The 1,153,433-nt window shown below is 42.8% G+C and overlaps 2 protein-coding genes and 1 pseudogene across 6 annotated transcripts; 2 read left to right on the top strand and 1 right to left on the bottom strand.

The window, feature by feature from the left end:
- Window positions 1-346,704: 346,704 nt before the first annotated feature.
- Window positions 346,705-971,626, top strand: LOC126202870 (tau-tubulin kinase homolog Asator). Of its 3 annotated transcripts, XM_049936901.1 has the most exons (21): window positions 724,122-724,218; window positions 724,298-724,422; window positions 851,315-851,438; window positions 862,320-862,467; window positions 878,039-878,253; window positions 879,453-879,623; window positions 882,234-882,332; window positions 885,594-885,713; window positions 889,347-889,601; window positions 897,672-897,855; window positions 900,122-900,553; window positions 903,322-903,528; window positions 913,395-913,516; window positions 914,745-914,981; window positions 926,976-927,223; window positions 936,180-936,333; window positions 942,873-943,454; window positions 944,660-944,835; window positions 954,287-954,532; window positions 963,425-963,631; window positions 969,020-971,626. In XM_049936901.1, exons 3-21 carry the CDS (start codon window positions 851,382-851,384, stop codon window positions 969,069-969,071), a joined length of 3,912 nt encoding a protein of 1,303 aa, XP_049792858.1. In that variant the 5' UTR covers window positions 724,122-724,218; window positions 724,298-724,422; window positions 851,315-851,381; the 3' UTR covers window positions 969,072-971,626. The 3 variants fall into 3 exon arrangements, with proteins under 3 accessions (XP_049792857.1, XP_049792859.1, XP_049792858.1); XM_049936900.1 differs by lacking the exons at window positions 724,122-724,218; window positions 724,298-724,422 and adding an exon at window positions 346,705-346,864; XM_049936902.1 differs by lacking the exons at window positions 724,122-724,218; window positions 724,298-724,422; window positions 926,976-927,223; window positions 936,180-936,333 and adding an exon at window positions 346,706-346,864.
- Window positions 819,444-819,561, top strand: LOC126204617 (5S ribosomal RNA; annotated as a pseudogene).
- A 71,494-nt stretch (window positions 971,627-1,043,120) lies between the features above and the next one.
- LOC126203261 (alanine--tRNA ligase, mitochondrial) lies at window positions 1,043,121-1,145,039 on the bottom strand. 3 transcript variants are annotated; one of them, XM_049937515.1, is made up of 13 exons: window positions 1,144,556-1,145,037; window positions 1,137,220-1,137,393; window positions 1,136,990-1,137,135; window positions 1,130,086-1,130,280; window positions 1,124,123-1,124,267; window positions 1,123,872-1,124,008; window positions 1,117,158-1,117,305; window positions 1,116,331-1,117,063; window positions 1,096,715-1,097,105; window positions 1,079,407-1,079,593; window positions 1,068,008-1,068,156; window positions 1,053,973-1,054,186; window positions 1,043,121-1,043,465 (listed from the first exon to the last, which is right to left on the bottom strand). In XM_049937515.1, exons 1-13 carry the CDS (start codon window positions 1,144,721-1,144,723, stop codon window positions 1,043,235-1,043,237), a joined length of 3,018 nt encoding a protein of 1,005 aa, XP_049793472.1. In that variant the 5' UTR covers window positions 1,144,724-1,145,037; the 3' UTR covers window positions 1,043,121-1,043,234. The 3 variants fall into 3 exon arrangements, with proteins under 3 accessions (XP_049793472.1, XP_049793473.1, XP_049793474.1); XM_049937516.1 differs by lacking the exons at window positions 1,123,872-1,124,008; window positions 1,124,123-1,124,267; XM_049937517.1 differs by lacking the exons at window positions 1,043,121-1,043,465; window positions 1,068,008-1,068,156 and having other exon boundaries at window positions 1,053,998-1,054,186; window positions 1,144,556-1,145,039.
- Window positions 1,145,040-1,153,433: the final 8,394 nt, after the last annotated feature.

Raw genomic sequence — 1,153,433 nt, 5'->3', positions numbered from 1 at the left:
TCAGTCCACCTAATTTTCAACATTCGTCTATAGCACCACATCTCAAGTGCTTCGATTCTCTTCTGTTCCGGTGTTCCCACAGTCCATGTTTCACTACCATGCAATGCTGTACTCCAGACGTACATCCTCAGAAATTTCTTCCACAAATTAAGGCCGGTATTTGATATTAGTAGACTTCTCTTGGCCAGAAATGCCTTTTTTGCCATAGCGAGTCTGCATTTGATGTCCTCATTGCTCCGTCCGTCATTGGTTATTTTACTGCCTAGGTAGCAGAATTCCTTAACTTCATTGACTTCGTGACCATCAATCCTGATGTGAAGTTTCTCGCTGTTCTCATTTCTACTACTTCTCATTACCTTCGTCTTTCTCCGATTTACTCTCAAACCATACTGTGTACTCATTAGACTGTTCATTCCGTTCAGCAGATCATTTAATTCTTCTTCACTTTCGCTCAGGATAGCAATGTCATCAGCGAATCGTATCATTGATATCCTTTCACCTTGTATTTTAATTCCACTCCTGAACCTTTCTTTTATTTCCATCATTGCTTCCTCGATGTACAGATTGAAGAGTAGGGGCGAAAGACTACAGCCTTGTCTTACACCCTTCTTAATACGAGCACTTCGTTCTTGATCGTCCACTCTTATTATTCCCTCTTGGTTGTTGTACATATTGTATATGACCCGTCTCTCCCTATAGCTTACCCCTACTTTTTTCAGAATCTCGAACAGCTTGCACCATTTTATATTGTCGAACGCTTTTTCCAGGTCGACAAATCCTATGAAAGTGTCTTGATTTTTCTTTAGCCTTGCTTCCATTATTAGCCGTAACGTCAGAATTGCCTCTCTCGTCCCTTTACTTTTCCTAAAGCCAAACTGATCGTCACCTAGCGCATTCTCAATTTTCTTTTCCATTCTTCCGTATATTATTCTTGTAAGCAGCTTCGATGCATGAGCTGTTAAGCTGATTGTGCGACAATTCTCGCACTTGTCAGCTCTTGCCGTCTTCGGAATTGTGTGCATGATGCTTTTCCGAAAGTCAGATGGTACATCGCCAGACTCATATATTCTACACACCAACGTGAATAGTCGTTTTGTTGCCACTTCCCCCAATGATTTTAGAAATTCTGATGGAATGTTATCTATCCCTTCTGCCTTATTTGACCGTAAGTCCTCCAAAGCTCTTTTAAATTCCGATTCTAATACTGGATCCCCTATCTCTTCTAAATCGACTCCTGTTTCTTCTTCTATCACATCAGACAAATCTTCACCCTCATAGAGCCTTTCAATGTATTCTTTCCACCTATCTGCTCTCTCCTCTGCATTTAACAGTGGAATTCCCGTAGGACTCTTAATGTTACCACCGTTGATTTTAATGTCACCTAAGGTTCTTTTGACTTTCCAGTATCCTGAGTCTGTCCTTCCGACAATCATATCTTTTTCGATATCTTCACATTTTTCCTGCAGCCATTTCGTCTTAGCTTCCCTGCACTTCCTATTTATTTCATTCCTCATCGACTTGTATTTCTGTATTCCTGATTTTCTGGGAACATGTTTGTACATCCTCCTTTCATCAATCAACTGAAGTATTTCTTCTGTTACCCATGGTTTCTTCGCAGCTACCTTCTTTGTACCTATGTTTTCCTTCCCTTTTTAGAGATGTCCACTCCTCTTCAACTGTACTGCCTACTGCGCTATTCCTTATTGCTGTATCTATAGCGTTAGAGAACTTCAAAAGTATCTCGTCATTCCTTAGTACTTCCGTATCCCACTTCTTTGCGGATTGATTCTTCCTGACTAATGTCTTGAACTTCAGCCTACTCTTCATCACTACTATATTGTGATCTGAGTCTATATCTGCTCCTGGGTACGCCTTACAATCCAGTATCTGATTTCGGAATCTCTGTCTGACCATGATGTAATCTAATTGAAATCTTCCCGTATCTCCCGGCCTTTTCCAAGTATACCTCCTCTTGTGATTCTTGAACAGGGTATTCGCTATTACTAGCTGAAACTTGTTACAGAAATCAATTAGTCTTTCTCCTCTTTCATTTCTTGTCCCAAGCCCATATTCTCCTGTAACCTTTTCTTCTACTCCTTCCCCTACAACTGCATTTCAGTCGCCCATGACTATTAGATTTTCGTCCTCTTTTACATACTGCATTACCCTTTCAATATCCTCATACACTTTCTCTGTCTGTTCATCTTCAGCTTGCGACGTTGGCATGTATACCTGAACTGTCGTTGTCGGTGTTGGTCTGCTGTCGATTCTGATTAGAACAACCCGGTCACTGAACTGTTCACAGTAACACACCCTCTGCCCTACCTGCCTATTCATAACGAATCCTACACCTGTTATACCATTTTCTGCTGCTGTTGATATTACCTGATACTCATCTGACCAGAAATCCTTGTCTTCCTTCCACTTCACTTCACTGACCCCTACTATATCTAGATTGAGCCTTTGCATTTCCCTTTTCAGATTTTCTAGTTTCCCTACCACGTTCAAGCTTCTGACATTCCACGCCCCGACTCGTAGGACGTTATCCTTTCGTTGATTAGTCAATCTTTTTCTCATGGTAACCTCCCCCTTGAGAGTCCCATCCCGGAGATCCGAATGGGGGACTATTCCGGAATCTTTTGCCAATGGGGAGACCATCATGTTACTTCTTCAATTACAGGCCACATGTCCTGTGGATACACGCTATGTGTCTTTAATGCAGTGGTTTCCATTGCCTTCTGCATCCTCATGTCGTTGATCATTGCTGATTCTTCCGCCTTTAGGGGCAATTTCCCACCCCTAGGACAAGAGAGTGCCCTGAACCTCTATCCGCTCCTCCGCCCTCTTTGACAAGGCCGTTGGCAGAATGAGGCTGACTTCTTATGCCGGAAGTCTTCGGCCGCCAATGCTGATTATTTATCAAAACTTAGGCAGTGGCGGGGATCGAACGCGGGACCGAAGACGTTTTGATTATGAATCAAAGACGCTACCCCTAGACCACGGGTAGGTAGGGAACACTAATCCCTAAGTACCGCGGTCGCAGCTTGATTTTTTCCAGGTGATAGCTAAAATCTTACTACTCCTCCCGTACAGGGGCTCCTTCTAGTAAGGATATCGTTGAACCACCTGCTACTATACTGCTGGAGAGTGGAGCGACACCATGTCCTTAACTGTGTGGCTATTTTAATGTCCATGCAGTGCTATGGTTTGAAAGAGTCTTATCGCAACTGTCAACTCTTACGTCGGTAAGCAGCATGCATATCTTTTCACTTCTCGTCCTTGTTGCTTTTTGTATTACTACTCTCTAAACACGACTATTCTTTTGTGTAAGCGATTTCAACTTCAGAGTAAGCTACGTAATTAACCCAGTGAAACGAAATTTAAATATCGTACTGGCTGGTGTGAAATCTGATTTAATACATGTCAGCTAATATGACTGTTTTACACATGAGCCAGTATGGATGTCGGATGTGGTAGACCTCAAAACAGTCTTGCAAATGGAGGCAGCGGCGCACTTGTTCCACTGAGACGCACTTTCACTTCTTTTTCCTCTTGAGCAGCACATAACCCACCTTTATATGAGGTTCGTGTAGCACGGGTAAGAGAGACAGTAGTTCTGCCTCAAGCCGCCTAGTGGAGGTACTTGTCGATGGTCGCCAGTGAACGGATTACTCTGGTAGCTGTGCAGTCCCTAGCAGTTGCTGCAAACCGTGCTCATCATCACCTCGAAATACTCTGTCCGTCAATTTGTTTGTTTACTAAGATTAGTTACCGCGCGATAAACATGGCCTGTGCTCCGTTTTGGAATACATTCGAGAGCCATCGGTTGGACAGCAAATGATCTCCATGCACTCGTATACTGAAGAACGTATTTGCAAGCAGAGATACTCATATGATCTAAAGCCTTAGCAACTTCATGATTTTTACGCGACTGAATTAAATAACATCTGTGTTCCATTTCCCAGAAAGTCTGTTGCACTGAGGTGACAAAAGTCACGTGATGGTGACATACAGACAGCGTTAGTGTCGCGTACACAGCGTTTAAAAGGGCACCACCCTGCTTGAGCCGTCATTTGCACTCAGGTGATCCACGTGTGAAAAGGCTTCCTGCACGATTATGGCCGCACGACGGCAATTAACACATCTTGCACACGGAATGGTAGTTGGAGCTAGAAGCATGAAACAATTTCAGTTCGGAAATCGTTAGGGAATTCAATATTCCGAGATCCACAGTGTCAAGAGTGAGCCGAGAACACTAAATTTCAGGCATTACTTCTCACCACGGACAGTGAATTGGCGATGGTCTCCATCTATCGAAACGATCAAGAGCAGCGGCCTCTGCGTAGACTTGTCAGTGCTAACAGGCAATCGACATCGCGTGAAATAACCACAGAAATCAATGTGGGACATACAAAGGACAGTGTGACTGAGGAAGTCGGTACGACGGGGTACACTTAGCATGGAAGGTCAAGGCCCCTATAATTTCACTCCTTAAACACAACAACTACCTAATCAATAAATTAACAATTTATTCAAAGACAATATTTATAAAACACCTAAGAGACAATTAACACGTGGCCATCTGAAGACAATACCAAAATATCACAGATAGCCTGCTTCTCAAGCAAGGCAGCAAATTACAATTACGAACTCTCACTTAAAGAGATTTTGATTCTTAAAGGAACAATAAATTACAATCAGAAAGTGATTTAAACAAATGTGTCGCAGATAATTTATTTAAAGGAGCAATAATTTACAGTATGAAAGTGATTTATGAAACGCACACCAGTTCGTTAAGAACCCAAATAAAACAATCGATACAAGAAATTACAATTTTATACAATTCATTCTCAAGCAAATAAAAAAGCTATATAGTTTTTAATGTACATGAATTATAAATGTTTACCAAACGGGCAAAAAGGTGGGAATTTAAGGAGATGGGACCTGGATAAACTGAAAGAACCAGAGATTGTAGAGAGTTTCAGGGAGAGCATAAGGGAACAATTGACAGGAATGGGGGAAAGAAATACAGTAGAAGAAGAATGGGTAGCTTTGAGGGATGAAGTAGTGAAGGCAGCAGAGGATCAAGTAGGTAAAAAGACGAGGGCTAGTTGAAATCCTTGGGTAACAGAAGAAATATTGAATTTAATTGATGAAAGGAGAAAATATAAAAATGCAGTAAATGAAGCAGGCAAAAAGGAATACAAACGTCTCAAAAATGAGATCGACAGGAAGTGCAAAATGGCTAAGCAGGGATGGCTAGAGGACAAATGTAAGGATGTAGAGGCTTATCTCACTAGGGGTAAGATAGATACTGCCTACAGGAAAATTAAAGAGACCTTTGGAGATAAGAGAACCACTTGTATGAACATCAAGAGCTCAGATGGAAACCCAGTTCTAAGCAAAGAAGGGAAAGCAGAAACGTGGAAGGAGTATATAGAGGGTCTATACAAGGGCGATGTAGTTGAGGACAATATTATGGAAATGGAAGAGGATGTACATGAAGATGAAATGGGAGATACGAGACTGCGTGAAGAGTTTGACAGAGCACTGAAAGACCTGAGTCGAAACAAGGCCCCCGGAGTAGACAACATTCCATTGGAACTACTGACGGCCTTGGGAGAACCAGTCCTGACAAAACTCTACCATCTGGTGAGCAAGATGTATGAAACAGGCGAAATACCCTCAGACTTAAAGAAGAATATAATAATTCCAATCCCAAAGAAAGCAGGTGTTGACAGATGTGAGAATTACCGAACAATCAGTTTAATAAGCCACAGCTGCAAAATACTAACACGAATTCTTTACAGACGAATGGAAAAACTAGTAGAAGCCGACCTCGGGAAGATCAGTTTGGATTCCGTAGAAATACTGGAACACGTGAGGCAATACTGACCTTACGACTTACCTTAGAAGAAAGATTAAGGAAAGGCAAACCTACGTTTCTAGCATTTGAAGACTTAGAGAAAGCTTTTGACAGTGTTGACTGGAATACTCTCTTTCAAATTCTAAAGGTGGCAGGGGTAAAATACAGGGAGCGAAAGGCTATTTACAATTTGTACAGAAACCAGATGGCAGTTATAAGAGTCGAGGGACATGAAAGGGAAGCAGTGGTTGGGAAGGGAGTAAGACAGGGTTGTAGCCTATCCCTGATCTTATTCAGTCTGTATATTGAACCAGGAGTACAGGAAACCAAAGAAAAATTCGGAGTAGGTATTAAAATCCATGGAGAAGAAATAAAAACTTTGAGGTTTGCCGATGACATTGTAATTCTGTCAGAGACAGCAAAGGACTTGGAAGAGCAGTTGAACGGAATGGATGGTGTCTTGAAGGGAGGATATAAGATGAACATCAACAAAAGCAAAACGAGGATAATGGAATGTAGTCGAATTAAGTCGGGTGATGTTGAGGGTATTAGATTAGGAAATGAGACACTTAAAGTAGTAAAGGAGTTTTGCTATTTGGGGAGCAAAATAACTGATGATGGTCGAAGTAGAGAGGATATAAAATGTAGACTGGCAATGGCAAGGAAAGCGTTTCTGAAGAAGAGAAATTTGTTAACATCGAGTATAGATTTAAGTGTCAGGAAGTCTTTTCTGAAAGTATTTGTATGGAGTGTAGCCATGTATGGAAGTGAAACATGGACGATAAATAGTTTGGAAAAGAAGAAAATAGAAGCTTTCGAAATGTGGTGCTACAGAAGAATGCTGAAGATTAGATGGGTAGATCACATAACTAATGTGGAGGTACTGAATAGGATTGGGAGAAGAGGAGTTTGTGGCACAACTTGACCAGAAGAAGGGATCGGTTGGTAGGACATGTTCTGAGGCATCAAGGGATCACCAATTTAGTATTGGAGGGCAGCGTGGAGGGTAAAAATCGTAGGGGGAGACCAAGAGATGCACACACTAAGCAGATTCAGAAGGATGTAGGTTGCAGTAGGTACTGGGAGATGAAGAAGCTTGCACAGGATAGAGTAGCATGGAGAGCTGCATCAAACCAGTCTCAGCACTGAAGACCACAACAACAACAACCAAACGGGCAGTGACCCCAGGCTGCCTTGGTCAAAGGTGACTTAACTTAAAATGCCGGAAGCAGTAGACCAGCCGTCCAAAGCAACACCTGAACGCCGAGGCCCAACCGGGAGTCACTTCCCATTAGACGTCACGTCACACACAGCTTCTGTGCACCGAAGTGGGACGTGGCGCCGCACCCACGCATCCCAACTCGCAGAATCTGGAACACAAACAGATAGCATAAGACACGGAAAACACCAACCAAACATCAGTCAATATAAGTTAATAAATCGATAAAATACATAAACCAATTACTGCTGAGTGAGTGCATTCAATAAGTGCACGTATATAAGGGAGTACATATAAATGACTATCTTTACAAATACAAGTTTTACTAATAACAGAATAATCGGTTGCAAAAGTTTTTTCTTCTTTTAGAGCACTATACCAAGGACGTCGCTTGATGGCAATAACCAAAAATCACACGCACGTCTTCGTGCTAATCTGCCTTTTAATAGTCATCCAGCCAGCGGATTTTAAAGCAAATAGTAACTACTGGTCTGCATACAGTCACACAGACTCTGCTGGCTTCTCTTACTTCGACAACACGTACATTAGATCCAACCGACCAACAAGTACACTCGCTGCAGCGCAAATCGTTTGAGGAAACGAAGGCACGAAAACCACTTACACGTACGACGGAGAGCGTTGTTCGAGATGGTCTCGATGGATGGGCCTCTCCGAGAAAACAGGCCCCAAAGCGATGCGACGAGCAGTGCCCGAAGATGACGTCAGGCAGGTCCACCTCAAACTCGCGGCCGTCCTGCAAGCCCCGTGTTCGCCCCGTCGTCCCCTCAGGCACGTCCCGGCGCCTCGCAGCGAGTCCGACCACCAACTCCCCTACCGCCAATACCCGCCGCCAGATCACAACAGGGGCGAAGATCGGAGTACAGCCGGGTAATCGATAGCCGTGCCAAAGAGCTGGTGTGCCAGAAAAGGCGCACCGCGGCTCACACTATTTGACATCTTTACCACGGTTATCTTTGAAGTCAACACTTTCCATGCCAATTAGAAACTGAGATAAACTACCTGCTACAGTGATATCCTTCAACTAAGCCTACCATTAGTCAACTTATAGTCCTGTAAGAAAAAGCACTACTGCAAAAGAAATCCAAGAACGTTATGATCACATTAATGAACCTAACATCTAATGCCGAGAAAAAAATTAGCAAACACAGATAACATTGCTAGATTTAGCTATACATTTTGTGGGATCCTGTCCACTCGTGTCTTATAGGGTGGCTAGGAATCTGTTTTCTCGGATAGCTAGACAACATACAAAGAAATCATATTACTGGAGTTTATTACAGTAGTCGAAATGACAATACTTAACTTTGATTTACAATGGCGTGTAGTAAACTATTGGCGAAATAATCAATGTCCTTCGCTATACACAATGTCCATGCAAGTTAATCACACAAGTTCATAAGTCACGGCTCTTCTAGTGCCTGTCTTCTAGTCCCCGGTTTCTAGTGCGGCCGCAGCTAGGTGGCGCGCCCCTTTTATTCTCTTCGTGCTGATGCCACTGCTGTCGTGGTGACACCCTGGTCAGCGTACTACTGGCTCACGTCGTCTCATAGCCCCCTCTGCTGTATCGTTCTTGATCTTCGTGCCGGCGCTTGTCGTTATGGCTGAACACATCTTGCCAAGTCAGAAATTACTGAAGTAAACTATAAAGTAGATGAAAATACTTGTATAATATGTAATTTCAAAATTCAATGTCATAATAAAGCAATTACAATACCTGTAACAATAAAAGTAATGAAAAATCTGTAACTGAAAATATTAATGGCAGTAATCAAGAAATAACTATGGTGCTCAGATTGAAAACAGTATTAAGGAAAGGTTAGAGGCTTGGTATTTTATAGTAAAGGAATCGAATCGGAATAGGTAATTGTAACGCAACTTGACAACAGTTTTATGTCGGTGTGCAAGTTCGATGAGGGGTTCAGTTCATTCTGTTGCAGTCGTGAATTACCCAAAGCATGAGATGACAGAAAGCTGATTGGTTTTATTATCACTATATTGGAAAGAGCAGCACTGTTATTGGAAATGAGAATGGGTTCTTCCTGTACAGCGTATGATGCATTCCTTAATGTTTTTCTCAGCTACTTTTAGTCAAACATTGCACAAAACGGCGTGCTTAGTGACATTTTTATGGGAAGAAATTTTGTTGGCAGCAGGCGTCCTAGTCATAAGGGATTCTTTCAAAACTATTGGGGAAGGAACTTATATTTGATGATCCTTAAAAGAAAAGGATTTAATTCCAATTGTGTTAATTCAATTGCCCGTAAGTGTGCAAGAAAAATTATTGTGAATTCCGAAAGACAATGTTGACAGCATTTTGCACGATCTTGAGCAGCTGGATTCGTTATCTGGCTTACATCGGCTTAGAGAAGTTTGGAGAGATAATGGGTGGAGACAGGTAACAGAACGAAGAGATAGTTGAACGGATAATTGTAGGGGCCAATCTACTAGAGGCAGGTAGAATCACGGAGGTTTTCATAACAAGCCTGGTCTTAATCAAAGAGCGGTGAGAGATGAGAAGGGAAAGAATAGAACCTGATGAAATGAATAATATGAGAGAAATGGACAGACCGTGGCAGGAAAACTAATCATGAGTTGTGATCATGTCCAGTTAAGAAATGTATTTGAACAAGAGCCAGTCCGTGTCAACTATTTTGAATATGATGAGAGATATGTTATAGAGGAAACTCGATGTTTGATGAGGAAAAAAGGAGTTAATGAAAGCTATCGCCTCACAACGAAGGTAAGTTATGGTACAGGAGTATTAGCTGTTCTTTATTCGGGAAGTGACACTTGTATTGTCATTGAGGAGCTTTGTTTAAAGGCAAAAGAGGTAAATAACTTTCACGAATTGCCAGTACAAGAGGTAGAATTATTAAAGTAATTGGTGCTAAGAACAAACTAATAAGGAACCAAACGATTTTACAAATTGAAGTTCAAGGTAGGAGATTTAATGGGAATATAACTATCATTCCAGGATGGGGTGTGGAGTTAATTTTGGGAATGAAAACGTTAGTAGGTACTTACGCTGTTGTGTATTTTACAAGAGGTGTTAAAATAAACATATGTGAAGAGGAATACAAGTTAATGGTTGTGGGATGTGCGATCCCAAAGAGTGAACGGAGTGAGGTTCATGTTAAAATATTAAAGGATAAAATTAATAATTACTGTGATGAAAGTGCAATGGAATAAAGGGAATTATGTGTGGAAAAAAAAGCAGACTATAGAGATAAGATGACTTGTGTTACGTATGATGAGGAAAACATGCTACAAAAGAGTGTAAATGAGAACAGTGGCTTTGCAAGATGTATATTCATGTTAGAATTAATGGTATCTTGAGAAAATGTTGACGATGTAATTAATGACAAAGAAGGGCAGTGAAAGTTACAGTATATGACGAAAAAATCATTAAATAGTTTGTTGAGAAAACATGTAAAAGTATTTCTGTATAGACATCGCCTAAGGAAGGGCTATATATACCAGTTTGAGCTGAAAGAGCTTAATCATTTCAGCTGCAGTCGTACATTATTCCTATAGCAAAACACAAAGCCATAGATAAAAAAATTAAATGAATGTTAGAATGGAGCGTCATTGAGAGGTCATAAAGTCAGTATTGCAGTCCACATGTAACGGTGATGGATCAGTGAAAATAACCCTGGATGCAAGAGTGATAGACAAAATAGTTAATGACAGATGGGTCTGTGAGAAATATTATAGAAAGTGATTCAAATATTCCATGACATTGAGTTTGAGAAGAGCATTGACTTGACCGCCAATTTTTGGCTGATTGTTTTAGCAAAAAATTGTAGATAGTGCATAGAATTTAATAAATGGGTCAAAGATATCTTTTTGATGTAGTGTCATTCAGACAAAAGACTTCTGTATCAGTATTTATCCAAATGTTGCACAAAGCGAGGAACTGCTACAAAAGTGACATGTTGTGTAGATTATGTATTTATTCCAACCAATAGTGAAAAGCACTTAACGAAATCTTGCACAAGATAATGACCACTTTCTCTAAAAATGGTGGCAAAGTTAATATCAAGAAATCGGAATTTGGACGAAAATAAATTTTTTGGGACGCATTATTTTGGCAGATGGATTTAGGTGAATCTAGAAAAGGTATGGGGGAACAAAGGAAGCACTGTACACCAGAAACTGAAAAAAATATTAAGGCATTCCTTGGTATATGCAAGTTTCATAATTAAGCCATGAATGTACAGACACTGTCATAATTAACTAGAAAGAAGAACCCATTAGTTTGGCCTGAACAATGTAACAGGAATTTCAGGAAATGAAGGTGGCTTTGTGTGAACAATGAAGCTACCTCACCTAGGTTTCTGTAAGGATAAGTGCATTGACACAGATAGTTCAGAGTATGATATTTCAGCAGAAATGTTCCAAACAATAGAAACCTCAAATGGAAGTGAAAGAAGGACAATTAGTTTTGTGAGTTGAATACTGAAGAAAATGAAATGTCACTAATCTGTAACAGAAAAAGAGGCTGTAGGCAGTTCAGTGGCTTTTCACAGGTTTAGAAAATATTTGCTTGGTAGAAAGATAATAGTTTACGCAAACTATAAGGCTTTATAATTCTTACTGGACTGTAGGTCGACACACTAGATTGGCTTTTTTGATACAGGAGTATAATTTCGAGATTAGGTACCGGGCTGGAGAGAAAAAGACTTGGTAGGTGGTTTATCTGGACTTCCAATTGTTATGGACAGTGTTGACTTCAAAGATAACCACGATAAAGATGTCAAACAGTGGTCAAGAAAAAATGTCCCATTTTATGCTTAAGAGAAGAGAATTTTAAAAGATATGAGAAGAGAAAAGGAAGATAATCACATTCTAAATACGATTACGGCTAACTGGGGAAAGAAAAACGAACTACATAAATATTGTGCAGTTAAGGATAGTGTTTTGCTCGGTAGAGTCAATTCAGAAACAAATAATTGGAAGGTATGTCTGCCAGAACATGTAACTGAGAACTTCATACAGTTCGTCGATCTTGCTTATGGTCAATATAGTCCTAAGAACTGTACAAACATAAAGAAAGATACATCTTCAATGTGACGGAAAAGAGGTCGCGTAAAAGTGTCAGAAAACGTGTATGTGTTACTGTGTTTCGACAGCAGGGAAGAGTGCCTCATAATTTAAAGGAATTTTGAAATAATGAAAGCAAAATAGAAGGAAAATATCGTATAACGGTGCAGATAAAACTTAATAAGGCTGCACATTACCTTTTCCAGTTTTTCAGATATTAACGAAGCCATAAAATGTTTAAAAACCCTGCTTACACTTTATTTTTTCGTTTTAACGTACAATTTAGGAATACCTCTGCCGCTGTAAGGTAGCGAGAAGCATGCATGCCACATGACGCAAACTGGCAGCTTGCCGAGTAACTCAGAATTTCCGTGGAGCAGTAAGCTCGATCGGACGTGGGACGTGTATCTCATCGGGAAGTACACGAGAAGTGGTGGCCGTTGGTGGCTGCTGCACGCTCTGAAATATCCTGCTGCATCTCACACAACGTAAAGTGGCTCCTCATCGTGATTTGTGACTGCAGCGCTCTCCAGCGTCAGCTCTTGGCTGTATCTAGCTCACATATTACACAGTTTCTTTATGTAGAAGGACGTGTAAAATAAGCTGCGACAATTCTGTTAGCAATTATTGCAGAACTGTGAAGAAGGTCTGGACTCGTCGATGGGTCAAACAGCGAATCGCCGGTAGGGGAGAAAGCTTAGCTACAGTAAAACGAATCAACAAACACGGAGTCTCGTAAGATCTGCTTGTCACTTAAAACCTAGATTGGGTCGCAATGACCACATTCGTCTCCACCAGACGAAAACCTGAACGCTCCTCTATGGAGTGGAACGCGGCATTCCACACTACGACGTCACCAACTTCTTGTCAGGGTCAACGAGATACAAGGGCCCTGTGGTGTACATCACAGCATTATCTGCCAGCGCTTTTTTTAATGTGGTGTCGTATTACAGCTAACACAATTACATATGCCTTATTTCGCTGACATCTCCAAGGTCATTCCAGGAATCGTGGCATTGTGCGGCACACGTCAAGTCCAAGGAGGAGAGAGCCTCTCCACCCCCATCCCCTGTCTTTGATCTTCTGCAAATTCTGCATGAAGCAACTCCTCCCAGAACACCCCTTAGTCTGCAGCCAATGGTCATGTCCCCACCCCTTGAGTATTTTTTCTTTATAATGCACGTGCATCATCATTTTCTATCGAGAATGAAGTGCTGCCAGCATAAGTAATCAAATGGGTTGAATAAGAATATCGGTATGTATCATGTCAATTCGCCTCTAATTATTAGTATTATATAATCAAGAGTATATGCTTTATTATACATAGTTTTTGTTACAATTGTTACAGACATACAGCAGCAGCTGTTAGACTGTGCTGCAGCTTGAGCAGAACAGCTGAAATGGGCGCCTGATCCAATGGTGAACGGGGACACTTAGTGGCAGCACACAGCAGGTCTTCCTAGCTTTTCAGACCTGCTATCATTTGGCGATACTGGAACACAACCACAGCAGGAAATTCTCACAAGTGTACTGCTGTTTGCTAACACATGCAGTACAACTGCCTAAACATGTACATGTAGGTGTGGCACCTGAAAATGACTGAAGTACTTATAGAGGTAGAGAATACACAACGTGCCAATGCTGAAGTGTAGTATTCACAATATGCGTGGGATTATCCATGTAGTGCGCTGGAAATTAGACAGGAATATGACACACGAGTACGATGCATCTCACACCCCTACTGACATTCGAATATTTGGTTGTAAAGTGTCTATAGTAGATAGGAATGGTAAGGCAATGCTAGAATTGAACACAGGAGACGCTAAAGCATATCTGAAACATCCAAGTGTTGTTAAACTGAACCACCTCTATTGCGCATTATCAACTGTCATCGATAATCATTGGCGTTGATATGTGAGAGGAGTACACTACAAATTTGTTGACTATTTGCACAGGAACAGTGTAAATATAAATCGAGTGGAGTAGTGCATCAATTCCCATATCTCTCCTGCGTCAAAGTGCGTAAGTGGTGAGCCTGTAAGTATAAAATCAGTAGAAGATGAATTTACTAAAGGAATGCCCACGTACATAATTGCACATATAGGCTCCATAACAATTCAGGCAGAATGCTAGGAGTCAAAAAAAAAAGAAAAAAAAAACACTTATTTCAATCTGTCTTTAATGTTGAATGATTGTTTGTAAAATAGAAAATGTTTTGTAAACTTGCTCTTATTTATTTCTACGGTACAATAACTTGCTATTTCAGGCAAAATATATGCTTGGTCGCCACGCGTTTAAAATCTGGAAGTTTGTGGTAAGTTCCTATGGGACCAAACTGCTAAGGAGGACGACGGTTCAATCCCGCGTCCGGCCATCCTGACTTAGGTTTTCCGTGATTTCCCTAAATCAATCCAGGCAAATGCCGGGATGGTTCCTCGGAAAGGGCACGGCTGACTTCCTTCCCCATCCTTCCCTAATCCGATGAGACCGATGACCGCGCTGTCTGGTCTCCTTCCCCCAAACAACCCAACCCAAACTGCTGAGGTCATCGGTCCCTGGGCTTACACACTACGTAATCTAACTGAAACTAACTTACGCTAACGGCACCACACACACCCATGCCCGAGGGAAGACTCGAACCTTCGACGGGGATAGCCGGGCGAGCTGTGGCAAGGCGCCTCGGACGGCACGGCTTCCTTGCGCGGCCATGGGTTTAAATAGACTTAGTACTCTCGATAACATATGTCTAAGTTCAGGACTTTATTGCGTACCATTTCGCTGACATGTTGAATTGCCGCACTACCTCCGACGTAGCCGGCCGTTCGCGTGGAGTTATGGCGGACAAGGCGACTAGAGTGACGTCACAGGTTCGTTGCAGGCCCCGTATTTCTCGGCGGTCCGCTGCTCGTTCACGTACGTTTCCACTTCCCGTGAGAGGACGGTTCGAGAGGCGGCGGCATTTGAACGGGCGCAGGTACTCGCACCTGCAGGCCGCCGCGCGTCCCCGTTGGCGCCAGTTGGAGCTCCGCGTGCGCCCCACGCGCGGCCGACCCGCTTTTCCGGCTGCCAAGAGGTAATTAGCGCGGCTGCGGCGGCGGCGGCGGCGGCGGCGGCGGCGCCTTTTGTGCGAGGACAGCCGCCGCTGCTGGCTGCACAACCGCGGCGCCCGCCCACTGTCCGGGACAGGCGGGTGGGCGAGGGACGAGCAGTCATCAGCGCGCACGGGGGAGACCAAGCGTCGTGGTAATTTTTGTCGTTCTTTGGAAATAATTTGATCTGTTCCTTATCACCGTAGATACTACACTCAAGAGCCAAGGGAACTGCTACAGCTGCCTAATACCGTGTAGGGCCCCCGCGAGAACGCAACACGACGTGGCATGGACTTGACTAATGTCTGAAGTAGTGCTGGAGGGAACTGACACCGTGAATCCTTCAGAGCTGTCCATAAAACCGTAAGAGTACGAGGGGGTGGAGATCTCCTCTGAACAGCACGTTGCAAGGCATCTCAGATATGCTCAGTACTGTTCATGTCTGGGGAGTTTGGTGGTCAGAAGAGTGTTCCTGGAGCCACTCTGTAGCAATTCTGGACGTGTGGGGTGTCGCATTGTCCTGCTGGAATTGCCCAAGTCCGTCGGAATGCAGAATGGATATGAATGGGTGCGGGTGATGAGACAGGATGCTTACGTAGATGTCACCTGTCAGAGTCGTAACTACATGTGTCAGGGGTCCAACTGCACACACCCCACACCATTACAGAGCCTCCACCAGCTTGACCAGTCCACTCCTGACATCCAGGGTCCATGCATTCATGACGTTGTCACAATACCCGTACACGTCCATCCGCTCGATACAATTTGAAACGAGACTCTTCCGACCAGCCAACATGTTTCCAGTCATCAACAGTCCAATGTCGGCGTTGACGGGCCCAGGCGAGGCGGAAAGCTTTGTGTCGCGTAGTCTTCAAGGGCACAGGCGTGGGCTATCGGCACCGAAAGTCCACAAAATGGCTCTGAGCACTATGCGACTTAACTTCTGAGGTCATCAGTCGCCTAGAACTTAGAACTAATTAAACCTAACTAACCTAAGGACATCACACACATCCATGCCCGAGGCAGGATTCGAACCTGCGACCGTAGCGGTCACGCGGTTCCAGACTGTAGCGCCTAGAACCGCTCGGCCAAAAAGGAAGAATACACGCTGCGGTCGGCAACTCCTATATGAGGCAACAAGTGCCTGGTGGAGTTGTTAGATCGGTTACTGCTGCTACAATGGCAGGTTATCAAGATTTAAGTGAGTTTTAAAGTCGTGTTATAGTCGGCCACGAGCGATGGGGCACAGCATCTCCCAGGTAGCTATGAAGTGGGCATTTTCCCGTATGACTATTCCACTAGTCTACCGTGAATATCAGGAGTCTGGTAAAACAGCAAATCTCCAACATCGGTGTGGCCCAAAAAGATCCTGCAAGAACGGGACCAACGACGACTGAAGAGAATCGTTCAACGTGACACAAGTGCAACTCTTCCGCAAATAGCTGCAGATTTCAATGCTGGGCCACCAACAAGTGTCAGCGTGCGAAGCACTCAACGAAACATCATCGATGTGGACTTTCGGGGCAGCGAGTTACACCAGCGCACGGTACGTAGCGACGCTGCAGCCTGTCTTGGCCCGATGCCAGTGATTTTGTTTAATAGATGCATACTAGTAAAAGCCACTTCCTGCACTACAGATATTAGCACAGTTGTATTGGTCATAAACACTTTCTCCGAACAACATTACGACGTGAGAAAGTAATGATTTCAAAAAACAATTAAACAGTTTTTAAGATGATGAAGTTGTACCAACAGTTGCGATACTTCACTACTGTAAAAGCGAGATGTAGTCTGCCCGCCATAGCCACCAGTTGCCGGTAGGACGCCTTTCGATCTAGCTCTGTCGTAACACTGTGCTGTCAGGAAACAGATAGTTTTGTGTTAAAAGTGACGGATTATTTCATTGCCGTCAGATAGTGTTTTAATCTACATCTACATCTACATAGATATTCCGCAAATCACATTTAAGTGCCTGGCAGAGGGTTCATCGAACCACCTTCATAATTCTCTATTATTCCAATCTCGCATAGCGTGCGGAAACAATGAACACCTATATCTTTTCGTGGGAGCTCTGATTTCCCTTATTTAATCGTGGTGATCCTTCCGCCCTATGCAGGTCGGTGTCAACAAAATATTTTCGCATTCTGAGGAGAAAGTTGGTGACTGGAATTTCGTGAGAAGATTCCGTCGCAACGAAAAATGCCTTTCTTTTAATGATTTCCAGCCAAAATCCTGTGTGATTTCTGTGACACTCTCTCCAATATTTCGCGATAATACAAAACGTGCTGCCTTTCTTTGAACTTTTTCGGTGCACCCCATCTGGTAAGGATCCCACACCGCGCAGCAGTATTCTAAAAGAGGACGGACAAGCGTAGTGTAGGCAGTCTACTTAGTAGGTCTGTTGTATTTTCTAAGTGTCGTGCCAATAAAACGCAGCCTTTGGTTAGCCTTCCCCACAACATTTTCTATGTGTTCTTTCCAATTTAAATTGTTCGTAATTGTAATACCTAGGTATTTAGTTGAATTTACGGCTTTTAGATTAGACTGATTAATCGTGTAACCGAAATTTAACGAGTTCCTTTTAGCACTCATGTGGATGACCTCACAATTTTCGTTATTTAGGGTCAAATGCCACTTTTCGCACCATTCAGATATTTATTCTAAATCGTTTAGCAGTTTGTTTTGATCTTCTGATGATTTTATTAGTCGATAAACGACAGGGTCATCTGCAAACAACTGAAGTCGGCTGCTCATATTATCACCCAAATCGTTTATATAGATAAGGAACAGCAAAGGGCCTATAACACTACCTTGGGGAACGCCTGAAATCACTTCTGTTTTACTCGATGACTTTCCGTCAATTACTACGAATTATTACGACAGGAAAGCGCAGTGTCAAAAGCCTTCTGCAAATCCAGGAATACGTAATAGATCGCAAATGAACACATCATAAGTGCATTCAAGAGCATTATTCCTGCTTTCATCACACAGAAATTACATATACAGAGGTGCACTTCCTAGAGAACCGTGTGGCGCTGTCGCCTTCTGCTTCTGCTTCTGCGAGGGACGCCAGCCATTACTCGATAACAATGGGACATTCCCAGGCGTCAGTAAACGACCCTGATGAAACTTGGCGGCTCTTTAGAGGGGGTAAAATAGTGCAATACGTATTTTTCTGTTTATACTCAGTTTTACCTTTAAGGGTTGAAACACACTTCGAAAGACAATTTGGCATTTTATGTACAGAGGAAATACCTTCGAAACGATTATATACAAAATAGTTTTTCATATAAAAGTTAATATGTAATTAATGCTCTCGAAAACTGTATCATCAACTTTTGTAATAATCTGAAATGTTGTAAAATACACCACCACTACCAAAATGAAAATTTTGTTACAACATAAATTAAAGCAGCTTTCAAGCCACATACATTCCTGTGTAATGGTGCTGTTTTCTGAAATACCGTTTTTTGAAAATAAATTTTGCACAGAGTGCTGTCGGAGTATTTTCAACACATTTAATTAAAACATCGAAACATTCACTACTCTTCTAATTGCAGTATTTATTGTATTTGTATTAGTTACATACTTTAAACTGAAATTTTTCGCTTTTAATTCATGGTTCTTTTTTCCCGATCGAGATCTATTGAATGATTATAATGTCAGTCTCCAGATGAGAAAAAATACAATAAAGCTACAGTCACTAATACATAGTTCTTTTCGACAAGGCTTACCAGTGTACTGAAATATGCGTCATACGAATTAGGACATTTAGAGGATCACCTGTGAACATTTGAAATCATGCTGAATTTTGTTTTATGTTGTCTTCTCTATCGTTGTCTTCAACAGGTGAAGAAATTTCGTTCATTTTATGTGCCTGGTGTAAAAAGCAATGTGTTTTAAGCATTTTCCTACAGATAATCATTACTGTAATTATTTTCTATCACAATAATGAGTTACTTATTATTTTCGATCACAAAAATAAATTTTTGAAGCAGTTAATTAAAAACTAAACAAAAACCAAGAATGTAAAAAATACAAATTTGAAACATAAAACAAATATAATCGAAATAAATAATTACATTAGCAATGAATGTTTAGACGTTTTAATCAGGCATATTGAAAGTGCTCTGACAGCATGCTATGTACAGCTTATTTTCCAAAAATAGTATTTCAGAAACACAGGGATGTATGCGGCTTGAAAGCCTCTTCAATTTATAATGTAACAAAAGTTTTCATTTTTCAAAATTAATTAATGCTGGTCTGGTACTTTGCAACATTTAAAGTTGGTTATACAGTTTTCAGGAACATTAATTACATATTAACTTTTATGTGAATAACCTTTTTTATTTATCATCGTTTCGAAGATATTCCCTCTTAACCTAAAATGCCAAATAACCTTTTTGTGTGCGCTTTGCGTTTTACCCATTAAAAGTGAAACTGGGTGCTGTGGCCTTCCCCACCAGACATCGCGGCGCCTAGAGTATCAGCAACCAAACTGACAGCCTGCAGCTGCGGGTTGCCCGCTTCGCAGGCACACCAAACCACTACACATTCAACAGGCAATATTGATGAACAGCCACAACAACAACACCAGAGCAAAGACACTAGCGGCCACCAGGGGCCACTACCGGCTCACATAAACATAAGGAAGAGGTCGCTGCAGATCCCAGAATTATTTTCACACGTCAAACGTGATGGAAAATAGTTCTGAGGTACTCATCCACTGAAGCACTATAAAGGCCGGCGCTCGGCAGCACATCGGCAGTTCATCGACCGCCAGCAGACGTGGATAGCTGCCGCCCAGGCAGCCTGGCTTGGATCTTCTCGCTGATTTCTGGATTAGGCTTGGTATATCGGAGAAGTCTCTGGCGGAGACTAGTAGGAAATTATTTCAGTTGTTTTCTATATTATTCTTGTATGTAGTTGTGATTCGAAGACGGATCACTGTTTTGTGTTGATGTTATACTTGGAGAATTTGTTTTGCTTAATTGAACAGTCCAATAAATTGTTTTCAGACTTTAATCGTTAGTTTCTTCTGCTTATGCAGACATATCACTGGGCACTAACAAAAAATACGTATTTCACTGTTTTGACCTCTCTACACACACGCTAAGTTTCATCAAGATCGTTTCTTGACACTTGGGCATGTTCCCGTGTAGGAGAGTCCAAGAACGAGCTGTGTTAATCTTTGTAAGTCCCAATGGAGAAGCACGGCCAGTCATTCTCTATGCCTGCCGTCCTTTACGGACTCATTGGCTGCAATGGGACACTTCTGCAGCTTTAGTAAAAACGAAGTGCATCAGTTACACTGCGTCGAGACAAACACACACTTTCTAAATGTAATACTGGCCTTATTGTGTGAAACTTTTAATGAGTAGGCTGTGACAGCACTTTAAGTTTTAAATTCGGTCAATAACTACCCTGCAGGCTTTCCACTGGAGGCTGGACCTCCTCCTCCTCCCCCTCCTCACATCCGCCCTCACAATCCAGGGTAAATCATGGAATAGCGCTGTAAGACAAGGAAAAGAAACTGAATTACCGAAGATAATTTTAACACATAAATTTTTTCCATAACTAAATATTTGCAATAACAAGTTATTTACTTAGGTGGCACTTCATATTCTTCTTCTTCCACAATTCCATGTCGTTTGCTGCTAACGCTGACGGTGCTTGATGTCGCCGAACGCTTCATTTTCAACAAACGGACAAACACACAGCTGAAAGAACGACCACCCTGGCGAAGTGACGCTGGCAGAATGTGACGAGGAGTGGAGGGCGTAGGGTTTACGTAGACACACACTGTTTTGACGGGAACCAATCAGGAAGGGCGGATGATGGAAAGTCCTGAACAGTATTCTCAGGAGCCAATTGGAGTGCAGAATTCCAAGCCGCCTACCGAGGTATGTTGGTCTCAGCAAGCAGGACAAGTTGACGCTGGTCTGTCGCCCTCGGATTTGGCCCGCTTTTGCATCTGGGGCTCTGGACGTACCGAGTCGTTCCGCTGATCCGTTCTTTGTGCTGGAGTGTCCCCGCTTCTGGCAGCCGCTTCACTTTGTGGAAAGCTGAGGCTGCTGACGGACGCGTCGCTGCTTCGCGGGTCCCGAGTTACGCCCGTGTAGCAAATTACTGTCACACTGTGTTCAATAATATATTTTTACGTGTTGTAGGATCGTCTTCAGAGGCTCGACGCGGTGTATTTAAACTCATTTATTTTAGTTTCACTTCACCCGCCAGGTTAGCCGAGAGCGCTAATGCGCTGCTCCCTGGACTCGGGTAGGCGCGCCGGCCCCGGATCGAATCCGCCCGCCGGATTAATGACGAGGGTCGGCGTGCTGGTGAGCCTGGATATGGTTTTTAGGCGGTTTTCCACATCCCTCAAGGTGAATACAGGGCTGGTCCCCACGTCCCGCGTCAGTTAAACGACTCACAGACATTTGCAACACATCCGCACTTTTCCATGATTTACACTAGACGCAGACGGATGGGGTACTCTGATTCCGTCCCGGGGGGTACGGCGTGGTGGTAGGAAGAGCATCCGGCCACCCCTTCAAATTAACATGCCAAATAAGATTTAACCACGCCAACCCCGCGCAAAATGCTGGACAGAGGCGCAAGCGATAGGTAGAATTTTAGTTTCAGTTCATAAACAATACTCCTGCAAGATGTATTTCCGAGTGTGTATGTCTTCTTTTTTTTGTGTAATGTATTTCCGCTCCACATGCATTTGGGAAGACAGTGCAGTGCTTTTGTAAGAATGTATTTGAAACAAACTGTTTAAAACAGCATTTGCAAATATACTGATGCTTTAAACAAATTACCTAATTTGTTTACGCATGAAAATATTCCACAGCAGTGTCGATGTGTAGTTTTAATTAATATTGCCTACTGTGCACGTGTATACTCTGTTCATCAAATCCATCCTGGCAGATTGTTTAACGAATTATTTATGACACATGCTGAAGCAAACTACTGCGCAGCAATATCTTTCAAAGTGTAATTAGATGCATATTCAATTGCATTTAGTAACTCCTGAAGAAGCATGTGTTCAAAGAACACGAAGTGTGTCAGGGATGGTTTCACAAGTGTGGCGAGATCTTTTTAGAGTCTGAATTCAAATGTGGTGGTCGTATTCTTTGCAATAAAAGGGTAATTACATCGCAATTTGTGTAAATATTCTTGCGTCATCTGCAAATCTCTCTCTCTCTCTCTCTCTTGTCCGCAGCTCGTGGTCGTGCGGTAGCGTTCTCGCTTCCTGCGCCCGGGTTCCCGGATTCGATTCTCGGCGGGGTCAGGAGATTTTCTCTGCCTCGTGATGACTAGGTGTTGTGTGATGTCCTTAGGTTAGTTAGGTTTAAGTAGTTCTAAGTTCTAGGGGACTGATGACCATAGATGTTAAGTCCCATAGTGCTCAGAGCCATTTGAATCAATCTCTCTCTCTTTGTGCAGTGGTACATTCAGTTCCTGTGACATCTTCAAGATATATGTTGTTGTTATGGTCTTCAGTCCAAAGACTGGTTTGAAGAAGCTATCCATGCTACCCTATATTGTGCAAGCCTGTTCATCTCCGAATAACTACTGCAACCTACATCCTTCTAAATCTGCTTAGTGTATTCATCTCTTGGTCTCCCTCTACGATTTTTACCCTCCATGCTGCCCTCCAGTACTAAACTGGTGATCCCTTGATGCCTCAGAACACGTCCTACCAACCAATCCCTTCTTCTAGTCACGTTGTACCACAAATTCCCCTTCTCCCCTGTTCTATTCAGCACCTCCTCTTATAGTTACGTGATCTACCCATCTTATCTTCAACATTCATCTGTAGCACCACATTTGAGACGCTTCTATTCTCTTCTTGTCTACACTGCATATCGTCCATGTTTCACATCCATACATGACTACACTCCCTAAAAATACTTTCAGAAAAGACTTCCTGACTCTTAAATTTATATTCGATTTAACAGATTTCTCTCCTTCAGAAACGCTTTCCTTGCCATTGCCAGTCTACGTTTTATATCCTCTCTACTTCTACCATCCTCAGTTATTTTGCTGCCCAAATAGCAAAACTCAACAATTACTTTAAGTGTCTCATTTTGTAATCTAATTCCCTCATCATCACCTGACTTAATTCGACTACATTCCATTATCGTCGTTTTTCTTTTGTTGATGTTCATCTTGTATCGTCCTTTCAAGACACTGTCCATTCCGTTCAACTGTTCTTCTAGGTCCTTTGCTGTCTCTGCCAGAATTACAATGCCTTCGGCAAACTTCAACGTTTCTATTTCTCCGCCATGGATTTTAATTCCTACTCGAAATTTTTCTTTGGTTTCCTGTACTCCTGGTTCAATATACAGACTGAATAAGATCGGGGATAGGCTACAACACTGTCTCACTCTCTTCTCAACCACTGTTTTCCTTTCGTGCCCCTCGATTCTAATAACTGCCATCTGGTTTCTGTACAAATTGTAAATAGCCTTCCGCTCCTTGTATTTTACCCCTGCCACCTTCAGAATTTGAAAGAGGGTATACCAGTCAACATTTTCAAAAGCTTTCTGTAAGTCTACAAACGCTATAAACGTAAGTTTGCCGTTTCTTAATCTAGCTTCAAAGATAAGTCGTAGAGTGAATACTACCTCGCGTGTTCCTACATTTCTACGGAATGCGAACTGATCTTCCTCGAGGTCGGCTTATGTCAGGTTTTCCATTCTTCTTGTCAGATAGTCTTATATTCTGACAGAATGTAACTTTTGCAGTGTTACTTGAAAATGGCCCTAAGGCCGAAATTTCAATCGTAATAATAAATATTTCATACAGTTAACGGCGACTATTATGTCTTTTAAGAAATATTCTATGACTGTGAATCCTAACCATGAGAAGTTAATCTTCTGTAAAGAATTCGTGTTCGTATTTTGCAACCGTAACTTATTAAACTGATAGTTCGGTAATATTTACACCTATCAACGCCTGCTTTCTTTGGAATTGTAATTATTATATTCTTCTTGAGGTCTGAGGGTATTTCGCCTGTCTCAAACATCTTGCTCACCAGATGGAAGAGTTTGGTCATGGCTGGCTCTCTGAAGGCCATCAGTAGTTCTAACGGAATGTCGTCTACCCCCGGGGCCTTGTTTCTACTTCGGTCTTTCATTGCTCTGTCAAACTCCTCACGCAGTATCACATCTCCCCCCTTATCTTTATCTACGTCTTCTTCCATTTCCATAACATTGCCCTCAAGTACATTGCCCTTATATAGACCCTCTATATACTCCTTCCACCTTGCGGCTTTCACTTCTTTGCTTAGGACTGGTTTACCATCTGAGTTCTTGATATACATACAGGTCGTTCTCTTTTCTCCCTAGGTCTTTTTTATTTCTCTGTAGGCGGCATCTATCTTACCCCTAGTAATAGATGCTTCTATATCCTTACATCTGTCCTCCAACCTTTCCCGCTTAGCCGATTTTCACTTCCTGTCGATCTCATTTTTGAGACGTTTGCATTCCTTGTCGCCAGCTTCATTTACTGAATTTTTATATTTTCTCTTTTCATCAATGAAATACAATGTCTGTTGTGGTAATCAAGGGTTTCTACTAGCACTCTTCTTTTAACCAACTTGAAATATACAGGGTGGTCCATTGATCGTGATCTGGCCAAATATCTTACGAAATAAGCGTCAAACGAGAAAACTACAAAGAATGAAACTTGTCTAGTTTGAAGGTGGAAATCAAATGGCGCTATGGTTGGCCCGCTAGATGGCGCTGCCATAGGTCAAACGGATATCACCTGCATTTTTTAAAACAGGAAGTCCCATTTTTATTACATATTCGTGTAGTACGAAAAGAAATATGAATGTTTTATTTAGACCACTTTTTTCGCTTTGTGATAGATGGCGCTGTAATAGTCACAATCATATGGCTCACAATTTTAGACGAACATTTGGTAACAGGTAGGTTTTTTAAATTAAAATACAGAACGTAGGTACGTTTGAACATTTTATTTTGGTTGTTCCAATGTGATACATGTATCTTTGTGAACTTATCATTTCTGAGAACGTACGCTGTTACAGCGTGATTACCTGTAAATACATTATTGCAATAAATGCTCAGAATGATGTCTGTCAACCTCAATGCATTTGGCAATACGTGTAACTTCATTCCTCTCAACAGCGAGTAGTTCGCCTTCCGTAATGTTCGCACATGCACTGACAATGCGCTGACGCATGTTGTCAGGCGTTGTCGGTGGATCGCGATAGCAAATATCCTTCAACTTTCCACACAGAAGGAAATCCGGAGACGTCATATCCGGTGAACGTGCGGGCAATGGTATGGTGCTTCGACGACCAATCCACCTGTCATGAAATATGCTATTCAATACCGCTTCAACCGCACGCTAGCTATGTGCCGGGCATCCTTCATGTTGGAAGTACATCGCCATTCTGTCATGCAGTGAAACATCTTCTAGTAACATCGGTAGAACATTACGTAGGAAATCAGCATACTTTGCACCATTTGGATTGCCATCGATAAAATGGGGGCCAATTATCCTTCCTCCCATACATTAACCCGCCAAGGTCGCTGATGTTCCACTTGTCGCAGCCATCGTGGATTTTCCGTTGCCCAATTGTGCATATTGTGCCGGTTTACGTTACCGCTGTTGGTGAATGACGCTTCGTCGCTAAACAGAACGCGTGCAAAAGATCTGTCATCCTCCCGTAATTTCTCTTGTGCGCAGTGGCAGAACTGTACCCGACGTTCAAAGTCGTCGCCATGCAATTCCTGGTGCATAGAAATATGGTACGGATGCAATCGATGTTCAAATGGTTCAAATGGCTCTGAGAACCATGGGACTCAACTTCTGAGGTCATCAGTCCCCTAGAACTACTTAAACCTAACTAATCTAAGGACATCATACACATCCACGCCCGAGGCAGGATTCGAACCTGCGAGCGTAGCGGTCGCGCGGTTCTAGACTGTAGCGCCTAGAACCGTTCCTGTCACTCCGGCCAGCGCAATCGATGTTGATGTAGCATTCTCAACAGCGACGTTTTTGAGATTCCCGATTCTCGGGCAATTTGTCCGCTACTGTGTGCGGATTAGCCGCGACAGCAGCTAAAACATCTACTTCGTCATCATAATTTGTTGCAGGACGTGGTTGACGTTTCACATGTGGGTGAACACTGCCTGTATCCTTAAATAACGTAACTATCCGGCGAAGGTCCGGACATTTGGATGATGTCCAGGATACCGAGCAGTATACATAGTACACGCTGGGCATTTTGATCACAATAGCCATACATCAACACGATATCGACCTTTTCCGCAATTGGTAAACGGTCCATATTAACACGGGCAATGTATCACGAAGCAAATACCGTCCGCACTGGCGGAATGTTAGGTGATACCACGTACTTACACGTTTGTGACTATTACAGCGCCATCTATCACAAAGCGACAAAAGTGGTCCAACTAAAACATTCATATTTCTTTACATACTACACGAACATGTAATAAAAAATGGGGGTTCCTATTTGAAAAAAAAAACACAGTTGATATCCGTCTGACCGATGGCAGCACCATCTAGTGGGTCAACCATAGCGCCATCTGGTTTCCCCCTTCAAGCTAGACGAGTTTCGTTCTTTGTAGTTTTTTCGTTTGATTTCGTGAGATATTTGGCCCGGTCACTATCAATGGACCACCCTGTATATATAATGTACTACGTGTTCAAAAGTATCCGGACACCTGGGTGAAAATGGCTTACAATTTCGTGGAGCCCTCCATCGGTAATGCTGGAATTAGCCATGATGACAGCTTCCACTCTCGCTGGCCTACTTTCGGTCAGGCGCTGGAAGGTTTCATGAGGAATGACAGCCCATTTTTCATGGAGTGCTGCACTGAGGAGAGGTATCGATGTCGGTCGGTGAGACCTGGCACGAAGTCGGGGTTCCAAAACATCCCAAAGGTGTTCTATAGGATTCAGGTCAGGACTCTGTGAAGGCCCGTCCATTACAGGGATGTTATTGTCGCGTAACCACTCCGCCACAGGCCGTGCATTATGAACAGGTGCTCGATCGTGTTGAAAGATGCAATAGCCATTCCCGAATTGCTCTTTAACAGTGTGAAGCAAGAAGGTGCTTAAAATATCAATGTAGAGCTGTGCTGTGATAGTGCTACGCAAAACAACAAGGGGTACAAGCCCCGTCCATGGAAAAACACGACTACACCATAACACCACCGCCTCTGAATTTTTCTGTTGGCACTACACACGCTGGCAGATGACGTTCGCCGGTCATTTGCGATACTTACACCCTACCATCGGATCGCCATATTGTATACCGTAATTCATCGCACCACACAACGTTTTTCCACTGTTCAATCGTCCAATGTTTACGCTCCATACACCAAACGAGGCGTCGTTTGACATGTCGCGGCGTGATGTATGGCTTATGAGCAACCGCTCGACCATAAAATCCAAGTTTTCACCTCCTGCCTTACTGTCATAGTACTTGCAGGGGATCCTGATGCAGTTTGGAATTCCTGTGTGATTTTCTGGATAGACGTCTGCCCATTACACATTACGACCCTCTTCAACTGTCGACGGTCTCTGTCAGTCAACAGACGAGGTCGGCCTGTACGCTTTTGTGCGGTACGTGTCCCTTCACGTTTCCACTTCACTATCACATCGGAAACAGCGGACACAGAGATGTTCAGGAGTGTGGGAATCTCGCGTACAGACGTATTACACAAGTGACGGCGAAACACCTGACCACGTTCGATGTCCGTGAGTTCCTTGGAGCGCCCCCTTCTGTTCTCTCACCATGTCTAATGACTACTGAGGTCGCTGATATGGATTACCTGGCAGTAGGTGGCAGCACAATGCACCTAGTATGAAAATCGTATGTTTTCGGGGGTGTCCGGATACTTTTGATCACATAGTCTATATATTTCTGATTCGCATGCTGGACTACACATATATTTATAGAACACTTTGAACATTAGTACAAAATTCTCTTTGTTATTATTTAATGTGTCATCTTCATTCTTAACTGATAAATTCTGATTCGTGTTCTGCGTAACCGTATTGTTTTCAGTTGTGTGTCTTACCAATGTTTCATTGCAGTCCCTCGAAGACATTTCGGAATAGTTTTTTTTTTTTTGTTTCAGCATTTTCTGTCATGTTTCTATTATAGTTTACTTGAAACTCACGTCTTTCTTTCAATAAGTGTGTGGTTTCATTTGAGATTTTCATTTCTTTTGCCTTGGTCCTCCTTGCAAACATATTCTGTTTTTGACACAGGGATATCTGTGTTCGAAAATTCTCCATTTCTTCTTTGTCCCTATAAAGTTCATTAGCTAAAATGCTGAAATTTTTGCTCATTTTAGTCTGGTATAGTTCCGTGCCACAAATAAACTATCGTATTTTACGTTTCCTGCTTTCTGCCTGGTAGTTTTTTACCTTACATTTATTTGTACAGTATAGATAACTAGTCTACGACCACTAGATATTCTAAACTATTTTAGGACAATCGCATCATGTAAAATTTGTTTATTATGCAATAAATTTTATTTAGTTTCATTTTTAGCTGCATTCGTTCCTTTCTACCAGTGGTGCGATAGACTTTCTGAATCTGTTTATACCGTGATATAGGTTGAGATCCCATTACCACACACAGCAGCTATTAACGTCGGTTGGCCCTCGTATGGGAGTAATAGCAGAAAAAAATTCGGAGCTTTGTGTGACACCCAATGGCATTAAAAAAAAGCCGGTTTACATAGTCTGGTTGCGTGGTGTAATTTATAGGATAACACCTTCGCTAAACGTAATTTTTTATTTCTGTTCTTCTGTCAGATCTTTTTAATTGCGAAGTTTTTTAGTTGTTTCAATTTTTTATATAATTCTTTTTCCAATTGAAATTTTTCTGAATATGGATCTAATTATGTTTACCTATTATAATATTCAATTATTCGAAAATTCCGATATATCAGTAAAAAAAAAAGAAAAGACGAAATAATCTATTTATATTTGCGCAGTGATGTGAAAAATGTATTTTTGTTAGCAGATGGACATTTGTTTTTTTTTTTTGCACTGTAGGTGTCACACAGACATTTAAAATATAACATGAATACCTATAGCACTACGGAAAAAATAACGCAGATGAAAATACTCAAAGACGGGTTAATAAGTAAAACGAAATTTAGGCAAAATGAGAAATAGATATAACACGCTATAATGTGGAAACAAAAGAAATTAATCCAATTTAATACATAAAACTAATTAAAAACACATGAACAAAGATTTCAAACGTTGAAAGTATGACAGGAAGAAAAATGAGAGCAAATGAAGAAATTGATATTATAATTAAAATTATGTGACAAAGCAGTGGAATTAAAAAATTACATTTAAATCAATTAACTGAATAAAAATGATCAGTCATTTCGATAAAGATTAAAAAATAAATAAAATTCAATACACCTGGCGAGGTTCGAACCCATTACCTCCCGCATATCCTACTGCAATCCTAACCACTACGCCACGAAACCACGATATTCCAGATAGCTTTTTTATTGCTTTTGAAGTCACACAAAGTTCCGAATTTTTTTAACCTACATAACCGTACAGATAGTTTGAAAAAGTCGTTCGCACCGCTGGGGACCTCTCCCTGTCAACTTTCTGTTGGTTTTCTTCAAAAATGATGTGTTAAGGACTAGCCAATTGTTATTCACGATGAATTTCTTAAAAGCATGTCCACTAATATTTCTGATGTCTTTCCGAATTTTTCCACTGGCTAATCGTTATTTAATCTCCACTCAATTTTCTCGATAAAAGCCCCCCTTACCTTACTTGGAGCGGAATTTGCTATGATCTATCAGCTTTTGTAAATTTTGTCACGAAGCATCTTTCCTTTATTGTTGAAACTAGTTTCGATATTGTACGCCTATCCAGCAAGCATCTCATTAATATTAAATATCCTATCTGTTTTGTTCCACTATAGTTAAAACGTGAACATGATCTCATACAAATTTTATTTTGTCTTCGTTTCTTCGTCGCACTTGTGATAGCCGTACTTCATCGGATTTATTTTCATTTCTCTCCTCTTATTACTCCAATAATCTGTTTTTGTAGTTTGATGCTCCTAAATAAGATGGTTTTCTAAGGTACAGATGAAGTTCGCGTATTACATAACAGTATTTAAGAACTTGTGAATAATGGGGCGTGGCAGTTACCTTTCGGCGATGACGTGTTAAAAAGAATCTTTATCACCTGAGGATGTGTCTTCTAGTGAAGCGAAACTGGTCGTGACTTTTAATGAAAAGTATTCTGCAGTCAGTGTGAATTATTTCCTTCAAAACATTTATCTTTATAGTTGTAGCTCCAAATTCAACTCATTCTTAGCTCAGAAACACATATTATCGTAAACGTCAACTATTTGCCAATATGTATTTGGATTTTTGCTAGTAAAATTTGACAAAACTTACCTCCGAAGAAACGTTAAAAAAAAGTTGCAGTTAGATCCTAATATGGAATAGTCGGGAAACGTGTATTACGCAGATGCAGATAGTCATGGAAATCTAGGAGAAAATAAAAAAAAAACTGATACTGCTCTTAACTTAAATTTTTATAAGAATTACTTATCGGTAACAGAAAAATTAATTTGAATCGATAAGAAATCTGTCTTGCTTATTATTTAACTTCAAACAATGTTCTGAAAGCATTATTTGTTTCTTTAGTAGGGGTCATTCATTTTCGTTCGTTTGCTTGCAGGAGTCACAAATGTAATCTTCATTCTCAGTTGCTGCACCGTTATGGTAGGTTTTGTGCAATACCGAATATTTCATTTTGCAATTTAAAACAGAACCAATTGTATCCATATCCAAAAATCGAGAAATGCGTAACAATCTACTATTCTTTTAGTTGATAATTTGCGTAGCCTTTATCATTTGTGTACATTTCTAGTAATTATTGCATATTGTTGAAAACTTAGCTCCAAAAACTTTGTCAAAATATGAAAACATTTTTTCTGCCCCGTAACTCACACAGTGCCTGGAGAGGAACTAGAACTGCTACGCAGCTTCACGAGGATATTTTAAAGTAGGTCATCCGCTTCCTGCTTTGGAACACCACTCGATGGATGAGAAATTACAATGTTCTATAGTGCCAGACTATTCCTTAATACCCGAAATTCATTTTTGTTATTGTCTTGTAGAAATCTGGTACGTAGAAATAGGTACGAGTGCCGTATGGGATGAAGTCCTGGACCGAAGTTCCACATTTCAATATTGTTTCACTCTGGCAGAAATACAGACGGCAATGGAACTGCTCCTGCAACCCCTCGCGTGGCACGCCACACTGTCCTGTCAGGTGGCGAAGAGCGCTTTGCTCACAGCATGAGCCCGGAAGTCAGTGCTTCCAGCTCTCGGAACCTGGATCAATTCGGCCACTCCGAACGCTAAACCCGAGCCTGCGAGCCCTCAAAACTCCGGTCAGTAACGTCATTCAGGAATCTCCGTCTTTCTGTTGTAATACAGTTGGTCGATAATGTTGCAAGCTTTGTCTCACCTGACTGTTTGTAGCTTCTCAGCTACAAACGAAGTTACTGAGAGTTACTGAGAAGGGTATCCATATTTCTCTCCACAAAGCGATCCATCTAGATGACAACCGCAGGGCGTGAGCGCCTATATTGGGTCAGACAGCTAGCACAAGCCAGCACAAACAAAGGGTAGCCTGTAATAGTAGAACCATCCTTCTAGAACGTAAACAGGCGCATGAACAGAAATATAAAGGGAAGCAGTGAGATGTGAGGCTATCTTACCAACATGGCGCCAGTTTTAGAAACCGCCATCTTCGATGCAGTTCGTAATTTTCAGATGCAATGGTTGTCACGCGATTATCAAGCAGACGGAAAATTACTCGAAAAAAGGAATGGAGACTTTCGTCTGAGCACGACAACATCTTTTGGAAAGATCGACATTTCGGTCTTGACGAAGCCATTGATCGTTGAAATTTCTGTGTCGTCCGGACAAGATACAGCAAGGCCGATTGCCGGCCGAGTACAGTCCGCCAATGATCGGACGACAAAGAGCAGCTCACACCCACATGGTTATACACTACTGGCCATTAAAATTGCTCCACCAAGAAGAAATGATAAACGGGTATTCATTGGACAAACATATTATACTAGAACTGACATATGATTACATTTCCACGCAATTTGGGTGCATAGATCCTGAGAAATCAGTACCCAGAACAACCACCTCTGGCCGTAATAACGGCCTTGATACGCCTGGGCATAGATTCAAACAGAGCTTGGATGCCGTGTACAGGTACAGCTGCCCATGCAGCTTCAACACGATACCACAATTCATCAAGAGTAGTGACTGGCGTATTGTGACGAGCCAGTTGCTAGGCCACCATTGAACAGACGTTTTCAATTGGTGAGAGATCTGGAGAACATGCTTGCCAGGGCAACAGTCGAACATTTTCTGTATCAAGAAAGGCCCGTACAGGACCTGCAACATGCGGTCGTGCATTATCCTGCTGAAATGTAGGGTTTCGCAGGGATCGAATGAAGGGTAGATCCACGGGTCGTAACAAATCTGAAATGTAACGTCCACTGTTCAAAGTGCCGTCAATGCGAACAAGAGGTGACAGAGACGTGTAACCAATGGCACGCTTAATTTCCATGTTAGAGCTCATTTTAGTTTCGTCAGTATGTACTGTATGGAGAGTGCTACTGGGGAACCAGTTGTTTCCATACCATGTACAGCGTGTGCAGGCACTATCAGCAGCTGATTGGCCTCCACGGGTACACTTCTGCGAATGGTTCATCCAACAATGTGTCAATCCTCATTTCAGTGCAAATGTTCTCTTTACGGATGAGGTTTCATTCCAACGTGATCAAATGTAAATTTTCACAATCAATATGTGTGGGCTGACGAGAATCCGCACGAAATTGTGCAATCACGTCATCAACACAGATTTTCTGTGTGAACGTTTGGGCAGGCATTGTTGGTGATGGCCCAATTGAAGGAAGGTAATGTTGAATACGGTGCTTGTGTTGACATGCGACTCATTGCTCTACAGTACTAGCATCAAGCACATCAGTACGTAGCATCAACAGGTTAGTGTTCATCACGAACGTGGTTTTCCAGTCAGTGCAATGTTTACAAATGCGGAGTTGGCAGATGCCCATATGATGTATGGATTAGCACGCGGCAATAGCCGTGGCGATGTACACTCCTGGAAATTGAAATAAGAACACCGTGAATTCATTGTCCCAGGAAGGGGAAACTTTATTGACACATTCCTGGGGTCAGATACATCACATGATCACACTGACAGAACCACAGGCACATAGACACAGGCAACAGAGCATGCACAATGTCGGCACTAGTACAGTGTATATCCACCTTTCGCGGCAATGCAGGCTGCTATTCTCCCATGGAGACGATCGTAGAGATGCTGGATGTAGTCCTGTGGAACGGCTTGCCATGCCATTTCCACCTGGCGCTTCAGTTGGACCAGCGTTCGTACTGGACGTGCAGACCGCGTGAGACGACGCTTCATCCAGTCCCAAACATGCTCAATGGGGGACAGATCCGGAGATCTTGCTGGCCAGGGTAGTTGACTTACACCTTCTAGAGCACGTTGGGTGGCACGGGATACATGCGGACGTGCATTGTCCTGTTGGAACAGCAAGTTCCCTTGCCGGTCTAGGAATGGTAGAACGATGGGTTGGATGACGGTTTGGATGTACCGTGCACTATTCAGTGTCCCCTCGACGATCACCAGTGGTGTACGGCCAGTGTAGGAGATCGCTCCCCACACCATGATGCCGGGTGTTGGCCCTGTGTGCCTCGGTCGTATGCAGTCCTGATTGTGGCGCTCACCTGCACGGCGCCAAACACGCATACGACCATCATTGGCACCAAGGCAGAAGCGACTCTCATCGCTGAAGACGTCACGTCTCCATTCGTCCCTCCATTCACGCCTGTCGCGACACCACTGGAGGCGGGCTGCACGATGTTGGGGCGTGAGCGGAAGACGGCCTAACGGTGTGCGGGACCGTAGCCCAGCTTCATGGAGACGGTTGCGAATGGTCCTCGCCGATACCCCAGGAGCAACAGTGTCCCTAATTTGCTGGGAAGTGGCGGTGCGGTCCCCTACGGCACTGCGTAGGATCCTACGGTCTTGGCGTGCATCCGTGCGTCGCTGCGGTCCGGTCCCAGGTCGACGGGCACGTGCACCTTCCGCCGATCACTGGCGACAACATCGATGTACTGTGGAGACCTCACGCCCCACGTGTTGAGCAATTCGGCGGTACGTCCACCCGGCCTCCCGCATGCCCACTATACGCCCTCGCTCAAAGTCCGTCAACTGCACATACGGTTCACGTCCACGCTGTCGCGGCATGCTACCAGTGTTAAAGACTGCGATGGAGCTCCGTATGCCACGGCAAACTGGCTGACACTGACGGCGGCGGTGCACAAATGCTGCGCAGCTAGCGCCATTCGACGGCCAACACCGCGGTTAATGGTGTGTCCGCTGTGCCGCGCGTGTGATCATTGCTTGTACAGCCCTCTCGCAGTGTCCGGAGCAAGTATGGTGGGTCTGACACACCGGTGTCAATGTGTTCTTTTTTCCATTTCCAGGAGTGTACGTTTGTATCGAGACAGATTTCCAGAACGAAGGTGTTCCGACAGGAAGACGTTCGAAGCAATCCATCGGCGTCTTAGGGAGCACGGAACATTCCAGCCTATGACTCGCGACTGGGGAAGACGTAGAACGACGAGGACACCTGCAACGGACGAGGCAATTCTTCGTGCAGTTGACGATAACCCTAATGCCAGCGTCAGAGAAGTTGCTGCTGTACAAGGTAACGTTGACCACGTCACTGTATGGAGAGTGCTACGGGAGAACCAGTTGTTCCCATACCATGTACAGCGTGTGCAGGCACTATCAGCAGCTGATTGGCCCCCACGGGTACACTTCTGCCAATGGTTCATCCAACAATATGTCAATTCTCATTTCAGTGCAAATGTTCTCTTTACGGATGAGGTTTCATTCCAACGTGATCAAATGTAAATTTTCACAATCAATATGTGTGGGCTGACGAGAATCCGCACGAAATTGTGCAATCACGTCATCAACACAGATTATCTGTGAACGTTTGGGCAGGCATTGTTGGTGATGTCTTGATTGGGCCCCATGTTCTTCCACCTACGCTCAATGGAGCACGTTATCATGATTTCATACGGGATACTCTGCCTGTGCTGCTAGAACATGTGCCTCTACGACACAACATGTGGTTCATGCACGATGGAGCTCCTGCACATTTCAGTCGAAGTGTTCGTACGCTTCTCAACAACAGATTCGGTGATCGATGGATTGGTAGAGGCGGACCAATTCCATGGCCCCCACGCTCTCCTGACCTCAACCCTCTTGACATCCAAATGTAGAGACTCTTCGTGCTCGTATTGTGGACGGCTGTGATACAATACGCCATTCTCCAGGGCTGCATCAGCGCATCAGGGATGGATGCATGTATCCTCGCTAACGGAGGACATTTTGAAAGTTTACTGTAACAAAGTGTTTGAAGTCACGCTGGTACGTTCTGTTGCTGTGTGTTTCCTATTCCACGATTAATTTTATTTGAAGAGAAGTAATAAAATGAGCTCTAACATGAAAAGTAAGCGTTTCCGGACACATGTCAACATAACATATTTTCTTTCTGTGTGTGTAAGGAATGTTTCCTGAAAGTTTGGCCGTACCTTTTTGTAACACCCTGTATATATCAGTTCATAATATCCAGTATTACAAATTTACTCTCTGTGTTGGACACACGTCCAGATCATCCGCTCTCAAAATTCCGCCATCTCTCTCCCCACATCCACCACTGCTGGCGGCTCACCTGCAACTGCGCAACGTTACAGCCAACTGCCCAACACTACAACAGCATATACTCCAACAATGCAAACCAACCACAGCCTTCAAACAGCACAGTCAGTGATTTTTCATGTAGAGCGGTACGTGGCGTTACCAACATAAAAACCTAAACAGCCTACTTACAGTTATAACGACCGGCCACCGGTGCTGACTTAGGAAACGAGGCAGCACGTGTAAGTAAAGATGATACGTATGCTCTTAAGCGAGCGCTGTACCAAAATTCCAGAAAGTACCGCGAAACCGCCGGTGTAAACAAGTGCGCGGTCTGGCTGCAGTAGCTGGCTCGCTTCCAGTCAGAGCCTGCCACGGCACGCTCACAGCCGCTGCCGACGTCTGCGGAACTGACCCCCCCCCCCCCCCCCCCCCCGCGACGGACGCTGCGTAAGGGCTCAGAAGCCGTGCTGCCTCTTCTTAAACGTCACGTATCTGCAGTTCCAGACACTTGGAGTGGTCCCGCGAGGTGAAGTCGCACGCAGTGTCCTGGAGCCTACTCGCACAGGTTTAAGAAAGGAAAGACCACACCAACCGTATGCAGTGACACTGTGACCACTGACAGTGGCGAAATTCAGTGCAATGTGCGATTTGCGGTATAATGTGAGAATGCAGGCTTTCTCGGCGAATCTCGATGGTAAAATCTTCTCGGGTTGACAGCCGAGTCAATGTGTTGTTCTCCAGCAACGTTTCAGCAAGACTTCGCCTGAAGATTGCAAGTAAGAAATTTGCTGAAACGTTGCTGGAGAACAACACATTGACTCGGCTGTCACCCGAGAAGATTTTATCATTGCGGTATAATTTTTACACACTATTAAATTACGCCCGGGTTCCCGGGTTCGATTCCCGGCGGGGTCAGGGATTTTCTCTGCCTCGTGATGGCTGGGTGTTGTGTGCTGTCCTTAGGTTAGTTAGGTTTAAGTAGTTCTAAGTTCTAGGGGACTTATGACCACAGCAGTTGAGTCCCATAGTGCTCAGAGCCATTTTGAACACTATTCAATTTTTTTCTCTGTTTTTCGTTTTAATGGTTAATTATTGAAGAAAATGTCTGACCAGATGGCACAGTGTGTGGAATGCTGACACCTACGTGAGAAGTTTCATGGCTGCAAGCAGCAGATGCTCCGTGCGCTTCAACTCCATGACAGGCCAAAGGTCAAAACATTTGCATCTGAGGTTCTGAATCGCATCGACGATGATCAAGACTACCTGCAAAAATGCAATGTCCGCGTACCAAGCTTGCTATCGTGTGTCCCAGTTGTCACCAGAGCGGAAGTTGCACACGTTAATGACGACATGCTAGCCTGGTCGTGGGAGGAACTGAAAAATCGACTGGATATTCTGGTTGCTACAGATAGCGGACATACGGATCTCTCTTAAAGGGCAACTAAAACTTTAAATGTCACTGAACATTATGTCAAGTACCGCACCATTATGATTGTTCCCATTACTGAAAACACAGACTGCAATGGCTGCAAGTGCTGGTATTCCTGTTGGTGGCTCATGTCGGTGTGCCATACAGCAATACATCAGCATTTACTTCTTTTTCAGACTAATAATTACAGCTATTAGGAGTAGTATGTTTCTAGGTTGTGTAGAATGTCGAAGTACATGTGGCAGGAATAGAGTTCTGAAACTAGCGAAGGCTGCCATAGACTATCATAATAAATAAGCGTAGACTACGGCACTTTACCTGGTAGCTTTAATCGGTTACAGTCATACTCGCATTACCTATACGTTAGATGTGTTGTATACCTGTCGAGCATTGCCTCATAACGATCGGTTTGCTTTACCTATGCGAGCAGTGTCTTACTAGATTCTCCTGAAAGCCGGAAGCGGTGAACCGCCTAGAAATTGGGTGAAAATATATAAAGGACAAAGGTAACCTAAACAAAAATTTTGATCTACGAAATTCTGTTACTTAAAAGTAAACAGTATTAATAGCAAAACTGAAATTTTCAAAGATTAATTCAGCTTTTATTAAAAAATCGTTGAATTCTAACGTGAAACAGAGGGACACTGTAGTAAAAATAAAGAAAGCCATACATATTTATCATATATTGCTAGAAAACGCATTTTTCTCGAGAAAAAAGTAAAACAAAAAGACCTCAAAACAAAAATGTGTCAAACATCGCTTCAATACTTCGTAGAACTTAGATAAAAATGTTTCTGTTATTCATAAACAATTTTTTGACATTCGTCAATAATAACAGGAAACTCTTGCCTTTGATCATGATGGAAAACGTTCTACTGACTACAAAACAACAGCAACAATTATATATACGTCTTTTTATTCTTGTGCATGTAAACTGCACTTGCATCAAAAGTAGTTGCTTTGCTTACATAAAAGCTTAGAAGTTGCCTGATCAATTACTTATTACCACATATAAAATGCAATTGATATTCTGTAACGATATGAAATACACTATGGACTAGCACTCAATGATGTGCTATTCAAATTTGGTGCAAAACAAACAAACAAAAAAAATTGAGAAGTCGCCGTCTCCCGGCTTCTGTCTTACGCATTCATTTATGTTTCTTTCCCTACGAATACTACCGCCAATCCTACCATTTATTATGTCATTTGTGTAGTGTACCAAAACTACTGAATCGTGGTTTCTGTAGAGTGTATCTCTATGTACGAAGAAAATTACTGAAACCTTTCGTGAAGTTGAAGTGCAAACGGAAGATCATTTATGTGAAATGTCTGACTTAGCGCATCAATAAAGGGCAGTTTTAGTGATCTGAAGACACTTCAGCCTTCGTTGTCGTTCCTGTAAAAGCTGTTCGCTGTTTATTTTCTGGAAGGGTGTTCCCTTTCACAGTTGGTTGTAAAGAATTCAGCACTTGAAATCCGGGAACTGCGAGTGGATGAATAAAAAGACTGAAACGAAGAAGCTGTTCATCTATTTAATTTTGGAACAAGGTTCCAGAAGAAAAATATCTACAATCAGACTATCAAAAGATATTGCCAACAGACCGATTTCAATTTCTGGGATCACTCCCGCTTATGGATCACTATACTCAACACTCAAGCTCATTAAATTTAAATATCGACCTGAAGTAACTGATGAACATTCAGTAAGTAACCCCGTGAGTGCGAAGTCGTAAGTTCAATCTTAGGTAAGGCTCATTTCGAAGTATTGTATTAAAAACTATAACCATGTGCATCAGGAACGCTATTGAATATGAGCGTCCCTGGGTGCAGATATAGATCTTCTACGGGATGCACGTATAACACTTCACAAAATGAATATCGTCGGCATTCAAGAAATGTTAAACAAACCATTAACTTGCACTATGAACACGGAATGGGAAAATGCGCGCCACAGTAATCACAAAGGGTCGAACCATTAAGGTCGAAGGCGAACTCCTCGGGAGTTACAAACTGTGCAAGACGTTCAGATAGGTATCCTCTCGTAAAGAATACATATTGAATCCTATTGGTGTAACGGGGTGATAAGAACTGGTGGAATGTGGTGGCGTGCAACTGCGAAACTGTCTGTCGGGGAGCTTATCTTAACACTGGCTACCCTTCAACGCGCAGCTGCAGATAGTGCGACAATATGTCGCACTATCTGCCCATAAAGGGCAGGGAAAAAACAAACATCGAGAGGCTGAGTTTGTCCAGTGATTCCAGGTGGTATGAACTGCAAGTGTCACACACTTCTCAGGAGAGATAGTTTGCTCTTAAAGGAGTATGATTTTTATACGAAGACCAAGAATGAAGCAGAGGCAAGTTATTTTGACCAGCTGCTGGCCAAAAGCAGTGCTCATGCCATAGTTGTGGCACTCTTGCACCCATTTTCTCATTCTTTCTTGCTGTGACGTAAATATTCCCCACTGCCCTTGCAAGATCACACATACGAGAAAGAATGATAGGGACCAGTGCACTTGCAACATCTCGCAACACAATAAATAACGTTCAGGCCCAATTGATATCGAGACTAATAGTGGTCAGAATTGTGTACGAAAGCGTGAAGGCGTTGATACTAGCTGATATTGATACAACTCTCTTAGTACCTCTAATTTTCAAGGTTCCTTTCATATGCATTTCCTTTTCAAATCCCGATTGGTCGGAACTGAAAACAAATTCCGTAATGAACGACACAATAAGTTTGTTTATCTCGTCTACAAATTTTCGGGTCGATTCCGCAGTTTGCTCTGCTTCGTCAACCTGACGCTTTGTTTGACGGTTCGTTATCTTACGCCTTCAAGTTCTGTAGCACTGAAGTTATGCATCCATCCACTGCTTCCCTGTAATCTATGTCGCGCCCAGTCTGATGCACATAACGTAGTAGATCACTATCATCTACATCTACATCTACATGGATACTCTGCAAATCACATTTAAGTGCGTGGTAGAGCGAACCACTTTCACAATTCTCTATTATTCCAATCTCGTATAGCACGCGGAAAGAATGAACACCTATATCTTTCCGTACGAGCTCTGATTTCCCTTATTTTATCGTGGTGATCGTTCCTCCCTATGTAGGTCGGTGTCAACAAAATATTTTCGTATTCGGAAGAGAAAGTTGGTGATTGGAGTTTCGTGAGAAGATCCCATCGCAACGAAAAACGCCTTTCTTTGAATGATTTCCAGCCCAAATCCTGTATCATTTCTGAGACACTCTCTCCCATATTTCGGGATAATACAAAACGTGCTGCCTTTCTTTGAACTTTTACGATGTACTCCGTCAGTCCTACTAGGTAAGGATCCCACACCCGCAGCAGTATTCTAAAAGAGGACGCATATGCGTAGTGTAGGCAGTCTCCTTAGTAGATCTGTTACATTTTCTAAGTGTCCTTTGGTTAGCCTTCCCCACAACATTTTCTATGTGTTCTTTCCAATTTAAGTTGCTCGTGATTGTAATACCAAGGTATTTAGTTGAATGCACGTCCTGTGACTTGTATCGCGCAAACACCACTTTTTGGAACAAGTGCGCCCTCTCCTCCATTGAATACCGCAGTTTTTCTTATGCACTACAGACTACAGGATCATATTATTCGAAATCTGTTCATAATTATTTTTTCTACGCTGCGGGTTATCTTCGGTGTACGTAGTTATGTTCAGCACCCGCTCCTTGGGCAAAGAATGTCCTTTAGCACATTTCACTGGAGACGAGACTTGCAGCTCCCTGTCCGATAAGGGTGATGAACTACATGGCTCGACATCTGCTTCAATATGACCTTCACTTGTTAAACACATATTATCATCATTGTACTCCTCATGCACATTGTCCGCACAGTCGAGCGTATAAGACACCACACATGTCACTGGCTCAGCTTGCAGGAACGGTAATATTTCATCTGCTACTTCTTTCTCACCCTACGAAATTCTTTGGGTTCCTTTCTGACGAAATGTAAACTTCAGCAACTGTTGCTGTAGATATAATGCAACGCTCGCTTTGTTTACCGTTGCCGTTGTTTTGCTTTGTGTCTACACCACTGGCACAGTAGTACTGTTGTGAGTTACTCGCCGAATAAGCGGTTCAACTACTCTCCGTAGCCTCACGCTGTGCTCGCCATTGGATACATCCAGTCCCGCCCCGTGTTGCCATCGGCAGCCAGTATTGTCGTTGTACGGTAAACAATACGCGGGGCGTCGAATGTAAACATCAGTGGCCTTTTGCGGCCTCGTACTCGAGGGGTAGGGGTTTCCTCTAAGTGTTCGTGCGCGAATTGCTTCCACCAGTTACCAGCCAGAATTCGGACAGCTCACATAAAAAATGACAAATCGGAAAAGGACGTCACGAAAGTAATTATTTATTTTTTTGTATAATGGGAAGTTGTTCAATAATGTTAGTTTAAGACCAAAATAAAGTTTTCTTCATTAAGAAAATAAGAATGTTTTCTCGTCAGCGTTAACCATTGCTTTCTAAACAACGCGGCTCACTTCGTTTAAGTTCTGCAACTGCGTTGGCTGTCAAGGTTGGCGGCCAGACCCGGCTGCGCGCTTCCTGGAAGCGGAAAGGTTCGCCGAGCCCGGGTCGGACCCGCCCGGTGGGTTGAGGACGGAGGCCGGTGTGCCGGCTCGCTGGACACGGCTTTTAGGTGGTTCCCACATACGACCAGGTTACTAACGGGACGGCATCTACGTCCCGCGTCAATTACACGATTCGCAAACATTTTGAAAACGTTCTCACATTTTGTCACGGGGTAACACTGCACACAGACGGATAGGGTATACAAATTCCGATTCTGGGGACTGGAGATATATCCGACCACTGTTGTTGTTGTTGTTGTTGTGGTCTTCAGTCCTGAGACTAGTTTGATGCAGCTCTCCGTGCTACTCTATCCTGTGCAAGCTTCTTCATCTCCCAGTACTTACTGCAAAATGGTTCAAATGGCTCTGAGCACTATGGGACTCAACTGCTGAGGTCATAAGTCCCCTAGAACTTACAACTACTTAAACCTAACTAACCTAAGGACAACACACACATCCATCCCCGAGGCAGGATTCGAACCTGCGACCGTAGCGGTCGCGCGGTTCCAGACTGTAGCGCCAGAACCGCTCGGCCACCAGCGGCCGGCTACTTACTGCAATCTACATCCTTCTGAATCTGCTTAGTGTATTCATATCTTGGCTTCCCTCTACGATTTTTACCCTCCACGCTGCCCTCCAATGCTAAATTTGTGATCCCCTGATGCCTCAGAACATGCCCTACCAAACGGTCCCTTCTTCTTGTCAAGTTGTGCCATAAACGTCTCCCCAATTCTATTCAATACCTCCTCATTAGTTATGTGATCTACCCATCTAATCTTCAGCATTCTTCTGTAGCACCACATTTCGAAAGCTTCTATTCTCTTCTTGTCCAAACTATTTACCACTAGCACTGCTGAATCCACGTCACGTTAATGTACCGACCACGTGAAGATACGTACGGCAGAAACAAGAAATAAGTTTAGCACTTGACGCAGACCCATGAAGATACTGCCAGCAAAAAGAAGAAGTACGGTTAGCGGCCACTGCTGCCGTATAAGAACGCACTCAGGTGACCGAAGTCATAGGATAGCGATGTGCACATATACGGATGCGGCTAGTATCGCCTACACAAGGTGTACAAGGGTGGTGTGCTGGTGGAGATCGGCTGGCCGGAGTGGCCGTGCGATTATAGGCGCTACAGTCTGGAACCGCGTGGCCGCTACGGTCGCAGGTTCGAATCCTGCCTCGGGCATGCATGTGTGTGATGTCCTTAGGTTAGTTAGGTTTAAGTAGTTCTGTTCTAGGGGACTGATCACCTCAGATGTTAAGTCCCATAGTGCTCAGAGCCATTTTGAACCATTTTTTGGCGGAGCTCTCATTTGCACTCAGGTCTTTCATATGGACAGGTTTCCGAAGTGATTATGGCCGCACGACGAGAAATCACAGACTCTGAACGCGGAATGGTAGTTGGTGCAAGATGCATGGGACGTGCCATTTCGGAAATCGCTAGGAAATTCAATATTCTGAGGTCCACAGAGTGCCGTGAATACCAAATTTCAGGCATTACGTTCACCACGGACAACGACCTTCACTCAAAGACGGAGAGCAGCGATGACTGCGTATAGGTGCCAGTGCTAACAGACAAGCAACACTACGTGAAGTAACCGCGGAAATCAATATGGGACATAGGACAAACGTGTCCGTTAGGACTGTGCGGCGAAATGTGGCGTTAGTGGTCTATGCCAGCAGACTATGACGCGAGCGCCTTTCCCAACAGCGCGACGTCGCCTGCAACGCGTGTCCTGGTTTCGTGACCATGGCTGGAAAAAACGTGGCCTGGTCAGATGACTCCCGATTTCAGTTGGAAAGAGCTGATTGTAGAGTTGGAGTGTGGCGCAGGCGCAACGAAGCCATGGACCCAGGTTGTCAATAAGGCACCGTGAAAGCTGATGGTGGCTGCATAACGGAGTGGGCTGCGTTTGTATGGAATGGACTTGGGTCGTCTGAATCAGCTGAACCGATCGTTGAATGGAAATGGTTAAGTTCGGCTACTCGGGTACCATTTTCAGCCATTCATGGACAACGAAGGAATTTTTATGGATGTGAATACGCCATGTCAACAGGACGACATTTGTTCGCGACAGATTTGAAGAACATTATGGACAGTTCGAGCGAATGGTTTGGCCACCTCGATCGCCCGGTATGAGTCCCATTGTACGTTTATGGGACACGATCGAGATGGCAATCCGTTGTAAGGGTGTGGTTTTGCTTTTGCATATTCTAGAATTGAGAACAACCGTGTGAGGTGAAATGATAAGTTTAATGTCGCAATATTTCTCACGCAGTTTTCAACTCCCCAACATAACAATAAGGCAATGTTTAACACATCTTGCCAACATCAAAAAGTGAAATAAGTTTATACACAACAATGTTAAATATTAACTCTCTCAAAGAACATTAATCCTAAGCACAATATTATGAAAGTTTAATTGGGAGTTTCTTTACATTAACCCTACATATACGTTATTATGTTGGTCAGTACTACGAAAATCGTCCGATTCCGTTTCAAACTTCGGTACTATTTAGGATGACAATCAACTCTACGGTGGATGGTTAGTCAAGTGACAAATCTGAGCGCAAGATTACCCAAGGCCGCTCGAGTTCACAGTGGACGTAAGCTGCTGAACCAACAAAGTTTACGCCTCTGCACACGGTACTCACCTTGAGCTGCGACGTGCTGCTGTCTGCAAGGCCGCTCACTCCCACTGAAATTCCTACAAAACTAATCTGGCCTTTGCTGAACTTTCCAGCAGAAACTTTCCCTGTGTTTCTCGTTACGCGAGAAAACATGTATTCAGACCTAATCTTATTATGTGGCGATATCCACGCGCATGGTTGGAGCAGCGTGCTTATTATAGTGCTCTCTCAGTTCTCGCAAGAAAAATTAACTAATTTGGCTGGTTCGTTTCTCCACAGTTGGAGTGCAGCCGCCGTGAACGCAATGTCCACACCAGATTGTTCTCTGCGTGATATGGAGTGTTAAGTGCTCCGCTCTGCACTTGACGCCCGTTCGGAGAAGAGTCCCCCGAAAAACGTCTCTCTTGTCCTACTCATAGCAGAACTGCCTCCCTCCATTGGGTTAGTTTTTCACGTCACGGCTTTTTTCGACCAATAGGAGCGTTCTTCTCATTTTGTGGGAACAACGATCTATTTATTTATTTAATTTTAAATATCGTTAGCAGACTGTACACGCCATCAGCAAGGCGAAATGAGTACCAGGCGACTCTCTTATATAGCACTGTTTAGCAACATCTCGAACTTCCTGTCGATCTTGTACCATAATCGTACTTTTATGAGGTGTTGTTTCGGTCTTCAGTCCGAAGACTGGTTTGCTGCAGCTCTCCACGCTGGCCTGTCCTGCGTAAACCACTTCACCTCTGCATAACTACCGCAACCTACAGCCACTTGAAGCAGCGTAATGTATTCACACCTCGGTCTCCCTCTAGAATTTTTAGCCCCCCTCCGCCACACACACACACACACACACACACACACACACACACACACACACACACATACACACACACGCACGCACATATGCTGCCATAATCAAATAGACTATTCGTTGGTGGCCCAATATGTGTCCTAGCGGTTCACGCTTTCGTTTACTCAGATTATGTCATAAATGTTTTTTTTCCCCACTTCGGTTCACAGCCTTGTCGTTAGTTGTCCTATTTACCCATCCAATATTCAGCATTCTTCTGTAGCACTAAATTATATTACAGACCAACATCATCAGAAATACTTTCTAATATATACATTTATTTTTGATGTTAACAAATTTCACTTTTTCAGCAATTCTTTAGTTATGCAGCCTATCGGCATACTTCTGATATCCAGTTATTGGTATGTTCGTCGTGGACCATTCTGTCAAACCCATTCGATGACTGAAGTGAATTCCAAGAATTCTACTCATTCCAAGAATCATTAAGGATCGAGTCCACTGTGCGTAAGGCGACGAGCATTTACGAATGACCGAGCTCAACCTATGACGATTATCATGCAATATTGGATGTCTATTAGTAATACAGCAGGGTTTACTTGCTTAACACTATTTTGTTTTTATTTTCTGACACTCGCATTCTCCCAGTGCAGCTCACCTGAACGTAGGTGAATGAAGATGGTTGGATCTGATGGGGGAGCTGACTCAGGATAAATAAAACCTGTACCGATGTTCACCATACACTGTCAGTGAGAACTGAGTGGCTCAGTTATCTTGCATATATATTTACATCGGCATTGTCAGCCGTACAGGAATTCAATACTCAGCGGTGAGCGTGCACAGTGTGATCATTGAGTGATGACAGCAGGGGCCGCATAACCTATGAATGTTGCCTCATTTGCGAGATGTCGCATTCGAGATAGGAAATTTCATTTTCGCTACATTTTCGTGCGTACTTATTTGGGCAGGTGTGTCAACGAACACAAAATTTAACTAGCTGTATTCATATCTCTGTCGACATATCTCTGACGAGTTTCGTGTACCTAGAAGTGCTTCCTCCGATCTGTAGCGTCGTACTGCTCAGCTGGAAGCTCGCACAGCGCCCACCCTGGTCTGTGTGAAACGTTTTCAGTCGAACTGCCCAGGGAATTCCCCTCCCACAGCTCACTTGAAACTTCGCGGACTCCTGCGTTTCTACTGGCTTTAAGGCGCAGTTTTGGCGAATTGTGAGAATTCCTCCCATCAATTGCTGTGCTTGTGTTTTCGCGACCTTCCAGACGGGATGTTTACATCTGACGGGAGCCTGCACTGGCGCCGAAGATTACTTGCGCGCTGGCGCAAGGTCAGGCGCGGCTTAACCAGCGCGCTGCAGCTGTTTGCCACCCTCAAGTTCTGTTTACTGCTTCCAGACTTTCCAAAATATCTGTCTTCCTGATCACAAGCAACAAGCTTGCTGCGTATGTGAGTTGTAGTCTTAAGTTTGAAATAACCTAAGAGACGGATACAGGAAACGTCGTACATACATTTTTTTAAGAGTCTTATAAATAATGCGTCCTTTGTAAGATCTGGAAGCTGGAGAGATCTGGAGAGACTGAATAAGAATCTGTAACCGTTCTTTCCACCAACGTGTCGTCTTTTAAAGTTGTGCCCCAGCGCCGAAGGCAGCTCGTCGGTCGTGGTATCTTCTTCGGCGCAGGCTGCTGTGCTGTCATCTGGAACCTGTGATTGTGCTTTTTATGGGATGCCACTTGCCCAGATTAGTTTCTGTATTACAGAAGCCAAGATATGTAGTACTGACAATGGTGGTAGGCGAATGTTTCCTGCTTTGTTATTCTTTACTAATATTCACACATTTTACACTGTCTTTTAAACATTCGACATAGCTTTCTTAACTGTACGGTAACTTTTCTATCCGCTTCCCATATAGAGTACGACATGTCCACCCAAAACAGAGATATAGAGATACACTACTGGCCATTAAAATTGCTACACCAAGAAGAAATTCAGATTATAAACGGGTATTCATTGCACAAATATATCATACTAGAACTGACATGTGATTACATTTTCACACAATTTGGGTGCATAGATCCTGAGAAATCAGTACCCAGAACAACCACATCTGGCCGTAATAACGGCCTTGATACGCCTGGGCATTGAGTCAAAGCTTGGATGCTGTGTACAGGTACAGCTGCCCATGCAGCTTCAACACGATACCACAGTTCATCAAGAGTAGTGACTGGCGAATTGTGGCGAGCCAGTTGCTCGGCCACCATTGAGTAGACGTTTTCAGTTGGTGAGAGATCTGGAGAAAGTGCTGGTCAGGGCAGCAGTCGAACATTTTCTGTATCCAGAAAGGACCCTAGGGTTTCGCAGGGATCGAATGAAGGGTGGAGCCACGGGTCGTAACACATCTGAAATGTAACGTCCATTGTTCAAAGTGCCATCAATGAGAACAAGAAGTGACCGAGACGTGTAACCGATGGCACCCTATACCATCACGCCGGGTGATACGCCAGTATGGCGAGGACGAATAGACGCTTCCAATGTGCGTTCACCGCGATGTAGCTAAACACGGATGCGACCATCATGATGCTGTAAACAGAACCTGGATTCATCCGAAAAAATGACGTTTTGTCATTCGTGCATCCAGGTTCGTCGTCGAGTACACCATCGCAGGCGCTCCTGTTTGTGATGCAGCGTCAATGGTAACCGCTGCCAGGGTCTCCGAGCTGATAGTCCATGCTGCTGCAAACGTCGTCGAACCGTTTGTGCAGATGGTTGTTGTATTGAAAACGTCCCCATCTGTTGACTCAGGGATCGAGACGTGGCTGCACGATCCGTTACAGCAATGCGGATAAGATGCCTGGCATCTTGACTGCTAGCGATACGAGGCCGTTGGGATCCAGCACGGCGTCCCGTATTAGCCTCCTGATCCCACCGACTCCATATTCTGCTAACAGTCATTGGATCTCGACCAACACGAGGAGCAATGTTGGGATACGATAAACCACAATGGCGATAGGCTACAATCCGACCTTTATCGAAGTCGGAAACGTGATGGTACGCATTTCTCCTCCTTACACGAGGCAACGCCGATCAACTGCAGTTTGTGTATGAGAAATCGGTTGGAAACTTTCCTCATATCAGCATGTTGTATGTGTCGCCACCGGCACCAACCTTGTGTGAATGCTCTGAAAAGCTAATCACTTGCATATCACAGCATCTTCTTCCTGTCGGTTAAATTTCACGTCTGTAGCACGTCATCTTCGTGGTGTAGGAATTTTAAAGGGCAGTAGCATACTTGTCCGGCCCTCCAGAACGCCCGATTCAGAGTGACTAGCGCAGCCGAGGTACTTCTTCTGCCAGGCGCGCCAGATCGTCCCGAAGGTGTCAGAAGCACTTCAGTTGCAATATTGTTACTGTTGTGACCATGCAAGACAGCCAGGTCACAATGAGAGGAAGCCGAAAGGCACGCGTTAAGCTCACGCAGATTGGCGTGAGGTCTGGAACAGGACAATGTCTTGAGAATTGCAGTAAAGTACGAAAATCTTGTAATACTTAACTTCAATCCATAATCGGTGTACATCGCTCTTGTACAGATATAATCTCCATTTTTATATACTGGTAATGGCGCCTTGCTAGGTCGTAGCCAATGTAGCTGAAGGCTATGCTATCGTCTCGGCAAATGAGAGCGTGATTGTCAGTGATCCATGGCTGTCAACGTCGGCTGTACAACTGGGGCGAGTGCTAGGACGTCTCTCTAGACCTGCCGTGTGGTGGCGCTCGGTCTGCAATCACTGACAGTGGCGACACGCGGGTCCGACGTATACTACCGGACCGCGGCCGATTTAAAGGCTACCACCTAGCAAGTGTGGTGTCTGACGATGACACCACAGTTACTCTTATGTTTCTCAAAACTAGTGAAATTTTCTAAATAAAAAGGAAGAGTCGAAGGGTAACCATGACAGATTGCCATGCTGGTAACTGGGTCAAATACAATGAAAAGTATAAAAGAAATTAATAAGAGAATTTAGGCATTTTGTCGCCTAGCACCCGAATGTGCCGACCAATCAGAAGCAAGTTCAGTAAACTGGCGGACTCTCCCACGGGAATTATACATATTGTACCATTTGTCGTGGTCTAGGGGTAGCGTCTTTGATTCATAATCAAAGCGTCTTCGGTCCCGGGTTCGATCCCCGCCACTGCCTAAGTTTTGATAAATAATCAGCATTGGCGGCCGAAGACTTCCGGCATAAGAAGTCAGCCTCATTCTGCCAAAGGCCTTGTCAAAGAGGGCGAAGGAGCGGATAGAGTTTCAGGGCACTCTCTTGTCCTAGGGGTGGGAAATTGCCCCTAAAGGCGGAAGAATCAGCAATGATCAACGACATGAGGATGCAGAAGGCAATGGAAACCACTGCATTAAAGACACATAGCGTGTATCCACAGGACATGTTGCCTCTAATTGAAGAAGTAACATGATGGTCTCTCCATTGGCAAAAGATTCCGGAATAGTCCCCCATTCGGATCTCCGGGATGGGACTGCCAGGAGAAAAAGATTGAATAATCAACGAAAGGATAACGTTCTACGAGTGGGGGCGTGGAATGACAGAAGCTTGAACGTGGTAGGGAAACTAGAAAATCTGAACAGGGAAATGCAAAGGCTCAATCTAGATATAGTAGGGGTCAGTGAAGTGAAGTGGAAGGAAGACAAGGATTTCTGGTCAGATGAGTATCGGGTAATATCAACAGCAGCAGAAAATGGTATAACAGGTGAAGGATTCGTTATGAATAGGAAGGTAGGGCAGAGGGTGTGTTACTGTGAACAGTTCAGTGACCGGGTTGTTCTAATGAGAATCGACAGCAGACCAACACCGACAACGATAGTTCAGGTATACATGCCGACGTCGCAAGCTGGAGATGAACAGATAGAGAAAGTGTACGAGGATATTGAAAGGGTAATGTATGTAAAGGGGGACGAAAATCTGATAGTCATGGGCGACTGGAATGCAGTTGTAGGGGAAGGAGTAGAAGAAAAGGTTACAGGAGAATATGGGCTTGGGACAAGGAATGAAAGAGGAGAAAGACTAATTGAGTTCTGTAACAAGTTTCAGCTAGTAATAGCGAATACCCTGTTCAAGAATCACAAGAGGAGGAGGTATACTTGGAAAAGGCCGCGAGATACGGGAAGATTTCAATTAGATTACATCATGGTCAGACAGAGATTCCCAAATCAGATACTGGACTGTAAGGCGTACCCAGGAGCAGATATAGACTCAGATCACAATATAGTAGTGATGGAGAGTAGGCTGAAGTTAAAGACATTAGTCAGGAAGAATCAATACGCAAAGAAGTGGGATACGGAAGTACTAAGGAATGACGAGATACGTTTGAATTGAGGACGTAGGTTGCAAATGCTACTCTGAGATGAAGAGGTTAGCACAGGAAAGGAATTCGTGGCGGGCCGCATCAAACCAGTCAGTAGACTGATGACCAAAAAAAACCATTTGTCGCTTGATTAGTACCGCACCCAACTTTTGTACCATATGCTACTTCACGTGTATCAAGCTGCATGAAGGCGAGGTTCTAACAAATTAAAACAATGGCGGCCACAGCCAGGAATATCACAGTCCGTGCATAAAAATGAACGAAATTTTCACTTATTTTCGCACCTTATGGAAAAACTAATTTGCCTGATGCTATACTCTATCAAAATGACAAACAAAGAGGCGTAGAAGTTAAACTAGTGCTCCCCGCAGTGCAGCGTGTTGCTCGTGCTGTTCCCACCTACCTCGGTTCGGAGGGTGTCTGGCTGTTACCCCCGCCAGTGGCTTCTGCAGACCACTCACGTATTAAAAGCGTACCACGGTGGGTTTCCGGGAAACTGGCACACTGTCACTCAGCAGCCGCTACAGCTGATGCTCTGTGGCATGAAGAAGTGCCCGTTCAGCATAAATGTTTCACTCATGTTATTCAGCAAGTGAAAATGGCCAATTCCCAGTGAATTAGTGTTGGTTATCAAGGAACGCAGGTGAAAATAAAATTACGCTCACACGAAATACTCGTCTCTAGGTAAGTTTCTTCGGAAAACTCACAGTGTATGTCTGTGTTTACGTGAGCAGTATTACAATATGATTATAATAAAAGCGCAGCTACTTACGGAGATTCAGTTTGGACCGTAATTATCCTATGGCAGCGAAACATGGTAAATATACTACTGCGGTAGCTGGTCCCGGCGGAGGTTCGAGTCCTCCCTCGGGCATGGGTGTGTGTGTTTGTCCCTAGGATAATTTTGGTTAAGTAGTGTGTAAGCTTAGGGACTGATGACCTTAGCAGTTAAGTCCAATACGATTTCACACACATTTGAACATTTCTTCCAATGTTTTCCAATTTCATTATCATCTCCTTTAAGCCTTTTAACGACATCGGGTCTCTCCGGAGACTTTTCAGTAGGCGATACTCTCTCAGCGCAGCACTGTGACTGCGCCGTCCACGTCAGACAGTTTCACTAACAGCCCACCGTCTCCCTTATGATAGCCATACTCGTCACTCGCTTTAAGGTTTGTCAAATAACAGTGTGGACGTCATACCGTAATACAAACAGTGTGCAGAGCCAGATTTGCACCTGGTGGCCACTGTTGGAACTAATTTGTTTTCCAGGGTAAATAGGTTCTGCATTAACGCATTAACATATCCACCAGCTTTCGCTGCCATACGACAAAGGCCACACTGAATCTCCGTTAGTAGCTGCATTTTGATTATAACCACCCAGTATATGTCGAGGGTCCTATCTCTAGAACATAGTCCCTTAATTCCTCCCTTTTACCCATGAAAGTTTTCCTAATATTTCATTATCATTAGTAGGATTTACTTTTCTAAATTGTAAATGGTTCAAATGGCTCTGAGCACTATGGGACTTAACATCGGAGGTCATCAGTCCCCTAGAACTTAGAAGTACTTAAACCTAACTAACCTAAGGACATCACACACATCCATGCCCGAGGTAGGATTCGAACCTGCGACCGTAGCAGTCGCGCGGTTCCGGACTGAAGCGCCTAGAACCGCTAGTCTAAATTGTAAAATATAAGCAGATGTAGGCTGTAAATACCTGAGAACTGGGGCAACGGGCACTGGACTGAATGTGTACGACTCTTCTGCTCGATCAGAAGTCGTCACTTTATTGCAAGGCCTCTATATTCATACTAGAACATTATTTAAATGCGCTGAACTTATTCGTTGGAAAAGACTTAACTTAAACATGAACTGAACGGTTCTAGTGAAATGAAATGATCGTGTGGCATTATTGGCTGGAAGGCCCCATCCCGGGAAGTTCGGCCGCCGGGTTGCAAGTCTTATTTCAGGTGACGTCACATTAGGCGACATGCCCGTCGGTGATGACGAGGATGATAAGGATAACGCAAGACCCAGTCCACAGGCGAAGAAAATCCCCGACACGCCCGCGAATCGAACCCGGGACTGCTGCAAGCTAGGCAACTACATTCCCACTCAGCTGAGCAAGCGGACTTAACGACTGTGAATCACTGCTTGAGAATGGGAGAACCTGTATGGTTGTCTTATACGTATGTGTGTCTGTCCTACATCACGAGGACTCGTGCAGTGGCCAACTTACTTTTATATACCACTGCGTGCATATACGTAATTAAGTAAAGAAAAATTGTGACCTGGGGAACGACAGGGCGGGAGATGTGAAAAATTGTACGCAGAAAAATTACCAATAACTTTGAATAAATCATTGTATTGAGGTTGAAACGATGGGGTTTTTAGCTACAGACGAATTTTAATAGACGTGACCAACAGCTGAAGGTACAAAATATTTGGCCACGTGTTACTAGGTGTCAACAACACAAAGCTGTACATTAATTATAGTCGCAAAAAGCACAGAGGAATCTCATGCAAAGAGGACATAAGGCAGCCGAAAGAAAGACTACCGGAAACAAAAAAGTGCTTCTAGTCCGTACAGAATGATTCGTTATTAATTACGCACGAGTTCTTGCAGGGGAACTTAGCTGCCCCTACAAATCAGTTTTATGCAACCCGTACTACGTATGTATGGGAAGCGGTATCCAGACAGGCGATAGCCACGCAATCGATGTCGTTTTATGCAAACCCGCATGACAGAAGAGAGCTTTGGGCGGAATAATACAGTAAAGAATACAAGAGAGAGCGGGCTACGAGTTATCCGGTATGTTTGGACTAAAATATACCTTACTGCTGTCGTACATATACTGCCGTCTCCAGTCTTTCTTCGTATTACTGGCGGTGTGGTCATATAGGTTTTTTACGTCTCTGTAAGTTTATTCCGTTTATAGTAGTTAATCTTTCAGAACGGTTCAGAAACGTTGCCTTATAAACTGTTTCACCACTGGAAACAACGAAACCAACAGGCGATATCAAAATGGGAATTGTGAAAATAACAACCTTCTGGTACCCATTTTAATGAAAAGATTAATATATGACTGGCTGCGTTAATGTGCTAAAGTAGTTTCATTAACAAAATTTGTGCAGTAGTTCTAAGATGTCTTCGTATACTTGACCAGCTATTCAGCGACATTTAGACAACGTGCTTCACAACTCCAGACCGACTGGCGAACAACATTGTTCAGTTATACGGGGTTGCATAAAACGACATCGATAGGGTAGCTCAATCAGCCAATATACTTGAGTAAAGACATCAGCATAACGCAACACTCCATAAATCGCAAACATCACACGTAGACCCCCATAGCATATGAAAAACACGCCTGAGAATGGAAATCATCTCCAGAAATGCGCCGTGCAGGAAATAAATAAAAGAAATTTCATAATTGGATCAAAAATTTCGAAATTTATAATAGCTTTGTAAGTTTCTATATGTGAAACATCTTTGTACCTCCACTGTCTAAGTTCTTTGACCATAACCTATATGTTTGAATGTAAACACAGTGTATATGAGGAGTTCACGACACAGTAGTGAAATATGCAGTCAAATTTAAAATAACTAAAAATGGACGTGAAAATTGTAACAAATGTGCAACTGACTGGAAAAGCAGCATCCACAGCATAATTATAGTAAGGATACTTTATCTTTATGTCAGTACAGATATATTTTCGACAAATGCTGCCTTATCACTTACAATTGTTCCACTTGTAACTCTTTACTCACCAACAAATAATTTTCTTTGTATGTAAACAGTGATCTCCAGCAATATAAACATCTACATGAATGTAAAACACCTGAGGATGGGCACAAGCCCGAAACCAGGCGTGTCACGAGTAAATAATCTTTTATTCTACAAAAATGGCTCTGAGCACTTCGGGACTGAACTGCTGTCATCAGTCCCCTAGAACTTAGAACTACTTACACCTAACTAACCTTAGGACGTCACACACATCCATGCCCGAGGCAGGATTCGAACCTGCGACCGTAGCGGTCGCGGGGTTCCAGACTGTAGCGCCTAGAACCGCTCGGTCACACCGGCCGGCCTTTATTCTACACCCTATAAAGGAACAGTCACGGAGTCCAACAGCGTCCACTGTGGATAAAACTCAAATAACAGAAAGTCGTGACTGGCAACAGGAAAAGCTGTTGTGTAACAAAACACCTAAGTAGTAATGGTCGCACAATACTTACTTTGAGACGAGCTTGAAGCTACATTTACGTTTGGAGACCAGCTCTGTTTGCTAGAAACTCTTCAGACCAATCAGGAAACAATTCCGATGTTCCATACGCTTGTATTTTGTTCGTTAGGCTGCAATGTGGAGCTGTACCGAACGCAAGTCAAGGAGCGAGGTTTATAAATAATAATAACAATATAGCTTCTGCGAGTGAGGATGAGAATACAGATCAGATAATCAATAATATTTCAATGTATTAAGATTAAACAATATTTTTTTGCTTACGCATTGTCTGGCGTGCGAACAATGGCATTCGCGGCTGATTATCTCACCGCTCTAAGGAGCGCGAGGAGAGAAAAAGCTGAAGTACAATATTAAAACATTTGCTGTTTTTTCACCGCAGCTACATAGTGTTTGTCAACAAAAAATGGTTCAAATGGCTCTGAGCACTATGGGACTTAACTGCTGAGGTCATCAGTCCCCCTAGAACTTAGAACTACTTAAACCTAACTGACCTAAGGACATCACACACATCCATGCCCGAGGGAGGATTCGAGCCTGCGACCGTAGCGGTCGTGCGGTTTCAGACTGTAGCGCCTAGAACCGCACGGCCACTCCGGCCGGCCGAACTGATTAATCCATAGCGACTTCGTTCTCATAAACACGAAGATAGTACTTCCGCACCTCTAAGTCAATTTTGACACACTTCTTCCTTTAGAACTGAGCACCAAAAAAGACACCTTTCTGTCAAGTCTTCCACTATTAAAAAGAGGCATTCAATGCCTGAGCTTCTTGCCATCACGTTAACGGATTTTTGTTGTTTCGACTTACTACCCGTAGCACCAATGGCTCCACAAATTTGAATTGAGTAAGCAGGTTTCGAAATTTACTTATTTCATCAAATAACACTCCAGAAATTTTATCATTGTGCCAGGGTCAAGCAACGTAACATTTGAAATAGTTTCTATAGTATCACATACTTGCACTACTTCGCTCGAACCTTCAGCACGCCTGTGAAAATTATCCATTAATTCGTCTCTCAAATCTGCCTTTTCGTTGTACTATGAAAGATGACTGTATAAATCAGTTTCACATCCACTGTATCCTACGGCCATCATCGAGAGGTTACATGTGGCCGACACTAGTTTGTTGAACTAGCCACCACAGGACGAGTCTCATTCGTGACGTCGACAATATTCACTGCAAGATTCTGGTTACGCCAAGTCACAACAAGATTCTATTGTGAGGGAGTGTTACTGTTTCCATTGAAGGGTATGTAATCCTCCCGATTGGAATACCAGTGCTTGTTTGAATTGCTTTGTATTGTATTGAAATGTGGTGTCTTTTGAGCAGTTGAATACCACTGATTACGGTTATTGTGACATGCCAGAGGTGTACTCCATTATTTTGGCAACCCAGGCGGTGCGTATCATCGGTGCCGCTGCTTCTCTTACAGTCTGGAGGGACGATACGCTACGGTCCCAGACTGTAGCGCCTAGAACCGCAACGCCTGTAAACTGCTGTTTGTGTACGAGAAACCGGTTGGAAACTTTCCTCATGTCAGACCGTTGTAGGTGTCGCCACCGGCGTCAACTTTGTGTGAATGCTCTGAAAAGCTAATCATTTGCATATCACAGCATCTTCTTTCTGTCGGTTAAATTTCGCGTCTGTAGCACGTCATCTTCGTGGTGTAGCAATTTTAATGGCCAGTAGTGTAGCATGCTTTTAATGATATTAATAAGAAAAACGCCAGCTATGTAAAAGTTTAGGTGAAATATGCAATTTAAAGCTTAAGAGCACAGAGAAATCTGACTCAAGGTTACTCTCTACAGACTACTGTTGTCAAACGAAGCCACGTAATACTCATCTTGTGTCAGGTGTCGGTGCTGCGTGGATGCAAGAGGTCCCTTGAGATGGTAATTTTTAAACAAGCAGTCGGATGGTGTATCCGACAGATCTGTCCAGTGCAAAGCAGACGAACCAGGCAGCGAGCAACGTGAAGCGGCAGTCCATACAACCCGATCAACTGCGACGTCGCTATCCAACGATCGGTCGGTCACGAAATTGCCCCTCTCTACAGCCTACACTCCACACACACCACTCGTCCAACAGCCAATTTCCTGTGTCGGACGGATGCGGCATTCGCAGATAAACTTGGCTGAAACAGCCCACCTCAGCTCTCACATAGTAACCCGACGTCACAAACAACTCGGCTCCCACCGTGCAACTCCCCTGTCTTTCACCCAGAGACACTCCACTCAGTCAGCACTTCCTCCTATGGCGACTTCGGCCAAAGATGCTTACTGAACAAATAGTAATTCGATAGCAAACACGAGCCACTGGTGCCAGACGAGACTCAAGCGCAATAAAATATGGCGCTACGGATCACCCAGAAGTAAGTCATGTGCAAATATTTCTCAGAATACTTTTTCACGCTTCCGTGTCTAGGACTGTATAACTCTGATTTGAGCAATTCTTTTCTCGATTTTTCTTGAGCGCATTTTGACTAATACTTTGACAAAAAGACATTTTCGAATTGTTCATACGAGTGACAACGTTCATCAGTCGCGGTCGCGGCAGCCCGTGGGGCAGATCCGCTCTGGTTTTAGGCACTACATTTCTAAAAACTTTAATGAAAATAGCAGAATGTACAGTTTTCTTTTCTTGTATGAACACCTCAAATGTTTGTGTCTGATGACACTTACCTCCAACAAGACAGAAGTAGGGGTGAGGCCTTCCACTAAACTTTTACTATTATAGTATTCTGCCAAGTGTCTACCTGAGCATACGTCTTCAATGCGTGCATTGTTTTGTGATAACGGGCTACGATAGTGGTCACTGGCTCCAGCTACTTGCTCTATATGTGATGTGTTATCACCAGTTTCACCTTTTAGAGTGTCTCATTCCTTTTCCGCACAATCAGTTTGACCAGTAAATTTATCTTAAACCGTTTGAGCAGATCCTTAATCGACGTTTTCCTCACGAAAGTAAATTCGCTCTTGACAACTTGTGCTGTGGAGCCCTGTTCAGCACGAACCTCAGTGGCCGTCTCATCTATCGCTTTTCTTAGTTATACTTCGAAATTTTTAGTAATTTGATTACAGTTTTTTCTTTTATTTTTACAAAATCCTCTATTTTGCTTTCGGGCTCGGCAGATAGATTTTCTACGTACGTCAACGCTTGTTTCACTGCAAGTTTCAGATTATCTTGCTCTAGTTGCGAAGTGTCAAAACGTTCGAGCAAATCTTTTTCAGTTTCAGGAAGGCCCTGAATGGTTTCCAGGAAACCTGATGTATTGTACTTATCCAAATGGGGTCTCAGTACGTCTGTTACGCGGTTAGACATAACTGCGTCTCGACCAAATACTGGATGGATTCATAGCATTAACGTAATAAATAGAACGAGTTGTCATAATATTGGAGGCTGTATATGCGTCAGTTTCAACTGCAGCTGAGTTTGCAGTTGTGTTTATATCGGCGGAATCGCAATTAACGTTTGAATATTCTCATTTAATGTGTTTGCCAGTGCCATTTTCAGCAACTTCTGCCGAATTAACATCATGACAAAGGATAGTAACTTTCTGAAAGGTTATCATTTTTGAAATTGAAAGAAAACAGCCCTCAGTCACTATTTTTAACGAAATAATTCGTTAAAAATAGTGACCGAGGGCTGTTTTCTTTCAATTGTAACTATTCGCGGTCTCTGAACGTGCAGCCATGTACAAAATTTTTGTATCACTTTTACATAATACACCTAAAATATTACCGAGGTAACGGTTGCCGCTCGTTAATCCACGTGGCAAAACGTACCATTGGTAACAGATGCCGACCACACTCATCAGTGGCATGCGCTTAACTGTGTGGATACGCCATCTTGTGAAATTGCTACAGAATGTAATTTTAATTACAAAAAATTCTAAAAATTTAATTGCCTGCAAAAAAAATTCTCAGTACCCAGGAAATATATTTCTCCTAAAGCAGACCTACTGAATTTGAAATCAGTCAGTTATTCTTTTCTCTTTACTTGGTGTTGTATAGGCCAACGATCGTTATGGTAAAAAATTCCCAACTCTTTCATTCCAAATTCTTTTCCTTCCAGATTTTCTTGCTTTTTTACAGAGTTCAGTGCACTTGATCCTCTCTTTCTCGTCAGGTCTCAATTTCTCAGTGTATTTAATTGCCAATTGATTTCAGTTGTTATGCATTGCACGTAACAGAATAAAACATAACTATTACAATGTACACAGCATAAAAGTCGAGTCCTGTCGGGGTCGCCAGTACAACTCTCTGTCCCCAACTGAGAAGATGAATGACACTAGTAAAGGAAATTATCTGAGAATTATATTATTTAGAATCATACTCCGCTTCTGAGATAACAGGTTAGCAACATCTAATTCGCGACCACATGAATATTAATTATTACAGGTACATCAGTTTTACTCACGCTTGTATGTCCGACTTCATAGTGAAATAATAGCTGCAGTAGCGATCTGCAGGAGATGTAGAAAATGGTTGATAATTGCTTTTTGATAAGCTGTTATTCTGGAAAGCGTTACAAGTACTTGCAGAAATCGGGACCTCTACTTTGCCAACTGTAAAAGTGGTAATTAATACTCTTAAAATAAACATACTTACAACATTTCCAACTAATGCAATTATTTTATGTTTACATAAGCAATGGCCAAGGCAGGAGAGAGTGTGCTAGCTGAAGAAGAGACAAAGTTTGTATAAAAACAAGTATTGAACAAGTTACAAAAATTCAGAGATAACATTTTGTTGATTTTTCTCGCAGTTATGGATATATATTAAGTTTGCCTTCTCTGGCCATGTGTATAAACGGTCATTCAATTAGAGATTCCTAATAGCATTTCTACGTTTCATGCTGTAAAGTATATATATTCCCGCATCAAGTTTGTTGTAAATAATATAATGCACTTCAAAAGAGACAATTATGTACATAAAAATAATACCACAAGATAAAATGATATTCATTTCTTCACATTAACGTTGCATAAAATGCTACAAACAAAATTTGTGATCACTTACTCAGTAATATGAAACATTTGACCCATGGCAGAGATAAATTAGAAAACAAACTGAAAAATTTTCTATGTATCAGGTCTTTCTTTTCTGTAGAAGAATTTCCATTTTTTATGTGCAAAAGTGGGTGGGTGTAAATCAGTAATTAACATCTGTGCATCTTTTTAAAAAAGAAAACACATGTAGGTGTGCAGATATAGACATATTTACAAATGAATGTTTAATATGAATTTAAAGTGACTCGTTTTACATAATTACTATTAATCATACAAATGATGCATGGAACATGAAACTAACTAACTTATGAAAAGACAGAATATGTGATCTGCAACATCAAAAATTTATGAAGTCGAAATATGATAAAATTCAACGAGTTCCTCACTTTAAATACAGTATATCGGTGAAACCATTCAGGAAAATGGAATCAAAACGGAACAAACGAAATTAGATGCTAAAAGACGGAGACGGCATACTAACTTACCCAAAATAACTACAACAACCATATTCCATCCATACAAAAATGCGACAGTACAACACGAAACTTAAATCTGAGTCTGTATGGGTCAGAGAGCCCAATATTGAGCAGTAATACAGACAATGAAAACATTAAGAAGGAGAAGAAGAGGAAATGTAAAACAATAAGAAAAAGTCCAGACCAGCCATCAGACAATAAAGCGTATACGAGCGATCTGTTTGTGTGTGTTTACGACAGAATAACGTCAACACTTAATATCCTCAGCAAATCTTGTATATGCGCGTGTTTTTACCATTGGCTTTACATTTAGGCTTTTGTGTGTTAACGTTTGAAAAAAGTATAGTTAGAAGATACCATAGCTGGTTTGAGACTCTGTATCACAGATGGACGGTAATAAGAGCATATATACACTTGTACATTTACACATAGACTATGAGAAAAAAATGAAAAAATGAAAAATGGGAAAAACGGTAAAAAATGTCTAAAATACGGTAAAATCCGGACACGACATGATCATACAGGAAATCTGTATTTATACTTAGAAAATGGTCGACAGTTTATGTCATAAGCACAAGATGAAGATATCTTGTATACATTCCCAAAAAACTAAAAGTTTGTGCCAAGGGAGAGAGAAATATTAGAATCACAGCACCATCTGCTCCCACAAAATGATTGAGAGATATGCACTAAAGATTGGAAAATTATGTGGATTTTGTTACTAATGCAGAGGGAGGGATGGAGAGACATGGCGTTACACGTACACTTACAAAAAATTGTACTCTTCGAGTAATCAGTAGAGAGAGACAAAGAGAGAGAGGAGAGGAGACCTGTAACTACCAGATGTGAAACTGAGAATGACGTCATACGTGCTTTAATAGTGGAAAGCCGGTGCATTGTAAAGAGACAGGGTGACAAGACGAAATTCTTTTACTCCCAGTACTTTCATGTGTATTTTTTTAATTCTGAATTTTGTGGTAATCTTTCCATACATACGGGATGAACATTAATAAAACCGAGAAACTGCAGGGACGGATTCCTAAGTAAAAAATTGAGGAAAGGAGGTCCGATGAACATGGGTCCGGAAATACATCGTTGCCACGGCAGATGTCGCTGACGGATGAGTTTCCCTGAACATACGCCGTGGTTTCCTTGCGTGTCGCGGGCTGTGTGACTGACAGTTTACTTGTAAGGCCAGTTTCTTCTTCTGATGTAACCGCAGTTCACTTGTACGTAAGTTCCCCAATCATAGTGTAATCGTCGGTTGAGACTTTAATCATCCAACAATAAATTAAGAAAATTATAGTTTTGTTAGTAGTGCGTACGATAAGACATCCTGTGAAACGTTACTAAATGCCTTCTCTGAAAACTAGCTAAAACATAGTTAGGAACCCCACTCTTAGTGTAAACATATTCGATCTAACTTCAACGAATAGGCCTGGCCTCGTTGAAGATGTGCACATCGAAATTGGTATCAGTGACCATGTTCGGCTGTGGTAACAATGACTACCCTAGTACAAAGGACAAGTAAAACAAGCAGAAAGGCATATATGTATATGTTCAACAGACTAGGTAAAAAATCAGTAGTGTCAGATCTCAATAAGGAACTTGAAACTTTCAGCACAGGGCAGGTGCTTGTAGAGGAACTATAGCTCAAGTTTAAAAGAATAGTTGATGACGTACTGGATAGATATTTACCCAGTAGAATGGTCCATAATGGAAAGGAACGTCCGTGGTATACAGCCACTGTAAAGAAACTTTTAAAGAAACAGGGATTACTAGATAATAGATGTAAAACAAGGCATAGGGCTACAGATAGAGAAATTTTAATGAAATGTGTTTGGCTGTCAAGAGAGCAATGCGTGATGCCTTCAATGACTACCGTAGCAGAATACTGTCAAATGACCTTTTACGGAACCCAGAGAAATTTTGGTCGCACGTAAAAACCGTTGGCGGCACCTAAGTTAATGTACAGTCCTTAGCGAATGGGACAGGGCCTGAAATTGAGGGTCGCAAAGTAAAAGCTGAAATGCTTAACTCCATTGTAAAATGTGCCTTTACAAAGGAAAACCCAGTAGACTTGCCCCAATTTAATCCTCGTACCATTGAAAAGATGAATGAAATACGTATTCGTGAGAGTGGTGTTGAGAAACAGCTGAAATCGTTAAAATTGAACAAAGCTACAGGGTCCACTGGAACCCCTGTCAGATTCTGTATTGAGCTGGCGGCTGAGTTACCCGCTCTTCTAACTATAATCTAGCGAAGGTCCCTCGAAGGAAAACCTGTGCACAGTTCTTCGAGAAAAGCACAGATCACACCTGCCTGCAAGAAGGGTAGTTAGTAGAAATGTCCTCAAAACTACCGTCCAATATTCTTGACATCGATTTGTTGTGGAACCTTAGAACATATTCTGAGCTCAAATACAATGAGCTATCTTGAACAGAATGCCCACCAGCATGGATTCCGAAAACATCGATCACAACTCCCACTTTTCTCACATTATATGCAGAAAACTTTGGATCAAGGCAGTCAGTGCGCCGATTTTCGGCACGATTGTGTTCCGGCCTCGAGTGTTAAGGTCGATATTGGCCTCGCCAGAGATGCTGGGGCATCGAGTTGGCAGCAAGTGGCCCTCTAGTGACGGAGAGAGGAGGGTAAGAGGGTACCGAGCTAGAAGGACAGAACTGCAGAGGGTTGGAGTCCGGATAGCCCGAATTGTGCAACAATAATTTTGTCACTCTGTGGTGATGAACTGATGATGAACCGAGACGCTTGGGAACTCAACGCTGCTGTGGAAAGATAAGCCGTTGGCTCAGCAGTTGTATGGACGCAATGTACGGCGAGCTGTGGCCGATGTCGTCTGTGGGTGTTTTGCCACGGCAGATGAACAAGACAGCGTGGTTCCAAACTGAACACGCTGTGCTGTAGCATGTTCGCCCACGATAAGGACGTCATGATACTGGAGAAGAAAGCGGTGGAATATGGTACGTGTATTACCCTTCAGTGACTTATGCGGTGTTAGTTTACTGAACTGTGTGGAGAGTGAGCAGTAACTGTCACTTTTGAACGGAATTTACGATTGTGTAAAAGTGTGGCCAATGCCGGATGGGCGTTGTCATAAAGTTCTTATATTTCTTATTTGTGAACTAATTTTCTGTTATCGAAATTGTCAGTTCTGCGCTGTAGTTCAGCGGGTTATAAAGAGTGGAATTTGACAAATATGCTGTCAGTTCTGGATATGTTTTTATATCTGCGTGTTAAATTCAAGTGAATTTTGAAGTTTGTAAGGTACCTTTCTGCCATTACGATTCTGTAAGTTTTTATTTGGAAGTGATGTTTGCTACTGTTATTGGTTGAGAATTTATTACCTGATTAATCAAAGGAACAGTTATTTAACCAGCCTTTCTATGAAGGGCCGTCCCGCTATGACGGCAAAGGTTCAACTGTGGGGAGGAATCAGCACTTCGCTGTACTCACCTTATTCGTTGGAGTGATTGAATGTGAGGCTGTGTATTTATTTATCTGTTAAATAGTTGATGCCTGTGTGCATGTGTGAAGAATAGTTGGATGAAATGCTTATCATTGTGCGTGTATGTGTGTTCAAAAATGTTCAAATGTGTGTGAAATCTTATGGGACTTAACTGCTAAGTCATCAGTCCCTAAGCTTACACACTACGTAACCTAAATTATCCTAAGGACAAACACACACAACCATGCCCGAGGGAGGACTCGAACCTCCGCCGGGACCAGCCGTGTGTGTGTGTGTGTGTGTCTGTGTGTGTGTGTCAGTATGTGTACCTGATTCCACACTATTTATGGGTATATATTGTTACAGTCCTCTGAGGTCAGGTGTTGTACAGTGCGTGAGCCGGCGGCAATGCCGATGCTGTAATCTGCAGCGTCGGTGCCCGGTCACCCAGCCTTGTGGACGTAGCGCTCTATTCACGCCACGGTTGAGTGGACGCCGCGTGTGCTGCTGTGTCCAGTAGCCCAGAACACAGCTGACTGCTCCCTCAAGCGCGACTTGTGGACCCCGTGAAGAGCGTCGAAGGGAGACACCCGACCACCGTGGTTGTAGTGAGCCCTGGCAGCTCTGATGATCCGCCCAGTGATCGCAGACAGCTCTGCACTTGGGAGGCCGCGAGTTCGCCCCCCCCCCCCCCCCCCCGGAAGGCAGCTTGCCTTCCGCCGGACGGTGTCACGTCACCCAGAGAGCGGAGGCCGGCAGCCGTCTCCATCCTCGTGCCGGTGTAGCTCCAAGGTGCGGCGCGTCCGTGCAGCCGAGGTTGGAGGTAGCTTCAGCGGTTGGCCGCCGACATCCATCACCAGAAAGTTGTCGCTATTGGTCTACAACTTAAACAATCGTCATTCACTCCTGTTCTAAAAGTGGACTGGCGAAACACCTGCCTGATTTGGGCCTCTGGGCTGGCTAATTTATACATGTTTTCTCTACACCTATCACAGTTCCACTGGAGGGGCCAAGTAGAGTGCTCTTTAATAATTACGTCGGCTTTCCTCAGCCCGCTGTTGTAACTGCAGCGTAAAGGGTTTCCTCACAGCACTGAGTGCCGAGCCTTCTCGCCTGCGAGTGGTGTCGTAAACCTGCCTCGCAGAATCGTTTGCAAAATATTGCACTCGTCCGCCACCCGATATGCCAGTTGGTAGCGTAACTACTACCTTCCAGCCACAGCTGCACAAAATTTGCAAGGATTCCCCAAGTACACGCCCGTACTTATTTGTGGCGCAGCAATATAATGCGTGCACACTACGTATCCATGTAAATACTATATAATATAATACACACACACTCATATATATATAAGATTCATAAAAGAAGGTTGTTTACATGTAAGAATCCTGGAGATACTAAAAGGTGTCAGATAGATTATATAATGGTAAGACAGAGGTTTAGGAACCAGGTTTTAAATTGTAAGACATTTTCAGGGGCAGTTGTGCACTCTGACCACAATCTATTGGTTATGAACTCTAGATTAAAACTGAAGGAACTGCAAAAAGGTGGGAATTTAAGGAGATGGGACCTGGATAAACTTACTAAACCAGAGGTTGTACAGAGTTTCAGGGAGAGCATAAGGGAACAATTGACAGGAATGGGGGAAAGAAATACAGTAGAAGAAGAATGGGTAGCTCTGAGGGATGAAGTAGTCAAGGCAGCCGAGGATCAAGTTGTAACGCTCCCGCCCTACTCGGACGTACGTTAGCTGTATAAAGCCTGTACTGTTATAAGTTCACGGGCTTCACCTTATAAACAAGGATTTTAGTACATAAGTTGACCGCGTGTACCTAATATAAGCAAGATCGGACTTGTATTCAGTCAATAACCACAATGATGCATCAAGCAAATGTAAAGTATAATTGCTCGTTCGCATGGACAAGAAGTATACACAGTAGATGCTACCTATAATTAATAGTTCGGTCGCCAGCCTACTTAGGCAATGAGTGAGTTTTTCCTTGTACAAGTGGGTGCATGTACAAGCATAGTAACACGTAATAATGATGCGTTATATGACAAAGTTTGGAACCAGAAAAATCCACTGAACTAAAGCTTTCTCTTTTTGTACTAACTTGGGCGAGCTAACTTTACACAACACCACACAGCAATGATTACTACAAGCGGCATTTTGTATATTGATCAGACTGAAATCGGGCATAGATTGTCCTAGCATGAGCAGTTTTGTAAGCACACATACAATGTCACTATTAAAATTGGAAAACAACACTAATACACTTAGGATTAATATAGAACTTAACTTTACTGGTCAAATCTGATCAGCACATTTCAAGGTTTGAAAGAATGGACAAGAGAAGGGGGGGGGGGGGCCCTGAAACTGTTATGGTCGTTATACTGAAACTGTTAAGTACTAAAAGGCAAATTAACACTCAAAATTATCAATCTATGGATAACTACTCTTTTGTCTTACTTCTGAAGAATTTAACTGTCATTATTTCTGTCTCAGATTAATTAAATAACATCGCTAACTCAATTCAAAAAAACTCTCTTCCAATTTAGTCATATTTTTGTTCTTTACCAACATTTGCAATAACTCACAGAACTTTTAAACTTCTTTATAGCATAGATTGATCTACTGATAATTCTTATTAACACTAATTTTTAAACTTTCTGTTCAGGATACTCGGGTTGCACAATACGAGGTAAGGATCCTGTCTAGGTCAGTGAACAGGATAAGTCATGGCTAAAGCAATTCTGGTAAAAGTCACGTTATTATTGAACAGTTAGAAACGTTTTTGACACTGGTCCACACAGATACACTTCTAAAGATGAAATAAATGTTTGACCTGTGCAAGTCGGTGCGGCGGTTGGCGGGCAGCGAGATAGCGGGCAGCACGGCACACATACAAGCACGGCTAAGGCTCTCATTACATAGGCACTTTCCTTCTTCTTAGCGTCGTAATCTTTCCAACTTTCTGCCTCAGAATATAGCCATGCCAAGTAGTCGTCGGAATCGGTGCATCCGAGGCTCAATGGAATCCACTTTTCCTGGGTAGCCGCCTCGGTACAGTACGTGTTCCTCTGACCGATTCACAACTCCGACTGTTGCTCGCCTCCGACTGTGTTACTGAGCCCGTTGTGCCGAACCGCGCCAGTGTGCGTCTTCCCGCACTCGCCTGCCCCCACCTTTTCCCGCTCCCCTACAGGTAGGGGATTCACCACAGGTTTTCTACTACACATATCCTAATGCATTACCTACGTATGGACCAAGTGTATAAATTACAATTTTCACATCGTACAATAGTTTTAACATTAAATACACTTCCCTTTGATTACCACATTATTTGAAATCCAACATAAATAATAATATTCATTTCAAAAGTTACTCACAGTTTCTTTAACATCACGATACGAACCGAAAAAGAAGTTCAAAACATTGCTTACATTAATTTATCTAAATTCATAAAGAAAAAAATTTTTTATATGTACAGTTGTCGTTACAAAGTAGGTAAAAAGACAAGGGCTAGTAGAACAGAAGAAATATTGATTTTAATTGATGAAAGCAGAAAATATAAAAATGAGGTAAATGAAGCAGCAAAAAGGCATACAAACGTCTCAGAAATGAGATCGACAGGAAGTGCAAAATGGCTAAGCAGGGATTGCTAGAGGACAAATGTAAGGATGTAGAGCCCGCATCTCGTGGTCGTGCGGTAGCGTTCTCGCTTCCCACGCCCGGGTTCCCGGGTTCGATTCCCGGCGGGGTCAGGGATTTTCTCTGCCTCGTGATGGCTGGGTGTTGTGTGATGTCCTTAGGTTAGTTAGGTTTAAGTAGTTCTAAGTTCTAGGGGACTGATGACCATAGCTGTTAAGTCGCATAGTGCTCAGAGCCATTTGAACCATTTTTTAAGGATGTAGAGGCTTATCTCAATAGGGAAAATTAAAGAGACCTTTGGAGAAAACAGAGCCGCTTGTATGATTATCAAGAGCTCAGATGGAAGCCCAGTTCTAAGAAAAGAAGGGAAAGCAGAAAGATGGAAGGAGTATATAGAGGGTCTATACAAGGGCGATGTACTTGAGGACAATATTATTGAAATGGAGGAGGATGTAGATGAAGATGAAATGAGAGATACGATACTGCGTAAAGAGTTTGACAGAGTACTGTAAGACCTGAGTCGAAACAAGGCCCCGGGAGTAGACAACATTCCATTAGAACTACTGACGGCCTTGGGAGAGCCACTCCTGACAAAACTCTACAATCTGGTGAGCAAGATGTATGAGACAGGCGAAATACCGTCAGACTTCGAGAAGAATATAATAATTCCAACACCAAAGAAAGCAGGTGTTGACAGATGTGAAAATTACCGAACTATCAGTTTAATAAGTCACAGCTGCAAAATACTAACGCGAATTCTTTACAGACGATTGGTGAAACTGGTAGAAGCCGACCTCGGGGAAGCATTTGTAGACTTAGAGAAAGCTTTTGACAATGTTGACTGGAATAGTCCCAAATTCTAAATGTGGAAGGTGTAAAATACACGGAGCGAAAGTATATTTATAATTTGTACAGAAACCAAATAGCAGGTTCGCTGATGACGTTGTAATTCTGTCAGAGACAGCAAAGGACTTGGAAGAACAGTTGAACGAAATGGACAGTGTCTTGAAAGGAGGATATAAGATGAACATCAACAAAAGCAAAACGAGGATAATGAAATGTAATCGAATTAAGTCGGATGATGCTGAGGGAATTAGATTAGGAAATGAGACACTTAAAGTAGTAAAGGAGTTTTGCTATTTGGGAAGCAAAATAACTGATGATGGTCGAAGTAGAGAGGGTATAAAATGTAGACTGGCAATGGCAAGGAAAGCGATTCTGAAAAAAAAAATTTTGTTAACATCGAGTATAGATTTAAGTGTTAGGAAGTCGTTTCTGAAAGTATTTGTGTGGAGTGTAGCCATGTATAGAACGGAAACATGGACGATAAATAGTTTGGACAGGAAGAGAATAGAAGCTTTGAAAATGTGGTGCTACAGAAGAATGCTGTAGATTAGATGGGTAGACGCCATAACTAATGAGGAGGTATTAAATAGAATTGGGGAGAAGGGGTGTTTGTGGTACAACTTGACAAGAAGAAGGGTCCGGTTGGAAGGACATGTTCTGAGGCGTCAAGGGATCACAAATTTAGCACTGGAGGGCAGCGTGGCAGGTAAAAATCGTAGAGGGAGACCAATAGATGAATACACCAAGCAGATTCAGAAGGATGTAGGTTGCAGTAAGTACTGGAAGATGAAGAAGCTTGCACAGGATAGAGTAGCATGGAGAGCTGTATTAAACCAGTCTCAAGACGTGTGTGTGTGTGTGTGTCCGATGTTACTGTGTTTCTATTTTAGTAACTATGTAACTACGAACAAATAGAAGTACTGCATATAAAATGATGAGATCGATGAGAAGGAATATTATTAAAAATGTTTATACCCTGTGTAGACAGATAGTAAAAATAGTAGTATTTCAGTTTTTACTCTTCGGGAAAAAATACTTCGTGAATAAACCCAATTAAGCGCCAAACAAACTGGTATAGGCGTGCGTATCAAGTACAGAGATATGTAAAACAGGTAGAATACGGCGCTGCGGTCGGCAACGCCTACATAAGACAACAAGTGTCTGGCGCAGTTGTTACATCGGTTACTGCTGCTGCAAAGGCAGGTTATCAAGTTTTGGTATTATAGTCGGCGCACGAGTGATGGGACACAGCATCTCCGAGACAACGATGAAGCGGGGATTTTCCAGTACAACCGTTTCACGAGTGCGCCCTGAATATGAGGAATCCGGTAAAACATTAAATCTCCGACATCGCTGCGGCCGGAAACTAACTCGTGTACCCTTGACGACTGCGCGATACAAACCTTTATGCTTGCCTGGGCCCGTCAACACCAACAATGGACTGTTGATGATTGCAAACATGTTGCCTGGTCGGGCGAGTCTCGTTTCAAATTGTATCGAGCGGATGGACGTGTACGGGTATGAAGATAATCTCATGATTCGATGGACCCTGCATTTCAGCAGGGGACTGTTCAAGCTCGTGGAGGCTCTGTAATGGACTGGGGCATGTGCAGCTGGAGTGATATGGGGCCCCTGGTACGTCTAAATACTACTTTGACAGATGTCATGTCCGTAAGCATCCTGTCTGATCACCTGCATCTATTCATGTCCATTGTGCATTCCGACGGACTTGGGCAATTCCAGCAGGACACATGTCCAGAATTGTTACAGAGTGGGTCCAGGAACACTCTTCTGAGTTTAAACACTTATGTTGGCCACCAAACTCCCGACATGAACATTATTGAGCATATCTTTGATGACTTGCAACATGCTTTTTAGAAGAGATCTCCACCCCACCGATTTATGGACAGCACTGTCAATTCCCTACAATACTACTTCAGACATTAGTCGAGTCCATGCGACTTCGTGTTTCTGCGGGGGCCCTACACGATGTTAGGCACGTGTTTCTTTGGCCCTTCAGTCTAATAATTACCTCAGTGAGCCGGCCTCAGTGGTGACTCAACACATCACCGCCAAGGCGGCTAAGGCGAATGTAATATCGTAATTAATATGAAAGAGCACAAAACAATAGAATCCTTTATATCAACTTGTTGTTGTTGTGGTCTTCAGTCCTGAGACTGGTTTGATGCAGCTCTCCATGCTACTCTATCCTGTGAAAGATTCTTCAACTCCCAGTACTTACTGCAACCTACATCCTTCTGAATCTGTTGAGTGTATTCATCTCTTGGTCTCCCTCTACTATTTTTACCTTCCACGCTGCCCTCCAATACTAAATTGGTGATCCCTTGATGCCTCAGAACAAGTCCTACCAACCGATCCCTTCTTCTAGTCAAGTTGTGCCACAAACTTCTCTTCTCCCCAATCCTATTCAATACCTCCACATTAGTTACGTGATCTACCAATCTTATCTTCAGCATTCTTCTGTAGCACTACATTACGAAAGCTTCTATTCTCTTCTTGTCGAAACTATTTATCGTCCATGCTTCACTTCCATATATGGCTACACTCCATACAAATACTTTCAGAAACGACGTCCTGACACTTAAATCTATACTCGATGTTAACAAATTTCTCTTCTTCAGAAACGCTTTCCTTGCCATTGCCAGTCTACATTTTATATTCTCTCTACTTCGACCATCATCAGTTATTTTGCTCCCCAAACAGCAAAACTCCTTTTCTACTTTAAGTGTCTCATTTCCTAATCTAATTCCCTCAGCGTGACCCGACTTAATTTGACTACATTCCATTATCCTCGTTTTGCTCTTATTGATGTTCATCCTACACCCACCCCTCAAGACACTGTCCATTCCGCTCAACTGTTCTTCCAAGTCCTTTGCCGTCTCTGACAGAATTACAATGTCATCGGCGCACCTCAAAGTTTTTGTTTCTTCGCCATGGATTTTAATACCTACTCCGAACTTTTCTTTTGTCTCCTATACTGCTTGCTCAATATACAGATCGAATAGCATCGGGGAGAGGCTACAACCCTGTCTCACTCCCTTCCCAGCCACTGCTTCCCTTTCATGCCCCACGACTCTTATAACTGCCATCTGGTTTCTGTACAAATTGTAAATAGCCTTTTGCTCCCTGTATTTTACACCTGCCACCTTTAGAATTTGAAAGAGAGTATTCCAGTCAACATTGTCAAAAGCTTTCTCTAAGTCTACAAGTGCTAGAAACGTAGGTTTGCCTTTCCTTAGTCTTTCTTCTACGATACGTCGTAAGAACAGTATTGCCTCACGTGTTCCAACATTTCTACGGAATCCAAATTGATCTTCCCCGAGGTCGGCTTCTACCAGTTTCACCAATCGTCTGTAAAGAATTCGCGTTAGTATTTAGCAGCCGTGACTTATTAAACTGACAGTTCGGTAATTTTCACATCTGTCAACACCTGCTTTCTTTGGTGTTGGAATTATTATATTCTTCTTGAAGTCTGAGGTTATTTCGCCTGTCTCATACATCGTGCTCACCAGAACATGATGGGGAACAACTTTCTGCACACGATGGCCAAGAACGTGGCTCCTCTTTATCAGTTCCTGATACTTTCAGAGAACGACAAGCAGACTAACAAGCGATTTCTGAACATTAAAAGATAGGTCTATAACGGAATTTAATTTATTGACAGTTGTGATGTTGTTGTTGTTGTTGTGGTCTTCAGTCCTGAGACTGGTTTGATGCAGCTCTCCATGCTACTCTATCCTGTGCAAGCTTCTTCATCTCCCAGTACCTACTGCAACCTACATCCTTCTGAATTTGCTTAGTGTATGCATCTCTTGGTCTCCCCCTACGATTTTTACCCTCCACGCTGCCCTCCAATACTAAATTGGTGATCCCTTGATGCCTCAGAACATGTCCTACCAACCGATCCCTTCTTCTGGTCAAGTTGTGCCACAAACTCCTCTTCTTCCCAATCCTGTCCAGTACCTCCTCATTAGTTATGTGATCTACCCATCTAATCTTCAGCATTCTTCTGTAGCACCACATTTCGAAAGCTTCTATTCTCTTCTTGTCCAAACTATTTATCGTCCATGTTTCACTTCCAGACATGGCTACACTCCATACAAATACTTTCAGAAAAGACTTCCTGACACTTAAATCTATACTCGATGTTAACAAATTTCTCTTCTTCAGAAACGCTTTCCTTGCCATTGCCAGTCTACATTTTATATCCTCTCTACTTCGACCATCATCAGTTATTTTGCTCCCCAAATAGCAAAACTCCTTTACTACTTTAAGTGTCTCATTTCCTAATCTAATACCCTCAACATCACCCGACTTAATTCGACTACATTCCATTATCCTCGTTTTGCTTTTGTTGATGTTCATCTTATATCCTCCCTTCAAGACATCATCCATTCCATTCAACTGCTCTTCCAAGTCCTTTGCTGTCTCTGACAGAATTACAATGTCATCGGCGAACCTCAAAGTTTTTATTTCTTCTCCATGGATTTTAATACCTACTCCGAATTTTTCTTTTGTTTCCTTTACTGCTTGCTCAATATACAGATTGAATAACATCGGGGAGAGGCTACAACCCTGTCTTACTCCCTTCCCAACCACTGCTTCCCTTTCCTGTCCCTCAACTCTTATAACTGCCATCTGGTTTCTGTACAAATTGTAAATAGCCTTTCGCTCCCTGTATTTTACCCCTGCCACCTTTAGAATTTGAAAGAGAGTATTCCAGTCAACATCGTCAAAAGCTTTCTCTAAGTCTACAAATGCTAGAAACGTAGGTTTGCCTTTCCTTAATCTTTCTTCTAAGATAAGTCGTAAGGTCAGTATTGCCTCACGTGTCCCAGTATTTCTACGGAATCCAAACTGATCTTCCCCGAGGTCGGCTTCCACTAGTTTTTCCATTCGTCTGTAAAGAATTCGTGTTAGTATTTTGCAGCTGTGGCTTATTAAACTGATTGTTCGGTAATTCTCGCATCTGTCAACACCTGCTTTCTTTGGGATTGGAATTATTATATTCTTCTTGAAGTCTGAGGGTATTTCGCCTGTTTCATACATCTTGCTCACCAGATGGTAGAGTTTTGTCAGGACTGGCTCTCCCAAGGCCGTCAGTAGTTCCAATGGAATGTTGTCTACTCCGGGGGCCTTGTTTCGACTCAGGTGTGATGTTCACATATAATTCGCCTTGCCTCTGACGTGCTCAATACTGAATGATCCAGAGTGAGATTTTATTCGTCCTACGGCACTACAAAGTTTAACATGGAAGAAATGTGTATATGAGATTTCATGGCATTGAATGTCAGGATGCAGTCCGATATGCGGAACATTGCGGACTGAAGGATAATCTGAAACTTCCTGGCAGATTAAAACTGTATGCCTGACCGAGACTCGAACTCGGGACCTTTGCCTATCGCGGGCAAATGCTCTGGTAGAGCACACAGTTTCAATCTGCCAGCAAGTTTCATATCAGGGCACACTCCGCTGAGAGTGAAAATCTCATTCTTACAGGATAATCTAATTTCGCAGTTACATGTAGACACTCATGCACTCTTTCAATCGAGAGCATGCCTTAGGTGTTAGCGTGAGAGAAAATGTTATAAAGACTGGGGGAGTAATCGCAACATGGTATTAGGTATTTGGCACCGCAAGCACAGAAAAGTGCATGCAAGGAGAAACATTACGAAATGTATAACCTAACTAGGGAGCTACAGCAGATCGGTAACAGGTGAACAAGAACACGTTTTATTCGCCCCGACGACGTGATCGTTACAGGCTGCCCAATGGGAATCATGATGGCGGATCCTGTCGCTGCACTGCAGACAACGCATGAAGCCCGAAGATGAGTAATTATAGTGTAACACGATAGCCACACCTCTCTTTGTTCTGCAGATGTTGTATGAGAGAGGTCATGCAAAATACCTGATGTTGTTGTGGACAGCAGTTTAATTTATTCTACACACGTTATGGTGATCTCCCTACTTTTATACCACTTCATTAAATACTTTACTCACTATTAGTGAGTGGTAGAGAGACCCATTCTTATCATCTAAACACGTGATGGCCGATCGAAGTGATCGCCAGTTAAAGAATATTGACACGCGGCAGGCGCATCCCAGTATAGAGATGTACCACCTTCTTACAGACGACACACGTGCTGGTAGTAGAGCACTGCTCATATACATTCCATTTTAGATTATATTTATGAAAATAAGCTATAAATTAACACACGCTTCCCTAACGCGTTAATTAGTACTGAAACTTACGAAACACATAGCCATGAATTAGCTCTTAGGTAAGATCACAACCCACGTATCTTGATAGTCAGTCGAGAACGAAGTACGTGCATAAGGCCCTCCGAAATTTACTTAAAATAAATCAACAAATGACATTCAACACTATTACGCGGATAAAATCACCGATCCCATTATTCGCGATATAGACTAGGTACTCAAGGTCCCTCTGTGAAGTGAATTTTCACGAGTGCAGCATACGACACTGACCTTGAGCACTGTGTCCGCCCTTACTCCCCCGCCACGCTTCCCGATGGGGAGGGGGCGGAAATCCGTACCGGTTACCAACACTGATCAGCACCATCCTTCTGCTGTAGTGAAGCTAGTAAGTTGATAGCTCAACCCAACACCTTTCTGTCTGTGAGACTTTGACAATCACACAGGATCTACCACGAGATTAGGAAAGGGGGGCGGATCTGCATTATAATTAAATAAATAATACCACATTTACGTTCTCCCTTACCCGAGCCTCTGAGTATTGATTGAAAAAATGGATGGAAACCCAATTGTCAAAGCTACGATCCCCCTTGAAAATGTCCTTCGCAGATGGGGACGAAACGTCGGGTTTTGAAGTGAAATCCCTTAGAAGAAGGAATAATAGCCAGGAAACCCAATTACGAAAGGCACACGACGCCGATGAATGCTGTACATTTCTTTGTTTAAACAAGATGTGAGGCGTGGGTAGCGTTATTGCCTCCGGGTCACGAGGTCCCAGGTACGATTCCCGCCCGGATTGGGGATTTTCTCCACCCGGGGACTGTGTGTTTGTGTTTTCCTCATCATTTCATCACCATTCGTGAAACTGGCGAGATTGGACTGAGTAAAGAATGTGAATTTGTTCGGGTGCTGATAACCGTGCAATTCAGCGCCCAACAAACCAAACATCATCAAGATGTGAGGCGTTAAAACGTACTCAGAGGCACCCACATGCCTTGCTCATACTGTGGCATCAAGCAGTCAGGCCTGCAAGATGAGTGGTCTGCCAAGCGAGTGGATTTATTCTTATTTCTCGAGCAACATCAATGACTGATTATGAGCTCTAGTACCCACAATTGAGGTACAAATTATTCTCCTGTTTGAATATTACGCAACGGAAACGGATAATGCACATCTGACTATTAGGAATTTACACAACTCTGATTGTTCACTGCGCTCTGGCAATACCACATTTTCTTTCTTATTTAACGGCTTTGATCAACACGTGGCCATCGCACTGAATATGAATGGCGCACACATTATAAATTCTGGATATCATGACTACACACTATTCGAAGAACAAGGCCACCAATCTTTTTCTTTTCATTATCTTTTTTATTCCGATAAATTCTATTATGATTCAAAGATAACCTAAACACACCATTACATTTTATGCAACAATTACACATGAGAAACTCCGCCCAGTGGGCATGGCTTTACATTGGTGATTCTCTATCTTATGGTCTCGTAATTATCTAACGCTACAGTGCACTTTCTGGATAGGATGGTGGATCTTTTGCTATACATCACACTTCGACTCTCACACCCATCATCACGAAAATTTACTCCAGACCGTGCGGTACAAAAAGGAACATGCATAACCCACTGCCTCTGAAGCTATTTTGCTACTCTCCCATGCAAACCACACATACTTAAATTACACGAAATACATCACACTGGCTACATAAAATACCCTACAAAGAATAGTCACTACGTTAGAATCACTTCACTTTCAGCTTTCCCACTTCAATTAGTATTCATCCCAGTTTCAGACGACACTTTTCTTTCCTACTACGGGAAGTCTGGAGGATATATGCACGTGTTCCCGTGCAATGCAAGCCAAGTGGCGTTGCTGGATAGACGGCTGACTCACCTTGCTTTTCTCTCAGAGTATAAGAGTCTGAATCTAGCGTCACACGGAAACATGCCACGCAAAGTAATATTAAGATCATATTCGCACACACGCGAGTCCTCAACTGATACCATGGACGAGTACTTCTCTTTATCCTTTGTCTCATACACAGATTGAGACTCACACAATACTCGCCATGTGGAAGTACTCGTCTCTAATTTCGAGTCCTGCACACGCCATTTCTTAAATTTTTCCAACTTATAGTACACACGCCAGTAATTCAGCATAACTTTAGCACTCGGAAGTATTTCAACTTAATACTAGCACTCGCAAGTTAGGTTAGGTTAGGTTAGTGTTGTTTAACGTCCCGTCGACAACGAGGTCATTAGAGACGGAGCGCAAGCTCGGGTTAGGGAAGGATGGGGAAGGAAATCGGCCGTGCCCTTTCAAAGGAACCATCCCGGCATTCGCCTGAAACGATTTAGGGAAATCACGGAAAACCTAAATCAGGATGGCTGGAGACGGGATTGAACCGTCGTCCTCCCGAATGCGAGTTCAGTGTGCTACACTCGCAAGTATTTCAACTTATTGCTACATGTGGTTTCATTGTGACTTCCGAAGATTGCTACGGTCCCCTTAATATTACCTGCCTGTTATTTAATTCTCCCCCCAAAAGTTCCTGAAATAGAGAAATAATTATTACAAACTACTCTTAAGTATTTCACATGCATACCACTCTCTCCACTCTTTTGTCTTAACGGAGCACACCTAAGACAGGTCTTACCAACACAAGATGCAGCGCCAGAGTGCTGAAACATGGCCGTTCTTCAGGTCATCTCGCACCTCCCCCGAGGTGGGGGAGCACCATGCTACCGTATTGGTCAGCCACATTTCAGGCGCTCAAAGCTCAGGTAAATTCCATCTCTTTGGTTGCACCAAAGGTGACCAAAGGACTGTCTCAAAGACGATCATATGTTGTACATCCAGTATCTGCGGTTAGCAGACGACCATACACTCATTTCGCAGATCTCTCCAAATTGGATGTAGGGATTTATTTTGTGGGAGTGCACATATGATCAATCAAATAAATAAATTGTCCTTCTTTCCTACACTGGTATCTGGCTTCGGTGTATTAAGTGAAATTGAGTTTTTTTTTTATGTTGTTCTGACAAGAATAACGAAGAATGTTGTACCCTTTCACTACAATTGAGTGAAAATATATCCACACCGATACAGCCGAGAAGGAAAGCATAAGAAAAAGATAATAAGAGAAGAGTAAAAGCAAGTGCCACAGAAATGTCAAAAAATTCTCCTTTCTTACCTTATAACTTATGGAGATCCGAATTAAATCAGCGATACTACGATTCGAGTCCAAATAGTATGCGAGTCCTTTTCTCGTGATAACAGCGTTATTTCCCATTCAATAAAACCTCTCTGCCTTTTCAAATTAAGTTTTGGAGGCTTAGAGAGAAGAGAAACACCTCATTGAAATTTTGCAGCAGCTCGTGTTTAGATCAGAGATCCTTGCAGTGTTGCTGGCACTCGGTTAACGGTACGAGGCGAAGCTGCTGCGCAGTACTCTGACAGTACTGGGCGATTATCAGATTAGGCGGCCGCGTCAGGCTCGACGCGTCTGGCAGCCACTTGTGTTTACTCACAAAACTCGAGTTTCTCAGCTACATACGGAGCGTTTCTATTTCGAGGCCGGCCTAACTCAGCGACACCCGCCCGGAAGCTGGCGGCGGCCCTGCTGTCGCGTCCATCAGACACGTTATCGCCTGCAAACAGCTGGACCTATCCGCGTGGGCGCTCACTTTCCGCGCAGACTGATTGGTGTACGCTGGCGCTGCAGGCGCGGCGTGTCTGGCTGGGTAAATGCGCTGCGGTCCGCGCGCGCCGCAGCGGAGCTTCGCTTCCCACCTGCGCCTGCCTGCCGACTCGTCTCCTTCTCCCGTCTCTTTTAGTGTCTCGTCAAGTTAATCGGTAGCACCACTGTTACCGTCTGTTCGACAGCGTGTCGGTCAATTTGCACCACAACAAAACAGCGACCAAACGTGACATAGAAACGACGAACCCTCGGTAAGTTTCCGGAGGTGTGAGGCGCTGGGCGTCACGCAATTCCCGTAAATTACAGGCCTGTGTGAGATTTTCACTCTGCAGCGGAAACTTCCTGGCAGATTAAAACTGTGTGCGGGACCGAGACTTGAACTCGGGACCTTTGCCTTTCAGGGGTGCTAGTTCTGCAAGGTTCGCAGGACAGCTTCTGCTAAGTTTGGAAGGTAGGAGACGAGGTACTGGCAGAAGTGAAGGTGTGAGGGCGGGGCGTGAGTCGTGCTGGGATAGCTCCGTTGGTAGAGCACATGCCCGCGAAAGGCAAAGGTCCCGAGTTCGAGTCCCAGTCCGGCACACAGTTTTAATTTGGCAGGAAGTTTTACAGGCCTGTAGTTTGTGGATGCGGCGTTGGCGCCGAATAGCGTCACACGTGCGTCCGATCGAGGACACTGTCACACCTCTCCAACCACTGGAGCTCGATTATGGCCTTGTAACACAAACAGTTAACCTGCTGAAAGATACCGTTGCTGTCGGGGAGACATCAACCGTGAAGAGATGCAAGTGGTCGGCAGTAATGTTCGCGTAGTTTTCAGCTGTCACGGTGTCTGATTAAAAAAAAAAAAAATCCTTATTGCGCATACAATACAATACTCATACATCATAGCCCTCTACCTAAGCTAATTAGTGGGTCTTATAATTACTACATTAACAATTGCAGCTACATACTTTCTTAAGAGGCTTTTTCTATGGACAAGGTTAGTAATTAACTATTCTACTATTCTACTAATGTACTCTAAAAGTGCACAAAAAGCTGTAATCTCCGCAGAGTTACAGGTGTGCCAGAACCTACGGTTACTGGACTGCCCACCGAGCTAATCCCACTGGGAGTGCCCCTGGCACTGGGTAGGCCCGAATTACTTTAACTCGCAGCAGTCCCTACCATGTTAATGTTTGCTAATTGATATCTACATTCTGTTCTAAAAGTAACAGATCCTAATAACTATTAAGTAAGTGCCTGTTGTCACTTCAGGGATGGTGACTCACCTGCCTCCCTTGTCCAGGAGCGCGGCGAATCTCGACCCTTATGGCGATCGGCAATTGCGCTCCCGGCCGTACTGGGCAGGTATACCTCAGTCTCGGTCAGTTCTTATCATTCAGCGACCATTGTGGTCCCTTAAAAACGCCCTCGGCTTGTTTTGTGATACCTCGTTTTCAACTGTCTTAATTATCTGAAAATCATCATCGCGTCTTAGTAGAGAAAAGGTCTCATGATTGGGTAGATGTCGCCTTAGTTCGGTTGCCACATCACCCTATGTTGGGCACTCGTAGATCACGTGATCAGGCGTGCCTTCTTCAGCGCCACAGTCACACGCGGGTGCAGCCCGCTTCCCTAAACGACATAAACATGTCGGATTGGTCGATGTACAAATGGTTCAAATGGCTCTGAGCACTATCGGACTTAACATATGATGTCACCAGTACCCTAGAGCCTGGAACTACTTAAACCTAACTAACCTAGGGACATCACACACATCCATGCGCCAGGCAGGATTCGAATCTGCGACCGTAGCTGTCGCGCGCTTCTAGAGTGAAGCTCTTACAACCGCTCGGCCACTCCGGCCGGCGATTGGTCGATGTCCTGTAAGGAAGCGCAGCAGACCCCTACTCAGCTTGAACTACCCCATCTGTAATCCTTCTCTAAATTCAGCCAACAGTTGCAAAACCCTGCGCCCCTTTCCCTCATTTTCCCGTGTCTCTTGAAAAAGCTCCTCCCCTTTTCTTCTCATTGCAAATTTGTTTCCCACCCGCACCCCCATAAGCTCCCTGTCTCTTCAATTTTTGCCTTGGTTACCCAATACCATGCTGCCTGTCTAAAGGACGCAGCCCCATCAGTACCAGCGAAGCCCCCCCCCCCCCCCCCCCCCCCGAGTTTTCCTCACAGCCATAGCACGCATGACCCTCGTGAGCCTGTGCGCCCAGACCCCCGCCTCGTATCCTACTATAGAGGTTACTATGCTATTGTGGTAAACTCTGATTAAGTCAGGTGGCAAATGGAATCTCTTGTGTCCGATGTTAATTAGATTATTTACAGCTTCTAAAGATCGTTGGGCTACGGCATCTATATGGGCGGTACAGTCTGTGATTAGCACTTCAAGTGCAAGGAAGCCTGGGTCAACCTCCCCTTCCCCCCCCCCCCTTCCTCCCGCCCCGCACCCGTAGCGTAGTAGTGCGCCCACCGACCTGCACCCGTGGCGCGGTGTTTTGAGTAGCCATTCGCCTAGATGATAGGTATCAGGACGCTACGATCGATATGGTGTAGTATCCCATCGAGCGACGGACTCCCACAGTTCCATCTCACACCCTAGATGATCCCGTGTGCCCTGCAATCCTAACTGATCAAGTAGTTGCTTGGAAGTTGAAAAACGTAGGGGTCGTCTGCTTGTAGTTTTCGATGTCAACAGTGCGTGGTGGACGGTGTCCTCGGAAACAGTGCTGGTGCCTGCACCAGGCATTGCACAGAATCATCACAGGGCGGGCAGCCCTCCGACGTTGAGGATCTGCGATGAGTAGTGGACGTCCATCATCTTGGTGCGTGCTCGTACTGTCACCGTCCCTCACCCAGTTTCCGTAGATGCTCACGACAGTAAACGGGGAACGGCCGAGCAGCCTCGCCGTAGATCGCAGCGCCGGAATCCGAACAATCTTCGCTTCTGCCAGTGTTGCTTACTTCAGTGTATTGACCAACCGTACCATCGCTAGAATTATCCCCCGTCAGGTGTGAGCCTCTTACACGACTTAATTGCCGCGTCACGTGCCCTCCACACTACGAGGCGACACTGAGTCTCGTTGTGGGCGTTAGTACTTTTCTCCGAAGTTAATGAACACGCACAGCAGCAACTAGTGACACACACGAACTGAGCCGCGCTGGTCCCGGCTTATGCGTTGGTTTAAACCTTGACTGTTACTCTGCGTTTTGTTTCCCGCGGTTATTGCGGTTATGCCGTGCTTCTTCCTCTTTCTACGTGTGGCAGCAGCGGTGTGCTTCGATATTAGCACCTTGTACTATCTTTGGTCTGGAGCTTATCGTTTTTCTTAATATTTATTCAATCCAATAATATCATACATAATAACCCACCACCTTATACATTAGTGGGTCTTTAAAACTAGAATTAGAAAATGCTGGTAACATGCTACAGGAAATGATGAGTTAGTTACTTAATGGGTAAGATCTAGTCTCTACTCTAATCTAACTATTCTAAGGGCTACTTCCTGCAGCGTTACAGGCGTGACAGTTGTATAAACCTACTATGTTTCCGTGCCCACCGAGCTATTCCCAGTGGGCATGCCCCTGACACCAGGCTGACCCTTAGAAAATCGCTGCAGGTTCTGTTTGGGGTGTCCTTTCTACTTCCTACTGAGAATTATCTGTCTACTAGGTCGCTATCGGTGTGCAATTGTCAGGTTCAGGTGTTTGCGCACCTCCCCCTGTTCCAGGACGTGGCGGATTCCTACCGTCACGGCGATTGGCCAATCCACGCCCTGGCGGAATGGGATAGATCGCATTGAGTCATGTTGTGATCAACAGTTCATGTGTTTTCCCTACGATATTCTCGCAGGACTTTTGCCAATACCTCGCTGGCAAGGCGGTTTATGATGTCAAATGTGGTCGGGTTTCTGATTAAGTGATATATGTCATTCTTTGGTAGCTGGTTTCTTAGGTCACACGAGGGGGTAGCCCTTTTCCCGAACCGGCAAAGATATGCCGGGTACGGTCCATGACCTGTGAGGAAGTGCAGCAGTCCCTTACTTGGTTGGAAATGCGAGAGTTGGAGACGTTCTTTGATGTTTGGGAGCAGTTGGTAAGTCCATCTGCCTGTTTCCTCTCTGTCCCAGAGTTCTTGCCATAGCTCTTCTCCTCTTCTTTTAATTGCAAGCTTATCCCCCACATGCACCCCCAAAATGTTATCGGTTTTTTCTATATCTTCCCTTTTTACCCAATTCCAGGCCGCCTGGTCCCGAATTTTGATGTCCAGGGGACATACCCCCATGAGTATTAGTAGTGCACCTCCCGGAGATGTTCTGTATGCTCCGATAGAACGTAGATGCATGTTGCGCTTGACCCTCCTCACGGCCATAGCAGGCACGACCCTCGTGAACCTGTGTGCCCAGACTCCAGATGTGTAACCCACGATGGAAGCAAGAATGGTGTTATGGTATAGCTTTATGAGTTCTGGTGGAAGGTGAAATCTGCTGTGTCCTATCATGATGAGGCTGTTCAGAGCTTCTAGTGATCTTTGCCGTTTCAATGTGCTTGGCAAAACTCCATCTTTCATAAATTATCACTCCCAGATACCGGGCCTGGTGAGCCCTCGATCCTCACTGTTGGATTTCTGGCCAATTGGCCTTTCAGTAGTAGGTATGTCGACTTGTTAGGCGCTATGGTCATCTCCGTTTTGTGGCACCATTGTATGAGAATAGTTAATGCCCTGTTGATCTTGGGTTCGAGATCTTCGCGACTCCGGCTGCCAACCAGCAGAAGGAGGTCGTCCGCGTAGGCTATCGCCTCTAGCACATCCGCACTGTTCTCCAAGCTCTCCAGGAGAGGCTGCATGTTTATATCCCAGAAGAGCGGTCCCAGGACAGAGCCCTGTGGACACCCCTTAGTAGTTTTCTTGTCAATTCACCCGCTAGGGGACGATAGCCAGACCTCTCTTTCCACACAATAGCTCCTAAGACAGCCATATAGCGGCCCTGGACACTCCTTCTCCCGCGAGCAGGAGAAGAGCGAGGGCCACCACAGGTTGTCGAAGGCACCACTGATATCCACCATGATGCCAACTATCTACTTGTGCGGAGACGACCCACAGACCTCGACCGCCAGGGCAATTGGGTCAGACGCAGATCGCCCCTGCCGAAAACCGAATTGACTGTCGCTCATCCCGCACAGCACTCGATGTGCCATCAGTCTGTCAGCTAGTAAACTCTCCAACAATTTGCCTAACAGGTCCAACAGACAGTCTATAGGACTTCACTTCATTCGGATCTTTGTCCTGCCCCTTTTGATGACTACTACATTGGCCTGTTTCCAGATAGTGATAGACGTTCCGAGGCGCAGGGCCTCATTGTAAATTCTTGCTAAAGGTGATACTAGTTGAGGAGCGAGGTACTGCACCACGTCCGAGGCGATGCCGTCTGGTCCTGGGGCCTTTCCTTTCTTTAATGATTTCATGTGCGTCGCCACTTCCTCTTTTCACAATGGGTGGACCATGGTATTATTCCTGTTTCCTTCCTGCATAGCCTGTCTAATTAGGCGTTGCTCTTCAGTGTTTTCTTCAGCTCTGTCATCAGGGAGGAGGGAGCGGAAAAGGACCTCAGCAGTTTCTTGCCAAGACACAGTCATCCGGTTTACATCCCTGACTGTAGAGAGCACCATTGGCGACCTGATTTTCTCCCTTACTATTTTGTAAGGAGTGCCCCAGGGATCCATAGCCAATTGGCTGTGCACGTATTTTTCCCAGCTTTGCAGCCTGACTGCTCGTAGTTCCTTCTGGAACTGCTCTTTGGCTTCTCTGTATGTTTCTAGCCATCTTTGTTTTTCCTCCCAGACGACACTTCGCTAGTAATACCTCCTTGCCCTCCTGACAAACTGACGCATCTGCCAAGTTCTGCAGACCATGGTGATGGAGAGGCCGCTACGGCTCTCCTCCTGCCTTCACCGCCCTGGTGACTGCGCCCACTACCTCTTCGGCGTGTTTGTTGACATCTTCGTCACCATGTGGCCATGTCGGGGTGCCAAACTCTCTTGCAAGGTGCTGCCAGTTAGTCTTGTTGTAATTTAATTGTACTTCCCACCCTATATCCCAGTGGCAAAAAAATGGCTCTGAGCACTATGGGACTCAACTGCTGAGGTCATTAGTCCCATAGAACTTAGAACTAGTTAAACCGAACTAACCTAAGGACATCACAAACATCCATGCCCGAGGCAGGATTCGAACCTGCGACCGTAGCGGTCTTGCGGTTCCAGACTGCAGCGCCTTTAACCGCACGGCCACTTCGGCCATCCCAGTGGCACTCCCGATCTGAAATTGTGAATGTGATTAGGTTATGATCGCTGGTTGTGTCTCTGTCTGTAACTATCCAGTTTTGTACATTGACAGCGATGTTGGCTATCATCATCGTAATATCAATGCTGGTTCCCTCGTCTCCCCCGCCCGTATAGGTGGGGGGGGGTTCCTTGTCTATTGGCAATGAGAAGCTGTAGAGACATAATAGTCTCTTCCAGCTTGCCTCCTCTCTCATCTCGAGTGCCACTGTGCCACAGGGGGGATTTGGCATTCACATCCGCCACCACAACCTTTCTTCCTCTCAGCACCGTTGCCAGCTGCGTAAGTTGGTCTAGGTACACTTCAATATCTGTGCCGTACTGAAAGTACATACTGTATTTTCTAGGTATATGATGCCGATTGGTGACTGAAGTTCTATGTCGTTACAGTGATCATCCGACAGGTGTGAGAGCGCTGATGACCGCAGTGACTTATTGGTTATTATGATGGTGGCTTTGGAGTCGTCTCCGAAACTTACTACTTGCCAACTCATGGCAGCAAAAGCTACGTTCCCCGCAAGGGAGTATGGCTCCTGCAGACAGAGCACATCGAGGCTTCTCTCCTCAACCACCCTCCAAAGCTCCTGCATGACCAGCCTGCTATTGTGTGCATTCAGCTGCGCTATCTGAATTTCTGTAGTCATGGGAAGTATGTATGTACATAAGATTCCGGAAAGGTTTTCGTCCAGGTCATAAGCTATTCTCCCATTGGATAGGACAGACTGATAGTATATTTCGTTTAGGTTGAAAGTTTCGTTTCTTCTTTCGAATAGCTTCTTTACTAGGTCACGCAGGGCGCCGAAGTCGGTGGGAAGATTCATAGTCTTTAGTTGTACCCTGTCAACAGCCTCCATGGCCGAGAAGGTGACCTTACGCCCATATTTATGTCCCACCCGCACTAAGTGTCGCAGTGCGGTGGTCAGGACAGCCGGCTCCTCCAGGCGGGATAGTTGCAGGGAATGTTCTAGATTTGGATATATTCTGATCGGATCAACCGCTGTTCTTCCAGCCGTTGGTTGTCTCGAGTCAGTACTGTCATCGGTGTTAATTGTTGTTTCTGTGTTTGAACTCGTAATTGTGTTGACGTGCACCGGCGGTTCCAGTACAGGGCTCCCTTGAACGAATGCTGGTCGGCCCACTGCTACAGGACGCCTGTCTCGAGTTGCCTGATTTCCTGGCGCTCGCGGTCCCCAGCAATAGGTAGAGGGGGTGACCACTTGTTCCTGTGGGTCCGTTTGGACGCACACATCCTTCATTTCCCTTCTTCCATTTCTTCCTTCTGCAAGTGTTGCGAGGAACTGTTTGAACTGAGCTGCTCTCGCCGCATCCCTTCTTCTCTTGCATGGGGATTTCCTTTTGGTCATCCTGGGTGCCGGAGTGGACTCAGCCATCGTCAGTTCTTGATATTAATCTCTGTTGTAGCATCCTGTACGTTGGGCAATTCCGACCAGTGGCATTGCATGTCTTTTTGCCCCTCCTTGTACAGGGGATACATATTCAGGATCTTGTGCAATTTTTTTTAACATGATTGTCTTCTCCACACCTGAAGCAAGCCGACTGCCTTTCTCAGTATTTGTGTATGTGATCTAGGTCTCCGCAATTATGGTAGCGAGGTACCACCAAAAACTCCCGCACATTGATAGCGTGGAAGCCAATGTAGATCTTACCCATTGAAGTTAATTTTTTCCACATTTGACCAGAGACTTCCGCCACATGACACACTACGTCTTTGTCTCTTGGTCCTGTTTTAAATCTGAGTTTGAATTCGTTTTTGAAATCTTCCATACATATGTCGTCAAAATTCTGGTTTCGGACTGTCTCAAAAAGCTCATTATTGTCAAAGGTAACTGGAATGTCGTACATGATTACTAGCGGATTCCTCTTTTTCGGGGGTTCGCATTTTACAGCCTTACACAGTTGTTGATTATTTAGTACCTTTTTGGCTCTGAGCACTATGCAACTTCAGAGGTCATCAGTCCCCTAGAACTTAGAACTACTTAAACCTAACTAACCTAAGGACATCACACACATCCATGCCCGAGGCAGGATTCGGACCTGCGACCGTAGCGGTCGCTCGGTTCCAGACTGTAGCGCCTAGAACCGCACAGCCACTCCGGCCGGCTATCTTATTTTTATCTTCCTCTGTTGCTACATCTACTATTACTACGTTCTTTGTAGCTTTTACTTTGTTCACTTTTATTTTGTCTTTTACAGGATTGCTCATTGTAGTAAATATCTATTGTACCTTCTTGGTATCTTGACTGGGCATAGGTCTCAGAAAGACGGCCGTGTCCGGTCTTTGCGATACTTTGACTACAGTGTTTCTTGTTGTTTGGCTCTTAGGTGTAGTTTGAGCTACTACGCCAGCCCACGATTTTGTTGGCTGCTTGCGCTGCCTTTCATTTTCCTTTTGGAGTTCTTCAACCCGCCCCTCGATGGCCCAGGAGGCGAGTTCGTTTTCCAAAGTCAGGGTCGCAGCCTGGCTTGTGTTGCCGGTTTTGACGTTGGCTTCCAGGTATTGTGTGATCCTGGCATGCCTCTCACTAATGCTTTCTTCAGTCTGCCCTGACCCTGAGCGCCCTTGTGGGGAGGGAACAGAAATCAAAGAATCCCTCGAAGGCGGACATGAATCGCTTGTCTCTGTGTCAGCCATATTGTCGACAAGCGAAAAAGAATTGGGAGCCCATCTCTTGCCCCGGACCGGCTCCTCTGGCATGGGGACGGCGGGGGGGGGGGGGGGGGCAAAACGCAGCTCGCCCACCGGCCTCGCCCCGAGACCATGGGCACTCTCGAACTGCAGGGTTCAGCGCGACGTCGCCAGCGCACTGGTCCCCATCGATGGCTCCGTCATCGACGATTTCACCCGACGCTCCTCGGCGAGCGCACCCTGCACTCTTGGAGAGGCGGATGCACCCCTTGCCCTTCGCCGCTTACTAGCCCAAGCTTCCACCTCTCGGCCAAGGACCCACTCCTACTCAGGTGGTGGGCCGGTCACCCAGTAGTTCGGCGGTCTGGGCCCTGCTAACCTGGCCCAGGCGATGTCACCACCTCCCGGGTTTGGCAGAACACGGCCCGGTTACCCAGGGGAGCGACGAAGCACCCTTGCCGACTCGCGCCGTGGCCGGCCGAGGTGGCCGAGCGGTTCTAGGCGCTATTGTCTGGAACCGCTCGACCGTTACAGTCGCAGGTCCGAATCCTGCCTCGGGCATGGATGTGTGTGATGTCCTTAGGTTAGTTAGGTTTAAGTAATTCTAAGTTCTAGGGGAATGATGACATCAGAAAAGTCCTATAGTGCTCAGAGCCATTTCAACCATTTGACTCGCGCCGTGATCCCAAGCCTGCAAACGAGGTCGTCGGCATGCAGAGCATCTGCTGGTCTGTGCCCTGCGAAAAGAGGGACAGATCGTCGGTCCCTCGTACACAGCTCCCCCTGTGCCACGCACCCTTTGCTTTCGCATTGGGTTGGGTCGCAGCTCTTCCTTTTGTCGCAAGGCAGCGTTCGGGCGAACCCGAGAAATGCCGACCATGCAGAGCACCTGCTGGTCCGTGCCCTCCGAAAAAAGGGAACGTCTGGCACCACGGGAAGGCAGAAAGAGCCACTTGGGAAGGAGAGGCTATGAGAGACGCATCACTTCCCCTTGTGAGGACTGCCGCGGCACGCCCGACTAGAAGCGATACGCCCCAGTAGGAGCCTCCGTGCCTTACGGCGCGCCGGCAACGGGCAGGGCCGCGCCGAACGCGCCGTCAAGCGACCGACCTCACGCCAGACGAGCTTATAGTTTCCGGCTAGCCGGTGTGCGGCAGTCCTTCTCACCGGCCCAGAACATCAAAGTTGAGTAGTGATTTAATTACCGAAGCCAGTCTGTTCACATTGTGCCGTTGGTTTTCATGGTTGGCTGTTGGGGGTATTGCCGGCCGCGGTGGCCGTGCGGTTCTGGCACTGCAGTCCGGAACCGCGGGACTGCTACGGTCGCAGGTTCGAATCCTGCCTCGGGCATGGATGTGTGTGATGTCCTTAGGTTAGTTAGGTTTAAGTAGTTCTAAGTTCTAGGGGACTTATGACCTAAGATGTTGAGTCCCATAGTGCTCAGAGCCATTTGAACCATTTTTTTTGTTGGGGGTATTCCCGTGAGCAACAGCGAGTGTTCGAGCTGGCGAAAGTTTGGCCACCATCCGGTGGAGATTAACTGTATTTTGGTTATTTGAAGTCCAAGTACACCAGCGGAATTTTCTGCCTTGTGGCCGTTAGCGTTCCGGTTACCTGCCCCGGCCGCTGACGTAAAATTCAGGCAGTGTCCTTTCCTCACCGTGTTGTCACTGTCCAACACAAGTGTGTAGTTTTGACAGCTTATGCATACTTGGTTGTGGGCGGCTACGCCTTTTACGTTGCTTTGGAATTCCTTGTGTACTGGTCGGGTGGAAAGCAAGTCGTCTTGTCGGTGGGTCCGTTGACTGTCTCTTGATTGGATTGCCGGCGGATCGGATGTAGTTGGGCCGACTACCTGTCCCCCCTAAGCGGAGGTTAATATTTCAAGTGCAGACCGATCCCCGGAAACTTCTCAGCGCCGCTGGCTGTACGGCCTTTTTCTTATTGGTGTTTTATTGCGTATTTTACTGGCTCATAGCCGATGTTTGAATTTGTATGCTTTTAGTTGGGTTTTAAATAATGGGCCTTTAGATGTTTTAAAATTGAAAATTCCTTACTTGTCAAGTCTTGCATTGAATGAGCCTTCAGCCTCATTTAAAAATTCCTTTTTTTAAATAAAGCTTGGGCCTTCTGCCTTTTGAAAATTGATTGTAGTTGTGTTTTTCAATCTTGGGCCTTCAGCCGTCTTAAAATTGAAATTCCTTACTTGCTAAGTCTTAGATTGTTTGGGCCTTCAGCCTCATTTAAAATATTGTTTTCTGGGTAGAGCATTGGGACTTATGCCTTTTTGAAACTTTATTGTAGTTGTGTTTTTCAATCATGGGCCTTCAGTCATCTTAAAATTTAAATTCCTTCCTTGTTAAATCTTACATTCTTTGGGCCTTCAGTCTTATTAAAAAAAAGGATAAAGCCGTGTGCTTTCTGCCTTGTAAAAATTCATTGTAGTTGTGTTTTGAATCATGGGCCTTCAGCCGTTTTAAAATTAAAGAGGTTGTGCTCGTAAGGCATAAGATTGTGTGACATATTCAGTCGATAGTTAAGCTCGGAAATTTGCGCTGTAATGTTTAGTCAACTAAATAAAGTTATGTGTGTACGAGTGTAACTGACAGCCGCTCATTTTTGGCCCCTTTCCACAATTCCAACTACCTGTTCTGTCCTGCGGATGTAACCAGGCGTTTCACTCTTCAACAAAAGTTGTTTCAATTATGATCTTAGCTCATCAAAGAATGGCACCTGGCTGAAAACAAACATTAATTAGTACAGCCTAGCCAGAGTGGTGTTCAGAAGGACCTACGATCTGACACAATTCTCGAAAAAGGAACCACATCTGTTTTGTTATGTGCTTACTGGTTCGTTATATATAGTGACAGACGTACTCCGTGTCTTACGGGGTATTATGTTACATGACCAATAGCTCGAGTTTGAATTACTTCTATGGAAAGACCAATAATCTTGCTAGTGCACGGATCAGCGTAATCCTAATACAATTAGTTAAGAGCGCAACGGATAACGCAAGAATGGCAAGGTACCACGCAAGTCTACGTTCAGAAGTTGGACCAAGTACCACCTCCTTTTATAATCATGAGTTAATTCTTTTACTTCCCTACAGTATTTGATTTCATTGTTAAAAAGCAATTAATGTGGGGTTGAATTAATCTCTCATTATTAATATTTTATGTGAAGGTGGCAGTGACGGACCAAGTTATTTATATAATTGATATTTATTTTGTCTTAAACAGTTAGAACAGATTAACATTTAACTGACACGTTGAATGTTCAAATCCACAGCATCATAGGTAATTACTTGCGTGAAATTAAATATGGTTTCCTACCGAAAAAGAGTCACGATCACACGAGGTTTATCAACGGGATCTGGTCACTACAGTCATCAACAAGACAAGCATGCCATCTCAGAGTCACTAGCACGCGATCCCTTCGACACTGAACGGGTGCCCAGAACTACGTAATGTCGCGAGCAAACTGAGCAAGATTATGTCCTCCAAGCACCTGTAGCAGATTGACAAAAAAAAAAAACTTCGACTAACAGCTTTGGTGGCCACAGCCTCTGACGACCCGCATGGAAAGAGTGGACGTGGAAATGAGAACATTCAGTTTATCGCTGACCTTAAATCATATTCTTCCGATGAACTAGCCACACACGCACAATATGGAGGAACACAGCTGATTCTTGCCCAGAGGGTAGCGTGAATGATGCTAACGTGCCTGGAAGGGTTGACCTGAACAATGACAAACTACGTAAAATTATCATGCGGAGTGGTATTAATTTGGTCCTACGTCACTTACCAAGAAAACACCATAAGATGAAAAAAATTCTTATGTGAAACGGGGCAGCTTCACTAACAATCACTGAACTGAGCTCTCAGCACAGGGAAACTCAGTTAAATAATTAATTTGTACCACGTAAATCTTCCATCGGAAAATGGGGGGTATTTGTTGCTGGACACCACTTACAAATAAATCACATTGAAAATCAATAAAATTCCACATAAAATTGTTATAGTCATACTCATAGTCATTTAAGGAAACTTCCAATGTAAGTAATATCACACGCAAACATAATGTAAATGCACTTAATCTAATACACGACTAATGGCAGGCACATGTTGGTGAAGACTACCTGCAAAGAAACTACCGACAAAAAGTTGTTACAATCTAATTGATATTCAATTGACAGACTTTAACCGTCAAAAAACTTTGCGAGAGTACAATTTAGAACTAGTCAACACAGTACACAGTGAATGGTTGGGATACGTGGTTGAACACTAGAAAACATTATACACTACTGGCCATTAAAATTGCTACACCAAGAAGAAATGCAGATGATAACCGGGTATTCATAGGACAAATAAATGATTCTAGAACTGACATGTGATTACATTTTCACGCAATTTCGGTGCATAGATCCTGAGAAATCAGTACCCAGAACAACCACCTCTGGCCGTAATAACGGCCTTGATACGCCTGGCCATTGAGTCAAACAGAGCTTGGATGGCGTGTACAGGTACAGCTGCCCATGCAGCTTCAACACGATACCACAGTTCATCAATAGTAGTGGCTGGCGTATTGTGACGAGCCAGTTGCTCGGCCACCGTTGACCAGACGTTTTCAGTGTGTGAGAGATCTGGAAAATGTGCTGGCCAGGGCAGCAGTCGAACATTTTCTGTATCCAGAAAGGTCTGTACACGACCTATACATGCGGTTGTGCAGTATCCTCCTGAAATGTAGGGTTTCGCAGGGGTCGAATGAAAGGTAGAGCCACGGGTCGTAACACATCTGAAATGTAACGGCCACTGTTCAAAGTGCCGTCAATGCGAACAAGAGGTGACTGAGACGTGTTACCAATGGCAGCCCATATCACCACGCCGGGTGATACGCCAGTATCGCGATGAAGAATACACGCTTCCAATGTGCGTTCACCACGATGTCGCCAAACACGGATGTTACAATCATGATGATGCCGGACGGTGTGGTGGAGCGGTTCTAGGCGCTTCAGTCTGGAACCGCGCGACCACTACGGTCGCAGGTTCGAATCCTGCCTCGGGCATGGATGTGCGTGATGTCCTTAGGTTAGTTAAGTTTAAGTACTTCTAAGTTATAGGGGACTGATGACCTCGGATGTTAAGTCCCATTGTGCTCAGAGCCACTTGAACCATTGACAACCGTGATGCTGTAAACAGAACCTGGATTCATCCGAAAAAATGACGTTTTGCCATTCGTGCACCCAGGTTCGTCGTTGAGTACACCATCGCAGGCGCTCCTGTCTGTGATGCAGCGTCAAGTGTAACCGCAGCCATGGTCTCCGAGCTGATAGTCCATGCTGCTGCAAAACGTCGTCGAACTGTTCGTGCAGATGGTTGTTGTCTTGCAAACATCCCCATCTGTTGACTCAGGGATCGAGTCGTGGCTGCACGATCCGTTACAGCCATGCGGATAAGATGCCTGTCGTCTAGACTGCTAGTGATATGAGGCCGTTGGGATCCAGGACGGCGTTCCGTATTACCCTCCTGAATCCAGCGATTCCATATTCTGCTAGCAGTCATTGGGTCTCGACCAACGCCAGCAGCAATGACGCGATACGATAAACCACAATCGCGATAAGCTACAATCCGACCTTTATCAAAGTCGGAAACGTGATGGTACGGATTTCTCCTCCTTACACGAGGCGTCACAAAAACGTTTCACCAGGCAACGCCGGTCAACTGCTGTTTGTGTATGAGAAATCGTTTGGAAATTTTCCTCATGACAGCACGTCGTAGGTGTCGCCACCGGCGCCAACCTTGTGTGAATGCTCTGAAAAGCTAATCATTTGCATATCACATCATCTTCTTCCTGTCAGTTAAATTTCGCGTCTGTAGCACGTCATCTTCGTGGTGTAGCAATTTTAATGGCTAGTAGTGTAAATGCAGTAAAATCGTCACACAAAGTTGGTGTACCTCACTCATATCCATTTGATTACACGTCTAATACAAGAAAAACCACCCGAAAATGTAATTTGGGCTCAGACTCGACTAATGGCGGGAACACGTGGGAAGTCCCATACACAAATAAATATATTTAATTTTCAATAAAAATAATCAAAAATCCGAAAAACATCTGGAGATTTTGCATTTGATATGAAAATTCGCAGCCACACTGCAAATGTAGTAAGAGCGCAAACTCATGGTTCACACTCGACCTGGATGGTCGCAACTAAATCTCCTTTCTACCGTCTAATCCATCAAAATAATAATAATTAACACATTTCCCAAGGTCTCCGTGGCCACAGCGATCCTGAAAGGTGCTTTCTGTGAATAAACAGCACACTCCAGTAGCTTCCTTTTTACGTTTACGAGAGGAGCCCCGACTGGACGTCCGCACCCGGCGCAGACAGCTGGACAACCCCTGCAGTATGGCGGAGTCGGAGGGACAACTGCTTTTCGTTCAGACTCAGCAGAGGGGAAACGTTTCTCATTCGCTGTAACTTGCTTAGTTTACCTTTACTGCTAACTACACTTTGCTGAATTTGCGACACAGGATAAATCGGTAAAACCTTCATTCCACTCCCACTTTTTATGGTTACCCTAAACTTCCAATTTTTCACCTCATCTTCACTCTCTCATGCGCACAGACACTCAGATACGGAAAGGAAGGGAAGGAAGAGGAGTGTGTCGTATAAAATGAACACTAATGGGTCCATTTTTCTATCCAGAAGGCGTAGCATATGAGTAACTTATAAGGAGAAAATGGTCATTCATATACGAGGGTCACTCCAAAAGAAATGCACACTATTTTTAAAAAAATACAGTTTTCATTCTGCATGTGTGAAAGTTTTACAGTGTGTAGATACATCCTTCCCGCTTGTTTTCAAACTTTGTTCAATCTGTTCCCGTGAGTGGCGCCGTTACATGTCTTCATGATGGCTGCTACACTTGATGTTCGCCAGAAGCAACGTGCTATCATAGAATTCCTGTGCTGTGAAAACGAGACAGTGGGAAACATCCACAAGAGGTTGAAAAAGGTGTACGGAGATGCTGCTGTCGATCGCAGTACAGTTAGTCGGTGGGCAAGCAGGTTACGTGATGAAAGCGGGCACGGCTGTATTGAGGATTGTCGTTGCAGCGGCAGGCCTCGTACTGCGCTCACTCCAGACTCTTGCTTGTGGACATCATGACAAGTGGAATCACCATAAATGCTGATGCATATGTGACGACACTGAAGAAACTTCAAGCTCGACTGAGTCGTGTTCGACCACATCGCCAAAAGCAAGATGTTTTGCTGTTGCACGACAATGCACATGTCAGTCAAAAAATCATGGAAGCGATCACAAAACTCGGATGGACAATACTGAAACACCCGCCTTATAGTCTTGACCTGGATCCATGTGACTCTTTGGGAAACTGAAAGACTCTCTTCGTGGAACAAGGTCTGAAGATGATGACTCCCTTGTGCACGCTGCCAAACAGTGGCTTCAACAGGTTGCTCCAGAATTTTACCGTGCGGATATACAGGCGCTGATTCCAAGATGGCGTAAGGCAGTTGAGAGGGATGGAAATTATGTGGGGAAATTAAAATATTGTTCCTAAAGGATGTATCTATACACTGTAAAACTTTCAAACAAGTGAAATAAAAGATGGACTTTTTAAAAAATAGTGTGCATTTCTTTTGGAGTGACCCTCGTACCATTCAACTATACAAAGCTAGTATCATGTAAAGATAGCGACTGGAGCGGAACTAACAGTGCTGCTTCACTTTCAAAATGTAACAGGACTAATATTAAGCTTCTAAGCTAGAGGCGAAAGCCTCAGAACCGTTCCAACGTACAGAACTCTCCACTACTGTCTGAAAAAAGGCCCACAGGTATCCAGCAGATCTTTATAGTTACCCCAAATAGTGCAAATATATCGTAAGAAATGTGAAAATGCGCATTTCACTAAACGTGAAAAAAGTAGCAGCCTATTATTACATACTAACACAACTAGCCAACTCAAACAAATACTTGGTCAAAAGAGTTTGTAGCTATATTAGATCGAACCATCACGAAAGCTCAGTCGTACGCAAAGTAGGTTGGGGGGTTTGGTTCACTCGAAGAATACGGGGAAGCTGCAGCCAGCCTGCAGGCGAGGACGCTGCTTACAGCAGCCACAGAGGCACTGCAACAGCGACTCTTCTCCAGGCCCTTGCCCAAAAGAAAGTGGACCAATTCGTGGCACAATGAAAAGCACCCTCTGCCATGCACCTCACAGAGCTTGTACGTATATTACATGCTTCTCTAAAGTCAACTAATATGTATCCTAATTTCGTAATGTTACGAATCTGAAAGATTCTTCCTCTAAAAGGGGCGCATATGATTTGATTTACTAACGTACTCGACAGAGACAGTTGTAGCGTGTTGCATTCACTCTGTGGAACACGTGTACCAAAAATATGTCGTCCGGTGTCAATGAGTCACTGTGCATCGGACACATGCGACGTTCTCGTGTTGCGGAAACCTAAATTAGACTTCTCCGTCACGAAGAATGGTCGACTCTCGCGGAGTCTTCTACAAGAACACGAGGAGGGATTACAGCAAATCATCAGCTAACAACCAAAACAAAGGCTGACACAGAGCACAAACAGTGTTCAAGAACGGAGAAAGTCGCCACATTCCGCTGCCACAGGTTGCGTAAGGGGCGCAGACGCCAGCTGGCATCGCCGCCGCCCGCAGATCTGCCTGTCCGCGGCTGCTGCACGGGTCGGCTCGTGTGATCCGCGAAATTATAGTAACAGCCGGGACCCGAGGACAGTTAAGAATAGACAGGCGAATCTTAAATGGTTGCAGGGCAAAGCGGTAATAACTCTCGAGGTTACTGTTTCGATTGGGCGAATAATCGCTGCGTCACTGTTAGCGTATCAGTTGATGAGTTTAACTGCATAGGGTGACCGAAAACTCCCTGTATGATTCGGGAAATAAATACACTGAAGCGCCAAAGAAACTAGTATAGCCATGCGTATCCAAATACGGAAATATGTAAACAGGCAGAATACGGCACTACGGTCGGCAAAGCCTGTCTAAGACAACAAGTGTCTGGCGCAGTTAGATCGGTTACTGATGCTACAACGGCAGGTTATCAAGATTTAAATGAATTTGAACGCCGTGTCATAGTCGGCGCACGAGCCATGGGACACAGCATCTATGAGGTAGCGATGAAGTGGGCATTTTTCCGTACGACCGTTTCACGAGTGTACCGTGAGTATCAGGAGTCCAGTAAAACATCAGATCTCCGACATCGCCGCGGCTGGAAAAAGATCCAGCAAGAACGGAACCAACGACGACGGAAGAGAATCGTTCAGCGTGACAGAAGTTCAACCTTTCCGCAAATTGCTTCCTATTTCAATGCTGGTCAATCAACAAGTGTCAGCGAGCGAACCATTCAACGAAACATCATCGATATGGGCGGAAGGCGCACTTGTGTGCTCTTTATGACTGCACGACACAAGGATTTACGTCTCGCCTGGGCCCGTCACAACCGACATTGGACTGTTGATGACTGAAAACATTTTGCCTGGTCGGACGAGTCTCGTTTCAAATTATATCGAGCGGATGTACGTGTACGGGTATGGAGACAACGTCATGAGTCCATGGACCCTGCATGTCAGCAGGGGACTATTCAAGCTGGTGGAGGCTCCGTAATGTTGTGGGGCGTGTGCAGTTGGAGTGATATGGGTCCCCCTATAACACTCTGACAGTTGACACGTACGTAATCATCCTGTCTGATCACCTGCATCTATTCACGTCCATTGTGCATTCTGACGGACTTGGGCAATTCCAGCAGGACAATGCGACACCCTACACGTCCAGAATTTCTGCAGAGTGGCTCTAGGAACACTCTTCTGAGCTTAAACAGTTCCGCTGACCACCAAACTCCCCAGAACTGAACATTATTGAGCATATCTGGGATGCCTTGGAACGTGCTGTTCAGAAGAGATCTCTTACGGATTTATGGACAGCCTTGCAGGATTCATGGTGTCAATTCGCTCCAGCACTGCAGATATTAGCGTATGCCACGTCGTGTTGCGGCACTTCTGCGTGCTCGCGGGGGGCCCTACACGATGCAGGTGTACCAGTTTCTTTGCCTCTTCGGTGTACTTGATTTATTGGTATCGCTTACTTTGCAGCTGACGCGCACAACCATCCTAGACCGCATTCAAAAAGACTTCAAATCGGAAATATGTTTGACCGACGTTTGCGAATGTATTGTCAAGTTACGATAAGGAGCAGCGAATTGCAGTCTGCCGTACCTAGCTGTCGCAATTTCAAAATACCGTGCCTCGGTCATGAGTATTGTTTTCTGACGAATGTACCTGTGTCGAAACAAACAATCCCCCATTTTTTACAGCTGTTAGAATATACAGGATGAGTCACGTAAGACGTAACACGCCTTTTATTTCGTAAACGGTTCCACATATCGAAACGTGGTTTTCGGTAAATGTTAGAGCGTCGAGGGGCGCATATTTTTTCTTTTGCATAATACTTTTAGCGCTAGTATCAACTGTGATGTTAAAGCAAGTACGTTTTTTAAAAGTAACGATATACTTTTTATAACTGCATGGCTTTTGAGAAGACAATTACAGTGTTAAAGCGTTCGTTAATGTTGACGTTGAAACCAGTCGTAAAAAAATTCGAGAAATGTCCTAGAATTTGAGAGCATGGTGGCTGGAATCGGCAGACACGGCCAAGCAAGACTCTCCTGTCACGCTGTGTCAGAATGTCAACACATCTGCCTGTTAACTCTACTTCCTCATTCTTTTCGTATAGACATGTACGCCAATGAGGAGAAGGATTTGGTCCAAACAGAAGCTGCACAGGGCAACTTTAGAGTCTCACTCAGTTTATAGAGGATGGCTTTGAAACCCGTCAAGTAACGTGCGTGGTCTTCGTGGATCTCACAGCAGCGTATGATACTGTCCATCGTCGGTTACTCCATGCAAAACTATACAATATGACCAAGAACGCCCACGTCGTTAGACTACCCAGCACCCTCCTCCAAAACCGCAGGTTTTTTTATTGAATTTCAAAGACAACGCAGTCGCTGGAGAGCGAAAAAAAATGATCTACCTCAGGGAAGCGTCTTGGCTCTACTTCTCTTCATTTATATCAACGACCAGCCATCAACCCCAGGCACAAGGAGACTCTTATATGAAAATGACCTAGACCTTGCTACACATAGCTCATGCTTTGAAAGAGTGGAAAGAAACCTGACAACAGCACTTAGAACACTGTCAAGCTACTAAAATCGGAACCAACTCAGACCCAACCCTTCGAAGACACAAGTGTGTGCCTTTCATTTAAGGAACAGGGAAGCTAATCGTGAGCTACATATTGCATGGTCAGGCATCCAACTCCAGTATCATCACTCACCTAAATACTTGGGAGTCACTCTCGATAGAACTCTGACATTCAAAACTCACTGCAAGAACACCAAAATGAAAATCTCCGCTCGAAACAACCTAATTAGCAAACTAGCGGGGATACAGTGGTGATCACGTCCACAAACTATTCGCTGTTCTGCAATGGCACTGTGCTTTTCTACCGCTGGATATGCTTCTCCAGTCTGGTACAGGTCATCTCATGCCAAATAAGTACACATTGCTCTGAACGATTGCAGGTTGCTTAAGACCTACCCCAACTGATAAGCTCTACTGCCTGGCTGGAATAGCGCCACCATGGATACGCAGGACAGTGGCTGCCAACAAGGAGAGGCTGAAAGTGGAACAGGACAGTGCCCAGCCACTGCACGGACATAATCCACCACAGCAACGGCTGAGATCGCGGAAGAGCTTCCTGAGAACATCCGAGAAGCTCACCATTTCACCAGAGAAGGAAAGGCTGGAGCTAGGGAAGAAGTCGACGCTTCACCTGCAAACGCCAGAAGCTGAAGAACTACCACCTGCACACAACGAGAGCTGGCTGGTGTGGAAATCTCTAAACAGATTACGATCAGGAGTTGGGCGATCCAGAGACAACCTGAAGAGATGGGGCTTCATAACAGAAGATACGTCCTGTGATTGTGGACAAGAACAAACCACAAGCCACATGCTCCAGTGCCTTTTGTGCCCTACATCCTGCACGAAGACTGATCTCCAGCAAGCCACTCCAAGCGCCTTGGAGGTTGCAAAGTACTGGGCACATGTAATATAAATACAATTTGTATATATATATATATATATATATATATATATATATACAAATTGTGTACATATTTATTGATGTGTATGGCTACTGTAAATTTATATGTTTCTGACTCGAGAATAATAAAAGAAAAGGAGAAGTTGGATGTACTACTTTTATGTGGTGAATGTAAAAGAAATGCCGTAAAATCTGTCTGGATCGCCAATGTTCGACGCCCCAGGAAATTGCACAGATTATTAAGACAATAGTGTGGAGAGGCGGCTGCAACGTCGAAAGAGGACAAGAACGAAGACTGCGACTAACAGAGAACACGAAGAAGCTGTTCTGGCTGCGACGCTAATGAATCCGCACAGTGGTACGAGACAGAAGGTGGAATCAGCCAGACGAGCATCATTCGCATCCTGCATCGACAGATTTCCATCTCTATCGTCTGTCACTACATCACGCACTCGACGACCGTCACTTCTGATATCTTACAGAATTCTGTCGGCTTGACCTTCAGAAACCGGGAGTCGACCCTACGTTTTTCCATTGTGCTTTTTACCGGTGTAGCAACCTTTACTAACCACGTTAATGTAAAGTGACATAACATGACCTACTGGGAAGCCGAAAATCCACACTGGCTTCAACATTAACGGCCGTGGAGCGTAAACGTATTGTGCGACATCGTAGGAAATTACGTTGTAGGAGCCTACTACACCTCAGGCCTTCTGAATGGACATTCGTACGCACGCTTTCTGACGAACACTCAGCCTGTTCTTCTGGAAGAGGTGCCACTGGATAATCGACAGTGTACCTGGCTGCAAGACGGCGGTTGTCCTGCTCTCCCGTCCTGTGTTGAAACGCAAATACTGAATGACAACTTTCCTGCACACTGGATAGGACGAAATTCTGTTGTCAAATGGCCTGCGATGTCCCCCGATTTGGCTCCTCTTAATTTCTTTCTTTGGGGAGCACTGGAAGATGCAGTCTATGAGAAGCCCCAAATACGCCAGACGATATGTGTCGTCGAATCGCCAGTGCCTGTTGTACCATATCATTCACTGTAATTACATCTGTTCATCGTTCTTTCGAACGGTGATTGTATATGTGCCTTTCAGTTCATGGTAAACAGTTTGAAGACATCCTAAAATAAAGGATAAAGTTATTTTTTTACAAGACAATATTTATGTTATATGATGTGGATGGTTACAAAATCGTTCTTAGCAAATTGTTAATTTAGTGTACCTGAGGACGAAATTGCATTGAAATATTAAATGAGTCAACAACGTGTATTGCAAGTGGCTGATAACATTGTTCAAAAATGGTTCAAATGGCTCTGAGCACAATGGGACTTAACATCTGAGGTCGTCAGTCCCCTAGAACTTAGAACTACTTAAACCTAACTAACCTAAAGACATCACACACATCCATACCGAGCGAGGTGGCGCAGTGGTTAGACACTGGACTCGCATTCGGGAGGACGACGGTTCAATCCCGCGTCCGGCCATCCTGATTTAGGTTTTCCGTGATTTCCCTAAAATCGCTCCAGGCAAATGCCGGGATGCTTCCTTTGACAGGGCACGGCCGACTTCCTTCCCCGTCCTTCCCTAATCCGATGAGACCGATGACCTCGCTGTCTGGTCTCCTTCCCCGAAACAACCAACCAACCAACCACACATCCATGCCCGAGGCAGGATTCGAACCTGTGACCCTAGCAGTCGTGCGGTTCCAGACTGAAGCGCCTAGAACCACTCGGCCACACCGGCCGGCGATAACATTGTCATTATGGGCTTCCATTCAGTAAGAAACGACATTTCATTAAGAAGAATATTTATTTTGCGGTGTACAGGTGGTCACCAAAGTATCTTTAATAAAATGTTTAGTTCAATGAATGTATCCCACATGATATAACTCAGAGCAGTATAGGTAGAAACAGTTGTCTGACAGCATGCATTTTACCTCTTGAGAAGCACACAGGCAAGTAAAGTAAAAGAAAGGTCAAATCTTCCAACATTTAGATATTTAGTGCAGAGTTGCTTTCTGCGGCGTATAAGACCTCTTTATTTTTGAAGAATGAATAGCTCAGTTCTCTGTTTCAGTTCATGTAAATCTGGGAGAATACAGAAATGTGGTTTTCCTAAGCCTTTTGTGATACGGTAGATTCTAGCCTGTGTCGTATTTCCATATACATCATTCGTACGTGAACCTACATTTTACATGCGTGAAATAGCGATACAGATCAGCATCTATCCAGTTACTTAGTGCGAGAGTTGCCCAGAAAGTAATGCACCGCATTTCTTTCTCAGCCGACAACAATGCTACGAATGCAAAACGTTACGTATGTATTATTTGAAGTCTGCTGAGTGAGCGTGCCAAGTTCCAGTCACTTCCGACAGATAGCGTAGCTGCAGGACAGTTTGAAAATGGCGTCTGTAGGTGATGCACCTGGAGGATGACCATAGATCATAGAATAAGGTGTGTTGATCAAACACCATTCTTTCGTGTGTGTAATTCTCTTTATGTTCAATAAAAATTTAACATTTTGAAGAACGTAGTTCTTATATATGAAAACAGTGATCTGTAATTATTATAAATAAACTGGAAGCAGTCTAGATCGCATAACTTTTTTAATGGTGGCCGGTTTCGAGCTTTTCTAAGATCATCTTCAGACCATGAATGTCCGAAGTTCACCACAGCCACAAGCAAGAGGGTTGCCCTGCGCCACCGCCTCCGGCAGACATTCATGGTCTGAAGATGATCTTATAAAATGGTCGAAACCGGTCACCATTAAAACAGGTATGCGATCAAGGCCGCTTCCAGTTTATTTGTTGAAGAAAAAAATGTGGTGCATTACTTTCTGGGCAAGACTCGAATGTTCGCGGGCATTCCTCATCATTATTTTGTAACATCCAGAGTAAGTAAAAAGCTATGAACTATCTGCATCCAAACAGTAACCAGTCGTACCACTCCTTGTAATAGAACCTCCAATAAGATTTTACCACCTCCTCTCTTCCGATATATCGATAAACAAATAGCATCTGCGTGTTGACATTTAGCACATTTCAAATAACTTCCGGGAATCCAGTCAGGTAATACTTTCAGCGACTGCCGATATTTCGGCGGGAGAACACCCCGCCATTTTCAAGGCAAATTGCAACGGACAGGCGACGTACATGCAAATTTAAAACCTCGGTTCTCAGACTGATGCACGAAAGATAACACGCACACTGAACACTAGTGCCACCAAAGATGACCAAAGTCAGAGCTATCGATAGTGAGCCGGCCGCGGTGGTCTAGCGATTCTAGGCGCTCAGTACGGAACCGCGCGACTGCAAAGGTCGCAGGTTCGAATCCTGCCTCGGGTATGGATGTGTGTGATGTCCTTAGGTTAGTTAGGTTTAAGTAGTTCTAAGGTCTAGGGGACTGATGACCACAGATGTTAAGTCCCATAGTGCTCAGAGCCATTATCGATAGTGCGAACTCGCAGCTGGGGTAGCATTGACTCTGACCCTCTGTTTTTTGATGAGGGAGAGAGCCGCATTCCAAACAGAGTACAAACAAAAACCTCCATCAGTGTTAACGAGGTTGATCGCTAATTTAATCTCAACTGCCTCCTTAATAACACTGTCCTAATAGCTGGACGTGCATGCCAATATCTCGGTGTTATTATATAACCTGGGGTGCCCAGTAGCCAAGCAATGTTCGGCAATAGCAGATGTACTTGGCTGCTGTAATCGTGTGTGCCGTTTATGCTCAGTACATCGGTCCTCCACGGTCCTGATAGTTTGACCAATATATGCCATGCCGCAGCTACAAGGAAGAGGATGGTTGCCTTCCCTTTCTTGACCTGTTGGTTAGGAGGAAGGATGATGGATCATTGGGACATGCAGTATACAGGAAACGTACTCACACCGACTTGTACTTACAGGCTAATAGTTGTCACCATCCGGCTCAGCGTGAAGGGGATACACAGGGCACATGTCGTTTCTACGCTGAGACTTTGCCAGCTGAGCTGTCCCATCTTGAAGTTACGTTTCGTCAAAATGGTTATAGTGATAGACAGATTGAAAGTGCGTTGCGCTATCGACCAACTGTACTTCGGGTGATTGACGATAATTCTGAGTCGACACCTTAGTCTACTGCCTTTTTGCCTTACGTAGGTAACACTTCCAACAAGATCGGTCGTATTTTACGGAAATACGATGTGAAATGTGTTTTCCGGCCTCCATCTAAAATTAGAACGCTTTTGAGTTCTGTTAAGGATCACTGTGGCCTGCGTAAGGCGGGTGTATATCGTATTCCTTGTAGCTGCGGCATGGCATACATTGGTCAAACTATCAGGACCGGAGAGGACCGATGTACTGAGCATAAACGGCACACACGATTACATCAGCCAAGTAGATCTGCTATTGCCGAACATTGCTTGAATACTGGTCACCCCATGTTATATAATAACACCGAGATATCGGCCTGCACGTCCAGCTATTGGGACAGTGTTATTAAGGAGGCAGTTGAGATTAAATTAGCGAGCAACCGAACAGGGATGGAGGTTTTTGTTTAAACTCTGTTTGGAATCCGGCTCTTCAAAAAACAGAGGGACAGAGTCAATGCTACCCCACCTGCGAGTTCTTAGTCTCACTATCGACAGTTCTGACTCTTGTCATCTTTGGTGGCACTAGTGTTCAGTGTGTGTGTTATCCTTCCTGTATCAGTCCGAGAACCGAGGTTTTAAATTTGCATGTACGTCGCCTGTTCGTTGCAGCTGGCCTTGAAAATGGAGGGGTGTTCTCCCGCCGAAACATTGGCGGTAGCTGAAAGTGTTAACTGGCTGATTTCCCGGAAGTTACTTGAAAGTTGTATTCTCCAGGAGAAACTCATGTATCTAGCATCCACTGGAGCAGATGGCCAGTGGTCGAAGTCGCTTGCACAGACCTGTGTAAAGTTCTGTCAACTGTACTGGAGAAAGACCATATCCAATAGCCTATCAATCACAAGGAAGGGTTCCTATGTTGTTCTTTCATAAGGAGTTTAACACAGTGCTTTTCATCTAAAACACATGTAAGCCGTGTAAGACTACAGCTATGCACACAGCAATATACATAGTTTTTCGACCATGACTTCGACGTCTTTGTCAGGTGCTAAACCGACATTAACACTTCTCGAGCCATAGGCTCTCACAGAAATCTGATAATCACATGGTGTAAACTATGCTACTCCCATAACACACACACAATGGTAGAAATAAAACACAGAGACAAAGTTTCTTACGGACAGAAATGTGAAAGACATCGCTACATATGGAAAATGGAAGAGTTTGCGGCACTGTGCAGCGTTTTCGAACCGCTGTTCGACCCATACAGTTAACCTCATCTTGCACAGTGAAACTGATGCTGTGAGACACAAGTGTCTGGCACTGCGTGATATGGACGCTGAACATAACATACACTGTATTCCCAGTCAAGTGATGTAAGTACCATTCCACAGAAATTACCTCCCAACCAGAGCAGCATAACTGGCATTCAGATTAGACGAATTCGATGGCTAAATGGTTTTCATCAAATGATATTCAATTACATGGTTAATGGTCGACGTGTTTGCGTGGATGGATGAATATCTAAAATATATTGAAAAGTGCTAAAGCCATGTTAATGAGCACACACATTTACTATACCAGTGTAACTCTATTCATTACAGCAACATGACGCTGCTCTCCTACTGAAATGATGAAGTCATACTCCTTGACAGAGCGTAGGGGACGATGCGGGAGAACCGCACCGCTGTACCAGGCAAGGTCCTAGCGGAGGTGGTTTGCCATTGCCTTCCTCCGACCGTAATGGGGATGAATGATGATGATGAAGACAACAACACCCAGTCATCTCGAGGCAGATAGAAATCCCTTACCCCGCCGGGAATCGAACCCGGGACCCCGTGCTCGGGAAGCGAGAACACTACCGCGAGACCACAAGCTGCGGCCACTGAAATAGGAGAACTTATCCTAGGGACGGCGTCATCTCCTGAGCTGGAGGGGCTCCCAACGTGTTCAGACTGAATGACTGTTGAGTCTTCCAAAACGGGATCTGATGGTTGTTATCCGGTTTCGGATACTTTTGAGAGCGTAAATATGCGGTTAAATTCTTTCTCTGATTGCAAGGTCGATCTGTTGGCGAAGTGCATTTGCTGTTACCATAAAAAACTCTACAACATCCCAGGTAAGGACTATTACAAAGAGGGAGTATTGTCATAGGAAGCATGCAGGAGATGCAGGGAGTAGCGAATGCGTTTCCCCGTTGTTAAAGATCAGCGCGGAGGTTCACTTCGTACCGTCCAAACGGCTCTGTGGGCGAGCAGCAAAACGAGCACTGTCTGTTCTGGTCAGCTGTGGAGGATCCCAAGCAGACCTCTGTATCAGACAAATAATGTTTTCCGCGATCGAAAGCATTGCACTCGTTGTCGATGGACAAGTGCAGTTGCGAGCTCGTTGTTTCTTACTCGGCAGCACCACACGTACAAGCGATGCTTCTCCAGTGATCTGCAGTTGGCGGGAGTCTGTGGCTGCGTCTCTGGGGGCGCGCTCTTAAGAATGGACTGCAGAGAAACAATGTCTTTCTTGAGCGAGGCATTTGACTTATTGTCAGCGGACTAGTGCAGACTGTTTCTTATTTGCCTACCCCACATGCAGAAGCGACGCTTCTCCGGTGGTCTGAAGTTGGTGGGATCCTGTGGACATGTCTGTGTGGGCGCCCTGAAGAATGGACAGCCGCCACCCCGTCCCCTCATCCCATCCCACGCCCCCGCTCCCTTCCCACACACACACAAGATGCGTCTGCGGTAGGTAAACCCTCCACTTACATACATATTTTTGTAAGGGTCTCAGTCCCCTACACTTATATATGTATTTTCAGCACTAAAGTTCAAGTGGCTCTAAGCACTATGGGACTTAGCATCTGAGGTCATCAGTCCCCTAGACTTAGAACTTACATCACACACATCCATGATCGAGCCAGGATTCGAACCTCAGACTACAGCAGCAGCGCGGTTAGGGCAGTACTAAAGGAAATTCGCCAGTGCAACACTGCATTTAGATTCCTACACGTAGAGGTATGCAAGTAATCAGACCATGTCACTGGTGAATTATTCAATTTGCCGGCCGGTGTGGCCAAGCGGTTCTTGGCGCTTCAGTCTGGAACCGCGCGACCGCTACGGTCGCAGGTTCGAATCCTGCCTCGGGCATGGATATGTGTGATGTCCATTTGAACCATTTGAGCCAATTGTGCAATTTCCGCTGTCGATCAACACTGTTCCCAATGCTTGTGTAAATTACAGGCATTCTGATGGAGCGAATTTGATGGTTATGGAGCGCTCGTCAGTTACACAGAGTTAAGCAGGAGTGATCACACCAGCCCCTAACCGTAGATTTTCGTTCCACATGTTAGCAGCTCGATCGCGCGTTTCTCTTTTCATCGAATTCAGTGTATGCATTATCCATTAGTATTATCACTTCAGGTTTGGTGAATAAGGTCTGTTGTACGGTTACAGGACACCATTCCGACGTATTCCGGCAGACCAGTCACCCCCACACGCACCCAGTTGGGTGATACTAGGGCAGCTCGACTCCCGCCAACAGGCCATCCGTTCCTCTGTCTCTCGTCAACAGTCACCACGGGTCGGTCAGTATCTGCGCTATCACTGAACTTAACATGAGCCCTAGGATTTTTTATCATTTCCGCGTGTTTATTCATCCACATACATATACAGTCCGAAAGATTGTGACTGTGATTCTTTCATTTTGTTCCAGCCCAATTCGAAGAAGATGTGAGACCCATCCACACGTTTGTGTGGATGGTGTAGCCGATGATGATGTCGATACATTCACCATAGCAAATACTGTGGAATTCAATGGACGTTAGTAACGTAGTTGCGGCATCTTCAGTCAGCTGATATATAATTGCAAATAAATAATGTGAAGTGGTGTAACTTTTCGCTCTTTTGTTGTTGTTATTCGTAGGGGACCTCCTGCAACAGGAAGGAGATGAACAAGTGGAAAAGCAGGGAGACATGCTTGATGGCGAGTGCATTTTTTTTTTTTTTTTTTTTTTTTAATCTTCGGTCTTCTGCCTGGTTTGATGTGGCCACGAACTGTTCTCCTGTGTCATCCCCTTCATCTCAGGGTATCATTTGCAACCTATGTCCTCGGTTATTTGCTGCATGCATTCCAGTCTCCGTCTACAGTTTTTGCCCTCTATAGCTCCCTGTAGTACCATGGTAGTAGATGTCCTATCATCCTGTCCATTCTCATTGTCGGTGTTATCCACGTATTCCTTTCCTATCCGATTCTGCGTAGAACCTGAACATTCCTTACATTATCAGTCCACCTAATTTTCACCATTCGTCTGTAGCACCACATTTCAGATGCTTCGATTCTCTTCTCTTCAGATTTTCCCGCAACCATGTTTCACTAACGTACGATACTGTACTCCATACGGACATTCTCAGAAGTTTATTCCTCAAATTAGGACCTATGATACTAGTAGACTTCTCTTGGCCAGGAATGCCCTTTTTGTCATTGCTGGTCTGCTTTTGATGTCCTTGCTCCATCCATCAGTGGTTATTTTGCTGCCTAAGTAGTAGAATTCCGTAACTTCGTTTGTGACCATCGATCCTGATGTTAAGTTTCTCGCTGTTCTCATTTCTGCTTCTTCATATTACTTTCGTCTTTCTTCAGATTACTTCCAGTGCATATTCTGTACTTCTTTGAATGTTCATTTCATTCATTAGGTCATGTAATTCTTCTTCACTCTCAGTCAGGATATGAACGTCATTAGCGAGTCGTATCACTGATCTCTTGTCACCTTGAATTTTAACTCCTCCCGTGCACCTTTCTTTTATTTCTATCATTGCATCTTCGATGTATAGATTGAACAGTAGGACCGAAAGGCTACATCCCTGCCTTACACCCTTCTTAATCAGAGCACTTCGTCCTTGCTCGTCCACTTTTATTATTCCCTCTTCGCTCTTGTATATATTGTACATTACCTGTCTCACCCTATAGCTTACCCCTATTTTTCTCAAATTTCGAGCCTCTTGAACCATTTTACATTGTCGAATGCATTTTCCAGGTTGACAAATCGTATGAGCGTGTCTTCATTTTTCTTTAGTCCTGTTTGCGTTATTAACTGCAACGTCAGAGTTGCCTCTCTGGTGCCTTTACCTTTCCTAAAGCCAAACTGATCATCTAACTCATCCTCAGTTTTTCTCCGTTCTTCTGTATATTAGTCTAGGCAGCAAATTGGATCAGCTGCCCAGCTTATTGTACGATAATTTTCGCACTTGTCAGCTCCTGCAGTCTTCGGAATTTTAGGGAAAGTATTTTTCCGGAAGTTAGACGGTATGTTGAGAGACTCAGATATTCTACACACCATCTTGAATAATCTCATGCGTTTGAAACATGGACATTAATTAAGAAGTACGTAAGGTAGATAATTGTTAAGATTTGGTGCCTGTTCCCCCAATGATTTTAGAAATTCTGGTGTAATGTTATCTATGTTTTCCATCCAGTTGGATCTTCTCCAAAACTCTCTTAAATTCTGGTTCTAACACTGGATCCCCTGTCACTTTTAAATCGATCCTGTTACTTCTTCTGTCACATCAGACAAATCTTCGCCCTCATAGTGGTCTTCAATGTACTCTTTCCAGCTATACGCTCTCTCCTCTGCATTTCACAATGGAATCCCCATTGCACTCTTAATGTTACCACTACAGTTGAGCCGTGGCTGGTTCACGTTATGCGTTGGATAAAACTTTGGTTGCTATTGTGTGTTTAGTCTCTCGCGGTTATCGCGATTATGCTGTTATCCTCTCTCTCCACGAGTGACAGCAGCGGTGAGTATCGATATTCGCACCCTTGCACTATCTTTGGCCTGGTGCTTACAGTGCTTTGTGCGAGCAGTGGGTCGGTTGGCGTGGCGCAGCGAGGAAATCTCCGCGGCGCGTAGTTTGGCCGAGGCCGCTGGCGGCGTCCACGCGCGGTCGGCGTGTGTGGCGCTTATCCCATTGCTACGGGGTCACCGACCCTGGACACGAAAGTTGAGTTTTGACTTAATCTACCAGCAAGTCACGACTGTTCACATTGTGTCGTTTGGATTTCGTTGTCAGCTGTTGGGACATTTCCACGAGCAACAACATGTGTTTTCAAGTTGGCAAATTTCAGCCAGCCTCCAGTGGAGTTTAACTGTGCTTGGTTATTTTGAATTGAAGTGGACCACCGAAATCATCTGCCTTGTGGCCGTTAATGTTCCGGTTACCTGCCCTGCCCATTGACATAAATTCAGGCAGTGTATTTTCCGCATGGTGTTGTAGTTTCACAGCTCAATGTATAATTTGTTGTGGGCGCCAATACCTTCTATATTGTTCCATTGAACTCCGTGTTGTGTGCTGGTCGGGTGGAGTGGAAGTTATCTTGTCGGTGGGTCCGTTGACTGTCTGTCGGTTGGGTTGTCGTCAGATCGAGAATGTTTGGGCCGACTGCCTGTCTCACCTAGGCGAGCGTTAGTGTTTGAATTACAGGCCGACCCTCGGAAACTTCTGAGTGTCATTGTGTGTACTGCCTTTTCTTATTTGTTCTTGTTTTTTGTATTTGTATGGCTTCTAGCCGAGTTTTAAATTAAGATTGCTTTGCCCTTAAGGCGTAAGATAGTTTGGGCCTTCAGCCTAATTTAAAGAACTGTTTCAAGGAAAGGCCTTGGCGTTTTAAAAATTTATTTTGGTTTGAGTCTTTAAGTGATGGGCCTTTAGCCGATTTTTAAATTAAAGTTGTTTTGCTCTTAAGGTGTAAGACTGTTTGGGCCTTCAGCCTAATAAAAGAACTGTTTTAAGGTAATGCCTTTTGCTTTTTAAAAATTTAATTTTGGTTTGAGTCGTACGAGATGGGTCTTCGTCTGAATTTTTTTTTTTTTTTTAATTAAAGATGTTTTGATCTTAAGGTGTGAGATTGTTTGGGCCTTCAGTTGGATTGAAAGAACTGATTTAAGATAAGGCCTTCTGCCTTTTAAATTTCTGATTTTGGTTTGAGTCTTAAGTTATTGGCTTTCAGCCAATTTTAAATGAAAGTGGTCTTGCCCTTAAGGCATGAGATTGTATGATGCATTCAGCTGGTAAATTAATAATGTGTTAATTAAAAAATTTTCTTGGCTCTTGTAATGTTTGGTCAAATAAATAAAGTCGTATGTTCCAGTGTAACTGACAGCCGCTTATTTTGGTCCCTTTCCACACTTTAAACCACCTGTCCTGACATGCGGGTTTAGCAGGGCATCTCAACAGTGTTTTACAGAAAAGACTTTTTGATCCAGCATGCTTTCCAAGTAGTTGAAAATGCTGCTTGCCATTTCGAATCATGCAAGTGTTTCAATAACTTTAACTAAGTGTACGTCTTTTTCGATGTTATCCACAGATGAGGTGCTCTGGGCTGAGATAATTGAAGAGCTTGAGATGGAAGAGGAGGAGGAGATGGTGATAGAATCGGCCTATGATAATTGCATTGCTGTGTTTTTATAAGCGGCGGGGTTTGAGCTGGGGACGGATCTTGAATGAATAATCAGATCGGTACAGGAAATGCGTGTGTGATCTAAGTTAGTAAACAGCGCTTTAGCACGTGTCAGTGCATTTTAGATCCCAATGAACGCGCGCACCCATGTAACTGACAGCCCGCAGTGTTAGTATGAAGTTCATCCTCCCTTTCCTCCACCAGCGCGATTGACCACAACTGACGATGCGCCGCCTACTTCCAACTACGGCCATCAGCGCTCTGCTCTATTTGTGAAGTGATCCCAGTCGCTATGCTCTTGACCACCTCGCCAGCTGCTCAGGGCATGTTCTATAATAGTGGAGTGACTGTAGTCCATTACAAGCGCTAGCTCTCGAGTACCCTGACGCACATGAATGTAGGTTAATGCGTCAAACGATCGTCATTAAATACTGACGAGCCAGTAATGCTGAAAACGAGAAAACCATTTTCTTATCATTCCCTGTCCATTAGTATTGTCAGAATACGCAGCACAAAATGTTACCCAGCTGCTGTCAGCTCTCTATCGATTCGATTTCTATCAGACGTATCGTCCATGGTTTAAATTCAATCAAATGATTCAGTGGACCTGATTTCGACAAATTAATTTTCCCTTATGACAGTGCAGTGCGAATGCCGTTTTATCACGTAAAGTAACTTCGGCTTCGATATTATATGCATTAAAGAATCTGCACTGTAAATTCATCCAACGACAGTTATAACCCTCAAAATATTTGGAATTAAGTGAGGCCATCATTAAATTTATCTTTCATTACAACAACAGAATTATTATTATTAACATGCACATTATTCCTGTTACTTCGTTTACACAAAAACTGTGCATCTTTAGGTATTCGTATTTCAGTCCAACCCGTTAATCATCTTCTTCCATGCACACCATAAAACAATATAGTTTTCGTATAACAGGGAAATTCGTGGTTATTCAAAGTAAAGGAACTGAAAATTGGGAACTTACTTCAAATTTTGTGGTAAACGGAGGTAAATGAACACAAAGTTACTCCTGCAGAAAAGTAAGTGAAAAATGGCTCTAATAAACAATACGTTTGCTGCTCGGGACGTGTTCGTTACTGTGATATTTTCATTTCCATCGACCTAACAGATCATACGCTGTAACAGCCTGGTATTCATGTGCTACTGCACATGACTCAAGCAAACATGAATATCCCTAGGTTTCGATTTCGCAGACTGTTGTTACTTTCGTGTGTCATTTCAGTCAGAGTGCCTGATCGGTGTCGGTACCAATATTAGCGGAGAGCGAGGCAGGGGGATTTCCGATTTTCACCTATTAGTGATTTTAAATTAAAATAAAGAAGGTTCTATTAGAGTTACGGATGTGAATGCATTTATTTCCTTTTACAACTCTTAACAGCTACATATAGATATTTTGTTTTTCTTTGTAGGTGTCTATGGCAACGCGTGGTTAGGGTTCTATAAGTTCAATGGCCTCCTTCTATAATTAGTACTAAATATCTGTACTTAAATTTTCCGGTTCATGTATTTGTATTATGATAGACGTCTAATGGTTTACGAAGCCCCGATTCGATCTTTTAAATGTGCTTGGACGGTTGAACTGATCCTATCATACTTTTCCCTACAGCTTACTGACAGTAAATTTTAATCAAGTTATACATTATCCTCGTTTTCCATTTATGTCGGCAATAGTTGAATTCTAAAGGAACCTAACGGTTACCTTAGTTCACTAGCAGCTGGGGGCAATAATTTACAGTTGAGAACAACACCATCAACGAGGAAAAAAATTACATCGCTGCTGGACCTATTTTATAAATCTTGTATGTATATCGATAACCTTACCTGCAGTATTATGCTTACTAGTGACATACGCAAGTTTCTTTCATTTAGGTTGAACATGCGATGTCATGTATCAAGTTTTCGGGTTAATACTGCACTTCATACCTTTCAGATATGTGTAAATCCCTCTCTCTACTCGTTAAGATCTGTCTGGTGCTTCACGCAATCGATGTCCCTAGATTCTGCGTGCCCCTTGCTTTATACCGCTTATATACAGTATTGGTTAGAGCCAGTGCTATCAACAGTTAAAGTGAGCTCCCCACGAGTTTCAAGTGCAAATCCACCAGAAAACCACTAACAAGAATGCCCCTACTCTCATAATCGCTAAAATTTCCACTAAACTTTTTAAAATTATTATGAAAGAAAAAAACTATTAAGTCTACAACTTTTCTTCCGCCGTTTTGCAATAGACGGCAGTAGCGGCAAGTGGGGTTCGGGTAGTTGGTCATAGTTGCAATACAATAAGCTTAGGCATCTGTAAACATAATGCCATAAAAATGTTAGTCGATTTGTGATTGCATCATAAGGTTATTCTCGATTAAGTACGTCAACTTACGCAACCATTTCTCGCCATTTGCGGGGTTCTAATTTTCTGCTTTAACATGAAGAAATCTGCGTCTGTGGCTCTTAAAATGCTGGGTAAGACCAACGGTGAGGGAGCTATTAGCGGAAGAACGTGCAGAGAATGTTTTCAACACCCTAATAATGGTGATTTTGATGTCGAAGACCGGCATGACGGGGGTAGACAGAACGTTTTCGTAGCTATTGAAACAGACGGTCACAGGACATTATTAGCGAAAGCATCTGATGCGTTCGACCCCAGCACTGAAATACAAACAGCCACAATACAGCCACAATACAGTCTTCCCCCATGAACCATGGACCTTTCCGTTGGTGGGGAGGCTTGCGTGCCTCAGCGATACAGATGGCCGTACCGTAGGTGCAACCACAACGGAGGGGTATCTGTTGAGAGGCCAGACAAACATGTGGTTCCTGAAGAGGGGCAGCAGCCTTTTCAGTAGTTGCAGGGGCAACAGTCTGGATGATTGACTGATCTGGCCTTGTAACATTAACCAAAACGGCCTTGCTGTGCTGGTACTGCGAACGGCTGAAAGCAAGGGGAAACTACAGCCGTAATTTTTCCCGAGGACATGCAGCTTTACTGTATGATTAAATGATGATGGCGTCCTCTTGGGTAAAATATTCCGGAGGTAAAATAGTCCCCCATTCGGATCTCCGGGCGGGGACTATTCAAGAGGACGTCATTATCAGGAGAAAGAAAACTGGCATTCTACGGATCGGAGCGTGGAATGTCAGATCCCTTAATCGGGCAGGTAGGTTAGAAAATTTAAAAAGGGAAATGGATAGGTTAAAGTTAGATATAGTGGGAATTAGTGAAGTTCGGTGGCAGGAGGAACAAGACTTTTGGTCAGGTGATTACAGGGTTATAAATACAAAATCAAATAGGGGTAATGCAGGAGTAGGTTTAATAATGAATAAAAAATAGGAGTGCGGGTTAGCTACTACAAACAGCATAGTGAACGCATTATTGTGGCCAAGATAGACACAAAGCCCATGCCTACTACAGTTGTACAAGTTTATATGCCAACTAGCTCTGCAGATGATGAAGAAATTGATGAAATGTATGACGAGATAAAAGAAATTATTCAGGTAGTGAAGGGAGACGAAAATTTAATAGTCATGGGTGAATGGAATTCGTCAGTAGGAAAAGGGAGAGAAGGAAACATAGTAGGTGAATATGGATTGGGGGGAAGAAATGAAAGAGGAAGCCGCCTTGTAGAATTTTGCACAGAGCATAACTTAATCATAGCTAACACTTGGTTCAAGAATCATAAAAGAAGGTAGTATACCTGGAAGAATCCTGAAGATACTAATAGGTATCAGATAGATTATATAATGGTAAGACAGAGATTTAGGAACCAGGTTTTAAATTGTAAGACATTTCCAGGGGCAGATGTGGATTCTGACCACAATCTATTGGTTATGAACTGCTGATTGAAACTGAAGAAACTGCAAAAAGGTGGGAATTTAAGGAGATGGGACCTGGATAAACTGAAAGAACCAGAGGTTGTAGAGAGTTTCAGGGAGAGCATAAGGGAACAATTGACAGGAATGGGTGAAAGAAATACAGTAGAAGAAGAATGGGTAGCTCTGAGGGATGAAGTAGTGAAGGCAGCAGAGGATCAAGTAGGTAAAAAGACGAGGGCTAATAGAAATCCTTGGGTAACAGAAGAAATATTGAATTTAATTGATGAAAGGAGAAAATATAAAAATGCAGTAAATGAAGCAGGCAAAAGGGAATACAAACGTCTCAAAAATAAGATCGACAGAAAGTGCAAAATGGCTAAGCAGGGATGGCTAGAGGACAAATGTAAGGATGTAGATGCTTGTCTCACTAGGGGTAAGATAGATACTGCCTACAGGAAAATTAAAGAGACCTTTGGAGAGAAGAGAACCACTTGTATGAATATCAAGAGCTCAGATGGCAACCCAGTTTGAAGCAAAGAAGGGAAGGCAGAAAGGTGGAAGGAGTATGTAGAGGGTTTATACAAGGGCGATGTACTTGAGGACAGTATTATGGAAATGGAAGAGGATGTAGATGAAGATGAAATGGGAGATAAGATACTGCGTGAAGAGTTTGACAGAGCACTGAAAGACCTGAGTCGAAACAAGGCCCCGGGAGTAGACAACATTCCATTAGAACTACTGATGGCCTTGGGAGAGCCAGTCATGACAAAATTCTACCATCTGGTGAGCAAGATGTATGAGACAGGCGAAATACCCACAGACTTCAAGAAGAATGTAATAATTCCAATACCAAAGAAAGCAGGTGTTGACAGATGTGAAAATTACCGAACCATCAGTTTAATAAGTCACAGCTGCAAAATACTAACGCGAATTCTTTACAGACGAATGGAAAAACTAGCAGAAGCGGACCTCGGGGAAGATCAGTTTGGATTCCGTAGAAATGTTGGAACACGTGAGGCAATACTAACCTTACGACTTATCTTAGAAGAAAGATTACGAAAAGGCAAACCTACGTTTCTAGCATTTGTAGACTTAGAGAAAGTTCTTGACAACGTTAACTGGAATACTCTCTTTCAAATTCTGAAGGTGGCAGGGGTAAAATACAGGGAGCGAAAGGCTATTTACAATTTGTACAGAAACCAGATGGCAGTTATAAGAGTCGAGGGGCATGAAAGGGAAGCAGTGGTTGGGAAAGGAGTGAGACAGGGTTGTAGCCTCCCCCCGATGTTATTCAATCTGTATATTGAGCAAGCAGTAAAGGAAACAAAAGAAAAATTCGGAGTAGGTATTAAAATCCATGGAGAAGAAGTAAAAACTTTGAGGTTCGCCGATGACATTGTAATTCTGTCAGAGACAGCAAAGGACTTGGAAGAGCAGTTGAACGGAATGGACAGTGTCTTGAAAGGAGGATATAAGATGAACATCAACAAAAGCAAAACGAGGATAATGGAATGTAGTCAAATTAAATCGGGTGATGCTGAGGGGATTAGATTAGGAAATGAGACACTTAATGTAGTAAAGAAGTTTTGCTATTTAGGGAGTAAAATAACTGATGATGGTCGAAGTAGAGAGGATATAAAATGTAGACTGGCAATGGCAAGGAAATCGTTTCTGAAGAAGAGAAATTTGTTAACATCGAGTATAGATTTAAGTGTCAGGAAGTCGTTTCTGAAAGTATTTGTATAGAGTGTAGCCATGTATGGAAGTGAAACATGGACGATAACCAGTTTGGACAAGAGGAGAATAGAAGCTTTCGAAATGTGGTGCTACAGAAGAATGCTGAAGATAAGATGGGTAGATCACGTAACTAATGAGGAGGTATTGAATAGGATTGGAGAGAAGAGAAGTTTGTGGCACAACTTGAAGAAGGGATCGGTTGGTTGGACATGTTTCGAGGCATCAAGGGATCACAAATTTAGCATTGGAGGGCAGCGTGGAGGGTAAAAATCGTAGAGGGAGACCAAGAGATCAATACACTAAGCAGATTCAGAAGGATGTAGGTTGCAGTAGGTACTGGGAGATGAAGAAGCTTGCACAGGATAGAGTAGCATGGAGAGCTGCATCAAACCAGTCTCAGGACTGAAGACCACAACAACAACAACAACAATACAGTAAAGGTAATTTTGCAGCAGGTAAGTGCTCGTTCCCATGTTTCAAAACCCGTCAAAATACACATGGAAACGTTGAAATGAGAAGTCCTATCCCTTCCGCCGTATTCTCCATACGTTGCTCTCTCTGACTACCACCTTTTTCATCAGTGACATACAGTCTGGCTGACCAGCACTTCCGATCGTATGAAGAAGTGCAAAATTGAATAGATTCATGGATCCCCACAAAAGACGTCCAGTTCTCCCGCCAGGGGATTCGTATGCTATCCGAAAGATGGAAGAATGTAGTGGCCAGCGATGGGCAACAATATGACTCATTTTTTTTTATAAGTGTTTCAGAATAAATCCCCGAACGTTGAGAAAAAACGGCGGAAGCAAAGTTGTAGAACCAGTAAGTATGTTAGTAATTACTTTCCTTTATTATTAAGTAATAAAATATTCACAATCATTAAATGGACAAACAATAAATAAATCAGCAAGTCAAGGTCAGGAATATACAAAAAGTTCAGCAACAACAGATAATTATTTAAATGAATTCGTCTTCTTCAGATGAATAATTTTTGTCTACATCATCATCACCTTCAATTTCACATTCGTTGCAGTACTTTCCTTCCAACCTCAAACCACAGCGTATTTTTAATATAGCCGTTAAAAGATTTAACTTCATTGTATTCCTTTGCTTGTTGTTTATTACATTCATACTGCTAAATAGTCTCTCAACATCAGCATTGGAATGAGGCAGTACAAGGAAAGCAATCGCAAAATACGCTAATTCTTCAAATCTGAATTCGCCTTGTGCATATTTGAAATTCAATACTTCATTCCACAATTTTTTTCTATCTTTGATCTCGTTCCAATTCAACAAATGAATTTGCCACCACTGATCATCCAGTCTTGCTATAAATTCTACACTCTTATTGAACTGAACCATTAATTCAATTAGATTTTATCTGTTGTGATTAAGTGATTGTTCAACACTTATTCTGGAAATTTTTTTCATCAACATCAAATTTTCTGGTAACCTGTTTTTTTTTTAATTTTTCAATCAGACTTACTATGAATGTTATCGACCGATTACGCAACATTTCTTCGTCTTCCCGTGGCAATCATTTTTCTCTCACTTCAGGCAAATGCTTTTCAAAGCAGAATCCCAGACAACATCTTAGATCGAAGAAATCACGAATGTTTTGTGTAAAAATATTGTCTTTATTTGCAGGTAACGTGACTTTGCTGACAAGCATGTCTATCAGGTTGGTTAACTCATCAAAGCGTTTGGTGTGATCTATATCTTTCTACGCGAACATTTCATTGACTCTGTTTATTTCAATTAATATTGGATATAAAAATTAAATATAAGCGTAATTAATCTCGTTCTCATACATAACGTGCAATAACTCTGCCATGTGGCACCTTTCGTGCACTTTATCTACGTAAAAATGTGTTTTAACTCTGACCATTCAGTGTATATTCTTGATACAGAGGATTCCATTGATAACCAGCTTGTCTGGCAATCTTGAATTATTTTTAACGGTTTCTGTCCATCGTTAATGGTTTTGTATAGCTCCTTATAAAGAGATTTTCTGGAGGAGGAGCGACTAAACCAATCATATGCCGCTTATATTAAAAGCTCCAAATTTCTCGGTAAAAATTCTTTTTCAGCAGCTGAAACAGCCAGTTGCAAGGAAGGTCACAAGGAACGTACTGAAATCAGCTGTGGTACCTCTTCTTTCAATTTCATAAGTACTCTGTTATTTACTCCAAACACGAAAGAGGCATTATCAGTACCAATGCCCATTAAATTTTCAAACTTCAAATCGAACCGTTGAAGTGTTTTCTTTATAGCAGAGACAATAGCTTCCTCATTACACTCGTGCAGTTCATCAACATCAAGGAATGTAAATACTATTTTTGGTGTAATTTACTGTAATAAACTATAATCAAACCAAAGTATTTGTGTACAGAAATATCAGTAGATTCATCAATTAATAACCACGTTTTTTTTATAACTGCGGTGCACTTGCTTCCGTGCAGCTGAACTTCTTCGGAATCTTTGCCTTGACTACGGTTAATTGTCTCTCCAAAATGGTCGACTACACGTATACTAGTATGCAAGGCTGTGTACAATGCAAGTCTTGCTTGTTCCTTTTTTTATTCCCAATGGGCTCTGACTGAAAAGCAATTTTAGGCTGCGTAGTTGCAACCTGCAACAATTTACTTAGTCAAAAAGTGGTCAAAGATGTAAAACCGATCAATGAATGACCAATCAATTAAAAAAAAAAGGTGACTTACCTTTTTGTTTTGTAGATGCTTCTTCGACATCCCATGAGACTTCAAATCCCCATAGTGACTCCTTAATACTGTACACAAAATTTGCGCTTCGCTACCTGACCAGTAGTACTTTCGATACCTTGAAGCCAATCTTTTAAATGTGTGTCTTGAAGCCAAGAATCGCAAACTTTTGCGTGTATTGTGATTTCGGCATAGTTATACACGTATGAAGTCGTGAAATAATACCATTCACTGAGAATCAGAATTGGTAGTGCAGACCTCAAACTTTACTTTTTCTGCTCATCTGACGTGACGCACCCTGCATGAGCCAACAAGCACTCAGTGATTATTCGGAACTACAATGCAATACGTAAGTGAGCACCCATTGTTTGAAACCGGCTGCCGCACTCCCTGCACCTGCGGGAGCCACCTGTGCTCGTGTAATGAACTACTGTATAACTAGGTGCTACTAAGTACTGTTCATTCTACAGGGAATCGCAGCATGTAGTCTATCGAGTGTGATGGTTCGTTTGATGTCACATTGTAATGTCTTCGCAGTAAATGTTAAATACTCCTGAAATCGAATAAAGTAGAAATAACATATTTCGAAACATATAAATAGTTTAGTGGTTAAGAAATGACATTTTCAGTAACTGGAACAGAATTCTGCTGAACCACTATAAAATCCACCAGCAATAGAAATCACAAGTTTTAGTGGAAAATCCACTAAGTCGGCAACACAATCAGTGCTCTTTACAAGTACCGACCACTATCTGAGAGATTCGTTATAAAAGTGATGTTGTCTGACTCGTTTGACCAGGTATCAGCGGCAACGTTTGCTAATACACAGAAAATTCTTGATGATTTCAGCACATAGCTGATCCTTTGTGTGCGTGTGTGTGTATATGCGTATGTTTGTGATCCCTAGATCTCATTCCATTTATATTATTTCAAAGAAGTGTTACTGGATAGCCCAGCATTGCCGTCACTATCACCGCCACAGGAGGAGGTCGAGGAGAAGCATAATACTGTATAATTATTCTATGAAGTAATAAAAGTAGATTAAATGAACTGTACTTTTTACAGAAAAATATCTGTTTTTTGCTGTAACCTCTGCCTGACACAACTAGCAATTGAAAATTCCCTCACAACAAAGTACACCACTATGGCGCGTGTGTTTGATGCTTTAGAGATATTTCACGTAATGCCTCTCACGCTGTTAGTTTTACCATAGCAAGCACAGTGAGTAAATGCTGCAGTAACGCTCCTGCTGCCGAAGAAGGGAATGTTGAAGCAGAATGTGTCATACTTAGCCATCCACTGCCTTCGATATTTATGTCAGTTTGCCTCACAGCTACTCTCAATCTATTTGGATGATTCCCAACCTCGTACCTCGCTATACGTTCTCAATTTGCACTGTAACTTTGATGTCACTATCAGCCGCTATACCAAAACTAACAAACATATTTTCTATTTGGGATATAATAGAGTTTTTTACGGTGGGTGCAAGTGCACTTCACCAGCTGATCGGCGTTGTAATCAGAGAGAGAATTTAACCACATATTTACCCTCTAAAAAGGTATAGCAAGCGTTGCTTCTCGTTTCGGAAGACTCAACCGTCATTCAGTTTGGAGACGTTTGGTGCCTCTTCAGTTTGCTCCTCCTATTTCACTAGGAATGCAGCGCCATGTTGCTGTAATGAACAGAATCAGACTGGTATAGTAAATTTGTGTGCTCGTTCCAGTCGAAGTTAGTAGACAGTACTTTGGCACTATTCGATACATCTTAGATATCCACCGACCCACACGAACACATCAATCATTTATCATGTAATTGACTATCATTTGATGAACACTCCTTTAGCTATCAAATTGATCTGATCTGAATGCCAGTTATGCTGCTCTGGTTGGGAGCTAATTTCTGTGGAATGGTACTTACAGCACGTCTAGGAAAACAGCGCATGCCCATATCATGTAGTGCTGGACACTTGTGTTTTACCAGTTTCAGGGAGTCTTGGTGTAACATGAGACATCCACTACCCTATCGCTGTGGAAGATGAGGTTAATTGTATAGGTCAACAACTGCAGACGCTCCACAATGCCGGAAACTGTTACGGTTTCAATATGTTGTGATGTCTTCCACATTTTTGTCAATAGGAACCATTGTCTGTTTTATTTCTACACCGTGTGATGTTCAGCTTTTTGTGAGAGCCAATGGGTCAAAACATGTTAATGTTAGTTTAGCACCTGACACGGGCCTCAAAGTCATAGTAGAAAAACAAAATTTATTGTTGAGTTCAAAGCTGTAGTCATACACTGCTTAGGTGTGTTATAACTGAAAACTGATATGTTGAATTGCTTATGAAAGAACATAGGAACACTCTCTTATGACTGACAGTCTGTTGGATATGGTCTTTCTCCAGTACAGTCGACAGAACTTTACACAGGCCTGTGCAAGCGATTTCGACCACTGGGCACATGCTCCAATGGGGCGATATATGTATATGTAATATGCTCGATAACATGCAGATAGTATTTGTTTTTCGATGTATCGGAAAAGAGAGACCTGGTAAAATTTTATAGGAGGTTCTATTATGAGGGGTGGTATTACTGGTTAAAGTTTGGATGCATATAGTTCATAGGTTTTTCTTACTCTGGATGCTTCAAAACATACTAAATGACTAGACAGATGCTAATCTGTATCGGTATTTCATGCATCTGAAATGAATATAACGCCCTCGTGCATAAAAATTTGTAATTTGAACATGCGGAATGCTCTCAAAATATACCGATTTTGCTCATAAAACTAATAGAAATTGGCTGTATCTATTTTTCTGGAATCATGTTTGTATTATTATCGTCACGATAGCGTGTATAAAAATAGGTGTTACCGCAAGTGTTGTGTTATTTCATACTTCATAATCTCTAATTATGAAATAGTTACCACTTAAATTATAGTTCATTGTGGAACCTAGAAATGATAGTGTTCTTCCAGACATGTGAGCAGATTGCATGAAACATGCTGTTTTGTGATGAACTAATTGCTTACAAAACTAGAACACAAGAATCTTCTACTACTGTGATGAGTTGTCTGCTGAATGACAATGGTCGCTGGAGGCAAGTTATGGAGCAAGAAAAAATGTCAGATATCATCACTTATACGGTATTTATTTTTGATGTATTGGAGGAACCTTATACGGTTCTCTATTAAGTGATATTAGGATGTTCTGTTACAAGACTTGCTCTCACGATTTGTTTCGTAAATGCCAGTGTGATATAGCACCACACTGGTAAAACGGGACCTGCACAGTGTACAAAGCAGCAATGTCATCTTTAATTATAGCTTCTTGTTGTCAAATATAAAACAATTGTGTTTTTTCCCGACACGTGAACAACTAGGATGAAAGACTGTATTTTGTAATGTAATTTCACATGTCTGAAATGTTTTAATACACGCTTGCGTGACAATTTATTTATAGACACTGGTATGAATGCGAGGGACACTGGAATGTAATTTGTCCCTCCAGCTGAAAGAAATTGCGCACATAGATATTTTTTTTCTTTGCGGTCTAATTTCTCACTTTTTCTTTACTCCAATGATGGTTTTAAAATTAAGAGGGCATTCTGCAGTGATCAATAGTTTTCGCAGCAAAATAGTGGATGGCTTTTTTTGCGATTTGTTCAAATGTGTGTGAATTATGGGACTTAACTGCTAAGGTCATCAGTCCCTAAGCTTGCACACTACTTAACCTAAATTATCCTAAGGACAAACACACACACACACCCATGCCCGAGGGAGGACTCGAACCTCCGCCGGGACCAGCCGCACAGTTTTGCGATTTAATGCAGTGTGGATATGTATGGGAAATATGTAGCCTGGTATCTGCAGTTTGGTCATCTGTAACTGGCAGCGATGCTGGAGTTTTTTTCCCCTTTGTTGGACGTCTCTAATAGTGGGGAGATAGATAGATAGATAGATAGATAGATAGATAGAGAGAGAGAGAGAGAGATGCAAATTGTATCCTGCAGTCAAACGTAAAAACTGTACAGATTTTGCTCATTAAACTAAAGTAAAAAGGACTGCACCTATTTTCGTGGAAACGGAACACTTACTACCATTTTGGTTGCCCTCCCAGCTAGGCCGTGGTCTAACGCGCTGCTTCCCAAGCGGGAGGGCGTGCCGGTCACTGGCACGGGTCCGCCCGGTGGATCAATGCCGAGATCCGGTGTGCCAGCCAGCCTGTGGATGGTTTTTAAGGCAGTTTTCCATCTAGCTCAGTGAATGTGGGCTGGTTCCCCTTACTCCACCACCACAGTTACACAATCTCACCGATTGCTGCAGAAACAATGTCTCCACGTCACGAACACATACACCATAATTACTCTACCATGCAAACATTTTCAGTTACACTCGTCTGCTATGAGATGTTCCCAGGGGGTGAGGGTGTCCACTGGGGGCCGAACCGCCCAATAACCCTGGGTTTGGTGTGGGGCGGTGGTGGGGTGGGTGGACTGCTGTGGCCTGTTGTGGGGTTGTGAACCTCTGAGGGCTACGGCAGGACGAAGCCTCTCCGTTGTTACTAGGTCCCCAGTTTAATAGACGATACACACCCACCATTGTTATTGTGTTCTTTTTTTAATAAATACTCTCCTACAAGACGTGGATTGACATTAAATATAATTTTTACACTGAAGTGTTTTCACACTCAATATGCTGGGTGCTTGTGGGGAGGGGAAGGCAGTGTGGGGGTAGGGGGTGGGTCCACAGTGTGTGTGTTCAGGTAATGTCATGCAAGGCAAGGTAACCGTTCTGTCAGGGTGTGGTTACGTTTTAGCCTCATTTATCTCGCTTTGTTCTGCAGGCCGCCAGCGTTACGGCCGTTTGCGTTGGTGATGACTCGTTGCTTGGAGCACCCGGCCATGTGCTCCGCAGGATGCACCAACTGCAGCTGGCCAAAGGCTCTGTTCACAGAGCAGTGGCTGTGGCTGGCAGAGATGGTGGCAGCTGGCAGTAGGTGGAATGAGGGAGCGTGAGGGAGGGATGAGGGGAGGTAAGGGTGGCTTTGATTTCGCTATTTTCTGACTGGACATCGAGGATTATGCACTTTCAGCTGCCGCCCATCTTACTTGGTGCAATCTTTTCAGATGACGATTTTCCCTAGTACTTGTCTTGCATTATGACCTATTGATTACGAGCGCTGTTTTTTTAACGACAATTTCAAGAGTAATTAGAACAGTGAAGCATTTTCCATTATTTGTGGTAGTGTGTAGTGGTTTTGATTACCTGGGCCTCAGGTGGAGGTGTCCGTAGTGAACTCTGACTTCAAACAGCGGTAGACGCAGTCCTCAGCTGTATGCTCTCTGTCCAACACCAGCATCTCGTCAGTTGAACGCAATTCCCGCCAAAAAAAGATAGTACATTCCACTTCAACCTTTTTCCCGCCATCTTGTAGGTGAAGGGCAGAGTTTGAGCACGTCTGGCACTAGTTTCCAATGGTATTATGAAATTTTTCCCTGCGTGATAACACAAGTTGTGTGGCATTGTCAATTTTTGATGTGTATTGAGATTTCAGGCACTTTTTGTGTAGTGCTATGCCTATAGCTGTGTAATTAGCACCGATCATTATATTAATTACGTAATTGGGACCGATCTCTACTTCAGTTCCCCAACCAAAATAAATAAAGTACACTAACCTAACCTTCCTCACCTGCATCTGGACAGTTTTCATGTGTTGTGGGGTGCAGTTAGGCTTTCTGTCCAGAAAAATCAGTGTCAGATCCCAGAAATGGCACTGCCATTTTTAATTTCCTGCCGATTCTAGGGTGGGGGTTGGGTGACACGTCAGCACAGCCCTGAGACAAAGAAATTCCCGCCAGATTCTAAATTCCCGCCAATATTCGAAATTCTCACCAACAGAGTAGTTGGGGGAGGGATGGGGAGGGCAGAGAATAGAGGCTCATGTGCTGCTGAGGAAAACACATAATGTGATGTGGGAGTAGGGTTAGGGTGGGGAGCAGGTCCTGGCAGAGGTTCGAGTCCTCCCTCGGGTGTGTGTGTTTGTCCTTAGGATAATTTAGGTTAAGTAGTGTGTAAGCTTACGGACTGATGACCTTAGCAGTTAAGTCCCATAACATTTTACACACATGTTTAGGGTGGGGGTGGTAATTAATTGATCAATTTAACTATCTTGTATATCAATTTGATATCAAAAGTGCGCCAATGCCGCTCTTACTCTTCTACTGGTGGGTACGGTGTGAATCGTCTTATTGCAGTCACACTGGAAAAGTCGTCAGAAGGGTCCAGGCAGGAGAAGGGAGCATTATGGTCTGGGGAATGTTTTCGTGGTATTCCCTTGATGATATCGTACTTTTTGACAGTGCAGGGGATCAACATAAGTATGCATTTATCCTTGGGTGCCTCATCCATTCCTACATGTAGTTTGTTTTTGCTCGGCATGATGTCTACCAGCAGGACAATGCAACGTGTCGCACAGCTTGTAGGTACCAGCCTGTGTTTACTGTACCCCACTGAGCACCAAACTCCTGAGGTTTATACCCAGTCGAGAATCTGTGAGACCACCTAGACGGGGCTGTTTGCACCACGGATCCTTAACTGGAGGTCCTAGCGCAGTTGGCTATGGCAATGGAATGGACATGACTCCAAAAGGTGACAGCTGGTCACGTTAATGTGACTGGACAGTGTATAAGAGAAGTTATGTCAATTGTACGTCAAGTGAGGCAAGTTGTAATTTGTCTGTATTAAGTGATCTGTTAATGTTCAGAGATAGTTGCGAATGCTCACGATTTCTGTGAAAATGGATTGCACGAAGTAAAGTAATTCTTATCTATGTTGTAATAAAGTGGACAAATATTTTATGTATTGTAGCACCATTCGGTTTCCTCCCAGAGCAAACTAAAAAACCCAACGTTTTACCATACTGTATTTTCGTCTGGCACAGTCAGTACATTTTCAGGTGCATCAAGAAACAAAATATATGCTGACTAGTAATCACATCTGTTAGCACATTCTGCCGCTTTTCTTAGATAATTTAACGTAACATCAACGAGGCCAATAACCCACTTCAAAATAAGAATTGCTAGAGAAAGGATATACAAAGCATTTTGAGAACGAAAGTAATCGTGTCCAAGATTTAAAGTAAGTATTTATCCATCTGAAGCCGCATTGTGCAGTTATTGTAGGACAGACTTACAAAATTGTATTGCAAAACTGTGTGAAGGCACAACAATTAGACGTTGGCTGGAATAATTCTTCAACAACAAAGCAGTCGCTTGCAAAGTTTGTATTGTTATTTTTAGTCCAACCTTCCTATTGTGCCGACGCTACTGGTTTCATTTGTACTGAACTTGCAGCCCTTGTGCAGGTCGCAGTTGGATATTCAAGCATCAGAAGAGATCGCGGAAATCCGTACATTGTACTCACCTAGCGTCTGCACTCCGAGTACCCTCTCCCAGCCCAGCGAAGGGCGAGGAGTCTGATTTTGATCCGGTACTGTTGGCTGGAACGAACTACTGTACGCGACTCGGTCAATCAGGCTTCGGTAGACTATAAAGGTGCGTAGTGGAAATTTACAAGGGGAAGCCACTGAGTTTATTGACGACATTAACATTGATTAAATTAACAATACCACAGCTTCCACGAACTCGTGTGCTGACGCCGATAGGCAATTTTAAAATTGAAAATTGTTAAGGCTTTCGTGGCCACTTGTCGACAAACTGCCTATTGGCTTCTGTCTCGGGTTCTTCGGCCGACGTTCATCTAATGATTTTTCTGACGTTTCGCCAGCGCGAGTGGCTGGCATTGTCAAAGCTTCACCCTCCATTGCCGGTGGTGAACTGGAGCCGAGCTCGCGGCCGCAGACTATATGTACCTGGCGCGCCAACGTCCGAGGGCTTCTCCGCGGTCATTTCCGGTGCGGTTCTCCCCTTGCTACCTGCGACGGTCGTTCGCTGCAGTACGGGAAGCCAGGATCCGTTTACCTTAAGGCTTTCCTCTTTCTTGTTCAAACTGTTCGCGTGTTTTTGTATTTCTACAGCTTCTCTGAACAAGCGCGTGTGATAGTGCTTCTCTACAGCCAGAACTTCCGTGTCGGCGAATTTTATTACGTGGTCGGTCTCATTCAGTGCGTGCTCTGCCACGGCCAGTTTCTCCACCTGCCCCAACCTGCAATGTCGCTTATGCTCTTTGATCCTGGTGTTGATGGATCGTCCAGTCATTCCGACATAAACTTTTCCGCATGTGCATGGTATATGGTATATTCCCGACATTGCAAGTGGGTCTCTTTTCTCCTTCGCCGATCTAAGACACTCTTTGATCTTCCTTGTCGGTTTGAAAATCGTCTTTACGCCATGTTTGCGCAATATACGGTGATTCTGTCCGTCACTCTGGGAATGTATGGCAGAAAGGAGGGAGGAGATTTGCAGATTGTACCGACGCCTTGACCAACGACGGAAGACGAAAGCGCGACTGATGTCCTCTTTCGCCTTTCTGTCACGGTGCCGACATGAATGTGCTACACCGAAGTTCTTGAGATGTAAGCGCCTATTCACCACCGCCCAAGCACATCGTATCTACGACAGAATGGAACGAGCTTTCCTTCGTGAGTGAATACATACAACACGGAGAGACTTGGCAAGAACGGATCAGGAACTTCTGGACATTTTCTATCAACTAAGTAGCAGAATGCATCGAGACGACTGGGACAAGATCGACAGCATCACTCACAGGAGCATGCAGAACGAACTCGAGCGCTGCACCGAGCGACAGAAGAAAAAGTTTGAAAGATGCCGGAAGCGGACCGACAAGGCGATTCCCGACATGTCACACACAGTGGTCAACCTCACTGAACGACAATTGACCGAAGAGGAAGTGTCAGTTCTTCAAAAAGGAGGGAATTTCGCTATCGCCCCGAGAACTATACCTATGGAGGATATCATTGCCAACACCGAAGCAGCCATTCGGACCCTTCCTTGTGAAAGGGCAGAGGAAACACGCACGGAAACAGCCAGGATACTGCGCCGAGCAAAACCACCAGCTTGCAACCTGAAGAAAGAAGAGGTACAAGCCATTAAGAATCTCAACGCCGACAAGAGTATATTGGTACTGCCTGCCGATAAGGGGAATGCGACCGTCGTAATGAAGACCGAAGATTATGAGCAAAAGATCCGAGACCTATTAGATCCGACGACGTAACGAAAACTAAGCGCAGATCCGACGCAGCGTATCACACGGAATACGAATCGATTAATCAAGGCGTCTTCTCTGCCGGCGGACATGCAGAGAAACCTGCGCAACACAGAAGCCCTACCACCTCGGCTGTATGGATTACCCAAGATCCGTAAGAACAACGTTCCACTGAGACCGATCGTTAGCGCTCCTGGCTCACCAATGTATAAACTGGCAAAACACTTGGACTCTCTGCTCCAGCCACACGTGGGGAAGACCGACACATACATTAAGGACTCAGGAAATTTCATTGAGAAGCTGAAGAAACCGAAACTTGCACCAAACGACATCTTGGTCAGCTTTGATGTTGTTTCGTTATTTACGAACGTGCCACTCAGTGACGCACTGGAGCACATCGGTTCCATTTTCCCGCAGGACATCAGAAAGCTCTTCCATGCATGTCTCACCACGAGCTATTTCACGTGGAATGGCGATTTCTACGAACAGTTGGAAGGCGTCGCCATGGGTAGTCCTCTCAGTCCAGTGGTGGCCAACTTCTTCATGGAACAATTCGAAGCACAGGCACTGGACTCGGCCACTTGCAAACCTAAAGTGTGGTACAGGTACGTCGATGATACTTTCGTGGTGTGGAGCCATGGTGAAGAACAGCTCGGTGACTTCCTAAGACACTTGAACAGCCTCCATGCCAACATAACATTTACCATGGAAGTAGAAAAGGACAAGAAACTGCCATTTCCAAATGTGCTGGTCACAAGGGACGGCGAAAACCTGGCACACAGCGTGTATTGAAAATCGACACACACGGACCGATACCTGCACAAACTGTCAAACCACTACCCGAGCCAGAAAAGAGGCATGATTAGTACGCTCGTAACGAGAGAAGGACGAATATGTGAGCCGCAACACCTCAAACGAGAAATGCAACACCTGGAAACTGTCCTGAGGAGCAATGGTTACTCCACAAATTATATTAGATGTGTAACAGAGCCAAACACTCAGCGAAGTAAGGAACCAGAAAAAGAAATGTTGGGTACGGCCTTTCTGCCATACGTTCCCAGAGTGACGGACCGAATCGGCCGTATATTGCGCAAACATGGCGTAAAGACGATTTTCAAACCGACAAGGAAGATCAAAGAGTGTCTCAGATCGGCAAAGGAGAAAAGAGACCCACTTGTAATGTCGGGAATATACCATATACCATGCACATGCGGAAAAGTTTATGTCGGAATGACTGGACGATCCATCAACACCAGGACCAAAGAGCATAAGCGACAGTGCAGGTTGGGGCAGGTGGAGAAATCAGCCGTGGCAGAGCACGCACTGAATGAGACCGACCACGTAATAAAATTCGCCGACACGGAAGTTCTGGCTGTAGAGAAGCACTATCACACGCGCTTGTTCAGAGAAGCTGTAGAAATACAAAAACACGCGAACAGTTTGAACAAGAAAGAGGAAAGCCTTAAGGTAAACGGATCCTGGCTTCCCGTACTGCAGCGAACGACCGTCGCAGGTAGCAAGGGGAGAACCGCACCGGAAATGACCGCGGAGAAGCCCTCGGACGTTGGCGCGCCAGGTACATATAGTCTGCGGCCGCGAGCTCGGCTCCAGTTCATCACCGGCAATGGAGGGTGAAGCTTTGACAATGCTAGCCACTCGTGCTGGCGAAACGTCAGAAAAATCATTAGATGAACGTCAGTCAAAGAACCCGAGACAGAAGCCAATAGGCAGTTTGTCAATTTTAAAATTCACACGCGCAATACACTCAAGCGGTAAAGAAACTGGTATAGGCCTGCGTATTGAAATACAGAGATATGTGAGCAGTCAGAAAATGGCGCTGCGCTCGGCAACGCCTATATGAGACAACAAATGCCTGGCGCAGTTGTTAGATCGGTTACTGATGCTACAATGGCAGGTTATCAAGATTTAAGTGACTCTGAACTTGGTGTTACAGTCTGCGCGCGAGCGGTGGCACACAGCAACTCCAAGATAGCGATGAAGTGAGGATTTTCCCATACGACCATATCACGAGTGTACCGCGAATATCAAACATCAAATCTCCCACATCCCTGCGGCCGGAAAAAGATCCTGCAAGAACGGGACCGACGACGTCTGAAGAGAATCGTTCGACGTGACAGAGGTGCAACCCTTCCGCAGATTTCAATGCTGGCACGTCAACAAGTGTCAGCGTGCGAACCACTCAACGAAACATCATCTATATGGGCTTTCGGAGCCAAAGTCCCACTCGTGTACCTTGATGACAGCACGACACAAAACTTTACGCCTCTCCTGGGCTCGTCAACACCGATATTGGACTGTTGATGACTGGAAACATGTTGGCTGGTCGGACGAGTCTCGTTTGAAATTGTATCGAGCGGATGGACGCGTACGGGTACGGAGACAACTTGATGAATCGATGGGTCCTGCATGTCAGCAGGGCACTGTTCAAGCTGGTGGAGGCTCTATAACTATGTTGGGCGTGTGCAGTTGGAGTGATATGAGAGCCACGATACGTCTAGATACGGTTATAATGCCTGAAACTAACGTAAGCATCTTGTCTGATCACCTGCTTCCATTCATGTGCACTGTGCATTCCGACAGTTCCAACAGGATAATGCGTCACCCCACACGTCCAGAATAGCTACAGAGTGGCTCCAGGAACACTCTTCTGAGTTTAAATACTTTTGCTGGCCACGAATTCCCCTAGATATGAGCATTATGGAGCATATCTGGGATGCCTTGCAACGTGTTGTTCAGAAGGGGTCTCCATCCTCTCGTACTCTTACGGATTTATGGACAGCCCTGCAGGATTCATGGTGTCAGTTCCCTCCAGCACTACTTCAGACATTAGTCAGATCCACGCCACGTCACGTTGCGACACTTCTGCGCGCTCGCGGGCGCCCTACACGATGTTAATGAGGTGTACCAGGTTTTTTGGCTCTTCAGTGTAATAGACACGTGTGAATAATATACTTTTCATACACAAATTAACAACACATACTTTCATAATAAGTAGGTGATTGTTTCGCATTTATCGCAAGCTCGGTGCGTGAAATTACTGGCCCCCATCAAGACATTAACAGGCTATCCCAGTGGTTCTCAAATTATGGGGCCCGACCCCAAGGGTGGTGGTGGTGCAGGGGGGGGGGGGGGAGGGGCAGACGGAGAGGCGCAATGGGGTGCGAGAATGGTAGCAAAAATTGCGTTTATCTTTCCTTCGAGCAAAGAAGATACCGTTGATCTGGATTGAATGTCGGGCAACCTCAGTGTTGCGCCAGATGCGGTCGACGACGATGAAAGTGCGATCATATTTGTAGCACTGCTGGAAATGGTCGGGCGAGGTGGGCGACGTCGGCCTTCGGTGGAATCGCCCGTTGTCGGCTGCACTGTGGCTGTGGCTGTGACTGTGTACTTCAACCACCACGCGCAGTGCAGGCTTTGGCTCGCGTATCTCGACGCCTCCTGAGTCTTTCAGGAAGACTTGACGGAGAGCATAAAGCGCTCCCTGTTACACGCAGACGTGAAGACACCAGTGATCCGTCGACTGGCGGAGGGGAGGGAGATACTCCAAAGGCGAAACACGTCAAGCTATGATGAGAAATATTTATTGCTAGGCTCCACGAAAACTGCAGTCAGTGGAGAATAACGTCCTCAGTGTGTAAATTGTTTAAATATGTTACCTGCTGACAGCATGAAACCTAACGGATTGAAGCGGCACCTTGAAACCAAACAGCCTAAGTTAAAGGGAACAGAATTTTGTGTCAGAAAAGTAAATGCTTAACTGTATATCCAGAAAAGTTTGCTGAAACGACGAATATGACTTCAAACGCCCTTTCCACTGTTCGCGTACGATTGATAAATGCAAGAAACCACACACGATTGCAGAGAAACTGATTTTACCAGCACCAATAGCATCAACAAGTCTGGTGACTCATTTACTTGGCAGTGGAAAAGAATTATTATCTCTATTACTGACGATTTACTCGAGCATTTAATCAATAATTTACGTTAAAAACCACTTTGCACTTCAAGTGGAAAAAAGGCTCTGAACACTATGGGACTTAACATCTGAGGTCATCAGTCCCCTAGAACATAGTATTTAAGCCTAATTAACCTAAGGAAATCACACACATCCACGCCCGATGCAGGATTCGAAGCTGCGGTCGCGCGGTGTCAGACTGAAGCGCCTAGAACCGCTCGGCCACTCCGGTCGGCGCACTTCAAGTGGAGGAAGCGACTGAGATTCACAGAGCGCTCATTTAATTGCTTATATTCATTTCGTTGATAAGTTTAACATTCGAGAGGAATTCCTTTCCTGTGAGCCGACAGTGATAACAGGTACGGCGCTAAGCCTTTCTGACATGACGAATACCTTTTTTTAATCGAAACGGGATATCATAGAATAGGTGCACTGGAGTTTCCACACACGGAACTTGCTCATTGTCTGGAACGCATTGTGGACAGCAAGCGAAAGTTAAAGCCGTAACTCCTGATGTAGCACGTACACTGTATGACACATTGCGAGGGTCTGGCCGCTAAGGAGCCCCTTCTGCAAACGGTTATAGAAACTATATTATAGGCTAAAATCTATAAATTCAAGGCTTTTTAAAGTGCTATGAGAGCTGAACACGCTCAGTTACTCCTTTTTTCCCTTAGTAATCCCTGATGACTTCAAAAAATGGCTCTGAGCACTATGGGACTCAACTGCTGTGGTTATCAGTCCCCTAGAACTTAGAACTACTTAAACCTAACTAACCTAAGGACATCACACACAGCCATGCCCAAGGCAGGATTCGAACCTGCGACCGTAGCAGTCGCACGGTTCCGGACTGCGCGCCTAGAACCGCGAGACCACCGCGGCCGGACCCCTGATGACTTTCAGGGGGTGAAGCACTAAAGAAAAAATGTCTGACTGGAAGAATGAGCTCCTCTGTTTCTTAAAGGAGAAAAGTTACTCTGGCAGGCTGTTTCAGCAACGGAGATTTTTTTTTAAGTAGCTTACCTCAATAGTATTTTTGAGCAATTAAATATTCAGTTCAAGGCAATCAGGCAACTGTACTATCTTGGAATGAAAAAGTGAAGGTGTTCATAAGGAAATCACACCTGTGGCAAAACCCAATGGAATGTGGAATACCGAACATGATCCTCACTTTAATGTCACTATAAGAGGACACAGACATTCCGATACTCCCAGCAGAGATAAAAGCCTGCCTTCTTCATCATCTTGCAACGCTAAAAATACACGTCGAAAAGTATGATTTTGATAAATTTTATGGGATTACAAACAAATGCTCCTGGTCCATAGTGTCCAGATATAAAGAACGAAAACAAAGTATCGATCTCACTTTTGATATTTCAGTGTAGGCTAAATTTAATAGTTTTTGTTGGAAGTTTGGATGGATATTAACATGGAATTCCCAAGGCTGAGAGAAAATGCAGTTAAGATCCTGATTCATTTTGTAACGACATATTTGTGCTAGATTGGTTTTCCAGCTTTGGCAGCTATAAAGTCGAACTACCGTTCAAAAGTAAATGCAAGCAAAGAACTTCGATCGGCCGCTTTTGGTATTACATCACATCTTGAGAAACTTTGTTCTCAAAAGCAAGCTCATCCATCACACTGAACACTGTAAACTAAATTTTTAAAGTTATTGTAATCCTTGTTTGCTGTGTTGTAAAAATTCTTCGTTTAATGGTTTCTTAATAAAGGAAAACGTTACAAACAACTTGCTCCGTATTTTTTCTCTTGAAGGGAGCCACAGAGGAAAAAAGCTTGGGACCCACTGCTCTAGTTAGTGCGAATCATTTTCGTGGGGCATCGTTTGTCACAGTACAACACACAAGGTCATCAGTAGTGTTCGTAACTTTTTCCATGTTACAAATCTTACTGTCATACTTATTTTCATTAGTACAGTAGCAATACTTCCATTGATGAGGGACCCTTGACACTAATGCAAAACCATCTAAGTCGTCTTATTTGACAACTAACAAGTGATGGAGTTATACACTGAAGAGCCAAAGAAACTGGTCCCCCACCAAATATCCTGTAAGGCCACCACGAGCAGGCAGAAATGCCGCAACACGACGTGGCACGGGCTCGACTAATGTCTGAAGTAGTGCTGGAGGGAACTGACACCATGGATCCTGCAGGGCTGTCCATAAATCCATACGAGTACGAGGGTGTGGAGATTTCTTCTGAACAGCACGTCGCAAGCCATCCCAGGTATGGTCAATAATGTTCATGTTTAGGGAGTTTGATGGCCAGCGGAAGTGTTTAAACTCAGAAGAGTGTTACTGGAGCCACTGTGTACCAATTCTGATGGATGTCGCATTGTCCTGCATGCACATTGGACATGAATGGATGCAGGTGATCAGACAGGATGCTTACGTACGTGTCAACTGTCAGATTCGTATCTAGACGTTTCAGGGTCCCCGTAACACACCAACTGCACACGCCCCACACCATTACAGAGCCCCCACCAGCTGCTGATATGCAGGGTCCATGGATTCATGAGATCGTACACGTCCATCCGCTCGATACAGTCTGAAAGGAGACTCGTTCGACGATGCAACACGTTTCCAGTCATTAACAGTCCAGTGGCGGTGCTGACGGGCCCAGGTGAGGCGTTGAGCTTCGTGTCATTGAGTTATCTAGGGTACAGGAATGGGCCTTCGCCTCCAAAACCCGTTGAATGGTTCGCTGGCTGACGCTTGTAGATGGCCCAGCATTAAAATCTGCAGCAATTTGCGGAATGGTTGCACTTCTGTCACGTTGAAAGATTCTCTTCAGTCGCCGTCGGTACCGTACCTGCAGGATCTTTTTGCGGCAGCAGCGGTGTCGGAGATATGTTTTAGCGGATTCCTGATATTCACGGTACGCTCGTGAAATGGTCGTACGGGAAAATCCATACTTTAACGCTACCTCGGAGATTCTGTCTGCGTCTGCACGTGCTTAAATCCTGATAACGTGCCATTGTAGCATAAGTGACAGATCTAACAACTGCACTAGACACTTGTTTTGTACAGGCGTTGCCGATCACAGGGCGGTATTCTGCGTGTTTACGTATGTCAGTATTTGAATACGCATGCCTGCATCAGTGTAGCAGCCAGGGAGCCGGTCGCGGTCGCAGCATGGGATCCGACAACACCACATCAGCTGAATGTAATACCATCAGTAGTTTCTGTCGCGCGAGCTGCCTCCTGAAGTACCTACGTAAGATTTGTTAATTGATAATAAAGTAACCATGGCTTTAACAGAATGTTACAAACTTCACCGGTAATGATTCGCCGCGAAATGTGAGAATCCATGTCTCATCTAAATAAATGGTTGCTAGATTGGAGGTATAAACATTTTCTTTTTACATCTGACATTGGAGCCATGTTCTGCCATTTACATTTGCTTCCTGGTACATTTTGAAGCCATTAATGACAGATGGTAAGAGACTGAATAGTTTACGCGTTATTTTTATTTTAACACTGAAATCCTGTTACGAGATGAGAACTATGAAATGCTCACGGGACTATTATTTTCTTACACTGTTAACACTTTTGAAGAAACAGATGTCTCACAGCACCTTAATGTTGTCAGTAAGGAGAATATATACATATATTCTTCCACCTTGCAGATGGCAATAGATCACCTCCGCATTACGTATATCCTTCCGTGTTTTAAACTCATTCGTCATACAGTATTTTAACTGGTGGCTCAAATGGCTCTGAGCACTATGGGACTCAACTGCTGAGGTCATTAGTCCCCTAGAACTTAGAACTAGTTAAACCTAACTAACCTAAAGACATCACAACCATCCATGCCCGAGGCAGGATTCGAACCTGCGACCGTAGCGGTCTTGCGGTTCCAGACTGCAGCGCCTTTAACCGCACGGCCACTTCGGCCGGCCTAACTGGTGGAAAACGTGACTGAACAGCAGTAAAACTGGCACAATCTGTATTGAAATGATCTCCAGTAAATTGTGACGGGATCGTTTAGTTGGCACGGGAACGTTACAGAGTTCCTCATCAAATTCCAGGGGCAAAAGAGACGTATTGCGCATCACGCAATGATGAATACGGTTTTGAAATTCCGAGAGCGCAAGCTCGACGAAGATTATCTTCTGTAGTATAAGTGTCGCAAAAAGGGCACTATGAGGAAGTCCGAGAAATTGGAGTCCATACAGAGACTTATCGACAGTCGTTCTTCGCAGCACTATTCGCAAATGAAACAGGAGAAAGTGTGTGGAGAAGGACGGAGGATGGGGGTGAGGAGTGGTAGTGGCAAATAAAAGCATCCATCGCTACATATTGAAAGGCAGTTTGTAGAGTACCGGAGTACACCTGGAGACGCAAACGAAAGCAGCTCTACGAGCAGTGGTCATCGAACTTTTTTTATCACCACCTCGTAAAAATAACGTAACGAAGTTAATTTTCTGGCTTTTTTGCTTGTTACATGTGTGCTGTCGTGGTAGACGTTGAAATCTCTGCGCGAGACAGTAACGTAGCACGCCGCTAGGGGAGCGGAAGCGAGACGGCGCAGCCGAGCCAGAGACCAGGCGCGTAGCGGGACGGAGCCGACCGAGGGCAGCGCAGCGTGTCGGGCGGCGGCTGGCTGCCACTGCACTCGCACCGTGGACCGCGTCCCGGGCGAGCCTCGTTCAGTTCCTCATCTGCCTGGCCTGCTCTGCCCTGTGCCTCGGTCTGCACTGTAGCATTCGTATACGTGAGTCACAAAAGCCTGCGCTGTGCTGCCCTGCCCTACCCTCCGTCACCTGCGATTGGCCAGAAAGTCTAGTGTCGCGAGGTATCTAGTTTACAGCATTTGAAGGGAAACGACGCTGGTACAGTCGCCTAGCTGGTGGACGTGAAAGGGGAAAATGCATTGCCAACTAAGGCAGTGAGTGGTTGGCCAGCTTGCATAGTTCCAGTGTCGCCAAAAAATCCTGAGTGACGGCAAACCAAATTGCAGACCATCTCTGTGAACAGCAATCCGCAAGAGAAGTGTGGTTATTGATGTTCCAAGACCTGAATACAGCAATTAAAGGCGATAGTGTAAATAGACGAACTCAGTCGTCGATTAGTTTCCGACGTCGATCTCTCATGTAGCGGTGTGGTCGTATGACTGGCGACATCACAGTGAGTGCGCAAAACCTGGACTAGGCCGAACCACCGGACTTTCGGCGTGGAGGCAGCGTTCTTGAATATCAGATGCGTTTGTCCGACGGCACCCCCGTTAGCCAATCTCCTTATCGCCTCTCACTCCCGAAGGTTAAGATATCTCAGATGCTGGAAGAGAGAGTTATCAAACTCTCTACTTCCGCTTATCCCTCTCCAATCTTTCTGGTGCCTAAGGATCACGGGCTCGATTTCAGACCGGTTGTGGATTGCCGGCGTTTGAACGCCAAGATTGTACTCGAGTCAGTACCCTTGCCAGATTTGCGTTATTCTTTTACTTGGTTTGCCGGGGCTAATTCGTTTACTGTTCTCGATTTGAATCAGGCCTATTATCAAATTCCTTTGGCTGAAAAATGTAAACATGTCACCGCCATTTGCACGGATTGGAACTTGTTCGAGTTTAACAGAGTTCCCTTTTGGTTAGCCACCGGAACGGCAGTACTTACTCGTTTATTGGACAACATTCTTGGGGACTTGAAGTTAGTTTGTCTCTACAATTATTTGGACCACTCGGTTATCTACAGTCTTACGTTCGAGAATCATTTGTACATTTGTAGAATATTCGGCAAGTTCTTTTGAGATTACAGCAAGCTGGTCTGACGGTCAAACCTAGTAAGATCAGGCTGGCTAAGCGGGGGGCATATAGTCTCCGGTCAGAGTATTCGTATTGAGCAAGAGCGAACAAAAGCCCTGCGGGAGTTGCCTCCTCCTGTTGACAAGCGGGAATCGCAAAATTTATAGGCATGGCAAATTACTTTAGGCGTTTTGTCCACAATTTTGCTCAGCTGGCGGTACCCTTAAATCAGTTACGCCGTAAGAGCGCGCGTTTTGAGTTGGGACCTGCACAGGAGGCTGCCTTCGAGCATATTAAAATGCTAATCCGCCGGTTCTTGGGTTACCGGATTTTAGCAAAAGGTTTATTGTGCAGACTGATGCCTCTAATGCCGGCATTTCAGCTGTTCTTTCACAGGAATTCGAGGAACAGAGACAACAATTAGCTTACGCGTCTCGGCAGTTAACAGATGGCGAGCTTAAGTACTGGGTCTACGAGTGCGAGGCCTTAGCCGTTTTATTTGCGTTAGAAAAGTATCGATTCTACCTCGAACATCGGGTTTTTCAATTGGAAACCGGCAATCAAGCTTTGAGCTGGGTATTGGCGAGGCCGCGTAAGACTGGGCGTATTGCCAGGTGGGCAGTGCGTATTTCAGCATTTCAATTCGAAGTTAAGCATGTTGAAGGTTCCGAAAATGTCTTGGTGGATGTTCTCAGCAGGATGTTTACTGAAGAGGTGCCTGGTGATGGAGGTAAGCAGCTGGGTTGTGACAATCTTAGTTGCAGCGTATTAGGTCAATTTCCCCTTCTGTTTGAGGACATTGCACACCATCTGGATCAGGATCCTGTGTGGGCTGGCATTAAGCAGCGTGTGTTGGCAGGAGGGCTCGCTCAAGAATATGGGATTAAGAGGGGTATTCTGTGCAGGAAGGTCGGCGATGCTCGGCAGTCCAAAATCTTTTTGCCTGCGACCTTGGTCCGTCCGGTTTTCAGTTATTTTCATGATTCCTTGGTGGGTGGTCATTTGGGCACCTATAAGACGCTCCAAAAGATCAAGGAGCATTTAACTTGGCCCTCCATGGACCAAGATGTTAGACAGATGGTAGTTCAGTGTCGCTTATGTAACGTAGCCAAACCTAACAACGCCCTTCAACAAGGCTGGTTGAGTCCCGAACGAGAGTCCTCTTCTGTGCAAGAGCTCTACATAGATTATTTGGGGCCTTTACCTCGCACTAAAAGGGGTCATCGATATGTATTCGTGGTAATTGATGCATTTTATAGGTTTACTTGGCTTATTCCTAGCCGAAACGTTACCGCTACCACCACGATTAATCACTTAACTAGTGTTTTTAGTGTTTTCGGGCCACCTAAGCAGCTGGTTAGTGATAAAGCTCCTGCCTTTCTTTCGGGCCCTTTTAAGACCTTCTGCTTCCAGAACGGTGTTAAACATATTACCACCACCCCGTATTATCCCCAAGGGTCCTTTGCGGAACGGGTTAATCGCAATCTCAAATCCACTTTGATTATTTATCATCACCCAGAAAATGGGATTCCAGTCTTCCCTGGCTCAGTTTTGCTTTTATTACAGCCATGCATGAAGCCTCGCGAGTTAGTTTGCATCCTTGATTTTTTCCTACCCAGTTAATTCCCCTCTTTCCAACTTGTGGGGAATTCAGGATCTTATTCCATCCCAGATTAATCCGCGGGTCATCAAGGAAAATTGGAACCGGGCCAGGCGTAATATACTGAGAGCTCATCATAGGCCGGGACCAGCCGCACAGTCCATGACTGCAGCGCCCTAGACCGCTCGGCTAATCCCGCGCGGCCATATGTATACGATTTACCTTATTTGTAAATTTAACTGTGTGATATGTCTTTTCAAAATTGAACTTATTCTAAAACATCTGTTTGGAGGCCTTCAGCCGCGAAGCAAATTTAATTCTTTCAAAAGTGTGTTTGTGAACTTAAATGATAATAAATTAAAATTGTGACATGAATCCGACAGCAACTCCCTTGGCCCTTTCCACAATCCTCATTACCTGTTGGCCCTGCGTGATTTAGCGGGCGTTACAAGTACCTTGAAACAGAAGATATCAGGCGAATGCAGTGGCCTGCCTGTTCGCCAGACTTAAACCCCATCGAGCACGTCTAGGGTGCTCTCGGTCGATGTATCGCTGCACGTCTTCAAACCCCTACAACACTTCAGGAGCTCCGACAGCCACTGGTGTAAGAATGGAAGGCTATACTCCAGCAGCTGCTCGACCACCTGATCCAGAGTATGCCAACCCGTTCTGCGTTCTGTGTACGTAAGTATGGTGATCATATCCCATATTGATGTCGGGGTACATGCGCAGGAAACAGTTCCGTTTTGTAGCGTGTTTCCGATGGTTTTCTCAACTTATCACCAATACTGTTGACTTACAGATCTGTGTCATTTGTGTTCCCTATGTGCCTATGCTATTAGCGCCAGTTTTGTGTAGTGCCACGTTGTGTGGCACCACATTCTGCAATTATCCTTCATTTATGAGCATTAGTGTAGTTATCTAAATCAAATGAGAGGTGATCCTAACTTATGTGTCGCCTCATTGCCACTGTAGGCTTGTACCATGGGAAACAAGGATGTTGTTTGGTGGCCAGTATCCTGTTCTATAACACAACTGCATGCATTTATTAACAGGGTTCTTTATTTATTAGAACGGAAGAATACTTATCTTTAAGCAAGTTGTTGTGGTACAAGCTCTTCCATAACAGTCCACGTTTAGCCTCTCTGCTGGTGAAGTACAACTCCCGTTATTCACGCTACTCTGGTCGCTAGGTAATGACTCAGCTACAGGCAGAGCTGAATGCGACTCCCACTGGTCTGTGACTGATGACTCGTTGCCTGACTGCATGACTGACTAACTGTAACTCACTGGGCTTGTGACAGACTTGACCCTTCAGTCCGCGGCTGCAATCTAAATACTGGCAGCCGACAGGTAGTTGGCGGCGTGTTTCTTGCGAGTCCGTCTTTGGCCTCTACCGATCTTCTCGCAACCTCTTTGCTGCCTGGTGTGCTGGCGACAGCTTACGCCAGCACACTAAATTTCAATATATGTTACTTATCTTACACAGTTTCTGAAAGGAGAAACGAGAGCAAAAACGTGAATAGCACGATAAGAGCTGACAGAGTAAATACAGATCTTCTGATGAAAAGTGTCCATACATGTGCTGGTGAACGTACCTTCATGTGAGTGTACAGAATACTTCAGTTCTGCTGGGTATACTTTCAATGAAGCGTCTGAATGAATATGGAGGAATTTCAGCCCACTCTTCCTCAAGAACCGAAACCAGAGAATGTAGTGATGTTGGATGTTGGGGGTCAGGGACTAAGTCGATGTTCTACCACTTCCGAAAGGCGTTCCATTATGTTTAGGTCGGGATATGGGCAGGCCAGTTCAAAATGGTTCAAATGGCTCTGAGCACTATAGGACTCAACTTTTGAGGTCATCAGTCCCCTAGAACAGAACTACTTAAACCTAACTAACCTAAGGACATCACAAACATCCATCCCCGAGGCAGGATTCGAACCTGCGACCGTAGCGGTCACGCGGTTCCCGACAGTAGCGCCTAGAACCGCTCGACCACCACGTCCCGCAGGGTAGATCATTTCAGGAATGTCACCTGTCAGATGTTGCTTTAAGGCAGGGTGACATGATCAATCATCGTCTCCGAATTGTTCTACGATACGTTTTATGCGGCCCGTGTTCATATCCTTCCGTATTCAGCGTTTCGTTAAGCGAAATAAGGGGACCACACCCTAACTACACGAGAAACACACCCATACTGTAATACCATCTGCTTGGTGCTTTACTTTTGGCACTATATGTGATGTCAGGTAACGTTCTCTAGGTATTCAACAAAGCCAAACCCCTCCCATCAGACATACAGGGTATAGCATGATTCATAACTCCAAATCACTTGTTCCCAGTCATTCACTGTCCAGTGCCGTCGTGCTTTACTCCAGCTCAAGCGTGGCTCAGCATTAACTACTGAGATCTGTGGCTCACCAGGAGTCGCTCGGACACTATACCCCATTGTTATCACACATCATCTCACATCATCAGTAGCAGATTCTGGCAGATTTAGAAGGACTGAAGTGTCCTAATGGAATTGTTACTCAGGTGACATCCAGTGACTATGTTCGACGTAACCGACTACTGCACGTCCCATTCAGCTGCTACTGTTTCTCTCTTGACTGCAAAATACTCTGCAACTTCTTTCATACTGGCAGGTCTGCCTCTCGTGCCATCTAGTTGGCAATTGCGCATTACATAGCGGTGTCTGGATACTTTGGATCAGGAAGTGTAAATAAAATGACTGCTTCGAAAAGAGGCGGATGGTTCCAACTAATTTTATTTGTAGCCGAAAATGTCCGTCATCGATCTTTCATTACTTGAACATTAAGGTGAAAATAGCGTTTCATCTGAAGCAGTCGATTAGATATAAGCCGAGTGAAGACAGTCCAGCTGCGAAGAATTCAACAGAGTTACATCAAAAGTTCGTTGAAGGAAAGAACCTACTGGATTCAAAGAAGAAGCCAATTCAGAGGGGTCCGAAGTTAACTAGAATCTAGATCATAAGAAGGAAGCATCTGCAACATTCGTTTACGAAAAAGATTAAATATCAGCTACCTGCATACAATGATGGCCCAAACGCTTACTAGTGTATATACGACAGTGCTAGGGCAGTGTCTATCAGGATCACTTTGTACTTAATTGAGGTACCGATGTATGTGATACAAGCGTGATAAACATCCAAGATTGCGTCCACTTTTCCTTGAGTATTGTATGTGCTAGTGTGGCTTGCCTATGAGAAGGGGCAAGGGCAATGACGTCATCAAACCACGCCCACTCCCCTCCTCCAACCATCCCCACCCTTTCTCTACCCCTCTGATGCACCTTCCTCTACCCCCTTCCCTCTCCAGCCAATCACTGCCTAGTACTAAAATAAAACAACCAATCAAAATGGTGGAAGTAACCCAATTGCAATAGCGTTAAAATTAAAAAAGCGAGGAACACCCTCTCCCCTCACCTCCCTTTTCTGACCAGTAACCATACGGTATTAAAATGATGGATATAAATGACAATTTGATGCAAAATGCCAAAGATATCTGCCTCTTACTTGTGTAAGCAACACCCACTCATCTACCAACCCACACAAACCACCCACCCTCTGGCCCACCGACCCACACACGCAGCCATCCTCCCCCCCACCCCCCACCCCCACATACACACTGCATAAGCTTCCCTCTCCTGCTCTACAATAAGTGACTGGTGTTTTAGCTACCATCAAGATAAAAGAGCCAATTACAATGTCCGTGTCACATTACCTGAATCATGCTACAGTTGGTTTTACAAGCACGATCATGAATCAATGCTCATGTGTTGGCCATCATGTTCATCTAGTGGGAACATTATGGAACACATTTGGGACACTACTGGATGCCAGCTTAGTCCCAGAAATCATCAGTTTGTAGTTTCCAGTGGTTTTATGATCTGTGTAAAGACCTGTGGTACCAAATACCTCCATAGACCTACCAATTATATGTCAAAAACAGTAAGGGAATGTACTAGCAGCATCACTTTGCACTTACATGAGGTACTGATGTATGAAATACCAGAGATGTAACAATACAATATGGCGTCCACTTGACCTCAAAGAGTGCAAGTGTTTGTGCCTACCCAAGGGATAGGGATAGTGAAATCATCCAACTATGGCCATCCCCTCCTCCACTTTCCACTCCTCTTCCCTCCCCTCCCCTCCCCAATCCTTCTCCACTTCAACACTGTCTCTATCCAAAGAAGGATATCATTAAAATGAAATAACCAATAATATCCAAGGTGATGGATAACTGAACTGCGATAGCAAAAAAATTAAAGAAACTAAGCAAGCCCCTATTCTCACCACTCCCTTCCAGACAACTCCAGTTTAGCATAACAAAGATGTGTAAAAATGACAGCTTCATGTGAAATGACAAAGATGTTTGCCTCTAACTTGGATAATAATATATACTCGAGACACACAACACACACACACACACACATGCACACACACACACACACACACACACACACACATATATATATATATATATATATATATATATATATATATATATATATATATATATATATCCTCTGACAAGTGCCCTGTATTTCAGCAACCATTAAAATGAAAGAGCCAATTAAAATGTAGCCACATCATGACTGAACGCAAAAAGTATCTGACTTGCCTGACTTGCGTAAAGTGCTGAAAATTTTGTCAACTAAGTTTTCGTTACTGACTTCAAAAATTATTTCTGGACTGGCTCACCAATCAGATCGGTACATTTCAATGGAAGCTATTTATTAGTCGCTCTGTAATATTAGAGCTTGTGGATAACGCACTCTCCATCAATAGTTAAAAAGCGTGTATTTCACGAATTAGTGGTATGTAGTTGTTAAACTTGAGTTATTCTGTTAAATACCATGCCTTAAAACTTCAGAATATGAAATAAAATCAGATGCTGCTTTTACAGTCTTGTTGCTTGTTTTCGTCAACAGACAGCCACACGAATAAACTTTGCAAAGTTTTATAGGTGTACCACAGTACAAAACCTAACATATCCTCAAAGTCATTATTTACCACATCTAAGATGCTTGTCAGATACCACAATATCCTTTCCATGTGTTAAAAAAGGCATCAACAACACAAAAGTACAATTTTTACATCTAAATGGTATCAAAGACATGATTATAAATTATAAAGTGAGTACCCAACTGCTATTTTAATGGCTAAACAAGTGACCTGCTCTCCACAAATATTAGAAAATCAAGATTTGCTTGTGCGATGTAACAATGTAATATGTAGTTGAGAAACATGAGATTTCCTGTAAATACTGTTTCGAAAAACTTGAAAAACGCGAAGTAAAATCAATTACAGGCTTAGGCTTCTGATGCTTGTAGTCATCAAGGTGCGATATTCATAGTTCTGTCTGGGCACAATGCTTGGTCTAACACACAACAGAGCTTCAACTGTATTATTTTCCATGGCTAAGACGCTTATCATGCGTCACAATGGCTAAGACGCTTATCATGCGTCACAGTGCTCTTTCCAGGTCTGCAGTAATAATTCAGCAACGTAAACAGACTACAGTGTTTACATGAATAGTTGCAATGCTATTTTGCATATACCCACATGTTCGTCAAATTAGTTCCTAATGCATGACCGTCAACTCTAAAGTAATGCTGATGCCATGCCTAAATACTGACAGATAACATGATAAACTAGTAGTACGCATTAGAATTTAGGCCAAAGAGTTCATTATGGGAAGTACAGTCTACAGACGTTTAGAGAGCCTTAGTACTACAGTTCCAGTTGGTAAATATTGCATCATTTCCTGAAAATTGTTATTGTACGTAACTTCTAGTAGGACTGAGCCAACTGTAATAAAAACAATAACTGCCAGTCAGTATCATCAGTCATATTTTTCTAGTGTGTAATATGATGCATTATCTTTATCCCTCCTAAAATGGAGCTTGAGAACAGTTTAGATGGAGAAATATTTAATTTTAATGTGTATTGTGGCTTACAACAAGAATAGTATAATCGATTATATTCTTCCTGTAAATCAGACTGCCTACTTGTTTGTGCACTTGACTGCTTAGTGCAGCATTTTAGCCAGTATGTATTTTCTGCTGTTACAAGCCAGGTCACATTAATTCTGAAATATCCATCTCTTAGACTTAACTTCAAATCAACTGATAGTTTATCATGTTTTTTGTGACCATTTAGGCATGGCGCTAGCACTGCGGTACTTACTTTATTAGACTTGAAATTCACATAATAACATTTGAGGCTTATAATAAACATTGCAGTTTGTTTGCACTTTTTTATAGATATTTGAGACATGGTAAGTGCATTGTGACTACTGACAATCATCATAGACGTGAAAAATAAATAATTTGGTGCTCTGTTGTGTGTTAAACGAAGCATGTTACTCAGATAAAACTATGAATTTCGCCACTTCTTTTTGATAACAAGCATCAGGAGATTAAACATACATTTGATTTTATCTCACGTTTTTAAAATTTTTCAGAATAATATTAAAAGTAAATGTCTTGTTGACAACTACATATTATTTATTTGCTGATTATATTGCTGAAGCAAATGTTGAGTTATAACTTTTGTTCTCATTTTGTATTGCCTAAGGAAATGATGATTCAGCTACTTATGAAGAGCATGTTTAAGACTCGTTCCCATATTCCATAAGACGTTTACCTACCTGTTTAGCGTCTAGGCATTAAAACGGCGTTTGGGGTACATACTTCAGACACTGCAATCATGTTTTTGATACCAACTTAAACCAAACATTGCACTTTTTGTGTTGTTGATGCATTTTGGGCTACTTTGAAAGAATACTGTTACATTTGACAAGTATCATAGGTGTGATATATAATGAACTGAGTCTCTCTTGTGTCTTATTCTATGGTACATATATTGAACTTCATATACTTTACCATTGCAACCATCTACTGACAAAGACAAGCAATAGTAGAATGAAAGCAGCAGCTGATTTTGCTTCACATTCTGAAGTTCCAGAGAACAGTATTTCATGTAAAACTCATGTTTGACAGCTATTTATTACAAATTCGTGAATTACATTGCATAAGTAAATGGTGGTTCTTCGCTGTTTATGGAGCATACTTTATATACAAGTTATAATATTCTGTAGTGAATGATGTAGAGCTTCCAATTGAATTTAGAGATGCAACTGGTGAGCTAGTCGGTAAATAATCTTTGGAGTCAGTAATGAAACATTGCTGACAAAATTTCTATCATTTTACGGAGTTCAGATACTTTTTAAGCGCAACCCAGATGGGTATACGTTGTAACTGGTACTTTCATTTTAATGAGGGGTTAAATACCAGGAACTTACTGGAGAGGTAGGTAGGTTGAGTAGTGTGTATGTGTATGTGTGTGCGCGTGTGTGTGTGTGTCTGTGTGTGTGTGAGTGTGTGTGAGTGAGTGTGTATGTGTTTGCTTATGTAAGTCACAGCCAAATATATTTGTCATTTTACATGTCCTCGTCAATTTTATACTATTCTGTGATTGTCAGGAATGGAAAGGTGAAGGTCAGGGGTATGCCCTTGTTTCTTTAACTTTCAAACTATGACAATTGAATTACTTCCATTTTCATACTAAGCTGGCATTGCCTGGGGCCCTGTTCTGTATCTTTCGGCCGCTCTGCCGATAGGATCGATAGGCGGGTACAACGATCGGCGTTGTTTTCGAAGGAGAGCACCCGCCTCATTTTGTAAGCATTTCGGAAGCGATACCGAACGGTTCTAGCGAACCGAGACGGTGTTCTCTGGTCTCATCGCGCCAACCACTCAAAAGCACTGATTCGCACATGTGCACTGCTGCGTGCAAAGCGGCACGAACCAGAAGCGGCTAGCAGCCGCCACAGGCACGCTATTCTTCACAGTACCGAAAGGTGTGTTTAGAGTACATAATACCGTTCAAATTTCGCGAACCTCTACTTCCATCGATGCGTAATAACGATAGGATATTTGTCTGCGTTCTGGAAACTGTCATAAATGTCATATTATGTCATTTTATTCTCATTCACACCGAAGTCTTGTTTTGGATTTTAGTTTTCAGACTATGAGTTAGGAATGGGGTGTAGTACTAGATCGTACAAATACATCTATAAAAACACGCGAAAAATTCGTCATTTTTTTCTATTTTCCGTCATTCCTTAGTTACTTCAAAATTCATGTGAAGATGATTCACAAATAAAAGAAGAGAATCGCATAAGGCAATAACCAAACTGCCCTCAATTAGTTATGTAGACGGAACATACCTCCATGAACCCGAAAAATTGTTTAAGAGAGTGTCAAAGAATAAGAAGTTGCATAGAATGTGGTTGCGACTCGCTTCTAGAGATCAAATGTGTGTGAAATCTTATGGGACTTAACTGCTAAGGTCATCAGTCCCTAAGCTTACACACTTCTTAACCTAAATTATCCTAAGGAAAAACACACACACCCATGCCCAAGGGAGGACTCGAACCGCCTCCGGGACCAGCCGCACAGTCCACGACTGCAGCGCCTTAGACCGCTCGGCCCTAGAGAACCAGACGAAGAAGTAGCCCACTTCCCTAGGTAATACATCAACGACTGGGTTCCTAAAAACAAAATTTCAAAAACGCTTTTTCAAAAGCGTGTGGAGGTTGCAGCTATTGAATTTTGTATGTTTTGTAAATGGTGGTATAGTCTAAAAATATTATGGCGGGGATCTTTCATCTCTATCTGCTATTGTTAAGCAGTCGATCACAGATAAATACTTGTGAAAAGCAAGAGTATAAAGATGATTGCTGCTTGTTTCATTCGCAGTAATTTAAGTTGTGCTCTTAGACTCCTGTTTGACCACACTCTCGGAAGTCGCTATGTATTTAGAAAAAATGTTGAATTATTTGTGACGAAAAAAATATTAATGTCACTGTCAGTTGTTTCACGCACAGCAATTTCATCTTTCATTTCTTAAACATACGGAAGTCACGAAACTGAAGATACTCTTTACTGAGAAAGTGCGCTCTTACGTGCAATTAACAATGAATATTTCAGAAAAATACTTAATTCATGGATAACGAAGTCTCAAAATGTGTTACAGACACAAAGAGGGAAAAAAAAGAACTTACGACTTTTAGGACTACAGCAAGTTATTTTAACTGCTTGACTACTACAACTCACATCTACGTAGTGCTTTATTTTAGGTAATTCCACTCGAGAGAGACGTAGGCTGAATTCGTTGCCGAATGATGCGGTCGTAAGCCATATATGCATCAAAGTTTGGAAGGTTTCCTCTATTTTTTTGGTCATCAGTCTACTGACTGGTTTGATGCGGCCCGCCACGAATTCCTTTCCTGTGCTAACCTCTTCATCTCAGAGTAGCAATTGCAACCTACGTCCTCAATTATTTGCTTGACGTATTCCACTCTCTGTCTTCCTCTACAGTTTTTGCCCTCTACAGCTCCCTCTAGTACCATGGAAGTCATTCCCTCATGTCTTAGCAGATGTCCTATCATCCTGTCCCTTCTCCTTATCAGTGTTTTCCACATATTCCTTTCCTCTCCGATTCTGCATAGAACCTCCTCATTCCTTACCTTATCAGTCCACCTAATTTTCAACATTCGTCTATAGCACCACATCTCAAATGCTTCGATTCTCTTCTGTTCCGGTTTTCCCACAGTCCATGTTTCACTACCATACAATGCTGTACTCCAGACGTACATCCTCAAAAATTTCTTCCTCAAATTAAGGCCGGTATTTGATATTAGTAGACTTCTCTTGGCCAGAAATGCCTTCTTTGCCATAGCGAGTCTGCTTTTGATGTCCTCCTTGCTCCGTCCGTCATTGGTTATTTTACTGCCTAGGTAGCAGAATTCCTTAACTTCACTGACTTCGTGACCATCAATCCTGATGTTAAGTTTCTCGCTGTTCTCATTTTTACTACTTCTCATTACCTTCGTCTTTCTCCGATTTACTCTCAAACCATACTGCGTACTCATTAGACTGTTCATTCCGTTCAGCAGATCATTTAATTCTTCTTCACTTTCACTCAGGATAGCAATGTCATCAGCGAATCGTATCATTGATATCCTTTCACATTGTATTTTAATTCCACTCCAGAACCTTTCTTTTATTTCCATCATTGCTTCCTCGATGTACAGATTGAAGAGTAGGGGCGAAAGGCTACAGCCTTGTCTTACACCCTTCTTAATACGAGCACTTCGTTCTTGATCGTCCAATCTTATTATTCCCTCTTGGTTGTTGTACATATTGTATATGACCCGTCTCTCCCTATAGCTTACCCCTACTTTTTTCAGAATCTCGAACAGCTTGCACCATTTTATATTGTCGAACGCTTTTTCCAGGTCGACAAATCCTATGAAAGTGTCTTAGTTTTTCTTTAGCCTTGCTTCCATTATGAGCCGTAACGTCAGAATTGCCTCTCTCGTCCCTTTACTTTTCCTAAAGCCAAACTGATCTTCACCTAGCGCATTCTCAATTTTCTTTTCCATTCTTCTGTATATTATTCTTGTAAGCAGCTTCGATGCATGAGCTGTTAAGCTGATTGTGCGATAATTCTCGCACTTGTCAGCTCTTGCCGTCTTCGGAATTGTGTGGATGATGCTTTTCCGAAAGTCAGATGGTACATCGCCAGACTCATATATTCTACACACCAACGTGAATAGTCGTTTTGTTGCCACTTCCCCCAATGATTTTAGAAATTCTAATGGAATGTTATCCATCCCTTCTGCCTTATTTGACCGTAAGTCCTCCAAACCTCTTTTAAATTCCGATTCTAATACTGGATCCCCTATCTCTTCTAAATCGACTCCTGTTTCTTCTTCTATCACATCAGACAAATCTTCACCCTCATAGAGGCTTTCAATGTATTCTTTCCACCTATCTGCCCTCTCCTCTGCATTTAACAGTGGAATTCCCGTTGCACTCTTAATGTTACCACCGTTGCTTTTAATGTCACCAAAGGTTGTTTTGACTTTCCTTTATCCTGAGTCTGTCCTTCCGGCAATCATATCTTCTTGGATGTCTTCACATTTTTCCTGCAGCCATTTCGTCCTAGCTTCCCTGCACTTCCTATTTATTTCATTCCTCAGCGACTTGTATTTCTGTAGTCCTGATTTTCCCGGAACATGTTTGTACTTCCTCCTTTTATCAATCAACTGAAGTGTTTCTTCTGTTACCCATGGTTTCTTCGCAGCTACCTTATTCGTACCTATGTTTTCCTTCCCAACTTCTGTGATGGCCCTTTTCAGAGATGTCCATTCCTCTTCAACTGTACTGCCTACTGCGCTATTTCTTATTGCTGTATCTATAGCGTTAGAGAACTTCAAACGTATCTCGTCATTCATTAGTATTTCCGTATCCCACTTCTTTGCGTACTGATTCTTCCTGACTAATGTCTTGAACTTCAGCCTACTCTTCATCACTACTATATTGTGATCTGAGTCTATATCTGCTCCTGGGTACTCCTTACAGTCCAGTATCTGATTTCGGAATCTCTGTCTGACCATGATGTAATCTAATTGAAATCTTCCCGTATCTCCCGGCCTTTTCCAAGTGTACCTCCTCCTCTTGTGATTCTTGAACAGGTTATTAGCGCCGGCCGAAGTGACCGTGCGGTTAAAGGCGCTGCAGTCTGGAACCGCAAGACCGCTACGGTCGCAGGTTCGAATCCTGCCTCGGGCATGGTTGTTTATGATGTCCTTACGTTAGTTAGGTTTAACTAGTTCTAAGTTCTAGGGGACTGATGACCTCAGAAGTTGAGTCCCATAGTGCTCAGAGCCAGGGTATTCGCTATTACTAGCTGAAACTTGTTACAGAACTCAATTAGTCATTCTCCTCTTTCATTCCTTGTCCCAAGTCCATATTCTCCTGTAACCTTTTCTTCTACTCCTTCCCCTACAACTGCATTCCAGTCGCCCATGACTATTAGATTTTCGTCCCCCTTTACATACAACCCGGTCACTGAACTGTTCACAGTAACACACCCTCTGCCCTACCTTCCTATTCATAACGAATCCTACACCTGTTATACCATTTTCTGCTGCTGTTGATATTACCCGATACTCATCTGACCAGAAATCCTTGTCTTCCTTCCACTTCACTTCACTGACCCCTACTATATCTAGATTGAGCCTTTGCATTTCCCTTTTCAGATTTTCTAGTTTCCCTACCACGTTCAAGCTTCTGACATTCCACGCCCCGACTCGTAGAACGTTATCCTTTCGTTGATTATTCAATCTTTTTCTCATGGTAACCTCCCCCTCCTGCCCCCATGAACCATGGACCTTGCCGTTGGTGGGGAGGCTTGCGTGCCTCAGCGATACAGATGGCCGTACCGTAGGTGCAACCACAACGGAGGGGTATCTGTTGAGAGGCCAGACAAACATGTGGTTCCTGAAGAGGGGCAGCAGCCTTTTCAGTAGTTGCAGGGGCAACAGTCTGGATGATTGACTGATCTGGCCTTGTAACATTAACCAAAACGGCCTTGCCGTGCTGGTACTGCGAACGGCTGAAAGCAAGGGGAAACTACAGCCGTAATTTTTCCCGAGGACATGCAGCTTTACTGTATGATTAAATGATGATGGCGTCCTCTTGGGTAAAATATTCCGGAGGTAAAATAGTCCCCCATTCGGATCTCCGGGAAGGGACTACTCAAGAGGACGTCGTTATCAGGAGAAAGAAAACTGGCATTCTACGGATCGGAGCGTGGAATGTCAGATCCCTTAATCGGGCAGGTAGGTTAGAAAATTTAAAAAAGGAAATGGATAGGTTAAAGTTAGATATAGTGGGAATTAGTGAAGTTCGGTGGCAGGAGGAACAAGACTTTTGGTCAGGTGATTACAGGGTTATAAATACAAAATCAAATAGGGGTAATGCAGGAGTAGGTTTAATAATGAATAAAAAAATAGGAGTGCGGGTTAGCTACTACAAACAGCATAGTGAACGCATTATTGTGGCCAAGATAGACACAAAGCCCATGCCTACTACAGTAGTACAAGTTTATATGCCAACTAGCTCTGCAGATGATGAAGAAATTGATGAAATGTATGACGAGATAAAAGAAATTATTCAGGTAGTGAAGGGAGACGAAAATTTAATAGTCATGGGTGACTGGAATTCGTCAGTAGGAAAAGGGAGAGAAGGAAACATAGTAGGTGAATATGGATTGGGGGGAAGAAATGAAAGAGGAAGCCGCCTTGTAGAATTTTGCACAGAGCATAACTTAATCATAGCTAACACTTGGTTCAAGAATCATAAAAGAAGGTTGTATACCTGGAAGAATCCTGGAGATACTAATAGGTATCAGATAGATTATATAATGGTAAGACAGAGATTTAGGAACCAGGTTTTAAATTGTAAAGACATTTCCAGGGGCAGATGTGGACTCTGACCACAATCTATTGGTTATGACTTGTAGATTAAAACTGAAGAAACTGCAAAAAGGTGGGAATTTAAGGAGATGGGACCTGGATAAACTGAAAGAACCAGAGGTTGTAGAGAGTTTCAGGGAGAGCATAAGGGAACAATTGACAGGAATGGGGGAAAGAAATACAGTAGAAGAAGAATGGGTAGCTCTGAGGGATGAAGTAGTGAAGGCAGCAGAGGATCAAGTAGGTAAAAAGACGAGGGCTAATAGAAATCCTTGGGTAACAGAAGAAATATTGAATTTAATTGATGAAAGGAGAAAATATAAAAATGCAGTAAATGAAGCAGGCAAAAGGGAATACAAACGTCTCAAAAATGAGATCGACAGAAAGTGCAAAATGGCTAAGCAGGGATGGCTAGAGGACAAATGTAAGGATGTAGAGGCTTGTCTCACTAGGGGTAAGATAGATACTGCCTACAGGAAAATTAAACAGACCTTTGGAGAGAAGAGAACCACTTCTATGAATATCAAGAGCTCAGATGGCAACCCAGTTCTAAGCAAAGAAGGGAAGGCAGAAAGGTGGAAGGAGTATATAGAGGGTTTATACAAGGGCGATGTACTTGAGGACAATATTATGGAAATAGAAGAGGGTGTAGATGAAGATGAAATGGGAGATAAGATACTGCGTGAAGAGTTTGACAGAGCACTGAAAGACCTGAGTCGAAACAAGGCCCCGGGAGTAGACAACATTCCATTAGAACTACTGATGGCCTTGGGAGAACCAGTCATGACAAAACTCTACCATCTGGTGAGCAAGATGTATGAGACAGGCGGAATACCCACAGACTTCAAGAAGAATATAATGATTCCAATACCAAAGAAAGCAGGTGTTGACAGATGTGAAAATTACCGAACTATCAGTTTAATAAGTCACAGCTGCAAAATACTAACGCGAATTCTTTACAGACGAATGGAAAAACTGGTAGAGGTGGACCTCGGGGAGGATCAGTTTGGATTCCATAGAAATGTTGGAACACGTGAGGCAATACTAACCTTACGACTTATCTTAGAAGAAAGATTAAGAAAAGGCAAACCTACGTTTCTAGCATTTGTAGACTTAGAGAAAGCTTTTGACAACGTTAACTGGAATACTCTCTTTCAAATTCTGAAGGTGGCAGGGGTAAAATACAGGGAGCGAAAGGCTATTTACAATTTGTACAGAAACCAGATGGCAGTTATAAGAGTCGATGGGCATGAAAGGGAAGCAGTGGTTGGGAAAGGAGTGAGACAGGGTTGTAGCCTCTCCCCGATGTTATTCAATCTGTATATTGAGCAAGCAGTAAAGGAAACAAAAGAAAAATTCGGAGTAGGTATTAAAATTCATGGAGAAGAAGTAAAAACTTTGAGGTTCGCCGATGACATTGTAATTCTGTCAGAGACAGCAAAGGACTTGGAAGAGCAGTTGAATGGAATGGACATTGTCTTGAAAGGAGGATATAAGATGAACATCAACAAAAGCAAAACGAGGATAATGGAATGTAGTCAAATTAAATCGGGTGATGCTGAGGGGATTAGATTAGGAAATGAGACACTTAAAGTAGTAAAGGAGTTTTGCTATTTAGGGAGTAAAATAACTGATGACGGTAGAAGTAGAGAGGATATAAAATGGAGACTGGCAATGGCAAGGAAATCGTTTCTGAAGAAGAGAAATTTGTTAACATCGAGTATAGATTTAAGTGTCAGGAAGTCGTTTCTGAAAGTATTTGTATGGAGTGTAGCCATGTATGGAAGTGAAACATGGACGATAACCAGTTTGGACAAGAAGAGAATAGAAGCTTTCGAAATGTGGTGCTACAGAAGAATGCTGAAGATAAGGTGGGTAGATCACGTAACTAACGAGGAGGTATTGAATAGGATTGGGGAGAAGAGAAGTTTGTGGCACAACTTGACTAGAAGAAGGGATCGGTTGGTAGGACATGTTTTGAGGCATCAAGGGATCACAAATTTAGCATTGGAGGGCAGCGTGGAGGGTAAAAATCGTAGAGGGAGACCAAGAGATCAATACACTAAGCAGATTCAGAAGGATGTAGGTTGCAGTAGGTACTGGGAGATGAAGAAGCTTGCACAGGATAGAGTAGCATGGAGAGCTGCATCAAACCAGTCTCAGGACTGAAGACCACAACAACAACAACAACCTCCCCCTTGGCAGTCCCCTCCCGGAGATCCGAATGGGGGACTATTCCGGAATCTTTTGCCAATGGAGAGATCATCATGACACTTCTTCAATTAGAGGCCGCATGTCCTGTGGATACACGTTACGTGTCTTTAATGCAGTGGTTTCCATTGCCTTTTGCATCCTCATTGCTGATTCTTCCGCCTTTAGGGGCAGTTTCCCACCCCTAGGACAAGAGAGTGCCCTGAACCTCTATCCGCTCCTCCGCCCTCTTTGACAATGCCGTTGGCAGAATGAGGCTGACTTCTTATGCCGGAAGTCTTCGGCCGCCAATACTGATTATTTATGAAAATTTTGGCAGTGGCGGGGATCGAACCCGGGACCGAAGACGTTTTGATTATGAATCAAAGACGCTACCCCTAGACCACGGGTCTAACAGTTCACAAATTCCTTTCCATTGTTACTTAAATGTTTTAAACGCCTTTAGATAATTATTAATAAGTAAACCATTTTCGGGAAAAAGTACGCGAAGTCACTAGTAATTTCAGCTAACACTCATGTGATATACGTAAGCAGAGCCGACCTTTTGAAATTTAGTGATTTTTAAACTCTTAGTTAAGTAAAAAGTCAGGTATTTTGTGAGAATGTAGATCGAAACTGTGTTTTTGATGCTATAATCATTCACATTATCGACAGTACAAACCATATTTCTAACAAAGGGAAACAGTCTGTTATGAACTCGTTTTCCAATCTGATGCGTTCTGGTGATTCTTCAGTAAAACATAATCACTAAATTCAAAACTAAAACCCCTCAATAATTCTAAAATCACAAATTCCATCTGCAAACAAATCGCACCGAATCGGCGAATGACCATAGCGAAACCTGAGCACGTCGGAAAATCGGCGGCAGGACCGACCGGTAACACGACTGAGGAGCTTACAGAATAGCAACATCGAATAAAGAATCGAAAATGACGTCACTACAGAGGCAAAGCTACTGCCCCAATCGGTATGAACGATACAGAATAGGGCCCCTGGAGAGGTGTGGGGGTCGAGTGGAGCGAAGAGCGAGGAAGAGTGACGTAAATTGATGATGTCACTGCCCCTGTGCTGCAGGTAGGAAACCAGCACTAAAACTTTCCCTTTTTAAGATCAAGTGGGCGCCATCTTGGATTGTGTGCATCAGTGCCTCATTTATGTGCGAGATAATACTGGCAGTGCATAGCCCTCCCGTTTACGATAAGTCTTTAGTGGGTTTACGGAGGTATGTCATACCAAATTACGATGCACAGTCCACAGGATTACTGGAAACTCCGACTCGGTGATTTCTGGGGCTGAGCAGTTGCATCCCAAATGCGTTCTACAACGTTCAGACCAAATTAATTTCGTGATCAAGACATCAACGCGAATTCACGAACATACATCTTAAACCAATTACAGCACGATTCTTGTCACGTGGTATGTAGAATTATCCTGCTGAAAGATGGCACCGCCATTGGAGAATGCGTCAAACATTAAGTGATGCAAGTGGTCCGCAATAATATTGATATAGAGCACACCTGTCACTATGTTTTCGATCACTGTGAGAGGGCCGCGGGGAATTTTCCGAGCGGTCTGAGGCGCTACAGTCATGGACTGCGCGGCTGGTCCCGCGGAGGTTCGAGTCCTCCCTCGCGGATGGGTGTGTGTGTTTGTCCTTAGGATAATTTAGGTTAAGTAGGGTGTAAGCTCAGGGACTGATGACCTTAGCAGTTAAGTCACATAAGATTTCCCACACATTTTTGAACTGTGAGAGGTCTCCTGGAAGTAATTTCAAGAACAATACAGCAACTCAATACAGTATACAGTCTGGGAGGGATGGATTCCACAGTTCATTGGTTGTTTTCCAGGGGTGTCTATTACACAGTTCCTGTAAATTATAGAACAGTATTTTTTGCATGGGTATGTGGCGCCGTGTGGCTTCCCAGATGTACTCCATCATGTTCAGATCGGACGAAATTTGTGGCCAAGTTATTAACTGAGGCACAGTTCAAACAACTATCCAGTTACCCTACTGGAGTAAGCTGTTCCTATCAGGGAAGACAACATTGTGAAGTGATGCACGTGGTCCGGAATGATGTTCGCGCAGTCCACAGCTGTCGAAGTGCGTTGGTATTACTGCAACTCCCATCGCAGCACGCTTGGGTGCCACCCATGTGATAATATTGTCCCCATTGGCCTGCATCCATATGCAGTGTTTGCCGCAAGCCTGGATGACGGCGAAGCTAGCCGCGACAGCCGACGTTGTTTAACAACAAATCTGATTCACGCTAGCAGGCGACACGTTTACAACGATTCACGGCTCAGTCTCGTTGATTACGATCCCACTAGAGTCGTAAGTGACGATGTCGTTTCGTCGACATGCGAATACACAGGTGTCGTCTGCTGCAGAGCTCCGCGTTCAGCAATGTACCGTATCCCGAAGAGTGTCCTCTGATACACTTGCGCCAGCACAGCGTTGTTTCCCGTAATCGTACCTGACAGGCATAGCTGCCTATTCTGGATTACAGAGTTGACAAGCAATCGACCGCATTGTCTAAAAAAAAAAAAAATGGTTCAAAAGGCTCTGAGCACTATGGGACTTAACTTTTAAGATCATCAATCCCCTAGAACTTAGAACTACTTAAACCTAACTAACCTAAGGACATCACACACATCCATGCCCGAGGCAGGATTCGAACCTGCGACCGTAGCGGTCGCGCGGTTTCAGACTAGCGCCTAGAACCGCTCAGCCACCCCGGCCGGCCCGCATGGTGAGGCGTCTATGTCCAATGCGTTGTCGGCTACTCGCGGCTGCAGGGCCTTTCCACGGATGCCGATCACCACAACTGGTGAGCTGTCAAACAGTTTCGTTAGTTCCCTGATGCTCGTTTCCAGACGCCGAGCTCTGTCAGTCTGAGCTTGTCAGTGGATTTTCACATTTGCGGCCCGCATCGTCTGTTTCGACTGTATAGATTCCTCACCGCGTCATGTGACCGCAACGCCACCACTACGCATTCGATCTTGCGAAACCGCGCGGTCTCGGGCGCCTTGACACGGTTCGCGCAGCTCCCCCCGTCGGAGATTCGAGTCCTCACTCGGGCACTGATGTGTATGTTGTTCTTAGCGTCAGGTAGTTAGAGGATGCAGTGTGTAAGCCTCGGGACCAAAGACCTCAGCAGTTTGGTCCCATAGGAACTTACTACCATCTCGCGAAACACGCTGATCGTAATTTTTCGATTTATTACTGTATCTGACCGTTATGGTCACTTCCAGCCTCAAACAGAGGTGTTATAATTTAAATACGGAGGGAGGAGAAAGAAAAGGTAAGTGAAGGACCTGCTTATATCAGCTGCATCGAGAGTTAATGCTGACCGGGCAGATGCGTTAGCCTCTGCTCCATCCGGACACAGTGTTAATCGCAGCCTTGAGGACTTTCTCGGCACACTTGCTGGCCCTTCCCACCTAGCGCCGCCTACCCACAGTCCCCGTGCTCGCTGCTCTGAAATTCCTGCATGAGGTCCAACGTAATTGTGCACCCGCACTGATAGCGCTGGTTTCATTGCCCATTAAGGCGAATCAGTTACCTGAATGCGTGGTGCGTGTTCTTTCGGACACGTCCGTCAAAGCTTTCGGACATGTCCGGAAGGACAGACATCACGCTTTTATATCATCGAACTGGTAGCAGAGGGGACGTAAACGTAACGGCAGACAGCCGCTGTGCACTGGTTGTGCTTCAGGCAAAGGCAGCGACTGCTGCCGGATGTAACTGTAGTCCGAGAACTGCTCCCGCGGTAACAGAGCGAAACTGCTGCACATGATGACATCATCATCACTGCTTCCCTTAATGAGAACGGAAGTCGTAATTCTTTCCGCCGTTCCACTGCTTCTGCACAGGGGTAATGACGCTCACAATTACTTGTTACTCGGAATATTTTGTAATACCTGCTACTGACGAAGGTCAGATGACGTTCTTGAAAAGTAAAGTACGCTGACTTCAAATGTACGTTGTTATTGTTACGCCTTGCCCCTAAATTAAATCTGACGAGTTAGCACCCTTTGGATGGTTATTGTGCGTGACGAATTACGTAAAGGCAACATCACTGACCAGACTACAAGCTAGGTAACTATTCAAATTTAAGGCGGTAAGGTGAAGGCACAAAGACGTAGCGTAAAATCAAAATTAGTATTACTTTTTGCCTGCCGTCTATCTGAGACACTAATGCAGATTTGAGAATTTGAGATAAGCTACCTACACAAGGCCTTGGAACCTAAATTAAGAAACCAGATTAGAGGCTTGGCAACCTGGATGAAGAGACCCACCTATGGCTGGTATTGCACCGCTATCGGGCGTGACCCTATGGCGATGGAGTTGATAGTTCACGTTCCTCAACCGATATTGACAATGTCACGATGGATCAACGCAATACTGAGATATTACTTGTCAGCTTAAAAACAAAAACCGCTTGCAAAGTAACGCGGACAACGGGTTGCCGTAATGTAGCTTGTTGCCGTAGTACATTCCCTGAAAGTTGTCCGTCATTTTCAAGTATTCATAGCACTCATTGGAAAATCGAACGTAATTTTCTTAATGCTTGAACACATGCTCTTTCCAACTGTGATTAGTTTGAAATCAGTTATGGAAAACAGATTTTCCAACAGCAAATTTAATGTGATCTATTTTTGTAATTTTTATGACAATCAAGTTTGAACTGATTTCGTAGGAATTCAGAAACCAGTACGTGAATGATATTATATACTAGAAAACCTTGTCTTACTAAGCTGTTAAGTGCCTTTAATGAATTTGATACAAGGAGCGAAAGTTAAATCTTTATTTGCACCGCGATTTTTCCGATTATTTTGCCTCAAATTATGTAGCATTGTTAGCCCATGTTGAAAATTTTACCCTCAGTTCTGGGTCTTAAAACACGTTGTTTCGAATGATACTCGTTTTGAAGCTGTAACGGAAAAAGCTATTTGTAAAGGAAGTGACAAATGTGCACTATTTTGACCTTTTCATAAAAGGCGTCTTTTTTTCGGAGAGTTTTCAGATTACTGGAAAATGGTAGGTGAATGAAATTTTGTATTCCTCACGCTTATGCTAAGAGCTATTGCGTATTATTTTTCATGTTCAGTATGCATTTACGCTAAGAATATTTAAGGATCCAAGTTTACATTTTATTTCAATGCCATGATTTTCGCGCCTAACTTCGATTCAAATTATCTACAATTATTAGCCGCGTCGGATAGTGAAATACACTTTTTTGCGGTTAAAACCGTGGTCTTCCTAATGTGATGAGATTTAAAAGTTCTATACAACATAGTTTTTTTTGGCATAACCATGTCAAAAATGCCGAATTTTGGCATTTTTACGAGATCTCCAACTTTGCACTAAATTGATTCAGTACTGGCAAACTATTACGTAAATGAAACTTTACATTTTAGAACGACGTGTTGTTAGGTTACTGCATGTCAAGTTTCACGTTCGTCACAACTTTATTCCCTGTGATATAATAACCCAAACTTTGAGATTTTTTTCACGCGCAAATTTTTTCGGGCGATTTTGTCTAAAATTTTCTTTTTGAATGTGAACAGTAAAGTTCAATTGATTATTATTCTTAAGAAAATGCATACCGATGCATAACATCGTCAAATTTCATTTCCTTCAACACAGATACAACAGCTCAAATTCGCCACAAATTCACGCTCACTCTACGCAAAATTATGCTTCGAGTTAAACAAGTAACTGTACCTCGGGTAGTATCGCTTCAACGAACGTTAAACTTTACCTGTGCGCGTCGGGGACATGTGCCAATGTTCACATAAAATTTCGTCGAAATCCTGTGTGGAACGTGAATACTGCCGCACGCTCTGCTGCAGTGTCACGTGAGGATCCAGTGGTCCGGGGGGGGGGGGGGGGGGGGCTGGTTAAGAGTACATTTTTATTCTATTATTAATGTTGTAAGCAATTTCAAAGGAGGGGGTGATGGTAAGTCCTCTTTGGGGGAGGGTAGAGAGGAGCACTAACAAAGTGACCGTCTGAATGTTCATTAGAGTATCGTGTAAATATTTATCGGTCGAGAACTTTTCAAGGTTTTTGTAACAACGTTTCCTCGTTAACACGAACCCGAAAGGACCGAGAAATCAAGACTTCGTGTCAAGTGGAAAACACAGGTTTCAATATGTGTACATGTGCAGTAGTACAGTAATACGTAATATGCTGCAGGACCAATCACTTAACATTGATGTAGACTTATAACACCATAAAGCGACTGTAAAAGTACAAGTACTCAGAAATTACACTATTTTCTTGGAAAATATTGAAGTATGGTTCGCTGACGTTCGCGGGAACGAGGGTCCGTAAACCCAGCAATGTCACCGGATGTTGAAACAAATCGTTCTAAACAGTCAAAGGTTATAAACATCTGCTTAAGGGTAGATGGAATGGTATCTATATGCTCCAGTTCTCCAGCTTCTCACTTTCTTCTGATGACTCTTCTTGCACCTCCGTCACAGCTTTCTGCATATCGGATTCCAGAGAAGCACATACGGCTGAACCGTCGTCTCACATTAATGAGTTCCTCAAAATTAATCCGGGGTTCGCAACGTCCTGCAGAACTGTCCGTTCATCAAGTGTAGTGGCATCGTCCAACTCGTGGACATCTTCGGTGTTGCTGTGTCTCCAGGCATCGTCAGAGCAATTCTGTATACGATGTGGCGACACAGAGTTCCAGGCTGCTGCGATGGCTTTTATTGCGTCAAGCAGTTTCCAGTTTGGGTAGAAGTATTGTTTTCAGCAGCACGAATTGCAGCTCTTACAAATCACTTGCGATGACCTCTCTTCATGCCAAAAAAGTCATCTACATCAACATCTAAATGGACAATTTGCAAATCACACTTAAGTGGCTGGCAGAGGGTTCATCAAACCACCTTCATAATAATTATCTATTATTCCAATCTCGAACATCGTGCGGAAAAAATTGATACCTATATATTTCCGTGCGGACTCTGATTTCCCTTACTGTACCATGATGATCGTTTCTACTAAATGGACAATTTCTTGAGAAAATTCCCCCGCAACGAAAAACGTCATTGTTAGAATGACGTCAACCCCAAATCCTATGTTATGTCAGGGAAACTATCTCCCCTATTTCTCGACAATACAAAGCGTGATTCTGCCCTTTGAACTTCCTGGATGTACTTCGTTAATCGTATCTACTAAGGATCCCACACCGCGCACCAGTACTCCAACAGAGGACGACAAGCATAGTGTAGGTAGTCTCTTCAGTGGATGTGTTGCATCTTCTAAGTATTCTACCAATAAATAGGAGCCTTTGATTCGCCTTCCCCACAACATTTTCTATGTGTTCTTTCCAATTTAGAAAGAAACACCGTCTGAATAGCTGTGCAGACCGGCCGCCGTGTCATCCTCCGCCCTTAGGCGTCACCGAATGGGGATATATATGGAGGGGCACGTGGTCAGCACACCGCTCTCCAGGCCGTTGTCAGTTTTCCTGGCTGATGACGCTACTTGTCAGTCAAGGAGCTCCTCAATTGGCCTCCCAAGGGCTGAGGGCACCCCGCTTGCCATAGGCACTCTGCAGACCCGGACCATGACCGAGCCAACTGCAAACCAAGCTCGACGGTCTTAACTTCTGTGATCTCACGGGAACCGAGGTAACCCCTGCGGCTTGGTCGTTGGCGTTCTTTCCAATTTAAGTTGATCGTAATTGTAATTCCTAGGTATTTAGCTGAATTTACGGCCTTTAGATTTTATTAGTTTATCGTGTAACCTAAGTTTAACGGATTCTTTTTAGTGCTCATGTGAATAACTTCACGCCTTTTATTCTTTATTGTCAACTGTCAATTTTCACACCATCTAGATATCTTTTCTAATTGGTTTTTCAATTCGTTTAGACCTTTTGATGACTTTACTAGACGATAAACGACAGTGTCATCTGGAAACAACCTAAGACGGCTCCTCGGATTGTCTCCCATATCGTTTACATAGATAAGGAACAGCAAAGGGCCTTTAACACTACCTTGCGAACGCCAGAAAGCACTTCTGTTTTACTCGAAGATTTCTGTGAGTTACTACGAACTGTGACTTTTGTGACAGCAAATCACGAGTCTAATTGCATAACTGAGACGATATTACATAAGAACGCAATTTCACTACAAGCCGCTGTATGGCACAGATTCAAAAGCCTCCTGGAAATGTACAAACACGGAATCAATTTGAAATCCCTTGTCGATAGCACTAAACACTTCGCTTGAGGAAAGAGCTAGTTATATTTGACAAGAACGATGTCTTCTAAATCAGTGTTGACAGTGCGTCAATAAACCGTTCTCTTCGAAGTAATTCGTAGTCTTCGAACACAATATATGTTCCAATATCCTGCTGCATGTTTACGTTAATGATATGGGTCTATAATTTTGTGTTACTACTATTACCTTTCTTGAATGTTGGTGTGAACTGTGCGGCTTTCCAATGTTTGGGCACCCATCTTTCGTCGTGGGAGTTGTTGCACATGATTGTTAAGTATGGAGCTATTGCATCAGCATACTCCGAAAGGAACCTAACTGATGTACAAACTGGACCGAAATACTTTCTTTTATGAAGTCATTTAAGTTTGTTCCCTACTTCGAGGATATCTTCTTCTAAGTTACTCATGTTGGCAGCTGTTCTTGATTCAAATTCTGGAAACTTTGCTTCGTCGTCTCTGGCGAAGGAATTTTGGGAGGTTGTTTTAGAACCTCTACTTTAGCATCACTGTCATCGATAGTATTTCCGTCGATTATCACGCAGAGAAGGCATCTCTCTGGATTTTCTGCCAGATTTCGAGACAAAGTTGCGTTATGGTAACAATGATAATCATCTCGCATTGAAGTACGCGCTAGAGTTAGAGCTTCTGTAAAAGATCTCCAATCTTGATGATTTTGCGTTCGTTTGAATTTGGCATGCTTTTTTCGTTGTTTCTAAAAAAATGTTCTGACATGTTCTGTGTATCGTGGGGGATCAGCACCGTCTTTTTTTAAATTTATTTGGTACAAATCTCTCAGTTTCTGTTGATAATGTTTTCTTTTTTAATTTAAGCCACATCTGATCTACACTTACATTGTTAATTTGGAAACAATGGAGATTGTCTCTCAGGGAGGCGTCAAGTTAATTTTTACTGCTTTTTTGAGTAGACAAATTTCTGTTATTTTTGGAGGATTTGGGAGTTGCCGTATTCAGTCTCACTACGACAATCTTGTGTTCACTAATCCCTGTATCCGTTTTGGTGGTCGTTATTAGCTCAGGATTATTTTTTGCTAAGAGTTCCAGTGTGTTTTCACACTATTTTTACTATTCGAGTGGGCCATGAACTATTTGCTCTAAATAATTTTCAGGCAATGCGTTTAGCAAGGAGTGAAGGCGGCTTGTCGAGTTTGATTGAAAAAACTAAACCTCTGTGTTGGTTAACTTCGGATCCTATACGTTACGGACAGTACATCCGTCCAGTGTAAGAAGTACATGTCTGTTCTGAGTAACCATCCGACTGTTAAAACAACGCGTCATTAAACCAACGCGTTTTCTCGGACTTATCCTTAACCCAGGGACAAAACTTCTCACTGTCGTCCGCATTACATACAAGGACTGCGTGCTCTACCGTGACATTTACCACCATTTATCCCCATGGTGAGATTTGGAAAATGTTTGTAGAAAAGTACAGTTTCGTTCATATTGAACACATTCACGAAGCATACTTTTACCTCAATCGGTTGAATTTATGTAACCAGCTGTTTGCACTTTGTTCATGAACTTTATTTGCTTCACTACAAATTTGTACAGAATGTCTATTTTGGAACCGATACAGCCAATCAACAGAACAACGGAAGCCTTCGATGTCCACATTTTTGGCAATCTCATTTGCTTTTGACTGAACCATAGGGCCACTTAAATGTATGTTGGATGCGGCATACGACTGAACGATTCTAGCAGCAACGTCTCGATGTCTTCGTACTTAACGTCAAGATGTTGTTTGAGGTACCTGATGCAGCAGTATTAATGATTTTTTCGTCGATTCTTATCGTAGATAAACTGCCTTTGGAAACTGCATACTGCTCTGCAATTGCTGTTTTCTTTATATTACGGTCCACTTCATCAGGAATCTTAAGCTTTACCTGCACATTTAGAGCTGTCTGTTTCCTGTTAGTCATGTTTCGTGTGCTACCGTTTGTAGATTTTTATTCAGTATTCTAACTCGATGACTAAAAGAGTGCATGGCATCGAATACTTTTCTAAATGTTAATGCACACATTACTGAATTTATTTAAATGTACCGTACACGCTGGTTGTTTAGGCGACAATCGCGGCTGAGGACTACAATACGTTAGAAACTAGTCAAAAGTGGGTAGTTAGCTTTGTAGTTACTTTTCTTGCATTCATTTTGGAAAAAAATTAACACTTAACAATTCTGTAACATCGAAACTTTGTGTTAGAATAAAATTTAATTACGCGAGGGACTGAAAAGGAGTTCGTAACTCAGCTTAACAGAAATTCGTGTTAAATGATAAAACGTTTGGAAAACGAATCGGAGCTGGCGCCCAGGCAAATTGGGAGAATCGCTTAATTGCTTACGCAAAGGATTTTAAATGGGCTGAAATCAACGCCAAGCTAGTGGCAATATTTCTATGTGCACCGTTTGGATTTTACGTGCAAAACTGGTCAGCCTCGTTCGGATTTTACACGTAAAAACAATCACTCTTAAATACCTGTGGGCAAGAGCGAAACTAAGTTTGATCCATTGGTGTAAGATAAGTTTTAACCGTTTGATAAAATCTTGCTTCGTTTGGATGTTTTTCTGGTCGGTTTCTGGATAACCCCCCTTCTACACTTTTAACTTCTACAATTCAGTTCAAACTTTGCAGGAGGGTCGATAAATGGATAAAATCAAAACTATTTTTTTTTCATCGAATAGTTTTTATCTGTTGTCGAGATACTATGTGCTGTGTTGGCAGAAGAGCCAACACCGTGCTGCTAGAGGAGGCCGAAATGCACGCGTTTAATTACACGCTGACTGGCGTGAGGTCTGGAACAGTTAAGGGAATTTTTAGTAGGAAATGAAGTACGTAGTTGATGTAATACTTAACTTTAATCCATAATTGTAGAACATCGGTCTGACGGTACAGGCATCACAAGTTAAATATCTATTGATAATGGCGCCTTGCTAGGTCATAGCAAATGACGTAGCTGAAGGCTATGCTAACTATCGTCTCGGCAAATGAGAGCGTCATTTGTCAGTGAACCATGGCTAGCAACGTCGGCTGTACAACTGGGGCGAGTGCTAGGGAGTCTCTCTAGACCTGCCGTGTGGCAGCGCTCGGTCTGCAATCACTGACAGTGGCGTCACGCGGGTCCGACGTATACTAGCGGACCGCGGCCGATTTAAAGTCTACCACCTAGCAAGTGTGGTGTCTGGCAGTGACACCACACAATGGTTTCAAGTCGGTCTAAATGTAGCACGTAAAACTCGTTCTTACGTGACTGAAAGCGCGGAAACGGCTGAAAGTGAATCAAATAAATATCGGAGTGCATTCTTAAAATAAAATTGAATTCTCACTTTTACAAATCTAGTTTCCTTCTGATTTTAGTGGAGAAACACGTTTTTTATGAGCTTATTTACACGCACTACTTCTCCAAATTTATACGTATCGATTCAAATTTTAGGCAGACAAATACACGTAATTAATGGGCATCCTGATGTTTTGCGAACACTTAACTCGTTTTCATAATATGACGGACTAAACCGTTTGCAAAAATCTTTCGTCGTTCGGGTTTTACGTACTAAAAATCACGCTTTTGCACATGAAACTGAGTTTCGTAGATATGCATTGCATTTTAAGCACTTCATTTGGCGATAATTAAAAAAAACTGGTAATTAGCGTTGATTATCATTTAGATGTTTATTCGTTAAAGTGGCTTAAAAATCATCGAAAAAATTTGTTACGCGCAAAACAATGCACGTACCAAATCAGAATTATTCCCAGCCCTGTAAAAATGATATAATGTTTGATCGAGCATTTATAGCGTTATCGATGACGACACATAAAATTAAACATCTCTCAAAATTGAGAGAAAATTGAGAGAAGAAAGGGCACCTTATTTCTAACGAGTAGAAAATGTTTTTGCGTTTTCTTCAAAAACTGCTATGCATTCTTGCGGAAAATTTATTTTCGGGCAAAACAAGCTTAAGATAGTCAATTTTCGTGCAGGACAGAAAAGTTGATAGTATTTCATCGTGCACACGTTATTTCGCAGTCCTTCTGCTTATTTCATCCAATCATATTCATAATTATCCGGTCTGGCTGTTGCAACATTTTGCGATACAATTATTCACGTGAGTGTTCGTAGTGTGGGTTTCTTAATTTTTAGTGTTTATTGTTGCGTAGTTTAACTAAACAATGAGAAGAATTTTAAGACAGGAGATAATAAGATGTATGCTTTTCAATGGTTTGTTTTATGCTGCGTGAATCTTTCAGCTTGTGATATAGTAAGTTTTTAAGCAAGTGTATCTGTTGAATATGATCGTATAATAAGTTAATCTACATTATTTAAACGATATACATACATTATTATCATACACTTCGCGCAGTAATTTTTATTTAATTCGGTACTGTGTTTATGTTTACTGTTATTTTGTGCATTGCATTAAGTATTTATGGTTATTTCTCACACGTTTGTGTATAGACCGTATGCGTTGATGAATAAAATGTCTGTAACTGTTAAACAACAAATGAAACAAAATTTAAGAAAAATTAAAAACATAAAACAAAATAAAATTAAAAATATGGAAACAAATTAAACAATCTGCAGACATGTGTCCTGACGCGGTGGTGAGCCTTGTGTGCTCTGAGGACACAGCAGACCATACGGAAAGCGTTCAACCAAACTAGGCAGTTCACCGTAGAGGAGCGAGACCAACGATGTCCAATTCAAGCAACGTGATTCAAAAGACAATAACAAAAAGAGTATACTGGATCAGTAGTCAGTGTCAGAATTGCGGTAGACTAAAAGTTGGAAATCAGAATGAAATATTTCTATTGCAACACAAAAACGGCGAATATGTCCTGGACAGGGTTAGGGACGTAAAAGAAAGGAACTAACTTTTCGATTTATTTGGCACCTTCAAGGACATTTGAATCAAAACCTCTTCACATATTAACACTTTTTTACGAGTTAATCCTAGTTCCTCAGGGCAGTGAGCTCTCTTAGCTGCAAGATATTGGCACACCTGCAGCTTGTAATTTATAGGCTAAAGTCCCTGATCTTGTGCCCAAACTCCCGAAAATTCGCCAGGTGTACTAGACAGTGTATAATATCGTTCGGCTGAAGAGCATACTTGTAACAGCTGAAATAGTTGGTCAGGAGGGATAAGATTTCTGGCGGTGGACTTGTTCCTGGGGGCCAATTTTTTTATTTCTGGGTGGAGGGGAAGTTAATTTCTTTCCCCGTCGGCAACCTTTCTCTGCCAAACCCCAAACACTCTGTTACATGTATGGTGACGGGTGTAAGAATAAACAGACGCAAATATATGTGCTTCTAGAGATGCATCTATAGCAGGAAGTATTCGAGAGTGAGGGGGCACCTATAATAGGAAGTATCCCGTAGTGGATATGCATACGACAGAAAACTGAATGACACGTTGTGTCATATTACACGACACCGCGTCGGATGAGATGATAGCATGGGTCACGTTAAGCGAAATGACGTCACGTGCCATGTTACCGTACTTGCCTTATATTGAGTGACATGGGTTATAACACCAAAAGTAAAAAAGTGCGTATATGTCAAGATGTTTTGATTTAAATGTCTTTGAAGCAACCAGGTAAGTCGAAAATCTAGTTCCCTTCTTTTACATCCCCAACTCTGCCCAGCACATATTGGCCTTTTTTGTGCTGTGACAAGAGCATTTTTCATTTTGGTTACGCCTATTTCGTCCTTCGCCTAAGAAGTTGCAGTTAAGAGAGAGATCCTGCCGATAGCTGTTTTGTCAGGCCGATGTCAGGATTGCGTGCAACTGCTCAATTTTGAACTGCACCAATTACTTATCGCCGCCACCACAAGCCAGGCGTCTGCTCCTTGTTACAAAACAATACTATTTTATTATTTTTAACTCGAGACTTGCGTCTTCCTTTAGTAGGAATCTTTATCTGCCCGTCTTTTCTTTTGTTATTTATTAAACCAGATCACTCGCTGGGTTAGGTACTTGTACTCTTAGAACTCACAATTTCGCACCGTAATCCGATCCCACTGTTACATTGTCCATTTGAAAAATTTCCCTCCTTTCGAAGACAGCAAGGCAGTTTCGAAAGGAACAGCTCCGAAATGTCCCGACACGGTGTCTGACGGAAGGAGTTGACGCCAGGCCGGGCGCAGCTTTGCCCTGTCCCCACCAGAGGCGCTTTTGTCTCTCTCTCTCTCTCTCTCTCTATGTCTCTGCCTAGCAACGAGTCTGGCCTAGGCAAATTTGCATGCTGAGCTTTTACTAGCAGGAAACGTAATTATAAGTAATGAATAAAGAAAGAATTTGAGCCATAGATACAGTCCACTGCTGTATTAATATTATATGCAGCCGCTGGAAACATTTGAAGAGTTTTGATCGTCAGATGACTCGAAGAGGTACCTTTTGTTTTCTAGGTCTTGTCCAGATCGGACGCTTTTTGGCACACTGCCATTAATGCTACATTATTTTATTAATATATTCACGAGTTGCAACCAAACGGCACTCGTAACTGTATAATGTAAGTGTCGTGCTTTAAATTGTGATTTTATTTCAGAACATACTGTTATTACTAACATATGTATGTTTTATTTTATATCTTTAGTCACTGAAAGATTGTTGGGTGACTTCACGTGGCAAAAGGTTCCGTACTTCAAAGCAAAAAGTCGTCCAGCTCGATCCACCGTCGTCTTCGGGTGCTGTCTGATAACGAAGTCCGGTTTAACACAGAGAGAAGAAACACGGTTAATAATATAAGAACGAACCTTTAACATAAAAACCCCTGTTCAAACGCCGAGAGTTTGTATGAAATTTTTGTATTCATTGCTATAATTCATTATATTGTCTTGATCCAGGAACGAATGAGCCAAAAAGAAAAAAAAATGAAATCAAAGCCTCACCCCGTTGTTGTTATCATACTACATGCTGGGTGGACTTTGACTCCACGCCTTTGAATGCGACACTGTCATACAGCGCCCTGTGCACACTCCCTGTCTGCTTATAGCTTATCTTCATTCTGACTGCACGACGGGCCACGTTTCTGCATCTCTTCCCGGTGGTTTCTCTGGCCTTGCTCGAATACTTTGATTTTACTCTCACTTTATTGATAATTTTAATATAAAACTTGTCTTTTTCCTGTGGACACGACAACAGGGCCTACACTGAAGAGCCAAAGAAACTGGTACACCTGCCTAATATAGTGTAGGGCTCCCGCGAGCGCGCAGAAATGCCACAACGCGACGTGGCACGGACTCGACTAATGTCTGAAGTAGTGCTGGAGGGAATTGACGCAATGAATCCTGCAGGACTGTCCATAAGAGTACGAGGGGATGGAGATCTCTTCTGAAAATCACGTTGCAGGGAATCCCAGATACGCTCAATAATGTTCACGTCTGGAGAGTTTGGTGGCCGGCGGAAGTGCTTAAATTCAAAAGAGTGTCCCTGTAGCAATTATGGACATGTAGGGTGTCACATCATTCTGCTGGAATTTTCCATTGGAATGCACAAAGGACATGAATGGATGCAGGTGATCGTACAAGATGCTTACGTACGTGTCACCTGATCACAGGTCCCATATCACTCCAACTGCCCATGCCCACACCATTACAGAGCCTCCACCAGCTTGAACAGCCCCCTGCTTACATGACGTTGTCTCCATACTCGTACACATTCATCCGCTCGTTACAATTTGAAACTCGTCCGACAAGGCAACATGTTTCCAGTCAACAACAGTCCAATGTCGATGCCGGCGGGCACAGTGGAGGCATAAAGCTTTGTGTCGTGCAGTCAACAAAGGTACACGAGTGGGATTTCGACTCCAATAGCTCATATCGATGATGTTTCGTTGAACGGTGCGCACGCTGATACTTGTTGATGGCCCAGCATTGAAATCTGCAGCAATTTGCAGGACGGTTGCACTTCTGTCACGTCGAACGATCCTCTTCAGTCGTCGTTAGTCCCCCTCTTGCAGGATTTTATTCTGGCCGCAGTGATATCGGAGATCTGATGCTTTACCGGATTCCTGATACTCACGGTACACTCGTGAAATGGTCGTAGGAGGAAACCCCCATTTCATCGCTACCTCGGTGATGCTTTGTCCCATCGCTCGTGTGCTGAGTATAACACCACGTTCAACCTCATTTAAATCTTGACAACCTGTCACTGTAGCAGCAATAACCGACCTAACAACTGCAACACACACTTGTTGTCCTGTATAAGCGTTGCCAACCGCAGTGCCGTATTCTACCTGTTTACATGCCTCTGTGTTTGAATGCGCACGCCTATACCAGTTTCTTTGGCAGTCCAGTGTATATGAAAGTGTAAAGCCGATTATCAAGCGCGATACAGAATAGATTCAGGTTAGCCGGGTACATCATAGGATTGACGACAACACGTTCACCAAAAAGGTATCTCTCTAGGTTAGTCATATGATCCAGGGTTGCAGGTATGGAAATTTCTTCCGGAGTCTCACATACGTCAATTATTGAGCTTCCAAAACAATGAATTAGAAGTTAAATGGCTATTAAGTAAGGCAGGACTCAAAATTAATTCGATTTATTCTGTTGAAGAAAATATTTGTCAAGCAGTGATAATGTTATTCAAGTAAAACTTTGGTCCAGCTAGTAAAGAAGCTCTGGGTAAGAGACTATTAACTGCATAAATGAAACAGCTGCAATCGTGAAGTTGTATCATGAGTGTCACTACGTTAGTAGAAAATATAGATGGTATTACAAAATGGAAGCGTTGAACTTCTCAGTCAGAGTTGAAAGAATGATTGTCAGTGAATCTGAATGCAAATTTTTAAAGTTAAGCTTGTTGTTATAAAATTCTGTAAAACTGCTTTATGTCCCTATGCATCATCCTGAAATCACCGTATCAAATTGTGGATGGGGGCTGAAGTGGCAGTGCAGCGACAGCCCTCGGCAACGGCTAAGTGCAGATCAGCCCGAAGTCTCTCCTTGGTGAATTTGGACTGGGTGGGCAGTGGATCTTCCAAGTGCCGAAGGTTAAAAATGTTCCTTAGAAAATGTTGTTCCCTCTCTCTGGGTTGTTCTTTAGGTGGTTAACCACTAATGGGTGTCCTACTATGAAAAGCAGACATCACTCTCGTTCCAGTTCTCTCTGTGGCCAGTGACGTGGGCCCACTTCGGCAGAGTCGAGTTTCTGTAACTGACTTCTAGTTTATTCATATCAACCAAGCCAGGCGATTGTGTAAACATTTGACTTATTTGAAGGCAGCGTTCAGTTGCATATCACGCCTGTGAAGCATCCCAGACCAGTAGGTCCCCACTCCAGTCTGGAGACAGTGTAAGATGGCAAGAACTATGACCCTTACATGAAGTCATTAAAGATCACCTAACTCACGTTGATCGAAAAGTAGGGCTGATCAAAAATGACTGACAAGGCACAATGCATCTTGCAGAGGGTATAGTATGCACGTATTGGAATAATTAATGTTGGGTTATGGTTTTAAAGTAATTCACACAACATGAAAACTTTGTGGAAATGTGTCGATTTACTTGAGGCTAGTTTATCCCAGGGAAGTATTCGAGTTGGCCGTGGCCGGCAGGAGCGGCGAAGGAAAACGACAATAGGCAGCTTAGGGCAGCTCAAGCTCTGAGAAAGCGGTAACGGGGTGTGGCCTCCAGCTGCCTTAAGATGAGTGACAGTGAGTGGGTGGTTGACCCCATGCTGGTGTACCGGGAAGTAGACGGAGAACTTGTATGCCTGTTGATAAATGTCCGGCGTCCCGTTTTCAGTGAAAAATGCGAGAAAGCTGTGCAAAGCTATGGTGGAGCGGACAACAGAGGCCAAAATATGCGTGTTCGTGACTATAGCAACTTCACGCTAAATTCACGGTCCGCAGAGTCTGAAGTAAATCAGGTGAAGAGCGACAGAATGAAATACGCCGGCCTCCGACGGGAACGTAGGACCAATAAATTTGAAGTACTCTCCTGGGAGTCAGAATTACGAAAAAATTGGTGTTTTGTGCAGACGCTAACCTTGATGGGTTGCCTTGGAGGAGCTAAATAGCAGAAGTTGAGAGGAAGGGAAATTTTGTGGGAATATTCACTTCCCAGAGCAGGCATTGGTCGGCGCTGGGAAGCGATGCATAATTAAGGCGACTTGCGCTGAAATTGGCGTAATTGATTTTGCTGGAGGGGAAACTGAGGCGAAGAGCGGACTGGGAGAAGCCTCCGTAGTGGTTTTCCGTTCCCAGGCCTAGAGTGCAGACATGCCATTCTTTACTCAGCTTGCCTGAGAAAGACTGAGCATCTCTGCAGTTTGGGACTTAGCAAATGGAACGATTGAGCTTGGAGATAGGAAGTTTTGGTTCAGCTATATACTGAGCAAGATAGCTAGGAGTGAATAGACGAGCGTAGCCTTGCAGCACCACGAGGTCAGCCGACGTCCGCACAATGACGCTGCTCCGCCACACTGTATTCGGTGATATTGCGCCCGCTCCGGCCACTGATTAATTTGTTGGATCACGTCGGCAAAGTTTCCACGAGGGTTTCATGGGCCATGCATTGTAGAATTCTTCTCGCACTTTGCATTACGCCTGGGTCAGTCGATAGGAATTACTTTTGAGTTATCGCACTTTACTCCACGCAAACGTAATTTATTACCACTGCCTGGTAGGAGAGTCATGTAATGTGTTGAGTGAAGGTCGTGAGTTAAAATAAATTTGTACTAATCGACTGCATCTGTTTTCAATCAAGTAGTTGAAATCCCAAGTCATTTTCTTAATTTTATGTTCAACTTTTGCATCTGGTGTTCAATAGCTGAATATAACATCAATGTGCACCCCTTTTTAATTAAAAGTGATCAATTCTGAATCAATTAATGTCAACACTGCCACCGCAGTTCAATCAGGAGTCACAGGGCCTTATTACTTTCTTTGCGTTATCCGATATTATGGCAGTTTTGCACTTTATACTGATCTGTTAGTCAATTAGCTGGGCTGAACACACGCCAAAACCAGATAAGTGACGGGTGGGGTGTTGCATCTATAGCATCCTGCGCTTTCCGGAGAAAAAACAGTTTTCCACGTTTTGTGCAGAATAGTGCCTTGTTGGACTTCGCTGAAAGCAGTGTTCTTCTTCTAGTTTGTAAAAATGGCCGCAGCTGGGGCAGTGCTTGGGCTACCCACCTGCACCACTACAAAGTACTGTCCGGTGCCCTGCGAGAAACTAATCTGCGCGCCTACCGTCGCTCCCTATCGAAAATCACTCAAAGGCTGGTGGCCTAAGTGACTCCACGATCTTGTCGCATCGTCCCAAACTACTTTCAGCATCGTCTTACTTATATAAGGATGCAAATGCGAACAAAAGAGTGCCGGCCGAAGTGGCCGTGCGGTTAAAGGCGCTGCAGTCTGGAACCGCAGGACCGCTACGGTCGCAGGTTCGAATCCTGCCTCGGGCATGGATGTTTGTGATGTCCTTAGGATTAGTTAGGTTTAACTAGTTCTAAGTTCTAGGGGACTAATGACCTCAGCAGTTGAGTCCCATAGTGCTCAGAACCATTTGAACAAAAGAGTAAACGAATAGTACATTATATTAGTCAGATACTGAGAAATACTAGTACCGTTATTTATCACATTTCTCAATGTCGATTAATTATTCTGATCGAATGCGTTTTTGGATTATGATTTCAAACACATTATGGGCCTGTTTCCGAAAACACAGTCACTTAACTTTACCCCCTCCTTCTGGTTTTTAAATTTATGCTGATTTAATTGAGCTCAAAATTTGTTAAAGTACAAATAAATCAAAGAAATTTTGGAGCCTATGTGATAGCGGAATTACGTGCTCAATTGAGAACTTGTCCAGGATATGGATATTGCCAAGGTAACGTATTTTGTATTTTATTCTTTAATTCCTTCTGAACCTACCAAGCCATCACACATTTATACTCATTGTATAGCATAGGCTTACACTGACCCACGCTTCTTCAAAATTGAGTATCCAAATAACTCTTAGTTAATACATCTTCACTCTAAAAGACCTTATAAACAATGTGAAATTATAATGTTTGTTCAACCACACATCAATAGCTTGAACACATTTACCCATTCTGCCTTTCAAATATTGATCGCTTCTCATTTATTCAAAACAATTTTTGAAATTTGTTCCATTCACGCATTCATAAAACACATAAAATCTAATTGCATAACAAAACCCTAAAATTTTACATGACATTATGAAACAGACCGTACAGGGAACACAATGGTCAAATCATACAAGGAACACAATGGTCAAAGCATACAAGGAACACAATGGTCAAAGCACATATCAGCACAAAAACAATTTAAAATTCGAGAAGCTGCAGTGACATAAGACTTGTAGAAGGTGACATAAGTAGCATGACAAGCTCATAAAAACAATATTCATTCATACACTAAATCAAATTCATGTACCTATATTAAAAACACACTGTGTTACTGTGTGTGATTTAATATTCAAGTCTGTAAAAGAGATTACCGTTAGTAAGTACAGTTTCCAGCTATAGTCTGGTGGTGTTTAACATTTCTGCAAGGTCTCCAAAGAAAGTCATAATTACACAAAACAAACTATAACTGTTAACAATTCGTTTCCTTTAATTTACGCCTATGGTCACAAACCCTTTGTTAACAGATTACCGGTTTCTGTCTATGATGACCATCATCTGATCTGTTTTCTAAAAACTAATTCTGACGATGGTCATTATAGACCGAAACCGGTAATCTGTTAACAAAATGTTTGTGACCATAGATGTAAATTCAAGGAAACTTATTGTATATACGGGTCACTGTTTTATTCTCGACAATGTCGCAGCTTGTGAAGTTAACAATTCATTAAAAATGTTCATTTGTAAGACATACAGGTTCGCCTGTGTTCAACAAAATTCATACAACACTGCACAAAGTAAAATGCATGATCTCTGAAAATTCATGACAAAAATTAGCTGATATCTGTTCAGGGCACAACGAGTACGTCAAATGAATATTATAGTGTCCAACTCTAGGTATGAGATGCACATGATTAACGCCAGAGATCAATGTTCATGGGAGTATGTACATTTTATGATAGCCGATAAGTCCTAGTTTGATGTAAGGCAATCTGATTGCTGTGGGAGATCGTCCACATCGTAGTGGTTTTCCTTACACAAACACACGAGTGTACAATATTCGAAATCCAATTGCTCACAGCATTGGTGACCTTAGTCTAGCTACGTAAATCCAAGTCTATAATCACATCATGACTGGGCACACTAAAATTCAGGTGTTGGAATAAATTAAAGGAAATTTGTGGTAAAGTCTTATGGGACCAAACTGCTGAGGTCATCGGTCCCTAAGCTTACACAGTATTTAATTTAACTTAAAGTAACTTACGCTAAAAACGACACACACACCCATACCCCAAGGACGACTCGAACCTCCGACAGGGGGAGCCAAATAAATTAAAACAGTACCTCTTATATAGAGTGGTTCTTGTCTTCAACTTCGTGGGTTGTGGCTAGTGTTAATGTCAAGAAGTGGTCAGACATCTCTTCTCACAAAACAACAGTTTATAAGTTCCCACAGAGTCATGTTGTTTCTCCACCATGGAATACAGTCTCATACTACTGGGTAACATGCTGCAATTATTCGACAGATTACCTGAAGTTTTCTCATGGCGTTGGAATAGTGCGCATGCAAATGATTCTGCTGTCGCTCGCCTGTATGAGTTCGGCCAGGCTACAAGGCAGCCTGTAGTGACTGCTGTGGTACCCCGGCAGCTCAGGCTGGGTTCGCAGCCGGCGTTCCTAGCCTCACCTGTCCTCGTCGAGGGCTTTGCTCCCAGCATACGTCGCTCAACGGGTAACAGTCCCAGGCTGTTCAGTCTGCTGATCCAGTTCTGTTGTGGTTCGTATGTGCAGCTGACGTCCACCCGTTGCTCCACACCCATCCTTCTTCGTATTCCATCTCCCGTCTGCATTTCTCTCATACCTCGTTTTTTTTTTTTTTTGTGGGTCACGCGACCTCCAAATAAGTTAATTAAATATTCACTAGAAACAAAATATACAGAAACAAAATATACATAAACAGAAATACAACCTGACTTTACAACCATTTCTCACTAACGTTTACAACTAATAACAGTATTGCTCTCAATAAATTTATGCCAATTACTACTTTAATCTTACTGCGTCAAGACTACTTTTAATGAAGTTAACTGATCATTCAATCAAAATTTACTTATTTCTTTCTATTACTTGATTCTTCCACATAATAAAATTACATCCTCTTCATTGTAACTTCTAGCCGTTTTCAACGTTACAATTGTTCCATATAAATCATTTTCTCTTATACAGTTTTCAAAATAGTGTGCAAGATTATTTTGCTGGGGAACTCAGGTGTGGGTATGTTAGTGACTACTTCTTCATGTGATTATCTCTCGATTACATACACTACAGGCTATGCCAGGGAAGGTTACCACTACTGAACCGCTCTGTCTCAACTAACTTTGCATTGTCATATAGTATCCTTCACCCCAAAACTACTGTGGCCACACTACAGTTTACTCCAAGTTTATTTCAATCCTTCACTTCATTATGCCACCCATCATCTTACTCCCTCCGCTATTCATTGTAGACTCCCTTAAATTGGAGATCGCAAATTTATAACATAAAGATCACAGACTTTAGTTTGACTCTCAGCACATACGAAATCACATCAGTTCACATTATTTTCTACATCCTTAAATTATGATATCCCTTTGCTCAATTCCTTTCCGGATTTACATGGTAGCTTCATCCACAATTTACCATTATTCATGGTCTGCCTCTCTATTTTTAGCAACAGATCCAGAAAATGTAAACATTGCTTCTTTCGACATGGACTGCAAACTCTTTTATCCTTTTATTTTAAATTATACAGTGATATGGTTCATCAGTCTGCTATCTGTCCTGTCAGTAGCTCATAGAAATACATAAAATCATCAAATCACTAAATACTCATCTAAATCAGCATATCAAAATTTACATAATTCATTCACATAAATTCTCTCACATATGGCGGGGTTACCTACGTCTGCTAATAAATCTTTAAGCACCATGGCTCTCTGCTGTGTGTATATCGCATCTGGCATACCTATACAAGTTAAACTTCAAATTAATACACTTGTCTTCATCAGGACAACCATGACCAGTGATCTAGTTAATATCCTCTTCTCCATATCTCCTGCACAATCTTTCTGACTCCTTCTGAAACTATTGCGTTTGCTCCACGCGAAAACTTCTCGTTTTGTACATCCCTCTTCTATTTCCAATTCTAAAGATTTTCTGCTGAGTTTCCCGCAGTGTCTCTTGAGAGTGTAGAGGTAACTGTCTTCCAGAGCAGTAACGGTGCTGAAATGATTACACTTCCCAGTTGGTGGCTGATGGATGGCAACTCTTCCACGTGACTGAGTAACACTGAATTTGAAAAAAAAATTCCCTCATATTTTCTTACTAGTTTGTCACGTAACATTACCCTCCACTTTTATCAAATTCGTCCCCAATATTACCCTTTTCTATTTCTTGGTTAACTATCTTACGTGTCTACATTTACTTTAAACCTTTTGCTCCTTTGATAACTAATAATCTTATACTAGCTCAGTATTATTTTTACAGCTTGCTTCTTTTTACTTTTTACTCTAGAATCCCTTACAAGTACAAATCCATTCCAAAGCAGTTTCATAGACGGTTGTTCCCTTTGCACTATTTACTCTCTTCCCGAGGCAAAAGTAGAGTGCACAAATAAAAGCTAGTAACCCTACAACACGGGTGGTTGAGGCAGTGATTGTCACAATATGTAGTTTGCGCTTCTCTTGGTATCTCCGAACGTGCTGTAACATTTGACTTACCGAAATTTGTTCTTTTCCTGCAGTGATTAATTCGTTTATTGTCTATAATAAATTGAAATCTAAAGTATTGTTTAGGAAGATTAAGTTCTGCGTGAGTAACGCTCTAAAAGGTCTATCCTGCCAATAAAACATGTTTCGAATTCTTTCACTTATCGTGGTACCTGTAATCGTAGCCTGCAGGTGGAACTTTATTCCAGCTGTGTCACGCTTGTTTCCATTTATTAGTAATCCACTTTATTTTAACTCTAATTTTGTCATCGCCATAAATGTCTTATTGTAGCAATTTACTATGACTGCCCTGGTGAAAGCATAGAATATGCAAGTGATCACCACTCCTCTGAAAATGTGGCTGCGGCATTGATACTACGTTTTTACACTCTAATACTTCCATATTCACTAGAAATTAATTAATTCCACGTTTGTAAGTTCGTACTACCTGACCTTTACAAATGGTGCCAAACTCTTTGACACATAGGCTCAGTTCTCCTATTGACTTACCAACACATGTATGTCTTTGTTCTGACACAAGCAGTAGTTAATTAGTTTTCACTTGTACCCAATTTTCAATATGGCCGGATACGGATGGATCGTGAAAGACTGGTAGCGAGAATTTCAACTTGTAGCTGGTAACTCTATGTTAATATACACCTCAGATCGACATGAATAAAACTTAACTGTGGAAACGTGAAAAAAGAATGTTACATTATTTTAAATTACCAACTTCCCATCTGTATGACTCTTAAGTGTTTATTCAAAATTACCATTCTTCCTTGCCTATGCTGTTGCAACTCGGTTGTTGTTCTCTGTAGTTTTCGTTGCGTTTAACACGCCCCGATCCATATTTATAATTTGTGTAGTGTGCCATCTAACTGTTGTTTCTGTATTCCTTGTCTTTTGTGTGTCATACCGCTTAAATTTTCGATGCCATCTTTATCTGCTGTCCCCAATATTGCTTTTAGTAATATCCCACCAGCATCAAACCAGCCTCTGTTCTTTCGTACTAACGTCTCTGCAGTTGTCGTATGCTGTAACTGAGCAAGAAGTCTCTCACAGGACAAATGCAATTCCTGATATTCCTTGTGTACATCTGTAAGCATTTCCTGTTTCTCCGCTTCCATACATACATTTATGAATATATTCTGTAAACGTTGAATTTAATTTCATACCTCTCAGATATCAAAAGTGGGTTTTTACGACCACTTGTGGTTCGTGAGAAGCACGTCTAGCTGAGAACAAGATTCCATTTTCCCAAGGCTAGATTTCCATGAGCTCTGCTTCACAAACCTGCAAGAACACTACACTCAGGTGACAAAGGGCATGCGATACCTCCTAATATCGCGTCGGACTTCCTTTTGGCCAGCGTAATGCGCAGTTCGATGTGGCAAGTCTATGGAAGTCTGCTGCAGAAATACTGAGCCATGCTGCCTCTATAGCCGTCCATAATTGCGAAAGTGTTGCCGGTGTTTACGTCCTATAAATGTTCGATTGGATTTATGTCAGGTGACCTGGGTAGCCAAACCATTTGCTCAAATTGTCCAGAACGTTTGCGGCGGGGCAGGGTCGGTCGTCTTCTTTCCCTCTTTCACTCACCGAAAGTCCACCTACCTCGGTATTCCTCTCTTTCACTAGTAGAAAGTCCACCTACCTCGATATTCCTTCCTTCCGACATCCCTTCACTCTGTAGTAGCAGATAAGTGCGAGGCGGTGTAAAGCAGCGTCGATGAAACCACTACCTAATACCCACCACACAGGGGTCGCTTAATTCGAGTTGAAAGTCAGTTCCTGAAAGTTCACATTTAAAAAAAATTCGGGCGTTCGGAGGATGCAGTCTACTTGCAGAAAGCATTAAAAATTTAGATTGAATCTGCTTTTTATTCATACGCAAACACATGAAATGGCTATCAAGTCCGTACTTAATACGGTAAACTTTATCCTTCAAAATTCACTGTCTGTACAATACATTTTCATTCGAAATGCAGCCAGAATTTTTGCAAGTCCGACCCGACTAATTTTCACGATCTAACAGTCACAGATCCACCACTCTTCGCGAGTTAAACATTCGGACGTTTCAGTGGTCTTCTTAGTAAGAAGTGCTCGCCAAAGTATTCCGTACAGAGCACGAAATATGCCACACGGAATTTTTACTACGACCAGAAAGTTCACACGCTCATAAATCTCCAACTGTTTAATTTAGAAACATCAAACTTTCATTAAAATGTTCGTAACTCCAGTCCCTTCAGTCACGACTCGTTCTAACCGAAATGAACTGACTAGTTCTTCGTCTTACAGACTATTTTTACGGAGCTATCTAACATGCTGTTACCCGTAGGCCGGTTAGCATGCGATTACCTCGCACTCCTCTACCCTCTGCCCACCTCCCAGCTTAATTGTGATTGGCTGTTGATGTAAACGACCAATCAGAATGTTACTTCGAGATCATTCTCGCTGCAAAACTTGCCTTATCCAATCACTAATCTGATAGTAATTAATGTCATCGAAACTTCAATTTCTAGTATATTGTTTTATAAATGGGCGTCTTCTGTGTTGGCAGCGCTGTGTAGCGACTTGCATTGAATCTCTGACTACGCTTTCTTTGTAAGAGACTCTTTGGCTGGTTGGACTCGTTGGAAGTTAATCGCTAGTAGTGTTGGGCAGTTGGAAGTTAGTGGCCAAAAGTGATGGAAGTACTGTTGGGCAGTTGGAGGTGAACAGCCAGCAGTGATGGATGTTAAATGTGAAAAGTTAGCATTGATGGAGGACAGAGGTCTTAAATGTTAGCGTAGCCTAACAACCTGGAAGTATCCGACTTGGAGATTGAAAATTATTTATGATTATATATCTTTCTACTGGATGTCAATGACGATTTAGATTCGTGTCTGAACTGGATGTCACAATATTAAGGTTTTAGAACAAAATCTTTCCGTTGCTAACCACATGCCTATTAGTAGTTAGTGGCTTTAGCAGTTAGAATCTTTTATTTAGCTGGCAGTATTGACGCTCGCTGTTTTGCAGTACTTCGCGTAATGAAGATTTTTGTAAGGTAAGTGCTTAATGAAATGTATATGCTATTGTTAAGATTTCTTTTTAGTCAGGGCCATTATTTTGAATCAATTATTTGAAGGAGGGTTATCTTTTTTTGAGCAGTCAGATTGCGTTGCGCTAGAATATTGTGGGTCAGTGTTGAAATGATAAAAAATAGTGAAGAGAAAGTAGGTTCACTTGCATTCAATTTCACTCATCAGTTTAAATAAAATATTTTAATAAAGAAGTTTCAGATTAATCAAAATTAACGAAGTGCAAAATATTCTCCAAAGTGCTAAATAAACTTATTCCGCCTCTTTCATTCTGGGTGCCTTTATACGAAAGCAAGCTCACACCGACATACGTCATCTGACTCGTGGTTGCAGCTTAATTTTCCCACGGTTCGTTTATACAATGTCTTACATAAAATGACATATTAAGTTTTAACGTATGTCCCACATACAATCTCTCAATCAATCTCTTGCAATCACACAGAAAAATTATAAGCAAATAATAATTTTGAGCGATTTTTGTATTAAGTAATGTGAAGAAAAGAAAATTCTAATTAATTGAGTTTATGTACTGATAACTTTGTAATGGCTTCAGATGATAATGAAAGTCAATTTGTTATTGTCCCTAACTAGGTTTTAAAACATAAGCGTCGGTTTTAGAACTTTCAGGTAATTTGCATTATCTCAGGAACTATTAATAAACAAAAATCTGAAATTTTGACTGCATCATTCCATTAATAACAAAAGGCTGTGTACCAGATTTGAAAAAAAATCGAATAATAACTAATATGGATTATTTAGATTCGTAGAGGGTATGAATTTTCGTACCGACTGAATGTTGCTCTATGAATTTCTCATGACAGGCTGCGTCAGCTGCGCTGTGAGCAAAGCGGAAAAAAAAAAGAAAACGTAGCTACCATACCAACCGCTGCGTGCCTTACTGCAACGAATGTCATCTCGTAATAACTTGCTACGTTACACGTTCATCAAACCAATCGTGAACAATGGTGACCCGGCGACATGACACATTGTCATCCATAAGAATTCCAACGTTGTTTGGGAACATGGAGTCCGTGTATGGCTGCAAATGACCTCCAAGTAGCCGAACATAACCATTTCCCGTCAGTGATCAGTTCAGTTGGACGAGAGGGTCCAGTTCACTCCGTGCAAACACAGCCAAATTCTGAAACTTCCTGGCAGATTAAAACTGTGTGCCGGACCGAGACTCGAACTCGGGACCTTTGCCTTTCGCGGGCAACTGCTCTACCAAGTGAGCTACCCAAGCACGACTCACACCCCGTCCTCACAGCTTTACTTCCGCCAGTATCTCGTCTCCTACCTTCCAAACTTCACAGAAGCTCTCCTGCGAACCTGCTAAATTCTATTTCCCATCATGTGGGCGGAAACCTTTTCACACGAATGACCTGAGTACAAATGGTACTTCCATCAATGCACCGCCATTTTATATCTCGTGTACGCGATACTACCGCCATCTGTATATGTGCATATCACTGCCTCATGACTCTTGCCACCGCAGTGTATACCCACGACAACATGCTGCCACGTCGTTTTCGATACCACCAAGGACAGGGTCGGGCACGGCGTAGAAAACTGCACGCGTGCGCCACGTGCGGGCCGGGCCGCGAGAGAGCCAAAGCTCGCCGGCACGGTAACTCAGCGTGTTCGGTCAGAGGGTTAGCTGCCCTCTGTAATAAAAAAAACTGAGTTAATGGATCAACGACGAACTTAAACGGATGTCTTATGTCTTACTACGTCCGCCCCGAGCAGATGCAACGAACAAAAGCGAACAAAATGAGATTAAAAAAAAAAAGTCGGTCTGCTCTGGGTTTGCTCAGACCTTCGCAAAAGTACTCCTTTCGGCGGCACGACATTTCATGTAGAGAAGCGGCGCGCTACTGTCTCGTCTGGTTTTATGGTGCGGTATTTTTCGAAGTGCCATCGTTGTGTATTCTTCGGTGTTTGCTTGTGGTTTAAGGGAAGTGTAAAATAACAGTTGTCTTTGCAGTGGCGCATACACTTAAAAAGAGGCAGTCTAGCGACATACCATCACGGCCATTTAAATATCAGTGATAGTCATAGTACGTTTTCGAAGACAATAATGAAAATTCTCGGTGTTTATTACGCAGTCGCATAATCGTCAGGCATCGCAGTTATGCTATAGAATGGTATTAGATAACAACGCAAAAGGAATTTAAAGACTTAGTTGGCGAGAAAAGAGAAAGCAAGTTGGCAGACCTAAAAACGTGCAGTGCTCCACAGCGAGCCGATCTCAGCGTGAAAATCATTGTTTTTGTGATTCGTGTATTCGTACGTACTTGCTTGTAGAAATCCAGTGTGTTTACAGTCTGTTCTATTGTTTCGTATTTTTAGACGGCAATTATTAAAAGCGATCTACAAAATAGTGCTCAGAGTGACCAGATCTAATAAATCTTTCAGCGATGAGGACTTCATTAAGGACCGCATTGTTCAGGCAGCGCAAATCGTGACCCCATTGGACATACAAAAGTTTTCCGAAATTATTTTTTCGCGACAAACAAGAACACCACAAAGCTGTCTTGGCAGCGGGTGTCTACAGGCAATCAATTGAGAATGTCAGCAAGTTCATTGCATTCTCCATTGCTTCAGAGGTGTCACTCGATTTCGAAAACGGCACAACAAGAGATTTATGCTCGTTGAGTCGACAGCAATTTCCACGTGACAGAAGAACCGTTAGATCTGGTGCCAATGGAACACACAAACACACGACAAGGTGGTCTACTGGCGGAAAACTGTTGAAGAAGTAACTGAAGCAGTTGACCTGAATTGAAACATTTTGGTCTGAGTTATCATCGTTGGAGCGCCAGTGATGCGATGGGCACAAAATGGGCTCGTAGCATCGTTGCGCAAATAACTACAACGATCAGCAGGCGATTTGTACACATTTCATTACTTCGTACATCAGGAAGCATCTTGTGCTAAATTTTCAGTGATAGGGCACATCATGAAAGTGATGGTCCTAATAGTAAAAAGTAAATTATGCAAAGTCACATGGGTTATTGGTTCAAATGGCTCTGAGCACTATGGGACTTAACATCTGTGGTCATCAGTCCCCTAGAACTTAGAACTACTTAAACCTAACTAACCTAAGGACATCACACACATCCATGCCCGAGGCAGGATTCGAACCTGCGAGCGTAGCGGTCACGCGGTTCCAAACTGAAGCGCCTAGAGCCGCACGGCCACAGCGGCCGGGTCACATGGGTTATTGATGGTTCAAATGGCTCTGAGCACTATGGGACTTAACTACTGTGGTCATCAGTCCCCTAGAACTTAGAACTACTTAAACCTAACTAACCTAAGGACATCACACACATCCATGCCCGAGGCAGGATTCGAACCCGCGACCGTAGCAGTCGCGCGGTTCCGGACTGCGCGCCTAGAACCGCTAGACCACCGCGGCCGGCATGGGTTATTACATCGCCTGTTCAAATAGTTTGTGATAGAAATGCAAGAATAGCAGAGGACACTCTCAATGAGTCGATGCAATATGAGAAGCAATTAATATCTGATTTAACAACCATCTGTTTTTGAGGCATTTCGAAGACCATTTGCCGTAGCAGTTGAAAGCACCCCTTTTCATTTTCAAATTGAACTGATAGATCTGCAGTATAATTTCCTGTTAAAAGATAAATTCTATTACGTTAAAATGTCCCAGATGTTCTACGAAGATTTTACCCAGGAAGACTTTCCACGTCTCCATAACGACATTGCAAAAGAGATATCCATTTTTGGATCAGCTTATGTGTATGAGGGATTCTTTTCTATAACGAAACTAAGTAACTTACAGTTACGTGACAGCCTGAGCGACGACAGTCTGATAAAGTGCTTGCGCCTCACAGTTTGCCGACAATTTCTACCAGACACGAAAGCCGGCCGAAGTGGCCGTGCGGTTAAAGGCGCTGCAGTCTGGAACCGCAAGTCCGCTACGGTCGCAGGTTCGAATCCTGCCTCGGGCATGGATGTTTGTGATGTCCTTAGGTTAGTTAGGTTTAACTAGTTCTAAGTTCTAGGGGACTAATGACCTCAGCAGTTGAGTCCCATAGTGCTCAGAGCCATTTGAACCATTTTGAACCAGACACGAATTTTATCGTCCTTCAGCGAATCAAAAGTGATTAAATAATGATGAAAGTTTTTTTTCTGAGATATATATATATATATATATATATATATATATATATATATATATATATATATATATATATATATTCGGAATTGTAGTCATCGCTCTGAGGTAGGTAATACTTTTCCTTTCCTTTCACACTTACGTATGACAACTTGTACCGTCCCTAACAGCCCGCTATAGGGACTACTTGTTTTTACATTTGTTGTTATACCTCAACAGAATGTAAGAATTTTACATGGAACTATGTGGCTCATTCAATATTACTGACGTAATGCAGTTGCAAACTCAACTTCATTTTAATTTTCTATATTTGTAGGCAGGTACACTTGTACCAACAATAACTCACAGTACAATACTGCTCTTCCTGATGCATTGATTAAGTTTTTCGAATTTCCTAATATGGCATAATACAGCCCACATGCAAGCAGTCCGCGTTCCATGCACGACTGTCTTGCAGCCTAAGCGGCGCGTTTGCAGTTCCCCTACCGTTCCCACTCGGACAGCAGAGCCGGATGGTAGGGGAAACGTGCACTGAGGCGAGAGACAGAGTGGCCCACGCGCCAAGCTTCTGGCCTCTCCGGACGCAGGAGAAAGCAATTAAAATCCTTTCCCTCCTCAGGAAAGAAAAGCTTTTCTCGTAGAAAACTGCTGTCTCAGAATAAGGAAAAGTGCTAATCTCGGTAAACCAACAAAAACTCAAACACAATACACTGCTATTTTATCACTCATCCCTAAATCTAAGCGCATAAGGTACACCCTGTGTTACCCTCAATCCATGTGATAATTTCTTTTTCTGTGGAAACCATGTATGTATTTGCAGTAATACATCAAGTGTACTTTTAAAAGGTTTAACTCGACCAACATGTACAACTGATGGTTTTGTCAACAATTGCAGTTTGACATTTACTAGTGAAGTGCACTACCTGGTACGGTTCTTGAAACTTCATAAAGAACTTCTTAGACTTCCTAGTAGATTCCATTCTCCTACTCTGTACTGCGATAATTTACTCATCCCCTGCCCAATCCCCTATTAACTCCCCAGTGCCTTTGTGTTTGCCTGTCTCCCTTGTTGCCAACTTCTTTTACCGTTTTCGCGAATTGGTTCACGTGTGCACCTTTGACTCCACTAAATCGAAAGGTAATGGCAGCTTTCGCCCACACACCACTTCATACTATGAGAGACTTGTCCCAGTGGATTTCTGAGTTGTGCACACTCAGCCGGCTGGAGTGGACGAACGGTTCTAGCCGCTACAGTCTGGAACCGCGCGACCGCTATGGTCGCAGGTTCGAATCCTGCCTCGGGCATGGATGTTTGTGATGTCCTTAGGTTAGTTAGGTTTAAGTAGTTCTAATTTCTAGGGGACTGATGACCTCAGAAGTTAAGTCCCACAGTGCTGAGAGCCATTTGAACCTTTTTTTTTTTTTTTTTTTTTTTTTTTTTTTTTTTTTTTTTTTTTTGCACACTCACCACTCACCACAAGGTCCAAACAGACAGACATCTCAGTCTTAATGTTAACCTAATATCTTCGCTATGGTCTCATTCTGTGTGAGCATTAGCTTGTGGTTATAATGGACTAATCCGCAATTTCTTTACTCTCAAGAAGACCGAGCGAGGTGGCGCAGTGGTTAGCACACTGGACTCGCATTCGGGAGGACGACGGCCATCCTGATTTAGGTTTTCCGTGATTTCCCTAAATCGTTTCAGGCAAATGCCGGGATGGTTCCTTTGAAAGGGCACGGCCGATTTCCTTCCCAATCCTTCCCTAACCCGAGCTTGCGCTCCGTCTCTAATGACCTCGTTGTCGAAGGGACGTTAAACACTAACCACCACCACCACCACCACCACCACCACCACCACCACATTTACTCTCAAGAGATGACACCAGATCAGACACAGGATTATTCACTGATCTGTGACTAGAATTTCTGGTTCACTGAACTTAAGTAAACAGTTATTACCCATGGCTTGGGCTAAAAAGCTCTCTTTCTGATCGATTATTGTTGTCAACACAAGGTGTCTTGAAAATGGATAGTCACGATGAATATATACATACCACTGGCTAAAATCCTATCAAACGGTCCTAACATGTCAGTTACTGTCATCTGTAAAGGTTGTCTGATCTTGGTAATATCTAAAGTTCTATCTTTTGGTGACTCAAATCTTTCATTGAGCACATGAAATGCAATTTTTTAGGTATTGCTCCACATCACCACGTCGTGTTATCCACTAAAGCCTTCCTGATATCTATCTGTCAGTAGCTCTCCTACAAGCATGTTCTCATAGTACACAGCCACCAGCTCGTCATAACACTTCTGCTTGAAGTGCTCTAGGAATAACAACGTATGGTGCCATTTAGATGACCTACAGAGTACACTTTCTTCCTTAAGAAATTATGGTTTTTCACTGCACATTTCACTTTCTGTGCCCACTGCTTATGTCTTTTTCAAATATTCTAGTTTCAGTCCTGGTACTTGCAAGACTGCAATTTTCCTACTGAGCGTATCTGTATTCCTGTGCTTGACGTTTAGCTTATGAACTACTCCATATCGAGACTCACTCAATTACTGTGAACGTCTTCTTAATCGACTTGAAGGGTCTTTTAGCACTAATATCCATGTTGAGGATGCATGATCTACTTTAAATTCGTGGCTACATAGGTATCAATGAAAATATGAAATATTATATAGAGAAGATAACATCTTTTCTGTAGTGGAACAACTGTGCTCAGTCCTATACAGCTGGTGAGATGCATAATCTACTAGATGCTCTTGTCTATCCACAGTTTGACTCAAAATGACGCCCAAAACTGCACTGCCTGCATCCTTCTTTAGTAAAATCAGGAAAAATTAATACAGACCTGTAGTCAGCATCTATCTCAAATTTTAAAATGCTGCTGGATATTTTGATGTTCAAGGAAATGTAACCCCTTTTTTCAATGATGTCGTCAGTGGTTTGCACAATTTCTGCAAAGAATTTTCAGTAATAATTGGCCAACACAAGAAATGATTGCAGCTGCCAATTAACGATGTTTATCAGTGCTTAATGTAAGATAATCTGTTTTCAGTCTTTCACATACTTCACTTAGGCGCTCTGCATGTTCATGTAGATCTTTTGAAAAGAAGGGTTAATGGCATCAGAACAGATCACACATTGTTTTCGGTTTTCACCCATGAAGGACTCCACCTAACAAGTGCTGAAATGTTGCAGGTACGTTTTTCACCCAAGAGGCATTTGGCAATACTGGTAGTTACCAGATGATGTTATAAAAAGCTGTTTTCGGCCTATCAGCTGGACACATACCAATCTGGTGGTACACACTCGTTAAATCTCCTACACTACCTCAGGTTGTCCAAAGTTCCAGTTACATTTGAATCAGATATGCATCAGATACTGTACTATGTTTGAAAACCAGTAGTCACAACAGAATCTGTATTTTCATACTCTCTCAAATGATTTTTTGGGCACAATTCCTGTATTTGCTGACCAAGTACTCACTGTGCACTATTATACACTCTTTAAGGTGATGACCTCGAACTGTTGTGTCAGTCGCTGGAGATATTTTGCTGGTTCTGGTTTCAGCTGCTTATGATGCACTGATGCATAACTATCCATTGCAATACAACGATGTGTTATGTGTGCTTGGTAAATAACCTTGTAAACTAAACAAATGGTTGTACTGAATTAACAATAATTCCATGACTGATACATCACTATCCTTTAAGTGATAAAGATTGTTACAGACATGCCAATGGTTTGCTTAACATTACTGAACTATCAGTGTCTTCAACATCAAATACTTGTAGTAGAGCTACTACCCGTCCCTTCAGAAGATTTACTTCTTTCATTCCAAAACTATACAGGCTTACTGGTACTATATGGTTCAAATGGCTCTGAGCACTATGGGACTTAACTTCTGAGGTCATCAGTCCCCTAGAACTTAGAACTACTTAAACCTAACTAACCTAAGGACATCACACACGTCCATGCCCGAGGCAGGATTCGAACCTGCGACCGTAGCGGTCGCACGGTTCCGGACTGAGCGCCTAGAACCGCGAGACCACCGCGGCCGGCACTGGTACTATAACCTGCCCATTTATTTCCCTGGCATCTTCATATAAAACAGTGCTGTTCATCCAGCACGTCACTATTTGACAGACATTCTGTTTAACAGAAAGCTTGTTGTGTAACATCGATATCTATCGTAATCCAAATTAGGTTTCCTGTACCTGATGTTGCTACTCTGTCATGCGAAACAAGTTTAATGTGCTTGTACACAGTTTAGTTGTTACCATATTATAATAGGTATACCTTAATAGAAGGAAACTGTAGGATCAGGCTCAATTTTTTAGAAGTAAACTCGAGCTTTAGCTTCAATTTGCTTTCAAAAAAATTTAGCCTGAACCTACAGTTTCATTCTACTCTCTCAAATTTTTAGCTCACTTTTTTCATACAACAATTTAAAAAAATATAAATCTTATAATAAAAACTATAAAAAAGTAAGTTTCATCATAAGATTTGTATAAAATCAAGAGAATAGCAATGAGAAGGATTTTTTATTTCATTCCATGTTTCAGAAGAAAAATAAAGAAAATAAGAGACATACATTCCATTTATTAGTATATTTTTATATGTTCATTGACTTTTAGCAGACATAAGATTGTTATGAACTATTGTTTTTACTTGGTAAAAATATACAGATATTATTACATCCATCTTCTTGATACTTGTCTTTATGAAGTTCTTGAATTTTTTTCTTTTTATTCAGACATTCACCCAGTTAGCAATAGTGGTGTACATGTTCCGCTTTTAACCCGCCCATGCTTGCCCGGTGGCCAGGCGGGTAGGCCGCCGCTCGTTGTCAACAGAACGGGCAGGCTGCTTCACTCCCAGCCAAGCCAAGCAGAACCCGACCCGGGCAGGCTGCGGGAAACTTGCTTGCCTGCCCATATTACCGCTGAGCTGCGCTACTCAGCCGTTTAGTCTGCGCGCGTCATTGTCGTATTATGAACGTTAATCAAAAGTTTTTATTTTACCTGAGCACCAAAAGACAAACCCCAACATTAATTAATTTCAGGTCAAAAAATATTGGGTTTTATTTGTACATTCTTCCTTTACGCGTATATTTCGGGCTTATTATTTATATAAATAAAAATGGATTGCCAAATGTGTCGATAAGCGTAAAACTCGAGAACGGCTGGACCAATTCGGCAAATTTTTTTTTGCTGTGTTCGTAATTCTCAGGACAAGGTTTTTATGAAATAAAATTTTTCGAAAATCGACCGAAAAATTGGAAAATTTGACAAAAACTAAAAGTGCGTTTTGATTGTGTCCGTGTGTTTCTATTGCGTACAATTTTGATGAAATTTTGCATACTATACCTTGAAACCAAGAAGAAGGTCACAGTCTACATAAAATTTCGTATGGTGCATGGCAGAGGTTCCTTTACATAACGGAATTCGACAAATTGTACGTATTTATTCCGATCTTGATGAAATTTGTCACACTTGATATTCAAAGCAGGATGAAGGGCGCTGTCTGCTTAAAATTCTGAATGGTGCATGGCGGAGGGTACTTTACTTACACGCTTCTACACCAACCTACAATTTTATTCCTATCTTGAAGAAATTTTGCACACTTGACCATCAAGAGGAACATCACTGTCTACATAATATTTCGGACAGTACATTGACTAGAGTACCTTACAAAAGATTTTGACATCGTTTGTGGGTTACCATGAAAATTCACTATGTACGCATGTTTCCATGGAGAAGGTTTGTGTGTGTGTGTGTGTGTATATGTATATATGTGTATATATATGTATATGTATATGTATGTGTATGTATGTGTATGTGTGTATGTATATATTTGTATGTGTGTATATATATATATATATAATTATTATTATTGGTGTTTTGCCCTTAAAGAGCGCATTTGGACTAAACTACATGGCCAGTTCCTTTTGCCGCCTTCCTTGCTGCCCAAACTTCCCTCATTCGCTCGCTGTGTTTCTGTTTCCGGTCCTCTGTCCATGCTTTTTGTCGGCTTTCTGTCTTCGGCTTCATCTTGATTGCCTTTTTGGTTGCCCATATTTCTTTCATCTTCTGGCTGTGATCTTGCTTGCGTTCTTCGGTCCATTTTATGCCTGTTCGTTTGTCACATTGTATCTCATGTAGTTTACTTTTCTTAATGATGTTTCTGAATTTTATTCTGTCGTTTATTGTGTCTGCTGTTATGTTGAGTTGGTTCAGGTCGTTTTCTACCTCTGCCACCCATTTGTTGTTTCTAGTGGTTACCCAGTCAAAGATCTGTTTGGTCAGCCTGTGTGATGGCATTCTGTATAGGTGTCCATAGAATTGTATGCGTTTTCTAATCTTTTCTGTGATTGTCTCCGTATGTTTGTACAGTTCCTCTGTAGGTTTATTGATTCATATTCCATTGTTGTTAGTTGCGCCAAATATTTTCCTAAGTATTTTCCGTTCTACTTTTTCTAATTGTCTGATACGTGTATGCCCTAGGATTAGTGTGGTCTCTGCTGCATACAGTGCCTCAGGGAGCACCACCGTGTCGTAATGGCGTAATTTGGCTTTTTGTGAGATAGACTTCTTGTTGTAATGATTCCACACTACTTTGTATGCCTTGTCCATTTTAGTCCTTCTTTCTTCGTTTGAGTCTCTGTTGTGTCCACTCATTTGTAGTGTTTCACCGAGGTATTTGAAGTTTGCCGTTTTGTAAATCGTGCCATACTTTGTGTTGAGAGATGAGAGTTTCTTTGTGCTCAAAAACTGTGTCTTTTCGTAAGAGATCTGTAGTCCAGTTTTGGAAGCGATTTCGCGCAGTTTTTCAATAGCGTCTTTTGTTTCCTTTATACCTTTCGTGACAATCGCCAAATCGTCTGCAAAAGCCAGGCATTTAATCTGTAGATTTCCTAAGGTTATCCCCTGTTGTGATGTTTCCCATTTTTTTATGACCTTATCTAACACCAGATTGAAAAGGAGAGGTGAGAGGCCATCGCCTTGTCGGACACCTGTGCGAATTTCAAAGGGCTCTGATAGTTCCCCAAAGAACTTTACTTTGGAGGTTGTGTTGGTTAAAGTTTGCTCTATGATAGCCCGTGTTCTGTTGTCTACTTTGTATTCCGCTAGAATTTTGAAGAGAGTTTTCCGGTCGATAGAGTCGTACGCCTTTTTGAAGTCAACAAAGGTAATGATCAGGTTCTGTTTGTGTTGTAAAATCATTTTCAGGTTCCAAATTTGTTCCGCACAAGACCGCCCTTTACGGGAGCCAGCTTGGTATTCCCCAATCAAGTGGTCGGTCTGGCATTCTAGTCTGTTCAGTAAAGCTTTAGAGAGGATCTTGTATGTGACCGGTAGTAGGGATATTCCTCTGTAGTTGTTCGGGTCAGTCTTGTCACCTTTTTTGTGTAGTGGGTGTATCAGGGCAGTTTTCCAGTCGTCAGGAATTTTCATGGTCTTCCAGATGTCTTCCAAGATCCTGTGGCTGTCTTTGGTGAGTTCTGGGTCTTGTAACTCCCAGATTTCCGCGATGATGCCATCTTCTCCTGGTGCTCTACGATTCTTGAGTGACTTGATTATTTCTTTAACTTCTTCTAGAGTTGGATTGTATGTGCTCGTTTCTGTCATCATTTCTTCCATGGGGGGGGGGGGGGGGGGGGCGTGTTGAGCAGTTTTTCAAAGTACTTTGCCAGATATCACAATTGTTTTTGATATTGGTTTCTAGGGTTCCATCCGGTCTTCTGAAGCACAAGTTGGGTGGTTGATATCCAGTCATATTTTATCTGAACGTTCTGTAGAAGTTTCTTGTATTGTTCTTCATGAAGTCCGATTCGATCTCTGTCAGTCGCCGTTTGTCATATTGTCACTTTTCACTGCGAATTATTTTGCTTGATTGCTTCTGTGTTTTCAAGAAGTTCATCCAATTCTCTTGGGATTTATGGCTACTAAATTTTTTCCATGCACTGATTCATTGGTCAATAGCTTGGTCACATATGTGGTTCCACCAACGGTGTTTCCGTGTGCTTGGTGCTTGTGCTAGTTTCATGGCCTCTCGGATTCTTCGTGAAAGTTGTGTCCAGTCTGTCGTTTTCTCCATTTTAATTTTGTGTAATATTTTTGTCTGGTTTAAAGTAACGTATTCTGGATCTGGTCTAATAATTTTGTTCTTATGGAGCTTTTTCTTGGGCAAAAGACGAATCCTGATCTGTAGTAGGTGGTGGTCTGAGTCGAAGTAGCCTTTACGGGTGTCTATGTTCAAAATTTCTTTTTGTGAGTCTTTCTGGACTATTACGTGGTCGATTTGTAGTTCTTGCTTTCCGCTGGGGAATTTCCACGTGGTAAGTTTTCGTGTTGGTTTCTTGAATTTTGTTGACATAATGGCGAGGTCGTGGCTTTTGCAAAAGTCTATCAGATGTTTTCCGTTTTTGTTGGTGTCCTTGTGTGGAGTACGTTTTCCTGTGATATGTCTGTATATCTTTTCTTTTCCAAGTTTAGCGTTGAAGTCTCCCAGTATTATTTTGACACTATGTGCAGGAATTTTTCTGATAGTTTCTTCCATTATCGTCCAGAAGTCATCAATTTCGTCCGGGTTTTTCCTGTTGTAGTCATTAGTCGGTGCATGTGCGTTGATTACTGTGTAGGATTTATTGGCTGATTTCACTGTGATGGTGCTGATTCTTTCGTTTGGTGACGAAAAGTCGATTATGCTGTCCGTGATGGACCTGTGTACTGCAAAGCCTGTGCCAAAAAGCCTCAGGTTTTTCAGTTGTCTCGATGGTTTTCCTTTGTATATTCTGAAATTCTCCGTGTTGAAATGTTCTTCGTCTGTGAATCGTGTTTCTTGCAGTGCACATATTTTAATTTGAAATTTTTAGAGAGTGTCTGTCAGTTGTTTCATATTTCCTGTCTTCATCAGTGTGTTCACGTTGAGTGTGCCGATGTAGTGTTTGCGTTTGGTCTTGAGGGAGTTTGAGAAGCTCCGATTCTTCTCATGATGTCCGTGAGCCCCCGGAATCCGATGCTCACGACGATCCCAGTCTATTGACTGGGGCCCGGGGTAATGAGATTTTTCTCGTTGTACCATCATGATGTTTAGTAGTTGAATGTATGGCATGCTGCCGACTACAACCTGACTTTCCAGATAAGGAGGTTGGCTGAGGCCGCCACTGACATGTGGAGCAGACGCCTTTTGTAGCCGCCCACTGTGCGAACAGACGCTACTAGTAGTTTTGGTCCGCCCCGAGTATTTCATTTCCTCGGTACCACCTATATCTAGGAGGCATTCCCCTATCCGCCACCTGGGGAGGCGCTCGGTTGTGGGTCTACTAACCGTAACTATGTATATACATACATTTCTTTTAAACGAAATGTCTATGATCTTTTTGAAATTTGAGAGCTGTCTGACACATTCACAGTCATCGTGTTTGACAATTCGCGCACAGCAAATGTCGTTTAACAGTTGCAAACCATTTTTGGTTGAGTGAACGTGTTATATTGGCTGCAAAAAAACCTTGATGTTAACGAAATGAATTTTCAGATTCAAAATATGACACCTGGCGAATTGCTGACATACAAGTCGGTTTAATCCGTTACTAACCAACATGATGTAGTCAAGTATCCAGCGGAATTTTTAAATTCGCTGGATTTCTCCGGATTACCTGTAATTACGTCGGGTCGGCAATCATTATGTTGCGGAAGGTAAACCAGCCACGTCTTTGTAATGGCACCCGGCTTGTGGGGAAGAAATTAAAGAACAACGCAATCGAAGTCACAATTTTAAAAGGAAAGTACAAAGGGGAAGACAGTTTGATTCCAGTATCACTAAGATTCCGACCGAGATGCCATTCGACTTTAAACGGTTATAATTTCCAGTGCAGCTTACATTTGCCATGTCGATAGATAAATCGCAAAGGCAGTTGTTATATGTTTGTGGCATCAATTTTGAAAATCATGTTTTTCACATGGCCATTTGTATGTCGCATATTCCCCTGTCGGGACACCTTCAACTTCATTTGTTTACGCACCAGAAAACAAACCTATCAATGCTGCGTATCAAAAAGTATTACAATAAATGCTACATAGCAATAAACTTTGACACTGATTCACTGATTACCACAAAAGATGACTGTAGCGCCTAGAACTGCTTGGCCACTCCGGCCGGCCAAGGGATGGGGGAGGGGGGGGGAGGTGACCAGAGAGATAGTGGGAGAGGACTAAAAAGGATAGAGTTTTCATAGATAGGTGAAGAGGAGATGAACTGAGGTGGCGGAATCCAACAGAGAGAGGACGAGGAGAAGGATAGAGGGTGGGGGGAGATGGGCCAAGGGATGGGTTCAAAAATGGTTCAAATGGCCCTGAGCAATATGGGACTTAACTTATGAGGTCATCAGTCCCCTAGAACTTAGAACTACTTAAACCTAACTAACCTAAGGACGTCACACACATCCATGCCCGAGGCAGGATTCGAACCTGCAACAGTAGCGGTCGCGCGGTTCCAGACTGTAGCGCCTAGAACTGCTTGGCCACTCCGGCCGGCCAAGGGATGGGGGAGGGGGGGGGGAGGTGATCAGAGAGATAGTGGGAGAGGACTAAAAAGGATAGAGAGAAAATGGGGGAGGGAAGATGGACTACGAGAATATGGAATAAATAAATGCCCGGACAACACAATGCAGTCTGTGCTGCACTTTTCAACACCGAAACGGATGGATATTTGTACTAAAGAAGTGAACCTCCACCCCCCAAAAAGAAGATTGGTCACCTCCCCAGAAGAATAAATTATCTACGCCCCTATTAACCACTGTACTGCAATGAGAACCAAATTAAGATTTTGGAAGTCTAGATTCTTTAACTTTAGTACGTTTCAGCCAAGTATGACACCAAATATATAAATATTTAACTACGTTTCCAGGATGTATTTTGCTGGTTCTGTGAATTCATTCGAAGTTGGCAAATTCATTCTAAATTGCCAAAATGCATTTTAACAAAATCGAAGGACTTGTTTCGTATCCAGTTCGTCTAAAAACTATAGTACTGAGAATACAATGGCGACCCTGAGCCATTTTTCGCGGCGCCTACGTTTGCGTCATGAGACCACACTTGTAGTCTAGGTCTGCGTCATGAGGGACCATATTTCGGGCCATCATGATGCAGACTAAGACGACGAGTGTTTACTTGCATGATGCAAACGTAAACGACGACTGTAGACCCTCATAACACAGACCTAAACGACGAGTCTGAATCCTCACGACACAGATGTAGACGCTGTGGAGAGTGGCTCAGAGTTTCCATTATATTCCTACTACAATACATTCATGGAAAAAGACGCTCTTCATTTTAGGAGCATTTGTAGTGTCTAGGTCTTCAGCATCTTGACTCTGCATGTGGGATTCCCCTTAATATAGAAATACAAGAATAAAATTACATTTTGCAATGTGTGTGGAACTCAACAAAATAAATTGTAATTTAAACTCATAATGTGTATTGCCTTAATCCACAAATGAATATTTTATTTTGCAGAACACATTTCAACATATAATATTTACAAATTTTCCCCTGAAAGTATTATTTAGGCTAAACCACATTATCCTAAAAATATTTGGCTACTTTTACAAACAGAAGAAACAGAAAATGGTTTACAAACAATAATAAATGTCACTTGGGAGGATTGAAATCAAAAAGTTTAGTCTAAAATAAAAATGAACTGTATGCATTACAAAATTTCTATCTCAGAAATTGACGCCCAGAAAGCACAAGAAAGAAATCTGCACTCTTAATTAGTAAATTTGCACTCAAACTCATAGTTTCCTGTTTAATGTTCTACTGTATTCTTAATGTGTCTGCTGATTAGTGTTTGAATTAATTATGACGAGATCGTTAAGTCTGTCTGCATTAAGACGTGATCGTTTTTCGCTAATTAGGTTTCCAGCGCAACTAAAAATTCTCTCACTAGAGGCACTAGTGGCTGGTATATTTAATATTTTTCTTGCCACACACGCAAGTCGAGGAAGTCGTTGGGAGTTATTTTTCCACCACTGTAGAATATCTCCCTCGTTCACGCAGTGTTCTTGCAAGTATCTGCTGACTTCATCATGTGGGAGAGGAGGCTCTTCTGCCCAGTCCTCAAATTTCGCCATTTTGTACAGCCCTGGATTTGTTTCTTGGGTGCTCTGATTGGGCACTTGTACTGAAACTGTACAGGTTCCAATTAATATTTGCAGAATAATGTGAAGATCGTACTACACATAGTTGAAATTATAATAGTTTTTAGATGATGCTATCATTTATCGTCCAGTAAAGTCACCAGAAGATCAAAACTAACTGCAGGACGATTTAAATAAGGTATATATTTTTGGTGTGAAAATTAGCAGTTGGCAATAAATAATGACAAGAGCGAGGTTATCCCTGTGTGTACTAAACTAAGTCCGTTAAACTTCGTTTACAAGATCAAACAGTCAAATCTAAAGGCTGTAGATTCTACTTAATACCTCAGCTTACAGTTACGACCTACTTAAATAGGAATGGACACACAGAAAATGCTGTAGGCGTTTTAATGACAAAACACTCTTTTGGAGCATTGTTACGCAGTTGGAGAGCGTTACGATTGACGGAAGAGGTCGAAAGAGTCTAAATAAGGGCAGCTGGTTTGGTACTATCGTGAAACAGGGGAAAGAGTGTCGCGGAAATTACACAAGAGTTGGGGTGGGAATCATTATAACAATGACGTTTTCTGACGTGGCGCGATCTATATATGAAATTTCGATCACCAACTTACACCTCCGAATTCGAAGATATATTGTTGAGTCTCATCTATAATGGAAGAAATGATCATCAGAATAAGACACAAAAAAGCAGCGCCCAGACGGTGAGATGTAGGTGTTCTATCCCGCGCGAAATTCGAGAGTAGGAGACAAATAAGTTGAAAGTGGTTTGATGAACCGTCAACCAAGCACTTGCGTGCGACTTGCAGAGTAACCATGTACATGTAGATGAAGAATATATGCATTATCTTAGGAGCTTACCTTCAGCACACATCTGTCGTGCTGCTTGGTAAACTTCAATTTTTTCATCCTCAGTTAACTTTCTTAATGTGCGGTAGTTAGCCACCATAAACGTTGCAATTTTATGCAACATACTAACGCACATTTTCTGTTCTAGGAAGGCATCGGCGGCTTGTTTCAAAGGTTTCATGTCCTGAAAATACATTTTCTCAACATACATATTTCACAAGTGGTTCTTTAATATTCAGATGAAATGAAATTACAAACCTCTTCGTCTTATCCCGTACGGTACAGTGAGTTTTTAAGGCATAAAACCACGGTAGAACTAAATGTAGGGTTGGCTCCTTGTCACCCTCTAGATCAACTGTGGCTTCTTTAAACGGCTTAAGAAATTCTATAAGCTGGCCAGTTTTATGGTGGTCATAACCCAGCATCTTATCAGAGGCACCTCCATTATGTAAAACAGCCTTCACTGGATCAATCTGAGAATGGAGTGATACAAGCATGTCAAAATAACTCTTCCAACGAGTTGATACCCACTGCTTTAAAGATGAGTTCAGTCTCACACAGAGACCTCTTCTCTTGAAGTACGAAACTGTAGCCCGCACTGTATTAAGAATGGCTAATATATTTGGAACATTTTCTTTCAAAAACTGTTCGCTCAGAACAGACTGTGTTTATGCTATGAGCCATTCATGGAAGACGCTGATATATTTCGAGAGCTTTGACAATGTTACTGCCCTGGTCTGTGACAACCGTAAATTTGGCAATGTCTGCACGAGAAACACCCATAGTTTCTAAGCCATCTTCCAACTCGTTTCGAATATTCGAGCCAGTTTTTGGGCAATCAGGAAACACAGAGCACATCAGTACATATTTATTGTAATGCACCCCTTTTTAATTGTCTGTCCATAGATCAGTTGTACTGGCACATATACCAGAACGAATCGCATGCACTATATCTGGGAGCATTTTGCTGCGCACTTTATCAGCTAAGGTTTGAACTTTCCTAGCTACTGTCACTCGGGAAGGCATAACATTTTTAATATCAACTGAGCCATATTTTTTACCTATGTCGATCAGTGTCTGCCCTAAATTAAGAAATCCTTCTCCCTCTATACTGCTAAATGGTCTCAGGCCCTTAGCACACATTTCGACGCACTTTTCGGCCACTAAATCTTTGTCCTCTTTCAAGATATTTACGGAGTGAGGGAACTGCTTGTCAAATTTGCACACATGTCGTAACATACTCGAGGTGCCCGAATAAGTACTTAAGGGCTTTTTACATAGTTTGCATTGAGACACAGCTACCGATTTATTTTAAGCGGCCTCATAAACACACGAAAACGTTTCCCATGCGGCACTTGTGCTCTGTTCCGTTACCAGCATGTATTCGCCAGTTGTCAATTTTTTTTCAATCTCACTAAAGTTCGACCTATTCATTGTGCTGCCTCCATCGTTGCGATAAATGGACTGCGGGCTAACTACCTGGCTACTCTAGTCACGGTAGCTTGACAGCGCAACCTGTTGTCAGGCGCAGCAAGCTGAGCGGGTCCCGTGAAGCTTGGCAGGCTTGCGGGAACCCAGGTAGCCCGGGCTTGCGGGAGCCCGTATCGGCCGCATTACCCACTATGCCTCAGTACACGCGCACTCTTGTGTTTACGTCGCGGCAGGCTGACCTGCATGAATGGTTGCAGAGGAGCTAGGGGCAACCAGGCTGCAAGGGGAATTTGTACACCTCTAGTTAGCAACAGTATTCCCAGTAGACAGACTGCCAACCACATATGAACCGATTTCAAAAATTCAAAATGCTAACACAAACTGCATAAAAGGAACTATCCATAAAAATAACAATAAATCAAATTTTTCAGTTTTTAAATTCTCATTTAGTAACCTACACTAGGCATCATATACTAAATTCTTTTTACCACACATAACTATGTGTGCAAGGGCATCTGCAGGAATTTTTCATTAAAAGTTGCAACTAATCTCACTGTTGTATTCTGGCTTGAACCAGTATTTTTCTATCAATCATATTAATAACATAAATTGGATAAATTGTTATAAAATTATATGGTCTAAAATCTGCACCTTCTTTCAGTAATGAAACTCTTTTACAATCGAGAAGTGCATCATATTGAATAACATCGGGCAAAGGCTACAACCCTGTCTCACTCCCTTCCCAACCACTGCTTCCCTTTCATGCCCCTCGACTCTTATGACTGCCATCTGGTTTCTGCACAAATTGTAAATAGCCTTTCGCTCCCTGTATTTTACCCCTGCCACCTTCAGAATCTGAAAGAGAGTATTCCAGTCAACATTGTCAAAAGCTTTCTCTAAGCCTACAATTGCTAGAAACGTAGGTTTGCCTTTCCTTAATCTAGCTTCTAAGATAAGTCATAGGGACAGTATTGCCTCACGTTTCCCAATATTTCTACAGAATCCAAACTGATCTTCCCTGAGGTCGGCTTCTACCAGTTTTTCCATTCGTCTGTAAAGAATTCGCGTTAGTATTTTCCAGCCGTGACTTATTAGACTGACTGTTCGGTAATTTTCACATCTGTCAACACCTGCTATCTTTGTCAGGACTGGCTCTCCCAAGGCCGTCAGTAGTTCTAATGGAATGCTGTCTCCTCCTAGGGCCTTGTTTCGACTTAGGTCTTTCAGTGCTCTGTCAAACTCTTCATGCAGTATCGTATCTCCCATTTCATCTTCATCTACATCCTTTTTCATTTCCATAATATTGTCCTCAAGTACATCACCCTTGTATAGACCCTCTATATACTCCTTCCACCTTTCTCCTTTCCCTTCTTTGCTTAGAACAGGGTTTCGATCTGAGTTCTTGATAGTCATACAAGTGGTTCTCGTTTCTCCAAAGGTCTCTTCAATTTTCCTGCAGGCAGTATCTGTCTTACCCCTAGTGAGATATGCCTCTACATCCTTACATTTGTCCTCTAGCCATCCCTGCTTAGCCATTTTGCACTTCCTGTCGATCTCATTTTCGAAACGTTTGTATTCCTTTTTGCCTCCTTCATTTACTGCATTTTTATATTTTCTCCTTTCATCAATTAAATTCAATATTTCTTCTGTTACCCAAGGATTTCTACTAGCCCTCGTCTTTTTACCTACTTGATCCTCTGCTGCCTTCTCTACTTCATCTCTCAAAGCTACCCATTCTTCTTTTACTGTATTTCTTTCCCCCATTCCTGCCAATTGTTCCCTTACGCTCTCCCTGAAACGCTGTACAACCTCTGGTTGTTTCAGTTTATCTAGGTCCCATCTCCTTAAATTCCCAACTTTTTGCAGTTTCTCCAGCTTTAATCTACAGTTCATAACTAGTAGATTGTGGTCAGAGTCCACATCTGCCCCTGGAAATGTCTTACAATTTAAAACCTGGTTCCTAAATCTCTGTCTTACCATTATATAATCTATCTGAAACCTCTCAGTATCTCCAGGCTTCTTCCATGTATACAACCTTCTTTTATGATTCTTGAACCAAGTGTTAGCTATGATTAAGTTGTGCTCTGTGCAAAATTCTACCAGGCGGCTTCCTTTTTCATTTCTTAGCCCCAATCCATATTCACCTACTACGTTTCCTTCTCTCCCTTTTCCTACTCTCGAATTCCAGGCACCCATGACTATTAAATTTTCGTCTCCCTTCACTATCTGGATAATTTCTTTTATTTCATCATACATTTCTTCAATTACGTCGTCATCTGCAGAGTTAGTTGGCATATAAATTTAGTAGGCGTGGGCTTCGTGTCTATCTTGGACACAATAATGCGTTCATTATGCTGTTTGTAGTAGCTTACCTTCACCCCTATTGTTTTATTCATTATTAAACCGACTCCTGCATTACCCCTATTTGATTTTGTGTTTATAACCCTGTATTCGCCTGACCAAAAGTCTTGTTCCTCCCGCCAGCGAACTTTACTATTTCCAATTATATCTAATTTTAACCTATCCATTTCCCTTTTTAAATTTTCTAACCCACCTGCTCGATTAAAGGATCTGACATTCCAAGCTCCGATCTGTAGAACGCCAGTTTTCTTTCTCCTGATACCGCCGTCGCCCTGAGTAGTCCCCACCCAAAGATCCGAATGGGGGACTATTTTACCTCCGGAATATTTTACCCAAGAGGACGCCATCATCATTTAACCATACAGTAAAGCTGCATGCCCTCGGGAAAATTACGGCTGTAGTTTCCCCTTGCTGTCAGCCGTTCGCAGTACCAGCACAGCAAGGCCGTTTTGATTAGTGTTACAAGGCCAGATCAGTCAATCATCCAGAGTGTTGCCCCTGCAACTACTGAAAAGACTGCCGCCCCTCTTCAGGAACCACACGTTTGTCTGGCCTCTCAACAGATACCCCTGCATTGTGGTTGCACCTACGGTATGGCTATCTGTATTGCTGAGGCACGCAAGCCTCCCCACCAACGGCAAGGTCCATGGTTCTTGGAGGGCAATTAGGAATATGAAGTTAAATATAGCAAAGCTGAATATAATATAAAAGTATATTCAATGCTGGATGGAATATTATTTCCTTCCTTTATGTGTACAAAATCAAAGAGCTTTGCCACACTGTAATCAATTATTTCTCTTACTGGATTTTTCATCATATGGCGGGTAATCTAATCCATCAACAGTCCCAAAGCTCAAGTATTAATATGCATGATTACGATGAAGCCATCCACTTCCTACATTTGATTTCAGAATCCTTCTTAGGAACACTCATTCACAGGAGAAGAGTAAAACTGGTAGCTCCAAAAAGAACAGGAATTCGATCCATTAACAGACTGTTTAGATTTAATAAAATAACAATTATTTCAAAATATCTCCCTTTTATTCTGTTCTACTAGTTAAAATGGCAAAAACTATGTGATTCATTACAAAATACGTAGTTATTGTGTTATTTACAATAATATATATATTATGTCTATTAGAGCAACAGAAACAGAAAAAGATACCAGAAATACAAATAAAAATTGAAAGAGGCTATAAAGAACAAAGAGGAAAATTGATTAAATTTATTTTATCTGTATATTTTTACGTATTTGCTGACTAATTGTACAGAAATGTTTGAAGAGACAAATACGTAATTTTTGTGAAACAAAATTGTTTTATAAAACTTGGAAAACCATATTTTTCTAATTGTAATAGTTTATTTTCTACATTACCAAAAGATATAAATATCGAATAATTAAGATTAATAAAAACAAATAATATTATTTCGCTTGTGACTAGAAAAAGAATACTCACAAACTCTGCCTATATAAAATTAAAGAAATTAAACTAACTAATAGGGTGTAGTATCAATCTAGTAAAAAACGAGTACAAGAATTAGAAAGCTTCATCATACAGGGAAGAAAACTAAAATATTTGGATAATATTAACACAAGTACACAAAAATATTTTTGACCAGGAGGAAAAAATAAGAGAAATAGAAGAAGAAATAGAAAACTATTTTAAGCAAAAATAGGTAGTTTTTGCAAGAAGTGGAGTTTGTAAAACTTTTGTGCTAAACCATAAAAATAAGTTGATATATGTAGCTCCCTTGAGCGAATAAAATGGAAAAAAATCTGTATATATTGTTAAAGGCCCCAGTAAAAATAAGTTAATATAACTTACGAAAAATAGTAATATTTTTCAAAAGAAGGATTTATTTATATTTGTTGTAGTAGTTTTATATAAGAATTAGAAATTTTTTGCGATCCTAAAGAAGAATCATATTTGGAAATAGAAGCAGAATGTTTTTCTGTTTTTAAAGGACACTTATTTCCTAGAATAATTTATTTAAAAACACAGTCAACATTCAAAAACAAAGTCAGTTTAATGCCTAAAGAAGAAGATAAAGAAACAACTGACAATATGAAAATCGGAGAAATACTAAGAAATATAAAAACAGAAGATTGTAAATGACTAGAAACGTTACAAGAAGGGTTGTATCTAACTACTTCCAACATATTTTATGTATATACTTTAATTCTTTAAAAATTTTTTTAATAACTATATCATTCTCCTTAGAAAGTTAAGTATTAATTTTGGAAATTCTTTTTTAACTCCAAATAAACTTTCTTTATATTGATGAATACAATAACCTCCATCTTCTGCACAATAAATATGATAAACATTATATCCTAAGTAACTAAATAATAAGAGAAACCATTCCTTTCTATAATTTTCTTCGTTTAATTAACTGATACATGTGTCTCCCAAGGTGCAATATCTCCAATTTTTCTCTTGTGTATCCCAAGGTGCAATATCTCCAATTTTTCTCTTGTGTCTTGGTAATGCATTTTATTCTTGTAAAATGGATTTAAAATTTTAGTAATTTTATCTTCCTCCATTTATTACTACAATTGTTTAGTATAAGTAATTTTAAACAAAATAAATGGATAAACTAATTACTCCCAGTGATATTGCATCTTGAAGACAGATGTATTTGTTTATATAATGAAGTAAATTATAGAAAAGAAATGGTTTCTGTTTTATTTAGTTATTTGGAATATAATATTTGCCATATTCATTGTGAAGAAAATGGAAATTCTATTCTACTTGTTATAGTTTTTGAGGTTATCATAATCCTCAATATATAGAAAGTTTAGTTGGAATGAATAAAGAATGTTCACAATTAACATTAAATTTGTTATGTCAGCTATTGTGAGAGTCAATGCTGACACAAACAAGGAAGGAGAGAATTTGTGATGGACAGCAGCAGGAATCCCATATCATTCATACATAACAGCTGTGAATTAATTGAACACTACTTAACTTCTTGTATCTGCTTCTGTTCTTGCTACAAGCAATTGCTGTTCACTATCACTACTCGCAGAATGCAGGCTAGGTAACGTATTCCTAATAGTACTGATGCTCTTGAAGACTGTGATCAAACTCGGCTGACCAGTGATGGGTGGGTGGTTAAACGACTGTTGACAGGGAGTGCCTTCCTGATGCCATTTTGTGGCCCTGTACTCATAGGTGTGCATTCGAATGCTTTATGATTTTTCAAAGAGAATAATGTACTTAATAAACAAAAATTCGAAATAATTAAACTGGATACAAAAAAATTAAACAACAGTTCCTAAATTTACTTGTTCATCTTTGGAGTTCTTATACTTTTGTCAGCTTTAACTTTAATCTTATAATCTACATCTACTTTTTTAATTCGAATTTCTTCTTCCAACAATAACTAGAACAATAAAAATCTTGTGTATTTGCAAATTTAAAAAAAATAACTTTCCTTTCCACGATAATTTTCGATACTATAGTAATATTTCTGGTCATTTACCAGCTTTTATTATTATATTTCCTAGTATTTCTCCCACTTTCATATTTTCGATTGTTTCTTTTTCTTCTTCTTTAGACACTAAACTGTCTTTGTTTTCGAAAATTGGTCATGTTTTAAATAAATTATTGTAGGAAATGAGTGTCCATTAGAAGTAGAAAAACCATCTGCTTTTATTTCCAAAAATACACTACTGGAAATTGAAATAAGAACACCGTGAATTCATTGTCCCAGGAAGGGGAAACTTTATTGACACATTCCTGGGGTCAGATACATCACATGATCACACTGACAGAACCACAGGCACATAGACACAGGCAACAGAGCATGCACAATGTCGGCACTAGTACAGTGTATATCCACCTTTCGCAGCAATGCAGGCTGCTATTCTCCCATGGAGACGATCGTAGAGATGCTGGATGTAGTCCTGTGGAACGGCTTGCCATGGCATTTCCACCTGGCGCCTCAGTTGGACCAGCGTTCGTGCTGGACGTGCAGACCGCGTGAGACGACGCTTCATCCAGTCCCAAACATGCTCAATGGGGGACAGATCCGGAGATCTTGCTGGCCAGGGTAGTTGACTTACACCTTCTAGAGCACGTTGGGTGGCACGGGATACTTGCGGACGTGCATTGTCCTGTTGGAACAGCAAGTTCCCTTGCCGGTCTAGGAATGGTAGAACGATGGGTTCGATGACGGTTTGGATGTACCGTGCACTATTCAGTGTCCCCTCGACGATCACCAGTGGTGTACGGCCAGTGTAGGAGATCTCTCCCCACACCATGATGCCGGGTGTTGGCCCTGTGTGCCTCGGTCGTATGCAGTCCTGATTGTGGCGCTCACCTGCACGGCGCCAAACACGCATACGACCATCATTGGCACCAAGGCAGAAGCGACTCTCATCGCTGAAGACGACACGTCTCCATTCGTCCCTCCATTCACGCCTGTCGCGACACCACTGGAGGCGGGCTGCACGATGTTGGGGCGTGAGCGGAAGACGGCCTAACGGTGTGCGGGACCGTAGCCCAGCTTCATGGAGACGGTTGCGAATGGTCCTCGCCGATACCCCAGGAGCAACAGTGTCCCTAATGTGCTGGGAAGTGGCGGTGCAGTCCCCAACGGCACTGCGTAGGATCCTACGGTCTTGGCGTGCATCCGTGCGTCGCTGCGGTCCGGTCCCAGGTCGACGGGCACGTGCACCTTCCGCCGACCACTGGCGACAACATCGATATACTGTGGAGACCTCACGCCCCACGTGTTGAGCAATTCGGCGGTACGTCCACCCGGCCTCCCGCATGCCCACTATACGCCCTCGCTCAAAGTCCGTCAACTGCGCATACAGTTCACGTCCACGCTGTCGCGGCATGCTACCAGTGTTAAAGACTGCGATGGAGCTCCGTATGCCACGGCAAACTGGCTGACACTGACGGCGGCGGTGCACAAATGCTGCGCAGCTAGCGCCATTCGACGGCCAACACCGCGGTTCCTGGTGTGTCCGCTGTGCCGTGCGTGTGATCTTTGCTTGTACAGCCCTCTCGCAGTGTCCGGAGCAAGTATGGTGGGTCTGACACACCGGTGTCAATGTGTTCTTTTTTCCATTTCCAGGATTGTATTTTCTCTTCAGGATAGTAAAAGTTTCTAATTCCTGTCTAAGACTACTATATGGAATACAAATGAATCCTTTTTTAAAAGAATGTTGCTATTTTTCTTTCTGTCTATAAATTTATTTTTATTGAGGCCTTTGACAATATACAGGGTGTATATAAATTCTGGGAACACTTTCAATTATTTATTGCACAGGAAGTAAATATTGTACAGATATTATACATATTGCAAATTGAAGAGAAGCTCTGAAAGGCTTCTTTACAAACATTCAACAAGTGACCCATGTGTGACCCAGCAGATGTCAATACAGTAATCAAATTCTGGCCATACCCATCCCAGCATGGCATCATCGACTGTGGCATTTGCTTACCATATTCGCTCCCGAGGTCTGCTACATCACGTGTTAGGGCGGTACATACACCAGACCTGTAATAGGTTCCCACAGAGCGAGATCTGGTGTTTTTGTCTATCACACAGAAAGCTCGCTCTGCACCTGAACTCACCATGTTTGCGACTAGCGCTGACTATCGACAAATTACCAAACAATGCAGTAGCGGTATACATGAAAATAAAACGTTCGGGGTTTCTCTTCAAAATGACTTATGTACGATATCTGTACAGTGTTTGGTTCATGTGCAATAAATAATTGAACGTGTCCCCACACTTCATGTATGCCCTGTATACAGATCTTTTTCCATTTCCTTCAGTCAAAACAAATTCATATGTAAACTTATTTTTATTATTTGCAACAAAAACATACATTTCATAAATTCCACGTGTAAAATGTATCTATCGTAGCTTAAATCTACGTCTATATCTACGTGAATACTCTGCAAAACACAGTAAAGTGCCTGGCAGAGCACTTTCCAATAATCCTCTATTATTCCAGTCACAAAGAATGCATGGAAAAAACGATCACTTATATCTTTCCATGCGAGCTCTGATTTCCTTTATTTTATTATGATGGTCGTTTCTTCCTCTGTAGGTCGGTCTCAACAAAATATTTTCGCATTTGGAGGAGAAATTAGGTGAATGAAATTTCGTGGGAAAATTCCACTGCAACAAAAAACGCTTTTCTAAATTTATGATGTCCACCCCAAATCTTGTATCATGTCAGTGGTACTGTCTTCCCTATTTCGCTGTAACACAAAACGTTTTGCTCTTCTTTAAACTTTATCGATGTATTCCGTTGATCCTACCTGGTAAGGATCCCACACTGTGCAGCAGTACTCTGAAAGAGGACAGACAAGCCTCATGTAGGCAGTCTCTTTAGTAGATCTGTTACTTTTCTAAGTGTCCTACCAACACAATATGGTCTTTGATTTGCCTTTTTCATAAAACTTTCTGTGTGTTCTTTCCAATTTAAGTTGTTTGTAATTGTAATTCCTAGGTATTTAGTTGAATTTACGGCCTTTAGATCTGACTGATTTATCATGTAATCGAAGTTTAACGGATTACTTTTAGCACACACTTGGATGATCTCACACTTTTCGTTATTTACGGTTAACTGCCAATGTTCTAACCATACAGGTATCTTTTCTAAATCGTTTTGCAGTTTGTCTTGATCTTCTGGTGACTTTACTAGACGATAAATGACGGCATCATCTACAGACTGCTGCTCAGATTGTCTTATAAATCGTCTATATACACGAAGAGGACCAGAAGAGGACCTATAACGCTGCCTTGTCGAACACCAGAAATCACTTCTGGTTTATTCGATCAGTTTCCATCAATTACTATGAACTGTGACCTCTGTGACAGGAAATTATGAATCCAGTCTATGATGATATTCCATAAGCACACAGTTTCATTACAAACTGCTTGTGTGCTACAGTATCAGAAGACTTAAGGAAATCCATAAATATGGAATGAATTTGAAATCCCTTCTCAATAGCAACCAACACTTCATGCAAGTAAAGAGCTAGTTCTGTTACACAAAAATGATGGTTTATAAATAGATATCGACTGTGTGTCAATGAACTGTTCTCTTTAAGCTAATTCATAATGTTTGAACACAATATATATGTGTTGCATATCAATGTTAATGATATGACCTGTAATTTAGCATCTGGTTTATCTATTGATGCAATGTTAAAAATGACTGATCGACCATTTGAATTATTACACAAATATGATATGACTTTAGCGGTTGGAAAAGGTATAAAGAGGTGTTGTATTCCAATGTTGGCAAAGATACGTTAAAGCAAGCAATAAATAAATGAGAGATAATGATGTGAAAAAGATATCGATTTATTTAGCATATTTAGATTAAAAGATTTGTATGGTTAAGCTATGAGTCATTATTTACCATATGAGGGATTTGAATGGGATGGAAGAAATATTTTCTTTTTTACAAAAATATGTTTGATTTTAAATACTTGTAAACTTGATGATATATTTAAAGTAGATCTAAAATATATAAAAAACTGATTTATGTAAAGGTTTACCACTTATTTCTGAAAATAAAATTGTACCAGGAACTAAAGAAAGTAAGTTATTAACTACTCTGGATGACATACATAATTATGTATTACACTATAGAAATCTTAAACACTATCTTTCTCTAGGAATAAAGATAACAAAAGTACATCGAGTTTTATAGTTTCAACAGTCTAATTGGTTAAATAAATGTGTAGATTTGAACACAGAAATGACGATGAATTGAAGAATGATTTTAGAAAAATGAGTTCTTTAAATTAACGAGTAAATCACTGTTTGATAAGACAATGAAAAACATAAGACATAGAGTAGATGTAAAATTAGTTTCAGAGGGACATAAATGTGATTGTAGTGTAACCAAACTTAAGAACAGAAACGATATTTAATAAAAATAATGCTGCTATCCATGTGAATGAAACAAAAAATGTGTTTAATAATCCAATTTATATTGGAATGGGTATTGTCGATTTATCTGAGAACAGATGTATGATTTTCACTATAATGTTATGAAATAAAATATGGAGAAAATATTGAACTTTGCTATCAAGATACAGATAGCTCTGTGTATAATATACAGACTGAAGATATTTATGAAGATGTGATTTTGATGACTGATAAATTCAATACTAGTGACTACAGAAGAATTTTGTGGTTTGAGAGCAAAAATGTATGCCCACAAGGTTAGTGACAAAGTAGAGAAAAAATCTTAAGGAGTTAAGAAATGTGTTCTTAGAAATACAATATGTTTAGAAGATTTTAGAGATGGTTTGTTTAACAATAGAGAACAATACAGAACTATGAATATAATACAAAGCATTAAACATAACATCTAATCATTTCAAGTAAATAAAAAGGCATATAACCCCTGTGACAAAATGTTTTACGAAATAAAATATTTATATTGCCATATGGAATTGTCTGATCAAATAATGTGTAATTTATATTTTATTAACAACTATTTTTACTATATAAATGGAGGCTCTACTGAAGAAGCTCAATAACACTAAAAACTCTAACTTGATTACAAAAATTTGGTCTAGAAGTAATTGATCTGTATTATACTGCTGGCTCTGCATATTTGAATACTAGACATGGAGAAAAGTATTTGCATGGAGCTCAATAATATGTTTAAGATTATTTGACCAGACAGGTAACTGAAATTGAGTTAATGGTCAGAATTTTCAATTTTTTGAAGATGGGAATATTAAGCTAAGATCTAAAGGAAAGAAAAAATTTAGAAATGCTGGTAATGAATTTCATGACCTAGAATTTCTAATTTGAAAAATTATTTTTCTCCTTAATAAAAATATTCAAAAATTTCATAAAGGTAAGTATCAAATGATAAAAACAACAGTTAATAATAATCTTATATCTGCTAAAAATCATAGAACATATGAATAGACAATAAATCGAATCTATTTCTCTTATTTTCTAAAACTCGATTCTTTTCTGAAAAAGGGAATGTAAGAAATGAAGGGATCCTTCTCATTTCTTTTCTCTTAATTTAATGTGTGCTGATAATAAAACATTATTAATTACAATATTTATTATAAAATTTATAAATTTTTTGTAGTTTTTATCTGGAAAATGAAATTAAAATTTGGGACAAGAGTAAAAGGAAATTGTAGAGTCATGCTAACATTTTTAAATGTATCTTTTTTTAAAAACGTTGGCATGAACATACAATTTCCTTCTACTACCTTGTTGCAGATTTGGAACTGTTGCATCTATTGGAAATAAACCCCCATTAAGTTCAACTGTATGTTGCCAAACTTTGATTTTAGCATGGTCCATAACGAGAAAGTCTACCCCTAATACTGCAGAAAATCCCGGCCCCACAGTTGGCAGCATTTCCGTTTGAGTCTTAAACCATTTGTTTCTTACCCTAAACTTGACCTGTGTCGTCGCTTTCGAATCTAGTTTGTCACCTCCCACTGCATACAGTCTGTATCTTTGTGTTGCCTCTTGACCATGAGATCCACACCCATACCTCATATGTGTGCTCAAGTATCTACTATAAAACTATATTTCTTCTTATTTCTCTAATCTATCAAGCAACAATCCGCCTCTGCGTACGTTCTTACAATTGTGCGATTGACTGAGAACGCTTCCCGATGGAAGAAACGTTTCCCTTGGCGTTTAAATGTTTCTTTTTCGCATTGCACTTGCTCTGGTTTCGAGATTCACAACCCCAAGTCTTATGCCTGTACTGTTGGCAATTATAACATTGTGGTTGATGAAACTGTGTCTTTAAATGGCCATGCCAGCTGCAACGGCAACATTCCTCACCATATCTGAATATCTTAATTCAGTTCGCACTTTAGTGCCCGACCAGATTCTCAGGAGAAATCTGGGTGGAGCCCTCTGTAATGCCTGTCCAACGCTCTATTTGCGCTTCTTTGAGCAAGACTGTGTCTGCATGTGGCTTGTGCAGCAGCTCATAAGTCTGTGCATTAATTTTGCGTATTCTATCAGAAAAAAATTACACTGGCTCAGTCATCTTGTGTGTCAAAATATTGTTTCTCCGAAAAAGCCGTGTGCTACTTTGTTTTCTATACATATGATCCAAAGCCTCTGTTAATTCACTGAATGGGGATACTATAATAAGGACTTCATAATACTGACAAGAATTCTTTACAGACGAATGGAAAAACTGGTAGAACCCGATCTTGTGAAATATCAGTTTGGATTCCGTAGAACTGTTGGACAAGTGAAGCAATACTGACCCTACGACTTATCTTAGAAAATAGGTTAACGGGAGGCAAATCTACGTTTCTAGCTTTTGTAGGCTTAGAGAAAGCTTTTGACAATGCTGACTGGAATACCCTCTTTCAAATTTTGAAGGTGACAGGGGTCAAATACAGAGGCGAAAGGCTATTTACAATTTGTACAGAAACCAGACAGCAGTCATAGGAGTCGAGGGGCATGAAAGGGAAACAGTGGTTCAGAAGGGAGTGAGACAGGGTTGTAGCCTATCCCCGATGTTATTCAATCTGTATATTGAGCAAGCAGTAAAGCAAAGAAAAGAAAAATTTGGAGTAGGAATTAAAATCCATGAAGAAGAAATAAAAGCTTTGAGGTTTGCTGATGACACTGAAATTCTGTCAGAAACAGCAAATTACCTGGAAGATCAGTTGAACGGAGTGGACAACGTCTTGAAATAAGGATATAAGAAGACCAACAAAAGCAAGATAATGGAATGTAGTTGAATTAAATCAGGTGATGCTGAGGGAATTAGATTAGCAAATGAGACACTTAAAGTCGAAGATGAGTTTTGCTGTTGGGGGAACAAAGTAACTGATGATGGTCGAAGTAGAGAAGATACAAAATGTAGACTGGCCGCGGCAAGGAAAACGTTTCTGAAGAAGAGAAATTTGTTAACATCGAGTACGGATGAAGTGTCTGGAAGCCTTTCCTGACGCTATTGGTATCGAGTGGAGCCATGTATGGAAGTGAAACAAGGATGATAAATAGTTAGACAAGATGAGAATAGAGGCGTTCGAAATATGGTGCTACAGAAGAACGCTGAAGATTAGATGGCTAGATCATGTAACTAATGGGGAGGTACTGAATAGAATTGGGGAGAAGAGGAATTTGTGGCTCAACTTGACTAAAAGAAGGGGGCAGCAAGGGATCACCAGTTTAGCATTGGAGGGCAGCGCGGACGTTAAAAATCGTAGAGGGAGACCAAGAGATGAATACACGGAGCAGATTCAGAAGTATGTAGGTTGCAGTAGGTACTTGATGCATTGATGAGGGGTTGAAATGGAGAAAACACACTGAAGATCGGCTGAAACGTTTGAGTTCAGTTACTTATGCTATTAGGGTCATTGCAAATATTGGTGATATACATCTCAGTAAATTAGCTTACCACGCCTATTTTCATTCTCTGCTTTCGTATGGAATCATATTCTGGGGTAACTCATCATTGAGTAAAAGAGAGTTCATTGCACAAAAGCGTGTAATCAGAATAATTGCTGGAGCTCACCCAAGATCATCCTGCACACACTTATTTAAAAAGCTAGGGATCTTCACTGTAGCCTCACAATATATATATTCACTTACGAAATTTGTTATTAACAAACCGAACGAATTCAAAAGTAATAGAAATGCACATGACTACAACACCAGGAGAAATGATGATCTTCACTACTCAAGGTTAAATCTAATTTTGGCTCAGAAGGGGGTAAATTATGCTGCCACAAAAGTCTTTGGTCACTTACCTAATAGCATCAAAAGTCTGACAGATAGCCATATAACATCTGAAAGGAAATTAAAGGAATTTCTTAATGGCAACTCCTTCTACTCATTAGATGAATTTTTGGATGTAGTAAGTGGGTAATTTCTCCAAGCCCCACAAAAAAAAAAGTTAAGTGTCGTAATATTTTGTCTAATGGAATATCTTGTATAGGCACCTTTTATTAACCTGACACGTTCCACATCATTACGAAGTGTCGTATTCATGATCTATGGGACAAGTACTCATCTAATCTAATGTCTAATCTACTTGGAGATGAAGAAGCTTAAACAGGACAGAGTAGCATGGAGAGCTGCATCAAACTAGTCTCTGGACTGAAGACCTCAAGGAGATACAGATTTTTGCCTCGACCGTGATGTATAACTTGATCATCCGCAGCGATGTTTCATCTGACAAGCTACGTAAGGCGGCTGTGACTAATACATCGTCTACAAGCACACTAACGCATCTGTTGTTTTCCCAAAGAAAGGAGATATTACATTTGTCACTGAAAGGTCAGTGCATGACAAAGGAACAATTACTATTGTTTTGGTCTCACATAAACCTGACTGAGGCTGTTGTTCCGCCAATAAAAATTGTACTTGTTGCATTAGGTGTTCGTCAAGTGTTTTCACTTGCGGTCCTTATCTTTCAACAGTTTAGAGACTTTATCCGTAGGAGCGTCTAAGGCTTCGTCGGTACTAGCTGCCTGTTTCTGAGCAGTGTTTTTGCAATTTATCTCTCCATTTTTTACATGAATCAACTAGTATAACGACGATAAGTCCATACACACATTTACAAAAATAAAAGAATTACGTTTAATTACTACCCCTAATAATTAACCGAAGACGCACTGAGCAATTGTCTGCCGTGTGACCGTATATCTACAAGTAGTACATGTTGCTGTTACAAATCTGTGGTACGAATCACAATAAATCTGCCTGTTCTTTCGGTCTATACAAGGTCGCTTCAAAGTCTTGAAGTCCTAAACTAGACATACCAAAGAATAAAGTTTTTCTTTTGAGAACAAATGATAAAGTCTTCTCTTTGACTCTCCGTCTATGACTGTTGCTGATGGTGCTGAGGGCTTCCAACTCTTCCTGGTGATGGGCTGGAGACGGTAAAGTTAGGCGTATCGTACGTTGTCAAATAAATATCTTCAAGAAGACTGAACATACTATGAGCGCATAAAAAGTTTCGAAAATCGCAAATACTCTCTCTCATTTGCGACGTCGTTGGTGTGTGACAGGAAGCATGAGCGACGGAGCAAGCAGTGTGGGCGTGGCGGACGTTTTTACGTAACGCAGCGCCGGCTGGGTGCCGACAGAGTGACGAAAATGGATGACGTGAGCCGCCTGCCACAGCACGCCGGCTAAGTGGTTCTAATACATCACAGAGACGTAGGGAAAACACGTGACGATTGTAAAAAGGTTCCGTAGAAACCTCAAGTGCAGCCAGGTGATCGCCGCATGCCTCTTTTTCCCGTGGTTACATTGGAACAAAATCGTAGGATGGTGAGGATTTAACGTGCCGTCCACGACGAGATTGTTAAAAACGGAACACTAGCTATCATTGCGAGAAAGATGGGGAAGGAATCTGACCGTGTCATTTTCAAAGGAACCACCGCGGCATTTGCGTTAACAGGTTTAACGAAGCCACAGAAAATGTAAATACAGATGCTGGGATGGGGATGTGGACTGTCATCCAACCAAATGCGAGTCCAGTGAGTCATCCTTGCCTGAGCCGCCTCGCTCGAGCACTGCAATCTCCAAAGCTGTACAGACTGAATACGTAGTATACAGTAGTAGGTCTGTGGGAATTCCAGTCCACTTTGTTAACAACTCTGACGCCACTTGTGCAAATCAGCAAGCAACTCACAACATCACAACAGTGCCATCTTGGTATGACGTTGTAAGTTTGTTACTTTATTTTGCTATGAAAGCGGTACTCCTAGCCAATAAAAGCGGGAAGTTAATGTTGCATTACTAAGCAACTGTCTCACCAGGTATCTAGTCTAGGTTTACCAAATTCCCAAACAGACTAACATTAATTATAATCTTTTATTAGTCATACAACAACCGGTAATATATATATATATATATATATATATATATATATATATATATATATAAAAAGAGAATTTAAATAAGAAGAAAGAAATCAGTTTATATTTGGAAATTTATTTTAAGATTGATCATTGAAATTTCAGCATATAACACTTGATTCCTAACTAAACTGGTGCCTTATTTAGGATTGTGAAAATGTGAGATTGCAATCGTACGGAACACATCAAATATGGAGCCAAGATTGGGAGACTGCATACAACACTGCATTCATAAAACAACACACAAAGAACGTTGAAACGTATGCAAGAGAAAGTTAACCACTACCAACAGATTCAAATTTTCACCCAAAGAAATTACGTTCGTAGCACAATCCTGTCCGTCATGTAATTACCACACACTGGTATACTAAATTCATATTAACTCTTTGTGAAATCTTCGCGAAAAGAATAGCTGAGGGCTACTTTGATGATTACACCACATGCTTCACGTGGTCAACTTGGTTTACACAAAGAGTGTAACTCCACAATAATTTTGATAATTAAAATAAATTAGATCGAAAAGCAATTTACAAAAGAAAAACCTCGAACTGGTTACTAACGTCTTACTGTTAACCTGACAGGTCAAACAGTTATATAAGCACGTGGTACTGGTCTCGCAAAGTACACCCCACGTGGGTTGAACATAAAGAAAAGTTGCTATATTGAAAAATATTGTCAAGACGAGACGTTATAATCACACAAGCATTCGCATTTAAGATTGATCTTAGTTAGAGTTACTGATCAACACGTGGTTCCACTTTACTCACAAAGTAGTGACAAAGCAACTACCGGAAAATAATCTGAACTTCACACGAGAATTACACTGCGCTGCAATTTAAGATAACATTAGATATTTTAGAGCTAAACCTGAAATAAAGGTGATCAAATTTTCAGTTAGGCTGAACTTAAGAAATCCATTGTCCTACGCACTTAGCAGACACGCGTTTAGCCGGAGATCTTACCACTTCAGACGCTCGCCACGGACCGACTGCTTGGTCCCTACCTGAGGGGTGCCTCACAAATACAAACGGAAGTGACCAGAGGGGCAGCTTCCTATACCAACATGACAACGGACGGACAGGACCATACTAAGGATAGAAACCTCTTTGCTTTTAGAAAGCGTAGCTACCTGTTCCGACGTTGGTCCTACTGTTCTCTAGCAGACAGGCTTGTCTGCTACCCCCAAGCATGCAACTAGAAATACATTTGCTCATTCATCCTCTCACACAGAAGGGAAGGGGGATGACAGTATCTTATCATATAAAGTATATAAAAGAAAGCGGATGTAGGTTCCGTATGAGACTGTGTGACATGAATTACATATAAACTGTGTTTTAAAGTGTAGTAGTGTGACAGATCGTTCTTGTTTATGTGTAAAAGTAACACGTTCCACTACTCAGTCTCCTCCCAGATAGTCAGAAACGCCACAGTAAATTTAGAAGAGGAATTTATGCCGTAAATGACAACAGATTTAAGAAATTAAACATGAAAGGAATCCAACAGAGACCTTTCAACGTCATTATCATAATGCCACAATCCATGACCGCTTTCTATATTGTCAACATCCTCGTTCCTTCTCCTATCCTAAGTACACCAATCAGAGAGATGTTAAAAATCTTAAGCCACACCACATGGCCAATCGAGAGCTTTTAATAAAACACTTACATTTCCCAACATAGCCCAGTACTTTAGTGACCAATTACGTTTTTTCAACTTCTTTTTATGTCACACCACGTGATCAGATGGTGAGCTTATAAGCCAAAACACACATCTCTTGCTCCCATCCAATCTCAACCCTGTAGTTTATCTGCCCTTAACACAAAGCTGCCGACCAATGAACGATTTCAATTTCGGGTAAAATAGCACCATGTTAAAAAGTATCCAAACAATCTGAATTTTCTACAATGTTCAAAAGTGTTCAAACAATCTGAATTATTACCAAAAAGTTGTAATTTACAGTATTTCCGCATCTGTATCATTTACCAAAGTATGTAATCTTCATCTGAATTGTGCAAATTATCATCTTGTTCAAAATTATGTGAATAATGTGAATTTTGCACCAGTATCCAAACGACTCGTATTAGTTATCAAATTTACGTGAAAGGAGTAACTTATGGAATTCCCATGTCAAATGTACATGAATACACACACAAACACACACATTCACACACACACACACACACACACACACACACACACACACACACACACACACACACACACACACACATTCATAAAATTACACTTCACTAAAAAATATTTGTCAGATATGCACTTTCTCATCAGTAAATTTCATCTGTTATACTTCAATCATATGGGGCAAAATTCAGATCATTCGGATGCTTTTGAAGATTATTAAGATGGCGGCTGGGTGCTGACTGGCTGTTTCGTTTTTATGGCCAGTGAAATTCGGAGATGTAAATATATACGATAGAGATAGAGAGAGATGAAATCTACTGACAAGGCAGCGTTTTTGCTGACACAGCATCTCTCATCTTTCATGTACACAACCCACACAAGTGACTTCATATACTATACAGTGCTGTTCCTCGCATGTGCTGCCATGTGGATCAACATCGCTCAAAGTGGCCCAGCTATATTACTCAATACTGTCTTCTTAAAATCGATTGGTACGGTTTTTCTGAAAGACATTGTGATGGAAAACCATCAGAAGCTGCTCAGAATTCCTATTATTTTGCAAGAAGATTCGACCTTAAATACACTATCTCCCAGACTTTCTTAAAAATAAAATGTGGCTTGCATTGTATTTGTACAATTTAAAAATATAGTGAATAGGTATTTAGCACCGTGAATCTAGGTGATCCTGGGGCATGGCATGACATCGTCAAATTCTAAACTGCCTGTTGTGCTACACCACACAGCCAGCTGCATTCAGGGTGCTAGTACCCACATACATATTCAGTATATTTTAAAATTGTAAGCGTGTAGTACACAACATAATTCCCGGCGGGAGGGCCGAGAGGGAGTTGTCCAAGCCCCTGGGAGAGACTTATTCCCACGAAGCGAGAACCACTGGCGATGCCAAAGGGACACCACCTCCTGACAGACAGCAACACAGAGGTCATCGGAGGGAATGAGGTGCGAGACACTGAAGGACGCTGAGAAAGTCTGAGCGGAGGACACAATTGAAAAGCCTGTGTCGCCGGATGTACTCCGTGGCCTGATACAGGGTGAAGAGCTCGGTTGTAAATAGTCAGCAGTGTGCTGGAAGCCGATACCGATAAACGTCGGCGCCAATGATGACGAAGGCACACTCGACACCATGGTCAGCCCCAGAGCCATCAGTGTAAACAAAGGTACTATCGCGAAGTTCCGTGCGAAATGAAACTGAAGGCAATAGACATAGGCTGGAATAGTGTTCTTAGGAAGCGAATGAAGGCCAAGGTGAACACGGGCCGCTGCACAAAGCCACGGTGGTGAAGGGTTCACACCCACTGGGAAGGCTGCAGGTAGCGTGAAGTTAAGCTGCCTGAGCAAGAGCCGAAAGTGGACTCCAGGAGGTAACAGAGAAGAGGGCCGCGCCCCATACTGGCGACCAAAGGAGTCATCGAAGAAGGATGCATAGGATGGGTGGCCCCGCATGGCAGACAAATGGCATGCATAACTGCTGAGCGGAAAGTCTCGACGGTAGGACAGTGGTAGTTCACCAGCTTTAGAATACAGCCTCTCAACTGGGCTAGTGTAAAAGCGGTCTGTGGCCAAACGGATGCGACAATGGTGGATAGTGTTGAGGTGGCGTAAGAGGGATGGACGTGCAGACACATAAACAGAGCACCCTTAGTTTAGTTTCGAATGGACAAGGGGCCTGTACAAACGGAGAAGGGTGGTTCAATCTGCACCCCAGGAAGTACCATTGAGGACACGTAGGGCACTGAGGGACTGCGTACAGTGGGCTCCCAGGTGACACACGTGGGGTTACCAAGAGAGCAGTATGATGCTGTGGAGGATACTCACCTGGGATTCCATGAGACCTGTGGTATTAATCGATGGCACAATGACTGTGGACTTCGAGAAGATCACTGCAGTACAAATGCATCACTTCAGGCTTTATGTCTCCCCCGATAGCGATGGCATACTCCAGTAGAACGTCTGTCGGTGTCACCGCCCTAGAATCGTGATACACTTGTCTGAGGAACATTATGGTCGACTCACGTTAATGTCTTGCTCACCAAATTCATCTGACCTCAGCCTGACGAACACATCTGGGCTGCGCGGGATTAGCCGAGCGGTCGCGGGAACTGCAGTCATAGACTGTGCGGCTGGTCCCGGTGGGGGTTCAAGTCCTCCCTCGGACATGAGCGTGTGTGTGTTTGTCCTTAGGATAATTTAGGTTAAGTAGTGTGTAAGCTTAGGGACTGATGACCTTAGCAGTTAAGTCCCATAAGATTTCACACACATTTGTACATTTTTGAACACATCTGGGACGCTGCAGGTCTACCACAAACCACTACTCCATAATTCACGGGAATTTCGTGAACTACGCGTACACATATGCTGCCAGATACCTCTGGAAACCGACCAGCGAACTGCGGAATACATGCCACACGGAATCCCTGCTGCATTTCACTCCGAAGATAGACCAACACTCTGTTAATCAGGTGGTCACATAGTTTTCCCTCATCGGAGTATGGTAACTGTATACATGGCTCTTGTCTTTAATTAAAGCACACTTTCTTCTTATTAATTGTCTCTGTTGCAATTACGTCGTCCTGTATTTTCGTAAGTGTTGACGCGAGGAGGAGAGCCATTCGCTGATTCAGACATTAGTTTAATGACTGGTGGACGGGGACAATGCAGAACCCCACGTGCAGGTGTGACGGGCTCATTACGACGTCCCAAGCACAGCATCAGTCGTGCCAATTCCGACACACACTTTTTCCACGCTGTTGCCCTCCTGTGCCAGCAGCCTGCTGTAATTATTCCTGCCTGAAACAACAAGTAGTCACATTTACCGTGACACATGGCACCACAAATCAGTTCATTAGCTGCATGGGTTCATTCAGTGGCCCTCTTCCTCAGCTACCTCTTTCACAATCCAAGGTAATCTGGCCCCTTTCTAGCTTGTGTCCCAAATAGTTGCCTGTACGTACTTTGAACACCATCTGTGACAAATTAATACTCCAACACTTTTCATCTCTACGATTGACGTAGTATAATTAATCATGTCTCTAAAGTATTGCATTTTCCGGTAACTCAATCTTCTATTTAACAACGTTATTTCACTCCACACTACTACTAGCAGGATGACATCATAATAAAATAGACAGTAATATGCAAGTTAGAGAATCAATATGAAGAAATAACTGAAAATATTCAGACACTGACCTCAGTCATTACTGCTAGAGACGTGCTTGCATGGACTTTGTTCTGTACATCGTATATTTTAATAAATATAAAATTATGTCAGAATGCTATGATTCCTTGTGCTGCATTAAATTTAAAACAGAGGTTACATATCCCTACTAGTAGTGATGGAAATATATTTTCTTCGTCTTTGCCAAGAAGCTCTCCTGCGAACCTGCTAAATTCTATTTCCCATCATGTGGGCGGAAACCTTTTCACACGAATGACCTGAGTACAAATGGTACTTCCATCAATGCACCGCCATTTTATATCTCGTGTACGCGATACTACCGCCATCTGTAGATGTGCATATCACTGCCTCATGACTCTTGCCACCGCAGTGTATACCCACGACAACATGCTGCCACGTCGTTTTCGATACCACCAAGGACAGGGTCGGGCACGGCGTAGAAAACTGCACGCGTGCGCCACGTGCGGGCCGGGCCGCGAGAGAGCCAAAGCTCGCCGGCACGGTAACTCAGCGTGTTCGGTCAGAGGGTTAGCTGCCCTCTGTGATAAAAATACTGAGTTAATCGATCAACAACGAACTTAAACGGATGTCTTATGTCTTACTACGTCCGCCCCGAGCAGATGCAACGAACAAAAGCGAACAAAATGAGATTAAAAAAAAAAAGTCGGTCTGCTCTGGGTTTGCTCAGACCTTCGCAAAAGTACTCCTTTCGGCGGCACGACATTTCATGTAGAGAAGCGGCGCGCTACTGTCTCGTCTGGTTTTATGGTGCGGTATTTTTCGAAGTGCCATCGTTGTGTATTCTTCGGTGTTTGCTTGTGGTTTAAGGGAAGTGTAAAATAACAGTTGTCTTTGCAGTGGCGCATACACTTAAAAAGAGGCAGTCTAGCGACATACCATCACGGCCATTTAAATATCAGTGATAGTCATAGTACGTTTTCGAAGACAATAATGAAAATTCTCGGTGTTTATTACGCAGTCGCATAATCGTCAGGCATCGCAGTTATGCTATAGAATGGTATTAGATAACAACGCAAAAGGAATTTAAAGACTTAGTTGGCGAGAAAAGAGAAAGCAAGTTGGCAGACCTAAAAACGTGCAGTGCTCCACAGCGAGCCGATCTCAGCGTGAAAATCATTGTTTTTGTGATTCGTGTATTCGTACGTACTTGCTTGTAGAAATCCAGTGTGTTTACAGTCTGTTCTATTGTTTCGTATTTTTAGACGGCAATTATTAAAAGCGATCTACAAAATAGTGCTCAGAGTGACCAGATCTAATAAATCTTTCAGCGATGAGGACTTCATTAAGGACCGCATTGTTCAGGCAGCGCAAATCGTGACCCCATTGGACATACAAAAGTTTTCCGAAATTATTTTTTCGCGACAAACAAGAACACCACAAAGCTGTCTTGGCAGCGGGTGTCTACAGGCAATCAATTGAGAATGTCAGCAAGTTCATTGCATTCTCCATTGCTTCAGAGGTGTCACTCGATTTCGAAAACGGCACAACAAGAGATTTATGCTCGTTGAGTCGACAGCAATTTCCACGTGACAGAAGAACCGTTAGATCTGGTGCCAATGGAACACACAAACACACGACAAGGTGGTCTACTGGCGGAAAACTGTTGAAGAAGTAACTGAAGCAGTTGACCTGAATTGAAACATTTTGGTCTGAGTTATCATCGTTGGAGCGCCAGTGATGCGATGGGCACAAAATGGGCTCGTAGCATCGTTGCGCAAATAACTACAACGATCAGCAGGCGATTTGTACACATTTCATTACTTCGTACATCAGGAAGCATCTTGTGCTAAATTTTCAGTGATAGGGCACATCATGAAAGTGATGGTCCTAATAGTAAAAAGTAAATTATGCAAAGTCACATGGGTTATTGGTTCAAATGGCTCTGAGCACTATGGGACTTAACATCTGTGGTCATCAGTCCCCTAGAACTTAGAACTACTTAAACCTAACTAACCTAAGGACATCACACACATCCATGCCCGAGGCAGGATTCGAACCTGCGACCGTAGCAGTCGCGCGGTTCCGGACTGCGCGCCTAGAACCGCTAGACCACCGCGGCCGGCATGGGTTATTACATCGCCTGTTCAAATAGTTTCTGATAGAAATGCAAGAATAGCAGAGGACACTCTCAATAAGTCGATGCAATATGAGAAGCAATTAATATCTGATTTAACAACCAGTCTGCATCTGTTTTTGAGGCATTTCGAAGACCATTTGCCGTAGCAGTTGAAAGCACCCCTTTTCATTTGCAAATTGAACTGATTGAACTGCAGTATAATTTCCTGTTAAAAGATAAATTCTATTATGTTAAAATGTCCCAGAAGTTGTACGAAGATTTTACCCAGGAAGACTTTCCACGTCTCCATAACGACATTGCAAAAGAGATATCCATTTTTGGATCAACTGATGTGTATGAGGGATTCTTTTCTATAACGAAACTAAGTAACTTACAGTTACGTGACAGCCTGAGCGACGACAGTCTGATAAAGTGCTTGCGCCTCACAGTTTGCCGACAATTTTTACCAGACACGAATTTTATCGTCCTTCAGCGAATCAAAAGTGATTAAATAATGATGAAAGTTTGTTTCTTTTTTTTTGGAATTGTAGTCATCGCTCTAAGGTAGGTAATACTTTTCCTTTCCTTTCACACTATGATAACTTGCACCATCCCTAACAGCCCGCTATAGGCACTACTTGTTTTTACATTTGTTGTTATACCTCAGCAGAAATGTAAGAATTTTACATGGAACTATGTGGCTCATACAATATTACTGACGTAATGCAGTTGCAAACTCAACTTCATTTTAATTTTCTGTATTTGTAGGCAGGTACACTTGTACCAACAATAACTCACAGTACAATACCGCTCTTCATGATGCATTGCTTAAGTTTTTCGAATTTCCTAATATGGCATAATACAACCCAGATGCAAGCAGTCCGCGTTCCATGCACGACTGTTTTGCAGCCTAAGCGGCGCGTTTGCAGTTCCCCTACCGTTCCCACTCGGACAGCAGAGCCGGATGGTAGGGGAAACGTGCACTGAGGCGAGAGACAGAGTGGCCCACGCGCCAAGCTTCTGGCCTCTCCGGACCCAGGAGAAAGCAATTAAAATCCTTTCCCTCCTCAGGAAAGAAAAGCTTTTCTCGTAGAAAACTGCTGTCTCAGAATAAGGAAAAGTGCTAATCTCGGTAAACCAACAAAAACTCAAACACAATCCACTGCTATTTTATCACTCATCCCTAAATCTAAGCGTTACCCTCAATCCATGTGGTAATTTCTTTTTCTGTGGAAACCATGTATGTGTTTGCAGTAATACATCAAGTGTACTTTTAAAAGGTTTAACTCGACCAACATGTACAACTGATGGTTTTGGAGGAGGAGGAGGAGGAGATTAGTGTTTAACGTCCCGTCGACAACGAGGTCATTAGAGACGGAGCACAAGCTCGGGTTAGGGAAGGATGGGGAAGGAAATCGGCCGTGCCCTTTCAAAGGAACCATCCCGGCATTTGCCTGAAATGATCTAGGGAAATGACGGAAAACCTAAATCAGGATGGCCGGACGCGGGATTGAACCGTCGTCCTCCCGAATGCGAGTCGATGGTTTTGTCAACAACTGCAGTTTGACATTTACTAGTGAAGTGCACTATCTGGTACGGTTCTTGAAACTTCATAAAGAACTTCTTAGACTTCCTCGTAGATTCCATTCTCCTACTCTGTACTGAGATAATTTACTCATCCCCTGCCCAATCCCCTATTAACTCCCCAATGCCTTTGCCTGTCTCCCATGTTGCCAACTTCTTTTAGCGTTTTCGCGAATTGGTTCACATGTGCGCCTTTGACTCCACTAAATCGAAAGGTAATGGCAGCTCTCGCCCACACACCACTTCATACTATGAGAGACTTGTCCCAGTGGATTTCTGAGTTGTGCACACTCAGCCGGCCTGAGTGGACGAACGGTTCTAGCCGCTACAGTGTGGAACCGCGCGACCGCTATGGTCGCAGGTTCGAATCCTACCTCGGGCATGGATGTGTGTGTGATGTCCTTAGGTTAGTTAGGTTTAAGTAGTTCTAATTTCTAGGGGACTGATGAACTCAGAAGTTAAGTCCCACAGTGCTGAGAGCCATTTGAAGCTCTTTTTTTTTTTTTTTTTTTTTTTGCACACTCACCACATGGTCTAAACAGACATCTCAGTCTTAATGTTAACCTAATATCTTCGCTATGGTCTCATCCTGTGTGAGCATTAGCTTGTGGTTATAATCGACTAATCCGCAATTTCTTTACTCTCAAGAGATGACACCAGATCAGACACAAGATTATTCACTGATCCGTGACTAGAATTTCTGGTTCACTGAACTTAAGTAAACAGTTATTACCCATGGCTTGGGCTAAAAAACTCGCTTTCTGATCGATTATTGTTGTCAATACAAGGTATCTTGAAAATGGATAGTCACGATGAATATATACATACCACTGGCTAAAATCCTATCAAACGGTCCTAACATGTCAGTTACTGTCATCTGTAAAGGTTGTCTGATCTCGGTAATATCTAAAGTTCTATCTTTTGGTGACTCAAATCTTTCATTGAGCACATGAAATGCAATTGTTTGGGTATTGCTCCACATCACCACGTCGTGTTATCCACTAAAGTCTTCCTGATATCTATCTGTCAGTAGCTCTCATAGTACACAGCCACCAGCTCGTCATAACACTTCTGCTTGAAGTGCTCTAGGAATAACAACGTATGGTGCCATTTAGATGACCTACAGAGTACACTTTCTTCCTTAAGAAATTATGGTTTTTCACTGCACATTTCACTTTCTGAGCCCACTGCTTATGTCTTTTTCAAATATTCTAGTTTCAGTCCTGGTACTTGCAAGACTGCAATTTTCCTTCTGAGCGTATCTGCATTCCTGTGCTTGACGTTTAGCTTATGAACTACTCCATATCGAAACTCACTCAATTACTGTGAACGCCTTCTTAATCGACTTGAAGGGTCTTTTAGCACTAATATCCATGTTGAGGATGCATGATCTACTTTAAATTCATGGCTACATAGGTATCAATGAAAATATGAAATAAAAGATAACATCTCCTTTTACTGTAGTGGAACAACTGTGCTCAGTCCTATACAGCTGGTGAGATGCATAATCTACTAGATGCTCTTGTCTATCCACAGTTTGACTCAAAATGACGCCCAAAACTGTACTGCCTGCATCATTCTTTAGTAAAATCAGGAAAAATTAATACAGACCTGTAGTCAGCATCTATCTCAAATTTTAAAATGCTGCTTGATATTTTGATGCCCAAGGAAATGTAACCCCTTTTTTCAATGATGTCATCAGTGGTTTGCACAATTTCTGCAGTAATAATTGGCCAACACAAGAAATGATTGCAGCTGCCAATTAAAACATAAGATATGCTAGGAAAACGATGTTTATCAGTGCTTAACGTAAGATAATCTGTTTTCAGTCTTTCACATACTTCACTTAGGCGCTCTGCATGTCATGCAGATCTTTTGAAAAAAAGTGATAATGTCATCAGAACAGATCACACATTGTTTTCGGTTTTCACCCATGAAGGACTCCACCTAACAAGTGCTGAAATGTTGCAGGTACGCTTTTCACCCAAAAGGCATTTGGCAATACTGGTAGTTACCAGATGATGTTATAAAAAGCTGTTTTCGGCCTATCAGCTGGACACATACCAATCTGGTGGTACACACTCGTTAAATCTCCTACACTACCTCAGGTTGTCCAAAGTTCCAGTTACATTTGAATCAGATATGCATCAGATACTGTACTATGTTTGAAAACCAGTAGTCACAACAGAATCTGTATTTTCATACTCTCTCAAATGATTTTTTGGGCACAATTCCTGTATTTGCTGACCAAGTACTCACTGTGCACTATTATACACTCTTTAAGGTGATGACCTCGAACTGTTGTGTCAGTCGCTGGAGATATTTTGCTGGTTCTGGTTTCAGCTGCTTATGATGCACTGATGCATAACTATCCATTGCAATACAACGATGTGTTATGTGTGCTTGGTAAATAACCTTGTAAACTAAACAAATGGTTGTACTGAATTAACAATAATTCCATGACTGATACATCATTATCCTTTAAGTGATAAAGATTGTTACAGACATGCCAATGGTTTGCTTAACATTACTGAACTATCAGTGTCTTCAACATCAAATACTTGTAGTAGAGCTACTACCCGTCCCTTCAGAAGATTTACTTCATTCATTCCTAAGCTATACAGGCTTACTGGTACTATAACCTGCCCATTTATTTCCCTGACATCTTCATATAAAACAGTGCTGTTCATCCAGCATGTCACTACTTGACAGACATTCTGTTTAACAGAAAGCTTGTTGTGTAACTTCGATATCTATCATAATCCAAATTAGGTTTCCTGTACATGATGTTGGTACTCTGTCATGCGAAACAAGTTTAATGTGCTTGAACACAATTTAGTTGTTACCATATTATAATGGGTATACCTTAATAGAAGGAAACTGTAGGTTCAGGCTCAATTTTTTAGAAGTAAACTCGAGCTTTAGCTTCAATTTGCTTTTAAAAAAATTTAGCCTGAACCTACAATTTCATTCTCCTCTCTCAAATTTTTAGCTCACTTTTTTCATACAATAATTTTAAAAAAATAAAAATCTTATAATAAAAACTATAAAAAAGTAAGTTTCATCATAAGATTTGTATAAAATCACGAGAATAGCAATGAGAAGGATTTTTTATTTCATTCCATGTTTGAGAAGAAAAATAAAGAAAATAAGAGACATACATTCCATTTATTAGTGTATTTTTATATGTTCTTTGATTTTCAGCAGACATAAGATTGTTATGAACTATTGTTTTTACTTGGTAAAAAGATACAGATATTATTACATCCATTTTCTTGATACTTGTCTTTATGAAGTTCTTGAATTTTTTTTCTTTTTATTCAGACATTCACCCAGTTAGCAACAGTATTCCCAGTAGACAGACTGCCAACCACATATTAACCGATTTCAAAAATTCAAAATGCTAACACAAACTGCATAAAAGGAACTATCCATAAAAATAACAATAAATAAAATTTTTCATTTTTTAAATTCTCATTTAGTAACCTACACTAGGCATCATATACTAAATTCTTTTTACCACACATAACTATGTGTGCAAGGAATGTTTCATTAAAAGTTGCAACTAATCTCACTGTTGTCTTCTGGCTTGAACCAATATTTTTCTATCAACCATATTAATAACATAAATTGGATAAATTGTTATGAAATTATATGGTCTAAAATCTGCACCTTCTTCCAATAATAAAACTCTTTTACAATCGAGAAGTGCATCATGTGCTTTCAAAAAATTATTTGGTGGTTTAATAATCCACATCTCCTGAGGGGAAATTTCGATTCTTCCATTTTTAAGATACATATACCGTAGCTTAATATGATCAAACAATGAAGAGTCAAGCGACTGATTACTTTTACAATTTGCCTGAAAAACAACAAACAGACTCAGACTTTGCTTAATTAAAGTAATTTGTGCTTTTGAGCTTGAAATTTTTCTTCAGACTTAATCCCGCTACTGCAACTGAAATTCATAAAAACGTATTTAGGAACTGTAGGATTCTTCAGTACATTTTCTCGTTCAAGATCATAAGTAGGTTAATATTTACGTACAAGTACATGTACCACCAAACATTCAGCTACAATTTTGTCTTCATTTTACAAAGTATCCTTTATTTCAATTTTAGAATCATTGTAATCAGACCATCTAAGAACAGAATCTCCAACACTTGAACTGCAATTAAAAAGTGCAGTAGCATTCCAACTACATAATTTTCTTATAATCTTTGAAAAATGTAGCAGACATTCCAAGTCGATGAAGCACTTCAATTTTCTAACTCTTTATTTTTCCATTATTAAGTACATGTCCTATCATACTTATTCTATTAGGAATGTTGTTGTTGTTGTGGTCTTCAGTCCTGAGACTGGTTTGATGCAGCTCTCCATGCTACTATATCCTGTGCAAGCCTCTTCATCTCCCAGTACTTACTGCAACCTACATCCTTCTGAATCTGTTTATGTATTTATCTCTTGGTCTCCCTCTACGATTTTTACCCTCCACGCTTCCCTCCAATACTAAATTGGTGATCCCCTGATGCCTTAGAACATGTCATAACAAACCGATCCCTTCATCTAGTCAAGAGTGCCACAAACTCCTCCCCAATTCTATTCAGTACCTCCTCATTAGTTATGTGATCTACCCATCTAATCTTCAGCATTCTTCTGTAGCACCACATTTCGTATGCTTCTATTCTCTTCTTGTCCAAACTAGTTATCGTCCATGTTTCACTTCCATACATGGCTACACTCCACACAAATACTTTCAGAAACGACTTCCTGACATTTAAATCTATACTAGATGTTAACAAATTTCTTTTCTTCAGAAACGCTTTCCTTGCCATTGCCAGTCTACATTTTATATCCTCTCTACTTCGGCCATCATCAGTTATTTTGCTCCCCAAATAGCGAAACTCCTTTACTACTTTAAGTGTCCCATTTCCTAACCTAATTCCCTCAGCATAACCCGACTTAATTCGACTACATTCCATTATCCTCATTTTGCTTTTGTTGATGTTCATCTTATATCCTCCTTTCAAGAAACTATCCATTCCGTTCACCTGATCTTCTGAGTCCTTTGCTGTCTCTGACAGAATTACAATGTCATCGGTGAACCTCAAAGTTTTTATTTCTTCTGCATGGATTTTAATACCTACTCCGAATTTTTCTTTTCTTTCCTTCACTGCTTGCTCAATATAGAGATTGAATAGCATTGGGGAGAGGCTACAACCCTGTTTCACTCCCTTCCCATCCACTGCTTCCCTTTCATGCCCCTCGACTCTTATAACTGCCATCTGGTTTCTGTACAAATTTTAATAGCCTTTTGCTCCCTGTATTTTACCCCTGCCACCGTCGGAATTTGAAAGACAGTATTCCAGTCAACATTGTCAAAAGCTTTCTCTAAGTCTACAAATGCTAGAAACGTAGGTTTGCCTTTCCTTAGTCTTGCTTCTAAGATAAGTCATAGGGTCAGTATTGCCTCACGCGTTCCAATATTTCTACGGAATCCAAACTGATCTTCCTTGAGGTCGGCTTCTACCAGTTTTTCCTTTCGTCTGTAAAGAATTCGCGTTAGTATTTTGCATCCGTGACTTATTAAACTGACTGTTCGGTAATTTTCACACCTGTCAACAACTGCTTTCTTTGTCAGGACTGGCTCTCCCAAGGCCATCAGTAGTTCTAATGGAATGCTCTCACCTCCCGGGGCCTTGTTTCGACTTAGGTCTTTCAGTGCTCTGTCAAACTCTTCACGCAGTATCGTATCTCCCATTTCATCTTCATCTACATCCTCTTCCATTTCCATAATATTGTCCTCAAGTACATCACCCATGTATAGACCCTCTATATACTCCTTCCACCTTTCTCCTTTCCCTTCTTTGCTTAGAACTGGGTTTCCATCTGAGTTCTTGATAGTCATACAAGTGGTTCTCTTTTCTCCAAAGGTCTCTTTAATTTTCCTGTAGGCAGTATCTGTCTTACCCCTAGTGAGATAAGCCTCTACATCCTTACATTTGTCCTCTAGCCATCACTGCTTAGCCATTTTGCACTTCCTGTCGATCTCATTTTTGAAACGTTTCTACTCCTTTTTGCCTCCTTCATGTACTGCATTTTTATATTTTCTCCTTTCATCAATTAAATTCAATATTTCTTCTGTTACCCAAGGATTTCTACTAGCCCTCGTCTTTTTTTTTGATCCTCTGCTGCCTTCACTACTTCATTTCTCAAAGCTACCCATTCTTCTTCTACTGTATTTCTTTCCCCCATTCCTGTCAATTGTTCTCTTACGCTCTCCCTGAAACTCTGTACAACCTCTGGTTGTTTCAGTTTATGTAGGTCCCATCTCCTTAAATTCCCACCTTTTTGCAGTTTCTCCAGTTTTAATCTACAGTTCATAACTAGAAGATTGTGGTCAGAGTCCACATCTGCCCCCGGAAATGTCTTACAGTTTAAAACCTGGTTCCTAAATCTCTGTCTTAGCATTATATAATCTATCTGAAACCTCTCAGTATGTCCAGGCTTCTTCCATGAATACAACCTTCTTTTATGATTCTTGAACCAAGTGTTAGCTATGATTAAGTTGTGCTCTGTGCAAAATTCTACCAGGCGGCTTCCTTTTTCATTTCTTAGCCCCAATCCATATTTACCTACTACGTTTCCTTCTCTCCCTTTTCCTATTCTCGAATTCCCATGACTATTAAATTTTCGTCTCCCTTCACTATCTGGATAATTTCTTTTATTTCATCATACATTTCTTCAATTTCTTCGTCATCTGCAGAGCTAGTTGGCATATAAATTTAGTAGGCGTGGGCTTCGTGACTATCTTGGACACAATAATGCGTTCATTATGCTGTTTGTAGTAGCTTACCTTCACCCCTATTGTTTTATTCATTATTAAACCGACTCCTGCATTACACCTGTTTGATTTTGTATTTATAAACCTGTATTCGCCTGACCAAAAGTCTTGTTCCTCCCGCCAGCGAACTTTATTAATTCCTACTATATCTAGTTGTAACCTATCCATTTCCCTTTTTAAATTTTCTAACCTACGTGCCCGATTAATGGATCTGACATTCCACGCTCAGATCCGTAGAACGCCAGTTTTCTTTCTCCTGATAACGACGTCCTCCTGAGTAGTCCCCACCCGGAGATCCGAATGGGGGACTATTTTACCTCCGGAATATTTTACCCAAGCCGACGCCATCGTCATTTAACAATACAGTAAAGCTGCATGCCCTCGGGAAAATTACGGCTGTAGTTTCCCCTTGCTTTCAGCCATTCGCAGTACCAGCACAGCAAGGCCGTTTTGGTTAGTGTTACAAGGCCAGATCAGTCAATCATCCAGACTGTTGCCCCTGCAACTACTGAAAAGGCTGCTGCCCCTCTTCAGGAACCACACGTTTGTCTGGCCTCTCAACAGATACCCCTCTGTTGTGGTTGCACCTACGGTATGGCTATCTGTATCGCTGAGGCACGCAAGCCTCCCCACCAGCGGCAAGGTCCATGGTTCTTGGAGGGCAATTAGGAATATGAAGTTAAATATAGCAAAGCTGATGATAAAATAAAAGTATATTCAATGCTGGATGGAATATTATGTCCTTCCTTTATGTGTACAAAATCAACCAGCTTTACCACACTGTAATCAATTATTTCTCTTACTGGGTTTGTCATCATATGTCGGCTAATCTAATCCATCAACAGTCCTATAGATCAAGTATTAATATGCATGATTGCGATGAAGCCATCCATTTCCTACATTTATGTTGATTTCAGAATCCTTCTTAGGAACACTCATTCACAGGAGAAGAGTAAAACTGGTAGCTCCAAAAAGAACAGGAATTCGATCCATTAACAGACTGCTTAGATTTAATAAAATAACAAATATTTCAAAATAGCTCCCTTTTATTCTGTTCTACTAGTTCAAATGGCAAAAATTAAGTGATTCATTACAAAATAGTTATTGTGTTATTTACAATAATATATATACTATGTCTATTAGAGCAACAAAAACAGAAAAAGATATCAGAAATACAAATCAAAATTGAAAGAGGCTATAAAGAACAAAGAGGAAAATTGATTAAATTTATTTTATCTGTATATTTTTAAGTATTTGCTGACTAATTGTACAGAAATGTTTGAAGAGACAAATACGTAATTTCTGTGAAACAAAATTGTTTTAAAAAACCTGCAGAAACATATTTTTCTAATTGTAATAGTTTATTTTCTACTTTACCAAAAGAAATAAATATCGAATAATTAAGATTAATAGAAACAAATAATATTATTTCACTTGTGACTAGAAAAAGAGTACTAACAAACTCTGCCCATATAAAATTAAAGGCATTTGGCAAATGCTAGAAACGTAGGTTTGCCTTTCCTTAGTCTTGCTTCTAAGATAAGTCATAGGGTCAGTATTGCCTCACGCGTTCCAATATTTCTACGGAATCCAAACTGATCTTCCTTGAGGTCGGCTTCTACCAGTTTTTCCTTTCGTCTGTAAAGAATTCGCGTTAGTATTTTGCATCCGTGACTTATTAAACTGACTGTTCGGTAATTTTCACACCTGTCAACAACTGCTTTCTTTGTCAGGACTGGCTCTCCCAAGGCCATCAGTAGTTCTAATGGAATGCTCTCACCTCCCGGGGCCTTGTTTCGACTTAGGTCTTTCAGTGCTCTGTCAAACTCTTCACGCAGTATCGTATCTCCCATTTCATCTTCATCTACATCCTCTTCCATTTCCATAATATTGTCCTCAAGTACATCACCCATGTATAGACCCTCTATATACTCCTTCCACCTTTCTCCTTTCCCTTCTTTGCTTAGAACTGGGTTTCCATCTGAGTTCTTGATAGTCATACAAGTGGTTCTCTTTTCTCCAAAGGTCTCTTTAATTTTCCTGTAGGCAGTATCTGTCTTACCCCTAGTGAGATAAGCCTCTACATCCTTACATTTGTCCTCTAGCCATCACTGCTTAGCCATTTTGCACTTCCTGTCGATCTCATTTTTGAAACGTTTCTACTCCTTTTTGCCTCCTTCATGTACTGCATTTTTATATTTTCTCCTTTCATCAATTAAATTCAATATTTCTTCTGTTACCCAAGGATTTCTACTAGCCCTCGTCTTTTTTTTTGATCCTCTGCTGCCTTCACTACTTCATTTCTCAAAGCTACCCATTCTTCTTCTACTGTATTTCTTTCCCCCATTCCTGTCAATTGTTCTCTTACGCTCTCCCTGAAACTCTGTACAACCTCTGGTTGTTTCAGTTTATGTAGGTCCCATCTCCTTAAATTCCCACCTTTTTGCAGTTTCTCCAGTTTTAATCTACAGTTCATAACTAGAAGATTGTGGTCAGAGTCCACATCTGCCCCCGGAAATGTCTTACAGTTTAAAACCTGGTTCCTAAATCTCTGTCTTAGCATTATATAATCTATCTGAAACCTCTCAGTATGTCCAGGCTTCTTCCATGAATACAACCTTCTTTTATGATTCTTGAACCAAGTGTTAGCTATGATTAAGTTGTGCTCTGTGCAAAATTCTACCAGGCGGCTTCCTTTTTCATTTCTTAGCCCCAATCCATATTTACCTACTACGTTTCCTTCTCTCCCTTTTCCTATTCTCGAATTCCCATGACTATTAAATTTTCGTCTCCCTTCACTATCTGGATAATTTCTTTTATTTCATCATACATTTCTTCAATTTCTTCGTCATCTGCAGAGCTAGTTGGCATATAAATTTAGTAGGCGTGGGCTTCGTGACTATCTTGGACACAATAATGCGTTCATTATGCTGTTTGTAGTAGCTTACCTTCACCCCTATTGTTTTATTCATTATTAAACCGACTCCTGCATTACACCTGTTTGATTTTGTATTTATAAACCTGTATTCGCCTGACCAAAAGTCTTGTTCCTCCCGCCAGCGAACTTTATTAATTCCTACTATATCTAGTTGTAACCTATCCATTTCCCTTTTTAAATTTTCTAACCTACGTGCCCGATTAATGGATCTGACATTCCACGCTCAGATCCGTAGAACGCCAGTTTTCTTTCTCCTGATAACGACGTCCTCCTGAGTAGTCCCCACCCGGAGATCCGAATGGGGGACTATTTTACCTCCGGAATATTTTACCCAAGCCGACGCCATCGTCATTTAACAATACAGTAAAGCTGCATGCCCTCGGGAAAATTACGGCTGTAGTTTCCCCTTGCTTTCAGCCATTCGCAGTACCAGCACAGCAAGGCCGTTTTGGTTAGTGTTACAAGGCCAGATCAGTCAATCATCCAGACTGTTGCCCCTGCAACTACTGAAAAGGCTGCTGCCCCTCTTCAGGAACCACACGTTTGTCTGGCCTCTCAACAGATACCCCTCTGTTGTGGTTGCACCTACGGTATGGCTATCTGTATCGCTGAGGCACGCAAGCCTCCCCACCAGCGGCAAGGTCCATGGTTCTTGGAGGGCAATTAGGAATATGAAGTTAAATATAGCAAAGCTGATGATAAAATAAAAGTATATTCAATGCTGGATGGAATATTATGTCCTTCCTTTATGTGTACAAAATCAACCAGCTTTACCACACTGTAATCAATTATTTCTCTTACTGGGTTTGTCATCATATGTCGGCTAATCTAATCCATCAACAGTCCTATAGATCAAGTATTAATATGCATGATTGCGATGAAGCCATCCATTTCCTACATTTATGTTGATTTCAGAATCCTTCTTAGGAACACTCATTCACAGGAGAAGAGTAAAACTGGTAGCTCCAAAAAGAACAGGAATTCGATCCATTAACAGACTGCTTAGATTTAATAAAATAACAAATATTTCAAAATAGCTCCCTTTTATTCTGTTCTACTAGTTCAAATGGCAAAAATTAAGTGATTCATTACAAAATAGTTATTGTGTTATTTACAATAATATATATACTATGTCTATTAGAGCAACAAAAACAGAAAAAGATATCAGAAATACAAATCAAAATTGAAAGAGGCTATAAAGAACAAAGAGGAAAATTGATTAAATTTATTTTATCTGTATATTTTTAAGTATTTGCTGACTAATTGTACAGAAATGTTTGAAGAGACAAATACGTAATTTCTGTGAAACAAAATTGTTTTAAAAAACCTGCAGAAACATATTTTTCTAATTGTAATAGTTTATTTTCTACTTTACCAAAAGAAATAAATATCGAATAATTAAGATTAATAGAAACAAATAATATTATTTCACTTGTGACTAGAAAAAGAGTACTAACAAACTCTGCCCATATAAAATTAAAGAAATTAAACCAACTAATAGGGTGTAGCTTCAATCTAGTAAAAAACGAGTACAAGAATTAGAAAGCTTCAGCATACAGGGAAGAAAACTAAAATATTTGGATAATATTAACACAAGTACACAAAAATATTTTTGACCAGGAGGAAAAATAAGAGAAATAGAAGAAGAAATAGAAAACTATTTTAATCAAAAATAGGTAGTTTTTGCAAGAAGTGGAGTTTGTAAAACTTTTGTGCTAAACCATAAAAATAGTTGATATATGTAGCTCCCTTGAGCGAATAAAAGGGAAAAAAATCTGTATATATTGTTAAAGGCCCCAGTAAAAATAAGTTAATATAACATACGAAAAATAGTAATATTTTTCAAAAGAAGGATTTATTTATATTTGTTGTAGTAGTTTTATATAAGAATTAGAAATTTTTTGCGATCCTAAAGAAGAATCATATTTGGAAATAGAAGCAGAATGTTTTTCTGTTTTTAAAGGACATTTATTTCCTAGAATAATTTATTTGAAAACACAGTCAACATTCAAACACAATGTCAGTTTAATGCCTAAAGAAGAAGGTAAAGAAACAATTGAAAATATGAAAATCGGAGAAATACTAAGAAATATAAAAACAGAAGATTGTAAATGACTAGAAACGTTACAAGAAGGGTTCTATCTAACTACTTCCAACATATTTTATGTATATACTTTAATTCTTTAAAATTTTTCTGGAATATCTATATTATTCTCTTTAGAAAGTTAAGTATTAATTTTGGAAATTCTTTTTTAACTCCAAATAAACTTTTTTTATATTGATGAATACAATAACCTCCATCTTCTGCACAATAAATATGATAAACATTATATCCTAAATAACTAAATAATAAGAGAAACCATTTCTTTCTATAATTTTCTTCGTTTAATTAACTGATACATGTGTCTCCCAAGGTGCAATATCTCCAATTTTTCTCTTGTGTCTTGGTAATGCATTTTATTCTTGCAAAATAGATTTAAAATTTTAGTATTTTTATCTTCCTCCATTTATTACTACAATTGTTTAGTATAAGTAATTTTAAACAAAATAAGTGGATAAACTAATTACTCCCAGTGATATTGTATCTTGAGAGACAGATGTATTTGTTTATATAATGAAGTAAATTATAGAAAAGAAATGGTTTCTGTTTTATTTAGTTATTCGGGATATAATATTTGCCATATTCATTGTGAAGAATATGGAAGTTCTATTCTACTTGTTATAGTTTTTGAGGTTATCATAATCCTCAATATATAGAAAGTTTAGTTGTAATGAATAAAGAATGTTCACAATTAACGTTAAATTTGTCATGTCAGCTATTGTGAGAGCCAATGCTGACACAAACAAGAAAGGAGAGAATTTGTGATGGACTGCAGCAGGAATCCAATATCATTCGTACATAACAACTGTGAATTAATTGAACACTACTTAACTTCTTGTATCTGCTTCTGTTCCTGCTACAAGCAATTGCTGTTCACTATCACTACTCGCAGGTAACGTCTTCCTAATAGTACTGATGCTCTTGAAGACTGTGATCAAACTCGGCTGACCAGTGATGGGTGGCTGGTTAAATCACTGTTGACAGGGGGTGCCTTCCTGATGCCATTTTGTGGCACTGCACTCATAGGTGTGCGTTCGAATGCTTTATGATTTTACAAAGAGAATAATGTACTTAATAAACAAAAGTTCGAAATAATGAAACTGGATACAAAAAAATTAAACAACAATTCCTAAATTTCCTTGTTCATGTTTGGAGTTCTTATACTTTTGTCAGCATTAACTTTAATCTTATAATCTACATCTACTTTTTTAATTCGAATTTCTTCTTCCAACCAATAACTAGAACAATAAAAATCTTGTGTATTTGCAAATTTAAAAAAAAAATAACTTTCCTTTCCACGATAATTTTCGATACTATAGTAATGTTTCTGGTCATTTTCAAGCTTTTATTTTTAAATTTCCTAGTATTTCTCCCACTTTCATATTTTCGATTGTTTCTTTTTCTTCTTCTTTAGACACTAAACTGTCCTTGTTTTCGAAAATTGGTCATGTTTTAAATAAATTATTGTAGGAAATGAGTGTCCATTAAAAGTAGAAAAGCCATCTGCTTTTATTTCCAAAAACATTTTCTCTTCAGGATAGTAAAAATTTCTAATTCCTGTCTAAGACTACTACATGGAATACAAATGAATCCTTTTTTAAAAGAATATTGCTATTTTTCTTTCTGTCTATAAATTTATTTTTATTGAGGCCTTTGACAATATACAGGGTGTATATAAATTCTGGGAACACTTTCAATTATTTATTGCACAGGAAGTAAACATTGTACAGATATCATACATATTGCAAATTGAAGAGAAGCTCTGAAAGGCTTCTTTAGAAACATTCAACAAGTGACCCATGTGTGACCCAGCAGATGTCAACGCAGTAATCAAATTCTGGCCATACCCATCCCAGCATGGCATCATCGACTGTGGCATTTGCTTACCGTATTCGCTCCCGAGGTCTGCTATATCACGTGTTAGGGCAGTACATACACCAGACCTGTGATAGGTTCCCACAGAGCGAGATCTGGTGTTTTTGTCTAACACACAGAAAGCTCGCTCTGCACCTGAACTCACCATGTTTGCGACTAGCACTGACTATCGACAAATTACCAAACAATGCAGTAGCGGTATACATGAAAATAAAACGTTCAGGGTTTCTCTTCAAAATGACTTATGTACGATATCTGTACAGTGTTTGGTTCATGTGCAATAAATAATTGAAAGTGTCACCTCACTTCATGTATGCCCTGTATACAGATCTTTTTCCATTTCCTTCAATCAAAACAAATTCATATGTAAACTTATTTTTATTATTTGCAACAAAAACATACATTTCATAAATTCCACTTGTAAAATGTATCTATCGTAGCTTAAATCTACGTCTATATCTACGTGAATACTCTGCAAAACACAGTAAAGTGCCTGGCAGAGCACTTTCCAATAATTCTCTATTATTCCAGTCACAAAGAGTGCATGGAAAAAACGATCACTTATATCTTTCTATGCGAGCTCTGATTTCCTTTTTTTATTGTGATGGTCGTTTCTTCCTATGTAGGTCGGTGTCAACAAAATATTTTCGCATTTGGAGGAGAAATTAGGTGAATGAAATTTCGTGAGAAAATTCCGCTGCAACAAAAATCGCTTTTCTAAATTAATGATGTCCACCCCAAATCTTGTATCATGTTAGTGGCACTGTCTTCCCTATTTCGCTGTAACACGACACGTTTTGCTCTTCTTTGAACTTTATCGATGTATTCCGTTGATCCTACCTGGTAAGGATCCCACACTGTGCAGCAGTACTCTGAAAGAGGACAGACAAGCCTCATGTAGGCAGTCTCTTTAGTAGATCTGTTACTTTTCTAAGTGTCCTACCAACAAATATGGTCTTTGATTTGCCTTTTTCATAAAACTTTCTGTGTGGTCTTTCCAATTTAAGTTGTTTGTAATTGTAATTCCTAGGTATTTAGTTGAATTTACCGCCTTTAGATCTGACTGATTTATCATGTAATCGAAGTTTAACGGATTCCTTTTAGCACACACTTGGATGATCTCACACTTTTCGTTATTTACGGTTAACTGCCAATGTTCTAACCATACAGATATCTTTTCTAAATCGTTTTGCAGTTTGTCTTGATCTTCTGGTGACTTTACTAGACGATAAATGACGGCATCATCTATAGACAACCTAAGACTGCTGCTCTGAATGTCTTATAAATCGTCTATATACACGAAGAGGACCAGAAGAGGACCTATAACGCTACTTTGTCGAACACCAGAAATCACTTCTGGTTTATTCGATCAGTTTCCACCAATTACTATGAACTGTGACCTCTGTGACAAGAAATCATGAATCCAGTCTATGATGATATTCCATAAGCACACAATTTCATTACAAACTGCTTGTGTGCTACAGTATCAGTGGACTTCAGGAAATCCAGAAATATGGAATGAATTTGAAATCCCTTCTCAATAACAACCAACACTGCATGCAAATAAAGAGCTAGTTCTGTTACACAAGAATGATGTTTTATAAATAGATATCGACTGTGTGTCAATGAACTGTTCTCTTTAAGGTAATTCATAATGTTTGAACACAATATATGTGTGTTGCATATCAATGTTAATGATATGACCTGTAATTTAGCATCTGGTTTATCTCTTGATGCAATGTTAAAAATGACTGATCGACCATTTGAATTGTTACACAAGTATGATATGACTTTAGTGGTTGGAAAAGGTATAAAGAGGTGTTATATTCCAATGTTGGCAAAGATACGTTAAAGCAACCAATAAATAGATGAGAGATAGTGATGTGAAAAAGTTATCGAATTATTTAGCATATTTAGATTAAAAGATTTGTATGGTTAAGCTATGAGTCATTATTTACCATATGGGGGATTTGAATGGGATGGAAGAAATATTTCCTTTTTTACAAAAATATGTTTGATTTTAAATACTTGTAAACTTGATGACATATTTAAAGTAGATCTAAAATATTAAAAAAAAATAATTTACCTAAAGGTTTACCACTTACTTCTGAAAATAAAATTGTACCAGGAACTAAAGAAAGTAAGTTATTAACTACTCTGGATGACATACATAATTATGCAGTACACTAGAGAAATCTTTAACACTATCTTTCTCTAGGAATAAAGATAACAAAAGTACATCGAGTTTTATAGTTTCAATAATCTAATTGGTTAAATAAATGTGTAGATTTGAACACAGAAATGACAATGAATTGATGAATGATTTTAGAAAAATGAGTTCTTTAAATTAACGAGTAAATCACTGTTTGATAAGACAATGAAAAACGTAAGACATAGAGTAGATATAAAATTAGTTTCAGAGGGACATAAATGTGATTGTAGTGTAGCCAAACTTAAGAATAGAAACGATATTTAATAAAAATAATGCTGCTATCCATGTAAATGAAACAAAAAATGTGTTTAATAATTGAATTTATACTGGAATGGGTATTGTTGATTTATCTGAGAACAGATGTATGATTTTCAATATAATGTTATGAAATAAAACATGGAGAAAACATTGAACTTTGCTATGAAGATACAGATAGCTCTGTGTATAATATACAGGCTGAAGATATTTATGAAGATGTGATTTTGATGACTGATAAATTCGATATTAGTGACTACAGAAGAATTTTGTGGTTTGAGAGCAAAAATGTGTGCCCACAAGGTTAGTGACAAAGTAGAGAAAAAATCTTAAGGAGTAAAGAAATGTGTTGTTAGAAATACAATATGTTTAGAAGATTATAGAGATGGTTTGTTTAACAATAGAGAACAATACAGAACTATGATTTCAATACAAAGCATTAAACATAACATCTAATCATTTGAAGTAAATAAAAAGGCATATAACCCCTGTGACAATATGTTTTACGAAATAAAATATTTATATTGCCATATGGAATTGTCTGATCAAATAATGTGTAATTTATATTTTTTTGACAACTATTTTTACTATATAAATGGAGGCTCTACTGAAGAAGCTCAGTAACACTAAGAACTCTAACTTGATTACGAAAATTTGGTCTAGAAGTAATTGATCTGTATTATATTGCTGGCTTTGCATATTTTAATACTAGATATGGAGAAAAGTATTTGCATGAAGCTCAATAATATGTTTAAGATTATTTGACCAGACAGGTAACTGAAATTAGTTAATGGTCAGAATTTTCAATTTTTTGAAGATGGGAATATTAAGCTAAGATCTAAAGGAAAGAAAAAATTTAGAAATGCTGATAATGAATTTCATGACCTAGAATTTCTAGTTTGAAAAATTATTTTTCTCCTTAATAAAAATATTCAAAAATATCGTAAAGGTAAGTATCAAATGATAAAAACAACACTTAATAATAATCTTATATCTGCTAAAAATCATAGAACATATGAAAATACAATAAATCAAATCTATTTCTCTTATTTTCTAAAACTCGATTCTTTTCTGAAAAAGGGAATGTAAGAAATGAAGGGATCCTTCTCATTTCTTTTCTCTTAATTTTATGTATGTTGTATAATAAAACATTATTAATTACAATATTTATAATAAAATTTATATATTTTTTGTAGTTTTTATATGGAAAATGAAATTAAAATTTGGGATAAGAGTAAAAGGAAATTGTAGATTCATGTTAACATTTTTAAATGTAACTTCTTTTAAAAAAGTTGGCATGAACATACAATTTCCTTCTACTACCTTGTTGCAGATTTGGAACTGTTGCATCTATTGGAAATAAACCCCCATTAAGTTCAACTGTAGGTTGCCAAAGTTTGATTTTAGCGTGGTCCATAATGAGAAAGTCTACCCCGAATACTGCAGAAAATCCCGGCCCCACAGTTCGCAGTACTTCCGTTTGAGTCTTAAACCATTTGTTTCTTACCCTAAACTTGACCTGTGTCGTCGCTTTCGAATCCAGTGTCACCTCCCACTGCATACAGTCTGTATCTTTGTGTTGCCTCTTGACCATGAGAGCCAGACCCATACCTCATATGTGTGCTCAAGTATCTACTATAAAACTATATTTCTTCTTATTTATCTAATCTATCAAGCAACAATCCGCCTCTGCGTACGTTCTTACAATTGTGCGATTGACTGGGAACGCTTCCCGATGGAAGAAACATTTCCCTTGGCTTTTAAATGTTTCTTTTTCGCATTGCACTTGCTCTGATTTCGAGATTCACAACCCCAAGTCTTATGCCTGCACTGTTGGCAATTATAACATTGTGGTTGATGAAACTGTGTCTTTAAATGGCCATACCGGCTGCAACGGCAACATTCCTTACCATATCTGAATATCTTAATTCAGTTCGCACTTTAGTGCCCGGCCAGATTCTCAGGAGAAATCTGGGTGGAGCCCTCTGTAATGCTTGTCCAACGCTCTATTTGCGCTTCTTTGAGCAAGACTGTGTCTGCATGTGGCTTGTGCAGCAGCTTATAAGTCTGTGCGTTAATTTTGCGTATTCTATCAGAAAAAAAATACACTTGCTCAGTCATCTTGTGTGTCAAAATATTGTTTCTCCCAAAAAGCCGTGTGCTACTTTGTTTTCTATACATATGATCCAAAGCCTCTGTTAATTCACTGAATGGGGATACTATATTAAGGACTTCGTAATACTGACAAGAATTCTTTACAGACGAATGGAAAAACTGGTAGAACCCGATCTTGTGGAATATCAGTTTGGATTCCGTAGAACTGTTGGACAAGTGAAGCAATACTGACCCTACGACTTATCTTAGAAAATAGGTTAACGGGAGGCAAATCTACGTTTCTAGCTTTTGTAGGCTTAGAGAAAGCTTTTGACAATGCTGACTGGAATACTGTCTTTCAAATTCTGAAGGTGACAGGGGTCAAATACAGGGAGCGAAAGGCTATTTACAATTTGTACAGAAACCAGACAGCAGTCATAGGAGTCGAGGGGCATGAAAGGAAAGCAGTGGTTGCGAAGGGAGTGAGACAGGGTTGTAGCCTATCCCCGATGTTATTCAAACTGTATATTGGGCAAGCAATAAAGCAAAGAAAAGAAAAAATTGGAGTAGGAATTAAAATCCATGAAGAAGAAATAAAAGCTTTGAGGTTTGCTGATGACACTGAAATTCTGTCAGAAACAGCAAATTACCTGGAAGAGCAGTTGAACGGAGTGGACAATGTCTTGAAATAAGGATATAAGAAGACCAACAAAAGCAAGATAATGGAATGTAGTTGAATTAAATCAGGTGATGCTGAGGGAATTAGATTAGCAAATGAGACACTTAAAGTCGTAGATGAGTTTTGCTGTTGGGGGAACAAAGTAACTGATGATGGTCGAAGTAGAGAAGATACAAAATGTAGACTGTCCGCGGCAAGGAAAACGTTTCTGAAGAAGAGAAATTTGTTAACATCGAGTACGGATGAAGTGTCTGGAAGCCTTTCCTGAAACTATTTGTATCGAGTGGAGCCATGTATGGAAGTGAAACAAGGATGATAAATAGTTTAGACAAGATGAGAATAGAGGCGTTCGAAATATGGTGCTACAGAAGAACGCTGAAGATTAGATGGCTAGATCATGTAACTAATGAGGAGGTACTGAATAGAATTGGGGAGAAGAGGAATTTGTGGCTCAACTTGACGAAAAGAAGGGGGCAGCAAGGGATCACCAGTTTAGCATTGGAGGGCAGCGCGGACGTTAAAAATCGTAGAGGGAGACCAAGAGATGAATACACGGAGCAGATTCAGAAGGATGTAGGTTGCAGTAGGTACTTGATACATTGATGAGGGGTTGAACTGGAAAAAACACACTGAAGATCGGTTGAAACGTTTGAGTTCAGTTACTTATGCTATTAGGGTCATTGCAAATATTGGTGATATACATCTCAGTAAATTAGCTTACCACGCCTATTTTCATTCTCTGCTTTCGTATGGAATCATATTCTGGGGTAACTCATCATTGAGTAAAAGAGAGTTCATTGCACAAAAGCGTGTAATCAGAATAATTGCTGGAGCTCATCCAAGATCATCCTGCAGACACTTATTTAAAAAGCTAGGGATCTTCACTGTAGCCTCACAATATATATATATTCACTTAAGAAATTTGTTATTAACAATCCGAACGAATTCAAAAGTAATAGAAATGCACATGACTACAACACCAGGAGAAATGATGATCTTCACTACTCAAGGTTAAATCTAATTTTGGCTCAGAAGGGGGTAATTTATGCTGCCACAAAAGTCTTTGGTCACTTACCTAATAGTATCAAAAGTCTGACAGATAGCCATATAACATCTGAAAGGAAATTAAAGGAATTTCTTAATGGCAACTCCTTCTACTCATTAGATGAATTTTTCGATGTAGTAAGTGGGTAATTTCTCCAAGCCCCACAAAAAAAAGTTAAGTGTCGTAATATTTTGTCTAATGGAATATCTTGTATAGGCACCTTTTATTAACCTGACACGTTCCACATCATTACGAAGTGTCGTATTCATGATCTATGGGACAAGTACTCATCTAATCTAATCTCTAATCTACTTGGAGAAGAAGAAGCTTAAACAGGACAGAGTAGCATGGAGAGCTGCACAAACTAGTCTCTGGACTGAAGACCACAACGAGATACAAATTTTTGCCTCGACCGTGATGTATAACTTGATCATCCGCAGCGATGTTTCATCTGACAAGCTACGTAAGGCGGCTGTGACTAATACATCATCTACAAGCACACTAACGTCTCTGTTGTTTTCCCAAAGAGAGGAGATATTACATTTGTCACTGAAGGATCAGTGCATGACAAAGGAACAATTACTATTGTTTTGGTCTCACATAAACCTGACTGAGGCTGTTGTTCCGCCAATAAAGATTGTACTTGTTGTATTAGGTGTTCGTCGAGTGTTTTCACTTCCGGTCCTTATCTTTCAACATTTTAGAGACTTTATCCGTAGGAGCGTCTAAGGCTTCGTCGGTACTAGCTGCCTGTTTCTGAGCAGTGTTTTTGCAATTTATCTCTCCATCTTTTACATGAATCAACTAGTATAACGACGATAACTCCATACCCACACTTACAAAAATAAAAGAATTACGTTTAATTATTACCCCTAATAATTAACCGAAGACGCACCGAGCAATTGTCTGCCGTGTGACCGTATATCTACAAGTAGTACATGTTGCTGTTACAAATCTGTGGTACGAATCACAATAAATCTGCCTGTTCTCTCGGTCTATACAAGGTCGCTTCAAAGTCTTGAAGTCCTAAACTAGACATACCAAAGAATAAAGTTTTTCTTTTGAGAACAAATGATAAAGTCTTCTCTTTGACTCTCCGTCTATGACTGTTGTGACTGTTGCTGATGGCGCTGAGGGCATTCAACTCTTATCTGTGACTGTTGCTGATGGTACTGAGGGAATCCAACTTTTACTGGTGATGTGCTGGAGCACTTCTGCGCACCAATTTGCTGGGGCCGTCCTCGCCGGGCTTGAAACCCCCACTAATTCGTCGAGATGCTGACAGAGAACCTGTGCAACGTTGTTAGTCGCAATAAACCAGTATTGAAAATTATTCCATTTATTACTGAAAATGCAAGTCTTTGCTGCTTCTTTTACGTCGAGAGGCGGCTATGTAATCCGGAGAGGAATCTGCTGAATCCAGTAGCGGACTCACGGCTGCCGAGGACGCTGTGTCAGCTCGGAGAGGAAGTCGAAGACACCCTTCTCCTTGCTTTTCCTCACGCCTTTCTTAATGTACAGATTAAATTAAGTCAGTGGTAGGCTACAATGGCGTCTCACTCCCTTCTTAACTACTGCTTCCATTTCACGCTTTTCGACTCGTACAATTGGAGTCTGGTTTCTGGACAAGTTGCACATAATCTTTTGCTAGGTCTTTTGTCACTGCTACCAATAAAATTTCAAACTGAGTAGTCTAGTCAACATCGTCACAAAGTTTCTCCATATTCAAAACAACGTGTTTTGTAATAAAGGTAAAGTTAGGCGTATCGTACGTTGTCAAATAAATATCTTCAAGAAGACTGAACATACTATGAGCGCATAAAAAGTTTCGAAAATCGCAAATACTCTCTCTCATTTGCGACGTCGTTGGTGTGTGACAGGAAGCATGAGCGACTGAGCAAGCAGTGTGGGCGTGGGGGACGTTTTTACGTAACGCAGCGCCGGCTGGGTGCCGACAGAGTGACGAAAATGGATGACGTTAGCCGCCTGCCACAGCACGCCGGCTAAGTGGTTCTAATACATCACAGAGACGTAGGGAAAACACGTGACGATTGTAAAAAGGTTCCGTAGAAACCTCAAGTGCAGGCAGGTGATCGCCGCATGCCTTTTTTTTCCCGTGGTTACATTGGAACAAAATCGTAGGATGGTGAGGATTTAACGTGCCGTCCACGACGAGATTGTTAAAATCGGAACACTAGCTATCATTGCGAGAAAGATGGGGAAGAAATCTGACCGTGTCATTTTCAAAGGAACCACCGCCGCATTTGCGTTAACAGGTTTAACGAAGCCACAGAAAATGTAAATAGAGATGCTGGGGTGGGGATCTGGACTGTCATCCAACCAAATGCGAGTCCAGTGTGCCATCCTTGCCTGAGCCGCCTCGCTCGAGCACTGCAATCTCCAAAGCTCTACAGACTGAATACGTAGTAGGCCTGTGGGAATTCCAGTCCACTTTGTTAACAACTCTGACGCCACTTGTGCAAATCAGCAAGCAACTCACAACATCACAACAGTGCCGTCTTGGTATGACGTCATTACCATAATGCTGCAATCCATGACCGCTTTCTATATTGTCAACATCCTCGTTCCTTCTCCTATCCTAAGTACACCAATCAGAGAGATGTTAAAAATCTTAAACCACACCACATGGCCAATCGAGAGCTTTTAATAAAACACATTTCCCAACATAGCCCAGTACTTTAGTGACCAATTACGTTTTTTCAACTTCTTTTTATGTCACACCACGTGATCAGATGGTGAGCTTCTAAGCCAAAACACACATCTCTTGCTCCCCTCCAATCTCAACCCTGTAGTTTATCTGCCCTTAACACAAAGCTGCCGACCAATGAACGATTTCAATTTCGGGTAAAATAGCACCATGTTAAAAAGTATCCAAACAATACGAATTTTCTACAATGTTCAAAAGTGTTCAAAAAATCTGAATTATTACCAAAAAGTTGTAATTTACAGTATTTCCGCATCTGTATCATTTACCAAAATATGTAATCTTCATCTGAATTGTGCAAATTAGCATCTTATTCAAAATTATGTGAATAATGTGAATTTTGCACCAGTATCCAAACGACTCGTATTAGTTATCAAATTTACGTAAAAGGAGTAACTTATGGAATTCCCATGTCAAATGTACATGAATACACACACAAACACACACATTCACACACACACACACATTCATAAAATTACACTTCACTAAAAAATATTTGTCAGATATGCACTTTCTCATCAGTAAATTTCATCTGTTGTGTTTTATACTTCAGTCATATGGGGCAAAATTCAGATCATTCAGATGCCTTTGAAGATTATTAAGATGGCGGCTGGGTGCTGACTGGCTGTTTCGTTTTTATGGCCAGTGAAATTCGGAGATGTAAGTATATACGATAGAGATAGAGAGAGATGAAATCTACTGACAAGGCAGCGTTTTTGCTGACACAGCATCTCTCATCTTTCATGTACACAACCCACACAAGTGACTTCATATACTATACAGTGCTGTTCCTCGCATGTGCTGGCATGTGGATCAACATCGCTCAAAGTGGCCCAGCTATATTACTCAATACTGTCTTCTTAAAATCGATTGGTACGGTTTTTCTGAAAGACATTGTGATGGAAAACCATCAGAAGCTGATCAGAATTCCTATTATTTTGCAAGAAGATTCGACCTTAAATACACTATCTTCCAGACTTTCTTAAAAATAAAATGTGGCTTGCATTGTATTTGTACAATTTAAAAATATAGTGAATAGGTATTTAGCACCATGAATCTAGGTGATCCTGGGGCATGGCATGACATCGTCAAATTCTAAACTGCCTGCTGTTGTGCTACACCACACAGCCAGCTGGATTCAGGGTGCTAAATACCCACATACATATTCAGTATATTTTAAAATTGTAAGCGTGTAGTACACAACATAATTCCCGGCGGGAGGGCCGAGAGGGAGTTGTCCAAGCCCCTGGGAGAGGCTTATTCCCATGAAGCGAGGACCACTGGCGATGCCAAAGGGACACCACCTCCTGACAGACGGCAACACAGAGGTCATCAGAGGGAATGGGGTGCGAGTACTGCAGCCTTGGCAGCAGTGTCAGCAGCCGCATATCGTGGCAGACCGACATGACCAGAAACCAACATAAACATCACAGTGGGTCCATCAAGAACGAGCAAGTGACAGTTTTCCTGGAGCCGTTGCACTAAGGGATGGGCGGTGTACAGCACACAGAGACACAGAGACACTGAAGGACGCTGAGAGAGTCTGAGAGGAGGACACAATTGAAAAGCCTGTGTCGCCGGATGTACTCCGTGGCCTGATACAGGGTGAAGAGCTCGGTTGTAAATACTCAGCAGTGTGCTGGAAGCCGATACCGAGAAACGTCGGCGCCAATGATGACGAAGGCACACTCGACACCATGGTCATCTCCAGAGCCATCAGTGTAAACAAAGGTACTATCGCGAAGTTCCGTGCGAAGGTCATGAAACTGAAGGCAATAGACATAGGCTGGAATAGTGCTCTTAGGAAGCGAATGAAGGCCAAGGTGAACACGGGCCGCTGCACAAAGCCACGGTGGTGAAGGGTTCACACCCACTGGGAAGGCTGCAGGTAGCGTGAAGTTAAGCTGCCTGAGCAAGAGCTGAAGGACTCCAGGAGGTAACAGAGAAGAGGGCCGCGCCCCATACTGGCGACCAAAGGAGTCATCGAAGAAGGATGCATAGGATGGGTGGCCCCGCACGGCAGACAAATGGCATGCATAACTGCTGAGGGGAAAGTCTCGACGGTAGGACAGTGGTAGTTCACCAGCTTCAGAATACAGCCTCTCTACTGGGCTAGTGTAAAAGCGGCCTGTGGCCAAACGGATGCGACAATGGTGGATAGTGTTGAGGTGGCGTAAGAGGGATGGACGTGCAGACACATAAACAGAGCACCCTTACTTTAGTTTCGAATGGACAAGGGGCCTGTACAAACGGAGGAGGGTGGTTCGATCTGCACCCCAGGAAGTACCATTGGGGACACGTAGGGCACTGAGGGACTGCGTACAGTGGGCTCCCAGGTGACACACGTGGGGTTACCAAGAGAGCAGTATGATGCTGTGGAGGATACTCACCTGGGATTCCATGAGACCTGTGGTATTAATCGATGGCACAATGACTGTGGACTTCGAGAAGATCATTGCAGTACAAATGCATCACTTCAAGGTTTATGTCTCCCCCGATAGCGATAGCATATTCCAGTAGAATATCTGTCGGTGTCACCGCCCTAGAATCGTGATACACTTGCCTGAGGAACATTATGGTCGACTCACGTTAATGTCTTGCTCACCAAATTCATCTGGCCTCAGCCTGACGAACACATCTGGGCTGCGCGGGATTAGCCGAGCGGTCTGAGGAACTGCAGTCATAGACTGTGCGGCTGGTCCCGGCGGGGGTTCAAGTCCTCCCTCGGACATGAGCGTGTGTGTGTTTGTCCTTAGGATAATTTAGGTTAAGTAGTGTGTAAGCTTAGGGACTGATGACCTTAGCAGTTAAGTCCCATAAGATTTCACACACATTTGTACATATTTGAACACATCTGGGACGCTGCAGGTCTACCACAAACCACTACTCCATAATTCACGGGAATTTCGTGAACTACGCGTACACGTATGCTGCCAGATACCTCTGGAAACCGACCAGCGAACTGCGGAATACATGCCACACGGAATCCCTGCTGCATTTCACTCCGAAGATAGACCAACACTCTGTTAATCATGTGGTCACGTAGTTTTCCCTCATCGGAGTAAGGTAACTGTATACATGGCTCTTGTCTTTAATTAAAGCACACTTTCTTCTTATTAATTGTTTCTGTTGCAATTACTTCGTCCTGTATTTTCGTAAGTGTTGACGCGAGGAGGAGAGCCATTCGCTGATTCAGATATTAGTTTGATGACTGGTGGACGGGGAAAATGCAGAGCCACACGTGCAGGTGCGGCGGGCTCATTACGACGTTCCAAGCACAGCATCAGTCGTGCCAATTCCGACACACACTTTTTCCACGCTGTTGCCCTCCTGTGCCAGCAGCCTGCTGCAATTATTCCTGCCTGAAACAACAAGTAGTCACATTTACCGTGACACATGGCGCCACAAATCAGTTCATTAGCTGCATGGGTTCATTCAGTGGCCCTCTTCCTCAGCTACCTCTTTCACAATCCAAGGTAATCTGGCCCCTTTCTAGCTTGTGTCCCAAATAGTTGCCTGTACATACTTTGAACACCATCTGTGACAAATTATTACTCCAACACTTTTCATCTCTACGATTAACGTAGTATAATTAATCATGTCTCTAAAGTATTGCATTTTCCGGTAACTCAATCTTCTATTTAACAACGTTATTTCACTCCACACTACTACTAGCAGGGTGACGTCATAATAAAATAGACAGTAATATGCAAGTTAGAGAATCAAAATGAAGAAATAACTGAAAATATTCAGACACTGACCTCAGTCATTACTGCTAGAGACGTGCTTGCATGGACTTTGTTCTGTACATCGTATATTTTAATAAATATAAAATTATGTCAGAATGCTATGATTCCTTGTGCTGCATTAAATTTAAAACAGAGGTTACATATCCCTACTAGTAGTGATGGAAATATATTTTCTTCGTCTTTGCCAAGTAGGGATAAACCTGAACTGCGATTAAACCGGAAATTTTTCACTTTATCATTGAAACTACTGTATATAGAATGCATATTATGGACCATACGGGCAATCTGAAGAATGTTCTCTCGGAGTCCGAGTAATATCTACCACAAATTTGCGTTCAAGTTTTGGAAGGCTACACCCATTCTCGTCAGGTTTACAGAAACGGTATCCTCAAACTGGATGCACACAGTGATTATAATAACTGGAGTAGTTAATTTTCAGATGTCTACAGGCAGCTGACGCAGTAGTTGTAGGGGGTTCATTAGGGGTTTATTACAATTCGCTAACGCACTTGAGCAGATGTAATTTCGATGGACTGCTCACACGCTTCCTGCGATATGGAATATCTATGCTACAATAGAATCGCAGGTCAGAGCAGTGTTTGCAGTAAGTCGAGTTTAGTAGCTCGGAGAGAACAGTCGTGTTTTGTACCTCGCACAGAGCACTTGAGTTATGGAGTTCTGACAGGGCAGTGCAGCGGTTGACTTGTGTTGGGCCGGTCGTGCAGAAAGATGGCAGTGCCTGAGCGATGTAGTATAAGGCAAAAAAAAAAATATATATATATATTGTTCTTTGTTGCCTCGCGCATATGTTAATTGCCACAACTGATTTAACCACAAATGTAATATTAACGTCCCATGTAATTCCTTGCAGACATGTTTCAATAATAACTTTTGTTCTGAAGAAAACTTTTGCCAGTCATTTATCTGAGTTTAAAGATTTTACGAATTTTTCCTGTGCATACACATGTTGATTAAGCAAAAGAGAATCAGTTGTTTTCCTACAAATGAAAATCTAGGGGCCAGCATTACACTGGGCGGTGCAAAAAATTTCTTATACGAGCAGATATATAGATGGCGTTATCCGGCGACATCATTGTGAGATAAGGATTTTTCAGTTTATTCAGGATGATTTCACAGGACCATGACGCAGCGCTGATGACGTCAAAACTTATTAATCTCGATACGCATTCAGTCTTTATTGGAAAGAATTTTTTTTTATTGGGAACTTAAACGAGATTTTTCTGTTGGGAGGTTACACTAAATGTGAATGTGGGAGGTTACAACGTAAATTACACGGGCTGTTCGGAAAGTATGGGATGATCTGTCACGAAATGGAAAACCACAGTGAAAATCCGGCGAAACTTTTGCTTACATGTGTTGAACAGCGTCTCTAGTACGCTCGTAGATAGCGTCATGTCGCTCTTCTTAGTTCTGAGGGCCCAGTGAGCGTGTAGGGATGCCTAGGAAATAGTGTCTCCCTCCAAGTACGGGTGCCTACCGAGAGATTTTGCCTGATTTCACGCAACCGCACGTAACGTAACTGTTGTTCCGTTCCTTCTTGATGACAATTCTCAGCCGCACGCTGCAGGGGCAATAATGACGCCCCTACAGCGTTTTCAATGGGAAGTGTTTGATCAGCCACCATACAGTCTGGACTTGGCTCCCTCTGATTTTCGTCTCTGCTCACATGATCGGCTGGCTATCAAGATGACATTTCGGCACAGATAACGAGGTGCAGTCTAGCATTAAAAAATTGTCGGAAAGCAGAGGAGGCTGCCTTCTATGACGAGGGTACTTGAAAGTTGGTACAACGCTACGAAAATGTCTAAGTCGGCGAGGCGACAATATACAGAAGTAGCTGCAAGATGTAGCTGACTGTTTCCTGTAGCACTGTTTTGATTTTCACTGTGATTCCCATTTCACGACCACTTACTTTCCGAATAGCCCTCGTACATTGCCGTGGATGTTGTATGGAGCCGCAGCCCATGCATGTTTATTCCATTGGCTTCAAATGAGGCGAATTCGGTGGAGAAGACTCAGGTTAATCTGAGTTTACAATCGCGCTCCTCGTATAAGTGTACCGTGATTCTGGCCTTTCCACATAGTTATACTATTGGAAGCCGCCCGTTGTGGCCGAGCGGATGTAGGCGCTTCAGTCCGGAACCACGCCGCTGCTACGGTCGCAGGTTCGAATCCTGCCTCGGGCATGGATGTGTGTGATGTCCTTAGGTTAGTTAGGTTTAAGTCTAGGGGACTGATGACCTCAGACGTTAAGTCCCATAGTGCTCAGAGCCATTTGAACCATACTGTTGGAAGGTGCCATTGCCGTCTGCAGACATAAAACGTGAAAGGATGGATGTTGTTCACAATAATCTTCACGTCATCCACAGCGGTCACGCACGGTGCCTTAGACTACACGAAAGCGCCAAGCAAACTGCTATCGGCATCCGCACTCAAATACAGACATACGTAAACAGACAGAATACGGCGCTGCGGTCGGCAACGCCTATCTAAGACAAGTTGGGACGCAGTTGTTAGATCGGTTACTGCTGCTACAATGGCAAGTCATAAAGATTTACGTGAGTTTTAAAGTGGTGTTATAGTCAGCGCACGAGCGATGGGGCACAGCATCTCCGAGGTAGCGATGAAATGGGGATTTTCCCGGACGACCATTTCACTAGCGTACCGTAAATATCAGGACTCTGGTAAAGCATCAGATCTCCGACATCGCTGCGTCCGGAAAAAGATCCTCCAAGAACGACACCAAAGGCAACTGAAGAGAATCTTCAACGTGACAGAAGTGCAACCCTTACGCAAATTTCTGCAGATTTCAATGCTGGCTGCCAGCAAGTGTCAGCGTGCGTGGCATTCATCGAAACATCGTCGGTAGGGGCTTTCGGAGCCGAAGGCCCACTCGTGTACCCTTGATGACAGCACGTCACAAAGCTTTACGCCTCGCCTGGACCCGTCAACACCGATATTGGACTCCTGATGACTGTAAACATGTTGCCTGGTCGGACGAGTCTCGCCTTCAGTTTGACAACCTTCGCATGGAACTTCGCGATAGTACCTTAGTGTACACTGAAGGCTCTCCGACTGACCTTCATTATTGGCGCGAACGTTTTTCGGTACCGGCTTCCGGAACACAGCTCAGTATTTAAAGCAGAGCTCTTCGCCCTGTATCAGGTCCCGGAGATATGCGGTGATACAGGCTTTTCAATTGTGCCATCTGCTGCGACTCAGTTCCCTTCAAAGCCTCTGTGCGCTTTACATCGCCTATCCCTTAGTGCAACAGGTCCAGGAAAATGTCACTTGCTCACTCTTGATGGAGCTACAGTGATGTTTATGTGAATTCCTGGTTATGTTGGTCTGACAGGAAACGAGGCTGCTGCCACTGCTGTCAAGGCTACAGTCCTCATACCTCAGCCCACTAGTTCTTACGTCCCCTCCAATGATCTCTATCGATCGGATGGACGTCTACGGGTATGGAGACAACCTCATGAATCGATGGGCGCTGTATGTCAGCAGGCACTGTTCAAGCTTGTGGAGAGTCTATAATGGTGTGGAGAGTGTGCAGCTGGAGTGATATGGTTCAAATGGTTCAAATGGCTCTGAGCACTATGGGACTCAACTGCTGTGGTTATCAGTCCCCTAGAACTTAGAACTACTTAAACCTAACTAACCTAAGGACATCACACACATCCATGCCCGAGGCAGGATTCGAACCTGCGACCGTAGCAGTCCCACGGTTCCGGACTGCGCGCCTAGAACCGCGAGACCACCGCGGCCGGTGGAGTGATATGGGATCCTTGATAATTCTAGATACGATTCTGACAGGTGACACGTAGGTAGGCATCCTGTATGATCACCTGCATCCATTCATGTCCATTGTGCATTCCATCGGACTTGAGCATTCCAGCAGGAGAATGCGACACCCCGCACGTCGAAAATTGCTACAGAGTGGCTCCAGGATCACTCTTCTGAGTTTAGACACTTCCGATGGCTACCAAACTCCTCAGACATGAACATTATTGAGCATATCTGGGATGCCTTGCAACGCGTTGTTCAGAAGAGGCTACTCCTCGTACTCTTACTGATTTATGGACAGCCGTGCAGGATTCATGGTATAAATTCCCTCCAGCACTACTTGAGACATTAGTCGAGCCCATGCCACGTCGTGTTGCGGCACTTCTGCGTGCTCGCGGGGGCCCTGCACGATATTAGGCAGGTGTACCAGTTTCTTTGGCTCTTCAGTGTATCTCCACAGGTCCCATGGAAGCGCAAGTTAGTGTCCCCCACAGCATAATACTGCCCCGACTGGCCTGCGTCCGTGGTGTGGTGCACGTTTCGAGCAGCCGTCTGCTTGGATGGTGGCGCAACCGGGCTCAGGCATAGGATCGGTTGTAACAAGAAGCGCGGTTCCAACGAGCGGGTGACACGTTTCCATTGATCCACAGTCTCGATGATCCCGTGCCTACTGCAGTCTTCACCGGCGACGTCGTTACGTTAACAGGGGAAGAGTTAGAATTCGCTTGCTGTGGAGACCCATGTTCAACAATGTGCACTGAAAAAGTGTGTTCCTAAACAGTTACGCCTCTGTCGTCATATTGGCTACAGGTCGTCGCCTTGTCTGCTTTACAGAGCTGGGGAGCCTGCGACTTCCACGCTCTGTGATGAGGCGCGGACGTGTAACACCCAGTAGTCAACTAACGGCTTCACAGTCCTTCAGCCACTGTCCATAGCACTCACTACAGCCAACCAGCTCCACCGTTTCCTAGTAGATCGTTCCCAGGCAACGGGTCATAAAAATCTGCTCTTTGTCAGAGCCGCTTACTTCAGTGGATTTTCCCATTTGTGGCTCGTTACTAGAATGGTTACCCATTCGCACCGTTTCGGAGAATCGAATGTCACCAACTGGCAATGAATCTTACGACGGCTCATGACTGTACGTCACAATTATGCAGCGTAGGCCAGAGTCTGCCGTCACATGTGTTCCTCCGGTAATGCAATTACGCCACCTCCTAACAAGGAGATCGCGCGTCCTCCTCGTCACTGATTTTGTCCAAATTTACGCTCTGTGCGTGTCCTGCACAGAGGTGAAAGTGGCAGTATTAGAAGCTCCAGGGGGCCAAGCGTTGAGAAAAACCAGCGGCTCAGGCGGTGGTTATTGCAGTGGAACGGGTACAGAACGGTCATCTGAGGTTCGTGGGGCAGAGTACATGTTCGAAATTTTTTTATTTTCGGTTCTTACGATACTTCACTGAAAATGAACAGAAATAATGCTCAGTACATTGTATTTGTTAATACTTTGATAAAAGTCATGGAAAGGAAAGACAAAGAAAATTTGGAATCGCAAACAAATTCCGAGGAAAGGACTGTACTTACTGCATCCCCTGAGAACTCTCCAAATAGCTTCCCAAGAAGACATTGTAAGTAGTCTTAGCAAACGGGTAAGTCTAGAATTCTGATTTTTAATGTTATGTGTCATAAAATATTTACATTGACATGTTCACCTTCTGGCTTGCCAGTACCAATGAACTTATGACAGAGCACATGGCTACCGAGGGGCAAAATAATTCCTGTGAAACGAGGGAATATCCACGAAGTAACCCATCTGTATAAAGTGCAACATGGTGCAAACCTTTCTCGAAAATTATTGCCAATAATCTAGGTACGCCTGTACAAGAGAGTGTGTACCGAAGGGTAAAAAAGGGCGCACTAGTACGTGACAAAATATAGGAATGTCGTCGTTACTTCAACAGAATGTAGGAAACATAGAACAGCCTTATATAAAAATATTTTCGTTGGTCCAATGAAGCCCTAAATGACAGGAGACCAAATTTCTTCTGTTACTTGATGCAAGGGGAGGACAAACAAATTGGCAGTTACACGTCGCTTTTTGAAGATGAAGAAGGATTTCCATTATACTGCATTAAAGGTAAATAATTTCATCAAAAAGTTTGAAAACTGCTTTCATCTCATCCTGATAGAAAAAGAAGTCGCATCCGGAGAAGGTTGCATCAAAATGCATTGCGCTGTATACCACCAGCTATCCTCGCCAATATTTTGACACGGTACACGTGGTTTGTTGCAAAATTTTTCTGAAAGAGAGAAACTTTTATTAATATAAATTATGTTTGCTTTCGTACAGAAACAAAACAACCAAATAACTGTAAAAATTCAGCGTTTGTAACGTGTGTACGATGCCGAGAAAATTGCTGCGCTCCTGTTTTTACGATGAACTGTAAAACACTCTCATATACATGTTTATATATATGCTCAATTTATGAAGCTCTTTCTCTTGAACAAATTGCGTGTGTGTATGTGTGTGTGTGTGTGTGTGTGTTGAAAAGAAAGAGCTTCATAAATTGAGCAAGTCCTTAACGCGTTGGTCCACCTTTCATGCATGTGCAAGCAGTTATTTCACTTGGTATTGATTGATAGAGTTGTTTGATAGACATCCTGACGGATGTCGAGCCAGATTCCCAAATTCTGTCCGACTGGCGCGTTATATCGTCAAAATCCCTGCCTGGCTGGACGGCCATGCCCATAATGTTCCAAACGTTCTCAGCTGGGCAGAGATCCGGCGACCTTGCTGGCCAAAGCAAGCAATAGAAAGTGTCTTGCTGGCCAAAGCAAGCAATAGAAAGTGTCTCCTTGTGCATGCGAGCATTATGTTGCTGAAATGTAACCCCAGGATGGCTTCCCAGGAAGGGCAACAAAACGAGACGTAGAATGTCATCGACAGACCGCAGTGCTGTAAGGTGCAGCGAATGGTAACCAAAGGGGTCGCCTATGAAATGAAATGGCCCCACGGACCATCATCACTCCTGGTTGTTTGGCCGTAGGACGGACGACAGTCGTGTAGGTGCGCCACCGCTGTCTGCGGCGTCTCCAGAGACGTTTACCGCCTGGAATCTCATTGGAAAAGCATTATTTTCAGTCTCGCTTCGAATTGAGCAACCATGACCAGCGAAGACGTGCCTGGAGATGGCGCAGACAGCGGTGCTGTACCAACCTGAGTGTCGCCCTCCATGATGCCCGATAACGTGGAGTGACGTTTACTTCCATAGCAGGACCCCCCCCCCCCCCTTTGTTGTCACGCGCGGTACCCCTGCAGCACAGCGGTACGTCGACGACATGTACGCCCCGATCTGTTGCCATTCATGGCGAGCCATCCTGGGCTTACATTTCAGCAAGATAGTGACCGCACAGACAGGGCTAGAATTTTTACTGCTTCTCTTCGTGCTTGCTGAACCTACTTTGACCTGAAAGGACAGCCCTATCACTCCCCAGTTGAGAATGTTTGGATCGTTACGGACAGCGCACACCGACCAGCTCGGGATTTTGACGATCTGACACACCAATTGGACAGAATTTGGCACTATATCTTCCAGAAGGACATCCCAGAACTCTGTCAATATACGCCAAGCCGAAAAAATGCTTGCATAAAGGCCAAAGGTGGACCAACGCGTGCTGACTTGCTCCATTTGTGAAGCTGTCTTTCCCGATAAATCATCCTTTTTTTTCTGAAATTTGAACCATTTGTTTGTGAAACGCCCGCTAAACCCACTGGGCAGAACAGGTAATAGGATTGTGGAAAGAGCCAAGGGTTGAAGTCATTTTCTAATTCTAATTGTCATTTATTGTAATTTAGTCTTTCACGGCTGAAGGCCTCCAACAAGAAATCTGAACACGATTAAAATCCAATTAAGATAGCAATAAAGTAATTAAAAAAAGAACATACGCAAAGTGCAATACAAATGGCTGAGGGCCACAATCAATTTCCTAAATTTTAGAATATTTTACCATAGACCTTTAAAGGAAGGAGGCCAACAAGAAATGTTAAAAAAATTAAAATTCAATTAAAATAGCAATAAAGTAATTTAAAATCCAAAAGGCAACATGTACAAGGTGCAAAACAAATAGCTGAGGGCCACAATTAAATTTCAAAACTTCAGAATATATTACCATAAACCTGTAGAGGCAAAAGGCCAGCATGTTTAAGATCAAGAAATCTTGAACAACAAGATAAAAATCCAATTGCAACGTCCCCTTAGAAAAATTATATACGTGACTGGGCTTAAACTGACAAACAATGTTTTTAGCGCAACGCAATCCGACTTTCAATAATCCCTACAAAATAATGGCCCTGAGTAACGAAGATTTTTGTTAGGTAAGTGATTTGTGAAAGGTATAGACCTTTCACAAATCACTTACCTCACAAAAATCTTCGTTACTCGAACTACTTCAATATAGCGAGCGCCACTACTGCCAGCTAAATAAAAGATTCTAACTACTGAGTGCACTAACTACTGATAGGCATAGTTAGCAAATGAAAGATTTTGATAGAGAACAAATGATGTATTTACCGTAATAGTCATAATATATACAGCAGTTCATGACATCCAGTCTTACAAATTTCAAAACTCCGCCATCTCTCTCCCCACATCCACCACTGCTGGCGGCTCACCTCCAACTGCGCAACGCTACGCGCTGTTAACAGCCAGCTGCCGCTGCCCAACACTACAATGGCAGACAACAATGCAAACTAGCCACAGACTGCACACAGCACAGCCAGTGATTTTCATACAGAGCGCTACGTAACGTTGCCAATAAGAAAACATAAACAGCCTACTTACACAATTAATATAGCAATAAAATAATTTAAAGAAACAACATATGCAAGGTGCAATACCAAGGGCTGAGGGCCACAATCAAACTTCAAAATTTCAAAATATACTACGTTTCAAAATATATTATCATAATCTTTAAAGGCTGAAGGCCGCAATGTTTAAACTTGAAAGATACATTTAAAAATTAATATGCAAAATTTTAAGAAACAAACAATAACCATAAGCCAAAAATTTAAAAATCTGACAACAGATAATGAAACACCGGTGGAACTCGGAAGGCCTCCAGGGAGGTCGGTCTGCCCTCGTTCACTTAGGTGAGGCAGGTGGTGAGCCCAGCTATACTCGTCCGCAGCTCGTGGTCGTGCGGTAGCGTTCTCGCTTCCCACGCCCGGGTTGCCGGGTTCGATTCCCGGCGGGGTCAGGAATTTTCTCTGCCTCGTGATGACTGGGTGTTGTGTGATGTCCTTAGATTAGTTAGGTTTAAGTAGTTCTAAGTTCTAGGGGACTGATGACCATAACTGTTAAGTCCCATAGTGCTCAGAACCATTTCAACCATTTGAACCCAACTATACTCGATCCGTCGGAACCCATGCAGCTGGCAGCCAGGGACCGACTGACACAACAACTTGCTTCCCGTCAATCAGTACATGATAACCCCAACCGGCAATGTTACAAACAGGATAATCCACAATGGAGTACGTATTAGCTGTCTAAATTACACACCATGTTGGACAGCGACAACAGGTGAGGAAAGGACACTGCCTGAAATTACTTAGTGGCCAGCGCAGGTAACTGGAACAGTAACGGCCACTAGGCAGAAAATTCCGCTGGTACACTTGAATTTGAAACACGGTAATACTTAACTCGCTCAAAAGAGCACTGCCTGAATTTACGTCAGTGCCCAGGGCAGGTAACCATAATACTAACGGCCACAAGACAGAAAATTCCACTGGTGCACTCAGATCGTAGGCGACCAAAATAGTTAATTGCACCGCATGGCGGCTAGATCTCGGCAGTAGAACAACTCGGTGTTCCTCACCGGAAAACCCTTCCCCATCAGCAAACCACCGAAGCGAACCACTACTCAACTTTGACGTCCTGAGTCGGCGAACTACGAAGCTCGTAGCGATCGGACAGCTCCACACATGCTCCGACACTGCGCAGGGGCTGCCAGCAGCCCTAGCCGAATGCACCGCGCGGAGATAACTTCCCTGGTCCGCAACAACAGACCGATTGCCCGCTGGTCCGTCCTCGACTGCTCCTCCGTCGCGACTGCACTGCTGGTGCGTCTCCCACTCACTTGCAGACACACGACGGCGGAAATACTGGCTCTGACCCAACCATACCAACGCCCACTGCCTAAACGACATCCCTGCACCAGGAAAGGACCGACCCAAGTTCCACAAGATGGTAATTGAAGGGGGCCAGAAGCGCTCTGAGAACCAGTTACACGTCACTCGATGAGACGACCGACCTCTCAAAGGCAGTATGCCGACAGCATTTAAAATAACTTGTCAAAGGAAATCACTCCAACTACACACGCAAGCTGACAAACACTGCACGAAGGACTGAACGATACTCAACAGTCACTAAGCACACACGAGAACAAATCGGGGAACGATGCACACACACACACACACACACACACACACACACACACACAGCCGACTCATGAACGATCAGCGAGCCAAAACGCGTCGTCCGGCTGGACGACCGACCGACGGATCCACCAAGACCGTGGCCCGGCTCAAGTGATGCGTGGCGGCAATGGTCGGGCGAGCCATGTCGACGCAGACCTCACTGCTGCTCCAACCCGACTGCACCAGTGCCGCATTGCAACTCCCGACTGGTAGGTCCAGACTGCGCTCCAGACACGTCCCAACTGATTGGCAGACCCGAACTGCCGACGAACTCGCAGCCCGAACTACTTACGACAGACAACGACCGGGAAGTAACAGCAGTCAAGCAAAGTACCACGAAAGGGGATATATCGACACGCGCAGCTAACGCCGCTCACGGTCAGGCAAAGCAGCAACTCAGTGACAGTAGTGATTTAAATTAACGTAGTGAACAGGGTGTAAAACATGGTGTAAAATACATGATGGCGGGAACAAGGGCCACGCACGGCTCAGCGGAATTCCTCGGTGGTGCGTCATTTTTGTCTTACACTGTATCCAAAGAACCTGCTTTTATATTTACACCTGGGTTCTCAAGTAACACGTTGAAACAGCAGACAACATAAAAGTTTTGATCGAAGCCCGGAGGCGGCGTCACTCAGCATAAAGGTTAAGACAGCTGCTGACAGTACACACGAAATTCAAGTTCGGATCGCAGTACAATAGGAATCCTTATAAACTTTTCCAGCGTCAGTCCAGATGTCTACAGTCAACACCTTGCTGACAAAATCGGAACGCTGCGGGCACAGCTGGTGGGTAGGCTAATGTAGGACAGTGCGGTCGGCAGAGATGAGTGTAAGCAGTGCATTGTTTAGCGGGGGAAAGGGGAGCGCCGTGCGGCGCGGCGGGGAGAGGCGGGACCAGGAAGAGGCGTCTCGTCGTGAGCGACGCGAGTTATTTCTGCGCGCCTCTCGCTTCCCGCGCCGCTGCGCCCCACTTGGCTGGGAATAGCGTGGAGCGGCCACTCAAAGCGCGCCGACGTCTGACTGACCACCGGCACCTGACGTGGCAGCCCTCCTTCTGGGAGTTAAAGTCAGCCGTTTTCGTCTGAGGGGCAGCGCCTTCTGGCTGTTTTGGCCGTGTGATACACCCCTTCGAGCTTCGTCTCTGCAAGTCGACGTTTCGAATTCCCCATCGGGGATTTCCGGAGGATGGTTGTGACGTCCCCAAAACGCTCGCGACATTTGAAAACCACAGTGTCACGTTCGCTTACGAAACAATGGCTGTCATTAGTGGGCCATCGTCGTTCGGTGTATCGTCAAGAACAGGAAGACTTTTTTGTGTCATTAGTAGTCTGGCTGCAATGTCAGTAAGTCGGGGTCTTGTGGTTGGCATTGCCGATTCTCGATCACGACGCCCTGGGTTCGACTTCCGGCTGGGTCGGCGATTTTATGCACTCGGGGATGGATGTGTGTTGACCTAGTGTACTGTCCTCATCATCACTTCATCCTCATCGACGCGCAGGGCGCCGATGTGGAGTCAAATACAAAGATTTGCACCGAGCGGCCGACCTCTGCAGAAGGGGGATTGCCAGCCAAAAATGCCACACGCACATGACTGCAATGATTCGATCCACCACGAATTCATCTCTCAACCTCTCCATCTCAGAGTAGCACTTGCAACCAATCTCTTCAATCATTTCTTCGGTTTATTCCAATGACTATCAGTTCTTACCCTCTACAGCTTCCTCTAGTGGCACAGAAGTCCCTTCGCTATGTGTTAACATACGTCCTATCATCCTGTCCCTTCTTCTTGTCAGTGTTTTCCATACGATTCTTTCCCCACTGATTCTGCAGAATAGGTTCTCATTTATTATATTATTAGTCCTCCTAATTTTCACCATCTTTTTGTAGCGCTACATCCGAAACAATTCGAATGTCTTCTTTCTACGAATTTTACGTAGACCATGATATATGTCCTTATAATGATGTGCTCCAAACGTATATTCTCAGAAATTTCTTCCTCAAATTAAGGCCTATCTTTGATACTATTAGACTTGTTTTGGTCAGGAATGGCCTCTGTAACTGTGCCAGTCTGCTTCTTTGTCCCTTTGATGTTCCGTCCGTCGTGTGTTATGTTGGTTTAACATAGTAGAACTCCTTCACATAAAGATGAATGAAGAAACACTAACAAATCTCTAGAAAACAATGCCAAGACAACCTATTTTTTATGGCAGTTGTACTTGGACATTAACAGCTAGAAATGAATAAGAATACGAGCTGCAGAAATTAGCGTAAAAGAAAAGAGAGAGAGAAACTGGCTACAGAATATCTGACATAATAATGACTACAAGGAATATATGGTTCAAATGCCTCTGAGGTCATCAGTCCCCTAGAACGTAGAACTACTTAAACCTAACTAACCTGAGGACATCACACACATCCATGCCCGAGGCAGGATTCGAACGTGCGACCGTAGCGGTCGCGCGGTTCCAGACTGAAGCGCCTACAAGGAATATACAAGAACAATGATGTAAAAGAATAAATGACAGATCAACTAGTACAGAAGTAAACGGAGAGATAACGTCACAAGAAAAAATGTACCATAGAATGACGAAAATAATAATAAATTATTGAATAATGTTATTGATTTTGGCTTTCTATTTTCATTCGTTCTTTGTGAATTAATGAATAAAGAACAGCTCGTAGTCCAGTGGTCAACGTCGCTGCCTCTAGATGGGGGGATCCTGCGTAAGATTCCAGGTAAGATCGTAGATTTTCTTCACCTGAGGCTGGGTGTTTGTTTTGTCCTAATCAATTCATCACATCTTCATCAAAGCGAAAGTTGCTAGTGTGGCGTCAAATACAAAGACTGGTACAAAGTGGTCGAACACCAGATGGGGTTTCCAGCCAACGATATGATATCATCATTTCACGTTAGCCACTAGGTGAAAGGTCAATAGTTATCACGAGAAAGGGATGGATAGATCAAACAGTAACACAGAAAACAGAGGCACTGCACGACAAGACGTAACAGGCTTGTGCCTAACACCTGAAGAAAGAAGAATAAGAAGAAGCCACATTGTGCCACAAGTCAAACATGTCCTCCCTTGAAGTTTGCCCGCATCCAACTGCAACATTAGTCTCATATGCTCTCCCTCCAAAAGAAACAGCGAGGGGAGGTGCCGAATACGCCCAGTACGAAGGGACAAAGTCTTCTAATTAAGACACTGTTACGAGACTGTGACCTATTTAAAATCATAATACAAAGATCCGATCGATCAGAATAATTGATCGACAGCGAAAAATGAGAGATGTAACAGTACTAGTAATTGTCCGTAGCGGACTAATGTTATTTACTCTTCATTTGCTATATTATTGAGTGGACGTTGGAAGCAGATTAGCGTGAGTCGACAGGCGGGTGCAGTCCGTGGGCCACCACCCTCAGAGCGGTCCACAGAAGGGGGGGGAGCCGGGAGGCGCGCGGGTCAGTCGCAGGTGGACAGTATTCTGTAGCGGCGCTGACGGCTGCCCGAAGCACCGAAGGCAAACGAAGGTAAGCTCTCCTGTCGCGCAAGGCCCCTAAGTCCCCAGTCCTGACCATTATTATGACTCAGCAGTTTTATGTGGAGTTATGCCACTTTTAGCGGAGTCTAAGAAAGCACTGTTGTGCACAAACCATAGAAAAACAACGTTAACAGGAAAGAGCCAGATGCTCGGATTCTACACTGAAGAGCCAAAGAAACTGGTGCACATGCCTAATATCGTGTAGTGTGCCGCAACACAATATGGCATGGACAGAACTAATTTCTTAAGGCAGGCTGGAGGGAACTGACACCATTAATCCTGCAAGGCTGTCCATAAATCCGCAAGAGTACGAGAGGTGGAGATCTCTCCTGAACAGCACACTGAAAGGCATACCAGATCTGCTCAATAATGTTCATGTCTGGGGAGTCTGGTGGCCGGATGAAGAGTTTAATCTCGGAAGAGCCACTCTGTAGCAATTCTGGACATGTGGGGTGTCCCATTGTCTTGCTGGAATTGCTCAACTCCGTCGGAATCCACGATGGACATGAATGGGTGCAGGTAATCAGACAGGATTCTTACGTACGTGTGACCTGTCACAGTCGTAACTAGACGTACCAGTGTCCCATATCACTCCAACTTCACACGCCCCACACCATTAGAGAGCGTCTACCAGCTTGAATAGTCCCCTACTGACATGCAGAGTCCATGGATTCATGAGGTTGTCTCCATACCTGTACACGTCCATACGCTCGATACAATGTGAAACGAGACTCGTCTGACCAGGTAACATGTTTACAGTGTAAGTAGGCTGTTTAGGTTTTTTTATTGGTAACGCCACCTCTGTATGAAACTCACTGGCTGTGCTGTGTGCAGTCTGTGGCTAGTTTGCATTGTTGTCTGCCATTGTAGTGTTGGGCAGCGGCAGCTGGATGTGAACAGCGCGTAGCGTTGCGCAGTTGGAGGTGAGCCGCCAGCAGTGGTGGATGTGGGGAGAGAGATGGCGGAGTTTGGAAATTTGTAAGATATACAATGATCTGTTATGTATATTATGAGTTTTCAACATTATTAAGGTAAATACATTGTTTGTTCTCTATTAAAATCTTTCATTTGCTAACTATGCCTATCAGTAGTTAGTGCCTTCAGTAGTTTGAATCTTTTATTTAGCTGCCAGTAGTGGCGCTCGCTGTATTGCAGTAGTTCGATTAACCAAGATTTTTGTGAGGTAAGTGATTTGTGAAAGGTATAGTTTAATGTTAGTCAGGGCCATTCTTTTGTAGGGAATTTTGAAAGTCAGATTGCGTTGCGCTAAAAATATTGTGTGTCAGTTTAAGCACAGTCTTGTATAATTGTTCAAAGGGGACGTTTCATATGTCGACCCTTAGCCGAGGATACCTCACTGGAATCTTCTGATTTTTTCTTGTAATTAGTGTAGCTTTTGTTTATTGCTAGCGCCTAATTGTAGAGAAAATCTCCTTTGTAGTTGCAGTCTTTCATTGTTGTACAGTAAAACAGTTGCGGTATGCATGTAGATTTGCACCAAGTATTTCGCAGCTGCAATTAACTAGATATTATTTTCAGTGTTATGTTAATGTGTTCTCTTATTTTTGCTCTTCAAATTGTGCTTTTCTGTGTTATCGTGTGAAATATTGTGACAATAATGGCGTGTGAAAAACGTAACACTAGGCTCCAAAGTAAACTGAGAAATAACAGTGACGACGAGCGTAGCTTGCCAGCACCACTGTGTAGTGAATTAACAGACATTCAAAGTAGTCATTTGGTAACTGTGCATAGGGAAATGGAGCGGGCGTCAAATAATGGTGTAGACAGTGAAACAGGTAGTGAACAGGGAAGCATTATCGATCGATCGGTCGGCAACAGCTCGCCTCAGGAATCGGGAATGTCAGAACACAATATTGCAAATACTGTAGACTCAGGTTTTGGGTTCTCACCGTTTTCTCAAATGAGTCAAGACACATTTTCCGCTTGTCAAAATGTGAATGTTGCTGGTGCAAATTCACTGCCGAAAAGCACTGAGGAACATGTTTCAGACACTAGTGCATTGTTATTACAGTTAATGCAACAAATGGGACAAAAGCTTCAAAAGTTAGACATAATGGAACAAAATCTTCACAATGGAACAAAATCTTCAAAAGTTAGACACGATGGAACAAAATCAGAGACAAACACAGCAACAGCTTCAAAAGTTAGACTCATTGGAACAAACTCTTGAACAAACACGTGAAGATTTAACTACTGAGTTACATAACATTGAATCGAAATGTCAAAAAGCCTGTAATGACGTAAAAACACAAATTTGTGAGCATTTTCAACCTATTTTTTCGCGGCATTACAGAATCACGAAGCAGCCATAAAAGAACTGCAAACTATTGTTCATGAAAATCATGAGACCTTGCAACCTAAATTTGACTCAGTTGCATCTACCGATTCGGTTACGCAACTTGTAAAAACTCAGGAAAACTTAAAGGACACAGTAGATACTCTGAAACTTGGTTCAAAAAAACACACTGAGGAAATAAGTACATTATCGGAGAAAGTAGCCGAACTTTCGGATCAGTTCACTAATTTATCTACGAAGGTAGATGATAATCTGAATGACACAAAACCGGTTGTCTTTAATGACACAGAAGAGTGCGAACAAATTAGGAAATTCAATCAAAATCAAATCAATATACAGTACAAAAGAGAAATCCGGGAAGTACAAGATCAGTTGGCACAAGTAATACAAAAATTACAAATTTCAGAGGACACTCGCGCTCCAACACGGGAAGAGGGACTTACAAATACGGAAAAGCCGCAAAATAATAACACAGGGCATTTCGGAAGTTATGAAAGAAATTGGCAATGGTCACCGAATTTTGAGATGGAACGGCCGACACGACCTAACAATGACCGATATGCTACTCGCCGACATGATGATTTTGACTATAAGCTGTTCATTACTACACGTAAATTCAAATCATTTAAGAATTCTGGCAACGACATTCATCCACAAGCATGGCTCCATCAATTCTCTCATTGTTTTCCTCCCAACTGGTCGTTAGAACACAGATTAGAATTTATGTGTGGCTACTTAGAGAATGAACCAGCTGTAAGAATGCGATCGGTCATTCACGATTGTCACAGTGAAGGAGAATTTTACCATGCCTTCCTCTCAGCATATTGGTCTCAAGCTACACAAGACCGAGTAAAACATAGCATCATGATGATGAAACACTTTGAACAATCTGAATTTTCCAGTCTTGTCAAATATTTTGAAGACATGTTGCATAAGAATCAGTATCTTTCAAACCCATACAGCCCCTCAGAACTCATCCGCATTTGCTTACTCAAATTGCCTGAACATTTACGACATATTATTTTGGCAGGACGTTGCAAAGACGACATTGAAGCTTTTCAAGGACTCTTACAAGAATTAGAAATTGACACTAACAATCGCGGAACGCGAAAACTGGAACACAACAATTACAGGTCACATTCGTCGCAATTCTGTGATGAAAGAAATAATAACTGGACACGACAAGGCTATTCTTACAACGCAAATCGTGAACAAAACAGACACCACCCATATGACAACCACTGGCAGAGTAACAATAGTTACAGAGAAAGATTGCTTTTCCATAGTAATGAATATGACAGAGATTACCTTAGAAACAGACAATATGGGAACCAAAACAATTATTATCAAGGGAGACAGAATAACTTCAGACGCAACAGTTCAGCGCGCAGTTACGATTCAGGAAGAAATTCTCCACCACATGACCGACAAGAAAGAAGTTATGAAATCTACCGACATGATGACAGACGAGATAATCGTAACGACAGACCTGAATTTCATCAGAAGTGGCGGAATTCAAACAGAGCAGGTCACTTTCGACAACGTGAATTTGTAGAAGCTAGGTCTCCCAATCCCAATAACGACGCGCGCCAACAAAGAGACAGACAATGACTCGCACCGCAGGCAGCCGCTTGCGCCGGCTGGCTCAGAGAAAAATAACACAGACGCTAACCTTGAGAAAAGATTTAGCATTCCTTACTGACGTATAAAACATGACAATTGCATTTCAGTTGAAAGTCTGCGTACTGGGAAGAGTAAAGGTTTAAAGCACGTTTCACATGTAAAACCGTTTATTGAAAGATAATCTGCTTTTTAACTTTGTCTTTGCCATAAAACTTTTCACTTCACATTTCTAGTATGCTTTGTCAGACTTAAGAAACTGTTAACATGCAACAATGTTTGAAGTTAAATATCCAGTCTAGAACCTAGGGAACATTTTTAAACAGAAATTACGAATGTATTGTTATAGTGAACAGACGACACAGTGTTGTATTTGTACATTCTTACTTGTTAGCTGCACGATTACGTAACGACTATAAGGCTCACATACTTAGGACACATACTGGTACTGCTAATGAGATTTTAATGCAACATTTTGGTTTACTTGAAAATACATTCTGGATTTAAAGTACTTTCTGTGAGATACCAGACGACACAGTGGTTAGTTTATGTGACAACTACACGGTTTTATCACGACGCTACTAATGAGTGACAATTTACAATGTTGCTTTTGCGGTGTTTCTGTTTTATATCTGCACAGTTTTTCTGCATTATTCAAGAAAGTAAAACATGTTTTAGTAGTAACTTTTGTGGCATAGCAACAATGAGACAGCCTTTTTCGTGGCACAACAATACGTTACTGTACAGTACTTTCTTCATCACGCCAATAAGCATAATAACTACGATATCTATACGCAAAGCATTTCACTTTTGTTTATCATGAGGTAAGTACATTGACTTCTGCAGAACTTAGCTTTTGGGGGATGATAACTACGACACTTCCACAGAGATTATGTTGCAACAAGACGCACAGTTTAGCGCTACAGTACACGTATTTGAGTAATTAATTTTGTACTTAAAATATTTATTTTTAAAGATATTTGGAGTACAATGATACAAAGGTTTTCCGTGATACATTTCATTCCACTGCTGTAATCTGTAACACCTGAGGGTATAATTACATTAATCCTCAGAGGGGTACACGCCTACTTTGTGTACCATGTGTTTGGCAAGCACAAGGAGCCCTAGCTAATATGGTATTTGCTTATACAACTTTACACATCGGTACCATATTTCTCTAACACAGAATTACACAGCTATCTGATTATTTACCTGAGAGAGACAAACATTTATTTTACTACATCAGTGACAGATGTTTACGTAATTACACCGTTGGATAACTTCGCACTTACGAAATTGTATGTTGTTTGTACTTTGTGAACTGTTCATATATTTTCGGAACCATTGTGATACTATGAGAGCTTTGAATGATATATTTGGTATGGGATCACTATTTTTAAAGTACGTTTGAGGCAGTCGACACTTTTGACATGAGCAGAGATTTTTTTTTTAGGTTTTGAAATTATTGGAGTAAGCTACGACGATTTTGAGAGTTGACTGAGGTGTTATGATGTTATTATTACGATGACTATGTGTATTATGCTGTTGCGGTATGTTTATGATCAATAAGCTGATGCTATATGAGTTACTTGAGTATGCTACATATCTGTTATGATGAAATATTGAAGAAGTGTCGACGAATAAGGTAAGGAATAATGAGTAGTGCTTAGGGACTCTGGTTTGTGAAAAAGGTTGTTGGAAACCAAGAATCGTACTTTAAGAGTTATGAAATGTGTGTAAATGCGTGAATGTATCACAATGCCGACGAAAATTTTTTGGACAGTTATATCAATAGGATTTTGTTTCTACACATTTGTAACCAAATTCTCAACCTGTGAATTTTTTTTATATGAGACTGCCACTGTAGCAGAAACTGCTGTCGTAAATATTTCAGTAAGAAAGGTAAGTGACCGTGACGTAATGCGTTTTGGGCGCCCAGCTGAGAGATAGTCGTCTGACAAAAGAAAGCCATTAGGTGAAAAAAAAGGGAGGCCATTATCCTCGATATTGACATTCCTTTGTAGAAAGCACCGCAAATACGACACGCTCGAACTTGAAAACATATGATTACCCTGTGGAGCTCTTAATTTATGATATTTACTAAAATGCCTAATGAAATGATGAGAAACATTTTACATCCATTGTCTTTCTAGTTGAGAGATTGCTCATTTTGTTTAATATCTAGTTTCTAGCTGCACTGCAGCATTGGTTAAAATAAAATTTAATATATGTACTAATATAGTTATTTTATGCCTACAGATCCAGTCAATTAGAAATTTATGATCTACTTCCAAGAAAACGAGGGCACATAAATAGACATTTCCCTTCACAGGAATTGCATAAATAATTTCTTTACGATTTGGTAACTTATCTGCTAGTGTAAGTTCTCGTGATGCATCACTCTAGTGTTAAGATGTGACATAGGTATTAGACATGGCCATTTTTAGTGCAATATTTTTTCTGCTTGAGCTATGTCATGTTTAGATATGTTTTTTTATTTTGCTGCTGCTGTTTGCCAGGCATAATGTTACTGAATTTGACTTTGTATTACTCTGTTAAGCCATTTTACTACTGATTTATTTTTCTTGTTTGCTGCTCATTGCCTTATATTAGTTGTAATATTGCTGCTTGCTTTGCGAATTTGAATATTTTGTCATTGCTGTTTGTGTTAATTGTTTTGTGCTGCTGCATTGCCTCGTCCCTTAGTTTAGCATCTGCGCTCAGTAGATTTAAGTTAGTTTAAGAGGGGGTAGACTATAGAAGAGAATGAGTTGCGATGAATTGGAAGAAATGCATTGAGAAGTTATACGAAAAAAGTACAGAAAGCGGGTATAGGTAGGATTTTCTTGGAAATAAATAATGAGGTAAGAAATATGTGAAATAAATACAAAAAGCATGCTTGGATAGGATTTTCTTGGTGGAAGCAAAGGTTGAAATAAGACGAAAGATCTATGGAATGAAGTTTTGGGTTGGACTGCAGTACCAAATGTTACACTGAAAACAAACCCTGTCCTTTCCTTTTGTGTTATCCCACTATGTGTTTGTGTACCCTTGTGTATTTATGTTCTTCCTGTCTTTATATGTTTATCTGATAAGACTTATGTTGTAGAATTTTTCTGATACTAAGATACATTCACTATGATGAGGAATACTGTTATCCTCAAATATAATTGGCATTAATAATATGTTATTTGCCTTGTAAATATGCTTAGACATTATTTATTCTGTTTTGTTTTAATGCTCATGTGTTAAGTTGATGTTTCAAAAGTTATTCTGATCTTTTATGTATTTACTTATGTCATAATTCCTGTAACACTGATGTATATGTTAGTTCGATTCTTTTGTAAAGCCTGTACTACAAATGTTATCTGTATTATTGTGTTCTTTAATTATGTATTTTGTACCTTTGTTATTGTATTCTCATGTTATAAAATTGTAATTGACACCAGTTCATCAAATTAAGCAACTTGTAAGTTACATTTCACTGCACACGTTTCTGTTGGTCATAGTATATGGACAATATGTGAGAAGTAGGGACTGATAGTGTTTGCACGTGTGTTAATAATTCAGCAAGGGACTGGATAACAGCATTGCTGGTTCTAAGGACAATTAAAAAACTTTGTGAGTGCACAAGTGGTGGTTTATGGACTTGCTATATTGTCTGCAAGACTCTTCGATGGTGATTGTGCACCTGCACAGTCGCAACAGATGGTTGCTGGCCGTCTCTACAAGGACTACAGTGGGTCTGCATCTTTGATGGCCCACCATTACCATTATCTCTACAGGGACTACAGTGGGTCTGCATCTTTGATGGCCCACCATTACCATTATTTCTACAAGGACTGCAGTGGGCCTGCACCAATACTGTAATCTCTACCAGGACTACAGTGGGTCTACTCTGTGATGACCTACGTACCAATATTCTTCAAAACTTCGACTGACTCTGCTGTGGGTTTGCTCTGTTGTGGCCCATTACCTGTCTGCATGTCTAGAGTCAGCACTGTCTTTTCGTTGGAAGGACAACACTACTTCTTCAAGACTGCATGAAAATCCACTACTTCCGTGTGCATTTTCTTTTACTGCTCAGACTTTGAGAAAAACACTGCTATTTTACTGTGATGAACGATTAGGACTGCCTTTATGGACTGTGAGAAAGTTTAGCTTTTGACCAACATTGTATCAATAAGTGTGTGCAATTGATATCTTTGTTATTGTAATTATAAAAAATTTTTATCAAATCATTATTGGCCACTGTCGAAAACAATTTGTAAAATTTTTTGTGGGGAGCATGGGGGCTATGTAAGTAGGCTGTTTAGGTTTTTTTATTGGTAACGCCACCTCTGTATGAAAATCACTGGCTGTGCTGTGTGCAGTCTGTGGCTAGTTTGTATTGTTGTCTGCCATTGTAGTGTTGGGCAGCGGCAGCTGGATGTGAACAGCGCGTAGCGTTGCGCAGTTGGAGGTGAGCCGCCAGCAGTGGTGGATGTGGGGAGAGAGATGGCGGAGTTTGGAAATTTGTAAGATATACAATGATCTGTTATGTATATTATGAGTTTTCAACATTATTAAGGTAAATACATTGTTTGTTCTCTATTAGAATCTTTCATTTGCTAACTATGCCTATCAGTAGTTAGTGCCTTCAGTAGTTTGAATCTTTTATTTAGCTGCCAGTAGTGGCGCTCGCTGTATTGCAGTAGTTCGATTAACCAAGATTTTTGTGAGGTAAGTGATTTGTGAAAGGTATAGTTTAATGTTAGTCAGGGCCATTCTTTTGTAGGGAATTTTGAAAGTCAGATTGCGTTGCGCTAAAAATATTGTGTGTCAGTTTAAGCACAGTCTTGTATAATTGTTCAAAGGGGACGTTTCAACAGTCATCAACAGTCCAATGTCGGTGTTGACGGGCCCAGGCGAGGCATAAAGCTTTGTGTCATGCAGTCATCAAGGGTAGACGAGTGGGCCTTCGGCTCCGAAAGCCCATATCTATGATGTTTCGTTGACCGGTTCGCACGCTGACGCTCGTTGATGGCCCAGTACTGAAATATGGAGCAATTTGGGGAAGGGTTGCACTACTGTCACGTTGAACAAGTCTCTTCAGTTCTTGCAGGATCTTTTTCCGGCCGCAGCAGTGATATTATATTTTACCGGATTCCTGATATTCACGGTACACTCGTGAAATGATTGTATAGGATAATCCCCAAATGGTTCAAATGGCTCTGAGCACTATGGGACTCAACGTCTGAGGTCATCTGTCCCCTAGAACTGAGAACTACTTAAACCTAACTAACCTAAGGACATCACACACATCCATGCCCGAGGCAGGATTCGAACCTGCGACCGTAGCGGTCTCACGGTTCCACACTGTAGCGCCTAGAGCAGCATGGCCACTCCGGCCAGCAGATAATCCCCACCTCATCGCTATCTTGGAGATGCTGTGTCCCACCGCTCGTGCGCCGACTATAACACCACGTTCAAACTCACTTAAATCTTCCAGAATGAGATTTTCACTCTGCAGCGGAGTGTGCGCTGATATGAAACTTCCTGGCAGATTAAAACTGTGTGCCCGACCGAGACTCGAACTCGGGACCTTTGCCTTTCGCGGGCAAGTGCTCTACCATCTGAGCTACCGAAGCACGACTCACGCCCGGTACTCATTCTGGAAACATACCCCAGGCTGTGGCTAAGCTATGTCTCCGCTATATCCTTTCTTTCAGGAGTGCTAGTTCTGCAAGGTTCGCAGAAGAGCTTCTGTAAAGTTTGGAAGGTAGGAGACGAGATACTGGCAGAAGTAAAGCTGTGAGTACCGGGCGTGAGTCGTGCTTCGGTAGCTCAGATGGTAGAGCACTTGCCCGCGAAAGGCAAAGGTCCCGAGTTCAAGTCTCGGTCGGGCACACAGTTTTAACCTGCCAGGAAGTTTCACTTAAATCTTGATAACCTGTCACTGTAGCAGCAGTAACTTGTCTAACAACTGCGCCAGACACTTGTTCTCTGACGTAGACGTTGCCGATCCCAGCGGCGTATTCTGCCTGTTTACATATCTCTATATTAGAATACACATGCCTATACGAGTTTCTTTGGCGCTTCAGTGTTCTTCGTAAATGGAGTGGGGACCCGCAGTGCTGGGGCGCTTTGAAGGCGCGAGATGCTGCTGTATATTGACATCACAAAAACCAAATGTTTACACAACATAAGAACTGCCAGGTTTGGAAAATGAGAGTAAACTTGATGTTAAACAGAGGAATCCGACTGATCCATGGCGGACCCACCTCACTGGCCACAGCGACTGATGGTAAGAAAGTAGAGAAGCCTGTTTTCGGTGTTAAATAGTGGGATGCGCGTTGCTTACTAACCGCCTAACGAATAGCCCAGGGAAACGGAGCAGCGTTTTCTAAGGAACATTTTTACTGGTGGCACTCGGAAATCCATAGCCCAGTTAGTCTGGATAAAGAGCGAAACTCGGAAATACGAATTTTCCCTTCAGTGAACACTCGATACAAAATAATTTATCCCTAGGAAGCCTTCGGTGCTTCACTTTGATCTCAGATATCCGGCATTCAGTGCCGCCAGAGAGGATATATCGAGGTACAAACAAAGATTTAGGACTGATTCGCACTTATCTGTTGGCGTGAATCGTTGGCGTGCTGCAAATGACTGATTTACTACGGTGAAATCGAGGTGCAACCGACAGACAACGTGTAGGGACACTTTATAGAATTTCATAACCTGGGGCTTCACTTTGAAGGCCTGCATTCAGATTAGATAGGCAGCTTCATAACCTGGGGCTTCACTTTGAAGGCCTGCATTCAGATTAGATAGGCAGCTTGCTTTCAACTCCGGTGACAGATTCAATGCATTTCCTTCTGCAGCAATGCCTGTCTTTCCTACTAATATCACGATAATCACGGTACAACTTCGCGGTTGCAATTGTTTCGTTTGTACAGTTATTAGACTTTTACCGCAAACCCTTTTAACAGATGTGCCAAGGTTTTGCTATAATAATACTATCATTACTTGTCGAATGTTTTCTTTAACGAAATAAACCGAATTAATTGTGATTCTTTTTCGTTTAATGGTTTTGTTTTACAGCGTCAGAAACAATTGGGTCATACGAGTCGTTTAGTAGTCACTTAATTCCTTATTTACTATTTTGGAGGGCATTTAGTTAACATGTGTGAAATATAGGCCCCAATTTTCACACCTCCGACTTCAGTCACAGAACTGTAACCTAGTAACGCCAGCAGCTGCTCTCTCATTGACGGCCAAATAAATCCGTGACATTCTTCTTCCACTCCGAGGATTTGAACCGGCTCAGCCACAGCGAGGACGCGAGTTAGCGGTGTAAGCAGCGGGGACGTGTCAGAAGACAAAGTCGGACGAGCATGAGCGAACGAGAATTCTGGGTGGTGTAGACGGTAGTCCAGCGCGCGCGATCTGGATTCGGTCACATTCGGTGGGCATTCGTTACTGTTCCCTCATGTTCCGCTGATTATTGGCAAACCGTCAGGGGAAGTTCGCGTGCCCTCCGCAACGGCGCGTGCAGTGCACAAAGCTGCCGCCTGCCGTCTTCTCTGCTGCTGACGTAGACACGTGTTGCATGAGCGATAGAGTCGTAGGAACAGAATGTAATGTTTGTGCTAGAACAGCACAGACATCGTAAGTGCTTCTGGCATCCGAGAGATCCACAGCACATAAGCCAGAGGTAAAGAAATGCGACTGCTTAAAAATTGCTGAAGCATTCAAACGATCTATTGGCAACGTGGAGAAAAGAAACGATAAATTCTTTAGATGCTTCCGGCAGCAGAAAACGGAATGAATAATCGCAAGATTCGTAATTACTATTATTAAATAGAAAATACACAATAAATTTTCTTGGCAGTGCGGATATGTATCTACTGCTCTGATTAAAATTATGGATATACGAAAGACCTGATTATTCTCGTTCCTTGCGTTCATGATAACTGTAATTACGGTCTCGTCAGAGACTTTTGGTGACAAACGAAAACGGTTTAACCGGAACTATGTTCCTAACAAACTATACAGCAGTCGTATGTTTGTTTCACATTTCATTAATCGTATTTTATTGACAGTACACTGATGTGGCAAACATCATGGGATACCTCCTAATATCGCTCGTACCTCCTTTTGTCCAGACTCGAGAAGTCGTTGCAGGTGCAGGATTTTGTACACGAACTCACCTCTCGATTATGTTCCATAATTGTTCGATGGGATTCATGATGGCCTATTTGGGAGGCCAAATCATTCTCTCGAACTGTCCAGAATGTTTTTCAAACAAATCGCGAACGATTGTGGTCCGTTGACATGACATTGTTTCTGGGAACATGAAGCCCATGAAAGGCTGCAAATGGTCGCCAATTAGCCGAAAAAAACAATGTCCATAATAAATTGTTGCTTCAGAGAGCCCTCTGCACAGCCCACACCGTTATGAAGCCACCACCATCTCGCAGAGTGCCTCGTTCAAGCCGTGCGTCCCCTGTTTCGTGGGCTCTTCGCCACACTCTAACCGTCAGCTCTTAACATCTGAAATCGGGACCCATCTGACCAGGCCACGGTTTCCAGTCGTCAAGGGTCTAACTGATATGACCACGAGGCCAGGAGGGATGCCTCAGGCGGTGTCCTGTTGTTAGCAACGACATTCGCGTCGGTCGTCTGCAATCAGAGCCCATTAACGCAAAATTTCACCGCATTGTCCGAACGAGTAAGTTTGAAATACGTCCCACATTGATTTCTGCTGTTATTTCATGTGGTGATGGTTGTCTATATTATGAAAGGGATAATTGCTTCTCACCATATAGCGGAGATTCTGATTGATTTCTGCGGTTATTTCACGTGGTGTTGGTTGTCTATATTGTGAAAAGGATAGGTGCTACTCACCATATTGCGGAGATGCTGATTGATTTCTGCTATTATTTCACGTGGTGTTGGTTGTCTATATTGTGAAAAGGATAGGTGCTACTCACCATATAGCAGAGATGCTGATTGATTTCTGCGGTTATTTCATGTGGTGTTGGTTGTCTATATTGTGAAAAGGATAGGTGCTACTCACAATATTGCGGAGATGCTGATTGATTTCTGCGGTTATTTCACGTGGTGTTGGTTGTCTATATTGTGAAAAGGATAGTTGCTACTCACCATATAGCGGAGATGCTGACTGATGTCTTTGGTTATTTCAAGTGGTGTTGGTTGTCTATAATCTGAAAAGGATAGGTGCTACTCACCATATAGCGGAGATGCTGATTGATTTCTTTGGTTATTTCAAGTGGTGTTGGTTGTCTATGTTGTGAAAAGGATAGGTGCTACTCACTATATAGCGGAGATGCTGATTGATTTCATCAGTTATTTCACGTGATGTTGCTTGTCTATATTCTGAAAAGAATAGGTGTTACTCACCATATAGCGAAGATGCTGATTGATTTCTGCGGTTATTTCACGTGGTGTTGGTTGTCTATAATGTGAAAAGGATAGGTGCTACTCACCATACAGCGGAGATGCTGACTGATTTCTGCCTTTGTTTCACGTGGTGTAGGTTGTCTATATTATGAAAGGGATAGGTGCTACTCACCATATAGCGGAGATGCTGATTGATTTCTGCGGTTATTTCACGTGGTGTTGGTTGTCTATATTGTAAAAAGGATAGTTTCTACTCACCATATAGCGGAGATGCTGATCGATTTCTTCGGTTATTTCACGTGGTGTTGGTTGTCTACATTGTGAAAAGGATAGGTGCCACTCACCATATAGCAGAGATGCTGACTCATTTCTTCGGTTATTTCACGTGGTGTTGGTTGTCTATATTGTGAAAAGGATAGGTGCTACTCACCATATAGCGCAGATGCTGATTGATTTCTTCGGTTATTTCACGTGGTGTTGGTTGTCTATATTGTGAAAAGGATAGTTGCCACTCACCATATAGCGGAGATGCTGATTGATTTCTTCGGTTATTTCACGTGGTGTTGGTTGTCTATATTGTGAAAAGAATAGGTGCCACTCACCATATAGCGGAGATGCTGATTGATTTCTGCGGTTATTTCACATGGTGTTTGTTGTATATATTGTGAAAAGGATAGTTGCTACTCACCATATAGCGGAGATACCGATTGATATCTTCAGTTATTTCACGTGGTGTTGGTTGTCCATATTGTGAAAAGGATAGCTGCCACTCACCATATAGCGGAGATGTTGATTGATTTCTGCGGTTATTTCACGTGGTGTTGGTTGTCTATATTGTGAATAGGATTGTTGCTACTCACCATATAGCGGAGATGCTGATTCATTTCGGCGGTTATTTCACGTGGTGTTGGTTGTCTATATTCTGAAAAGGATAGCTGCTACTCACCATTTAGCGGCGATATTGATTGATTTCTTCGGTTATTTCACGTGGTGTTGGTTGTCTCTATTGTGAAAAGGATAGTTGCCACTCACCATATAGCGGAGATGCTGATTGATTTCTTCAGTTATTTCACGTGGTGTTGGTTGTCTATATTGTAAAAAGGATAGTTTCTACTCACCATATAGCGGAGATGCTGATCAATTTCTTCGGTTATTTCATGTGGTGTTGGTTGTCTACATTGTGAAAAGGATAGGTGCCACTCACCATATAGCAGAGATGCTGACTCATTTCTTCGGTTATTTCACGTGGTGTTGGTTGTCTATATTGTGAAAAGGATAGGTGCTACTCACCATATAGCGGAGATGCTGATTGATTTCTTCGGATATTTCACGTGGTGTTGGTTGCCGATATTGTGAAAAGGCTAGGTGCTACTCACCATATAGCGGAGATACTGATTGATTTCTTCGGTTATTTCACGTGGTGTTGGTTGTCTATATTGTGAAAAGGATAGGTGCCACTCACCATATAGCGGAGATGCTGATGGATTTCTGCAGTTATTTCACGTGGTGTTTGTTGTCTATATTGTGAAAAGGATAGTTGCTACTCACCATATAGCGGAGATGCCGATTGATATCTTCAGTTATTTCACGTGGTGTTGGTTGTCCATATTGTGAAAAGGATAGGTGCCACTCACCATATAGCGGAGATGCTGATTGATTTCTGCAGTTATTTCACGTGGTGTTTGTTGTATATATTGTGAAAAGGATAGTTGCTACTCACCATATAGCGGAGATGCCGATTGATATCTTCAGTTATTTCACGTGGTGTTGGTTGTCCATATTGTGAAAAGGATAGCTGCTACTCACCATATAGCGGAGATGCTGATTGATTTCTGCGGTTATTTCACGTGGTGTTGGTTGTCTACATTGTGAATAGGATTGTTGCTAATCACCATATAGCGGAGATACTGATTGATTTCGGCGGTTATTTCATGTGGTGTTGATTGTCTATATTCTGAAAAGGATAGGTGCTACTCACCATATAGCGGCGATACTGATTGATTTCTTCGGTTATTTCACGCGATGTTGGTTGTCTATATTGTGAAAAGGATAGGTGCCACTCACCATATAGCGGAGATGCTGATTGATATCTTCGGTTATTTCACGTGGTGTTGGTTGTCTATATTGTGAAAAGGATAGGTGCTACTCACCATATAGCGCAGATGCTGATTGATTTCTTCGGTTATTTCACGTGGTGTTGGTTGTCTATATTGTCAAAAGGATAGTTGCCACTCACCATATAGCGGAGATGCTGATTGATTTCTTCGGTTATTTCACGTGGTGTTGGTTGTCTATATTGTGAAAAGAATAGGTGCCACTCACCATATAGCGGAGATGCTGATTGATTTCTGCGGTTATTTCACATGTTGTTTGTTGTATATATTGTGAAAAGGATAGGTGCTACTCACCAAATAGCGGAGATGCCGATTGATATCTTCAGTTATTTCACGTGGTGTTGGTTGTCCATATTGTGAAAAGGATAGCTGCTACTCACCATATAGCGGAGATGCTGATTGATTTCTGCGGTTATTTCACGTGGTGTTGGTTGTCTATATTGTGAATAGGATTGTTGCTACTCACCATATAGCGGAGATGCTGATTCATTTCGGCTGTTATTTCACGTGGTGTTGGTTGTCTATATTGTGAAAAGGATAGGTGCTACTCACCATATTGCGGAGATGCTGATTGATTTCTGCTATTATTTCACTTGGTGTTGGTTGTCTATATTGTGAAAAGGATAGGTGCCACTCACCATATAGCAGAGATGCTGATTGATTTCTGCGGTTATTTCATGTGGTGTTGGTTGTCTATATTGTGAAAAGGATAGGTGCTACTCACAATATTGCGGAAATGCTGATTGATTTCTGCGGTTATTTCATGTGGTGTTGGTTGTCTACATTGTGAAAAGGATAGGTGCCACTCACCATATAGCAGAGATGCTGACTCATTTCTTCGGCTATTTCACGTGGTGTTGGTTGTCTATATTGTGAAAAGGATAGGTGCTACTCACCATATAGCGGAGATGCTGATTGATTTCTTCGGATATTTCACGTGGTGTTGGTTGCCTATATTGTGAAAAGGCTAGGTGCTACTCACCATATAGCGGCGATACTGATTGATTTCTTCCGTTATTTCACGTGGTGTTGGTTGTCTATATTGTGAAAAGGATAAGTGCCGCTCACCATATGGCGGAGATGTTGATGGATTTCTGCAGTTATTTCACGTGGTGTTTGTTGTCTATATTGTGAAAAGGATAGTTGCTACTCACCATATAGCGGAGATGCCGATTGATATCTTCAGTTATTTCACGTGGTGTTGGTTGTCCATATTGTGAATAGGATAGCTGCTACTCACCATATAGCGGAGATGATGATTGATTTCTGCGGTTATTTCACGTGGTGTTGGTTGTCTATATTGTGAATAGGATTGTTGCTACTCACCATATAGCGGAGATGCTGATTCATTTCGGCGGTTATTTCACGTGGTGTTGGTTGTCTATATTCTGAAAAGGATAGCTGCTACTCACCATTTAGCGGCGATATTGATTGGTTTCTTCGGGTATTTCACGTGGTGTTGGTTGTCTCTATTGTGAAAAGGATAGTTGCCACTCACCATAAAGCGGAGATGCTGATTGATTTCTTCAGTTATTTCACATGGTGTTGGTTGTCTATATTGTAAAAAGGATAGTTTCTACTCACCATATAGCGGAGATGCTGATCAATTTCTTCGGTTATTTCACGTGGTGTTGGTTGTCTACATTGTGAAAAGGATAGGTGCCACTCACCATATAGCAGAGATGCTGACTCATTTCTTCGGTTATTTCACGTGGTGTTGGTTGTCTATATTGTGAAAAGGATAGGTGCTACTCACCATATAGCGGAGATGCTGATTGATTTCTTCGGATATTTCACGTGGTGTTGGTTGCCGATATTGTGAAAAGGCTAGGTGCTACTCACCATATAGCGGCGATACTGATTGATTTCTTCGGTTATTTCACGTGGTGTTGGTTGTCTATATTGTGAAAAGGATAGGTGCCACTCACCATATAGCGGAGATGCTGATGGATTTCTGCAGTTATTTCACGTGGTGTTTGTTGTCTATATTGTGAAAAGGATAGTTGCTACTCACCATATAGCGGAGATGCCGATTGATATCTTCAGTTATTTCACGTGGTGTTGGTTGTCCATATTGTGAAAAGGATAGGTGCCACTCACCATATAGCAGTGATGCTGACTAATTTCTTCGGTTATTTCACGTGGTGTTGGTTGTCTATATTGTGAAAAGGATAGTTGCCACTCACCATATAGCGGAGATGCTGATTGATTTCTTCGGTTATTTCACGTGGTGTTGGTTGTCTATATTGTGAAAAGAATAGGTGCCACCCACCATATAGCAGAGATGCTGATTGATTTCTGCGGTTATTTCACATGGTGTTTGTTGTCTATATTGTGAAAAGGATAGGTGCTACTCACCATATAGCGGAGATGCCGATTGATATCTTCAGTTATTTCACGTGGTGTTGGTTGTCCATATTGTGAAAAGGATAGCTGCTACTCGCCATATAGCGGAGATGCTGATTGATTTCTGCGGTTATTTCACGTGGTGTTGGTTGTCTATATTGTGAATAGGATTGTTGCTACTCACCATATAGCGGAGATGCTGATTCATTTCGGCTGTTATTTCACGTGGTGTTGGTTGCCTATATTCTGAAAAGGATAGGTGCTACTCACCATTTAGCGGCGATATTGATTGATTTCTTCGGTTATTCCACGTGGTGTTGGTTGTCTATATTGTGAAAAGGATAGTTGCCACTCACCATATAGCGGAGATGCTGATTGATTTCTTCGGTTATTTCACGTGGTGTTGGTTGTCTATATTGTAAAAAGGATAGTTTCTACTCACCATATAGCGGAGATTCTGATCGATTTCTTCGGTTATTTCACGTGGTGTTGGTTGTCTACATTGTGAAAAGGATAGGTGCCACTCACCATATAGCACAGATACTGACTCATTTCTTCGAATATTTCACGTGGTGTTGGTTGTCTATATTGTGAAAAGGATAGGTGCTACTCACCATATAGCGGAGATGCTGATTGATTTCTTCGGATATTTCACGTGGTGTTGGTTGCCTATATTGTGAAAAGACTAGGTGCTACTCACCATATAGAGGCGATACTGATTGACTTCATCGGTAATTTCACGTGGTGTTGGTTGTCTATATTGTGAGAAGGATAGGTGCCACTCACCATATAGCGGAGATGCTGATTGATTTCTGCAGTTTTTTCACGTGGTGTTTGTTGTCTATATTGTGAAAAGGATAGTTGCTACTCACCATATAGCGGAGATACCGATTGATATCTTCAGTTATTTCACGTGGTGTTGGTTGTCCATATTGTGAAAACGATAGCTGCTGCTCACCATATGGCGGAGATGCTGATTGATTTCTGCGGTTATTTCACGTGGTGTTGGTTGTCTACTTTGTGATTAGGATTGTTGTTACTCACCATATAGCGAAGATACTGATTGATTTCGGCGGTTATTTCATGTGGTGTTGGTTGTCTATATTCTGAAAAGTATACGTGCTACTCACCATATAGCGGCGATACTGATTGATTTCTTCGGTTATTTCACGCGATGTTGGTTGTCTATATTGTGAAAAGGATAGGTGCCACTCACCATATAGCGGAGATGCTGATTGATTTCTTCGGTTATTTCACGTGGTGTTGGTTGTCTATATTGTGAAAAGGATAGGTGCTACCCACCATATAGCGGAATTGCTGATTGATTTCTGCCTTTGTTTTACGTGGTGTAGGTTGTCTATATTATGAAAAGGAAAGGAGCTACTCACCATATAGCGGAAATGCTTATTGATTTCTGCAGTTATTTCACATGGTGTTTGTGGTGTCACCGCTAGACACCACACTTGCTAGGTGGTAACTTAAATCGGCCGCGGTCCTGTAGTACATGTCGGACCCGCGTGTCGCCACTGTGTAATCGCAATCCTAGCGCCACCACATGGCAGGTCACAATACACGGACTAGACCTCGCCCCAGTTGTACGGACGACATAGCTTGCGACCAGACCTACCAAGTCTTCCTCTCATTTGCCGAGAGACTGATAGAATAGCCTTCAGCTTATTCCATAGCTACTACCTAGCAAGGCGCCATTTGTATCAGTGCTTATAGCTTACTACTATTCAAGAGATGTATTCCAACAAGAGAATAAAGTTAAGTATATTATTCCAGCTACGTACTTTTCTTCTTATTCATTAATAAGTCTCATGTTCCAGTACTTCACGCCCGTCTGCGTTAGTTTAGCGTGCACTTTCAGCCACTTCGATCTACAAGGTGTTGGCCCCGCTGCCGACACATCAGTGTTGGTTGTCTATATTGTGAAAAGGACAGTTGCTACTCACCATATAGTGGAGATGTTGACTGATTTCTATGGTTATTTCACGTGGTGTTGGTTGTCTATATTGTGAAAAGAATAGGTGCTACTCACCATATAGCGGAGATCCTCATTGATTTCTTCGGTTATTTCACGTGGTGTTGGTTGTCTATATTGTGAAAAGGACAGGTGCTAATCAACATATAGCGGAGATGCTGATTGATTTCTTCGGTTATTTCACGTGGTGTTGGTTGTCTATATTGTGAAAAGAATAGGTGCTACTCACCATATGGCGAAGATGCTGATAATTTCTTCGCTTATTTCACGTGGTGTTGGTTGTCTATATTGTTGTGTGCTACTTACCATAAAGCGGAGATGCTGATTGATTTCTTCGGTTATTGCACCTGGTGTTGGTTGTCTATATTTTGAAAAGGATAGGTGCTACTCACCATATAGCGGAGATGCTGATTGATTTCTTTGGTTATTTCACATGGTGTTGGTTGTCTATATTGTGAAAAGGACAGTTGTTACTCACCATATAACGGAGATGCTGATTGATTTCTTCGGTTATTTCACGTGGTGTTGGTTGTCTATATTGTGAAAAGAATAGGTGCTACTTACCATATAGCGGAGATGCTGATTGATTACTTCGGTTACTGCACGTGGTGTTGGTTGTCTATATTGTGAAACGATAGGTGCCACTCACCATATAGCAGAGATGCTGATTGAATTCTTCGGTTATTTCACGTGGTGTTGGTTGTCTATATAGTGAAAAGGATAGGTGCTACTCACCATATGGCTCAGATGCTGATTGATTTCTGCGGTTATTTCACGTGGTGTTGGTTGTCTATATTGTGAAATTTATAGTTGCTACTCACCATTTAGGGGAGATGCTGATTGATTTCTTCGGTTATTTCACATGGTGTTGGTTGTCTATATTTTGAAAAGGATAGGTGCTACTCACCATATAGCGGAGATGCTGATTGATTTCTTTGGTTATTTCACATGGTGTTGGTTGTCTATATTGTGAAAAGGATAGTTGCTACTCACCATATAGCATAGATGCTGATTGATTTCTGCGGTTATTTCACGTTGTGTAGGTTATCTATATTTTGAAATGGATAGTTGCTACTAACCATATAACGGAGAAGCTGATTGATTTCTGCGGTTATTTCACATTGTCTTGATTGTCTATATTGTGAAAAGGATAGTTGCTACTCACCATCTAACGGAGATGCTGATTGATTTCTGCAGTTATTTCACATGGTGTTGGTCGTCTATATTGTGAAAAGGATAGGTGCTACTCACCATATGGCTTACATGCTGATTTATTTCTGCGGTTATTTCACGTGGTGTTTGTTGGCTATATTGTGAAAAGGATAGTTGCTACTCACGATATAGCGGAGATGCTGATTGATTTCTTCGGTTATTTCACGTGGTGTTGGTTGTCTATATTGTGAAAAGGATAGGTCCTACTCACCATATAGCGGAGATGCTGACTGATTTCTGCAGTTATTTCACGTGGTGTTGGTTGTCTATATTGTGAACTGGATAGGTGCTACTCACCATATAGCGGAGATGCTGATTGATTTCTGCGGTTATTTCACGTGGCGTTTGTTGTCTATATTGTGAAAAGGATAGTTGCTACTCACCATATAGCGAAGATGCTGATTGGTTTCTTCGGTTATTTCACGTGTTGTTGGTTCATATTGTGAAAAGGATAGGTGCCACTCACCATATAGCGGAGATGCTCATTGATTTCTTCGTTTATTTCACGTGGTGTTGGTTATCTATATTGTGAAAAGAATAGGTGCCACTTACCATATAGCGGAGATGCTGATTGAATTCTTCGGTTATTGCACGTGGTGTTGGTTGTCTATATTGTGAAACGATAGGTGCCACTCACCATATAGCGGAGATGCTGATTGAATTCTTCGGTTATTTCACGTGGTGTTGGTTGTCTATATAGTGAAAAGGATAGGTGCTACTTACCATGTGGCTTAGATGCTGATTGATTTCTGCGGTTATTTCACGTGGTGTTGGTTGTCTATATTGTGAAAATTATAGTTGCTACTCACCATGTAGCGGAGATGCTGATTGATTTCTTCGGTTATTACACATGGTGTTGGTTGTCTATATTTTGAAAAGGATAGGTGCTACTCACCGTATAGCGGAGATGCTGATTGATTTCTTTGGTTATTTCACATGGTGTTGGTTGTCTATATTGTGAAAAGGATAGGTGCTACAATTCCATATGGCTTAGATGCTGATTGATTTCTGCGGTTATTTCACGTGGTGTTGGTTGGCTGTATTGTGAATAGGATAGTTGCTACTCACGATGTAGCGGAGATGCTGATTGATTTCTTCGGTTATTTCACGTGGTGTTGGTTGTCTATATTGTGAACTGGATAGGTGCTACTCACCATATAGCGGAGATGTTGATTGATTTCTGCGGTTATTTCACGTGGTGTTTGTTGTCTATATTGTGAAAAGGATAGTTGCTACTCACCATATAGCGGAGATGCTGATTGATTTCTTCGGTTATTTCACGTGGTGTTGGTTTATATTGTGAAAAGGATAGGTGCCACTCACCATATAGCGGAGATGCTGATTGATTTCTTCGGTTATTTCACGTGGTGTTTGTTGTCTATATTTTGAAAAGTATAATTGCTACTCACCATATAGCAGAGATGCTGATTGATTTCTTCGGTTATTTCAAGTGGTGTTGGTTGTCTATATTGTGAAAAGGATAGTTGCTACTCACCATATAGCAGAGATGCTGATTGATTTCTGCGGTTATTTCACGTGGTGTTGTTTGTCTATATAGTGAAAAGGATATGTGCTACTCACCATATGGCTTAGATGCTGATTGATTTCTGCGGTTATTTCACGTGGTGTTGGTTGTCTATATTGTGAAAAGTATAGTTACTGCTCACCATATAGCGGAGATGCTGATTGATTTCTTCGGTTATTTCACGTGGTGTTGGTTGTCTATATTTTGAAAAGGATAGGTGCTACTCACCATATAGCGGAGATGCTGATTGATTTCTTTGGTTATTTCACATGGTGTTGGTTGTCTATATTGTGAAAAGGATAGTTACCACTCACCATATAGCAGAGATGCTGATTGATTTCTGCGATTATTTCACGTTGTGTTGGTTGTCTATATTTTGAAACGGATAGTTGCTACTCACCATCTAATGGAGATGCTGATTGAATTCTGCGGTTATTTCACATGGTGTTGGTCGTCTATATTGTGAAAAAGATAGTTGCTACTCACCATATAGCAGAGATGCTGATTGATTTCTGCGGTTATTTCACGTGGTGTTGGTTATCTATATTCTGAAAAGGATAGGTGCTACTCACCATTTAGCGGCAATATTGATTGATTTCTTCGGTTATTTCACGTTGTGTTGGTTGTCTATATTGTGAAAAGGATAGTTGCCACTCACCATATAGCGGAGATGCTGATTGATTTCTTCGGTTATTTCACGTGGTGTTGTTTGTCTATATAGTGAAAAGGATATGTGCTACTCACCATATGGCTTAGATGCTGATTGATTTCTGCGGTTATTTCACGTTGTGTTGGTTGTCTATATTGTGAAAAGTATAGTTACTACTCACCATATAGCGGAGATGCTGATTGATTTCTTCGGTTATTTACGTGGTGTTGGTTGTCTATATTTTGAAAAGGATACATGCTACTCACCATATAGCGGAGATGCTGATTGATTTCTTTGGTTATTTCACGTGGTGTTGGTTGTCTATATTGTGAAAACGATAGTTGCTACTCACCATATAGCAGAGATGCTGATTGATTTCTGCGGTTATTTCACGTGGTGTTGTTTGTCTATATAGTGAAAAGGATATGTGCTACTCACCATATGGCTTAGATGCTGATTGATTTCTGCGGTTATTTCACGTGGTGTTGGTTGTCTATATTGTGAAAAGTATAGTTACTACTCACCATATAGCGGAGATGCTGATTGATTTCTTCGGTTATTTCACGTGGTGTTGGTTGTCTATATTTTGAAAAGGATACGTGCTACTCACCATATAGCGGAGATGCTGATTGATTTCTTTGGTTATTTCACGTGGTGTTGGTTGTCTATATTTTGAAAAGGATAGGTGCTACTCACCATATAGCGGACATGCTGATTGATTTCTTCGGTTATTTCACATGGTGTTGGTTGTCTATATTCTGAAAAGGATAGTTACTACTCACCATATAGCAGAGATGCTGATTGATTTCTGCAGTTATTTCACGTTGTGTTGGTTGTCTATATTTTGAAAAGGATAGTTGCTACTCACCATATAACGGAGATGCTGATTGATTTCTGCGGTTATTTCACATGGTGTTGATTGTCTATATTGTGAAAAGGATAGGTGCTACTCACCATATAGCGGAGATGCTGATTGATTTCTTCGGTTATTTCACATGGTGTTGGTTTTCTATATTGTGAAAAGGATAGGTGCTACTCACCATATAGCAGAGATGCTGATTGATTTCTGCGGTTATTTCACGTGGTGTTGGTTGTCTATATTGTGAAAAGGATAGATGCTACTCACCATATAGCAGAGATGCTGATTGATTTCTGCGGTTATTTCACATGGTGTTGGTTGTCTATATTTTGAAAAAGATAGGTGCTACTCAGCATATGGCTTAGATGCTGATTGATTTCTGCGGTTATTTCACGTGGTGTTGGTTGTCTATATTGAGAAAACGATAGTTGCTACTCACCATATAGCGGAGATGCTGAATAATTTCTTCCGTTATTTCACGTGGTGTTGGTTGTCTATATTCTGAAAAGGATAGTAGCTACTCACCATATAGCAGAGATGCTGATTGATTTCTGTGGTTATTTCACGTGGTGCTGGTTGTCTATATTTTGAAAAGGATAGTAGCTACTCACCATATAGCGGAGATGCTGATTGATTTCTGCGGTTATTTTACGTGGTGTTGGTTGTCTACATTGTGAAAAGGATAGGTGCTACTCACCATATAGCGGAGATGCTGATTGATTTCTTCGGTTATTTCACGTGGTGTTGGTTGTCTATATTGTGAACTGGACAGGTGCTACTCACCATATAGCGGAAATGCTGATGGATTTCTGTGGTTATTTCACGTGGTGTTTGTTGTCTATATTGTTAAAAGGATAGTTGCTACTCACCATATAGCGGAGATGCTGATTGATTTCTTCGGTCATTTCACGTGGTGTTGGTTTATATTGTGAAAAGGATAGGTGCCACTCACCTTATAGCGGAGATGCTGATTGATTTCTTCGGTTATTTTACGTGGTGTTGGTTATCTATATAGTGAAAAGGATAGGTGCTACTCACGATATGGCTTAGATGCTGATTGATTTCTGCGGTTATTTCACGTGGTGTTGGTTGTCTATATTGTGAAAAGTATAGTTGCTACTCACCATATAGCGGAGATGCTGATTGATTTCTTCGGTTATTTCACATGGTGTTAGTTGTCTATATTTTGAAAAGGATAGGTGCTACTCACCATATAGCGGAGATGCTGATTGATTTCTTTGGTTATTTCACATGGTGTTGGTTGTCTATATTGCGAAAAGGATAGTTGCTACTCACCATATAGCAGAGATGCTGATTGATTTCTGCGGTTACTTCATGTTGTGTTGGTTATCTATATTTTGAAAAGGATAGTTGCTACTCACCATATAACGGAGATGCTGATTGATTTCTGCGGTTATTTCAGTGGTGTTGATTGTCTATATTGTGAAAAGGATAGTTGCTACTCACCATCTAACGGAGATGCTGATTGATTTCTGCGGTTATTTCACATGCTTTTGGTCGTCTATATTGTGAAAAGGATAGGTGCTACTCACCATATGGCTTAGATGCTGATTGATATCTTCGGTTATTTCACGTGGTGTTGGTTGTCTATATTGTGAAAAGAATAGTTGCCACTCACCATATAGCGGAGATGCTGATTGATTTCTTCGGTTATTTCACGTGGTGTTGGTTGTCTATATTGTGAAAAGAATAGGTGCCACTCACCATATAGCGGAGATGCTGATTGATTTCTGCGGTTATTTCACATGGTGTTTGTTGTCTATATTGTGAAAAGGATAGGTGCTACTCACCATATAGCGGAGAAGCCGATTGATATCTTCAGTTATTTCGCGTGGTGTTGGTTGTCTATATTGTGAATAGGATTGTTGCTACTCACCATATAGCGGAGATGCTGATTCATTTCGGCGGTTATTTCACGTGGTGTTGGTTGTCTATATTCTGAAAAGGATAGGTGCTACTCACCATTTAGCGGCAATATTGATTGATTTCTTCGGTTATTTCACGTGGTGTTGGTTGTCTATATTGTGAAAAGGATAGTTGCCACTCACCATATAGCGGAGATGCTGATTGATTTCTTCGGTTATTTCACGTGATGTTGTTTGTCTATATAGTGAAAAGGATATGTGCTACTCACCATATGGCTTAGATGCTGATTGATTTCTGCGGTTATTTCACGTGGTGTTGGTTGGCTATATTGTGAAAAGGATAGTTGCTACTCACGATATAGCGGAGATGCTGATTGATATCTTCGGTTATTTCACGTGGTGTTGGTTGTCTATATTGTGAAAAGAATAGTTGCCACTCACCATATAGCGGAGATGCTGATTGATTTCTTAGGTTATTTCACGTGGTGTTGGTTGTCTATATTGTGAAAAGAATAGGTGCCACTCACCATATAGCGGAGATGCTGATTGATTTCTGCGGTTATTTCACATGGTGTTTGTTGTCTATATTGTGAAAAGGATAGGTGCTACTCACCATATAGCGGAGAAGCCGATTGATATCTTCAGTTATTTCGCGTGGTGTTGGTTGTCTATATTGTGAATAGGATTGTTGCTACTCACCATATAGCGGAGATGCTGATTCATTTCGGCGGTTATTTCACGTGGTGTTGGTTGTCTATATTCTGAAAAGGATAGGTGCTACTCACCATTTAGCGGCAATATTGATTGATTTCTTCGGTTATTTCACGTGGTGTTGGTTGTCTATATTGTGAAAAGGATAGTTGCCACTCACCATATAGCGGAGATGCTGATTGATTTCTTCGGTTATTTCACGTGGTGTTGGTTGTCTATATTGTAAAAAGGATAGTTTCTACTCACCATATAGCGGAGATGCTGATCGATTTCTTCGGTTATCTCACGTGGTGTTGGTTGTCTACATTGTGAAAAGGATAGGTGCCACTCACCATATAGCAGAGATGCTGACTCATTTCTTCGGTTATTTCACGTGGTGTTGGTTGGCTATATTGTGAAAAGGATAAGTGCTACTCACCATATAGCGGAGATGCTGATTGATTTCTTCGGATATTTCACGTGGTGTTGGTTGTCTATATTCTGAAAAGGATAGGTGCTACTCACCATATAGCGGCGATAATGATTGATTTCTTCGGATATTTCACGCGATGTTGGTCGTCTATATTGTGAAAAGAATATGTGCCACTCACCATATAGCGGAGATGCTGATTGATTTCTGCGGTTATTGCACAGGGTGTTTGTTGTCTATATTGTGAAAGGGTAGGTGCTACTCACCATATAGCGGAGATGCCGATTGATATCTTCAGTTATTTCAAATGGTGTTGGTTGTCCATATTGTGAAAAGGATAGCTGCTACTCACCATATAGCGGAGATGCTGATTGATTTATGCGGTTATTTCACGTGGTGTTGGTTGTCTATATTGTGAAAAGGATAGTTGCCACTCACCATATAGCGGAGATGCTGATTGATTTCTTCGGTTATTTCACGTGGTGTTGGTTGTCTATATTGTGAAAAGAATAGGTGCCACTCACCATATAGCGGAGACGCTGATTGATTTCTGCGGTTATTTCACGTGGTGTTGGTTGTCTATATTGTGAATAGGATTGTTGCTACTCACCATATAGCGGAGATGCCGATTGATATATTCATTTATTTCACGTGGTGTTGGTTGTCCATATTGTGAAAAGGGTAGCTGCTACTCACCATATAGCGGAGATGCTGATTGATTTCTGCGCTTATTTCATGTGGTGTTGGTTGTCTATTTTGTGAATAGGATTGTTGCTACTCACCATATAGCGGAGATGCTGATTCATTACGGCGGTTATTTCACGTGGTGTTGGTTGTCTGTATTCTGAAAAGGATAGGTGCTACTCACCATTTAGCGGCGATATTGATTGCTTTCTTCGGTTATTTCACGTTGTGTTGGTTGTCTATATTGTGAAAAGGATAGTTGCCACTCACCATATAACGGAGATGCTGATTGATTTCTTCGGTTATTTCACGTGGTGTTGGTTGTCTATATTGTGAAAAGAATAGGTGCCACTCACCATATAGCGGAGATGCTGATTGATTTCTTCGGTTATTTCACGTGGTGTTGGTTGTCTATATTGTGAAAAGAATAGGTGCCACTCACCATATAGAGGAGATGCTGATTGATTTCTTCGGTTATTTCACGTGGTGTTGGTTGTCTATATTGTGAAAAGGATAGGTGCCACTCACCATATAGCGGAGATGCTGATTGATTTCTGCGGTTATTTCACGTGGTGTTGGTTGTCTATATTGTGAAAAGGATAGTTGCCACTCACCATATAGCGGAGATGCTGATTGATTTCTTCGGTTATTTCACGTGGTGTTGGTTGTCTATATTGTGAAAAGAATAGGTGCCACTCACCATATAGCGGAGATGCTGATTGATTTCTGCGGTTATTTCACATGGTGTTTGTTGTCTATATTGTGAAAGAGTAGGTGCTACTCACCATATAGCGGAGATGCCGATTGATATCTTCAGTTATTTCACGTGGTGTTGGTTGTCCATATTGTGAAAAGGATAGGTGCTACTCACCATATAGCGGACATGCTGATTGATTTCTTTGGTTATTTCACATGGTGTTGGTTGTCTATATTCTGAAAAGGATAGTTACTACTCACCATATAGCAGAGATGCTGATTGATTTCTGCGGTTATTTCACGTTGTGTTGGTTGTCTATATTTTGAAAAGGATAGTTGCTACTCACCATATAACGGAGATGCTGATTGATTTCTGCGGTTATTTCACATGGTGTTGATTGTCTATATTGTGAAAAGGATAGGTGCTACTCACCATATAGCGGAGATGCTGATTGATTTCTTCGGTTATTTCACATGGTGTTGGTTTTCTATATTGTGAAAAGGATAGGTGCTACTCACCATATAGCAGAGATGCTGATTGATTTCTGCGGTTATTTCACGTGGTGTTGGTTGTCTATATTGTGAAAAGGATAGATGCTACTCACCATATAGCAGAGATGCTGATTGATTTCTGCGGTTATTTCACATGGTGTTGGTTGTCTATATTTTGAAAAGGATAATTGCTTCTCACCATCTAACGGAGATGCTGATTGATTTCTGCGGTTATTTCACATGGTGTTGGTCGTCTATATTGTGAAAAAGATAGGTGCTACTCAGCATATGGCTTAGATGCTGATTGATTTCTGCGGTTATTTCACGTGGTGTTGGTTGTCTATATTGAGAAAACGATAGTTGCTACTCACCATATAGCGGAGATCCTGAATAATTTCTTCCGTTATTTCACGTGGTGTTGGTTGTCTATATTCTGAAAAGGATAGTAGCTACTCACCATATAGCAGAGATGCTGATTGATTTCTGTGGTTATTTCACGTGGTGCTGGTTGTCTATATTTTGAAAAGGATAGTAGCTACTCACCATATAGCGGAGATGCTGATTGATTTCTGCGGTTATATTACGTGGTGTTGGTTGTCTACATTGTGAAAAGGATAGGTGCTACTCACCATATAGCGGAGATGCTGATTGATTTCTTCGGTTATTTCACGTGGTGTTGGTTGTCTATATTGTGAACTGGACAGGTGCTACTCACCATATAGCGGTAATGCTGATGGATTTCTGTGGTTATTTCACGTGGTGTTTGTTGTCTATATTGTTAAAAGGATAGTTGCTACTCACCATATAGCGGAGATGCTGATTGATTTCTTCGGTCATTTCACGTGGTGTTGGTTTATATTGTGAAAAGGATAGGTGCCACTCACCTTATAGCGGAGATGCTGATTGATTTCTTCGGTTATTTTACGTGGTGTTGGTTATCTATATAGTGAAAAGGATAGGTGCTACTCACCATATGGCTTAGATGCTGATTGATTTCTGCGATTATTTCACGTGGTGTTGGTTGTCTATATTGTGAAAAGTATAGTTGCTACTCACCATATAGCGGAGATGCTGATTGATTTCTTCGGTTATTTCACATGGTGTTAGTTGTCTATATTTTGAAAAGGATAGGTGCTACTCACCATATAGCGGAGATGCTGATTGATTTCTTTGGTTATTTCACATGGTGTTGGTTGTCTATATTGCGAAAAGGATAGTTGCTACTCAGCATATAGCAGAGATGCTGATTGATTTCTGCGGTTACTTCATGTTGTGTTGGTTATCTATATTTTGAAAAGGATAGTTGCTACTCACCATATAACGGAGATGCTGATTGATTTCTGCGGTTATTTCAGTGGTGTTGATTGTCTATATTGTGAAAAGGATAGTTGCTACTCACCATCTAACGGAGATGCTGATTGATTTCTGCGGTTATTTCACATGCTTTTGGTCGTCTATATTGTGAAAAGGATAGGTGCTACTCACCATATGGCTTAGATGCTGATTGATATCTTCGGTTATTTCACGTGGTGTTGGTTGTCTATATTGTGAAAAGAATAGGTGCCACTCACCATATAGCGGAGATGCTGATTGATTTCTGCGGTTATTTCACATGGTGTTTGTTGTCTATATTGTGAAAGAGTAGGTGCTACTCACCATATAGCGGAGATGCCGATTGATATCTTCAGTTATTTCACGTGGTGTTGGTTGTCCATATTGTGAAAAGGATAGGTGCTACTCACCATATGGCTTAGATGCTGATTGATTTCTGCGATTATTTCACGTGGTGTTGGTTGTCTATATTGTGAAAAGTATAGTTGCTACTCACCATATAGCGGAGATGCTGATTGATTTCTTCGGTTATTTCACATGGTGTTAGTTGTCTATATTTTGAAAAGGATAGGTGCTACTCACCATATAGCGGAGATGCTGATTGATTTCTTTGGTTATTTCACATGGTGTTGGTTGTCTATATTGCGAAAAGGATAGTTGCTACTCAGCATATAGCAGAGATGCTGATTGATTTCTGCGGTTACTTCATGTTGTGTTGGTTATCTATATTTTGAAAAGGATAGTTGCTACTCACCATATAACGGAGATGCTGATTGATTTCTGCGGTTATTTCAGTGGTGTTGATTGTCTATATTGTGAAAAGGATAGTTGCTACTCACCATCTAACGGAGATGCTGATTGATTTCTGCGGTTATTTCACATGCTTTTGGTCGTCTATATTGTGAAAAGGATAGGTGCTACTCACCATATGGCTTAGATGCTGATTGATATCTTCGGTTATTTCACGTGGTGTTGGTTGTCTATATTGTGAAAAGAATAGGTGCCACTCACCATATAGCGGAGATGCTGATTGATTTCTGCGGTTATTTCACATGGTGTTTGTTGTCTATATTGTGAAAGAGTAGGTGCTACTCACCATATAGCGGAGATGCCGATTGATATCTTCAGTTATTTCACGTGGTGTTGGTTGTCCATATTGTGAAAAGGATAGGTGCTACTCACCATATAGCGGACATGCTGATTGATTTCTTTGGTTATTTCACATGGTGTTGGTTGTCTATATTCTGAAAAGGATAGTTACTACTCACCATATAGCAGAGATGCTGATTGATTTCTGCGGTTATTTCACGTTGTGTTGGTTGTCTATATTTTGAAAAGGATAGTTGCTACTCACCATATAACGGAGATGCTGATTGATTTCTGCGGTTATTTCACATGGTGTTGATTGTCTATATTGTGAAAAGGATAGGTGCTACTCACCATATAGCGGAGATGCTGATTGATTTCTTCGGTTATTTCACATGGTGTTGGTTTTCTATATTGTGAAAAGGATAGGTGCTACTCACCATATAGCAGAGATGCTGATTGATTTCTGCGGTTATTTCACGTGGTGTTGGTTGTCTATATTGTGAAAAGGATAGATGCTACTCACCATATAGCAGAGATGCTGATTGATTTCTGCGGTTATTTCACATGGTGTTGGTTGTCTATATTTTGAAAAGGATAATTGCTTCTCACCATCTAACGGAGATGCTGATTGATTTCTGCGGTTATTTCACATGGTGTTGGTCGTCTATATTGTGAAAAAGATAGGTGCTACTCAGCATATGGCTTAGATGCTGATTGATTTCTGCGGTTATTTCACGTGGTGTTGGTTGTCTATATTGAGAAAACGATAGTTGCTACTCACCATATAGCGGAGATCCTGAATAATTTCTTCCGTTATTTCACGTGGTGTTGGTTGTCTATATTCTGAAAAGGATAGTAGCTACTCACCATATAGCAGAGATGCTGATTGATTTCTGTGGTTATTTCACGTGGTGCTGGTTGTCTATATTTTGAAAAGGATAGTAGCTACTCACCATATAGCGGAGATGCTGATTGATTTCTGCGGTTATATTACGTGGTGTTGGTTGTCTACATTGTGAAAAGGATAGGTGCTACTCACCATATAGCGGAGATGCTGATTGATTTCTTCGGTTATTTCACGTGGTGTTGGTTGTCTATATTGTGAACTGGACAGGTGCTACTCACCATATAGCGGTAATGCTGATGGATTTCTGTGGTTATTTCACGTGGTGTTTGTTGTCTATATTGTTAAAAGGATAGTTGCTACTCACCATATAGCGGAGATGCTGATTGATTTCTTCGGTCATTTCACGTGGTGTTGGTTTATATTGTGAAAAGGATAGGTGCCACTCACCTTATAGCGGAGATGCTGATTGATTTCTTCGGTTATTTTACGTGGTGTTGGTTATCTATATAGTGAAAAGGATAGGTGCTACTCACCATATGGCTTAGATGCTGATTGATTTCTGCGATTATTTCACGTGGTGTTGGTTGTCTATATTGTGAAAAGTATAGTTGCTACTCACCATATAGCGGAGATGCTGATTGATTTCTTCGGTTATTTCACATGGTGTTAGTTGTCTATATTTTGAAAAGGATAGGTGCTACTCACCATATAGCGGAGATGCTGATTGATTTCTTTGGTTATTTCACATGGTGTTGGTTGTCTATATTGCGAAAAGGATAGTTGCTACTCAGCATATAGCAGAGATGCTGATTGATTTCTGCGGTTACTTCATGTTGTGTTGGTTATCTATATTTTGAAAAGGATAGTTGCTACTCACCATATAACGGAGATGCTGATTGATTTCTGCGGTTATTTCAGTGGTGTTGATTGTCTATATTGTGAAAAGGATAGTTGCTACTCACCATCTAACGGAGATGCTGATTGATTTCTGCGGTTATTTCACATGCTTTTGGTCGTCTATATTGTGAAAAGGATAGGTGCTACTCACCATATGGCTTAGATGCTGATTGATATCTTCGGTTATTTCACGTGGTGTTGGTTGTCTATATTGTGAAAAGAATAGTTGCCACTCACCATATAGCGGAGATGCTGATTGATTTCTTCGGTTATTTCACGTGGTGTTGGTTGTCTATATTGTGAAAAGAATAGGTGCCACTCACCATATAGCGGAGATGCTGATTGATTTCTGCGGTTATTTCACATGGTGTTTGTTGTCTATATTGTGAAAAGGATAGGTGCTACTCACCATATAGCGGAGAAGCCGATTGATATCTTCAGTTATTTCGCGTGGTGTTGGTTGTCTATATTGTGAATAGGATTGTTGCTACTCACCATATAGCGGAGATGCTGATTCATTTCGGCGGTTATTTCACGTGGTGTTGGTTGTCTATATTCTGAAAAGGATAGGTGCTACTCACCATTTAGCGGCAATATTGATTGATTTCTTCGGTTATTTCACGTGGTGTTGGTTGTCTATATTGTGAAAAGGATAGTTGCCACTCACCATATAGCGGAGATGCTGATTGATTTCTTCGGTTATTTCACGTGGTGTTGTTTGTCTATATAGTGAAAAGGATATGTGCTACTCACCATATGGCTTAGATGCTGATTAATTTCTGCGGTTATTTCACGTGGTGTTGGTTGTCTATATTGTGAAAGGTATAGTTACTACTCACCATATAGCGGAGATGCTGATTGATTTCTTCGGTTATTTCACGTGGTGTTGGTTGTCTATATTTTGAAAAGGATACGTGCTACTCACCATATAGCGGAGATGCTGATTGATTTCTTTGGTTATTTCACGTGGTGTTGGTTGTCTAAATTGTGAAAAGGATAGTTGCTACTCACCATATAGCAGAGATGCTGATTGATTTCTGCGGTTATTTCACGTGGTGTTGTTTGTCTATATAGTGAAAAGGATATGTGCTACTCACCATATGGCTTAGATGCTGAATGATTTCTGCAGTTATTTCACGTGGTGTTGGTTGTCTATATTGTGAAAAGGATAGTTGCTACTCACCATATAGCAGAGATGCTGATTGATTTCTGCGGTTATTTCACGTGGTGCTGGTTGTCTATATTTTGAAAAGGATAGTTGCTACTCACCATATAGCGGAGATGCTGATTGATATCATCGGTTATTTCACATGGTGTTAGTTGTCTATATTTTGAAAAGGATAGGTGCTACTCACCATATAGCGGAGATGCTGATTGATTTCTTTGGTTATTTCACATGGTGTTGGTTGTCTATATTGCGAAAAGGATAGTTGCTACTCACCATATAGCAGAGATGCTGATTGATTTCTGCGGTTACTTCATGTTGTGTTGGTTATCTATATTTTGAAAAGGATAGTTGCTACTCACCATATAACGGAGATGCTGATTGATTTCTGCGGTTATTTCAGTGGTGTTGATTGTCTATATTGTGAAAAGGATAGTTGCTACTCACCATCTAACGGAGATGCTGATTGATTTCTGCGGTTATTTCACATGCTTTTGGTCGTCTATATTGTGAAAAGGATAGGTGCTACTCACCATATGGCTTAGATGCTGATTGATTTCTGCGGTTATTTCACGTGGTGTTGGTTGGCTATATTGTGAAAAGGATAGTTGCTACTCACGATATAGCGGAGATGCTGATTGATATCTTCGGTTATTTCACGTGGTGTTGGTTGTCTATATTGTGAAAAGAATAGTTGCCACTCACCATATAGCGGAGATGCTGATTGATTTCTTAGGTTATTTCACGTGGTGTTGGTTGTCTATATTGTGAAAAGAATAGGTGCCACTCACCATATAGCGGAGATGCTGATTGATTTCTGCGGTTATTTCACATGGTGTTTGTTGTCTATATTGTGAAAAGGATAGGTGCTACTCACCATATAGCGGAGAAGCCGATTGATATCTTCAGTTATTTCGCGTGGTGTTGGTTGTCTATATTGTGAATAGGATTGTTGCTACTCACCATATAGCGGAGATGCTGATTGATTTCTGCGGTTATTGCACAGGGTGTTTGTTGTCTATATTGTGAAAGGGTAGGTGCTACTCACCATATAGCGGAGATGCCGATTGATATCTTCAGTTATTTCAAATGGTGTTGGTTGTCCATATTGTGAAAAGGATAGCTGCTACTCACCATATAGCGGAGATGCTGATTGATTTATGCGGTTATTTCACGTGGTGTTGGTTGTCTATATTGTGAAAAGGATAGTTGCCACTCACCATATAGCGGAGATGCTCATTGATTTCTTCGGTTATTTCACGTGGTGTTGGTTGTCTATATTGTGAAAAGAATAGGTGCCACTCACCATATAGCGGAGACGCTGATTGATTTCTGCGGTTATTTCACATGGTGTTTGTTGTCTATATTGTGAAAGAGTAGGTGCTACTCACCATATAGCGGAGATGCCGATTGATATCTTCAGTTATTTCACGTGGTGTTGGTTGTCCATATTGTGAAAAGGATAGCTGCTACTCACCATATAGCGGAGATGCTGATTGATTTCTGCGGTTATTTCACGTGGTGTTGGTTGTCTATATTGTGAATAGGATTGTTGCTACTCACCATATAGCGGAGATGCCGATTGATATATTCATTTATTTCACGTGGTGTTGGTTGTCCATATTGTGAAAAGGGTAGCTGCTACTCACCATATAGCGGAGATGCTGATTGATTTCTGCGCTTATTTCATGTGGTGTTGGTTGTCTATTTTGTGAATAGGATTGTTGCTACTCACCATATAGCGGAGATGCTGATTCATTACGGCGGTTATTTCACGTGGTGTTGGTTGTCTGTATTCTGAAAAGGATAGGTGCTACTCACCATTTAGCGGCGATATTGATTGCTTTCTTCGGTTATTTCACGTTGTGTTGGTTGTCTATATTGTGAAAAGGATAGTTGCCACTCACCATATAACGGAGATGCTGATTGATTTCTTCGGTTATTTCACGTGGTGTTGGTTGTCTATATTGTGAAAAGAATAGGTGCCACTCACCATATAGCGGAGATGCTGATTGATTTCTTCGGTTATTTCACGTGGTGTTGGTTGTCTATATTGTGAAAAGAATAGGTGCCACTCACCATATAGAGGAGATGCTGATTGATTTCTTCGGTTATTTCACGTGGTGTTGGTTGTCTATATTGTGAAAAGGATAGGTGCCACTCACCATATAGCGGAGATGCTGATTGATTTCTGCGGTTATTTCGCATGGTGTTTGTTGTCTATATTGTGAAAAGAAGAGGTGCTACTCACCATATAGCGGGGACGCCGATTGATATCTTCAGTTATTTCAAATGGTGTTGGTTGTCCATATTTTGAAAAGGATAGTTGCCACTCACCATATAGCGGAGATGCTGATTGATTTCTTCGGTTATTTCACGTGGTGTTGGTTGTCTATATTGTGAAAAGAATAGGTGCCACTCACCATATAGCGGAGATGCTGATTGATTTCTGCGGTTATTTCACATGGTGTTTGTTGTCTATATTGTGAAAGAGTAGGTGCTACTCACCATATAGCGGAGATGCCGATTGATATCTTCAGTTATTTCACGTGGTGTTGGTTGTCCATATTGTGAAAAGGATAGCTGCTACTCACCATATAGCGGAGATGCTGATTGATTTCTGCGGTTATTTCACGTGGTGTTGGTTGTCTATATTGTAAATAGGATTGTTGCTACTCCCCTTATAGCGGAGATGCCGATTGATATATTCATTTATTTCACGTGGTGTTGGTTGTCCATATTGTGAAAAGGATAGCTGCTACTCACCATATAGCGGAGATGCTGATTGATTTCTGCGCTTATTTCACATGGTGTTGGTTGTCTATTTTGTGAATAGGATTGTTGCTACTCACCATATAGCGGAGATGCTGATTCATTACGGCGGTTATTTCACGTGGTGTTGGTTGTCTGTATTCTGAAAAGGATAGGTGCTACTCACCATTTAGCGGCGATATTGATTGCTTTCTTCGGTTATTTCACGTGGTGTTGGTTGTCTATATTGTGAAAAGGATAGTTGCCACTCACCATATAGCGGAGATGCTGATTCATTTCTGCGGTTATTTCATGTGGTGCTGGGTGTCTATATTGTGAATAGGATAGGTGCTACACACCATATAGCGGAATTGCTTATTGATTTCTGCCTTTGTTTCACGTGGTGTAGGTTGTCTATATTATGAAAAGGATAGGAGCTACTCAGCATATTGCGGAAATGCTTATTGATTTCTTCGGTTATTACACATGGTGTTGGTTGTCTATATTGTGAAAAGGACAGTTGCTACTCCCCATATAGTGGGGATGTTGACTGATTTCTTTGGTTATTTCACGTGGTGTTGGTTGTCTATATTGTGAAAAGAATAGGTGCTACTCACAATATAGCGGAGATCCTGATTGATTTCTTCGGTTATTTCACGTGGTGTTGGTTGTCTATATTGTGAAAAGGATAGGTGCTAATCAACATATAGCGGAGATGCTGATTGATTTCTTTGGTTATTTCACCTGGTGTTGAATGTCTATATTGTGAAAAGAATAGGTGCTACTCACCATATAGCGAAGATGCTGATAATTTCTTCGCTTATTTCACGTGGTGTTGGTTGTCTATATTGTGAAAAGGTTAGGTGCTACTTACCATATAGCGGAGATGCTGATTGATTTCTTCGGTTATTGCACGTGGTTTTGGTTGTCTATATTTTGAAAAGGATAGTTGCTACTCACCATATAACGGAGAAGCTGATTGATTTCTGCGGTTATTTCACATGGTGTTGATTGTCTATATTGTGAAAAGGATAGTTGCTACTCACCATATAGCAGGGATGCTGATTGATTTCTGCGGTTATTTCACGTTGTGTTGGTTATCTATATTTTGAAAAGGATAGTTGCTACTCACCATATAACGGAGAAGCTGATTGATTTCTGCGGTTATTTCACATGGTGTTGATTGTCTATATTATGAAAAGTATAGTTGCTACTCACCATCTAACGGAGATGCTGATTGATTTCTGCAGTTATTTCACATGGTGTTGGTCGTCTATATTGTGAAAAGGATAGGTGCTACTCACCATATGGCTTAGATGCTTATTGATTTCTGCGGTTATTTCACGTGGTGTTTGTTGTCTATATTGTGAAAAGGATAGTTGCTACTCACGATATAGCGGAGATGCTGATTGATATCTTTGGTTATTTCACGTGGTGTTGGTTGTCTATATTTTGAAAAGGATAGTTGCTACTCACCATATAGCGGAGATGCTGATTGATTTCTGCGGTTATTTTACGTGGTGTTGGTTGTCTATATTGTGAAAAGGATAGGTGCTACTCACCATATAGCGGAGATGCTGACTGATTTCTATGGTTATTTCACGTGGTGTTGGTTGTCTATATTGTGAACTGGATAGGTGCTACTCACCATATAGCGGAGATGCTGATTGATTTCTGCGGTTATTTCACGTGGTGTTTGTTGTCTATATTGTGAAAAGGATAGTTGCTACTCACCATATAGCGGAGATGCTGATTGAGTTCTTCGGTTATTTCGCGTGGTGTTGGTTTATATTGTGAAAAGGATAGGTGCCACTCACCATATAGCGGAGATGCTGGTGTTTTCTTCGGTTATTTCACGTGGTGTTGGTTGTCTATATTTTGATAAGGATAGTTGTTACTCACCATATAGCAGAGATGCTGATTGATTTCTTCGGTTATTTCACGTGGTGTTTGTTGTCTATATTGTGAAAAGGATAGTTGCTACTCACCATATAGCAGATATGCTGATTGATTTCTGCGGTTATTTCACGTGGTGTTGTTTGTCTATATAGTGAAAAGGATATGTGCTACTCACCATATGGCTTAGATGCTGATTGATTTCTGCAGTTATTTCACGTGGTGTTGGTTGTCTATATTGTGAAAAGTATAGTTACTACTCACCATATAGCGGAGATGCTGATTGATTTCTTCAGTTATTTCACGTGGTGTTGGTTGTCTATATTTTGAAAAGGATAGGTGCTACTCACCATATAGCGGAGATGCTGATTGATTTCTTTGGTTATTTCACATGGTGTTGGTTTTCTATATTGTGAAAAGGATAGTTGCTACTCACCATATAGCAGAGATGCTGATTGATTTCTGCGGTTATTTCATGTGGTGTTGGTTGTCTATATTGTGAAAAGAATAGGTGCTACTCACCATATAGTGAAGATGCTGATAATTTCTTCGTTTATTTCACTTGGTGTTGGTTGTCTATATTGTGAAAAAGATAGGTGCTACTTACCATATAGCGGAGATGCTGATTGATTTCTTCGGTTATTGCACGTGGTGTTGGTTGTCTATATTTTGAAAAGGATAGGTGCTACTCACCATATAGCGGAGATGCTGATTGATTTCTTTGGTTATTTCACATGGTGTTGGTTGTCTATATTGTGAAAAGGACAGTTGCTACTCACCATATAACGGAGATGCTGATTGATTTCTTCGGTTATTTCACGTGGTGTTGGTTGTCTATATTGTGAAAAGAATAGGTGCTACCTACCATATAGCGGACATGCTGATTGATTTCTTCGGTTATTGCACGTGGTGTTGGTTGTCTATATTGTGAAAAGTATAGTTGCTACTCACCATATAGCGGAGATGCTGATTGATTTCTTCGGTTATTTCACATGGTGTTGGTTGTCTATATTTTGAAAAGGATAGTTGCTACTCACCATATAACGGAGATGCTGATTGATTTCTGCGGTTATTTCACATGGTGTTGGTTGTCTATATTGTGAAAAGTATAGTTGCTACTCACCATATAACGGAGATGCTGATTGATTTCTTCAGTTATTTCACATGGTGCTGGTTGTCTATATTTTGAAAAGGATAGGTGCTACTCACCATATAGCGGAGATGCTGATTGAATTCTTCGGTTATTTCACGTGGTGTTGGTTGTCTATATAGTGAAAAGGATAGGTGCTACTCACCATATGGCTTAGATGCTGATTGATTTCTTCGGTTATTTCACGTGGTGTTGGTTGTCTATATTGTGAAAAGGATAGTTGCTACTCACCATATACCAGAGATGCTGATTGATTTCTGCGGTTATTTCACGTTGTGTTGGTTGTCTATATTTTGAAAAGGATAGTTGCTACTCACCATATAGCGGAGATGCTGATTGATTTCTGCGGTTATTTCACGTTGTGTTGGTTGTCTATATTTTGAAAAGGATAGTTGCTACTCACCATATAGTGGAGATGCAGATTGATTTCTGCGGTTATTTTACGTGGTGTTGGTTGTCTATATTGTGAAAAGGATAGGTGCTACTCACCATATAGCGGAGATGCTGACTGATTTCTATGGTTATTTCACGTGGTGTTGGTTGTCTATATTGTGAACTGGATAGGTGCTACTCACCATATAGCGGAGATGCTGATTGATTTCTGTGGTTAATTCACTTGGTGTTTGTTGTCTATATTGTGAAAAGGATAGATGCTACTCACCATATAGCGGAGATGCTGATTGATTTCTTCGGTTATTTCACGTGGTGTTCGTTTATATTGTGAAAAGGATAGGTGCCACTCACCATATAGCGGAGATGCTGATTGATTTCTTCGGTTATTTCACGTGGTGTTGGTTGTCTATATTTTGAAAAGGATAGTTGTTACTCACCATATAGCAGTGATGCTGATTGATTTCTTCGGTTATTTCACGTGGTGTTGGTTGTCTACATTGTGAAAAGGATAGTTGCTACTCACCATATAGCAGAGATGCTGATTGATTTCTGCGGTTATTTCACATGGTGTTGTTTGTCTATATTGTGAAAAGGATAGGTGCTACTCACCATATGGCGGAGATGCTGATTGATTTCTTCGGTTATTTCACATGGTGTTGGTTTTCTATATTGTGAAAAGGATAGTTGCTACTCACGATATAGCAGAGATGCTGATTGCTTTCTGCGGTTATTTCACGTGGTGTTGGTTGTCCATATTGTGAAAAGGATAGGTGCTATTCACCATATAGCGGAGATGCTGATTGATTTCTTCGGTTATTTCACGTGGTGTTGGTTGTCTATATTGTGAAAAGGATATTGCTACTCACCATATAGCAGAGATGCTGATAGATTTCTGCGGTTATTTCACATGGTGTTGGTTGTCTATATTTTGAAAAGGATAGTTGCTACTCACCATCTAACGGAGATGCTGATTGATTTCTGCGGTTATTTCACATGGTGTTGGTCGTCTATATTGTGAAAAAGATAGGTGCTACTCACCATATGGCTTAGATGCTGATTGATTTCTGCGGTTATTTCACGTGGTGTTGGTTGTCTATATTGTGAAAAGGATAGTTGCTGCTCACCATATATCGGAGATGCTGATTGATCTCTTCCGTTATTTCACGTGGTGTTGGTTGTCTATATTGTGAAAAGGATAGTTGATACTCACCATATAGTAGAGATGCTGATTGATTTCTGTGGTTATTTCACGTGGTGTTGGTTGTCTATATTTTGAAAAGGATAGTTGCTACTCACCATATAGCGGAGATGCTGATTGATTTCTGCGGTTATTTTACGTGGTGTTGGTTGTCTATATTGTGAAAAGGATAGGTGCTACTCACCTTATAGCGGAGATGCTGATTGATTTCTGTGGTTATTTCACGTGGTGTTGGTTGTCTATATTGTGAGCTGGATAGGTGCTACTCACCATATAGCGGAGATGCTGATTGATTTCTGCGGTTATTTCACGTGGTGTTTGTTGTCTATATTGTGAAAAGGATAGTTGCTACTCACCATATAGCGGAGATGCTGATTGATTTCTTCGGTTATTTCACGTGGTGTTGGTTTATATTGTGAAAAGGATAGGTGCCACTCACCATATAGCGGAGATGCTGATTGATTTCTTCGGTTATTTCAGGTAGTGTTGGTTGTCTATATTGTGAAAAGGATAGGTGCTACTCACCATATAGGGGAGATGCTGATTGATTTCTTCGGTTATTTCACGTGGTGTTGGTTGTCTATATTGTGAAAAGGATAGGTGCTACTCACCATATAGCGGAGATGCTGATTGATTTCTGCGGTTATTTCACGTGTTGTTGGTTGTCTATATTGTGATAGTTGCTACTCACTATATAGCGGATATGCTGATTGATTCCTTCGGTTATTTCACGTGGTGTTGGTTGTCTATATTGTGAAAAGGATTGTTTCTACTCACCATATAGCGGAGATCCTGATTGATTTCTTCAGTTATTTCACGTGGTGTTGGTTGTCTATATTGTGAAAATGATAGGTGCTACTCACCATATAGCGGATATCCTGATTGATTCCTTCGTTTATTTCACGTGGTGTTGGTTGTCTATATTGTGAAAAGGGTAGTTGCTACTCACCATATAGCGGAGATGCTGATTGATTTCTGCGGTTATTTCACGTGGTATTGATTGTCTATATTGTGAAAAGGATGGGTGCCACTCACCATATAGCGGAGATGCTGATTGATTTCTTTGGTTATTTCACGTGGTGTTGGTTGTCTATATTGTGAAAAGGATAGGTGCTACTCACCATATAGCGGATATGCTGATTGATTCCTTCGCTTATTTCACGTGGTGTTGGTTGTCTATATTGTGAAAAGGGTAGTTGCTACTCACCATATAGCGGAGATGCTGATTGATTTCTGCGGTTATTTCACGTGGTATTGGTTGTCTGTATTGTGAAAAGGATAGGTGCTATTCACAATATAGTGCAGATGCTGAGATGCAGACAGTCCTATCAGCGACTCAGTCTCTCCGCTGTGAGTAGCAAGTATCTTATAGCATCCATCCTATTCATAATATTGTCATTATTTCCATAACGGATTTCCCATTGTTTGGTGTTGGTTGTCCGTTCGCACTGAAAACTCTACACAAACGCCGCTGGTCTCGGTTGGCCACTGCATTGTCCGTGGTGAGAGGTAATGCTTGAAATTTGGTGTTCTCGGCGAACACTTGTCACGTTAGATCTCCGAATATTGAATTCCGTAACGATTTCCGAAATCATATGTCCCAGGCGTGTAGCTCGAACTACCGTTCCGCGTTCAAAGTCTATCATATTGCCACGATAATCACCTCGGAAACCGTTTCGCATGAATGACCTGAGTACAAATGATAGCTCTGGCAGTAATCTGCCACTTTATACCCTGTTTACGCAATACTATTTCCATCTCAATAAATGCTTGTCGCTATCCCGTGATTTTTGTCACCTTAGTGGACAATTAGAGGCAAGAAGATTGCCAGGCCCGAATAATTCAGATGTTGCATACCCAAGTTCAGATGTTGCAGTGTTCGCAACTCTGCGGGGATTCAGTTTGGTGTTTTCATCGCCAAATACACTACTGGCCATTATAATTGCTACACCACGACGATAACGGGCTACAGACGCGAAATTTAGCCGATAGGAAGAAGATGCTGTGATATGCAAATGATTTGCTTTTCAGAGCATTCACACAGGATTCGCGCCGGTGGCGACACCTACAACGTGCTGACATGAAAGTTTCCAACCGATTCCTGATAAACAAACAGCAGTTGACCGGCGTTGCCTGGTGAAACGTTGTTATGATGCCTCGTGTAAGGAGGAGAAATGCGTACCATCACGTTTCCGACTTTGATAAAGGTCGGATTGTTGCCTATCGCGATTGCGGTTTATCGTTCGCGACACTGCTGCTCGCGTTGGTCGACATCCAATGACTGTTAGCAGAATATGGAATCGGTGGGTTCAGGAGGGTAATACGGAACGACGTGCTGGATCCCAACGGCCTCGTATCACAAGCAGTCGAGATGACAGGCATCTTATCCGCATGGCTGTGACGGATCGTGCAGCCACGTCTCGATCTCTGTCAACAGACGGGGACGTTTGCAAGACAACAACCATCTGCACGAACACTTCGACGACGTTTCCAGCAGCATGGGCTATCAGCTCGGAGACCATGGCTGCGGTTACCCTTGACGCTGCATCACAGACAGAAGCGCCTGCGATGGTGTACTCAACGACGAACCTGGGTGCACGAATGGCAAAATGTCATTTTTTCGGATGAATCCAGCTTCTGTTTACAGCATCATGATGGTCGCATCCGTGTTTGGCGACATCGCGGTAAATGCACATTGGAAGCGTGTATTCGACATCGCCATACTGACGTATCACCCGGCGTGTTGCTATGGGGTGCCATTGGTTACACGTCTCGGTCACCTCTTGTTCGCACTGACGGCACTGTGAACAGTGGACGTTACATTTCAGATATGACCCGTGGCTCTACCCTTCATTCACCGAGCAAGGTGGCGCAGTGGTTAGCACACTGGACTCGCATTCGGGAGGACGACGGTTCCATCCCGTCTCCAGCCATCTTCATTTAGGTTTTCCGTAATTTCCCTAAATTGTTTCAGGCGAATGCCGGGATGGTTCCTTTTAAAGGGCACGGCCGATTTCCTTCCCCATCCTTCCCTAACCCGAGCTTGCGCTCTGTCTCTAATGACCTCGTTGTTGACGGGACGTTAAACAACACTAACCTAACCTAACCTCTACCCTTCATTCGATCCCTGCGAAACCTTACATTTCAGCAGGATAATGCACGACCGCATGTTACAGGTCCTGTACGGGCCTTTCTGGATACAGAATATGTTCGACTGCTGCCCTGGTCAGCACATTCTCCAGACCTCTCAACAATTGAAAACTTCTGGTCAATGGTGGCCGAGCAACTGGCTCGTCACAATACGCCAGTCACTACTCTTGATGAACTGTGGTATCGTGTTTAAGCTGCACGGGCAGCTGTACCTGTACACGCCATCCAAGCTCTGTTTGTCTCAATGGCCAGGCGTATCAAGGCCGTTATTACGGCCAGAGGTGGTTATTCTGGATACTGATTTCTCAGAATCTATGCACCCAAATCGCGTAAAAATGTAATCACATGCCAGTTCTAGTATAATATATTTGTCTAATGAATACCCGTTTATCATCTGCATTTCTTCCTGGTGTAGCAATTTTAATGGGCAGTAGTGTAGAAGCAATATAATAGTTAAGATACAGTGTGCGTTGAGATTAATTGCAATTTAACTCATCGTGTAATTTCTTTTGAAAATCATTATTCGAGCACGTAGAAACGGTTGAAATATAAGAATTCCCTGTCGGTAGAATTATTACAGCGACGAGCGTTTCAGCTCTGTTTCAAAGGTTGAGTGGATAGGTTGACGGTTTGCGAATATAAAGGACAAGCATTCGAATCTAACACGAGTCAACTGTCCTTTTTCTTATTTGGACCTGTGCAGGTAATATTTCAAATCTTAATTCGCTACAGATTTTGCGGTTCTAAGCTTCTCTAAACTCCACATTCATTTAAAAGATTCCATTTTATAACAGTCTAATCTTTAAACAAACAGACAAATGGCCGTAGTAAAAATACTGAAAACAGACGTATTTATCTGTAATTACTTCTACCGCCACCTGGTGTCCCAGAAGGACGTCTCACTTACCAACATGATAATCATCCACCACACACTACTCTTAGGATTCAGAGCTGCTTTCAAAGGAGGGAGAATATTATTCAGTGCCGTCCGTGGCCTCCAGTCACCTGTTCTCAATCCCATACAGCACGGAGGACCTCAAATTAAGGACAGTCTGAGGGACAATGGGCCAAACCCTCCTCGGGGAACTGTGAATGCCTTATAGGGTTTGGTTCATACTTCGTGGGACAGAATTGCCATGGATGAGGACATTATCCTTAGACATGTCAATTCTATGTCTCGAAGGATCTAAGCTATTCTTGATGCCAAAGGCATTTGGACAAAATACTGAAGCTATATTCAGCCTACCCTTAATTTTATTTTATTTCATTTTTCTGTAAAATGCCTAAGTTGTTATTAGGAAAACAATATTTATTTCAAAATAAAAACCTGCTGCTACTACAGTATTTGTATTTTTATGGGATGTCAGATGAATATCACACCCAAAGGACGATTATTTGTATTTTTATGGGTTGTCAGGTGAATGTCACACCCCCAGGGATCATTATTTTTCATGTTATGGAAGGTTTGATAAATATTACCTTCCAAGGATGATTATTTTTAGACATTAAATTCAAAAAACCATAGTTAGTTATTCACTGAAGAGAATACTGAAAAAAGTAATACAGAAAGAAAGTAACCTGACACGCTACCAACGAGCTACCGATCTCTTCTTATTTGAATAACGGTCGAACAGACTACCGTAGTTGAAGAACGAATATTAAACTGGAAACAACAGATACTGGAAGGCACATCCGCTCTCGAGTAAACCGCACGTAAGGGTGTAGAAAAATATTCCAACCATCTGATACCTTTCTCCTAGCTGAAAGCTATAGAGACACCAGGTCGTGGTCGAAGTATTTGCAAATAAATACATCTGTTTTCAATATTTTTACTATGACCATTTCTGTGTTTGTTTAAAGATTAGACTATCGGAAAATGGAATCTTTTGAAGGAATGTGTACCCTAGAGAAGAGTACAACTGCACAGTTTGTAACGAATTAACGTTCAAAATATTACCTGCACAGGTCTAAATAAAAAACAAAAACTGACTCCAGTAGGATTTGAACCCTCGTTGCTTACGTTCGTAAACCGTCAGCCTATCCACTCACCCATTTTTCATCTCATTTTTTTTCGTTGCATTTGTTCAGGGGGGAAGTCCCATGACACCCCTTTAAGTTCATCGCTGGTTCATTCACTCAATATTTTCATTAAGAGGGTAACTCACCCTCTGATGGAACACACTGAGCTACCGTGCCGGCAACCATTGAAACACATGTGAATCGCTCGTCGTTGTAATAGTTCCACCGACGTGGTATTCTTATACTGCAACCATTCCTACGTGCTCGAATAATTATTTTTAAAGGAAATGATACGATGAGTTAAATTGTTATGAATCTTCTCTTTGTTTCTTGGTCTGTTTGGTTATATGCTTTGCACGAGACTATAATCGCACATCCGTGTTAGTGGAATGCACATTTCATATTCTTATAGAAAGTAAATTGACTTTTATAAGTAATAAAAATTAGTCGATCACATAACTTCTGCGCATTTATGTAACCGGAGTAATTAATTTTGATGCACGTACAGTTTACATGCACAAATATAATATATAATGTTTGTGCATGTAAACTGCACATATACATAAAAATCATTGTTGTCGTTTTGTTCTCAATAGAACGTTCTTCATCATAATCAAAGACAAGAGTTTCCTGGTATTATTGATAAAGGTGAAATTTGTTTATGAATAACAGAACTATGTTTTATGTAAGTTCAACTAAGTGTTGAAGAAATGTTTGATTTATTTTTGCTGCGTTTTTTTTATTTTATCTTTTTGTTGAGGAAATTGCGGTTTCTAGCGCATGTGATGAATGGGTATATTTTATTTTTACTACAACATCCTTCTGTTTCACATCACATATCAACGATTTTCGAATAAAATCTGAATTAAACATTGAAAATTTCAATTTTGCTACAAATACTGTTTGCATGAAAGTAACAGGAGGATAACTATGTAGAACAAAAATCTGTGCATTACATTGCCCTTTATATACCTCTCTGTAGTCAGTTAACCGCTTCCAGTTTTTAGAGGAATCTAGTAAGATAGTGTTCATAGACGTAAAGAAAGAAATCGTTTGAGGTACAGCCTGATAGGTATGCAACACACCTAACGTACAGGTAACGCTGGTACGACTTTAACTGAGGAAAGCTACTAGGAGACTAACATAGTCTACACTTCCTTGTCATGGTCTAGCTGTTATTGTTAAAACGCAAATTAAGTAAATACTGATGTAATTTTGTTCAATACACTGTCGTCAGTCACCAATGAAAATATGTGCGCTTATACACTCCTGGAAATTGAAATAAGAACACCGTGAATTCATTGTCCCAGGAAGGGGAAACTTTATTGACACATTCCTGGGGTCAGATACATCACATGACCACACTGACAGAACCACAGGCACATAGACACAGGCAACAGAACATGCACAATGTCGGCACTAGTACAGTGTATATCCACCTTTCGCAGCAATGCAGGCTGCTATTCTCCCATGGAGACGATCGTAGAGATGCTGGATGTAGTCCTGTGGAACGGCTTGCCATGCCATTTCCACCTGGCGCCTCAGTTGGACCAGCGTTCGTGCTGGACGTGCAGACCGCGTGAGACGACGCTTCATCCAGTCCCAAACATGCTCAATGGGGGACAGATCCGGAGATCTTGCTGGCCAGGGTAGTTGACTTACACCTTCTAGAGCACGTTGGGTGGCACGGGATACATGCGGACGTGCATTGTCCTGTTGGAACAGCAAGTTCCCTTGCCGGTCTAGGAATGGTACAACGATGGGTTCGATGACGGTTTGGATGTACCGTGCACTATTCAGTGTCCCCTCGACGATCACCAGTGGTGTACGGCCAGTGCAGGAGATCGCTCCCCACACCATGATGCCGGGTGTTGGCCCTGTGTGCCTCGGTCGTATGCAGTCCTGATTGTGGCGCTCACCTGCACGGCGAAAAACACGCATACGACCATCATTGGCACCAAGGCAGAAGCGACTCTCATCGCTGAAGACGACACGTCTCCATTCGTCCCTCCATTCACGCCTGTCGCGACACCACTGGAGGCGGGCTGCACGATGTTGGGGCGTGAGCGGAAGACGGCCTAACGGTGTGCGGGACCGTAGCCCAGCTTCATGGAGACGGTTGCGAATGGTCCTCGCCGATACCCCAGGAGCAACAGTGTCCCTAATTTGCTGGGAAGTGGCGGTGCGGTCCCCTACGGCACTGCGTAGGATCCTACGGTCTTGGCGTGCATCCGTGCGTCGCTGCGGTCCGGTCCCAGGTCGACGGGCACGTGCACCTTCCGCCGACCACTGGCGACAACATCGATGTACTGTGGAGACCTCACGCCCCACGTGTTGAGCAATTCGGCGGTACGTCCACCCGGCCTCCCGCATGCCCACTATACGCCCTCGCTCAAAGTCCGTCAACTGCACATACGGTTCACGTCCACGCTGTCGCGGCATGCTACCAGTGTTAAAGACTGCGATGGAGCTCCGTATGCCACGGCAAACTGGCTGACACTGACGGCGGCGGTGCACAAATGCTGCGCAGCTAGCGCCATTCGACGGCCAACACCGCGGTTCCTGGTGTGTCCGCTGTGCCGTGCGTGTGATCATTGCTTGTACAGCCCTCTCGCAGTGTCCGGAGCAAGTATGGTGGGTCTGACGTACCGGTGTCAATGTGTTCTTTTTTCCATTTCCAGGAGTGTAGTTCTAACGCTCTGTATAGTTTTTTTATACTATGTGCCGATTATCAACGCCAGAAAACAATAACACAGCCTTCGTGGTAATGTTCGATATCTCGTGTTCTCTTTTCGGTTCCCTCTTGTGTAAACGCTTGTTCACGTATAGACTGAAGCACCAAAGAAACTGGTATAGGCATGGGTATTCAAATACAGAGAGATGTAAACAGGCAGAATACGGCGCTGCGGTCGGCAACGCCTATATATGAAGACAAGTGTCTGGTGCACTTGTTAGATCGGTTACTGCTGTTACAGTGGCAGGTTATCGAGATTAAAGTGAGTCTGAAGGTGGTGTTATGGTCGGCGCAGGAGCGATGGGACACAGCATCTCCGAGGTAGCGATGAAGTGACGATTTTGCCGTACGAGCATTTCAAGAGTGTACCGTGAATATCAGGAATCCGGTAAAACATCAAATCTCCGACAACGTTGCGGCTAAATATCCTGCAAGAACGGGACCAACAACAACTGAAGAGAATAGTTCAACGTGACAGAACTGCAACCCTTCCGAAAATTGCTGCAGATTTCAATGCTGGGCCATTAAACAATTCTCAGCGAGCGAACCATTCAACGAAACATCATCGATATGGGCGTTCGGAGGCGAAGGCCCACTCCTGTACCGTTGATAACTCAATGACACAAAGGTCTACGCCTCACCTGGGCCCGTCGACACCGACACTGAACTGTTGATGACTGGAAACATGTTGCATCGTCGGACGAGTCTCCTTTCAAACAGTATCGAACGGATGGAAGTGTACGGGTATGGAGACAGCCTCATGAATCGATGGACCCTGCATGTCAGCAGGGGACTGTTCAAGTTTGGGAGGCTCTGTAATGTTGTGGGGCATGTGCAGTTGGAGTGATATGGGACCCGTGATACGTGTAGATACGACTCTAACCGGAGACACGTACGTAAGAATCCCGTCTGATCACCTGCCTGCATTCATGTCCATTGCGCATTCCGACGGAAGCCGGCCGAAGTGGCCGTGCGGTTAAAGGCGCTGCAGTCTGGAACCGCAAGACCGCTACGGTCGCAGGTTCGAATCCTCCTCGGGCATGGATGTTTGTGATGTCCTTAGGCTAGTTCGGTTTAACTAGTTCTAAGTTCTAGGGGACTAATAACCTCAGCAGTTGAGTCCCATAGTGCTCAGAGCCATTTGAGCCATTCCGACGGACCTGAGCAATTCTAGCAGCACAGTGCGATACCGTACACGTCCAGAATTGCTACAGAGTGTCTCCAGGAACATTCCTCCGAGTTAAAACACTTCGGCTGGCCACCAAACTCCACAGACATGAACATTATTGAGCATATGTAGCATGTCTTGCAACGTGGTGTTCAGAAGAGATCTCCACTCCCTCCTATTCTTATGTCCGCAGCTCGTGGTCTCGCGGTCACGTTCTCCCTTCCAAAGCACGGGGTCCCTGTTTCGATTCCCGGCGGGCTCAGGGATGGTCACCTGCCTCGAGATGTCCTCATCATTTCCTAATCATTCATGAAAGTGACGAGAATGGACTGAGCAAAGGTTGGGAATTTGTACGGGCGCTGATAAAAGCACAGTTGAGCGCCGCATAAACCAAACATCATCATCATCATTATAGTATTCTTACCGATTTATGGACAGCCCTGCAGGATTCATGGTGTCAATTCCCTGCAGTAAAATTTTTTTGTTTATTTACAGACACAATCACATGTTTATGACACAGTCGTAACCGGTTACGGCCATACGATGACCATAATGAGATTCTAAAGGCGATATACACTGAACACAGGTTCATGCGTTGAATGACGAAGCTTGAACCTGTGTTCAGTGTATGCCACCTTTACAATCTGAAGATGGTCATTGTGTGGCCGAAACCGGTTATGGCTGTGTCATAAACATGTGATTGCGTCTATAAATAAACAAAAAAAATTACAAAAGAATCAATCATGCACTCCATAGACAAAATGTCGTTTTTTCCAAAATTCCCTCCAGTACTACTAGAGTCCATACCATGTAGTGTTTCGCCACTCCTGCGTGCTCGTAGGGTCATACACGATAAACAGGCAGGTGTACCAGTTTCTTTGACTCTTCAGTGTAGAGTCGAACGGTGGTGAATACTGGCGAATCCTCTGCGAGTGTTCGTTCGCCGGTGTTGGCTTCCATTCCCTTCACTGCCCTTTAGAGATGGGTAGTTCGCGAACGAACGAGTCCAAAGGAACGGTTCACCAAGATGAACGAAAGGACCGAGGAACTAATTCCAAGGAACTGTCTTTCATAGTTCACTTCGGTCGCGACGGTCTACTTATAGTTCCTGGGAACGAAGAACGATCGGTTCATAGTTCACTAGTTCACTTCGGTCGCGGCAGTTCTCGTTCCAGCCTCGGTCCCGTGCTCCTCTCAGTCTCGGCCTCCCTCGTCCGCACTCGTCGCTCTTCGCATGACCACCTGTCGCAGTTCCACTGCCGACTTCTCCTAGTTAGTTCAGTATCCAGTTGTTCGATTCGTTCACTGCGCTCGCCCATTTTACATGGTTCCAAACTGTTTTTGCACTTGGTTCTGGCTATTCAGCGTCCACGACCGGTAATTAAAAAGTATTTTATAGTTACGTAAATTACATAAAAATTACGTTGTATGTAATAGGTGCCTCTTTTCAGGTAACAAAAGGGCATATCAGCTCACTTCAGTTCCCGCACAGTATGGCAGTTTGATGCCCAGAGAATATGATGTAGACACCAGCAAATTTCAAATGAAAACTATTAATGTTGGTTTGGTAGACGACTCATTACTGGCCCGTTATGTGATGCGAGTAATTCCCTAGCGAATGTGAATTATTTTACGTAAACGAACAGAAAACAAAGACGTTGCACTTCTACGATCTTCCCTCGAAAAGGAAAGGCGACTGTGTTCTGGGGGTGGCCGCGCTGGATAGTAAACACGTTTTAGTTCCGTAAATCTTTACTTCCGTTCGCGCTGAGCCTGCCGGCCTATCTGTTAGTCTTTACCTGACCACGTGGCCACCGAGTAACATCTTTGTCTGCTTGTAGACGAGCGGCTATTTTCCGTCTTTCTTTGATCCAAGGTAAAACGGCATGTTCATTGCTATGGAAGGCAGACCGACTTACAACCGAATGAAGGCTGCGCTCCACAATCGAGTGTCTGCTGTCACATTTTGCGAAGAAAATATGATAACTTCTACAATGTTATTTCAGTGGTACAGTCTGGCACACGAAAAATCGGCCCCGATCACTAGACTGCCCATTGTTCCCCAACAATCGTCATCGGTTGTTTCGCAGTTGTTGCTTATTTGTTATTTCTTCACTGCCTAATTGTTACATGTTTATCTGTTTGTTGTATCTGGTCGTAACGGGCAACAAATCGTGCGTAATTGGCGAGCAGTCTGTACTCGGGGTCGGTTTTCCGTGCGCCACCATATATTATTTCCCTGCGATCAACCACACAAGGCTACAGTTGGCTAAACGAGAGGTTCTGCAGAATGGCAGAAATTACTTCTGAAAGTGTGTGAGAATTCTGTAATGAATAAAAACTTTATACTGCAGGGGGGAGGCAAGTATCCCTCTTGGTGCCCTCCATCCTTCAGTCACCTACACTACTAGTTTTCAGTTTTTCATAAGAAACATATACCAAGCACAAATGAACGGTGAACGAGTAAAAATGAACGGTTCCCAAAGAAGAACTAGTTCCCAAGGATGAACGAGTCTGCCCATCTCTAGCGCACACCAGGCTTCTGCGGGGTGGGTGAGGTTAGCAGAGGAAGGCGTCCGCGGCGAGAGGCCAGGCATGGGCGCTGGACACGCCGGCGCGCGGCCGCTATTTGTGGCGGAGAATTAGTCCGGCTGCTCCCACGTGCTCGCAGTCAGCGTTTAGTCTGCTCTCCGCCGTTCTTCCCTTCCGACAGGCGGCTGTTAAAAGCCTCGTGTTTGCCCACGCGTGAATCCGCGACGAGCAAGACAGTAGCAAAAGTTTCCCCGAAAACAGCCGCGGAAGCTGTAAGTACACCGAGCGCGACACGTGTGACCTACATACTCTGCTTCTTTACCTCGCGCGTGTATAAAGCAGTCGAGCGTCGTGAAGTGTTAACAGCGGTGGTACGTCGGAGCTACCGGCAATGGCCGACAGTTACTGCGTCCGGCTCAGCTACACGTCTTATATTTACGTGTAGAATACCACGCATACATTTGGAGCCAGCTCACATCCTTTGCCTCGATCCGCACTTTCCTCTGGGCGTTGCTAAGCTCCAAAGAATAATAAATGATAAAACGTGTGACAGTAGGGAGCTCGGAAGAGCAGTTAAGCGGAGTGGGTAGCAACTTGTAAGGAAGATACAACATGAACATAAAGAAAAGTAACACCAGAGTAACGGAATGTCGCAGAATTAAATCAGAAAATTCTGAGAGAATTAAAAGGGCGTCCGTAATAGTGATGCCTCGAAATTCTTGTTTCTGTTCTCAATACCACTTGATGATGATGATGATGATGTCGCGTGACGAGGGTCTCCCGGCGGGTAGACCGTTCGCCTGGTGCAAGTCTTTCGATTTGACGCCACTTCGGCGACTTGCGCGTCGATGGGGGTGAAATGATGATGATTAGGACAACACAACACCCAGACCCTGAGCGGAGAAAATCTCCGACCCAGCCGGGAATCGAACCCGGGCCCTTAGGATTGACATTCTGTCACGCTGAGCACTCAGCTACCGGAGGCGGACAATACCACCTGAGATATTACGTGTCATGCATATTACTAGGTCGAACTCCTCGCTTTACTGGCGCAAGTTGTACCCCTGCCGCTAGAGGGCTCCGAGTTGCAGGAGTGCAACACGGATGTGTGTAAGTTAACTCGCTCGGTGCATGAAAAACAGCATGCTATAATTGGTTAAAGTTAGATATAGTGGGAATTAGTGAAGTTCGGTGGCAGGAGGAACAAGACTTCTGCTCAGGTGAATACTAGTCTATAAATACAAAATCAAATAGAACTAATGCAGGAATACGTTTAATAATGAATATGGAAATAGGAATGCGGGTAAGCTACTACTACTACTCGAAAATTTTCAAATAGAGCTCTCTGTTTGATCTCAATTTCTATTCAACAGTACTGTTACGTCTGGGTCCTACCATTTTCCTTAGAATTCTACTCTCATCTTTTTCCAGCTTTTCAAGATCCCAAAATCTTATTAGTTTAAGTGTTTCTGCTATGCACATTGTTTCTTACCTTACAACTGTTTGATTGTGTCTTAGCTTTATGTTCCAGGACAAATTGTTTTATTATATATATATGTTTCTAGTCATTTGGAATGCCCTTTCTATTTTCGACGGCTATCTTTTCTTTTGTGTTGCTTTTCATCGATTCTCCTAAGTATTTAAAACACTCTGTTTGAGATATTGTGTTTTTATGACTTTTTAAGATTTGGAGGGCGTCACTCATATTTGTCATGAAGTGTTTTTTTTTTCAAAGATATCTTTAGTCCTACTTTGTCTGCTTGTTTCTGTATTTCTTTGATTCGTTCTTTGCACCATCCAGCGCGTCAGTAATTAATGCCAAGTCATCTGAAAAGTTAACAGTCTACGGTGATTACATATGGGTTTCTTCGTAGTTGAACGCCTTAAGGATTGATGGATTTTCTCCATTCTCTAACTACCTTTGTAATGTCCGTAATGTCGTGTAACTTGTTCGAAACAGATCCATGACTCGTTTACATTTCCCACGGTACCCGAGATTGCCATTCGTCGGTGTTAAAGGACCAAGGCAACCCCTTCCCTCGCAACACCCGTTTCTTCACACAGATATTACGCACGGTCCAGTCATATTAACGTGACCGCCGCGTTTGTTCAACGTCATTGTGCAATGACCACTCACAGACGATAGGTGGTAGCACTAGCTGTGCTGGGGAACGCGCAAAACAGTGCTGTCGTTGCTTAATGCGATAACTCACTGATTTATCTGACGTTCAAAAGGAAATTATCGTGAGCTTTTGAGCCAAATGTGGCAGCAATTTCGAAATGATTAAAGTATACTGTGAATGGCAAAACGGCGCTATCCAAAACCAGCGCCGGGGTAACTGCGGTGCGCCACGGGCTACAATGACATAGGTGAACGACGGCTGCGGAGCTGTGTAGACGTGTAACTGTTGAGCGACTGACCGCCCAGGTGAACCAAGGCCTACCGACACTGTCTTCGCTGAGCGAACGTTGCCGCATACGCGCCTCTGCAGCAGGCGCCTGAGCCATGCACCCAAGCTGAGCGCTGTTCCTGGGCGACGAAGGCCGAAATTGGATTTCCACTGGCCTTCTCAGATGAAAAACGTATTGTACTGCACTGTACGGATGCCCATTGCCGTGTACTGCCCCGCAATAATAGTCGGTAGGGCCCATGCTACGTGCAGCTTTTTCTTTTTTCTTTTTTTCTTTCTTTTCTTCTCGGCACGATGACGTATACCGTCAATACAACGAAACGTGTCACACACCTCGCAGTTCGAAGAGCACCAGAATGAGTTTAGGGGTACTACTCTGGCCAATAAGCTCCCCAGATTTAAACCAATCGAGACTGTGTGGGACCACCCCGATCGGGCTGTTCGCCTCATGCATTCTCAATCGAGGATCCTACCGCAGCTGCCACGAGACTGGAGTCGGCAGCGATCCACATTTCTGACGGTGCCTTCCAGAACTTCACTGATCCTTCACGACCGCGCAGCAAAAGATGGTGATTCGGGCTTCTGACAGGTGGTCACATCGATGAGACTGGATTGCCTACCACTTAGTGCTTCGTCATTCAGACTTGTTTGACCTTACTGGAGGCACCTTCGCTACCAAACTGCTGTGCCGCATGATGGTGCACTGTTACTGTACAGCGCTACCAACTCAACATGCATTTTTGTAGTACAAAACGAGTTACCACACAGGACTCTGTTTTATCCACGGGCTGCGCTGTTTTGCTTCATCTTTTCTAGCGCCATGCTTCGGTACTGTAACGCGTGGATTTCAGTGAATACGAAGACTGCACACACGTCTCTACAGACCAAAGAAATTAATTATCTAACTTTGTTTTCTGATGCTGGTGATTAAAACGTGCTACATTGGAAGTAATAATCACATTCTGGACTATGAAAGTACGACATAAAAAGGTAGACTAGGACAAGCAGAAAAGGCATTTTTGGCCTAAAGGAGTCTTCTAGTATCAAACACCGGCCTTAATTTGAGGAAGAAATTGCTAAAAATTTACGGTCGGAGTTCGGCGTTCCATGGGAGTATATCATACACTGTGAAAAAACGGAAAAGGAAAGGCTTGAACCGTTGGAGATGTTCAGAGATAAGTGGACTGATGAGAAAGATTCTCGGCAGAGTCAGTGAGGAGAGGAACTTGTGGAAAACATCAAGCAGAAGAAGGGACAGGGGCATTAGGTCTTCTACTAAAGACACTGATAGAGCTGTAGAGGGCAAAAGCTGTAGGGTGAGACAGAGACTGGAACATATCCAGCAAATAATTGACGATGTAGCATTCAACTGTTACTCTCAGATGAGGAGGACAAGATAGGATGGAAATTCGTGGTGAGCGCAACAAACCAGTCAGAAGGCTATACTGCTACCCTCTTACACTACGCACGTCACCTGATCACAAATTGCAAATCCTATCTATGGCAGAAAGTACCGCATAATGTACAAAATCATTGCCGGTCACACAGACGGAAATTATTGCACACTTTTTGGTGACTTTGGACACAGAGCCACACTGAAATAGGTTTAAAATTTCACATTCAGTTGCAAAGGCGTACCTAGAAACTGCAAGACAGAGTAACGTGGACGGCAAAAGGTACTTTTTGTACAGGATTCATCACTCCATCCGCTTCCTTCCCTGCCCCAACCATCCACTCTCCACTTTTTTCCTTGCTTTCAGCGGTTTGCAATAAATTTAAAGGGAATTCCTACTGTATGGTAAGTTTCATTGCGATCACTGACTAACGTCTTCGGATCGTCAGCGTCAAATGAGATGTGGTCGCACGGGTCGCTGTCTGTTCCTCTCAGTAAAAATTAAATTAAATCTCTGTGGTCAAAAGGCACGAAGGTAAAACACAATGAACAAGTGAAAGAGTACTGAAAGAAAAAAATAGAATAAGGAATAAGAAATAGAAGCTGCCATGTGCTCCTTAGTTGGTCCATCCGGGAAGACCAAAAAATCTTAGTGATTTGTATAACCAGAAAAAAAATAATTCTATTAGGTTGGATCTATAGCGTGTAATAAACGTCACCTAACAACAACATTAGCAATTAAAAATTTGCGTTATTTACTAAACCAGTTTGAAACATTCAGCAAATGGATCGATGAGGACCGACCTAATTGCTGTCGTAATTTCGCTCTAAATATGACTCAAGCCCTCTTACAGTGTTTCAAGATGACTAAATTTACATAATAACTGTTTGTATCAGCTTCTAAAATTCAAAGACACACGCGTAAGTTTGCAGAACTAAAAGCTAGAAAAATATAAGTTCTACTTTGTCAGACTTACAGTGTAAAGTCTGAAATTGTTCGTAGCTACAGCAGATTCCCAACGATATGAACTGCTATTCGGCTGTGCTCGCGAGGAAACCACGTGCAGTCGAGTACCTGATGTCGCCTGCAGTGCCAGAGTTGAATTCACGACTCACAGCAATCAGGGAAAATCGCGAGTGTCCACAGACGGGGAAAAAGGTCAGCAAAGTCCGTGCTGGAATCACACGGGAAATGAACCTACGTCAGAAAACAGAGCGGCTACACCACTGCCCACAGTTCTACTTTGTCAGACTTACAGTGTAAAGTCTGAAATTGTTCGTAGCTACAGCAGATTCCCAACGATATGAACTGCTATTCGGCTGTGCTCGCGAGGAAACCACGTGCAGTCGAGTACCTGATGTCGCCTGCAGTGCCAGAGTTGAATTCACGACTCACAGCAATCAGGGAAAATCGCGAGTGTCCACAGACGGGGAAAAAGGTCAGCAAAGTCCGTGCTGGAATCACACGGGAAATGAACCTACGTCAGAAAACAGAGCGGCTACACCACTGCCCACAGTGACACAGACCTCGCCTCTTCTAACCCTGCAGCACACACTCCTGTGTTCAGTATGGTTGCCCTGTCTCTAGCCGCCGCCTGGGTTTTCCTAAATTGCCACGATCAAGTTGTACTGTCGTTCACCAACCACAGTACCAAGGTTATCTTAAAACTAAATCCACCAAACGTTGAAACCCGACACGCCGATAAAAAGTGACGTGTCATAATAAATTTTAGGATAAATAATTCGCCTGCAAATTGTAATTAAACTGAAAGCACGTTTCACATAATTAGGATATTTTTCACATAATTAGGATATTTTTAGTTTTAACTGTAACTTGAATATTTACTGTGTGCGCACATGTAAGTTCCATGTCAGTGTTAAAGAAAAATAGCTGCTCTTTCTCCTGGCGTCATCCAGATTTATGTAGATCTAATAGAATTTCAGTTATGCACAAGACTATTCAGAAATCTAATTAATTAGTCGAAAAGGCAAATAAACATTGGAACCGTACATTGTAGGCTTTCACGGCCGGTGCTGCATTCAGTTGAAACGTCCGGGCTGAGAGACCGTGGTCGATGTATAAAATTACCACCTTACGTTTCGTCTCCGTCTGCGGGAGACATCTTCTGAGGTCTCCCGCAGATGGAGACGAAACGTTAGGTGGAAATTTTATACATCGACCACGGCCTCTCGGCCCGGAAGTTTCAACTGAAAACACTCGAACGTACGACGCAAATGTTGCTCACAGTGTGTGGGTACGTTTTCCAAGATATGCGCCAAAGCTATTTGCTCAGGGGACAGTCAAATGAAAACGAATCAGATGGAAAAAATGTAAGTAAATTCTTTGTTATTTCAAAAGTAATCACCATAACTGTTAATTCATTTATCCCAATGTGAGACAAGACGGTCAACAGTCAGCAACTCGTGGTCTCGCGGTCGCGATCTCGCTTCCCGAGCACGCGGTCCCGGGTTGGATTCCCGGCGGGGTCAGGGATTTTCACCTGCCTCGAAATGACTGGATGTTTGTGTTGTCCTCATCATTTCCTCATCATACATGAAAGTGGCGAGATTAGACTGAGCAAGGGTTGGGAATTTGTACGGGCGATGATAACCGCGCGGTTGAGCGCCCCACAAACTAAACATCATCATCATCATCATCAAGACGGTCAATAACTTCATGGAAAAAGGTTTGCGGTTGCCCACAGAGCCACGATGGCACCCAGGCGCGCACCTCTTCGTCCGAAGCAAATAGAGGGCTGCAAATGTCCTTCTTGAGAGCTCCAAAAATATGGAAATCGCACGGGAAGACATCCGGGCTGTGTGAAGGACGGGTAATGGCTCCCCAGTGAAGCTTCTGCAGCGCCGTCGAAACAACCCTGGCAACATGTGGGTGGCCATTATCCTGCAACAGAAAGACGACAACCATCAACTTTCCTTGGCCTTTCGACTTGATAATGCGTTTCAGTTTTCTCAATGTGTCCACGTACCGCTGTCAGTGCTTACCGAGCGGAAACACGTGGCAGTCACCCGCACGTATCCGCCCAGCGGATTAGTGTCGATGTCCGGTGTGCCGGCAAGCCTGTGGATGGTTTTTAATGCGGTTTTCCATCCATCTCGGCGAATGCGGGCTGGTTCCCTTTATTCCTCCTCAGTTACGCTGTGTTGGCGATTGATGCGCAAACGCCGTTTCCATGTACGCGTACACCATAATTACTCTATCACGCAAACATTTGGGGTTACACTTGTCTGGTATGAGACGTTCCCGGACAGACGGGGGGGAGGGGGGGGGGGCAGTCCACTGCGGGCCGAACCGCCCAATAACCCTGGGTTCGGTGTGGGGCGGCGGTGGGGTGGGTGGACTGCTGTGGCCTGTTATGGGGTTGTGAACGACTGAGGGCTACTGTGGGACGAAGCCTCTCCGTCGTTTCCAGGCCTCAGTTGCAAAACATAGCCACACATTGTGAAGAAGACTCACATTGTTAAGTTCGCGTGTTTAATTACTTTTTTGCTTATGTAATTAAATATTTGGTTGCTTATTTTATAATTTCAAATCCAATAGGTATATATAAATTTTGAGGACACCAGCAGAAGAGCAGTTCATTTTCTATAAGACTGGCGTGCCCCTTATAAGCACGTATCCATCAAATATACACTACTGGCCATTAAAATTGGTACACCACGAAGATTACGTGCAACAGACGCGAAATATAACCGACAGGAAGAAGATGCTGTGATATGCAAATGATTACCTTTTCAGAGCATTCACACAACTTTGGCGCCGGTGGCGACACCTACAACGTGCTGACATGAGTAAAGTTTCCAAACGATTTCTCATACACAAACAGCAGTTGACCGGCGTTGCCTGGTGAAACGTTGTTCTGATGCTTCGTGTAAGGAGGAGAAATGCGTACCATCACGTTTCCGACTTTGATAAAGGTCGGATTGTAGCCTATCGCGATTGCGGTTAATCGTATCGCGACATTGCTGCTTGCGTTGGTCGACATCCAAAGACTGTTCGCAGAATATAGCATCGGTGGGTTCAGGAGGGTAATACGGAACGCCGTGCTGGATCCCAACGGCCTCGTATCACTAGCAGTCGAGATGACAGGCATCTTATCCGCATGGCTGTAACGGATCGCGCAGCCATGTCTCGATCCCTCAGTCAACAGATGGGGACATTTGGAAGACAACAGCCATCTGAACGAACAGTTCGATATTTGCAGTAGCACGGACTATCAGCTCGGAGACCATGGCTGCGGTTACCCTTGAGGCTGCATCACAGACAGGAGCGCCTGCGATGGTGTACTCGACAAGGAACCTGGGTGCACGAATGGCAAAACGTCATTTTTTCGGATGAATCCAGGTTCTGTTTACAGCATCATGATGGTCGCATCCGTGTTTCGCGACATTGCGGTGAACGCACATTGGAAGCGTGTATTCATCATCGCCATACTGGCGTATCACCCGGCATGATGTTATGGGGTGACATTGCTTACACGTCTCGGTCACCTCTTGTTCGCACTGACGGTACTTTGAACAGTGGACGTTACACTTCAAATGTGTTGTGATCCGTGGCTCTACCCTTCATTCGATCCCTGCGAAACCCTGCATTTCAGCAGCATAATGCACGACCGCATGTTGCAGGTCCTGTACGGGGCTTTCTGGATGCAGAAAATGTTCGACTGCTGCCCTGGCCAGCACATTCTCCAGATCTCCCACCAACTGAAAACGTCTGGTCAATGGAGGCCGAGCAACTGGCTCGTCAGAATACGCCGTTCACTACTCTTGATGAACTGTGGTATCGTGTTGAAGCTGCATGGGCAGATGTACCTGTACACGCCAACCAAGCTCTGTTTGACTCAATACCCAGGCGTACCAAGGCGTTATTACGGTCCGAGGTGGTTGTTCTGGGTACTGATTTCTCAGGATGTTTGCACCCAAATTCCGTGAAAATGTAATCACATGTCAGTTCTAGTATAATAAATTTGTCCAATGAATATCCATTTATCATCTGCATATCTTCTTAGTGTAGCAATTTTAATGGCCAGTAGTGTATTTCTCAAAATTAAGTATTGTCATTGACTCATTTCGTAATATAACTTTTTCATAGAATTTGCTTGAATTGTTGTCTAGCTGAGAAACAGTTTCCTTGACACCCCATCTTCGACAACTATACAGGATACAACACTTTTTCCCTGTTGTCAGTTAATAATTTTGTCATTCGACGTTGTGTTCCACTGGGCGTTCAATCCTTTGATTGCCGTCATTTAAGCTTTCTCGTGGACTATGCTGTTCCACTACCGTAGCTGGCCGCGTCAGACGCTCCGTCCGAGGCACGCGCCAGCTGGGGGCGGCTGTCGGATTATTTTATAGCCGCTGGTGTTCAGATCCTAACACCTGATTAAAAGTGTTCCTAGTAGAGTTCAGGTCGTCATAAATGTGATGGGAGGAGACACCCCTTACTAATAGGCACTGAATATTTTTGATCAGATAGTGTGCTGACACAGTCATCAGCTTAAAATTAAATTCTTAACTCCTCTTTCACTCTTACCTTTCACGCTTACCATTACTGTGCTACACTGAACTAGCTAAGATTGTTTCACAAATTTTATTACAGTTTGAATAATCGCTGACGGAAACCACAATATCTCATACTGCAACTAACTATGGTAACCAAACATAAACTCTCATCTCAGTGTCTGTAACTTCAATAGTAAAACTTCAGTGTAGTGTCACAAATATTTCGTTCATCAGTGCCCAACAAAGTCACAATTGAATTCTCGTAACCAAATTTATTTCAGATTGCAAATTTCAGCTTAACACAAGATACATCAACACAGAATGAATACCCTTTTAATATTGTCTTGTGTCTAGCTTTCCTCTCACGTTTTTGATGGAAATATATATTTATGAGTGTATGTGTGTGTGTGTGTGTGTGTGTGTGTGTGTGTGTGTGTGTGTGTGTGCGCGCGCGCGCGCGCGATAGAAGTGTAGGAACGGGCAAAGTGTTTTTTTCAGGGCCTGCTGTATATGCTACCCACCATGAAAGTTGTGTTGTGTGGGAATAGTACCAACTTGCCTTATTGACCTGCCTTGCAGGACAGCCTACACATCACAGGAAAGAAATGGTTTTCCAGACCCGAATGTGTAGGCTGACCAGCACAGCAGGTGTGTTACATTAGGGTAACATTGGTCTGCTTTATTGGCCTGTTTAGCCTGGCAGCTTATACATAATGGGCAAGAACGGTCTTCAAGCCCTTTCATGCAGGCTGCACTGCACAACAGGCGCTTTGAGGAAATAGTATCAGGCAGCATTATAGACCTTCCTTGCAGGAACTATACAAGTAGTTGGGAATGCATGGGGAAGACTGAAATGGATACAGGGGGTGATGAAGAGAGAGTAAGAGGAGATAGAGCGCAGAGTGGGATGAGTAGGGAAATAGGAGGCAGGAGGAGATGGACAGAGAGAGAGGGGGGTTGGAGGACATGGGCAGATCAGGTGGGAGATGGACAGAAAAAGGAGGATAGAGCAGATGAGCTGAGAGAGGACAAGATGGGCAGGGTAAGAGGGGGGGGGGACGAGACGTGGAGGGAGAGAATGATATGGGCAGGAAGATGGGGAGGAGGAAACTGACAGAAAGATGGGGCAAGAGGAAATTAGCTGAGAGTGGAGGGCAGAAGTTGGACAGAGGTGGAATGAGAAAATGGGTAGAGAGGGGAAGCAGATGATTGACAGAGAGCAGCAGGAATTGGCAGAAGGCGGAAGAAGGGGTTGTGCAGAGAGTTGGGAGGAGGAGATAGATAGAGATGCTAGAAAATGATTGGCAGAAAGAGGAAAGGACGAGACAGACCATGAGAGAGTGGACTAAAGAAGTATGCATCATATGAGACATACATGTGCACAGGTAAAGCCATGAGAAAAGGCTACCATATACACATAATAGAATGTATGTAAATATGTATGTCCAGCATCTCATCCTAAACCACAAGAGTGATTTCAACCAAATATGGCAGACATATTGATTGCTACATGAGAATGAACATGGTGAGGGTTAGAACCTTGTAGCTTTCATATGAGTCAAGATATGGGCAGAAAGTATTTTTTCAATCCCTGACCTATAGGCTGCCCTGTAGGACATGCTTGTTTTGCTGGTAGTCCTGTGTTGATGGGTAGAGACAGAGGGCTGGAGGGTAGGGTGGACTGAGAAAGGGGGTGCACAGATGGATGGAGAAGAGGGATGAGGAAGACAGAGATGGGGAGAGAGGGAGAGGAGGAGTTGTATGGATGTAGGGAGAGGAAAACATTTAGAGAGAGACTGGAAGGAAGAGATATTCAGAGAGAGAAGTAGGGGAAGAGTGGACAGAGGAGATGGGGAGATGGGGAGGAGATGAACTGAGACTGAAATAGAGTAACAGATGGGCAGGCAGAGGGGGAGGAGAGGTGGCCTGAGAGAGGGGAGCAAGAGATGTGTGCAATATTCATCGAATGTGTACACAGCTGAAGCCATGGAGCAAAGCCTAGTATACATGTGTGTATATACTTAAATGTATCTATATACATGTATGTAAATGAATGTGTATATATTATCTGTATGTACAGCCAACATCTCCCGCTAAACCACTGGATCGATTTCAACCAAATTTGGTATACATACCAATCACTGTCAATCAGCACTGTGTGTATTAGAATCTAATAGCTCCGATACAACTGGAGATATGGGTAAAAAGGTTTTTGCAACCTCTGTTAAAATTTCGTTGAATGGTTTTGAATGGTCCCTAGGGGTTCCACCCTATATACGAAAGCAAAACGTGTAGCCACACTACATTCCAAAGGAATGAGATCACCTTCAGTGGGGTTGTAACACTGTAATCTTCTTAGAAAAGCGTCGATTCGCCTGGCTGGTGTTAGCAGTAGCAAAATGTTCTGTCGTGAACGTCGTCCTGTTGGACATCGCACTGCAAACTGTTGTTTTCCAGCGCGAAATGTGTGAAAATGAACGCCTCTAGGGAAGAGGCGGTTTCGTTGACGCCTTTTATGCCACTTCCTGAGGCCTTTTCATGTCGACTCCGACCAATGGTAGGTTTGAAATGTTTTCCTCTGCCACACGTAAGAAAACCGCCCGATTTCAATCTCTCACGTTGATGTTCTGACCTCCACGGCAGAGGTGACAAACGGCGGTAGGGGGGGGGGGGGGGAATGTGGATAAGAGGGAATGTGAGGAGCTTCCCATCGTGCGACACGTCCACAGTGGCGTTATTTATTTATTTAACCTGATCAGATTAGGGGCATCAGGCCCTCTCTTACATTTCACACATCAGAGTTACATCATGACAATAGTTTAAATAAGAAAATTAGATTACTCTAGTGACAATATGAATAAAGAGTAATGACTAAGACATAATAAAGTAAATGCTGGCAGTATTTTTACAACAGGTGCTATATATACAAATTATGATAAAAGCAATAATACCAACAGTGAAAAAATCAAATAATAATGATAAACATGAGGAAAATTGGCAATAGTAATGAAGATTTGTGCAGATGTACATAAATATATTGGTGTGTAAAGTAGATGTTTACTAGTATAACGAGTTTTGGGGAAGGGAGATTTAAGGAGGGGGAAAGAGGGAAGTAATGAGGTGAAGTGCATTCATGTACAGAGGAAGGCATTACTGTTGCTTAAGTAGATACGTCATTGACTGTTTTTTGAAGCCGGACATGTTTGCAAGTTCTCAAACATAACGAGGAAGGTTATTGGTTCAAATGGCTCTGAGCGCTATGGGACTTAACTTCTGAGGTCATCAGTCCCCTAGAACTTAGAACTACTTAAACCTACTATAAAGGCACATTTGCATGCCGAGCGTGAGTTTCCGCGGAAACGCGAAATATTAATTAAATAAATAATCACTGACTAATAAATAAAGCCTATGGCACACAACTGCAGCGCTGTGTCGCTGATAAAGACAAAAGAATAATTACGTTACTCTTATGTTTGATTAAGAGAAGGGAGAGCTCAGGTAGAAGTGGTGCGAGAAGCACGTATTTTATTTTATTGTCTGGCACACCGCCATATTTTCATGTTATAGAAGAATACTGCGAGTTGCAACCACACTAGGCACTCGATTCTGTAATGAATTTATATTTATAAAAGTAAGTAGGATTATGAACTGTAGGCTATTTCATTGAATATATCTGATTTAACTAACTGTGTAACTTTTTTATGTTTAGTAGACAATCACCTCTGTACGACGTATTGGCATGGCTGGCAAATCATTGTAATATTGAGATTAGATCATGAGTCCGTACCTACCGCAGCAGTCTATGGAAACGATTTAATTACGAAGTCCGATTATTTCAGTTTTCTTTCACGGTCAACTACGAGTTACATTGCCTTTTCCAAATAGCCATTGTCAAGCGTCAGATACCGAATAATTAAACGTCCACGTTCCAGATAAGCAAATACCAATTACAACCAATCATCATACATACAGAATAATTAATCATTAATATTTTTATTCCAAAATTTTATTTTTATTTATTTTATATTGGCGACTGCGTGTCGGACTTGTTATTTTGTCATTTGTTACATTGTTCTTTTTGTTTCATGTCAAAAATCAACTTTCTGGACCTGGACGTGAATGTATGAGAGATAATGAAAATCTGAAGATATTTTCCAATTCTAAAGTTTTGCCGGAAGACGCAATGAAGCTTCCAGCAAAATAAGGTAAGACGCATCTTTGCATTAGCAGGCTTGACCAGACGTATAATTCAGTGTATTAGCTTTTCAGTAAATTCTGTAGTGTTTCTTTCGCGCATAACAGTTTTCAGTAACAAATTTCATTCCTAGTACTTTTCCCTAAACAATAACGTATCCAACAATACCAATACACGAGTGTACAATATGGCCGACTTCTGTACGATATGATGTAACATGGCCAGCAGCCATTACCAATAATCTCAAATTCAGTTTATATTTTTAAATTAACGGGACAGCCATTGTTGCTACGAGCGATTCATGCTCAACTGCATTTCATTTTAAAATCAGTGTCAAATATTTTCTTGAAACATAAATCACGTGTGGCATGGTAATGACTAGAAATCAATACGCAAAAATGGAACAGCAAGGACGTACTATTCAGACACAATCCGACTCGGACGAGAGACAAATGTTAGAAAATGACTTTACGACAGCAACCGGTAGTGACGATTTATCAAACATTGACGCAAGTGTTGACGGAAATTTTGACAATAGGCCGTCCACCACAAAAATTTCAAAGTCTCAGTCAGAGCCCATGTTAATGCATGACGTCACGTCTAATGACGCGGCGGGGGCACAGACGTTGCAAACGGTAAACATTGCCGACATGTTACAAATGATAATGAAACAGAACGCCGAAAACATGGAAACCTTAAAGACACAAAATGACGAAATTAAATCTGACCTCATAGCACTCAAGACAGGTAATGACACTTTATGTAAACGTGTGGAACTTATAGACGCCACACTGACCAAACAGATGAATGAACTCAGTACTAAATTTTCCCAGCTTAATACGACACAAGAAAAGACTACAACTGACGTAGCACTTTTACAGACACAAGTAAAAAATCTTAATGTCACGTGTGAAGTTCTTACTGAACAAATTCAAACATATCCTTCAGTACACGACAACCTTGAAAAACGAATTACTGACGTACAGAATAAATTTGACAATGTTGAACAACACCTGACTGACATCTTACAATCTGATGCTACAGCTCATTTTCAAAACATTAATAAAGAATTTCATGATTGGGTAGTGAACAAAGACAAACATTTTGATAGATGCCTACGTGAAAATTTACCAACAATTGTGCACGACTCCGTAGCGCAATACATTACTAATAACAAACAGCTGATCAGTGACGCAGTACAATCCGTCACTGGACCAATGACACAATTCACCGATCGACCACAGTCTGAATGTAACGAAAATATCAGTCAAAATGTACAGTTCAGGAACCAATATACATTCGAGTATGACACACACATACCGCACACGACAAACACACAAGAACAAAACACACCACGACTACAACACATACCACGATGTACAAACACAAACACAAGCTATTATCATGGTAAACCACAGCAACATTATTGTAATTACTCGCCAGCTGAACATAGCAGTAATTACAGTGGAATAAATCCATATCACAATGCAAAGGAAGAAGAAAGCTTAATGAAACACAGGCAATTTCAGATTTTTATCCCAGAAAAACGAACCATTCATCCGGTGATTTTTCTTAAATCTTTTAGTAACGCATTTCCACGCACTTGGAGTGACCGGAAAAAGATTTCATATATTGTCGGTTACATCCAAGGCGATGCAGCTGTCTGGGCATACAGTCAAGCTGACGTATGTACCACGTACAGTGAGTTTGAGCGTGCTTTTCTGAACAAATTCTGGTCGCAATCCGTCCAGGAGCGACTCAGAAGACAAATTCTAGAACCTGAAACTTTTAACAGTAAAAATGGCAACTTACGCCGATATTTTGAAAAATACTTGAACATGGGACACTTTTTAGACGAACCAGTCGCAACACGCGATATACTCCGTGCGTTGAAGGCCAAATTGCCTTTCAACATTAAAGAAAAACTCCCACATATCCCGGATGACGATTCAGATTATTTTTTAACAGCTTTAGATTCGGTTGACATGTTACTTGAAGATCAGCGCTTCGCGCGGCAAAACAGCAGCCACAATGTTTACACTAGTGGAATGCAAAACATGCAGGCTTGCCAACTCAATTCTGGCGCGCCCACAGTTGGATACGCGGTACAACAAAAACAGCAAACTCACATGCCGTCTCAATACGGAAATCAAAATCAACACGCGTATTCCAATACAAACAATAGTTACAACAGTAATAACACTTCATGCGGCAATCCATACAAAAGGCACCGCGGTAATAACTACAACGGTAACAACGGATACATAGGCAACAACAAAAACACAAACAGAAACAGAAATAATAATAACTACGAGCCAAGACAGCGTCAAGGCTGGACTCGTAACGATCAGTACTTTCATTCAAACACTGCTTTACCACAGCAGCCACCAGGACAAAATTGGAGCATACCTTATGACCGACAGGTAAGTTATAATGCGCAACAGCAACAACAACCGCAAAAGTTTGGAGATCACAATAGGCAATATCCGAATGTGAATATAATAGAAATGACACCTGACACACAACCTCAATCTGTGTCAGTACCTAGTACAAATGCTAATCCAACAAACTAGAAACAGTCACTTCTATGCCCCAGGTCGTGGCTGAGGAATTCTTGGGGGGCGACTTCAATGTTAATCAGTTATTTGGCACCACAGTTGAACATCAGAATAATGATATGCCGAATAATTCTAAACAAAAATTACCTGTTTTATTTATAAGATACAACCACAATAACAATATATCAGATGAACTTTTACAAGACAGTACACAATGTCGTTCAAACACAAATGAAATTGTTTTAGCATCTACCACTGGTGTAGTAGGTGGGATTCCAACTACTATTATTCTAGATACAGGTGCAGCTGTGAGCGTTTTGTCTTTTAATTTCTATAAAAAGATGTGTGAATTGGAACCTGTGCCTGAGTTTCCTGCCCAAAACTGTAAAATAACTACTGCACTAGGTAATAAGTCATGTAGGGTTACGAAGCAAGTTTTTGTAAACATTAAAATAGGTAATGGAACCGTACAATGGCCATTCCTGGTTGTACAAAACCTTGTGACAAATTGCATATTAGGAATAGATATTATGAGCGAGAAGGACTGCATTATAGACTTCTCCAAAGGTAAATGTATTTTAAATGATAAAGGCAGTGTAATTATTATTGATTTGGACAGGAGAACTCTAAAGCATGACAAACACTGTACAGGGTACAAGGTTCAGTTAGTACTTGACAATGACATTCAAGACACGCACACACACTCATTTGACACAGAGCTAATGGACTTGAAAACATTGCTTGATCATAAGATAAATGAAGCTACAGCTCTCAGTGCACATGAACGTATAAAACTACAGGAAGTGTTATCCAAATATTTACAAGTTTTTGCCAAACGAATAGGTGTTATCAACACGTATGCGTACAAGATTGAAGTTAAGCCTCACAAGATCTTCTACCACAAGACATATAACGTACCGTTATCTCAACGACCTGCTGTGTGGCAAGAATTAAAACAAATGTTAGACTGGAAGGTCATTGAACCATCCACCTCACCTTACTGTAGTCCTCTACTTGTTGTCAAAAAATCAAATGGAAGCATCAGGTTAGTGTTAGACGCACGAGCAATTAATGAAATAATTTTACCAGTTCACACAAAACCCGAAAATTTAGAAGAGCAATTACAGAAATTTCTAGATGCAAAGTATTTTTCCACAATAGATCTCGCTAATTCATTTTGGCAGGTGAGTATCACTCCTGATTCTCGGAAATATACTGCATTTATGTTCAGGGGGCGAACCTATCAGTTTTGTGTTCTACCTTTCGGACTGAATGTCAGTTCTGGGGTATTCATTACAGCCCTGGATACCGTGCTTGGCGATGATTTAGTTGAGACAGTCACACACTATGTTGATGATATACTGATAGCTACACAGTCTTGGAATGAACACGTTGACACACTTCAAAGAATTTTAGAAAAATTTGCACAAGCTGGAGTTACAGCCAATCTTAGAAAATCAAAGTTTGGTTGCAGTGAGATAAAATATTTAGGACATATCATTAATTCACAGGGCATACGTCCTGATCCCAGTAAATTAGATGCTATCAGAAACTTTCCTAGTCCTCGAACTAAAAAGCAGTTAAAATCATTCCTTGGGCTATGTTCATTTTTCAGACGTTTTTTGCCACAACCACTTTTGAACAGTAAACATCTGCTAAATCTACTCAGAAAGAATCAAGTTTGGATCTGGTCGGAACAGTGCCAGAATGACTTTAATACAATTAAACATGCTTTGGTGAATGCAAGCTTGTTGAGCCATCCAGATTTCAATTTAGATTTTTGTATGACTTGTGACGCTTCACGTACTGGTTTGGGATGTTGCTTATTTCAAGTTGTAAAGAATAAAGATAAGGAACAGATAAGAATTATTGGGTTTGCGAGTCGTACTCTATCTGAATGTGAGCGTACATACTCCACTACTGAGATAGAAACACTTTCCATAGTATGGGCATTCAAGAAATTCAATTATTATTTATTTGGAAAACATACAGTAATTTATACCGACCACCAGGCCCTGACATTTTTGTTAACTTGTAAACTTGTACATCCTAGACTATCACGATGGGCAGTTACACTTCAGAACTACTCTTTTGAAATTAAGTACATAAAAGGTAAGGACAACACCATTGCCGACGCTTTGTCTAGGCTTCCACAAGGTATGAATGAAACCAACAGTGACTTAGAAAATATAAATGACTACAGGATTCTCTTAATGCAAGACAAGCAGTATCACCAATATTATATTGATATGTGTAGAAACATGGCTAAATTACAAAAATCTGATCCTCACTGGTATAAGATAATAACATTACTGGTAGAAAAACACAATCATCCTTTGACTAAGTATTACAAGTTACACAATGATGTGTTATTTTATCGCCGACATTCAAATGCTACTAACTGGTGTGTATGCATTCCCAAAGAGTCTGAACGTAATCTAATTTGGCACACACACTTAGTTTGGGGTCATTATGGGACGAAGAAGTGTTTAGCAAAGCTCAGTACATACTGTTATTTTAGCAATATGAGAAGGAAAATTTACAGGGAACTGAAAACATGTGTCATATGTCAAAAATCAAAACCTCAGAATTTATCCACAAAGACAGATTTACATTCTATTTTACCCAGTAAACCCCTGGAAATTCTGTGTACTGACATCAGTGGACCGCATCCAGCAAGCTCTGGAGGCGTCAAATATATCTTGGCTTTTTACGATATATTTTCTAAACATGTAAAACTTTATGCTTTAAAATCCGCCACTGCAAGTGCTATAATACGAAGATTCTCAAGTGATTACCTGACGCACGTGGGAAAACCTAAAGCAATTCTGTCAGATAATGCAGCATACTACTCTGGGTACAAATGGAGAAATTTCTTGAAGGACAATAACATTAAAAGTATATCTATTTCAAAGTTTAGTCCACAATGTAACGCGACTGAGAGACTTTTCCGAGAATTAAACCGATTCATGAGGACCTATATTTCATCAAAACATACTAATTGGGTGTCCTACCTAAGTCTTTTCGAAGACGTACACAATAACTTAAATATTTACGATACAAATTACACACCTAACGAGATCATGTTCAATTGCAAACAGAACGATCAGTGGATAGAACCATTACCTAAGTTGTCAGACAAGGAAATCACACCTGAACAGAAAATAAAAGAAGTTTTGACTATGCTGACACATCACGCACAGATACGAAACAAACATCACAGAAACATAATAAAAAGAAAACAAAAATTCGAGGTAGGAATGCTTGTACTACTTCGTACTCATCATAAATCTGTAGCACTCAAACGACGCAACGCTAAGTGGCGTCTGCTATATGAAGGACCTTATATAATTGTTAACATACCGCATCCTGGTGCGTATTTGTTACAACATCGTAGAACTAACAAAATTATTGGGCTATACGCACACCGAGATCTTAGAGCATTTCATGCGGAATAATGTCAAAGTCACATCCATCAAAACATTGCTAAGCAACTCCAAAAAACTCTGTTGCTACAACACAGATAGTAAGTAGTATAGAAATTTTCATTTCAGCGGTTCCAGTGACGCAGTTGAAGGCAGAAGAACTCTTCTTTCAGCGCGCGCCACCACCTGGAAGACGGAATATTAAAATAAAATTTATGTTTACGTAGCAGTGAATGATATATTAATTTTTTCACGGAACATTTGTGACTGTGGGTATCACTGACTTGGTGTGACACCTGACGAACCGACAGACGTCATCTGTGAAGCGAACTTTTACTTTGAGAAATAGATTAGACGCACATCTCTCAACACGAAAAGCATCTATCAGTAGTCAAGGCCACACAGACACTATACACACACGCACAAAACGCGAGGAATCAAACATTTTCTCTCTTACTATTTTGAATATTTATTGAGTAGTGAAAATGCCTGGTCTTGCCTACTGATGTAATGAATGTTGTGTCTAACCTATCTTAATTTCAGATGACATCACAAAATAAACATCGATAAAATCCCAGCAAAACCCTTAAAGAGGACATAATTATCTGCAATTCATGTAATCAAATGTGACACAATGTAATAACCCATAGCTATGTAATAATGATGTAAACATGTTTATGTGCAACTGTATTATGTTTATGCTATGAAAATATGTGACGTGTGTATGTATGATTACTTATATTTTTTTTTTGCTTCTCTTTCAATGATGTATAATGTAACTGTTACTATGTAAAAGAAATTTGAACAAAACGAGTGCCAAAAGGACATTGCATAGTGAACCATTGTTCACGGACATTAATGAACATTACTAACTCTGCAACTACGCAGAAACCTATGTGAAAGAAACTGTTAATGACATTCATTATGCATCGTACCTATGTAAACGCGATGAACCATTTCTTTGATTAATAACTACGAACATTTAGGTGAGCTATATTCAGCAAAAAACTGAAAATGTGAAGTGCATAATTCGTGCATCGTCTAGTGACAATACTACAGTACCTAACTTCAAGATGTTAACTGGATTAAACGGACACAAAGTGCCTGTCCAGAAAACAACACGACGGGTGGAAGAATTTTGGTTGGAACTTCAGGGAATGAAATGTTCTCGAAATGTGACGGACACTCTTACCTGGACTGTCCAAGGATCCACGCCAGCTATGTGCCGTCCGAGGTTCTGCAACCAAGCTTCCACGGAATGTAAAAAACGAACTGCACGTGGACCAATTACTTACGGGTCACGTCAGATCTGTAATAAACAATGCCTTTTTGTCACAACGAACTGCATCACAACGACTATAATGGAAATGGAAATGGACACGCTTATGTTTTAATCACGTTGTTATACAACGATGATACTAACCTGTGAAAAAAAATTATTGTGCAGCAGATGAATATGAACTGTAATAACGACACGATGTGAATAGGTCGACGCACCTGAAACATACGGACATTTTTCTTTGAAGTATTTCAAAACAATACTATGTAACTAAGAACATTCAACAATCTGAGTTGTATTGTGATATAACAAATATTGTAAATTTAAAACTAAGTTACCTGTTATAGAATGTAGTCTTCATATGTAATCTTGGTTGAATATTTTCTTTGTGCAACGACTAAGATACGCGCGCACACGAACAATATGAACTGCATTACTGTGCCGCGTGATCTAACTGTATGATATAACGGCACTGCCGGAGTCACACAGACGCTTCTGCGCATGCGCGCACTCTATCTGCCAACATAAGAACTTTTACGGCGCACCCGCGTCATTCAAATTTTGTATATAATGTGTATAATGTGTGTAATGTAAGTCATGTGAATAGTTGTAGATAACTTAGATTTTCTTGTGCCTTTAGGTGAATTGCTCGCCTGCAGATGTGTCCTTTCGCCTCGCAATTCAGGGGGCAATATAAAGGCACATTTGCATGCCGAGCGTGAGTTTCCGCGGAAACGCGAAATATTAATTAAATAAATAATCACTGACTAATAAATAAAGCCTATGGCACACAACTGCAGCGCTGTGTCGCTGATAAAGACAAAAGAATAATTACGTTACTCTTATGTTTGATTAAGAGAAGGGAGAGCTCAGGTAGAAGTGGTGCGAGAAACACGTATTTTATTTTATTGTCTGGCACACCGCCATATTTTCATGTTATAGAAGAATACTGCGAGTTGCAACCACACTAGGCACTCGATTCTGTAATGAATTTATATTTATAAAAGTAAGTAGGATTATGAACTTAGGCTATTTCATTGAATATATCTGATTTAACTAACTGTGTAACATTTTTATGTTTAGTAGACAATCACCTCTGTACGACGTATTGGCATGGCTGGCAAATCATTGTAATATTGAGATTAGATCATGAGTCCGTACCTACCGCAGCAGTCTTTGGAAACGATTTAATTACGAAGTCCGATTATATCAGTTTTATTTCACGGTCAACTACGAGTTACATTGCCTTTTCCAAATAGCCATTGTCAAGCGTCTGATACCGAATAATTAAACGTCCACGTTCCAGATAAGCAAATACCAATTACAACCAATCATCATACATACAGAATAATTAATCATTAATATTTTTATTCCAAAATTTTATTTTTATTTATTTTATACTACCTAAGGACATCACAGACATCCATGCCCGAGGCAGGATTCGAACCTGCGGCCGTAGCAGTCGCGCGGTTCCAGACTGTAGCGCCAAGAACCGCTCGGCCACTCCGGCCGGCGAGAAAGGTTATTCCAGAGTCGGGTTCCCGCTACTGTAAAGGGAGAATGTGACTGAGCGATGCAGTGGAACAGAGAGGATTTTATTATGATGGGAATGTGTGTTTCTGTCATGTTGTTCCGACATAAGTGTTAGGGACGAGGAGAGATATGAGGGACAATGTTCATTTATAAGGCAGTAAATGAGACAGAGTGTATGGAAATCTCTGCTTTTGTCTGCACGCAGCCAGGACAATTTTGCATAAGCTGGTGAAATGTGATACAAAAGTCGAACGTCACAGATATATCGGACGCAGGCATTCGTTACCAGTTCCAGACGTCGCGAATTTTCCTGAGAGAGGCCTTGTAGGATAAGATCGCTGTAGTCAATGATTGGGAGTATAAGCATTTGTACTAATTTCTTTTTCAGATCGAAAGGGAAGATTATTTTATATTTTTGTAGGACATGAAGGGATGCTGATGTTTTTTTGCACACTGCAGTTACGTGCTCGTTAGGCGGAATTGTGATTGTTGTGTACATAGATCCGCGTAGACAGCGCGTACACAAATTTTCCCACTAGAGCGCGTCCCACTAAGCACAACAGCGCAGGCGCAGCGCTCGTCCGTCTCCACACTACGAGATGGCGCTGTCTTAGAGACGGACCAAATTCTGCTTCCGCCGATCCGCGTATTAATATGTAACGCAGCCAATGAGATTGCTGCTAACGTAGAACCTTTTCTCCTCGCGTATCACACTCGCGCAGCGATACATCAACGCGAGAAGTATTATCACGAGTGTACATTCCTCCGATTACTCAGTCTGCATTTGTCTGCAGCAGTCTGTACCAGTCTGCATTAGTCAGTACCAGTCTGTAGTTAAGCTTCAGTCTGCGCCTAATAAGATTACCATATTACCGTACATAGCCATGAAGATAAATGAATAGACACTTTGTCAAGTATCAGAGATATGTGAGAATAAGATTAACGTACCAAGATCAAAGGAACTTCAGATTGTCAATTGTAAACAGCATCCAGAATCAAGTTACGTAATGTCTATGCTTTTTATTATTTTAATAAATGTGTGTGAAAATTAATCAAGTTGTGTTTAAAGTTGGTCACCGTCAATCTGCTACTCTAAGCGTGCAAGTGGCTTTTCTATCGTCTGACCTAACGGCAGAAGATAAACACGCCACGATAAGACCACGAGACATATTGCTGACACTCGCCTACTTCGTTAGAGCGACAAGTCAAATAATCTGATGGTGTGTGTACCGTAGGTCTTACAGTACACACACCACAGTGATGAAATTTGGTGCCACTGTCATAGCAGTAACGCACCTTACAGCTCACACCAACACCTGTGATCTGGCCTTTTCTTTCAGATATGTGGCCGGCCGCTGGTGGCGCTACAGTCTCATGCCTCGGGCATGGATGTGTGTGTTGTCCTTAGGTTAGTTAGGTTTAAGTAGTTCTAAGTTCTAGAGGACATATGACCTCAGCAGTTGAGTCCCATAGTGCTCAGAGCCATTTGAACCATTTTCTTTTTTTTTCAGATATGTCGCCATTTTGCTCTCTGAAATGTCGCCGAGCGCGAGGGTGACGTTGCAAGGCGCTACAGTTTTGCGCCACTATAGAAGAAGATTGCAAGCACCTTTGAGCGAAATTGGTCGCAATAAGAGACAATTACGCGGTTTTCAAAACGTGACCATTTGTGTTGTGCAGTGTGAGAGAGATGGGGCCCCTCCACGCCCGCACCAACGTGGTGACCAAACAAAAAGTTCAACTGTCACCTCCGTAAACATGTTAGTTATCTAGTAAGTGGATCACAGGATGCTGGGCTGTGATGTTATCCATGCGTCTGGATAAGACTACGCATTAACACGATCCATCAGGTGATAGATAGTGGACGAACCGCGAGTGAGGGTAGCGATTTGAAGAGCAGAGGGAAAAAAGTGCCAGGCTCGTGCCGTGGGAAAAAAACCTCTGCGACAGTGGGATGGGTAGTAAGAGCAGTAGTGGCTTACTAGCTCCGATAGTTCATGCAAGGTTGGATTTGTTAGTATGGGTATCATGCATCATTACCGCGCCAAGCGACGGCAATGTGTCCCAGTTGCTGCAGCCGCTACATTCCTGGAACAATCAAGACCGTTATACAGTAGTGGGAGATCGGCCATAGATCATCTCACTGTGTGTGTGGGGGGGGGGGGGGGATTGGAGCTTGACTGCATGCAGTGTACGATACGGCTTCCCTGAGTGGTGCCAGTTATTCGGCAGTGTATTCCAGCTGGATATCCAGTAATGGCGTCTGATTAACAGGGGCTCACCTGTACCGTTATGTTTGCGTATGCTTGGCCATAGATGTTAGGTCCTTACAAGTATGTCTTTTGGTCTTTTATGTTTCCATCTATGGTTGTGGTCGTAGTTCCCGAGATTCAGAATAAACGGGTTCTGTGAATGTCTGGAGTTTCTGTATAGTCTCGTGGTGAGTTTGTGGATTACCTCCGTGAGAGTCTCAAGTCGGTATACCCGGCAAAGGTCCACGATGCGTGTGTATCGTGGAGTATTGCTTATGATTTCGAGTACTTTGTTTTGGATGAGCTGCAGACGGCGCAGGCGAGTAGGCACAACGTATCCCCAGACAGGAACTGCGTACGTCATCAGGGGTCGGATAAGTGTCATGTACATGGACCTCAGCACCCTTCTGTTCAGTGTGCCACGCCTGTTGAGCATTGGGTACAGCTGTTTGAGCCTCGCGCTAGCTCGGTTGGTCACGTGTTGTATGTGGTCCCCCCAGAGTAATTTCCGGTCCAGCCAGACACCGAGGTATTTGACTTTCTCACGGAAACGTTTTGGGCCTGCAGTATCGGTGTTTGCGCAGTTGCTTCGGTCTTCTAGTGAACAGAACGGCTTCGCACTTGTCGACGTTTACTCTAACACGCCATTTCTCCAAACAAGGCTCAGCCACTGAGTGCAAAAAAATGGTTAAAATGGCTCTGAGCACTATGGGACTCAACTGCTGAGGTCATTAGTCCCCTAGAAATTAGAACTAGTTAAACCTAACTAAGCTAAGGACATCACACACATCCATGCCCGAGGCAGGATTCGAACCTGCGACCGTAGCGGTCTCGCGGTTCCAGACTGCAGCGCCTAGAACCGCACGGCCACTTCGGCCGGCCTCTGAGTGCAGTCTGTAGGCGTGACGTAATGTTTGACGGTTTCCAATCTTGCGCGAGGATGGCTGTGTCATCCGCGTAGATTGCCATCGTCGTGTTGTTTGTGGTTGGGAGATCGTTTATGTAGAGGTTAAACAGTAGGGGCCCTAGGATACTTCCCTGGGGTACTCCCGCGTATATACCGTGTCGTGTTAATTGTTTTCCCTGCACGTCAGTGTTGAAACTCCTGTCTGTGAGGTATGAGTGTGTCAGACGCACAAGCCCGTCGGGGAATCCCGCGTCGCTGAGTTTGCGAATGATGCCGTTGTGCCATAGACGGTCGAAAGCCTTTTCGATGTCCAGGAATACCGCCGCTGTAGCTGTGTTTATGTTGAAGCCATATGTTATATGTTCAACGACCCGTAAGAGTTGTTGTATTGTGGAGTGGTGATTCCTGAAGCCGAATTGCTCCGGTCTCACGATGTCATTTGTTATGCAGTGCCTAGTGATGCGTTTGAGAATCACCTTCTCAACAATCTTACTGAGCGAGCTCAGAAGGCTGATGTGTCGGTAATTTTGTGGGAGGCTGTGGTCTTTCCCCAGCTTCCTGAACATCAGGACCTTGGCCGTCTTCCAAAAGGCGGGGAAGGGTTGGTGTTTTAGTATGGCATTCGTTATGTGTGTTAGGTACTCAGTTGTTTTATCCGTGAACGCCTGGAGGCGTTGTGCAGTGTAGCGCCGCAGGTAAGACCGCGGTGACCGCGCAGTGGCTGGACGGGGAGCGCGTTGGCCGGCGCGCCAGCTCGCGTGCTCCCCCCGCGCCCCCTCCCTTCACCGCCCCCATCCCTGCGCCTCCGGCCGGCGGCGGCGGCAGCGCAGCGCCAGTCGCTCGGCGACCTCCCAACGCTCCGGCTGCGCCTCCACTGTGCTCCACTGTGCCCGCACACCACTCGCTGTCACGCAGTCCGCCGACCGCTCAACTCTGTGCTGCACCTAGGCGCGCCCCTTTCGTGCCGTCCCGTGATAAGGCAGCTAGCCGTCCGCGAGTGCTTCAGCGCAGCGCCGGAGCAGGTGTGCCTTCTGGTGGTGACGTCACAGCGCCGCCGACACGACGCGAATCAGCGCGCTGCAGCCGCCGGCGTCTCCGGACGCCTCGTCTGGCGGAGACCGCTGCCCCGAGATGAAGTGGTGAGTACGCCGGTCACTCGTATCGAGCGTGGCTGCTGCGAGTGCGCGATTATCTTCTTTACAACACAGCCCACAAATTCACACTGCTTTACATAAAGTGTTTTTGTCTGTAACGTACAAAATAATGAGTAAATGGAACATTTACTTTTCTAAATAGGTAAGAAAAATTACTGTTTCTGCATGTTCTAACAACCCTACCACAACAAAGGTCAAAATTTAATAATGATTGTGGTGTTGCTCACGCTGCTAAATACTGCATTTTCGGGCAACAAAAAAGTTATTATGTGGCAGTAGAGCACAGTCAATAAAGTCATTTCATGTCATAGTGAATAAACTAGGCACTCATCTTTTCGTGTTTCCCACACTGGTCTCGTTGTAAAATCGTGGCTCAATCGTCGAAAATCTAGGTGGTGATGATTCCAAGCTCGGATGCAATAAGGCCTAGGTTTTATTCTGCTATATTCAAAAGTTTTGTAGATGCGCTTCACAAACCATTCTTGAAGATTAAACCTTTCAAAGTTAGCACAACGGTGATGTAAAAAAATAATCGGCACTCCGAATTTAAGTTACACTTCCTTTTAACTGCTTTTATTGCAATATCACGTAACACACAAAACATCACTTCACAATACAAAACATACTTGAAAACATCTTCCTCACTGGTAAGTTCACATTTTATAAGCTGACTACAATATACGTCTTTCCAACATGACGTCCAGGACTTGACTTTTTGAAGGTCCGACTCTCTAACAACTAACTAATAATCGCTTACGCGCCCAAAAATCAGAGTTACAAGTACGACAAAGATCATAGTGGCAAAAGAAAGAATACACATAAGAATAATATCATTGCAATATAAACATATCGATGTATCACAAATGAAATCAAATCTGAATGTTATCTCAGAAATATGTTAATTACTTCTACAGAAACACGGTAGAATATTACTGGTGTCGAGAGGTTCAGGTGAGGTGCCGTAATGGTTTCGTAATTCGAGTACCATTACAATGTGTATGAACTTACCTTTTTAGCCATTTTCAAAAAATTTATAATTTTTGAAATAGAACAATATATATTTTTTCTGTCATGTACCTGATGTATTTAAATCATCGGGGTACAGATTAATTTAAATTGAATTTCCGTCAGTTTTAGTTCCGAGTTAGAAACGTTCAAAGATTTAGGGGTGGACGCTACGTGCTCTACGTAATCGGCTGTGATTAGACGTATTTTCTCAAATCGTGATGTTCATTTAAGTGAGGTGTTCAGAGGCCTCATAAATGATCTGTGGGTGAGATGTAAGAGTCGCTGGTGTCACAGGGCGAAAACGTTTCTCAATGCGCTGTCTGAAGTCATGTTCTGTTAGTCTCCAGGGTGCATCCTACACAGGGCAGGTCGGTATGCACAGAGAAAACACCTCCAGTCCACCACGGATAGTGACGAAATAAAAAAAAAGGAGCCAGATGATTTTCAAACAGCGCATCGACGAGCGCAGTCGCTTCGTCGCACCAGCAACTTGAGAGCTCGTGTCTCGGTCGTTTAGCCGGCCGGTGTGGCCGTGCGGTTCTAGGCGCTTCAGTCTGCAACCGCGTGACCACTACGGTCGCAGGTTCGAATCCTGCCTCGGGCATGGATGTGTGTGATGTCCTTAGGGTAGTTGGGTTTAAGTAGTTCTAAGTTCTAGGGGACTGATGACCTCAGAAGTTAAGTCCCATAGTGCTCAGAGCCATTTCGGTCGTCCACGAAGCACACTGCATTATGCGTTCAGGAAAATTGACACCCATTTGACCATCTCTCTTAGACGACTATTCCGCGATATTACCACACTCAGTTAGATATAACATTTTGCATCCGCCCCCAATATTTTGAATCCCTTACTAAAATCGATGTAAATTAGATTTAAACTGGTCTGTACACAGTTAGTTTAACTATATCAGCTACATGGCAGTATGTGCATTAATCTGCAGAAAGAACAATTTTTCTTCCGTTTACGTATCTGAATAAATATTCCTTTCACTCACTGTTTTGTAAGTTACAGAGAAAAACACATGCTGTATACGCTATATGTAGTCTTTCAAATGAGATCAGCGTCCGCAGCACGAGTTACGGATAGATCGTCATCCTTTGCTGCTCCATCTTTTGCGTAAGGATCTTCCTCTATTCATCCCGACACAAGTGCGCTTCTTCAGCCACTTGCTTCTCCTCTCCGTTCATTCCCTCTCCGCTGTCACTGTCGTCGAAATCTTGACAATTAAAGGAATATTAAAGAACGTAATCGTCTCCATCAGTCTCCTACGTCAAATGAGTCCTTTGTTAAGCATTTCCAATCGATTTACAGCTCGTGTGGATAAATCATCCTCGTAGGCTGTAACAGAAATCACCTGCCATGCACAGTCATCAATGAAAACGACATCGGAACAACACCTTTTTTTTAGAATTCTATGTACATATGCTGACCAGCTATTAAGCCAGTCACACTGATAATCAATATATTTACCACTGAATACTCCTTTCTTCTGTCAATAGTGATTTCTCAATGTATCAGTACTGAACTGCATATTATCACTCCAAATACAACAAACATCTCAAATTTCTTTATTCTTATGCTGAGAGCATATTTCACTTTACGAAGATTTATGAGGTTCAATAACCAATTACAAATGAACGCAGACCGTTTCTTCTTCTTCATCATCTGGCATCCGTTACTGGCGTGCACCTGTGGAGTCAACCACGCACTGCCTGCCGCTGCTGCGGCTGGCGCACTTTACGTCTTGTAATTTAAAGATCGGTATCTGCCTCTTGAAAGTACACTGCGATGTGAGAATAGAATTTTGGCTGGCGGGCAAGGTCCAGGACATTTGTGGGTGGAGCAATTCCTCGTTTGACGGTTGCCTCATGAAATTTGGCATGCGACCGGGAAATAAGTATCCATAAATTAAGCACACACGACTGATTGCAGTTCGTTACATGTTGGCATGGCGGAAATCACGTCGTTCATTAAATTTATAGAGAATGTGGTGCCCATTCAGAAGAAAATAAAATAACGGATAATTAACAGTTGCTCTATATTTATTTGGACACGTTTCACAGCGTACAAACCAAACAGATTTTGAAACGTGCGTCTATAAGAATCCATTGTCATGTAAAAGAAGCGACATAAAACGTCGAAGCGAATCACTCTAGATAAAACCATCGTGATCACGTGATATTGGAGAACAAGTTACCTTTTACAGTGGCCCGAGATGTAACCATATTTTCGACAGAATGGTCTGTTCGTGTAGCAAGAGTCCGGCAACTTTCGGAATACGACTAACGGATGATTTTAGTGATGATCCACGCTTTTACTGTTTGCTCCCAGATGCGACTGATTTGGTTTGTGTAGGAAGTGTTACCACATAGTCATCACACCTCCTCTATCCTTCATCGGTTATCCAATTAACTTGCAAGATTTCATAACGAAACCTTCGCATTCTTTATCAGTGTGTAAGATTAGGCGTCCAATCAGAATGAAAGCTATTCCCTGTAGTATGAAGCACAGAAACAAATTATAATCCTTTAATTATTTCTGCAAAGTCAAACTTGTTTCTTCTATGAACGTGCAACAGTAAAATTCTGTTACGTTCAAGTGAGATTAACATTAGCAGGTTTCTTATCAATTCTGAAATAACTTGGTGAAGTACAGAACTGGAAAGTTTTCAGTCATCAAAAATGTGTGGGTGAATTAAAGTTACAGCTCTAAGTTGAACACTCAATCAGTAACAGTTACTTAAAAGCTATTCTCTTCTTTCATCTGTATATAGCTTTCGAGAGTACTGCCTTGTTAGTAATCAGATACAGGCATGACAGGAAAGCTCTTGGATGTGCCTTTTGCCATATGTTTTCGTTGCTTTGTGTCGCAAAGCCCGGTCATCCGAAATGCGACGTACGCAAGGAAACTGAAATGTTCCTTGCTGCGCATTATAAAGCCAAAGTCGTACTTCCTATAAGTGTAGTTAAGACCTGCTAACTTTTAATATCGATCCACGCATAAAAAGAGAATTTGTTTCAAGTGGCAGTGTGAATTTAAAATCATGTTCAGATGTCTACGTTGATCTGGTATTTATGGATGGGACTGGAAATTTTACCTCTACTCCTCTTACCTCATACATATTTAACCCATCATAAAATAAACAAATCCCCACTTATTTTATAAAATGGAGTATCTACGTGCGACACTATAACAGACGACAATTATTAGAGGTTTAAATGTATCACAGGCACTACGACGAATTCCCTCCCCGACTGTCATGAGATGATTGTAATTCTGCAAACGCAACCGATGAAGACAGCTGGATGCTTGCAATATTATTGAGGGCATTTTTCTTTGCGATATTAATAGCTGTTGCTAAAGTACATCATGTTATTCTCGTTGGTTGTCGTCACTGCTTGTCTTTTCTGTCACTAGGTGTTACAGGATGAGGTTTACTCAAGCAGTTATTCCTCTGGATATCGTCTTCAAAAACGTAAAAAAAGACTTTTTTGGAACTTCCAGCATTCTTCAGTGTGAGTAAGACGTTTTGGAGAGAGCACTGTGTGTGAAGATTTCATACATTGATAGCTGCGCCAGTCGTCTTCTTTGAGCTATGTTACATTTAAAGTCATTTAAGGACTGGAATTCTGCAACAATATTTTGAAGATTACTTAACGAGGGTGAACAAAAGCGTCTTGGATTAGGTTGCGTATTCAGAGGTCCCTACACGGTGTAACCAGCAGAACCGTTCAAAATACCGGTTCTCTACATTAGCCAGAAGTCACCTTCCTTCCAGAGGTTTCCCATTAGAGATTTTTTTTCTATTTCTCTTTCGCGTTTATGTCGTGGCCTGTTAGGATCCTAGCACCGAACCACAGAATCAGTTGTATGTCTGTTGTCATGCCTGTTTAGTAAGGACTCGAAACAATGGCACAGTACCACATAATAGATCGCACTTGCACCATGGTTCCGGTTTCCTTTACAGATGCACCGCTTTTTTCCCAGAACACTACCAACAAATCAATGGTCTCCCATTCGTCGTCCCTATAATTGATTTTAGGCGTGCGTCGTAACGATGTGACAGCCCGCAGAAGTTTACGGTCGCTGTTGTATCATAAGCCTTTTGGTTTTTTCCCTTTTTTGACGGCACCATGTTACATTTACCCACTCATGAAGAGAGTTGCCGTGTAGTAAACCTAGTGGACATCCATTGTCGTTATGATATTCGTTACGTTTTTGCGGCTACAACGCTTTCCAGTAGACAAAACCACAGACACCTAAATCTCTGTAGTGCCGCTGGCATAATGGTAACGTGTACGGGTTACAGCGCGCGTACTTGTGTTTGCGTGTGTATGCCTTACCCCGCGCACGCTTGTGTGTGTGCATGTGTGTATGTGTGTGTGAGTGTGTACTGTGGGAAAGGGAGGGTGCTAGAAAGATTGGGCGGATGGAATACATTTTATCCACGGAAACTGCCACTGTCGACGTTGAAAGCATTAGAACATCTCTTTGTCTATTTGCCACAGTGTGAAAAGTCTTCGGTAACACGATTTGCGTTGTAACAATGGATAAAATTTTCGTCTAAAGATAACGTCAGGAAGAAACTATATCAACGACAATGCTTCAGATGAACTGCAGCTAACGCCTATCATTGATATTTGAGCATTTGTGTAGACGTAGGTCATCGTGTTCGTTACGTTTCTTCGTGTGTTCACTCTCTCCGACATTTCGTTTATGCAGTTACCAGTCTTATTCATATGTTTCGCAGACTTATAGTTGGATTGCCTAGGAGTGTTTCTAACTCAATTTATGTTGCCCGACGTAGAAAGATCGTCTCTTCCTAGGAAAGCTAACTACGGATACCCAAAGTTCCATTATCAAACGAGACACGAAGTTACATTGTGGTAGGTGACAAGAATTATGCAAATCAGTGCAACAACATGAATGTATAGAGTCCCTACACTTCGAAACTGAGTACGTAAGACGCTCTATAAAAATGTTTGTTCAGTGGTTTTCATGGCATTTTCACAGTAAAACTGGAAATGTTGTGTGTTATGGATGAAGTTATCCATAGACAAAATTCAGCAGTGGCCTCCAGTTTCCTCAGTATTTGCAAGCTGGTAGCGATAAGAAATGTATTTTATCCGTAATCGATGTATTCTAACTCCGTGACTGTCGCTTTACAGGGTGCAGAATAATAACCGCTACCAATGAGAAGGTGATTTTATTTAACACACCTTCGGTTTCGGGCCTGTGCACATTTTCAGGTGGTTTACATTCATGTACATTTTTCCATACTGAGTGTTAGAGAACATGGTTTAAGTCAAAAACATCATCATCACCACCACATTATTTGTCTTTAGTTTAAACAGTGATGTCCAGCACTGACTGTGGAAACATGTACGTGAGTGTAAACCACTTGAAGATGGGCACAAGCCCGAAACCGGTCGTGCGTGAAACAAAATCACCTTCTGTCGCAGCTAGCAGCGGATATTATTCTACACAAAAACAGCCCGCGGCCTGTGATCTAGTGGCTAGCGTTGTTGCCTCTGGATCACGGGGTCCTGGGTTCGATTCCCGGCCGGGTAGGGGATTTTCTCTGCACGGGGTCTGGGTGTTTGTGTTGTCCTTATCATTTCATCATCATCATCATCATTCGTGACAGTGGCTGGACTGGACTGAGTAAGAAGTTGGACTGTGTAAAAATTGGGACTTTGTACGGGCGCTGATGACAGTGCAGTTGAGCGCCCCACAAACCAAACAACAAAAAGAAATGGTGTACATAAAACTAGAAATGTAGTGTTAATGTGAGGGTGAACTGTCTATCGAGCACATGAAATATCTCTCCGAGGTGCACAGAATTAGAAAGCATCGCAACGTAGCGATGTTCGCATGCAGGCAGCTGTCGGACCGCAGGCTTTACAGAAGCGACGAAGTTTCCTAGCAGTGCGCGATGAGAGGATCAACGCAGAGGCGCTGAGCTGCGAAACTACGAGTACAGAGGGCTCGTCACGTGACCTCCCGTAGCAGGAGAGCAGCGGGATCTTTAAAACCTAACTTCACCAGATGTTTTCGTGTTTATGTTCTTTATCGAAACATAAGCTCTTTTCCTCTTTAGTCTTTTTGCTTCGTGGGATTACTAGTCTTTGTCCGCGTCATTCTTCAGGCCAGTAAAGCAGGGTTCTTTAGGCTTTTTCGTATTCTCGTTACTCGCATACGTGTACTGTCTGCACCTATTCTTCCAAATAATCTGTACCGTAAATCGCGATTTTTATTATCCTATTTAGTCGGTCCGTCTACTCCTATCTTCCATAACATGAAATACAACTTAGCAAATATTTTTAACGGTGTTCACCAGCCTGCCCCATCTTGGCAAATTCTGCCTAAGCACTCTTATTCGCACTTCAATAAACTCCTGTCCCATTTAAAGTATCTAGCAAACCTCTTTTCTGCGTTTTTTTTCTTCACTGTCTGTTTTCACATAACAGCTATGAGACAATAATTTCAACGTACAAAGTACTCCATCGTGACGTGGTGATACAGCAACTTGTAGCGACTAATATTAAAAACAGTCGTAGGTTGCACAGAACTCACGTAAAAATTTTAAAAGTGACTGGCTAGAGGCACGCGTCAATTATAAGTACGATACCAAATGGAATAAACCGATAAAACTACCATAAAAACTTTTATTCTACTGCACTGGCGTCTATAAGCTTCTGTGTTTATGCCTCCAAACATAGTTTGCGATCTTACACATTCTGAACTACATCCACTTTCATTTTATTCTGATACCGTTTGCACTTGTTTCTTATTACGTACGTTATTATTTTACGGCTCACTGCGCCGCCTAATGGTTGCCATTCCTGCTACTCCAGGACAATGCCACGTGCCCTCTTCGTACACGTGTCTGCTTTGTGTGCCTCCGGCGCCGTTTTCGTCTGCGGCCATATTGATAGCTTGTGCCTGTGGTCTTGTTCTGTGCTGCTGTGATTGTTGTCACCGACGCTCGTGAGAGAACTCCGCTATGTTGTTTTCTACTTCTGTTCTCTACCGGTCCCTGCTCCCGGTGTCTTACGCGAAGCTGTTTTTAAGATCTGGTTTTCAGTTTGTTCCATTTGATATCGTATCTCTATTCCACGCGAGCCTCTTGGGAATCACTTTAAAGTTTTACGTGAGATAGCATACACGAGTGTATGTTGCTATGTCGCTCCAATCCGCCTATTTTCTCATTATCACTTTGCTGTTATAGTGGTCCAGGATAGGAACACGTCGAGTTGACTATAACGTTGTCCTCGCTTTATTTCTCAGATAACCCGTTGATGCCTTACCCGGGACAAACGTATAGTTCCTGAGTTAATAAAGAACACTGTGCAACCTACGGCTGCTTTTAATATTAAGCTTTTCAACGACTCGTACCATTCCTGTGTCTTTGCATCTGATCAGAAATCATCTGGACTCCCAGAAATCCGACACTTACGCAGGGAGGTTACAGTCATACGTGCTAATAATTTGAGTGACATTACATTGGTAAGTTAATATATGTAGGCTTCATTTCTTTTCTTTTTTGAAAGCAGTTTGTGGTAGCTACAAAATACCATTTATTTAGTGCGTATAGTACGCTTCTAATGCAGACAGTGTGGGTTCTGCATTATAAATGAGCGAGATGGAAGGGCGACAGCGACTGGCTCGCGCTATGTTCACGTGGAAGCAAATAAAGACGTGTTGCCTTTCCAACAAGAGAAACTGAACCAAGCTCAAAAGGCGGCTCTGCAGAAGCCCTAGAACCTTTAAGCGGGGAAAATGTTAAATTGCTACTAAACTACCGTGTAGTTTACTACTTCACATTTTATTCAAAGGAAGTCATAATTTATACGTTGTGTATTAGTTAGTAACATTATAAGATCTCCATTGGTATGTTACATACAAAATTAAGTACAAAATGTCCTGTTTCATACCCAATCGCAATTCTAAATTTTATGAGGGTTTAGTAATCTAGGGTTGACGAGATCAATATTGCATGCCACATCTCTGCATTTGTACGTATTTCTTTCATTAAATTCGAGGATATTTTGAAAAAGCGCGGTCGTTCAAAAGGAAAGAACTGAGTTACACAAAAATGCCTTTACTAATTCGTATCTGTACTTTTCTAATCGAATGATGGAAAGGAGTCATTGTGTTCGGTCGTGCCCACTACCATGCCGACAGTGGAGTTTTCCGGTTTGTTACCGTTACCAGCGCGTATTCTGCAACTCGTCTACGGTGAATGCTGTACTGCTCGCACTCATGTAACGCAACATAAAAGTAGTGGTCGTAAAAAATGTACCAACCGACAAGGACCAGAGACGAGCGTAACGCCTTGTCAGCGACAATCGAGTTCAAGAGCGGCAAGAATCACTGCCATGGATCAGTGGAGGTCCAACTGTTTCTGAGCGAACTTTGCGAAGGCAACTGCCCTGTCTCACTCCCTCATCAACCACTGCTTCCCTTTTATCGCCTCAATTCTTATAACTGCCGTCTAATTTCTCCACAAGTTGTAAATAGCCTTTCGCTCCCTGCATTTTACCCCTTTCACCTTCAGAAATACAAGGAGAGTATTCCAGTCAGCACTGTCAAAAACATTCTCCAAGTCTATAAATGCTATAAAAGTAGATTTTCCATTCCTATCCCGAACGTTATTCAGAAAAATGGTACAAATGGCTCTAAGCACTGTAGAACAACTTCTGTGGTCATCAGTCCCCGAGACTTGGAACTACTTAAACCTAACTAACCTAAGGACATCACACACATCGATGCCGGAGGCAGGATTCGAACCTGCGACCGCAGCAGCAGCACGGTTCCGGACTGAAGCGCCTAGAACTGCTCGGCCACAGCGGAACGTTATTCAATCTTTACATTGAGCACGCAGTAAAGGAAACAAAGAAACATTTGGAGTAAGAATTAAAGTTCAGGGAGAAGAAATAAAAACTTCGAGTTTCGCTGATGACATTTTAATTCTGTCAGAGACAGCAAATTGAAGTGCAGATGAACGGAATGGACAGTGTCTTGAAAGGAGGGTATAACATGAACATCAATAAAAGCAAAAAAAAAGCATAATGGAATGTAATCGAATTAAATCGGTTAATGCTGAGAAAGGAGACAGTTAAAGTAGTAGATAAGTTTTGCTATTTGGGCAGCAAAAAACTGATTATGGCCGAAGCAGAGAGTATACGAAATGTACGTTTCAATGGCAAGAGAAGCGTTTTTGAAGAAGAGAAATTTGTTAAGATCGAATACAGAGTTAAGTGCTAGGAAGTCTTTTCTGGAGGTACTCGTCCAGAGTGTAGCCATGTATAGAAGTGAAACATGGACGATAAACAGTTTAGACAAGAAGAGAATACAAGCTTTCGAAATGTAGTGTCACAGAAGGATGCTAAAAATCAAATGGGTTGATCACGTAACTAATGAGTAGGTAATGAACAGAATTGGGGAGAAAAGATTTTTGTGGCACAAATTGACTAAAAGAAGGGATCGGTTGATACGACACATTCTGAGACAGCAAGGGATCACAAGTTTGGTTTTGGAGAAGAGTGTGTGGGGGGGGGGGGGGGGGGAATAGTAAAAATCATAGAGGGAGACCAAGAGGTGAATACAGTAAGCAGATTCAGAAGGATGTAGATTGCAGTAGTTATCTGGGGTTAAAGAGGCTTCCACAGGATACAGTAGCACGGAGAGTTGCGTCAAACCAGTCTTCGGACTGAAGACCACAACAATATCTACATTTAGATGCTAAAATTTGCAACAGCACAAGCAAAAAAAACTCACAAGTACAGTTTCTGTTGGTATGAAAAACATCTTTAACTCAAATGGTTCCTTAACCATTACTATCGGGTAATGTTTCTCGTCGAGAGACTGCTCAAAGAAGCGCAAATTTCAGCATAATCTTTCAAAATTTGTGGCAGGAATAGGAACTGAGGGCCGCTAATGATGGTTATTTAGAACTCCAAAAACGACGATTGCTATTACTTCTGAGTGTTATCAAACAAATGTTAGCAATAGTCACAGAAATTTGAACCTCCCCGAATCGACCCTCATACGGGACTTTCTTACTGCTTTCCCCTACAAGAAGAAATAGAAATTACGGCAAGATAGGTTTTAATTATGAGTAATAGCAACAGTAAGCAAATCTATTTGTAGATTGATTGCATTTCCTTAGTATTCTGCCAATGAAACAAAGTCTATCCTCTGGTTTCACTACTACTGACAGTGTGTGGTCGCTCCATTTCGTATCGCTACACCGACTTATTTGTGTGGGTTGACCGATTGTAACTGTCTCTTTGATATTGTAGTCATAGGATATTACGTTTCTTTCGTTTCGTCAGCTGCACAGTTTTACGCTTCTAAACATTAAAAGCAAGTTGCAAGTGTTCCACTTTGAAATCTCGTCAATATCGAACTGAATATTTGTGCAGCTGTTTTTCTAACAGTACTTCATGAAAGATAAATGCATGATCTGCGAATAGCCCGAAGTTGCTATGAATACTGTGTGACAGGTCATTGACATACAGAAGTTCGCAACGAGGGTCTCAACACACTCCCCTGCGAACCAGTACTAAGTTTCGCTTGTACTTTCTGGGCATTCTAAGGAAGAGAAAAAAATAAAAGAAACGACGCACCACGAAGCCGTTATTCGAATGGGACGGAAATTGGTAGACGTGATGTACATGTACAGACAAACAAATGATCACCATTTCAGAAAATTGGTTGATTTATTCAGGAGAAAGAGCTTCACAAACTGAGGTAGTCGGTAACGCGTTTATCCACCTCTGGCCCTTATGCAAGCAGTGATACAGCTTGGAACTGATTGACAGAGTTGATGTATGTCCGCCTGAGGGATATCGTGTGATTGGCGCTTCATATCATCAAAATGAGGGTTGGAAGGCCCTCAGCGTAATGCTCTAACTGATCTCAGTTGGAGAGAGATGCAGAGACCTTGCTATTACGTCGGTCGATGAACGTAAGCCCAGGATGGCTTGCCAGAAGGGCAACAGAACAAGGAGTGGAATATAAGGGTGTCACGAATGGCAACCAAAGGATTCCTGTTATGAAATGGAGTGGCATCGAAGACCATAATTCCTGGCTGTCGGGCCTTATTACGTGTGACAACAGTCAGCGTGGTATCCCACCGCTGTCCAGGGCTCTACAGACACGTCTTCGTTTGTCATCGAGGCTCAGCTCGAAGAAGGAGTCATCAGTGAAGACAACCCTACTCCAGTCAGTGACATTCCAGACCGAATGTGTGCGACACCACAGCAAACGGACTTGTTGGCGTCAATAGGTGAATGGTAGCAGGCGCAGTGGACGCCATGATCTCAGTCCCCTTTCTGTGAGCCGCCTAGTGGTCATTGAAGCACGAATTTCCCGTCAGACCGATAACAATGACGAATCCGAGGTCTCAGTGCCTCTCTGACGTTTACTGTAGGTCACCGCTTCTTCCTTGACGCTGTGCTCTGCTGTGGTTCACCCATTCCTGCCAACATAGTCGAATAGTGGCATCGTCGCTATTCAAATGTCGGACGGTTCGTCGATTACTCCAACTGGCTACTTTGAGTCCAGCTACACGTCTTCTCTCTCCTGACACCTGCGTATATTGTTCACGCGTGTGGCTGCAAGGTATTGTTACTGTCGATCTGAGTGTACGCAGTGAAATTTCCCTGTATCGACAGATCCCCGGTTTATTATCCTTGACAGCTGAGCGATGAAATTGCGCTGCAGAGTCAGAAATTCATCCATCGGCCACCAAAGTTAATTTGCATTTCTGGTCGATACCTGTATGAATACTAACCAGTTTGCACTCCTTGGTGGCGCGTCTTCTTCTTCTTTCCTTTTTTTAAAAAAAAATAATTATCTAATTGATCAGTAGATGATAAGAGTAGGTGTGGTGCTGTGTCGAATGCTTTATGGAAATCAAGAAATAGTACGTCTACCTGACTGCCTTGGCCCATAGGTCTGAGGATGCCACGTGATACACAGGTATGCTCAAGCTGGGTTTCAAACGCTCGATGTTTTCGGAATGAATGTTATGAAGGAGATCCTATTACGCATACCTTCTGCCATGTAAGAGCAACCGTTTAATACTGACTGTATTCCGTTTTCAGTTTCAAATTAAGGGAGAATAGAAACGTATTTAACTGCGCCTGACGTACGCGCGGCACGGAATATAGAAAGGCGAAAGGCGCGAGGCGGCCTTTGCTCAGGCGCACTCTTCTGCACGGCCAGACGAGATATGAGGGAAGAGGTTTCCGCCATAGCAGTAACTCAGACGCAGGCGGCGGCTTGGCTCACGTTCAACCCGCAGCTGCGTGTGGGGCTTACTCTCCCGCTCCGCCCTAGACAAGCCTAGCCTAGCCTAGCCCAGCCCGTCTGTCGCACCTCCGGACTCCTCTCCAGAGCGCGGACGCACTTTCATCTCCCAGGGGTCTTCCAGTACTAGCCGTACGCTAGGTGGTCGGTTCGTTGACTTGGAGGTGGGGAGTGGGGGGAGGGGAGTACTAGTCGTGAAAGGAGAGGGTCGCTATGTGACAGATTCGTTCTGTACCGGATTCCAGGGAAGATAAATGGGAGAAAAGTATTCTACAGTCAGTTATCCGAAATATTGCTGGTGTATCAGAAGTCACTTATGCTGCCCGGAGAACTATCTATAATATCAGTACACTCTGCTTTTCTTGGTTGGGTCGCCAACTACAAGATAAAATAAAAAAATGATATCAAGCAGTCACCTTAATTTATCCGACTCCTTTTTTAGAAACGAACAACTGGCCCAGTCACCGCTCGCATCGCCTAGTTAATTTTTAAAAAATTCGCATCATCTTTTTCATTTAAAATTAATAAAGGAGGCAGAATATCACGTGTAACTCCGTCAGTACGGTTTTTCATCTTATTCCTTCGTGACTACATTAAGATCGGGGAATGGGACTGCGATGCTGAAGTTCTGATTCTCATGCCGTCTAAAAGATTGACACAACTGGATGAGTGAGTACCAAGCGTCACCATGGTATGTATTTCTCTCATCTTCTATTAGTTCACCTTACACTCCCCCTCCCTGTTCACCTCCCACTTTTTCCTTTCTTTATCCATCCATTCTCCTCCCCTCTATTTCTTCATCTCCTCTTCCCTCCCTCACTAGCGCTCTCTCTCTCTCTCTCTCTCTCTCTCTCTCCTCTTTCTCTCTGTTTCCACATCTCCTCTTTCGGTTCATCTCCTCCTCCTCCTCTCTGCCTCTCTTCCTTCTTCTGTCTCTGTCCATCTCTTCTTCTTTCATTGTCCATTTCTGTCTCCCATCCTCCCCTCTGTCTGTCCATCTCCCCCTCCCAGCGATTTATATGTCCTCCTCCTTCCCCCTCGCTGGCTGTCCATCTCCTCCTCTCCCTTTCTCTCTCCACGTAATCACGCTCACCCCAATAGGACCCTGGTTCTTCTTAACCGCCGGCCGGAGTGGCCGAGCGGTTCTAGGCGCTACAGTCTGGAACCGCGCGACCGCTCCGATCGCAGGTTCGAATCGTGCCTCGGGCATGGATGTGTGTGATGTCCTTAGGTTAGTTAGCTTTAAGTAGTTCTGTTCTAGGGGACTGATGACTTCAGAAGTTAAGTCCCATAGTGCTCAGAGCCATTTTTTGTTCTTAACCCCACAGTATTTCTTTCCGGATCGTGACTGACATGCGTTGCAAATGTGGTTCATATCGTTCCAGTGGTTTACGATGAGCTTTTTACCCGTAACTTTCCCAACGTACGCACATCTCAAATACATTGCACATATATTTAACGTATTTCAAACGTATTTGTACTCACATTTCACCTGTATCTCTAGAGAATTTCGCCCTGCAGTTTCATTTTCGCGTATGTTAATGTTTATGACGTCGTGTCTTCTCAACTGTGTGTTGTACACCGATACAATTTTGCAGGTGCACCCAGCGGTAAGTACGGCTGCTATCTGCGAAATGTATTGTGAATAGAGTTGGTAGTAAATAAGTGATAAATTAAAACGTCCTGTTTTGAGACAGATCACTGTTCATTACGTCATATATCCTCAACTATGTGTCGTACAATGATATATCTTTGTAGATATATACAGCGGCAGATATGCGTCTGCGAGTAGTGTTACGAATAGAGTTAGAAACAATTAAACAATAAATTTGAAGGTCTTCCATGCTGCTGTAGTTTTTCGCGCATCTGAGTGTTTGCGACATCACATCTACTGAACTGTGTGTGGTCGCTGGTATAGTTTTGCTGCTACATTCGGTGGTATACGTGAATACAGTCTGCAAAATGAGCTGGTTCACATATTTTGTGCGCCCTGTCTATTAATGTTTTAATCACCCCTCTTTTATGTCTTGGGTGGTGGTTAGAATCTTTCTAGCCGGCCGGAGTGGCCGAGCGGTTCTAGGCGCTACAGTCTGGAACCGCGCGACCGCTACGGTCGCAGGTTCGAATCCTGCCTCGGGCATGGATGTGTGTGATGTCCTTAGGTTAGTTAGGTTTAAGTTCTAGGGGACTGATGACCTCAGCAGTTAAGTCCCATAGTGCTCAGAGCCATTTGAACCGTTTTAGAATCTTTCTACAGATAACGATAAGTGTGTGTCTGTCTTTTCTGAAAACCTTATGACCCAATGATCCGTCCTCTCGTTTGATTAGTCACATCTGAGAAGTTCAGGTGACCATCGATTTCCTTTTCCATAATGAACTGAATTCTTGGATTAATACTATTCAGATGTAACAGGAAGGCATCCAGTTCCTCTTACCCATGGTTCCATATAACAAATGTATCGTCTACATAACGATACCATCTGGCTGCTCTTTTTATAGCTGTTTGCAGCGCCCGTTGTTCAAAGTTGTCCATGAACAAGTTAGCCACAGCTGGACTAAGAGGACTTCCCATCACTTAGATGATGAGATTGAACACCTTAGAGCGACCTTCAAGAAGAATGGGTATTCCAACAGAGAGACAGATCGTGCACTACGCCCTAGACTGAGAACCAGGACGGACGAGGATAGACACCGGCCCAAGGGGAAAGTGTCTTACCATTCATCAGTAAGGTCACTGATAGCACTGGAAAATTTTTAAGCAAGTTCGATGTGGAAACTGTTTTCAGACCCACCGCGAAAATAAAAGAATGTTTAAGATCCGTAAAAGATAAACGACATCGTCTAGCTACACCAGGTGTCTATAAAATTGCGTGCAGTTGTGGAAAGGTCTGTATAGGCACAACAAAAAGAAGCGTCAACACCCGTCTGGGTGAACATAAAGGAACTGCCGCCTCGGACATATTGATAAATCGGCTGTAGGGGAACATGTGTTTCAGGAAGGTGATCATGAAACAAAGTTTAGTGGGGCGACCGTCATAGCAAAGACGTGGTGGCATTATTATGCGCGAATGTACAGAGAGGCCACTGATATTGCCAAACACCTCAATAATTTTAATAAAAAAGATGAAGGCATTAAGCTGGATAAGATATGGATGTCAACATTGCAGCAACAGCGTGACATTCGATTAATTTCAATTGAGAAAGTTGGCAATATCAGAGATCATAGCACAGCCGCCGTCACGTGATTGACAGCGGCGCCCTCTGGATGGCTTATATATACGGCGCTCACTCGCGCTCTCGTTGTAGTTCGCCCATTGTCCACGGAGGATGCCTTCCGCAGTCGAGGGCGAAACGTCAGGGGAGAGTTTTATGTATGGACCACGGCATCTCAGCTCGGAAGTGTTAAGTGATGACAACACCTGCCGTGAAAGCCTTCATTCTATGATCAACGTGCTTTAGAGATATCCTTGGCCCGCCACAGATGTAGCACTGAGGTTGTTTTTGAAATGAGGCTGTAACCAAAAAGTGAGTTGGCTAAGGCTTCGTGGTATGAAAAAATCTGTCAGATTTCAGCTCTGACTGCCAAATTTCCTTTAATTTTTTTTTCTTTTTTCTTTTGTATCACAAGAAGAACGCCGGACACATAGCATCAAACTGCATAATTTATATTTTACAGACTTACATAGTCCGTATTACAAACACTAACAACGCTTGAATTTTAAGTACATTTGAGAAATTATATTGAGAAAAATAAGTTGCTCTGATACTCTGTTCTTCTCCGCTTTGCACGCAGAGTCGCGATTACTTAATATAATTTTATAGGGCGCGGAACTCAGGTTTTAATCGTACGTCCTGCAACGCGAACTGGACCATAGGGACCCTAGTATCAGACTGAACTGGTCTGACAGAGTTAGCACGAATCACATCGCTAGGCGCGCACTTTTGGCGGGAGGCGAAGACGCACCAAGTGCTTGGTCTGCATATCGTTATTCCAATCCTGACGAAAATTATTACAAAAATGAGATCGGAAATGAGTGGATGATAGCTAACTTGTTAGTATTGGGAGGTTAGTTGCCACCGCTGATAATTAACTCTGAACTATATAAAATGCTAGTAAATGAACTTTGGAGATTTGGAGCGCTGGTTCCTATGCCGGCAGCCAATCAGATTACCCTCCTACTGAACTAGCGCTACTTCTCCCCTGACTTGTACTCAATGTACGATCTGTTGTCTGCATCTCATACCACTTCTGACGTCATACTTCGTCTAATGCAATGTCAGTCAACCTATGAAGTGAAACTTGGGAGAGAATCTCATGGTTCCAAAGCCAGAAATATCACCAGTGTTCATACCGTTTCAGCTCATCAGCGTACTTAAATAGAATTCCAAATTTTTTTTTCGTGGTGTATTAGCTACACACAAATCGAAGTCATTTTTATTACTACTACTACTACTACTACTACTACTACTACTACTACTATTATTATTATTATTTAGCTGAGGTGTCTTTTCGGCATTCCGGCTTCTGCCTTTCTGCATAGATATGAAACGGTGCTGTAGGACAAACCGTACTCCTTTCTTTAAGAGCTTCCTCGTCTCACTGGGACAAAATGCTTTTCGCGGTCATTACGGCTGCAATAAAACGCCAGCCGCGCCTTTTCTAGCTTTCGCCCAGTTTCCTTTGCTCACTGAGTGTGGTCGATGGCCCCTGTGAGTTACGTCCAATTACAGTCGCTCTGGCGAAATTATACTTCTGGGTTTTGTGTTTCTCTGTTGAGAACTAGGTCGAGTGCTGGGAAATATCATCAGAAACACGTTTCAGTAACGAAAATGGAATGCATCTGCATACAACTGTTTCCCCATTTCTCGCATACAAACTGTTACTGTTGCTTTAGTAATTTTCGTATCCATCGGATTCTCGTATTCTGTTTTGAAATGCATACTGGAAATTAAAAATACAGGACCATGAAGCCGGCAGCTGACAAAGGTCATACTGGCATGAAATGTTTTACTTGCTGCATGTCCAAATGTTTGACTTTATAGCGGAACCACAGAAAATAGAAATGAGTGACGCCTTCTACATTCCATATACAAGGAAAGATTAGATAGTGCGTTTCTCATTCAGAAATCGCGTCTGAATGTTTTATTGTTTGTGAGTAAATCGTGATACACCTCGTGTGAGAAGGAGAAACACCTCCCGCTCTGCGAGAACAGACGAGTCTGCTCAGTTCTCCGGCTTCCCCCACCACTGCCCTGTTCCTAGCAAACGTGCGAGTGACGTGGCTGTATACCGAAGGCTGCAGGCGCCTAATAGAAAACTGTGATGGTTATAAATTTATACACATTTTTATTACAAAATGTGTAGTATTTCTGCAACGGTGATACAGTCAAACACGCTGATTCCTCCGATTAAAAACCGTTAAACCCGAACGCTGGTGGGACTTTTATCAGTTGTATCACATGTTGGTCCAAAAATCGAGATAACTTCAGCAGCTTGTCTGTGCAGTCGAGGATATTGCTTGCAGCGTGACATTTTATAAAAATCTAGAACATTGCCTTTACATTGTATATCAGCTCAAGATGGAAGTCATGAGATACATCAGCAGCCAAAAGTGAAAATGGTCTGTCAAATAAATCGGAATAAGTCTTCAGTCGTGCAATATCATGGAGTCTCTTTGCGAACTCGTGATGAAATGTTTCAGTTACTGAAACGTAGTCAATCTTCTTTTGGTCGCAGACAACTTCCTTAAGTTCTGGGAAGTGTTCCCTGTCATGAACCTGAAAATGAGTTTTCTTTAGGATTAATTTGTGATTGATAACAGTAATCTCGTGCTCCGATCTGTTACCGAATGACTCTCGACTTGCGTTAAGAGAATGAAATAGAGTAATTCGTGATGTTGACCATTTTGCCACTACTTATCCTTAACTCTTCTTATTTCCTAATGCCTGCCTGCAGTTCAGTCAGCACTTACTGTCATTCGTCAGAAGAAAAGTGCATCGCATAGTTTTTTGTGGTCATTAACGATGTTCGGTGACGTGTTTTCTCCAACTCGTAAAAGTGCGATGGCATATTAAGCACTCTGCATGGCCTTCAAATGATACGAAAAATAAAGCAGTTCCCATTCTGCAATGAATGTTGTGGCTTCTCCAATTTTCATTTTCTTGGACGAGTACATGGATGGCAAAGTATTCCTAATGACGAACGTGAATCTGATTGAACGCAAGCAGTATTGCTAGCAGACTGTTTCACCTGTTTCCAGACGACTGTCTAGCTTTTGCGGCGTCGGGTTGCAGCCTTCGCTTTCCTTTTCCCCCTCTCCCGCGCCCTCAGCCGAACACGCCGCTGCCCTCGAAGGGCTGGGCAGGAGCGCAGTCGGAGCGATCGCGTCAGAGCAGCGCCGTTTCGTCAGGCCCAGTCCGTCAGCACGTGTCGCGTGAAAGGGTCACAACGGCGCATCATTGTGTAGCCTCGCAGAGTACATTTTGGCAGGTAATTGGTTTGCTTGTAGCAACATCACTATTCACACAGGCAGTGCGACGACGTCTGCAGCATTACAGCCAGTCAGCACAGTCACCACCGTTGCGACTTCCGCTGACGAGGCAGGAAAGGTGCGCCCGACTATTACCCAGACGAGTTTCGGTTCTCCGCACGACATCACAGTAGATGTACCCGCATGGAGAGCCTTTGGGGGAGAACTTACGTGCCTGTTATCAGGCACATCAGCTGACGAAAGCTGTAGGTACACAACGAGATCACCCGTAACTCGGATAGTAGTCGTCATATTTCTGACGTTAATACCAGTGGCTTTGGGCTGTCTTTGAGGTCGTGATGTTATCTTTCGACGAGGAGACGCTCAATCGTGAGTATCCTGTGCTGTCCTGACATACCTCGATACAAATGGCGCTCAATTTTTGCCCTGGACAGCACCACCTCCACATCTTTAACTGAATACATCTGGTCAGGGACTGGCGAGAGACTGGGACACCAACACTCGCCGCCCAATGCAGTTGATGAGAACTGAAATACAGTTGAAGCAGCTAGCAGTAACGTGGCTACGTCTGTATTCCAAGCTCAGTTCGACTAGATGCACAGCGAAGTTAGTGCCATTGCTGCTGCAGCTCTGTCTACTAAATTTCAGATTGAATCGTGGTATCTTCCCACCATAGTGTAGAGACATAATAAGTAAAGTTCGTTATTCGCGATAGTTGTTGGTGTTTGGAATTTTATTGTTAGCACCTTAAACAGCGTTATTCAGTCGTCGATGCCGATAGGTTTTACGCAACACGCAATGCCTCCAGAAAGCGTGTGTTAAATTTTCATATTTTCTCGCTCACTACGAGGAAAGTATTAGTCCTACAGAAAAAAATGAACAGCGCCTTCTTGTAGGAAATCTAATATACATAAATTTTGTATTTGTTTTCTGAAGGCCATGGTTTACAAGTTGTTTAAGAAACAAGTGTTTAAAGGTCACATTTGCACATTTTTCTAGAAAACTATGGTCTCTGGCGAAATTATATTCCGGTATAAAATTCAACTACAGTAAATTTCCTGCAAAAAATGTCCTGTTGATTTCTTCAATGGGACTAACAGTTTGTGCATACCAAAATCTTGTGCATATCATATGAAGACGTTGTGGGTTGCATAAAGCCCATTGGTAGGGGCAATTGACTCATCCTTGCGTTCATCATCTGCAGTATTACAGTATTGAGGATTCGGTGCTCTGATATATTTTCACGATATCGTTTTCATTCGTTGTGGTACCTGTATTCACCATGTACTATCATTTTTAACACACAGACATACAATACACTGCGATCTGCCACTTATTGATTGAAAGAACGTAATCACGACGCCAAAAAAACGTTTCGACACAAAAGATAGGGACTCACGTGTCCTATCTCTCTTTTTGGGATTCTGTTCACGGGACTGCTCAGTGGTGCTCAGAGAATCGCACTCGCAAAATCGCGTGAAGAGGTGACAGCCGGAGGCGAAAGGAGTGGGCACGGTAGTGTTTAGCTATCCTGCTCCATTTACACGCTCGTTAATGGAAACGAAAAAGAAAGAAAAGACAAAGAAATTGACAATTTGAAAAGGACTTTTTATTTCCTCCTGTTGAAAGTTCTGGTATTATAAATCTATACAGCGTCTTCGGAAACACAGGCTTGCATGGCACGATTCGAGTACTTCACCATTTCAATAATGAATCTTCTGAAGAAAGAACATTGTTTCATCCGAGAAGAGTACCTTCGGTATCATGTTGAGCAACTGGTGTTTTGACTTCACAGATGACAAAGATTGTCTGCTTTCGTGACGGGACTACGACGTTTCCCTCCGCTCTTCTACACCCAAACATGGGCTGAATAAAAGCGTGTGACTGGCTCTTAATGTTGGAAGGTCTCGCACCAGTGTGTAGGGTAGCGACATATCTGATGGTTTCCCCTGTATCCTCTTCTGTTGGCAAATTAATTAAGCTGCGGGCAGAAAATGCATGACTCGGAGTCACCCAGAAACTCTGAGACACTTGCAGGCAGCGAGTGCTGGGCCGCTAGCTGCTCTAACCGTCACAGTTGCTGCCGCTCCGGCTGCATCGCTTTCATAGTCCTCAGTGACAGTCGGCAAAATTACGAAAGTTCGTTCAGTGTCCTAACCAGACGTACTATTAGTCTTGGGTAGGTGTTGGTGGGTTGTATAGAATCAACGCAGTAATCCAGATCGATGTGGGCCCATCAGAGGATGCCAGAAATGAGCTGCCACGGTCGCTCACGCCTGTGTTCCGCATCAGCGAGGCCTGTGCAACGTGAGTACCAGGAAGGGTACAGTAGAACACTCGCAGCCACCTAACACGAGTGCGGACTCGAACGAGTCCTGCCTTGAAGGCACCACCAGCAACTGAGCATGAAAGCTAGGGACGCAAAGTCGCGACACATATCTCCTTTCCGTGTCTCAGATCTCGGTCCTCATGTTTCACATCTCGTACAAATTTTTCGGCGGTCAGCTAGAATGCCTCCTTAGCTGCTCGCCCATCGCTGCTGGGTTGGTTCACTTCTTTGGAACACATCATAACGTTACGACGCAGCTGGAAGAGGTTTTAAAAAAAAGAGATGGCAGAAATATAGTGCGCAGAAAAATTCCCTAGTAATGCTAGCAGTCTTCTGTCCTTTCTGTCAGTCCTCATTCAGTTCAAGACCTTATTTTAAATATAAGATAGTTAAATTATCGTTTCAGAGACGTATTTCGTCAGAGGCAGGACGATCGTTTTTTAGTTTCCGTGCCTAACTAAAGAAGAAATTGACGAATGTAATATGCCATGTTTTGACGTACGTCGTAAAAACACTATAATACTACAATAATATGGAATAAACACAAAAATAGCAGTAGAAATTAATAATGAAGTTTGTTACTATTATATTTATTAAAGCTGCTGCACACCAATTTTGTGAATAGCTCTGTCCAAGTGAAGTATTTCTCTGAATTTAATTTTTTTTTAATTTTGTATAGCGACATACTAAAAGTACTGAGGGTCATAAATTATTGCATTAAAACATTTTATGTACGTTTATTATTGTTATAATTACAGCTCTAGGCATCAGTTGCACGTCAAAATTAGTGGTAAGGCAAATTATATTTTGTGCGTTGAGAATGGCATTTTTATATTTGTTTTATATTTGTTTAAATGCTGCTTGGACTCTCTTATCAAAAAACAGAGGGACAGAATTAGTGCTACCTCACCTGTTGATTAATAGTCACTACCGATATTTCTGATGTTGGTTTTCTTTGGTTGTGTGTCGACTCTGCGGTTACTTGTTCTGTGGCCGGCCGCGGTGGTCTCGCGGTTCTAGGCGCTCAGTCCGGAACAGCGAGACTGCTACGATCGCAGGTTCGAATCCTGCCTCCGGCATGGATGTGTGAACTGTCGTTAGTTAGGTATAAGTAGTTCTAAGTTCTAGGGCACTGACGACCACAGATGTTAAGTCCCATAGTGCTCAGAGCCACCATTTGAACTTGTTCTGTGTGTGGTATCTTCCTTGTTTCTCCTCTGTGAACCGAGGTATTAAATTCCTCCGCACATTGCTTCCTCCTTGCAGTTGTGCCTTGAGAATGGCAGGGTGTGCTCCTGTCGAAATATCGGCGGTGGCCGGCGACGTCACCCGCCAGCAAACACGTAAGTTATTTGAAAATTAAATTTCGTTTGTAAGGGGGAGGGGGAGACAGAAACTCAGAACATGGATAGTGTACAGCAGAAGAAGCCTCTATACGGACAACTCCGCCGAGGGTTTTAGGCACCACTCTCACCGAAACCAGTCCCCACTTCGTCGAAAGGAGACGCTAAAGTTGAAACCCTCTCGAGAAACGGGACTGCTCCAGTAGTGTGTGTCAAATGAGTCCTGACGTTGATCATGCATGACGGAACATTCGCCTTCCAGTCCTTTATAAGTAAACATTAAAATACGGCCTTGGAGACTTTAATTAACCCTCAGTATCCGTCCATAAGTAGTTGTAGAACAGCATATTACTCTACGTAACTAATATGAAGGACTAACATATCAGTTTACATTGGTAAAAATGTAATATCGTAAAGTTATATTGTCTACACGAAAAAATTCTGGAGTATAAACTGCAGGATGCTGGAGTAAATGTTTTCGAGTGGTCACCTGCTAACATTCGGACACAAAAGGAGACAGGCCTTTCGCCCGGACGACACATAAGGAGCGGCCCGGAAGCGGAGCGACGCGGCGTCTGTATCGATCTTATCTGAGCCGCGGCTGGGAGGAATAAAACATTTGTGAATGGCGCGCCGAACACGGGCTGCCGACCCTTTGTTCGGCTTTTTGTGATTTTTCCATTGACTGAGAGTTGTGGCCGCTTCATTTGCCGTGGCCATTTGCCACTCAGAGGAGAATTCTTTATGTTGTACGTTTTGTATCGTGTGGGTGTACGGTGAATACCTGCTTGGCCTAGGCTCCAGTCTAAAGAAACAAGTCGGCTTTCATTTGCTGTCGTGCCTCGCCTGGCTGACTATGCGCCCAGCGCGCCACGCGGTCCAATGTGTCGCGGGCCGGCAGTACTCGTAGGCGCAGAGGCAGTAGTTCGACTGCCAACTCTGTCAGATGAATTATACTTGCATAACAGTAACTATGTGACTGACGATGCAGCTAGGCGGATAGTAGGGATCAGCCGCCAGACAACTACAGTTTCTTTTCGAGTGCCACGTGTTAAGTGCTGTGCTACACGTTTTGTACCTCTTAGAACGTCGCAGCCTTGTCAGGCGCCGCGCGCGGTAGCCGCGCGGTCTCAGGCACCTTGCCACGGTTCGCGCGGCTGCCCCCGTCGGAGGTTCAAGTCCTCCCTCGGGTTTGGGTGTGTGTGTGATGTCCTTGGCTTAAGTTAGTTTAACTTAGATTAAATAGAGTATAAGCGTAGGCACAGATGACCTCAGCAGTTTGGTTCCATACAAACTTACTACCAACACTTGTCAGGAGTGGCTGGCAGCACGCCGGAAAAACATCTCCTCCACCACTGCAATCTATCATTCACACCGTTACTTTATTCGAGCTATAGATTCACTAAACTAAATAATGAATAGGTGGTGTTGAAATCAATGACGATGCAGTGACATGAAACAGTATCAGCGACCGCGCGGGATTAGCTGAGCGGTCTTAGGCGCTGCAGTCATAGACTGTGCGGCTGGTCCTGGCGGAGGTTCGAGTCCTCCCTCGGGCTTGGGTGTGTGTGTTTGTGCTTAGGATATTTTAGGTAAAGTAGTGTGTAAGCTTAGGGACTGATGACATTAGCAGTTAAGTCCCATAAGATTTCACACACATTTGAACATTGTGAACAATATCAGCGAACGTCAGCAGAAATGCTTAATTCGTAATTTATGTACATGGTGAGGCATGAAATATTGGCAGAGCAGGACCCGAACTAGGATAAATCCATAGAAGTCGGTTATCGCTTGAGGCAGGGTAAGTCACGAACCTCCACGAAATCCTTTCCCCAGAGGTGTTGTTGGCACATACCAGTATGTTCCTAAATTCTTGTTTTAATTTTTCTTCACTGCTCTTACAGGTATTTTGATGTAGTTTGCTGTTCTCTTAGCTAGATTATCAGCTCGTGTATGACCTTCGGTTCATCCGAAACCTACCTGTCAGTTGTATTTCTGCAACGTTCTAATTCAGAATCGTATTTTTTCAATGAATAAGTTGTGCTTCATCGGATTTTCGAAGGCCTACTCTCCCAGCATTCGTTACACTGTGTTTTAGAATGTTGGGTATTGTTGTTTTACCTAATTACCGTTTAACTATTAAAGTACTACTATCATGGAACATAACAGCCTTGTTAACGGGCCGGCGAAAACTGAAAGCCTATTACAAACGCTTGAAAATAATTGCACATGTATTGGATGGAACCAAACTGCCTTTACCCTGCAGTAATTTAGCAATACAGAGGGACAATCAAAGGAAACAAATTACTGAAAAAGGAGGAAAACGGCCGATCAATACATCAGACTTTATAGCAACATAACTTTACATCTTTTGTAATTCACTAAGGTACTCGGTTATAGGTTCTCAGTTAGCTGTACAACTGACTTGGTCTTCCGACCACATGTTTCATTTTTTTGTAGGCTCAGGCGACTAAAGCCACCGGCCGCTGTGGCCGAGCGGTTCTAGGTGCTTCAGTCCGGAACTGCGCAGCTGCTACGGTCGCAGGTTCCAATCCTGCCTCGGGCATGGCTGTGTGTTATGTCCTTAGGTTAGTTAGGTTTAAGTAGTTCTAAATCTAGGGGATTGATGACCTCAGGTGTTAAGTCTCACAGTACTTAGACCCATTTGAACCTCTGTGATAGTTATCTAATTCGCGTGTCATGCAATTTCACTGGAATTATCTATCTCTCTGAAGATTTTATTCGGTAGACAGGATAAAGATTCTGACAGGGATAAAAAACCAGTGGGAGAAATAAAGTTGAGCTCTGACAACACACCCATACTCACGCAGCTATTTAATTAGCTAATAGGTGCGCCCCAACGCCCACTAACTCACCTGGGCAGACTGATCGGATTCCGCACATACTGTCACTTTTGATATTCTGCTTCATACTAAGAGGTTTATCCTGCCATCATGAATTGGCCACAGTAAGCACACGCGGAATTTCTTAGTGAATTGGAGATTAAGTAGCAACACTCCCTAACGGGGAACCTGAGAACACGTGTACTGTCCTACCAAACAAAGCTGTTTTTGAGTTCCACCAGAGGGATCGTCATTGCATTTAACGAAATTTGCTCGAAAATTACGTTCACACTAGCTATGATTAATACATGACCTAAGTATGGACCCCTGAGACCGAAAGTCTATTGGGGACCTACTACTAGTTTCAAGACTTGCACAAACGGCGGTCAGCTAACTTCACTTACCTTTGTAAATTACAGAAAAATAAACAAAATTACCGAGTCTTGCAACTCTCTACTTGCATTTACAAACCTGAAAGAAACATAGGCTAGTGGATTATAGCGCTAAGTTCCAAATTCTGATACCCGATTACAAAACCAGCAAGACACTCCTCGCTGTATCGTGGATGACTCGCCGATGGCGCGCCAGCTGCCTTGTCCTGCCCACTGACGCCGCACTCGTTCGAATCGGAACATCGTAAAATGCTGAATACGTTAGCAACCGGAAGCGTCTAGAGTCGTAAAAGGCGAAAGACGCGGATAATAAATCCACTGTATAGAGCGACCGAAATGCAAGTTAAATAACGTTAGTCTTGTTTAGTAGGTCAACCTCGCTACGAAGACAACTCGCGCCCCTACAGTTCCCACCACCGTGCCCAGTTATCAATTTCTGCATTGTCTGTCGACGCGGCGTGTCAGTCGTAAAAGTCCCAAGCACCACTGCCATTGTGTTGTAACAGTAACCGGTTCTTCACAGCATCGACATACATACTCTGCAAAACAACTAAGAAGTGCGAAGAAGGGGCTACGTAGCACGGTACCGTATGTTGCAGTTTATTCCTGTTCGAATCGGATATGGAGCTCAGACAGAAAGACTTCTTAATTGCCTCTGTGTGCACTAAAATTATTTTGGCCTTCGCTTACGATCCCTGTACAACAGCTATGCATTCTTCACTAAGAGTCGTACTCGAAATTATTTAAGTACGTTTCTGCTGTATAATTCGAGTCTAATTTCTAGAGCCTATCAACTAAGACTCTTAATTTTTCAATGAAACTCTCCTATGGGCCAAAGAAATCCGTGACCATTCGTGCTGCCCTTCTCTGTATTTGTTCAGTACCCCATGTAGCGCGCCTATGCATTAAGCAAACAGAATATGCAGGGTGTCCCATAAATGTTGCGACAAACTTCGAGGGGTTGTAGAGCTAGTCTTGAGTAACAAATCTAGGACAGGAAACCGTTTCCGGAAACATTATCTAACGACGTTACAGATTATAGAATTTATATGTCCCGGCGCCTGTCACTAGGGCACCCCTGCGGCAATAAACGTGACTTTGCTCTCTGGCGGACAAGCCAGAACGTCCGGCAGTGTTGTTTGTTACTCGGTGATCGCGAATGACTGCCACGATCACCAGTGGGAAAGATGCCTGTGTAGACAGGCCTTCTCTCCTATAAACGCGACTTTCTGCTGCCTTGCTGAATGGCGGTTTCAGACACGGATTTTTTGTGTGCAGTTCTGATTACGCAGCAGCTAGCTCCATCCTCTCCACGTGCGAACACGCCGAACAGTCGCGATCACTAAATAACAAACGACATTCCGAGACGTTCCACCTACGAATCGTAAGCGTGCAAAGTCACGTTTCCTGTCGCAGGGGTGACCGAGCGGCAAAAGGCGGCGCCTGTTAACTCTGACGCACTGCAGCGTCGTTGGAAGACGTTCACGGACACCAGTTCCTACCCGCTATTTGTTCCTCATCACACCTTCTACAATGCCTCAGAGTTTCTGGGAACACTTCTGGAACACCCTGTGCACAGGGTGATTCTCATCAACGTTTAAAAACCCCAGAAGCGACGTAGACGACGCTGAGACAAGTAATTTAATATAAGACACCTGGAGCCGCAAATGTCAGGAAATACGTCAAAAGTGGATGGCAGATCTTAAGCATATGGCATAGAGATGACGTATGTCGCCGCAGGTGCAGCAGTTGGGCCTGTCGATCTTACAGGGGGCAGTGCTTCCCGTGACTGCGGTAAGAGCTGTTCTCGTTCCTGCCTTCTCCGTGATAGTAGTTATGCAGGACTACGATGAATCGGTTTACATTTAACGAGCTTGCAGACCCGCATCTGTGTTTCCCTGCCAATTCCAATGCGCTTCCGGCAACAACACAGAACATTTTTTTTAATCTGTACTCCGCAAGCCACCTGACAGTGTGTGGCGGAGGGTACCTTGAGTATCTCTATCGGTTCTCCCTTCTATTCCAGTCTCGTATTGTTCGTGGAAAGAAGGATTGTCGGTATGCCTCTGTGTCGGCTCTAATCTCTCTGATTTTATCCTCATGGTCTCTTCGCGAGATATACGTAGGAGGGAGCAATATACTGCTTGACTCCTCGGTGAAGGTATGTTCTCGAAACTTCAAAAAAAGCTCGTACCGAGCTACTGAGCGTCTCTCCTGCAAAGTCTTCCACTGGAGTTTATCTATCATCTCCGTAACACTTTAGTGATTGCTAAATGATCCTGTAACGAAGCGCGCTGCTCTCCGTTGGATCTTCTCTATCTCTTCTGTCAACTCTATCTGGTTCGGATCCCACACCGGTGAGCAGCATTCAAGCAGTAGGCGACAAGCGTACTGTAAACTACTTCCTTTGTTTTCGGACTGCATTTCCTTAGGATTCTTCCAATGAATCTCAGTCTGGCATCTGTTTTACCGACGATTAATTTTATATGGTCATTCCATTTTAGATCACTCCTAATGCCTACTCCCAGATAATTTATGGAATTAACTGCTTCCAGTTGCTGACATTCTATATTGTAGCTAAATGATAAAAGATCTTTCTCTCTATGCATTCGCAGCACATTACACTTGTCTACATTGAGATGCAGTGCCATTTCCTGCACCATACGTCAGATCGTTGCAGATCCTCTTGCATTTCAGTACAATTTTCCATTGTTACATCTTGATATACTACAGCATCATCCGCAAAAAGCCTCAGTGAACTTCCGATAATATCCACAAGGTCATTTATATATATTGTGAATTGCAATGGTCCTACGACACTCCCCTGTGGCACACCTGAAATCACTCTTACTTCGGAAGACTTATCTCCACTGAGAAAGACATGTTGCGTTCTGTTATCTAGGAACTCTTCAATCAAATCACACACTTGGTCTGATAGTCCAAATGCTCTTACTTTGTTCATTAAACGACCTTGGGGAACTGTATCAAACGCCTTGTGAAAGTCAACAAACACGGCATCAACCTGGGAACCCGTGTCTATGGCCCTCTGAGTCTCGTGGACGAATAGCGCGAGCTGGGTTTCACTCGATCGTCTTTTTCGAAACCCATGCTGATTCCTACAGAGTAGATTTCTAGTCTCCAGAAAAGTCATTATACTCGAACATAATACGTGTTCCAAAATTCTACAACTGATCCATTCTACAACTGATCATACATAGTCTTTTACCTTCTCACGTATCGTTTCCTACTGTGTACCGTTGAATGCGTGAAACACGAATCATGCGCGCTAGTGAACACTGAAGGCAAAACATTTATTGATGGAAGGTAGCACAGTGGTCAATCATGAGTTTCTCTTAATACAAGGTTAATTATCAGACAAGATGTAACGCATGAAATAATTTCTACTTTGTTGCTATTTGCGAGCACTACGTAGCACCTCGGATAATGGAAGATCGAAAGCAGAGTAGCCTATCGGAGCGAAGTGTGGCACTGCTACCTACCGGTGAAGGTGCGATCGACAGGCCCAACCCCTTTACGTGTGTCATCTGCTCACGTGACATGTTCCATATTTTTTGCCCTCATTCAGGCTATTTCCCGACATTTGCAGCCTCGTATGTCTTACATTACTTGTCACAGCGCCATCTACGTCGCCTCGTAGATTTTTTATCGTTTATAAAAATCACCCTGTACAGTGATATACCCTATTCGTCCTATCTAGTGTAATGAATTTTGATTCAAGTTTCTATAAATGCAAATGAAATTGATGTTAGAGTTAGTCTGTGAATCAGACACGTTACGGAAATGTATGTTGTAATGTCGCTAATAAAATAACATTTATTGATTGAGGAATGTTAGCTACCACCACATAGGATACTAGGCACACCACACTGTAAATACGAAAGATTCCATCAAGTGAATGCTCAAAATTTGACCTTATCAGAAACTTCATTAAATATTTCATAAAACAGGATTTAAATACTGATTATGATAACACACATCTCCTCAGAAGTTAGTACTCAGAAGAACAAGAAAGAAAGATACTTATCCTCAAACATCAATGGTCTCATGCTTTATAACTTTGTAATGACCAGCGACTCGAGGATAGCACGGAAGCCTGACAGTGGACAGTTAGACACTTTGGATACATATATTGCGAGAAAAGTTATACATCTGGCGCAAAGAGGGCAATCTTCAAAGTGACATTAGACCCTGTTAGTCATATCTGGTGTGTGTCTCACATACTTGAACGATATTCTAAGCTGCGTCATGTAAATCGAACATATAGGGCACGAAAATTAGTGCGCAGAGCTGAGCCACATCTGGCAGCAGCAATAGCTACACCTCGGCTGAGTATCGAGTCAAATTTAGCTGTGATGACACACACGTCAGTCCGTGTCGCTTCGACATTCCGTATGGAGGCAAGTTGCGACGCTCCCGTGTGCCAGCAGCCCACGGAAAGACGTTCGCAGTGATTGTGAGATCAGGAGAAGGTGCAGCCCGGGACAGCAGCCGAATGTCCTCTATGTTGACCTGGGTCAGGGCAGCACAGACAAAAGGTGGTCTCGCGTTGTCTTCTTGAAACATAACGCCACAGATACCTCGAAGAAGGGGTTCTACCACTGGCCTTTACATGTGAAACTGTAACGGCTGCTGTCCGTACCTGATGGCAACGCACACTTCCCGTATAAGAACGAGCAGTGCAATGTGGCAGCGTTCGTTCCCCACGGAGCCTCCACACACGGATTCTGCACGTAGTGCTGCCACCCCTGTGTACAACGTTGTCGTTGGTTCTCCACTGTCGGCGGGCGCTACCCCCCTCCCCTGTCTCACCCCCCCTCACCCTCTCTCTCTCTCTCTCTCTCTCTCTCTCTCTCGATCTCTTCCGCTGCCGCGTCAAGGGAAGCCGCAGCAGTGGTCACCTCTGTGACGGTCTGAGAACAATCGTTTAGAACAAAATCCTACACGACTCGCCGTTTCCGAATTATTCAGCATAAAAATCAGCCAGTCGGGTCGTCGTGCGCGCATATTCGAGCAGCTTGCCAGAGACGATATCGCCAAACGTGTTCTTCGTTTGGTCACCTCAAATCTGACAACCATAGCTTCTGATTACCTAACTTAAATTTGTGATTTCCGGAAAAGGCGCATATTAACAGGCAATGAGCACTTGAACAAGTGGAGACTAACGTGCACAGAGTTGTCTGGGAATTACAGTATTTTTAGCGTGTGCGCAAGTGCTTGAATTTGCAGGCACAACTTCGATGCTAAATAACTCGGAAGCGGCGCAACGTATCGGATTTCCTTTCTAACAAATGCTTCTCAGCACAACCTCCCCTGAAACAGCGTTACAGGTTTTTCAGACTGTTTCTGACTAACGTGTATACTTCCTCTCAAGCGCTAGTTTAATGGGACCGCTAAGATCCTGCATGGCCGTCCTGAATGTATCGATTCTGTAATCAGATGCCAGTCGTTGGATCTGAGACACCGCCAGCAGTTGTATCGCAGAACTACAAGCTGCAGCCTGGTGCTACTTGTTTCTTTTCTTATTGGAGGCGTAAAACGATGCTCTCACAAACAACCACGATGTAAATGTTATTTCCGAACGATAAAGTCACTCGTAATCTTTCAATATACACAGAGTGTAGACGGCGTCAGTCCTACTTACTGTGTGTGGTTAAGCTGAAGTGATAAGAATGCGCTCGCCAAGGCACATGGTACAGTTAGTGCCAGTTTGGTACCTGGTGGACACATCGTCCATGGTGTTGTCATTTTAATGACGAGCAGGCTGTGTATTGCGCCGGGGGAAGATTCAGTACCTTTTGCTTCGTCAACCTATTATGACGGGAAATTCTGAGGTTTTCAAAACGAGATTAATCAGACCTAATTGGCAAGGTTTCTCCAAACCGAAACCGATGTATATGACAAATCATAACGTTGACGTAGCTTTTTTCTTTTTTTTTTTTTCAATTTGAATTAGTAGGCATCTCACCTCAAAGATCGGGCTAACACAGCAAAATAAATTGGACACCATCAACAGCCTTTTTATATATATTTTTTGCCAATTATTACAAAGTAAAAGCCGTTCTATTGTTGATATTCACTGATTTACTGCGTAGTCGTTCCAGATGTCCGATGTGGAACCCCAAGCTCTAAAACAGTTCACGCCCGCACTTTGATGTGCTCCACTGCACTGGGCCCTACTTGTGGTTCTTCCATAATTTCCAGGCATCGCCCGCAAATAAATAAATGTAAAAAAGAATTTATTACCAGTTTCCATCTTGGCCCAAAATAAGCTACGGAGTCTTTCCAAGGTGTCAGAGTGAGATGCAAGCTGAAATGCGTGTTCCAGTACGGCAGGAAGTTGGAAGCAACTGGATGCACACATATTTCAAGACGTAGAGTGCACGATAAACATACTGTCAGACCTGCTAAAAATGTCTGTAAATCACTATTATTGTTTTCAAATACATATGCGGTTATTTTGCTCCCAAAGACAAAAAAAAAAAAAATCCGTTGCAACTGTGCTTGGAGGCAAGGAAGCAGTGGACCACCGAGTGCTGTCCACTCCTGACACTGTGAATAACACGAGTAAATACCACGATTAAGTTCTTATAGGTTTCTCGTCAAGAAAGGAAATTTAAAAGCCGCTTTCATTAGTGGTCTGAATGCATTTAAATTACGTGAGGCAACAGTACGGTAGACCACGGACAGTAGTCCTGTTGTGGTCTGCGTGCTGCGAAGTGTCGTGTGCGTGCAGTTGGCAGGCGACGGGCAGGTAGGCGCCTCCATTCCGCGGGCTGTCCCTGGCCCAGCTGGCAGCGCGCCTACGCGGGCACCTTGGCACCTGCGGCAATCGGCGCTCTCGTCCGCAAACCCGGCAGCCCGCACCGGGGCACAGCCGCACCGGCCGCGCCTGCTGGAGACCACCCGCTCGCCACCGCACAGCTGCACATCCAGACGGAACCCAGCCGAGCGCCGGTAGCTCCCCCGTCTCTGGCCGGTCGTCTCCTACTCCACGGACACACACCAGACCACCGTTATACAGCGTCGCTCCGGGGCGGAAAGAGCGAGCTTGCGTCCCAAGTTGGCCTGTATCCGACGACTGCTGCGTGAACACGGGATCGACGAGTTCACCATGCCGGTACTCGAGGCTGAACACAATCTCAGCCAACCACGCGACTAGCGCCTGAGAGGGCAGTGATTTTTCGCTCGGCTATGGCACAGCCACGTCAGGAAACGAGCCTGCTTGCATCGAGACAAGTATCCGCATAGACAGTGCGGCGACGTTTGGCCCATAATGACCGTTGCTGGCGCCACAAAACGTCATGTGTGTCGGACTACCAATAACGTTAGACGCTTCTTGCAGATTATATTCTTTATGAAAATAGCCACCGTTAACTTGGTCCCTTCGTCTTATTAATAATGGTCAGTAGAAGTTGGAAGTCGTCGTTGATGGAACAACTGTCTATTAAAAAATGTTCTAAATATCTTCGTTTTTCTACTCATTGAGTAACTGAATTAAAACATCGTCCATATACACTGAAGCGCCAGAGAAACTTGTGTAGGCAAGCGTATTCAAACAATGGTTCAAATTGCTCTGAGGAGGAGGAGGAAATTAGTGTTTAACGTCCCGTCGACAACGAGGTCATTAGAGACGGAGCGCAAGCTCGGGTGAGGGAAGGATGGGGAAGGAAATCGGCCGTGCCCTTTCAAAGGAACCACCCCGGCATTTTCCTGAAGCGATTTAGGGAAATCACGGAAAACCTAAATCAGGATGGCCGGAGACGGGATTGAACCGTCGTCCTCCCGAATGCGAGTCCAGTGTGCTAACCACTGCGCCACCTCGCTCGGTCAAATTGCTCTGAGCACTATGAGACTTAACTTCTCACGTCATCACTCCCCTAGATCTTCGAACTATTTAAACCTAACTAACCTAAGGACATCACACACATCCGTGCCCGAGACAGGATTCGAACCAACCAGCGGCCGTCTAGAACCGCTCGGCCACTCCGACCGGCTCAACCGTATTCAAATACATAGATATGTAAATATGCGGAATACCGCGCTGCAGTCGGCAATGTCTATGTAAAAGTGTCTGACACAGTTGTTAGATCGGTTACTGCTGCAACAATGGCAGGTTATCAAGATTTAAGATACTTTGAACGTGGTTTTATAGTCGGCGTACGAGCGGTGGGACATAGCATCTCCGAGGTAGCGATGAGATGGGGATTTTCCCGTACGTCCATTTCACGAGTGTACCGTGAAAATCAGGAATCCGGTACAACGCCAAACCTCCGACATCGCTGCGGCCGGAAAAAGAGCCTGCAAGAACGGGAACAACGACGACTGACAAAAGTGCAACTCTTCTGCAAATTGGAGCAGATTTCAGCGCTGGGTCATCAACAAGTGTCAGAGTGTCAACCATTCAACGAAACATCATCGATATGCCCGTTCGGAGCCGAAGGCCCACTCGCGTACCCTTGATGACTGCACGACACAAAGCTTTACACCTCCCCTGGGCCCGTCAGCACCGACATTTGATTGTTGACGACGGGAAACATGTTGCCAAGTCGGACAAGTCCCGTTTCAAATTTTATCCAGCGGATGGATGTGTACAGGTATGCAGACAACCTCGTGAAACCATGGGCCTTGTATGTCAGCAGGCGACTGCTCAAGTTGTGGAGGCTCTGTAATGGTGTGGGGCGTGTGCACTTGCAGTGTGTCGTGTGCGTACTGTAAGACCTTCATTACACACACCATCAGATTATTTGACTTGTCGATCTAACGAAGTAGGCGAGTGTCAGCAATATGTCTCGTGGTCTTATCGTGGCGTGTTTATCTTCTGCCGTTAGTTCAGACGATAGAAATGCCACTTGCACGCTTAGAGTAGCAGATTGACGGTGACCAACTTTAAACAGAACTTGATTTTTTTTCACACACATTTATTAAAATAATAAAAAGGCATAGATACTATGAAACTTGATTCTGGACGCTGTTTACAATTGACAATCTGAAGTTCCTTTGGTCTTGGTACGTTAATCTTATTCTCACATCTCTCTGATACTTGACAAAGTGTCTATTCATTTATCTTCATGGCTATGTACAGGAATATGATAATCTTATTAGGCGCAAACTGAAACTTGACTATAGACTGCTACAGACTAATGCAGACTGGTGCAGACAAATGTAGACTGGCTAATCGGAGGTCTGTACACTCGTATTAATACCTCACGCCTTCAGGTATCACTGCGCGAGTGTGATCCACGAGGAGAAAAGGTTCTACGTTAGCAGCAATCTCATTGGCTGCGTGACATATTAATACGCGGATCGGCGGAAGCAGAATTTGGTCCGTCTCTATGACAGCGCCCAACTCGTAGTGCTGAGACGGACGAGCGCTGCGCCTGCGCTGTTGTGCTTAGCGGGGCGCGCTCTAGTGGGAAAGTTGTGTACGCGCTGACTCCGCGGAACTATGTACACAACACAGTGATATGGGAGTCCTGATACTTCTAAAAAAATGGTTCAAATGGCTCTGAGCACTATGGGACTTAACATCTGAGGTCATCAGTCCCCTAGAACTTAGAACTACTTAAACCTAACTAACCTAAAGACATCACACATATCCATGCCCGAGGCAGGATTCGAACCTGCGACCGTAGCAGTCGCGCGGTTCCTGACTGAGCGCCTAGAACCGCTAGACCACCGCGACCGGCCTGATACTTCTAGATACGACTCTGACAGATGACTCGTACGTAAGCATCCTGTCTGATCACCTGCATACATTCATGTCCATTGTACATTGTGATGGGCTTGGGCAATTTCAGCAGGACAAAGCGACACCTCACACGTCCAGAATTGCTACAGAGTGGCGCCAGCAACATTGTTCTAAGTTTAACCACTTCCGCTGGCCACCAAACTCCCCAGACATGAACATTATTGAGCACAACGTGCTCTTCAGAAGAGATCTCCACCCCGCCGTACTCTTAGGATTTATGGACAGCCCTGCAAGATTCATGATGTCATTTCCCTCCAGGACTACTTCAGACATCAGTCGAGTCCATGCCACGTTCTGTTGCGGCACTTGTGCGTGCTCCCTGGGGCACTACACGGTATTCGGCTGGTGTACCAGTTTCTTTGGCTTTGTTTCACAATCACAACTACAAATAAGCACCACATTTCAATTAGCACGTCTCTGTAATTAACGTTGACGTAACCCAGCTAAACAGTCTTGTTCGAGTCTGTTGTCGACACAGAGTGAAGATGGCAGAAAGTCGTTTCAATAGCACCTCCAACCCACTCAGCATTTGCAATCGCTTTGGTCCTCTTTTCTGTGTCGCACTGCAAAGTGCTAGTTACCACGGCAGCACAATACTGTCGGCAACCTTCTGATACATTCTATATCAATCTGATAAAAATGCAACAGTAAAATACTTCTTATGTATTTAGCATAAGGACGTCTAAATTCTGGATTAGAAGCTAAACTGTGGAAATAACACGAAAATCGCAAGGAGCAACATGTTATTTCATCTATTAAAAGTAGAAAAATTCCCTGTATTCGCATCGCTAAGTTGAGCTTCTATGCTGTACTTGTGATAGATACTTCTCAAATGTGTGGGCTAATAAAGTCACCTACGCTAAAATCGATTAATGCCGTAGTGGCAGTAATAATGTATTTTTCACATTTTATTTCTCTTTCGTGCATTTACAAAGGTGGGCAGCTGAGGTGTATGTGAGTTGTGTACATTTTTGGTTTAGTTCATGCGTGCCAGTCAACGAGCTCCAAATCAACGTGGAGAAGTTGTGGATAGCGCATACGGCTGATATTGGTTGACGAAGGCGTTGGAAATTCAGTACCACGCTACGACAAATGTCTAAATCGGAACGGCGACTACGTAGAAAATTATTTGGAAGTTGACGTTAAATGATGCAAATGAAAAACATTTTTTTGTTATTTTCACTGTGGTTTCCATTTCTCGATCGATCGGAGGTTGGAAAAGAAAGCCCTCGCACTTTCGTAGATAACAACGCAACGAATTTAGCAAACACTAAGTACATAACTGGCGGCCTTCCCTCACTGACTAACGTGTCGTTTCGTTGTACAGTGCCTGCGAGATTGTTTATGACACTTACTTGTATAATACGTTGGCGAAGACCGCCCCGATAGCTGAGTGGTCAGCGTGACGGATTGCCGTCATACGGGCCCGGGGTCGATTCCCGGCTGGGTCGGGGTTTTCTCCTCTCAGGGACTGGATGTTGTGCTGACTTGATCATCATTTTATCCCCATCCGGCGCGCAGGTCGCCTAATGAGCGTCGAATGTAATAAGACCTGCACCAAGGCGGCCGGACCTGCCCCGCAAGGGACCTCCCGGCCAATGACGCCAAACGCTCATTTCATTTGATTTCCATGTTGGCTGAAAATGCCAAAGACAGCAACGAGGCGAGAATACACGGTGTCTCAATGTCATATGCCACCATGCCATGATCGTATTGCTTGGGACAAATAAGTACGGAAACATTTGAGCGATTTAGGACCTAAAGTCATTCCTAGACGAGATAGACGCCACGAAAGGGATTGTCTTGAAACGCATTGCTAAATGATAAATTGGAAACCATTTTCGATAATGCAACGAAGCTCTAAATACACGAAAACGTTTGCGACACGCATTAGCACGCAACAAGGCGTTAAGGGACTACACCGTTTGATACAGTAGGTCCTCTTACACAGAAGATTACAGCAACGAGCCACTTTTTATAATGCTATGTATTTAGTTAAACACCGCCGTTACCGGTTTCAAACCAATAGGTTCATCTTCAGACGATAAGTTCACTTTTTACATTACATTTTGTTTTGTTTCCCACCTGACGAAACTTCCTTGGGATGGTGTGCCCTACAACCGAAACAAGATGTGAGACAACGTCTTTTTAGTTGTAATTGTGCCTCACGACGAGGTGTAGACCAGCGCAGAAAACTGGGCTGGGTGTTGTGTGATGTCCGTAGGTTAGTTAGGTTTAAGTAGTTCTAAGTTCTAGGGGACTGATGACCATAGCTGTTAAGTCCCATAGTGCTCAGAGCCATTTGAACCAGAAAACTGGCGGAAAGCACAGACGGCTGCCCTCTTTCACGAGGGTATTGGAAAGTTGGTACAATGCTATGACAGATGTCTAAGTCGGAGCGGCGACTATGTAGAGGACTTTAAGGTGTAGTTTACTATTGCAAATAAAAGATTTTTGATTTTCGCAGTTATTTCACGACCGATCGGAACTTGCTGTCCGAATAGCCCTCGTATGTGAGTGCCATACCCATTGTTCCTAGCTATTTGTGTGATTCTGCGCAGATAATTTTAATAATTTCTCTTGTTGAACGGAATCCTGTCCGTTCCGTATACCCAGTGCCTATTGCAACTATGAAACTTCGGGCTGTGGAGAACTTCAGCGTCTTAGTATGTTAAGTAAAATGAGATACAAATAAATGCGTAAACATTTCAGGCAACAAAAACATAAAGGCGGAACGCGTAGGGCATGATAAAACTCGTTTTATCCAACTGAGTGTAAACGAGCGTAACCTAAAAATGAGCAATACAGCATGAGACGATTTTATAGACAAAAGGATTATTCGCGAGCTTGAAACAAGAATTACGAAATCCAGTTACGCATCCCGTTTGAACCTGCAGCTGCGACCGCGAACATGAAGCCGGCATTAAACGGCGTGCTCGGTGCCAGTAATTACCCCCAGGACACGCGCTCTACGTTTGGCACACGTGAGCTGTCTGGCAGCACACGCGCCTCGCAGTATCTGCTTTCCAACGCTACCTGAACGCTGGCAAACCGGCGCGTGAGCATTTTCAACAGTTCACGAATTTAAGTATTGATATCGTCGTACGCTGTAACTAACACCTCTAGAAATGCAATTGACTGCCTTCTTCATCATAGGTTACACCACTAGTTTTTACAGCGACAGACTTTTTCTAGCAACTATCTGCGGTCCTGAGCTTTTCATGGCTGCCGATTCAGAGGAGACACTTAAAGGTAGTGCTGGCTGCCTAAACTCCGGGCTGCGCGCTAGTGAGTCGCTTCCCACCTGAAAAAAGACTCTCACGTGTGCGATAGGGCTAAGATTTACTTGAATGCGTAGGAATCCTTTTACATTGCATTCAGCATGCAGCTTTCTAATATATCACCTGAACTTTCCCCAGTGTATGGTTAAAGTATTTCACGGTGCGAAACTATATTTGCTGTTTTGTCAAAAACTGACATATTGAGCCCGTGACTATGTACAAAATATAGGTTGACTCTTATACAGAAGATTACAGCAGTCAGCCACTTTTTATAATGCTATTTATTTACTTAAACAGCGTCGTTACGGTTCACGTTTCCCACCTGACGAAACATCCTAGGGCTGGTGGTGCCCTACAACCAAAACAAGATGTGAGACAACGTCTTTTTAATTGTGCCTCACGACTATTTTAAGTGATGTAAACAAATTATTATTATTAAATATACAATTGTAAGTAACCGAAACATCTTTAATTTAATAATAATAGATTGCGGCCTAGAATTGTCATGAGGAACGAAATGTATGACAGCTATGTTACGTGGGCTGCATGACATCAAGTGAAATCTCTCACCTGGCCCTCATACGTAGCAGGAGACACTACTTCTCAAGCATCTTTACGTCTTCACTGTGCGCTCGGAATTGAAAAGAGCAACGCGCCGTTATCGACGGGCGTACTACAGACACTGCCCAAAATGCTGTCCTTCCTCGGATTTTCACAGTGGTTTCCGTTTCACGACCGATCAAACTTACTTTCCAAATAGCCCTCGTAGTACAGAGGCACAACAAAACAATTAAAACACAGCTACAAACTAAACACAAGATGTACAGAAAACAGGAAAAACTCACAAGCTCCCGACCCACAAACACGCACAACACACAAACACAAGGACGAAACCACACAGAAACGAGGGACATGGTACATTATAACTTACATACATACACTAATACACATGGTGCAAACGTAACAAAGGATCTCTATAGAGCACAAAAAACTAGGGAAACTCTCCCAACTAAGACCAAAAACAATCATGAGGAACAAATTCCAAGGAGCGCGAGTACATAAACTTTAATGTCCAAGTTCTCACGCAGTATACAAAGAATGACACATAGAAATTTTGAAGCACGTTGCAAAGAACATATGAGATGTTGGAAGCATGAAACAAACTATTTCACATTCATAGAGTATTTAAAAAGAAACATCCAACCAAAAAAACATGAAAATCATCAGTATAAATAACAACAAATGCCTTATCCCACTGCAGGAAAACTACCACACCAGAAAGCAATTGCAGCGAACAAACAGCTGATAAACAACCGAAACACCAACTCTCTGCTAAACCTGATAAAACTAATGATATAGTTTATATAATAATAATTACAGGGATACATATATACACGTAACTGTGCATAGCCGTTTACCAGTTCACAAAAATACAAACACAAACACACACGCAGGAGGAAAACAGACGCGCACATATACCACAGGTATCACACACACACACATTCGATGTTTGACAGCAACATTCGCTATGCCAGCTACTGAACGTTCTTGCCAAACATACTATGCCAGTGAAAACCGTAAAGAGTGGAAAGTGGAGGTTCAGCTTTAGAATGAGAACATAATATGTACAAATTTCGGGCAACAGACAATGCCATTCAAAAAATGAAAGCGTACACTTATGGCGTGATAAAATTGTAAATACAATATGGCACGCAACTGGTAACAACAGGACAGCAAAAGTTAAAGATATTCGCGTCATTATGTTCATACAGCCCCTTATATTTCGCAGCAGGGACTATCCGTTATTTTAATAACCGAAACAAGTTGAACCTTGCAAGCGCCAGTTTCAAGCAATTTTCGACAGACTTCTGTGCAAGCCTCTTTCTTAACGACAATAGCGTGCATACAAAGAAAATAACCACCGCCCTAAACAGCTCAGTTCTTAGTGCGAGGACTGAATTGTATTACACGCTTGCCAAGTTTCCTATCGACGTGGCCATTCGTCACAAACCTCTCGACTAACCGCATTGCTTCACGTTGTCGATATTTCGCCTACTTTCCGAGCAATTGCTATTTGAGAGAAGGCTGGTACAGCATTGCTTACCAGTATTTTTAATTTTTTATTACGAAAACATGTGCGCAACGTGGAATTTTGTATCGCAGAGACAAAACATTTACAGAGACGTTCTGACTTTTCAAGCAGCCTAACAGAGATGATGTTTATGTAGAACGAATGGTGGTGTAGAACAAATGGTGGTATCAAATTGTCCATCAATTGACTGTAGGTGACCTTCGCCCACGAAGGGCTTCAACTGGTGACGCTTACTTTCAGAAATTCAGTGATCTTCCATTCACAAGCCGTTATTAGCCAGAAAACGTACATAAAATAGCTGGAATACCATTCGACTCCTTTCATATGGTCTTAATTATAATATCATGTACCCTCTTGTAGCAAAGTGTCTTCCCGAGTTAACAGGCAAATAACAGAAGGAGTGTTGAGTGAAATTTTACAATTAGCCATTTGCAAAAAATCAGATGACAGTCAACGATGAATGAGATTAACATGTCTGCTCAGATTCCTTGAGAATACAGTCCCAATTACGTGCTGCAGACGATATCAACAATTAACTGGTCTGCTCATATTATGTCATGTTCATTTTTAGGATCAGATTGCAAATCCATGAATGGTATAATATTCGTGTTACTATGTTTACGAAATTCGTCTAGTAAAAGATTCATAGTTAATTAGTGGTAATCTAGTAAAGGCGTCGAATAGAGAAGGGGAAGTACAAATGGAGCCGTATTTTGAGGATGCTTGTGGCGGAGATCTCCTTGGAAAGCTGTTCGGCAAGCCTTACTTTCCGAGTCTCTGGGATGACTCTTGCACTAAGGATACCATTGAAGATATCCATTTTTGGATCAGTATTGTGTAAATAATAAACTGGATCATATGGACTGTAATCCAGTCGTGCCCAATAGTACACGATTTAATACGTGTGGTGAATTTATTAACAATATCGACATGCTTACAAAATAATTTTTAGTAAAAACCATCATTGGTCTCCCCAAGATCAATGGGTGTGGTGGCCACCGACGGAATGGTGAACTCTGCCCATCCTTTCACCCAGTCTTAGCCAAACATGACAGACATTCCTCCAATCAGCTGCACTCGAACCGGGTACTGCCAAGCGTTAGTGACCTCTGCGGCAGAGGAGGATATAGTGCAGAAATAGAACTTGCTTTCCAAGGTGACAATGGCGCAGATATCCTTCGCTAGCTTTGTTCAGTCTGCCCCACTGACTGCACGTGGTCATACCGACTTGAACATGACGCAGCACCGCCGATCAGTTTCGTGGCAGGAGATACATTGTGGGTTTACTGTTCTCACAGACTTAAGAATTTGGCCTACACGACGGATACTAAACTTATACTGAACAGTTGCCCTGAGTAAGCAGAGGATAGGCGACCTGCGGGTGTACGACTATATGTTTTCTTTTTCAAAGAAAGGTTGAATTTCACACGTGCTTTTGTCCCTGCGTACAGCTAAATCAGCTAACTCTTCCATACTGTCCAACCAGTGTGGAAATCATTTACCTGTAGATTTTTGCATTATGTCACTCACAAATTTAAGATTCACTACTTGTTCCTGTTTCGTACATTTCCTGTATTTCTGCCACTCACCATAGTCAGTAACACCCAGTTATGGGAAGCTCACATATCATCGTTGTTACTGGATTCGTCTGGCTGCACTGTTCACTTAAACGTGACAAAGGATACGCAGCCTTTGGTATCCAACTGTGATCTGGATTCCCCGTGCAGCCCGTGTATCTCTGCCTACGCAAAGTAGCACAGGAAAATCGCATACACATTCCTTGTACCAAACGTGGACAGAAAGTTCCACTTCCTGCTCCCTTGCCCACTCATTCACCGCTTGCCCTATCACAATCACACTGACCAAAGAAGTTTTCCTTGCAAGTTCTCCGTTCGATGGAGATGGACAGTATCGTTGAAGGATGTTTATAACTGGTTCAACGTAATATAATATTTAATACGATGATGTCAGAAAAAAATGGAATGGGGTAAAGGGGAAACAATACGTAGTAGCATACAAAAATCTAATTTCGTCCCTTGTAGTAAACTAGTCTGTTGAGGCTATGAATAGGACGTAGTGATTTATTCTAGTGCACTGCGGCATTCAAGCACGGGACCCGCCGCTGAGGCGTAGATTGCTTTCCCGTCAACTCTGGGGACTGGAGCAAGTTCCCTGTCGCTGCACGATGTAGCTGCTACCTCCTGCTTCCACGGGGACCCCGTCCAGGCCGCACAGCAGTTGCTAGGAGTGGGTGACGGCGGCCAGATGGGTGTGGACGCCTGTGATGTCCGCCTGCGGTTTCTGGATTTCAGCCAATAACAATCTGGCTGTTCCGTGACACTCCAGTCAGTTTCTGATCTTTTCGTACGACCAGGCGATGCCTGCTCGTCATCTCTTACTAAATGCTAAACGGTTTAAAACGATACAGATCAAAGCCGGTGTTCAGGAGGGTTAAGCTTCGGAAAAGATACAGGACGCCAGGAAAATAAGTGTCCCGCCCAGCTGTGAGTGATTAATATTGCGAAGAGGTTGCAGCCGTTTGCCGTGCTCTGACCGACCTACAACTCCGGCCACGAGAAGACTCGCCACTCGCCGTTTTTGCAGCGTCCGCCCTTACCGCCGTCATAGGTGGGTCTAAAGTGTGCACTCATGCTTTCCTGAAAGCAATAAAACCGCGCAACGAAGCGAATGCGGGTGGTTCACGTCAGTATTACACACACAGAGTTGAAGATACCATGGCAATATGCAAATCAATTACTCTGGCCTTGTGTGCGTTGCTGCACTGTATGGCGTGTCACTGAACGATAGGAAAAGAAGAAAACGGCCTATTACGGGCAAAAAAATTGAAGAGCAAAGGGAACATGGAAAGCTCGACAGGTTGTTTCGAATTTAACTGAAGATGAGCGAGGATAATTATCGATTCATACTGGACACTGTGCAACAGAAATTAATGGAGGAGGACGATGGGATGAGGAGAGCAATCACATATTACGACAATATATGGATTCTTTAAGTTCCAGGACACTGGCGTACGGTGGTTTGTCAAAAAAATATACTTTTGTTACGTAAACCTCCTCACTGCCAGCACCGCTTTTTTCTTCGACGTCGCGATGACACGTTCTGTCTGTGAATGCAGTTTTTGTTGTCTTCTTAATATGCCCCACTGTTGTCTCTTTTAACGTAAAACATGTTTCGTTTAATGCAGTATCACTTTTCCTCCCGTTGTGATAATTTATACTTCTGTCGTCAAAACGACATGGCTTCGATTCATGTTCAATTAAAAGAGGTTTCTTTTTACACCAAGATGCCATGTTCTATCTTCTGGAAACCACTTTCTCAACACACCGCGGGACTTGAGAAGTGCAGTGCTACAGAACTTTGCCCTGCTTCAAAGAACATATGTGATTGAACGCTTCGGGTTCTATCGGCATTCGTGCATCGTCGTATACGCTTTTAGACCTTAACTAGACTTCCCTTCGATTTCGCGCAGCATGCACCAGGAACTCCACTGACTTTTGCTGTGTAAATGGGTACAAAGAGCCGGTGGACTTCCTGCGCTGTGCCAGAGTGAGATAAAATGAGAATATGTTGCACATCAGGGGAGACTTTTAGAGAACTACAGGAGGTACACAGGATTTGAACGTTTAATCCTGACCGGTCGGTGTGGCCGAGCGGTTTTAGGCGCTTCAGTCTGGAACCGCGCGACCGCTACGGTCGCAGGTTCGAATCCTGCCTCGGGCATGGATGTGTGTGATGTCCTTAGGTTACTTAGGTTTAAGTAGTTCTAAGTTCTAGGGTACTGATGACCTCAGATGTTTCATAAACCATACGTACGTTGAGCAGGATTAAATAGTTCAAATGGCTCTGAGCACTATAGTGCTCAGAGCCATTTGATTTAATCCTGCTCAACGTACGTATGGTTTGTGAAACTCTGTGCCAGTACCACATATCGTAAACCTAGCGGTATCTGTATTGAACTAAAGTGCAGTTAAGGCGCGATCGCGATCTTAACTTGTAGTTTGTGGGTGGTTGGCACATGGATCCAGCTTGTGTGACGGCATGCTCCTTCCCTGATCAGAGGCCTGGAACGGTGTGCACGTAGCCTGTTGCTGTCAACCGAGCAGCAGCAGCTCCGAGGTCTGGGAAACTGGCAGCTGCTGGGGGAGCCGCGTGCAGACGCAGGCCTCGCAGCTCCCCGGCTGGCATCAACAGACTGAGTGAACCTCGTTCCAGGCCTCTGGCCAGTGAAAGAGCCCTTGCAGTACCGGCAATTGAGCGGGTGTCTCCTTACTGAGCACTCAGCTACTGACAGGCGGTTCTCTTGCCGCCTGAAAGCTTGAAAGAAAAAGTTTTCGTCTTTGTGTGATAGATGTGGTGCGGCAGCAGGATGTTGAAAATTTATTTGCCGTATTACATACGTTACGAATTTTTGTATTCCAAGAATAGCTACACACATGGAAAGATCGACTAAAGTACCACATATCAACATTTAAACACATCTCTCCAGCACAATATAACGCCATTGACAAAAGCTATAAGTGGGTATAAAGGTCTTTTATATAGTTTATCACACCGCTTGTTACAATTATGAGATCTTCTAAAAGACAACTTTAGGTACGTGCGGGACATCCGCACCACACTCACGAGCCGGTGACGAAGATTTTCCACAGTTGTGGAGAGGGTGGTTGAGGGTAGCCCAAACTGCCCTAGGCTGCTCGAGCCGAGGTAACTTCTCAGGGATGCGGGGTTGTTTCAGGCGTTTCACACCTACATCTTCATGACTTCTCTGCAATTCGAAACTAACTGCCTGCAAAGGGCTCATCGAACCAGCGTTAAGGTGCTTCTCCACCGTTCCACTCTCGAACAGCGCGCAGCATAAATGAATAGTTAATATTTCCATGCGAATTCAGATTGTTTTTGTGTTTTTATGACGATCATTTCTCACTGTGAGGAGAAAGTTTGAAATTTTACGAGAAGATTCTGCTGCAGCGAAATACACCTTTGTCTTAATGACTGCCACTCCAGTTCGTGTTTCATGTCCGTTGTGCTCTCTTCCTTATTTCGCAATAATACACAACGGGCTGCCCTTCTTTGAACTTTTCGATGTCCTCCATCAATCCTATTTGATGCGGATCCCAGAGCGCAGAGCTGCACTCCACAACAGGGCGGCCCAGCGTAGTATAAGCAGTCTCTTTACTGTACCTGTTACCTTCTGTAAGCGTTCTGCCAATAAATCGTAATGTTTGGTTTGCTTTTCCCTAAACATTATCTAAGTGATCGTTACACTTAACGTTATGCGTAATTGTAATCGGTAAGTATTTAGTTGAGTTTACAGCCTTTAGATTTGTGTGATTTATCGTGTAACTAAAATTTAGCGGATTCCTTTTAGTGCTCCTATGGGTGACTTCAGACGTTTCTTGATTTTGAGTCAATTGCCACTTTCTGCATGACACAGATATCTTGACTGAATCAGTTTGCAGTTCCTCTTCATCATCTGGTGATTTTATATGACGGTAAATGACTGCATCATGTGCAAGCAATCTAAGAGGGCTGCTCAGATTGTCGCCTATGTCGTTTACGTACATCAGAAACAACAGAGGGCCTATAACACGTTCTTGGGGAACGCCAGATATTACCGGCCGGCCGGTGTGGCCGAGCGGTTCTAGGCGCTTCAGTCTGGAACCGCGTGACCGCTACGGTCGCAGGTTCGAATCCTGCCTCGGGCATGGATGTGTGTGATGTCCTTAGGATAGTTAGGTTAACTAGTTCTAAGTTCCAGGGGACTGATGACCTCAGATATTATGTCCCATAGTGCTCAGAGCCATTTGAAGCATTTTGAACCAGATATTACTTCTGCTTTGCTTGATGACTTTTCGTCAAATATTACGGTCTGTGACCTCACTTGCAGAAAATCACGAACCAGTCACACAACTGTAACGATACTCTATAGGCACGCAGTTTGACCAGAAAACGCTTGTGAGGTACGCTGTTAAATCCTTTCTGGAAATGTAAAAATATGGAATCAATTTGATATTCCCTGTCGATAGCAGTCATTACTTCGTTCACTGTCGAGAGCAGTGTTATTGTCAGCAGCCTTTCCATTCATCTACGGCACTGAAATTATTTTCATTAAGATTCCTGGCTGTGATGATTGTGGGACTCCTTCATCTTAATTTTTTAGCTCCACAGGGGATACGTCGTTCATATTCGAAGTCCACGATTATCAACAATATTTTGGTATTCTCGTAGTACCACACTCTTACGTCAGATCTCAGGAGGTGGAATGTGACCCTAGACAGGTAACCACCACGTGGGAGCAGATTGACGGCCGGAGTGGCCGAGCGGCTCTAGGCGCTTCAGTCTGGAACCGCGCAACCGCAACGGTCGCAGGTTCGAATCCTGCCTCTGGCATGGGTGTGTGTGATGTCCTTAGGTTAGTTAGGTTTAAGTAGTTCTAAGTTCTAGGGGACTGATGACCTCAGCTGTTAAGTCCCGTAGTTCTTAGAGTCATTTGAATCATTTGGGAGCAGGTTGTATTGACCCACTAGTAATGCACAAGACTTTGTTAAGTTGTAAGTCTATCTTTTTCGCATGTGGACTATTAAGCCAGACAGACGCGCAATACCTTCTGTCCAACATACTGATCTGGTTGCAGGTACTCGAAGAGTGTCTGCTGACGATCTCCAGCTGGTGCCACAGAGCTTGTGGAGAACATTATTTCTGCTTTTGGGCTTATCAGTTGCTCGTGATAAGGTACCCTTAAAATTAGATAAGATATGAGGAGGTTACACCCCAAATGGGTGAAGATAGAAACATGTGGAAAATACTGAGAAGAAGAAGGGACAGGATGATAGAAGATGGGAATAAGTTCCGTCGCACAAGAGGGAGCTGTAGAAGGTAAAAACTGCAGTGGAAGACAGAGTCTGGAATATAGAGGGTGAAAAGTATTTAAACCGACAAACTCTGGGAGGTTGTAGGGGACATCAAAGCAAATATTTTTCCCTAATGTCATTTTTTTCCTATGAGGAGTATTTAAACCGGTAGAGGAAGATTTCTCTGGCGGAAAACTAATTAAACCAACAAACAGTTTTCCATTTTTTTATGACTTAGAGACAACACATTAACACAATTTCAATTACAGTAGATTTTCAAAAATGCCTCCATTGACACGTAAACAAAGTTTGCATCGTCGTGTCATGTTCTGTCTAACACGGGCAAAAACCCCAGGAGTAACCTGAATTGTTCTTGCTGCTGCTACTATCCGGGCAACCAGATCCTCTTCTGGTGCAACAGGAGTTGCGTAAACAAGCACGCACATCTCTCCCCACACAAGAAAGTCCAGAGCGGACATATCTGGCGATCGAGCAGGCCGTGGTACAGGACCACCTGTGCCAATCCACGTTTCTGGGAACCGTCGGTCCAGGAATCGACGCACACGACGACTGAAATGTGCCGGCACCCCGTCATGTTGGAACCACATGCGTTGTCTTGTAGGGAGCGGGACGTCTTCCAGAAATTCTGGCAATGCTATGGCGAGAAAATTGTAATAGTGCCTGCCATTTAATGGCCTGGGTAGCAGATACGGCCCAATTAAACAGTCCCCAACAACAGCGTGTCACACATTAACGAAGAACCGCACTTGATGAGCGCTAGTAACTGTGGCATGTGGGTTATCCTCACTCCAAACATGCGAACTGTGCATGTTGAAGACTCCATCACTCCTGAACGTTGTTTCATCGGTAAACAACACAGAGGATGGAAATGTAGGATGCATTTCACACTGTTCCAGGTACCACTGCGAAAACTATGCTCTGGGTGGATAATCAACTGGTTCCAGGTTGTGGACACGCTGTATGTGAAATGGACGTAACTGTTCTTACATTCGTCTGATTCGTCCCCATGTTACGTGCAATTGCACGAGTGCTGATTGAAGGATCCCGCTCCACATGCTGCAAGACAGCTTTCTCAAATTGGAGCGTTCTTACCGTGTGACGGCGTCCCTGTCCAGGTAATCTGCTAAATGACCCGGTCTCACGCAGACGTTGGTGCACAGCAGCAAAGGTCGTATGATGCGGGATACGGCGATTAGGATATTGTTGATAAACCCGCTGTGCAGCTCGTCCATTGTGGTGCGCTACGTAGTACGCACCAACCATATCAGTGTACTTTCTCCAGGTGTATCACTCCATTAGTAAACGGAGACAATGCACTACTACACTGGTGGACAGCAGTTGCCTACAACTGAAGAGCGTAATATGGCCTCCACCGGTTTAAATAATCCGTATAGGAAAACAAGACATTAGGGAAAAATATTTATTTTGATGTCCCCTACAACCTCCCAGAGTTTGTCTGTTTAAATACTTTTCACCCTGTATCCAAGAAAGAAGAGAGGGTGTTGGACGGAAGTGCTACTCTGATGTGGAGAGGTCGGCACAGGACCTCTTCTGTGTGGCTGGCCAGATGAAAAAAAAAAGCGGAAAACTGATGATCCAAAAAAGTGTACTTAGTAGTGTAGACCCCCACTGCGTTCAGGGTCCAGCATTTACCGTGTCGTGTGCACTCGCAGTAAAAGTGTGGAGGAGTGCGGGAAGTTGAGCAGATACAAAACGTCCCAGGCCCCGGTGTGGGTTCCCACCGGAGCACAAGCGACCGCATCCGCTGATGGGGTCGCGCGCGTGCTCGAGGAAGACAGGCGAGGTGGGCGCGTCCCCTGCCGGAATCGATGCGCGGCCCACCAGCTCCGGCGTCTGCCCGATGAAGCGGCGCCAGTCGGCCGGTCGGCACTGCGCAGCGCCGCAGTCCGCGTAGGTCGCAGCACCTCCAACCGAGAACCTGCGCGCGCGCCTGTGTACAGGCTAGGCGCAAACTGAGACGCGTATAGCGCGCGTATTTGTAACTCGACAGGTTCGACTGCGACCGCACAAACTGGGACGCGGCGCCGTGGCAACGGCGATGTGGTTGCGTCTCAGCTTCTCGCGCCACTCGCAACACTACGGGAGGGGTGAGGCGGGGAGCGGGAAAGCAGGCTACCCGCATATGGCCAGAGGTAGTGTTGGTCGTCCGAAAAATATTGCCTCATTGCTGAACTTTATCGTTATTGAGTACTGTTTCGTTTTTCGCCATTTAAGCCCTCGATCTTTTTTCATTACGTCATTATACACTTAAGAGCCAAAGAAACTGATACATCTGCCTAATACTGTGTAGGTCCCAAGCGAGCACGCAGAAGTGCCGCAACACGACGTGGCATGGACTCGACTAATGTCTGAAGTAGAGCTGGAGGGAACTGACACCATGAAACCTGCAGGGCTGTCCACAAATCCGTAAGAGTACGAGAGGTTGGAGATCTCTTCTGAGCAGCACGTCGCAAGGCATCCCAGATATGCTCAGTAATGTTCATGTCTGGGGAGTTTGGTGGCCAGCGGAAGATTTTAAACTCAGAAGAGTGTTTTTGGCGCCACTCTGTAGCAGTTCTGGACGTGTGGGGTGTCGCATTGTCCTCCTGGAATTGCCCAACACAATGTACAATGGACATGGATGTATGCAGGTAATCAGACAGGGTGCTTACTTACGTGTCATCTGTCAGGGTCGTATCACAAGTCCCATATCACTGCAACTGCACACGGCCCTCACCATTACAGAGCCTCCACCAGCTTTAACAGTCCCCTGCTGTCATGCAGGGTCCACGGATACACGAGGTTGTTTCCATACCAGTACACATCCATCCGCTCCATACAACTTGAAACGAGACTCGGCGACCTGGCAACATGTTTCCAGTCATCAACAGCTCAATGCCGGTGCTGACGGGCCAAGGCGAGGTGTAAAGCTCTGTGTCGTGCAGTCATCAAGAGTACGTGAGTGGGCCTTCGGCTCCGAAAGCCCGTATCGATGATCTTTCGTTGAATGCTGCGCACGCTGACACTTGTTGATGACCCAGCACTGAAACCTGCAGCAATTTGCAAAAGAGTTGCGCTTTTGTCAGGCTGAACGATTCTCTTCAATCGTCGTTGTTCCCGTTCTTGCAGGATGTTTTTCCGGCCACAGCGATGTCGGAGATTTGACGTTGTACCGAATTCCTGATATTCACGGTACACTGGTGAAACGGTCGTAGGGGAAAATCCCCACCTCATCGCTACCTCGGAAATGCTATGTCCCATCGCTCGTACGCCGACTATAAAAGCACGTTCAAACTCTCTTTAATCTTGATAACCTGCCATTGTAGAAGCAGTAACCGATCTTACAACTGCGCCAGACACTTATATAGGCGTTGCCGATCGTAGCGCCATATTCTGCCTATTTAAATATCTCTGTGTTTGAATACGTATGACTACACCAGTTTCTTTGGCGCTTCTGTGTATAACTTTGCTAAGGTTTGTATTTCACTGAACTAGTAGTTCATGTGTAGCTCATGTTTCCCATTTGTTTCAGACACGACATAGCTACTTGCATGGTATTGGACTAACTTAAGAAGACTAAATACTTGCCTACCGTAGATACTTGATTTGTTATTTGCTTCTACCTATTCACCAGATTAGTCACCAGTAACATGCATACCTGTATGTGAAGACCACATATAAAATACAGGGTACAGTTCGCCTGTTAGCTTAAGGATCAATTTTCCTCAGTCAGCCTATAAAATACGCTACTTTTACAATATTTTTAAACTAATGAAGCAAACAAATGTAAATCTTTTTGCATAGTATTTATTGATTCTTGGCCAATGTTATCTTACTCTTTTAAGAAATTCAGTCATCATTAAGCCAACCTAATCCGAGGAGTTAATGTTACTCTCTCCAAAATGAGGCCTGTCCACGACGGAAGTGCTGCAGTTTGCAGAGCTTATCTGAAATCAAAAATCAAACAATTTCCTTAACCTATAGGATATTTTACACGGAGTAATAGCACATCGTCTTGAAATTTGGAAAAAATAATTGAATGGTGTACGTTTGAAACAAAGAAGTAGTAGTGTTTTTGGTCAGGTTTTTTGCAATAGCTAATGAGTAGATTAAAATACACTGTTTCTCAATGTAGTGGTACCGCAATATATATCTTTTTGAAATTTGGCTCACTTAGTCCTCCGGCATGTCCGCGAGGAGTAATAGGCTAATTTTTCAATTTTCATCTGTTATTGCAATAAATGTGACGAATAACAGATAATTTCTTTATTTTTTTAATAAGGTGTGCAAACTGCAGGACATCCGTCATGGACACACCTCATTTTGGAGAGAGCAACTTTAGGTCTCCGGATGCGTTGGGGGTTTAAGTACGAGGGGATTTCTTCGAAAAACCGGAAACAGTTGTCCAAGAATCAATAAATAATATGCAAAAATATATTCGTCGATTTTTCATTAGTTTTTTCAAAAAAAACGTAAAATTTTCTTCTTTTTGTAGGCTGACAGGAGAATGATGGGCCCTTAAGATGTCAAAGCGAAACCTCCTGGACCCCATGAGATGAGCTGTGGTCCAGGAAGGGTGGTCTGTAGTCAGGCTTATTTTTCGACATATCCGCCATTCTCAGGGCAACAAATATCTGCGAAAATGTCAACTAACTGGTTGAAAATTCTGTAAAGGCACAACGTTTTCAAACATACTTCATGAAATAGGTCTCCACTTTGCTATTTGTGTCGGGTGCCTATGTCCTTGACGCTAGACTGAATATTAAGCTGAAGGACTCCACGCTGACGTTCTTTATCGCGATGTTGCACCGATGTTCGGGTTTTCCAGTCTCTTAACGATAAAGGATCTGTATATACAGTGCCCCGTCCAGATACATACGCCCTTAAGTTTGAGCCGCTCTCTCGTTTGTTTGGTTCCCAGCTCGCCACTAAATGGTCCAGTAAGTGGGTGGCACGACGAAATAAAACAGGACACGCAGATATCGATCTAGCTGGCCGTGCGCCTAGCAAAATATTTGTGTCGGATTGAGAGCCACGCATCTATCCGCGGCCCGTTTCGTTTACGCTGTGCAGAACACATGCGCAGCGGGCAGTAGGGATTCGTCCCCTTTGCTACCAACAGTGACGGGACCAGATCGCCAAGGGACAGGTGACAAAGAAGTACCACCTGTCTATCACAGGGCGGAGAGATTCCCCAAAGTACGTGCACTACTCTTACACCATGTACCTGATTTACAACAAAGGCCACAGAAGCCAGTGGCCCTCTTAAAAACGTACCTAATTACACTGGCGTAAATAGGATTTATTATGCCAAGCAGCACCAGTCCGATGTTGATCAAACTCTGTGTAGACGTTTTGTCGTGTAACATATAAAACGCTTAAATTTTCATTCCACTCATAACTGATGTCGGTCGTCAACATCACCTGTGAGGAGTGACCGCCAGGGGCACATACACACTCTCAGAATGTCGTCCTGAGGAACTTCTTGCCATTCCTGCACCTGCTGTGTCAGTTCATGAAGGTTTATGGCTGGAGTTTGGTACGAAAGAATGTGTATTCCCATGGCATCGCAGACAGGTTCTTTGAGTGACAGCAGGTCGGTCAAACTGTACACTCCTGAAGGCGTTTGTGATGTGCAGTGCAGCGCAGGGTCTTGCGTTACCCTGTTGGAAAATGCTATTTAGTACCACGGTCAGGAATGGTATGGCAACATTGTTTGCCATTCTTGCCACGTATTGGCAAACGTCCGTCCACCCCGTACGCACCTCGTGGACTATTGGCTAGCGTTACTACCTCTGAATCACAGTGTCCCGGGTTCGATTCCTGGCCGGGTTCGGGATTTTCTGTGACCGGGGGCTTGGTGTTTGTGTTGTCCTCATCATTTCATCATCATCATTTGTGACAGTGACTGGATTGGATTGTGAATAAAAAATGGACTGCGTAAAAATTAGGAATTTGTACGGGCGCTGAAGACCGCGCAGTTGGGCGCCCTACAAGCCGAACATAATCATCACAGTCCATCCACCCTTTCTTCAAGAATTGCCAAATCAGTTCTGTTGCCATCTCCAGTAACTCCACACAGCACGATTCCAGCAGATAGAGAAAGATAATGAGCCTCGAGAACCTGATTCCTGTTAACTTACACCACCAGATCGTGTACAAACACGACGGCATCGCTCTTAAACGGAAGCTAGATCACTTCGTTGAACACCACAGAATGCCAATCAATGTCACACTCTGGGTATCACCCGTACCCGGATTCAACTGCTGACGTCCGTCCATTCGTCACAGCCACTCCAACAACTCGTCGTTTAGCTTTCCTACAAGGAGGCGTGAGTAGCGTCCATTCTGTCCAGGAACTGTGGCCGTTTAGCGTTTCACAGCTGTCACGTAGACGCACGACGATCTATGTTCTGAGACCCACATCAACTTTGATGTCATAGATATTACTCAATCCACGTTATTTGATATGGGCTGCGCAAAACGTAAGGACGAAAGTAACCTTCACATGATGTGTCACCGTAAGTTAACATTGTTCGATGAGAACTGGGACCACACACCGAGAAAATCGCTGCAGCATAATAGACGATAGATAAAAGAAATTACTATGAGACGAACAGAAATGACACTTCCACTGAAGTCACCGCGATTTATGATGATCCCCTGGACGTTAAAAAAGGTGGGTCACGGTTGTTACTAGTGTGTGTGACCACCTAGGGTGATAGTGTATGTTCTGCGACGTGCCACAAAGTTGGTAACGTGTTCTGTGGCAGGATGTTGCATTCCTCCACCGGCACGGTTGCCAACTGCTCGATGGTAATCGCTGCTCGTGAAAGGACTGCAATACGTCTTCCATCCGCATCCCACATCTGCTCGATCGCAATCCTGTTCTACAACCGTTGACGTATCCTCATATGGAGACAGCTGAGAACTCCTAATACGACAAGCAGCGTTGTCGAACTTGATCGCTTTGGTTCTCCAGGCGCCACGAAGATGGGTGGCATAATGTTACATTGGAGTTTTCCTTTTTTTGCGTTATGAGTGTTCTGACTCGTTTGATGCGACATGCGACTCGCCACAAATTCCCCTCCTGTGCCATCCCCTTCATCTCAGAATAGCACTTACGTTCTCAATTATTTGCTGGATGTATTCCACTCTCTGCAGCTTTTGCTCTCTACTCCTCTCTCTAGTACCAAGGAAGTCACTCCCTGACGCTTTAATAGATGTCCTATCATCCTGTCCTCCTTGTCAGTATTTCCACATATTCCTTTCCTCTCTGATTGTGCGAAGAACCTCATCATTCCTTACCTTATCAGTCCACCTAATTTTCAACGTTCGTCTATTCCGGTTTTCCTACAGTCCATGTTTCACTACCATAAAATGCTGTGCTCCAAACGTACATTCTCAAAAATTTCTTCCTCAAATTAAGTCCTATGTTAGACGCTAGTAGACCTCTCTTGGCCAGGAATGCCCTATTTGTCATTGCTAGTCTGCTTACTCCGTCCTTCATTGGTTATTTTGCTACCTAGGCAGCAGAATTCCTTATTTCATCTACTTCGTAGCCATCAATCCTGATGCTAAGTTTCTCGCTGTTCTCATTTCTGCTACTTGTCATTACTTTCATCTTTCTTCGATTTACACTCAACCCATATTATGTACTCATTGGACTGGTCATTCAATTCGGTACATCATGTAATTCTTCTTCACTTTCACTCAGCAATGTCATCAGAGGATCTTATCGTTGATATCCTTTGACCTTGAATTTTGATTCCACTCCTGAACCGTTCTCTTATTTCCATCATTGCTTCTTCGATTTACAAACTGAACAGTGGGGTGAAAGACTACATTCCTGTTTACATCCGAGCACCTCGTTCTTGGTCGTCCACTCTTATTATTCCCTCTTGACTCTTGTACGTATTGTATATTACCCGTCTCTCTCTCTCTCTCTCTCTCTCTATAGTTTACCCCTATTTTTTCATAATTTCGACATCTTGCACAATTTTACATTGTCGAATGCGTTTTCCAGGTCGACAAAGCCTATGAACGTTTCTTAATTTTTCTTTAGTCTTGCTACCATTATCAATCGCAACGTCAGAATTGCCTCTCTGGTCCCTTTACCTTTCTGATGCCAAACTGATCGTCATCTAACACACCCTCGATTTTCTTTTCCATTCTTCTGTATGTTATTCTTGTCACCTACTTGGATGCATGAACTGTTAAGTTGATTCTGTGACAATTCTCGCACTTGTCAGCTCTTTCAGTCTTCGGAATTCTGTGGATGATATTTCTCGAATGTCAGATACTGTGTCACCAGACTCATTTATTCTACACGCCAATGTGAATAGTCGTTTTGTTGCCACTTCCACCAATGATTTTAGAAATTCTGATGCAATGTTATCTATCCATTCTCCCTTATTTGGTCTTAAGTTCTCCAAAGCTTCTTAAATTCTATTCTAATACTGGATGACCTGTCTCTTCTAAATCCAGTCCTGTTTCTTCTTTTATCACATCAGAGGTCTTCAATGTACTCTTTCCACCTATCCGCTGTCACCTCTGCATTTAACAGTGGAATTCCCGTTGCACTCTTAATGTTACCACACTTGCTTTTAACTTCACCAAAGGTCGTTTTGACTTTCCTATACGCTGAGCCAGTTCTTCTGACAATCATTTCTTTTTCGATACCTTCACATTTTTCATGCAGCCCTGCCTTTCTTATTTATTTCATTCTTCAGCGACTTGTATTTCTGTATTGCTCAATTTCTCTGATCATTTTTTTACTTCCTTCTTTATCAGCTAAAGTATTTCTTATGTACCTACGGTTTCTTCGCAGTTACCTTCTTTGTACCTATGTTTTTCTTCCCAACTTCTGGGATGGCCCTTTCGAGATATGTCCATTCCTCTTCAACTGCACTGCCTACTGAGCTATTCCTCACTGCTGTATCTACAAACTTAGAGAACTTCAAGCGAGTCTCCCTGTTCCTTAGTACATCCGTGTCCCACTTCTTTCCGTTGTGTTTCTTCGTGACTAATGTCTTAGAGTTCAACCTACTCTTCATCACTACTAAATTGTGATCTGAGTCTATATCTGCTCCTGGGTAAGCCTTACAATCCAATATCTGATTTCGAAATCTCTGCCTGACCATGAGGTAATCTTACTGAAATCTTACCGTATCACCCGACCTTTTTCAAGTATACCTCCAACTCTTGTGATCCTTGATGAGCGTATTCGCTATTACTAGCTAAAATTTATTACAGAAAATTAGTTTTTCTCCACTCTCATTCCTTATTCAAATCCCATATTCTCCAGTAACCTGTTCTTCCACTGCCTCCCCTACAACTGCTTACCAATCATCTCTCCTTACCCTTTCAGTGTCCTCATATACTTTATCTCTTCAGCTTGCGGCGTCGGCATGTATACCTGCACTAACGTTGTCGATGTCGGTTTGTTGTCGATTCTGATCAGAATCGACAGCAGAGAGTCCTTACAAAATGTAGTCCATTAAAAAAGGAGGCGGCTTACAAAACACTCGTTCGACCTAAACTTGAGTATTGCTCATCAGTGTGGGATCCGTACCAGGTCGGGTTGACAGAGGAGATAGAGAAGATCCAAAGAAGAGCGGCGCGCTTCGTCACAGGGTTATTTGGTAAGCGTGATAGCGTTACGGAGTTGTTTATCAAACTCAAGTGGCAGACTCTGCAAGAGAGGCGCTCTGCATCGCGGTGTAGCTTGCTGTCGAGGTTTCGAGAGGGTGCGTTTCTGGACGAAGTATCGAATATATTGCTTCCCCCTACTTATACCTCCCGAGGAGATCACGAATGTAAAATTAGAGAGATTCGAGCGAACTCGAAGGCTTTCCGGCAGTCGTTCTTCCCGCGAACCATACTCGACTGGAACAGGAAAGGGAGGTAATGACAGTGGCACGTAAAGTGCCCTCCGCCATACACGGTTGGGTGGCTTTCGGAGTATAAATGTAGATGTAGATGAACAACTCTAGCACTGAATTGTTCACAGTAAGTCACTCTCTGCCCTTCCTTCCTATTCATAACTACTTCCGTTATACCATTTTCTGCAGCTGTTGATATTACTCTATACTCGTCCGACCAAAAATCCTCGTCTTCTTTCCAATTCACTTCACTGACCCCTACTATAACTAGATTGAGCATTTGCATTTCCCTTTTCAGGTTTTCTAGCTTCCCTACCGTCCCGACAAGCAGAACGTTATTCTTTCGTTGATTGTTCAATCTCTTTCTCAATGTCACCTCCCCCTTGGCAGTCCCCTGCCGGGGATCCGAATGAGAAACTATTCCGGAATGGAATGAAATTTTCACTCTACAGCGGAGTGTGCGCTGATATGAAACTTCCTGGCAGATTAAAACTGTGTGCCGGACCGAGACTCGAACTCTGGACCTTTGCCTTTCGCGGGCAATTGCTCTACCGTGATACCCAAGCACGATTCACGCCCCGTCCCCACAGCTTTAATTCCGGCAGTACCTCGTCTCCTAACTTCCAGACTTCACAGAAGCTCTTCGGCGAACCATGCAGAACTAGCACTCCTGGAAAGTTTTGCCAATGGAGAGATCACGATGACACTTTTTTCAATTACAGGCCCCATGTCCTGTGGATACACGTTATGTGTCTTTGATGCTGTGGTTTCCATTGCGTTATGCATCGTCATGCCGTTAATCAGTGCCAATTCCTCCGCCTTTAGTGGCAATTTCCCACCCCACTGACAAGAGTGTGCCCTGAATCTCTGTCCGCTACTCCGCCCTCTTTGACAAGTCCGTTGGCAGAATGAGGGTGACTTCTTATGCCAGAAGACTTCGGCCCTCAATGCTGATTATTAATCAACATTTAAGCGGTGGTGGGTTTCGAACTCGGAACCGATGACATTTTGATTACTAACCAAAGACGCAACTCATAGATCACGTGAGCAATCTGCGTTCAGGTCTACATATCTTTGGACGTGGCACACTCACCAGCCGACGCTTCTCAGTGTGCGTCATTTCAGTGGTGCAGTCCATCCTGACTTCATTTTTATGGATGATAATGTATGACCGCATCGAACTGCGTGGAAACAAGAGCTCTTGCAATGAGAGAATATTCGGCGAATGGACTGGGCCACCCATTTCCCCGACTTGAACCCCACCGAGGAGGTGTGGAATGCATTGAGAATCCCGTTCGCACAAACGACCATCGAGCACTTGTCAGCCGCAGTGGTGGAGGAATGGACGTACCTCGATAACTCCTCACCACGTGTGGCCAACGGCGCTGCCGCCCGTGGACATCACAAACTAAGAAGAACCCAGTCCCGCCTTCTCTAATATCCAGAGGACCACGATGAGTCGCTGTTCATCTCATTGTGTATTTCTTTCAGTTATCTTATTTACTATATCGTAGCGCTTTTTCTGTATGTATGGTCCCAGTTTTATCGTGCTACGTTACTTGGCAGTGACACTCCACGCGAGAGTTACCTTCGTCCTGAAGTTGTGCACACGTGAATATACCTTTGATGGTGGACTCTACGTCCGGACACTAGCCTGTCAATTACAAATTTTACATGCAGCCTGTGGTGTACAGCAGGCTGTCTTTTGACAAACTGCCTATTGGCTTCTGTCTCGGGTTCTTCGGCCGACGTTCATCTAATGATTTTACTGACGTTTCGCCAGCACGAGTGGCTGGCATTGTCAAAGCTTCACCCTCCATTGCCGGTGGTGAACTGGAGCTGAGCTCGCGGCCGCAGACTATATGTACCTGGCGCGTCAACGTCCGAGGGCTTCTCCGCGGTCATTTCCAGTGCGGTTCTCCTCTTGCTACCTGCGACGGTCGTTCGCTGCAGTACGGGAAGCCAGGATCCGTTTACCTTAAGGCTTTCCTCTTTCTTGTTCAAACTGTTCGCGTGTTTTTGTATTTCTACAGCTTCGCTGAACAAGCGCGTGTGATAGTGCTTCTCTACAGCCAGAACTTCCGTGTCGGCGAATTTTATTACGTGGTCGGTCTCATCAGTGCGTGCTCTGCTACGGCCGATTTCTCCACCTGCCCCAACCTGCAATATCGCTTATGCTCTTTGATCCTGGTGTTGATGGATCGTCCAGTCATTCCGACATAAACGTTTCCGCATGTGCATGGTATACGGTATATTCCCGACATTGCAAGTGGGTCTCCCTTCTCCTTCGCCGATCTAAGACACTCTTTGATCTTCCTTGTCGGTTTCAAAATCGTCTTTACGCCATGTTTGCGCAATATACGGCGATTCTGACGGTCACTCTGGGAATGTATGGCAGAAAGGCCGTACCCGACACTTCTTTTTCTGATTCCTTACTTCGCCGAGTGTTTGGCTCTGTTAAACTTCCAATATAATTTGTGAAGTACCCATTGCTCCTCAGAACACTTTCCAGGTGTTGCATTTCGTATCTGAGGTGCTGCGGCCGTCATATTCGTCCTGCTCGCGTTACGAGCGTATTAATCATGTCTCTTTTCTGGCTCGGGTGGTGGTTTGACAGTTTGTGCAGGTATCGGTGCGTGTGCATCGGTTTTTGATACACGCTGTGTCCCAGGTTTTCGCCGTCCATTGTGACGAGCACATCTAGAAATGGCAGTTTTTTGTCCTTTTCTACTTCCATGGTAAATTCTATGTTGGCATGGAGGCTGTTCAAGTGTCTTAGGAAGTCACCGAGCTGTTCTTCACCATGGCTCCACGCAAAAGTGTCATCGACGTATATGTACCACACCTTCGGTTTGCAAGTCGCCAAGTCCGGTGTCTTTTACCATTTTGTTCAATAGGAACTCAAAGACAAAGAACCTCTCCTCACCAGCCTGTCCAAATTCTTGCGACGAAAATTCCTTCCAGCGGCACAATTAAAAACACAAACGCAGCTCATTTGTACGCGTTTCTGGCTTCACCGAGTATAGGTAACAACAACGTGACGGTAAACATCGTGTGAAAGTTATTATGTGGCAGTCCAGACGCGGGCGGAGGAAAAGATTGTCAGACGTCCCAGTGAAGCAAGTAAACGCCGTCTGGTGTTACTGGGGCGGCTGCTTGATCCGGTGTGCGACCATCACTCGACAGCCTCCATTCTGAACTGGTGGCCACGAAGAGCTCGACACCGACAGATCGAAGACGGCGCCAGCAGATCTTTTCAAAGCGTCCCACAGGCGCTCAGGTTTAACGAGATCTCTCGCCGCTGAAAGAGGAGGAGGCGCTAATGAACGACCGTACCGGGAGTACCGAACCTCCGGACAGGTGAACGGATCGGCGTTTAGTTGAAGTTCTCTCCAAGTCGGGCTGCAGCCTTGTTAAGGAAAATTTCCTTTACGGAAGGAAGCGCCAGCAAATCAGGACTATTTTACAACCTATTCGTTTATCAGGCCAAATTTGTATTTCCAGAAATTCGCCACTGATACCCACAAAAGACGTCGTTAGAATTTTGGTCCCTGCACGCACGTAACTGACACTTCACATGAGAATTCCGCTTCTAATGACTGCAACGTCGCCGGCCGTTGTGGCCGAGCGGTTCTAGGCGCTTCAGTCTCGAACCGTGGCACCGCTACGGTCGCAGGTTCGAATCCTGCCTCGGGCATGGATGTGTGTGATGTCCGTAGGTTAGTTAGGTTTAAGTACACTCCTGGAAATGGAAAAAAGAACACATTGACACCGGTGTGTCAGACCCACCATACTTGCTCCGGACACTGCGAGAGGGCTGTACAAGCAATGATCACACGCACGGCACAGCGGACACACCAGGAACCGCGGTGTTGGCCGTCGAATGGCGCTAGCTGCGCAGCATTTGTGCACCGCCGCCGTCAGTGTCAGCCAGTTTGCCGTGGCATACGGAGCTCCATCGCAGTCTTTAACACTGGTAGCATGCCGCGACAACGTGGACGTGAACAGTATGTGCAGTTGACGGACTTTGAGCGAGGGCGTATAGTGGGCATGCGGGAGGCCGGGTGGACGTACCGCCGAATTGCTCAACACGTGGGGCGTGAGGTCTACACAGTACATCGATGTTGTCGCCAGTGGTCGGCGGAAGGTGCACGTGCCCGTCGACCTGGGACCGGACCGCAGCGACGCACGGATGCACGCCAAGACCGTAGGATCCTACGCAGTGCCGTAGGGGACCGCACCGCCACTTCCCAGCAAATTAGGGACACTGTTGCTCCTGGGGTATCGGCGAGGACCATTCGCAACCGTCTCCATGAAGCTGGGCTACGGTCCCGCACACCGTTAGGCCGTCTTCCGCTCACGCCCCAACATCGTGCAGCCCGCCTCCAGTGGTGTCGCGACAGGCGTGAATGGAGGGACGAATGGAGACGTGTCGTCTTCAGCGATGAGAGTCGCTTCTGCCAATGATGGTCGTATGCGTGTTTGGCGCCGTGCAGGTGAGCGCCATAATCAGGACTGCATACGACCGAGGCACACAGGGCCAACACCCGGCATCATGGTGTGGGGAGCGATCTCCTACACTGGCCGTACACCACTGGTGATCGTCGAGGGGACATTGAATAGTGCACAGTACATCCAAACCGTCATCGAACCCGTCGTTCTACCATTCCTAGACCGGCAAGGGAACTTGCTGTTCCAACAGGACAATGCACGTCCGCATGTATCCCGTGCCACCCAACGTGCTCTAGAAGGTGTAAGTCAACTACCCTGGCCAGCAAGATCTCCGGATCTGTCCCCCATTGAGCATGTTTGGGACTGGATGAAGCGTCGTCTCACGCGGTCTGCACGTCCAGCACGAACGCTGGTCCAACTGAGGCGCCAGGTGGAAATGGCATGGCAAGCCGTTCCACAGGACTACATCCAGCATCTCTACGATCGTCTCCATGGGAGAATAGCAGCCTGCATTGCTGCGAAAGGTGGATATACACTGTACTAGTGCCGACATTGTGCATTCTCTGTTGCCTGTGTCTATGTGCCTGTGGTTCTGTCAGTGTGATCATGTGATGTATCTGACCCCAGGAATGTGTCAATAAAGTTTCCCCTTCCTGGGACAATGAATTCACGGTGTTCTTATTTCAATTTCCAGGAGTGTAGTTCTACGTTCTAGGGGACTGATGACCTCAGCAGTTAAGTCCCATAGTGCTCAGAGCCATTTGCACCATTTGACTGCGACGTCGATGGGTGGTTGAACTGTAACGTTCGATCACAGTGCTGCTATGAACATTCGTGTCAGTTATACGACGAGTAACATGTTTGGAGTATCGAACACAACTGTTAGCCACGGGCCGCCTGCTTTGAATAGCGTCATTCCTGCCCCAGTTTTAATGGCTTCATTCATTTGCCTAATATGAGGATCACAATAACACAGTAATAATTTTGCTAAATGGATACGATTCAGGAAACGATTCCTGAGCGGATAAGGAGCAAAAAAGGTCAGAAGGGCATATGACCATAAAAGCGTTTTACGGGAAGTACACCCACGTAAAGGAGGAGATAAAAGATCTTTGACGGTGAAGGATACAGCGATCGAAAGCACACACCAGAATTTTCTGCGTCTACTAGCGTTTTAGCTTCACACTCAAGTCGGGAACCGAGGTGGAGCATCATACCATCGTAAAGGAACTATATTACCCTCCGTACACCCAAAGGCAAGTGTTTCAGCAGGGGACGTAGGCTAAACCACAGGCTATGCAGATACCTACCGCCTTTGAGGTGCTGTGTAAGGATGTCGGATCCCAAGAGGCAGTCGCCAGTAATCCCCGCCCACACACTGAGGCTGAACCGTTGCTGATAGCTCGTTGCCACACCGCGGCGACGAACCAGTGACAGAACTGTCGCTGAGGAGGCAACTCCGTAGGTGTGAGTTGCAAGTGATTCGGACAGTGGGGGTCGCCATGCAGAACGCTCCGCACGGTCTTCTGGCTTACCACATGCCGGCTATTGATACCTGGTTCACTGTCACAGACCTCAACCTTCAACCTCTTTCGGAACCCATTTCCAGCCGCTTTTCTTACTCTTTATCGTCACTGGGATCCTCGCCTATAGTTCGTCCCCTTTCAGCAAATTCATCCTGTGTCGAAAGCAAGAGTACACACGATTATCGAAGCAAAGAAGACATCAGACGTAGATCAGCACAGGCGAAGGAAATCTTCTTCAATAAGAAACTTCTGCTTGGATTATAAATACGTCGATGTGGAAGTAAGTAGAAGGTGCTGAGAGTATGCTGCTGGAAAAAGAATGAAACAGTTGGTGTGAGAATCCAACGATGGTTTTCAGTATTTATTGAAATAAAACACTCTCGTTGGCAACTATGTTATAGTTTTATGCAAGCAACTGGTGTCGCCTGGGTCACGAGGCGTTACTGAATCCATTAAGTGTTTATCTTTCGTGCAGTATGGTCATTTAATGAAACTTATACTTTTGGAAGACATGCGTTGTTCTCAGCTGGAGTTAAAATTTGCTACCACCACAAAGCGTTTATGATGAATGCTCTTTCCGTTTCAGGGCCTACAACTCACCGCTATGGTTAGCCGCCAGGGGATTTAGTATTGGTACTTCTTTCCAGAAGGAGAAACTACGAATCGTATTCGGAAAATTAGGAACCGTCTGCTTATGCTTATATGTTAGCAGCTCATAACAAATTTTCACGAATGCATCGCCATCTATCGATCGTTTACGAAGCGACAGGACGCATTATTCTGATCCAGCAGTGGTTCTACTGAGTGTTAAAGAACACAACGGCGGCTTCGAAAATCGTTGCTGCCGTCAGTTTGGAAGTGCGTGCTGTAATTCGATTTTTCTATGCTCAAGATGCGTACCTGCTCAGATTTCGTCAGGGATTTTGCCTCGTTTACAGGGCTATGTTAATGAGAGGAGGAAACGCTAGAGAATCGGGCTTCAAAAGTAATATATTCGATGGAGAGTGGTGTTGCTGGCCGATTAAGTGTGCAACAAGTGGACCGAAAACTGTGATCTGATCTAGACTGGGGATTGGTAGTCAGGTCAATCAATTTCCTCATGTTGGACGCACTAACCGTTGTGACGGGAAAGCTCGGCTGCAGCAGACTGAGACCGAAGACGCGCAGTCTTACTCCGCTGCCCGCAGCGTGGCTAGGAGCCAACATTTCCGATGGGGTCTTTTTGACCACGCGCCATACACTGGCAGCTTCGCAAGCAGCCGTTGTGTCCTTTCCTTTCATTTGAAACAAGGAGTCGTTGGACGGCGGGTTGAAGACGACGTAGAACTGAAGATTTCTGCTGTCAGCTGGAGAAATTCCGCGTACAGTGGTTCAAGAAGCTTCTGCAACGTTACGAAAACTGATTAGGAGTACACGTCGATTATTCGAGGAAAAGTAAAGTAGGTCTGCTGGCAGCTGAAGCCGATGGCAAACGATTTTTCTGGTGAGTATATTTTTTCATGCACGGAAGGTTCTTACTTTTTTAACACGCATCGCACTCGCGCTTCTCAGCTCTTAGGTGTAGCGTCCACGTGTGACTTACTTCCAGTTTAGCTGTCTTCCCTCAGCTCCAGGTCACGGAAACAGAAGCTCCGTAGTAAAACATTTCGACCTCTTACCTTTTGTGAGCCAATAGTGGTCTGCACTAACACTCGGTTGACCTTTGGCTCTCCCAGGCAACGATAATGCCGGTGTATTTATTTTTACTTCCAGGACGTGGAGCTGGGAGGGCGAGTGAGTATCGTTAATGTGCTCTGTGAGCAGTAAGCGAGCCTCACTCACATGTTGATACTCGGTTGTTAACAGCCGCCACTTGCAACATCGCTCCTAGTTACTGGTACAGGAAGAACAGCCTTTCTGTACACAACATTTTTCATGAACTATACCGGCTGAACTATTGGCACGGGCTTAGGGGATTTCGGCTTAGAAAGAACCTCTTAGTGCATCCTCAGTCAGGCGCTGGCACAAACATTTCGTTTGCCACTTGTCGATCAGCTTCAGCCCCATCGCCCTCAATAGTCTGATGAACATGTACGTGGCAATCGTTACTCTTAAAGCTACTGAACTTTGTAAATACTTGTTCCGAATATAGTAACAAACCAAAAAAATAGGTAAACCGCAATTGTTGTGTCATTATTTAAAAGAGGGGACCGCAGAATGTATGATAGAGGCTTTTGAACTCTAGGTGCGAGATGTATGCAAAATTAACAACAAATAGAGTAAAGATAATTTCAGAGACGTTTCTTCCAGGAGAACAGTGTGGGTTTCTGATGAGAAGATCATGCTTGGTTACTGCTTTTCCAGTCTGCCAAATTGTCGAAAAACATAGAGAATAAAATCATCACACATATACAGCCTTTATCGCATATGAGAAAGCGCTGGGAAGTTTAGAAAAGAACGATACACAGTGCGATTGAGAATATATACATACACATTAAAATCAAAGAACAAAAAGGAAGAAGGTTTGACAAAACCATCTCTCAGGGACTGAGAGAAAGCTGTGTAATATACAAAGACGAAGTCGTAAAAATATGGCAGAATAAAGTATTGCACCATTTTTAGCTTAATAATGAAGCTGAAAGTACACTTGTGTTTTAAGACGATCAAATAATCTTAGCGGAATCGGAAGTTAAAATACAAACACCAATTTGGTCTCTGCATAATGCCATTCAACGGTAACACTTGCTGCGTCTCTAGTGTAACGAGCATATGTTGCTAGACTAGGGACATAATTTAATTCTCTTAAAGCTTTCCTTGGCCTTTGAAATGTAGGAAGTTTGAAAGAGGAACTCTGTATTATGTAGGAGACATTGCACCATCTCAGACATACTGTCTCCTCTGGCTCGTGAAAAACTCGAGCCGTGCCGCAGTGGAGCCCTCCGGTGGTAACATTGTGCACTACCCGATCAGGAGCCCGCCCACACACGGTGACAATTTCCTCTGCTTATCTTAGTGCTCGCCAAATCTTACGTCGGCCAACAAGGCAGCCGGTTCACTCCCCAACTGAGAACTTTCCAAGCACCATGGGCAGCGCTCTGCAACCAGGTCGCGATTTCTACGCTCTAACGCGCCAATTGTACAGAATTTGTCACGATATCCCTGACGAAGAAATCCGTCAATTTTTTCAATAAATGACAAGCGTGAAGGCCAGAGGTGAACCAATCCGTCATTGATTTTGTTAAATTTGTGAAGCTCGATCTCTTGAAAAAAAAAATCCAATTTTTCTCACAATGTAGTCATTTGTTTGACCTGCACATGTAGATCGTCCCATTCGGAGAATTCCTTCATCGTCGATCGTGTTTTTTTTTTCTTGGAGTGTGAGTCAGATGCTTTTATTAAGTCAAGAAATACTACACCTACCTGACTGCCTTTATCCATTTCTTTCAGTATGTCAAGTGAGAAAAGTGCAAGTTGCGTTTTGCATGACCGATGTTCTCGGAATCCGTAGTTGTTGGAACCGAGAAGGTAATACTGTGGACATACCTGAAGCGCCTGAAAGTGCAGTTTTCGGCATTTGTGTGACGCACAGCCGTGAATCGAACACTCCTGGGACAACTCGTGCTGCGCTTCTTTTCACATGTTGAGTATCTGCTGTTTGTCGAAATCGGTATGGGACCCACAGCGTCGAGCAATATTAGTTGTGAACGTTTCGAACAAGTTTCTTCCTCAGCATCGGGCTTGAATCCCTGCCGCGGCGGCAGGGCGTCCCGGTACGTGCCGCGGATCGTGGCCGCTGAATAATGCAGAGAGCAGCCGCCGCCCACACGCCTCGCCGACACACAGAGCGCCGGTCACGGGCCCTGCTCCCGGCGCCGCCCACTTTGCGTAACCACCGACGAAAGCTCAGCGGTTCTGACAGCGCGGGAATTACTGACAAACCTTGTCAACTGGAGGCCGCTGCACTTTGGAGAAACGTCACATTTAAACGTCCAAGACCTGATGATCAGAAAACTTTATACTAGCTTTCAGCCCACTCGTCCTTCCACGTGCCCGTATGTGATTTATATTTCACACACAAACCCTCATACGTAAACTATATACCGCGTGTCTCTCCTGAGAGTTATCAGGTGCGTTTTGTCTGGTGTTTCAGGAAACTCTACAGTTTCGCTTTTGTGGTGAGTAGCTGGAGTCAGCCCAAACAGATACTGCTCATCACATGCTTCGTGCGACGTTCGCTGTCTACTAAACTGCACTGGTTCTGCGCCTACTGTTGCCGCCATCCACAAGCGCCGCTCAGTCGTCGCTGTAGTAGTGGTTGTCCTTCCTGTTTTGGTATTACTGTCACCACATCACCACACGACGATAAAAAGAGTGTCGCGCTATACTAATTTGGGATCGCTCTGTCCAAAGGGCACGTAAAACCAGTGAATCGGTTCGTTTGTAACGGGAAACAAACGGACAATTTCCGTCGACACTAGGCGTCACATGAGACACTGGATGAGCAGTACTGTTTGGACTGTTCTCGGTCTGAAGTGTTTCGTCGACCAGTTGGCCCACAGGGTCCTAGGCGCAACGAGTACGTCGGCCTACGGAGGCACCACACGAATATGGGACTTTTATAATCATCCCCACAATATTTTAACTATCTCAAGATAGTAATCGAGCTGTAAATGAGTAATTTGTCTGACTGTTCATAAATTGCCGAAGGCGAACTTGGATATCACGGATCTTGAGTAAAATCTCAACTTTGTAACAGCAACTCACTGGCACACAATAACTATTCTGTCATTGCATTGATAATCGTCTGTTCAAGACTGGCTCTGACAATCCAATAGAAAATCACTTCCAGCAGAAGTTAAAATCCATGCCACTGTGTTTTCTCATCATGTGTACAGTGAAGTGACACTTGAAATCTCTAACTATCCTTCACAGTCATTACATTAAAAAAATAACAGTATATCCTGCCTGCTGCGGCACGGGCCATCACAAAGTCACTTACAGAACGGAATAGGACAGAGCATTTTTTTGGCATTTTTCATAATCTTCTTGTGCTCCGGCGGGTTCTTTGGTGGTAGTTTCATTCTCTGCCAGCTGCTATTTTCCAGCTGTTTCGTTGACCACCAGCGGTCACCCGTAACTTACACACTAGGCTATCTACAATGATTTTCAGGTTCTATTAATAACATGAAAACACCTCTTATTCGGACAGTGACAGCCCCTCTCTGTGCAACTTACCGCTCTGACGTGCCTACACGGTGTGATCTCTGGGTATATCACGAGGGCGTTTGAATAAATACTGTAACACTTGCTTTTTTATGAAAACACGTTGGTTTTATTCTGGATTCCAATACAGCGTATTATTCCTCACTTTTATGGTTGCAAAATCGTATTTCTCAACATAATCTCCGCTGAATGTGACGGCCTCGCGTCACTTCACTGGGAGGACCTCTGTTGCCTCGTGGAAGCTCTCTACTGGACGACGTCGGAGCCAAAGTCTGGCTACTTGAATAACATCCCCTTCATCGACGAACTGCTTCCCGCGGAGTCCAAATTCAAGCCGGAAGGTGCGAAATCCGGGCTGTACAGCGGATGAGGAGGAACAGCCGAATAAAGTTTTGTGAGCTCCTGTAGGGTGTGCAGACTTTTGTGACGCCTTGCTTTGTCGTGAGAATTTCTTATGCACTTTTTTGACGACGAACATACTGAAGATTCCTAGGAGGGTGTGCGACAGGCCGTATGACGAGTGATGCTCTGATTTCCCGGAAAAAAAAGAAAAAAAAAATTATAGCTCTCTGCTTGCAACGCACCTCAGTTTGAGACGCCATTTTGGAGGCTAGTGCCGTCACATATCGCAACTACATGAAACCATAAGAACGAAAACTGTCGTACATGCATGCACACGAAATCACCACACATGCACTAAAACCAATCAGGAGGCAAGATAGCTATTCAAGAAATTAAAACAGAGGGAAAACAAAACATAGAAGAGCTAAAAGAACAGCACAGGGAAAAGTGACTGGCTGATCACTTACAAAAATTTTGGGTCAGCCAGCCACCCTGTTGACACATTAAAAACATCTCCCCAAAGTCATGTTAAAACGTGAGACAATTCACAAAACTTAAAACGCGGACCACATTTCTTTGATCATTGCATAAAATCGACTGCAGATCCGCCGGCGTATCCGCTGCAGTCCGCTGGTCAGCAAATAAAATGCAGTCCAATAAAATGTGGTGCACCGTGATCTGCACGCCACAAGCACCACACATCGGAGGGTCCTCTCGCCGGAGTAAGAAGCCATGCGTCGTAGTGCTGTAAGCGACGCGAAGACGAGTAAGGGGGACCCCGTTCCGTCGACGTGGCTGGGAGGAAGTGTGCCACGGCCGAGTTGAGGGCTTGACGACACGGAGCGTGTTCTCGGTCACTTCTAGCCACTCAGCGAAAAGCCGTGGTCTGAACATGGAACAAATACTTTTCACAACTGTAATACATCTACGCCTGCTTACATACTTCACGAGGTACCACACCGTGCTTAACGGAGGCTACCTTGTATCACTTCTAGTGGTAGCGGTCTGAGGGTTCTCACTAACAAACTTTGCACCACGGCGCGAAATTTTGTTAGACATTTTTGTGTTTTTGTTGTCCGAGGGCTGTTCGAAAAGTAAGGTCCGATCGGATGTGAAATGAAAACCACACTGAACATCCGATGAAGCTATGCACAGCTGTGTTGAACGTGTCTCCAGTATGCCCTTCGATGGCGTCACGTCGCTCTTTTCATTCGTGAGCGCACAGTGAGCACGAAAAGATGCCCAGAAAATAGTAGCCCCTGCCAAGAATGAGCGCCTGGTGAGGTATTTCGCCTGAAGTCTTGCAGCCCACATAGCATAACTGTCACGCGCTTCGTTCATCGTGACAATTGTCGGCCGCACTCTGCAGGAGCAATGAAGACGCTCCTGCAGCGTTTTCGATGGGAAGTGTTTGATCAGCCACAATACAGCCTTGAGTTTCATCTCTGCTCGCATGAACCGCTGGCTACTAAGACAACATTTTGGCACAGACAAGGAGCTGAAGACCACCGTACAGAATAGACGGAAAGCATAGGCGGCTACCTTATATGACGAGGGTGCTGGAAGGATGGTACAACGCTACGACTAAAGTCTAAGACGGACGGGTGACTATGTAGAGAAGTAGCTGGGGTGTAACTGACTGTTGCAAATGAAACGTTTTTTATTTTCACAGTGGTTTCCATTTCGCGACCGATAGGAGGTTGGAAAATAAAACCTTCGTACTTCCGTAGATAACAGCGAAACGGGTTTAACAAACATAGCATTAAGTACATAACTGACGGCCTTCCCTCGCTGACTAACGTGCCAATTTGTTGTACAGCTCCTGAGTGATTGGTTATAACAAGTGCTTCTATAAGATGGCGAAACGTGCCAAAGACAGCAATGAAGAGAATATACAGAATGTCTCAATGCCATATGCCACCATGCCATAATCGTACTCCTTGGGACAAATAAATACGGAAACATTTCAGCGATTTAGTGCCTAAAGTGATTCTTGGACGAGACAGACGCCACGAAAGAGCTTGTCTTGAAACGTACCAGGTGATCAAAAAGTCAGTATAAATTTGAAAACTGGACAAATCACGGAATAATGTAGATAGAGAGGTACAAATTGACACACATGGTTGGAATGACATGGGGTTTTATTAGAACCAACAAAATACAAAATTTCAAAAAATGTCCGACAGATGGCGCTTCATCTGATCAGAATAGCAATAATTAGCATAACAAAGTAAGACAAAGCAAAGATGATGTTCTTTACAGGAAATGCTCAATATGTCCACCATTATTCCTCAACAATAGCTGTACTCGAGGAATAATGTTGTGAATAGCACTGTAAAGCATGTTTGGAGTTATGGTAAGGAAATTGGCGTCGGATGTTGTTCAAATGATTCAAATGGCTCTGAGCACTATGGGACTCAACTGCTGAGGTCATTAGTCCCCTAGAACTTAGAACTAGTTAAACCTAACGAACCTAAGGACATCACAAACATCCATGCCCGAGGCAGGATTCGAACCTGCGACCGTAGCGGTCTTGCGGTTCCAGACTGCAGCGCCTTTAACCGCACGGCCACTTCGGCCGGCTCGGATGTTGTCTTTCAGCATCCCTAGAGATGTCGGTCGATCACGATACACTTGCGACTTCAGGTAACCCCAAAGCCAAGAATTGCACGGACTGAGGTCTGGGGACTGGGAGGCCAAGCATGACGAAAGTGGCGGCTGAGCACACGATCATCACCAAACGACGCGCGCAAGAGATCTTTCACACATCTAGCAATATGGGGTGGAGTGCCATCCTGCATAAACATCGTACGTTCCAGTAGGTGTTTATCAGCCACGCTGGGGATGATGAGATTCTGTAACACCTGTCACGGTAGCAATTACCGTACAAAACCAGAATCACGCATTTCCTCGAAGAAAAAAGGCCCGATAACGGTAGATGTGGTAAATCCAACCCATATCGTGACTTTCTCGTCGTGCAATGGTGTTTCCACGATAGTTCTAGGATTTTCAGTAGCCCAAATTTTGCAGTTGTGGGCGTTGACAGACCATCGAAGCGTGAAATGAGCTTCGTTGGTCCACAACACGTTACTCAACCAATCGTCATCTTCCGCCATGTTTTGAAACGCCCACACCGCAAATGCCCTCCGCTTCACTAAATCGCCAGGTAACAGTTCATGATGCCGATGGATTTTGTACGGATGGCATCGGAGGGTACGCCTCAGTGCCAACCAAACAGTGTATGGAATGCCGGTGCGACGTGCGACTGCATGAGCGCTGACTTCCCCGTGCATAGACGAACCCGCTACAGTCTCCATTTCTTCCTGAACTGTCTCAGCAGCATTACGCCTTGTGCTCGGTCGGCCACTACGGGGTCTATCGTCTAAACAACCCCTGGCTTCGAACTCCGAAATCATTCTCGCCACAGCTGCATTTGTCAACGGACCATTACCCGTTCGAATCCCCATTCTATGGCGATAGGGTCGTAACGCTGAACTAGCACATTCCCCATTCTGATAATACAGCTTCACTAAAAGCGCCTTTTCAGGTAACGTCAACATGCTGCGACTGCTCGCGCATCTGATTCTCTCTCTCAGCTCCTTTTATACACGATTGTCATGCGCAGTCACTGACGTTTTGCTGGCCAGCGCCATCTGTCGGACGTTTTGTGAACTCTGTTTTTTTTTGGTTCTAATAAAACCCCATGTCATTCTAAGCATGTGATGTCAATTGTTACCTCTCTATCTACATTATTGCGTGGTTTATTAAGTTTTCAAATTTATAGTGACTTTTTGATCACCCGGTATTACTAAACGATAAATTGGAAACCACTTTCGATAGTGCAACGACGATCGAAATACAGCCATTAGCACGCAACAAGGCATTGAGAGACTACACCGCTTGATGCAGTAATTCGTAATAGTTTAACCCTGCAGAGAGGACAAGTTCAGCTGTTATCTTAGAAAGCTGCATGTGGACCTCGTAGTATAGCTCTGTGACGTCTGAGTGGACGAATTCTGTTTCACCCGCATCGTGTGGCAGCTTGGCACGTCAGGTAGTGTGACGGACAGACGGCGTGGCGGGGGGCGGCTGCTCTCCCGAGCACACGTGGTGTCCGCGTGTTGCCCGCGCGTTTAAGCGTGCGAGGCGGCACGCGTGCCGCTGCTAGCGCCGACACGGCGGTCCATCACGGCGGCCACGTACCGTGTACCACCTGCCAGCTGCCAGCTGCCAGCTGCCACCTGCCACCGTAGCTGCAAGCATGCAGGCACACAGCCAGGCGTCAGTGACACAGCTGACCGGCAGCGGGGGGTCGCGGGTCGATGCCCGGCTGGCCGCCTGCCCCGCTGCGCCGGTGAGTGAGCGCTCGTCAATTAGTCACGCGTACACGCTTCCTGTCTCCAGTAAGTGCGCCACGAGCCACGTCGAATAATTTGTTAACGTCTCAGCGTATCGAAACGAAGATTTCAACAAACGACAGTAAACCTTGGAGTAACTAACTGGCTATATTAATATCACTCATACCTGTTTTATCCACCCAGATATTGAAGAAGGAAGTGAACACAAAAGTATCTAGCCGTGGACATCACTTCGAGAAATGAGATTGAATCCGAAGTGAAGAACAGATTACGGGCGGGAAATGCATGCTACTTCTCACTGAATAGATTACTTTCATCACAGATATTGCCTAGGAATTTAAGGATTAGAATATACAAAACTATTATTCTACCAGTTATGCTGTATGGGTGTGAGACTTGGTCTCTCACTGTGCAAAATGAAAAGCCGTTTCGAGCATTTGTAAACAAAATTTTGAGGAAAATTTTCAGAGCAAAAAGGGATGACATTAGCGGACAGCGGCGAAAACTGCATAACGAAGAGTTTCACGAACTCTATTCGAGCCCCGACATAATCAGTATTATTAAATCACGTAGGCTGCGATGGGCGGGTTACGTAGCTCGAATGGATCAGGGTAGGGCAGCGCGCAGAGTACTGGTGGGGCACCTAGAGGGAAAACGTCCTGTGCGGATACCGAGGCATAGGTGGGAGGACAACGTGAAGGCTGATTTGATGAGCCTAGGTATTGAAGGTGAATGAAAGGAAATAGCCCAAGACAGGGACAGACGGCGAAAATACGTTGCTGCGGTAATGGACTCTCGAGTCCGGTACGACCAGTAAGCGAGTGAGTGATATTGAAGCAACTGTTAGTTTTTTAATGTAAGGATATCCTTTTTTTCTGACATTCAAAACCTCTAGAAAAGGACAGTTGTACCTCTAAACGCACACCTGTACTCTGGAAATCACTGTAAACGTGTCTGTGTGTTCCCTAATTAGTTCAGTCTTGTCTTCGCGATGCTTAGTGCGCTTACCGCAGTCGTGAATTCCTCCCTTTAGAAAAGTTCCCCTTTCCGGCCATAACCGGCCCGATCGGACCCGACGCCCGCCGAGTCATCGTCTGACAATGACGTCACAGGGTGCGGTACGGAAACGGGCGCTGTCAGTAGTACACCGTTCTCCAGGCCGTTGTCGGATCCGCTGCCGATCGGTCGAGCAACTCATCTGGCCTCAGGAGGCTCAGATCAACCCGCACCAGTCCTCCCGCCGAGAGAAAAAAAACCTGGCAGTACCGGGAACTGAAACCGTGTCCTCCGCACGGCAGTCACCTACGGAGGCGGACTTCTCACCTAACGGTGGTCCTCTAAACTCTGCATGTAACGTACCGCGGGGCACTTGACGTCCAACTCCAAGCGTCTGCCAGCACCACTACCTCAGTACCGCCGTCACTCTGTCCTGAGGGTCCGGCAAGCCTGGCAACGGCCGTGCTCTCCTTCCTGCGTACATTTGTTACCCACAGCAAGGCCTAGTTGCTAGCGGCCTCGGAAATTTGAGCAAAATTATTGGCTGAGACGCAGCAGTCTTTTGTAACGAATCCCCTTTGTACAATGACATCATTTTCTCAGTATCTTACGAATGAATCAAAGTCCGTCACCTGCTTTACCCGCGGCTGTGCCTATACGGTAGTTCCATTTCACAACGTCAGAAATGTTGCATTCAGGTATTTCGCTAATTTTCTACTCGTACGATACTACGTTTCTTTCGTTTTGTGAAGAGAAAAACTATACATTTCTGAACATTCAAAGCAATTTGCGAGCCTTTGCACATTCGAAATCTTAACAAGAATTTGTGTTCAAGTATTTTCAGGTAATTCGTGATTATAGATAACATCGTCATCTGCGAAAAGTCTGAACTTACTGTTAATTGTGTTTCTCAGCTCATTATTACACGGCGTGAGCAGCAAAGCTCTCAACACACTTGTGTATGTTAAGGAGCATTTTACTTCTACATCTGTTGAAGCTTCTCCATCAAAGGTAAGGTGCCTACTCCTCCCTTTTCACCAGTCCTCAACGCAGTTACAATTTTTTTTGAAATCGCGCACGTTGGCGTTGGTGCTACACTGCGTCCAGAGCTTTGCAGAAGTGAGGAAGTATCGCATATCCCTGATTGTCTTGGTACGTAGATTTCACGACGTAGTATGACGAAAGCGCAGCTGATTTATTATTTCCGATTTTAAATGTCTGGAATCAAAACTTCGCTATTTTCTAAATACGTATTCCAAGGCATACGAGTCCCACTGCAGCCACGGTCTGTTGCAGAGGACTGGCAGTTCCTTGCCACTTACTTTGGGGCTTGTATTTAGAAAACTGGTTTAGCTCCTGTGCAAAATTTTCTCTGCAGTCTTTAACAAACTTTACATCACTAACATATTGCGAAGACGGTTGGAATGCAGCTCCAATAAGTAAATCTATCATTTAAAAAAACGTAGCTGCTTCATTGTATGAGAGAAATTGTTGTTACCTTATACATTTTTCTACATCTAGTTTCCACCCAACTGTCCTCATATGGCGGAATACGACAGCTAGAAGTTGCGTTGTAGCCGTCTCCATAATTACAGCGTACAGAAAGTATACAGGAAGAAACTTACATGCTTTGAGTGGCGATAGTATTGGTGATTTTGAACAAAAACAAATGAAAGAATGCCGTCATCTTAACCGTACCCGACATACAGCTGTCTGAAAAACACGGGCGTCAGTCGGATGTCCTTATTCACCACTAATACAACCAAAGCGACATTATGGTGCGTTGTGTTGTCACCTTGTATCTGGGGCGGAAGATGTAAGTTGTGTTGCAAATCTTAACGTACAAGAAATAGTTTCTGCGCCACTTTCATTTTGGCCACTGTGTACAGGACTAACACAAAAGAAAATTCATGCAAAAGAGACGGTGCAACTTATTCATTTCAGACCTTATTAATAGTGGGTTACTGGAAGTTTTATATACATGTCACAGGAACTCGATATGTGTCCGTCAAGTCCCACGAAACACGTTCAGACTATATTCGTAAAGAGTAGCGAGATGATGGCATGAGGACACATTTGATATCAAATTTAAACCCAAATTAATTAAATTAATCACTGTATTACTGGAACCTCTCCGTACCCCCTCCTCCCCCCCCCCCCTCCCGAGATTCTTCCCAAAACTAGAGCTACATGTGTCGGTGTTGACGGACTCCACCCCAGCTGCAATTAGTCCAGACAGGCGCTCCTGACGATACCCTTGTCTCCAATGAACACTCGCTACCGAGGACAACGTACTGGGCTGTATTACTCAAGTAGTCTTTGAGTCACTTACATATCTGATCACCTAATTAGTGTGCTCGTACCTTCGTTAACAGTTTGAGGTGGGGCACCATGTCAAAGGTTTCTTGGAAATCTAGAAAATGGAATCTGCCTGTTGCTCTTCATTCATGGTCCACAGCATATCATATGAGAAAAGGGCAAGCTGAGCTTTGCACGAGCAATGCTTTCTAAAACTGTTCTCATTTGTGGACAAAAGCTTTTCTATCCTAACGAATTTTATTATATTTCGATTGTGAATATGCTCAAGAACTCTGTAACAAGCCGATGTTAAGCATTATTGACATAATTTTGCGGTGCATTCTCTTACCCTTCTCCCGTACAGGAGTCACCTCCGCTGTTTCCAATCACTCGGGACTCTGTGCTGGGCGGAAGATTCGCGATAAATGCAAGCTAAGTAAGGAGCCAGTGCCGTAGAGTGCTCTTTGTAAAATTAAATTGGGATTCCATCCAGACCCGTCGACTTATTTGTTTTCAGCGCTTTTATTTGCTTCTCTACGTCAAAGATGTCTGTTACCAAGTCCTCCACAGGGGAATCTGATCGGCGGTCCAGCAACGGTACATTTGTACGATCCTCCTGCGACAACGATTTCTTGAACGCGAAACTTAAAACTTGAGCTTCCTTTTGCTGCTTTCTGTCGCCATACCAGACTGGTTAACGAGTGACTGGACAGAAGCTTTCTACTCGCTTAGCGATGTGGCATAGGAGCAGAATATTCTCAGGTCCTCAGCTAGATGTTTTGCTAAGGTACGGCGGGAGTAGCTGTATGAAGATAACGGCGAGAAAAGAAATTTGTTGCACAGTTTGAGTAAATGAAAGGATCGGTTGCTAGGACATATTCTGAGGCATCCAGAAATTGTCTGTTTGATAATGGAAGGTGGGAGTACACATTTTAAAGGCACACCAAGGCTCCAGGTTCAAATGGATGAATACTGCAATGGTGATGCACGCATGCTTACCTTTTTCAAAAGAAAAAGGTAAGCGTGTGTGTATCACCACACACTTTGAACCCAAAGAGAGAAATACGCGCCATTGTAGAGTGTCAGTTCTTTTCAGCCAAATACCTGAAGGGGGCTGACGAACGTTGTGCGTTTCTTAGCCATTGTGCCCTCGGGAAACCCCGGCACTTCGCGGTCGGCAGGCGTGCTAAAAGTGCGCTGTTATTTTGAACAGCCGCCCTGGTAGGAAAGCGGAATGGTTTGTGGATGGTGGAAGGGGGGGGGGAAGGGGTGGGAGGAACGACAGGTGTTGAGACTGGTCAGGCTCAGCACAGAAATAAAGCTCACACAACCCGGAAGGCGACGCTGTTTAGCCGGTGATCCGCATCGCCAGCGCCCACCTGCACAGTGACGCAGCGGTCTCTTCTCCCACGTGAGATCGACTGTGATTGCAACTCATCTGTATGTACATCAGACTGTCTGTAGATTCCTCATGTCGTTAACAGGCATGTTAAGTCTGCTGCCAACCAGGAATCTGCACACTGCTCTATCGGCTTTTAAAAAAAAATTGTTTTACTTTCTCACTAATGTTCTCCCACTACTTACCTCGTTGCGGAGACAAAATTGCATTCACAACGCATGCATAAATTTCATGCAAATTCACCAGACGGGGCACATTACTAAATACGGTAGTATCTTCTAACTAAAATTCTAGAACTGCATGTCTTTAATTACTTTATTACTGGTTCCAAAACATTTTGTCTTTTAACGTAACCGTTAGTTACAATGTGTCGTGCAAGTTTTGAGTTGTGTTTGCTTCAAAATAACCACATAAATATATGACTTTTACTAAGGTTGAAGGTAACTTTTTTACTCTGTGTTTTCTGACAAATAAATTTGTTTTTGGACAAACACAAGCTTTTTTCTTCTTTCTTGTCCTGAAATGTCACGTTCACGTTACAACACCATCATTGCCTTTTTCTTGTTTATTTTCTGCCAAATAACAGGAAAAATAGCATTTTACTGTCTATGCGTATGGAATTTCAATTTTTAAGTAAAGTATTCACCAAATTGAATTAGAATTTTTTTCATTTCTTCTTAACACAGACTGTGGTTTCTGAAGCTTAATGTCTTTTGCAGTACAACTTTTACAGTTTGTCATCTGCAACCACAGAGAGCTTCGACGTAAATATGTTTTCTACGTTCAGTTCCGTCTGTTGATTCCCCTTCATTATAAGCAGTAGGAGGTGGTCTGACTACTTTAGGCTCAAATTGTTGACCCACCTGGAAGTCCATAGAAGCTATACTCCATAGAAGCCCTCCCCCCCAAACCTCTACTAGAAGGACCAAACTGGCATTCCAAGGCACAAGTTTATTTACAACCTGTTTGAAACTTAATATTAACAGTTCTAAAAATGTTGAGTGCTATTATTTAAAACCCTGTGGAAAATATTCGAGATGATTCTCCATAATTTAAATTCTTGAATAGGTTGTGGCATTAGTGCTACATATCGCTGCACGATAGTGATTCATATTTGCCACCATTTTGGGATAACATTTTTTAGTGTACTGGATACATTTGCTTGGAGAGAGGCTTGCGTTTTTTCCACTTGGGAGGTGTTCTCCCAGTGTGATCTCCGGGTCCTCTTTGTCAGAAGGATGTGGTCAGTGGATCTCATGAGGAAATCCTGAGTAGAAGGCACCGTACCGCCGTTCCCATCCCCTCATCAGTCTGTTCGGACAGCAACAGAAAATACACGTACACGCTGCCCGACCAGCGTGGAAAGGTCCGTTGCTTTCGCTCCCAAAATTAAATCAAATTGCGTCGACCCGTTACTGTGCTTGTCCGAAGAAGCTGACCAATCCATGGGACACCGCTCCCAGCACCAACTTCTGATTTGTGAAGGTGCATTAAAACTGTGTGCCGGACCGAAACTCGAACTCGGGACCTTGCCTCTCGCGTACAAGTGCTCTACCATCTTTTTTACTTTTTTTATATATTCTTAAATTTCTCCTTTATTTTTGTTGATATTTGTTTCTGATAAGAAAACTTGAGAGAAAAAAATTCCACAATTCCTGGACTCAAAAGGAAATAAACTTTTTCTCTAGGAAGAACACAAAGAGAGAACGCTCCAGAGAAGAAAGAACAAAGAAGAAAGCTATCCAATTCCTTCATGGCTAAAGACAAGGTGCAATATATTTGCAAATAAAACACGATAACGTGGAAGCCTCTGCCGCTTCCAATGAGCATTTACCATATTGAAACGTCCCCTTAGAAAAATTATGGATCGCAGTGCTGGTAAACTTCTACATTATTTGCTTCAAAGACAGCTGAGTAAAACTCAACGTACTGAAACAGTTTTCTCTTTACTTATTCTGATCATCACTAAACTGACACACAATATTTTTAGCGCAAAGCAATCTGACTTCCAATAATCCCTACAAAAGAATGGCTCTGACTAACAATAACCTATACCTTTCATGAATCACTTACCTCACAAAAATCTTCGTTACTCGAACTACTGCAGTACAGCGAGCGCCAGTACTGCCAGCTAAATAAAACATATTACTTACTGAAGGCACTAACTACTGATAGGCATAATTAGCAAATGAAAGGTTTTGATAGAGAACAAACAATGTATTTACCTTAATAATCTTCAAAAGTTATATATATATATATATATATATATATATATATATATATATATATATATATATATATGACACCCATCTTTACACATTTCCTTTTTCTGGCGGACACACGTCCATCGTCCGCTTATAGTAACCTCTCAAAACTCTGGCATCTCTCTCTCCCCGCATACACCACTGCTGGCGGCTCACCTCCAACTGCCTAACGCTACGCGCTGTTCACATCCCACTGCCCAACACTACACGAGTGAATATTCCAACAATGAGTCCACCAGCCACAGACAGCACACAGTGCAGTCAGTGATTTTCATACAGAGCGCTACGTGGCGTTACCAACATAAAAACCTAAACAGCCTACTTACGATATGTTGACGAAAAATAAGACGGTCGGGATCGTTGTCACATCTGACATAGTGTCCGAGGAGCCATACGATCGACATAGTCGTGCTCCGGCGGAAAATGGTAAAGCCTGGACACAGAAGAAGTTCAAAAGCAGCTTCAGTTGATCTCGTAAGAGAAGCCAGTTGCCGGCGTATTCAGTGCCAGTGTTCTCGTCCATAAGAGACAAACCTGTGTGGTAATGTATCAGGTTGATGACAAGTGTCGCAAAGACCAGTCGGACTAAGACCAATGCGATGGAGGCGTTCGTCGGTCGGGATCAGATTGTGAATGACCCTATACCACGATGAGGGGACTTCCATCGAGAAGATAGGAAGACTAACCCGAGACCACACTGTTGTCCAGGATACCAATGGCTCGGCCATTTCATCTGGGGAGAAGGATGATTGTGCCCCCCAACAAGAAAGCAAGGATCTGGTGGTAAGGTGTGTCACTGATAAAATGTCAGCTCCCAGCAGACTTATTATTATAAAAAATTCACGCACGTGCCCAAATTCAGATCTGATACGGCCAACATCGGCAGACGGAGTCAGACTGGCCGGTCGAAGACACGTAAACAAACCATGTGTAATAGAATGAGTTGCTAGAGTACATGCTGGAACGTTACTCCGTACTGAAGTCTTCACTTTGATATTGGGAAGTCCCAACCCCCCCAAGCGACGGGGCCTTGCAACCACTTCATACCGAAGTCGAAAAATGTTTTTTTTTTTTTTTTCTTGAGAGGAAACGACCGGACATTTACATCAATTTGATCGCTATCATCGCGGGGACCGTGAATAGTGTGCAACGTAATACACTTTGCTGAAAATGTAGGAATCTAAGACCCGCACTTTGTGAAGAAAGCTGGGGTGTCCAGCGTTTCTAGGCGCTGCAGTCTGGAACCGCGCGACCGCTACGGTCGCAGGTTCGAGTCCTGCCTCGGGCATGGATGTGTGTGATGTCCTTAGGTTAGTTAGGTTTAAGTAGTTCTAAGTTCTAGGGGTTTGATGACCTCAGAGACATTTGAACCATTTTTTTGTGAAGAAGACTAAGGGAACGGCGTTCGTGTTTACCAGTTGTCCCTTCGGTTCGTCACCTCCCGTCCATCTGAGCTACACAAACACGACTCAACACTCGTTCTCACAGCTCCAGTTGGTGATGTGATGGGGGGAGGGGAGACGGGGGTCGTGAGTCGTGCTGGGGTAGCTCAGGTAGTAGAGCACTTGCCAGCTGCCCGCTAAAGGCAAAGATCCCGAGTTCGAGCCTCCGTCTGGCAGACAGTTTTAATCTGCCAGGAAGTCTCATACCAGCACACACTCCGCTGCAGAGTGAAAATTTCATTCTGTTAAGCTGCATTTTGTATGCCAAAAGTGGGAAGTTTCTACAGCGTTCCCCCATTTTTTCATGAAATAAGGTATTTTCTCGTCCGTCGGATTGGCAACAATTTTCTTGAAAGTTGAGAGCTATGGACGGATATCTGTGTTTGGTGGCCATTCAATAGCCGCCCGGCGTGCGTCACTCATCTCCTGGTATTGATGGGAGCACAGTATTCTGAGCAGCTCGCTACTTGCTTACTTTGCCATGCAACTTGTTTTACTTAATTTGGTTATAATTTGTCGTCACTTGTCGTATCGTTAACTTCCATTTCACAACCTACTCAGGTCAGCTGAACCTGTTGCACTTCCTCGACACAGTCTTCCGTACTTTTTGGTACCTCCGCACGGTATTAGAGTCATTTTGTAATTTGATTCGATATTTACAGTTGTTCTCTGTTAATTTTATTGTGATTTTTCAGTCATTAGAACACGTAAATATCTGTTACACTCTGACTTGGCGCCGGCCGCGGTGGTGTAGCGGTTCTAGGCGCTCAGTCCGGAAACGCGCGACTGCTACGGTCGCAGGTTCGAATCCTGCCTCGGGCATGGATGTGTGTGATGTCCTTAGGTTAGTTAGGTTTAAGTAGTTCTAAGTTGTAGGGGACTGATGACCACAGATGTTAAGTCCCATAGTGCTCAGAGCCATTTGGACCACCTGTCTTGGCATAGATTCCAAGATCCTTTACATGGTTTTGCAACTTTTCCTTGCCTACGCGACTCACTAATAATAAATATAAGCTGGTGCACACCCAAACTTTTTGTGCTCACTGTGATGGCGTTATCATGCACTGTGGCCAAACTCAAGGAACAATTATAGTGAGAAAATAACGAGCATTGCACTCGCTTATCTTGTATGATCCAAGATTTGTTTTATAACGAGCATTACATTTACGCTTCTCTTTTCTGATCCAATTTCGTGTCCCAACTATAAACTTTACTGAAAAATGTGTGTTAACATTTTACTGTGCCCCTATGTCAGAGCCTTTAACCGTGAATTGCACATGGTTACGACTTTTCTTACCAACTCGAACGAATAGTGAGTGTTTTGGGAGAACGAGAATCTGATTTTCCAGAATATGATGCTCCTAATTCGAATTTCAAGTTTTCCGATAAGCACTATAAGATCGTTTCTGGCATCGTGTCCCTCGCAGACAGCCAGCGCTGAAGATGTTATTAGTGTAACACGAACCACTCTGGACAGGAAATGCTGGAACGTGTGATACACGGCAGCTGGACTGTGCTTCTGAGTTCCCCTCCCTGCCCCAGCCTGCGGCGAGATCGCCCACTGCACTGCCGGATGGTCGCTCGGCCGTGTCCACGGTGCTGCTCCTGGGCCGGCATTAATTGTGGACGCTGATCGATGCACGGCACAAGGCGCGCGCTCCAGAGCGTCGCCATGCTGATGAGGTAGCTGCATTCCGGCCGCGTGGCCGAAATTTATAAACCACTAATGGGCAATACCTAGCCGTCCGAAAAGGCGCCCGCCACACCGCGACGTCTACAGTAACACTGCACCCGTATCCTTAGACGAGATACCAAGTTCAGATTCATCTTATTACTCTTCGCCTCATGTAAATCTTGTCCACATGCTTTCAATATAGCTTTGTACTTTATCACTTTAGTGTACTCGTATTTCCTTGTCGTCAATATTTACACTCGACTGCACATCAGTATTTTAGCAAATGTTAATTTTTTTACTGGAGAAAGGGAAGCATATGTTGTTAGTTTTTAGAAACAACCCGCTTGCACCGGCTAACCTTCCGGCGTGTTGTCGCTGTTGTGATTGTAACTCCGAATACTGCTCTCCACAATTTACTGTAAGCCATTTCATCCCTGCTTAACTACTGCAACCTGGATCCGTTCGAACCTGCTTACTACATTTAACACTTGGTCTCACTGTACGGTTTTTGCCCTCCACACTCGCCTCTATTACTACTGATTTGGTTGGCAGGAGAGCCAACACCGTGTTACTAGAGGAGGCCGAAAGGCACGCGTTTTAGCTCACGCAGGCTGGCGTGAGGTCTGGAACAGGACAAGGAAATTAGAATTTAGAAAAAAGGACGTAGCTGGTGGAACACTTAACATTAATCCATTAATGGTGAACGTCGGTCTTAACGGTACATGAATCAATATCAATAGTAACTGATAATGGCGCCTTGCTAGGTCGTAGCAAATGACGTAGCTGAAGGCTATGCTAACTATCGTCTCGACAAATGAGAGCGTATTTTGTCAGTGAACCATCGCTAGCAAAGTCGGTTGTACAAATGGGGCGAGTGCTAGGGAGTCTCTCTAGACTAGACTTGCAGTGTGGCGGCGCTCGGTCTGCAATCATTGATAGTGGCGACACGCGGGTCCGACGTATACTAACGGACCGCGGCCGATTTAAAAGCTACCACCTAGTAAGTGTGGTGTCTGGCGGTGACACCACAACTACATTGACGATACCTCAGGAAGTATGCTATTAATCAATCCTTTCTTTAAATCAAGTTGTGCGTTAAATCTGTTTTTCCCCAGTTCGATGCATCACTCCTACCTTCTCATTAGTTATTCGACCTATCCACCTAATCCTCAGCTTAATTCTGTACCTCTAAATTTCAAAAATTTCTATTATTTTCTTGTCCCAACTGCTTCTCGTCCGCGACTCGCTTCTATACAAGACTACAGCTTTGTCAAATACCTATAAGGAAGATTTCCAAACAGTTAAATTCATACTTGACGCTAACAAGTTTCTGCTTTTGAGAACAGTTGCTGTTGCCAGTACGCATTCAATATCCTCTCTACCTCTCTAGCTATCTGCTGAAAGTGTTGAAGGGCGGTGAAACCTCGAGTAGGCAACAAAGTGTTTGATTTCTACGCCCCGTCACAGAACGTGGAAGACGGAGGATTAGCCGCTCTTTGCAGGAGGGTAGGCGGGGATCCGCAGCATGCCTGACGACATGCTGGGGCGGGCGCAAGTGTTTCGGAACAAACTGTCGAGCGCACACTGTTGTTCGCGATCCCACGATGACACAACGACGCCGTCAATGGCGACCAGAGTGGACGTGGAATCATCGAGATTGGACCGTGAATCATTGTAAACGTGTCACCCGATCGGATGAATTGTACCTTTTGTTACACGAGGTCCACGATCGTGTCCGCATATGCCGTCATCCAGGACAACGGATGGTCGAAAGATGCATCGTGCCACGTACGGAAGACGGTGGGGGTGGTAATGTGCTACGAGGGACATTCACCTGGGCATCCGTGGGATGTAATGGGAGGCACCACGACAACTGCCGTGTCACAAGGCCAGAATTGTGTTCCAGTGGCTTGAGGAACACGATGGTAAACTGACGTTGATGTCTCGGCCACAAAGTTCGCCTGATCGCAGTCCGACGCAACACATCGGGAACGCTATCGGACGCCAGTTCTGCGCCCAAAAAACACCAGCCCGTAATTTATCGGGATTGCGTAACCTGTGCGTAGACGGAAAAGCTACCAAGCACTTGTTGATTCCATACCATGCCTCGTTGCTTTCCAAAGAAGTAGCAGGAGAGCTTCTGTAAAGTTTGGAAGGTAAGAGACGAGGTACTGGCAGAAGTAAAGCTGTGAGGAAGGGGCGTGAGTCGTGCTTGGGTAGCTCAGATGGTAGAGCACTAGCCTGCGAATGGCAAAGCTCACGAGTTCAAGTCTCGGTCCGGCACACAGTTTTAATCTGCCAGGAAGTTTCATATCAGCGCACACTCCGCTGCAGAGTGAAAATCTCATTCAAGTAGCAACAAGCTATTAAGCAAGTGGCGAGGATGTATTGGTTCATAAATGTGTGCTCAGATAGGTATGTAACAGGCGTGTACGTGTTAAATGCAGCTGGAGAGAAATACACGGGCACTAAATCCCAACTGCCGTACGCTCCAAAAATAAATTATGATAATTGAATGGCAAGACCAAAAAGAGAAACAATATGTCACATGAATTATTCGAAGTATATTCGTGTGTGGTGGAAATATTTAAAAACTGAAAGGTTAGAAAACGAAACATTTTTTTATCTGATGACTTAGCACCGTTATCTTTCTGCTTGTTAATCCTTTGTATTGCACATACGATCCAGAACCGTGGCGGTTTCCTTCAGAAAGATCAGCTTCGTCTGTTAACCTGAGCAAAGAACGCGGAACACGCCCACCGGCTGCCTACAAAGACGAGAAAATCATTCCGGAGATTTCTGCGCGCTTAAGTATTCAACAGGGCGCCCGTTCCCCCCCGGGGCTGCTTCTTTGTGTCAAGGCCTCTGGACTCCGTAAAGTCCCCCCTCCACCCCACTCCAGCCGAGCACTCTCACAGTAGCAGCTTTTTCTTTCTTTCTCAGTCTAAAGAACGAGGTCGCGAACGCTAGTGGAACACCAAAGACGTTTCAGCACCATCAATATGTTTTCTTCGGCATATATAATCGTAAAATACACACACACACACTTTAACTTTTGGTCTGGGGCAAAGGGTAGCGTTGTTCCTGAAACATATTAAAAGTAATTTCAGTTCCAAGACTCAAAACATGGCTTACGCGAGATTTCTCTTGATTATCAGGTAAAGAGGGAAATTGAAATCCCCAGGTAAATATTCCCAGTTGGGAGTTGCTTTGTCCTACTCCCAGCCTACTGGAATATTTGACTCAAGTGAACGAAGTCTTACAGCAACTCGCCGCGGGGAATGGACATAGTATAAAATTTTGTTTGTCACAGATTTTCTCCTGTTGAGTGATTATAGCAATATTTAACTGGCTACGTTGAATGTGCAAAACATACATCTGCTTCAGAAGCAGATTTATGAGTTTTTTTTTTTTGGCGAATGCTCTCTAATTAACAATTTTGAAATGTACGATTAATAAAACCATCAGAAGTCGAATGTCACAATAGCTTCGGGTAACTTCTGCTATGCGTTCTGTTTCCCGTATAAGTGTAACGTCTTTTTGCGGACATACCTGAAACAACTGGGGAACATAATGTATTTGCTTCCTCGTGCAGCAATGCGATTGGTCAACAGATCACACAACGGAACATGATTCCGATTATTCAGTTTAGCAAAGAATTCAAGTACGTACACGCCAGCTGCAACTGCATGAAGTTGGGAGAACACTAGCGAAAGTGGAATCACAGCAAGATGTCAGTAAGTCGAAAATATAGCTACAAACTTCTGTGAAGTAATAACCAACCGTTGAGCAGAAAGTTGCTACGAATGTCCCAGTAAAATGCAAACGTATTAAAAAGTTGCACCAGAAAAAGTGTACCAGGAATTAACTGAATGTGTTTGTAAGGCATTTGTGGAGCACATGTGTCGAAACGACAGGAATTTAGGTATATTGTAAACTGAGCAGCTTCGTGCAGGAAGTGTACCTTCGTAAGAAGAAACACAATTTCTTCAACAGGGTATGACCCACAGTGGAGCGCAGTTTACTGAAGAGAAGGACAACTGAAGAAACGTTCGCTTCCAACGACCAACTGCAGACGACCTCAAGTCTACCGAAACACGTTATCGCAGCCAGAAAGCAGGGACCGTGCTACGAAAATTAGTGATGTTAAGCACTTGAAACATACACTTTTGAACAATTTTACGAGACTGTGCTTAACCTGACACACAATATTTTTTTAGCGCAACGCAATCTGACTTTCAACACACAATATTTTGTTAGCGCAACGCAATCTGACTTTCAAAATTCTCTACAAGAGAATGGCCCTGACTAACATTAACCTATACGTCTCACAAATCACTTACCTCACCAAAAATCTTCGCTGCTCAAGCTACTGCAATACAGCGAGCGCCACTACTGCCAGCTAAATAAAAGATTCAAACTATGGAAGGCACTAACTACTGATAGGGATAGTTAGCAAATGAAAGATATTAATAGAGAACAAACAATGTATTTACCTTGATATCATGACAAATTACAAAACTCCACCATCTCTCTCCCCACATCCACCACTGCTGGCGGCTCACCTCCAACTGCCCAGCGCTACGCGCTGTTCACAGCCAGCTGCCTAACACTACAATGGTTGAGTATTACAACAATGCAAAGCAGCCACAGACTGCACACGGCACAGCCGGTGATTTTCATACTGAGGTGGCGTTATCAATAAAAAAACCTAAACAGCCTACTTACATAGCCCCCATGCTCCCCACAAAAAATTTTACAAATTGGGTTGGGCAGTGCCCAATACAGATTTGAAAAAATTTTTCATAATTACAATAACTAAGAAATCAAATGCACACACTTATTGATACAATGTTGGTCAAAAGCTAAAATTTTCTCACAGTCCATAAAGACAGTCCTGATCATTCATCACATTGCAGTGTTTTTCTCAAAGTCTGAGCAGTAAAAGAAAATGCACATAGACGTAGTGGATTTCCATGCAGTCTTGAAGAAGTATCGTTGTCCTTGCAACGGAAAGACAGTGCTGACTCTTGACATGCTGACACGTAATGGGCCACAACAGAGCAAACCCACAGCGTAGTCTATCGAAGTTTTGAAGAATATCGTTTGGTAGGTCATCACAGAGCAGGCCCACTGTAGTCCTGGTAGAGATTATGGTATTGGTGGGCCACCAGAGGCGCAGACCCACTGCAGTCCTTGTAGAAATAATGGTATTGATGGATCATCAAAGATGTAGACCCACTGTAGTCCTTGTAGAAATAATGGTATTGGTGGGCCACCAGAGGTGCAGACCCACTGTAGTCCTTGTAGAAATGACGGTACTGGTGGGCCACCAGAGGTGCAGACCCACTGTAGTCCTTGTAGAGATGGCCAGCAACCATCTGTTGTGACTGTGCAGGTGCACAATCACCATCGAAGAGTCTTGCGGATAATGTAGCAAGTCCATAACCACCACTTGTGCACTCACAAAGTTTTTGGAATTGTCCTCAGAACCAGCAATGCTGTTATCCAGTCCCTTGCTGAATCATTAAATCACATGCAAACACTATCACTCCCTACTTCTCACATATTGTCCATATACTATGACCAACAGAAACGTGTGCAGTGAAATGTAACTTACAAGTTACTTAATTTGATGACCTGGTGTCAATTACAATTTTATAACATAAGAATACAATTACAAGGGTACAGAAGACATCATTAAAAACATAATAGTAGAGATAACATTCGTAGTAATAGGGGCTTTACAAAAGAATAGAAATAAACATATACATCAGTGTTACAAAAATAATGACATAAGTACTTACATAAAGATCAGAATAACTTTTGAAACATCACCTCCACATATGAGCAACAAAACAGAATTTACCAAGTAAATAACATAGTATTAGAAAAATTCTACAACATAGCTCTAATCAGCTAAACACATAAAGACAGGAAAAACACAAATACACAAGGGTACACAAACACATAGAGGGCTGACACAAAAGGAATGGATAGGGTTCGTTTTCAGTGTAACTTTTGGTACTGCAGTATTGTGCGAACAAAACCTTTTTTGTTCTTGGAGATCTCCCTGTGTTCATCACTATTCCCAAAAAGTCCTATCTGTACCTCTTTTCTGTATTCCAACCATAAGTCTTTCAAAATAAATATGGCTCATTGTACAATACTCATTTAGGCCCAAATCTTTTTTTTTATATACCTTGTCAATGCATTGCTTCCAATTCATCATAGTTAGTTTCTTATATAGTCTACCCCCTCTTAAGCTAACTTAAATCTACTGAGCTCAGATATATATACCAAGGGACGAGGCAATGCAGCATCACATAAAACAATAAACATCAATGACAAATATTTCAAACTGGCAAAGCAAGCTACAGTAAATCTAAATTACCAAGCAATTCAACATTACAACTAATATGAGGCAATGCGCAGCAAACAATAAAATAATCATTAGTAAAACTGGCTTAACAGCGTAATACAAAATCAAATTCAGTAACATTATGCCTGGCAAACAGCAGAAGCAAAAGCAATAAATTATGTCTAAACATGACAACGCTCAAGCAGAAAAATATTACAGTAAAGACAACAATGCAGATGAGGGAAATGTATAATCACATCTTAATGTCTAAGTAATTAAAGTGGTGCACCACAACAACGTATTGTAAAAAAAATATTACCATATACTTGAAAAGAAAATTATGTGTTACTGTTACTAGTCCCTTCTTATTGTTCTTTCCTTTCCAAGTGCTCCTTTTTTTTTTTTTTAATGTGGATTACAAAATTATTATTTAATAGATCTGTAGACAGAAAATATTTAAATTAGTACATCTATAAAATTTTATTTTAACCAGTGCTGCAGTGCAGCTAGAAACTAGATATTAAACAAAATGGGCAAAGCAAGGCGTGAAACGTCATTCACTAGCCATATGGCATTTCTCTCAATTAACACGACAATAGCCGTGAAATGTTTCTCATCGTTTTCAAGTTCGACCGTGTCGTTTTTGCGATGCTTTCTACAAAGGAACGTCAATAGCGATTATAATGGCCTCCCCTAATGGCTTTTTCTTCTACCTGTGCCGCTGGAAGGCTAATGGCCCCTTTTTTTTTTTTTTGTTCGGGCGGCTGTCGCCCAGGTGGGTGCCCGCGACGCTTACACACATTTCATAATTCTAAAAGTACGATTCTCGGTTTCCAACATACGTCTTCACAAGGCAGAGTTCCTAACCGCTACTCATTACTCCTTACCTTATTACACATATACAAATTCGTCGACGCTTCTTCAATACTTCATCATTAGATACATAGCATAATCAAATTCTTCATATAACATTAGCTTACTAATCATAAACATACCTCAACAACATAATACACATCGTCGTCGTAAAAAATAACATCATAACACCTCAGTCAAATCTCAAAATCGTCGTAGCTTCCTCCAATAGTTTCAAAACCTAAAAAAAATTCTCTGCTCATTTCAAAAGTGTCATCTGCCTCAAACGTACTTTAAAATCATGATTCCATACCAAACACATCATTCAAAGCTCACATAGTATCACAATGGTTCCAAAAAATTATGAACAGTTTACAAAGTACAAACAAAATACAATTTCATAAGTGTGAAGTTATTCAACTGTGTAATTACGTAAGCATCTGTCACTAATGTAGTAAAAAAAATGTTTGTCTCTCTCAGTTAAATGATCTGATAGCTGTGTAATACTGTGTTGGAGAAATATGGTACCGATGTGTAAAGTTGTATAAGCAAATACCATATTAGCTAGGGTTCCTTGTGGTTGCCACACACATGGTACACAAAGTAAGCGTGTACCCCCCTGAGGATTAATGTAATTATACCCTCAGGTGTTACAAATTACAGCAATGGAATGAAATGTATCACGGAAAACTTTCTTTGTAATTAAGTGTTTTAAGTATAAGATTAATCACTCAAATGCGTGTACTGTAGCGCTAAACTGTGCGTCTTGTCGCAACATAACCTTTGTGGAAGTGTCGTAGTTATCGTCCTCCGAAAGCTAAGTTCTGCAGAAGTCAATGTACTTACCTGATGATACACAAAAGTGAAATGCTTTGCGTATAGATATCTTAGTTATTACGCTTATTGTTGTGATGAAGAAAGTACTGTGCTGTAACGTATTGTTGTGCTACGGAAAAGGCTGCCTCATTGTTGCTATACCACAAAAGTTACTACTAAAACATGTTTTACTTTCCAGAAGAATTCAGAAAAACTGTGCAGATATAAAACAGATACACCGCAAAAGCAACAAGGTAAATTGTGTCACACATTAGTAGCGTCGTGATATAGTCGTGTAGCTGTCAAATAAACTAACCACTGTGTCACCTGGTATCTCTCAGAAAGCACCTTGAATCCATAATGTATTTGCAAGTAAACCAAAATGTTGCATTAAAATCTCAAGTTAAAAAAGCACATTATCTCTCAATAAACGGTTTTACGTGTGAAATGTGGTGTAAACCTTTGCTCTTCATAGTACTCAGAGTTTGAACAATGCAATTAACATGCGGTATACGTCGTTAAAGAATACTGGAATTTTTCTCAAGGTTAGCGTCCATGTTATTTTTCTCGGAGCCAGCCGGCGCAGGTGTCTGCCTGCGGTGCGGGTCATTGTTGGCGCGCGTCGTTAATGGGATTCGGAGACCGAACTTCTAGAAATTCACCTTGCCGAGAGGGCCCTGCCCTCTGTGAATCCCGCCAGTTCTGATGAAATTCAGGTCTGTCGTTATGATTACATCGTCTGTCGTCATGTCGGTAGATTCCATAGTTTCTTTCTTGTCGGTCACGTGGTGGAGAATTTCTCCCTGAATCGTGACTGCGCGCTGGACCGTTGCGTCTAAAGTTATTCTGTCCCTCGTAATAATAATTGTTTTCGTTCCCATATTGTCTGTTTCTCTGATTGTCTCTGTGATAGTCATTACCGCGGAGAGGTGATCTTTCCCTGTAATTATTACTACTCTGCCAACGGTTGTTATACGGGTGGTGTCTGTTTCGGTCACGATTTGTGTTGTGAGAATAGCCTTGTCGCGTCCAGTTATTATTTCTTTCATCGCGGAATTGCGACGGATGTGATCTGTAATTGTTGTGCTCGTGGGTTCCGCGATTGTCAGTGTCAATTTCCAGTTCTTGTAAGAGTCCTTGAAATGCTTCAATGTCGTCTTTGCAACGTCCTGCCAAAATAATGTGTCGCAAATATTCAGGCAGTTTGATTAAGCAAATGCGGATGAGTTCTGAGGGGCTGTATGGGTTTGACAGGTACTGATTCTTGTGCAACATGTCTTCAAAATATTTCACAAGACTGGAGAATTCATATTGTTCGAAATGTTTCATCATTATGATGCTATGTTTTACTCAGTCTTGTGTGGCTTGAGACCAATATGCTGAGAGGAAGGCATGGTAAAATTCTCCTTCACTATGACAATCGTGAATGACCGAACGCATTCTTACAGCTGGTTCATTCTCTAAATAGCCACACATAAATTCTAATCTGTGTTCTAATGACCAGTTGGGAGGAAAACAATGAGAGAATTGATGGAGCCACGCTTGTGGATGAATGTCGTTGGCAGAATTTTTAAACGTTTTGAATTTACGTGTAGTAATGAACAGCTTATAGTCAAAGTCATCATGTCGGCGAGTCGCATATCGGTCATTGTTACGTCGTTTCGGCGGTTCCATTTCAAAATTCGGTGCACCTTGCCAATTTGTTTCATAATTTCCGAAATGCGCTGTGTTATTATTTTGTGGCTGTTCCGTATTTCTATGTCTCTCTTCCTGTATTGGGGCGCGAGTGTCCTCTGAAATACGTAATTCTTGTATTACCTCTGTCAGCTGATCTTGTACTTCCCGTATTTCTCTTTGGTGTTGATTCAGATTTTGTTTCAGTTTCCTAATTTGTTCGCTCTCTTCTGTGTCATTAAAGACTACCGGTTTTGTGTCATTCAGATTTTCATCTACCTTCGTAGATAAATTAGTGAACTGATCCGAAAGTTCGGCTACTTTCTCTGATAGTGTACTTATTTCCTCAGTGTATTTTTCTGAACCAAGTTTCAGAGTATCTACTGTGTCCTTTAAATTTTCTTGAGTTTTTGCAAGTTGCGTAACCGAATCGGTAAATGCAACTGAGTCAATTTTAGCCGACAAGGTCTCATGATTTTCATGAACAATGGTTTGCAGTTCTTTTATAGCTGCTTCGTGATTCTGTAATGCATTTTCATGCCGCGAAAAAATAGGTTGAAAATGCTCACAAATTTGTGTTTTTACGTCATTACAGACTTTTTGACATTTCGATTCAATGTGATGTAACTCAGTAGTTAAATCTTCACGTGTTTGTTCAACCGTGGAGTCTAACTTTTGAAGCTGTTGCTGTGTTTGACTCTGATTTTGTTCCATTTGTTTCTGATTTTGTTCGATTGTGTCTAATTTTTCAAGCTTTTGTTGTGTTTGTCTCTGATGTTGTTCCATTTGTTGCATTAGCTGTAATAACAATGCATTAGTGTCTGGAATCTGTTCCTCTACGCTTTTCGGCAGTGCATTTGCACCGGCAACATTCACATTTTGACAAGCAGAAAATGTGTCTTGACTTATTTGAGAAAACGGTGAGGATCCAAAACCTGAATCTACAGTATTTGTGAGATCGTCTCGTGTCATTTCGGATTCCTGAGCCGCGCTATTGCCGACCGATCGATCGATAATGCTTCCCTGTTCTCTAATTGTTTCGCTGTCTACACCATTGTTTGCAACCCGCTCCATTTCCCTATGCACAATTACCAAATTACTACTTTGAACGCCTGTTAATTCATTACACAGTGGTGCTGGCAAACTACGCTCGTCGTCACTATTATTTCTCAGTTTGCTTTGGAGCCTAGTGTTACGTTTTTCACACGCCATTATTGTCACAGTATTTCACACAACAACACAGAAAAAAACAATTTCAAGAGCAAAAATAAGAGAACACATTAACATAACACTGAAAATAATATCTAGTTAATTGCAAGCGCAGCTGCGAAATACTTGCTGCAAATCTACATGCATGCCACAACTGTTTTACTGTACAACAATGAAAAACTACAACTACAAAGGAAATTCTCTCTATAATTACGCGCTAGCAATAAACAAAATCTACACTAATTACACAAACTACAAGGAAAAAATCAGAAGATTCCAGTGAGGTATCCTGGCAGGGTCGCCATATGAAACATACACTTTTGAACAATTTTACGAGACTGTGCTTAACCTGACACACAATATTTTTTTAGCGCAACGCAATCTGACTTTCAACACACAATATTTTGTTAGCGCAACGCAATCTGACTTTCAAAATTCTCTACAAGAGAATGGCCCTGACTAACATTAACCTATACGTCTCACAAATCACTTACCTCACCAAAAATCTTCGCTGCTCAAGCTACTGCAATACAGCGAGCGCCACTACTGCCAGCTAAATAAAAGATTCAAACTATGGAAGGCACTAACTACTGATAGGGATAGTTAGCAAATGAAAGATATTAATAGAGAACAAACAATGTATTTACCTTGATATCATGACAAATTACAAAACTCCACCATCTCTCTCCCCACATCCACCACTGCTGGCGGCTCACCTCCAACTGCCCAGCGCTACGCGCTGTTCACAGCCAGCTGCCTAACACTACAATGGTTGAGTATTACAACAATGCAAAGCAGCCACAGACTGCACACGGCACAGCCGGTGATTTTCATACTGAGGTGGCGTTATCAATAAAAAAAACCTAAACAGCCTACTTACACACTGTGTACCTAGAACGCTCGAAAAATTGATAGGCACCGACACACAAAATGTGCCGACATGCTATGATAATATAACCTGAATTCGCACAAATTATCTTTGCGCATTTGAAATGGACTGTAAAACTAAATTCGCACGTAGCTATGGCGCGTTTAACGTAAATATGCTCAAAAATCAGATAGAAGGCAACTCCCGTGCGTTCTAAACGCACTGAGCCATTAATATGAAATAAAATTATAAATGAATCGAAAGAGGTGTTTCGCTGTCATATGAACCAGGAAATGTCATTATACTGGCTGTCTCGATGTGCAATATGCCTACATAATACGCTCCTTCTGTAATCGTTTAGCGAGTTAATTTCAACTCATTCAATGCTCCTGAATACATGCATGAAAACTAGAATGTTCGTAACAGCGAAAAAAAGAGAAGTGGAAATCTCTGTTGCCCGCTCAAATATACACTGAAGAGCCAAAGAAACTGGTACAATTGCCTAATGTCGTGTAGGGCCCCCGCGAACACGCTGAAGTGCCGCAACACGACGTGGCATGGCCTCGACTAATGTCTGAAGTAGTGCTGGAGGGAATTGAAACCATGAATCCTGCGGCACTGTCCATAAATCCGTAAGAGTAAGAGGGTTTGGCGATCTCTTCTGAACAGCACATTACAACCCATGCCAGATATGCTCAATAATATCCATGTATGGAGAGTTTGGTAGCCAGCGAAAGTGTTTAAACTCAGAAGAGTGTTCCTGGAGACACTCTGTAGCTATTCTGGACGAGTGGGGCATCGCATCGTCCTCCTGCAAATGCCAAGTCAATCACAATGTGCAATGCATATGAATGGATGCGTGTGATCAGACAGGATTTTTGCGTACGTGTAGTATCTAGACGTATCAGTCCAACTGCACACGCCCCACACCATTACAGAGCCTCCACCAGCTTGAACAGTCCCCTGCAGACATGCAGGGTACTTGGGTTCATGAGATCGTATGCGTCTATCCGCTTGATGCAATTTGAAACGAGACGCGTCCGACCAGGCATCATGTTTCCAGTCATCAACAGACCAATGTCGTGTAGTCGTCAGGGGTACACGAGAGGGCCTTCGGTTCCGGAAACCCATATCCATTATGTTTCGTTGAATGGTTCCCTCGCTGATATTTGTTGATGGTTCAGCATTGAAATCTGCAGATATTTGCGAAAGGGTTTCACTTCTGTCACGTCTGAAACGATTCTCTTCAGTCGTCGTTGGTCCCGTTCTTCCAGGATTTGATGTTTTACCGGATTCCTGATATTCACGGTTCACTCGTGAAGTAGGATACAGTACGCTTGTTCGCCCACTGCTTGAATACTGCTCAGCAGTGTGGGATCCGTACCAGATATGGTTGATAGAAGAGATAGGGAAGATCCAACGGAGAGCAGCGCGCTTCGTTACAGGATCATTTAGTAATCGCGAAAGCGTTACGGAGATGATAGATAAACTCCAGTGGAAGACTCTGCAGGAGAGACGCTCAGTAGCTCGGTACGGGTTTTTGTTTAAGTTTCGAGGACATACCTTCACCGAGGAGTCAAGTAGTATATTGCTCCCTCCTACGTATATCTCGCGAAGAGACCATGAGGGTACTTAAGGTACCCTCCGCCACACACCTTCAGGTGGCTTGCGGAGTATGGATGTAGACGTAGATGTAGAAATGATCGTACGGGAAAATCCCCACTTCATCGCTACCTCGAAGATACTGTGTCCCATCGCTCACTGAAATCTCGATAACGTGGCACTGAAGTAGGTTACCGATCCAACAACTGCGACAGACCCTCCTTGATGTCTTACATAGGCGTTGTCGACCATGGTGCCGTATTCTGGTTATTTACATATCTCTGTATTTGAATACGCATACCTATACCAGCGTCTTTGACGCTTCAGTGGAGATTGCAGTGTGGGAATATGGAGTTTCGAGACTGATATACGTAAAACATACAGATTTGCTTCTTCTGTTCGTATAGGACGCTGTATGTCGTGAAAGTAGGGCCGCACGTTCTTTGTTTACACCCTTCACGTGCAGGTAATTGTGTACGCCGTCGTCGCTGACTCCTCATATGTCTGGCATGACATGTGGGTCAGTCGCCAACCCGCCTCCCCTTTGTTTATTCTCGACGTCCGCGAACTAGCGCGGAATGCCCGGCGCCGCGCCGCTCGAGGTATCGCTAACGGCTGATCTGACCTGCCAAGGGAAGCTAAATCGATTCTCGACCTCGACCGCTGCGACCGGTTAGTTGTCGCGTTCTATTTCAGAAAAAGGCGAACAATGCGTGTGCAGCAGTTGCAGCCGCAGGTAGGAGGGCGAGAGGAAGTGGGGGGGGGGGGGGGGGGGGAGGCGTGGCCAGGGTGTCTGCCAGCCACACACAAAGTGCGTCTCGAGTCGTAGGCAGTCTGAGCAGATGCCCAGTAGCCACAGAGGCCTGTAAAATGGGACGGTCACGGCTGTTATTTTAGTTCCGCTTCCATTTCACTTTGTCCTCAGGCAGTGATTTAGCTGTGGGTACACACTCAGCACCAGTCCCATTAATTACCAGCTGTCTGCTCACTGCTTCTGCCGCGTACAAGTATGTCACACATATTGCTCGCATCTACATTCTTCACACATGTTTAAAGACATTTCGCAAAATATTTTTGCATATTTATCATCCGTATCGGTAGCACTTCTCTCACTGCAGTTTCGTCTGAATCCTGAGGGAAATTTGTAATTCACCCTGAGTAAGAAGTATAGAGAAGTCATGATGGTTCAAATGGCTCTGAGCACTATGGGACTCAACATCTTAGGTCATAAGTCCCCTAGAACTTAGAACTACTTAAACCTAACTAACCTAAGGACATCACACACACCCATGCCCGAGGCAGGATTCGAACCTGCGACCGTAGCAGCCCCGCGGTTCCGGACTGCAGCGCCAGAACCGCACGGCCACCGCGGCCGGCTAGATGTCATGAATAATATTGCAACAATTTAGCTATCAAAATGGAACACACATGTTTTACATTTGTAATAGGGTAAATACAGCTTCACATTCACTCACAATACTTTCTTTTTTTTTAAATTTTGAGACGTATTGACAATAGCAATAGGTTTTAGTGTCGAGAAAAAGACTGCCACTGAATTCTCCTCTGCTTTGCACTACGCACCTCCAGAGCGGGCGTTAAATGTATCCCGATCCTCGGACCGGAAGCTCGCTGACACAGTCACTGGCTGGGTGCGGTACTCCCTCACGACAACTGCTGACGCACTGGACAACACAAATAGGAGACAGATTGTGCCTCGTACTTTCACAGTATTGCAAGTCTACTAAATACAGCCAGAGGTACCCACAGGTCGTATTCGAACATTTATGCGTGTTTCTTCTTATCATCACCTCCCCTACCATTAGGTGTAGTAGGGATACTACAATGTGGCACGTACTTGCAAACAGAAATAAACCCAGCTATGTCTGTTTGTCGTTTGGCGGATTGGCGTGAATAAAAATAATTGTGCCAGCCACGACGGAGGCTTGCAGACATACCGCTGTCTTTGCAACTCCCTCTTCACCCTTTGCGTCATCTGGATTTTCATCGGCCTAAAGACCTCGGAAACTATGGATTAGACACCCATAACGGTCGTTGTCGAATATTTTCACATCTCTCGGCTTCTCATGTCCACCGTGAACCCTACGATGGTAGGGGTATGTTATCCCCCGCAGTATTTTGAGGAAAATTACGCCATCGTCCGCTAGTCATGCTTCTGTGCGACCCGCTCTTCACCTCCACCCGTAAGCGAGGCAGGCCGTTCTTACACCCACAGCGCTTCTCTGAACATAATGAGCGATATGTACACCAAGTTTCGTTGACATCTATGTAGTCATTAATGAGAAGCGTGAAGAGCGTGCATACATGCGTAGATACATACATACATTACTCAATGATTTTTATAAACGCATAGATAGGATAAATAGCCATCCTGCTCTGTTTCATTATTGTTTCCTTGAAGGTTCGCCGGCCGGAGTGGCCGAGTGGTCCTAGGCGCTTCAGTCTGAAACCGCGCATCCGCTACGGTCGCAGGTTCGAATCCTGCCTCGGGCATGGATGCTTGTGATGTCCTTAGGTTAGTTAGGTTTAAGTAGTTCTAAGTTCTAGGGGACTGATGACCTCAGATGTTAAGTCCCATAGTGCTCAGAGCCATGAACGCTCCTTCACGACATCTCGGTTTGCGTTAATGGATTCAGCATAGACCGTTCATACATCAGGGAGTGTGGAAAGTGGCCCATTCTATACTAATTGCCCCATTCCATTAGTGCGCTACGCTAATCACGAATCCTTTGAATATAACGCGAGATTTGACCGATGTAGGACATTCTGAATGTACTCAGCTAGCGGTCCTGCTTCGGTTTAAAACAGAGGGCGTTATTGCCACGACACTGAGCTCCGGTTACTGACATAAACCCACCTGAGTCACTCAGCTATCGTATATTGTCCGATTTGCTTCTCCATTTTTATTTTTATTCATTATACTGACGTAGCAGCCTGTTGCTTAATAACCGAAATACTCGACATTTTATTGCTATCAGGTTTTTTCGAGCTGTTCTGTGAGAACGCCTTCATTAAAGGTCCGTTTAACTGAGTCCGTAAGAAATTTACTTTGGCATTTTGGACAACTCGTATTATTGGCCTTATTGTTTAGTAACTGCCTTCAAAATTTCATACAGCTGCGGTGAGATCTGCATTTGTTAGGTAATACATGCTTGACGGACTTCGTTCCTTCATAGTTTGAGACGTCAGACCTCTCAGTTTCCTGGAATATAATGAAGGTGGTAGCTACAGGCAGTTCCGAGTTACGAAAAAGCTGTCGTTAAGTTCTGTTAACCCTAATGCCGTTTTTTTATTGTAGTCTGAGTTATAGAAAACATTTATGCGAAACGACACAGAGGAAAACAAAATGTCTTGTTGTATTATAGGACTGAAAAATGATAAATCTTTCCGGACGTCTTAAGAAACACTTTGTCATTTCACGAGCTTAACACAGTGCAATTCCGGGTGTGTGATCTAGGACATTGAATACTGCTTTTCTTCTTCGATTGTTCAAAATGATCGAATCATGATCATATGCACTGGTAAATCGAAGGTAAAGTTTATACTCCTTCAAAACTCAGTAAATTTTATGGCAAGTTGAAAGAGAGAGAGAGGGGGGGGGGGGAGAGAGAGAGAGAGAGAAGAGATAATATTTACGTGCGTATGATAAATCGCTTCCCTCAAAAATATTTCTCTCTTCATAGCTCCTCTGTGTCACAACAGATAACGAGTCACTGATCTCATTTTTACTAAGACTGCAGTACACGCGGGGTACCTACTAGCTTCAGCGTACTCAGTGGAATTCATAAGTTCTAACAAACGTTGATCAACATGCAGTCTTCTACAGTTGTTGTCCCCTGCGCAGAAAACTGCTCGTAGGTCGCGATTCCGTAATCTTGAGGCTGTAAGAATCTCTTTGCGAGGAACTGTTATTTTAGGAATGATTAAATTTCCAATCAGCTTGTTATACGGGATGTCACTCGCTTTTTTACTGTCAGAACACGAGAAACTGCACACTTACATTCCATTTTAGATTCACAAATGATTTCTATTCTTCAACAAATTAATGAACTTTATATTTCCGTAAATTAGTAAAATGGTTCAAACGGCTCTGAGCACTATGCGACTTAACTTCTCAGGTCATCAGTCGCCTAGAACTTAGAACTAATTAAACCTAACTAACCTAAGGACATCACACACATCGATGCGCGAGGCAGGATTTGAACCTGCGACCGTAGCGGTCGCTCGGTTCCAGACTGTAGCGCCTAGAACCGCACGACCGGTGAATTAGTATCTGACTGTTCTCACCTACAGCAGAGATACAAGGATCAGTTAGACATTACAAGGCGCCAATCCTGGGAAAGATTTGTGAACGATCAGCTGGGAACAGACCCTTGGGGAGTTCCTTACAAAACCGTTCGAGAAAAAATTAGATCGCCCATGACGCTGTCTACACTACGTGCTGGGGATGGTGACACGACCAAGAATTGGGAAGAAACAGCAAGACTGCTGTTGGACACATTACTGCCAGATGACATCGAGGACCAGGACTCGCACGAGCAGCGGGAAATTCGTCAGGCGCTCTCGAATCCGTATCTTAACGACACAAACGTGTGCCCCTTCTCTGCAGAGGAGGTGGAAGCAACCATCTACACCTTTGCAAGGAAGAAGGCGCCTGGTGCTGATGGGATCCCTGTGGAGATCTTACAGGGACTCGCACACTTGGTCGCCCCGGCATTTACAACATGTGTTTACAGATGGGCTACTATCCACAGAGGTGGAAAACTGCAGAAGTCGTAATTATCAGGAAAGGCCCTGACAAAGGCCCAACGATGCCGAAATCCTATCGGCCTATCTGTCTGCTGGATGTAATGGGCAAAGCATTTGAGAAGTTGCTGGCTGACCGACTCCTGAATCACCGATCTCTGCACGGCATGAGTGATAGGCAGTTCGGATTCCGAAAGGGTCACTCCGCTCAGGATGCGGTCAATGAGGTTTGCCGGATTGCTCACTCAGCTACATCGAAGTATGTTCTGGGTGTAATGGTAGACATCTCAGGGGCCTTCGATAACCTGTGGTGGCCGGCACTCTTCTCTCGCCTAAGGGAGATTGGGTGCCCGCAGCTGCTATACGGCTGTCTGGAGGCCTACTGTGATGGAAGAATCGCTAAAATAACGGCTCCTGGAGCCGTCGTATCTAAGAGAGTATCCCGTGGTTGTCCCCAGGGATCGGTGTGTGGTCCCATTTTCTGGGACATCAACATGCAACCATTGTTGAACGTCCTGCAGGGAGAGACTGCAGTTCTGGGTGTCGTTGCTTATGCGGATGATCTCGTAATTCTAGTGGAAGGTGACACTCGCATTGTGATCGAAGATCGATCACGACTGGCTATTGGTCTGCTAACAGATTGGTGTGAGAAGACTAAAATGTCTATTGCACCACAAAAATCGCAATACATGCTCTTAAAAGGCAACTTAAATAGGGACCCAACAGTCAGAATTATTCCGCATATTGAGCAAATAACGACAAAGTCCTTAGCTCTGTTCAATAAGATAATATCAATTGGACAAAGAAGATTACCGTCAAAAGCAATAAACATTTATCACAACAGTATTTTGGCACCAATAGTAGGGCACGCATCCAGTGTGTGGGCCCACAGGCTAGCTCTAGTGCGGCCTGCCGCCGCTGTCAGGCCAATACAGAGGAACGTTCTGTTGAGATGCATTGGAGCATTCAACACAAGTCCAACAGATGCACTGTTGGTAATTATGGGTCTATGTCCACTATACCTAATAATAAGGCAACACGCAGCCTTCTACTGGCTGCGCAAACAGAACATCGAAATGGTGCAAAATATAATGGGCATTCCTCGGGTAAGCGTCAAAGCCATCTGTGGAAAAGTGCTTGACATATGGCAGGACGAATGGGATGGGTCCAGTACAGGCCGTAGAGTCCACGGGTTTCTACCCACAGTAAGGGGAAGACTAAAGAACAAGATAATGAAGCCCTCACAGGGCCTAGTTCACTTCCTTACGGGACACGGTCCCTATCCCACGTACCTGCATAGAATAGGGAAGAGGCCAACACCGGAGTGTGACTGTGGTGCCCACGAAGGATCGCCAGAACACACAGTGTTTGAGTGCCCAATATACGAACAGGCTGTCTCAGTGGAGAGGCAGCTTCTGCGAACAAGAAATATTAACGAAATATTGACAAAAAGCGATTTGTTCAGCAATTTCGCAAAATTGGTAAACAAAATCTCAAGGGAGGCCCAGCGAGCCTACCTTGGTAGAGAGTAAATGCGCTTCAGCTCTAATGCGCAATTGTAAATATGTAAATACTACGTTTGTTTAAGTCTTGACTCATTGTAGCTAGTAGTTGTAGTTAGATCAGTATGGTGGTGGGGAGAATAAAAGAGTAGAATTAATGGAGTGTTTCTCTAGTAGTAGCGGCCCGCCTCCACGTGGCTAGGGATGGGCAACTCTCTGGCAGGATTCCAGAGAGGCTAAGAGGCCGATAATTCACATATAGCAAAGCTGCTTAATAAATAGATAGTATGCATGCATTAATAAACCACTTCTGTAGTACTAATAGCATAGATAGTTAGTCTCAATACGTCCACTCAAAAGTGTTAGAAAGTGGGTTATGTATGTTTCATAAACTTGGGAAAAAAAAATTTGTTCTCACCTATATGTGCAAATAATGATACATTGCTAGTAAAGTCTTAACTGATACCGCGGCGGACAACCAGTCCGTCCTCCGAGACTGCCGAAGCAGCTCCGATATTTACAAACCACAGATTACTAATAAAGTCTTAAGTGACATCTACCGCGGCAGACAATGTGTCCGTCCTCCGACACTGCCGAACCAGCTCTCATCTGAACCACTGCGCCAAGATAGGCGCGATCCGAAGATAACAGAACTGCTTCGTCTGCATTTGCGTTTAGCAGTTGTTTATTATTCAACCGGTTATTAACACTTATGAAATAATGGAATGATAGCACGCTATTGACAGATGCTTTAAATATGAAAAACAAGTAAACACGCTGATTAGTTCTTCTAATATAAATAACAAATGGCTCTGAGCACTATGGGACTCAACTGCTGAGGTCATTAGTCCCCTAGAACTTAGAACTAGTTACACCTAACTAACCTAAGGACATCACAAACAACCATGCCCGAGGCAGGATTCGAACCTGCGACCGTAGCGGTCTTGCGGTTCCAGGCTGCAGCGCCTTTAACCGCACGGCCACTTCGGCCGGCTATAAATAACAGAAGATTGTCATTTTGGCGCGCATCTTCCGAATGCAGCAGCCAATCGGGGAGAAGGACCATAATTTAGGCGGTATTTCTCACGATAGACGTACCTAAGAAATCATGTGTCATCATCTAACAACCCTACCACAACAAAGGTCAAAATTTTAATAGAGATTGTGCTGTTGCTCGCGCTGCTAAATACTGCATTTTCGGGCAACAACAAAGTTATTATGTGGCAGTAGAGCAGAGTTAATAAAGTCATTTCATGTCATAGTGAATAAACTAGGCACTCATCTTTTCGTGCTTCCCACGCTGGTCTCGTTGTAAAATCGTGGCTCAATCTTCGAAAATCTAGGTGGTGATGATTCCAAGCTCGGATGCAATAAAGCCTAGGTTTTATTCTGCTATATTCAACAGTTTTGTAGATGCGCTTCACAAACCATTCTTGAAGATTAAACCTTTCAAAGTTAGCACAACGGTGATGTAAAAAAATAATCAGCACTCCGAATATTGCCCTTCCTTTTAATTGCTTTTATTGCAATACCACGTAACACACAAAAATCACTTCACAATACAAAACATACTTGAAAACATCTTCCTCACTGCTAAGTTCACATTTTATAAGCTGACTACAATATACGTCTTTCCAACATGACGTCCAACACTTGACTTTCTCAAGGTCCGACTCTCAAACAACTAACTAATAATCGCTTACGCGCCCAAAAATCAGAGTTACGTCAAAGATCATAGTGACAAAAGAAAGAATACACATAAGAATAATATCATTGCAATATAAACATATCGATGTATCACAAATGAAATCAAATCTGATTGTTGTCTCAGAAATATGTCAACTACTTTGCAGAAACACAGTAGAATATAGCTGGTATCGAGAGGTTCGGGTGAGGTGCCGTAATGGTTGCGTAATTCAAGTACCATTACAATCGGTACCTCACACCACATTACGTCATCTCGCAGCTGCTGCCTTCTCAGCTGCTCTAAGAAGAGCTTCATGTAGCCGAATGTGGTGGCTGTAAAGCCAGAAATATTACAGTTTCTTCCACAACATGAACCTATGCTGGACGAACTGTATTCAGTGTTCTTCATAATTATTTCTGACACAAATGCACATAATGTGGGTGCCACTGAGACCGTATCCTTTTCGAAAATTAAATTCCAATTATTCCACAATATCTATCTGTCCTTTTTTTTAAACGTAGGCGTGAGTTCAGGTAACTGATCCCAGTTTGGCAGAGGCTTGTTATAGGTTGTATGCAGAACGTGTATACTGGAAGTGATTATCACAAACCTGGCAGATCATGCACAGGCCAAGAGTGATGATGGGAGGTACGCTGCAGCAATCGCGGTAGCCAGTAGCTCGATACATTTCTCAACAGAAATAAAACGTGACGAGATCAGTAAGGACAACACGACTCAAACGTCTCCAGAACCGAATCAAACCTCGAGCAACAACTGTCGCAGCGTGACTACTCGCGCTGTCGACGTTGCCCGGACTGTAACCAGGCGCTGGCTGGGGCGCCGTGACTCACCCCTCACCTGTTTCCAACAACGGGTCGGATTTATGTGTGGCGGCCGGCCAAGGCTGTTTGGCGCCAGACAGCGCTTCCTACCTGTGGTACGTCGAGCCATTCACCGTGCTGCAGTACTAAGCTCCTAACGAGAAGCATTGTATCTGCTGTTCAAGTAATACATCCAGTCCTTTACTGGAGAGGCTGTTCGCCAGCAGGCTAGCTGCTGTTTAATTACACGGCTCTGAGACGCCAGCTAAACTCACTGGGCAGAACAGGTAACAGGATTGTGGAAAGGGCCAAGGGTTCAAGTCTGTTTCTGCTTCTAATTGTCATTTACTGTAATTTAGCAACTCTTTCACGGCTAAAGGCCTCCGGCAAGAAATCTTAACAAGATAAAAATCCAATTAAGATAGCAATAAAATAATTCAAAAAAACAACTTACGCAAAGAGCAATAGAAATGACTGAGGACCACAATTAATTTCCAAAAATTTAGGCTATTACTTTTGTGGCGGCGTTCGTAGCGACAAACAATTCGCTGTAGAAACGGCTTACGAAGTCACCGCCACACTTTTAATAGCGGGCCGACCGGTCCGCTGGAACAGTGAACAGAAAGATGAAAATCCAAACACTCTGATTAAATAAAAGTCGGTACTTATCTTTATTAACGAAGATACAGAAACACAGTAGTGAACTCCGTGTCTACAGAGATCTGTCTAGTTCGAGTCGGAGCGGCTAGGTCAGCGTCGGCTGACGACAAACAACAAATCTGCTGCGATGAACACACAACTGACTAGCAAGTACACAATTCGGTGGCGAGTATACAACTGAGCGGCGAGTACAGAGCTGTCCTAGCGCTCGCGACTCCAGCGCTTAAGAAACCAGAAGCCAGCGGTGGCGCGCGCAGACTTGCGGCGATTTCCTGTCTCGCTGGCGCTGCTTATGCGGACGGCGTCCGGACTTTGATGCTGCCAACCTTTTGGCAGCGGGCTCGGGTGGCATTACTGGCTAGGATATAACACTCCTCCCCCCCAAATCGGCGCACCGTCGTTGAATAATGTGGCGAGCGTCGACGGCGGGGGACGGGTCTGGCCGCAGGCGTAGCAGAAGAGACTGGGGCGGAGACTGTTGTCGGTGGCAGTCCCCGGTCCGCACCCCAGCATTGGCTGCGCGGGGCCTCGGGAAACACCGACTGAAAACCGAGGTCAGGGTGCACGCCTGTGACCACGGGCGCAGCTTCTGGTACTGGACGCGACGGGGCGTCGGGACCCACGAAGAGAGGCAGCGTCTCCTGACGCTGCGTCGACGGCTGCCGAGTGGGCGCCGGACAAGGCGCTGCGGTGTCAGACTCCTTGGGGGGGGGGGGGGGGGGGCCAAGGAAAGCGGCTGCAGGACAGGCTGCACAGCCACCGCTTGGGAAGGCGGCCCGGCTGAGGGGTCGACGTCCATCAGCTCCGAAGGCGGTGGCGACTGAAGAGGGACCGCAGGCGCCGGAGAGACCACCCGGGGCGCTCCCATATGAAGCTGCGCGGGAGGCATCAACGGGACGGGCTGTCGGCGTGGTAGCGGCGACGGCTGCTGCTGCTGCCCTGGGGGCGGCAGCGAAGTCGGAAGGCGCGGCTGGAACCCGCCGCGGACCAAATCTGTGGACAAAGAACGAGCGGCAGAATCCGGGCGGCCAGCGCGGCGCAGCTGGTTCTGATGCCTCCTGTGCACCCCATTAGCACCTTGAACAGTATAAAAACCGCGACCCTGGACACTTATCACGGTACCACGTTCCCAACGACGGCGACCATGATAAACTCTGAAAAAAACGGCGTCGTTGCGCTGAAAACGCGTGCGATGCTCAGAAGCGGCGGGTCGATCCGGGGGGTGCAACAACCGTAGTAGGGTGCGATGACGACGGCCGTGGAGAAGCTCCGCAGGCGAAGGGCCGTCGCGTGGCGTGGTCCGGTACGACGACAGGAACGTGATGAGGGCCTGCTGACGAGAGTGCGTAGCACGAAGGCGGTCCATATGATCCTTGAATGTGCGTACAAAACGTTCCGCTGCACCACTCGATTGAGGGTGGAACGGCGGAGTAGGAACATGGCGAATGCCATTGGCAGAACAAAAACTTTCAAATTCAGCAGAGGTAAATTGTGGACCATTGTCAGACACTAAAACTTCTGGAAGACCCTCAATACAAAAAATTGAAGTCAACGCCTGTATAGTTTGTGCAGACGTTGTAGACTGCATGGGCACAACAAACGGAAAATTACTAAATGCATCTATCACGATGAGCCAACGAGAATTCCAATATGGACCAGCGAAATCAATATGTACTCGCTGCCAGGGACCGGCAGGGCGTGCCCACTCAAAATAGCGTTGAGGCGGAGCAGCTTGGTGTTCGGCACACGTCGAACAATCTGTAGACATCTGCGTAATCTGCTTATCAATGCCGATCCATGTACAATGACGGCGGGCAAGCTGCTTGGTGCGGACCACTCCCCAATGACCTTGATGCAACAAGTCGAGGACCTTGGATTGGAGCACTTGGGGAACCACTACACGAAGCTGGTCATTCTCGGTGCGTAACAGCAAAACTCCGTGCGAAACAGACAACAGATGACGTTGCGGATAATAGCGACGAACCACAGGATCCGATATGTCCTTTGCCTTGGACGGCCAACCACGTTGAACAAAACGTAATAGTAAACTCAGATGAGGATCCGTAGCTGTCTCACGTGCCACCTGACGATAATCAATCGGAAAATCCCGGAGGGATTGATGCTCATCGGCGTCAATCTGATGGCAAGAGTCGTCAGAGGAATCGAAGACATCATCCGCAGCAATCGGCAATCTAGAAAGTGCGTCAGCGTTTGCATGCTGAGCTGTAGGGCGATACAGTATCTCATACTGGTATTGTGATAACAAAAGAGCCCAACGTTGTAGTCTCTGAGCTGTCCGCTGAGGAACTGGTTTAGACGGATGAAACAGTGACGTCAGGGGCTTGTGATCTGTTACTAAATAGAATGGTCTACCATAGAGGTAGTGATGGAATTTTGTGACACCGAACACAATAGCCAACGCTTCCTTGTCCAATTGGCTATAATTACACTGACCTTTGTTTAGCAATTTAGATGCGAACGCAATAGGACGTTCGGTGTTACCGACTCGGTGAGACAACACAGCACCGAGGCCGAAAGAAGAGGCATCACAAGCTAACACCAGAGGCTTGTTAGGGTCGTAATGGACCAGACAACGATCATTCAATAAAGCCTCTTTAAGCTGCTGAAAGGCTGATTGGCAATCAGCTGACCACACAAACGGAACATTCTTACGGCGGAGACGATGCAACGGTGCAGCAATCTGTGATGCATTGGGTATAAACCTAATATAATATGTCAATTTGCCAAGAACTGCTTGCAATTCATGCAGATTGCGAGGGGCGGGCAAATCACGGATAGCTGCTAAATGTGACTGGGAGGGATGAATGCCTTGAGCATTAATAACATGTCCCAGATACTCCATCTCCGTAAGGAAAAATGAACATTTATCGATGTTGCAACGTAGGCCTGCCTGAGACAACACTGTAAACAAACACTCCAAATTACGGAAATGTTCAGCAGGCGTCCGACCGGACACAACAATATCGTCTAAATAGTTGCAACACGATGGCACATTAGCCAGAAGTTGTGACAAAAAACGCTGAAAAACAGCTGGAGCTGACGCACAACCAAAAGGCAAACGCAGAAAACGGAACAACCCCAACGACGTGTTTATGACAAAATACTGTTGTGATTGCTCGTCGAGGGGCAATTGCAAATATGCTTCACGGAGATCAATTTTGGAAAAGAAACGAGCTTCCCCTAACTTATCCATCAGCTCGTCCGGTCTAGGCAAAGGAAAAGAAACAATGACAGTCTGAGGATTAACTGTCGACTTAAAATTAGCACACAAACGTAACTTGCCAGACGGTTTCTTTATAATAACTAAGGGAGAAGCCCACTGGCTCGCTGAAACGGGTTGAATAACACCGTTGTTTTGCCAACGACGAAGCTCATCTGCTACAGGTGCCCGGAGGGCGTGAGGCACTGGACGAGCACGAAAAAATCGAGGCTGAGCATTATCTTTTAACGTAATATGAGCGGCAAAGTTCGCAGCACAACCTAGTTCGTCTTTAAATATGTCACTGTATTGTTTACACAAATCGGTTATGCTGTCTTGAGGAACAACAACAGAATTAATTTGCAACACATTGTCTTGGATAGACAGGCCAAACAAGTCAAAACAGTCTAATCCGAAAATGTTTACACTGTCTGTAGCGCGGAGCACTGTGAATAAAACTGTTTTTGTATTGCCACGGAATGTGGCTGGCACGCTACATACACCTAACACAGGAATTTGTTCTCCACTATAAGTAGCCAAAGAATGTTTTGCCGCTGAAAGTTTAGGGCGGCCGATAGCCGCATACGCACTATTTATGAGAGTCACAGACGCACCAGTGTCTAATTGAAAATTGAAGGTCTTATCCTGGATGCGTAGCTTCACAAATAGTTTATTACACTGTCTCTGGATCGGTGCAGCGGAGGCGGAAGACACAAAATCAGCGCGTTTAGCGCGTGTTCGCTGCTTACGACAACTCGTGGGTTGGGCGGGTGGAACAACAACTCCCGCTTCACTTGCAGTCTGTACATTACGCGTTACAGCGTTTGAATTACGCTTGGGTCGCATAGCAGAGGGCTGGGTGGGTGGCTTATTGCGAACAAGTTTATTACCCCCACGAACCGTGGAAGAGTCTTTAAACGCGACCTTCTGGGCGGGCTGGCTTTGAAGAACATGAATATCCATGGGCTGGGCAGCACTAGAATTGTTCTTGCGTTTACGCAAACAATCAGTCTGGATGTGTCCTTTCCTTTGACAAAAGTGACAAACCGCGTTTCTTAACGGGCAACGTTCACGAGGATGAGCAAGAACACACTTAGGGCAAGACTTAACTCTATCATTTTGCACACGCGGCTGACGAATGTGTTTAACATGACGCGGCCGGCTAGTGTTTACAGTCTGACTCTGCCGGTGGGGCCGCGGGCGTGACATAACTTGCTTAGCACAGGCAATTTGAGAAATACATGGCTGATCTAACTCACACTCAGCAGCACGAATACGAGAATCTGCAATGTTTTGAGTAATAGCGTCTCGTAACATGACATCACTGTAGGAAGCTCCACACACACAATTAAATCGGCACTGACGGGTGAGGCCCCGTAAATCTGTTAACCACTGTTTATTAGATTGATGTGGCAGTTTCTTTAATCTGAAGAACTTGAATCTGGCTGCTGCCACATGAACTCGCGACTCGAAATACTCAGCAAGCTTGTTAACAACAACGTCATAGTCTAAAGCTTCTGGCTTGGATTCCGGGAACAACTTACAAAGTAGTCGATAGACGTCCACGCCTGCAGTGGAAATTAAATAAAGCTGCCGCTCAGTACCCGTGATTTTGTAGACTGTCATGTGCGCCTGCAACTGCGCGAAATATTCTCGCCATTCCTCTCTTGATGCATCAAAAGCACGGAAAGGCGGTGCTGCCTGTGCTTGTTCCTTTTGTGTTGGAGGATTAGCCGCTTGTTTGGCGATTGCTTCCACCAGACTTTGTATTTGCTGACTCTGTAACAAGATCAACTGTTGTAATTCGGCAGACATAGTGAACACAAATTAAACCAGCCCCCAAAAGTTTATCGCTATAATTAGTATAACCAGAAACAAGTTGAACCAGCCCTGCACACGAGTTCGGAAGCCCTCGTCGCCAGTTTTGTGGCGGCGTTCGTAGCGACAAACAATTCGCTGTAGAAACGGCTTACGAAGTCACCGCCACACTTTTAATAGCGGGCCGACCGGTCCGCTGGAACAGTGAACAGAAAGATGAAAACCCAAACACTCTGATTAAATAAGATACAGAAGATACAGAAACACAGTAGTGAACTCCGTCTAGTTCGAGTCGGAGCGGCTAGGTCAGCGTCTGCTGACGACAAACAACAACTCTGCTGCGATGAACACACAACTGACTAGCAAGTACACAATTCGGTGGCGAGTATACAACTGAGCGGCGAGTACAGAGCTGTCCTAGCGCTCGCGACTCCAGCGCTTAAGAAACCAGAAGCCAGCGGTGGCGCGCGCAGACTTGCGGCGATTTCCTGTCTCGCTGGCGCTGCTTATGCGGACGGCGTCCGGACTTTGATGCTGCCAACCTTTTGGCAGCGGGCTCGGGTGGCATTACTGGCTAGGATATAACAATTACCGTAGACCTTTAAAGGCAGAAGGCCAACAAGAAATTAAAAAAACATCAAAACTTCAATTAAGATAGCAATAAAATAATTTAAAACCCAAAAGGCAACATATACAAGGAGGAACACAAATGGCTGAGGGCCACAATCAAATTTCAAAATACATTACCATAACCTTTAAGGCAGAAGGCCGCAGTGTTCAAGCTTGAAAGATAAATTTAAAATTAATTTTGCAAAATTTTAAGAAATAAACAATAACCATAAGGCTAAAATTTAAAATAGCTGACAACAGATAATTAAACACCGGTGGCACTCAGATGGCTTCCAGGGAGGTCGGTCTGCCCTCGTTCACTTAGATGAGACAGGTGGTGAGCCCAACTATACTTGATCCGTTGGAACCCAACCAGGGGGCAGCCACGGACCGACACAACAACTTGCTTCCCGTCAATCAGTACATGAGAACCCCAACTGGAAATGTTACAAACGTGATAAACTACAATGGAGTACGTATTATCTGTCAAAATTTCACACCATGTTGGACAGCGACAACAGGTGAGGAAAGGACGCTGCCTGAAATTACGTTAGCGGCCAGGGCAGGTAAGCGGAACACTAACGGCCACAAGACAGAAAATTCCACTGGTGCGCTCAACTCGTAGTCGACTAAAATAGTTAACTGCACCGCATGGCGGCTAAATCTCAGCAGTAGAACCACTCAGCGTTGCTCACCGGAAAACCTCCCCAACAGAAAACCATCGAAGCGAACCACCACGACATGAATAGACGTGGCTTGGGTAGTTGAAACCACTACTCAACTTTGACGTCCTGAGTCGGTGAACCACGAAGCTCGTAGCGATCGGACAGCTCCACACACGCCCCGACGCTGCGCAGGGACCGCCAGCGGCCCCAGCCGACTGCACCGCGCGGAGATAACTTCCCTCGTCCGCCACAACCGACCGACTGACTTCAGAATGGCGGCAACATCTAAAATCGTCGTCAGTGGAAATAACGCCAACTACACACAACCTGACAAACACTTGCACGAAGACTTGAACGATACACAACAGTAACTAAGCACACACGAAGACAACTCGGGAGTCAATGACCACACACACACACACACACACACACACACACACACACACACACACACAGACAGCCAACTCACGAACGATCGGCGAGCCAAAACACGTCGTCCGGTAGGACGACCGACCGACGATGCACCAAGACCGTGGCCCGGCTCAAGTGATGCGTGGCGGCAATGGTCGGGCGAGCCATGTCGACGCAGACCTCACTGCTGCTCCAACCCGACTACACTAGTGCCGCACTGCAACTCCCCGACTGGCAGGTCCGGACTGCGCTCCAGACACGTTCCAACTGACTGGCAGACCAGGACTGGAACTGGCCCCCGACATAGAACTACCGGGAAGTAATAACAGTCGAGCAAAGATACTACGAGAGGGGATACACCGATACGCGTTTCTAAAGCCCCTCAAGGTCAGGCAAAGCAGCAACTCAGTGACAGTAGTAATTTAAATTAACGTAGTGAGGTGGAAGTACGTTGAAAACAGGGTGTAAAATACATGATGGCGGGAACACGAGCCTCGCACAGCTCAGGCTCGTTCAATAAATATACAGGGTGAGTCACCTAACATTACCGCTGGATATATTTCGTAAACCACATCAAATACTGACGAACCGATTCCACAGACCGAACGTGAGGAGAGGGGCTAGTGTAATTGGTTAATACAAACCATTAAAAAATGCAGGGAAGTATGTTTTTAACACAAACCTACGGTTTTTTAAATGGAACCCCGTTAGTTTTGTTAGCACATCTGAACATATAAACAAATACGTAATCAGTGCCGTTTGTTGCATTGTAAAATGTTAGTTACATCCGGATATATTGTAACCCAAAGTTGACGCTTGAGTACCACTCCTCCGCTGTTCGATCGTGTGTATCGGAGAGCACCGAATTACGTACGGATCCAAAGGGAACGGTGATGGACCTTAGGTACAGAAGAGACTGGAACAGCACATTACGTACACATGCTAACACCTTTTTATTGGTCTTTTTCACTGACGCACATGTACATTACCATGAGGGGTGAGGTACACGTACACACGTGGTTTCGGTTTTCAATTACGGAGTGGAATAGAGTGTGTCCCGACATGTCAGGCCAATAGATGTTCAACGTGGTGGTCATCATTTGCTGCACACAATTGCAATCTCTGGCGTAATGAATGTCGTACACGCCGCAGTACATCTGGTGTAATGTCGCCGCAGGCTGCCACAATACGTTGTTTCATATCCTCTGGGGTTGTAGGCACATCACGGTACACATTCTCCTTTAACGTACCCCACAGAAAGAGGTCCAGAGGTGTAAGATCAGGAGAACGGGCTGGCCAATTTATGCGTCCTCCACGTCCTATGAAACGCCCGTCGAACATCCTGTCAAGGGTCAGCCTAGTGTTAATTGCGGAATGTGCAGGTGCACCATCATGCTGATACCATATACGTCGACGCGTTTCCAGTGGTACATTTTCGAGCAACGTTGGCAGATCATTCTGTAGAAACGCGATGTATGTTGCAGCTGTTTGGGCCCCTGCAATGAAGTGAGGACCAATGAGGTGGTCGCCAATGATTCCGCACCATACATTTACAGTCCACGGTCGCTGTCGCTCTATCTGTCTGAGCCAGCGAGGATTGTCCACGGACCAGTAATGCATGTTTCGTAGATTCACTGCCCCGTGGTTTGTGAAACCCGCTTCATCGGTAAACAGGTAGAACTGCAACGCATTCTCTGTTAATGCCCATTGACAGAATTGCACTCGATGATTAAAGTCATCACCATGTAATTGCTGATGTAGCGACACATGAAACCGTTGAAAGCGGTGACGATGCAGTATGCGTATGACACTACTTTGACTCAGTCCACCGGCTCTCGCAATGTCCCATGTACTCATGTGTGGGTTCATAGCAACAGCAGCTAACACACCAACTGCACCCGCTTCTCCTGTGACGGGCCTGTTACGGACCCGTTTGCGTGCTACGACCATACCTGTTGCATACAGTTAGCGGTAGATGTTTTGCAATGTGCGGCACGTTGGATGCTCTCTGTCCGGGTACCGTTCTGCATACACCCTGCAGGCTTCATCTGCATCATTTCGTCGACACTCGCCATAGATGAGTATCATCTCCGCCTTTTCGGAGTTCGAATACACCATGGTCACAGTTCCTACAACACTACAGTATCACAGACGTCTGGTAACACAGTGTACTACAGTTGATCTGCGTGCGGAGACGAATGCAGAATAACAATAGCAGCAAGCGCTACATGCGGACACTGCGACAGCTAGGCCAAACCACAACAGTGCACTACAGCCACACTCGTAAACACGGTCGTCATCGTAAACATGTCCCTGCAGATGCTGTTCGCAGACCGTGGCCCGTGTTTGTTACAACACGCAACTGAACGTCGGAGGTTTCAAGCGTCAACTTTAGGTTACAATATCTCCGGATGTAATTAACATTTTACAATGCAACAAACGGCACTGATTACGTATTTGTTTATATGTTCAGATGTGCTAACAAAACTAACGGGGTTCCATTTAAAAAAACGTAGGTTTGTGTTAAAAAACATACTTCCGTGCATTTTTGTATGGTTTGTATTAAACAATTACACTAGCCCCTCTCCTCACGTTCGGTCTGTGGAATCGGTTCGTCAGTATTTGATGTGGTTTACGAAATATATCCAGCGGTAACGTTAGGTGACTCACCCTGTATAAGGGAAATTTGGATGAAGTGGGTACTATGAGGGAAAAGTCGCTTTTCTCTCACATCACGTGTTAAGCAAGCATACCAAATGTACCTGTATAAATTGTATACGTTCTGTAACTAGGAAGAAGTTATATTATTGTTCAAGTCCTCCTTTTGCAGTGGAAATGAGAGCTTAAGTTCAAATGGTTCAAATGGCTCTGAGCACTATGGGACTCAACTGCCGTGGTCATTAGTCCCCTAGAACTTAGAACTACTGAAACCTAACTAACCTAAGGACATCACACACATCCATGCCCGAGAGAGGATTCGAACCTGCGACCGTAGCAGTCGCACGGTTCCGGACTGCGCGCCGAGAACCGCGAGACCACCGCGGCCGGCTGAGAGCTTAAGTGAAAGTCTGCAAAATGCCCACCTTGCCTGGCAGGTAGGGAAAAGTGACCAGCGTCAGAGGAAAGGAAAGATCAGACGAAGGTGAAGTGGAATTTTCTCAGCTTTGTTTGGATGTCTCTTCTCTTCCTAAACTGCATCGCCCAATCCTTAACTGTCATCTTTTCCTCTTTGTTGAATGGGTGCGCAAACCGTCGTTGGGCCCACGATAAAATGTTCGATTGTCTGTATTTCTCGGAATTTACACTCTACATCTTCAGAGTAGCCCCATTTAACCGTGTTTTTTTCACATTTGACGGCTCGTGCTGTTGGGCGCATGCTGTACCGCAGCTACTGAGAGTTTGTAGTTTCGTCTTTGGTGTGCAGTGTGTCGAGCCATAAAGACACGCGCCGGCCGGAGTGGCCGAGCGGTTCTAGACGCTCCAGTCCGGAACCGCGCTGCTGCTACGGTCGCAGGTTCGAATCCTGCCTCGGGCATGGATGTGTGTGATGTCCTCAGGTTTAAGTAGTTCTAAGTCCAGGGGACTGAAGACCTCGGATGTTGAGTCCCATAGTGCTCTGAGCCATTTGAACCATAAAGACACGCGGTGGGTCTGAGGTCGGGCTCCTAGCGGTGCACCCCTCTGGCTAAAGTTCTTCCTTCACTTACGACGAAGTGGAACTGTTCGGCAGGTACACAGTAAGTGCCACGGCTGAGCTTGCTGCTTTTCGTCTACATTTCGTGGCTACTTTGCGTCTCATATCATATGGCCACAAGGGGTAAATTTCGGGGTCAGATGTGGAGCTCATACAGCTGGTAGCAATCTCGCGGGTGTAATTTAAAGCAAGATCTCTCTCCATTTCTGTGCACAACAAACACACGACAGGATACAAAGACAAAACATGTGGCTGTATGTGCGCGCGCAAACTTTCGAAAAAAAAAAAAAAAAAAAAGAAAGCGAAACGATTTTGTTTTCACTGAAACGCGTGAGTGCAGCACTGTCGGTGAGAGAAGTCGGAAATAAAGTAGAGAGTGAGGTGGGACCATTTACAGATGAGGGCAGAGACAGACATTTCCCTGCAGTATGAGATATTCTTCACCTTTGGTGGACAATAACGCGAGTGTCCTTGTCGCAGTGGTAACGACGATTCCTGTCAGATGAAGGAAGTTAAGCGCTGTCGGGCCCGGCCAGCACTGACAGTCCGCGTTTACCGTTGGCGAGAACATTGCACTCAGCCCTAGTGAAGAAAAGAGCTACCCGATTAAGAAGTAGCGACTCCGTTCACGAAAACTGACAACGGCCTGATCATATGCCCCTACATATGTGCATCCAGTGGCGGTTGAGGGTGACTCGGCGGCCGGTCGGTACTCCTGGACTTTCCGAGAACTGTTCGGACTAGTTTTAGTTAGGAGGACATTCAGGCAACCCCGCAGCGGTACTTCGGCAGCTAGCTGCAATAGCCTGCAACCACATCAGTATTTCCTGGCCGTACTGCAGAACTGGCATCTATTGCGAAAATCTTGACAGCAACGCTGTTGTTGTTGTTGTTGTTGTGGTCTTCAGTCCTGAGACTGGTTTGATGCAGCTCTCCATGCTACTCTATCCTGTGCAAGCTTCTTCATCTCCCAGTGCCGGCCGCGGTGGTCTCGCGGTTCTAGGCGTGCAATCAGGAACCGTGCGACTGCTACGGTCGCAGGTTCGAATCCTGCCTCGGGCATGGATGTGTGTGATGTCCTTATGTTAGTTAGGTTTAAGTAGTTCTAAGTTCTAGGGGACTAATGACCACAGCAGTTGAGTCCCATAGTGCTCAGAGCTATTTGACCCATTTTTTTCATCTCCCAGTACCTACTGCAACCTACATCCTTATGTATCTGTTTAGTGTATTTATCTCTTGGCCTCTTTACCCTCCACGCTGCCTTCCAATACTAAATTGCTGATCCCTTGATGCTTCAGAACATGTCCTACCAACCGTTGCCTTCTTCTGGTCAAGTTGTGCCACAAACTCCTCTTCTCCCCAATCCTATTCAGTACCTCCTCATTAGTTATGTGATCTACCCATCTAATCTTCAGCTTTCTTCTGTAGCACCACATTTCGAAAGCTTCTATTCTCTTCTTGTCCAAACTATTTATGGTCCATGTTTCACTTCCATACATGGCTACACTCCATAAAAATACTTTGAGAAACGACTTCCTGACAATTAAATCTATACTCGATGTTAACAAATTTCTCTTCTTCAGAAACTCTTTCCTTGCGATTGCCAGTCTACATTTTATATCGTCTCTGCTTCGACCATCATCAGTTATTTTGCTCCCCAAGTAGCAAAACTGCTTTACTTCTTTAAGTGTCCCATTTCCTAATCTAACTCCCTCAGCGTCACCCGAGTTAATTTGACTGCATTCCATTATCCTCGTTTTGCTTTTGTTGATATTCATCTTATACCCTCCTTTCAAGACACTGTCCATTCCGTTCAACTGCTCTTCCAAGTCCTTTGCTGTCTCTGACAGAATTACAATGTCATCGGCGAACCTCAACGTTTTTATTTGTTCTCCCTGGATTTTAATACCTACTCCAAATTTTTCTTTTGTTTCCTTTACTGCTTGCTCAATATACAGATTGAATAACATCGGGGAGAGGCTACAACCCTGTCTCACTCCTTTCCCAACCACTGCTTCCCTTTCATGCCCCTCGACTCTTATAACTGCCATCTGGTTTCTGTACAAATTGTAAATAGCCTTTAGCCCCCAGCAACGCTAATGGGCCCAAATGTTGCTGTAAAATAAGGCCGATGTAAACGCAAGTTTACGCGCGGCCCGTAGCTCGTGCGAGGCCTCGCAGAATGTATCTGGCGACGCACGACGCCGTCGTATAGCCAAGTGCAGCTCACGTGCGTGGGTGCAACAGGTGTGTGTGCGGCCGCAGCAGAGGGCTGGCTGGCAGGCAGGCAGTCGGACGACGGGCGGGACCCTCCCTGGTGGCGTGTGGCTGCTGCTGCAAGCGGAGGCGGCGCGCAGCCAGCCCGGACTGCGGCTACCCGGCGCGGCGGGCGCTGCCAGACAGCAAGCGCTCGCTGTCGTCTTTTTAGCGGCGGCTTTGAACAACACGCGGCGCCAGCCACTGCCAGCGCCCGAAAGTGGGTCGCACAGGTGAGCTGAGCGACACGCACACACACACACAGCATTGGCATCGCTGTCACGAGGGATCGCAGAGAAAAATAACACTGCAGTCCGACGGCGGCCTCTCTTTCTGGGCCAGGTGACGCTTCCGACACGAATTAAAGGCTGTGGGATCATACAGTGAGTGAAGCGGAAATATTGTGCCTCGGAAGACGGATGATAGAAGTATGACATTTCACGCCATTCCGGTATCAGCTTCTGCTGTGACGCCACGGTCGGTGACTATACAACTGGATCTTGTAATACTGGAATGCTGCCACTCAGCTACTAAAACACGTTAAAAAGGTCCCTGACCCGGAAACTAAGCTTCGGGTTCTCGCGCAGGAGCCGCGAGCAGCTGGAACAAACGTGCCGCAGACGACCAGCGAGAAGGATTGGTTCTTTTGGGGAAGGAGACCAGTCAGCGAGGTCATCGGTCTCATAGGATTAGGGAAGGACGGGGAAGGAAGTCGGCCGTCCCCTTTCAAAGGAACCATCCCGGCATTTGCCTGGAGTGATTTAGGGAAATCACGGAAAACCTAAATCAGGATGGCCGGACGCGGGATTGAATCTTCGTCCTCCCGAATGCGAGAGCGAGAAGGACACGGTACAAAGTGATTATAATTAAACCGCTCTGGAAGTAACACCACTGCTCAGAATGACGTCAAATTGCAACGGAATATTATCGGAGAAGGGGGAAAATGTATGGTTCAAATGGCGCTGATCACTATGGGACTTAACATCTGAGATCATCAGTCCCCTAGGACTTAGAAATACTTAAACCTAACTAACCTAAGGACATCACACACATCCATGCCCGAGGCAGGATTCGAACCTGCGACAGGAGCGGTCGCGCGGTTCCAGACTCAAGCGCCTAGAACCGCTCGGCCACACCGGAAGGCGAAAACGTGTGGCAGAAGGAAAATAAACAGTTATAAAATGTAGCAATAGATGGCGTTGTAAGCATCATAATTTAATAGTAGCCGACTACAAATGACAAATGAATAATACAACAATGCCTAAGGTGTACAGTTGACGTTAAATAAACTGTACTACTCACTGTGCATGGGTGTACAGGTGTGATACTGTTAGTTACGTAAGCCCGTCCACCACGGCAATGTCATATCACATCGGATGGGAAAAATCGGTTTTTAATTGTCCTAAGGACAACAACTGCGTAAAACGCATCAATCACATCGCTTTATGTTCTGAGGCTAAAACCCGCGTAAAAACATCAATCACATCGGTTTCTAATTGTCCTGAGGCCAAAAAAAGCATAAAAAGCATCAATCAAAGAAAGAGATTTTCACTCTACAGGGGAGTGTACGCTGATATGAAACTTCTTGGCTGATGAAAACCGTGTGCCGGACCGAGACTCGAACTCGGGACCTTTGCCTTTCGCGGACAAGTGCTCTACCATCTGAGCTACCCAAGCACCACTCACGCCCCGTCCTCACAGCCTTACTTCTACCAGTACCTCGTCTCCTACTTTCCAACCTTTACAGAAGCTCTCCTGCGGACCTTGCACTCCTGAAAGAAAGCATATTGCGAACACATGGCTTAGCCACAGCCTGGGGGATGTCTCCAGAATGAGATTTTCACTCTGCAGCGGAGTGTACGCTGATATGGAACTTCCTGGCAGATTAAAACTGTGTGCCGGACCGAGACTCGAACTCCGGACCTTTCGCAGGAGAGCTTCTGTAAAGTTTGGAAAGTAGGAGACGAGGTAGTGGCAGAAGTAAGGCTGTGAGGATGGGGCGTGAGTCGTGCGTGGATAGCTCAATTGGTAGAGCACTTGTTCCATAAAAACACGGGAGAACTTCCGTAAGTCAGTAACATCTTGTCACGATATTTCGGCACAAAGTCTTTTGGCCATCTTCAGGTGTCTGGTAGAGGTACTCCACAGCTGTACTCACCTGAAGATGGCCAAAAGACTTTGTGCCGAAATATCGTGGCAAGATGTTACTGACTTACGGCGGTTCTCCCGTGTTTTTATGGAACAATCAGTACGCCGGGAAAATTTCAAACATCACACGGTAGAGCACTTGCTCGCGAAAGGCAAAGGTCCCAAGTTCGAGTCTCGGTCCGGCACACAGTTTTAATCTGCCAGGAAGTTTCAGCATCAATCAAATTCAAATTGGATTATTAATTTCCGTGTGACTGCCGCAAAAGTTGTTCAATATCCTATCCACCGTTTTCTGCAACAAATTGAAATCGAGAAACAGCATGTCCCACAACTGATCGAAGTGTTTCCGGGGACACGTTCGGAATGTGTTGCGCTGTGCGTGACTTCAATGCAGCTAAGTTTGCAATCGGAACACTGAACACATCTTTCAAATAGCCCCACAGCCAGAACTCACACGAATTCAGATCAGATGAGCGGGACGGCCAGGCTGTAGAGAAATCGCGGCTGATAATTCTAGCATTTCCGAAATGGCGCTTCAGCAGCTGCTTAACTGGATTTGCAATGTGCGGAGGTGCGCCATATTGCATAAGAATGATGCCATCCACACATCCACGCTGTTGGAGAGCTGGAATGACGTGGTTGCGATAAAGACACTTACCAGTGACGGTACAGGTAACAGGACGGGAAACACTGTCTCCTCGAAAAAATGTGGCCCTATGATAAAAGATGCCGTAAAACCGCACCTCACAATGACCTTTCCCGGATGAAGTGGCACTGGTTGATTTGCGTGTGGATTTTCCGTTGCCCAGTTTCGTGTATTGACATATCCTGTTAGATGGAAGGTCGCTTCGTCTGTCCACGAAACCTGCTACAGCCATCCACTGTTCACTTCCATGCTAGCAAGAAATCCTAAAGCAAAGGTCTCTCTTGCTGGCAGATCAACGGAAGGCAACTCGTGCACATGGTTAATTTTGAATGGATAGCAGAGAAGGCTGTTTCGTAGGATTTTACGCACTGTGCTCACGGGTATGTCCAATGCTCCGGCAATTCTCCGTGCACTACACGTTTGCACACCACCACTCGTCTCCTCCTGCACTGCTGTGGCCACTGCTTCCACTGACGTCGAATCAGTTCGTTTCCTCTTTCTATCAGGTTGCGCACCAAAAGAACTCGTGTTTCCGAATCATTTTCTCCAGACCCACGGCTGTCATCGGACGAACGCCCTTTTTCAAAGTTCAGTGTCCGGTACTTCTGCAGAGCGACGTGTGCACAGTCGCCTTTCTTGTAATACAGTTTTACAAGCAGAGCGCGATCCTGCATTGGGATAGTCACGGCGAACGTCGCAGACGCGAAAGGAGGAAAATGGTTCAAATGGCTCTGAGCACTATGGGACTCAACTGTTGTGGTCATCAGTCCCCTAGAACTTAGAACTACTTAAACCTAACTAACCTAAGGACATCACACACATCCATGCCCGAGGCAGGATTCGAACCTGCGACCGTAGCAGTCGCACGGTTCCGGACTGCGCGCCTGGAACCGCGAGACCACCGCGGCCGGCGCGAAATGACGAAAAGCCGTTTATACGAACTTCAACAGGTCGCGCGCATGACAGGTGTTTTCGCTTACGTATTCTGACACCTTCAGCACCATATATTGATCAATTTTCACACTATTTCTTTTCTTCTGCCATACGTTTTCCCACTTCTCCGATAATATTCCGTTGCAATTTGACGTCATTCTGACCGGTGTTGTGATTTCTACAGCGTTTCGAAAGTTTAATTGTAATCACCCTGGATATTGGTGCATGCAGAATTCCCAGAGCAACCAGCAGCGAGGACACTTACGGTTCTGGTAGATACTGAAAATCAAATACTCTGTCAGTAAATCACACAGCAATGTCAACTGGAGTATACAGCAATAAGTAAACTAACGTTCGAAAGAGAAAACTATTAGCTTCAGATAGAAACAAGTCTGACAGAGACAAGGGAACGTTATTTAGCATGTTATTTTAAACTGCTGGTAATCGCCGCCAAATTTCCACATTTTGAAAGAAATAATCCGTCTGGCTGTAGTACACTTTTTATTAAAACTTACGACCGGTTTCGCGCCACTAGAAGTAAAAAGTATCTGCCTTACAGCCACTCCCTAACATTTGCGTCAAGTTGTAAACAAACAGCGCCCTAAAAGCGGCAGTGCCGATTTAAAGCGAAGGAGAATCGCGCCAGAAGTAAGAAGGCGGTTGAGCGGCAACTGCAAACACAGTACTGATGGCTATGCACTGAAGACTTTTAATATTCTACAGCCGACGCGGATTATTTCTTTCAAAACGACATTTAGTATAAGTAAATTTTAAAAGAAACAGCGAAAGCAGATAGGGTGGCATGTGTCCACCCTGCGATTGGCTGCCGCTTCTTAAGATGTGCTGTAGTGGGCAGAAGGTGTCACTAACCGAGTATTCTCTCCCACTTCCCAGGGAGATGGTAGTGAGGTTCAGAGCTAGCAGACACCTGGCGACTTCAACTTGTCTCGAATGCTTCGCAGACTGAAGGAATGGTGTGCCGTGGTGGTAATTGGTAGCGGTGTCGAATCTCGTTTTTGATGTCAAAACTTGAAACACGTTTATGTTGACTGTCTAAATTCGCACTTCGACAAACTCGTTTGGTCTGTTTGTTTCATTAGTGTCACGCGTCTGTTAGAACAAGAAGAGAGGCCTAAGTTCGCGATCGCCCAAACGACAGTGCTAAAAGCGCTTTCAGCACGACATGCCGACCCGTCACGAGTGAACTAGGCTGATACTACGAGTGGCCCACAGCCAGCGATTTGAAGTAGCAGCGGTTTTCGCGCGGAACGCAGCAGATGACAGCTGGCCTTGCGCAACATTTGGCCCGTGCAGCGAAGCACGCCCCCTGGCTCCACTCCCCCAACACACACACGGCCAGTCCAAGCTGCTGCTCTGTAGCACGGCACGTGGCGCATTTGCGCTGTCTGTGTCGCGCTTGCTTCCTTTCGTTGCGTTAGCGATGGCAGTTTCCACATGCAGTGTTAGGTGGAGTACTAATTCGGTAGAGCTCACGTGGTGCTCCATTCTTTGCTTTATGTTCTTTGGACATTTTTAGGATTTATGTTAAGATTTCAAATAAAATATGGCGTTCCAGTCTTCGATCGCTATTCTTTATTTTCAATTACCGGTTTCGGGCTACCTGCCCATCTTCAGATCATATATTGCAGTTACATAGTAACTTGTCCGTACAGAACAATCGGTTCGATGACTTGAACCGATTGTTCTGTACGGACAAGTTACTCTGTAACTGCAATATATGATCTGAAGATGGGCAGCTAGCCCGAAACCGGTAATTGAAAATAAAAGTGATCGAAGACTGAAACGCCATATTTTATTTAATGATCGATCGCGGAATTCCCATTAAGACAATCATGTCTAGTTTTGATAAAGAATTCAAATGTTTACATCTTTCAAACGATGTCACTACACGTTTGTGTGTACACCGTGGCTGAAGTGAGGATTCTCCCGAAGCTTATACGTGATTCGACAGATAACACTGGACGCTCCATGAGGATGTTTGTGGGGCATGGTGCTGTGTACAGGAAACTGTAGAGAAATGCAGGAACGGTTGCGGTAGACAGACGCTTGGCGCAGACACTTTTGTATTTATTTACTCTTCTCCACTTACTTGATGACAACAATGGGCCATTACGTACAAAAGTAAATTTACGTGAATCATTACAATAATCTATTTTTTTTTCTTTTCTTCTGTTCTGAATGCTGTTTATAGTGTTTATAGTGTTTATTCGTCTCTAGTGCTATTTAGATGGTTACTTAAACGCTACACGCTACATGTCATATATTTTTTCCCGCTTTAGTCGGGTGTTTCGCTGCTGCTTCGCAAAAGACCCACAGGTTTTCGTTACTTCAACCAATTTTGATTAATTTTACATCTGTCTTTATCATCTATTATTATTTATGCTATTACACGAGCATATACTACTGACACTACAAAAACTAACAACACAACTATTAGAAGAATAAAAGGCTATCATCTTGACTTTTCTACAACAATTATCTCTACTGAAACTTACGTTGCTAACAGTAACACTAATGATTCTACTACGATTACTTATGAGCATGTTAAGGTCCTAACGCTCAGAGAAAATTTAACTGGTATATCATACTGTGTAACTTCACAATTCTTCTTCCATGGAGAGAAACACATGCATAGTTTACTGTTATTGCAATGTATCTGCAGTACTTGTACGTTCAGTGCCAGATCTGCCATGCCCTCGAGTCCATCAATATCTTGCTGCCTCCAGACCGCATGGAGACGAATCATAGACCGTCGCTCATACTTCACTCTCTCCTATTAGGTGTGCTTCAGTCCTCAGTTACTGGGTAAACCAATCGTACAGCTATCGGACCCGATTCTAGTTCCCTAGGCCAGACACCTCTACGAGCGTTATTCCTCCATCTTCTGGCTATAGTTACGCCCTCCTTTTTGTAGGACGGCGTCAGCTAGAAGATTTATAGTGAAGTCTTCCGTTGCTACAATTATGATGCAAACAGTTTAACATCTTAAAGCCATGTAGTACCTTCAACTAGGGGGCATGCCTACCTGACATAGCCGATAGCCGCGCGGAGAGGCCGCGTGGTTTCAGGCGCCATGTCACGGATTGCACGGCCCCTCCCGCCGGAGGTTCGAGTCCTCCCTCGGGCATGGGTGTGTGTGTTGTTCTTAGCTTAAGTTGGTTTAAGTAGTGTGTAAGTTGGGTTGCTTTGGGGGAAGAGACCAAACAGCGAGGACATCGGTCTCATCGGATTAGGTAAGGATGAGGAAGGAAGTCGGCCGTGCCCTTTCAAAGGAACCATCTCGGCAGTTGCCTGCAGCGATTTAGGGAAATCACGGGAAACCTAAATCAGGATGGCCGGACACGGGATTGAACCGTCGTCCTCCCGAACGCGAGTCCAGTGTGTATGTCTAGGGACCGATGACGTGAGCAGTTTGGTCCCTTCGGAAGTCACACATATTTCAACATTTTAGAACATGAGCCGATAAGCGTACCAGTTCTATTCGGGATACCTCCTATGTTTTGGAGTTAACAGACCGGTCCTCTTCTTGGCTCAAAATTGCTATCTGAAGCCTTTCATTTGCATCAGAAAGAAACTGAAACGCTCTCTTTCCTGCATCTAAAACAAACACACACCATAGCTTCCAATCTGGAAATATCAAGTTCTTTGTCTGTAACGAATACGTTGCTGGTTCCCAAAAAATTTAATCTACTACGTGAGCACAATACAAATGGCGTGTAACATATTTGAGGCACCCCATCAGCCCCTAGAGAAAATGACGTAAGTTGGGTTGCCTATCTGACGCTGTATGAAATATTTTACAACCCAGTTTTATTTCACCCACTCTGTATTTTTTCGTGTTACTTTTTCGCCCGCCGATATATGGCGGCTCTTTTCCTTATTTGTAGGTCCAGACGACATGCGCTCATTAACGTACTTAGGACAGGAGTAGTTGTGGTGCTGAAGGCTAGCAGTTTTCTCGGCGCAGCAGCCGGTGTGACCAGCCGTCACCTGTGCGTCGAAACACAGCAGAGCCTGGAAGCTGATCGTCGCCGTCAATAAGGGTGACGCACTGCAGGCGCCGAGACCCATCAATCACCGAAATCAGTCACAGCCGGAGGTGCCTCAAGTAGAGCGATCGTACAAAACAACGACGGTGCCAATTAAAATTGCTACACCGAGAAGGCGGTATTCAATGAACAGCGATTCGACATGAAGCGTGTAAGATCGCTGGGTATCCAGATGATTAGTATTACAGAGCAGCAGCTCAAAGCAGGTACGAGTAAGTCCACCTACACGCTGCAACAGGTCTCTCATTCAGAAATCGCGTTTGAATGTTGATTGATTGTGAGAAAATCGTTATATGGCTCGTGTACAAAGGAGAAACCTCTACAACTGCACGACGGAATTAGACGGCAGTTTTTGTTGTTATTGTTGTTGTCAGCAACTGTTGTCCAACTTCTTCCACTCGTCCCCGTCCCGTGCTGTTTTCGATCAAGTGCATGCTGTATGTGATCTCGCGCCATCGTTTCCTTTCTGTTTTCTTTAATTGTTTTCACTTCTAGGGGCAGCCTTTCTGTCATTGATTTACCTTATCTAACATTATGCTATGAGGTGACGTGTCCTCGCTCATTTCGGGACTGCTGAAGAACGGGATAGAATGCGTCGGCTTTGATCAGTGACGTCAGAATTTGCCAGAGATGATTTATTACACAGATTTGACAGCACAGACGAGTGTTCATAAACAAAGGAACGCATGAGAGAGAAAACATATGGTATATATCACGTACATTAATATTTCGCCGGCCGCGGTGGTCTAGCGGTTCTAGGCGCGCAGTCCGGAACCGTGCGACTGCTACGGTCGCAGGTTCGAATCCTGCCTCGGGCATGGATGTTTGTGATGTCCTTAGGTTAGTTAGGTTTAAGTAGTTCTAAGTTCTAGAGGACTGATGACCACAGATGTTAAGTCCCATAGTGCTCAGAGCCATTTGAACCATTAATATTTCGAACATAAAGGGTATCACTTGTTTAAGTCCTATTACTTGTGTAAAAAAATAAAGAATAAAAGGGATAGAAGCAACGTTAGCATGTAATACCTCAGTTGACATATGTATGAGATATATCTCGAACTTCAGTCGATCTGTATGGGTTAGGTGCAGTACGGGTTACAAGTTTTCGTCAGTTGACCTATACAGGTAAACGATAGCAATGTTACATATGTCGCGTTTTTCGTCTAGCTAGCACCAATATCCTGTACTTCAGTTGACCTGTATACATTGACTGAAGTACGGGATTCGAATTTTACGTATGTCGCTCTTTCCGCCTTCAGTAGTGCTAGTATAGACTCGAAAAAATCGTAGTGATACTAATACTAGGAAAGGAAAAAAGACCAACGACTGCAAAATTTGTATTCCGTACTGCAGCTGACGAACCTATACTTAACGCAGAACAATATAATACAACAACAAAAAAATAAAAAATAGACTATTTCAGTACAAGATAACAATAAAAGACTAAACTTACCATACGTGAACTCCGCAAAAAGTTAAGCTAGCCTTGAAAGACGCCAAGAAAAAGAAAAAGTCTGATCACCAGCACTTCTGCGTCCTCGCGGGGTTTGTACACTATATTATGCAGGTGTACCAGTTCCTTTGGCTCTTCGCTCAGCTTTCCGGGTCCAGAGCCAGGCTGCCCCTTCAGCCCTTCGCCGCTCGAGGTATCGCTAACGGCTGATCTGACCTGCCAAGGGAAGCTAAATCGATTCTCGGCCTCGACCGCTTCGACCGGTTAGTTGTCGCGTTCTATTTCAGAAAAAGACGGACAATGCGTGTGCAGCAGTTGCAGCCGCAGGTAGGTGGGCGAGAGGCAAAATCACAAAAGAGGCACAACACAACGTTGCGTGTACTCGACTAATGTCTGAAGTAGTGCTGGGGGGAACTGACTCCAAGGATCCTGGAGGCATGCCCATAAATGCGCTAGAGTAGGAGGGAGTGGAAATCTCTTGTGAACAGCACGTTGCAAGGCGACCCAGATATGCTCAATAATGTTAATGTCTTGGGAGTTTGGTGGGCAGCGGAAGTGTTTAAACTCAGAAGAGTGTTCCTCGAGTCACTCTGCAGCAATTCTGGACATGTGGGGCGTCGAAGTGTCCTGTTGGAATTGCCCAAGTCCATCGGAATGAGCAACGGACATGAATGGATGCTTCCGTAAGTGTCATTTGTCAGAGTCGTATCTACACGTATCAGTGGCCCAATATCACTCCAACTGCACACGCCTCACATCATTAAAGAGCCTCCACCAGCTTGAACAGTCCCCTGCTGACCTACAGGGTCCATGGATTCATGAGTTTGTACACGTCAATCCGCTTGATGAGGCTCGTCCTATCAGGCAACATGTTTCCAGTCATCTTTTTCCAGCCGCAACGATGTCGGAGATTTGATGCTTTACCCGATTCCAGATATTCACGGTACACTCGTGAAGTGACAGTACGGGAAAATCCGCACTTCATCGCTACCTCGGAGATGCTGTGTCCCATCTCTCGAGTGCCGACTATAACACCACGTTCAAATGCACTTAAATCTTTATAACCTGTCACTGTAGCAGCAATAACCCATCTAACAACTCTGCCAGACACTTGTTGTCTTATATAGGCGCTGCCGACCTCAGCCCCGTATTCTGCCTGTTTACGTATCTCTGCATTTAATTACGCATCCCTGTACCAGTTTCTTCTTCGCTTCAGTGTATTTTTCATGTACCTGCGTGAATTCGGACTTTTGCTTTCTCTTTCCGATCACATGTCACCACTTTTGGGCTTGCTTATTTTTATATTACGTTCATTGTGTTTGTCCCAGATAACTTTATTCACTTGAACTAACATGGCAAAGAAACAATTTGTGTGTGTGTATCTGGGGAGGGAGGGAAGGGGGGGGGAGGCGAGGTAGATAAAAGGACGTGAAACGCCTGTGAAGTGAAATACATAGTAGTTGGATTCGTGCCTTTTCCGTCCTCGCTGTTTCCTCCAGATGCACAGTGACGTCAGCAGTCAGTTCTGAGCTACTGCTTTACTATTAGAAGCAGAAATCATCTTTAATGCTGATCTGCCAGTATCAATAAGTTCAGCTTACGTCTCAAGGCGACTAAATGGTTCAAATGGCTCTGAACAAGATGCGACTTAACTTCTGAGGTCATCAGTCGCCTAGAACTTAGAACTAATTAAACCTAACAAAGGACATCACACACATCTATGCCCGAGGCAGGATTAGAACCTGCGACCATAGCGGTTGCTCGGCTCCAGACTGTAGCGCCTAGAACCGCACGGCCAATCCGGCCGGCCAAGGTGACTAGGTGACTCCGAATCTTTCGAAAGGATCTCTAGATAGCCGTAATGAATTTGCGACTCTTGTTGTGGAAGTGACAACGTAGCTAGGAAAATGAAGGAAGATTAGGGCTTAACGTACCGTTTATAGCGTGGTCGTTGTGGAGGGAGCACTACCTCTGAGGGTTCAAAGATGGGGAAAGAATTCGGCTACGCCCTTTCAAAGGGGCCATCGCGGCATTTGGGGGCGCGATTTAGGGAAATCGCGTAAAACCTAAACGTGAAAGGCCGGATGCGGATTTGAAGCGTCGTCCTCCAGAATGCGAGTCCGTGTACTGACCACTGCGACGCATCGCTCAGATTTAACGCTCGTGTAGAGCTCTTCCAGAGACGTGATAATGTGCTTAGAGTTGCCGACTCAGTCCCTCGCCCAGCTTTCTGGGCTGCCCCTTCAGCTACTGCGGCTGCCGCCGGCTGCTAGCTGCTGCAACATTCACCTGCCCCACAAAGGCTTCCATCCCCGCTGCCTGGGGCGCTGCGCAGCCACACACACACACACACACACACACACACACCGGACTGCCTCAGACGTCTAGCCGCCGACAGCTCGCCACGATGACTATCCTCATAACAGACTCAAAGGAAGACGGAAATGTGCGGTGTGCGCAACTGAGACAAATGATAATATAAATTAAAATTGTGGTAGGGCTCAAAAGGACTGTACTGCCTCACCCGAACGATTTAAAACCCTTACACGTAAAAGAGATCTGGAATTTTACAGAGATGTAGTACAAAATGGTTCAAATGGCTCTGAGCACTATGGGACTCAACTGCTGAGGTCATTAGTCCCCTAGAACTTAGAACTAGTTAAACCTAACTAACCTAAGGACATCACAAACATCCATGCCCGAGGCAGGATTCGAACCTGCGACCGTAGCGGTCTTGCGGTTCCAGACTGCAGCACCTTTAACCGCACGGCCACTTCGGCCGGCGATGTAGTACAAATGGGGAAAAAATCGAAAATCTCCTAAAATGACTTAAGAAAATTCAAGGCGTGTACATACGTTTTGTGGACATGGAAAATACGCCCGACAATGTAAAGTAGGGCAAGATGTTCGAAATTCTGAGAAAAACAGGAGAAAGCTGTAGGGAAAGACGGGTAATATACGGTACAAAGAAACAGTAAGGAAGAATAAGAATCGAACACCAAGAACAGAGCGTTCGCATTAAAAAGGGTGTAAGTCAGGAACGCAACGCTTCGTCGCTGCTGTTCAATCCAAACGATGAAGTAATGACCGAAATAAACGAAAACGTCAGTTGTGGGATCAGAACTTTCTCTGAAAGGATATGAACAATAACAATGACAGTGCTGCCCTCAGTGGAAGTGGAAGAGAATTACAAGACCTACTGAATGCAATAAACAGTCTAATGAGAACTCACCAAACCAAAGAAAGACGAGAGTCATGAGCAGTGGCAGAAAAGAGATCAGCAATAAATCTTCACGGTAAATGTGACAGCCAAAACAGTTGCAGGATAAAGATTTATTAAAATTCTTGTCCACGGTTTCAGTATATCTAAATATACCTTCATCAGAAGTAAAATACCTAAAATTACATCCTGAAATGGAGATTAATAAAACAACTGTGCCAAAGGCGTCGTCAGTAGTTAAAATATCATCTCCCTTTATACAACATAATTATGGACAGAGAGTCGATGTGAACACAGCTCAGCATCAGAACTATGCCTAGGAGTTCACAAGCGATAAATATGAAATTTGATCTGTGTAGGACGTTTGGTGCCTACATGATATCATCAGAGAATTTGACAGAGTAGGGAGGGACAGGAAGAAGAAAGGAATGGGGGAGGGGGAAGAGCGGATGGTAGAAGAAAATTGGGGAGGAAGAGGGGGTGGGGAGAAGCGAGGGAAGACCGAGAGGGAAAGACGAAGAGTGACAGGAGAAGAAAATATCGAGAGTGTAAGAGGATATGGAGGAAGGGAAGCGAGGAGGGGGGGGATGGGGGGGGGTGAGGGGATGAGAGAGAGAGAGAGAGGAAGATATAGACAGTGGGACGACGTAGTGTACTGTGGAGATCTGAAAGGGAGAAAGTACGAGTCCAGTATTGCATATTTCGGAGATTAAGTCATCGCTGTTACATCAGCGCTAAGGGACTTCTTCGTTGCCGCTATAGCGAGTGTCACAACAGTGGCGCCGCGGTCGCTTTATACACGTAGACGCATTCTCTCTCACTGAAGCATGCAGAAGTGTAAGATTTTTCGTGACTTATTGTTAGTCCTGAAGATGAGTACGCGATGTAGCTGCTGTAAGGTAGCACTGACAAGGCGAAATCACTGATGGCCTTTTACGAAGCTATGTTTCGTGTGACTGTGTTGGGCGTGAGACGAAAATTACAAGCAGTAAAGGGTGCAGCAGTCAGTCGCAAATGATGTTTATTGTATATCTAGATTTCGGTCACACTGTGGCCATCTTCAGTGCATTAAATGTAAGTTAAAACTTTAAAAACACTTCCATACACACATAGTCCCAACCGCACTATTCATACCAGAGGCGGACTCAATCTCTGACATAAACAGTCCAATTGGGAGTATGTGCAGATACAAGTGTTTTTAATGTTTTAACTTACATTTGCCGCACTGGAGATGGCCACACAATGACCGAAATCTAGCTTTGCTGTACCCTTTACTACGTGAGATGAAGACAGTCGCCGGCCGCTGGTGGCCGAGCGGTTCTAGGCGCTTCAGTCTGGAATCGCGCGACCGCTACGGTCGCAGGTTCGAATCCTGCCTCGGAAATGGATGTGTGTGATGTGTCCTTAGGTTAGTTAGGTTTAAGTAGTTGTAAGTTCTAGGGGACTGATGACCTCAGAAGTTAAGTCCCATAGTGTTCAGAGCCATTTGAAATACGCACAAATTTCGTCCAATGCAAACAAAATTGTTTTATTTTTGCTTATTCCACCTCCACTATGTGACAACATATAACCAACGTAGGACGGAAACTGAGCATGGAGTAAAGTTACAGCTATATTCCTGCGACAAAAAATTGCACTATTTCTGTATTCATCTGGTCCTGTCATCTTAGGTCTGTGGGCCAACAGCGAGTGTTGTAGCTTATCATTCATTTCTGTAATTTATCTTAACAATTAATCACCATTTACAAATTGCACTTTATCCGCATGTCAGGTTTCCTGGTACTATCGTTACAGCATCTGTAACACCCGAAAAGCCCATCTACGTTAACGTAATAGGCCTACTGTTAACTGTCACTAGATAGATATTAAATAGTAAAATAAATTTACAGCAGAACTGGAATAAGTTTTATTGTATGAATGTATGTATAAAAAGAACGATATTCACTTCTAACCGATCAGCCGTTCTATTGATATATAACTTGGTTCTGACATTTAGGCAGGTCAGACTTTCTGTGACATTTCATCTTGCACTTGAGAATGGCTGTAAAGCCGAAATCGTGATTGTGTGAAATGAGTGAACAGTAATTTCTTTCAAAACGTTTATGTGTGTAGCGAGGGAAAAAAATACTGCGAGTCCGCGGCTATACTTGCGAACTCGTGTAGTACACTCTCTCCTTCCTGAGCGAGTCGAGTCCATTTATAGCCGACAATGGCCCACGAGGAAGACAGGCCGCGGTGCCACACCGGGGATCTTACGAGCGCCGGCAGCCGTATAAGGCGGGAACACAGTAATTGTTTCAGCCCAGTTTAATGATTCTTGGCTGCGTGTTTAAATGCATGCAAGTTCTCTACAGCACACGACAGAATCGAGACCTTTAGTGGGGACTGCAAATGATGTCTCGTGGGCCCTGCACGGAACGGAGCGTTCGCGAAGTGTGGTGGACAAGGCGACTAGTGTGACGTCACAAGTTCGTTGCAGGGTCCGTATATCTCATCTGCCCCGCGAGTTCGGAGATGACGTCACTGTAGTCAGTGGAGAGCTTAAAGCGTGTATACGGGGCTAGTTCTGATCCCTAGCGTACAGTAGCACTGGTGATCTCCTGGTCCAGACATAGCACTTGGGGCACGACGTCTTCTTCGAATTGGACGCCGAGTAACTTTGTCCGCGAATGCAGTGGACGTTCCCGCAGCCTGGCAGCGGTCTGCACTGTACGGGGTCGCCTTCCCGGCCGGCGCTCCGCTTTAAGACGACGGGCGCCACCGGATAGCCCCGTCTGGCGCCGCGCTCTGCCCGCCACGTCACGCGGTCGCGCCGGCAGCAGCCGGGGTGGGGTGGGGGTGGAGAGGAAGCGAGCGCTGCGTAGCACGGGGAGGCGACGCGGGGGGCTCGCTTCTGGGGGCGGGGCGGTTTGTTGTCTCTCTGTCTCACCCTCCCCCACCCACATATAATTTGCTTCCACCCCCACTGTTCAACATGACACAGCTGCCTACGACTTCAGATAAAATGTTTAATACCATATTAGTAATAAACGGTTTAGTTATAATAATGTTAATACGAATATAATAATTTCATTCGTCACTGCATGGAGCAGGGATTTCAAAACGGTGTACTGTAGAACACTGGTGTTCTGCGAGAAATGAGTGCTCGGCGAAAAACTACACTACTGGCCATTACAGTTGCTACACCAAGAAGAAATGCAGATGATAAAAGGGTATTCATTGGACAAATATATTATACTAGAACTGACATGTGATTACATTTTCACGCAATTTGGGTGCATAGATCCTGAGAAATCAGTACCCAGAAAAACCACCTCTGGCCGTAATAACGGCCTTCATACGCCTGGGCATTGAGTCAAACAGAACTTGGATGGCGTGTACAGGTACAGCTGCCCATGCAGCTTCAACACGATACCACAGTACATCAAGAGTAGTGATAGGCGTATTGTGACGAGCCAGTTGCTCGGCCACCATTGCCCACACGTTTTCAATTGGTGAGAGATCTGAAGAATGCGCTGGCCAGGGCAGCAGTCGAACATTTTCTGTATCCAGAAAGGCCCGTACAGGACCAGCAACATGCGGTCGTGCATTATCCTGCTGAAATGTAGGGTTTCACAGGGATCGAATGAAGGGTAGAGCCACGGGTCGTAACACATCTGAAATTTAACGTCCACTGTTCAAAGTGCTGTCAGTGCGAACAAGAGGTGACCGAGACGTGTAACCAATGGCACTCCATACCATCACGCCGGGTGATACGCCAGTATGGCGGTGACGAATAAACGCTTCCAATGTGCGTTTACCGCGATGTCGCCAAACACGGATGCACCGTCATGATGATGTAAACAGAACCTGGATTCATCCAAAAAACGACGTTTTGCCATTCGTGCACCCAGGTTCGTCGTTGAGTACACGATCACAGGCGCTCCTGTCTGTGATGCAGCATCAAGGGTAACCGCAGCCGTGGTGTCCGAGCTGATAGTCCATGCTAGCGTCGTCGAACTGTTCGTGCAGATGGTTGTTGTATTGCAAACGTCCCCATCTCTTGACTCAGGGATCGAGACGTGGCTGCACGATCCGTTACAGCCATGCGGATAAGATGTCATCTCGACTGCTAGTGATACGAGGCCGTTGGGATCCAGCACGGCGTTCCGTATTACCCTCCTGAACCCACCTATTCCATATTCTGCTAACAGTCATTGGATCTCGACCAATGCGGAAACGTGATGGTACGCATTTCTCCTCCTTACACGTTGTAGGTGTCGTCACCGGCGCCAACCTTCTGTGAATGCTCTTAAAAGCTAATCACATCGCAGCATCTTCTTCCTGTCGGTTAAATTTCGCGTCTGTAGCAAGTCATCTTCGTGGTGTTGCAATTTTAATGGCCAGTAGTGGATTAATAACATAGCGATTTTTTCCGAGGTTTTTAAAATTTTATTATGATTTCTGTGCTATTAATTATGATTTAAAATTGAAGTAAATACCGAATAAAACAAGTTTTTCTCATTTTCTCTTAAATTTTATTAACCTTCGCAATGAACAAGGTGTTCCCTCAAGGTACCAGGATTCTCAAAGTGTTCCGTCAGCGGAAAAGTTTGTGATCCCCTGGCTTAGAGAAATAACGCATTTGAAAACCATTTGTCATAAATTTGAGAAGTACATGTGTCATGCGCCTGATTTACGAACTCCTGTGGTAAAAAATACTCACAGCTTGACAAAGTAATTTACAAAACTGGAGTACCTGCCCACCGTTATCCGTAGGTGCAAAATACTGTGGCAGACAAGTAACTATTACTCAATGCTGCAGTACATTTACAAGTGACACAGGTACGTTATACTGTTTTTCAACATAGTCACCAAGTTGCGCTACCACACCTAACTGACTGCCACAGCTCTCGTATCACAGGTGGCCTAAATGAGAACAGCTCGCTCCAGCTAGCGGCGTAGATAAATAATGACAGGTCGGTGGGATCTCATATTAATATTCAGACCGTGAGGAAGACAAGGACTACGACCCTACTTGCAGGGAGCCACTGATTTGAATGAATCCTGGGTAAAGGTGGCAGTAATCGCAACTCTCATAAATAAAACATTTAAAATTCTGAAAATAAACAAAGATATATATTGTGAAATTAGTACAGAACAAAGTACTCTTAACCGAAGGCTGCCTCCAATGACACACACACACACACACACACACACACACACACACACAAATCCAGAAGGATATATAACTACACAGGTCTAACTTGAGGACATTTCGAATCCTGTTATTATTGATAAACGCGAATGTTGTTTAGGAATAACAGAAGCATGTCTTATATAAGTTCGACGTAGTGCTGAAGCGATATTTGACACATTTTTGTTTACGGCTTTGCGTCATTTTATTTTTTTGTTGAGTAAATGTGTTTTCTATGGCTACATGATAAATCTGTATTGTTTTCTTTATTTTCATTACAATATCTCTCTGTTTCAAATCACAAATCAACAATTTTCGAATAAAACTGAATTATACATTGACTGTTTCCATTTTGGTACAGACACTGTTTCTTTACTTCTAGGTTAACAGACAGGAAAATAACTATGTAGAACAAAAATGTTCCGTAGTTTACCCGCCTCTTCACATATCCTCAGTAAGTTCCTAGATGGTTCACCGCTCACGGTTTTAGAGGAATGTACCGAAACACTGATCGCATACGTAGACAAAGCGATCGTTGTGAGATGACGCTCGATAGGTATACAGCACAGCTAACGTACAGTTAACGCAGGTAGGAGCTTAGCTGACCACAGCTGCTAGCAAAACCACTCTGCTCTATGCTTGCTTACGGTAATCTACGACAGCCTACGGTAGTTTTGCAACTTGAGCTGGGACATTCCCTGACTAACTTCGGTTCAGAATTGATTATCTCGAATATTAAGCAAGAGCCTTGCCTGCTGCATAATAAAGCGAATACGTCAGTCGAATTTGAATACAAACACAAGACTGGCGACATGTTACTTCAGATTGTATTTTGTGTGCAGTAGCGATGGCGCACCGACATTTTCTGGCTGCCGGCTGTCGCTGCGAGAACATGCGGATGCCAGTTACTTTCGTCTGCAGTAGCACCTACGTAACTTCTGTAACATATTTCTGCCAGCTTTAGCACAAGTAGATTTCCCCCTTATAGTTTCACCGAGCTGCTCATAAATATTATGTGAACAATCTGCAATATTTACGTATACTACACACGAGGATAAAAAAATACCGTACTGATGGTCATCATAGGCAAACCCCCGCACATTTAGAGCAAATTAAGTTCGCGCAAATAACCATGTGTTCTTGTCCTATTGGAACATAAGAGTGTGTGCAGAGTTGAACAGAAAAAGGAATCGCACGGACGCACTTCTAGATCTTCAACATTTTCTATTTTTTCGGAAGGCCGGAGAACGTAGGGGTGTACTGTCGTTATTTACGAGGACGTTCAATAACTAATGCAGCACTTTTTTGTCCTTGAAGCAGGATGATTTTATTCAGGATTCCAATACAGCATATTATTCCCCACTCCTCTGGCTACAAAACCCTGTTTTTCAACATCATCTCCGTTACGCCACGTCACTGGGAGGGCGTGTGTGCCCGCATGGCAGCGCTCCGCTGGTGGGCGTCGGAACCAACGGCTCGCTGCATAAGTGACCTCCCCCTCATCCACGTGCTGCTTGCCGCGAGGTGTATCCTTCGTTGCGCCAGACAGACGCAAGTCAGAAGGTGCGAGATCCGGGTCGTAGGGTCGACGAGAAAGAACAGTCCAATGAAGTTTTGTGAGCTCGTGTCGGATGTGCTGACTTATGTCAGGCCTTGCGTTGTCATAGAGAACAACAAGTTCGTTTACATTTTTGTAGCGTCGAACATGCTGCAATGGTTTCTTCAATTTACTGACGGTAACACGGTACACTTCAGAGTTGATCGTTGCACCGCGAGGGAGGACACCGAACAGAGTAACCGCTGCAGAGTCCTAGAAGACCGTCGCCAAGACTTAACCAGCTGAGGGTGGGCTTTAAACGTTTCCTTCGGAGGAGAGGTGATGTGGCGCCAGTCCATGGATTGCCGTTTTGGTTCCAGTTCGAAGTGATGAGTTCCGATAAAAAAATTGTCACGATCAGCTTCGTACAGCGGAAACAATTCTGCACAGATGGTCCTTCGTTGCTGTTTATGGTCCCAGAGGGCACATGCCTTTGACTACTTCAACTGGGAGACGAGTGTGTCTGCGCTACCAACGGAAACGACCAGCTGAGCAGCGAAGTGTTTGACTGTAATCTGTCGATCACCACTAAAACTTTCCCTTTGAATGTAAAGAATGACAGTGCTGGAAAAACTCTTACGTTATTAGACTTTCAAACTGCTGAGCAAAACTCAACGTACTCAGACAGTTTTCTCTTTACTTATTCTGATCATCACTAAACTGACACACAATATTTTTAGCGCAACTCAATCTGACTTTCAATAATCCCTACCAAAGAATGGCCCTGACTAACAATAACCTATACCTTTCATGAATCACTTACCTCACAAAAATTTTCGTTACTCCAACTACTGCAATACAGCGAGCGCCAATACTGCCAGCTAAATAAAAGATTCTAACTACTGAAGGAACTAACTACTGATAGGCATAGGCTTAGTTAGCAAATGAAAGATTTTGATAGAGAATAAAAAATGTATTTACCTTACTAATGTTCAAAAGCCAATATATATATTGTTGTGGTCTCTCAGTCCTGAGACTGGTTTGATGCAGCTCTCCATGCTACTCTATCCTGTGCATATATATATATATATATATATATATATATATATATATATATATATATATATATATATATATATACAGGGTGAGTCACCTAACGTTACCGCTGGATATATTTCGTAAACCACATCAAATACTGACGAACCGATTCCACAGACCGAACGTGAGGAGAGGGGCTAGTGTAATTGTTTAATACAAACCATAAAAAAATGCACGGAAGTATGTTTTTTAACACAAACCTACGTTTTTTTTAATGGAACCACGTTAGTTTTGTTAGCACATCTGAACATATAAACAAATACGTAATCAGTGCCGTTTGTTGCATTGTAAAATGTTAATTACATCCGGAGATATTGTAACCTAAAGTTGACGCTTGAAGCCTCTGACGTTCAGTTGCGTGTTGTAACAAACACGGGACACGGTCGGCGAGCAGCATCTGCAGGGACATGTTTACGATGACGACCGTGTTTACGAGTGTGTCTGTAGTGCACTGTTGTGGTTTGGTCTAGCTGTCGCAGTGTCCGCATGTAGCGCTTGCTGCTATTGTTATTCTTCATTCGTCTCCGCACGCAGACCAACTGTAGTACACTGTGTTACCAGACGTCTGTGATAGTGTAGTGTTGTAGGAACTGTGACCATGGTGTATTCGAACTCCGAAAAGGCGGAGATGATACTCATCTATGGCGAGTGTCGACGAAATGCAGCTGAAGCCTGCAGGATGTATGCAGAACGGTACCCGGACAGAGAGCATCCAACGTGCCCCACATTGCCAAACATCTACCGCCAACTGTATGCAACAGGTATGGTCGCAGTACGCAAACGGGTCCGTAACAGGCCCGTCACAGGAGAAGCGGGTGCAGTTGGTGTGTTAGCTGATGTTGCCATGAACCCACACATGAGTACACAGGACATTGCGAGAGCCGGTGGACTGAGTCAAAGTAGTGTCATGCGCATACTGCATCGTCACCGCTTTCAACCGTTTCATGTGTCGCTTCATCAGCAATTACATGGTGATGACTTTAATCATCGAGTGCAATTCTGTCAATGGGCATTAACAGAGAATGCGTTGCAGTTCTACTTGTTTACCGATGAAGCGGGTTTCACAAACCACGGGGCAGTGAATCTACGGAACATGCATTACTGGTCCGTGGACAATCCTCGCTGGCTCAGACAGATAGAGCGACAGCTACCGTGGACTGTAAATGTATGGTGCGGAATCATTGGCGACCACCTCATTGGTCCTCACTTCATTGCAGGGGCCCAAACAGCTGCAACATACATCGCGTTTCTATAGAATGATCCGCCAACGTTGCTCGAAAATGTCCCACTGGAAACGCGTCTACGTATGTGGTATCAGCATGATGGTGCACCAGCACATTCCGCAATTAACGCTAGGCTGACCCTTGACAGGATGTTCGACGGGCGTTTCATAGAACGTGGAGGACGCATAAATTGGCCAGCCCGTTCTCCTGATCTTACACCTCTGGACTTATTTCTGTGGGGTACGTTAAAGGAGAATGTGTACCGTGATCCCTTTGGATCCCTACGTAATTCGGTGCTCTCCGATACACACGATCGAACAGCGGAGGAATGGTACTCAAGCGTCAACTTTAGGTTACAATATCTCCGGATGTAATTAACATTTTACAATGCAACAAACGGCACTGATTATGTATTTGTTTATATGTTCAGATGTGCTAACAAAACTAACGGGGTTCCATTTTAAAAAACGTAGGTTTGTGTTAAAAAACATACTTCCGTACATTTTTTTATGCTTTGTATTAACCAATTACACTAGCCCCTCTCCTCACGTTCGGTCTGTGGAATCGATTCGTCAGTATTTGATGTGGTTTACGAAATATATCCAGCGGTAATGTTAGGTGACTCATCCTATATATATATATATATATATATATATATATATATATATATATATATATACGAATTTCCTTTTTCTGGCGGACACACGTCCAGATCGTCCGTCCTCAAAACTTTGGCATCTCTCTCTCTCTCCACATCCACCACTGCTGGCGGCTCACCAACTGCGCAACGCTACGCGCTGTTCACATCCAGCTGCCCAACACTACAATAGCAAATATTCCAATAATGCAAACCAGCCACAGACTGGACACAGCACAGTGATTTTCGTACAGAGCGCTACGTGGCGTTACATAAAAACCTAAACAGCCTACTTACACCACGAGGGAGAGTGTCCGCACGTTCTAGCATTACACGAGTCACAGGCGTGTACGGGCGGCAGCATGCGGGAGTAGGGACAGGCTTGCGCGATCCTGTTGCGATGGTCACAGACTCCTAGCCCAAAGACTCACTGTACTTTTGTTCACTGCCAGGCCTCTGCAAGCATCTATGAATATCTGCAATGCTCTGATTTTCCCCCAAAAGAATCACAATGACAGTTCTCCGCTTGGAAAGCACCTCGGTTACAGGTGGCATTTAAAAAGCTACGTGTAGTGCCGCCATCTACCGGAACTTCAGGAGACTGTTGGGCTGAAAGGAAATATGCCACGGTGTCACACAAGAAATTTTGCATTTTTTTTAACCGAAATTGGCCGAGAAAAAGAATGTGTTGCTTTACGAATTGAACGCCGCTCGTGTATTCGATATCAGTTAAGATACCGGGTGATCAAAAAATCAGTATAAATTTTAAAACTGAATAAATCAGGGAATAATGTAGATAGAGAGGTACAAATTGACACACATGCTTGGAATGACACGGGGTTTTATTAGAACCAAAAAAATACAAACGTTCAAAAAATGGCCAACAGATGGCGTTTCATCTGATCAGAATAGCAATAATTAGCATAACAAAGTAAGACAAAGCAAAGATGGTGTTCTTTACAGGAAATGCTCAACATGTTCACCATCATTCCTCAACAATAGCTGTAGTCGAGAAATAATGTTGTGAACAGCACTGTAAGACATGTCCGGAGTTATGGCGTCGGATGTTGTCTTTCAGCATCCCTAGAGATGTCGGTCGATCACGATACACTTGCGACTTCAGGTAACCCCAAAGCCAATAATCGCACGGACTGAGGTCTGGGGACCTGGGAGGCCAAGCATGACGAAAGTGGCGGCTGAGCACACAATCATCACCAAACGACACGCGCAAGAGATCTTTCTCGCGTCTAGCAATACTTCGTTGTTGTTTTTTTTTTTTTTTTTTTTTTGTTCCGAAAAAAGACTCAATGTCATCCCAAGCAAGTGTGTCAATTTTTACCTCTCTATCTACATTATTCCGTGGTTTATTTTTTCAAATTTATACTGACTTTTTGATCACCCGGTACATCCTGTGATATGGAAAGTCTAGGCAGACTGCGCTCGCTTTTCCGCGGAATGAAGGGCATAGAGAGAGAGAGACGCGCATTCCCAGCGCTGTTGACGCGGCACGGAGCAGACAGTTTCGATTAGAGGCCTCTGAATATGGGATGCGCGCCATTAATCTTGGAGCGGCCGGCAGGTTCTCATCAGCCGACCGCGGCAGATAAGCGCCTAACCTGCCAGGGGCGGCAGCTGGAGGAGGCGGCTGTGCCAGGCAGCCCAGTACTGTGCGCAGACTGGAGTGCACCGCAGATCAGTCGCGCCGTCAAAACCTCAGAGAAAGACTGTACAGTGCGTGGCCGATGGGACATCGTACCAATATTATCTGTCTTCTGTCCTATTACATCCTCGTAATGAGCGAGGGAAAATGGCTGTCTTTGTATCTCTGTATGCGTCCTACAATGAAGCGACAAAAGATCATGGGATAGCGACGTTCATATATACAAATGGCGATAGTATGGCGTACACGAGGTCTAAAACGGCAGTCCACTGACAGAACTGTCGTTTGTACTCAGCTGATTCATGTGAAATGGTTTCCGACGTCATTACTGCCGCACTTCAGGGACTTTCAACGCGGAATTGTGGTTGTAGCTAGACGCATGGGACATTCCACGTCGGAAATCGTCACGGAATTCAATATTTCGGGATCCGCAGTGTCAAGAGTGTGCCGAGAATACCATATTTCACGCACAACGCGGTGACCGACGGCCTTCACAAAACGACCGAAGGCAGCAGCGTTTGCGTAGAGTTGCCAGTGCTAACACACAAGCGACGCTGTGTGAAATAACGGACATATCCGTTAGTACTGTGTGGCGAAATTTGGCGTTAATGGACTATGGCAGCAGACGACCGAAGCGAGTACATTTGCTAAGAGCACGACATCGCCTGCAGCAGCTGTGCTGGGCTCGTCACCATATCGACTGGACAATATACGACTGGAAAACCGTGGTCTGGTCAGACCACTCGCGATTTCAGTTGGTAAGAACTGATAGCAGACCCCACGAAACCTTGGGCGAAAGTTGTCAGCAAGGTACTGTGCAAGCTGGTGGTGACTCCATAATGGTGTCGGTTTTTCATGGAATAGACTGGGTTCTCTGTCGAACTGAACCGATCGTTGATTGGAAATGGTTTGTTCGGCTATTTAGAGACCATTTTCAGCAATTCGTGGACTTCATTTCCCCAAACAACGGTGGACTTTTTACGGGTGACACTGCGCCCTGTCACCAGGCCACAGTGGTTCGCGATTGCTTTGACGAACATTCTGGACAATTCCAGCAAATGGTTTCGGCACCAACTCGCCTGACATGAATCCCGTCGAACATTTATGAGACTTAATCTAGGGGTCATTTCGTGCACAAAATTCCGCACCGGCAACAATTTCGCAACTGTGGTCGGCTATAGAGACAGCATCACTCAGTACCTCTGCAGAAGAGTTCCAGCGACTTGTTGAGTCTGAGCCACGTCCAGTTGACCCACTCTGGAGGGCAAAACGAGATATTAGGAGCTGCCCCATGACTTTTGTCACCTTAGTGTATTCTCTCTCATCGCATTGCACGAGATCTACGTTGATTGTAGGTGCAGTGATAAAAAAAAACGATCGAAGACCTTGCAACTGAATGTCATCAACAGTAAACCTCCAGTGCCACATGGCCTCTGCGTATTCAATCCCTCCTCTGCGTTACCCCAGTAATTGTTCCCATTTCCACTGGGAATGTGGGACGTCTGAGAGGTCTGTTTGCACTCTGCCGCATCAAGACAGAACACCGAGATTCCGCAGTTGTCTTCTAAAGATCTCCTTGTCCCTGCGCGGAAGTCGCACTTAGGTCGCGAACTCGTTGTTCTCGATGCCTCGCCGTGAAATTTGCTACTAAGTTTGCTAAAGGCTCGCTATGTTACTAAGTGATTATCCAAAGTTAACTGTGTTGTTAATGGATTTTCGTTTATTTATAACACACAGAGCAGCTAAAGCCATAAACTGCTATCAAGATATTTCACAAACGTGCACTAACAAAGGCACACATAACACAGACGACTTATGTAACACAATCTGGGTGCATTAAATACACTGTAGGAATTACAGTCTTCTCTGCATTTCTGGCAGAGGATCGATTTCTCAAGGTGAGGCGTGCATCTCGGATCTTAATCGTGCGGCCGCTAGACTGAGCTGTATCACGACTGAAGTGCTCAAAGCGAATCACTTCTCTCGTTTCGCATTTTATGTTGGGAGCCGGTGACTCACGAAGAGTTTCGTCCGCATATCGTTATTCTAATGTTACTAAACGTGGTTATTAAAGTGTAATCTGAAGTGAATGCACTATTACTTACTACTGAGGTTGCAGCTAGTATGATTGTCAATAAAATCTGAGTTTTTTTGTTTTTTTTTTTAAATGTTAGTGAACCGAAATTGCTGATCTAGCGCGCTGGGTCGAGGTTAATGCCTACATCTCCTGTTGTCCCAGCGAATCGCCTTAACCGACTATTAAATTAGCACAGTTTCTCTCTGTATCACCTGTTGTCTGCACTTCATGCAACTTCTTATGTCTCTCATCTCAACTAAAACACAAAGTGAAAATTGAGGTTCCATATTGCCCTCCTGAAGCCACAAACGTTACATGGGTCGCAAAGTCTTTTTCAAATACAGCAGCTCTAAATTTGCCCAACAGAGTCTCGTGACAACTACGTCGCATTTCATATAGGAATTCCACATTTAAGTTCCCCATTTATTTCTGTCGCACTTTCGTATTGGCCATACCCACCTCTTGCGAACCTAGCAGCGCGTTTATGAAACCCTTGCACGTCTGCTGTCATACCTGCTTGAGAAGTACTCCAAACACTGGAATAGGACTCAAGAGCTGTTGGTCGTAGTCTCCTGTACGCAGTTTCCTTCACAGAATGTACTGCAGTTTCCAACAACCCTTCCAACAAATCCAAGTTTTCCGTTAGACATTCATAACAATGATTTCATGTTAGTATCCCATTTTATACTGCTTCTTAGTATTATCCCTAAATACTTCTATGAAGTCAGGTGCTCAAGACGTTCACCACTTATCATGTAATCAGTTACTATCGGATTGTTTCTCGTCGATAGATCTTACATCCACTACACTTAAAAGAGAGGTGCAATCCGTTACATCAAGTGGAAATTTTGTTCAACTCATTTCGCAGTTGCTTACGATATTGGCCCACAAGAGAAGGAAACAAAGGAAATTCGAGTGTATCGTCCAGTAAACGAAAATACGTGATTAAACATCAAAAGAGTTTAGAGGCCTTAAGATCCTACGTAGAATACTATTATTATGGCCCATTACTACAGATCTTCCAGTATGAAGATAACAGTGAGAATGTTCATTTTCAGACTTCAGTCTTTGTATACAGGGTGTTCCAGGAGGAGTGGCCAATATTCAGGGATATCAAATGACCGATCTTTCGAAGCAGGAAAGTGTAGTAACCATGGGCTCTCAAACGCATACCTTAAGACCTATGAGAACTTGGTCGTCTTCCCTAGCGTGAAACACATCTCTTCTTGTGAACAACTGCCCATAGGTCTGAACGTATGCATTTTAGGGTCCATGTTTGCTTGAAAAATTTTTCTTGTTTTAGCCCATACTACATCGTCCAAAAATATGGAAAGCAAAAAGCTTGCAGAAAAGATATTTGTTTCATTCGAAGATGAAGTGCTCCAGGTCTTAAGATTCGCATTTTCAAGCCCATATTTTAGCTAAAATTTTTTGCTTCGAATGATCGTTTCTGTTACACCTCTGAATGTATATACACTGAAGCTCTAAAGAACTGGTATAGGCATGCGTATTCAAATACAGAGATATGTAAACACGCAGAATAAGGCGTTGGCAAGACAACAAGTGTCTGGCGCAGTTGTTAGATCGGTTGCTGCTGCTACAATGGCCGGTTGTCAACATTTAAGTGAGTTTGAACGTGGTGTTACAGTCGGTGCACGAGCTATGGGACACAGCATCTCAGAGGTATCGATGAAGAGGAGATTTTCCCGTACGACCATATCACGAGTGTACCGTGAATATCCGGAATCCGGTAAAACATCAAGTCTCCCACATTGCTGCGGCACAAAGAAGATCCTGCAAGAACGGGACCAACGACGACTGAAGAGATTGTTCAGCGTGACAGAAATGCAACACTTCCGCAAATTGCCGCAGATTTCAATGTTGGGCCATCAATAAGTTTCAGCGTGCGATCCATTCAACGAAACATCATCGATACGGGGTTTTGGAGCCGAAGCCCCACTCGTGTACCTTAACATTAACCGGTCATAGCGCAATATTGCCGCGTATTGCAGCCACATTTCTGAAGTGTTGAAGCCAATACCATTGTGGCCACAGATGGCGGCTGCAGTGTAACACGTGTTAAGTTCGGCTCGCGAAATTTAGTCGAATTCGAAGGTGTTCTCGCAGGTGGTGTTGTCTTGTACAAGTGGAAATCGTGTAAACAACAGTGTTCTGTGCAGTAGTGCTATTTTTTTTTCTGTGCTCCGCCAATATCTCCGAGAAAATGGTAAACAGAAGAGTCAACAACAGCGCGTCCAGCAGCGGGGAAGCAGCAGGTGCGGCGGGCCCGCTCTTGGCGGAAGGTGCGGCCGCGGCTCCCGGCATAGCGGAGCTGGTCCGCTCTGAGGTAAACGCTGCGCTTCGCGATAAAAACAATCTCGATCTCATAGCAGGCACTATATCAGATACTGTAACGGCAGCAGTATTGGCCAAAATGCGTGAAACTGTTGAGGCCAATACTGCCGAAATTACAGCACTAAAAAAGTCTGTGTCTGAATACGAGAAAAAGGCACGAGAGTTGGAAGTGAAACTATCTGCCGCAACTGACGAACTAGAACAGTACCAAAGGCGAAATAGTCTACGACTGTTTGGAGTAGTAGAAAATAAAGAAGAAGACACGGACAACCTGCTTATACAAGTTGCGCGTGAAAAATTAGGCGTAGAAGTGACCAAGGCAGACATTGACAGGAGCCATCGGGTGGGACGAAAACTACCAGGTGCCACCAAACCTCGTCCAATAATAATTAAATTTATCTCTTACCGAAAAAGGGCAGAGATCTTTACCCAGAAGAAGAAGTTAGCAAGGACAGGGCTTACAATAAGGGAAGATCTGACACACGAACGGCTAAAGATTTTAAACAGTGCCATATCCCATTTCGGTCTTCAGAATGTGTGGACTCATGATGGCAGAGTAATCATTAAGACAGCAGCTGGAAAGAAGACAGTCACAAACATGACAGAACTGAATAGTATTAAGTGAAGCTACTCGAGCCAAAAGTGCAAACTTAACACCATTTGCAAATTGTAACAGCCCTATACTCAGATATAGTCTTGTAATTTTATTAATTTTTTAATTATACCCATATTTGTACCTTCAACTAATTGTTTTTGTAACTGTATTAACTTTTCACTATTTTTTTGTGTCTGTAGCTCTAACCATTACTTAATTTTAGTTACTGCTAATACTTTTTTCATTTTCTCAGTTTATTCTCTTCCGTTCTGAATTAGTTCTATTGCAATTATTAGTCTCTCCTTTAGTTCATTAATCACCCATCTCTTCGGTTTAAATTGTTCATAACAAAAATCACTATCAGTATCACCTTAGCAAATTTCAATCTAATTGTAGCTTCCTACGATAATCACTACCAGCATCACTTTAGTAAATTTCAATTTAATTCTAGCTTCCTACGATAATCTATTAATTATTAAGCTTACTTCTCTCTGCTGGCAGCATCGGCCTCTTAAATCACTCCCTCTTCCCTTATTTCCACCCTAAGCTGTTTCAAATACGCTAATTACATTTCTCCTCGTACGACAGAGGATACACAGTGACACACAGCCGTCACTGTTTTGGTCATATTCTCCTTGCACCGAATACCACTAATCCATTTTCTATACTCCCGCAACCTCAGGAAATCTCTAGCAGTCGCCTTTCTTTCGGCACTCGCGGTGTCACACACAGGGCGCGCAAAATCTCGGACACCCCTGTGTTATGTCACTTGGCGGAAGCAGCGGCCAGTGCCCCTCGCGGCAGGTAGTGCCTAACAAAGGGACAAACCAGTCTGCCACCCTACTTCAGGATGCTCAGCGGAACGCGTCAGAGCTTTTAGCAGCTCACTGCAACATCCAGTCTTTACCTGCACATTACGAAGAACTTAGCCTCCTCTTCAACCAACTAAACTACCACGTAATCCTCTTATCCGAAACGTGGTTGAAACCACACATATCCTCTGCATCTATTCATCTCCCAGGGTACACATTTCTTAGGGCAGACAGATCAAAAAAGCGAGGTGGCGGCGTCGGCGCGTATATACGAACAGATCTCAAAGCGAAAGTCTTATGTACGTCAAATCCTGCTGAAGAAAAAGAGGCTGAATTCATGTTCATTGAAATAAATGTACAAAGTCGGAAATTCTTGACTGGCGTCGTGTACAAGCCGCCAAAAATAAGCTCAATGAGTTCCTTCCAGTCGGAATTACATTCACTTCAGTGTCAATACGAACATGTCATCGTAATGGGTGACTTGAACATAGACCTGCTAAGAGACACTCCCTCCGCAATAAACCTAAGAAGACTGTTTAGTTGCAATAGCATGAACATTCTTCCATTTCAACCTACACACCATACGGCGCACAGTCATACTCTTATAGACGTAATCGCAACGAAACAGACTGACAAAGTAAGAGATGTTGGTCAAACATCGGCCCCTGGCCTCTCAGCACATGATGTAATATTCCTGGCCTACTCTGTGCAGCCCCCAAGGATCAAATCGCGTTACATAACTTGTAGGAACATGAAACGTATTGACCTTGACGCTCTAACAGCCGATTGCTCAGAAATCTCATGGCATCAAATAACCAGAAAACCCACAATCGACGGCAAAATTAATGAACTTGGTGATAAACTCACTGCCCTCTATGACAAACATGCACCTGTGCGCACAATCCGTGTAAGAAAATCTCCTGCTCCATGGCTGACAGCTGAATTACGTCAAATGATGACTAATAGGGATGCTGCCCACAGGCGTTTCAAGGCAGATCCGAAACCCGAGCGTTTCGAAGAATATAGAAAGCTACGGAACAGAGTGAAACAATGCATTCGCAATGCTAAAATCAGGCACGCTCGCTCCCTTGTATGCAGCGATCTGACGCCCACGACTCTATGGAAGAATCTCCGTAGCTTGGGGGTCGGAAAGGCAAAATCGGAAACCACTTTTCATGTGTCAGCTAACGAATTAAATGAATTCTTCTCTGCACCTCTGAATACCAGTACAGCTGATAATTACCGTCCACAAGAATCCCTAAACAGGATAACTAACAACGATACCTTCCATCTAAAACATGTAACAACAAATACGGCAAGAAAAGCAATAATGAGAATCTCTTCTGATGCAATAGGCAACGACAGTATCGGTATAACCATGATTAAGAATGTTGCCGATATCTTAGTGCCTGTCTTAACTGACATATTTAATTTTTCCCTCGTGAACGGAATATATCCCACTGCATGGAAAAGAAGCCTAATTCGACCCATCCCTAAGATCGAAAACCCGCAACTGCCTAGTGATTACCGACCAATTAGCATACTGCCTGCTGTTTCCAAAGCACTTGAATATATTGTTCATGACCAAATCACTGAACACTTGCATGAATTCAGCCTATATGACAAATTTCAATCCGGTTTCCGTAAACATCACAGCACAAACACTGCTCTAATTAAAGTAACTGATGACCTGAAATATGCCATCGACAATCGAAAGGCAACAATATTGACGCTACTGGACTTCAGCAAAGCTTTTGACACTGTTAACTTTGACATAATGCTCAGAAAAATGCAAGAGCTTAATTTCTCTGAAAGTGCAATGAGATGGTTTGAAAGCTACTTAAAAGACAGACAGCAATGTGTTGTCTGCGTAAATGAAAAATCTTCATGGAAACATGTTTCCTCGGGAGTGCCACAAGGATCAGTCTTAGGACCACTTTTGTTTTCTTTATATGTCAACGATATTTCATCGGTTCTGTCCTCCTGTAAATATCATTTCTATGCCGACGACCTCCAGCTCTACATAAGCGTCAGACCTGAAGATGTAAACACTGCAATCGCTCAGATGAACGATGATCTGTCTTTAGTAGTGACATGGGCGAAAAACCTGGGGCTTAAACTAAATGCAAAAAAGACGCAAGTAATCTTAATAGCCCATCAGAAATTAATAAGTTCAGATTTCCGCGAACGGCTACCTCCTATTCTGCTCGACGGTACTCCAATACCATATCAGAAAACAGTGAAGAACTTGGGTGTAACTTTGGATGAGCATCTCAACTGGGCGGAGAATACAGTCGCAGTGTGCCGAAAGACGTCTGCTTGTCTCTATGCTCTCAAAAAGTTGCGGAACATATTTCCACAGGACTTGAAACGCCAGCTCGTGCAAGCACTCGTTCTACCGAACCTCCACTATTGTGATGTGATTCAACAAGGCATGAGCAGTGAAAACAAAAGACGGCTAGAGCTAACCATGAATGCCTGTGTGCGTTACACCTGCAACATTCGCCGATACGATCATGTTAGTGCTTCATACTCCCAGCTAGGGTGGCTGCGGCCGGACAAATTGCGCGACTACCACACTCTATGTCTACTCCACCGACTCCTCGAGGCGCAAACACCCCAGTACCTTGCTTCAGAGATTAAAAACCTGTCATGTCATCACAATCGAAACACGAGGTCACTCTTATTTGGTATCCTAACTGTGCCCACTCACAAAACAAAAACTTTTGCAAACTCCTTCTCAGTTGCCGCTGTCCGCCTCTGGAACAAACTGCCCCTTACCTTGCGCAAAATTCAATCTCCTGCTGCTTTTAAGAAGAAGTTGAAGCATTTCCTACTATCATCCTCATAAAGTTCTCCACAAAATTACTGTACAAGGACAATCCCCTCATATGTCAAATAGCAAAGCTAGCGTCTCCTATGTTGCTCCTGAGATGCCTTCCTCTTCATCTATCTCTATTAGCCACGCAATATTCTTTTCCTTTATATTTCCTTAATTATGTTTCATCATGTCTCTCTATTCTTCTCCTCCCTTCACCATGAGTCTCCCTCATACTCCCTGCTGCCAGCACTCCTATCTCAAATCTGTCTGTTCAATAATGTCTAATTATAACAGTACTTGTGATCTAAGAATATAAACTCTATATGTATGTATTTTTCCAGGTGTACCTTTCAAATTGTTTATTTCACTTTTTGTACTAGATGTAGTTTAACATGCCTACTCAAACATATGAATGTAAAATAAGTAGAATGCCTGGTTAGATGTAAGAGAGGGCCTGATGGCCCTAATCTTGCCAGGTTAAATAAATCAATAAATAAAAAAATAAATAAATAAATAAATAAAATATGGCCCGCGTAAAAGCACGTTAACAGCTGGCCACACACGAGCGGATTTCAGGAAGGATGGGAGGAAAATGGGGCTTAATGTCCCGTCGACATTGAGGTAATCAGAGACGGAGCACAAGCTTGGATTGTGTCACGGATGGCGAAGGAAATCGGCCGTGCCCCTTCAAAGGAACCATTCCGGCATTAACCTGGAGCGATTTAGGAAAGTCACGGAAAAGCTAAGTCTGGATGGCTACATCCACGACCGTCGTCCCCTCGAGTCCATTGTAGCGGATTTCAGCGACGGGCTAGTCGTGCGAATATTTTTTTGCACATTCTGCTAGGCCTCTTTTGCTCTACTCGTATTGTGGTCGTGGCGTTGTCTAAATCTATATCATACTCCGCAAGGCACCTTATGGTGTGTGACGGAGGGTACTTTCGGTACCACTATCTGATCCCTCCAACCCTGGTTCATTTGCGAATAGTGCTTGGGAAGAATGATTGTCGGTAAGCCTCTGTATTGACTCTAATTTCTCGAATTTTCTCCTCGTGGTCAATAGTATGTGGGAGGCGGGGGGGGGGGGGGGGGGGGGTTTACTAGTATGTTGTCCGACTCCTCCTTAAAACGGCTGTCCCGCAATTTCTACAGTAAATGTCTCTGTGATGAACAACGCCTCTCTTGTAACGTCTGCCAGTGGAGTTCGTTTAGCATCTCCGTAACGCTCTCTCGCCAGCTAAACGATCCCGTGACGACACGCGCCGCTCTTCAATGAGTCCTACGTGATAGGGATCCCAGATAGATGAACAATACTCAAGTCGAGCGAACAAGAGCCTTATAAGTCACTTCTTTCGTGGATGAGTTACATTTCCTTAAGATTGTTCCGATGAATCTCAGTCTGGTGTCTGCTTTTCCCAGTATTTGTTTTATATGGTCATTCGAATTAAGGTCGCCCTGGATAGTTCTGCCTAGATATTTCACGGCAGACGCTGTCTCCAGCTGTTTGTCATCAATAGTGTAACTGCGCAGTAGTGGATTTATTTTCCTATGTATGCGCAATATGTTATATTTATTTACGTTCAGGGTCAACTGCCAGAGCGTGCACCTTTGATCTGTTTTCTGTAGGTCGTTCTGCAGTTTATTACTATCTCCTGGCGTTGATACTTTGCAATTGACAACTGCATCATCTGCAAATAGTCTTAAAGAGCATCCGACGCTTTCTACCAGATTATTTATATTTATTGTAAAGAGCAACGCTCCTGTCATAGTTGCCTGCGCTACTCCGGATATTACCTTTACATCTGTCGATTTTGTTCCATTAAGAGGGACGTGTTGAGTTCTATCTGCAAGGAATTCTTCAATCCAGTTGCAAGTCTGCCCCAATACTCTGTAAGCTCGTATTTTTTTAATTAAACGGCAATGTGGGACGGTGTGAAATGCCTCAAATCATGGAACACGGCATCAGCCTGAGCGCCATTATCCACTGCGCTTGGATCTCATGGAAGAACAGAGTGAGCTGAATTTCGCAGGATCTCTGTTTGCGAAATCCATGTTGATTTTTATAGAGGAGATGTTCATTTTCCAAAAACGCCATAATTCTTGAGCATAAAACATGTTACATAATTCAACAGATTGACGTCAATGATATTGGTCTATAATTGTGTGGATCTGTGTTACGTCCTTTCTTAAGAACGGGAATGACCTGCGCTTTTTTCCAGTCGTTAGGTACCTTTCGTTGCTCAAGCGATCTGTGATAAATTACTGTTAGAAAGGGAGCAAGTTGTTTCGCATAATCTTTACAGAATCTTATAGGTACCTCATGTGGTCCTGAAGCCTTTCCACTACTAAGCGATTGTAGCTGCTTTTCCACGATCGGTTATCTCAGTATCTGCCATTTCGACGTTCGCACGACAATTGAAAGGAGGGACAGTGTTACGATCTTCTGTGGTGAAACAACTTCGGAAGACCGAATTCAGTATTTCGGCCTTCCCTCTCTTAGCTTCCGTTTCGGTGCCGGTGTGGTCGCTGAGAGAATGAATAGATCGTGTGTTAGCTTCTTTCGGTCAGCGAAAAAATAAAACATAGGGCACAAAGAGTATCACTGGTTGGGTGGCGTATCTCCATAGTAAGATGGCAAGAACTATGCCCCTTACATGAAGTCATTGAAGATCACCTAACTCACGTTGAGCGAACAGTAGGGCTGAACAAAAATGACTGACAAGGCAAAATGCATCTTGTAGAGGGTATAGTATGGATGTATTCGAATAATTAATGTTGGGTTATGGTTTTAAAGTAATTCACACGACATGAAAACTTTGTGGAACTGCGTCGGTTTACTGGAGGCTAGTTTATCCCATGGAAGTATTCGAGTTGATCGTGGTCGGCTGGGGAGCAGCGAAGGGAAGCGACAATAGGCAGCTTAGGGCGGTTCAAGTTCTGAGAAAGCGGTAACGGGGTGCGAACTCCAGCTGCCTTAAGATGAGTGACGGTGAGGGGGTGGTTGACCCCATGCTGGTGTACTGGGAAGCAGACGGAGAACTTATATGCCCTTCGTCCCGTTTTCAGTGAAACATGCGAGAAAGCCGCGCAAAGCTACAGTGGAGAGGTCAACAGAGGCCAAAATATGCGTGTTCGTGACTATAGCAACTTCATGCTGAATTCACGGTCCTCAGAGTCTGAAGTAAATCAGGTGAAGAGTGACAGAATGAAATACGCCGGCCTCCGATGGGAACGTAGGACCAAGGAATCTGAAGTACTCTCCTGGGAGTCAGAATTCCGGAAGAATTGGTGTTCTGTGCAGATGCTAACCTTGATGGACGGCCTGGGAGGAGCTAAATAGCAGAAGTTGAGAGGAAGGGATATTTTTTGGGAATTTGTTCACTTCCCAGAGCAGGCATTGGTCGGCGCTGGGAAGCGACACATAATTAACGCGACTTGCGCTGCAATTGGCGTAAGTGATTTTGCTGGAGGGGAAACCGAGGCGAAGAGCGGACTGAGAGATGTCTCCGTAAAGGTCTTCCGTTCCCAGCTTGCCTAGAGTGTGGACGTGGCATTCTTTACTCAGCTTGGCTGAGAGAGAGAGTGAGCATCTCTGCAGTTTAGGACTTAGCAAACGGAACGATTGAGCTTGGAGATAGAAAGTTTTCGTTCAGCTATGTATTGAGCAAGATAGCTAGAAGTGAATAGACGAGCGCAGCCTTGCAGCACCACGAGGTCGGCCGACGTCCGCATAACGACGCCGCCCCGCCACGCTGAATTCGGTGATATTGCGCCCGCTCCGGTTACTGATTAATCTGTTGGATCACGTCGGCAAAGTTTCCACGAGGGTTTCATGGGCCGTGTATTGTAGAATTCTTCTCGCACTTTGTATTACGCCTGGGTCAGTCGATAGGAATTACTTTTGAGTTATCGCGCTTTACTCCACGCAAACGCAATTTGTTACCACTGCCTGTTAGGAGAGTTGATGATTGAAGGTCGTGAGCTAAAATAAATCTGTACTAATCGACTGCATCTGTTTTCAATGAAGTAGTTGAAATCCCAAGTCACTTTCTTAATTAATTTTATGTTCAACATTTGCATCTGGTGTTCCATAGCTGAATATAACATCAATGTGCTCCCCTTTTTAATTAAAAGGGCTCAATTTTGAATCAATTAATGTCAACACTGCCACCGCAGTTCAATCAGGAGTCACAGGGCCTTACATTGCGGCAGTTTTTCATTCTCTGATGATCTGTTAGTCAATTACCTGGGGTGAACACACACCAATACCAGATAAATGATGGGTGGGGTGTTACACCATGTTCCTCCTTTTACTTATTCCTCGCGCTTACGTCACTAGCTTGGAACGAACCTTACTTGTGCGTCCGCTGATTCGTCGCTAAAAAGCTTAACAAAAGCCTGAGACAGACCAGATGTGTGTGTGTGCGCTTGGAAGCGATAGTAAAAAGCCGGACTCGTCCAGATAAAGGGGACACCCGGGGAACCCTGTAGGCAGCAGGAAACGTCGTGCTACGTGAGTTTTTCGCAGCACAGTTTTTCAGTGTGGCCAGTGGTGTGTTCCTTGCTAACTGACGACCACAGGAGAACACAGCGAGTGGCCCGCCGCAGAAATTCGCGCCCTCGTGTCCATCCGGGGAGGGGCGATCGCCGGTTGCGGCAGCGGCAGCGGCCTGTCGGTCGCGATCTGCGGGTTCTGCAGACTCCGTCGGAAGATCCAGCGACCCGTCGCTGAGATCCCGCACAGCTGCCCCCCCCCCCCCCCCCTGGCTGAAGACGCGGCTATGGCGTCGCCTGCACCTGGCGGACCGCTCTCGTCGGCCGGTCTCGGAGCAGGCGGTGGAGCGCCCGCTCGGGTTAGTGACCCCCGCCACCGGGCTCGCAGTCCGAGGCCGCTCGCGCGCCGTATAAATAGAACGCGGGCCGGGCCGGGCCGTCCCGGCGCGCGCGATCGCGCTAGACGTCGCTCCCACCTGCCTCCACGCTCGCGGCATCGGCTGTCGGCTTCCTTGACTCACGCACGGCGGACCACCGCCGCAGCACAGGACATGTCGGCGAAGGCTCACCAGCGCCTCTACCCGAATTCTGCGACTCGCTCTCACCTTCCCGGAAGGTCGCTTAAAGTTCCCTACAGCCTCACTAAATGGTTCAAATGGGTCTGAGCGCTATGAGACTCGACATCTGAGGTCATCAGTCCCCTATAACTTAGAACTTCTTAAACCTAACTAACCTAAGGACATCACACATATCCATCCCAGAGGCAGGATTCGAACCTGCGACCGTAACGGTCGCGTGCTTCCAGACTGAAGCGCCTAGAACCGCTCGGCCACACCAGTCTCACTAAAAGTCACTTTCGCATCCGGCAATGGATTAGCCTGTCGATTTGCGTTTACTGCTTTATAGTACGAAATTACATGTTGATCTACTTTCCATATATTCTCGACATACTTACTGAAAAACAAACACTCGCACACATATCTTCACACTTTGTAGCTACAGATTTTAAAGAAGCGCCGCGATGAACTTTTTCGAACAGGCTGCACGCTCTCCTTGTCACCTAGCTGGTCAACGAAGACCAGATACGGTGGAATAGGGAAAAAAGAAAATATTGTGAAGTCACAATTTTTTGAGATGGTAGGAGGGAGTAGCATGCAGTGTGAGCAAAAAAAAAAAAAATTGTTGAAATGGCTCTGAGCACTATGGGACTTAACATCTGTGGTCATCAGTCCCCTAGAACTTAGAACTACTTAAACCTAACTAACCTAAGGACATCACACACATCCATGCCCGAGGCAGGATTCGAACCTGCGACCGTAGCAGTCGCGCGGTTCCGGACTGCGCGCCTAGTACCGCTAGACCACCGCGGCCGGCACAGTGTGAGCACAGGTGTGTCTTTGTATGATGGGTGGGGGGAGCAGCGGATATTAAACGCCAGTTTTTTAAGTTTTTTTAAATATCTCCAAAACTGTGACCTAGATTTCCTAAAAAGAAAAGGTCCTACTCATTTTTTCTCTAGCTTGCGCGACGCAGTGCACTGAAAAAACGCAAATAATTCGAAATGCCACCGCATGACTGTCTACAAACTCATAATTAGTCTTGAAAATAAACTTGGCACAAATGGCACCGCACAATCTGTCATTCTGAATGGACCTATGTTCTTTCGTGGTTGTCGAATTAATTTCTCGCTAGACGTCGCCCCTGGAGCAGCGGGCAGTGGGTGGTTTACACTTGCTGTGGTTCGCTGTGAAAATGCTTCCCTTCCTGGACTCGAATATTTCGCCGATCGAGATGTCATCGCCTACTAGACCTGGCACTGTGGAATAGACCCTAAGAATTCGAGTAGACCTAGTTTTGTATATAGTAATATGCCTTTCACTCTGTATACCCGATCCTGTAGAAAAGTTAGTAATGATGAAAAGATACATGTATGGATTAAAGGACTTGGTGTACTTGTAGAAAATGTAACTCTGACTGGTGATGTTACTTTGTATTGTAATTATTAATAAAGTGTCATCCTTGACTCCTGTAACCGGGGCGTCAGCCGAGAACCGGTAGATGTACATCTAGTGAACGGGGGCTCAAATTAACTTGTATTTTTAAATGAAGTGAGTTAAGAACAAATATTAAATGGCTGTACCACGTATTGAGAGATGATGTTCTGAGGGTGTAACAGGGTGTACAGGGAGGGAGGATGGGAAGGGGTTCGGAGAGGGGTGGAGGGGTTGCAGAATTGAAGCGTCAGGCTCTGGGACTGCGGCCACGCAGTGCCCTTCTTCACAGGTATGCTAACTCAAGAGAAGACAGGTGTTCTGCCTTCCCCCTCTCTTCCCCTATTCACTCACTCTCTCTCTCTCTCTCTCTCTCTCTCTCTCTCTCTCTCTCTGTCTAAGCCACTGCGTAACACGCCAAGCTCGCTCAACAGCAGACAAACTGCGTTTCTACACCTGTTAAATGGTAACTAGGTGTGTATGTACAAACGAGAATTGCAGTTCTCATTAGTACGTACACATCTAGTTACGAGTTAACAGGTGTAGAAACGCAGTTTGTCTACTGAGTTAAGCGAACGAGCGAGCTCAGGCCTATCTTCGTGACGTACGCGCCGCGGCCTGTCTTTCTCGTGGGCCTTTCTGTGACTGCGTGGAATGTCACACAGCTACAGCAATCCTTTGCAGAGAGGTTTATGAATCACTGTCGAAGCATTGCGCAGACATCCCTGGGGTGCGTTTTATTTCCCACACTGTGCGTTATAAAGATATAAGTTATTAATAATCATAACGCTTACGGACAGAATCTACGTAAATAACTGCACACTGCCCCGCCCTGCTTGGCGAGAGATTTATTGTCAGTTATCCTGTGCGAGTATTGTTGCGATCCTCCAGGAAAAGCGACTTTCCCCACAACGAACGCTGCTGCCTATTCACCCCACAGACGGAGCGTACTGCCCCAGCTTTTACTGGCCACTTCTCTGACGCGAACAGACAAAATAACTTCACTTAGCCCCTGTTTATGTAGTTGACTTGTTTACAGTTTATTTAATCCAGTACTTATTTGCAGTTATTGAGGGAGTTGTTTCGTAAAATACGTTCCTATAAACAATGGAATAGAAGTGTTTAATTCGTCGATCAACATGGATCGACGGCCACAATATTGCTGTTCAGTCCTGCAAGCAGGACCAAACTGGCGCCCTTCGATTCGGAGGATTTACGTTAGAACTACTTCGATAAGTTTGGAATGTTCAACGAATCGCCGATTGACATAAATCTTACGATTGCCTTTTATTCATTTATTTCAAGCAGCTAAAGCTGTTGATAGTAATTAGTCAGCCACGATGCTATCAATTAATCTCAAGCAGTAACCGAATAAGGGGTAAAGGGGGGGGGGGGGATAAGATACCACAACTCAGAGAGGGCGGAAGTTCAAATCCACGTCTGGCCGTCCCGATTAAAGTGGCCGTGGGTTCCCTCAATCGATTATATTTATAAATGAACTAGTAGATAGTGTCGGAACTTCCATGCAGCTTTTCCCGGATGATGCTGTAGTATACAGAGAAGTTGCAGCATTAGAAAATGTAGTGAAATGCAGGAAAGCCGGCCGCGGTGGTCTAGCGGTTCTAGGCGCTCAGTCCGGAACCGCGAGACTGCTACGGTCGCAGGTTCGAATCCTGCCTCGGGCATGGATGTGTGTGATGTTCTTAGGTTAGTTAGGTTTAAGTAGTTCTAAGTTCTAGGGGACTGATGACCACAGATGTTAAGTCCCATAGTGCTCAGAGCCATTTGAAATGCAGGAAGATCTGCAACGGATAGGCACTTGGTGCAGGGAGTGGCAACTGACCCTTAACATAGACAAATGTAATGTATTGCGAATACATAGAAAGACGGATCCTTTATTGCATGATTATATGATAGCGGAACAGACATTGGTAGCAGTTACTACTGTAACATATCTGGGCTATGCGTACGGAACGATTTGAAGTGTAATGATCACAAAAAATTGAATGTAGATGTAGATGTAGACAGCATTACTGAAGCGTTTGAAAAGAAAAAATTGTGTTTCATTATTGGCTGCAGTGAAGCAGTACGTTGAGTTTTAATTTTCCCCGTGACTGAGTCTTCGCGTGGGACGTCCCCGTCACACGGCTCGTCACAGACGAGTGCTGGAGAGCAAACAGGCCGTAAAACGGACCGCCAAATGAGCCGGCCGTGGCTGCTCGACCGACGAGGCGTAGAGGCGAGCGCGTGCCGTTCAGTGGCCCAGAAGGCGTGGGCGGCCAGCGCTAGCAGGAACGTCGGCACGTCAGTCTAAACCGTAGCCCAGAAGTATTTTGTGAAAAAGGAAGAATTTAGTTGTTTTAGTATCTGATACTAAACATGTAGTTTGTGGTAACTCATTTACTTGTAAGAGTTGATGAAGAAGCTAAGGTCAAACCTTAAGACAGTTTGAAAGATTTTGTAAGTAGTTAATTCAATAGGAAAAAAGATATGTATTCTTAGATATACAGCAGCAGATAAACTCAGATGTAACATCGGAGTTAAAACATCTACATCTACATCCATGCCCATGACCGTGTGTGGCGGAGGGTACCTTGAGGATAGGTTCTCCCTTCTATTCCAGTCTCGTATTGTTCGCGGAAAGAAAGATTGTCGGTATGCCTCTGTGTGGGCTCTAATCTCTCTGATTTTATCCTCATGGTCTCTTCGTGAGATATACGTAGGAGGGAGCAATATACTGCTTGACTCGTCGGTGAAGGTATGTTCTCGAAACTTCAACAAAAGCCCGTACCGAGCAACTGAGCGTCTCTCTTGCAGAGTCTTCCACTGGAGTTTATCTATCATCTCCGTAACGCTTTCGCGATTACTAAATGATCCTGTAACGAAGCGCGCTGCTCTCCGTTGGATCTTCTCTATTTCTATCAACCCTATCTGGTACGGATCCCACACCGGTGAGCAGTATTCAAGCAGTGGGCGATTAAATGCACTGTAACCTACTTCCATTGTTTTCGGACTGCATTTCCTTAGGATTCTTCCAGTGAATCTCAGTCTGGCATCTGCTTTACCGACGATTAATTTTATATGTTCATTCCATTTTAAATCACTCCTAATGCCTACTCCCACATAATTTATGGAATTAACTGTTTCCAGCTGCGGATCTGCTATATTGTATCTAAATAATAAAGGATCTTTCTTTCTATGTATTCGCAGCACATTACACTTGTCTAAATTGAGATTCAGTTGCCATTTCCTGCACCATGCGTCAGTTAGTTGCAGACCCTCCTGCATTTCAGTACAATTTTCCATTGTTACAACCTCTCGATATACCACAGCATCATCCGCAAAAAGCCTCATTAAACTTCCAATGTTATCTACAAGGTCATTATTATACACTGCTGGAAATGGAAAAAAGAACACATTGACACCGGTGTGTCAGACCCACCATACTTGCTCCGGACACTGCGAGAGGGCTGTACAAGCAATGATCACACGCACGGCACAGCGGACACACCAGGAACCGCGGTGTTGGCCGTCGAATGGCGCTAGCTGCGCAGCATTTGTGCACCGCCGCCGTCAGTGTCAGCCAGTTTGCCGTGGCATACGGAGCTCCATCGCAGTCTTTAACACTGGTAGCATGCCGCGACAGCGTGGACGTGAACCGTATGTGCAGTTGACGGACTTTGAGCGAGGGCGTATAGTGGGCATGCGGGAGGCCGGGTGGACGTACCGCCGAATTGCTCAACACGTGGGGCGTGAGGTCTCCACAGTACATCGATGTTGTCGCCAGTGGTCGGCGGAAGGTGCACGTGCCTGTCGACCTGGGACCGGACCGCAGCGACGCACGGATGCACGCCAAGACCGTAGGATCCTACGCAGTGCCGTAGGGGAACGCACCGCCACTTCCCAGCAAATTAGGGACACTGTTGCTCCTGGGGTATCGGCGAGGACCATTCGCAACCGTCTCCATGAAGCTGGGCTACGGTCCCGCACACCGTTAGGCCGTCTTCCGCTCACGCCCCAACATCGTGCAGCCCGCCTCCAGTGGTGTCGCGACAGGCGTGAATGGAGGGACGAATGGAGACGTGTCGTCTTCAGCGATGAGAGTCGCTTCTGCCTTGGTGCCAATGATGGTCGTATGCGTGTTTGGCGCCGTGCAGGTGAGCGCCACAATCAGGACTGCATACGACCGAGGCACACAGGGCCAACACCCGGCATCATGGTGTGGGGAACGATCTCCTACACTGGCCGTACACCACTGGTGATCGTCGAGGGGACACTGAATAGTGCACGGTACATCCAAACCGTCATCGAACCCATCGTTCTACCATTCCTAGACCGGCAAGGGAACTTGCTGTTCCAACAGGACAATGCACGTCCGCATGTATCCCGTGCCACCCAACGTGCTCTAGAAGGTGTAAGTCAACTACCCTGGCCAGCAAGATCTCCGGATCTGTCCCCCATTGAGCATGTTTGGGACTGGATGAAGCGTCGTCTCACGCGGTCTGCACGTCCAGCACGAACGCTGGTCCAACTGAGGCGCCAGGTGGAAATGGCATGGCAAGCCGTTCCACAGGACTACATCCAGCATCTCTACGATCGTCTCCATGGGAGAATAGCAGCCTGCATTGCTGCGAAAGGTGGATATACACTGTACTAGTGCCGACATTGTGCATGCTCTGTTGCCTGTGTCTATGTGCCTGTGGTTCTGTCAGTGTGATCATGTGATGTATCTGCCCCCAGGAATGTGTCAATAAAGTTTCCCTTTCCTGGGACAATGAATTCACGGTGTTCTTATTTCAATTTCCAGGAGTGTATGTTGTGAATAGCTACGGTCCTACGACACTCCCCTGCGCCACACCTGAAATCACTCTTACTTCGGAAGACTTCTCTCCATTGAGAATGACATGCTGCGTTATGTTATCTAGGAACTCTTCGAATCAATCACACAATTGGTCTGATAGTCCATTTGTTCATTAAACGACTGTGGGGAACTGTATCAAACGCCTTGCGGAAGTAAAAAAACACGGCATCTACCTGGGAACCCGTGTCTATGGCCCTGTGAGTCTCGTGGACGAATAGCGCAAGCTGGGTTTCACACGATCATCTTTTTCGAAACCCATGCCGATTCCTGGAGAGTAGATTTCTAGTCTCCAGAAAAGTCATTATACTCGAACATAATACGTGTTCCAAAATTCTACAACTGATCGACGTTAGAGATATAGGTCTATAGTTCTGCACATCTGTTTGACGTCCCTTCTTGAAAACGGGGATGACCCCTTTCCATGCCGTCATATTCGAAGGCTGTCAGTTATAAAATGCTGCTTGTACATTCTGACTTCCACTTTCTGTCGGTACACTGGAAGGAAGGAAGTTGAGGGTTCAACATCCCGTCCGCTACGGCGTCATTAGAGACTGCAAGTTCGTAAGACGGCCGCCTTACCACAAGGGTGAGATGAGCGTCCACAGCCGGGGCGGGGGCTCTCCCGTCGGGGAGGTACGCCGTCTGGAAACATGGTGGCGGAAAATTTTGTCGTCGCTGTAGCTCAGCGTGTTCGGTCAGGGGGGTGGCTACCCTCTATAGTAATAAATGAGTGAAGTTGTCATCGAAAGATGTTATGCGGCATCAGCACAGAATCACTGACGACAAACTACGAACCACCGGATGTGGGTAAAAGAATGGTGACTGCCGCTGCCTTTTGCGCGGAAGGACCCGTGTTTGTGTCCCTGTATCACCTCAGATTTTTATCTGATGCAGGGGGACGTGGAACGGAGTCCAGTCGGCTTTTTGAGGCCAAATAAGCAGCGGCTCGGATGCGGAATCATTAGGGTTGATCCGGTGGCAGTAACGGCTGGAGGCACTGGCGAACGCTCATCAACCGCCGCACGGTCGCAGACCGCTGCTCGCACCGCCTCGCGGGCTGCAGTCGGCCAGTCGGGACAGGCATGAGGCCCGACCCCTGGGTGGTGGTTACGTTTGACACATTCGGATTGGGACAGGATGGGGACGGTAATCGGCGGGTCTTCTTTAAAGTAGCTATTCCCGCATTTCTCGTAAGCGATTTAGAGACACAACAGAACATCTGGATCTGGATGGCGCGATCGTGATTGGGATCTGACCTCAGACCTGGGCGAACAGCGGGATTATTCCGTGGTCCTTATCTATTTGTGACTGTAAAGACCGCAGTATCGATAGAAGATTAATCCCTACGAAGAAAGCTGACATCAGCGTAGCAGAGAATAGCAACACCAACAAGGTGAGCTGTTACACGTCTTGCGACATAATTTGTCTGTCATGCATGCAGCGGGTGTTGTGTTCCAAAGACTAAAAAGGAATAACATTTGTTTTCAAAACATGTACACTATGTGATCAAAAGTACCCGGACACCTCCAAAAACGTACGTTTTTCATGTAAGGTGCATTGTGCTGTCACCTGCCAGGTATTCCATATCAGCGACCTCAGTAGTCATTAGACATCGTGAGAGACCAGCACGGACTTCGATCGTGGTCAGGTGATGGGGTGTCACTTGCGTCATACATCTGTACGCGAGATTTCCACACTCTTAAACATCCCTACATCCCCTGTTTCCGATGCGATAGTGAACTGCAAAAGTGAAGGGACAGGTACAGCACAAAAGCTTACAACCTGTTGACTGACAGAGACCGCCGACGGTTGAAGAGGGTCGTAATGTGTAATAGACAGACATCTATCCAGATCATCACACAGGAATTCCAAACTGTATCAGGATCCACTGCAAGTACTATGACTGTTAGTCGGGACGTGAGGAAACTTGGACGAGCGGCTGCACATAAGCAAACCATCACGCAAGTAAATGCCAAACGACGCCTCACTTGGTGTAAGGAGCGTAAACATTGGACGACTAAACAGTGGAAAAACGTTGTGAGGAGCGACGAATCACGGTACACATTGTGGCGATCCGATGGCAGGGTTTGGGTATGGCGAATGCCCGATGGACGTCATCTACCAGCGTGTGTAGTGCCGACAGAAAAATACGGAGGTGGTGGTGTTATGGTGTGGTCGTGTTTTTCATGAAGGGGACTTGCACCCATCGTTGTTTTGCGTGGCACTATCACAGCACAGGCCTACACTGATGTTTTAAGCACTTTCTCGCTTCCCACTGTTGAAGAGCAATTCGGGGACGGCGACTGCATCTTTCAGCACGATCGAGCACCTGTTCATAATGCATGGCTTGTGGCGGAGTGGTTACACGACAATAACATTCCCATAATGGACTGGCCTGCACAGAATCCTCACCTGAATCCTATTAAGAGGCGTTCAAAAAGAAACGAGCCGGAGGCATAATTACAGAAACCAGTACTGACCCTGGCTGTTGATACAATTGTCCCACTGTGACACAAGACGGTGAGTGGCTGTCTCATGAAATTCCCGGGGCTGCGATGTTTACCAGTTCCGCACATACAGCTGGACGTCGTCGTCCGAGGTGAATCGTTTGTCCTCAGGAAAGGTTATGCTGACGTTCTTCTTTGACCAATGTGGCTCCCTTCTGATTCACTTCCTGCAGCACGGGACAACAGTGAATGCCCAGCGTTACTCGTAAATCTTGACCATTCTTCGCCAAGCGATCGAATCAAAACGACCAGGCAATATCAGCCGTGGGGTCATTCTGCTTCACAATGCATACGGCCAACACAGTCGCGGCACTCCTGCAGAAATAGAAATGCGAGGTTCTCGGCCAGCCTCCATACAGTCCGGACCTCTCTCCCTGTGATTACGCCATTTTTGGTACCCTTAAAAAGGCTCTGAGGGGCAAGCGATTCACCTCGTACGACGACGTCCAGCTGTACATGCATGGTTAACAGCGCCGCAGGGTCAGTCAGTACGAAGATCGCAGGAAGGCAACGGCACACACTCTCAACAGGACCACGGCTATTATAGCACTGTAGTGTTCAAAACAATCTTGTGCTTCGCCAACTGCGACATAATCGCGTGTACAAACACTGATCCAATAGTGTAAAATGCTTTTTTATTCCAGTCTCTGATCACAAATGAATTCTTTAGACGATGACTGGTTTCAGTCTGTAATGACCATCTTCAGATCTTTTTTACACCATGTCCTAAAGTGATGCGGCCATAATGGCATCGTCAAAACATATAAATATAATCAGCATAGCATCGTCACATAGAATTAAAATATGGTGTACAATAGGCCACATCGTCCACATAGTGCTTGACGATAAACTTACGCCAGTGCGGCGTATTCGCTTTCCGCCTTTTCAATGTGTTTACATTTTCTGGTAACCCAAGAGTAAACATTGAAAGGTAACACTGTCTTGACTATATAAAAATGATTAAGAATGAATGCAAAATTTGGTTTACTAACAACATTTATTTTCCCAAAACAAAGACAGACATAAATTATGCTAAACAAGTTTTTATTTTATACCGTAAACCACTAACAGTTGGTATAAAACTGCAGTGGACAAAGATCCTGGTTGGCAGAAGTGAGTTAAGTACTCTGGCCCTAAAAATGTCGCTTCAGGCCGGAACCGCGCTGCTGCTACGGTCACAGGTTCGAATCCTGCCTCGGGCATGGATGTGTGTGATGTCCTTAGGTTAGTTAGGTTTAAGTAGTTCTGAGTCTAGGGGACTGATGACCTCAGATGTTAAGTACTCATTTATACCAGGGGGTGCTGCTATTACGGAGGTCCAGTGTGGGCAGTAATTATCGTATGACAGCGAAATTTGGTGGATATGCTAATAAGTTAATACTGATCCGATTTAGTTCCAATTTTGGTCACCAGAAGCAAATCTGGTGCTGTGAATGCAAGAAAGGTGTATAGAAATGCTTCTATAAGTAATGGATTAGGAATGGGACGTGGGCGGAAAAGTTCAAACAAGTAAGAAAGGCATAACGTTCATTTCATCTGTTTGTTGAATATGAGCACCGGAGACATCGACGAGACATTGCGTCCATAAAACGACGTGGTCGACATTTGCTCGGAGCAGTTGAGGTGGAATCTGAGCAACGTGTTCCTGTATACTGGCTTTCAGATCATATAGAAAAGGAAAGTGTCCCTCATGAACACATTCAATTAGATATCCCCAGAGTCACGTGGATTTAGATCAGGTAATTTTGCAGACTACGCAACTGGGAAACCTCTTGAGAGGACACGTTTGTGGAACGTTGCAGCCAGCGGATCTTTCACTGGAAGAGGTGTTGCCATATCTTGCATTAAAAAAGTGGTTTTCACACAGGTGCTCTTCCAAAACAGAATTCAAATGCCGTACAAGTCTCGATAACTTGCAGACGTCACGGTACACATCAAAGACCCCCTGGACGTGTACTCTTGAAAGAAGAACGGGCCGAGGATAAAGGATGTTGTGAATCCACACGGCGAGTACAGTGGATCTTCGTGGACAGCACGCGGCTTAACAGTACCCCAGATTCGGCAGTTCTGTGTATTCACTGCAACCTGTAGTGTAGAATGTGCCTCGTCACTCCACAGAATATTGCCCGGCCACAAGTCATCAACTTCGACCCGTTTCACCATCCACGCTCAGCTGGGCTCGGCCGTCAACCGGGTCTGAACCACTTTTGGTGCCAGACGTGGCGCCTCTATGTTGGTGCGGGTCATGAGGTTTCAGCCGCTGCAGCGTCTGGACATCGTACGGGTACCAGTGTAAAGCAGGCCGCAAAACTTGCCGTTCTGTTGAACATGCATGGTCAGTTACAGCAACAGCAATCGCGTCAATAACTTCCACGGCGATAGGAGGCCTTCCTCTTCCAGGTGAGACAAGCTCACGCGTGTTTTCCAGTCTCATTATCATCGTCTTTAAACCGTTTATTGACATCGAGGCTCACCTCAGATCTTTCACTCGTCGTTACTGTCTCAGTGCAACACTGTAATTGCTGCCGTGCGCAAACAGTTTCACTAACAGCGCACGATCTCTTCTCGATAGCCGTACTGTTACGGCTTGTGGATGTCATACAGTCATACGAACAGTGTACAGCGCCAAATTTGCGCCTGGTGGCCAAAACTGGAACTATTTTTTTTCCGGGGTAACTCAGTTCCTCAATAACACATTAGCATATATACCAAGTTTCGCTGCCATACGATAATTACATCGCATACTCGTCCTCAGCGGATAGCTACACTTGCATTATGACCACCCGTTATTTGTATGTTCAGTATGTGTAATCTTTCCCTCCCCGTCTTCGAGTGTCATATCTTGATTCGTTCCTCGTATCACCATGCATTTTGTTTTATTCGTGCAGACAGTTGCTTAATTAGCTTGTAATGTACGAAAACGTACAGTTTTGTCTTTCAAGAAATTTGAAATGAATGAAACCACAGCTGAAAAGGCTAAACTCTGCTCTTTGCGGCTCATAAAAGCATGTGCTACCTCGCAACGAGGATTAGTCATCTTCGCTCATTAGTGGCTGAGAGTCAAGTTTCTTTCTGACTTCCTACAGACGACAGCTGCAAGTATAAGACATATTAGTAGCAGTAAAATTCTATTTTTATGTCATCGCCAATCGGTTCAAAGAAGCACAGAGTGGCTAGTGAGGCACCGCTGAATCGTCACACACAATTTCTTCCCACTTAGTCGGCGCTTCGCCGTGCGTAACTGATCGCGTCTGTCAGCAGACGGCGGCTGTGTGCGGGCGTAACGGGGACAGGAACCGGCAGCGGGAGCCGTGTCGGCGGTCACGGCCCGTCGAGGTCAGTGTCATCGAGGTGAGGGAGCGGCCCGCCTGCCTCAGACACGCGGACGTTTGCGCATGCGTCGCCACGGCCCGGCCCCTTTGGCTCGAGAGTGACGTCGTCAGTAGACGTAACGACGCTTTGCGCGCCTCCAGTTCCCTAACAACAGAGCAGTACCACCTCCCGACTTTGTAACCAGTGTCTCAAAGGGAACCTGCGCTGTCTGCGGTGTAAGCTCACAGTTTTGGAATAAATAAAAGGTAGCGAAACAGTTTACGGTGTGCTCAAAGTTAGGGAAAACTTCTGACTACTTTGACTAGACTGAACTCTGAAATTCTGAAAGTATCAGGCAAACACGTGAAATAGAGGGAGCTACGGGTTAACTGCAAATTGTACTGAAATCAGACTACATTGTCGAAGGACGTGAAAGAAAAGCAAAAGTTGCGAAGCGAGTGACACACTATTGTAGCATATCGCCAATGAACATTGAGCAAACTGTGAAGGAAAGGAAGGAGAAATTTGAAAAGGGAATTAATGAAACTTCCTGGCAGATTAAAACTGTGTGCCCGATCGAGGCTCGAACTGGGGACCTTTGCCTTTCGCGGGCAAGTGCTCTACCAACTGAGCTACCGAAGCACGACTCACGCCCGGTACTCACAGCTTTACTTCCGCCAGTACCTCGTCTCATTAAGGGAATTAATGTTCAGGGAGAAGAAATAAAAATCTTTTGAGTTTATACAATGAATTGTAATTCCCACAGAGGCAGCATAGGGCTCGAGCTTGAGAAGAGTTTATGAAATGACAATCAACAAACAAGGGGAATTGAATGTAGTGGAATTAGGCGATGCGCAAGGAATTGTAATGTAGTGGAATTAAGTCAGGCGTTGCGCGTCGAGTTAGATTACGCCGGCCGCTGTGGCCAAAAGGTTCTAGGCGCTTCAGTCCGGAAGCACGCGACTGCTACTGTCGCAGGTTCGAATCCTGCCTCGGGCATGGATGTGTGTGATGTCCTTAGGTTAGTTAGGTTTAAGTAGTTTATGTTCTCTAGGCGCTCAGTCAGGAACCGCGTGACTGCTACGGTCGCAGGTTCGAATCCTGCCTCGGGCATGGATGTGTGTGATGTCCATAGGTTAGTTAGGTTTAAGTAGTTCTAAGTTCTAGGGGACTTATGACCACAGATGTTGAGTCCCATAGTGCTCAGAGCCATTTGAACCATTTTAGTTTATGTTCTAGGGAACTGATGACCTTAGATGTTAAGTCCCATAGTGCTCAGAGCCATTTGAACCATTTGAAAAAGAGACGTGATGATCTTCATTCTATACATCTGGCACATAGTTTAAAGAACATGGGATGACGTACCCATGTCTGTCACCCACGCTCAGCTGAGACTGAACCACTTTTGGTGCTAGAGGTGGCAACTCTACTTATTAAATCTCGCGCCCCGTGTACACCTAAATGCACTAAAAATTTAATAATTTTTGTTTAAGCTGTAATGAAGTCACACAATATGTTCAGTTTCGTTATTTGATATCAAAAATGGTTCAAATGGCTCTGAGCACTATGGGACTTAAATTCTGAGGTCATCAGACGCCTAGAACTTAGAACTACTTAAACCTAACTAATCTAAGGACATCACACACATCCATGCCTGAGGCAGGATTCGAAACTGCGACCGTAGCGCTCGCGCAGTTCCAGTCTGAAGCGCCTAGAACCTCTCGGCCACGACGGCCGGCTATTTGATATCCTTTCTAGTGTTGAAATTCTGATCTCCAGGAACGTATTTCGACCGATTACGCACAAAACTCGTCCAGGTACTGTCAATTGACGTCACCAAAAGTATACTGAAGCGACTGGCTGTTACTCTGAAGTAGAGCAAAGGCATTTCGTACCGAAGTCTAGCAGGACGTGAGCTGGCAGCCAGCGCAGGTAGAGTGGAGGTGTCCAAAGACGGACGGCGGCCTCGTCAGAGGTTCTGGAGCACAGCCGGCGCGGGCGCGCGGCCAGCCGCTGCGTTCCAATTCCAGCCGCGTGTGGCAGCGGGCAGGGGGGCAGGGGGGCAGCGTCCTTGTGGAGGACAGCCGGGCCGCGCCACGCCGCGCCGCGCAGTCTGGACGCCAGCAGTCAGCCAGCCTGACGGGAGCGGCCGGTCAGCTGCGGGCAGCGGGCAGAAGAGGCTGATGGCCGGCCGAGTTAAAGAGGACACCGACACAACCACTGCATCTGACACAGCAGCCGCGCCGAGGACACCCTGCACTGCACCCCTGGCACAAGTTCTAAGGCTGCGGGCTGCGTCCTACCCTACCCCCCCCCCCCCCTCTCTATGCAGATTTCATAATTCTGTACCGTTCTTAGGTTTAATAAAAATGAAGCATTATCCGACAACTAATACTGAAATGAACTACTGGGGTAGTGATATAAAATATTGCCCACAACACATTAAATTGTTGTATAAGAGACTGGCATACTTAGCCTATGCAGACGACATCTGTTTACTCTCTAGCTCGGAAGAGGAGTTGGAGCAAATGACCAAAGCAGTAAAGGAGGCTGCCAGCAAATTTGCCAAGACAGAGTACCTCGTTATGACGCGTGGTCATGGTCAGACTGCAGGTTGGGGACCAGTCCTACAAAGAGAGTGCAAGAATTCAAATACGTAGGGGCACTTTTCACTGAGAACTCGTCATGTGAAGCAGAGATGAATGCCAGAATACAAGCAGGAAACCGGTCTTACCACAGCCTATCACAACTGATTCGGTCCAGATACCTCTCCAGACAGTTCAAGATTCGACTGTACAAAACCCTGATCCAGCCTGTTGTTCTATATGGCTGTGAGACATGGAGTATCCGGAAACAGCAATAAGCTCCTTGTTTTTGAGAGGAAAGTGCTTCGGAAGATTTTCCGTTCGGTTCTGGATGCAGATACAGGGGAATGGAGGATCAGATACAACCGAGAGCGTGAGGAACTATACCAGCACCCCAGCATAGCAAGAACTGTCAAAGCCAAACGAATGCAGTGGGCTGGCCTTGTGGCCCGGATGGAGGATCACAGATGGCCTCGGAAGCTCCTGGATTTCACACCTACAGGAAAGAGACCGCCAGGGAGACCCAAGAAGCGCTGGAGGGATGGACTCCGTGAAGATTTAATCCAAGTGTCAATAGATGTAAACGGATGGTGGATAGCAGCAATGGACAGAATACAGTGGAGGAGGAAACTTGTGAATGCTTGTGGCGCACTGGGCCTAATCACAGTAGTAGTACTAGTAGTAGTATAAGTTGTATAAATCTTCTAAAATAATAGAAAATGCTGTGATTTGTCTTTAGAATGATTTTCAATAATGAACAAATTTCACTTGTTTCTTATGAGTTATTAAAAGTGCGTAAATTACTTACTAGAAATGAAGGGGAAAGCACTGCACTGAGGAGTTGAGAAAATATCACTTTCCGTAATTTGTTGTTGTTGTTGCTGCTGTAATACACTAAAGTGCCAAAGAAACTGGTATAGGCATGCGTAATCAAACACAGAGATCAAAAAGGCAGAACTCGGCGCTGCCGTTGGCAACGCCTATATAAGACGACAAGTGTCTGGCATGATTGTTAGATAGGTTACTGCTGCCACAATGGCAGGTTATCAAGATTTAAGTGAGTTTGAACGTGATGTTACAGTCGGCGCACTAGCAATGGTACACAGCATCTCCGAGGCAGCGAAAAAGTAGGGATTTTCCCGTACCACCATTTGATGAGTCTACCGCGAATATCAGGAACCCAGTAAAACACCAAATCTTTGACATCGCTACGGCCGGAAAAGGTCCTGCAAGAATGGGACCAACGACGACTGAAGAGAATCGTTCAACGTGACACAAGTGAAACCCTTCCAAAAATTGCTGCAGATTTCAATGCCGGGCCATGAAAAACTAACAGCGTGCGAACCATTCAACGAAACTTCATCAATACGGGCTTTTGTAGCCGAAGGCCCACTCGTGCACCCTTGATGACTGCACGAGACAAAGCTTTACGCCTCGCCTGGGCCCGTTGGACTGTTGATGACTGGAAACATGTTGCCTGGTCGGACGCGTCTCGTTTGAAATAGTATCGGGTGGAGGGAGACAACCTCACGAATCCATGGACCCTACATGTCAGCAGGGGACTGTTCAAGCTTGCGGAGGCTCTGTAATGGTGTGGGGATTGTACAGTTGGAGTGATATGGGACCCCTGATACGTCTAGATACGACTCTGACAGGTGACACCTACGTAAGCATCCTGTATGATAACCTGCATACATTCATGTGCATTGTGCATTCCGACGGACTTGGATAATTCCAGCAGGACAATGCGACACTCCCCACGTCCAGAATTGCTACAGAGTGGCTCCAGGGACACTCTTCTGAGTTTAAACACCTCTGCTGGCCACCAAACCCTCGAGACATGAACATTATTGAGTTTATCTGGGATGTCTTGCAGCGTGCTGTTCAGAACAGATATCCACGTCCTCGTACTCTTGCTGATTTATGGACAGCCATGCAGGATTCACGATGTCAGTTCCCTCCAGCACTGCTTCAGACATTAGTCGAGTCCATGCCATGTCGTGTTGCCGCACTTCTGCGTGCTCGCGGGGGCCCTACACGATATTAGGCAGCTATACCAGTTTCTTTGGCGCTTCAGTGTAATTTTACATTCCATTTCCTTGATTTTCATTTGCTTAATTTCAGAGAACCAATTTCGTTGGTGAAGCCACCAGTTTATCTCCTGCGTCGTATTCTGTCAACAAGACAGAAACATTTGATAGTTTGTTTACCGCAATACCCGACTTTAGTTTGATGAAACAGCGTTTGTAAGCTGTTGCAGTCACTGACAGGGTCATAAATACAGTCAACGCTATTCCGATGTTTTGATAAGCATCTCTAATCCTATACTTTAAGGAAAACCGTCAAAATATCCAAATACGAAGTGGCATCTATGCTCTTCGTGAGTACTTTAATCTGGAACTTGACTGACTAGTTGCGCTGTTATCAAGATCTCTGCTATATTTGCCGCCAGATTCAACTGTATTTTGTTTTTGTTTTGTTTTTTTAAGATAAGATACGGAGCTGTCACTTAGGACCTAGCCTGACTCGAAATTAAAATAAAATTGTGTAATCGATATGAGATCGGTTTTTCATTTCGCTTATTTATAAATATTTTGAAAGTGTGTAGGTCTTACAGCGTCGCCCCAGCCCTCACTCGGCGGAATCAGCAGTATATATGCTTCAGCACCGGTTCGTCGACTTCCTAGAGCACCACAGCCAAGTAGCAGCAAGAACTCCACTGTTCATCTCGAGCTAGCTGTCTGGGCTGCAGCTGCGTGAACCGAGTGCAGTGTTTCTACACAAACGCCTGTTCGACAGTCGTCATTTGCTTAGTTTTCTCACCCCTGTGCGCTTGTGCCCCCCGCCATGCCCTTGGTACGGCCCTAATCCCTCTGAACGTTAGCGAACGGCTCGACAGAACTATGCACAATGCCCCGATAAATGTTGCTCGATTTTTTTTTGCCCCGTCAGCCGGCCGAAGTGGCCGTGCGGTTAAAGGCGCTGCAGTCTGGAACCGCAAGACCGCTACGGTCGCAGGTTCGAATCCTGCCTCGGGCATGGATGTTTGTGATGTCCTTAGGTTAGTTAGGTTTAATTGTCATCGTACTACACAGCACGCGTCGTGAGGACTGTAGGCAGCTAGAACCAAGAATCAGTGTATGTCGCATCTGCAACGTCCATCTGTCTGAAAAATATCATTGAATATCGCGCTGTAAAGTTCAAGAAAAATTCGAGTTATTATAATTCATTTCGCAAGAGCCAACGCTGTAAGGGACCAAAAATTAAAATCCTTTCGAAAATTTAAGTTACCACCTTAAGAACCACAACTTCGGGCCCTTGGATTCGTACTGACTGGTTTCAGTGCCGTTCCGGTGCTCCGGAGTCCGACAGTTACCGAAGAGAGCTAAATGAGACGAGGAAATAATAAAAAGATCTGCACACTGCACGAAATTACTGCTAACAAAATTAGAAAGTTTACAGTTCAGTTTATTCAGTGAACAATATAGTCTTCAAATAATATTACAAGCACTGCAACTCGAAGAATTAAACTTCCTTACAGAGTTTTAGAATGGGAATGTTACTGCGACAGGTCGAGCTGTGCTAACTACAAACAGACGAGTCAAAAATGGAGACTGACTGGCACAGTTAAATAAGTATCCTGTTTCGGCGCAACGAGAGCGGACTCTCTGTTCCCAATCCCTCGGTCCAATGTTCCTCCACTGCGTGGACACCAGTGTATCCGGTGCTGCATAGTCGGAAACTCGAAGTTAGCTGGTGAGTCACACATTCTGCGTGCTGCGAATACATAGAAGGAAAGATCCTTTATCATTTAGCTACAGTATAGCAGGACAGCAAGTGGAAGCAGTTAGTTCCATAAATTATCTGGGAGTAGGCATTAGGATTGATTTAAAATGGAATGACCATATAAAATTAATCGTCGGTAAAGCACACACCAGACTGAGATTCATTGGAAGAATCCTAACGAAATGCAGTCCCAAAACAAAGGAAGTACGTTACAGTACACCTGTTCGCCCACTGCTTGAATACTGCTCACCAGTGTGGGATCCATACCAGATAGGGTTGTTAGAAGAGATAGAGAATATCCAACAGAGAGCAGCACGCTTCGTTACAGGATCATTAAGCAATAGCGAAAGCGTTACAGAGATGACAGATAAACTCCAGTGGAGACGCTCCGTAGCTCGGTACGGGTTTTTGTTGAATTTTCGAGAACATACCTTCACCGAGGAGTCTTATTGCTCCCTCCTACGTATATCTCGTGAAGAGACCATGAGGATAAAATCAGAGAGATTAGAGGCCACACAGAGGCATACCGACAATCTTTCTTTCCACAAACAATACGAGACTGGAGTAGAAGGGAGAACTGATACAGGTACTCAAGGTACCCTCCGCCACGCACCGTCAGGTGGCTTGCGGAGTATGGATGTAGATGTAGATGTAGATGTAGATTCTTTACCGGTTACGTCAACTAAATTTTTCCAAAAGCTGTTAATAAAAGGATATTTCTGCCCACTTGTCGTATTTCTCCTCTCCATCGACGACAGTCTCGACTTAGTATTTTTCCTAGTCTTATATTTTAAATTAATATTTTAGAGGAAAGTAAAAAGAAAGTACGTAACTGGATCGTTATACCCGGCATTTTACTTCACTACCAGATCGTGTGTTTACTTCACCAGCACCTCACTGCGCATGAACCCCAACATCTTGCCTCAGAGTTAAAATAAATACCTGGTATTTTAAGATAATCGAAGCATAATGTCCATTTATCTACTCAAGCTGTGCCTATCCATGAAACAGGAACATTCTGAAACACCTTCTCTACTGCTACCATTCGCCTTTGCAACAATCTACATACAATTCAGTGCCCTATAGCTTTTGAAAATAATAACGTTTGTTGCCGCAAAATTAACGTATACATTCAGTTCAACACAGGGAAAAACAGTTTTTCCTAAGGTTTTGTCCGTTTTTGCATTTGACACATATATTGAACACACATCCTGCTTCCCCTCTCTGTGTCCAATCCATCCTCCCACCTCTGTCTCCTTATCTCGTCCTTCCCCTCCCTTTGTCCACTTCCTCCACCCTTCTTCCTTCCTCTGATCATATCTTTTTCCCTATCCCTTTGACTATATCCTCCTCCTCCTCTTTAAGAGGAGGCCTCGAATGGTCGTCATTTATCCGATGTAGTAACTCATAAGTAAATTCGAATAAATGTAGTATCTTGCGTAAAATGTTCGTTTCGCGGTTAGATAGCGTATTGTTCATCTACACCTACATGGATACTCTGCAAATCACATTTAAGTGCCTGGCAGAGGGCTCATCGAACCACCCTCACAATTCTCTGGAAAATCTCGTATAGCGCGCGGAAAGAATGAACACCTGTATCTTTCCGTACGAGCTCTGATTTCCCTTATTTTATCATAGTGAACGTTCCTCCCTATGTAGGTCGATGTCAACAAAATATTTTCGCATTCGGAGGAGAAAGTTGGTGATTGGAATTTCGTGAGAATATTCCGTCGCAACGAATAATGCCTTTCTTTTAATGATGTCCAGCCCAAAAGTACTGCATTTTAATTGTAACCGCTTGCTATCTGTACTTCTACCGTAAGACCGTGTCTAGGCTGACGATAAGGGGCGAAAGACTAGGTCGCAGTCTTACATCCTCCTTAATCTAAACATTTATTTGTTGCTGCCTCTTGCTCTTGGTTCTTGTGCGTATCACATGTTACTTTTTCTCTCTCTCTATTCATTTTACTGAGAATTTTAAATGTCTTGCACCGTTTTTTTTTTCTAGATCACAAATACCACGATTTTTCTTAAGTCCCTTATCAAGCGCAACATCGGAACTGCCTCTATGATAAGTTCACCTTTCCTAAAGCCAATGTGGCCGTGATGTGACACCCTCATTTTTTTTCCCCCGTGCTTCTCTGTATTACTCTCTTCACGGTCGCAGGTTCGAATCCTGCCTCAGGCATCGATGTCTGTGATGTTCTTAGGTTAGTTAGGTTTAAGTAGTTGTACGTTCTAGGGGACTGATGACCTCAGAAGTTAAATCCCATAGTCCAGAATGAAATTTTCACTCTGCAGCGGAGTGTGCGCTGATATGAAACTTCCTGGCAGATTAAAACTGTGCGCCCGACCGAGACTCGAACTCGGGACCTTTGCCTTTCGCGGGCAAGTGGTCTACCAAGAGCACTTGCCCGCGAAAGGCAAAGGTCCCGAGTTCGAGTCTCGCTCGGGCACACAGTTTTAATCTGCCAGGAAGTTTCAACTCCCATAGTGCTCAGAGCCATTTGAACCATTTGAAGTTGACAATAACAAGAACGACGACGTCACGCACGAAATGGGTCCTGGTAGTTTCGCAATACGTTTTTGTGACGGCCGGCACACTTCGACGGCCTGTGTATGGGACAGGAAGGCATCGGCGAGGTGCAGCTGGCTGCCAAGTAGGTGGCAACGCGATAGCGCGTGTGCTGTGCGACCGCGGCCCTCCGACAACAGGCTCCGCGGCGAGTAGCGTAAACCGCGGCCGCCGTTTCCGCGGTGGCCCGGATTCTGCGAGTCAACACTGCACGCAGCCACACCGGCTGCTCCCTGTCAGAGGGACTCACGGGCCCAAACAAAGGCCGGGAAACGGGGTCAGCGGGAAAACACGCGTAGCGTCAGAGCAGCGGCGACACCACTCCTCAGCTAAATCCACCGCCTGCACACTTCCTCTTGCTTCTCCATCTGGCTCGTTACGTGACACAAGGAAATTACGAGGACTATTTTTCTTCTTTTTTTTCGCAACCTCCAATTGGTTGCGGTAAGGAATGACAGCGAAAATCTAAATCTCGTGAAATGAAACAGTGTCGAATTCAGAATCTTTTTATTTACGGGAAATGTTGCGCTTTACCCTTTTGGGCCATCATCAGATTGACCTAGGGATGAAAATGACGAAAGTTAGGCATATGGAAATTGGCTATGGCACGGAAAGCGCTTCTGAAGAAGAGAAATTTGTTAACATCGAGTATAGTTTTAAATGTCAGGAAGTCTTTTCTGAAAGTATTGATATGGAGTGTAGCCACGTATGGAAGTGAAACACGGACAATAAACAGTTTAGACAAGAATAGAAGCTTTCGAAATGTGGTGCTACAGAAGAATACTCAAGATTATATGGGTAGATCATGTAACTAATGAGGAGGTATTGAACAGAATTGTGGAGAAGAGGAATTAGTCGGACAACTTGACTAGAAGAAGGGATCGGTTGGTATGACACGTTCTGAGGCATCAACACATCGTCACTTCAGTACTGTAGCGAAACGTGGAGGGTAAAAATCGAAGAGGGAGACCAAGAGATGAATACACTAAACCGATTCAGAAGGATGTAGTATGCAGTAGTTAGTCGGAGGTGATGAAGCTTGCACAGGATAGAGTAGCGTGGAGAGCCGCGTCAAACCAGTCTGTGGAGTGAAGACCACAACAGCAACCATAACCACAACAACAACAACATGGAGGTTAGAATGGAAAATAGAGTTAATATAAAAAACAAAAAAGGATAACGTTTCAGGCTGTGCAACCGTCTCTACATTTAATAACAACGTGAACTTACGTAAAAATTAATGTGGAAAACCAACATTCGTCCATTAATGCCTACATATGGCGCTAAAATTTTATAAAGAACCATCGTCCTGTCGTCATGGGAAGAATAAAAGCACTGCGGAACCTGGAACCTGGAATACACTGTCAGATTGAGTACAGAGTCTGCTGGATAGAGAAAGTATGACAAGCCAAGAAAAGTTAAGAAATCTTATGTAGCTACATCTGCCCTCCAAGCCGGTGACACAAAAGTAGAGGCGAAGAGGCGAGATTACGACCATAGTACTAGACATTAAAGAGAGATGGAGTTTATTAACCAACGTGGTTACGAAAAGCGACTGCATTACTAAATTACATTTGCGGAAGACAAAGAAAAACAGTGAATTCTTAAAATTGTATTTACTGCCAGAATATTAATGAAATGAGCCAAAACACAAAAAGTACCGGTTAAAAGAAATCTACAATGTGTAAAATTTAAATTTGTTTGTAACGTTTAGCTACACCTTCCAGCTACTTCTATACATAGCTTCTGCTCCAATTTAGACATATTTTCTTGCACCAACTTTCCAGTCCTTCATCATAGCCTGTGATTTCCGCCAATTCCTTACGCTGGTCTGCAGTTCTTTGTCCATGCGAAAATTCTGTCCTCATAACCAGCGGTTCGTGTGACCGACGAGACGAAAATCAGAGACAGCCAGGTCCGCGCTGTACGGTGGGTGGAAGCGTCTTCATTGCACCATTACACTTCACAGTTGCGGCAACACATGCCAGGACAGAATGTATCTCAGACATATGTGAGCAATCCTCATTACTAACGGCCCGTCCTTTTTTCGAACTACTGCAGTACATTTAATCACAAAGTAACCGGGTGTTTCGGAGAGAAACAACTTATAAACAGATCGCACCCGGCAAAATGATAAAGCCGCACGCCTACTGCCTGCGACGTGCCGGTAACTAACTGTCACACAAAGTTAATGACTAGTGACGGTAAGCATCCTCTGCAACAAAACGCGATGTCCGTTGGCCTCGTTCATTAACCTTCAAACAACAGAACACGTCTATGTCCTTGTCATTCACACTGGTACACTTGACAAAGACCGTTTATTGCAGAGTTCGTTCATGTTGGTGTAGGACGAATCAGACTATAAGTATAATGAGTTATAAAATATTATATTGATCCATAAGTTCGTAGCGTTTTTGTTTTGCATATTGATATTCCGGTTGCTATGTGTTTATTTGTTGATCGTCGTTTTTTATTTGTAGTTCACTGTTGCAGTTTGAGTTTATAAGTTGCCATTTAGAGATAACAAGTGGAGCTACGAACACAATGACATGGAGTGTCGAGTGAAGAAGTCGAAACATTTCCGACACATTCTTCTGTTTATCTTCGACGGAGGGGTGACAGCAGCGGAGGCAACCAGAAACATTTGCGCCGTGTTGGAGGATAATGCCACTGGACAGAGTACGACAAGAAAATGGTTTTCTCGTTTTCAGAATGGTTCAAATGGCTCTGAGCACTATGGAACTTAACATCTGAAGTCATCAGTCCCCTTTAACTTGGATCTACTTAAACCTAACTAACCTAAGGACATCACACACATCCATGCCCGAAGCAGGATTCGAACCTGCGACCGTAGCAGTCTCACGGTTCCGGACTGAAGCGCCTAGAACCGCTCGGCCACAGCGGCCGGCTTCTCGCTTTCAGGAGGATCATTTTGACATTAGTGACTCTCCACGTTCAAGAAGGCCTTCGGTGTGCGATGAAGATCGTTTAAATGCATTAATCCACAATGATACACGTCAGTGGCAAATGTGATGGGCTGTAATCATTCCATGATTGTGCGAAGTCTACATGCAATGAGGAAGGTTAAAAAATCGGGCGTATCGGTACCGCATGCTCTAAGCCAAAGTAACGAAGATCAGCATTTGTCCATATGTGCATCTCTGCTTCTTCACCAACTGGCTCGTGAATAACACCAACCATCGCTATCCTGTACCGTAACTGGTGACAAGAAATATTGTCTTTATGCTAACATAAGGAATGGTTGAGCCTATACAAACAGCAACTACCAGTACCTACGCGCTAGCCGGCCGAGCGGTTCTAGGCGCTTCAGTCCGGAACCGCGCGACTGCTCCGCTCGCAGGTTCGAATCCTGTCTCGGGCGTGGATGTGTATGATGTCCTTAGATTAGTTAGGTTTAAGGAGTTCTAAGTTCTAGGGGACTGATGACCTCAGAAGTTAAGTCCCATAGTGCTCAGAACCATTTGAACCATTTTTTTCTAGGGGACTGATGACCTCAGATGTTAAGTCCCATAGTGCTCAGAGCCATTTGAACCATTTGAACCTCCGCGCAACTGTAAAAAGCTAATGTTAGGCATCTGGTGGAGCAGCGACGGAATGGTGTACTACGAACTGCTGCTCCGAGGCGTAACTATCAATGCTGGCATCTGTTGTCAACAACTGAGACGCCTTGCAGACACAATACAACAACAACGAGCAGTAAGAGTGCGTGAAGTGATAGCACTCCACGATGACGTCCGCCTACATTCTGCTGGACTGACAAAAACGCTTTACAGGAGTTGGGTTGGGAAGTCATTCCTCACCGACCATGTTAACCTGGTCTTGCGCCCTCAGACTTTAACCTTTTCTGCTCTCTATGAAACCAACTTCAAGGAACTTCCTTTCCGGGTAAAAATGCGCTGCAAACATTTCTCGACGAGTTCTTCGCCACAAAACCACGTAATTTCTACAGTAACGGCATCGAAAAGTTACACCAGCGTTGGCGGGCTGTCGTAAATAGTGAAGGAGAATATATCACTGATGACAAAGTCTTTGTTATGTGTATCTTTTGTGTTTATTAAAGTTGTGGAAAAGTGCTACGGACTAATGCACCAACCAGCCAAGCAATTTATTCCCTGCTGGTGTCCACACTAGCAACAGGTATTTACAGGCACTGCGTAACTTCATATCTGGTCCTGTAAATTTACTTATGCGCAACGGGGAAGAGTCTTCAATTCAACCTTCTGACTAACGTTTATACAGGGTGTTTACTATACGTACAGACGAAGGAACGGGTAGAGCAGAATGAAAGAGGCAAATGATCCTAATAAGCATATGTCTAGGAGTCAATGCTTATCCCGATCCAACGTAAGAATAAGTGCAGTGATGCTAATGTCACAACAGTGCTAACATCTAAATCTACGTTTTTTTTCGTAACTTACAAAGTGATGAACTGCTCTCCCATAATTTTATCATCTTTCCGGACACCTAAGTACTGGTAAATAGCATTTTGATGACAAGTGTATCTGACGTGGCTCGCCGATACCACTGCTTCCCAGATCCCTGACTCGAATCAGTTTGATTTTTTTTTTATTGTGGGCATTTAAAAGCTGTGGTGTATTCCACGCATGTTGATAGTGTCGATGTATTCTGGTAACGCATTGTGAATGGTCGTCACTGCCTCGGAACATGCATGGAATTTTTTACATGTATGAGCATCGATGAAGGGACGTGGTGAAGCCTGTCTTCATATGAACGGTGGCCATATGTAACACTTCCTATAATGTGTTCCTCTTTAAGTGCCTATGTGCATTTTGGATCCCCCGTTACTCTGTTGTAAGGTTTTCATGTACTCAGTCGTAGTAAGTCGTATCAGGGAAAACATTGCTTCCCGGATCTACGTTCATTAGGATTATTTGCTTGCTTCATTGTCCTCTACTCATCTCATAATATACACCCATCGATACTACAGTTGTCATACATCCCACACCATGTGTCATCTGTCCATCTGGCGACGACTCCGTCCCATTATGTTAACTCAGCCGACTTCCACTTTGTATAGTAATAGGTGATTCTCATCGGCTAGCGCCTGCTAAGCCAAGGAGTACAAGCCTCAAAGAAACTGTGCTCTAACATGGAACTTCTTAACTGTGTCACGTAGCTCTGCTTCATGTCATAAGCACGATTGACGCTTTAACAATTGTTGGGCTGCTGGAAACATAGGTGCACTATAGACGTTCCACATGACGCCGTGAAGAAGTCCGGCCGGTAGTTTAGCGAGGCGGACTGCGTTGCTGAAGCGAATCCACAGGTGCGGCAGCGCCGGTGGGTAACAGAGTGCTCGGCTTAAAATTGTGGCCTCTCGTGCTGACGTCACGACTGCAGCCTTGGAACTCGGTGTCAAGTGCCGTGCGCACCAGGCCGAGCAAAAGATAACTGGCGCCAACGAGCTCTGCTCTTACAGGTAGTAACACATCTCAACTACTGGCTGGAGGATGTAACACACGAGTCAAGAAAGATCTTCTTAGATCTTGTTAACGAGAAGCCCTTCTGAATCGTATGTTATATCCCATCTGCCCACTGCACTCACAGCTTGTGTGTACAGCCTACAGTAACACCTAGCAAGTTTTATCTGTATTTGATACTACACCTCCACGTCATCCTAATGGGCCTACTTATAACACTTTGAGTACTGTGGCAAACCAAAACGTTGCTCTTCCTTCTAATGTAGATGTTTTAAACTGAAACTACACTTTAAAGTAAGACCTCCTAAGCGACAGGCACAGAAGGAATTTGATGCATAATAAATGAAAACGAAAATAACATATTTATAGGAACAAAAAGTGAAGAGAAAGAAACATCCACAAAAATAACTAAATAATTTACAAACAATGTGCCTTTCGTCACAAAAATAGACAAGGGTAACACCATAATTGTAATAAAACAGGAGGAATAGAAAATTAAAACCTTGAAATTTCTAGAAGACAACAGCATGGTAAAGCTACCCAGTGACCAAACACAACGAAAGCAGAAAAACAGGATCTTCTTAAATTCATTTCACACATATTCACAAAACAGAAAGTGAAATGCCTAAAATAAAAGAAACCCAAGGCACCCACTCTGAACAGTCTAATACAACTCCATACGCAGGATATACTGATACACCTAGTTGTAAAAGTCAGAAATGCACCCACTTATCACCTAGACAGAATAACAGACACATCCTTACAGAAATATTATGTGCAATACAAGTATACCCCATACATAACACTGAAGCGCTGATATAAAAAAGTCAGTCGCATGAACATAAGTCACACTCACACCAATCGACATCGCATTCACGTACACCAATGTCCTGACCACAGAAACAATCAGAATCATCAAACAGCAATTACAACAACAGCAAGACATTCTCAGAGATAAGAAGCAGCCTAAAACTAATCACAAGGAAAACTATTTCTCATTTGACAACCAGCCCTAATCACAAGAAGATGGGCTTCCTGTAGGATCAACAGTCAGTGGATTCCTGGCCAACATCTTTCTCTATCACATCAAAAACAAAATACTTGAAACTGTAGTAATACGGAGTAGTATATATTGGTATCACTCTGCAGATGATATGCCTTCCAGCTTCAGCCAACAACTCCACAACGATATAACAAAAGTTCACCCAAAAACAAAATTCACCATAGAAACAGAAAATGAGAATATGTTACGTTTCCTGGACCTCACAACACACAGGCCCAATAACGAACACCAATTTTCCATATTGAGGAAAATCACCACTACCGCCAGCACAGCTATACACAAACATTTATTTATTTCAGATAAATACTTTCAGATTTTACTTTTAAAAATATGCAGCTGTAACTCTAAAACATGTCGAAATATACGAGTAACTCTTTTAAGCTAAAGCGTGTTAATATTTTTTCGGATTGTATATTTTTATAACTACGACACGCCCATTTTCTCATGAAGTCATTAGGTATAAAACGTTTTTAAATGTACTTGACTTCGCTGTTTTATTGTTTCCTTTTAGCATTTTATCGGAAAAATATGCAAAGTAATTCTGAAACATATGACATAACTCTTTTAAAGCTAAACCATGTTAACAGCTTTAAAGTATCGGATTTTACAGTTTATATAATTAAGACACGAACGTTTTTATGTTTCTCTACAGCGTCAAGTAAGTTGTATATTATTTCTGTACTTGTACACTACACGTATAAGCATTGTGTGTAGTCCCCTATTATAAACATATATATAGACATGCCTATCATATTGTGTATTAATATTTGGCGGTTTTAGATACACTTGATAATGGCCTAATATAAAGGCCAAAACTGCTAATGTGAGCTTAATAAATTTCTTAAAAAAGCAAGTGCAGTTGGGTTTCATTAATTGAACAACAGTTATGGTATCAACAGCATCATCCAGACATGGAGAAAGTAATATATGCAATACATTAAATGTATTCGCAGTAGCGAATATGGAATGACCGTGAGCTGTGTGATGGGCTGACGACAATAGAAATTCTTGCCAGACTGGGGCTCGAACTCGGATTTCTGGCTCACACCAACCGCCATACGTCGTCAACCAGGTGTCTGCAACCTGTACCCTACATCCATTACGTAATTCCCGTACAGAGAAGACATTTTACTTGAAAGCCAGTTGCCCGGTGTCGGCGGATAAATACGGTATTATGGGCACTGCACACATATGACACAATCATTATAGACAAACTGATCCACAAAATTAAAACAAAAGGAAGGGGTACCTAGCACACATAAAGAAACAGCTCACCACCGACCTACAAACACGGGCACACAGAACATAGACATACAGAACACAAACACACAGAAACATACACACAAGTACACATGGAGAAGAAACGTCCACAACAACAAGGAAGTGGTACACTCTCACAACAACAAAACAGCCCACAGAACAGGCAACATACTCAAAACAGTACTAAAAACTGCCTACAGAACAGATAACTCAGTACATACAAAACTAAAGACGAGCAACACAAAGACAAACACAACACATCTCTTATTTACCAACAGACATGACGCAACTGCAAATCAGTTTATATTGGACAGACAAGCAGAAACTTTTGTACTGGAGACAGAGAACAGAGAAGAACATTAAAAAATAACTTGTCATTCTGCATTTCCTAAACATCTTATGGCCTTGAAACACAGCCAAGAAGACATCAACACCAACTTGAAAATCTCCAAGTCCAGCGATGCCTACCCACACAAACTAATAACTGCTGAAAGCTACCAGATACAAAAAGCCACAGTCGAAGGCAAACAGATTACCAAATACACAGCTTTCTCCAACGGAACTCTGTTCTCTGGCCTCAAAGACAACACCAAACGATAAACACACACACATAGGCTAACCATAACGTTCCCAGTGGTAAAATTTCGAGGTAAATAACTTTTATACATTGAGTTCTGTATGTTGGCAAATGAAAACCGGTGAAAGGAAAACAATTGGCCGAGCGGTCTATGGCGCTGCAGTCATGGACTGTACGGCTGGTCCCGGCGGAGGTTCGAGTCCTCCCTCAGGCACGGGTGTGTGTGTTTCTCCTTAGGATAATTTCGGTTAAGTAGTGTGTAAGCTTAGGGACTGATGACCTTCGCAGTTAAGTCCCGTAAGATTTCACACACATTTTTTTTAAAGAATTGCAATGCAAAATATAAAAAAACCGGAAAACTACAGCATGTGGTAACAACGTTGACATATAAAACTTCGTTTTTCAAATTTGCAAATACTTTCTTACAAACTTGAATTTATGTGTGTACAAGCAGTAAAAGCATTTTTCGTGTTATTTAATAGAAAGAAAATAAAAGCTTACTCATGACGCTGACACTTCAGCAAAACGTGTCTGGGTAATGGAAAAAAATATTGTATTTTTATTAACATTCTGCTTTTATTTATAGTCAAATTTTTATTCATTCCTTGGCTTTGTTAAGAATACTCGTTCATTTGTTGAATAAATAGTTTGAACTAACAAAATTATTACGCAAACAGTGGGAAACGCCATCTTATATTAAATATTATGTACTTCCGTTGTCATTGAATCCTCAAGGGAAGGCAGCACATGATTCAACTTCCAACCGCGCTGTCAGCACGTGCTTCATATATCAGAGCCACTGAAAATACTAGTATTTTCTAATGGTACTGATGCCCGCCTGAGCTACGGAGACCTTGCTTTCATGAACTCTAGGTTCTGCTTGAACATTTAAAAAATATTGTTTTGCTCTCTCTATTCTGCAGTCTCTCACGTGCGTCTTTCAGCCCTCCCTCTCCCTTCCCCCGCATCTCTCTCTCTCTCTCTCTCCCTCTTTACTCTCCCTTCCCAACTTCTTCCCAATCGTACAAATGTACTTACAATAGTCATGTTTTTTTCTGCCTCATCTGGCCTACGAATATCACTTATAAATCATAGTTGCCATGGACGACGCATGGAATCACTTCACTATGTGAGCAATTAAAATTTAATCGTAAAAGACTTCGTTGCTGATACACCCTCTTTTAACGGGCTCTACCTCTGGACATAAATGTCACCACTATTTTAGCACTTGAGAAATATACGTTCCACCACATGCACAGAAACCTACAAAATTTCGAAGTGTAGCATCATTATGCAAACATAAACAATTCGATCGAGAATGGAGAGCTAATTTTGTGTCTAAAGAAATCACTCATAATGACAAAAATTCGTCATTGTCATTCCTACGAAGAGTTGGACCTTCAGGCAGTGCAGTGAGGAACAAAGGCTGGCGATATCTACAAGTAGAGGAAAGGAAACATTTTCGTTATTAGTTTGTAATCTGGTCCTTTCGGCGTACTTTTATAGCCGTGGTGCTATGCCTGAAAGTATAGGGGACAGGGCCTAGTGACTAATTTTAGAATCACATCAAGGAATGCGCACTAGAGACCGTCATAAGTAGCTTCCACCATTTTCTGTAGTTTCTGTTGTTGTTACACATAAGGTGTTTTGTGCAGCATGTGTTAACATTTCGTACACAACTAAGTGTTCTACAAAATATTAAAGCTATTTGGAACATATCGTTAATTATTCAGTGTCAGATTGTTATGACAAAATTTTATATATTTTTGAAACTAGTTATATAACATGAGAGCAGTTAAGCAGTACTTCGTCGGTCTTTCACCATCTTGTACCTTGAAACAGAAGAGGGTCTTTTGCCGTGGATCATGTGATATTAAAAATTAACTGAATTTCGTTGAAGTCTGGCCGGCCGAAGTGGCCGTGCGGTTACAGGCGCTGCAGTCTGGAACCGCAAGACCGCTACGGTCGCAGGTTCGAATCCTGCCTCGGGCATGGATGTTTGTGATGTCCTTAGGTTAGTTAGGTTTAACTAGTTCTAAGTTCTAGGGGACTAATGACCTCAGCAGTTGAGTCCCATAGTGCTCAGAGCCATTTGAACCATTTTTTTTTTTTCGTTGAAGTCTGTCTTGAAGACGAAATTTGTATTAGTTTTCAGTAGTTTCTAGTTCAAAATGTATTTAACACGTAAGAGATTTTTAATAATATTTCTACTTAATTTAATTTCACCTGCTGATTATTGATGTGTAGGGCAGTTACAATGTAATAGACAGACGGATAGGTACAGAGGTGACAAATTTTGGCGTACAATGCATTTAAATTTCAATTGAATGTTTATTACCATCTTGTCTCTTGGAATATTTCTTCATATGTGTAAAAATCTTAATTTTCCATAGTAATTTTTGCAACCTAAGAAAAATTCCGAAGCATACAAAAGGACAACGCTGTTATTTCAAAAAAGGGGTAACAAGATACAGGACATCCCAAAAATGTTGCGACATATTTCGACGGGTTGTAGAAAGTGTTTCGGGGAACAAATCGAGGATAGGAGCCCGTGTCTGAAAACGCCATCCTATGGCGCCACAGAGCGTCGAAGCTATAGGCGCTGCAGTCATTGACTGTGAAGCTGGTCCCGTCGGAGGTTCGAGTCCTCCCTCGGGCATGGGTGTGTGTGTTAGGATAGTTTAGGGTAAGTAGTGTGTAAGCATAGGGACTGATGACCTTAGCAGTTAAGTCCCATAAGATTTCACACACATTTGAAGCTATAGGCGCTGGCTCCCGCCGTAGGGCACCCCTTCGGCAGCAAACGTGACTCTGTAGGCTGATCAACCGTAGGCAGAACGTCTCACAATGTCACAGTTTTGAACATGGCTCTTACTCCGTATACTAATTGCCACGATCAGCAGAGGGGAAGAGGGAGCTAGCTGCTTCATAGGATGGCCTCGTCTCCTATGAATGCGGTGCTCTCTTGCTTCGGTGAATGGCGGTTCCGACACTAATTCGTATCTGTAGTTTAATTTTCTGCTGGAACCCCTCCAAAATCTCCAATATTCTTCGGTATACAGTAGAAAAGTCAATTGCAGATCGAATCCATCTCTGAAACTGAACCGAGCGAGGTGGCGCAGTGGTTAGACATTGGACCCGCATTCGGGAGGAAGACGGTTCAATCCCGCGTCCGGCCATCCTGATTTAGGTTTTCCGTGATTTCCCTAAATCGCTCCAGGCAAATGCCGGGATGGTTCCTTTGAAAGGGCACGGCCGACTTCCTCCCCCATCCTTCCCCAATCCGATGAGACCGATGGCCTCGCTGTCTGGTCTCCTTCCCCAAACAACCCAGCCCACTGTTCTGTCTGAAACTGCCATCCATCAAGGTAACAGAGCATTGTCCTCATAGAAGACAAGACCTGTCTACGCAGCAGCTAGTTCCATGTCCTCCAGTCGCGATCGTTGCAATCAGTCGCCACCACTGGACAACAGACAGCACCGGGAGGCGTTCCGTCTGCTGTCTGTCAGCATACAGAGTCACGTTTGCTGCTAAAGGGGTGGCCTAGCTGCAGGCGCTGGCGCATATAATTTGTATGCTCTGTAGCGTTTCTGGACAAGGGTTCCCGTCCTCGATTTGTTCTTCAGGATGCACTCTGTAACCCCTCGAAGTTTGTTGCAACATCTCTGGGACACACTGTATATTAAACTTCTGTTACAGGACTGGATAGATCCAAACGTCTGAAAAATGTAGTAAACTAACATTCTCCCCTAAATGTCTGCAGAGTGCGAGGACCAGTCATAAAGTGTTGAGTCATCACTTCCAAAAAATCAACTTGGTGAATGTGTTGCTCCTTCTCAGTACATTCCGTTTACAATGCGGCACATTTTCCCACTGATGGTTGAGCTTCTGGAGATCTCGGCTGTAGAAGACTGCTTCTGCCTGCTCAGGAGAGGTTCCATCTCGAACTGCCGTCATTCTGGAAATGGCTACCACAAAACATTTCATTTACCTGAAGAGAGAGGAAGAAGTCACAGCATGTCATATCAGGAGAACATTGCAGAGTGAGGCAAAACGTGACAGCGATGTGGAAGGTTAAGGTCTTAGACGAGATTGCACAGTAATTTGAAATGACACTAGGAAAATGTATTTAGGGGATGAAACGTTATGCTTTGTATGTGGCTGGAGGTTATGGGTCTTAGCATAAACGAAGTAACTCTGGTGATTATGGCAGATGACGAGGTGGGTAGCAATAAATGGAAGTGGAAGACTGGAACATTTTCAGGGCGATAGCATGAAGAGGAAAGGAATAGGGAAATGTGGAGGCAGTAGGAGGAACCCCGATAAGATGCGGGGTAGGGGGGAAACACGAAGAACAGTTAGACTGGTAGGCCAAACATTATGACCACCTGCTTCATAGTGTCTCGGTTCATGTTCAACACTACAACAGTGACTCTGCTTGCCATGGCAGTTCCACGGTAAGTTTCAGTAGGTATATGTCACCGGATGTCTAAGCACAGAACAAGCAATCCTCGAAAATTTGTGAATGCAGAGCTGGCGTCCAATAGCATTATCCTGCTGGAAAATCTCATTGCCACCAGGAAAGGCATCGAGCATGAATGGCTGCAGGTGGGCGACAATAATATGCAAATGGTTCATAGCTGTCACCAACCCCATAGCATACTACTGCCCACGCTGCCCTGCGTCCATGGTGCAGCGCATGGTTCGAGCAGTCGCTCGTCTAGACGACGGCGCATCCGGACACGACCATCGGTCTGTTGTAGCAAGGAACGTGATTCACCCGTCCAGGTGACATGTTTCCATTAACCCATAGTCCCCTGTCGATGACACTATGCCCAGTGCAATCGTAATTGACGATGTCATTGGGTGAAGGTGGAACACGTATCGGTCGTCTGCTGTGTAGCTCCATGTCGAACTATCTGCTCTGAAAAGTGTGCTCCAAAAGATTTGTGCCTGTGGCGTTTTACTCTGTCGTCAGACCTGCCACAGACCACTGGATATCTTGCTTTAAAGGGCAGGCAAACCCCCGACGTCCGTGTTCTGTGATGAGGCATGCACGCGAATACTTTCGTACTTGTTTGTGGTTTTAAATGTCCTTTAACCACTTTCTACAGATGCTCACGACAGCAGCACGCGAATAGCCGACCAGTTTCGTTATTTCCCAGATGGTCGTTTCCAGGCGAGTGCCACAAAAATTTGCCCTTTGTCATAGTCACTAACGCCAGTTCATTTCCCCATTTGCAGCCAGTATCGCAGCTAAAAAGATTCATCATTCGTCTCTGCTGCGATTACAAACGCTCTTCTAGGTGAGCGAACTGCTCCCTATGCGGCGTGACGCCGCGACTGCACGGAAATGTCAAACAGTACTCTGCTACGTGGCCAGACACGCACGGTGCATCGCGGGGTGCGCCATGCGACGAACAGGACGCCACCATTTGGTTTGATATTTTAGGGCGAAGTGGACGCGGTTTGTCGCTCGACTTAGACGTACATGTACATGTAATCAAAATTTCTGATACTCCTTGTCTAGACCTATGCCCTGAGAACCATTATGATGTGCGGATACGATCTGTTCATTCAGTTCAGTTATTGGGACTTTCCCCTTCCCACTCACTTACTTTGTGTATGACAGCTTTTTCCACTGACTCCAAATATCATCTTGCAGCCACACAGAGACTGCTCAAAGGATGCACTAATTTCATGTGAAATTATTTCTAATTATTTTCTGTCTTAGGAATGCCTGTTTATCAAAAGTATATTCAGTATTTTGACAGTCAAATAGCGAATCTAGCGTCGACCGTTGCAGTTTAAGTGGACACATTAAAGCTAATTATGGCTCCACATAAAAATTTATAAGTCCGTGACCTGTGGGAACACTGGTACACTACGCTATATTGTTCTACAAGTCGTGTGAATTCTGAAGGCAGGGATGGACAATTATATCTGGTACTTGGCGTCCCAAGATAAAAGAGTCTGAAATAAAGTAAAAAACACCTCCATATAAACACCGTTTCAATAATGTTGCTGGAGAGACAAGTTGTTATGCAGCTACAAAGCATTATGAAGGATGTAAACAAAAAAAAAAGGTCTTGATGGTAACTGAAATGATTAAAGCATGTAGTTACTTAGCGATTGCATATTGTGATGTAGCGACAAACAGATTTCCATTGTAGCTAAGAACGCCAACACAGAGCACCATAAATTTTAACTTGCGCAATGCCACACTATTCTTCTTTGAGGAGATATTAAATTCTGTTAAGAAAAGTTGACCGTTCCATCGAAAAAGAAAAGCTATAGGTCCTTCCACGTCACTGTAGATAAAGAAGTTTCGAGTAATAATCTTACGGCAAAATACTTACTTCTTCATTAAATTATCTTCCATTAGGGAAGCGTAATGTGCTCCATGACTGTAATATAACTTCCAAATTGGTAAAGAGCAGCAGTCAATCATCGTTTCCGTTCTAGCTTCATTAGAGCAGATACAACAGGTACAGACGTAGTGGGGCACGCGTAACAACTCCGAAACATTGCACTGATAATGGCTAGCTACTAGCTGAAAATCTGCATCTCTTCTAATAGAGCTAGAACGGCAGCGATGGCTGCCTGCTGCTCTTTACCATCTTGAAATACGTACCTCTTTACTTGCTATCATTTGCAATAAACCACATTTCGATATCAATAACCATTTACGAAATACGACGGGTGCTATCGCTGCACGATTCACATTATGCACGGACAGATCTTGTAGCAAAGCGCGCGAACCCCATGTAAATACAAAAAAAAAATCTTGGAAACGAAGATAGATACCGCTTTGCTATCTCCTTTGAAAAACAGTTTCGGCATATCAGCTACATTTCATATACTATATGATCAAAAGTATTAGGATACCTGGCTGAAAATGACTTTCAAGTTCGTCGCGCCCTCCATCGGTAATGCTGGAATTCAATATCGTGTTGGCCGATCCTTAACCTTGATGACAGCTTCCACTCTCGCAGGCATACGTTCAATCAGGTGCTGGAAGGTTTCTTGGGGAGTGGCAGACAATTCTTCACGTACTGCTGCACTGAGGACAGGTATCTATGTCGGTCGGGCAGGCCTGGCCCGAAGTCGGCTTTCCAAAACGTCCCAAAGTTGTTCTATAGGATTCAGGTCAGGACTCTGTGCAGATTAGTCCATTACAGGGATTTTACTGTCGTATAACCACTCCGCCACACGCCGTGCATTATGAACAGGTGTTCGATCCTACTGAAAGATGCAATCGCCATTCCCGAATTAATCTTCAACAGTAAGAAGCAAGAAGGTGCTTAAAACATCAGTGTAGGCCTGTGCTGTGATAGTGCCACACAAAACAACAAGGGGTGCAAGCCCCCTCCATGAAAAACACCACCACACAGTAGCACCACCGCCTCCGAATTTTACTGTTCACACTACACACGCTGGCAGATGACGTTCACCGGGCATTCGCCTTACCCACACCCTGACATCGGATCACTCCACACAACGCCTTTGCACTGTTCAATCGTCCAATGTTTACGCTCCTTACACCAAGCGACGTTTGGCATTTACCGGCGTGATGTGTGGCTTATGGGAAGCCGCTGGACCATGGAAGCCAAGTTTTCTCACCTCCCGCCTATCATAGTACTTGCAGTGGATCCTGATGCAGTTTGGAATTCCTGTGTAATGGTCTGGATAGGTGTCTGCCTATTACATATTACGACCCTCTTCAACTGTCGGCGGTCTCTGTCAGTCAACCGACGAGAACGGCCTGTAAGCTTTTGTGGTGCATGTGTCCCTTCACGTTTCCACTTCACTATCACATTGGAAACAGTGGACCTAGGGGTGTTTAGGAGTGTGGGAATCTCGCGTACAGACGTGTGAGATAAGTTACACCCAATCACCTGACCACACACGAAGTCCACGAGTTCCGCGCAGCGCCCCATTCTGCTCTCTCACGATGTCTAATGACTACTGAGGTCACTGATAAGGAATACTTTGCAGTAGGTGGCAGCACAATGCACCTAATATGAAAAGCGTATGTTTTTGGAGGTGTTTGGATACTTTTGATCACATAGTCAAGGTGGCAATGTATAACCTGAAACGAAAAATATGGAAAGTCAATGTAATGCGTCCTTACCGCTGCAAACTATTAAAATTTCATGCAGTGGTTCACTTAATTTGAAGCAGCACAGTAATTGTGATGAGTAATGAAAAGAAATTCAGTCCTTTATCGAGCGAACACGTCAGGCTGTAAGGTGTTCGAGAAATAAGTTTTTTCAGCGAGTAGTTTTCTTCGATTCGGATGATGAATATTTCGTAGAGCCCGGCATTTCCGCTCGAGTGCTGTACCAACAGCTAGTGCAACGTCACCGCGGTACTCTTTATAGACGAGGGTAACCGTCCTACACTGCTTCCCACTGGTTTGCTCGACCGTGGGCGTGATGCCGCTTCATGCTGCGCTTGCATCACGTCGCTCACGAAGGACGAGACGATGTACTTTTCTCTCCGTGTAACTTGACCGTGACGCTATCAGGTGGCATTCAATGGTGCGGTGGGCGGCGATCGTAATGGTTTCGTTCGTCAGTGTAAATACAGAGTATATCAAAAAGAATCATCCAATTTGGCACGTCTATATTTCTAAAACTAACAAACGTATACAATGAATTCTGCTCTTTGATGAACTGAAAATTTAAAAATTTTGTTTTCAAAACTTTTCATAGGTGTTCAATATGCCCCTTGAGATGCATGACTTCTGTCAAAGCGGTATTCAAACTGTTCCCACACGCAGCGAGTATGCCTTGAGTTGCAGCTTCCACAGTTGCTGTTATGCGATGTCTCAGTTCATTCGTTGTTGTTGGTAACGGAGGCACATAAACAGAGTCTTTATAAACCCCCACATATACTCGTGTCCGCTGGTCCTGCAGGCCAGTAATGTAAGGCTGAATCATCTGGTCCAGGGTGACCGACCCATCATTCAGTAATCCTTTGATTTAAAAATTTCCAGTGTGGCGGTGCCCCACCCTGTTGGTAAATGAAGTCGCTGCATCCGTCTCCAGATGTGGAAAAAGAAAGTTCTCAAGCATATCGAGATATGTGCTTCCTGTAACAGTATTCTCGGCAAAGAAAAATGGACCATATACACCTTTTCCCATGAAACTCCACAAAACACATTGAATTTTAGAGAGTCCCATTCATGTTGAACAACTTTATGTGGGTGTTCCGTACCCTATATTCTCACATTATCACGGTTCACCTTTCCTTTTAAAAGGAATATTGCCTCGTCACTAAACACTAAACGTGGAAGAAAACTGTTATCCTCCAACTTGCCAAGAAGGAAATTACAAAACTCCACACGTTGCTTTTTGTCACCTTCAAGAAGACCTCGCAGTAGCTAAATTTTGTATGGTTTGATGTGTAAACGTAGACGCAAGACACGCCAGACGGACATGGGAGACATGTTGAGCCGTCGAGCTGCACGGCGAACGGATTTCTGCGGACTCCTTGTTAAACTATGGCGGATGCGTTCGACGCCTGTGTCAGACACTCGGGGACGGCCCGGAGATTTGCCTTTACACAGACAACCTGTTTCACGGAACCGTTCGTGCCATTGTCTAATGCTCTGTCCTGTAGGAGGATCCACACCATACCCAATACGAAAGTCACGCTGAACATTTCTTACCGACCCGCACTGTGCAAAATGTAGAATACAAAACACTTTTTGCTGTCCCGACACCATTTTTACTAGAACTCAAGTGGGCACAATCTGCTATTACCTAGTGGGAACCACGTAAAACTCGAAAGTTTGCTCTTTCCAACAGTACGTTGTTCACGAGCGTATCTCGTAGTACTTATGATTATTTTAAATCGGATGATTCATTTTGATTATCCCTTTATTGTGGCGCATTACTGTTTTATCCTGCCTAGTTGTCAAAGATGGGGTGTCTAGGAAACCTGCTTCTCGGATCGCTAGACAACAATTCAAGCAAATCGTATTAAAGAGTTTTATTACGAAATGAACAACTACAATACTTAACTTTGAGAACCAAAGGGCGACATCAAATCAACACATCAAAAATAGTTTTGCATCACCTCGGTTCCGAGACTTGCTGAACCTGTACAGAAAATTGGAATAGAAATCAACATAAACATCATTTCCGCCTTTTTTATTGCTCATCAAAACCAAGTATTGCATGTTGTACCACCATACAGCGAGACCTTCAGAGGTTGTGGTCCAGACTGCTGTACACACCGGTACTTCTAACACTTGCACTGATGCATGCCTGTATTCGCTGTGGCGTACTATCCACAAGTTCATCAAGGGACTGTTGGTCCAGATCGTCCCATTCCTCAACGGCGATTCGGCGTAGATCCCTCACTGTGGTTGGTGGGTCCCGTCTCCATAAACTTTAATCTATCCCAGGCATGTTCGATAGAGTTCATGTCTGCAGAACATGCTGGCCACTCTAGTCGAGCGATGTCGTTATGCCGAAGGAAGTCATTCACAAGATGTGCACGACGGGGGCGCGAATAGTCGTCGATGGAGACGAATTTCTCGCCAATAGGCTGCCGATATGGTTGCACTATCGGTCGGAGGATGGTATTGACGTTTCGCACGGCCGTTACGGCGCCTTCCATGACCACCAGCGGCGTACGTCGGCCGCACATAATGCTACCCCAAAAGAGCAGGGAACTTCCACCTTGCTGCACTCGCTGGACAGTGTGTCTAAGGCATTCAGCCTGACCGGGTTGCCTCCAAACACGTCTGCGACGATTGTCTGGTTGAAGCCATATGCGACACTCATCGGTGAAGAGAACGTGATGCCAATCCTGAGCGGTCCATTCGGCATGTTGTTGGGTCCATCTGTACCGCGCTGAACGGTGTCGTGGTTGCAAACATACACCTCGCCATGGACATCAGGAGTGAAGTTGCGCGTCATGCAGCCTATTGCTCACAGTTTGATTCGTAACACGACGTTCTGTGGTTGTACGAAAAGGATTATTCAACATGGTGGCGTTGCTGTCATGGTTCCTCCGAGCTATAATCCAAAGATAGCGGTCATCCACTGCAGTAGTAGCCCTTGGGCGGCCTGAGTGAGGCATGTCATCGACAGTTCATGCCTCTCTGTATCTCATCCATGTCCGAACAAAATTGCTTTGGTTCACTCCGAGATGCCTGGACAGTTCCCTTGTTGAGAGTCCTTCCTACCACAAAGTAACAATGCGGACGCGATCGAAACGCGGTATTGACCGTCTAGGTTGAACTACAGACAACACGAGCTCTGTACCTCCTTCCTGATGGAATGACTGCAACCAATCGGCTGTCGGAACCCCTCCGTCTAATAGGCTGTGCTCATACATGGTGGTTTACATCTTTGAGCGTGTTTAGGGACATCTCTGAACTGCCACAGGGACTGTGTCTATGATACAGTGTCAAAATCTATCTTCAGGAGTTCTGGGAACTAGGCTGATGCAAAACATTTTTGATGTGTGTATAATTAATGTCTTTCAGTATAACGATTGCAGTACAAGTGAAGTACTACAGTGGATGCTTCTATGCAGGTCGCTGGTCTTTTCGCTTCTGTAGGAGAACTGGGCCGCGACCAGTCGGCACGGCGCTTATGTTCTCTTCGCGGAGAGAGGTCTGTCGTCGCGTTATTATCCCCCTCGAGAGGGGTCGCTCCGAGTGCAATTGGCTGGTGTCTTCTTCACAGCTGTCTCTGCCCTAACATTCCCGACTGGCGTGCCGGCGGTTGACTTAACGCCGAAACAGTTACAGTGTCCGGGAGAGGGAGTAGGTTGGAGTTCCGTTGGAAGAGGATGAGGAGTGCTGATCTGGATTCGGATGTGGGAGTCGAGTTTTCAGATAGTGCAGGACATATAGCGGTCTCAAATGTGACTGAGGAGAGGTAGGAATTTGGCGAGGCGTTAAACGAATCGTGTGGTGGAGGTAATTCAGAAGTGAGGATGCGTGACGTCGATGGGTGTACAGCGAGTGGCTGAACCCTGGGGCCGGCGGCTACCAGGGAGACAGTGAGGTAGCAGCGGACGCAGGCAGTGTCCGCTGGACGGGCGCGTCGTGTCTGCAGGCAGCGGCGGCGGACCGACGAGAAAAGCGCCCGCCGCCATTGTGCTACGCGACGTCCCCTACAGTTCGTCCTCCTCCCCACTTAACTGGACTCGTTGCGGCGCCACCTGGGGCCGCCTAGTGAGGGCGCCATTAAACGCCGCCTCGTCGCAGCCGCCACGCCATTCCGGCTTCTCTTTCATTCCTCCGTGCAATTCGACACTCGCTGCTCTTGCTCTTCCTTCTTTCCGTTTTCCTGGCAGCAGAGACTCGGCGCCGTCCACTTGCCTGTGACAAAGGAGTTAAGGCGTCTTCCGCCAAAGCGCAGTGCGCGGGGCGCAAGCGCTGTAAATACAGCGTGACAGACCAGCTGGTTCTGGATGCCCTTCTCAAATATACAAATAAAAACAAAGAAGACTGTGTCCTCTTTAAAAACTGTTTAAAAGAGCTGTCGATATCTTCCTCGAAACCTGGCTAAGGCACTGTAAAAATTTGGTCCCGACCCCCTTACACAGACCAGATTGGAGCAGAGATGGGAATGCGAAACCAGCAGCGTGAATGCGTCTCTAGTTTAGCAACCGTGCATAACAGTGGAAGCGGTTCGCCCTCGCGGCACTCGCAGGCAGCGCAGCCGTGGTCCACCACCGACACGCCTACGACCTCCCTTAGTGAAATTATTAGGACAAGTGATGTTCTTCACTAAATGACCTTAACTGCTGAGCAGTACTAACACAACAAGTAACACAGAACAACACAATCTTCCGTATAATGTTCCACACTTTATTTCCCACATAAAATACCGGGTGATCAAAAAGTCAGTATAAATTTGAAAACTTAATAAACCACGGAATAATGTAGATAGAGACGTAAAAATTGACATACACGCTTGGAATATTATAGGGTTTTATTAGAACAAAAAAAAAAAAAAACAAAGTCTTGCTAGACGCGTGAAAGATCTCTTGCGCGCCATCGTTTGGTGATGATCGCGTGCTCAGCCGCCACTTTCATCATGTTTGGTCTCCCAGGTCCCCAGACCTCAATCCGTGCGATTATTGGCTTTGGGGTTACCTGAAGTCGCACGTGTATCGTGATCGACCGACATCTCTAGGGATGCTGAAAGACAACATCCGACGCCAATGCTTCACCATAACTCCGGACATGCTTTACAGTGCTGTTCACAGCGTTATTCCTCGACTATGATAGTGGACATAGTGAGCATTTCCTGTAAAGAACAACATCTTTGCTTTGTCTTACTTTGTTATGCTAATTAATGCTATTCTGATCAGATGAAGCGCCATCTGTCCGACATTTTTTGAACGTTTCTATTTTTTTGGTTCTAATAAAACTCCATGTCATTCCAAGCATGTGCGTCAATTTGTAACTCTCTATCTACATTATTCCGTGATTTATTCACTTTTCAAATTTATACTGACTTTTTGATCACCCGGTATATTGGAATCCATGAAAATCGTTTTGTGGTTCTAAGCAACTCAGCTGTTTGTTCTGTGTTAATAGAGTTGTAATATGTTTATTTGTTCATTTAATTTCTTTCAAATAATAAAATATTATTCATAACACCGATAAGTAAAATTGCTTGCACACAGTGCAGTTCGCGAACGTCACGTGTGTGCTGAATACTACATGCGCTTGCAGTTTCATTTTCTGGGAAAATACAAATGCGCTACCAATGCCGACGGAAAACGCCTCGTCATATTCCCGCGGGGCAAAATTCCTGCTGCCAGGACTACCCGGGCTTGACGACTGAAGCCACATACCTCGCAGTAAAAGTAATTCTGACATCAGTCTCTTGCTGCCTTGCACTGTATTGTACAGTAAGCAATTAATCAATGACCAAAGCAGTGATGTACGTTAGGCACCTTAATGCACTAACAGAAATGGAAACTGTTGTCTAAGGCTACCACACTGGTACTCCAGCATTTCCACGCCTGTACGACAGATTCAAAGGACACGAAACGCAAGCAGTGGTTGAGAACGAAATCCTAATTTTTTAAAGGAACGCGCCGCCATTTGCCTGTTTTATTGTTTATTTAAGTACAACCCAGGTTTCGGCATTTTTGGGGCACAAAATAACTGATGATGGTCGAAGTAGAGAGGATATAAAATGAAGACTGGCAATGGCAAGGAAAGCGTTTTTGAAGAAGAGCAATTTGTTAACATCGAGTAGAGTTTTAAGTGTCAGGAAGTCGTTTCTGAAAGTATTTGTATGGAGTGAAGGCCTTGTATGGATGTGAAACATGGACGATAAATAGTTTAGACAAGAAGAGAATAGAAGCTTTCGAAATGTGGTGCTGCAGAAGATTGCTGAAGATTAGATGGGTAGATCACATAACTAATGAGGAGGTATTGAATAGAATTGGGGAGAAGAGGAGTTTGTGGCACAACTTGACTAGAAGAAGGGATCGGTTGGTAGGACATGTTCTGAGGCATCAAGGGATCACCAATTTGGTACTGGAGGGCAGCGTGGAGGGAAAAAATCGTAGAGGGAAACCAAGAGATGAATACATTAAACAGATTCAGAAGGATATAGGTTGCAGCAGCTATTCAGAGATGAAGAGGCCTCCACAGGATAGAGTATCAAATCAGTCTCAGGACTGAAGACCACAACAACAACATGCAATTTTCAAGTATTCGATTTTATGTTTTTTGCGTACATTGTAGGACGCTTAACATATTGTCAAGCTCATGTTATGTGTCATGCAAGATATGTTAAAGACATAAAATCAAATACTTGAAAATACCGCAAAATACCGAAACATGGTTTGCGCTTAAATAAACAATGAAACAGTCAAATGGCGGTTTGAGTATTTAAAAATATTGTATGACTGCTGCTCAGCAATATAAAAAACTGTTTCCGACAGGATTGTAGCTCATCACCCTCGTCAGTTAGTCTGAAGAACAAGAAGCAGATGAATCCAGTAAATGAAGCAGGCAAAAAGGAATACAAACGTTTCAAAAATGAGATCGACAGAAGTGCAAAATGGCTAAGCAGGGATGGCTAGAGGACAAATGTAAGGATGTAGAGGCTTATCTCACTAGGGGTAAGATAGATACTGCCTACAGGAAAATTAAAGAGACCTTTGGAGAAAAGAGAACCACTTGTATGAATATCAAGCGCTCAGATGGAAACCCAGTTCTAATCAAAGAAGGAAAAGCAGAAAGGTGGAAGGAGTATATAGAGGGTCTATACAAGGGTGATGTACTTGAGGACAATATTATGGAAATGGAAGAGGATGTAGATGAAGATGAAATGGGAGATATGATACTGCATGAAGAGTTTGACAGAGCACTGAAAGATCTGAGTCGAAACAAAGCTCCGGGAGTCAACTGTTCTAAAGCCCCCAAGTCGACTGCTGGTGAGGTGATCGTGAAGTGGAAACGCGAAGGAACAACTGCAGTCAAACCCACACCAGCCAGACCTCACTCACTGATTGTCGAGCATTGTGGAGACTGCTCGTAAAATGCGTGATGTTAGCGGAATGGATCATTTGTCAGTTACAAAATTTTACCAGCAGTCCAGCTAGGAAGCTGACTGTGCAAAGCGACTTTAAAATGAAACTGGTACTGTGGAAACTTGTACTGCAAGGAAGCAAGGGGACGGTGGTGTTATGGATGGCCGGCATTCTCTTTCCACAAGACAAATGCACACGTGGATTAATACGGTTCTTTATTTACATAAACTGGAAACATTTACTCAATTTGAATAGAGTCCATGTGATGTGGTACAAACTCTTCAGTTATAGTCCTCTTGCAGACTGAAATAATGTCCATCAGTAATCTTGCTATTACAAACTAGTTTCTCACTGCTGGTACAGTACAATTCTGGTTGAGGAAAACTAATCCCACTACGGTCACTAATCTGGTCGCTATGTACTGTCGTAGCCTGTGATGAACTAAACCAACTCTGCAAGTAAACTGACAGACGCCAAACTGGATGAGTGAGTGAGACCCTCCGGTCAGCGGCGGCGGCCTAAACACCTGCTGCCGAGAGGGCGTTGGCGGCGTGTTGCTTGCAGGTGGGTCTCTGGCCCCTCTCGTGATAGGCGCGTTTGATCCAGCGCCTGCTAATCGATCTTCGCGTTTCATCATTGCCGACCAGTGGGCTGGTGACAGCTGACGCTGGCACAGGTACAATGGCCGAGCAACTCCTCATAAGTGAGACGTTTCTGTAGTCAATGTTAAGTGACAACTGACGTGGCGGAAAGAGTTACGCCACTGGAGACTGGATGCAAACGACCTGCAGTGATGGATCGTGTTGTACCCCGTGTCAGTCGGATGGAAGGGCATGAGTCTGTCGAACTCCCTGAGAACGTCGCCTTCCATGATGTGTAATGCCAAAAGTGAAACATGAAGGAAGTCATGTTACGACGTGGGTATGTTTCTCGTCGTTATGGTGTGCTCCCATTATTGCACGTCAGAATGCTGGACGCAGCACAATGTGAATATGTTTTACAGCAGTGTCTACTGCATGCATTAAAGGAACAGTTCGGAGATGACAGCTGGCTGTATCAGCAGGAAAATGCACCCAGTAAAAAAACAGTGTCTCTGAGGCATGGCTCTGAGCACTATGGGACTTAACATCTGGGGCCATCAGTCCCCTAGAACTTAGAACTGTTTAAACCTAACTAAGGACATCACACACATCCATGCCCGAGGCTGGATTCGATCCTGCGACCGTAGTGGTCGCCCGGTTCCAGACTGAAGCGCCTAGAACCGCTTGGCAATGCTTAGAATACAGTAACTTCCCTGAAGTGGACTGGCCTATCCAAAGTCACAACGCGAACTCAATGGAACACTTCTGGAACGAGCTACGACGTCACTAGCTTCTCTGGTTTTGTCTCTTGGGGAAGAGCGGGCTGCCATTTCTCCACGCACACATTCAGGCACTTCATTGAAAATGTCCGCGACAGAACTCAATCCGTCATAAAGGAGAAGGGTGGACACACTCCATATTAAGGTCCACTAATAGGTTTCCGATGCTTCTGATCAAATAGTGAAAAAAGGCACAATTAGTCGAACAGAACGGGCAGCACCCTGAAAATTGGTTGTAAGGTTAACATCATCAAAGACACGGATGAAACATTAAAATCAACTTGCACGCTCTGTCAAATGAGCTGCATAAAGACAGTGACTAATATTGTGTAATCTGTGAAGTGTGCACTCTGTGGATGAACTAAGACGATTTTCATGTGAAATGGACGCAAATCGAAGGACCACTGCTGACGTAATGCGTGTGAACTACACCATGTTTGAATCCTTCGATGGCTGTGCTTTGTTGTGAATAAGCCTGCATTGGGTCGTAACGTTTGTTAAACTGAAAATGTTTATCAGGTGCCACGGAATAGTACGTTATATGGAGGACTTTACCCCTTAAACACACTCCAAGACAAAAATGCTATGCCTCACGAGGGAATTGTCCGAATGGGACGGAAATTGGTAATGTGTAAAGTGTGCACTCTGTGGATGAACTGAGACGATTTTCATCTGAAATGGACGGAAATCGAAGGACCACTGCTGAAATAATGCGTGTGAACTACACTATGTTTGAATCCTTCGATGGCTGTGATTTGTTGTGAATAAGCCCTGCATTGCGTCGTAACGTTTATTAAACTGAAAATGTTTCTCAGGTGCCACGGAGTAGGACGTCATATGAAGGACTTTACTCCTTAAACACACTCCAAGACAAAAAAGTTATGCATCACGAAGGAATTGTCCGAATGAGACGGAAATAGGTAAATGTGATGTACATGTACAGACAAGAAAATTGAGCAAGTCAGTAACGCATGGTATGCCTATGGCCCCCAGACTAGCACTCTTGGACGTCGGACTATATGGCGGGTTATGGGTGGGTAACCCACCGCTGTCTGGATCGTCTCCAAACGCATCTTAGCTGGTCATCGGGGCTCCTTTCGAAACGAGACTCATCACTGACAATAGTTCTACTCCAGTCCAAGACTTTCGAACCGCCTACCCCGGGTCGAGCACCACTGCGCGGGATAGCTAGCGTCAGTGGCCTCGGTTAGAGGGGTGATGAGGAAAATACCCAGGCGACATTCGATGTAGTTATAACAATATTACAGCACCAGCTATCTCTCTGCTTGACGCGCCTAGAAACGTAAAAAGTACAAGTGTATCTTCATTTCTCCATCATAATAAATACGAATCCGATAGAATCGGAATTTCATATCACCTCCAGAATAGGCCTTCCTTTAAATTACTGTATTTACAATGACTTTTGCACTAAACTAAGTGACCGTGATATTCCGTAACAAAGACTGTCCAATCACGTGGTGTAACTTCACCAGCAGCACATGCAGTATTCTATACATGGCCACGTTAGGTTAAGATCAGTAGACCCCTTGACTGAACGTGTGGTGCAGATCGTACGAGGGGAAATATTAAGACGTGTAACCCGCAAGTATACTTAGAAAAACCTTTTTGGATTTCACAAGATAATATGAACAAACACGTGGGCGTGCTGAAAAGTAACGCCTCGGAATTTTTTGTTGTGTTCTCAGTAGGTTGTATCACACGTCATGCACATTACCCAGGAGACTTTCCCGCTTCGCTGAAGCAAGTTGGAACTCTCTCTGCCGCCAGGGGGCTCCGAGTTATAGCGTGTAATATTACTGTGTTGGTACTTGAGAGATAACGGGCTGTGATCCAGTTAATTTCCGTCTGATTCCGAAACATTAAGAACACCTTCTAGGACTTCAGTTTGACAGCGCTCGCTCAACAAAGTCAAACATGTTACAGTGAGGGTATCAACGAGCTGGTCTCTCGTTGGAAGAAAGGTATTCGTCAGCTGGGTGACTACGTTGGGAAATTGATATATAGACATGATGACCAAAGACGTTTATTTAAAAATCTTCAAGAGTTTCCACAAGAAAATTCGGAGACTTTACTTTCCAGCGCGCCCTCGTACATCCCAATAAAAATTGTGATTCACTTCCAAGCAAAAATAAGTATATCAGTTTCGAGAATATCATATTGTAACAATAAGCAAACATTCTTGTTAGGCAAAAGCAAGATAGCAAAGGGAATGCAACAACCAAGTAAATTTTAACTACATTTAGTTACATCAATAGTTTGAAACCAATGAACCTTAAAATGAAATTTGAAGTGAGATTAATGGCTCATTTATTTGCGCCTAAGCTTCACAAAACGAAGCTACATACATCTTCGTAGCAGAATACTCATTACTATGACGTCACGAGTCACAAAGCTAGCTGTCGAACGCTATAGGTCTACATACACTTGTACGTTTCACACAATATCTGCTCAACGAATAGAGTTATCCGAAAATGTCCTCCATCTCTGAGAAATCAGCAATCCGCATACCGCGACAGGAAGCGAAAGTAGTTACGGACCTAGGTCGTGGCGGTTTTGACGGCTGCTGCTTCGATCATTAGCCCAGTAACATAAAATTCTGACAGATAGCAAAAAAAAATGTAAATCGAACCTCAGATCATTTATCCTGGATAACGCCTGATATACCATGGAGCGTCGGGTTTCGTCACAGGGTTATTTGGTAAGCGTGATAGCGTTACGGAGATGTCTAGCAAACTCAAGTGGCAGACTCTGCAGGAGAGGCGCTCTGCATCGCGGTGTAGCTTGCTCGCCAGGTTTCGAGAGGGTGCGTTTCTGGATGAGGTATCGAATATATTGCTTGCCCCTACTTATACCTCCCGAGGAGATCACGAAAGTCAAATTAGAGAGATTCGAGCGCACACGGAGGCTTTCCGGCAGTCGTTCTTCCCGCGCACCATACGCGACTGGAACAGGAAAGGGAGGTAATGACAGTGGCACGTAAAGTGCCCTCCGCCACACACCGTTGGGTGGCTTGCGGAGTATAAATGTAGCTGTAGATATAGATAAGTTTCTATTTAAGCTGAAAAGTTGAAAAAATTGTTTTTAAGAGTAGTTGCCTGCGTAGGACTAAATAGTAGTGAGTTCGTTGAGCATAACCGTGTATACATACGCTGTCAACTGATTCGTTCCACATCGTTTCGATAAAAGAATCGTTCAGATCATCTATGGGACATGAGACCAACCAACTGACTAATTAACTAAACGTCTGACCGACCACCGCTGGGTATTTGACGCGAGGGAGCGCACTGTTTGAGAGATAATTCACATCAGGTGTCCACTCTAAGATTCAGCCGACTAAATTCATGCAAAATTATTATGGCTATTGTTTTTACGATTGTAGGAGAGCTCGCACCGCAGTACTGAAACAGATGCATGCTTTTAGTAGTGGCGTGGACCACCTGATGCCGCAGTCTACCCTGATTCTACATCTCAGACGCCGAGTCTGGGGTCTGCAAAGGAAGCGGCGGCGTCCCTGGGGGCCCCGGGCCCCAGCTTCACACACTGGCCGCCTGCGGCGCCACTGCATCGCCCGCAAAAGTTTTTATCGGGGTCGCCATGACGTCCGCCAACTTTTACTCGGGACTCGCATTCCTAAATTCTTTCTTTCTGTTTCCTCCTTCGTCTTCGTAAGATCACGTTTCCTCCCATAGCAATTTTTAGAGAGCTCCAGGTGTTCCAGTTTGGGAGACGCCGCGTCTTGGGAACAGTCATCTATTTGCATCTGGAAGGCCTCTTACAAGGACAGAGAATTTGAGTCATCCTGCCGACTATACTAAACGCAATATTCGGAATACTTATTCGCTTATATAAAATAAAAAATTCTGAGCCATTTAATGCAAATGGTGTCCGCACCTCGTCGTCGTGCGGCAGCGTTCTCGCTTCCCACGCCCGGGTTCCCGGGTTCGATTCCCGGCGGGGTCAGGGATTTCCTCTGCCTCGTGATGACTGGGTGTTGTGTGCTGTCCTTAGGTTAGTTAGGTTTAAGTAGTTCTAAGTTCTAGGGGACTGATGACCATAGTTAAGTCCCATAGTGCTCAGAACCATTTTTTAACAAATGCAAATGGTGTCAATTTATTTGCATTGGAATAATTGTCGCCAGGACCTTTACTTGAGAAACAGCAGAGATGTTGAACGACATCGTTTGTTGGAGACGGACAGATGCTGCGCTACACGTTTAACGTAGGACTAGTCCCGCCAATGAGTGTCCACCACCCTGGCAGCGTCAAAGTCTCTTCCGTGGACAATAGTACACAAACTATCTTGGCTACATCAGTGTCTGAGGAATCATCGTGCGTCAGGTGTTCAAAATATTTTAGAAATACAGCCCTTCTTTCCTAGTGATACCTTGTAGCAAAATCGGTTGGTCAAACTACATTAAAAAAAAATGCCGACCATCATTACAGGCAGTCCCCAAGTAGATAAATGGTAAAACTATAAGACAAATGGCAGCTTCTGGTCTGCAAGTGTAGAACTAAACTCAGTTAAATTTCAGCATTGGATTCACGTGATAGTGCTTCTAGAAAAGTACTGATACAAAACTCAAATTTCTCAACTTTTTTTTTGTGTGTAAAATGAATAAGAAATACCAGAACGAAAATTTCACTCGGCAGCGGAGTGTGCGCTGATGTGAAACCTCCTGGCAAATTAAAACTGTGTGGCGGACCGAGATTGGAACTCGGTACCTTTGCCTTTCGTGGGTAAGTGCCCAACCAACTGAGCTATCCAAGCACCACTCACGACCCGTCCTCACAATTTTACTTCCGCCAGTACCTCGTCTCCTACCTTCCAAACTTCACAGAAGTTCTCCTGCGAAACTTGCAGGACTAGCAGTACTGGAAGAAAGGATATTGCGGAGGCATGGCTTAGCCACGGCGTGGGGGATATTTCCAGAATGAAAATTTCACTCTGCAGCGGAGTGTGCGCTGATTTGAAACTGTGGAAGTGTGAGGAGGGGTCGTGAGTCGTGGTTGAATAGCTCAGTTGGTAGAGCACTTGCCCGCGAAAGGAAAATTTCCCGAGTTCGAGTCTCGGTCTGGCACACAGTTTCAATCTGCCACGAGGTTTCGAAAAAGAAATAGTTCCTAAATACTTAGAGCAGCATCGACTTTGTATTTCTTCCTATTCTTCATTTAAAAATCAATGGAAATTTCCACGCTTATAACTGTCCTATACCTTATCTGCATTTTCATTGGATTTCTTACCTCTTACATGAGTGAATGATGCGTCTATAAAACTCATTCACCAGCCGACGCTATAAAAGCAGCGATAGACAGTAAAAAGCGCTCCGAGAGCGAAAGAAAATCTAGTGCTCTCTCCTGCAGAACAGTTTCATGTCACACTACTTTTATGCAATATACCATGAAGAGGACTTCTGAACAGTCCGATTCCAATATCCTGGGCGAGTGCTGCTCCCTTGAGCGCTCACCACAGAGAGCGGGGTGAGCAGCGACGAGTCTCTCAAAAGCAGGTACTCCATCGTCTCACATATGGCAACGGTCTGCACAGAAACGAACAAGAAATATCTTTCCTTGCCTTTACGGCTCCTCTGCCGTAACTGTCATAACTAAGAGCCGGTGTGCTGTCTTTCTTTAGGGAAGTCATGCAAAAAATTGGTCAAAACTCTCAAATCTTGCAACTATGAAACTTTATTTTATGTAAGAGACATCACAGCTCACATCATATTCAACAGCAAGGGTAAAAAACATTTGCTGAGTAATAGTAGTGTATGTAAAATAACTTGTAGTGAATGTAACAAAGTGTACATTGGCCATACAGGCAGGGCTATAGCAGCTAGACTGAGAACAAACGTAGCTAGAGGTTACCCAAGTCAGACTCCACTTACACTGATTAGGTACTGAAGAAAGATCATGGATACAAAGCGAATACGGAAGTGCTACTTACAGCCAAACAAACTTCCTGCGATAACGAAAATTTGTCTCGTATTTCCAGAGATAATATCAGTTCATTCAGCATTGGAGTGTGCGCTGATTAGTAAGTTCCTGGCAGATTTAATCTGTATGCCGGACTGGGACTTGAACCTAGGGCCTTAGGCTTTCGTTGGACGTATTCCACCGACTAAGCTACCGGACGTACTCCACTGACTGAGCTATCCGAGCACGACTCCCCACCTGCCCTCACAGTTTTACTTCCGCCCGTGCCTTCTCTCTCGCCATCACACAACTCCGGAACACTGTTTTAATCTGCCAGGTGTTATGTCTTCTTTTGCACACTGTGTGGTTCTTTAGTGGATACACGAGCGAGGAACAGATGCGGTTCAAGAACAGAGAATTCAGATATTAGTTTATTCTACATCTAATATCTAATGGTAAAAATGATACATAACTTTGTTGCTGTAGTTGCAGCGTCAGTTGCTAATAGTAGCTTTTAATGTTGAAAGACATACAGATACAAAAGATTTATGAATTGTCACTCTCCAGTAGAATGTCTATTCAGAAGATGTCGAGCCCTGGCCACTATGAAAGTCTGTAAATGTTATTCAAGTAGTAAACTCACAAAATGGGGCTCAGAGCACGAATGTTCGAACCTAAGTACACCCGCCGCTGGAGCTCCGGAGAGGGGATGCTTGCGTCTCATTGGCAGCGGCGTAATCGTCCGTAGCAGGCAGCGCCGCCGTGGCGCGGTGGCGGCTGTAGGAAACGCGGAGGAGCAAGTGGCGGCGCGCTTATTTGTAAGTGCGCTCGGAAACCTCACCAGGAAGTGTTAAATCTGCGCACGCACCGCTGCAGAGTGAAAATTCTTTCTGGAAACAATTGAAGGCATTGGTGCAATAACCAGTCATGTCCGCTTTCGGCCGAAAATAAAAAATTTTGATACCATTGCATAGTTTGAAAACTTGTCCATCATATGGTGTAAGAATAACATCAGTCCAAGGGACCAGTTCATAATAACGTAGAAAATGGTCCTTTCGACGACGAATGTTTGGGGCAAGAACCAATCATATCGTGGACTTGCCTCGTCATTCTACCAAACAGTAGTCAGATTCTGGTATGTGAAATACATCCAAGAAGTTCGCTGTGGTTGATTTTACACAAGATCTTTTTCCAGATTTCTCGTCCCACTTAAAAAAACTGTGTAGATCTAACATTAAGGGTGATGAAAATGAAGCGTTTTCTATATCAAAAGACAGGTTCTTTGAATGCTCCACTGAATACTAGAACGTAGTTCGCTGTAGTGCATCATTATCACAACTAATTAATTATGATTTCGTCATTCAAAAAGCCTCAGCTACACTGAATTTTCCTGACCAAAACTTTTATGAAGCGCCCCTGCCATGCAGGTTTGAGAAATGCGAAGAGGTCACGAAGCTTGCCACGAATTTTATGAAATTTTGATCCGTGACAGAGCTCTGCGAATGCTACAGCCAATTAACGGCGAGGAGACACAATGAACTTCTTATCACGCTACCACAGTGATCACATTTATTAAGGTAGCCATTTTTTAAATTCTGAGACTCCCTATAACATTCAGTAATCTGTAAAATCCCACCAACACCAGTAGGTGTGAGCCAAGTGGCGTAGTGGTTAGCACACTGGAGTCGCATTTGGGAGGAAGACGGTTCAAACCCGCGTCCTACCATTCTGATTTAGGTTTCCAATGCTTTCCGTAAATAGCTTCAGGCAAATGCCGGTGCGGTTCCTTCGAAAGGGCAAGGTCGACTTGCTTCCCCATCCTTCCGTAATCCGATGAGACCGATGACCTCACTGTTTGGTCCCCTCCCCCAAGTCAACCAACCAGTAGGTCCTGTTTCTTTAGTTACTTATTATGTTTATTTCTCATAGTATTCGAAAAACAAAGCTGTTTGGTGCAATTTTAAAAACAAAGGTCACAATAAATCTTTGTTTTGTTGTGTAAAAAACGGTTATGGTTTGGTGGTGGACTAAATACAGTATGGGAAAAGACAAGACCGATTAATGAAGTTTTCCAATATCTGGACAGTTTTTTGCGTTTCGTTCGAATGATTATTGCATCAGTACCTTCAATTTCCCCGCTGTGGCTAAGCCATTCCTCGACAATATCCCTTGTTCCAGGGCCGTTTGTGGCGGCATTTCGAAACTATTTCGCCGCCGCCAGTGTTCACCTTGCTGCTGAAAATGCAATATCGGTCTACCTTCTGAAGACGTCTAGTTCAGTAGCGCTGTACGCTCAGTTCGTGATGTTTTTTCTCGCGTTACCAGCTACTGTGAAAAACTATTAAAATGTGAATGGAGGAAGTATTCTCGTGCATCTGAACGTTTCCTGCTTAGAAGAAAATAATCCCTTGCAAACTGTACTCTCACACTCAATAAAATACTTCTGGGTATTTACACTCGTATATTCTGAAAATTAAACATGTTATACTGGTAGTAGGTACCTATTTTCCATGATACTATTAGCACACTGGACTCGCATTCGGAAGGACGACGGTTCAATCCCGCGTCCGGCCATCCTGATTTAGGTTTTCCGTGATTTCCCTATATCTCTTCAGGCAAATGCCGGGATGGTTCCTTTGAAAGGGCACGGCCGATTTCCTTCCCCATCCTTCCCTAACCCGAGCTTGTGCTCCGTCTCTAATGACCTCCTCCTCCATGATACTGGTGGGAGCTGTACAGGGTAAAACCTGTAGCGAAAGATATAGATTTGAATAAATCCAAGAAATGGTTCAAGTGGTATACTTTGAGACAACGAGGTAGGCACTGTAGAAAAGCTAGTGGCGGCCCCATCAGATGACTTAAAAAAATTCGTAAGGCAGTGGCATTAATATTTTAATCATTAATAAAACGCGTTTCCTATAGTTTTGAGTATCATGTTTTAATAAATTGAGCTTCGTTTCCTTCATCCCTCCCCATTCTACGAAAATAAATATTTACGCTTCCCTGCTCCCGTCACGCCAATTCCTTGGCCCAGTTCGTGCGTAAGCTCTTAGATATCCAACACTTCGTCTTCAGGCCGCAAGTGGCCCATCGGGACCATCCGACCGCCGTATCATCCTGAGTTGAGGATGTGGATAGGAGGGGCGCGTGGTCAGCACACCGCTCTCCCGGTCGTTGTGATGGTTTTCTTTGACCGAAGCCGCTACTATTCGGTCGAGTAGCTCCTCAATTGGCATCACGAGGCTGAGTGCACCCCGGACGGTCACCCATCGAAGTGCCGAACACGCCCAACAGCGCTTAACTTCGGTGATCTCACGGGAACCGGTGTATCCACTGTGGCAAGGCCGTTGCCTCTTAGATGTAACTACAGGAAATTAAAAAGTGTGCTCTAGTGATCTCGTCAACTGACAGAATTTCCAACCAAACCAGACTAGAAATGTAATTTGCATTCCACGTGACTTCTTTCTTAATACAATGCGATTGTTCTATATGTACAGCTCATAAATCTGTAGGTTAGTTCTAATCATCTGAAGATAGCAAAGTAAACTTATAAACAAAGTGGAAATACGTATGTGTGAATAATAAATACTTTTAGTAATTTGAAGACTTGTGAGTGCATTGTTATTATTATTTATAACGCATTTTTCGCCTTGTATGCTCTGATCAACAAACGGCCAGCATGTGGTTGACTTATTCAGTCATTACTATAGGTCCTGAAAAAGATCAGTGGAGTATTTAACAAATAGCTCTCAGAATAGAGTTAAGGACAGACTGCTGACAGGCTTTGCTCTACTTCACGGTCTGTTACCCTCTCGGTATTTTCCCCTAGCGAATGACAGCAACAGTGTCAAATAAAACCGTCTACGAAATCGTTTGGCCGATGTGTCAACAAGCGAGACAACAGCAAGACGCTGGAATCTTCGGAGCGCGGGGCCGCCGTCGACTGCGTAGTGCCGCCATCGGCCGCCAGGTGGCAGCAGCTGCTGCGCTCCAGCGCCCACGTGGTTCCAATGGGAGGCGCTGGAGACGACGAGGCGGCCTCGGTCGTTACTGCAGTCATGCACCGCAGAAAGGCCACTGCCGTAAAAAGAGCGCCCCGTCCACTGGGAACGAAAGCAAGAAACGTCACGTCGCCGATCTGTTCATTAGCGATATAGCCGAGTCCGAACTGGACAAGAGCGGGAAAAGGAGCCAGCCCTGGATTCGACTGAGTGTGGCTGTGAAATTGTCAAGTGACACCGGATCATGTGTATGGGGGTGCAATAGTCAGTTATGATAGATGATGATGGCACTTCCTTCCAGAAAAAAAAGAAATTCGGTAACAATTGGAGAAGAAGGGCTGCGAAATGTAAATAAGGTTCCCACGGAGGAAGTAAAAATTTAGGAGGAGAAAAACACGGACCCAGAGGCAGGGGGGCTATGGGGGGAGGATGGTGTCGTTGGTCTCACAACCCCCTTCCCCAAACGCGCTTCACTCACGACGGTTTCATGTACTCGTGGCTTCACGGTCGCTGCGAATTTTCCTGCATATTCTGTTTTTACTTTTCAGATAAACTCTTTATTTCATGCTTTAGCATTAGCTAATTTCGCCACCTTGGATGTTTTCAGGCTACTTCAGTCCATTTCAATTTAAGACGTTGATCATGTCATTTGCATTTTTACTTGAACCTTCAGACTAGCGTATTTTTATTTGTTGTAAGCTGACACAAAAACAACGGTCGCATTTTTCTCTTCTTTGCATATGAGATTCACGTTTGTGATAATTGCACATCTGATCGTGAGAAACCTTTACTAAAGACATCATATCAGATGTTACTTCCTCCATCCAGATGTGTCGAATGTAATATGAGACACGACTACCGTTTATCAATGGTTCAAATGGCTCTGAGCACTATGGGACTTAACATCTGTGGTCATCAGTCCCCTAGAACTTAGAACTACTTAAACCTAACTAACCTAAGGACATCACACACATCCATGCCCTAGGCAGGATTCGAACCTGCGACCGTAGCAGTCGCGCGGTTCCGGACTGAGCGCCTAGAACCGCTAGACCACCGCGGCCGGCACCGTTTATCACTACGAGGCAAGTAACACAGATAGCTTGAATACCGCGGGGTGGGAGCAATTAGCTGAAAGCTAAATCACGAAATAAGATGATTCTTTCAAAAATGGAAACAGCCTATGCAAGAAAACAGCTTCCCTCCAGACACTAGTTAACTAATGTAAACATATTATCGAATTATTACCATTATATTAAAAGATTAGTATTTATTGTCACTGGTATTAATATCCTCGACATTTGTGGCACGTTAAATGTATGACGGTATGTCATATTGGGGAGTGGTGGAGGGGGAGGGAGAGGGGGAGGCACAGACATTAAAAGCTGTGACCTGTGCAACCTGCCTCACACCTCCCCCCCGCCCCCCCTTTCCCACAGTCGAAGAACATAAGAGAACGAAGTGAGGCAAGGTTGTAGCGTATCATGTATGTGTACACTGAGCGAGCTGTGAAGGAATTAAGGGGAACTTCGGAAAAGTGAATAAAGTTAAGGGAGATATAAAAACTACGAAGTTTGCTGGTGACGCTGAAACTCTGTCAAAGGTAGCAAAGGACTTGGAAGAACACATCAACGGAATGGATAGCGTTCAAAAAAAATGTTGAAATGTGTGTGATATCTTATGGGACTTAACTGCTAAGGTCATCAGTTCCTAAGCTTACACACTACTTAACCTAAATTATCCTAAGGACAGACACACACACCCATGCCCGAGGGAGGACTCGAACCTCCGCCGGGACCAGCCGCACAGTCCACGACTGCAGCGCCTTAGACCCCTCGGAATGGATAGTGTCTTGAAACGAGATAATGAGATGGGCACCAACAAAGATAGAACAAGGGTAATGAAACGTAGCCGAATTAAATCAGCCGATGCTGAGGAAAGTGGAATACGAAATATGGCAATAAAATCTGTAGATGAGTTTTATCATTTGCGTAGGAAAATAACTGATGATGGACGAAGTAGACGGATACGAAATGCAGACTGACAATAGCGAAGCAAGCCTTTGTGACAGAAGAGAATTTTATTAACATCTTATATACATTTAAACGTAAGCAAGTTGTTACTGAAGGTATTTAAATGGAGTGTAGTGTTGTATGGAAGGAAAACATGGATGATAAGAAGTTCAGACAAGAAAAGAATAGAAGCTTTAGAAATGTGTACCTACAGATTCATGCCGAAGATTCGATGGGCAGATCGGGTAACTGACGAGGAAGAGTTTAATCGCATTGGGAAGAAAAGAAATCTGTGGCACAACTTGAGTAAAAGAAGGGTTGATTGATGGACCCATACTGAGGCAGAAAGCAACTGTTTGTTTGGTTATGGGTGCGGTAAAAATTGTAAAGAGTGAACAAGGATGGAATAGAGCAAGCAGGCTCAAATGGATGTAGGAGCCATGCGGTGATGAATAGACTTGGAAAGGGGATATTAGCGTGGAAAGCAGCGTCACCACAACATCAAGACGTGTTTGTACCAGTTAAAATGTTCAATCGTTCAAAATAAGAGAAAGTAAGGAGAGTGTTGTTTCTGCGTGAACCCCTGTATCCGTGGCTCGAACAGCACTGGGACTCAGTCGGATTGCTTTTCCGCGTTGGAAGTTTGTAAATTAGTCCCTAGGATCACGATTTCGCCAACAGCTGCTGTCAGCGGACACGGCGCACGCAGGCATTGTCGGCTGTTTAGTGGCCGCGTACACAGAGCGCATCCAACACAAGCAACGGGCTGTGGGCGCTCGCCAGAGCGTGGCCGCAGCGGCCTGCTTGCACTTTCTCGCATCGTGTAAACAGGGCCGGCGAACTGAACCCTGCCCGCCCGCCAGTTACACGAACTCTTCACGAGGAAGTTTGGAGACCTCGGTTACGAAAGCTCCACGTCCGCCCACCACTAGGTGACGTAGATACTAGGGGATGTTTTCATTCCACAATTCCAGCCATCTGGCACCGAGACCGTAGTGGTCACCAACGAGCTATTGAGCGAGAGACGAGTATGGGATATCTCCTGGTGGATGGGCAGTTCGGGACTGTTCGTGAATTTCGTTTGTTTGTTTATGTGTGCTTCCCGCCTATTGAATGTTAGAAGCCAGTACAGTGTCGTAGAGTAAATAACAAGCAGTAAATATCTCAATTGCCATATGCAATTGGACGTCTGTCGTTTTGGAGTGAGCTCTGTTCAGCCAGATTGGTGCACAGTATTCGGCGACCTACATCCACATGTACATATGTACTCAGAAAGCGTCATTGTGGTGTGTGGCAGAGGGTACTTCCACGTATTCTCGTCCCAGCCTCCAGTGGTTCGCCGGGAGAACGACTGCGCTGGTAGGCCTCGGTGTGGGCCCGAATCTCTCTGATTCTCGCTTCATCGTCCTCTCCCGAGATACGCGTGGAAGGAACCAAAATATTTATTGACTGTTCTAGGAATGTACGCTTTCGGAACTTTGATTATATGCCTTGAGGATTCTCCCAATGAACGCCAGTCTGGTTGTGCCTTGCTCACGATTAATTTTATGTGGCCGCTCCTCTTCAAATCGCTCCGTATTTATACTCCTAGACTTTTATGCAATTAACTAATTCCTGAGATTATTCAGTTGTCCTGTAAACATGCTACGCTGGGGTTTCCTATCGATGTGTACGCAATACGTCACACTTGTATCTGTTTATGCTGGGAATCCTGTCAGTTCTTGCCGCAAGCGCCGGCCCTCCGCAAGTGTTCCCGCGCTTCGCTGCAGTTCTGTAGCACTGCGACTTTCAGCCTCATCCGCGAAGAGCCTGACGTAACTTGCGACCTATGTGACAGGACGGTACTGACCCACATTACGTCAGTATCTACTTCATTCGCAGGCTAATAATTATAGCTATTAGGAGCAGTAAACTTTTAGGTTGGATAGTACCTCTAACTATATATAAGAGGAAGCCATATATGCTTATTTTCCCCTGGGCAGCACGTCAGGTGTTGAAATGAGGACGAGTGGACGCAAAACGGCTAGTCTATACTGACAGGCGTAGTCCACTAGTGGTGTAGTTACGATTCTGCAGAAAACGTCAGGTAGTAAAATGCGACGTGTATGTACATATTCTACATCTACATCTACGTGATTACTCTGCTATTCACAATAAAGTGCCCGGCAGAGGGCTGTCTCTCTACAGTTCCACTCTCGAACGGCACGCGGGTAAAACGAGCACTTAAATTTTTCTTATTTTATCGTGACGATCATTTCTTCCTATGTAGGTGGGTGCCAACGAAATGTTTTCGCAATCGGAGGAGAAAACTGGTGATTGAAATTTCATGAGAAGATCCCGTCGCAACGAAAAACGTCTTTTTTTTAATGATTGCCACTCCAATTAACATATCATGTCTGTGACACTATCTCCCCTAATTCGCGATAATACAAAACGAGCTGCCCTTCTTTGTACTTTTTCGATGTCATCCGTCGGTCCCACCTGATGCGGATCCCACACCGCACAGCAGTACTCCAGAATAGGGCGGACAAGCGTGGTGTAAGCAGTCTCTTTAGTAGACCTGTTGCACCTTCTAAATGTTCTGCCCATGAATCTCAGTCTTTGGTTTGCTCTACCCACAATATTATCTATGTGATCGTTCCAGTTTAGGTTTTGTGTGACTTATCGCGTAATCGAAATGTAGCTGATTTCTTTTAGTACTCATGTGAATAATTTCGAACTTTTCCTTAGGGTCAAGCTGCCAGCTACCAATGATCACAATATCTGCACTTGTACCCCTAATACCCTGTGAAAGTGTTATTCTTCGATGCAGTCACACAGTTGGTCTGATATTACATACGCTAGTATTTTGTTCTTTAGGCGGCAGTGCGGAACTATCGAAAGCCTTCCGGTAGCCAAGGAACGCGACATCTGCCTGGGCGCCGGTATCTATCGCCTTCTGGGTCTCGTGGAAGCGCAGAACGAGCTACGTCTCGCACGATGGTTGTTTCCGGAAGTCATGACGATTCCTATAGAGGAGATTAAAGACTCCTCGCTTGCCAGAGCTGTCCACGCAGAGGTGCAGCCCCGCCACACGGCACGCCTCAGACAGCCTGCGGGCCAACGCGGTTCACAGCCAGGGGGCGGCGGTGGGCGGCGGCCGTCGCCCACCCGTCGCCAGCACGCCGGGCCACGCGCACACGTGGGTGGCGGGCCACAACACCTCGCAGCACGTCTGTGTCTACACACTATTTCTCTCTCGTGGCATTCTCGAGCGGAAAGCGGACATTTAAATCTTATCGTGCGACGTCTACCATCTACACTGAAGCGCAAGAGAAACTGGTATAGGCATGCGAATTCAAATACAGAGATATGTAAACATGCAGAATGCGGCGCTGCCGTCATCAACGCCTATATGAGAGAAAAAGTGCCTGGCGCAGTTGTTACACAGGTTACTGCTGCTGCAGTGGCAGGTTGTCGATTAAGTGCGTTTGAACGTGGTGTTATAGGCGGCGCACGAGCTATAAAAATGACTTTTCTTTTAATAACATCAATATTTATATATGTGTTTGGAGAGAGAGAGAGAGTGATTTTTGATTGAGATTTTTACTTTAAGTCGTAACTGGTACCTGAATTTTGGTTGCTGCCTCCTTGAATGATCTGCTTCTGCACCAGTTGTTGACGTATTGCAATTTGGAGGAAGTTGTTGTTCTTTTAAGGTTTAAACTACGACTCTGTTAATTACTTGGCCTTATTGCGGGTAGCTCTGAGCCCAAGTTTTCGTAGCTTTTCATAGCTAAGGACTACTGTTGTAGGTAAGTAAGATCAAACAGCAATCTGCTTTTCGTGAGAAAAGGAGACTGTTTGGCACACAAACTTCCTTCAGACTACACGTCCTGCTACATCAAAACTGGTCAGTGGAGTTCAGCACCATACTATTGTACAAGAACATAATCCAATTTCTGTAATTAAGAAATTATGAGTGGTTGTTACTTATTGAATGAAAACTATATAGAGAATGCATTTCTTTTCCTGTATTTTAGTGAACTTTGTACACTTACAATTCTGTCGATTAATAGACGGCAACAAAAATGATCTCCTTTTCCAAAAACAAGATATTTCTATTCTTCACTTCCAGAAAATTTGTATACATAAATGTTTGGCAACTCTTACACATACTTCACTCGGTTTTATCACTTCAAATAGTTCAAATGGCTCTGAGCACTATGGGACTCAACTGCTGTGGTCATAAGTCCCCTAGAACTTAGAACTACTTAAACCTAACTAACCTAAGGACAGCACACAACACCCAGCCATCACGAGGCAGAGAAAATCCCTGACCCCGCCGGGAATCGAACCCGGGAACCCGGGCGTGGGAAGCGAAAACGCCACCGCACGACCACGAGATGCGGGCGGTTTTATCACTAAAATATCGATTTTCATTAAATGTAACAATACGTTCTGAGCGACGGCCTACCAACACGTCCTCTTTCCACAAGATACGGATTAACAGTCTTTTTTTTAACAAAATCAATTTTTTATTTAAGTCCATATTCAAAGATTCTCTAATACTATCGTTGCGGGTATTGCGCGCTAGAGAGTCTCTTGCTGTCCAGCTGCGCTTCACTTCAAGTACTTTTTGAATCAGATTTACATTTACGGTATTTACATACATTACTGAGCTTCTCAGAATAAAATCAGGGACAATTTAGTCAAAGAAAAAAAAAGGCAGTCAGGCACACATAACATTACAGAGCGATGGGACACAGAATCTCCGAGGAAGCGATGGTGCGGTTTTTCCCGTACAAGCATTTCACGAGTGTACCGTGAATATCAAGAATCCGGTAAAACGTCAAATCTCCGACATCGCTGCGGTCGGAAAAAGATCCTGCAAGAACGGATCCAACTACGAGCGAAGAGAATCGTTCAACGTGACAAATGTGCAACTCTTCCGCAAATTGCTACAGATTTCAGCGATGGGTCATCAACAAGTGTCAGCGTGCGAACGGTTCAACGAAACATCAACGATATGGGCTTCCGGAGCCGAAATCCCATTCGCGTACCGTTGATCACGACAAAACGCTTTACGGCTCGCCTGGGTCCTCAACACCAACGTTGGACTATTGCTGACTGGAAGCATGCTCCCTGGTCGGACGAGTCTCGTTTCAAATTGTATCGAGGGGATGGACGTGTGCGGGTATGAAAACAGCCTCATGAATCCGTGGACGCTGCATCTCTGCAGCGGACTCTGCAAGCTGGTGGAGGCTCTGTAATGGTGTGGAGAGTGTACACTTCCACTGATATGGGACTCCTGGTACGCCTACATACCAGTCTGACAGGTGACACTTAGTGTCTGATCACTTGCATCCATTCATGTCCATTGTGCATTCCGACGGACGTGGACAACTCCAGCAGGACAATGCGACACACCATACGTCCAGAATTTGGCCGCGCGGGATTAGCCGAGCGGTCCGAGGCGGTGCAGTCATGGACTGTGCGGCTGGTGCCAGCGGAGGTTCGAGTCCTCCCTCGGGCATGGGTGTGTGTGTGTGTGTGTGTGTGTGTGTGTGTGTGTGTGTGTGTGTGTGTGTGTTTGTCCTTAGGATAATTTAGGTTAAGTAGTGTGTAAGCTTACGGACTGATGACCTTAGCAGTTAGGTCCCATAAGGTTTCACACACATTTGAACATTTTTTTTCCAAGTATTTGCTACAGACTCCAAGAACACTCTTATGAGTATAAACACTTACGCTAGCCACCAAACTCCCAAGACATGAACATTGTTGAGCATATCTGGAATGCCTTGCAATGTCCTGTTTGTGCTGTCGAGAAGAAATCTCTGCCGCCTTGTACTCTTACGGATTTATGGACAGCCCTCCAGCACTAGTTCAGACATTAGTCGAGTCCATGCCACGTCGTGTTGCGGCACTTCTGCGTGCTCGCGAGGGCACTACATGTTATGACGCAAGTGTACCAGTTGCTTTGGCTCTTCATTGTAATATTTTCTTACAATGATCATTGCCCATTGGTAGATTTGCGTCAACAAAATACACTCTAAGACAAAGAAGCAGAGGCATTACGAAGAAATTATCCGTATGCGATGGAAATCGGTAGATGTACATAACGTACATGTACAGACAAAGAAATCATACAATTTCACAAAAATTGTCAATTTATTCAGTAGAAAGATCTTCACAAATTGAGCAAGTCAATAACGCGTTGGTCCGCCTGTGGTCCTTACGCAAGCAGTTATTCGGCTTGGCACTGAGTGGTAGTTGCTGAATGTCCTGCTGATGGATACCGTGGGAAATTCTACGCGATTGTCGCGTTAGATCGTAAAAATACCGACCTGCCTGGAAGACCCTGCCCACATTGCATCAAACTTTCTCAGTTGGGGAGAGATCCTGCGAACTGGCTGGCCAAGGTAGAGTTTGGCAAGCACGAATACGAGCAGTTGAAACTCTCCCCTCCGCGGGCGGTCACTATCTTGCTGAAATGTAAGCCCAGGATGGCTTGCCATGACGGGCAACAAAACATGGCGTAGAGTATCGTAAACGTATCACTGTGCTGCAAGGGTGCTACGGATGATGAACAGAGAGGTCCTGCTATAAAATGCAGTCCACACGATCACTCCTCATTATCAGGCCACAGGGCGGGCGACAGTCAGTTTGGTATCTCACCGCAGTCCGGAGCGGCTCCACTCGCGTTTCCAACCTAGAGTCTCATTGACTGGACTAGAATTATCTTCATTCGTGAGTTCCGCTTCGAACTGAGCCCCTGTGACGAACGATGACGTGACTGGAGGCCTTCCGGGCAGCAATGGGATACCAACCTGTCTATCGAGCGCCGTATGGCCCAACAGCAAGAGGTAGTTGTCAGGGGTGCCATATCATTTTATAGCACGACCTCTTTGGCAGTCGCCCGCCTCACCCTTACAGTGCAGTCGTACGTTGACGACATTCTGTGCACCATTTCGGGGTCCTTCGTGACAAGCCATCCTGGGCTTACATTTCAAAAAGACAATGCCCACATGCACACGACTAGGCACTGTCTTTGTGCTTGTTGAACCCTACCTTGGGCAGCGAGGACGCCGTATCTCTCCCCAATTCAGAACTCTTGAAGCATTATGGGCAGGGCCTGCCAACGATGTAGGGAGTTTGACGATCTGACGCTCCAATTGGGCAGGATTTGACATGGTATCCCGCATGTGGACATCAACAACTCTGTAAATCAATGCTAAGATTATTTGTAACGGCGAGATGTAGACCAACGCGTTATTGACTTGCCCAATTTGTAACAGTCTTTCTCTTCAATAAATCATCCATTTTTTTCTAAAATTGTACATTTGTCTGTATATCACATCTACCGATTTCCGTCCCATTCGGGTAATTCCTTACTGGTGCGTCGTTTTTTTTCTGTTTTACGGTTAGAGGATATTTTCGCATTCACAGGAGATATTTGATGATTGAAATTTAGTGAAAAGGTCTCACCGCAACTAATATGGGAAACTGCCCCTCGCACCCTCCTCAGATTTAGTGGTCACATGGTCCAACAGATAGTCTGCCAAAAACTAAACACAGATCGAGCATGAAAACAGGAGGAAGGTGTAGTGAACTGTCAAAAAAGAAGCAAAATAGAAACAGTGAACGGTCGAAGCTCAAGGTGTGCAGCACTGAGCTCGTCGTGGTTGTGTGGTCACCGTCTTGGACTGCAAAGCGAGAGATCAGTGTTCGAATCTCCCTTTTATTTATTTTGTTTTACACGTCTAGTCCCGTTAGACCAAATTGGAGAACAAAGTCCGTAGTTTGGAAATATTTTTACGAAGTGATGTAGCAATGAAGTACACTGATTCATTTGCTTTAAAAGATTAAAAATCTTCTGCAATTTCTAAGAAATAAAAGCGGAAGAAAATTATAGTAACATTAATAAATTAAAAACTTAACACACAACTCAATCATAGTATAGGCCTCCAATAAAAATAGAAAGCAGATGAGCTGCTGCCCGTGTCTACATAATACGCCTTTATCAGCTTTTAGTCCTTCAAAACAGACGAATTTTCACGAAAAACAGAGTTCTTCTACCTCAGTATACCGTTTAGTATTGACTATTCGTAATATCTAAATAGAAGTATGATCCCGGATTATAATTTTTAAAGATAATTTCAAAAAAATTTGAATCAGTAGCTTAATAGTGTTAATTTTTTGTAGTATTCAGTCACTTATGACTTGTCGAGAAAAACAGCGAACGGCGGGCGGAATAACTTTTATTTTGCCTATTTAATTTAATATTTTGATTCTACGTATCTGGAAACTGAGTGAGTCAAAATATTTCAATCTTTGTTCCATTTATGCTTTCATTACACGAAGTAATAGGAATAAAAGACCGAAAATTTTTTATTTAACAGTCAAACTTACGTGGAAAAATGTCGATATAACCAAAAGTCTGTTGTTTCAACGATAAGCGGCATCCCTACTTCTTGACTCAAGTTACGATATAGGATACGATGAGATTTGTTACATGCGGCGTTCTGCCATAAGGCGCCTTGGCTGATGATGTTCGCTTGACTGGCTTTTCTCGCATCGGGGATCTCGAATCCGAGTACAGGGACTGATGGGGTCCTTGTGGCGTCAGGCAGTTCTTCGCACGTCACACGACATTTTGCCTCAGAAGAGCCATCTTCAGCACTTGGTTCATTTTTAGATAATTTTCTGCCTCCCTGGTCTCAGGTAATCTATTTGATAGGTTAACAGAGGTATCGGAGCTGTGGAATTGTAGGGGTGGGACTCGTGGGTGAGTGATTTTGTCAGCGTGTAAGACTCTAAACAAACTTTTTTGAAAATAACTTACGCAAATGGATTTTAATTAAACTTACTGACATGATACAAGTGAGCTAAATGGCGCTAGTAACAGTAAGATGAATTATATACTTATTAATAACGAAATATATACAACAAGAGTCTGGATGAAATATCACAAAAACTTACGAATGTGTGAAGCTTAAATTATAATATGTGACAATAAACTAATAAACATTTTTACAAAGACGTATAAGTTAAAACTTGGAACGTCTCACTTAGGGATTTGATTTGTTCAGAGGCCCTGAAAAATGTAGGAATGCACTATAGAAGGCATTTTATTAGTGAATGTGATCATCTCAACATTGGGAGATAAAGATACAAATGTGCAAAGTCATTTAACATCAGTATGACTGGATTAACGTCCATCACTTAGTTACATCTACATCTACGTGATTACTCTGCTATTCACAATAAAATGCCTGGCAGAGGGTTCAACGAACCACCTTCAAGCTGTCTCTCTACCGTTCCACTCTCGAAGAGCACGCGGGAAAAACAAGCACTTAAATTTTTCTGTGCGAGCCCTGACTTATTTTATCGTAATGATCATTTCTCCCTATGTAGGTGGGTGCCAACATAATGTTTTCGCAATCGGAGGAGAAAACTGGTGATTGAAATTTCATGAGAAGACCCCGTCGCAACGAAAAACGTCTTTGTTTTAATGATTGCCACTCCAATTCACGTATTCATGTCTATGTCTATGACACTATCTCCCCATATTTCGCGATAATACAAAACGAGCTGCCCTTTTTTGTACTATTTCGATGTCATCCGTCAATCCCACCTGATGCGGATCCCACACCGCACAGCAATACTCCAGAATAGGGCGGACAAGCGTGGTGTAGGCTGTCTCTTTAGTAGACCTGTTCCCATCCAACATTCACTAAAACACGTCTTCAGTTCAAACAATGGTGTCCTCTCGAAGAGACTTCGAAATTCTGGAGGTAGAAAGGCTGAAATAAAGGGAGTGGAAGCTTGTATACAACTTGTACAGAAACCATATCACAGTTGCCGGCCTTGGTGGCCGAGCGGTTATAGGCGCTTCAGCCCCGAACCGCGCTGCTGCTACGGTAGCAGGTTCGAATCCTGCCTCGGGCATGGATGTGTGTGATGTCCTTAGGTTAGTTAGGTTTAAGTAGTTCTAAGTTCTAGGGGACTGATGACCTAAGATGTTAAGTCCCATAGTGCTCAGAGCCCAGATCACAGTTATAAGATATAGGCACGATTTCCCCATTACGTCCACAGCTGGGGTGCTATTCCAATACCAGAGAGCCTTGGCAAAGGTGACAATTCAATAAGGGGAAAATAAACTGAAGTTTGTGTTAGGGAGGGCATTCGACTATGATAGTCCACGCAGCTGCGTTACCTCCAATGCCACAGTGGTGTAATGGCTGGCACACCGGCGTTCTAACCAAGGAGACTGGGGCTCAAGTCCTTGCTGGGGCAGAGATATTAATTCATATCTTTAGCTTCAATCATAATCGCAAATACAGTTATAAGAGTAGAGCGCCATGAAACGGAAGAAATGGTTGAGAAGGGAGTGAGATGGGGTTGCAGCCTATCTCCGACGTTATTCTGTTTCATGAGCGTGCAGTAAAGGAAACCAAAGATAATTTGGAGAAGGAATTAAAGTTCAAGGAAGGGAAATATAAACTTCGAGGTTTACTGATGACTTTGTAATTCTGTCAGAGACAGAAAGGGAGTCGGAAGACGTGTTGAACGGAATGGACAGTGTCTTGATAGGAGGATATAAGACGACCATCAACAAAAGCAAAACGAGGATAATGGAATGCAGCCGAACTAAATAAGATGATGTTGAAAGAATTAGATTAGGAATCGAGACAATTACAGTAGTAGATGAGTTTTACTATTGGGGCAGCAGTCTAACTGATGATGGCCGAAGTAGAAAAGATATAAAATGTAGACTCGCAATGGCAAGAAAAACGTTTCTGAAGAAGAGAAATTTGTTAACCTCGCATGTAGACTTAAGTGTAAAGAAGTCTTTGCTGGAGGTATTTGTCTGGAGTGTAGCCTTATACAGAAGTGAAACGTGGGTGATAAGCGTTTCAGATAAGAATCTGAAATGTGGTGCCAAAGGAGAATGCTGAAGATTGTATGGGCACGCCATGTAACCAGTGAGGAGGTACAGAATACAAACACAGAGAAAAGAAATTTGTGGTATAAGTTGACAAAAAGAAGTGATCGGTTGATAGGACACATCCTGAGGCATAGAGCGATCACCAGTTTAGTAATGGAGGGAAGTGCAGGGGGTGAAAGTTGTAGAGGTGAGACCGACAGATGAGTACAGTAAGCAGATTCAGAAGGATGTAGATTGCAGAAGTTACTCGGAGATGAAGAGGCTTGCACAGGATACGATAGCGTGGAGAGCTGCTTCAAGCCAGTCTTCGGACTGAAGACCACAACAACATCTTCACGCACAGCAAATTGACTTGGGCGACCGACCGTACGTGGAGTGTATCGCAGTACAGCGCTACCCGAGCACTCCGAGGCCGGGTGAGCTCTGCAGAAGCGACCAGACTGGTGGCAGCCCCTGGGCCCAGACATCCCGCCCACCACAGCGCGCGTCTACTCGCTCTCCACGCCTCCTTACGTTCCAAAGGCCGTTGCCTCGGCGACTTCCCTGCGGCCCCTAACTCGTGCGGCGCAGCGACGTGACTGCACGTGAATTGAACGCCACCTGAGGAATGGGCCGGGACCTCCATGAAGGCACAATATCGCCTGCCCAAACAAGTCCCTCGCCGTTTCTTTTTTGGAAAGGTGGTTGCATCATTTCTTTGACTGGGCCATAAGTACATCTCAATTTCTAGCACAGCTACACATTTTATTCATCCTGTTGAAGATACACTGTAAAATTCGCAACCCTGCTTTGGGTGTAGCCATCCGTGATGGAGAATGGTGCCTGTCAGGTGATTAGCCCACAGATACACGCACTGTCCATCATGCAGGCCGCGCATAATTTTGAGCTGGGGAATATCAGCTGCACCCTCCCTTTGCGCAGTCACCACCGGAGTTGTAAAACTGTGGTAACAGGTTCCCCACCAGTTTGTACCCACCCTTACTCAACCTGCTAAAATCTCTCACATAAGCTCGATCCCCTATTTTGAGTCTGTTAGGGTGTCATCCCTTTCTGCCTATGGGCTTCCTGAATTATTGGAAGTTGGCTGCTACATTTCTTCAGTTAGCTGATCTTCACATTTCAATTATTTCACGTACGCGTCTTGACAGAGTTACTGAAAACGTATTTTGTCCCTGGTATCGACTGCGGAGCAGACCGTGAGATTTACAGGACGAATGCTTGCGGGTGCACGGATGGATCAGATCACTACCTGCTCAACTAGGAATGCTGGGCTCGAGGCTTCGATAGACTGCTCTCGGGCTACGCTGTGCAGAGAAAGCGATGTTTTTACTGAATAATGCTGCACGTTTCAGGGCGCTGGTGGGTGAGGCCACGAGATGTTGCTAGACTGCGCTCACGATACACACACTTGCTGTATGAGGTCGTTTGTTATCACATTTACTATTTTCTTGATTCTCTTCCCGAAGTTGCCGTATCTTTCATGTCCTGGGTACGCGTCCCACATTTAGATGTCAGTTCTTTGTGTCTCTGTGACCCGAGTTCATTTCGAGGTCCTTTATAGAACTAGTTTCTTGTTAATTCATTCCAATGTAATGTACTCAGTTTAGCCACTCTCTCTGTCAGTGAATGTTTCTAAATGCTTTCGATCTATGTTGGGTCATACTTGTTCAATTTTCTTGCACTTCGGCTATCTGTAATGTCACGTATTCTTCAGGCACGAGTAATGTCTGTACCACAGTAACTTATCCACTTTGCTGATACCAATTGTATAAATTTACATTTAAATATTGCTTACAATGATTTTCCCTGTCATGCGTTTTCCTATTTAAACAAAAGTTGTTATATTATCACTTCACGGCGGTACGTGTTACATGACTACCTACCGTCATATAAGTTCACCATTTTCTGTTTGCAATTTACGTTAACAACAGTCGAAATCACTGCAAATACTATTCTGTACATTTCGGCGCAACCTTCCAGCAAACAAGGTAGATTTTAGAGATGATGCAGGAAACAGAGATGCGGCACTTGTTCTACAAGAAGTGTATTGATCTGGTGGCTTATGTTTTGCATATCACTGCAACAATCTGGGAGCACGTTCCCACTACACTGGAAATGCCTATAAACCACGTTCCTTGAGCTCTTTAATGCTTTTGAGATATCACATACGGTTGCTCATGTCTACTAACATTCGCTCCCTATCCCTGCTATGGCCAGATTGCACTCTCAAATACTGATTCATCGGTCAAAATTTCCTAAACCAATGCCACTTTTCCTGAAATTCTTCACTCTCTACAGCAGATCGTCCAGTTAATCACGGCCGTATTCACCTGGAAAGCAAATATAAGCTCCATTAGAGTATCCTTATGCGCCTCATGTTCGGCAGTGTTTAAGGGGGGTAGGACATGGAGCAGGACAGGCACCACAGGACATTTTACTCTCCACTGTCTATACTTTTACAAATAAGTTCGTAAGACTTTGTGAGCATTCAGGATTCTAGGTACACTTTTCTTCATAAGTAAGAGAGATTCTTCGATGAACTTTGCACAGCATACAAACCATACTCTTGAATTTATTTAATTTATGAAAAAATGAATGAGCTGTTACATTTTAAACTTCATGTTTAGAAAAATCTCAAATTTTATAGTGAATTATCTCAGTTTTTAGCACAGTTCCTAATAGATTTGGAAAATTCTAGAGTTTTCCATTAAGGAGTTTGTGCTTAACAAGCATATCAAGTTTGAAAGTAATAGGATATTTATTTTGTATGTTAGATGTACCTAGGTAAAGAAATTTGTGTTTTGCGGAAAATGGCCTTAAATTTTCTGCTTGTATTTGGCATTCTTTTAGAATTGTCTAGCACCATAAGCAGGTCCTTTTTCATTTTCTAAATAAGTTTTGTTCCTTTAAGAATTCCTATGATGCATTCTTCTTGATTTTATCACCTCCAAAAATGATTTATCTGCTTTCACTACACGCTCTGTGTCTATCACATACAAAATTTTGATGCAGTTCACTCCGGGCTTAATTCCCATTTTCTGTAAAACATATTTCCTGCTTTGTACACCATCATGAAAACATGAAACTGCGTCATAAACACCAATAGCAAGTGCATTTCTTCCCACAAAAATGGTTGTCGGCAATCTTTCCCATATACATTGGTTAAAACTTTCATTTGAGTTTTGGGTACCACCATGAAGACATTTCTTCAGTAAATTTTCATTTGGAAGGGCGCTGAATGTAGGTTTGATGGCTTCCATTACAGTAGTTCGTAGAGAATTCCCCTCATGATAGGTAGCCACATCATGATTCACTTCCTTTTGGTCGCAAGTTGTGGATAGGGTTATTGTCTGTGAACACTTTGTGGAAGTATAAGGTGCAAACTGCTTGTTTCATATTTTTCATGTTCCCTGTGTTCCTTCTTATTGCCAAGCCATAATATGTCTGTAGCTTGTCAAATTCTGCATCCGTCAGTCGCCATATCCCTTTTATTCCCCATCAGATAATTTTTTTTCCTGGCAAATCTTATCTCAGCCTTCTAAGTGTGGTGCCAAGTCTTTCCTGTACATGTCCCACACATTCTAACTTCTTGTCCTTTGTTTCACGTATGACAGTCTCTGGCGCAAATATAAACATTCGAATTCTACAGAGCGAAATGCACTAACGTATGACAGAAGACTGCTGTCCAGAGGGGTGTGGCGCTGCATCTTGGTACACTTAAGACCAAATAACGTGCCTTACAATCTCTCCAACATGCATGTTTTATACACAAAACTCCAAAACTGGCATATTTTGGAAAAAATTGAATTATTTAAATTTTTGACGTCCTACCCCCCTTCAGGTATACATCAAAAATCCCCATGTCTCATTCCACAGAGTACGATCTTGGTGGTGGTGGTGGTGGTGGTGGTTTGCGATTAGCGCGATACGAAGGTTCCGCCAATTGATGCTCTGAGCGAAGGAGGGATTTTTGTATACCCACGGCAACGCTGACATCTGCGAGGTGTGGAACATACTTGTTGAGAGTTTCCGTTAAGTGGATACTTGTTCCTCAGACCGATGTGCCGCTAGTGTAGCTGCAGCTCTTAGCTGTGTATCCTTCGCCGGGTGCAGTTTGGCGATGCGCGTCGGCAGTAGTTGCAAGAGCAAATTGCCCAGCGAAGCTCCGCGAAGCACTGCGGCGTGCGTCAGTGCCGGCCTGTGTGACGGCAGGCGAGGCGTGCGTCGTTGGTGGTTTACGGTGCGTTCAGAGGCAGTCAGAGCCGGCCACTCGTCTCCATTGTCTCCACACACACACACACACGCACACACACACACCACACAGTCAAGGCAAGTCTGCGCTGCTGTGATACTGCGTTCGTCTGCCAGGTGTTTACACTGGCGGGGCCCTCGCTGGGAACTGCCAACTGGCACCATCAACTCCATGAACTGAATTATCTCAAGCACTATGCAATTACTGTCAGCTCCGAGACACGAAAACAATTTTGGACTGCGCGACTGGTACAGGGTCTCCCACTCTTAACTGGTCTCGGGAAAAGTGCTGTAAAATCGCAATAAAACAGGATATGAGACAAATTTTGTACAGGACGTAACTTTGTGGTTGAGAAATGAAGGTACTTTACAGGAGGTGCTGGAATATTCCCCTGCAATTCTTTGCTTGACACTACTGTTACCAGTGAAGTGTGGCTGATAATGTTTCATGAATTTGTGAACATGTTGACTGCCGACGAACTGACACTTCTGTGGTACCAGAAAGATGGGGCAAAATGCAAAAGGCCTAAAGCGAATAGGGCAGCGGTGGAATCATGTTTCCCTTGTCGACAGATAGATTTTCTATTTCCGCCCCCCCCCCTCCATGACTTTTTTCTGGGTGACTCAGTTTAACGGTAATGTGTACAAGAGCGAACCATCCACCATCGATGAGTTACGTGACAACATCCGCCATGTAATCAAGCCAATCGCGTTCCATACTCTAGCAGCTGCAATCGAGAACATGCTGCGCTGCAGCGAGCTGTGTGTACAGTTGGGGAAGGTCACTTCCAGCATCTCTTGTAAAATACCTCCATTTCTCAACCACAAAGGTACATCCTGTCCAGAGTTCGTTTAGTATCTTCCTTCAATCAGTTTTCGTAACACTTTATCTGAGACCCCCTAACCAGTGGAATACCCGTTACGTAACTTTGAACATAGTGACTGGAGTACGCTGCTGGCCACTACATATGGAACGTGAGGAAACCGATACGCAAATTATTACAGTTTCAGCGCCACTGCACAAAGTGAGTCGGACTGGCGCCCTCTACGTTCTGTATACGAGAAAAACTTGAGCAGCGCGTTATTCATTCAGAAATCGTATTCATCTGAATGTTGGTTGTTCGTCAGAAGATGGTGCTATGCGTCGTGTCAGAACGAGAAATGTCTGCTGTCGGCACGTGTCGGAATCCCACACTGGAGGGATTGTGAGCTGTCGCCGGCACTGCAGTTTATTGTTCCGCGACACTGCTGCTCACGTTGGTCGCGATCCCACAACTGTGAGTATGGAAGGCAGGTGGTTTCAGGGGTGGCACACGCAACGGCATACAGGATCTCTCTGCACTAAAAAATGGCTTTGAACACTATGGGACTTAACTTCTGAGATCATCAGTCCTCTGGAATTTACAACTACTTAAACCTAACCAACCTAAGGACATCACACACATCCATGCCTGAGGCAGGATTCGAACCTGCGACCGTAGCAGTCGCGCGGTTCCAGACTGAAGCGCCTAGAACCGCTCGGCCACCCTCTCTCTGCACTGCCGTCGACCGCACCCTGAAAGCTGCAGCTGCGTTTTGCCCTGTAATTAACAGCTCCTTATTCCGCCTTCATATGCACGGCACAATAGCTTTAAGGTTACCGCATTACTCGTCCACGTGGCCGAAGCAGTGATGCATCGGTGCATCATGTTAAAGTGTTCGTGCCGTTCATATAAAGGCGGAACATATAAGCGTATTACGAGAACTGAACAAAGGTGGAATACCGAAACGCGCCTTGAAGTTAATGAAACTAAAAAAAGTTACTACTTGCCATACTACTTTAAGTAATTGAATCCAGGGTAACGGAGCTCGGCCTCTATTAACTCAGATGAATTAATACTGTTTTAATGTGCAGTCTAAACTGTGGAATGTCAGTTAACTGTAACAGAGAGCTGAAATGAATACAGCCTTAGTAGGAGCAACAATAATATTTAATAAGTACTCAACCGTGATTTAAGATTCACGCCAACGGTATTTCTTTATCCATGCGGTTTCTCTGCGTTCCTTGAATCGCGGAAATGACGGAATCTATTATAGAAAATATGACAGGATAGTAACGTACTGCTGGAGCCATTTGCTGGGAACTGTTGTAACTCAGGGAAGCTTCTACGGTGCATTTAAAGCAGATCCTTCTCCTTACCTTATACTGCTCTCATTTTAATAATTAATTTCGATTTTCTATTGACCAAATATCTCACGAAATAAGCGTCAAACGAAAAAACTACAAAGAATAAAGGGGGAAACCAGATGGCGCTATGGTTGGCCCGCTAGATGGCGCTGCCATAGTTAAACGGATATCAACTGCATTTTTTAAAAATAGGAACCCCAATTTTTATTACATATTCGTGTAGTACGTAAGGAAATATGAATGTTTTAGTTGGACCACTTTTTTCGCTTTGTGATAGATGGCGCTATAATAGTCACAAACATATGGCTCACAATTTTAGACGAACAGTTGGTAACAGGTAGGTTTTTTAAATTAAAATACAGAACGTAGGTACTTTTGAACATTTTATTTCGGTTGTTCCAATGTGATACATGAACCTTTATGAGCTTATCATTTCTGAGAACGCATGTTGTAACAGCGTGATTACCTGTAAATACCAAGTTAATGCAATAAATGCTCAAAATGATGTCCGTCAACCTCAGTGCATTTGGCAATACGTGTAACGACATTTCTCTCTAACAGCGAGTAGTTCGCCTTCCGCAGTGTTCGCATATGCATTGAAAATGCGCTGACGCATGTTGTCAGGCTTTGTCGGTGGATCAAGATACCAAATATCTTTCAACTTTCCCCACAGAAAGAAATCCGGGGACGTCAGGTCAGGTGAACGTGCGGGCAATGGTATGGTGCTTCGACGATCAATCCACCTGTCATGAAATATGCTATTCAGTACCGCTTCAAGCGCATGCGAGCTATGTGCCAGACATCCATTATGTTGGAAGTACATCGCCATTCTGTCATGCAGTGAAACATCTTGTAGTAACATCGGTAGAACATTACGTAGGAAATCAGCATACATTGCACCATTTAGATTGCCATCGATAAAATGGGAGCCAATTATCCTTCCTCCCATAATGCCCACCATACATTAACCCGCCAACGTCGCTAATGTTCCACTTGTCGCAGCCATCGTGGATTTTCCGTTGCCGAATAGTGCATATTATGCCTGTTTACGTTACCATAGTGCCATCTGGTTTCTCCCTTCAAGCTAGAGGAGTTTCGTTCTTTGTAGTTTTTTCGTTTGATGCTTATTTCGTGAGATATTTGGCCCGGTCACTATCAATGGACCACCGTGTATAAGGATATTCCTCGACAGTGGAATTTATAAGACTTGACTGCAGCAACAAAATATTTAACTCGCGACATACTACAGTTTCGAAAACATTGAATGTACCGACATACATTCTGCTTTCCAGACCGATCACAGCGACAAAAACTTATGAAGTAGGCGCAACCGCAGACAAAAACACGGATGATTAGTGCGAAGCGGAACAGGAATCAGTCGTACCGAGGTGGTTACACCGCTGATGAAAGCTCAGAAACGCAAAGACTCAGTCTCTCCGGAGACCCTCCAAAATAATTAATAAATGAGTCATTGACTAAACAACAAATGAAATAGGAATTTTCGTCGGAAAATTATCTAAGCTCACCCGCCAAAGTCTTAACACCCCTTATAAAATACACTACTGACCATTAAAACTGCTACACCACGAAGATGACGTGCTACAGACGCGAAATTTAACCGACAGGAAGAAGATGCTGTGATATAAAAATGATTAGCTTTTCAGAGCATTCACACAAGGTTGGCGCTGGTGGCGACACCTACAACGTGCTGACATGAGGAAAGTTTCCAACCGATTTCTCATACACAAACAGCAGTTGACCGGCGTTGCCCGGTGAAACGTTGTTGTAATGCCTCGTCTAAGGAGGAGACATGCGTACCATCCATCACGTTTCTGTTTGATAAAGGTCGGATTGTAGCCTATCGCTATCGCGACATTGCTGCTCGCGTTGGTCGAGATAGAATGACTGTTAGCAGAATATGGAATAGGTGGGTTCAGGAGGGTAATACGGAACGCCGTGCTGGATCCCAAAGGCCTCGTATCACTAGCAGTCGAGATGACAGGCATCTTATCCGCATGGCTGTAACGGATCGTGCAGCCACGTCTCGATCCCTGAGTCAACAGATGGGGACGTTTGCAAGACAAGAACAGTTCGACGACGTTCGCAGCAGCATGGACTATCAGCTCGGAGACCATGGCTGCGGTTACCCTTGAGGCTGCATCACAGACAGGAGCGCCTGCGATTGTGTACTCAACGACGAACCTGGGTGCACGAATGGCAAAACGTCATTTTTTTCGGATGAATCCAGGTTCTGTTTACAGCATCACGATGGTCGCATCCATTTTTGGCGACATCGCGGTGAACGCACATTGGAAGCGTGTATTCGTCATCGCCATACTGGCGTATCACCCGGCGTGATGGTATGGGTGCCATTGGTTACACGTCTCGGTCACCTCTTGTTCCCACTGACGGCACTTTGAACACTGGACGTTACATTTCAGATGTGTTACGACCCGTGGCTGTACCCTTCATTCGATCCCTGCGAAACCCTACATTTCAGCAGGATAATGTACGACAGCATGTTGCAGCTCCTGTACGGGCCTTTCTGGATACAAAAAATGTTAGACTGCTGCCCTGGCCAGCACATTCTCCATGTCTCTCACCAATTGAAAACGTCTGGTCAATGGTGGCCGAGCAACTGGCTCGTCACAATACGCCAGTCACTACTCTTGACGAACTGTGGTATCGTGTTGAAGCTGCTTGGGCAGCTGTACACGACATCCAAGCTCTGTTTGACTCAATGGTCAGGCGTATCAAGGCCGTTATTACGGCCAGAGGTGGTTGTTCTGGGTACTGATTTCTCAAGATCTATGCAACAAAATTGTGTGAAAATGTAATCACATGTCCGTTCTAGTATAATATATTTGTCCAATGAATACCCGTCTATCATCTGCATTTCTTCTTGGTGCAGCAATTTTAATGGCCAGTAGTGTATATTGAGCGGCCTGGAGCGTTGCGGGCGGGGCAGAACTGGCACCAGGCGCTCATGCGACCCTCCACTGCTGGGGAACTTCACCGTAGTGAAGCTGTGTGAGTGTGTCGCAGAGTAAGATGAGTCGACGTGGTCTCAGACTGGCAGGAACGAGGAGCTATTGTGTTTGGATAGGCCGGCGAGGATGTCGCCAATGAAATTGTACAGCTTGTTAGTGTATCAACACGGACCCTCCAACGTCCATCGACGGAGTCACTCGCAGCCACCTAACACGGCATCAGAACAGTGGTCGTAAAAAGAGCCTAACTGACAGGATCAGAGACCAATGAGCTCCGGTATCAAACCCGACGGCAGCTGCTGCTGTCGGTAAATGCTGGCCCATCTGAACCACTTTCCGAGCCAACACTGCGAAGGCAACTGCCTGCAAAGGACGCGTGGAGTCCGGTACCTGGCGAGAAGCCGTCGTTCTCAGTGGCACTCAGTGCTGTTCGTTTTCAGCGGGGCCAAACAACACAGAAACTGAACTTTAGCTGCCAGGAGGCGCGTATTGTGGTCGCGATTTTGTGTCTTCTCGTATGATGCGAGGCGCCTAGTTCACCTGCTGCCCAATGAGGCGTTTACCCTGCGGTGTGTGAAGGGTATAGTTAAGGATGGAAGTGGTTTTCCGTGATTTCCCTAAATCGCTTCAGGCAAATGCCGGGATGGTTCCTTCGAAAGGGCACGGCCGATTTCCTTTCCCATCCTGCCCTAATCCGATGAGACCGATGCCCCCCGCAGTTTGGTCTCTTCTCCCAAATAACCCAACCACTAGCTGCCACAGATTGTCTCTGCCGGCGCAGTAGCTCAGCGTGTTCGGTCAGAGGGTTTAGCTACCCTCCGTAACAAAAAAAAAAAAAAAAAACTGAGTGAACGGATCAAGGATCAACCTGAACGGATGTCATCGGACGTCCGCCACGAACAAATTCAACGAACAATCTAGAACAAAATCAGATTTAAAAAAAGTGGGCAGCGCGACAGAATGTCAATCCTAAGGGCCCGAGTTCGATTCCCGGCTGGGTCGGAGATTTTCTCCGCTCAGGGACTGGGTGTTGTGTTGTCCTAATCATCATCATTTCATCCCCATCGACGCGCGAGTCGCCGAAGTGGCGCCAAGCCGAAAGACTGGCCCGGAGAACGGTCTACCCGACAGCAGGCCCTAGTCACACGACATTTTTAGTCATTCAACCAGGTTGTTTATTTCAACAGTCTCGGTGACTAAAAGTCGACCTTTTCTCTACACTCTCCACTCCCGTCTCGCAAGATGACAGTAGCCGTCTTCACGGCGTTGCACGAAGACGTCGAAAGGCACATCAACAGGCCCGCTAAATCGCCGATCAAACGTAGTAATCAGTATCCCTGCAATTCGTTAGCACTGTGCGATGTTCTCAGTCCGTGGCGTCATCCGGATATGGCACAGTATTAAGAAAGCTGCGCGGGGTATCCGCGTGGTCTGGGGCGCTTCGTCACGGTTCGTGCGGCTGCCCCCGTCGGAGGTTCGAGTCCTCCCTCAGGCATCGTTGGTTGTTTTGGAGGGACGAGACCAGACAGCGAGATCATCGCTCTCGTCGGATTAGGGAAGGAAGTCGGCCGTGCCCTTTCAAAGGAACCATCCCGGCATTTGCCTCGAGCGATTTAGGGAAAGCACGGAAAACCTAAATCAGGATGGCCGGACGCGGGATTGAACCGTCGTCCTCCCGAATGCGAGTCCAGTGTGCTAACCACTGCGCCACCTCGCTCGGTCCCTCAGGCATGGCTGTGTGTGTTGTCCTTAGCGTAAGTTAGTTTAAGGTTCAAATGGCTCTGAGCACTATGGGACTTAACTTCTGAGGTCATCAGTCCCCTAACTAAACTAAGGACATCACACACATCCATGCCCGAGGCAGGATTCGAACCTGCGACCGCAGCGGTCGCGCGGCTCCAGACTGTAGCCCCTAGAACTGCTCCGCCACCCCGGCCGGTAGTCAGTTTAAGCCTAGGGGCCGATGACCTCAGCAGTTTGGTCCCATAGGAACTTACCAAAACCAATACTGAGCAACTTGTGTAGTCTCTTCCTCGCTCAATTCAGGCCACTGCCGCTACTATGTGTTACACGAACTGACTGTATGTCTGCTAAGGATCACAGATTACTTGAGCACTGTGCTGGCAGCTCGTATAGCACACTGTATTCTCGTGTGCTACATGTGCTTACGAATACTACCCCGTCCCTCTGGAGGTCCTGGTTGTAGTGATCGAGAAGCAGCACACCACACTGCCGCGTAGGTTAGCAGCGGCGCCACGCAACTTGCACTGTACCATACACTACAATGTGATCAGCTGGATCCCAAGATGCCCCCTAGAGCAGGCGCCGCCAGCTGATTCTGGGAAGCGCACAGCAAGGGAAGACTGCGGGGCGGTCCAGGCAGACGCGCGGTCGCTGCCGGCTGTTCCCGGGGGTCCAGATTTAGGAGCGCGCCGCGCCGCGCCGCCTCGCCCTGTTTACTCACCTCTGCGCCTGACTTAATGCGGGCCCCTCGGCTGCGTCGAGGCCTGTAAACACCACCAGATGGGCAGCGCGCGCTCCCACCACCGTCACCGCCCACGTGCCCTTCCTCCCCCGGTCGGTGCCCACACTGAGAAGCGACCGATCACGCTTCGCTCCGGTGAGCGGTTCTCGGCTTTTTTATGCTACATTCGAGCAGCTTTCCTTCCGCAGTCTTAAAACTGGCCCTGAGAAGCTCCCCCACTCGATCCTCCGTGATGTGGCGTCGTCCGAAGTCTCAGTTACGCCCACAGCAGCACGAGTTATTGAGCCAGTGATTTAACAAGAAAACGTTTACCGGCGGACTATCGTCCATTCTCGCCACTAACACACTGTTCTTTCTTTGCATAGAGCGGTCTGTGTGACACATATTATTGTGAACTGAGGGACGTTTTAGCCAAATACAAGGCGATCTGGCAGTGGAGCAGAGAGTGCAGCAGTTTGCAATATTTGGGAGCGGATTCACAGTTCCGACATCTGCCTCACAGTCAAGGGAAAGCTGCCGAAAACCTTGGTGGGAACCGGGGGCATGCGAATAGTTATCTGAATTCTGGGACAATATCTCTAAAACAAACGTTTGAAAGCCTCTTGTATGTGAAAGTACATTCATGTATATAGAGAATGTAGTCAATGGCTTGGCCAATACCAGTAGTGTACCTGCGTCGTGAACTAAGAGTCTCCTGGCTGCCTATGATCTGCGAGGCAGGTTTAAAGTATCCATTACTACATTACCAATAACGGACGTCGTGTAACTCTATAATTATGTTTGGAAAGATTCCAAAATCCGATCACTGTACCGGAAAAACTGCTAGCAGCTGCTACGCCGTCTCCGTTGTATTGACAACTCCCGCTCTTGGAATCAACAAACACTGAAGAGCCAAAGAAACTGGTACACCTGCCTAATATCGTGTAGGGCCCCCGCGATCACGCAGAAGTACCGCAAAACGACGTGGCATGGGCTCGACTGATGTCTGAAGTAGTGCTGGAGGGAATTGACACCATGAATCCTGCAGGGCTCTGCATAAATCTGTAAGAGTACGAGGGGATGGAGATCTTTTCTGAACAGCACGTTGCAAGGCGTCCGAGGTACGCTCAATAATGCTCATGTCTGGGGAGTCTGATGACCAGCGGAATTGTTTAAACTTAGACGACGGTACCTAAAACCACTCTGTAGCAATTCTGGACGTGTGGGGTGTCGCATTGTTCTGCTGGAATAGCCCAAGTCCGTCGGAATGGACGATGGACACGAACAGATGCAGGTAATCATACAGGATGGTTACGTACGTGTCACCTGTCAGAGTCGTATCTAGACGTACCAGGGGTCCCATATCACTCCAGCTGCACACGCCCCACACTAATACAGAGCCTCCACCAGCTCGAACAGTCCCCTGGTGACTAGCAGGGTCCATGGATTCGTGGGGTTGTCTCCATAACCGCACACGTCCATCCGCTCGATACAATTTGAAACGAGACTCGTCCGACCAGGAAACATATTTATAGCCAACAACAGCCCAATGTTGGTGTTGACGGGCCCAGGCGAGGAGTAAAACTTTGTGTCATGCAGTCATCAAGGGCACACGAGTGGACCTTCGGCTCTGAAAGCCCATGTCGATGACTTTCCGTTGAATGGTTCACACGCTGACACTTGTTGATTACCCAGCATTGAAATCTGCAGCAATTTGCGGAAGGGTTGCACTTCTGTCACGTTGAACGATTCTTTTGAGTCGTCGTTGTTCCAGTTCTTGCAGGCTTAAGTAGTGTGTAAGCTTAGTGACTGATGACCTTAGCAGTTAAGTCTCATAAGATTTCACACATTTTGAACATTTTAGTTTCAACATAAGATAAGAAAGTTGCAACTACTTAGCTCCATAGAAAATAGTGGCCCTTAGTGCAATTTTCTATTAGTAACCGATTCGATGTCTTTTTTCGCAAAGTACTATAGTCGATGTTACCCCTTTTATCAGTCATCATCCATTCTGTTGACTGCCATAGGCTCCGAATATTTTGCAAGTGTACGAAGATCAGGAAACGACAAACCCAAAGAGACTATAGATGTTCGTTGGCACACTTTAATTTGATTTTCATTCAGATTTAAATGAATGTTTTGAACAACTAAAGGAGCAGAAAGTGAAAACAGGTTTCATCAACCAGTACAGATTGTTGCGAACAAGAAGTAGACAATAACAGCGTCGGTCGCTTTCAAGAATAGGAGATATTGGGTGACTGTGCAAGATGGTCAGAGAGGCGGCGATGAGATATTGGAAAGAGACCAGGGCGAGATTACAGAGCGCCGCTGCCAGTAGGAGGAGAGATAACTCACAGCGTCCCGCCCAAGCGCCTCCAATACTTTTTTCTGCTCTTTTTTTCTCTCTCTCGGCCGCCTCTGGGGAGCCGGCTGCACTTTATCTCGTCGGCCCATCTGTCAGTGGGGTTAATCTGGCTGACGTCACGCTATTAATACGCCTGCGACAGACACTTCTTCCTGCGGGGCTCTCGGCTGCTGCCCTGCCGCGCCTCGCAGTGTTATTTTGAGACAGGCGCTCAGAGGTCGGCCCTGCGCCCCCCACCCCCCTCGCCAGCAGCCTTCTCCCAGACCTTGCCTTGGGTGACCGCGGCCTTACCCCCCCACGCTATGTTATGTCTGGCAGGAATCTGGCCGCAGGCGGGGATTATTTCGATTCGCGCGAAGTGTCTTCCTAAAAACCCGGGCAGGGTCCAGCTTAAAGTCGCCGCAGACATCATGCCGGTCTCCCTCTCTCACGTGAAAATGCCACTCTAGCTTTACTTGTGTGGACTCGACTTATCTACAAGAAGGCTAGTACGGTCAAAACCATAGACTCGTGACTGGCTGAAATTTTTGGTAGGAGAATCGGCAGGTGAGTCTGAACATAAGGAAACATAGCGTATTGAATACCACTGAGAATATGGCTTCAAAAGTAACGATTAAGTTCTGTATCGGTTTTCTCGGCATATGTAGACATTACATAGTATCCGTTACTCGTTACTGAATATCAGTACTGATATTATTATTGTTACTTCCCCCTTTCGCACCACACGGGCGGTGGTAGACTGATCGGTTAAAATTCGCCGCTCTTCAACCAAACGAATAAAAATTTTTGAAGTGTACAGAGTATTTTACATGGCGTTAAAAAGTGCATGTTTTCACAAAATAAAGTACAGGTTGTGCGTTCCGTTTGTTAAAAGATAAAAGGTTGATCTGTTGACAATTTAAAACATTTACACAGATGAAAGAAATGACGAGATTGTTTTGACTTCAGGGGTAAGGATATTGTGGTATTTGCGGTCTTTTGGGTGTTGTGTAGAATGAATTTTACGTTAGTGGACGTTTGGTTTGGGGATTTGGGTAGGTGATGTGGGAGAGATGCCAATTGAAGGCTTAGGATGTGAAAGAAGGCGTTTAAGAGGGAACAGTAGTGATGAGCAGATTATTTTTTTATTTACTCGTGTCGGAAGTATGCTACAAAATACATATCTACATTACTACATAAGAATCATAGTTATATGTGCACAGATTACAAAAAAAAAAATAACAACACAAAGGAACAGACCAAATCTACATTACGATAACATTTGTACAAAACGAGCCACATGTCACTGGCAAGCAACAGATCTTCTTCTCATTACGAGAATGGAGACGGAGGGCTGTTCTTGCCCACACTCGCACTTGCTGTCTGAAGTGAAGCCCGTAACTTCAGCGTTGCCGACACCAGCTCTTATTCAGTGAAGGCACCTCCAAATACCCAGTCCTCGTTTTAGCCAATCTGAAAATGTTCACGTCGGTCCATAGTGGCGCTTAGATTGCCACAACGGAAGTCTTGCCTTACTGATTACGCACAATATTGTTTTGCTAACCAGTGAGCCGGCCGGGGTGGCCGAGCAGTTCTAGGCGCTACAGTCTGGAACCGCGCGACTGCTACAGTCGCAGGTTCAAATCCTGCCTCGGGCATGGATGTGTGTGATGTCCTTAGGTTAGTTAGGTTTAAGTAGCTCTAAGTTCTAGGGGACTGATGACCTTAGAAGTTAAGTCCCATAGTGCTCAGAGCCATTGAACCATTTGGTAACCAGTGAAGTTGTGGGTATAAGCCTGCTCGTGAATGCTAGGCCTTCCAGAACGTCTTATTTAAAAGCTTGTCTGATGGGATTCTGCTTCAACAGGTTTTAAGCTGTTGGAGTTGCTATAGCTCCTAATTGTCAATGTACGACGACTATTCGGAAAGTAAGTTCTGATCGGTCGCGACATGAAAGCCACTGTGGAAATCCGATGAAGTTTTGCACAGGTGTGTTAGATCGTGTCTGCAGTGTGCCCCCCAACCGTGGCATGTTGCTCTTTTCAATTCTGAGCGCACAGGGAACAAGTAAAGATGCCTGGAAAGTAGTGTCTCCCTGTAAGTATGAGGGCCTGGTGAGAGATTTCGCCTGATGTCGTGCAGCCCGCATAACTGTCGTGCGTTTTGTTCTTCATGACAGTTTTCGGCCGCATTCTGCAGGGGCGATGAAACTGCTCCTGCAGCGCTTACGATGGAAAGCGATGATCACCCACAACACAGCCCGTAATTGGCTCGTCCTGTCTTTTATCTCTGCTCACATGAGACGCTGGCTATGAAGACAACATTTCGGCTCAGGCAACGAACTTAGACGAGAGTAGAGAATTGGCGGAAATCACAGGTGGCTGCCGCCTACGATGAGGGTATTGGAAAGTTGGTACAACTCGGGCGGTGACTATGTAGAGGAGTAGTTACAAATAAACATTTTCGATTTTCACAGTGGTTTCCGTTTCGCTGTCGATCGGAACTAACTTTCCGAATTGTCCTCGTCTTTCGAAGAATTTATGATATTCTTGGCGACAGGTTCAGAACGAACAGCTTATTCTTAATCCTACAGGGCCGCTTGTCATCCAGGAAATCGACCTTTAGGTTCGCTGGCAACTCATTCCACAGGTCGTTCGAGGAAAGATTCTCCGCCAATTTCCGCGAGACCTGCGACCTGTTGCTCCTTCCCGGGGGCGACCGATTAAGTTTTAGGGCCTCTCTCTATCAGCCTGCCTGCACGGACCCTTAGTCCTGCACGGCGCCCTACCAAAGGGCGCACTTTTGAACTCGCTACCCCGAACCTGCTACTGCGCATCCGTGCGTGAAGCCACATCCGATGTTTCTCGAACCGCTGCCCACAGGAGCCGACGCATTCACTGAGGCGCGTACTTTCTAGTGAGAAAGGCGGCCTATTTGCAACTGTAGAACTGTGCAGCTCGCCGGCAGAATCATTTCGATATTGAAAAAGGCAGAATATCAGGATTCGGTGTAAAGAACGTCAAAGTGTTGAACCATATGAACTGAAGCAATGTTTCTTCTGACAAAACAGATACGAAATTTTACACCAGGAACAAACGTGATACTTCGTTAAATGAAATAAGCTCTATATTAAAAGACTGCTTGCCACAGTGGATGAAATTAAAAAGAAAACAGACACTCTGCAATCGCAGTACTGCCAAGAAACACTTACAGAAAAGTGGTGTGGCTGTGTGCCATACTGGGATGAAATTTTGTGGTTGCCTGATGAAAATAATAGGTGTAATAATTATTATTATTATTATTCGTGTCGTTCTCTGGCACGACATAGAACGCAGCTGCCGCGGAAAGAAGGACAAAATTGCTGATTTACTGTTAACACTTGTCGCTTGCTCTGTGTTCCTAACTTTCCCAGGTCGCTTTAGCTTTTAATGAACACTGAACCGCGATTCCGGTTGCACGTTGTCGATGATCTCTGTTAAGCGCTGCAGGTTTTGCTCCCCTCCGAGTTATTCGAGAGGAATACGCTGTAAATCGGAGCGGTGTTCCACCCTAGCCGTTCGAGGAACAGCCCTAACAAGGCACCACAAAAATATACTGCAGACTCATCTACGGGAAACACACACACACTTAGCAGGGCACGCTCAATGACAGGCATCAATGTGCGCAAAAGGGAGAACTGTTAAATATTTTCAGACTACAAAAACCGCTAGACTTCCACAGCTAAGGATGCCGTAAGGGTATCTGTATTTTTCTGCGCGCGTGTGAGTATTCGCACTCTAAAACCAATCAAAATTCAGAATCTCCAAGTTACTTTAATATCCATTCAAATGTGTTAATCTTCATGGTTTTTTATCTACGCTCAAACCAACTGTCGTTGGTCGCAAATAGTTGGAAATAAATGTGAAGTCTGTGCGGTATTGTTGGTGACACTTGTTTCTCTCGATTTCGTGGTTAACTTTAGATAAAAACATATACTGAATATGTAAATGAAAGGTATGTACTTTATCTTACATCATACCTTAACTGTTTTATTGTTTAAATTATACGTTTATAGACAGTATTTCTACGGGTACTTTCGTTACCTCAAAATCTTTCAAAATTTTTAGTCGCGTTTTGTCGAGATAAATTTCTTTTACGGGCATGTAATTTAGATAGATGACAAATTTTTAACACAGTAATATTGCCCGCCCTCTTCCACCATTTTGTTTCTTATTCATTCAAAGTAAAATGATAAGTAGTTAAACTATTGCAACACAGCAATTTCTCATTTACTTTGTTGTAGAGTCTTTAGGAACAGTCAGTGTATTTACCAGAAGAGCTTTGTGCGATATTTTGAAGCACTTTAAAGGGAAGAAAATAGATGTGACGTTTTCGTTCATAGAAGAGAAACTTGTGCAAACGTTAACATGTCCAACTGATCAAATAGACGTTCTCAGTCGCGCTTCGAGCTATTTGAAAAGGAACTTCATGGGTGTGGCCATACAAATGACGGCAACAACACATCCAGAAGACTTTTTGCCGACCCAGAATGCTCTACTCGAATCATTGGCCTCGTTGCGGATTTAATCAAAAGATTCAAAGTAATCCTGGAAGTAATTTCGAGAGGCGACAACATTGAAACTGAGAAATTTGATGCCTTTGCTCGTGGAACTGCAAAAATGTACGCAGGTTTGTATGTCTGGGATCCTTTCCCAAAGCTTTAATGCATGGTGGCAAAGTCATATCTAAAGCAATTCTACTTGTAGGCCAGTTGTTAGAGGAATCAGATGAAGCCTGCAACAAGAACGTATAGCAATACGGAATGAATTTTGCTTGTAAATTTTCGCGTGTAGATTGTAACAGAGATGTTCCACACAGATTGTTACTAAGTTCAGACCCATACTTACGTTGTAGCAGACCAAACCACCACAACAAAGTGTTCCATTTTCGCAAGAGGCAGTCAGTCTAATTGTCGCAAGCTAACCGGCTTTACCTCTAGATGAAAGTGATGCCGACGAAACTGCAGAAGGCAAAGATGAAGAGGACGGTGACCAACAGCTTTCTCTCAGTAAAGATATATTGTAATAGTTTGCATGTCACGTTTGTGTATTTTATAAATAAACATATAATGTAATTAAAGTCAAATAATGAATTTCATTTTATACCACTGCGAAAAAAGCGTGAGATAATTTTGACCAGTTTTGAGTGCGAAATTCCTACGTGCTACGTCTAAGCTTTCGTTTTCCCTAGGACTGAATTTCAGTTCCAGACCAGCAGTTCCAACGTAAGTTCTCCACAGTCTCCCTGGATTAACGCAGATCAACATGAGAACAAGTTTCTTAAGTGGATTTTTTCGCGAAGGGTGGTTTCTCTGCCACTGGTTTTTCCATTCTCGTTACACATTAACTGACAGCCTCCAACCAGCCGGACTGCCTCCAAAAGTTTAGTTCGTTCCTTGTACAGTGACACTACAGGTATCTCGAAAGCAAGACAGCGGACTCATATTCGGGAGAACGGAACTTTAGATCCCAGTCTGGCCATTCAGCTTTAGTTCTGCAGTGAGCTGCATAAACCAGTTACTGCGAATCCCTCCCAAAGGACATGGCCGATCTTCTTCAATATGTTTTAGCACGTACCTGGAGACCGAGCGGTCGCGGAATAGAATCCAGGCCGGACCACGGAAATTTTGAGTCTGCACCGCCAACGAAGTGAGAAGTCATCAGATACGATTCCATGTTAAACTGATCTCCCATTTCACCGGTTGGATAATTTGGGTGGGAGGCGTACACCCAGGTCACCGAAGTGGCGTCAAATTGAAAGACTTGCACCTGTAAACTGAGCCTTACGCAGTCGTTAGTTACGTACAAGATTTCACCAGACAAATATCTTCAGAAATGACTTCCATGCAGTTAAATTTATATTTTATGTTAGCATATACATACGTTTCAGAAATGTTTTTCCTGCTACTGCCACTCTGCGTTTTATATCACGTGTACTTCAGCTATTATCAGTTTCCTTGTACGCAAATAGCAAAGCTTATTTTCTGCATTTACTGTCTCAGTTCCTAATCTAATTAACTAGGCAGCAGCTGATTTAATTATACTATATTCTCTTACATTCGTTTCACTTTTTCTGATGTTCATCTTTATACGAAAGGCTTATATCAATAGTGGTACAAGTCCATTTTTGTTCATTCTGAGATACAGAGTTAAAATGAGCGCTGAAAAATCTGCAGTTGAGATACCAGAAATATTCAGGTATCTCAACTGCAGATTTTTCAGTGCTCATTTAACTTTAGGACTCTGTATCTCAGAATGAACAAAAATTGATTTGTGCCGCTATTGAAATAAGCATATCGTCTTCTGAAGACAGGATCGGTTCTGTTCAACCGCTTTTGCAAGTCCTTTGCCGTCTCTGACAGAATGGTAATGTCATAGGTAAACCTAAAACTTTTTATTTCCCTTCTAAATTTACCCTCGTTTCTCTTGATAGCTTGTTCAACGTACAGGCTGAATGTATAAAACATTCTCGGACTTCTTGCTGCTTCAGTTCGGGGTAAAACCTCGAGTTTTCGACGATTACCTCCACCAGCTTCGTCAGGAGCAGCTGACCGTTGGAACTGCTGCTGTAGCGTATAGACGGCTACTGACTAGTCGGTAGTTACGTAATGCTGACCGCAGATGGTGCGCAGCAACGTCTGCTCTGTTGCCGTCACCCCTCCCGTAGTACGAGTAGTGAAAACATTGCAGCGAATTTCTGCACATCGGCCTCCTCCAAAAACAGTTGCTGAATGTGATAAACAAAAATCTAAATGGCGAGATCGGTGTCTGTGTTCAGTGGAGACGTGCGAGGGGTAATGCTGCAACCAAAAGAAACTACAACGCTTAGGTTCGCCACGCAATTTTGACACTATAACTGTTAGTTCGCTGGCGTTGGCGGAAATGAAAAAACAGGAAAGTCGACATGAAGTGATCCGGACGAATTCGATATGAGACGAAACCAGAGCCATCGGACTCCTTTTATTATGCCACTTACACGGAGTTACCATCGTTAGCAAACTGGCTATCGCCGATCGTGAATGGGAATCATTTTCCTTGTTGATTTACAGAATATGTAATAATGAATCATATATATTTATGAGTCACCTCATAAAAAAACCTTGGTTCACCTGGCCCGGGTGATAGTACCTCGTGAGGGCCCCTAGCCAGGGACACGGTGAAGACCTCAACGGCAGTGAAGGCGAAGATCATCTGTACGGCGGAACTGGCGGAAGAGGCAACCTTGCTTTTTGGGATACTGTAAAAGCTATCGCCCAAGGTTATTTGGACAAAGGGCACGATGGTTCCACAGGTTAGTGGCGGTAACCCTACAGCGTCTGTTCCACATGTTAGTGGCGGCTGATCTATAAAACTCAGAAGTGGAACTCTGAGCTTAACCAGACTGAATCTCAATTTCAGTCACAAACCCAGTCCAATTAAATCAACATGGATACAGCACCTTCAAAGACAAATTACCCCAGTGGGTCAAATCCCACGGTTGAAAAACCGCAAGTGGTCTATTCGGATTCTGGGGAGACCACAGAAGTGTGCATGGAGGTAAATCGGAGTACCTCAAAACCCCGTAATAAGAAAATCAAACCAAAATCTAGAATTTGGCTAACGACATTTAATGTAAACTCTCTCTTAAAAATGGGAAAACTAAAAAACATCCTGGACAAATCCAGAGAACGTAAAATCAAAATTATTGCGTTACAGGAATCACGATATACAGATGAAAATCCTTTTGATTCGGAAGGATACAGGATATACAAAGGAAAACCTGGAAAACGAGCCATGGCAAATTGTCCACAATTTGGAACTGGATTTATAGTAGATACATCAATACTTGATTCAGTCGCAACTTTCAAATCTTACTCGGGTCGACTCTCCACGATGACAATAAAATCAGCTAATAAGATATACACCCTAATCAACGGACATGCACCAACTAACATCACTAACAAAAACAAAGTAGAAGAAGTAGAAGAATTCTGGAACCAATTAGATAATGTTCTCCAAAAAATCCCAAATAACCATGTTAAAATCCTTATGGGCGATTTCAATGCACAAATCGGTAAAGAAAAGAAATATCGATATTGGGTAGGTAAATGGTCAGGGCATACGCAGACCAACCGGAATGGCATGCGACTCATTGAAATCTGCAAAAACCATGACCTATTTTTCAAATCAATATTTTTCAAGAAAAGAGCCTCGAAAACGAAAACTTGGATCTCACCTAATCCATTACTAGGTGAATATCAGTTGGATCATGTAATGATCTCCCGCGTAAATACAGTAGAAATCATGAAACTTAAAGTCCTTAATGGACTAGACCTATATTCCGACCATTACCCAACAAAATTCTCCCTAGATGTCATTCCAGAAAAAAGAAAATTCACTAAGAAATCTCCACACCGTAAATATGATGTACAAAAGATAAATGGCAATGAACAATTTACAAAAGAAACGCATGAGTGTGACCAACTGATAAATCTCAGACAACAGGCGTGGCAAAATTGGTTGTGCAACAAAAATCAAAAGACCCTGGAAGATCTCAAAGATACCAGGAAAACAGTCACAAAAGCAATACGAACAGTCCGTAAACAACACGAAGACAAAAAATTGCAAGACATAGAAAATGATTTCAAGAAAAACAATTCCCGAAATTTCTACAGAGTATTCAAACAAAAATTGACAAAGTACTCTCCTCCATCACTCCAGTTCAAAAATGACCATGGGGAAATTGCTCATACCAACACCGAAAACTGTGAAATTCTTGCAAAATACTTTTCTAAATTACTGAATTGTGAAAAGCCTGCAGAAAAATTTGAGTTCCATCGTACACAACGAAACCCAGACTTAAAGCCACCAAGTTTACAAGAGATTAAAGAGATAATTCAGTCACTGAAAAATAACAAAGCATCAGGAGAAGACCAAATCACCGCAGAATTATGGAAAAATGCAGGAGAAAATGTTATTGCGAAACTCAAAGAAATTATACATGAAATCTGGAAAACTGAAAAAATCCCCACAGATTGGAAGACTGCAATCATACATCCTCTGTACAAAAAAGGAAGTAAAACAGACCCCAACAACTATCGTGGAATCTCTTTATTGTCAATAACATACAAAATTCTGTCTAAAGCCCTACTAAACCGCGCAGAACCTCAGCTGGATTCAAAACTAGACGAATACCAAAGTGGGTTCAGAAAAGGTCGATCTTGCGTAGAGCAGATCCTTAACTTGAAAAACTCAATGAAATATTTACATAGTACTTCAAACAAAACTTATGTCATCACGTTTGTCGACTTTAAAAAAGCATATGACAGTATAGACCGAGAATCCCTTTTTGAAGTATTAGCAGAATTTGGACTAGATCAAAAGACAACAAATATCATAAAAGAAACACTCACGGAGACCAAATCCAAAGTAAAATTTATGGGAGAATTGAGCACAGAATTTGAAATAGACACAGGAGTACGACAAGGGCATGTACTGTCCCCAGTGCTCTTCAATTGTGCTCTTGAAAAAGTTGTTAGAGAATGGAAAAAATCAGGTGCACCAGCACACAGACTGGGACCAAGACATAAGGGCATAGAATTACACTGTTTAGCATTTGCTGATGACATGGCACTGATCGCACAAGACATTACTGATGCACAGAAACAGCTAGAATTATTACAAGAACAGGCAGCTAAAATAGGATTTCAAATTTCATTTGAAAAAACAAAATTTATGACTGACGTCAAAGATGCACCTTCTGATCTCAAAATTGGTAATAACTACATCTCTCGAGTAAAAGAATTTAAATATTTAGGTGAATGGATTGCAGAAAATTGTAATGAAAAGAAATCTGTCAGATCAAGAGTCCAGAAAATGGAGACGGCGTTTCAGTTAACAAAAAACATTTACAACAAAAAGAGTCTCTCGTGGAACTGCAAAATACGACACTACACAACAGTAATTAGACCCGAAGCCCTCTACGCATCTGAGACACTAAACCTTCAACACAGAACACTAAGAGAGGAATTAGAAGTGAAAGAACGTAAGATAATGAGGAAAATCCTAGGACCGAGAACTAAAGATGGGGTACATTATCCAAAACCCAATGCAGAAATATATAAAAATATCTCCAAAATAACAGACACAATGCGCATGAGAAGAATCCAATTCATGGGGCACTTAGAAAGAATGGACTCAAACAGGTTAACGCACAAAATCCATACATTTTTAAAGAACAAAACTACAAGACTGAACTGGTACAAACAGACGGAAGAAGACCTGAGAGAATTAGGGTCTCCAAATCTACATGATAGAAATGAAATCAGAAAAATCACAAACACACGGGGTTTTGAGGAAGAAGAGAGAAAAACTAACCGACATACATGGTCTACGCAACGAAAGCTAGCCCATTCGTTGTTTATGAAGGAATACTGGGCGAAAAGGAAGGCCAACAAATGTTGATTACGCGTGGTCCTAAGTGATCCATTCGCGAAGAAGAAGATATATTTACAATGTGCAGCCGATATTTTTATAGGCCGGTAGGAGGATATCTATTCCGTCGATACACCGTTATATCGATACTTTTATCCCATATATCGAGGGCCGGTAATGATATGTTTTAAATATCGATAACGCGGATGCCCAATATTTTTAAAAATATCAACAGTCCTAGACTGATCACATGGCTCTCCATATCCAAATCCAGCGACACCTATCAGCTGAAGATCATAGGGTGGTCGGAACCACCCGGTCTTTCGAGGTCTGTTTGGACATAGTTTAGTTATGGTTTGGTTTTCATCGTCTCGTAACAGAGGGGCGTTGTGTATTTGCGGTAATTGTATTTAGCAAAAAGTGTCGCACAAGAGATTACTTCGTGGCACATACATGTCTCGTGAAATGACGCCGATGCGGAAGTCAGAGAAATTGGAGCTCATTCTTGGACTTTCGTTTTTCCGACGCTCCTCTCACGAATGGAATGGTGGAAGAGGAAAAGAATAGTCATGTATGATGCAGTCACTGCCGCACACCGTGAACGGATTTGTTGAAAATACACTCCTGGAAATGGAAAAAAGAACACATTGACACCGGTGTTTCAGACCCACCATACTTGCTCCGGACACTGCGAGAGGGCTGTACAAGCAATGATCACACGCACGGCACAGCGGACACACCAGGAACCGCGGTGTTGGCCGTCGAATGGCGCTAGCTGCGCAGCATTTGTGCACCGCCGCCGTCAGTGTCAGCCAGTTTGCCGTGGCATACGGAGCTCCATCGCAGTCTTTAACACTGGTAGCATGCCGCGACAGCGTGGACGTGAACCGTATGTGCAGTTGACGGACTTTGAGCGAGGGCGTATAGTGGGCATGCGGGAGGCCGGGTGGACGTACCGCCGAATTGCTCAACACGTGGGGCGTGAGGTCTCCACAGTACATCGATGTTGTCGCCAGTGGTCGGCGGAAGGTGCACGTGCCCGTCGACCTGGGACCGGACCGCAGCGACGCACGGATGCACGCCAAGACCGTAGGATCCTACGCAGTACCGTAGGGGACCGCACCGCCACTTCCCAGCAAATTAGGGACACTGTTGCTCCTGGGGTATCGGCGAGGACCATTCGCAACCGTCTCCATGAAGCTGGGCTACGGTCCCGCACACCGTTAGGCCGTCTTCCGCTCACGCCCCAACATCGTGCAGCCCGCCTCTAGTGGTGTCGCGACAGGCGTGAATGGAGGGACGAATGGAGACGTGTCGTCTTCAGCGATGAGAGTCGCTTCTGCCTTGGTGCCAATGATGGTCGTATGCGTGTTTGGCGCCGTGCAGGTGAGCGCCACAATCAGGACTGCATACGACCGAGGCACACAGGGCCAACACCCGGCATCATGGTGTGGGGAGCGATCTCCTACACTGGCCGTACACCACTGGTGATCGTCGAGGGGACACTGAATAGTGCACGGTACATCCAAACCGTCATCGAACCCATCGTTCTACCATTCCTAGACCGGCAAGGGAACTTGCTGTTCCAACAGGACAATGCACGTCCGCATGTATCCCGTGCCACCCAACGTGCTCTAGAAGGTGTAAGTCAACTACCCTGGCCAGCAAGATCTCCGGATCTGTCCCCCCATTGAGCATGTTTGGGACTGGATGAAGCGTCGTCTCACGCGGTCTGCACGTCCAGCACGAACGCTGGTCCAACTGAGGCGCCAGGTGGAAATGGCATGGCAAGCCGTTCCACAGGACTACATCCAGCATCTCTACGATCGTCTCCATGGGAGAATAGCAGCCTGCATTGCTGCGAAAGGTGGATATACACTGTACTAGTGCCGACATTGTGCATGCTCTGTTGCCTGTGTCTATGTGCCTGTGGTTCTGTCAGTGTGATCATGTGATGTATCTGGCCCCAGGAATGTGTCAATAAAGTTTCCCCTTCCTGGGACAATGAATTCACGGTGTTCTTATTTCAATTTCCAGGAGTGTACACACAGAAGACTTCTTGAGAAATGGAGAACAAATCTCCGTGCGTTATCACAAAACGAAAATTTGCTGCTTCAATGTCACGATGGGTTAAAGAGTTCCATCATTAACTGTTCAGAAAATTGACTCAGAGCGCTGCTATTCTCTGAATGCTTTCTTCCGACATTTTGAATGGTTTGCCACCGATCGACTGTGACTGTGTTACGTGCCACACGCTACAAAGTGTGAAACAGGTTTATCAGCTCAACGACCTCTACGTTCCTCCTAGACTGCTCTACAAACTCTTATTCTAAATGCGGAAGAATGTAAGTTAATGCAGAAGAACAGAAAAAACAATGATGTAATGTTTGAATACATTACTGTATTAGTGATGTGGTGCTTTACACAGTCATGACGATAGAATATGTAGGTGTAGCGCTGCAAAGCGACACGGAATGGAACGAGCACGCAAGGTCGGTTAAAGGAAAGGCGAATGGTCGACTTGGGTTTATTCTGAGAATTCTAGGAAAGCGTAGGTAATCTATAAAGTAGATCGCTTGTAGAACTCGGCAATAGCACACACTAAAGAGAGAAATTGATGCAGTTCAAAGGCGTGCTGCTAGATTTGTTAGTGGTAGATTCGATCGACACCCGAGTATCACGGGAATGGTCAGTGAAGTCAAATGGGAATCCGTGTAAGGGTGTTCTTTTGGATAGATGCTGGTGACAAAATTTAGAGACGGGGCTAATGCGACAGACTGCAGTACGATTTTACGTACCTTTCGCGTAACGACTGCGAAGACGAAATTTAAAAAAAAAATCAGGGCTCGTAGAGAAGCATATGGATATTCCTCTTTTCCTCGTTCCATTTGTGAGTAGAAGAGGAGAGGGAACGAATGGTGTTGGTACAAAGTACCCTCCGCCTTGACGCGGCATGTCTGGGTGCAGACGAAGCCGGCGCAGGGCCAGAGCTCTGGCACGCACAACGCATTGTTTTTGGTGCGTGGGTATCGGAATGTCTCAAGATAAATAACTTCCTTCACTTCGACGTAATCTGGATTTTTTCGATCTATAACAGCCAGCTTTCGACACGGACACGAAGACACCGACGCGATATTTCCGCATGCGAACCTTTGAATGAGCGTGCCCAACTGCCCAGAAATCTCGCATGCATATGTGGGGCAAAGACTAATTTTCTAATTATGGCAGAATTGGCTTTTCGGCCACTTCCATTCGACACGAATTCTTTTATTTAATTCAGTCAACAGTTCCTGTAGTTTAAACTTGTTTAGTGATTCCAAGAAGTTGCTGACCTTGCGTGCGTAGCTTACTTCAGTTGTCGTTGTTCTTCGGTGAAGAATTCGGTACGAGTCGCACGCATATCATCGGAGGACCGGGTTGAATGTTTGAGCCAGCGGTGACGCGAACCCAGTGGTGCGTGAACGTTACTGCGGATGAAAACAGTTTTAGACGGTCGCGCATGGCAGACAGGTTACATGCATAAATGAAAAGAGGAAGCTAATGGGAAACCTTGGAATACAAATAAAAGACTCGTTCAGACGTCCGTCGTCTGAGTTGTGTTAGACGCGTCCGCGGGCGGGAGTGCGCAAATTTCCTGGAAACGCAGCGAGCAGCACACGCTCGCCGCTGTTTGGACCACTTTCACCAGAAATGTTTGTTTGTGCTGGCGGCGGGAAAAGTGGGAGACCGCGGAAGGCCGGCCCGTGAACTTCCCCAGGCAGCCGGGCAGCCGGGGAACTGCGCACCTCAGCAGTCGGCGGGCTCTTCGACAACACACAGCTGGCTGGCACCTGTTCACTCCCGTCAATGGACGTCACATCTGTTATGCCCTAAAAGCTACTGTAACCTCACAGTAGACACTTCCTGGCACCTGTCAAGGTTACAGGTCTCGTCTGTTACTCCTTAATCCACTACCTGCCACCGGCACTAATTTCATTGTCCTCCACTGGCCGACAGGCGGAACAATAGAACACTCTATACGATTACATAATACAAGTACTTTCGATGTGCTATTATGATGCTGCCACATTATACTGTTCTTACCACTTACTGTCCAGCGTCTGACTCTACCGTACCAAATACATAACACATTTTTGTGGACAACTCTTTTTTATTCCCCATCGCGTCCAGCGCTCATGGCAGTTCACTATCAAAGATAAGTCGCAAAACACACATAATCATTGTCATTCCACTGCTAAAACCGTATACGACATTCTCTGCCTGACTTTACATACACATTGCCTAAAGTTGAACAAATCTATACATTACATCCAGCTCCTACGTAGGCCCCTGCTCGGCTCTTAACATCAGTACCGTCATGACTTTGAATTGCTCTTTGTACATCTTCGCAATCTTTTGTGGATGATCGCGTTGCATAGTTATCCCCACTTACTACAGCAAAATTTCAAATGGTATTAGGGCGGTACAAATGCAGCTCATGTGGCCATCGCTACCTTAATTTATATCCGCCTCTGAGTGTTAGTTGTTTTTTCTCTCACCGTCTTCCCGCAACCACGTCACATAATTTACTGCTTGATTTTTCCTTCTGTACGCTCACAACTGCACCACCAATTGGACTACGTTTACCAGTACAGAATAACGGTTTTGCTTCCACTTGTCCACACGTCTACATCTAACCTGCTGCCCAGGCTTTGCTCTTGTCACATGTACTTGAAAGTACCAATCAACCTAAAAACATATTACTTCTAACGGCCGGCCGGAGTGGCCGAGCGGTTCTAGGCGCTACAGTCTGGAACCGCGCGACCGCTACGGTCGCAGGTTCGAATACTGCCTTGGGCATGGATGTGTGTGATGTCCTTAGGTTAGTTAGTTTTAAGTAGTTCTAAGTTCTAGGGGACTGATGACCACAGAAGTTAAGTCCCATAGTGCTCAGAGCCATTCGAACGATTTGAACTAACAGCTATAACTATTAGTCTGCAAATGACGTAAATACTGACGTAATGTTGTTCGGTACAGTGTCCTTAGCCGCTGATGCCCTTACACGCTGTGTCCCAGGAGGAAGCGTCAGTATTCAGGGATAGGACGAGAAGGACCATTCGCAGCAAAAAGGTTTAATAAACACGGGCTCTAAAATGCGTACCTTAAGAGGTATGAGCACTTCTTCGTCTTCGATACTATGATCAAATCTCTTGTACTGCAAACTGTTTGCTTTCCGTAGTTTTGAAGGACGCAGTATGAACAAAACTGAGAAAAAAACAGTCTAATAAACAAGAGCTCTACAATGCACATTTCAAGAGCTATGAGAACTTGCTCAGTAGAAAGGACGTGTTTCACTAGTGCTCTTAATTCTAAAAGTATGCAATTTAGAGCCCATATTTACTGGACTTTTCTTCTTGTTTTAATCCATACTGCCACCTCTCAGGTATGGAAATCGAAGAGCTTGCAGCAGAAGATGTTTGTTTCATATTGTCGAATAATTCACATTTCTTAATGTATGCATTTTAGAACCGATGCAAAGCAGACAGTTTTTGCTTCGAATGATCGTTTCCTTCACATCCCTGAATAGAGACCATTCCTCTGGGGATACCCTTCATTGATGTTTTCAGTTGCACTGCTGCGTTTTTAATTCATATTAAGACTTCCCTGACGTGACTGATCCTTTCTCAACTGCGAACTGCATTTGGCATAATGGTATTCGTGGAAATTTGAACCAGTAACTAGTGGCCATTGTTCGTGGAGAGTTGCTTCCAATTAATTTCATATTGTGATTCACACGAATAACTACCATTGTATCGGTGTCGAAAAATCCAAGAGAAGACTCCATTATTTAAGAAGTCAGTTACGCCTAACAGCAGGTGGTACTAAGCTTGTTTGAGGAAAGTACTGTGATAAATACTGGCGCGGATAAGAAATTCCCATCCGATTTAACATAACCCTTAAACGATAATTCACTTATATGTTACCCAAATTAATCTCGCACGGTTTTCGACTTATGTAGTTCCTTTATTTCTCTTTTAGTCGTCTATAGAGCATTTGCCCATAGGCTGACCAACTTGGCAATATCCTGTAATGTCATAGGACGATCTTCAATTAGATGTTATGCTACCTAGCAACCTAGCAACCGTCACCAGTATTGAGTACATATTCACTCTAACGACTCAGTTCGCAAATTTGTAAAGGATGACACGTCACTGACAGTTCCTTTACCTTATTTTTTTTGTGTCATGCCTGTCGCAGACAATGTTGGGATGAACTGTACCCGGAATAGTTATAAAATATTCGAATAGTAATAAAATTATAAACAGCCGACCAGTTGCAATGGATAAAGAAATTCTTTATCTAGGTTTCGACAAATATAAATTTGCCTTCTTCAGAAGGTAGCAATTTTACATTAGTAAGGACTAATGTACCATCGCCGTTTTTACAATTGTCGGCATAGATCCATGTGTTAAAAATAAAATATAGCCCTAGATTTAGGGTTTGTCACGAGTGAAAAGTGAGACCATTTAAAAACTCTCGAGTGTGTCTGATCGCGTTATGTGGGCTGGTGACTCCGAGGGTCAATGTGGACGTCGCTTGTGAGGAATAAGGTAAAGAGCAGGGGCTGTTGAGACTTTGAGAAGGCGTGAGGGTCGCTTGCAATGAATGAACGACTGGCCACGACTTTTCGTATACTCGTACTTCTTAGCAGGCAGAACTAGAAGATACAGATGAAACTGCAAGATGAAATTCCCTACATATAAAGATGAAGTGATGTAAAAATGTGTTGCTAATGTTAAATACATCTGAAAGATGTACATGTGTGTAAAATATCTGACATCCGGGAGCGGGCAAAGGTATGGGCAAAAAGTTGGTATATTTTTAAAATCCACAATCATGTCACATCGCGCTCACGAGCGCTAAATATCCGATGTAAGGGAATCGCAGACGATCATTGTTAGAAGTGCGCGAGAGTTTTGTAATGAATATAAGGTCTGTAGCCCAGACTCCAAGCCGGCCGCGGTGGTCTAGCGGTTCTAGGCACTCAGTCCGGAACCGCGCGGGTGCTACGGTCGCAGGTTCGAATCCTGCCTCGGGCATAGATGTGTGTGATGTCCTTAGGTTGGTTAGGATTAACTAGTTCTAAGTTCTAGGAGACTAATGACCTCAGAAGTTGAGTCCCATAGTGCTCAGAGCCATTTGAACCAACCCAGACTCCAGGAGGGTGCAAGTGGCCATCTTGCCCCCTCCCCCATGCCACCCCCCTGTGGGGAATGGAAGTAGTTAGTTTACAAATTGGGATGATAGCAGAAGAATTCAAAGCACGTTTCCTTATGCTCTCTGTATGGCTGGAGTCCCCTCGAATACACACCAAGCCAGTATTTAAGATCTGTTGACCCTTAGGCTGAACCTGTGACAATTTTAGTGATAACTAACCAGTAAAAAAACATTTCTTAGTAATTTTCGATGAAAAAGAATACAGTGAGTAACATGAGGGTTGAGAGGTGAATGTGGACATAATATCTGTCAACTGTGCACTGAAAAATTGAGCCTAATAAGCCCACATGATCTAATTACGTCTATGCCCTTTATTTTAATAAGGCTCGCGGAGTGGCATTAGAACGAAGACAGTTTTAACGCACAAAGATGACTGCAGACAAGATGTCATGTTGTGCCCTTGGAGTTCTGTTATGAATGTCGAACAGCCAGTGTCTTTCATTACACACTATTCACGCTGTACTCGGTACTTCGGTATGGAATTCTTTTCTGGGGGAAAATGTGCAATACGTCAACACAGCTTTCAAACTGCAGAAAAGTGCCATAAGGATAACAATTAACAATAGTAGTCGAACTGGTCGTAAAGGTGTGTTGAAAACACTGGGGATTCTAAAAGCATGTGTAAATACGTTTAGCAATCAATTATGGGAGTCAAGAATATGACTGATAATTACTGCACAAACAGGTTTGTCCAAGAGCATACAATAAGATGCAGACTGAACTTACATTTACCAGGAAAGAATAAAGATAAAACTCAAAACAGCATTTCCTACCAAAGAATAAAATTATATAATAAATTGCCCAAGGAGGGAAAAGTGTTACCAAATCTAATAATCTAATTAATGAAAAAAGGCAATTAGAACGTACCTGTTACTCAATTTATGCTGTACACTGGAAAGATTACTTAGGTATCATAGAGTTGGGGTTTGGTAAAAAAATGTAATACAGCTAAATAACAGTTATGACGACAGTAAAACATCTATCATTTCACATGACACTTTCACAGTGTACTTTTTTTTTTTTAATCCTTACTCGTGAAGCTCTGCAATGTACAACACTTAATCTTGTTCTGAGCCTTTTTGAGATCATTACGCTTCACTGCAATCGGGCAATCGAATATTAGATCCCTTCCCCCCCCCCCCCCCTCCCCTCTACCATCATCCTAAGTAAACTTCAGATTGAAAAAGAATTTCTTCCGATGATTTCAATTTTTAATATGAAGAAAGGTAAGTGATAGTTTTTGTAAGTGTTTTATTAACCCTCGAACTAACGAATCAATGAGTACTTGATATTATTCTAACAACCTTTACTTATAGAATGAAAAAGTAATTATCAGCGTATCGCCAGTGGTGCTCTCAGAGGAGAAAGCTGGCTATCCACATTGAGGACAGACGCTTGCCTCCTCTGCTCCACTGTTTCCCTAGCTCCACCAAGGCCTTAACCAAATTAAATGTGTACACTGTACTAGAGTCTAGTGTTTGTAAATTACTTGACTGCTAGGCTCCTCATTACTGAACTGGCAGAAATTAGAAGGCCTCAAGCTACCAACATAGTGTGTTCCTTACAGCAATGTGATACCCCTTAGATGTAACTATCGTGTTGTGCTCTTAGATAGTTTGTTTATTGTTGCGAAGTGAATAATGAAGCAGACTGTGGTATATTTGAGGGAACTGTCTACGACTCGGAGAAGGCATCTTCATGAGATATTTAAGTTTATACGATGTATCTGTCTCAGTTTTACTGTCATAGATGTATGGTACAAACTAAGTGTATAGTCATGGGATTACGTGATTGATTTCACAAGCTGTAACGTTCACCACCAATGTGTCACATGTTAAAGCTAGTATTTTAAATAAATGTAATTATTGCTAACTTATGTTATCGGTATTACAAGAAAGTAAGGACGGAGGAGTAGAGTTTGAGATCCTGTAAACAGTGAGGTCATTAGAGACGGAGCATAAGTTCGGATTACGAAAGTCTGGGGAAGGACATCGGCCGTGCCACTAGGGCGGTATTAGTATTACCATTCTAGTCGTACGAATGATCTTTTAAAAATAATTTAGTTTCGTCACCGAAACACAATTCAAACTTTTAGTTTCTAGTCCTCATACACTTATATTTCACCATTCAGGGCGTAAATACTCGGAGATTGGGGCCCACTGTTATAGGGATACTGACTCTGTTTTTCAACCTAGTAAATGGGAAGCAAACACCGCCGCTATGGTCCTGATGTTAGCTGGTAGGAAACATTAGGCCACAATGTGTGTATAGCGTGCAGTGACAGGCAGCTAGGAACGAAAGAGCAGCGTAACACTAGTCCCGTACATTACTATATAATTTTTTTAATAAACTGTATTGCTCACTAGGTTAAACCAAATGAGGTACCGTAGCGCAGTTTTAAACAAACTGGTCTTGTATTCGGGAATGTGGAGACTCTTGTCTTGATCCGGCCATCGTGCTTTATGTTTACTACGGTGTCCCTAAATTACTTGAGGCAAATGTGGAGACTCTTGTCTTGATCCGGCCATCGTGATTTATGTTTACCACGGTGTCCCTAAATTACGAGGGCAGTTCAATAAGTAATGCAACACATTTTTTTTTCTGAAACAGGGGTTCTTTTATTGAGCATTGAAATACACCAGGTTATTCCCCAATCTTTTAGCTACACAACACTATTTTTCAACGTAATCTCCATTCAATGCTACGGCCTTACGCCACCTTGAAATGAGGGCCTGTATGCCTGCACGGTACCATTCCACTGGTCGATGTCGGAGCCAACGTCGTACTGCATCAATAACTTCTTCATCATCCGCGTAGTGCCTCCCACGGATTGCGTCCTTCATTGGGCCAAACATATGGAAATCCGACGGTGCGAGATCGGGGCTGTAGGGTGCATGAGGAACAACAGTCCACTGAAGTTTTGTGAGCTCCTCTCGGGTGCGAAGACTTGTGTGAGGTCTTGCGTTGTCATGAAGGAGAAGTTCGTTCAGATTTTTGTGCCTACGAACACGCTGAAGTCGTTTCTTCAATTTCTGAAGAGTAGCACAATACACTTTGGAGTTGATCGTTTGACCATGGGGAAGGACATCGAACAGAATAACCCCTTCAGTGTCCCAGAAGACTGTAACCATGACTTTACCGGCTGAGGGTATGGCTTTAAACTTTTTCTTGGTAGGGGAGTGGGTGTGGCGCCACTCCATTGATTGCCGTTTTGTTTCAGGTTCGAAGTGATGAACCCATGTTTCATCGCCTGTAACAATCTTTGACAAGAAATTGTCACCCTCAGCCACATGACGAGCAAGCAATTCCGCACAGGTGGTTCTCCTTTGCTCTTTATTGTGTTCGGTTAGACAACGGGGGACCCAGCGGGAACAAACCTTTGAATATCCCAACTGGTAAACAATTGTGACAGCACTACCAACAGAGATGTCAAGTTGAGCACTGAGTTGTTTGATGGTGATCCGTCGATCATCTCGAACGAGTGTGTTCGCACGCTCCGCCATTGCAGGAGTCACAGCTGTGCACGGCCGGCCCGCACGCGGGAGATCAGTCTTGCTTGACCTTGCGGCGATGATGACACACGCTTTGCCCAACGACTCACCGTGCTTTTGTCCACTGCCAGATCACCGTAGACATTCTGCAAGCGCCTATGAATATCTGAGATGCCCTGGTTTTCCGCCAAAAGAAACTCGATCACTGCCCGTTGTTTGCAACGCACATCCGTTACAGACGCCATTTTAACAGCTCCGTACAGCGCTGCCACCTGTCGGAAGTCAATGAAACTATACGAGACGAAGCGGGAATGTTTGAAAATATTCCACAAGAAATTTCCGGTTTTTTCAACCAAAATTGGCCGAGAAAAAAAATGTGTTGCATTACTTATTGAACTGCCCTCGTACTTGAAGCAAATGCTGGGATCGTTCCCGCTTCAAGGCCACAGCCTACAACCTGCCCTATACTTGACACACTAGACCTGTAAGCACGTAAATGGCAGTATATATGAATTATGGCTTTGTTTGTTTGCTCTCAAACGGTAATACTACATCTCCAGTATCTTCTAAAAATATCCACATACGAATGAAACTACCTCGAGGCAGCAGTCTAGGTAGCGACAGCCTGCTCACAAATGCACGCCAGACGCACTGGCTGCCGAGTGGGGGTAAGATTCGGTTAGTGGACGAGGTCAGTGGCGCCGGTTCGATGACCGACGGCGGCAGATCCATACGGCGGCGGCGACCGCGCCCACCGCGGCACCCCCTGCCACCTGGCGGCCGGTCGCCGAACCTCCCCGGCAGTCGATCGCACGCGCTCCCCCGCTGCACGCGAGTGCAGCCCGACACAGTCGCGTAACACGGGCCAAGAAGCCCAATTTCTCGCATCACGCACTGTCCGAAGTGAAGCCGCCAGTCACAGCTCTTCACATTTACAGCTGAAATCGAGCACTGATTTTTAACAATTGGATGGCTTGTTGTATTAAACACGCACATGTAGTAGTACAGTTAACCTAATTTCGCATAAATTCCCTATACTAAAAAAAATGCGGTGGTAGTTGTTTTTATGTTTGCTCACGTGAAAGGGTGAAAAACAGCCTGAAACATTATTCATTTCTTTTTCGAGCGATAGAATCAGGTTTCTTCAGTGAATTCCTGTTTTCGTTGCACTGGAGTCATATAGTTCACCGCTACCACAGTAACATCAGTTTGATAGGAACTATTTACCTTTCTCACGATTCGTCGACAACATGTTTGATGAGTTATTGTGCGCTTTATTAAGAAATGAATCCGATTCTATCCGTTGAAGATAATCTGAGTTGGTAACTGGTTTGAGCTCAGAAATAAAAACGAGTGAACAGTACCCACTCGCCATCACATTTACCAGCTTTGCACATTATTACAGTTGTAAAACTGTAGCAGGCTACTGTAGACTATCATAAGTAAGCGCACTAGTTTTCCCAGTAGCCCTGGTCACTTAAGATCGTAGCCGCGTTATCTGCACGTCGGGTGTGTTGCATACCTATTGGTCGTTACCTCGTTTCGATCGTTTTGTTTCCGTATGCGATCAGTGTCTTGCTAGATTCCCCTAGAAACCGGAAGCGGTGGAACTGAGTGAGGATATACAAATGGCCGCGTAGGCTATGGAACATTTTTATTCTACGAAGTTTCCCTCCTGCTTGTTATTTAAAAATATAAAGTATTTGCAATAAAATTGAAATTGTAAATTTTTAAATCTTGTTTTATTCAAAAATTGTTGATTTTTAACGTAAAACAGAGGGAAGTTGTAGTAAAATCAAGAAAAATAGTACAAATTCACCACATAGCGCTAGGAAACGCAATTTCCTCAGAAAAAGAGATAAATTAAAAAGAAATCGCAAAATAAAAACAAATCGGACGGGTTCAATACTTTGTCGAGCTTATAATATTTTTGTGTTTTTTGTAAACAACTTTCCAACTCATCAGTAGTAACAGAAAACTGTTGCCTTTGATCACGATGAAGAACGTTCTATTGAATACAAAATCACAACAATAATTACGTACATTTTTATGTTTGTGCGTGTAAACTGTACTTGCATGAAAAGTAATTGCTTTGCTTGCATAAAAGCGCAGAAGGTATGCTATCTACTAATTTTTACTGCTTAAAAATCGATTTATATACTGTATGGATATAAAATATACAATGAACTAATACTGACGACGTGCAGTTCTAATTATGGCCAAAACAAACAGCCAAACAAACCAAAAAACAGAGAGAAATCGTCTGCTCCCAGTTCCTCTCTTACACATTCATTTATGTTTCTTTCCCTACTAATGCTATCAATCGCAATCCTACCATTTAATACGCCATTTATGTTCTGTACCAAAACTACCGAACTGTAATTTTCATAGAGAGTGGCTATATACCGTATCTAACATTCAACTGGTAATTTGACTATTGCACACGACGAAAACACCTTCACACGGAAACAAAAGCTTAGTGTGTTCGCGATTGTATTTGTCAGATAAGGGTTTCCTAATCATGGGAGAAGTCGTAGGAAAATGGTTCAAATGGCTCTGACCACTATGGGACTTAAAAGCTGAGGTCATGAGTCCCCTAGAACTTAGAACTACTTAAACCTAACTAATCTAAGGACATCACACACATCCATGCCCGACGCAGGATTCAAACCTGCGACCGTAGCGGTCGCACGGTTCCAGACTGAAGCGCCTAGAACCGCTCGGCCACACCGGCCGGCAGAAGTCGTAGGAACTACGTTTCTTAAATGGAAGTCCATTTCGCAACATATTTTGGACTATCGCCTCTAGCCATCCCTGCAGTTGAAGTTTAGTACAGTTTATTATTCTATTTTTAAACCGTAGCATTCTCTTTCTGTGGACTACATTTTTTTCTGAAATTACAAAATGGCTGTAGCGTGTCAACGATGTTATTCAGTCTGTTCTATGAACAAGCAATAAATGAAATCCAAGGAGAAATATGAAAAAAGAAGAACTTAAAACTGTGCGGATTGCCGACGGCACTGTAATGCTGTCAAATACGGCAAGAGACTCTGAAGAGCGCTTCGACGGGGCAGGCAGTACTCGAAAACATTAAGGAAAGTAGACAAGGGTAATGAAAGGAATATAGTGGAACTCAATCAGGCGATGCTTGAAGGAATTAGATTAGGAAATTAGACACTATGAGTAGCAGATGAGTTTTGTTATTTGTGTAGCAAAATAAGCGACTCTGGTGGAAGCAGAGAGGATATAAAATGCAGACTCGTAATACTAAGAGGTTCAGACTTCTTGAAATGTGGTGCTGCGGAAGAATGCTGAAGATCAGACGGACAGATTGGATTTATAATCGAAATGAGGTAAATTATATTTATGTCACACTTCAACTAAATGAAAGGCTCGGTTGATAGGACATATCCTAACGTATAAAGAGCTCTTCAGTTTGATAATAGAAGAAACTGTGGGAGAAGTGAAGGAGGCTTGACTGCAATATGCAGGTTTGCATGTATGTATGCAGAGATGAGCAGGCTCGCACGTAGTGTGGTGTGGAGAGCTGGGTCTGACGAGTATACGGAGTAAAGACCGCATCGACAGCGACTGAGTGTCGCTGGCAGCTCGCGAGACAACGGCTGCGGGTTCTCTGAGGGGGCGACGTGAGGTGCTAACAGTGCTTAATGAGCGGACTGCGGGATCCGGCGGACGTGGCTGTACGGCGCCACGGCGGCTGTCCGAGGGCAGGGTGTCGGGATCGATACCCAGACGGGGGGTTTCCCACGGCACGTCTGGCCCGCCGCCACGGAAGGCTCTTGTTTCCGAGGCAGCCGTCTGGCTTCCTTGACGTACGGAATCAAATATGCACGTGAAGTGCAGAGCCGTTATGCAAGTAATTCGGTCACTGAACTGGAAGTCGAATGTTGCATCCGCAGAAACTGGTAAGAAGTTCACGAGAGACATAAACACGATTTTATGACGATGAATAGGCCATAAAGCGGTTACTGCATCGATGATTTCAGCCGTAAATAGAAATATTAAAAAAGGTAGGAAGATTTTTCTGTTTAGCAAAAGTGACAAAAAGCAGATCACAGAGTACCTGACGGCTCAACACAAAAGTTTTGTCTCAAGTACAGATAGTGTTGAGGATCAGTGGACAAAGTTCAAAACCATCGTACAATATGCGTTAGATGAGTATGTGCCAAGCAAGATCGTAAGAGATGGAAAAGAGCCACCGTGGTACAACAACCGAGTTAGAAAAGTGCTGCGGAAGCAAAGGGAACTCCACAGCAAACATAAAAATAGCCAAAGCCTTGCAGGCAAACAAAAATTACGCGAAGCGAAATGTAGTGTGAGGAGGGCTATGCGAGAGGCGTTCAATGAATTCGAAAGTAAAGTTCTGTGTACTGACTTGGCAGAAAATCCTAAGAAATTTTGGTCTTATGCCAAAGCGATAGGTGGATCAAAACAAAATGTCCAGAGACTCTGTGACCAAAATGGTACTGAAACAGAGGATGACAGACTAAAAGCCGAAATACTAAATGTCTTTTTCCAAAGCTGTTTCACAGAGGAAGACTGCACTGTAGTTCCTTCTCTAGATTGTCGCATAGATGACAAATTGGTAGATATCGAAATAGACGACCGAGGGATAGAGGAACAATTAAAATCGCTCAAAAGAGGAAAGGCCGCTGTACCTGATGGGATACCAGTTCGACTTTACAAATAGTACGCGAAGGAACTTGCCCCCCTTCTTGCAGCGTTGTACCGTAGGTCTCTAGAAGAGCGTAGCGTTCTACAGGATTGGAAAAGGGCATAGGTCATCCCCGTTTTCAAGAAGGGACGTCGAACAGATGTGCAGAACTATAGACCTATATCTCTAACGTCGATCAGTTGTAGAATTTTGGAACACGTATTATGTTCGAGTATAATGACTTTCTGGAGACTAGAAATCTACTCTGTAGGAATCAGCATGGGTTTCGAAAAAGACGGTCGTGTGAAACCCAGCTCGCGCTATTCGTCCACGAGACTCAGAGGGCCATAGACACGGGTTCCCAGGTAGATGCCGTGTTTCTTGACTTCCGCAAGGCGTTCGATACAGTTCCCCACAGTCGTTTAATGAACAAAGTAAGAGCATATGGACTATCAGACCAATTGTGTGATTGGATTGAAGAGTTCCTAGATAACAGAACGCAGCATGTCATTCTCAACGGAGAGAAGTCTTCCGAAGTAAGAGTGATTTCAAGTGTGCCGCAGGGGAGTGTCATAGGACCGTTGCTATTCACAATATACATAAATGACCTTGTGGATGACATCGGAAGTTCACTGAGGCTTTTTGCAGATGATGCTGTGGTGTATCGAGAGGTTGTAACAATGGAAAATTGTACTGAAATGCAGGAGGATCTGCAGCGAATTGACGCATGGTACACGGAATGGCAATTGAATCTCAATGTAGACAAGTGTAATGTGCTGCGAATACATAGAAAGATAGATCCCTTATCATTTAGCTACAAAATAGCAGGTCAGCAAGTGGAAGCAGTTAATTCCATAAATTATCTGGGAGTAGACATTAGGAGTGATTTAAAATGGAATGATCATATAAAGTTGATCGTCGGTAAAGCAGATGTCAGACTGAGATTCTTTGGAAGAATCCTAAGGAAATGCAGTCCGAAAACAAAGGAAGTAGGTTACAGTACGCTTGTTCTCCCACTGCTTGAATACTGCTCACCGGTGTGGGATCAGTACCAGATAGGTTTGATAGAAGAGATAGAGAAGATCCAACGGAGAGCAGCGCGCTTCGTTACAGGATCATTTAGTAATCGCGAAAGTGTTACGGAGATGATAGATAAACTCCAGTGGAAGACTCTGCAGGAGAGACGCTCAGTAGCTCGGTATGGGCTTTTGTTGAAGTTTCGAGAACATACCTTCACCAAAGAGTCAAGCAGTATATTGCTCCCTCCTACGTATATCTCGCGAAGAGACCATGAGGATAAAATCAGAGAGATTAGAGCCAACACAGAAGCATACCGACAATCCTTCTTTCCACGAACAATACGAGACTGGAGTAGAAGGGAGAACCGATAGAGGTACTCAAGGTACCCTCCGCCACACACCGTCAGGTGGCTTGCGGAGTATGGATGTAGATATGGATGTAGATAACAGAGGTAGTCACAAAGTTTTAATCTAGAAGAAAAAACCGCGCGTGACAATGCGATTTTTCAGGGGGTCATCTATCCGGCTCCATTGATCGAGAGATGAGAGATCAAGTGTTTTGGATAGCACATGGCCAAGCTATAATTTGTGTAGCTATCGGAAGAACGGGTATACCGTGGCTATCTTACAGTGCAGCATCAAAATTTACACGTTACACACTTCCTCCAGCCCGGGCAAGTTGAGCAAACCGATTGCTTCTTTTGCATTATGTGTGGTCCACAGTGGGCATAAGGTGAATTATAAAAGCACCCTTTTTCATAGGCGGTTCCCGAAAAATCGCCGAAATAACATGATTTTTGGGTACCAAAAGTTCCAATTTTGTGCAGGGCCACTTCTATAATTCCAATCGTCGAAAGTTTATCATATCTTATTAAGATAATGATCGCGTGAAACTTCGACAATCTTTTCAATATCATTGTCCGTTACCGAGATCGAGACATCCGAAGTTGTCGTACATACGAACGTAAAATATACAAGTAATATCCGGTCTTAGGCATAAATGTAGATTTAAATGTCGTAGTGAACACATGGCAACGGTAACAGAGTCATCGCAAGGGTTCTGAGGTTACTAAGCTACGTTTGTAGTCGGCATCTTTGACGAATAGAACTTTGAGTCCCTGTCTCGGTATAATGGACACGTCACGCCTATACAGGATGTCTTAACCTGGAAATTATTCGATGGTGCACCTTGCAAAAAAATCATTTTATGTACGACATTCTTTGTAGTTTTAAGTCAAACACCGCATTATTGGAATATTGTAGGTGTACCCTAAAAATGTTGTGCATTTTTATGTAAAGTGAATTTACGTTGACTAGATGACGATTTTGTGTTAACCTTACATTATACGTAATTATTTGTTGTTTATGTGTATGAATGTATGTGTAGAAATGTATACACTGCAGAGCCAAAGAAACTGGTACACCTGCCTAATATCGTGTAGGGACCCCCGCGAGCACGCAGACGAGCCGCAACACGACGCGGCATGGACGCGACTAATGTCTGAAATAGTGCTGGAGGGAACTGACACCATGAATCCAGCAGGGCTGCCCATAAATCCGTAGCAGTACAAGAGGGAGTATGTTGCAAGGCATCCCAGTTATGGTTAACAATGTTCATGTCTGGGGAGTTTGGTGGCCAGCGGAATGTTTAAACTCAGAAGAGTGTTCCTGGAGTCACTGCGTAGTAATGCGGGATGTGTGGGGTGTCGTATTGCCCAAGTCCGTAGGAATGCACAATGGACATGAATGGATGCAGGTGATCATACAAGATGCTTACGTACGTGGCACCTGTTTGAGCCGTATCTAGACGTATCAGGGGGCCCACATCACTCAAACTGCATACGCCCCACACCATTACAGAGCCTTCGCCAGCTTAAACAGTCCCCTGCCGACATGCAGTGTAGAGGTATTCATGAGGTTGTCTCCATACCCGTACACGTCCATCCGCTCGGTACAGTTTGAAACAAGACTCTTCCGACAAGGCAACATGTTTCCAGTCATCAGCAGTGCATTGTTGGGTTTGACGGATCCAGGCGAGGCGTAAAAGTGTTGTGAAGTAATCAAGGGTACACGAGTGTGCCTTCGGCTCCGAAAGTCCATACCGATGATGTTTGCGAAATGGTTGCACTTCTGTCACCTTGAACGATTCTCTTCAGTCGTCGTAGGTCCCGTTCTTGCAGGATCTTTTTCCGGCCGCAGCGATGTCGGAGATTTGATGTTTTACCGGATTCCTGGTATTCACGGTCCACTAGTGAAATGGTCATACGGAAAAATCCCCACTTTATCTCTACTTTGGAGATGCTGTGTCCCATCGCTCGTGCGCCGACTGCAACCCCACGTTCAAACTCACGTAAATCTTGATAACCTGCCATAGTAGGACACACATGTTGTCTTATAGGTTGTCTTATAGGCGTTGCCGACCACAGCGCCGTATTCTGCCTGTTCACGTATCTCTGTATTTGAATGCGCATGCCTATACCAGTTTCTTTGGCGCTTCTGTGTAAATAAATTGGTAAAAGTGTGATGACCTACAGGATTCTTGCTGAAACAGGGAAAATAAGGAAAGCACTTGAAAATATCTGCTGTTCGCTCCCTCTTACTCTCTTACTGGCTCTGTCTCTTCTCTCTTCCACCGTCACTGAGTCTTCGCTGCTCTATTTTAGCAAAAAAAAGTGCGAATATGATCGCATGCCAAAACGTTTTATGAGGAAGGTGGAATGAGGCAGCTGGTTCCTCAATTCAGTATCAGAATCTTTTAAAGACGAGCATAATCGCCTGTTTCGTGCCCCAACAGGAGCATTTTTAAGCTAGTTAATTCTTTCTTTGCAATCCTGGTACACATTGAAATCTCGGCGCACAGTAACGTAGCACGCCGCTGGATGAACACCGCGACAAAATGTTGCAGTTAGAGTTGTAAAAGTACCGTAAACTATCATAAGTAAACGTAGACTACAGCAGTAGCTTTGATCAGTTAAGACTGTACGCACATCACCTGTACGTCAGGCGTGTTGCATACCAATCTGGCGTTGCCAGAGAACGATCGCTTTCTTTACATATGCGTTCAGTGTCTCCCTGGATTCCCCTAAAAACCGGAAGCGGTGAACCGCCTAGAAACTGAGGATATATAAAAAGCTGGCTAACGTACAGTACATTTATGTTCTACATAGTTATCCTTCTGTCTATGACTTAAAAGTAAACAGTGTTTATAGCAAAACGGAAATTTTCAATGTTTAAAACAGGTTCTATTACAAAATTGTTGATTTGTAAGATAAAGCAGAGGGATGTTGCAGTAAAAATAAAGAAAACATACAGCGCTAGGAAACGCAATTTCCCCAACAAAAAGATAAAATTAAAAAAAAGCTTAAAACAAAAATATATTAAACATCGCTTCAATACTTCGTCGAAGTTATATAAAACATGTGTCTGTTATTTATAAACAACTTTTGCATGTATTGGTAATAATAGGAAACTTTTGTCCATGATGAAGAAAGTTCTGTTGAGTACAAAATAACAACAATAATTATATACTTTTTTATGTTTGCACATGTAAACAGTACTTGCATCCAAAGTAACTGCTATGGTTACATAAAATCGAAGAATTTACGTGATCAACTAATTTTATTACCTATAAAATACTATTCATATGCTATAAGGACATAAAATACGGACTGAATTATGTTTGGTTCTAATTATGTACAAAACAAACAACCAAGCAAACAGAAAACAAAAACAAAAAACGAAAACAACTCCTCGGCTCCCAGTTTGTCTCTTACATATTCATCTATATTTATATTCCTACCAATGCTATCAGTTCTACTGGTAATCGTGCCATTTATTACAATATTTATGTACTGCACCAAAAGAACCAAACCACAGTTTTGATAGAACGCAACTGTAGTTGCAGCCCATTAATACAGTCGGGTCCCACGTGGTAATTCACTTTCTGCTTTTAATGGTGGTGGTAAGTTCCCATGGGACCAAACTCCTGAGGTTATCAGTGGTTCTGAGCACTATGGGACTTAGCATCTCAGGTCATCAGTCCCATAGAACTTAGAACTACTTAAACCTAACTAACCTAAGGACATCACACACATCCATGCCCGAGGCGGGATTCGAACCTGCGACCGTAGCGGTCGCGCGGTTCCAGACTGAAGCGCCTTGAACCGCTCGGCCACCCCGGCCGGCCCCTTGGCTTACTCACTGCTTAATCGAACTTAAACTAACTTACGCTAAGGACAATACACATCCCCGTGCCAGAGGGAGGACTCGAACCTCCGACAGCGGGAGCCGCGCGAACCGTGGCAAGGCGCCTGAGAGCTCTCGGCTACCCCGCGCGGCTGCTTTTGATGTGGAACAGTGCTGCGATAGTCTGTACTGAGTTCGTGTCAAAGTGCGGCAAAAATACACAACCGTATGACACAGTATTTAGCTAGTGCAGAGACTTCCAGTGTGGTCAGGGAAGTCTGAATGAATTGAAGAACCAGCAATCACAAGAGAAATGGCGGCACTGATGTTAGAATAACAATTTACCACAATGGAGGAGATAATGGAAAATCGCTGACGGATCAACATCTACACAGCAGTTTAAACATGATATGATATCCACCCTCTGGGTTCCGTGACAGCTCACAGTCGTACAGTAATCCTGCCTTACCGAGGCAGGAGCGGAAATGTTGCAGCTTCGTCAGACCAATCCAGATGACGTCTCTACTTGTCTGACAGCCACGGAGAAGTGCTGTGTGTCTCGCTATGACGAGCAAGGCAAGGAGTGGAAACACACAAATTCAGACTGGCACAAAAGGTACCTAATCCAAAAGGGAAAAAAGAAATTTATGGCACATCCTGATTAAAAGAAAGCTATTAGTTGATAGGACACATTCTGAGGCATCAAGGAATCGTCAATTTGGTAATGGAATGAACATTACAACAACAACGACAACATCGAGCTCTGTATACGTCTGGTGCTTTTAACAAATCTGATGTGTGTACATTATACAGAATGGGTCCTGTCACCGATTCATGAGTTTCTTCCACACGTGTATATCTCTACGTGGAATGAGCTAAGTCTACCCTGACCGCGAAGCTTCGTCCAGAAAGGCAGGTGTCAGCAGACTCACTACCAACTAGAGTTGCGCTCTACCAAAACTACAGTTCAGTACTCAGATGATGTAAATGGTAGGATTACTGATAGTACTGATAGCATTGCAAGGAAAAGAAACACGAATGAATGTGTGAGAGAGAAACTGGAAGCAGATGACTTTCTTTTGCTTTTTGTTTTGTTTCTTTTTGTTTGTTTTGCACATAATTAGAACCACACATCGTTAATGTTAGTTCATTATCTATTTTACATCCTTACAAAATATAAATTGCATTTCATAAGTGATATAAATTACTTGCTTGCTTAGCTTCTGCGCTTTTATGCAACTAACACAATTACTTTTGACGTAAGTACAGTTTACAAGCGCAAATATAAAAAGATATATGTAATTATTGTTGTTTTGTTTTCAATAGAACGTTCTTCTCCATCATCAATGGCAAGAGTGTCCTGTTATTAATCACAAGTGCGAAAGTTGTTTGTGGATGACAGGAACATGTTTCATACAAGATGTACGAAGTATTAAAGTGATGTCTGATATGTTAGTTAATCCTAGTTTTCAGGAAACTGCAGTTTCCAGTGCTACATGATAAATTTCTGTTGTTTCCTTTATTTTTAACTAAAGCATCCCTGTGATTGACGTTACATTTCTGAATTACAGTTAGACACACCGTTGGAACATGTAATACTGCATTTAGATGACCTTAAAGTAGCAGGTCATAAAATAACACAAACAGAGGAGGAAACAGCTTTCCAAGAGCAGCATAGTTTTTCAGAAATAGCTTGCTGACATTATTCGTTCTGGTCTTACTTAGGGTAATGGTAATATTTATAATTTAGTTCATATGTTATTTGTGTAGACACTGCAAATTTTTTTAGAGTTTGCTTTAAGAAATTATGGGAAGGCTTGGCCCATGATTGTTGTGGCAGAGTGTGTGTGAGGACGACCATAGCAAACACGTGTGAAGGGTCGGAAATGAGACACATACGTAGCAGGTGGCTTCTTCGGTGAAGCAGAGGAAATAGTGAAGAGCGTGAGGAAGGCTCTGTTACGTTTGAACGCAACGAGAAAAGAGCTGCTTATCTTACGTCATCACCACGCAGAGATCAAAGATAATGCGAGGCATTGCAAAACCCCCTTAGTAAGTAAAAAATTACTTTCGTGAATCGCATAAGTAACCTTTAAACAAGAATTTTGTAAGATTGTGTGTTTTCAGATTTATTATTGTAATGAATATATGTAATACGCTGTATTGATATGTATATGTATAAGTGATGTAAAGAAAAATAAATAAATATCGACGCGTATATACTAGGTGGTTCATTGATAGTGACCGAGCCAAATATCTCAGGAAATAAGCCTCAAACGAAAAAACTACAAAGGACGAAACTCGTCTAGCTTGAAGGGGGAAACCAGATGGCGCTATGGTTGGCCCGCTAGATGGCGCTGCCATAAATCAAACGGATATCAACTGCATTTTTTTAATAGGAACCCCCATTTTAATTACATATTCGTGTAGTACGTAAAGAAATATGAATGTTTTAGTTGTACCACTTTTTTCGCTTTGTGATAGATAGCGCTGTAATAGTCACAAACCTATAAGTACGTGGTATCACGTAACATTCCGCCAGTGCGGACGGTATTTGCTTCGTGATAGATTACCCGTGTTAAAATGGACGGTTTGCCAATTGCGGAAAAGGTCGATATCGTGTTGATGTATGGCGTGATCAAAAAGCGCAACGGGCGTGTGCTATGTATGCTGCTCGGTATCTTGGACGACATCATCCAAGTGTCCGGATCGTTCGCCGGATATTTACGTTATTTAAGGAAACAGGAAGTGTTCAGCCACATGTGAAACGTCAACCACGACCTGCAACAAATGATGATGCGCAAGTAGGTGTTTTAGCTACTGTCGCGGCTAATCCGCACATCAGTAGCAGACAAATTGCGCGAGAATCGGGAATCTCAAAAACGTCAGTGTTGAGAATGCTAAATCAACATCGATTGCACCCCTACCATATTTCTATGCACCAGGAATTGCATGGCGGCGACTTTGAACGTCGTGTACAGCTCTGCCACTGGGCACAAGAGAAATTACGGGACGATGACAGATTTTTTGCACGCGTTCTATTTAGCGACGAAGCGTCATTCACCAACAGCGGTAACGTAAACCGGCATAATATGCAGTATTGCGCAACGGAAAATCCACGGTGGTTGCGAAAAGTGGAACATCAGCGACCTTGGCGGGTTAATTGATGGTGCGGCATTATGGGAGGAAGGACATTTGGCCTCCATTTTGTTGTTGTTGTTGTGGTCTTCAGTTCTGAGACCGGTTTGATGCAGCTCATCATGCTACTCTATCCTGTGCAAGCTTCTTCATCTCCCAGTACTTACTGCAACCTACATCCTTCTGAATCTCCTTAGTGTATTCATCTCTTGGTCTCCCTCTACGATTTTTACCCTCCACGCTGCCCTCCAGTACTAAATTGGTGAGGCCGGCCGGTGTGGCCGTGCGGTTTAGACGCTTCAGTCTGGAACCGCGTGACCGCTACGGTCGCAGGTTCGAATCCTGCCTCGGGCATGGATGTGTGTGATGTCCTTAGGTTAGTTAGGTTTACTTAGTTCTAAGTTCTAGGTGACTGATGACCTCAGAAGTTAAGTTGCATAGTGCTCAGGACCATTTGAACTTTTGAACTAAATTGGTGAACCCCTGATGCCTCAGAACATGTCCTACCAACCGATCCCTTCTTCTAGTAAAGTTGTGCCACAAACTCCTCCCCAATTTTATTCAATACCTCCTCATTAGTTATGTGATCTACCCATCTAATCTTCAGCATTGTTCTGTAGCACCACATTTCGAAAGCTTCTATTCTCTTCTTGTCCAAACTATTTATCGTCCATGTTTCACTTCCATACATGGCTTCACTCCATACAAATACTTTCAGAAACGACTTCCTGTGACTTAAATCTATACTCGATGTTAACAAATTTCTCTTCTTCAGAAACGATTTCCTTGCCATTGCCAGTCTACATTTTATATCCTCTCTACTTCGACCATCATCAGTTATTTTGCTCCCCAAATAGCAAAACTCCTTTACTACTTTAAGCCCCCATTTTATCGATGGAAATCTAAATGGTGCAGTGTATGCTGATTTCCTACGTAATGTTCTACCGATGTTACTACAATATGTTTCACTGCATGACAGAATGGCGATATACTTCCAAAATGATGGATGTCCGGCACATAGCTCGCGTGCGGTTGAAGCGGTATTGAATAGCATATTTCATGACAGGTGGATTGGTCGTCGAAGCACCATACAATGGCCCGCACGTTCACCGGATCTGCCGTCCCCGTATTTCTTTCTGCGGGGAAAGTTGAAGGATATGTGCTATCGTGATCCACCGACAACGCCTGACAACATCAACACCGACTCAAAGGAAGGCCTCGGCGCTTGTTGGTGACGTCACGTCAGCTAGGCACGGCGAACGCCAGGTCTGTTGTAGGCAGAAACCCCTGGGCGGGCTTATCACTATAAATCTCTTATTTTTGAACAAAATGTTTGGTATTGTTTTGGATTCTGCAGTTTTATTTAGATGAAAGATTTTCTTACTATCGTAAAGCTACAAATGAAGATCACAGTTCTGTATTACTGAATCCTGTCGAAACAAACGTAGATCAATATGAGAAGACGCGTTGCCCCATTGCAAGCTTCGGAAATTTTACATTCAAGTAACTATATTTACTTGATCCATTTTGTTATCGAAACTTACCCCAACCCCCTTACAATGAACTCTTTCTTTTATTTATTTATTTATTTATTTATTTTCGTTTGAAATCGTCTCTGGAAATGTGAATTAATTTACATGTGTAAATGTCCAACTGTTGCCAGTAATTAGATTACAGTCGTTTTCAACGAAAGGAATTCTAAACAGGAAACAAAATAGCTTCATACATCGAAAATACTGCTGATCTTAAACTTTTTTAAACATGCAAATTAGAAAAGATAAATATTCACCTCTTGCAACTGAAAGGACAAACATTATAAGATAAAAAAAATTTGTTTGATAAAACAAGTATCTCTCTTTTGCCTCTTCTTCTGTCCCCCACCGCCTCCCCAAAGGTGTACAATCGCAAGATATTTCATTAACATTCAGTGCTCCTCACCCCATAGTCAACCAAGATACCTAAAGAAGAGCACCAATATGTTCACAGTTTCCTGTAAAAGCAACCCAGTACAAACGTAACTTCCTCAGATTTACAAATAAGGTAAAGAAGCACGAATTCTGTTGCTGCTGGACCATGAAGTTGTTTTTGTATGTCAATCCTTAAAACAGGTGGAAACTTAAGTTCAGAAGTACACAATTCGTTAAGAAGTGTAATGAATTGCATAATTAATTGATTGCAGAAATCTCTCAGAACAATGTGTGTTGGTCAACTACCGCCAATAGTTTCTCATTTTCCTGTGTCAGGGAGGGAGACACCACCATTATGAGTATGCCTGCAACAGACTTGGCATTCGCCGTGCCTAGCTGACGTGACGTCACGAACAAGCGCCGAGGCCTTCCTTTGAATCGATGTTGACAACATGCGTCAGCGCATTGTGAATGCATGTGCGAACATTACGGAAGGTGAACTACACGCTGTTGAGAGGAATGGCCCTGAGCACTATGGGACTTAACATGTGTGGTCATCAGTCCCCTAGAACTTAGAACCACTTAAACCTAACTAACCTAAGGACATCACACACATCCATGCCCGAGGCAGGATTCGAACCTGCGACAGTAGCAGTAGCGCGGTTCCGGACTGAGCGCCTAGAACCGCTAGACCACCGCGGCCGGTGTTGAGAGGAATGTCGTTACACGTATTGCCAAATGGATTGAGGTTGACGGACATCATTTTGAGCATTTATTGCATTAACTTGGTATTTACAGGTAATCACGCTGTAACAACATGCGTTCTCAGAAATGATAAGTTCATAAAGGTTCATGTATCACATTGGAACAACCGAAATAAAATGTTCAAAAGTACCTACGTTCTGTATTTTAATTTAAAAAACCTACCTGTTACCAACTGTTCGTCTAAAATTGTGAGCCATATGTTTGTGACTATTACAGCGCCATCTATCACAAAGCGAAAAAAGTGGTCCAACTAAAACATTCATATTTCTTTACGTACTACACGAATATGTAATAAAAATGGAGGTTCCTATTTTAAAAAAACGCAGTTGATATCCGTTTGACCAATGGCAGTGCCGTCTAGCGAGCCAACCATAGCGCCATCTGGTTTCCCCCATCAAGCTAGACAAGTTTCGTTCCTTGTAGTTTTTTCGTTTGACGCTTATTTCTTGAGATATTTGACCCGGTCACGATCAATGGACCACCCAGTATAACGTAAAAAACAAAGGGAGAAAGATATTTGATTTTGGTATGTATTTGTATCTGTAACGCAAAAAAGGGAAAAGTTAGTTAGCTAATGATTTAAATTTACATTCTGTGTAATGTATGTCTTCATGAACAGTGAACCAGTGTTTTTCACGATGATGTTTCTATGAATGTATATATAAGTGCTGTAAAAAATGAAACAATGAAACAATGTTTGCGTGTGTGCAAAAGTGAAGCGATATACGAACTTTACCAAGTGCAAAATGCAGAGAGACCTCAAGTCATTAACCAAGGATGTCTACAATGTTATTTGTAGAGCTAAAATGTTTTAATTTCAAGAGAAGCGAGACTACAAATTTGATACCAAACAATAGTCAACAAATTTTTCTCACGGGGGTAGATGTCATGTATTGATGACAGAATGAGTTGTACGTTGTTACGCTTAAGGCTATTTGGCGCCATCAAGAGCACTCCAAGGTAGGAAATCAGAGACACAATGCAGAGTGTAGGCAAAAGTGGTAGCGTTTAGGTTACCGGGGATAAGTAGCAACACTAGAGACCTGCGAATTAAGACGCTCTGGGCAGCTGTATAGCGGCAAATAATACGCACGGAAGAAACAATCTGTCTAATGTTTTACACGCCCTGCTGTCGGGGTTAGAAACTGGCCGCTTGAACGAAAATGAAACTCGCACATTTTCACAGCACAGTGCAGCATTTTGTTCCTGACAGTCGGTTTCAACAGAAAATTAGCACACTATTTTTTTAAGAAAATACATAGCCTATATCCGTCTGGATTTTTGTCAATAACGCTTCCTCATTACACGTTATATTGATATTTATACACCATGTATATCACGAAATATGGAAACATTTCCGTGCAAATGTTTGTCAAAGTATCGTGTAAAAATTTTAAGTTAGTTGGTCAACAGCTTTCCGAGATTTTTGCTAACAAATTTCTCCTTTATACATCGTATATATTTATATATTATACATATAAAATTTATTACGTATGTCCATCCGAATGTTTATTTTTGTTAACATTTCTCGTTTATACATTATATACAGGGTGAGTCACCTAACATTACCGCTGGATATATTTCGTAAACCACATCAAATACTGACGAATCGATTCCACAGACCGAACGTGAGGAGAGGAGCTAGTGTAATTGGTTAACATAAACCATAAAAAAATGCACGGAAGTATGTTTTTTAACACAAACCTACGTTTTTTTAAATGGAACCCTGTTAGTTTCGTTAGCACATCTGAACATATAAACAAATACATAATCAGTGCCGTTTGTTGCATTGTAAAATGTTAATTACATCCGGAGATATTGTAACCTAAAGTTGACGCTTGAGTACCATTCCTCCGCTGTTCGATCGTGTGTATCGGAGAGCACCGAATTACGTAGGGATCCAAAGGGAACGGTGATGGACCTTAGGTACAGAAAAGACTGGAACAGCACATTACGTCCACATGCTAACACCTTTTTATTGGTCTTTTTCACTGACGCACATGTACATTACCATGAGGGGTGAGGTACACGTACACACGTGGTTTCCGTTTTCAATTACGGAGTGGAATAGAGTGTGTCCCGACATGTCAGGCCAATAGATGTTCAATGTGGTGGCCATCATTTGCTGCACACAATTGCAATCTCTGGCGTAATGAATGTCGTACACGCCGCAGTACATCTTGTGTAATGTCGCCGCAGGCTGCCACAATACGTTGTTTCATATCCTCTGGGGTTTTAGGCACATCACGGTACACATTCTCCTTCAAAGTACCCCACAGAAAGAAGTCCAGAGGTGTAAGATCAGGAGAACGGGCTGGCCAATTTATGCGTCCTCCACGTCCTATGAAACGCCCGTCGAACATCCTGTCAAGGGTCAGCCTAGTGTTAATTGCGGAATGTGCTGGTGCACCATCATGCTGATACCACATACGTCGACGCGTTTCCAGTGGGACATTTTCGAGCAACGTTGGCAGATCATTATATAGAAACGCGATGTATGTTGCAGCTGTTTGGGCCCCTGCAATGAAGTGAGGACCAATGAGGTGGTTGCCAATGATTCCGCACCATACATTTACAGTCCACGGTCGCTGTCGCTCTACCTGTCTGAGCCAGCGAGGATTGTCCACGGACCAGTAATGCATGTTCCGTAGATTCATTGCCCCGTGGTTTGTGAAACCCGCTTCATCGGTAAACAGGTAGAACTAAAACGCATTCTCTGTTAATGCCCATTGACAGAATTGCACTCGATGATTAAAGTCATCCCCCTGTAATTGCTGATGTAGCGACACATGAAACGGTTGAAAGCTGTGACGATGCAGTATGCGCATGACACTACTTTGACTCAGTCCACCGGCTCTCGCAATGTCCCGTGTACTCATGTGTGGGTTCATGGCAACAGCAGCTAACACACCAACTGCACCCGCTTCTCCTGTGACGGGCCTGTTACGGACCCGTTTGCGTGCTACGACCATACCTGTTGCATAAAGTTGGCGGTAGATGTTTTGCAATGTGCGGCACGTTGGATGCTCTCTGTCCGGGTACCGTTCTGCATACATCGTTCAGGCTTCAGCTGCATTTCGTCGACACTCGCCATAGATGAGTATCATCTCCTCCTTTTCGGAGTTCGAATACACCATGGTCACAGTTCCTACAACACTACACTATCACAGACGTCTGGTAACACAGTGTACTACAGTTGGTCTGCGTGCGGAGACGATTGCAGAATAACAATAGTAGCAAGCGCTACATGCGGACACTGCGACAGCTAGACCAAACCACAACAGTGCACTACAGCCACACTCGTAAACACGGTCGTCATCGTAAACATGTCCCTGCAGATGCTGCTCGCCGACTGTGGCCCGTGTTTGTTACAACACGCAACTGAACGTCGGAGGTTTCAAGCGTCAACTTTAGGTTACAATATCTCCGGATGTAATTAACATTTTACAATGCAACAAACGGCGCTGATTACGTATTAGTTTATATGTTCAGATGTGCTAACAAAACTAACGTGGTTCCATTTAAAAAAAACGTAGGTTTGTGTTAAAAAACATACTTCCGTGCATTTTTGTATGGTTTGTATTAAACAATTACATTAGCCCCTCTCCTCACGTTCGGTCTGTGGAATCGGTTCGTCGGTATTTGATGTGGTTTACGAAATATATCCAGCGGTAACGTTAGGTGACTCACCCTTATATTTATATATTATACATATATTAAGTATGTCCATGCGAATGTTTATTAGAGCGTTGTTTTAAAATCTGGAGAAAATCGGTCAAGAACTTTTTGAGATATTTGGTAACAACGTTAAGTAACAGCTTGTGTCTTTGTATAATAGTATCGATAGACCTCGTCCATCTAACCTTCATCATTTTTCTGTGTCTACAACGACATCAGAAGCTTTTAACCTCTGCTTCTGTAAACCATTTAGTGCCTACAGTTCACTTCTTTAGAAAGCTATGCTCCACACAAGTAACACCAGAAAACAACTCCTAACACAAGTAAATTTATATTTATATTCAGTATACCTCTTTTTCAGCAGTGTTTTCCTCGCCTTCTTCCTACATCCTAATTCGTCCATCACTTATTTTGGTACCCAAAAGCAAAACTGATCTGCTGCCTTTAGTGTTTCATTGCCTAACATAGTTCTGTCATCATCGCCTGTTTTTATCCCACCACATTCCATTGCCCTTTTCTCATTTCTCAAGACACTTCCACTCCATTCAATTTTTTTACAGGTCCTTTTCCGCCTCTGACAGAACTGAAATATCGCCACAAAACCTAAAAGCCCCAAAGTTTTTATTCCTTCTCCCTGTACTTCATTTCCGTTTCCCAATTTTTCCAAGGGTTTCTTTGCTGCTTGGTCAGTGTAGAAATCGGATAACACCGCTGAGGGCCGGTGCTGGGGACGGAGAGTTACAAACCTGCCTCTTTCGGTTCTCACATAATGTTTCTCTTTCATGAGAAGGGAAACGTGTGACTTCAAACACTGACAGTCACGGGAAAATGCGCCTAGAATATAAATCGCTCATCCCAAAAGCAGTGGTGTGAGACATTAACATGAAAATGGTTCAAATGGCTCTGAGCGCTATGGGACTTAACTTCTGAGGTCATCAGTCCCCTAGAACTTAGAACTACTTAAACCTAACTAACCTAAGGACACAGACATCCATTCGCGAGGCAGGATTCGAACCTGCGACCGTAGCGGTCGCACGGTTCCAGACTGTAGCGCCTAGAACCGGTCGGTCACCACGGCCGGCTAACATGAAAAACTGCAGGTCTTGCCACAAGAGCCGCGAGAGGCATTTGTATGATGCCCTACTTAAGGTCTAAGTAAGTAACTTTGCTAAACGTATTCTTCTAGATGAGAGTTTTCCGAAAAAGCGTCTCACACTCAAGGTATTGGCACCGAAGAGAACCAAATACTCCAACCTTTTGATGCGTAGTTAATTCAGAAATATAAGATCCTGATGAAAAGGATCTCATACTCGTGAGAAATGTTCAGGATGGCATTGCCTCCATTTTTAGAAAAAGGAAAATGATGACAGAGGAGAAGAAGCTGTTACAGGTTCTTGCGGCAAATATCAAACATGAAGGAATAAATTTATTAAATACTGAATCAGGTGATCGTGACAAACATTTTCTTTTGTCGTTATTAAATGATTTGAAATCTGTTCTGCATTTTTCGAAGGTGGATGCTAAATTTGAGATAATCTTCTTTTTGAGGAAGTACAACACGTGCTCAAGTTCTCTACAGAACAGTAAATTTCGATCCACTTCACACATACCAGTACACGTGCATTCATATTCACCCATAACTGTTGTTGCATCGGACTCAAGTCCAAGTTTATTAAATCGCAATGCTACGCTTTCACTTATTTCATCTGATTTTTCAGTAGTTACTGATTTATTCTCTGTGTACCTTAAATTGTAGAGACTTGGCTCATCATATTTTAATATTACAAACCGGAACCAACTACTGTTAAGAAATCATCTTGAAAATAAATGTATATGTAAAATAATGATTTTGTTACCTCAAAGAAATCAGTCTTTCCTGACGTGATATAATCTACTACTCCTCATTTGCATATTTTTCTTTGTTAGATTGGCCCTCAGCTCCACACATGTGTCATCAAACGACGTAACAGACAGTCTGAACTATTCAAAAACATTTCGGGCTTGCACCGAAGACTGGCTTACCTGAGGATGGCTGGCAGTTGTCCAGTCGAAATATCGTGGATGGAAACTAACGACGACCGGCTGCGAGCCCGAAATGTTTTTGAATATTTAGTTCGCCGGGAATATTTTAAATTTCACAGTCTGAACTAGTTAAAACAATTTTGCAGAGTTTTCTTTCCTGATAAATTGGAAAAAAAGTCGGTGTTTTTCGCGAGCTGTTAGCATAGGATGAACGCAGTAGTTTCGTTGACGTCGGTGGCGTCTGTGCGTTTCGTTTGAATACGAAAGCGAAAGGCAACGCCTCCTCGTAAGAAAGCATTTCACGACGCGCGCACGAGCACGCCGGCATCTCACGCTACAGAGCTCCAGCCGCGCCGTGGAATCGCGCGGCCGGCGACTTGTTGGCGTGATTCGACAGCGCGGCAGTCGCGAGTCGCGTGTTGCAGCGACTCGGCCGCTCGGGTGAGGCACGGCGACGAGGTCGGCAGTGCGGAAGTCGCCCCACTCCGTGCTCGGCATGTACGGGCCCGCAGCGTGAACCTGCGGCGGGGCGCTGCCTGGCCGGCGTAGCTGGCGCACACCTCACCGGGCAGTTAACGTTCTTCACGAGCTAATTCAGGACGCGCCAGGGTCGCGCCGCCGGGGCGGCCTCGCGTTTCGCCAGTCACCGGGCTGCCCGCCAGTCCAAACGAGACCGAAACGAATGTATCGCTGTCCGCTTCCTTCCAGCGTAGCATCATTCACGACGAACACGCTGTCTGCCCGTGGCAGACGGTAGCCTCGTGGTGGACGGTTTGGAACAATGGCACCGAGTGACGACTCCTGCACGGAGTCTGACCTCGCTAACCAGCTTGTCACAGTCGCAGGCACACTTTCAAGGGAACCTCCCCATCGCAACCCCCTCAGATTTTGTTATAAGTTGGCCTTGAAAAACTGAACACAGATCAATCGATAAAACAGGAAGAAGTTGTGTGGAACTATGAAAAAATAAGCAAAATATACAAACTGAGTAGTCCATGCGCAAATAGGCAACAACAAGGAAAGAACAAGAGCAGGAGTGCCGTGGTCCCGTGGTTAGCGCGAGCAGCTGCAGAACAAGAGGTTCTTCGTTCAAGCCTTCTCTCGCATGAAAAGTTTAACTTTTTATTTTCAGTTTATGTGACAAACGCTTATGTTTTCATGACTTTTTTGGGAGTGATTATCACATCCACAAGAAAACCTAAATCGCGCAAGGTAGAAGAATCTTTTTACCCATTCGCCAAGTGTACAAGCTAGGTGGGTCGACAACATATTCGTGTCATGTGACGCACATGCCGTCACCAGTGTCGTATAGAATATATCAGACGTGTTTTCCTGTGGAGGAATCGGTTGACCTATGACCTTGCGATCAAATGTTTTCGGTTCCCATTGGAGAGGCACGTCCTTTCGTCTACTAATCGCACAGTTCTGCGGTGCGGTCGCAAAACACAGACACTAAACTTATTACAGTGAACAGAGACGTCAATGAACGAACGGACAGATCATAACTTTGCGAAAATAAAGAAAGAAAACTTTTCACCCGAGGGAAGACTTGACCCAAGGACCTCTTGTTCCGCAGATGCTCACGCTAACCACGGGACCACGGCGCTCCTGAGCTTACAGCATCCTTGATCTTGCTTATCTTCGCATGGACTACTCAGTTTGTATATTTTGCTTATTTTTCCATAGTTCCACACTACTTCTTCCTGTTTTCTCGATTGATCTGTGTTCAGTTTGCAAGGCCTATCCACTGTGACAACTTATAACTAAATCTGAGGGGGGTGCGATGGGGAGGTTCCCTTGTTATAAGTCTAGTAGTTCCGCACTGAGCGACCACGCATCGCTTCAGCACGGCTCATTAAGGGGTGTAGGACGTCAAACGGGCCGACTTGGAGCAGGAGAGGCATCTCAGGACATTTTTCTTTCCAGTGTCTAGACTTTTACAAATAAATTCATATAAGGCAGAATCACCAGGAAGGATTCAGGATTCACACTCATAGCAGTGGAAGTTAGAAAACATAACGAAATAATTTTTTTTACATGTGAAATTTCATCATTTTTTTCACTTACTAATGTAGATCCGTAGTCTAGGGGTAGCGTCTTTGATTCATAATCAAAACGTCTTCGGTCCCGGGTTCGTTCCCCACCACTGCCTAAATTTTGATAAATAATCGGCGGCCGAAGACTTCCTGCATAAGAAGTCAGCCTCATTCTGCCAACGGCCTTGTCAAAGAGGGCGGAGGAGCGGATAGAGGTTCAGGACACTCTCTTGTCCTAGGGGTGGGAAATTGCCCCTAAAGGCGGAAGAATCAGCAATGATCAACATGAGGATGCAGAAGGCAATGGAAACCACTGCATTAAAGACACGTAACGTGTATCCACAGGACATGTGGCCTGTAATTGAAGAAGTGTCGTGATGATCTCTCCATCGGCGAAAGATTCCGGAATAGTCCCCCATTCGGATCTCCGGGAGGGGACTGCCAAGGGGGAGGTTACCATGAGAAAAAGATTGAATAATCAAAGAAAGGATAACGTTCTACGAGTCGGGGCGTGGAATGTCAGAAGCTTGAACGTGGTAGAGAAACTAGAAAATCTGAAAAGGGAAATGCAAAGGCTCAATCTAGATATAGTAGGGGTCAATGAAGTGAAGTGGAAGGAAGACAAGGATTTCTGGTCAGATGAGTATCGGGTAATATCAACAGCAGCAGAAAATGGTATAACAGGTGTAGGATTCGTTATGAATAGGAAGGTAGGGCAGAGGGTGTGTTACTGTGAACAGTTCAGTGACCGGGTTGTTCTAATCAGAATCGACAGCAGACCAACACCGACAACGATAGTTCAGGAATACATGCCGACGTCGCAGGCTGAAGATGAACAGATAGAGAAAGTGTATGAGGATATTGAAAGGGTAATGCAGTATGTAAAGGGGGACGAAAATCTAATAGTCGTGGGCGACTGGAATGCAGTTGTATGGTTCAAATGGTTCAAATGGCTCTGAGCACTATGGGACCCAACTGCTGAGGTCATTAGTCCCCTAGAACTTAGAACTAGTTAAACCTAACTAACCTAAGGACATCACAAACATCCATGCCCGAGGCAGGATTCGAACCTGCGACCGTAGCGGTCTTGCGGTTCCAGACTGCAGCGCCTTTAACCGCACGGCCACTTCAGCCGGCTGGGACTTAACATCTGAGATCATCAGTCCCCTAGAACTTAGAACTACTTAAACCTAACTAACCTAAGGACATCACACACATCCATGCCCGAGGTAGGATTCGAACCTGCGACGTGGCAGTCGCGCGGTTCCGGACTGAAGCGCCTAGAACCGCTCGGCCACCGTGGCCGGCAATGCAGTTGTAGGGGAAGGAGTAGAAGAAAAGGTTACAGGAGAATATGGGCTTGGGACAAGGAATGAAAGAGGAGAAAGACTAATTGAGTTCTGTAACAAGTTTCAGCTAGTAACAGCGAATACCCTGTTCAAGAATCACAAGAGGAGGAGGTATACTTGGAAAAGGCCGGCAGAAACGGGAAGATTTCGATTACATCATGGTCAGACAGAGATTCAGAAATCAGATACTGGCGTACCCAAGAGCAGATATAGACCCAGATCACAATATAGTAGTGATGAAGAGTAGGCTGAAGTTCAAGCCATTAGTCAGGAAGAATCAATACGCAAAGAGTGGGATACGGAAGTACTAAGGAATGACGAGATACGTTTGAAGTTCTCTAACGCTATAGATACAGCAATAAGGCATAGCGCAGTAGGCAGTACAGTTCAAGAGGAATGGACATCTCTAAAAAGGGCCATCACAGAAGTTGGGAAGGAAAACATAGGTACAAAGAAGGTAGCTGCGAAGAAACCATGGGTAACAGAACAAATACTTCAGTTGATTGATGAAAGAAGGAAGTACAAACATTGAAAGGGTACAGTACCGCCCGACATTGAAAATAGGTACAACATACTTCATTATTTTTGTCAGAACAACACATTTTTTTTTGTAAAATAACTCAATTTCAATTAATACAGCGAAGCCGGATACCAGTGTAGGAAAGAATGACAATTTATTTATTTAATTGATCACATGTGCACTCCCACAAAATAAATCCCTACACCCAGTTTGGTGAGATCTGTGAAATGAATGAATGTATGGTCGTCTGCTAACCGCAGATAGTGAATGTGGGTATATAATCATCTTTGATGCGATCCTTTGGCCACCTTTGGTGGGACTAAAGAGATGAAATTTACCTGAGCTTTGAGCGCCTGAAATGTGGCTCACCAATACGGTAGCAAGGTGCTCCCCCACTTCGGCAGAGGTGCGAGAGGACCTGAAGAACTGCCATGTTTCAGCACTCTGCCGCTGGATTTTGTGCTGTTAAGACCTGTCTTAGGTGGGCTCCGTAAAGACAAAAGAGTGGAGACATGGTATGCATGTGGAATATTTAAGAGTAGTTTGAAATAATAATTTCTCTATTTCAGGAACTTTTGTGGGGAGAATTAAATGTCAGGCAGGTAATATTAATGCGATCGTAGAGATCTTCGGAAGTGACCAACGGTCACAATGAAACCACGTGTAGCAATAAGTTGAAATACTTCCGTGTGCTAAAGTTAAGCTGAATTACTAGCGTGTATACTATAAGTTGAAATATTTAAGAAATAGCGTGTGCAGGACTTGAAATTAGAGGCGAGTACTTCCACGTTGTGAGTACTGTGTGAGTCTCAATCTGTGTGTGAGATAAAGGATAAAGAGAAGTAGTCGTCCATGGTATCAGTTGAGGACTCGTGTGTGTGATGAATATGTTCTTAATATTACTTTGCGAGATATGTTTCCGTGTGACGCGTGATTCAAACTATAACACTCTGAGAGAGAAACAAGGTGAGTCAGCCGTCTATCCAGCAACGCCACTTGGCTTGCATTGCACAGGAAGACGTGCATATATCTCCAGAGTTCATAGTAGGAAAGTAGAATTACGAAGTGGGGCAGTGTCGTGTGAAACTGGGATAAATATTAATTGAAGTGGGAATGCTGAAAGTGACAATGTTGTGACTATTCCCCGTGTAGTATTTCGTACTGTAGTGTGGTGTATGTCATGTAATTTAAGTATGTGTGGTTTGCGTGGGAGAGTAGCAAGGTAGTTTCAGTGGTAGTGGGTTATGCGTGTTCCTTTTGTACTGCTCGGTCTGGAGGAAAGTTTCGTGATGATGATTGTGAGAGTCGAAGTGTGAGAAATAATAAAAGATCCACCATCCTATCCAGAAAGTGCACTGTAGCGTTAAATAATTACGAGACCCTAAGATAGAGATTCACCAATGTAAAGCCATGCCCACTGGGCGGAATTTCTCATGTGTTATTGTTGTAGGTTATAGAATTTGTGTGTTTAGGTTATAGAATTTATCGGAATAAATAAGATAGTGAAAAGAAAAAGATTGGTGGCCTTTTCCTTCGAATTGTATGTTGTCATGATATCCAGAATTTATAATGTGTGCGCCACTCATATTCAGTGCGATGGCCACGTGTTGATAGAAGCTGTTAAATAAAAAAAAAAATAAAAAAAAGAAAATGCCAGTGCGTAGTGAACAGTCAGAGTTCTGTAAATTACTGATAGATGTGCGTTTCCGTTGCGTATTATTCGTACAGGAGGATAATTTGTAACTTAATTGTGAGTACGAGAGTTCATGTTACTCGATAAATAAGAATGAATCCACTTGCTTGGCAGACCACTCATCTTGCAGGCCTGACTGCTTGATGCCACAGTATGAGCAAGGCATGTGGGTGCCTCTCAATATGTTCCGGGAAAATCAGGAATACAGAAATACAAGTCGCTGAGGAATGAAATAAATAGGAAGTGCAGGGAAGCTAAGACGAAATGGCTGCAGGAAAAATGTGAAGACATCCAAAAAGATATGATTGTTGGAAGGACAGACTCAGCATACAGGAAAGTCAAAACAACCTTTGGTGACATTAAAAGCAACGGTGGTAACATTAAGAGTGCAACGGGAATTCCACTGTTAAATGCAGAGGAGAGAGCAGATAGGTGAAAAGAATACATTGAAAGCCTCTATGAGGGTGAAGATTTGTCTGATGTGATAGAAGAAGAAACAGGAGTCGATTTAGAAGAGATAGGGGATCCAGTATTAGAATCGGAATTTAAAAGAGCTTTGGAGGACTTACGGTCAAATAAGGCAGAAGGGATAGATAACATTCCATCAGAATTTCTAAAATCATTGGGGGAAGTGGCAACAAAACGACTATTCACGTTGGTGTGTAGAATATATGAGTCTGGCGATATACCATCTGACTTTCGGGAAAGCATCATCCACACAATTCCGAAGACGGCAAGAGCTGACAAGTGCGAGAATTATCGCACAATCAGCTTAACAGCTCATGCATCGAAGCTGCTTACAAGAATAATATACAGAAGAATGGAAAAGAAAATTGAGAATGCGCTACGTGACGATCAGTTTGGCTTTAGGAAAAGTAAACGGACGAGAGAGGCAATTCTGACGTTACGGCTAATAATGGAAGCAAGGCTAAAGAAAAATCAAGACACTTTCATAGGATTTGTCGACCTGGAAAAAGCGTTCGACAATATAAAATGGTGCAAGCTGTTCGAGATTCTGAAAAAAGTAGGGGTAAGCTGTAGGGAGAGACGGGTCATATACAATATGTACAACAACCAAGAGGGAATAATAAGAGTGGACGATCAAGAACGAAGTGCTCGTATTAAGAAGGGTGTAAGACAAGGCTGTAGCCTTTCGCCCGTACTCTTCAATCGAGAAAGCAATGATGGAAATAAAAGAAAGGTTCAGGAGTGGAATTAAAATACAAGGTGAAAGGATATCAATGATACGATTCGCTGATGACATTGCTATCCTGAGTGAAAGTGAAGAAGAATTAAATGATCTGCTGAACGGAATGAACAGTCTAATGAGTACACAGTATGGTTTGAGAGTAAATCGGAGAAAGACGAAGGTAATGAGAAGTAGTAGAAATGAGAACAGCGAGAAACTTAACATCAGCATTGATGGTCACGAAGTCAATGAAGTTAAGGAATTCTGCTACCTAGGCAGTAAAATAACCAATGACGAACGGAGCAAGGAGGACATCAAAAGCAGTCTCGCTATGGCAAAAAAGGCATTTCTGGCCAAGAGAAGTCTACTAATATCAAATACCGGCCTTAACTTGAGGAAGAAATTTTTGAGGATGTACGTCTGGAGTACAGCATTGTATGGTAGTGAAACATGGACTGTGGGAAAACCGGAACAGAAGAGAATCGAAGCATTTGAGATGTGGTGCTATAGATGAATGTTGAAAATTAGGTGGACTGATAAGGTAAGGAATGAGGAGGTTCTACGCAGAATCGGAGAGGAAAGGAATATGTGGAAAACATAAGAAGAAGGGACAGGATGACAGGACATCTGCTAAGACATGAGGGAATGACTTCCATGGTACTAGAGGGAGCTGTAGAGGGCAAAAACTGTAGAGGAAGACAGAGATTGGAATACGCCAAGCAAATAATTGAGGACGTAGGATGCAAGTGCTACTCTGAGATGAAGAGGTTAGCACAGGAAAGGAATTCGTGGCGGGCCACATCAAACCAGTCGGTAGACTGATGACCAAAAAAAAAATGACAGCATTTGTTGCTATAGGTACACTTTCCTTCATAAGTTAGACAGATTCTTCGATGAATTTTGCACAGCATACATACCATACTCACAGGTGTATGAAACTCTAGAATTTATTTAATTTATGAAAAAACGAATGATCTGTTGTATTTTAAACTTCATGTTTAGAAAGAACAAAAATTTTGTAGTTAATTACCTCAGTTTTTACCACAGTATTTAATAGATTTGGAAAATTCTAGAGTTTCATACACCTCTAAGTATGGTTTGTGTGCTGTGCAAAATTCGTCGAACCATCTCTCTTACTTATGAGGAAAAAGTGTACCTATAGCAACAAATGCTGCCATTAGTAAGTCAAAAAATGATGAAATTTCACATGTAAAAAAAATTACTTCGTTATGTTTTCTAACTTCCACTGCTATGAGTGTGAATTCTGAATCCTTCCTGGTCATGCTGACAAAGTTTTACGAATGTATTTGTAAAAGTATAGACAGTGGAAATTAAAATGTCCTGTGGTGCCTCTCCTGCTCCAAATCGGCCCGTTTGACGTCCTACCCCCCTTAACGCGTTTCGTGGCGAACGTATTTCGAAGACAGTTGTATTAATGAGAACAAACAATGAAATTCAACATAATGAGAACTGACAGTGAATTTCAACATCTCTTTTAATGTGGGCAGCAGATAAGTACGAAACATAGTGTTCCTTATGACTTTTACAGCCTTACGATGGCTGCCGTTTTAGGACGAAATTTAAATTGATAAAATTCATATTTCGTTACCACTTCATTTTTAAATGTAAAAATAAAAACTGCCGATGAATACTACTTATTTTGCTTTTCACTAAAGGATCGATTTCCGGTACCACGCCGGCCGGTGTGGCCGAGCGGTTCTAGACGCTTGAGTCTGGAACCGCGCGACCGCTACGGTCGCAGGTTCGAATCCTCCCTCGGGCATTGGTGTGTGTGATGTCCTTAGCTTAGTTAGGTTTAAGTAGTTCTAAGTTCTAGGGGACTGATGTCCTCAGATGTTAAGTCCCATAGTGCTCAGAGCCATTTGAACCATTTGAACCATCACTTTTCGCGCAATGTTAATTCGAAGACAAGCTCTTAAGTTTGCCAGGGAGCTTCTGTCGATCGATTTCGTTCCCTTAATTACGTAAAAATTGCAGCATGTGTATGTAAGTCTACACATCGACATAACCGCAGTTACAGAATTGTAAAGCAGTGGAAAATTACATTCAGGAAACGGAAGTCTACGACACTAGTCACGCAAACGTCACACAGCAGGTGTGTAACTTCGTAACAGTAGCCGAGTTTGCACACCGTCAACATGCCCCGAAAATCAGTGAAGGGTGCGCAACCCTTTGCAGACTGAAAACCAGTATGGTAACTTGATCTAGTTGCAGATTCATTCGTTGAATGTTTCTCCTGAAAATAAAAATATGTTTTCATATTGAAAACGTTGGGAAAATTGTTGAAACGTTTATTTCTCTGCTCCGATTTTATGAATATCGCTTGAAATCGTTTTTCATTTCCTTTATTTATATTTTGTTTAACTTTTGCACATCGGCTTCAAGCTGTTCACATTGCAAGTGTCCAAAATCTATCACATGGAATTTATTTTTTCGTTGCGTTCAAAGTTTTGAAGCACGTTAATAGAGAAATTAGAAGTATCAATACACCATAGAATACAAAAAACATATAGATTAGTCATACTGCACTGATTCGTTGATAATGATGTGTCTTGCCGCTTTGAAGTTCCTAACCCGACCATCACGCTACTTTTTATCCCTTTAAAAACGGTTACTCTCCATTGTAAGGACACACGACCCTAAAACATCAATTTAAAAGAAATTACTATTTCATGTCTTTAGAGTGTTCACACTTAGGTCACAAACAATTTAACTGTATTCTAATTACAAGGTCGTCTAAGAAATATTTGAAATACGGACTGCGTAAGGGGCTATGGCACACCGAAAGATGCCAAAGATAATTTTTTATTTCTGTCACCATCAAACACTGTCATCTTTATTCCGAACTTGGCGTAAAATTAAACATGCGAAAACGCGTTGCAAGATTTCAAGGAAAACTAAACCGAAACAACTGCCAACCAGTCGCTGGAAATCGGTTATTATTCCTATTGACTATGTAAATACAAATTTCGGTAATAAATTGATATCTTCTTCAGTACATTCAAAAAGCTCCAAGAGATTAGACATTGGCTTACAATAAAATATCCCTATCATTGCATCTCCTCAAGAAGACTGTAAGAGATTTTTATTCAGAAAATTAAAAAAAGCTACACTAGTCTTCAAATTATAACAAAAAGGCTCATATAAACAGGAAAGGAAAACGTTACGGTGCCGGTGAATTTTAAGGGGTACTTGTCTTGAAGTAACATTCACCTTTTGATAAAATATTAGAAACCATTTTACCGTAATTTTGTTTTTCTAAGTTCAGTGCCAACATTTTCTATCATAAATGTTAATCAACCTGAATGAAATTTTTACAGGAAGTAGTCTTGATATGTTTGCATACTTCTAAGCATTAATAATGTCATGAATGTAATTTTTCATTTTGTCATCATATTTACGTACCTATAATTAAAGAAAATTTAAGGCTGAAATTTTAAATAAACACTTTAAATAAATTATTAATATTTCCCATAAAATGAATGCACAGAACCGTTGAACAATGTCTTGTGAATGTGTCTACAAAACCTGCCATGCGAAAATTGTGGTGTGAGTAACAGTTGGTTCTGCAGAATACCATTAAAATCATATTAAAGATTCAAAACCCGAAAACCAATGAAGTTACTGTCTTCAAAACTAGAGTATTGCTACATATTTACGTAATAGACACTGTTTTAAAATTTGGTTGCTATCGGCAAAGTAGAAGAAAAGTTAAATTTTCGGGCGAGGTCTTCCCTTAAGCAATTTTGCATCACCTCGGTTCCGAGAGTTCCAGAACCTGTACAGAAAATTGTAATAGAGATGAACACAAACATCAGAATGAGATTTTCATTCTGCAGCGGAGTGTGCGCTGATATGAAACTTCCTGTCAGGTTAAAACTGTGTGCCGGACTGAGATTCGAACTCGGGACCTTTGCCTTTCGCGGGCAAGTGCTTTACCAACTGAACTACCCAAGCACGACTCACGCCTCGTACTCACAGCTTTACTTCTACCAGTACCTCGTCTCCTACCTTTCAAACTTTACAGAAGCTCTCCTGCGAACCTTGCAGTACTAGCACTTCTGAAAGAAAGGATACTGCGGAGACATGCCCTTTTTATTGCTCATGGTCCAAATGGCTCTAAGCACTGTGGGACTTAACATCTGAGGTCATCAGTCCCCTGACTTAGAACTACTTAAATCTAACTAACCTAAGGACATCACACACATTCATGCCCTAGGCGGGACCCGAACCTGCGACTGTAGCAGCAGCGCGGTTCCGGACTGAACCGCCTAGAACTGCTCAGCAACAGCGGCCGACTATTGCTCATGAAAACCACACATTTTATTTTGTACCACCAAACAGCGAGACCTTCAGAGGTGGTGGTCCAGATTCCGGCACACCCCGGTACCTCTAATAATCAGTAGCACGTCCTCTTGCATTGATGCATGCTTGTATTCGTCGTGGCATAGTATCCACAAGTTCATCAAGGCTCTGTTGGTCCAGATTGTCGCACTCCTCAACGGCGATTCGGCGTAGATCCCCCAGAGTGGTTGGTGGGTCACGTCGCCAACAAACAGCCCTTTTCAATCTATCCCAGGCATGTTCGGTAGGGTTCATGTCTGGAGAACATGCTGGCCACTCTAATCGAGCGGTGTCGTTATCCTGAAGGAAGTCATTCACAAGATGTGCCGGATGGGGGCGCAAATTGTCGTCCACGAAGACGAATGCATCGTCAGTATGCACTGTCGGTCGGAGGATGGCATTCACGTATCGTACAGCCGTTACGGCGCCTTCTGTGGCCACCAGCGGCGTACGTAGGCCGCACGTAATGCCACCCCAAAACAGCAGGGAACCTCGACCTTGCTGCACTCGCTGGACTAAGGCGTTGTGCCTGGCCGGGTTGCCTCCAAACAGCTCTCCGACACAACGGAGAAGAGAACATGATACCAATCCTGAGCGGTCCATTCCGCATGTTGTTGGGCCCATCTGTATCGCGCTGCACGGTGTCGTGGTTGCAAAGATGGATCTCGCCATGGATGTCGGGAGTGAAGTTGCGCATCATGCAGCCCACTGCGCACAGTTTGAGTCGTAACACGACGTCTTGTGGCTGCACGAAAAGCATTATTCAACATGGTGGCGTTACTGTCAGGGTTCCTACGAGCCATAATCCGTAGGCAGCGGTCATCCGCTGCAGTAGTAGGCCTTGGGCGGCCTGAGCGAGGCATGCCATCGACAGTTCCTGTCTTTATCTCCTCCATGTCCGAACAGCATCGCTTTCGTTCACTCCGAGATGCCATCCTAGTGGAATGGCTGGAACTGATCGGCTGTCGGACCCTCTCCGTCTAATAGGCGCTGCCCATGCAAGGTTGTTTACATCTTTGGACGGGTTTAGTGACATCTCCTAACACTCGAAGGAACTGTGTCTGTGATACAATATCCACAGTCGACGTCTATCTTGAGACGTTCTGGGAACCTGGGCGATGCAGAACTTTTTCTGATGTATGTAGTATGTTTGTATCAACGGCTACGCCGAACCTAATTATGGTCATTCCTCTGAAGGCATCGAGTGAACCTTTGATGTTAACGTGTTTATTCTTCGGCTCCGTCCTTCTGAGATATTAGTGCAGTGGCGCCTTCCACTGCAGTGCCACATCTCTCTTGGCATATGTTCGTAATCGAGCCACCGGTCCACAAAATAGTCATAAAAGTCCTGAACCTTTCGATTTTTAGGCGTGCTCTCCTGAATACGCAGTTAACCATCATCATCCAGCATTTACAGGGGAAGATGTGCTAGAGCGGAACACATTCTTACGTGACAGCATATTTCCTCGTTTTCCTTGTAAGTTAGAACGAGGCGGCGTTACTGAACTTGCTTTCACAACTACGGATTAAAGTGATAATTGCAACCAGTAATCTGTATTCCACGAAACAAACTGTTAGCTGCTTGGACGATGGCAATTTCGAAGTGCATCATCAGAGTTGCAGAGTTCCATGCAGGCATGTTAGTATTAATAGCTATAAAAAAAGGTTCATATGATTCTCGCTTTTTGTTTGGCACCAAAGTGTAAACAACTGAAATGGTGTTTGTTTCCTCCCAAGAACTGTTAAGGTCGGTTTGGAGTATAAACAACTGTGCAAACTGCTTGCTCGAACACTTGAACGTCCCATTCACAAAGAATGATTCGCATTTTGATAAACACCGCCTCCCATTTTCTCTGGAAAACACCTGTATTCTGTTATTCGGTCCACTGTTATCATTTGCAAGTAAGAAATTGCTGCCATCATTCATCAGTAAATTATTTTCTTGCAAGAATTTCCTCCAGAATCGGTGGTATCGTGTTTAGTTCCCATACATTTTCCCCTAATGCGATGTTAGGATTGTTTCGCACGCCTGTGCGGTGGCAACGACGTTAGTAAATCGTAGCCTCGATTGAAGAGGTGCCCAACTTTTTCAACGTTGACTGCTGAAACTGTACCGTCTGTTTCTTTTGCTCGCTTCTTTGCGCTGACAAAATGTTTTCACACTTCGTTTGCTGCTTCATCTAGTATACAAATAGGGTTACCTTCTCCTAAGGTAGTAAGTCACTCTTTGTTTGTTTGTGTAGTCCACTATATATAATAACGCCGGTTGTAAGTCAGTAAAGACTTCTCTATGGCAGTCTCGATGAACTCCAACATCTCAGCACTAAAACACAGAACACTGTTTGCCAGTCAGAGGTCGACTGTGCGCACACAACTAACTGGTGCGGGCACAGGGAACTTTGAGCAGTGCTGGGCTTCGGCTCTCCCCAGATACCGGCGGACAGGCCAATGTGTCGTACACCCTGTCCACTACCTGGCTCCGTGCAAATGTCAACACATTCCCCCTCCGTAGAAATGTCACTCCGTGCAGGTGTCACGAACTCTTGGTTAAGCCGAGCCCTTTATAATCCGCATCAAGTCAGCGGCGTTCACTTTTCGAGTTTTCAGTTATTAGTGAATGGGAGATTCAGATGTACTTGGCGCTTCCGGAGAGCTGAATGACTTGATACACGCAGAGCAGCACTGGTTCCGAAAATATCGACCGTGCGAAGTTCAGGTTGCGCTTTTTTCCAATGACATCCTCCCAGCCTTGGATGAAGGTAATCAGATGGATGTAGTATTTCTTGATTTTTGAAAAGCACTTGACTCAGTACCACACTTACGCTTATTATAACAAGTACGATAGTATGGGGCGTCTGGTGATATTTGTGAGGATTTGTTGGTACGGAGGAAACAGCACATTCTGTTGGTGAGTCGAGACAGATGTAGAAGTAACTTCAGCCGTACCAGAGGGATGTGTCTTGGGGCACTTGTTGTTCATGTTGTACGTTAATGCTTTTATATGAAGGCAAGAAACACCACCTTGGCTGTAGAAAATTTATTAAAAAACATAGGTAGTTTGTGGTAAGGTCTTATGGGACCAAACTGCTGAGGTCATCCGTCCCTAACCCCAGACACTAATTAATCTAATATAAACCAACTTACGCCATGGACAACACACACACTCATGCCCAAAGCGAGGACTCGAACCTCCGACGGGGGGAGCCGCACGGACCGTAACATTGCGCCTTTGACCGTGCAGCTAACCCCCGCGGAAAAAATTTATTAAAACCACGGCCAGTTAAACGCCAATCTACGCGTATACTCGTATGATATAAATTGTGCCTACAACATTATTTTACTCTTTCTTTCTTAATTTATCAGTAACGTGAGGGATGGGGAGAGGCTTCAAGAAACGTAAAATAATGTTGTAGACATAATTCATATAATCTGAGGGTGCGCCTAAACTGGCGAGAAACCGGTCGTAGTTTTAGTAAACTTTCTACAGCCAGAGCGGTGTTTCTTATCATCACATAAAAATGTGAACATTTCGCTACGGCCGGCCCGAGTGGCCGAGCGTTTCTAGGCGCTACAGTCTGGAACCGCGCGACCGCTAACGTCGCAGGTTCGAATCCTGCCTCGGGCATGGATGTGTGTGATGTCCTTAGGTTAGTTAGGTTCAAGTAGTTCTAAGTTCTAGGGGACTGATGACCTCATCAGTCGCATAGTGCTGCTACGATTGCCCGCGATTCAAGATAATATGTACATGAACGACCTTGCAGACAACACTAACAGCAACCTCAACTGGCATGTGGTAGCATGACAGGTACCCTGTGTCAATCACGGCGCGGCGTTCTGCGGAACATCGACGTAGATGTACAACATTCTGCACCAAACCGTAAATATCAATTTGGCTTGCTTAGGAGGTGCCATCGATTCGAATATGGAGCTTTTAACTTACTTCCCTTACGCAGTTCATTCACTTTCTGCCACATGATAGAAGCAAAGCAAGCTTCATTGTATTCTCAAAAATGGTTCAAATGGCTCTGAGCACTATGGGACTTAACATATGAGGTCATCAGTCCCCTAGAACTTAGAACTACTTAAACCTAATTAACCTAAGGACATCACACACATCCATGCCAGAGGCAGGATTCGAATCTGCGACCGTGGCGGTCGCACGGTTCCAGACTGAAGCGCCTAGAACCGCTCGGCCACAAAGGCCGGAATTGTATTCTAATCGCTCCAGGGAAAACCTGGTGTGTTTGACTGTGATTGTCTTGATCTGAAATACTGTAAAAAACTATACTCCGTCTGAAAAGCCTCCGGGAGGCTCAAGGGTACCGACCTGCGGCCCTGTGATCCTGAGCTCACAGGCGTCACTGCATGCGGATACGGAGGGGCATGTGGTCAGTTTACGACACCAGAGCCGCTACTTCTCAATCAAGCAGCTCCTCAGTTTGCCTCACAGGGGCTGAGTGCACCCCGCTCGCCAACAGCGCTCGGCAGACCTGATGGTCACCAATCCAAGTGCTACCCCAGCCCGACAGTGATCTGAGGGGAACTGGTGTTACCACCGTGGCTCGCACGACAGTCGTCCGCTGCCGACCAACGCGAGGAGCGATATCGCCGAACGGACTCCACAGTGCCGAATGTCGACACTCGCTGATGGAGGTTTCTCCTTCTTACGTCACACATTCTTGCCACGAATAAACAACATTCGAATGCGTTTTCTGCATGAGGCATCCGCCCTGTAATATTTCCTTAAGTACACAATGAAAATGCCTTCACTAATACCTGCTTCGTGTGCTCGCTTAGAACTGTTAATCATTTCCATATCTACGCATCTAGTACCACATTTAACGACCATCGGGGAATACTTCTAGATTTCTCACTGCGTACTCGGTCTTGAAGACTGTCTAAGTTGGAATTTCCTGAAATCCAATTTAACTTCTGTAAAAAGAGGAAACTCCTTTTACAAGTTATTCGTGAATTGACGACTTCGCTTTAAAACAGTCGACGGCATTGCTAAGTAAAACAAGCAGATCAGTTCACGGACCTCGCCGAAGCATGCAAACACAAATCTACAGTGTCGAGTCTCTGCGCGGACTAATTTACAGCCTAAAAAATCGCCCTTTGAACTTTTGCGTGGAACCTATTTTTTTTCCAGATCGCTGCCAACTTCAGAGAACTAAGAGTGGTCATCCTGGGCTAAGAGCAAGTGGCGTTTCACCCAGTCATACTATATATTTATTTCTTTTTTATATACGATAGACAACGAAAGATACTGCACAAAATCACACTCATAAATCCAAAGTTCATATCCTGATTCGTAGTGATTGCGTTAGCGGGAATAATCTGCAGTTGGTGGAATGTGAGCCGGCCGAAGTGGCCGTGCGGTTAAAGGCGCTGCAGCCTGGAACCGCAAGACCGCTACGGTCGCAGGTTCGAATCCTGCCTCGGGCATGGATGTTTGTGATGTCCTTAGGTTAGTTAGGTTTAACTAGTTCTAAGTTCTAGGGGACTAATGACCTCAGCAGTTGAGTCCCATAGTGCTCAGAGCCATTTGAACCATTTGGAATGTGAAAATTACCGAAATGCGGGACATGCGGGACAAATTAGGCATTTTTCGGGAGATTTTTATTAAGTCTTTGTGATATTTCTGGCTGTGACCGCCAATGTTTTATCTTGCTAGAAGCTAGTCATATGCAGCTTGGTACAAGTGAAGTAGCATATGGTACAAAATTGGAGTTAGGTACAAGCAGCAGATGGTACAGTATGTACCATTCCCGGGGGAGAGTCCGTCAATTGTACTGAACTTGCTTCTGATTGGGCGGCATATTCGGGTGTTAGGCGCCAAAATGCCTGACTTCTCTTATTAATTATTTATGTACTCTTCATTGTATTTAACCCACTTTTTACCCAGTTACCCTACGAGCCTACCGTTTTTGTTCATTAAATTTCACTAGAAGTGCTTCAGACATCTTCGTGTTGTTCTGGCGCGCCTGGGGGACGAAGTACTTCGGCTGCGATAGTCACTATGTTTCGGATGTTCTTCAGAGTCGAACGTGTATCTCTATTTCGGATGTACATGTCGTACTCTATATCGTAAGTTGTCAGAAAAGTTACGGTAGTATTAAGAAATCTATGTCGAGTGTTGTAGAAGACAGTGTAAAAAGTGATATTTTAAAATATAAACAAAGAGGATTCATTAATGAGAGTTGTCGCCTACCATCAGATCTTGCCCTCTGTAGATACAGAGACTAACCTGGACAAGTGGCATTCCACAATAAAAGCACAAACACAAGTTAAAGTTCGAGACGACAGCATAGCAACCTCCGCCAAAGAAGATCCCACGACAGACGAGCTGTATTCTGCGCTGGGGACACAACTTTAGAAGACGACAGGTTGGTGGAAAGAGCGGTTAGGGACTCTTATTCAGTCTCTACAGATCTCTCCAGCTTTCAGATCTCACTTCCAACATGACAACGTATAATTTTAAATCTTGCAATGCGGGACGGTCCCGCAGAATCCGGCACGGTTGGCCGCCATAACTTAGGCCCGCACAATGCACTCACAGCTACACACAGAACACTATTCCGACCACGATTGACTTGCGACGTATTGAGGACGTTGCCAGGTGGCGTTCCGGGCCGTATACAACATTCCAAGCTACGGCGTCGGAAGCACCTGCATTTATGTTCAAGTTCTCTCGATGTTTGCATATTTTTATCCGACCACTGTATAAACGGACACGTTTCCTCACCTGTGGGCATTTGTTTGTGTTGCAGGTAAGCTGCGCTGATGCCGCTGCCGCAACTCGCCTGCGCTGCTGACATTTGCGACAAATCTGCAAGAGCAGGCCTCTCCTATAACACTGTGAGTACAGTTGGTTAAAAGCTTGCGTGGATGCTGTCCACAAAAGTGCCTTCGTAAACCACTCTCAACAGGACGTGGTGTAAGAAGCTTAGCCTAGCCCATGATGAAACGAGATCTTGGTCTTCTGAACACAATGCTCACATCTTCATTCCAACATTCCCCCCATTTAAGGATGTTTAGTAGTCGTCGGCGTTGTTATTTTATTAGTGTCAAAATCTTGCAGACATTCTGCGTAGATAGTCTTCCAACCAAAACCCGTTCCTCGCGGGGGAGCGTAAATGAAGGCAAGTGCTTCTGTAGTACGTTGTAGCCTAACGTTACGTAAAAGTTTACAGTGAATAAATATAGCAGTTTTTCCCACTAGAGACTAAATGTACAGTACGTGCTTATAGAAGCAGTGCATTACTGCATCTTTCCCAGTGCGTAGCAGAGTTCCCAGCCCGTGTAGGCGGGCCTGCTGGTGTCTAGCCACATCAGAAGTGTCCCAGCACGGAGGCATCACGTGTGTCTTCAGACTGGTGCTTCTGATGGGCTGTATGCTATTGCTTCTATCGTATACAAATAATGTTGTCGGTACCTTGCAGGCATCTAAGTTATTTTTATTATAAATATACTCAGTGGTCCATTGATCGTGACCGGGCCAAATATCTCGCGAAATAAGCGTCAAGCGAAAAAACTACAAAGAACGACACTTGCCTACCTTGAAGGGGGAAACCAGATGGCGCTATGGTTGGCCCGCTAGATGGCGCTCAACGGATATCAACTGCGTTTTTTTTTAAAAAATACGAACCCCCATTTTTATTATATATTTGTGTAGTACGTAAAGGAATATGAATGTTTTAGTTGTACCACTTTTTTCGCTTTCTGATAGATGGCGCTGTAATAGTCACAAACATATCGCTCACAATTTTAGACGAACAGTTGGTAACAAGTAGGCTTTTTAAATTAAAATACAGAACGTAGATACGTTTAACATTTTATTTCGGTTGTTCCAATGTGATACATGTACCTTTGTGAACTTATCATTTCTGAGAACGCATGCTGTTACAGCGTGATTACCTGTAAATACCACATTAATTCAATAAATGCTCAAAATTATGTCCGTCAACCTAAATGCATTTGGCAATACGTGTAACGACATTCCTCTCAACAGCGTGTAGTTCACCTTCCGTAATGTTCGCACATGTATTGACAATGCGCTGACGCATGTTGTCGGGCGTTGTCGATCGATCACGATAGCAAATATCCTTCAACTTTCCCCCCAGAAAGTGCGGGGCATGGTATGGTGCTTCGACAACCAATCCACCTGTCATGAAATATGCTATTCAATACCGCTTCAACCGCACGCGAACTATGTGCCGGTCATCCATCATGTTGGAAGTACATCGCCATTCTGTCATGCAGTGAAACATCTTGTAGTAACATCGGTAGAACATTACGTAGGAAATCCGCATACATTGCACCATTTAGACTGCCATCGATAAAATGGGGGCCAATTATCCTTGCTCCCATGATGCCGCACCATACATTAATCCGCCAAGGTCGCTGATGTTCCACTTGTCGCACCCATCCTGGATTTTCTGTTGCCCAATAGTGCATATTATGCCGGTTTACGTTACCGCTGTTGGTGAATAACGCTTCGTCCCTAAATAGAACGCGTGCAGAAAATCTGTCATCGTCCCGTAATTTCTCTTGTGCCCAGTGGCAGAACTGTACACGACGTTCAAAGTCGTCGCCATGCAATTCCTGGTGCATAGAAATATGGTACGGGTGCAATCGGTGTGGATGCAGTATTCTTAACAGCGAGGTTTTTGAGATTCCCGATTCTCGCGCAATTTGTCTGCTATTGATGTGCGGATTAGCTGAGATAGCCAATAAAACACCTACTTGGGCATCATCATTTGTTGCAGGTCGTTGTTGACGTTTCACATGTGGCTGAACACTTCCTGTTTCCTTAAATAACGCAACTATCCGGCGAACGGTCCGAACACTTCGATGATGTCGTCCAGGATACCGAGCAGCATACATAGCACACGCCCGTTGGGCATTTTGATCACAATAGCCATACATCAACGCGATATCGACCTTTTCCGCAATTGGTAAACGATCCATTTTACCACGCGTAATGTATCACGAAGCAAATACCGTCCGCACTGGCGGAATGTTAGGTGATACCACTATACTTATACGTTAGTGACTATTACAGCGCCATCTATCACAAAGCGAAAAAATTGGTCCAACTGAAACATTCATATTTCTTTACGTACTACACGAATATGTAATAAAAAGTGGGAGTTCCTATTTTTAAAAAAAAACGCAGTTGATATCCGTTGAGTGCCATCTAGCGGGCCAACGATAGCGCCATCTGGTTTTCCCCTTCAAGCTAGACGAGTTTCGTTCTTTTTACTTTTTTCGTTTGATGCTTATTTCGTGACATATTTGGCCCGGTCACTATCAATGGACCGTATACCATGAGAGAAAATAGCGAACTGACTTCTAAAATGTTGCATAATCGTGTGTACGCCTCTCAGGTTTACAGAATGAATCATATGCCAGTTCCATTAATCAAAATTTAGTCCTTTACTTGTTTCTAACTGAAAATGATATGACTGAAGAAACAGTTTTTGTTGCAGGGATGGATTTATTGTTTTTTTTTAACAATGAACGTTTCGCCTGCTTCAGACATCTTGAGATTGGCTAAATATTACACGGTATTGATACATGGAGTACCGAACATACAGAAAGTCTCATCAAATAACTGCCCTCGTCAAAAATGTTGTTGAGGCATTCCAATGAATACAAAACAGGGTTAGGCCTACATAGATCTGTCACCGTGCAAATGTCGGAGGCGTAGCAGCTCATGTCAGGGCTATGTACAGGGTGCTGGGTACAGGTACCTCAACAGTTATGAGCATTTGTTCATCTTTCTTACTGTTAAGCACATCTCTTCTTCTGAACAAACGCCCAGAACTCTCAAGCTATGTATCTTAGAGACCGTGGTTGCTAGACATTTTTGTTTCGAATGATCGTTCCTGCAATATTGACCGTTCTTCCTGGGAAACCCTGAATATCGGAATTTATGGTAGGTCAGTCTGTATCACGTACACCAAATGAAATCACTTGGACGGCGCGGAGCGGCCGCGTGGTTCGAGGCGTCATGTCATGGAATGCACGGCCCCTCCCGCCGGAGGTTGGAGTCCTCCCTCGGACATGGGTGTGAGTTTTGTTCTTGGCATAAGTTAGTTTAAGTCCAGGGACTTACACTCAAGTCCAGGGACCGATGACCTCAGCAGTTTGGTCCCTTAGGAATTCACACACATTTGAACATTTGAAATCACGTGGCGCTAAACCATCCTTCTTCTCGTCGGTATTCGAAACCCGCACTGCCTATTCATGACCGGATGTTTGATGGGTGACAGCAGGAAATCATTCGCAGCATCCTAGCGATCATCCATTGCTGAGAGCGTGCTGCCTGTATCAGGGAGAAACGAGCGCTTGTTGCAACTCCTGCGCCTGTAGAACCTAACCGCTAGACGCTGCCCAGATATTTCTCTGCCCCTTGCGTTTGCAACTGACAGGGGGATATTGCCAAGCGTACGTAAACGATTCTGATCAAGCTTGGCAGGTATGCACAGTGGTGAAAACGACGCTATACGTATTTTTTCGTTTTTGCCCAGTATTACTTTCAAGGGGTAAAAACACCCCAAATGGTGATCTCGAATTTTGGTTAAGAGGTAATATCTTCGAAACCGTGATATATGTAATTAAATTTCTTGAAAAGTATGTAATCAGCTTCTGTAATAATTTGAAATTTTGCAAAATAAATCACAACCATTAATTTTTAAAAATGAAAATTTTTGTTTCAACGTGCATTACAGAAGCTTTCGCGCCCCATTCATCCACGTGTAATCAAACTGGTTTCTCAAATACCATTTTTGGAAAATGAGCTGTACGCAGCGTGCTGTCAAAGTATTTTCAAAAAAAATGGTTCAAATGGCTCTGAGCACTATGGGACTCAACTGCTGTGGTCATCAGTCCCCTATAACTTAGAACTACTTAAACCTAACTAACCTAAGGACATCACACACATCCATGCCCGAGGCAGGACTCGAACCTGCGACCGTAGCAGTCGCACGGTTCCGGACTGCGCGCCTAGAACCGCGAGACCACCGCGGCCGGCAAAGTATTTTCAACATACCAAATTAAAATATCTAAGAATTAGAAATTATTCTAATTATTTGTTTCGCTTTTTTCTTTTAAGTTTTAATCCGTAATTTTACGTTTTAATTATTTTTTTTCTTTTTAGTTTGCTATTTGACATTTGTATATCTTTAATTGAAAGTATTAAGTAACTCATTATTGATACAAAATCATCACAATAATGATAATTTGTAAATAAATGCTTGAAACATTGCGTTCTCGGGGAAGACAGTTCGGATTGAAGAGATATGTAGGAACGCGCAACGCTATACTGACCCTACGACTTCTTTCAGAAGATAAGTTAAGGGAAGACAAACCTACGTTTCTAGCATTTGTAGACTTAGAGAAAGCTTTTGAGAATGCTGCCTGAAATACTCTCTTTGGTATTTTGAAGGTGTTAGGGATAAAATGCACTGAGCGAAAGGCTACTGGCAACTTGTACAAAAGCTAGACGACAGTTATAAGAGTCAAGGAGAATGAAAGGCAAGCAGTGGTTGACAAGGGAGTGAGACATTGTTGTAGCCTATCGCGGATTTTTTTCAATCTGTACATTAAGCAAGCAGTAAAGGAAATCAAAGAGAAATCTGGAGTAGGAATTAAAGTCCTGGAAGAAGAAATAAAAACTCTGAGGTTTGCCAATGACATTGTAATTCTGTCAGAGACAGTAAAGGACTTGGACGAGTAGTTGAACAGAATGGACAGTGTCTTGAAAGGATAATGGAATGTAGTCAAATTAAATCAGGTGATGCTGAAAGAAGTAGATTAGGCAACAAAGTATTTAAAGTAATAGATGAGTTTTGTTATATGGCCAGCAAAATAACTTATGGTGGCCGAAGTAGAGAGGATATAAAATGTAGACTGCCAATATCCAGAAAAGCGTGTCTGAAGAATTGCAATGGCTTTAAAGAAGCATCAAACTGGGAACTTAACATCATTTCTGTCTTGTGTGGCCTGCGCACAGAAGTTACAATGACGAACATAAATTCAGAATCATTGAAAAATTTGTAAATACTTAAAAGTAGTATAATTTAATCATTGACAATTTTATTAATATTGTAAATAAATTTTATGGTGGACTGAAAGAGACTACTTCAACGTGCTGTTCCCTGGAAACAACACAAAGGCGGCTAATTGTCTGCTGAAATTTGTAAAATATTCGCTAATGAAGACTGGAAAGAGGTCCTTTCTAGAGAATATTCGCAGCATTCCCCTTGAGAGGTTCTTAGAATCAAAATCTACACCGAATACAAAATCTTTGCGGCGAAAACGCAGGCAAATGACATGTAATTAAATGCATACTTACTCCCACCGTTAGAAGATGCACAAACCAGCATGAAACTACTAAAGACAAAATAAACTATTATAAAAACGTGGCTGGTCGCAGTTTTTCAACAATTCAACATATGTTAAAATAATTTCTAGTAACACATGACTACAGCAGGAGAAGTGCAAACAATCAGCTGCCTTCAGCGTAATGACAGGTATTAGTTTCGGCATAGCCTTATATATGAACATGTAGTATATATGGCGCAATGCTTAAGGAAAGACTCCACCCAAGAATTTAACTTTTCTTATAAATTGCGGATAGCAACCAAATTTTAAAATCGTGTCTGTTACGTAAACAAGTAGCAAGTTTTGAAATCAGTAACTCCTTTGGTTTACTAGTTTTGAACTTTTAGAATGATTTTAATGGTATCCTTGAGAACCAAATTTTGGTACTCACTCCACATATTTCGCATGCCAGATTTTGTAAATGCATTCCCACGACACACTTCAATGGTCCTGTGCATTCATTTCTTGAGAAATATTAACAATTTGTTTAAAGCGTTTGTTTAAAATTTCAACCTTAAATTTTCTTTAATTATTGGTACAAAAATGTGATTTTAAAATAAACAAATTACATTTTCGATCATATTAATGCATAGAAGTATGCAAACAAATCAATATTACTTCCTGTAAAAATTTCATTCATATTGCTTAATATTTATGATAGAAAATGTTGGTAATGAAGTTAGAAATACAAACTTTCGGTAAAATGAATTTTAAAATTTTGTCAAAAAATGAACGTTACTAAAAGAGAGAAACTCATTAAAATTCACCTGCACCATAACGTTTTCCCTACCTGTTTATATGAGGCTTCTTGCTGTAATTTCAAGATAAGGGCAAACTTTTTCTTGAATTTTCTCAAAAAAAATCTCTCACAGTCTTCATGAGGAGATGCACTGGTAGGGAATATTTAACTGTAAGCCAGTGCCTATTTCCTTGGAGGTTGTTGATTGCACTGAAGAGGATTCCAGTGTATTCCCTAGATGTATATCTACACAGCCAACAGGAAAAGTAACTGATTTCCAACAACTGGCTGCCAATTGTTTCGCTTTAGTTTTCGTGGAATCCTTGCAACGTGTTTTTCCCAGTTTGAGTTTATGCCAAGTTTGCAGTAGAGATGGCTTTGTTTGATGGTGACAGAAATAGAAAATTATCTTTGGCATCTTTCGGTGTGTCACAGGCCCTTACGCAGTCCGTGTTTCAAATATTTCTTAGACGTACTCGTAATTCGAAAACAGCGAAATCGTACTAGGATCTGAGAGTAAACATCCCAATAATGTGAAACAGTCACTCATTTTTTAAACTGAAGTTTTAGTGTGGCGTCTCCCCTTATAATGGAGAGTAGCTGATTTAAGAGGATGAAAAGTAGCGTGATGGTCGGGTTAGGAGCTTCAAAGCAGTCAGAGACAACAGTATCGCCGGCCGGAGTGGCAGAGCGGTTGTAGGCGCTACAGTCTGGAACCGCGCGACCGCTACAGTCGCAGGTTCGAATCCTGCCTCTGGCATGGATGTGTGTGATGTCCTTAGGTTAGTTAGGTTTAAGTAGTTCTAAGTTCTAGGGGACTGATGAACTCAGTGCCATTTGAACCATTTGAACAGCTTCATAGTTTGATATTTATTTTACGGACTCACGAAAATGAAATCTTTTCGATAGCGATACTTCACTACAGACACAGTTCACTTTTGTTTTCTTTCCTAACAAAAAAATAGTTCAAATGGCTCTGAGCACTATCGGACTTAACATCTGAGGTCATCAGTCCCCTAGAACTTAGAACTACTTAAACCTAACTAACCTAAGGACATCACACACATCCATGCCCGAGGCAGGATTCGAACCTGCGACCGTACCAGTCACGCGGTTCCAGACTGAAGCGCCTAGAACGCTCGGCCACCCCGGCCGGCTCTTTCCTAACAGAAAATTGGCAAAATGAATACCCGGACAACACCGGGTTCGTCAGCTGGTTAGCCGCACGGGATTAGGCGAGCGGTCTGAGGCGCTGCAGTCATGGACTGTGCGGCTGGTCCCGGCGGAGGTTCGAGTCCTCCCTCGGGCATGGGTGTGTGTGTTTGTCCATAGGATAATCTAGGTTAAGTAGTGCGTAAGCTTAGGGACTGATGACCTTAGCAGTTAAGACCCATAAGATTTCATACACATTTGAACATTTTCGTCAGCTGGTTACAAATATATAAACTGACAGTTTTACACAGCGCTGTTGTTGTTCAGAGACGGTAATTCATGAGCCTCCGAGTCCGACGAAAATATTGGGCAGCCTCCGATTAGGACCATGAAATGATGACGGCTGTGATCGCTCTTCGACATGACGCAACTGCGCGCGCAGCCAGTGAGCGCCGGCCCACTGTAGACTCGGCAGCCGGCCGTGGCGCAGCACTTGGCGGCGGGCAGACCGCATTGCGGCCGCGCCCGGCAGGGCTTGCAGGCGCCGCGCCTGGCTGGCATTCCTCTCGCTGGCTGCCCGGCTGGCTGGCGCTGGCGCAGACAGGCGCCTCCCTTCTGTCTCGGCCAGGCCTCAGTCCGCCTGCCGGCTCACCACCGGCTCGCTCATCAGGTCTCCGACCGCTAACCTGGCGCTGCTGGCGATTCTGGTTTAGCCTCCACAGCCTGGTATATGAACACCAGGCGCAGATAGCGGCCCTGTGTCTGCAGACCGCGCGTGTACGGACAATTCGCCCATTGCTCGGCTGCAGAACGGTCGCCTGCTTACGCGGTCGCAGCTGATGGTTGTCCACGTAACAGCTTCCAGGGCCAAATAAATATTTGATCACCAGTATTTCGTACGATTATTGACCCGCCAGGGTAGTCGAGGGCGCTAACGCGCTGCTTCTTGGACTCGAGTAGACGCACCGGCCCCGGATCGAATCCACCCGGCGGATTAACGACGAGGGCCGGTGTGCCGGCCAGCCTAGATGTGGTTTTTAGGCGGTTTTCCACATCGCGCTAGGTGAATAATGGGCTGGTCCCCACGTTCAGGCCGGCCGAAGTGGCCGTGCGGTTAAAGGCGCTGCAGTCTGGAACCGCAAGACCGCTACGGTCGCAGGTTCGAATCCTGCCTCGGGCATGGATGTTTGTGATGTCATTAGGTTAGTTAGGTTTAACTAGTTCTAAGTTCTAGGGGACTAATGACCTCAGCAGTTGAGTCCCATAGTGCTCAGAGCCATTTGAACCATTTGAGCCAACCCACGTTCAGCCTCAGTTACACGCGTCGCAGAATATGGCGTAAGCAGGGACTATGGCGTAAGCGAAAGAAAGAAAGAAATTTCCTATGATTATTGTCGGACTTTAAAAATTTAAATTGCTTTCGTAATCTGCTCATTAAGAGGTAAATGGTCGTTAAACTAAACTTTCGCTACTTGAGCCAGTAAGACGGAAAACTATTTACCGTATTAGACTGAAGACCCAAAGAAACTGTTACCTCTGGCTAACATCGTGGGGCGCCCGCGACCACGCAGAACTGCCGCAACAAGACGTGGCATGGAATCGACTAATGTCTGAATAGTGCTGCAGGAACTGACACCACAAATCCTTCAGGACTATCCACAAATCCATTACAGTGCGCGGGAGTGCAGATCTCTTCTGAACAGCACGTTGCAAGGCATACCAGATATACTCAATAATGTTCATGTATGGGGAGTTTGCTGGCCAGCGGAAGTGTTCAGACTCAGAATGTTGCTGCAGCAACTCTGTAGCAATTCTGGACGTCTGGGGTGTCGCATTGTCCTGCTGGAATTCCCCAAGTCCGTCGGAATGCGCAATGGACGTGAGTGGATGCAGGTGATCAGCCAGGAAGCTTACGTTAGCATCACCTGTCAGAGTCGTATCTAGATGTATCGGGCGTCCCACATCACTCCAACTGCACACGCCCCACAACATTACAGAGCTTCCAGCTGCTTCAACAGTCCCTTACTGACATGCAGGGTCCATGGATTCACAAGACTGTCTCCATATCCGTACACGTCCATCCGCTCGATACGATCTGAAACGAGACTCGTCCGACCAGCAACATTTTCCGGTCATCAACAGTCCAATGTCGGTGTTGACGGGCCCAGGCGAGGCGTAAAGCTTTGTGTCGTGCAGTCATCAAGGGTACTCGAGTGGGCCTTCGGCCCCGAAAGCCCATATCGATGATGTTTCGTTGAATGGATCGTACGCTGACACTCCTTGATGGCCCCGCATTGAAATCTGCAGCAGTTCGTGAAAGGGTTGCAGTTGTGGCACTTTGAATGACTCTCTTGAGTCGTCGTTGGTCCCGTTCTTGCAGAATCTTTTTCCGGCCGCAGCGATGTCGGAGATTTGACGTTTTTCCGTATTCTGATATTCACGGTACACCCGTAAAATGGTCGTAAGGGAAAATCCGCACTTCATCGCTGCCTCGGAGATACTATAACACCACCTTCAAACTCACTTAAATCTTCATGACCTGCCACTGTGGCAGCGTAACCGGCCAAAAAACTGCGCCAGACACTTGTTGTCTTGTATAAAGGCATTTCCGACCGATGCGCCGTATTCTGCCTGTTTACATATCACTGTATTTGAATATGCATAGCTGTACCAGTTTTTTGCCGCCTCGGTGTATATTTGAATGAAATTGTAGAGATATGTTTTCAAGGGAACAACGGTATGTCTATCGGTGGAAAAAGGATAGAATGTATGCGGTGATAACGTGGTGCCACATGGCTGATGACGAACTGACAGTCACTGGCAGATCTTATTATGCCAAGAATATGAGAACATGTTTATTACTGTGAAACTCGAGAGTATAGTGACAAGTACAGCTGAAAAGCAGACAATCATGAGTTTAGGACAGGACACAATTGAATAAGTAACACATTGCAAATACATAGGCACGTTAATGACATGCACCTAAGAACTAAAAATCAGAACTGCAATGCCTACGCAGGCATTCAGCAGGAAGAACAAAATACGTGGCAAACTGAACAAAAAACTGAGGAAAAGGGTGGGTGAATGTTTTGTGTGGTGTGTGATTTTGTATAACGCAGAAACGTGCCCTCTAAACATGACAGATCACAGAGGAGATGAAGGCCTTTGAGGCTTGGATTGGAGGAGGATGAAGCAGATTCGCTGGCATAAAGATTTAAGAATGAAGAAGTTTAAGTATCGTAGACGATAAAACACAAAATATTACAGGAGATTGTAAGAGAAAAAAAGAACTTGTTAGGGCACTGATTGAGAAGTCAATGCTTGGTTACAGATGCTTTAGAGGGAATGGTGAAAGGTAAAAGAAACAGAGGAAGGGAAAGATATTAGGTGATAGATAAGGCGACAGTGCAAAACAGTTATGTAATGATAAAATGAATTGCAGGAGTCAGAGAAAAAGGTAGAGCCAATGTTATATAAAGAGCTGTCTGCTTGCCAGAATATTTGTCTCCTCAGTCTTGAGCTTAGATGAATGAGAAATTGATACTGGTGTACTGTCAGTTTGCCTGTAACAAAATAAGACTTAATTATTTAATTCAAAAAATTGGAACGATTCATGAAAATTTTCGGCATGTAGCATATTTGCTCCATCATGTTTCAGTTACATTTTCTATCCTTGTAATGAATAACTAGCGCAAGAAAATTGTTATAATAAAATGTTTTCAGGGTTTATTTTGATGGAATTTATTTATAAACTGACAAGTGAGGTATATACCGCGGAATATTATTTTATTATTATATGTGAAAATACAATCTTAAAATATTTCGTAATTCTGCTAATCATTACAGAATAGCAAAAAAGTTCCTTTTTCCTGTGAAACAGCTATGTTTTGTATTTAGTACAGTGCAGAAATGTGAACACCTTACATACAGACAATCAAGACCTGAAATGACTTTTTTGTGTTTTGTTAATCAACCGGTAGATACGTGGAATGGAACCGCCTTGCTGTCGCCGACGGCACAGGCATTGCTGCTCTGGAGCTGGAGCGTTTCCACGGAAACTGCACCACCTTTACCGTCACCATCCTCCTCTTCTCCTTCGCACTCTCCTTCCTCTCGACTTTGCTGTTGCGAATGTGAAAGAATAAATCGTTGTCGAAGGTAGACCAACGTCTACTCTGGCAAAAATGTTCCGGTGTATTGTTAAATGAAATAAACAACCACTCATTCGATAATGAAGTGTATATTATCAACTTACATCATATTCTAATCACACTCCAGTTCAAAATTACTGAAAACAAACAGCAAATACGTTTATGTGCCGAATCCAGGCTGACACTGTGACAAATAGATCTTCTGAAACCCGCCTGTGAAACCGCGCGTGATATCGCGACTGCTTCCGGGACGGGAAGGTACGCCGGCCCCATGTCAAATGCGCGAGGCGCATTGACGTTGAGGGGTCGGTGTGCCAGCCAGGCAAGGCGAGTACCTGACTGGTTCCCATGTTCTGCCTGAACACGCACCATAAAAACTTTCTCACCCTTGCTCCCAGACTTTACTGTACAGGCAGACAGGCTGGGTGGGTACACTGCTTCTGTCCTGGTAACTGAATAGGAGCCGGCCGGAGTGGCCGTGCGGTTCTAGGCGCTGCAGTCTGGAACCGAGCGACCGCTACGGTCGCAGGTCCGAATCCTGCCTCGGGCATGGATGTGTGTGATGTCCTTAGGTTAGTTAGGTTTAATTAGTTCTAAGTTCTAGGCGACTGATGACCTCAGAAGTTAAGTCGCATAGTGCTCAGAGCCATTTGAACTGAATAGGAGATTGGTGAGCTTCGCTGTGTGGTCTCCTCAGTTAACCAGCACAGTACAGCAGCGTCCTTCAAGCAAACGGTGCCATCCAGTGGGAGCTTGCAGAAAACAAATCAAGTGTGTCAGAGGAAGAACATGGTGTAAAGTACAGGGTGATCAAAAAGTCAGTATAAATTTGAAAACTTAATAAACCACGGAATAATGTAGATAGGTAAAATTGACACACATGCTTGGAATGACATGGGGTTTCATTAGAACCAAAAAAAAAAAAAACAAAGTTCACAAAATGACCGACAGATGGCGCTTGAAAGATCTCTTCCGCACGTCGTTTGGTGACGATCGTGTGCTCAGCCGCCACTTTCGTCATGCTTGGCCTCCCAGGTCCCCAGACCTCAGTCCGTGCAATTATTGGCTTTGGGGTTACCTGAAGTCGCAAGTGTATCGTGATCGGCCGACATCTCTAGGGATGCTGAAAGACAACATCCGACGCCAATGCCTCACCATAACTCCGGACATGCTTTACAGTGCTGTTCACAACATTATTCCTCGACTACAGATATTGTTGAGGAATGATGGTGCACTTATTGAGCATTTCCTGTAAAGAACATCATCTTTGCTTTGTCTTACTTATGCTAATTATTGCTATTCTGATCAGATGAAGCGCCATCTGTCGGACGTTTTTTGAACTTTTGTACTTTTTTTTTTGTAGTAAAACCCCATGTCATTCCAAGCATGTGTGTCAATTTGTACCTCTCTATCTACATTATTCGGTGATTTATTCAGTTTTCAAATTTATACTGAGTTTTTGATCACCCGGTATATGCTACAATAGCCTGCCCGGTTGGCCGTGCGCTCTAACGCACGGCTTTCCGGGCGGGAAGGAGCGCCTGATCCCCGGCACGAATCCGCCCGGCGGATTTGTGCCGAGGTCCGGTGAACCGGCCAGTCTGTGGATGGTTTTTAGGCGGTTTTCCATCTGTCTCGGCGAATGCGGGCTGATTCCCCTTATTCCGCCTCAGTTACACTATGTCGGCGATTGCTGCGCAAACAAGTTTTCCACGTATGCGTACACCACCATTACTCTATCACGCAAACATAAGGGTTACACTCGTCTGGTGTGAGACGTTCCCGGGGGGGGGGGGGGGGGGGGGGTCCACCAGGGGTCGAACCGCACAATAACCCTGGGTTCGGTGTGGGGCGGCGGAGGGGTGAAGTTGGTTCAAATGGCTCTGAGTACTATGGGACTTAACATCTGACGTCATCATTCCCCTAGAACTTAGAACTACTTAAACCTAACTAACCTAAGGACATCACACACATCCATGCCCGAGGCAGGATTCGAACCTGCGTGCGTAGCGTTCGCGCGGTTTCAGACTGTAGCGTCTATAACCGCTCGGCCACAATGGTCTGCTTGGGGGGGGGGGGGGGGGGGGGGTGAAGCGGACTGACGTTGTGGACCACTGCGGCTGCGGCGGGGACGGAGCCTCTCCGTCGTTTCTAGGTCCCCGGTTGACATACAACATATACATACGATATGCTACGATCAGGCAGTACAAGCTTATCTAATACTCTGAGCTACAAAAAATAAAATAAAAGTTGGTTTTAGCATAAATTGTACAGAAGGTATAGAAAGATGCTACAAGGACGGCGGAGGTTACGGAAAAGAAAAAAAAAAAACTGTCCGCAGGTGTTGAGTAGGTAGAAAATGGTAAGCCATCCGCACAAATCAAAGACTGAGTTGCGGATCAAATAGTTGCGTATCAAATAAAACAGGCGCTACTACGGAGCCCTGAGGTAGCCCATTACGGTGCGACTGCACTGACAGTGCCGCAGAGTCGCGGGAAGTGCTGGAGAGTCCAGTGCGCCCCTGCCCCCCTCCCCTCAGGTCGCGTGCTTTTTGGCGCCCCCTCCCCCCCCCCCCCCTGGCACCCGCGCCAAGGCCCCTGCGCTCCCGCGGCTGCTGCCTGCCGCCCACGCCGCAGCGCAGCGGCGCGCCACCCTGTATAATTAGCGGCGGCCCTGCTATTTGCAGGCGGGCCCGCCACACGATACTCGCGCCAGAGCGCGCTTCGTCAGGACCGGCGCCACCGACACCACCTCTCTGTCGATGGGCGGCGCTGTACCCAGCTCCCAGACACGGGGAGGCGTCGCCAGAGCGGGTGCGTAGTACCGCCACATGACGTACACAACAACTCAAAACACTCTGTTAGCCATTAGCAGTTGCGACGTCACCAAATCGGCGTGCGACGAACGTCAATTTTGTCCATGTGTGCTACGTACTTGGATATGCTAATGATAAGTATAAGGGACGATCGGAAAGTCTCCGTCTGAGGGTGTTGCTGCAGCGTAGTGCGGCTCCGATGCGGTTATATTAAGACCGACACGTCGGCAAGAGATTGGCGTGGCATTTGTATCTTTCCGATGCGCGTGCAGTAGATGAAAAAACGCGAACTATGGTGACATTATTTACCAGATGCATCCAAACGGGACCGACTTGGCGTTATTCTTTCCTTGCCTGGCGAAGTACGAGGGTCACTCCAAAAGAAATGCACACTATTTTTGCTGGCCGGTGTGGCCGAGCGGTTCTAGGCGCTTCAGTCTGGAACCGCGCGACCGCTACGGTCGCAGATTCGAATCCTGCCTCGGGCATGGATGTGTGTGATGTCCTTAGGTTAGTTAGGTTTAAGTAGTTAAGTAGTTCTGATGACCTCAGATGTTAAGTCCCATAGTACTCAGAGCCATTTGGACCACAAGCTCAGAACTGGGAAAGTTGCGGAAGGAAATCGGTCGGATCCTTGTCAAGGGATCCATCCCAGCATTTGCCTTAAGCAGTTTAGGGGAAATCACAGAAACCCTTTACCTGCCTAGCAGGACGGGGATCTACATTTACATCTGGAGATTGATCAGCATCTCCGTGAAACTTTCGTGCTCATTTAATGTACCTGCGATGAAATGATCTGCATTCCTTTAGATCTTCCCTGCTCCTGTGTCAAACCTTATTGGTAAGCGTTTTCAAAATAACGAGGAGTGCTAACATGTCACTCGAAGGAGGGTATTGTAAGCTACGTCTTTTGTTGGTGGAATACACTTCCTGCGTGTTGGTCCAGTAATGAATCTCAGTCTCTCGCCTCTGGCGAAAACAACGCGGTTGGCAGCGAGTCTGATTCAGCTGGAGTGACAGATACGGGTACTTAGTCACATTCTGTTTCCACTCTGCGCCAGAGTTCACTCGCCGTAATGACTGGTGCGTGATGGGTGCGGCCATTCTCTCAGCGGCCTCTGAACAGAATTTTCTAGCGGGTGAGAGACCTGGAGGACGTGCTAGCCAGGGAAACAGTGGAACACCGTCTGTACCGAGGCAGGTCAGGCCAGAGCTGGCAACACGCGCTCCTGCGTTACGTTCAGACCTCGAAGATAGGGCACAGCCACCAGAGTTACCACGTAAAAAATGTAACACCTGCTCTTCAGATTACCGGGTATGCGACCCAGGGGTATATCTAACGTAGCGCCAGCACTGTGGCAAAAGTCAGCAAGTGACATATTTATAAGGGGTTTCCAGACTCGCTGCTGTGTGGTCGTAATTTTTATTTCTTCCTATTCACTACAGATCTGTTTCGGCTAAAATGCAAATGTTTATAGCGATCGTAGGCTACTACGAACATACAGCAACCATAAACAAACGCGCAGCCAAAGAGCGCATATACCATCTGTATAACCAGTGTTATACTTTGTGAACATACGACGTCGCACCTGCAATAACTGTCAAATAACTATCATTATAAAATAATGAACACCGTAATTCAGTAAACATACAACAACCGTAGAAATGTAGTTGCCAACGATGTTATACACTACTGGCCATTAAATTTGCTACACCACGAAGACGACGTGCTCCACACGCGAAATTTAAGCGACTGGAAGAAGATGATGTGATGTGTAAATGATTAGCTCTTCAGAGCATTCACACAAAGTTGGCGCCGGTGGCAACACCTACAACGTACTGACATGAGGCAAGTTTCCAACCGATTTCTCATACACAAACAGCAGTCGACCGGCGTTGCCTGGAGAAACGTTGTTGTGATGCCTCGTGTGAGGAGAAATGTGTACCATCACGTCTTCGATTTTGATAAAGGTCGGATTGTTGCCTATCGCGATTGCGGTTTATCGTATCGAAAAATTGCTGCTCGCGTTGGTCGAGGTCCAATGACTGTTAGCAGAATATGGAATCGGTGGCTTCAGCAGGGTAATACGGAACACCGTGCTGCATCCCAACGGCCTCGTATGACTAGCTGTCGAGATGACAGGCATCTTATCCGCATGGCTGTAACGGATCGTGCAGCCACGTCTCGATCCCTGAGTCAACAGATGGGGACGTCTGCAAGACAACAACCATTTGCACGAACAGTTCGACGACGTTTGCAGCAGCATGGACTATCAGCTCGGAGACCATGGTTGCGGTTACCCTTGACGCTGCATCACAGACACGAACGCCTGTGACGAACCTGGGTTCACGAATGACAAAACGTCATTTTTTCGGATGAATACAGGTTCTGTTTACAGCATGATGATGGTTCCATCCGTATTTGATGACATCGCGGTGAACGCACATTGGAAACGAGTATTCGTCATCGCCACACTGGCGTATCACCCGGCGTGATGGTATGGGGTGCCAGTGGTTACACGTCTCGGTCACCTCTTGTTCGCATTGACGGCACTTTGAACACTGGGCGCTACATTTCAGATGTGTTACGACCCGTGGTTCTACCCTTCATTCGGTACCTGCGAAACCTTACATTTCAGCAGGATAATGCACGAACGCATGTTGCTGGTCTTGTACGGGCCTTTCTGGATACAGAAAATCTTCGACTGCTGCCCTGGCCAGCACGTTCTCCAGATATCTCACCAATTGAAAACGTCTGGTCAATGGTGGCCGAGCAACTGGCTCGTCACAATACGCCAGTCACTACTCTGGATGAACTGTGGTATCGTGTTGAAGCTACATGGGCAGCTGTACCTGTACACGCCATCCAAGCTCTGTTTGACTCATTGCCCAGGCGTATCAAGACCGCTATTACGGCCAGAGGTGGTTGTTCTGGGTACTGATTTCTCAGGATCTATGCACCCAAATTGCGTGAAAATGTAATCGCATGTCAGTTCTAGTATAATATATTTGTCCAATGAATACCCGTTTATCATATGCATTTCTTCTTGGTGTAGCAATTTTAATAGCCAGTAGTGTATCTGTGTCGGGCCGTCTAGCAGTATATACGTAAGTAGCAATCCGTGCTCAGTATTCTAATACAACGTAAAAATGCATAATGAAACTAATGTCATCCACATTGTACCGCAAGTCACTCGGTAACGGCAATTCAGTCAAAACAGATCTGTAGTGAATGGGACGAAATAAATATTAAGAGCACACAGCTGCGAGTCTGGAAACTCCTTATAAACATGTCTCTCGCAAGCCAGAGGTGATGGTGTCGTGTAGCCAGTGGCAGCTAATGCCGTGGAGCCAGGCGCCGCTCCCGTACGATCGAGACGAAGGCTGTCTGGCAACGTTCGCTCCTGCTGGAGCTTGCACGGGCGGATAGGCCCACCACCGTACGGGACCTCAGTCTGACATACTGCACAACACTCGCGCCATTCACTGCTGTGAAAACTGCTCCGTCTGACATTCGAAACGACAATAGCGGCCCTAGCGGCCATAAAACCAGCCGTATGATTAATATTTGGTTTCAATTATTTTTCTACTTAATTAATGAAATAGTTATTGTATTTTCGCCTTCCAAGCGTTAGTAGATTATGGAGAGACGTGCGTGATCGCGGAATAAATTTAAAAACAGCCGAATATCACAGATACATTGACATAACCTACAACTTGTTAGTGAAGAAATAATTTCGAATATGCGTATAGTCGTACGGCATTGCGTTGAAAACAAGAGAATACAAAGACATTTCGTGCGTGAGAAGCATATACAGGGTGATTCACGAAGTTATGCAGATATTTTAATAAGCTATTCTACAAGTAAAACTAAAGAAACAAGTTCTTATAAACATAGGTCTGCAAATGTTTAATTACGGAGATACGGCTAATAAAAGATTTTGCCTGAAATTTAGCCATATCGCTAATATGAATCCAGCCCAAAACTGTACGAGGTTGAAGTAAAGCACGATTTCCATTTATTTTGTTGTTACTGATCCGGTGAATCTAATGAAACAAGTCCGCAGCTCGTGGTCGTGCGGTTGCGTTCTCGCTTCCCGCGCCCGGGTTCCCGGGTTCGATTCCCGGCAGGGTCAGGGATTTTCTCTGCCTCGTGATGACTGGGTGTTGTGTGATGTCCTTAGGTTAGTTAGGTTTAAGTAGTTCTAGGTTCTAGGGGACTGATGTCCTCAGATGTTAAGTCCCATAGTGCTCAGAGCCATTTGAACCATTTTTTTAATGAAACATGCCCGAGACGTGTATTTGCAGTAGTTTTACAGAACATCCAGAGAAGCTAAAAATTAATTTCGTTAAATTTTAATTCATTAACTACTTGTTTTTTTTTCAATTCCGCACAAAAATTGGTTCTGAGCACTACGGGACTTAACTTCTGAGGTCATCAGTCCCCTAGAACTTAGAATTACTTAAACCTAACTAACCTAAGGACACCACACACATCAATGACCCAGGCAGGATTCGAACCAGCGACCGTAGCGGTCGCGCGGTTCCAGACTGTAGCGCCTAGAACCGCTCGGCCACCCCGCCCGGCCAAATTCCGCACAATTGCCCAAAGTTTTCAACAGAAGTTGTAGAGAATTTAACTTTGAAAAAATTATGGTAATAACGTTAAGTGAAGCTGTATCAATGGGTCAGATAATGTGTTTTTATTAATACCATAGCACACGTGAATTCATGTTAAACCGGAAGAAACAAAGTTCAGTGTTAAGGAAGTTGTACAGTCTGGGACATGTTTTATTAGATTCACCAGACCAATAACAAAAAAAAAAAAAAAAAATGGAAATCGTGCTTTACGTTAACATCGTACAGTTTTGAGATGGATTAATATTACCTAAGTTGGTAAATTTCAGGTAAATACTAAACATTTGCGGACCTATGTCTTTAGTTTTACTTGCAGAATAACGTATTAAAATATTTCCATATCTTCGTGAAACACCCTGTATTTGTTGTCTGTTCTTGTTATGACTGGGACTTTCCTTGACAGGTAATAATTTTGTTTGCAGTCTACTGATTCGTGAATTCTTATCATTCACTCTAGTTTCTAATACACGAATATTTTTGTAAATATGTTATTTCTGTTCAAAAGCGAGTATATTGAAGATCCTTGCCGTATCTGCCTCAGATGTCGGAACAATTGTGTATTTAGTTTCTTTCGTGTGAGGAACCAGTTTCATTGCTTTTGACGTTTTGTTAACACAGATTTATGGCTTCCCCCTTCCGGTGGCTTACTTGCTTTGTTAAATAATGTAGTTATTGCATTACATACATGTTTCTTACGTTCCACATTGACTGATTTAACTGGAAGTATACCGAAGAATGCTTCGCGTTGTTGATTTGCACGTCTTCTGCGAAACGTCAGTTCTTTACCTGTTTTGCAGGCCGGGGTGGCCGAGCGGTTCTAGGCGCTACAATCTGAAACCGCGCGACCGCCACGGTCGCAGGTTCGAATCCTGCCTTGGGCACGGATGTGTGTGATGTCCATATGTTAGTTAGGTTTAAGTAGTTCTAAGTTCTAGGGGATTGATGACCTCAGAAGTTAAGTCCCATAGTGCTCAGAGCCATTTTTTTACCTGTTTATCTGATTTTTTTTATGATAAGGACGTTCTTCAGTGAATGTCCGCAGGTTAGAATAGTTCAAATGGCTCTGAGCACTATGGGCCTTAACATCTGAGGACATCAGTCCCCTAGAACCTAGAACTACTTAAACCTAAAACTTCCTGGCAGATTAAAACTGTGTGCCGGACCGAAAGGCACTTGCCCGCGAAAGGCAAATGTCCCGAGTTCGAGTCTCGGTCCGGCACACAGTTTTAATCTACTAGGAAGTTTCATATCAGCGCACACTCCGCTGCAGAGTGAAAATTATTCTGGATACTTAAACCTAACTATCCTAAAGACATCAGACACATTCATGCCCGAGGCAGGATTCGAACCTGCGACCGTAGCAGTCGCGCGGTTCCAGACTGTAGCGCCCAGAACCGCTAGGCATCACCGGCCGGCGCAGGTTAAAAGAGTAACCGTTTCATATCTCCAAGTGTCCTTAGGAAACTAAATAAAGACGAATGTAGCTTAATTTTTTAGATATTGCCGATGCTACGCATGCATCCTATTATAAAAACTATGTCAGAAATCCATAGAAACGATACTATTCACAGTCATCAGAGACCGTATTCAGAAGTGCAGCTTCGTGTCTGCTTCGAGTGCTGCTGTCGCAGAGTATAGCAAAGATGAGGGGGAGTCTCGTGATTGTACCTGTTACACCGGGACTAGTGTGACAACCCCACCTGCGTCGTTTGGCTCAGCGCCAAGTATCTTGAAATATGCTTTACCTGGATTTCAACCGACATTCCTCCCCCCCCCCCTCCGCCCCACCCCCCATCCGGACGCCCTGCCATACACAGAGCCGTGTAGCTCCGTGTCTTAGTAGGATTGTGACCGTGTTGTGAATGATGAGCCACAGTCCGAACACGTTAACGACTCACAAAGTGGCGGATGGCAGTAACTGGCGGCTGTCGGATGGCGAGTGTAGGTCGCTTGTCTGCACGGGTGACTCACTCACTCATTCTGCGGAGCACGGCTGCAGCCTCGGCGTCGCGTCGCCGTGCTCTGCGCCGGTGATTCATCGCGCGTCGCCAGTGAAGCCTTACAGCAGGCAGCAGGCAGCAGGCTGCGGGCTGAGGGCAGGCCTCGCGCGACGGAGGAATGGGGCCGGCACGCGCCTAGCACGTGGCCACCGGCTGGCTGTCGGCGCTTTTACACCGCCCTGCGGTGGGACAACACTGCGAATCGTGACCCTGTCAGTACACACAAACACACACACACCGATCAGCCAGACCACTGCCCACCGATAGGCTGAATGCGGGCGCGGCACAGTGAGTAACGCACATGCACCACTGGCCATTAAAATTGCTACACCACGAAGGTCACGTGCTACAGACGCGAAATTTTACCGACATGAAGAATATGCTGTGATATGCAAATGATTAGCTTTTCAGAGCATTCACACAAGGTTAGCGCCGGTGGCGACACATACAACGTGCTGACATGAGGAAACTTTCTCATACACAAACAGCAGTTGACCGGCGTTGCCTGGTGAAACGTTGTTGTGATGCCTCGTGTAAGGAGGAGAAATGCGTACCATCACGTTTCCAACTTTCATAAAGGTCGGATTGTAGCCTATCGCGATTACGGTTTATCGATCGCGAGATTGCTGCTCGCGTTGGTCGACATCCAATGAGTGTTAAGAATATGGAATCGGTGGGTTCAGGAGGGTAATACGGAACGCCGTGCTGGATCCCAACGGCCTCGTATCACTAGCAGTCGAATGACAGGCATCTTATCCGCATGGCTGAAACGGATCGTGCAGCCACGTCTCGATCCCCGAGTCAACAGATGGTGACGTTTGCAAGACAACAACCATCTGCAGAACAGTTGGACGACGTTTGCAGCAGCATGGACTATCAGCTCGGAGACCATGATTGCGGTTACCCTTGACGCTGCATCACAGAGAGGAGCGCCTACGATGGTGTACTCAACGACGAACCTGAGTGCACGAAAGGCAAAACGTCATTTTTTCGGATGAATCCAGGTTCTGTTTACAGCATCACGATGGTCGCATGCGTGTTTGGCGACATCGCGGTGAACGCACATTGGAAGCGTATATTCGTCATCGCCATACTGGCGTATCACCCGGCGTGATGGTATGGGGTGCCATCGGTTACACGTCTCGGTTACCTCTTGTTCGCATTGACGGCACTCTGAACAGTAGACGTTACATTTAAGATGTGTTACGACCCGTGGCTCTACCCTTCATTCGATCCATGCGAAACCCTACATTTCAGCAGGATAATGCACGACCGCATGTTGCAGGTCTTGTACGGGCCTTTCTGGATACAGAAAATCTTCGACTGCTGCCCTGACCAGTACATTCGCCAAATCTCTCACCAACTTAAAACGTCTGGTACTGGTGGCCGAGCAACTGGCTCCTCACAATACGCCAGTCACTACTCTTGATGAACTGTGGTATCGTGTTGAAGCTGCTTGGGCAGCTGTACCTGTACACGCCATTCAAGCTCTGTTTGACTCAACGCCCAGGCGTATCAAGGCCGTTATTACGGCCAGAGGTGGTTGTTCTGAGTACTGATTGCGTAAAAATGTAATCACATATCAGTTCTAGCATAATATATTTGTTCAATGAATACCCGTTTATCATCTGCATTTCTTCTTGCTGTAGCAATTTTAATGGCCAGTAGTGTAAGTGGAGCGCAGACGAGTAGGGAGTCATTCTAGCGACGATCGTGGGCCGCGAATGGGAATATCCACTGATTTTAACAAACGGGAGGTTGTTTCGCCCCGGTGCCTGGGAGCGCGAATCTCGGAAACGGCGAAGCTGTTTCTTTGTTTTCGTGCTACTGTCGTGAGTATTTCTGGAAAGTGGTTGAAGGACGGTCAAACGACGAGTAGATGACAGGAACTGGCCCCCCGTGGCTCAGTACAGAACGTAGGCGTCGGAGGCCTATCCGCAGTAGACGCGGCGCTGCGTAGCGTATCTGGTAACGGGGTGCGGTGCTGACGCACCACAAGTGTTGCATGCACACTACTCCATTCAGCGTACATTGTTGAAGTGGCCAAGCCAACTCTCGAGCTCACAAAAAACTTCATTCGTCTGTTCTTCCTGACCCGTCCCACTCCCGATATCCCACCTTTCCACTTCCATCCGTTTGGCCACATGAATTATGCATTTCGCGGGATACAGTACGTGGATGGTGCGCAGGTTCTTCATGTACCAAGACGTTGGCTTCGACGGCGACCAGTATAGTGTTGCCATGCCAGCGTTCAGGCCCTCCCAGTAAGGCAGCGTACGGCTGTCGCATTGATGGGAGATTACGTTGAAAAGTAGGGTTTCGTGGCCAAAAGAGTGGAGAACAGTGAGGTGCACAACCGACTTTCAGAAAAAAAAGGTGTTGCGTTGCTTATTGAACTTCCACCGTATATATAGATATACAGGGAGGAGGAAAACAAACTTGATAATAAGATGAGGCTAGGGGACGTCGAATCGATCTATGTTTTCCATTTAAAGACAGGTCGAAAATGGACATTTCCGGAGGCACGACCGTAAAACGATACGGAATCAGCGACGACTGTACGGAAGGTGCACAGTTGAACCTACTTGTCCCAGCTAGTATACGGCGTGTTAAAGAGTGCAGAAATTGACTGAATTAGCTGAACAGCCAAAAAAAATGGTTCAGATGGCTCTAAGCACTATGGGACTTAACATCGGTGGTCATCAGTCCCCTAGAACTTAGAACTACTTAAACCTAACTAACCTAAGGACATCACACCCATCCATCCCCGAGGCAGGATTCGAACCTTCGACCGTAGCAGTCGCGCGGTTCCGGACTGAGCGCTTAGAACCGCTCGGCCACCGCGGCCGGAGCTGAACAGCCACAGTTGTTGTTGTGGTCTTCAGTCCTGACACTGCTTTGATTCAGCACTCCATGCTACTCTATCCTGTGCAAGCTTCTTCATCTCCCAGTACTTACTGCAACCTACATCCTTCTGAATGTGCTTTATTCATCTCTTGGTCTCCCTCTACGATTTTTACCCTCCACGCTGCCCTCCAATGCTAAATTTGTGATCCCCTGATGCCTCAGAACATGTCCTACCAACCGGTCCCTTCTTTTTGTCAAGTTGAGCACAAACTCCTCTTCTCCCCAATTCTACCTGTATTCAATACCTCCTCATTAGTTATTCTTCTCTAGCACCACATTTCGATTTCGAAAGCTTCTATTCTCTTCTTGTCCAAACTATTTATCGTCCATGTTTCACTTCCATACATGGCTACACTCCATACAAATACTTTCAGAAACGACTTCCTGACACTTAAATCTATACTCGATGTTATCAAATTTCTCTTCTTCAGAAACGCTTTCCTTGCCATTGCCAGTCTACATTTTATATCCTCTCTACTTCGACCATCATCAGTTATTTTTCTCCCCAAATAACAAAACTTCTTTACTACTTTAAGTGTCTCATTTCCTAATCTAATTCCCTCAGCATCACATGATTTAATTCGACTACGTTCCATTATCCTCGTTTTTCTTTTGTTAACCTTCATTTTATATCCTCCTTTGAAGACACTTTCCATTCTGTTCAACTGCTCTTCCAAGTCCTTTGCTGTCTCTGACAGAATTACAATGTCATCGGCGAACCTCAAAGTTTTTATTTCTTCTCCATGGATTTTAATATCTACTCCGAATTTTTATTTTGTTTCCTTCACTGCTTGCTCAATATACAGATTGAATAACATCGGGGAGAGGCTACAACCCTCTCTCACTCCCTTCCCAATACCTGCTTCCCTTTCGTGTCCGTCGACTCTTATAACTGCCATCTGGTATCTGTACAAATTGTAAACAGCCTTTCGCTCCCTGTATTTTACCCCTGCCACCTTCAGAATTTGAAAGCGAGTATTCCAGTCAACATTGTCAAATGCTTTGTCTAAGTATACAGATGCTAGAAACGTAGGTTTGCGTTTCCTTAACCTAGCTTCCAAGATAAGTCGTAGATTCAGTATTGCCTCACGTGTCCCAACATTTCTACGGAATCCAAACTGATCTCCCCCGAGGTCGGCTTCTATCAGTTTTTCCATTCGTCTGTAAAGAATTCGCATTAGTATTTTGCAGCTGTGGCTTATTAAACTGATAGTTCGGTAATTTTCACATCTGTCAACGCCTGCTTTCTTTGGAATTGGAATTATTATATTCTTCTTGAAGTCTGAGGGTATTTCGCCTGTCTCATACATCTTGCTCGCCAGATGGTAGAGTTTTGTCAGGGCTGGCTCTCCCAAGGCTGTCAGTAGTTCTAATGGAATGTTGTCTACTCCCGGGGCCTTGTTTCGACTTAGGTCTTTCAGTGTTCTGTCAAACTCTTCACGCAGTATCATATCTCCCATTTCATCTTCATCTACATCCTCTTCCATTTCCATAATATTGTCCTCAAGTACTTCGCCCTTGTATAGACCCTCTATATAATCCTTCCACCTTTCTGCTTTCCCTTCGTTGCTTAGAACTGGGTTTCCATCTGACCTCTTGATATTCATACAAGTGGTTCTCTTTTCTCCAAAGGTCTCTTTAATTTTCCTGTAGGCAGTATCTATCTTGCCCCTAGTGAAATAAGCCTATACATCCTTACATTTGTCCTCTGGCCATCTCTGCTTAGCCATTTTGCACTTCCTGTCGATCTCATTTTTCAGACGTTTGTATTCCTTTTTACCTGCTTCATTTACGGCATTTTTATATTTTCTCCTTTCATCAATTAAATTCAGTATTTCTTCTGTCACCCAGGGATTTCTACTAGCCCTCGTCTTTTTACCAACTTGGTCCACTGCTGCCCTCACTACTTCATCTCGCAGAGCTACCCATTCTTCTTCTACTGTATTTCTTTCCTCCATTCCTGTCAATTGTTCCCCTATGATGTCCCCGAAACTCTGTACAACCTCTGGTATAGTCAGTTTATCCAGGTCCTATCTCCTTAAATTCCCACCTTTTTGCAGTTTCTTCAGTTTTAATCTACAGTTCATAATCAATAGATTGTGGTCAGAGTCCACATCTGCCCCTGGAAATGGCTTACAATTTAAAACCTGGTTCCTAAATCTCTGTCTTACCATTATATAATTCAAAGCTAGGCAAACTTTAAAACTCCTATCCATAACTTTTTACGTCAGAGGCGACTTATGTATACTAACTGCAGCGTCACTATTAAATCTGTCACGTTGAAAGTACGGTAACGTCATTATTTTTTTAAACAATAAGCTGCATTGTAGACATCGCACTCCCCTAAGACAGTCGACAAGCGGTAGTGGAAAGTACAATGTCTGGTAAAATTCTCTCGATCTATAAGCCGCGTCAAGTGGTTTTAAATCCACGAGCTGTCGGCCGACTATTCGTTGGCCATTTTCAAGTGGTAACTGTCTTTGGGTTGCTGCTACCGTCCTTATATAGCCGCGCTACCCCCTGTGACGTCACTGGTGCGCGCTCGTGCTCGCCCCAGAGCCTATAAGGCAATGTTTTCGTTCGCGCCCGCCTATCTCACCTCACCCCCACCCTCAAGCCCATTGGCGTCACCCTCGACCGCGCCTCTCCTGGACCCCCCACCTCCAGACAATCAAAGCCAAGGCACGCTCCCGCCTCCTCAAGCTCCTTTCTGGCCGCACATGGGGTCTGGACCCCTCCACCGTCCTCCACACCTACAATTCCCTCACCCGCCCTCTCCTTTGCTATCCCCATCCCGCCTGGCTCGCCGCCCCTCCTACCTTCTACAAACCCCTTCAAATCCTGAAACGCCATGCGCTCCGCCTCGCCTATCGCATCCGCCTCCCTCCCCCACGTCGATCCTCTACGACTTAATTCCGTTTCCACACCTCCTCCTTTTCCTCGAGCGGATACGGATCCTTTACACCTCCCACAAACTTGATCCCCCTCGCCTGCTAGTCTCTCCCATCCTTTCCCACGCCTGTCCACTCCCGCGCCTGTACTCCCACATCCGACCCACTCTCCATCTCTCCGCACTCCATATCCTTGCTCAACGTCGCTTCCGCCAACTCCCCCTCATGATGCCCTCAGCCCTCCACCTACCCCTCCTACCAGCTTTGATCGTCCCCTTCCTCCCCCTGTGTTTTCCCTCCAGGGCACCCTCTTTCCCTTCTCTCCCTCCTCCCCTTTCCCCTCCCCCCTCAGGCTTCCTCCCCTCTCCCCTCCCCCTCCCTTCTCCTCTCCCACTGGCATCAACACCCTCCCCCTCTCCCTCCTACCTGCACCTCTTCCCTTTGGCAGGTCTCCGGCTTTGTGCGTGAACAGTGCATTTTCGTGCAACGGAGGTCGTCGCCAATGCTCGTCTGTGTCTTCGCGTCGGTGCTTCAGTGTCTCTCCGTTTGTGCCCCTCCGTTCACATTTGTAAACTCGTTCTTCCCCGTTGTGTGCAGTGGTCTACGTTTTTTATCCAATCAGTGCGCCCGTGAACGGCTTCATTTATTTTTAATATATCTGTCTCCCGTTTTTTTTCCACCATGTTTGTTTGTTTTTCTGTCTTTCGGTTTCCTGTGTGTGTTCACTGTAGCCGAAGAGCGGCATAGATAGGCCGCTGCCGGCCTACCTTCATTGTAAAGGTATTCAAATAACAATAAAGAAAAAAAAGCACGCCCACCTTACCCGCTTCAACCTTCCGACTTGCGGGTCAAAGCCGTCCCTAGCTGTAGGCCGCCGTCTTTATTGGGGGTGTTGCCACGAAGCTAAGCACGGCTTGGGACCCGCACATCGGAAGTTTAAAGCGGGTAAGGCGGGCGCGCAACGAAAACATTACCATTACGGCTCTGGAGCGAGCACCAGTGATGTCATAGAAGGCAGTGAGGCTAGATAAGGTCGGCAGCAGCAACCAAAAGACAGTTGCCACTTGACAGTGGCCGAGGAATTCTCAGTCGAAAGCTCGTGGACTTTATCCCACTTGACGCGGCAAGAAGCTCGAGAGAATTTTATCAGTACGTATCGCAGCGAAACCATGAATTCGTATGTTAAATTACAATAACACGAATTAAATTTGAAACACCTTTTTTAAAAAAAATCACGTTTTCACAGCAAATCCTCGAAATTTCTGTCTTCAAAATCGCTGAAAAATTAACGTCAGTCACAACATTACACAGCAGCAGCTTAATTGGGCAAAACCCCTCCGTTAGACACACCCAGTCAGGTTCGCTTACCCGACAAATTGATCTTCGCTTGTTTCTGATTCGCTAACGTTTTACAGCCGTAGTTTCGCAAAGATTCATTTTGTACCAAAGGTTACTGAGAAAATTTTAGTCAACTGAAGCTGCCAATATCCGATGTGGGCTTAGTCCTATGAGGTACAGTTATGGTGTGGGATGACATATATGCGGAAACAGAAATAGAACAAAACACTCATGACATTTTTTTCGTCTATGTTCTATTTGGAGGTCTCTTTGTGATGACAGACTGATCTGTAGCGAAGCCTGAGCAATACGTTAGATTGGGACTTGGCAGTAGCTGACAGTGAGTTGACTAAGCTCCTTTCAGAGAGGGATACATTTGGTGCGGAGGGTTGAGAAGTCACTGTTGGTGACCGAAAGACGATGCACCACCGACAATAAAGAGAAAGTTATCCAACATAAGGTATTTAGGGAGCTAGGTACATTGCCGGTACTCGCTAGGCCCACAATAAAATTTGACTCACCTGATCATTGTGGTGACCATGACCTGTGATGACAGCGTTAGATTGCGTGGGCTACTGGGTTCGTTGATTGATTTTGGGGAGAGGACCAAACAGCGAGGTCATCGATCCGATCGGAATAGCGAAAGATGGGGAAGTAAGTAGGCCGTACCCTTTCAAAGGAACCGTTCCCGCATTTGCCTCAAGCGATTTAGGGAAATCACGGGAAACCTAAATCAGGATGGCCGGACGCGGGCATCACCCGTCGTCCTCCCGAAAGCGAGTCCAGTGTGTTAACGTTTGCGCCACCTCGCTCAGTGGGCTAATAGGAAAGTAAGGTCCGATCTCTCGCGAAATGGAAACCACAGTGAAAATCAAAAATCTATTGTTTGCCACACTTTGCTACGCCTCCCGACTTTGACATTCATAGCTTTGCACCAACTTTCCAATACCCTCGTCACTGAAAGCGGCCGCGTATACTTTCCGCCATTTCTGTACGCTGTTCTGCAATTTGTTGTCTGTGTCAAAATAGCTAGCGGTTAATTTGAACAGAAATGAAAATGAGAGGAAGCCAAGTCCCGGCTGTATGGTGAGTGATGAAACACGTCCCAAGGAAAACGCTGCAGGAGCATCCTCAGTGCCTATGCAGTGAGCTGCCGACAACTGGTATGAAGACGGAAATGCATGACAGGTACGTTAATAGGGTTGTATGAAACCATGCGAAACCTCGGAGCCGGAACCCATACTAGGCATCTTTACGTGCTCACTGCGTGCTCAGAATTGAAAAGAGCTACGTGACGCGATCGACAGGCGCACTAAAGACACAGCCCAACGTATCTGTTCAAAGCTTCAACGGATTTTCACTGTCGGCTCCATTGCGCGACCAATCAGACCTTGCTTTGCGAATAGCCCTCGTATAACAAAAGGCACAGAGCAGATGAGGAAATATTTAAATGAGCGTCAGTTATGAGTTTACAGGCTGCTTGTACAACGCTCTGTTAGCGTAGTTGCATAAAACTCTTGAATCGCTCGGAGATTTGCAAACATTTTTATATGGTGAGTCCCGTAAGACGTAACACTTTTCTATTTGCTGATACTGTGTCTTTAGAGGACAGTGTACCATGCTAGTGAATCACCGATAGTGGGAAAACTGGGAAAGAAGAGAATCGAAGTGGTGCTACAGGAGGATGTTGAAAATTAGTTAGCCTCATAAGAGGTGATGAAGTTTACAGCAAAATCGCCGAGGAGAGGAACGTGTGGGAAATATTTACAAAAGAAGGGACATCAAGGAACAGGCTGCGTGGTAGGTGAGGGAGCTGCCGAGGGTGAAAACTGCAGAAAAAAATGGTTCAAATGGCTCTGAGCACTATGGCACTTAACATCTATGGTCATCAGTCCCCTAGAACTTAGAACTACTTAAACCTAACTAACCTAAGGACAGGACACAACACCCAGCCATCACGAGGCGTGGGAAGCGAGAACGCTACCGCACGACCACGAGATGCGGGCAAAAACTGCAGACAGAAACAGAGATTTTAATACATCCAACAAATAACTGAGGACATTGGATGCGAGCGCTGATCTGACATAAAGACGTTTGAAATGGAGAGGAATTCGTTGTGGTCCACTCCGAACCAGTCAGAAGACTGATGACCCCCCCAAAAAAAGTGTTTATACACAGGTATATGAGCAGATGTTATACATCGTCACACCTGGTGGGAGCGGTAGCAGGCGCAACGATTTTCTCACAAATGTTTCCAGGGCCGCTTGTCGAGTGGATTCTAGGCTAACAATACTTGCGATGTTCGAGAGGAGCGGTGATGTTGAGAATCTCCTGATGACGAGACTTTTCACCATTGTCATATGTTAAATTCCATACCTACATTTCTATGACGGAATTACTCCGTTGGGCGAACGATAGCATATTGTAGAGAAACATCGTTCAGGCGTGCATTGAACGATTGCTAAGGTGTTGAAGAGGAAACGGATGCTAGGTGGTAGCCTTTAAATCGGCCGCGGTCCGTTAGTATACGTCGGACCCGCGTGTCGCCACTATCAGTGATTGCAGACCGAGCGCCGCCACACGGCAGGTCTAGAGAGACTTCCTAGCACTCGCCCCAGTTGTACAGCCGACTTTGCTAGCTATGGTTCACTGACTACATACGCTCTCATTTGCAGAGACGACAGTTTAGCATAGCCTTCAGCTAAGTCATTTGCTACGACCTAGCAAGGCGCCATATTGTTCAAGAATGTATTCTGAACTGATAATATTGTGAATCATGTACCGTCAAGAGCGACGTTCATCATTAATGGATTAAAGTTAAGTATCAAACTAATTACGTCCGCTTTCTGAATTCTAATTCCTTGTCATGTTCCAGACCTCACGTCAGCATAGTTCTTCCCTCCTCACGCCAGCTTGCGTGAGCTAAAACGCGTGCATTTCGGCCTCCATTCGTAACACAGTGTTGGCTCTTCTGCCAACACAACAGATGCCATTCGACAATTTTCTCCAAAGATCACGGAAATCTGCCGAGAAAAGGAAGAGAGGGAAGAAAAAGTGGGTAAAGCTGTGTTAAGCAGGTACTGACAAACTGCGAACGAATCTGTTGCCACACATCTCACCACCGTACATGAGCGTTACAGCTAAACTAGTGATCCAGCTGTTACGTGTGTTACCTCTTCTCTCCCTCTGTATAGCGCCGCGCCGGAACTCACACGTGCTTCGCAGCGCAGAACCTGTGTTCCATCTAGCAGCGCGAGGGCCCTAGTAGCCACACGGAGTAGGTCGGCTTTCCACAGGTGCGTGCCCGTCCCGGCGCTAGAACGGCGCCCCGTCTGTGCTACAGAACGGCGTTCTGACGGCGTTACGACGTCCGCCCCGACCTCCGGAAATACCTGCCAGCTGACGAGTGCGGCCGCTCAGCTTATGAAGCAAGCCCGCCTCCCTCCCCCCTCCACTCCGCCCCCTACATCACACCTCGCGTCTTCCTTTACATATAATGAAGTACCGAACTGTAACACGACCTTCGATTCCCGGGTAAGGGCAGCAGAGATGCATACCTGGGGACCACTATATGTAGGTGGACCAGAGCCAAGCTTAGTGGAAGGAAGGTAGCGGCTGTCATGATGAGTGAAAATATGGTAATTAAGACCACTAGAGGCTGTCCACAAGGAGGTCTCCTCTATTGTGGGATCTAGTGGGGAACGAACTCATTGAGGAACTAAAATCTAGACAATGCTTCTGCCAAGGATACGCAGATGACCTTGTCATAGTAATACTCGGCAAATTCACTGACACAGTAAGGAATATGACACAAGGAGGGTTGGACATTGTGCAAAAATGGTGTATTAAACAGGATCTGATTGTTAATCCTAAGAAGACTGTTGTGATGCCATTTACGAAGAGACGTATTCAGCATGCAAGTTGGAATCTAAAGCTCTTCGATGAAACTCTACCTGTGAAAAATATCTAGGGGTAACCTTGGATGAGAACTTGGACCCCTCACATTAAGAGCATCTGCTCCAAGGCAAAAAGTACTTTAGTGAGTACTAGGAGGGCTTGTAGCAAAAACTGGGTATGCACTGGATATACACCACAGTGGTTAGACCTAGGACTTTCTATGGGACCATAGTGGGGTGGAAGAAGGTAGAACAGCGGGTTGCTGCTAAAGAGCTTGCTAAGTTTGCAGAGATTGGCCTGCTTAGCCACAACGGGCGGAATTAGCAGCACACCAACCGCTGGAATGGAAGCCATGCTGGATATGCCTCCACTACACCTTTGGGTTAAGATGGAGGCAGCGGCTGGGGCATACAGACTGAAAGCTGGCCAAAACTGGGTCTCATTCAGGTACCCAGAATCACATACTAACATAGTGAGTGAGGTCAATATAGGTATGGCTGGGGAAATGCCTGCCGACTATATAATAACTCCAACTTCTTCGACAAGCCTTACAACATAATAATTGGAAGTAGGGAGCAGTGGGAGAAAACAGTTCGACACCGTACGGGGGAGATCGTTTGGTTCACCGATGGGTCGAAAATAGATCAAGGCGTCGGAGCAGGGTTGTACGGGTTTCAGCCAAGACTGGAGAGCAGCATGTCTCTAGGGTAACTGGCCTCTGTATTCCAAGCCGAAATTACTACAATCAGGGCATGTCTGGAGGAGAATATGAGTAGGTGCAACAATGACCGTAGCATCTACATCTATTCAGACAGCCAAGCAGCCCTGAAATCATTGGCATCAAGGTCTAACATTGTTGTAGATTGCCACAGGGCTCTGGTGGAGCTAGGGGGAAGCAATAGGGTGTCCCTAGTGTGGGTCCCTGGCCACTCAGGGATCTGTGGCAATGAACAAGCCGATAGATTGGCTAGAATGGGGGCAACAACTCCATTTATTGGACCGGAACCTGTCTTGACAATCACCAAGGCTATGGTCAAATTAGAACCATGGAACTGGCTTAAGAAACAGCACGTAGCATATTGGACCAAGGTCCATAAACAAAAACATGGTAAGGTTCAAAATGGTTCAAATGGCTCTGAGCACTATGGGACTCAACTGCTAAGGTCATTAGTCCCCTAGAACTTAGAACTAGTTAAACCTAACCTAAGGACATCACAAACATCCATGCCCGAGGCAGGATTCGAACCTGCGACCGTAGCGGTCTTGCGGTTCCAGACTGCAGCGCCTTTAACCGCACGGCCACTTCGGCCGGCCCATGGTAAGGTAATGATGCCCAAGCCATGTTTTAAAAGAAGCTCTGTAAGCCTGGGATTGATCAGGAAAGAGATCAAACTCATGACTGGACTGATGACCGGCCATGGGAACTTCAAAACACACCTACACACAATGGGTATAATGGAAGAGGACCCTAAATGTAGGATCTGTGATGAGGGTGAAGAAACTACATCACACCTAATCTTTGAATGCATGGTAGTGGAGAGTAAAAGATACAGAATCTTCGGGGCAACTAGATCTGAAGAAATTGTGTTTGGCAAAAAACTGGTAGAGGGACTTCTTGCACTATTTAAGGGCATTGGTTGGCTTTACTAGATATACAGGGAGCGATACCGCACAATAAACCTTGTTTCGGTGCGGTCAGTGGCTGGCCAGACCTAAGCTGTTTTAGGTCTCCTGTTAAAATCAATCAATCAATCAAAACCGAACTGTAACAATAAATGTGACGAACTATCAATTGTGTGTCTAGTGCCGGCAGAAGAACCAATGGACACACGGAAACAAAATCTGGCCGATACCGAGTAGGATTCGCGCCCTCTGTGTTTACGTGGATACTTCATCCATCCCGGGAATCGAGAACCTCGACTATCCTTACCTGTTATCGATGTCGATACTAGCGAGATATCGGGCCCGGGATTTCCCAGTGTTTCGAGAATGTTTTAATGTTAAGTTTCTAGTTTCAATTTTTTCCGTAATTTCGGATTTGGTATAGTAATTCCTGAGAAAAAGGGGTTTTAACAGACGGACAGGACATTTGGATAACAAATGATAAAAACTTTCCATTTCGCGTGATATGATTACAAATTAGCAGTTTTCATATTTTTTGCCTTTACTTGTGCTTTGCTTCTTGTCAACTTTCATGATTCCAGGTCAACGAGAAGTGCTTTACTGTTTTTGCTGAGTGAGTTTGCGAGCCTCAGAGTGTGTGACGTTAACGCCCGTATCTTTTCACTGGACAGACTCAAAAGCCCCAAAGTTTTACACCGCCAAGTGATCAAGACTCGTAGTATGTGACATAAACTTCACCGATATGCTTCTATCCGTTCCTGAGAAAAAGTGTTTTTAAAAGTCGGACAGACAGACAGCCAAGCGGGATTAGCCGAGCGGTCAAGGGCGCTGCAGTCATGGACTGTGCAGCTGGTCCCGGGGGAGGTTCGAGTCCTCCCTCGGTCATGGGTGTATGTGTTTGTCCTTAGGATAATTTAGGTTAAGTAGTATGTAAGCTTAGGGACTGATGACCTTAGCAATTAAGTCCCATAGGGTTTCACACACATTTCAACATTTTGAACTGACAGACAGACAAACGAACAACAAAGTGATCCTATAAAGGTTCCGTTTTTACCGATTCATGTACGTAACCTAAAAGTGAAAAAAAGGTAAGTTATACATCAGAAACGTGTAATTGTAAATAGTTTCGTAATTTAAATGTACTGCTGGGAAACACCACAGATGTACGAGGGTGCCCTGAAAGTAATACCGCGCATTGTTTTTTGTCTACAATTCTTTAGTGAACATAATGAGAATTACACGTACAAAAGGATTGTTTTTTATCTAAACCCCCTATTTTTCCACGTAATCTCCATCCTGTTCTATGGCCTTCCTCCAGTGCGAAACAAGGGCGTGTATGCCCTGTCGGTACCAATCCTTGTCCTGGTGGCGGAGCCAGTGCTTCACTGTGTGAATCACCTCCTCATCGTCCTCAAAATGTCTTCCACGAATGGCATCCTTTAATGGCTCAAACAAGTAGAAACCCGAGGGGGCTTGGTCGGAGCTGTAGGGTGGATGGCGTAACACCGTCCAACCCAGTTTAGTGATCTGTCCAGCAGTCCTCAGACTTGTGTGGGGCCGGGTGTTATCGTGTTGCAGCAAAACATCATGGGTTGCTGCGGCGCCGAAGTCGCCGGAAGTGTGTCTTGAGTTTTGTTAGCGCGACTGCTACGGTTCGAATCCTGCCTCGGGCATGGATGTGTGTGATGTCCTTAGGTTAGTTAGGTTTAAGTAGTTCTAAGTTCTAGGAGACTTATGACCTGAGATGTTAAGTCCGATAGTGCTCAGAGCCATTTGAACCATTTTTGAGTTTTGTTAATGTGTTGACATATGCTTCTGAATTAATGGTACCGCCTCTTGGCATCACATCAATGAGAATCATACCCTCACAGTCCCAGAACATGGAGATTATTACCTTATCGGCGCAGTTGCTTTGAATTTTTTTCTTCTATGAGGAGTGGGGATAGCCCCATTCTATCGACAAGTCGTTTTGTTTCGGGCTCAAACTGGTGAACCCAAGTTTCATCACCTGTCACAATCCGGGATAAGAGGGCCTCCCATTCAGCTTCAAAACGTTGCAGCAAATCAAGTCAAATGTTTTTTGTGCGATTTGTGATCCACCGTTAGACACCGCAGGACCCACCCTGCACACACTTTTGAATAACCTAGAGTGCGTACAATTGCGTCCACACTTCCTTTGCTGATTGACAGGTGCAGCGCCAACTGGCGAGTCGTAATGTGTCCGTCCTCACGAATGACAACATCAGCTCGCTGCAACTTGTCAAGAGCTACAGCCGTGAACGGCCTCCCCGACTGCTGGACAAATCGTTTGAGCTCCGCCTTACCGCCTTCTGAAGACCTCACCTTCCGTGACCAGCGACTAACTGTACTTCTGTCAACAGCAGATGCGCCATAGATTTTGCACAAGCGTTTGTGAGTATTCTCCACAATTTCTTTCTGTGCAGTGAGAAATTCAATGACGGCACGTTTCTTACAACGTACATCACCTACAGACGCCATTTTGAAACTGTCCTGCAACTACGCTATCTGTCGGAAGTGACGGAAACTTTGCGCGCTCACTCTGGAGACTTCAAATACTACATACGTAACGTTTCGCATTCGCAGCATTGTTTTCGGCTGAGAAAAGAAATACAGTGCATTACTTTCTGGGCAACCATCGTGTAATTAAATAATTTTCTCTGTATTATAAACCACTGATGATGCCTGTAATTAATACATGAAATAGGCCGGCCGCTGGTGGCCAAGCGGCTCTAGGCGCTTCAGTCTGGAACCGCGCGACCGCTACGGTCGCAGGTTCGAATCCTGCCTCGGACATGGATGTGTGTGATGTCCTTAGGTTAGTTAGGTTTAAGTAGTTCTAAGTTCTATGGGACTGATGACCTGAGATGCTAAGTCCCATAGTGCTCAGAGCCAATACATGAAATATCTTTGGCGGAAAACAATTAATTCCGTGGACAAGCCAAAATCATTGGAGAGGTTGGAGTTAAGTAAAATTAGTAAAAATTATTCGTGAAACTCTAACAAAAACTACGCGTAAAGTGAAATTGATTCGAAAAATATGTCACCCACTTAAAATAAAAATCGCTCTAGCAAAGCGTACTGCTTACCACCTTTACTGCTCAAGTGAGTTCGACAAAACATTTGGAATTTGGAGGTAAAAAAAAACAAAATTGAACCAATAATTCTAGAAAGGAAATGAAATAGAATGAAGGTAAACTGCCTCGCCTCGTCAGATCATTTTGTAATGTATACAGGGTGCCCCAGGAATGATCATTTGAGTCAAAACACTTCGTATGTACACATTCCGAATGGATCCTGAGCTAGAACATATTTAAGGTTCACCGTTATTTATTTTCGGTACTGTTCAATGAATTGTCAGATTTACACATGCACAGCGGCTAGTAAACATTACAATATGCGTTTTACAAAGCGTCAATTGTAAAACTGAAACATCCCCTTCGAAAAATTATACATGACTGTGCTTAAACTGACACACAGTATTTTTAGCCCAACGCAATCTGACTTTCAATAATCCCTACAAAAGAATGGCCCTGACTAACATTAACCTATACCTTTCACAAATCACTTACCTCACAAAAATCTTCGTTACTCGAGCTACTGCAATACAGCGAGGACCACTACTGCCAGCTAAATAAAAGATTCAAACTACGGAAGGCACTAACTACTGATAGGCATTATTAACAAATGAAAGATTTTGATAAAGAACAACCATTACCTTAATAGTGTTCAAAAGTCATTTTATATATATATATATATATATATATATATATATATATATATATCAGTTCATGATATCCAGTATTACAAATGTACTCTTTCTGGCGCACACACGTCCAGATCGTCCGCTCTTAAAATTCTGCCATCTCTCTCTCCCCTCATCCACCACTGCTGGCGGCTCACCTCCAACTGCGCAACGCTACGCGCTGTGAACGGCCAACTGCCCAACACTACAATAGCGAATATTTCAACAATGCCAACCAGCGACAGACTGCACACAGCACATCCAGTGATTTTCATACAGAGCGCTAGTGGCGTTACCAATATAAAAACCTAAACAGCCTACTTACAAAACATTCACCTCTAAGCATTATAGTATTGCGCACAACACAACCTTTCTACAGTTGACAATAAATGTTCGAATATCCCACAGTAACTTTCATTACGTCTGTGCACATTTGGGAGAATACGCTGTTTTCCCTGTCTGAGTGCCTGTCCACGTTCCCTGACTAGGACAGCACTGTCCATAGCGCTAGCAGACGCGTGTTCGCCTTTCGTTTCTACACCTCAGATTTCATCCAGCCCCGTATACAAAAGTCTAATGTCGTAACGTCTGGCAATCTTGATCTTGATAACCGTTTATTTTGCTGCCATGAAAAATTCAGAGATTAGGGTAAGTGCAGTTGAGAGTTTCCCTCACACGTCTAGTACAACTAGAAGGAAGAAGCGTCGTGCTGGCAGCACATCGCATGGCCAAAGAAACGTCCTCAAGGTGTTCAACAAACGAATTTTCAAAAAAAAAACGCGAGTAATTCCGTCCTGTCATAGGTATGACAGGACCTATTATCGATAACAGCGCACCAAACACTGTTCGAAAAACAAACTTGGAAATTGGTATTACTGTATCGTCTGGACTTCCCTGCGACCATCGATGATTATTACGCGTCTTAGTGATTCCGTGGCTTCATCAATGACAAGTACCGAGCGAGGTGGCGCAGTGGTTAGCACACTGGACTCGCATTCGGGAGGACGACGGTTCAATCCCACGTCCGGCCATCCTGATTTAGGTTTTCCGTGATTTCCCTACATCACTTCAGGCAAATGCTGGGATGGTTCCTTTGAAAGGGCACGGCCGATTTCCTTCCTCATCCTCCCCTAATCCGAGCTTGTGCTCCGTCTCTAATGACCTCGTTGTTGACGGGACGTTAAACACTAATTTCCTCCTCCTCCTCAATGACAAGTGTTAATGGAAGCCAAATGACGACTGTCACTTAACCAGCGACAAAATTGAAGTTGTGTGGCATTGTCGCACTTGTTAAGATTCTGGAAACGATGTATGTTCGCCATTCTCACGTTCATGGAACACTTGCGCGTGCAGAAAGTCGTCGTGTGCTTGTAATAGCACCACGCTGCATCATTTGAACAATGTGTTGCTGTTCCTACACAGATTGTTGAACTATAACTTAATAAGAGCACCTGTTTCACGCAGTTTACTGAAAACTCTGGTAAACAGTCTCCAGTCGAGAACTCGACGAGCCGTAAAGCCCCGGCGGTATACTTAGACTGCCATCGCAGAAGCCGTAAACGTGCTCCGTATCTGCATATTTTTTTGTTAGTATACGTGTGTAGCATTACAGCGAACGCGTGTACGAACGCAGTTAACCGATGTTTCTCCCCGATACCTTCTCAATCCCTCTCACTGCTTCACACACAAAGCACCATGGTCAAACTGCGCGCTTAACGGGCTAGTTTAATGACAGAGAGACATCCCCCGCAAAGAGGGTAAAAGCAACGAGATAGGTTGGGGCTGCGAGGGCGAGACGCGCACGTGAGCGCCACTAGCCCAAACACAAATGTACACATTAAATGTGTTGCGTCTCCGAAACCATTCGGAATGGGGCGTACGTCCATACGAAATTTTCTGCTCTTCCCCGTGGACGCTGGTTATTCGTCGTGGGACTCCCTTGTGATAGAACTGCTGAAAGATCCTGGCTGGGGCTGTGTGGTCGCCTGCTGCAAGTCTTTCTACTTGACCCCACTGCGGCGTCTCGCGCGTCTTCGTGATAACGAAGGATGACACAAACACTCAGTCTGCAAACAAAGGAAATCTTCAACCCGGCCGGGAAACGAACCCCAGACCTAGCAATCTAACCACTAGACCAGAGGTTCCCAAATACTTCCTCTGAACGAACACTTCGAAAATTCTGATATTTTGATGGAACATTTTAATGGTTAATAAAATTTTAAAAAGAAAAAAACTTGTTTCATTGAGTGGCTACTTCGATGTCGAATCATAACTAATAACACAGAAATAGTGATAAAAATTTAAAAATTAATTACTATCGTCAAAATGTCGAGACAGAAGTGGCCATCGCGGCAATAGTTTTGTGTGAAGCACTTATTCGCTTCCCACGGAACACCAGTGTCCCGTGAAACACAGTTCGGGAAACTCTGTACCAGATCACCACATTCAAAGGGCGCACGTGTTCAAAGTCCTAGTTGCAGATTGCCTATCCAACGTCTTCCAGGGGCAACAAAAATTTGATTTTCAGTATTCCATATAATTATTGGCCAAATTTACAAATTAAAAATGCTGTTGTAATCTGCTAATTAAAAGGTATGATATTACGTTAAAAACTGAATGCAATAAGGCAAACATTAAAGGTAGGATCTGTGCATAATTCTTCAGCAGCTTAACTAGCGGTGTACAGATTGTGTACACTATATTCATCCAGTATTTGAGAATGAGAGGAGTCAGCGACTTCTCTCAAACTTTGCACATAATTTCAGACCTTTTCAAAACTTTTTTTATCGCTGACACCCCGCACAAAACAATGTGAACAGCAACGAAGGCTGAAAAGAATCTTTCAGTGTGACAGAAGTGCAATCCTTTCACAAATTGCTACAAATTTCAAAGCTTGGCCATCAAGAAGTGTCAGCGTGCGAACCATTCAACGAAACATCATCGATATGGACTTTCGGAGCCGATGACCCACTCGTGTACCCTTGATGACTGCACGACACAAAGCTTTACGCCTCACCTGGACCCATCAACACCGACTTTCGACTGTTGATAACTGGAAACAAGTCGCCTTGTCGGACGAGTCTCGTTTCAAATTGGATCGAGCGGATGGACGTGTACTGGAGACAACCTCATGAATCCATTGATTTTGCATGTCAGCAGGGGACCGTTCAAGCTGGTGGAGGCTCTTTAGTGGTATGGGGCGTGTGCAGGCCCCTGATACGTCTAGATACGACCCTGACAGATGACATGTACGTAAGCATCCTGTCTGTTCACCTTGCATCTATTCATGTCCATTGTGCATTCCGACGGACTTGGGTAATAGCTGCAGGACAAAGGGACACCCCACATGTCCAGAATTCGTACAGGGTGGCTCCAGGAACACTCTTCTGAGTTTAAACACTTCTACTGGCCACCAAACTCCCCAAACATGAACATTATTGAGCCTGTTTGGGATGCCTTGCAACATGCTGTTCAGGAGGATTTATGGAGAGCCCTGCGGGATTCATGTGTCAGACCTCTCCAGCACTACTTATTATTCGAGTCCATACCACGTCGTGTTGTGGCACTTACGCGTGCTCACGGGGCCCCTACGTGATATTAGGCAGGTGTGACTCTTTTTTTTGCTCTTCAGTGTAATTTCCATCACGCCCGGTGGCAAACCGTGCAGTTTGAACGTCCTAACGCAAGCCGTTCATTAGTTATAGCGCTTTTGTTTCATATAGTTCAATAATTCTCACCCTGTACGTATATCACGACTGCACACTGCAGTCAGGTTGGCTGACAGCTCAGTCTCTGCGACTACACGGCGTTCCGGCTCCGCCATTTGCAGCTCTACCTGCAGAGGGCCTTCGCGTACACCGGAGCAAAGCGCAGAGGGCGCGTAAATGAGCAAAAGGGGTCGCTCCTGCCACGAGCCTTTGCTGCACCCGCCAGTGTCACGTGACGTGTTCCTCGATCGTGCCGGTCTTTTGAATCGCGCCCGTGCCACTTCACGGCAGTTACGACACGGTCAGCAAAGAGAAGTAGGGTACCCCCGATCATGTGATCTACGAGTGCCCCCTTTTCAATGATGTTGCTTCTGCATTACGTGACCAATTACCTGACCGTGACACATATCTACTAATGAGACAAGAAGACACTTTTCAAACTCTCAATAAACTAGCAGATGAGGTATCACGGAAAGTGTCAAAGGAATACCTCAGGGACATAAATTAACGTAAAAATTGAGACATACTAAATATTGAATACGCGCCCTATTCCTATACCGCCTGCACGTGGATAGGCCGACTTTTCTCGTAGTCTGTAATCCGCCATGTACAGGACTAGGGGGAGTGGGGAATAATATCACCAATAGTAGACAAAGCACCGGACTTAGGTTAGAACTAGTTAGTAGAACTTAGATTAGGAATTTAGTTATTAGGAACCTGCAGCGAATAACATCTTGGCCTGCCCAGTGTCAGGGGCACGCCCATTGGGATTAGCTCGATGGGCAAGGCAATAAAGTAGGTTTATATATCTCTGACACAACTGTGACGCTGCAGGCAGTAGAGTTTTAGTTAAGAGATTATACATTAAATACTAATAATAGTAGAAATTTAGCTGCCAATTGTCATTAGTTATAGCTGTAGCTCACAAATTAATTAAACCTATAATTAGCTGCATTTGATGTTTTGAACAAATTAGGACCCACTAATCATATAAGGAAGTGGGTTATGTTGAATAATTATTATTGAAATAAAGAATTTTTTTTATTTTTTTTAAAGAAAAACAAAAAAAGATAAGTCTGCTCTGGATCCAGCGCCGCCTCGACCGCACGCCGCCGCCGCCAAGGGACCTCGTGGCCTATTGGTATCCTGTCAGACTCATTTGTCAAGACTATAGAAACTGTGAACTCGTAACTTACGTGTTAGTCTGCTCCAATGTGCCCCGCTCAAGGAGAGCGAGGTCTCAAACACTGGGTAGTCAAACTAGTGGAGAACGAACTCGGACTGTAGAAGCTTTCGCTGTGTTGTTTCCTCAACCAAGACTTGCATTCCAAGTACTTACGTTTACTTGTGAACGCATTTTCCTGTTAGGAACTAGTTACAAGGTTTGTTACTTGTTTGTGGCGATCAACGAAGACCACTTGCGCTCAACTCATTGCGTTCTTAAATACAGATTTACAAGTCCAGAACACATAAACTGGATACACCTGTAAAATTATATCACTCTACAACACGTAGTCCGACGCATCTGGCGCTGTAAACATAATGAAGAATCTGCTATAGGCAATCAAAAAGTAAAACGGCACCAAGCTTATTCGAACGAAGAGGACACAAAATTCCTTCTGGGAAACAAGCCTTGAAACACTCGCGAACAAAATAAACTTTTCTGCTTTAAACTCAAAACAGTTATTCAGGCAGAAGGCCTGGTAATTGAATACACTAATTACTAAACTCTAAAATCTTTGGCACATCGCGTGTAGAAAAACGTTCTTGCCACACATCGTGTGTCCGATTAAAAGTTCTTGCCACACTTGGCGCAAAAACAAACTCTGGAAGGGACAAGTTAGAGTCAAAGCTCACAACGAGAAAAATGTCGAAGTCTGGTGAAGCCAAATTAAAGACAAACTCTGGCCGGTCACTACATCGGCGTTGCATCTTCTTCTGGATGACCACGTTGCTGGATTCATGAGGAGAAGACAGGCTCGAATGGCAGTGACAGCATAGCGACAGCCGCGGAGTGAGCTTCCGACTGAAGAAATACATAAGCATTCGGCTCCGGGCCCGTGTGCCGGCCTAAGTGCAGCCCTCGGTACAGTCGCTTTTGCGGCGTAGGGAAGAGGTTTGTGGGCAGCGCTCTTCTGCTGGCGCTCTGGTCGCGTGACAGTAGCAGGCTGCCCGCGTAACCCGCGTGTAATGTGGGTTGCAGAGAGATTAGGCGCAAGCGCACGACACTGCACATATCAGACGTTCCAGGTGTTTCGTACATGGGAGTTCGATTCTTTATTGGATGGGATGGTGGAGGAGGAGCGTTAAAAGTACTTCTAGAAATTCTGACACAAGCAGTCGCTCAAATAAATCTTGAAAAATCCAATGAAACATCTTAAAATTTCAGCTGAAAAGAAAAACACATGACAAATATAAAAAAGTGCACTAAAATGCGTAGGAACACAAACGGATAAAATAAAGCAAATAAGTAAATTTAAATATCTTGGTGCAGGCATACAATAAAATTAACTAGAGCACCTGCAAAATATTCGCTTGGTGCATAAGTTAGTAGCATTTCTCCACAAGTTTTATAAACGCAGCAGATACACATAGTAGAGAGATTAGCCAACAATAATATAGTCTCCTGCACTATTAACAACAGTCTGCCAATGCTGTTGTAATTTTTCGATTCCGCGACCGTATAAATCACGTTTTGAGGCGAAGAATTCGTCGAGCCATTTTCGGAGCGCATTTTTATCTGGAAAGGAAGTTCCTTAAAGGTTGTTCGACAGACAGCGGAAAAAGTGAAAATTTGAGAGCGCAAAATCATATGAATGAGGTGGGTGTAGAATAACATCCCAGCCCAACTCCGGTATATTGTTTTTTGTCAGTCTAGTAGAATGCAGGCGGGCATTATCGTGCAGTAGCATCACCTCACGCAGTCTTCCTTGTCGTTGTTTTCGATTGCGTCTGCAAGACGTCCCGGTTTTTGATAATAAATGTCACTAGTGATGGTTACACCTTGCGGAAGGAATTCGTAGTGCACCACACCGCCACTGCTCCACTACATGCATACCACTATCTTTTGTGTATGCACGCAGTTCTTTGCACGGGGAGTTGGTGCTTTGTTTTGACTCAACCACTCCCTTCTCTTGCTTATAATAGCATAACGACACCATCTGTCTTCGCCAGTAGGAACGGTCGGCGTTACTCACGAGCCAACTGATGACGAACGATCAGGGATGCACCTGCGGGTTTTTGTGATCGTGGTTTACGGCATATGGTCCACATGCACCCGGTTATTGGACCTTCTCCATTGAATGCAAATGTCGCACGATGGTTGAACGATCACAGTTCGTCACATTCCTTGAGTTCACTGACATGGATCATTGTGTATTGATGCGTTCAAACGATCTTCGTTAAACCCTGAAGGTTTTCCTGAGTTTGGAGAGTCACCAATATCAAAACGATCCTCCTCCAAACCAGAAAACCATTTTATAATGACATTATCCCCATAAACGACGCAAATATTTCTGGCTGCCTCCGCTGCTGTAAGTCCTCTATTGAACTCAAACAGTAGAATATGGCCCGCATCTCGTGGCCGTGCGGTAGCGTTCTCGCTTCCCACGCCCGGGTTCCCGGGTTCGATTCCCGGCGGGGTCAGGGATTTTCTCTGCCTCGTGATGGCTGGGTGTTGTGTGTGATGTCCTTAGGTTAGTTAGGTTTAAGTAGTTCTAAGTTCTAGGGGACTGATGACCATAGATGTTAAGTCCCATAGTGCTCAGAGCCAGTAGAATATGTCGGAAATGTTCCTATTTCCCCACTTGGCACTCCATTTTCAAGCGCCCACAGCTCCACTCACTATCTCCAAATGACAAAAATGACAATATGCAAACTCATATAGCAACAGTTAGCTAGAAGTAAAAAACAAAAATCTATCAAGACGCCCACAACAACCGAAATACTGACATGCAAAACAAAAAAGCTAAAAGCTACGCACTTATGTACCAATCTAAAACGTAAGAGTTAATGAAATGGAAAAAGCGTATGGTTTAACTAAAAATATTTACGACAAGAAATACATATCAATAAATACATAACTAAGTCACGGTGCCCCAGTGGTAAACTCACAATATTTATGTGCATGTGCAATCTTGAAGATGAATTGTAAACTGGACTCAATAGTGATAGTTGAAAGACAGAAAAAGAATGGGCACAAAACAAATAACAGATCTTCACTTAAAACTTCCGGGCTGATAGGCCGTGGTCTAAGTATAAAACTGTCTCCTGACGTTTCGTCGCCGACTGCGGGAGACATCCTCGAAGGTAAAGCGGCGAACTGCGAAGAGAACTCGAGGAAGCGCTGATTATATAGGCAGTACAGAGGGCGCCACTGTCGATCACGTGGCGTCGGCTATGAGATTGTCTCTGGTAATGCCAACATTCTCGATTGAAAGTAATCGATCGTCACGCTTGCGGTGCAACGCTGACATCCAAATTTTATCCAGTTTAACACCTTCGTCTTTCCTGTTAAAATTATTACGATGTTTATCAATCTCGATAGCCTCTCCATACAAGCGTGCATAATAATGCGAGGTTTTTGATATGACGCTCGTCTCGCTGAATTTTATTTCATGATCACCTTCCTGGTAAACATGTTCCGCTACGGCCGATTTATCAGTGTGACCCAGGTGGCAATTCCTCTTATGTTCGACAAGACGGGTGTTCACACTTCTCTTTGTGGTACCGATGTAAACCCGTCCACAACTACAAGAAATTTTATACACCCCCGGTGTAGCCAAAGGTTGCCGTGCATCTTTTGCCGACCTTAAAAATTCTTTTATTTTCCTAATGGGTCTGAAAATAGTTTCCACCCCATACTTGCCTAAAACTTTCCCAATGCGATCTGTGACCTTACTAAGGAACGGAAGAAAAACTTTTCCCTTGGACGACTGTTGTTCGTCGTTACTCCTGATTCTCTGCCTAGAGCGAAGTGCTCGATCTATATCCTTGCTAGAATAGCCATTCTTTACGAAAGTTGACCGTAAATGTTCAATCTCATCTTTTAAATAAACAGGTTCACAAAGTGTGTGCGCCCTGTCTACCAAAGTTTTCATTACACCATTAATCCGAAAATCCAATTCACTATGGAGACGGAAAGGAATGGGCAATTGAACTTCCTGGATGTGTCTGTGATTAAACGACGGGACGGAACGTTGGGCCATAAGGTGCATAGAATGCCCACACATACTGATCGTTATCTACACAAAGATTCAAACCACCACCCTAGACAAAAAAGAGGTGTAATGAAAACTTTGGTAGACAGGGCGCACACACTTTGTGAACCTGTTTATTTAAAAGATGAGATTGAACATTTACGGTCAACTTTCGTAAAGAATGGCTATTCTAGCAAGGATATAGATCGAGCACTTCGCTCTAGGCAGAGAATCAGGAGTAACGACGAACAACAGTCGTCCAAGGGAAAAGTTTTTCTTCCGTTCCTTAGTAAGGTCACAGATCGCATTGGGAAAGTTTTAGGCAAGTATGGGGTGGAAACTATTTTCAGACCCATTAGGAAAATAAAAGAATTTTTAAGGTCGGCAAAAGATGCACGGCACCCTTTGGCTACACCGGGGGTGTATAAAATTTATTGTAGTTGTGGACGGGTTTACATCGGTACCACAAAGAGAAGTGTGAACACCCGTCTTGTCGAACATAAGAGGAATTGCCACCTGGGTCACACTGATAAATCGGCCGTAGCGGAACATGTTTACCAGGAAGGTGATCATGAAATAAAATTCAGCGAGACGAGCGTCATATCAAAAACCTCGCATTATTATGCACGCTTGTATGGAGAGGCTATCGAGATTGATAAACATCGCAATAATTTTAACAGGAAAGACGAAGGTGTTAAACTGGATAAAATTTGGATGTCAGCGTTGCACCGCAAGCGTGACGATCGATTACTTTCAATCGAGAATGTTGGCATTACCAGAGACAATCTCATAGCCGACGCCACGTGATCGACAGTGGCGCCCTCTGTACTGGCTATATAATCAGCGCTTCCTCGAGTTCTCTTCGCAGTTCGCCGCTTTACCTCCGAGGATGTCTCCCGCAGTCGGAGACGAAAAGTCAGGAGACAGTTTTATACTTCGACCACGGCCTATCAGCCCGGAAGTTTTAAGTGAAGACAATACCGGCCGTGAAAGTTTACATTGTATGATCAAATAACAGATGTTTGAAAGATGAGAAGTAATGTGCAGGTCAAACAACATATACATAAAATATCAAAAGTAATGGCAATGTGAAATTTTATCTCCTTTGGACATCTCCACCGAATGAACGAGAACTAGCTAATGAAACAAATATTCCTGCAGGTCTATAAAAATGAGTGAACAGTAGCATGGATTACTGAAATAAGAAAATAACTAGAAACAAACAACATTGAAAGAAACGAAAATAACAGAGACAATTTTTTAAGAACGAATTCAAAATTTAAGAGACTTTCAAGGTAGAGGAAATAAGAAATGATGAGAAACATGGACAGAAGAAAGGAAAAGATAACATTGGCAGAAGATGAAGAAAGGCTGGACAAACAGGAAACAACAAAGAAACAAGAGGAATTACAGCTGTTATGTGATTCTGGTTGATCCACACGAAGTTAGATAATAATATACTGCGCGTAACATTCATGGTTTCCCGAACCATGGTTAGAAATTGTATTGACAGAATACGATCCTCAACTGAGTATTTGGAGATGAAAAGCCAATGCCCGTAAATTAACTTTTGTAACCATAGCCTGGTGGTGAGATCGGACAAACAAAACAGGGTTATCTAAAGTGTGTCGAATGTGGAGTTCAGCGCTGTTTGCACTCCACGGCTAGTTGTCAAAAAAAGAGGAACTCGCCGACGTGCATCTAACATATGACGCAGGTGGTGTGCAGAGATCGGAAAGAATGTACAGTGCAGGTTTTCACTGCTTGCAATGTATGAGTGTAAACACAGACTGCAGCTTGAAAGGTTTATAGGAGGTACCGCAGTCGGTGTTTCTTTGGGTATCGGCCTCTTCAGTTGTCGTCGCGAAGCGTATCGAGCAGTTCATTTTGTGAATTTGTATATAGAGTTACCGTGAATCATTATAGATTCCACTTCTAAGCAACAGTATGTAAATAAGGTTTCCTTGTATTCCTGTCACATTCAAATTAACGATGTACTAAATGATAATGTTTTATCACATTGTTGAAACATGGTATTCTCAAAGATTTTTTAATTGATTTCTGTAAATTCAAATATAGCAACAAGTATACGAAAAACTTAAAACGAAAATAAGTTTGTTATTTCAGTTCATATGCATCTCTGTACTTTATTATCTTTGTATATTAATTAGGTATTTGAACAGCGCTGTTCCGGGAGTTTGGATGTTGTGTCAATACAAGCCGTAATATGGAGTTGAAAAATTTACAAGCCAGAGTTTGACTAACCCGGTAGCTATGTGACCGAAGATACAAAATGGAAATAGATTGATTAGCTTATTGAAAGGGGAAGATGAAGTTAATTCATAAAAACGATCAGCACCTTCAGTTCCACTTGCAAAATAAAAAAAATTGGAAAGTATACAGGATGAAAATGTAATGTGTTCAATGATTGTCGACATTAACGATCCAAAAGATAAGTAAAAGAAACATTGCACTTAGTGTTATGAAATGTCATTTAAAACGTTACAACATAGCCTTTATTTTTGCGTAAGCGAAAGTGGAAGTGTACTGTCAAGGAAACAAGAATTCACAGGCATGCACCTGACGTCCGACGCAGTAAGGAATGGATTTGCAGAGAAAGTCTTACCGCTTACAATGTTGCACAATTTTAAACAAAATGTTAAACAGTAACCGGATTTCTGCATGACATGTTTTCTCTGAAGTTATTGCTTACGTGTTTTACACTGCTTACTTTACCGTCATCGGTAATTGAGTTCAAAACCGATGCGTTAGGAGGTCATTTCGGTTTCCTAATTCTGTATTCATGGACTATATCTTTTGGCTGCTAATTGATAGCAACCAGGAAGAGGGCTGCAGCGTTTAACACAAAAGCAACTTCACATAATTTTACAATGGCTATGATAGTAACGATGATTAATTTGAGGACTGTCACACTTTGTCCAGCTTCTAAATAACAAACCTGAGAGTACGTCTCTAAATATACGTTTAATACATATATACATTAAATCACTGAAAAATACGCGAAACTCATTCATTTGTTTTCTGATTTGGGAAGGCTCAGTAGTGCAAGCAATGAAAATTGTTTACACAGGCACTACACATCAAAATTGGTATACGCTGCTCCCATTCGGATTCATGCACAAATAAGATTCGAAGAATGTGGAGCTTCATCAACATGGACAGTGTTAACGCTTACAAACGATGTATATCAAACATTATGCAATCTAGCACTTCTTACACCAATCATTATTAAATCCTAGGAAGTAGTTAAAGAATATAAAACTACTGAACTAAATTTCTTTAGAATACAAAATTGGTTCCACTCGGCAAACACAGCAGCTCATGAAGAACTTCAGGAGTATAACTGCGTGGAGTTATTTGTGGAGCGGAAGATGTCTAGAGGTGGCAACAACCATTCATGGCACACCCGTCTACCAGCGGCACTATTCTTTTTAGTTAGGTACGGAAAAGGTTAAGAAAAATACAAGAAGACAGAAAAGAAAATTTCTATTTCACAACTATCCAGAACAGGGCTATTTTGTGAACAATATCAGGGTATTGTTTGAAATGTAATAGCTCCTGTCTCTACCACTACAAATACCACTGTCCTATATTTATATGGAAGACTAAAAGAATATTTTCAAGACTTGAAAACTAATCAGCCCATTGTGGATTAGTGCATTGGTGTGAGGAATGTTAAACATTCTAAAAGACTATTTCATAAGATCCAACTGTTGTCATCTGTTTATAAGTGATTAATTTAGCCTGCGGTTCAGTGATGGAAATGGAACAGTTTACTACGAGGAAAGGAATTTTTTATTTAAAGTACTGTTTGAACATAAAACTTTCGGACACAGTGCAAAAATAATTCTAGTGAGTCCTGTACTTAATTCTTATAAAGTGTATTTGCATTCAACGCATATTTGTGAGTTCAAATATAAAGAAAAGTTTCATATAAAGTAAACTTAAGGTGCAGTTTGCACATTTAATTATTGAATACAGTACAAAAATATTTCCTTTGTGTTCTAGCACTTATTTCTTTTAAAATGTTAATTGTGTTTGTATTCAGTGCTTATTTATGTATGTATGTCTTAAAATGTTCATCTGTAATAAATAAAAAAACAGTTAAAGGCAGATCATAGAACGGGTACATCAGTAACTGAGCAGAACAGCTAGCCATCTGGCATTCCGTAGGGAAACCTGGTGAACTAAGACAAATACGTATGCAAAAGGTAATTGTAATACGTTCGGATAATGACAGTACACTGGACTCGTTAAAAAATTCCGAGAATCATATTTGATATATGAACTCGGAAACAAAGTTAGGAATTGCGTCAGAGGAAATGGTGCCTCTACTTCGAACGGCCAGAAGGCCATGGAGGAAATCCTCGTAGTGGACAAGCTGGCAAGTTCTGCAAACGGGCAGCGCGAGAAAACGCAACTGAAAGCTGCAACAGGATCTCTTCTGTGTGATAAAAATAAAATGACGACGCAATGTGAAGGAAAAACGGGAAAGGAAGTGGATTTAAACTACAAAAGGGCCGTTAGCAAAAGCTTCGACATCGGCTTTCCGCAAAGTTACCACCGTCATGAAATCTTACATCTCGTTAGCCGGGCACAGTAAACTGACGTCTTACTACCATCGGTGCAGACTAGTCCCCAACGCTGTTAGCAGTTGCACAGAGGGAGACCAAACAGTAGACCTTCTTTTACGGATGTGTCGAGAAGTTATCAACAAGAGATACGCACTGAGGAAGCGTTTAACAGAAAAGGGAACCATTTTGCCAGTTGACGAATCAGCTTTAATAAAACTATACGTGAGAGATTTTCACAAATTTTGTAACGTAATGAACTTTCCCAACATGTAAATGGTTGTATTAATTGCCCTCCTGCCTCGGGCATGGATGTGTGTGATGTCCTTAGGTTAGTTAGGTTTAAGTAGTTCTAAGGGACTGATGACCTCAGAAGTTAAGTCCCATAGTACTCAGAGCCATTTGAACCATTAATTGCCTAAGTAAGAAAAAAACATTGCTCTACCTGAAAACCCTGTATTTTCTGTATTATTGTGAAACATCCCATCAAAAAATGTGAAACGTACTGAAATTTACTGTTATAAAAATAGTTAACTGTACACTTTCAAACGCACAGTTGTAATTCGTTATATTCAGCCATACTCATCACGTACCTCCAGTGTAAATTAGACCCAGACGTACGTTGCGGATATTGTAACGGAGCAAGCCGCAAAAAGAATTAAATAAATAAAAATAAAACGCTCTGCCTCCACTAGCCGCGTGCGGTGTGTTGAAAGCGCAAGTGCGGCCTGCAGAATGCGCTGTTATCGACCCGTCGACCTCGGTTACACAACGATTGTACAGAGTCCGATAAATCGTAGAGGAAAGTGGTGGTAGTGCAGTAGGGAGCGGGAGACGTTGGGAGGGGGAGGGAGGGAAGGTTAGTTCTTAAGCAGTGCATTTTTGTAGGATGCTTCTCAAGTCCGTAGGCGGCTCTGGGAACGCGAGTGACGAAGTAACAATATCTCACTAGTCTTGACCAAGATTCACAGAGAATTGTTGCTCTGCAGCGTTGTGAAAGAATCATTTAAGGTTGCAGCCACCCTATTTGCTTCATGTTTATTAGCCAAGGAGAGCCACCGTGGTGCTTACGCCACATTTCATACGCAGCTGCTTCCGTTGGTCGACTGAGAATTCCAGCAGGCTACCGCGCTCGTGAAATTTCGTACTAAAGCGCTCCATTTTTATCGCCTGCGTCTTCTGATTCCACACGACGCGGAACATTCGAAGTAATGTAGTGGTAATACGGAACGTAACTCTTATTTATATATTCTATATAGACCTCGAATGTTGTTTACCTTTCTGGTTACTAAAACGTTGCTGGTTTTGTTAATTTGTCGACACGTTCGTGGCAGTCCTGTGCCACATCAACTGCAGAATTTCGTCACCCAGGTCCAAGTCGCTCCGCCTTCCGCAAGTGCGATCGAACAGCTGTTAATACGAGAGGCGTTGAATATCTACATCTACATCTACATCGATACTCTGCAAATCACAGTTAAGTGTCTGGCAGAAGGTTCATCGAACCACCTTCACAATTCTCTATTACTCCAATCTCGTATAGCGCGCGGAAAGAATGAACACCTATATCTCTCCGTACGAGCTCTGATTTCCCTTATTTTATCGTGGTGATCCTTCCGCCCTAAGTAGGTCGGTGTCAACAAAATATTTTCGCATTCGGAGGAGAAAGTTGGTGATTGGAATTTCGTGAGAAGATTCCGTCGCAACGAAAAACGCCTTTCTTTTAATGATTTCCAACCCAAATCCTGTATCATTTCTGTGACACTCTCTCCCATATTTCGCGATGATACAAAATTTTCTGCCTTTCTTTGATCTTTTTCGATATACTCCGTCAGTCCTACCTGGTAAGGATCCCACACCGCCCAGCAGTATTCTAAAAGAGGACGGATAAGCGTTGTGTAGGCAGTCTCCTTAGTAGGTCTGTTACATTTTCTATGTGTCCTGCCAATAAAACGCAGCCTTTGGTTAGCCTTCCCCACAACATTTTCGATGTATTCTTTCCAATTTGAGTTGTTCGTAAGAAAACGCCCAGTTCACGCCACACAGCCCCTGCTACCCGTGTAGCCGCCTCCTGCGTGTAGTGGACACCTGACCTATTCAGCGGAACCTGAAACCCAACCACCCTTTGGCGCAATTCGAGGAATCTGCAGCCTACACGGTCGCAGAACCGTCTGAGCCTCTGATTCAGACCCTCCACTCGGCTCTGTACCAGAGGTCCGCAATCAGTCCTGTCGGCTGTGCTGCAAATGGTCAGCTCTGCTTTCATCTTGCAAGCAAGACTGGCAGCTTTTACCACTTCTGTTAGCCGCTCGAAACCAGAGAGAATCTCTTCTGATCCAAAGCAACACATTTTTTGTGAAAGCAGGTTGGTTTCATTCAGGATTGCAACCCCTATTTTGCAACATAACCTCGGTTCATTGCGATCTCCCTACGCCATCTCACTGGGACGGCCTGTATGCCAGCGTGGTACCACACTGCTGACAGATGATGGAGACAACGTCTTATTGCATCAATAATCTCCCCATCAGCCACGAACTGCTTCCTGCAGAGTACATCCTTCATTGGGCCGACCACATGGAAGTGCGAGATACGGGCTGTAGAACTGACGAGGAAGAACAGTCCAATGATGGTTTGTGAGCTCCTCTCGGGCGTGCAGACTTCTGGGAGACCTCGCGTCGGGACGGACTAGGAGAAGTTCACTTGCATTTTTGTAGCTACGAACACGCTGATGTCGAAGGTAGTTAAATATACTTCCGAGCTGATCGTTGCACCGCGAGGGAGGACACGAAACAGAATAGCACATTCAGAGTTCTAGCACAATGTCACCATCACATTACCTACCTGAGGGTGCGGCTTTGAACTTTTTCTTCGAAGGAAAGGTGATGTAGCATCACTCCAAGGATTGCCTTTTTGTTTCCGGCTCGAAGTGATGAACCCATGTTTCATGGCCTGTGACGGTTTTGACAGAAAACTGTCACGACCAACCTCGGAAGGCGCAAGCAATTCCGTTCAGATGCTCCTTCGTTGCTCTCTACGACCTTCTGTTAGGCGGCAAGAAACCCAGGTGGCACAAACCATTTACCCCCTGGTGGACGAATGTGTCAGCAACACCAACAGTGGGGGCCTACGTTGGTAAAGTAAATACGTGTTATAAGGCTCGAAGTGTAGTTGGCCAGCTTCGCCAGTAAAACTTTACTCGATGGTTACCATTGCCCGCCAAGCGTGTCTTCGTTACGTACTTATTTTACTTATTTTTATATTTTACAGATATATTTGTGTATGAAGCTAGAACGCTTGTGTTTTTGGTATCATAGTAATATAGTTTGTCATTATTTCCCATTCGGTGAGGCCCATGGACGAAACGAGTGCCATGCCGATGGGAGCGAACGTATAGTCACTGTGCATCTTGGTCCGTATGCCATTCCCCCCCCCCCCCCCCCCCTGTTCTTGTGCCCTTCGGTTTGCTTCTGACCTGGGATTCCCTAATTCCATGTGCCTGTGCAGATTTTCGTAGTTGATTCGTACCTTGCTTATAAAGAATGTATAGATGGTGAGAGACTTTATAGCAAGTGAATATGCTTACGATACCTAAGACCATATTGCCTAGACAGGTAAAGCCCAGCATACAGGTTTTAATCGCTCGTCACATTGTACCTAAGTCGTATTATGAACAGCTTTCTGTGTGCATATTCCTGACGTCCATATATGAATAAAGGTAAATTATAGTATGCAGTTTTGTAAGGCGCTAATGGATAATGTCTGTGCCTCAGATGCTTTTACTTTGTAATTGATGTGCTTTATAGTGATTGTAGTATGTACAGGAAATGTATGCGCAAATGTGGGCTTTGCATGGGTATGTGGCAAGCAGTTATAGTAAAGTTGTGTTTTAGTAGTAATGAGTGGTTATACCGTGGGGCTGTGTATGCGCTGCTTGGACAGCGCTATCTGCTGGCCGGTTGTGAACCGCTACAGTCACAGCAGGTAAGCCTGCGCGGAGTAGGGCAGTGATGATGCCGACCGGTGTTAGGAGAGCAGTAGTAGTTTCATCTGGTGACTTCAGTTTTATATTTTATGGAAAGGACGACCATGAGAGCAGTTTTTTATTATTTTTTATTGGTTGTGACAATGATTTTATCAGATGGTCTGCCTCATATGCCATGATGTCCATATGGTTTTAATCCACGCTTCAGGTACGTGGTTCTGTAATAATTGTAATGTATATAGTTAACTCATGTAAGCCCTCCCTCAAACCTGTTATGTTATACCTTCACAGATCTGATGATGACACCTTCAGAGTGCTGAAACCGGCCATCTAATAAACGATTGAAGCGATCGTGGCTTTTCAATTACACTCCTGGAAATGGAAAAAAGAACACATTGACACCGGTGTGTCAGACCCACCATACTTGCTCCGGACACTGCGAGAGGGCTGTACAAGCAATGGTCACACGCACGGCACAGCGGACACACCACGAACCGCGGTGTTGGCCGTCGAATGGCGCTAGCTGCGCAGCATTTGTGCACCGCCGCCGTCAGTGTCAGCCAGTTTGCCGTGGCATACGGAGCTCCATCGCAGTCTTTAACACTGGTAGCATGCCGCGACAGCGTGGACGTGAACCGTATGTGCAGTTGACGGACTTTGAGCGAGGGCGTATAGTGGGCATGCGGGAGGCCGGGTGGACGTACCGCCGAATTGCTCAACACGTGGGGCGTGAGGTCTCCACAGTACACCGATGTTGTCGCCAGTGGTCGGCGGAAGGTGCACGTGCCCGTCGACCTGGGACCGGACCGCAGCGACGCACGGATGCACGCCAAGACCGTAGGATCCTACGCAGTGCCGTAGGGGACCGCACCGCCACTTCCCAGCAAATTAGGGACACTGTTGCTCCTGGGGTATCGGCGAGGACCATTCGCAACCGTCTCCATGAAGCTGGGCTACGGTCCCGCACACCGTTAGGCCGTCTTCCGCTCACGCCCCAACATCGTGCAGCCCGCCTCCAGTGGTGTCGCGACAGGCGTGAATGGAGGGACGAATGGAGACGTGTCGTCTTCAGCGATGAGAGTCGCTTCTGCCTTGGTGCCAATGATGGTCGTATGCGTGTTTGGCGCCGTGCAGGTGAGCGCCACAATCAGGACTGCATCCGACTGAGGCACACAGGGCCAACACCCGGCATCATGGTGTGCGGAGCGATCTCCTACACTGGCCGTACACCACTGGTGATCGTCGAGGGGACACTGAATAGTGCACGGTACATCCAAACCGTCATCGAACCCATCGTTCTACCATTCCTAGACCGGCAAGGGAACTTGCTGTTCCAACAGGACAATGCACGTCCGCATGTATCCCGTACCACCCAACATGCTCTAGAAGGTGTAAGTCAACTACCCTGGCCAGCAAGATCTCCGGATCTGTCCCCCATTGAGCATGTTTGGGACTGGATGAAGCGTCGTCTCACGCGGTCTGCACGTCCAGCACGAACGCTGGTCCAACTGAGGCGCCAGGTGGAAATGGAATGGCAAGCCGTTCCACAGGACTACATCCAGCATCTCTACGATCGTCTCCATGGGAGAATAGCAGCCTGCATTGCTGCGAAAGGTGGATATACACTGTACTAGTGCCGACATTGTGCATGCTCTGTTGCCTGTGTCTATGTGCCTGTGGTTCTGTCAGTGTGATCATGTGATGTATCTGACCCCAGGAATGTGTCAATAAAGTTTCCCCTTCCTGGGACAATGAATTCACGGTGTTCTTATTTCAATTTCCAGGAGTGTATTTTAAAAACAGAGTGATCGCCCCACGACACACCATGTGTTCACTGCAAAATACCAATAATGATGTCCAGTTGAGCAGCGAAGTGTTGATTACGATCCGCCGATCATCTCGAATGAGAGTGTCCGCACATTCCAACATTGCAGGAGTCACAGCTGCGTGCAGCCGGCCGGCACGAGGGAGATCTGGCAGATTTGCGATGATGACGAGGCGCCCAACGACTCTCCGTGCTTTTGTTCAGTGCCAGGCAGACATTCTGCAAGCGCCTATGAATATCTGCAATGCTCTGGTTTTCCTTTAAAAGAAACTCAGTGACAGTTCTGCGCTTGGAACGCACCTTCGTTGCAGATGTCGTTTTGAAGGCTACTGATAGCGTCGAACCTGTCGAAACTTCCTGATGCTGGAGGGCTGAAGCGGGAATATTCCACGATGTCCCACAATAATTTCAGCATTTTTTCAACCTAAACTGGCCAAAACAGCTGTGTTGCATTACTTATTGATGGCCCCTCATAGTCGGCGAGTTCATGTCCTCAGTTGCGCAGCGCTTGGGAGGAAGGGACACGCGTGAGCCAGACAAGATCCTGGTGAAGGCCCGTAGGCTGTGCACGTGCAGCGTCACTGAACTCCATCCCGGTCTCATAAAATCCCTATTACTCTAAAGACTGATATCGCTTCTAATGGCATACCGCTAGCGTTTTACTCTAAAAGGTTCCCTCCATCTTTTGTCGATATGGTTTATTGTACAAGACTGACCCTAGTGCACATGGTCCCTGTTACAGGACTACCACTCTTGAAATGAAATGTCGTTTGGCTAGGGCCTCCCGTGGGGTAGACTGTTCGCCTGGTGCAGGTCTTTCGAGTTTACGCCAGTTCGGCGACCTGCGCGTCGATGGGGATGAAATGATGATGATTAGGACAACACAACACCCAGTCCCTGAGCGGAGAAAATCCCCGACCCCGCCAGGAATCGAACCCGGGCCCTTAAGATTGACATTCCGTCACCCTGACCACTCAGCTACCGGGGCCGGACACTACCACTCTTGTTAAACTGAGCTACTGGTACGTATCTGATGACCTCGAAGTCGACAGGATATTAAAATCTAAATTTCGTTCCTTTCGTAGCAAATCATAATCTAATGCGCTGACAATTGTATCACCTCGTTGGCGTGCACGCAACGCCACATATCGAAATATTACGGCGAAGATGCTGTACACAGTTAGCAACGGTTATATTTATGCTCTATTATCGATCATTTGGAGTGGCACAAGGAACATAACTAACAACACAGCACTATTGTTTGCTCTGCACTAAAGAACGACACGTTATTTATATCGAAGTACTGTCAGGATAAACAAAGGCCCCCAGAGTAGACAACATTCCATTGGAACTACTGACGGCCTTGGGAGAGCCAGTCCTGACAAAACTCTACCATCTGGTGAGCAAGATGTATGAAACAGGCGAAATACCCTCAGACTTCAAGAAGAATATAATAATTCCAATCCCAAAGAAAGCAGGTGTTGACAGATGTGAAAATTACCGGACAATCAGTTTAATAAGCCACAGCTGCAAAATACTGAATTCTTTACAGACGAATGGAAAAACTAGTAGAAGCCGGCCTCGGGGAAGATCAGTTTGGATTCCGTAGAAATACTGAAACACGTGAGGCAATACTGACCTTACGACTTATCTTAGAAGAAAGATTAAGGAAAGGCAAACCTACGTTTCTAGCATTTGTAGACTTAGAGAAAGCTTTTGACAATGTTGACTGGAATACTCTCTTTCAAATTCTAAAGGTGGCAGGGGTAAAATACAGGGAGCGAAAGGCTATTTACAATTTGTACAGAAACCAGATGGCAGTTATAAGTGTCGAGGGGTATGAAAGGGGAGCAGTGGTTGGGAAGGGAGTGAGACAGGGTTGTAGCCTATCCCCGATGTTGTTCAATCTGTATATTGAACAAGCAGTAAAGGAAACAAAAGAAAAATTCGGAGTAGGTATTAAAGTCCATGGAGAAGAAATAAAAATGTTGAGGTTCGCCGATGACATTGTAATTCTGTCAGAGACAGCAAAGGACTTGGAAGAGCAGTTGAGCGGAATGGACAGTGTCTTGAAAGGAGGGTATAAGATGAACATCAACAAAAGCAAAACGAGGATAATGGAATGTAGTCAAATTAAATCGGGTGATGCTGAGGGAATTAGATTAGGAAATGAGACACTTAAAGTAGTAAAGGAGTTTTGCTGTTTGGGGAGCAAAATAACTGATGATGGTCGAAATAGAGAGGATATAAAATGTAGACTGTCAATGGCAAGGAAATCGTTTCTGAAGAAGAGAAATTTGTTAACATCGAGTATAGATTTAAGTGTCAGGAAGTCATTTCTGAAAGTATTTGTATGGAGTGTAGCCATGTATGGAAGTGAAACATGGACGGTAAATAGTTTGGACAAGAAGAGAATAGAAGCTTTCGAAATGTGGTGCTACAGAAGAATGCTGAAGATTAGATGGCTAGATCACATAACTAATGAGGAAGTATTGAATAGGATTGGGGAGAAGAGAAGTTTGTGGCACAACTTGACCAGAAGAAGGGATCGGTTGGTAGGACATGTTCTGAGGCATCAAGGGATCACCAATTTAGTATTGGAGGGCAGCGTGGAGGGTAAAAATCGTAGGGGGAGACCAAGAGATGAATACACTAAGCAGGTTCAGAAGGATGTAGGTTGCAGTAGGTACTGGGAGATGAAGAAGCTTGCACAGGATAGAGTAGCATGGAGAGCTGCATCAAACCAGTCTCAGGACTGAAGACCACAACAACAACAACTGTCAGGATCCCGAAACACACTAATAATCCCCTCCCCGGCCCTACTTCTCTTCGTAAAATATTTATATATCTGTCACTGTCTTACGAATCGGAGAAAAACAAGAACGTACCCTTTGCTTAAAAAGCTGGTAATGTGAAGACATTGGAAAACTAGAGCACAGCGTCATATACTGAGTTGACCACAGTCGTGGGATGTCTCCTATTACGGTGTCGGTCCTCCTTTTGCTTGGCTCAGTGCAGCAACTCATCGTAGCATGAACTCAACAAGTTGTTGGAAGTCTCCTGTAGAAGTATTGAGCCACGCTGCCTCTGTAGCCGTTCACAGTTGCGTAAATGTTACCAGTGCACGAAGTTACCTCTCCATTATGTCCCATAAAGGTTCGATAGCATTCATGTTGAGCGGTCCGGATGGCCAAATTATTCATTCGAATTGTCCGGAATGTTCTTCAAACCAATTACGAACAGTTGTGGCCCAGTGACATGGCGGATCGTTGTTGGGAACATGAAGTCCATCAAGGCTGCAAATTGTCTCCAAGTAGCCGAACACAAACATTTCAAATCGATATCGGTTTAGTTGGACCAGAGGACCAAGTCCACTCCATGTAAACACAAGCCACACCATTATGGAGTAACCACCAGCTTCCACAGTGCTTTCTTGACACCTTTGGACCTTCACTTCGTGAGCTCTGTGGCACTCGAACCCTACCATCAGCTCTTACAGCTGAAATCGGGACTCATCTGACCTGGCCACGGTTTTCCAGTCGTCTACGGTCCAACCAGTACCGTTGCGAGCTCAGGAGAGGCGCTGCAGGCGATGTCGTGGCCTTAGCAAAGCCACTTGTGTCGATCGTTTGCTGCCATAGGCCATTAATGCCAAATTTTGCCGCACTGTTCTAACAGCTACAGGGTGTTTCAAAAATGACCGGTATATTTGAAACGGCAATACAAACTAAACGGGCAGCGATAGAAATACACCGTTTGTTGCAATATGCTTGGGACAACAGTACGTTTTCAGGCGGACAAACTTTCGAAATTACAGTAGTTACAATTTTCAACAACAGATGGCGCTGCAAGTGATGTGAAAGATATAGAAGAAAACGCAGTCTGTGGGTGCGCCATTCTGTACGTCGTCTTTCTGCTGTAAGCGTGTGCTGTTCACAACGTGCAAGTGTGCTGTAGACAACATGGTTTATTCCTTAGAACAGAGGATTTTTCTGGTGTTGGAATTCCACCGCCTAGGTGTTGTTGCAACAAGACGAAGTTTTCAACGGAGGTTTAATGTAACCAAAGGACCGAAAAGCGATACAATAAAGGATCTGTTTGAAAAATTTCAACGGACTGGGGACGTGACGGATGAACGTGCTGGAAAGGTAGGGCGACCACGTACGGCAACCACAGAGGGCAACGCGCAGCTAGTGCAGCAGGTGATGCAACAGCGGCCTCGGGTTTCCGTTCGCCGTGTTGCAGCTGCGGTCCAAATGACGCCAACGTCCACGTATCGTCTCATGCGCCAGAGTTTACACCTCTATCCATACAAAATTCAAACGCGGCAACCCCTCAGCGCCGCTACCATTGCTGCACGAGAGACATTCGCTAACGATATAGTGCACAGGATTGATGACGGCGATATGCATGTGGGCAGCATTTGGTTTACTGACGAAGCTTATTTTTACCTGGACGGCTTCGTCAATAAACAGAACTGGCGCATATGGGGAACCGAAAAGCCCCATGTTGCAGTCCCATCGTCCCTGCATCCTCAAAAAGTACTGGTCTGGGCCGCCATTTCTTCCAAAGGAATCATTGGCCCATTTTTCAGATCCGAAACGATTACTGCATCACGCTATCTGGACATTCTTCGTGAATTTGTGGCGGTACAAACTGCCTTAGACGACACTGCGAACACCTCGTGGTTTATGCAAGATGGTGCCCGGCCACATCGCACGGCCGACGTCTTTAATTTTCCCGAATGAATATTTCGATGATCGTGTGATTGCTTTGGGCTATCCGAAACATACAGGAGGCGGCGTGGATTGGCCTCCCTATTCGCCAGACATGAACCCCTGTGACTTCTTTCTGTGGGGACACTTGAACGACCAGGTGTACCGCCAGAATCCAGAAACAATTGAACAGCTGAAGCAGTACATCTCATCTGCATGTGAAGCCATTCCGCCAGACACGTTGTCAAAGGTTTCGGGTAATTTCATTCAGAGACTACGCCATATTATTGCTACGCATGGTGGATATGTGGAAAATATCGTACTATAGAGTTTCCCAGACCGCAGCGCCATCTGTTGTTGAAAATTGTAACTACTGTAATTTCGAAAGTTTGTCTGCCTGAAAATGTACTGTTGTCCCAAGCATATTGCAACAAACGGTGTATTTCTATCGCTGCTCGTTTAGTTTTTATTGCCGTTTCAAATATACCGGTCATTTTTGAAACACCCTGTATGTTCCTCGTCCGTCCCACATTGATTTCTGCGGTTATTTCACGCACTGCTGCTTGTCTGTTACACTGAAAACTCTACGCAAACGCTGCTGCCTTTTGTCGTTAAAAGAAGGCCACCGGCCACTGCGTGCTGAGAGGAAATGCCTTAAATTTGGTATTCTCGGCACACTCTCGACGCTGTCGATCACGTAGTATTGAATTCCCTCTAACGATTTCCGAAATGCCATGTTCCACGCGTCAAGCTTCAACTACCGTTCCACATTCAAAGTAGGTTGATTCCCGTTCTGCGGCTGCTAGCCTGTTCTATGAATTAGCTTAGTGCAATGACAGCTCCGCCAATACACTGCCCTTTTATAGCTTGTGTACGCGATACTACCGCTATCTGTATGTCTGCATATCGCTATCCCATGACCTTTGTTACCTCAGCGTACTTTACAAGAAACTGCTGATCACCGTATGATTCAATCTTGCCGTGCCTATGAACTCGTACAAGTTGTCGTGGCGATGCAAAAATGGTTCAAATGGCTCTGAGCGCTATGGGAACTTAACATCTGAGGTCATCAGTCCCCTAGAACTTAGAACTACTTAAACCTAACTAACCTAAGGACATCACAAACATCCATGCCCGAGACAGGATTCGAACCTGCGTCCGTAGCGGTAGCGCGGTTCCAGACTGAAGCGCGTAGAACCGCGCGGCCACACCGGCCGGCGGCGATGGAAAACTGGACAAGAAAAACAAAAGTAAATTAAAACGAGCTGACGATTATCCGGGTTAAAGTGGACCAGGAACTGCACTTACAACCGCGAAACACGGGTACTTCAGATCACACTAGCCTTTTTGCCGAATCTGGTGTTTATTGTATTTACAAAACTTGTTACGAGTCACATCTGGAAGCCTACTGCATTATTACGCTCCGCTCTCCGGAAATTATCAACGTATTTACTAAAGTGCACTAAAAACTTCTTGCAAATCTTTCATTTACTTTTACTTTTCTATCTGGAAAAAAATGGGCTCTGAGCACTATCGGACTTAACTTCTTAGGTCATCAGTCCCCTACAACTTAGAACTACTTAAATTTAACTAACCTAAGGACATCACACACATCCATGCCCGAGGCAGGATTCGAACCTGCGACCGTAGCGGTCGCGCGGTTCCAGACTGTAGCGCCTAGAACCGCTCGGCCACCCCGTCTGGCTATCTGAAAATAATCTATCCATAACATCGAAATTTCTCTATGTTGTTAGAAAACCACGGTCGCGTTTGACTGTCATCTTCCTAATTCATACAACCCGGCTCTAACTGAACAACGTCAAGAACTGTGAAACAGGACAGTCCTTGTCCGTTATCCATTTCAAAAGCGACAGTATTACTGAGATCTGTCGCCGACTGTAGAAAGACAATCAGCGCATTCCTCCTGGCGGTGTTTAACAATAGGTTACACTAGTCTCTTGCTTTCACTCTATTTCTTAACTGGAATGAAAATACAGTCTAACGCAGTGGTCGTCACACTGCGGCCCGGATAAGGTATTCGTGCAGTCAGCAGTCCTCTGTCGCATTTTATACAAATGTGCGTCTGACAACGAACAACCGACTTGAAAGGCATCAACAGAAGTTAAGAGTGTAATATTGTTGCTCAGTAGCAAACAAAAATTCGTACAGAGACAGACATATTTTAAGTAGTGCTTAATTTTAATTGACGTTGGTGAACTAGGCTGTGACCGAAGTAAAGTCGGCCGCGCACTTGAGTGGCAGAGCGGTAAGTAGCGAGGCTACTGCGTGGCCACACGGTACGAGGGGGACAACGCTTCATTGTTTGCCTTCCAGTCCTGACGGCTCACGGCCTTTGCCTCACGCCAATTAGCTGGTACGGTGTACATTTCAAACGGAAGTAATATGTACTCATAGATGCACATCTTCAAATGCGTCGAGTATTTGCGTCAACGAATATGAAATTAAATTAAGGCTGCTGTAATACAACGCAATGAGTAGAGAGAAATGAGGTTCAAAATATTTAGTAAGCACATGTGATTGTGTCTTATACTCTATAATACATTTAAATATAAGTATAATTAGACCCCAAAAGTCCTCAGTGTACATCTCTGATCTCAGAGCACGGAGCTTCGATATTCCTTCAGATTCTTGTCATCTCCATAGTTCGCCGTGTTGTAATTAGGTAAAAAAGTTCCCATCGGTCTGTAAGTCGTAAATAATTCTTTACTTATTTCTGGTTTTGAATTTTATATCAGTATTCTATACAACAGGCAGATGTGGAAGCAGTACCGAAATTTATTTTCATTTTGCTTGCTCGAGACATTTCGTGGCAGCCACGTTGTAAGTAGGCAACAAATGGAATACGAGCATCTTTGGCCGATTTGTTCAGATGGCTGCAGTTCGACTCTCAGATAGTACAGAGACCACTGCCCCCCCCCCCCCCCCTCCCTAGTTCTCATACAGGGACTTCCGGTAACACGAACTTGGTTCGTTGCTAGCTTATCAGTTCGTCTTATTGTTGGGTGATTTAATGTCTTCTATACTTATTTTAGTTTCGTCCAAAACAGAAGTTGATTTCATTGCGGTGTGTTTTCGACTACGGTTGCTTTTGTGTACTGAACTCTTTGAATTACATTGTAAATATGTTGTTCGTATTCTGATTTTTGCTCGCATCTGTAATAATGGGGCTAAACAATCCTACTTTTGTTTTTCTTTCATGTAAAACAGAAGCTGGTTTCGTCCTATCGTGTTCTGTGGATTTATGTACATTTCTTACCGCTAACGCGTCCAGTTGTATGTACTGCCCGATTTAAATGCAATGCAAGTATTTTGCTTTTATTGTACTTTACTTTTGTGTGTAACTGTTTTGCGTACTTTCTCTCATTTAATGGAGCACTCTAGGTTAGCAGCGTTTCACAGAATTGGTATTCAGCTTAATTACATCTTGTCACAGAATGAATACGTCATTCTGCTTTGAATGGTATTGCTTCTTGACAATGAAAGCAATGCATTTCACATTGCTTTGCAGAGCATGAATGGATGTACTTCGCAGTCGTAGTGACTACAGCACGTTCCCTTCTAAATGTTAAAAATGCAGCAGTAGCTACGCAAACGTGTTCACAGGTTGTTAACAGGTACAGCAAACAACACTTTTTAGCAGAAATGAATTTACTAGAATCAGCCTCTCCATTGTCCATTAAACGTGAGAGAAAAGGAAAAACGGCTGTGAACAAAAATAATGTTGAATACGATCAATATATACCTACAGTACACTTAAATGGAGCAGTTCGCAGCCGGATTCGTAAGTAATAATAAATAGGCGTTAAGTCCTCAGAACACTGTGCGACGACTTCGGCTTCTGTTTTATATGAAGCAAAAATAAATATGTAATCATTTACTTCAGTATTACGGATGGCAGCAAAAATTATGCAGAATACGAACAACGTATTTACAATGCGGTTCATAGAGTGCAGTTGACATAAGAAGGTCGTATACAGAAACCCAGTGCGATGAAATGTGATGTCCGGTGATTCCTAGGTTTTGAAGTCCCTAAAGCACAATTATTTCCACATGGTCGAAACTGCAACACTGGATTTTACAAATAAATAATGTTACAGTCAAAAGGCGACCGCCATGTCATCTACAAAGTTTACATGACTGTGAATCCCAACTACGACATGTTAATCTTTAGTTTTTTTTATTGGAATTTCTCTGTACACAGTCTGCCAGCAGACTATCAACATTATCATCGAATACTCATATTTCGCAAAGCAGGAATTCAGGAGAGAGGAGGCCCACTGGACTCGCATTCGGGAGGACGACGGTTCAAACCCGCGTCCGGCCATCGTGATTTAGGTTTTCCGTGATTTCCCTAAATCGTTTCAGGCAAATGCCGGGATGATTCGTTTGAAAGGGCACAGCCGACTTCCTTCCCCAACCTTCCGTAATCCTGATGGACCGATGACCTCGCTGTTTGGTCTCCTCCCCCAAATCAGCAAACCAACCAGGAATTCAGATATTCGCTTCATGTTTTAGCATATTCGCTGCCAGGTCTCTAGGAGCGACACTGTTGTCCTCTGCTTCCAGCGACACTGTTGTCCTCTGTCTCCAGAGGTGTACACATTCCTCTTTTAACCTGCGCCGCGCGGACTAGGGCGCCTTGCTCCACGTCCCGCTCCCCTCCCCCCCCCCCCCCCTCCCTCGGGCATTCGGGCATGGGTGTCTGGGTATCTGTGTTGTCCTTAGCGTAAGTTAGATTAAGTAGTGTGTAAGCCTAGGGACCGATAACCTCCGCAGTTTGGTCCCTTAGAAATTCACACACACACATTTTTCCTGTTTCAATGAACGTTTGTCCTAAATTTGCTGATGGTCTCAAGTCCTTTCTCAAGTCCTTAGAACAAATTTCCATACACTTGTCAGCCAATAGTAAATCTTTGTCCTGCTTCAAAATATTTATGGAGTGAGAAAACTGCTGATCAAATTTACAAAAATGTCGTAACATACTCGAGGTTCCAGAATGAGTGTTCAGCAACTTTTTACACAATTTGCGCTGCGAGACACCTACCGATTTATTTGAAGCTGCCTCAGAAACACAGGACAACTTTTTTCCTGCTGGACTTGGTACCGATGACGTAACAGTTTGGTCCTCTCCTTCGAATCACCCAACCACTCCCCACTCCCTCCCTGCTGGACTTGGTCCGTCTTTCGTGACTGGTATATATTCCCCAATTGTTGAGTTCTCCTCAACCTTCGTTAAGTTTGGTTTGTTCATTTTATGATGAATGAGGTGCAGTGAAACTACCTTCATGAAAACACACCTGGCTATTCTGTAGTGACGATGGGTTGATAGCGCAACCTGTTGTCAGGCGCAGCAGGCTGGACGGGTCCCGTGGACCCTGCCAGGTTTGCGGAAACCCAAGTTGCCTTGCTTTAACCACAGTGTTTCAGTACAGATGTACTCTTGTGTCTGCGTTGCGGCAGGCTGAGCTGCGTTAATGGTTGCGGCGAAGATACGGGCAGACAGGCTGGAAGGAGAATTTGTACACCTCTGCTCTGTTCAGTTCTTACACTGATTCAGTCAGGTCAGGGCAGGTCAGGTCAGTACAATACGCGGTTCGCTCTCGCAGCGTAGCGCATTTGTTGTTTACTGTTGCACGATGTGCCTGTTCGCTGCAAGCCTATCCACACACCGGCTTTCTCCACGATTTGCTGACTGTGACTGTCTAGTAACTCCCGGCTAGCTTCTTGGTGCCCATAGATGCGGAAAATCCATTCTAGCAGTTATCTGTTTTAGAAGGGGCATTCATAAAAATTTATTTATCTTTTCAAGCTTCCGGTTTTACATTTGACGAGTGCGGTTTCGCTCCAGTCAATGTTTACTTCTTGACTCTTACGATTTACCCTGTCTAAGACCTTTTTACAAGTTTCTTAAATCAATAGTTATTTAGCACGGGTTGGATAGCCTCGTGATCGCAACATTATGTAATAGGTACGTTATTGTTGTTACAGAAATTCTGAAGATGCACTACTAGCGCGAAACGCATCAAATTAAAGACAAATACCTGCGACAGAGACTGCCTTTTTATTTGAAAATTTGATTACTGTTGCTGAACCAGGCCGGAAACTGAGCGGAGAAACGGATTCAGAAACGCCGGTGATTACAATACCCTAAATAAAGATACCGGAAACGTTGTTATATCATTCGAAGGATGATTTCTCCTAATGAAAAATTACGAACCGTAGCGGTCGCGCGGTTCCAGACTGAAGCGCCTAGGACCGCTCGGCCACAACGGCCGGCAGCCGATGTGTCTCTGGATAAATTGGTGGGATCATTTTCTTAAATTTCAACTAAATGAAAATGCTATAAATATGTTTTCTTAGAAAATGTTACACCCCTTTAAAATTTTGTGAAAAACGTAGTCGTCCTGGAGACCGAAATTGCTGATGCAGCTGATATGTAAAATTTTTTTGCCTTTCAGTATACTCAACTTTCCCGTTTAGAAATTATTGAAATCATTCGTAACGGAATCGTTATTGAAAACTTAATGCTCATTGAAACTGACGCCCTGGGTCGTCATCTAATTGCTTTCGCCGATATTGCAGGACCATAGAAGTATATCTACACCTAATACAATTCCTACATCGTAGAGTCAATCGAGCAACAGGCTTCATCCCTAACATCTCCCATTGCTCACACAATACTATACTACATGTTTCCGATCGTATTTATAACGGAAAGCAATATGTACCACAGTTTATTAAACTGTGGTACATATTGCTTTCCATTATAGACAGGGAGGAATTTCTGCTTTCAAAAGCCGTGTACTCAACACACTGTATTGAATCTGAACGGAGAAAATAGGCGTTGGAGTTATATGTGATACACCAAAGCTAATGAGTAGACGGTGTTAATAATAAGTTCAAAAAAATGGTTCAAATGGCTCTGAGCACTATGGGACTTAACATCTATGGTCATCAGTCCCCTACAACTTAGAACTACTTAAACCTAACTAACCTAAGGACTTCACACAACACCCAGTCATCATGAGGCAGAGAAAATCCCTGACCCCGCCGGGAATCGAATCCGGGAACCCGGTCGTGGGAAGCGAGAACGCTACCGCACGACCACGAGCTGCGGACTAATAATAAGTAATTATTCACTGCTGTCGAATTAAACCAGGCGATGCAGAGGGAATTAAATTAGCAAATGAGACACTAAAAGTAGCTGATGAGTTCTGCTGTTTGGGCAGCATAATAACTGATAACGGCTGAAGTAGAGAGGATACAAAATGAAGATTGGCTACAATACAACATTTCTGAAAAAGAGGGATTTGTTAACATAAATATCTGGAAGTTTTTACTGAGCCTATTTCTGTGGAGTGTCGCCTTGAACGGAATAGAGGCGTGGAGTATAAACAGTTCAGAGGAAAAGAGAATAGAAGCTCCTGAAATGTGGTGCTACAGAAGAATACTAAAGGTTAGATGAGCAGCTCAGATAACTATTGAAGAGATACTGAATCGAATTATGCAAAAAAGGAATTTGTGGCACAACTTGACTACTTGATAGAATGCATCTTGAGGGATCAAGGGATCGTCAATTTGGTAATGGGCGGAGGTGTAGAAGTTAAAAATCGTTGAGGGAGACCAAGAGATGAATACAGAAAGTAGGTTCAGAAAGATTTAAGTTGCAGTAGTTATTCGGAGATGGAGACCCTTGCACAGGGAACAGTAGCTTGGAGAGCTGCATTAAATAAGTCTTCGGACTGAAGTCCACAACATCATCAACAACAACAACATGACAACTGATACACTTAGAAGTGATACTGCAAGAACTGTTGGTGAAGGTAATTTACAAAGATCGTTTTTTGTGTTACGCAGCTACCAAAGAGTAATCTTGAGAGCTGATGACGACGTCGTATTAATGCGGATGTAGTCTGCATATTGTGCTGTAGTGCTTCTCGACTCGTACAGATTCCTGTTTTACGCCACAGATTAGTATCATATTTCCTTGTAGAAACTTGTAAGTTGCTCGATTATTTTGTATTATAATTTACGTATGGAGTCTTTTGGATGACGTGGTGCTTTTAGATTCGTTTTCCTGATGTTCGATACGGCTCTCATTCTGTCCACTTGATTCAGTTTACCTTCTGAATGGACAAATTCCTGGTTACTACTGTCACTGCTTCTCGTATTTGGGCTTTCTCGGCCCCTTAGTTTGTGGGACTCATGGCTTTTTTTTTTCCTTTCGTTCTCCGATATATCTCCCCTTACCTCTTTACAATAAAAGTTTCGCTTGCATACAGACCTTCAGGTTGTGTCGTTGCGTCTGTACTTTGTGTGTGTGTACGTTCTCTTGAGTTCCTGTAATCGAACCCCCTGTCATGCTCTAACCCTGGTGGTTTTGTGATCTCGACTTGAAGTGTCTAATCCTCTTTTTTGCCTGTACTTCGTGTTCAGTTTCTAAATTTTAAATTTAGTGCAGATGAATTCAGCTTTTTTCCCAAAAGAGATCTGTTGAAGAGCTTTTTAATGCATTATTTGCGTTCCATTATTTCTTTGATTGCTGTGATTTGACTGTCTGCTAGAATCGTTAAATCGTCTGCAACAGTTAAGAAAGCTACACTGAAGCGCCAAAGAAACTGGTATAGGCATGCGTATTCAAATACAGAGATATGTAAACAGGCAGAACACTGCGCCGCGGTCGACAACGCTTATATAAGACAACAAATGTCTGGCGCAGTTGTTAGATCGGTTACTGCTGCTACAATGGCAGATTATCGACATTTAAGTGAGTTTGAACGTGGTGTTATAGCCGGCGCACTAGCGGTGGGACACAGCATCTCTGAGGTAGCGATGAAGTGGGGATTTTCCCGTACGACCATTTCACTCGAGTTCCGAGGATATCAGGAATCCGGTAAAACATCAAATCTCCGACATCGCTGCTGCCGGAAAAAGATCCTACAAGAACAGAACCAAAGACGACTGAAGAGAATCGTAAAAGCGTGACAGAAATGCAACCCTTACACAAAGTGATGCAAAAAGAGTGCTGGGCCATCAACAAGTCTCAGTGTGCGAACCATTCAACGAAACATCATCGAAATGGGCTTTTGGAGCCGAAGGCCGACTCGTGTACCCTTAATGACTGCACGACACAAAGCTTTACGGTCGCTTGTGCCCGTCAACACCGGCCTTGGACTGTTGATGATTGGAAACACGTTGCCCACTCGGACGAGTCTCGTTTCAAATTGTATCGAGCAGACGGACGAGTACAGGTGAACCCCAAGAATCCATGGACCCTGCATATCAGCAGAGAACTGTTCAAGTTGGTGGAGGCTCTGTAATGGTGTGGGGCGTGTGCAGTTGGAGTGATATGGGACACCTGATAAGTGTAGATACGACTCTGACAGGTGACACGTACGTAAGCATCCTGTCTGATTACCTGCATCCATTCATGCCCATTGTGCATTCCGACGGACTTGGGCAATTCCAGCAAGACAATGCGACACCCCACGCCTCCAGAGTTGCCACAGAGTGGCTCTAGGAACGCTCATCTGAGTTTTAACACTTCCGATGGCCACAACCCCCCCCCCCCCTAGACATGTACATTATTGGGCATATCTGGGATGCCTTGCAACGTGCTGTTCGGAAGAGATCTCCACCGCCTCGTACGCTTACGGATTTATGGTCAGCCCTGCAGGATTCGTAGTGTCAGCATTACTTCAGACATTAGTCGAGTCCTTGCCACGTCTTGTTGCTGTACTTCTGCGTGCTCGCAGGGACCCTACGCGGTATCACGCAGATGTACCAGTTTCTTCGGCTCTTCAGTGTATCTTAATGTCATCTTTTGTATATCCTCGATCTAGAGTCGACGGAATAATTTCATTCTTCTTTCATATGAAACAAAAGAAGTTTCCTAGAGCCCTACGTAATTTACATTCTTTTGTGTAGGTGCACGTAAGATCGCCATGTTTGTAGCTTTCAGCTAATTATGAGCAATAATCTCTTCTATCGAGCTACAATGACTTACGATTTATTCAGTATGTATCTTATACAACACTAATTGTCTGTGCAAGCTTATTAGACGTTTCAACAGTTGAATTACACTGAGAAGCGAAAGCTTGTAGCTGTGACGCAGTATGTATCTTATACAACATAATTGTCTGTGCAAGCTTATTAGACGTTTCAACAGTTGAATTACACTGAGAAGCGAAAGCTTGTAGCCGTGACGCAGTATGTATCTTATACAACATAATTGTCTGTGCAAGCTTATTAGACGTTTCAACAGTTGAATTACACTGAGAAGCGAAAGCTTGTAGCTGTGACGCAGTATGTATCTTATACAACATAATTGTCTGTGCAAGCTTATTAGACGTTTCAACAGTTGAATTACACTGAGAAGCGAAAGCTTGTAGCCGTGACGCAGTATGTATCTTATACAACATAATTGTCTGTGCAAGCTTATTAGACGTTTCAACAGTTGAATTACACTGAGAAGCGAAAGCTTGTAGCTGTGACGCAGTATGTATCTTATACAACATAATTGTCTGTGCAAGCTTATTAGACGTTTCAACAGTTGAATTACACTGAGAAGCGAAAGCTTGTAGCCGTGACGCAGTATGTATCTTATACAACATAATTGTCTGTGCAAGCTTATTAGACGTTTCAACAGTTGAATTACACTGAGAAGCGAAAGCTTGTAGCTGTGACGCAGTATGTATCTTATACAACATAATTGTCTGTGCAAGCTTATTAGACGTTTCAACAGTTGAATTACACTGAGAAGCGAAAGCTTGTAGCCGTGACGCAGTATGTATCTTATACAACATATTTGTCTGTGCAAGCTTATTAGACGTTTCAACAGTTGAATTACACTGAGAAGCGAAAGCTTGTAGCCGTGACGCAGTATGTATCTTATACAACATAATTGTCTGTGCAAGCTTATTAGACGTTTCAACAGTTGAATTACACTGAGAAGCGAAAGCTTGTAGCTGTGACGCAGTATGTATCTTATACAACATAATTGTCTGTGCAAGCTTATTAGACGTTTCAACAGTTGAATTACACTGAGAAGCGAAAGCTTGTAGCCGTGACGATTACGCGTTACGAGCGTGCCATCATACACCGATTTGCATCCTTTCTCTTAGAAATTGCAACCTAAAGTGTCTGTTATACGAAGTCCTGTCATTCTTGTTGTGCACTGCGCCACATTTCATCGGACTGTGCTGCATTTTACCACGGTCAACTATCGCACAACCTACCGCTCTCCTGCTACGCTCCCTGCACCTGGTTTCATCACAAAGGGAAAAACAATGGTAACAGCGAGAGGAAGCAGCTTCAGCGGTAGTTTTAATGAAATCGTGTCTCAGCTGCAAACTGAACAAGATCACCTCCACTCCCACTCCAGCCTTTGTGATTTACTTCACCTCAGAACAATTGGTATTCTGAGGCACTGTGCAGTTTAGCATTCCAGCTTTATTTTGATGAGAGTTAAGGAATCAAAATCACAACTGTCTGTACGTCAATACACTGAAACCACCATCACATCAACAGCTATGCCACGCTTTTCATATGGAAACGCGACGTCGAAGAACGATTAAGCGTTGCTTGGTGTTTTATTGACTACGGCTGTATGAAAAAGAACAACAAAAGAAAAAGAATAGGTACATGAATGGCTGCTAAAAAATAACAACATGCCCATGTAAATCTGTTCACTGCGCATATAAAAATTACTAGCGAATTCGGCAATGTTTCGCAGTTGTTAAATACGCATTGGGACAGGGCACACGTCCTAAACTGCTTCCCTTCCGACATCTCCTCGCCCTGTCTCTGTCCATCTCCTCTTGCCTTCCTCTCTCATTATCTCCTGTCCTCCCTCTCTCTCTCTCTCTCTCTCTCTCTCTCTCTCTCTCTCTGTCCACCTCGTCCTTCCCCCTCTTTCTGACCTTGAATCTTGTTTGTTGTCATTCCAAACAAAATCACACACCGTACGATGACTTGAGAAATACAGTGGAACCTCGTTTATCCTGACTAGGTGAGACCGTTAAGTCATACGGAGAATCGAAAATCCGCATAATAGGAAGTCAGAAAAATATAGTTCTATGGATTAAATATTGTAAACAAACACCTTATATTTATTCTCAAGTAAATACATGAATTATACATCACTAATACATAAATATTAGCCAAATATTGAAAAAACGTAAGTTTGGTGCACTAAAACAATTATGATATTTCTTTTGAGATAGGTTCGTATATCGTATGGGTGCAACATGATCACGCAGGCGCTTCGCAACAGGAGTACTGTGTGTCGAAATATTCACAGACCGAGCGCCAGTTTCGTGATCTAATCCATCATCATTATAGTCACTGTCTGCAAACGAACAAATGGCTGTAACTTCGTCATCAGAAATCATTGGCATTTCGCAGCCAGTCATTCACGTCTGTAACACCTATGTCCTGAAATATTTGAAAATGCTTCAACACCAAATTCAGGAGTGGTTTTTCCTCGACGATTCTCCTTTATCCAACAATTTGTTCATGGATACTACAAACTTCTTTCTCTTTAATGCCAATACTGTGCTGCACACCTCGATGTTGACCTGTTAGGCGACGCTTTGCCAGGATATGTTTGTAGTGGTTGGACGAATTTAATGATACTCATCATAGATTGTTGCCGCTATTACTTCTAGAGTATCAAATACTGTATCGTTAATGCACTGAAAAATAAATAAAAACATCCCGATAAACCAGACATATGGATTAATGCGGGTCAGATAAACGAGTTTCCACCATGCCGATGTAGATGTAACAATAGAAGCAAACCTAACGTTATTTTACAAAGAGCACATTTAAAAATGTTTGATAAAGCGCTTGTGATCGTAGCAAGACAGCTGCAGATTTTATCTTTACAATTTGACGATACCACTATGGCTCCTGTATATTAAAACATGTTATTTTATAAAACAGATCTGAAGGTGGTCATTATAGACTGAAACCGGTAGTATGATTTCAAAAAATTTGTGACCATAGACGTGTAGTAAAGGAAATTCATTCCATACAGGGTATTTGATGTGCATTGGCTAACAAGTCAGTCAACTAACAACTCGCGAAAACCTACACAGAAAAATTCAAACAACCCGATCGTTCACAGTACGAAATTTACAAGTATTTTTAGCCACATCTGATGGGAATGAGAAAATAAAATATGAGTGAGTGACAATAGCTCCTATATATATGCAACTAATCACGTGCCCTGCGCGAATTAGAATGATAAGACACTCGATACATACTAGTCGAGAAACTGCACTCCGCCATGCACTTTAGGGCAGTTCACATAATAACATTCTCAAACTGCTGACCACAAGACGTACTGTGACCAAGTGGATGATACATATTTCATATGATTACCACGTATTTGAAGCTGTAGCAGATTGGCCTCGAATCTCGCCGAAGTATCCAAGCGCAGTGTGATTACTAAATATAAACCTACAGTATAATTTATATGGGCCTATCTGGAATGTGTTTCCAATCAAAAACTTGATTTTTGGAAAAGGTTGAACGTCCAAATATTGTAGATAGCCGTAGTCTCGTACGGTTCTCGAGCATGAGACGTACAGAAATTGCGTTCTGTAACTTCATTTTTTTAAGTTTTTAAGTGCCATAGTCGTCTTATTTAACTTAATACTGAAAAAGTCCACACGCTGTGCAATGTGTATGCCTAATAGCAACGGAAATTAATTGACCCCTGTACGTTGGAGCTTCACATCTAACCAAACTGCTTTAATTCTGCTAAATCAAAACATAAGTACTCTGCAGATATTGTGTGCAATTTAACGTTTCTGTTTTTCTAGAGGATTATCACGTTTCTCTGAAAATCATTATTATTGGTTATCGTGTGCACGCACTAAATTATTACAGCTGAATACTGCGTCTGATTGCGACAACAGAAATCCTTACAATTAAGCTCTACAACAAAACAAAACAGGGACAAACTGTCCACATTTAATTCTGCAGCTGAGGAACTTCCCGGTTTAACTCCGAACAAGCCGCTATCGTTCCACGCTGAGGTGTACACATCTCCCCCTAGTGACAAAACTCTGAACAAAGCACTAGCAAAAACAGCTGGCTTCGTTGCCAGCAGAGTCGCTGCGCGCAATTCCTAACTCCACGAAGTTGCGGCTCAGGCCGCCAGATGGCGAATTCGTAGCCCGTCCTACAGTGCGCTCTGGTGTCGGAAAATGTCGTGCTTGCAGTAGTGAGTGCAGCCTGCGATACGAGGTGCTGTGCAGTGAATTAATTAATTATAAACTTATTCGGAAATGAATTGCAGTTAAGGAGATTTTGTTTTGCTTGATAGCCATGAAGGTTGCTCCTGTCGTCCGCGTATCGACTCTGCTGACAATGCGATAAGTTCCGAGATGCCGTGGTCTTTGCAGTCGGCTCTCAAAATGGCAGCCTTATCGACCCATTTCGCTGTATATGGTAAGTTTTTGCTTCAATTCTTGTTGTTGCACTGATTTTGGGGACACGTATTGGGAGGTACAATGACTATATTCAACCACTAATACACCATAGGACATTTTACTTTGATATGTAAGCGCGTTACATAAAAAAATTACGTGCAATGTGCAGTAGCATCACGGAGAGGTCTAGCAGACGACACTAGTTTTTAGTGGTGATTGTACTGTATGCTAACACTGCCGCCATTCAACGCCAACTAAAAGTAAAATTTCAGTTCAGTACCCTTCCTTTTTCTAGTTTTGAAGTGTCTTATTTGTGCAAGCATGGAAACTAAGGCGGTGTCGCAATGTAGCTTACGTTAGCCGTATGCACCACACAGACGATGCACACACAGAGGTAGCCGAAGATTATTGAGCGTCAGCTGGCCGTAATCTTTGTGGGCGTGGTTACACGAAAATACTATTTTTAACAGTTCTTCCTGTTCACTCATGAAAGTGTTGTGTTTTCTTAGACTTTGTCTTCCGAAATAGTCTCATATTAGCATCAAAGTTATTGGCTGTATAAATTAACATCTTGAAGATTCCTGTTTTGATTTTATTTCGTACGGAATTAAAGTTTAAAGGAAAACAGCGATCATGACACATGAAGTCTTCCATGGGCTTTGTGTATGCCATGAATAGTCCAGTAATGATTGTTCCTACGTAAGAAATTCAGGCATAGGATGGTACAACAATAGGTACCCGAAGGTAGACTTTTGACACACTGTTAATGGTTTCGAAAAATTGGACGAAATGGTAATAAGTACCTGTTAGTAATCTGTAAGAGGTGTAGACCAGGCGCATAAGGCTTACTGTAATTAACGTTTAACGTGTTCTTAAAATTCTTGAATGACATGTTTTATAACTCTCTCTCTCTCTCACACACACACACACACACACACACACACACACACACATATTCCGTGTCGTAGAGATGGCATTAGCGTGTATACTTGCCATTTGAAACGGATTATCAAAGCGTATTTTGCAGTTTCCAAGTGAGTAACTTTTAATGTTGAATGGGGGAAATAATTGTTGTACACGCAAATCTAGACCAACAGACGTTAAGGAGCTGTGTGTGCCAGAAGCGTGATTCTCTATTTTTAGCTTCGTTGATTCTGAACTAAAATGTCGGTCAGCACCTTTTAATCTGGCGAGCAATAAAGTAGTGTGTAAGTATGAGATGGACTAGTTACGTCGGCACGCGGAATACTTGATCGGGAGCCAGGCAGCGTTGTTCAATAAAAGTCTTTACGGGCGCGGCGTCTGCTATGCCTCGACGACCGAATACAGGGGGCGCGCTTCGAGCGGTCAGAAAAAAAAAAAGACCCACACAAAATACACGACGCTGCCGCAAGTTCCTCTCTGAAGGCATATTCCGGTGCGGTGGCTTCTTCGAGCTTTTCATATTTGATTTTCTTCTTGCTACGACACTCGTGGGAGGCGTTGGGTTGGAGATCGGCGTGACACGCCGTGTAACGTGCTGTTACCATGTTTGTCAGGCGCCCGGACCACGCACGGCTCTCGCAGAACTCGACCTTACCTTTCGTGAAGACGCCTCGCTTTGCGTCACCGTCCTTGCACATTTGAAACGCGCCGCGAACAATGACAAGCTCCCGGCGTGCGCATTTCTGAGACTCGGCAGCTCAAGTTACGAGAGCGAAATTCGCGTTGGGGGCGTCGTGTTGACACGGCACGTGCTTCATTTGCGAACGCGGAGATAAAAGGACAGGACTGTGTTGTTGATCTGAAGAATCCTGGGCTGAACCTGTGTCAATTTTGTGATAACTAGCACGCAAAATGTTGACTGGACTGCACTCCTGAGGTTCTGAAGGTAGCAAGGATAAAATACAGTACGTATATCTTGTGCAGGAATCAGATCGGAGTTATAAACACACAAGGGTATGCAAGGGAAGCAACAGTGAGACGAGTTTGTGGCCTGTTACCAGTGTTATTCAATCTTTACATTTAGCAGCAAAGGAAATAGAGAAATTTGGAATAGGAAGGGAAATTTAGCGAGGAAAAAAAGTAAGTTTAAGCTTTGCAGATGACACTAATTTTATCTGAGGGGAAAGGACTAGAAAGAGCAGTTGAAAATACACCAAGCCAAGCTGGTTCAAATGGGTGTAGGTCGTGGTAGTTGTGCACAGCTGAAGTGGCTTGCACCACAACATACATCGCTTAAAATAGTATTTTAGAGCAATTTCCCAATTTAATGGCTGTAACGCAGCATTTAAGATTTATTATTTAATTGGGTAAAATTTTACTGTACAATTTGTAATTAATGAATTGCAAAATAGCTAGTAAAATGATTTTAAAGTTTCATTTTAACGCTCATTGTTCGGGAAACTATAGATTTGGATTAAACAGAAATAAAATCGACTAGGGATGTTAGATTTTTTGTTATTTTGCATTTGCCTAAGAAATATGTTTGTGCACAGATAAGATATGTTATTTTTAAATTCAATTAATGAGTATTGCATAGACACGAACTTCAACTGTTTCTTTTCAATTAGTTTTTCGTAGTGATGTAAATAAATCTTGTCGAATAGCCCGAAGATATCAATTTTTTTCTTCTCTGTATTTCACAAATTCATCAATTAAAAATAGGCATAAACTGCACAAATGCGGTCTTAGAGAGAGAGAGAGAGAGAGAGAGAGAGAGAGAGAGAGAACGAACAGTGTATAGGGATGGATAAGGACGGTGTGTGTAGGAGTGGCGTTAACAGGACAGGCTCAAATGTCCTCGCTTGTTTTTGTCGTTCCCTCATTACAGCTTGTTAAGGGTAAGGTATAACTTAGTAGCGCGTGAGTGGCCATTGCAGGCCTCATACACTGGAGAAACTCGTCATTGAGGGAAATTTTTGTGTTACAAAAGCGTGTAATGCGTGCTGTGTAATGGCATGTTGCGGATGCTTGAGAGCAACCAACCTCACAGTACATTTACTCTCTTATGGAGTTCGCTGTCAACAGTTAGTCAAAGTTTGGAAACAACAGGAACATTAGTGAATGCTCTAGGAAGTCAAAGTGTGGCACCGAAAGGCATTCGACCAGAAAAGTCTCGATTTAAAGGATTTAATGCTTAGTAACGTAATCTTCAAATACAGACTATTATCATATCTGCCTGGCTGCTCCTTGTACTGCATAAAAGAATTTCTGAAAATGCAGTAGTATAGTCTGTCTCTCTACCGCTCTCTCTCCGTACGTGCGTGTGTTTAAATGAAAACCCCAAGGTAATAAATCATGTAAATGGTCACTTGCCATACTTCTCGCTGAGATGCTGTATTATAGTTGTAAAACTGGCTCGTTTCCTATCATAGCGAAAGGTCGCAGCCACGATACACGGGACATTCAGATTGCTAGCTAGCGGTGTGCCAGGGAAGTGACAGCTCTTTAGGTGGTGCAATCTGGTCTGTCAAATAACATACTTTATCATACCATTTCTGTCAACAGTTTCGGTACAGATGCGCTGATTTGAGTTCTTACGGCAGCTGTGCTGACGGCGTGGTTTCGTTTACAGTCGATGAAGACTGAACTGGGTCACACGGAGACCGGTTTTCGTTTTAGAACCGTCGCGAAACGGTTATTAGGTGGGTGCGAGAGAGCACTGGTAAACGCCACTTGTCTTCATATGTGCACTGCAGAATTAGTTTTGAGTGTTAGTCACGCCATACTTGGATGATTTTTAAGCTTTATGTATATGTAAATTAAGCCATCTTTTAGGGCCCCTCTGTACGGTGTGCAGTTAAACATAATACGAAAAAATTAAGTCTATTAGTTTTACGCATAAATAAATCAGAATGACATTTAGGTCCATCGCGGTAGTCTCTGGGTTGACTGAACTGGATTTTAACGAAAAAATGTCTATTGCTACACATTATTAAATTTGGTAACTTGCTTAAAAATCATCCAAGAAATAGTGCAGAAAAATTGTAACGAGAGTACCACTGGGATGGATCATTGGCCCACTAGAGTTCTTGCTTTGTTAATGATCTGCCGTTTTATTTTAATTATAAGGCACATCTAGCCGAGTAAATAATCAACAGAGAAAATAGTAAACGATGTTTGTGTGGAAGTCACTGACTGGTTTTGCACTAATCCGCAGTCTTTAAACTTCAGGAAAACAACGCAGCTCGTCCAGCTTTGTACTGTCAAGAGAATCAGACCTCCTATTATCGTGGTACACCAAAAAGAAATAGAAACAGCGTAGGAAGTTAAAATTTCTTAGGTGTGCATATTCACGAAAACTAAACCATACAGTAGACCTACCAAGGAGCTACAAATATTAAATACAACCTAACAGTACATTTATTCACCTATGAAATTTATCAGTAACTCATCTGAGTGAAGCGTAACGGAGATACAAATATCACGAGAGATGGAAAAATGTGATCTGTGTTACCATTTAATGGATCTAACTTTAGCGCAGAAGGCGGTGAAATTGCCGCTACAAAAGTGTTTGACAATCTACGCAGGGAAATAAAATATCTGACAGATAGAAGTATTTTCAAATGTAGATTAGTTTCTCCTTTAAAGTTTCTATACCATGAAGAAATACTCGAATGAAAATACAGGTAATTTGTCATTTTTACAGAACAAACCGCAAATTGTCAGCATTTATCGATATAAATATTACTTTTTCTAATGCATATAACATTAACACGTTCCTCTTCATAATATTTATCGTGGATATGATTGATGGAACAAGCAACTAATTGAGGAGCACCTTGACATAGCTGTCGAGTATATGCCCCCGAGTTTGTCTCCGTGCATTCTGAGCTCTATCGTGAATGCGTTTAGAAATGATTTAAGCAGAAGTCGAGATCGTGATGTTTACTCTCCCTCGTCGTACAAGATGCGGAGTGTTGTCGAGGTGACGATTAAGTGTTAGACGCCAGGTCTGAGCAAGTTTTCCCTTCTGGTCGAAACAAAAAACGACCACGAGTGCGTTCTACGTAATTTTAAGCGAAGAAAAAAGATGGCGCTGTAAGGGTCAGAACCGCCTACACACTGCTTGGTAGGACACGAGTTTAAGCATGTGGTGTTTAGCATTCACAGGCGTGCATGTGCTCAGTAAATGGACTGCGCGTTTATTTTGGGTGCGCTGTTCGCGGCCGTGTGCTGTAGTGTTGCCAATCACTCGGTGATATTTTTACCTCTGCCAGGTTTCTGGGAACTTTCTCCTGGTGTCAGCAGTGGTGATGTGATATCTGTTGCGTGCCGCGAAATGCTGGGTAATCAGTGTGTCTTCATTGTAAATATCAGTCGCTTAAGAGCTTTGTTTCGGTAGGGGGCTGGTACCAGCGCAGAAGAGCTCTCGGGCACTTGTGCAACACGCTCGGTTAGAGCATGACAACAGACTGCCGGCCTTGACGACAATTAGTGGCTGCACTGCTTTTACTGCGTACCCTGCCCAAGTAACGTTTTGCTCTCTAAAGTAATCCAAGTGAAGTTGCTATTCATTATTGTAAAGTGTTTTATAAATACTTTTCGAGGTGACTACAGTTAATTTCAAACAAATCAGACTCAAGAGAAAAAAAAAAATGGTTCACATGGCTCTGAGCACTATGGGACTTAACATCTGAGGCCATCAGTCCCTTAGAACTTAGAACTACTTACACCTAACTAATCTAAGGACATCATACACATCCATGCCCGAGGCAGGGTTCGAACCTGCGACCGTAGCGGTCGCGCGGTTCCAGCCTGAAGCGCCTAGAACCGCTCGGCCACACCGGCCGGCCGGCCGGCCGGCCTCAAGAGAAAACTTTCCCAGCTACTCACCGTTTCTTGTAACAACATAAAACACAGCGATTACATAAAAATATCAGGCAGCTGCCGTATTAGTTTAAACACTGAACTTAGTTCCATGAGCCTGTAAGTCTCCAACTCGGTCACGGTTGGAAACTAGCAGCGTTGTTACTCAGGAAAGTAAGCCATTAGTGATGCAACTATCGATTCCAAATCTGGCGTGCCTGTCCTCGCAAGGAAACACTGAGCGATTTAGAGTAGTTGTCAACACAATCGACTGCTGCTAATTCAAACCTCGATAAATCTAATTCCTTTAGAAACAGAACTTGTTGTCAAGTCCCTTGTAGAAGGAATTTGTTAAGAGTTGAAGTAAATCGTTAAGTTTCCACTTTTCTTAATTGTATTTCCATTGCGGAAATAGTGGAAGTTACTTTAACGATATACGTATACTATATTGTCCAGTGCGATATGCGTGAAGGAATAACTGTTCTTATAATATGTTACCTTGATGATAAACACAGTCTGTGGTGAAAGTCAGTGTCATTACGTAAATAACTCAAACTAAAGTCTTTAAAACATAAGATATTGGCGACGCGGAAGAGAGCCAGACCTATGTTGACTCTCTGCAGGGGCAATGTATAAAATGGCTCTGAGCACTATGGGACTTAACATCTGAGGTCATCGGTCCCCGAGAACTTAGAACTACTTAAACCTAACTAACCTAAGGACATCACACACATCCATGCCCGATGCAGGACTCGAACCTGCGACCGTAGCGGTCGCGCGGCTCCAGACTGTAGCGCCTAGAACCGCTCGGCCACCACAGCCGGCGGCAACGTATAGTTGCATACTAAAATGCTATAAGTCTACATACAAAATGAAGGTGTGCGTACACAGCGTGCCCGGGAGAATAGTGAGTAATCAGGGGTTTGACAGAAGCGATCGTTCGAAGAAGAGAAGTCTAGTGAACATAGCCAACAAAATTCATACCGTAAAAGGTATGAGCACTTCATCTTAGATATTGTTAAACAAATATTTTGTACTGAACAAGTGATAATATCTAGTAAGGTACAAATTTTGGAGCCGTTTACTAGACAAGTTTTTTTTTTATTTGATCGGCACTACCTACTCTCAAAATGTGGAAAGTAGTGAGCTTGCAGAGGAAGATATTTGTTTCACACTTCTGAAGAAGTGTTCTTAAGGTACCCATTTTAGAGCTGACGTTCACTCGCCTTTCTTGCTTCGAGTGAGTGTTCCTTAAATGTTTCTGAATATTCACTATTTCTCCTCGGACACCCTGTATATGCTGTTTCAGTGTGAACACTAGGTGCAAGTATGCTCATCTTTGCACTATTTCTGAAAGTTGCAGACATTTGAAAAAATGCCGCAGTCACTGGCATTGACGTAAATATCTCCAAAGCTACTTCTCTAACTTTGAAATAACCCTCAGAATATCCAAATGGGGCTGTCTCTATCAGTTCTTTCACCTGCACCTTGAAAGTACCTATTTCGTCAACTAGTTCTATGCATCAACATCTCTACAACATTTGGCATCAAAAACAGTTATACATTTTCCAAGAACTTTCATTTTCAGAGCTTTCCTGACAGGAAACTAAAGAAGCAGATATCTGAGATCTGGTTACCATTTCACTTACTATTCTATCAAACTGAAGTACTCTGGTTCGCTCTTGCTCCAGTCCGTAAACAGTAGAAGTCGGCAAAAATCAGGAGCCTTCGTCCAGATAACATATTTGCTACGACCACCTCTCGCGGACCTTTCAGATCGTATAATGGCGTACCGAAATAGTAGCAACAATTCCTTAACTGAAGATGAGAGAGTCGTGTAGGTGTCATCTGTGTGAACCGAGCACAGTTTCAGCGATAATGGCATTCGTCTCTCTATATAATGTATCTTAAAAATAGCACTATGGCAACAGTATTCGTTTACAGACGCGTGGCGAAGGAAAGGTTTCTTCTCGCAGACCGATGAGAGGAACACTAGGGACAGCAGATTTCACGTACCTTTACATGTCTTCGACCGTCTTTCGTTTTTAGGGTTCCGTACCTGGATCGGTAAAAATGGGACCCTTGTAGAATCACTTCGTTGCCTCTCCCTGTCTGTCGTGCTGTTTAGGTCCCTTTTTCTCAGGAACAGGCTGAGGTATCAGGTCGAAATTTACGTCGCATACTGAGGCATACGGTCGGTTGGCGGTGTAAAAAATTTAGCCTTCTAAGGCTATGCAGTCAAAAGATACGGCCATATCTGTCACACATTTTGATACAGGCAAACTTGACTCTTTAAAACCTATATAAAGTATATGCATACATGATGAGCCCGATGGTAAGGCGCGTGCCTGCAAACAGAGAGGTCGCGGGGTCGAATCACGGGCGGACCACGAAAATTTCAGTCTTCTTTTTAACCTAGCCCTCACTAATCATACAATGAAGGCTTTCACGACCGGATGGTACTGTTGTTGATAATTCTTCCGAGTTATATGGCCGTGGTCCATGGAATACTTCTATTCCTAACGTTTCGTCCAATACTACGTTGGACATCCTCAGAGGTATGGCTGGTCCTGCTGAGTCCTGCCGACTGACGAGTCGGACGTCGGAGAGCGGCCTAAATACCGAGGAAAGTGGGCGTGGTCTAGCTTGCACATAGTAACAGAGAGAAAACTAGTCAAAGATAAAATATAACTATCGATAATAGTCCGTCATAGATAAAACTCACTTATCGATTCTGTAACGCCACTGTCCATATCTCGCTTAATTTCAAGGCCTCTTCTTTTCTATTAAAATTATCTTCATGTTTATAAATTTCAGTAGCCTCCCTATACAGTCGTGGATAATAGTTCGTGGTAGCGCTTAAAACTGTAGTTTCAGGAAACTTAACTACATGGTCACCGGACTGAAGTGCACATTCCGCAATGGCCGATTTATCTGTTTTTCCCAGTCGGCAAAGACTTTTATGCTCCTTTACCCTCGTATTCACACTTCTTTTCGTAGTACCAATTGGTCTATATTGGTACTCAGTTTTAACAAGTACCTTATACATGTTCAATGTGAGCACCATTTTTCACACGGCAGACAAGTCTATAGCCGAGTTCTTCGCAAACGTTAAGTGTGTCTTCAGTGATTGTAGCAACAGCTGCTTCTATCCGGTTTCTTAATTCAGGAAGGTCTGCTGGTAGCGGAGGCACGTACACACGATCCTTCATAAAGCCCCAAAGGAAAAAATCGCATAGCGTTAGGTCGGGTGAACGTGGAGGCCATGCAAAACAGGCCCTGTCATTGGACCCCTTGCAGCCTATCCAGCACTCGGCTATAGACTTGATGTGTGCAGTGTGACAAATGGTGCTCACATTGAACATTTATAAGGTTCTTGGTAAAACTGTTTGAGTTGCTCTTTCATTTGATATATCATTTATAAGTGTAAGTTTAATGTAATAAATATTATAAAGCGTTAAAATCCCAATATTCATTTATAAACAGCCTGTACAGTCTCTCAAGTTGTCAGTGTACATATGCGACGTATCAGATACGAACAGCAACACTGTGACTGGTGGCAACGCTGTTGTTTACATGGAAGTATCGTCGTTAAACGATCGTAAGGATATGCAGAAACTCTAACAAAAACTTCCACTTTGTCCAATGAAGGGCAAATGGATAAATGCAATATGATACCTCTAACAAAGATAAAGAACGGTACAGTATCCATTTACAAGAGTAGTCGTGTCAATTATGCATGAGAGCAAGCATCGTTAACAGTTTGGTGCAGCCCTTACGAAAGAGGAACAGAAATTCTGCGTCTACTGTGTCGTCTCCGTTTATGGATTAAAGTGTAGATATGTAATTTAGAATATCGTGAAATTTTATGAAATTCAGTTGTTGCGAATAATAATTACGATTTTTTGGCTAGAAACGAGATAACGAAGTGAGAAGGTAGTCTCTCTCTCTCACACACACACACATCCTCGCCTTTATTACAATGTTGTCAGTAATCGCTACAGTAAATATTGTGAAATATTATGTTTGTTCTTCGACAAGACATGTCGTTACCTTTCAACGCCTTGATACAAAAGAACAAATATAAATTTTATTTACATACGGCGGGCGAGGACAGCAGCGATTTGAGATTGCCTTTTATCTCTTAGGCCTAGCAAGCGTACGCTAATTTATCGAAGATCTATTTTTTTCTGTAATTACGCGCCGTATATTAAAATTATTCTCACATGTGGGCGCGTAGGAAGACGCGTGGAGAACCATTCTGTCCCTCACTCGACTAGCAGATCGAACAGAAAATAGCACCTTGTGCTACGAGGTACCCTCCGCCATGCACTGCGGAGCGTAGATCAGAAGAGCGCCGCGGGGTGGCATTAAGGTGAGTGAGTGTACGCTCGGCGCCCGTAGGACGCAGTGCCGGGTGCCGCAGGCGGGGATCGATGCCCGGGCCTCGACGCCGGTCCTTCGCCGGCTTTGCCGCATTTCTGCCCGTTGCGGCACTCGAGACGCCCTGCAGGTAAACGCTGACGTCGCCCCAGTCTCCGTACACACTGCGAGTACTATTTTAAAAAAAGCTTATACGAGGACGCGCTGAAAAATAATGCCACCGTTCTCAATACCGGCCGAGGTGAGGTGTCACGTCGAATTTTCCGCTTCGCTGACGCAAGTTGCATCCCTTTGTCATTAAAGGGCTCCGAACTGTAGCGTGTAATACGGCAGTTTGCGTACGCAACTGTGTCGGTGCGTCAGAAACAACGTGCTGTAATGGAGTTTCCGACAGCAGTAAAGTTCGTCCGCGCATGGAGCACCGTCGTCTTCAGCATGACAATGCCGGACCACACACGAACGCTACATCATCTGCAACAATCCGACGCCTTCGCTTCACTGTCCCCGACTTGACCCCATCCAATTTTCATCTGCTTCCAAAACTTAAAGAACACCTTCGAGGACTTCAGTTTGGTAGTGATGTCACGGTGCAAGCAGAGGCGGGGCTGTGGCTCCGTCAACGAAGTCAAAGATTCTGCAGTGACGGTATCAACAAGCTAGCCTCTCCTAGGGAGAAATGTATTCGTCGCCTGGGTGACGATTTTCTGAAATAAATATCTAGACATGTAGAATGTTCATAAAGCTTGTTTTATTTAAAAAGCTTTAACAATTTTCACGTAAATTCGGAGCCATTACTTTTCAGCACGCCCTTTTATCTTAAGAGATCATCATCACGGAAACGTCTATTTACTCACGGTCCTACAGTTTCGGTCAAGCCTCACTGTTCGATGAAGGCACTGATCTTACATCTGCTTCGAAGAAAGTTCATTGTCCTCAAGCATATATTTACAGCGGGTGGACAAAAATATGCAAACAATGCGAGAACTTCATGCTTTAACAGAAATGCAGATGCAAACCGAGCATGTCGGAACTAAGTGACTTCAAACGTGGACTAAGGATTCCTCCACGTATGGTGGGTGCGACTGTAGACAAGCGAAGCGAAGTGTTTGATCTTGGCTCCTCAACACGCCGATCAAGGTCTCCATCACTGTTTAGAAGCTCCAGCCGATCACCTAGTTCCCACAACCTGGAAAACTACAGGATGCGACCTTCCTTGGAGGTGAGACCGTTGAAGAGAAAAATCCTCCGCCGTCGATCACTACAAAAATGATAGGAAACTACGTCAATATCCTCATGGATGGCCGACCAGCCCAAGCTCTTGTGGACTCTGGAGCATCGTATTCAGTCATTTTGGAGAAGTACCATCGCCAGTTGCAGAAAACTATTCGTCGACCTCTGCTGAAGGTGGTTAATGGGAAATATGTAAAACCTACAGAAAGATGTACCATTCCTGTGGGTATAAGTGGCCCGTAGAATTCATTGCCTTACAAGAGCGTAGTCATGACGTCATTCTCAGATGGGACGTTTCAAAAGCTTCTCACGCAATTATAGATTGTGATCACTCGAAGATTATGCCAGACGAGATGAGATACTGTGGACAGGAAGATACGCATCTGAGTGTGTGCTGGATGAAGTGATCATTCCTGCAGTCAGCGCCAGAAAGGTAACTGTCACGTGTCATGTCATGAATCAACCCATGGATCTTGTAGTGGAATGTAAGAGAAGCATAACACTGAAGAATAACTTGGTCATCCCAGCCTCTGTCGTCTCATTCAAGAACGGATTTGGTAAATTGTGGATAGTTAACTGTCACCGAGAACCACGGATCCTTCCAAGACACTGAGCTGTTAATTGAAAAACAATTCAGCGTCATAGAAACATCCCATGCCGAGTCTGTGGGCGAAATTAGTGCTACCACTACGAGGCAAGAACTAGCTCGACTATCACCAAATCTCACTAAGGAACAACAGAAGAAGCTACTTGCCATTCTTCCAGAATTCTCTGAGTGCTTCAGTCCACAGGTGAAGAGAAAATTAGACAAATCGACAATGAAGCACCGGATTAGCACTGGAGACCACCAACCAATAAGCCAGAGAGCATACCGTGTGTCAGCAACGGAACGTCGAATAATTCACGACGTGGTATAAAAAATGGCGAAGAATGACATCATTCAGCCTTCGCAGAACCCGTGGTCGTCACCAGTGGTTCTCTTCAGGAAGAAGGATGACAGTTCGCGCTTTTGTGTTGATTACAGGAAGCTTAATAAGATAACTAAAAAGGACGTTTGCCCTCTTCCACGAATTGACGATACACTAAGATTGTCTGAAAGGGGCTAAGTTTTTCTCAACCATGGACATGTACTCGGGATACTGGCAAATCGAAGTAGATGAGGCTGATCGTGAGAAAACTGCATTTATCACCCCTGAGGGCCTGTATGAGTTTAAGGTAATGGCGTTTGGTTTGTGTAATGCGCCAGCAATATTTGAACGGATGATGGATAATCTTCTAAGGCACCCGAAGAGGACGATGTGTCTTTGTTATTTAGATGAAATTATAGTGTTCTCATAGACATTTGATGAATATATAAAAAGACTGAGGGCCATTCTTAAGTATCTCCAAAAAGGCAGACTGAAACTTAATCCAAGAAAGTATCTCTTTGGAGCAAAAGAAATCAAGGTAGTTGCTCACCTTATGTCAAACGAAGGTGTGCGGCCAGACCCAGAAAAGGTGAGATGTAAAACGGAATTTCCTATTCCTAAAAGTATTAGAGATGTGAGAAGCTTCCTCGGATTATGGTATTATTACCGTCGTTTTATCAAAGACTTTTGTATCAAAACCAGGCCACTCCAAGAGTTGTTAAAAGCCGATGCTAAATTTATCTGGGGTGGTGCTCAACAAGATTCTTTCGATATGCTGCGAAAAGCTCTGATGACTGACCCTGTACTTGGTCTGTATGATGAGAGAGCACCTACAGAACTACACACAGATCCTAGTGGATATGGGATAGGTGCTGTTCTGGCGGAAATTTCGGATGGAAAAGAGAATGTTAAAGCCTATGCTTCTAGGACCCTTACAAAAGCCGAGAGAAACTGCTCAACTACAGAAAGAGAATGTCTTGCTGTGATCTGGGCCATGTGCAAATTTCGACAGTATCTCAATGGAAGGCCATTCACAGTTGTTACAGACCATCATTCACTTTGTTGGTTGACAGGTCTTACGGATCCAACAGGATGACTCGCCAGGTGGGCACTACATATTCAAAAGTATGACATTGCCATAGTGTACAAAAGTGGAAGAAAACACCATGATGCCGACTGTCTCTAAAGAAACCCTGTGTAAGACCGTCAAGACTTTGATGAAGATAGTGACTGTCTCGCTGCACTCCAGGATCTCTCTGCTGAGCAGAGGAAGGACGCCAAGATATCTCAAATTATACTTGCCTTAAATTGATCAGAGGATGTGAAAGGACAATTTAAGGTAGTTAATGGATTACTTTGCTAGAAAAACTCTGATCCGTTTGGAAAGAAGTGGCTACCAGTGATTCCTAAACACATGCGCTTAGATGTTCTACAGAAATTCCATGACACACCTGAGACCGGACATTTAGGATTTATCAAGACGTATGATAATATCTGCTAGAGATTTTTCTGGCCAGTTTTATTTAGGAGTGTCTGTCACTGTGTGTCGCACTGTCAAGACTGCCAGAGGAGAAAGGCAGTTCCTCAGAAAGCAACTGGCCGACTCATACCACCAGCCGAAACACCTTTCCAGCGTGTTGGGATTGACCTCCTCGGACGATTCCCAACATCTGCTAGTAGCAATAGATGGATTATTGTTTGCACTGATATCTGACACGCTATGCCATTACGAAAGCCGTGAAAACAGCCGAAGCATTCGCGGTAGCCAAATTCATCGTGGAAGACGTTGTATTAAAAAACGGTGCCCCCAGGTCGTTAATTACGGATAGAGGGAAAGTTTTTCAATCCGATCTCGTGACAGAGATAAACCGTCGGTGCAACATTACTCATCACATGACGACTGCCTACCATCCACAGACTGCCAGGCTTACTGAACGCCTTAACAAGACCTCGGCCGACATGCTATCAATGTTCGTCAATGTTGAGCAGAGCAAGTGGGATGAGGTGTTGCCTTTTGTGAGTTTGCCTACAACACCGCCAAACAAGACACCACAGGATTTACGCCATTTTTCCTGGTGCATGGGCGTGAGGCGACTACGACGATGTACACACTGTTTCCGTTACATCCTCATGACGTGGATGACGACTACATCGGGCAGGTGTTGACCAGAGCTGAGGAAGCTCGGCAGTTAGCTCGACTCCGCACGCTGCAGGCTCAAGAAAATGATCGCCGAAGGTATGAGGCGAGCCACCGCCCTTTTGTCTACCAGCCTGGTGACCTCATCTGGATCTTCACTCCTGTTCGGAAGGTTGGTCTCTCTGAGAAGCCCTTCAGGCGCTACTTTGGACCTTATAAGGTTGTAAGATAGTTGTCTGATGTTACTTATGAAGCTGAAGATTTCGACCCCGACACAAGACGACGAAAGATCAGAGATACGGTCCAAACCCTTAGAATGAAGCCCTATAAGGATCCTGCAACCCAGGGTAAAATCGAAGCTCCGGCGACAGGCAACAAGAGGAAAGCTAACAAAGAGCGTAGCGGCAAAAGATGATCACTGCCAGGGCGAGAATCTGTCATAGGGAGTCGGAGTATGCAGGACCGATGACTCGTTCCCAGACTAGGAAGATGTAACACAGAGATGCTGTTCTCTTAAGGAGGGAGCAGTGTCGCAGAAGAAGCTGAGTAACACCGTGGTGTAGTGGTTATGATACTAAAGTGTTGCATGGAGGGTCGTGAGTTCAAAACTCACCTGGACTATACAATTTTAATTACTATATTCTGTTCGAGTACACTCTAGAAGTATCCACGAATGTCAAGAATCATTGTACTGCGATGTCCTGTAGCTCTATATATATATGTTCTGGCTGGAGGCAATTCACTCCACGCTCTTGTATGTGCAAGTGCTGAATGAACCTTCGTTAAGTGAAGTTAGTGTTCGTCATTCATCCAATGACACCTTCTTCTATGTGACAAGATGATCGCTACACATGTAGCTCGAGGTGTCGCCCCAAAATGTCAGTAATGGTTATAGAACAAAAAATTTTCACGGTCACTGCTGTTAGGATACCTTATCTTTGTTTCTTGCTTATGATGAAAGAACATTTGAATATGTTTTATTCTACCTCTCCTGTAATTATTTCGCGCCTCTGCCATCGGTATTGCTGTCAAAGCCTCTATTGTATGACTCCTGCAGGCTTCACAACTTGATCAGATTTCTGGCTGATGTCACTAACACCAGCTGGACTATCCCGTGAATGAGACAACCAACCAACCAGGGTCTGGCGTTTCGTCAGCAAAGGCAGGTGTCTCCGTATCAGCACGTAGTACGCGAGCGTATTTGGTTAAAGTTTGTGTCGCTCCACAGACGTTTAATAACGCGATGGGATACGAGATTAAATCATCCAAGACACAGGTACGGTGAGGTGCGGTGGCTATATGGTAATTATTCCTTTCCTTTCATTGCACACTCGTCAACATAAACAACACTACCCTAAAGGAGGACACATTACAGTAATTCATGCTTTACAAGACGAAAATCGGTCTTCGCACTTCATTCATAAGTGAAATGAAGCTGGAAAAGACGATATTGAACAATCCCCGCTAAAAACTGCGAAAAATGCAATATGCTACTTCCAGTATTTACCACAGGCCTCCTTAAGAAAGAGAGCGGGTACCCATACTACAGGCAGAAACCGGATAAACTCCGCGCTCTGCCAGTTGTTTCCACCGGAGTTGCGTCAGCCGACGTTGACTCACTGTATCGTGTCGAGGAAGGCAGGTGTCTTCTCCGTGCAGGTCTGCCTGCCCACGCGATCCTCCAGATTCACTGCCTGGGTCATCGGACACAAGTATCACACACTCCAATGGTCAACGCACAGAAACCAGTCGTAGCCTGACGAAATTTACGCGTTTCACATAGACATTGTAGTGTAGGTAGTTAATGCCAAAGCTCGTTTGCTGCCAATCTTCGTGCCGGTCGATTGCCGAATATCCTCTTAAATGCGACACAACTGCCATGCTGCATCACGCTTGATTGACAATCTGCCTAAAGCCGTCATCACACTGGGCGTGAAAGAGAATGTGGACGTGACTTGGAATCCCACGTTGCGGAGCCTTCCCCAGCGTCAGAGGCAGAATCAGACGCGAAAGATTTTGGCTTCTGGGAGAAGAACGAGGCCAATCAGATGCAAGACCGGTTTCGTGTCACAAACAAAACTTAGAAGATGCCATGTTGGATTACGTCGTTTGTAGTTGAAGGCGATATTTGATCATTTTTATACCTTGTTAAAAAATGAATTATCCGAATAGGACGGAAAGAAATGGGTGGATTTGATGTACATCATGTACAGACAAACAAATGATTACAGTTTCAGAAAAATTATATGATTTATTCAAGAGAGAGAGCATCGCAAACTCAGCAAGTGAATAACGCGTTAGTACACCTCTGGCGCGTACGTAAGCAGCTGTTAGGCTTGACATTGCTTGGCACAGTTGTTGGGTGTCCTCCTGGGGAATATCGGGCCGTATTCTGTCAAGCTGGCGCGCAAGACCGTCAAAATCCCGAACTGGTTTGGGAAACCTGCCGACCTTGCTGGCCAAGACTGGATTTGGCAAGTACGAAGACAAGCAGTAGAAACTCTCGCCGTGTGCGGGCGTGCGTTATTTTGCTGAAATATTAGCCCAGGATGGCTTGCCATGGAATACAACAAAACGTGGCGTAGAATCTCGTCGACGAACAGGTACGCTGTAAGGGTGCTGCTGTGCAAAGAAAAGTCGCAACACACCATTACTTCTGGTTGCGAGTGACAGTTTGGTACCCCGCCGCTGTACGGGGCGTCTTAAGACACGTCTTCGATGGTCATCAGGGCTCAAGTAGAGGCGGGACTCGTCACCGAAGACAGTTCTACTGCACCTAATAACATTCGAGTCCGGAGACTTGTCTGGCGACGCCCCGGACTGCGGTGGGATGCTATCCTAAATGTCACCCACCATATGGCCCGACAACCAGGAGTGATAGTCTGTTATGACATTTCCCCTTTGTTTGTCATCCGCGGAACCCAGAAGACAGTGGTATTTCGACGATACTGTACGCCCCGCTTTAACGCCCTTCATGGTAAGCCATCCTGGGCTTACATTTCAGAACGTCCACCCGCACAGGGCTTGTCTTCGATCTTGCCAGATGCGACATTGGCCAGCAAGTTCGCTGGATCTCTCCCCAGTTTCGAACGTTTGAAGGATAATGGACTTCGTAAGTAATAGAACCCAGTACGTTCTCCTCGATAGTGAATGTTCATCGGAGGTGAGGGTATCATCTGGAGTGCCCCAGGGAAGTGTGGTAGGTCCGCTGTTGTTTTCTATCTACATAAATGATCTTTTGGATAGGGTGGATAGCAATGTGCGACTGTTTGCTGATGATGCTGTGGTGTACGGGAAGGTGTCGTCGTTGAGTGATTTCAGGAGGATACAAGATGACTTGGACAGGATTTGTGATCGGTGTAAAGAATGGCAGCTAACTCTAAATATAGATAAATGTAAATTAATGCAGATGAATAGGAAAAAGAATCCTGTAATGTTTGAATACTCCATTAGTAGAGTAGCGCTTGACATAGTCACGTCGATTAAATGTTTGGGCGTAACATTGCACAGCGATATGAAGTGGGCCAAGCATGTAATGGCAGTTGTGGGGAAGGCGGGTAATCCTCTTCGGTTCATTGGTAGAATTTTGGGAAAATGTGGTTCATCTGTAAAGGAGACCGCTAATAAAACACTAATACGACCTATTCTTGAGTACTGGCTCAAATGGTTCAAATGGCTCTGAGCACTATGGGACTCAACTGCTGTGGTCATCAGTCCCCTAGAACTTAGAACTACTTAAACCTAACTAACCTAAGGACATCACACACATCCATGCCCGAGGCAGGATTCGAACCTGCGACCGTAGCAGTCGCACTCTTAAGTACTGCTCGAGCTTTTGGGATCCCTATCAGGTAGAAGCGGACCTCGGGGAAGATCAGTTTGGATTCCGTAGAAATGTTGGAACACGTGAGGCAATACTGACCTTACGACTTATCTTAGAAGAAAGATTAAGAAAAGGCAAACCTACGTTTCTAGCATTTGTAGACTTAGAGAAAGCTTTTGACAATGTTAACTGGAATACTCTCTTTCAAATTCTAAAGGTGGCAAGGGTAAAATACAGGGAGCGAAAGGCTATTTACAATTTGTACAGAAACCAGATGGCAGTTATAAGAGTCGAGGGGTATGAAAGGGAAGCAGTGGTTGGGAAGGGAGTGAGACAGGGTTGTAGCCTATCCACGATGTTATTCAATCTGTATATTGAGCAAGCAGTAAAGGAAACAAAAGAAAAATTCGGAGTAGGTATTAAAGTCCATGGAGAAGAAGTAAAAACTTTGAGGTTCGCCGATGACATTGTAATTCTGTCAGAGACAGCAAAGTACTTGGAAGAGCAGTTGAGCGGAATGGATAGTGTCTTGAAAGGAGGATATAAGATGAACATCAACAAAAGCAAAACGAGGATAATGGAATGTAGTCAAATTAAATCGGGTGATGCTGAGGGAATTAGATTAGGAAATGAGACACTTAAAGTAGTAAAGGAGTTTTGCTATTTAGGGACTAAAATAACTGACGATGGTCGAAGTAGAGAGGATATAAAATGTAGACTGGCAATGGCAAGGAAATCGTTTCTGAAGAAGAGAAATTTGTTAACATCGAGTATAGATTTAAGTGTCAGGAAGTCGTTTCTGAAAGTATTTGTATGGAGTGTAGCCATGTATGGAAGTGAAACATGGACGATAACCAGTTTGGACAAGAAGAGAATAGAAGCTTTCGAAATGTGGTGCTACAGAAGAATGCTGAAGATAAGGTGGGTAGATCACGTAACTAATGAGGAGGTACAAAATTGTTGAGGCTTTCGTGGCCACTTGTTGACAAACTGCCTATTGGCTTCTGTCTCGGGTTCTTCGGCCGACGTTCATCTAATCATTAGATGAACGTCGGCCGAAGAACCCGAGACAGAAGCCAATAGGTAATGAGGAGGTATTGAATAGGATTGGGGAGAAGATAAGTTTGTGGCACAACTTGACTAGAAGAAGGGATCGGTTGGTAGGACATGTTTTGAGGCATCGAGGGATCACCAATTTAGCATTGGAGGGCAGCGTGGAGGGTAAAAATCGTGGAGGGAGACCAAGAGATGAATACACTAAGCAGATTCAGAAGGATGTAGGTTGCAGTAGGTACTGGGAGATGGAGAAGCTTGCACAGGATAGAGTAGCATGGAGAGCTGCATCAAACCAGTCTCAGGACTGAAGACCACAACAACAACACTCAGGTCGGATTGAGGGAGGACATAGAAGCAATTCAGAGGCGGGCTGTTAGATTTCTTACTGATAGGTTTGATCATCAGGCGAGTGTTACGGAAATGCTTCAGGAACTCGGGTGGAAGTCTCTGGAGGAAAGGAGGCGCTCTTTTCGTGAATCGCTACTGAGGAAATTTAGGGAACCAGCATTTGAGGCTGACTGCAGTACAATCTTACTGCCGCCAACTTATATTTCGCGGAAAGACCACAAAGATGAGAGAAATTAGGGCTCATACAGAGGCATATAGGCAGTCATTTTTCCCTCGTTCTGTTTGGGAGTGGAACAGGGAGAGAAGATGATAGTTGTGGTACGAGGTACCCTCCGCCACGCCCCGTATGGTGGATTGCGGAGTATGTATGTAGATGTAGATTGGGCAGCGCTCTGGAACCCACTCGGGATTTGACTATCTAACACGTCAACTGGACGAATTTGGCACGATATCCCTGAGGGCATGCAATAGCTGTATCAATGACTACTGCTTGCATAAGGGCCAGAGATGCATCAACGGGGTTTTGATTTACTGAAATTGTGAAGCTCTTTCCCCTACATCGTTTCATTTCTGTACGTCCCGCTGTCGACGCATCGCACCCATTTGCTTGAAACATAGGTTTCCACAAATCTGTTCTGGTCTCAAATTTTGTAGGTAACTCAGTTAGGCTAATTTGAACTTACTTATCTGTGGCGAGACGACACACCTCAGGCTATCGATGTAACTGCGTGTCCCTACAGTTCTGGTCGGACGAACTGTTTAGGAAGTTGTTGACAGTAAGGATGTGCAAAAGCACGACGCCGGAGCTACGGCGGTGGCCTTGCGGGAGTCACGAACTGTCGCGAACGCGCGCACCGTCCCCCAAGTTTGTTTCCGTTCAATTCCTCTTCCGCGCGAATTGCAGACTGGAGTATTACCGCTGCAATGCGGAACATTTATTTTGGATGGATTTCAATTGCAATATCTTCTCTGCCCCAAAATGTCATTTATACAAGAGTTTCCCGTACAAAGCAGTGATTAAGAGCGTCAAGAAAGATAGGACTTTGACGCGACGGCATTCCATAGAAAAGTTCCCGCTTGCTTTTTTTCTGGTCAAAGATGCTACTTAATTATTTGCGATGAGCTTAGCGCGGTAAAACCCATGATTTACTCAGAGTTTGTTTGTACTTCCTGAAATTTAATTCCCTTTATTATTTACTCTAGAACACATTCTATAACATTTGGGATAACCTACAACCCTGTCACTCTATTCAACTACTACTTGCCTTTTATGTTCTCTGTGATAGGCATTTCAACCACATAGTGCAGCCTTTTATGAGAGAACAAAAACTAAAGAAAAACCGACGGTTATTGCGCGGGCGACAATACGAGAGCACACACCGCAAGTGCGTCCACGACACTGTTACGAGGTGTTCTGTATGATAGGAAAGATCCTCGCCTGAAGTCACAGACAGCACTGCGTCGTACTAGTGATGAATGGTATCCCACTTTATGTTACACCGTCCGCTTTGTTTTTGTCAGATTCCACATTCAGCATTCACGTCATGACATGGTAGCGATGCGGCAACGTAGAGTTAAGTTACTTCGCTGCCCACTATTTAATAGGAAAACCTTGACAAGAGGACAGCCTGGAAAATGGGCATAAGCGAGAGGGAAGCGTGACAGCGCAGAATGTACGAGGAGTTGGAGTTAAGACTTCTGACATTGACTAGTAGTATCTTAAAGAAGGCGACAGTTTATTTCAGTGATAAGCAAAACCTGCTGTCAGCCAAAATAAGAATCTTATATATACTGACGTACAGCATAATTTTAATTGCTAGCTAGGACGGTATATCCCGTAGAAAATGTACATCGCTAAGTGAATTTTCTTGCAGGCAGTGGTGGCGGCGGGGGGAGGGGGCGAGCAGAGCAGAAACCATACCTCGCCTCCACTCCCTCATCGCCCAGACTGCAACCCCCACCCTCCTACCCCCTGCCGTTTGATTTGCTGTTGAACTCGGCGATGGAATAATATGATCAGTACTGAAGAACCGTGCTACGATTGTCCGATAGGCTTGTCTGCACCTGGTGAGTGATGATTCACCTCTAGTTACAGACATAGGTTGTATTTGCAACGAGATTTCAGTAAGCTTGTCTGCATGTTTTTCATGTTACGGGTTTAGTTGCTTCGTTAACGTACAAGGTTACAAGCAGAGTTTACTGCAGTACCGCTCCGGCGAAAAGTCGGAGACGTCGAATTTCCTGTTCGTCATAAGAAAGTATCCAATCATAACGAGAATATAGGCATACAGAGAGACGAACTTGAGTGAATGATATTGAGTAGCAGGCCCAGGAGTTTAGGTTCCACCCACAGTACTCGGAGAGTTGGGGAATGCACGAGGCACCGAGGTTGCACTCACTAGCGACGTACCACAGCTGGATAGGGTAAAACCGAATACAAACAGTCTTTACAACACTGAAGTTTGTCTGTGCCACTGATCTGTAAAACTGTACGTTTGTGTACAATCGATATTTATCAGTAGTTGACGAGTGGGAAGACCGCAGAAACACTAATTTTGTACGGACAGTCTACGTCTACATCTGCAGGGTGTCCCAGGAGGAGTTTCCAGTACTCAGGGATTCGACAGCAACGATGATTTCAAGCAAGAAAGTCTAATAAATATGGGTTCTACAAGTAAAATACATACCTTAAGAGCTATGGGCAGTTTTTCGGTAGTAGACATTTGTTTCACAGTATCGATGTTGAGGTAGTGCTCGTAGCTTTTAAGAGATGCATTTCAGAGCCCGTGTTTTACGTCTCCTATCCTTTCCCCTCTCACTCACCTCCCACCCCCCACCCCCCACCCCCTCCTGCTTCTCCCTATTCATTTAGATTGACATTTCGGTCCATCCTAGTAGTTGACACTTCATTCAAATAATTATTCCTACGTCATCACTAGTTCGTCTAGTTTTACAATTTTTAATAGTTGTTGTTGTTGTTGTGTTGTTGTTGTTGTTGTGGTCTTCAGTCCTGAGACTGGTTTGATGCAGCTCTCCATGCTACTCTATCCTGTGCAAGCTTCTTCATCTCCCAGTACCTACTGCAACCTACATCCTTCTGAATCTGCTTAGTGTATTGATCTCTTGGTCTCCCTCTACGATTTTTACCCTCCACGCTGCCCTCCAATGCTAAATTTGTGATCCCTTGATGCCTCAAAACATGTCCTACCAACCGATCCCTTCTTCTAGTCAAGTTATGCCACAAACTTCTCTTCTCCCCAATCCTATTCAATACCTCCTCATTAGTTACGTGATCTACCCACCTTATCTTCAGCATTCTTCTGTAACACCACATTTCGAAAGCTTCTATTCTCTTCTTGTCCAAACTGGTTATCGTCCATGTTTCACTTCCATACATGGCTACACTCCATACAAATACTTTCAGAAACGACTTCCTGACACTTAAATCTATACTCGATGTTAACAAATTTCTCTTCTTCAGAAACGATTTCCTTGCCATTGCCAGTCTACATTTTATATCCTCTCTACTTCGACCATCATCAGTTATTTTACTCCCTAAATAGCAAAACTCCTTTACTACTTTAAGTGTCTCATTTCCTAATCTAATCCCCTCAGCATCACCCGATTTAATTTGACTACATTCCATTATCCTCGTTTTGCTTTTGTTGATGTTCATCTTATATCCTCCTTTCAAGACACTGTCCATTCCGTTCAACTGCTCTTCCAAGTCCTCTGCTGTCTCTGACAGAATCACAATGTCATCGGCGAACCTCAAAGTTTTTACTTCTTCTCCATGAATTTTAATACCTACTCCGAATTTTTCTTTTGTTTCCTTTACTGCTTGCTCAATATACAGATTGAATAACATCGGGGAGAGGCTACAACCCTGTCTCACTCCTTTCCCAACCACTGCTTCCCTTTCATGCCCCTCGACTCTTATAACTGCCATCTGGTTTCTGTACAAATTGTAAATAGCCTTTCGCTCCCTGTATTTTACCCCTGCTACCTTCAGAATTTGAAAGAGAGTATTCCTGTTAACGTTGTCATAAGCTTTCTCTAAGTCTACAAATGCTAGAAACGTAGGTTTGCCCTTTCTTAATCTCTCTTCTAAGATAAGTCGTAAGGTCTGTATTGCCACACGTATTCCAACATTTCTACGGAATCCAAACTTATCTTCCCCGAGGTCCGCTTCTACCAGTTTTTCCATTCGTCTGTAAAGAATTCGCGTTAGTATTTTGCAGCTGTGACTTATTAAACTGATAGTTCGGTAATTTTCACATCTGTCAACACCTGCTTTCTTTGGGATTGGAATTATTATATTCTTCTTGAAGTCTGTGGGTATTTCGCCAGATGGTAGAGTTTTGTCATGACTGGCTCTCCCAAGGCCATCAGTAGTTCTAATGGAATGTTGTCTACTCCCGGGGCCTTGTTTCGACTCAGGTCTTTCAGTGCTCTGTCAAACTCTTCACGCAGTATCTTATCTCCCATTTCATCTTCATCTACATCCTCTTCCACTTCCATAATACTGTCCTCAAGTACATCGCCCTTGTATAAACCCTCTATATACTCCTTCCACCTTTCTGCCTTCCCTTCTTTGCTTAGAACTGGGTTGCCATCTGAGCTCTTGATATTCATACAAGTGGTTCTCTTCTCTCCAAAGGTCTCTTTAATTTTCCTGTAGGCAGTATCTATCTTACCCCTAGTGAGACAAGCCTCTACATCCTTACATTTGTCCTCTAGCCATCCCTGCTTAGCCATTTTGCACTTTCTGTCGATCTCATTTTTGAGACGTTTGTATTCCCTTTGGCCTGCTTCATTTACTGCATTTTTATATTTTCTCCTTTCATCAATTAAATTCAATATTTCTTCTGTTACCCAAGGATTTCTATTAGCCCTCGTCTTTTTACCTACTTGATCCTCTGCTGCCTTCACTACTTCATCCCTCAGAGCTACCCATTCTTCTTCTACTGTATTTCTTTCCCCCATTCCTGTCAATTGTTCCCTTATGCTCTCCCTGAAACTCTCTACAACCTCTGGTTCTTTCAGTTTATCCAGGTCCCATCTCCTTAAATTCCCACCTTTTTGCAGTTTCTTCAGTTTCAATCTGCAGTTCATAACCAATAGATTGTGGTCAGAATCCACATCTGCCCCTGGAAATGTCTTACAATTTAAAACCTGGTTCCTAAATCTCTGTCTTACCATTATACAATCTATCTGAAACCTGTCAGTATCTCCAGGCTTCTTCCATGTATACAGCCTCCTTTCATGATTCTTGAACCAAGTGTTGGCTATGATTAAGTTATGCTCTGTGCAAAATTCTACAAGGCGGCTTCCTCTTTCATTCCTTCTCCCCAATCCATATTCACCTACTATGTTTCCTTCTCTCCCTTTTCCTACTGACGAATTCCAGTCACCCATGACTATTAAATTTTCGTCTCCCTTCACTACCTGAATAATTTCTTTTATCTCGTCGTACATTTCATCTATTTCTTCATCATCTGCAGAGCTAGTTGGCATATAAACTTGTACTACTGTAGTAGGCATGGGCTTTGTGTCTATCTTGGCCACAATAATGCGTTCACTATGCTGTTTGTAGTAGCTAACCCGCACTCCTATTTTTTTATTCATTATTAAACCTACTCCTGCATTACCCCCATTTGATTTTGTATTTATAACCCTGTAATCACCTGACCAAAAGTCTTGTTCCTCCTGCCACCGAACTTCACTAATTCCCACTATATCTAACTTTAACCTCTCCATTTCCCTTTTTAAATTTTCTAACCTACCTGCCCGATTAAGGGATCTGACATTCCATGCTCCGATCCGTAGAATGCCAGTTTTCTTTCTCCTGATAACGACGTCCTCTTGAGTAGTCCCCGCCCGGAGATCCGAATGGGGGACTATTTTACCTCCGGAATATTTTACCCAAGAGGACGCCATCATCATTTAATCATACAGTAAAGCTGCATGTCCTCGGGAAAAATTACGGCTGTAGTTTCCCCTTGCTTTCAGCCGTTCGCAGTACCAGCACAGCAAGGCCGTTTTGGTTAATGTTACAAGGCCAGATCAGTCAATCATCCAGACTGTTGCCCCTGCAACTACTGAAAAGGCTGCTGCCCCTCTTCAGGAACCACATGTTTGTCTGGCCTCTCAACAGATACCCCTCCGTTGTGGTTGCACCTGCGGTACGGCCATCTGTATCGCTGAGGCACGCAAGCCTCCCCACCAACGGCAAGGTCCATGGTTCATGGGGGAAGTTTTTAATAGTATTGTATTCTATTTTTTAATAGTATTGTATTCTATTTTTTAACTGACATTGGGTAGCATTAACTTTATTTTAATTCTTTTTTACCGTCAAGTTCCGTTCTGACACCAGTAGACTGTACGGCTTATTCACTTCAACATATACGTTCTCTTGTGCAGGATTTGCTCCCCACTGTTGATACATCGCTGTGGTCGTTAGCTGCCTTCGCTCCGCGTACTGCCACGGTTTTCTTTTCATCTAATTCTGCGCTTACGCAGGTTTGTTTTTAATGTTGTAATTTTACGCCTTTAACTTACAGGCTTTCCTATGTCCATACTCGACGGTCGCGATTTTCGCTTTAACTCCATCATGTCAGTGGCTACTAAATATGAGTAATGCGGTCTCCGCTGTTCAAGCAAAGGGGTCAATTTACGTCTCACATTTAGCTTAGCTATATTATTGAATGTTGCTCGATAGGTTCGCGAATAAACCATTTATGCAACAAGAATGTTTTTACTAATTACAAATAATATAAAGGTTCGCTAACTGCGCGAAACGCGTAATAATTAAACAAATGCGACAGACTCTCTTCTGTTTTTGAAACATTAAACCACCGTGTCTGCATAGACCAAAAGGAAATGGACTACTGTGTACCGTGTTCATTAGGCTTTCTTGCTTGGAATGATCGTTCCTGCCATACGGCTGAATATTGACCATTCCTCCTGGGTCATCCTGTGTTGTCGGTGTGTGGTGGAACTACCTCAAATCGTTTCTCTGGTGTGTAACTCGGAGCGCCACCTGAAGCCGCGGCCTGAATCTACGCACGGTTGGCGATGTGCGTCGCGCGAGACAAATTACGGGACGTAATTGGAAACGTTTATTGGCGGAGCCGGATTAACTGTCTGCGCTGTCACATTGTCACATCAGTCTAAATAAGGATCGTCAGCCTGACATTGACCCGCGAGGCAGCGTTAAACTTCTCCAAAGTCAAAACGTGCAGAGATGCGGCTCTTGCACTGGAATAAGATCACCACTGACTGTTCACTACACCACTTTCAGCTGGCTAGTAGCAGCTCCCGCCGATAATCACAACAACAACAGCAAAAAATAGGTATACATTTCAACAGGGAAAAGAGTCACACAGTAATATCATAGATTATCACAGTGCAAATGAAATTTATTTGTATCTGATTCACTAATCCTCAGGACTCGCAAAAAAAAAAAAAAAAAAAAAAACTGGCAAGTGCCTAGGCGGAATTACAAGCCCACACGCAGGATCGCACTTTGGACTGCTTTGTAGGCTTTCCGTACCGGAAAAGTAATGTCGTTGATCACGCAGGATCTCAGACTCCAGACCTCCGAAGTGATAACCACTTTAAGACAAAACCTGCCCCACCATCCCACCACCCCCAGGGTGCTCACATCTCTTTTGAGAGTACGTGCTTGGCTACCACAGGACCCCAGCCTTTGCAGCCCTACTTCCCTTTCTGTGCTACAAGCCTCGTTTTGTCTTTGCATTATATCGTCTAACTGCTGTAGACTCTGCTTCGACCTGGTACATGATTTAGGATCCTGATTTCCCATTTCACTTCTGGCACTCTCTCCACCTTTTTCTTAATAAATACACGGTCCCCATTGATGGACTTGACCTGTCACCACTTTTCCAAATTTTTCTGAAGTGCAGATCATGCAGGGAAGGTCGCCCAACCTGCTGTCTGTTCCGCCTTTGCGCCTTTCCAACCCTTGCTTTCCGGTAACGTAGTATGCCCAGAACCCAGCACGGTAGCCATCCCATTGTGGAGGGAGGTATTCCAGTGCCTGCCTGCACAGTAGTACCCCCTGACTACACAGGCATCGCACTGTTGGTGCCTGTACCGAGTATGCCGAGCAGTTTGTGCCTGTCATGACTACTTCATCGGGACTCTGAGCAACCAATTACTGGCCAGGTAGCAATTGCTAAGGCTAGGTGGCCTCCATCTAGAGTGGGTGGCACTGTTGCAGATGACTTACATTTAAAGCAGATCAAGTTTTTTCCCACTGGTGGTCACATGGCCCCAGTAGGGTGTTCCAAAGCAATGAACTCGTCCATCGCAGAGAGATATGCCCCCAAAAAGGTTTTTTTCCCTGGCTACGCCACGCCATGGGGGGGGGGGGGGGGGGGGACGGCAGCTAAGCAACAGGCAGAGACACTCTCCCCGATACCTGGTTTGTACGAGGACAGATGTCGACTCTTTTTTTTGGCCACAAAGCCTTTGGTCTTGATAGAGACTATAGAGGACAAATTCGGTAAAGTTGCATCCACCTCCAAACAAGAGTGGGTCGGATTAAAACAGCATCCCATGCCCAGCCACGAGCGTTGCTTGCTTGTGACAAGTTGGGTAACAGTCCGGTGACTACCAATGCACATAGTGGTCTAACCATTGTTCAATGCGTCATTTTCCATCGTGACATCCTCTTGCAGCCTCATAATGGGCTTCGCGCTAACTTGCAGCGACGGGGTGTAAACTTTGTCCGTGATGTCCATAGTGCACCGAAGTACAATAGGGTTGTGCCTGGACCTTCATCTTGGATTTTGAGGGCTATTTGTTGCCTTAAAAGTTAAAGGTGATGATATACCAATGAGGTGTGAAACCGTTGTTTCCCTCCTATGCGGTGCTTCAGATGCATGAAATTCGGCCACATGTCTTCACGTTGTGACATCCGCCCAGTCTTTAGGGATTTTGGACGAACATTGCACGTGAACATTCCTTGTGTACCATTCTCCCTGCTTACCAGACTGCACTATCTTTCAGAGAGAGAGAAAAAAATACAAGAATTTATACTTTGGACAGACTAACACAACAAGAGACCAAAAAGAAAGTATGAGCATATAACAACGTTTAATAATTTTTTCATAATGCGGGACCACAGTCATAATATATTTCTTTAAAGTCAGTACCGCCATTAGACTGTTGTTTATTTGCAGTGCTACATTTACACTTACACAATCATGATTTTGGCTTCAAAGTGGCATTATCAAGTGTTTTAAGTGTTATACGGTGCCTAAGATGGCGTACTGTCGTATTTAAAATACACTATTAGACACATTGTCTAAGGGTCGATATTTCAGGTAAAGCCTACTGCTTTATCACGTCTGGCCTGCTCCCTGCCCTTCCCACCTTTTTATGCTCTTCGTTCTTTTACGTTTGCCGTGTCTAACGTTTTATTTTCCCTAAACTTTTCTCTTCTTGTCTAGGTTGCTCGTTTCCATAGGGTGTGGGGTTGCAGAGGGTGCGTCTCCCACCGCATGCCATGCTTCAGGGACCTCGAGCTGCATTCTGGGCAGAGCGGCTCGCCCACCTTTACCCCGCTCCGGTCGTACACGCGCCAAACATCATCCGCCAAGTCACATCGCGAAGTGTGTGTCGAGTGATTATGGGAGTGTGACGAAAACAACTGCAAAAGTCTCTGCAAAACTGAATGTTGCACTCGCTAACCGTGTCAGCACCAACACGAAGGCAGCTCCATGAGAAGGGATTTTCAGGACGATCTGTAATTGCAGAACCATCACATCAGTGAAGCAAAAGATATCGTAACAGGGAAACGTGGTGCCGAAACCACAACTATGGAACAATGGACGATAGTCATTTGATCAGTTGAGTCTTGTTTCACACTGTTTCCAACTTCAGTGATGCTTTGGGCTGCCATGTCGTGATATTCCGTGGGCCTCCATGGATACTCTGCAAGACTGCATTTCTGTCTAGGATTATGTGACCATTCTGTCACGTCCATCCCCTGCTAGAGTGGTTGTTCCCAAGTGCTGGTGTTTTGTTACAAAATGACACGGTCCCTTTTCATACAGCTCGCGTCTTCCTTAGCCATCACAGTCACCAGATCTCAATATTATCGAACCTTTGTGGTCTGCTTTGGAGAGAAGGGTGCGAGATCGCTATTTGCCTCCATCGTCGTTAACTGAACTTGTCATTATTTCGTAGGAACAATGGTACAAGATATCCTTTAAAGCCATACAGGACCTGTATTTATCCATTCCGAGATGACTGGAAGCCGTTTTGAATGCAGCCTGGTTTCCTACACCGTATTAGGCGTGGTAGTGTGATGTGTTTTTGGTGCTTCCATATTTTCGGCCAGAGCTTGTACGTGACGTGGCTTTAGGATCTTGCAAGACAGGACGAACAATGTCCGTCCTCTCAGGCGCTAGCCACGTGTGGCCGTTGAGATGCTGCGTGGCGTTGAGCATTGCCCTCCTGGATCCAGGGATTCCGTATTCGCGTGAGAGTCATCGGAAGCAGTAGTATCACTGAACGATAAACCACATTCTGAAACCGAGCGATGTGGTGCAGTGGTTAGCACACTGGACTTGCTTTCGGGAGGACGACGGTTCAAACCCGCGTCCAGCCATCCCGATTTAGGTTTTCCGTGATTTCCCTAAATCGCTTCAGGTAAGTGCCGAGAAGCATCCTTTGAAAGGGCACGGCCGACTTTCTTCCCCACCCTTCCCTAATCCAATGGGACTGATGACCTCGCTGACCAACCAACCACATTTTGAATAGGCTTCCCATGTGCACTGAAAGACGTTTAATCTTCGTACGAGAGGTATAAAATGATATTCACACAAACAATGAACATTAAAAAAAGATTTCTGAAAGAAAACCGCTGCATAATCGTTCCTTGTAGACAGAAAGGAGATCGTGTTACACCTGCCCGCTTCGTGCGGTTGCGCTGAAATACTGATCACTTGCATATCGAAGCATTTAGTGCCGTTCCCACCAATTTCAGATTTGTTGCATACCGTCTTCATAGTGCCGGAACTTTCGGGAATATGAAGGTAGGACGCTGCGATTGCTACGAGGAAGGGCGTGGTAAGTACCACCGTAGCGGCTACAGATCAGCAATTTTCCAACGCTGAGCAGTTATTGACGTCAGCGCAATGTGTGTCGTCGAGTGGTACGAGGCTTGCGTGCTCCAAATGGCTGTATCGTGCAGACCGCTGCTAATGCTGCTCCTAGGTCATAGACAGCTGCAGTCGCAAGCGCGGTATGGAGCATTATTCAAAACTGTTAATACGGTCCCTCCTTTGTTCCTCAAAAACTGTGCTTATTTTCGTTGGGGCATTGCCAATCTTCTGCAAGAAGTAAAGCAAGAAATACGAGTAAAATACGTGAAATTCACTTTTCGAGTGGCAGTCTCTTCTTGTGTAGCACGCCGTTCTGTTCGTTTTCTGGTAGTCAGTTCTCTGTTTGCTTTGGCATATTAACTGCAAATTAGCACACCGACCAAAACATTAGACGCCCCACAAAAGACAATATTAATATTGCCACTAGCCGAGATAATGGGCCGGCCGGAGTGGCTTAGCGGTTCTAGGCGCTACAGTCTGGAAGCGCGCGACTGCTGCGGTCGCAGGTTCGAATCCTGCCTCGGGCATGGATGTGTGTGCTGTCCTTAGGTTAGTTAGGTTTAAGTAGTTCTAAGTTCTAAGGGACTGATGACCTCAGAAGTTAAGTCCCATAGTGCTCAGAGCCATTTGAACCATTTTCGAGATAATGGCCCTACTGTTGTAGCCTTCTTTGAATGCACAGAAAAATAGGTGATTTTTGTGATTTTTTTTCTAGTAAAAGAAAAAGTAATGCTATGGTTGATTATAAGGTTTCATTCCTTACACATTTGTCTTTAAGAAATAATTTTTATCGTTGCACCAGATGAAAGTGGGAACATTAGTCATCCGCGGGAATTTCGGAAACCCTCCTCTTCTACCTTAATAAAATAATTTTGCATAAGTCACTCTCAATAGATTTTCTATCATCATACGTAGGATAATCGAAAAATATTAAGTTCCACCAAAATGGTGACGTGTTGAAACAATTGCCCAAACAATTGAGGCAAAATCGTGCACCGAAAGTAGACTTTTGAAGATATCGCAAAACGGCTATGTATCATCATCATCAGCCAATTCACTCATTAAATGATGTGGCCTCTTCGAGTCGTGGATTCAGGTAGGCTTTCAGCAGTCTTCTCCAAGTGGGACGTACTTGGGCAATTCTGTGCCAGCTGTTACCAGCGATCTTCTTGATGTCTTTGTCCCATCTGTCTGGTGGTCTTCTTCTAGGCCTCCGGTGCTCTCGGACTCCACTCCAGTACTAGCTTCGTCCATCTGTTGTCTTTTCTTCTTGTGACGTGGCTAGCCCACTGCCATTTCAAGGAACCTACTGTCTCTAAGATGTCGTTAACCTTCGTCACAGACCGGATGTCATCTGCCCTTTTCCTGTCCTTTCTTGTATAGCCCAGCATTGATCTCTCCATGGCTCTCTGTGCTGCCCTAAGTTTCCCTTTTGTAAATGAGTTCAGTGTCCATGTCTCGCAGCCATAAATCATCACAGGAAGAATGCATTGATCAAATACTGCTTTGTTCAGATTTACTGGCATTTTTGATCTGAATACTGTTGAATTCTTCCCAGATGCTTGTCAGCCAAGCTTGATGCGTCGATAGATTTCTGGCCTTATGTCTCCCTTCATATTTATAATCTGGCCAAGGTAGACATATTCATTGACCTCTCCTAGTAGACTGTCCTTGACTTTCACATCTCCAGCTGGGACCCATTTATTGGACATTACTTTTGTTTTGGAAAGGTTCATGTTCAAGCCAACCAGCTGACATTCCGATGCAAGATCTGTAAGTTTTGGAGCTCTGCGAAGTCTTTGGCCAGTAAGGCAATATCATCAGCAAATCTCAAGTTGGTAAGCCTTCTTCCATTAATTCTAATTCCCTTACCTTCCCAGCTCAACTTTGACATAGCCATTTCCAATACAGCAGAGAACAGTTTTGGGGAGATGGGTTCGCCTTGCTTGACATCCCTCATGATGCGGAATTCTTAAGTCGATTCGCCGATGTTAACATGGGCTGAAGAATTCTCGTAGATTTTCCTGAGCACTTCAGTGTATGCTGCTCCCACTCCTTGCTCACAAAGCTTGGAGGACAGCTACATGGCTAACGGAGTCAAATCTCTTTTCAAAGTCAACAAAGGCAATGCAGAGAGGCAGCTGGTATTCATTCGCTCTGCTTATCACTTCACTAACGGTCAGAATGTGGTCAATAGTGCTAAAATTGCTTCGGAATCCTGCTTGTTCTATAGGTTGGGCTGAGTCTAGGGTGGAAATAATTCGGTTTGACCTTTGTGAAAATTTTGTACAAAATTGAGAGCAAGCTGATAGGACTGTATGCTGATAGAAAATTCAATTTAGAATACCGGCCTCAAATTCCGTTCCAAACTGTATGACCGTGCTGAAATTATTTTTCCATCCAATTTAAAACATATGGTTTCGAGAAAAACACTTTTAAAGTTTTGGGTTACGTTAACTGTACTTAAGCTAAACTTACATCTGGTCACCGATCCCTGTACGATACAGCAGACCTTCCAGATCCGAAAGCAGTTCCTCCTAAACCTTCTTCGTTGCGATGGAAGTCCTGCGGAGCTCTCCGGCAGCTCCTTTCATTCTCTGCTCTGCTCGCTCGATATGCCTTTCTTCCCGTTTCGTGCACAAGTAGTAACAGGCTGGTCCGATCTCAAGTTCGAGCACGGTCATAATTTCCATAATACCAGCTAGGCCGTCGGTGAAATTACATCACGACTTTTTTTCTCCCGCGGTGAATGGTTTTCGGAGATACTTTCACAAATTGCCTTTTATCTCGGCAAGGGAACGAGCACTGGATTAAACTCGACATTCCAGAGAACATTTTAAGCCAGAAACAAAAAAACTATTTTTTTTTTAATATTCAAAGAGGACTACCACCTTAATCGCCGGGGAAGATTGCCCAGAATTCTTTCAGATCTGCCATATCCAGTTGAATCCACCTACTGATGATCGGCACAGAGCTTCCAGATTCTGGAGACGTTGATTTCTACGTTTCAGCCGCTGCTGAAAACAGAGCTAGGCATTGTCTGTGCGACGAAAATCGTGTCGTTTACCGAACCAATCAAGGAGCGATATGGTGCCTGAATGTTCGTCAATTCAGGGACATAACCGTTCAGCGCTGTGAATGCTCATGTATCTTGGAAGATTGTAGTGCCCACTGCATACTCATAAACATAAAGAAAAAGAACGGTTACACCGGGTCTCAGAGATTGTTTAAACAAACTGTCTGGTCTATGTTGGCTGTAACCTCCATGGATGGGCCCAGGTCATTAGACGGTGAAAAAAGTTAAGGTGGCCACGCTCGTAACTGAGTTGTTGACGAGAATGTGTGCGCAAGCGTGTTTACCCAAACATGCTTGAACGTGTGTAGTATGAATCTGCTCAGAGTCAGGACTTTACAAGCAGCTTGAAGCTTGATCGAATTTCTATTATATGTGCTTGTGGGAGCGTTCAAGCGTGCGCATGCTTAACGTGTGTACCAAGAATAGGGAACCTTGTACAAACAATCGTTAGTGATTTGATATCGCTGATTTTTATTTGGGCCTATTAAATTGCATTCTGTAAAAAGGTTTTACTGTAGTGTAGGATAAGTGAAAGAATGTAATATACATAGATAAAAGAGAAGAAAATATCAATACTGTGAGACAGGTTCGGTAACGTGTCTGTCGCGAGTAGTTAATATGGGGAAAATATTTTCGTGTCTTTAACGACTCTTTATTTCGTATATCACATTTACTCATCTACTAATATCGGCCAGGAATGCCCTTTTTGCCATTGCTAGTCTGATTCTGATATCCTCCTTGCACCGTCCGTCACTCGTTATTTTACTGCCTACGTAGCAGAATTCCTAGACTTCATCTACTTCCTGACCATAGATCCTGATATTAAGTTTCTCGCTGTTCTCGTTTCTGCTACTTCTAATTACTTTCGTCTTTCTTCAGTTTAATTTCAAGCCATATTCTGTAGCGATTAGACTGTTTATTCTATTCAGGAGGTCATGTAATTCTTCTTCACTTTCAGTCAGGACAGCAAAGTCATCAGCGAATCCAATCATTGATATCCTTTCACCTTGAATTTTAATTCCACTCCTGAAGCTTTCTTTTATTTCCATCATTGCTTCCTCGATGTACAGATTGAACAGTAGGGGCGAAAGACTACATCCTTGTCTTGCACTCTCTTTAATACGAGCGCTCCGTGTTTGGTCGTCCACTCTTATTATTCCCTCTTGACTGTTGTACATACTGCATATGTCCCGTCTCTCCATATAGCTTACTACTATTTTTCTCATAATTTCGAACATCTTGCACCATTTTACATTGTTCAACTTTTTTTCCAGGTCGACAAATCATATGAACGTATCTTCATTTTTCTTTAGTCTTGGTCCCATTATTAACCGCAACGTCAGAATTGCCTCTCTTGTGCCTTTACCTTTCCTAAAGACAAACTGATCGTCATCTAGCGCATCCTCAATTTTCTCTTCCATTCTTCCGTATATTATTCTGTCAGCAACTTGGATGCATGAGCTGTTAAGCTGATTGTGCGATAATTCTCGCACTTGTCAGCTCTTGCAGTTTTCGGAATTGTGTGGATGATGCTTTTCCGAAAGTCAGATGGTGTGTCGCCAGACTCACATTCTACACACCAACATGAATAGCGTTTTTCTGCCACTCCCCCCCCCCCCAGCTATTTTAGAAATTCTGGTGAAATGTTATCTATCCCTTCTGCCTTATTTGATCTTAAGTCCTTCAAAGCTCTTTTAAATTATGGTTCTAATACCGGGTCCCATATCTCTTCTAAATCGACTCCTGTTTCTTCCTCTGTCTCATCAGACAAATCCTCCCCCTCATAGAGGCTTTCAATGTATTCTTTCCACCTATCCACGCTCTCGTCTGCATTTAACAGTGGAATTCCCATTGCACTCTTAATGTTATCACCCTGGATTTTAATGTCACCGGAGGTTGTTTTGACTTTCCTGTATGATGAGTCAGTCTTACCGACAATCATTTCTTTTTCAATTTCTTCACATTTTTCATGCAGCCATTTCGTCTTAGCTTCCCTGTACTTCCTATTTATTTCATTCCTCAATGACTTGTATTTCTGTATTCCTGAGTCTCCCGGAACATTTTTGTACTTCCTCCTTTTTATCGATCAGTTGAAGTATTTCTTTTGTCACCCATGGTTTCTTTGGGTTACCTTCTTTGTATATATGTTTTCCTTCCCAGCTTCTGTGATGGCCCTTTCTAGGGATGTCCATTCCTCTTCAACTGTACTACCTACTGAGCTATTCCGTAGTGCTGTGTCCATAGCCTTAGAGAACTTCAAGCGTATCTCATTAGTCCTTAGTACTTCCGTATCCCACTTCTTTGTGTATTGATTCTTCCTGACTAATGTCTTGAACTTCAGCCTACTCTTCATCACTACTATATTGTGATCTGAGTCTATATCTGCTCCTGGGTACGCCTAACAATCCAGTATCTGATTTCGGAATGTCTGTCTGAGCATGATGTAATCTAATTGAAATCTTCCTGTATCACCCGGCCTTTTCCATGTATACCTCCTACTCTTGTGATTCCTGAACATCCACTATTACTAGCTGAAATTTATTACAGAACTCAATTAGTCTTTCTCCTCTCTCATTCCTTATTCTAAGCCCGTATTCTCCTGTAACCGTTTCTTCTACTCTTTCTCCTACAACTGCATTCCAGTCCCCCATGACTATTAGATTTTTATCTCCCTTTACATGCTGTATTACCCTTTCAATATAATCACACACTTTCTCTGTCTCTTCGTCTTCAGCTTGCGACGTCACCATGTATACCTAAACTATCGTTGTTTCTGTTGGTTTGCTGTCGATTCTGAAAAGAATAACCCTTCCACTGATCTGTTCACGGCAACACACTCTCTGCCCTGCCTTCCTGTTCATAGCGAATCCCACTGCCGTTATACCATTTTGGTTGATTTGTAGGGTTGAAGGGACCAGACTGCAAAGGTCATCGGTCCCTATACCATTTTCCATTTTCTGCTGCTGTTGATATTATCCTATACTCATCTGACCAGAAATCCTTGTCTTCTTCTTTCCACTTCATTTCACTGACCCCTACTGTTTCTAGATTGAGCCTTAGAATTTCCCTTTTCAGATTTTCTAGTTTCCCCAACCCGTTCAAACTTCTGACATTGCACGCCTCGATTCGTAGAACGTTATTATTTCGTTGATTGTACCGGCTGTACTTTCTCGAATTTTCTCCTCGTGGTCAATATGAGAGATGTATGCGGGGAGAAGTAATGTGTTTTCCGACTCTTCCTGAAAAGTGCTGTCCCGAAAAGTTAATCATAAATCTCTACCTGATGTACAGCGCCTCTCTTGTAAAGTCTGCCAGTGGAGTTTGTTTAGCATCTTCGTAACGCGCTCTCGCCATCTAAAGGACCCCCTGACGAAATGCGCTGCTCTTCGTTGAATCTTCTCTATCAGTCCTACTTGATAGGGGTCCCAGATAGATGAACAATACTAAATAATCGGACAAACAAGCGCCTTGTAAGCACTTTTTTCGTGGATGAGTTACATTTCCTTAAGATTCTTGCGATGAATCTAAGTCAGGTGTCTGCTTTTCCCACTATCTATTTTAAGTGGTCGTTCCACTTAAGGTCGCTCTGGATACTTACGCCTAGATATTTTACAGCAGACGCTGTCTGCAGCTGTTTGTCGTCAATAATGTAGCTTTACACTAGTGGATTTCTTTTCTTATGTATGCGCAATATGTTGTATTTATTTACGTTCAGGGTCAACTGCCAGAGCCTGCACCATTCATCAATACTGTGCAGGACGTTCTGCAAATTTTTACTATCTTCTGGCGTTGCTACTTTGGTATAGGCAACTGCATAATTTGCAAATAGCCTTAAAGAGCATCCGACGCTTTCTACTGGATCATTTATATATATTGTGAACAGCAACGGTCCTATCACACTTCCCTGTGGTACTCCGGATATTACCTTTACATCTGTCGATTTGTTCCGTTAAGAGCGACGTCTTCTATCTGCAAGAAAGTCATGAATCCAATCGCAAGTCTGCTCCGATACTCTGTAAGCTCGTGTTTTCGTGTTTTTTTTTTTTTTTCTTCATTAAACGTCAATGCGGGACGGTGTCAAATGCCTTACTAAAATCAAGGAACACGGCATCAACCTGAGCGCCGTTCTCCACTGCGCTCTGGATCTCATGGAGGAGTCTGGGAGGATCTCTGTTTGCGGAATCCATGTTGATTTTTATAGAGGAGATGTTCATTTTCCAAAAACATAATAATTATTGAGCATAAAACATGTTCCATAATTCTACAACAGACGGACGTCAACGATATAGGTCTATAATTGTGTGGATCTGTTTTATGGCCTTTCTTAAAAACGGGAATGTCCTGCGCTTTTTTCCAGTCTTTAGGTACCTTGCTTTGCTGGCTTCCTCACTTTCGTCAGCTTAAGCGGAAGTGCTGGCAGCACCTCAATACCCTCCGCTGCCTGAGCAACACCAACTGGGGTGCAGATCGCTCCACGCTGCTGCAGCTCTACAGAGCCCTTGTTCAATCCCGCCTTGACTATTGGAGTGTGGTGTATGGTTCGGCGGCGCCCTCAGGGTTGCGTTTACTCGACCCAGTGCACCACTGTTGCGTTCGCCTAGCGACAGGAGCTTTTGGGACGAGTCCGGTGACCGGCGTCCTTGTGGAAGCCGGAATGCCTCCATTGCAGGTTAGGCGTGCACAAACGCTGGCCAGTTACGTCACACACGTTCGTAGTTCTCCTGCGCATCCGAATCACCGTCTCCTTTTCCCAGCCACGCCAGTTCGTCTCCCGCATCGGCGGCCCAGATCAGGGCTTACAATAGCAGTTCGCGTCCGATCCCTTCTATCTGAACTGGAGTCCTTGCCTTTACCACCTATACTGGAGGTTTATTCACGTACACCTCCACGGTGTACACCTAGGCCGCAGCTTCGCCCGGACCTTTCATATGGCCCTAAGGACTCAGTTAACCCCGCGGCTCTCCGCTGCCACTTCCTATCGATTCTTGGCAAGCACCGAGGCCACGAAATGGTTTAAACCGACGGCTCGATGGCTGATGCTCACTTCGGATTTGCGTATGTCCATGGAGGACATATTGAACAGCATTCTTTGCCCGATGGCTGCAGTGTGTTTTCACTGCCCAGCTGGTGGCTATAGGTCATGCTCTCGAGCACATCCGTTCATGCCCCGAGGAACCCTCTGGTGGTGTCCATCCAGGAGTCCATCTGTGCCCTGGACCGGTCCCGTCGTTCAGTGGTGTTTGTGTGGACCCCAGTACACGTCGGCATCCCATGCTGGCCAGACAGGCTACGCGGAAACCGCTGCTGGAGAGGGCATCTCTGAACTTGACCTGCGTTCTGACTTACGCACAACAAACTGCGTGTCATTAAGGAGACTACGAATGTGTGGAAGTCTTCCATGCGGGCCCCACGCAGGGAATCCGTTGTCCTTCTCCGGGCCCGCATTGGCCACGCTTGGGCGACCCGCGGTTACCTCTTGCGCCGTGAAAACCCACCTCAGTGTCGGTGCAGCGCCCGGTTGACAGTGGCCCGTATTCTGGTGCACCGTCCCACAAATATAACGTGTTCCGCCTAAAGACGCAGAAGTATCCGTTCCTACTTGATTATACATTGAAGCGCCAAAGCAACTGGTATAGGCATGAATATTCAAATATAGAGATGTGTAAACAGGCAGAATAAAGCGCTGCGGTCGGCAACGCCTATATGACAAATGTCTGGCGCAGTTGTTAGATCGGTTACTACTGCTGCAATGGCAGGTTATCAAGATTTAAGTGAGTTTGAACCTGGTGTTATAGTCTGCGCAAGAGCGATGGAACACAGCATCTCCGACGTAGAGATGAAGTGGAGATTTTTCCGTACGACCATTTCACTAGTGTACAGTGAATATCAGAAATACGGTACAACATCAAATCTCCGAGATCGCTGTAACCAGAAAAAGATCCTGCAAGAACAGTATCAACGACGACTGAAGAGAATCGTGCAATGTGACAGAAGTGCAAACCTTCCGAAAATTACTGCAGATTTCAGTGGTGGGCCATCAACCAGTATCAGCGTGCGAACCTTTCAACGAAACAATACCGATATGGGCTTTCGGAACCGAAGGCCCATTCGTGGACCCTTGATGACCAGGGTCGCTTACTTCAAAGTCATCTCTGAAACTCTTTAACATTATCACGGAGTCACGCTGCATCTGTTGACTCCTCTTTTCCGTATTTCAACAGCTGACCACGGCGTGATGGAGAGCGCCTCTCTTACAGCGTCCACCCTGGTAATGTTCGTGACGCTTTCGCGCTTAGTAAATGAACCTGTAACGAAACACATTGCTCTTCTTTCCTTCCTGTCTAATATCTGTATGAGTCCTATCTGGTCGAAGAAGGATTTTGTAAGTGACCTTCTTTGTGTGTGGACTAATTCCTGAGGATTCCTCCAGGGAATTGTTGTCTGGCACTTGCTTACCTACGATGAGTTCTATATAATCGTTCCGCTTTAAACAGCTCCGTGCGCACACTAATTATCTCGTATTTAATGAATGTGACTGCTTGTAATGGTTGTACAGCAATCATACACTGAAGAACCAAAGAAAGTGGTACATCTACCTAAGATCGTATAGGTTCACCGCGAGCACACAGAAATTCCGCAACGCGACGTGGCATGGAGTCGACAAATGTCTGAAGTAGTGCTGGAGGGAACTGTCACCATGAATTCTGAAGGGCTGTCCATAAATCCGTAAGAGTACGAGAGGGTGGAGATCTTTTCTTAACGCCGGCCGAGGTGGCCGAGCGGTTCTAGGCGCTACAGTCTGCAACCACGCGACCGCTACGGTCGCAGCTTCGACTCCTGCTCGGGCATGGATGTGTGTGATGTCCTTAGGTTAGTTAGGTTTAAGTAGTTCTAAGTTCTAGGGGACTGATGACCTCAGATGTTAGAACCATTGTTTTCTTAACAGCACGTTGCAAGGCAGTCCAGATATACTCAATAATGTTCATGTCTGGGGAGTTTGGTTAGCAGCAGAAGTGCTTAAACGTAGAAAAGTGTTCCTGGAGCCATTCTGTAGCAATTCTGGACGTGTGGGGTGTCGCATTATCCTCCTGGAATTGCTCCGTCGGAATGCACAATGGACATTTACGAATGCAGGTGATCAGACAGGACGCTTACGTACGTGTCACCTGTCAGTCGTATCTAGATGTATCAGAATTCCCATGTCGCTCCATCTGCACACGCCCCACACCATTGGAGAGCCTCCACCAACTTGAATAGCCTTCTACTGACATGCAGGGTTCATGGATACATAAGGTTGTCTCGATGCCCGTACGCGTCACACGTCCATCCGCTCGATACAATTTGAAATGAGACTCGTCCGACAAGGCAACATGTTTCCAGTCATCAACAGTCCGATGTCGGTGTTGGGCTCTCGCGAGGCATTGTGTCGTGCCGTCATCAAGGGTACGCGAATGGGCCTTCGGCTCCGAAAGCCCATATCGGTGGTGTTTCGTTGAATGGTACGCACGCTGACACTTGTTGATAGCTCAACACTGAAATCTTCAGTAATTTGCGGAATGGTTGCACTTCTGTCACATTGAACGATTCTCTTCAGTCGTCGTTGGTGCCGTTCTTGCAGGGGTTTTTTTTCCGACCGCAGCGATATCGGAAATTCGATGTTTTCCGGATTCCGATGTACACGGTACACTCGTGAAATGGTCGTACGGGAAAACCCCCACTTCATAGCTTCCTCGTAGGTGCTGTGAGCCATGGCTGAAGCGCCGACTGTAGCACCACGTTCAATCTTGATAACCTGCCACTGTAGCAGAAGCAACCGATCCAACAACTGCTCCAGACACTTTCCTTATATAGGCGTCGCCGACCGCAGCGCCTTTTGTCCCTGTTTACACATGTCTGCAATTGAATATGCATGCCTACACCAGTTTCTTTGACGCTTCAGTGTACATCTACATGGATAAATAGTAAATAAAGTTATTCTACGTGAACAACGGTGTACGAATGCTTTTTTCCACGATTGTATGTCTCGCGAAACGATCACGAAGGGAAAATTAGAGAGATTTTTGCTGTTCTTCCTGAGGACTATTCGCACTGTAACAGAAAAGTAGGGAAATTACGGTGGTACACGAGGCAGCCTCCGCCACACGTCGTAGGCTTGTTTTGAGGTGAGTAGGTGTAGAATGTGTCGTGAGAGGCTGTTACGCTCTGCGTAGTGCCCCGTTTTGCAGCTGGCAGTAGGTCGCGGGACGCACGTGAGAGCGCCGCCCAGAGCGGGCAGCGGCGGCAGGTCGCAGCGACCAGCTGACGCAGAAGGCGAGAACGTGCGCGCCGGCCTCGTGGCCGTTGTGGGCCGCGCGTTGCGCAAGCGTCGCCCGCATAAGGTGACCCAGGCAGCCTCGCGAACAGCTGTTGCCGCCGAGACCTATTCGCACGCCCTTCCTCACAACTGAGGACAAGAAAGGTCAATAGTTCGTGAAATAGTCCGTTCTCGGTATAAAAATAAACGTGTAACTTCTCCATAACTCTTGTTGAAAAACGAACAATAATTCGCCTCTTACCTGGTATCGACTATCCTTTAAAATTACATTATTACGCTGAAAAAGTATACATATCGTAGTAGATAAGGAAGTTTCTCATATTAACCGTGGGGCAAAATACTCTCACCTTTGCGTGCTATAATTCGCCAGAAGCTCGTTTCCATAGCTCAAACTGTTTATGAGAAACAAGGTATGTTACCAACATTTAATTCTCAATTTATCGTTTGTGTATTCGTATCAAAATGAGTGTGGTACACACAATCCATTTTTTACCGATTGTAGATGTACCGGGTGATCAAAAAGTCAGTATAAATTTGAAAACTGAATAAATCACGGAATAATGTAGGTAGAGAGGTACAAATTGACACACATGCTTTGAATGACAAGGGGTTTTATTACATGTAAAAAATTCAAAAGTTCAAAAAATGTCCGACAGATGGCGCTTCATCTGATCAGAATAGCAATAATTTAACATAACAAAGTAAGACAAAGCAAAGGTGATGTTCTTTACAGGAAATTCTCAACTGTTCACCATCATTCCTCAACAATAGCTGTAGTCGAGGAATAATGTTGTGAACAGCACTGTAAAGCATGTCCGGAGTTATGGTGAGGCATTGGCGTCGGACGTTGTCTTTCAGCATCCCTAGAGATGTCGGCCGATCACGATACACTTGCGACTTCAGGTAACCCCAACGCCAATAATCGCACGGACTGCGGTCTGGCGACCTGGGAGGCCAAGCATGACGAAAGTGGACGCTGAGCACACCATCATCACCAAACGACGCGCGCAAGAGATCTTTCACACATCTAGCAATATGGGGTGGAGCGCCATCCTGCATAAACATCGTACGTTCTAGCAGGTGTTTACCAGCCAGGCTGGGGATGATGCGATTCTGTAACATACCGGCGTACCTCTCACCCGTCACGGCAGCAGTTACAAAACCAGAATAACTCATTTCCTCGAAAAAAAAAAAGGCCCGATAACGGTAGATGTGGTAAATCCAACCCATACTGTGACTTTCTCGTCGTGCAATGGAGTTTCCATGACAGTTCTAGGATTTTCGGTAGCCCAGATTCTGCAGTTGTGGGCGTTGACAGACCCTCGGAGCGTGAAATGAGCTTCGTCAGTCCACAACACGTTACTCAACCAATCGTCATCTTCCACCATCTTTTGAAACGCTGCATGGGGGCTTAATTAAAAAAGATGAAAATAATTTTAGTAGCTGTATGTCCGATTACGAAGTCTCGTACCGGTTGGCCCTGACTAGTATTATTACGCAATCTGACTGCTTAGAACAATAATAAAGAATGAAATGGAAATGTTCATTAACACAATTAATTAATTAAGTCCCCAGCAACTATAAAACCTACGAAACCAAAGCACAAGTGTAACTGTTCTGTGTGTGGAAGTATGACTCAACGTACGCATCTGGCACGGTTCTTCTTCAATAACACAAGAATTTATAAATATCATTTATACTGAATTAATTAAAGAAAATAAGAATACCATAATTACTCAAGAAAACCAGAATTACACTCTAATACAAGAACACAAGCCAGATGCTTTGTTGACTGAACCTGTAATGACGCATTATTTAAAACATGGAAATAATGAAAAATAAATCAAGTTTCGTTACCTTCATATATTGACCAAAATCACTCTCATAATTACAATATAGCTCCACACCGCCTCGCTATTACCACATCTCAACAAGAACTTTTCAGTATCACATCTCAGCAAGCACTCCCTACTAGCACATCTGAACACGAACTGACTACTACTAGTCCTGGACAAGCACTGACTTCTAGCACATCTCAATAATGACAGCCCGTGGAGGCGGCGGAACAATGCTCTCTAGCGATCTCTGGCGCTGTGGCTCAGTGTAGCCACCTTTCATATGCCCTTCCTCCACGGCTAGAATTTGATGGTATTTTTGCCAGCATTGGTGGTGAAAATACCACCAAATTCGTCAAAAAAATACAGACAAAAATAAAAGATAATATTAATACGTAAATATCATATAACTAGATAAAATTTTGGCTTTGCACTGACCTTTCAATAACCTAATATATAAAATACAGTAAGCAATACAAATTCTTTCATACATGTGACTTTACATAATAGTTTACACAAGTATTATGTGGTTAAACAGTTCAATCAATAGCGTCAGCAATGACGAATATGTGCAGGTAAGAGTCTCATAATTTTTCACTAACAGTAATACACAAAAAATCAGTTTATACAAATATTCACATAAACGCTTTCCATAGCTCAAGAATAAGCAGTTGACAGTTCCAGCAGTAGCACCCAGCAATGGTCAACAGGTGCAAATACCAACAAGTAACATTTTTTCAATAGAAACAGTCCATCAGTGGCACCCAGTACTGTTGAATAGGTGCAGACACCAACAAGTAATACCATTTCAGTAGAAGCAGTCCATTAGTGGCACCAGCAATGTTGATCAGGTGCACACAGCGACAGGTGACTTCATTTCAGTAGAAGCAGTCCATCAGTGGCACCCAGCAATGTTGAGCAGGTGCACACAGCAACAGGTGACTTCATTTCAGTAGAAGCAATCCATCAGTGGCACCCAGCAATGTTGAGCAGGTGCAGACATCAACAGGTGACATCTTTTCAGTAGAAGCAGCCCATTAGTAGCACCAGCAATGTTGATCAGGTGCACACAGCAACAGGTGACTTCATTTCAGTAGAAGCAATCCATCAGTGGCACCCAGCAATGTTGAGCAGGTGCAGACACCAACAAGTAACACCATTTCAGTAGAAGCAGTCCATTAGTGGCACCAGCAATGTTGATCAGGTGCACACAGCAACAGGTGACTTCATTTCAGTAGAAGCAATCCATCAGTGGCACCCAGCAATGTTGAATAGGTGCAGACACCAACAAGTAACACCATTTCAGTAGAAGCAGTCCATTAGTGGCACCAGCAATGTTGATCAGGTGCACACAGCAACAGGTGACTCCATTTCAGTAGAAGCAATCCATCAGTGGCACCCAGCAATGTTGAGTAGGTACACACAGCAACAAGTCACATTTCTCAGCAGAAGCAGTTCCATAAAATACACTGTCACTGATCACACTGTTCATCAGAGTTTATAAGCAGAAATTAAACATGTCCTAGTGGCACCAATATTGTAGAAAAGGTACAAGTAACAGTCCATACTACTCACCATAACTACTGAGACAGTTCAGTCATGAACAATAGTTTGAATGCACATACAATTTCTTTAACAAAATATAATCAATGCTCTTACACTAAACATACAAATCATAATAAACACACAAATGATATCAGTTAATTGTCACATTAACTATTACAGTACACAATAACAGTTAACCTATAACATTTATGGGTGTCAGTGCAAGCCACTACCAACAAATAAAATAATATTTAGGAGATAGGTGGGTAGGATTAGGAAAGGAAAACACACAAAACACATCCACTCATCTTTCATCCTCATTAAGTGCTACTGTGTAATTGAATAGTGTTAACTGTGTAAATGTAACTCTGTCCAAGATTTGATGTTCATCATGTGTACCAAGTAGTAGTGGCAGCAATGTATAACAGTCAATAATAGTTAAGTCAACGTCATAGTCATCATGTCAAGACCAATGTTTGCCAAGCCAGATCAAATTGTACTGTTGCTGAACAACTGTCAGTGAGCCAAGATATGCAAGTACTTCCTCTCTTCAAAAAAAAATGTATACTGCTTATTGATTTAACAAAGTGTGTGTGTAGGCAATCTTCTTTCTACTTGAGTGTTCTAGTCTGCCATCTTCATCCTCCTTGTTCCATATAAACCCACAAAAACAATATGCTCCTCATTTACTTTACCTCTTATTCACCAAAACTCCAATAATCATCATCATCACTTAATCTTAATACTTCAATAATACATCATTTACCTTACCTCTTGTCCACGAAACTCGAATAATCATCAACTTCACATAATCTCAATACCTCAATAATACGTCGATACATATAAACCTCAGCACCAATATCATTTCACTTCCATAACAACTCTTTCCTCTAGTCAGTCTCCTCGAACAAGTACAGACAAAATCCTAGTGCAACTTCAATTCATCATCCCATACAATCCGAAGACACAGTGTCCACACACAACCTCTGTGTAATCCATCTGACCCAAATTTTCTACTCATTATAAATTATAAGATACATTTTGGTTCCTTGTCCATCATTAAATAAAAGAAATGCATACATGACCTCTAACAGACTTTAGTTCGAATAACTCTCAGTGATTAAGTACGATTACGGAGTGTGAATGATCATAATATTTCACAGTGTGTACACCACTTCAAGAATCATAGCAGAAGCAAACATGTGGAGTATTTTTTGTGTCAATTGTCACGTCCTATTTCAATTGCTCACGAAAATGCAGTGTAATACTTTCAATGGTCTAAACCTAGTTTTGGTCTGTCATGTCGTTAGCTTCCTTCCTATTAGCATAAATTTATACAGCTTCCATAACACAAGAATTTATAAATATCATTTATACTGAATTAATTAAAGAAAATAAGAATACCATAATTACTCAAGAAAACCAGAATTACACTCTAATACAAGAACACAAGCCAGATGCTTTGTTGACTGAACCTGTAATGACGCATTATTTAAAACATGGAAATAATGAAAAATAAATCAAGTTTCGTTACCTTCATATATTGACCAAAATCACTCTCATAAATTTTCGATCTGAATTTAAAACAGAGATGGGAACAATTAAAACTGAGATGGGAACAATGGAAACACGGTTAGACTCACAAATAGGAACAATTAAAACTGAGATGGGAACAATGACAACACGGTTATGCTCACGAATAGGGACATGTTTCAAAAATACGAATGATGAATCAAACAAAGAAATTAGAGAAGTACAACCGATTTTGAAGGCTCACAATAATAGCTTAATTTCAACAGAAATCAGACAAGAGGAACAGGACAGAGAACGGGAAGAAAAAGATCGCGTGATAGTACAAAATTTTTCAGAGTTAAATTTACAACGAGCACACGATAAGGAAGAAATAATTGAAAGAATCGAGGAATCCGTACCAAATGACAGAATAAATAACTTAACGCAACAGTGTGGACAGTTAACTACTAAATGTGACAATACCGAAAACCGAGTCGCGACACTTACGGAAGACGTAAATAATCAGAAAGAACAATTAAGTGACTCATCGGAAAGAGTTGAGGAGATCTCAGATAAATTGACAAGTGTTAGTTTAGCAGAAGGGTGTGAAGAAAGTAATCTGTTTCATTTACGGGATGCAACAAGAGAGCGCCAGGCGCGCGAACTTGACAATAATCGACATTGGGACTGGGACAGACGCGGTAGGTCTTTGTCGCCGCGAGGCGGAAGCTTTGACTGTAAACACTTCTTGACTGTTCGGAAATTTAGGATCTTTTGTAATTTTAAGAATGACATACATCCATGTTCATGGTTAGATCAATTTACGTACGCACTTCCGCCAAATTTGCTACTAAGTCACAAACTGAAATTTATGTGCAGCTATTAATGTCCTCAGGGGATTCACTACACTAAGTGAATATGTGCAGTAGCGATCACAGGGCCCCGAGCTGTAGTGGTGCTATTTCCCTTTTAGTTTTCTGCACCGCTGCCTACTCTTTCACTATTCTTTGCATCTATAAAAACAACTCTTCTACTATCTATCTATCTAGACAGTAGGTAAAGATTAACCGGATTTGACTGTTTTACCCAAAAGTGACTTTGGAAATTATTATTTGGACTTACTGTATCTTCAGCAGCATTCATTCGTAGCTTAAATGAAATTTTACCTGTTTATCTTCGTGACAATATTACTTCATATGTTGATGATATTCTTATTGCTAAACGTTCTTGGAGTGAGCACAACAAAATTTTGGATTCATTATTACGTATTTTTGCAAGAGTTGGCATTACAGTGAACTTGGAAATATCTGAATTTGGTCGTTCTCAGGTGAACTTTCTCGGTCACATTTCTACAGAAGGTATTCTTCCTGATCCAGAGAAACTAGACGGTATTCGTAATTATGCTGTTCCTTCCACAAAACGTGCTGTTCGTAGTTTCCTTGGTGTCTGTAATTTTCTTAGACGCTTTGTTAGATAGGATGATTTGGCCACACCTCGTTTACACATTTCAGTTATGCGCACTTTGGTCCCAGAAAATGCTTTCATAAATTACGAGAAAATTGCTACTTCAGTAATATGGAAAAACGTATTCGATCTGTTCTTGCCAAATGCAAATTATGTCAAAAGGCTAAGCCGCCAACAGTTTCTCACAGAGCACCGTTGTTTCCTATCATTCCAGCGAAATTAAAGGAGATGGCTGCAGTTGATTTGTTCGGTCCAGTGGTTCGTTCTACTAATGGTTTTGCGTACATTTTCGTAGCAGTGGAACTGACATCAAAATATGTGTGTTTTACACCGTTACGCAAAGCAACAGCTCGTTCAGTATCTAACGCTTTCATCAAACATTTTCTTAAAGAAGTTGGTCATGTTGATAAGGTTATATCAGATAATGGATCACAGTTTCGCTCTAAAATTTGGCTTCGTACTCTACGGCGTCGGAAGATTAAACCAATTTTCATTTCACTTTTTCACCCTCAATCCAATGCTTCAGAGAGATGGATGAAGGAAATAAATAAATTGTGCCGTCTTTATTGTCATCAGAATCACAGAACTTGGGATCAGTATCTTCATATTTTTCAAAACATTCTGAATGAACTTCCTAATGACTCAACTTCTTTACCGCCTCTATTGATATTAAAAAATAAAGTACCAACAAATCGCATTTCTGAAATCGTTCCTTTTCCGCCTTCACGGAAACTGCGGCATTCTGAAGTTGTCAACCTGGCTCTACGAAATATTGCATCTGCGGCTGCTAGAAGAGAGAAATCAGCTAAACATCCTGGTCGTTTAAAAACTTTGTCAGTTGGTCAAAAGGTGTTAATTAAGTCCCATCGTTTATCTCACAAAGGAAAAGGCTTGTGTCGCAAATTTTTTCTGCTTTATAACGGTCCATTTAGGGTTCGCAAAATCATTCATGATAATACTGTTGAAGTAGAAACTCTTAAATCTCGGCGCTCTAAGGGAATACATCATATATCGAACGTAAAAATTTTTGTGGAATGACATACTTGTGAGAAACCAACAGTTTACGTAAACATGGAGAGAGTACAAGGATACCGCGCTGTGTTTTGGCGGCGGCACATACTCAAAGCAACAGTCAGTCTGCGCGCCGCACAAGGCAGTCGTTAACCGCAAACAATCACTTTCTACGTCACGCGCCTACAGCTGATCGAGCGCTCAGTGCGAATGCACTGACAGACGTAAACAAATACACAGTCTAATTTCTCCGAATAAATTCTGTATAAAGCTATGATGACTTCATAAATTATGTTATTAACGTTCAGTATTTTTCAGGATACGGTTGTGTAAAATATTTAAGACCTTCAGGTAAATTCTGTGCGTGTCCGACGTTAAGACGACTTGCTTTGGAGAAAATTTTCAGGAAGAATGTCATTTCGAAGAAGAAAGTAATAAACAAAAAAAGGTAACGGTTAATTGAGTTTATTTTTCAGGTAACATATTTCCACTTAGGTACGTACTTTAGACGTAAATTGCTGCTCGCGATTACGTGACTCATACTTTGTGCTAAATTTTATGTTCTATGAATTTACTTGTGAAGCGACGTGCTTGTGTACATTTATTGATTTTGACAATTATTGATTAATGAACAGTGTTATTACTTGCGTATATTATGCATCGCTTGGCTGCTATGCTTTTTCACTGATGTCATATTTTTCTATTATGTGCCTGCTGTGCTTAATTATTTAAATTATAATTGTCACCTGATTAATTGTGCTGATGTGGTTAGATATGTAAGTTATACTTTGTGATTTATCTGCTTGCGCCTTCATGTTTACTTATTAAGATTACATATAAACATTTATTTGCTTATGCTGATATGATGCTAATGACCTGTTTATTATGATAGATAACATATTTGCTGCCTTGCTTATGGATTGCATATTTACACATTTCTGCTTTGTTGTCATAACTACTCTTCAATTTAGTATATAGAAATGCTGATATACTGTGTACGTACATAGAGTATAGGTCACACTATTGTATTAATTATAGATTGTTCACTTGGCAGAGCCTCGTTGTAAGAATTGTGCTGCATCCACTTGTTGACATTCTGTTCTCTACTGGTATATTTACTCGCTATTGCTTGTTTTGCTTACGCTCAGTGCCTTATATTTTTAAGATAAGAAAATGAACTGCTATAATTCGACGAACGACATTAGTACAAGAAAGTCATAGAAGTCACATGAGCTGAGGTTTTAGGGAAGCTGTATAAATTTATGTTACTAGGAAGGAAGCTAACGACATGACATACCAAAACTAGGTTTAGACCATTGACAGTATTACACTGCATTTTTCGTGAGCAATTGAAATAGGAAGTGACACTTGACACAAAAAATACTCCACATGTTTGCTTCTGCTATGATTCTTGAAGTGGTGTACACACTGTGAAATATTATGATCATTCACACTCCGTAATCGTACTTAATCACTGAGAGTTATTCGAACTAAAGTCTGTTAGAGGTCATGTATGCATTTCTTTTATTTAATGATGGACAAGGAACCAAAATGTATCTTATAATTTATAATGAGTAGAAAATTTGGGTCAGATGGATTACACAGAGGTTGTGTGTGGACACTGTGTCTTCGGATTGTATGGGATGATGAATTGAAGTTGCATTAGGATTTTATGAGTACTTGTTCGAGGAGACTGACTAGAGGAAAGAGTTGTTATGGAAGTGAAATGATATTGGTGCTGAGGTTTATATGTATCAACGTATTATTGAGGTATTGAGAGTATGTGAAGTAGATGATTATTGGAGTTTTCGTGGACAAGAGGTAAGGTAAATGAGGTATTATTGAAGTATTAAGATTAAGTGATGATTATTGGAGTTTTGGTGGATAAGAGGTAAAGTAAGTGAGGAGCATATTTTTTTTGTTGGTCCATATGGAACAAGGAGGATGAAGATGGCAGACTAGAACACTCAAGTAGAAAGAAGATTGCCTACACACACACTTTGTTAAATCAATAAGCAGTATACACTTTTTTTTTGTAGAGAGGAAGTATTTGCATATCTTGGCTCACTGACAGTTGTTCAGCAACAGTACAATTTGATCTGGCTTGGCAAACATTGGTCTAGACATGATGACTATGACGTTGACTTAACTATTATTGACTGTTATACATTGCTGCCACTACTACTTGATACACATAATGAACATAAAATTTCGACAGAATTGCATTTACACAGTTAACACTATTCAATTACACAGTAGCACTAATGTGGATGAAAGATGAGTGAGTGTGTTTTGTGTGTTTTCCTTTTATAATCCCAGAGAAGTGATCCCAACCTATCTCCTAAATATTATTTTATTTGTTGGTAGTGGCTTGCACTGACACCCATAAATATTATAGGTTAACTGTTATTGTGTACTGTAATAGTTAATGTGACAATTACCTGATATCATTTGTGTGTTTATTATGATTTGTATGTTTAGTGTAAGAGCATTGATAATAATTTGTTAAAGAAATTGTATGTGCATTCAAACTATTGTTCATGACTGAACTGTCTCAGTAATTATGGTGAATAGTATGGACTGTTACTTGCACTTTTTCTACATGATTGGTGCCACAAGGACATGTTTAATTTCTGCTGATGAACTGTGTGATCAGTGATTGTAAAAATTATGGACTGTTACTTGTACCTTTTCTACATGATTGGTGCCACTAGGACATGTTTAATTTCTGCTTATAAACTCTGATGAACAGTGTGATCAGTGATACTGAATTTTATGGAACTGCTTCTGCTGAGAAATGTGACTTGTTGCTGTGTGTACCTGCTCAACATTGCTGTGTACCACTGATGGACTGCTTCTACTGAAATGGTGTTACTTGTTGATGTCTGCACCTGCTCAACATTGCTGGGTGCCACTGATGGATTGCTTCTACTGAAATGAAGTCAACATGGAAATAATGAAAAATAAATCAAGTTTCGTTACCTTCATATATTGACCAAAATCACTCTCATAATTACAATATAGCTCCACACCGCCTCGCTATTACCACATCTCAACAAGAACTTTTCAGTATCACATCTCAGCAAGCACTCCCTACTAGCACATCTGAACACGAACTGACTACTACCAGTCCTGGACAAGCACTGACTTCTAGCACATCTCAATAATGACAGCCCGTGGAGGCGGCGGAACAATGCTCTCTAGCGATCTCTGGCGCTGTGGCTCAGTGTAGCCACCTTTCAACGCCCACACCGCAAATGCATTCCGCTTCACTAAATCGCCAGGTAGCAAGCAGTTCATGATGCCGATGGATTTTGTACGGATAGCATCGGAGGGTACGCCTAAGTGCCAACCAGACAGTAGTGTATGGAATGCCGGTGCGACGTGCGACCGCACGAGCGAGCCCGCTACAGTCTCCATTTCTTCCTGAACTGTCTCAGCAGCATTACGCCTTGTGCTCGGTCGGCCACTAAGGGGTCTATCGTCTAAACAACCCGTGGCTTCGAATTTCGAAATCATTCTCGCCACAGCTGCATTTGTCAACGGACCTTTACCCGTTAGAATCCCCATTCTATGGCGATAGGATCGTAATGCTGAACTAGCACATTCCCCATTCTGATAATACAGCTTCACTAAAAGCGCCTTTTCAGGTAACGTCAACGTGCTGGGACTGCTGGCGCATCTGATTCTTTCTCTCATTACAGCTCCTTTTACTCGTATACACGATTGTCATGCGCAGTCACTGATGTTTTGCTGTCCTGCACCATCTGTCGGACATTTTGCGGACCTTTTTTGTTTTTTGTTCTAATGAAACCCCATGTCATTCCAAGCATGAGTGTCAATTTTTACCTCTCTATCTACATTATTCCGTGGTTTATTAAGTTTTCAAATTTATACTGACTTTTTGATCACCCGGTAGATATCGTGCCAAGCCTATAGAAAAATTGGACGCCTTAGCTGCTTTTTGCGCACAATAGTGTGTGACGTAACACGCACCAAACACAAACTTGCAGCGAACCCTATCGTTTGTTGCAACGCGTCTCAGTTTCGTGCAATAGGTTACTTAATACCGAAATATCACATTAACTATATCCCTTAACGAAAGGGTGTTCGGTTCATGACGAAGCTGACGCACGAGGCTATGAGATGCGAGACAACCAATCTTTTTACCGAACAGTGTCTTTAAAATCGTTTCGCAAAGGTTGCAGAGTACCTGGCAGGCGCGTGAAATTGTCTCGCGGGTTAACCAGTCAAATGAAATGATCGTACGGCATTGTTGGCCGGGAGACCCCACGCGGGGTGTCTGGCCGCCGAAAGTGCAAGTCCTTTTTAGCTGACGCCACTTCGGCGACTTGCGAGTGAATGACGATGAAAGACACACAACACCCAGTCATCTCGAGGCAGAGAAAATGCCTGACCCCGCCGGGAATCGAATCCGGGACCCCGAGCGCGGGAAGCGAGAACGCTACCGCAAGACCACGAGCTGCAGACCGGTTAGCCAGTGTCCTCTGTGAAAACTTGGCTAGCAGGCTGAGGCGTCGTACGCCAACAGGAGTGTGGACTGGCCAGCGCAGGTAGCATTCGGAGATGCCTCCAAAGGAAATGGCACCGTGGCTATCACGGGAACCGTGCGAAGCTCTCTTCAGGGTAGACGGCTGGCACCGTGCGAGCCAGCACATACAGTAAGCCGGCGACGAATCTCTCACTCTGCGGGCAGGCGCGAGTCGCCGCCCACAGACCTGTGGCTGGTGTAAGTGCAAGTATGCTCTTGTTAGCACACGACAGAGTTAAGAGCTTTAGTGAGAACCTTTTGATTGACACACCAATTTCTCGTGGGCGCTGTGCGAAGCCATGCGTTCGCAAGGTATGGTGGGCAAGGCGGCCAGTGTGAGCTGCAGGGCCCGTATTTCTCGTGGGTCCCGAGGCGTCACAGCCCGTCGTGTATTGTGCATTTGATTTCACTAACAGGTCGCAGTAAAAATATAAACACTCTTTACCCAGACGCGAATCCAGGATTGGCTTCCGGGTGGGGTCAGAGTGCGAATACCTAGGATTTTAGTAATAACAGCTCACAGGCTTCCAGTGGCTTGGAAGGGCTGTTGAACTGAACAGACAGTGTCTTGAAAACAGCTTATAAGATGGACAAAAGTAAAAAAGTACAACAAGGGTAATGGAGAAAAAGTGCTCGAAACGTATTCAATGCACTGAGCAATTCTGGTTGTTGTTCGCAGTAAAAGAAAAGAATAAATGTATCAGTGGTATGTTTTCCAGTATGTTAAGAGGAAGGTAGGCTGTTAGGAACTTGGCAAGATGTCTCAAGTACTGAGTGCTGGCACCTCCACCTACTGCAGTGATCCCGCGGAGTTAGTGCTCGAGGCTTCCGCAGAGAGCGCTGGTCAGAATTTGACGCGCCTGCCAGGTGCTCTGCAACCTTTCCCAAACGACTCCGGAACTTCCAAGATTACACTAAAGCAGGCTGCCTGCCACTTCTCGCAAGCTCCGTGTTCCACAGTCACACAGTGCAGTATGAAAACCGACGCTCTCAGTTACAAAATTACATCACTACAGATTTTATTTACAACTTTCAGCTGTTCTGGCTTTGTTACCATGTCACGATGTGATTAAGCTACCATATGTTGGCAGCCTTCATTGGCACTAATACTTGTGATATGCGATTACTATTTTCCAGTACTAATAGGTGTGTATCCCTCCATTCGAAAATTACTTGGCGCCCTGAAATTACACGTGTGGATTGGATCACGCATGAATAGTGCTTAAGTATGTTAAGTGATTTGTCTAAATTCGCCCTTAAGATCAGTGACTGTCATTTGCAGTCCGCAGCTCGTGGTCGTGCGGTAGCGTTCTCGCTTCCCACGTCCGGGTTTCCGGGTTCGATTCCCGGCGGGGTCAGGGATTTTCTCTGCCTCGTGATGACTGGGTGTTGTGTGCTGTCCTTAGGTTAGTTAGGTTTAAGTAGTTCTAAGTTCTAGGGGACTGATGACCATAGATGTTAAGTCCCATAGTGCTCAGAGCCATTTGAACCATTTTTTTGTCATTTGCAATTGCGGCGTTATCCGGGATACAGCTAACTACATCAGTGTATCAAGTAGCAACTCCTGTGACAGTCTGAGAAACCATTGTCGACAGTAACTATTCACTTCGGGTAACACATTACGGTGTGCGACGAAGGGCACTTGCACCGCGAGATTCATCCCCCCATGTCCTACTTCTGTTCCAACGATGAAAGCCACTTGGGAAGAACGACAGAAGGTAAGCTCCCGCCCAGCAGCGTCCGTCGCTGAACACTACTGGAACGCTCTCGCTCTTTCTAAACGAACCGCTTCCTCATTTTTTTCCATCTATTAACCGTGTCTCTTAAGGGTCCCATCCAGCGAACAATATTCAAGAACCAGTAACCCAAGAATCGAGTTCCCATGTATAAAACAGCTTCAAATGTCTGATTACTGTACAAATGAGTTAATGGGCTCTCATTACCAGACAATGGACGAATATAGTCTGGGTGGTGTACACTCCACTATAGGAAAAGCTAGTTTTTCACACATGTTCATGATGTATCCAGAATCATGTGTCGTACAATGATATAATTTTGCTTGTAGTCCCTACATCCAGTGATGTAAGTGGGGACGATCCGCAAAACGTGTTGCGAATAGAGATAATAGTAAATAAGTTATAAATTGAAACGTCATGTCTGATGCTTTTACTGCACGAATAGCGAAAATGTAGTAACCGATAAACGTATTCTTTTCTTTTCTTTCTTTTGCTTGTGCCTTTTACCCGTAATGACGCAGGGCCGGCACGATTAATCGGATTTGGCAAGGTTAATTGTAACGGGTTGCCGGATGCCCTTCCTGGGATGGAATTAGTGTACCCCAACTGTCTGTGTCGAGTGTAATCCATGGAATAGTGCGAGACGGGACGTGGGGACCAGCCCGGTATTCACCTAGTGGGATGTGGAAAACTGCCTAAAAACCACATCCAGTCTGGCTGGCACACCGGCCTCCGTCGTTAAGCCGCCGGGCGGATCCGAATTCGAACCGGGGCTGGCGCGCCTACCCAAGTCCAGGAAGCAGCGCATTAGTGCTCTCGGCTAACCTGGCGGGTCAGTAACCGATAAACGTATCCCCTGACATTATTGTGTGAGAGGAGGGTCAGAGAGAAGGTTGCGAAAAAGTTTAAAATTACCAGTACGAGAGTAATCGCTATAACTGATAATACATTTATCCCACTGTCAGACAGGGCGGTCAGTGGCTTCATGAAAAAATGTTTGCGGTTGTCTATGGAACCATGATTGTCCCCAGGCACGAACCTCTCGCCCCACGCAAATGGACGGCTACAGAAGCCTCACTTCAGGTCGCGAAAAAAGTACGAAAATCACTTGGTGAGAGATCGGGGCTGTACGGAGAGTGTAAGGGCTTCCCAGCGGAGCTTTTGCAGCGCACTCGGAACAAAGAAAGACGTTCGTGGCCATCGATTTGCGTCGGACGAAGAGGTGCGCACCTGGCTGTAACCAGCAATGGCTGTCTTGTCTCACTGTGAGATAAATGTACTAACAGTTACGGTGATTACTTTTGTGATGATAAACAGTTTCCTTACCTGATTCCATCAGTCTCTTTTTCATTTTAATGCCTCTATACACTGGTTGTAACAGCTATAAGTGCAGAGATTTCTATTGGGTGACTGGGGACGGTGTACCGAACAACATTACATTACTATTTACGTCGTTTGCAGACTAATAATTATATTCGTTACAAATTCTGTTTTTCTAGGTTGGTCGGTACCTCCAAGTACATGCGGCAGGAACAAGCCATAGCCGGCCGCTGTGGCCGAGCGGTTCTAGGCGCTTCAGCCTGGAAGCGCGTGACCGCTACGGTCGCAGGTTCGAATCCTGCCTCGGGCATGGATGTGTATGATGTCCTTAGGTTAGTTAGGTTTAAGTAGTTCTAAGTTCTAGGGGACTGATGACCTCAGATGTTAAGTCCCATAGTGCTCAAAGCCATTTGAACATGCCATTAATGCATATTTTCCCTGGGGAGCACGTCAGGTGTTTAAGTGTGGACGCAAAACGTTAGTCTATACTGACAGGCGTAGTCCACGTAGTGGTGCAGTTACGATCGTACTGAAGACGTCAGGCTGTAAATTTTATGACTTGTTTAAGGAAAGACTGTTCGATGCAGAGAACACACACATACACACACACAAAATATATATTCTAATTGAATTACTGTACGTTATACCTCTAAAGTAACGAGTAGTTTATGGTTTATGACTGTATTTTAAACTCGGCTAAAACTTATATGAAATACTGAAAATCAAATTTTTGATTGGCCTGGAAGGCGTTAGATAGGCAACTGGCTACTGGACTGGGTGACCTGGTGACGTAACAGATCGCGCGAACGGGTCGTAACACCCTTGTTAGGTGTACTTCACGTTATCGGAGACGGGTTGCTCGGTAATGAGGAAGTGTTATTGAGCAACACTGTGTACCTCGCAGTCCATTTTCCAGCAGACTGTTGCTGATGGTTCCACCGGAAGCTCTGGGATTGAGGTTGAAACCAATTTGTGGTGCGGTCGCGGTGCGGTCGGCAGTGACTGCTGGTCTGACGCGGAACTGCAGGCGCGAACTGTTGCTGCTGGCGCCAGCCAGGGAGCACAACACGATTCAGTGCCGTGTGCGTCATCTTGCGGTGTACACTGAATATCAGACGCAAAGGCAACACAATGTCTCCATAGATTACTATATTTTGCTAGCCAAAAACGTATTAAGTTTCTATATTTCCCGCATCTCCATCTGAAATTATGAAAGCGACTGACTCAGAGTGTCATGATTGTAGCAATTAACCGTAGACTTTTCATTCGCGTCAGGTGCGATATTTGCTAAGTGAAATACTTGGCGTTCTTTGTGTGCGAAACTGCCTGACGGATTACTTTTTTTTTCCGGAGATTCGAAGCCCGAACATTAACATTGCGTTTCGTGGCAGTGCGCTTATTGACTGGGTAACTCGGCACATATCAGAACCCACTCTCACGTCTTTAATTCGTCCAGGACCTCTCGAAACGTTATGTTCTTATGTGCCAATGAAAACAAAGGAGGGGACGCATAGACCCCAACAGAGTAAGTTAAAATAACGTAAGAGTGTTTCATTGGAGGAGTCCAACATTCTTAACGGGGAAGCTCAATAACGTAACAATTTTTTTTTACATGTGAAATTTTATCATTTTCTCATTATTGCCTGCATTTGTTGCTGTAGGTACACTTCATAAGTAAGAGAGATTCTTCAATGAATTTTACAGTGCTTACTAAACACAAACTCCTTAATTCAAAACTCCAGAATTTTCCAGATCTATTAAAAACTGTGGTAAAAATTGAGATAATTAACTATAAAATTGTAGTTTTTTCTAAACATGAAGTTTAAAATGTAACAGCTCATTCATTTTTTCATAAATTAAATAAATTCTAGCGTTTCGTTCACCTGTAAGTATAGTTTGTATGCTGTGCAAAATTCATCGAAGAATCTCTCTTACTTAAGAAGAAAAGTGTAGCTTTAGCAACAAATGCAGCCAATAGTCAGTGAAAAAATATTTCACATGTAAAAAAAAATTTTTTGTGTTTTTGAACTTCCACTGCTATGAGTGTGAATCCTGAATCCTTCCTGATCATGCTGACAAAGTTTTATGAATTTATTAGTAAAAGTGTAGACAGTGGAAATTCAGATGTCCTGTTATGCCTCTCCTGCTCAAAGTCGGCCCGTTTGACGTCCTAACCCCCTTAAAAAAAAACTACCTATGAATGTAAACAGAGTAATGTGATCGTATACAGTGAGATTTACGAACCTATGAACGGTGTTTGGCTCCTGGTAGATTATTTCTGTTTAATAGTTTTTACACTTAGGTCGTCGTTCCAGAAGGTATTGACATCGAAGTGGAGGACAAGAGGCAGTAGAGCAATAGATGAACGGCCTAGGGGCCGAAAATAATTTTCGGAGGTCAGGTCATAGGAGGAAATATATTGCCGGACGTTCTAATGGTTCAAATGGCTCTGAGCACTATGGGACTTAACAGCTGTGGTCATCAGTCCCCTAGAACTTAGAACCACTTAAACCTAACTAACCTAAGGACATCACACACATCCATGCCCGAGGCAGGATTCGAACCTGCGACCGTAGCAGTCGCGCGGTTCCGGACTGCGCGCCTAGAACCGCGAGACCACCGCGGCCGGCCCGGACGTTCTAGTTACGGTTGATAATATAATCACAGATTCAGTAACGCGTTATACTACTCGCACCAGTTGTGAAATGGAAAAAATGTATCCTGTTAAAATATATCAGCGGGCACGAGAAGCAAACAACGAAGTTTTTTCCTTGTTTGCAGGTAAATGAAGTAAGATGGTGCAGTGTCCCAGCTGTACCGTCTTAAGTTCGGCAAACTATAGAGAAAGAGGCAGAAACGTAAATAATAATAATATGCAAGGTGGATCATAATTGTAGCTAGAATTGACACAGATGACAGTACACGATTAGGGAAGCGTTCAGTGAAAACTAGCCGTGGTGCACGGCCATGAACGTTGGGCCACCGGTACGTCATGCTGCCGACGTGGGACGCGCCAGTGCCGTCCGAGACGGACAGGGCGAGCATCCCGTGACCTCCAAGATGACTTGATGTCCTGCCTCTGGATCTTCCTGCGTGCGCTAGGTCATCTAAGAAGCGTAATTCTAAAAAAGAAATAGTGCAGCTACTGGTAATAATTTTAGAATAAATAGTAGCTAAACTTATTTGTTTGAATGTAAAAATGTTTTGCGTGAACGCTATAACAATCAAAATATTCGTGCTACCTGACTTATTACGAATGAAGAAAAGCGATCTTGTAGATTCTTTCGAAAATTTGTTTAGGATCAGCCTTTTGTCATGTTGGTAAAATTTATCGAAGTTGGCTCTTACATGAGCACGGTGTGTTTTCTGTATTTACTATGTCTCTTTTTTTGTAGTATGTAAATTCAGAGTATGATTCCCGTCCATCTGGTTGATGCCTTCTTCTCTCAAGTAGCGCCGGTTGTTCGGGCGACGCCCTCCCTCCGTATTATGTACGCTGGCGCAATACTCTACAGTGATTGGTTATGTCACTACTTTTGTTCGGCACCTTCCTTCAAATGTTCATATGCTTAAATATTATTTCATTCAATTTAACCTAAGGCAATTTTCTGCTTCCGCTTGTTCTTTCAGGTCTGAAGATTATTTGCAATCCAGACGATTTTTAATATGTTTGTAATGAATTTAAAAGACATCTAAGAACCAAAATATTCTTGTGATTTTAGTTGTACGGGTATTAGGCGGTGGTCTAAAGCATGTGCCTGATGTTGCTTCCCCTAATCTTCAGAAGTTCTAAGGGCTCCGTTAGTTGCTTTACTCTACTGAACTTTTACTCCAGATAGCAAAAAGACTACTTCCATTTTATCGTTGTAAATGGTTTCCTTTTTTGCTCTTAACCTTTCGACACGTACATCAATGTGATGGAGCAAACTAATTACATTATGCCGGAACAAGTCGAGGAAAGGTTGAGTTGAGAGGAGAGGCAGGTCGGCTCCAAAACGCTGAGTCGTGCAGAGTCCTCTGTGAATCACTGGATTTCTATTCTGCACAAGTATATCCAGGTTTGAATTTCGTGATGCATCGCAAAATCATTGAGGCCAACACTAGTGTGTTACATCGTGCACTAGGGCCACGTCCGTAGCCCTGCGTAAAAGCTCCTCAGACTCTCTTACACCAGTGAGTAGCCGCGAACATGCAGGAAATTAACTGCTTTTGACACTGCAAAGTGCATTGCATATAGTTTACGGTGAAATATTGTTCAAAATGGTTCAAATGACGCGAAAAATAGGTTGCTAATGGTCACAAATTTGTGTTTTTACGTCATTACAGACTTTTTGACATTTCTATTCGATTTTAAGTTCAAATGGCTCTGAGCACTATGGGACTTAACATCTCAGGTCATCAGTCCCCTAGACTTAGAACTACTTACACCTAACTAACCTAAGGACATCACACACATCCATGCCCGAGGCAGGATTCGAGCCTGCGACCGTAGCGGTCGCGGGGTTCCAGACTAAAGCGCCTAGAACCGCTCGGCCACTCCGGTCGGCGAAATATTGTTGGTATCATGATCAATCTACAAGCAACCCAACGCTGTGGAACTGAAATACCGCGACGGAAGACTACCTTCGTTTCACACCCCTCGCTCCAAGTCCTTTGAACCTCCACAACCCCAGTGCTACCCTCCCTCTCACCCCCCTCCTCTCTCTCTCTCTCTCTCTCTCTCTCTCTCTCTCTCTCTCTCTCTCTCTCTCTCCCTCCCCCTCCCCACCAACTCCCTCCCTACCTCTCCCTCCCCCTCTTCCTCGCTCGCTCGCTCGCACACAGACACACACACTCACACTTTTCGAGGGAATACGTAGGTACAGATCTGAGCAGTGTGTGTACTTTAAAGATGATACTTAAAATGGGAAAGAGCTTACATACGAGGAGTTAGCAACAAAGAGGACGATTAAAAGTTATCTGTTCATTGCTGTATCAGACGGAGCGGCATCTCCTTTGGTCATAGGGATGTCAGGAAATCTTTCAGGACCATGATGGAGAAGTCATCCAGGATTTACCCAGTGCTAGTTTAGGAGTGTCTCAGAACAACTAAATCAGGGACAGGGATTGTGAAAGTCTTGCTTTTTGCGAATAAGTGTGAATTGTACGAGTCACTGAATGGGACTCTTATATCCCTCGTCATTTGTTTCCACGAGATAAAAGCGAAGAGGTGCCCGTTGGCGTCCTTGGGCTATAAACCAGCGAAGTGTTTCTTTTCCTTATGCTTATGTCACTTCTCTTACGAACTCTGTAGTGACTTGACATTGGGATGCTAATTCACCGCTGGCTGTCGTTCTATGTTTATGTCTGGCCGGTGGGCAGGAGTGCCGTGTTGCAATGCATTAATGCCGAGTACAGGGGTTCGCGCCGTGTCGTGGTGTTCTCACATTCTCGCCCTGTGCTGCCTGTCAACGTCAGCTCCCTGCGTGGCCTCGGACAGAAGGCCATCTGTATCTTGAAGGAACGCTGTAAGTAGTCTAGTCTAATCTCATCTCCACGTCACGAAGTCAGTAACTACAAAATGATGAGAATCAGGAGACATCAAGTACATGCACGGGTACCTACCAGAACTCAACGAACAAAATCTAGAGCCTTGTTGAGGGATACTATCTGAATATTTGAGTATAAGGCGCCCGTGGCGTCCGGTGGCTCGTTGCAGAGTAGCTGCATTACGTTTGATTTCATGCCCTCATTTACCTTTACACCGAGAATATCTGCACAACACTGCAAATGTGGGCAATATGCTCTGTGTCTTGTTTGGAAACGCTTGTTCCCGGTCACTCGTCGTACTTATTCCTGACGGCAGTACGCCGTACTTTAAGACCCCAACATTGCATTCAGCACTGTATACAAAGATACATACTTCCATATCGTGAAACTTCTCGGTGTGTGAGTGGTGCTTTAGATTATGTGTATCCATGTACATAAAGTGCATCAAACATCTTCGCTCCTGCATGATCACAAGCAATCAGCATCGGAACTTAATGGCGCTAATTTTTCATCGGCACTACACCCGAAAGAAATTTCCTCATTTGAGAAAACGAAAAGTGAAAGCTAATGTAAAATGTATCTTAACGTGAACTAGCCGTCTCAAGATGAACCTGTAATTTTCGAAGCCCGTACCGGCGCTATTTAAATAAATAAATAGCACGGTAAAAAGTGGCTGGTTGCTGTTGTCTTGTATGTAAGAGTCAGCCTCTAATTTGTGCACAGCCACGGGCTCAGAATGTCAGATTTCGACAAAATAGCAAAATCAAATAGCTGAAGATCATGAAATGGAAAAAAGTTTTTCTGGGGATGGATTTGTTTCTGGGGGATGACTTCACGTATATGTTTACTTTACGTGACATGATCCATTACTGGTATATTGCATGACATGGGCACTGATACTAACAAGTAAAAAGAAACGCGAATGAGTTAAAATGTTTTGATTTAAATGTCTTTGAAGCTGACAAATAAGTCGAAAAGCTAGTTCCCTTCTTTTACGTCCCTAATTCTGCCCAGGACATATTCGCCTATTCTTTGGTGTATAACAGGAGCATTTCCCATTCTGGTACTCTCATTATTTGATGTGATTAGTAACAGATACAAACGAATTGATTCTATGCATCATTGGAGGAGGAGGCGTTGGCCCCTAATAAACCCTTTAGGCTGCTCTTTGGCAGACACTTCTGCACTCTGTCGCACGTCGACTGACCCAGTAAGTGGACCGATCATAATTCCATAGAAAACGTTAGTGGCTATTTGGAACCGCGAACGGATTGTAGCTATCTACATCCCTGCAACTTACGAGAATATTACTAAACCGTGATTGACATCAACGGGATAGGGCACACCTTGGGAATCATGTGGACATCAGGTCTGCTGGCCGGCGTCGCTACACGGTGTCAGCGAGATTCTCGACAAGTTCCGTGAGTAGAAGTTTTAGATTTCGAAAAGTTTTCATAGTGCAACATAAAGAACCGTAGCATATGTCTTTACTGATCAGCTTGTCGGAGTCGGAAAAGTACTTACGCGCACTGAATAATGTACTGTTTAAAGGAATTCCCTAGATGTCTACATCCTATTGTTGGTTCTATTCAAGTGCAGTTACGCATTTATACGATGTGACTGTCAAACTTTCCTTATCTTGACAGAAAGGAGTGACAAGAAACAGAGTCGTCATAATGTTATCTTGCGCAGAACACGGTTCGCGTTTTGAATTCTTATCTTGCTAACGTGACTTTTGTTGCGCAGCAGCAAAGTGGGGTCGTTGTATTGCTCGTGCACAACTTTTCGAACCAATTATTACACTGCGAAAAAATATCGACTAAACAGTAGCTACAACGATGAAAAATAATATTACGACGATGTCAGACCTTATTTTCATGATATTAAACATGAATTGACGATATTAAAAATGTAATTACAATTTTATTATTTTAATTATTGTGCTGAGTGAATCTAACGTATTCTATGTAAGACATTTTGTCTGGGCGGATTTTGTTCTCGTACTGGTCGGTAGAGAAACAAGTTTCTTAATCGATGTATGTAATATGAATGTATAAAGGCTATAAAAAGGAGAGAGAGAGAGAGAGAGAGAGAGAGAGAATCCTTGCGGACAATCACCATATTGTATAATAAAAGGTAAATACAAGTTATTCAAAACAAATATCTCTAAAGTGTATCGTCTTGTGATTTCTAAAGACTGAAAATTGCGGTGTTTAATCTAAACCTGTCCTGAATAACAGCGAAGAACATTTATGTCGTCATATATTTTCTTCGTCTGACCACGGTTGTGATTCGCACGTTACTTTTTGTTGCGCGACATGTTAGGAATATTTTCATTATATGCGCAGAAGTGCACACAGCTTTAATTGAACGTGCATCTTTCGGAAGCGATAACACTTAATCAGTACAATTACGCGAATACCGTCTAAATGGCAACCGTGACCACAAAAGTGTTTCCTGGACCTGATTTTTATAAATGTGTAGACTTGAAACGGAACAGCATTGCGCCATCGCTAGCTCGCAACAATTGAAAGAAAACAAAACAGGGACTGAACAACTTTAAATTTTAACGCCGTCAGCGTTACGAAATCTGAACGATGTAAGTTAATTAATTGAATATTAACAGGAAGAGAATTATTGAATTTTAAAGATTAAATCATAGCAAGAATTTAAAGCATTTTAGCATCATTACGTTTCTTTGCATTAGTACTTGAGTATCAGATACCATCATATCTGTTTAAAAGACAGTGCGTAAATAAAATTGCCACCTTTTATAATTATTATTATAGCAATTCACATTGCTCATTTATGTGTGACAGACCGGGAATCGAACCTGGAACTCTGCGTACTGCATGAAACGACGTGTTAGTTACGCGTCGCAACACGCTTCCCGTCCTATGTATACTTCCCGAAAACTTGATGGGAATGGATGTTACTTGAGTTGCTAGCCGTAGGTCGGCCGCAGTGGTCTAGCGGTTCTAGGCGCACAGTCCGGAACCGCGCGACTGCTACGGTCGCAGGTTCTAATCCTGCCTCGGGCATGGATGTGTGTGATGTCCTTAGGTTGGTTAGGTTTAAGTAGTTCTAAGTTCTAGGGGACTGACGACCACAGATGTTAAGTTCCATAGTGCTCAGAGCCATTCGAACCATTTTTTTTGCTAGCCGTAATGCATTACCCGCCCCTCTTGCAATACATAAATACACTGAAAAACCAAAGCATTGTGAACGCGACCCACAGCTAGATCGTACGGCACCTGGCTCCGTTACGGGTTCGTGACGTGGTAAGGAAAGGCCTGGCGACGACGGGAAATCCAGTGACACAGGCAGCTTTAGACAGATGGTTGTGGCGCGGCGCCTGGTAACCAGCAACTCGGAAACGGGGAAGCTCTTGGACTGTTAGCGCCCCAGTGTGGCGACCACTTACGGAAAGAGGTAAGAGGACGGTGAAACCATGCGCGCCTCATCACAGAACGTCGAGGCCGGAGGCTTGTGCGCTCCGTGTAGCAAGAGAGGCAGTGATTTGCGGCAGGTACGACGACAGAGCTGATGCAGGCATAAGTGTTTGGAAGCACACCGTTCAGCACACATTATTCACTCCGCAGGGGACGATCACAATGTGTTTCTCTGCTGACCCATCGACATGGTCCATTACGATTGCTGTGGGCACGAGATCATCGAGATTAGACCTAGGAGCAGTGGAAACCTGTCGCCTGGTCGGGTGAATCCCGTTTTATATTACACTAGGTCGACGGTCATATACGGATGCGCCATCGTCCAGGCTATCGGCTGCTCAAACAGTACACCGAACCACGGACACAGGCCGATGGGGGCAGTATTATGCTGTGCGGGACAGTCATCAGGGCTTCCACGGGACGTGTGGCACTAATCGAAGCTACCGCCACGGCTGTGGATTGCGTGAACCTTACTGCGGACCACCTGCAACTGCTTTATGTCTTACCGACAGCGATCACATCCTCCATTACAATAGTGGTATAGTGGCTTGAGAAGCACGATAGTGCGCCTATGTTGGCATCTTGTCCACCAAATTCGCCTGCTCGGAACCCGATGGTACACATCTTGGACGGTATCGGTTACGAGCTGCGTGCCCACAGATCACCGGCCCCACTTTCGTCCGGAAATCTGCTACAGAGAGATTCACAAACCAGTCTTCAGTTGGCTGTGCAGTGTCGTCGCGTTCTTTGGGATAGCAAAAAATGCTAGCTGGATTTCTTTTATTAGTTGTGTTAACTGTTCCACTCCCTCTTCTGGTGTGTGGCAAACTTCGACGGCTCTCTGGGACCGAGGTCCATTACCGAACTTCCAGCCTGACCGTAGCAGATGTCATTGCGCACCCTGTTGTTATCTCCAATACCTTGGGCCGCCATTCTGTGGAGATTTTGAAAGCTCTCACTATCACCGTGCCTTCCTCCATCGGAAACGAGCGGAGGAGGCTCGGGCAATACTCTTATTGTGAGTGCACCTTTACTATGAGGCAGCTAGATGATGCTCTCACTTCATCTACTCTGCGTGGAAAACAGTAATATAAGTGTGTAATATCTCAGCCGCAAGCACAAATAGTTCAGTATCATTTTAACACTAGCCTCATATTAATATTATGTAGCTATTTACACGCGCGCGCGCACACACACACACACACACACACACACACACACACACACACACTCCTGAAAAGCTAGTGACTGCGGAATTATTGTGAAATGAAGTTATTGATTTTCTCTTCAGTTTAATCATGCCAAACACATTGTGGAATAGCGCATCTCCTGTACTTCATTTCAACAGTTTATAATGTAAAGGAAATAACGCACTTTAGTAATTAAATAGCGCTATGCTAATTCTTTAATGGCGCACTCACTCCATTCACTGATTTCACGGAATTTGTGAATCGCTACGTAAGATTGTTAAAAGCAAAGAGATCTAGGGCACCAGTTATGGGTTAGAAACCGTGCACTTTGACACAGTGAACAAAGCATGTCACGAATATCGAAGCAGTATTCACAAACCTCTCCCACTCACTCCACTGTACAGTACTTCGCGCCGGGGCATAAGGCGGCTGCAGTGGGCCGGACCGGAGCGACTGACAAACTTCCGGTGCTCGCGAGAGTTTAAAAGCTGTACTATCAGGAGATTATTACTGAGTACTGTTAGAATTAAGACCCGAAATTTTGTGCGGGATAGAGTACTGGGGCTAATATTGCAAGTGCGCCTTTTATCCTTAAAATGTGACGCTAAGTTGAGGTTTCCTTGTGCGATGAAGAGGTTGGGATAGGAGGAGAAATCGTGCCGGGCCACTTGAAAGCAGACTGAAGACCGATGACTAAAAGAAGCAAGAAATGTGGTCGCGAGATTTAGGACGCGTATAGGCGGCCAGCAGCCTCGCTGGTACTCACACCTCGTATACTGTCTGCGGGTTCCTTCGTCGGTAAGTAACGCTTATGCTATTGGACAGGCGGTGATAATCTGTCGGTCGAGTGCGTGCAGTCCAGAAAGGGGACGCAGGCGATTTGGAACGTGTGGCTCCTAGAACTGTTGATGGCGGGGCATGTAGCCACAGCGCAGCGGCACATTTTGAGTAAGGAATCGCAGCGACCCGTCGCGAGAGCGTGCGATCAGTACGTAGATCGCACGTGGGTCGCTGATCGCCTGAAATTCCTGAATCGCATCTGACGTCTGCTAATACGACTGCATCGTTGCGACTCGTTTGGTCAATTGCTTCAGTGTGTTTGTGTTATTTGTTTCGCTTCCCTCTGGTCACGTTGAGCAATAAATTTATATAAAAATCTATAGTTATTCAGTGAACACGAACCACTCTAAAACGTGGAATTAAACCTAGAGTTGGCATTTGCGACAGTAAGTAACACACATATACAACCATTGACAGCTTGAGGTTTTGCAGTTGTTAGCATTTGGAAGCATGTGGTGCAGCATTTGAAGTGTTTACACTGGAATGCGTCTAGTGATTTAGAGTTATTTATGAAACAACTTGCCCAAAAACTCGGCGTTGCCGAGGTATTGACTTACAGCTGTATGTGCACGCTCTTGTCACCAGCGTCAGGCCGTGCGCTTTCATATCTCCTGAACCATATTCGCTACAGTGTTATAATTTTGCACGTACAGTCAGCGGCATATGTCGGTACTAAGAGCAAAATGTGTTGCGAATGGAATCAGTAGCAACGAAGTAATAAATTTAAACGTCACGCGCGATGCGGCAGTCTTCCACAGGTCTCACTACTTATCACACATCTTCAGAACTATGCGTCGTACAGTGGTATGATATTTTAGGTGCATTCAGAGGCGTACATTGACACTGTCTGCGAAATTTATAGCGAGTAGAGTTAGTAGCGAAGAAGTAATAAACTTAAATCTCATGCATGATTCCGCATTTTTTCACGCGTCTCATTATTTATGATCTCATATCTCCTAAACTGTGTGTCGTACAGTGGTATAATTTTGTCCTCACTTCAGCGGCGTGTGTGCGTACTGCCTGTAAAATGTGTCGCGAGTAGAGTTGATAGTAAAGAAGTAATAAAATATACTATCGTGCCTCATGCGGTACTTTTACTACGTGAACGTCGGACAAATACTAAGTGATAAACATTTTTCCTTTCATCATTTCGTAAACGTTTGAAATTGTGTGTAGAACCTGTTGCACATGGCTAAGTGCTCTCATTCTGAAATACTGGATGAATAATAAAATTTGGAAATTCACGGGCTGAGCTTCCTTTTCACCGCCACCCCTTTGACAGGTAGGTGATTCATAACCCACAGCTCTTGTCGCCTTACAATACGGTGTGTTTGTACAAGATTTGGTTGAAATCCTTCCAGTGGTTTAGGAGGAAATGTGGAAACACACACACACATTTTTGTAATATGTACGAGGGTTGGAACTTAAATAGTGGAAACTATTTATTCACAACCTATACAAAAGAGTTATATATTTGCACTTGTTACTGTCCTTCAAAGTAATCATCAGCGTTGTGTAGAACGCTTTGCCAGCGATGTGGAACTCGTAGTATACCGTTAGCAGAACCTGTTCTGTTGATGGTGCGAATGGAGCGCTCTGATACCTGTCGAATCTCTGGAACAGTTCTGAAGCGAATGCCACGAAGTGGTTCCTTCATCTTCGGAATCAAATCAAAGTCACAAGGACTTAAGTCCGGGGAGTATGGCGGGTGGTACACTTCCCAGTCCCATCGACCGAACAGAGCACCCACAGCTTGCGCTGCATGCGCCCGCTCATTGTCGTGCAAAATGATGGGTGAGTGGGTTGCGCAGAAAGTGTCGCCGCTTCTTTCGCAAAGCTGGTGGCAGGTGACTTAAGTCCTTGTACCTTTGATTTGATTCCGAAGATGGAGGAATCACTTCGTTACATTCGTTTCTGAACTGTTCCAGAGATTCGACAGGCAGTAGACCGCTCCATTCGCACCATCAACAGAACAGGCGCCGCTAACCGTATACTGCGTCTTTCACATCGCTGGCAACGTGTTCTACACAACGCTGGTGAGTACTTCGAAGGACAGCAACAGGTGCAAACATGTAACTCTTTTGTATCAGTTGTGAATAAATAGTTGCCACTATTTAAGTTCCAAACCTCGTATATATTACAGGCATTATTAAAGCTTTTTTAGCTTGTAAATAAAATAATGTACCGTGATATTAATCAATTTAAATGTTCAGGGCAAACCTATTCTACAGCTGTACACACATCTCATATTAACCTGCTAACGAAAGAAAGTACATACATTAGAACTCTCAACAGTTTCCATAATGTGTATTTCTCATCTAAATTCTTTAAAGTACGGTACAATAATATTCAAACATCGAGCTGTTACTTACCAAAAGAAAACTCTGCTTAGTACAATTTACAAGAAACGTTATGGACAGTAGCAGTGCTATTATTGACAGAATTTGATAGGCACATCAAGATTGCAAAACCGTTACGTACATATATTTAAACTGCAAGGGCAATGAAGGAAGGAGAAAATGATGAGTAATAAATAAAAACAAATTGTATTAGCACACTGGAAAGACGTGCGCATCCTATAGGACTCGCAGGGTACGGTGGCCGATGCGCAGTGACCAGTTTGCGTCCATAGAGCTGGCCGAGTTACCGGTACTTCGCTTGTTCAGAAGAGGAGGCCGGCAAGCGTTTGCTTCCTTTCGGCCGGTCGGCGATGACAGAATCGACGCGCACGCCCAGCAGTTTTTCTCAAACGATTTTACAGAAACTCTTCGGTAAAAAAATTCATTTTTGCTTTACTTGTAGCTTTATATGTCAGGTTCATTATGATGTGACAATCATTTCATTAAGAGCCATAGTTACGGGGACATTTACGTGGAAGTAAGACACTGCGAAATTCGAAAAAGTTTGCAATGAAAAATAGGGGTCTGGTGCACATTGCATAACATGTTCGCCGGCCGCGGTGGCCGTGCGGTTCTAGGCGCTTCAGTCCGGAACCGCGGGACTGCTACGGTCGCAGGTTCGAATCCTGCCTCGGGCATGGATGTGTGTGATGTCCTTAGGTGTGGTTAGGTTTAAGTAGTTCTAAGTTCTAGGGGACTGATGACCTAAGATGTTAAGTTCCATCGTGCTCAGAGCCATTTGAACATAATAGGTTCCCACATATGAAATTTAGCTAACATGTTGAATTTTTCTTTACACTTTGTTGGAGGTCTGTGTCTGTCACCAGTCTTGATCAGATGTACCTTACTCATTTACGATTGCACCGCCCCACCGATAAAGTCACAGTGAAGTATCCACAACATTCCACACATTTCATAAACTGTTTGAGGTATCTAAATGTTTTTTGGCAAAAGATAGCACACAAAAGAGTAGAGTATTTTGCTGTAGGGTTATTATGCTAAACTTCATTATCTACCAAGTTATTCCACTAACTACAGACTTTTCCGGTTGAGGAATGTAATTTTCAAGGGCCAAGGGCCATCGATAGCTGGTGAACTGAGAAATGCTATCGGTTTTGGAACTACATAAGTGAAGTCATTACTGGTTTATTTTGTACCAAAGATGTGACTTTTCGTGAGATGCTTAAATTTCCTCAGTTCATTACCTAATAAGCTTAATAAACCACTGTTTCAGAATTCTGTCGCAATTTCGTCTGCACATGTTAGTGAGATGAGACAGTGTAAACTCTGCCATGTTTTGGCAAAAGAAGCAAATTTTAACACGGCAGCAAGAGAAATGTGTAAGTTTTACTCAAAATTCCCCGCTCGATATTCTTCTCTAAAAGTTACAAATGGTTAATAAACCAGGCGAAAATAAATCGCTGCATTTTCGGCGGATTTATTTTCAGATACTGGCCAAAGAGGAGGTGAGAGATCTTTTTGAATGGTTACCATGCAAGTGTGGAGAGGCCCACTTAGTACAGGGTGTTTCAAAAATGACCGGTATATTTGAAACGGCAATAAAAACTAAACGAGCAGCGATAGAAATACACCGTTTGTTGCAATATGCTTGGGACAACAGTACATTTTCAGGCAGACAAACTTTCGAAATTACAGTAGTTACAATTTTCAACAACAGATGGCGCTGCAAGTGATGTGAAAGATATAGAAGACAACGCAGTCTGTGGGTGCGCCATTCTGTACATCGTCTTTCTGCTGTAAGCGTGTGCTGTTCACAACGTGCAAGTGTGCTGCAGACAACATGGTTTATTCCTTAGAACAGAGGATTTTTCTGGTGCTGGAATACCACCGCCTAGAACAAAGTGTTGTTGCAACAAGACGAAGTTTTCAACGGAGGTTTAATGTAACCAAAGGACCGAAAAGCGATACAATAAAGGATCTGTTTGAAAAATTTCAACGGACTGGGAACGTGACGGATGAACGTGCTGGAAAGGTAGGGCGACCGCGTACGGCAACCACAGAGGGCAACGCGCAGCTAGTGCAGCAGGTGATCCAACAGCGGCCTCGGGTTTCCGTTCGCCGTGTTGCAGCTGCGGTCCAAATGACGCCAACGTCCACGTATCGTCTCATGCGCCAGAGTTTACACCTCTATCCATACAAAATTCAAACGCGGCAACCCCTCAGCGCCGCTACCATTGCTGCACGAGAGACATTCGCTAACGATATAGTGCACAGGATTGATGACGGCGATATGCATGTGGGCAGCATTTGGTTTACTGACGAAGCTTATTTTTACCTGGACGGCTTCGTCAATAAACAGAACTGGCGCATATGGGGAACCGAAAAGCCCCATGTTGCAGTCCCATCGTCCCTGCATCCTCAAAAAGTACTGGTCTGGGCCGCCATGTCTTCCAAAGGAATCATTGGCCCATTTTTCAGATCCGAAACGATTACTGCATCACGCTATCTGGACATTCTTCGTGAATATGTGGCGGTACAAACTGCCTTAGACGACACTGCGAACACCTTGTGGTTTATGCAAGACGGTGCCCGGCCACATCGCACGGCCGACATCTTTAATTTCCTGAATGAATATTTCGATGATCGTGTGATTGCTTTGGGCTATCCGAAACATACAGGAGGCGGCGTGGATTGGCCTCCCTATTCACCAGACATGAACCCCTGTGACTTCTTTCTGTGGGGACACTTGAACGACCAGGTGTACCGCCAGAATCCAGAAACAATTGAACAGCTGAAGCAGTACATCTCATCTGCATGTGAAGCCATTCCGCCAGACACGTTGTCAAAGGTTTCGGGTAATTTCATTCAGAGACTACGCCATATTATTGCTACGCATGGTGGATATGTGGAAAATATCGTACTATAGAGTTTCCCAGACCGCAGCGCCATCTGTTGTTGAAAATTGTAACTACTGTAATTTCGAAAGTTTGTCTGCCTGAAAATGTACTGTTGTCCCAAGCATATTGCAACAAACGGTGTATTTCTATCGCTGCTCGTTTAGTTTTTATTGCCGTTTCAAATATACCGGTCATTTTTGAAACACCCTGTATTTAGGCTTCAGTTTAGTAAGGCACTTCCCCTCCAGTGCTCGGCCTTTCCCCTGCAGCGTCTGCTCGCAGCCCACACCACTGCCACTCTCCTTACGCTTCCCCAGCTGGTTGGGCATCTAGCGGCCACGGCATTTTGCGCGCACTATACTTGCCTTCATTGAATGATGTAAAGTACAGGTCAGACAAGAAGTCTCAGTGTCTCTGTAAACTGTGCTTAGTATCAAATGTTGTTATTCAGGTTAGTACCTATGTTACTTCTTATCGCTTGTTGGAATTCGTTGTTTACTAGTTTTTGCAGACGCAGACATGTAGCCATGGCAGATGTGAGCTGTCATAGTTACACTATTGAGGAGCGCTTAGTGACAAGTGTGTGGGTGCATGAACGACAACACTCGTGGCAGACAATGAGACAGATTGTGGAGCATTCCAGGAAAGATTTAATTTGGCTCCACCGCGAAAGACAACATCTTTGGATTGGGAAAGACATGACTTTGCTATTATCAGTGTTCAAGGCACACTGCGGGATGGAAGGAAGAAGAGTTTGTTCAAACATATGCCGGAGTGTCTGCTTCGATTGAACAGTCTCCTACGAAGTCGAACCGTTAACGAGCTTCGGAAGTTGGTATACCGATGATAAAAGACCCTAAGGGCAGACCTTTCGGGCAGACGTTTCGGGCAGACGTTCGGAAACGAACTATCGGATGCAGACCGGAATGAGCATCGGATGCTGACCGCAATGAGCGCGTTGTCCTGTACCGTTCTTTATTAAGTTCCAAATGCGGTTAACCGTGGCAAGGTTATGTTCTCAGATGAATGTGCCATTTATCACAGCTCATGTGCTAGAAATGTTGTCGTCTGGGACAAAGAGAATCTTCGTCATGCAGTCGAGTTAAAGGAGCCACGTCACATAATGATACGGGCAGTGATGAGTTCACAACCTCTTCTTGGCCCGTACTTGTTCGAAGGGACTGTGAATGACGCAAACTATTTACACATATTACAGACTTGTTTAGTACCACGTCTTGAGCGAATGCACCTCACAGAAGACATACGGTTACAGCAAGGCGGAGGGTGTCGTCATTGCGCTGTTGCAATGCGCGAGTTCCTAAATAAACACTCTCCAGAGCGGTGGATAGGTCGTGGTTCAACAGCAACACCAGCTCCCTTGAAATGGCCACCAAGAACTCCTGGCCTCACCACCGTGAAATCTCGTTACGGGGGAGTCATTAAGGCGCACGTATCCGCACGTCGTTACGCTACAAACGAAGAACTCCGCATTACTGTTGATGCATTTCGCACCGTAACACTGCACACGCCCAAAACTATGTCAAGAACGGCACGGAGACGAATGGAAATCTGTTTACAGCATGCTGGCGAACATACCGATGTATTGGACATTTAATTCTTAAGTAAGTACTGGTGCTAAAACAAATCTAATTAATTACACTACTGGCCATTAAAATTGCTACACCACCAAGATGACGTGCTACAGACGCGAAATTTAACCGACAGGAAGAAGATGTAGTGATATGCAAATGATTAGCTTTTCAGAGCATTCACACAAGGTTGGCGCCGGTGGCGTCACCTGCAACGTGCTGACACGAGAAAAGTTTCCAACCGATTTCTCATACACAAACCAGCTGACCGGCGTTTCCTGCTGAAACGTTGTTGTGATGCCTCGTGTAAGGAGGAGAAATGTGTACCATCACATTTCCGACTTTGATAAAGGTCGGATTGTAGCCTATCGCGATTGCGGTTTATCGTATCGCGACATGCAGAATATGGAATCGGTGGATTCAGGAGGGTAATACGAATGCCGTGCTGGATCCCAACGGCCTCGTATCACTAGCAGTCGAGATGACAGGCATATCCGCATGGCTGTAACGGATCGTGCAGCCACGTCTCGATCCCTGAGTCGACAAATGGGGACGTTTTCAAGACAACAACCATCTCCACGAGCAGTTCGACGACGTTTGCAGCAGCATGGACTATCAGCTCGCAGACCATGGCTGCGGTTACCCTTGACGCTCCATCACAGACAGGAGCGCCTGCGATGGTGTACTCAACGACGAACCTGGGTGCACGAATGGCAAAACATTATTTTTTCGAATGAATCCAGGTTCTGTTTACAGCATGATGATGGTCGCATCCGTGTTTGGTGACATCGCGGTGAACGCACATTGGAAGCGTGTATTCGTCATCGTCATACTGGCATCTCACCCGGCGTGATGGTGTGGGGTGCCATTGGTTACACGACTCGGTCACCTCTTGTTCGCATTGACGGCACTTTGAACAGTGGACGTTACATTTCAGATGTGTTGCGACTCGTGGCTCTACCCTTCATTCGATCCCTGCGAAACCTTACATTTCAGCAGGATAATGCACGACCGCATGTTGCATCTCCTGTACGGGCCTCTGGATACAAAAAATGTTAGACTGCTGCCCTGGCCAGCACATTCTCCAGATCTCTCACCAATTGAAAACGTCTTGTGAATGGTGGCCGAGCAATTGGCTCGTCACAATACGCCAGTCACTACTCTTGATGAACTGTGGTATCGTGTTGAAGCTGCATGGGCAGCTGCACCTGTACACGCCATCCAAGCTCTGTTTGACTCAATGCCCAGGCGTATCAAGACCGAGGTGGTTGTTCTGGGTACTGATTTTTCAGGATCTATGCACCCAAATTGCGTGAAAATGTAATGACATGTCAGTTCTAGTATAATATATTTGTCCAATGAATACCCGTTTATCGTCTGCATTCCTTCTTGGTGTAGCAATTTTAATGGCCAGTAGTGTAGCATTCGATACTAGGGGGTACGGGGAGTTATCGTGCACCCTGTATACTGTGAAGTTGCAGAGAAAAGCTATTGGAAAAAAGTTTAATAAATTTCAGTTTCTCCATTTTTTTTTTTTGCAAGTATTCGTGCAGAAACGGATATCGAGATTCACTGCTGCTAAAAATGGCAGTTGGTGGTGCGGAGCAGAACTCGTCGACATAGCGGCGTTGGGAATGCTGGTCGAAGAAATTGGTCGCTGCGGCGACGTGTCGGCAGCGATCCGCCGGCGTTAATGGGTGCAGCGTGTCGCCGCCTGCTAGTGCGGCCTGCCGTGGCGTGGCGTGGCGTATATTTATTTGGCCGATCAATACGGCCGGCAGCGGCGCAGACAATGGGCCGGCCAGGGGGCGCGGGGGCAGCCTGCGTGTCTGCGTCTGTCTGTCTGGTCTGGCAGTGAGGCGACGCGGCCGCTGGGGAGAGCGCCAGCCAGCCAGCCAGGGCGACCGCCTTCCGCCCGCGCGCCGCCGCGCCGGCGAGCAGTCGTCGGGCCGGCAGTGGGAGCCAGCGAGCGCTCGCCTTTCGCTTGCATCTGTGAACGGAAGGGAACACGACATAACGACCGTATACAGTGAACGCTGCTTTATTGGTTTTGGCGCTAATAACCGGCACAGGGGATGTAACATTATACGGGGCGAGTCAGCTGCCCCTACCTAGGGGTTTTATGCAACCCGCAACGCTTTCAAAAACCACGCCCGAGTTTTGATATTCTCTCACTCGCTACGTGCAGAAAAAAGGAAAGAGAGCAGGACCTTTTTGTGTGAAATTTGATGTAGTTAAACTTTGTACCGGTACACGTTTTCGCTCGAGGCGATAGTTCTAGAGTTATTCGAGAAAAACGCGTTTCAGAGTCACTTTTGTACGATTTTATTGAATAATCCGAAAACTACCGCTTCTAACGAGAACGTATCCCTGTACAAAATTCAAATACGTTGATACAGACGTAGTGCGGATTGCATAAAACGAATTAGTAGGGGTAGCTGAACCACCCTGAATAGCAGATTTTATGTAGCGGGTCGAATGTGTGTTTTCACATTTCATTAACCGTATTTTCTTGAAAGTATCTTCCTTATAGTACTTCTATAAACTCTTGGAAGTGCTTCGCAAATGTCACTGCAGACATCAGAAACTATCCGAGACACAGAAGCTATTGAGACGCGAAACAGTGACTAACGTAAATGTCTCCAGGTGCTAATACCCAGCATGTTAATGCTGCTTTTCTTCAGGTTATGTTGTAATCAGCGTTCAGATCTTAAATTTCGCTCTCAGTTGTAATGAGAACCCAGTGAAAAGCGTCAATCGACTTAAGTGCCAAGCTTTGAAATGATTCTAAGGAAAGCTGCACGCCGGCCGTTGGTGGCCGAGCGGTTCTAGGCGCTTCAGTCTGGAACCGTGCGACCGCTACGGTCGCAGGTTCGAATCCTGCCTCGGGCATGGATGTGTGTGATGTCCTTATGTTAGTTAGGTTTAAGTAGTTCTTAGTTCTAGGGCACTGGTGACCTCAGATGTTAAGTGCCATGGTGCTCAGAGCCATTTGAACCATTTTGAAAGCTGGAGCTGCAGCTCGTTAACTGCATGCAACTTGAAACACACACACTCTTCCTTTCCTACGCCATACCGCTTACTACGTCAAAAGCAGTTCGGTCACCATGCGCGATAATCGTGGATGAATATAAAAGTTTTGCGTCCTGCCTCTAACTACATACTTTTATATCCTTTGTGCCGATTATTAGCACGAAAATACAATAACGCAGACCCTATTGGCTAAGGTGCTTACATCATGTTCTCTCTCTTTTCCTCTAGGTTAAACGCTTGTCCACAGATACAAGCGAATGGCGCCGAACGCTAGCGAATCGTCTGCCTTCGGGCATTCGATCGTCTTCGCTTCGTTTCGCTGCGATGCGAAGGCTGCTTGATACAGCGGAACCACTGTCGCCGTGCTGGCCAGTCGTAGCGTCTTTCCACAGTTTTCCTCACTCACCCAGAACGGTGTCAGCGTCGACTCTGAGCGCACTCTCACTTGTCCTTTACTGACATTCTCACAGAACGTTGTAGGAAAAAATACTTGTTGAGCTACTGGCCGCTTTAATAATTAACAACGGTCAGTGTTCTCTTGTGCGGGGCGTCTTAGACGGCCATCGCTCACTTCCTATTGGCTGTGTCTGATTCTGCACTTGGTCGTCTCAGTGTGACGCTGCCGCAGCCAGACACAACTCTCTCCTACATCAACCTATCGTTCTGAGTGTGTGCTAGCACCACAACAAGACTAGAGATTCCATGGAGTTTCAACAACGGGAGCAGTGAAATTAAGCCCTATTATTCCTCGCAGTGAATGGCAGACGTGCTGATTTGCTGATCCGCTTTACCAGTCGACTGGTCGTCTAGTGACGTGCTACGGTTCTGTGCGCGAAGAATTTCAGACAAATGAGAAATTAATTGTGTAATCCTACTTTTTCAGATGGTAAAATTTTGACTGCCCCTCGTATGTAACGTTCCTAAACCACAGCACACACATTTCGTGTGACAACGTCATTTGTGTGAAGACATTGAAATCAATCTGTATAGCCGTGAGATGAACGAATTGTCGAGAAGGTATTACACGCCACAAAGGGCAGAATAGTGATACATATGGATTCTATGAAAGAGTCCATTACCAGAAGTGGCCTGCCTTCTTCCCTTAGGTAGTGTCAGAGGCAGTTGTTTCCCTCGTCATTAGCAAAGTCACGCAAACTAGTAGACCTCCGATTCTTTAAAGAATCGAAATGCCCTAAATAAATCTCTTTCAAACGTCTGATTACTTTGGAAAGAGTTACTGTGTTAATCATTTAACTGTAAGCGTCTTATACTTAATGTTGGTTGGACGACGCACTGTGTGAATATGGTCTCGGTAATTTACTCTCTGTTTTAAGCATACTATAATTTCAGCGCATCTCAATGTTTATGACGTGATATACATTTCTCAGTTACATGTCGAGATCTGTTTACAAAATATCGATAATGTTCCAATGAACTCTATTAATGTGTTGTGTGTTAGGAGCGCCACGAGGACGTCAGTCTTGCCTCAATTGGATGGACCTACAATAATAACTCGTATATTATCAGGAAGGAATATTCCATTCTTCTTCAGGTCTTCTTTTCCATCGTCTCAGGACCAGTCACCAACTATAACATTCTTGTGACGAGGATCTTTAACCCACCTTGCCATAATACCCATTACGTCAGCTACTGACAAGTAGGCGGCATATATAGACACACTTGTAAGGATGGTAATAGTGTGTCTAGCCACTGTAGCTCCGTCACTTAACCAACTGAGCCATATTGGCTACACAATTCAGCTCTCCCCCTCCTCCTCCCCCCCCCCCCCAACCATGAAAAGTGACTTCATCATTAATTTTGACAGTGAGTCGTGAGGAAATGTTTGAGGCAATTGTATGCTGATTATAGGTGTAGCATCAAACACAAACATAGTTTGAGATTAATATACACATTATTTATTTAAGTATCATACATCAGACGCAGTATTTTAAAAAATCATCAGACTTGGTTTACATTTTTCACTCTGTACTAATTTCCGAAACAAAGCTTTTTCATATGCAATAAATTCCGTGTGTCTTTCCTACACTTGGCACCTCACGACACTCTGGTTTTCCATTTGCACATTTAACCTGTTTCTATTTCGGCTCGTGTTCATACGCAAACAAACAAAAAGGTACTGCTCCACATCATGAACATTGTACGCTATGCACACACAAAGTTTACACCATTGTATGCGGAGTCTGTGCTTGGCAAGCAACTACTCCATCTTTCCAATGCAAGGCGTCGTGGAGTATCCACATCGTATAAGTTCATAACTGAGGCATGCCGTAGATACACACACTTGTCACCCGATTTCACACTCAGTACAGAGTCATCATACACTATTGCAGTAGATAGTGTCACACCAGTAAGGCGAATGTCCGGGGTGTGGGGGGGGGGGGGGTAAGAGTTGAATAATACTCTGTCGTCATCTGCTGATTGATATAGCATTCTGCATGACATATTTCGTTCCAGTCAAACTCGGAAATACGTACTTTAACACCGTTCGATGCATTTTCAGTTTGTATCCTCGCGTGCAAGCCTCAGCCATGTTGTGGTTCTGTTCCCTCAGTTAGACGTTTCATTCCACAAGGAGTTAAGAACTGAAAAGCACGAGGACACTTGATACCTTCTGAACCACAGACTCTGCACTGTCCGTGCACTACCACAGGGATGTTCTGATGGGATGGGTCATATGTCGGTGTCCAGCTCCCAATGCCTCGAAATGTTAGAGACAGAACAGCGTCCTTATCACCCAAATCGATGCGTGGGATAGACAAAAATAGCTTCTTGTCCTTCTCCAGGAAGTGGGCTATATGCACTACAGGATCCCACGTGGTTGCTACAGGTTCGGACATGCTGGAGGTTGTTGCTGCTGCAGGTCGAGAGGTCACTGCAGGTCTCGACGAGATAGTGGCTGAGATTGCTGTGGATCCGGACGCTGCAAAAGTCGACATGTTGGTGCTCGCTCTCTCTCCCCCCCACCCCCACCCCCCCACCCCCCCACCCCCCCTGCCCTGCAGACCTCGACATGTCGAAGGCTATTGCTGGAGGAGGAGGAGGAGAAGGAGGAAGCGTTACATGCAAACCAAGACACGAAAATATAGCTCCCGTGTCGTTAATATTAATGGGGTAACGCACTAATGTGTATAACGCCCCTGTCCCGACGCGCCCCACCAACAACCTGTCACTCGAAACTTTCGTTTTTTAGGGACGTTCAAGTTTATCTCATCATCCGATATTTATGTTTATTTACGTGTCATTATCTTTTCTGCTTACGTTTTACAGTAGCTGTCTTAAAAATTTTCATTGCAAAATTCTTCATAGACGTTAGTAAAGAAACGATGTTCACGGCAGGTAAGTAAATGTAAACATCTGAAGATGGGGTCCGAGTTATCTTGTAACGTCGTCATGGAAAAATAAACACCTACAGAAGCAACTGGTTGTAGCTAATTTATTTTAAACTACCTCACTTTTGTCATTTAAGGTCTTATAATATGTCCACAATGGACAATAATTATTTACTAACGTTAATACGAGAAAAAATAGAAAAACAAATATGACAACGTGACAGACAGTCCCAGTGAATAAGCAATTAATACTGTGCGAGTTTTGGCCACACGCAGGTAGGTCATTGGAATTTGTAAATCGCGAACAACAGAATAGCGAATACCCGAAAATGCGGCACGGGTGGAGTACAATGCAAGCGCCTCTGCGCCCTCCCGCCCTCCCTCCCTCCCTCCCTCCCTCCCTCTCTCTCTCTCTCTCTCTCTCTCTCTCTCTCTCTCTCTCTCTCTCTCTCCCCCCCTCTCTCCCCCTCTTCCCCCCCCCCCCCACGTATTGCTCCTGCGGTCGGATTAAAGCGAATCGAGGGTCAGATCGGGGCCGCGGGCGACCGTTCGCGTAACCGTGGTTTATACTACCAGGGGGCGATCAATAAATAATGCAACACATTTTTTTCCTCGGCCAATTTCGGTGAAAAAATGCGGAATTAGTTGCGTGACATCGTGGAATATATCTCCTTCAGACCCCAGTAGTTTCATGAAGTTCCGATGGGTGGCGACACTGGAGGTAGTGGACGGAGGTGCGTTCCTACACATCACCTCTCCTCCGAAGAAAAAGTTGAAATCTCCATCCTTGATCGGTAAAGTCATGGCGACGGGCCTCTGGCTCCCTGAAGCATTGTGGAACGATCATCTCGGAACTGTATTGTGTTGTCCTTGGGAAATTGAGGTAACGACTTCAGCGTGTGCATCGCCACGAAAACACAAACGAACGTCTCCTTGTCCGCGACAAGACAAGTCTGCTCACAAATCTTAATTGTTCTTGCCCACCCACCCTACAGCCCGGATCTCGCACCTTCCGACTTGCATCTGTTCGGCCCAATGAAGGACGCACTCCGCTGGGAGCAGTACTGTCACAGCGAGACGCTGGCTCCGACGTCGCCCGGCGGAGCGGTACCCTACAGGCCCTCCCCGTAAGGTGGCCTAGGGCCGTCGCATTCAAGGGAAATGCTATTGAAAAGTATGGTTTTGTAGCCAGAGGAGTGGCTAATAGTATGCTGTATTGGAATCCTGAATAAAACAACCTGCTTTTAGAAAAAAAAAAACGGTGTTGCACCCCTTGTATATACAGAGCGTAAACGATAACTGTTTATAACGTATCACGATGGGGCAGGTGAAGTTACGAAGAATAAACTAGTATAGGAACATCTGGGCAATCAAACTGGTAAACAGCGTCAATTTGGCCTACAAGATCCACCTAACAAAGCATGTGCCCCGCACGAAATTTTGGCAGAAATCGTCTTTGCGTATTAATAACCCTTGTCCTTGCACTTAAAACAATAATCTTGATGTTTGTGTAAATTTTACTTCAAAATATTTTGAATTTTAGTAGGAGACAATTAACAATTAAATCGTTGTGTTCGCCTGGCATTCTTACTTCGAAACTACAGTCCTTGCAAACGTTAATTTTAGATCGAATTGTAAATGTAATTTTCTTTTGCTTTCCCAGCTTGATAGTCAGCAAATGTTCTTTTCCAAAATGTTGTCTGGACTTCCTCTGCTCCACTGTAGTACGCTTAAAGATATCCATTACCTTCTGTATGAATGATCTACTGCATGATCCAAGGAGTAACCATCCCGAGCAGCGGTATTTTATACCAAGTGTAGGAAAAACAAATGCCAGGCTGAGATTCGTTGGAAGAACCTTCAAGAAATGTAATTCTTCCACGAAATAAGATACGTGAGTACTGCTCGTTAGTGTGGGATCCTCACCAGGTTGGGTTAAGAGGGAGGGTGGGAGAGAGAGAGAGAGAGAGAGAGAGAGAGAGAGAGAGAGAGAGAGAGAGAGAGAGAAGATTCAATTAAGAGCGGCGCGTTTCGTCACTGGAACGTTTGTGTGGTCCGAGAGTGTTACGGAGATGCTGAGCAAATTCCAATGGCCGAAGCCATAAGAGAGGGGCTGTGCATCACGGAGGAGTTTAGAAATTCCGAGAAAGTACTTCCTTCCACATTCTCAACGAGAAAGTCAAAGAAACTGCAGTTCATACAAATGATTGCCGACTATCATTTGTCCCACGTGCCATTCACGAATGGAACAGGGAAATACAATGGTAGCTTACTGAAAGAACCCACCGCCAGACACCATAAGGTGTATTGCGGACTACAGAGTTAGATGTATGTGTAGATCAGGTCGTTGATCATGTAATACGAGACAAATCGGCGGGCAACAAGCGGCCTCAAGAAGTGTCGTCACTTGGCAAGTCTGAAACACCAAAAAGTACAAGACCTCGGTAACTGGAATACGGTGCCACCCCTCTACCACCCACATCCGCCGCTCCAGAAGCCTTAGCATGAACCGAGAAACTGTGCCCGGGTCTCGCAGTGAAAGTTTTTATGTCTCTCAGTACCTGTAACCGGGCCGTCGTTAATGTTCCACGGGCGTTGTGTTGGAAGGTAATGCGTACTCCTCCCCTTCGCAAATGCCAGTTTCTTCGTGCAACAGCTCTCCTACAGTGTTCTGCCTATGTCCTGCACTGTGCTCGTTGTCTCATCTGTAAAGTTCTTTACGTAAGAGAAATGCGGAAGGTATACTCCATTCGAAATTAACTCGAATTGCGGAAATTTTCTGTTATGTCCTTGACTCGGTAACGCCTCGTGAAAAGGCAGCCAAGCTGGATTTTCCGCGTCGACTCCGGACGTGTCAGGAAACGGAAACGGCCTTGCTAACCGGGTCGTCCCTATAACCCGGCTAGGACTCAAAGCGTTCGTTTGTCAGTGAAGAGTTCAACACAGTACAGAAACGTGCGTCCGAACTGATGCATGTATTTCGGAGGATGCATCTGAATTGCAGAAAGGATTAGGGCTCCCAGTTAACGTCTAAAATATACATTACGACTTCAATTAGTTTGTAGGTATGTAAAAGTCTTTCGACGATGGTTACAATACGTTCTTTGATATTGTGAAGCTATCATGGATGAAATAGAGCGATCGAAACGTTATCTACAACTTGTATAGCAACCAAATTGCGACGATTGGAGCTGAGGAAAATGTTATAGCCTTACTCGCCTCCCCCCCCCCCCCCCCCCACGACCCCAATGTTAATTTGGCGTTCAGTAGGCGCTGAAGGAAACAAGAAGTAAATTCGAAGACTGAAAATTCAGGGGTAAGAAATAAAAACCGAGATTTGCCGAGGACAGTATAATTTTGTCAGAAATGGTAAAGGACGACCAGTTGATCTGAATGAATAGTGTGTCGAAAACAAGTTCTGAGATGAACATCCACAAAACTACAACAAAGGTAATGGAGTATAGTCTAATTACATTTGGAAATGACACTGGAAGTAGTTTTGTTGTTTGGAAGCAAAATATGTGTTGATTGTAGAAGTAAAGAGCATATGAAATACAGATTGGCAACAGCAAGAAAAGCGTCGATGAGAGAGAGAAATTTATTAATACCGGATGAAAATTTAAGTGGAAGGAAGTCGTTGTCTCGAATATAGCTTTATATGCAAGTGAAACGTAGATGGTGAACGATACAGACAAGAATGGGATAGATGGGTTTGGAATGTTCTTTCACAGGAATTATGAAGATAAGGTGGGTACATCGCCTAACTGATGGAGAGATGGAATCGGATCGGGGGATAAGAAATTAATGGATCAAATTAGAGAAAAGAAGGGATTGGTGGATAGGGCATGTTCTGAGGCAGTAAATAAATACTTAATTCTGAAGGCGAGACTAAAATGGAATGCAATGTTCACGTCCAGATGGACGTAGGTTTTAGCAGTTATGCAATGACGTAACATAGACTGCTGTATACAGTATCAGATGCGTCGGATATGTTAATGACATTGTGGCAAGTGTTTCACAGGTCCGAATTGTACAATTGTAGATAGTTAGGTGAAAGCTTAGCGAATTTATCACTAAAGACTGTTCAAATGTGCCAAAGTAGTGTTTTGCAATACTAAAATAGGAGACGCTTTGTTGTCTCAATTTAAACAACATTCAAAATACAGTTTTGTTGATATTCCAGCCTGGAGTCTCCAGTATTTGAATATTTAAAATACGATAGTTTACAAGGAGGTAAATTATTTCTGTGGCCTAGCGGTGTGTGTTTGCTACACTAGAGAGTCAACACGGGTAATTTAAATATCTGCATCGCATATTCTTTTGCGTGCTGACTTCGGTTTTGTAGAAAAAGCCGGAAAATATCGTTGTGTATCGAGACATTCGCCCAGCAAGACACGAATGCTTGTTGCGCGCAGTTAAGTCGCCATTTTCTGTTCTGAGGATAAACGAGAAAAATCTTGCGTATTGTGATAAACACTGTAAACAGCACCGATTTTATTACGTCCCTTGACATTTGCTGATAATGGAAATCTGTGCTACAGTGTACTACTTTTTATTGGTTTCAATGAAACCGCAGATCAGATGCGCAAAGAAAGAACTTCATTCCGATATGCTATCTCTTTTTAAATAAATCGTAATTATTATCAACAGACTTTTAATAGCTTTAATTTCTTTAAGTATTACCATTTATCTTCCATGTTACTTTATCAAAGTTCGCGATTCCAATTCGTGACGGATGTAGTCAACAGTCTCATATAGTGTTAGCATCACCAGTTGTTGTTGTTGTGGTCTTCAGTCCTGAGACTGGTTTGATGCAGCTCTCCATGCTACTCTATCCTGCGCAAGCTGCTTCATCTTCCAGTAACAACTGCAACCTAAATCCTTCAGAATCTGCTTAGTGTATTCACCTCTTGGTCTCCCTCTACGATTTTTACCCTCCACGCTGCCCTCCAATACTAAATTGGTGATCCCTTGATGCCTTAGAACATGTCCTACCAACCGATCCCTTCTACTAGTGAAGTTGTGCCACAAATTTCTCTTCTCCCCAATCCTATTCAATACCTCCTCATTAGTTATGTGATCTAGCCATCTAATCTTCACCATTCTTCTGTAGCACCATATTTCAAAAGCTTCTATTCTCTTCTTGTCCAAACTATTTATCGTCCATGTTTCACTTCCATACATGGCTACACTCCATACAAATACTTTCAGAAACGACTTCCTGACATTTAAATCGGTACTCGATGTTGACAAATTTCTCTTCTTCAGAAACGCTTTCCTTGCCATTGCCAGTCTATATTTCATATCCTCTCTACTTCGACCTTCATCATTTATTTTGCTCCCCAAATAGCAAAACTCCTTTACTACTTTGTGTCTCATTTCCTGATCTAACTCTCTCAGCATGACCCGACTTAATTCGACTACATTCCATTATCCTCGTTTTACTTATGTTGATGTTCATCTTATATCCTGCTTTCAAGACACTATCCATTCCGTTCAACTGCTCTTCCAAATCCTTTGCTGTCTCTGACAGAATCACAATGTCATCGGCGAACCTCAAAGTTTTTATTTCTTCTCCATGGATTTTAATACCTGCTCCGAATTTTTCTTTTGTTTCCTTCACTGCTTGCTCAATATACAGATTGAATAACGTCGGGGAGAGGCTACAATCCTGTCTCACTCCCTTCCCAATCACTGCTTCCCTTTCATGCCCCTCGACTCTTATAACTGCCATCTGGTTTCTGTATAAGTTGTAAATAGCCTTTCGGTCACTGTATTTTACCCCTGCCACCTTCAGAATTTGAAAGAGAGTATTCCAGTCAACATTGTCAAAAGCTTTCTCTAAGTCTACAAATGCTAGAAACGTAGGTTTGCCTTTCCTTAATCTTTCTTCTAAGATAAGTCGTAGGGTCAGTATTGCCTTACGTGTTCCTATATTTCTACGGAATCCAAACTGATCTTCGTCGAGGTCGGCTTCTACTAGTTTTTCCATTCGTCTGTAAAGAATTCGTGTTAGTATTTTGCAGAGCATCATGAGAGCTAGTCATAATATCTAGCTGCCGTTACGTGATTTCCTGTGTTCAGTTATTCCGTTGCAGCTGGGATAGAGGCGCGTACAGAGCGCCTTGGCGTCGTGTCGCTCGCACAGACTGCCATAGGCAGGCAGGCAGTCGCTGCTGGCGTGCGTAATGGTCTCCTGGGGCTACCGCATTTGGCCGTGTGCTGTGCGCGGCCCTCGGTTGCCACTTACTGCCACGACCGTCTCATGTAGTCGCGGCAGCGTTCAACTGATGCACGTTAGGCCTACTCGCGTGTCATGTGCGGTCCAACAGATGTGCACAACTATACACCTATATCTCTAACGTCGACCAGTTGTAGAATTTTGGAACACGTATTATGTTCGATTATAATGACTCTTCTGGAGACTAGAAATCTACTCTGTAGGAATCAGCATGGGTTTCGAAAAAGACGGTCGTGTGAAACCCAGCTCGCGCTATTCGTCCACGAGACTCAGAGGGCCATAGACACGGGTTCACAGGTAGATGCTGTGACTTCCGCAATGCGTTCGATACAGTTCCCCACAGTCGTTTAATGAACAAAGTAAGAGCATATGGACTATCAGACCAATTGTGTGATTGGATTGAAGAGTTCCTAGATAACAGAACGCAGCATGTCATTCTCAATGGAGAGAAGTCTTCCGAAGTAAGAGTGATTTCAGGTGTGCCGCAGGTAGTGTCGTAGGACCGTTGCTATTCACAATAAACACAAATAACCTTGTCGATAACATCGGAAGTTCACTGAGGCTTTTTGCGGATGACGCTGTAGTATATCGACAGTTTGTAGCAAGGGAAAATAGTACTGAAATGCAGGAGCATGTGCCACGAATTGGCGCATGGTCCAGGGAATGGCAATTGAATCTCAATGTAGACAACTGTAATGTGCTGCGAATACATAGAAAGAAAGATCCCTTATCATTTAGCTACAATATAGCAGGTCAGCAACTGGAAGCAGTTAATTCCATAAATTATATGGGAGTACGCATTAAGAGTGATTTAAAATGGAATGATCATATAAAGTTGATCGTCGGTAAAGCAGATGCCGGACTGAGATTCATTGGAAGAATCCTAAGGAAATGCAATCCGAAAACAAAGGAAGTAGGTTACAGTATACTTGTTCGCCCACTGCTTGAATACTGCTCAGCAGTATGGGATCAGTACCAGATAGGGTTGATAGAAGAGATAGAGAAGATCCAACGGAGAGCAGCGCGCTTCGTTACAGGATCATTTAGTAATCGCGAAAGCGTTACGGAGATGACAGATAAACTCCAGTGGAAGACTCTGCAGGAGAGACGCTCAGTAGCTCGGTTCGTGCTTTTGTTGGAAGTTTCGAGAACATACCTTCACCGAGGAGTCAAGCAGTATATTGCTCCCTCCTACGTATATCTCGCGAAAAGACCGTGAGGATAAAATCAGAGAGATGTAGAGCCCACACAGAGCCATACCGACAATCCTTCTTTCCACGAACAGTACGAGACTGGAATAGAGGGGAGAACCCATAGAGGTACTCAGGGTACCCTCCGCCACGCACCGTCAGGTGGCTTGCGGAGTATGGATGTACATGTACTGACCAACTATCGAATGGAACTTACCAAATAAGGGCTATTCCATTACAAATCGGACAAAAACTTGGAAAATTCACGTTGCATTTTGTAAGATCATTAATAATTTCTACTTGTTTGAATTGCTGTAAAAGAAGACAACTTTCATTAACTCATCTCTTACATTTTTACTACTTTTCGAATTAAAATTCGGTAAAGTTTGGGGAACGCAGCGATTTGCGTCACGTGCGACTCGAGAACCTAAAATATTGCAGTGAACTAGGATTCATTTTGAAGCTGAAGGTCAGTAGTTGATTGAGGCATGTAACAGTAACATGCCTGTAACAATATTAATAAAATTTTTGAAAACCTTTTGTTCGTGTTAAGCATAAACACAATTTTCGTGGAGATGAAACATGCATAGGCTTGAACCTCTTTTTATTATACTTTGATTTCAGTTTTTTAAGTTTTATGAGCTCCTTGTGTGAAACGTGGAAAAAATAATTAAATAATAAATATTTAAAGTTGGCACCGTACGTAGGGTGCGACGGGCTGCCGTGAAACGTAAGCAGCAGGTGTACGACAACGTCCTCGTCGTGGTTCCTGGGTGTTGCTGCTGTTTCTATTTCCTTGTCACTTTTTCTACAGCTCTCCACTGAAGATACCCTAAACAGGAGTATTACCAATGTTTCTAAACCAGACGCTGAACAATATGGCGTAATCTTTATTCAATTTGAATTTGTCTTTCAGAAAAACATTTCAAATATAATGAAACATTAAATTTAAGTTCCAAAAATACAGTATTAACACCACCTCAAACTATACAGTGTTATTTTCGTTTTGAATTATATTTCGGAATGTTACTTTGCACAGTTTCACAATCGCGTGGTTTTATTAGATTACACTAACTTTGACCATTAAAAAAAAATCTGGAGGCTCTTGTTGATAAAGACTGCGACTTTGCAAAAGATATTAACTTGACGTCTACTTTAGAGAACAGAAAATTAAAGCACCACAAAAATGCAAGGTTTCCTACTCTTAGAAGTAAAATAGAACAGTCCATAAGACTGAAGGTTCCTCCCCATCCCTTTCCATGTAATTTACAAACCAAAAATAGATGCGTGAAGTATCAGAAACATTGTACTGCATAGCACCTGTTGGAGAAAAAAATGTATAGGTAGATATACTGAATGTGATAAGAAGTGCCCGGATACGCGTATGTTATGCGGAATTCACCATTGATGTCAGGAGCCGCCTGTATTGCGTTGCAAGTGGAGCAGCAGTAGGCCTCACAGCAGAATCGGTCGCCCAGCAGACCTCGGTGACTTCGAACGTGCACTAGTCACTGGATGTCACATGGATCCGTCAGTGATACGTCAACCTGTCTAAAGCTGCCGTGAACCGTGATTTGTTTTCAAAGAATATTCTAAAGAATTTATTTTATTTACTAGCGATTCATCAAGAACATTAACACATTTAATCACACTATGTAAGCATGGAAGCAGTTGCCAGGGAGTAACTGATGAAATCATAACCAAATTCCTTTTAACAAATGGGAATTTTGTTCACTTTAATAGTGCCTAAAACCATTTTTTAAAAGGAACAGATTTAAAATTATAATCAGAAAGCACCCTCTAAATATCAAACTTACAATTTATTCAGAGGCAGAAGGAAACAAGTTTTGACTGTATGAACTTTCGGCCAGAGGACCTTGCCGCTCCCTTTTGACACGGCTGTAGTTACGACCGCTCACAACAGCTTCTGAAAAACTACACTGGTGCAAATCTGCAACACACCACATAACTTTAAACTAAGAGTTTTAACAATTTACACAAGCACACAAACTATGCACCCCCCCCCCCCCGTAGGAGGGATGGAAATGATACAAAACACTAACAATTAAAATATTAACCTTGCCACCGAAGGTGCAAGTTGATTTTAACTTCTAAGAAAAGTCTTACGGTGAAAGGGTGCAACTTTATATACTAAAATGATCATTTAAATAAAAGCCCATGAAATGCAATCTTTTATAAAATTCTACCAGGCTGGCCAAACAATAGTTAAGATGCTCTACAGTAAACAGATACCGCCTCTCAAGATGATAGGCAAAATCAAACATATTTCAGGTATTAGGCCGTTACACTCCAAGCAGTAAATTCGTTAACACACCAAATCCGACAAACATGACAGAGGCAGCTACTAACGTACGGCAGATTGATAGGGAGATTACCGAACAACCCGAAATGCAGGTTGCTCTAACCCGCCCCTACTCCACAAGGGAAAAACGGACCACCCAATTTATAAAAAACCACCTTCCCGCGGGTGGGCAAACGGAGAAGAATGGTGGGACGACCCCAAAGCAAAACGGCTGGTGACCTCACCAAGAAAACAAGTAGAATTTAACAAGAGTAAATCAAACAGCATATCACGAATCACTTAACTTCTAATAAACAGCGATTTCTCTTGAAGACCTGGCGCAGCACCCCCCAACGCTCTCCCGAACCGTCCGCTGCCAGCCGCTTCAACGGACGCAGTAAGGCGCGCCGATCTCCCGTCTCACGGCGTCGCAGCTCGCACCGGCCAGCCCGATGTCGTGGGTTGACTCCAGTTGCTCTCGTGTCGACCGTGAAGCCACTACCCCTCGCTATACGGCGCGGCCAACTGGACTCACGTGGCGACCTCACATGCGCCGACGCTCAAGACGGACAAGTCATCTTGTGTCTCAGTGCGCGACCGACCAACCGATCGATCCAACTGCCAAGGACCATTGCCTGAGCAAACTCGAGCCGGCTGCCGGCCTAACGCGCAGACTCAGATGCAGGAACTAAGCACCGACCGGGCGACCACTCGCTGAGTTCTCTTACTGGCGGAGTGGGAAGACTCATTTATACGGCTTTAAAGATTGATCCGAACGACAGACATACTAGCACTCCGAACGACAGACAGACACTAACTCCCTCACAAATTCGGACGAGAGAGAGACTAGCAAGCTGGGGAGGAGAGACTGACCCAGACTGGCCGAATGGCGAGCTCATAGCGCCCCTTAAATGCACGTGAACAGCAACCTTTCCCCCTTTCCTACCAGAGGGAGACACCAAAGCTGCGACTGCCACAGCGGCGCCACCGCCAGAAACGGAGGGCGACTGCTTCACACTACGCGCTGCGGCGCGCTCTTCAAAACAGAAACTTTGCCACGACTCATGCCGAAGTTGTTGTTGATGTGATTGTGACGTGGAAATATGAAGGAAGAACCACAGCTAAACCCAGACCAAGCAGACCCGATGTAGCCTACTGACGAACAAGCACCGTCAAGCATCCCGGAAGGCAGCTGTAAAAAATAGCATGAAATCAGCCGAAGGAATCACTCGTTCGTTCCAAAGTACTGTCGCCAGTCCCACTAGAACAGTGACTGCGTAATGAGATAAAATAGTCGAGCACCTGCTCATAATCTGTAGTCAGTGGTAGGCGACGCCTGAGATGGTGTAGAGTGTCACTCCGCTGTATAGTGAATGACTGGAAACTGGTGATGTAAAGCGATGAATCGCACTGTACCCTGGAGAACGTCAGCTGCCCTCACGTGTAGTGCCAACACTGAAGCATCGAGTAGATAGTGTTACAGAATGGGCGTGTTTTCGTGTTAGGGTGTGGTCACCTAAGAAAACGCTGAGTGCGGAAGCATATGAATGAACGCAGTTTACAGCGTTGTACGGTAGAGGAACAGTTTGGATACGATAATTCTTCCAGCATGACAAGGCACCCATTCATAAAGGAGCACACGTGAGGCAGTGGTTTGTGGACAGTAGCATTCTTGAAATGGGCTGTCCTGCCCAGATTCCCGACTGGACTCAGTGGAGCGCATTTGAGATGAAGTACAGCGTCGCACTTCGCTCCGAACCCCAGCGCCCAACATAAATGTCGTTTCAGGTCTACAATCTCAAAGAGGCATGTGCTGCCATTTATCCACAGACATTCAGAAGCCTCACTGAAAGTGTCCCCATGAGAAAGTGATTCTTTTGCAGTTTGCTATCAAATTCTCTTGTTTATACTTTCCAGTTTGTTATATTCTGAAAAAGTTACGCACTAGACAAGATTCTAGAATGTATGCAAGGTGCTGATTAATATAATTAGGTGAAAAATAATTCGTTTAGTAAATTGCTACTAGCACGTTGATCATTGATCTCTTGAAACGCTTGAGTAGCGCACCTTACTCGAGTAGCATGTGCTAGCCGTAAGATGCGAAAGATGACATAAATTGATGATCCGCTAGGTGTATGCTTCCCCAGTTAGAGGGAAAGGAAGGAGACATTCGTCTTGTGTCTCAGGCTCACTTTTCGTCCGTCTTTGCTTTCGGATATGTACTTGTCAGTATTACTAAACGTTTTGCAAGTTGCCTATCTTCCAGAGGCACCAAAAATTTGATTTTCAGTATTTCATTAATTATTGACCGAAAATAGAATATTGTCACAAACTGCTCATTAAGAGGTATAATCTTACGTTACTGTACGACGCATAGTTCAGTAGATATGGAGTCATAAATATTGAAATGGGTGAAAAACTAGCTTTTCTTAGAACGGAGCTCCAGAGGAAGTGTTTGATACGATAATAAGAGCAGTTAGCGATATATTTAACGCATTAATTTGTTTCTAGTCAGACGTTTGACGATGTTATCTGTGTGACAGTTCGATTGTTCAAAAAATCGGTGGTGTTGAATGGAGGTTACTGGTGGAAATAGAAGCAGTGGCATAGTGCAAGTAACAACAAGAAGTAAGTACAAACAAGTTACATACACATACGCATCACGCAAAACAGATACCATTTACAGAGCCCATCACAAGTAACATGTCCTCACGTTTGGAGAAACGCTGGATTGTCCTGAAATTCCGGCTTATAAAAAACGAAATAGTTAACATACGGTATCACACAGAACAAAGTTTACATGATTTACAAATAGATGGTAAATATGTCTTGCGTCTTTTATGTTACGCTGACGACTTTGGCGCCAAAAGAGTCATCCGGCCTTAAACTTAATTTTAAAAAATTAAAAACTTGCAAAATCCTGAAAAAGCGGAGCCAAGTAGACGGACTAAACAGTGGGTAAAAGAAGAAAGAAGATTACATTAAGCTAGCAAATTGAAGTTAAAGGGTAATTAACATATCCGTGTTGGCAGCAGAACGTAACGTAAGTACTTGTGGTGATATGACGTTCACAAAACGCAATAAAAAAAGAGTACTTTCATATTCGGCCTAAAGTCTTATTAGATACAGGGTGTGTCTCCTAAAAGTCGTCAGTCCCATTTTATTTTGTACTTCGGCACGTACGTGTCCAATTTAGTTTTTTAAATTTGCAGTGGGAGTTAGCCCATACAAATTCTGTTCGTTTGTTGCATACGACACCCAGTGTTAACGGAAAATGCCGATTTGTTTCTCGTTACATACAAAACGTTTTTTAAAGCAGCATTTGGTGATGCTCATTTGATAAAGTGAACGCAAATAAGTCTAGCGTCATTTTAGAAATTAACGGCGTCTGTTAACAGCGACAGCAAAAACACTGACAACGTCCGGGCCAGCGTGCACTGTCTGCTACGCGCTTCTCAGTCGCTGCTGGGGTACTGCCGCTGCTACTGTCTGGCTGGCTGCCCCTGTTAAAATTAGACTAAACTGATCTTGCTCTAGCGAATGAGCTCCTAATACTCAAAATTCAAAAAGACATTTGTTGGTCGCGAGAAACAAACTGACGTTTTTCGGTGATAATGGGCTGACTCGACCTACACGTTGTAAAAACATAAACTGGAAACATAGGGCAAATTACCAAATAAAATATTTCTGGTGACTGTTAGGAGAAACACTCGATATACGTGATATACTGTAGAGAAATCCCCATTAGTAGCAGCGGTTGAAAAACTGTAGCAAAATGTCTGGCGTACTGCAGAACACGAGTGTGTGAGAATAAGGTATACGATCTGCCCTCAATGCCATAATCCGCGAACTGTACATATTACTTTTTTAACCTACTCTGCGTAGGTGGAGCAACGGCCTTGCCGCAGTGGATACACCGGTTCCCGTGAGATCACCGAAGTTAAGCGCTGTCGGACGTGGCCGGCACTTGGATGGGTGACCATCCCGGCCGCCATGCGCTGTTGCCATTTTTCGGGGTACACTCAGCCTCTTGATGCCAATTGAGGAGCTACTTGACCGAATAGTAGCGTCTCCGGTCAAAGAAAACCATCATAACGACCGGGAGAGCGGTGTACTGACCACACGCCCCTCCTATCTGCATCCTCAACTGAGAATGACACGACGGTCGGATGGTCCCGATGGGCGACTTGTGGCCTGAAGACGGAGTGCTGCGTAGGTGGAAAACAGTTTATGACCATTCGCACTGGCGATAACTCAGGAACCGGCAGAATGAAACAGGACTTTCGTGGAGTCATTGATAGAGGAGGTGACCAAGTAGGCGGTTAACTAAGTCCAGACCGTAGCAGAGTAGCGGGAACAGTCTAAATCGTAAACGTAAATCAGGAAAGATGCAGACTTTGCCGTTCGATGACGCGTGAGTGAGTGTTGGAGTGACTGGAAAGAGACTGACATGCCGCGCTGTCTGGCGGGTAACACTCGTCAGAGGGCCCGAGTTTCTCTGGCGTGTTCTCCCCTCCGGTACTCGGGATAGGCGGGGAATCCGAATCACCGTCGGGTACTAAAAATATCGTGGAAAAAGTCTGCAGAAAGGAAAATGACTCTACTGACGAGGTGAAACTCGACCGAAACATGTATGGGTGTTTTAAAGAAGAAAAACTTGCTCCTTAAAGACAGAACCATATTTAATTAACTCTTTATAGAAACGAGATGTTTGACTGCAGTGCCAGACTGGACTGGCGACGGCGGCAGTCATTGAGGCAGCGAGGTGGAGGACACGCCGGGCGCTTCTTGCTGGAGCGGCGAGCAGCACCCGCTGGTGGCTTTATACGGGCACTCCGTGCACCGGCCAGGGCACGCTTTTTGCTCGCTCCCGCGCACGCCTGCTTATTTGGCCGAGCGCAGCGCAGGTAGCTGAACCTCAGTGCTCTGCTGTCTCAGCAGCCGAGGGAGGGAGGGAGGGGGGTGATGAGCGATTCGAGAACGTTTCCACACCAGCAGCGATTTAGCGTTTGGCGTCCCTCTGCCCTTTCCCTTGTACGCTTCCATCCGTGTACGTTATCGCCACTACAGCCTCAGACACGAAAACAGGCACCTCAAGATCGTCTCACCATCCTAAAGCATTGCCACCTACTACAAAATTGCGAAAAAACTATTAGGAATTTCTATTTTTTGTTCTACAACATGATGGAATACTTTCGAAATGAAAATTCTTGCCAGCTGCTACGAAAAAGGATAAATAAATAAAAACATTATATGAATTTTGGAAAAAATATGTTTTTACTTCAATCTGCCGAGAAACTGAACCACTGACCTATTTGGACTGAAAATAATAGCTGTAGGGGAAAGTGGTGCACGTTGAGACACAAAAATTAAAAGGGCTGTACACTTGTAAGTAGCCCCTCTACAGTTTTGCTATCATTATTTTTTTGGAGTATAATGATTGTAAATACAATGATTTATAGAATTAGATGTAAATTTTGCCTGGTTTTAGAAAATTCTTTCAAAATATGAAACTTGCACAATGTCTCATGCTGCCCCACTGGTGGGGTACGTTGAGACACTGTATGGGGAAGGCTGAGACAATATGGGGAAGAATGAGACACTTTACAATTAGATTAGAAATATTGATTTTGTTCCTATTTTATTAATTATTTAGGGATAGTATTTTAAATTAAGTCGTAAGATAAAATATCACTGAAGAAAATAACACTTTATTGGTTGAAAAAGGCACAAAACAGTTGCAATAGTGAAAGTTTTTACTGTGCGATAAAACATGAAACAGAATGGTAATAGAATTAGAAAGAAAATGTTATGAACCACCTCTATAAAAAAAACTATTTTATCGAATGTTATACTGCAAAAACGAAACAGGGAAAGAAAGCAGCGATTGCTGGCGCTTTGTTCTTCCATGTTCCTGAAGTTGAGGTAACACCATAACTATATCACAAATCTGGACATTAGAAATATCTTCAACTACAGGATAGAAGAACTTATTTTCAGTCTTCTCCGACTTTCTCAGAAAACAAACTTCAATGTCCCCAACCTCACATTTCTTCAAAACCTTCTCTATATACTGGACTACACTTTTCTTGTTGGTAAACTTAACGAGACCGTAATGTCAGATGTCAGGGTTTTGTGGAACTGTAACTTCATCTTCACTTAATTGAGCAATATCATCTTTAAAGTCCGATGTTCCATCAATGTGGTGCATTTCGTCTTCATTCTCAGACCTAGCTTTCTGTTTGTTGGAGAGACTTGTCTTTTACACTTGTAACCTGTAGACCTACTTTTGTGGTCTTCAAGAATTTTCCTTTCTGTTTTTCTTTCAGAATTAACTTTTCTGGCGTGTCAGTGATGATTTTCCTTCTCCCCTTTTCTCTAGGTTTCCTGGTCCTGTTGTTTCTTTCTGATTTTGGATAGCCACGGAACTGTTCTGGGCTGATGTAACTTGAAGATTGAGGAGAACGGATGCCTGTGTGATTTGAACTTTGTGGACTTTCCGGTTGTTTTGAAAAATCAGCCTTCCTTCTAGGATCACCACTTTGCTGTGGTAGATCGCATTCAAGTGCTCTCTGGTTACTGTTCTGTCCTTCAGTTGTAGCGTTCTTGTTTGTTTCTCTCTGTTCATCTGGGGGATGGGGGTTGTCAGTGACCATACTTGGCACAAACATATCATCTAAACATGCCATTTTTTGAATGAATTGATTATATTTTCTGGAGTCATTGCACATACATGGGCTATACCTACACAAGCTGCAGCGTTATAGATGGTGATGACTGTCCTGGATGTTCACTCATCCACGTGTCTACAGCAGCATTATAATAAACCTGAAATCGCTTCATAATTCCAACGTCCAGTGGCTGCACTCTGTGGGTTGAATGTGGAGAAACAGAGGTGCACTGCGTTGGCTTCTGCCACATTAATGGTTTCAGTGGACCTGTGACTTTCGTGGTTATCACAAATTAGCAGTGTTCGTCGAGTCATAGAATCCCAGAATATTTAATAAAATGTGGCATGACGCGTACAGAGTTAACTGAAGTCATCCAACCTGAGGAATGAGCCAGTCCAAGTGTTGGTGCACCATAAAGCATGAACTCTTTAAAACCATGACGGGTGGCATGGTGTTGCCCGCAGCATTGATCACAAGCAGTGTTGTTACTAAACTCCCCTTTTCTCCACTGATAACTTTGGACACTTATTTGCTTCCTTTCTGTGCTATTACCTTCGAAGGCTGCTGGGTGGTTTCGGTTTTTGTCTCATCTAGGTTGTAGATGTGAGATGGGTCACAGGGTTTTGTATGTTTCTTAAGTAATGTCTCTAAATTATCGAAAAACATATCCACATTGAAGCAACTGGCTCTCTCTAGACTGCACCCTTCATTCAGTTCGCAGGGACGGTTGAAGATGACGCTTGAGAAAACCATAGAGCCAGTCTTTGCCAGCCATACAATGTGTGTTGCCTGTTTCAGGACATTCTGTTTTATTGATTTTTGCTGTCTCATACGCTAACTTACGTGTTTCTAAAATTGTGAGACCATAGAACATCTTTGCATTAGCTATTAAAAATTTAACGAAGTCCTCTTGTTCATCTGACAAAACTCTGCCAACATCACAGCGAGCTTTCATTTCTATAGCATTGCCAGGATTAGTTCTTAATTTCTTTACGTATCTAGCAAGAGTCTGAGGCTTTAGATTCATATTTTTAGCAGCACTCCTGATAGATACTCCCTGTAGAACAAGTTTAACACCTTCCTTCATTGTATCTGCATCAATGGTACCCTTAACCTTAGGCTTTTTTCGTTCTCGCACTATTTTGAACCTTCAACAAACAATCTGAAAGCAAAAGGAATTTATTAAAATAACAATATCCATTTCTTTCCCCACGAAAAACTACCCCATCTGCGCTTTGTCTCGACGTGTCCCATCATAACCTCCCACAGTAAAATCATAGTCTTAACCTCCATAAACAATTTCTAACTAATTTGAAGAGTTTCAGTTAAGCACAATGCATATGCAATAACCTGATGTAAATTACACAAAAACTAATCCCATAACAAATTAAATATATCAAGTTACTTGAGTGTAGAAAAATTTACGTCACTAATGAGGATTCAGTCTTTCCAGTATTTCTCAGATGCCATAAAATTGTGCCAAAACAAATGAAGTTCTTTCGCAGACTCCATGGCAGAGGTATACAGATTTGTCAGAATAGCCAACCTAAAGCACTAAATTTTATTCAAAATGATGGTGTCTGAAGGTGCCCCGTTTCTCAACGTGCCCTACTTTCCCCTACATTCTCAAAGCGTGTGATACATATATTATCGTGAAAACATAAAAGTATTCAGAGATAAAAAGTAAAATACCGTAAGACGACTGAAACTGATCCACCTAAGTAACGAAAAATGTCGTCGCTGATGAATTTGTGTTCTGTTAGAGCTTGCAGAACCTCCCAGCGAGAAAGTTCTTAAGTAAACCATAGCGTTAATTTTAGTAGCATGTGAGACATCACGTGACCTGTGAACGGTGAACGAAGCACGCTGCGTGACAGAAGTGAAGCGGTCGTACGTCAATGTAAACTGGTACACCCACGTACGATCGCCAGGTGTGTAAATCATTAGAGGTGCTCTTCCCCGTGGCAGGGAGAGCTGATTCGCTGTAACATTTTGTGTCATCTCGCATCACAGGTGGGGAAACTAGCAGCAGTAGGGCTCACGTTAACACCCACAGCACAGACGGCTGCGTGAGCGCTGAGCAGGGGAGCGGCGTGCGGCAGCACGGGACGTCGGCGACTACAGCGGCCGCCTGGCGAGAGGTGCCGTTCGTCGGATGTTTCGGAAAAGCACATCGGGTACGACTTCTGGTCGCGGCTGGGAATGACTGAATTGTGACGGCAAAACGGTACGTCGCGGACATCCAGCGTCCTCGTGTGTTACCTCTCGTGCGGCAGCGTCGTGGCGCCATTTCCAATAGGACAGTGTTCTTCCACACACGGCCCGTGTCTCTACGATTTGTCATTACCTGTGGTCTATCTCGTGTGTCGTCTAAGGATATATGTTATAGATGAACGTACATTGCAATGCTGATTCCTTGAGATGCAAGGTAACAGATTTTTGTTCTGCAGCCTGTCAGCAGCGTGCTTCTGTATCCCGTCCTGGACAGCAAAGATTTTCATTCCATTTTGTTAGCACCCGAGAGAGTTACGGACATGTATCGTCCAGCTAAAGACAGCCTTGTCTCACTGTACCTTGTGAACACAGTAGCAGTCACAGTTTCTACGCTCGGTTTCAGAACGCTCCACACAAGACTGGCGCCACATTAAATTATAAATCTGCTGTTGCCTCACGAACAACCGGAAGCAGCGTAGCCACTAATCTTCCCCCATCCCATGACCTGTGGCGACATATGCAAGTCACGTCATATGCAAGTCCCGTAGTTTGACAAACTGCCTATTGGCTTCTGTCTCGGGTTCTTCGGCCGACGTTCATCTAATGATTTTTCTGACGTTTCGCCAGCACGAGTGGCTGGCGAAACGTCAGAAAAATCATTAGATGAACGTCGGCCGAAGAACCCGAGACAGAAGCCAATAGGCAGTTTGTCAACAAGTGGCCACGAAAGCCTCACCAATCCCGTAGTTTCGTGACGTCTCCGTGACATAGTCCGCCCCGATAGCTGAGTGGTCAGCCTGACGGATTGCCGTCCTACGGGCCCGGGTCCGATTCCTGGCTGGATCGGAGATTTTCTCTGCTCAGGGACTGGGTGTTGTCTTCTTCATTATTTCATCCCCATCCGGCGCGCAGGTCGCTCATTGTGGCGTCGAATGTAATAAGACCAGCCCCGCAAGGGGCCTCCCGGCCAATGACGAGAAACACTCATTTCCATTTATTTCCGTGACATAATTCAGCCAACTACCACACGGCTCGCAGCTAACTCCAGTCTCTGAGGACAGAGGAAGTCGTCGAGAGCTCGACATTACGTAGAAATCTGACGCGACAACAACACGTGGTAACTAACGTTTATCCGAGAATTCCGCGTCGCCCAACTGCGTTCTCTGCTTGTTCTGTTCGTCCCTGAGGTGCACAGCGTAGCGCCTTTGGATTCTGAGCCCAGGTCGATGCCATGTTCCTCGACGTCAGGGGGCATTCGATACAGTTCCGCACTGCAGTATAGTGAACAAAACAGCAGCGTACCGAGTATCTAAGCAGGTCTCCGGTTACAACTCAACACGTCGCTCTTAACGGGACAAAATTGAATAACATAAAAGAAATATGGCCACTAAACCTTGCACACTTTTTATTTCGTGACAATTCAGAACATGGTGTGGAAATTTTCGGTATGTTGTACTGACAAAGGGGCTCTCCAAAACGATTGCGTATGCCACACTGGTCAACCAGTATATTTCCGTTTACACAATCAGTGTCCCTAAATTGTGGAGCCTACGAGTGCTCAACGCCGAGCGAGATTATCGGCATGTCTAATTGACACCAGCACACAGTGCTCTGTTTACATGGCGGTTCTTTTCCATAATTGCTTCTGAGTGCACACTGCACTGTCGTAGCATATAAACATCTCGCTTATTGCAACATACAGAAACACTCTTCTCATTTTGTATTTTGTCGCCATTTTGTCAAGGCACAGCACTCGTAATGCCAGTTCACGGGCACAACGTAGCGCCGTCCATCGAACTCTGAAAACCAATAAAGCATTTATAGTACCCTTATATAAAACAATAACTAAATAATTTTGAAAAAACGAACTTTAGCCCTTTGGAAGTGATCATTACAGCTGGAAATAACTTGAATCGTCATGCTTCCAGTACTTACACTGAAGCGCCAAAGAAACTGGTATAGGCATGCGTATCCAAATGCGGCGTTGCGGTCAGCAACGCCTATATAAGACAAGAAGTGTCTGGCCGCAGTTGTTAGATCGGTTACTGCTGCTACAACTGTAGGTAATCAAGATTCAAGTGAGTTTCAACGTGGTGCTATAGTGGGCGCACGAGCGATGGGACAATCTCCGAGGCAGCGATGAAGTATGGATTTTCCCTTACGACCATTTCACGAGTGTACCGTGAATGTCAGGAATCCGGGAAAACATCAAATCTCCGACATTGCTGCGGCCGGAAAAAGTTCCTGCAAGAACGGGACCAGCGACGACTGAAGAGAATCTTTCAATGTGACAGATGTGCAACCCTTCCTCAGATTGCTGCAGATTTCAGTGCTGGCCTATCAACAAGTCTCAGCGTGCGAACAAATCAACAAAACATCATCGGTATGAGCTTTCAGAGCCGAAGACCCACTCGTGTACCCTTGATGACTGCACGACACAAAGCTTTACGCCTCGCCTGGGCCCGTGAACACCGACATTGGACTGTTGATGACTGGAAACTTGTTGCCTGGTCGGACAAGTCTCGTGTGAAATTATATCGAGCGGATGGACGTGTACGGGTATGGAGACAACCTCATGAAACCGTGGACCCTTCATGTCTGCAGGAGACTGTTCGATCTGATGGAAGCTCTGTAATGGTGTGGGGCGTGTGCAGTTGGAGTGATATGGGACCCCTAATTCTCCTAGATACGACTCTGACAGATGACACGTATGTAAACATCCTGTCTGATCACCTGCATCCATTCATGTCCAATCTGCATTCCGACGGAGTTGCGCAATTCCAGCAGGACAAGCGACTTCCCATACGTCCAGAATTGCTACAGAGTGCCTCCAGGAACACTCTTCTGAGTCTAAACACTTCCCCTCGCTACCAAATTCCCCAGACATGAACATTATTGAGCATATGTGGATGCCTTACAACGTGCTCTTCAGAAGAGACGTGTACCTCCTCGTACTCTTGCGGATTTCCGGTCAGCCCTGCAGGATTCATGGAGCCAGTTCCATCAAGCACTACTTGGGACAAGTCGAGTCCACGCTACGTCGTCGTGTTGCCGCACTTCTGCGGGGGCCTACAAGATATTAGGCAGGTGTACCAGTTTCTTTGGCTTATCTATTCACTAGATATTTACGAAGCACTTTTCAAATATTCGTATCATTTAGATTAGCAGCCATTAAGCAGTCTTTCTATACCAGGCTGCAGTTACGAGACTCTACGGACATGGAGGAAAGCAGTATTGAGATGGCAGTGAGACAGGATTGTAGTATGTCCGGGTTTGTTTTCAGTCTGTACATTGAGCAAGTAGTAAAGGAAACCAATAAGAAATTTGGGACGAAATTAAAAGTTTAGGCAGAAGAAATAAATACTTGGTTTACTGATGCTACTGTAATTCTGTCAGAGATGGCAAAGTGCTTGGATTAGGAGTTCAACGGAGTGGATAGCGTCTCGAAAATAGATTCCAAGTTCAACGTCAAACTGAAGTAAAACAAGGATAATTGAATGTAGTAAATCGGCGATGCTAGAGGTGGTGTGCTATTTGAGCATCAAAATAACTGATGATGGTCGAAGCAGGAAAGATACGAAATGCAGACTGACAATAGTGTTTCTGAAAAAGAGAAATTTGTAAACATCGAATATTCTAGCTCTTCGCAGAAGAACTTCTTTGAAGTTTGGAAGATAGGAGACGAGGTACTGGCATTATTGAAGCTGTGAGGATGGGTCGTCAGTCGTGCTTGGGTAGCTCAGATGGTAGGGCACTTGCCCGCGAAAGATCCCGAGTTCGAGTCTCGGTCCGGCACACAGTTTTAATCTGCCAGGAATTTTCATCGAATATTCTCGTAAATTTAAGTTTCAATAAGTCTTTCCTGAAAGTATTTGTCAGGAGTCTAGATTTGCACAATTGAGAAACAGGGACGTTAAGCAGTACAGAAAATAATATAGCAAATTTTTGAAATGTAATGCTATAGAAAATTGCTAAAGATTAGATGAGGAGATCGAGTAAGTAATCAGGAGGTACTGAATCTAATCGGGGGAAAATAAATTTATGGCACAACTTGACTAAAAGGAGGCATAGGTTTATGGGATACATCGTGAGATGTCAAAGAATTGTTTGGTAATGCAGGGTAGTGTGTGGAGTCAAAATTGTAGGGTGAAAAGCAGGATATAGGTAGCAGCACCTGTGGAGAGAAGAAGGAACTTGTAAATAATGGACGAGCTTATAGAGCTGCATCGAATCAGTCTTCGCTCTGAGTAACAGAACAATAAAGTCGAGTGTATCATAACTTTCTGCTGCGAGTCAAATGTCGCATAAACAATCGTTTTTACTGTTAAAGGGTGCTAAGTTTTTTGCGTGAAACAGTTATGGATTTTTCGTTTTTTGTGTGATCAACATACATATCTGTTACAATATGTTGATCTGTGTGCTGTACAGAATTCATCCCTTAGTGCAACGGGTCTAAGAGAGCTTCCACTAGCTCATTCTTGAGAGATCCACGGTTGTTTATGTGGATTCCTGGTGACGTCGGTCTGGCGGCAGACGAGGCTGCTGAGGCTGTTGTCGGGGCTGCAGCCCTCCTACCTCTTCCAATCCTTCCGGGGATCTCCGTGTTGCCGTCTGCCAGCAGGTGGTGTCTCTTTGGCAACCAACAGTGGTCTTCCCTTCATGAACACAGCTCTGGGGAATTAAACCTCTCCCAGCGGCTTGGCCGACCACCTCTTGGCTCTCTCCCCTCGAGGAGATCATTATATCTGGGTTGCATATTGGGCACCGTCTTTTGAGCCATCGTCATTTGTTAACTGATGATCTCCCACCACCTTGTTCTCATTGTCATCAACCTTTGACGGGTCATCATTTCCTGACCAAAGGCCCTTTCTCTTAACCACTTACGTTCTAATGTATGCTTGCCGTCTGATTTAGCGGTCGTTTGAGCGATCGACGCCCGGGCTGTCGACCGCGTTTTACTTTTTAGCAGTGTGGCGAAGGACAATCTTCAGTTCGGGACCTCCGTTGTCTCTCTCTTTCTCCAAGAGGAAGTCCTTGTTCTTAGCACTCTCTCCTTCCATCGATTGGGCTTACCGTGTAGGCGCTTTTAACTCCTTTTTCGTTTTAGTGTTCTAAGGTTCTGGCATGGACGCGTATGACTTTAGTTGCTTTTGCGCCCTAAAACAAAACAACAACAACATGCTGACAATTATTCAGTGGTCCCTGCTTTTCACAAAACAGAATTCAGCAGACGTATTTTTTCTTTAAATAAATTATCTAACAGTCTTCAACCATCAATCCATGTGAACTCTAACTGCAGGTTGTGTATTTCTGTTGATAGATGTAGCACCAACGTATTTTTTAAAAGAAAATGTTTCATGTAGTTTTTTACGTATACCACATCCGTAAAGTACATTTCACCTAGGAGCTGTTTTTTAAGGAAGATTAGCGTATATTATTTTCTAAATATGTATTATTGCTCAGTGACACGTTCTACATCGGGGATCTTTTTGGGATTTTCTCCTTCCGGGGACCGGGTGTTTGTGTTGTTCTCATCATCACTCGGGAAAATGGCGGGACAAGATTGCGTAACGCTTGGGAATTCGTGCGTGCGCTGACAACCACGTCGTTGAGCGCCCCACAAACCAAACTCATCGTCATCATCATCATCATCATGACGTTCTATATTCCCAATGATATCCTCACTAAGGCTCTACGGAAGAAAAACAATACGCTATCTACATTAGTAAACGGATAAAACTGTCAGCCAGTCACCCGCACTCGGTTGTAGGTGGCTTATCTAACACCTTCAACGGGCGACAATAATCTGATTTGTAGTATTTCACTTTATTGTTGACCGAATACAAAAACACTGTCAGAATCAGCTCATTAAGAGCTATAATCTTATGTTAATGATTAAACACAATAAGACAATTATTAAAGCTAGAAACTGTGTATATGTTTTGACGCAGTGAAACTCACGGCGCGCAAATCACACACACTATATTCATCCAGTATTTGAGAAGAGAGCACTTTGAGACTTCCAACAAGCTTCACGCGAGATGTCGAACCTTTTAGATACTTTTCCTAACCGATACCGCCCACAAAATAACGAAAGGAAAAGAGTTTATCGCTTACTACATTTTTCGCTGTGCATATAGTAAAATTTCAGCATCCGGCATGACGTATTAATTGTTTACTACTTACTATAATTGAAGCACATTTTGCAGACAGGTATCCGCATACACCACTGGACGGACCTACAAAGTTATACCATTGTATGACATGTAATTCAGGAGCTGACATCTTTAAACAATCGCGAGTGCAGGAGGGTTACTTCTATAATCTAACCCAACAGAAAACGTAATCCGTCACCCCGTCCACGAAAGTTCCCCAAGTTGAAGGAGGCCTGAGGTCGTGCCGTTCTGATTGTAATGGAATTCCAGATCGTCCAGTTCTTGTGCAAACTGTAATGGAATTGTTAGACACCGAGCGAGGTGGCGCAGTGGTTAGCACACTGGACTCGCATTTAGGAGGACGATGGTTTAAACCTGCGTTTGGCCATCCTGGTTTAGGTTTCCCGTGATTTCCCCAGATCGCTTCAGGCAAATGCCGGGATTGTTCCTTTAAAAGGGCACGGCCGACTACCTTCCCCATCCTTCCCTAATCCGACGGGACCGATGACCTCGCTGTTTGGCTCCCCCCCCCCCCCCCCCCCCCAAATCAACCAATTCCTATCCCTTCCGCTGTTGTATTTGGTTGAGTCTCCCACAGCAACTACACTGGACTCGCGTTCTGGAGGACGACGGTTCATTCCCGCGTCCGGCCATCCTGATTTAAGTTTTCCGTGAATTCCCTAAATCGCTCCAGGCAAACGCCGGGATGGTTCCTTTGAAAGGGCACGGCCGACTTCCTTCCCCGTCCTTCCCTAATCCGATGAGACCGATAACCTCGCAGTTTGGTCTCTTTCCACAAACAACCCAAACAACCACAGCAACTTCTCCGTCCCACTGGCTCTCACGCAACGATCGCATTTAATGCAGAAACTTCGGTGCTCACGGCGAAGCAACATCAACCAGAGTATCAGTTTTAATCCTGGCGTTAGAGCGCACTCTGACATTACGTAGATCCATAAAGTAACCGTTAGGGGGGAAACAGCAAAGAGATAAGACGGCGACCGCATGCCCTGCTACGAGAATCCAGAAGGTGTGTTGCGTATGCGCCAGAAAGGCATTTATATCTGCATCTGCACGCGGTAAGCCACGCATCACCACCTCACCTCTTCCTTTTTCTGTCGTTCAGGAATGGTGCGTGGTAATGAGCTCCAACTTCAGTCATTTGCAAGACGTTTGGCAGTGCTTGAGGACAGCGTAGGCTATCTCCAATCAGAAAGATTCCTAACAATTACTAATAAAATTATATTTATTCGGTATGACGAAATACTTAACTTAAATGGATGTTCTTGTTGTGAAATGTCGAGCACAAATTACTGCAAGTCCTCTAAAGTATTGGAGTCCTGTCGCTGTGCCTCTGAGTGATGCCTACAGAGGCTGCGTCTCGGAGACGACGGACGAACTCCGCTCCTTGTAGATTCGTCTCAGTACCTCGGTATTTAAGGAGGCATCGACCAATCGCTTTAGGCACACGTGATGTCCGTGTGTTGGCAGCTGCGGCCCTTGGCGAACCTCGGTACAGTTCGAACTGCCAACCCACACAGCTGCTGCGCTACGGGTGTTTCGAGCGACGCTCATTGATTGCTGTGCGGTGCGGTGCTCTGTGGAGTTGTGACGGCACAACGGAAGTAAGACGTTGATCGAAACTTCCTGCGATGCGCCTTCTCGGAATTTTAACAATAAATAAAAAAATTGAAAAAGGATAAGTGTTTTGTGAACGATTTGTCTAAAAGCAAGAAATGCAACAGATTAGAGAAACTTTGGACACGTCTTTGGTGACGCTCGAAATCATATGCAGCAGCTGAGATGCCCATACGTTAATGACGTAAGGAGACCACGGCGGGAAATTCCACCAGACAAGTATCCTCCGGTAATCTGTAAAATTCTGACATGGTGAGTCAAACATTGCACTTCTAATTCTCAGTCGGCACCTCATTTGGTGAGCATGATTTCGAGCATCATTCAAAGACGTCTCAAATGTTTCTCCAATCTGCTTTATTTTTTACTTACAGATAAATCGTATCACAAAAAAATTTTTTTCATTTTCAAGTTTTGTTCAGAAGTCATGAAATATGTTTAAATATCGATCGGTATGCTATTATTGTTAAGGAGTTTCAGTTCATTCTGTAATTTGATATTTTTTAAACTTCGTTTACATAGCTATCCCGGTGATTACCCCGATTACTTTCATGCACTTACATCTTTTCTTACGAAACTAGACATTGCGCTGGGCAATTTGATACCCCATTTGTCCATTTCGCACTCTTCATTTGGATTTGAAAATTCGGACGAAAACCTACTATGTAATTTCTACGGTGTCTCTTCTTTTCGCTCCGCTCAAACATTTGTCAAAGAAATTGGGTATTATTTATGAATTGACTGTCGTACGTTAAACCGAAAGGCGACCGGACAATTGCTACGAGGGATGTGCGATAAGTAATGCAACCTATTTTATTCTGAAAGCAGGTTGGTTGTATTCAGGATTCCAGTACATTATATTATTCCCCACTCTCTTCGCTACACAACCCTATTTTTCAGTGTAATCTCCGTTCAATGCGACGGCCTTGCACCACCTTACGGGGAGGGCCTGTATGGTCGCATGGTACCACTCTACTGATCGACGCCAGAGCTGACGTCTTTCTGCCTCAATAAACTCCCCATCATCCACATTCTACTTCCTACGGAGTGTATCTTTCATTGTGCCACTGGGTGTTGTGTGACGTCCTTAGGTTAGTTAGGTGTAAGTAGTTCTAAGTTCTAGGGGACTGATGACCATAGATGTTAAGTCCCATAGTGCTCAGAGCCATTTCATTGTGCCAAACAGACGGAAGTCGGAAGGTACGAGATCCGCGCTGTAGGGTAGTTGAGGAAGAACACTACAATGATGTTTTCTGAGCTCCTCTCGGGTTCGCAGACTTGTCAGAGACTTCGCGTTGTCTTGGAGAAGAAGTTCGTTTGAACTTTAGGGGCGTCGCACACACTGAAGTCGTTCCTTCAATTTCCAGAGAGTAGCACAATACACTTCAGGGTTGATCATTGCACTGTGAGGCACATCAAACAAAATTGTCCTCTGAGTCCCAAAAGAGAGTCATCACGACTTTACCGGCTGAGGGTGCGGAATTGTACTTTTTACCAACTGTGACGTGCAGCTGTGTTTGATTATGATCCGTCGACCACTTCTTATGAGACTGTCCACACGTTCCATCTTGCAGGAGTCACAGCTCTGTGCGACCGGCCGGCATGCGGGAGACCGGACAGGTTTGTGCGACCTTGTGGTGGTGGTGGTAGACGCCACGCCCAACGGCTCACCGTGCTTTTGTTCATTACCGGGTCCTGTAGGGTCTAGAGCGGGGATGTCGCATGATGTCACGCAACTATTTTTGCTACCGAAACTGGCCAAGAAAAAAGTGTTGCGTTACATATTCAGCACCCCTCCTACACCCATTCTCCGCAAGCTGCCTTACGGTGTGCGGCGGAGGATACTTCTGGTAGCATAGTTCATCTTTCCTCTTTCTCCCTGTTCCATTCGCGAGTGGCTCGTTGGAAGAATAAATGACCCTCGATAGCTTCTCTGATTTTCTCGTTGTGATAATTTCGCGAGACGTACGTGGAAGGAAGCAACAAGTTCTGCAATTCTTCCCGGAACGTACGCGCTTGGGATTTGAACAGTAAACTCTTCACACTGCACAACGGCCTCGCTTGTAGCGTATGCTGTTGGCCTTTTTTGAGCATCTCCGTGGCGCTCCCGCGTCGACTAAACGATGCCGTCCTCTCTCTCTTCTATTAATCCATCCAGGTAACAGTCTCAGACTAACGAGAACCCTCAAAAATCACTTAAAGTTGTTTTCTAATCCATTACTTCCGTGGATGAGTTTCGTTTCCTTAAGATTCTTGCATTGAGTTTCAGCCTGACATCGCTTTTTCCTAGAGTTTGTTTTATATAGTCATTCCGCTTTCGGTCGCTTTGGATGGTTACTGTTTCTAGTACTTTGTCGCCCGTAGTGCAATCGTATAGTAGTGGATTTCTTCGGCTATTTATGGGCAGTCCTTTTCACTGACTTTGTGCAGGCTCAACTACCAGTCTCTGCACCAAACATCGATACTCTGCAGGTCTTCCTGGAATTCGCTAAAGTCTTGTGGCGTTGCTAACTTCTTACAAACAGCATTGTCTACGAACAGCTTCAACCCTAATGCTGGAGCTTCCGACATTATCCAGTAAATCGTATGCGTACACGTTTGTAACATTTTTAACAGCATTCTAAAGCTGCTTATAATACGAGTGCAGTTACATAACACGGTTCACGTTGACAGTGAAACTTTTCGCAAACATGCCTCAGAAAAGTGCTACACTTGCAAGGATACAACGATCTGAACACCGTGAAATGGGCCTCTGATTAAAGGCTCCGCCGTTGTATCAACTCTCTAAACTGTCACTTGCTTCAGGTTTTAGGTTGACATAAGAGTTAAGTCATATGTAGGCACTCAAATCACCGGTCTACGGAGCCCACGAACTGGAATTTCGCATTGTGTGCAAGATATTGCGCCGACGGTTGCATTTCAAACCGTACGGCCTGCAGCTCGTGCAACAGTTAAAAGCGGATGATCGCCTCCTTAAATTTTACATCACAGTGCAGCCGGCCGCGGTGGTCTCGTGGTTCTAGGCGCGCAGTCCGGAACCGTGCGACTGCTACGGTCGCAGGTTCGAATCCTGCCTCGGGCATGGATGTGTGTGATGTCCTTAGGTTAGTTAGGTCTAAGTAGTTCTAAGTTGTAGGGGACTGATGACCACAGCAGTTGAGTCCCATAGTGCTCAGAGCCATTTGAACCATTTAGAGCCATCACAGTGCAGGCAGCACTTGAAGATGAACATTTCGCCTCCAAGCTGATAATCAGCGACGATGCAGCTTTCTGTTTATCTGGAGAGGATAATAGACATAATGAGAAGTGTGGGGCACAGAACATTCTCATGAAATTGTGCCGTATGAACGAGATTCGCCGAAGATTAATTTTTTCCCTGCAATATCACAGAAGCAGGTTACGGGTCGTTTTTGTTGTGTGTGAAAACTGTGACTGGTATCTCTTACCTAGATGTGTTACAGTTGTGGTTGTTTCCACAACTGAATGCTGATTCCGAGAATTTCACCTTCCAGCAAGATGAGGCATCCCTCATCGATTTTCTTCGGTACCTAACTAACGAACTTTCGCATCGCTGGATTGGACGTAGCAGTGATAATGCCTGCCTAGAGCTCTGGAACAGCGCAAAGTGTGATGACGAGCCACACGATTGCACGAACTTTACTACCGCATGGACGAGTGTCTTGAGGAGCACTCATAGAACAGCTGTACAGTGCAAAATGCAAACTTGGTGAGTTTCCGTTCTATTCATGTATAATAATATTTCTACATGTAATATTTTGGAAAATATAGAGCTTTGACAACGAATGAATCCTGCATAATGTAGTTCGTTGCTTACGACATCCAGCTCGAACCATACGAAAACATATATCTATTGGCCCAGTATAAGCAGCATCTGTAATTTTGAGAGAATTTAAAGAGAGAAAATCACTGGAGGACAATTTGTCATTTTATTCACTTACAGAACCTGTTCACAGTATAGTCACTCCTGATAACATTTTCTATGTTCAATGTAGATGAATTATTCGGAAATGCCAGCCGTCTACAGTCCATACTGATGTTACTTTTAACTTCTCTACCACTATTTAGTTGGTCACTGTCATTATTTTCGTCACTGCCATCGAGGGCGTTGGAGACACAGCACTTTCTGAACGTTTCGTTCTTTTTGATAATCTGGTGATACTGTGCACCATGAAACCATGAAGGGAGAATCCACTCACGCGTATGACTGACTGATAAGTTTTTAAATCTTACCATATCCTAAAACGTGTCAAAATAGCATTTTCAAAGACGAACGTTAAATGGCTTCATTGGATATCGAGGAATCACAGTTTTGAAATAATACCTCCAGGTAGGTGTCTCTTCAATGCAGCAACTATACGCTTTACTTGAGATTAGCCGGTCGCTGTGACCGAGCGGTTCTAGGCGCTTCAGTCCGGAACCGCGCTGCTGCTACGGTCGCAGATTCGAATCGTGCCTCGGGCATGGATGTGTGTGATGTCCTTAGGTTAGTTAGGTTTAAGCAGTTCTAAGTCTAGGGGACTGATGACCTCAGATGTCAAGTCCCATAGTGCTTAGAGCCATTTGAACCATTTGAACTTTACTTGAGATTCTAAGAGACCTTTAAAGCCACCTAACGCTAACATAGCTCTCTTACTGAGCACTGTATCTTCTCTTCTCTTGACACCAAGCGTGTAACGCCTTAGGAAAATTTTCGTTGGACAATTGAGTAGCTTGTAGCATCACAGTAAGTCATTGTTTTTCGTTGCCAGTGGGTTCTTAAATGAGATACTTAAAATCTTCTGGCAGTCGCTCTGCTAGTGAAATATTTCGTCGGAGACAGATGTCACTTACACTAACCTCAAGTACCAGACGATGCTCTCACGGAATTCTATGCTATGTTTAAGATCTTCGCAATTTCCAAGGCCTATAACTGTATATACGAGGGATGTATATATATAATTTTCAACCTCTTGTCGGTAACGAAATGGAAACCATAACGAAAATAAGAAATGCTTTACTTCCAACATTTGGCTGCACCTTCAAGTAACTTCTCTACATTTTCCCCTCTCCGACTTAGACATTTGTCGCAGCCCCGTACTAACTTTCCAATACCATCGTCGTAGAAAGCACACGCCTGAGATTTCCGCCAGTTCCCTACGCTGGGCTGCAGCTCGTTGTCTGTACCAAAATGCTGTCGTAGTCAGCTGTTCACGTGGGTAAGGAGAGAAAAATCAGAGGGAACCAAGTTCGGGCTGTATAGTGGGTGACCAAATACTTCCCATCGAAAACGCTGCAGGAGTTTCTTCGTTGCACCTGCAGTGTTTAGCCGAGAATTGTTATGAAGAAGGAAACGCATGATGATTACGTAATGTGGCGGAACTCCTCGATAGGCACTTCACACTTGACGAGAGACACTGTTGTTGTGGGCGTCTTTAAGTCCCCACTCTGTGCTCCGAATTAGAAAAACGTCACATTACGTGACGTGATAAGACGGGCATGCTAGAGACACTGCACAACACGCCTGCGCAAAGCTGCACCGGATTTTTCACTGTGGTTCTAATTTTGCGATGATCGGATGTTGAAAAGGGGCTAGCTGTCGGAGTTACCCTGTCTTTTAGCCCTCTGTATGACTTCGATGATGAAACGGCAGTTCGCGACTGATTCTCAAGTGCGATCCGACGCCGCACATTAGATTAACCCAAACCACACTATGTGCCAGCATAATAAATAATTGCTAATTTGAAACTGGAATCGTAACTGCACGTAATTCCGAAATTTGCTGGTGAATTTGTTTCAACGTTACCACAAATTGGTGAAGGCTAAATTTTCTCTTTCGTCGGAGAAAAACTGTGCCTCTCTTGTTTGTAAAATAACAGAACTGTGTGCACGATAGTAACCGTTACCTAAATGAAACAGTCTTCCGTAATGTGGAACGTTTAAGTTCCACAGACTAGCGATAGTGTTGCTCCATTCCGAACTAAAGCGGGCCGTAGACACTATTATTGCTGAATATGCCGGGACCTGCGGTAGTACTGAACGTAGGTGGGTTAGGTTAGGAGATTGTGCAGTAATACTCACTCTCTAAGAACCGCTTTAGTTGGGATTGGAACTGCTGTATCGCTAGTCCTGAGATAACTGTGCTGTGCGTACTGTGGGCAGTATTGAAATATCTTTCCCAGTCGCTCATCTTTCCGGGATCCTCTGTTAACTACTAAAATCAGTTCAGACCAAGAAGAAAGGTCGTATTAAATAGGGAAAACTAAGAATGGGTTGTTGCTCAGTGAATACGGAAAGCGGTAAAACCCTACAGTTACGAGACTTCTATTCTAATTTATTTCGTTAAGAACAAAATTCAGTAATATTTGACGTTCACTCTGCGTTCATCTTTCTTTTTTCTTCTGGTTGCGCAACCACCACGGCAGCAGCATCTTACCGGTGCGGCATTTCAAACCAGATTAAATACTGCACAGTCTAAGTGCACGCTTCTGCTAATCATTCTGCAGAGAACGTCAGTATTGTGGCACAGCGTAACAGAACAGGGATGCTGACTGTCTACGGACCACTTCAGTTAAGTCGCGCCCTAGTTTTTCGTGGTCAAATTTCGGGGATAAATTGTGTGACTAGTTCTCTGACCAACACGGTATTACATTTATTGTTAAAGTGAATATTCCCACAAACATAGCATCCAAGAAACTCATTCACAAATGAGTGTTTAATTAAAGTTTATCTTTCCGCGAGCCCATAAATTTAGCACTGGGTTCTATTCCCGGTCCCGAGAACACGCTTTGTGACTCGGTTAAAACCCAACGGCTGCCTACGGGTGGGCCAACCTGTCTCTGCTTTCTTGGCGGTTTTCCATTCTCGTCTAGGCGAATGTTGGGCCACCTTCCAATTTCCGCGTCACCCTAACTACTCACAACACACTTGTACCACTAAACGGGAGACAAGAGTTCACGTACTGCACCGGCACTTGCTTGCTACCTCCACCTAATCCAGATGACACCAGTTTTAATTTGATTCGGGTTATCTCGTCATGGACTGCGTTTTAAAACTCTAGTTTAGGAATGCAAAAGGAGACAAAACTAATTACTGTGATGTCACTTAACTATGTGACACAAGGCAAATTGCTTGATTGTAAGCGGGGTCAGTGATTTTCTCTGCCTCGAGATGACTGGGTGTTGTGTGCTGTCCTTAGGTTAGTTAGGTTTAAGTAGTTTTAAGTTCTAGGGGACTGATGACCATAGATGTTAAGTCCCATAGTGCTCAGAGCCTTGATTGTGAGCACGCGCCAGGGTAATCGCGCGTGTTAACGCGACCGCTTCCGAGACGGGGAGGTGTGCCGACCAGGGATCGGTGTGCTTGCCAGCCTGGATGTGATTTGTAGGAGTCTTCCCGCATCCCATTAAGTGAATATCGGGCTGGTTCCCTTTCAGAAAATTTTCAATTACTTACACATAGAATTTAATGCAATGAATGCATTGCATCTGTCCTCGAGGGTGAATAGGATACTGATGACCTTTGGTGCTTGTTCTCCTTAAACGCTTACTCAGTATCAGCGTCTTGGTAAAGAACGTGTAAACTAGAAACAAACCGGACATTCTCTCAGGCTGTGCAAATTTTGTGTGTGTTAATTTTTGTAATTGTATTTATTCACCTAGCAGCTACCAAAATAAATTTATTTCAATATCGATTGAGGTTCGCTAAACCTCCATTTTAACTGCAACAATTCGTTTAACTGGTCTAGTGTTGTACTAACGCAGTGTCAGGAGACTGGCCGTCGAAAATGAAAAAGAGCACACGCGCTCTAGAAAATTGGCGCATGTTGATACTAGGACATCAAAGACTGTCAAAAATAGCTAAAATACTGACGTGATGTCTAGTTTCACAATGTGCCTGTTTTCAGTGGATCGTGTACTCACTTTCATTGCTGGCGATCAGTGCTCAGACTTTCCTTTACGACAACATAAATTAATGAAACGAATTGTTATATTGCAACTGGGGTTATAACATGCCGAAACTGGAATGGGAATAAATAAACTTTGATATTTGCTTGGTGAAGAAACAAAAATTCCCTTATACGAATACAGTGAAGAACGCAGCTGCGGATCCAACACACTCCACCGCAATGTGGAAAACCGGAGAATTTTGTAATGTCCCTGACCTCTTCTTTCAAACCCGGCAATTATTTGTTAACTAATATCCCCTTTGTTCGAAATTCGACCGATTGGGTGGACATCATAAAAATATTGTTGCGCATAGCGTGGTGAACGACCATACATAGAAGTCATTAGATATGACCTGTGATGGAAAAAAAGTCGTAAAGTGATACAATCCACGTGAAACTCTGTCTAAAATTTTAGCGTCAGAATTGACCGTAGCAAATGCTGAATTGTAGCTATGAATGTTATTGAAATAACTCTTCGATTTCTCTTTACTTGTTGGATCTTTTAAAGTGACACTTTCGTACAGTGCGTTAAAAAATAAATTTTGTTTTAACGACTGCAAATTAATTTTTCCCGTATCACAACACAATATGAATGCCGTTGTATCACGCAATGTAATGTTAGATGAGAAACGTTTTACATTATAAAATTTGCACTGTAGATTCATCAAACCGCAGTTATAACTCTCAAAATTATTTACAAATACATTCAGTGCACATTTAAATGATTTTCAAAACAACAATGGAAATATCATTATCAATTCCCACATCATTCCTACTACTTTGTCTGCGCAAAAATTCTCCCCCCCACCCCCCCCCCCCACCCCCGCGTGTCAGTCAGACCCATCAAGTGCTAGTCTTCGAAACATAACCTCAAAAAAAATATAAATTCCGTGTAATAAGGTAAGTCGTAACAATTCGGAACTTGCTTCAGATTTTGCGGTAACGGCGACAAATGAACACGAAGTTATTGTCGTTTAGTCTTTGAATAACCCACAAATCTGGATACTGGAGGATTCGAGCAGCTGGTTAAGAGGGGACAGACCGTGGTGCCTCTTTCAAACACTGACAGGGGCTGATGACGCTGTCTCGTCCGAGTACACGGCAGCTCTCTAAGTGGTCATTCAACATCTGACGCTGTTCACGAACTCCTAAATATCCTACCAGGTCCGGTAGAGGTGGCTGTGTGTGTGTGTGTGTGTGTGTGTGTGTGTGTGTTGTGTGTGTGTGTGTGTGTGTGTACACGTACACGTAGTTACATTCTGAGGCAATAAAAAGACACAGCACATAGGAACTATCCGAATGAGACGGAAATTCAGCAAAATTGGATAATGTATTAAAGAGATACAGCTTCACAAATTGAGAAAGTCAATAAGGCGTTGTTCCACCTGTGGCCCCTATGCTAGTAGTTATTCGGCTTGGCATTGATTGATGGAGTTAAAGGGTGTCCTCGTGAGGTATATCGTGCCAAATCCTGGCCAATAAGCAAAAAAAAAAAAAAAAACGACGCCAATAACAACATTAAATACTCTTGAGTTGCACCAAAAGACTTCGTTACCACCACGACCTAGCAGTTGTGACATTGTAGCTGCTCGGTATGAGCGTGTTACTGCAAATCAACCATCTGTTAACATTGTAACATGGCCGTCCCTATAATGCGGTTTCACGAAACGTTATTTTGGTGTGTCATTTCTACCATAGCGCCTGATCGATATGCGGCGTAAAATTTGGTAATCGTGTGAGAGACATAGGAAAACTTTTCTCAGATGTATATGTCTGCTTCCTTTTACCTCCCTTAATGGTTGTGTACACACGACTTTTTACGCGCATCTACGACAAAGTACCTTTCGAATCATAATATATTTTATTGGCTTCACTGCGTAATTAATATTTAGTTCAGTTTGCGATGTTCACTTACTAATATTGTGATGTGGAAAACGGCAATTGATATCGTTGTTGAGAGCTCACTTTAAGTCTTAGGTATCTCTGTAAGAGACCAAGTAAGTCTGAGCAAACGTTGAAGGCAGGTCACGGCATGGCTAGTAAAGCATTGTGATGCTGAAACCGACCTCGAGGATGAAAGATAGCTTTAGTTCCCATTACAGTTGGAAGACCGTGAAGACTGCGTGGAACAGACGTCTAAGTGGCAGTAAGGAGGAGGCCATACGGCAGTGGGATTTTTGTAATTTTTTTTTTAATATTTGTGGCACTTGTCACCCAAAGCATGTCCATGCAATTCTCAAAAATTCTCGAAAACATCGTCTTCAACATTTTCCGAGCGTCTTTAATACATCAAAATTAAAACAATTTTTCGGTGGGTTGCGTGGCTCTTTCCTTGCATTCTTGGATAGCACATATCTGATGAATTTTATATTTAAATAACTTAGTCATTCCAAAGTAAAGCAGTCATTTGTCGGAAGATTGTTTCGAACATGAAGTGATTCACTAGGCACGGTGTTGTAGTTGGTATGTCGTTGTATGTGAATTAACTCACCCACTCGGTTACAGAGTGACCTAGAGTTTAACGTAGTCCGTACGACCGTGCAAGTCGGAATTTTTCGCATCAGCAAAGAAAGAAGTGGTAAGCGACGGATAAAAATCCTAGAATTGACTGGGGTTTGAATCTGAGACCTTTACATTTGTAGTCTGGCACTTCGTCACTGAGCCATCGAGCCACATAGATTTTGTAATTAAACGTAAGGGGGAAAAATGATAATGAAACTCCCTGGCAGATTACAACTGTGTGCCGGACCGAGGCTCGAACTCGGGACCTTTGCCTTTCGCGGGCAAGTGCTGGGCTACCCAAGCACGACTCACGACCAGCCCTCGCAGCTTCAATTCTGCCAGTACCTCGTCTCCTATCTTCTAAACTTCATAAAAACTCCTCTGCGAACCTTGCAGAGGTGGCACTCCTGGAAGAAAGGATGTTGCGGAGATATGGCTTAGCGACAGCCTGGGGAGTATTTCCAAAATGATATTTTCACTTTGCAGCGGAGTGTACGCTGATGCGAAGTCTGGAAGGTAGGAGTCGAGGTACTGGCAGAATTGAAGCTGCGAGGGTGGGTCGTGAGTCGTGCTTGGGTAGCCCAGTCAGTAGAGCACTTGCCCGCGAAAGGCAAAGGTCCTGAGTTCGAGTCTCGGTCCGGCACACAGTTTTAATGTGTCACGAAGTTTCATGTCAATGCACACTCCTCTGCAGAGTGAAAATCTCATTGTAAAAATGATAATGAACGAGGCTCGAACCAGCGATTACTAGTCTCGAACGCAGACAGATTTTTCTTCTTTTTTTTCGTGTTTGTGTTTTACGCTTTATGGAAATGATCGTATAATATGCGCCTTTGTTTAAAAACTTAAATCTTCCCGAAATAGGACGCAGCCGCCCACTTCGCAAGCAAGCGTTCTTTCGCAGATCCGCGCGATCCATCAAAGAATTGCCTTTGGTTCAGTGAATTAGAGTCGCTCGAAAAATTTCACAATTGATTTGCTCAAGAATTTTTTCGAGTTGCATCGAACTACTTTGGGGAACAGATATTTCAGCGCTGAAATTTATGAACTGTAGATGTAAAAACTCCAGAAATCCGACTCGTAAATGCGCTACAAGACTGAAATACGGAAATGATTTGCATTTTAGAACAGCCGAACAAGCTCGAAAGGAGTAACGCCATCTACATTCTGCATCAAAGGTGTTACGCGGTGGGTTCCTCATTTAGAAATCGAATTCGAATGTTGTTGAACTGTGAGAAATTCGTGTTATGCCAGGTGTAAGGACGAGAGACTTTGACAGCGTGAGGGTCGTAGTCGTCGACACTGCGGTTTATCGGTCCACGAGTGTGACGCCAGTTTGTAGTCGATGGGTTCACGAGGGCCATACTAGACGCCATAGAGGATGTCAGCCAGTTCGATAAACGGCGAAAGAAAAATAAGTGAAAATCTAATTTTATTCGTTCATTGTTGGAGGAGGAAGGATTGACGCGTGTAATCCTGTTAGGAAGATTGTTTAGTAGAAATGAAAGGTTGATGGGGAGGAGGGGACGAGATACGATTTTGAGAAATAGCAAGGTTGGGGTCATGACCGTGAAGAGAGTGGGTACCTGTTCCAAGCCTGAGGAAATAGTCCTGGCGCCTTCCCAGCCCGCTCCCAGCTCTGTCCTCGTTAACACTCTCGTCTCGTTAGCTAAAACAACGTTAAAAGTCACAGTGTGAACTGTAACCTTACAGACGAAAGTGCCACGATTTAGCTTCATTTCGAAGGTATAGAGCAACTATAGCCTCTACTGCTTTCTCAATGTTTGGTGCCTTTGTAGGCCCTGCGTGAAAAGGGAAGTAATATATGAAATTAAAACAGTTTTTGTGAATATTAGTGAAAATGTTCAGAGTATCAAGAGCACGACGGAAAAACATTTTTTCCACTTAAAGATATGTCCACCGATACCTCATCCCTTGTGCGCAATCAGACGCACGGGAATAAAATGGCACGCATAGAAATATGTGGAAATAACGCAGGTACGCACTGGCGTTCTCGTGGCCACATGCTGCCTCATGGAGTCCCTTCATTTCTTCGCAGCTACTGCTGTGTTTATTGTCATGAAAAGGCGACAGATAAAGGAAACGCAAAAGCGATTGGAGGTAGAGGCCATCTAAATAACAGACGTACAAGAGTATAAAGTGACGACAACGCTTTGTTTGCACATTTCAGTCAGCCACAGCGAGCTTCTAGATTTTCTACATGGGAAACTGCAGCGATAAGGCTGGCGATAACATTTCATTAGCTGGTGGTCGGCGACTTATATGCCGATACCAATCTGACGTATTTATTTTGTATTTTGAAACGAGGCATTTCAATTATTATACCTGAAATTGAGAAATATGAGTGAGGTGTTAACTGTTATGCGAAGGTTAATTAACTTTCCATGCATCATTTCTATTGTATTACTTTTTAAATAGTTGGTTACACAACTTTAATCACGAAAGATTATACGTAGATTAACATCTTCGATCACAACAAATTTGGGAATTTCATAGACGACGAAAAGCACTAGAACGGAGGTTGTTTTTCCCAATTTTGTATTCTCTGCATCATTTCTGTATCAATTAGTTTGTTGAAGAGCTTCACATGTCCCATCATTTCTTTTGTTCAGCCGTCAGGCTCTTCGATTGTTGTGCTATTAAGTCGCCACAGCACGAATATTCCTCCTTAGCTATCATGTACAGGTAGTCCATAATTAAAGTTCAAGTTTCAAAATGCTGTAGCAAGGGAAACACTCCTTAGAATGACATCAAATTTGAAAAGCATAAGCTGGCCGTTGTGCCCGAGCGGTTCTAGGCGCTTCAGTCCGGAACCGCGCTGCTGCTACGGTCGCAGGTTCGAATCCTGCCTCGGGCATGGATGTGTGTGATGTCCTTAGGTTAGTTAGGTTTAAGTAGTTCTAAGTTCTAGGGGACTGATGACTTCAGATGTTAAGTCCCATAGTGCTTAGAGCCATTTTTTTTTTTTCAAAAGAATATTATTTACACGGGGAAATGTCATGAAACAAAAAGAAATTTAACGAAAATAGATGGCGGCTGTAAGCGTCTTAATGTAATGGTTTGAGTTGCACATTACACCAGCCGTTGCACGTTATACCAGCCGTACTGTTCAATGTGCAAGACGGCACGAGTTCGGCAGTCAACAGTTGTAGTACTGTTAGGTAAGCCCATCCACTACGGCGAGGTCGTACCGTAACAGATGGGGAAAATGGGTTTTTAATTGTCCTGAGGCCAAAATCGCATAAAAAGCAAAATGTCATCGATTGTTTTGTTGTCTCGGGGCCAAAAATCGCATAAAAAACAAAATGGCATCAGTTTCTAATTGTCGTGAGACTGGCGCAAGACATGTTCAAGATGCTGTCCGCTGTTTCCTGCCACTAGTTAAAATCGAGAAACAGTATGTTCCACAACAGAACGGAATGACAGGGGAAACATATTCAGAATGCGTTGCGGAATGTGTGCCTTCAATTCAGCTACGTTCGTAATTGAAGCACTGAACACAACTTTTTCAGATAACCCCACAGCTAGAGGTCACACGGACGAAGATCAGGTGGGAAGGACGACCAGGATGTAGGCTGGTAATGCTAGCATTTCCGAAATGCCTCTACAGCGGCTGTGCAAAGCGCGAATGAACACTGTCTTGCATGAAGTTGATCATACCCACCCATCCACGCTGTTGAAGGGCTGGAAAGACGTTGTTGCGCAAAAGACCCTCATAGCGTTTACCAGCGACGGTACAGGTAACAGGGCTCGCTGGACTCATTTTCTCGAGAAAATACGGCCCTACGATAAAACATGTCGTCAACCCGCACAACACATTTCCTTACGTTAAAACTTACGGTATCTTATTCTTTACAGTAATATGATCAGCTTAGGGCATCACATCTCAAATTTTTATTCAGTCTTTAGAAGCGGCATTCCATACGACTTCTCGTTGTCTGTAATCATCTCTAAATTTAAGCGTGCTCCCTTTGTAGTCAGCAGACGTTATTGCACATATATCGCTTCATATCATAACCTCAACACACAACACAATGAAACACATTTGGGCAGCAGCTGCCTGTCGTCCGCGGAAAACCGCAAAGATTTCCACCGTAGGCGGGAAGCAATGTACTTAACGCACGGCCACCATTTCTAGAATATTACACATGCACAAATGCACCATGTGTAGTTCCATTGTTGGAAATTTATGCGCTTGCGCAAAGCTGAACAGAAAAAAGGCATCTTGTGCAGGGCATGTCACACTGGTTTCCCGCGCAGAATGCTGACGTCATTACAAACAAGAGAAGCGAGAATGGGAGGCGAGAACGCTACACGTGCATTGTTGATGCAAGCAAATTCTCAAATCCCTGCGCTAAAATAAATAGTATACAGTTGCTTAGTAGTAGGGGAAGAAGCCTATGGAATTTGCGTGCGGAACAGTTCTAACAAGCATAAGCATATTATCTAAGGGCGACAGAAATAAATACCGGCTGTTGCTACTTCAATAAGTGTGACGGAACTATGTTTGGTCATTATGGACTAGGTCAGGATTCTTTGATAGGTGTTTTGTTAAGCGCCAGATTTTCAAGTAATGTTCGTTTTCTAGTCAGGATTCTTTGATTGGTGTTTTGTTAACCGCCAGATTTTTCAAGTAATGTTAGTTTTCTGCCTTTTGTTCCTTTACAGATCACACCACAATTCACGACACATGAATGACATTGACTTTATTTCATCATATTTTATCCATTTTTCACGACACATTTATAAATTGTACATGTACACCTTCCTGCTAATTCAGCGTTTAATTCCACGTATTAATGGTTTACACGGCACGTATTTTCCGTATGGGAGTTTTTATCAAACACTTCTTTCCGACGAAATTTTTAAGTGCGCGGTAAGTTAGAGCCTAATGAATGCAAACTAGTTTCGTTGTAAGGAAATTTGTACATATTCGAGTTTTGTTGAATGGAACATTGAAATGTCAAAACGGATGTTTATAGTAGGTAAGAATTACCGGTGTCCCTATTGCCTATGTTTGACCTTGAAAATCATGGATTCGAGGTTGACATGGTACCACTGTTGTTATGCTACCTGCGAGGGACATTTATATCTTCATCATTTTGTGTAAAAACCCGATCGCATTATATAGCGTGGTCTGTAGGGCAGATTAACCATTGTAAAACAAAAAACAAATGGATATTGATATACTTAATATCAATTTGTGTGTGGTGGGAAAGGGGAGGAAAACTGATAAAGTTTTGTTACCGCTTTATTCATTCTCGAGTATGTCGCATTTTGTAAAGTAACAGGGCAAGTGCCGGCGATAACACACAAAGGCTAAAAGATTCATCAGGGACTTTGACCACCTTGTGTAAATGCCACGCGATTACGAGCGTTAGCGATCTGTTCGCGGAAGTGTGCAAGTTCTCATTGTTGATGTAAAGTTGACGGATTCCTGTGAGATGGTGACTGTTGATGTTTGCGATCGCATTTGGTACATTTGTTGGTTAAAGTACACAAGGAATGGGCGAAGCGAATGACAACCCCCTTACAACATGCTGGGCAAAAATAAAATTAAATGACCTAAGGGGCGGCGACATGAAGGGCGTCCTGCCACCCTCTGCCACTCCAGGTTAACGTGTCGACCCCGTCAAGATACGGGATATGGCCATGAAAAAGAATAATAGTGGAATTTTACTTGAAATGAAGTTAACGAAATATTTCGACGGTTAACTATTGCGCATCATATTACCGTACCTGAAGCAGTTAACTACAAAAGTGTACATCAGGGTTTATGATTGTTCAGTTGAAAATAGTGAAAGTAATTTACTTGAGTGATCAAAGCACTGTCTAGTGTACGATGATTATTTACTTACATTTTAAAATTTAATATGCAAGTAATAACAATTAAAAAGCAACAGTTCGCATCTGATGGTGAAGACAAAAATGTAAAAGAGCAAAAGGTTATAGACAGTCCTGTGGTGGCGCAACAGCCAAAAGAACCTGTCAAACGAGTGTGTGGGAAAGAGCGAAAACTGTTGATTCAAAGTCATTATACATCTTACATACTGCTTGTGAGCCTGAGGCCCTTGTCAGTTACCGTTTAGAAGTAAAAGATAGGATCGAAGTGATCCGTAGAAGAGCAGTGCTGTTCATTGTGGGATTATTTTCTAAGCACGAGAGTGCCACGGAGATGGTCTTCCAATTACAGTTGCAAACGCTACATGACAGATGATGTGCATCGTGAGATGGTTTACTTCGAGAATTGCAAGAGTTTGCATTCCAAGGCGAGTCAAGGAACTTATTACTTACTCAGGCGAAAATTCAACAATGGAAAATCCAGGATGGAATGTGACAATGAAAAGGAAAGTTGCCACTAACCATATAGCGGAGATGCGTGTGGTTTCAATTGCCTGAGACTGCAGTCGTGTGTGTGTGTGTGTGTGTGTGTGTGTGTGTGTGTGTGTGTGTGTTGTTGACAAAGGCCTTGCTGGCCAAAAGGTCTATTTGTTGTGCCTATCTGCGACTCAGCATCTTCGCTATATGTTGAGTGCCAACTTTCCTTTTCATAATGGTATTACTTCATCACACGTACACCTGATGGACTGGCTGTGATGGTAAAATCGAAGAAATTGAAGCTCGGGTGGCTGCTTATCCAGAATTGTTCATCCTGTGCAACACTCACGAATGCAACAGGGAAGATGGGAAATGGCTGTACACGAAGTACTCGCCTCGTACATTCTAGGGGAGCTCGTGTGGTGCAGGCGTCGAGTGGGAGTAGTCCCGTACTCGAGAACGAGTGTAAGGGAGTAGATCCGAGGATACTACTAGGTGAGGTATTAGTGGTGGTGCCTTCTTCTGAACTGTGACAGCGTGCCAAATGCGTACCTGTGCACGTACAATGTAGTGAAGTGGGAGAGATCAAAACCCCGTGCCGGCACACTGTCTACCCCTCTCAAATGGCATCGACGGGACCGAGGAGCTTAACGCCCCTGTCCAACAAACAGATCACTGTTACATGCCCTCACTTCGTAAGACACTGTGAACAGATTTTGAATTTAATCTGGGACGCTGGTGTGCAGCCTGGTGATAGAGAACTTAATGCTGCAGCCACTCCTGACTGTGCTGGACAAATACCGGCAGTGAAAATTTCACACAACACTGGGATTCTAACTAGCTTTCTTCAGTATCGAGTGCCAGTGCGTAACTGTGCATTTAGCAACATCCGCTACAGAGGTGGGTGACGTTTCTAACAGTCGATGATATTTGTTTGATTGAGAGTCCTTTGGCCCAAAGACCTTCCACTGTATTTTGAGGATAATTCGTTCACCTGATATGGTTCTTTCCTATTTAAGAAAAATGTCGTGACATCTGTCAAAATTTTAAAGTGTTAATGTGTGACATGCTTACAGATTATACAACAAAGTAATGAGTTTTCCATGTTTCTCTGTGCATGAAATACTCATTGAAGTTAAGAATGATCAAAAAGGCAGAGATGTTTCTTTATACACATAGAATATCCATCTTATGCAGCAGAAACTGTCTGCTGGTCTTAGAAAGCACTGAAGATACTAAATACTGATTGCTGGAATATGTAGTGTCGTCCATTATGAACTTCAGATCTGTCTGCAAAAGTAGATACTAGAAGGGGTAAGATCAGTTCCAGCTGAAATTGTTTCACAGTTTAGCATAATGAATGGGCTTGACCGCTGGTTGCATGTGGCTGGGATGTGCTTGTTCTGCTAAACAGAGAAAAAGTCAAGTAACTGATTGTACGAATTGGTCTTAAGTTCCATCATGTGTGGAGGGTCTATCTTGAAAATTTAAATAAATGTAGTTAAGTGAGGGACATGACATTCATTTCGTCTGTACTCCATTAGTGGTGGGTTACAAATAAAAAGGTGAATGTGCATTTACAAAGTCTGATTGCAGGTGAACATAAATTAATATAGGTGCAGAATTTCTAGGTCATTACTTCCTTTCTGATGACATGCAGATATGAAGTAGTGCAGAGTATACATCGTTACAGTTTAGTCTGTGCTTCTATACTTATTACTGAAGCAAGAAACCTCTGCTCCTCCTTAGAGCAAGATATACATGACCTGTTCAAATATTGATACTTCTATGACAAGAAATAATGAATACGTTTGGACTATTGTCTGTTGCCACAAAAGTTTTGTATGTGTATATGTTGGATCTGTCATTGAACAAATACAAAAATAAGTAATACGTGTTGGTATCGGAGAGCTTAAAGGGGCATAAATCCCGTTACTGCAGTTTGATTTGAGACCATATTTGGAATACTCTCACCCTCTTTCATTTGTGGAAAAAAATTTCAGTTCTGCATGAACCTGTGACTGATTTAGGCAGTGTGTGGGATTTACAGACAAGGTCTTAAAGCAAAATTGTGAAAATTATATTTATGCCCCTCAATGTCTCTGACATATTGTGGTTATTATGCTATTTGCATTGATTTTTGCCATATGAAATTTGTATTAAGTTTATTCACATTCCTTAAAGATTAAATTTTTGTTAGCAGAGAACATAGTTGTATCTAGTGTGCATCCCATTTTTACAACTACATTGTTTTTTTGGATTTTCATCTTTTCTTATACCACACTTCATTTTCTTACAGGAAACCAGAAACAACACCATTTCATCATGTAGGAGATGAATCCACAGACCAAAACAACAATATCACAATGACAAGTGAAGATCTACTGCAGCCAGGCCATGTGGTCAAGGAGCGCTGGAAAGTGGTGAGCACTCATTGTGTACTGAGCCCTACTTGTTCGAACCATAATTTCGAGCCCTTTGCAGTCTTTGTTCTGTACGAGGTTCTAGGTTCACTGCTTCATTTGGTTACTCAAGTGACATTGAGGAGTTTATTACCCAGCACAAAATGAAAACGTGTATCTACTCCACTTATAGGCCCGTCCTTAGTGTTGCCATCGTACTAATTATCAGAATCGAATATACACAGTGTCCTCTTGAGCTGGCAAACCAAACCACTAATTATTGCTTCCAGCACTTTGCCAGCAACTGCAAATAAAATAAAATAAAACAAAATTAAAAAAGAAAACTGTGCACCACCAACTGAGGCAGCTACTACTATAATGGCGGAATGCAGTGTCTCCTTGATCAACCATGACAAATGTCAGAATTACACAATGTCCTTTGAATCAAATTACCATTTGCACTGTTGTAAATTATTTTGAGGCCAATTTTGTACACAAGATGTGCAAGACAATGGCATTCTGGTGAATACTAGACATCTTTTAGATCAGCTGGATGGGAAAAATATCTAAGAAGACAGAAATGCAAAAGAAAGTACATAATGGAAAGTTTTCATCTATGGTATATTTGTCCTATAGACTGTATCCAGAAGCATCATCGGCCATTCCTGTCTATCCTCTGTCATTTTTTTCTGCTTTGGAAGGTTGAAGCAGTGAACAGATTTGACACAAAGTTGTAATTACACGAATATTTCTAGACTAAAGTGCATACCACCACCTTAAACTGTCTACCTTCTAACCTCATAGAGGAGGAGTTGAGCAGCAGGCAGCTACATTTAAAATGCTTAAAAGTGGACCAAGCTATCAGTGAAATTCCTTCTTCAGAACAAAGTCCTTCAGAGGTAGAAAAAGTGTGCACTTGCCCGCCGCCCCCCTCCCCCACGCACACACTTGAGGGAGAATGTAGCAATTCCAGTTCCAAAGAAGGCAGGTTCGAACATTACAGAACTGTCATTTTAATAAGTTGTGGTTGCAAAATACCGACACACATTGTTTACACAAGAATGGAAAGACTTGCAGAAGCTGACCTCAGGGAGCTCACTTTGGGTTCCAGAGAAATGTAGGAACACACGAGACAGTACTAACTGTACAACTTATCTTAGAAGATAGATTGAAGCAATACAAATCTTCATTTATAGCCTGTGTAGATTTAGAGACAGCTGTTGACAGTGTTGAAAGAAATACAGTCTTCAAAATTCTGAAGGTGTTGTGGATGAAAAACAGTGAGTGAAAAGTTATCTACAACTTGTACAGAAACAGTAGTTAAGAAGGGAGTGAGACAGGTTTGTGGTATCCTCCTGATGTTGTGTGATTAGTGCACTTAGCAAGCATTAAAGGGACCAAGGAGAAATTTGGAAAAGAAGTTAAAGATCAGTGAGAAGAAATAAAAACTTAGAGGTCTGCCAATGGCAGTGCAATTCTCTCTGAAATGGCAAAGGACTGGGGTTATCAGTTGAATGGAATGGATAATGTACTGAAAACAGGTTAAAAGACGAATATCAACAAAAGTAAAACCTGGGTAGTGGAGTGAAGTTGAATTAAATCTAATAATGCTCAAGGAATTAGGTAAGGAACTGAGACACTGAAGTAGAAAATGAGTTTTGTTAATTGCATAGCAAAGTAAGATGGATATAAGACACATACTGGCAATAACTTTTGAAGTGTTTATTGAAAAGAGAAATTTATTAACACAAAATATAAATTTGTTATGAAGTCTTCTTTGACGGTATTTGTCTGGTGTGTAATGTTGTACAGAAGTGGAGTGAAATGTGGATGATAAGCAGTTCAGACAGGAAGAATATAGAAGCTTTTTGAAGTGTGGTAATACAGAAGAATGCTGCAGATTGGATAGGTTTACTGAGTAACTACTTAATCCAACTGGACATGAAGTTTATGTTATCATCTTGGCTAAAAGAAGGAATCAGGTGATGGGACACATTGTAAGGTATCAAGGAATAGTCAATCTGTTGATGGAGGGAAGTGTGGGGGGTAAAAATTGTAGAGGGAGGTCAAAGCCTCAATCCAGTAAGCAGATTCAGAAGGATGGTGGTTACCATAGGTATGCAGAGATGAAAAGACTTTCACATGCGCAGAGAGCTGCACGATACCAGTCTGTGGACTTCAGACAACGACAACAACAACAACAACAACAACAAAAGTGCAGCCACCCACAGTGGCACAATGTAACTAGGTACTATGTTCTCAATGAATGAACCTCTGGCTTTAAATACCATTTATGTTCCATTTACTGCCAACTGCCTGCAGGCTACCACCCTACATCAATGCATGTAGAATTTCTGTCATTGGCTCTACACTGGTCCTGTATGTTTATCACATAGCATTTTGCTTGTTATTGGTCATACCAGTTCCATCTATACCAGTGGTCATCAGACTGTGGTCCACAGGCTCGAAGCATCCCAAATCAAATATTTGTGCAGCCTGTAGTTCTCAGCCGCATGTGTAATAATATGCATCTAGCAAGTAACAGCTAAATACAAAAACATCAACTAAAGTCGAGAGCTGCTTAAGAGCATAATATTCCTTCTCGCATTTCATTGTCTGTGGCTGCTTGGCGAGTACACAGGTTTTCCTGAATTTTCTTTTCCTGTCAGAGTCTTACTTCAGATTTCTTGTACTGCCCAAGTTGAATTCTCTGTCAGGGCTTTGATTACCTCTTACTGTGTCTTGAAATGGAGAATACCCTCCCCACTGGCTTCCCACACCTCCTGAAATGGTACACCACTGCCTAACCCACATGATGGAGTATCCCCCTGTGGGTCCGAGGGTTAGAATAGGCCCGAGGTATTCCTGCCTGTTGTACGAGGCGACTAAAAGGAGTTTCACACGTTTCAGCCTTTACGTGATGATCCCCCTGTACGGTTTGACCTCCATTCTTCAAAATTTTCCCAAAGAGCGAGCCAATTGGGGAAGGGCACCTTACAAAGTGCATTGTGCCCATCGTGCATTGAGATCTTTAGCCCACTTTCTTGTCGTCGCATTGCAATCCTGCCCATTCTCCATCTCTCGAGTGAGGACGCCTTCTTGGGTGCATTTTCCACCAGGCACTATGCAGTGTTGATTTGTGTGTCGACAATGACCATGGACTTCTTTGAACCTGATAACCAGCATGGTAGCCACTCCATTGTGGTGGGGACACCATGTACCCTGTTGGTTGTAGCCCCCTGACCACACAGGGATCGCTCTGCTGATGCCTGCGCCCTTAACTCCCCACGTATGCCAAGGGGTAGATGCCCATTCCCCTGGGGCATCAGGACTCCCAGCAATGGCATCCTGCCAGGTGGCCTTTGCTGCGGCTGGGTGACGCCCACGGGGAGGGCCCCTGGTCGGAGAAGGTGGCATCAGGGCAGATAACACGTGATGAAGCATAGTCCATCATCCTCTTTTGCTGGTACGCACAGAAGTATGACCCCAAATCATTCCCTTTCCTGGCCACACCATGCGAGGAACGTCAGGCTAAGGATGGCATTGGATCTTATTCGCCCCAGTACCTTGTAAGTTCAAGATCTGATGGGGAATCTTTCATGACGATGAAGCCTCAGTTTTTTGTTGAGCATTTAGAGGACAAGTTCGAGGAGGTGGATGGCTTGTCCAAAATGAGATCTGGGTCAGTCTTGATCAAAACAGCGTCCTCTGCTCAGTCACAGGAGTTAATCACTTGTAACAAACTGGGGGATGTTTATGTAACCATCATACCCCATAAGAGCTTAAATACGGTCCAGGGTGCTATATTTCACAGAGACCTGCTTTAGCAGTCCGACGATGAGGTGCGAGCCTATTTAGAGCGGCAAGGTGTACATTTCGTCCGGCGTGTCCACCGGGATCCGAAGGATAATCAGGTTGCCACCGGTGCCTTCATCTTGGCCTTTGAGGGTGATACATTGCCCGAGAAGGTCAAGGTGATGGTCTACCGGTGTAATGTAAAGCCCTATATCCCTCCCCCAATGCAGTGCTATAAGTGCTGGAAGTTAGGCCATATGTCTTCCCGCTGTACTTCCAGCGCCACATGCCGAGATTGTGGACGCCCATCACATCCCGATACTCCATGTGCCCCGCCTCCCTCTGTGTCAACTGCGGAGAGCACCATTTGCCTCACTCACCTGACTGCAGGATTCTCCAGAAAGAAAGGAAAATCATGAAGTACAAGACCCTGGACAGACTGACCTACACTGAGGCTAAGAGAAAATTTGAATGCCTGCATCCTGTGCGTATGACATCGTCTTACGCCGACGCTAGAACAGTTCTGGCACCATCAGCTCCGCCAACCCAGGTCATCTCTCAGAGCCGGAAGAATACACATGCCCCCTTGATGGTGGAAGGCATTTCCCTCCCTGTTGCTTCTGCACCACCTACTTCAGGAGCAACACCCCCACTTCTAAGCTGGAGAAATGTAAGTCTTCTTCGGCTTCTTTCGCTAGGAAGGGGTCCCTTGGGTCACTCCCTTCCCAGGTTTCTTCTAGTGGGAAAGACGACACCCACCAGTGGCTGAAGAGCCCAGAAGCAGCTGGTCGTAGGGCTTCACGCTCATGCTCGGTCACGGAGAATGAGCCAGTGAAGTCCTCCCAGCCAGGTAAACCCAAGGAGCAGTGAGAGAAATCCAAAAAGAAAACCCCTAAGACCAAGGAAATTGCGGTGGCACTCACACCACTGCTACCTACAAGCTCTGCGGCTGAGGATGGGATGCAGATTTTGGCATCCGCTGTGGACCTAGATCTCTCCAGACCCTCAGACACAATGGATATACACTGCTCAGGCAATAAATCGGTGGCAGCAGGTGACTCTGAGGCGTAAACTGCCTCATTTAATGTTCCAGGCCTTCCCAGTCTCTCACAATGTCATCATCCTCCAGTGGAATTGCAGCGGTTATTTCCACCACCTGGCAGCTACGGCAACTGTTAAGCTTTACACCTGCTATCTGCATTGCCCTCCAGGAAACCTGATTCCCAGCAATGCGGACCCCTGCCCTCCACGGCTATATGGGATATTACAGGAACCGTAGTGACTATAATCGAGTGTCAGGGGGAGTTTGCGTTTATGTCCTAAACTTGGTCTGTAGTGAACATGTGCCACTTCAAACCCGTCTTGAAGCTGTGGCTGTCAGAATAAGGACAACACAGGAAATAACTGTCTGCAACATATATCTCCCTCCAGATGGTGCAGTACCCCTGAATGTATTAGCTGCACTGATTGAGCAACTCCCTAAACCTTTCCTACTTCTGGGTGATTTTAATGCCCATAAGCCCTTGTGGGGTGGTACCTTGCTTACTGGCCGAGCCAGAGATGTCAAAACTTTACTGTCGCAATTCGACCTCTGCCTCTTAAATACTGGGGCTGCCACACATTCCGGTGTGGCTCGTGGTAGTTACTCGGCCATTGATTTATCAATTTGCAGTCCAGGACTTCTCCCGTCTATCCACTGGAGAGCACATGATGACCTGTGTTGTAGTGACTACTTCTCCATCTTCCTTTCACTGCCCTAGCATCAGGCACACAGACGCCTGCCCAGATGGGCTTTGAACAAGGTGGCCTGGGGAAATTTCACCTCTGCTGTCACCACTGAATCTCCCCCACACGGTAACATCAATGTGATGAGTGAGCAGGTGACTAGCACAATTGTTTCTGCGGCAGAAAACGCGATCTGTCACTCTTCAGGGTGCCCGAGGCATAAGGCAGTCCCTTGGTGGTCGCCGGAAGTCGCTGAAGCAATTAAGGAGTGTCGGCGAGCTCTACAGTGGCATAAGCAGCACCCTTCCCTGGAGCACCTCACAGCCTTTAAACAGCTCTGTGCCCGTGTTCGCTACTTTATCAAACAACAGAAGGAGGAGTGTTGGGAGAGATATGTCTCCACCATTATGTGGCACATGTCACCTTCCCAAGTCTGGGAAAGATCAAATGTCTTTCCGGGTACCAGACCCTGGTGTTACCATAAATGGCGAGTTACGTACCGACGCAAATGCGATTGCCGAGCACTTTGCTCAAGCCTCTTTATCGGAGAATTGCCCATCAGCCTTTTGCACACTCACAAGGTTGCTGGAAGGGAACGGACTCTCATTCACTGTACGCTGCAGTGAATCCTATAACACCACATTTACAGTGTGGAAGCTCCTCAGTGCCCTTGCACATTGCCCCAACACAGCTACTGGGCCTGATGGCAACCACAGCCAGATGATTAAACATCTCTCATCTGACTACAAGCAACATCATCTCATCTTCAACTGGACCTGGTGTGATGGCGTCTTTCCAGCGCAGTGGCGGGAGAGCACCATCATTCCAGTGCTCAAGCCTGGTAAAAACCTGCTTGATGTGGATAGCTATCAGCCCATCAGCCTCTCCAACATTCTTTGTAAGTTGCTGGAACTTATGGTATGTCGGCGGTTGGGTTAGGGCCTGGAGTCATGTGGCTTGCTGGCTCCATGTCAGGGCGGCTTCTGCCAGGGTCGCTCTACCACTGATAATCTTGTGTCCATCGAGTCTGCCATCTGAACAGCCTTTTCCATATGGCAACACGTGATTGCCATCTTTTTTGACTTCCGTAAAGCATACGACATTACTTGGCAACATCATATCCTTGCCACATTGTATGAGGGACCACTCCCGATTTTTACCCAAAGCTTCCTGTCGCTCTGTACTTTCCGGCTCCAAGTTGGTGACTCCCATAGTTCCATCAATATCCAGGAGTTAGAGTCCCCCAGGATTCTGTATTGAGCGTCTCTCTATTTCTAGTGGCCATTAACGGCGTAGCAGCAGCTGTCGGGCCCTCCATCTCACCTCCTCCATATGTAGACGAATTCTGCATTTCGTACTGCTACTCCAGTACTATTGTTGCTGAGTGGCGCCTCCAGGGAGCCATCCACAAGGTGCAGTCATGGGCTCTAGCCCATGGCTTCCAGTTTTCAGCCGCAAAGTCGCGTGTCATGCACTTTTGTCGGCGTCATACCGCTCATCCGGAGCCCACACTTTACCTTAATGACAATCCACTCACTGTAGTAGAGACATGTGAATTCCTAGGACTGGTTTTTGATGCTTGATTGACTTGGCTCCCTCATCTTTGTCAACTTAAGCAGAAGTGCTGGCAGCACCTCAATGCCCTCTGTTGCCAGAGCAACACCAATTGGGGTGCAGATCGCTGTACACTGCTGCAGCTCTACAGAGCCCTTGTCCAATCCCTATTTGACTATGGCAGTGTGGTTTACGGTTCTGCGCCTTCAGCATTGCATTTAATCGACACTGTGCACCACTGTGGGGTTTGATTAGCGACAGGAGCTTTAAGGACAAGTCTGGTGACCAGCGTACTAGTGGAGGCTGGTGTCCCTCCACTGCAGATCAGACGTGCGCAACTGCTCCCCAGCTACACAGCACACATTCATAGTTCACATGAGCATCCGTACTGCCGTCTCCTTTTTCCGTCTGCGACAGTCAATCTCCCGCATCGGCGGCCCAGATCGGGGCTAACGATTGCGGTTCACGAGCGGTCCCTTCTCTCTGAACTGGAGTCCTTCCCTTTACCACCTCTACTTGCGGTTCGTTCACATGTGCCTCCGTGGTGTACGCCTCAGCCGCAGCTTCGTCTGGACCTTCTGCATGGCCCTAAGGACTCTGTTAACCCCGCCACTCTCCGCTGTCACTTCATCTCAATTCTTGACGCGTTGCGGAGCTCTGAAGTGGTTTACACCGATGGATGAATGGCTGATGGTCACATAGGCTTCACTTATGTTCACGGAGGACATATTGAGCAGCACTCCTTGCCAGTTGGCTGCAGTGTTTTCACTGCAGAGCTGGCGACCGTATCTCTTGGTCTTTACATCCACTCGTGCCCTATTGAGTCATTTCTCCTGTGTACTGACTCATTGAGCAGCCTACAAGCTATCGACCAGTGCTACCCTCGCCACTCTCTAGTGGCGTCCATTCAGGAGTCCATCTATGCCCTGGAACAGGCTCGCCATTCCGGGGTGTTTGTGTGGACCCCAGGACATGTCTGAATCCCCGGTAACGAACTTGCTGACAGGCTGGCCAAACAGGCGATGCGGAAACTGCTTCTGGAGATAGGCATCTCCGAAGCTGACCAGCGTTCTGTCTTCACCGCAGGGTTTACCGGCTTTGGGAGATGGAATGGCATAACAGCACTCACAACAAACTGCATGTCATTAAGGAGACTATGAATGTGCGCAAGTCTTCCATGCGTGCCTCTCGCAGGGAATCAGTTGTCCTCTGCTGGCTCCGCATTGGCTATATGTGGGTAATATGTGGTTACCTACTCCATCACGAGGACCCAACTCAGTGTCGCTGTGGCTCCCAAATGACAGTTGTCCACCTTTTGTTGGACTGCCCACTTTTAGCCACTCTGCGGCAGTCTTATAACTTTCCCAGCACCCCTGCCTTCTTTGTTGGGCAACAATGCCTCCACAGCAGCGTTTTATCCATGAGAGTGGGTTTTGTACTCCTATGTAGGTTTTAGCGCATGTCCTTTGTCCCTCTGTGTCCTCCACCCTAGTGCTTTTAGGGTAGAGGTTTTAATGTGTTGCAGAGTGGCTGGCTTTCCCTTTTTATTCATGTGGTTGGCCAGCCACTGTAATCTGCTTTCATGTTTTACTCTCTCCTGTTTTTATGGTCTCTCTGTTGTTTTCTTGTCATCTTTTATTCCTTTTAGTGTTCGTTGCCTTCCCTTCATTCTTGTGGCTTTTCCTTTCTTTCTGTTTTGTGTTATATGTTTCGTACATTTTATTCTCACGCTTGTGGCATTGTTTTGTTAGGAACAAGGGACCGATGACCTCATAGTTTGGTCCCTTCTCCCGCCTTTAAACCAACCAACCAACCAACCATGATGGAGTACCTATTCTTGTTGCTGTATGCCTCTCTCCTTCCAATCCCCCCACCCCTGCTCTCCAAGTGTAACAGTTTGCTGGGATATGAAATGGTACAATCACATAGTATGAATTGTAGGTTGTAGGTAAGGTGGACGGCAGTTTTCTGTTCATTTGCAGCATACTGAGAAAATGCAGTCAGTTTACAAAGGCGACTGCTTACAAATCACTTTTGCATCCAATCTTAGTGTATTATTCAAGTGTGGGGGTCCCATAACAAATAGGACTAATGGGGACATTGAATTTGCAAAAAGAAGGGCAGCACAGATGGTCACAAGTTTGTTTGGTTTGGGGGAGCACCACACACACACATCAAAAAACCTGAATTGACACACACTTGAAGACAGACATTGGTTATCCCCACAAAATCCTCCTTACAAAATTTTGAGAACTAGTATCATGTGAGGAATTTACAGATGTTCTTTGTTCCCTTTTCATATGTGTCCCATAGAGAGTGCAGGGACAAGATTAGAATAATTGCAGTGCTTACATAGGCATTTAAGTAGTCATTCTCCCCAGTCTCTAGACACTCTTAGTGGGGATAACCCTAACATGTGGTACCCTCTGTCACACACTTCACAGTGGTTTGCAGTGTGTGCAGGTGAAGATTTTACACAGTGTGTTTTATTTAATGCATATCTACTTATGGAGCTATGAGGGAGACAGTCTTGTAGCACTTGTACTATATGAAATTTGCAAGCCAGTTTTTATGCACTTCTTATACACTGGCAGGAACAAAATGTTACACCTTGAAGAATGAGGACATTTTATCGGCGAGTGAGGTGACCGGTAGTTTATCATTCCAGGAGTATATGACGATAAATCCAGACCAAATGAAACATACATCACAGTAAAGGTGCTCAGTCAGTCACATCAATACACATCAATACCACCCTTCCTTGCCCCCTTGCCCCCCCCCCCCTCACCCTGGCAACAACACAGGCATGTGTTCTTACATGCAAATGCTCATAAAGGTGCTGAATGACATCTTGTGATCGATTGTTGTGGGTAGCTTGTGCCTTTTTATGTAGTTCAGCAATGGTTCTTGCAGGCTGCAGAGAACCAGTAATTTCCCACTTCATCTTGCCCCATGTGTGCTCAATTGCCGAGAGATCTGGTGATCTCACTGGACAGCACAATTGTTGTCTACCATAAAGAGCGTACTGTGTTGCAGCAGCCTTATGTGGACATCCATTGTGCTGTTGGAAAAGCATGTATGTGTTCAACAGTGTAAGGGCTTCCCAGCATAGTTGAAACAACCTCTGCAACACGTGGAGCCTGTCCACATGTTGTGGGAGGAGGTGTAGCAGGTGGGGGAGGGGTTATGATGTAGTGTCACTGATTTCATTGTCTTCCTTCTGTAAATTTAGGTTGTCATCATCCATAAAAAGAAACACTGCGCTACAATCAGCTCATGCTTATACATTGTAATGTTATGCATGAAACATAAATACTCCATTTGGAAGGAGCAAGCTGATCAGTATATTGTTGCACTCTTCATGTCTGGTAAACACTTAGTGGCATGATAAAAGACAAAGACTTTTATGTTTGGTTTGGCAAAAAAATTTTAAATCTAATTTTTACATAGTTGTGCTAATGCATGTTAAGGATCTTTCGTCCAATAATTCAGTGCTTAGAGTAACTTTTCTCTTCATCACCTCTTTCTTCACCTTCAATAATTACTACTTGCCTTACACTCCTGGTGAATGAACTTCTTTTGAAATTCATGTATCTATTAGTCATTCTGCAGTTGTATTTATTTCAGCAGTTTGTGAGCAGGTGTACTCCTTTAATTCACATAACCTCATGATTTATTATTGTATTTTTTGTTAATTAGCATAAAATTTGTTGCTTGCCACAGATGTTTAACCGTGTATAATTTGAATCAGTCTTACCACTGGCAGTGCAGTATTGCACTCTGGTTTCTGACATCGATGATTTTTTTCTTTTTTCACTTTCTGAATAGGTTCGCAAGATCGGTGGGGGTGGCTTTGGAGAGATTTATGAGGGACTTGATCTGGTTACCAAAGAACAAGTTGCCCTCAAGGTGGAATCTGCCAGGCAACCAAAACAAGTACTAAAAATGGAAGTTGCCGTACTGAAGAAGCTGCAAGGTTTGTATGGAAGTCATAGCAATGGCACTGAGTTAAATGTCTTGTGGAGGACTTAATGATCGTTTAAAGAATAAAAAAAAAAGCTGCATATACACAACAATCTCCATCAGTATTACTTTGTTTTACACCTTCAGTGGAGCACTATAGCCGGCCGCTGTGGCTGAGCGGTTCTAGGTGTTTCAGTCCGGAACTGCGCTGCTGCTATGGTCGCAGGTTCGAGTCCTGCCTCGGGCATGGATGTGTGTGATGTCCTTAGGTTAGTTAGGTTTAAGTAGCTCTAAGTCTAGAGGACTGATGACCTGAGATGTTAAGTCCCATAGTGCTTAGAGCCATTTGAACCATTTGAAGCACTTGAATCGCTCCTTATGTACTTGAGTGAGATTTGTCTTTTCAGCTTCCACTTCTATTCCCATAACTTTTTCATTCTTCCTGACCTAGCTACTTGTTCTTCATCAGTTATGGCGTGTTGTTTCCATTTAAATGTTCTTTTTTAGTTGTCGTGTCACTGTTACTCAGAAATGTCTTTTCTTCTCTCATTTAAATCCTTTCTTTTTCAATTTGTTGCACTGTTGTAATTAACTTTTCTCAATCAGCCTGGAGTTCTTTGAACCCTGGTGTCATTTTTCCAAAAGTGAGTGATGAGCTGTTTCACTAGCCTAATTTTTGGCTGTCTTGATATGTGGCAGAAAAAGGCAACATTGCTTTATCACATTGTATCCATCAGTGATTCACTTTGCCACTGCACCACTTCATCTGGCAGCAATCTTCATTGCTCACTATGCGGACCTACTTTTGAATGATTCTTCTGTCTGTCTTCTGCTGTTTTTCTGTTGTTGATTTGGTATTCAACTTTAATAGTGCTTTGTCTGCATATATTGCTTCAAGTTTAATAGAGTAATAGTGTGTTTAATAGAGTAATAGTGTTTGGACCATTTACTATGATATGTTTAACCTAATTTGGAGGAAAAACTGGTATAGAATAGTGTGTTGTATTAGCATTGGTAGTGAAATTAATGTATGTATTACATTTACCTACAATGTTTCTTCATCCACAGTTGATGCTCTGGGTAAACCACTTTCAGTTTCAGTATACAATAAACGTAATCAGTTAGTATTGTAGTACAGCACTCTTCTAAATATATTGGGTGTACCAAAAGAGTACTGACAGACTATGGAGGGTTTCAGACGGTGTCTCGAAGAACAAATCGAGGACTGGAAGCCGTGTTCAGAAACATCAGCCAAAGACACTACAGTGTCAGATCTGCACGGTGCAGCACGCTCACGTAGGCCATCCTTTCGATAGAGATCTCGAGTTTGTACACTGATATATCCCGTGCAGAACTTTTCACAATAAACCTGACATCATTATGCGTGTAAGATGTTATTGAGCAAATTGACACGTGTCATGACAACACTGCAGAGTCCACTAAGTGTTACAACCACAGACATGCCAGCTGTTGCAGGGATGGCCCATCTGAAGGTGTTGGTGCCTGCAAGTTTGTCAGCCTGTAGTGTCATCAGACGACATTTCCAGGCATGGCTTCCTGTCATCAATTTGCTCCTCAAAACACTTTCTGTGGTCCCTTGAAGTTTGCCTGTTTTGTTTTGTTACACCCTGTATTATCAGTATAAGGAAGTAATGCAACTCGTGAATTATTTTTTTTTTTTTAAAGGAACAATTTATACTACACCAGTAAATAAGCTTAGATTAAGGGAAGATGTTATCGTGATCATTTACTAAAATTTGTAGATTTTGCATAGTATGCCATTATTTAAGTTTGCAATTCAAGTTGGAAGGCAACGAAAGTGAAACGGCTGTGTAGGTGATACACACTAACAGAGAGTAGTCCAAGAGCATAATGATAATTTTAGATAAATCAACTTTTATCGCGTGCACAGTCACATGTTGAGTGTTTCAGTTAATGTGTCACGGAGGTTATTTGATATGTCACAGTGCATTAGAAAGGACTGCTATCTTTGATTGCAAATCATTATTAAGTGCTGAACAATGTCTCCTACACACACACACACACACACACACACACACACACACACACACACACACACACACACACACGAATATGTTGCATTATTAAATGCTGAACAATGTTTCCTACACACACACACACACACACACACACACACACACACACACACACACACACAAACACGAATATGTTGTGAATTTATTTTGTTCTTTCAAATAAACATAACTAATTATTTACTGTTGCATGTGTATGGGTGTTATTAGAACTCGTGGCTTGAACATGTCCTACTAACATGTTTTTGATTGTAGCAGAATTCTTTGTGTATTCATCTCTCTTCTGCCACAGTGTACTAGAACTCTGTTGTTAATATATTGTGTAATCAGTGTATAGTATATTCCAATGGTTCCCAAACTTTTTTATAATGCAACCCACTATTTTTCTGGAAACATTTTCGCGACACGGTATATGCATATGTATACTGTACCACTGCAGTCATTACGCAGTAGTTAATAGTAATATAAAAATTATATATAATATGAAACTGAATTTAGTATTGTATGAAAAAATGTTTTGCTGAGTAATAATTTTGAAAATGGTGAAGGGAACATAATTAATGAAAAGAAACAATATTTTGGTCCATAAGAACTTTATTTCATGCAAATTAAATGGTGAAATTAATAAGATTTGTGGTATTGTTTAGTCTTGGTGTTAATGACACTTTCTGTATCTGGATTGAAGCTTGTTACTTTTAGTCGTAAATCGTTTTCCGTGCAGTTTCTATATTTGTTTTTTAAAAATTCCAAGCTAGAAAAAGCACATTCACATAAGTAAGTAGTTGTGAATCCCATTAGTTGCTTCAAAGCTATGTTTGCAAACACTTGATACTCTCCCTTTAATTTGACCAAAATAGGATTAGGCTTAATTCTTGAATAAAATTTTCAAGGAAGAATCACATGATAGTTCTATCAGGGAGTCTTCCGCAGATGGTGACAGTTTTAACTTTTTAAGGTTGTCCTCTCCAAACAGATTTCTTATCCATAGCAGTTCATCAGGAAGTCTTTGAAAGTAATAACTACAACAAGAAATCAATATTAATAACACTCTTGAATAAACAAACAACTATCAGTGTAATTAACATGAAAAAATCGATTCTTTTGAGTTCTCTTTGTCGGGACAGCCTAACTATCATTTTGAAAGTGGAGGTGGTTGAACTTAATTGTTACTTTTCTGTATTGGGTTAAAAACAATTATGTGAAAATTATGAACATGTTTAATAAGGAATACTTTGAATGTAAGTGATTACTAGTAAAATTATTTCAGAGTAAGTATCTGACACTAGAGGCTAGTTCTTCAAGATGTTGCTTGATGGCAGCTGCTGTTTCCTCGTTAACTTTGGTTCCATGTGTTTCTAAAGAATCATTGTGGATCGGGAATGCATCAAAACAGCTCTCTTTCACCTTAGTGGATCAACTTTCAAGTTTTTAAATAGTTGCTTCTATTTTATGTTGAACATAGAATTTGTGGACATCCTTCCCTTGCAGCAATATTGAGGCTATTAAGAGCACTGAATATGCCACCCAAGTATGAAAGATGTATTAGCCAGTTTTCATCATTTAACATGTCCAACAAACTGCTCACAGATTTTGCATTACTTTTGTGCTCCAAGAAGAGATTCTCAGCTCATCTCGAAGCTCAAATACTCTAGATAGCACTTTCCCTCTTGACAACCAACATCCTTCACAGTGCAGGGGAAGTGTTTTGTACTTGCTGCTGATCTCATCGCACAGTATGGCAAAGAATCTTGAATTTTTAGGTCTAGATTTAATGAAATTCATGATTTTCACTGCATCATCAATGATTTTCTTTAGGCTTTCAGACAGACCTTTACATACAAGGGCCTCTCGATGCAGGCTACAGTGAGACCATTGAACAGAAGGGGCAACTGCCCTAACTTTGCCAATCAAACCCGAATAAATGCCAGACATAGCATGGGCTTCAGTGATCACTGCAACACATTGTGTCCACCCTATTTCATTTTCTACCATAAAGCCTTCAAGACATTTAAAAATTTCTTCCCCTGTTGTTCTCATGGCAAACATTTACAAAAGAGCATTTCTTCTTCTATACTCCCATCAAATTCAAACCTAACAAAAGCTAAAAGAATAGCCTCGCCAGCTGTATCTGTGCTTTCATCAAACTGAAATGAAAAGTAGTCACTTCGCTTGAAAACTATGATCATGGACTGTTTTACAAACTCTGTCATTTCATCAATCCTTCTCGTTACCATTGTGTTCGATAGGGATATTTTGTCAATTAGTCTTGTGTGCTTTCACTAAATAAAGCATCAGATACTATTTTGGCCACTGGTAAAATAATATCCTCTCGGACAATGTGACCTGCCCCCTTTTTGGCTGTCAGTCATGGCAGTCGATATGAAGCGATTGCAGCTTGCTTATTTTTTCCCCAGAAATCGATTTTGTCATCACTGATTTCAGCTTTAAAAATATTCTTTTTTTGTTGTGGAAAAAATTTATTGACTTATTTACATATTCTGGATGTATCTTTGATAAATGTCTTTTCAGTTTTGAGGGTTTCATACTCTTGTTAGCAAGTACTTCAAAGCTCACAACACACTGAGAAAGCGGCTCTTGATCTGTGCCGGAAAAAACAAACCCATATTTCAAATAATCATCATTGTATATGCGAAAACAAAATTTTGCCTCCTTCCAGAGGCAAAACCTTTAGGTGTATTATATGATGAAATGGTACCGGATGTGGAAGGTTCGTAGTAATTACAGGAAATCTGTCTTTTACAGCACAATCCTGTTTTAAACCACACATTCGTAGTGAAATAAAATGAAACAAGCTGCCAAAATAACCACGCATGCACACACTATACCAACAAACAAACAAACCACACTCTCACAGTCATTAGTCACATTGTCGCAAATGGAAGGGAAAGCGGTGTTGCATTATCGCAATTATCAATCAGTCCTGCACCTGCGCTGTTCTTGTTTCACCCAGAGCATGTTATTAGGCCACAATAGTTTCTTGCATAGAATAATTTTGTATATAACTGTTCAGATTATGAAACTTACCTCTTGAAATAAGATTTCATATTTTCAGTCAGTAAGATATTTTACTTAGTTATTTTAAAAGCGTCCAGCGACCCACTGGTGGGTCGCTACCCACAGTTTAGGAAGCACTGGTATATTTTCATCAATAACAAGAGGATTCATTTCTCCCCAAGTAAACCCAAATATGCATTAAGCTTTTTGCTACTGAGAGAATTTGTGCCTCACAGCTGCAGACAAATATAATAATAATAATAATAATAATAATAATAACAAACCTGACATCATACTCACCAATAAAAAGAAGAAATTAACACAACTAATCGAAATATCCATACCCAATACAACAAATATACAAAAGAAAACAGGAGAAAAATTGAAAAATACATCCAACTGGCTGAGGAAGTCAAAGACATGTGGCATCAGGATAAAGTTGACATCATACCAATTATACTATCAACTACAGGAGTCATACCACACAATATCCACCAGTACATCAATGCAATACAGCTACATCCAAACATATATATACAACAACAGAAATCCGTAATTATTGATACATGTTCAATTACCCGAAAGTTCCTAAATGCAATATAACACATACCGTACAGTTAATAGGAAGTGACGCTTGATCAAGGTCCGCGTCACTTTCCATTCTTAACCAGACTTAACGTCTGAGAAAGTAAAGAAATAATAATAATAATTGCCGTGGAGGCCCGGGAAAAGAATAGGCCTCCGGTATGTTCTGCCAGTCGTAAAAGGCGACGAAAAGAACAAACCACTAATAGGGCTAACCCCCCTTTTAGTGTGATTAGTTGGTTCAGGACAGAACTAAAGAAGCCTCGGACAAGCGCCGTCATGGTCGGAGACGACGCTTGAACCCTATGCCCGCCCACAATGGTAACGACACTGCTAGCCAACTGGAAAATGATTCAAATCCAAATTGAGGTGTTTTGCAGGATATGCTTCCTGCAACCACCCTAGAAGGAAAACAAAGACAGAGGATGAGATGGTCAGATGAAGTTAATCGACACCTCATGGTCTGTTATTACCAAGCAACAAATCTAGGAACCAACACAACTGGATACAGATCACAAGTATACACAACATTTATCACCAGATACCCAGAATTAACATTTTTAACAGAACAACGACTAGCTGATCAGATCCGTGTAATAATCAAAAATAACAGGATACCCCAGTCAGAATTAGAAAACATCAAACAACAAGTTCAACAAATACTGGAACAAAATAATGTGCAATCAGAAGAAGAAGAAAATACAGTAATGGACTCAAACATCCCAGAGCAAACAAACAAAGAACAACACGCATCAATTAAACAGTCAGAGGAAAACGAAATCTTAAGACAGCCACCAGAACAAGCACAAATAGAACACGAAGTGACACACATGTTAGATATAGAAGAAAAATTTCAGCTGACATATATAGAATACAAAGACACAAATACAGACATTAGACCATTCTTGCATAGACCGCCAAATAACCCACAAGTCGAAACAACAATAAAAACTATCAACACAATCATACACAACAAAATAAATGAAAACACAACTATGGAAGAGTTACAACTACTGGTTTATATAGGAGCACTCACTACACTAAATATACACACTAGGCAGAGATCAGAATCAACCAACACACAGAAGAAACCCACAAAACCAGCATGGCAACACCTCACTACACTAAATATACACACTAGGCAGAGATCAGAACCAACCAACACACAGAAGAAACCCACAAAACCAGCATGACAACACAGGCTACAGATCAGAATAGAAAAATTGAGAAAGGACATCGGACAGCTAACACAATTTATAAGAAATCAAATGTCAGAAAAAAAAAACGAAAAAGGTTAGATAAAATCTCACAAGAAGAAGCGATAGAGCAATTAGATGAGAAGAAGCAGAAATTACAAGCATTGGCCAAACGACTTAGGAGATACAAAAAAAGTGAAAATAGAAGGAAACAAAACCAAACATTCAATGCAAACCAAAAGCAATTTTACCAGACAATAGATAACACACACATTAAAATAGACAATCCACCAAACATAACAGACATGGAACACTTCTGGAGCAACATATGGTCAAACCCGGTACAACATAACAGGCATGCACGGTGGATACAAGCAGAAACAAACACATACAAGATGATACCACAAATGCCTGAAGTGATAATTTTGCAACATGAAGTCACCCAAGCTATTAATTCTACTCACAATTGGAAAGCCCCTGGAAAAGATAAAATAGCAAATTTCTGGCTAAAGAAGTTCACCTCAACACATTCACATCTAACTAAATTATTTAACATATCTAAAAACAAAGATGATGTGACTTACCAAATGAAAGTGCTGGCAGGTCGACAGACACACAAACAAACACAAACATACACACAAAATTCAAGCTTTCGCAACAAACTGTTGCCTCATCAGGAAAGAGGGGAAGGAGAGGGAAAGACGAAAGGATGTGGGTTTTAAGGGAGAGGGTAAGGAGTCATTCCAATCCCGGGAGTGGAAAGACTTACCTTAGGGGGAAAAAAGGACAGGTGTACACTTGCACACACGCACATATCCATCCACACATATACAGACACAAGCAGACATATTGGTCTTTAAATATGTCTGCTTGTGTCTGTATATGTGTGGATGGATATGTGCGTGTGTGCAAGTGTATACCTGTCCTTTTTTCCCCCTAAGGTAAGTCTTTCCGCTCCCGGGATTGGAATGACTCCTTACCCTCTCCCTTAAAACCCACATCCTTTCGTCTTTCCCTCTCCTTCCCCTCTTTCCTGATGAGGCAACAGTTTGTTGCGAAAGCTTGAATTTTGTGTGTATGTTTGTGTTTGTTTGTGTGTCTGTCGACCTGCCAGCACTTTCATTTGGTAAGTCACATCATCTTTGTTTTTAGATATATTTTTCCTACATGGAATGTTTCCCTCTATTATAACCATATCATAAATTATTTAACAGTTACATTGCAGACCCATACACATTCCCTGATACACTTACACATGGAATAACTTATCTGAAACCTAAAGATCAAGCAGACACACCAAACCCAGCTAAATATCGCCCCATAACATGCCTACCAACAATATACAAAATATTAACTTCAGTCATTACACAGAAATTAATGACACATACAACACAGAACAAAATTATAAATGAAGAACAAAAAGGCTGTTGCAAAGGAGCACGAGGATGTAAAGAGCAACTGATAATAGATGCAGAGATGACATATCAAGCTAAAACTAAACAAAGGTCGCTACACTACGCATACATTGATTACCAAAAAGCTTTTGATAGTGTACCCCACTCATGGTTACTACAAATATTGGAAATATGCAAAGTAGATCCTAAATTGATACAGTTCCTAAACGTAGTAATGAAAAATTGGAAAACCACACTTAATATCCAAACAAATTCAAATATCACATCACAGCCAATACAGATTAAGCGTGGAATATACCAAGGAGATTCATTAAGTCCTTTCTGGTTCTGCCTTGCTCTGAACCCACTATCCAACATGCTAAATAATACAAATTATGGATACAAATATAACAGAGGGAAACATTCCACGTGGAAAAATATATCTAAAAAGAAAGATGATGAGACTTACCAAACAAAAGCGCTGGCAGGTCGATAGACACACAAACAAACACAAAAATACACACAAAATTCAAGCTTTCGCAACAAACTGTTGCCTCATCAGGAAAGAGGGGAAGGAGAGGGAAAGACGAAAGGATGTGGGTTTTAAGGGAGAGGATAAGGAGTCATTCCAATCCCGGGAGCGGAAAGACTTACCTTAGGGGGAAAAAAGGACAGGTATACACTCGCACACACACATATCCATCCACACATACAGACACAAGCAGACATATTTAAATATGTCTGCTTGTGTCTGTATGTGTGGATGGATATGTGTGTGTGCGAGTGTATACCTGTCCTTTTTTCCCCCTAAGGTAAGTCTTTCCGCTCCCGGGATTGGAATGACTCCTTATCCTCTCCCTTAAAACCCACATCCTTTCGTCTTTCCCTCTCCTTCCCCTCTTTCCTGATGAGGCAACAGTTTGTTGCGAAAGCTTGAATTTTGTGTGTATATTTGTGTTTGTTTGTGTGTCTATCGACCTGCCAGCACTTTTGTTTGGTAAGTCTCATCATCTTTCTTTTTAGATAAATTATGGATACAATATCACTGGAACATACCCACACAAAATCACACATTTGCTATACATGGATGATCTAAAACTACTGGCAGCAACAAATCAACAACCCAACCAATTACTAAAGATAACAGAAGTATTCAGCAATGATATAAATATGGCTTTTGGAACAGACAAATGTAAGAAAAATAGCATAGTCAAGGGAAAACACACTAAACAAGAAGATTACATATTGGATAACCACAGTGACTGCATAGAAGCGATGGAAAAAACAGATGCCTATAAATATCTAGGATACAGACAAAAAATAGGAATAGATAATACAAATATTAAAGAAGAACTAAAAGAAAAATATAGACAAAGACTTAACAAAAATACTGAAAACAGAATTGACAGCAAGAAACAATACAAAAGCTATAAATACCTATGCTATACCAATATTGACCTACTCATTTGGAGTAGTGAAATGGAGTAACACAGACCTAGAAGCTCTCAATACACTTACACGATCACAATGCCACAAATATAGAATACATCACATACATTCAGCAACAGAAAGATTCACATTAAGCAGAAAGGAAGGAGGAAGGGGATTTATCGACATAAAAAACCTGCATTGTGGACAGGTAGACAATTTAAGAAAATTCTTTCTAGAACGAGCAGAAACTAGCAAAATACACAAAGCAATCACTCATATAAATACATCTGCTACACCACTGCAATTTCATAACCACTTCTACAACCCTTTAGATCACATAACATCAACAGATACGAAGAAAGTAAATTGGAAAAAGAAAACACTACATGCCAAGCACCCGTATCATCTAACACAGCCATACATCGATCAAGACGCATCCAACACATGGCTAAGAAAAGGCAATATATACAGTAAGACGGAAGGATTCATGATTGCAATACAGGATCAAACAATAAACACCAGGTATTACAGCAAGCATATTATTAAAGATCCCAATACCACAACAGATAAATGCAGACTTTGCAAACAACAAATAGAAACAGTAGATCACATCACAAGCGGATGTACAATACTAGCAAATACAGAATACCCCAGAAGACTGACAATGTTGCAAAAATAATTCATCAACAGCTTGCCTTACAACATAAACTTATAAAACAACACGTTCCCTCATACAAGTCATCATCATCATCTTGGACAGTTTCCAGCCACTGGCTGGGACTGTCGGGAACACAAGCCTCTCCATCGTGTTCTGTCTTTCCACCATTCCCCCTCTTCCACCTTCGTCCAGTTCTCTCCTCTTCTCGTCACACATTCCTTCACTCCCTTCACCCATCTATCTCTTGGTCTTCCTCTGGGCCTCTTCCCCTCCACTTGCAGATCAAACATCCTCTTTGGAATTCTTCCCTCATCCATTCTCTTCATGTGTCCATACCACTGCAGTCTTGATTTTTCTATCCTGTCCTGTACTGGTTCCTCCATTAGTCTTTCCCTCACATACACATTTCGCAATCTGTCTCGTCTTGTTACACTCAACCTGCTCCTCTGGAACTTCATTTCACTAGCCTGTATTCTACTTTTGTCGCTTTTGTGCATTACCCATGTCTCACTTCCGTATGCCAATATGGGGACAAAGTAGGTTCGGTATATAATTCCCTTGGATTTCTGTGGCACCTCCTTGCTCCAAATAAGCCCCCTAATGCATTTGTAGAACTGCCCTGCTTTTCTGCACCTTTCATTTATTTCCATTGCGTTTCCCCCCTTACTTTCAATCATGCTTCCCAGGTACTTGAAGTTCTCTACCACTTGTAGTTTTTACCCTCCACAAGTTATATCCACATTTGGCCTATTCTTCTTCCTTGTTGTGACAATTATTTCACTTTTCTTTGCAGAGAAATGCATTCCATATTGTGCTGCCGTTGCCTCCCATACATCTAACTGCTCTTGCACCTCCTTCTCGCAATTTCCCCATAACATCAGGTCGTCGGCAAAAAGCACTGCTTTCATTTTATGATCTCCAATTGCATCTGATACTTGCTGTAGGATTTCATTCATAACAATAATAAACAATAAAGGCGAAAGTGCACTTCCCTGTCGCAGCCCATTTTCCAGCTTGAACCATGCAGTACGTTCCCTCCCCACTTTCACACAACTCTCAGTTCCCTCATACATTTTCCTGACTTTTCGTGTTATCTCTTCATCTATCCCTTTTGCGTTCAGCACATCCCAGAGCTTGTCCCTACAGATACTGTCATACGCCTTCTCAATATCTAAAAAGGCCATGATTAAGTCCTTCCCGTACTCATAGTGCCTTTCCTGCAGTTGCCTTACTGCAAATATGAGGTCCGTTGTTGATCTTCCCGGTCTGAAACCGTACTGCTCCTCTTGCAGTCTACTTTCAATACTGCTTCTTATTCTCTTCTCCAGGATCTTTTCATAGATTTTTCCACAGTGGCATAGCAGGGTGATTCCTCTGTAGTTCTCACATCTCCTTTTATCCCCTTTCTTGAAGATCGGGACTATAATTCCTTTCTTCCAATCCTCAGGAATTCTGTTGTCCTTCCACACCACCCTCAGCACTCTGTATAGCCACTGGGTTCCTACTTCTCCTGCTGCTCGTATCATATCCACTGTTACTTCGTCCCAAACTGGTGCCTTGCCCCCTTTCATCCTCTTTATGGCTTCTTCCACTTCATTCCAAGTTAGATCATCAGTTTCCCCACTATTATAATCGTCTGCTGCCTTAGGCTCTCCATCGCTGTTAGTTACCCGCTTCGCAGCATTCAACGGATCTTCAAAGTACTCCTTCCAAATCTTTTTGAGCTCATGCATTTCCTCCACAACTCTTCCATTATTATCCATGATCCTCAGGCACTCGCTTCTGTCGTTCCTCTTATTTCTTACCATGGTGTAAAGTACTTTTTTGTTCCCTTCACTGTCCTCTTCTAACATTCTTGTCCATTTTTCCATCCACTTCTTCTTCTCCGCCCTTACTATGGTCTGTGCCGCTTTCTTGCTTTCCTTATATTTTACCCTAGCTTCCTCTGTTCGGGTCTGGAACCATTCTCTGAAGGCTTTGTTCTTTCGAAGTTACTTCTCCTCTTTGTGCTAGTTCTTCCGCACACAGTCTCAGCTGCCTCAACTAGAGCCCTCTTAAAATCTCCCCATTCTTCTTCCACTGTTCTCTGATCTTCCTTTGGCAGCTTCTTCCTGATCAGTGTCTGGTACTGGGTCCTCCGTTCATCCTCTTTCAGCATCCATGTCTTCAACCTTTTCTCCTGTATATCTATTGCCCTCCTATCTTTTTTCTCTCTCAGGGTGGCTACCAACAGCCGATAGTCACTGTCTAAGGCCTCAGATGGAATGACCTTAACATCTGTGAGGCTGCTCATCATCTGCCTATCCACTAGTACATAGTCTACTACTGAAGTTTGGGACCAGTCTCCACTGTACCGACTGCTACGGTCGCAGGTTCGAATCCTGCCTCGGGCATGGATGTGTGTGATGTCCTTAGGTTAGTTAGGTTTAAGTAGTTCTAAGTTCTAGGGGACTGATGACCACAGCATTTGAGTCCCATAGTGCTCAGAGCCATTTTCCACTGTACCAAGTTATTTTGTGGCTACTTCTCTTCTTGTACCAGGAATTTGCGATCGCCAGCCCATTCCTCTTGCAGAATTCCAGCAACAATTTTCCTTCTCTATTTCGGTTCCCCCAGCCCTCTGGTCCCATTATCTCCTCGAAGTATGCACCACAAAATGTACAGTAGAATGATGAATACAAATTATACTGGAACAGAACCATTATAACAGATAAAACAACGCCACATAACAAACCTGACATCATACTCACCAATAAAAAGAAGAAATTAACACAACTAATCGAAATATCCATACCCAATACAACAAATATACAAAAGAAAACAGGAGAAAAAATTGAAAAATACATCCAACTGGCTGAGGAAGTCAAGGACATGTGGGATCAGGATAAAGTTGACATTATACCAATTATACTATCAACTACAGGAGTCATACCACACAATATCCACCAGTACATCAACGCAATACAGCTACATCCAAACATATATATACAACTACAGAAATCCGTAATTATTGATACATGTTCAATTACCCGAAAGTTCCTAAACGCAATGTAACATATACCGTACAGTTAAAAGGAAGTCACGCTTGATCAAGGTCCGCGTCACTTTCATTTCGAACCAGACCTAAGGTCTGAGAAAGGAAAGAAATAATAATAATAATAATAATAATAATAATAATCCCAATACCACAACAGATAAGTGCAAACTTTGCAAACAACAAATAGAAACAGTAGATCACATCACAAGAGGATGTACAATACTAGCAAATACAGAATACCCCAGAAGACATGACAACATAGCAAAAATAATACATCAACAACTCGCCATACAACATAAACTAATAAAACAACACGTTCCCACATACAAGTATGCACCACAAAATGTACTGGAGAATGATGAATACAAATTATACTGGAACAGAACCATTATAACAGATAAAACAACACCACATAACAAACCTGACATCATACTTACCAATAAAAAGAAGAAATGAACACAACTAATCGAAATATCTGTACCCAATACAACAAATATACAGAAGAAAACAGGAGAAAAAATTGAAAAATACATCCAACTGGCTGAAGAAGTCAAAGACATGTGGCATCAGGATAAAGTTGACATTATACCAATTATACTATCAACTACAGGAGTCATACCACACAATATCCACCAGTAAATCAATGCAATACAGCCACATCCAAACTTATATATACAACTACAGAAATCTGTAATTATTGATACATGTTCAATTACCCGAAAGTTCCTAAATGCAATGTAACATATACCGTACAGTTAAAAGGAAGTCACGCTTGATCAAGGTCCGTGTCACTTTCCATTTTTAACCAGACATAACGTCTGAGAAAGGAAAGAATAATAATAATAATAATAATAATAATAATCCTCTTCTCTTTCTTGTGCTCTGTCCCACATCTGTACGTTGTGTGCACAGTATTAATGGATTTAGCATGGTTAATTTAACCATGTGGTGCAGTAGCCCAATGCTGTGGACAGCTGTTAATGTCACTCCTTTGACATTTTTAATCAGTCCTGAGTCTGAAAATACCAGCAGGGCACAGCATCAACAGGGAGCATCCACTGTAGGCAACTGTGTGCATTTGCAGCATCAGGACTGACTAAAAATGCCAAAGGAAGGACATTAACAGTTTTCAACTGCAGTGGACAACTGCACCACAGGATTAAGGGGTGCTCAGATGCCAATCCTGTTGCTACCCCTTTAGTCCCCCAGGACAGAATGTGTGTACCTGAACTGGCTGCATGTAGTGTGAAAACCTTTTCAAATTTTCTATATGTTTGTAAATCATGTAACTGAGATGGGACTTTGGTACCAGCCTAGTATTCACATAGTAGAATGTGGGAAACTGCCTAAAAACCACATTCAGGCCGGCTAGCGCACCAATACTTTGGGCTGATACAATCCAGGGCTGGTGCATCTCTCCATTCTGGAAGCAGTGCTTTAACTTGCATGGATATCTGGACAGATGATAACAACAGCAACAGCAGCAGGATAGGCACAACTACTCTTCCGATTCTTGTCGACGTGGCACCAAAATACAGCAAAAAGGCCAAAGTGGTGGGTGTCTTTGTATCTTCACTCTGCTCCATAGATTGAACTCGCCTGGGCCTGAATGCATTACGTATCTGTCTCTCAGAATAACCATTTTGTCAGAACACTGTCTTCAGATGTTGTATTTCACTCGACAGGCTCTCAGGATCAGATACCACGTGTGCTCTGTGAACTAACGTACGTAATGCGCTACCGCACTGTGCAGGATGATGGCAGCTTGTGGCCTGCAGATATAGATCTGTATGCGTCGGCTTGCGGTAGACACTGTGTCCCAAGGTTCCATCTGCTTTTCTTCGTACCGAGACATCAAGAAAACCTGTGAAGACTATTTACAACACATCCACTGGGAAAGCTTGAAGAGTCACAGCATTCTTGTTGTCAATTACCTCAGCTATTACAAACTGTGAAACTCTTGACAACAGACCTAATACTTACCTACCTTTCAGCAAATGTTCTATTTTCAGCAGTTCTCTATAGATAATGTACTGCTCAGTGTTCAGACATTTTTGACAACAATAAAGGCATTACTTTTTCTCTGACCAGTCCATCTTCCAGACATCAGGCGTTGAACATTTGTAGTCACTGACCCAACACTCTTAGAGACTGGAAGCAGAATTACACTTAGAGAAGCAATAGAACTAAAGGCAACATTTGTTTATATTTCAGGAAAAGAACACGTGTGTCGATTTATTGGGTGTGGACGCAATGATCGTTTCAATTATGTAGTGATGCAGCTGCAGGGTAAAAACTTGGCAGAGTTACGGCGTGCTCAGCCACGAGGGGCATTCTCCCTCTCCACCACATTGCGCCTTGGTTTGCAGATTTTGAAGGCTATTGACAGCATCCACCAGGTCGGATTCCTCCATCGGGACATCAAGCCTGTGAGTAGTTGAACACTGTCATTAAAATAAAGTAATTTTTTATAAGTTATAAGTTGTTATTAGTTATATTTACACAAAAAATGATCAAATATGATGGTAAAACTACCACATGATATTTTGTGCATCCAGCTGTAACTGCACGAATGTCAAGAATTTTCGTGTGGCATTGAACAGAACTAATTGGTGAATAGAAAACTCTACAATGGTTTCTTAAATCCTGTGGTTTTAGTTATATCTTGTACAAAGCTGAAAAATGAAGTAAGTTCACAGCACTAGGGAGGGAAGTTGTGTTCAGTATTGCTTCAAAGAAAGTCACAGCGAGTAATTCACATACACTAGTAACAAGTGTATCCAGAACCATTTCATCATTCACTGAGAATCAGACACATGTTAATATAGACCAAGAAATAAACAATTAAAGAAAATATTAATGAGGTACTTCAATTGGGATGTTGCACAGTATAGCGCCAAAATATGCTCACTATGGTGGAGGGAGAAGAAATGCTTAGAGGCTTTTGAGATGGGGATCTGGAGAAGAATGGAAAGTGTGGAAAGGACATAAAATTCGAAATAAAGTTGTGTGACAAAGAGTGAACATGAAAAGACAAATAGAGAAAACAGGAGGAGGAAAATAAATTTACTAGGATGCTGGATGAAAATGGGCTGTGTAAAAAATGATGCACTAGAGAGAATGGTGATTGAGAAGAGCACTAGAGTAGAAGAAGGTACCAGCCGATTGACAATCTCAAAATAAATGTGTTACATGCAGCTATGTAAAGACTGGTGGAAAACCAGGAGAACTGGAGAACGTTGAACTTGTAGTGATAGATCTGACCAGGGGTGGGACACATCGTCATCTAGTACTTGTTTGTGCTCCTGTTGTCAGCAGAACTTTTCTCAATTAACTTGTAAAATGAACTGTGTAAATCAGATACTGCTCTCATTGAAGAAAATAAACCTATAACAGGGAGGACTCTTGCACACATTCTGGACCAGCCATACACATGTAATTCCTCATGGTCATTAATTCTGTTTCTACGAGTCTTCCTCGTAAGATTTTTGCAATGCCTTTTGTGTCTGACATTTAAATACTTTGTTACAATAGGAGGGTAGATTACACGAAATAATATATACATGGTGATAGTTGCCTAAGAGCATGTAAAATCTCTTCGTGTCATCTGTTTTTGGTTTTGTTTCAGTCTAATTTTTCGGTGGGTCGCCTTCCATACACTTGCCGAAGAGTGTATATGTTAGATTTTGGTCTGGCACGTCAATACACTACAGCTACTGGGGAGGTCAGAGCTCCACGAGCAGCTGCTGGTTTCCGTGGTACTGTACGCTATGCATCCATCAATGCTCATAAGAATAAAGTAAGTATGTATTATGTCAGTTGCTGTGTACACTGTTTTAGTTTAGCTTGTTGTGACAATGGAAAATCCTGTGTGGACTGCAAGCTTTAAGAATGAGAAAAGGGACAACACACTGTACAGTGAAAATGTCAAGTAGTCAATAGGTACGTTGAAATGGAAGCTGCACTTTGCTGTTCGGCATCCTATCTTGTCCACACACCCACATCCAAAGGTACAATCATCTAAACACAAGTTTGAGAGTTGAACTATGATGTCCAACTCTTCAACTTTTTTTTCGTACCTGGTAGCTGTTCAGTGTCTCCACTGTATAGTTTACCCATTCCATTATCAGCTTAGTTCAGACAGTTTTCAGTTAAGATTCATGTGCATTTTGTATGATACACCATTTTAAAAATGAAATTTTCATCTTATAAGTTATTGTGTTCACACCAGTATCTCAAATTTTGAATTTTTAGTTTAATATAAAGTTTCCTCAATCATTCAACCGTCTGATCTCTATTGGCCGTGTTTCTCAGATGACAGCAAAAAATAGTGTTCTCAGTTCTCTGTACATTATTTGTACATATTTAGCTGTCATTGCCGTCTACTATTCTCCCCTCGCATTTGCAAATAAAACATGATTTCAAAACTATACAGTGACTATTCCCACTTTTGAAGTAATTGGCAATAGTAGAAATTGATACAATAGAGAATGCATTGTATCTTCTTACAAATGAGAAAGTAGGAGTATGATTCAGTGAGGTTAAGGATTTTGAAGTAGATGGCAATGATAGCTGAAATTTCAAGGTGTTCTGTCTAAACCTATTCATTATGTTATTTAGTTGTCACTTTTTCCTTTTCCATTGATTGGCTGCCCTTATGTTCTCCAGTCAAAATTTACCACAGGCAAACAATGTCCATCTCATGGTTTGTGTTATGCTGTCTTGATCCAGCAATACTTCCCTTTGAAGTACTGCTTCATATTCTTCCTAGTCATTGTTATGGAACAGTTCCTTACTTACATTTTTACAAGTTTTTGTGCCTTGTGCTCCAGTTGTGACACACCTTCAGGCAGTATGTATTCCTCTGGCCTGAATTTGATCCCACACACATCTCTGTAGTCCTGGTTCCCAGTCATTTATCCTCACTTTTCTGACTTTAAATGTTCCTGTAATGAATATGTTATCACAAATGAAAATTAGTGCCGTAATATCCTTCATATCGCAAGCTGTCCAAATGTCAGGCTGAGTGATCAGTTCTCCAGGCCAGACTCAAGTTTTCATTGTCACTGATATTCCGTCTTATTAATTTCCAAGTCTACTGAAAATTTGACTGATTTCTGGAGGTATGCTCAGTAGGACTAAATGGTTAATGTGGCTGTGCACCATATGTAGAAGATATGTATCTGAAGTTGACTTTGCACAAGTTCGGATTTGGCATGATATCTGGGAGCTGCCACATCAAAACCAGTGTTGGTACTGCTTTCTCACGTAACAGCAAAAATAGTATTCTCAGTAACATATCTATTCGTAAATATTTGTCTATGGCTACACTTTACTACTCCTTCCCCTCACATTTGCAAATAGAAGAGTCATTGCATAATTTTAAAAATGCTATTTCTTCAACACACTTGCAAATAACAAATCATTATGAACCAATTATTGTGGTTCTCATGTATCTATTGTGTTTGAAGCTCCTTGATGTGAAGAGCATTTTCAGGCTTTTAGAACAAAGTTATTAATCCTGGCCACTTTTCTGATCTTTTATTTGTGATTCAATTTTGTTTGTACATATTGTTATGGAGTGAACTGGCACAGTTGTCAGCACACTGGACTTCCATTCAGGAGGACAATGGTTCAAATCCGCATCCTGACATACAGATTTATGCTTTCCATGATTTCCCTAAATCGCTCCAGGCAAATGGCAGGACAGTTTCTTTGAAAGGGCACAGTCGATTGCCTTGTCAGTGCTTACAATGTTGCAAGCTTGTGTCTAATGGCCTATATGTGGATGGGAGATTAAACTCTAATTTTCCTTCCTTCATATCTTGTTATTTCCTAGTTGCCTGAATTTTTTTTATATCTGGTCAGTGACATTTCTAATGTGGTAATATGAACTGTACCCTGTGCTTCTAAATTTGTATTTGTTTTTCTGGTTCTTCCTGAAGGCCGGCTTAGTTTTCTAATCAAATTTGTGCTAAAATTTTGTCATAAAGATTCCTATTTTGGAGTATGTACATTTTCTGACACTTTTTAAGCACCTCCCCATTTCCTCATTGATGTAGTTTTGACGTTGTTCTAAGATGATTTCAGTTTTCCATGTCATTAACTTTCGATGGATGACTTTGTAATTATGGGTTCTAATGCAGTCACTGGCAGTGAAACTTGTAGACACAGTTTACTGCACTTTGAAGCATATCTTTATTGCATTTAGTGAGTGATGCGAGTGATGTCATCACAATCTTCATTCATGCTCCCTGCCTCACTTCAATCCCTCCCCTACCCTTCTCTTCCCTCTCTTTCCTCCAAGATCATTTTCTTCTGTAATTGCACCCAGTGTTTGAAGTTTTCTTGAATGTAATATTTGTAATGAAATAATAAAATGTACTATGCAATTTTTTATTGGTTTTAGGAAATGGGAAGGCATGATGACTTGTGGTCGTTATTTTACATGCTGGTGGAATTTGTCAATGGGCAACTCCCATGGCGAAAGATAAAGGACAAAGAACAGGTACGGTAACTAAAATGTTGATAACACCCCAGATGCATACTCGTCTGTTATGTATCCTCGCGTATGTGAGACAATGTTATATACAGTTGAGACTAAGTTTAATTGGATGCGTAATGATGTATCTTATTTCATATCTTTCGTGTTCTGTAATGATGAGTCATTTTTTTTTTTTCATCAGTCAACAAGAAGATAATATAATAATGGGACATAATGACTGAAAAGATAGACCATAATTCATTCACCTTTAAGACAAAATGATGATGGGCACATTTGCACATAAAACACTAAGATTTTAGTCTCTAATTCTGCTTCAGAACAGAAAGTTTACTTCTGATACTGTGGGGAGAATGGGGTCCTGGTATAATGTTTTTAAAATATTTAACTTATACTTCATCTGATGCTGCTAATGAAGATTCACTTCTGTGGTGCCAAAATTTCTGCTTTCTGCACAGTTATTTGTGTCTCAGCTACACAAATCACCATTAACATAAAGTTAGCATTGTATTATTTGTGTGAACCAGTGGGAACTGTGAACTCATAGGTCCATGTCTCTCAGCTGAATTATGGCTGTAATTTGTATCCATTATTTATTGCTAAAAATTACAAGTCTTACAGCACTGAGAATATAAGCAATCTGAATGACAACAATATGTTGTCCTATTGGCTCCCGACAGCCGAATCAACAGAAATTGTATGACTTCATATTAACACTGTAATCAACCTGGAAAATTGACAGTTCTATAGAGCAGTGGCAGCTTTAGCATCATTGGCGTTTGTTGTCCTCTGTTACAAGTATTCTGTGCGAATATATTTTTGTTAGCATTAATTTGTGTCCTGTGCTGAAGTGTAGATTGGGGTCACTTCCAGTCACAGCAGCTTGTGTCTAATGCTCACAGGTCACCAATGTGTCAGTTGTGTTTAGCCAATGGGATGATAGTTTCACCTAGTGAATTTCACATCTATATTGGCCTCAGAATGTAACAGTATCCTTTAGAATAAAACTGCATGTGACCTCAACTGTCAAAACTTCATCTGGGAGTGTAAACGACCCCTGTATTAACGTATTACATGGCATAAAAATGTCGACCTGAGCATCATTAGTTTAATTGGTGAATATAAGGCAACTTTTTTTTTTTGCATTATGAACTTGAGAAAATATCTCTTCTTATAATTGTGTAAATATAGTATTACTAATTTTCTCTGTAGAAAAATATTAGGAAGCATGATTATAATGCTAATTTAAGAGTAATTTCTACAATGACATCAGCGTTTTACACATGGATGCCAATGTAGTTGAGTTCTTGCTATATTGTGTTGTAAATGTCTGTTGCAAAGTATAGTGGAGCTTAAGAGTGAGTTAAGAAATGTTGTGTGGGACACATTTTTGTTTCATTGAAGAATATTTTCACAGGGATTCTTTAAATTGATGTATAATTCATTATGATATTACAGTGATGGACCAGTACCTGCCTCTAGCATGTGAAATTCCAGTACTGCCAATACTCGCTTACTTCATCAATTCAAAAAGTTTAGAGACTGGATTAATAAAAAATAGAGAAAAGTTAAGGTAGTGGTTTTATTCCTTCAGGTGTTCTATGTAGTCCTCCCCACTGGATTATAGCATATAGCATTTTCATACAGCCATATGAATCTATCAGAAAACTCCTTATTTGGGAATTTGTTCAACTCGTGTTGCATTCACTCGAATGCTGGTTATGGAATTAAAGTGTTGACCCTTTGCATGAATTTTTATTTCTGGGGATTAAAAAAAATAAAAAAAACCTCACACGGCACCAAATAGGGTGAATGTGGAGGGCAGTTGAGAACTAATACCCTTTTTTTCCCCCCCTTTAGGAACTGCACTACAGCTGCAGCCGTGTATGTGGCTCACTGTCATGCAACGTAAAGGAAACCCTCCCTATCCGTTGTTGCAGGTGAAGCATTTGATTCCTTTTGCACAACTAATCTGTGACACCTAAATAACAGTGGGAATTAACAGTGGCACCACTGGGAACAAACTCCCTGGGTATAATGTTATGGGCATGCAAATAGTGAGAGACCCATTCTGCACTCTGTCATTTTGTGGTACATTTGTATTGACGACAGCAAGGCTTCTCAGCTGTGATTATTTTTTTCCAGAAAAGAATTTTCCACATTCTTAGTGTCCATCGAGCTATGGCAGGCACCCACATGTCCTCATTTTTGTTCAGTAGTCTCCATTAGGAGATGACACATTGAGTTGCAGACAGGCACAATGAAAAGACTGTTTTCGTTGTGCCTGTCTGCAACTCGATGTGTCTATGGTCAGTAGCAATCTGTCTCTTCCGTAATTCTTGATATTCCGACCTTGACCCTCCGTTGTATGATTTTTCCATCAGGAGAACTTGAGGTGTGACACCCTGACCTATCATTGTCCTCGAGTGGCACTTGTCCTTCTTTAAACATTTAAACCACTCAAATACTTGTGCACAACTCATACAATTATTCCCATAAGCCTTTTTCGTGGACTCGAGTCTCTATAGCCATTTTACCGAGAAAATGTGAAATTGAATTATAGCTCATTTCTTCATTGTAATTTGTCACATAAAGTATTGACAAACTTCAGCCATGTGTCCACTGCTTGCTCTCAACTGGCTGGTTGAATGCACATCTGTTGTGTTTATAGTTATTAGTTTAAGCTGCCATGGTGGTTACTGTGCTGACGCCTCTTGTATACTAGTAATAAAATCAGTCTTGAAACTTTTTGGATAAATGATGTATAAAAGTGAATGGTCGTGCTGTTGGGGACTAGTAGTTTCTTTCTCAGGAAGAGGAGAGGGGTATGCTAAAAAGAAAGGGTGGGTCACTCAGACCTCAGGCTGAGAAAGGATTAGGGCAGGCAGTTTGTTTCATATAATTAATTAAGCTTTCATTACAATGTTTTGATTATAATTGGTACTAATAGTTTTATATTATAACAACTCATAATTTTAATCCATTTTCTCATACTAAATGTAGATACTTTCCACATCTTCTCCAGAGGATGTAAGCTAGGTGGTTGATGTAATGTAGTGTATTACTTATTTTGTACAGCAGTGTTTATTGATACAGGTGTATACCCACCCTCTGTTGCTGTTATTACTATTATTTCATCTATAATAACTGCTATTTTTGTTGGAAGAAGTAGATTCAGTTCTTTGTCCTGAATATTTTGTCTATGCTATTACTGTTATTTGTTGTTCTCTGCAATGAAAATTGAACAATGTCTGTTTTGTGCTGTAGGTCGGCCTCATGAAGGAGAAGTATGACCACCGTTTGTTGCTGAAACACCTCCCCTCTGATTTGAGGCAGTTCCTCGACCACATACAATCTCTGACATACGAAGACAAGCCTGACTACCAGGTAACAAGAAGTTAAAACCTCAGTTTTGCAAGCTTTGCTGCTGACTGTAATCACCTTCTTCTTTCCTGCTTTTCCATAACATTAACTATATTCTTTATTTCTCATTATTAGCAACTTGGTTCTGAACCCTGAACCAGTAAAATTCATCTCTACCACACTTTCCTTTACTAAAAGCTACTGGTAGCATACCTTCTTTGCCACATTTTTATTATCTTTGAGCTCACATCACAAATAATCACCATTGCTCTGCACTCCTCTCCTTGCGCCTTTAGATGTGCCCACTGCCCAACCTCTGCACCCACAGACCCTACTTGTAAAACACGGATTTCATTCCTTCCGTAAGTGACAGCACGATATCTAATCGAGACTTTAAAATCCATGGGATAGTCGAACACATACATATACAGATGGTGGTAGTATTGTGTATACAAGATATAAAAGGATTGTGCATTGGCAGAGCTGTCATTTGTATTCATATAATTTATGTTAAATGGTTTCCAATGCTATTATGGCCATGTGATGGGAATTAACAGACCATAGATCCAGAATGGTAGTTGAGCTAGTCGCCTGGGACATTCCATTTCGGAAATTGATAGGGAACTCAGTAATCCGTAATGCACAGTGTCAAGAGTGTGCTGAGAATACCAAATTTGAGGTGTTACCTCTCACTGTGGACAACGCAGTGGCTGTGATGGCCTTCACTTAATGACCACATTTGTGTAGAGTTGTCAGTCCTAAGAGACAAGCAACACTGCATGAAATAGCCACAGAAATCAATGTGGGATGTACGACAACTGTCTCCGTTAGGACAGTACGGCAAAATTTGGCATTAATAGTCTGTGGCAACAGATGACCGACACAAGTGCCTTTGCTAACAGCACATCACCTGCAGTACCTCTCCTGGGCTTGTGACATTATCAGCTAGACCCTAGACGATTGGAAAACTGTGGCCTGGTTGGATGAATCTCAATTTCAGTTGGTGAGAGCTGATGGTAAGGTTCAAGTGCGGTGCACACACTCCGTGAAGCCATTGTCTCAGGTTGTCAACAAGGCATTGTGTAAGCTGTTATTGGCTCCATAAAGGTGTGGGCTGTGTTTACATAATGGACTGGGTCATTGAGTATAAATTGTTATGTTCGGCTACTTGGAGACTGCAGCCGTTCATGGACTTCGTGTTCCCAAACAGTGATGGAATTTTTATGGATGACAATGTGACATGTCACCAGGCCACAATTCTTCAGGATTTGTTTGAAAAACATTCTGGACAGTGTGAATGAATGATTTGGGAGCCCAGATTGCCTGACATAAATCCCGTGAAATATTTATGGCATATAAAAGAGAGGTTATTTCGTGCAGGCAACATTTTCACAATTATGGACGGCTATAGAGGCAGCGTGGCTCAGTATTTCTGTGAGACACTTCCAACGACATGTTGAGTTGCTGCACTATGCTGGGCAAAAGGTGGTCTGACACGATATAAGGAGATATCCTGTGACATTTGTCATATCAGTGTGTACGACTTCCACTTACCTTCCCAGTTGCCTGTATATCAAAATCCACTTCCCTAGCTGTATATCAAAATCCACTTCCCTAGCTGCAGCCTTTATGTTCTCAAAGATATCCAGCTATTAATTTTCCACCAGTCCAGTAATCATTGCTACTCTAACCTTGCATATCCAGATCTCCCAGGCTTCTGTTCCAGAATCGTCTGCTCGTGATCCGAGTAAAAGTGTGCAGTCAGTACCAAAAGCGTCAGTGACTGTGTGAGGTCTGTATGTGTTTACTCTCTGATGGAGGACATCATCCGAGACCTCAGTTTGTAATTGTCCTATTCTGTATGTGTCCACCTCCTGCTAAACATTTGCTTCATTGATATGGTAATGGAAAGTCCTGGCAGAAAGTAAATAATTTAGGGGTAAAGGTAACTATTCACCAAATAGTAAAGGCATTTCAAAATTGTCCCTCGCCGACTGTTGACTGCTTTTTCCCAGATTGGTAATAAACTAAAAAATCGTGTAGAATACCACCAATGAAAAGAATACTTACTAATAGTAATAGCTGAGAGAGACCCCCACATACCACATCTAAAGTTTCTAATCTGGGGGCTGTTCAGTAATTTGAGTCCTTTATTTTGAAATAGTCTTCCTGAGCAATAAGGGAAGGTCAGTAATTTTCAGAATTGGTAGTGATGACTACCACTCTTATCTTGTGGCTAGCCACACTTAAATACTTACAGTAATTGAATACTGTGTAATTCAGAGCTTTATTCACTGATTTAGTTCAAGTTTTTCAGAAAGATTAAAACTGTGATAAACTGCAAGAAACCTGTAAGAAGAAAACTGCCAGTTCTGAAGTGATTATCCTGAAATTATATTGGGCAAAGTAGTAGTTAACACATTCTTCATATGTACACCTGTAGTTTCTGTCCTCCAATGTTATTTATAATCCGTCTTGATTGCAAAAAATGTTTATTCAAATGACCAGTTTCGGTTCCTCTAGAACCATCTTCAGATCTGCAATTTTGGTTACAGGAGTAACCTGTCCATAGACAACAACCTACACATGCTGCGTCACATTCAGCCATAATGTAGCGTAAGTCCCATCGTAAAAGAGAAGTTGTCACGAACGTGGAATAAATAATTATAACAGACAGGCAGCTGTTAAAAATGAAAATTATATATTCTCATTAAACAATGAAAAATTCAGGATGAAATGTAACAATATGAAAAGGATAGTTTCTATTACCCATAAAGCGGAGATGCTGAGTTGCAGATAGGTGCAACAATAAAGTGTCTCAGAAAGTGAGCTTTCGGCCAGCAAGGCCTTTGTCAGAAATAGACAACTCTCTCTCTCTCTCTCTCTCTCTCTCTCTCTCTCTCTCTCTTTCTCTCTCTCTCTCTCTCCACTGAAGCAAATGCATCACGTGTGTGTGTGTGTGTGTGTGTGTGTGTGTGTGTGTGTGTATCCCAATTTCTTGCATTATGTCTGATGGGTGCTAGAAAACTTTCTTGCACCAGATTGTAGAACCATAATTGTGGCCCTATATGAGGAGACAAAGTCTTCATGAAAATTGTTTTTGTTTCTTGTATTGTAGTTGTAAGATATGTGTTTAGATTGAAATTGATTTTTATACTTTATCAACAACAAAAGAAAAAGTACAGTGACGGAGCATATGTTTTGGAAAGTAAGTGCACACACTTACATTCCAAACTGTTTGAAGATACCTCTGCAAGATATGCTTTTATCAAAATAGGCTTATTTTCTGTCATTCAGACACTGTGTTTTTGTATTGTTTTAAACTGAGTGGTTTTGGGCAATTTCACCCACCTTCGTATCATTTTTTCATAGTTAGAGAGTAACCAGTCTTAAAAGAAGTCTGATTTCAACTGGACCTCATGATGTTTTTGTCCTGTGTTAATGAATACCCTGACTAATTTCACATCTCTGAATGTTTCTTATTTGATGGGATCTGCAGAACATGATGAATGAATGAATAAATGAGGGAATGAATGAAAGCTGAATGAGATGAATACTTGAAGTAATGAAGCAATTCAAAGTTGAAATACTAATGATAATTCTATTATGTACTAGTCTGTTTTTGAATTTTTTGTGTACATTGTATTCATTTTTCAGATGCTGATCGGCCTGTTTGAACGGTGTATGAAGCGTCGTGGAGTGAAGGAAACGGATCCTTACGACTGGGAGAAGGTGCCAGTGCCAGACACGATCCCGCCACAGATATCCAACACGCCGGCAATCGTGTCACGGCCCCAGACGACCGGCCAGACTGCTCCCCGCATTACTGACAACATGCTGGAGGATAACCTCATCACCAGCCTCGACAATAATCAGGAGAACATTGAGCCGGACAACAGGAGGGAGCTTGAGGTGAACATACACCCTTGTGGCCAGCAACTGTGCTCCTACTATTACAGTTTGATCAGTTTAGAGGAGTAGCTAGACCTGTGATATGCTTACGGTTCCTGCTGTGATGACCTTACCTGTAGTTGTGAGGCGTCTTGTGTACTTCCATCTCTGTTTTGAATTTTCCAGTGTTGTTATGTAGTCTATAAATAAATATGAGGGCCTTTCAAATGTGTTTTCCCAGCTTTAGTAGTTGCTTTAATGACTTCTGTTCTTATGCTTGCAAAATTTGCAAAACTGTAGATCCTGTAGCTATAGTGATGTATATCCATTTCTGGCTGTTTTCTTTTCATAACATGAGTAGTGTTTTCCACCTATGATTATCTGTCTGCAAAACAGTATAGTTATGTCACTGTCACTGTGTTATTACTTTCATAACATGTGCACAACCCTTTAACACTTTTTCTCTACTGTCAGATCAGTGTACTTTTATTTTTCATCTTAGATCTTTGAAAATGACTTTTTGCTGTGCCTGCTTAATGCCATTAGCATTATGTATAGTTTTTTTTCTCCCGTGTTCTTAGGGTTTTAATTACTTTTTGTACCTCCTCTTTTCTTGAAATTCCAGATATCTTTGAGAGCAATTAACTGTCTTCCATCCATTTATTTCTAGTTTCAGTTCTTGTACGCAGAGGGCATTTCTATTCTACTATTATTGAATACACTCTGCTGTATATAAATAACATTGTCCCCATTTATTTTGCATTTTGTTTATTAACCTGCGTTTTAAATTGCAGAAGTAGCTAAGATATTAGATTTATTTATTTTTGAGACTATTTCTACCTTATGTTAATATTTAACTTGCCTAGTCTGCCAAAGATGACCATCCTGAAAGATGTTTTTCAAATATTGTGGTAAGTGTTGTGCACATAAGGAAAGTAAGTTTTCTCACTTGCAAAGAAAAATGTTCAGATTATGAACATGTCTTTTTGTTATGACTTGCTTTGTTCTCATAAGGCTAGCATGTCACCTACAATATTTTTGATAACTGACCTTTCTTATTTAGGAATTTTGTAACAGCTGTTATATGTATGTGGAATTCCTGTAATGTGACTGACATCAGAAAGTTATTAGTTGTCTTTCTGCTTTTCAGTGTATTGTTTGTTTACTGTATTACTGGGAAAGAAAGGAGTTGCATAATGTGATGCTGTAAATGGTTAATGCTTTTGGCTCTTTGTAATGGATGCGCTTTTGGCTCTTTGTAATGGATGTTGTGAAACAATGCAGAATGTAGTAGTTAGGAATCGTACCGATGCAACGAAAAGCACACCATGCTTTTCAGTTAGCCATTAATTTGTAATTGCTTCTTTGAGGTATAGCATAAATGCTGAAATTTTGGTAGAACATAAAAAGCCGAAGACATACTGCTATCACAGTTTGGGACAATATTGTTTAGTGCTCTTTACATCATCTGGTTTTATTATTATCATTATCAAGAGCACATAATGCCTTCAAAGCTGTTTCCATTGTTGTGGTAATTTGTTGGTTTTTGTTACTCTCTGAGTTAAAGTCAAGTGTCTTTCAAGATGCATATTGGATATTATCATGGCTGAAGAAGAGCAATTGTATGTAATGTAAGTAAATTTGGCATATTTTGTTGATTCAATAAGTGTGTGTCGTGCTGCAAGCCTCAAATACTCCATTACTTTTAGTGTGTACAGCTGTGTTATATATTTTTCATAAGACATATTTGAAGAAAAGTTCAGAGAAAGACAGTTGATAATGCATAAAAATCTCATGCTATTCTGAAACAATTATGAGTTAAATATTGTAAAAAGAAGTTACCATTTTTATCTCATTGTGAGCAATTACAAGTATGCATATATCCTGGAAATCTTTTGTTTTTGCGTACCTACTGATCAGTTTCGATGTGATAAATGACATATCTGCAGACAGATAAAAGTATATTAGATAATGTAACAATACAAAAGAAGGAAAGTTGCTATTCACCATATAGCAGAGATGCTGAGTTGTGATAGGCAAAATAAAAAGATTCACACAATCATAGCTTTCGGCCTTTGTCAGCAGTAGAGACGCACACGCACACGCACGCGCGCGCGCGCACGCAAATGCACACAACTTGCACACACATCTGCAGTCTGCAGCATGATGGGAGCGGCAACTGGGTGGGGGTAAGGAGGAGGCTGGGGCAGGGAGGGGGAGGGATAGTATGGTGGGAGTGGCGGGCAGTGAAATGTTGACTGCAGACGTGTGTGCAAGTTGCGTTTGTGTGTGTGTGTGTGTGTGTGTGTGTGTGTGTGTCTACTGCTGACAAAGGCCTTAATGGCCGAAAGCTATAATTGTGTGTGAATCTTTTTGTTGTGCCTATCGCGACTCAGCATCTCCGCTATATGGCGAGCAGCAACTTTCCTTCTCTAGTATTGTTACATTCCATTCTGGATTTTCCATTGTTTGATATATCAGATAATGTTGATAGGGGGAGGAGAAGAAAGAACTAAACCAGCCAAAAATAGGCTTGCATATGAGATTTTACTGATAAACTGTGAAAACTACATGTATATCAGAGTTCTTAGTTTTTCATAATTTTCAGGAAGGATTCCAGCAGCTCTTGGACATTAACAGAAAAATAAATTTCAGAACAGAAGTTTGGTGATGGTCAGTGTGGCATGCATACAGATAAGCTGTGAAACACACTCCAAAAGCCATATTATTTTGATATGTCTAGATAGTTTTTAGTTCACATTACATTTCAGTGATGAAAGTAGGATATTTGAATGAAGGATTAAAATTGGGAGCAGTGTTGATCATTTGAAATAAGTGTGTAAATCTCATATATGAGACAGTCAGGGAGAGAAGAGTAAAAAGAGTTAGTAAGAATTACATAAACAAGTGCAAACAGACAGATACTTTAATATAATTGCTATATAACACAGAAATACTTATTAAAAAGTAAAAGAATGATACATGATGTATGTTCTGCTAGCCAGTTACACACCAGATATGTTGGTAATGGAGAAAATAATTAATTGAAAGATACAGGAGAGCAATTTGGAACTGATAAGACTGATTACAAAATGGAGTGACAAATTGTGTACAACAGATACAGTGAAAAGAGTGGATGAGTATATGCCAGAATTGGAAAAATAAAAAATAAAAAAAAAAAAAACATGGAAAGATGGAGACAAAAAATAAGATAAACATTAAGTTGAGGCAAGTTCATTCAGGTACTGAAATGTCGTAGGGGATAGTGGTGACAATGTTTATCACATAACTTAATGAAGAAAAAATTCACATTGCAACTTTACAGCAAACAGTATAATTGGAGGGGACTATTTTGTGCCATTAATTCTCAAAAATACATCATATAAATGTGCTGTGATTACAAACAGCGAGAACTTTAGTACAGTATGTAAATATTATACTCTCCTTGAGTTTTTCCAAAAGACTATGCAATCACAGTTTCACTTTGTAAATGATAAAACTGTCCAGACTTTATTTGTTGGTGGTTTCAAGAAACTATGTACTTTGAGGTAATTATGAATTATTGAGAGAATGATATGCCTCCAGGAATTATACTGACAAAATTTATCTTTAAAACAAGACATATAGCATGTGACTACATTCATAACCATATCAACCTCTAAAAGACATGTTCTCATGTACAGTACATTAGAAGCAAACTCAGTAAGAAAGCATTAACGTATGCCACACTGTTGATTTGTTCACTATCTCAATAATATCAGAAAATGATAAATTTTATTTTGCAATGACATTCATTAAGCATGAAGAAGAGCATAAATTTCCAACACAGACATTCAGACATTGATCCTCTGTAAGTAGTTTCCCTTTCTCGGTTGTCTCTCTTAGGTTATGTACTCTCGCATTTACAATTTTGATACTGTCTTTCTCTTCTCTGGTTTTGCGACATGAAAAATTACTTACTTATATTCTTTACTAGGCATCTGTGCTCCCACCCTCAATTTGCACCGAGGAAAAAAAGCAAGTCTCTCCTCATATTGTGCTGCAGTGTACTCTTGAGGGATATCTTCCCCTGGGTTTTAGTGGAGCACAAGTCCATAGGACTGTGCCCCCAGCATACCTGCAATGTCTTATGATTTGACTACTTGCATACAATTGCCTTCAATCTCACACTGCTAGAAAATAATACAAAAAGCATATCTAATAAATTATGCGACAGAAATCCTGGCCAGTGCTTACCATCAGTGGGCGAAGTGTGTAATACTGCTGATACAGACACCTAAAATCAAAAGTGACACACTACATAGCTTTCTGAACTAATAATTCTTTTCTCAGGTGGGAGAGAGGTTTAGTTTACTACAGGTTGTAAAGGATGTGCAGATCATTGAGATGCGAGGATGAGAGGAATCAGTCTGCAGTGAGATTAGTGTAGACAAAGATGCAGGAGGGAAGATTCGCCTTCCCTTTCTTTGTAGCCTACAGTAACCTATCCTATTCTGCTACCCAAGGAAGGAACTACTAGATCCAAAAGCTGGACGGTGTGTCTCACTTACTTTTACATGTCTGTCAGTAGTGCTGCACATTTCAGCAATTCTGTCTAATGATTTCTTAAAATACAGTGTGCCCGAGAAGTTCCTAACAGTTTCTTTGAAGGAGCACTTGAATTCGAATGAAGTGTTTACAATATGGATGTAATGTGGAAAAAAACACTATAGTTTGATGTAATCACTGCCGTTTAACACAATTGCTCTCTATATCTGAGCAGAATAGGAATTAAACTCCAGGGAGAAGAAATAAACTTTAAACTTTGAGGTTTGCCGATGACATAAGACAGCAAAGGACTTGGAAGAGCAGGTGAACACAATGGACAGTGTCTTGAAAGGAGGATATAAGATGAACATCAACAAAAGCAAAATGAGGATAATGGAATGTAGTCGAATTCAGTCTGGTTATCCTTAAGAAATTAGATTAGGAAATGAGACACTTCAAGTAGTAGATGAGTTTTGCTATTTGGGAAGCAAAATAACTGATGATGGGCGAAGTAGGGAGGATATAAAATATAGATTGGCAATAGCAAGAAAAATGTTCCTGAAGAAGAGAAATTTGTAAACGTAGAGTATAGATTTAAGTGTCATGAGGTCCTTCCCGAAAATATTTGTAAGGAGTGTAGCCATGTGTGGAGGTGAAACATGGATGATAAACATTGTAGACAAGAAGAGAATAGAAGCTTTTGAGATGTGGTGCTACAAAAGAATGCTGAAGATTAGGTGGGTAGATCACGTAACTAATGAGGAGGTACTAAATAGAGTTGGGGAGAAAAGAAATTTTTGGTACAACCCGACGACAAGAACGGATCGGTTGGTAGGATACATTCTGAGGCATCAAGTGATCATTGATTTAGTACTGAAGGGAAGTGTGTATGTATGTGTGTGTGGGGGGGCGGGGGTAAAATCATAGAGAGAGACAAAGAGATGAATACTGTAAGCAGATTCGGAAGGATGCAGGGTGCAGTAGTTACTTGAAGATGAATAGGCTTGCACAGGATAGAGAAGCATGGAGAGCTGCATCAAACCAGTCTTTGCACTGAAGAGGACGACAGCAACAACAACAACAACAACAACAACATCTAAGCAGACTAGCTTTCTCCCCTCGGTGCACCCAAAAATACCAATTTCTGGGGTAGTTGTAAACATCACTGCCAAAATGCATTCATGGGGGTGCTGCAAATCCCTAATCTTCACCATATACACCTGACTCTTAATGTGACACCTTTTGAAGAAGTCCAAGGATGTGACATCGAGCAAGCGTGCTGCCTGTAACCATGGCAATCCTTGTCAGATCTGGTATCCTGGAAATGTCTCATCGAAGTAAATATGCGCAATGTGTATGGAGTTTAGTAGGGTGCAGTTCTATTGAAACACCACCAAATCTAGAATGTTGTCAGCAAACCATTTGGATTACGGGAACTGCACGAGCACATCCAGGTGCGATGTTGATGTGACTGTTGCTTTGGCAAAGAAAAATGGATCCTAAACACAGTGTCAGGTGAGGCCCAGCCATACATTTACCTTTCGAGTGTTACATTCCAGTTCTGTGGCGATGTGTGGTTCTGTTGGCCTGTATCCTGCTGTTGTGGTGACGGACGAGGCCGTGGGTGCGAAAGATAGCCCCAGCACTGAACAAACACTCATTGTTTACTATCTCAATTTAGTCATGGCATGTGGGCATGCATGCCACACAGTGCTTAGGTTCATTTGTGACAAGCCTTTTTGTACTGTATGGTGTGGAAGTTTTGCTAGACAATAGATTTTGGGATGCCACATTCTCAGCTGAGACACCGTATCATCGCTTTTGGTCTCTGCTCGATAGCCTGTCATATGGTCGCTACAGTTCCCAGTGACACTGCACCACACAGTACATTTATCATCACAAACATTTTCAGTTTGCTGGAACTTACTGACCAAACACTAACGGTTGTTCGCGGTCAGGCTTCTGTGCAGAAATATCGACGAAACCTTCTTGAAGCTGAGTATAGGACAGTCCATTGAGTCGCCAAGTATGATGGTGATTCATTATGTGGTCCACAGCTTTTTTAGATTACTTGCAATAAAGAGACAAAAACATAGTGTTGTCCCAGTAGCCCTGTATGTATATATGTGAATGAAAAACAACACTAATTTTCCAATTTCAGGTGTAAGCTCTAAACTACAAAGTATGTGCTGACTGGCAACTGAAATGTCTGTTTTGAGAGGTGCTTAGTCTGTAATGATATTATCCAGAATTATTTGATAGCTGTGTGTTTACTGATAGAAGAGCTAAATCTTTTTGCCTTACTTCCAGTATTTTTCTCAATTTTTAATAACACAGAACATACTATATCAGTTGCGGAAACAGGTTTCCAGAAATTACACAATTAATAATCCACCATGTATACTAAATTACTCAATAAAATAGAGGGAAACATTCCGCGTGGGAAAAATATATCTAAAAACAAAGATGATGTGACTTACCGACCTGCCAGCGCTTTCGTTCGGTAAGTCACATCATCTTTGTTTTTAGATAAATTACTCAATAAATTTGATACTGCTCATTTGATGACTTATTTATTATGAATACCCAACTGTCAGGTGTTCCCTATAACATGATAAGAATTTTAATATCCTCCTCTCCAAATGTGAAACATTTCACAATGCGCATATGACTTACTGTACCTGTAGGCTATAATATTACTCCGTTACTGACACGTGGTACCATGTATATTACAGCTAAACAGTGATGACTAAAATTCTTTGCCAGCTAAAGGAATGAAAATGTATTTATGGAATATTTATAGAATTTGACTCTGCTCAGCTGTGGCTTGTTGCTGTTTAACATGAGCTTACTGTATCCTCTGTAACACCTATTAATATATTACTTACATTACTTGAAATATGAAAATGATTTTGTGTGCCAGATGGAAGTTATGTGTATTAAATGGACTAAATTACTGTTATAGTTGTCATGACTGTTGAAGCCTTCCAGTGTTAAAAACTTTTTCAGTCTAGGACCTTCCTACATAACATACTTCAAAATTTCTTTAAATGTAAAAAAAGTATATATGTTTCCACTTTCAGATGAACATAATTGAATATTTCAGTTTTAAAATCACGTAAGGGAAATGAGTGGGAGAGAAGCTATTGTGTACGGTTTTCTGTAGCTCTGTGGATTTCCCTCTCACATCTTTCAATCTCCTTTGGTTCCTACAATTCATAAAAATCAGATCTAGTGCAAGATATGGCTTATATAGCTTCTTTAGTGGAGAACAAGGTCTCTTGGCCCTAATTACACTCTATTGTCTGCCCATGTGCATTTTGAAGTGTAAATTTCACTTCGAAATCTTATAAGACCTCATAATTTGAGACAAGGAACACCTAGACATATTATAAGGAGGCACACAGTGTGAGCCCATGTCCTAACTTGAATGACTGGTTAATTTTAGTAGTTATGGAAAGTAACTAACTGCATGAAGTAAACTATATATTTGTCTGAATGTTTAATGAACAGCTTACATCAATGAACAAGTATAATAATTTAATTTCTGTCTTTGTTAAACAGGCACAGCTCGATTATGAAGGTGTATGTCGACGAAGGCGTCACTTGCACGGAGAGCAGACATCTCCTCTAGTAACGGAGACAAATAGAGAGCGTGATAAGTTGGTAATAGACAAGAACTGTAATGCAACATTGGCTGCTAATCAGGCAATGAACCAAGGTGCTGACACAAATATGGCAGTACAAGGTGTGTAACTAATTTGTGCTGAGATATACATTACTGGCCATTAAAATTGCTACACCAAGAAGTAGTGCAGATGATAAATGGGTATTCATTGGACAAATATATTATACTAGAACTGACATGTGATTACATTTTCACGCAATTTGGGTGCATAGATCCTGAGAAATCAGTACCCAGAACAACCACCTCTGGCCGTAATAATGGCCTTGATATGCCTGGGCATTGAGTCAGAGTTTGGATGGCGTGTTCAGGTACAACTGCCCAAGCAGCTTCAACACGATACCACTGTTCATCAAGAGTAGTGACTGGTGTATTGTGACGAGCCAGTTGCTCAGCCACCATTGACCAGACGTTTTCAATTGGTGAGAGATCTGGAGAATGTGCTGGCCATGGGAGCAGTCGAACATTTTCTGTTTCCAGAAAGGCCCGTACAGGACCTGCAACATAGGTCGTACATTATCCTGCTGAAATGTAGGGTTTCGCAGGGATTGAATGAAGGGTAGAGCCACGAGTCGTAACACATCTGAAATGTAATGTCCACTGTTCAAAGTGCCGTCAATGCGAACAAGAGGTGACTGAGACGTGTAACCAATGGTACCCCATACCATCACGCCGGGTGATAAGCCAGTATGGTGACGATGCATACAGGATTCCAATGGGGGTTAACTGCAATGACACCAAACACGGATGTGACCATCATGATGCTGTAAACACAACCTGGATTCATCCAAAAAAATGACGTTTTGCCATTCGTGCACCCAGGTTTGTCGTTGAGCACACCATCGCAGGTGCTCCTGTCTGTGATTCAGTGTCAAGGGTAACCGCAGCCATGGTCTCCGAGCTGATAGTCCATGCCGCTGCAAACGTCGTCGAACTGTTCGTGGAGATGGTTGTTGTCTTGCAAACGTCCCCATCTGTTGACTCAGGGATCGAGATGTGGCTGCACGAACCATTTCAGCCATGCGGATAAGATGCCTGTCATCTCGACTGCTAGTGATATGAGGCCGTTGGGATCCAGCACGGCATTCCGTATTACCCTCCTGAACCCACCGATTCCATTGGATCTCGAACAACGCTAGCAGCAATGTCGCGATACGATAAACCGCAATCGCGATAGGCCACAATCCGACCTTTATCAAAGTTGGAAACGTGATAGTACCCATTTCTCCTCCTTACACGAGGCATCACAACAACGTTTCACCAGGCAACGTTGGTCAACTGCTGTTTGTGTATGAGGAATCGGTTGGAAACTTTCCGCATGTCAGCACGTTGTAGGTGCCGACACCGGCGCCAACCTCGTGTGAATGCTCTGAAGAGCTAATCATTTGCATATCGCAGCATTTTCTTCCTGTCGGTTAAATTTCACATCTGTAGCACATCTTCGTGGGGTAGGAATTTTAATAGCCAGTAGTGTGTTACTAAGATGCTGAATGTAATAGTTCTGTGCTCAGTTTTATGTCAAGAAACACTGCAATTTAAGAGGAATTTTCCAGGCAGCTGGTCTCCTCTCATTGTAAAATATGATAGTAAGCAGAACAGGCTATGGTTCGTGTATGTCCTTTCTGAAAGAAGTTTGCTCTGGCTCTGGCTCTGGCTCTGTGTGCACAGATGTCCTGGACTATCATAAAAGTCCTTCCATTCAACTCAAATAATTTTCCAAACTATTTCCTTCTTCCTCTTCTCACTTCTATTTCCTCAGTTCATAAGTTGCAATGTGGTACAGAGAGAGACATCAGTGTTTGAGTTTAATATGGACACATGAACAGAGTTAATGATACTCAGATTGGCCACAGGTGATATTTATAGATTACCCATTGTGTAAACTTAGCCATTTACATTTTCTCTATAATATTTCCTAGCCCATTCAAGAACTTACTCATATTTGGGAGGACAATGGCTCAAATCTGCATCTGGCCATCCATATTTAGGTTTTCCGTAATTTCTCTATGTGGCTCCAGGCAAGTGCCCGGATGGATCCTTTAAAAGGGCACAGCCAATTTCCTACCCCATCATTGAAACAGTCTGAGCTTATGCTCTCAATGTTGAGGTCATTAGACTTTCCTTTAAGATGACAGTGGCCAAAAACCTAATGCAAATCATAAGTTATTCGCTCGCGCTTTCTATATCTTTTAAAAAAACACTAGATGAGATTGTTTTTGATGAATAGCAGATAAATTTCCTTTCATACTTTTATAGTAAGAATATTCATATGCATTTTTGGGGGATATGAGTCAACACCTCATATAATGTTTTTAAATTACATTCACAGCATCTCCAAAGAAGCAGCAACAGAGACGCGCTGTTTCTGTGGCTGCAGCTGATGAGAAGGAGAGGAGGAAGCACCAACAGGAACAGCTCAAACCACAGCAGGACCACGGGCAGCAGCCGGATGCCGCAGAGCACGCGGTCGACTACGAGGGAGATGCCGTCATGGCATCTGCTCGTAGCAACTCTGACACTCAGAAACAGCAGAAACAGGCAGTCACGGTTCCTTCTGGTTCCGCCTCACCTGCAGGCTCAGGTCCACGCACGAGTGGCGGCAGAGTCCGTGTCGTGACTGCTCCTGCCACCTGCGTGCAGGACCTGCCTCCACCGCCGCCTCCACTCGTCCAGACTGCACCCGAGCTGCCCAGCCCCCGCATATCTGCGCACCCGACTACTGAGCCTGATGGATCTTATTATGCGTACGACTCGGCTAAAGGTTTGTATGTACTGCTGTGTTGAAATCTTGCCACCAGTGAAATGTTTAAACATAAACAGATTTTCTCACCAAACTTCTTACAGCTGTTATGATCAAAGATGTAAACTGACAGAAAATTTGTAATGGAATATACAGGTAAGTATGCCTGTGAGGGTAAAACATTACTCACTAAATAGAAACAGCACTGAGCTTGCAGTTGGCATGTACTAAAAGACTAACCAGCAGAGCTTTATGCAGAGTTTATTTTGATAGTATTTATCTAATACTTCTAAATAATTTTAACTTTGCACCGACCTCTATAACCTGTCTATATACTGGATATACTGGGAAAGTTGGGATATATCTACATGGAAGAATACTACAATGTATTTACAAAAAAATGATGGTACAAAACGTATTCTCCTTCCTTTCAAAGCACTCGGTACAGTGGTCTACAAGCTTGTGTATTCTTGTCAAGTAGTCGTGTTTTGGTTGGTCACATAGCCACTTTTCACTGCTTTCTTCTTCTCCAGACCCGAGGAAACTCAGTGACTTCGAAAGTGCAAAGCATTGGAAACTCGATGACCTCGGAAAACAGCCTCAAGTGACTCAAACAAATTGAAGTTGCGGGGCAGTGAAACTTGGGCTGTATGGAGGGTGTTCCAGCAACTCGCAACCCAATTTCGTGATGGTTTAAATATTCCTGTGAGCCATGTGTGGGTGCACATTGTGACGTTACCACAAAATAGTAAGGTCATTTGAAAAGTAAAGGATGTTTTTTTTTGACATGTGACCACATTCCCACCTCTCCTCCACCACCACCACCACCACCACCACCACCACCACCACTACTACTGCTGACTAACCACTGACCTTGGTACTCATCCAATTCAGTTTGGCAGGAGCTATGATCTGATATGGTTGATTACTGCTTAGCTTTGCAATTTTAAAATGTCTAACAAAATTGATGATCCTGCCAAGTGTGAGATACATAGTGTTATAAGCTTTTAAAATGCACATAAAGTCCAACCCATTGAAATTTATAAATAGATAGCTGAGGTTTATGGTAAAGCGATGAACAAAGTGTCAGTTCAGAATTTGTGTATTGTGTTTAACAGTGAGTGGAACAATCTTCGTGACAAATATCACTTGGGCTGGTCCTCAGTGGTGACTGACAGACTCAAAGTGAGAACTGAAACAAAAGTCCAAGAAGATAAGGGTTTCACAATTAGGGGACTGCAGTGGCTACTTTAGATGCTTCAATAATATTGCAGCACCATTAGAAATAAGTGACACAGAACTCTGACCGTGGGGTCGTCCATCTTCACAATAATGCACGTCCATGTGCAGCAGGAGTCATACAGGATTTGATTCAGGAGTTTCAGTGGGAAGTGATACAACATCTACCACACAGAAGGGATGTAGTCCCAAGTCATTATCACTTATTCTCCAAATTGAAAGATTTACAACAAGTTACAATGATCAGATATGATGTTGCTCATTTTGAGTGCAACATGGTAGCTCGGTTGTCATTCAGAGTTGGCTGGTCAGTAGTGTAAAGGTTCTGTAATATGTGTTTCGTTTCACACTTGAATAATGTTTAGCATTAGCACAAGTGTAGGTAATGTCGCCCAAGAATGAATCATTTGAGAATGCGAGGTGTTATTAAAATCTGGTGACACAGTTTCGTTACTTTGATTTCAAAACTGTTGCCTACAAAGACATTAAATAAGCGGTTCCATCTTAGTCTTATTTACTTTCTGTACTTTATCCACCAGCAATTAAATGTTATTAATTACTCAACAAGTTGTCATAAAAAAAGGAGGGGTGTTGTTATCAATTGAGTGAGACAAAGAAGAGAGGCATGGGGACGGTTCTCACAATGTTGTCATGGAACATCAACACTTTCTTTATCAACAGACTTCATTGTTTGCTGTGAATTACTGGCTTTAGGATGTTTCCGAACAATTTGTGGCAAGACTCTTTGTTGATGGTAGTTCCTTTTGTCACATAGTCATTCCAGTACAGAAAATGAGAACCATAACTTTTCCTGCTGACCTTAGATACTTGCATTTTTTTTCCTCTTTTTTTTTTCTTTGGGGATCCAGAGTATTGCCACTCTATATTCTGGCATTTTGATTATGGGTCATATTTGTAGTGGAAAGCACATACAGCGACCACTACCGTGCGATGGGAACTGTCTTCCCATCAGTCAGGAGGTACTCGAATCCTGACTGGGGTGTCCTCGCTTCAGTTGATAGGGAGACTAGAGGATATTGTGAGGGGCTGCAGCATCATTGAACATAACAGTTCTTTATTATTCTGAGAGACTCGGTGCAGAAGCAAGCACATGGCAGAGGACTGCTGTGCTGGCGAGTCACTGACCGTAGCTGCCGGTACTCTAGATACAGCACTGTCACTGACTGTGGTGTATGCCATTACCTTTTGGTGAACCCACATTTCATCACCAGTTTTGGCAGATGTCAGCAAATATTATTTCAAGTTGTTCAATAAACTGTCTTGTTACTCATGGCCCAGAAACTTTATGGAAGCCCAATTCATAGTTGATGATTCAATAGCCAGAATCCTGACTGATGCGTGACCTGTGATACTCCAATATGGAAAGTAATTCACCTATTTACGACAACCTGTTTATAGTGATGCTTTTACACACTTAAGGAGAGCAACCATTATAAATATACAAATAATCTTAGTCATCGTTGAGTGAGTTAAGATAAACTAAAGCATAATACGTCTGAGAGTTATACGCATGGTGCTTTTATTTACAGGTATACTGGGTTCGTCTCCGTCGACAGACCGCGAGCCTTTGCGTGAGCGTGTCAAGGAGCACCGGTCTCGGCGTTTCCACTCTGGTGGCCCCACGAGTCGCCCCCCTAGCTGTCGCATCAACAATCGCGATGCTTCCATCACACAGTTTGCAGTAATTGATGATGACAATGTGTCAGCTTTACAACAGGTCACCCGAGGGGGCGGTGGTGAGTTCCATTTTGTGCTTGATGATCCAATAATACTATTGCAAAATATTAAGAATATGGACATTTATAAAGGAATAGCATTGCTGCAGTATACACTGGCTCTGATTTGGGCTTTTAGAATTAGTCTGGCAGTTTAGAATCCTATTTAACTGTTGCTGTCCCTCTGAGCTGACATTATTAATTTTAAAACTAGTACTTTATTCATCCAGGGTTGAAAACTTGTCTGTTCTGTTGTGAATTTTGTTAACAAACTTAAAAATAAATTATTGTATGTGCCTTGATGGTCATTGCTGACATCTTCAGTGCAGATGCACACTATGTTCAAACTCGTACAGCAGTTGGGTAAAGCTGTGAGCAGTGAGGATAATGGATAGTGGATAGTGGACTATGTACATAGTCTGCAACAAGTTGAAAATTTAGGCTGGACAGAAAATGTGCTTGGATAGCCAAAGCATTTAAGGCGACCACGCATGTAAAGCAAGAAATTTGGGTTCGAGCCCCGGTCCAGCACTAATTTTCACTTGTTGCCACTGAATTTATTTCTGTGCCCAATTTAAGCTGGTATCTGTCTCTATCTTAAGTTAAATGTTTCCTTTAGGTACATTAGGAAAGGAAATGATTTATCTTCATAAAATCCCAAAGTATTTTCGAAGTTATATTTCAGTGTACCGATTGAATCACTTGTTCCTCCATCTACCTCCCACCCTCACATTATAAAGAAAAATGAATTTGTGCAGAGGTCATTCAGCAAATTTTCTGTTGTGAAAATATAAAATTTTTAGCAAATACAGAGGTATATTTTTATCACATCATATTTTTATCATTCCCATAGATTTAGTGACATTCATTTTGTTCTTACCCATTTTTTTTATTCAAGTTCATGTACAGATGTATACTTTTATATGTGTTTATAAGTGTCTATAGGCAGTTGTTATAAATTTCACTCCTAAAAGATGAGCAGCGTCTAGCAGTTCGGCCTCATATTTTATTAATTTTATCGATTGAATTTTACTTTGATGCTATTAGTTTGTGGCAGTTTTACTCAGTTTGTACAAATTCTCTGTAGGATCATATAACTTCAGTAACTAAATCATCAACATTACAGTGTATCTCTGTGTATCCTGGATGGAAAGTCAAGCACAATCTGACCCCCATTTTGCATGTTGAGAAGCTGGATGGTACTCAAATATAGAGAGCAAGTCTATAACCAGCTGATGTGTTTTAAGTGCCAAAATTGTTTTTTCGAATAGCACAGTAATTAAGAGACATGACAGAAATTTTGGTTACTTCATAGATGTAAGCCCTCAATGACATAAAAGAAGTAATTGAGTATATGAAAGGACAAACGGTTCACTGATGGCACAAAAATATGTTAATGATGAACACACAAAAAAAAAACTATAAAATGATGGTTTTTTTCCCTGCTATTATTTATTAACACCAGCTTCCAACTTTGGGGTTAATATTAACGAAAACATGGGACATTCGTGCAGTACAGAAAAAGTCTATGCAGTGAAGGAAGGTTGGACTTCCAATGTTTCATTATAGTCCGGTCTTTAATTACAAAGCACCATATTATATCACAGCCTGGTCAGAGTATAATGATTATGATTATGGACTATGGTGACAGTTACTGAACTACAATTATCTTACATAATACAAAGGGAGAGGATTTATGATTTCAAATGAGAATAGTTTCATAGCTAAATTTTTATCACAAGAGAGAAGCATTTAACAATTTTGTGGTCTTCTTAAAGATACAGCATTCGTTTGGGAAAATATTTTTCTGGTACACGAACATCTTCAGTACTGTGATGTTGATAATATCTAGCTATTTAAACTGCTTAACACTACAAAAAAATTTGTGAAATATAAGCAAAATTGTCACAAACAAATGGTATCAAAAGAAATACAAGTGAGAAAACTGATAGAGTATCAAAATTATTGGCCAATATTTACCTTCATGTGGTGAAATGTGTAGTACCCAAATTTATTTATTTATTTATCAGTCTTCTGACTGGTTTGATGTGGCCCACCACAAATTCCTCTCCTCTTCCTCTCAGACCTATGTTCTCAATTATTTGCTAGATGTATTCCAATCTCTGCCTTCCTCTGCAGTTTTTGCCCTCTACAGCTCCGTCTAGTACTGTGGAAGTCATTCCCTGATATCTTAACAGATTTCCTATCATCCTGTCCCTTCTCCTTGTCAGTGTTTCCCACATATTCCGTTCCTCTTGAATTCTGTGCAGGACCTCCTCATTCCTTACCTTATTAGTCCACCTAATTTTCAACATTCTTCTCGCCGAATCTCAAATGCTTTGATTCTCTTCCGTTCCAGTTTCCCACAGACCATGTTTCAGTACCATACATTCTCAAAAATTTCTTCCTCAAATTATGGCCTATGTTTGATACTAATAGACTTCTCTTGACCAGGAGTGCCCTTTCTGCCAATGCTAGTCTGCTTTTGATCTCCTCCTTGCTCTGTCCATCATTGGTTTTATTTAACCACCTAGGGAGCAGAATTCTTTAACTTCTTCTACTTCATGACCATCAATCCTGATGTTAAGTTTCTCACTGTTCCTTTCTCTGCTACTTTTCATTACCTTTGCCTTTCTTCGATTTACTCTCGTTCATATTTTGTACTCATTAGTCTGTTCATTCCACTCAGCAGATCATGTAATTATTCTTCACTTTCACTCAGGATAGCAATGTCATCAGCAGATCATATCATTGACATCCCTTCACCTTAAATTCTAATTTCATTCCTGAACCATTCTTTTATTTCTGTTATTGCTGCTTTGATGTACAGATTGAACAGTAGTAATGCATCCCTGTTACACCCTTTTTAATATGAGCATTTCCTCTCTTATTATTCCCTTTTGGCTCTTGTACATATTGTATATTACCCATCTTTCCCCATAGATTACCTCTATTTTTGTGAGAATTTCAAACCTCTTGCACCAGTTCGCATTGTTGAATGCTTTTCCCAGGTTGACAAATCCTATGAACATGTCTTTATTTATTTTTAGTCTTGCTTCCATTGTTGTTGTTCTTGTTGTTGTTGTTGTGGTCTTCAGTCCTGAGACTGGTTTGATGCAGCTCTCCATGCTGCTCTATCCTGTGCAAGCTTCTTCATCTTCCAGTAACTACTGCAACCTACATCCTTCTGAATCTGCTTAGTGTATTCGTCTCTTGGTCTCCCTCTACAATATTTACCCTCCACGCTGCCCTCCAATACTAAATTGGTGATCCCCTGATGCCTCAGAACATGTCCTACCAACCGATCCCTTCTTCTAGTCAGGTTGTGCCACAAGCTTCTCTTCTCCCCAATCCTATTCAATACCTGCTCATTAGTTATGTGATCTACCCATCTAATCTTCAGCATTCTTTTGTAGCACCACATTTCAAAAGCTTCTATTCTCTTCTTGTCCAAACTATTTATCGTCCATGTTTCACTTCCATACATGGCTACACTCCATAGAAATACTTTCAGAAACGACTTCCTGACATTTAAATCAATACTCGATGTTAACAATTTTCTCTTCTTCAGAAACGCTTTTCTTGCCATTGCCAATCTACATTTTATATCCTCTCTACTTCGACCATCATCAGTTACTTTGCTCCCCAAAATAGCAAAACTCATTTACTACTTTAAGTGTCTCATTTCCTAATCTAATTCCCTCAGCATCACCCAATTGGACTACATTCCATTATCCTCATTTTGCTTTTGTTGATGTTCATCTTATACCCTCCTTTCAAGACACTGTCCATTCCATTCAACTGCTCTTCCAAGTCCTTTGCTGTCTGACAGAATTACAATGTCATCGGGGAACCTCAAAGTTTTTATTTCTTCTCCATGGATTTTAATACCTACTCCGAACTTTTCTTTTGTTTCCTTTATTGCTTGTTCAATATACAGATTGAATAACATCGGGGATAGGCTACAACCCTGTCTCACTCCCTTCCCAACCACTGCTTCCCTTTCATGGCCCTCTACTCTTATAACTGCCATCTGGTTTCTGTACAAATTGTAAATAGCCTTTCGCTCCCTGTATTTTACCCCTGCCACCTTCAGAATTTGAAAGAGATTATTCCAGTCAACATTGTCAAAAGTTTTTTCCAAGTCTACAAATGCTAGAAACGTAGGTTTGCCTTTTCTTAATCTAGCTTCTAAGATAAGTCGTAGGGTCAGTATTGCCTCACATGTTCCCATATTTCTACGGAATCCAAACTGATCTTCCGAGAGGTCGACTTCTACCAGTTTTTCCATTCGTCTGTAAAGAATTCGCGTTAGTATTTTGCAGCCGTGACTTATTAAACTGACAGTTCGGTACTTTTCACATCTGTCAACGCCTGCTTTCTTTGGGATTGGAATTATTATATTCTTCTTGAAGTCTGAGGGTATTTCGCCTGTCTCATACATCTTGCTCACCAGATGGTAGAGTTTTGTCAGGACTGGCTCTCCCAAGGCTGTCAGTAGTTCTAATGGAATGTTGTCTACTCCCGGGGCCTTGTTTCGACTTAGGTCTTTCAGTGCTCTATCAAATTCTTCACGCAGTATCATCTCTCCCATTTCATCTTCATCTACATCCTCTTCCATTTCCATAATATTGTTCTCAAGAACATCGCCCTTGTATAGTCCCTCTATATACTCCTTCCACCTTTCTGCTTTCCCTTCTTTGCTTAGAACTGGGTTTCCATCTGAGCCCTTGATATTCATACAAGTGGTTCTCTTTTCTCCAAAGGTCTCTTTAATGTTCCTGTAGGCAGTATCTATCTTACTCCTAGTGAGGTAACCCTCTACATCCTTACATTTGCCCTCTAGCCATGCCTGCTTAGCCATTTTGCACTTCCTGTCAATCTCATTTTTGAGACGTTTGTATTCCTTTTTACCTGCTTCATTTACTGCAATTTTATATTTTCTCCTTTCATCAATTAAATTCAGTATTTCTTCTGTCACCCAAGGATTTCTACTAGCCCTCATCTTTTTACCTACTTGATCCTCTGCTGCATTCACTACTTCATCCCTCAAAGCTACCCATTCTTGTTCTACTGTATTTCTTTCCCCCATTCTTGTCAATTGTTCCTTTATGCTCTTCCTGAAACTCTCTACAACCTCTGGTTCTTTCAGTTTATCCAGGTCACATCTCCTCAAATTCCCAACTTTTTGCAGTTTCTTCAGTTTTAATCTACAGTTCATAACCAATAGATTGTGGTCAGAGTCCACATCTGCCCCTGGAAATGTCTTACAATTTAAAACCTGGTTCCTAAATCTCTGTCTTACCATTATATAATCTATTTGAGATCTTCTAGTATCTCCAGGGTTCTTCCATGTATACAACCTTCTTTCATGATTCTTGAACCAAGTGTTAGCTATGATTGTTATGCTCTGCGCAAAATTCTACCAGGCGGCTTCTTCTTTCATTTCTTAGCCCCAATCCATATTCACCTACTATGTTTCCTTCTCTTCCTTTTCCTCCTCTCGTATTCCAGTCACCCAAGACTATTAAATTTTCATCTCCCTTCACTACCTGAATAATTTCTTTTATTTCACCATACATTTCTTCAATTTCTGTCATCTGCAGAGCTAGTTGGAATATAAACTTGTACTACTGTAGTAGGCGTGGGCTTCGTGTCTGTCTTGCCCACAATAATGCGTTCACTATGCTGTTTGTAGTAGCTTACCCGTACACCAATTTTTTTATTCATTATTAAACCTACTCCTGCATTACCACTATTTGATTTTGTATTTATAACCCTGTATTCGCCTGACCAAAAGTCTTGTTCCTCCTGCCACCGAACTTAACTAATTCCCACTATATCTAACTTTAACCTATCCATTTCCCTTTTTAAATTTTCTAACCTACCTGCCCGATTAAGGGATCTGACATACCATGCTCCGATCCGTAGAACGCCAGTTTTTTTTTCTCCTGCATTATTCCATTATCAGTGGCACTGTCAGAATCGTCATTCTGGTGCCTTTACCTTTCCTAAACTCAAACTGATCGTCGTCTAACACATCCTCAATTTTCTTTTCCATTCTTCTGTATATTATTTTGGTCAGCCACTTGGATGCATGTGCTGTTAAGCTGATTGTGTGATAATTCTCGCACTTGTCAGCTCTTGCCATTTTCGGAATTGTGTGGTCAATGTTTTTCCGAAAGTCAGAGGGTGTGTAGCCAGACTAATACATTCTACACACCAACATGAATAGCCTTTTTTTTGCCTCTGCCCGCCCCCCCCCCCCCCCCAAGCAATTTTAGAAATTCTGATGGAATGTTGTCTATCCCTTCTGCCTTATTTGATCTTAAGTCCTCCAAAATTCTTATAAATTCTGGTTCTAGTACTGGATCCCCTATCTCCTCTAAACTGTCTCCTGTTTCTTCTTCTATCACATCAGGCAAATCTTACTCCTCATAGAGGCATCAACGTACTTTATCCACCTATCCATTCTCTCCTCTGCATTTATCAGTGGAATTCCTGTTACACTCTTAGTGCTACCACATTGCTTTAAATTTTAATGAAGGTTCTTTTGACTTTACTATATGCTGAGTCAGTCCTTCTGACAATCATTTCTTTTTTTGATTTCTTCACATTTTTCATGCAGCCATTTCGTAGTAGCTTCTCTGATCTTCCTATTTATTTAATTCGTAAGTGACTTGTATTTCTGTATTCCTTAATTTCCCTGAACATTTTTGTACTTCCTTCTTTCATCGACTGACTGCAGTATTTCTTCAGTTGCCCATGGTTTTTCACAATAACCTTCTTTGTACCTACGTTTTTCTTTCCAGCTTATGTGATTGCTCTTTTTAGATATGTCCATTCCTCTTCAACTGTGCTGCCTACTGGGCTATTCCTTATTCCTGTATCTATAGCCTTAGAAAACTTAAAGTGTATCTTGTCATACCTTAATACTTCTGCATCCCATTTCCTTGCATATTGATTCTTCCTGACTAATCTCTTAAACTTCAGCCTACTCTTTATCACTACTACATTGTGATCTGAGTCTATATCTGCTCCTGGTTATGCCTTACAATCCAGTATCTGATTTCAGAATCTCTGTCTGACAATGATGTAATCTAACTGAAATCTTCCCATATAACCCGGCCTTTTCCAGGCATACGTCCTCCTCTTGTGATTCTTGAACAGAATATTCACTGTTACTAACTGAAATTTATTACAGAACTCAATTAGTATTTCTCCTCTCTCATTCAGCATCCCAAACCTGTATTCTCCTGTAACCATTTCTTCTATTCTTTCTCCTACAACTGCATTCCAGTCCCCCATGACCATCAGTTTTTCATCTTCCTTTATGTACGGTATTACCCTTTCAGTATCCTCTTATTCTCTCTCTCTCTCTCTCTCTCTCTTTTTTTGTCAGTGTTGGCTTTCTGTCGATTCCGATAAGAACAACCCTTTCACTGAACTGTTCACAGTAACATACGCTCTGCCCTACCTTTCTATTCATAATGAATCCTACTCCCATTGTACAATTTTCTGCTACTGTTGATATTACCATATACTCATATGACCAGTAGTCCGTGTCTTCTTTCCATTTCACTTCACTGACCCCTACTATATCTAGATTAAGCCTTTGCATTTCCGTTTCTGTATTTTCTAGCTTCCCTATTATGTTCAAGCTTCTGACATTCCACACCTCAACCCATAGAACGTTATCCTTTCGCTGGTTATTCAATCTTTTTCTCATGGTCACCACACCGAGGCAGTCCCCTCCTGGAGATCCGAATGGGGGACTATTCCAGAATATTTTGCCAATGGAGAGATCACCATGACACTTTTCCAATTGCAGGCCACACATTATGTGTCTTTAATGCAGTGGCTTCCTTCTGCATCCTCATGGCATTGATAATTGCTGATTCTTCCACCTTTAGGGGCAGTTTCCCACCCCAAGGACAAGAGTGTGCCATGAACCTCTGTCCACTCCTCTGTCCTCCTTAATAAGGCAGTTGGCAGAACGAGTGTGACTTCCGGCATAAGAAGTCTTTGGCTGGCAATGCTTGATTACTAATTAAAATTAAGGTGGTGACGGGCTTTGCACCTGAGACTGAGGACATTTTGATTACTAATCAGAGATGCTACCGCTAGACCACAGGTGCCCAATAGGCACATATAAAAGTGAACACTATCGAGCTGTCGGAACTGTGTAGTTCCTTCTTCAGAGATGATAGAGGGATATCTGGGGAAGGACAGTTCCCTCGGATCCCACAAAGACAGTGAGTCAGCTGTGACAAGGACAAGGGTAGACAAAGATGGAAGGGGAGGTATCAGAGGGAGTTGGTCACAAGTGGCACATTGGTAAACATTCTGTGAACGTAACGTCTGTCACATACATTCTCTGACACCCCTATTACAATCTAACACATACAGTTGTGACACTGCTGTGAAAATTGTTATGTGTGACAGTAGGTACAATACTAGCACCTCTAGAGGCAAAGAAGCCAGCCATTAGATTTATGTTTGTTTTTAATTATTTTTCTACTTAATTGATGAAGCAGTTATATTTTTGCATTCCAGGCTTTAGTAAATTACCAAGAGACTGGATAATTCTGAAATAAATGTAAGAATGGCTGAAGCACAGTGACATAAGGAACAACTTATTTATGAAGAAATACTTCTGACTGTGTGTATAATTGCAGGTCACTCCACTAAAAGCTGGAGAATAGATACACCTGCTTCATGCATGAGAAATGTACATTTCTGTTGTTGTCTTTTCTTATCATCATAGGCACTTTTCTCGACACTTAATAATTTTGTATGGAGTCTAATAATTCAAACATTCTTGCACTTCACTTGATTTTCTTATACACAGATATTTTTGTAGATGTAATTGCTTTTGCTTCAAAAGTAAATTTGTTCAAGATTCTTACCGTTTATGGCTAGGATGTAATTGTAATTGTGGGATTGGTTTCTTCTGTGGTGGGACACTGTTTTATTGGTTTTGAAATTTTATTATCATGTCTGTGTAATTTTCCCTTCAGCTACAGTTTGAGGGGCTTATTTCATACCTTAAATAATCAGGGTATTGCATTGCATTTGTGTTTCCTACATTGGACACTGACTGATTCAATTGAAAGTGTAGTAAAGAAAGCTTCACCTTTTCGAGTCAATATACATCACCTTCCTGCAGTCAGTCGGATCTTCTGCTATTTACTAGACGAAAATGACATTGTTTGGCAAATATCTGGTTAGAAGAGAATCACAATAATCGATCAATCAATCAGTCAATCAAACCTGTCCTGTAACATTTCATTTCATACTTCCCAGCATCCTTAGGATACTAAATAAAGACAAATGTGGTGTGATTTTTAGTGAGTGTCAATTTTTATGGCACTGCATATGGTTCCTATCGTAAAAATTATGTTACAAATCAATTAAATGATACTGTTTTTCTCCACATGGTATCGTATTGAGAAACATAGCTTTCTGTCTGCTCAGAGTACTGCTGTCGCAGTGTATAACAAAAACGAGAGGGATTGTCGTGAGTGTATGTGTTGGACTGTGCCTTTAGATTTGTCCTCACAGCAGCTGGGTCTCTGTCATCATGGGCCTGAGTGACTTGCTCTTCATTTTGACACTTCTTCAATCTATTCTGTATCCTGTTCGATGAAGGAACTATTAGTTCTGAAAACTTGGCAGCATTGACTTTTACTTTTATACCCATGTATCGGTGGTACTATACATTTTGCTTGCTGAAGGCAATTAGCCCAGTTTGCCCATCAGTTCTGCCTTATACTTCACAAACTAATAGTAGCTCATTTAGCCTGATATGCCAGTTTGACATTTAGCTTACTATTTTTTTTATAAAATTTATGTTTGTAACATTTGTGTATTTCTTTGCTTTTCAGGTCTAACTTTGGCATCTCAGTGGAAGTCTCAGTTTGACGACTCTGAGGAGACAGATAATGAGTGGCGCGGAGAGAACCTACAAAGCCCAGAACACAGGCACCAGGCACAGCTGGCCTCGCAGGTGCGCCAACACCTCTGCGTCTAGTGTGCACTGCTCTGCTTGTGGTTCTGTTGTTGGCACAAACATTCCTTTACTTTTCTTAGACTCCATTTTGATAAGCATTTTGCATTTTCCTTTTCCCCCTGTTGTACGCTTTCGAGATGTATCGGCAGCTTTTCTGCGTTATCAAGTTGTATCCTTTTCCACTGAGGATAGTTCCATTTGGCTGCAATTTTTATCATTCGGCAGTATGCTGAGCCGTAACCTTCATTTTTCGTCATTATTTTTGTCGATTAGCTCGATTTGGAGACAGTTCCCGGTGACTGTGCACCTCTTGGAACAACATTTGTTTCTTGCCTGTGGTGCTGTTTCACAATATTAAACATTTGAATCCATATTTTCATATCTTCTGTTTCTTTATTAGTGCAGACTGCTTCATGGACATATGGGTATTCACATAGATGATCACTTAACGTTCTGCTGCATTTTGTTGGTACTATATTGTAATAAGAGAGCCCCCTCTATCTCTGAAAGGTAGATGGTTGTTAAAACCAGCATCATCCACATGCACTTGCTGTTAATAAGCTTTTTTAAGTAGCAATGGATTTCTGTTCTTTTTTATGTAGTCATTTGTTTCCTCTGATTACATTAGCTGATTAAAAATTTCACAATTATATTGCAGCCTGCATGTATGTCGTGTCTTCTTTTTTCTGAGTGCACAATACTGTATAACAAGAATAAGGACTGTGCAAGAATTTTTCTTCTCAGATTTCAGTGTCGTGAATTTTAATTTTAGCACTGACTGCTATGAAGCTGTAATTTGTCATGAGAATCCCTGGGCAGTAATGCAGGGACAATAGGTTGGCTAACTTCTCCAAACTTTTCTAAAGTAGTTTATTTACCATACCTTTCTAAAAGCTGCTGTGGACAAGAACGTGACTGAAATAGGAATTTTGCATACTTAAGTTGAGGTACATTTATAAACTTGTTGTATATTTTTGATGGAGATACTCGAGAGATTTTTGTAGGATTATATTATCAAAACCTAAAAATATCTGAAACATACAGATCACAGTGAAGTTGAAAAGATTCATTTCCCTCAAATTAACACGCATAATCAAAGAAAAAAGTCAGTCGGTTCAATGATCATGAGCAAACACGTGCTAGACATTCGAGGAACAGAATTACAGTAGGAGGGAACAATTCGACCCAGAGGAAGCTGCGAGGTACTATTTTTACAATGTGGCAGCACCACCCCGCATTCCCACCGAGTGCGGATGGCGCGAGCCCGCAGCCGCAGGGCGGGAGCCCAGCCGCTGGCACGGGATCCCCACTGCCGTCGCAGGTGGCGGGGGTTGCGACGCCTCCTCACCCTCACCAGCAAGTGGCGCCTCCGCAGCAGCACCAGCCTCAGGGCCTGGTGGCCGAGGCGCCCCAGCTGTCCCGCATCAGTGAGGACTCCCGCCAAGAGAAGAACTCGCCTCAGGTAACTTGTAATAGATGAGCAAGCTCGTAATGATAGTAACTGAATCGTGTGTACTGCTTGTAACCGCTAGTGACATTGATTCATTTTGCTAGCTTGTTGACTTGGGTTAGGCAATTTCTAATGTCCCCTGTCATTGCTATTATAGAAAAACAAACTGCCAATGAGATATCCTCTACGGTTGTATTCAGACATTACTAAGAAGTCAGTTTCGTGGAAATGAAGTCTAACATTAAAGTGTACCTGTGCAAAGTCACAACTGAGCGATAAACAAATACGAGGTGGGCAGAAAGTGAAAAAGTTGCATAAGGGGCTATAACTGTGGACAACTTTTTTAGTTATTCTTTCCTCCTAACTTTTTTCATTCTTTTCTTCGCACCTTCCTGAGATTATGTAAGGGTAAACAATTACCAGTCCTTTGTCTTTTAGGTCCGTGAAATATCAGTGATAAGTAATGATAAATAAAAAAATATTCACAGCTATAATCCCACCCTGTATGTGAGGTTTGAGATCAAATAGAGGAATGCAAGATGATTTTAAACCAGTAAGCCCATTCTCAAGAATAAATTTAAAAAAATAGAGAATGAGAGAAAGTTAGTGAAGAACTATGACCTATATAGTAAGTTGGTTGGATTTAGAGAAATGTTAATCGAGAGCATGATGCTGGCTATCTGTTGCTTGGTATACAGGACCCACTCCTAATGTTTCCCAGATAGATTTTCTGAGGAACTTCAAAAAATATTTGTTATTTTGTTTCTGCGATGTACAGTTCGAATTCATTCAAACAGAGGCTGCTTGTAAGGTACTTCATGTGATGCTCATTGTCAAAAGAAAATGTGCGTTCTGCTCTCATTAAACTGTCATTTGAAGAGTAGTTGTTTGTGCCCAGTAGACAGAGAAATTTAAAATTAATGTGGTACTGTATTCATTCCTAGGAAATTGAGAATGACAGCAAAACATAAGGAAAGGTCAATAATTGCAACAGCATCTCAGCAAGGTTTACGCTGTCTTCACAATAGACAGGGGAACCACTTCAAGCGAAAAAAAAAAAAAAAAAAAAAAAATAATAATAATAATAATAATAATAATAATAATAACAACAGAAAAGTTTTCAAACATAGAAATTGATTTTAAGAAAAGGCGACTGAAATTCTTTGGTCATCTTAGCAGATTACCAGAAAACCGTTTGACCAGAAAGCTAATAAATTACGTAACCTCACTTAAAGCTTCAACACCTTGGATGATCGAAGTTAGAAAAGACCTCACCAACGCGGATATAACAGCAACCGATATTTCAGACAGAGATACTTTTAAGCACAAAGTAGAGAAGTGGAAAGTTTTACCAGAGCAACCAAAACAAAAACAGTACAGACCGAAGTGGTCAGAAGAGCGAAAGCAAGCCTTCTCAAAAAGAATGAAGATCTATTGGAGCAACAAGAAGAACCAGAAAAAAAGTTGATTGTCATTTGCTTAATGTCATTTGCTTAATGTCTTCCATTATTGGGAGAATTCATAAATAATAAATAATAATAATAATAATAATAATAATAAATTTGTTCTCTGTAGCTGTGGTATACATTAAAATCCCTATATTACAGTACTGTAGCTCGCTGCTAGAGGAGTCGCACAAAGTGGCTCAGGCCTCAATTATGTGGAGTAGGTATGGTAATTAGTTTTCTGGCGGATATTTTCACTGTGGCCAAACAAATACAAAGAACGGAGTGGCGTACTATCCGTCTGTGAAGAGTGATGGATCACAAAAGAAATGGGGATCCCAGTGCTCGTAGTGTAACACAATTTACGAGATAGTGGAAAAAGTTCGTCGATCTTTTTTGGCATCTGGCACGACATTTCGAACTCTATCGAGGTCGTCAGCCACTAGGGTTAGGACTGTTCACACGCATTCAGAAAGTCTGTCAAACACATGCAGCAGCTGTGTCAGAACAGTGCAGAGGACTGCTTTAGATGCCTAATCTCCAGGGATGATTTAAAGAAGCAAATTAGTGGAAACTTGTGGATTCACCTCCACCAGAGAAGGCTGAGAACTGCTCATAATCAGACACTGTTATACTGAGAGTTTTTGAGATTGACATTGTGTAGTGCTAACAGATGATGCTCATAAAAAGCAAACTGTCATAGGAGTATATTACTGGAATTCCCTGATAAGATTACAGGAGGAGTCAAGATGAAGTGCCAGGAGAATCTGTCCAAAGGAGTGGCAGCTATACTCCAACTCACTCTGCACGAGATACAGTTATATGTACTGCTATGAAATTTTGCCTCAGTCCCATACTGTCCTGACACAGCGCCCAGTGACTCCTTTCTCTTTTGTCAGAGGAAGAAATCGTTGCACGAATGGCATTTTCAGAATGCTGACGAGGTGATTTTTTTGAGGTGGTACATTTCTCAAACAGCTAAGTTGCAGACTTCTGCTGCTGAGGTCTCTCCACTGCATCAGCCATTGTTGGGAAGGATGTGTTGCATTGGAGGGCTGATATGTAGAGAAGGAGCAAGTTTCACAATTTGAGCTCAGTTTTGTCTCGGGGATAATTAAAACTTTACGACTACCTGTTGTATTGTAGCACACAAATCGTGCCATCGTAGTTGGAAATGGTTATTGTAGTGTCTTGTTCCGCAAGGGAGAGGATGTTGTTAAAGGTGGGTGGACGGTATCCTCTTTCTACAACACAAATTCACATGTACATCAATACGGTTCTTTTTTTACACGAAGCTGCTACTTAACAGGAATAGAGCCCACGTTCGTGGTACGAACTCATCAGTAATAACCCTGTTGCAGACTATACCGATAATCTTGCTATTACAAACTTTAGACTCATTGCTGGTGCCACTATGGTCACTAATCTGGTCACTAAGTGCTGTCATAACCTGCGATTTGAACTGAGCCCGCTCTGCGAGTGAATGACAGACGCCAAACTGGAAGAGTGAATCAGTCAGACCCTCTGGATAGTGGCGGCACCCTAAATACTTGCTGTTGAGAGGGCGTTGGTGGCGTGTTGCTTGCCAGTGTGTCTCTGGCCTCACTCAAGATAGGCGCTTGATCCGGTGCCTACTATCGATCTTCGTGCTACGTCTTTGCCCATTGGTGTGCTGGCGACAGGTTAACCCGGCGCAGTTATTATTTTTAATGATGTTGAGTAAGTATACTTGGATTGAATATCACATCAGACTACTGTAGGGCTGCTGTACCAAAGTAGCTGAAAATATTAAACTTTAGAGAATTTTGTTAGGAATGAGAACAATGTGCCAATAGCAGCCTTTAAGTTGTTTGACTCCACATACACACCATAAAGATAAGATTGAAAATACCTTCAGGAACAGCAGAGATAAGGCACCAGGTACATTTCTTGTAAAATAAAAATATGTCAGATTTGTATTCCATCACCAACTCTCTTCATTCATTACTGCTGCCGAAGTACAGCTCCTCAATTTTGCAAGTTTAATGTTTGTTCCATCTTCTGTGCAGTGGTCACTGTTCGAGGTAATTATTTGTTTTGCTATTTTGTCAGAAACTGACATTTTGAGCCTGTGGCTGTGCGCAAAATATAGGTTGACTCTTACACAGAAGATTACAGCAACCAGCCACTTTTTACAATTCTATTTATTTACTTAAACAGCACCATTACCGGTTTCAAACCGATAGGTTCATCTTCAGATGGCTAGTTCATGCTTTACATTTATTTCGTGTTTTATTTCCCCATGTAATGACAAAATAATATATAACGCAGAGAATAAAAGCAAAGCAGTCTGGGATGTTATAAAAAAGGAAACAGGGAGAGGCAAACAAATGCAGAATAATGTACTGCTAAGGGAGGCCAGTAAGGTAATAAATGATCCACAACATTTAGCAAACTATGTAAACGAGCATTTTTCAAGTACTGCAGAGAAGTTGCAGCAAAAATTCCCCAAAACAAATATAACACCTGTAAATAATGTTGCACTAAATACTCTGATGTTACTTCCTACCACAGAGAATGAAGTCAATAAAACTGTTCAAAAACTAAAAAATAAAAAGTCAGTAGGCTTAGATGAAGTACCAATGTGTGTACTGAAACAATGCGTATGGATTATACAAGGCCCCTTAACAAATATAATAAATGAATCCTTCACATCAGGGACATTTCCAGAGCAGTTAAAACAGGCAAGAGTTGTACCTTTGCTTAAGAAAGGTAATGCAGAAGGCATAGAAAATTACTGGCCAATTTCCCTGCTGTCACCATTCTCAAAACTAATAGAAACAATCTTTTAAGCGAATCACAGTTTGGTGGCAAAAATACAGAGTAAGCCATAGTAGAATTCACAAAAGTTGTACTTGATGCTCTTGATACAGATGAGTGTATCACAGGCATATTTTTGGCTCTTTCTAAGGCGTTTGATACAGTTGATTAAAAGATTCTATTAAATAAATTTGAAGCATTAAGAATAAGAGGGGCAGGTAGCTAATTACTGGTTTCAATCGTACTTATCAGATAGGGTACAAAGAGTAGAGATAACACGTACTTCAAATAGATCTAAACATTTAGAAAAAACACTTATCAGAACCAAAATACATTAATGTAGGGTTTCCGCTAGGTAGCATATTAGGACCAATACTATTCCTCATACATCAATGACTTTCCCAGTAGTGTTACTCATGGTGAAAAAATTCTCTTCGCTGATGACAGCAATATTGTATTCACTGACAAAACAAGAGAACTCCTTGCTGAGAAAGCAAATGAAACTCTCAAGGAAGATTATGATTGGTCAATAAGCAATAAAGTGACATTTAATATATATAAAACCTTATGCCATGAATTTCAGTTTGAAGAGGAAAAATGACTATGTTAAATTAAATGTAGATGGCACTTCTACAGACTGCGTAACAAATGCAAAATTTCTAGGAATGAATATTGATTCTAAGTTGAAGCGGTGTGAACACACGAAGGTACTTGCAAACAGAATGCCATCAGCATGTTATGCCCTTAGAATCCTATCATCAGTGTATAACATGCAGTGTCTTTTAGTTACATAATATTCATATATACACTCAGTTCTTAGCTATGGCATTCTTTTTGGGGGAACAAATGCACAAAATGTGAACACGATTTTCAAACTCCAGGAAAGAGCCATAAGAATAATAACCAAAAATACTAGTCGATCTCATTGTGATGATCTGTTCAAAACACTGGGGATTTTAACTGCTCCATGTGAACACATTTACCAGTCAGTTATACACATCAAAAATAACATTGGTAATTACTGCACAAACAGCTCTGTCCATGACCATGCAACAAGAGATAGACTCAACTTACATTTGTCAAGAAAAGATAAACATAAAACTCAAAACAGCATTTTCTACCAAGGAGTAAAACTGTACAATAAATTACCAAAAGAGATTAAAGAAATTTCAAAAATACACTTGTTTAAAAAGGCAGCTAAAAAGTACCTGTTATGCAATACATTTTATAAATTGAAGGATTACGTAGAAAAGAGAGGGTTTTGATAAAAAAATGTTATACAAATTAATAATAATAATAATAATAATAATAATAATAATAATAATAATGATTATAAAACATCCAACATTCCACATAACACCATCCAACATTCCACATAACACCTTTAATTTATGTTTTTTACCTCCTTTTTTCTGTCCTAGAAATACTTACCCCCAAGCTATGCATAGCACAATATTAACACTTCTTCCTCTTTCTGAGCTCAACATCTTACTCATTGTGGAGGGATGCTGACTCAGTTTTTCAGGATAGGAAATGGGAAGTTGCGGTACAGAAAATGGCCCAGGGATCACCAGTGAGTGTGTGTGTGTGTGTGTGTGTGTGTGTGTGTAGTGTGTGCAGTGACTAATAGTGAGATATGAGTGAGCAGTGTGGCATTACATTATTTAATAAGTTATTTGTAAAAAAAGTATTGTAGGCGAGGAGTAAATTTAATAATTGTCTCTAACTAGAAGTCTGTAAATATATGTGTATATCCATTAGCTTATTTTAAATTGGTCTAAACTTGTAAATACTTTGACATGTGCTATATCATTGTAAAAAAGAGATCTATGGATGAATAAAGCTACTACTACTACTACCACCACCACCACTACACTCGATGAAACTTACTTGGGGTGGTGATGCACTACAACCAAAACAAAATGTGAGACAATGTCTTTATAATTGTAATTGTGCCTCGGGATGATTTTAAGTGATGTAAACAAATTATTATTATTATTAAATGGAAGATATTTCAATTATTTACAATGAAGAATCTGTGCCTTTACGTTCCAGTGCGCGTTCTTCATTGTAAATAATTGAAACATCTTCCATATAATAATAATTATTTGTTTACATCACTTAAAATCATCGTGAGGCACAATGACAATTAAAAAGACGTTGTCTCACATTTTCTTTTGGCTGTAGGGCATCACCACCCCAAGGAAGTTTTGTCAGGTGGGGAAACAAAAAATGAAATATAAAAGTCTGAAGATGAACCTATCAGTTCAAAAGTGGTAATGGTGCTGTTTAAGTAAATAAATAGCATTGTAAAAAGTGGCTGGTTGCTCTAGTCTTCTGTGTAAGAGTCAACCTATATAAATATTTCTTTTATTTTTTATTATTTCTTGGTATTGAATAAGAATGACTGCATGATATATTATGGCATCCACAGTCATTGTAATCAATTCAGACTTGAAATTATCTTAATTGGCTTAGAGTGGAGCACATGTACTTATAATTCTGCTAATAGCATAGCAACACTTTTTATTAAATTGTGTTTTGCTGTGCACTGTTAAGTAAATATTTTGTATGCCTCTCATGTTTCAGATGCTAACAAAATTAGTATTTTAAGATTCCATTTCATCATTTGATTTGTCCTTTGTGAGCAATCATCTTTTTTTCTTACTTGTAACACAGTGCAGGAATGACATGCACTGAGACATGTGGAAGCTCTGATAGGTTTATTTTTAAAAAAATGCTGTATCCTGTAGTTTGAGATTCCATTGCCTTCCAATCTACAGTTGCATTGTGCATTAATTTATGAGTTCTATGTAAAATTTGGCTGTTTTTAAGTCAATAATTATTTGAATTGCTGTTTTGTATTGTAGAAAATGTCTGCAATAGGTAATAGCATATCAGATTTTTATTCCAATTTGCCTGTTATTTCTCCTGTGTAATGTCTTCACCAATTGATAAATGTATATATTTTACTGCAATTCAAATTTATTCCAGTGCATGGTACATTAATGTTATTTAGGAAATAAGCATACCAAAATATTTTTGTTATACAAGACAGTTAGCCCAATAAATCTTTTATCACATGCCATCTTTCCTACTTTCAAAATAAGTTTTCATATAATAATAATAAAATAAGCAGCAGCAGCAACTGTATATAGTTTCATTCATTCTGCTTTACTTCCTAATGTTAATTATGTAGTCTAGTTGTGCACCCATGAGCCTTTGAAATGTGAATGTTGCCTTTGCTTGCATTTGTACCCTAACTTATACTTGTTGTTTTTATCTGTGCCTGTTATATGTTAAGCACTTTCAACCTGAGTTACTTGCTTGTGAAATGCTAGCAGTCCATCCCAATTACTAATATGCATCATTTCTGTTTCAGAATACTGTTTACTTTAGCAAAGCATTTCTGTATGTTTGTCTTCAGTTCGATGAGTTATTAGTTAATTATTTATGCTTATTTAAGAAAGTTATAACTTAAACAACTGTAGGTGGTTTTGAGATTTTAATTAAGAAACAAAACTCCAGTACTATAGATATTTTCCCAATATTACATTAAGGATACTATTCTGGCGGCATTATCGCTGGTGAAGTATTTTATATTCTCATTATTGAACATACTGATTACAACTTAGTAGTAGGGCTTGAGCACATAAAGAAACTTACTCAAGAATTGTAAGATTCTTACACTAAGGAAAATCAGCTTGTTATGGCAACACTACTAGCAGGGTGGTACTTGGTCTCTTAAGGTAATACTTATCTTTTTTTTCGGTCTCAGCTAAGGCAAAATTAAGAGTACTGTCATGTAAGCAGTATTCCAAATCAGTCAGTTATCCACCTATTAGATTCTAATCAGTTCAAATATTAAAGTATTTTTTTCACTCATTTGCCTAAATTGCATAAAGAGACACAGAGAGAGATTGTATGAGGGATGTTCGAGAAGTATTCAGCTGAAGACAAAGATGACATTAATGTAGCCAAACTACTGTGTTTTTTTTAAATGTAAAACTCTTTAGATGCCAACTGCAAAGTTTCACAGAGGTTCATTTAGCTGTTTGTTTGTAATGATCATGTAAATAATTATGTCAATACTTCTTTGAAAATGGATTACATTCAGTTATGATTTAAGGTAAAGTATCCTATTTTAAAATGTTTTGCCATAACTAATATACAGGATTGGACATTAAACAGTCCTTGCTACATAGTTTCTATAGTAAAGAAATGAGATGCCAAAATTTAAAAATTATTCTGTATCTAATGGAGATAATGAGGGCTCAGAACCTGTATGATCAAAGAGGTTATTGAATATTCGTGAATATTCACTGAATGTCAGTCAAGGATATGCAGGCTTCCTGACACTGCAATGATCTCAATTGTTCATGGCCATGCTTTACATGAAATCTTGGCCATGGCAAATCTTTCTGCTCAATGGATGACTGTTGACCAAAGATAAAAAAGTACTATTGCTCAAGGATGTTTGGACTTAGTTAAACCTTATGCGATTGAGTTTCTCTGTTGTTTTACAGTAGATGAATCATAGTGGATGACAAAAGGTCCCACCAAAGAAATAGGGAATGATTCCATCTGCAGAAAAACTTACAGCAACTTTTTCTGAGAGTGACCACAACAAGGTTGCACCATCACCATGGGAGCGTTAAGTTGACTGTTGGAAAAACTGAAGGATGATATTCAGACTAAATGGCCACATCTTGCAAAGAACAAAAGTTATTTTCCATTATCATAATGCACCTTCACACATCTCAGGTTTTTGCTGCGAAAGATCATGGCCTTCACTGTTGGATGGAGATAACACACACTCATATTTAATTGCTGGCTCATCTTATCCAAGTTTTTGGCATTTACATGTTACTTTTTCAGAGTGGTGAAATGGTTTGGTCAGGGAAGACAGAAAGGTACCAGCAGGACTCAGAGGGTGAGAAAATGAAGCTAAAGATAGGCACTGTGCCAACTTTGGTATAGAGATGACAGAAAGAATAAAGTGTGGAGTAAATATGAATTAAAGATGAAAGGAAAAAATGAATAAACAGGCTGGCAAGATGCAAAGATAAATTAGAGTTTGATCTCCTATATGTGAAGATAAAAAATTTTGAGCTAATTTGTTTCTTGACAGAGTCATTATAGAGTTATCCCTTTAGGGTGAGGAGACTAAATGTGGCTGTTAAAATTGAAAGTGTTAAGTAAAGGCTTGAGAGAGAATGGAGGCACAATGCTGGATGTGAGGAACTTCTGAAATGCTGTTGAAGGATGTCTCTGAAGAAGGAATGAGAGAATCCATTGAGATAACCCATGAAACTCTTAACAGCATACGAGGTGTGGCTATAAAATAATGGGACTATTGCCGCAAAACATTTTATTTAAAAAAGATGTACATATTTAGTCATTGTCACCCTTAATATTCTCCCATGTTCTATCCCTACAATGCTCTATGCAAAGTTCCATTGATGGAAACAGTGCTGGAGGTCTTCTTCTGTGAGCTCCTCAATCACACATACCACTTTTTCTTTCACTGCTTCAATTGATTGAAATTCTGAAACTTCCTGGCAGATTAAAACTGTGTGCCCGACCGAGACTCGAACTCGGGACCTTTGCCTTTCGCGGGCAAGTGCAGAGTGAAAATCTCATTCTGATTGAAATTCTGTTTCTTTTAATGCAGATTTGACCTTTGGAAAAAGATAAGTGTTAGGTCAGGCAAGTAAGATGGGTGGTCTAACACTCAGAAGCTGTACTTCCTAGAAACCTCTTAGCAGACAGTGCAGTGTGAGCACATAATTGAGCAAGAAGAGATAGTAATGTTGATTAATGATTTGACTTTCAGGAACCCAGTGAAGATACACAATTCCATTAATATAAAAAAACAAATTGTCATCGCTTTGAGCTTGATTTGCTCATTCGAGCTTTTTTCGCTCTCTGTCAATTGAGCTCTTCGAGTGCATGAAGTGGCACTTAATTTCTGGATCATAAGTGAAAAACCAAGATTCATCATATGTTAACACTGTTTATGATCATTTTCGATGGTATTCCAAGTCTCTCTAAAACATTTTCACAAGGTGCTTTTTGCTCAGTCATGAGGATCTTCAGCACCTGTTTCACACACACTTTTCTCATGTTATAATTGTTTTGTAAAATTTGCTTTAAGCTTTCCATGTCAATTCCTACAGTTTCGGCAATCGATCAAATACTCGAGCGGTGATCAGATTGATTCAGATTACCTACTGTTTTGATATTTTCATCTGTTTTTGATACTGAACAGCATCCCAGAGGTAAATCATCTTCAACATGTTCTCAGCCATTTTTCACTTGATCAACTCAGAAACTTGCAGGAGTGGTAAACAGACTTCTCTATAAACTTCTGTCAGTAAAAGATAGGTTTCATTAGCAGTTTTTCCAAGTCTGATGTGATACTTCATGACAATTTCTCGCTTTATTTTTACACTTGCCATTTTTACAGCAAAGCAAAATAACAGCTGTTACATAAATGAAGTCCATGGCCACACCAGAGATGCTTCATCCCACTATGAAGGCTTCACACTTCACGGCTATCAGTCGTTCATATTTGGTCCATGCGTACTTTGTGACAGCATCAGTCTCATCATTTTTTATCCACACCTTGTATGATCTCATTCTATAACAAGCAGACTTTGTAACTGTCTGTCAAAGAATTACTTGGCTATTGTAATATGCCATTAATGAAAACTGGAGGAACACTAGTTGGCAGGAAGGCTGCTGAAATAAATCAGAGATTATGTACAGTATCCTTCATAATATATACTTAATATTGTTGGTTGTAGATTATAACAGATAAATCTCTTATAAGACATATTGTCTGATGTATACTTGAGTAGCTTTGTGTTATAAAGATATAAGGATTTGACCAAGAAAGAAATGAAATTTTAAAAAAAAGAAAAGAAAAGAAAAGAAAAAGAAAAGGGGGGGGAAAACATTGAGGCAGTTCACTTGGTACGGTTTATTAATCTTAAGCAGCCTGTGTATTTGGAATATTCAGATTTTCTTTAACTCTAGTGTCATAGTGGTGAATTTCTTCCCTGACAGCAAATTCTGTAATACTGATCGTGGCAAAGAATGTATAGAAACTAATGCACAGGTTCGTAATTGATGCATTCTTGAATCTAGTGAAGATAGAACGATAGTGCACCACATGACTAACATTTTACATAGTTTTTTAAATGGTAGTGATGTGAGGAAATTGTGTTAATAAACATATTCCATGTACATGACTGGAACATCCTCAAATTTATCATCATAAGATGATGACTATGAAATGAGTATCATAAAGCAAGATAGCAGGGCTAATGGTTCATAGCAAAAATAAGAAGAAGGGCCAGAAGACAGAACTTTCCAGAACATTAGCTCTTTTTGAAGAGTTGTATCCTATGTATATTGTCTTCTGTTATTCAAGTAAGGACCAAGTACTGGTAATGTAACACTATGCACATTTCCAAATTAAAGTTTTCTTGTAAATCTGAAAAAGGATGTGATTAAAGTATTTAGTTGGGCCATATGAAATGAGAAGCCATTCTTTTATTTTTAAAAGCATTAATATGTAACAATAATTTCCATTTTTTTTATGTTCTTATCTCACCATTAGAACAGTTTCAAATTTAACGAACTCTGTAAGTGTGCATTTCTTCCATGTTGTTCAGCACTTCTGTAAATTTCTGTCAGTTCCATTGGCTGATGACTGGCTTGAGAAACTGGTGTTACACTTTGTGATGTCATACAGGCACACGATGAGACCATCCATGCAGATAACAACACCAGCAATAATGGTGGTATGGGGGCTCATGTTCAGCAGCCTCCTGTAAGTGGTGGTGTCGATGTGAAGGCGGTACCGCCAGAATCCCCTGCTGTTCCTTCTTGTGGAACACCTCAGCCACGCTGCCTTAATATTGCAGGAATAGAAAGTTTTGTTGATCTGCATGGTGGCCTCCCCCATGCTTGGAGTCTTCCCCAGCTCGGGCCACATGTGCGGTACGTATATGCATTGTATTCCAGTTAACAAGTTATTGTGTACTGTACTACAGTGTGCATTATACTTCATAGTTACCAGTACCGTAATGTATTTTCCTGGCATTCTGTGAGATATATTAGATGACTGATTGTGAGGAGATTGAGAAAGACGTACACAGCTAACAGTTGTGTGTTTCTTTTTTTAACCACAGAGATGTCTTTTTTTTTTTTTTTTTATGGCACTAGCGCTTTCTCACTAAACATTTTCTGTAATGTTTGCTATGTAAATTGCTTTTTAATGGCTATAGTAATGTGATATAAATTCAGTGAAAATGACCATGCCAAAGAGAGACAATATAAAATATTTTATTGCTACTGAAATAAATATGTGATTAATATCTCTCTCTCTCTCTCTCTCTCTCTGTGTGTGTGTGTGTGTGTGTGTGTGTGTGTGTGTGTGTTATTAAAGTGAAAGAAGAAATAAATATTGATGTATTCACCATAAAACATTTGGTCACTGATCCATCACATGGCACAAAAAAGTAGTAGAAAACGAACATTATTATTGAGAGGACTACAACCACAAACTTCAGTTGATAAAAGATCGAATGTGGTTAGAGATAGTACTGCTTGAGTTGATAAAGATGAAACTAGGCAAAGAGAGGCCTTACTCATGAACAGTAATATGATTTGAGAATGGTAGTCTAGATATACTTAAGGGCCGGCCGCGGTGGCCGTGCGGTTCTGGCGCTGCAGTCTGGAACTGCGGGACCGCTACGGTCGCAGGTTCGAATCCTGCCTCGGGCATGGGTGTGTGTGATGTCCTTCGGTTAGTTAGGTTTAAGTAGTTCTAAGTTCTAGGGGACTTATGACCTACGATGTTGAGTCCCATAGTGCTCAGAGCCATTTTTTATACTTGAGGAGGAGACTGAAAGGTGGAAGGAATATATAAAATAGCTGTACGAAGGAAATGTACTGGAAGACAGTATTATGAAAAGGAAGCGGTAGGGGTTGGACAGGGGCTCTGATACTGCGAGAATAATTTGAGAGAGTGCTGAAGAGGCCTAAGTTAAAAAAGGTGCCCCTAGGAGATGACAGTGACTCTGAACCATGAAGATCCCTGGGAGAACCAACCACAACAAAGCTGTTTCACCTAGTATGTAGAATATATGAGACAGACCAAATATCCTCATGCTTAAAGAAGAATGTAATAATCCCAGTACCAAATACAGCAATTGCTGGCAGCTGTGCATATTGTCAAACCATGAATTTAATATTATGTTTGCAGTATATTAACTCAAGTTGTCTACAAAAATATGGATTGACCAGTGTGGCTTCAGTAAAAATGAAGAAACTCACAAAGAAGTGCTAATTTTATGATTTATCTTTGATAAAAATAGAAGCTGAGTAATGAATTATAATTTACTACACCACATTGTGGCTACCACAGTTGCAAGGACTACCCTAGTCCAGTGCCGTCCCTCTAACACAAACTTCAGTTCACACCTTTAGCCCATTTCCCCCCCTCTTAAATCATCACTATTGCCCAAACTGTCTGATATTGGAATAGCACACCCAGCTTTGTACGTAACGGGGAAATCCTACCTATACCTCGTAGTAAGCCGGAGACCCGGGTTCAAGTCCCGACCAGGTCACAAATTTTAATTCATTGCTTCAGTTGCTATCCGATTAATCTTAAAAGGCAAATTACACTGCCCAACAACAACAAAATTTTTTGAATGCTTCACAAGTAAGACCTTACTATTTTTGGTTTGAGAAAAATGAATATCACAAAGAAAAAATTTTATTAGTTTTCTTTTCTGTGCTATACAGTTGGTGGAAGTATTTTATTTCAATATATTGAAAGGAAATGATACATTTTAATTGCATAAGCCAACAACATTGGAAGTCCATTTCACATTTTTAATGGCATTTAAATTGTAAGGTTTCTGAATTGTTGGAAGTATACCTGACAGTTGGATGTTCTGCAAGAATTGTATGGTGAAAATCAAACAATGGAAAATCCACTAAAGATCCACATTGGACAAATATATTATACTAGAACTGACATGTGATTACATTTTCACGCAATTTGGGTGCATAGATCCTGAGAAATCAGTACCTCTGGCCATAATAACAGCCTTAATACGCCTGGGCATTGAGTCAAACAGAGCTTGGATGGCATGTACAGGTACAGCTGCCCATGCAGCTTCAACACGATACCACAGTTCATCAAGAATAGTGACTGGCGTATTGTGACGAGCCAGTTGCTCAGCCACCATTGACCAGACGTTTTCAATTGGTGAGAGATCTGGAGAATGTGCTGGCCAGGGCAGCAGTCGAACATTTTCTGTATCCCGAAAGGCCTCTACAGGGCCTGCAACATGCCGTCGTGCATTATCCTGCTGAAATGTAGGGTTTCGCAGGGATCGAATGAAGGGTGGAGCCACGGGTCGTAACCCATCTGAAATGTAATGTCCACTGTTCAAAGTGCCGTCAATGTGAACAAGAGGTGACGGAGATGTGTAACCAATGGCACCCCATACCATCACACTGGGTGATATGCCAGTATGGCGATGACGAATACACGCTTCCAGTGTGTGTTCACCGTGATGTCGCCAAACACGGATGCGACAATCATGATGCTGTAAACAGAACATGGATTCATCCGAAAAAATGACGTTTTGCCGGGTTTGTCATTGAGTACACCATCGCAGGTGCTCCTCTCTGTGATGCAGCGTCAAGGGTAACCACAGCCATGGTCTCCGAGCTGATAGTCCATGCTGCTGCAAACGTAGTTGAACTGTTCGTGCAGATGGTTGTTGTCTTGCAAACGTCCCCATCTGTTGACTCAGGGATCGAGACGTGGCTGCACGATCTGTTACAGCCATGCGGATAAGATGCCTGTCATCTCGACTGCTAGTGATACGAGGCCGTTGGGATCCAGCACGGCGTGCCGTATTATCCTCCTGAACCCGCAGTTTCCATATTCTGTTAACAGTCATTGGATCTCAACCAACACGAGCAGCAATGCCGCGATACGATAAACCGCAATTGCAATAGGATTCTATATGACCTTTATCAAAGTTGGGAACGTGATGGTACGTATTTCCCCTCCTTACACGAGGCATCACAACAACGTTTCACCAGGCAACGCCGGTCAACTGCTGTTTGTGAATGAGAAATTGGTTGGAAACTTTCCTCATGTCAGCACGTTGTAGGTGTCGCCACCGGCGCCAACCTTGTGTGAATGCTCTGAGAAGCTAATCATTTTCATATCACAGCATCTTCTTCCTGTCGGTTAAATTTCGCGTCTGTAGCACGTCATCTTCTTGGTGTAGCAATTTTAATGGCCAATAGTGTATTTTTAAGACTCTGGATAACACTTGTAAAAGTATGTATAGGTACTTTACAAGAGCAGAAACAATGTGACTGCCCACAGGATTTGGTGAGAGAATAACCTTTCTTATTAGCAGTAGGCTGACAGAATTTTAAGATCTGAGGAGGTGGGGGCATGGGGGGAGTGATGAAGAACCATTGTTTTCCTAGCAGTAATTACAAGCGTCATTTTTAAAGTAAGAACCGATTTGTAATGGAGTTGGAGAAATTTTATTTATGAATGTAAATTGTACAACAAACATGCACATTTTTTTGCTTTTCAGCGTAGTCACCATGAAGATTTTAAACATTTGTTAAGTCTTGGTACCAGCTTTCGAATCCCAGCATCAAAGAAATCTGCTGCCTGGCTATTAAACCAGTTAGTAACAATGTCATCATTTTCTAAGCACTTTCCACCAAGAAATTCCTTCAGTTTTGGAAACAGATGAAAGTCTGATGGGGCTATTTCAGGGCTGTGTGATGGATGATCCAGTAACTCCCAATGAAACTTATCCAGCTGCATTGTTGTTCTTGCCACAATGTGAGGCTGAGCATTGTCGTGAAGCAGAATGCCGTTGCTAGAGAACAGTACCTGCCGGCAATTTTGAATTGTGTGCCTAAGCTTTATTAATGTTTCGTAGTACATCTCATCATTGATTGTCATTCCTTTTGACAAAAAGTCTACCAGAAGAATGCCTCTCCAGTCTCAAAAAATCATGGCCGTGATTTTCCATGTTGAATGTTCTTGTTTGAAGTTTTATGGTTTCATCAGCGAGTTTGAATGACGCCCCTCACTGGACTGACGTGCATTCTCTAGAGTGTATTGTGCAATCCACGTTTCATCACCGGTCACGGTGCGACTTAGGAACTCGTCACCATCCTTGTGGTAGCACTCTAAAACTAACATGAATGCACCATTTGCTTTGTTTTGTGATCTTCTGTCAACATTTTCGGTACCCATCTCGCACACATTTTTTGTAGCAAATTTTGTCAGTAAGAATATGATAAAATACTGATCTTGAAACCTATGGAAATTTCTGATGCAGCTCGTCAATAATGAAGTGCCTGTTGTGGCTAATTGCCTCATCAACTTTTTAAGTAAAATCTTCATTCGTGGCAGTAGGACATCCAGATCATTCATCATCATGAACATTTGTCCTACCTTCATTAAACAGCCTACATCATTTATGCACATTTCCATCATTCATTACACCTGCACCATAAACGTCAAGGTGCTGGTGAATTTCAGCAGGATGAATTTGTTCTGCATGTAAGGACCGTATAACAGAGCACACTGCACAGTCAGTCGGATTATTGATTAACATGGTGACAAATGCAGCAGTATAACCATTCAACAAACACATGCAGAGATGTGAAACTTAATGATGGTGTAGTGAGAGACTGGCCAAGAGTGGCCGACTGGGAACATATGTCACATGTCAGGATGCGTGGACATGATGCGCCATCAGTTCTTACTTTAAAAATGACCCTTGTAAAATGGGACGCTGTATGAGAGTCAAGTTTCCTGTTCAAGAAAATTATGTTCTTCAATGGTTATTGCCTACACGTGATGCATGAACATGTTTCGTTAACTTTTGTATGCAATATTTATGTGTTTGCTGTGCTGACATTGGTTTCTGTCTATAAAACTGAATTACGTCTAATACCATCTCAATACTGTGTGTGCATTCTCACATGTTTGCTTCATTTACATGTCAAATCGTTGTATAGCTTAGTAGAAAAGGAAATCTGAAATTTATGAATCAAAGTAGAATTTAGTCTACATTTCTTTAAATAAGTATCCAGTCCTATATGATAATTGGCTATAAAATGAATCTGCACTAATGTTTGTGAAAACTGCAACACCGATGAGGAGATTTACGATGGCAGTTAACTGTCCGCAGATCTGGTAAATGGTACTGTATAACTGATTAGAGGCACAGAACTGTGCAAGAGCGTACGCAGAATATGAGATGCAGGAAGTGTGCAGGATCAGCTTATGTTAGTTTTGTGGAGGACAACAAAATAGTTATAAGATTTCATGATAAATGACTCTGGATACAGAGTCTGTATCTGTTGTTATGAACTTCAGCCACAGTTCCTGTACATGCTCCTGCCCAAAGCAAAATGTTCAAAGTTCCTCATCAGCATATGATACTACTGTCTCTTTATCTAGTTCGACAAAAAAGTAGCTCTTTCAACTTTTTATAGTTTCCCATTGTACTTTGGTAATCATTGATGCTACAACCACCTCATGATCACTGATATCATTTTCAGTGTTAATATCCTGAAAGAGGCCTATTTTTAGCCATTAGGTTCAATTTATTTCTGTCACAAGCTGGGTAGAAATAAACAATACGTACTGTCAGACAGCAGTCAACAGTTTTGTGCTTCTTTAAAAGCAGGACCAACTTTTAGGAAACGTGGACCTTTGTGAATATTTGCTCAGTAGGTACCAAAAAGCAACCTATTTTGACAGAAGCTGAATTTGGTCTGAAAGCATATGTAAATTATCACACAAATATTTGTCATCATTTGTTATGTTTACTGTTGTTGTTGTGGTCTTCAGTCCTGAGACTGGTTTGATGCAGCTCTCCATGCTACTCTATCCTGTGCAAGCTTCTTCATCTCCCAGTACGTACTGAAGCCTACATCCTTCTGAATCTGCTTAGTGTATTCATCTCTTGGTTTCCCTTCACAATTTTTACCCTCCACACTGCCCTCCAGTACTAAATTGGTGATCCCTTGATGCCTCAGAACATGTCCTACCAACCTATCCCTTCTTCTAGTCAAGGTGTGCCACAAACTCCTCTTCTCGACAGTTCTATTCAATACCTCCTCATTAGTTACGTGATCAACCCATCTAATCTTCAGCATTCTTCTGTAGCACCACATTTTGAAAGCTTCTGTTCTCTTCTTGTCCAAGCTATTTACCGTCCATGTTTCACTTCCATACATGGCTACACTCCATACAAATACTTTCAGAAACAACTTCCTGACACTTAAATCTATACTCGATGTTAACAAATTTCTCTTCTTCAGAAACGCTTTCCTTGCCATTGCCAGTCTACATTTTATATCCTCTCTACTTCGACCATCATCAGTTATTTTGCTCCCCAAATAGCAAAACTCCGTTACTACTTTGAGTGTGTCATTTCCTAATCCAATTCCCTCAGCATTCACTATTTCTGCATATTTGGAAATGCACAATTTTCTAGAACTGAAATTCTTTATCATGCAAAGAGAGTGATTTACTGCCACATAAATATGATGAATATTTTGAAATTATTGTGCTTTTCTGGGTGATGTTTCACTTTATATAAATATATTATCATCTCAGTTTTGCAGATGACTTTCTTAGTTTGTGCAATAACTTTTATACATGGTAACACTTTTCTTTAGTATTGTACAACAAAAGTAGAATCTCTCTTAATTACCAAAATATGTTTGTGTTACACTAACTTGATGTATACACCTGGGCATGGTTAATTTTAAAATAAAATTGTGGCTAATGTATCTGTTGGTCTTTTAAATATGTTACATCTTCCTTAGTTTTGCCAGGAATAAAGAATACTATGCTTTCTTTCGTTGATAAGACTACTTATGATGTCATGTATCGATAGCACTAATGCAGAAAGTATTACTTTTTTCCATTTTCGCTGTGGCCTGTTTAATAACAGTAATTATCTTCAATAATGAAAGAATGAATCTCTGCTGTGTTGTGTCGTACAACAATGCTGTACTCAGTTTCACTCCCCGTCTCTACCCTTCCCTTTTATCCCCTCGCCTGCCTCCCCCACCGTCTCCCTCCCCCACCGTCTCCCTCCCCCACCGTCTCCCTCCCCCACCGTCTCCCTCCCCCACCGTCTCCCTCCCCCACCGTCTCCCTCCCCCACCGTCTCCCTCCCCCACCGTCTCCCTCCCCCACCGTCTCCCTCCCCCACCGTCTCCCTCCCCCACCGTCTCCCTCCCCCACCGTCTCCCTCCCCCACCGTCTCCCTCCCCCACCGTCTCCCTCCCCCACCGTCTCCCTCCCCCACCGTCTCCCTCCCCCACCGTCTCCCTCCCCCACCGTCTCCCTCCCCCACCGTCTCCCTCCCCCACCGTCTCCCTCCCCCACCGTCTCCCTCCCCCCAACCCCACCGTCTCCCTCCCCCCCAACCCCACCGTCTCCATCCCTCCCCCCCAACCCCACCGCCTCCATCCCCCCCCCCAACCCCACCGCCTCCATCCCTCCCCCCCAACCCCACCGCCTCCATCCCTCCCCCCCAACCCCACCGTCTCCATCCCTCCCCCCCAACCCCACCGTCTCCATCCCTCCCCCCCAACCCCACCGTCTCCATCCCTCCCCCCCAACCCCACCGTCTCCATCCCTCCCCCCCAACCCCACCGTCTCCATCCCTCCCCCCCAACCCCACCGTCTCCATCCCTCCCCCCCAACCCCACCGTCTCCATCCCTCCCCCCCAACCCCAACGTCTCCATCCCTCCCCCCCAACCCCAACGTCTCCATCCCTCCCCCCCAACCCCACCGTCTCCATCCCTCCCCCCCAACCCCACCGTCTCCATCCCTCCCCCCCAACCCCACCGTCTCCATCCCTCCCCCCCAACCCCACCGTCTCCATCCCTCCCCCCCAACCCCACCGTCTCCATCCCTCCCCCCCCCCAACCCCACCGTCTCCATCCCTCCCCCCCCCAACCCCACCGTCTCCATCCCTCCCCCCCCAACCCCACCGTCTCCATCCCTCCCCCCCAACCCCACAGTCTCCATCCCTCCCCCCCCAACCCCACAGTCTCCATCCCTCCCCCCCCAACCCCACAGTCTCCATCCCTCCCCCCCAACCCCACCGTCTCCATCCCTCCCCCCCAACCCCACCGTCTCCATCCCTCCCCCCCAACCCCACCGTCTCCATCCCTCCCCCCCAACCCCACCGTCTCCATCCCTCCCCCCCAACCCCACCGTCTCCATCCCTCCCCCCCAACCCCACCGTCTCCATCCCTCCCCCCCAACCCCACCGTCTCCATCCCTCCCCCCCAACCCCACCGTCTCCATCCCTCCCCCCCAACCCCACCGTCTCCATCCCTCCCCCCCAACCCCACCGTCTCCATCCCTCCCCCCCAACCCCACCGTCTCCATCCCTCCCCCCCAACCCCACCGTCTCCCTTTCCCAACTGTTCCTCCTATCTGTCCCTCTCCCTCTTTCCATCTCTGATCCTCTTTCCCTCTTTGACTCTTTCCTTCTTCACCTCCCTCTACCTAACCCTTTCCCCCCTCTTCCCACTCTTTGACCTAATTCTCTCTCCTTCTCATATGACCTATTCTTCGCCCCCCAGTAATGGTTTACTCCCTCCGCCTCCACTTTGATCTTTTCCTTTGCTCTTACCACCAGTTTACCTTTTCATCCCCCTCTGTGCTTTTCTCTCCTCTTTGTTCCTCCTTTCGCCTTTCTCCTACTCTCCTCCCTATTTCTCACCATTTCTTAGTATACATAATGAGTTTAATACTGTTTTGGAACAATTTATCAGTTTTCATACTGCTATAATTTATTTTATAGTCATATCTACAACTTGAAGTAACACAATATTGTTGTCACCTGACAGACCTGAACTGGAGCCACCTTTGCTGCAGCAAGCTGCCTTTGATGATTTGGTGTATGAAGTGGACGTGATGCGCAATGTGGCTGTGCGCTTGACTCAGGAAGAGAAAGAATTGGCCGATGCTGAAAGAGATCGTGCCCGAAGGCCCAGTCTGCCGGTGCGTGTGGGGGCTTCTGTTGTGCTGCCTGCAACTTCGTCCACACAGATGCATGTTTCCCATTACACTGCCTTATTCCAGTGTGCCTTCCCGTGTTGTGCTTTAGGGTGTCCATTGTTCAAACATGTAAAATGTGCTGTTGCAAAGTCTGGTGTTGTTACAAGGAATGAATATTGTGCATGATTCTATGTGCTAGGAATATGTGCATTGCAGTTTATAAATAAACAGAGATCATATACATGAGATAAATAAACAGAGAACTTGTATGAAAATTAAAGTGAAAGATACAGTTTTAACTTCATCAGTAGTGGAAAGTAAGGAACATAAGAAACAAAATATTTTCAGATTCATTTGGATGCTGTGAGGTCTCCTTTTCATGAATAGGGCTCCCAAATTGCAAGAGTTGGAAAAAAGTAATACAAACACCATGGTATAAGCACCTCTTTTCTGGATCTTGTTTTGACATATCTGTAACACATTTACATTGTCTCATCTGTTCCACCTGCATAATATTTGTGGAAGTATTCTGTATCATCATTACATCTGTGATCATTTTCGAATTATATTTAATAACTATAATGTTATACCTTCAGACCTCCAGTAAGAGCAAGTTGTTGTTGCCACACAGTTGGTGAATTGTAAACAACAGATGCAGATTGACTGTGTGTATCCAGAGCTACTGTACTGAACTTGTGACACAAGCATACAGAGTTCATGGGAAACTTTGTACGCTAAACACAATAGTGGAGAATTGACTAAACTTACTGATAAACATCATAATAGTGTATTGTTAATCTAATAAAAGTGACTGCCAAAATTAATAAGTGTCTAAAGATTTAGTGTCAACATAAGCGTGTGACAAGAATGGCACAAACAATTTCTTAACTGTAGAGTAGCTATAGTCCAAACTAATGTGTATACCTATTTTTAAAAGGATTTGGAGGTGCATGATATGTGTACTACAAGCCAGTGGGGATATGGGTATAGTTTTGTAATATCTTGAGCAGCTGTATTATAGTTTTGATGTATCCTTTGATCAGACTGGAAGGAAACATGCTAGCATAAATAAGATAATTTCCCCACCCAGACAGATGGACACATCAAAGATTCATTTGAACAATTGTGGAAAGGATAGATCAATACTCACCATAAATATGTCACTTTGAGTTGCAGACTGGTGCAACAAAAAGACTGTTACACAGTGAGCTTTCAACTGAAGCCTTCTTCAGAAGAGAGAGGTAAATACACACACATTCACACGTGATCACTATCTCCGGCCACTCCAGCTTGACTGCAGGTGTGACTACTTTTGTGGATGTTTGTGTGTTTAGCTTTATTTTCTGAAGAAGGCTTTTGCTGAAAACTTAGTGTGTAACAGTCTTTCCGTTGTGCCTGTCTGCAAATCAGCATGATGCCATTTGATAAGGCTAGTAGAGGCACGGAGAGTTTTCCACATAAAAAAGTGTACTTGTGTCAAACATAGGCATTAACATCAGGTAGGGACTTTTGAGAATTTACAGAGGTTGGACAAAAAAATGGAAACACAATGATAAATACATGCCTGAGCATAAGTGCAGATGGTAGCCAGTCAGGCAGGTTGTGACGTTGTATTTGACCACGAATGACACATACGCAGTGTCCTCAATGTGTTGAAAGTGTCACTTGTGGTCAGGACAATGTTCTACGTAGTTGTGATTACATTATGACAGAGCTAAGTGAATTTGAACATGAACAAATAGTTGGTGCTCTAAGGTGGGTGCTTCTTTAACCGAGACAGCCAAAGTTTTTGGTGTTTCAAGAGGCGATGATCTATACAGCATACAGGGAAAGCAAAAAACATCATCCACTAAGTCATAACACAAATGAAATTGTGTGCTGAGTAATTGTGACAGATGGTCATTGAGGAGGACAGCTGCAAAAATTGTGGCAGAACTGAATGTTAGTCACGTACCCATCTGCTTTAAAACAACACAAAGGGAGCTCCATAAGGAGGAAATACAGGCTGAGCTGGAATTCTAAAATCACTCATCAGTGAGTCTGACGTCTGTAAAGGAAAGACATGATGCCAAAATCATAAAAGGTGGACCATGAGAAAATTGAAGAATGTGAATTAGTCGGATGAGTCTTGTTTCGTACTGTTTCCAACTTCTGGCTGAGTTAACATTCCGAGATTGAAACGTGGTGGGAGATCGGTGATGATTTGGGCAACCGTATTGTGATATTCTGTGGGTGCTAAGGCTGTTCTCTAGGCAGCATTACTGCCAGTGATTCCTTAACCATTTTTGCTGATCAGGTCCATCCCACAGTGAAATGTTGATTACCCTGTGGCGATGCTTTGTTGCGAGACAACCGGACACCTGTTGACACAGCTTGCATCATCTGGGACTAGTTTTGTAAGCATGAGAATGAATTGTTATATCTATCCTCGCCACCAGACCTGTTAAATCTCAGTATTATTGAGCCTTTGTGGTCTACTGTGGAGAGTGGGTTGCATGATCCCTATCCACTTCCATCATCAGTACATAAATTTGCAACTATACTGCAGGAGGAATGATATAAAATTCCGTTGAAAACCACACAGTTTCTATATTTATCCATTCTGAGATCACTGAAAGCTGTTTCGAATGCCAACAGGATTCCTACATCTTATTAGGTATAGAAATGTGCTGTGTTTTTGGTGTTTTCAATTTTATGTTCACCCCCTGTATGTCTGGAGCACAACATTGCATAGTAGTTAATTATGGACTGCAGTAAAAGTGGAAAAGAGGGGGGAGAAGTGTATGAGAGTTGGTGTTGCAGAAGACTGCTGAAAATTAAGTCCACTGATAAAATCAACATATGAAGAGGTTCTTTGCAGAATCAGTGAGGAAAGGTGTATTTGGAAAATACTAACTAGCTGATGGGACTGAATGATAGGATGTGTGTTAAAATGCTCTTTGGAATCAGAGGGAGCTGAACTGAGCAAAAATTGTAAGACAAGATAGGAACTGGAATATACACAACAACAACTGAAGGTGTTGAGTGTTAAGTGCTACTGTTAAATGATGACATTAGCACAGGAGATTAAATGGTGGAGGGCCACATACACTCCTGGAAATTGAAATAAGAACACCGTGAATTCATTGTCCCAGGAAGGGGAAACTTTATTGACACATTCCTGGGGTCAGATACATCACATGATCACACTGACAGAACCACAGGCACATAGACACAGGCAACAGAGCATGCACAATGTCGGCACTAGTACAGTGTATATCCACCTTTCGCAGCAATGCAGGCTGCTATTCTCCCATGGAGACGATCGTAGAGATGCTGGATGTAGTCCTGTGGAACGGCTTGCCATGCCATTTCCACCTGGCGCCTCAGTTGGACCAGCGTTCGTGCTGGACGTGCAGACCACGTGAGACGACGCTTCATCCAGTCCCAAACATGCTCAATGGGGGACAGATCCGGAGATCTTGCTGGCCAGGGTAGTTGACTTACACCTTCTAGAGCACGTTGGGTGGCACGGGATACATGCGGACGTGCATTGTCCTGTTGGAACAGCAAGTTCCCTTGCCGGTCTAGGAATGGTAGAACGATGGGTTCGATGACGGTTTGGATGTACCATGCACTATTCAGTGTCCCCTCGACGATCACCAGTGGTGTACGGCCAGTGTAGGAGATGGCTCCCCACACCATGATGCCGTGTGTTGGCCCTGTGTGCCTCGGTCGTATGCAGTCCTGATTGTGGCGCTCACCTGCACGGCGCCAAACACGCATACGACCATCATTGGCACCAAGGCAGAAGCGACTCTCATCGCTGAAGACGACACGTCTCCATTCGTCCCTCCATTCACGCCTGTCGCGACACCACTGGAGGCGGGCTGCACGATGTTGGGGCGTGAGCGGAAGACGGCCTAACGGTGTGCGGGACCGTAGCCCAGCTTCATGGAGACGGTTGCGAATAGTCCTCGCCGATACCCCAGGAGCAACAGTGTCCCTAATTTGCTGGGAAGTGGCGGTGCGGTCCCCTACGGCACTGCGTAGGATCCTACGGTCTTGGCGTGCATCCGTGCGTCGCTGCGGTCCGGTCCCAGGTCGACGGGCACGTGCACCTTCCGCCGACCACTGGCGACAACATCGATGTACTGTGGAGACCTCACGCCCCACGTGTTGAGCAATTCGGCGGTACATCCACCCGGCCTCCCGCATGCCCACTATACGCCCTCGCTCAAAGTCCGTCAACTGCACATACGGTTCACGTCCACGCTGTCGCGGCATGCTACCAGTGTTAAAGACTGCGATGGAGCTCCGTATGCCATGGCAAACTGGCTGACACTGACGGCGGCGGTGCTCAAATGCTGCGCAGCTAGCGCCATTCGACGGCCAACACCGCGGTTCCTGGTGTGTCCGCTGTGCCGTGCGTGTGATCATTGCTTGTACAGCCCTCTCGCAGTGTCAGGAGCAAGTATGGTGGGTCTGACACACCGGTGTCAATGTGTTCTTTTTTCCATTTCCAGGAGTGTAGAAGTAGTCAGAAGAATAGCGAAAAAAGAAAAAAAAGAGAGACCGACGGGAGGAAATAATGGCTCTTACCTGACTTTTGTAATCATTTGATAGTGGCATGTGCTGGATACACAGCTAAGGGCCTATTAATCTTCTCCAGGATATTGCAAGGCACACTTTCATCATAAGAATGTGTATAAAATCTCATTGACCACAACTCAGAATTTATGTGCATTGAACTCTAGCAGAATCCAAAGGTGCTTCTGCTCCTTTTAATTGTGCCCATTCCTTGCAGATCACTGGTTTCATTGAGGGTACATTATATGGTAACTGGAATCACTTATAAACAGTTGTAAATTTATCCTAGGTATGTGGAAACCTAACTGAAACAATAATATGTTTTCAGTCATCTGTGAAGTTTTTCCTATACTGAATCTGTATGCAGCATCCAAGTCTGTTGCAAGTGCAAAATTTGCTAATTTGGCTATTTTCACATTTTCCATGCAATACTATGCATTATCTCTTACATCTCTCTGTTGTCTCCAGTGTTGTCAGAATGTCTCATTTGTATCCCTTTTGATGATATTCTCTTTCTCTGGATTCATTCTTTCATCAGTTTTCTTTTATTGTAATTCACAGAACAAGCTCAATCCTCGAAAAGTCCAATAAGCCCATTTTTCAAGGCATATTCTTCATGTTCCAGTACTTGCTGCTGGTTGTGCGATTGTTACTGAAAACTGATGGAGGGCCTGCCATTGCTGTTCCAACAATATGACAAAGGAATATTTTACCATGATGCCTAGTAATATTTTTTGTGATGTCCTCTCAATTGCCACACGTTGATTTTTTCCAAAGCGGAGTCTAAGGTGGTAACCATATCAGAAGCCAAGAAGCACAACTGAAACCATAGTTATGTGCTTTACAGTATTATTACAGAGATAATTTGTTATCATATATCTGTTAGAATAAGTACTTTGTTCATAGAACAGGAATGTAAGAGAGGCTCTGTCCAAACCACCTGACATACTCTAGCCATAGTTTCAGTTGTGCCATGGGAGATGAGTTGCAACTTATCTGGTGAAACATCACTTGACATATAAGGGGAAAGTAGTTGCAGACACATTGAAAGTGGCAAATGAGGTAATGTACAGGACAAGAAAATTGTAATCTTCAAAAAGTTGAAAAGTTGTTTTAATTTGATGTTTATTCTGGAGTCCCCAGTGCCTTGTTTTATAGCTATCTAAATTATAAGTACAACACTGAAAGCAGGGAACCTTTTTTCTGATAATTTTATTGCATCAGTTGCATTACTCTAGCATACAAAATGTTTCATATAATATGAAATCCCTTTATGTGCAGCTTTATTAAAAATAGATATAGGTATACTACCAAAAATAGCATCATGCATTTGTATTGTCTTTATTCTGGCTAATATTCATTCTTATTTAGCTTGCTCCATTGTATTAGTTCATAATCACTTATTTATAGAATATTATTGTTATTATTATTATTATTATTATTATTATTATTATTATTATTATTATTATTTGCTATCGCAATTTATTTCACTAGGAGCTTGTTTTGAGAATGAATGTAAATATTCATTAGAGTACATCTCTTTTTATGTTGTTGTTTATTTATATCAGAATCTGATAAGATGTCAAGCAAAGGCAACAAAAATGAAGGCTCATACTGTGTAATCTGATGCTCTTTCCATTGGTTATTTTGCAGACTGTAAGCTGAATCATAGGCTGTTAATCCAATTGAAAGAGATTACAGAATTTGTGTGTTTCATTAATCACATTAATTGGTGAGATGAAGCAACTATAAATGCAACAAGTTTATAATATGCAGCATCAAAGTATAAGATACTATGTACTTTGTGTTTGATAGTAAATATAGAATGAGTCTAGTTTCAAAATATGTATTGTATAGCTGAGAAACATAACCCTCTTCTCTTTATTTACAGCTTTAAATTTCTGTCTTTCCTATAATAATTGCACTTGTTGTACATCATTGTTTCTTACATTCTGTATTGTTTATCGTTACAGACAATAAAACTCAGTCCGTTTGGAACAAAAGAGAGGAGTCCTCCTCTAAAGTTGGAACAACCACCAACAAAGCAGCAGCAACCACCACCACCTTCAAGTGACATTCAGTATAGACAACAGTGTCAGAAGGGAAATAGCGAAGAAAAATTAGCACAAGCTACGGTACAGCCAAAAGGTGTTGTGGTGGAGGCAAATGGAATTGCGGGCAGTGAAGAGGTAGAAGAAGAGGAGGTAGAAGAGGAGGAGGAGGAAGGGGAGATGGAGGCAGTGGCCGGGCGGCTGGAGATCAGAGTTGTGGACAAAGCTGGAGGCTCAGCAGTTGTGGAAACGGCAAATTCTCGAGCCAACACACATCTGCAACCTCTGACGAGAAAACCTTCCCCCACGACTAATGGCAGTGCTGCTGTCGGTGGGGACGGCAGCCCAGCAAGTCCCGGCGTTGGCCAGGAGGATCCTTCTGTGTACTTTGACGCTGCCGACGAAAACGTTCAAGCTGCAAATGGCGAACACCTGTCTCCTGTGCCGGGTGCCGTGCCCCCTAATGTTGTTCCAATTACTAATGGAGAAACCCAAGACAAACTGGTGAGTTATAAGTCTCCTTGTACTTTGTGCTAAGTTTACAAACAGATGTGCGATAAGAATTCCTGGAAGAAAAGTAATCAGTTTTTCATCTGACACTGTAAAAGCTTACTTCGCAAATAGAGAGAGAGAGAGAGAGAGAGAGAGAGAGAGAGAGAGTGTGTGTGTGTGTGTGTGTGTGTGTGTGTGTGTAAGTCATCTCTGAATTTTCCCACATTAAATGCGAAAGTGAATAGCTTACCTCAAACTGAGCCATAATTTATTTTTCACAATCAAAGACCTTTTTAGGTCTTGAGAATAACTTGTACTCTGCACAATCTGTGCTATAAAAACCATCTGAAAATAAAATTCATAGATATTTACATTAGAAATGTGTCTGACAGTTTGTGGCTCTGTTATCCATTTTTTAATTATATATGCTTATCTTTGTATGGAATCCATCTGAAATATGACTATAAATATGAACAACAAATTGATAGCAACCCAGAAGCAACTGCAGCCAAGTTTTCTGACTACAGTATATTAGCTTGGCAGGTTAATAAATTGCTCATTACAGATGGTTGTTTGTTTTTCAAGTATTCACAAAATGGAATACTGCTACTTCTTCTGTGATATTGTGCTAGAAAGAAAAATAACTTTTACATTTCTAAGAAGTAATATTTCTACAGAAACTTCTAACAATAATGATGGCAAATGAACCTTAGCTTCCATGCTTTGGGGAAAGAATATAAAGAATGTAACAGAAAGAGCACGCAGGTGACTTACCAAAATGTATCACTATCTTGTAATCATATGCAAGACATTATTGAAGAGCACTTTGGGCTATGTGGCATTCAATAAGTGACCGGCAGAGGTGCAGACTGTCAGAAGCATACAGTTTATGTTGTGTTTACCATTCTTTATTTCTGAGTCAAAAAGGGCAAATGCAAATGAGTCTTATAAAACACACTCTTTGCAGTACACTCCACAGATACATGCAAATTGGGTACTGTCAATTTATATAAATACAAAATTATATGAGAGTTATGGGACTGTGTAGAACTTATTTTATGTGGAACTTGTAAAATTATTTGTTTCCCCCAGTGTCAAGAATTTCTATTCTTCCTCTCTCTTCAGAATGTAAATACATAGACAAGAAAAATTTCAGTGCATCAACGATTTGTATGATCTACCTTCATTGGCCCGTATCTTTTGATTTATTTTTATAGGAACGAAGACACTCTGTGTGCTCAGCATCTACTGTTGAGATGAAATCAACAGAGGATCGTTCCAGGAAAACCGTACCAGTGCAGGCACAGACACCATATGTCCCTGGAGTAAAAAGCAAGATACCAGTGCCCGTCAAGAGCCCGCGTTGCAGTTTCATTGAGCCTGACTCAAACAGGTAATTCATGTACATCTGTAGCGTACACATTGTAATCTTACCCTTCCATACATCACGATTCAGATTCTCTGTCTCTACACAAGTTTTGAAAGTTTCGTGAGGCGTAAGATATACAAAAGAAACATTTTACTTATCTTCATTTTCTCTTGTTGTCGGCTCCCGTTTTTGCATCTAGGGGTACATACTTGGGCTGAAATTTTGATTTAACTTTGTGGGTTCTTGATAACTAAATAACTGATGATTTGCATGTATTATTCTTGAATTTTATTCTTTGTCACATTTTTCGATATCACACAATTTTACAATTTCCGCTTAATATTCCAAATTACATTGTTAGTGTTGATCATTAAAAAAATGTTTCTCTCCATCAGAGGCATGCCCACTACTACCTACATTCTGCAGTACTCACAATATTCCAAAGAGTTCACAAACTTTCTTGACAAAAGAAGAAGCTTCCCTAAAATATATCATTATTTTGTAAATGCGTCCAGAAATAAATTTTATAATTCACATTAGACTGTGCAACTAATAATATGAATTTTGATTGTACCATAATTTTCATATGTTACAAAATAGTGTCCCATTACAACATCCACACAGTGTTCTGTTCAAATATTTTGGAGATGTAGTTCTTCGTGTCCAGGCTATACGTATAGTACTGTGTTCCTGATGATGTACTGTAATTTACATGATAAAAAGCTTTTGTTAAATTAGAAAACGCACCCTGTGGTTACACTTTTGTTTTTCTATACCTTCAACTTCTCATACAAGAACAAATACATTTTGTGATTAGTTGAAGAGTTGTTCCAAAAAACTAAACTCCAAATTTGTCAGTATGTTGTGTTCAGAGAAATAAGCAACTACTCTGTTGTACGTACATTGCCGACTAGATATGAAATTGAGCACAGATCTTTTAATCAGGTACTTACATTTTCTGAACACACAAATGTGAACAACAGAAAAAAAGAAAGGAAAAAGGCAAATATCTAATTCATTGAACATTTTTCAGAGCTGATAAAGTCAGTAAAACTTGGGTGGCAGTGTGAAGCACCAAGTTTTTTAAAAAGCAATGAAACTGCGTTCATCAGAGAATTGAATATTTCAAAGAATTATTTTCTGGATGCCATTTTAGCTGAACAATAGTCATCTTTGAAAATATGGTATGTAAAGTTCTGGCAGACTATATAATTTGGGTGTATATAAATTAGGAGTAAAGGAAGCACCACATTGAATAATAGAAGTTCTCAGTCATCGAAAGGTGCACACAAAAAAGAATGAAAACTTCTCTAGCTTTTGGCTGTATCCTTTTATGAGCTAAGTACATGTACACACGACTCCTCCTCCTCCCCCTCCTCCTCCTCCTCCTCCTCCTCCTGGGATGAGGGGTTTGTCAGGTGTGGTGGGTGAGAGGAGAAAAGATGTGAGGAGCAGGAGGGAGGGTTGGGGAAGAGTGACTGACAGCTCGTAAGTCAGCAGCAGGGACACAGAATAGGAATGCAACATGTGGGCACCAGAACCAGGGAGTTTGTGCAGCACATGATAACATTGACGTGCGTGAGTGGATTAAAGGACGTGACTCGAGAGGAAGGAGAGGGGTGGGTACAGGGAGTTAGCAGAGATTGAGGACAGGAGGATTACAGGAATGACAGATATGTTGCAAGCATAACTCCTTGGTGTAGAAAAGATGGTGCTAGTGGAAATGATCCGGAAGCACCTATTGAAGTGGCTTAGTAGTGTGTTCTGCCCTTGGATGGTCAACTCTGCTGTCGGCCACAGTTTGGTGGCAGCTATTCTTTCTGACAGACAGTCGGTAGTCGTGCCCACATAAAATGCTGTGCAAAAATTGGTATATGACATGGCTGCTTTCACATGTGGTCCTGTCTTTGATGACTGGACCCCTGCTCCTGCTATCAGCATTAGTTCAGAAAAGTATCCCTGTTGTTATTGTTGTGGTCTTCAGTCTGAAGACTGGTTTGATGCAGCTCTCCATGCTGCTCTATCCTGTGCAATACTGTTCCTCTCCAAATAACTTCTGCAGCTTACATCCTTCTGAATCTTCATACTACACTCATCTCTTGGTCTACCTCAGCAGTTTTTACCCTCCACACATCCCTCCAATACTAAACTGGTGATCCCTTTATGTATCAGACAAATTTCTTTGCTTCCCAAATCTATTCAGTATTTCCTCATTAGTTGTATGACCTACCCATCTAATCTTCAGCATTCTTCTGTAGCACCTCATTTCAAAAGCTCCACACAAATACTTTCAGAAAAGATTCCCTGATACTTAAATCTATATTTGGTGTTAACAGATTTCTCTTCTTCAGAAATGTTTTTCTTGCTATTGCTAGTCTATATTTTATATCCTCTCTGCTCTAGCCATCATTTGTTATTTTACTATTCTAATAGCAAAACTCATCTGCTACTTTAAGCGCCCTCTTTCCTAATTTAATTCCCTCAGCTTCACCAGGTTTAATTTGACTACATTCCATTATCTTTGTTTTGATTTATTGATTTCTGTCTTACTTTTCATCTTACCTTTCAAGGTACTGTCGATTCAGTTTAACTACTCTTAAAAGTCCTTTGCTGTCTGTATCTGACAGAATTACAATGTCATCAATAAAACTCAAAGTTTTTATTTCTTCTCTCCGAACTTTAATTCCTTCCCCAAAGTTTTCTTTGGTTCTCTTTACTGCTTGCTCAGTGTACAGATCGAATAACATTGGTGATAGGCTACAGCCCTGTCTCACTCCCATCTTAACCACTGCTTCCCTTTCATAACCCTCGACTCCAGTAACTGCTGTTTGTTTTCTGTAAAAGTTGTAAATAGCCTTTCACTTCCTGTATTTTACCCATGCTACCTCCAGAATTTCAAAGAGAGTATTCCAGTCAACAATGTCAAAAGCTTTCTCTAAGTCTACAACTGCTATAAATGTAGGTTTGCCTTTCCCGAATCTGTATTCTAAGGTAAGTTTTAGTGTCAGTCTTGCCTTGTGTGTGCTCACATTTCTCCAGGATCCAAACTGATCTTCCCCAAAGTTGGTGTCTACCAGTTTTTCCATTCTTCTGTAAAGAATTCTTGATAGTATTTTGCAAGTATGACTTATTAAACCAATAGTTGGGTAATATTCACACCTGTCAGCATCAGTGTTCTTTGGAATTGGGCTGATATATTCTTCTTGAAGGCTGAGGGCATTTCATCTGTCTCATATTCTTGCACACCAAATGGAAGAGTTTTTTTCATGGCTGGCTCCTCCAAGGCTGTCCCTATGCCTAGCTAAAAGCTAATCCCATATCCTATTCCTTAAATACTGCCTGAGTTATGGACTGCCCCCACCTCCCCTTCTTCCCACCCTCCCTTTGGCCATTCCTGAGTTCATGTAGCTACACTAAAAAGGAGGGGGTAGCTGGAAACCTAATACTGTATTTTACGGACTATGGGACGCTATAGACTATAAACCACATCTTAATTTTTAAGCAATTTTTTAAATAACTTTTCACCATTTTTATTATTTTATTGCAAAGTTAGACTAAAAAAGTTCTTAGTCTCTAAAACTGAAATGATCTTTAAAATCACTGAAAATTGTCATCAGCACTTTCTTCTCCTTCCTCCTCCTCCTCTTCATTGTTGTCGTTGTCCTTCCTTTCAGTGTGAATTCATGTTGGGTTTCATCAATCATCCATTTGTTCCACTGTTCTCTCATATACACTTTAAATAGTTTTATTCATTGAGACATCAAGAGGTTTCAGTTGTGAATTAATTTCTCCTGGAATGACCGAAAGCTCTGTATTTCTCTGTCTCAATTTTTCTTTCACAGAATTTTTGAAATGACTACTAAACTGATTCAGCACAAGAAGAGAACTCTTCTTCATTAAAACACCTTTCATACCAGCCTCAGTTCTCCAACCCGTGTCATGTACGTGAATAAACCTGGCAGTATTTCAGAGGATTTTGTAATTGTTTTTTTGCTTGAACATCTTCATTGGATTAGTTATGACATGTAAGGACAACAGTGTAAAACATTTTTTCATGTACACTTTTTTTATAGTTACAGTTTCAGCATCTTTCATGGTAACAGTTCTGTTACTCGACATATCAAATGTCAAAGGAATTTTGTCCATATTTGTTATTTGGATTAGTTCCACACAGCTTTTATTTTAAAGTTGAATAATAAAGTGATGGAAAGATAATACTTTCTCTTCTTACTCTTGTGGCATTTTTTGAGATATTTTAGTTTTGATTCACATGCTAGGTCCATGATGCTTAGTATACCTGTAGCATCAACCAGTTCTACACTTAAGTCCATTAAGTTCCACTGTGGTGCTAGCGTACAAGTTTGTTTTGAATTATTTTTGTATTAATTCCAGTGCCATTTTGACAGTGTCCTTGAATCCTTTTCAAATCATCATCTTCTAGTTTTGGCCAATTTGCTTTCAGTCCTGTATTGGCACATTTAGTCTTCCTCATTTTTTTCAGTTCTTTACTAGCCTGCCAGTCGTGAATGGTTTTTTCTGTTGATGGAGGGTTGAAATTCTGCTCAGTTGCGCTCTGTTTTATGGTGTTCTGCATATGCTATTACTTTCAATTTATATATATTTATATATATGAATATCTTTTATTTTTTTTCTATTATGAAACTAACTACTAACAAAAATATTGTACTGTTACCAATAACACAAATCAGTTTCAATTCAAGTTAAGTGGCACTGTAGACTGCTATGACACATCATAGGATAGGCAGTGTTCTGCGTTTGTGATGGCAGAACGCGAGGGAAACAATGGTAGCAAGCATGTGACACCTGACTCCTGACAACTCATCTTCATCGCATCTGTGCACTGCCACTTGAATTCAGTGTTGCCAGAGAGAGAGAGGGGGGGGGGGGAGGTTTCCCATGGCATCGAATATAAGGCCACAGCAAAGTGTATTGTATTATATTACTCACACGAAAGGGAAAAAAAACACATCTGAGTCATAATAGTTGGTATAGTTTATTAGTTTTCAAGTGAACACAAAAATATATTGGTGAAAAAAATATTAGCACCAGAAGCCACAGACTTTAACTAAAAGTGTGTCACTACCTAGTGACATGGTGTGCAAGAGCAATTTACATCTGATCTGTTATTTAACACAACATGTATAAGGTACTTTGTAATATTAAATTTCACTCTGTCTTCAACATCATTATCCTGAAATAAAATGTTCACCTCATCGCTGTCATAGGCCACTAGCATTAAGATTGTTCTGTGTGTGGGGTTTGTCACATGTAACTGTTAGGTAAGTTTCCATCCTCACAGAAACAACTGTGTGTCCATAAATAAACTGTTTTTACTGGGTTATTTTAACATCTGCATCAAGGGTTACTGTCAGAAGCTACACTTTGAGAATTTCTACAGGAAAGCCTCTGGTTAACTTGCAAATGAATGTAGCAAAGCAGGTAGATTGCAGGTTTTCTGTATCATAATGTCAGACTTCTTTCTCCTGATAATGACGTCCTCCTGAATAGTCCCCGCCCGGAGATCCGAATGGGGGACTATTTTACCTCCGGAATATTTTACCCAAGAGGACACCATCATCATTAACCATACAGTAAAGCTGCATGCCCTCGGGAAAAATTACGGCTTTAGTTACCCCTTTCTTTCAACTGTTCGCAGTACCAGCACAGCGAGGCTGTTTTGGTTAGTGTTACAAGGCCAAATCAGTCAATCATCCAGACTGTTGCCCCTGCAACTACTGAAAAGGCTGCTGCCCCTCTTCAGGAACCACACGTTTGTCTGGCCTCTCAACAGATACCCCTCCGTTGTGGTTTCATCTACGGTAGGCTATCTGTATTGCTGAGGCACGCAAGCCTCACCACCAACGGCAAGGTCAATGGTTCATGGGGGGAGAAAGGAAACTGCCGTTCTACGGATCGGAGGAGGTAGGTTAGAAAATTTAAAAAGGGAAATGGATAGGTTAAAGTTAGATATAGTGGGAATTAGTGAAGTTCGGTGGCAGGAAGAACAAAGACTTTTGGTCAGGCGAATACAGGGTTATAAATACAAAGTCAAATAGGGGTAATGCAGGAGTAGGTTTAATAAAGAATAAAAAAATAGGAATAAGCTACTACAAACAGCGTAGTGAACACATTATTGTGGCCAAGATAGACACAAAGCCCACACCTACTACAGTAGTACAAGTTTATATGCCAACTAGCTCTGCAGATAACGAAATAATTGAAGAAATGTATGACGAAATAAAAGAAATTATTCAGATAGTGAAGGGGGACGAAAATTTAATAGTCATGGGTGACTGGAATTCGGTAGTAGGAAAAGGGAGAGAAGGAAACATAGTAGGTGAATATGGATTGGGGCTAAGAAATGAAAGAGGAAGCCGCCTGGTAGAATTTTGCACAGAGCACAACTTAATCATAGCTAACACTTGGTTCAAGAATCATAAAAGAAGGTTGTATACATGGAAGAAGCCTGGAGATACTGACAGATTTCAGATAGATTATATAATGGTAAGACAGAGATTTAGGAACCAGGTTTTAAATTGTAAGACATTTCCAGGGGCAGATGTGGACTCTGACCACAATCTGTTGGTTATGAACTGTAGATTGAAACTGAAGAAACTGCAAAAAGGTGGGAATTTAAGGAGATGGGACCTGGATAAACTGACTAAACCAGAGGTTTTACAGAGTTTCAGGGCGAGCGTAAGGGAACAAATGGCAGGAATGGGGGGAAAAGAAATACAGTAGAAGAAGAACGGGTAGCTTTGAGGGATGAAGTAGTGAAGGCAGCAGAGGATCAAGTAGGTAAAAAGACGAGGGCTAGTAGAAATCCTTGGGTAACGGAAGAAATATTGAATTTAATTGATGAAAGGAGAAAATATAAAAATGCAGTAAATGAATCAGGCAAAAAGGAATACAAACATCTCAAAAATGAGATCGACAGGAAGTGCAAAATGGCTAAGCAGGGATGGCTAGAGGATAAATGTAAGGATGTAGAGGCTTATCCCACTAGGGGTAAGATAGATACTGCCTACAGGAAAATTAAAGAGACCTTTGGAGAAAAGAGAACCACTTGCATGAATATCAAGAGCTCAGATGGAAACCCAGTTCTAAGCAAAGAAGGGAAAGCAGAAAGGTGGAAGGAGTATATAGAGGGTCTATACAAGGGCGATGTACTTGAGGACAATATTATGGAAATGGAAGAGGATGTAGATGAAGATGAAATGGGAGATATGATACTGCGTGAAGAGTTTGACAGAGCACTGAAAGACCTGAGTCGAAACAAGGCCCCAGGAGTAGACAACATTCCATTAGAACTACTGACGGCCTTGGGAGAGCCAGTCTTGACAAAACTCTACCATCTGGTGAGCAAGATGTATGAGACAGGCGAAATACCCTCACACTTCAAGAAGAATATAATAATTCCAATCCCAAAGAAAGCAGGTTTAGACAGATGTGAAAATTACCGAACTATCAGTTTAATAAGTCACGACTGCAAAATACTAAAGCGAATTCTTTACAGACGAGTGGAAAAACTAGTAGAAGCCGACCTAGGGGAAGATCAGTTTGGATTCCGTAGAAATACTGGAACATGTGAGGCAATACTGACCCTACGACTTATCTTAGAAGCTAGATTAAGGAAAGACAAACCTACGTTTCTAGCATTTGTAGATTTAGAGAAAGCTTTTGACAATGTTGACTGAAATACTCTCTTTCAAATTCTGAAGTTGGCAGGGGTAAAATACAGGGAGCGAAAGGCTATTTACAATTTGTATAGAAACCAAATGGCAGTTAAAGAGTTGAGGGGCATGAAAGGGAAGCAGTGGTTGAGAAGGGAGTGAGACAGGGTTGTAGCCTCTCCCCGATGTTATTCAATCTGTATATTGAGCAAGCAGTGAAGGAAACAAAAGAAAAATTCAGAGTAGGTATTAAAATCCATGGAGAAGAAATAAAAACTTTGAGGTTCTCCGATTACATAATTCTGTCAGAGACAGCAAAGGACTTGGAAGAGCAGTTGAACGGAATGGATAGTGTCTTGAAAGGAGGATATAAGATGAACATCAACAAAAGCAAAACGAGGATAATGGAATGTAGTCGAATTAAGTCGGGTGATGCTGAGGGTATTAGATTAGGAAATGAGACACTTAAAGTAGTAAAGGAGTTTTGTTATTTGGGGGGCAAAATAACTGATGATGGTCGAAGTGGAGAGGATATATAATGTAGACTGGCAATGGGAAGGAAAGCGTTTCTGAAGAAGAGAAATTTGTTAACATCGAGTATTGATTTAAATGTCAGGAAGTCGTTTCTGAAAGTATTTGTATGGAGTGTAGCCACGTATGGAAGTGAAACATGGACGATAATTAGTTTAGACCATAAGAGAATAGAAGCTTTCAAAATGTGGTGCTACAGAAGAATTCTGAAGATTAGATGGGTAGATCACATAACTAATGAGGAGATGTTGAATAGGATTGGGGAGAAGAGAAGTTTGTGGCACAACTTGACTAGAAGAAGGGATCGGTTGGTAGGACATGTTCTGAGGCATCAAGGGATCACCAATTTAGTATTGGAGGGCAGCGTAGAGGGTAAAAATCGTAGAGGGAGACCAAGAGATGAATACACCAAGCAGATTCAGAAGGATGTAGGTTGCAGTAGGTACTGGGAGATGGAGAAGCTTGCACAGGATAGAGTAGCATGGAGAGCTGCATCAAACCAGTCTCAGGACTGAAGCACACAACAACAACAACATTGTCAGACTAGTGACTTGCTTTTCTTTCCTGCATTTGCCAAGAGACTGTATTTCCACAGTACCAGTCTTGAAGAAGTAACTATTTGAAAGCTAATAAATGAATAATTAGATCTTTACATTAATTGCAACATGATCTGTCATGTGAAACTATGTTTATCTAGTCATGTGTTATCAGTCATTTCCTATTCCACAATTACTATAGTTATTGACATCTGTGGAGTCACCCCTTTTATGGAGAAAACTATCAACAGTATATTTCAGTCATTGAGGGAGAACGCCATGGATTTAACAATGCATTATATAACTAAGAATATTAAATGTTACAGGACCACACCTTTTTAATGTCTTATTGGAGATATTATCCACATCATATGAACTTCTACTTTTTAGGTCATGTTCATCTTTCTTATTTCAGATAGTTGTGTGAGGTTAATTTTTCATTCACTAAATGTCCTCATTGTTGCTTCTTCAGTGTACTGTTTCACTTTTTATTCAGAATCATTTGCACCAGTTTTCTCACCCACTGTTCAGAAAGGAATTATTAAAAATACCTGTCACACATGAACTTTAAAAACAGTGCTTGCCCCCTTAGCATTGCATCTTTGATAATAGAATGGAATCTTGAATTTTGAAAGCTACAAGTTACCAAAACTATCATAATTCCCCCCAGTTTTTTTAATTATTTTGACATTTTGCTCACTGACACCCTTGCAGGAGTAACGAAGAACATGAAGAAGTTGGTGTAGCAATCCCATTACGCAGATGCCAGACTTTGCCAGATGCGCGACCGAGTGACGAGGACTCCTCGGACGCACGCCTGGCAGCGTGCACGCCTGCACTGCGCAGACGTCGTGAGAGAGAGGCGAAGTATGTGACGGACCAGTCGCAGCTGAACCTGCGCTTCCGCCGGCCGGGCCAACGTAGTCAGCAGCAGCAGTTGCAGCAGCAGCAGCGTCAAAGGTAAGTTTGTCACTTGTTGTTTATCTACCTCTGCATGCCTTTTCTCATGTTTGTGTGTCTCTGTACATGTTTTCTTTCTGTTGCCATCTGATACACAATTTTTTTTTTCCGTCCTCCATGTTCTTTTGCTTGGATATTTGGCTCTTCCTGTCATACTTTGGTGTGTGCAGCATCATACATGTTGGAGTGCATGCACTGTCAACGATCGTACAGAAAGCAGAACCCAGCATATTACAGTGATATGTTAGTGTTTCTGTAACATTTATACTTTATGTGCACTTCCTGTTTTAATTTCAGTTATCATGTCTCTTAATTCCAATGTGAACCACTATTTTATGCTGTACGTTCTTGAAACAATAGTGAACATCACTCACTGTTATCTAGTAAAACTAGAGTTGCATGTCATACATTGTGATTAGGAGGAGCTAGTTTTTGCAGACTAGTGACGCAGCGTCCCATGCGATTGTTTGGCTTACTTTGTTGCTAACCAGAATTAGTAATTAGACTTTCCTCTGCAGTATGGACTAAATTGTGAGCTGTTACTAATACTGCGCAGTCCATTTAGTGGATTTAATTAAACAGCTTTATCAAAGAGGCTTGTAGCATAATTCCCACATTGCATGCCATTTCTGTGAATTCATCTGCTGTAACTTGCTCTGTAAAAGAACTAATGGCTTTTTTAGGAGTCATTGAGGACTTTCTGCTATTAAAATGGCAATGACATACCCAGCAGACACATTAAAATAACACTGTTCTGTTTAAATTTGAAAACCACATTCCACCAGTTATGGAGTAACAATAAAACAGGCAAATGAACTTGAGACTTCTTGGCGGATTAAAACTGTGTGCCAGGCTGGAACTCAAACCTGGAACTTCACCTCTTGGCATGAGTATCAAGCTGAGCTGTCTATGCGTGACTCGTGAGCTGCCTTCACAGATTGATTGTACGGTTTGTACTTTGCAACCTTTTTAAAACAATACATACACATCACTGCAGAATGAAAGAGTCATTCCCCAACTGAACTTATTTAACAAATTCAGTTATGAACTAACTGAGTTCCAGAGGAAGGAAAATGTTGACATAAGACAAGGCAATTGCAATGGTTGCCTCCTGCCTTTTACACCTGTTTACCCATCCCTTGTTCTCTGCATTGTATCATCTTTGATTTATGGATGCTCATTAACAGAGCTCAAATCAGTCTTCATTTATGTAGCAGCCACACTTGGGTATATCATTTTGAAAAGATAAGTCTAGCTATAAGTCCTTTATTTATAGGCATGACTGATTTTTCAGCATTTTAGCTGCATCGCCAGGTGCAAGCTGTACAAACTGATAGACAAAGATTCATGTAAGGCAAGAAAAGTATACATGGGAAATGAGTAGTATATATGGGATGAACATACCCACAAAATCAAGTAAAGTTCCAGTCGAGAAAGGAGAATGGGATGACCCAACATACATAGTCAGCAATTTTGCATTGAGTATCAGATGTTTAACATAACATAACATAACATAGAATGCTCCCATGATATCTAGAAAGGATGAACGCTAATAAGAAGAAATTTTTATTAAGAGACCATCAGGTAGGAAAAATACCAATAAATTCCACTCACCATGAGTAACAGTATCTGATGAGCTAACAGCGTCCTGATGTAATGAAATCATAATCAAAGTACAAACTGGTATGATCATATTCGGGATAATGTTAAATTTGAGCAGCTAACTGTCTCTCATTTACTTAAAATGGTTTGAAAAATGTACTACTAAAGAAGCAGTTATTCAGTCTTAAATTGTAGTTAATGCTCCAAAAAATTTACTGCAGTTTAAGATTGAATGAAAGTGTCTTTACTTGTGTGTTTTTTAATGCATTTTAGATTGGTTGGTGTGGAGAGGAAAGGGAGCAAACTGCAGGGTCATCAGTCCCTCCTCTTTATGAGGGACTGTTAGCTTCTCAAATTTTACATCGTCCTGCAGATGATCATATACAACCTGTGTTCTGATCACAATTTCATTATGTAGAGAATCCATTAGCTCACCAGATATTGTTACTCATGGTGAATGGAAATTTATGTATTTTACCTACATGATGGTCTCTTAAAGGAATTTCTTCTTATTAACTTTTGTTCTTTCTAGCTATCATGGGAGCATTCTATGTTATTGTATGTTTGACATACAATATTTAGCTAAAAATTGCTGACTATGGCTGCTGGGTCATCCCATTCTCTTTCCTCAATTGGAACATGACTTGATTTTGTATGTTCATCCCATACGTACTTTCCATTTTAGTTATGTTACATGAGTCTGTTTGTCAGTTTGTACTGCTTGCACCTGATGATGCAGCTAAAATGCTGCAAAATGGGCCATGCCTGTAAATAAAGGACAGAAGTTGTCTTATCTATACCACATAAAGACAAGTCATTGTTTAACATCGTTACCAAAAATTTGGAAAAGTTCATGACTAATTTTTTCAGACTTTTACACAATACTGTAATAAAGGTAGTCATGGGCTACAAATTTTTAAAATGTTTATCATATATAAATGTGTATGTACTATATAAAGGGGAAACAATGTTAGCAAAAATCTCAAAAAGTTCTTCACCGATTTACTTCAAATTTTTACATGAAATGTTAGTTAATGTTTGGACAGACATAGGCTACATATTTCTTTCAATATGTATGGTATATGAACATATATACTAGGGTTGCCCAGAAAGTAACGCACTGAATTTTTTTTTCCTTATTGAACATAATGAGAATTACACGCACAAAAGAATGGTGTTTTATCTACACACCCTATTTTTCCACGTAATCTCCATCCCATTCTATGGCCTTCCTCCAGCATGAAACAGGGGCATGTATGCCCTGTCAATACAAGTCCTCATCCTGGTGGTGGAGCCAATGCTTCACTGTGTCATTCATCGTCCTCAAAATGTCTTCCATGAATGACATCCTGTAATGGCCCAAACATCAGACTTGCTGCAACATGTCAGCTGTGACAGCCGCGGATGGTCTTCCCAACAGTTGCAAATCGTGGAGCTCTGCCAACCCGCCTTCTGATGACCTCACCCTCTGTGCCTTGTGACTGACTGTACTTCTGTTGACAGCAGGTACTCCATAGACTTTGCACAAGCGTTTGTGAATATTCCCCAACAGTGAGAAATTCAGTCACGGCATATTGCTTGTAACGTACATCACCTAAGGAAGCCATTTTGAAACTGTCCTGCAGCTACGCTATCTGTCGGAAGGGACGGAAACTTGGCACGCTCACTCGGGAGACTTCAAATAATGCGTGTGTAACGTTTCGCATTCGTAGCACTGTTTTCAGCTGGGAAAAAAATGCAGTGCATTACTTTCTGAGTAACCCTTGTATGTATATAATGATATTTAAAGAGGTTGGCAAAAATCTTGACGCATTCTTGACCAACTTACTCCAAATTTTTACACAGTAGTCTAATAAATGTTCAGACAGTTATATATTTTTTAAAAAAACAACAATGAACAGAAACTTCCTGGTACATTAAAACTGTGTGCTGGAATGAGACTCAAACTCGGGACCTTTTGCCTTTCACAGACAAGTGCTATACCATCTGAGCTGCCCAAGAACGACTCGTGATAGATCCTCACAGCTTTAATTCTGCCAGTACCTTGACTCTTATCTTTCATTCTGGAAACAATGTACAGGTTTTGTGTTATCACACTCACTCTTCTTATAGTTTAAAAAATACATACACACCTATGTATTGTTTTATTTTCTTCCCTGCAATCTGTTTTAACAGAAACTATGCGAAATACTGACATTGAAACTACTATCCTCGCTGATCTACCAATGATTCAAACCAGTTACCCATTCATTTAAAATGACTTCAGTTCCCAGTCAAGGTTTCATTAGCAATAGCAGTAAGCAAGTGTACCTTTCCACATTCTCCAAACAACAATATGAATTTGGATAGATTGCTGCTCAACACATATCTGCAACAACTTACACACACTGTCCCTCTCCCTCTTGCTTTTCAGTTAATCTGTGCATTTGAAATTGTACCATGTTTTTGATTATTTGACCAGCCTATGTTTTATAAAATGTAACCTACTGTAACAAATTTGGCCCATATATTCTCAGTAGCAGACTTAGATTACTTTGTCATCTAATAACCTTGTTGAAGATCACATATGGAATAATTCACCTGTTGAAGCATAAATTTTCCATCAGTTACCCTGTTCCATTTTCTAGTATTTAGAATATAGTTTTCGTGCCTTCTATTTTTTTAAAAATGTTTTTAGTTTAAAAATAGAAGTTATCCACTGAATGTTGTAATCATGAAGTAAACTTTGGGTCAGCATTTAATACATGCTTAGTAAAATCCTTTTGTGTTTTAGATGAGAATATATCACAGTTCTGAATGTAATAGATGGAATGCTTTAGATGGTGATGTTACTAAAATACCTCATTATTGACTGAGCTTGGGCAAATAATTTGAAATTCAAGAAATTCACAGTTTTTTAAGAGTACATTTTACTTTCACAGCTATTGTATAAGTTGTCGTTTGGTGTCCAGTAACAGTACATGTAATTCAGTTAGCACATTTTAGCAGTTTATAAATATTAAAGGCAGTAATAAACACTATTAACATTTGACAGTACCTTTTGAAACCACACAAATCTGCACTCATTGAATATACTATTTACTACTGAAAATAAATAAAATACAGTCATTTACGTGACTTTTCTGTGTGTTTGTATTAAAGTCAAGATAGATAAAAAATATATCTCCAGTAAGCTAAGACTAATGTAATCAGAATTTGCCATTGTGTCTAAACTTCTGCCTGAAGCGTGCAAATTAGGAGACACACAAATAAAAATCCAACTCATTTCAGACAAGATGTACAAAATTTGATTACCACCACCAAACTTACTATCTACAATTCAAATTAATTTCTGTATATACTAATGGTGTTTGGTTTAATCATTTTAAGAGAGCAATATAAATGACAGCCAGTGTTAATATAGCTGAAGAATATGTATTCATTAGCAGAGAAAAGTATCTTCTTTAATTTAACAAAAACATTTGATTTTTGGGATCAGTACTTTGTATAAGTTGTAACATTACAAAATTAGAAGATAAATTGAACAGTGGTTCGAGATATAAATTCTTCTCAAATTAGGGCTTAAGACAGATACTATTATAGTTCATCTAGTGACAAGTACTCTGTTTGTGCTAGTGTACTGGTTATGTGCTCTGTTCTTCGTCTGTCAGGTGTTTTTTTTTATTTTTTTATTTTTTTTATTTTTTTTATTATTCGAAAGCAGAATAATTCCTTTACTACCTCACTATTTTCATATTTCTTTGGTTTACTTTCAGTCCATAATGTTTGCTAATTATGCTGTTCATCCCATTCTTCAGGCCTTGCAATTCTTCCTTACTTTCTCTAAGGATAACAATGTCATCAGTAAATCTTAGTGGTGACAGCCTTTCACTCTGAACTATAATTCCACTCACAAATAATATAAATATATTTCCATCATTGCTTTTCGGTGTGCAGGTTGGACATTAGGAAAGAAGGAAAGAAAGATTGCACTGCCTTTTTTAATCTGGCATTTCTATCTTTATTGCTTGCTCATTATTCTTGTATATACTGGATATTATCTGCCTGCCCCTAGAGGTTTCAAACATCTTGCACAAGTTTATGTTGTCAAATGCTTTTTCTAGGTCAACAAATCTTGAGTGTCTTGATTTTTCTTACATCCTGCCTCCATTATCAAGCACAATATTGTTACTGACTTTGTGGTGCCTTTACCTTTGCTAATACCAAACTGATTGTCACCCAAAAGTTCCCTAATGTTCTTCTCCATTCTTTTGTATATTACTTTTGTCAGCAACACGATACATGAGGTGTTAAATTTGCATTCCTCTGCTTTTGCTGTTTTTGAGACAGCATGGTTAATATTCTTCTGAAAGTCGGATACTTAATTTTCACTTAAAATAGGGGAAATCAGAGCTCGTACGGAAAGATATAGGTGTTCATTCTTCCCGCCTGTTATACGAGATTGGAATAATAGAGAATTGTGAAGGTGGTTCGATGAACCCTCTGCCAGGCACTTAAATGTGATTTTTGCAGAGTATCCATGTAGATGTAGATACTGTTTGTATGAAAATAAACTAGAATTTGGTACACACATGTGAAATTCCTTATTCTTATAAAAAACCATTCAAAAGCCATGATTGCGCAAAACTTTTTTTAAATGAAGACAATTGATTTCAACAGTTATCTTCAGGTTTACATATGCTGCATACAGCATTGTATCTAGCATATGTAAACAGATGTGCTATCTTCAGGTTTACATATGCTGCATACAGCATCGTATCTAGCATATGTAAACAGATGTGCTATTGTGTACCGTATTTGTATCATGCACTGAGCATCTCTGAGCAATACCTATATGGATAAGATGCTATGTCTTGTTAAATATTTTAGTGATGCCAAATGTTTATAATGTGCTGATATCTACTCACTTGACATCATGTGCATGAGGTCAGCGTAAAATGAACATGTTTTACCACAAAAAAAAGTAATGTTTAAGACCCGAAGATAACAGCTAAGACTGTTGAAACCAGCTGTCTCAAATAGAAAAATATTTTTTGTGATCCCGGCTTTTTAATGGTTTTTAAACAATTAAAACAGATTGTCCTCCAATACTTTCATAATGAGAAAATTCAGTCCTTGTATATACCAATAATACTGTTCAATCTCCACAAATAAAATATGTACTTTATTTTCTGTTTCATTTATAATATTTTTGTACAAACTGTAGTTGTATTATCAATACTTCCATTTACATGATTCAATATTTGTTACTTGTTACTTGTGTTTGGAATTTAAATAACATTTTAAAATGTTGTAACTTATGAGGTTCAGACCACCAGCATTATGATTGTAAGACTTCTACACTGTGCAATCTGCTGTCGGCAACAATTTTCATAATCCAGAAATCTTTTGTACTTAAGAGTGCAAAGAATCCTTCTAATCTTAAAAGGCAAACTGATGCGATTCATGCAGTAATTTCACCTTAGCTTCCTTGCGCTTCCTACTGATTTAATTTCTGAGTGAATCTTACTTTCATCTTTTGTTGTTCAACTGAACTATTCCTTTTGTTATCTTTGCAGTTATCTTTCTGCTATCTGTATTTCCCTGTCTCACTTCTGCAGTGGCCCTTTTTAAGTGATTTCTGATTCTCTCTCTCTCCCTCTCCCCCTCCCTCCCTCCCTCCCTCTCCTCCTCTCCCTCCCTCCCTCCTGCTTCAGATGATGATATGTATAACTAGACTATTACTGTTGGTATATAACCAGCTCCACAAAAGATTTTTGAGAAAGGAAAGGCTGTCTCTCCTACTTATAAGTCAGTGATTCTAAGCTACCACATGCAATTGTCTCAGCAAATGAGATCAACTATATCATAATGTAGTCTGATAAACTAAAACATTGTGACCACTATCCATCATGAGACCAAATGCTAGCCGGTGGTGTTGCAGGCACATGACCCAGTAAGAAATGTATACAACCAGAGCAGAGAAAATGGCGGGTAATTCTAGTGACAGTACAGACCAACAGTGGGCAATCCACTGGTAAGAGAAATTTTGACAAAGGGCAGATCATTATGGCCTGGTGCCATGCATGTTCATCTCAAAAACAGTGAAGGTTGTTGGTTGGTTGGTTGTTGGTTGTGTGCTACTGTTGTGAGCGCTACAGGAAAAGATTAACGGATGGTGAAACCGAGAGAAGTTGAGCATTGTATGTCTCATCGCAGAATGTGGAAGTTGCTGGCTTGCCTGTTGTTAAAGCAAGATAGTCAGTCATCTATGGAAGATAGTAGCAAAGTACAGTGCTTGTGCATGGCATTAAACGTAAGGCTCTGCAGTAGATGACCCCTATAAGTTCCCATGTTGACCCAATATAACCACCAATTCCAGTTGCAATTGGAGTGGGCGTGGGATCCATGTGAAGGGACTACGGATCAATGGAAATGTCACCTGGTCAGATGAATCACTTTTCTTGTTACACCAGGCCAATGGTCATGTCTAGTAATTTTCTCACCTGGGCGAATGGCTGCTGAAAAAAAGACACTGCACAACAGATGCAGTACAGTGGGGGCAGTATTATGCTATGGGACATTCACCTCTGCTACCACGGGACCAATGGTGGTAGTGGAAAGCTCCATGACGGCTGTGGACAATGTGAAAATTATTGTGGACCGTCATCATAGCTTCATCTTCGATGTCTTTCCAATAGCAGTGGCATATTCCAGCTGGATAACTGTTTGAATCAGTGGCTTGAGGAACACAATAATGAACTCAAGTTGATGTTTTGGGAACCAAAACCCGATGGGACACTTCTGTGCCTGCATACCTCCAGGCTGGAATTTAAGGGAATTGTGTAGGTGTCTGGTACTGCATCTTCAGAAATCTACCAAGAGCTTGTTGAATCTGTTGTTCTGTTACACTATTAAGAAGTGTGTGGTCACCCCCCCCCTTTTTTTTTACTGTAGTTCCACCCTGTATTTATGATAACTGAGAGCAAATATGATGAAAAACTATATGTATGCAGGTCCTTTTAATTAGTGTGTGGTGGTAAATAACATTTATTATTAAGATACTGTTCTAGGTCTAAATTTTGAGTATGTTACATTGATGAAAGCTTCATTCTCTTCCAGAATTCTATATAAAATTGTCTGCCTGATATCAGAGGTCATTTATATTGTTTTTACTGAATAACATGGGAGACCCATGCTCCAAGCTCAGTCAGAAATGTGGTTTGTGTGAATGTATTTTGTGTTGTGCCACTTAGGGGCTACGAATACCCTACCTGGCACTTTGGTTGTTCTCACATGTGTTGCATGCAGGATGTCTGCCCCTGCATCCTCCTGTCAGCTGCGTGGTATCCCTAGCCACTTACTAGCAGCACCTCCAGGGACAGGAGGGGGGGAGGAGAGCAGTGAAGCGGACAGTGACTTATCAGGAGGCGTCGTGGGTGGACCCGTGCTGCCCCCACACCCACCACCCATCAGCAGTCCGGCAGATCTGCGACTCATCGCCGAGAACAATGCGAGGTGAGGTAACGCGTGCACAGGTGTGACAGTGTGCTGCCTCTTTCTGGTTCTGCATATAATCCTGAACCATATTTTTAAATGTTGTGTTTCTAGTTGAAATGTCATCCTGTGAGTAAATAAATTACTTTTCGGTCATTAATATTCTATAAACAATTTATAATAATGTCCTGGGCTGTGAAAAATGCTACCAGAAATGTCTGTCATTACTGAAATTAGCTCTAATGGACCTAAACAAAATAAGTCCTATTCTAAGCATATCATAACATCAGTGGACCCAAGTGTACAAAGGCATTTCTTATCACTTATTTGTTGTGTGGATGTGTCTTAGTTTTTTTGGGAGTGGGAGCATTGAAGAAGTGAGGATAGGTAACATGTGATGCAAGATGAATCCTCAATGCTCTTATTCTTATGGGGTATTATCGTCTAAAACACTCACAAGGATGTAGCTGAGGGAATCTTTGACACTTTCAGATGTTATTGTGAGCCACACTGTTGTCTGTTGACCCCCAAAATGATGATAAAAGAGTGTATTGAAAGTACAAATTTTACATTATTTACATACACCAGCATTAGTTACAAAAGTAAAAAGCACAGGGTGATTACAATTAAACTTCCATTACTTGAGCCAATGTAGATGGAAAACTATTTATCATATGTATGGGTACCCAACTTTACCGAAATGATGTTCATACCATGGCTAGTAGTGTTGGTACCGTGATTGCCTTTAGGCACCGGACCTAGTACGGCAATGTAGAATTGAAAAACAAGCATCAGTGTGCATTACAGTTGCAGACAGTCAACATGGGTCTGGAGAAATTGAGTGGTATTTTATCCGTAAAACTGTTTTATTGAAATAATGGCAATAGTGCAGCTGCTCTTCGCAGGTATTGACACATTAAAGGAATACGGAGTGGTCTTCTTTCTGCACTGGTGTTGAAGAACAAGATTCGGAAGTTCGAATTAACTGGCAATTTGAGAAGGTCATGGAAGAGCCCGACGGTCAGTGGTGCCACAGATTGTTGAAGAAGTTACTGTTGCCATGGTTGAGAATGCTGGAAAATGTGCAATCATCAAGCAGTGCATGGGCTGTAACTCAACAACTGAACATTCCGTGATTCACCATTTGTCAAGTGCTGCAAACAATTTAGAAATGGTATCTCCAGTGTGGTTCCAGGCTGTCGATGCCAATGGTCACCACATTGACCGACGTTTGTAACCTGGAACATAAACGTCGTATGCAACTAAAAAATGTTAACCTCTAGTGTGGAAATTGAAATCTGTTTCTTTCAGTGATTTATTCATTGCTTCTCTTCCACATGTCCTTAGAAATGTTTCCACGAAGTTCCACTTTCCTACAATCACACATTTTTATGGGAGCCCCTCTTAAGTAGCAAAAGTTTAATTATAACCACCACGTATGTCAGCATTAGCTAAAGGTAAAAATATTGCATTAATCTAGTTGTCAGGAAACTGCTTAAAATGTGTAACTCATATATGGAGGAGATTGCCTTGGAAACTCTTCCAATGGTTATTTTCTGTTGTTCCTGTATGGTATCCATATGGGGAGAACTGACAAATATACTCAGTGAGCTTCAGTTAGAGGTGAAGAGTGTTGTGGAATGCAGTACTTTTAAAGGTTTCAGAATCAACCTACCAATGATCCAAATCGTAAAATTGAGAATCACCCTTTTTGTTGTGCTGAAAAAGTTGTTATAAATATTTACCAGAATTAATGAAAATTGTCCTCAGAGTGCCAAAGGATGATACAGTTGAAGTAGGCCTAATATATGTATACACACACAGCCAGCAAGTTTTTTTGTGGAGGTTTTTGTCTGGAGTGTTGCTTCGTATGTATGACATGGATGATAAACGGTACAGAAAAGAACATAAGGTGGTACAGGATTGAACTGGGGTAAAAATAAATTTATGGCACACCTTGACTGAAAGATAGGATTTGGGAGGGGGGAATAAAATTCTAGAGACCTAGGCTTGAATACAGTCAGCAAGTTCCACTGGATGTAGGCTGCAGTTGTTACGCAGAGCTGAAGCAGTTTGCACAGGATAGAGTAGCATGGAGACCTGCATCAAACCAGTCTTCAGTCTGAAAACAACAACAACAACAACAACATTTTGAACTTCAAGGAAAATTAACATAGATCAAGTTATATGTGTGTGATGATGATGTTTGGTTTGGGGGACGCTCAACTGCACGGTCATCAGCACGTGTACGAAGTCTCCATTGTTACACAGTCCAATGTAGCCACTGTCACAAATGATGATGATGAAATGATAAGGACAATGCAAACACCCAGACTCCAGGCAGAGAAAATCCCCAACCCAACTGGGAATTGAAACCGGGACCCTGTGATCCAGAGGCAGCAACGCTGGACAGTAGTCCATGAGTTGTGGATGAGTTATTTGCGTGTGTAACTGTTTGCCTGGTATAGATGTGAATTAACTTCCTTTTCCAATGCAGGAAAGAAGCTGTTACTGAAATGAATTATATTCAGGTCTCGAGCAATGAGGATAGTCCGTGAAGAAACATTGAGCTTTTCCTGTTTGTAATTGAAGAAAAAAGTAATGCAGTGGATAATGGAGAAAGAAAGGATCATTTAATGTTCCTTAATGTCAAACAGAGCTATGAAATACAGGAAATAAATGAAACAAAGCACACATTACGTAAAAAATGTGACAAAGTAAGAGAAGATTATAGTGCAATATAGAACAAAAATAATGGAGAGGCTAGACAAATACTGTTGCAATGAGAGAAAGTCTACAATAGCAACAGGAGAACTGAAGCAAACTAATGACTCTGAAGCAAAATAATTACTGGGAACATATTATTTCACAACTCACTGCTGAAAACAGTTGTCGAAGGGGTGGTGGAACTAAAAGAACCATAGGGATACACTTAGACATCAGTATATAAAGCAGATTGTTAATGAGTAATATGCAGCAGTTGGGCTGAAATAAAGTGGATAGGTGGTAGGAGAAAATACTAGACAGATTATGGAAGCATCAAATGATGGAAGCAACAACAGGTACAGGACCAGTAAGAAGCAGAGGAAATAGGGCAGTGAAGCAGAATAAAGGGAAAATGATACAAACTTCCTCAAATAAACAAGCCTAGCAGTACCGTATAAGTTCACCAATATGAGTTAACATTTTTGTTTGTCTTCTTCTGACTTCTTGCCTTGTTTGTAGAAGAGGTGTACATCACTCATTTTCTACAGTATGTAATGGCGGTATCACCAAGAAACATAAATCATATTTTGAATTTCACATCTGCCAAATTGTATTGCTAAAGCTCAGAACCTAGTCTTCTGTATACATTTTCCATTGTAGGTGTTTTACTTTTGAAATAACCAATTTATTTCATGATTTAACTATTAGCTTATTTTGGCCTCTTGGGCATTTTCAAGTTACTTCTACTACTGGCATCATAATAAAAAATTGTAATCATATAGACTCTGATATTCCACATATCTGCTCTTTTTTATTGTTACACCAATGTGTTTGCATGTTGTACACTGGCAGAGTGACAAAATGCACATAAGGGTCAGATGTTTCTCTTCCCACAAATGGACTTTGTGCCTGTGGCAGCTATGCCTGTAACTACCCCAGTTGTAAGAAACCGTTATCAACCCATTTCTTCCTAGTGTCATGTACACACAACACAATGTTTAACTTCACAAAAGCAGAATGAACTTACTATATAGCACGTATCAAAAAAAAGTCGTCAAATTTTTAAAAAATCATAATTATTATGTTATTTGAGATATGTGTATGAACAGTGTATTGTTTGAAAGAGCAAACAAGGTTTATGTGGTTACCACTAGGTAACAGCAATATGCACCCACTTCAGTTTTAGTTAAAATAGTGTCTGGACAACAAAAAGTGTTTTGTGTTATATGTTTTGCACAGTGAGGGTCAGCAATAACTGTTCAGCACGAGTTTCGTACTCGATAACATGTGGATCCTTCTACAGCACAGAGCGTTAGATGATGGCATGAACAATTATGAGAAACAGATTGTTTGCTGAAAGGAAAATTGGCAGGCAATCCCCGAGTGTCGGACACAGACATCGAATGCATCTCCATAGCTTCACAAGGAGTCCGCAGAAATCCATTCACTGTGCAACTCTACAGCTCAACATGCCCCTGATGTCCATCTGGCATGTGTTGTGTCAACTTTTACACATGAAACCATACAAAATTCAGCTAGTGCAAGTTCTTTGTGGAGAATTACTGAACAATGGATTGGTTGCACTGGAGCAAATGATTCAGCCTTACATTACTGGCCTCAAAGGCCACCGGACCTGACTGTATGTGGTTACTTCTTGTGGGGTTTTAAAAAAGACTATTTTTGTGCCTCCATTACCAACGACAATGAATGAACTGAGACATCGCATAACAGGAGCTGTGGAAGCTGTAACTCAAAGGCATACTCGCTGCAGTGCGGGAACAATTTGAATATCGCATTGACACATGCCTTGCATCCCAAGGGGGGTATACTGAGCACCTATGGGGGGTGGGGACCTTTTTGCGTTTCCCGTTCATCAAAAAACATAATTCATTGTATATGTTTATTAGCTTCAGAAATATAGATGTACCACAACGGATGATTCTTTTTTATACACCCTGTATAATAACATGTCATCATCATCATTATTTTAAAAGGATTCACAGGTTCTCTTGTCTTATGTTTTTTATATTTCACAATTAGACTAACAGTTTTTTAAAAAACAATAAATTCCTGAAAACTTCACATTGTGTGTACACAACATTGGGAAGAAACAGGTTAAGAACACCATCAAATGTTGCTTCCTCTCTCAGATGTGTGGAATGTAAGATGCTGCATTATTACAATAACACTGATAGCTTGAAAATGATCAAAACGGCAGAATTAGGAATAAAAATTATTACACAGGAAAATGGCTTCCCGTAAAATTGAGAACCTAGGCTGAATGTATGTATTAGGTTTGAAATGACAGCTAGCAAGTGACATATTGGCTGATGATTTGTGATCAGTAAATCGTCTTCTTCCCAAAATCAAATAATCAGGAATTTTCCTTTCTTTTAACTGTTACTTACTTACGTGATGATCTGTTAATAATGCACAGTGCAGATCCTTTCATAAGTTGAGAGTAAATTTTTGAGGAATGGAAAAGAAGGGTGGTGTGATAAATTTTGTCAGCTTTAATTTATTAACTGTGACATCAAAGCAGCATGTGGTCCAGTGTAATATTATTTGTATCATCATATCATTTTACACTCCCTCATGTAACTTATTCTTCTCCTCTCTCTCTGTGTAAGCTGTACTGCAAGTACGAGTAGCAGATGTATCTAATTCAAATTATGCTGACATTGCAAAATTCTTGCCCATCAGGTGTCGGCGTTTCCATCCTGTGGCGTCAGACGGATCTGCTCGGGAGTCATGAAGACGGATGAGAGTGCAACACAACTTCTTTGCCCTTGTGCTAGTCTGAATTTTGTTCTAATGACAGCAGCCTCATCGAATTGCTGGTTGCCTCTGTCAGAAACATTAACATGGCTTCAAGCTGCTGGAGATTAGCTGAAAATAAGACTATGGTACAGGATACTGAAATTTTGATAACAAAATGATGACTGGTTACATCAAACTTATAGTTACCTGAATGAAGCATGCAGCCTTTTCAACTGCAGTTTTTGTTGAGGTAACATAGTTAGTGGCTAAGCATATTGTTCTGTCCTGTAATAGCATCTGTTGCAGTGGTCTTACCAGCTGAAACAGTAGCTCTGTCATAATTTTGAAGTACTTATGGCAACAGATTTTATTCCCTACACATATTCACTGAATTGTTTTCCTAATGGAATTCCACAAGATATGAAAATTGAAACTTGCTGTTTATGGGATTGAGCTTTATTTTCTTATTATTTGAACAGAGTCTACTATTTTAACTGCTCTCAGATGAATGGCATTCAAATTCCTCTTTCTGCCAAAAGAAGAATTGAAAAACCGCATCAAATATTGAACAATTCTGAGTGTATTTTGTTACACTTTTCAGCGTGTCTGTCCAAAAATCGATGTCAGAATGTGACAGATTCCAAGATACTGCAGAAATGTTTTTCGCAGGTGTAAAATACTTGGTCAGTCACATTTACAACAGGAATGAAGACAACTTGCAAATAGTTTCGTCACAATTCTTTATCTGAATGTCAGTAAAGAATTGTGGAGTGCTTCAATAAAATGATGTGATTGGAGGTGTGAGAGTACTTTGAGAGAGTGGAATTTGGCTTGATGTCCTACCTACTTGCCCTCGTGTATGAGATTATGTATATATCCTCATGTGGAATTGGAAACAAAAGATCTCTCTTTGTTGTTGAATTATTAATATATTTATATTGTAATTTATTGAAAGTGATGTTAAGTTTATTTGCTCATTTATTCTTTTTTTACTAGTCATGTGATAATTTTATGCAGAAACTTTTGATCCGCCATAATTTATATGAGATTAAGTTGTGAAACCTAGTCACACTTTGTTTCATTAATAGAATGAAACAGATTAGTATAACGATCATGATATTAATGTCATTGTTCCTAATGAGGAAGAAATTCCTGGAGGGAATATGGGTGCTTTGTTGTTTAGAATGAAAGACATTATTTAAGTAATAATTTGCCCATAACTGATGTCCAGCATTAAGAATTTTCCTCTTAACTGGCTACATGGTTTCAGATTCAGAGTGAAGGCCCAGATATTTGACAGACTTCAGAATAATGGTTACTAGTATGCTTTGTTCACTCTCAGTGAAAAACTGTGGAAGTCAAGTCCACTGCAGCAATAATATCCTCAGTTATTAACAACTTGCAGTTATAGCTTTGCTTTTAGTGAAGAGGGGATAGAAACAACCCTGGACGAGATAATTGTTTTACATAAAAAATAGTGATTTCTTTCTGAAGTGACAATCTGCATCAAAATTCTTAGCCGGTTAGATGCAGATTAAGTGAGAACTATTTCCATATTCTCATTCACATTTCTTTATATAGTTAGTTACCATAGTTTTACTCATATTCATCAGTTGCTATTAAAATAATGCATTTCCAGATGTGCCATTCAGTACTCACGCACAGTTACTACTGAGAATCTTCTCAGCTGTGAGATTATGAAGTTAAATAGTTAAGAAAATTAATATTAGTTTTGGTGACTTCCTTTGCCATCAAAACTTTAAATATTGTACACACTGTTTCACAGAAATAAGATAACTCTTTTAATAGCTGATAGCAACTGTGATGAGTCATCAGAATTTATTTAAGAAGTTACTTCTGTAATTGAAGATGATTTAAATTTTTGTCATTATTCAAATGACAGGAGAAAGTATTATCCTATAAATTCTGGAAAAGTCATAAGAGAGGAAGATGGATCTGTTTTGTAGATAGACTTCACTCTAAATGAATAAAAGTGGCCAAACTGTGTAATTGCTCATGTTTCCTTTGAACTCATACAGCCAATAGCTTGTTATCACCAGTGCTGAAATATTTATCTGTCTCTACCCTTCTTTGTTTATTTCTTTTTGTAATAAAACCATAAGTGCAAAGATAAAAACCTTCCATTAACTGTAAATACATTTACAAATAAGACTGAGCACAGCTTATGTGTGAGCAGCTGTAACCCAATGGCAACAGACTGTTTAACTTTGTATAATTGTTTTAAATTTCGTTAGTATATAAATTATTGCTTGCTCAGCAACTGTGGTGTGACATCATTTTTGGGCAGGTGGTACTTAAAACCATATACTGAGAGATTGAAAGGAGCACACATGTGCTCTAAAGCTGTGTCTTTCTAGAAAGGTGTGTCTGAAAATGTCTACACTATCAAAAGTGACTACATTTTCGAATCAGGCATTGTAAATATTTCTGAAACATTGTATATTTTGTTTGTATTTCATTTTTAAGCCTTGAGATTAAAAGCTTGTAAACAGTATGAAATAAATAAAATATGTACCCTTACAAATGAAATATCTGTGTGGCACCTTTTGTCTCGGATTTCGGTGATAATGTTAAAATAACACATTTATTGTGGATTCTAAAAATTATGCAGAGATGGGAACATTATTTAAAGACACCTGCAAGTGTTGTACTGTAAATAAGATGAATGAAATCTACTTTTTAAACCAGGCTTTCTTTCATTGGAAAATGTAACTGAAAAGCAACAAACCATAATGATAAAACTGGCATGTGACAGAAATAATTCATTCAGAATCTTGGTACATGCCAGAGTGGAAAAGAAATTTAATATTTCACTCTTCTTTTGCAATTTTTCTTGTGTTTTGCAGCATTTCTCACTATTTCATCAAGAAGGAACAATCTGTGTAGGCTTTTGCCTCTATTCTTACATAGTTGCCTACCTCCTAGACTTATTCCGATCCAGTTCTCAATCCAAATAGAGAATTTTAGGTACTATACTAGTCAGAAACAGCTTTGTTTAAAAGTAAGTATTTCCTTGAGATTTCTGGGCTGTAATTCCAAATTTCACTGTATCTGAGATCAGGTGTCAGAGGAGTTGCTGCTACTGCATCACTTATTGAAAACTATATATATATATATATATATATATATATATATATATATATATATATATATATATATATATATATATATATGAATATAACAGAGGGAAACATTCCACGTGGAAAAAATATATCTAAAAAGAAAGATGATGAGACTTACCAAACAAAAGCGCTGGCAGGTCGATAGACACACAAACAAACACAAATATACACACAAAATTCAAGCTTTCGCAACAAACTGTTGCCTCATCAGGAAAGAGAGAAGGAGAGGGAAAGACGAAAGGATGTGGGTTTTAAGGGAGAGGGTAAGGAGTCATTCCAATCCCGGGAGCGGAAAGACTTACCTTAGGGGGAAAAAAGGACAGGTATACACTCGCACACACACACATATCCATCCACACATACAGACACAAGCAGACATATTTAAAGACAAAGAGTTTGGGCAGAGATGTCAGTCGAGGTGGAAGAATAGAGGCAAAGAAGTTGTTGAGAGACAGGTGAGGTATGAGTGGCGGCAACTGGAAATTAGCGGAGATTGAGGCCTGGCGGATAACGAGAAGAGAGGATATACTGAAGGGCAAGTTCCCATCTCCGGAGTTCGGATAGGTTGGTGTTGGTGGGAAGTATCCAGATAACCCGGACGGTGTAACACTGTGCCAAGATGTGCTGGCTGTGCACCAAGGCATGTTTAGCCACAGGGTGATCCTCATTACCAACAAACACTGTCTGCCTGTGTCCATTCATGCGAATGGACAGTTTGTTGCTGGTCATTCCCACATAGAATGCATCACAGTGTAGGCAGGTCAGTTGGTAAATCACGTGGGTGCTTTCACACGTGGCTCTGCCTTTGATCGTGTACACCTTCCGGGTTACAGGACTGGAGTAGGTGGCGGTGGGAGGGTGCATGGGACAGGTTTTGCACCGGGGGCGGTTACAAGGATAGGAGCCAGAGGGTAGGGAAGGTGGTTTGGGGATTTCATAGGGATGAACTAACAGGTTACGAAGGTTAGGTGGACGGCGGAAAGACACTCTTGGCGGAGTGGGGAGGATTTCATGAAGGATGGATCTCATTTCAGGGCAGGATTTGAGGAAGTCGTATCCCTGCTGGAGAGCCACATTCAGAGTCTGGTCCAGTCCCGGAAAGTATCCTGTCACAAGTGGGGCACTTTTGTGGTTCTTCTGTGGGGGATTCTGGGTTTGAGGGGATGAGGAAGTGGCTCTGGTTATTTGCTTCTGTACCAGGCCGGGAGGGTAGTTGCGGGATGCGAAAGCTGTTGTCAGGTTGTTGGTGTAATGTTTCAGGGATTCCGGACTGGAGCAGATTCGTTTGCCACGAAGACCTAGGCTGTAGGGAAGGGACCGTTTGATGTGGAATGGGTGGCAGCTGTCATAATGGAGGTACTGTTGCTTGTTGGTGGGTTTGATGTGGACGGACGTGTGAAGTTGGCCATTGGACAGGTGGAGGTCAACGTCAAGGAAAGTGGCATGGGATTTGGAGTAGGACCAGGTGAATCTGATGGAACCAAAGGAGTTGAGGTTGGAGAGGAAATTCTGGAGTTCTTCTTCACTGTGAGTCCAGATCATGAAGATGTCATCAATAAATCTGTACCAAACTTTGGGTTGGCAGACCTGGGTAACCAAGAAGGCTTCCTCTAAGCGACCCATGAATAGGTTGGCGTACGAGGGGGCCATCCTGGTACCCATGGCTGTTCCCTTTAATTGTTGGTATGTCTGGCCTTCAAAAGTGAAGAAGTTGTGGGTCAGGATGAAGCTGGCTAAGGTAATGAGGAAAGAGGTTTTAGGTAGGGTGGCAGGTGATCGGCGTGAAAGGAAATGCTCCATCGCAGCGAGGCCCTGGGCGTTCACGCCGATCACCTGCCACCCTACCTAAAACCTCTTTCCTCATTACCTTAGCCAGCTTCATCCTGACCCACAACTTCTTCACTTTTGAAGGCCAGACATACCAACAATTAAAGGGAACAGCCATGGGTACCAGGATGGCCCCCTCGTATGCCAACCTATTCATGGGTCGCTTAGAGGAAGCCTTCTTGGTTACCCAGGTCTGCCAACCCAAAGTTTGGTACAGATTTATTGATGACATCTTCATGATCTGGACTCACAGTGAAGAAGAACTCCAGAATTTCCTCTCCAACCTCAACTCCTTTGGTTCCATCAGATTCACCTGGTCCTACTCCAAATCCCATGCCACTTTCCTTGACGTTGACCTCCACCTGTCCAATGGCCAACTTCACACGTCCGTCCACATCAAACCCACCAACAAGCAACAGTACCTCCATTATGACAGCTGCCACCCATTCCACATCAAACGGTCCCTTCCCTACAGCCTAGGTCTTCGTGGCAAACGAATCTGCTCCAGTCCGGAATCCCTGAAACATTACACCAACAACCTGACAACAGCTTTCGCATCCCGCAACTACCCTCCCGGCCTGGTACAGAAGCAAATAACCAGAGCCACTTCCTCATCCCCTCAAACCCAGAATCCCCCACAGAAGAACCACAAAAGTGCCCCACTTGTGACAGGATACTTTCCGGGACTGGACCAGACTCTGAATGTGGCTCTCCAGCAGGGATACGACTTCCTCAAATCCTGCCCTGAAATGAGATCCATCCTTCATGAAATCCTCCCCACTCCGCCAAGAGTGTCTTTCCGCCGTCCACCTAACCTTCGTAACCTGTTAGTTCATCCCTATGAAATCCCCAAACCACCTTCCCTACCCTCTGGCTCCTATCCTTGTAACCGCCCCCGGTGCAAAACCTGTCCCATGCACCCTCCCACCACCACCTACTCCAGTCCTGTAACCCGGAAGGTGTACACGATCAAAGGCAGAGCCACGTGTGAAAGCACCCACGTGATTTACCAACTGACCTGCCTACACTGTGATGCATTCTATGTGGGAATGACCAGCAACAAACTGTCCATTCGCATGAATGGACACAGGCAGACAGTGTTTGTTGGTAATGAGGATCACCCTGTGGCTAAACATGCCTTGGTGCACAGCCAGCACATCTTGGCACAGTATTACACCGTCCGGGTTATCTGGATACTTCCCACCAACACCAACCTATCCGAACTCCGGAGATGGGAACTTGCCCTTCAGTATATCCTCTCTTCTCGTTATCCGCCAGGCCTCAATCTCCGCTAATTTCCAGTTGCCGCCACTCATACCTCACCTGTCTCTCAACAACTTCTTTGCCTCTATTCTTCCACCTCGACTGACATCTCTGCCCAAACTCTTTGTCTTTAAATATGTCTGCTTGTGTCTGTATGTGTGGATGGATATGTGTGTGTGTGCGAGTGTATACCTGTCCTTTTTTCCCCCTAAGGTAAGTCTTTCCGCTCCCGGGATTGGAATGACTCCTTACCCTCTCCCTTAAAACCCACATCCTTTCGTCTTTCCCTCTCCTTCTCTCTTTCCTGATGAGGCAACAGTTTGTTGCGAAAGCTTGAATTTTGTGTGTATATTTGTGTTTGTTTGTGTGTCTATCGACCTGCCAGCGCTTTTGTTTGGTAAGTCTCATCATCTTTCTTTATATATATATATATATATATATATATATATATATATAATAATAGAGGGAAACATTCCACGTAGGAAAAATATATCTAAAAACAAAGATGATGTGACTTACCAAATGAAAGTGCTGGCAGGTCGACAGACACACAAACAAACACACAAAATTCAAGTTTTCGCAACAAACTGTTGCCTCATCAGGAAAGAGGGAAGGAGAGGGAAAGACGAAAGGACGTGGGTTTTATGGGAGAGGGTAAGGAGTCATTCCAATCCCGGGAGCGGAAAGACTTACCTTAGGGGGAAAAAAGGACGGGTATACACTGGCGCGCGCACACACACACATATCCATCAACAATGGATATGTGTGTGTGTGTGTGCACGCGAGTGTATACCCGTCCTTTTTTCCCCCTAAGGTAAGTCTTTCCGCTCCCGGGATTGGAATGACTCCTTACCCTCTCCCTTAAAACCTTAGGGGGAAAAAAGGACGGGTATACACTTGCACACTCACATACATCCATCCACAATGTGTGTGTGTGTGTGTGTGTGTGTGTGTGTGTGTGTGTGTGTGTGTGTGTGCGTGCGCGCGTGCGCGCGTGCTCGCAAGTGTATACCCGTCCTTTTTTCCCCCTAAGGTAAGTCTTTCCGCTCCCGGGATTGGAATAACTCCTTACCCTCTCCCTTAAAACCGACATCCTTTCGTCTTTCCCTCTCCTTCCCTCTTTCCTGATGAGGCAACAGTTTGTTGCGAAAGCTTGAATTTTGTGTGTATATTTGTGTTTGTTTGTGTGTCTATCGACCTGCCAGCACTTTTGTTTGGTAAGTCTCATCATCTTTCTTTTTAGATATATTTTTTCCACGTGGAATGTTTCCCTCTGTTATATATATATATATATATAGAGAGAGAGAGAGAGAGAGAGAGAGAGAGGGAAACATTCCACGTAGGAAAAATATATCTAAAAACAAAGCTGATGTGACTTACCAAACGAAAGCGCTGGCACGTCGATAGACACACAAACAAACACACAAAATTCAAGCTTTTGCAACAAACTGTTGCCTCATCAGGAAAGAGGGAAGGAGAGGGAAAGATGAAAGGATGTGGGTTTTAAGGGAGAGGGTAAGGAGTCATTCCAATCCCTGGAGCGGAAAGACTTACCTAGGGGGAAAAAAGGACAGGTATACACTCGCGCGCGCGCGCGCGCGCTGCGCGCGCGCGCGCGCACACACACACACACACACACACACACACACACACACATCCATCCGCACATATACAGACACGAGCAGACATTTGTAAAGGCAAAGAGTTCGGGCAGAGATGTCAGTCGAGGCGGAAGTACATAGGCAAAGATGTTGAAAGACAGGTGAGGTATGAGCAGCGGCAACTTGAAATTAGCGGAGGTTGAGGCCTGGCAGATAACGAGAGGAGAGGATATACTGAAGGGCAAGTTCCCATCTCCGGAGTTCTGACAGGTTGGTGTTAGTGGGAAGTATCCAGATAACCCAGACGGTGTAACACTGTGCCAAGATGTGCTGGCCGTGCACCAAGGCATGTTTAGCCACAGGGTGATCCTCATTACCAACAAACACTGTCTGCCTGTGTCCATTCATGCGAATGGACAGTTTGTTGCTGGTCATTCCCACATAGAAAGCTTCATAGTGTAGGCAGGTCAGTTGGTAAATCATGTGGGTGCTTTCACACGTGGCTCTGCCTTCGATCGTGTAAACCTTCCGGGTTACAGGACTGGAGTAGGTGGTGGTGGGAGGGTGCATGGGACAGGTTTTACAGCGGGGGTGGTTACAAGGGTAGGAGCCAGAGGGTAGGGAAAGTGGTTTGGGGATTTCATGGGGATGAACTAACAGGTTACGAAGGTTAGGTGGACGGCGGAAAGACACTCTTGGTGGAGTGGGGAGGATTTCATGAAGGATGGATCTCATTTCAGGGCAGGATTTGAGGAAGTCGTATCCCTGCTGGAGAGCCACATTCAGAGTCTGATCCAGTCCCGGAAAGTATCCTGTCACAAGTGGGGCACTTTTGTGGTTCTTCTGTGGGAGGTTCTGGGTTTGAGGGGATGAGGAAGTGGCTCTGGTTATTTGCTTCTGTACCAGGTCGGAAGGGTACTTGCTGGATGCGAAAGCTGTTTTCAGGTTGTTGGTGTAATGGTTCAGGGATTCAGGAATGGAGCAGATTCGTTTGCCACGAAGACCTAGGCTGTATGGAAGGGACCGTTTGATGTGGAATGGGTGGCAGCTGTCATAATGGAGGTACTGTTGCTTGTTGGTGGGTTTGATGTGGACGGACATGTGAAGCTGGCCATTGGCCAGATGGAGGTCAACGTCAAGGAAAGTGGCATGGGATTTGGAGTAGGACCAGGTGAATCTGATGGAACCAAAGGAGGTGAGGTTGGAGAGGAAATTCTGGAGTTCTTCTTCACTGTGAGTCCAGATCATGAAGATGTCATCAATAAATCTGTACCAAACTTTGGGTTTGCAGACCTGGGTAACCAAGAAGGCTTCCTCTAAGCGACCCATGAATAGGTTGGCGTACGAGGTGGCCATCCTGGTACCCATGGCTGTTCCCTTTAATTGTTGGTATGTCTGGCCTTCAAAAGTGAAGAAGTTGTGGGTCAGGATGAAGCTGGCTAAGGTAATGAGGAAAGAGGTTTTAGGTAGGGTGACAGGTGATCGGCGTGAAAGGAAGTGCTCCATCGCAGCGAGGCCCTGGACGTGCAGAATATTTGTGTATAAGGAAGTGGCATCAATGGTTACAAGGATGGTTTCTGGGGGTAACAGATTGGGTAAGGATTCCAGGCGTTTGAGAAAGTGGTTGGTGTCTTTGATGAAGGATGGGAGACTGCATGTAATGGGTTGAAGGTGTTGATCTACGTAGGCAGAGATACGCTCTGTGGGGGCTTGGTAACCAGCTACAATGGGGCGGCCGGGATTGTTGGGTTTATGAATTTTGGGAAGAAGGTAGAAGGTAGGGGTGCGGGGTGTCGGTGGGGTCAGGAGGATGATGGAGTCAGGTGAAAGGTTTTGTAGGGGGCCTAAGGTTCTGACGATTCCTTGAAGCTCCGCTTGGACATGAGGAATGGGATTACCTTGGTAAACTTTGTATGTGGTGTTGTCTGAAAGCTGACGCAGTCCCTCAGCCACATACTCCCGATGATCAAGTACCATGGTCGTGGAACCCTTGTCCGCCGGAAGAATGACGATGGATCGGTCAGCCTTCAGATCACGGATAGCTTGGGCTCCAGCAGTGGTGATGTTGGGAGTAGGATTAAGGTTTTTTAAGAAGGATTGAGAGGCAAGGCTGGAAGTCAGAAACTCCTGGAAGGTTTGGAGAGGGTGATTTTGAGGAAGAGGAGGTGGGTCCCGCTGTGACGGAGGACGGAACTGTTCCAGGCAGGGTTCAATTTGGATAGTGTCTTGGGGAGTTGGATCATTAGGAGTAGCATTAGGATCACACTTAAAGTTCCCATCTCTGGCTGCAACCTTTCTTTCCATCAGTCCCTATACCAGTTCCAAACTGAAGAATCCATTGCCCTCACCCACCAATCCTTCACCTACAAATCAACTCAGCCAACGAACACACCCGTCAACTCCTATCCTTAATAAAAGTCCTCAATCTTTCCTCTCCCACATCCACACCGGCTGTTCAGAGCATTCTCCTACAGGCCAACCGCAAATTAGAACAGCATGCCACCCTCCACCTCAAAAAAGTATCCAATCTCCTGGTTTCCCACCTCCGGAAAGGCAACTCACTCACCCTTCACAACCTTTCCAGCAAACCTCAACCTCCTCTCATTGCACACAAACCCTGTCTCTCCCATCTACTCAATCTCCCACTTCCAGCTCCACTCCCTCCAAAACCTCAAAAATCCAATCAACGCAATCTGTAACCACAAGACCCTAATTCAGTAGTTAACCTCTCCTCCAAACCTCTCTCCCAATCCGAAACCTCTGTCCTATCCAAAGGCCTCACCTTCAGCCCCACTCCCAGATTGAACCAATAAGCCCTCGTCAAAGATTTACTGTCCTACACTCGTACTCTCTGCTGGATGTATCACTTTGCCACGAAGAAAAATGATCATAATCCTACTCCTAATGATCCAACTCCCCAAGACACTATCCAAATTGAACCCTGCCTGGAACAGTTCCGTCCTCCGTCACAGCGGGACCCACCTCCTCTTCCTCAAAATCACCCTCTCCAAACCTTCCAGGAGTTTCTGACTTCCAGCCTTGCCTCTCAATCCTTCTTAAAAAACCTTAATCCTACACCCAACATCACCACTGCTGAAGCCCAAGCTATCCATGATCTGAAGGCTGACCGATCCATCGTCATTCTTCCGGCGGACAAGGGGTCCACGACCGTGGTACTTGATCATCGGGAGTATGTGGCTGAGGGACTGCGTCAGCTTTCAGACAACACCACATACAAAGTTTACCAAGGTAATCCCATTCCTGATGTCCAGGCGGAGCTTCAAGGAATCCTCAGAACCTTAGGCCCCCTACAAAACCTTTCACCTGACTCCATCATCCTCCTGACCCCACCGACACCCCGCACCCCTACCTTCTACCTTCTTCCCAAAATTCATAAACCCAACCATCCCGGACGCCCCATTGTAGGTGGTTACCAAGCCCCCACAAAGCGTATCTCTGCCTACGTAGATCAACACCTTCAACCCATTACGTGCAGTCTCCCATCCTTCATCAAAGACACCAACCACTTTCTCAAACGCCTGGAATCCTTACCCAATCTGTTACCCCCGGAAACCATCCTTGTAACCATTGATGCCACTTCCTTATACACAAATATTCCGCACGTCCAGGGCCTCGCTGCGATGGAGCACTTCCTTTCACGCCGATCACCTGCCACCCTACCTAAAACCTCTTTCCTCATTACCTTAGCCAGCTTCATCCTGACCCACAACTTCTTCACTTTTGAAGGCCAGACATACCAACAATTAAAGGGAACAGCCAAGGGTACCAGGATGGCCCCCTCGTACGCCAACCTATTCATGGGTCGCTTAGAGGAAGCCTTCTTGGTTACCCAGGCCTGCAAACCCAAAGTTTGGTACAGATTTATTGATGAGATCTTCATGATCTGGACTCACAGTGAATAAGAACTCCAGAATTTCCTCTCCAACCTACCTCCTTTGGTTCCATCAGATTCACCTGGTCCTACTCCAAATCCCATGCCACTTTCCTTGACGTTGACCTCCATCTGGCCAATGGCCAGCTTCACACGTCCGTCCACATCAAACCGACCAACAAGCAACAGTACCTCCATTATGACAGCTGCCACCCATTCCACATCAAACGGTCCCTTCCCTACATCCTAGGTCTTCATGGCAAACGCATCTGCTCCACTCCAGAAGCCCTGAACCATTACACCGACAACCTGAAAACAGATTTCGCATCCCGCAACTACCCTCCCGACCCGGTACAGAAGCAAATAACCAGAGCCACTTCCTCATCCCCTCAAACCCAGAACCTCCCACAGAAGAACCTAAAACTGCCCCACTTGTGACAAGATACTTTCTGGGACTGGATCAGACTCTAAATGTGGCTCTCCAGCAGGGATACGACTTCCTCAAATCCTGCCCTGAAATGAGATCCATCCTTCATGAAATCCTCCCCACTCCACCAAGAGTGTCTTTCCGCCGTCCACCTAACCTTCGTAACATATTAGTTCATCCCTATGAAATCCCCAAACCACCTTCCCTATCCTCTGGCTCCTACCCTTGTAACCGCCCCCGCTGTAAAACCTGTCCCATGCACCCTCCCACCACCACCTACTCCAGTCCTGTAACCTGGAAGGTGTACACGATCAAAGGCAGAGCCATGTGTGAAAGCACCCACGTGATTTACCAACTGACCTGCCTACACTGTGAAGCTTTCTATGTGGGAATGACCAGCAACAAACTGTCCATTCGCCTGAATGGACACAGGCAGACTGTGCTTGTTGGTAATGAGGATCACCCTGTGGCTAAACATGCCTTGGTGCATGGCCAGCACATCTTGGCACAGTGTTACACCGTCCGGGTTATCTGGATACTTCCCACTAACACCAACCTGTCAGAACTCCGGAGATGGGAAATTGCCCTTCAGTATATCCTCTCTTCTCGTTACCCGCCAGGCCTCAACCTCCGCTAATTTCAAGTTGCCGCCGCTCATACCTCACCTGTCATTCAACAACATCTTTGCCTATGTACTTCCACCTCGACTGACATCTCTGCCCAAACTCTTTGCCTTTACAAGTGTCTGCTTGTGTCGTGTGTGTGTGTGTGTGTGTGTGTGTGTGTGTGTGTGTGTGTGTGTACCTGTCATTTTTTCCCCCCTAAGGTGGGTCTTTCCGCTCCCGGGATTGGAATGACTCCTTACTCTCTCCCTTAAAACCCACATCCTTTCGTCTTTCCCTCTCCTTCCCCTCTATCCTGATGAGGCAACAGTTTGTTGCGAAAGCTTGAATTTTGTGTGTATGTTTGTGTTTGTTTGTGTGTCTGTTGACCTGCCAGCACTTTCATTTGGTAAGTCACATCATCTTTGTTTTTAGATATATTTTTCCTACGTGGAATGTTTCCCTCTACTCTATATATATATATATATATATATATATATATATATATATATATATATATATATATAGAGGGAAACATTCCACGTGGGAAGAGGGGAAGGAGAGGGAAAGACGAAAAGACCCACATCCTTCGCCTCTTTCCTGATGAGGCAACAGTTTGTTGCGAAAGCTTGAATTTTGTGTGTTTGTTTGTGTCTATCGACCTGCCAGCACTTTCGTTCGTTAAGTTATATATATATATACAAAGGTGATGTGACTTACCAAATGAAAGTGCTGGCAGGTTGATAGACACACAAACAGACACACAAACATACACACATATATGAAATTAATGATTTTGTTGTTGTTCAAGACATGATGTTCAATTAAAATACACAGTTACTAACAATAAATTTGATTTATTACAAATAAAACTGACAAAACTCATACTACACTGTATATACAAGGTGGCACATGTGAAACTGGTCCCAAGTACTAGACTGCTCATTTTCACATACCAGTTGTCATCTAGTGTTTCGAAGTTGTTGCAACTATGTTTTGTATTATCAGTAGGGAAGCTGTTGCAACTTCATTAACATGTGAAGTAAATATCTCGGGAAGATCTAGCCTCTTCAAGAAACAATTGCTATACTCAAGGCATACGTGTCTACTGATTCATTTAAGGAAACAGTGAACACTGCTTTGCTGTATATGTGAATGTTTGAGGAATTTTATGCATGGGTGCCAACCATGAACATACGTATGCTGTCTTTCAACAGGATGGGGTGACTTGTCACCCTTCATGTCAGTCAATTGTACGAATTCAAGAAAGATTCACAGAAGAAGGGACTGTCGACGAAGGACTGTGGTAGCCACGATTGCCAGACCTAGCTATTTGTGGCTGTTATCTACGGGGCATTCTAAAGGGAAAAGTGCACGCAAACAATCCAATAATGTTAGGAACTTGGACAATATTCATAATTAGATTTTGAGAACTGATGTGGCAGAGTTGCGCAAAATGTATATCACACAAAAGTGCATTGAAGCACAATGAGGTCATTATCAGCACCTAATGTAATGTAATGTAAAAGAAAAGGTGTATACAGTCAATATAGATCTTTGCATTAGCTTATTTGTTATTTCTTTATTTTCCAGTGTGCAGAATATGAACACCATCTAATCATTACAGCATGGAAATGCTGTAGCAAATTATCTGAAAAGGCCATCTGCACAATCACAGTTTGGGGTCATCTTGGTGCTCAGTTCCTATTTGAGCTAGAAAAAAAACAAGGGATGAAAAGATTTTAGTTTAGCCCATACCAGCAGCCATTTGTACAGCCGTTTGAATATCTGCCTTACTGTAGCTATGTTACAGTATATTAAGCAAGGTCTGAACAACAAACCAAAGCTGATGCCCAGGCAAATTGTGTGAATTGATTAATTAATTTTGCAATTGGACTGAAATTAATGCTCAGCTAATGGCATTATTTGTATGTGCACAGTTCAGATGTTACATGCAAAAAAAAAAAAAAAAGGTTCTGGAAGTCTTGAAGCACACCACTTCTGTAATTTAAGTTTGTACAAATCAGTTCACACTTTGCACAAAGGTAGATAAATAGATAAAGTCGAATGCCATTGTTGAGATATGATGGTTTAAATTCGAGCTACATGTAGCATGTAAAATTCATTCTTGTGTAAGTTGCATGTTCAGAAACAGTTTAAAATGAACCAGATAAACTTAAATGCCCAGATTGTCAAGCTGCATACGTAGGACAGACAGGCATGGCCTTTAAAACTGGATTTCAGGAGCACTTACTCATAATTAAAAATGGAGAGGTGTGAAATTGATCTACCTCTTCTGAACGTCGTAAAGCTAGTAGTCATTCATCCCCCTTGCTTTGCTACCCTGAAAGTTCTACACTATGCTCCAGAGGAGAGAGAGGATACTGAAACTGCCAACACATGTACTTGAAAAAAGATAATTTACTCTGTGATCAAGTGTTTTATGATCAGATGATGTCCAGTTTTAATAAGTTTTGGTTTTTCTTCTTTCACTTCCTATTCTTTATGAGGTTACATGCCTACTTTTATGGTTATTAAGGTCACTTTTAAATGGTTATACTTCAAGTTGTAAAGATCAGACCCACATAGGTGCTTCTACACTCCATTTAATATTTTTTTTATACACTCATCAAAAAAAGTTTTTGCATCACCTCAGTTCCAAGAGTTCCATAACCTGCATAGAAAATTAGAATAGAGATGAACATAAACATCATTTCCGCCCTTTTTGTTGCTCCTGAAAACCACACACTACATGTTGTACCACCATACAGCCAGACCTTCAGAGGTGGTGGTCCAGATTGCTGTACACCCCAGTACCTCTAATACCCAGTAGCATGTCCTCTTGCATTGATGCATGCCTGTATTCATCATGGCATACTATCCACAAATTCATCTAGGGACTATTGATCCAGATTGTCCCACTCCTCAACGGCGATTCGGCATAAATCCGTTAAGAGTCGTTGGTGAGTCATGTTGTCCATAAACAGCTCCTTTCAATCTATCCCAGCCATGTTCGATAGGGCTCATGTCTAGAGAACATGCTGGGCACTCAAGTCAAGCAATGTCGTTATCCTGAATGAAGCCATTCACAAGGTGTGCACGATGGAGGTGCAAATTGTCATCCATGAAGACAAATGCCTCGCCAATAAGCTGCTGATACGGTTGCACTATTGGTCAGAGGATGGCATTCATATATCGTATGGCCATTACAATGCCTTCCATGACCACCAGCAGTGTATGTTGGCCTCACATAATGCCACCCCAAAACACCAGGCAACCTCCACCTTGCTACACTTGCTGGACAGTGTGTCTAAGGCCTCAAAACACGTCTCCGACGATTGTCTGGTTATAGGCATATGTAGGCCCATGTGCACTGCGCTGCATGGTTGCAAAGATGGACCTCGCCACGGACATCAGGAGTGAAGTTGCGCATCATGCAACCTACTGCACACAGTTTGAGTCATAACATGACATCCTGTGGCTGCATGAAAAGCATTATTCAACATGGTGGCATTGCTGTCAGCGTTCCTCCGAGCCATGATCCATAGGTAGCAGTCATCCACTGCAGTAGTAGCCTTTGGGTAGCCTGAGCGAGGCATGTCATTGACAGTTCCTGTCTCTCTGTGTCTCCTCCATGTCCGAACAACATCGCTTTGGTTCACTCCGAGATGCCTGGACATTTCACTTGTTGAGAGCGCTTCCTGGCACAAAGTAACAGTGCGGAAACGATCGAACTGCGGTATTGACTGTCTAGGCATGTTAGAACTACAGACAACACGAGCCAGGTACCTCCTTCCTGGTGGAATGACTGGAACTGATCAGCTGTCGGACCCCCTCTGTCTTAGGCACTGCTCATGCACGGTTGGTTAAATCTTTGGACGGGTTCAGTGACATCTCTGAACAGTCAAAGGGTCTGTGTCTGTGATACAATATCCACAGTCAACGTCTATCTACATGAGTTCTGGGAACCGGGGTGATGCAAAACTTTTTTTAATGTGTGTATATTTGGAACCTTGCACTTGTTCTCATTTCTGAGTCTGGTTTTTACCATTGGCTGATCTCATTCTTTCGGTTACACTTACATTTTTATTTTATTTATTTATTTTTGTACTTCTGCTCATCATATTTTAGCATTTTTGCCTCTAGTTTGACTTTAACTACACCCTCTCTCTCTAAGCCCAATATTAACCGTATTGTCCCATAATTAAAATTTATTTAGATTTAATAAATGTATGTATTTTATATATTTAGTATCCCCAGTTTTATGATATCTGGATTTACAGTAGTTTGACTCTGTTCTTTTCTTTTCTCTGTTCAAGCTTAATCACTAACTATGCTTAGCACATCACACTGTGCAGTTTCCTTCTGTGTTAACTTACTAACCAATGCAGCTACATATACCTTTTTAATTTATGAATTTGGCCAGCTATTGACCGCATATAACTTAAGACTTATGGTGTTTCTTTTTCTTCTTCATAGTTTGCGTTTTCTATCAGTAGCATGAAGTGATTCCTGTCACGTATTATTTCTTCTGTAACATCTATTTTGGTGGTGTCTTTCTTTACTGCTTCTATCCATCCTACAGTTTTTTTCAGCTTACTAACGTAATTAAAAATTTTCTTTGTAATCCGTGTTTCTTCCATTCTTTTCAAATGTTCATAAAATTTTAGCCGTCTCTTCCGCATTGTATCTGTGATTTTTTTCTGTATAAGTCTTCATTTCTCCTTTTCATCCACCTATTTTCCTTATTTTTCTCAGGGCCTAGTATTTTCCTCTCTGTTTTTTCTAGTTCTCTTAATTCGCCTTTCTTATTCAATGTTAGGTACTCTGATCCATATGTTGCTTGTGTCCTAATAACTGAATTATAATGTCTAATCTTCGCTTGTATGGATATTGATTTCTTATTGTAGTAGTTTTGTGTTAATTTATATGCAAATTCTAACTTTTTTATTCTTCTTTATTTGTTGTGTTATCCAGTCCGTTGGCTTGGATTCACTCACCCAGGTATTTGAATCTATCAACTATCTTAATTTTTCCATACATTGTTTTCATAAACTTTTCTGTATTATGTTTGTGTTCCAGTCTCGTGTAACAGATCAAGCATAACTGTTGCGTCTGTTTGGTTTTCAGTTATCAATGCCATATCATCCGCAAAGGCTAAACATTTCACTTCAAATTTGTTCTTTCCTTGGCCCATGCTTATACCCTTTGTGCCTCTGTTTTTTAATGTGCTTTCTGATGATTTTACTATTTTATCTAAAATCAAGTTAAAGAGAATTGGGTACAATTCGCTTATTTGAAATTTTGTCACACTTCCAATAACACTTTGTGAATATTTACTTATTTAAAATTTGTTAAACGTACAATATTTACATCTGCTGTAACTATCATAAATTTTTATTCATTTTAGGGATCCAGCTCAAACTATCACTTTGTCCTTCATGAAATCTTCCACAGAGTAGTAGCATCTTTCAATTAGAAAATCATGTAACTTGCTTTTTTAAAATATTTATCTTCTTATTCATTATGTCACACCCTTTTATTTTGTTTTGAATTTTCATGGCTATATACTGAGAAGTCTGAGCACACAATTTTTCAATTAGAAAATCATGTAACTTGCTTTTTTAAAATATTTATCTTCTTATTCATTATGTCACACCCTTTTATTTTGTTTTGAATTTTCATGGCTATATACTGAGAAGTCTGAGCACACAATTTTAAGTGATGTGAGGTGAGCATAAAGTTTTCTTTATTCCTTGCTTTGTATGAGTACTAAAATGTTCTTTTTTGAATAGATCAGCTCTGCTGTGTAGGAACCAGATTTATAGTAAATTTGAAAATGATAGATTCAGTAACTGATTTTAAAGCTATTTCTCCACGAATCGCAACTTTAACTCTGAAAACCATAAACAAGATCCATACTATCATGAACACCCATGACCCTACCAATTAGATACACTTTGTAACAAAAACTACGGTAGAAGCAGAAAAATTCTGGGATCTTTTGGATTTGACAATAAATCAAGGTAAATACCTTAACAGTGGATTTTAAAGCCCAACTGGGAAAGGAAAAGAAGTACAGAGACATAAATGGAAAATGAGCGCCACATAAACAAACTAACAGAAATGAACAAAGACTCATTGAAATTTGCAGAACACATGGGCTCATCTCTAAATCAATATCTTTTAAAAGAAAACCAAGCAAACTTATGACATAGAAACATCCTGGTTGGACAAGAGGGGAGAGTCAGGTGGACCATGTCTGCATGGACAAATTTTTTCATAAATAAATTCAAAATGTTTAAGTACTGAGAGGAACAGACACAGTTTCAGATCATTATTTGGTCAAAATCAAATCCACTCCATCAAGGAAAAAAGATAGAGAGCAACTGAAGATATAAGAAAATATTGCTCACATAAATTAATCAAAAATGACAAATATCAGAAAAACACACAAAATACAATAATAATGGATAATCTTCAGGAATTAATACAAATTTTAAAACAACATGCTTAAGCATTGCCACCAGTAAATCAATGTGATTTAGGGTTTCTTAAGATAATTTGAAAGTACATAGGGAGGACAGAGTTATAAATAGCTGGCATGGTCATATTCCATAGTATATGTCCTCATGGAGAGGAAACAAAGGATAATAATCACATCAAATGGACTGGATTACTTCTCAGAGTGGAAAACTGTGTCGCAAGGTGTTTCTAAAGGCTCAATCCTTGGATCAATTTTATTCCTGTTCTATGTAAATGACTTTCCTGTCAATATAAATACTCATTTAACCTTGTTTGCAGATCATACTTCTGCCCTAATTGAAAATGAAAATTCTGCCAATATACCACAGAGTATGATGAACACGTTATGTAACTTGGAAACATGGCTCAGTCTCAGTGGCTTAAAAATCCACTGCACAGCTGCAGAGTGAAAATCTCATTCTGGAAATATCCCCCAGGCTGTGGCTAAGCCATGTCTCCGCAGTATCCTTTCTTTCAGGAGTGCTAGTTCTGCAAGGTCACAGAAGAGCTTCTGTAAAGTTTGGAAGGTAGGAGACGAGATACTGGCAGAAGTAAAGCTGTGAGTACCGGGCGTGAGTCGTGCTTCGGTAGCTCAGATGGTAGAGCACTTGCCCGCGAAAGGCAAAGGTCCCGAGTTCGAGTCTCGGTCGGGCACACAGTTTTAATCTGCCAGGAAGTTTCAGATCAGCGCACACTCCGCTGCAGAGTGAAAATCTCATTCTGGAAACCAGAAAATGTTTGCGAAATGAGGAAGAATGCTGGTAAAACAACTCAGGCATCTTTAAATATTATTTTATGAAAAATTTGGGCAACAGAAAAATTCCAAGAAGAATGGACACAATAATAATTAACCCACTTCATAAGAAAGGAGACAAAAGAGATCCAGACAGCTATAGAGGAATCAGACTCTTTAACTGTAACAACAACTTTTTTTGAAGATTTTACATAATAGGATTAAAGAACAACTGGATAAGGAACTGGGGGAATATTAAGGAGGCTTCATCCTTAGAGAAGCTGTGATGAACAAATAATTACTCTGAAATTAATCGTGGCTTCTTACCGCAAAGAAACAAGCCTCTCTCAATTACATTTATAGATTTTAAGAAAGCATATGATTCTATCCATAGACCCTCGTGATTAAAAATTTTGAGGCACTTTGGAGTCCACCCAAAATTAATTAAACTGACAGAACTTACCTTAACAAATACAAATTCGAAAATTAAATTCAGAGAGGAACTTTCTGAATCATTCTTGGTAAAAACTGGTTTAAGGCAGGGAGACAGCCTGTCACCACATCTTTTTAATTGTGCCCTTGAATAAACAATGAGGGAATGGTACGAGGACAATCCAAAGAACATTTAGGCTAGAACATAAAAATATGATAAAGTTGAACTATTTAGGATTTGCTGACCACCTCACTCTTCTCCCCAACAACATTCAAGAAACCAAACAACAAATGCACAATCATTGCAGGAAATAGCCCAGAATATTGATCTTAAGATATCTTCTGAGAAAACAGTAATAGTGCTAACGAAACTGCCACTGGCAAACAAAATTAGAATTGGCTTACTAGAATAAACAAATTGATTAGAACACATCATGTTACCAGAAGACATACCACAATAAATGCCTCCCAATAGGCACAAAACATATGCTAGTGAAACTATATTTGAAACAGCCAACACCATAGCAATAGACAGATTACTCAAAGTAGGCAGAAGAATAGTCAAAACATGTAAAAATAAAAGTACCAAAAAGACAGAGTTTGGAGAATAGCTTAAAATGAAACATTTTATAAAGAAATAGAACCAGTGACAAGTACAATAAAAAAGAAACAGAACTCTTTCTTTGGACTTTAATGAAGGCAACAGAAAATAGAATTAGTAGGAGAATAATTGAGAAGTTATGGAATAGTAAGAGGAGCATTAGATGGATCACGGAGATCAAGGAGGACATGATGAACTTACCGATAACGGTGGAGGATTTGAAAAGCAAGACAGATGCACTCGAGATACATCAGGACAAACATATCACACTACCAATAAAAATTAACAAACACAGAATGGGAAGGGTGATTTCAGATGAGCAGAGAAACCTAATTCATAATGTTGATTAAAGTGTTCCAATGTTGGCCATAAAATTCTAATAATAATAATAATAATAAGAGTAAGAGGAGCATTAGATGGATCACGGAGATCAAGGAGGACATGATGAACTTACCGATAACGGTGGAGGATTTGAAAAGCAAGACAGATGCACTCGAGATACATCAGGACAAACATATCACACTACCAATAAAAATTAACAAACACAGAATGGGAAGGGTGATTTCAGATGAGCAGAGAAACCTAATTCATAATGTTGATTAAGGTGTTCCAATGCCCTTCGGCATTCAGACAGGTGTGAGACAAGGCGATGGACTCTCTCCTCTTTTGTTCAACATCGTTCTTGACAAAGTTATGGAGGAATGGGAGAAACAACTACGGAAAAATGAGTGTTGGAAACCAATTTCACTTGGCTTTTCCAAAAACAATCTTTACATTCCATACCTCGCTTTTGCAGATGATCTAGCAATACTAGCGGAGGATGAGCAGACCGCCATTAAACAGATTGACACACTCAAAGAATGTGCTGAGAAAGTTGGGCTACAAATCTCATTTGAAAAAACTGAATTCCTATGTTCAAAAGTAGAAATTGCAAGCTTAAAAACAAAATATGGCAAAATCAATAGAATCCCGTATTTTAAGTACCTCGGAGAATACATTGAACCAACAGGCCAAGAAATAGTATCACAGCAAAATCGTTTACAAAAAGTCAAAAAAGCATTCTGGTTAGTCCACAACCTCTACAACAAGAAATCCTTGTCAAGACAAACTAAAATTCGGCATTACAATACCGTCATAAAACCAACAGTCCTCTATGCAAGTGAAACACTAGTACTGAACAGAAAGCGAGAACTCGAAGACATCAAAAAAGAAGAGAGAAAAATCATTAGGAAAATTTTAGGAGCGAGACAGACTAAAGATGGCTACAGACTGCAAACAATCAAAACAACAGAAAAGTTTTCAAACATAGAAATTGATTTTAAGAAAAGGCGACTGAAATTCTTTGGTCATCTTAGCAGATTACCAGAAAACCGTTTGACCAGAAAGCTAATAAATTACGTAACCTCACTTAAAGCTTCAACACCTTGGATGATCGAAGTTAGAAAAGACCTCACCAACGCGGATATAACAGCAACCGATATTTCAGACAGAGATACTTTTAAGCACAAAGTAGAGAAGTGGAAAGTTTTACCAGAGCAACCAAAACAAAAACAGTACAGACCGAAGTGGTCAGAAGAGCGAAAGCAAGCCTTCTCAAAAAGAATGAAGATCTATTGGAGCAACAAGAAGAACCAGAAAAAAAGTTGATTGTCATTTGCTTAATGTCATTTGCTTAATGTCTTCCGTTATTGGGAGAATTCATAAATAATAATAATAATAATAATAAATGGTTAAACAATTGTAGAACAATATTCATAAACTTCACTGCCTTGTGGCAGCTGCTGTGAAGTCTTCAAAAGTACACACAGCAGATGATGTTATCACTTGCAGTGTCCCGAGGTGTACTCCGACCTATATTCAGACACTACACTAAGGATCTGCCTTACACATTGTCACTGCAGACTAGATAACTGAAGTGGCAAAAATCTTTACAGTATACATAACATTTTGTGCATTCTGGAGAAAATAAACTGAAGGGTAGCACAAATTCAGCATTAATATGAGCTATCAAACACTATACACATTATACAATAAAGGATGTATTACAGAGCAAAAAATAAACATAATAGGATTGAAATAAGACCATAAAAACAAATAAATAAGTTACATGTATCTTTGCAAATAATTTAGGAGTAAAGGAGACCATTCACTGACAATCTCTCTCTCTCTCTCTCTCTCTCTCTCTCTCTCTCTCACTCACACACACACACACACACACACACACACACACACACACACACACACACACACTTGTGGTTGTATTTGTACTCTAGCTTATCAGACTTCCATCCAAAAGTAGCAGAATTTGCATTGTCTTTCATGTGCACCTCTCAAAGAGACAACATTTCTGCCATTTTGATAGTGGTCTCCTATACTCCCTCATTGTTAACATTCTGCCAGAACTTTCCTTGCTATATTACTTGCCCCTTTATGACATCTAAGCCTACTGAAAATGTCATTTTCATGTAGCTTAGAATAGCAATCTTGTTGTTTCTCCATGCTGGTGCCAGTTGTGAAGAAAATAGATGTTCGTCTACGACCGCAACCGTGTCAACAGCCACAGGAAGTAGGTTACAGATTTTTTACTTCTTTCTCCAGTGATCTTAAGCCCGTGTAGAAGCATGACGAACTGCGGCAAGAACAGTATTGTTACTTCAGAGGAACAGGTTCACCTGAAACTGAGGAAGCCGTGGTGGGTGGAGGGAGAGGGTTAGGGAGTTAAATGTCACCTATCTTTTTTCGACATGCAAGGTTCAATTTAAAAAAATTCATTTAATGTCTTTGAAATGGAAGGCTTTTGTTATACATTCTTGTACAGCATGCACCTCATTTTGAGCCAATTTGCTTGTTTCTTTTCTGTGTCCAGTTTTCTACTTCAGAAACAGGTTTTGTTGAAAAGATCTTCTGGAAACATCTCTGCATCATGAAAACCAGACTTGTTGTTGTCAGCTAACAGCTTTCAGTCCTGGGAAACAAAATAAAATGTGTTTTTTATTTTTATTTTTTTCTCAATGTGATGAAAGTCAGAACTGTTTTCAGGATAGCTGTGACCTGGTAGTAGAAACTTGTGATGGACAATTTCAGTTGGTATGTTAGCAACAATAAAAGTCGAAAGTGTGCTGTTACTTATTCCTGTTTTGCACACCATGGCTGTTGCCATGGGTAATCTACTATCACCTTAGTGATGGTTAAGGCAGGTTCCAGTGCAACAAACAGAGTCACCTGCCCTGACAAGCATGTGAGCTTGTTCATTGCCACTAATTCCTCAGTTACCAGGACCCCACAGCATGTTTACCTGTTGCTTTCCCCTAGCTTCACAAGTGATTTATGAAAGTTGTACCTCTGTTGCAGATAGGTATTCCAAAGCTGAATGTCTAAAATTATCTCTTGTATTACATTAAATTCGTGTTCAGCATTGCCGTGGGAATCATCTTCTGTAGATCAAATATGATCACATAAAGTAAATTCTCTTTCATGTGCAGTACATCCTTTCATTATCAGCTGCCCTTTGCTCAGCTTTACGTAGGAGAAATTCTTTCTCTGGCAAATATTTGATTTTTGTCAACAGGGCTATCTCAACTTTATCTAAGTTTTCAAGTCTGTGACATGCAATACAAGTACAATTTTTAAAGCTCCTGCAGTGAGATCAAAGATTTTCGCAGAATACCACAGATCACTTGGGAAGCTAGGGTAAAGCAACAAGGTAAATCTGCTGTGCGTCATTGGTGACTGAGCAAATAGTGGCAATAAACAAGCTTACATGCTGGCCAGTGCAAATGATGCCATTTATAGCACTGGAATCATGCCTTAACCATCACTAAGATGATAGTAGGCTCTAAATGAGGTAGCATGTAGAATATTGGACTCAAATCAAATAGCAAAAACGTGCAAGCTAATGAAACTGAAACCATATTTTATGAGAAGTTCTGCAATCCTGGACTTGAACAGGAGGGTAATCAAACTCGTGATAGGCATAACAATTGGCCACGAGAACTTCAGTAAACACTTGCACACGATGGGTACAGAGAAAGATGACTAAGTGCAAACCTTGTGGTGTGGCGGTTGAAACCACACTACATTTAATCTTCAAATTTGAATCACTGGAGGCTACATGATACAAAATCTTTGGCTCATTAATTCTTGAAGATGCTGTGTCTAACAAAGATTAGTAAAAGGTATCCTATTGCACTTCAGAGACACAGGTTGGCTGTACTAGAATGACAGAAAGAAATCACACAATAAACTTTGTTTCAGTGTGAGCAACATTGGGCTAAGATCACTGTTGTTTTGTCTTCCTGATTAAATCAAATCAGATCAGATGAGAACAGTCACTCCCGAGTTTAGAAAATGACAGATTACACTTCTTTACAGGCTAAACATTGTCTTCTTTGCATTTTGCTGTATGGAGCTTGCACATTTTGGATGCAAACAATTAAGGAAATATATATATTACCTGTTTGGGTTAATGTGGATTGAGTAGTGACTACTGTAAGTATGAAAGTGTGCAATGTGTTTCCACACAATGCTCAACCTTTCTTTTGAAATTTTATTTCCTGGGTGATGTCTACTCCTCTTGTTAGGAGGAGAAAGAGCTTCTATTTCCTGCATGTTTAATACAGCAGTAGTGAATCATCAATAACAATCAATTTAAAAAAAATCATTACACCTCTCACTTTTCACCTAGGATAATCACTGTGCTTATTTTAGTTGCTTTCTAGGAATAACTCTGTTGGCACCGGGGTCTTGTGACAGTCACACATTTTCCTCCAAAAGAAGTCTGCAATTTGAAGAACCTGTTTTCGAGCATTCTTCACAAATAAACTTCTGACTGCATTCAGAAAAGTCTCACGTTTGTAGTGACAGTTATACTTAAAAGGCAAGAGGAATTTTTGTGGAACATTTCTCTGGTAGCAGCAGCATATTTTTGTTCCAAATTTCTCAGTGTTTTGCATTTATTTGCTTTCCATGAATTAGTATTTTTGTTTCTTTTTCATGAAATTTTATTCTCATGTTTGGGTAGGATGGGTATATGTGACTTACAAATTGCTTTTATTCTATTGAGATATACTGTAAATATGTAAAAATATCGTACAGCTATACAAATTAACTTACAATCACACATAACTTCATTGTAAAATTACTTTTATAGCAAGCACTAGAATGGGCCTGTTATTCACTGAAATACACCTGCAGCAAATTTACAGACTAATTCTAAAATATGCAGGGATCAAACACACTTACCCGAAATACATAATTTTCCTGTGCTTAAAGTGAAATGCGCATTCTACAGGATCGGATCCCTCCAGATATCTGCGATCTGGTGCGCATATGGCTGTCATCTACATACTTCACCTGGTGGGGAAAATATTACGAACAGTTAGATGGAGTGGCAATGGGTTCCCTGCTCTCCCCTGTAGCTGCGGACATCATGGAAGCCTTTGAGCAAACGGCCCTAGCTTCTGTTCTGTTACGTCCCAGTTGTTGGCTACGATATGTGGACAACACATTCATCATCTGGCCTCACAGTGAAGCGGAATTGGGAAACTTCCTCCAGCACTTAAATAGCCTGCACAAAAATATAAAGTTCACACATGAGACTGAAAACAATGGTACCTTACTGTGGTGTCACCGCCAGACACCACACTTGCTAGGTGGTAGCCTTTAAATCGGCTGCGGTCCATTAGTATACGTCGGACCTGCGTGTCGCCACTGTCTGTGATCGCAGACCGAGCGCCGCCACAAGGCAGGTCTAGAGAGACGTTCTTGCACTCGCCCCAGTTGTACAGCCGACTTTGCTAGCGAAGCTACACTGACAAATATGCTCTCATTTGCCGAGACGATAGTTAGCATAGCCTTCAGCTACGACCTAGCAAGGCGCCGTATTCAATTGATATTTATCTTGAAGCATGTACAGTCAAGAGAGATGTACACCAATTATGGATTAAAGTTAAGTATTACATCATCTACGTACTTTATTTGCAATTCTCAAGACATTGTCATGTTCCAGACCTCACGCCAGTCTGCATGTAATTAAACGCGTGCATTTCGGCCGCCTCTAGCAACACGGTGTTGGCTCTTCTGCCAACACTACACTTATCGTTTCTGGATGTGGAAGTATACAGAGCTGCCGAAGGTAAACTAGGACACAAAGTGTACCAGAAACCAACACACACTAACCGGTACCTGCACACGGAGAGCTACCACCACCCAGCTCAAAAGTATTCTGTTCTGCATACATTAACTGCCCGAGCCTACCGGATAAGTGATGAAAATAACGTCAAATAAGAATTACAGGAGCTACAACACACACTTCATGCCAACGGCTATGGTGACAACATCATAAGAAAGGTAGCTAAAACCAAAGGGAGCAGAACAAGAGAAGGAGGCAACGGAGAGAAGCTTACACTGGTACACTTACCATATGTAAAAGGCGTCAGTGAACGGCTAGGCAACATCCTCTGTCGACGACGTATCAAACTGATTTTTCAAAGCAGTTACAGGATCCACAAATTGATAGGTTCCACCAAGGATGTAGTCAACAATCTTAATACTGCAGGTGTTTACAAACTATGGTGTGAGTGCGGAGCTGCCTACATAGGAGAAACAGGGAGACCTGCCAGCTTACGAGTAGCAGAACATGAATGCTATGTACGATTACAACAACATAATAAATCGGCAATAGCGGAACACCACCGTGGCTGTGGACAACCTATTAGGTTCCAGGAAGCCCGAGTACTGGCGAAAGAATCGTGGATGCGAGAACGCAAAATACGGGAGGCGATCGAAATTATTAAGCAGCCTGACAACATGGCTACAAACTCCCGGCATCCTGGCTACCGGCCATCCCAGTCCAATGGGCCACGAGCGGTCGCGGGGCAGAAGCTACATGGGACACAGACGTATCTGCACAAACAGCTGTAGAGCAACCGTCAGTCCACTTCCGCGCACACCAGGAGGAAAACTTGCCGACCAGAAGCCGAACGCCGATTGGCGAACAGCTACCAATTGTTGAAGACATGGACATCCACGAATAGCCTCTTTCCTTCAATCTTCCCTTATGTCATGACTAGCCAATCATATTAGAGGGCCAATTAAAAGTTTTACAACAGTGATGTCAGTCTGTAATAAACAGAAGCACCTATCCCATGCAAAACTAGTCATGCCCTCAGGAAGGCTTTTGCAGTTCGGCTAAAACGTCAGTTTTAGTTTATTATTGTTGGTAGTTTTTTAGCAATGATGCAGCGTAATACCCAGAAGAATTTTAATCACTATTACACTGGCCGCGGAAGCCTACGTTCTTATATTACAGCATATGTTGTGCTGTGATGTTATGGAAACAACTTATTTGCTGCGGTCCAAGTGCCTCTTTTATTTTTAAACTGCTCATTGACTTCAGTCATGGGCATGCATATCAGGTATCCAACCACCAGCTAAGATTCAGACTTCTCTGACTGCTGCTTCTTGACAGTACTGAAATGATTCATTCCAGCAAGACTATACAACTTCTTAAATGAATGCAGTATTTTTCCTCACAGGCTGTAACTATTGGAACTTCTTTGTTCTACAGCTACACTCCTGGAAATTGAAATAAGAACACCGTGAATTCATTGTCCCAGGAAGGGGAAACTTTATTGACACATTCCTGGGGTCAAATACATCACATGATCACACTGACAGAACCACAGGCACATAGACGCAGGCAACAGAGCATGCACAATGTCGGCACAAGTACAGTGTATATCCACCTTTCGCAGCAATGCAGGCTGCTATTCTCCCATGGAGACGATCGTAGAGATGCTGGATGTAGTCCTGTGGAACGGCTTGCCATGCCATTTCCACCTGGCGCCTCAGTTGGACCAGCGTTCGTGCTGGACGTGCAGACCGTGTGAGACGACGCTTCATCCAGTCCCAAACATGCTCAATGGGGGACAGATCCGGAGATCTTGCTGGCCAGGGTAGTTGACTTACACCTTCTAGAGCACGTTGGGTGGCACGGGATATATGCGGACGTGCATTGTCCTGTTGGAACAGCAAGTTCCCTTGCCGGTCTAGGAATGGTAGAACGATGGGTTCGATGACGGTTTGGATGTACCGTGCACTATTCAGTGTCCCCTCGACGATCACCAGTGGTGTACAGCCAGTGTAGGAGATCGCTCCCCACACCATGATGCCGGGTGTTGGCCCTGTGTGCCTCGGTCGTATGCAGTCCTGATTGTGGCGCTCACCTGCACGGCGCCAAACACGCATACGACCATCATTGGCACCAAGGCAGAAGTGACTCTCATCGCTGAAGACGACACGTCTCCATTCGTCCCTCCATTCACGCCTGTCGCGACACCACTGGAGGCGGGCTGCACGATGTTGGGGCGTGAGCGGAAGACGGCCTAACGGTGTGCGGGACCGTAGCCCAGCTTCATGGAGACGGTTGCGAATGGTCCTCACCGATACCCCAGGAGCAACAGTGTCCCTAATTTGCTGGGAAGTGGCGGTGCGGTCCCCTACGGCACTGCGTAGGATCCTACGGTCTTGGCGTGCATCCGTGCGTCGCTGCGGTCCGGTCCCAGGTCGACGGGCACGTGCACCTTCCGCCGACCACTGGCGACAACATCGATGTACTGTGGAGACCTCACGCCCCACGTGTTGAGCAATTCGGCGGTACGTCCACCCGGCCTCCCGCATGCCCACTATACGCCCTCGCTCAAAGTCCGTCAACTGCACATACGGTTCACGTCCACGCTGTCGCGGCATGCTACCAGTGTTAAAGACTGCGATGGAGCTCCGTATGCCACGGCAAACTGGCTGACACTGACGGCGGCGGTGCACAAATGCTGCGCAGCTAGCGCCATTCGACGGCCAACACCGCGGTTCCTGGTGTGTCCACTGTGCCGTGCGTGTGATCATTGCTTGTACAGCCCTCTCGCAGTGTCCGGAGCAAGTATGGTGGGTCTGACACACCGGTGTCAATGTGTTCTTTTTTCCATTTCCAGGAGTGTAGTTTCAGCTTTGTAAGCCATTATCTAGGGCTTGTCTAGAAAAGATGACACATGTTTTTAATGGTTGACAGATACTCAGTGCATCAAGAACAATTAAATTTTTAGTTGTTTAGTAAAGTAGTAGTGTGAATAAATGCTGCCCAAGGGAAAAATGCTGCATACCTTTAATAAATATGCCTGTGGTACTCACTTTGAAGAAAATGTATGTGTACACAACTTCTCTTGAGAGATGGGCCTGTAATTAGACTAAGTGAAATGTTTGTTTATTGTTATTTGGTCCAGTAAATCTTTTCAGTACATTGTCTGTATATATGATACAGGACAAGTCAGAATTAAAAGAAGTAATTTATAATTACAACAATGTAGGAAAAGACAGATTGCTACTTACCTTAAAGAAGACACATCGAGTTGTAGACAGGCACAATTAAAAGGCACTTACATATAGCTTTTGGCCACAGCCTTCATCGGTAAAGGAGACACACACACATGCACACATGACTGCTAACTCCAGCATCTCGGGGCAGAATGCAAGCAGCATTCTGGACAGGGTGAGGAAGGGGAAGAGATAGTAGTGTACAGTCAAGGGACTAGACTGCCAACAGGCACAGTGTTAGGAGATTGTGGGGCAGAAAGGTGGGGGGGGGGGGGGGGGTGGAAGGAGGAGAAGCGAGGAAAGGCAGGCAGGTGCGTTGGCAGAGGGCTGCAAATAAACAGAGTGGGAAATGAGAATGGGAGGGGATGATAGGGCAGAGGGGATGGAAACTGTTGGGCAGAGAGCATGGACACACTAAGTTACCATACGATTAGGTCAGGATAATTAGGGGAGAGCAGAATGTGATGTAAGGATAACTCCCATCTGTGCAGTTCTGATAAACTGGTGAGGGAGGGAGGGTTCAGATAGCTCGGACAGTGAAGCAGCCATTGAAATCAAGCATGTTCTGCCACAGGGTGGTGTAATTTGCTTGTGGCCACAGTTTGACATTGGCCATTCATCCTGGTCGACAGCTGGTTGGTAGTCATGCCAATATAAAAAGCTGTGCAATTATTGCAACAGGGCTGGTAAATGACTGCTGTTTTCACAGGACCCCTGATGGGGGTAGGATAAACCTGTGAAAGGCTGGAATAGGAAATGCTAGCTGGATAGACGGATTGGGCAGGTTTTGCACCTGGGTCTTCCACAGGAATATGGTCATTGTGGCAAGGGGTTGGGATATGGAGTGGCATATGGATGAACTAGGATGTTGTGAAGGTTGGGTAGGTGATGAAACACTACTTTAGGAGGGCTGATAAGTATCTTGTGTAGGGTGTCCTCATGATAGGTAATCGAAGCCATGGTGAAGGATGTGGTTCAGTTGTTCCAGTGCAGGGTAGTATGGGGTGATGAATGGGACACTCCTTTGTGGCTGGTTCTTGGGGGTCATGGGAGGATTGGTGGTGTGAGAGAAAATGGCACAGGAGAGCTGGTTGCAGACTAGGTCTGGGGGACAGTAGCTGTCTTTTTGTCTTTGGAGGCTTTGATGAGAGCTTCAGCATACTGAGCAAGGGAGTTTTTGTCACTGCAGTTTTTTGGTGTGAAGGGGATGACAGCTGTCAAAATGCAGCTACTGTTGGTGGTTGGCAGGTTTAATGTGGACAGAGGTGAGGATGGAGCCATCAGAGATGAGGCGGCCAAATCTAGGAAGGGTTGCAGGCTGGATTGAGGAGGAACACATGAAGCAGATGGGAGAGGAGATGTTAAAGTTGTGAAGAAACAAAGATAGGGTGTCTTGGCCATGAGTCCAGATCATGAAGATATCGTCAATGAACGTGAACCAGACATGGGGTGTTGTTTTAAGAGGCTAGGAAAGTCTTCTCTATATGACCCATAAAAAGGTTGGCATAACTGGGTGCCATGCCAGTGCCCATGGCTGTGCCGCAGATCTGTTTATATATCTTCCCTTCAAATGAGAATAGTTGGGGGTTAGGATAAAGTTAGTATGAGGAATGAGGTAATGGGTATGGAGTCTGTAGAATGTTGGGAAAGGCAGTGTTCAATAGCAGTAAGACCACGGGTATGAGGGATGTTGGTGTATAGAGAGGTGGCGTCAACAGTGACTAGTAGCGATCGAGGAGTTAAAGGGGTGGGGATGGTGGAGAATTGGTGAAGGAAGTGGAGATGAGATTATGAGCAATTGGTTGGGGTTGTGTATTTTGGGGAGCATGTAGAAGGTGGGTGTGCGGGGTGTCATAGGGGTCAGGAGGAAAATGGATTCAGAGGAGATGGTCTCGGATGTGCTTGAGGCTTTAAGCAGGGATCAGAGTTTGTATTGGACTTGTGGGATGGGATCACTCTGGCAGAGTTTATAGGTGGAGGAGTCAGATAACTGGCAGAGGCCTTGTGCTAGGTAATCACTGCAATTCATAACAACAGTGGTGGTGGAACCTTTATGTGCAGGTAGGATGATTAGTTTAGGATTTATTTTGAGGTTGTGTGTGGCTGTTCTTTCTTCTACTAAAAGGTTGCAGATGAAGAATTCCTGAAAGGTGAAAATGAAATGAATTGTCATGTGGCTAGGGCCTCCCGTCAGGTAGATCGTTTGCCTGTTGAGTTGGCACCACTTTGGCGACTTGCATGTCGATGAGGATGAGATGATGATGATGATTAGGACAACACAACACCCAATCCATGAGTGGGTAGTTAGATGGGAGGATCACTGCAGGGTGGTGGTATGAAATGGAAGAGGCAAGGTTCAATGTCAATTAGGGTGATTCTGGTTGAAGGGATTGGCAGCAAAGAAGTGCTTCCATTTTGGGAATCGGGAAGAGGAGATTATGTCTTTGACTAGTTCAGTACGATTAAATTTGGATGTAGGTCTAAAGCTGAGGCCTTTGGCTAGGACTGAAACTTCTGTGGAGCTGAGGGGTTGTGATGGAAAAGTTAACAACAATGTTATGGGAATGGTGTGGCCCTGGATTTGGTGGAGGGTTGGTAGGGAGTTTTGGAAGATGTGGCAAGGTGAATAGGTCAGCTAGGCAGTGTTTACTGCTATGAAGGATGGAGGAGAAGGAACACAATAGTAGTGTCCCGAAGCTGCAGTAGGATGTCAGCGGCTGGATAACTTTATGGAGGTAGTGTCTGGAATGCTCCTCCAGGTGCTGGTGGGCAAGGGATCAATTTCAGAGATGTGATGTATGGAGTAGGGACTGCAGAGGTGTTTCTGGTATGCCTGTGCCATGGAGAAGCGTTGTTGAAGTACCAGGATTGTGGGTGCCAGGGATTGGTGGAATCTGAAAAGGTGTAGATTATTGTGAAAGGAATCTTTACAGTTAGGCAGTTTGGGGGATTGCATAGTTTAGGCAGCATTTGAGAAACAGGATGTGGGTCTGGGTCTTGGCCAGAGAAAGGAATACTTTTCTAAACTGGTGCAGAAAGATGGAGCAAGGATCCATGTGGTAGGACTGGTGCAAAGGAAATGGGGATAATGCAGAAATGGGCAAAATAGGTGTTGATGGTTGTGAGAGGAGCTTGATAAGCATAAATATGCATAAAAAACCACGTAAAGACACACACAGATATGCAAAAATACCCACAGATACTGTGTGTGTGTGTGTGTGTGTGTGTGTGTGTGTGTGTGTGTGTGTGTTGCAGTAAGTGAAGAGAGAGGGAGCAGGGATGGGTTAGGTCGAGAATCAAAGGTACATGTGGCATGGGCAGGTATGGAAAATCAAAACCCTAAAGTACAACCGCTAAAGTACAACTATCACAGGAAAGAATATGGGGCATTAGTTGCTACATCAATGATCCGTGCAGTCACGAGGTCTGTGTTGTGCATGGACAATCATTGATAAACAGTGGCTCAGAAGTAGATACGGTTTGGAAGGCAGGGAATAAACTCAGAAAGGAAGGGAAATAACAGATGCTGAGAAGAGTAATGCTGTGTTGTTGTTGTTGTTGTTGTTGTTGTTGTTGTTGTGGCCTTCAGTCCAGAGGCTGGTTTGATGCAGCTCTCCATGCTACTCTATCCTGTGCAAGCTTCTTCATCTCCCAGTACTTACTGCAGCCTACATCCTTCTGAATCTGCTTAGTGTATTCAACTCTTGGTCTCCCTCTACGACTTTTACCCTCCACGCTGCCCTCCAATACTAAATTGGTGATCCCTCGATGTCTCAGAACATGTCCTACCAACCGATCCCTTCTTCTAGTCAAGTTGTGCCACAAACTCCTCTTCTCCCCAATTCTATTCAATACCTCCTCATTAGTTATGTGATCTACCCATCTAATCTTCAGCATTCTTCTGTAGCACCACATTTCGAAAGCTTCTATTCTCTTCTTGTCTAAACTATTTATCATCCATGTTTCACTTCCATACATGGCTACACTCCATACAAATACTTTCAGAAACGACTTCCTGACATTTAAATCTATACTCTATGTTAACAAATTTCTCTTCTTCAGAAACGCTTTCCTTGCCATTGCCAGTCTACATTTTATATCCTCTCTACTTCGACCATCATCAGTTATTTTGCTCCCCAAATAGCAAAACTCCTTTACTACTTTAAGTATCTCATTTCCTAATCTAATTCCAGCAGCATCACCCGACGTAATTCGACTACATTCCATTATCCTCGTTTTGCTTTTGTTGATGTTCATCTTATACTCTCCTTTCAAGACACTGTCCATTCCATTCAACTGCTCTTCCAAGTCCTTTGCTGTCTCTGACAGAATTACAATGTCATCGGTGAACCTCAAAGTTTTTATTTCTTCTCCATGGATTTTAATACCTACTCCGAACTTTTCTTTTGTTTCCTTTATTGCTTGTTCAATATACAAATTGAATAACATCGGGGATAGGCTACAACCCTGTCTCACTCCCTTCCCAACCACTGCTTCCCTTTCATACATCATCTGATTTTTGCCGAACAGCTTTCTTCCATTCTATAACCCTGTGATGTTTTCCTTCCTTACTGTTGTCTATAGCATAGTAATGCATTACTATGCTATAGACAACAGTAATGAAGGAAAACATCACAGGGTTATAGAATGGAAGAAAGCTGTTCAGCAAAAATCAGATGATGTATGAATGTAAAGAAGACATGTCAAGTTGCTGACAGGCACAATTAGACCTCAACATATAGCTTTTGGCCACAGCCTTCATCAGTAGCCTGTCTACCTGGGCATGGCATATTTGCAATGACAAAAACTCCCTTGCACAGTGTGCTGAGGGTCTTACCAAGGCCTTCAGACAGGTATTATTCCCCAGACCTAGTCAGCAAAAAGATCCCCCATGCCATTTACCCTCACACCACCGATCCTCCCACCACCCCCAACAACAGTCACAAAGGTGTGTCCTCTTCATTACCCCATACCACCACGCTTTCAGCAACTGAAACACATCCTTCGCCAGGACTTTGACCATCCATCATCGTGTCTGAAATGAGGGACACCTTACCCGAGATACTTCCCACCCCTCCTAAAGGGGTGTTCTTTCGCATACACAACCTCCACAAAATCCTAGTCCATCCTTATGCCACTCACAATACCAACCCCTTGCCACAAGAATCATATCCCTGTGGAAGACTGATGTGCAAACCCTGCCCAGTCTACTCCTGTCACAGGTTTATCCTACCCTGTCTGGGGGCCTGGCCACCTGTGAAAGTAGCCATATCATTTACCAACTTTGCTGCAATCATTGTGCAGCTTTTTATATTGGTATGACTGCCAACCAGCTGTCCACCAGGATGAACGGCCACTGTCAAACTGTGGCCAAGAGTGAAGTAGACCACGCTGTGGCAGAACATGCAGCCAAAAATCATGTGCTTTATTTCAATGGCTGCTTCACTACCCGAGCCATCTGGAACTCTCCCTCCACCACCAGCTTCTCTCAACTGGGCAGATAGGAGTTATCCTGACAACACAATCTCCACTCCTCTAATTATCCTGGCCTCAACCTATGGTAACTTACTGTGCCCACGCCTTCCACCCAACAGTTCCCATCTCATCTGTCATATCATCTCCTCCCGTCTTTCCCCACTCCTCTCCTCCCCCCCCCCTCCCACTTCCCTGCCCCACAACCTCCTGACACTGTGACTGTTGGCAGTTTAGCCCCTACACACTCCACCAGACAGGGTTCATCTCTCTCCCCACCTATATGCTACTATCCCTTCCCATTCCCCTTCCCCATCCCCATCCCCTCCAGATTGCTGCTTGCGACCCATGTGATGTTGCATTCAGGCCCGAGATGCTGGAGTTGGCAGTTTCTGTGTGTGTGTGTGTGTGTGTGTGTGTGTGTGTGTGTGTGTGTGTGAGTGAGTGAGTGAGTGAGAGAGAGAGAGAGAGAATGGTGTGTGTGTGTGTGTGTGTGTGTGTGTGTGTGTGTGTGTGTACTGACACAAGCTGTTACTGAAAGCCATATGTGGGTGTCTTTTAATTATGCCTGTCTGCAACTTGACGTGTCTTCTTTACCGTAAGCAGCAGTCTGTCTTTTTCTACATTGTTGATATTCCTATCTGAGTTTCCATTGTTTGATTTAATTTATAATTACAGTAGCCATTGAGTGGGGCTATGTGATCAACGCAGTCAAAGTAAATAACAATATAAAGTCACATAATACATAATTATATGTTGTTGCTATTGATGTGGTCTTCAGGCCGAAGACTGATTTGATCCAGCTCCCCATGCTACTCCATCCTGTACAAGCCTCATCGTCTTCAGATAACAATTGCAGCGTACATAATTCTAAATCTGCTTACTCTCCGTCTACAAGTTTTACACCCCACACTTTCCTCTAGTACTAAATTGATGATACCTTGATGTCTCAGAATGCGTCCTATTAACTGATCCCTTCTTCTAATCAGTTTGTGCCACAGATTATTTTTCTCCACAATTTTGCTCATTATCTCCTCATTAGTTATGTGATCTACCATCTCACCTTCAGCATTCTTCTATAGCATCACATGTCTAAAACTTCTATTCTCTTTTTGTCTAAACTGTTTATTGTCCATGTTTCACTTCCTTACATGGCTACACTCCATACAAATAGTTTCAGAAATGCTTTTCTTGCTGTTGTCAGTCTACATTTTATATCCTTTCTACTTCAACCATCATCAGTTATTTTGCTCCCAAAATAGCAAAACTCTTGTACTACTTTAAGTGTCTCCTTTCTCAGCATTATCTGATTTAATTCGACTACATTCCATTATCCTTGTTTTGCTTTTGTTGATGTTCATCTTATATCCTCTTTCAAGATACTGTCCATTCCATTCAACAGTTCTTCCAAGTCCTTTGCTGTCTCTGACAGAATTACAATGTCATCAGCAAACCTCTAAATTTTTTATTTCTTCTTCCTGGACTTCAGTTCCTACTCCAAATTTGTCTTTGGTTTCCTTTACTGCTTGCTCATTTTACAGACTGAATAACATTGGGAATAAGCTACAACCCTGTCTCATTTCTTTTGTAATATTTCTGGCTTTGCATCCATCATGTTCAGCTACTAGAACGTCTTCTTAGAATAGTTGACAGGGCAACAGCGGCAAGATGATGTAATTTGGTGTGAGGTCATGATGACGACAGATGGTTTTCTCAGTACAGGTATTGTGAGAAAGACCACTTAAATTGTGGTCCTCCTCCACGATTGGCTGCTGCATTCAGAAGTAGTGCACCAAAATGATAAACTGCTGTTATTAATATTAGAAAAACTAAACAATGTATTTTGCATTTTGTGTTGAAGCACCTCTCAATAGCAGGCTACGATTCCATTATTTCAAAAGTGTTAATAACCAGCAGAATAATAAACAACTGCTAAAAGAAAAGGCAGACGAAGCACACCAGAGATCTTCGGATCGAGCCTAACTTGTACAGTACGTGAAGTGTTTCGGCTGTCAGATCAGAGCTGGTTCGGCAGTCTTGGAAGACAGACATGTTGTCTGTCTTAGCTGGCATCTGTAAAGGAATTATCATCAATCTCTTGTTATATGGATGTGTAATTGAGAACAATTTGATGGTAACTACACAATTACACAGTTCATTGTTTTGTTTATTTTTTTATCAAAGTGTGAAAAATAGAAATTATTTGTGAGTCATAAAGCGGAATATAATTGTGCAGTTTCTCATACTCTGCTAATGAAGAGAGAGTGGCATTGTGTATAAACAATGTAAGTGAAGATTTAATTATTTATACAATACCAGTTCCTCGCTAAGAGTTTATTACAGCCTCAAGGTAATGTATTCCAGACCTATGTGCTGCTTTCTGCACAGGGGACAACTACTACGGAAGACTGCAGGTTGGTGAACATTAGTTAGAACTTATGCTCTCTACTCAGGGTGGTGGAAGCAAATACACACTTCATGTGTACTGCGGTCTTAGTACGAATGAGATCAGTGACACATCATCTGTGGTAACACAGAGAAGGTATGAAGCAGAGGTACCCCACGAGCATACTTCATTTTCTTTTCTTGCTGTTAGTTCTTCCTCTCTTTTCATTCAGAACTATTATCTGTGTTCTTTAATATTCTCCACTATCACGGTTAATGTGAGAAAATTTCCTAACACTTCATGTGACAACAAAGAAACAAGCTATGACACAAAATAACCCAGCAGAATAAACATCTGCATAGTACAGGTGAAAAACAGACAGTTACTGGCATTATGTGGAAGGCTCGAGTATTAGTAGTATAGGATTACAGATACACTGGAAGGAGAACACAGTATATAGTTACCACAAGACACCAGTGCCGTTTTAATGCACATAACAAAAATCAAAATATGTAGTGGAACAATTTTTAAATATTTACACCAATGATAAACAAACCATTATGTCTGAAAATAGTTTAAGAACAGGAAAACTACATGAGAGCTATTATATATAACACAGCTCAAATAGGCTGAAGACTGCAGAAGAAGAGGATGATGCTAAAGTTAGGTAAGTGAACATGACAATGTACAATAGAAGAAATTCTGATGGGAAAAATAACGGAAATAACTAAATGTTTTCTTAAGAAAATTTACAGATTGTGTCAAAATAGACATATCAATACTTCTTTTAGTATGAATTGATACAATGCTGGGCTAGGAATAGTCCTTCCAAAGAGGTTTATGGTAAATGGAGAGTTATGATTATTAGGCAATTATTTACAAAGACAGAAAAGAAGGTCAGTAGTAATAGATGGTGCGAGCAAGCACAAAGTTCTTAAAGAGTGTGAAGGATGATGCGCCAGCTGTATGTAGCTACGGCTGTGACCAAAACAAAAACACTGATGAACCACTATTGTAGTATTATGAAAACAGTGGCATTGTTCATAAACACCCAAAATCAAAACAAAACATTACATATTATGTATTTATATTGCAATACTTTATGAAAACATGTTTATTTCATTTTTTTAAGTTATTAGGGAAACTAATTTAAGGCAGCTTGTATTATGTCATGGAATTGTACTGGAGCTGTATGCTGAGGTAGGAGATGGGAGAATGGACTGACAGTTGTTGATGTTGATCTTAATGCCATTTGGAGAAAATCTGGAGATTTATAATGCAAGATCACATCATGGACAATAAAATCAACAACACGGGTTGCTGTTGTGGGCTGCTTGTGTATGTGTGAAGTTGTTCTATCTCCATGTATTTGTGAAATGTATAGATATCATGTTTTTCATTCGTAACCATATGAAGTGGACGTTTAACAACACATTCAAATATAAGTAAGTGCACAATGGAATGGTGCTGAAATAAGAGTGAGAAAAAGAGTAAAGAATGTTTCATTGAATTTAAATAACAGCAATGTTGTATAAGTGAACAACAATGTAAGCTGTTCATGAGAAATATTTTGTTGAATTGAATGGATGGCAATGCACCAATAATAGTGTAACAGCAGTATAAAATTTTGTGATTGGAATTTGGCTAGGATGTAGTGGACTGCTATAGAGTATTCTAGCAGAAATGGTGGACTGTTAGTTAACAAAAAGACTACCAACAACGTAAAGGTGCAGAGTAACGCTACTTTGAGAATCTTTACTATTTAAAGAATAATGTAATTAGTATACGAAGTGTAATTAAAGATTAATGATTTTGGGTTATAAGGTTATTCATGAATTTATTGAGAGTAACAATTAGTTTTTTTTCAATAACAAAATAATTAAGTCTAAGATTATAAAAGTCAATTAATAATCTGATAATGAAAAAAGATAAAGTAGATTCAATTTTTGAAAAACAATAACAAATTTCAAGCATAATGGAATGGTAGGGATCTTGAGAGACGGTAGCTGAAAAAAGTATAAAACTTTCAGTAAAAATTTGCTTATTTCCAAAATTGGTTGTTGACTGTGAGAACATTCCAATTTTTGGAAACATCAGACAGAGGGAGATGTGCAATATGTCTGGCTTTGTAGCCATCATATTCAGCTACTAGGTCTTCTTAAAGTGGTTGAGAAGGCAGCAATGGCAAGATGATGTAATGTGGTGTGAGGTACCAATGACAGATGGTTTGTTCAGTGTGGGTATTGTGAGAAAGATCGCACAAATTTTGGTCCTCCTCCACGACTGATTGCTGCGTTCAGAAGTAACACACCAAAGTGATAAACTGCTGTCATTAATATTAGAAAAACTAAACAGTGTATTTATAACAATATTATGAGAAGGAAAGCTGCTACTCACCATACCAGTGGAGATGCTGAGTCGCAGATATTCACAATGAAAAGACTCTCACAATTATAGTTTTCGGTCGTTAAGGCCTTTGTCAACAACAACACACACACACACACACACACACACGAATGCAACTCACATACATGGCCAAAAGCAATTATAGTTTTCGGCCGTTAAGGCCTTTGTCAACAACACACACACACACACACACACACACACACACACACACACACACACACAAATGCAACTCTCATACATTTCTGAAAGCTATAATTGTGAGAGTCTATTTGTTGAGCCTATCTGTGACTCAGCATCACCACTGGTATGGTGAATGGCAACTTTCCTTCTCATAATATTGTCACATCCTGGATTTTCCATAATTTGATTTTCAACAGTGTATTTACTTGCATATTATACCATCTCTCAATAGCAGACTATCATTTCATTATTTCAAAAGTGTTAATAACCCACAGAACAATAAACAACTGCTAAAAAACAAGGCAGATGAAGCATACCAGAGATGATCGATCGTGCCTAAGGCTACGGTCACAGTGATTACACTGATGGCCGACATCAGCCGGAGACGGCCGATTGTTTCAACGCCACTACATGTGAAGACATTATAGTCAATTTTATTGCCCAAATATACAGACGGATGACAATTGGTGAAATTCAAATCAGTTCGTTTTCTTTGGGCAAATCGACCAACATTCTCGCACACAAAATATGGAGCATGAGAAACAGGTAAGTACGAAAGAGTGAGTTTGTGGCATCCTGAGGATAAAAGTATAATAATTGGGATATAGAATCAATGGACTGAAATCGCAGCTTTATTCAAAATCTCAAATAGGCAAAATCTTTATTGCAAATTTTAGGCACAGATTATAATTTGTTCAAGTGTAAAGGGTGGTGCATCTTATATGCTTATAGCTACTGTACTGGATCTGTTTTGTGGTAGATTGTCATTAGTCGTATACAAATTATTATTGCTGCTTACTGGCATTTGATGCCAGTAGGTTACTGGTCCTGTTAATATAATGATGTTTGCAAATGTGGTCTATGGTATGTATCTCCACTTGTAAGTACTTTAGGTTTTCAGAGAATCTTATGCTACACTTTATGTTTGTCTTTCACTCAAGGTCTAAATGACAGTCATCGAATGTTAACTGACATACATCTGCACAACTTTAAATAAATACAGATAACCAGTGTTTCTAACTTGCTTTACAAGATCAGCATGAATTCTCAAGTGTGTAACAGATTGTTTCTTCCGTCATCTCATATATTTGTAAAACATGTCTGGTCATTCTGATAACTGAGGACAGAGTGTATAGTACTCACCATGTTACTCATGAGACAAGAAAGCTCACTCACATGCATTCAGCATGTTTCTAATTAGTGGAAGCCACTACGCAACACTCACATCCAAGCACAGAGGTGTTGTGGTATCCACCCCACCATACGAGTTTAAAATCTAACATACTTCATACATAGAATAGATTCTAACCTAGCCTAACCTAAAGTTCTTGACTCTGCCAAAAACTGATGAAGGGGATTAGATGCACTATGACTATGCTGGTGGCCGATGTTATCGGGTGACCTCTGGTGATGGTGTTTGATGACCGTTGTCGGTGCCATTTTGACTGAAGCTTAATTTGCCAGTTCAGCAGTCTCAGAAGACAAACACGTCTGCCTTAGTCGGTCGGTATTGGTTAAGGAATTAATAGCAATTCCTGGTTATCTGAATGTGTAATTGAGAACAATTTGATGGTAACTATGCAAATATGCAGTTCATTATTTTGTTTATTTTTATGAACATATGAAGAATGGAAATTATTTGTGATTCATAAAGAGGAATATAATTGTGCAGTTTCTCATATCCTGCTAATAAAAAGTGTGTGGCATCTCATATAAACAATCTAATTGCAGATTTAATTATTTATACAATATCAGTTCCTTGCTAAGAGTTTATTACAGTCTAAAAATAACGGATTCAGGACAAATGTGCTGTTTCCTGCACAGCGGCCAAAAACTATAGAAGACTGCAGGTTGGTGAACATTAGTTAGAACTTATGCATTCCACTCGGGGCACTGGAGGCAAATACGCACCTCACATGTACTGCAGTCAGTACAAATGAGATCAGTGACACGTCTCTGTGGTAACGCAGAGAGAGAAATTTTCAAGAGAAGGAATTTACAACATGTTCATATATGTCTCCCTCTTTCTTTTAACTTACCATACCTTCTCAATCATTGCTTCTCTTTCATGCTACATGCCGGGATGGTTCCTTTGAAGGGGCACGGCCGATTTCCTTCCCCCATCCTTCCCTCACCCGAGCTTGCGCTCCGTCTCTAATGACCTCGTTGTCGACGGGACGTTAAACACTAATCTCCTCCTCCTCCTCTTTCATGCTACTCAACTGTTATCAGTGCCATCTCATTCTTATGCACATTGTAAACAGCCTTTTGCTCCCTGTATTTTACCCCTGCTACTTTCAGAATGTCAAAGATAGTATTCCAGTCAACATTGTCAAAACCTTTTTTCTCGAAGTCTAAATGCTATGAACATAGGTTTACCTTTGCTTGACCTAACTTGTAAGGATCAGTATTAGAATGCTGCAACACACTATGTTTGACAGCTTACAGCTGACCTGTTGAAGTTGGAACCAAGGCACTTGTGTCCAGCCGCACATTTCTGCTTGGTCACATATTCACGCAATGCTCGCTCTCCACTCTCCAGACTCCGGATATGCGCAAATACATGGATAACTGAGCAAGACTGGTCTCACTGACATGTCACCTCGCTGCACTGCACTGCACACTGCATAAAGCAATCAAACTTCTGATGGAGAAACTTAAAATTAGGTAGCCTATAGAAATATATTATTTCTAGCTTGACCATTTACCTCACTTTTTGCACTGGTGTCTGTGCAGAGAAGAAAAAAAAAAAACATCCTGATCATTTCCAGGTGTGGGATTCTTGATGTTTAGCTTTAATGTGGGATTCAGCCTTTCTTCTGCCAAGTTGTTTCAATTTTCCACTTTATTACAGTCCTTTTTCACCCATTTATCCATTTATGACTACCTTGTTGCTGTATTTGTTGCTTTAAAATTCAGCTCAGCAGGAGTGTTACTCTTTCTTGCTTTTTGGTTGTTTCTGCTCACATGCTGGTCCATAACTGTCTGTCTGTTCTTGTTTGCTACTTTCCCTTCAAGACAGTCATTATTTACCTATCCTTTCACTTCAGGACAGTTGATTTTTAACCACTTGTTCATTTGTATGCTTCATTACTGTACTTGGTTTTTCTATTTTTGCCATATGTATGAAAGAGGCACTCATGTTTCAAATGTGAATCTTTCTTCAGTTGTTTAACTGCAGACCATGTTCTGCACATTCACTTCTTCGCAGTTATCTGAGTTCGAATTCACTGAACAGCTCTTCCCATAAACATTTGTAGCAGTGCTGATTTTTTTCCTGTCCTGAAGTGATGTCTCCTGGGCAGTCACATCCACTGATTTTAGTATCCTGGGCTCTATACTTTAGAAATCATATATACTAGATTAGAGAGGCAAAAAGCAATTAAAGAAGTCCTTCGTATTGATGTTCATCTCCTCACACTGTTTTTGTCAATTTATTTGGAACATTACTCCTGCCGCCAACCTTCTGTTTAGTATTTGAACAGAGTTGCTCATAAGGCATGGTTCAGCTATAGAGTTGTGGGGGGTATTCTGTCTCCCTTTTATAGGTGTAGAGTTGGTATCTAGGATTGTCAACAACTTCTGTACTTGTTTTTGGTAATGATAATAGAGAGCGTAAATGAAATTTTTAACTTCTGCCAGGTAAATAAGCACCAATATACACTCCTGGAAATTGAAATAAGAACACCGTGAATTCATTGTCCCAGGAAGGGGAAACTTTATTGACACATTCCTGGGGTCAGATACATCACATGATCACACTGACAGAACCACAGGCACATAGACACAGGCAACAGAGCATGCACAATGTCGGCACTAGTACAGTGTATATCCACCTTTCGCAGCAATGCAGGCTGCTATTCTCCCATGGAGACGATCGTAGAGATTCTGGATGTAGTCCTGTGGAACAGCTTGCCATGCCATTTCCACCTGGCGCCTCAGTTGGACCAGCGTTCGTGCTGGACGTGCAGACCGCGTGAGACGACGCTTCATCCAGTCCCAAACATGCTCAATGGGGGACAGATCCGGAGATCTTGCTGGCCAGGGTAGTTGACGTACACCTTCTAGAGCACGTTGGGTGGCACGGGATACTTGCGGACGTGCATTGTCCTGTTGGAACAGCAAGTTCCCTTGCCGGTCTAGGAATGGTAGAACGATGGGTTCGATGACGGTTTGGATGTACCGTGCACTATTCAGTGTCCCCTCGACGATCACCAGTGGTGTACGGCCAGTGTAGGAGATCGCTCCCCACACCATGATGCCGGGTGTTGGCCCTGTGTGCCTCGGTCGTATGCAGTCCTGATTGTGGCGCTCACCTGCACGGCGCCAAACACGCATACGACCATCATTGGCACCAAGGCAGAAGCGACTCTCATCACTGAAGACGACACGTCTCCATTCGTCCCTCCATTCACGCCTGTCGCGACACCACTGGAGGTGGGCTGCACGATGTTGGGGCGTGAGCGGAAGACGGCCTAACGGTATGCGGGACCGTAGCCCAGCTTCATGGAGACGGTTGCGAATGGTCCTCGCCGATACCCCAGGAGCAACAGTGTCCCTAATTTGCTGGGAAGTGGCGGTGCGGTCCCCTACGGCACTGCGTAGGATCCTACGGTCTTGGCGTGCATCCGTGCGTCGCTGCGGTCCGGTCCCAGGTCGACGGGCACGTGCACCTTCCGCCGACCACTGGCGACAACATCGATGTACTGTGGAGACCTCACGCCCCACGTGTTGAGCAATTCGGCGGTACGTCCACCCGGCCTCCCGCATGCCCACTATACGCCCTCGCTCAAAGTCCGTCAACTGCACATACGGTTCACGTCCACGCTGTCGCGGCATGCTACCAGTGTTAAAGACTGCGATGGAGCTCCGTATGCCACGGCAAACTGGTTGACACTGACGGCGGCGGTGCACAAATGCTGCGCAGCTAGCGCCATTCGACGGCCAACACCGCGGTTCCTGGTGTGTCCGCTGTGCCGTGCGTGTGATCATTGCTTGTACAGCCCTTTCGCAGTGTGCGGAGCAAGTATGGTGGGTCTGACACACCGGTGTCAATGTGTTCTTTTTTCCATTTCCAGGAGTGTAGATATCATCTGGAGATTACGATGCATCAGTTGTTCAGCTACATTATTTATTTAATTTAAAATTGCAATAAGTACACAAATTTGCACATCTGTCTCAATTACTTTGCATTGGATCTCAACCATAAAATTTGCTGCCAGAGCACAAGAAAGCATCTGTAATAAACTGCTTGTCCAGTGTCACAGTGTTGACTGATTTTTCACAGTCAGTTCCACATTTTAACTAGCACAAAGAATTTTCAAATGTTCCCCTACACAAAAGTAGGAATTTGAACTGCTTTTTCATGTGAGCCTCAACATTAAGCCTTCTGAATCATGTAGATGGAATTTATGTCAATAAACACCATCACATCATATCTGTTTTCTATTATACAATTATGTTAAAATACAGGGTGCTTTAAAAAGAATATACATATTACTAAGTATTATTTTGTCCAAACTATCGATCGCTGCGCCTCAGCTCGGCTATTGGAGGAACGAATACATAGTCTAGTTTATATTAACAGCCACTAGATGTCACTTGCCTTCTGTTTTGCTTGGTAACTGTTATATGTTTAAAATAGCTACTCCGCAGCAGAAATCATTTTGTGTTCTCGAGTTTGCGGAGTGCAATTCCATGATTACAGTGCAAAGACATTTCAGGTTGAGGTACCAAACTGATCCTCCGAATGGGTGGAACATTCACAGATGGTATCAACAGTTTCTAGATACAGGATGTGTATGTAAACGAAAGAGTCTTGGCCACCTCCATGTTCCTGAAGAAAATGTTGCACGAATTCAAACTGCTTTCCAACATAGTCCTTCAAAATCAACTCATCATGTCAGTCGGGAGTTACAGCTGCTAACAACAACAATTTGGTGTGTTTTGAGACGTCAATTGGTTATGAAGCCGTACAAGCTACAGCTGTTACAAGCTGTGTGTCCTGATGACAAACGCAAATGTGTGGCATTTTGTAACGAGATTCATGATGCTATTGACAATGATAACACTTTCACACAAAGCATTGTGTTCAGTGATGAAGCGACTTTTCATGTTACTGGTCAGGTAAACACACACAATGTTCAAATTTGGGGCCTACAGAACCCACATGCAGCCACTGAACATGTACGAGATTCAACCAAAGTCAAAGTGTTTTGTGCGATATCCTAATCATTTGTTTATGACCCATTCTTCTTTGATGGAAACACAGTTAATGGTCAGCAGTAGCTCACTACATTACGAAACTGGTTGTTTACGAGGCTGCATGAAGACAACTTCATTTTTCAAGACAGGGCACCCCTCACTGAAGTCGCCAAGTGCGTGAATGTCTGAATGAAATTCTACCGAACCACTGGATTGGTTGTCAAGGAGCTGGCGACTTACCATGTCTCAGCTGGACTCCACGGTCACCGGATTTGACACCCTCTGACTTCTTCCTGTGGGGTTTCGTTAAAGTCAATGTTTATGTACCATCACTCCCACAGAACCTGGAAGAGTTGAAGAACCGAATCCGTACTGCCATAACATCAGTGATGAAGGACACTTTGAGTGTTGGTGTGATATTGTTCGTGTCACTGATGGAGGAAATATTCAACACGTGTAATCTGAACTTGATAAGTTTGTAAATATGTGTGTAAAGTTTCATATTCATATGTCTTAAAGTTTAATAAATATATGCCTTTGAAATACTTATATTCTTTTTGAAACACCCTGTACTTGTCTTGTGTGTTGTATAATGTCATGTGTATATTTTCTCAACTTTCCATCATCTCCTCACCAGCTGTATGCATATATCATGGGGATGACAAAATGTGAACAGTAGAAAGAGAGACTGTTATATAACTAAACTGACAAAGGAAACTGGCCAGCTGCTAATGCACAAATTACTTCAGACATTTGGGCATCCACATTTCCACAGAACCATTTCAAGCAACAACAAACCATCAAACTAACTCTATGAATCCCATTGGCTGTCAATCACTGTCATGCAAGATTGCAGTAGTGTGTTGAACATCCTGATTTGGGCCAACTGTGCTCACTTACATACTCCTGTTGATCAGTAACCACAGTGACAGATCATTTGTCCGCTGGGAGCATAATGTTGGAGTCATCAGTTTACCAGTGTGGTAGATGACCTACTGGAGTATGTAAGTGAGGGTCTATGCACCTTTTCTCAATGTTGACCTCATCCCGCACTTCTGGTCAGCACTATGCCACAATTCTCACCTTAGCCTTCACTGGACATAATTACCCCACCAGCCTAGTTCAAAAGCAGAATTTCCAGGCCATCACATCCAATCCTAGTACTGATGATCCCTCCAAAAAACAATTCAGGAGTCCACCTCTTGTAACTCAGTACTACCCTGGTCTTGAATTCATCAATCAGCTATTTCGACAGTGCTATGAGAACCTAAAATCATGGCCTGAATGAGTTACATACTGTCTGACATTTTGCCCACTACACCTAGAACAATTTCCCATACCTCCCCCCCCCCCCCCCCCAAATCTCTGCAGTATCATTGTCAGACCTCCAAGTGTCGGGAATGCCGACCACCCTCTAGCCTCTTGAAAGACTTGTAAAGTGGGCTGCAGACCAAGTAGGGGTCAGCTTTGTTGGTCTTACTGTATATGCAGTCTCTCATTGTCACCCACCAGCTGACCTCACCTGAGCCACAAGAGGTCATTGTGTACAAGAACTAGAAATAGTCCGTGACATATCCTGAAGCAAGCGTTCTATATAGCCCTGCGCTGAGGCTCAGGCAGGTGCACACAGAGTGAGCCCCCTGATCCAGAATCTGAGAGCTTATACCTCTTCATCAATCGGGTGCTCATTCCAGTATCATCATGACAGTCCACCATCAGAGCATACCACCGAGACGTCGACCCAGATACTCTTCACGGCCTCAGCCACCCATTAAGGTGGTGTGGTCTTTGATGCCACTCAGCAATAAGCGCCAGAGCAACTGTTTTGTTGTATAACAGGAACAATGGAGTTTTTTTCCTTTAGAATTGGACAGTGGATCGGTTACTTTGTATGTCACATGAGACATTATGTTGGCAGTTTAGAGTTAATAAAATCCTTACAAATGACTTTGAACTTTTTATGTCCATAGCCACAGACATAGCAGACCCTTTGCTCATTCTGCACCCATTGACATACCATATAGTTACTACCCCTGTGACTGTCCCCACTGCACGACCTGCCCTACACACATCCTGTCAGCCCCGTACCAGTTAGCATGTAAGCTCTGTTCAGTCTTCTTGGTTAGCATGACTACCACCAAGTTATCTGTTAGGATGAATGGGCATAACAGAGGATATGTACTTGCAACACACAATATTCTGTTACAGAGCATGCTCTACAACATGACTGTTATGATCTCAGCGCGCTTTTCACCATGTGTCATCTGGGTTCTCCCTCGATACCAGTTTCTCAGAACTCCACAGGCTGGAACTGTCATTCATTACAACATATCCTTGATCCTCATCATTCACCTGGCCTAAATTTACATGAATTTCTTCAGTCTCAGCATTTATTTTCAGTAAGTATTCCTTTTCTTCACTCCCTTTTAGTTTTACACACCTTTTATTTTCTGATCTGACTGTTTTTCACTCCCCGCAACCTTTCTAACATGAATAATGCACTTAGCCTTCTGTTCTTATTAACTCTTACATAATGTTTTTTCAGTAATCTCCATCTTCCTCATTATCCTGTCAAACCTTTAAGCTCATAGGGTTTCAAATCTCATCCAGTGCAGTCCCCAACAATTAGTATTTCCTTCTATCCCGTCTGGTAAGACTCCCCTGACCCAGGGGTTTGGGCAAATTTTCCACAAATCCTCCTATTTCCTAAACCTCATCAATCCTCTTCCTTCACACCTCATTATTTCCCTTCAACCCTTCTTCCACAAGAAGGAGCCACTTACTCCAAAACCATGAACATTTTCATAACTTTTAATATATGCTTTCTCCTGCTGTCACTTGGTGAGCCTATTTTTTACCTATCCAGTTACATTTTCAAACACTGATTATTTTCACTGATATATCAGTTCCTATAGTATGCTTAGTTGCATTTAAATGTTCATCTGATACCACACTGTTAGAACTTGGGTTAAAATGTTCTTTATAGCATACATAAAACAATCTTCCTCTCCGGCTGATATACGTCCTTTCCTTGATAACTGATTTTGTATATTCTTGAGTTACTGTATTCATCCCTCAGAAAATTCTCTGTGTTTCAAGTCATGTCTGAGAAAATTATTAATCCAATATGTGACTTGTAAAATTTCGCAGAAAGTAAAGTTTCAGTGGAAGTAACTGATGAGAGTTCTCGGAAAGCAGATTAATTACTCATACAAGAAGAATACAAACAAAATATAACTGACTTCAAATTTGTTGTGAGATTATTAACTAAGAAGTGTTCTAAATGATACAAAAACATTGCTGTATTTTTAACGTTTACTGCCCTGTGATTCTAACACAAAAAAGATTACTCAAAAACTTACAGAATCTGTAAGTATGAAGATGCTACTGTAAAAGTTTTGGAGTTGTATTCAGATGGGAAATATAAGAATAACATACTTCGTCACAAAGAAATAATCCAACCAGCCTTTTTCATAACAGGAATAATGTTGATTAAGAATATCTACTATCAGAAAGTCTTTTTAATTTGACAATTTAGAATTATCTAATGCTATACACCAATGGTCGGCAACACGTCAGTCGCAATCTACTAGTAGATCGTGAGTGCTTATTTGGTAAATCGCATGGGTACTGAGAGGGCAAAAGAAAAATTGTTGAATAATATCATCAATTGTGCATACTCGACACAAGTTGTTTTGTTTGTTAATAACAGTGTAGAAGTGGTACCAACATCTACCTTGAACCTCTAAAATTTTTTGCCACATTAGTTAAATCAGCCACCATCTGCACGCCACTCATTGCTGCACTGTTTCATTCATCTTTGTGAAATGTGTTAGACACGTGTCAGGAGAAGGCGGCGAGTTTCATGCTGCGTACCACCAATTTCTGCGATGTAACAGAGCGTGGAAAGGACATAGGTAGAACTTTTTTGTGCCATCAGTACTCATCACTGAGCATGCATATTTGCATACCTTGTTGACACTTTTTGAGAACGTATGAGTAGTGCAGCGACTTCACGCATAATGAGTTGTGTATCAAAAAAACATAAAATTTATCATTTTCATTCCGAATGGGAACACAAATTTTTTGTAACAGAAAGAAATGGCACATGCATTTTAACACCGAGTTTTCTGTAAACTCCTAACTGAGAAAAGAGAAAATCAAGAAAGCACAGATGGAGCCCCAGCCTTGAGAGGTTCTAAAAGTGGTTTTATTGCTCTGTGCCAAAGAGATGAAAGTTTTCCAGCATTTTTAACTTATCACTGTATTTTACATCAGCAGTCTCTGTGTAGAAAGTTTTTAAATTTGAATGAACTTATGAATACTGTTGTAAAGATAGTCGACAAAATTAGTTCTCATTCTCTTCAAAGAAGCAAACAATGGAAAATCCAGGATGGATGTAACAATACCAGAGATGTAAAGCTGCTACTCACCATATAGCGGAGACGCTGAGTCGCGATAGGCACAATAAAAATATTCGCGCACACACACTCATGCAGTTGCATTTGCGTGAGTGTGTGTGTGTGTGTGCATGTATGTATGTGTGTCTACCGCTGACAAAGGCTTAATGGCCAAAAGCTATGACTGTGTGAATCTTTTATTGTGCCTATCGCGACTCAGCATCTCCGCTATATGGCGAGTAGCAACTCTACATCTCTTCAAACAAGAGTTTTCAAAGATTTGGCAAAGTAACTAGAACTACAGTATGGAGATTTACTGCTCAGCAAGGGAAAAGTGCTGCAACATTTCCACAAGCTTTTACCGGCTATCAAACTGGTTTTGCAAGAACAAGATGAGAATAGTCTGTCAGCTTCTATTGAAGATCCTCTCTGGCTTATGAATTTTGCTGTCTTAATTGACCTAACAGAAAAGCTTAATGAGGTGATTTTGAAATTTCAAGGCAATGACAAAGATATTGCTGATATGATATCTGAAGTAAATTATTTTATTGAAAAATTGTTTTTGTGGGAATGCTGCCTTAAGAGAAGTGAATTAAGACATTTTCCAACTCTGAAGACACAAATAGAAGAAAGTGAGATACCTTACAATAGTGAATGTCATGCGATAGTGATCTCCAATTTGAGGGAAGATTTCACTGATCGGTTTTCAGACTTCAATACGATTTCAGTGGTAACCCAGTTTGTATCTTTCCCTTGGGCTAACATTGAACTATTGAATATATCGTCTTCCATTGCAAAAGTTTTTGACATAGGTAGGGCAGCTCTTGAACTTGAAATAATATCATTAAAAATGATTTGTTTCTCAAAAGTGTTGCAGAACCCAAAACCTGTTGGCCTCTAATTCCAGAGGAGAAATACCCTATCTTTAGTTAATGTTGCTGTGTGAAAAACTGTTTTCAAATATGAACTTTATTAAAAATAAAGACAGAACAAGGTTGACTGATGAACATCTGGACTCATGTATTTGACTAAGTGCACAAGTTATACACCAAATGTCAAGTACAAAACAGCTTCTCAGATATCACATCAAATGTAAAATAATTCTTGTGTTATTAATGTAAGAATATACTTGAGAATATATTGAAATAAAATTATTATGTTTCGAATAAATAGTGAAGATTTAAAACTTTTGTTTTAAATAGTTGTTTTACAGTAACGGTATCCAAAAATTAAAAATGTAGCAATTGAATTTTTAAAAGTAGATAACTTTGATATGATGGTATGAAATAGTAGATCGTGAAGGCTTTGTGGTTGCCTACCCCTGCTATGCACTATGCGGAGAAATTATAGCTTGTTTACAGGTCTATGTAAATTCTCATAGTTTAAAAATGGCAACTGCAAAGGAATTTAATACATTTTATAAATAAGACTACCTAGTAGTCAAACACAGTGAGAACTCTGGTAATGGAAAACACTGAAGAATTTGGCACAGACACACACAAGTTAAGGAAAAAAGAAAGAAACAACAACATTATGGAAAGATCAAACAATGGAAAATCCAGGATGTAATGTAACAATATTATGAAAAGGATAGTTTCTACTCGCCATATAGTGGAGATACTGAGTCGCAGATAGGCACAACAAAAAGACTGTTATAAAATAAGCTTTTGGCCAACACGGCACTTGTCAAAAATAGACGACACACACACACACACACACACACACACACACACACACACGAGTGCAACTCACACACACGACAGTCTGTGGCAGCTGAAGCCACACTACGAGCAGCAGCAGCATCAGGAGTGCTCTTATAACTGCCATCCAGTGTCTGTACAAGTTGTAAGTAGCCTTTTGCTGCCTTTATTTTACCCCTGTTACCTCCACAATTCCAAAGAAAGTAAGCCAGTCAACACTGTCAAAAGCTTTCTCTAAATCCACAAATGCTGTAATCATAGCTTTGCCTGTCTTTATAAGCTCAGCCGTACGGATAGTATTGCCTCGTATGTTCATAGAGTTCTCCAGAACCCATACTTATCTTTCCTTAAGGTCAGCTCCTACCACTTTTCCATTCGTCTGTAAATAGCTACTGTGGTATTTTGCAACCAAAACTTATTGAACTGATAGTTCAGTAATAATCACATTTGTTTTCTTTGTAACTGGAATTATTACTCTTACTGTTAACCTTGAAATCCGAGGATATTTACCCTGTCTCATATATCTAGCACACCAGGTGGAATAATTTAGTCATGGCTGGTTCTCCCAAGGGTATCATCAATTCTGAGGTTATGTCGTTTATTCCAACAGCCTAGTTTCAGCTTAGATCTATCAGTGTTTTTCCGAATTCTCACAGTATCGTATCTTCCATGTCATCTTCACGTGCAAGGGGGAAATAATATGAAAACAGAACAGATGGAAAATGGGTAAACAAACTTTTCAATTTTTAGAATAAAATTCAGTTGTCTGTTGCAAATATATATTTATTACACCTTACCAGTTTCAACAAATTAATTTGTCATCTTCAGGAGCCTAGGAAATTAGTCATATTATAAATCTTTAGATCTCAGCTATACATTTATGCGAAGTATAAGATGCATATTACAGAAACTTACTTAGTAATGTGTAATAGAAATATATTTGCAACTGACAACTGAATTGTATCCTGAAAAATATATACTACACTTACTGAAAATTACTGCCATAACTGTTACTACATTTATCCCACTTTGAGAAAAGACAATCAATGCCTTCATGAAAAAAATGTTTGTGGTTTCCGATGGAACCATGTTTGTACCCAGACATGCAGCTCTTAGTCCGAAACCATTTGACGGTCATGAACATTTTTCTTTGAAACTCCTGCAGCATAGTAGGAACAACCTGCAAGTGCCCACCCACATGTTGCCAAGGCAGTTTTGACTATACTGTAAAAGTTTCACTGGGAAGACCTTACACATCCTCCACGCAGTTCTGATCTTTCCCTTCGCGATTTCCATATTTCTGGAGCCCTCAAAAAATACATCCGTGGCTGTGATTTACTTTGGTGAAGAGGTGCACACATGGGTACAATCGTGGCTCGGTAGGCAACCACAAACTTTTTCCATGAAGGTCTTGACCATCATGTCTCATAGTGGGATAAATTTATTAATAACTATTGTGATTAGTTTTGAAATAATAAACAGTTTACTTAATTTCTTTCCAATTGTCTGTCCCTTCTACTCCCTCTTCTCATTCTATTATTTTGCCTTCAGTTTCACTCACCTCATATATAATCCTTCCACCTTTCAGCTTTCCCTTCTTTGCTTAGTACTGGTTTTCCACCTGAGCTCTTGATATTCATACAGATGTCTCCCTTTTCTCCAAAGGTCTCTCTCATTTTCCTCTAGGTGATGTTTATCTTTCAGAAAGTTATACATGCTTCTGTAGACTTGTACTTTTCCTGTAGACATTTCATACTTTTTATCACTTTCAGTTTTTAGGTATCTGTATTCCCTTTTGCATGCTTCATTTCCTGCATTTTGATATTTTCTCATTTTATAAATTAAATTCAATGTTTGATAAAATTTGTGTGTCAGCCTGGACTTGAATCCAGGTCTCCTGTTTATTAGGCAGATGTGCTAGCCACTACACCACCTTAGCATTGTGGCTGCCACAGCTGCATAGACTATCTAAGTCCAATGCCCTCCCTAACACAAACCAATTCAAACCTTCAGCCCATTTTCCCCTTCTCACATCATCACTATTGGCGAGGCTCTCCAACACATTTCATTAGTACCTCCCTGCCCTGCCTGTTCGTATGTAATGGGGAAACTCTACCTGTAACTCAGGCATAGGTGATCTGTTGGAATAAGATTTTTCCAGAGAAATATGAGTTCAAGTCCCAGCCATGGCACAAATTTGTATTCACTGTTCCAGCTTCTCCTATCCTTATCGAAGATAAAGTTGAGACTAATATGTCTCTGGAAAACTGTTATTCCAACACATCAATAAATTTGATGTCTTGTGTGACAGGCCTTGTGTTTTTAACTAAATGATCCTCTGGTACTGTCATTATTTAACATCTTAAACCTATCCATTCGTTCTCTACAGTATTGTCTTCCCCATTTCAGTCAATCATTGCCCAATACTCCCTTCGAAAGTCTCAAAACCTCTGGTTCTTTCGACTTATATAGGTCCCATCTGCTTAATTTCCTACCTTCTTGCAATTTCTTCAGTTTTAATCTACGGTTCATACTCAATAAATTATGATCAGAGTCCACATCTCACCCTGGAAGTGTCTTACAGTATAAAATCTGGTTCTGAAATCTTTGTCTTACCATTACGTAATCAGTCTCAAACCTTCCTGTGTCTCTAGGTCTCTTCCATGTATACAACCTTCTTTCATAATTCTTAGACCAAGTGTTAGCAATGATGACTGTATGTTCTAGGCAAAATTCTATCAGGTGGCTGCTTGTTTCATTCCTACCTCAGTACACATTCTCCTACTATTTTTCCTCCTCTTCCTTTTCCTACTACCGAATTCCAGTTCCCCATCATAATTAAATTTTTCTCTTCCATAACTATATGAATAATTCGTTTTATCTCATCATACATTCTTTCGATTTGTTCTTCATTTGTAAAGCTAGCTGGCATATAAATTTATACTTGCACTACTGTGGTGAGTGCTGGTTTCATGACTATCTTGGCTATGACAATATGTTTACTATGCTGTCCGTAGTAGCTTCCCTGCATTCCTAGTCTATTATTCACGATTAGACATACTCGTGCATTAGTTGCATTTGATTTTGTATTTATAACACTGTACTCATCTAACCAGAAGTCCTGCATATCCTGCCAACAAACTTCACTGGTTTCTACTTTATCTACTTCATCCTATCCATTTCCCTTTTTAAATTTTCTAACTTACCTACCCAATTAAGGGATCTAACATTCCACACTCCAGTCTGTAGAATGCCACCTTCTTTTTCCCTGATGATGTCTTCCTTGTGGGTAATTCCCACCTGGAGATCTGAATGAAAGACTACTTTACCTCTAAAATGTTTTCTCCAAAAGGAAGCCATCATCAATTAGCCATACAGTAGAGCTGTATACCCTCGCAAAAAGTAATAGCTGTAGTTTCCCTTGTTTTCAACTATTCTCAGTACTGGCACAGAAAGACCATATTGGTTGATACTACAAGGCCAGGTCAGACAATCATCCAAATATCCTGCAACTACTGGAAAAGCTGCTGGCCCCCTTCAGGACCCACATGTTTGTTTGGGCCACCACAGGTACTCCTCAATTGTGGTTGCACCTATGGCACAGTTATCTGTAATGTTGAAGCGGACAAGGCACCACAACTTAGCAAGGTTTGTGCAGACAGTATGATTTTCAGTTGTTCAAACAATGAAAATCCAGGATGGAATAAAGACAATTTTATGAAAAAGATAAGACTGCTACTCACCATAGAGACGAAATGTTATTTTGTCCAAACTATCGATCGCTGCGCCTCAGCTCGGCTATTGGAGGAACGAATACATAGTCTAGTTTATATTAACAGCCACTAGATGTCACTTGCCTTCTGTTTTGCTTGGTAACTGTTATATGTTTAAAATAGCTACTCCGCAGCAGAAATCATTTTGTGTTCTCGAGTTTGCGGAGTGCAATTCCATGATTACAGTGCAAAGACATTTCAGGTTGAGGTACCAAACTGATCCTCCGAATGGGTGGAACATTCACAGATGGTATCAACAGTTTCTAGATACAGGATGTGTATGTAAACGAAAGAGTCTTGGCCACCTCCATGTTCCTGAAGAAAATGTTGCACGAATTCAAACTGCTTTCCAACATAGTCCTTCAAAATCAACTCATCATGTCAGTCGGGAGTTACAGCTGCTAACAACAACAATTTGGTGTGTTTTGAGACGTCAATTGGTTATGAAGCCGTACAAGCTACAGCTGTTACAAGCTGTGTGTCCTGATGACAAACGCAAATGTGTGGCATTTTGTAACGAGATTCATGATGCTATTGACAATGATAACACTTTCACACAAAGCATTGTGTTCAGTGATGAAGCGACTTTTCATGTTACTGGTCAGGTAAACACACACAATGTTCAAATTTGGGGCCTACAGAACCCACATGCAGCCACTGAACATGTACGAGATTCAACCAAAGTCAAAGTGTTTTGTGCGATATCCTAATCATTTGTTTATGACCCATTCTTCTTTGATGGAAACACAGTTAATGGTCAGCAGTAGCTCACTACATTACGAAACTGGTTGTTTACGAGGCTGCATGAAGACAACTTCATTTTTCAAGACAGGGCACCCCTCACTGAAGTCGCCAAGTGCGTGAATGTCTGAATGAAATTCTACCGAACCACTGGATTGGTTGTCAAGGAGCTGGCGACTTACCATGTCTCAGCTGGACTCCACGGTCACCGGATTTGACACCCTCTGACTTCTTCCTGTGGGGTTTCGTTAAAGTCAATGTTTATGTACCATCACTCCCACAGAACCTGGAAGAGTTGAAGAACCGAATCCGTACTGCCATAACATCAGTGATGAAGGACACTTTGAGTGTTGGTGTGATATTGTTCGTGTCACTGATGGAGGAAATATTCAACACGTGTAATCTGAACTTGATAAGTTTGTAAATATGTGTGTAAAGTTTCATATTCATATGTCTTAAAGTTTAATAAATATATGCCTTTGAAATACTTATATTCTTTTTGAAACACCCTGTACTTGTCTTGTGTGTTGTATAATGTCATGTGTATATTTTCTCAACTTTTCATCATCTCCTCACCAGCTGTATGCATATATCATGGGGATGACAAAATGTGAACAGTAGAAAGAGAGACTGTTATATAACTAAACTGACAAAGGAAACTGGCCAGCTGCTAATGCACAAATTACTTCAGACATTTGGGCATCCACATTTCCACAGAACCATTTCAAGCAACAACAAACCATCAAACTAACTCTATGAATCCCATTGGCTGTCAATCACTGTCATGCAAGATTGCAGTAGTGTGTTGAACATCCTGATTTGAGCCAACTGTGCTCACTTACATACTCCTGTTGATCAGTAACCACAGTGACAGATCATTTGTCCGCTGGGAGCATAATGTTGGAGTCATCAGTTTACCAGTGTGGTAGATGACCTACTGGAGTATGTAAGTGAGGGTCTATGCACCTTTTCTCAATGTTGACCTCATCCCGCACTTCTGGTCAGCACTATGCCACAATTCTCACCTTAGCCTTCACTGGACATAATTACCCCACCAGCCTAGTTCAAAAGCAGAATTTCCAGGCCATCACATCCAATCCTAGTACTGATGATCCCTCCAAAAAACAATTCAGGAGTCCACCTCTTGTAACTCAGTACTACCCTGGTCTTGAATTCATTAATCAGCTATTTCGACAGTGCTATGAGAACCTAAAATCATGGCCTGAATGAGTTACATACTGTCTGACATTTTGCCCACTACACCTAGAACAATTTCCCATACCTCCCCCCCCCCCCAAATCTCTGCAGTATCATTGTCAGACCTCCAAGTGTCGGGAATGCCGACCACCCTCTAGCCTCTTGAAAGACTTGTAAAGTGGGCTGCAGACCAAGTAGGGGTCAGCTTTGTTGGTCTTACTGTATATGCAGTCTCTCATTGTCACCCACCAGCTGACCTCACCTGAGCCACAAGAGGTCATTGTGTACAAGAACTAGAAATAGTCCGTGACATATCCTGAAGCAAGCGTTCTATATAGCCCTGCGCTGAGGCTCAGGCAGGTGCACACAGAGTGAGCCCCCTGATCCAGAATCTGAGAGCTTATACCTCTTCATCAATCGGGTGCTCATTCCAGTATCATCATGACAGTCCACCATCAGAGCATACCACCGAGACGTCGACCCAGATACTCTTCACGGCCTCAGCCACCCATTAAGGTGGTGTGGTCTTTGATGCCACTCAGCAATAAGCGCCAGAGCAACTGTTTTGTTGTATAACAGGAACAATGGAGTTTTTTTCCTTTAGAATTGGACAGTGGATCGGTTACTTTGTATGTCACATGAGACATTATGTTGGCAGTTTAGAGTTAATAAAATCCTTACAAATGACTTTGAACTTTTTATGTCCATAGCCACAGACATAGCAGACCCTTTGCTCATTCTGCACCCATTGACATACCATATAGTTACTACCCCTGTGACTGTCCCCACTGCACGACCTGCCCTACACACATCCTGTCAGCCCCGTACCAGTTAGCATGTAAGCTCTGTTCAGTCTTCTTGGTTAGCATGACTACCACCAAGTTATCTGTTAGGATGAATGGGCATAACAGAGGATATGTACTTGCAACACACAATATTCTGTTACAGAGCATGCTCTACAACATGACTGTTATGATCTCAGCGCGCTTTTCACCATGTGTCATCTGGGTTCTCCCTCGATACCAGTTTCTCAGAACTCCACAGGCTGGAACTGTCATTCATTACAACATATCCTTGATCCTCATCATTCACCTGGCCTAAATTTACATGAATTTCTTCAGTCTCAGCATTTATTTTCAGTAAGTATTCCTTTTCTTCACTCCCTTTTAGTTTTACACACCTTTTATTTTCTGATCTGACTGTTTTTCACTCCCCGCAACCTTTCTAACATGAATAATGCACTTAGCCTTCTGTTCTTATTAACTCTTACATAATGTTTTTTCAGTAATCTCCATCTTCCTCATTATCCTGTCAAACCTTTAAGCTCATAGGGTTTCAAATCTCATCCAGTGCAGTCCCCAACAATTAGTATTTCCTTCTATCCCGTCTGGTAAGACTCCCCTGACCCAGGGGTTTGGGCAAATTTTCCACAAATCCTCCTATTTCCTAAACCTCATCAATCCTCTTCCTTCACACCTCATTATTTCCCTTCAACCCTTCTTCCACAAGAAGGAGCCACTTACTCCAAAACCATGAACATTTTCATAACTTTTAATATATGCTTTCTCCTGCTGTCACTTGGTGAGCCTATTTTTTACCTATCCAGTTACATTTTCAAACACTGATTATTTTCACTGATATATCAGTTCCTATAGTATGCTTAGTTGCATTTAAATGTTCATCTGATACCACACTGTTAGAACTTGGGTTAAAATGTTCTTTATAGCATACATAAAACAATCTTCCTCTCCGGCTGATATACGTCCTTTCCTTGATAACTGATTTTGTATATTCTTGAGTTACTGTATTCATCCCTCAGAAAATTCTCTGTGTTTCAAGTCATGTCTGAGAAAATTATTAATCCAATATGTGACTTGTAAAATTTCGCAGAAAGTAAAGTTTCAGTGGAAGTAACTGATGAGAGTTCTCGGAAAGCAGATTAATTACTCATACAAGAAGAATACAAACAAAATATAACTGACTTCAAATTTGTTGTGAGATTATTAACTAAGAAGTGTTCTAAATGATACAAAAACATTGCTGTATTTTTAACGTTTACTGCCCTGTGATTCTAACACAAAAAAGATTACTCAAAAACTTACAGAATCTGTAAGTATGAAGATGCTACTGTAAAAGTTTTGGAGCTGTATTCAGATGGGAAATATAAGAATAACATACTTCGTCACAAAGAAATAATCCAACCAGCCTTTTTCATAACAGGAATAATGTTGATTAAGAATATCTACTATCAGAAAGTCTTTTTAATTTGACAATTTAGAATTATCTAATGCTATACACCAATGGTCGGCAACACGTCAGTCGCAATCTACTAGTAGATCGTGAGTGCTTATTTGGTAAATCGCATGGGTACTGAGAGGGCAAAAGAAAAATTGTTGAATAATATCATCAATTGTGCATACTCGACACAAGTTGTTTTGTTTGTTAATAACAGTGTAGAAGTGGTACCAACATCTACCTTGAACCTCTAAAATTTTTTGCCACATTAGTTAAATCAGCCACCATCTGCACGCCACTCATTGCTGCACTGTTTCATTCATCTTTGTGAAATGTGTTAGACACGTGTCAGGAGAAGGCGGCGAGTTTCATGCTGCGTACCACCAATTTCTGCGATGTAACAGAGCGTGGAAAGGACATAGGTAGAACTTTTTTGTGCCATCAGTACTCATCACTGAGCATGCATATTTGCATACCTTGTTGACACTTTTTGAGAACGTATGAGTAGTGCAGCGACTTCACGCATAATGAGTTGTGTATCAAAAAAACATAAAATTTATCATTTTCATTCCGAATGGGAACACAAATTTTTTGTAACAGAAAGAAATGGCACATGCATTTTAACACCGAGTTTTCTGTAAACTCCTAACTGAGAAAAGAGAAAATCAAGAAAGCACAGATGGAGCCCCAGCCTTGAGAGGTTCTAAAAGTGGTTTTATTGCTCTGTGCCAAAGAGATGAAAGTTTTCCAGCATTTTTAACTTATCACTGTATTTTACATCAGCAGTCTCTGTGTAGAAAGTTTTTAAATTTGAATGAACTTATGAATACTGTTGTAAAGATAGTCGACAAAATTAGTTCTCATTCTCTTCAAAGAAGCAAACAATGGAAAATCCAGGATGGATGTAACAATACCAGAGATGTAAAGCTGCTACTCACCATATAGCGGAGACGCTGAGTCGCGATAGGCACAATAAAAATATTCGCGCACACACACTCATGCAGTTGCATTTGCGTGAGTGTGTGTGTGTGTGTGCATGTATGTATGTATGTGTGTCTACCGCTGACAAAGGCTTAATGGCCGAAAGCTATGACTGTGTGAATCTTTTATTGTGCCTATCGCGACTCAGCATCTCCGCTATATGGCGAGTAGCAACTCTACATCTCTTCAAACAAGAGTTTTCAAAGATTTGGCAAAGTAACTAGAACTACAGTATGGAGATTTACTGCTCAGCAAGGGAAAAGTGCTGCAACATTTCCACAAGCTTTTACCGGCTATCAAACTGGTTTTGCAAGAACAAGATGAGAATAGTCTGTCAGCTTCTATTGAAGATCCTCTCTGGCTTATGAATTTTGCTGTCTTAATTGACCTAACAGAAAAGCTTAATGAGGTGATTTTGAAATTTCAAGGCAATGACAAAGATATTGCTGATATGATATCTGAAGTAAATTATTTTATTGAAAAATTGTTTTTGTGGGAATGCTGCCTTAAGAGAAGTGAATTAAGACATTTTCCAACTCTGAAGACACAAATAGAAGAAAGTGAGATACCTTACAATAGTGAATGTCATGCGATAGTGATCTCCAATTTGAGGGAAGATTTCACTGATCGGTTTTCAGACTTCAATACGATTTCAGTGGTAACCCAGTTTGTATCTTTCCCTTGGGCTAACATTGAACTATTGAATATATCGTCTTCCATTGCAAAAGTTTTTGACATAGGTAGGGCAGCTCTTGAACTTGAAATAATATCATTAAAAATGATTTGTTTCTCAAAAGTGTTGCAGAACCCAAAACCTGTTGGCCTCTAATTCCAGAGGAGAAATACCCTATCTTTAGTTAATGTTGCTGTGTGAAAAACTGTTTTCAAATATGAACTTTATTAAAAATAAAGACAGAACAAGGTTGACTGATGAACATCTGGACTCATGTATTTGACTAAGTGCACAAGTTATACACCAAATGTCAAGTACAAAACAGCTTCTCAGATATCACATCAAATGTAAAATAATTCTTGTGTTATTAATGTAAGAATATACTTGAGAATATATTGAAATAAAATTATTATGTTTCGAATAAATAGTGAAGATTTAAAACTTTTGTTTTAAATAGTTGTTTTACAGTAACGGTATCCAAAAATTAAAAATGTAGCAATTGAATTTTTAAAAGTAGATAACTTTGATATGATGGTATGAAATAGTAGATCGTGAAGGCTTTGTGGTTGCCTACCCCTGCTATGCACTATGCGGAGAAATTATAGCTTGTTTACAGGTCTATGTAAATTCTCATAGTTTAAAAATGGCAACTGCAAAGGAATTTAATACATTTTATAAATAAGACTACCTAGTAGTCAAACACAGTGAGAACTCTGGTAATGGAAAACACTGAAGAATTTGGCACAGACACACACAAGTTAAGGAAAAAAGAAAGAAACAACAACATTATGGAAAGATCAAACAATGGAAAATCCAGGATGTAATGTAACAATATTATGAAAAGGATAGTTTCTACTCGCCATATAGTGGAGATACTGAGTCGCAGATAGGCACAACAAAAAGACTGTTATAAAATAAGCTTTTGGCCAACACGGCACTTGTCAAAAATAGACGACACACACACACACACACACACACACACACACACGAGTGCAACTCACACACACGACAGTCTGTGGCAGCTGAAGCCACACTACGAGCAGCAGCAGCATCAGGAGTGCTCTTATAACTGCCATCCAGTGTCTGTACAAGTTGTAAGTAGCCTTTTGCTGCCTTTATTTTACCCCTGTTACCTCCACAATTCCAAAGAAAGTAAGCCAGTCAACACTGTCAAAAGCTTTCTCTAAATCCACAAATGCTGTAATCATAGCTTTGCCTGTCTTTATAAGCTCAGCCGTACGGATAGTATTGCCTCGTATGTTCATAGAGTTCTCCAGAACCCATACTTATCTTTCCTTAAGGTCAGCTCCTACCACTTTTCCATTCGTCTGTAAATAGCTACTGTGGTATTTTGCAACCAAAACTTATTGAACTGATAGTTCAGTAATAATCACATTTGTTTTCTTTGTAACTGGAATTATTACTCTTACTGTTAACCTTGAAATCCGAGGATATTTACCCTGTCTCATATATCTAGCACACCAGGTGGAATAATTTAGTCATGGCTGGTTCTCCCAAGGGTATCATCAATTCTGAGGTTATGTCGTTTATTCCAACAGCCTAGTTTCAGCTTAGATCTATCAGTGTTTTTCCGAATTCTCACAGTATCGTATCTTCCATGTCATCTTCACGTGCAAGGGGGAAATAATATGAAAACAGAACAGATGGAAAATGGGTAAACAAACTTTTCAATTTTTAGAATAAAATTCAGTTGTCTGTTGCAAATATATATTTATTACACCTTACCAGTTTCAACAAATTAATTTGTCATCTTCAGGAGCCTAGGAAATTAGTCATATTATAAATCTTTAGATCTCAGCTATACATTTATGCGAAGTATAAGATGCATATTACAGAAACTTACTTAGTAATGTGTAATAGAAATATATTTGCAACTGACAACTGAATTGTATCCTGAAAAATATATACTACACTTACTGAAAATTACTGCCATAACTGTTACTACATTTATCCCACTTTGAGAAAAGACAATCAATGCCTTCATGAAAAAAATGTTTGTGGTTTCCGATGGAACCATGTTTGTACCCAGACATGCAGCTCTTAGTCCGAAACCATTTGACGGTCATGAACATTTTTCTTTGAAACTCCTGCAGCATAGTAGGAACAACCTGCAAGTGCCCACCCACATGTTGCCAAGGCAGTTTTGACTATACTGTAAAAGTTTCACTGGGAAGACCTTACACATCCTCCACGCAGTTCTGATCTTTCCCTTCGCGATTTCCATATTTCTGGAGCCCTCAAAAAATACATCCGTGGCTGTGATTTACTTTGGTGAAGAGGTGCACACATGGGTACAATCGTGGCTCAGTAGGCAACCACAAACTTTTTCCATGAAGGTCTTGACCATCATGTCTCATAGTGGGATAAATTTATTAACAACTATTGTGATTAGTTTTGAAATAATAAACAGTTTACTTAATTTCTTTCCAATTGTCTGTCCCTTCTACTCCCTCTTCTCATTCTATTATTTTGCCTTCAGTTTCACTCACCTCATATATAATCCTTCCACCTTTCAGCTTTCCCTTCTTTGCTTAGTACTGGTTTTCCACCTGAGCTCTTGATATTCATACAGATGTCTCCCTTTTCTCCAAAGGTCTCTCTCATTTTCCTCTAGGTGATGTTTATCTTTCAGAAAGTTATACATGCTTCTGTAGACTTGTACTTTTCCTGTAGACATTTCATACTTTTTATCACTTTCAGTTTTTAGGTATCTGTATTCCCTTTTGCATGCTTCATTTCCTGCATTTTGATATTTTCTCATTTTATAAATTAAATTCAATGTTTGATAAGGATAGAAGCTGAAGCAATTAATTAAAATTTGTGTGTCAGCCTGGACTTGAATCCAGGTCTCCTGTTTATTAGGCAGATGTGCTAGCCACTACACCACCTTAGCATTGTGGCTGCCACAGCTGCATAGACTATCTAAGTCCAATGCCCTCCCTAACACAAACCAATTCAAACCTTCAGCCCATTTTCCCCTTCTCACATCATCACTATTGGCGAGGCTCTCCAACACATTTCATTAGTACCTCCCTGCCCTGCCTGTTCGTATGTAATGGGGAAACTCTACCTGTAACTCAGGCATAGGTGATCTGTTGGAATAAGATTTTTCCAGAGAAATATGAGTTCAAGTCCCAGCCATGGCACAAATTTGTATTCACTGTTCCAGCTTCTCCTATCCTTATCGAAGATAAAGTTGAGACTAATATGTCTCTGGAAAACTGTTATTCCAACACATCAATAAATTTGATGTCTTGTGTGACAGGCCTTGTGTTTTTAACTAAATGATCCTCTGGTACTGTCATTATTTAACATCTTAAACCTATCCATTCGTTCTCTACAGTATTGTCTTCCCCATTTCAGTCAATCATTGCCCAATACTCCCTTCGAAAGTCTCAAAACCTCTGGTTCTTTCGACTTATATAGGTCCCATCTGCTTAATTTCCTACCTTCTTGCAATTTCTTCAGTTTTAATCTACGGTTCATACTCAATAAATTATGATCAGAGTCCACATCTCACCCTGGAAGTGTCTTACAGTATAAAATCTGGTTCTGAAATCTTTGTCTTACCATTACGTAATCAGTCTCAAACCTTCCTGTGTCTCTAGGTCTCTTCCATGTATACAACCTTCTTTCATAATTCTTAGACCAAGTGTTAGCAATGATGACTGTATGTTCTAGGCAAAATTCTATCAGGTGGCTGCTTGTTTCATTCCTACCTCAGTACACATTCTCCTACTATTTTTCCTCCTCTTCCTTTTCCTACTACCGAATTCCAGTTCCCCATCATAATTAAATTTTTCTCTTCCATAACTATATGAATAATTCGTTTTATCTCATCATACATTCTTTCGATTTGTTCTTCATTTGTAAAGCTAGCTGGCATATAAATTTATACTTGCACTACTGTGGTGAGTGCTGGTTTCATGACTATCTTGGCTATGACAATATGTTTACTATGCTGTCCGTAGTAGCTTCCCTGCATTCCTAGTCTATTATTCACGATTAGACATACTCGTGCATTAGTTGCATTTGATTTTGTATTTATAACACTGTACTCATCTAACCAGAAGTCCTGCATATCCTGCCAACAAACTTCACTGGTTTCTACTTTATCTACTTCATCCTATCCATTTCCCTTTTTAAATTTTCTAACTTACCTACCCAATTAAGGGATCTAACATTCCACACTCCAGTCTGTAGAATGCCACCTTCTTTTTCCCTGATGATGTCTTCCTTGTGGGTAATTCCCACCTGGAGATCTGAATGAAAGACTACTTTACCTCTAAAATGTTTTCTCCAAAAGGAAGCCATCATCAATTAGCCATACAGTAGAGCTGTATACCCTCGCAAAAAGTAATAGCTGTAGTTTCCCTTGTTTTCAACTATTCTCAGTACTGGCACAGAAAGACCATATTGGTTGATACTACAAGGCCAGGTCAGACAATCATCCAAATATCCTGCAACTACTGGAAAAGCTGCTGGCCCCCTTCAGGACCCACATGTTTGTTTGGGCCACCACAGGTACTCCTCAATTGTGGTTGCACCTATGGCACAGTTATCTGTAATGTTGAAGCGGACAAGGCACCACAACTTAGCAAGGTTTGTGCAGACAGTATGATTTTCAGTTGTTCAAACAATGAAAATCCAGGATGGAATAAAGACAATATTATGAAAAAGATAAGACTGCTACTCACCATAGAGACGAAATGTTGAGTTGTAGACAGGCACGACAAAAAGATTCCTATATGTGTGAGCTTTCAGCCAATGGCCTTCTTCTAATGCAGAAAACATACTCATACTCACACAAGCAGAACTCCCACACATGACCACTATCTCTGGACTGTGAGCAACTGTGCCTGATAGGAGAAGCAATCAGAGTGATGGGGGTAAGGAGGAGGCTGGGACAGGGAGGGGGAAGGATAGCAGGGTAAGTGTGCTACTTGTGTGAGCTTGCAGAAATGCGGTGAGTACAGGATAGGTCTGTTAGGTGAAGTCAGGTGGTTCTAGTGAAGGCTGAAGCCAGAGGTTATGAGAACACACGATACCTTGCAGGGAGCGTTCTCATCTGTGCAATTCAGAAAAGCTGGAAGGATCCTGATGGAACAGACTTTGAAGCCGTCGTTGAAGTAAAGTACATTGTGTTGGGCAGCATATTCACCAACTGGGTGGTGCAACTGTCTCCTGGTCACAGTTTGTTGTGCCTATTCATGGGAACAGCCAATTTGTTGGTTGTTACGCCCATGTAGAATACAGCACAGAAGTCGTAAGGGATAGTGGATAGGATGTTTCTCACTTAAGGTTTCTATGAGAGGTGATCAAAACCCTGGTGGAGATTGTGATTCAGTACCACCCACGACTGGACTAACTGAGTCACCCTCGTTTGTGGCCGGATGGTGGGAATGTTGGAGGAGGCAGCTGAATAGTGAGACAAGGCATACGAGACATGTTTCTGTACAAGGATTGGAGGTTAATACAGTCTGTGAAGGCATCAGATCCTTGATATATCTGGAAAAAGGGACTGTTCATTACTACAGATACAAGTATTATTCTAAAAACCTTTTCTCAGTCTGTGAACTCTTTGCACCCAGTAGCCACCTCCTGAGTCCACTGAAAGGCATCACCCCTTAAGTGACCCACTACATATGAAATTCGCTCTTGTTCAGTCCAGTGCACAAGGCCAGGATCTTGTATTAACGGATGCCACGGAATTCAGTCCTTTCTTATACTTGATACCCCACATAAAAATAAGCAAGATCATAACCAATTGGTCACAAAGATCATTGGCAGTTAGCAAAAACAGAATTTGCAACAGCAGGACCGAGCACAGCAGCTGACTCACCGTGTTCGATGACTGTCATGTTGTCGTGTGTACTAAGCTTTGCTCAATTAACTATTTGTTTCTATAACTCAGTAATTGTCACATATTAAGATAAACATTCATTCACAGTCAAAATAACTTCACCACCTACGCAAACATTACTTTGTCACGGTCTTATGCAGATTTAGCCTAAAAGCAAAGCTTAGTTGGTAATCTTGTGGGAGCGAAACTGCCGGCCATCTGTACTGCTCCCCGGTCTAACTGCTAGTTCTCAACAACGGCACGATGTGTGCTCCTCCTCCCCTACTAAACCGCTTGTGACGTCAGCCACCGTCTCTGCCCTTAAAACAGAAAAATTTTACCTTATACTTTCCCTGTTGCTTTCTGCGCAATTACACTTTTGATTTACACTCTTCTGCAAATTTTACTCTGCCCCTCTGGTCTACTTTAAATTTTTTTCAAACAAACTACTTTTTTACTCTTCAGCAGCCTCTGGTAGGACCAGTGCACCTTCTCTGCCCACAAGGGGTGTCCGCCTGTGGATGCTGTGTCGTATTTCTAAGCTGCCCCTGGCTTTTCTGTGTCCTTCTGCCTTCACATTCTTGCAAGTCACTGTGCTGGTCTACCGACCCTGACTTGGCTCTTATCGTAACCCTTTGGCATGCTACCTCCACTCTGGCCGTTCATCTGTCTGCCATCCCACAACATACTAATCGGTTCTTGCTTAATTAAAAAGGCTAGAACTTTAGTTTTATTGCTCATACAACAACCGGGTTTCTTTCTGACGCCACCTCATATTCTTACGTATCATATGAAGTTCTTAGAGCTATTGCTTATCTGAAGCATGGTCAGTTGTGCACATCACATTGCCACATTTCAACTCATTGAGAAAGGTAGTGTTCAATAATGACAAGGCCATGAGCATGAGGGATGTTAGTATAGAGGGAGCTGGCACAACAGTAACGAGCAGCGTACTTTGTAGTAAAGAAACAGGAACTGTGGAGAGTCAGTGAAGGAAATAGTCGAAGTGTTTGATGTAGGACGGTAGATTATGGGTAGTAGGCTGAAGGTGTTGGTCTATGAGAGCAGAGATTCTCTCAATGGGGGCACTGTAACAGTCATAATGAGGCATCCTGGGTGGTTGGGTCTGTGGATTTAGGAATCGTATAGAAGGTGGGAGTATGGAGAGTGATAGGGGTTAGAGAGAGAGAGAGAGAGAGAGAGAGAGAGAGAGAGAGAGAGAGAGAGAGAGACTCAGGTGAGAGGATGTAGGACGGTCCTAAAGATTTGAGGAGTGACTGTAGAACATGTTGTGTTTCTGTAATGGGGTCAACTGTGGCAGGGTTTGTAGGTGGACAGTTCTGACAGCTGGCAGAGTACTTACGCAAGGTAATCCCTGCAGTTCAAAACTATAGTGGTCGAGCCTTTGTTGGCAAGTACGATTGTAAGGTCGGGATCAGTTGTTAGGCGGCAGATTGTAGTTCTTTGTTAAGATGTGAAGTTAGTTTCCATGTTGAGGGGTTTGGAGAATGAAGGTGAGGCATGGTTTCAGGTTAAGAAATGCTGAAAGGTTAATAAAGGGTGATCTGGGGGTGAAGGGGGTGGATCACTGTGGATGGTGGTGTGATCTGAGTCACTCAGGGTTCAACATTGGCTTTGGATTGAGTCTGATTCGTAGGGTTGGTGGCAGAAAAGTGTGAAAGCAAGAAGATCTTTAGCAAGTACAGCATGATTGAATTTGGGAGTGCCCCATCCTTGTCAATGACTTTCTCTCCCTCGGCAGGTCCATACAGCGGAAACACTTTTTTGACACAACTCTATAAATCAAAGTCAACCAAAAGCCATTGTTCAATCCTGACTGACTCAGTTCACTCCACCATCCACAGTGATCCATCCCCACTGCCCCCAAACCAGTTACCTGAAACCTTGCGTCACCGTAATTTCCCAAATTACTCAGCATGGGAGACAGCCTTGCATCTGAAGAAAGAACCACAATCCATGGCCTAAAAACTGATCCCAACCTTATAATTCTACCTGCCCACAAAGGTTTTGAACCACAGGGATTATCTGGCAGAAGGACTCCGCCAGCTGTCAGATCTGTCCACCTCCAAACCATGCCACAGTGACTCCATTCCAGAGATACAGCTTGATCTACAGTCCCTCCTTAAATCTTTAGGCCCATTTCAGAGCCTCTTCTGTGAGTCATGCTTTCTCCTCACCCCTACCACGTCCCACACTCCTACCTTCTACACACTTTCTAAAGACTATAAACCCAACCATCCAGGACGCCCCATTATGGTCAGTTACCGTGCCTCGAGACTCTCTGGTGTCATGGATGATCACCTTCAACCTATTACCCATACCCTACCCTCCTATATCAAAGACACCAACCATTCCTCCACCAACTCTCTACATCTCCTCTTCCTTTATCACATGACACCCTGTTCATCACTGTTGATGCCAGTTCCCTCTGCACTACAATTTCCATTGACCATGGCATTACTGCTATTGAACACTACCTTTCCCAAAGCATGACTGATTCCATACCTACAACCATGACCACATACGTCCTCACCCACAATTGCTTCATCTTTGAAGGCATCACTTACTAACAAATCTGTGGTACAGCAGTGGGTACCCGCAGGGCACAATCCTATGCCAACCTATTTATGGACCATCTAGAGCAGTGGTTCCCAACCTTTCTTAGACCATTACCCCTGAGTGCAATCAGACATTAACTAGTACCCCTGCCCCCCCCCCCCCCCCCCCCGCCATCTGTTGCCTGCCACCTGCTACACATTATCACTAACTTTAGCCCCTAAATGAACTAGAATGAAAGATGTTTCTTGGAACACTTTTATTTTTAAAATAGTGAAAGATGAATGATGTTTCATTTGTGTGGCGTGTGTGTGTGAGAGAGAGACGAAAGAATTCGTGGTGCATTGCAAGTGCTACCCACAACCTCGTCCCGGAAAAGAAAGCTAACTATCCAGAGTGAGGTTACACACTTGTTACAAAACATGCTTCCTCTGCATTACTGTCTTCATTGCTGCACTTGCTGGACATGCACACTGCAACCCCATTTAAAATCAAACAAGTTCAAATGTGTGCACTCTACTGGATGGTTATGATTAAATTTTCCCTATTTAACACGTTATAACACGGAAACTAATTACCGTATCAGTACCAAACTTGGTAGCATTAATATCCAGAATATGATTTCCATGCATCACAATGCCACTGTATTGTTCGAACTATGGCTACCAGGTGCCATGATCAATCATCGTGATTCATAGTCTCACACACCTGAGCAGTCACCGTGCAGTTGTGTCAGCATGAGCTTGGACAAAAGGAGCAGGGCATTATTGGTGAAGCTCTGTTATCAAAACAACAGAAATGCTGCTGCTGGGCTTCCAGAATATTGCTGGCCGAAAGGATTTTGGAAGTGTCCTCTTTCTCCACCGGCTGTTCAAATCAACTGGACAACTGGGTATCACTCTTGGAAGAGGCCGACAACCAGTTTCCCACAGGTGTTTGATGAAATCGCTGTTGCTATGGCAGACAACGCTGCACACAATTCCCGATCGTCAAGCAGTACGCATGCTGTATCATGACAGTTGAACATTCCGTGGCCCACTGCACGGAAGGTACATCGAGCCATTCTCAAATGGTATCTGTACAAGATCCATATCATACAGCAGCTTGCACCATATGATGCACAATGATGTGTTGACTTTGCTCTTCACTTTCTTGCAAGGATTGAAGTTGATGAGGGCTAGCCCTGGACCATCCTACGGACAGATGAAGCTCATTTTTCACTGATGGATGAGATGAACACACACAATTGTCGAGTGTGGGGATCTTCACCTCCAGTCACTGCACATGAAGTTCCTCTGTATGGTGAACGTATCACCATAGGCTGTGACTTCACAGCTACGTTCATCATTGGCCCATTCTTTTCTGAACAGTTTGGCACTCGAAGACTAATGACGTACAGTGTGACTGGCCAGCATTACTGCGATATGCTTTGCCAGCATGTCATACCCACCTTACAGGAGAGAGACGCACTGAACTCAACAGTTTTCATACAAGTTGGGACCCCATTGCACGTCTTTCGTGAAGTTCACCTGCTTCTCTGAAACACATTTGGGAACGATCGAATTATCCGCCTATTGTTTCCAAATGCTTGGCTGTCATGATCACCTTCTCACACCCTGTGATTGCTGATTGTGGGGCTACCTGAAGGACAGGGTTTACCAGGGGAACATTCACACATTTGCTGATCTGAAGCACAGCATATAAAGAGAGGTAGCCAACATACCTATGGACATGCTTTGTTCTGCTGTGTAGGATGCAATCCTGTGCTTTCAGACTCTTCTGGACACCAATGGGCACCATATTGAGCCCCTTCTGCAGCAGTAGTGGTACTGGTATGTAATGGTATGATGCACCATAGCAGCACATTAAAAGGGTTTCAATTTAATTGATTCTGCATTATTTCTCTTCCCCATGTCCTTGACATTAATGCTGCCAAGTTTGGTACTCATACAGTAATTAGTTTCCATGTTGTAATGTGTTAAATAGGGAAAGTTTAATTACAACTACCCGGTACTTCATTGCTCCATTCCTTTCTTGTGAAATGGCAGAAGTTTGACAACTTAAGGCTGTTAATGATATGTGTCCAACCATACTAATAATAATAATAATAATAATAATCATAATAATAATAATAATTAAACTGGGTAAAACACTATAGTAGCCCTTATGTAGGAACTGCTGTGTCATGCTGTCAATTAATTCATTTATCTGTTTCAAAGCGAGTAATGAATAAATTTTTGAACTACTGCAGGTACTATCTACAACTTGGAAAAAACATTTTTGTGAGATATTTAGCATTTATTACCTATATGTCTCACTTTTATCATCAGTGATGTACAGGACAAAGCACAACATATGTGGGTAACGGGTGGACTACTGTTGGGAACCACTGATTTAGAGGAATCCTTCCTAACCACCCAGAATCCCAAATCCCACACCTGGTTCAGATTCACTGATAATGTCTTTGTGATCTGTGGATACCCTATCCACATTCCTCCAGAACCTGAACACCGTCTCTTGCATTTGCTTCACCTGATCCTTCTCAACCCAACTAACTGCTTTCCTCTTCTCAACCCAACAAACTGCTTTCCTCAATCACCTGTATGTGATGAGTAACAAATCTATTCTTTCCATGATACATTCAATTGTTCCTCCTTTGTGGTGCTATCAACGTGTGGATGATGCAGTCTTCTTCATCTGCCTGCCAATAAATAATAAGGTTTAAGACAGCTCTTTCTTTCCTTTATCTGTTCCATATGGGTCAGTGTAACTGTGTAGTAACCACACTCATTAGTATTGAAAACAGTCTAAAATATGATTTTTACTGTGAAATAACAACTGTAGTCAAAATATACAGTAAGTTTTATTTAGTCTGCAACAAACATACAAATAAATAAATAAGAATGTACATGACACTTATATAAGATGTTCTTCAGTGGTCAGTGGCTGTATCTTGTATCACATTCTTTTACGATAGCTTACACTGCTGAGGGCATTTTCTGCAAATTCAGTTGCCACCTGCATAGCTATATTGATTGCAGCATCCTGTTTGTTGAGAGGAATATTTTTTCCTTTCATATTGTATACATTACTTGGATTTTGTCCACGGGGCACAAAGCCTTGACCTTTCAAAGTAGCCATAACGGGTTGCATCCACAGCTGAGCATTGAATTTTTCACTTGCCACACCCTGAGGAAGAAAAAGAAAGACCAATAATGATTTTGAAATACAAACTTTCATAGAAGTCTCTACAGTGAATGTCTTATAAGAGTATTAAGGGTCGTCATCGTCGTCGTCGTCGTCATTATTATTAACTTACGGTTCTATTGCTATAGTTGAGAATTGCTATTATTTGAATGCTACAAATGTCTGGGAAGTTTGAGTGTCAATGATGCAATAAATCCTATCACATAAATAACATCATTGTATAATGATTTGAATACCTGCAAGAGGCTTCATAAAAAATTATTGTCCTTTCAGTTAAGTCTTCATACATGGATGCAATGTAGGCACAAGAGCAAGATTAAGGTAGGGAGGATGGTGCTCAAGAACTTTGTACACTGCCATACTAGTCCACAATAAACCCACTAATGAACAACAGTACTTACATTTTGACAGATGCTGCCCTTTCCATGTCAAACATTCCCTCCCATACAGGCTTGGCATTCAAGGGCAAACATATATGTTCGGATGCAGATTATTTACAACAATACACCATAATTTGGAATATTATTACAAGGGAGACAGGGCAACCAAGAGTACAGGATGATGGCATCACCATCAAAGCGAATGGAAACTTGATAAACAACAAGCCGGAAGTCGAAAACATTTTGAATAATCATTTTTCAAATGTTATAGAGAAAATAGGATCTAAATGTTCATTAGAAGAAGCAAGGCAGGTAATGGAAGAGGCCTTACCCACACCATTTGATACAATTGAAATTCCACCCACCTCTCCTGCTGAAATTAAGAAGATAATAAACTCTCTCAAGAATTAAAGCTCACATGGAATTGATAGCATTTCCAGCAGGATAATAAAAGCTTGTTCCCAAGAAATAAGTGGGATTCTTAGCCACATATGTAATAGCTCTCTGAAGCAGGGTATGTTCCCAGATAGACTGAAGTATGTCACTGTTAAACCACTGCATAAAAAAGGGGATATGTCTGATGTCAACAACTACCGCCCAATCTCTCTTCTAACTGCCTTATCCAAAATTTTTGAAAAAGTAAGGTATTGTAGAGTAGCTTCACACCTTCGTAAAAATAAAGTTTTAACAAAATGTCAGTTTGGTTTCCAAAAGGGTTTTTCAACGGAAAATGCTATATATATTTTCACTAATGAAATATTAAATGCCCTAAGTAACCGGAAGTCACCCGTTGGGATTTTTTGTGATCTATCAAAGGCTTTTGATAGTGTAAATCATAGAATACTTCTAGATAAGCTCCAGTACTGTGGTATGAATGGGACAGTGCTCCAATGGTTTAAATCATACCTAACTGGAAGAGTGCAGAAACTTGAAATAAGCAGTTCACATAATATGCAAAAAACTGGTGATTTCTCAAACTGGGGAACAATCAAGAATGGGGTGCCGCAAGGTTCGGTCTTGGGTCCTCTGCTGTTCTTAATGTATATTAATGACTTGCCATTCTATATTCACAAAGATGCAAAGCTGGTACTTTTTGCCGATGGTACAAGTATAGCTATCACACCCAACAGACAAGAATTAAATGGTGAAATTGTAAACGATGTTTTTCAGAAAATCATTAAGTGGTTCTCTGCAAATGGGCTCTCATTAAACATTGAAAAAACACAATATATACAGTTCCACACAGTAAATGGAATATAACCATTGATAAATATAGACTTCGATCAGAAATCGCTAGCTAAGGTAGAATATTCAAAATTTCTAGGTGTATGCATTGATGAGGGGTTGAACTGGAAAAAACACACTGAGGATCTGCTGAAATGTTTGAGTTCAGCTACTTATGCTATTAGGGTCATTGCAAATTTTGGCAATATATGTCTAAGTAAATTAGCTTACCATGACTATTTTCATTCTCTGCTTTCCTATGGCATCATATTCTGGAGTAACTCATCATTGAGTAAAAGAATGTTCATTGCACAAAAGCATGTAATCAGAATAATTGCTGGAGCTCATCCAAGATCATCCTGCAGACACTTATTTAAAGAGCTAGAGATCTTCACTGTAGCCTCACAATATATATATTCACTTATGAAATTTGTTATTAACAATCTGAACGAACTCAAAAGTAATAGCAGTGTACATGGCTACAACACTAGGAGAAAGGATGATCTTCACTACTAAAGGTTGAATCTAACTTTGGCTCAGAAGGGTGTAAATTATGCTGCCACAAAAGTGTTTGGTCACTTACCTAACAGCATCAAAAGTCTGACAGATAGCCATATGGCATTTAAAAGGAAATTAAAAGAATTTCTTAATGGCAAGTCCTTCTACTCATTAGATGAATTTTTGGATATAATAAGTGGGTAATTTCCTCAACCCCCACAAAAAAATATTAAGTGTTATGTAATATTTTGTGTAATGTATTATTTTGTATGGACACCTTTTATTAACCTGACACGTTCCACATCATTACGAAGTGTCGTATTCATGATCTATGGAACAGGTACTAATCTAATTTAATCTAATCTTCTCACCTCAGCTTTCACTGTATGTAGTTACCCCACCAGCCTAGTACAAAAGCAGATTTCTGGGTCATTACAACCAATCCTGATACTGCTGATCCCTCCAAAAACCAACTTCAGAGCACACCACTTGTCACTTACTATTATCCGGGTCTTGAATGTATTAATCAGCTATTTTGACATGGCCATGCCTTCCTAAAATCATACTCTGAAATGAGATACATTCTGTCTTGAGGTTTTGCTGACCACACCTAGAATAGCTATCAGTTGCCCTCCTAATCTCTGCAATATCATTGTCAGATCCTACACTCCTTCTGAGCCCATCTCCTTATCCTATGGCTTCTACTCCTGTGACCACCCCTGCTGCAAGACTTGCCTTATGAACCCTCCTAACATCACCTATAACAGCCCTATAACTGACAAAAATATATTATCAAAGGAAGAGCCACCTGTGAAATGACACATCATAAACCAGCTGTTATGTAAAAACTGTTTGGCCTTTTACATCGGCATGATTATCACACAGTTATCAGTTAGGATAAATGGCTCAGAGCCTGTACACTAGCAACACACAATATCCTGTCACAGAGCATGCTCTGCAGCATGACAGTCGTAACCTCAGTCCCTCCTTCACCACACACACTATCTGGATTCTTCCCCCAGACACCAGTTTTTCTGTACTCTGCAGGCGGGAACAAACGCTACAACATGTCCTTGGTTCTCACCAGCCACCTGGCCTTCATTTACATTAAATCCTTCCGTCTCGGTATTTCTTCACAGTAGCTGCTCCTTCCTTCACTCCATTTTAGTTTTCTACATATTTCACTTTCTGACCTACCTATTTTTCACTGTCCCCCCTCTCACCTCTGTTACGTACAACATGCTTAGCTTTTCACTCTTATTAACTAGTACACAATTTTTTTAACAGTAATCTCTGTCTTGCATATTACCCTGTCTTCCACCTTTGAGCTCACATGTTTTCAAATCTTGTCCCGAGCAGTCCCCCAAAAATCAGTCTTCCCTTCTCATCCCATACAGTAAGTCTCCCCTGACATGGGGTTCAGGGTGACTTTTGCAAACTGTGCCCCTGTGCCTAAAACTCTCCAGTCCTTTTCCTTCACCCCTCTTCCTTTCCCTTCAACTCTTCTGCCGGATGGAGGAGCCACTGGCTCCGAAAGCTTGCGTAAGTTAAACCTCTTTGTGTGTGTTTTCTCCTGCCGCCACTTCGTGTGTAGATTTTATTATCTATCCAATCACATAAAATAAATGATGTGCTATATACTCATATATAAAGGCATGTCACACCCTCAAATAACACAGCCTTGTTACTTTAATTATGTAAGTTGCAAATGACTGCAGGTCTAAGAATCCCTTTATATCATGGTACAACACACATCAGTCACGACTCATCCCTGAAGCACATAATATGGCAAGGCAATGTGGAGTGTCTCTTTCAAAGATTGGAGGCATTTCCTTTCAGAGAAACTGTATTGCAGAACTACTCATTTTTCTTCTTTATTTCACTGAAATGTCTTGCGTTCACTGAACAACAGCCGTGAAGAAACTAGTTGGGGCAGCTCAAGTGAACTACACATATGGGCAGATCTAGGAAAGAACACTGCAAAGTGTAGTTAGCCTACCAAAGCTTCAAATGCAGTAAAATTCCTTGCATCCTGTGAATTTTACTCCATAATGCTGAATTGGTGCAAGCTGCTTACACTGCAGTGTCAGTACTGTCCTTTAATAGGACCATCTAATAGTACCATCTACTGAATGTCATTGAAATGTTTCAATCACATTAGTTTCCCACTTTCTTCAATTGAAAGGCAGTTACTTAAACCAGAGACTTTTTAAATAACTGTTGCAAATAGGTATTTAAAGTCAACATAAATTATAGGTTTGGTAATTGCTTTAATTGTCCTATGAACTGTTTTGGAGATTGCAATTATCAATAAAATAGATGCATAATATTGGCCATGTCTAATATGGGAGTTGACAATAGAGAAGTATGTTGTTAGTATGGGAACTCCAGTGGCAACATTAATTTTTATTAAACACATTCAGTTTTAATCATTTATTATGTCTAACAGCTGGAAAATACAGTCTTCCAGAATTTGATCCCTCAGTTTCTGGACACTTTGTCATGTGATGCCAGTTCACGGTCAACCAGAGCGGTTGCTGTCCTCACCATCATCATCAGTTGATGATTGTCCATTTCTGAAATGCTTATACTAGTCATGTTTGTGTCTGGCCTACAGCTAGGTCTTCAAACGCTTGCTGCAGCATTTGGTGCTTTTCTCAAGTTTACAACAAAAAAAAATGGTTCAAATGGCTCTGAGCACTATGGGACTCAACTGCTGAGGTCATAAGTCCCCTAGAACTTAGAACTACTTAAACCTAACTAACCTAAGGACATCACACACATCCATGCCCGAGGCAGGATTCGAACCTGCGACCGTAGCAGTCGCGCGGCTCCGGACTGAGCGCCTAGAACCGCTAGACCACCGCGGCCGGCTTACAACAAAACTTTGTGAAGACACACTGCTATTTCAGGTCAGTCACTGAAAGCCCACAAACTCACGGAAAGACACGAATGGAAATATACTCACTAACAACTAACCAAACTGACTGGCTTTCAGTCAGTGGCGAAAAGGATTCAAGAACGATATATGGGGAGACTCACTGCAGTACTTCAATGTGCCCATAACCATTTGCATGCAAAATTCCAGTTTTGGGAACTTTTGGAAAGCAGCTCATATATAACAGCTGTTAGGACTACTTAATTAACTACTTCCATAAATATATATACTCGTGAGTAAATGAATTAAAAGTAGCCACACGTGCAATATGTCTTAAGACCTGCTGTTGGGCAGCATACTGTGTTGTAGTTGCGAGCTAAGACATGAAAGTGTCTCCACGTTTCATTGGCTTATCTCAGCATAGGCTTGTATCGTAGTACTGCTTTTCCTGGTTTCTGGTAGAAAGGAAAAGACAGACTCCAATGGGGCTGACAGCAGACTTGAATAAATTAATGGCAGCCTTGAAAAGAATTTATGTACTCATTACAGGAAAAGTAGACCTACACATTTCTCATTCCAGTGCCAAATCATAAACAGAAACTCAACTGTGTGTGGTCTTCTGTTAGGGGGACATCACCTATAGAAGATACAAAGTGAGCAATTAGAATTCTGGTCACATGTACCTGATGCAACTCTCATGCTGTTAAAGTAGAAGTGTGGCAACAGGACACTCCATGTCTGAGACTCTGCAAGCACTGGGTTTTACATGTGCTGTAAGGTGTACCATAACTGTGTTTGGGCAAAATGCAACTGCAGGCAATTACTTCCATGTATACTAACAAGCTGAAAGCAATCTGCTATCCACTGCAGAAAGACTGTGGCCAGTGCAGGAAATCACATACCAACTATATTCTAACAAACAACTGGCAAGCAATTAATAGTTCAAGCCACCTCCGCCCTATCTGCTGAGGAAGCGACTGTGTCACTCGTGTACCTCTGCTCACTACATGTCAGCACAGGGCAAAGGGATAAGCCCCAGCTGAGAACATCACTATCTGACACTTGACTTATCAAAAATGTCACATAGACTGATAGGATACACTGGTACATGCCAAATATGTGAAAAACCACAAAGGGTGGTGCATCTTGCTTACTGACAGGCACTGTTCTGCAAAGTGATGGAGGTATTCTCACAAGCAAGGTGTAAACACACAAAAAGTTGGTCCCTGATACATCTGCACAGAACTTCATTTCTGAACATATGCATATATTTTTTAGTTGGATGACTTAAGTAAAACAGTGCACCACTCCCATCACTCCTGAATTGAATCTGAATGGTTTGAAAAAAAAAAAAAAAAAACACTCCACACATACAAGAATGCTCTTGTGGTGCCCCCTGCCCCCTTTCACACAGGCTGCTCATTTTAGTTCAGTGCTACTGAGCACATTTGGGACACCAATGAGTGACACACACACACCTTCACCTTTGACCCACATTCAATCAACCTCTTGGATGCACTTTCAACTAATCTCCACAAGTTCTAAAGAACAGTTCAAGAGATACGTGTCAGGATAACTCACCAACACTTTTGATGTCTCATGGAGACTATCACATACACATCACCATCACCATCATGTCATCATGATGATGACAGGTCTTGCTACAAGCCATTATGTAGGTGTTCTGCACACGACCATTTGAAACGTGGCAGTGGTATGTCTGTCCACCATGCATGCTCTCTCCCTCCTCATCAACAAATTAATAAAATAATCAGGTATAAAAACTCATACAGGGCACAGTGAGTGTGGGCCACCATTGTCAAGTAGCAGGGCAGTGTTGACCAGAAAAATGCAAGTTACATTTGACGTGTGCTCAGTCCTCGCTGTCACGAATTTTCGAAAGTTGGTAGAGTTATACTAACTGTACGTTAAGGAAAAAACATGTTGTTTGCTCAAGTGGAGGGAGTGTAAAACGACAGAAGCAAAGCAGTGCGTGACACAGTTATGAATTGTTATCGTTAGGAAACTGGAGAAATTCTGCCAGATACAGGTCAAAGTGTGTCTCCCATGGAGCAATCAATGCAATTTATTAGAATATTACCTGTATTAACAATTCTTGAAGTCGGCGGTGTGACATCACTGAAGCCCAGGAGAAGCAGCAGTTAAGGAAGAACGCAACTGAGAGTTGGAGCAGTCAGACACCTACACAGTTGTGACATAATAAGCTTTGTTTTTGAACATATTACGTCAATATCTCAGCAAGTTATGTTGTGAATTTGTTTTGTGTTGCCAAAGTACCTTTTGATTTGTGACAACTTATGTAGACTCAGATGATATCCAACAATGCACGAAGCTTATGCCAGGTGTAATGCCATCACTACAAGTCATGTCGGTAAGTTGGATGCTTCGACTATTCTAGTGTTTATTGCCTCAGTGTTGTGATTTTATTCGTGGTGTTGACCACTTGGCTGTGACAGGGAGATTATTTTATAATTTTTGTTTTGGGAGAATATCGGATTCTTAAATGCCATCAATTCCTATACTATCCCGTCATTAAAAGTCCAATGTGGGAGGTAGCAAATGCTATATGCTGCAAATCACAGTAGAGTTGTGGCATGTTAATGGTGTAAATTCATGCACAAATAACTCTCTCTCTAGAGTATCAGTACTGTCATGTCGAGAGTACAAAGTTACAGCTGCATGAACTCTACGAATTTTGATCAAAGCATTTGTAACTTTGTGCAATTGCTGTAACTAATGTACACCTACAAAACTGGATGACACCAAGCCTTGACAACATAAACTGAAACTTTGATTTTACGAGTACATTAACGGATTTTATTTTTTTCATGATTCTACATCATAAACTTGTAGCCCTCGTAGAAAACTCACAACATCAATGCTAAGAGTTCTCCAATTCTACATTTCTTACTAGTAACACTTAGTTCGATTCTAAGTTCTTACTCAATGTTCTGCTTAACTTCATCCCGTTTTCTTCCTATTGATATTTGATGTCACTGAACAAGTTATATGAGGCTCAAAAAATGGTTTGCACCACAGGTGTTGGCAGAATTAACAGAATATTTTAGGCTGTAGTGGAGAGGGGAGACAAGCAAGAAGAAATGCTGATGTAATCCATGATCAGTGTTGCCAACACAACTTGCAACATTTAGCTTCACTGCGTGTTGCGGGAGCACCGCAGGCTGCAGGTAAAATCAGATGAGTTTAACAGGTCAAGGATGCACGATTGGACTTCTAGGATGCAGAAACAACAGGTAGGTCTGCTATTCAGTAAAGCCATGCATTCCAGTTATACTTCTGACACATGTTACAGGCAGTTTCCTGAAGGAGCATTGTTGGTTAGGGTTTGGACATCAGTTATTTTCTCTCATGATCAACTGATGTATTTTGTTTCGTTTGACACTAAAAAAATAAATAAATAAATAAAAACAAGTCAAATTAACGCAAAATGGAAAAGGGACTAGCAGAGAATGTTTCACATGGACCTGACATAATAAGTCAACACATTTCCATAAACCATCAGTTCAATTTTGAAGATCCCAAGCCCCCTGAAATTGTAATTTAAATTGTCTTTATGTCAATAAGGGGAATAATCAGGGGTCATCTGCTGCAAATTCTCACATTCAAGCCTGTTTATGAATGGTGTGCTCCAAATCCCTTGTGCTTGCTCCAGCATTGTGCTTTGTCATTAGATTTGCTACAGATTACTGCCCGTCCTCAGCAGAGCACAGTGGACAAGACTCAAACTTTTATGTTCTGTGACGAGGTGAAGACATCCAACATCTTTTTGCCTACTTGTGGTTTCACACTCTTCAACCTCTTTCCATAAATGCTCATGTCAGAGGCACACAATCAGCCAACCAGCTACGCCATTTCTGAGATGCTCAATTCGCATGTCATGTTGTTGTTAGAATGACTCCTCATTCACCTCTGCTCTGCTTATATATGAGGTGACCAGAAGTCCATTAACTTTAGAAAATCAGTACTTCACAGAGTAATGTAGGTAGAGGGGTAAAAAATTGACACACATGCTTACAGTGACATGACATTTTACTGAAACTAAAACAGGGCACAAAATGACGAACAGCACTATACAGCATATCAGTAAGTATGGTGAGAAATTACCATTGGATGTTGTCTTTTAGAACCTCTAATCAGGTCGAACGATCATAGTAGACTTGCTACTTCAGGTAACCCCGTAGGAGACTTACGACTTCAGGTAACCCCACAACCAATCACATGGACTGAGGTCTGGGGAACAGAGACCAAGCACAATGGAAGTGGCAGCTCAGCACATGATCCTCACCAAATGATGTGCACAAGATATCTTTCACATTTGTAGCAAAAGGGTCCAGTCACAAGTGATGTGATACATACACACCACACAGCAACTTTCTCATCATATAATGGTGTTTCCACAACAGTTCTGGGATTTCCAGCAGACCATATTCTGTACTTGTGGTGTTGACAGACCTCAAGAGTGTCAAATGGGCTTTGTCGGTCCACAATATGTTAGACAACCAATTGTCATCTTCTCCCATTTTCTGAAGTGCTCAAACTGCAAACGCTCTGCACGTCACACATTGATGGCTGACAATTCATGACGACCCTGGATTTCGTGCAGATAGTGTTGGAGGGTATACCTTAGTGCTCTCCAAACGGTAGTGCTAGGAATTCCAGTGCGACATGTGACTTCGCGAGTGATGACTTCACCGTACAGAGATGAACATGCTTATGTCTACATTTTGGTCTGAACTGAATGAGCAGCAATATAACTTGTGTCTGTTCGCCCACTATGGGGCCGATCATCTAAACAACCCTTGGCTTCCATTTTGTGATCATTTTCTTCATAGTAGCTCTTGTCACAGGACCTTTACCAACTCAAATCTCCTTCTTACAGTGAAAGGACTGTAAGATTCCTGTAGTGGATTCTCTGGTCTGGTAGCGAAGGTTAACTAACAGTGCATTTTCTGGTAAAGTCAACATGCCGTAACTGCTGGTGCATCTGCCACTCTGTCTCACTACAGCTCATAAAATACAAGGTTCTCGTGTGGCATCATTGATGTGTTGCTGTTCAGTGCCATCTGTTGACCAATTTTTGCACTCGTTTTCAGTTCCAATAAAACCTCAACTCATTTCAGACATATGTGTCAATTTTCATCTCTCTACCTATATTATTCTGTGAATTAGTGCCTCTTCAAATGTTAATGGACTTTTGGGTCAACCTGTCCTTTCCTTAGCTCGTCAGGAGGCTGCAGTCAAATGTACAATGGAGAGTGGTCACAATGTTTAGCCTCGTCATTGTATATCTGACAAGCAGACAAAAGCTCAATAATGTTAAAAGATGTATTCTGCTTAAAACAAGGTAACACATCTCAAAGTACTTTGTTCATCAACTATGTGATGAATAATAAATTGTTAAGGTATGCCATCCATATTCCACCATTATCTCCACCGATGCCACAAATGTGAAAAAGAGTACACTGACCTCAGGAACACAACACCTGGCTTTAATCATGCCCTCACTTCTTGCGAGCAGGAGCACTGGAATGCTGCTGCACAGCTTCGTCGCCTTCTGGAGAGGAATGTCCTCTTGAAATGAAGAGCACTGCAGAAAATGCACTATGAAAGGAACGGCTGTTCCGCCAGGACTACTGTTAAGTTTTCTGAGGACATCTTGCATTTCGGTTCTCATCTGTTCCCTGTAATGTAAAATAAAGTTTCACTGAATAAAACATGGAAATAACAAAAAACATACATACAAAACTGTCATATAGTTCCCAAACCACAATTTCATATAAAAATTTAGTCACAACTTTAATTTCAGGAATTCCTCAAAACTTTGTCAAACAAACATTATTTACAAATGCTCATTTTGTCAAACAACACTAGCAATCTTTTCATGAAGAGATATTTGTATTACCATAATTTTGCTTTCATTTCATTCTGAAATGGCTTTCTCTTACCATCAATGTGATCACGCATCGGGGAAAAAAATGATATTTCAGTTGAAGCTTCCTGCCACATTAAAACTGTGTGCAAGATTGGAATTCCAATCGGTTTTCTTTCTGGAAACAATCCCCTCAGTTATGGCTAAGCCGTCTCTATTAAGTTTGTACAAGATAATGATGAACTGACTGCAATTAATAGACACATTTATAATTGCAATACATGAACCAGATGTGATGACTAACACAAGAGCTAGAAATCTCAATCCACTTGAAGCTGGAAGACAATTCTACAACAGGTTGCCAAATAATATAATGCAAATTCAGGGAAATCTTTTTTAAGGCAAAATGAAGCTGCTGTTAAATGAAAAACGTTTACATTCACTCAAAGATTTCTGAACACCATTATTGACGATTCTAATTTTTTATACCTCATTATATTAATGGGGGTAAATGTTAATATAATAGTATATAATGTGCTACTTGTTGTCTGTATTCATTATATGTATTGGTAGATATTTTTGTAGATTTACACAAACTGACAACGTCCAAGACTGTAAAGTTATTATGGACAAATAAAGATTAACATATCTTACCTCGAGGAGTGCTAATCTTGCACGGTATGCAGGAGAAATTCTATGAAATCTGGAACATTGGCGGAAGTGGAGCTGTGAGAACCAGTTGTGTCACACTTGGATAGCTCAGTTGCAAAGGGCACTTGCCCATGAAAGGAAAAAGTCCCTGGTTTGAAGCTCAGACCAACACACTGTTTTAATATAGCAGGAGGTTTCAAATCAGCTCACCTCTGCTGCAGAATGAAATTTCATTCTGGATATTTCCGGTAGTAATAAGGGCAAAGGAGACCGCAATTATATGAATGTACGTAAACAACACTTCATCCTGCCAGACTAGAAAGAATTATATGAACGATTTGAAAGGAAGAGCAGAAACAAACCCTATTCAGTCACGAGATTGTAAGGTAACTACAAGATGACCATTAACGGAACTGCTTTTGCAACCACAGGTACAGACTCCATAGGGCCTGTGGTGGCCCGAGCCCCTCAAAGGACTTGGTTGGTTGGTGTGTGGGGTTAAAGGGACCAGACTGCTACGGTCATCGGTTCAAAGGACTTGGAAGAGCAGTTGAACGGAATGGACAGTGTCCTGAAAGTAGGGTATAAAATGAACATCAACAAAAGCAAAACAAGGATAATGGAATGTAGTCGAATGAAGTCGGGTGATGCTGAGGGAGTTAGATTAGGAAATGAGACATTTAAAGTAGTAAAGGAGTTTTGCTATTTGGGGAGCAAAATAACTGATGATGGTCGAAGTAGAGAGGATATAAAATGTAGACTGGCAATGGCAAGGAGAGCGTTTCTGAAGAAGAAAAATTTGTTAACATCGAGTATAGATTTAAATGTCAGGAAGTCGTTTCTGAAAGTATTTGTATGGAGTGTAGCCATGTATGGAAGTGAAACGTGGACGATAAATAGCTTAGACAAGAAGAGAATAGAAGCTTTCGAAATGTGGTGCTACAGAAGAATGCTGAAGATTAGATGGGTAGATCACATAACTAATGAGGAGATATTGAATAGAATTGGGGAGAAGAGGAGCTTGTAGCACAACTTGACTGGAAGAAGGGATCGGTTGGTAGGACATATTCTGAGACATCAAGGGATCACCAATTTAGTATTGGAGGGCAGCGTGGAGGGTAAAAATCATAGAAGGAGACCAAGAGATGAATACACTAAGCAGATTTAGAAGGATGTAGGCTGCAGTAGGTACTGGGAGATGAAGAAGCTTTCACAGGATAGAGTAGCATGGAGAGCTGCATCAAACCAGTCTCAGGACTGAAGACCACCACCACCACAACAACAACAACAACAACAACAACAACAACAACCGAAGTGTGGCCTCCCAATTGAATAAACAGTTAGATAGTGATATGAAAAAGGCTGTTTAGCTATTGAGACAATTTTTACTACCGTGCAACTTCTATGTCGACAAGGACTAGCAATTAGAGGGCACGAATATGTAAACTCAAATTTTTTTCAATTGTTGGAACTTCGAAAGAATGGCACACCTGAGTTTAAAGATTGGTTAGGGCGTTCGGGGTATAAGTGGATGTCCCATGATATTCAAAACGAGATCATTGATCTACTAGGAAAGTCTGTGTTGAGAAAGGTATTGGTTTCAATCAAGAAGACTGAACATTTTTCTATTATGGTTGATGAAACAAGTGATTCTTCGATTCACGAATAAGTGTCATTTTGCATTCATACTGTCGATGATGCCATAATCATCAACAAAGACTTTATTGGCTTAAACGAGACCCCCCAACACTGAATCACAAACTCTGTTTAGTATTTTAAAAGAAGTTCTTACTCATCTTAATTTGTCAATGGATAACTTAAGAGGACAGTGCTATGATGGTGCCTCGAATATGAGAGGTAATTTCAAAGGACTACTAAAGTTAGTTTTGGATATACAAGCAAAAGCACGTTATGTGCACAGCACTGCTCACAGTTTAGACTTGGCAATTGTAGACAGTCTCTGCCATCTTACGTTTATGAGAGATATTATGGCTTTAGCTAAGGACTCAATAAACACCGTAAGGGAATCCAACAAAAGGATGGAACTTTTCAGAAGCATACGCTGTGAGAGCGCCAGCAACCAAGCTGGTCTTCGACCCCTTTGCCCGACTCTATGGACTATGCAAGCTTCTAGTATCTTGAGAATATTGAAAAACTTTGAAGATCTTCTAGTGTGTTTTGAAACATTTTCTGTGGAGGACAAAACAGAGGCACAAATGTGCAGGCTACCTTGAGTCAATGTTACAATTCAAGACTTATTTCTTTTTACGTCTTTATTGCCATGCAATGAACCCAGTAGAGGATGTCAATGAAAAAATTCAATGTCCTCATCTAATGTTGCTGATCTGGAAAAAATATACGAGGACTTGATTTGTATATTGAATGGAAGGTGTGATAGTTTTTAACACTTCTGGGAATTGTGTTTGAGCTGTGGTAAAAATTGCTGTTTTGAAGAGCACGCCGCAGCGCGTAGTGTGAAGCAGTCGCCCTCCGTTTCTGGCAGTGGCACCGCTGTGGCAGTCGCAGCTTTGGTGTCTCCCTCTGGTGGGAAAGGGGAAAGGTTGACTGTTCACGTGCATTTAAGGGGCGCTATGAGCTCACCGGTTGGTCAGTCTGGGTCAGTCTTGTCCCCAGCCTGCTAGTCTGTTTCTCGTCTGCATTTGTTAGGCAGTTAGTGTCTGTCTGTCGTTCGGAGTGCTAGTATGTGTGTTCCTGCATCTGAGTCTGTGCGTTAGGCTGCCAGTCTGCTCGAGTTTGTTCAGCCAATGGTCATTGGTGGTTGGATCAGTCAGTTGGTCGGTCGTGCACTGAGACACAAGATGACTTGTCCATCTTGAGTGTCGACGCATGTGAGGCCGCCATGTGAGTCCAGTGGACCACGGCATATAGCGAGGGGTAGTGACTTCGCGGTCGACACGAGAGCAACAGGAGTCAACCCACAACATCAATCTGGCCGGTGCGAGCTGCGACGCCGTGACACGGGAGATCGGTGTGCCTTCCTGCGTCTGTTGAAGTGGCTGGCAGCGGACGGTTCAGGAGAGTGATTTGGGGGTGCTGTGCCAGGTCTTCTCAAGCAATCGCAGTTTATTAGAAGTTAAGAGATTGGTGATATCTTGCTTGATTTACTCTTGTTAAATTCTACTTGTTTTCTTGGTGAGGTCACCAGCCGTTTTGCTTTGGGGTCATCCCACCATTCTTCTCTGTTTGCCCACCCGTGGGAAGGTAGTTGTTTATAAATTGGGTGGTCTGTTTTTCCCTTGTGGAGTAGGGTGCGGGTTAGAGCAACCTGCGGTTCGGGTTGTTCGGTAATCTCCCTATCAATCTACCGTACATTAGTAGCTGCCTCTGTCATATTTGTCAGATTTGGTACGTTAACGAATTTATTGCTTGGAGTGTAATGGCCTAATACCTGAAATATGTTTTGCTCTTTGGAAACTGATATTATTGCCTATGATCTTGAGAGGGGGTATCTGTGTACTGTAGAGCATCTTAACTATTGTTTGGCCAACCTTGAAGAATTTTACATAAGATTGCATTTCATGGGCTTTTACTTAAATGATCATTTTAGTATATAAAGTTGCCACCCTTTCACCGTAAGACTTTTCTTAGAAGTTAAAATCAAGTTGCACCTTCGGTGGCAAGGTTACGGAATCTAGGTGCTGATTATCTTTCATATTCAAGTTAATCCACATATGATATTAACAGTTCTAATTCACAGTCAGGTTTTATATAAAGTTAAACACATTACTGCACAAGTAAATTACGACTGTTTTGACTGACACAGGTTTCACATTTGAAATCTTGGAACAGATTGACTTGAAATGGCTTCAGGTCCAGGGCTTAAATAGTTTTGCAAAAATGGCTAATAAAGTTTCACATTGTTAAATACATAATTTTGATAATTCACAATTAGAATTTTACACCTCAAATTAATTGAATAGTGCAGAAAAATTAGTTCTGGTCTGAACTTTATGTTACAATAAGTGTTTTGACTGAAATAAGCCTCCTTGATGACAAAACAGCTGAATAAGCAATACCATACAGGAAAGTGTTAATTACCTATAAAATAATTAGGTGCTGAGAGTTGATAGTCTCCCATCGGGCGCCTCCCCAGGTGGCGGATAGGGGAATGCTCTCCAGATATGAAGGGTACCGGGGAAATAAAATACCCGGGGTGGACCAAAACTATCAACTGAAATCCACTAACGTCTGCCTGGTATCCAGCGGTTAGGGGTCAGCGTCTGTTCGCCTAGATGGTGCGGCTGCAGCAACCTTCTTGATCTCAACAATCAAGTCGTATTCCTCGTGATCTTTCCTCGGAAGGACCACCACCAAGTTAGTTTTCAACTTGAAAACCAAACATGATGATAACACAAGGAATGAATCCACTACCCCGGGCACCAGTCGCAAGGCTGGCTTTACTTGGTCATCGGATTCCGGGGGACCAGGAGCATCATGTTACGCCTAAGGTTGAGAACCAGACGACGTCCAAATTATTACACACAAAACAAAGACACTTCATCGGTACACTTAATACTAATACTCTTTTCAAACTGGGCAAGATCAAACAACTTACAGACGTGCTGCAAAAATTCCAGATCAAAATCCTTGCAATCCAGGAAACACGATTTACGGATGAAAACCATTTTGATACGGACAACTACAGGATCTACAAAGGAAAACCAGCAGTTAAAACTAATGAGAAAGGACTCAAACAGTTTGGCACAGCATTTGCAGTCCACAAATCTATCAGAGACTCTGTCATTGACTTCCAGTCTGCCTCAGAACGTATATCAACGCTCTCCGTCAAATCGGCCAACAAAGCATATACCTTGATCAACGCACACGCACCCACAAATAACTATAACAAGAAGAACCGCCAGAAAGTGGATGACTTCTGGAATGACCTTGAAGAGACGACAAACAAAATTGCCAAACACCATGTAATAATCTTGTTAGGCGACTTTAACGCACAATTAGGTAAAGAGAAAAAATACAGGAAAATCACCGGAATCCATACAGCTCACAAGAGAACTAACAAGAATGGGGAAAGATTGATAAACTTTTGCGAAAATTTCGGCCTCATAATTATGTCAACACAATTCAAAAAACCCAACAAGAAACTGTATACTTGGAAGTCGCCCAACACAATGTTGGGTGAATTCCAGATAGATCATGTGGCCATCTCCAAGAGTAACACAGCAGAAATTCTGAATGTGAAAACGAGAAGAGGATTTTTTGACTCAGACCACCATCTCCTACAGATAAAGACCAGATTACAACCCAATAGAAAAAAGCCAAAACTAAACAAAGTGCTGAGACCAGACCCCGAATACATAAAACTCAACAAGGAAAACATCTTACAGGAAATTAGTCAGACAAACACCACAAACTGGACAGAACTTGTGGACGTCCTCAAATCCACGATGAAATTGGGTCAACCCCCTAGAAGGAGAAAACACAGGTGGTGGAATATAATATGTGACCAAGCAATAGAAGAAAGGACCAATGCCTGGAAAAACTTCAATAGTCACAAAACATCAGAAAAATGGCAACAATTTCTAGTAATCCGAAAACAAACATCGAAAACTATTCGGAGGGAAAAAAGAAATTATGACAAACGGCGACTAGATGAGATAGAACAAGATTTTAAGAAGAACAACACCAGGAATTTTTATAAGACGTTTAAAGAACATATTGCAGGATACCAGCCACCCAATCTTTGTTTCAAGAAACCGGATGGCTCACTAGAAACTAACACAAAGAATAACTGCCAAATCCTCGCAGACTATTTCAACAAACTTCTCAACTGCGAAAGACCTACAGAGGATATTCACTACGAGACGTCTACACCAAATCCTGACGCTAAACCGCCAACCATCAACGAAATAGTAGAAATTATCAAGACTCTGAAAAACAATAGAGCCCCAGGAGAAGATGGAATTATTGCAGAACTATGGAAACTAAATGACGAAAGATTAACAGGAAAAATTCACAAAATCATATTAAACATTTGGGAAACAGAACAGATCCCTTCTGAATGGAAATGCGCACTCATCCATCCACTCCACAAAAAAGGGGACAAAACTGAACCAAATAATTACAGGGGTATCTCACTCGTACCGGTCACATATAAAATCCTATCAAAAGTTCTCATGAATAGATTAGAAGAACAAGCTGACCCACAAATAGGAGAATACCAGGCTGGTTTTCGCAAGGGACGATCATGCATAGAGCAGATCTGGAATCTGAAAATGATTCTCCAGATGAGAAACACCCGAAACACAGTGGTTACTTTTGTAGATTTTAAAAAGGCCTATGACTCAATAGACAGAGTAGCGCTCTGCAAGACGCTGGAAGAATTCAGCATTGACAGAAAGACAAGAGCAATCATTCGGGAAACATTAACTGACACAATCTCCAAGGTTAAATTTATGGGGGATATCTCGGAACCATTTGAAATCCAAACTGGAGTGCGACAGGGTGACGGACTTTCACCATTACTCTTTAATATCATTCTTGAAAAAATTATCAGGACATGGGAAAAAGAAGTCAAAGGAATACAAATTGGCATTAGAAAAGATAATAGATTCAATGTGAAGTGTTTAGCTTTTGCAGATGACCTTGCAATCCTCACAAATAATAGAAAAGAAGCTACTAACGCCATAGAGAAATTACACGAAATTGCACAAAGAACCGGCCTGCAAATCTCATATGAGAAAACCCAGTACATAGAAAGAGTGCCACAAGACAAATTGCCTATTGTGACAACCCATGGGAAAATTGTACAAGTACCACATTTTAAGTACCTGGGAGAAATCATCCAGCCATCAGGGATCAACCTAAAGGCCAATGAGGAAAGAATAAAAAAACTACAGAAAGCATATAAACTCACGTGGAACTATTATAACAAAAAGTCCATATCCATTAACGCAAAATTGAGGCACTACAACACCGTCGTACTTCCGGAGGCACTGTATGCATCTGAAACAACACAAATAGCTGGGCAAACTAAAATCAAAGAAATAGAGAAACAAGAAAGGAAAATTCTCAGGAAAATTTTTGGCCCGATACAAGAGCAAGGAATCTGGAAGAAGAGACCAACATCAGAATTATATAAATACACAGACAAGATTACAGATACAATAAGGAAAAGAAGAATGCAGTTCTACGGACATATCCACAGGATGAATGAAAACAGAATTTCAAAGCGAATTCTTAAAGTCATCAACTCAGGCAGGGGAAAAACAAAATGGATAAAAGAAGTTGAAGAGGACCTCAGACAAGCACACATAACAGTAAATTATGCAGAAAATAGAACTGAATTCAGGAACATCATCAAAAAACATAAATTTGACACCACAACACAGAAGAGAACAGGATGCAAATGGACAGCGGAGCGAAAGAAACAACACAGTGAACACATGAAGAAAATTTGGGCTCAGAAAAAACATAAACAATCATCATAAAGGAATTCAAGTTCAAACGCTCTCTTAAATGGGAATAATCGAAAATAATAATAATAATTAGGTGCTGACTGTCCTACCATGTTTTCGAAATTAGCTACATGAATACTTTAAGGATTTCTATGGGTCATTTTCCTAACTTCATCAGTAATATAGTAATTACATCTGTTTACATGATAACAATGTGACGAAGAGGGAATAATTACTGTTGGCTAACTGAACTGAGCTTCAGCAAAACTAGTTGCTTGAAACAGTTCAAATTAATGTAATTTAGCGAAGTTGGGCACAGACTTATACTCGGCATTACAGAATGACAGCTTTACCTTATGGCATGTGTCTCATTAACACTAATGATAATTAAGAAAGCAAGAAAAATATCATTTAAGGAGACAAATAATAGAACAAAATGGGAATGTGTCCCAGCTTGCTTTGCTACAAAACGTCATTTTCTACACACCAAATGGCAGTAATTCAGATTTTCACAAACTCATCTGCACCCATTTGCAGGTGGTCGCTCATGTCAGCACCAATGAAGTGTGTCGCTATGGATCGGAGGAAATCCTCTCTGGCTTCCGGCGGCTATCTGATTTGGTGAAGACTGCCAGTCTCGCTAGCGGGATGAAAGCAGAGCTCACCATCTGCAGCATCGTCGACAGGACTGACTGCGGACCTTTGGTACAGAGCCGAGTGGAGGGTCTGAATCAGAGGCTGAGACAGTTCTACGACCGTGTGGGCTGCAGATTCCTCAACTTGCGCCATAGGGTGGTGGGGTTTCAGGTTCCGCTGGATAGGTCAGGAGTCCACTACACGCAGCAAGCGGCTACACGGGTAGTAGGGGTTGTGTGGCGTGGACTGGGCTTTTTTTTAGGTTAGATGGCCTCGGGCAAGTATAGAAAGGGCAACAGCCTCAAAGGGTGTGGGGCCAAGTCAGGACATGCGGGGACCAAGCAGCAATCGGTATTGTAATTGTAAACTGTCGAAGCTGCATTGGTAAAGTACCGGAACTTCAAGCGCTGATAGAAAGCACCGAAGCTGAAATCGTTATAGGTACAGAAAGCTGGCTGAAGCCGAAGCCGAAATTTTTACAAAGGCACAGACGGTGTTTAGAAAGGATAGACTGCATGCAACCAGTGGTGGCGTGTTTGTCGCTGTTAGTAGTAGTTTATCCTGTAGTGAAGTAGAAGTGGATAGTTCCTGTGAATTATTATGGGTGGAGGTTACACTCAACAACCGAGCTAGGTTAATAATTGGCTCCTTTTACCGACCTCCCGACTCAGCAGAATTAGTGGCAGAACAACTGAGAGAAAATTTGGGATGTATTTCACATAAATTTTCTCAGCATGTTACAGTCTTAGGTGGAGATTTCAATTTACCAGATATAGACTGGGACACTCAGATGTTTACCGAGCGAGGTGGCGCAGTGGTTAGCACACTGGACTCGCATTCGGGAGGACGACGGTTCAATCCCGTCTCCGGCCATCCTGATTTAGGTTTTCTGTGATTTCCCTAAATCGTTTCAGGCAAATGCCGGGATGGTTCATTTGAAAGGGCACAGCCGATTTCCTTCTCAATCCTTCCCTAACCCGAGCTTGCGCTCCGTCTCTAATGACCTCGTTGTCGACGGGACGTTAAACACTAACCACCACACTCAGATGTTTAGGACAGGTGGTAGGGACAGAGCATCGAGTGACATTATACTGCGTGCACTATCCGAAAATTACCTCGAGCAATTAAACAGAGAACCGACTCGTGGAGATAACATCTTGGACCTACTGATAACAAACAGACCCGAACTTTTCGACTCTGTAAGTGCAGAACAGGGAATCAGTGATCATAAGGCCATTACAGCATCCCTGAATATGGAAGTTAATAGGAATATAAAAAAGGGAGGAAGGTTTATCTGTTTGGCAAGAGTAATAGAAGGCAGATTTCAGACTACCTAACAGATCAAAGCGAAAATTTCTGTTCCGACACTGACAATGTTGAGTGTTTGTGGAAAAAGTTCAAGGCAATCGTAAAATGCGTTTTAGACAGGTACGTGCCGAGTAAAACTGTGAGGGATGGGAAAAACCCACCGTGGTACAACAACAAAGTTCGGAAACCACTGCGAAAGCAAAGAGAGCTTCACTCCAAGTTTAAACGCAGCCAAAACCTCTCAGACAAACAGAACCTAAACGATGTCAAAGTTAGCGTAAGGAGGGCTATGCGTGAAGCGTTCAGTGAATTCGAAAGTAAAATTCTATGTACCGACTTGACAGAAAATCCTAGGAAGTTCTGGTCTTGCGTTAAATCAGTAAGTGGCTCGAAACAGCAGATCCAGACACTCCGGGATGATGATGGCATTGAAACAGAGGATGACACTCATAAAGCTGAAATACTAAAAACCTTTTTCCAAAGCTGTTTCACAGAGGAAGACCGCACTGCAGTTCCTTCTCTAAATCCTCGCACAAACGAAAAAATTGCTGACATCGAAATAAGTGTCCAAGGAATAGAAAAGCAACTGGAATCACTCAACAGAGGAAAGTCCACTGGACCTGACGAGATACCAATTCGTTTCTACACAGAGTACGCGAAAGAACTTGCCCCCCTTCTAACAGCCACGTACTGCAAGTCTCTAGAGGAACGGAAGGTTCCAAATGATTGGAAAAGAGCACAGGTAGTCCCAGTCTTCAAGAAGGGTTGTCGAGCAGATGCGCAAAACTATAGACCTATATCTCTGACGTCGATCTGTTGTAGAATTTTAGAACATGTTTTTTGCTCGAGTATCATGTTGTTTTTGGAAACCCGGAATCTACTATGTAGGAATCAACATGGATTCTGGAAACAGCGATCGTGTGAGACCCAACTTGCTTTATTTGTTCATGAGACCCAGAAAATATTAGATACAGGCTCCCAGGTAGATGCTATTTTCCTTGACTTCCGGAAGGCGTTTGATACAGTTCCGCACTGTCGCCTGATAAACAAAGTAAGAGCCAACGGAATATCAGACCAGCTGTGTGGCTGGATTGAAGAGTTTTTAGCAAACATAACACAGCATGTTGTTATCAATGGAGAGACATCTACAGACGTTAAAGTAACCTCTGGCATGCCACAGGGGAGTGTTATGGGACCATTGCTTTCCACAATATATATAAATGACCTAGTAGATGGTGTCGGAAGTTCCATGCGGCTTTTCGGGGATGATGCTGTAGTATACAGAGAAGTTGCTGCGTTAGAAAATTGTAGCGAAATGCAGGAAGATCTGCAGCGGATAAGCACTTGGTGCGAGGAGTGGCAACTGACCCTTAACATAGACAAATGTAATGTATTGCGAATACATAGAAAGAAGGATCCTTTATTGTATGATTATATGATAGCGGAACAAACACTGGTAGCAGTTACTTCTGTAAAATATCTGGGAGTATGCGTGCGGAACGATTTGAAGTGGAATGATCATATAAAATTAATTGTTGGTAAGGCAGGTACCAGGTTGAGATTCATTGGGAGAGTCCTTCGAAAATGTAGTCCATCAACAAAGGAGGTGGCTTACAAAACACTCGTTTGACCTATACTTGAGTATTGCTCGTCAGTGTGGGATCCGTACCAGATCGTGTTGACGGAGGAGATAGAGAAGATCCAAAGAAGAGCGGCGCGTTTCATCACAGGGTTATTTGGTAACCGTGATAGCGTTATGGAGTTGTTTAGCAAACTCAAGTGGCAGACTCTGCAAGAGAGGCGCTCTGCATCGCGGTGTAGCTTGCTCGCCAGGTTTCGAGAGGGTGCGTTTCTGGATGAGGTATCGAAATATTGCTTCCCCCTACTTATACCTCCCGAGGAGATCACGAATGTAAAATAGATCGATTCGAGTGCACACAGACGCTTTCAGACAGTCGTTCTTCCCACGAACCATACGCGACTGGAACAGAAAGGGGAGGTAATGACAGTGGCACGTAAAGTGCCCTCCGCCACACACCGTTGGGTGGCTTGCGGAGTATAAATGTAGATGTAGATGTAGATGTAACAGCTGCTTGTTGACTACTCACAAAATTTCATTCTATTGTAGCCTAGCAACACAAAGCACACCAACAAAGAGACATATGATTACAATGAAGTTTATGCCACTGATTAGGGATGGGGTAATACATATGAATTACAGAACTGTACATATACTCGAGTCAGAATTCAGTACTGTGTAAAGTTGCCACTTGATGCAATCAGATCCTCTAAATGTCGTAGCATGGAATTGAAGAGGGCCTGGATATGCTGCTGGGGAACACCTTAGCATGTGGTCTGTAGGTGCTTCCATGAAGAATTGAGAGTAGTTGCAGGAACAGGTTACCAAAATACCATATCCCAAACACGTTCAACAGATGACCCATCAGGTAAATGTGCAGGCCAGGAAAGCAGGCACAAACATTATTTTTCGAAGAAGACTTGCAAATTCCTTGCCCTGTGTGGCCGGGCTTAGTCATTTTGAATGGTGGCATGTGAAGCTGCCTGCAACAGGCATAGTGTCTTAGGCTCTAAAACTTCCCTGATGTAGTGAATGCTATTCAGACTGCCCTCAGTATGTAAAGGCAAGACTGCACGTTATAGCTAACAGTCACATTTGGCATTTTTCCCCTATGTCACTCTCAACAATGAAGTGTGGTCCACTGCATTCACTACGGCAGCACGAAACACGTACACGGCAATCGCAGTAGGACGAGTTCAAGTGGGACTCTTCCACAGATGTTGCATTCTGCCACTCAGCATGTCAGTGACAGTGATCCCGTGCCCGTTAGCCTGAGCTGCTAGTGGTTCCTGGTCAGTGTAGCTGACAATGGCTCATGTGCCACCAGTCCAGCCCTCAGCAGACAGCATTGTTTCATCAGTGCAGACATGCCTATACGTGTGCAGTAATCCGACATCGAGCTGGCACTGTCGACAGAGCTGTTACGTCAGTTGAGGCAGTGCGGATGTGATCGGTAGTCATTCTGTTCTGTGATCACACTGTGTACCAATTGGCACTCGTTGACAGTTAGCGCGTTCTCACGGTATGCCACCTAAATTTTTCTCACAGTGCAGATAACTATCTTCAAAGAGAGAAAACTTGAGCTGTTCCTTCCTCTATTTTCTTATGATACAATCACAAAAGTGTTTCACAATGCTGTAAATAATTTCAATCAGCCAGTGATCACCATCAGACTAAAAGCTCATACTGCAAATGGTGATGTGACATTCCTATTACCTTGTCAACATAAGTTTATTTGATATAGTATGTTGATAATGCTATGGAAACATTAAGTTACAATTTGCAGTATAATATTTTAGTTTGATACTGATTACTGACTAGCTGAAACCATTTACAGCACTGAGAAACACTTTTGTGATTTCATCATAAGAAATTAAAAGAAAAAAAAAAAAAAAAAAATCAACTGATCACTTAATCTACACCTACAATGCGTCACCATTTTCCATTTTGTTCATCTTCTGTTCCTTACAGCATTATCCCTCATTTTTAATGCTCTGTACTAATAATTATTTCGAAGACTTACGTTAATAGTTGCCTCGATTGTTGTTTCATTCTCGTTTTCAGGGTCTCTAAAATTTCTGAACATTTAACATGTGTAGTATATGGCATACACCTGTTAGCTTCATTTCTAAGCTTGTGTATAATAACTTGCAAACTAGAACTGAGGCTTTCCTGAAAATAAAAACAATAATCACAATATTTATGCAAAACATACAGCATTTAAATTAGTGACAGCAATATGTGAAAGGCAAAGGAAAAAAAGAAAAAATAATTGATATACAATGTCAAACTGTCCCTCTGAGCTTTTTCCCTTGTTCTCATCTTTCCTAAAACCAATAAAATGTTCAACTTAATTGGGATACACACAGTGCTTACAAACTTATCAACACACCATTAAATCCTTTCCTGTTATTCAAGCATCTGAAATATGCACCCCATTAAGTAGTAAACAAACCAATAAAACATTTTTTTTTTTTTTTTTTTTTTTGCAAATTTTGAGTCATATTACAAGGATTTTAAAGCATTATGTCTCTAATTATAATTTCTCCGGTTTTGATATCACATACAATTGGTTCAAATTCTGCAGATATAATAGACAATTTGTTACTTATATGCAATCAAATTCATGGATAATACTAAAAATTTTTGTACAATAAATTTAATTAATTAGATTAAAAAATGAAAAGTCCAGGCCGGAATAATGGTATGGAAAGCATTGGTCACGACCCACATACAGAAAAGGCATTGAGCCACAGACAGGCACAGTGAAACACACTGCTAAAATATTAAAGCTTTCGGACAAAGTCCTCCCTCCTGCACTGGAAAATGACTGTCTCTGAATGGGCAGCAGTCTGGTGGGATGGGTGGTGGGGCTAATGAGGAAGCATGAGGTGTGGAGCTGGAGGAACAGAGTGAGGAGATGCTGGCACTGCCTGGAAGATCCTGCAGGGAAGATCCTGCAGGGCTCGGTGGGAACAGGATGGGGGTGGGGCTGATGGAGGGGCAGCGTTTCTTCTAGAAAGAGCAGATAAGTGGTCATTAGCATCTCACTTAGACAATGAATTAACATCAGTACAATGGACGTAGAGAAATTAAGAGCAAAGTTTAAACAGATTGTAAATTGTTGTCTCGAGATATATGTGCCTGGTAAGTGTTTGAAGAAAGAGAAAGACAGGCTTAAAAACTAAACTCAGGAAACATTTGAGGAAGCAAAGGCTGCTGCACTCTCAGTTCAGAAGAGAACGCATAAATGATGACGGGCAAAGCTTATTAGAGATTTGATTGTCTGTGAAAAAATCTATGTGCGAAGTGTATGACAACTACCACCATCACACCTCAGCAAAAGATCTGGCTGAGAACCTGAGAAAATTCTGGTCTTGTGTAAAATCATAAAGTGGCTATAATACTTCCATCCAGTCACTCGTCAATCAGTCTGGTGCGGCAGCTGATGATACCAAAACAAAAGCCACATTAGGAAATCGTTCATGCAGGACAATCATACAAATATAACATCATTTGACTGCTGAATAGACTCCTATGTGGATGCCATAGTAATAAACACCCCTGGTGTAGAGAAACAACTGAAAGAGTTGAAAACAAGCAAGTCTCCATGTCTGGATGGAACCCCAATTTGATTTTACAAAAAGTACTCAACAGTGTTGGCCTGGCGCCTTACTTAGATTGCATTTATCACAAATGTCTCGCCCACAACACACTCCCAAGTGACGGGGAAAAAACAGAGGCGACTCCTGTATATAAGGTTGCAAAATTACAGACCAATATCCCTAACAACAGTTTGCTGTAGGATTCTTGAACATATTCTCAGTTTGAACATAATAAATTTACTTGACGAGGAAAGGCTTATGTCCACAAATCAGCTTGGTTTTAGAAAGCACTGTTCACCGTGAAACTCAGTTTGTCCCTTTCTCACATGATATACTGTGAACTACAGATGAAAGGCAACAGGCATATTACACATTTATAGATTTACAAAATGCATTTGACACAGTACCCCACTGCAGACTGTCGACAAAGATCTGAGCTTATGGAATAGTTTCCAATATATGAGTGGCTCAAAGACTTTTTAAGTAACAGAATCAGTCTGTTGTCTTTGATGGTAAGTGTTCATCAGAGACTGAGGTATCATTAGGGGGTGCCCTATGGAATTGTGATAGGAGCACTATTATTTTCTATAGACATAAATGATTTGGTGGACAGGGTAGGCAGCAATCTGCAGTTGTTTGCTGACAATGCTGTAGTGTACAGGAAGTTGTTGAAGTTTAGTGACTGTAGGAGAATACAAGATGACTTGGACAAAATTTTCAGTTGGTGTGATGCATGAAAGTTAGCTCTAAATAATAGTAAAATGTAAGTTAATGCGAATGAGTAGGAAAAACAAATGTGTAATGTTCAGACAGAGCAATAGCAGTGCCCTGCTTGACACAGTAACATCATTAAAATACCTGGGCACAATATTGCAAAGCAATAGAAAATTTAACAAATATGTGAGGAACACAGTAGGGAAGGAGAATGATCGACTCTGGCTTACTGGAAGAATTTTAGGAAAGTGTGGTTTATCTGTGAAGGAGATCACATACAGGCAACTAGCACAATCTTTTCTTGAGTACTGCTCGAGAGTTTGGGATCCACACCAGGTCAGACTTAAGGAAGACTTCGAGGCAATTCAGAGGTGGGCTGCTAGGTTTGTTACCAGTACGTTCAAACAACATGCACGAATTAGAGAGATGCTTTGGGAACTCAAATGGGAATCCTGGGAGGCAAAGCAACATTCTTTTTGAGGAACACTACAGAGAAATTTTAGAGAAATAACATTTGCAGCTGACTGCAGAATGATTCTACTGTCGTCAACAAACATTTCGCCTAAGGACTACAAATGTAAGGTACATGAAATTAGGGCTCATACAGAAGCATATAGACAGTTGTTTTTCCCTTGCTCTATTTGCGAGTGGAACAGGAAAGGAAATGACAATCAGTGGTACGGGGCACCCTCCACCACTCATCCTATGGTGACTTGCGGAGTATGCATTCAGATGCAGATGTAGAAAAGGGAGAGAAGAGAAATAGGGAAGGGGAAAGTACTTGGTGCATTGGCAGGAAAGATGGCATGTTTAGTACTGGAGTGGTAGCAAGGAAGGCAATAAGTAGGTGGGAGACAGGAACAAGAGAAGGTCTGACCGGGAGGGGGAAAAAGTTCAGAAAAGCTGATATTGATAGGACGAATCCAGGTGACAAGGGCTGTGTAACGATCATTACAGTAAAGCACATCATGCTGGGCAACACGTTCAGCAAATAGGTCTCTAGGCCACAGTTTGGCGATGACCATTAATGTGGATAGAGAGCTTGTTAACTGTTAAAAGTGACACAATGGTTGCAGCTTAGTTGGTAGATCACATGGTTGCTTTCACAGGTGGCCTTGCCTTTGATGGTGCAGGAGATGCCAGTGATGACTGGAGTAGGTGGCAGTCCAATGATCTACAGGACATGTCTTGCATTGGATCTATTTCAGGGATGCGAGAAATGAGGCAAGGGGTTGGAAGCAGGGCTAGAGTAGGGGAAGGCAAGCATATTGTGTAGGTTTGGTGGGTGGCAGAATACCACTGTGGAAAGGGTGGGAAAGATGGTGGGTAGGACATTCTTAATTTCTAGGCATGATGATAGGTAGTTGAAACTATGGTGGAGAATGTGATTCAGTTGGATCAGTCTTGGGTGGCACTGAGTCATGAAAGGAGTGCTCCTTTGTGGCTGGACAGTGGTGTTTGTGTTATTTACTGTAGAAAAATGACTTTGTCTAAAAGCTTTAATACTTGAGTAGTTTTTTTTGTAGTACCTTTCTGTGACTGTGTGCCTGCTCTACGTGGTGACTAGCAACCCACCCATATTGTTGTAGTTAATCAGATTTCTTTTTCATAAATAATTTAGGACACACACACACACACACACACACACACACACACACACACAGTGTGCACCTATGCACCTATATTGTGTCGGCTGGACACACAATGGGTACTGTGTACCCAATCAGCACAATATATGAGGGTGGTTTGAAAAGTTCTCAGAATTACCACGAGAGGTCAGTGCTGGCGCAACGAGTTGTTCACGTGATATTCATTGGCCTGTTGCCTGTAAACACGTGCCATGTCATTGCTCTTCGAAGAGAGCTGTGATGGTGATGTAGCTCTGTTGTTATTCCTGCGTAGTTATTTGCGAAGATGGAGAAAATTGAGATCTGAGCAGTGATTAAGTACTTCGTAAAAAAAGGTATGAAAGCAAAGAAATTCATGCTGATTTTCCAGAATACACTGGGGGCTCTGCTCCGTCATATTCAACTGTTGCCAAGTGGACAAATGAATGATCCATGATGATGATCCATGCAGCAGTCGGCCAAGATGTGTTACTACTCCAGAAATCATAGCAAAAGTGCACCAAATGGTCATGAAGGATTGCCAACAAAGTGCGTGATATTGCTCACGCTTGGCAGATGTCATTTGAAAGGGTATATCACATTTTAACTGAAGAATTAGAAATGAAAAATTATCTGTAAGATGGGTGCCATGACTCTTGACGCTGGATCAGAAACGCATGAGAATGGGCATATCAGAACAATGTTTGGCCCGTTTTAGAAGAAATGAACAAGATTTTTTGCACTGGTTTGCAACCACAGATGAAACTTGGGTTCACTACTATACCCCAGAGACAAAACAAGTCAAATCAGTGGAAACATGCTAATTCCCCAGCACCAAATAAACCAAAGACAATTCCTTCATTGGGAAATGACACGGCATCACTGTCCTGGGATGCAAAGGGGTTCTGTTTGTAGATTATCACCCCACTGGGCAGATAGTTACTGGAGAATACTATGCTAACCTCCTGGATAAATTACAACAAAAGATATGCAAAAAAGGCCAAGTTCAGCAAGGAAGAAAGTCATCTTCCATCAAGACAATGCACGCCCAGCCACATGTGCTGCCACCATAGCAAAATTACACGAACTAAGGTATTCACCTGATATTGCTCCATCAGACTTACATCTATTGCCAAAACTGAAAATTTTTCTTGGCGGACAAAAATTCACTTCAAACAAAGAACTGATAGCTGGAGTTGACAACTATTTTGCAGGCCTGGAGGAAATTCATTTTCAAGATGGGATCAGGGCACTGGAACATCACTAGACAAACTGCATTAATCTACAAGGAGAATACACTGAGTAAGTACTTTTCTTCTATTCTATTCTGAGAACTTTTCAAACCAACCTTGTATGTGTTTTTGTGTGTGTATTTGTACTCTAGCTTTTCAAAGAATTTCTTCCAAAAGCTAGCAAAGATTTCATTCTTTTTCATGTGTGTAGTTGAGAACTAAATGCTTCTGCTATTGGGTGAGTGGTAACTACAACATTACTTACTTTCAACTAAAACTTTCCTTACAGATTTCTTTTTCACTGTTTTCAAATGACAATCTATGTAATAATGGCCAGAGTAACCAATACAATTTCAGTAAGAAACATTCAGGGACAGCTAATTACTACACAACAAAGAGTTGTGGCATACCAAGAGACAGTGTTACTTGGTAGCAACAATGTTTAGACTGTTAAAATGAGACATTCTGAAGTATATACACAGTCAGATAGCCAAATATTTTATTTTATTTTACTTTACTTTTATTCAAGATTACCTCTGTGCCACAACACAAGATAATAATACAACTCAGACATTTTAAAAGAGGAAAAAAAAAGAGTAAGAATAACAACAAAATGTTGAACTATGATGTTTCAGAATGAAAATAAAAATAATAACAATATTTAGCATACGAATTTATTTCAGTTTACAAATCTTAATAATGAGCAAGGAAAGGGGGAGGTAATGGCCATGGGTTATTAGTAGGAATCAAATAATATCATTTGGCAAAAATGACTTGGGAACTGTAACTATAAACCACTTACTGGATAGTAACAAAAAACCGGGGAAGACGCTTCTCTGTTAAAATTAACTTTTGTTCTGTAACAGTCACGCATGAATGATAAGGAACAGAATACAAAGAGACATGAAGTTCTCCGGTGACTATTTTCATCAATAAACAAAAGCCATAAATTACTGACTGCACATTGCACTTATTAGTTTTCACGAGTCTTGATGTAAAGGACACTTTGTGGAGTAATGTGTCCACATGTCTAACAACAGATATAAACAAATTATTACACAATATGGAACATAAGTCTCAGATTTTTGAACTGATGCCTTCCTTGGGTGAAATGCTATTTAAGGATATGAAGACTGCTGTTACAATAAAAGTTGTTATACAGGTTCTCAATTTATGGCAAAATAATCCTCTTTCTCAAACTGACGATAAATCAAGTTACAATATAATCATTCACAGCTTAGGAGAAAGGTGTGGTTTAACTTGGGATTTTACAGTCAGCAGTGGATATGAAGGATGGGGTTTTTACAGTCAGCAGTGGATATGAAGGATGAATTCACCAATACTTCCTTAATAAATGCACAGCGCGTAAATAAATACACACTATAATTACAGTAATAATATACTTTCTGAAAGATTTTATTATGTTGAATCTCTAGAGGCAATGGCAACAATTTGGAATGCCAAAGTGCCACAATACTGATGACTAAAGGATGAGGGGGTATACTAAAACATAACAAGTGTGCAGGATATAGGATCTGCATGACTGGAGACTGAAACACAGTCATGGTAGTAATTATGTTCACATTGGTTGAGAAACGGGAAAGAGAACAATGGTCAGAAAACAGTATGCTGCAGGAGACTGCCGTCAGGTTGTCGTAGTGTGTGTTCTGTGATGGGCGGACGGCTGCCCTTCATTTGCGCAATGCGGCCATGTGTGCATTGTTAGATTCTGGGAGCGATGTCTCCCTGCTAGATTACACCTGGTACAAATGTTATAAGCAGTTAGCCCATTTTCTGCAATTGAAGGTAATTAAGTGTACTATGCTGCTGATGCTCACTAATCAACCCCTCAAGACTGTTGGCCAGGCTCGGTTTGGGAGTAGCACACAGGGTTTTTCTTGGCCAAATATGTGTATAGTTGTTAAAGATCTAGCCGTAAGGTGTATTCTGGGCTGTGGTTTTTTGCAGTTGAGGCAATGCTTATTGGATTATGCCTGTGGTCACTTCAGTTTTCAATTTAGGCCACAGGAAAGCTTTCAGTTCTGTGTTCATTGTGTTGGGGTGAAAGTCTGTAGGGGGAGTGTGCTACAGACAAGTGTCAATGTTAGACACCTGTTGGCAGATCAAGCTATGCATATGAACGAGGTGATAGGTGACGTTCCTGAAGTATTAACCAACAAGTTTGGCGTAAATAATAAAATCGAATATCATATCCAGCTCATTAATCAGCAGGCAGTGCGTCAAACCCCTTATCAATTATATCCACCTAAAATGCAAGAATTACATGAAATAATTGACGAATTACTTGTTGATGGTGCAATTCGTCCTTCTAATTTGCCTTATGCAGCACCCATTTTCCTGGTACCTAAGCTGGACTTGAACCAGGCTCATTATCAAATTCCCTCGGCAAAGGGTTCAAAGTCAGTGACAGCATTCTGTACTGGCTATAATCTTTTTTAATTTAATAGAGTACCTTTTGGGCTAGCTACGAGTGCAGCTGTTTTGTCATGTCTGTTGGATTCGGTTCTGGGGGCTTTTAAGTCAAAGTTCATCTATAATTACCTTGATGATGTAGTCATATAAAGTGCCAGTTTTCAGGAGCACCTTGTTCATCTCCATCATGTGTTTGGACATCTGAGGGAAGCTGGTTTGACTGCAAAACCCTCCAAAGTATCCATGGCTCAGAGCAATATATGCTTTTTAGGACACATTTTGTCTCGTAAAGGCATAGCCACTGACCACAGTCGAACCCAGTCCAGTCCGCAGAGATAAGAAAGCCAATGCTCTTTTTATTGTAATGGTTAACTTTTTTCACAAATTCATTCCGAATTTTGCCCAGATGGCTGCTTCTATCAACCAACTCCTTAGGACAAGAGTGAAATTTATGTGGGGTGAATCGCAGCAAGCCGCCTATGATACCTTGACGCTGGCTGTAAGTCCGGCTCTGGTGTTGGGAAATCCTGATTTTAATGCTCCATTCGTTGTTCAAACAGATGGCTCCAATGTTGGGGTGGCTGTGATCCTGTTACAAGAACAGGATGGGGAGAGGAGGCCCCTCGTGTATGCCTCAAGGGTGTTGTCACCAGCTGAGAGTTAGTAGTCGGTGTACGAATTAGAAGCATTGGCCATCATGTTCGCCTTAGAAAAATACAAGCTTTACCTGGAGCATCGTCGGTTCCATCTCAAAACAGACAATCGGGCCTTGAGCTGGGCGCTGGCTCTACCTCGCAAGACAGAGTGTATAGCACAGGGGGCTGTAAGGATTTCTGCGTTTCAATTTGATGTTCGTCTTATCAGAGGGCAACAGAATCAGATAGCTGATGCATTGAGCCAAATATTTCAGGTTGATGATGTGAGTGAAGAGCTGGAGGGCAATGCACAGCTTGTGAGACACACAGGTGTTTTGACAGATTCTGTCCTTGTTCGCCAACTTGAAAACAGAGCAACAGCAAGACCCCGAAGTGCAGCCAATATATGATAAATTGAATGTAGGCAAAGTAATTCTGGGATAGAGAAGGATTTCTTGTGTTTCTGCCCAAATAGGAGTGGGGGGCCAAGTTATGCATCCCATGGAGTTTAATTCCTGGAGTCTAAAGATTTTCATTATGTGGAGGTCACCTGGGGTACCGTAAGATGTGACTTAAGATCAAAGAGAAGTTTACTTGGAGAGGGCTGGACCAGGACATTCGAAAGTTGGTCACAGAGTGTGATTGGTGCAAAGCAGCTATGGCTGATACAGCTTCCAGGAAAGGGTTTTTCCAATAGACCTGCGAATTTCAACCAATGGACCAACCTTTTATTGATTATCTACACCCATTGCCCAAGACCAACAGGGGAAATCATTTTGTCTTCATTCTAGTTGATGCTTTCACCAGGTTTGTCCGGTAAATTCTTAGAACTGGTGTTTCATGTGCCACAATTATTCAGCATCTTGAGAAGATATTCGCCACTTTTTGCCCTCCTAAAACCATGGTGAGTGATGATGCACCTGTATTTAAAGTCCAAAGACTTTAGGCAATTCTGCTTTGACCACAGAATGATGCATGTTACTATAATGCCTTATTATCTGCAATCATCTTTCACAGAAAGGATAAACTGGAACCTGAAGTCCGCCCACATTACCATTCAGCATCAGAGAAGCAATGGGATTTGCCCCTAAATTGGCTGTCCTTTGCCTTTAATACCACCCACCATGAAACTCGTATGACCACTCCCATCAAATTAATGTTCTTCGTCTGATTGAACTCTCAGCTGGCCAATTTATGGTCACTGAATGATATGTTGCCAGCGCGAAGATGCGAAGGGGATAAAGATAAAATGGGAGGCGCAGCTAGGAACAACATCAAGCTGGTACATCATCAGGAGAAAGCCAGATATAACAAGGGTTGGCAAGCAGTTCTATTAAGGTACATCGTGAAGTGTTCTTCAAAAACCTTTGTTTTGGGTGCGAAGTCAAGGGAGTCAAAGCATCACAGAAACATTGTTACCATGTTTTGTAGATCTTGTGCGGAGGTTAAGGGGCTTTGGCCAGTGAACTTCCTGATGAGAGGCAGCAAGACAGGGCGAAGAACTACAGCACAACTGAGGAAGGTGAAGGTGGAGCAGGTAAACCTCGATCCTAGGGCCTTAAGCAAGGGAGATTCTGGGCACCCACCCCCAGTTCTGCTTTAACAGAAAGAGGGGGGGGGGGGGGGAAGGGAGGCTGAGCCATAACTTCTCTCTGGAATGGTTAGTGTCTCAGCTCTATCTTGTGCCCATGCTCTGCTGTGGTGCGACTGGTTTGTGATCACCTACTTAGGTGTGTGCAGAATGATTCGAAGGGGGATCAGCGTAGCAACGAGATGCAGTGGAAGTTACACTGATTAGCAAGAGAGGGCAGTGACTCAGTCAGTCAGTCATAGTCACTGCAGTACTGATCGCAGCCTGGTTGCTGGTGGGTCATGTGAGCCCCGAGTTTGTTTCGGTCATGTACGGAAGCAATGCTTGTGAGTGGACAACCTAGCGTGAGACTTCACGCTAATAGCAGAACTGGGGCCTTGCTATATCTGGAGGACAGTGTAGCCATTCAAAGGACTGAATACAACCATCTACATCCTATCACCGTATCAAGACTTCTGTCTGCTGCTGCCATCTTCAGCTGTGTTAATTCTGGTGGGTAAGCTGTTTTCTCTTCCAGGATCATTCTTGCATGATTAACTGTTGGCTGGCCCTTATGACTTTCACACTGAGCTGCAGTACCTCAAATGTGCTCTTGCATTTGTGTATGGGAGTTCCTCGCCCTGTAGGTGCCATTGTGGTTACAAGCACTATCTGTGTTTATTGTGTAATTTACTGGGTGTGACTTACAAAAGCTGTGCAAATTGTTCAAATTGTAAAGAGCTTGCACCAGAGAAATTTTGCTGGAGTAATATCTGTTTGTTTAAAACCCAATGCCTGGAAAGTTCTGTAAGTGTGACAGTGGCAAACTGTTATGTTACTTGAAGTACATTGTATTGAATAGCACCTTGAGTAGTCTTAATTGTGAGTCAGTCAAATTAATGGTAATTGTTGCTCTTGCAGTACTGGTTACATCTCCTCAACTATGTGCACAAGCAGTTCAAATTAAGCAATGCCGTTTTAGTTCTAATTTTAAAGGTGTAATTTTATCTTAACCATATAATGAGATGTGCTTTTATTGCTTTGCACACTGCTAGAGTATTTCAATAAACCTCCTATTGAAATCATTTGATCTTGACAGAAAATGATATCAAGTGTGGCAAAAAATACACAGAATTTGGCAAAAGTACACCGAATTTGGCATATAAATAATAACAAATCTGGCAAAAATAATAATGATTTTCACAAAAAATAACACTAATTTTAGCAAAAAACACCAATTTCGGCAAATAATAACACAGATTTTGGTACTACAATAAAATTTAAGTTTTCCTTTTCCTATTTACACTGCACCTCCATGGGTTCTCATTCTGGCCAATTACTCACTGAAAAGATAGTACAGGGAAACTATATTTAATTTAATGTAATTCGAACCTTGCAAACTGACATGGCAGTTCTCTATTAAGTTTTACATAAAATAAGCACAAAACGAAAAAGAAGAACTGAAGAAATGAATGACAAGAGGTGTTCAGACTGGACCTCCAAAATGGGAGGACAGCCCAAAAAACCAAACAGCTTGGGCAAGACTGGTCAAGATATACTGTCTGCCGAGCTGGTGAGAAATTTCTGCATTAAAAAAGTACTGTGAATAAGATCAATGGCACTTACCCCAGAAAGTCCCTCCAGACTACTAACTTCCTTCTCCAATTCCAGACCATTTTCCAAAACGGATAATGCTGTGGGACCAGTCACTGCGCGCAAGCAACGAGACCCCGATCCGGTTGATTGGAGTGAAACTACAGAAACGGCTTCTAAATCAGCTGTATTCAGGACATGTGTCCCACAGCATGGTTCCCTAGAGTGATGTAAGAGCACATGTACTAAACACAAAATTATTTACATGTAGTTGCAAAGTGATGATGATACAAAGATAACCGCAATATACATGCAAGATGAGGAATGTTTTCAAACCATTTTCTCTTTTTTTCTTTTTGCCTGGATCAAAAGTGATGTGAAAATAAGTCTGGATTTGTTTACCATGACTGAAGATTGCAGTATAGTCATGTCTTTATGTATGTGCAATAATCAAATCCTGAAATCTTATAACATTAATTAATTTGGGACACATTTCAAGCTACTAGTGGCTAATCTCCACTCATCAAGGCAAATAAATCACTTAAACACAGGATGAGGATTCATCACATTTTGACATCTTATAGTGGCAAATGTATACTGCCCAACAATTTGTAATGATATTCAATGAAAAGAGCACATTTTTTAATGTTTTGTTTATGTCATTGCAGGTTTCATTATGATTAAACATATGGCAGGACAGCACGCAACCATCGACCCACCAAAGCATTCTGCTATGGTATCAACATTTCAAAAACACAGGTCACCTCTGTAAGGAAAAAGCTCTGGACAACCAGGTGCTGCAGTTGAAACAGTGGAGAGTGTCCGAGGGACACTCCTTCATATCCTTCATAACCCAATGAAACCTACATGTTGTGCAAGTCACAAACAAGACATTGCACAGCCAAATGCATAGAAGATTCTGTGCAACCAATTACATCAGAAACCATATCATATACAGCTACCGCAACGTTTGCAGCCAAGTGACTGCATCATCAGAAGTGAAATTTTGTTAACTTTTCCAGGAAGCAATGAAATGTGTTGAATTTGCCATCTGATTCGTGTTTAGCGATTTGAGGGGATGATCCACATAGTTGGTCAAATGAATTGTTGCAATGCCCACATGTGGGGCATGGCAAACACCATTGTTACAGTGGAGGCTAAAGAGATCTTCAAAAGTAAATGTCTTCTGTGGTGTTACATTTACCAAAGTGTACGAGCCCTACTTTTTCCCTGAGAAAACTGTGATGTACCACAAGTCTGGTTGTTTCCTAAACTGACAGCTAATATCCAGAACCTCATATTCCAAGAGCTCCCTCTCGTTGGTATACAGTATCTTATTGCAATCCAAATGAGGAACTTCCAAACTAGCAGACTATGAGTGCATTCAGTGAAATTTGGCACTTTTCAAGTGAGCCCCAAGGTCTCATGACCTTACAGTTTGTCATTTGTTTTTCTTTGGAAACAGGCGAAAGACAATGTTCACCACCTCTCGTTGGCAACAACAATAACTCAACTCCATGATCGCATCACTGCTACGTTGGTGAACACTGACAGGTAATGCTCGAAAATACATGGTGGATGCAAAACAGTTTGTCTATACTGACAGTAGTAGTCCACATAGTGGTGCAGTTAGGGTCATGCACAAAACATCAGGTCATAAAGTTTCTAACATGTTTGCGGAAAGACTTTTCGATGCAGAGAAAAAATAACCAACACGCTGACATGTGTACATATTAAGGTATCAACTGTTACACCCTGTATATAGGTCAAATTTGAGTAATTCACAGATGTTTGTCATGTATCATTTGCAATGTGTAAAAAACTTCAAAAATTGCTTTTTCATACACTGTACCTTTTATGTCATACTTTTTGAAATACAATCACCCAAAACACAATGAATCTTCTGTAATGATCCGTTATATTTTATGTTAAATAAAATATTAACTGAATTATCTCTAGTTTGTTGAGTCTAGGTCTTTATTAGATCTGGATCACATGCCTCTTGCACGTACATCCACTGGTGACTCTGGGGATCAAGTATCTATCCTTGCTCTGTATAAGTTTTCTGTGCTGTTTTTAGTCATGCTTCACTTTGGACCATCTTTATAACATGAAGCCTCTATGCCACAATGTACTCTTAATAACATCTCAGCATATATGTATAACTTAGGAAGCTTAATTCATCAGACTACTCAAACCATCACAGCACAACACAACACCACTCTTACAATACTTGGGACTCGTATCATAAGTTTGGTTAAAAGGAACAGCAGCAGCCACTTAGCTTAAAGAACAACAATTATGTTGCAAGCACTCTTTGAAAAAGTGTTGAGCACTCTGCAAAATACATTATCAACAATCTTGCACAAGTGTTGAAGGTTATTGGTGATAGAAAGTAGGCTTCCAAACACAGGTTACATGCTTTTCCTAGCATATCATTAGCCCTGAGAAATATGTTACATCCACTCAATTGTATTAATGATACGTAATTATTGTAATGAATGGAAATTAAGAGCGCGCCCACACACACGAGAGAGAGAGAGAGAGAGAGAGAGAGAGAGAGAGAGAGAGAGAGAGAGAGAGCGAGAGAGAACCTGTAAGGGTATGTTGTCCCAGCTAACTGCACTGTGTCAGAACTGCAGCTCAACTATGGTGAGAGGCTGTGTCAGGTGGATTGGTTGAAGATAGAGACAAGGCAATGACCATGAGGGAGGGTTGGTGAATGGTGGCTGACAGGTGGGAGCGAGAAGCAGCAGGTGCACTGGAGAGGAATGCTGATGGTTCACACTTTTAACATGATTTAAGTAGCATGTTACTTCATTTTACCTCCAAATCTATCCAACACTCTTCCGCACACTGCTCCTGTAACTAACACACACACTCTCACACACACACACACACACACACACACACACACACACACACACTCACTTCTGACCGCCACCTCCACAAATCTGGTAATCACACAATACCATCCCAGACAGGAACAAATGAATCACATCCATTGACAGAATTTCGATCGCTTGTCATTTCAGGTGAAAGCATCTCACCATATACCAGCTCTGCTGCAATTTTTGTACAGCATTTTAAGTGGTTACAACCATCACTCAGCTGTCCCCTCAAACAACTGGGCAGCGCCAAACTGTGGCCGAGAGCAGAGTTGACCATCCAGTGGCAGAATGTGCTGCTGCGTACATGTATATGTACGTCTAAACCTACATCTACATCTGTTCTCCGCAATCGCTGTGAAGTGCTTGGTGAGAATACATCTCTATGTACCAGTTACTACGGCTTTTTCTCATTCCATTCATGAATGGAACAATGAAAACTGATTGTTTAAGTGCCTTTGTGCAAGCTGTCATTAATCTAATCTTATCCCCAATATTCCTATGGGAGCGATGTGTAGAGTCATCATTTAACCCTTTAGCTTCTCTGGACGTGTTAATGCGCGCGCCTTTGTATCTGACCCTGTGTGCTCTGAATGTTTTTACGCGCGCCACCAGTACTTCTACCTGGTACTCTGAGCACACAGGTAGAAAGACGTGCGCGTTAACATGTCCAGAGCAGTAAAAGCGTTAAGGCTGCTGTTGAAACACTATTATTACACTTTCTTGGTATAGGTTCCGTCTATCTTCAAGAGTCTGCAAGTTCAGATTTCAACAGCTCCTTGACACTCTCCTGTGGGTCAAACAAACCCGTGATCATTCATGCTGCCCTTCTCTGTATACATTCAATATCCCCTGCCAGTCCTATTTGGTATAGTCCCACACACTTCAGTAATATTCTAGGATGGGTTGCATGAGTAATTTGTATGCAATTCTTCTTTGTAGACTGATTACATTTCCTTAGTATACTACCAATAAACCAAAGCAGGCTAAATGCTTTGCCTATGACTGAGCCTACGTGGTCATTCTCGTTAGTGTCCCTACAAAGTGTTATACCCAAGTATTTGTATGAGTGTAACGATTCAACTGCGACTCACTAATATTATATTCAGTAGATACTATGTTTTTATTGTTTTGTGAAGTACACAGTTTCACATTTTTTAACATTTAAAGCAAGCTGCCAATAATTGCACCATTTTGAAATCTTATCAAGGTTGGACTGAATATATGCATAGCTTTGTTCACACTGTATTTCACTGTAAATAACAGCATTATCTGTGAAAACTCTGAGGTTTTATTAATATTGTCCACAAGTTAATCAATATAGAACATAAACAACAAAGGACCCAGCACACTTCCCTCAGGTACACCTGACGTTACATCTACATCTGTCAATTGCTCTCCATCCAAGATATTACGTTAAATCTTCTCTACCAAGAAATTCTCAATCCAGTCACATATTCTTTCTGATACCTCATATGATCATACTTCTGACAATTAACATAGATGCAGTACCAAATCGAATGCTTTTCATTAATTGAGAAATACTGCATCTCCAGACTGCCTTGATCTGTGGCTTTCAGGATGTCATGCAAGAAAAGTGCATGATGGGTTTCACATGATGTGCTTTCACAATCCATGCTGGTTGGCATGGAGAGTCATTCTGCTCCAGATACCTCAGCATGTTTGAGCTTACAAGATATTCTAAGATTCTACAACAAATGGATGTCAAGGACACTGGACAGTAATTTTCTGGATAACTTCTGCTACCCTTCTTGTAGATAGGTGCAACCCATGCTTTCTTCCAACTAATGGGCACTTTTTTTGTTTGAGGGATCTGTAATAGATTACAGTTAAGAGGGGACTAATACAGCTGGGTATAGAATCTAATAAGAATTCCTTTTGCCCTTGGACTTTATTTTATTTTGATTATTTTATCTGTTAGTCAACGCCAGTGATACTACACTACTGGCCATTAAAATTACTACACCAAGAAGAAATGCAGATGATAGACAGCTATTCATTGGACAAATATATTATACTAGAGCTGACATGTGATTACATTTTCACGCAATTTGGGTGCATAGATCCTGAGAAATCAGTAACCAGAACAACAACCTTTGGCCGTAATAACAGCCTTGATACACCTGGGCATAATAACAGCCTTGATACGCCCGGGCATTGAGTCAAACAGAGCTTGGATGGCATGTACAGGTGCAGCTGCCCATGCAGCTTCAATACGATACCGCAGTTCATCAAGAGTAGTGACTGGCGTATTGTGACGAGCCAGTTGCTTGGCCACCATTGACCAGACATTTTCAGTTGGTGAGAGATCTAGAGAATGTGTTGGCCAGGGCAGCAGTCGAACAATTTCTGTATCCAGAAAGGCCCGTACAGGACCTGCAACATACGGTCATGCATTATCCTGCTGAAATGTAGGGTTTCGCAGGGATCGAATGAAGGGTAGAGCCACGGGTCGTAACACATCTGAAATGTAACATTTACTGTTCAAAGTGCCGTCAATGCGAACAAGAGGTGACCGAGAAGTGTAACCAATAGCACCCCATACCATCACGCCAGGTGATACACCAGTATGGCGATGACAAATACATGCTTCCAATGTGCATTCACCGTGATGTCGCCAAACACGGATGCTACCATCATGATACTGTAAACAGAACCGGGATTCATCGGAAAAAATGACGTTTCGCCATTCGTGCACCCAGGTTCGTCGTTGAGTACACCATCGCAGGTGCTCCTGTCTGTGATGCAGCGTCAAGGGTAACCGCAGCCATGGTCTCCGAGCTGATAGTCCATGCTGCTGCAAACATCGTCAAACTGTTCATGCAGATGGTTGTTGTCTTGCAAACGTCCCCATCTGTTGACTCAGGGATTGAGACGTGGCTGCACGATCCGTTACAGCCATGCATATAAGACGCCTGTCATCTTGCCTGCTAGTGATACGAGGCCGTTGGGATCCAGCACGGCGTTCCGTAGTACCCTCCTGAACCCACCGATTCCATATTCTGCTAACAGTCATTGGCTCTTGACCAACGCAAGCAGCAATGTCGCGATACGATAAACCGCAATCGCGATAGGCTACAATCCAACCTTTATCAAAGTCGGAAACGTGATGGTACGTATTTCTCTTCCTTACACGAGGCATCACAACAACTTTTCACCAGGCAATGCCGGTCAACTGCTGTTTGTGTATGACAAATCGGTTTAAACTTCCCTCATGTCAGCACATTGTACGTGTCGCCACCAGTGCCGACCTTGTGTGGATACTCTGAAAAGCTAATCATTTGCATATCACAGCATCTTCTTCCTGTCGGTTAAATTTCGCGTCTGTAGCAAATCATCTTCGTGGTGTAGCAGTTTTAATGGTCAGTCATGTAATATCTACTTCACTCATCTTTCCAGTGGTACGAGAATTCAGTTGTGGCAATATTCTTGCATTTTCCTTTGTAAAGGAACATTTGAAAACCGAGATGTCAGCTTTGCTTTGTTACTCTCAACTTCAGTTCCGGTTCCATCCAAGTGACTAGGCGCTACCTTTGGTGCCAGTAACAGCCTTTGTATATGGCAAGAATTTCTTTGGATTTTTTTTTTTTTTTTTTTGTTTTTTTTTGGGCACACAACTTCAACGGTCATTAGCACCCAGACTACGTTAGGAATGCACTGCGAGGCACAAGTTTAAAACAGCAACTAAAAGGGAAAACACGATAAAAGATCGACAGGCATACGATTAAAAAAAACAGCATAATTAAATGTCCTTAGAAAGGTGTGTCAAGTTCATAAAACGAAGAACGTGAGCAGCTGCTCATGGGTCATCCGCTAAAATGGCATCTAGAGTACATGGCAGGTCAAGATCAAGACGCAGTGTGTTAAAATACGGACAGGACGTTAAAATGTGGCGGACCGTCAGCAATTGCCCACATGGGCAGAACGGCGCCGGCGCAGCCGTCATCAGATGGCGATGGCTGAACCGGCAGTGTCCAATTCGTAACCGGGCCAAAATGACCTCCTCCTGCCGAGAAGGGCGGGAGGAGGACGCCCAAGCCGCGGGAAGAGGTTTCAATGCCCGAAGCTTGTTGTCCGTAAGTGCGGCCCAATCGGCATGCCACAGCGATAAAATGCGCCGACAAATTACCCTGCTACAATCCGACGAAGGGACACAACAAGAAGCTGTCCGAGGCTGGAGGACCGCAGCCTTGGCCGCGGCATCTGCAGCTTCGTTCCCAGGGATACCGACATGGCCAGGAACCCACATAAAGCTAACCAGAGAACCGACGTCCACCAGCTGCTGAAGAGAACGTTGGATCCGGTGCACGAAAGGGTGAACTGGATACGGATCACTGAGGCTCTGGATGGCACTCAGGGAATCGAAGCAGATGACATAAGCAGAATGTCTGTGGCGGCAGATGTAAAGAACAGCCTGGTAGAGGGCAAAGAGCTCAGCTGTGAAGACCGAACAATGGCCATGGAGCCGGTATTTGAAACTTTGTGCCCCGACAATAAAAGAACAACCGACCCCGTCATTGGTCTTTGAGCCATCTGTATAAATGAAGGTCATATTAATGAACTTCGAACGAAGTTTGTTAAAGCGGGAGTGGTAGACCGAACCGGGGGTAACCTCCTTTGGGAGCGAGCTGAGGTCAAGATGAACGCGAACCTGAGCCTGGAGCCAAGGTGGTGTGTGGCTCTCGCCCACTCGAAAGGTTGCAGGGAGTGAAAAATTAAGGTGTTGAAGGAGGCGACGAAAGCGAACTCCTGGGGGTAGCAGGGCAGAGACATACAACCCGTATTGACGGTCGAGGGAGTCGTCAAAAAAGGAACGATAAGACGGGTGGTCGGGCATTGACAGTAGCCGACAGGCATACCGACAAAGCAGTATATCACGCCGGTAGGTGAGTGGCAATCTGCCAGCATCAGCATGAAGACTCTCTACAGGACTAGTATAAAACGCTCCGATCGCAAGTCGTAAACCCCGATGTTGTATGGAGTTGAGGCGGCGTAAGATGGATGGCCGTGCAGAGGAGTATACGAAGCTCCCATAGTCCAGCTTGGAGCGGACGATCGACCGATATAGACGAAGTAGGACGGTTCGATCCGCTCCCCACGACATACCACTGAGAACACGGAGGACATTTAAAGAACGGGTACAACGGGCAGCCAAATATGACACATGTGGAGACCAGCTAAGTTTCCTGTCAAATGTAAGACCTAAAAATTTTGTTGTCTCCACGAATGGGAGAGCAATGGGACCGAGTCGTAAGGACGGTGGGAGAAACTCTTTGTAGCGCCAGAAGTTAATACAGACAGTCTTCTCGGCAGAAAAACGGAAGCCATTGGCGACACTCCAGGAGTAAAGACGGTCAAGAGAACGCTGAAGACAGCGCTCCAGGACACGCGTACGCTGCGCGCTGCAATAGATGGTAAAATCGTCCACGAAAAGGGAGCCTGATACATCAGCTGGGAGGCAATCCATTATTGGATTGATCGCTATGGCGAAGAGAGCGACGCTCAAAACTGAGCCCTGTGGCACCCCATTCTCCTGGTGAAAGGTGTCTGACAGGACAGAACCCACACGTACCCTGAACTGTCGATCCATTAAAAAGGAACGAATAAAAGGAGGGAGGCGACCGCGAAGGCCCCATGTATGCATGGTGCGGAAAATGCCCGCCCTCCAACAGGTGTCGTAAGCCTTCTCCAAATCAAAGAACACAGCCGCGGTCGGGCGCTTCCGCAAGAAGTTATTCATAATGAAGATTGACAGGGTAACCAGATGGTCAACAGCAGAGCGGCGCCTACGAAATCCACATTGTACATTGGTAAGTAGGCTTCGAGACTCGAGCAGCCAAACCAAACGAGAGTTAACCATTCGCTCCATCACTTTACAGACACAGCTGGTAAGCGAGATGGGTCGATAACTGGAAGGCAAGTGTTTGTCCTTCCCCGGTTTAGGAATCGGGACAACAATAGACTCGCGCCAGGATGCGGGAACCTGTCCCTCAATCCAGATGCGATTGTAAGTACGAAGAAGAAAACCTTTACCCGCAGGAGAAAGGTTCTTCAGCATCTGAATATGAATAGAATCAGGCCCTGGAGCGGAGGACCGTGACCGGGCAAGTGCGTTTTCGAGTTCCCGCATGATGAATGGGGCATTGTAACTTTCACGATTCGAGGAGCGGAAGTTAGGTGGCCTAGTCTCCTCTGCCTGTTTGCGGGGGAGGAAGGCAAGGTGGTAATGAGCGGAGCTCGAAACCTCTGCGAAAAAGCGGCCGAAGGCATTGGAGACATCCTCAGGGGCTACAAGGACGTCATTCGCGACCATCAAGCCAGAAACTGGTGAGTGGACCTTAGTGCCAGATAGCCGGCGCAGGCTACCCCAGACAACAGAAGAAGGAGTAAAACTGTTGAAGGTGCTTGTGAAAGCAGCCCAGCTGGCTTTCTTGCTTTCTTTAATAATACGACGACACTGTGCACGTAACTGTTTATAAGTGATACAATTCGCCACTGTAGGGTGGCGTTTAAAGGTGCGTAAAGCACGTCGACGAGCACGTAAAGCGTCTCTACATGCTGCGGTCCACCAGGGGACCGGTACGCGATGTGGAGAAGAAGTAGGGTGAGGGATGGAATATTCAGCAGCAGTGAGAATGACTTCCGTGAGGTGTGCGACCTGACGATCGCAGCTTGTGAAGGTTTGATCCTGAAAGGCCGCCCTGGAAGAGAAGAGCCCCCAGTCTGCTTTGGAGATGGTCCAACTAGATGAGCACAGAGAGGGGGTATGCTGCAGGAGATGGATAACACACGGGAAGTGGTAGCTCGAATATGTATCAGAAAGTGCATACCACTCAAACCGGCTTCCTACTAGCAAACAGCTTGCGAGCAGCCGAGGTGGACACTTTCTCTTTAACCCGAATTTCTTGGATACAGCGTTCTTCCTTATAGATGGGACAGTCGCGGGAGGACGCTGCATGGTCACCCTGACAGTTCACACAACGAGGAGACGGAGGTGGACAGTCACCCTCATGGGCATCCCTGCCACAAGTGACACCTTTAGCCGCATTGGAACAAGACTGGCGAGTGTGATTAAAACGCTGACACTGGTAGCAGCGCGTAGGTGTCGGGACATAAGGGCGAACAGAAATAACCTCGTAGCCCGCTTTGATGCACGATGGCAGCTGAACACTATCGAAGGTCAAGAAAAGTGTCCAGGTCGGTACAAGGTCATTGTTGACCTTTATCATGACCCTATGGACAGCCGTCACGCCCTGCTCAGCGAGGAAAGACTGAATCTCCTCGTCAGTCAATCTGTTGAGGGATCTAGTATAGACCACACCACGAGACGAATTCAAAGTTCGGTGAGCCTCCACCCGGACAGGGAACGAGTACAGGAGTGTGGCTCGAAGCAGTTTCTGTGCCTGAAAGGCGCTCTCAGTTTCTAGTAACAAGGTACCATTACGCAACCTGGTACACGACTTGACAGATCCGGCTATGGCATCTACGCCCTTCTGGATAACGAAAGGGTTGACAGATGAGAAATCCTTTCCGTCCTCAGATCGAGAAACGACGAGGAACTGTGGGGCAGGCGGTAGTACTTTTGTCACTGGTGGCTGGTCATGTTTCCGTTTGTGGGCAGAAGTCGAGAGAGAAGAAGAAGAATCCATTGCGGAGGAATCCCCCATGATTGCCAGCGTCTCCGATGGCGCGCTCCTTCCTTATGGGGACCCTCTCAGAGGGCACTCCCGCCTTAGGTGAATGTTTACACCTCAGGTCACACCTCCCGAGAAACAGACGGAGGGACCAATCGGCATGGTCAGAAGGTATCAGCTCAGGCAATCACCCCTCCCCGGGCCTGGCCTTTACCAGGGGGTACGTGCGTGCCTTACTTGTCTACCCAGGGCGAGGAATTACGCGTTACCCCGTCACCGGCTACACGTGCGAACGCGTGGGTCGGCTTTCAGGCGCGCACAGGGAGGAAGGAAGAAGAGGAAAAGGAAGAGAGAGAGGACAGACTGTCTCAAACGCCAAGGCGGAGACCAGAGAAGGCAAGGAGAAGAAGGCAAGGAGAAGAAGGCAAGGAGAAGAAGGCAAGGGAAAGAGTAAGGAAGACAGTGAGATGGAGAAGAACAAAGAAAGGAACCAACCAAAGGAAGGAAGAAACGAGAAGTGAAAAACCAAAAAGATCACAAATATAGGTCGTGGAACCGTCCGTCTCCGGACGCAGGCGCTAACTACCCCCTTGAGGGGGATGGACTCCTTTTAGTCGCCTCTTACGACAGGCAGGAATACCTCGGGCCTATTCTAACCCCCGGACCCGCAGGGGTTGGATTTTGTGAAAGATCATTTGATAATATTCTGCTGCAGTAATTACTGAAGGCTTCACACATTGTTCTCTTGACTGCCACACACATTCCATTATGCTTTGTTTTATTCCTATTGTGCAGTAGTCTCTGTTTCTTTAGAATTTTCTTTACAGTAACTGTAGGCCAAAGAGGATCTCTCCCATGATGAACTGTCTTACTAGATACATATCTATCCCATGCATGGTCAATTATTCTTTTAAAGTTGAGCCATAGTTCCTCTACATGCACCTGTCCTGAGCTAAAAGTTTCAAGTTACTCACTGAGGTCTGATACTATTACTTCTCTGTCTAGTTTGCTGAATATATAAATCTTTCTGCTTTTTTTTTAGTTGCCCTTTGTATTTTGGTATTCATTGTTGCTATAGCTCCCTCATGGTCACTAATACCAGTTTTGATGTGGACTTCCCCAAAAAGTTTAGGTCTGTTTGTTGCCTTAGATCTCGTATATTTCAGTCATGGGTGGGGTTCTGAAATATCTGTTCTAGTTGTTTTCAAGAGAAGGCATTTAATGTTTCACAGGACATCTTGTTGTACCCATCATTAACAAAACTATAATGATGCAAGTTGATTTTTGTATGATTGAAGTCTCCTCCAATGCTTATGGTATCATTAGGGAACTCATGTGTAAGTGAACTACAGTTTTTAGTTACATCAAGAGGAGAATCTGGAGGGCAATAAAAGGGCCCTATTATCATTTTTTGCCCACCATTGATACTGAGTCTTGTCCAAATACTCTCACATGCTGCTTCAATTTCCATCTCAGTGGATTTGAATTTCTTGTCTATTGCAACAAGTACATCACCTCCAGGTCCCCTTTACCTATCCTTTCAATATTTACTTAAAATTTCCCCAAACATCTCAGTCCTGTCAATTTCAGGTTTCAACCAGTTTTCTGTAACTAGAACCATGTGAGCTTCACTGCTTTTCAGGAGCCATTCAAATTCTGGCACTCTGTTAACCACTAGTATTTTAATACCCTCACCTATTGGAGGCATTTCTTTCAATCTTACACTGACACTTCTGGATTTGGCGGAGAGTCACCTACACTAAAAAACCTTTTGTGCACTCCACACACAGTCAGCTACTTCAGTAGCAGCCTCTGAAGCATAGCCGCAGCGATTACGGAGATCTGATGTTTTACCGGATTCCTGATATTCACGGTACACTCGTGAAATGGTCGTACGGAAATAACCCCACTTCATCGCTACCTCCGAGATGCTGTGTCCCATCACTCGTGTGCCAACTATAACACCACGCTCAAGCTCATTTAAATCTTGATAACCTGCCACAGTTCTCAACCCTATCATGTACATCCAGGAAGTCACAGTCTACCTTGTCACAGAAATCTGGGAGTGTCTGGTACAAGCCTTCCACTCGACTGAAAAGTGGGGGACCACGATCTGTTCTGGGGACAATTCTGAAGATTCTGAGCTTCGTTGAAACTCCACGAGCAGGGCTGGTTTTCTCAACTCTCTCTGCTGGTTGCTGGAATGATCCAAGTATGACCTCACAACCCAGATGACAGGCACTGTTTATTCCAACATTTATCAAAATCTGTAGTTGGTTGAACCCTGTTCCCTCAATAGCTGCCAGAATAGTCTCATCAACATGCTGAATGAGGCCACAGGCATACACACTGAGTGTATCTGGTGCTGCTTCCCACCCCTTGTTTCCATTTCCCTAAGCAGTACCATTATTCACTTTACATCTGACTGAACTGTCGACAATTAATTAACCACTACCCTTTTTCTGTTTGCCTCCTCTTGACAAGGGACAAAGCAGGTTTCCCCAAAGTAGGTGAAGTTTCACTGAAATACAGCACCTCAAACTTGTCTGTTACAGGAATCGGTACAACACTCTGAGTCCTCCTTGGTCCCTGTCTACCCTGTATTGGATGCCTGGACCCAACATTGACACGCCACTCACAATCAAGTGGATGGGTAGCGATGTGGCTTGTATTTCCTGCAGAAAAGACAGTATCCACAGAAGAGGGAAGCACTTTAGGTATCTCTGGTACCCCTGATACAAAACTCCTATTAGCCCTCCCAACTCACCCATCTGTGGCAGCTTCCAATAACTTAACAGTCAACAGGGCAATGTCCAGCTGCTTACAAATAGTAACCATTTCATCCCCTACCTGAGAACAGCGAACACAGTAGGGCTGCATTATGCCTGGTACACTATTTTACAGAACAGTAAACAATTTATGGCTGGTGCAGCATTTTACAAACAGTAAACAATTTATGGCTGATGCAGTATTTTATGCTAAGCTTCTTGATTCTCTTTTAATTTATGAGTTTCACAAGCTATAAAAATTATCAGCAGTCTTTTGGAATTTAAGTAATTTATAGCCAAAATTGAGATCTATTATGACAATAGAAAACTCGAGATAAGTCTTGCTACTTCTCTGAAGTGTTTTTCAGGTTATAGTTACTAAGAAAGTTTGACAGAAGCATTTTTTATGATAAATGTAGTCAATATATACTCCTTTAAAAAGAGAGAACTAATATGACATGATACGTTACTTACTCACAGTAACTGTAAATCGCAACACTAATTTATTATAAAATAAGTTATACAAAATACTCGTAAACTGCAAAAATCTTTGCAAGCATTTGAAATTTTGCAAATTACACCTTTCTCACATAAACATACAACAAAATTTGGGAACAATTATTTGTGAATGAGCACAGTTAACCTTACAGCTGACAAATTAATGCTATATAATATAATACCTTCCTGAAGATCACAGGTTACATTTACAATTGATGATTCAATACTACACAATATATCTCGACACCTGCACAAGTTTTGATAAAATCACCAAGAAAACACATTTAAATTTTACACCAGGTTTTTGTATCTAAGTTTTTGAAGTGAATTTATGTAATGCACGTGATTTTACTCTAAGACAAAGGAACTGCTGGGAGTTGGCTTGCATACATAACTGTAGGCAAATAAATGTGTGAACTGCATAGATTTTGCCACTAAGCTTACGTTGCACCCCCTTTCACACTAGTGTGCCAATTTCAGTATATCTTACAAAAATAATGTGAAATGTCACAGCACAACAGACACACATATGCTCAGGGTGGCTATAACTTGCTCGATTTCAACAGCTGCTTCACACACGTGCCATTTCGATCCTTCCACCTAACAGCAGTTTCTCTGAATTACTTAGACAGAAATAGCCCATGAAACACATTCACTGATCTTGTAAGCACTCCCAGCACCAGCCTCTGCTCTCCCCTGCCCACGCCCACATCCACCCCTGCTCCATGACCCTAATTTCACTCATCCTGCACTCACATCATCTTCTCTACAGTCTTTCTCTAGCCCTGCTCCATTACCATCTGTCAACTCACTCCTCAACGTCTTCTTGCACAAAGCAGAACAAGCTCACTGCTTTCCTGTGTTGTATACCTTCTGCTTCTCACTCCCAGTTGTGAGCCACCCTTCCCCAATCCTGTCTCTTCTCTCCCTTTTCTTTCTCCACCTGACACAACCTATCAGTCCATTCAATTTACAGTGTCATCTGGCGCACGTGCGTATGTGCACGCGCACACACTTGGGTGAGGGGGAGAGAAAGACAGACCGAGAGAGAGAGAGAGAGAGAGAGAGAGAGAGAGAGAGAGAGAGAGAGAGAGAGAGAGAGAGAGAGATATTGTGTAAATGTCAGCAAAGTTCCAAGTCTTGAGTATCGACAACTAATCATCTCAAGTGTTAAGTGAATTTTTGCCCTTGCCGCTTGAATGGAAAAAAGTGAAAACTGTTTATGTTGAGATGGTTCAGCACTTCATGAATCTGAGTTTTCCTTCGTTCTCCCAAAATATTCCAAGCAAATTCTAGAATGGTGCTTACTGAGTGGAGTCGTAGTGCCTGCTCTGTTCGCAACCACCATCTACCATTGTGGTGTGAGGTCTGAAGATGGTCTAAATCAGACCTCATAAAAAAAAGAAGTTTCTTGCAGTTTTGATTGTTCATGTTCATTTCTAAGTAACATAAAAAATAATAAAATAAAAAACATTGTACTCAGAGAGTATTGAGATGCAAGCATTAGCCTTCCTTTGTGCATGACCCCATTACAAACTAATTGAAAATGAAAGGATCTAAAGTAATACCTGCAAACAACTTATTTGATGAGATGGAGCAGTGCGTTGCAGTCTGCTGTGCTTTGTTGAGACAGTTTCCAAATGTAGTGTCTCCCATGAGAGAGTTATTTTCTGACAAATGTGCGATATAGTTCAGTTCACAAAAGAGGAATGTGGTTTTTTGGCCTACAAAAAATCCTCATTATTTGCGAGAGCTGCAGAGGAACCTGTCTCATGTTACGATATGAACCAAGGTGTCATCATGAGTCCTGCCCAGACCTTACCATGCCAGACTACTCATTTTGGGGAATGGCATAGTCCTCTGTGGCTCACCATCATTATGGGACTACAGAGGGATTATGCAAAAGTGTTGAAGAAGCTTTTGAAAGTGTAACTCCTGAGATGTACCACAAGGATGACACAAAGGCACACAGACATCTTTGTAAGGTGAGATGCTGCACATACTCATCTGGTGGATGCACTGTTGTTATATGTAAGTACTTCAATGTACAACACGGAGTGTACCTAGGCTATGGGGAGCTTTTTGAACATGCTGTACTTGAAAATATCAACAGTGACGAAGATGGTAAAGGTAAAGGTAAAGGTGCACTCTGCAGTGCAAGGCTGTCACTGGGCTATTGGCCTGTTGGCCTGGCTGCTGGTAGAATGAAACCCTTTCTTCATAACAGCACTCGGAATGGGAGGTTGCCAGGTCCATCGGTCTCTCACCTCCAGGAAAAATTACCGGTTCCTTTGCTAGGAGGCGGAGTGGACGCGAGGCCATCCTGGAGGGACTGGAACAACGAAAAATATCCACCCCTACCCAAAACTGGACCTGGGACATTAAGCATCAGACCCTAGTGCTCTACCTGCTGGACCACTACAGTCACAATATGGAAGATAATACAGAAGTAAAGGTACTGTATTTCATAGAAACCACAATAGGTGCACAAACTTCAACTTAATGATTCTATAGATTGGCATGTATTTCATGAGAATTCTATAGTCATTATCAAACAGGCTAAAAAACAGGAACAGCGCCAACAGGGGTATTTTTTCTGTGGTATAAAGTTTGGCAACGTGTCTATTTTTCACAGTGAACTGGAGGGTAGTTTCGGGGAACCAGTGAGGCAAGAAATGAGATTATGTAATTTGAGTGCAAAAACTGAAATAATTCAGTTTTTTTCATTGATTATTTATGGTTACTTTGGGCCAGGAAAGTTTGCTTTAAATTGCTTCTGCCACAGATTTCATATTTTTTTGCTATTGTCTTGGGATGAGGGTTGTGATGATCTACAGCATAGTTGATCTACAGCACAGCCTTAGATTTACATTAGGCTGAAAGTTGATTGTTCGTTTATGAACAGGCCCACACCACAAATATTTAAAATAAAGGTTTTCATTTCAATACTGTGATGTGGGACAACTTAACAATATTTTTCCCTCTTAGGGCCCACAGCACAGATATAACCTCAGGGTCTATAGGTATAAAATGCAACCTTGCCAGTAGTGATTATTAAATTGTCAAATAATTTGTAAAGACTGGGCACACTGATGATAGTAAACACTTTTCATATCTACTATGACAGAACAACGTTCTATATGGTATTAAGAGAAATATTCATTACATAAAATTCTGACAATACCTAAGGCAAATAATACTTGACACAAGTATTAACAATGTAAGGAAAAATATAGATTGCTGCTCACCATGAAGATGACATGTCGAGTAGCAGAGAGCCACAATGAGAAGACATTCATACAAGCAAGCTCACCTCACGCACATGGTCGCCACCTCCGGCAGCTCAGAACGGAAGCATTCCAGTCCGAGCTGCCAGAGATGGTAGTCATGTGTGCACTAAATGTGCTTGTAACAGAATTTGCATTGTGCCTATCTCCAACTCAATGTGTCATCTTTGCGGTGAGTAGTAATCTATTTCTTTATACTTTTGATATTCCAATCTGGAGTTGCAATTATCTGACATTAGTATTACCTGGACACAATTCCATCTTCTGATTCCACCTCTATGAGATAGATGCCCTGTTCTGGATAAACTTCTCCAGGCACACACGTAACATTTCCAAGCATCAGAAGCTCATTTTCAGAAACAGACCTACGCTTCACCAGTAATTTACTGCTGATAAGCTCTCTAAGTGCTTTCTCCAGGATCTTCACTTGTTGTGTTCCAAATTCCTCTCCATAAACTGAGAAATCAAAAAATAGGTCCTTGCTGGTCACACGGCTTGAGTTCTGACATGTCACTGTCAAAATTCTTCTTAGAGCAGCATTTATTAGGTGAGTCGCAGTGTGATTTCGCATGTTAGCAAGTCTTTTGTCACAATCAATACAAAAGGTAATTTCATCACCGACAGACACAGACATATCTGTAAAATATGAGCAAACAGATAGACAGTTATGCACCATTCTCCCCTATAAAAGCAATGAAAAGTGCACAGCATACTATTACTATCTTGCACTCAATTGTGAAAAATTGACAAATAACAAACAGAAAAACATACCTGCCATTAGCTAGCATATGTGTAGGATGAAGAAAAGACTAAATAGAAGTTTTCCACTTCACTGTCTAAAAATTTGCTGTTATGAAACCTTTCATTAATACTTTGAGCAGAATGAATCACCATGCCATACACGCTATATTTAATAAAATTTATTCGCTCAAAGTCTTATGTGAAGGAAAACTACTTTTATTTCTCTGCATTGTTGATCACAATGTGTGTCAAATTGTTTTATTTTGCTGTTTATTAATAAACACATTAGTTGCCATTTTAAGTCAGGAAGAAAATTATAAATTATACCTACATAATTTAGTAAAGTGGTTATTTTCTAAACAAGGCTTGTGACATGTGAATGAATTTATGAGAATGGTGACAGAAACGAAACTTCATTTATTCAGTACACAGTGTTATGCAGACATCATTACGGAGAACTCACAGGAAGTTAATACGATAAACTGCTTCTTAATGCTCCATAAGTAACTTTTTGTCATTAATAATAAGTAGCTTCAGATGTTTATGAAGGACACACACACACACACACACACACACACACACACACACACAATTTATTTAGATTTAAAAAAACTGAAAATTACAATTTTACATAATACACAGAGAATGTGCTACTTTGCAAAAGACCTCAGGTTTCTACAGTTACACTATTCAGTTGGTGTCCATCTGTTACCGCAGACTTAATGATTACACGAGTACATCTGCGGAGCAACAGTTGTTTCATGTCTAAAATGAACTGGTTCTTTTTCCCAAATGTCTGAATAATGTTAGTGTGTCAATACAGTTCACCGTGGAGGAGTTGCATATTAAGCTTTCTTTGTAAGCTGTTCTTCAAGAAAGAAAATGGTAGCATTGGTCACAGAGTTTAAAACTTTTAGCATAAAATAATAATAATGTCGTGTGACGAGGGCCTCCCGTCAGGTAGACCGTTCGCCTGGTGCAAGTCTTTCGATTTGACGCCACTTCGGCGACTTGCGGGTGATGGGGATGAAATGATGATGATTAGGACAACACAACACCCAGTCCCTGAGAAGAGAAAATCTCCGACCCAGTCGGGAATCGAACCCGGGCCCTTAGGATTAACATTCCGTCATGCTGACCACTCAGCTACCAGGGGCGGACTACTTTTAGCAGAAAGAGCAAGAAAAATCTGGATCAGGGTTGCTCTGAGAAGAACTGGAGTATCTCAGTAACACTTCTGTAAAGAGCATGTACTCGCTCTCTGACACAGGAAGTTACACAGTCATGACTATATTGATGTATAGCCAGTGGAATCCATGATCTTTATACTCTTCATGAAAAAGTCCACATAGGAAACATCGTGGAAAAACAGAATATCCGTGTACTCTATAGACACTCATGTCCAAGGGTGACAACATGTTCCCCAACTACTAGGAAGAGCACAATGTATGGAAAACAGAGTAGTTAGGAAATGGTGCACTTCGGTCGTATTAAGAAAACAATGGAGCAAACTTGTTAATGGCCTCTCAGTTTGGCTTTTTAGGGAATTATCCATAAAGGAAGTCATACTAGATCTCACAAATGATGCCCTGGCAGAGCTTAACAAGAAAAATTATTACATTGGTGTATTTTGTAACCTTTCCAAAGCCTTTGATTGTATGCATCACAACATCAATTGATTCCTCTTGCACAGAACAAGCCTTACCTTCCTAACAGAAAGCAGAGGGTCTCTCAGACAGACTGTTGCAGGTAAGAAGCTAACCACACATTTGAAGGACATAATATGGGTCCCACAAGGATTGACATTGAGAAAACCCTTGTTAATGTACATGAAAGATCTTCCATGGACTTCAAAGGCTGGTTCAAAAACTTCAATGTTCTCTTACCATAAATGCAGCCTAAACGCAGGGTCTGAATTCGATCTTACCAGACACAGCTCAAATGAAAGCTGAATAGGCCTACAATTATTGGTTTACAGCTAAGAGTTTAAGCACTCATCTCACAAAGGCTCATGTTATGAAATAGATGTAATCCTTAACTGTGGTCCTGAAAAGGGCTCAGATGTAGCATCCCGTCAAGAAAGTCTCCCTTGACCCGGGACCCTGGTCGAATTTTCCAAACCCTCCCCATTTCCTAAACTTCACCAGTTCTTTTCCTTCCCCTTCAACCCTTATCACAGAAGGTGGAACCACTAGCTCTGAAAGCTTGCAAATTTAAATACCATTATATATATATATATGTCTTCTTGCCACCGCTTGGTGAGTAGATTTTTTTATCAATCCAATTACATTATATGAATATAATAGAGGGAAACATTCCACGTGGGAAAAATATATCTAAAAACAAAGATTCTGTAACTTACCAAATGAAAGCATTGGTACATTGATAGAGACAATAACAAACGCAAACACACACACAAATTTCAAGCTTTCACAACCCACGGTTGCTTCATCAGGAAAGACGGAAGGAAAGGGAAAGACGAAAGGATGTGGGTTTTAAGGGAGAGGGTAAGGAGTCATTCCAATCCCGGGAGCGGAAAGACTTACCTTGTGGGGAAAAAGGGACAGGTATACATTCGCGCACATACAAACACATATCCACCCGCACATATACAGACACAAGCAGACATATATATATATATATTCCGTCAACCCTCGACGCTCGTGTAACTGCTCACGAGCATCAAGGGTCGACGGAACTCATCTAGCAGTGTCCATCCACCGCTCTGGAGTCTGAAGATGACTCTTTCATAGAGTCGAAACCAGTCATTCACTCCAATAAAAAAATATTTTAACAAGATTGTGATCAAGACTGTTTTAAATTTTAATTTTAATAAATATAGTATGGTACTACTATACTATATTTATTAAATTTAAAATTTAAAACAGTCTTGATCACAATCTTGTTAATTTTTTTTAATTGGAGTGAGTGACTGGTATGGTCCTCCCCCCCATGAACCATGGACCTTGCCATTGGTGGGGAGGCTTGCGTGCCTCAGCGATACAGATAGCCGTACCGTAGGTGCAACCACAACGGAGGGATATCTGTTGAGAGGCCAGACAAACATGTGGTTCCTGAATAGGGGCAGCAGCCTTTTCAGTAGTTGCAAGGGCAACAGTCTGGATGATTGACTGATCTGGCCTTGTAACAATAACCAAAACGGACTTGGTGTGCTGGTACTGCGAACGGCTGAAAGCAAGGGGAAACTACAGCTGTAATTTTTCCCGAGGGCACGCAGCTTTACTGTATGATTAAATGATGATGGCGTCCTCTTGGGTAAAATATTCCGGAAGTAAAATAGCCCCCCATTCGGATCTCCGGGCGGGGACTACTCAAGAGGATGTCGTTATCAGGAGAAAGAAAACTGGCGTTCTACGGATCGGAGCGTGGAATGTCAGATCCCTTAATCGGGCAGGTAGGTTAGAAAATTTAAAAAGGGAAATGGATAGGTTAAAGTTAGATATAGTGGGAATTAGTGAAGTTCGGTGGCAGGAGGAACAAGACTTCTGGTCAGGTGACTACAGGGTTATAAACACAAAATCAAATAGGGGTAATGCAGGAGTAGGTTTAATAATGAATAGGAAAATAGGAATGCGGGTAAGCTACTACAAACAGCATTGTGAACGCATTATTGTGGCCAAGATAGATACGAAGCCCACACCTACTACAGTAGTACAAGTTTATATGCCAACTAGCTCTGCAGATGTCAAAGAAATTGAAGAAATGTATGATGAAATCAAAGAAATTATTCAGATAGTGAAGGGAGACGAAAATTTAATAGTCATGGGTGACTGGAATTCGAGTGTAGGAAAAGGGAGAGAAGGAAACATAGTAGGTGAATATGGATTGGGGCTAAGAAATGAAAGAGGAAGCCGCTTGGTAGAATTTTGCACAGAGCACAACATAATCATAGCTAACACTTGGTTTAAGAACCATGAAAGAAGGTTGTATACATGGAAGAACCCTGGAGATACTAAAAGGTATCAGATAGATTATATAATGGTAAGACAGAGATTTAGGAACCAGGTTTTAAATTGTAAGACATTTCCAGGGGCAGATGTGGACTCTGACCACAATCTATTGGTTATGAACTGTAGATTAAAACTGAAGAAACTGCAAAAAGGTAGGAATTTAAGGAGGTGGGACCTGGATAAACTGAAAGAACCAGAGGTTGTACAGAGTTTCAGGGAGAGCATAAGGGAACAATTGACAGGAATGGGGAAAAAAATACAGTAGAAGAAGAATGGGTAGCTTTGAGGGATGAAGTAGTGAAGGCAGCAGAGGATCAAGTAGGTAAAAAGACAAGGGCTAGTAGAAATCCTTGGGTAACAGAAGAAATATTGAATTTAATTGATGAAAGGAGGAAATATAAAAATGCAGTAAATGAAGCAGGCAAAAAGGAATACAAACGTCTCAAAAATGAGATTGACAGGAAGTGCAAAATGGCTAAGCAGGGATGGCTAGAGGACAAATGTAAGGATGTAGAGGCTTATCTCACTAGGGTTAAGATAGATACTGCCTAAAGGAAAATTAAAGAGACCTTTGGAGATAAGAGAACGACTTGTATGAATATCAAGAGCTCAGATGGAAACCCAGTTCTAAGCAAAGAAGGGAAAGCAGAAAGGTGGAAGGAGTATATAGAGGGTCTATACAAGGGCGATGTACTTGAGGACAATATTATGGAAATGGAAGAGGATGTAGATGAAGATGAAATGGGAGATACGATACTGCGTGAAGAGTTTGACAGAGCAATGAAAGACATGAGTCGAAACAAGGCCCCGGGAGTAGACAACATTCCATTGGAACTACTGACGGCCTTGGGAGAGCCAGTCCTGACAAAACTCTACCATCTGGTGAGCAATATGTATGAAACAGACGAAATACCCTCAGACTTCAAGAAGAATATAATAATTCCAATCCCAAAGAAAGCAGGTGTTGACAGATGTGAAAATTACCGAACAATCAGTTTAATAAGCCACAGCTGCAAAATACTAACACGAATTCTTTACAGACGAATGGAAAAACTAGTAGAAACCAACCTCGGGGAAGATCAGTTTGGATTCCGTAGAAACACTGGAACACGTGAGGCAATACTGACCTTACGACTTATCTTAGAAGAAAGATTAAGGAAAGGCAAACCTACGTTTCTAGCATTTGTAGACTTAGAGAAAGCTTTTGACAATGTTGACTGGAATACTCTCTTTCAAACTCTAAAGGTGGCAGGGGTAAAATACAGGTAGCGGCAGGCTATTTACAATTTGTACAGAAACCAGATGGCAGTTATAAAGAGTCGAGGGACATGAAAGGGAAGCTGTGGTTCGGAAGGGAGTAAGACAGGGTTGTAGCCTCTCCCTGATGTGATTCAATCTCTATATTGAGCAAGCAGTAAAGGAAACAAAAGAAAAATTCGGAGTAAGTATTAAAATCCATGGAGAAGAAATAAAAACTTTGAGGTTCGCCAATGACATTGTGATTCTGTCAGAGACAGCAAAGGACTTGGAAGAGCAGTTGAATGGAATGGACAGTGTCTTGAAAGGAGGATATAAGATGAACATCAACAAAAGCAAAACGAGGATAATGGAATGTAATCGAATTAAGTCGGGTGATGCTGAGGGAATTAGATTAGGAAATGAGACACTTAAAGTAGTAAAGGAGTTTTGCTATTTGGGGAGCAAAATAACTGATGATGGTCTAAGTAGAGAGGATATAAAATGTAGACTGGCAATGGCAAGGAAAGCGTTTCTGAAGAAGAGAAATTTGTTAACATCGAGTATAGATTTAAGTATCAGGAAGTCATTTCTGAAAGTATTTGTATGGAGTGTAGCCATGTATGGAAGTGAAACATGGACGATAAATAGTTTGGACAAGAAGAGAATGTGGTGCTACAGAAGAATGCTGAAGTGGACGTATTGAATAGGATTGGGGAGAAGAGAAGTTTGTAGCACAACTTGACCAGAAGAAGGGATCGGTTGGTAGGACATGTTCTGAGGCATCAAGGGATCACCAAGTTAGTATTGGAGGGCAGCGTTGAGGGTAAAAATCGTAGAGGGAGACCAAGAGATGAATACACTAAGCAGATTCAGAAGGATGTAGGTTGCAGTAGGTACTGGGAGATGAAGAGGCTTGCACAGGATAGAGTAGCATGGAGAGCTGCATCAAACCAGTCTCAGGACTGAAGACCACAACAACATAGTATGGTAGGAAAAATGAAGAAATGAAAGATGGAAGTTGTAATGGAAAAATGATTAAAGACGAAGATGCATTCAAGTACCTAAGAAGTAAATTAAACAAGAAAAGAAACATCAAGGGTGAAATTTTGGACAGAATACAAAATTGTTCAAAATTTTATCATCACCTGTCAGAGATAATTAGAAACTGGAAAAAACCTACCAAAGCAAAGAGCATAATATACAAGTCATATTATTTGCCAGTTTTGACCTACAGATCAAAATGTTGAACTGGAACGAAGAAAGACCTGAGCAGAATACAAGCAAAAGAGATGCATTTTCTATGAGGGATTCCAGAAGAATGAGAAGGGACAGGATAAGATATAAAACAATACAAAACACCCTGTAGATCAAGCCCATCGAAGATACTATGGAGAGGAACGAGCTTAAAATGGTTTGGCCATATTAAAAGAATGGGGCCGGAAACACCTACAAGAAGAGCCATAGAATGGGCACAATCTGGACGAAGACCAACTGGAAGACCATGGATAAGATGGACAGACCAGGTGAAGGATGATGTGGACCCAAGAGGACTGGAATGGGAGGAGATGCTGAATGATAGACTATGGGAGGAAACAGAAGCTTAGAATAGGCTCTGTGAACAACCTGCATTAAGCAGAAATGTTTCAGGAAGAAGAAGAAGATGAAGAATGCATATCTTGTTTGATATAATTCAACATATTCTAAAGCAGGTGGACATAGCTCTCAGTGAAGCCTTCACGGTTGCTAAAAGAGAAATAGCTGGGAATGAACAAATAAAGACAGTGTAGCAGGAGAGAAGCCATCCTCCGTATGGGCACGAATCACAACCGCAACATCTGAAATCGAGGAGGCGTTTTCTCAGAACATTGAAGGTACTTAGAAATGATGCTGAAAAAGCTAGGCTGTAACTGAGGAGGGCTTTGACCTACCTTCCCCTGGCTATAAGAGTGTTTCTGCAACTTTACCTCCCAACTACGGTGAGAAATGGATGTCTCCAAAGTCTCAGAGTACACTGAGATGTGAGCTGGCAGATCAAAGGTTTACATGAATACAAAATGAAGGAAATGAGACAAAAGGGGAAGGACGGGTGGGAAATTGTGAGGACTAGCTCCACAGGGCGCTGTCGTGGTGCAATGGTAAAAGCTTAAAATTTGTGCTACACCGAGACCGGAACCGGATATAGGGCTTCTAACACTTCAGCTACTAAATATGTCAGCCAAAAGTCATGTGTGCAGACTGACTTTGCATATTTTCACTCCTTGCTGCCTTACAGAATTACCTTCTGGAGCAGTGCACCTAAAGTAAATACAGTGTTTATTCAGCGGTATGATTAGTGTATGTTTAGGAAATAACCACAACTCTAGAAGAAGTATCTCTAAGGATCTAAGAATTTTCACATTCACTTCAAATTTACTTTCTCCTTAACAGAAGTGGGAGGATTGCCCACTCCATAAAGCAGGTACGTAGCAATCTCTGGTAGAATTCGTGGCAAGAGTACAACGCTGGCACGGGTACGAGTGTTTTGGAGTACATCATTCGGCACATTTTATCGAACACGAGACCCCACAGCAGACAACTCCTTTTATATTCCCACATCGACCCCAAGACGACATCAATTGTTAATGCAGTGGACATTGGATCACTGAGATTGGATTGTGGATTTATGAACATGTGATGGCTGGTTGGATGAAGCAGGTTTCTTTGTTAACCCAGGTCAACTGATGTGTCAGGATACACAATCACCAAGTGAACAGCTGCCCTGCCTCACGTACACAGGCCACAGTGGCAGTATTATGTTATGGGGGACATTCACCTGAGCTTCTGTGGGACTTGTGGCAGCAATCAAAGGCACCGTAACACCTGTGGACTGTGTGAACATTGTGTGCACCACACACATCCCTGCACACTCAATACCTTCCACGAAGGTGACAGTATCTTGTGGGAGGGTAACTGTCTGTGTCGTAAGACCAGTATCGTGCTACAGTGGTTTGATGAGCACAATACTGAATTCGCATTGATGTTATTTTCATCAAATTCATCTGATCTGATCCCTATGGAACACATCTGGGTTGCTATATGTGATCTATTTAACACACCTGCAATGTGAAATATAAACTTAAGTTTTTATACAAATATTTTGCCACCTTTCTGACATGTGGAACAGCAGATAAATTCATAGCACAACATGCAACTGCTCTAACACAGCATTTCACAGCTCTGTATTATATAGTGTGTCACAACATCTGACAATGCTTGAAAATGACCGTATGTCTGAATTGCTACTGCAATATATAATGTTTTAAGAGTCAAAAGCAAAATTATTTGATTTAAAATTTTCATGGGTATTGTGGACCCAGTTGTCATTGAACTTCTCAATGAAAAAGTACTAGATTTTTCGAGAAAATATGTTCGACAGTGCCATCTATAAAAATTTATCTTTTACTTCATGCCGAACTGACTTTGCGATCTGCTTATCAACCTGTTGATTTCATTAGAATCTGCTCTCCATCTAGGTACAAAAGAAATTTTGTGTACTAAGTGACCAACGACAACTATGGATGGGCCATGAATGTTTCTGCTATTAACATGAAATGACGTGAACGTAATTTCTGTAGGTCAAAATCAGGAGTAGGCCATGGGATGGGATGCCATTTTTAATTTTTATACAATTCAGGAAAGAGTAAGTAGCTTACACAGTGTTTCTCATTGAAACAAGCAAACAGCATATACAGCTGTGAAAGGTTTTATACAAAGGAAGATTAATTTTACATATTACAATGATTTGTAACTAAAGAATTATAATATAGCAACACTTATAGTTTCCTGTGGTTTATGTCCGTGATTCTAAATAATCTTTCCTTCAATTCAGCACATGTACATGTTAATCTTTTGTTTTTCCTACCTCCTATCTGTCTAATTAAGAAGTAAATTTTAAAATCAATTTTACTAAAGGTTTGAGTGATTCTTATTCTGTTTCAATGGCTCCTTTGCTTCCTCACTTTCTATAACACACTAGTATAATTGACAAAACAAAATTCCAAAAAATAATTTCTTCTTCTATTATGTCAATGAAAATGTTCCAAGACTGACAACCGATATGTCGAACCAGTTTATTTTTCTTGGATGACCCGCAACCATTTTCCATGTACAGCAACGGAAAAAAAGTGGTTATCAGTACTAAACGATCACATGATGGCTCTTTGCAGTACTAGTACTTCAGAAGGAGGATGGCTTTTAAAAGACTATGTTGCACTCCCACCCCCTTTTCAAAGATGTTACAGACATCAGGGATCTTGAAAGAGACTGCTACTGTACTACAGTACAGTTGGGAATGTTGTCATGCAACAGACAGCACTGGCTTTCTCTTTACTCAGTTGGTTACGTGTTATCAGCTTCGAAGGGTAGGTAGGTAGGTAGGTAGGTAGGTAGGTAGGTTGGGGGGGGGGGGGGAGGGAGGGGGGGGGGGAGAGAGAGAGAGAGAGAGAGAGAGAGAGAGAGAGAGAGAGAGAGAGTCTTTTGTCTATCAGAGAACATTTTACTGCCTAAACTGACCTACTGCAATGCTTAGGTAAGTTTGTAGATTTCCACAGCCAATGCCAGTTTGAGTAAACTAATTTTAGGTATTAGGCTGCCTCATTATGAAACACTAAAACAACTAAAATGCTGACAGTTCAACCAAGTTTGCAGCTGTCCTCTTCACGGTGACTAACTTGCTCTGGAGAGGATTGCTGCAAAGTCAGTCAAAACATGGGCATTTCAGTTGTTTTAGTGTTTCATAATGACACGGCCTAATAAGCAAAATTATTCTTTTCTGATTAATCCTCGATGTGGAACACATTGTATTATATTTGTGTTACATACTCTACAGCACAATAACACTATTAAGGAGCATAAATAAGCAGAGTTTTTGCATCTGCTTTTAAGTCCAATGGATACAAATTGAACGAAGATGTATGCTCTTGGATTAGATAAGGTGCACTTTTTGTTTCATAGATCCATATTGAGGAGATGCTCAAGAATTTAGAACATGTCATAAAACAAAAATGCACGATACATATTTACAATGAAAAACAGATATCCTAATGTATCTTTCACAGATCCCAAGCAAAATGGTCCTCATGGATACAGAGTTAGTCAAATAATACACTCACATGCACATGATAATTCTTAGGTTATTGTAGTAACACATCATCAGAGATAAAACTCAGTTTACAAGATATACAAATGACAGATTTTATGTAAAACTCAAATAGTTTGATATTACTAATAATATACACTCCTGGAAATGGAAAAAAGAACACATTGACACCGGTGTGTCACACCCACCATACTTGCTCTGGACACTGCGAGAGGGCTGTACAAGCAATGATCACACGCACGGCACAGCGGACACACCAGGAACCGCGGTGTTGGCCGTCGAATGGCGCTAGCTGCGCAGCATTTGTGCACCGCCGCCGTCAGTGTCAGCTAGTTTGCCGTGGCATACGGAGCTCCATCGCAGTCTTTAACACTGGTAGCATGCCGCGACAGCGTGGACGTGAACCGTATGTGCAGTTGACGGACTTTGAGCGAGGGCGTATAGTGGGCATGCGGGAGGCCGGGTGGACGTACCGCCGAATTGCTCAACACGTGGGGCGTGAGGTCTCCACAGTACATCGATGTTGTCGCCAGTGGTCGGCGGAAGGTGCACATGCCCGTCGACCTGGGACCGGACCGCAGCGACGCACGGATGCACGCCAAGACCGTAGGATCCTACGCAGTGCCGTAGGGGACCGCACCGCCACTTCCCAGCAAATTAGGGACACTGTTGCTCCTGGAGTATCGGCGAGGACCATTCGCAACCGTCTCCATGAAGCTGGGCTACGGTCCCGCACACCGTTAGGCCGTCTTCCGCTCACGCCCCAACATCGTGCAGCCCGCCTCCAGTGGTGTGGCGACAGGCGTGAATGGAGGGACGAATGGAGACGTGTCGTCTTCAGCGATGAGAGTCGCTTCTGCCTTGGTGCCAATGATGGTCGTATGCGTGTTTGGCGCCGTGCAGGTGAGCGCCACAATCAGGACTGCATACGACCGAGGCACACAGGGCCAACACCCGACATCATGGTGTGGGGAGCGATCTCCTACACTGGCCGTACACCACTGGTGATCGTCGAGGGGACACTGAATAGTGAACGGTACATCCAAACCGTCATCGAACCCATCGTTCTACCATTCCTAGACCGGCAAGGGAACTTGCTGTTCCAACAGGACAATGCACGTCCGCATGTATCCCGTGCCACCCAACGTGCTCTAGAAGGTGTAAGTCAACTACCCTGGCCAGCAAGATCTCCGGGTCTGTCCCCCATTGAGCATGTTTGGGACTGGATGAAGCGTCGTCTCACGCGGTCTGCACGTCCAGCACGAACGCTGGTCCAACTGAGGCGCCAGGTGGAAATGGCATGGCAAGCCGTTCCACAGGACTACATCCAGCATCTCTACGATCGTCTCCATGGGAGAATAGCAGCCTGCATTGCTGCGAAAGGTGGATATACACTGTACTAGTGCCGACATTGTGCATGCTCTGTTGCCTGTGTCTATGTGCCTGTGGTTCTGTCAGTGTGATCATGTGATGTATCTGACCCCAGGAATGTGTCAATAAAGTTTCCCCTTCCTGGGACAATGAATTCACGGTGTTCTTATTTCAATTTCCTGGAGTGTATATGCATCAGTTGGTTCTACTGAGAAATTTGTCAATGGAGTAGGAGGAGTAGGCCACCAATAAATCCTTTATGCTCCTCTTAAACTGAACTTTATTAGTTTTCGTGGCTGCTGGCAAGTTATTGGAAATGTGTTCCTGAGTAAGGGATACTTTGCTGACCCAAAGTGACTGACTTTAAATATTTGTGTAGTACTGATTTCATGAACTGAGATGTCAGTTTGGAAAAGTAGATATATTATTTATGACAAATTTCATTCCGGAATAAATATACTGAGAAGCAGCAGTTAGTATTCTCAGTCCTAAAGCAGACTTCTGCTAAACATTCTTGAGTACAAGAATAACTCATCCACATGTTTTAGACCCTGAAAATTTTATCTTGGCTTCATGAGTTTCCAAAACAATTCCATTACGAGCCTCCATGAAGAGGAGTTTGGGACACGTTTTGTAGGCATATACAGCCAAAAGGAGGGACTCAAAAAGATGTCAACAAATGCACCCTCCCCTCCCCCAGCACCACCACTGTGAGAAAAACAGTTAAATGTATGTCATAAAGAACACATACAAGGGGGTGAATTCAGAATACCTTAAGAAATGTTTGAATTTGGGGCACCACATGATGGAATAACACCCCATGCAAATACGTCCACAGAAACTTCTCTTATGTTCAGTTGTAAACTATGAGAAGACATACACCTCTACATTACCTTGGGGTTGCCACCCAATTTTATTTAAATACAATTCTGAAATGGCTCCAACCACAGCACAAGTGACAAACGCCCTCTGCCATCCACTTCGCAAAGGTTTGTAGAATATCATGTAGATGCAGGAATACAATGAAACACCTATTTTACATTTTCGTGCAGTCCAGACTTACAAAATACAAAATTGAGGAAACCTGCTGAATTGAGGGAAATGTTAAAATTCCCCAAAATATGAGCAAAAACACAGGTACGTGGCATTTATGATTAAAAATTGCAGTCCTCTCCAATACTTTGTACAGAATCTATTTAAGTGAAGGAAATTAATTGTAAAATACAATCTTTACACAATAATTCGTGGTAAAGAATTTCATCAGTTCTTAAAAAATCACAAATATGTAACAGCAAGTAAAATGTCATCAAAAATTGAAACTGGAATCTGGGTACAAGGTAATCGAGGTATTTTCCTACATGCTATGACCACAAATAGTATGTTCAAAACACAAGTTTTCAGAATTCTTTGTGCTCACCCAGAAAAAGGCAAAAATTATGAACACGTTGAATTAAACTGAAAACATCACAGCAACTAGGTGGTTAAACCGTAAGCATAAATGCGGACATCTGCTTAATGACAAACTTTGTCACCACTTTTGTTATTGTTTAATGCACTTCATATGCTCACCATTGCTAAAGTGTTATTTTAGGCTTGATGTGAGAAACAGACTCTTGAAAAAATGAATTTATTTCCCCTATTGAAGTCACAGGCTTATTAGAAGTCAGCTGAGTGAATTTCCGTACACTGTGTAAAATGTAAATTTGAAAGAAAGCTCAGTTGCTATAGTTTTGCTTCATGACTTCTATCACTGCTGCCAACCTGTACGATCTATAGTATGTGGTGCAAAGCACATACATGAGTAGTGTATGCAGTTGTAGCAATTGTATCATATCAGATTTGAAGTTGAAAGACTTTAAAATGTACTATTGCAAAACCCTTGTTTTATTTCTGTGTGACATCTCTGTCACAGCACATCTGCACGAAAAATATATTTTCAGCGTTTCACAAAATGCTTTCACGCCTACCTGCACTCCTGCCATTGAGAGACCACTCCCCCTTTCTACACATACAGTAGGCAAGTTTATGTTACATGTTTTAGCGTGGTGTGGTGGCTGCCCTGGCTATTGGGTGATTAACAAGTCGCCAGCCAATAAGAGTTCATTAGCCGGAAATGAGTGATGTTTCCTCGATTATGACTGACCATATTCTTCAAGACCCAGTGTTGAATTTAAAAGGTCGATGATTGATACTGTTGCTGAATACAGTACATTGGAAATACGTGCAAAAAGATGAGACTGTGTTATAAGTGGCGCAAGAAAAGTTGGTGGCTGAGCCCCTTTGTCACATATTGGCTCGGTCCATAACACTTCACATCGATTATCTTGTTTTTTCCATTACCTCTGCAACCTAGCAGTGGTTGTAACATAATTGCACAGTTAAGCTAAATGTTACAAGTCATGTTGACAACACTGATCGTGGATTACGTCAGCATTTCCTCTCTCACATCTGCCCTCTCCACAACGACCTAAAATATTCCCTTAATTTTACCACCACCCGTGGTGCGAACCATCTGTCTTTTGTGCCACTCATAACTCATTCAGTCACATCAAATGTCAATAGGAAGAAAACGGTAAATGAGTGAGACATCGAGTAAGAACTTAGAACTGAGGTAAACCTTATAAAATTGGAGAATTTTTAGTACTGATCTTATGGGTTTTTCAAAGAGGCTACAAATTTATGGTGTAGAATTGTGAAAAATGTAAAATCGGAGAATGTAAAATCAAACTTTCACTGTATCTTCTATTTGCAGAAACCCTTTTCGATCTTCTTAGATGATGATCACAGAAAGAAACTGGATATATCAACAGCTTTGTCTATGTCAAATTGGTACAGCCATGTTTTGTAACCAGTTGCATTAAATACTTATTCTGAACAGGTGCAGTTAAACCTAACAAGCATCCACTGATGTAATTCCAAAGACAGAGCATTCTATTCCAAGGCTACATGGTGAAGTATCAACAGATTGTAAATTATACTTATAAAAACGCTCTTACAAAACATCTTTATAATAACTGCTGATCCACTCTCAAGAGGAAATGACAGGAAGTACTGATAGATGCAGCAGGTGCAACCATTCTTCAAACCAGAATGCATTTTCTTCTGCACTGGAAGTTTATAAGCGAAATGAGCTGTCCGTGGTGTGCACATTGTTCGACAATCCAGAAATGTCTAAAACCTAGTTGCCTGTGCAATGCTGTTTCTGTGTTTCTCTGTAATGTTTTATCTAGCTATGCAAGGGAACTAACTATGGTAGGAGGAAACAGTTAATCACAAACCATTAAGCATTATTTAAAAAAAGAAAGAAAGAAAGAAAGCAAACACACGTTTACCATTATTTAAAAGCCCTATAAATTAAATAAAAGTCATGCAATAGTTTCAAAGGATAACGGAGTGACATATAAACAGGAAGTATACATGGACAAGAAAAAAAAATTCCTGGATTTTTCCCGGATTTCCCGTTTGAAAATAACTTTCTCCTCGGTGAAAATACACTTTTTCCTCGGCACTGTAAAACTTATCAATCCTTAGTATGTTTATGGTTTTCTACACAGGCATAGAATTTTCCGGCACTTTAGAAACAAAACCCAGGGGGTGAGGGGGTGGGGGAAACAGGTCTTGGAAACAACTTTGATGTGCAGCAACATGTATGCTGCATTTTTTCGTGTTACGGAGGTATAAATTCGAATTCCACCAAACACCGCATTTTACTTTCCGAAGCAATGATTTCATGACTGTGACGCACTTTTGTAAGCCAGTCATAGCTCACGTCACGTGATCTCGCCAGCTGATGACAGCATAGGACACGTGATGTCGTCAACCAATAGCAAGATTACTCTTAAGTAGCGCGAACGCACAAAAAAGAAAAGTTAATGGTTTAAATTAATATACATAGTGTTGCTACAAGAAAGACAAAGCTTTCACAAATAATATTGGTCTCGAAGATTAATAAGCTGCAAGAGAAGCTAAGCTTCCACATATAATGCTGATCTTTTTGCGCGTGTTACACGTTAAGATACATCACACAAATGTGCCAGTAAAATTTTTAATAATGACGTAAATGTCTGATCTGGGCTCGAAATTCTTCTAGATGGTCGTCCTCAAAGAGTTGATTTTTAAATGAGAGTCAAACGCTCTGTGATTTAAGAAATCAATTGTAGATTCTCACACATTGTTCAACTTGTGTCAAAGGAAATTTACTTTGAAAGTAACACTTTTCAAACCACATTCGCAATATTTTCCCGTGACCTGTTAGAAATTGGTTCGTTGCAGCAGTTGCCAGAGAGCCCCAGGTAAGAGGCGTCGTGAACCATACTAAAAAGCATAATTCGGCTTAAAGTGCACAATCCTATGTCCAGATTCAGATGTAAATTTTCTTGAGTACCAGTACTGTATTTCATGTTTGGTTCTTTATTATGGCATAATGCCATACAAACTAGAAGATGGAAAACGTGCACTTGAAATGCAGAGAACAATTGAAACTAGCCAACAGTGTGAAATTAAACACTTCGTTTAACATAAACTGACTGGCTCAGCGCATAAGATAAATAAAAGCCAAATCTCTTTAGCAAACCGACAAAAATAACTTCATTGTCCTGCAAGGCGGGTAATGCTTGACTGTCAGAAAGGTGGAAATAAAACCTGAAACTAACAATATATTTTAGCCTTCCGTAATTATTCGAACGTATTTTAATTCATTTGATAGCTCCTGGCCACAGGAATCCGTTTTGTTTTCATTTAATGTGAGAGCAATAAATGAAGAGGAAACAGCAAAATCACTAAATGTAAACACAGGTCACGTGGAGACTACCCACCTCCCCACTACATCTCAGACTGCTCTGTGCATCAGCCCCGGATCTGCGATATTTCCGAACCGGGGCAATATTAGATAGTGGCGCCCAGCCACACATCCGTAGCCAGAAGCGGGAGAAGGTACTACTTATACGCGACTCAACTGCGCATGCACAAGAGCCTGCCCGCAGCTGCTCAAATGAATCTAATGTAAACAGTTGTCACGTCACGCTCATCGGAGGCAATTTGTTGTTAGGAAGCAATGCATATTCTTCCTAAAGCCTTTGACACACTTTGGTTGGCAGACGCTTGTATGAGCACTGTGTTTTGTTGTTGTATATGGCGTGTCTCCTTTGCGACTTAAGTTTTATTTTCATTTTTTTTCTCTCGTTCATGTTTTGTTGCTGCAGAATTATTCTGCAGAAGCGGGATACAGTAATATCCTTCGTTAGAGTATTGGTTCTTGCCAGTCAAAATCACAAAAATTTAACTTGTAACTAAAACAATGAAAAATTCCCGGAATTCTAAAAAATTCCTGGGTTTTTCCTGGTTTTCTCCCAGACGAAAAAATTCCCGGGTTTTTCCCGGATGTCCCGGGTCGTATACACCCTGATAAAAGAAGAATATATAATTCTATTGCAATTTCTGAAGAACCTCACTGTTGTTGTTGTTGTTGTTGTGGCATTCAGTCTGAAGACCAATTAGATGCAAGTCTCAATCCTACTCTATCCTGTGCAAGCCTCATCATCTCCGCACACCTACAGTAGCCAACATCCTTTTGAATCTGCTTACTGTATTGGTGCCTCAGTCCCACATTTCCCTCCATTACCAAACTGACTATACACTTATGCCTCTTTTAGTCAAGTTGTCCCACTAGTTTCTTTCCTCCCAAAATCAAATCAGTACATCGACATTAGTTAGTGATGTTGTCAACTTAGCGAATCATAGCAGACTGACAAAGATATGCAGAAGCCGTTGAAGTCATTAGCGTTTGGAACAACAGTCACAGAATGAAACACGAAAGCATTGAAAGAAATGGGTATTAACAATGAATAGGCAGGAAAATCCTAGTTCCTATTTCTTCTGTTGACCAAAGAGGTCTATATTTCTTGAAGATGTCGAATATAGACATCGACAGTCTGCTGTTGCAAAGTAAGGAGACATTCTGGTGGTCTGTTTTAGTTCAGTTTTAGGCTGTTCATTTGATAAAATTACTTAAATAAAAGTAACAGCATTTTTATGAACTACATCATCATGTGAATTTAAAAATATATCTTTGCCTCTGCACTTCTGCCTCGACTGACATCTCTGCCCAAACTCTTTGTCTTTAAATATGTCTGCTTGTGAGATGTCTGCTTGTGTCTGTATATGTGTGGATGGATATTTGTGTGTGTGTGCGCGAGTGTATACCCGTCCTTTTTTCCCCCTAAGGTAAGTCTTTCCGCTCCCGGGATTGGAATGACTCCTTACCTTCTCCCTTAAAACCCATATCCTTTCGTCTTTCCCTCTCCTTCCCTCTTTCCTGATGAGGCAACAGTTTGTTGCGAAAGCTTGAATTTTGTGTGTATGTTTGTGTTCGTTTGTGTGTCTGTCGACCTGCCAGCACTTTCATTTGGTAAGTCACATCATCTTTGTTTTTGGATATATTTTTCCTACGTGGAATGTTTCCCTCTATTATAACTATATCATTAAAAATATATTTCAAAAAAGATGATGTGACTTACCAAACGAAAGCGCTGGCAGGTCGATAGACACACAAACAAACACAAACATACACACAAGATTCTAGCTTTCGCAACCAACGGTTGCTTCGTCAGGAAAGAGGGAAGGAGAGGGAAAGACGAAGGGATGTGGGTTTTAAGGGAGAGGGTAAGGAGTCATTCCAATCCCGGGAGCGGGAAGACTTACCTTAGGGGGAAAAAAGGACGGGTACACACTCGCACACACACACACATATCCATCCACACATATACAGACACAAGCAGACATATTTAAGGTCTTTAAATATGTCTGCTTGTGTCTGTATATGTGTGGATGGATATGTGCGTGTGTGCGAGTGTATACCCGTCGTTTGTTCCCCCTAAGGTAAGTCTTTCCGCTCCCGGGATTGGAATGACTCCTTACCCTCTCCCTTAAAACCCACATCCCTTCGTCTTTCCCTCTCCTTCCCTCTTTCCTGACGAGACAACCGTTGGTTGCGAAAGCTAGAATCTTGTGTGTATGTTTGTGTTTGTTTGTGTGTCTATCGACCTGCCAGCGCTTTCGTTTGGTAAGTCACATCATCTTTGTTTTTAGATATATTTTTCCCACTTGGAATGTTTCCCTCTATTATAAAAATATATTTCCATAGAAATTACTGAAAAATTAACAGGTACTTTTAGAAGTTGTCAACTTTAGTTTGACTATGTCTGCAAGAGAACATGATAGAACTGATACTTTCAGTAACTAACATTTTTACTGCAGACTTGACACAAAAACACTGTACCAAGAGTTTCAAAGAACAGTGGTAACATACATGAAACAATGATAAAGTCTCCTTTGTTTTGTCAGATAAACTGCAGAAGTAAGATAATGTGTCACATATGAAACAGTGAAGTAAAACACAACTTACCACTGTTTGTATCCATTACAATTTTGTGCAGAATGTAGCCTTGGCAGTTTGTTACACTGTTAACAGCTACTTTCAAACCATTTTGCAGTTCCATATAGCCACTATCACTTTCCTGGCCACCAGCTTCATGATAAAAGTTAGACTTGTTTAAAATTATCTTGGATTCTATTCCTGGCTGTGTTCTTTCTACACACTTCCCATCTACTACAATTGCTTGCACACTGCACTTCAAATAAGGAAACATATACACACCATTTTCTTTAGAATACATATATTTATATTGATCTTCTGTAGCATAAATTCCATTCTCCCTTAACTGAAGTATGGTGTCATAATTCAATTCATTTTCTGTTGCAACAGTGAAACCTTTTTTAGTCCTTAACTTAGCATTGTCAAGTTGCACATGAAAACCTTTCATATCTACACTGATTCCTTCTGCATCTGCTAATTCTCTGATATGTTTCTCATCCAGACCATATGTGTCATACAATTTAAAGACAACACTGCCTGGTAAAACAGGCTTTTTTCTTATCCCAGCTTCCCCCTCTAAATCTTTCATCAGGTTTTCTGCGGCAGTTTGGAGCTCTTGGTACCCTAACACCAGCCCTGGCATTTCAGTAATGTCCAAAGAACTCAAGTGTGGCTTAGCATTAACAATCTTTTTCCATTCCACTGCAGCATTGTTTTCCAAATCAACAAGAAGCTGTTCTTCATGCCCAATGATTAACTGCACCTGCAGTTAAATATAAGAAAGCAAATGAAAAATTTCATTTACACTGGTAATCATTACAAATAATGATGATTACATTCATTTATATTAGCAATACCTGTTTCAGATTACTTGGGATTTCTGGATAAGCATCAGCAAGTGTCTCTGCAACATAATTACTCAGTTCACTCAATAAGGATTTTCTTGCATGAAAGTATCTTTCACCCACATGTATAGCTTTCCTGATGACACGCCTTAACTTCAGACTGTGAACAACAACATTAATTATTCAATAATACCATTCACTGTGAAAAATGTATGCAACAACAATACTTAAAAGTCACTGAACATTTTAATTGTAAACCAGTTGCTTAAATCTGCTACATTACAGTCTTTGTATAAAGAGAGAGACATTTATTCCAAGACATCCAGAAAAACCTACATAATCAGTTCTGTTTGCATAAGTACAAATTACTCATCTACTGTTAACTATTTTTTAAATCACCTTATATATTTGATTTATACAGTTGTTCACATAAGGTACTATGAAACTGTGTAGACATAGTACTGCAACAGGTTGTATGTCACAGGTTGTTTTTCCCAAAATATAGTTCAGTGAAAACATTGTGACTACGAAAATGACTGAAAACAAATGTCAGGTATGATGGCCACATGGTCCTGATGAAAGATGGATTTGTCCAAAGAAATATCTAAGAATTGAGACTATTAATGTTATATCCTTAGAAAAGGAGTCAAGAATCCATTAAATAATAAGAGAGGAACATAACAATGATGGGACTAAGCGAGATACGAAGGAAAGGATATAAGATATGGCACATACGAAATAAGAAATGGTGTCGCAATAACAGTAGCTAAAGAACTGATGGACAATATTATGAGAAGGAAAGTTACTACACACCATATAGCGGAGATGCTGAGTCGCAGATAGGCACAACAAAAAGATTTTCACACCAACACCAACAATGGACACACATAAGCGCGCACATACACACTTACGCAAACGCAACTCACAGACACATCCTGGATTTTCCATTGTTTGAATTGATGAACAAAGCACTTAAGGTGGAAAATGTCTGTAACAGAATAATTAAACTCAAGATGATAATGGAAGGAATAATAGGATGATTCACAATGAATGGGACAAAATGAAAATATTCCTCTGATTACAGTAATGACCTCAGTTCAGAAATACAAATATAGACTGAAAGGTTAACTCCCACTGTTGCTATGGACATTCACAGACATTCAATGTGGGCTCCATTTGTGACACAGCAGACGTCTATCCAGTACTGCTTTTCTGACGTAGCCCGAAGAATGGAGTTAATAGTGCTAACTGTTTGGTACCTTACTGCTGTGAGTCCCGCAGAAATAGGGTGACTATGTGGTGTCGCTTTACCAAACTGCATAAAAAACTATCTTTTAACAACTGTTATTGATTATTTTGTGTTTTCTGCAACACAATACACCTTTTCTATCAGGGATCTCACAGCATTGAATGACAATGGTGACTTTCCATTGTTTCATTGTTGCCAACCTAAACTGTGAGAGTTAACCTTTCAGTCTACATGTGTATTTCTGAAATAAAGTAGTTACTGTAGCCACAGAAATACTTTCCTTTTGTCCCATTCATTTTGAATCGCACTGTATTCTTTCTACAACTCAGGATTATGCTCCTCAAACAGGATGCAAAACAGATGAACAGGATGAGTTTGTCACTAAACTGTAGGGTACTGTAACATACATAAAGACTGTGATTATAAAAGCCCTTAATGCTACAGCTGGGAATAATAGAAGCGGATATTAAACAGCCATAGAAAGCCACAGAATACCACAGAAATGAGGAAGGGGACGCATTACAACGAACATTTCTGAGAAATAAGTGCACAATTGGTATAGGATACAAGAAGAAAAAAGATAGTCACACGTTTAACAGATATAGTTGGAATTTGAAACAGAAATCGATAACAGACTATATAATGATAACTGAAGAAACCAGAAGATGCCTCACAGAAGTGAAAGTGACTTTCTTATATCCATCTCCTATACAAAATGGGATGATGATTGGTCAGTATGTTCTCTTTTAATAGATTTTATGTTTGCTCCCCACAGCCTTTCTATCATTAGCAATGATATCATGAAAAGCATCTATTGCTACTCACTTTATAAAGAAGACACCGAGTCACAGACAAGCACAACAAAAAGACTGTTGTACATGTAAGTTTTCTTCAGAAATAGAAAACACACACATTCACACAACTCACACACATATGACCACCGTCTCTGGCTGCTACAGCTATTATTAGTCCATTTTTAAGTTAGGTCATTAATCCACCAAACTGAAAAGTAATCATAATTTTTCCAGAGACTTGTATGATCATGCAAGGCAATACTGACTCTATGACTTAGAAGATTAAGGAAAGGTAAACCTAGGTTTATATCATTTGTAGACTGAGAGAAAAAAACTTTTCATAGACACTACAAGTTGCAGACAGGCACGATTAAAAGACACTCACACAGAGAGAGAGAGAGAGAGAGAGAGAGAGAGATACGCACTCACAAGCTAGCCAGCTAGCTCACCTCACACACACACACACACACACACACACACACACACGCCATCTCCAGCATCTCGGGCCAGAATGCAACGTCATGTGGGATGCAAGCAGCAATCTGGAAGGGCTGGGGAAGGGGACGAGGAAGGGATAGTAGTGTATAGGTGGGGAGAAAGACGAACGCTGTCTGGTGGAGTGTGCAGGGACTAGACTGTTAACAGACGCAGCATCAGGAGGTTGTGGGACAGGGTGGTGGGGAAAAAAGGAACAAAAAATCAGAGGACGAGGAAAGAAAGGAGGATACATTGGCAGAGGGCTGCAAATAAACAGGGTAAGACAAGAATGTGGAGAAGATGATAGGACAGAAGGGATCGAAACTGTTGAGTGAAGGATGTGGGGACAGCAACTGTTACTGTAGGTTGAAGCCGGGATAATTACAGGAGCGGAGGTAGCTCCCATCTGCGCAATTCACAAAAGCTGGTGGTGGAGGGAAGGTTCCAGTGAATTTCATGTGGACAGAGATGCGGATGGAGCCATCAAAGAGGAGGTGGTCAACATCTGGGAAGGTGACACGATGAGTTGAGGAGGACTACATGAAGGGGATGGGAGAGAAGGTGTTGAGGTTGTCAAGGAAGAAAGACAGGGTGTCTTGGCCCTGGGTCCAGATCATGAAGATATGATCAATGAACTTGAACCAGACTAGAGGTTTGGTGTTTTGAGAGGCTGGGTAGGTCTCCTCTAGATGGCCCATAAAAAGATTGGTATAGAAGGGTGCCATGCAGGTGCGCATGGCTGTGCCGCAGATTTGTTTATGTACCTTTCCTTCAAATGAGAAGTAGTTGCAGGTTAGGATAAAGTTAGTAAGGTGTACGAAGAATGAGGTAATGGGTATGGAGTCTGAAGGACATTGGGAGAGGTAGTGTTCAATGGTGGTAAAATCACGGGCACAAGGGATCGAGGGATGTTGGTGTATGGGGAGGTGGCGTCAGCAATGACAAGCAAGGATCCAGAAGGTAAAGGGGTGGGGATGGCGCAGACTCGGTGGAGGAAGTGGTTGGTGTCTCTGACGTGGGAGGTGAGATTACAGGCAACTGATTGGAGGTATTGGTCAACGAGTGCCAAAATTATTTCAGTGGGGCACAATAACCAGCCCCAATGGGGCATCCAGGATTGCTTGTTTGTGGACATAGGGGAGCATGTAGAAGGTAGGTGTGCGGGATATCATTGGAGTGAGGAGGGAAATGGATTCAGAGGAGATGTTCTGGAAAGGACCTAAGGCTTGAAGTAGGGATTGGAGTTTGTGTTGCACTTTTGGGATGGGATCACTCTGGGAAACTTTATATATGGAGGAGTCAGACAATTGGCAGAGGCCTTCTGGCAGGTAGTCACTGTGATTCATGACAACAGTGGTGGAACCTTTGTCTGCAGGTAGGATGATTAGGTCAGGACTCGTTTTGAGGTTGTGTATTATTGTTCTTTCTTCTACTGAGAGGTTGGTGTTCTGAGGAAGGGACCTGGGGAAGAATGGTGAGGCTAAGTTGGAGGTGAGGACTTCCTGAAAGATGACTATCAGGTGATTAGGTGGGAGGGGTGGGAAGATTACGGTTGGATGGTGGCACAAACTGGAAGAGGCAGGGTTCGGCACTGTAATTAGGATGGTATTGATTGGATGGATTGGTGGCAAAGAAGTGCTTCCATTGCAGAGATTGCAGAGAAGGAGAGTAAGTCTTTGACAAGTCCAGCATGATTGCAGGGTGTACATGTGGACAAGGAAAAAAATTCCTGGATTTTTACTTGATTTCCCGGTTAAAAATATGCTATTTCCCAGGTGAAAACCCAATTTTCCTGTGTTGACAGTATATTTTCCCTCGGAACTGTAAAACTTATCAATCCTTTGAATGGTTATGGTTTTATACACGGCCGTAGAATTTCCTGGCACTTTGGAAAATGAAACTCAGGAAAAAAATACATCTGGAAAGATCACTGAGGTGCAGAAACATGTACACTGCATATTTTCATATTAAGAAAGTATAAATTCGAATTTCACCAAACACTGCATGTTACTTTCAGAAGCATTGAAATCGAGATTGCAATGCGATTTTGTAAGCCAGTTATAGCTCATGTCAAGTGATCTCACCAGCCAATGACAGTGGATATTCAGAGCGTAGGACACGTGTTGTAGTCAGCCAATAGCAACATCACTGTTAAGTAGCACGAACACACAAACAGGAAAAGTTAATGGTTTAAATTCAAATACAAAGTGTTGTTACAGGAAAAGCAAAGCTTTCACATATGATATTGGTTTCTATGGTTAATACGCTAACCTTTCACATATAATGCCAATATTTTTTGTGCATATTAGACTTTTAAGATATATCACACACAAACATGACAGTAAAATTTTTAATAATGACATAAATGTCTGATCTTCTGGGCTTGAAATTCTTCTAAATGGCTTGTCATCAAAGAATGGATTTTTAAATAAGAGTCAAACACTCTGTGATTTAAGAAATCAATTGTAGATTCTCACCCATTGTTCAACTTGCGTAAAAGGAAGTTTACTTTGAAATTAATGCTTTTCCAACCACCATTTGCAATATTTCCCCGTAACCTGTTAGAGATGGCTCATTTCAGCTGTTGCCAGAAAGTGCCAGATAACACGCGCCAATGCGCTTGCACAGCTAGAATAAGGGAGGGAGGGAGGGAACACAGCCACATATCTGACATTATTTCCTCCTTTATGTAACTTCACAATCCTGCCAAGGTTCTTCAGTTTTTGCCTTTATTTGTATTTTATTTTGTTATTTATAAGTTAATAAATTTAAGAAGTCATGGCTGGAAAATAGTGACACAAACTGTTTACCATAAGCATGGAAAAACTGGTAGAAACAGATCTCAAGGAAGATTAGTTTGGGTTTCAGACAAATATAGGAACATGTGGGGCAATACTGCACCTACAAGTCAGAGGATACAGTAAAGAAAGCACAAACCTAATTTTAAAGCATTTGAAGATTTAGAAAAAGCTTTTGGCAATAATGACTGGAACATACTCTTTGAAGAAATGAAGGTAGCAGGGGAAAAATTCAGGGATCAGAAAGTTGTATAAATCGCACAAAAACTGGACTGCAGTTACAAGAGTTGAATGACATAAAAGGGCAGCAGTGTCAAGAAGGGAGTGAGACTGGATTGTAATCTGTCCCTGATGTCATTCAGTCTCTCCACTGAGCAAGCATCAAAAGAAGTCTGAGAAATATATGAGAAGAGAATAAAAGTTCAGGGACAATAAGTAAAAACTTTCATGTTTACCAATAACTGTAATTCTGTCAGAGATAGCAAAATACTAGGAAGAACAGTTAAAATGAATGTGCAGTATCTTGAAAAGAACTTATGAGATGAACATCAACAAAAGTAAAACTATGGTGGCAGAATGTAGCTGAATTAAATCAGACAATTTTGAGGAATTAAATTAGTAAATCAGACACTAACAGTAGCAAGCCAGTTTTCCTATTTGAACAGTGTAACAACTTACGATGGTCAAAGTAGAAAAGTATATAAAATTCAGATTGGAAACGGCAAGAAAATCACGACTGAAAAAGGAAAATTGTTAACATCTAATATTTAATAGTTAACAAGTCTTTTTTGACAGTATTTATCTGCATGGAAGTGAAATGTGGACATACAGCAGTTCACACAGGAATAAAGCAGAAGTTTTTGAAATGTAGTGTTACAGAAGATGCATCAAGAATGCTGAAGACCTGATGAGTAGATCAAGTAATTAATAAAAAGGTACTGAACTTAATTAGGGAAAAAAGAAATTTATAGTACAATGTGATTAAAAGAAATGATTGGTTAATAGGGCACAAACTGAGACAGCATGGAATCATCATGCCGATAAAACAGATAGAAGTGTGAGGCATAAAAATTGTAGAGAGGGACCAACAGATGAATACCGTAAACAGGTTCAAACTGATGTAGGCTGTAGTAGATATTCTGAGATGAAGAAGCTTGCTCAGGACAGGCTAGCATGGAGAGATGCATCAAACCAGTCACTGGACTGACAACCACCACCACCAACAACAACAACAACAACAACAATAATAAACAAACAGCGGCAGCAGGAGCAGCAGCAACAATAACATCAACGACATTTATAGAAAGAATTACTTTACCTGAATGACAACATGAAAAATCCTTACTTTTGTTATTCAATAATAAATGTGGAATACATCAAATCAAGTATTATCTACATTATGCCTTACTTGTGATGAGGAAACACACCATCTGCAATGGCAACTGTCGCCATACGACAGTGATCAGCAATGATACGATATGCAGTATCAATACCAGAAATGTCATCTACACCGAACAAACCACGGTATGCAGGTGCTCCAGTTATCTGCAAAGACACACTGTCTTGAAAACCAATAGAGTCTGTCTCAGATTACAGTCATTTGGTATCTAGGAAAATAAAATTTATTTACATAAAACTATGGTTTCAGACTTTTTTTACCTTCTGGATAGCAGAAAATAGAGGCAGAAATATATCAGTATCATAGTTTGAACTTTTATTCTGAAGTACTGCAACAAGCCGTTCAAAACCCATACCAGTGTCCACATGGTGTGTAGGTAACTTTTCTAATGTACCATCTGATTTCCTGCAGAAGAAAGGTTACTGAAATAATTTCAATGTAAAATTTTCTGTCACATCATAATCAAATTATTATCTGAGGTTGTAAATGTGCAATTTTTTTTTAGGGTTTCATACCTCAACACAGGTAAAACTGGTACCCTTACAGCAGCGCTTCCCAACCTTTTCAGCTGGCGGACCCCTTCTACAGTCGAAAATACATGGCGGACCCCTAGTCAGTCAAGAGCATAGTAACTTGAAATTTCAGAGCGAAACCCATGGGAACTGAACTGAAAGCTTCTTAATGCAAGTGCCACGTTTCCAATGAAACCCCCCCCCCCCCAAAAGTATCAATAGTCTTTGGAGCTTCTTGTGATTGTTCTTCCTTTGGTCATCCTCCCTCCTCATTCATTTCAACTGGAAACTTCCCTTGTTGCGAAGACGATGGAGAAACCGCACCCTTCTTCAATGATCCCGACTTCAGCCACGGATCCATGTTAGAAGTAATAAACTGGTCAAAAATCGACTTATGAAATAGGTAGTGCACTGACAAAGCAAGTTTAACATTTAACGATGCCTGGGGCCGCATACGTGCCAGCGAGCGCTATGATTGGTCGACAAAGCTCGCTCCGCGCATGCGTAAAAGGTTTTAGCGCATCTAGCGTCGTGAGCTGGGGCACAAACGACCCCCATATTGTTGCGAAACAGTCTATCAGAGAAGCCGCATTCTCTGGCACTAAACTGTGTAAGCATTCTCACTTAGGAACCGCAAAAGCTGCTGGGGAATACGACCTGAAGTAAAAGTACACATTTTTCACACGAAAAAAAGTGATGAATTTGATTTTCACATCTTTATTCAATAATTTTACTCATTATTTTACACAATTTTTGAAAGGTGGCCGCGGACCCCCTAGAAAGAGCCGGCGGACCCCTAAGGGGTCCGTGGACCACAAGTTGGGAAGCCCTGCCTTACAGGATCACTTTATTGCCTGTTCATATCTGTCTGTCTATCCATCCGACTGTTCAAAATCATCTTTCTCAGGAACAGAGAGACATATCAAATTCAAATGTATGTCACATATTAAGATCTACAATCCCCTGATGATGTAAAAAAACTGAAGCTTCTTAGTCAATGCAATCAAAAGATGTGGCGATTTATTCCACACATTTCGATATTCTCAAATACGTTCATCAAAACCTAAAGGATACTTACCATTGGTGTAAGAATCATGAAACCTGGCAAGAAGGTTTCGCAGTATAAGTGGAGGGAAAAATCAAAAAATTGTTAATCTGTAATTATATTAAATGGAAAAATATTTCTTTTGTCATTTGTTATACTGTGCAAAAACTCTCACCTTGTGTCATGCAAATTAAAGAAATCATAATCATCTCAAAGAATACTGACAGCAGCAACTTTAGTTTTCAAAGCATGTCATATAGAGCCATTATTATATAGTACTGTGAGAGCAAAAATCTATAATGGTACAAAATTTTCTAGAAACAAATTTTCTATTTTTTATGAGAAAGAGTAAAGTTGTTAATTGATAGGGACCAGACAGAAGTACCTCTTAATAGGCTATTTTCCTCTGTTAAAAAAAATATGGTTCATATTGTTGTGATCTGGGTGTTTATAACATTCAAATCGCATTAACAGCCAATATTCTCATAAAATATACCTTATTTTTATGTAATTACAGATTAAAAATCGTTAAATTTCAAGATACGGTCACATGATCAAAAATGCTCTGTTATTGGCTGAAGCTTTGGTGATGTCACAGATTAGGAGTAAGACTAAGCTGTACGTGTGTTAAGGAGTGCTAGCCTAAGTTACTAGGATTTTACATACTTTTTCTGCAAATAGTTTAGCTATTTAGTGATGGAAAACACATTTACAACTTTTAAGTAACAATAGAAAGGAATTTTGTGAATGCTGACAATGGAAAGCTTACAAAAATTGATGCATTTATGCTCCATTCATTTAGAGTGGCAATATGTGCAACAAAAGACATTGTTTTCCAGGAATTGTGGAACTTTTGCAAGTGGGTCTGTATCTTATACCTAGATCGTCAATTATCAGTCATGAAATATGACACAGGGCACAATACAGTTGTTCTTGTGGCAAAGCTTAGGGCTGACCTCCAGTATACAAGGTATACAGCAGAGATACCCCCAAGCAGCAAGCACTCTGTGGCCAAAGTTGCCACAAGTTTCCCTGATTTCCAGACAAGTTTTAGCATTTTTCCCTGACAAATTCTGAGATCTAAAAAATATGCAAGGTCTTCTGTATTTTTCCCCCATGTGAGCAAGAATTTTAAGTACTAATATCAACATATTTTGTAATGAACTCTTTTTCGATGGAGAAAACATGCCAAATGGTATGTGTGTTTCATTAAGACCACTGTTGTTTTATTTCAATCAAATGAAACACATTTGGTGACAAAAACTAACCTTTCCCTGGAGTCACAATACAGGTTTAAAATACCTTCACAGTTTTCAGAAATAACCTCAGAAAAAAGTAGGTCTCTTGAAAGAAGTGTATAAGGCAGGGAAGAGCTGCAGAAATCAACACCACAGATGAATGCCATTAAAATATTGGTTCTACCAAGTTCATTATTGTCGATTATTACCCACTGTGTTATGTCTCTTATTTACAGATATTGTGTGATTTTTCTTTCGAGAAGTATACGAGTACATAGCGTACAAACTATCAGCAACTGCCAAAATTTTCTTCTTCTTGTCGTCCATACTTTCTAAAACTCATATAAACTACAATGAAGAGGCACAGAAACTGGTACATCTGCCAAATATCGTGTAGGGCCACCACGAGCACGAAGAAGTGTCACAGTGCAACACGACTCAACTAATGTCTGAAGTAGTGCTGGAGGGAACTGACACCATGAATCCTGCAGAGCTATCCAGAAATCCATACGAGCATGAGGGGCTGGAGATTTCTGACCAGCACGTTGCAAAGCATCCCAGATATGCTCAATACTGTTCACGTCTCGGGAGTTTGGTGGCCAGTGGAAGTGTTGAAACTCAGAAGAGTGTTCCTGGAGCAACTCTGTAGCAATTCTGGACGTGTGGGGTATTGCATTGTCCTGCTAGAATTGCCCAAGTCCATCGTAACGCACAATGGACCCAAGTGGATGAGGATGATCAGACAGGATGCTTACATACATGTCATCTATCAGAGTCGTATCTAGACTGAGGGTCCAATATCACTCCAACAGCACAAACCTCACACCATTACAGAGCCTCCACCATCTTGAACAGCAGTCCCCCGCTGACATGCAGAGTCCATGGATTCATGAGATTGTCATTGTCAGAGTCGTATCTGGGGCATATTAGGGATCCCATATCACTCCAACTGCACACTCCCCACACTATTGCAGAGCCTCCATCAGCTCGAACAGTGTTCTGCATACATGCAGGATCCACGAACTCATGAGATTGTCTCCATACCCGTACATGTCCATCTGCTCGATATAATTTCACATGAGACTTGTCTGACCAGGCAACAAGTTTCCAGTCATCAACAGTTCAATGTCGATGCTGACGGGCCTAGGCAAGGCGTAAAGCTTCTTTGTGTTGTACATGAGTGGGCCTTCGGTTCTGAAAGCCCATACCAATGACGGTTTGTTGAATTGTTCGCACGCCGACACTTGTTGATGGCCCAGCAATGAAATCTGCAGCAACCTGCAGAAGGGCTGCACTTCTGCCGCATTGAACGATTCTCTTCAGTCGTCATTGGTCCCATTCTTGCAGGATCTTTTTCCATCCTCAGTGAAGTCGGAGATTTGATGTTTTACCAGATTCCTGATATTCACGGTACACCCATGAAATGTTTGTACGGGAAAGTCCCCACTTCATCGCTAACTCGGAGATGCTGTGTCCCATCACTCATGCACAGACTATAACACCACATTCAAATTCACTTACATCTTGATAACCTGCCACAGTAGCAACAGTAACCGATCTAACAACTGTGCCAGACATTTATTGTCTTACATAGGCATTGCTGACTGCAGCACTGTATTCTGCCAGTTTACATAACTCTGTATTTCAATACACATCCCTATACCAGTTTCTTCAACCTCTGAAAATCAGATCCAAGCAAATCACTCCTCACGCCTACCTGCCTCTCGTCAGCAGCTGCTAGGCTAGCGGCAAGCAGTGACAGCACTGACTACAAGCTGAGGGGAGTGGTAGGAAGGGGAGAAGCAGTAGGAATGAGGGAGTAGGGAAGTGGTGCACATAATCAGCTGTGCCCAGCCAGTGACAATGCATGACATCTCAGTAACAAACCATTTCATCTACTGAGACTTTTTTTTTTTTTTTTGTCCCTCTGATTTCCCTGACACTTTTGAAAATCCCTGATTTCCAGAACTGGTGGTGCAATGGATAGCATACGTGACTACGGACGAGAAGAAAACAGACACGAATCTTGGAGGGATCGTAAATTTTACACAAAATATGAAAATAGCATTAGTGAAAACTCATTGTAGCAGTTCTTTCTATGGATGTAACTTCACATTATTCTTAGTCGAGAAATGGACAACTGAGGATAAATGCATCTACTCTGCTTACAAACAATTACCTTTTCTGGAAAGCACTGCCAATAGTGAAGATATCACCATATTCCCACAGTACAACGAAGTATAGAACAATGAGGACAGATAAAAAGCATCTACAACATGCAGGCAACACAAATGTGAGGACTGTGCTGTTAGTGTGTGTAAACTAACATCATGTCTGAAGCAGACTTTAACTTCATTTTATGTAAGATGGATCTTAGTTGGGGGGGAAAAAAAAAAAACATTGTTTCTGATAAAGTAAAAAGTGTGTGGTCACACCAACTAGAAAATATCTTTTTGAATGTGACGTGTGAACAGCTATTGCAAATGTAAGCACAATATAACACCAAGAAAAACACAATAATAGTCTGTTTGTAATCGGTGTGGTGAAGTTTTGTAACTGCGATTTGGTTTTCGTGTGAAAGGCCTGTTGATCTGTTCTGTAAATAAGTGAGAATACTGTTGTAGGCTAGATTTGAACCAGCAACCTATGGATATCATCATTTTAGATTCAACAATCCACCACTTTACCAACTGAGCTACCAATGGTGTGTAAGGAAGCAGCTATAATGATAATTTTTACTCAGAGTTTAATTTCGTCGACTAACACTATCCTTCTTTGTAACAGTGGGAAAGCATATCTCGGGGGTAAATTAATGTTAATTCCAAAGTTTAATACATTTTTAATTAAGTAAGTGAACTTTGGCATTGAAGTGGTGGTAATTTGCCGGCACAGTGCAACCAATTCTTACACACCTCCTCATTCTCTTAAACATTCAAAAACAATTTTTAATAGTTTTTATGGGTGTATTTGTACAACGTGGTACTACACATCATTTGCAATACATTTTCCAAAATGTAAACTCCAAAACAAGACATCACTGTGTATTAGCTTTATGATACTAGTAGTAGCAAGCTTGCCAGTGACATCTCAGGCATCACAAGACTCGTATGGAGTGTTTTAGTGGGCTTTCAAATTATTTGAATTTCACTTCCATTTTTATAAAAGAATATTGAAATTCAAGAGGGGAAAAAAGTGTGTTATGAGCATAAAATGAGATAGTTAATGGTTTAAGAAGATTTCCAGAAACCAGCCAAACACCCCATTTCACATAAATGCGAGTATCTCAATATCTGCATTAAACATAGCAAAATAAATAGAAAAAGGTCTACTTAGGATCAATTTTTAATGCCACTTTTGAATTCTGTCAGGAACAAAACTGAGTTTCCTTATAATTACCTTGCAGAAGACAGTGATAAAGCTCATCTCACCTATTGTATTGTATAAACACCAAATTCCATAACTCTGTCACATCAGAAAAGCCTTTATTAACACGGTTTTGCACGTCTTTTCTGCCATTTACATGATCAATATGAATCTCAGTGCATGGACCACATGGTCCAACTGAGCCCATCTCCCAAAAATTATCTGTTGTCCCAAATGGTAAAATTCGATTTGCAGGTATTCTGAAACAATAAAGGACATTTGCATTACATATAAACATATACTATCAAGAGCATATGGCCTTAACATAAATGTCACTCACCAAAAAAACTGACAATGAAGTTTCAAAATTATTACCATCTGATCTACATATTACTATAACAGTAAAGCTATGTAGGGTTTAAAATGAACTTGTAACTAAACTAAATTTCTTGAAAACAAGATGCAAAATGTTGGAGATTCATTGATAAAACTTCACATGTGACCCAGAGAAGTTTGTTGGAACCCTTTTTGTTCGTGTGGTATGTTAATGAATACATTATCATGACAGTGATCTTACATATGGTATAATGTAAATTTATGACTAAACTGGGCATTTCTTCATAAAGAGGATGTAGCATGTTATTTCAGATGGAGAGTCACTGATAGATGTACATATAGCTTCAGGCGTCTCCTAGAAAGAAGTTTGTTGGCACCCTTGTACATGGCAGACAACATTAACAGTAATCTCAGACTTTCTGCAGATGGGATACTACCTGAAAAAAGCTACAAAACATCCCATCAGAATTTGATACGATTTCAAAGCCATACAAAGATTGGCAATTTGGTGGAATGCAAAACTATGCACCTCACAAACCACAGGGTAGTAATACCTTATGACAAAACATCAATGAGCCAAAATTGGAATCAACCAACTCAAACAAATACAAAGGATGGAACAATTTTTATGGATATGAAATGGAACGATCACATAGGCTCAATAGGCTGTTACTCAGGTAGATGGGTGTGTGTGGACTGCACACAATCCAAGCCAGGTAATGACAGCTGTAGGAAACCCAGAAGTATCAGTGTAAGATCAAAAGAAATGCCTCCCACAGGTGAAAGCATTAAAATCCTAATGGTCAACTGCTGACACATTCGCAACAAAGTGCCAGAGTTTGAAGTACTCATGAAAAGCAGTGAAGTTCACATAATACTATATACAGAAAGCTGGTTGAAACCTGAAATTGATAGCAGTGATATTTTCGGAGAAAATCTAAGTAAGTATAGAAGGGATAGGCAACGGGGAAATGGAGGTGGTAGATTTGTCGCAGTAGACCAAATACTCAAATCCACCGAGATACAGAAACTGATGCCGCATGTGAGACTGACTGGGCAAGACTCAGTATCAAGGGCAAGCAAAAAATTATAATAGGGCTCTTTCACTGACCGCCAGATTCTCATCCTGATGTAAATGAAAACTTTAGAGAAAACCGTAGTTTGCTTGTACGTTAGTTCCCTAATGATACGTTGACATTGGAGGACACTTCAATCATCCAACAACCAACTGGCATAATCATAGTTTTGTTTCTGACAGGTGTGATAAGACGACCTGTGAAACATGATTAAACGCCTTCTTTGAAGACTACTAGAACAGATAGTTCAGAACCCCACCCATGATTGGATCCTTCTATCGCCCACAAGACTCGCCTCCTGATGTAACCAAAAACTGTAGAGAAAACTTCAGTTCACTTGTAAGTTCCTCAATCATAATGTAACACTGGTGGAGTTTTTAATCATCCAACAATTAATTGGGAAAATTACAATTTTGTTAGTGGTGGTTGTGATAAGACATTCTTCGAAACAGTAAATGCCTTCTCTAAAAATTACCTAGAATAGAAGGTTAGGTACCTCACTCATGATGGAAACACACTGGATCTAATGGCAAGATGCAGACCTTATCTATTTGAGGATGTCCACATCAAAATTGGTATCTGTGGCCATGACATGGCTGTGGCAACAATGATTACCAAAGTACAAAAGACAACTAAACTAAGCAGAAGATATGTATGTTGATTAAACTAGATAAAAAGTGAGTAGCGTCATCTCAGTGAGGAACTTGAAACTTTCACCATAGGGCAGGAGCATGTAGAGGAACTTGGGCTCAAGTTTAAAAGAACAGTTAACCATGCACTGGATAGATATGTACCATGTAGAACGGTCCATAATGGGAGGGAACCTCCATGGTATACAGCATTGTAAAGAACCTTCTAAAGAAACAGAAATTACTGCATAATAGGTGTAAAACAAAGCGTAGGGCATAGATAGAAAGATGCTGAGTGAAACGTGTTTGGATGTCAAGAGAGCAATAGACGATGCCTTCAATGACCACTGCAGCGGAATATTGTCAAACGATCTTGAACAGAAGTCAATGAAATTCTGACCATATGTAAAGGCTGTTGGTGGCACCAAAGTTAGGATCCAGCCCCTAGCGAGTGGGACAGGAACTGAAAATGAGTGTAACAAATTTCAATTTGAAAGGCTTAACTCCATTTTCAAAGTTTCCTTTACAAAGGCAATCGAGGAGAACTGCCCCAATTTAATGCTTGTACCAATGAAAAGATAAATGAAATAATTAAACAATGGAAAATCCAGGCTGAAATGTACCAATATTGTGAAAAGGAAAGTTGCTACTACCAATACAGCAAAAATGCTGAGTTGCAGATAGGCACAACAAAAAGACTGTCACAAATATAGCTTTAGCCCAGTGGGGCCTTTGTCAAAATTAGACAAAACACACACACACACACACACACACACACACACACACACACACACGAGACTGCTGTCTCAGGCAACTGAGGCCACACTGCAGTGCATTGAAACACTGCAAAAAAAGGGGAGGGAAATTATTAAAAACAATACAAAAAGAATGTAGAGTAGCATGTTACCTTAATTAGGAGTATAAGGATAAAAAAATCTCAAGTTAACCAGTGGACTCCCCTATTCATGGAAGTGTGACAATAACTTCACCAGGTATTGCAATGTTCTCATAATTACATAAACTGAATCAGTTAGTACATCAATCAATATATGCACTGTAGAGGGATTGTTGGTAAAACTTGTAGTACCAATATGCAGTACTACCACAAGAAGCAAAAGAATTGTTCTCCTCTACTATATACACTGTGTCCCATTTATCTTGACCACCACAAAACTTATCCAGAAGCAAAGCAAAAAATGTCATTTAAGTAGCACCCTGTATGTGTTAATTGGTGATCTACTTCCTCTTCTCCTCAAGACCTGCTCAAGAATGTAAACATGATGCTATTACAAAAGTAACACAAAACTAACTTCGACTCTCCTGTACTTGCGCACAGTACTGGTAGCCCTGGCATTTAACGCGCCCACTTGCTGGAGCTGTAAACGAGTAAACAAATGAAAACGCAAGCAAAATGCACATGGGTCATTCAGCCAACTGTCTTCAGCTGATGGTTTGTGTGAGAATAATGTACATCAACAAGAAGAAGATAGAAATCATTATACATTGTTTAAAAGTCGTATGGTACAGTACTACATGTATTTATTCTAAATAAGAAAACATTAGAGCAATTATTGTTCTGCTAACGTATATTCTCCATAGATGAATAACAGTTCCACCTTGTCTTTGTTGGTGAACACTGTACGCATAAATCTTCAACTGAAGACCCTTGACTGAATGACTAATTTATATTTTGCTTGTGTTGACTTGACTTGTAAAAAGTTGAAATATCTATGTAGTATTAGCAAAGACCCACAGACATGACCATTTTGATGAATACTATAAGCTTACAAAAAGACTTACAGTAAGATTGGTCCCCCCTCCCCCTGTGAAAACATTATTGCTCAGTTATCAAATGAAATCAGGAGAAGATAATAAATGAAGAAGCAGGAAAATCATCAAATAATAAGTTTAAAGTAAATAGTAGAGTAATATGAGGTCCTGTTAACAGTACTTTCAACAAATATTTGACTGGCGTATGCCAGAGGTTTACACGAAATAACGTGACCTTCTGCAAGCTCAGCAGCTGCTTAAAAGTAAGCAAGACTCCACCATTAACTTGTGTTATTTTTAGCCTACAACACAAGAGACAGTAAAAGTAATAAAAGAAATATAATAATAAAAACTCCACTGGCATAAATGGGTGTTCAAATAAAATTTTAAAGTTAACAACAAATGAAATTGCCAAACCACTCTGCCATTTAGTTAATTCATGTCTGACAGAAGGTAGTTTTCTAGCTAGCACAAACATAGCCAGAGTTTTACATGTGTACAAAAACTGGAGATCCAATGTGCTCTGCCAACTACAGACCAGTTAGCCTACTCCAAACCTCCAAAAAAGTTTTCAAAAAAATAATACACATTCCATTCATTTCATATTTTGAAAGAAATAGCATACAAAGACAAATGTGTAACAGCCTTTTTGTTGTGCCCGTCTGCAACTCAACATATCACCTTTACAGTGAGTAGCAATCTATCCTTTTCCTGATATTGGTAAGTAAGCTGTTTAGTATTTCAAAAGCAATTGCCACAGCTGTTAATACATTTATTCCACTACGAAATAAGATGGTCAGTGCCTTCATGAAAAAATGTTTACAGCTGCCAATGAATGAATAAGTAAATAAATAAACTCCAGCAAGTGGTTAACTTATACTACTCCAAGTAGTGTGTAAGTACAACAGAACCAAAGTAAATTTTGTATCATGTTTTTAATAATGATGTGCCAATTTTAGTCTAGTACAAAATGGGGTACACTACTCGAGCACAAAGGTGTTTAATGCACTGCCATTGGATTTAAGAAATCTTACCAATGTAATGCCGTAATTTAAGAATAAACTCGAGGATTATCTTCTGCAAAACTCATTTTATTCTGTTGATGAATTCTTTAATGTAAACATTTCTACACTGTAATATATCTAAAAAGAAAGAAAGATGATGAGACTTACCAAACAAAAGCGCTGGCAGGTCGATAGACACACAAACAAACAAACACAAATATACACACAAAATTCAAGCTTTCGCAACAAACTGTTGCCTCATCAGGAAAGAGGGAAGGAGAGGGAAAGACGAAAGGATGTGGGTTTTAAGGGAGAGGGTAAGGAGTCATTCCAATCCCGGGAGCGGAAAGACTTACCTTAGGTATACACTCGCACACACACACATATCCATCCATGGTGGATGGATATGTGTGTGTGTGCGAGTGTATACCTAAGGTAAGTCTTTCCGCTCCCGGGATTGGAATGACTCCTTACCCTCTCCCTTAAAACCCACATCCTTTCGTCTTTCCCTCTCCTTCCCTCTTTCCTGATGAGGCAACAGTTTGTTGCGAAAGCTTGAATTTTGTGTGTATATTTGTGTTTGTTTGTTTGTGTGTCTATCGACCTGCCAGCGCTTTTGTTTGGTAAGTCTCATCATCTTTCTTTCTTTTTAGATATATTTTTTCCACGTGGAATGTTTCCCTCTGTTATATTCATTTCTACACTGTAACTTAGATGTGAACATTGTACTTGTAATATTTGCTACTACGACTTTGTCACAGAATACAATAACCTGTCAGCATGTACTTTTGTTCAGGCTAAAGTTGTACTTCAACTCAAGCAAATTTATATCTTGTGATGTGGAATTGTAGTTTAATTGTTTTACACCTCTTTTCACTGTAGGAAATGGCTAAGCTCATAATTATTAGCATATTTTGTACCTATACACATATTACAATTTGTATCTATTAGCATCTATAAGTACTGTCCTCTTGTGTAATTATGACTCTTTCCATACTCCCCCAATTCTCTCTAATACTGGACCAATGGAACACAAATAAATAAATAATGTGGATTCATTTCCAAGTGATGAGTACTCAGAGATGATCTGAGTAAGATAGCTGCAAAACAACCAAATTTATTTTTTACTTATAGCAAACTGTTGTAACACATGGTATACAACTCTGTTTCAGCAACAACTGCTAAGGGGGTCTGGATTAGGATATGAACTCACAGTATCTGCAATCATAGTCACCACACCTACAGCCACACAAGTGTGCCCCATTAACAATACCTTAGGCCCCAAGTATAAAAGATAGAACAACACTGCAGGTATTCCTAATGAAATAGTGTTTGTACTCCAACAAGTTGAGATTTAGAGTCACTTCCAACAATTGAAAAATTGGCATATGGAGAGATGTAGTTAACTCCATATTTGTGCATGAAATATTATATTACAGTGGTGGACAGGTGTGGGCAAAAATCAGGACAGGCAGGCACAAAATCATTCTTCAATGGCTCAAAAGGCACGACATTGAGTTCCTCAACCTTCTGCACTATTATTATCAGTTTTTTTCTTTTCTTATTTTTTCCACTGATGACAACACCCGCTTCCATATACCTCACACCACACTGCCGGTGACATGTTACAAGGTGACGATGCAATTAAAACTCTGGGACTAGTAAGTGCACTATGGCTGAATACTATTGCACATATGACTTAAAAGGCATAACATGTTTCGTGTGGTTCCTTCTGTGATTGTTCTAAGCACGAAGAGTGCTGCTCTTATTGAATCGCACATTGTTCACAACTTATCTATATCATCAATGGATCCAGTCCATTGGAATGCTGATTTTTTGTAGTATACCGGTATTGCACATTATCTGAAAGTATACACTCCTATGAACATCAGGATGAATCAAAAGTTTAACTTTACGTAATGTGCTAGATGTTTGGACCTGTGTACAAAATCGTACAGAGTACAGTCGTTCACAAAACATTTAATACTGGGCTTATTTTCAGGAATATAAGATGAAATTTTTAGACAAGAAAATCTGCCTTAAGCAGCAAGGTTGTTTTGTTGCTCAGAAGCAAACAGGGTCCAAAAAATGTTTGCCCAGATATATTACACACAGCTAACTTAAAAACTATGTATTCTACATATTGAGCCATACCCCAATTTCCTCCATATTTCATAAGTTTCTGTATCAGCACTCAGCCCCAATTCCTCACTTCCACCGAAGTAAGTAACATACAACTGGTCACGACTTATGCCATAAGGGCCAGTCAGAAGCTTCCACGCTAATTCGCATGCTGTTTCCTGGGATACAGAAGGAGTTACAATTAATTAAACTGCAGCATACAAATAATGTTATAATTACAATATTTTACACGTAAGAGGTACCTTGAAATAATCACCAAATGACCAGTTTCCAAGCATTTCAAAAAAAGTATGATGATGTCCATCAGCACCAACTGCATGCAAATCATTGTGTTTTCCACCAACACGTATACACTTTTGACTATTAGCTGCCCTTAAGCAAGGAGGTGCAATCTGGCCCAAGAATATTCCTTTGAACTATAAAGGAAAGAGGAACATGAATATTGCATTGTGATGTTCATTTGATGAATGGGGTAGAAAAAAGTGTTACTAGTAAATGCAATTAGGTTTGGGAGCTCAAGGAATGTTCTGTTTAGTTGGACAATGAACCATATCTTACACTTCAACAGTAGATTTAGATGTTTATGAATAATTTAAGCTCGCTGCTACAGTAGGTAAATGAATTGCTCCCACATACATTCATATTTGTCCAAAGTAAGTCAGAGAGAGAGAACAAAATTTTTAGACTCATACAATGAATAATGTATCACTTAAATTATGACAATGTGGTGAAGTGTGGAAATATGCACTGTTGAAATTCAATCATGGTTTCTTACTGTAGTGACAGGAGTTACACGAACCATTTAAAAGGATGAAATTGAAGAAACCAGCCACACACGATTATTAACATTTTGTTTTTAAATACAGTATCATTGTGGGTTTGCAATGCTATTTTCCTGCACTATGACTGTTGTCTAAAATAGTGACCAGAGTTGGTATACGGTACACATTTATCTTAAGAATTTTCCACACTGAGGTTTGACAGAAATGGGCTGTATTCAGACCCAGAATGAGATCAGGTTGTTGCAGTACAGTTTGTTGGTTCAAATGGCTCTGAGCACTATGGGACTTAACTTCTTTGGTCATCAGTCCCCTAGGACTTAGAACTACTTAAACCTAACTAACCTAAGGACATCACACACATCCATGCCTGAGGCAGGATTCGAACCTGCGACCATTGCGGTCACGCGGTTCCAGACTGAAGCGCCTAGAACCGCACGCCCACAACGGCCGCCTACAGTTTGTTGGAATTAACATATCTAAGACTATTTATGTTTAACTGCATTAATGAAGTGTATGCTACTGGTCATCAGCTTAGACTCATGATGAAAAGATTTCATGGAATGTGACACCATATATGGACAGTGTATTTGAGTTTTGGTGTACTATTTTGAGGATTTTGGAGTAAGCATGTTGCTTGAGATCCACCCTGTTGTGGTAAATATCGATAACAAAAGAGCCTGTTATTTATAAAAGGTCACTGCATGTATTGGTTGTGCAATGGATCCAATAGTGAAGTTTTTACAGTCACCACTGATGAAGGAGATGCATGGCATTCTGAGCATAACAACTTTTCTTCAGAAGTATGTGTTGGTGGAATGTACTAAAACTGAAGAAAGTGGAAAGCCCTATGCAAATGGCTGCAGCATAGCAGTGATAATTTCATCAAATTCTGTTGAGATGACAGGTTATGACAACTGATTCGACAGGGAATCTAGTCCAATAAATCTCAGTAGGCGATTTCTGATACCATTCATTTCACCTCTTATTTTTGTTATCGTTCACCTGTGTTCATTAGTGCCCCGGAAACGGGTGTCAGTGACTGTTCTGTTAGTGACTGATTGGGAGAGAGGGGGTAAGAAGTATTACATTCTTAAACATTTTTCTGTTTGTTATGGTTCATATCTAGGAGCGGATGTTTTGGAGACAGTAGGAGGGATAGCTATTTTGTTTGGTTGTATTCATTTTTTGTGTAGTTTGACTCTTATAACGGATGGTGTTTCAATTTTTGCTTTTTGTTTTTCACTAATCTAGATGTTTCAAAAAGATAACCAAGTCAAGTGAACTGATGTCAGCAGAAGTCTGTGGGCTCTTAACGACTTTTTCAATACAAGAAATATATGACTAATTTCAAGGATAGCTACTTGAAATTTCAGTATTGCTATTTCGTAAGACAAAAATCCGATATAAAAGACGTTCTAAAACATGTTCTTAAACTTACAAAGACACTGAACCATGGAAATGACAGTTGTGGAGAATTCTGTAGCTGGAAATTTAGGATACACTGTCCTCCCCCCGTGAACCATGGACCTTGCCGTTGGTGGGGAGGCTTGCGTGCCTCAGCGATACAAATAGCCGTACTGTAGGTGCAACCACAACGGAGGGGTATCTGTTGAGAGGCCAGACAAACGTGTGGTTCCTGAATAGGGGCAGCAGCCTTTTCAGTAGTTGCATGGGCAACAGTCTGGATGATTGACTGATCTGGCCTTGTAACACTAACCAAAACGGCCATGCTGTGCTGGTACCGCGAACGGCTGAAAGCAAGGGGAAACTACAGCCGTAATTTTTCCCGAGGGCATGCAGCTTTACTGTATGGTTAAATGATGATGGCGTCCTCTTGGGTAAAATATTCCAGAGGTAAAATAGTCCCCCATTCGGATCTCCGGGCGGGGACTACTCAAGAAGACGTCGTTATTGTGAGAAAGAAAACTGGCGTTCTACGGATCGGAGCGTGGAATGTCAGATCCCTTAATCGGGCAGGTAGGTTAGAAAATTTAAAAAGGGAAATGGATAGGTTAAAGTTAGATATAGTGGGAATTAGTGAAGTTCAGTGGCAGGAGGAACAAGACTTTTGGTCAGGCGAATACAGGATCATAAATACAAAATCAAATAGGGGTAATGCAGGAGTAGCTTTAATAATGAATAGGAAAATAGGAGTGCGGGTAAGCTACTACAAACAGCATAGTGAACACATTATTGTGGCCAAGATAGACACGAAGCCCATGCCTACTACATTAGTACAAGTTTATATGCCAACTAGCTCTGCAGATGAAGAAATTGAAGAAATGTATGATGAAATCAAAGAAATTATTCAGATAGCGAAGGGAGACAAAAATTTAATAGTGATGGGTGACTGGAATTCGGTAGTAGGGAAAGGGAGGGAAGAAAACGTAGTAGGTGAATATGGATTGGGGCTAAGAAATGAAAGAGGAAGCCGCTTGGTAGAATTTTGCACAGAGCACAACTTAATCATAGCTAACACTTGGTTCAAGAATCATGAAAGAAGGTTGTATACATGGAAGAACCCTGGAGATAGTGACAGGTTTCAGATAGATTATATAATGGTAAGGCAGAGATTTAGGAACCAGGTTTTAAATTGTAAGACATTTCCAGGGGCAGATGTGGACTCTGACCACAATCTATTGGTTATGAACTGTAGATTAAAACTGAAGAAACTACAAAAATGTGGGAATTTAAGGAGGTGGGACCTGGATAAACTGAAAGAACCAGAGGTTGTAGAGAGTTTCAGGGAGAGCATAAGGGAACAATTGACAGGAATGGGGGAAAGAAATACAGTAGAAGAAGAATGGGTAGCTTTGAGGGATGAAGTAGTGAAGGCAGCAGAGGATCAAGTAGGTAAAAAGACAAGGGCTAGTAGAAATCCTTGGGTAACAGAAGAAATATTGAATTTAATTGATGAAAGGAGAAAATATAAAAATGCAGTAAATGAAGCAGGCAAAAAGGAATACAAACGTCTCAAAAATGAGATTGACAGGAAGTGCAAAATGGCTAAGCAGGGATGGCTAGAGGACAAATGTAAGGATGTAGAGGCTTATCTCACTAGGGGTAAGATAGATACTGCCTACAGGAAAATTAAAGAGACCTTTGGAGAAAAGAGAACCACTTGTACGAATATCAAAAGCTCAGATGGAAACCCTGTTCTAAGCAAAGAAGGGAACGCAGAAAGGTGGAAGGAGTATATAGAGGGTCTATACAAGGGCGATGTACTTGAGGACAATATTATGGAAATGGAAGAGGATGTAGATGAAGATGAAATGGGAGATACGATACTGCGTGAAGAGTTTGACAGAGCAATGAAAGACATGAGTCGAAACAAGGCCCCGGGAGTAGACAACATTCCATTGGAACTACTGACGGCCTTGGGAGAGCCAGTCCTGACAAAACTCTACCATCTGGTGAGCAAGATGTATGAGACAGGCGAAATACCCTCAGACTTCAAGAAGAATATAATAATTCCAATCCCAAAGAAAGCAGGTTTAGACAGATGTGAAAATTACCGAACTATCAGTTTAATAAGTCACGGCTGCAAAATACTAACGCGAATTCTTTACAGACGAATGGAAAAACTAGTAGAAGCCGACCTCGGGGAAGATCAGTTTGGATTCCGTAGAAATATTGGAACACGTGAGGCAATACTGACCCTACGGCTTATCTTAGAAGCTAGATTAAGGAAAGGCAAACCTACATTTCTAGCATTTGTAGACTTAGAGAAAGCGTTTGACAATGTTGACTGGAATACTCTCTTTCAAATTCTGAAGGTGGCAGGGGTAAAATATAGGTAGCGAAAGGCATGAAAGGGAAGCAATGGTTGGGAAGGGAGTGAGACAGGGTTGTAGCCTATCCCCAATGTTATTTAATCTTTATATTGAGCAAGCAGTGAAAGAAACTAAAGAAAAATTCGGAGTAGGTATTAAAATCCATGGAGAAGTAATAAAAACTTTGAGGTTTGCCGATGACATTGTAATTCTGTCAGAGACAGCAAAGGACTTGGAAGAGCAGTTGAACGGAATGGATAGTGTCTTGAAAGGAGGATATCAGATGAACATCAACAGAAGCAAAACGAGAATAATGGAATGTAGTCGAATTAATTTGGGTGATGCTGAGGGAATTAGATTAGGAAATGAGACACTTAAAGTAGTAAAGGAGTTTTGCTATTTGGGGAGCAAAATAACTGACAATGGTCGAAGTAGAGAGGATATAAAATGTAGACTGGCAATGGCAAGGAATGCGTTTCTGAAGAAGAGAAATTTGTTAACATCAAATATAGATTTAAGTGTCAGGAATTCGTTTCTGAAAGTATTTGTATGGAGTGTAGCCATGTATGAGAGTGAAACATGGACGATTAATAGTTTGGACAGGAAGAGAATAGAAGCTTTCGAAATGTGGTGCTACAGAAGAATGCTGAAGATTAGATGGGTAGATCACATAACTAATGAGGAGGTACTGAATAGGATTGGGGAGAAGAGAAGTTTGTGGCACAACTTGACTAGAAGAAGGGATTGGTTGGTAGGACATGTCCTGAGGCATCAAGGGATCACCAAATTAGTATTGGAGGGGAGCGTGGAGGGTAAAAATCGTAGAGGGAGACCAAGAGATGAATACACTAAGCAGATTCAAAAGGATGTAGGTTGCAGTAGGTACTGGGAGACGAAGAAACTTGCACAGGACAGAGTAGCATGGAGAGCGGCATCAAACCAGTCTCAGGACTGACGACCACAACAACAACAACAGTTGGGTTGGATTGTTTGGGGAAGGAGACCAGACAGCGAGGTCATCAATCTCATCAGATTAGGGAAGGACGGGGAAGAAAGTCGGCCGTGCCCTTTGAAAGGAACTATCCCAGCATTTGCCTGGAGCGATTTAGGGAAATCACAGAAAACCTAAATCAGAATGGCCGGATGTGGGATTGAACCATCATCCTCCCAAAAGCGAGTCTAGTGTCTAACCACTATGCCACCTCGCTCAGTTTTGTAACAGTTAACCGAATGGCACTGGTAATGTAATGGGTAACAGAACAAAATGAAATCTTGAGTTATATGAAAAAAGCTGTCCATAATACATGAAGTATTTATTGGAAGCAAGCTATGGCAAATGAAGTCACTACAATAATATGAGACATGGAAATTAATTTGCTATCAAAATGAGTAAGAGACATACTATCCAAGTAAGTATTTTGTGTAAGGATTAATCCTGATGGGAACGCTGAAAGAAGACTTTTCATTAAGGGGTTTAATCAACACTGTGGTGTATACTCTTTCAGTCCAGTAGTTAAGGTAAGCACAATGTGTTCAATATTAAGTGTTTCTGCAACTGAGAAGATGCATCCGATATAAGCTGATGTGTCTGATGTTTTCTTGTGTGGAAAGTATAAAGTAATCTATATACAACAACCAGAAGGTTAAGATGATGGCACCTGGAGAATTTGCAAAATTAGGTGAATTTGCATGGACATAGGGAAGCACCAAGATGGTGGAATACACGTTTTGGAACATCTCTATCACCAACAGGTTTCAGGGCAATTGATATGGATCCATACCTAGATTTTAAGGAAGAAAGCGACACAGAACCATTGATCATTTTTTAGGCAGATAGTACATTGGTTATGGTAAGTGATCACCGAGCTGGCTGAGAGTTCAATGAAGAGCTGAAAACAGAATTCAAGATCATCATGTAACCTGTGTCATATTTCCTCGGATTTGAGACTTAACACTTTGATGCTTGAGCAGTCAAGATAAATCCACAAGCTTATGCAAGCAATGTTCTAGAGAGTTTGAATTCTCATGAATCTGTTTCAACACCTATTGAAACCAGAAAAAACAAAATAATAACATCCCTATGGAACAGTAGTTGGAGATCAATGTGCCTGATGCTTGGAACGAGAACCAATTTCACTCCCAGTGTGTTTCCCAACTCTAGCACTTGACTTAATATGAATGGAAAATGTAGCAAGACTACAACGAATCCCATGTTGCTGTTATATGTGAGCTGGATATAATCTGTCATCTAGATCTGGGCAGTAGTATACTAGATAGCTACATTCATGTGAACTTTGGAGAACGTGCAACAAAACTGGTCGCTCAATATCTATAAAAGCATGTGAAGCTATATCCTGGCTCACCCAAAAGCAGTTAATGATGCCATATCTTCAACTGATGAGTTTGTAACTGCAACTGAAGTGCCTAACAAAATAATTTATCTACCTAGACTGTCTAGATGAATGAGAAATCTGACAAATTCCAGTCCTCAAGGTTGATAATATAGCAATAGTGAGAGTTACACAGAATCCTGAATTCCAACAGCGCACAAAACATAATGTGATTTTTTTTTATTTATTTATTTGTTCGAGGAAAAAATAATAGACATTCAGCATATTTCAACTGAAGCTCAGCTAGCAGCTATACTGACGAAGCACCTGACAACACCACGACACATCTTCAAGTATGGTCTTCAACTGTTTTAAAACAATGAATGATAAACTTCAGTGCAAAATAATCTGCAAGTACAACTTACTCTGAAAAAAATAATTTATTCAAAATACAAGTTAAAAAATATATAATTTTAAAATTACCACATCGTCCAGGTATAGCACAAGAAACTAGCAAAATGATTATTTCATTTTCTTGACATGCAAAGTGTTCCAGTTGCAAGAAAAGAAGCTGTTTAATAAAGTCACAGAAATAGTGCATTTAATTGTATTCAGTCGTAGGATAAGGATGCTAAGTCATGACAAGGGCAACAAAAAGAACAATTATAGGAAGAGCAGAGTAAACTACGCTACCTGATTCATCCCTGCGTTCACAAATGGAACGGTTGGATCACAAAAAGGTACAACAGGACTAGACCTTATGTGCTTATGATTATGACCCCTGACAAAGTAGTTCATAAACGTTTCTCTCGCAGTCTTGCAGCTGGGCAAGCTGCTGTAATAGCGACTGTGTGAAATCATTGCACGAAATGTCTGGGAAAACTTTCAAGTAGACTCGGGAGATAGACTATCAAAATTATTTCGAACACTTTGCGTCTTTAGTGATATTATCCGGAATCCCTCATCTTGAATGTGAGGCATCAGCATTCTCTGTGCAATAGTTTACTACTGTTAACATCTAAGATCATTTCTTCTGCAAATCCATTACAAAACTACATCTGCCGCCTAAGTGCGCCTACATGCCTTTCTACTTCTCTAGATCCCTACGAACAACTTTTAAAGCATCACGAAGAATCAAACAATAATACACCAAAGTACTTCACTACCAACAAAACCAGCGATCATTGAGCAACGCCAACAGCGGGAAACGAGACAAAACACGTTACTGCATCCACAAGCAGTTGTCACACGTACAGAAACATTCCTCGCGCATCCACAAGCTCATGCATGCTTCTCCAAGCATCAGTTTCTTTATACCACAGGATGTCGAACTCAGGCGACGACGTGGTGACTGGCAGCCTTCTGCCTCTATTTTAGGGAAAGCAGAAGAGGAAACATGATATGTGGAGTAAAGAGTGGTTAAAAAAAACGAAAATAGTATTTGCCATACTAAATGAGGTGTAACCTCATGACTGGGTTGATTATCTAAGGATAAATGAAGAAACGTATTTGAATCTTCTGTCACTCGTTACTGCTTTGATTAAGAAGCACGATACAGTCATGAAAGAGGCTGTAATATCACATGAAAGACTAAAGCCAGGTTCACACACGCAACAAAAGTGTCGCCACAGCTAGTGGCATACTGCAGTTGCAAGTGCGAACGTCCAGTTTTTAGTGACGCAACTTTTGTCTCGCCACAAGAAGTTCAGCTCGGATGTACTTCGTTGCGCCACTTTCCTGCAACCACCGCTCCCTGGTGGCAGTATTTCGAAACACGACCATTCTGTTGCAGTTATGATGGTGTAATTGCTGCCGAATACCATTCGATTTCAGAGCTCTTTTTATTTCATTTCTGAAAAGAGTGAAAAGATTGTTGGGCAAGTGCACTTTCGCAGCTACTAGAACTACAAGGCTAGCAACGTATGTTTCATTTATGCAGCACTGTGTGTGTGTGATGTATCCTACAACCTTAAAAGATTATTGAATAAATAAAGAAACTTAATATATTTAGCTAAAAAAGCGAGTCGTACATCCTTCGTAATTTTTGAGACCAAGCATTATATAAATTGTGGGTTTAAACGCAGGAAATAGTTAAAGATTATGATGTGGCAGCTGTTATATTAAAAGTAAGTATTCGAGACGCCTGTTTCAACGAATATATTGAGATTCTAAAATCTTGGAAGAATGACGTTTCTGTCGATGATATTTACATTCCATTACAAGCCAGTTGTTGGTTGATTTTCCACTGCTGACAGCATTTTCGTCTCTGAGTGTTATTTATTTTATAAATGTATTTGTTTCCCCTGATTTATCCATGTGCGAAGTCTATTGCAGGATGCAGAACTTGGGTCTCGTCTTCCTCGTATTTAACTCTTGTCACAGCTCTACGGTCATAACTTGCACTATAACATTTATAACAGCCCATTTGATTTCAGTTGATACCATATTGAAAGCTGTGCAACTACGTAGAATTTATGGGCTCCTGTCTGAATGGTAGCCACGATGCCACTACAGCAAGCCACAAGCTGTAGCACCACATTAGATTCCTGTGTGAACTTGGCTTAACGACAGGTTCACACATGCAACACAAGTATCGCCACAGGTAATGGCATACAGCAATTGCAATGCAGTTGTAAGAGGTCCGAGCAGATGTAATTTCGATGTATTGCTCATGCACTGCCTGCGATATGCAAGGTATAAGAAAATCTCTGACCAGAGAGCAGTGTTGACTGCAGTAGGAACTGTGTAGCTGTAGCAGTAAGTTGTTGCTAGTCTGGAGTCTGCTCTGGTCTGGTATGGTGTATCGTGTTGGCTGGCCCGGTCGCGGTGCAGCGATGTCGGAGCTTGAGTATTATTGTATAAGGTAAAAAGCAGCCTCGCGCATATGTAGTAATGTTATCTCAAGTCGCATGTAAATGTTTTAAAACTCTCGTAATAATAATCTTCCTCATAAAAAGTAACTTTTAACAATCATTCATTTCAATTTAAAGAATTTACTAATTTCTCCCATCCATGAACATCCCGATTATTGCAATAGAAAAATCGGTTGCTTCCTTTCATAAATGACAGATAGGTCGGCCGGCATTGCACAGAGCTGTGCCAGAAAAATTTATTGTAAGAGCAGATATATCCGGCGACTTCATTGAGGTAAGAATTTTTCCTTTTTTTATTCAGAATGATCTTTCAGGGCCATGACGTAGCACTGCTGTCGTCCAAAATTTACCAGGTTATATTCACAGTGAATTATTGAAAAATCGTAAGTGAGCGACAATTTAATTGAGAGTTTAGTTATATTGTTTTATTACCAGGTCACTGAATTTATTTTTTATTGGGATGTTACACTGAATGTGAACGACATAATTATAATTTTTACTGCTGAGAGGTTTAGGAATTTTTCTGTTTTGAGGTTGCGCTAAATGTGAATGAATTTTGAGCTTAGATTAAATCAGAAAGAATTTTGTGTGGAGGTTAATGTGAAAAGAATTTTGTAGGGAGATTAAATGTAAATGAATTTTGTAGGGAGGTTACAAATGAGAAAGAATTTTGTGTGGAGGTTACACTAAATTAGAATCGTATTATTATTAGTATTTATTTTATTTTTGTGGGGAGGTTACACTTGGCGATAACCGGCCAGGATCGTATTTCTTTGTGAATCTCTGAGAAGTAGTCATATATCTGCTCTTATTTACTTAAATGTAGTTTGCATCTGGCGCAACGCATTTACTAATTTTTCACTCTTTCTTTCACAGATCATCGGCAATTTATTGCTCTTTGTTGTAATTGTGTTTGTTCCATTTTTGCTTCGTCTTTGTTTCATTTTGTGCTTAATTTTGATTTGTTAAAGATGCCGCAAAAAACTGTTAACAGTACATCACGATGTACAATGAGTGAAAGAGCCGACTCGAATAATTTGACCGATAATTCTTGCGACACTCAGTGTAATAGTGATAATCCTCTAATTACAGATAATCAGTGCCTACCGATCACTAGTAACGATTTTGACCCTAATAATGAACAAATAAATTCAATTATGTCCACAGTAAATGCAACAATTGGTGATGCGGCACGTTCCGATACAATGAATGCTGCCCAGCTTGACACACCCAATTTGCAAAATTTACATAGCGAACGGATAATTGTTTCTAATGAAGGTGAACGGTGTACTCGAAATTTGTCGGATTTGTTTGATTCCGGTGTAGTGACCAACAGTGCCATTCCAATTGGCAAAACTTTTCGCGAGTTAGACAATGACCAAATGGTTACACAAAACGTGACAAATGCAGACACACCACCACACAGCTCAGAGAAAAGAGCCGCTAATTTTGGCTGGGATCAAGTTATGGCATTATTACTACAACTTAATGAAAGTTTTAAACAGCGGAATGAACCATTTCAAACAACTTAATGAAAAATACGACAAACTTAATGAATCGTACAAACAACGTAATGAAAAACTAGTCAATAATTATAAACAACTTAATGAATCATGCAAACAATTTAATGAAAGTTTCAAACAGTAGAACGAAAAACACGACAACCTTAATGAACAGAACAAACAACTTAGTGAACAGATTACAGCCATTGCCATGCAATGTCACGATACTAAAGAACAATTACGTGAGGAAATTAAGGCTTGTGCTAGGAACAGTAGTGAAGAAATTAGATCTCTTGTACATGAATTAAGTAGTACACGTGTAGCCACAACGAAATTACTTAGAGATGAAAGTAGTGCAGTCACTGAACAATGTTCTGAAAAAGCAACACAGTTACACGACGAGTTTAAATTAATGTCAGCAGAACTTTCACACACGCTGGATGCGGAAGTCGATAAGAGATTTGAACAACAGAACAGCCAAATTGACAAACGTTTTAAAGTGACAGAAATGAAAATTGTTTCAGTCACTAACACGTCACAGCATACGCCACGTTCCGAACATTTGTCACATCCACACAGTCAGTATAACTTAAGTAATTTACAGAGACCACGCGACTTAGAATCCGAAAAGACACAGACAAACAGATTCTCATGCTATCCTGAACCTGCTAAGACATACAGAGACGATAATTTTTATTACAAGCACTTTCTATCCATGATGAAATTTAAGGTATTTAAAAATGACAGAACACAGATTCACCCCTTGGATTGGATACAACAACTTGCTTTTGAATTTTCACCGGCGTTGCCTGTAACGCAGAAACTAAAATTTATTTGCAGTGCGTAAGTGACCTCAGGGGATTCATTACGCTTCGATGAATATGTGCCGTAGCGTGCACAGGGCCCCGAGCCGTAGTAGTGCTATTTCATCTTTAGTTTTCTGCACTGCTGCCTTCTCTTTTACTATCCTTTATATCTGTCAAAACAGCTCTTCAACTATCGATCTATCTAGGATTAGAAACGTGTAAAGAAAACCCGATATGACAAGTTTTACCTGAAAGTGACAATTTTCATTAGACACTCCCGAAATGTCAAGAACTATCAGCGTAATTTTAATATCAGATAAAAATTTTAATCATCAGTATGTACAAAATTTTCAGCAATCGCAAACATATTTTGGCAACAATAGACGGTTTTTTTCCAACAATAGCAACAAAACCAGTCGGTTAGCATACTTAACCAGCAATGTAGTCTGCAAGGTCAACCAAGCTGTAATGTTTCGCTGCCTACACGTATAGCGTCGGCCACACCAAATAGAAACTCACAGCAGCAAGGAAATCACTACATACAGAAAACACATCATTTTAACTCCTATCGCAATGCGCCGTATAGCAATGAGTATCATGACAGACGTAAAAGTAATGAGCACAATTTTCAGCGTACGTTTAATAACAGTCGGTCTTACCGGCAGCAAAATCATCCGCAACAACAGATTATCATGAATGAACCAGACAGTCGGTATCATCCCGAACGTAATACGTCAGGAAGAAATAACAGGACAGTACAAATAGTTGAAATGCCACAGCATCCTCCTGCAAATAACAGCACGTCAGATAGAATTTGGCTAGATACAGTGCAGAATGAATCTTCCAACAACGTAAGCACTACTTTTGACACAGAGAATCTTGTTCACGAAAATGTTATTACTTTAGACGACATCCGAGACACTCTTTTGCAGAAAAAACCAGTTATTCAAAAAACCATTTCACACCCTGTCATTGAAGTAAAGATTGGATCATCCAAATTTTCAACAGTAATCTATTCTGGATCACCTATGTCAGTTATAAATGAGGAAACTTTCAACGAATGTAACAAAAAGAATACCTATCCTACGTTACCATTAGGCAAAACTAAAGTAAAAGGAACAGTATCTGGTAAAGGAGTAGATGTAAAATTACAGACACACTTATCATTTTGTATTCCAGGTCATACGTTTCACTAAAATATTTGGATTGTTCACTTATTGACAACAAACGTTATTTTAGGTACGAATTTTCTGGTACAATACGACGCAATTATTGACTTTCAAAACTCCTATTTAATGTTAAAGGATGAAAATGTACAACTGGCATTAGAATTCCAGCACTCTTTATCTGCAGAAGAACAAACAATTAATCGTACAGAGGTCATTTCTATATCGCATTACATAGACTGTCATTTGACATTGTTCACAGATACGTACGTACACAATTATAATTCTTCAGACGAAGCCGACTACGACGTTATGCAAATGATTTCTGATAAAGTTAAACAGAGCAGTGCAAATACGGACGACGAACGCACGCAACTACGCAAAATTCTTTTACAGCAAGCTCCAGCTTTTGACAACGTCCCTGGTACTATGTCCGGATTTATGTATGAATTTCAAGTTAAACAGCACGACACGTTTAAAGCCAAACATTATCCCATTCCGTATATTCACAGAGAAAAAGTTAAGAAAGAATTGCGAGCTATGCTTGACCAAGGAATTATTGAACCAGCAGTTAGTCCATAAATAAACCCGCTCCATATTGTTAAGAAAAAGGATGGTTCACTTCGCCTCGTGCTTGATTCGCGTCACATCAATGACATTATTGTTAATGAAACAGCTCGCCCACAGACACTAGAAGAACTTCTACAGAAATTTCATGGTACTGCTATTTATTCCACATTAGATTTGAAATTGGGATTTTGGTAAATTCAGCTCCATCTGAACTGCAGAAAGTACACAGCTTTTCTCTGTTTTGGTGACTGTTACCAGTTTTGGAAATTACCGTTCGGTTTAACAATTTCTACAGCAGCATTTGTTCGCAGTTTGAATACTATACTTCCGACAGAATTAAAAGACAGAATTACAACGTATGTAGACGACATTCTTATTGCAGAAGCTAACTGGTCTGAACATAATTTGATTCTTGAACAACTGTTACAACCTTTTCGTGCAAAAGGACTCACAGTTAATCTTAGCAAATCACACTTTGGCAAAACTTCTATAAAATTTCTCGGACATGTAATTTCAGCAGAAGGCATTGCGCCTGACCCGGAAAAACTTCAAGCTTTACGTGACATTACTGTTCCTACGACGAAGAAACAACTACGCAGCTTTTTGGGTTTAATTAACTTTTTTCGTAAATTTATTCATTACTCTGCTTTAGACACCCCTAGATTATGTCAATAAACGGGTAAAAACTCTATTTGGTCCTGGAATAGCCAAGCACATTCTGAATTTGTCAATCTGAACAAGCTATGTTGAATGCACCACTTTTATCACATCCAGATCTTACCAGAAATTTTTCCATTGCCACCGACAGTTCTAACACCGCTTTAGGCGTACACATTTTTCAGGAAATTGAAGAAGATGGTTCTACAGTAATTAAAAACATCGCCTTTGCGAGTCGCATCCTGTCACCTGCTGAACTCAATTATTCTGTTACAGAACTTGAAATATTATGTGTTGTATGGGCATTTACGAGATTTCGGCGTTTTCTTTATGGAAGACATACGACCGTTTGCACAGATCATAGAGCTATCCAGTTGTTACTTTCCGCAAAACTTAAACATGACAGGTTAAGCAGATGGAAGCTTCATTTACAGGAATTTAGTTTTACAATTGATCACATTCCCGGTACACAAAATGTTGTAGCAGACACACTATCCCATTTTCTCAGAAACAATCAGCAAGACATCGCAACCAACTTCTGCCAAGCAAATGTTAGCGTTATGTATATTCAACAAGTTGCATTTGAAAATTTCATTTCGGCATCATTACGAGACATAGCACAAGAGCAGAGTAAAGACAACGTATGGAAAGAAATTAAACACCTTTGGCAATATAGGAATAATGTTACCATCAGAAACCATTACACTGCACGCAATAATATTCTGTTTCGCCGCTCTCACTCTGACAGCAACAATTGGTTACTATGCATTCCTGACGAGCTTGTTAACAAATTAATTTTGTATACTCATTTAAGTTACGCACATTATGGAGCCAGAAAATGTTTTCTTATACTGAGACAGAACTGTTATTTTGCCAACATGGAGAAACGTATTCGACGAGTTTTAGCGTCATGTAAAATCTGCCAGAAATCTAAGTCAGACACGACTTCATATATTCCTCCGTTACATCCCATTGTACCTGTTAAATTGAGATACATGGCCGCTGTAGACATTTTTGGTCCGATTCCCAGATCTAATACAGGTTTTTGTTACATCTTTGTCGCTGTTGAACTCACTTCGAAATTTGTAACCTTCACACCGTTACGCAAAGCTACTGCTAAATCTGTTTCGAAAGCATTTGGAAAACATTTTCTATTTCATGTAGGGCATGTATTGAAAGTAATTTCCGACAATGGACCACAGTTTCGATCTGATGAATGGACAAGAAACATTTCTCCGATCTATATATCGAAGTATCACGCTTCTTTGAACCCTTGTGAACGACTAATGAAAGAAATTGGTAAACTATGTAGAATATACCGCCATAAAAAACATATTGATTGGGATACACACATACTGTCATTCCAGGATGTAATTAACTCCATACCAAATGAATCTACTATGCTATCTCCGACTGTTATACTGAAAAATGTTGAACCACCTAACAAAATTAAAAAATTAGTATCCTTCCCTACATCTCGTCGACTACGACACCATGAAATAATTGACATTGCACTGAACAACATCAAACGTGCCGCAGAGCGCCGGAGAAGACAGCAAAAACAGGTTTGTACACGCCGTGACTTTCACATTTGACAGAATATATTAGTACGCACACATTATTTATCCAACAGAGGAAAGAGTAGGTGCAGTAAATTTGAGCTTCTATACGCAGGTCCATATCGAATTCGCAGCATTCCTCACCCCAATGTAGTACACGTCGAAACTTTGAGAAACAGAAAAAGTAAAGGCAATCACCATGTCTCCAATATTAAACCCTTTATTGAATGAACATACTTTATGATTTGTCGCACTGTAATGCCATTTGCAGATATTTATATGAACACTTACTGATGATTATCGTATTTTTTCTTGGCAAGTGCCCGGCAAGGTAAGGTTAGCCGGTCGCTTTTCTTGTCGTTATATATCAGACCATGCATATTTTCCATTTTTCGCGTATGTATGATTGTTTTCCTGTTTTGATTGTATGCACTACGA

The sequence above is a fragment of the Schistocerca nitens genome, chromosome 9 (genome assembly GCF_023898315.1).
Source record: "Schistocerca nitens isolate TAMUIC-IGC-003100 chromosome 9, iqSchNite1.1, whole genome shotgun sequence".
NCBI lineage: Eukaryota > Metazoa > Arthropoda > Insecta > Orthoptera > Acrididae > Schistocerca > Schistocerca nitens.
Note: the sequence above shows the minus strand (reverse complement) of the source record. Positions and strands in the feature narration are given on the sequence as shown.

Excerpts from the sequence above, each read along its gene's own strand:
- LOC126202870 (XM_049936900.1), top strand. Across the intron at positions 944,836-954,286 it reads ATTGAGCCTGACTCAAACAG|GAGTAACGAAGAACATGAAG; the intron begins GTAATTCATGTA and ends ACACCCTTGCAG. Across the intron at positions 954,533-963,424 it reads CAGCAGCAGCAGCGTCAAAG|GATGTCTGCCCCTGCATCCT; the intron begins GTAAGTTTGTCA and ends TGTTGCATGCAG.
- LOC126203261 (XM_049937515.1), bottom strand. The coding sequence starts at position 1,144,723 with ATGATTTCACACAGTCGCTATTACAGCAGCTTGCCCAGCTGCAAGACT. Across the intron at positions 1,137,136-1,137,219 it reads CATTTGGTGATTATTTCAAG|GAAACAGCATGCGAATTAGC; the intron begins GTACCTCTTACG and ends TCTGTATCCCAG. Across the intron at positions 1,043,466-1,053,972 it reads CCAGGTGTTGTGTTCCTGAG|GGTGTGGCAAGTGAAAAATT; the intron begins GTCAGTGTACTC and ends TTTCTTCCTCAG.